Here is a 1,013,246-nt window from a genome sequence, read left to right as displayed (position 1 = left end):
CCTGTGAAACAGCAGGAAACAACAGGGACTTAACAGTTAGGCCAGGACAGCCGCTTGGGTTCTCACAAGACCCATCCAGTTATTCTGAACTTGTGCCAGACTATAAAATTCTTTATATGCCTTTTAAGATATTTCAGAAAGATTCGACTATTAGAGCTGTCTTGCTATGGATTCAAGCCGACTTTGTGCCCGTGGGAGTATTTCCCTAGATCTAAGGAGGGAAATGATTGAGAAGACAGGAATGACCCCAACCCATATCTGATGCCTCATCAAGATGGGGAAGGGGGCCCCTGGCTTCTTCAAGGCTGTGTTGGATAGAATGTAAGCTCTGTCAGAGCCTTTCAAGTTGGGAAGGTTCATAGGCTTAAAGATCTATAGTTAGAAGGGACTTTAGAAAGGCCACGTCTTCTACCAGCCCACCGCTCCTTATTTAGCAGATGAAAAAAACTGAGGCCCAGGGAAGGAAGGAATGAAGCATTATTAAGCACCTACTATGTGCCAGACACTGTGTTAAATGCTTTTTATTAATATTATCTCATTTGATCCTTACAACAACCTTGAGAGATAGGTGCTGTTATTGTCTCCATTTTCCAGGCCTTGGGGCTTGTCTATGATGGCAGCCCTCCCTGGAAGGCTTGGACTCCTGCTTGGCCCCTTGACCCTGCAGTAGTGACTGGTCTTTGTTGGTAACCCTAGGCTGCTTTGCCCCTCCCTCATTTCTAGCCTCAAAATGCTCTCAACCAGCTGAGGGTTCCAGTTAGTTGGATTCCAGGCAAATTGACATTTAACTACACACAATTTCAGCATGTCAGGGAAAGCTAATTCAGGGGAAAAGCTGCAGTGTAGCCCAGCTCTGGTTTCACATCCCAAACCAACATGCCTCTACTGCTGCACTCTCCAAAGCCTTCATATATACATATACATATATACATATACATATATACATATACATATATACATATACATATACATACACACACACACACACACACATATATATATATATATACATTTGCTGCCTTGATTTTCCATGCTCTGCTGCTAATTTCAGCCGGGGAGAAACAAACCACAACTCCATGACCTTTTTCTCTGATCAGCTGATGAATGTACTGATCAGCTACGACGGCCGGAAGGGATGGGCAAAACCAAACTGTTTTCTGTCCTTTCCTCAAACATGTGTTAGCACTTACTGATACAGTTGGGCTATGACGTGAAAAACAGAGAAATGCACTTGAAGTCGGTCTGTGAGAGTGGAAGGAGCCTCCCCTTGGCACGGAGGTGGTGGACCATAGGTGTGGAACGAGCCATACGTTGGCAGGCAGGGCCAAATCAACAGATTTGTTTAGCTCGACTCTACTTTTGTCTTACGGGAGAGGAATCTGGCTTTTTGTTTTGTTTCATTTGGGGGGTTCCCAGAAGGGAAGAGTGGAAATAATGTTTTGCTTTGTTTCTCCAAGAACATGAATAAAACTTTTTTAAGTAAGTGGAGGTGAGGCATTCTGCAAGGCATGAGTCTTACAAGGCCCCTGGGAGGCAGAAAGGGAAGGCATGCCTAAGCCAGCCACCCAACAAACAGTAAGATTCCCTTCTAGATGTCCTCTCCCTAGGTTAGATACCCTCTCAACTTCAGAGGCTGGACGCCAGCAGTGGTGGGAGGATTCCTGCCAAGGGAGGGGGAGGGAAAAGTAAGGGTATTTATGAGCATAAATGAACAAGGCTCCACAGACACCAGGATCCCTTGAAATCCCAGGCCCTACCTGTATAGCTTTTCTGGGGATGAAGCCCAATCTGGCATGCTATGTTCTCAGTTCAGGGCTCCACATTTTGGGAAAGAAGGACTCTGACAAACTGCAACATGTCCAGGATGGGGAAGAGACTGGAGCCATTTAACCCTTCATGCCTCAGGCAAGAAGGCTCTAAGATTATAAATTGCAGACAGGTCACAATCTGCTGATGATTGAAAGGGTTCCAGCCTCAAGCAAATCACAGACCCTTGACGGTTTAATAAATATGCAAGGTATAAGGGATACAAAGATGAAAAAGGACATGACTTCTGCTCACAAAGCGGTTTAAAATCTAACAGTGGGGATTGTGGAGGACAAATACACAAGAAGAGAGGGGAATATGAACACAGAAGTAACCAGGAGAAGACTAGGCAAGATACCATGAGAAATCTGAGGAGTGAGATGTCACTGCCATGTGGGGGCAGGGGATATCAGAGAGAGCTTGATGGAAGAAATAGAACTTGAAGGAAGAAGTAGAACTGGGCCTTTAAGGGAGAAATTTTAAGGGTGAGATTGTATGTCAGTGCATGTGCATATATGTCTGGTGGAGGGGGATGGGTAGGAGGAGTTCCTTCCAGGCACTGAGGATGGGGTGAACAAATGCACAGAGACAATATCAGGCAGGATGAGAACAGATGACAGCAAGTCACCAAATTTGACTAAAACACTGTAGGTGTGATAGAGAAAAGCAAGGGATAAGTCTGGATAGATAGCATAGAGTTAGATTGTAGAAGACCCGGAATGCTAATGCTTCCAGATGTATGCTTTAATGCAGTAAGCAATGGGAATCATTCTTTTTTAAAAAACCAAAATGTAAAAGTGAAATTGATTAAAGTTTATATATGTAGATACAGTAGAGGTACAAGAGAACTACAAACCTTGAATTTCTCCTAATAAACTCGAATCTCCTTGACTGCCAGACCTATGTCTTAATTGGTCTTCATTTCTTCCCCCAGCACAGTGCCCTGTACCTTGTAGGCACTAACTGGATATTTGAATGAATTTTTAAATGGTCTTAGGAAAGATGGGCAGTTTCATTTTTTAAATATATATCTAGGTCATACTTGAAGTATGTTAGTTACAAAGAATATCACCAGAATAAGCACTGATGAATTTAATCTAGATTGTTCTATCCTTGACACATCCTGTTAACAGAATGTTTGGAGCTCTAAGACATTCAGGACTTAAGGAAAAACTATCTAGCCTCCCTAAGAACTGAAACTAAGTTATAGATCAAAGGATGGAAGGCCTAGAAGGAATCCATTTTACAGATGAGCCAACTGAGACCTATAAAAGGGAAGGGACTAGTCCTAAGTCACAAAGGTAACAAATGGCAGAGCTGGATTTTGAGCCCCAAGTCTTCAGCCTCCGGGACCAATGCTCTTGAAAATAAATAACAGTGACCTCCATCTTGGTTAGTCGTCCATAGCAGTTTGAGGTATGAAGACAGAATGGTGATGTAGATTCTACAAGACAGGGCTTCTTTTGGAGGACCTAGTGCATCAGGCAAAGATTATCTTAATCACAAACTAGCAGTAGAGCCTTAGTATCATAGGCTAATAGACTTTGATATGAAAGTGACCCAAGGCCACGAAATACTCCTTTAACAGATAAAGAGACTGAGCTCCTAGAGAGGGGAAGTGACTTGCCCAAGGTCACAAATTAGAGTATAGATTTTTTTTTAATTTTGATTCCTGTATTTCATTATATTTGTAATCCTATATGTTTTATTTTGTTCATTTGTAAACATTATTCCTAGCAAGTTTTCATATGCCTCAACAGACTGCCAAAAGGGTCTATGATACCCCCCAAAAGTTTAAGAATCCCTGATGGAGTCAGGTATAGTTGCCCCATTTTACAGATGAGGAACATGATACCTAGAGAAATTAGACTTACCTAAGATCATACAGCCAATAAGCATCTGAGGTGAGAGCTGAACCCAGGTTTTCCAGACTCTCAGTCCGCTACTTTAAAGATTGGCTGGTCCAACTTTCTCATTTTAAAGAGGAAGACTTTTAAGGCCCAGAGGTGAAATGATTTGTTCAAGGTCTCACAGGTTATGAGAGGCAGAGCCTATGGCAGAACCTGGATTTGAACCTAGGTCCTCTGACTCTAAAGCCAGTACTTCTTCAACTACAATATGCTATCCCTAGTAGGTATATAGTATCACTTCATAATTATATACCCCAAGTGGGCCTTCGATTTAGGGTTAGGAGCTAGGAGAAAAAGCATACCTCGTCCTCCCCAATCTTAGCAGTCTTGTCTTAACTTAGCAATCTTAACTTTGGGGGAAGACAAAGACACACACACACACACACACACACACTCTCTCTCTCTCTCACTCACTCTGCTCTCAGCAAACTTCTAGTATATAACAGGGAACATATGACATGTCTAGTCAAAGGGAGACATAAAGCTGTACAAGTTCCGATTCCACACTTTGGACTTTTAAAACTCAAATCCCTAGGCAGGGAATATAACAACAAGGAAGTCAGGGACAAAATGTCATTCAAGATAGGTACTGGCCGTGTGATCTTGTTGATAAAAGAAACTCACTCTTCCAGCACCCTTTTTCCAACTAAAAGTCTGGGAGTTTCCTAGAACATTGAGAGATTAAGAGGCACTGACTTCAGGTGGGATCTGATCACAAGTCTTCTGACATGGTACCTTTCATCTTCATTTTACAGACAGGGAAACTGAGACCTAGGGAGGGAAAGTGACTCGTTCAAGGTCACACCATTAGTAAGGGGCTGGAGTGGGTAGTATTCCAGTGTCCTAAGACAAAATCCATGTCCTTAGACTCCAAACCTACTGCTCATTCTGACAAGTTACAGCTGCATTAAGCTTGGAGTTCCCATTTCTCAGTGAAATCCTAAATGATGGGACATTAAACTTCATAATAATATAGAATACAGTGGAACGATCAGCAAATATTTCTATTCCCTTACACAAACAATGGTCCAAGCCCAACCATTCTCAGCATTTCTGCCCTCTCCTTCCCTCAAGAAACTAGACATTCGACAAAGATCAGGTTCCGAAACTGACTCTCTGATACGCACCATCAAATTTTTTATATCGGGAAGCGAACATGTTCTGCAGAGCATTGCAGTGCTCCCCGACGGCACTTCGGAAATCCTCTTTACTCTGTTGGCGGTACTTCTCCTCCATTTCTTGAGAGCAGCATGTATAACCTTGAGCACAGATTTTCAGATGATCGCCTGCAAGATGGAACACAGCAGAGATGCGGGTTATTGACACAGTCACTGACTGGGAAAAACATGAAGTGTGCACTCACTCTGGGAAGTAGCTGAGTTCTGGGGACTTATCGCTGAGAGTGAATTTGGAAAAGGAGCCTTGGGGTTTATATGAGACGAGTGAGGGAGAGATGGAAAGGTACCAAGTTAAAATCAGAGCTGGTCATTTCAGGTTTCAGGATCATGGAGAGAATGCAGGTAAGAATGCATTACAGGAAACAGACCTTTCACCTTTGGTTCCCAGGGGACATGGCATGACATCGCATTTGGCTCTTCTCTAGCCTGAGCCTCGATTCCCCAGGAATCATCTGCCATGTGCATATATAAACATTAGAAGGATCTATGGCTTTCGTAGCATGAGGAACTCCTGATGTGGGGCTCTGACTTACCAGATAAGACCTGGGGACTTAGTGGAAAATCAGTCACTTTGGAGAGAGCAGTTTCAAACTGAGTAATGAGTTTAGAAGGCAGCTTGCAGAGGGTTGAGGAGTAAGAGGAGAGACAAGTGGAAGCAATGAGAGAAGACAACTTTTGTTCGAGGAGTCTGGCTGAGAAGAAAGATGGAGGATAAAAGCTTCTATACAGTAACAAGGTTGGAAGAAGTATGACTGCAAGACTAAAAAGAGCATTGAAATGGGGGAAGGAGGAAAAGAATAAGTAATCATATGTTGCAGGGTGACTTTTTGAAGAGGAGAGGAGAGGAGATTTGATATAAGTGAAGCCTCTGAGCTGAAAACAAAAATTCCAGGGCAATAGAAAGAGGGAGGATTGGCCTCACCAGAAGATAAGCATTGCTAATCTAGGCATTTCTGTAAACAGTCTTTGGTAGGGATAATGACCATAATATGATACAGATTAGACTTTATGTCAGCAGTTACCACACTGAGCAGTGCTAAGAGATTTCAATTTGGAGTCAGAGGAAAGGGTTCAAATCCCAGAAGGGTCATCTTAGCCTCATCATTTCACTTTCCTGGAACAGTTTTCTCATCTATAAAATGACACAGTTGGACTAACTGACCTTCTAATTTTAAATCTAGATGCCTCTAAGTTTTGTAAAGTTCTTTTCTTCATAGCCACCCTGTGAGAGAGGTAGTATAAGGATTATCATCCCATTTTTCAGATAAGGAAAATGAAGCCCAAAGAGCAAGTCTTTGCCCATAGTCAAATGCTGGTTTTCCCATTAACAACAACCACCCTACACACACACACACACACACACACACACACACTCACACCCCAAAATAAAAATCCACTGCTTCCCTGGGTCTGAAAATTCACAGCAGGAATTTTCACTTGAATTCAGGGACATATTTAGGAGGGAAATTAACCCATAGTCTCTCTGTCTGAGTTTCTAGCCTGTGGTTTTATTCTGTTTTATTCATCCTACCTCTAACAATAAGGTAGTCCCCCCCCCCAAAAAAACAGTCATTGTGTTCGGGGGTATTTGCGAGAGAATGCCCACAGCACCACAGGCTAAGAACAGTCAATGGAGATGTTCAAAGTGGAAGCAAATACGGACCGACTCAAATGAACAACTGTGTTAATAGAGGGCTGGATGGTTTACACAGTGGTGGCTGTGGGCCCCAGCTCCGACCCATCCGTTGCATGTGACCTGCTGACTTTCCAGATTCTTTTCAAAGGCTCAGCTGTGAAATGCAATGAATTCCCAAGGATTTTTGGAGAGTGGGGCAAGACGCTTAATGGGCTAGGAAAAGAATCGATGTCCACCTAATCCTGACTGGGGTCCTCAAAAACACTGAAGGGCCACTTGGAGACGACTAAATCCAAGAACAAAAAAAGCCCCTGAAGGCCAGAAAATCCCAAGAGGCAGCAGGCGGTAACAGCAGCAGCAAAGAGCCATTCTCTCTATTGAAGAAGGTACCACACACCCATTGGTAGAAACTTAGCCAGACAGACTCTTCAATAGTGAGCTGCAGTAATAAAATGTTGCTTGAAAACAGCTGTAAAAAAAACAGACGGCAAAGTTTTCACTGGCGTATACACGGAGCATTTTGGTCACACATTGAGAGGAAGGGCAAACCAATCTACTGCTTATGTGCTCCACTGGAATACCAGTTATGTCGTGAAAGCAAGAAGGCCCCCAGTGGTGAACTTTGAGGAGGGTATGAACAAGAGAAGCCTAAGGATAGACAGGTGCGGATGATTTATGTTACTGCAAGGAAGACCAAAATCATTGCAATCACAGATCTGGAGTATCTTAGCATAGGAATCATTCAACTAGTACTTGTGCTGCTCCAATTTTACATCCCATTTCTTTGTACAAAACATCACCCACGTATGCAATGCTCTCCCCTCCCCTGCTAGAATCCCTGCTTCCTTTGAGAAGTAGCTCAAGTGCTCTTCCCTATATCAGGACTTTGTTGTTGCCCCAGCCCAGGTGTTCATTCATTCTCGTTTTCATTCTCTCTCTCTCTCTCTCTCTCTCTCTCTCTCTCTCTCTCTCTCTCTCTCTCTCTCATTTCTTCATATTTACATATCTGTGTATTTATGTTCACCAAGTAGAATGTAAGCTCCATGACAGCAGCAGGAACTTTTACAGTTTTCTGCTCCCCACCCCCATCAATATTGCAGGCAACCCAAAGGACAATGAAGAAATGCACGGTGGGCATAAAAAGGCTATGGTATACTACCTTCTGTACATAGTGTACAAAAAATAGTAGAGGACATATCAGCCAGGAAATGTACGATCAGAAAAGGAGGTGGGCTAATCATGTAGGGAGAGGCAGCTCATGTGCCACCTTTATGCCCACAGAATGCTAAAGGAGAGAGGGGCCTGAAAGCCAGGACTGATGGGAAAACACAGTAAAGGATCTCACAGGATGAGAAGGCATGGATGGGTGACCATGTGCAATCATGGCAGTGGCATCAATACTGATAACATCAGCAGACTTTTGGAAAGGCAGCAGTAAATATAGTGCAAAAATTACAGAATTTGATGTCAAAAGACCCAAGTTCAAGTGCTGATTCTGCTACTCACCCCCTGGGTGACTGAGGAATATACTTCCTTCTGGACTACATGATCTTCCAGGTCCCTTCCAGCTTAGACATTCTATGGTTCTGAGAGATAGCAGGTATACATGGAAGTATATTAGGTGCTGTAAAAAAGCCAAGGGGATGGCCCGATATTTTTGTTCCACCCAATTCACAAGTGCAGAATTAGAGATGTCTATACCTAAACCAAGTACAAATCAAGGGATTTCTATTAGAATCTATCAAGTGAGAAGGTGTCAAAAAGGAGGGAGTTAGGGGAGTCCCAGTCTCTGGCCCCCACTAAGAGACTTAAAAGGAAAAAGAGGAGAGGGGAAAGGAGATGTTACTACCCGTAAAATGTGGGCACTGTTACTTATACGACCTGTACCTCACATCAAAATCTGGAGGAAAAAAAGGAGTGTTATTACTTTAGTTGGGGAAGATTTTCAAGAGTCTAAAGTCAAATTCCAGTAAGTTCTTGGATTCTTGAGGAGAGGGAGATCAGTAAGCTGGAACAAAGGTCACGGATGGAGAGGGTGCTTAGCTGGAGTTTTCACAAGCCCCTTCCATGAAAAAGTGACTGAAAAGCTCAACGTGGAGGAACCCTGAGCTCAGGAAAACTTTGAGCCTTTTAAAGTTCAAATTCAGTTAATTTTTCTAATTGCTTAGTCCCTAACTTTGTCCTAATTTCTATTCTTCTTCAGACTAAAAGTCTTCTTTGCTGTGAATCCAGAAAGCTACTAACAGACCTGACTTCAGGGGGTCACAGAGTATAAGAAGGCAAAAGAGACAAGTACCCTTCTCCTTTTCTAAGCTACCAAAGAAACTCGGGAGGCATTCACAATCCTCTAATTCCTGGGGACAAAGAAAGCCTCCAAAGATTTTAAATAATGGGGAGGGGGGAATGGGGGACAGTGGAGAATGGGTGTATTAATCCAGCCTCCCTCCTTACAAACACAGTTGAATGTGCAATAGCTTCAGGGAGAAAAATAATCAGGCTTCAACAAAGTATATAAATCATAGATCAATGCTTCACAGACTTTTCAAGACTAGAAACCCCCTTTTAAGGTCAAACCACTTCATTTCACATCTCTCTCTCTCTTTCTCCTTTCTCCTCCCTCCCTCCCTCCTCCCCCTCTCCCTTCCTCCTTCCCTCTCCCTTCTCTTTTTCTTTCCCTCTCTCTTTTTCTCCCCCCATCCTCTATCTTCTCTCTCTCTCTCTCTCTCTCTCTCTCTCTCTCTCTCTCTCACACACACACACACACACACACACACACAGAGAGAGAGAGAGAGAGAGAGAGAGAGAAAGAGAGAGAGAGAGAGAGATAATTGTGCTGCAGTGATTTAGTCAGGGAACCTGAATTTTAATCCTGTCTTTGCCACTAACTTGTTATGTGACCTTGGGCAAGTCATTTACTCTGGACTTCAAATTCTATAAATTGAGCAAGCTGGAACAGATGATCCCTAGGGGCTTCTGCAGTCTTAAAGCTCTGGTCCTATGGTAAAAGACACATGCTGTCCAGATAGAAGCATGCACTCCAGAAGCTGCGCAGGGCAGAGGGACCTCAGGGCTAGCTTGTAAACAAGAGCATAATGCAATCTCTGATGGAGAAAAATGATGGATTTGGCTTATTCTTGTGAAAACATGGCTCTAATTCCCAACAAATAAAGGAGGAAAGTAAGGATGCCCACTTTGCTCACTGCTAATTGACACAGTTCTGCAAGTGCTCATGCTGGCCATAAATCAGGAGCAAGAAATTAAAGATGTAAGCACAGGCAAAGAGGACAAAAAGTCTCCTTATTTGCTGGCAACAGGATGGTTTACTCCCAGAAAATCAGCAAAGAGAGTAACTTAGATAATGAAGAGCTTCACAAAATTAGCAGGTTACAAAATCAATAGCATTTCTGTAAAACAGTAACAAAACCCAGGAGGAAATAAGAGAAGTAAGTCTCCCTGACAATCACTTCAAAATGCATGAAATGTCTGGGAGGCTATTTACCAAGGCATGCTTAAGATCTGTATGAATAGAATTATAAAATACTCTTAAAAGACATAAAGAATGATTGAAATAATTGAAGTGCTCATAGATGGGCTGCACCAATATCATAAAAATGACAATACTGCCTAAATTATGGATCGGGTGCTAATCAAAGTACTAAGGGAATGCTTTGGAGAGTTAGGAATAAAAGGTCCAAGAAAAGAATGAATACAATAAGAAGGGATATATAATACCAAAATGCATTCCGCAATAAATACGTGGTCAAAAGATATGAACAATTTCCAAAAGCACTACAATTTCTTAGCAATCATATGAAAGACTGCACCAATCACTAATGAGAGAAATTCAAATCAAGACAACTTTGAGATTTTACCTGATACACTGAAAATTGGGGAGGGAATGACAAAAGATGAGACTACTCAGTGACCAAGAGGCTGTGGAGACATGGCTATCAACACAGTGTTGGTAGAGCTGTGAATTGAACCAACCATTCTGGAAAGTAATTTGGAATTATGCGAAGTGAATAAAATGTCTACATCCTTTGACACAGAGATCCCACTGCTAGACATGTACTTCAAGAAGGTCAAAGATCCAACGTACACCAAAATACTTATAGCGGTATATTATTACTGTTGTTCGGTCTTTTCTGTCATGCCCGACTCTGTGACCCTGTTTAGGGTTTTCTTGGCAAAGGTACTGGCGTGGTTTGTTATTTCCTTCTCCAGCTCATTTTCCAGATGAAGAAACTGAGGTAGACAAGGTTAAGTGACTGGTCCAGGGTCACACAGCTAGTAAGTGTCTGAGGCCTGGTTTGAACTTGGGGAGATGAGCCTTAATGATTCCAAGCTCAGTGCTCTATCCACTTGGAAAAAGCTGCCCTATATAGTGGTATATTTTGAAGCAAAGAACTAGAAATAAAATAGATGCCCAATGTGCTGCTTGAATAAAGTGCATAATTACTGCAACATAAGAAAAGCGGAACAGAAAGGATTCAGAGAAGAATGAAAGTACAGATATGAGTGGTATATTAGACTGTCAACTCCTTGAGGAAAAGGGCTGTCTTTTGCTTCATTTTGTACCTGCAGTGCTTAGCATAGTGCCTGGCACATAGTAGGTGCTTAATAAATGTATATTGATTGATGGATGGATGGAGAAAGGTGAAAACAGAGAAACGAAAATAATATAAACAACGCCTGTGGAAGCAACATTACCAAGGAAGTGAATTTGAATATTGTGTAATTACAATGACTCAGCTTAGAACTGAAGAAGAGCAAGGAAAATGTACCTCCCTCCCTTCTCAGTGGAGGGGTGGGGCAGGTATGGATGCACTCCCCTGAACAAGGTATGCCTTTTTATTAGTTGCCTTTTGAACCTCTTTCTTTTTTGTTATTTGTTGTAAGAACTCTGGCTGGTGTTACAAAAGATGGTTCTATGAGACTAGAGGTAAAGAATTCCTCCCTCCTTTTAGCAGTGAGGGCCAGAGGGGCAAAATGAGACTTCTGTTATCAAGATAGCACACCATAGTGCTGGTTTCTTTTGCTATACTTTACTTCTTTATTATAAGGGCAAATTCCATTAGAGGGGGTCATTGAAAGTGACAATCTCAAAAAAATTTATACTTAATGAATACTTCTGGAGTCCCATGCTCCAGTCATGAGCAACCGTTGCTGCTCACATGCAGGATTTCTACAAGCCTCTTTTCCCCTCTCTCGAGGCCTTGTGTGACCCAGAAGGCAGTCTCATGATAGAATGAAATAAGTTTTTTCTGTACCACACTGCTGCCTCTTAGGGGAAGTTCTACTCTACCCAATGATTTTCCCATTGCTCAGAATATTTCCAGCATCCTCTTCGGGGGGAACAGTCTTTAGAGCTAGTTTACAAGTTGGCCTCATGCTACAAGCACTGCATTGTGGGTGGATGGAAAAACAGAGAGAATGTTCATCTGAACTGGTCTTTTTCATTGGCCACTTTACTTATCAGACATCACTCCAAATGGCTCATGGCACTCGGCTGCCACACAAATCAAATCCACCCTTGGAGACTGACTTGCTGTGTGCAAGAGGGTGCCAATGGAGGCACCAGAGGCTCTGAAGGCCAGTCCCGAAGAATGCTAGATCTCAGAGATGGGCACTAATCTATCCATTCTCACAGCAGGCTTCCATTCTAATTACTGCATGACAGTAAGCTTTTAACTCATTATAGATAACAGATATTATTACTGCTCTTAGAAAATAATGGAAGAAAAGACTGCAACCACCACTTAACATAGAATACCTCTTCCATCATCCAAGAAACTTACCCAGCTCTAAGATCAATGGCCAAAATCAAGCCCATTATTCTACCCGATGTTCAGAGGTAAGCACCAGAATAGTAATTCCGAGTGTGAAGATAGCTAAGCTTGGGGTTTCTAAGCATGCACAGGTCTGCAGCATTCCATCACTCAAACATGATTTTTTCTTCTTGGCTGGGTTTTGGGGGAAAGGAAGAACATGGAGAGTGTCTCTTTTCACCTCTTCTCATTCTTTTCTTCTAAGTTCCATAACCTAGGAATTCTTACCAAAACAAAACCAAAAACTGTACCACATATTGGAGGTGGACTTCCAGGAAATCTGTCCAGTGAAAAGATAATAAAAATGAAAAGTATCCCTCATGCACTGAAGAGAGTGAGGTCTTCCAAAGGTTATCAGGAAGCATTACCACCAAGTAATTCTCAGAGCTTCCTTCTGATAAAGAAAAATGAGATTTGGAAACTAAACTTCCAACTGTATCAAACATCCTTCAGACATCCCAGACAGAAGGCAATAAAATAATGGGGGAGAATATTTCTGTTGCTGCTCTTCTCACCTCATTACATCCCTCTGACTGCACTTCGCACATAATCCTCATTGCCCTTGCGCTTGGGGATGTGCAGCCTTCTCCCCCTAATACAATTCAAGCCCCAAAGCCACTTTTCAATCAGTCTCTGCTCCTGACCACGAAGGGTACAGGGCTGGTTGTGTGCCGTGAGATCAAAGCTCTCATAAACTGCAGCACAAGGCAAAAGTCGGAGAATACAGATGGGGGAATGGACCATCTGCTGTGCAGTTCTGTTGATGTGGGTTTCCAGGCCATGTGCTGGTTGCTCCCCACCTACTGGACAGAGTACATCCTCCCTTAGAGTCAGCATGGTAGAGTGTAAGGAACATAAGACCTGGGATCAAGAGAGACCTTGGAAGCATCTCCCATTTCCAAGACTTATTTAGCTGTGTTACCATGAGCAACAAAGTCAACCCCATTGAGCCTCAGTTAATTTCCTTACCTCTCAAATAGATAGAACTACCTACTTCAGTGGATTCCTGATCCATTGATGTAGGCACTCCCCATATGGCTACAGACCTCAACCCATTCAGGCTTTCTCATGCCAGGCAATTCTGCTCTTTGGCTTTACATAAATTGTCCATGGAAGATCTAGCCAGTGCACTGGAGGCTTCCTTCTAGATCTCTTAAAGTAAACTGTCCTTCCTCTTTTACTCCTGTTGACTGACTGATTTCTCCATGGTTCCTTGGTTTTTTGGCTCTATGGCTCCATGGTTTTTTGATGCCTTCATTTCTTCTCATGCATACATCAGCCATTGGTGGTATTCTACAGCCCATTCAAGCCTACCATTTCTCTCTCCATTGCCCCTTGGGGTCAAGTGCCATTTTGATTCTTCAGGAATTGTACTGGTGATTTATAGCCATTTGGCATCATTGAAATAATGAAAAAGATGGGTTTTGGCAGGTAGCCACAATGGACCAACTGTAATAGTCCCTTCCACCACTCAAGGAGTCACCGACCCATCCAGTACAGATAGAAGACACAGACTCAGTTTTGGAGGGCATGGCTTAGAGTGAAGGTTGATATTGCTACCTTCTGCTTTCAAAGGAGTCTATACAATGTTACGGCTGGCAGGGCCCTTAGGAATCATTCGATTCAATAGACAGGAGGGTCCAGGGCCCAGGTAGGGGAAGGACCTGCCCAAGTTCATATAGTAATAGAACCAGGACTAGACCCAAGTCTTCTGATTCCACAGAACCTGTGAGTTGGAAGTGACCAAGAGACTCTCTAGTCCAGCCCCCTCTAAAACATACCAAGTGGTCATCCAGCCCCTGCTTGAAGACCCAAAGTCCAGTGCCCTCCATCTGCCCAGAGTAATGCCCCTAGGCTTAGCTTGCCCTTCCAAAAAACTCCATACTCAAAATAATCATCCAGCCTTTGAATAAGCAAGCTCAGTGATAAGGAAATCAGTCTTTGTGGCCAACTCTGATGGTTGCACAATTCTTCAACATGCTGAACCCAATTTTGCCACTGGGTAATTTACTGGAGTTTGTTGCTATGACTGCTCCATGGGTACTAATGAAGCATGGGTGAGAGTGACTAAGTCTGAAAGTCTATTAGGTCCCTTGGGTGTTATGCAGAAGGGCCTAGTGTTACCCACAAACCTGGAGACATCACGGTGAACTACCTCCTTTGGCTCTTTTAAAAATGTGAGAATTAAAGCAGACCCAGAACGAACCCCTGGGGTACTCCCACTGTTTCCTACTCCAGAGAGGTGCTCATTTATCCATACCTTTATTGCCCATCTCCAAGCTAGGCTCCACAAAATGATCAAACACTCACTGAAACCCCCACAGTGACTCAGTTTCTTGAGTTTACTCAAACCTTATCAAAAACAGCTGTCTGAAAGGCTCAGAAATTAACAGCGCTGCTTTCTCTTTAACGACATACATTTACCTCCTCAGCATGTTCTAATCAATTAGAAAGGAATTCTCTTACAAAAACAATGTTATTTTCCCCCTAGTAGACTATGTTTAAGTCTTCAGTGATCCTGCCCTTTACTTTGGGCCAATGGTTCGACAATCTCCCTCTTATTTTCCTTCTAATCTCTCACAGAGAGGCCACTGGGTCCTGGCAACTTATGATCACCTAATGTGTTATTTTAGGCCTAGAATATCTGGCACATTTTAGTACTACTTCCAACCGGTCCAATAAATTTCAAGGGAACTCCCCAGCATCTCTCTCAGTGCAAACCAAAGCCAAAAATCCAGTTGCTTCCCCCAAACCCATCTCTGATCTAACATGGTGACATGAAAATTGGGCCAAGGCCGTAATGCAGTATTTATCAAGCACCCTTCATGGGCCAGATGCTATATATGGATACAAGAACTTACAAAAGGCTTACTCCACACCCCATTGCAAGTTAAAAGTGGAGCTAAAGGAGAAGTGGGGGTGGGGAAGAATGGTGATTTTTATAGCTTTTAGGGATTTTCTCACTCTTCCTTTCCCTCTGTGATTGTCATCCCCCTCCACAGTTCAAACAAAGTAGAACAGGAACAGGAGATATTTCTTATATTTGGATCAATACAGATGAGAACTTTCACCTCCATTTTGTGCAACAGTTGTCAAGTTGTTTCTGGAGCTGACCAGGGAAATAGATCTTACACAACAAGGTTGTTCCGAGATATCTGAGGCCCTGCTGCCCTCACCTTGGATGGGATTCAAATCCAGAGAGCTAAGTGAAAGGTAAGCTATGATTCTCCTGGGTCTATCCTATCCTCCAATATAATCATATCCCATTAAGGAATTTTGACATAAGTACAATAAAGATCACCAGACAAAATATGTGATATATTCAAACATATTCAAATCCTACCAAAATGGCCATTAGGGTCATTAATGCTGACTTGATTTGAGTAGCATAGACAAGCCCAAGTGGAGACAAGCACTCTTGTAAGGCCATTCTCTACTGTTCCAAATCATTGGAGCAAAATTCACAAAGAAGTTCAAAAAGACCCTTCAAAAGTTGCTGAATTTACTAAACAGGCCTTTATGGAGCACTGAGTTCATGGCTTAGTCTGCTTAGTTCAAGTCAGGGGTAACTCTATCTGAAATCACATAAACCATACTGCAAGGTGTGATTATTTTTATTTGGTTTTTATTAAGTGGGGGCAAATTTAGTCCTTTTACAAAACATGTCTGCCTGCAAATGAACACATTTCTATGTGTTTCTTTAGAGTCACTGAATGTTGGTGCTAAAAAAGGGACCTTAGGGATCAGGATCATCTAGTCTAACCTTAAATCCATGGTCCCACAGGAAGAACAACAGATTGGTAATCAGAGCATGTGGGTTTGAATCCTACCTCTTCTATTTCATGTCTGTCACTTGGGCAAGTCCCTTCTCCTCTCTAGGCCTCACTTTTGTCCAACCTAAAATAAGAAATTTGGACTAGCTGACCTCTAAGGTTCCTTCCAGCTCTAGATCGAAGATTCTAAGATTGTTATTTTGTGGAGAGAGGAAAATAAAATTCAGATTGGGCAAGTGGCTTTCCTAAGGTCACACAGCAAGTTAGCAGCAGAGCCAGGCTTCTCTTCCCAGTCCAGCACTCTATAGGTTAAATCATTCTGCCTCTACCATCATGAGTACATTGAATCCCAACTCTATTTATTCCCCCCTCTCCTTATGAGCCCTAGGCAAGTCACTTCCCTGGCTGGGCCTGCTTCAAATGAAGCTGGGCCTCTGTTCAAATGAAAGGGTAAGACTAGAGAATGCTTACAGTCCCTTCTAGCTCTAAATCCCATGATGCTCTAGTCTACATCAGTGCTTCTTAACCTAGGGTCTGCGAATTTTTCACATATCACACATACACACACACACAAATCTATATTTTGATATAATTGGTTTCCCTTGCAATTCTGTGTATTTTATTTGATTCATTTAAAAACCTTTTTCTGATAAGGGATCCATAGGCTTTACCCAATAGACTGCCTAAAGGTTCCATGGTACAAGAGAGGTTAAGAAAGCCACATCTAAGGAGGACAATTCCTCGGTTTTTGGAGGCTCTGAAAACCTCTGCTAAAAAGGTGGCAGACACAAAACCCAGGTTTGTGTAATGAGCATCTTTGGCTGGGCTGTCATGTGCTTCTCCCCACTCGTTTTTGAGTTTCCTTTTATAATGATGACTTCAGTCTTAGGGACTGAACGAACATGTAATTAATATATTTATGATCTTTAAAGGCTCGCTTCAGGCTGTTTGCACAGCAGGATGGAAAGGAGTGGCTTCTTTGTCAGCTGGATGACAAGAAGAGAGAGCCATAAGGCAGGCAGCCACTTGTAGTGTGCTGCCTCACAAGCCCCTGCAGGCCTGTCCAATTCCTGCCTGGCCCCAGAGAGAGAGGGAGACGGACAGATATGAAAGGAGGGAGAGAAGAAGAGGAAGAAGGAGGGGAGAGGAGAAAATGAACAGAAGATCAATGAACAGAGAGAGAGGAAAGAGAACTGAGGAGAGAGAGGAGGGGAAGGAGGGGGAGCAAGAGCGTGGGGCGGGGGGGAGAAAGAGAGCAGGGGAGAGATAGAGAGCAGGATATGGAGACAGAGACAGAGAGATACAGACGAGACAGAGACAAGAGAGAGACAGAGAGTGCACAACCATAGGAGAAACAGTCCCTTGGACTGGAGGGAGCCCTTTGGGTGCCACAAGTCTCTTTTAATTGTAATTAATGAAAGGCCAGAGAAGGTTTTCTAATCTCCTTGCTGGAGGACCCAGACTTTGAAATGACAGTAATTCTAAATGGACAGATGTATTGGCTGTAGCGTATTGCCAATGATGAGGCATGCACCAAGAAGTGATGTGAATGGAACCAAAAAGGAAATGTATGATCAGAGAAAGAGGTGAGATGATCAGCCAGCCAGAGCAAAAGCTGGTAGATGGACAGTCTGAGTGCTGTGATGGTGGTACCCATGGAATATTATTTTTAATATAAAATAAGGCCTCTAGCCATGTTGTTTTAGACCCTCTGAGGCATTTACAGGAGAACATAAATGAGAATTGCACCAGATGACAAAATCTGGCTGGAGAGCAATCAGCTCCATTGGAGAGAGTGCCCACACATGGATGAGATCCTGGCTCCATTGAGATATTGAAGTGTAAGAAGACAATGTCTGGAAAAACTCACCAGCTGGGGGGGGGGGGGCGAAACCCATGCAGTTTTTCAGAGGTCTTCCCAATTGTGAAAAACCCAGGGTTAGAGGTAGACATTGCCTTGGCCAGCCTTAGTCCAGCCTCCTAGACTAGAAAAAAGAAGGGGGCCTCTTTTTCTTTGAACACACAGACATCAGGGGTCATCAACGGGCACTTACTCCATCCAAGTGATTGCTAGAAAGCTGAAGGTTTTGTGACAGCTGCTAGCTACATTGTCAGAGAAATGGGACTACAAGGAAGAAAACCTTGGGCGGGGGAGGGAGTGCATCTGCCATTGGCAGGGAAGCTTAAATAAAGAGCATTTTTTTCACTAAAAGCTTTGTTTCTTACAATATTTTCTCTTTTTAGCAGTGATATGATCTGGACCAAAATACAAAATTAATGACAATAAAGAAAAAGTAATGGGGCAAAACAAAAAGGGAAGAGAGAAAGAAAGGAGGAAAGGAAGAAGGGAAGAAGGGAGAGAGGAAAGAAAAATCCTAGAAAAAAAGAAAGCTGGACTTGAATCAGAAGACCATGGTTCAAATCCTAGCTCAGACATTTATTGGCAGGATGAACATAGGTAAGTCACTGCCCCTCTGGGCCTCAATTCCCCGCCAAATCAAGGATAATAGTTGGCATACCTATCCACCAGGGTTGTTGTAAGAAAGTTGCTTTTTCAACCCTAAAGCACTAGAGACTTGGGATAAATTATATAAAATATACAAGAGGCAAAAATCTTTCCCACACCCTTGAGCCTTTAACAAGGGTATAGGCAGAACCAAAAGAATTAACAAGAAAGCAAACAAGATGCTTTTGTTCCGTGTTCTTGGCCCAAGCAGTCCAAAATCCCACCACCTCTAGCCCTATTTTCCTTCTTCCTTTCTTTTGTTTCTCCTCTCCCTATAGTTATATAGCTGGAGTATACACTTGAACTTCTGTTGCCTTCCCGCTGAGGCCCCTCCAAACAATACTCTCTGTATCTGTGAAGATGCCAAATGAAGGGTCCCCCCCCCAGGTAAGCACATGCTTCCACATTTAGGTCTAGCCAAGTTCTTTTCTCAATGCAATACAGAGCAGGTGTTATCTCGATTTTACAGAAGAGGACATCAAGGTGACTTGTTGCCCACCATCACCAGCTAGTGAATCCTCGACCTGGAACCTGACCCAGACCTCCTGAGACCAAGTCTGGGGCTCTTCCTCCAGGACTGCACTGCCTCCCCACTAATAATGGCACTCATTGAATCGGCCATGCCCCACTGCCCACACCGCCTCTCCAAAGACGAGCCTCACACCAGATGGCTCACCATTCAATGAATCAGCCCTCTGTCTGGGCAATAGAGGGAAAAAAGCTGCTTCCCTTGTTACATTTTCTTCAATACCAGTCTTCTCCCTCCCAGCCTTTCCCTTCATCCATTCCAAATGAGGCCAACTGCTTATTCATTCCTCCCCCTCAGCGACAAGCACCTGAAATAATATAATTGGAATACAATCAGAGAGAGATCAATAGCTCAATCCACCTGGCCAAAACTTGGCTGGATTCGATTGAAAGAGCTTCCGGTCCTAGATTCTCTGGACCAAGTTTAGAATTCTAACCCTGGACTCACCAGCCACTGTCATGGCAAACTCAGCCACCCACTATGCACACCAGCTGGTCTTCACCATGCCCCAGAACTGGAAGGGACTTCAACAATCTATTTTTATTTGTATTTATCCTCTATACATCCCAATAAATGTGCTTGTTGCCTTCCTCATTCAAAAATAAGCTCCTTAAGGGTAGGAAGTCTTTAATTCTTTAGATTCATAGCACAGTGACTGGCACATATATGGTGCAGGTATAAGAAATACTTGCTGGCTTGGTCATGCAGTCCAACCCTCTATGCTTGTGGGGATTCGGAGGATGACAGAGGCTGAACCAGGGCAATGGTGATGAAATGGATGCCACAGCACCAATCCTGTCAGAAACCAGTCTCCAAGGAGATGGAAAGGTAGAGGGAGCAACCAGGAAAGAGATATTGGGAGCACTAGCAAAAGGATAGCCTAAGGAGTAGGTTCCCATAAAGTCAAAGAATCTTTGAGCCAAGGTCAAAATACTTCAGGGGCAGTCCAGATCAGAGGGCTCAGGAAGAGCATGGAGAATTTAGGCAGGCTGCTACACTGAAGAGCGTGGTTTCTTTCTGGGATAAAAGGCACATCCCCATAACTTCAAGGAGATGAAAGACAGAATGGAAGTTCTCACCTACACCAAAATATATTCATAGCTGTGTTTTTTTGTGGTAGCAAAGAACAAAAAACAAAGTACGTGCCCAATGATTTGGAAAAGGTTCAACAAATTGTACCGGGTCAGTTACCTATCATACATTTTGTTTTTGCACCATGAGAGATGAGGTATGAGGAATTCAGAGAAACCTGGTTAGACATATATGAACTGATACAAAATGAAGGAAACCTACATAATGAGTACAGTAAGGTCACTGAAAAGAACACTAAAACAAAGCCAAAGGCTGTGTAATCCTAATGTCTGTCTCGGCCTTTGAGGAAAAAAATAAGAAAATGTATGTCCCACTTTTCCTTGGGGAGATGAGGGGGCTGGGGTGAAGAATGGGGCAAATTTCATCAGGCTCTGCCTTGGCTGCTTCTGCTTAACTGTTTTTTTCTTTTCTTGCAAAGGAAGGCTAGAGCATGTATATCTGAAAATGGATACATAATATAAAAACAAGGGGCACTGATAAAATTTTCTTTTAAAAAGAATGGCATCTCCTTTTCTGCTGCTTTAATAATAACATTGCTAGCATTTACATAGCACTTTAAGTATAACTCATTTGAACCTATTATTACCCTCATTTTGCAAATGGAGGTAGATGGAGGTAAAGTGACTTGCCCAGGGTCACACATCTAGTAGATGTCTGAGGCAGAATTTGAACTTGGGTCTTCCTGACTCCAAATCCAGTGCTAGGCCCTAGTTATAAGATGGCAGATACCAAAGCTGAAAAATGAAGATGAATCGTATCATAGGGATTAGGAAAACCACAGGTAGATGTGCTAAATGAACCACCCTGACATCAAGGCTGCCCAACCTGGCTAAGCTCACAATTCCTACTGGGAGAATCAATAGGATTTATGAAGAGCCTAGCAAAGTGCCTGAAACATAGTAGGTGCCATATAAGTGTTACCTATTACTGTTATCCTATTTCCCATGATCCAATGGACAGATGATGGTACAATTACTTGCTGTAATTATGGAGAAGAGTCTTCAAACTGATATGCCTAAATTATTAAAAAAAAACTTTGCCATGTGTAAAAGTGTCCAACTTTGTTTAGAAAATGAAGAGGGAGGGGTCTTAAAATGGGGTGGGGCAGAGCAGTGCACTGGAAAGATGCTTGGTGTCAGAATATGTGATTGGGGTTCAAATCCCAGCTTGTCATTTACTACCCATGTGATCTTGGGCAAGTCACTTGGGCAAGACCTCTTTGGTTCCCAATTTCCTCATTTGTTGTTGTTGTTCGTCCTTCCTTATAGAAGAGGACCAATAGTATCACTGGGTGAGAAACAAAGGGGTCAGCCTAGAAGACATTTCCAGTCGCTTCCAGCTCTAAATCCATGACTATGAAAACACAAGGAAGCAATTTCAGACTAGGACCTACAATCAGACATGAAAAGGTATTTTAATGCTTATTTTCTGCTCTCCTTGGCTCTGTTCCTTGATACTGTTTTACCGTATGAAAAGTAATAGCATGGAGTCTTAGATATAAAAGAAGAATATTTCACACTTGGTTTTTTTCCCCTTAGTGCCTCATTTTCCCCTTGAAATGAGCAGGTATCTCTACAAGCTTCTGGTGTTTGACCTTAGAGTAACTAACGAGACTCAATTTTTAAACCTGCCTGGGAGGACAGGGACAAAAAGCCAGCCAATTAAATGCTCATCTTGTTTTCAAGGTAATACTTAGCTTATCTGCATGAATTAGTAAACACCAACCTTTACTTAAATGTCTATCAATAGCAGAGAACTAGAAGGAACAAAGAAGAGCACCCTTTGTTCTCTTATCTTTCTGTCTATAAACCAAGGTACTATTTAGCAAAGGTGAACTTGAAAAGAAAACCCATCTAGGCAAGGAGAGCAGCTTATATTTATATGCAAAGTTTTCATTCCCACACATAGCAAGAAAGTAGAAAGTATCAGAGGTTTGGAATCAGGGAACAGGGTTATGATCTGACTCTGTCACTTCCTACCTCGGTGGCAACAAGCCACTTCAGTCTCTCTGGGCCAGCACTTCACCATCTGTAAAATGAGGGGGTTGGACTACATGGCCTCTGAGATTTGCTCAAGTTTTGTGGATCTAGATTCACAGGATTCCTACCTTACAGAGGAAGAGTGATGCTCAAAAAGGGAAAATGACTTGGCCAAAGGCACACTGCCTTCTAGGGTCCAAGGCTCTTTGTATCTCAGTTTTCCCCAGTCCCTCCCCCTCTCCCACCTCATCCCAGCTTGGATAAAGTTCCAATTGGCATCAGTGTCAGGAGTTTGTTCACTGATAGAGCTTGAGAGTCTAAATTTGATGTTGAGTTCATTATCAATTGGGTATTTAGTGGAAACATTGAGGTAGAATGCAAAGGGGTTGGACCTTGAGGTCAGAAGAATATAGCTCTGAATGCCACTGCACACTAACTTATCGAGGGACCTCAGGACCTTAGTTTCCTAAATGGAGACAGAATACTTGCACTCCCTAAGACTTGTTCTGAGGGAAACCCACTGTAAACCTTAAAGCATCACAGAAATGGAAACTATTATTTATTATTCAAATTAGGACAAAATGAAAATCCATTGCCAAAATACAACATGACTCAATGAATGGAAAGTCTGATGGGGGTTGGGCAATTCAAATATAACAAAGACTTACAATAGTTCTCCATACCATGCGTAATACAATACTATTTGAGCAAAAGTATGGCCATAACTAGGGCTGGTGATAGCATCTTTGCTTGAGAAGACTAAATTCAGAAGATGCTAACAGCATGTGGGGCTCTTTGGTAAGCTGGGGCAAGCTACTCCACCCTACCACCCTCAGCAGTGGCTCTTGCACAGCCTTAAGCCAATGTCCCTGGGTCCCTATTGTTACTTCTGGGGCATTGTCTGACCCTCCCCTTCCACTGAAAGTGCTTTGGCATTACTTATCCTGTCCCCAGCAATGCCTAGTAGTGTCTCTCCATAAAAGAAAGTGTCTCTGGTTGAACAGGCTAATTTGTATAGCTGATTTCTTGTCCAACAGCTAAGTAACCTAAGCTAAGCTTCCTCTACTAGCTTTTCTTAAGTCAGATCACATTGAATAACTATGCTGCAAATACAGAAAACTGGAAAAGTCTACCATATCGGAAATTGGCAGATTAGGGACTAGAAGTGGTTGGGGGGTGTGGGAGGGGCCTCTTCTTTGAGCAATTATCATAAAAAGTTTCAAAAATTAACAAATACTGGAGGGGATATGGGAAAACAGGAACAGTAATGCACTGTTGGTGGAGCCATAAACTAGTCTAATCATTCTGGAGAACAATTTGGAACTGTGCCCAAAGGGCTATAAAACTGTGCACACCCTTTGACCCAGCAATATGGCTACAAGATCTTTACCCCAAGGAGATCAAAGAAAAGGAAAAAAGACCCTAATGCACAAAATATTTATAGCAGCTCTTTTTGTGGTGGTAAAGAACTGGAAACTGAGGCAATGCTCCTCAACTGAAGAATGGCTGAACAAGTTATGAATGTTATGGAGTACTGTTATGCTGTAAGAAAGGATGAAGGGGATGATTTCAGAAAAACCTGGGAAGACTTATATGAACTGATGCAAAGTGAAGTGAGCAGAACCAGGAGAACAATCAACAAAATTGTAAAGAACAACAAAATTGTAAAGATGATAATTGTGAATGACTTAGTAGCTCTGATCAATACAATGATCCACTACAACTCCAAAGGACTCATGATGTAAAATTCTATCCACCTTCAAAAAGAGAACTGAGGGACTCAGAGTACAGATTGAACTATGTTTTTTTCCCTTTCTTAATTTTTCTTGCTTTTTGGAACATGGTGAAAATGGAAATATATTTTGCTTGACCTCATATGTAAAATTAGGTATCATGTTTCTTGCCTTCTCAATGGATGGTGGAGGGGCTAGAGGGAGGGAGAGAGAATTTAGAATTTGTAACTGAAAGTGAAAATAATTTTTTTTTAAAAAAAAGGTTTCAAAATATCTCTTGCAACCAAATCATTCAAAAATAGGGCATGCCTGACAACTCGTCATCTAGTCTCTACCTAAAAAACTCTATAGCCTGTTCTAATAATGACAGATTTTATGGTTAAGGAAAAAAATAAGGCTGACTTCTTTCTCCCTCCCTCAATTTTCCATTCAGAACGTAGGTAGCTCTACCAGGACCCCAAAACAAGGTCAAGCTGAACATGTTAGATCTAGCAATTTTGCATGAGTGAGGGGTGAAGGGCGTTTCCTTAATCCTTTGTAATAGTCAAAGACTTTCAGTTTTGGATGGAATTTTTCAATTATGTCATCCAACTCATGCTTGAAGTGATTGGCATATAGTAAGTGATTAATGAATGATTGTTGGCTATCTACTAGAAATCCCTTCTATGGCATTCCTAACCAGTGGTCATCCATCCTCAGCTTGAAGACCTCTCCACTGATGGTGAAACTTTCCTAAATAGTGTGGTCACCTAGGTTGTATAGGTAATAATAGCAACTTACACCTAGGTAACAGTTTAAAGGATGTCACATATATTATCTCCTAGTTATTCATATTTAGAAAAAAAAGCAGCTGGGCATAGTGGTACACACCTATACTCCTTGCTGCTGGGGAAGCTGAGGCTAGTGGATTGCTTGAGTTCAGGAGTTCTGAGTTGTAGTATGTTAAGGCACTGGGTCTCTGTACTAAGTTTGGCACTAATATGGTGAGCCGCCAGGAATGGAGGGCCACCAGGCAGCTTACGGAGGGGAGAACTGAGGCAGTTTGGAAAAAAAGAACATGATAAAGCTGATTAGCAGAGGGATCAAGTATGTGAGTGGCCTCAGTAAGATGGGATGGGAACAGAAGGGAAGAGAAGGGAAAGGAAAAACTGACACGGCAATAGCAGGATATAAGTTAAAGGGGAGAATATTAAGTCAAGGGAAACAAGGGTACTTAGTATCAGAAAAGCAAGGAACTAGGGACAGATAGCTATAATAATGGTCCTACGGGACACATCTGCCCACTGATTTGGTCCCAGGTGACCCTCCAAGAGCAGTCAGTAGGACTGAAGAAGCAGCCTTATGAAGATGATGGTAGGACTGCTCTGAGGAGCTAACTATGTTCTTCCCTTGAAATCTACCTGATCGTACTGCCTTTATTATATCCATTGAAGAACACAATGACATGAAGATATACAACATGAATTCACAATTCCTGAACCAAGCTGCACCCAAGATCAAGACAAAATTAAGATAAACAATGTCCAGAATAACTGAGCAAGGTCAGCTTGTAATTCCCAAGTCCGAATCTGGCAGAACACCCACTGGGGGGCGGTCTCCTGGCTTTCTTTCTTAGCATGTTCTTGTGGTCCTTGAAGAAGATACTTCACCATCCCATAATGATCTTTTCCTTAGCCAGCTAACTCGTCCATGGAGAAAAGAAACATGTTTACAAAGTCAAACCGGAACAGAGATAGACTAGAACAAAGAGAACTTCGAAGATGTTTCTGCCATTAAAAAGTGGGACAATACCGCCTATATATAAAACTGCAGAGTAGTCGCAGCCTTCATCAGAGCTGCTCCTTGCTGAGTAGGGTGCTCCTTGGTTTTTCCTTCCAGCTTGGACATCAGAGGACCCTCGCCCTCTCCCCCACACCATAGGCTTGCAGGTAGGCTCCTACTCTCTGAATTTATCTTGACAAAATCCATCTTTCTGTCAGTGCTCCCCACCTCATTTGGTCTTTTTGCCTAACTAGGAGTTTTAATATAGGCAAGAGAGAATGTTTTCAGTAGGACCCTGGGGAAGTTATTTTTCTTGATCTCACTTGTCTTCTCTGGGGTTCCTTCATTCCCTGCAAGCTGCAACCTCCGTTGATATCCCCAACAATCTGTGAGGCCTATCTCATGAGCGCGTCCCCCTTCTGGGTATATTATCTTCTTTCTCTGACTATGGTGTGCTTGAAATCCTGTGAATTAGTTGGAAAGGCTGAGTTTTCATTGGCCAGCCACCCTATTGAGCTAAATCCCCATTCTGATTTTCATTAATTTACACCATTGTCTTTTAGCGAAGACATTTGTAGTATCACCCATGTGTATTTTCATTCTGGATACTTAACATATTTACACTTGAGTTTTCAAAAAAGGACCTATAAGAGTATGTGTAGGTTACCAGGTCCCAGTAGTTCAAGATGTGAACTATTACCAAAGCTAAAAGATCCCAAATTCATGTGCCTCTTGAAACACGAGTGAAAAAAGGCCTATTCCCATAGTAGAAATAGCTCTGACAATTCCAGTAGAATGTGCCAGGGTAGAATTTTATAAAGAGAGTTACTAAATACATCTTTTATTACATAAGAGAAAGATGCAAATGAGAAGAAAGGGAAATCCACACAGACAGGGGGCAAACTACAATTGCAAAGAGCATCTTGCAAAGGCTCCAAAGGCCAAGAAGATCCTTTTTGGATTTATTAAAGGAAAAAGCAATTTCAAAGCATTAGTGGGACTATCAAGTCACACTTACTGAGCTGAAAAGAAGTCAGAGAAAAAAGAGTAGTCTTTGCCTTTTAGGGTAATCCTTGGACCCCCAAATTCATAGTGACAGGGCAGAAGCATGAGATCAAATAGGGACAAACAGGATGTCCTAGATCTAGTCAGTAAACTAAATGTAGCTCAAGCCCCCAGTGGAGCTATGTGGGAAGGTTGTGAAGTAACTCAAGGAAACTCTTGACCAATATATATATTACCTATTTTTAGAAATAGCTACTCTGGAAGTTAAGGGTTGATAATACGATTCCTGGTGAGGTGGGACACGTTAAGAGAAATGACAACAAGCCTTCCCATACCTTGGGTCAGTCATAGAATCAGATCTAGAGCTAGCAGGAACATCCGAGGCTCCAGAGACCAGCTTTCTCAGTTTTCACAGGAGTGAGGGATAGGGAAACTAGTGATTTGCCTAAGATCACAGAGTCAGGCATTTGTCACAGTCAGGACTGGAGGCGAATCAATTCCTCTGCCTCCAGAATCAGTGTGTCGTTCTACTATACCACACCCTCACCTGGGCAACAGGTGGAGAATTCCAATGGTCACAGTAACTCATTAAGGCCATGCACCAAGGTGGGATCTGTAACTTCTATGCTTTGCTGCTCCCTGTGCCTGAATTCAAACCCTCATCCTGGTTCCATTCATCTGTTGACCCCCTTTCCCAGCCTTTAAATCCCAACTCAAATGCCACCTCCTCTGAGAATCCTCCCATAATCCCCTTATGAGTGATGATGACTTCACAGAGCATTTTCTAAGCCCCTAGGTCATACACTGGTCATGTGATACTGTATATCATAAATATCTGCACATGTTTGTGTCATACTCACCTCCCCACTAACCTGATGACTTCATGAGAGCAGGCACCATGTCACAGCTAAATTTTGGCCATTTCCCAGGCCCCAGTGTGATATTTCATATGAGGCATCACTTTAAAAATATTTGTTGAATGACATCAAGGAAAGGAGAGGACCTCAATGAAATCACATATCTTTAAAAGTATTAAAGTATATATACTCTGTTTACTAAGACAGAAATTTGCATTCTATATACATAAGAGAGATTTCATGGCACAGGGAAGAGTACTGGCCTCTGGAGTCAGAGGACCTGGGTTCAAATTCCACCTCCAACATTACCACGTGACTTGGGCCAAGTTACTTAATCTCCCTAGATCTCAGTTTCCTTATCTGTTAAAAATGAGGTCTGGACTGGGGACCTCTGAGGTCCCTTTCTTCGCTGGTTTTATGATCATCTAAAGTCCAAAATGATTAAGTTTCAGAAAGTTTTGCTTACAGAGAACAACAAACCTAGATCGATAATGTATTAAGTTGACTGTGCTCCATAGCCATTAGGCCAACTTGTGGACTATACTGCTTGCTAAATCAAACTTTTTAATAGAATTGCCTCCAAGAGGGTGGCTGAATAGTTCCCCCCAACTTTAGAGATGTTCATGGATGAAAAGTCCATGAGATTTCTTAAGGTAAACTTGATTGCCGGGTAGGGCCATCCCAAGCCTCTGAGATGACTCCTTCCCAAGCCCCACAGAAGAAGCCAAGCCTGTCCTGCTCCCACCATACTCTCCCTCTCTGCCCAAGGCAAGGAGAAGGGGGCCAGCTGGCCGGACTGTGCATCTTGCCAGGTGAAACAATTCAGAGGCTTCTTTCAAACAGATGCTTCGTGTCCCAAAGGTATTCATTCTTTATTCCTCTACCACTTGGAGAAAAAGAGTTAAGTAAACATGTCAAGAATGTTTGTTGAGTTCTGAGAATGGGTTTTAAAATATATCAAAATTCCTGTTTGGGAAGGGTTACTGTGATGTCTATTCAGGGCACTTCGTTATTTCTTTCAAGAAAACCTGGGCCTGGCAAAACAAATATTTCCAAAATATCCGAGAGGAGAACAAAAATAAGATGCTGAAATAGATCCAGCTCCCCGACCACATGCTGGAGAGAGGTGAGCTCCAGCCACCCCCAAAGTCAAAATCCTGGGGTCCTATCCTGGGACCTTGAATGGCGGCTGACCTGAAATCAGCACAGCTCAGGCCACATCAGGAAACTTTTTCTGGAAAACAACAGTGGGTCATTTGTTTTCCTGTAAATCAGAATTCCAGAAAGCAAAACCACCCTTGTCTAGGCCAGAGACGAACAAGAAAGCAGGTAGGATTCTAAGTAAGAGTGAGAACCAAAACAAACCAAAAATACATCAGTGGGAGCAAAGAGTAAATAGAGAAAAAGGGAAGAGGAGGGGACGGAGAAAACAATATGTCCCTGTTTTTCATTCTAAAAATATGATTGCCCTAAACGTGGTATGCTGCACATGTGCCTTAAGTGTGGCCAATGCACATTTTTGACATACAACAGGATACACTAAAGAGGGCCATTGGATCATTGATGTTGAGCTGCAAGGGACCTCTAGTTCAACACCCTCCCCCTTCATTTTACAAATGAGGAAACTGAGGCCCAAAGAGACATACCCAAGGTGCCACAGGTTGTAAATATCAGAGGCAGTTGAACCTGAATGCCAAGTTCACAGTCATAATGCAGTAAGAGAAGGCCTTGTGTGAGGACCGTTTTCCCATTCCACAGCAATATGGAAGACATGAGAGGAGTCAAGAAATATGGCTCCAATGTGCAAATCTGTCACTAGTACCTGTGTGACCTCGGGGAGGTCACCGCCCCTCTTTGGACCTTTTTCCCCACGTGTAAAATGAGGGGGCTAGACTACATACTAGCCAATGTTCCCTTCAGTTGTAATAGGCTACAAGTGTCAGTTCTGTAGCTCTCTACTTTCTAGGCCTCAGTTTCCCCACTGGTGCAAAGAGGAAGCTAGACTAGGAGACAGCATGGTATAGAGGAAAGAGGTCTAGCTTTGGAGGTCACAGGACCTAAGATCCAATCAGGACTCTCCTCCTTGATGCTTGGGTGGCCCTGGGCAAGTCACCACCTCTTTGGACCTCAAGCTCTCAATCTATGACCTAGGATATGTTAGATCCAGAAAGGGACTTCAGATGACCCAAAGGACCACAATAACACCTGGCCAAGGGAATGGAAAACTTTGAGCACTGAGCACATTAAGGAAAAATCCTTTCTTAAGCAACTATCACTGAAAGGGCCCCCACAATCGGACGTTCATGAAACTGTTCACAATGGGAACTTATGTGACCAGGCTTATAACAAGAGGTGGCCATTCATTCTCCCATCTGAGCCCAGCAAACTTGGGCAAACTGTGCCCTGGATGAGAGAGATCATCTATTGGAGACAGGGTGGGGCCCTCTGGCAGGCTTCTGGGCCAAGGCCCATCTCTCTAAGATGCTGCAGGGCAGCCTCTTCCAAGAGGAGGAAGTCTGCACCAACAGAGAGAGCATGGGAGGTCCACACCTCAGGCTAAAGGCTCAGCCCCAGCTAATGTCTTGCCTTTTTGTTAACAAAGCAAAGATAATACCCAAGGCAGCTTCCTCTTCTGAGTGGGAGCTGGGAATGTTACAACAGCAAGGGCATGTTGGGGGGGGGGGGGACACCACAAACATTTGGGCAAGTAACTTCAGATCCTTCTACCTGGCTCATTTTCCCCAGACATTTCCACCTCCTCCTTCCCTTCGCTGAGGAAGAAAAACTCTGGGGAACAGGACTTCCTTTGCCACCTGAGCATACTGCTTCCAAATGTATTCTTTCCCCCTCTTCTTCTCCCCCATCTGCCCCGATCTTTCCCTTCACCCACCAAAAGCACCTGGGTCTGGGACAATGTTTCACTGAGGCAACTGCCCTCATTTTGATATCAGTGCTGCCACAGCCTTTCAGAGGATGACAGAACAAGGGGACTTTGGAGTAAGAAATGTTGGTGGTCACCTACTCCAACACTCTCATTTTATAGTTGGGGATACTGAGGCACAGAGACTGGAAAGGCCATATTATGAGACTATTTAGAACTGTCAGGGACACAAAGAAGCTAAGGCCTGCTGGAGCCCTCAGAGGCCATGGAGTCCAACCAAGCCTTTGCTGAGCAGGAATTCCATTTATAACATAACTGACAAGTGGTCCAGCTTTTACTTGAATGAAGGTTACCAATGAAAGTGAAGCCATTAGCTTTCGAGGCAGCCCTTCCTCACCTTTTGGGACAACTCTAAATCATTCCTAACATCAAGACAGATTCTGTCTCTTTCCCATTCCCCCCCACCACCACCACACATACACACTCCTGGTTCTGCCTTTGGAGCCCAGCAGAACAAGCCTAATCCCTCTTCCATGTGACAGCCCTTCAAATCTGAGAAGACAGTGATGTTCTCTTCCTCCCCAGTCTTCTCTTCTCCAGCCTGCACATCCTGAGTGCTTTCTACTGATGCTCATGTGACTTGGTCTACAGGTTCTTTACCATACTGGTTGCCCTTCTTCTACATATGCTCCCGCTTATCTAGCAATGGCTTTTCTACAGTGTGGTGCCCTGAACTAAAAGAGATTATTATCTATAGTCCACCCCCCTCACTGGAACAGAGCATGGAAAGAACCAAGGGAAATTTCAGAAAGGGAACATGATCTGCCTGAGGCAGGAATTTGTAGCCTTTCTTGGTGTCCTAGACCCCTCTCTGGTGATCTGATGAAACCTATGGACCCTTTCTGAGAATCATGTTTTTACACATCTAAAAATAAAATGCATAGCGTTCCAAAGAAAAGCAATTATACTGAAACACAGCTCTCTCTCTGCCTGTCTCTGTCTCAGTCTCTCTCTGTGTATCTGTCTCTCTTTCTCTGTGTCTCTGACTGTCTCTCCCTATCTCTCTCTCCAAGTTCATTGTCCTCAGGTTAAGAACTCCCCACCCAAGGTCCCATAGGCTAATAAAAACTAGAGCCAGCAATGGAACTCAGGCCTCGATACTCCCCATCTAGTTCTGTGCCCACTTTCTGGTAAATCTTTCCCCCCCCACCAAACCCTGGAGCTAGCCACTCTCCAGGAGTTTGCAGACAGGCTAGTCACATGGTTAGCATACATGTGAATTCACTAGATTTCAAATCAAGAGGATGTGGGCTCCAATCCCAGCTCCACCATTTAGGGCTTATGTGACCCTGGCCATGTCACTTCCCCCTCTGGATCTCTGTTTCCTCTTCTGTAAAATCAGAAGCTTGGACTGAATGAGCTCTTGGTCCCTTCCAGCTCTAAATCCCATCATGATTTGCCTTGGTACTAACAGGGAGTCACTGATCTTGCCCTTCCCTTCCTACCCTCCCCCACCCCCATGCCGCACTCCACCCCCATGCATGTCCAAGTGAAAAGCTGGGCACAACCAGGCTCCAAGATAGGTTCAGCACAAGGGATCAGTTCCTCCGGAGCTGAGGTTTCATCCTGTTCAGCCCACCAGGAACAGCAATGGCATTTAAACTGGGAGTGATGAGCCAAACAAAAACAAACCAAAACAGGGGGTTTTAATCCCTCCAATAAGAAAACACACTTAAATTTAGTCATGACTTCCTGTTTTGCGGGTCTTGTTTCATTCAGCAGGACATCCCAAACTGCAACCCACATGCATCGTTGTAAAAGGGGAATGAAGGGGATCAGATAGGAGACCAATAGCAGGGAGCTTTGCTGATGTTATGGTTTAGATGTTAGGGAGATGGGGTATCTCCCCTGGAAGGGGGAGTGAAGAGAGGCCAAAGAGGTTAAGTGACTTACCCAAGGAGACACAGGAAGCTTCCACTGGAAGCCAGGTCTTAGAATCAAAGAGGCGAGAGCTAGGAGGGAGGCCTTATAGTTCACCTAGTCTAGCCTGGCCCCAGTTTTACCAAGGAAGTCAAAACTTGAAGCCTAAAAGAGAGTTTTTCCAAACCTTTCGTGGTTTCCCAGAATGCTTCATTTTATGTCAAGACTGGTCCTGGTAGCTGCTGAAAGTCAGTATCTAACAAGATCAACAAGCACAGTGCCTTGTACATAGCAGATATTTAATCGACATTGGCTGAATTAAAATGAACTTAATTTTCATCATTACCAATGTTGGAAGCTCAAGCATAAAGGGAAGGGCTTTATAGACATTATTCCATTTGTCTCTCAAAATAGTCCTGTGAAGGGAATACTCTTGCTCCCATCTTCCAGAAAAGAAAATTGAGTTTCAGGGAGGTATAAGTGACTTGTCTAAGGTCCCACTCATGACAAGTGAGGGAGCCTGGACTCAAAACCAAGTCTGATTCCCAAGTCTGGAGATCTTTTACCACATCTGTTTCATCAGTAGCCTTTTTTTATACTATGCTCAATCTAACTCACATCCTCATAGGAAGTGTGGACAGACTCAAGGAAGTATGGCACAGTAGAAAAAGGAGGGGATTTTGAGTCAGAGGATGTGAGTTCAAATCTTGCCTACATCACTGACAATCTCTATGATAGTAGGCAGGCCTCTCTAGGTCTCAGTTTCCCTCTTCTGTAAAATGATGGAGTTGGACCATAATCAGCCGTACCAACTAGCTCAAAATCTCTGATCCCGTGCAAACTTCATCACTAAAAACACAAACATTAAGTCCCTGCTGTGTGCAGAGGACCATGTTGGGGAGTGGTGAGAGACAAAATTTAAAGAAGACATAGTCCTGGGCCCTCAACGAAACTCACCATTTAAGAGGGGGAGAAGAACCCGAGACTATGCTTGAGGATATGCGACGTTTCCTAAGAAGGCAATTAGCCAGTTGTAGACCTAAGTCTCCATTATATTTTGCATTCTCTCCTAAAGGCTTGCTCATTAACATCCTACTTCTAACTAGGCATGTTTGTTCTCCGGACAAGCAGCCCACAGAACACCCTCAGTTGAAGAGTGGGGGTGGGACACTGGCATCTGGCCACAGGGAGGGAAAGTGCCCCAAAGGAGAGGAACTCATTCCTCTAGCTTCTGTGCTCAGCTCCCCCATTTCTAAGGCCTAACGGGGCCCTTTACGTTCCGCATGTAGGGATCAAGTCCCAGTCACTCCGCCCTAATTAGTGCTCCACAGTTATGATAATGATTGCACTGTTTTCCCAAGAAAGAACTAGCTTTTTTTTGGAGGGTGGTGGTGGTGTTTATGGGATACATCCTTAACCTGTTGACAGTCATGGGACAGGCATGCTCCACCTCCCACAAGCCTCCGATCTCTGTAGAATCATAAGAGTCCAGAAAACCTGGGTTCCAATCCCATTTCTGATATTCACGTACTCAGTGACCTTGAGGAAGCCACCTAACCTCTGTCTGCCCCATCTTCCACATCTGCAGATGGCTTCAGGGTCCCATCCAGCTCTAGTGCTATTATCTTGTGATCTCACTAATCCATTAGGATTCTTATTCTCTTTTTCAACTCCAAAGGAAACCAGCTAATTTTTAAAAAAAAAGTCTGCCCAAACATCCTGTCCCTGCCTTGTGTACCTACCTGTACTAAATGAAGCTGCTTCTTATACTCTTATCTATGGAAAGATTTCAGGGGTGGATTAGGAGTAGAGGGGAGTCAAAAAGAAGCAGGGACTCATTTTGGATTTTCCATCAGAGAACATACTTTTTAGTCACAACAGGATCTGACAACAACCAGGTCAATCCAGAGACCTAAAAAATATATGGAGCAGGAGGAAGTTGGCCATACATCAAAATGTTTATAAGCTAACAGAAAAGTGCTGGCCAAGTCCTTATCTGCTTCACAGATTTCAGAGGTCCAAAGTATGGAATGAAAGCATGGATCAGGTATGCACAGGGATGACTTAAGGGAGAAAGAATGCTCAACCTTATTATCAAGCTCTATATATGTCCTCCGCATTCCAAGCCACCGACATCAAGGCCAGAGTCCAACATGTTGTCATTAGGTTGAACACGCACATGCAACTTCTGGCTGCCTTCTCCAAAGGGGTAAGTAAGCTCAGAGAGAAGGGAAATCAGCATAACAGACATTGATTTCCATTTTCCCGGCTTGCAGATAACACTAAGCTCTGGCATTTCCTTGTCTGTTACCCTAGACATCCAATCAGTTGCCATTTTCTCTTATTTCTACCTCTTCCCCCAAATCTCTTAAACAACACTTTAACATACATTTAATATGGTACAAGTTCCTTCCCCTCCCTGGGCCTCAGTTTCCTCATTTGTAAAATACGAAGTGGGGGGGGGGAATTAGATGTGACTTTGGACAAGTTCCTTTACCTCTCTGCGCCTCAGTTTCCTCATCTGGGAAATACAGGGATTGGATTAGATGGCTTCTGAAATCCTTTTTAGCTCTAAATCTATGATGTTAAAACAATATCCAGTCTTTCTTTAGAGATCAGGAAACAGAGGGAAACATTGTCTCCTACCTAAAAGACTGCTCCTTTATATGCATTAAACCATACCCCCAAAACACACACACACACACACACACACACACACACTCAAAAAGGCTTCCACATGCTTTTGCTATTTCTTTCCCAGAGGTGTTGTGGCATCTCCCTGGGTTAGCTCACACTCTTAACATAAAGCACAAACCCATGATTCACACTGGAGCCAGAGCACAGAGACACAAAGAGCCCCAGCACAATCCGGCTCTGGCCTCCGCACACACAGAGATGTTGTTTCTTTCCCCTATCTTCTCAGCTCCTAGTCAAGAGGCCCTGGACAGTAAAAGCTGGCCACTGGGCTGGCAAGGGGGGCTGAGGCATTCGCTGGGGCTCTGGGATCCACCCTGTACTTGACTCTGGGCTGTGGGTTTGCAAAGTGGTGGGAATGATTCACCCTATAGAGACCCTTCGAAGGCCACATGGGGAGAAGGCTATCCTGCAGTGGAAGGAGCACTGGATTTGGAGTGAGAGGACCTGGGTCTGAATACTGCCTCTAACACTCACTATGTGAAGTCACTTCACCTCCCTGGGCCTCAGTTTCACCCCTTGTAAAATGAGGCAGGTCACTGGCCTCTTCCAGCTAGAGAGGAGGATGATTTAACGAAGATGTAAGATTCTCCTCTGTAAATTAAGAGGGAAGGATCAGATGGCCTCCAAGGGAAGCCCCTCTCAGCCCTAAGTCTGGGATCCTGTCTGGGACCTAGGGCAAGTAGCTTTCCCCTAGGCCTCAGTTTCCTTGCTAGAAGATGATGGAGTTGGTCTGGATGACCTCTGAGGGCCCTTCCAACTCTAAACCTATGATTCAATGAAGCCACCCATTTCTATAGCTCTAGAACATGTCTCCCTCTACATGCTACATGGCATGATAACCTAAGTTGGCGAACAAGACCCTGAAGTTATCAAGACCTAAACTGAGTCTGAAGGCAAAGTTTGAACATGTGAGGATGGGGAACACAGAAGTATCCCATTCTTGGAACAGCATGGATAACAGCTGTGCTCTTGCCAGTGACAACTTGAAATTAACTGCTCACTTGAAATTCATTATTGTTGTTGTTGGGTGGGGGGCGGAGCAAGACAGAAAAACGGTTCTGAGTAGAAGAAGATGGGAGTTTGCCCTTTCACACTGAGTCTGCCCAGTACAAAATCACGGTTTCCCAGACATTTCAAGGGCAAGGATGTCTTCCTGAGATCTATTCTCAAAAGAAAGTTTTATTCCTCCTTTCTCCAAATCAAATCCCTAGTAAAGTCCCCATCTTCTGTATTCAGCCTCTGAAGAATCCTGAAATAGTACTTAGATGCTGAATTTCATGATTTTCCCCTGGTGACATATGGAGCTTTGGTCGAACATTTCCCATCAGCCTGCCTTAGGAGAGAGGGGTCCCCCCTCCCCGCAGATTAGCCATAGCCTGCCCAGGCCCCAGAAGCCAGCCATTGCTCTCACCACCCCTCCCTCCTCATCCCCCCAGCACCTTGTTTGTTTAAAAAGTCTGAAAATTAGCAAACCTTTGGCCACAGTTCCCCCCCTACCTTGGTGGCTGGCCCTTGGCAATGTGCACAACCACGCTTAATCGAAGGCAAAAGTTTATCTTCTGGGGGATAGACTCCCCTTGAATGCCCTCTCTCTGCCCCCATCTCCTTTTCACAGGGGTCCCTACTTTCAATATGCATTCTCCCAAAAGATTTGTCCCCCCCAGGATTCATTCAAAACTCCCTTTCAGGAGCTTCATAAAGGCGCCTGCCTCAGCTGGGGCTCCCAGCTTCTCTTCCCAAGATGCTGATTTCACATCAGGGCTGCCTCTGCTTTTTCAGAGAAAGGTTTGCCTTGATTTGAATGGATTTAAAAAAACAACCTTGGAAGGGAAAGATGTCTGTCCAGTGTGATCCAGGATGACCAGCACATTCTTCACACACACACACACACACACACACAGCCATAAAATAGAATCTGACCATTTCTAATTTATTTTTTCAGTTGTCAGTAAGCACAGGAGATGAAAGCCTTATACCATGGAAAAGGGGAAACAAAAGCCTTATAAAAGTCTCCTGATAATCTAATCATTTTCTACCAAAGTTCAACCTTTCTTTTCTCCCCTGGAAATGGGGCAACCCATTATTAGCATAGTTACCTGGTTACTATTAGCTGTTTTCTCCAAGTACATTTAATCAATCAACAAGGATTTATTAAGCACTTAACCATGGGCCAGATGCTGGGGATAGCAGGACAAATCAAGCCATTCCTACCCCCAAAGGGCTTACAACTGACTGTGCTCCTGTACACCATCCACTGACCTTCCAAAACCAGAAGCAGGTTTCTTTGCTGCCTTTGCCAGAGAGACGATGGACTCCCTTTATGTTCAGGGTCTAGGAAACTTGGTTCTTAAGCTGCCCGCTATTCTATTAAGTTACAGCTCTCCCTTAATTCAGCCACTGCAAATGGAAGGAAGCTCTCAGACTTGTAATTTATTAAATCATTTGTTTATTTTATTATTAGTTGGGTTGCTTTGCCCTAGAGAGGCAGTTAGGTGGTAGGTGGATAAAGTGCTGGACAGGAGCCTAGAAGATCTCACTTTAAATCCTGCCTCAGACACTGACTAGCTGAATGACCTTGGGCAAGTTACTTATTTTTCCTGGGCCTGGGCCTCAATTTCCTCATCTGTAAAAAACCAAAAACCCGGGATAAGAATAGCCCCAAGTTTCCAGGACTGTTATGAGGATCAAATTAGATAAGGTATATAAAGCATTCTGCCAACCTTAAAGTGCACTATAGACACTGGCTAGCTTTTTAAAATTGCCCTAAGTTCAAAGCTCAAATGCAATGAGAAACAGAACACAGCACTGATATATATTTTAGTGATATCAGAAAGGGAAAAAGAATTTTGAAATATCCTACTTCATACTTCAGCAATATCCAACTCTGCATAACCATTCTTTTTCCAAATTGGGGTTGAACTATATTTCATGTCCATTTTCTCCCTCTTTGTAAAATAAAAGAGATTGGAAACTAAGTCTCCCAGTTATGATCTACGATCACATGGTTCTGATTTAGAGATGGAAAGGACCTTAGATTCCAACTCCCTTATTTTACAGAGGGGGAAACTGAGTCACAGAAGTCAAGTGACTTGCCTAAGGTCAAAGAAAGAATAGAAAGCAGAGCTCATAGAAGTAGAGCTGGAAGGAATCTCAGAGATTATCATTTTATAGGAAGAAACTTGGGCCCCAAGAGGGACAATGATTTGCCCAAGATCACACAACTGTGTGACCAATCAAGCCATTGAGCTGGTATTTGAACCCAGTCCTTCTACTCTAAATCCCCAACTCTTTCACTGCATCATGATGCCTCTCAGTTAGCAAAACACAGCAACACGTAGGTCACTGAGTAATGAATAATCCCAAAGGGCTGAAGGCAGAGAAAGGTTGAGGAAGGAGGGCTTGAAAGAAATATTTGCCATGCAGAAATTCTCTGGAGACCCATGAAACACTCAAAGAATTTGAATTGGGGAAACCAGTGCCCCAGCTATGGCGATTACCAATCAACCATCCCCAAAGTGGATCAAAATAATTAACACTCCACTTGTTTAAAAAAAATCCAAATCACTCCCATATGATCACTCAAACAAGCAGGGGCCCTCTCAACTCGTTGATTACTCAAGTCCAAAATGAAAGCTGACAAGGTGAACTAGCGGAGGTGGGTGGTTAAGGCGGCACAAAAGAAAATGCCCTTTTTTTCCTTAAACAAAATAAATGCTTTAAGGGGGGACCTCCTCAAAACCCACCCACATTGCTCCAAAAAGTCATTCTCTATGCACCCCTCAGTAGGTTCTGTGGTTCTGTACATGCCAGGGCCAACACCACTACCAACAGAACGTGTCCCCCAAATCTGCTAGTTAGCAAAAAGGCAACGCAGACTTCAGTTTAATGTCAAATCCCTAAACAAAACAACATGTTTTTAGGGTAGCAGTGGTGGCAAAGGAGGGAAACTATTTGGTAACAATCATAAAAGGCTACCAGAAACCCAAATTGCAAGTGAGAAACTCCTTCAAGTGAGAAACAAGGTGGGGGCCTGGCTGAGACTACTTAAATGATATTGATTTACCCAGGATGCCTGCCTCCTCTTTAGGGTTCCAGGTTCGAGCTTAATTTTCGATATCTTTATCCTTTAAAGGTGACAGCAGCCTTCATCTCACCTTTCTAACTTAGATCTAATGTCCGGGATTACATAAGCGATGTGCTCAATGCCTCTGTTTAAATGAGCCTTCCTTCTCCCTCTCTGTTATTCAGCCTGAAAGAGCTCTCCTTTCCTTGCCCAGGACTGAATGACTACTGTCTTGAGCGCGATTTCGGGACTAAGGCTCGACATTCAGAAAAATTCCATAGACTCCCTAAGCAAAAGGGATGTTCTTTTAAGACCACAGCTAGGGGGGTGTGGGGGGGGGGGGAGGGAAGGCTTGCGGCAAAAAGGAAGTTTCAATTACTTTGGGAAGCCAAGCAGAAACATTAAGTGAGATCCAAGCAATCTTGATTAGCTATGACAAGGAGACCTTAATGCTTTTGTTTCATGAAGGCCCCAGAACTTTTTGCTCAACTAGTTGAAAGAAACGCTCCTGCTCAGTACAAAACCCAGCACCCCCACTTGCCTTGCTAAAAAATACAACTGGGGGGATGGCAGCCTTTGCTTAAAACTGCTTCCCATTCAGGGCCTTCTTAAGAGTACATCAGAACATGCACTAAGCTTTTTCTTCCTTTTCAACTACAGACATACTTGGAAAGCCCAGCAAATTTCTGATTCTCATGGGTGGGAGAAGAAGGAGGGGAGGAAGAGAAAAGGAAAATCTAAGCAGGAACACTGGAATTTTCCCCCCCTTCTGTTCCCCAGGCTAGGTTTGGTTAGTTCTCTCCCCCTTTGCCTTATGTCTATGTTTCAATATATCTGTCTCTCTGTCTCAATGCCTCTCTCTCTCTCTTTGTGTTTCTAAATGTCTCTGTCTTTCAATCTGTGTGTGTCTCAAAGTGTCTCTCTTTGGGTGTCTCAATGTCTCTGTCTCTCTCTGTGTCTTCTCTCTTTCCCTCTCAGACTTTATTCTTTTTTCTCAGATTGCTGTCCCGCCTTAGGGAAATTGGCAGCACCCAAAGGGCTGAAAAAAGTATGCTTTTCAACCCAAAGAGGCTCCCAGAATAATAGAGCCCATTGCTATCATTTATATACCAAGGGACGCCTCTTTAGACTCAGAGTTTGCCACAGAGGGTTATGCATTTATTTTCTTTCTGAGAAAAAAAGTTCAAGTCGATTCCCAGCCCTAACCCACCCAGGGCCCTAGAACAGAAAAGAATAAAGAAAGAGTAAAAAATAAAAATACAGCTCATGTGATTTCAAAATTTCTCATGAGTAGAGGACCTTAACCGAGCCCCAGAGGAGACAATTGAACTTTGGGGAAATTTTAAATATACTAAAATCCAACTCCTCGAGAACTCACTTGGAGAGCAGTGTGGTACAGTGGGTTGGAAGTCAGAGGCCATGAGTTCGAATCACACCTCTGCTGCTTATTTGGAGTGTGAGCCTGGTAAGCAAGGTCCTTCCTCCCCTGGGGCCTGGACAAAATGATCTCAGAGGGTCCATTCGGGCTTTTGATGCAGAGTAGTATAGTGGATAAAACAGAGGACTTAGAAGACCATAGTTCAAATTCTGCCCCAGATGTTTACCAGATGTGTGTCCCTGGGCAAGTGACAAACCTTTTTGTTCCTCAGTTTCCTGACCTGTAAAATGTAGATAGTAACAGCACCTACCTCAGAGGGTTGCTGTGAAGATTAAATGAAATAATGAATATAAAGAACTTTGCAAAGCTATTACCAAATTCAGATGAAAGAGTTGAAGGGTGTTAGGGAAGGGAAGGCAAATTTTTGCTTTTTAAATTCCCAGATTTAACAACAAAAGAAGAAACAGTGTAACCCCAACAGATCGTCCTTCCTCTAGGAATAGGAAGCTTCTCTTCCACTGTCTGGAGGGAAGACACTTTGAGCTGCTTTTCGAGTCAGGGATAAGCCTACAGAACCATCATCCCCTCCCCTCCCCAGACACTGATAAGCCTGCTCCGGTAGGTGGCCAAAGGCACACATCTGCACAACCATTGCCTGGTGTTGGGGACACTGTGGACTGGAGCTGTGTGATGGCCCACGTTAGAAAGAGCCAATTAGAAGTTTACAGAGGAAACTTTAGTAACCAGGGTTTCTAATTTGCTACTGATTTCCTCTTTCTGAACTCTGCTACCTTTTTTTCAACCTCTCTTTCATAAAACAAGGTTTGACTGTTTGTTTGATAATGGGGGGGGCTAAGTTAGGGGGGACTTGTGGTTTCAATAGTGGGCAGAGCTGTTAATGTGGAAATTCCTACTAATGACTAAGGCAAATCAACATTCTGCTTGTAACTTAATAGTTTTTAAGATTCATCTGGGGGCACTAAGAGGTTAAGTGACTTGTCCAGGGTCACCTGGCCAGGACATATCAGAGGCAGCGGCCATTTGGGCCACTCAGACCCAATCTTGAACTTTTCTTTTTACACTATCCCAGTTTATGCTATTTGGAATTTTTATTTTGGCTTAAGAGGAGAGGGTAGAGTGAACAGCCATTCCTATAACCCTAGAAAATAGATACTTCTACTGGTATAGGTATTCAGAAAAAATATAGCTCAAGGACATAGGGTTAAAAAAGGGACCATTTTTTCACCCCAATCCCCGCAAAGATAAGTGATCACATTTACCATAAGTGCCAGAATAAAAAATAGAAAAAGGAATTTCATATATATACTTTTAAATTTGTTTGTAATTACTGATATCCTTAGCTTTATATCATCTTCTTTTCTGAACATAAACCTTTTCCCCTCCCCAGCAACCTAGCCCTTATAACAAATGTAAAAAAAGAGAGAAGCAGTTGAGTGAAACTAACTGACATATGAACCAAGTCTGGCAGTATATGCAATGTTCTGTACCCATAGCACCACCCCACTCCTCCCTGACCCCTCCAGGCCCCCGGGCAAGAAGAGAGGAGAGCACTTTTTCATCTCTTAGGATAAATTTGGTCACTTGTCATTATATAGCTTTCAGTTTCAATGTTTTGGTCTTTTTGTTGACATTGTTATAATCATTACATATGTTTCCCTGGTTCTGCTTACTTCACTGATATTCCCATGCCTTCCTGAATTGTCTATATTGGTGTTGGTTCTTAAAGTAAGGTAACATTCTGTCATACTCACTCACTCGAATTTGTTTAGCCATCCCTAGTCAAAGAGTATCTACTTTTGTTTCCAATTCTTTGCTGCCATAAAAACTGCTGTTATAAATATCTTGGTGTATACACAGCCTTTTTGTCTCTTTTACCTCTTTGGGGTAGATACCTATCAGTAGGACTGTCCTAAGAGTTAGGAAATTTTACTAATTTTCTTTGCATAATTAAAAAAAACTTTTTTTGTACAGCTCCACTGAGGTATTAGTAGTATATGTTGTTCCATAGGCTCTCCAACATTCACCATGGCCATTATTTTCCACCTCTATCAATCTGCTTGGTGAGAGGTGAAACATCGGTGGTTTTGATTTGCATTTCTCTTATAATTAGAGATTTGAAACACTTTCATGTGGTCGTTAATAGTTTAAAATTCTGCTGAGAAATGTTTGTTCATATCCTTTGACCAGTTATTCATTGGGAAATGGTTTTTGTCCTCACATATTTATTAGTTGAACTATATATCTTGGATATCAGACCCTTATCAGAGATAGCTGATTTCCCCCCCTTATTATTCCCTTCTTATCTTCTTTAATTTTAAGTAATCAAAATTAGCTATTTCTCTTGTAATTACCTCAATGTTTTGTTTGGTCAAGGGAATCTATTTAATCTTTTGTGATAGTCAGTATACATCCCTTGTTGGGTTTCAGAACCAAAGCTGTGACAGGTATCTGCTCTCATTCTTTCTTTTTTTTTCAATTTGCAGTTACCTTTAATGTTCAGATCACCTATCCACTTTTGAGCTTATTGTGGTATATGGTGTAAGCTGTTGGTCTAAAGGTAATTTCTGCCAAATTGCTTTCCAGTTTTCTTAATTGTTATTGTCAAATAGAGAGTTCTTCTCCAAATCATTTATGTATGCAAGTTTATTGAACACTGGGTCATTGAGTTTAATTGTTTCTGATTCTTCCTTATCTGGTCTGTTTCAGTGATCTCCCTTTCTATTCTTTAACCCCACTTTAAAAGAGTCACAAGCCAGTCATGATCTCCACATTAATAAAATGACTCTGACTCTCTCTCTCTCTCTCTCTCTCTCTCTCTATCTATCTATCTCGTTCCCACCAATCTCTTAGCTCTAAATGCTATGTTGTGTCTAGGTCAGATTTTTTCATCCCATCCCGGAATGCTGCATATTTTTACATTCCTAATGCTCACAGTTGCATTGACAAAGACAGCCACTTTTCATCTCCTGAAACATTCCTCTGTTCCCTTCTTTTACAATCAACTGAAAAGCGTCTCCTCCAGGAGATCCTATTTCTAGGAAAAGTGCCTGTTACTCAAAGGTCACACACAGAAACCCAGACGTGCAACAGCCAGCTTTTGTAACAAGAAGTATGTCAGTTCATAGCATTAAAACTTCTTTCCATTCGGATGCACTGGCAAATCCAGCCGGCGTCCAAAAGAAAAGGATAGCCAATTTAAAAGAAGGCTCCCTTCCTAATTGTCCTGTGGCTAAATTGGGGAGTCTTGATCCTAACAGCATGCCTGCTTTCCCAAGATAGCATATGTTCAGCTTTTATAGCCACACTTTATAAGCTATGAATCAAGTCTACAGGACAGGGAGTTTATAGGGACACTAACATAGAAGTGAGGCTTCCCTCAAGCGTGATTAGAACCCTACCAACACTTTTAACCTCTAAAATACAATCCTGACCTATTCCTTTTTCAGTACCTCCGTCTATGCCCTTAGGAAATTTTGCTCTGGATTGAAAGAAGAGCATTAAACAAAATGGCATTCCCGTACCCCAGCACCCCACTACTCAGAAGTACTGAACTGGAAACTTGGTTAAGTCTTTTGGGTAAGGCACCTGAGACAAGTACAGAGTATTTTTGGGAATCTTTGAAGGCTAATGCCATGGCTAAGCAGCCAAATGTTTTCTGCTCATAACTTTTTCTAAAGAATCAGAAGGTTTTGCTTAACAATGTCGGCGGTTTAGAGTTTCTTGGTATGTGGCTTTGAACGTTCTCATTTTTTGACAAGGTTGAAACAAATGTGCCTAAAGGTTGAACTTTCAAAATGTTTAGTTGTAATAAAGTGATAATTGCTAATATTTACACAGCATGGAAGCATGGCACAGTAGACAGAGCACTGAACTTGGATTATTGAAGACCTGGGTTCAAATCCTACTTCAATCACATAATAGCTGGGTGATCTTGGTGACAAATTAATAACCTATCCTGAGCCTGTTTCTTCATCTGTAACATGAGGATAACTACCTTGAAAGGTTTTTGTATGGATCAAATGAGATAATGTCTACAAAAGTGTTTGGCAATACTTAAAGTGAAATATAACTGTCAGATAGTAGCAGTAATAGTAATGAGTTCAAATCTGACCTCAGCCACTTAGTAGCTGTGTGACCCTGGGCAAGTCACTTGACCCTGTTTGCCTCAGTTTTCTCATCTGTAAAATGAGCTGAAGAAGGAAATGGCAAACCATTCTAGTATCTTTGCCAAGAAAACCCCAAATGGAACCACGAAGAGTTTGACACAACTGAAATGACCAAACAACTCTTTCCAATAGTAGAGATCACAACCCCACCGTACTTGCTCATCCTGAGCGACTCTTATCCATATGTTTGAGTAAATCCTCAAGAGGGGTGATTTACCCATGGTGATGGAGGCCTCCCTTTAGGTCTTTTAACAATAGCGGCCATCAGGCTGGCATCCTCCAAGCATGTCTGGCCCATCTCCTTTTTCAATCCTAACGACTGACCTTTTCTTTCTCTGAGTTGCACTCTCAGATTTCAGTACCTAGACACATTTTCTTCTATTGTTTTTGTTCTTTCTTACCCAAACAAGTCTTATGTGCATATACATATTTTATACAAACTTATTATATAAGCTGCATGGTACATCAGCACCCAGAATCTTAGACCTGGATCTAAGGTTCATAGAGTCACCTCAAAGACATGGTAGACTGGTTCTGCTGGGCTCCAGAGTGGAAGACTAAGAGGAATGGGTGGAAAATGTAGAGAGGCAAACTTAGAGCTGGTGAAAAGCCAAATCTCCCAGCAATGAGAGCTATCCAAAATGGAATGGGCAGTCCTAGAAGGTAGTGGGGGTTCTTTCTCACTGGAAGACTTCAAGAAAAGGCCATATGACCATTTAGTTGGTTGATGATGTAGAAACAAACCAAGTCCAGGCCACAATTAGATTAGATGGCCGCTCAGGTCCCTTACAACTGACATTCTATGACTGAGATCTCCTGGATGCTGTCTTTCGCTCCAATTCTCACATCCAAGTTATCAAGGGTCATAGGCTGCAGCCTACTTATGCCTACCACACATACCCATTATGCCCTCTGGGTGACCTACAGTGTTTGGTTTTCTTCCATTTTGATGTGGTGGTCTAATATTCAGAGTCATCACATTGCCACAAGGATCTTGGTTTCCCAAGATGGCAGGTGGATTAAGTTTTTTTTAACTACATTAAAAAGGATAACAAGCTTTTTCTGTTAGGGAGCAGTATGCAATCATTAAGAGCCTTGAACAATTTCCCTAAAGCAATCGATTACCATTCTTCCTCCCATTCGCCTCTGGTCTCAGATCACTAACCAGGTGTTTTCTCTGTCCAAGATATACAGAGCGGTAATAGACCAGCTCAATGGTACATCCAACTGTGCACAATCACAATCAGGGCAACAGGCATTTGTGATCTACTTAGTTGTGCCTGCAAAGCTTCCTGGGGCCAACTCTTTTGAGTGGCCATGGAGCTTGTGTATGTAGGAAGCTCCGTCAGCTTGATTCAATCCATACAATGTCATCTGTTAACAGAAGCTAGAGCAGGATAGCTTCCATTTACAAACTCCTGTGACATCTCAGAAAAAGCAGAACTCTTATACTTTCCCGAACAGTCCTTTCTTGACACCCTTTTCAACTTTGATACCCAGGGCCAGTTATTCTAGGCAAATCCTAGGAATTCTCCATAGGATTGCTTCATTTCTGTTCATTTTCTAACTGCCCGTGGTACTTGGCTGCAGATGTGAGCACTGCTTACCAGATGTTTAACCCTGGATAAAGCAGAAACAATGAAAAAAATTAAGGCAGCTACACTATGGAGGGATCTGTATAGCAGCAGGCCTGAGCTGGGGACCCAACTGAGCAATCCCTTTGATGGCAGTGAGTCACCCAGCAGTTCTCAAGCATTCACTATGTGCGAGGCGCTACGCTAAGTGCTGGAGATACAAAGATGGCCAAAAACACAGTCTCCACTCTCAAGGAGTTCACATTCTAATGCAAGGGGAATGATGTGTGACAGTGAGAAATTGACTTTCATTCTCTATGTTTCAGTGCCATCTGCTATAAAATGAGAGTTGGTTTTAAAGAACTCTTTTGGCTCAAACATTCTCTGAAAGTCCAATCATAAGGCACGATCTCCCTGAACCTGTTTCATTAACTGTGAAATGAGGGTGTTGAACCAGATGATCTTAGATTTCACCTAGTTCTACATCTATGGTCTTTTCTAGTTTTATTTTGGGGGGTGCCTTTTGGCCCTTGTAACATGGTGGTAGAGGATAGAGAGGCCCAGATGGGGAAGGGAGGGGTTGTCTAGTCCCATTGCCTTTGGACATTGGACAGATCCTTCCTGGGCCTCTACTTATCCGCTTTCCAAAGCAGCATAAAGCTTAACTTTGCCCGGATTCCTTTTTGGTTAGCCAAAGTCCATCAAGCATTAGAAAGGAGGTACCCCTCCAAGAAGGGCTCCATCCAAAATGGCCTATAAATTATAGTTGTTTTAACTACGTCAAAATCATTCATTTTAGTAAACCATCGCAGAACTTCACATGCACAGTAAAGGGAGAGATCCTAGATGATATTTCTGATGAGCCATCAGCTTCAGACTTGAAAATTTTCCCAGGCCCCCAAGTTTTGTTATGGCGTTTTCTCACTCTGGCCTACGATGGTATGTTTTAGGTTTCTCTCCACGTGGTTGGCTGATAATGCCTTAAATATGTCATATAAACATTTCTACCTTCTGCATAATGAAGGACAGTCAAAACTCCTGACCATTTCAGACTTCGGTTTATAAACACCATCTATCACTCAGGGCAGAGAACGAACACAGCTGCTGCAATGCTGTTGGCCACCTGTATGTTCAAGGATTGGAAAAGCTCGACCATGACTGGCTGGGCTTGGTCACCTATAGCCTGCCAATCCATTAATGGGTATTCTAATGGAAGGTAGGCAACAATGTGCACTTATTAAGCACTTACTAGGGACCAGGTACTACGCTAGGTGCTGGGAATACAAAGAGGACATAAAAATTGGGCAGGATCTCAAGGAATTTACATTGTACTGCAGAGGGAAGAGACATAATGTATGGGTACATACAAAGTATAAAAATGCAATTATAAGAGGAAGACGAGGCTAATCACTTGAGGCTGATTCACGTAGGAGGTGGCAGCAGAACTATGCTCTGAAGACAGCTAAGGTTTCTAAGAGGTCTTGGTGAGAAGGGAGTGCATTTGAGAGGACCACATATGCAAAGGCTCAGGGGTGGGGATGACATGTCAGCAAGTCAGTTTCTCTGGAGTGAACAGTAAAGAAAGGGGAATAGGAAAGAAGACTGGAAAGACAGGTGGGAACTGGACTAGAGAAGGCTTTAAATACTTGGCTGAGGAGTTTCTATTTTTATCCTAGAAGCCTACACTAAAACTCTACTCAGGTACAATCATAGAACTTGGCAGGAAAGGGGAAAGAAGTATTTCTTTAGCTTTCTCTCCTCCAAGGGTCCCACACTAAAATCCTATGACGGTTTATCACAGCATACAAGTGACTTGTTTAGTTACTGTTTAGTCATTTTTCAGTAGTGTCTGATTCTTCCTGCCCAATTTGGGGTTTTCTTGGCAAAGATACTGGAGTAGTTTGCCATTTCCTTCTCCAGCCCATTTTACAGATGAGGAAAGTGAGGCAAATAGAGTGAAGTGACTTGCCCATGGTCACGGTCACATAGCTGTTAGGTATCTGAGGCCTGATTTGAACTGAGGAAGATAAATCTTCCTGTCTCCAGGCCCAGTGGTCTATCCACTGCAGCACCATCTAGCTGCCCATATACAAATGACTATGGGGTCTCAAAGGCTAAGCCAGTAAATCACAAACTCTAGAAGACACTAAGAAAAAAAACTTAGGATATAGGTCCACTGACAGACTGCTGTTCTTTGACCCAGGTCTAGCTCAACTAAGTACAAAACTGCCCATCACCAGATTTTTGGCCACCAACAGATGAATTCCTTTTACGCCATGGTTGCTAAATGGATACGTCAGGGGAATTATGTTGATTTGGTAAACAATCTCAAACTATTCTGGTATAATATTCTTATAGAAAAGATAGAGAGATGTGGGCTAGATGATAATACAACTAGATGGATTTGAACTGGCTGAATGGCCAGATTCAAAGGAACCATTAACAGTTCAATGTCAACTTGGAAGGAGGTCTCCAGCAGAGTATCCTAGGGATCTGTGCTGTTTGACATTTTTATCAATGACTTGGATAAGAGCATAGATAGCAGGTTTCTTCAGTGAGAAGGAGACACAAAACTAAGAGGTATAACTAACACACTGGATGACAATCAGTATTTCACAAGATCTTGACAGGCCAGAACACTGGGCCGAGTCAAATGACCTATGACAAAGTCTCTGGTCTATGCACAAACCATTTCTCAGCATCTGTTTAAGACAAAACTTTTTCTCTTCCTTCCTTTTCCCCACTTTATATCAATTAACGTACCCATGTTCACTGAGAAAGTTCAACATCATTAACACTGGCAGAGAGAGAGGATAGCAAGCCACAAGAGAAAGACATATAAATTAGAACAGCCATTGACAACCCAATGTACATTATTTCATTTGATCCTCAAAATGACCCTGAGAGGTAGGTGCTATGATTATCCCCATTTTACAGATGAAAAATCTGAGGCAAAGAGGTTAAGTGGCTTGGTTACACAAAGAGTGGCAGAGGCTGGATCTGAATTCAGGTCTTCCTGACTACAGGCTGAGTGCTCTATCTGCTGCAGTGCCACCTAGGGACCACACTAGCTTGTGATCCTGGATAAGTCATTTACCTTCTCTGTGCCTCAGTTTTACAGCCTGTAAAATGAGAGGGTTAGGGTCAATGGCCTCAAACATCCCTTCCCATGCTAAAGTCTATGATCCTATAAGATTCTGTAAGAAAACTTAGGAGACAATAATTGCTTTCAAGTGGGGAGGTGGATGCTATTAGGGAAGACATCCTGAACTGAGCTGGGTGTCTGACACACAATGCCTGGCACATAGTAAGCGCTTCATAAATGTTTGCTGACTGACCAGTTGAACCAGTGAAAGGGAAGGAGATTTGGATGTCCACCAATCTTGTGAGCACCGGATTAGCCAGTCCTCCTGGGAAGCCGTGATGCTTTAATCATGGATGGCAGAACCAGGGGAGTGCTAACAGCATTGTGTGTGTACTTTGTGACCACACCAGCATGGCCTGGTTTTCCTTCAGACCCCCAAACATATCTCAATGCTCACAGTCTGAGAAAAGGGCATCTCTAAACAGCCAAGAGAATTGGACTATGAAGACAACAACCTAAGAGGTTTCAACAACATAGGGAATACCATGACACAACCATCCTGCACATAGCCCTATGGCCCAAGTTCATGGATTCATGGGCGTTGAGTCTGGTAGGGATCTTGGAGAGATCTCCACAAGATGAAATGATGGCAGAGGGCACACAGCTAGTGGGCGGCAGACCAAGATGGAAGCCCAGGTTTTCTGATTCCAAAGCCTAGCCTCTGTATAATATCAGATTACCATACCATCTTTTGACATCATAAGAATAGGCTCACAGGATCCCAAGTTGGAAGTAACCTTAGTGATCATCTCATCCAACCCTTTCATTTTACAAATGGGAAAACTGATGCTTCAGTTTTAATTCAGGCTCTTACAGGGATGTAGTCTAAACTAAACATTATAAGATAAGCCTAGTGCAGAGCCCACAGCTTTCCTAGTAGTGATACCTTGCACACGTGTTAACGTCCTAGTGCTTTGGGTTTCACTCATATTACCAGATGGGAGGAATAATTCCATACAATAATTCCACATCTAGAGAAAAGCAGGCTGCTCCTAGAGACAAGAAGAACTGGATTTAAGGCCTACCTCTGATGTCTCCTGGCTTTGGAACCAGGGGCAAGTTACTTGCCTCAAGTGCCCCCAGATGACTCAAGAAGAGTAGAAATTGCAGACAAGGTCTCCATCTGCACAGGTGCAAGAAGTTCCGAAGCAGAAAGCAGTAAGCAGAGATCCAGAACAAAAGGAAAAAAAATCCAAAGCTGTCCTCAGGCTATTAAGAGGAGCCATCAAGAGGAAGAGAAAATTGATAGGACCAAAAAATGGTAAAGAGCATTAATGAGTCCATATTCTGTGTACTTAATTTATAATATGTAAATTTGTACCTGTGACATCACCCTATAGGAGTGCTCTTGGCTCACAGACATGAAGAGAAGGGACCTAAGAGGTCTAGTCCAACCTCCTGATCTTACAGGTAAAGGACTGGCCCAAAGTCACGCAAGCAGACCAGCTATTTTGGGTGTGTGTGTGCTTGGGGCAGGGGGCAGGGGAGGTCCCTTATTGACTAGATATATGATCAAGCAGATACAAGTAAGAAATACAAAATGGGGGCATGTCTGTAGGTAACCCAGCCTAAAGCTGAGTGATAACAGCAAAGGGCTGGCACTGCATTTAGGACCCTTACTTTTAAAAAGCAGAGCAGTGGTTCCTCCACTGTGGATCAGATAACTCCAACATTCACGGGCCCATTGCCTTTTGTCTGCCTCTCCTTTTCTTCATCTCCCCTAAAAAGATCCAACTATTTTCTCTAGGGGACAAAAGAAAATATAAAAGAAAAGGGGGAACCGTGGGAAGCCAAGGATGGACTGGGAGCTGGGATCCTTGGGAACTCATCCAAGAGAAATTAAGCCACTCCTTCAGCCCCCAACGTAGAACTAGGAACAGCAGGTCGAGTACAAGTCTAAAAGGCCTACTTCTGGCTTGAAGCACAGAAAAATATCCTAACAACTGGCTGAGCTGTGGTCAAAGATGCTGTAGAGGGGGCTCTTGTTCAGGTATGGGTCATACAACATGGCTCTCAAGGGCCCTTCCAGCTTAGAAGACTTGGGGAAGTCAGATCAGCAGTTATCAAGTTGAGAGATCATGACCAAAGATTATGGGAACCTCAAAGGAATTCAGAGAGAAGAACTCAGGACCTGACAACAAAGGTTTATTAATGATGGTCTTGATACAACTTTCTCTTGAGCTTGATCAGTAAGCTTCTAGTTTCTGTAGATCATTGGGTCTCCAGATGGCTCCCTATCTTCTTACTCAGCTGACATCAAGACTGCATCCCATCCTCCAGGCTAGTCTTCCAGCACTGAGATTGGCCTACGTGGTCACAGCATCTCTTCTGTTCACTCCTTCTAGTTACCTCCTATCACAGGCTCCCTTCCCAATCAAATGCCCCAAAACAAACTCTAATAATGCCAGATGCTACCAGGGCTCTCCTACACTTCCCTGTTAGCACTCCTCACTTGGCCCCCAGATAGATGGGACCTCTTGCTCTCTCTTCAAGAGAATGGGAGAGTGGAGAGAGACTAGACTTGGAGTCAAAAAGGCTTAGGTTCAAATTCTGCCTAAGATATCTACTAGCTGTATCACCCTGGACAAATTGCTTAGCCTATTTCAGCCTCAGTTTCCTCATGTGTAAATGGGGATGATAATGGCACCTACCTCACATAATTGTCAGCCTCGAATGAGATGATATATGTTAAGTGCTTCAAAAAGTTCAAATGTACTATATGACATTCTCATTAACAAGACCCTGTGGCACTTCTTTTTCTCAAAGGAGAAAGAAATGCTAACAGATTTGGAAGGTTGACATGAATCAACTTGGAATGAAGGACTTTTCTTAAGATGAAAATTCCATTCTCAAAAGTTTTAGGACTTCCTAATAACAAAAAATGACGTATAGTGCTTTATGTACATTCTCTTATTTGAGCGGTACAAGAATCCTGGGAGTCTGGCATTACTTGGATTATGATGCCTGCTTTCCTAGAGCTGGGAACTACATACAGCTCACTGAGTGCCTTGTCCAAAGATAAGATGAGGTAAGATGAGTCAGAGGTGAGATTTGGCCCCATGTCCACGTCCTTTCTGTGATGCCATTTCAATCTAACAAATATCTACTCTGTGTAACGTATTGTGCCAACTGCACTGGGGGAGGCCTGGAAAAGGCCCTACCTTTTAGAAGCTTAGATTCTGGGGTGGGTGGTGGGGTAGAAGGGAGGGGAGGGGAGGAGAGCTAATTTAAGGGATACTTTCAGAACCTTAAATGAGGAACTGACAGCCAATAGGAAGTCAAGGACAAATTTGCAGGAAAGCACATGACTTAAAGATTGAGTGAGTTTTATAGGAAAGCTGTCATTCCCAGGACCTTTCAGGAAAAAAAAAGATGAAAAAAAGAGTCTAGAGTCTAGACTAACCAATTCTGACTCCTGCTTTGTCCACATTCGTGAATTTACAGGCTCCCTTGCTAGTCTTGCCATTTGGGTTTCCCAGGCATCCCTGCTAGCTGCGGAGCCATGGTTAATAGACAGATGGCAAGAGCAGGGTGGAGTCACCCTGGGAAAAAGCCATGGATTTTTAAGCTTTTGCCACCTAGCTATGACCCATCTCAGGATTTCCACAAGGTCCCAAGCCCTCGCTGACTTCCGTCACCCTCCACTCCCCAAGAAATAGAAGTTTTACAAGTTTACTATTTGGAGACAGAGAGTAGCACTGGGAAAGGAATGGGGAGCGGGGCAGGGCAGGCCTGTCTGCTTTCCCTGGCTCCAGAGGGCAGAACCAGGAGACATGGCTAAGAAGTCATTTGAAGCTGGATGTCAGGCAAGCTGCCTAAGAATGAGAGCCATCTCCAAGGGAAATGGGCTGCCTACAGAGATGGCATAAAGAGGTTCCTTCTGCATCTGGATTATACTAGATATTCTCTGAGGTCCCTTCCAACTCGGGGAGGCTGTGACATGCTAATGTCAAGAATCCCAGTCTTGAATCCTTGCTCCAAAACTTATTAGATGTATGACCTCAGCCAGGTTGTTTGCCCTGAGACTCAGTTTCATCATCTGCACAACGGGAACAATAACACTCAGTACCTCATAGGGGTATCTGAGTGAAATATGTAGTAAACCTTAAGGAGTTAGAAAAAGAAACCTTGGCCTTAAGAGCATATTCCTCTATGGCTATTCTTATTTCCCATGATAAAACATATACTCTGTGAAGTCAAGGACCACTTTGTTTAGGTCTTTATATCCTAAGTGCCTAACTTAGAGCCTGGCTAATGATGATGATGATAGCATTTATATAGTGCTTTATTGTTTAGAAAATGCTTTCTGCATTATCCCATTTAACTCTCACAACATCCTATAAAGTGGGTCCCATTTTACAGAGGAAACTGAGGCTCAAAATTGTTAAGTAACTTGGCCAGGATCACACAGCTAGTTAAGTGTCCAAGACTAAAGTCTAACTGACTCCAAGTCCAGGGCTCTCTTCACCACATCACATAGTGGGTGCTTAATAAATGTTGATTGATTGATTAGGGTACTATCTACCTCTAGGATATGTTCATTTCAACATTGGGGCATACTCTGGTTTGCTGTCTCCCCTCCTGCGCCCTCTTCCCAGCCCCAGGCCAAAAAAGAATGGCTTTAACCAGCAGAGAGAAGGGCCAACAAAATGCTCAAGAGTATGGTAGGGAAGAGAAGCTCCCAATGTGTTCTTAATTACTTGATGAAGACAGCACATTTGAGGGCTCAAATATGTAGCCAGCCCTCGTTAGATTGGCTCCACGCAAGGATTCCCAGGGCTTAGCCAGGGCCCAGGGCTCCAACCTCATCAGCAATTTGGAGTAAAGCAATAGCTCAGAAAGACCCATCATTCCCCGCAAAAAAATAAAACCCATGTCTAGTCTTCTCATGCTAACTGTTCCTCCTGGGGATCCCAGAAGGGATTATGTTGGTAACAGGAGTCAGAGCAAGTCTGATTTCAAGGCAAAAATCCCAGAACCTCTGAGCTGGAGGGGACCTCCAAGGTCAAGGGTGAGGAACCTGCAGCCTTGAGGCCACATGTGGCCCTCTAGGTCCTCAAGAGCAGCCCTGTGTGGTTCAAACTTTGGATTCAGTCAAACAGCTGCACTTGAGAACCTAGAGGGCCACACGTGGCATAGAGGCCACAGGTTCCCCACCCCTGTCCAAGGCCATCTGGTTTCCCCTCATACCTGACACTAAATGCTCCTCTCTAACACGTCTATCCCCTCCAAGGGAACATCCAGGCTTTGGTTGGAAGCCTCTAGCAAAGGGAAGCCCACTAGTTTCGGAGGCAGGCTCTCTTCCACATGCATAAAGCCCTCCATGGTGGGAAGGTATGTCTTGAATCAAGCTAAAACCCACCACTTGGCAACTTCCACTTCTGCCCTCTCAGGTGAAGTAGCATCATGCAGTGGAAAGGGGACTGAATTTGGGGTCGGAAGACCCGGGTTCAAATCCAGACTCTGCTTCTTGCTAGCTGCGGTGGCCTCAGGCAAGTCGCTTAACCTCTCTGGGCCTCAGTTTCTTCACCCGTAAAAAATGGGGGTGGGGGAGAGGTGGATGAGATGACCTCTAAGGTCTCTTCCAATTGGAAATCTACCATCCCATGATCCTATAATCCCTTGCCTATGCTGCCTGAACAAAGGGGCTAATCTGTAGGCTTCTGCCAAAGGGTCAAAAAGAATCAGCTTAAGTCAGCAACAGGATGAATTTGAGTGTTAAGGATTGGGTTGGGAGTAGTTAGATTGAAGGTTAACTCAGATCCAGCCTAATCAATCCCACTTCCTTAGCTTGATAAAAAATGACTAGCATCCAGTGAGCTGGCAGCGAGGCCAGGACTAGGACCCAGGTCTCTATCTCAGATGAAAAAGATTTAAGGGTTTTAGTGGACCACAAGCTTGGCAGGCCTCAACAGTGTGACATAGTGGCCAACAAAATGAACTTACTCCTGCCTTAATGGAGGCATTATGTCCAGAATGAGGTCAGACCACATCTGGAGAATCGTATTCAGTTCTGGGCAGCACATTTTAGGAAATCAGTGTGTTGACAAGTTGGAGCATGGCCTGAGGAGGGTGACCAGGAACTGGAGACACTGAGGCTGGACTTTGTGAGGATGCAATCAATCACTGTCTTCCAGTATCTGAAGGGCTGTCATGTGAAAGAGGGATTAGATTTGGCCCCTGAGGGCAGAGTTGGAAGCAAGAGGTGAGAGCTGTAAAAGGGGCAGATTTCAGCTTGAGGTCAAGCAAAGCTTCCTAATAATCCTAGCTGTTCCAAAGTGGAATGGGCTGGCTCTGGAAGCAATGGGCTCCCCATCACTAAAGGTCTTCAGGCAGAGGCTAGCTGACCACCCATTGGGGAGGGGTTAGCCTAGATGACCCCTAAGGCTCAAGCCAACTCAGAGAACCTTTCAGATCCTGGCAACACAGAGCATCAGGTTTGCACTCAAGCTAACACCCTCGATGCAATTTTGCCGAATGGTTGGCTTCTTTTCGATCTTTCCCAGAAGGATCAATTAGAGGCAGTGCAGGATAGCTGAGCGAGTGCTCAGCTTTGGAGACAGAGGATCTTAGAGAAAAAGTTGGAAGGAACCGCAGAAATTATCTAGTTCAACCCTCTTGGTCTACACATGAACAATAGTGACACCCAAAGAGTTTGAAAGGGGACCCAGAGCTGGGATTTGAAGCCAGGTCATCTGATTTCAAACACAGTGAGTGTGGTTCATTTGGTGAGGAGGCCCAAATCACACCCCACCTATGATACTAGCTGCCTAATCCTAGCCACTTCACCTAACTCTGGGCCTGAAGCAACTCTCTAGGACTGCATGACAAAGGAGATACTGATTTACACCCATGGGGGTGCTTTCTATGCTAAGAATTCCTCACACAGATGAAATCACAAGACTCCCCCCACCACCTGCAAGGAAGGAAGGAAGGAAGGAAGGAAGGAAGAAAGAAAGGAAGAAAGGAAGAAAGAAAGGAAGGAAGGAAGGAAGGAAGGAAGGAAGGAAGGAAGGAAGGAAGGAAGGAAGGAAGGAAGAAAGTTGAACTGATTCAGAATGAGAAGGGAGAGACAAGAGAAGGGAAGATTTTTTTTTTAAACCCCACAGGGAAAAGGTGCTTGCCAAAAGAATCCCACTTACTTCTGACCCCTTCTCTTGGGGCGAACATGGAATTCTGCCTGCAAACAGGCACTGAGAAATGCTTGAGGAATGAAAGCTTAATTACTTAAGGAAAAAATGATTTTCTGGGAAACCTTCTTTTGGAAAGGTAATTGGCTGAAACCCAGGCTCTCTCCATTTCAACTAATTGCACTGGAGAGGAGAATGACAAAGGCCGTATCCCATTCACTCCCCTTTCAAAGGGCAACAAGAACACGCCCGAGCAACAGGTTTCCATTCTGTGACCCCAACTCCTGCTGATATGAATGGAGAACCCTACTCAAGCAGGTGCTGGGGCAGCCCATTGGGACAAAAGAACGACATGAATGCCAGCTATTAGCTAAGGGACAGTTTATTCAGTTACCTCTTTGCCGAGCCTGTCTGAAGGACCAGATCTAACACAGCACTGCTGCTGAAGTCCTGACATTCTCTCTTAATACACTCAAAAGTGCTTTGAAGCAGAGTGTGGCTACTATAGACAATGTTAGCCATCAACAAGTTGGCCATTTCTTCCCTCCCCATCTTTACCTAATCCTTTCCTAGGGAGAATTTCTGATTGGAAAAAAAATCTATGTTGTTCCAGGTCCCATGAAACAACAACAAAAAGAAAACTTAAACACAATCCAGATTTTTTTCTGAACATAAATCATATAATGATGCCAATTCGCATAGCCAAAGTCGAGAAATGACCTGCCGAGTTTCTTTCAAAGCTCGGCTCAAGTGCCACCACCCACATGAAGACATTCCCAAGTCCCGCAGTTGCTAGTGACACTCATTTTGAATATACTTATGTGTGCGCATTGTCTCCATCCATAACTTTTTGGAGGACTGGGGGCAGTTTTGTCTTTGTATCCCTGGCACATTTAGGGTCAGGTCAAGGATCGATTACAGAGGCTACAACCTGAAGTTGGTCCCTCCTCCAGAAGGGATGAGTCAGGGAATTTCAGGTAGTGTAGACAGATTAGTTTCTCACTTCCCAATGTTTGAATTTCTTCTATGTAAGTATGCTTAAAATTAACAGTACATACCCAGAAATAGCACATATACCAAGATCACTGGAATGATCAGGCTTCAAGCTATGTGATCTTTCCTTTATTCTTTTGCCCTCTGGGAATTGTCTGTTTTCTCCTCTGTAAAATAGGGGCCTTTATAGAGTCAGCAGCCCTGGGATCAAATGCCAGTTCTGACACCAACAAGTTGTGTGACCATGGCTAAGTTACAGAATCTCAGAGTTGGAAACAACCTCAAAGACTATCTGTAGACCAACTCATACCTGGCCAAGAATTCCCTTTCTAACTTTCCAGACGAGTCATCATTCAGTCCCTGCACTGTGGGGGAACTTGGACAATTACCTAGAGTCAAGAGGGCCACCATTCCATGGCCTAGAGGCAGTTCATGACCGCTGGTTTTCAGATCGGACCCTACCAAACAACAACAGAGGCCTTTCCATTAGGATCTCTCAGTCAACAAATTTACAAAGACAAAGCGAAGGAGTCTGGGAGGTGGGGGGAAGGAAGAGAAATGATTTGCTTTCTCCTTGAGTAGATGCAGTTTCATGAAGAGCTTAAAAAATGTATTGAGCTTTGTTCCCTAGTTTAAAAATATAGACCTGAGGATACCACCACAAATGCGCATTTACTAAAAGGAACTCAAGCCATACCAGAAACTGAAAGAAACAAACCCCCACTGAGTTGGGGCCTTTCTGCTTATGGATCAAAACTGAGGAAGTGCCAACTACTTATTGCTAAGCCACTGAGACAAGAAGTTGGCCCATAAAGCAACAACTAGGGTAAAGACAATCACTTAGCAGTTGAGTCTTGGTTTCTCCATTTGTCAAATGGACATAAATACTGCACCACAGGCCTGTCGTAGGAAAAGCACTTTTGAAATACTTATTATCTACCTCCTGGCAATCTGGGGAGGAAAGAACTTCGGAAACTCTAAATCAGCCATAAGTAGTAAGTGCCTACTCTGTGCCAGGCACTGTGCTTGCTAAGTGCTGGAGATACAAAGAGAGGCAAAACCATCCTGCTCTCAAGGTACTCACAGTGAAATGGGGGAGAAGACTCATAAAAAGCTATGTAGATACAAGAAATATACAAAGTTGATGGGGGCAGTAGCAGCTGGCAGAGGTGGGGGAGAAGAGGAAGAGGGGAAAAGGCCTCCTGCAGAAGGTGAGAATTATTAGAAATAAAAATAATTTGCTTCACTCCAATGAGCAGTTTGGTTTGCTTTTCATTCCTGTCCATTAAATACTACTTTGCTTTATTAACAAGCTTGCCTCAAAAGAGCAAAGGGTCTTTAATCATTGAAGACACACGGTTAGCCTGGGGGCAGGAAGAAATGGGGCCTACGAGGATCTCCAGAAAGTTCCAATTACTGTAATGATAATAATAATAGCTTGCATTTCTATAGTGCTTTGGGGTTTGCAAAGCACTGCACGTTCATCACTATCATGTGATCTTTACCATATCCCTCAAAGGCAGGCAGGACACATATGAATATTATCCACATTTGACAAACGAGGGACTAAGGTCTGGAAAGCAAAGGCTGCTCAGATTTGTTCTGCTGGTTAGTGTGCAAGGCAGGATTGGAACCCAGGTCTTCAGGATTCTAAGCCTAGCCACTATTCCATGCTATTCTAATTATATGGTACACATCAATGGTCAGAAGAAGCTGATAAAGACATTGATTCTTCCTATTTCCAATCATTTCTCACGATGAAGCTTTGAAAGCAACAAGAAATGGGGTGAATAAAGGTTAAATCCTGAACCTCAAAGAGAGAGTAGAGAAGATGAGAGACAGAGAGCTAGAGACACAGAGACAGTGAGAGCCAGAGAGAGAGAGCAAGAGGCAGAGAGAGAGACAGAGACAGAGACAGAGAGAGATCTCTCCGCCTTGTCAGGAAATTCTAGCTTTGGGTAGGCATGAAGAGAGAGACAAAGAGATCATTCTTCCATCTTGTCAATTAATTCTAACTTCAATTTCAAAACTTATTCTCAGTCTTTCCTGAAACACTTAGGAGTAATCCCATGGCACTTCAGTGATAGACATTTCCAGACAAACCTAACAATCCCATAATCTGTGTTAAAGGCTGGGTTTCTTGTATGGGAGAACTTTAAGAAACCTCCATACAAATGGAGGAACTGAGGCTTAGCAAGTAAGTGTGTAAGAATGTGCATATGGGGCTGCATCACTGCCAAACCCCTTGTGATTCATTCTCTGATTTGATGAGCCCTGTGAAGTGAGGAGGTACAAGTATGACGACCCTGTCTTTATAGAGAGGGGGAAGGGAGGCTCAGAGAGGAAGGGAGGGACTCATTTGCCATCCCACAGCTAGAGTCAGGACTCAAACTCAGAACCTCTGCCTACAAAAGTAGTACCATTCATTGATGATGCCACAAGGGGCATATGAATTGCCAGTGTGCCACTGAGCAGAGCTTTAACAAAGAGTAGAAACTCAGCAACAACTGTACATTGAGTGAGCTGCCCACTAATATATTTCTTTCCTAACACTTGGCATCTGGAAACCCGTGTTGTTGTTGTTGTTGAGCTGTTTTTCAGTCCTGCCCAACTCTTTGTGACCCATTTGGGGTTTTCTTGGCAAAGATACTGGAGTGGTTTGCCACTTCCTTCTCCAGCTCTGCTATCTCCTTCTACCTGGAAACAGTGCCTTAGAATCAAGTTATGCCTACATCTTTATCAAGTGATGAAAAAGTACACAAGCAAGTTATCAGAAACCAATCCCTCCTCCCTCAGCCTCTCCCATTGGATAGTCTTCTTCTTATACTGGCTGGTGGGCTCTTGTATATTCGATTTTAAAGGGCACCCGAGGCTTCCAACTGGTATATTAGATTTCCAAGACCCAAAGCAAGAAACACAGAATTGTAGCCAAAGGCCCTTCAGCAACTCTGAGGATAACAAAATGGCTGACAGGCTGGAATGCACATTTGTCAGGGGCAAACACTGGCACAAAGCCTTATTCTACTTTCTTTGAAAATGGACCCTCCCCACACATGCTGGAGTGGACATCAATCTTCCAATCGACAAGCATTTATTGAATGTGCCAGGTACTGAGCTGGACATCGAGCACACAAAAGCAATGGTGGAACAGTCTCTACTCTTAGGGAGCTTACATTCTATCTGGGGAGAATCAGTAAGCATGTAGGTACAAAGTAAATATAAGGTCATTTGGGTGGGAGACACAGGAAGACCCAATATAGGAGGGGGAGACACTGGGATTATAAATGGGGAGGGAGGCCATTCCGGGCATGAAGGAACAGCCTGCAAAATCATGGGGGTGGGACACAGACTGTGCTGTGGGAAGATGATGCTAAACTGCTTAGCCAAAAGGTCAAGACTGCGAAGGGAGAAAGGGGAAGAGAAAGCCCTGTCAAGAGCCTAAGAGAGTACTGAGGGGATGGATGGGACTAGGAGATAGAGAGAAAATAAAGACTAGGGATAGAGCCTCTGACTATACTTCCTTGTGCACAGCTGAGGCATTATGGAAGAACAGGATGATCCAAGCCTCAGTTTCCTCACCTCTCAAATAAGGCTACCACCTAACTTGCTGGGTTAATGTGAAGAGGTTGGTAGACTTTAAAATACAGGAGCTGTCATGATCATTAATCCAATCAGACAAACCTTTCTTTTGTTGTTGCTAGTCTGGAGCCATGATTTCATTTGAGTGGGGAACTCTTCTTGTGGAAACTGCCCCAACTAAAGCAGAGAAGATCTGCAGCCCGTCTATAACTTTACAATGTTTCGGGAAATGACAGCATAAGTGACTGGCTCAGAGTCATACATCCAGTGTATTTCAGAGGCAAGACATGAACTCGCATATTCCCAATTCCAAGGCTGGCTCTCTACCTCCGCCACCCTGCTGCCAAGTGAACTGGATACCAAGGAAGCAGTTCCTGCCATCATGGAGCTTACATCCCACTGAGGAGATATGTGCACAGTTACATATCTGTTGTGCATGATGGGATTTTGAGAGGGAGAAAACACTAGTAACTGGGTCTGGAGACCATCAAAGACCTCGGGCAGGTGGCACCAGAGCTATGCTTTGGAGAAAGAGAAGGATTCCCAAAGCAGCTCTAGATTCTATGGTCTGTGTTCCAGGGCTGTCAGTTAAATGGCTGTGTCAAGGACAGAATGACTGAGAAGGCTATCCCAGCAGTTTAAGGACATGGCGACTTTTCAAAAATTCTCCTTTGTCTTTTAATGAGTAGATACTGTCATGGCATGGCAGTAAGGGAGGGGTCAGGAAGAGAGAGAAGGAATGATCTGAGGAGAGACACAAGAAGCCGAAGACAGTGGTATCACAAAAGCCAAGGCATGAGAGAGTACACAAAAGGTCAGCTGGGTCAAATGCTACACAGAGGAGAAAGACAATGAAGACTGGGGGAAGGGGGAAGAGGCATCGGATTCCTATGTTGATGACTTGGGAAGTTTTCAAGGAGCAGTGAGGACAGAAGCCAGAACACAGGGGTCGGGAAGCAATCTATGGATGAGGAGGTAAAGACAGTAGGTGACCTTTCAAAAACTTGACTGATGAATGAAAGGGAACTCAAGGGTCTGAATAGAACCAAGGCAAGGCTTTTATAGTTTTGGGGAGATGATCATGTTGGCCTGATGAGAAGTGAATAGAGATGAAAGACTGAAGATTTGTGACCGAGAAATGGGAGAATGACACAAAGTCCTAGAGGGGAGGGGGATCGAGGACATAGGTAGAGTAGGATTGACTCCAACAAAGACTAAGCAGAGGAACAGAGTGGGGAAGAATAGATAACCCAATCATCCTAGCCTTGTGAGTCCAGAGAGAATGAGAGAAGTGGTCCCCCCATCAGAAGGGGTTGAGAAATGTGGGAATAAGTAAAAGCCACCTCAGGACTGGGCTGCAAGAGGGACAGACTTAGCCACAGCAGGCCTGAGAAGGAGCAGTGCTGACCCAGTCAGGGTTAAGAGAAAAGGAAGATATGGTAGGGGCATAGAGTTTGTACCCAGGACAGGAAACTTGGATAAAAATGATCAGGGCTACAGTATTGGGTTGGAAGGCATGCAGAAAGTAGGGTTGGCAGAGTAGGTGGCTTTCAGTTAAAATTAGGAGTTTTAGGGCAGGTAGCTTTTTAAGAATTCTCATTTGTCTGTTTCTGAGAAGATGTTGCCATGGCAGTATGGCAGCCAATTGGTGATGGAGTTAATGGAATGAACAAGCCCCAGCATTCAGGTTGCTGTGGTAGTGATGACATGGGCGATTGTCCTTGCTAAGTGACTAGGATCTGGATAAAAGTAGTGAAGCCTCCAACAGGAGAGGGAATGAAGGAGCAAGTGCATTGTGCTCATCCCTTATCCCATGCAGCTAGGATAAAGTCCTCTGAAATGGCATCCACAGAGCGCTCAAGAAGAGAAGGGGGTGTCATAAGACCACCATCCCCTGTTGTCTGCCTCAGAAGGTTTCAGGCTCAACCTAATATGATTCCAGGTCTGGGGTGTAGAGGCTTTGCTGGAGGAGATGGAGGAGACTGAGCTATGCTCTGCCCAATCACCTATCACAGAAGGCCTCAAACCTTCCCCTACAGCTTCTGTTGAACTCAGGCAGGGGCCAGTGGTGATGATGGAGTTAATCTTATACCGCCTCCTGTGGCCCATCCCAGGTGGCCCCCTGCCTTACCTGGTAGCCTTTGGGGAAGTTATGGTGGAGGAGGAGATGGGCAACCCCAAGCAATACTCTTTATCACGGTCCATTCAAGAAGAACTCTGGGCTTTCCAAACCACTCCCTGGGAGCTTTTGATATAGGTGGGGAAGAAGGGACTTACCCAGCACCCTCTTTAAGGTCCCATCCCCAAAGGCATCCTGCCCTACCAAATGTCTTTCGTGGAGCTTCTGACACAGAAGGAGATGAAAGAGTTCAAGCACTACCCCTGAAAGACTGCCCGTTCCAGATGTTTACAGGGTCAATGTGACAGCTACGTGGAGTTTCTGAAAGGGGAGGGGATGAAGAGGCTAGAGGGATGCCCCACCCCACACACATGTATACACATACACAAACATATGCACACCTACACATGCCTCCCATACACATGAAGAGACACACACACACCCCCAAAAAGTTAAAAAGGAATAAAAGAGGGAAAAAAGGAAAAAAGAAAAACCAAGAAAAACAAGAAAAGGGGGGGGGAACCAAGAAAAATGCCTTCCCAGATGTCCAGGCCCTTGAGAGGGTATAATCTTTTAAATTAAATATACTTTAGATTCTCAATCTCTAAGAATAAAAATGCACTGGTCATTCTTTTTTCATCTCAGTCTGTGGAAAACCTTACAGAATCCCAAAGATTATCTATAGGGAGGCCCAGATAACCATCCATTTAGTAGCACATTTCAAAAAGCCAGTGAAAGAGCTATTTAACCTGTTGGCTTTATTTAAACAGAAGAGTGGGGCATAGGAGGACCATCACTCAAAGAGGATAGCAGCTAGAGGTAAAAATATGCAAGATGGGGAAAGCCACTGAATGACTGATGGTAGCTAGTTTTTTTTCTCTTTCTCCCTCCCTCTTCCTTCCTCTCTCTTTCTCTCCCTCCCTCCTTCTCTCTCTCCTCCTCCTCCTCTCCCTTTCTCCTTCTCTGTCCTCTCCTCTCTCTCTCCCTCTCTCTCTCCCTCCCCCATCTCTACACCCTTCCCGACCATTTTCATCCTCCTCCTTTCTTCCTTCTCTCCTGTCTATGCCTTAAATCTTGGGAAACAGGTATTAATCAGGCCCTGTAGTGCAGCTGAAGGGCTAATAGGTTGGCTAAGACTCCAGCTGTATTCTAAGCCCAGGATAGCTACAACTAGAAAGCACGTATGTTTCTCCTTATCTTTTAAGTTTTAAAAACCTGGAGAATGAGGGAAACAGGTAGGGGGTAGAGAGGGTCCTGAGACTAGAAGTGGATTTTAAGAGTATTCTGAGCTCTTTAGGGGATCTCAACTTGGCTCCAAAGTGGCCTGGCAATGGAGATGGGTACATGGGTACTCCTGAGGGTGGGACAGGTTAATCTCAAGGGTCTAAATAAGTTATATTCAAGTTGTTGGAACACCAGTTCCAGCAGGCATGCAATGGGGCAGGTGGGAGAAATGTGTCTCTCAGGACCTCATGTGAGAAACAGATCTAGATGTCCTTGCCCTTTAAGAATGCCATTTTCTAGAGAACAGTGGATCTCTTGGTCAGATGTTTTATCTCATGTTAAAAATGCTTATTTTAGAACACATCTATCTGTAACTGGAGGACTTGATTTCCTTCCTTACCCACAGTTAGAGTTCTCTCTCCCAATTCCCACAGTAGAAATCATGGAAATTCCCTCAGACTCACTCCCCAGTGGACTTTTCGATGCTCAAAGTCCAATCAGCCAAATTGCTGCCTTTCCAGGCCAAGATTTCTCTGTACTCTGAGTTTGCATGACTTCAGTTCATTTCATTGTGTCGAGTTCTGGCATCTTTTTAAGAGTTTGGGTAAGGAAATAATTGTGAATATTTACAAAGGTTTGCAAAGTGCTCTGTGTAGGTTACATACAGATATTATAGGTTTATCTGGGATCTCAACATTTCCTTGTCTCCTCCCCCCCCCATTATCAAAGTTTAGCACAAAAGGGCAAAGGGTGAGCAATTTTCTTAAATATGTGGTTCCCTCATTTATTTATTTATTCAGTGATACTAGAACTCAGAGCAGACCAAGCAGTTCAACTTGATATCCATGGAATCTTTGTGATGTCAGAACTGGGCAGAGTGAAGAAAACCTGGGTTCTAATCTTGCCGCTTAATAACTAGGAGTCTATGAGGCAAGCTATTAGTCCATCTGAGTGAGTCTCAATTTGCTCATCTGTAAAACGGAAAAAGGAACAGCTATGTGGTACCAACTTCACAGGGCTGCCATGAGTCTAAAATGAAATTATGTAAAGCACTTTGCAAACCTCACCCTAATTTGAGTCCAGTGATGAAGCCGAGGAATTTATTCAGCCAAAAAACAAAAGCCAAACTCTAGGACTACATGTAACACTTTTGTGGACCCTTCCCCACCTAACACAAAGGCTAATCAGGGCATAGCAGAGAGGGTAGTAAAAGGCCTGGCACTTCTGATTAGATATCCCCTAACATTGTAGCCCGTCAGAATCTTTCAGGATCCTGATTCTGCCATCCAATGTGCTAGCTACCCCTCCTAGCTTAGTGTCCTCTACATATTAGATGGCATATCACCTGGGCCCTGAAGTCACTTATAAAAACATTAAAATGCATAGCATGGATCCCTGGGATGTTCCAGTAGACGTCTTTGGTCAAACCTCCATGGAACCTTCAACAAACATTGCAATTCTCAACCCGCTGGACTGAACAGTCATCTAGGCCAGGGCTTCTTAAACCTTTTTTCACCCTTGACCCCTTCAGTACTTCTTAAACTGTGGGTCATGACCAAGAAACGCTGAATTCTAAGCCAGCACTATCTAACTCAAATAGAAAGCCAAACGCAAGGATCCCTGAAGGCTGCATAGTTACTTAGCTTTCAAAAGCCATGTTGTTTTCTCTTATTTTTATTTATTTTGCTCAATATTTCCCAATTAAATTTTTTTCTTGGGGGGGGTGGGAAGCAGGGCGATTGGAGTTAAGTGACTTGCCCAAGGTCACACAGCTAGTAAATGTGTCAAGTGTCTGAGGCCAGATCTGAACTCAGGTCCTCCTGACTCCGGGGCCAGTGCTCTACTCACTGTGCCACCTAGCTGCCCCCTCCCAATTACATTTTAATCTGGTTTGGGCTACAGAAGGGAGTGCTGTGGGTTGCATGTTTGACACCTCTGGTCTAGACCACAATGCTCCACAAGAGTAGGAGGTGAACCAAGAACCCAAGAACAGAGGAGATACTTTGTCAGATTCTTGTGGGCAGACTCTCTTGGCAGCTTTCTCCTGATCTAGCACCTTAATAAATCCATCTGTCCTAGGCTCCAAATGGCAATACTCTTATTTCCACCTCCATTTGTCTTTGCCACCATGCTTCCGTATTCTGGTCATAGGGATTGTTTGTGATATATTCCGGTCCCCTTGATAACTATCCTTTTGAAAGCCATTTTCTAGTCATGGGTCCCATGACACCAAGCCTCGGTAAAGGACCCAGAGTGCTGGAACTAGGTCTGAATCCCAGGCCTGTCATTTATTATCTGTGTAACCTTGGTGGGGCAGCTAGGTGGTACAGTGAGTAGAGTACCGGCCCTGGAGTCAGGAGGACCTGAGTTCAAATCTGGCCTCAGATACTTGACACATGTACTAGCTATGTGACCTTGGGCAAGTGACTTAACCCCAACTGCCCTGCCAAAAAGCAAAAAAAAAAAAACAACTATTAATCACAACATTAATGTATAACCGAGTGTTGTAAACTATAAATGAAAAAATCTAAAAAAAAAAAACCTTGACAAAGTCACTTCATTTTTCTGGGCCTCAGTTTCCTCACCTGTCAAATGAGGGTCTGGGATTCAATGGCCTACAGGGTCTCTTCCAGCTCTAAATTCTATTAGCTTCTGTTCCCCGTGTGTGCACATGCGCATCCCTCCCATTAGCATGATCTCCAACACAGTCCACCACACACACGCTGATGAACTTAGCTATGAGCTCAGATATACAAGGGTTGACCAAGGTAGTAGTTCTGATCTTTTGGCAGGGGGTAAGGCAGGGCAATTGGGGTTAAGTGACTTGCCCAAAGTCACACAGCTAGTGTGTCAAGTGTCTGAGGGTGGATTTGAACTCAGGTCCTCGACTCTAGGGCCGGTGCTCTACTCACTGAGCCACCTAGCTGCCCCAATAGTTCTGATATTCTTAATGACAAGTAAACATATACTTGAAATGCCTCACCACTGCCACTTAGTCAAGGAAATTCATTTTCCAATCTATTATTTCATTTTCCACCACCTAGTTTTGTGGAATGTGGGAGAGTGGGGTACTTAAGAGGGAAAGGTCCCGAAATGTCACTCAAAGGGACTAGCTCCATGATCCTATGCACCTTCCAATTCCCCTCCTCATTGGGGAGTGCCTCTTTGAAGACATCCCTTGCCATTTGTCAGACTTTCCAAAAACAAGAGACTCTCGGCTAGTCCCTTCTTCCCTCACCCCACCCTCTAAGAACTTCTTTCACCAACCACCTGTCAAAATAAAGAAACTCCCTCCTATCTTTTCAAAACCAACACTGAGGAACCCATTAGAAGGTTTCTTTCTACGACCTGTTGAAAGACAAAAGATGGAAATGTTTGAAAGGCAACACGATGGGCTTCAAATCCCACAGCTACGGCAGACTAAACATGGCTGCTGGAGGAAGAGCACGGGGTCATAGAGGCTCATAGCTCTCAAAGTGGATGGGACCTCAGGTACCAATGAGTCCAACCCCTTCATTTTAAAGAGAAAGAAAAGGAGGGGCAAAGAAGTAAAATTACTTGAGCAGGGTCACATCCCAGATCCCATATCTATGGCTGGAAAGGACCTGAGAAGTCATTGAGTCGAGCGCCCTCATTTAAAGCACAAAGAAACTGAGGTCTAGAGATGCCAAAGGATTTGCCTGTTACCTAGGAACAGGACTAAAATTTGAACCCAGGTCCTCTGACCCTAAATCCAGTGCTAAAAATATCCCTCTATGGAAAGGGTGTGTGTGCATACACACACATACATATACACACACACATACACACTTTACCCTCAAGCAACTTACTGCAAGCCAGTTCCTCCCATTGTGTGCCATGTTAGCTGTTTCTGGAAATACAGCTGAATTAGGTTTTAGTAACCTAGGTAAGCACCTGTTTCCTGCTCTCAATTTCCCTTCTAACACCCTTTCCAATTTCATCTTCTCACATCAGGCTCTGAGGTTAGGCCTTGGGATTTTGCGTCTCTCCCAAAGGCAAGCCTGGTCACCAACTGAAAGTGTTGTTCTACCACAAAGTCCTGGAGTGCCAAACAATTCTGCCCACCTGCTGTCATCAATCATGGTTGCAAGCGAAGTTTCAGACTGAAGCAGCATCAGGAAGAATGGGGTATGGAGTCCTACAATAAGAATTACAGAATGTTGCCTTAGAGGGCATCTGGTCTCATCCCTTCATTTTATAGATGAGGAATCTGGGACCCAGAAAGGGCAAGGAAGTAGCCCAAAGTCCTACAGGCAGTAAGTGGAAGAGCCTGGGTTCCAATGCCAGGTCTGGGCCTCTTAGCCTTTCTTCTTCCACTACCATATTAGTAGCCAGGCTTTGCTGGGTTTAGGATCCTGCTGGAAACCAAAGGAGGAGGAAGCTTTGAGCAAAGATTCACAGAGGCCCATCTCCATGAAACCAGCTCAGTGAGGGTTCCAAACAAATAGAGGCCACTGCAAATGCTGCTTCAACTAAGGCAAGGTTTCATTCTATATCCCTGCCTGCCACCCCACCCCACCCCACCCCAGCTACATTCTGTCAAAATAAATCTACCAGATGGAAAAGACCATCCATGAGCATTTTATTAAACAAAAGGAACTTTAGGGAGGGGCAAGAAAGAATGAAAAGATGAGAAAGGGCTGCCAAGGTCAAAACTAATCATTACGAAAAGAGGAGGAACGTAAGGGCAGCTGGTTCAGCAGAGCTGAGGAAAACTACTTGTGTAAGTTGTAGTTACAGAAGGCGAGCAGAGATACAAGACAAAAAAGCCACAACAATGCAGGAACGCTTACATGCAAATAGAGAGGGCCTAGGAAAATTCTTGACCATTCTCTCCCCTCCCCCCAAAAAGATGTCTACAATTCTTTCCCCACTAATAGCTTCCTAAATATCTCAAAATTTGACAGCTTGTCAAAAAAGTTAATTCAGTGTGTGCTTTCTGGGAATTTATTTCCCAGCAGAAGGCTGAGCTTTTCACTGTGCCATAATGGTAAGCACCTTCATGACACCCCCACCCCCCATACAGCCTGTGACCTGTCTTAAATGTACTGGCTGTTCAGAGCCTTGCCCCTTCCCTTGTCTGAGTGACAAGGAAGAATTATGGGTTGGACTACAAAACAGAGTGGAAAGGCAAAGAACCAGAGGAGAGAGGTTAAGAGAGTGACTGGATCCCACACTCAGAGCTGGAAGACAACTCAGGTCATTTAGTCTAACTCCATCAATTTCTAGAGGGGAAAAGTTAAGTGATTTACCCAAAGTCACCCAGATAGCAAACATCAGAGTAGGGATTCGAGCTCAAGTCTTGTGACCCCAAGTTCGGTGCATTTCCTTCATGACCACACTGCCTCCCAGACCTTCATGGAGGGCTAGGCAGGGGAGGGGTAACACCAAAAGGCTGGAAAACTGTTCAAACATAATGTATGTATTGTCACACCTCAAAAATCCTATGTAAATATTGGTTATTATTACTGTTGTTACAGCCTCAGCCTTGCCTGGCCTGACAAACTGTGTGGACCACAGAATCAGGAACTCTAACGGAAATGTCAAGACGCCAAATATGGTCAGATTTGTATGAACTGGTGCTGAATGAAGAAAGCAGAATTGGGAGAATACACCCATTTACTACAAGGTAAATTAATTTCATATTACACAACACAAATTCCAGTTCTACACACATCTAATTTTGGTTCCAGAGGGTTAATGGTGAAATGCATTTCCCCTCTCTCAGTAGAGAGGTGGTGGTCTATGGGTGCAGATTGGGGCATACACTGTTAATTACAGTCACTGTCAGTTTGTTTGACCTAACTTTTCCTTAGTTACAAAAGAGAGTTCTATGGTAGATTTTTGGGAGGTGACAGTGGTGTAAAAAAACAAAACAAGAGAAGTAATATAATTCTCCCCAAATGGGAGGGAGGAACTTGGAGGGGCAAGGTTGAAAGAGTGGCATTAAGGACATGGTATGATCAAGCCACCCAGAAATCAGAGCCAGGTTAGCAGCAGCACAGTCCCCCAGTCTACTTCTTGGGGGCCCTATGGCAGAAGGACGTGGTCTGGGGCTATGCCTGGCACTGAGTTATCTGCAACTACTCAATCCGAGACACACCCTGGCACAATTTCTTGGATCCCTCAGGAATGAAACCAGAAGCACTACCACCCCCTCCACAACAGCACCTCCAGAAAATGGAGCCCCATCACAGGGAGTGACCACAGCTATCATCTACATCTCCTCAGCCCTCTGCATTCTCTTCCTAGCAATGGCAATGACCCTGCTGGGACGGAAGCTTCGGAGGAAGCGCCAGTGCTCGGGTGCCTACCAGCCCAACAATGAAGAGGAAGTGAACTCCTGCAAACCCATCTCCTCCAGCATCAAGCTCCCCCCGAAGGAGCGGCTTATTTGAGCCCCTGATATCTGGACTGGTCTGACCTGAGGCCCTACCCACTGGGACAGCCCCTTTCAGTGGGCACGTAGACTGACGTGCAGGGCCCTGAGTGCCAGGGGCTAGAGAAAGCTGAGCCAGCAGCTACCTTCACCACCCTGCCACAGCTAGGACCTTCTGACACTAGCCTGTGGACCTTGGCCTAGGGCTGGCAGCTACTCCTTCCTGTGTCTGACATGCCTCATGGTTGCAGCTACTGTGCCCTCTATCTTCATGTCCTTCTCCTACCCTTCCATCCTGGTCTCCTTGCCTTTCAGCTGGCTCATGCAGCCAAGGCCCCCCAGGATTCTAAGGATTACTCATGGAGCTAGGTGCCCCACTGGGGTTAGGATGAGCACAAGAGGCCTAAGCCTTCTTCCCCTTGGAGCGTGGCAGAGACCAGTCATTCATCCTAGAGACCTTGACGCACCTCAGCCCAGTCCAGCCCCAGGTCCATCTTTTACATTCCTCCTTAGGCTCTGAAGCCACCTGCTCTCTCTGGACTTCTGAAGTTAGGGAAATAGTTCTTGGAACTCCTAAAATAAATGTTAAGACATCTACTCTACAGCCATTCTGGACAAGCTCCCTTCTCTGGTATCCCCCCTGCCCCACCTGGCTCCCCTCATCTCTCTTCCCCTGTGCCTTTACTTCCTCTTCCTTCCAACTCTGAGGGAGGGGCAAACTTGAGTTTGACTTTTGGGATTGTCTGGAGGTGAAAAGAAAAGAACATTGGCAAGAAGCTGGATAAAGGAGGCAAGTCTCTTGCATATTCCCCTTCAACTAGCTGGACTTGAGGAAAGGGGGGAGGCAGGTTGAGGGGGAAGGTTGGGTTGCCAGAAGGACATACATTCAAAACTATGACTATGGCCTTATATACATCTTTGGGACTAATGGTTGCTTATTCAAAAGTCTGCCTTGTTTTCCTCCTTTTAATAAAGCTTTTCTCTATAATACTGTGAACTGGCATGCTTGCAAGTGGGGTGGCAAGCCTCCTTATACTGGGGGTTACCATGCACACAGTTTCCCAGGTTTTCTGGGTGGGGGCTACAAGACCAAAGAAGAGAAACAAACCTGAGCATCCTGGGCCCCTTCGTTTCCTGAAAATCTCTGATACAAGGGTGCTGCCCTCCACCACAAGTATCCTGGCTAAGGCAAAACCAGCCTACTTACCACAATACTTGTCTTTTTTGAGGAAGATTCTCAGCTTCCCAATATATGCAGTGGCCAGAAAAGAGGCATAAAATTCTCTTATATTCAGGAGGAAGCAGTTTCCTGATGTAATGGGAATAACACAGTGAGGGGAAAGAAACTGGAAGCAAAGTAGGTGTCCTTCCATTGGGGAATGAGAACCAATTGTAGCACGTGAATATGATAGAATACTATTGAGCTGTAAGAAATTACAAAGAGGAGAAATTTAGAGAAACATAGAAAGATATGTGTCTACTGATGCAGAGCACAGAAAGCAGAACTAGGAAAACAACAAACACAATTTAAAAAAAAATGTTACAAGGCAACTAAACTCTGAGGAACCATAACAACCAATCTGGTCTCAGAAAACAGATGAGGAAACACACCTCCCTCCTTTTGGTGGGCTGGGGGTGGGGTGGGCGGCAGGGCTACAGTCCCATTACTATGTCAGTTGGTTTTGCTTACCTGTCTTTCTTTGCCACAGTTGGAGGAGTGGTCTACCCAGAAAGGCTGATAATGGACACTTTCATTATGGTAATGAGAACAAAAACCCGAATGGGTGTCTAACAACTGAGATGTGGCTACACAAACTGTGGCCTAGGTACGTAATGCAACATTATTGCTCTGTACGAATCAACAAATTCTCAGAAATACGGGAAGACTTTTCTGGACTGATGCAGAGGGAAGTAACCAGAAGTGGGAAAAGAGTAGGTACAGCTACAACCATGTAACCATGTAAACCAGAAAATGTTACAATCAAGCCAAAACATTGTGTAATTGAAGGGATCGATTTTTGGCCCCGAGAAGAGACCAGTATACACAGCTCCCTCCCCTGCTTCCAAGAAGTGGGAGATTACCAGCTTCACTCTTTTCTTTGTACATGGAGGATTCAATGGGAATGGTGGATTGAGAAATGATTTAAGATAGAGACTAAAAGTATTAATAAAAGCTTTTTTTCCCAAGACAAAGGAGAGAAAGAGACAGCATAGTTTAAGGTCCAGAGAGAAATATTGCTAAATCCAAATATTGAAACATAAGTCCTAACTGCCTTCTTTTTAGTCTGGCTTATTTGGTCTTGCTTTATTTTCATCTGACCTTTCCTCAGTAAATAGTGTTTCCAGACACTCCTAAATAAATAAAGAATAAATAAATAGCGCTGGACCCAGAAGACTTTGGCTTGAATCTCAGGCCTACCACTAAGTCTAGCAGGGGGTTGTATGATCCTTGGACAAGTCATCAACTCACTGAGCCCAAGCCTCAGTTTCTCAGTTTCCTTCTCTCAAAAAATGGGAGTAATCAATTACATACTACCCACCTCCCAGAGTTATTATGGGAAAGGGGCTTTGCAAAACCTTAAAGAAATGTGAGTTATTATTAGCAAGAAACACAATATGTGGGGCAATTTCTAGTTAATAAAAGGCAGATTTCCAAGCTGCATTTTCAAAACAGTCCCACCTCAGGAGGTCACTGGAGCAAAGCCAGAAGCCTCAAGCAGAACCAGCCCCAGGGAGAATGCAAAGAGAGCAGGCTTGGCTCCACTCCAGATTTCCCCCACTGTTCAGAAATTAATAACGCCTGCAAATTTCCTTTTATTCTAAGTGATCAAGTTAGATCAGCAACCAGGGGTTCCTCATATTAATATGGTCAATTACAGAGAGGCAAGAAACAAAGGGAGGGGCAAACGGGGGTGAAAGTGGCGTTTGAAAGAAATGCCGGTTTTAGAAGGGAGCACATGGAGAAAAATTCAATCAGATGCAGAGGACAAAGAATTCTGATGGGGACTTACAGAGGCTTGCGAAAGATCCTTGCTACTTTAGGAGGCGAAATTAATTTAAATGTAAATCGTCACTAAGCCAGTTCAGTTGTTAAGTTTGTAATAAAACATTTTTTAAAGGCCTCTCTTTTACTTTCGAAGTGCTGGCACCTAGAAATAGAAAGAGTTGGGAAAGGCCCTTAAAGATTATGGAAGAGCTTATTTGTAATTAGCCTATCAGTTGTTTACATAAGAGACTCTGTAATTAGCATGTTGATTGTTTATATGCAAATGATTCTTCTAAAGTGTGTATAGAAGGGGGGAAAGTGTTAAAAAAAAATCCTTCCCCACCCCCCCACCCCAATCTCATTACACAATTCCTTTGCTTAGCAAACCCTTTCATTATGGGCAGAACAAAGGTAAACCAGCCCAGGCCCAATTATCACAGGATTTTATGGTATTCTGGTCCCCCTCGGCACACAGCCTTATAAACAACCTTTATAGCTTTCCACATAGAAAGCAGGGCTGACAGATTCCCAGCTGCAATTGTCCCCATTGAGGGAAGCCGCACCTGGAGACTGCTAACGCAACCCTTTAGACCTGAACCTAGGAAGTCTGGCCACAGACATGCTTTAGGAATGTCTTGGGATGATAGCCATTCTACAGAGCCAGGGGGTTTTACTCCTCAAATACAGACCCAAGACAAATGGCTCACCACATCAACAAAAGAAAAGCAGTTGGAAACTTGGTCATGGTACCCTAGGGGAGGCAGATGGTACAAATGTTATCATGCCCATTTTACAGGTGAAGGAAGTGAGGGTCCAGGGTGAAGTGACTAGGCCAGGAGTCCCGTGGTCTTCGGACTCCAAATCTATTCCCTCACTGGGCTGCCTGTCAACCACTCTTAAAGAATATGGTCTATTTTAATGACTATGGGGAAGCCATGTTGCCACTCTCAACCTTTCCTCTGACAATAGGGGGAGAAAGACAGAGAGACAGAGGGGGAGGGACAGGGGGAGGGGGAGTGGGAGGGAGAAGGAAAGAGAGGGAGAGAGGGAGAGAGAGAGAGAGAGAGAGAGAGAGAGAGAGAGAGAGAGAGAGAGAGGATGATACTCCTTTTATGGATCCTCTATAGAAGGGAGAATCCATACAAAGACATGAATGAATGATGAGAAAGCATGGGAGGGCTGCTATCTGAATCAGTGGAGGGAATGCCCACAGCAATGAAACCATTCAACTATCCACATAGAAGCTCTTAAAATTGCATTTTACTCTTCCTTTCTAATGAGGCCTTGATCTTTAAAAGCTTTTGAACATCAATACTCAATTTAATGCCTCCACCCACCCAGAAAAATCATTATACTTCTCAGACAATGGTCTTTGCCTCTTCCCTTGGTGATTTATTAAATTCATATACCCTGCTCAGATTTCAAGTGAGTACCAAACCTGGTCGGTGTGTACACCCCATGCCTACCTGTAAGACAGAGACACCTCTGAAACTGAAACCAGAAAGAGAGGAGAGGAGAGAGAAAGCATACACATGACTTGGAAGATTTCTAGACCAGACCCATGATTTGATCAGAATAGGGAACTCCCCACAGAAATGCTCCCTCCACCAACAGTGATCAGTAAACAATGATCATCCAGAAGACAATACAATGAGTAATGTTGATAGAAATAAGAAGAAAGTGGAATACTCTATAATTATAATGGTCAAGTTTGGTCCTGAGAAGAAATGAATCCCTCCCTTATTTGAAGAGGTTGTGGGGAGGGAGAATATGGAATGTTGCATATAATGCCAGGTTTATTGGATGTCTTGGTTAATTTTTCTGAATGGTTTTCTCCCCTCTTTTGTCTTCACCACAAGTAATGGCTCACTGGGTAAAGAAGGGTAAGGAATTCATTCAAAAGTGAAGGTGATGTGAATTTTTTTTTAAAAAATCAAAAAAAAATTTGAAGTTTAAAAAGAATGAACTGGATAGAAGTCACTTCAAGCTACCTGTGCAAATCAAAAGACATGAAAAATAGAGTCATAACACTCACAGGTACTCTTCTCGCAGATGCTAAACTCATTTTAACTTAATGAAAACAGGGTATGTATTCTCACGTCCTCCCTCTCCCTCCAGCCCCCGCCGCCCCCCCCCCCCACCCCGACTAAGTATTCAAAAGATCTCAAAGATTTCATTGAGAGGCAGTGTGGTACACTGGAAGGAATGCTGCATTTGGCCTCAGTGGACCTGGCTCTGCTACTTCCTAGCTATGTGACCTTGGCCAAGTCCCTTCCCTTCCCTGGGCTTCAGTTTCCTCCTCTGTATAAAATGAGAGGTTGGGCTTCCTGGCCTCTGAAGTCCTGTACTCATTTGGATTTTTCTGAAATTCATGAAAAGTCTGATGGGGAACAAATGATAAATTACATCACAAGCCAGGTTGGGGGAGCCAGAGGAGGAGAAGGAGGCTGGCTGTTAAATCCAACACAAGGCCACCTGCCCTTCCTTTGGAAAGGAAGTGTGAAAATATTGTACTCAAACAGCAAAAAGTAAAATCAAGGAACCCAAATTAAGAGAGTAGGAAAAAATGGTGGATTTGGAATCAGGCGACCTTGGTTTGACTATTGGCTTGGGAACTATCTGTATGACCCTGAAGAAGTCATTCCTAGCTTCAGTTTCCTCACTAATGAACCTCAGTTTCCTCATTAGTAAAAACAGGACTAACACCAAGTACCTATTCCATTCAAGGCACTGGAGATAAAAAGAGAAAATTTCAAAATGGCCCCTGCCCTGAAGGGTCTTAGGTCAACAGTATTGTAAGCATCAAATGAGGTGCCACTAGGAAGGGCCTCAAACCTAGTGGTACTGGGCCAATTGTTCTTATTCATTGATCTTATCAGGTTCAAGGTTGTGGATTCAGTGCCCCTTGGACTGCTGTGTGTGGAGAAGTGAAGGCCAGGATCAAAGTGGGAAAAACCTTTCAGTTTTCTTCCCCCCCACATTCCGAAATAGAGCAAACCCAATGATTCTGTGAGCCAATGAAGTTATCTGGGGCCCTTTTCTCCCTCCACACTCTTCCCCTTGATGACTTCACCCATTCTCATGGGTTTAATTATCTCCTCTGTACAGCTGGCTTCTAAATACAAGGAAGGAAGGAAGGAAGGAAGGAAGGAAGGAAGGAAGGAAGGAAGGAAGGAAGGAAAGAAAGAAGGAAGGAAGGAAGGAGGGAAGGAAGAAAAGGAAGGAGGGAGGGAACAAAGGAAGGAAAGAAGGAAGGAGAGAGAAAGGGAAAAAGAGAGGGGGAGAAAGGGAAGAAGGAAGAGAAGGAGGGAGGGAAGAAGGAAAGGAGGGAGGGAAGAAAGAAGGGAAAAAGGAAGGAAGGAGACAGCTATACCTAGCCCTAATCTCTTCCCTGAACTCCATGTTCTCATCTCCAACTGCCTGCTGGACCTCTCCACCTGGATATCCAGGTGGCACCTTAAATTCAACACACCATTACACCCCCATCTCTACCCCCAAACCTACCCTTACTCCCACCCTCCCTTTTTCTGTTCAAGACACTACCATCTTCCCTCTCCCTCAGTCCCCACACTCAATCATTCACTAGATCCTGCCAATTCTACCACCACAAAATTTCTTCTCCCTCTTGCCCATCTCTCCATACAACTGATCACCATCCCTTTTTAAGGCCAGGTCCTGATCGCCTTTCCCCCAGACTATTTTGTAGCTTTGCCCCTACTAATAGCCTGCCTCTGGTCTTCCTACCTCCAGTCTTCTTATTTTTAATTCACTCTTCAGAGTTGTCCAAATAATATTCTATGACACACTGGCACTGCTCAAACCCTTCAGTGGCACCCTCTTGTCTCTAGGATAAAACCACAACTCTTTGGCCAAGTAGTCCAGGATGTCCACAATCTAGCTCTCAAGCTCTCCTTGCCCTCCCTCACCCTGCCCCAACTTTGCCCCTTACTCTGGGGTCCTTGCCATCCACACTTCCCTAAGGGCATGCTGCTCCCCCTCCGGCTCCTGGAGGCAGGCTCACACTTAATAAATGTTAGCAGAACTGATGTTGTTGAATACATAATGCACTTGTGTTTCTCAACTGAACCAGGGACTTAGTGGCACTAACAGAGGGCAGAATCTTCAACACGGTTGGAAGTCCCAGGGAGACAGAGTTGGCTCAGCACAAGGAAGACCTGATGACAAGAGCAGCACAACAATGGAAACCAGCTGCTTTCCAAGTCCTGCACTGCCCAGCCCAGGAAATGTTCCAGAGGAGGCTGGATGACCACCCATCTGGGAGGCTGCACAGGGGGTCTGTACACTGCTAAGAGGCTGGACCAGATAACTTGAACATGGAGTCAGTAAGACTGACTCAGACCCCATCTCAGATACTAGATACTGACTATGTGATCCTGGAAAAGTCATTTCAGCACTCTGCCTCAGTTTTTCCATCTGTAAAATGGGGGGGGTAGTATGGACTCAGTGGTCTCTAAGGCCCCTTCCACCCCTAAATCTATGGTCCTCTGAGGCTCTAGAGTCACTTCCAAGTTTCAGATTCTAAAACTCCAGATCTAGAGCCTGCTAAATATCTGTCTTACATGTCCAGACTTCCAAAAATCTTTGAAATTTTTTATCTCTAACCTAAGACAGCTACTTGTATATCAAATGCTTTCTATAGTTTTCCATTACAATTAACTTCTAACAGGAAAACAAAATCAACCCCAATTTAACCCCAACACTAATTAAAACAAAAACATCGAGGAATCCTAATGATCACTTCTAGGGGGATGTCTAAATACATAAAGTCTTTTTTCATTTAATCCTCCCATAAAATTCGTGCCTCATCAACTGACCCCCAACTCCCCAAACTGAAAAGAACTGTATACATTGACTTAATTAAAATCTCCCACACTCACATGGGAGCATACACGCATGCACACAGAAACACACTTAACTCCCATTTCTGCTGAGTCCTCACTGCCTCTCTGAGCCCTGAATCCACGACTCACAGTGAAATGTCAGAATGCTAGCTTCCTAACCTAGCAAAATGAAACTGGTTAACTAAATATGTGTCCTGATCTAAGAACTCAGAACAAATCCAACAGGAATCACCCATGGAAGGACCTGCTAAACTGCCAGGCACTTTGCTAAGGACCCAAAGACAAAGGCAACATAGTCCCTGCCCCAAAGAAGCTTATAATCTATCTGTTCAGAAACAAGTATACAGGTAAGTCAATAGGAAATAGAAATTAGATACACATAAATGGACTCTAAGTAAATAGTTCATCTGAAGTCATTCCAGGGACTGGGGCATGAAAGAGTGATGAATGAAGCAAGGCCTCTTCGAGGAAGTGGCAGATGAGCTAAGCCCAGAAGGGTGCGAGGGGTTCCAAGAGGTAGGGGAGAGAACAGAGAGCGTTCCAGGTACGGGGAACCCCCTGTGCAAAGACATGGTGGCAGGAGATGGAATGTGACACCCAGCGCACAGCAGATAGACCAGTTTAGCTGTAATGGAGAGTGTGTGAAGGAGAGAGATATACAACCAGCCTGGCTGGAGAGGCCAGAGTCCCCCTGGAATGTGCTTGGAATACTTGGCAGTTAAGGTTCTAATTTGTACTACAGGTAATGAAGGGTCACTGAAGCTTGCGTTACAGAGTGCCTTGGGCAGCACTGATCAGCTAGGGGGGCTGTGAGGGGAACGGATTGGACAAGGGGGAATCTGGAGGCAGGGAGATCCCAAACAACTTTTTAAAGACTGGCCACTTCCATTTCTAAGGCAAGGGCTATGGGAGATCCACAAAGCAGAAGATCCCTTGATCTTTAAGGATCTTATTGGGGTCATTCTAAGAAAAGGCACTCCCACCTTGATGAGCTGAGATCTCTTTAGTGAGCAGAGTGCTGGGGGGAGGGAGGGGAGAAGAGATACAGGGCTTCAACACCATCCCTGCCAATCCCTCCACCCTGGGTACACTGCCTTGATGAGTTGCTAGACCTGGAAATCAAACACTTCAGCACCTGGTGGATAAGCCTGTGGTGACAAGCCTCCAGGAACTTTGCTGGGCTGCTCCTTGGCCCCTGGGATGTATTCGAAGGTTTTCTGGCTTGGTAGGAGCTTGTCAGAGCTTGCACTGGCCTTCCGGGACCCAGGGTCACCTCCATGTCATGAACAGGATAGAGCTTTGGAGGAGGCAAAAATGCATTCGGGAACGAGAGGGCAACAGGAGGAGGGTAAGCTAGGCTTTGGGGGTCAAGTGTCCTCATCACCAGATGGAGGCTAGAACAAAGGGAGGGCAGTGGGGGAAATGGGAGGCTCTGAGAAGCCTGCAGGAGGCTTAGAACTGATAAAAAAAAACAAACCAAGTGTTCCAAATGGGGGAAAGCATAAGCCTGGCACAGAAGAGAACACCTAGGTGAGGAGCCTCAGTCCGGACTACAGAGCTTATGTGTTGTGCAAGTGGGAGATAAGATAGCATTTCCCATTTACCCTTGTTAGGGGAAGAAAAGAAGCAAGAACTTGCCTTACAACAATGCTGTGAGGCAGTCAGTGCCAAATGTTATTCCCATTTTGCAGATGACAAAACTAAGGCTTAAATAGAAGAGGTCACTTGCCAGAAGTCACATAGCCAATAAGAGGCAGAACCAGGACCCCAGGACTCATTCCTGGACACCAAGATGGCTTCTGAATGGGGAGGACAAAAGAGCAGAAGGGAGCCTTTGTAGATTCTAGAGTGAGGGGGGGCAGCAACTCTAGGGCTATTTTCAGAATATTAATCCTTTGGGTGGATACAAGATGGATTGGGAAGGGTAACTGCAAAGACCATTAGGTGATCAAGTGTTTCCACCTCAGAAGAGTGCTTTGGAGCATGGAGTCGATCTCTTTTTCTACACATCTCCAGTGTCCAACACAGGGCATTGGGCTAATAGGTGCTTAATAAATACCTGCTGATTGAATGAAACTTGATTCAACAAGTGTACTCTATTAAGTGCTCACTGTCTACAAGGCCCAGTGCTGATCAGACAAGATCATAGGATCCTGGATATAGAGCCAGAAGGGATCTCAGAAGCCAGTGGGCCAACACTCTCATTTCTCCCTAATTTCAGAAGAGGAAACTGAGGCACAGCAAGGTATAGGAACTTGTATGTTGTCACACAGGTCATGTCAGGAGGCAGGGCTCAAACTCTGGCTTCCTGGATCTAAGCGGAGCACTCTGCATGGGCCAGAGAAGGGACCTCAGAGGCCATAAAAATACCTGTTTTACAGGTAAGGAAACAGGCCCAGGGAGGTTAAATGACTTGCCCCAAATCATTCAAAGTAAGCATCAAGAAAATAGATTTGGACCCAGCACCTGTGACTCCAGAGCCAGTGTTCTGTCCCTTGTACCACACTCTCTCCCAAACTGGCACAAATCCCAACTTCTATGAGCTCCCGGTCTAATGGTGGCACTAGTTAGATATGAGATAGAACAAGACAGAGGCAAAGGAGAGACACCCAGCCAAAGTGCTCTGAGAAAATGTGAAAAGTGAGTCCTGCGGGCAAGTGAGAAGTAGACAGAAGAATGTCAGAGCTGGAGATCCCCATCTGGGGCATGCTTAGCATAGACCAAACATTGAAGCCTTGGGAGCTCTGGAGCAAGAGAACCCAAAGGCTAGGCCAGGACACTTTAGCCCTGAGGTATGGCCAGGGAAGGAGGGAAGGGTAGAGCACTGGCTAGAGGAATCTGCACACCCACAAGAAGGAGGAATGGGATTTGGGCCTAGTGAAGGTTACTTGTTGGATGTGGGAGAGTGTGACAGTGGACAGTGATCATTTCTTTTGTGTACGGGTTGGCCTGGATGGCAGCAGAGGTCCCTTCTAACTCTCAAAAATTCTGTAAACAGGCCATAGGCCACAAGAGAGCAGAGGGCTGGAAGTCGGCCAAGGAACCTGGACTTGACACGTAGCACTGGTCACTGTCCTCCAAGTACAATGGTGTGAGAGAAACATGGGAGGAGTTGGTGCTAACCTACTCAAGAGCTGTGTGTCAATCAACCTCAGTTTCCCTTCAGAATAAGAGGAGAAAATCCCACTGTGGCACCAAAAATGTTAAGGGCCCCCTCAGACCAATCATTGTGAAGTCACCTGGAAAAAAACACTTTAGGGGGCTGAGATGTGCCACTGGGGGAGTTCTCCAACTAAGCTGTCAAGTGCTTGGCCATGGTGGCTACACCCAAGGATGCTGGCATTTCTAGGCAAAAGAAAAACCATGGAAGCACAATACCAACTACCTCCCACATTGCTTTCTGAATCATCACAGCATCACCAGTCAGTCTGCAAGCGTTCAATACAAAGTCACTACATGCCAGGCACAGTACTAAGCACCGTGGATACAAATGAAGACAAAACCCCAGTCTCTGCCCTCAAGGAGATTACATTCTAATGGGGGAAGAGACCATGGAAATGACTATGTCCATCTAAGATGAATACAGTATAAATTTAAGGTAATATCTGATGGGGGTGGGGTTAAAACATAGAAGGGCAGAAGGCTGGAAAAGACCCCCTACAGAAAGGAGGATTTGAGCTGAGTTAGACAAAGCCATAAGGCAAGAGTGAGGAGGGAGGGCATTCCAGGCAGAGAAACTGAGTCAGGAGACAGAGGATCATGTTCCCAGAATGGTAAGCAGGCCATTCTCGAATATATGGAGGGGAGTAATATGTAAAAAAAGAGGTGGCAATGGTCTGCTAACAAAATCAGGAGACCAGCTCCAAATCGAGACCACCTTAAATTCCACCTTAATTGAAGAGCTCAAAGTGAGAAAGGAAATCCTTCACCAACCCAAGCAACATCCCATAGTTCGGGCAGGGTTGAGTACAACCAGACCAACATTTGGATCCCTGAATCTGAGTCCTCAATCAAAGAACAGAATCCTGCACTCAGCTAAGCCTCACAACAATCTGAAGCATTAATATTAAAATGGAGATTTGCCTGCATGATCTCATTTTAGGCTCCCAATAACCCTGTATTATCCCCATTTTACAAATGAGGAAATTGAGGTTGAGTGAGAACATAGCTAAGAAGTGTCAGAGGCAGGAGTAGACCTTAGGTCTCAGGGGTTTGAGGCCTCAGTCTGCCAGTAACTGTCAATGGGTGACCCTGGGTAAGTCATCTGATCTTTTTCAATCTGGCACTCTAACCTGGCCGATTTCACATCAGTCCCTTTGTTGCTTTCCAGCCAAACTGGCCGGCTTACTACTGCCCAAACTTCCCACTGGTAACTGGTGGAAGAGAGGAAGGAGGGCAGGCACTCTAGGCATGGGGAAGAGCCTCCTTCAAACATTCACTCAGGTGTTGCCTCCTAAAAGGAAGCCTTTCCTCATCATTCCAGCTCTAACATTTCATAGCAGACTGGTAATTTACACTTGGTCAATGGAAAGAGCTCAGATCCCAGGTCTATTTACTACCTGGGTGACTCTGGGTGGTGTGACTTGATCAAGTCTATGCCTGTAACTGGGCCTCAGTTTCCCCCTCTGTAAAATGAAGGGCTTGATCCAGATTGAAATTCATGATCTTAATGTGTTTCTCCTCACCCCATCACTGCCCTCCCCAAAAGGACAAGGCAGTGAAATTCACTAAAAGTTCAGTTGGAGCATTACAGAGAAAAACAACTTTGAAAAGATTCTGACGCATGCAGTGACCAACCAGAATTCCAGAAAACTGAAGAGGGAGCAGCTGTCTCCCTACCTCCTGTCACAGCTTCAAGTGGACAAAGGGGTCACAGAGACTCTGAGAGGGGTCTTAACCCAGGTACTTGGACTCCTGGTCCAGAATTCTTTCTGCTATCCCACTACTTCCTCACTAAAAAGCTTCCCTCATTATGGAGAAGAAGCCTGGTACAGAGGAAATGGGGCTAGCCCAGAAGTCAGCCAGTTCAGGGTCTGGTCCCAGTTCTGCTCCAAACGAGTTGAGTGACCTTAAACCTCAGGGAAGCCTGTTGTAAAACGGGCCCTTCAGTCACCTGCCTTGCCCATCCCACCAGGTTATGGTAAAGATAAAGTAAAGGCATGTTTTGGGGTGTGGATGGGCTCGATAAATGGCCCAACTAGAAAAGGATAATAAGGCCAGGGGAGCCACCACCATCCAGTGACAAACCATTCAGATAGAGGCTCTCACCGCACAAAGGGTTCTTTTGTTTGATTAAAAGCACCGCTGAAATCAAAAGCTGTTGAGGAACTCCAATTTCATACACACCCCAATTAGAGTAACCAGTATTTCTGCTGTCTCCATGACAATGAGGGTGGAGATCATTGAACATCACAAGAAGTTGGAAAAAGGTAAGAGAATTCTTTCCCACCTCCCACCAAAAAAAAAAATTCCTCGAAAAGAACTCAGAAGCTCAGGTATAGCTTCCTGAGGCCTTTCCTGACGCCCTCTGTTGTCAACACTCTCTCCCTCCTGAAATGCGTTAAACACTTTATATGTACTTATCTGTATATACCCTACGTTTCTGAAGCAGAATGTAAGCTCCTTTGAGGGCAGAGGCTGTTGGGGGTTTTTTCTTCAGTTTGTATAGGACTATTCCTAGCCCCCAGACCAGTATCTGACACATAGTAAGTGCCAAACATTAACAAATGTTAGTTGAATGAATAAATAAGGTTTACAGAGCACTCTTCTCAAAGAGCCCTATAAGGAAGAGAATGTAAGATTGCCATACATACCCGTTTTACAGATTGGAAAAACCCTGAAATTCAAAGAGGTCATGAGATTTAAAGGGACCACACCAGCTATCTAATCTGACCTCATTTTGTAAAGAGGGAAGCTAAATCCCAGAAGGGGTAAAGGAACTTACAGGAGGTCAAACAGGGATACATACAATGGCTGCACATCTATTTCTATGTTGGGATCAGGCCAGAATTTATTTCCAGAGCTCTTCCTAGTATACCCCCTCACCTAGGAGCCATTACTAAGATTGGACAGTTAGGTCCTGATTAACGTGAATGATGGATGAATCCTGTGAAGTGGTCACATCATTTGAATTTCCATTACATATTTCCACTGAGCTGGAACCAATTACCCTATTTTACATATAATTATAACTTTGAATAGTAAGAATTCAAATAATGTGACCACTTCAAGGGATCCATTATTTGTACTGATCAGGACCTGACTGGACCTAAAGGTGACAGCTGGGAAGCCACATGACAAACATTCTCTACCACCATGTACCAGAGCTTTCCCAGACTGCACACAGGCACTACAACAATGACACTGGTACTGACCTAACCCCAGAGCAAGGGATTGGACTGAATGAGAAGCAATGGGACACAGTAGAAAGAAAGCTAGATTTGGACTCAGGGTACCTGGTTTCAAACCTGGGGTCTGCCACATACTATCTGTGGGAATTTAGGCTAGTCCTGTAAACCTATTTGGCCCCATTTCCTCCTTCGTAAGCTGAGGGGCTGGTCATTCCAGCTTGGATTCTCTGATTGTATAAGTGCCAAGATCTCTTTAGAGGCCATGTGGTATACAGTCAGAGTGCTGGCCTTGGGGTAAGAAGAAGTGAGGTCAAATCCCACTTTGGAAATTTACCTATGTGACCACGGACAAGTTATTGAACCTCTCTGAGCCTCAGTTTTTTATGCATAAAATGAGGGGGTTAGACTCAATAACCTCAGAGGTCCCTTCCAGCTCTGACTCTATGATCCTATGATCATCCCAATTCTGACACCAAGTGACTTTGCCATCTATCTTCCCCATCTAGTCTCCTAGGCCTCTGTTTATATTCATGGCAGTCCACCCTACCATCATACCTGCTTTCTATGCTTCCCTTCCACCCAGTTCAAGAAGCATGGAATACAAGTATTATTACAACATTGAGGTACCTCCGCTAAGGTTCTAGTTGAGATGCCTCAACATGGCATGGAGGTGACCTCAGCATCTTGAAAGCTAAGCCAGACTATGAGTTCTAACAAATCCTGCCAAGCTGGAAAGGAAGGGCCTACTGGCTGGAAACCAGCTTGGCTTGCTTTAGCTCCTCACCAAAGTGGGCACAAACAGATGAAATTTTCAGCCAGGCCAACTCTCGGACATCATCTACTAAGCTATAAGGACAGGGATCCATCTGGGTTCTATCTCCAGGGCTTTGATTTTATGGAGGAGGAAACAGAGTCAGACAGGTTTAGTTACTTGCCCAAAGTCACACAGCTAGTAAGTAGCAGAGTTGGGGCCAGGACACTTGAATGCAGGGACAGGTCTTCTGACTCTAAGTCTCCAGGAGTTTTCCAAAGCATGGTGGCAGCAATAATCATAATTATAATCATAATAATGAATATAGTGCATTATAGTTTTAAAAGGCTTTACATATTTGAGCTTTACAACTTCCCTATGAAGTAGGTACTATTTGGGAAGGGAGTTAGGATCGATATGGGACAATGGGTACAAAACGTCGCGTGTCCTTTGAGTTGCCATATTGGTTAGTTTTGCTTAACTGTTTCTCTTTATTATGAGAGGAAACATCCATCTAGAGTGGAAGTAGTATTATCACAAAGTAACTAGGGTGTACTAGCAACATAAAGCATCACTTGTATTGCATTCATTTTTTTTGACAAGGCAATTGGAGTTAAGTGACTTGCCCAGGGTCACAGTCTCTGAGGTCAAATCTGAACCGAGGTCCTCCTGACTCTAGAGCCAGTGTTCTATCCACTGAACCACCTAGCTGCCCCAAAACATCACTTTTGAAACTTAAAAAAATGAAAATGTTATTGACTTTGAGATCTACTTAAATAAGTAAACATGGTAAACATGAAGAGAGTCATTGGCATCTCTATGGTATGAGCAAACATGGTGTTGGACTGGATTTACTAAGCATTTCATCACAGAAGCCAGTTGATAGGTGCTGTTATTATTCCCATTTTAAAGGTTAGGAAATTGAGGCCAAGGCACAATGACTTGCCCCAAATCACACAGCTAGTGTGTATCTAGGGCAGGATTCAAACTCAGGGCTTCCTGACTCCACATGTGGTGCTTAATGCATAGTTACCCTCCCTTGTTCCAATAGCAAGTCAAATTTAAGAGGCAGCATGCAACTGGGCATATAGGACCAGCCAAGGAGTCAGCAAGACTCTTCTTGTGGCTGTTCCAGTCCCGGCTCTGCCATGTGTTGGGCTGTGTACACAAAGGTAATTAAGTTCCTCTGTCTCTCGGTGCCCCTGTAACTCACAAACTGTAATTTACAGATCGGTAACCCTTCAGCACCACAGGAGGGAGTTTCTACACCGGGAATTCCCCACACTGCTGAACTCAGAAGTCTAGATCCTCCCTAGACCAGAAAAAGAAAAATGAATTTTTTGAAAACCATCATTTATTTCTTCCTACTTGAAATAGAAGAACATAGTATCAGAGACTGTTTAAAGTGGAATGGTCCTTCCAAACAATCCACTCCAACTTCCTCCATTTTAAGGATGAAGCAACTGGACCCAGAAAGGTCAAAGGACTATATCTTTAGAGCTGGAAGGGTCTTAGAGGTCATCAGATATAGCCCCTTTATTTTACAGGAGAGGAAACAAAGGCCTAGAAACGTCATAGGATCAAAAACACAGAGCTGGGTCTTAGAGGTCATCAATTCCTTCCATCCACCTCATTTTACAGGTGAGGAAACTGAGACCCAGAGGGGTAAATTAACTTACCCAAGTTCACATGGGTAGCAAGCAACCGAGCTGGCATTTAAACCCAGGTCCTCTATTCCAAATCCTTCACTCCTTCCATTGTACCATGATTAAATTACTTGTCCAAGGTCACATGGGTAGTTAGAAAAAAAGTCAGGATTTGAACCCAAGACCTCGACCTTCACATCCAGCTCCCTTTCTATCATATCATACTGCCTCTCTTTTCTCAGCTGCTGTTGCTAAGGAGACCTGCCCAGTCTGATGCAAGGAGTCCTCTCTGAACCTATGGAGAGACTTTCCTCTACTGCACCATCCCCCACCTCTTTGTTCCCATGATGAAACCTCTAGTTATGTTCCTCTGAGATTAAAATACCACTTACTAATCAGCCAACCACCACTGGTTCCCAGGCAATTCCACCTCCCCCTGCCTTTCAGGTTCCAGATCCATCTTACATACAGCCCCCACACCCCTTTCCTTTCCTCCCTCCAATGCTTGTGGCAGAAGGAAAAATCTTGCCAACCCAAGCAGCCAATACTTTTGGTCATCTCCCACATGCCCAAGTGGTTGGTTTTCAAAGACCATTGCGTACATTTTTAAAGGGGCAGGAGGCACAGGGGACCAAGTTGGTATTTGAGGAAATATCCAATAATTAAGGCAATTTTTACAATAATAGATAATAATTGGATGAGAAATTGTAAGGAATGTCCTGCCTGCTTATCCTAGCACCCCAGACGTAGCGCCTTCTGTGAAGTGGCTGCCAAGAACAAGGTTACTCCCACCCGACTGGACCATTGCAAGCAGCGAATGTTCACCACATGCTTAATGTTAGGCTGGGAAAATGGTTTGTTTGCATTTCTGACTGACAAACCAATAGGCGCAAAAGCCTGTGGGGGAGAGAGGGATAGAAGTACTCTGGGGCCCAAGGCTCGCACCCCTGAGTGGGGCTCACACTTTGAGCCCAAGGGCCCCAGGTTTTGTAGTGGGCAAGAGAGGACCTTTCCAGTTCAAAAGTGACAATGGCCAGTGCCAGGGGTGGGGAACCCGCAGCCTTGAGGCCACATGTGCTCCTCTAGGTCCTCAAGTGCGGCCCTTTGACCCAATCCAAACTCCATAGAAGAAATGCCCCTAATAAAAGGATTTGTTTTGTAAAACTTGGACTAGGTCAAAAGGCCACACCCAAGGATCTAGAAGGCCACATATGGCCTTGAGGCTGCAGGTTCCCCACCCCTGGGCCAGTCCAATCCATGCTGTGGGTATCAGGCCTTCCCTGGGGCAGGCACTCCAGAAATTGAGACTAAAGACCAGGAATCCCAAAGGGAAGAATCCAGCCATTCTAGATACTGTTAAAAGTGCCATCAGATGACTACTGGGCTAAGGCAAAGGGACTAACAGCAAGTAATTCAACCCAGGAGAAAGTGAATAGATGATCTCAACTGTCACTATTCAATCCAATCCCACCAGCATTTATTAACCACCTCTTATATGCCAGGTACTGTTAGGCACTGCTGTACAAAGACAAAAACAGAAGAGTCCCTGCCTTTAAGGAACTTACACTGAGAAAAGCCACATGTACACAGAAAAGCATATAGAAGATACATATATAAATAGAATGGGGAGAGGGAAGGAAGGCCTGTGCAACCACCAACTGGGAACAAAGGAAAAGCTTCCCCATAGGCAAAAACACTTCACCTAAATTTGTAAAGACACTAGGAATTATATGAGGTTGAAATAAAAAGGAGAGTAAAAAATAAAATAAATTTTAAAAGAGAGTGAGTTAGACTCTCTGCTTCTAACTATTCCCCTCACTATCCATGCTCCCAAGGACCTTCCAGTGCTAATTCCTACCCAGGATTCCAAGGTGAAGAAATGGACCTCAAACAATTCAATATTACTCCATTTAAGATCCCAGGGCATAGATCTTGAGCTAGGAGGGACCTCAGAGACCATCTAGTTCATTTTACAGAAGAGTAAACTGAGGAGTAGAAGCGACTTGCCCAAGGTCGCACATAGGATCCTAGAATTGGGAGAGACCTCAAAGGCCATCTACTCTAACCCCCTCATTTTGTAGAAGAGGAAACTGAGGCCCAGGGAGAAGAAGGGACTTGCCTAGGGTCACACAGGTGGTAAATGGCCAAGATAGACTTCAAATCTGGGTCCTCCAACCCCAAATCCAGCACATGCTCCCTCTGGCTTTCCCCATCCTACTCGATGTCAGGTTACAGAGGCCGATATGCTAGCTAGGTCTTGGCCTGCTTTTAAATATTTTGGCCTTCTTCCTTGCTGTCAGCTGTCACTCTCTCTGCTGTCTGGCTCTTTTCTAATTGGCTTCCCCTAATTGTCAGTGGCTGGGAAACCAGATGAGCAAGCTGGGAGAATTGTTATCTTTGTATCTGTCTCCTCCTTCACCCTCCGGGTAAGTCCCTTAGAGTATAACTCCAGATTCTCTTCCCACCCGAGCAATAAATGTCTGCTAATTACATTAAATAAGAGAGTAAATAAAGCTCCCCCCGGCTTCTGGTAAGGTGCATGGGCTTTATGGCCGCTGTTTTGGCAGCTGGCTTTTTTCTCTTACTTTCCAAGTTGCAGGTTCCATTTTAACCCACTGGGGGCCATCAGAAATATTCTACTGAATACCTCATGTTGATCTCACCCCCACCAACATCTTGTAGTGTTGGACTCTAGGAAGACTTCTCTGAACCCCCAAAGCAAAAGAGAGCTCTCTTCTCCAAATCCCTAGGGTACTAAGCTCATACTTTATACAGCACTTATTTCCTACGTTATATTGTTCTTATTTGTGCATCTGCCTCATCCTTACCTCCACTTTGGAAACTTACTAGATTATGTGCTCCTTGAGGGCAAGGCCTGTGCCTTATTCATCTTGGGGAGGATGAAAATGCCTTGTATATCAAAATTTATTACAAGGGCAGCTAGGTGGCACTGCAGCAGATAGAGTACCAGCCCTGGAGTCAGAAGGACCTGAGTTCAATCTGGCCTCAGATACTCACTAGCTGTGTGACCCTGGGCAAGTCACTTAACCCCAACTGCCTCTTTAAAAAAAACAGTGGTACTAGTGGTGCCAGATCTCATTTGAGAATTAACTGAGACCACTAGAGAAATTGAGGCCTCCCAATTCAGTTCCCTACATGCTACCCCAGCCCATCTCTGGCCTGTGTGTCCTTCGCTCACTTTAGTTACCTTGGCTCCAATGGAAGACCACCAACTGGAGAATGCATTCTCTCAGAAAGCAGGATAAGCACCTGTCCCAGGTGTTGTGGGGGATTCCTTCTCAGGTGGGGACTGGACTAGCCAAGCTGTAAAATTCCTTTTAGCTCTGGGATTCTAGAGATCTGTGAGACAAATAAGACTAGGCCAAGAGGCAGAGTAAATAGGAAGTGTCACTTGGAGGTTCAAAGTGTTATGGGAAATTGAGGGATATAGTCACTTTCAGCTGGAGGCCAGAGGCTATTTCATGGAGGGGCCATTACCAGACTCAGACTTTGAAGAAAGGGAGAAATTTCCACAGGTGAGGATAGCAGTAGGGTTGCCACCAGGGCATCCATTCTAGGCATGGGAGCAAAGCCACTGACAGGATAGGATGAAGACCAGAGACAGGGAGGGACAGAAGAAAGGGATGGCTGTCAGGGTTGGCTAGAATACGGCACAATGATACCATATGAGGCTAGGTTGAAAGAACTGGGGATGTTTAGTCTGGAGAAGAGAAGACTCCAGCAAGAGGGGACATGATAGTTTTCTCCAAGTTTTTAAAGGGCTGTGAAATGAAAGAAGAATTTGATTTATTCTGCTTGGCCCCAGAGGAGTGGAAGAGGTGACTGGAAAACAAGGCCGTAATCATACTGAAAAGGCCTTTAATGCCTTTGAGGAGTTTATACTTCATTGGAACCAAAGCCTCACAGATACCATTTCGATTATTTTCCCCCTTAAAATCAGAGGCCCTAGGTATGAACTCTGGCTCTGACATGTGGTAGCTATATGAAAGTAACCAGGTCATTTCATTGCTCTGGGCAAGTTTCCTCACCTGTAAAGCAGGGACAGTGCTAAAACACACCTCACAGATCAGAGGCTCACAAATTGAGAGCTAGAAGGGCCTTCAGAGGCCATTAAATCCAACCTCCTCATTTTACAAGGAAAATGAGGCCCAGCCAAGAGAGGTCTTGGCCAAGGTCACATAGGTAATCAGTGACCAAAAGAGAGACTCTGAACCTCAATCTTAACTCCAGATCCAGTGGTCTTTCCACTATACCCCAATGCCTTCATGGTACACAGAATGGCTATCCTATCTCATTAAATTGTCTAGAGCTGGGGTGGGGAATGTGTGGCCTTCTAGATGTTTAAGTGTGGCCTTTTGACTGAACCCGCACTTAAGGATCTAGAAGGCCACATGTAGCCTCAAGGCCACAGGTTCCGCACCCCTGCTTAGAGGTTAGGGCAGGGGGTAGGGAACAAAGCCTACTTTCTAGCCCTTTAAGACACTACTACATTGCTAAATAAATGAGAATTCCTATTCACTTAGAAGTGGCTCCAAGCATCCTTATGTATAAAGTTCATTATCTTTGGAGTAGATGTGTGCTTTGAGTAGAGGTTGGAGGAGATGGCCTACCAGGTCCCTTCCATATGTTAAGAATCTATTACTATGGGCACAGCTAGGTGGTGCTGCAGTGGATAGAGCAACCAGCCCTGGAGTCAGGAGGACCTTAGTTCAAATGCAGCCTCAGACACTTACTAGCCATGTGACCTTGGGCAAGTCACTTAACTCTGATTGCTCCCCACCACCACCAAAGAAAAGATTCTATTATTATGCCCACTCATATAGGAATTTTGTGTACAGGTATACAAGAATCCAGCTAGAAAGGGTCTTTGAAAGTGGCATGATGCAGTAGAAGATGTAGGTTTAAATCTTAGCTTTTCTACTTACAACTTGAGTGACCTTGGGTAAGTCCCTTGGCCTCTCTAAGCCTCTGTTTTTCTTGTGTATAAAATGAGAGTTGGATTAGCTCACTAAGGTCCCTTCTGGCTCTCGATTCCATGATGCTTTATTGCTCTCTTATTAGCTACACCGTAAAAATGAGCTTTCCATGATACCACAGCAACATCCTTGGAATGTGTTCAGTCTGCACTGTCAGGGAACGCAAGGAGGAAGTCACTTCCAAACAACTTTAATGAACAGTGATGGTGCTTCCCTTACACAGACCACCCAAACCTACCTTTTCGTTCCTTATCCAAGTCTTCAACTAATACTGCAACTGGATCCCAACATAACTTCCATCAAAAGGGAGAGGAAAACAACGATTACATGGAATCTGACATTTTGCATGTGTGATGCCCCAACTGCACTCTGCTGCAGAAGCCTGAACATTTTTTTGACCCACCAAGAGGCCAAGTCAGAGGATCTTGGATTTTGAGCTAGAAAACAATTCAGAGGTCACCTGGTCCCACTCCCTCATTTTACAGAGAAGGAAACTGAGGCCAAGAAGGAAGAGAACTTGCTCAAGGTCACATGGGTAGTAAGTTGCAGAGTTAAGATTTGCACCAGGGCCTCTGAATCCAAATCCAGTGTTCTGGCCACGGCACAAAACTACTTCCCAGGCTGGGAGTTGGTGACTGCACAACTCCATCTCACCCCTTCAAAGAAACTAGGGGATCACACCTGGAAAAATCAGGCAATAAGAACATCAAAGTGGATACCATACCCCAAGGTGAGCTTTTCCCCTGGGGAAAGCTCTTGAAGCACACCAGGTCTCTGCGTTCTGGACTAGAATCTATACAACATTCAAACACCCACTCCCAGGATCTCTCAGAATGTGATTAGCCTTCCACGGTCAATGGCTGATGAGCTGTAGGGGAGCCATGAGGGAGGAAACCTGAAAGTGGGTTTTGAGTTTCTGTTCTCTCCTCTACCAGATGCCTACCCTGCCTCTACCATAATCCTTCACTGCTACCAAGGGAAAAGGTGGAAAGTTTAAGAATCTCCAACCAACTGAATGGATCTTAAAAGCAATTTAAAGCAAAGATGAGACAGAGTAAGAGAATGTCAACGTAGTCTTTATCTCGATCTCTCAAATGCCAACATATTCCTTCTCCTCTCTGCTCAGAAGAGCAGAAAATGGATGGCAAGTTGTGCCAGTACAGACCTATCAGTCACTGTCAGCAATTACTTTCCTTCTGCGTTCTTACCATCCCACTCATCTTACTAGCTGTTCCTCAAACATTTCAACTCCAAAAATATTTATTGTGCACCTACTTTATACTAGGCTCAGGCACTCATCACATTCAGCCTTGTATATACAAGCAACACCAACATAGCTTCCCCTTTTCTACTCAATCAAAACCTTTTAGGGACTGTGTTCTAGATGAACTGGGCCACGTTGCCATTCCTTCTACCTAACATACCATCTCCCAGCTCTGTCCCTTATGCCTGGAAGACAGTTGTTCCTCTCCATCTTATCGAGGAATCCTAGACTGCCATCAAGGCCTAGTTCAAGTGCTACCTACTCCAGAAGGCCTCTGCTGATCCACTGTCCCTCTCTGTCCCAGCCTCTCAGACAGCTTCGGAAGTCCCATGTTTATTTCTGGGCTCCACAGTCTAAGAAGGGCACTGGTGAAGTGAGAAGCATGGAGAAGGCAATCAGTATGGTGAAGGGCCTAGGGACGATTAACTTGGAGGAGGAATGGCTAAGGGAACATAGCATAGCTCTCTTCCAATAGGTGAAGGGCTCTCCTTTGGAAGAGACATTAGACTTATTCTGCTTGGTCCCAACGGGCAGAATGTGGAGCAATGGGTAAGAGTGGCTTGATATAAAAAAAAATCTTCCTGACAATTAGAGCTGCCTGAAAATGGTAGGAGATGGCTCAGGAGGTGAGACTGGCCAACCACCTGTTGGGCATAATATAGCAGTAATTCATGTACGGTATGTGCTATATAACGGAGAACATCCCTTCCAAGTCTAAAGTTCTGTGATTCAGTATGTGTATTCTGCACTCATTAATATGCATCCTTGTTGTCTACCCTGGCCCCACCCCAATTTGAATGGAAGCTCCTAGAAAGCAGACTGTTTCACTTTTGTCTTTGTATATTCAGCAGCTAGCATAGTGCCAGGCATATACAGAGTAAGCACTAAATTGCTGCTCTTTGAATTAATGCCTTATGCTGTTTCATATTCCCCCATAGGACCTAAGAGCATGGTTAGCATAGTAGGCATGCAACACATATTATTGGAGTCAAGGAAAACAAAGTAAAAATTGGGCCCTCTCCCTCCTGGATGTCTCCCAAGGCACATCAAATCATCTTAATCCTGAATTATAAAAGTCCGAGCTATCTTCAGAACACTGTGTTCTGGAAGTATGTTCAAAGCTCTACCATGACAGCCCAACCATGCATGTCCAAGGCCACCATTAGTTCTCAAGGTTTGGGAGTGGGAGGAGGGAAGAGCTTGAGAGTGGGGGGGAGGGGAGAAATAGACTACTTTTCCAGAAACACAGAGATGTTTCATTTTAAAGACATGCTCAAAAGGGAAAAAGCCTAGTGACTGAGCTCATTCAGCCAGAGGTGGCTCCGGATCACAGGGCAGGCAGTGAAACACTTCTACCCGAAATCCAGTTGGCCAGTCTCTTTTCCCGAAGGAGGAGGCTAACATACAGAACTGAAGAGAGAGGCTAGTGCAAATGGTCAAGATTACCCCTGTTGCTCTATCAGTGGCCTGAATAGCAAGCAAAGGTATTTACTCCGTCTGTGTTGTGACAGTAGACTAGCCTCAAGTGAAGGCTTCCACCACGCCACATTTATGGGCCATTCAGTCATGCATTTTTGTTATTGTTGAGAGTGGTGCGAAATTTCACCACAGGAGCCCAAGTCCTTGGTGGTCTTCCAAGGATTGCAGCTAAAAAGGCACTCCCTTTGTTCCTTGGGAGAATGCAGTCCAGTAGGTCATTCAAAAGGGGAAATAAAAGCAGAGCCCTGGGAGGGAGATGAAGGACAAGACAAAAAGAATCAAATGTTTGGGGTGGGAGCACATTAGCTTCCATTTCCTACTGCTTCATACTATGAACACCCCCAATCTTTGGGGTAAGGCAGACCTCAAGAGTTCTTGGGCAGGTGTTTGCTGAGACCTTTGGAAAGCAAGGCCTACATAACATGAGTAAAGCCTGGGGAAGAAAGTTTCCCTCGTGCTAAGATGCTAGACTGGGAACACAGACACAGGCAGACAGACCCACACACATATACACACACTGGTCAAGGGCTCCCGATCCCTTTTTAAATGGTGCTATTATCTCCACAGACAGAAGATGAAAACTGCATCCCGTTTTCTATTAAACACCTCCTTACAATCTGGCCCTTTAAAATGGGGGGAACAAGAACTAGAAGAGTTCTGTTAATCGGGGCGGGGGGTGTATGTGTGTGTGTCTGTGTGCCTGTGTGAAGTAGAGGAGACTGAACCAAGGATCAAACTTCAGTCTTGGGGAGCCCTTCAGCAGCTCTGGGCTGTGGAGGACCCCGGGGAACGCTGGTCCACTTTACTCTTTTTCTGGCAGGCAGGCAGGAGGGAGGAAGAGAGAAGGGAAAGAAAGAGAGCTTTTCAAGGCTCTACAACCAATAAAACCTTGCATCAGTGAGTACATACTTCAGCCTAAAAAAAAAGACAGACAGCTCAAGGGCAAATAGTGTCTAATCGACTGTGTGTAAGTTACTTGATAACTGCAAAGGTGCAGTAGGGATTGACTTACTGTGGGAAAAAGGCTGGTCCTATCCAAACAATTTATGTAACATATGGTTGGTTCCAGTCCTAAATCATCCAGGAGCTTCCCACAATTACCTTTGTAATTAACATGTAATTCATGACTACCCCTAGACTCCAATGTTATTAATAGCCCTGCTGAAATGACCCAACTAGGCTGAAGTCACTGAAGTACCTCGTTGGAATTCTGTCTTTCTCTTAGTACCACCTCCGTGCTCCATCCCACTAACTGGCCAAGTCCAAGTGGTCACCTCATTTCTCAAAAAGGTCAGAAAACAAAGTAGCGCAAGATAACTTTGGTTAACATGAGGAATGGAAGCAAAACAACATTAGCTTGGGTTAAGGTTAGAAACTGAAACGTTGCTTGGTTAAGGTTAGAAATGGAAACATCCTAACATAAGTTTGGTTAAGGTTAGTAACTGAAACATAGAAACAAGCTTGGTTAAGGTTAGAAATGGAAATATCCTAACATAAGTTCAGTTAAGGTTAGTAACTGAAACATCAAAACATAAGCTTAGTTAAGGTTAGAAATTGAAACATCACAACATAATTTTGGTTAAAGATTAAAGTGGTGTAACATCACTTTGGTTTAGGACAGAAATGGAAGCAAAGCAACAGAACTTTGATTAAGGTTGGGAATTGAAGCAGTAACAACACCACTGATAAGCTAAAGGCTTTTGATTAGACTTAAAGAGTCTTTTGAGACTTCTAAAGCTCAATCGTGTAACTGACTACAGAGTTCTGCTACAGAAGCCACTCTGTGGCACTGGCACTAATGAGCTGGCACAGAACTGTTGCTTGAAGGGGCAGCCCGATGTAGAAAGAGCACATGACTAGAAGCCAGAAGACTGGCTCCACCACCTACTAGCTTCCTGACCTTGGACAAGTCACCTCGACTTTTTGAGCCTCAGTTTCTTCCTCTGTAAAATGAAGGGGTTGCCACAGAGCTCCCTTCCAACTCTGACATCCTAGGGGTCCTCAGTCAAGAGGCTACTATCCTTTGCAGAAATTGCTCAAGGATCAGAGAAAGAGACTTTCCCCCAAATAATTTAACAAAAGAATGAATTTTGCCAACAGTCCCCAGCAGAGGTGTCTGCCCCATTCTCCAACACCTACAGTTCAAAGAATGTGATAATTTTTCCACCAGTTCAGCCCTCTTTCATTTGCAAGACGCTCTCCAAACAGAGTTTAAGATTTCCGGTGGGTAATCAGTCCTTTCAAAGGCCTGTAAATTGAATGTGCAATTAACCCTAAGGTTAAGTGAGAAAAAAAAAATACCAAATACCTTCCAGAAAATCTCGTCAGACTCCCCCCAAGTGAGGGTCTGCAGGGGGCGGGTGTTTTTGTTTTGAAGACAACTTCTAAAGCTTCAGCAGCCACTAAAAGCCCTAAGGAATCCAGTAGTACTGGGAGACGGATAAGCGGGGAAAAGGATTTGGAAAAAGAAAATCAATTCAAATTACAAGTTTTGCACACGTGTGCTATACAAACCCACTCGGGTTTGTCTCTTTCCTGACCCCCTCCCCCACCTCCACCCTTTTCTCCCCTTCTTCACCTCCTACAGCGGGGCGGTCAGCCTGGCAAAGGGTGGGCAAGTCCGGGGCCGTGAGACACTTGGGGGGGGGGGGGGAAGCCCACTCGCGTGAGAGCTCTCCAGGAGATAAGGAGTGAGAGTGTGAGTGTGTTCAGGAATCCCCCCCGGGTCCCGGCTTCGGGCGGGTGGGCGAGCCGGGGCAGAGGGAATGCTAGCTCCCTGCCCTGCGGGTCGGGTTTCTAGCTGCTCCACCTGAGGCCGGTGTGTGGGTGTGCCTGCGGGATGGGGGCGCAGTCCCGGGGCGCTCCCGGCCCTCGCAGGCGCCCTGCTCGCTGGTATCCCTCCCTGCTTGCCTGCCTGCCTCCCTCCCGACTCACCGTTGATCTCGTTACTGGGCGCATCGTTTTTGTTGAAGCCCTTGGAGACGTAGACCTGAAGCACTTCCAGGCAACTTTTCGATTTGAGCTCGGCGGCCAGGAGGCTGAGGCTGAGAGCGGCCAGCGTGCAGAGGAGCGACGGGAGGGGCAGCCGAGCCATGGCTGGGGGCTGAGGGGCAGAGCAGAGCACGGGAAGGGGCAAGGCACTGCACGGGGCGCGCGGCACCGGCGGACCGGTCCGAACCTGGGGCGAGGAGGGCGGGGGCGCACGGGCCGGCCAGCGGGCGGGCGGGCAGACGGGCAGAGAGCGTCGCTCCGAGATGCCCAAGCGCCCCCTCGGCGGCGGCGGCGGGAGCTCGAGAGTTTCGGCTCCCGGGTGGCGGGCCCTGACCTTTGGGCTCCGAGAAGTTGTTTGCACAGCCGCTAGAGGAGGCGGCGGCAGCGGAGGAGGTAAAAAAGAGAAGAGGGGTGGGGGGGAGGCCGGTCGGAGGGAGGCTGGCTGCCGTGCGCGCGGCTCGTCCTCGCAGGCGTCGCGGCCGCCGGCTTGGCTCGGCTGGGCTGCTCAGCTTAGCTCAGCCGTACCCTGCTCTACGGTGCCCTGCCCTGCTCCGCTGTGCCTTGCTGTGCTGTGCTCAGCTCTGCTCTGCGCTCAGCTCCCGCAGCTCCCCCCTCTCGGCTCGGCCCGGCCCGGCCCGCCTCCGCTCGGCCCCGCTCCTGATTGACTGGCCAGTGTGCGGCGGCGGCGGCAGCGGCGGCGACGACGCTCAGCAAACTTGGCCGAGCCCACTGCCGGGCCGGGGCGGGGAGGGGAGGGGAGGGGGAGGGGGCGGCGGAGGGGGAGAGGGCGGGGGAGGGGGGGGGGAGGCGGGGAGACTGGAGGGAGGTAGCGCGCTGGGACCGGCCGGGCCCGGAGAAAACCTGGATCCCGGGCCGGATCCGGAGGAGCCAGCTGCACTTCCTCGGAGGCTTGTGTGGACTGGGGGTGCCGGGCGTAGGGGGGACGGCGGGGGGCGGGTGGGTACCCGTAGACACGCCCTATCCTCCCTGTCCTGCCCCCCCCCCCCACGACTACCCCAGTCCCTTCCCTGTGATGCTTTTCTAAAGCTCCCGAAGAAAATGCCAACTTGTTGAGGTGGGTTTTTTTTTTTTCGTTTTTTCAAAGTGAAGTCTTAAAAGTCCGGAGCCAGCCTGGAAACCCCACGGCCCTTCGGACAACCACCTGACTCGCCCACGAGTGAAAAGGGTACTGACCCTACGTCAGAGAGCCAAGATTCAAATAGCACAACTAGTGCCTAATCTGTTACCTTGGTTAAGTCACCTCAACTACCCCCAGCCTCAGTTTCCTCACCAGGAAATAAAAAGGCTGGACTAGAATGTTTAAGTTTAAGAAGTACTGACTTAGGGGTCTCCAGTGGAAAAAGTTTAAGAAGCCCTGGACTAGATGACCTCTGGGGTCCTTTCCAGCTCAAAAATCCATGATCCTATGATCCTATGATCCTTTGGACAAAAAGACCCTAAAACTCACTGGCCACCGATCTTCACAGCCTCTTAGTGGGTAGCAAGGGTACCCTAAAGCATCTTTACCGAGGACCCTAGGTCCTTGGAGTGGGTAGGGCACTCTGGTCATAACCCCTATTTCAGTGATGATGTCCGTAGTCATAGTCAACCAGTACCGGAACTGGACCCAGCTTCTCCCAATAACAATGTCAGACTCTTTTCCCCTAGGCTACCCCTGAAGCACCCCAGCTCTTTAGGAAGGTTTCTCTATTGCCATTACCGCCTTAAGAAGACCAACTCACATTTCTGTAACCCATTAAGGTCTACAAAAGTTTCTTCTCACAACCCTGTGAGTTTCTTACAATCATGACAACAGCATTCTCATTTTACTGAGAAGGAATAACGTTCTAAAGTGACTTGTTCAAGATATCACCAGCATCACCTGAGTCCAATCTGGGGGATTCTTTGGCTCATGCCCCTCAGCCCAAGATTCTCCAGGAAATATCAGAATTTGGCTCATGCCTGGGGAGGCCCTCAGCTGCCATGCAAGTAGTGAGACGAACTCCATAAGCAGACAAGTTTTATTGAGTCCAGCCAAAAACCCTAAACAGCACCGGAGTCCCCAAACAGTCAAGACAACTCTCCTCCCCACCCCCAGCTCCTCCACTAGGCCTCCACCTGCCTCAGGAAAGACATGTTACTACCCAGTGGTTGATCCCCACTCCCTCCCTCCCTCCTCCTACCCATGGTCACACAGCTAATAATCTCCAGTGACATGATTGGAAACCAGGCCTCCTCCCAATCTAACACTCCTTCCACTGTACTCTTCTGCTTCTCCCTGGAGGTACAAGGGTGAGTTGGAATAGGAACTCAGCCCCTGGACTGAAAGTGAGCACCCTGCTATCCCCCAAAGCCCCATTCTCATCAAAGCTAGTTATTCACCATAACTCACATTTCTAGCACTTCCCTCGAAACAACCCAGTGGGTGGGCCACTTTACCTCTCTCAGCCTCAATTTGCCATAAATAATGGGTCAGATTCTAAGGTCCCTTCCAGCGCTAAGGCTATGAACCATTTTACCTTGGAAGACTCAGGCAAAGAACGACTCTGCATTTCCAAACCTGGTAACAGCTGAAACCCTGGGCAGCTCTCCTGGACTTAAGGGCCAGCACTCTGTCTACCATATCATGCCCCATTCAAAGCTAGTTCTCCAAGCTCAAAATCCCCCTTGCTTTCCCCTCAAAGGCAGGGCCTGTCTTTCTCATCATCCTATGTCTAACACAAGGCCTTGCACTTGCTAAGTGTTGCAGTGAATTAAGCAGTGACATGTGTCTAGCACATGCTTGGGACACTGGCCGGTAAGCCTGTTGGCCTCTGGGAATCTGTGGTCTGAAGAAATGAATCCTGGAACAACCCAACAGACATATGTGCAACTGAAAAACTTCCATGGGATAGAGAGAATAAAACGATTATAACATTTACATTTTGACTCCCATCATCCTGGAGAAGCCAGAAGGGCAGAGACCCCTTGTCTTATACCTCTCTCTGATTCCAGCATCCTTTTAACCCCAGTGGTCAGGAATGGAGATATTCCCTCCCCATTCCCCACCCCCCTACTTCTTACAAAGGTCATTGACAGAAAGGTTCTGGAATTCTAGTGTATGGATCTGGCCCCTCACTGCGGCTGCTTTCATTGGTCCAATCTACCTGAAAAAATCTGAGGCCTCAGAGAGTAGCTATCAAGCAGCTGGAAACTCCTTGACCAGAGAGTGTAGATTGTTTGGCTAGACCAGAGGTAGGGAACCTTCAACCTCCTGGAGGCCACATGTGGCCTTTAGGTCCTTGGGTGTGGCTTTTTGATTGACTCCAAGTTTTACAGAACAAATCCTTTTATCAAGGCGATCGGTTCTGTGAAGTTTGGATTCAGTCAAAGGTCCACACTTGAGGACATAGAGGGCCACAAGGCTGCAGGTTCCCCACTCCTTTGAGTTCTTATCAAATTAAAGCATGAAGGACCTATCATTATGGCAGTCTCCCTTGTAGGATTTTGTCAAGACTTCCTCCTCTGGTTATGTGACATCTTTGGCTGTTTTCATAATGAGCTGTGGAAGTGCTTGTGCTGTTGTTCTTGAGGATACTTGCTGAAGACTTTTATGTTGTCTTATTAAACATTGGAGGCCGGAACCCCCAGTAGATAGACTGTGGGGCCAATCTCTAACTAGGACTTCAGATTTATGTGGACTGACAGAAACACTCCATTCAGAAACATTTCCTGAAACAATAAAGATGATTACATGCTGAATTTCAGCTATCATTTTGGAGGTGCTTTCAAATAATCCAGATTTTCTGCTACTGTCGAGACATGAAGTGGGCATAGGTAGATCGGAGGCCAGGGGGAACCAGGTATGAGATGTTACATGAGACAAATCCTCCAGGGACTAAGTAAGTGGGCTAGTCACTGAGCATGTAGAAGGACAGTTAATAGGCTAACAGCACCGGCTGGCCTGTTACCTGTAAAATGTTGAAAGACTTCCATCATGCTGGGTGACCCCATCTGTGGGAGATTTATGGGAGGTCATGGACAAGAGTCCCACTCCCCCAAAGAAGGAGAAAGGCCATTTCTAATTCTATGTCCTATAGGCATCTCAACCTGAATATACCTTCCTCAACCTTCCTAACTTGTCTACATCTTTCAAGGACATCACCATCCTTCCAATCACCCAGGTTCCCAACATGGGAACCATCCTCTACTCTTCCCTCCCCTGCCCCACCAGCAAAGCCAGTCTTGTTGATTCCATGGCCACAATATGTCTCCAATGGAGCCCCTTCTCACCACTTCCACACTCAATCCCCTAGGAGGGCTCCTGCTAGAGAATTGGTCTCCAATCTCTGCCTCCTCAGATTCAGCCTCCACACAGCTGCCAAACTGATATTCCAAAACCACATTTTGGAGCACGTCCTGTCCCTGCTCAAAAAACTCTAGTGGATCTAGAGGTGAAAGCCTCGGGGATAAAATGGAAACTCCTTTGTTTGGCTTTTATAGCTTCTCAATATCTGGCCTCAGCTTACGTTCCCAGGATTATTTCACATTCTTTTCCCTCATGCACTCTAAGTCCCAAACAAAATGGTCTTTTTGGTGTCCTCTGAAAATAATATTACATCTTCTCTCTCTGTCTTTCTGTCTCTGTCTGTCCCTCTCTCCCCTCTCCCCCTCCCCCTCACTCTCTCTCTCTCCATTTTGTACCCTGTTTTCTCTCTCTGCTCTCTTTTTTCTGTTCTCTCCCTCCCTCTCTCCCCACTTTCTCTCTTTTCTTTTTCCGTCCTCTCCTCTCTCCGCCCTTTCCCTTCTCTTTGTTCTCTCTCTCCCCTCTCCCTCTCTTCCCCTCTTCATTCTCTCTGCACTTTCCTTCTGTCTTCTTATGGCTTTCCCCCCTCCTTCTCCCTCTCCCTCTCCTCTCTCTCCCCCCTCCTTTCTCCTTTTTCTTCCAGTTCTCTGTCCCCCTCCCATCTCTACCTCTTTTTGTTTTATTAACCAAACCTCTCCCCTTTCCCACCACAAAGACCAAACTGTAAGTATGAATGATATGGAAAAAGTCAAAACTGCAGACTCCCCAAAGGTGCCAACCTTGCTGGGCTGTTTCTCCCAGGAGGCCAGCACTTCAAAGACTGGAGCCATTTAAATATAAATAGAGTTAACCTGTTGGCAATCTAAGAGCTAAATACTCTCCCTAGGTGAGAGCTTTCTATTTCTTTTCTGTTGTTGTTGATAGTGAAATTTCTGCAGATCCTGTCTTTAACCACCTCTCTCCCTGCAGTGGCCTCCCCCCCTCCATTTACCCCACCCCACCCCCGCCCCAGTACTTCCAAAGAAAAGCGGCCACTTCTTAGAGAATTCCACTTGCTTTGGCTTGTGAGTTGTGTGGAAGACTGTGTGGCCAAGGGGACTTCTTGTCATGGCCTAGAATGCAGAGTAGTCAGTAGTGCTGGTAAAGCTTTCAGTTTGATTATTGGCCAATGGCTGGGTCCCTGGCCAGGGCTCTCCAGAACCTGACAGTCGGCATCATTGTATGTATGTGTTCAGTCTCTTTCAGTTATGTCCAACTCTTCATGACCCCAACTGGGGTTTTCTTGGCAAAGATATTGGAGGGGTTTGCCATTTCCTTCTCCAGCTCATTTTACAGATAAGGAAACTGAGGCAAACAGGGTGAAGTGACTTGCCCAGGTTCACACAGCTAATAAGTGTCTGAGGCCAGATTTACACCCAGATGTTCCTGACTCCATCCCCTACATAGCAGTTATTATATGCTCCCCCCACCCTGGCTGTTGTTTAAGGAGCATAAAATCCTAGTGTTCCAGCCAGTCTGGCCTATTTTCCATTTCCCGTACTGGATATTCCATCACCTACCTCTGTGTCTTTGTATTAGCTAAGCCCACCCCTCCCTTGGAATCTCTACCTTCTTTCAAGGTTCCCTTCAAATACTATCTCCCATATGGGGTCTAACCTGAGCCTCTCAGTTGCTAATGCAAATTCCTGCCCCCCTCCAAATGTAAAAGATAATACATCTATACCTGGAAGGAACCTTAAAAGCATCTAGTACAATTCCTTTATCTTACAGATAAGACTGAAGCCAGGAGGGGGAAGGGACTTGCTTAAGGTCACACAGTTGATGGTTTTAATCCATATTCTCAGACCCTAGAGCTAATGTTTTTTCCTCTGTATGGCTCTTTATTGATTTATCTGTGTTCATGCATTTAGCCAAAATAAAACAGAAGTTCCTTGAGAACGGTGACTATTTCATTTCTGTCTTTGCATCCGCAATGCTTAGCACAGTGCCTGACACATAATAGGTGCTTTGTAAATGTTTATTGACTGCCTTACATATAGTAGCAGAGGAATAAATATTTATTGAATGAATGGGTGAGTGGTGAAAAGGACAGAACTTCGGAGCCCACTTAATTCAGGGCCTCTTAACTGTTTTTTGTTTTTTACCCTTGGAGTCTGGTACAGCCTAATGTTACTAGACTTTGTTGCCTATGTTCATAAGTGAATGGAATGCTCGATTTCAATTAGAGGTTAGTGAAAATGAACATGTATTTTTTTTGCTATCCAAGTTCATGGGCTGAACCCCTCTCCTATTCATCCACAGAACCTAGGTTAAGAACCCCCATCTGTAACTGAACAGAAACCCCTGAGCAGCCTCTCAAGTGAACTCCAGGCATCCTGTGAAAGCCTATCCAGGGGTGGGGAACCTTTGGCCTCAAGGCCACACGTGGCCCTCTAGGTCCTCAAGTGCAGTCCTTTGACTATCAATCCACCCCTGGATTCCGTTGGTATCAGAATTTGTGTCGTGAATCCTGATGTGTCTGTATGAAGTATGACCACACACTCTGTGATCCCTATGCTTTTTTTCAACTTTCCAACTCAATCCTTTTATCACCCTCAGTGGATTATAAGCCCTTTGAGAGCAGAGATTCTGTCTTATTTATCTTTGTATCACTGATGTGATGCCTAGCTTTTGAGAAATGGGGCAGTCCTTGAAATGATCCCAAGCTTCTCCCTCAACAAAGGCCCATCTTTGGGGTACACACATTCTTCTAAAGATGCTAGTTGTTTTTGGTATGGTGCACCACCATCTCTGAAAAATGAAAATTGCAAGTCACTTTATGGGGAGGCAATGGTGGGCATGCGTAGTCTGTAACAACTTATCAACCAAGAGGTATACACCAAATGTATCCTAAGAGATATCATCAAGGAGATATAGCCAGAATGCGAGATAACCAACGTATAGCCCATGTGCTCCATAGCTGGGAAATATCAAGAGCTCCAATGGTTGGGTTGACCACCTGTGGAGAATTTATGGGAGGATATGGATATATGGTCCCATAGGATGAAAAAATATAGATGGTTGGAAACTAGACTTTTCAATAGTGTACCTGCATGAGTGAGATCATAGATCCATGGACATTTGAAGTATTCTCCATGCCTCTCCCAGGAAGGCACATACTAGACCTCAGGGACTTGTATCAGCTCCAGTGGGTTCAGGGCAGGTAGAGCAGTGTATCCAGCCTGGAGTCAAGACCTGAGTTTGAATCTGGCCTCAGACACATACTGGCTGTATGACCCTGGGCAAGTCACTTCACCCTGCTTGCTTCAGTTTCCTCACCTGTAAAATAAGCTGGAGAAGGAAATGCCAAACCACTCCAGTATCTTTGCCAAGAAAACCCCAAATGGGGTCGTGGAGAGTTGAACACAACTGAAGTGACTGAACAACAACAACCAGGAGGTTCAATCATTGCCTCTATTCATATGACTTCTAGATCTATACATTACATCCATAATCTATCTCCTAAACTCCAGATTTACATTGTAAATTGTTTGCTGTTCATTTTTACACCCATAAGCCTTGTCTGGCTTCTCAGACTCAACATGAAAATTCTTGTCTTCTTTGCCTTAACTCACCCCTCCTCCAACCTTCACTATTTCTGTTGAAGGAAGTATCATCCTTTCTTGCTCCCAGGTTTAAAATCTCAGAGTAATCCTCTACTCTTCCCTCTTCCTCATATTCCAGAGCCAATCAGCTGCTGAGTCTTGTCCTCCACCTTTCCGTTTTCTTTCACATTCATCCTGTCCTTGCACAGAACAAAAACCCTCTTTCAGATCTTCATCACCTCTTGCCTAGACAATTGCAATATCCTTTAATGGGTCTCTTTTTTCCCAGTCTGTCCACTCTCCAATCTATTCTGCCCACAGCTGCCAAAACAATCTTCCCGAGGCACAGATCTGATCATCTCGTCTCCCGACTTACAAATCTTCAGTGTCTCTCTGTTGTTTCTAGGATAAACTACAGACTATCAAGAGTCTTCTTGGTGTGGCAGAAGCGTTGCTGGATTTGGAGTCAGAGGTTGTTGTTCAGTTGTTTTTCAGTCATGTCCAACTCTTCGTGACCCCTTTTGGCATTTTCTTGGCAGAGTGGTTTGCCATTTCCTTCTCCAGATCATTTTACAGATGAGGACACTGAGGCAAACAGGGTGAAGTGACTTGCCCAGGGTCACACAACTAGTAATTGAGGCCACATTTGAACTCAGGAAGATGAGTCTTTCTGACTTCAAGCTCAGCACTCTATGCACTGCAGCGCCACCTAGCTGCCCTGGGTTCAAATCCTAACTTGACTATGTGACCTTAGGCAATTCATTTAACCTTTCTGGGCCTCAGTTTCCTCAGCTATAAAAGGAGGATGCTGGACTAAAAGCCCTTCTAAGGCCTCTTGTAGCTCCAAATCTATGACCTCAATGTGTGAGTCTCTTCATTTAGCCTGCCATTTAAGGCCTTCCAAAACCTTGCTACTGTCTTATTTCCTATTATTCCCCTTTATACATTCTACCTTCCAGCCAAACTAGGATACTAATTGTTCTTAGACCTTGACCTTCCTTTACCTCTAAGATCCCTTCCAGCCCTGTGATCTGTGAACTGTGACCTAAATCTATGAACCTGTGATTTTCTACCTCTGAATTCATTCTCTCTCTCTCTCTCTCTCTCTCTCTCTCTCTCTCTCTCTCTCTCTCTTTCTCTCTCTCTCTCTCTCTGTCCCCCTCCCCACCTCTTCTCTGTGTGTGTATTTCTGTCTGTCTCCTCTGTTTCTCTGTCTCTTTGTCTCTATGTATGTATATATATATATGTATGTATAATGTGCCTATTGAAATACACATTATCTTCCCCATTAGAGCATAAGGCCCTTGAGGGCAGGACTGTTTTGACCTTTCTTTCTATCTCCAGTAGCACAGTAGCTGAAATAATAAATGTTTCTGGATAGCTTGATTGATTGGAATGCTCTCCTTCTGAGTTTCTTCAATTCAAAATCTTTCTCTTCCTTCAAGGCTCTGACCAGAAACATGGCTGCCTGAATTGGAAGGGCCTTCAGGAGTCATCTCCTCCAACCCATACCTGAAATGGATTCCCCTTACAGAATGTCTGCCTAGTGGATACCTGGCCCAAATGGTTATTCAGTGGTTATGCAGCCATTTCTTGAAGCCCTCACCTGAAAGTGAAGCCACCCCTTGCCAGAAGTAGCCTGCCCCATTTTGGGCTAGTTCTCATTCTCAGGAAATATTCTCAGGAAATATTTCCTCCCAATCAAGCCTGAATCTCCTTCTTTGTGACTTCCACTTCCTCTTCCCAGTTCTGTCCTCTGGGGCAGGTGGGTCACTGGTGGCCAAGCCAAGTCCTTCTCACTGGGGCTTTTTCATTTTGAGCTGGGCATCTGTTGCTTGTTCCTTCTGTATGTCTGAGAAGGAAAGGAGTGATGATGGTTTACATGAGTATAGATTTTTAACATTTGTGTCTGGGGTTGAGAATTCAGGTGAACCTGAAAGTTGCAAGCATAACTATGTCATCTGTCATGTGTTATAATTTAAGCCTTGTAAATGACTGGTATCCTAACAGTATGCCAGTTTTTGATTGCTTCAGTTCGAGAAACTTTTGTTGCAACCCTACTGTGTGCAAGGAAATGTTCTCCCAGGCTTTAGTTTCCCCTTAATCTAACCAGCACTGGGAATGTTTGGTTTTAAGAAGAGAAAGCTCAGTGGGGATTGTCTTCAAATATCTGATAGACCGTCTGGTGGAAGAGAGATTACTGCTGTTCTGCTTGGCATAATTAGAAGCAATGGAAGGAAGCTGTAAAAAAAACCCCAGTAAATTTAGACTTAATAGAATGAAGAACTTTTGGCCAACTAGAGCCACCCCATTATGGACTGGGCTGCCCCCCAGAAATGGTGGCTTCCTCCTCACTGGAGGGCTTCGTGCAAAGGCTGGTTGCCCACTAATCAGGGATGTTGTCTCTTGTTCAGATATGAATTTGACTAGATGGCCTCTGAGTCACATCCTGAGATTCTGTGATTCTATCAAGTACAACAAGTACGATCAACCCTATTTTACAGATATGGAAATGGATTCCAGGAAGAAGAAATTACTTATCCACAGTCATACCATTAGTAAGTGTTGGAGGAAAGGTCCTAGCATTCTCCACAATGTTGTTAGAAGCTCTTTGTGATTTGAAAAGCTGTTCATGTCACCTCATATAATTTGCTGAAAACTACAGAGAAAACATCCTACTCTGCTGACTGTTGATAAGCCAAATGTAGTCTTAAAGGCTCTCCTCCAACAAAGGGTCTCTCATGGAAATGCTAGGATCATACAAGATTCCTGTAGAAATGTAAGCCATAGTGGGAACTCTGTTCAATGACCCTCCGGTTATGTTTTTAGGGGATGTATATTATTTTTTAAAGTTATATTGGTGCCTCCTGTTTCTCATACCAATCATTTCCTGATATGTCTTCCACCATAGAACCTGCCTTTATTACAAAGAAAATACTTAAGCAAAACTGATGATGAAGGACGACATCACGATGAAAGATGACATTGGATGCAGCATTTCACATCTGTAGTCCCCCACCCCTCTACCAAGGTGAGAGAAGTGTTTCATCATTAGGTCTTTGGGGCTCTGATTTAACTCTCTGATTATTCATGTTAAACTTGCCAAAGGCTTTTGCTCCTATCCTTGAGGATGTCCTGGGCATGGTCCAAAAAGAAGAGGAGTTCCCTATCAAGGGTGAGATCTTCCACTTGCTCCTAATTGTGGATGATATTATACAGATTCTATGAAGTCCTAGAATATGAGAGGTCCTTTTTAATAAGATTCATGATCACTGATGACAGATCAGGCTAACCAATCATAAAGGAAAACCTAAGTGGATGAAAAATGTCTGTTGTCTGGACCAGGGCTTCTTAAACTTTTTCTACTTGGGACCCCTTCAGCACTTCTTAAACTGTTTGGCATTGAAGATGGACAATGAGTTGGCCCCACAAAAGAAAAGGAGGAAAAAGAGCAGCTTAGATTGCATCATACAGTGCTTTTAATGATCCCTAAGCTGTTCCCCAACACAAAGACCCATCTTTATAACCCAGAAGTTCTCTTAGTGATGCTACATTGGTTGTGAATCTTGGAACAGTATGATATCCCATGAATCAACATTTCAGGTGACCCAGTGGGCAATGGAGAGATTCATAGAGGACACTGGTGACCTGCCCCATATTTCTGGTAGTCACCTAAGTGCAAGAAGTGGTGTAATGTTTATCATTCAGGAAATGTATGATCAGAAAAAGAAAGTAGGCCAATTATGTAATGAGAGATGGGCACTTCAAGTGCTTCATTGGTACCCAGGAAGGGGACCAAAAAAAGACCCAGGGAGAGACCTCCAGAATGTTTGGTAGCTCCTCTGAGGAAACATAGACAATCACACAGGCTGGAGGTGCTGCAATCTGTACTTGCAGGGAAATGCCCAAGCCATCTTTGGCCACAAATCCATAGAAGAATATTTATGTATTCTCATTTTCTTTATTAACACTCACAAAGGCTCCATGGACCACAGGCTGCCTAGTCTATGTGCATACATTTACTATCCATTGCAACATAAGCAATGGGTGACTTGAATAGTCTTTTGTGCGACTAAACTTTTATTCAACACATTCCAAATTGACAGGTAAAAGAAACCTTTATGCCAGGTGTCCTTTTCACTAGGACAAATGCATTATAGGGGAAAGAGTGGGTTTGGAATCGAGGGGTCTGGATTCAAATCTGACCTCTGCTTCTTCCCACCCAGTCCCTTCCTGTCTCTGGATCTCATTGGTTGGGCTAGAGAAAGAGATGTATGTGACAGATGGCATGGAGGTAGAAATGCTAAGACTTTGCAACTGATTGAATGTGAAGCATGAGGAAGAGGGAAGAGTTGAGAATAGTAACAGCAACAGTAATAACTAGCATGCCTATGTAGCGCTTTAACGTTATCTCATTCAATCCTCACAACAACCCTATGAGGAAGGTGCTGTATTCCCATTTTACAGATGAAGAAGGAGTGATGGGCAGACTGAACTCCTAGCCAAGTGCCCTTTCCATTATACTAGCCTGCCCCACTGAAGCGTTAATTTTTACAAGCATATACGTTAGCTATATATCTGTCATCTATTTATTTTCTATATATAAATCTCATCCTTCTGGTGTGAGATTCCAGCAGATGAAAGGCAAGTACAACACCCCCTCCCCAAAATTGACTTTTCTTTTTGAGTTATATGAAAGGTGGCTAAGGCCATCTGTCTTACCTCCCAGGCCAAGGCTAGGTCAGTGATCATGTTTCTAGGCTATTCTACCAGGGCATTTGTTTCATAAATTTAGAGCTGGAAGGTCATCAACTCCCAACCCCCTCATTTTTCAGAGGAGTAAACTGAGTCAAAGAAAAGGGGAGAGAGTTACTAAAGATCATGCAGGTAGTCAGTAGCAAGGCTGAGATTTGAACCCAGGTCCTTTTCTTCCCAAACCAGGGCTCTTTGTCACCAAGCCATACTGCCTCTTCTCACATGAGAACAAACCAAGGCTCTGAGCTTCAGGCCCTTTGTGGCCAGAGATTGCATAGAACACTTAATTACCAATGGCATTCTCGGCACTGCAGGTTATAATCATCTTAAAACTCATTTGGAAGCAGAGAAAAGCCTTCGCCCGCTCTCTGAGAAGCTAAAGGCCACTCCTTTGATATCCCCCAAACCTGTTTTTCTTTGGAGTGAAACACAGAAAAACAGGCTGAGCTACAAAATAGTACCAAGGAATGCACCCTGAGTTGGGAGCTAAGCATTCTGCTTTCTAGTGGAAAAAGCCTTGGATTTGGAGGCAAAAGGCCTAGGTTGGAGTCCCAGCTCTGCCTCTGTGCCATTGGCCAAGCCACATTTTCTCTGGGCTTCTCTTTCCCAGGCATTACTCATTGCCTGTGATGGCGCCATAAGCATGTCCTTTCTTCCCTTCTAATTTGTTAGAGCAAGAGATTGGACCCCATGATTCCTAAAACTCCTTTGCAGTGCTAAATATGAATGACTTCAAAATGGACCACAGCTAGGAAACAATGGACAGGTCTGATAATGGTTTGGGGTGCCCTTACATATAAAAATATTTCTGTCGGGGATAACACATCTATAAACTTATACTCAAATTACATCCAACAAGCCTTTGGACTTAGAATGTGGCCTCTGAGAGTATTAGTTGCAGTTACTTAAAACCTGAAAAATTTGAATTCTCTCTCCATTTCCTTCCTTTCTTTCTTGATCTTCCTTTTTCTTTCTCTTTTCTCTTTCTTCTTTCCTTCCTATCTCACTATTCTTGTTCATTCTCTCTCTCTCTCTCTCTCTCTCTCTCTCTCTCTCTCTCTCTCTCTCTCTCTCTCTGTCTCTCTCCCTCTCTCTCTCCCCCCCTGTCCCTCTCCCTCCCTCCCCCCCTCCCTCTCCACCCCCCCCCCCCATAGCATTGCCCTTATTTGAGGAGACAATGTGAATTTTAAAAGAAACCCAGCAGGGAGTTAGCCCTTTTTATTCCAAAGAGATAGCAGAGATTTAAAAAAGGGTTGGAGAGACTCCAGGGTCAGACTACTTTGACATTTGTCATTTCCTAGCGACATGGGTGATGGGGGAATGGCTAGAAAGCTGCTACTACTGCCCCTAAGGACAATGGGAACAAATCCTTCAAATTTGTAAAGACAAGATTAAGCCACTGGTCTGGTCTGTGTGATGGTGGAAGAAAATAGGAGGGTTACAATTCCTCCTACTTTGCAAAGCATGTTTCCTCTGGCAGGATCAGAGGCAGTTTCCATGTGCACACCTGATATTTCATGTGTGCCCTGGAAGGAATGCTGCCATGTTGCATTTAGGAGTAAGGCTGGGTTGAGAGTTTGCATGGTGATGGTGGAAGGAGAAGGCCTGAAAGAAAGGGAATAATTATGCTATGCTATTACTAAAAGAGAGGAAAGAAAGTATATGAGCACAAAAAAAGTGTGCGGGTAGGGGAGGAGGGACGGGGGTGAAGTTACTCATCTATCCAAAATTAGGAGACTTGCAGGAAGATAATAGAGAGAAGCTACAAGAAACCTAGGCTAGCTGTATGATATCAGGCAAATTACTTCCCTTCTCTTGTGTTCAATGCCCTCTTCTGTAAAATGGGCATAATAAGACCTCAACTGCTGACCTCACAGGGTTGTTCTGAGGCTCAAATGGGATAATGTATGTAAAAAGTATTTGGAAAACCATAAAGTGCTTTATAAACACCAGCTAGTATTAGGGATTTCACTGCTGTGGATATTCTGTCCAATGATACAGATCTTCATCCTTCTACATAAAAGGAACTGACATTTATATCATATGTTAGTTCTATGATTTCCATCTGATCCTCACAGTACCCCTGTAGTAAGGTAAATACAACAAATATTATTATCCTTATTTTACAGATAAGGAAACTGAGTCTCTGAGAGATAAAGTGACTTGCTCCTGGTCATATAACTTGTCAGAGACAAAATCTTAGTAATAATACTAATAACTACTGACCTTTTATAGCACTATTAAGTTTGCAATGTGTTTTATATACATTATCTTATTTGGTCCTCACAACAACCCTGCTATTATTATGCCAGTTTTACAGACGAAGAAACTGACTCAAAGAGACTTGTCTGGGTTCACACACCTAGTAGGTGGCAGAGTCAGGATTTGAAGCCAGATCTTCCAGGCACCAAGCCTAGTACTCTATCTATTACAGCATCTGCCTCTCATCTTAGCAGAGGGCCTTTATGAATTGCCAGACCTGGCCAAAGAATTTCACCACCTCATGCCTACACTTTCAGCAATGAAACTTTCTGCATTTACTCAATAAACATTTCCTTAGCACTTGTTATTCAGGCACTGTGCTAAATGCTTGGGATACAAAAAGAGGTAAAAGACCTTCCCTGCCCTCAAGGAGCTCCCAAACCAAACTTAGCAACAAAGTTACTGAAAGAACTGGCTGATGTGATTGCTGAAGCAGAGTCAGTGATATCTGAAAGACTGGGGGAAAAGGAGAACATTGGAGAAGGACAAATGTTGTCCAGATTTTCAAAGAGGAGTTGAGAATGGAGTCTACACCCTGTAGGCCAAACTCTAGTGCAAGGTCCTAGATCTGGAGTGAGAGGATCTGGCCCAGTGTTCACATTCTACTTCTGATGCTTATTACCTATGTGACTTTGGTGAAGCCATTTGAACTCTCTGAGTCTCAGTTTCTTCCTCTGTAAAATGAGGGGTTAGATAAATGGACCCTGAGATTCCTCCCAGCTCTAGATCTATGATACTATTAAAGAGATGCTTAGTGAACATCAAGACAAGGAAGTAAATAGCATAAAATACAAACGCCTCAGCCAGGTATTTTCTACAAATCTGATTCCCACTTCCCTTTCTAGATTTGCTTCATGACTTCCCTAGTCATATTGGGATCATTAAAATCACCGCACCGTTTCCCAAATACCACCCAACCCAATTTCCTCTTCTTACTCAATTTTGGACCCAGTTCATTGTCCATCTTCAGCATTTGTCCAAGATCCATATACTGATGGAATAGCACAACTGGGTTTCCACCTAGCTGTATGTCATAGTCTGCACAACTGACATTTTTCATTCACTTTGCACTTCCATGGTGCATGGTTACACAGTGCTGTAGATTTCACTGATATTTTTCATCCACTTTGCATTTCCATGGTGCATGGTTACACAGTGCTGTAGATTTCACTGATGAGATTTTATTGAGTAAGTGTTCCTAAATGCAAATAGCATAGTTTCTTTTGTGAATATGAGCTTTTGGAAAACTTTACCATCATTTAGTAATCCTTCCTCTTTTTAGACTCTACCCAAGATATCTTTCAAGATACTGGCACACATAAAATTAAAGGATTAGAGCTGAAAGGGACCTAACAAGCCATTCAGTTCTAGTGCCCTCTTTAGTAAAAATTAGGAAAGTAGGTAGTCTCCAGTCTCATAAATAGTAAGTAATGGAGTCAGAATTTGAACCCAGCTTCTCTGACTTCCAATCCAGTCTTTTCCCACTTATGCATGCTGCTGCTAGGTAAGCATTATGTCTGAGGATGCTATGATTAAATGTATACACACATATACATACGCACATGTCTATAACTTCCATTTGATTTGCTTTCATTTATTTTCTGTGTAGAGGATGGGCCCTTCAGTAAGACTCCATATTCCCACAATGCTTGGGGCCTAGATTCCATTGGAGGAAATTGTCTGGACTACACATCAGAAGTTTGCACGTAAGCCATCCTCCACACCACATGCTCATTTTAGGAACCATCTTAAATGTTACTTTACCATTGGGTAAAATCATATTTCAAAGAATTCCCTGGACACTGTGCAAAAGGGGCTCATTAAACCACCACTTGGGTGTGTACAAAAATACATTCGTTTTTATAGATTTAAATACCCCTTAGCCCTCTCCGAAGGACTGCGTGACAGATGGTTTCAAAGCATGTCAAATTTACAAGAAGCAGACACAAATATTATTTGGCAGATCCCTGGGGAGTTCTCGGGAACCTTTTCCCTTCCAGAGCCAATTGTTTCTCTGCAAACACATTGTCCTGAGCACTTGTCCATCTTTTTTGTTCACCAGATATTTATTCAGCACCTACTATGTGCTAAGTACTGCTGGGGGTATGGAAACAAAAACAAAACAGTCTCTGCCCTCAAGGAACTTTCAGCACTTAATACCCCCAATGTGTATTTTATAGACTCGTGGAATTTCATAGTTGGTAGGGACCTTACTTAGTGCTTTTGAACCAGCTTCCTTGGGGGAAGGTCCTCATCTTGCTTTCAAATTGGATGGAAGAAACAGGATCATTGCACTTAGGAGCAGAAGAGACCTTGGAGAGCATTAAGTTTTATGCTTTCATCTGTTACCGAGAAATTTGAAGTGACTTGTCCAAGGTCACATAGCTGAACTCCAGTCTTCTGAATGGAAAGCCAGGCTTTCTGCTATAGTACATTGCCTCCAGAAGTATTATTGTTCCATTTTAGAGGAAACCAGAGCAGTAGAGGTTAAGTGACCTGCCCTCTGGCCAGACCTACAATCTGCCTCCAGAACTCTAGGATGTTAATACATATGTAAATACATGCACATATAAATGGTGCACAACAAAAAATGACAAATCCCCTACTCTGGTAAGCAGCAAAAGCTAAAGGAAATTAACTTACTATAATTACTATGGCTGGAGTCCTGGAGCAAATCAAAGGATCTTGATATGGAAAGCCATCTCTCAGTTATGCACTAGCAGATATATACCAGAAATACAAATGAACAGAACAGAACCTGTAAAGTACTTCTTATATTTTCAAGATTTTACAATTAATTATCTTCAGCCAACAAATATTTACTGAGCTATACCCCAATGTAGGAGGAGGGGAAGGGAGCAAATATAAAGGCATAGAAGACTCAGTCTTTGTCCTCGAGTGTACAGTTACAGCCTACACTAGAAATAACAGATGCACAAATACTCATCTGACAAAGGCATTTCCATGGTGCATGGTTAGGCTGATCTCTCATATTGCTGTAGATTTTACTGATGAGATCATCAGGCTCTGCTAATTGGTGGCCTGGAGAGTGAGGCCAGCAGAAGGTCTGAGGTGCATGTACTTGGGCTAGTCAGAGAAGGCTTCCCAGTGTAGATGGAATTGAAGTTGTACCATGACGAACAGGTAGGATAAGGAGAGGAAAAGAGGCCTTTCAGGTGTAGAACAGGGTAAACAAAGTTTGTGAAGCAAGGATGAGCCTGGTGGGTCACAGAGTGAGAGGGAGACAATCAGTGCTCCAGAGGAGAGCGCTCTAAACAAGAAAAATGCACCACAATATTTTCTTCTTATACCAATTAAGAGGACTTGCAGTCAAACATTACTAGAATAACACCCCTGTACTCCACAGTAGAATGTAAGCCCACTGATCACAAGGACTGTTAAGTTTTTATTCTTCATATCCTCAGTACCCATCAGAGTTCCTGGCATATAGTAGGCACTTAATAAATGCTTGTAGAATTGAATAGAATACCGTTTTTTAAAAGATTGACATTTGCCTCAACGAAGAGTTTTGCGTCACAAAGAATGATACAATTTCCTAAAGACAACTCAGTCTAGTCCTGTCCTGTCTTCTTGTTCATTTCTGGGCCCAGTTCATGGTCTATGTGAATAGTCTATTCAAGATATGCATGATGATGGATCAATTATTTGGGTCATCTATTTAACTGCATATCATAGTCTGGACCAGGGGTGGGAACCTGTGGCCTCAAGGCCACATGTGGCCTTCTAGGTCTGCTGGTGTGGCCTTTTGACTGAGTCCAAGTTTTATAGAACAAATCCTTTTATTAATGGCATTTGTTCTGTGAAGCCAAAGGGCCGAACTTGAGGACCTAGAGGGCCACATGTGGCCTCGAGGCCACAGGTTCCCCACCCCTGGTCTGGACAATTGGTATTATTCATCCACTTGGCTTTTCCTGTGTGGATTGATAGGTTAAGTGAGTACTGACCTCATTCAATTCTGTAATGTTATAGGGTTCTTGGCACTTTCAGGATAACTTCTACCACAAACATGAACTACCTGAAGGACCTCACTATTTATAGGGTATCTTTCTTCCATTTAGTCTCTCTATGATAGTAGTAAACAAATTTAGTTAAGATTCATGGGACACCACAGTTTCTGAAGAATTCAAGTTAAGGGCCATTCAGAAAGCAACCAAGAGGTACAGGTTAGGCATGAATAGGCTACAACTCATTGCCAGCAAGAGAAACTTCATCCTTGAAGGATGTCATCAGAAAGATGTATGTCTGGGGGGCAGGGGGCGAAGGTAGTAGGTTAGACATTTGGTGGAGGGCGGTATAACTTGTATGATCCATCAATATGCACATAATATCAGAAGTACTAGAGGGAAGACCCCAGAACATGGGATGTGCGGACCCCCTGTGGAGATTTCATGGGAAGACATGGATGAGAAGGCATGAGTGAGTCTGTATCACTGCAAGAAGTGACCACATCAAAGAGATAACAGATTTATGGAAATATCAAAGATGAAGAAAACATCAAAAGACTGGTGATCATAGTCCTTCCCCTTAGAGAAGAATCTACCAGGTAAATAGAAAGATTTAAATTCTGTTAGTCAAGTGTAGGTACACACACACACACACACACACACACACACACACACACACACTCATCCCTTAAAGAGAAGATAGAGGTAATATAAATAAAAACCTAGGACATGAATTGGAGGAAGAAACAATGAAACAGTGTCCCAGCTCCTAGCAACGTTGTTTCCCTTGGATTTGCTTCACTAAATGACTCTGCCTCTTCAGTGGGTCCAGACATAGTGGTCTCTACTAGGCTTTCCTTTGCTTCTATAGAAATGTTGTGATCAAGATGGTATAGGTGTCATCAAGACACAATGTGAGGACAAAAATGTAAAGAAACAAAATATGGAAATGACATCAAGGAAGACAAAAAGAGGAAAAACAGTTGGATCAGGCCAAGTAACCATGGGGGAAGTCTGGGCTGGAGGCCTCCTGATTTTGAGGGAGTTGAGAGACCACTGCTCAAGGTATATTAAAGAGGGGAGGAAACCAAATGATCATTTGGAAAGAAAACCATGGATAGCATTAGCATTGAAAGATGTGATTAGGAAGACATCAATAACTCCAAACCCATTTGCCTACTTTCTCATCTCCATAAAATCTTTATGAGAATGACTTACACACACACAAAGGGTAACCTTGGTAAAAAGATGAAAAGGGAATAGGCATGTTACTACAAAGAATATTCAGCAGCAGACCACAGCTTTACAGAGACGCAATTGACTGAAAGATGCAGAGAACACAATATCCCACTGTGATAATTGTTACTATAATAATTGGGCTCTGATTTTAAGATACTTTAAGAAAGGAAAAATCTTCCCAAGTGGGGCAATGTCATGTCAAAAAAGCAGCAGAAACCCTTGGCCAATATTCCTACATCCTCATCTCGAAAAACAAACAAACTTTATAAAAATGATTTATACATTTTGAGGGTATCCTTGACAAAACTATGAGAAAGGAACAGATAGGCTTTTCAAGATGGTTTTCTAGATTTTCTACAACATACAATTCTTTCATTATCGCAAAGTTGAACGAAAGGAGATCCCACCGTTTTTTTTTTCATTAAAACAAAAGCAAATTTGACTTGATAGAGCTCTCCTACAATACAAAAATGTGTCACTCATTTATGTTTTAGGATCATACAAGATTGCTTGATAGGTGCAACAACTGAGACTCCATTGAGCCCTGGAATACTACGGGTTCTCCTCAGGAAGTTCAGTGGTCAAAATGATCAAATTAGGCATCCACAATGGAAAAACAAAGTGGATGATTAAAAAGTATTGCTTGGATTATAAAATCCAGTGAGACAAGCACCCTATTGATTCAGTCCATCAATACAAGTATCTTAGACAAACATTGCAGATGGACCTAGAGTTGATTAGGAAGAAGAAAGAATATCAGATGGCCTTTAGAGAATTGAACTTTATTTTCTTTTTAAAAAAATTTATTGATACCTTTTGTTTTTTCATTACCTTCATTTGCAAATATATTTCCCCATCCCTCCCTGGAAAGTTACCCTTTGTAACACAGGATAAAAAAGAAAGAAAGAAAGAAACAACTCTGAAAAACTAACCAGCACATCAACCAGGTCTGACAGTATGTGCAAGATTTGATGCTAGAGTTTTTTAATCTTTTTGTTATTGTGTTATTGACCCCTTTGGCAGTCTACTGAAACCTATCAGTACCTTCTCAGAATAGTATTTTCATAATATTGGTTTCCTTTGAGACCAAGTAAAATACATAAGACTTCAAAGGAAACCAATCAGATTAAATAGTACTATTGCAATTTTTTTTAAAAAAAGTGTTCACAGACCCCAGGTTAATAATCTCTGCTCCATACATAAAGTTTTCCCACTTTTGCAAAGAAGGGAAGGAAGCATATTTTCTCCTCTCTTCTTCTCAGTCAAGTTTGACCATCATCAATTCATAGAACTGAAAGAGTTTTGTTTTTGTTTGTGTTTTTATTATTATAGTCATTTTCTTATGGCACAAATATATTCCATTACCACATTCACATATCCCAATTTGTTTAGCCATTCCTCAATCAATCTATCAACAAGCATTCACTGAGTACCTACAGTTAATGGGTGCTACTTTGTCTCTAGTTCATCCTTTGGTCCCATATAAGGTACTGCTAGGAATATTTTCATGTATAGGAGACCTTTCTTTCTGTCTTTGACCTTCTTAGGATAAATATCTGGCCTCAGAATGTCTGAGTCATAGGGTATGAATATTTTAGTCACATTTTCTTACCTCTTCTCTGGGGCCAAGATTGGCTATTATAATTGGGTTTAGTAGGGGGTTTGGGTTCATACTACTCCAGTCTCAAGGTGTATCATTTTCCTGGTTCTGTCTCTTTCACTCTGTATCAGTTCATACAAATCTTCCTGACTTTCTCTCCACCCATCCTTGTTCATTAAAACTCACCCGAACATGACCTTGGTTACTTTGAGCAAGTCTTTTCCCTTCTCTGCCCTCAATTTCCTCCTCTCTAAAATGAGATTTGGACTCAGTGAACTCTAAGGGCCTTTCTAAGATTGAATTCATGGGATCATAGATTTAGAGCTGGAAGGGACTTTCAAGGTCATCTTGCCCAACCATTTCATTTTACAGAGGAGGAAACTGAGGCCCACAGCAATGATGTGGTGGGTCCAAGGTCACACAGATGGCAGAGCCAAAATTCAAGCCCCCTTGAACCCTTAATCCAGAGATCTTTCCCCTGTACCATGTTTTACTCCTCCCCAGCCAATGAATCCTCAAATTAAATTTTTAAGGAATGCCCACTATATGCAAGGGCAGCTAGGCGGCACAATGCATAGAGTGCTGGGTCTATAGTCAGGAAGATCTGAGTTCAAATTCAGACTTAGAAACTTACTAGCTGTGTGACCCTGGGCAAGTCACTTAACCTTGTTTGCCTCAGTTTCTTTATCTGAAAAATGAGCTTGAGAAGGAAGTAGCAAACCACTGTAGTAGCAAAGGCTAAGGAAACTCCACTGAGTCACAAAGAGTCAGACCCAACTAATCCACAAAACAATAATAATAATGAAGAATAACAACAATATACAACAACAACAATATACAAAATACAACAAATAAAGAATAAACAACAATAATAAGGAGAAAAGGCTCTATGAGAGGTGCTGGGAGGGGGTGGGGGAGATGGGGACAAAGAAATAGAGAAAATCGTCTCAGCTCTTCCACTCTCTACTTCCCTGCGGTTTAATTATGTTTTCACAGGATTGTAGATTTTGAGCTGAAAGGGCCTTTAGAGATCACTTTGTCCAGTCCCCCTCATTTTACAAAGTAGGAGGCCCACAGAGGGGAAGTGATTTGTCCAAGGTCACACACATAGCAAGTGATCCAGTATAGATTCAAACTCGTATCCTCTGACTTGGCATCCAGCCAGGGGTGTCCAGCTCCCAAACAGATTGTTAAATTTTCAGTGTGAGGGTTTACATCTCAGAAATTGGCAGATGCTATAAATCAAGGCTTGATTTGTCTTGTTGATTGTCTAGGATTAAGAAAGTGATAGAGAAAGTATTTATAATGCGGATTCCTGCATATACTGCTTTCCCTGAGAGCTGGTTGTTAAACTCGGGATCCAGGGCTCTTTTTTTGCACTCTATTACTTGTACTGACTAGTATTTTGCACTGTAATTGTCCTTAGGCCTTTTCTTATCTGGGTACCTCGAACTGGGTCATAACCCTCTTGGTAGGCAGAATGCATTTCCTTTCTATCTTCTCCTGCTTTTGTATCCTTCCCTGTGAGGTGCTCATCTCCCCGGCCTCTATAATAGAGCTTGAGGACTGTGCAGCTGGTCAGATTGAGGCCCTGGAGTAGGATGGGTTTACCAATATTCATTGGTGAGTAGGGATTGAGGGGAGTACCATTCATCTCCAGAATCCTTAGGTCACTTCTGCATCTACGCAGTGGGAAAATAGGTCTAGGTGGGTAAATTCAATCCAATTCAATTCTACAAACATCTCAGAGAGTCACAGGATGTTAAAGCTAGAGGGGACCTTAAATATCAATTAATCCCGACCCTTTTTTACAGAGGAAGAAAGTGAGGCTCAGAGAGGTAAAGAAGGAAGAAATAAAAGCATTTACTAAGCATCCACCATGTGCCAGGCACCATGCTAAGGCTTTACAAATATGACCTCATTTGATCCACACAGCAACCTTGGAAGGTAGGTAGGTGCTGATATTAACCTCATTTACAGTTAGGGAAAATGAGTCAGACAGAGGTTAAGTGACTTGCCTGTGCTTGCCCAGCTAATAAGTATCTCAGGCTGGATTTGAACTCAGGTTTTCCTAACTCCTGACACTATAGTCTATCCACTCAATCACCTAGTGGGCCCTAAGACAAAGCCACTAGAAAATAGGAATCTTCCAACTCCAAGTTCAGTGCTCTTTATAAACATGCCAGAGGCTGCAGATGATACAAAGTTTGGACAAGACATGGCCCTTACCCTCATGAGGCTTATAGCCTAGAAGTAGGATTTAACATTGACAGAGATAACTATATGTAGGGGCCCTGTGAGATAGCCACTCCCCTCAATCTTGCACTCCAAAGACTGGGTCTACAGGGGATATGATTACTCCATGTTCAAGGTATTCTGGCTTTAATCTTCCATGAATCTATGAGTTATGTTTAGATGGGTAAGAATTCATAGAGAGGGAAGGAGGAGATACAGACAAGAGCGGGGTAGATCTCAGGATGCTTATATGAAATTCCTAACAGGTATCCACATTCCCTTTAGAGTCTGAGTGTTTTCCAGCTCACTTAGTACCAGTGACAGGCAAGAAGTGCCAAAAGAGAAGGTAGGAGGTGGGTGGGAGGTAAGGGGCTAAGTCCATTCTGAATAGACTGACCTTTGGTTAAAGATATTTTCAATATTGTAAATATCAGGCTTTTTTGTTTGCAAAAGAAGAAATCGTATAGGACTTTGAGTGATATTTGCCCCAGCTTTGGTTTCCAGAGAAGTCCTTTTGTCTCATAAAGTAAATAAAATATATCTATCCCCACTGATAATATGGATTCTTTTTCAAGAGCCACGGTTTCCTTATAGGACCATAAAATGTCAGGGTTGAGAGGGACCTTAGAGTTCACCTAGTCCAACCCCTTTCTTTCACAGGTGAGGAAACTGAGGCCTAGGGAAGGAAGGTGACTTGTTTAATGTCACAGAACCAGTAAGTAGCAGAATTGGGACTTTAAGAACTGAAAAGGACCTTTAACACCATCATTAAGAGTTGCCTATATGCAATCAACCCCTTCATTTTACAGAAGAAGAAACTGAGGAATAGAGAGGGGAAGTAACGGCCAAGATCACTGGGCTTAGGGAGTAGAAAAGGGAGTGTGCTCAAATCTGTAGTCACTAACATTTGCTGTGGCCTAGCAGTGTACAAGGCACTCTTGGAAGCATAGTTAAGGCTGGGAGTAGGGGAGGGAGGGACAAAAGAAACCAAAGGGGGCAGATTCTACCATTCAAGAGGTAAGTCAGTACGGTATAAGACTTGGAGATATCAATTCCACCTCTGACACTCACTAGTTAGTGATGGAGAATCTGTATCCTCCATTGATGTCCAAAAGGCTCCAGGAGGACTGAAGGCAAGGCCCCCAGCGCCATGGTGGCAGATCTGTTGGAGGTGGGCATTAGAGTCCCACAGACCAGGCAGGCATGGATCAGTTTCCATGCATTGCATCACAGGTGAGGCCACTGGTTTTCTTCAAAAATGAAGGATGAACAACAAGGCATCACTGGAGAGAATAACCACAAGGAACAGATTACAAGTCCATTGGAATAGTGGAGTCCTTGAGAGACATACATGGGGCAAGGCTGGACTTGGGAGATGGAAAGACCTAGGTTCCAATCCTAGCTGGGTGCCATGATGCAAGTCACCTAACTTCTTGGTGCCTCAATTTCCTTTTCTGTAAAATCAAGGTAATACCTGCAGTACCTATCTCTGGGGGGTTGTTGGGAAGCTCTAAGGGGAGAATGTAGGTGGGGGGGTTACCAGCTTTCAAGGGCTATAGAAATGTCAGCTATTATTATTATGGGGTTGTGAATGAGTGGGCGTGACCACAGCCATTCTCATGGAAAGGGCCCAGCTCCTGGTCCCTGTCAGGGGGGTGCCTGAAGCCAGAAAGGTTGAGCCCTTTGGCCTCTTGCCCAGCTGGTGTTTGCCTTTGGTTTTCAGCCTGGCCCAGCTGCCTTCTTTGCATCTGTCCGTCCCTTTGCCCCAAGCCAAGAGCTGCAAGCCAGGCCAGCCGGTTTGGCTGGGGCAGCACAGACGGTTTACCAACTCGAAACCGTTTCTCACCGATTGGCTCCTCCCTCAGAGGTGCTCAAGGAATAAAAGACAGGACCTTAACATTCCTGACCCCTAGCCCAGCATAAATCATCCTTCACCCTTGAATGAGTAGCTGTTTACCTAGCTGAATTCAACTGCCGTCAGAGCAGACAGATAGTTTTCTACCTGATTATTCATAATGCTCCGAGGTCCAGGTGTTTCCTATCTTGAGCTCCAGGTGGCTGCTATCTTGAATGTGGGGTGGTGCCCCATGGAGGAAATAGCCTGGAGCTGGAGTGAAAGGACCTGCGTTCCCACCCTCAATTTCCTCTTGCCAGCCCTTTGAGGTATTTGTGAGTCCCATTTTACTGATGTAGAAACTGAGGCTTAGAAGAAGGGGGCTTGCCCAAGTTCACAGGCAGTAAGTGTACATAACAGTGGTCCAAACCTGCAGTCACTATACCAACCTTTCGGTGGGACTCTGGGTGATTCCTTTACTCTCTGGGTCTCAGTTTTCTGAGAATTTCTCTGTGAACAACATCCTGTTATGCAGGTTCCAATCCCACTTCTGATACTACCTGGAAGACCTTGGAGAAGTCATTTACCCTTTCTAGCCTTCAATTTCCTCATCTTTAAATGGGGAGGGAGAGGTTGCAGCAGATGGCTCCTTCCAGCTCCAGATTCTTTGATTTGTTCTACATTCTCCAATCAGCTGGCACCCATTCCTTTTCTGGTGCTGTTTTGGTTTGAGACCTGACTTCCTTCAGCCAAGAAGTGGGACAGCTAGGTCCTGGGCTTGGAATGTGTAGAAGGCCAGTGACTTCTGCGTGATTCCCTCCCATCCACGACTCCTACATGAGTGGCTGCCTTCCAGAAGTAAGTACTCACCATTTTCAAATACTTCTTGAACAACAGTGCTCCTGAGCTGCACAGAAAAGGCAGGAGCCGTGAAATCCAACTAGCCTTTGCTGGCCTCAGCTCTGGAAGAGTGCCCCCTCCCAGACCAAAGCCCCGAGTTCTTTTCTTTTAAATCCATACCGTCTTTGTATTGCTTTGTTATGCAGCTGCCTGTCCTACAACACATCTTATTAGGATCACAGGATGTCAGCCTTAGAAAGGCCGTTAGAGATATTCTAGTCCAACCCCCTCATTTTACCGAGGAGGGAAGAGAGGCCCCCCAGCAGAGGGGGAAGGGACTCGCCCAAGGTCACCCAGTGAATTCGTTACAGAGCCGGGCAGCCCCTCTCGGTCCCTCTGTTCTAAGTAAGTCTAGGGCTTTTAGCACAGGACTTTGGCTTAACTCCCCCCAATTTAGAGTATCACCTCCTTGAGAGCACGCACAGGCTTCTTTTTCTATTTGCATCTGCAGCGCTCAGCACTGTGCTTGGCACATAGTCAAAGATGCTTTTTCATCCATTCATTCCCCACCAAACAACAGAGGCGTGTGTGCAAGAGTTCATCTCCAGCCTAGGCTCCCTTACAAGTCTAGGCTCTCTTCCAAGTCTTCTCTGGACCGCACTTCCAGATTCCCACCCGCTCCTTGCGGCAGGGCACAGAGAACTATGGCCCTGGGTAGGGGGTGAAAGTGTTCGTGGAGGGGGCTGAGGGAAATTAGGCAAGTTTTCCAGGGTAGAAGGAGGCCTGGGACACGGCCCGGCAAAGATAGCATTTGCAGGAAGCCGGGAAGGGGTGTGCGAGAGAGGAATTCCCCACCGGGGTGCCGAGATGGAAATGAAGAGGCTATCCCCGACTCTGTAGGGCAGCCAAGGAAAGGACAATGGTATTCTGAGCTCCAGGAAGTCTGCCTGGGGTAGTGTTAGGGCAGATGGCCAACCATCAGGACTGAGGAGGCTGCCCCCTTTTTTTCTATCACTGCCCTTCAACCCCTGCCCCAGCTCCACTTGGAGATCGGGGCGCTCCCCTTCCCCCCACCCCCCGAGGGCCCTCCCAGCTCCGCAGCAGACTCAGGCCCTCCAGGAAGCAGGGATCTGTGTGCTAATGTGTTAATCCCCCTATTCAGAGGGCCGCTCCCCCCCTACTGCGGGGAGCAGCGGCAGCCTCAAACTGGGCCCAGCCAGGCTTTCCAGCCCCGGGCCAGCCTTCTACCGTCTTAATTACTGCACAAAAGGGGGAGTTTAGGCCCACTCTCGGGCACTTGTTGAAATCTCCGCTGAGCCATGGGGACTGCGGAGGTCTCAATAGGGCGGGATTTCAAAGTCTCCAGCGGCTAGATCATTGTCTGAGCCCGCCGAGGGGCCTTTTTCATTCATTGGGCGCAGGGCCGCCCCGGGCACTGACTGGCGAGCTGGGGCCCCAGGAGCGTGAGACATGGCCCGCTGCCATTGGCTGAACGGGGCCGGCGGCCAGCCAATGGTTGCCGCCGCCGCCCGGGACTCCCTCGCCCCGTGCCCCTCGGGGAAGGAGTGCGTTGGGCAGCTCCCGGGCCCGGGGCTTCAAAGGCAGCCTGCCTGCCTACCTTAGGGGCTGCTCCTCCAGGGAAGGGAGAGCTTTGGGGCTCGTATTTCCCATTGGCTGGCCTCCAAGCCGACCTAGAGAGAAGACGGGGCTGCAACATCGCTCTAGTTTTGGGAAAAGTTAGGCCTTCCTCTCACCAGCCCTTCGAGGTAGGTATTGCCAAGGAGAGCATCCCCGTTTTACAGATGTAGAAGTCCAGTCTCAAGAAGGCCTAGATACTGGCCTGTGGCCTCAGGAAAAGTGGTAGACTAACGCCAACCCTAGGTATATTTCCCCTAACTCTGGTGCCTGTCTTCTTGGGTTCCTGGCATCCTTCAGAGCTGGAGGGAGCCTTAGAAAGCCTCTTAATCTAGCCCTCGTTTTTTCTAGAAGAAGAAACAGGAGAGGTGTAGTGACTTGCCCAAAATCACACAACTAATGAGGGGCACAACTGAACTTTGAACCCAGGTCCTCTGACTCCAGAGTCTTACACACTCTTACAATGCCACTGTGGTTGACTTTTAAGCCATTGTTTTGGTTTTTGTTTGTTTTTTTTTTTTGGGGGGGGGTGGGATATATAGGTAGGGAGAATGAAATGATTTCCAGAAAAACCTTAGATTAGATTAAATTACAGGTTGGTTGGAAGCCCACACACAGTTTGCCCTTTTCAGGTGCTGGTCTCCTTCTGAGCACTAAGAGAAGGAAAACAGGTTTTTGGTGTTTAAAGAATCAGAAATGTCTGTCAAGAGATCACACTTCCAGGCTGGTTATAGTGTCCAAGGGAGACCTAGGTCTTAATTCGTGGAGGTGTAGAAAGGAGACCTGGGTTGACCACACAGAGAGAAGGATGGCATCATAAAATCACAGACTGTTAGTGCTGGAAGGACCTGGCTCCCTAACCCCTGTCCTTAGGAGGTCTCCAAAGGTTACAAATACTTCAGCCCATCCCCCTCTACAACAGACCAGAGAGGTAAGTAGGACAAGCTTCAGCTCCATTTTGCAAAGGAGAAAACAAGCTTGGCAAAGTCAAGTCAAAAGTTGGAGCTGGGATGATACCACATCTTGGGCTTCTGAGATCAGAGCTGTTTCCATTATACTGGGATCTAGTCCACCCTGTCTCATTTTACTGGGCCCTAAAAGCAGGGAAAGTGACTTGCCCAAGCTACACAATTTGGTCTGCCAGCCTGACAGATTGGGAGTTTAACCTGTTGTCTGCATGTGGGTCTTTATATGTTGAGGGGGGATTCACACACACACACACACACACACACACACCCCTACCCCTTGCCTTGCCCACTTCACTCTGGGAAGCAAGTTGGCCCACCCCAGACAGCTAGCCAGGATGATTGCTCTGAATATAATCCAATGTACAGGACTTATATTCCCCTGAGAAGAAGACTGAAGTCCCCATAGGAATCTTCCTTAGAGATGTGGGAGCCTTACCTAGGTGTAACCTAGTGCCCATTAATGCCACGATGAGGAGGGAGCTTAGCTCTTGGAAAGACTGTCAATGGTAGTCGGGCCTGCCAGTGTTGGCCCTGTACTTAATAATGCTCAGTTTTTAACACTACAAGGAGGGTGTAACAGCATTTTTAAAATTGACCTTAACTTAGATTTTCCTTCTATTTGCAACCCCTTATATATAACAGATGTGATATCAGTAAAAGAGAGATTTTTTTCAAAGTGTGGAGCTAGAATTGATTACAATTATTTGGTAATAACCTCCTCTCACAAAGAAATTAGATGGGTTCCAGTCTCTATGGTAATGTTTGGGCATCCTCATGGACTAAGTGTGGGACTGGGTCTTAGTTGCCCTAATATGACACACCTGCTTCCTGCCTCTCCTCATGCCTAGAATGCTCTCCTTCAGCTGCTCACAGAGAGAAAGCTGGAAGGGACCTGAGAAGTCTTCAGATCCCGTCCTTTCATTTTGACACATGAAGTACAGAGAAATGTAGTGAATTTGCCCAAGGTCACAAGGGCAGTAAGTAACAGAGTCAGGATTTGAGCCCAGGTCTTCTAATCCCTTTCCAGTGTCTTTCTAAAGCAGAAGTTCTTAACCTGGGGTCCAGGACTAATAATGAAGGCAAAAATGACATCTTTATTTTCCCTAACTTCTAGCTGATATTTAATATTTTCTTCAGTTATTGACAAATATTACTGAGAGAAGTAAGGCACCAGGGTACCAAAGGGGGTCCATGACATACACAAGGTTAAGAACTCTGTAAGGCTAAAGGCTACCACTGAACGAACTCCCCTTGCTAATTTCAGATTCTTAAAATCAGATGCTACCTTTCCTCCTCTGCCCTGTCAAATAGCGATACATTTTAAATTTTTTTAAACATCACCGTCATTTCCCAAAGGATCACACTCACTCCCTCTCAATAGAACCCTCTATTGTAACAAATATGTATGTTCAAATGATCCCACTGGCTCTGTGTGAAAATGAATGAATGTTTCTGTGTTCTCGTCTTCCTCGGATTCTTCGGAGAGCACTTAGTCTGGAGGGATGTGTTTTGAGTCCCCACTGAGCCTCGCTTTGGATCGCACTTGTCGGTGCACATTTCAGATCATGGCCTCCCTTCTCTCCCCATAGAATATAAGCTCTTAGAGGGCAGGGACTGTCACTTTTATATCCTTATAACCCCCCCCACACACACACACATTTAGCAGGAGACCTTGTACATACATAGTAGGCACCTCCATCAATGTTACTAGCTTTCTTCCATGGCTTGTCAGTCTGTTAAATGGGAGCAAATCAAGTCAGGCTACTGGAAACCTTACAAAGTTATAGTCTTTTTTTAGACCCCTGTTGATTCTTTGCAGGCATCTGTGCTTCTCTTCCCCCATAACACTGTTTTCTGCAATGCATTCTCAACCATATTTTTCTTGCAAATTTTTCTTAAACTCTTTCTCAGGAGGCTTTGGTTTGCTTTCCCCCTTATGATTTCCCCTGAGCATTTCCAAACTCTTCAAGTGAAAATATGCAAGTCGAGACTTGTGGGTAACAAGTTAGGACTTGTGGGGACACTTGGGGCTGTGGGGGGAGGGCAGACTCTGAGATCTGCCAACAATTCTTCCCCCCCATTCTGCTGAAGGCAGAGCCTATGTTATTGGGACAACATAAGGCCCCAGATTTTCAGGAATGAAATCTGAGAACAGTATGTCAACATATTGCTTGGATCTGTCTTGGAATATACAGTAGATGGATTTCTTTGTGCTGGGAAACATTAGGGAGGTCAATTTGCTTTTCGGATTTTTCCCCCTTTTTCTTTCTTTCTTTCTTTCTTTTTTTTAAAGGCAGGGGTTCATTCTTACCCTCTAAAGTGGTGGTATTAGATATCTTCCAGATAATGCACTTGATGGTTGTGGAGACTTCAGGTTCAAACAGAATGCCTCAAGGCAAGCAGCTTTTATGTATCCAGTTACCAGTTCTTTAGTTCACAATTAATGTTTTTCAACAACTACTGCTGGCCTGGGAGGAAACCCAGAAGTGACCAATCAAATCAAGTAATGATGAACTTAAGAGGTATAAATACCCAGGTGCAAAGGACCCTGAAGAACAGCAGCTGGGTCCAGTGGAAAAGACACCCAGTTTGGGAGAGTCAGAAGCCCTGGGTGTGAACCAGAACTCTGCTTTTGATTATTTGGGTGACCTTGGGCACATCACTTAACCTCCTTGGGCCTCAGTTTCCTCATTTGAAAAATGAGAGGGTTAGACAGAATGGCCTCCGAGATCCCTTTGAGATCTAAAGGTATGATTCTGTATGTGACTTTGGACAAGTCACCTCATCTCCCTGGGCCTTGGTTTCCTTCTTTGTAAAATGAGGGGTTGGACTACATGGCCCTGGAGGAGGTCAATTCTAGATCTACAATCCCAAGAGACTTCCCCTTTAGGGCCTCAGTTTTCTCCTCTAAAGTGAGGGGGTTGGGTCCAGTGGTTCTTGAGGATCCCTACAGCTTTAGATCCCAGATCCTATGATTCTGATGGACCCCCAAGAATTCAACAGTAGGTGAAACTTGGCTCACAGACCTCATCCGAGGTGGAGGTGGGGAGTGGACCTGTGATTGGTCAGAAAGAGGTCCCACAATGGATGGAATGGCAGATCCTTGAAGTATTAAAATAAGCATGGAGGATTTGGGTCACATATCCAGTGATATAGCTAGTCCTTGAGTTTCCAGAAACACCTGGACAAGGGGAGGCTATGGATTGGAAAGTTGGGACGCATTCTGAAGCTATGACTGTTTCCTTAAATCTCCATTCTTCCCCATTCAAATGCTCCAGCCCCCTGCCCCCTCCCCCACCTAGGAGACACCTGGGATGTACCATTTGCCTCAGTAACAGCATTAATGGGAACTCTTCTGTTAAGCAAAGACCTCTGTGGGATTAGACATGTTTACATCCATCCAAGATCAATGGAAGAAGGCCTCTCTCCCTCCCTTGAAAGCTGTGGTGTAGTCTCCCTCTCTCCCTATTCCAAATGAAACATTGCAGAGCTTTATGGGGCTGGTGGCAGACAAACCCGGAGCTAAAGTTTCAAAGGCACTTGCCTCCTAACTCAGCTTTTCAGCAGCTCATTATGGTTTACGATGGCCTTGGGTCTGAAATAGATATTGTATTTGACTAATCACAGATTCACACTGTGTTCTGATGACACTCCTTTCTAAAATGCCACGGAGAGGACATCTGTTAGTTGGTGGTTTTTGGGATTCACCATAGATGCACGCAAAAAGAATAATACATCTTTCAATACTGTAGGGATTTGGGCTTGTATTTGTGTGAGTGGTCCTTCCTCCAATGCAGATTGCAGCCCCTCCACCTCTTAGGAAATGGTTTCCTAGATTTCTATGGCCAAAAAATTTCTCTCTTGGTGACCAGATTTTGGGGGATGAGCCTGTCCCTAGGTAGCCTCTTTCTTCTGTTATTTCTGCTCATCCACCCCTTTTCATGCCCCACAATTCTTATCTGTTTCCCCATATATCCCACATGGAAGAGTTACTCAAACCTCCCAGAGGCCTTCCTTCCCTTAGGTTGTTTTACATTTAGTTGGTACAAGTGTAGTAGTGGATTTGTTCATCTCTCATCCCGTGCTCTATGACTCTCTAATTTCTTTCTCTAATCTTGGATGATGGCCTTTATGGCCTTTCTTACTTTGGTTGGGGTTGTATGCAGACTGTAGCCTATTCATGCCTTCCATGCATCTCTCAAACCACCTCACCACTAATATATACCTCTTGACTTCTTCACCATGAGTCATATCTTTTGAGTCACCTGCAGCCATATAGCATCCTTGGGAGATTATTTGTATTCAAAAGGTAGGTTTAGGTTTTAGGTCATTGAAAAGGTAGCATAATTTTCCAAACACAATCAGGCCATTCTCATCCTCCTTTTTAAGCCCAAGATTAGCTCATTGTTCTCCTTCAGTGCTTGTCCTAAGTATATGTACCAATTTAACAGTGGCCATCTGTTCTGGACCAGGCCTGAGCCAGTGGTTCAAGTTTAGAATAGGAGTAAAATGGGACACCCATAGTCCATCAAACATTTAACAAAAGGAGTTTACTTAACAAGGACATGCAAAGGCTATTCAATAAGGATACAACATTGATTCACTTGATCAAATCAGAGGATATGTGTCTAGTGCCTTGCAAACCTTAAAGCAGGCTATCTGTTTGGTATTATTATTATTTCCTATTATTCCCAGAATCCCTTGCCTCTTTATGTGCCATGGCAGTGTACCTAGTCAGAATCATGTGTCAGATCTGCAGAGCTCCTAACTCTTCATGGTTTAGGCTTTTGCACTTAGGTGACCAGGGAGGTAAATCAAAAGTATGAGTCTTAGTCTCCTTGACCAATCAAGTTTTGAGCCTTGTTTCTTTGCCTTTTAGGGGGAAAAGCCTAGTCTACATGGAAAGGACTTAAACAGATATTCCTAGCACACCATGTAACTGCTTATGATGGCTGGATGGTATGTACTTTTTGTCTCCTCGGTTTTTTCACTACAGATTGTCAGGCTGATCTTTTTTGGAGAATCAGGGGTGCCAGAATATCCTGTAATGCTTTGAGACTTGATTGAATCAAGTTACAAGTTTGTCATCTGAAAACAGGAGCAATTTGGAGGATATCACTGTCTACGGGGGAATCTTTCTTCCCTTTAGATCCTTCTCAGGCCATCTTCTATAATATTGGCAACCAATTTTGGTGAGCATATAGCTCCCTGTTCTATTCCTTGCTTGATGTTAATAAGAGAGGGACGATGAATAGAGTTATATTTGGGGTAGTACTCATCAAGAAATCTTGTATTGTGGGGTGGAGCCAAGATGGTGGCTGGAAAACAGGAACTTGCTTAACCTCTCCGCCAAATCCCTCCAAACACCTGTAAAAATGGCTCTGAACAAATTCTAGAGCTACAGAACCTAAAAAATAACAGAGGGAAGCAGGTCTCCAGCCCAGGATGGCCTGAATGGTCACTGGGAATGGTCTATCGTACCTTGCTGGGAGCGGAGCACAGCCCAGTGTGGGCCGAGCCAGGACAGACCACGGTGGAGGAGATTGTGGAGCGGGCCATTAGGGCCAGGAATCAATAGAGCTGTAGCAGTTACCAGACTTCTCAACCCACAAACGCCAGAGACCACAGAGCAGGTCAGTGGGAAAACTGCTGGATCTGGAGGAGAGAAGTGTGGGTCTGGCCCAAGCCCCGGGGATGGTGGAGGTGGTGAGGCAGCAGGAAGTTTAGGCGGCTGCTTCCAGAGTCCCTGGCCCACTCGGTGACAGGAATCAAGTGGCAAATGAGAACAGGAGGGCAGGGAGTGTTTTGCTGGTGCAGAGGCAGGGTTCTCTTGCTTTACCCTACTTGGATCTGGGTCGCAGTCCTGGTTGGCGGTTCTTGGGGGAAGGGGAGCACTGGTATGGCAGTGTTGTATGGCAGAGCTTGTGTTGGCTTAGAAGTAGCTCTGAAAACAGCAGGGCAAGGCCCCTGAAGCCTGGGACAAGGCACTCTCTACTCTGAAGGCAGTCATAACCTGATCAAAAGCTCAAGGGTCGGGGGTGGAGCCAAGATGGCGGCTGGAAAGCAGGGAGTTGCGTGAGCTCCCACCCAGGTCCCTCCAAACACCTATAAAATGGCTCTGAACAAATTCCAGAACTGTAGAACCCACAAAATAGCAGAGGGAAGCAGGGCTCAAGCCCAGGACAGCCTGGATGGTTGCTGGGTAAGGTCTATCGCACGGGGCTGGGGAGTGGAGCAGAGCCAAGCTCAGCATGGGCCACACAGACCAACCAGACTGGGAGCTGGGCAGAATAGGCCCTAGCACCCTGAATCAGTGAGCTGTGGCAGTTACCAGACTTCTCAACCCACAAACACCAAAGACAGCAGAGAAGGTTAGTGGGAAAAACTGCAGGGGACAGAGTGAAAGGAGTTCACAGTTTGGCCACTGCCCCAGGGACAGCAGAGGTGATGCAGCTACAAAACTACAGCTGCAGTTCCTTCTGGCCCCAGGCCCACCTGGTGGGATGAATTAAGTGGCAGATCTGAGCAGGAGTGCAGAGCCAGCTTAGATCAGAGTCTGGTCTGGGTTGGCAGTTCTTGGGAGAGGAGGAGTGCTGGTGTGGCAGAGCTTGCTGTGTAGCTCTGAAAACAACAGCACAGCCCCTCAAGCTTGGGACAAAGTACTCTCTACAAGCAGTCATACCCAGATGAAAAACTCAAGGGTCAAGTAGATTGTCTGGGAACATGGCCAGGCAGTGAAAACAGACTCAGATTCAGACTCAGACTTTGGAATCTTTTTTTGGTGACAAAGAAGACCAAAACATATAGCCAGAAGAAGTCAACAAAGTCAAAGAGCCTACATCAAAAGCCTCCAAGAAAAGCATGAACTGGTCTCAGGCCATGGAAGAGCTCAAAAAAGATTTGGAAAAGCAAGTTAGAGAAGTAGAGGAAAAATTGGGAAGAGAAATGAGTGATGTAGGAAAACCATGAAAAACAAGTCAATGACTTGCTAAAGGAGACCCAAAAAATACTGAAGAAAACAACACCTTAAAAAATAGACTAACTCAAATGGCAAAAGAGCTCCCTGAAAAAGCCAATGAGGAGAAGAATGCCTTGAAAGGCAGAATTAGCCAAATGGAAAAGGAGGTCCAAAACACCACTGAAGAAAGTACTACCTTAAAAATTAGATTGGAGCAAGTGGAAGCTAGTGACTTTGTGAGAAATGAAGAAATTATAAAACAGAACCAAAGGAATGAAAAATTGGAAGACTGTGAAATATCTCATTGGAAAAACCACTGACCTGGAGAATAGATCCAGGAGAGATAATTTAAAAATTATTGGACTACCTGAAAGCCATGATCAAAAAAAGAGCCTAGATATCATCTTTCAAGAAACTATCAAGGAGAACTGCCCTGATATTCTAGAACCAGAGGGTAAAATAGAAATTGAAAGAATCCGCTGATTGCCTCCTGACAAAGATCGCAAAAAGAAAACTCCTACAAACATTGTCGCCAAATTCCAGAGCTCCCAGATCAAGGAGAAAATACTGCAAGCAGCCGGAAAGAAACAATTTGAGTTCTGTGGAAACACAATCAGGATAATACAAGATCTAGCAGATTCTACATTAAGGGATCAAAGGGCTTGGAATGTGATATTACGGAGGTCAATGGAGCAAAGATTAAAACAAAGAATCACCTACCCAGCAAAACTGAGTATCATGCTCCAAGGCAAAATATGGATTTTCAATAAAATAGAGGACTTTCAAGCTTTCTCAGTGAAAACACCAGAGCTGAATAGAAAATTTGACTTTCAAACACAAGAATCAAGAGAAGCATGAAAAGGTAAACAAGAAAGAGAAATCATGAGGGACTTACTAAAGTTGAACTGTTTTGTTTACATTTCTACATGGAAAAATGATATGTGTGATTCATGAGAGCTCATATTAGGGTAGCTGAAGGGAATACACATATATAGAGAGACAGAGGGTACAGGGTGAGTTGAATATGAAGGGATGATATCTAAAAAAAAATCAAATTAGTGGATGAGAGAGGAATGTATTGAGAGAGGGAGAAAGGGAGAGATAGAATGGGGTAAATTATCTCACATAAAAGTGGCAAGAAAAAGCAGTTTGTTGGAAGGGAAGAGGGGGCAGGTGAGGGGGAATGAGTGAATCTTGCTCTCATCAGATTTGACCTGAGGAGGGAATAAAATACACACTCAATTGGGTATCTTACCCCACTGGAAAGAAAGCAGAAGGAGATAAAAAAGGGGGGACAATAGAAGGGAGGGCAGATGGGGGAAGGAGGTAATCAAAAACAAACACTTTCAAAAAGGGACAGGGTCAAGGGAGAAAACTAAATAAAGGGGGATAGGAAGGAGTAAAACATAGTTAGTCTTTTACAACATGAGTATTGTGGAAGGGTTTTACATAATGATATGCATGTGGCCTATGTGGAATTGCTTGCCTTCTTAGGGAGGGTGGGTGGGGAGGGAAGAGGGCAGAGAATTTGGAACTCAAAGTTTTAAAAACAGATGTTCAAAAAAAGTTTTTGAATGCAACTAGGAAATAAGATATAAAGGCAATGGGGTGTAGAAATTTATCTTGCCCTACAAGAAAGTAAGGAAAAAGGGGATGGGGGGGAGTGGGGTGACAGAAGGAAGGGCTGACTGGGGAATGGGGCAACCAGAATATATGCCATCTTGGAGTGGGGGAGGGTAGAAATGCAGAGAAAATTTGTAATTCAAACTCTCATGAAAATCAATGCTGAAAACTAAAAATAAAAAAAAAAGCTCAAGGGTCAAGTAGTTGGCTGGGAACATGAGGAAGGGTAAATGGAATCAGACTCAGACTATAGAATCTTTTTTTGTGACAAAGAAGATCAAAACATACAGCCAGAAGAAGTCAACAAAGTCAAAGAGCCTACATCAAAAGGCTCCAAGAAAAATATGAATTGGTCTTAGGCCATGGAAGAGCTCAAAAAGGATTTGAAAAAGCAAGTAAGAGAAGTAGAGGAAAAATTGGGAAGAGAAATGAGAGTCATGCAAGAAAACCATCAAAAACAAGTCCATGACTTGCTAAAGGAGACCCCCAAAAATATTGAAGAAAATGACACCTTAAAAAATATACTAACCCAAATGGCAAATGAACTCCAAAAAGCCGATGAGGAGAAGAATGCCTTAAAAGGCCGAATTAGCCCAATGGAAAAGGAGGTCCAAAAGACCACTGAAGAAAATACTACCTTAAAAATTAGATTGGAGCAAGTGGAAGCTAGTGACTTTATGAGAAATGAAGAAATTATAAAACAGAACCAAAAGAATGAAAAAATGGAAGATGATGTGAAATATCTCATTGGAAAAACCACTGACCTGGGGAATAGATCCAGGAGAGATAATTTTAAAAATTATTGGACTACCTGAAAGCCATGATCAAAAAAAGAGCTTAGACATCATCTTTCAAGAAATTATCAAGGAGAACTGCCCTGATATTCTAGAACCAGAGAGTAAAATAGAAATTGAAAGAATCCACTGATTGCCTCCTGACAAAGATCCCAAAAAGAAAACTCCTAGGAATATTGTAGCCAAATTCCAGAGTTTCCAGGTCAAGGAGAAAACATTGAAAGCAGCCAGAAAGAAACAATTTGAGTTTTGTGGAAACACAATCAGGATAATACAAGATCTAGCAGATTCTACATTAAGGGATCAAAGGGCTTGGAATATGATATTCCGGAGGTCAAAGGAGCTAGGATTAAAACCAAGAATCACCTACCCAGCAAAACTGAATATGATACTACAGGGCAAAATATGGATTTTCAATAAAATAAAGGACTTTCAAGCTTTCTCAGTGAAAACACCATAGCTGAATAGAAAATTTGACTTTCAAATATAAGAATCAAGAGAAGCATGAAAAGGTAAATAGGAAAGAGAAATCATAAGGGACTTACTAAAGTCGAACTGTTTTATTTACATTCCTACATGCAAAGATGATATTTGTAACTCATGAAACCTTTCTCAGTATTAGGGTAGTTGAAGGGAATATACATGTATATGTATACAGACAGAGGGTACAGGGTGAGTAGAATATGAAGGGATATCTAAAAAAATAAAATTAAGGGGTGAGAAAGGAATATATTGGGAGAAGGAGAAAAAGGGAAAGATAGAATGGGATAAATTATCTCACATAAAAGTGACAAGAAAAAGCAGTTCTATTGGAAGGGAAGAGGGAATGAGTGAATCTTGCTCTCATCAGATTTGACTTAAGGAGGGAACAACATATATACTCAATTGAGTATCTTACCCCACAAGAAAGTAGGGGGGAAGGGGATAGAAGGGGTGGTGCTAGGGGGAGGAGGTAATCAAAAACAAACACTTTTGAAAAGGGACAGGGTCAAGGGTGAAAACTGAATAAAGGGGGGCAGGATAGGATGGAGGGAAATATAGTTAGTCTTTTGCAACATGTCTATTATGGAAATGTTTTGCATAATGATACATGTGTTGCCTATGTTTAATTGCTTGCCTTCTCCAAGAGGCTGGGTGGGGAGGGAAGAAGGGAGAGAATTTGGAACTCAAAATTCTTAAAACAAATGCTTAAAAAAAGTTGAGCTTTTTTACATGCAACTGGGAAATAAGATGTACAGGCAACAGGGTATAGACATCTATCTTGCCCTACAAGAAAGTAAGGGCAAAGGGGACAAGGGGGGAGTGGGGGTGACAAAAGGGAGGGCAGACTGGGGAAAGGGGCAATCAGAATATATGCCATTTTGGGGTAGGGGGAGGGTAGAAATGGGGAGAAAATTCGTAACTCAAAATCTTGCGGAAATCAATCTTGAAAACTAAAAATATTAAATAATAAAAGTATGATATAGTTGAAGGAACCCTGCACTCTGAATCCAGAGAGACTTGGGTTCAAATTCTATCTCTAACACTAAAAAAAAGAAAACCTTGTATTACCTTAACATATGCACGAGAAGCTTGTTGGAGGAGAGCCCTTCCCCTAAAGCTCCCTTTCTTTTCCTCTCCTTTCTTAGGTGTATATCATTACCATCCTGCCCAATGGGCCTTTTGTCGTACTTTCCTAGGTAGCCCTCCTGGGTTTTCATGTGGTTTTATTCCCCCAGTTTCTCTCCTGCCTTAGGCTTCAGGGCTTTCCTACTGTTGTTTGTTCTGTCCCTTCCAGTTTGAAGATCATTTTTCTTGATAGAAAAGATGGAAACAAAATTGGAGTTTGCTTGATCCTAGGTCTAGAAGGGCCCTCAGGCCATCTAGTCCAACACCCTCCTTTTACAGGAGAGGAAACTGAGGTCCAGGGAGGGGAAGTGACTAGGATGCTAGCTCTCCAACTGGAAGGGACCTGTGAGGCCATCTAGTCCAACCCCCTCATTTTACAGAAGAGGATGCTGAGACTCAGGTTATATGATCATAGCTCTAGTGCTGAAAAGGAGCTCAGTCTTCTAGTCCAACCTCTTCAACCCAAAATGAAGCAACTTGGACCCCAAGTCTTTGCCAAGCAATGACTTGAACCCTTCCTTCTTGAACCACATCTATGTTGAAAACCCCCTCAGTCATTTTGTTGGGTTTTGAATTTTTCCTGGGCTTATACTCATTCTTGGTGAAACACCAGGGCAGCAAAAGAATGGAGATGGTGTCCAAATAAGGGTTCTTTAAAAAGAGATTTGGTGTCTGTGGCTAAGCTGTGATAATTATTTTACATTTAACTACTATGTATTTCTTAGTTATTTTCTGTTTATTCTTTCTGTACATATATACACATATATATGTACATGCATACACACATATATATTTGTCTCCCTGTTAAGAGTTTTAGCTCTTCGCATGTAGGAGGTCATTTGATTCTTTGTACTTGTAACCCCAGTGCCTCTCACAATTCCTGGTACACAGCAGTTGCTTAATAAATGCGTGTTGATTGTTTAACCTGAAGAAGAGAAGATTGTGAGTGAAGGTTGCTAATGGCCTTCCAGCCATCAAATTGGAGTTAAAATGGTAAGGAACCCAGCGTGGCCTTGCTCTTAGAAAGCTGGCCTCGTTTCCCCAATTGATAAATGGTCAAAGGATATGAACAGGCAGTTGTGAGATGAAGAAATCAAAGCCAAAATGTTCTAAATCATTGTTGGTTAGAGAAATGCAAATGAAAACAACTCTGATCCACAATCATCACACCTATCAGATTGACTAATATGAACAGAAAAAGAAAATGAGAAATGTTGAAGGGAGCGTGGGAAAACTGGGACACTAATGCACTGTTAGCGGAGTTGTGAACTGATCCAACCATTTGGAGCAAATTTGGAACGATGCCCCAAGGGCTATCTAACTGTGAGTATACCCTTTGATCCAGCAATAGTGCTACTAAGTGTATATCCCAAAGAGATAGTTTTAAAAGGAAAAAGGACATATTTATACAAAAAAAATTTATAGCAGCTCTTTTTGTGGTAGGAAAGAATTGGAAAATGAGGGAATGCCCACCAATTGGGGAATGGTTGAACAAGTTATGGTATACAGTTGTAATGGAATACTATTGTGCTATAAGAAATGATGAGCAGGCAGATTTCAGAAAAACCTGGAAAGACTTACATGAACTGATGCAAAGTATAGTGAGCAGAGCCAGGAGAACATTGTACGCAGTAACAACAATATTGTACACTGAACAACTATGAGTGACTTAGCTATTCTCAGCAATATAATGATCTAAGACAGTTCCAAAGGACTTGTGAAAAATGCTATCCACCTCCAGAGAAAGAGCTGATGGAGTCTGAATGCAGATCCAGGCATACTATTTTTCACTTTCTTTATTTTTTCATAGTTTTTTTTCTCTTGGTCTGTGTTCTCTTTCACAATATGACTAATATGGAAATATGCTTAACATGATCACACATGTATAACCTTGTATTAATAACCCAGCTAGCAGCTTCTGTGGGGGCATAAGATTTCCCCCCCCCCACTGCCAGCACCCAGGAGGCTGCCGGGAAAGCACAGGTTCTTTTTATCTGCTTAAACAAGGAAAGCACGGTGAAGGGGTTGATCAGCTTACTTTAATCCAGCTTTCAGTTAGCATACAGACAACATTCATTTAGTTCAGGGGAAAAATGCCAGCATTCAGTTAGTTCAGGGGAGCATACAGGCAAGCATCAACAGACAGGCCAAATACAGATTACAGTCAGCTAGTTCAGGGGAACAAACAGCCAGCACCCTGAAGTTCAGAACATTCATTTAGTTCGGGGGAAAACAAACCAGCACCCTGAACCTCAAAACCAAAGTACAAACAAATTACAAATATCAACAGATAGACCCAATATAATTCATAGTTACCAACATCTGGGCTTGGCCCGAGAGCAAGGGCTGGCCCAGAGTCACACTCCCCGCTGCTCCCACACCAACCGGAAAAGGAAAGAGAGAGCTTCAAGCTGTCGTCTCCCCTCTTATAGAGTTCTTGACGTCATCAAGTGCTGCCTGAATGACCAGGGCCGATTGGTTCTTGAGTTGGCCTCTCCTCCTAGCGTAGACTAGGTTAACACCCAATAGGGCGTGGCTCTGGAGTCAACACCTCCCCTCAGCCAGCCCCATGACTCATCACACAGGAAGTTCTCTGCTCCCAGGTATGGCCCAGCGAGACTCAATGAGATAAACTGAGTCACTCAAAGAAAACAAAGGCCACTCTGGCTACAAACCTATATCAAATTGCGTACTGTCTCAGAGGGGAGGTGAGAGAGAAAATCTGGAACTCAAAATTTAAAAAAATGAATATTAAAAATTGCCTTCTTATGTTAAAAGAGAAACAATTGGCCTCGAAACCAGGAAGACCTGGGTTCAACTCCTGCCTTATACTGGCACATATTGGTTCTGTGACCCTGGGTAAAGCACTTAATTTTTCAGTACTCTGGACTATTCTTTAAGACAGGAAGCTATAGATAAGGTGCCAACCTGCATTAGTAGAAGGAACTTCCCTCACCTGGGAGTTCCCTATATCAATAAAATCACAGGTTCAGTTGCTATTCCTTTTCCTAAGAAAGCTACTTCTTAGGTTATAGATGACCAGTTTCCCTCAGAGTGGAATGACTCCATGAGTATTCTGCACCCATGGTTCCACAGAAATTTGGTCTTTCTTCTAAGTATGAATTGGACATCTTGTTTTGACTCCCCTTTTTTGGATAGTGCAGGTCAGAACTGTACCAGAAGACTATTATATATGGAAAGGATGTACAAAATCAAGTGGTTCCCACTGTGGTACTTTGGAAGTCTTACTAGACTGTAGAAGTGTGAATTACTAATGGGAATTATTTTTTACTAGTGGTAACACCTTGGGCCAGTCCTTTCCTTCTATGGGCCTCAGTTTCCTCATCTGTAAGATGGGGATTGGACTAGACAATGTCTACATCACTAAAAGTCCTTCCAGCTTGAACATTCTTTGAGACTCTGACCCCAAGTCAGTGACAGTTGCCTTCAGCATTACATAGGCTCTCATAGTTTTCATCATGTAGCATGTTGCAATGGACACAGGCCTGGACTTGAAGAGGGATAGCCTACGTTCAAATTCCAACCCTGCCACTTATCAGCTGTGTGAACGTGGGCAATTCACTTCTCATTTCTGGGTCTCAGTTTCTCTATCTGTTCAATGAAGGGGTTGGACCATATGGTCTCTTCCAGCTGTGACAGTCTACACATTCTTCCTTTGGGTTTCCTCTATCCCCCTTCCACCCTTGGGGACCTCTCATTACAACCCCCTGTTTTTATCAGGGTCTTGGCCTGTGATGGCCGGCTTTCAGCCCCTGTCGGTAATGTCAGTCATCAGTCACCAAGGCCCACATGTTAAGCTGTACTGCCCTGTAGGACAAAAGCATCACCCTTGACATCTCCATCCATTGATGCAGTGATTGATTGGGAGAGTGGTTAGGGGGACCAGCAGGAGGCAAGCAGCCAGGTGCTAGGGACATTGAGTGCACTAGATGAGGCTACCTGGTCAGCTAGGGCAGGGACAGGCATAAACAAGCAGTTCTGTATGCTCTGTGTGTGTGAGTCAGAGGTCATGGGACCCTGGCCAGCTCCTTAGAAATGTGATCCTTAGGTAAGCATGAGAAAATACCATACTGTCAGGCTGAGTATCAGAATAATAAATACAGAGCTGCTTTCAAATGCAGCTCAACATTCGGTGAGCTCCTATACAGTGCCAAGCCCTCTGCCTGCGGGACTGGCCTGGGTGGAGTTGGAGATACTACATATCTTCTACATTCATGGCTCTTGAGCTTCTCCCTTCCTCTGGGCCATCCCACCCACCTTTCAGATTTGTTGGGGGGAAACAAGGGAGATAAAGTGTGGAAAATCCTTTGGAAACTAAAAGGAAGCATGGAAAGTGACCCCCCAAGTCTTTGCTACTAGCAGGGTGAAAGCCTTATCAGTTTACTGAATCTCCAAGGAGCAATGAAGGGGTAGAGGGCGCTGGAAGGCATGTAGGATTGTGGGTATGGAGAATTGGCCACCTAGAGGTGGCCTAGTCTAACTGTCATTTTCTGGAGGCCCTGGGAGGTAAGGGGACTTGCTCAGGATCACAAGGGGAATCATGGAAGGGACTTGATAGGATCCTACCCGTGACCTCGGGCAAATCCCCTCCCCAACCACTCTGGCCACAGAGAAATGTTGAGTTGCGTTTGAAAGCATCTCTGTGTTTATTATTTCAGTACCCATTTTGACAATATGTTATTTTCTAATGTTTTAGAAGTCATTGTGTTCAATGCTCTCATTTTGCTGATGAGAAAGCCTGAAGACCTGGGTAGGTCCAGGAACTTATTCGTGGTCACAGATGGGATCCTAGCTCTAGAGCTAGAAAGTACCTCAGAGGCCATTTTAGTCTAAGCCCATCATTATACAGAGGAGGAAACTGAAGCCCTGGGACATCAAGGGACTTGCTTGGTGTCATGCAGGTAGAAAATATAAGAGGCAGAATTTGAGTCCAGATCCTCTGACTTCAGAGGAAAAACACTTCCCAATGACAAGAGCTGTCCCAAAGTGGACTGGGCTATTGTAAAAGGTATTGAATTGTCCCTCACTGGAGGTCTTAAGGCAGGTAGGTACTGGATGGCCACTTCTCAGGGCTGTTGTAGGGGGTCCTCTGGTGGATTTGGTGGTAGCTAAGGTTCCTTCCACCTCTGAGATTCCATGGAGTTGATGTGCACCCTCAGAACTCATGTGACCTCTATGGGCTTTAGTTTTCTCCCCCATAAAATGGGAACATGGGGCTACATGATCTCCAAGACTCCTTCCTTCTCTATATTCTATGATCTTCCCCTCTCTGTTCAGCAAAATATCTTATTTTTCTTGTTTGTCACTGTTTAAAAAAAAACAACTCCTTTGGGGCCAGCATTCTTTGATCCATTCCACACTCAATTCCATTGTTCTCTGTACTTTCCTAGAGGGGTAGAAGGTGAGAGTTGGGGGGTGAGGAAGGAAAGAAGAGCTAGAGAGGTCAAAGGATTAGTGGCAAGAATTACCAGTATAACAGATGCAATATTTATGAGCTGGAAGGGACCTTAGATGCCATGAAGTCTAACCCTCTCATTTAACAGATAAGCATACTGAGGCACAGATAGGTTAAGTGACTTGCCCAGTGTCATACAGCTAGTAAGTATCTGAGGCAGTATTTGAACTGACATCTTCCTCACTTCCCACTATAAAAGGACACATCTGTGTACGTATAATTGGACTGATTGGCGGCTGAGGTCCCTTCCACCTCTCAAGTTCTGTGATTCTGTGACTTCAAGTCCAGTTCCCTATACTAGGCTGTAGTGCGGCAGCAATTTGGTAACTTTGTCCAGAGTCCTTTTAAGCTCTATCTGGGAAGTTTTCAAATGTCATGTCAGAATCCTCGACCCCACCTCCCTCAGCTGTTTCCTTGTTATTAGACATTTGCTCACCCTGAACTGACATTCCAGACCACTTGGTGGACCTTTGGAGACCATAAGCTGCAGTAAGAGAGCTAATGTCCCAGAAGGCCAATGAAAAGCTGACATCCTGCCTCCATGCGATCACCCAAGATCTTATTACAGAGTTGGCATACATCTGTCAATTAGCCAAAAGTGTTTCAGCATTTTCTGACTCTAAAGAGTTAATCACTATTCAGAGGAATCGGATCTTCCAGTAGGATCTCAAATTTTTTTTCTCCCTTAGAGTCTGGATAAGAACTTGTTGAAGATAATGGAGAGGTGATTCCTAGCCTAGATCTATCTTGGACTAGATGGCCAATCTGATCTCTTTAGCTTTGAAATTATCATGCCTACTTTTCTGTGCTCTATTCTGGTTGTAGTGAGATATAGGGAAAGGGATAGAGACAGAGACTGGACCTGTGATTTTGTTGATATAGGGTACTCCCAGGTGAGGAAGTTCCTTCTACTAATCTAGATTGCCACCTTCTCTATAGCTTCCTGTCTTAGAGAATAGCCTAGAGTACTGAGAGATTAAGAGGGTTCATTTTCCCTTCAATTTATAGTCTTAGTTGCCTCGGGCACTGAGAGAGTAAGTGTCTTGATCAGGACTGCCAATGTATCTGGGGCAGGACTTGAACCTAGACCTCCCTGTCTTTGAGGATAGTTTTCTGCCCATGATGCCCCAGTGCCACTGTTTATGGGAAAGAAGGGTTTAAGAAATATTTGTTGTTGGATTAGAGGAGCCAGATTACCAGTAATGGATGACCTTATCTGTTCTTAGTGATTGAGGCAAGGGAGAGGGCCCAAAAGGGATGAGAACCCCCAAGAAATAAGTATTTAACATAAGCAGAAGTGATTTGACTGAAGAGACTAATGCAGAAGCACTGGAAATTTGTCAAATAACTCAGATTTTAGAGAGGCCCATAGAGAAGATAGAAACAGGAGCAAGCAACTGAGAACAAATAAAAATGATCCTGTAAGAATGTTGGGAAGATGGAAGTCTAGAATGATCTGAGGCTGACCATAAATGCCAAGGATACAAGCACCAAGAGGAGAACACATTCAAGCTATGTTGTAGACAAGAGCAAGGCAGGGGTGGGAGTGCATGGGGGTGGATGAGACCACAGATTGGGGTCAAATGAGGGTGATAAGGTAATAATGTTCAGCTCCTGTTTTTGTTCTCTCCCAAGGACAGGGGACTCTGGGCTGGGAATGGTAGAACAAAACTGGTTAGCAGGGAGTGGAAATCCAACCTGGGTGAGGAGGTATTTGGACAGCATCTACATGCCCTTAATAAATTCAAGTCACCAAGACTGGAGAAATCACATAGTAGACTATTGATCAGGTGATTGTCATTACTTACTGGGCCACTGTCTCTGAAGCATCTTAGAGAAGAGGATCTTCGTCACTTTAGTGAGAGCAAAGGCTATTTCCTTTTTGTCTTTGTATCCCTGGCAGCTAGCATAGAGCCTTGTACAGAGGCAGCACTTAAGAAATGGTTGTTGCATTGACTTGAAGAATCTTGGATTCAAGTCACTGAGAATACAAAGAAAGAAAGACAAGACAGTCCCTGCTCTCATAAGGAACTCAGTCCCATGGGGGACACAACAGGCAAACACTGGACTGGACACATGGACCAGCTTTCAGGAAAGAGATCTTAGGCTCCTGGAGGTAGAGCTAGAAGGGACCCAGTAGGACACTTAGCCCAACTGCCTCATTTTACAGAGGAGGATACTGAGTTCCAGAGAGGGAAAGGGGCTTAGGATCACAAGATCATTGATCCAGAGCTAGAAAGGACCCCAGAAGCCATGTAATCCAACTCTTTCATTTTACAGAAGAGGAAACTGAGGCCATGGAGGTCATAGAGCAAGAGGGTAGAATCTTCAAATCATAGAACCTATGAGCTTAATTTCTATTCCTAGCAGAATTCTAGAATATATAATTAAGAAGATAATTTCTTAGTACTTTCGAAGTAATGATTTTCAGAAGCCAGCATGACTTCATCAAGGATCAGCCATACCAGACTAACGTTATTTTTGGACACCCTTACTAGACTAGTAGATCAAAGGAGTTTTAGGCATAGTATGCTTAGACTTCAGTAAAGAATTGGATGGTTCCTTATCCTAGGCTTGTGGATAAGGTGGAGAGCAATGGCTTAGAATGTTAAGTGTACATGAAGTAGACCCACAACTGGTTGAATGGCCTGACCTGATGAGCCATTATTAATGAATCGATGGTAACTTGGAGAGGAGGTCTCTGCTGGAGTCCAGATCCAAAAAGTATGAACAATGAGCAGAATTGTGATGACATTGTATAGGGATGAATGGAAAGTCCTACGGACGGAATCCAGATATCAACTTCCCAAGGAAACAAGAGAGATGAGACTACATAGCAGTTCCTTTGAAACAGATCTCAGTACTTTAATAGACCAAGTTCTCAATGTGAGCCAGCAGTGGCCAAAAGAGGTAATCTGAGGTCCCACAGATAGCCTAAAATTTATTAAGTGCCTACTATGTGTTAGGCACTGAGAATACAAAAAAAGAAAGGCAAAAGACAGTCCCTGCTCTCATAAGGAACTCTCAGTCCCATGGGGAATACAACATGCCAACACCTATATATAATCTATCTGGTAAATTGGAGATAATAGAGGGGAGGCACTCTCCTGGGAACAAGACAGGTTTCCTGTAGGAGGTAGGATTTTAGCTGGGACTCAAAAGAAGTTTGGGAGACCTGGAAGCAGAGATGAGGAGGGAGAGAGTTCCACACATGGGAGACAGTCCATGGAAAATCATGGAGTTGGAAGATGGAATAACAAGGAGGCCAGTGCCATTGTATCATTGAGGCTGTAGTTCATGGAGTGGTGAGGGGAGGAGGAGGGTGACATGGTCAGACCTGTACTTCAGAAAGATCATTTTTTCTGGCTGAGTGGAAGATGGCCTGGGGAGGGGAGAGACCTGAGGCTGGCAGAGTCACCTGCAGGCTATTGAAGTAGTCCAGGCATATGAGACCAAGGGCATGCACTGGGGTGGTAGTGTCAGAGGACAGAAGGGGGCATGGGAGAGAGATGTTGCAAAGGTAATCTCCACAGGCCTTAGCAACAGGTTGGATATGGTAGAGTGACAGAGAGGGAGGAGGGGAGGATGACATCTAGATTTTGAGCCTGAAGGACGAGGAAAATGGTAGTGCCCTTGATAGTAATAGGAAAGTAAGGAAGAAGGGAAGATTTGAGGAGAAACATGATTAGTTCAGCTGTGGACATGTCGAGTTTAAAGATTTCTACAGGATGTCTAGTTTGAGATATCTAATAAGCAGTTGGAGATGTGAGACCGGAGGTCAGCAGTGGGGTTAGGGCTGGATAAGTCGATCTGGAAATCACCAGTGTAGAGATGAAAACTGAATCCATGGGAGCTGTTGAGATCAACTAGTGACATGATGGAGAAGAAGAGAAGAGGGCCCAGGGCAGAGTCCTGTGTTACATCTATGGTTAGCAGGCATTACCTGAATGAAGATCCAACAAAAGAGACTGGGAAGGAGCAATCAGGTAGGAGAGAGAGTCCCTGAAACCTGGGGAGATGTCAGTGTCGAGAAGAGGGTGATAGCGTCAAAGACTGCAGATAGGTTGAGAAAGATGAGGACTGAAAAAAGGCCATTCCATTCTGCAAGTCAGCTCATTAGTAACATCGGGGAAGAGCAGTTTTAGTTGAATTATGAGGTTGGAAGCCAGACTATAGAGAGTTAAGAAGAGAATGAAAGGAAAGGGAGTGGAGGCATTTATTGTAGTTGGCCTTCTCAAGGAATTTAGCTCCAAAAGGGAGGGGAAATGGAGGACAATAGTGGGGATGGATGGATGGATCGATCAAGTGTGGGTATTTTGAGGATGGGGGAGATAGAGGCATGTTTTTAGGCAGCCAGTAGACAAGAAGAGATTGTGGATAAGTGAGTGTGGATGATAGAAGGGGCAATTTGCTGGAAAAGATGGAGTAGAATGAGATTACTTGTGCTTCTGAAGAGGCTTGCCTCGGCTGGATAAAGATGAAGATTGGGGTACAAGGCATCTAGGAGATGTGAACTGAGGAGAAAAGAAGTGGATGGGTGGATGGACGAATGAACGAAACAGCATTTATTAAATGCTTAATGTATTTCAGTTTTGTACTGAGTGCTGGGAATTACAAATAAAAAAGCAAAGACAAGTACCTGGCTTTAAGGACCTTCCATTAAAGGGAGGAGCCTTAGGCAGAGAGGAGTGGTAGCCAGAGAGTAGTTTGGTTTCCAGAATCTCTATCAGGCCACATCTGGAGTATTGTGTCCATTTCTAGGTACCTCATTTTAGGAAGGTTGTTAAATGGCTGGATATGTTCTGGCAGTGCTTCTCAAACTACAGGTTGCAACCTTGTGGAGTCGCAAAAAAAATTTGGCAACAGTAAGAGGTTTCTGAATGCACAACAACCAAAAATTAATTAAAAATCAAACATGCAATGAATCTGAGGTGTTTCTGCATGGTACAACTTCACTGCAGCCCTGGTTCTGAACACAAAACATTCGCACTTTGCCCACCCCGCAGGCCACACAATGGCAACAAACACTGCTGAAATGTGAAACAGCATCATGAGTGCAAAATGTTTAAGAAGCCCTGTTCTAGAGGACAGCCAAGATGGTGAGAGGCTTAGAGACCATGTTATATGAGAACAGGTTGAAATATCCAGAGAGAGATTAAGCCAGGAAAAGAGGTGGGCTGGGTGAGGGTGGGAATAGGTGTCTTCTAGGATTTGAAGACTGCTGTGGACCATAGTGGGTAGAGTTACTTTCCTTGGCCCCAGACAGCAGGCCTGGGACCAGCAGGTGGTAGAATTAGGCCCCCAGGGCTGTCCCTGAGTGGAATGGGCTACCTGTTTGGTGAGCCTGTTAAAGGGATTCTTGGTCAGGTTTGTTGTTGGGGGCCTCTGGGGTCCCTTTCGATTCTGAGAATCGGTGATTCTGTGGATGTATTTGAGTTGTCTTGGCTTCGTTCATGGAAGCTGATGCAACTGTATGCCCTGGGCATAAAAACAACCCCTCAGAAGGCATGTGAAGAGCCTACTCAGTGGACAATCCAGAGACATTTGTTCATAGACAGTTATACCACTTTGGAGTTGGAAGGGACCTTTAAGAACATGTAGTCCAATTCCTTTATTTCCTTTTGTTTGGACTTATTATTTCATCAGTGTCATCCTCCCAGTGTGAAAACTTCCTCTGATGATACAAATAGGTCACTGGGAGGGTAAGGGACTTGTCCAGTGTCACGTAGCCAGCATGTATCAGAGGCAGGATTTGAACCCAGGGCTTCCTAACTCCAAGGTCCAGCCAAGCCGCCTCCCTTCTATAGGTGGCAAAACTGAACCCAAGGTCACGGGGCAGGTAGCAAATAGCAAAGCTGGGACCAAGTCTTTAGATTGCAGCTCCAGGGCTCCCTTGCACTCCCCCACACTGTTTCCTGACATCGGCACCCCTGCCCAAGCCAGCCTGTTGAAAGCTATCGACTGTTTACTTGGCTATTTCCTGACCTCCCTTCCAAACTGCAGCTCTTGGAGACTCACTGAAAGTAGTTTTCAAGAAGTTTATTATTTGTGTAGAGTGCAATATAGCTGACCTCCCCCTCTTCCCCTTACAAAACCCCATCCCCGATGTTCATTTTGAAAATGATGTATTTTACCAACAAACCGACGGTTCCAAAAGCAAGGCTGGGAGGAGGTGGCCAGGCAAGTGCTCTTTGGCCTCCATCTCTGCTTCTGCCCCAGTAGGCCTTGGGGGTGGGCTAAAGAGTTGTACAAACCCCGGATTTAGGAAAGATGCTTTCTTCTGGAGGAAATGAGCTGCTGCTTTGATCTCTGCTGAAGAAATGTGGCCATGAAATGATCCCATTGCTTCCCAGGGGATGACCAGGGATCTCATCCCCTGCTTGGAGTCATTGCGTGAAAAGAATCCCAATAGCGAGGACAGAAGTCAAACTCTCGGGTATTGGGTCAGCTGGTCTGAAAGGCAGGGGGAAATTCTAAATATATTATTTGTGAATTGTTTTGGAATCTAGCTAATGCTTTGTCTCTGAGGGCCTCAGTTTCCCATTCTGTAAAATGAGATTGAACTACATCATAAAATATGTTAATTACTAGAATTTCTATGGCAACTCTAGGTTTGCAAAGTGTTTTACATATCTTATCTCATTTGATCCTCACAACAACCCTCTGAAGTAAGTGCTCTCGTTATCCCTATTTTCTGGATGGGGAAACCTAAGCTAAGAGAGGTTAGGTGACTTGCCCAGGGTCACAAGATAGTTTATTCCAGTCCTTCTGCCTCTGAGTCCAGCTGTATCCTGTGCTTCCTACCTAGCTTCCTTACCATCTCCAGCGTATCCTGTCTAGCTCTGAAGTCTACCATCTCCTGATGTTGGAGGTGAAAGAAGGTTTTGTGGAGGAGGGGGGACTTGAGAGCTGGTCTCCAAAGGAGGGGTGGGATAGAGACATATAGGGGAAGTGGAGGAAAGGTGAGTGGAAGGAAAAGCTCAAGGATGGGTGAGAATGGACCTGGAGACAACAAAGAGCCAGGCCTGTTTGCTTGGGTTGCAGTTAGGGCCTAGTGGAAGACGAGGTTGGATGGAGCAGATGAAGAAGGGCCTTGAATAACAGGCAAGGAAAGGGGGATAAGACTTAGTCTCAAAGGGAATAGGAAAAAGAAGTTTCTTAAGGGAAATGTCATTGTCAGAGGCGCTGGTAGTTAGGGGACCTGGAGTCCGGAAGGCCTAACGCTTGTTAGCACCTCACTCACCCTCTCGGATGGAGCCTCGTTCGCTTCATCAATAAATGTGGCGAAGAATAGGATTTGCTGTCCAGTGTTGTTAGGTACAAAGGTACCAAATTCTATGAAAAGCCTTGGGCACATCTTAAAATGTGCACAGGACCTCCCTCCCTTCCTTTTCCACCTTCCTCCCCACTCCCTTTGTTTCCTTTCACTCTCCGTTTCCTTTCTCTCCTTTTTTCCTGCTCTCCTGCTCACTCTTTTTCATTCTCTTTCCCCCTCCCACTCCCTCCCCACTCTCTCCCTTTCTCCCTCCTCTCCCTCCCCCCTTTGCCCTCCCCCTCTCTCCCTCCCCCCTTTGCCCTCTCTCCCTCCTTCTCTTCCTCCCCCTTCTCTCCCCCCATCTCTCCCTCCCTCCCTCTCTTCTCTCTCTCTCTCTCCCCCCCTCCCCCCTTTTTCTCCTCATTCCTTACAACCTGTGTAATCTTGTGCTAGTCCCATCTCTGAGCCTCAGTTTCCTTCTCTGTTAAATGAAGGGGCCAGACTAGATGATCTGGAAATCCTGTGATCTTCCTAGGAAGCCACTGCACAGGGGAGTAGAGCTCTGAGGCTTGATCACAATAATCCATGCTCAAGGGGCTGAGGTCCTGACCTAGGGCAGTGGGAAACGTGGGGAAAGGGTGAATCTGAAAGAGATTTTGAAGGAAGAATGGACACGACTTGGTGACGGATTAGCCATAAGGGGTGAAAGAGATGGAGGAGTTAGTGATGACTCCAGGCTTTTGAGACCAAGAGAATGGCAGGGCCCCTGACAAAGATGAGGAGGTCGGGGAAATGAGCTGCTTTAGTTTAGGGGATGATGAACTCCAGTTTACCTCCCAGAGACTGCTCATGAATGCCGAGAGAGGTTCATTTTCTTTCCTTTGGGACAACACATTTTTTTAAATCCCCCCAACACACACAACTGTGTGCTACAGTGAAAAGAGAGTTGGTGATGGAGTCAGCAGAACCTGGGTTCTGGCTTCAGTTCCCTGGGTGACTTTGAGCGAGTCTCTTGGCTTCTCTGGGTCATAGTCTCTTCACCTGTCAAATCAGGGGATTGGACAAGATGACCCCGGAGGTCTGTTCCAGCTCTGCATCTGGGGCCATCCACCCTGCTGTTTGCTAATGCTTTTCCTCTCCCACTTTGCCCCAGCCCTATGGGGCTTGGCTGCTGTTGCTTCAGAGCAAGAGAAGGTATATTTTAAAGTGACAGGCCTAGAAATATCGCTCCCTTCTTGCCCTTTCACAGCTGCAGAGCCCCAGTCCTGGTCTTCACCATGAGAAATAATAAAATGCATATGTTTATAATAAAAATCCGATTTCCCTCTTCCTGTGATACCTCCCAGTTGTAGGTTCCCATCCGTTTGCTGTTTCAGCCGATCAGTTAACAAATGTACTTCAAGAAAAAAAGTGGCCTTTTCCACTGACATGTCCTATACACGTCACTTCCTCAATCTTTGGCTCATGGAACAATACAGTTGGATATTTGGGGGTAGTTTAGAAAATGCCTTTCTCTCTACTTCCCAGTCCCAGATTCCTTCCATCTTTGATTTGAATCAAAATGTCCTAAGGGTGCCATGTGAGAGGATACTTTGTTCCAGGTTCATACCCATCTGCCTAACTTTTTCCTTGCTTTTGAGGATGCCACAGTCACCCAGGTTCATAATTTCGAAGTTATCCCTTATTTTTTCATGGTACAGTAGAAAGAGCCCTAGCTGTGGAGGCTGAGGACCTGGATTCAGATCCTGCCTCTGACATTTATGTGACCTTGGACAAGTACCTCACCTCTCCAAGCCTCAGTTTCCTTATTTGTAAAATGAGAGATTTGGATGAAATGGCCTCCGATAGTCCCTTCTGTCATCTGTGATCCTCTGATCTTCTTTCTGACCCCTCACATGTGGACAGTTGTTAGCTCTAGCAAGTTTTAGATCTATCTCCTCTCTACTCACAGGGCTGCTTCCCTCGTTTACTCCCTCATCGCCTTTCTGGAGTAGTCTCCCAATTGGTCTTCTGGCCAGTGGTCTCCCTGTTACTACCAGAGCACCACCATCCTTCCAGTCACCCAAGTTCCCAGCCTAGGGGTCTCTCCCCACCATCTCTTGGATGAAGCCCCTTCTCTCCTCATCACCTCACACTTGGACTGTTAATGACAGATCCCAAGGTCTCTCTGGCGCTCTCTCAAGTCTCCCCCCATTCTGGTCCATCCATTCAGCTCCCAAAGTGATCTTCCTAAAATGCAGGTGTGACCATGTCATTTCCCCCTACTCAGCAAACTCCAGTGATTACCTATCATCTTGTTGTCTCCAGGAAAAAAAATAAAATCCTCTGGCTTTTCGTGATCTTCATAACCTGGCCCCTTCTCTCTAGTTTTGTCACATTTTACACCCTTGCACAGACATCCTTGGTGATCCAGTGATGCTGGCCATTATTCAAAATACTCCATCTCGGGGGCGGAGCCAAGATGGCGGCTGGTAAGCAGGGACTAGTGTGAGCTCCCTACCGAGTCCCTCCAAAAACCTATAAAAAATGGCTCTGAACCAATTCTAGAACGGCAGAACCCACAGAACAGCAGAGGGAAACAGGGCTCCAGACGAGGACAGCCTGGATGGTCTCTGGGTGAGGTCTATCCCACACGGAGCTGGGAGCTGGGAACGGAGTGGAGCAGAGCCCAGCCTGAGCGGCGTGGAACAACCAAACTTGGAGTCAAGTGGTTGGGGCCCCTAGCACCCTGAATATGTGAGCTTCGGCAGTTACCAGACTCCTCAACCCACAAACACCAAAGACTTCAGAGAAGCTTAGTGGGAAAAGCTGCGGGAGTGGAAGGAGTTTGAGGTTCAGCTTCCAGCCCCAGGGGCAGCGGAGGTGGGGCAGCTACAGTTGCTGCTGCTTCTGGCCCCAGGCCCACCTGGTTGGAGGAATTAAGTGGCGGATCAGAGCAGGAGTGCACGGCCTGCTGAAGATCTAAGCCCTGCCCGGGCTGGGGGTTCTTGGGGAAGGAACAGTGCTGGTGTGACAGAGCTGGCACCCCCCCCCCCAAACGTGGAACATAGAACTCGTTAATCTACAAGCAGTCATACCCCACTGAAAAACTCAAGGGTCAAGTTAGTTGGTTGGGAATATGGCCAGGCAGTGAAAGCACACCCAGATTCAGTCTCAGACTTTGGATTCTTTCTTTGCTGACAAAGAAGACCAAAACTTACAGCCTAAAGAAGACAACAAAGTCATAGAGCCTACAACAAAAGCCTCCAAGAAAAACATGAACTGGTCCCAGGCCATGGAAGAGCTCAAAAAGGATTTGGAAAAGCAAGTTAGAGAAGTAGAGGAAAAATTGGGAAGAGAAATGAGAAGGATGTGAGAAAACCATGAAAAACAAGTCAATGACTTGCTAAAGGAGACCCAAAAAAATACTGAAAAATACACTGAAGAAAACAATACCTTAAAAAATAGACTAACTCAAATGGCAAAAGAGCTCCAAAAAGCCAATGAGGAGAAGAATGCCTTGAAAGGCAGAATTAGCCAAATGGAAAAGGAGGTCCAAAAGACCACTGAAGAAAATACTACTTTAAAAATTAGATTGGAGCAAGTGGCAGCTAGTGACTTTATGAGAAATCAGGATATTATAAAACAGAACCAAAGGAATGAAAAAATGGAAGACAATGTGAAATATCTCCTTGGAAAAACCACTGACCTGGAAAATAGATCCAGGAGAGATAATTTAAAAATTATTGGACTACCCGAAAGCCATGATCAAAAAAAAGAGCCTAGATATCTTTCAAGAAATTATCAAGGAGAACTGCCCTGATATTCTAGAGCCACAGGGCAAAATAGAAATTGAAAGAATCCATCGATCGCCTCCTCAAATAGATCCCAAAAAGAAATCTCCTAGGAATATTGTCGCCAAATTCCAGAGCTCCCAGATCAAGGAGAAAATACTGCAAGCAGCCAGAAAGAAACAATTTGAGTATTGTGGAAACCCAATCAGAATAACCCAAGATCTGGCAGCTTCTACATTAAGAGATCGAAGGGCTTGGAATGCGATATTCCGGAGGTCAATGGAGCTAGTATTAAAACCTAGAATCACCTACCCAGCAAAACTGAGTATCATGTTCCAAGGAAAAATATGGATTTTCAATAAAATAGAGGACTTTCAAGCTTTCTCAGTGAAAAGACCAGAACTGAATAGAAAATTTGACTTTCAAACACAAGAATCAAGAGAAGCATGAAAAGGTAATCAAGAAACAGAAATTGCAAGGGACTTACTAAAGTTGAACTGTTTTGTTTACATTCCTACATGGAAAGACGACATGTATGATTCATGAGACCTCAGTATTAGGGTAGCTGAAGGGAATATGCATATATATATATATATATATATATATATGTTTATGTATATATATAAGTGAATGTGTATGTATGTATATATCTATGTGTATATGTATGTGTATGTATGTATATATATGTATATATGTGTGTATATATATGTATATGTATATATATATGTAAAAGAGAGGGAGCAGACACAGGGTGAGTTGAAGATGAAGGGAAGATATCTAAAAGAAATAAAATGAAATTAAGGGATGAGAGAGCAACATACTGAGAGAGGGAGATAGGGAGAGATAGAATGGGGTGGATTATCTCTCATAAAGGTGGCAAGAGGAAGCAGTTCTGTGGGAGGAGGGGAGAGGGCAGGTGAGGAGGGAATGAGTGAACCTTGCTCTCATCAGATTTGGCCTGAGGAGGGAAATACCATACATACTCAAAATCTTCTTTCCTGTGTGGTAAGATGTGCAATTGAGTATGTGTGGTATCTTACCACACAGGAAAGAAGAGGGAGGAAGATAAAAAAAAGGGGGGGGATGATGGAGGGGAGGGCAGATGGGGGTGGAGGTAATCAAAACAAACACTTTGGAAAGGGGACAGGGTCAAGGGAGAAAATTCAATAAAGGGGGATGGGTTGGGAAGGAGCAAAATGTAGTTAGCCTTTCACAACATGAGTATTGTGGAAGGGTTATACATAATGATACACATGTGGCCTAGGTTGAATTGCTCGACTTCTTAGGGAGGGTGGGTGGGAAGGGAAGAGGGGAGAGAATTTGGAACTCAAAGTTTTAAAAACAGATGTTCAAAAACAAAAAACAAAAAAAAATGTTTTTGCATGCAACTAAAAAATAAGATACACAGGCAATGGGGCGTAGAAATTTATCTTGCCCTACAAGAAAGGAAGGGAAAAGGGGATGAGAGGGGAGGGGGGTGATAGAGGGGAGGGCTGACTGGGGAACAGGGCAACCAGAATATATGCCATCTTGGAGTGGGGGGGAGGGTAGAAATGGGGAGAAAATTTGTAATTCAAACTGTTGCAAAAATCAATGCTGAAAACTAAATATGTTAAATAAATTTAAATTAAAAAAAAAAAGAAAAAAATACTCCATCTCCCAACTCCAAGCCTTTGCCTTGGCTTTTCACCATGCCTGGAATTCCCTTGCTCTTCATCTTTGCTTCCTGGCTTCCATTAAATCCCAGCGAATACCCTTTCTCTGCAAGAAGGCTTTATCTAGCCCCCTTAATACAAAAGCTTTCACTCTGTATTTAGCGTGTGAAGGGCTTGTTGGTATATAGTTGTTTCAATGTTTTCTCCCTCATGAGACTGTGAACAGGGACTGTTGTTTGCCTTTGTGTCCCCAACATTGAGCACAGTGCCTGGAACATAGTGGGTGCTTAGTAAATGCTTGTTGCTTTTTTACCTGATTTGGCTCACTTTTGCTTCTAGGATCAAATACAACCTCTTCTATTTGTTATTGAATGCCCTTCCCAGGGAGGCTGGAGCTCATCACTGTCCTTCATGAACTCTGTTTCAGCTAGATTGGCCCACCTGTTGTTCCTCATATATGAGGAACATGTATATATTCTTATCTCTGTGCTTTTGCCCAAGCTGTCCATCCTGCCTGGAATGCGCTCCCTCCCCCTGGGTACGGGCTTCTTCCCGCTCAGCTTACGTGTTGCCTCTTACACTAGGCCTTCCCTGATCCCCACAGTTGCTAGTACCCTGCCTTCCCCTGCTAATTACTTTGAATTTATTTCATATATATTTGGGATTTATTTTTCTTTGCTAATGTCCCTCACCCCCACCCCCCATCCTATAGTGCCTTGAGGGCTGGGATTGTTGTATTTTCTGTCTTTATATTCCAGCATATACCACAGTGCCTGGTACATAGTAGGTGCATAATAAATGTTTGTGGAATGACTGAACTTGGGCAAGATGTGATAGTTATCTTCGAGTGTCTAAAGAACCATTATATGGAGAATCCTAATTCTGTTCTGACATGAAAGGAGAGTCACTGGGTTCAAAGCCTGCCCTTTGTGTGACCTTGGGCATATAAGCTGCTCCCCCTCTCTGGGCCTCAGTTCCTCATTTGGCCTAGATGGCCTCTTAAAGTCCTTTCCAGCTTTAAATCTCTGATCTCCAATCTGATCTCAGGAGGTAGGAACAATGGGTAGAAATTGGGAAGAAGTAGATTTTATCTAGCAAGTAGCTTGCTTATGGAATCTGTTCCAAAGGGTAATGACAGCCTTGTCACTGGAGGTCTTCAAGCAAAGGCTGGCGGCTTCTTACGGGGCTGTTCAGTGGATACTTGTTCGGGCCCAGCTTGGACTGGGTGAGAGTGTCAAATGTTCTGCCAGTAACACTCCTCAGTGTAGCCCAACCAGATTAGCACGTAATTGGGAAATTGTAGAATAAAGCTACAAAAAATGTAGATAACATGACATTTTAAAACAAAATCAACCTGCGAAGATGCTTATGTATGCTTTAGTAGCATCCTTCTCTATTTGAGATTGGCAACAGTGGACTGGGTGACCTCCAGCTCTTGGGATTTTTTTGTCATTAATCCAGGTTTTCCCCACTATGACAGGTTGTATAGCCTTCCTTTTACATCTTTCATGGCCCTCCACTGTCTTCACATACCTTTGCTAAATGACACAACTAGATATTGGAATGGTAGGAGAAAACCATGGCTTGTTCTGTTCAAGCATGTGACTGAGTTACTGTGCTAATGTGGGTGCCCCATCCATTCTTAGGAGTCTGAGTCACTGGCTTTGGATTGGGATGTCTTGTATCCTGGGCTCTAGGTGGTGCCCACAGCAGTACTTGGCATATCACTATCTATGGTGAGGCTTTGCCAAGCCAACCAAGACCCTACCTTTACTTAGCTGTAGGCAGGAATAGAATAGGGAAGATGGCAGGATGGGACAGAAACCTCCAAATGGTTTGAAATCTGCCAATGAGAGGCCCTTCAATGACCTTCCTGCAGTCATATAGTCATTCAGAGAGAGAACTGCCAACTAGCCTCCTCTCCTTCATCTTGTACTGATGATTATATCAGACCTCAGAAATAATGGCCCAATGACTGTCCCTGTTCCCTTAGGAGGGGCTGGGCTCTCACAGCAGAGTTCTCAAGGCAGATGTCAGATGACCTTCACGACCTGGCCTTCCAGTATGGTATACTTTGATGGTATACTTTACTCCCCTCCACACACTCTGTGGTCCAGCCATTCTGGCCTTCTTAGGGTTCTTTCCACAGGATTGTCCCTCTCCCATCTCCATACCTTTCCATGTCTAGAATTCTTTCCCTTCTCACCTCCACTTATTAGGGAAAGAGAAGGGAATAAACATTTAATAAGTGTTGACCGTGTGCCAGGCCCAACCTGGCTATGTGCTAAGTGACCTTTATTGGCTTTTTCCTCTTGGGTCTTGTTTCAATCCACAACTTTGACCTTGATGCTGCTTCTGATGCCGAAGGACCTTTGCAACTCTCTACCTCAGGACTCTGCTTTACACCACACTTCTTACTGTCTCATATGGAGAGCAGGGTAGTTGTAACCCCCCACTGCCCCATCACCTGTTCTCTAAATCTGGATGGACTCAGCCAATTCTAGCCCTTTCCCCCTTGTTGGGCCTTGAAAAGGGGGAAATGGCACAGGTTTTAAGTGGGAAATCGGGCAGCCTGATCAAAGCATGCCTGTTCAGCACCTCTTTTCTATTTTGCATATTCCTATAATTTGTTGGGATCACTAACTTCCTGTTCCAGGCCTAAGGTAAGTTCTCGCAACTTGACATCGTGTGTCCCACTTCTTTGTATTTGCAAATATCATCCGCCATGCCTGGAATGCCTTCCCTCCTTAAGAATCTCGCTGACAGTTCTCCATGGAAAGGCTCAGCCTTCGGTGGCCTCCTGAAAGCCTTCTCTGATTTTCCTCCCCTCCCCCCAGTCCTGAAATCAGGCCCTGTGGCCCAGTTGGTAGAATTACAAGGCCTGAGTTCAAGCCTTATCTTGGCAGCTTAAAGCTCATGTGACTTTGGCAGGGCAGGTAACCTCCCTGGGCCTCAGTTTCCTCCTCTAGAAAATGGAGGACAGGTTGGACTAGATGACTTCTGAGGTCCTTTCCAGCTCCAGATCCTGTGGATGACCTTGGCAAAGTCATTTAACATCACTGGGCCTCAGTTTCCTCTCTGGAAAGTGAAAGATCCCTTCTGGCTCTAAATCTCTGATGTAGTTTTGCATCCTCCAAATATAAGCCCCTCGAGGGCAGGGCCTCTTCCCTTTTTTGTCTTTGCCTCTCTCTCCTTTCCTTAATCCCTTGCCTTTCCGTCTTGGTTAGGGCTTTTTCCCTCTGGAAATTACTTTGCATAAACTTTGTATTTCTCTAAGGTCAGGCTCCAAGCCTGAAAAAGCCTTAGCTGGCTACATTTACATAAGAAAAGCAGGAATGTGGCTAGTCAGAGGGAAGATAAAGACCTTTTCCCCCTGGGCTTAGTTTTGTTTCTGTGCCTTTCCCCTGTCACTCATTCAGTTGTATAGAGAGAAAAAGAGTTTTAGAATTGAGAAATCAGGGGATGGAAAGTCTGGAGTCCTGGGCACTTTGCTGGAGGAGTATCATGTGCATGGATGATGACTAGATGTAATTTGGCTACCAGAAATTAAACAGGGAGCCAGATAGACTTGCTGGCCCTAAGCTAGTGAGCTGGCTGCAGGGACCAGGGGACTAGGAAGTAGAGGTCAAAAGGTAAAATTAAGTCCGAAGGCACTGGCCCTGCTCTGGTAGGGATCTTGGCGTCTCACAAAGGCTTCGAAGGGGATAGTCAGACTTCTCACTCCTGGGGGGGGGCAGGGGCGGGAGAAGAAAAATGCAGAGAAGGGTTTTCTTTTCCCTAATCAGATGGCTGCTTGTGAGAACGGCTGAGCCATAGAAAGCTCTACACTCAAAGAGTGGAGCAGTGAAAATACTCTGTGTGAAGACTCCAGCTAAGGACAGAGGCTAGAAGGAAAGAGAAGCTTCCCAACCCAAGGGCCAGTGCAGGCACCCCTGATGGTGACGACCATCTGGGACCAGAAGGATCATGGCTGAGCAGCAGGGAGGGAGGGAGCAGGGCCCAGAGGAGACTGTATGCCTCACAAGCCTGGCTGAGGGAGATTCAAGGGTGGGAGTTCCCATTTCATGTGTGTACCCCAACCACATGTGTTCTTATATGTGCACACCTCCATGCATTTACTTAGGCAACATGTGTATACTGGATATAGGTTTCACCATATCTTGTCCCAATGTACACCCACTTTTTTCACTGAGATGTATTTTCAAGAGAGTAATTCCCATGTTTCTGGGGGAAATGTTTTATGGCTACGTTTGCTACTCAATCTTTCATTAAATGCCTTTAATTTGAAGTAATTGTGTTCTCTGGAAGACCAGTAAAAGCAAACACATGAGTGGGGGCTTGTGGCCCCACAGAGTATGTTGAACCTGGGGTAGATTTACTGGAGAATTTACCCTGCAAAGTTGGGGCTTTTATTCCCCAGGGCTATATTTGCTTATCTATGTACACGTTGTGTTGTTCCCATCCTTTCCCCCAAGTAGAATGTGGGATCCTGTAGTGGGCACTTGATAACTGCATTGGATCTAGTCTCTGCTCTGAAACACTGTGGCTAGGAGAGAAAGTAGTTCCAGGTAGGCCTGAAGAATGAAGTGCTATGTGGTACCTATGTTACTGTGAAGATCATGGATGACTCTGTGTACTCCCATGGGCCCTGCTTCATTACCATGGACACATGAAATCGCAGAGTTTATTTCACAACTTGAGATTGTGGTTCCTTGCCCAGTTCCAAGGGCTGGGAAACCCAGAGACAGTTCAGTTGTTTGTTTGTAGATTCTTCAGTGAAGTTGATGACTTTCTCTCTTTCCAGGAGTCCTTGAAAATGCCAAGAAACTGTGTGGATCATTGGAAGCCTCTCAGTTCCCCCGGGTCAGGGTTGGCCTGGGTCCCAGGCTGTTCTCCTGGGGTAGCCAGCTCACTCATTTCAGCAGTCATTTCTTTGCAGGACTTGGTGTATGTCCTTTCAGCGTGTGTCCCAAATATTTAGAGATGGACTCACTTGGGAAGAAAGAGTTTTTCTTCAACTAATTTGACTTGAGGAAAATTAACATTTCCAGCTAAATAAACATAGATCAGGTGACTCTTTGATTCTTGCTCTCCACGGAGCCCTTTCCCTTAGAATGAAAAGTTTTCTTTACTTTTTTTTAACCCCTAAAAGCCTGTTTTCTTGTTTTCAAAATGGGACCAATTATACCTGTAGGACCTACCTCCTAGGGAATAGAACAAACAGTACCATAGAAAGAGCATTGAACTTGGAATCAAGAGAGATCATGGTTCAAAACCCAATTCTGCCACCTCCTAGCTGTGTGACCTTGGGCAAACCAGAGGCTTCATCTGGGAAATAGGGACCCTGCCTAACCGGGGGGTTGTGAGCATCAACTGAAATAATATATGTAAGGTGTGATGTGGGCCTGAAAATGCTGTCTAAATGTCAGCAGCCATTGTTAGCATAATTGTTACTGGCTGTGCGACTTTGAGAAAGTCATGTACTGCCACTACCCCCATCACAGTTGCCTCCAATGCAAAATGAGAGAGTTGGCCTAGATGGCCTTCCAGTTGATTATCTTCTAACCTAATCGTCTCTGAGGTCCTGTCTAGTGCTAATGTCCAATGATCCCATGACTCTTCCCACCTGGTTTTGTGAGCTTTGGGCCAGTTCATTCTCTGGGCCTCAAATTGCCCTCCTGTAAGATGAGGTGGTTGGAATAGATGATTAATTGCCAAAGGTCATTCTAGCTCTAAACCCAGTCTCCCCCTTCCTTCTTGTTTCCTTCCACTTCATTAACTTGCCAAGGAACACCTGAACCTAAGCTCTGGCTTTGGCCTGAAGAAATCTCAAGATGGCAGCTTTTCCTGGAAATCGTGGCAAGACTCTGGCATCAGGAATAGCAACATCAGGTTAGATTGCCTTTATGCACTTGCTTGCTATTTTAAGGCTGCTTTTTTCCCTAGGAATATGTCGTTGCTTAAACACTAGTGAGAAAAGTGAATTCCATGTGAGAAATATTTTGAAAACATTAACCAATCTCATTTGTCTTGCAAGACTTGGAGGTTGTGTCTGTATTTATAAGGTCGAAGGATATGGAGCTGTGAGGCCATGAGTGTATTTGGTCAAGTTCAGGAAAAAATGGTGGTGGAGCTCAGTTTCAGATCCTGGGCTCCTGACTCTGTCTAGTTCTTCTTAGTTATCATATTTAATGTTTATGCCTTGATTTTTGAGAAATCTGTGAGAGGGGACTCCTTAATGCTGGTTCAAATAATATTACTAAGCTATGCCTTTTTGTTGACAAATGCCTTCTTGTTTGTAAAAATGGAACCTTCTTTGCAGATTTGAATCTATGATGGGGACCTGCATGCAATAATCAAATTACCCACAATCTCTGCTTCCCCTCCCCCATCTACCACCAAAAGATTAGCTGCTTTAAATGAGTGGGATAAATGTTAAGTCCTGCACCTGGCTTCTAACCCCACCCCTCTGCTGAAATTGCTTGTTTCCAAGTTACCAATAATCTCTCTAAAATTATTTATTATTATTAACTTAGCAAGCAGCCACAAACATGAATATTTCAGCATATAAAGAATAGAGCAGAATTGTATATGAAACTGGGAATGCCTATTACATTCTATTTTAAAGTTTATTATAAATTGACTAATAGTAGCAGTTTGTCAGGTCCCCATTCTGAATTTGCTTCTGCTCTCTTCTGTGTATTTGTAAATGTTTCACTGATGATCTTTGCTTTTAATTTTTTTTCACCCCACTGGCACTAACTGCTACTGGCTCCCCCTAAATAAAAGCTCTTCCTTGTAACAAAACACAGTCGGAAAAAAACAAATGGATGCGTTGGCTGGGTCTGTAAGTGCCCCGCTCTTTCGGCTTTCCCATCCGTCTTCAGGGGTTCTGCTTGGTCATTGGCTTGGAGCAGAGTTCCCAAGGCCTTCCTATTTGTTTTCTTTCACATTATTGTGCTCGTTGTGGAAATTGTTCTCCTGATTCTTCTAACTTCAACTGGTCCTCAATGGATGGGCACACTCTTTGTTTTCAGTTCTTCAGAACAACAAAAACTGCTGCTAGAAATATTTTGGTCCATATGAATCCTTCGCCTCTGCCTTTTTACCTCTTTGGGGATGTATGCAAAGTAGTGGCATTGACTGGGTCAAAGGGCATGCATAGTTCAGTGACTTCTTGGGGTATAATTCCAAATTGCTTTGCTAGCAGTGTGGTAATCTGCCTCTCGCCCCTCGATAATCTCCTGACTGCTTAATCGGAAAGCTTTTCCTGTCCTCTTCATCCTTCACCTCTCCGAAGTATTTGACGCTGGATAGCCTGGATTGTCCCCCTCTTTGGGTTATGTGATGGTGATTTCTCTTGCTTCGCCTGCTACTTTTGTGATCTCTCTCACAGGTTTCTCTCCTATCTCTAAAATATAGGCATTCTCTCAATGCTCTAGCCTTTCTCCCTTTCCCTTCTCTCTCTACTCTTATCCACTGTAGGGTTTCAATTCTAGCCTCCCTGCAGATGACTCCCAAATCTCCATGCCCAGGAGCTCCCCAGATTTCCATTTCTGCATCTCCATTTGTCTGCTGGACACCACCAACATACCAAATGTTTCAAATTCAACTTCTATGCAAAACCTGCCCTTGCTTTAACTCCCTTTTGGTAATCATGCTACCTACTTCATAGGGCTACTAGAAGGAAAAAACCAATGTCAGCCTTAAATTAGGGCCAAGTAAATATGAGCTCCTGTTGGGTCTGGGAGGTAGAAGCAATGGATGGATAAGCAATGCAAATGACTAAGCCAGAACTATCCCTCAAACAGGACATTTGACCTCCCAACTCTGGGCATTTTCACTGGCTGTTCCTCATGTCTGGAAGGCTCTTGCTCCTCATCTGTGCCCCCTGGCTTTCTTCAAGTCTCAGCTAAAATCCTGCTTTCTTCAAAAAGCCTTCCCATCCCCTTTACCTAATTCTAGTGCCTTCTCTCTGAGACTGCACCAAATTCATCTTGTTTGTAAATAGTTGTTTACATGTGGTCTTCCCCTTTAGACTGTGAGCTTCTTGAGAGCAGGGACTGTTTTCGCCTTTCTTTGTATCCTGGGTTAGCACACTGCCCGGCCCATAGTAGGTGTTTGATAAATGTTTGTCAAATTTGACTTCTCATATCTCTTCTTTGGGGTCAAGCTTGGTCTTTATAACTTTACAATATTCAGTTTCAATTGTTTTGTGGTGATTCTTTCCATGTGCATCATTTCAATCATTGTGTAGTTTGTTTTCCTGGCTCTGTTGACTTCACTTTCATGTTCAGTTTGCTGTTCAGGTTAAGTCTTCCTGTGCTTCTCTGCATTCCTCACACTCATCATTTCTCATGGCATAGTCATGTCCCATCATGTTCCTGCACCACAATTTGTTTAGCTGTTGCCCAGTCAATGGGCTCTACTTTGTTTCCAGTCCTTGGCTACCACAATAAGAATAAATATTCTGGTGTATAGAAAGCCTTTCTTTTGGTCACTGACCTCTTCAGGGTGTGTGCCTAGCAGTGAGATCTCTGGTGCAAAGGGCATGCGTGGATGTGATGGGATTGACTCTGATCCTAAATGCCAGTGCTTTGTCAATACCTTCTGAGGCTTCTCTATTAAACTCACAGAGAACTAGATCCAACAACATGATATGATGTGGAGAGTACACTGGAGAGATAGGAAAAGCATAGGGCTGTCCATGGGCTGAGGGGAAAGGCTATTGCCACCTTTGGGTGGATCTCAGAAGAAATCTTGTGGAGGATGTGGCATTTGAGTTGGGTGGAATTCAGCAGGTGAAGAAGGGGATCAGCCACAAAAGGAATTTAAGGAGATTGTTGTCTCTTTCTCCCTTTTATAGCAGGCATCCCTGTCAAATTCTGGTGTCTTCCTCCTAGGGGAGAGAGCTGTTTTCACATGGGTCTGGTCCCAGGTCCTCCAGTAAGCAGTTGCGTATGTTTCTGGCCCTTTGCTCTTCCCTTTCACTCTAGGGTTCCTAGCAGTCTCACGGTTGCCTTTGGGATAGGCGCCACTTGCTCATATACAAAGGGAATTGGTAATTTCATAATGTCCTTTCCAAGCTTTTCAGACTTTCTTGATAGAAATACAGTGTTTTGTTTCTAGAATAATTCTTACTTCGATGCTGAATTTGTGATCCCATCAATGTAACCACACCCTCTGTGAGGGTGTATCAGAAACTATTCCCATGGAAATTGAGTCGGAGAACTGGAAGGATCCTCAGAGTCTATACTTGAGCAAGAATCCCTTCTCGAGTATCTTGGAAAAGTGGGCATGCGGCCTCTATTTGCAGATGCCAAGTGAAGGAAAGGCAGCCCCTTCTCCTGGCAGCCATCAAACTTCAGTGTGCCCGTCTGCGAGTTTGGTGCTCAGGGGCAAGGGAGAAAAATAGTATATAGCATAGTATAGTATTATATGCTATCATATAGTATTGCATAGTTATGGTATGGCGTCGTACAGTATTATATAGTATCGTATAGTGTGGAATAGTATAATATAGTACCACATGGTATCATATAGGATTGTATAGTATTATATAGTGTCATGTAGTATGGTGTGTGTATATATAGTATAGTTTTTGTATATCATTATATAGTATATAGTAGTATGGTATAGTATAACATAGCATCACATAGTATATGGTATTATATAGCATGGCATAGTATTGTATAGTATGGTATAGGCCCAGTATATGGTAGGGCGTGACACCTAGTGAGGTCAGTGACATGCCCAAGGTCTCAAATCAAATCTTTCATCTTGACCCAGAAGGGACCTTCAAGGCCACCTAGCTCATTCTGATCATTTTCTAGATGAGGAAATTAAGGCTCAGAGAAGGGAAAGGCCTTGTCCAAGTTCCTAAGGGTAGTTAGTGGCAGGTCCTCCAGTACTCCATTTTACCACATGGCCTGTAGGTCCCAGCATGACAGATGTGTATATAGTTGTTTCTGCGTATCTGGGTAGCAGAGCTGGAGAATTGGGAAGTAAAAACCTTTGAAAGGATGCCTGGACCTTAAGAATTACCTTAAGGGGAAAAAAAATTCTCGAAGCAGACCAAGTTTCTTCATTCTCTGTGATAGAGGTGTCAGATGTGTCAGCCTGGAAAACTCCTGAGTGTTGCCTGAATCAGATTACAATGTATTTGGGAAATATTTAACAAAATAGATAAAAATGTACTAGAACAGAAATAATGTGAATATGTGGTTTTCTAGGTCAGTCTCTGCCCACAGAGATCCATATGTACAGTTTCGTGGCCCCTGTTTTTATATGCCTTTGACAATACTGCTCTATGATACATCCATCCAACAGTCAAATAAAATGCTTCCCCTGCTCCCTCTGGTTCCCTTGAATTGGGCCATCCTTCCAAAACCAATGGCTGATGCACCATGGGGAGAGAACAAGGGAAGAAACCTAGAAGTTTGGAATTTCTGTTCTCTCCTCCACCAGATTTCCACCCTGGTTTTCCTTTCTGTTACCAAGTAAAAAGTTGGTAAGCTGGCTAGATCTCAACAGCAATTTAAAGGAAAAATTAGCCAGCATAAGAGAATGTCAGTGTCTTTATCCATAGTCACTCAAGTTAAATATGGCATAGTCCCTCTCCTCAGGGAGCTTAGAACCCTGTGTGTATAAGGAGGTCAGATATCAAGCCAGAGCTATAATATAAAACTTTATAGGATAAGTGCTTTAGAGATGAAAGACAAAGTACTCTGGGAAGCTTGCTACCAGCATAGAGGAGAGTGGAGTAAATCTGGGAAGTTGCTTGGGGGAGGTGCCATTGGAATTGAGCTTTCATGTCTGGGTAGAAATTAAGGTCAGAGGCCATGAAGGAAACTCAGTTGAGCAGGTCTCAGCAGACCTGAATTAAAGCGATGGGGCAACATTTGAGCATTGGTTACTCCCCAATTTCCCTGTTCTTCCAGAGTCTCTGTGCCCTGTGGGCATTCTGTGTTCTCCCAAAAGCTCAGGTCTGGTACTGGATTCACTGCTGTTTGGCCACCACTAAGACTCACTGAACAAAAAGCTGGGAGCATGATCTTCTGTGCAAGCTGGAGATAGAGCCTATTTCTAAACAGAAGAATAGGTGACCCATCCATGGCCATAAAGTAGGCATCATCAGCCCTGTCCGTTGCCATCATGATTTCATTGTGGTTTCTCCTGCCAATTTCATTCTGGTTTTCCAAGTGTCTAGTTCAGAAAGATTAAGTCCTTAACCATGTGTCTTTGTCACAGAAGAGCAGTGGATTGCCTGCGAGGCAGTGCGACATGGTGGAATCATCTCTGGCTTTGTCTCAGGACCTGGATTCCAATCACGGCTCTCCCACATACTAGTTGTGTAACCTTGGGCAAGTCACTTCCTCTCTGGGCCTCATTTCCCCCCTTTGTAAAACAAAGGGATTGGTCTAGAGGGCCTCTGAGGTCCCTTCTAGTTTGGGGATCCATGATCTTGATCTCAAGTGAATGAGCCATTGGAACTTCTGGGGCAGATCCAGATACAAGGAGTTAAACTAGACCAAGTATTCTCCAAGGTCCCTTCTGATTATACTTTTTTTATTCATTTTTTATTTTTTGGAGGGGGGAAGGCAGGACAATTGGGATTAAGTGACTTGTCCAAGGTCACACAGCTACTAAGTATATCAAGTACCTGAGGCTGGATTTGAACTTAGGTCCTCCTGACTCCAGGGCCAGTGCTCTACTCACTGTGCCACCTAACAGCCCCCTGATTATACTTTTTTAAAAGATGCTGACTATTTTCTTCTTCTTTTGTTCTCCTTTTCTGTCCTCTCTCTTGATAATCCCGTTTCCCTGTTACTCTGTTATTGTCTTTCCCTTTGTCCCTCCTGTATATCCCTTCTTCCTTTTGCCCTCCATTTGTCTTCTTCCCTTAATTCCCACCTCTCTGTTCTTCCCCTCTTCTCTGGGCCTGAACTTCCCATGTCTCCTTCCTGTCTTCCTTAAGTGACCATAATAGTGAAGGGGAGTGTTTTCCCTTGTAGTTGGTTACAGCCCTTGAACGAAGTGGACAATCTCAACACTTAATGCAGCTTTCATTCATTCATCAGCATCTGTATCCTTAAGTTATTGGCTGCTGGATGGTAAAAGGGTTCCACCCTGAATGTTTACCTTCAAAAATGGTTCCTACAGGCACAAGTTTCTCTTCAAGGTTGTGTGGGCTGTAATTTTCTTTCCTTTGGACCAGTGGTTCCCCTCCACTCTCTCTTTGTACTTGGAAAGAAAGGCTATAGTGGAGATTGACTACAGATCTTTGTGTTGGGGCATCTTCAGGCCTGATCCAGGCTTGAGGAAGATGTGGAAAAAGGATGGTTTCCTTGGCTTGCTGTGTAAATTTATCACTTATGGCAAAGCTCTGGCATGGTGGGGGGGGGGAGGGGAGCATCCTTTTCCAGAGCAGCTGGCAGCACTGTCTGACACTCAGGGACGTGAAATGACTCCCCCCCAGGCTCATGCTGAGTGTCAGAGGCAGGGGGTCTTCCTGCTCCCCAGGCCAGGCCTGTATCTACCATGTCTCAATAATAACAGTAAAATGCAAATTTCTTGAGAGCTGTATGATTTTGAGAGGGCATTCCTCACTGTAACTATGGATTATCATTTTTTTGAAGATGAGGAAACTGAGGCTCAGAGAATGTGTTTAATCCTTGGAAACAGAACCCCACTATATTCTTCTGTAGGCAAAGCTTTCCCAAAGTGGGGATGGGGGGAGCCAGTCAGTGGGACTTGGGCAAAGTTTCCCACTTTAGATGCTTTCTCCTCAGTCAGCAGCTACCTAAAGAGATGAGACTCCTTTGTAATTAGGCTGGGCCTTGGGAAGCAGCAGGGTTTCTGAACAAAGTAGGTGTTACAGGGGCTTGCAAACAGTCTGTTGGCCTTCCTCCTCAGAGAAGCCTTAACAGTTCCCATATTTACACCCTCAATTTCCCTCCTAGCCCCCCCCCTTTTATACGTTCGTGGTGCTGAAGTAACTAACCGTTGGAACTGGTGCCAGTTCGGAGCAAGGCGAGTGGGGATTAATGAGCTCGGACTGGATCTAATTGAGCTCCAGTCTGATTCCTCCCAGGCTCCTTTCTCCACTCCTCTTCCCCAGCAGCTTTCTCTGCTGGCTTTTTTTCCAGCTGGGTGTTTAGTCCGGATATTTCCCACTCTGTGACCTTTCCCATTGCGTTGTACTTAACAGACCTTTCCAGTTGTTTCCACACTCATTTCTGCTGTTACAGACTTCATCCAGGTGCTGTAAGTAGAGAGTCAACAGATCCGTCCCCTCGGAGATGCCAGAGGAGCTCTAATTTCCTGTCATCTGGAACCCGGACACCAGACCCAAATCCAAACTGTTCATTGTCTTCCCTAGCCCCTGCATCAGAACTCCCAGTCAGGTGTGTGGGGCTGATTTTTCCCAAGCCCAATAACACTGAGGACTATTTTCAGAAGAGAAGCTCCCCACCCCCCCAGCCCCAGCTGAGTGAGGACCTCTTGGCTCTGCCAAAAGCCCTGTTTGCAGAAGCAGATGGCTGAGGAAGCAGTGAGGCTTTGGGGACTATAGAGGCTGAGATCTCAAGCTGGAAGTCCAAGCCTCCTCAGTTTACAGGGGAGAAAACCAAAGCCTAAGGAGGAAGTGCATTTTGCCCAGTGGCCTATGGAAAGTGAAGTGACAGGTCCAAATCCATTGCCCTTCCTGCTACATGTTGCTATCTCTTATGTTGTGCCCCTGAAGCCTCTGGATACATCCAGGACCACAGGAGCCAGCTGTCCATGTCCTTACTCTGTACTGCCTGCACCCTACAAATGGCTTTTATGCTTCTCATTTAGTTATTTTTTCCATTGAGTGAAACACGCATGCCACTTTCAAAATTGTGCCTTTTATCATAAATTCTTTTCAGGTCCAAGCGCTAACACAAAAGCCCTGTCACCATTCTGAAGTAGATCCAGAGTTGAGTGAATGACCATACTAAGAGAGTCACCATTAATGGGCAAAGGTCTCCCATGAAGTGTTTTGGGTGGGGCTGTGCAGGTTAGTATGATCAAAGACATAGATCAAGGTGCAGAGGTGTCCTCTTTGTCAGATTTGCAGATGCCACAGTGCTAAAGGTCTAGAGAACAGAGACAGGATTCCAAGATCTCCTTACAGGATGGAGTGATTGCTGTATTATGTTATGGTGTATCAGGAAGATCACTAGGTCTTGAGTCAAAAGACCTGGATTCTAATCTTGACTCAGCCACATATTACTCCTATGACTTTGGACAAGTCACTTGGTGTTTCTGGGCCTCAGTTTCCTCATATGTAAAATGACATGACTGGACTAGATGACCTTCTAAGGTCCTTTCTAGCTCTAAATCTGTATACGATTTGTTTAATAGGAAACTTGATGGGGATAATGTCAAGTGTTATACTTGGTTACAAACAATGTAACATTACAAGTACAAGATGTAGGAGGCAGGACTACATAGTATTTCATTTGAAAAGGATTGGGGGTAGCTTGTGGAAAGCTAGCTCCAGATGAATTGAGTGATATGGCCCAGGAAGCTGATGTGATCTTAAGCTGCACCGAGGAGGTCACAGTGCCTAGGAGTATGGAGGTGCTAAGTCCCACTGCCTTCTGTCCCACTCAGAGCCCATTTGGGTTCAGCTCTGGGGGTCACGTGTAGAAAGGAGGGTACCCAGGATGGTGGAAGGGCTCAAGGCCATGTTTATGAGGATCGGGTATTTTAACTCGAAGAGAAAGCTGGGGGCGGGAGCATTTGATCCCTCTCCCATCTTTTGAAGGGCTGCCATGTGGAAAAGAGAAGACACTTGTTCTACTTGGCCCTGAATGGCAAAACTGTAGCAATTGGGAGAAGTTGTAAAGAGATGATTTTAGGCCTCATCTGAGAAAAAGCATTGTAATAATTACGAAATGAAATGAACTGCCTCAGGAAGGTAGTAGATCATTCAACAAAGGTCAGGTTACAACTTGGGAGCTAAAGTAGACGTGTTTCTTGTTAGCTTGTGGGATGGACTTGATAACTCGTGAAGTCCCTTCCAACTCTGAGAAGCCAATATTCCATGATTATATAGAGATTTTCCCAATAAGTTGACATAGGGTAGGCTTTGGTTGCCTTCAAAAGTTTTTGCTCAACGCTTCTTTTGCTTTTGCCTTCCTCCTCAAATCCTGTCCTATACCACATTTGTTTGTCCTGTCCCAAATATATAACAACCAACAAGCCTTAGGTGTTATGTTTCCCAAAGATAATAACATTTTAATCCACCCACCCCCAATGCCACATTTTAAAGACAAGTACAGTAGACAAGAGAAATGTCTTTAAGCTCATACAGGTAGCAGTAATGGAGCTAGGATTTGAACCCAGATCCTCTAATTCAAAAACTTGTGTTTGGGGTTTAGGCTGTGTTGTGAGAGAGACAGAGACAGAGAGAGAGGTTCATGAACAACTATGATACAAGAGAGTGTGAGAGATGCCAATAGAGGTTCAGCCAAAGGACTGTTTGAGGGGAAAGAGCCCCTTTTTGGCTGAGGAAGTGTGGGAATAGTTAATGACGGCTTCATGGAGGTGGTTCCTGAAGTGAGCCTAGAAGGCAATGAAAGACATCAGTCAATAAACGTTTATTAAGTTCAGACGCATTTAAGTGGTGTGCTGGTTAGAGCACTGCTCCTACGGTCAAAGGACCTGAGTTTAAATTTATCCTCAGATACTTATTAGCTGTGTGACCCAGGGAATGTCACTTTACCTCTTTTTGCCTCAGTTTCCTCATCTGTAAAATGGGAATGATAATAGCATGTACTTCCTAGGGTTATTGTGAAGATCAAATGAGATAATATTTGTAAAAGTGCTTAGCACACTGCCTGACACGTAGTAGATACTACATAAACGCTTGTCCCCTCCTTTCCCTTATTAAGTGCCTACCACATGGCAGGCAGCGGCTAAGTGTTGAAGATACAAAGAAAGGCAGAAGACAGTACCCATTCCCGAAGAGCTCACAGTCTAATGGGAGAGACAGCATGCAAACGATTGTGTATAGACAAGCAACATGCAAGATAAATTGGGGATAACCGCCAGAGGGAAGGCACTCGAATTATGGGGGATCAGAAAGGGATTTCAGTTGGGATGTGAAGGAAGCCAGGGAAGTTGGGAGGGGAGATGAGGAGAAGAACGTTACAGACAGGGGGCACAGCCAGGGAAACGCCTGGAGTTAGGAGTGTCTTTGAGCAAGAAACAGCAAGAAGGTCAGTATCCCTGGGGTAAGGGGAGGCAGGAGAGGATGGGGTAAGGTGCAAAAGGTTGGAAATGTTGGAGAGGGAGTCATGTTTTGAAGGGCTTTGAATGCCAAAAGGAGGATTTTCTCTTTGATCCTGGAGGTGATAGGGAGCCACTGGAGTTTACTGAGTAGGGGAGTAGCATGCTCAGACCTGCACTTGAAGAAGATCACTTTGACAGCTGAGTGGAGGATGGACTGGAGTGGGGTGAGATCTGAAACAAGGAGACTAATGAGCAGGCTATTACCATAGTCCAGGAATGTGGTGCCAAGGGCCTGCGCCTTAGTGGTGGCCCTTTCAGAAGAGAGGAGTGGATGTGAGAGATGTTACAAAACAGAAATGGGGAGGGAGCAGCCAAGCTCTTTCTAGGCACAAAGAACAGTTTGAGCAAAGGCATAGTGATGGGAGAGGACAATACACAAAGGGGATATGGGTGGTGGTTTTCTTTGACTAGCAGTGTAGACCATACTTAGGTATAAGGGAGTAGTAGTATGAGAAACCTGGAAGATTAGTTTGGAGCCAGATTTTGCAAGCCTACTGATGCCAGAAGCAGGATCTTCTCTTTTTGGGGACTGGGCAGTAGAGAGCCAATAGAGTTTTTGGAGTGAAGGAGAAATAGTCTAAGGGCCATGCAGCAGGAAGGTCTGCCTTGCTCAGAAACCCCGGAAGGGATCTCAGAGGTCATTTAGTTCCACCCCCTCACTTTACAGGGAGGAAACTGAGGCCTAGGGAGGTTACCTGACTTGCCCAAAGTCATACAGTTAGTGTCAGAAGTGGATTTGAACCCAGGTCCTCTAACTCCAGAGTCGGAGCTCTTGGGCTCGTCACTGAGGGGGTCGGTCAGTCAGCCTCATGGTTTGCTGGGGGAAATCACAGCAGGTCACTATCACGTCTGTAATGGCCTCTGTTCCTTCAGTGTCATCCAATTGGAACATCCCTAACTCAGGGGCAAAAACAAACAGGCAATAGATTGAATAGTTAAACTGTTTCATTCTGGGGTAACTGGGAAGTTGGACGTTTGTGTACTTCAGCGAAAGACGTGGATTAAAGAGATGACCTTCTGCTTGGTGCAAAGCATCACCACTCTGGGAGTTTCAGGTCCGCCAGTCCTTTCGTTGTCTCTGTGTTTATGCGTAAACCAAAGGAAGCCAATGCTTTTGCGGGAATGATTTGGAAAGAGTATTTTCTTCAAACATAACCATCTGAAAAGAATTTCCAAAGAACTCTGTCTTCCTGGAGAGATTCCTGGCATTCTGGGGCTTTGTGCAAATATAAAAGCATTTGAAAAACATCAAAGGAATAATAAAAATGACATTTGCAAGTAGTCACAGTACAGATCTGAGACCTCAAGGATGGTTCTGACTCCCAGGATGTCAGTTCAGCAGTTCGACAAATGTCTACTGTGTGTTGTTGGGCACTGTGCTGGGCACTGGAGTCACAGGGACAAAAGGGTAAAGCAAGTCTTGCTCTCACAGAGCCTCGAATCTACGGGAAGAAATCAGGGCCATGTTTATTGGGTTATATTTGGTTTGTAATAAACAGATATCTCGAACAAAGAAGGAAAGTCATGGTGTTACTATCAGGGATCATTCTGTGATGGCTTTATTAAGATGCCATAAGTATCAATTCTCAAAGAAATTAATTGATATAGTTTCTTCCCCCTCTCCCTATTTGGGCTAAATAATCTTAAGGGTCATTTAAACTCAGAGAGATTGCACCCTTCTTCCAGATGTGACTGTTTTCATAGTTAGCAATTAGCAAAAGGGAAGAGATATAGAAGGGAGGACTAGCCGGTGAGAGGGTCCACCAGCACTGCTGGCAGGTGCCAAGTTAGGTGCAGGAGGAATAAGCAAAGGAAGAATTTGGGGGCATTTCCACAAGCACGCCCCGTCATGTACGGGTTCCATTGAGCCTGGTGGGAATAAGGACACCGCTAGAGGGCCAATTTCCACGTGCTCCAGTTCCCTTCTTCCCTGTTGTAGGACCACATGTGGGCCCTGAGCCTGGGGCTCTACGGTGATCTCTCCATGACTGCTTGGGCTCCATCACTCATGCAAAAAAATGCTCCAAAATCTTCGTTCCTGCAAGGACTTTTTTTCTTATAGGCTCATAGATTCAGGTCAGACCTCAAAGATTTCAAAGGCTATTAAATTCAAATCCCCTCATTTTACAAATGAAGAAACTAAGTCTGAGAGAGGTAAAGCCACTTGGCCAGAGTCACACAGTGAGTGTTCTGGTCTCTGAGGCCAGAGGGCTGGCTACCAGGCCTTTTAGCTGCTTTTCCTTTCTGCTCCAATTTGGGCTCTTGATTCTTCTGAACTTCCCAGAAGTGAGGCCAATTGCTTCCCAGCTCCACCCATGCCTTTGCTCTCTTTGGGCCACCTTGGCTGCTTCTCTGCCTCCTCTTCCTATTTGCCTTGATTTTTCACCTCCTTTGAATCTCATTACTTGCTGATAAAATTCCCCAAGGCAGCTTGTGTTAATCTCCACATCTTTGTTTGATTGACTTTCTTTCCCAGGCCACTTAAGATATGGTCAGTTATCTTAGGGTAATTCCCCCTACCCTCAGCCTGCTGTTTAATCCCTCCCTGTCTGGCTCCCCCAGCCCTGGGAAGCAAGATAGAACCTAGCTAGGTCAGAGCGAATGCTCTTTTCTTGGAGTGTGCACATGGCTGGAGTTGAGGCTACCTTCCTCCCCAGGTCCCATCAGGATGACACTTCCAAGTATCTGTGTTACTAGGGCAGCAGGGGGAAAAGAGCTGGTGCCAGAGGACCTGAGTTTAAGTCTTGCTTCTGACACTACCTGTATGACCATCAATGAGTCCCTTTACTTCCTGGGCCTATAAAATGAGGGTGTTGGACCAGCTGGCCTCTGAGGTCCCTGCCAACTTGAGATTAAGGATCCTATGTGTGACTTTGGGCAAATCGCTTTTCTCTGGCTCTTAGTTTCTTACTAGGTAAAATGAGACTAGTAGACCAGATGGCCACTGAGGTCCCAGTTAGCTCTAGAGCTACCATCTTAGTATATATAACTTAAGGCAAGCCACTTTTCCTCTATGGGCCTCTGGTTCCTCATCTGTAAGAGGTGAGGCCATTGGACTACATGGCTTCTGAGCTCCCTTCTAGCTCTACATCTATGATCTTAAGCTCATGAGGGCTTTCCCCACTAACCCTCAAAGTTGCTGGTGCGCATGTAGTCTGTGTGCCATTGGGCCAAGGCCAGATTAAGGAAAGACACTCATCCTTAGTTTCTTGGATAAGTTCCTTCCCTTCTCTGGGTCTCAGTTTTCCCATTTTAAAATGAGATTTGACTAGACTCTCAGGAGTTCTGAACCTGGAGTCTAGGAACTTAAATTTTTTTTAGGATAACTTTATTTCAATATATTTGGTTTCCTTTGTAGTTCTATGTATGTTATTTTCCGCATCTAAAAACATTATTGTAGAAAGGGGGGCATGAGTTTCCCCAATCTGCCAAAGTGATCCACAGCTTGTTAAAGCCCTGGAATAGCTGCTCTCCAGTGGTTCTGTCCCAGCTCTGATAGCATGCCATGCTAAATTCTCTGGTTGATTTTCTGTGATTGAACCTGCCTTTCCAGCCCTTCACACACAATAGGTTCTAGTCAAAGTGAATGAGTGGCTATTCTCAGTAGAGATTGGGGCTGGATGTATGCATTTGTATAGGATATATAGATTTGGGAATTGTCTGATAGTTGAATGTGTGGAACCTGTTGGGATCATGAGAGAGAGAGTTTAGCAGAGATGAGGAGGGCTTAGGTAAGAGCCTAGGGGTGTACCCACACATGGGGGTGGGGGACCCATGAATGATGATCTGGCAAAGGAAACTGAAAAGGGACAGGCAGACAGGTAGGAAGAGAAGCCAGAGTGAGCAAAGAAGGCCTTTTGTTTTTGTCTTTGTATTCCCAGTCCTTGGCACATAGTAGGCACTTAAGAAATGCTTGTCAAATTGAATTGTTGGCTTAAACCAGTCAAAAAAAATGCCTCCGGCACAGATTCAGTTCTGTACATTTCTTTGGAGACTGAGCTGACTTCTTTTTCCAGGAGATGGAAAAATCAGATAACCTAGGGAAAGCCCAGAAGAAAAGATTTTCTTTTCAAGGGCAAACCCTTGAGTTTCTCATGAGTGAAGTTAATATCATATATTACCAAATCTCAAGTTTCCTGAGCCCCTTCCAACTTTGAGGGACCTTTCGAAAAGCCCAGTGGTCTGTGGCAATTCCTCCAAAGCCTATTGTCCTCCATGGAAACTTCTGGGGGTCCATCACTTAGGGTTCTATCTTTGTTCCTTGGATGGAAAGTTTTCTTTTGGGTGAGGGCCTACCAAAAAGAGGAAGCAGGGATGTCAAGGGTTTTCTTCATTTCTTTGAAAGACATGGATTGCAATCCTGCCTCAGACCCTGACTACCTTTCTATCTTTGGGCAAGTCACTTAACCTCTCTTGGGTTTAGGTTCCTCATGTGTAAAATGGGGATAATAATAGCCCCTACTTCCCAAAGCTGTGGTGAGGATCAAGTGAGATAATGTAAACCTTGAAGAACTATATAGGATGGTATAGTTCCTATAAAGGACTCTATAGTTCCTATCATGGTTATTCTTTAAGAAACGCTAGGGAAACCCTCCAGTGGGAAGGATCCCAGATGTCTCAGTCCCTCCCTCATGGAGCTCACAGTCTAGCTGATGATTGGATCTTTCTCACGACCCACATCTTCAGGGGAGTATGCCGGAGAGGTGCAAAGTGGAGGGGGCAGATTGGCAGTGGCTTTGGCTGCAGAAAGGAGAAGGGGGAAGGATCAGGGAAACCTTCCTGTCACAAGCAGCATCTGAGCTGATCCTTAAAGGCTGGGCAGCATTTATGAACCCTCTGCCCCATGCTGGGCACTGTTGGACACTGGGGATTTAAAGTCCAAAGTGAAATTGCTTATGCCCTCTTGGAGCTTCTATTTGAATGAGGTGGGGAGAGACAGAAGGTGCAACCTTACAGAATAAGTATGAAGCAATCGTAGATGGGGAAGGCCTCAATCACCAGGTGAAGAGGGGAAAGAGCAGGTTGTCCCTGGTAGAGGAGGTAGTAGGGAGAAAGTCCAGGATTTCAGGCTCGGGCAGCTGGGTCTGGGGCCTGGCTTTGTCCTTTACATCCATGTGACCTGGGACAAGTCAGTTCCCCTCCTTGGGCCTCAGTTTCCTCATCAGTAAAATGAGGAGTGGGACTAGATGGCCTCTGAGGGCCCTTACATATCTAGCTCTGTAATGATGCTTAACGGGATAATAAATTTGGATCTGGAAGGGATCTTAGAGGTCATCTAGTCCCACCCACCCCCATCATTTTACAGATAACAAAATTGAGACCAAGAGAGAAATGACTTTACCTAGGTTCACAACAGGAAGTAAAAGTCAGAAGATGGGTTTGAACCCTAGTCTGAAGACTGAATAAAGGTATAGTGCAGGGTACATTGAGGGAGGGTAGCAGGAATTTTCTAGAATGTGTAGGGGAGAGACAGGATTGAAAAGGTAGTCATGTCATATTGGGGTGGGCCTTGAATGCTAGGTAGAGTAGTTTGAATTTTACTCAATAGACAGTAGGGAGCTATTGAGAATATTTGAGCAGAAGAGTAACATAACATAAAGAAAGAAAGGGTGGGAAGGAGTGGAGGCAGAAATATGCAGTAGGAAGGTATTAGACCAGGTGGGTGGTAATGAGGGCCCCTGCTAGAGTAGTGCCAGTACAGAGGAGGAATTGCTTGGCCTTGGTTACCAGCTGGATATGGCAAATGATGAAATAGCAAGAGTCAAAGATAGCCTCCCAATAATGAATTTGGGAGACAGGGTGAAGACAGAGAAAGCACCATTGATGATGAAATTGGACCAGATACTGATCTTCAGATGGATTTATTATTGACTAAGATATATGCTATTTATTTAATACAGACTTTTGTAGACAACCAAATGTTTAGCTATTGTGTAAATGTGCCAGCATCCCTCCTCCTGTTTAGAGCAGGCCCTCTGTTCCCTCAGCAGAGGGAATGCCATTGAGTTCAAAACTCTAAACCCCAAACCCCCACCATACCAGTATCACCCGTTTCATCAGCTTATTTGCCTTTGGCCTACTTGGGCTTGCCTCCACAAATTAGAATTCATAGGGAATGTCTCTCTAGGCCCCATGAATCTCTTTAGAGCCTCTATTGGGATATCCATTTTGCAGTCTATTGATTCTTTGGCCAGTGTTTATTGGGACGTGAATACTTTTTAAACTTTTCCTCTTTGGCCTTTTTCCCTCTGTCCCCCCCCCCCAAATTTGTGGCACTGAATACAGAGTCGTTTTGTTTCCCTAAACATTCCAGGCTAACCCCATTTTCTTCAGGAGGCCCTGCCTGAGCCCTGTTATTCTTGGCTGACCGCACACAACCAAAATATGATTTGAAATTCTGTTGGCACCTAATATTATCAGTACCTAGAAGTAGGTCATTGTGAAAACATGCAAGGTGGAGCTGGAGTCACATTGTACTGAAATAGGACTGTCTCAGTATATGGTTTTGCCCATTCTGGGGCCTGGTTGGCATTTCTCACCATTGCAAAGTCTTCAGATACAATAAGCGTATAAAGGTCATTTCTCTGACCACTTCAAGTCTTTGGACCAGAGCCAAGAACCAAGAAAAGCATCCCCTTGAATTTGTTTTTAAATTGCTAGTGTCTGACTGTGCTTCATGAGCATTAAATGACAAAGTGAAAATCTGTGGAACAAATTTTAGTGTTGTAATAAGCTAAAACTTACAACAGAGTTAATCTATTACATTTTATGATAAATTAATAACTGTTCTGCCTATATGTGTAATTATGCTCAATGGATTTGGCATCTGATAAATGCAGACAATTCTTCCACTGATGCAGATTGCAGTCCATCTGTGCCTGTCCATCCTGGGTGACTCTTGCCTATGTCCTCCCATAAGGTCCACTCAACTTACTAGTGTCCTTTCTCCTGACATTCCAAGGGTATCAGTGGAATACTCTGGCTGCCCATTCCTCAACTTGGCTGAGGGATCAGCTTATCTTCTTTTCCTATCATACCTTTCCCTGCTGATGCATTTTACTCTTCTTTGAAATTTGTCGCTGGCTATATGCTGCCACCTGCTCCCGCTTCTCCATTGCTCTTTGTGTCATAGTAGTTGGCAGCTTGTCTTTAATTTTTTAAAAAAAATTGTATTGTTCTCTTTTGTTTCTACACCACACATTTCCCAACATATCACTCCCTCTTTATAACAAAAAAACCCCAATTCAGTAAAATTAGCTGAACATAGCATGAAAGTCAGTCATCATGTGCAATGTTCTATACTCGTAGTCTTCCCCTCCCCCCTTTGGAATGGAGGTACCTTTTCACACAGGGCCAGTTTTGGTCATTATAAATTGAGCATTCAGTTTTGATTATTGTTCTTTTCATTTATATTGTTGTAGACATTGTTATTTTCCTGTTTCTGTTTATTTCATTTGGTATCAGTTCAGGTAAGTCTCCCCATGCTTCTCGTTATTCATTATGTTGATTGTTTCTTATAGCAGAGTAACATTTCATTGCATTCATTACATTAGGGCATTCCCTTATCTATGGACATCTACTTTGTTTCCATTTCTTTGCTGCTACAAAAAATACTGCCATATATATTTGGGGTGTATAATATTTTGGTTGAGTCTTTCTTTATGTCATAGACCCCCTTGGGGCATGTGCCTAGCAGTAGGATCTCCAGGTGAAAGGCCACGGGCATTTTAGTCACTTGTTTGCATAATTCCAAATTGCTTTCCAGAATGGCTGGGCCACCACACAGATTCATCAACAAAGCATGAGTATGTGTGTCTTCCCACAACCTCACCAACATTGGCCATGCCTCTATTTTGCCATCTTTGCTAATGTTCTAGGTGTGGGATGAAACTTTGAGTTTGTTTGGATTTGCATTTCTCTTTTTCTTAGGGGGTTGGAGCATTCTTTCATACATTTTAATGGTTGGCAATTCTTCTTTTGAGAACTGTGGATAGAGCGCTGGGCCTGGAGTCAGGAAGCCCTGACTTCAAATCTAGCCTTAGACATTTATTATTTGTGTGATCCTGGGCAAGGTACTCTGCTTCAGTTTCCTCAATTGTAAAATGAGTTAATAACAGCATCTGCCTCCCAGGATTGTAGTGAAGAGCAAATGAGATCCTATTTATTAAGTGCTTAGCACAGTACCTGGCACATAGGAAGCGCTATATAAGTGCTTATTCCCATCTTTTCCTTTCCCTTTGGCTACTCTATGTTGGCAATGACTTTTGGTCTTCTGTATTTCTGGTTTGTTGTTGTTGAGTTGTTTTCAGTTGTGACTGACTCTTCCTGATCCTTTATGGGGTTTTCTTGGCAGAGATACCGAAGTGGTTTTGCCATTTCCTTTTCCAGTGGAATAAGGCAAACAGAGGTGAAGTGACTTACCCAGGGTCACACAGCTAGTGAGTGTCTGAGGTCCCATTTGAACTCAGGTCTTCCTGCCTCCAGGCTCACCGAGCCATCTAGCTGCCTATATCTGTTAGTTTCCTGTATTTCTTGAATACCCGACACTTATCAGAGATATGTGATATAAAAATTTTTCTAGTCTAATGCTTCCCTTCTTATCCCACTTGCACTTATTTATTTGTGCAAAAGCTTTTCAATTTCTATGTTTTCAAAATTGTCTATTTTAATCCTTTTTTCTTCAGCCCCTTGATAAAGTTAAGACAGAAATTTTGATAGTATTATCATTTTTATTATATTGCCATGAGCCAACCATGAGTATCGAATTTTCCTCCAGTTACTTTTAGAAAATTCTTTAAAAACAGAACTTCTTAGCCTTTTTTGGGTCACAGCCTTCTTTGCAAGTCTTATGAAGCCTACACTCATCAGAATCATGTTTTTTAGTGCATAAAACAAAATACGCAGGATTCCAAAGGAATCCAATTATATTGAATTACAGTTATAGAAAAACACCACTATTGCCACCAAGTTCAAGAACTCCTTCTTGAAAAGGAATGTTTCGTAGTCATATCTAGACAGGTAGTGAGGGTGTTTTGGTAGGTTAACTCCCAGGCCCTTCACACATTTTGCAGCTATTTCAAATGGAGCTTCCTTTTCCTTCCCAGATTCTTGTCTTTATTGCACAGAAATGCCCTTGATTGTTGTGGGTTTATTTTCTAACCTGCTACTTTACTGATGCTGTTGTGTCAACTAGTTTCTTGGTCGATGGCCTAAGATTTTCTGAGTAAACTATCATGATAGCAAATAGGAATGTTTTGTCCCTTATTTGCCTTTGTTTATCCATTTAATTTCTTTCTCTTTTCTTCTTGCTTTTGCTAACATTTCTGGAGGAGATATGCCAGATAACAGGGGAGTGAGGGAGCCTCCTTGCTCTCTTCCTATTGGTTTCCCTACTGCCCCCGAGTTTGGTTTTAGAGAGATACTTTTTATCATTGAAACAAAGACACTTTGACACCTCTGCTTTAAAGAGTTTTTAGCATAGCAGAGTATTTATTATTCTTTGTCAAGGGCTTTTTCTGAATTTCTTGATAGAATCATGTTTTTGTCATTAATGTGATTAACTGTGCTAATCATTTTCCTGATGTTGACCATCCTTGCAAGCCTGGTATAAATCCAACTTGAGCATAGTGAATTATTTTTTGGATAGATTTCTATAGTTGTTTTGCCAGGATTTTATTTAACATTTGAGAATTGGTATTCATTAATTATATTCCACTATATAGTTCTTTCTTTGCTCTCTCCTTCCCTGGCTTGGGTATTAGAACTTCATTTGTCACCTAAAAAGAGTTTCGCAGAGTATTTTTCAAATTTGGAGAATAATTTGTATAGCATGAGTATTGTTCTGTAAAGGTTTGATAGAATTCTCCTGCAACCAGGTTCAAGGGGTAGTTTTAAATTGATGCGGTTAATCAAGTACATTTCTAGTATGAACTAAGGGAAGGGGAGAGCTGGAAGGGGGGAGGAGAAAGAAAGGATCTCTGCCTCTTCCTCTACCCAAGGGGGGAGATGTTGGCCATCATGGAGCCTGAGGCCCAGAATGCCCTTGTATGAGCTTAGTATTCAGCCAAGTTGTCTACAGGATCCCAGCGATTGCCTCTCTCTGCACTTAGGGGCAGAGGAGCCCTCAGACTCTTTGATTATCTCCTGCCAGAGAATCCTGGAGGCCTGCTCACCTTGGTCTTGGTTCTGGAGGGTCAAAGCAACCCCCTGCTCTCCCTGGTGTACATTCTCCCCATTTCCTGACCCCAGCTGATAAGAGTGTGGGTGGCCTTCAGCCCATGATCTCTTCTTTCCTTCTCTCAATCCAAAGGCCAGCTGACTATACCTGTGGGTAAAATAGACTGACTGTTGGCTTTGAAGTGAGGCAGGGTCATGGAGAAGGAAGGGCACTGGACACATCCCAAATTCAACATGTCGGAAGCAGAATTTGGCATTGTTAGCCCCAGACCTCCCTTCCCTCTGAACTTCCCCATTGCTGTTGAAGGTACCGCCAGCCTCCTGGTTTCCCAGGCTCTCATCCTAGGTGTCATCCTTAGCTCCTCACTCTTTCTCCACCTCCCCACCCCCATCCAGTTAGTTGCCAAGTGTTTTCATGTTTATCTTCACAACACCTCTTGTATCCATTTCCTTCTTTCTACACAGATGGCCACCACTCTGTTTTAGGCCCTCATCGTGACCTCTTGCCATAGCCTCCTAATTGGGCTCTTTCCCTAACTGGCATGAGAGGCTCCCATTACTCAGCTGGTAAATTGATTTTCCTAAAGCACAAGTGTGACATTGTCCCCATCCCTAATCAGTAAGCTCCAGTGGCTCCCTATTACCTCTAGGGTCAAACACAACCTTTTCTGTTTGGCATTCAAAGCCCTTTGTAACCCAACCTCCTTCTCCTCCCTTTCTAGCCTTATTGCACACTACTCCCCTGGCTAGATGGTGAAGTGGATAGAGCACTGGGCCTGGGCTCAGGCCTGAGATAGTTTCACTCTTGTATTGTCTCATTTTGTATTTGCATCCCTCCCCTCCCCTCCCTCAGCACAGTGCTATTTGAGCTGGTCTTTACAAGATGGCTCAGGATTCAATAAATCACTAAGCATTTAGTAAGTACTTACTGTATGCCAGCCACTGTGCCAGGGGCCCAGTGTACCTTGAGGAAGTCTTTCAAACTTCCTAGGTCTCGATCTCCTTCTAGGGGGTGGCATTATCTCTATTTGAACAACCTCACAGGGTAGGAAGGAAATTCCCATGAGATAATGGATGTGAAAGTGCCTCATTGACTGTGTTAAAGCTTACTCTTGTCTAAACATTTCATAGGCGAAGTATTGCAGCTGTGGTGGTTTCCCCTCCAAAGAAGGGCAAATGTAGAAGCGGTACTACAAGGAACCTTCCTTGTGGGCATGGCCACAGCTTGCATGGCCTCACAATGCCATGCCATTTTCTGTGTTCTCAGCATTTTCAGTGGTTGCAATGGGCACTAATTTCCCACAGATGACTGGGAAAGAGCCCCCAAAGAGAAGGCAGAGGTCCTCGTCTTAGCCATTTTAGCTGCCCAGAACTTGGAACTTTTATTAGGTGCAATAGTTGCTAGTTAGGGGAGCAGACAGCATGAGCTGCTCGTGTTGGTTCAGGTTCAAAGTTGAACTGACCCTGCAGACTGAGACGAAGAGCTGGGGGCTGGGTCTTGGGAAGAGCTCACCTGGGCCATGGTCCCAGGGAGTAGGAAGCCAGCCGGTAGCTCCTTGTTTTTAGTCACTGTGTGCTTACTCTGTGCTAGGCTCCGTGCTAAGTGCTGGGGAGAGAAAGAAAGATCACGACAGCCCCTGCCCTCCTGGAGATGGACATTTTGATGCAGGAGACAGCATGTAAATAATCCAGCATTGTTGAAGTCTGTGTGCACAGTAAATGGAAGACAGTCTAAGAATGCCTCCTCCAGAAGGGGGGATTTAAGCTAAGTCTGGAAGGGCAACTAAGTGACAGAGGTTAAGGGGCACATGAGACAGCCTGTCCAGAAGCCTGGATTGTGGGGGTTTGGAGAGAAGTAATCTGTATGAAGTTCTTTTTGCTACCTAGGTCAATGTGCTCTGGCTCCTGAAAGCCTGGAAGGGCTTTAGCATCAATTTGATGCCCTGGGGCGAAGCGTCTTTGCTTAGTTGGCAAGATGGCCCTGGCTCCAAGCACAGGTATCACTAGCTTTGGGGATCTCACTCCATCACATCTTTTTGTCCTGACCTGTGATTTTATTGCGGGGGGGGGCAGAGATGCAGTTGGGGGGGGGAGGGATCCCAGCCAGGAAATTCCCTCTGCCAAAGCAGATCAGAAACATAGAGTTGATCGGGCCCCTGAGAGGTTGAAGGACTTGTCCAGCGTCATACAACCAGTCTTTGGCAGAAGGTTTTGTAATTCATTTTTTAAAAATTTTTTCCCCCATTAACCCTTTCCTGCTCTGTGCAACATTCCCTCAGTGTCCAAGAGGGGTTTTGATGATAGCACCTTCCCCAAAGAAAGTGATAACAGAAGCAGAGAGGAATGCAGGCCAGTTAGCCAGGCCAAGAGGCTGGGGGTGGTGGTGGTGTGGGGGCCGAAGGAGAGACGAGAGCTGAATGCTACTCAGTCAGACCGTTCTTTAATAGCCACTGGAAGGAAAAAAGCACTAAATTGAGCCTGGTATGTTATTCTTGGAGAACACATTTCTGGAAGCAGACTGCTCTGTTTTCCCTTCCTGTAATGAAGGGTTGAAAAGAAGCGTGAGGGGCAGGCATCCAGGTATACGAGTTACGAAAGTCCCAGGGGAACAGGAGGGAGCCGGTGAGTCACCGCCAAAGAAAAAGACCCAGACATTCTAGGAAGTCTGTTTTTCTTCTCTGTGGTCCTTGAAATGAATCTCCATCTGTTTCTCTTAGGAAATTTCATATCTTTTAGTACCTGATTGAAATCCCTCCTCCCAGTTGGTGTAGGGACAGCACGGTTCACAGAGGAGCAGTGACAAACTTGGATTCCAAGTCCAGCTGTGCCACTGAGTGCTTGTGTGACTCCCCTTCCTGGCCCACATTTCCTCATCTGTGAAATTAGGGGGATGGACTAGCTGGTCTCTGAGGACCCTTCTGGCTCCATATCTGGGATCCTAGGTGGGACCTTGGACAAGTCCCCTTCCTGTGGCCTCAGTTTCCTCCTCTGTAAATGAGGGAGGTAGACTAGATGGCTTCTGAGGTCCCATTCAGCTCTAGATCTAGAATGCTATGAGCCTAAGACAATCTCAACCACCATTTATTAAGCTCCTACTGTGTGCTGGGCACTGGTGAGACAATGAGCTTGGACCTCTTCTCCAGCTTGTTGGTGGTGTTCAGTCGTGTCTGACTCTTCATGACCCTGTGGACCATAGCATGCCAATATTGTCCATGGGATTTTCTTGGCAGATACTGGAGTGGTTTGCCATTTCCTTCACCAGCTCGTTTTACAGATGAGAAAACTGAGGCAAATAGTGATTTGCCCAGGGTCATATAGCTAATTAAGTGTCTGAGGCCAGATTTGAACTCAGGTGTTCCTGACCCCAGGCTCAACGCTCCGTCCACTGAGCCATCTAGCTACTTCCAAGGCAAACAGAGGTTAAGTGACCTGCCCAGGGTCACAGAGCTAGTAAGTGTCTGAGGCCAGATTTGAGCTCAGGTCTTCCTGATTCCAGGCCCAGAGCTCTATCTACTGCCCTGCCTCACTGCCTCTTCTCCAGCACCTGTCAAGAATTCTCACTTCTGGAGCCTATAAGCCTGAGAGACAGCAGGCCTTGGGTTGAATGACTAGCTCTGCCATTTGCCAGATGTTTGGCCTTGGGCAAGTTGTATGCGTTCTGTGCCTCAATCTCTTCAACTATAAAATGGATTTAATATTGACACTCCCTCCTTCTTACTGTAGTCCTGAGGATCTTATGAGATCATGGACAGGCAGCCTGGGGTGACTGTGGGGAACTAGATCAACAACCCACCAACAGGCATTTATTTAGCTGCTCCCAGGCGTTGAGGATACAGACAGTGAATGAAACAATCCCAATGTGAAAGCATTTGTGTCATCTACTTTGATTGTGGAGGTTGCATTGATCCTGTCTACCCCCCAGTCACTGAAGGATTGGGTAGAGATGATAAAAGCAAGATCATGTGGTCTGTGAACTTCTAGTTTTGGGGGGGGGATGTGCTTCAGTGTCCTGAGCCTCCTCCGGGGCTTCAGTTTTTCTGTCCCTAAACTGAAGGGCTGCCCTACATGATCTCTAGGGCCTTTTTCAATCTTGAGGTACTTGAGTCCCTTCGCATACCTGAGACTTGGTTTCCTCTTCTCTAAAATTGATGGTGGTGAGGCTATTGCACTGGATCAGGGGTGGGGAACCTTCAGTATGGAGGCCACATATGGCCCTCTAGGTCCTCAAGTGCAGCCCTTTGACTGAATCCAAACTTCTCAGAACAAATCCCCTTAGTGAAAGGATTTGTTTTGTCAAACTTGGACTCAGTCGAAAGGCTGAACTTGAGGACCTAGAGGGCCACATGTGGCCTCAAGGCCCCAGGTTCCCAACCTTTGGACTAGATTATCTACAAGGTACCTCCCAGCATTAGTGTACTTAGTAAATCTCCTCTTCTCTCTCCTCTCTTCTTTGATTTAGTTTCATCTTCTGCAAAATGTGGGGTTTGGACTATGGCTCCTTCCGATCCTTATGCATGCTCATCCTAATTCCCTTCCCCTCTGTGGACCTCTACTTCCTCCTCTGGAAAATGGAGCCTTGGGTTAGGACAGTGTGTCAGGTCTCTCCTAGAGCTGACCATTCTCTGAGTCACACTACTTCTTACATGTTGTGTACAGAGAACACAGAAAGCCAGTCCTCAGAGCTTTGGTCTGGGCCCAGAGGTGAGCTCTGCCAAGGCTCATACTGGAGCTGGGAGAGCCTTTTTGAGTCCCCAACCCCGGCCTCTCACTGGCTCACAGAGCTGGAATGCATCTTTAGGAGTCATCCAAACTCCATCCTCTGCCAGCTGCAAGGTCCAGGCCTCCCCCAGCCAGGGTGGCCACTCTGATTAACAATATACAACCATGTTCAGATCCTGAAAGAGAGGGGGCCATTCCCAAGGGAATTGGTTAGACAGATTTCCCGGGGAAAATCAGGTCTTTGATATCCCCCCAAAACTGGCTGTGGCCTTCAGCAGTAGTGGGCAACTTGCTTTCCTCTCTTTGAGCCTCAGTTTCTTCATTTGTAAAATGAAGGGGTTGAGCAACAGAATTTCTAAGGTCCTTTGCAGCTCAGAATCTTATCCTGCTAGGATCTTTTCAGTGTTTCTCCCTTCCCCCAACTCTACATCCTTAAATTTTTATTTTCTTGCAAATCTCTGTTGTTAGAAGTATGTTCTGTGGGTTTGGAATTATTACAAAATAAAAAAGTGCCAGAAGATAGTTGGATTGGAAACATCAAGGCCTGGAGCTTCTGGAGAACTCTTAGAGAGGAAGAACGTGGGAAGCATAGCTCTTCAAACCTGTGCTGGCTCCTTGGCTGCTGGCACCAAAGCCAATCCTCTCATCTGGATGAAAATGAAAGTGATGGAACCCATGTCAAGCTCTGTGCCTTTAGGAAGTAGACTTTGGCCATGCACCATTCTATTTAACGTTGAAACTCTGGCCCCATGATGGGAGTCAGTGGCAGACTTTTGGCAGGCTGGCATGGACATTGGGTAATAATGTAGATCTAAAGCTTCCAGGCAGGGACCCCTTCATTTGAGATGGGAGAAAACACTGGCCCAGGTAAGGGAACAAATCTGATCATTCAGTTTAACTTCCTTCTTTGTCAAGAGGAGGAAACTGAGGAGCAGTTTGCTGCTAGCAAATGGGCAGAGGTGGGATGCAAACCTCATTTCCTAATTCCAAATCAAATGTTCTGCCTCTCTTTCCAAGAATGAAAAAATGAAGTCCCATCCTCCTCCTGATAGAAAAATCCTTCTTATTCCCCTCTTCTCAGAAATCTTCAGTGATTCACTAATTTCCTGGCAAGTGAAATTCAGATCTCTTTCTGGCATCTAAGGCCATCACAATGTGGCTTCAGCCTGCCTTTCTGTCTTCTCCCATTGCTCCCCTCCACTGATTCTCTGCTGGAGTGCAGTTGTACTGTTTCTCATCTATGCCCTGGTCTCTCCCACATGGGTGCCTCCCTGTCCCTAGCATGCTGTTCCCTGGGCCTAGAAGATCATTCTGCCTTCCTTTTCCTTGTGGAATTCCGAGCCAGCCTTTAAAGTTCGCTTCAAACACCACCTCTCCCAGGGAGCCTTCCCAGATCTTTGGACTGGGATCTTACCTAGAGATTTGTGTCATTAATGTAATGTCATAGTATGTATCTTATGGAGGTCACTTGGACTAGAATGGAGTGTACCAGTGGTTTGGAAAGATAGTCTAGAACCAGGCTGTGAAGTTTGAAATACCCTGCAGGCATAAAGATGCTGCTAGAGTTTTCAGAGTAGGGGCATGATATGATCAGACCTGTACTTGAAGGAAATCACCTTGGTAGCTGAGATGGAAGATTAAAGAGAGAGGTGATGAGGGTCTGAACCAGGATGAGTAGAGAGAAAAGGATGGATGGGAGAATGTTGTTGACAAGCCTTGGCAGTGGGGGTGGGGGTGGGGGTGGAGAGTGAGGAGTACAGGATGGCTCTGAGGTTGCAAATCTGGATTCCTAGGAGGTTGGTGGTGCTGTTGGTAGAAATCATGAAGATCAGAAGAGTCCAAATTTGGGAGAAAGGTCATTACTTTTTGTTTTGGACATATTGAATTTGAGAAGCCTATGGAACATTTAGTTAGACATTTCTAAGAACCAGTTGGTGGTACAGTATTAGAGTTCAGGAGAGACATTAGTCTTGAGAGTCATCACATAGAGATGATAAAAGAACCCATGACGAAAGAATGAACTGAGTGGGAAAAACCCATTTATTCAGCATGGAGGAAACACAACAGGGAAGACAGTGCCTGCCCTCCAGGAGCTTACATTCAAATAGGGAGTGGTGGCCAGGGAAGCACTTTTTTGGCTCAGGAAAGTTACAGGGTTAGTGAGTGAAAGTTTAGGAGAGTAGACTGACACACCCTTTCCAGTGGCTTATGACGGAGTTGATTTGATTATGGTTCCAGAACAGGGAAAGAGGAGAAGGGGTGAATAGACAGGGAGTATGTGTTCCATGGCATGAAAGCTAGTGAGTTGGGAAGGTGTCTGGAGCTCATCCTAGGTGTAGCCTAGATGAGGCCCCCACCAATCAGTAATCACTTTCAAGGTCGGGAGTTGCAGGCATGAAAGGGTTAAGTGCTTTGTGGGTTGTTTCTGGCCTGAGAGAGGTGTGGGGTCGGGTGAGATGGCCTGGGGAAGTAAAATACTATATTGAGAAGATGGCCCAGAACCACAGAGTTGGGGGAGGAGGGCTCGGCCGGGTGAGCAGGAGCAGGCAGACTGGGAGGGGGAGGGGACCAAGAGAGAATCAAGCTATGATAACTCAGAGATGAGAGATTATCTTGGAGAAGAGGGTGGCCAACAGCAGTAGCAAGCTGGAGGAGGATGAGGACTTAGAAAAGGCCATTGGATATGGCAGTTGAGATCATCGATAACTTAAGGTTTCTTAAATTTTTATTCAATGAACAAAAATCTATTTTCTCTCTCTCCCACCTTTTCCCCAAACTCCAATTGTAAAAAGAAAAAGAAGCTTTTAAAGAAGGTGTATAGTCAGGCAAGAAAAAGCAAAAAAAAAACCCCAAAACCAATTCTCACATTGATGATGTCCCAAAAAGAAATGCATTTTGCATCCCAGGTCCATGCCTTCTTTGACAGGAGAGGGGTGAGTAGCGTGTGTCATAATTGGTCTTCTGAAATCTGTGTTTGATCATTGCATTGAGCAGAGTTCTTAAGTCTTTTAAGTTGTTTGTCTTTACTCTGTTGTTATTACTGTATAAAATGTTCTTCTGGTTCTACTCACTTTATTCTGCATTAGTTTATATGTCTTCCTAGGTTTCTCTAAAACTGTCTCTTTCATCATTTCTTATAGCCCAGTAGTATTCCATTGCATTTGTATACTATAATTTGTTCAGCCATTCCTCAATTGATGGCTACCCCTTTAGTTTCCAGTTCTTAGCTACTTCAAAAATAGCTGGTATATACAATTTTGTAGTTATGGATTCTTTTCTTTCTTTGATCTCCTTGAAGTGTAGGCTTAGTAGTGGTATCAGTGGATCAAAGGGTATGTACTGTTTAGTAACTTGTTAGGCATAGTTCCAAATTGTGTTCCAGAATAGTAGGACCAGTTTATAGCTCTACCAATAGTGCATTAATATGTCTGTCTTCCTGCAGTTCCTCCACCATTTGTCATCTTTGTCAAGCTGATGGGTATGAAGTGGAACCACAGAGTTGCTTTAATTTATATTTCTCTAGTTACTAGTAATTTGGAGCATTTTTTGATATGACTATTGATAACTGGAATTTCTTCCTTTGAAAGCTGACCCTTCATATCCTCTGCCCATTTATCAAGCAGGAAATGGCTTTTATTCTTATAAATTTGAAATAGGTTCTTATATGTTTTGGAAATGAGACCTTTATCAGGGAAACTTACTGAAAAATTTTGTTTTTCTCTAGTTATCTTCTTCCTTTCTAATTTTAGCTGCATTATTTTTGCTTGTACAAAATTTTTAAAAAGATATATATATATATACACACACATATATATATGTATATATATAAAATCAAAATTGTCCATCAAATGAGATATCATATATAAAGTGCTTCGCAAACCTTAAAGTGCTATATAAATGTTACTTATTACTATTTTATCTTCTGTAATCCTTTCTACCCCTTGTTTGGTCATGAACTCTTCCCTTATCCATGGATCTGAAAGGTAATTTCTTCTTTGCTCCTCTAATTTTATATGATGTCTTTTTATATGATCATTTATTTAGACATAAAGTCTAAATAGTATATTCATTTGGAGGTTATCCTCAGATGTTAGTCAATACCTAATTTCTGCCAAACTGCCTTCAAGTTTTCCCAGAAGTTTTTGTCAAATATTGAGTTCTTACCATAATATCTGGGACATTAACTGTGAAAAGAGCAGCTTCATCACTTGCGGGATGAGTTTGGAAGTCAGATTGCGAGGGCAGGAGGAGTGAGAGGAAAAGTGGCAGCAGCAAGTGTAGTCAGTTTTTTTCCCCTAGGAGTTTGACTGTGAAAGGGAGAGGAGACATAGGATGCTATCTGTATGAAGTGGGAGGTCATGTATGCCTTGCTCGCTACTCCTCTATCACAGACTCTAGGAAGGGAGTATTACAATTTTATTGGTGGCTTTGCAATAAGAACACATAGCTCCAGTGCTAGCAGAGAACTTAGAGGTCATCTGGTCCAACCTCCTCACTTTGCAAATGGAGAAACTGAGGCCAAATGACTTGCCCCAGGTTGTATAGGTTGTCAGTGGGTGAGCCAGGCCTGGAACCCAGCTCCAACACTTCCCCTATCATATCATACATCTACACTGAAGACTAGCTGAAGAGTGAGAGACTTAGCTCCCTGGTACCTTCAGCCAGATATGATCAGGGCCAGAAGTGGAAAAGTCATAGGTCCTTCCTGTGTACTGCAGTCCTTCTCTTGGAGTTGGCATGGTACAGTGGAAAGAACAATTGATTTGGAGTTGGACGACCCAGTTTTGCATCTTCCTTCTTCCTCAGCTACTGCCAAGTCACCTGTGTGACTTTGGACAAGTTCTTTAACCTCTCTGACCTTCAATTTCCTTAATTTTAAAAGGAGGGGATTGAACCAGATGACTTCTAAAGTCCCATCCAGCTTTAGGTGCATGAGCCTAGCCGACTGAGCTGAAGCAGAACCCCAGGTTAACGATTGTAAAAGGCCCTCAGGGAAGCTGAATGAAATGGTCACTGACCGCAAGCCCCCAACCAAAAGAAGAAAGCTGAGCAGCCCACAGTTGACTTGGCTAGCTCTACTACTGTTTGATCGGCCGGTGGGCATTTCTAGACAAATATGGAGATGGAACAGCAAATCTTCTAAAGGATTCCTGGAGAAGTCACATGTGTACTTGGCCTTTAGCCCTAGCCATCCATGACTTTGCAGCAATGCCCACTTCAAAGGGTTCTTCTTACTTGGCATGCAAATGAAGTCAGCCAGTTTTCAATGTCTTGGATCCAGCTTTCTGTGTTTGTTAGGTTTGTTGGCCTCTTCTCCCAACCCAGCTAGGAGGATTCAGAATTCAAATCTGAGGGAGTGTATATCGAGCACTGACCAACTTAAGCAGCATTCTGGACACAAGGTCCAGAATGGGAGCATAGGATTTCATATGATTTTTTTTCTTGTGAAGATACTCATTTAAAATTCATGTTTAATTGATACCTTTTGGGGTTTTTTTGTATCACAGTCCTATCCAGCTATTCTACCCTCTCTGCAACATACCTACCCACCTAGTAAGCCTTCCCTTGGAACAGACAGAGTTCAGCAAAATCAGTTGATGTAGTGACCAACTGGTGTACCTGTGGCCCCTCAGCTCTTCTCTGGGTCTGTGATTAAACATTATAGTTAGAGTATCAGGCATCCTTTGGGGCATTAGGGCATTTGTTTATTGTCTTATAGTCATGTCCATAGTGGCCTCCTGGTTCTGCTTTCTTTCTTCTGCCTCAGTTCATAGAATTCTTTTTTTGTGTTTTTTTTCTGAATTCTTTGCATTCATTGTTAGGACACAATAACATTTTATTACATTCATGGAGCACAATTTGTTCAGCCGTTTTTCAGTTTATGGGCATCTACTTTGTTTCTAGTTCTTTGCTACCACAAAGGAGCCGCTATGAATATTTTGGTGTATGTGGGAGATTTCTTTCTGTTTTTAACCTTCTTTGGGTATATGGCCAGCAATGGAATCTTTGGATCAAAGGATAGGTACACAGGATTTTTAAAATACGAGGGACCTCTATCATCTAGTTCCCAGGTTTTCTTTTTGTCTTGGACCCCTTGAGCAGTCTGGTGAAACCTATGGACCCCTTCTCAGAATAAGGTTTTTAAATGCCCAAAACAGAATATATAGGATTACCAAGGAAGTGAATTTTATTCAAATAGTTATCAAAATATATGTTTAAAAAGTCCACAGATCCCAATTTAAGAACCCCTGATTTTTACCCCCTTGTTTTATGGATGATGAAAGTAGAAGTGACTTGTCTGCAGTCACTTCCAAAGGAGACAGTGGCAGAGCCAGGGTTCAAGGCCAGATCTTCTAACTCCAGGTCCCCAATACTCCACTTCATTGCCCTGGACTTGTTGTCAGGAGGCTGTCTTTGGCCCTGTTTTCCACCAACCTCCTTGTGTGACCTTGAGCAAATTGTCAGATCTAATTTGCCAAATGGAAATGATAATCCCTGTTTTGGAAATGATAATCCCTGCTCTGCCTCTGTACCAGGGTTGCTGTGGGGATCAACTGAGATAAGAGGGGAGAGGGTGCTTTGGAAAGTCAAAAGCCTTCCTCAAATTAGAGGGCTTACTGGGATTATGTGGCCTGGCCTCAGAACGGGGACTGCTGCAGGATGTTGATTAACAACTTGCCCATACTCCATGAGTTTCAAAAGATTAAGTCCCAGCCCTTTTGCTGGTAAACACTTACCTTGATGCTGTGAGGTCTCTTATTTCCAAATCGTTTTTGGAAAATGAGAGAAAAGACAATAATCAACATAAAAAATGATGGCTTTGAGTAGAAAGAAAACCAGCCAGGGCTTAGCTTCTTGATGACACAGGAGGTGGGAACTGAGAGACCTGTAACCCAATCCCGGCTTACTTAGGCCTGATGGGTTTTTGTTTTGAGTGGGAGCCTAATAATGTTTTTTCTGCGATGATGATGATGTCGCCCAAAGGCCAACGTTATTCGCCTCAATGGGCAAGGCTCTTTCCTTTATGTACATTTGACGTCAATTGGGACCTTTTAGAATGATTGCATAAAAAATAACTAGGAATTTCATGAATGAAAACATTTTTCTTTTGAAACACTGTAAGCTCTGTTATCCAGGAGAGTCAGGTAATAGCTGTTCGGGTTAATCAAATAAGATCCCAAGTAGAGGGCCAGCCTCTCTCAGAGTGCGTGCTGCTGCAGAAGCCCATCTTGTTAAGTGCCTACATGTCCTGATGTAAATGAGGTCTGAGGCTGTGAACCCTGGAGCACCTTGGTCCGGACTTCAGGTGACCCATAGGACAACAGAAAGTCACACAGGCAGGCTGTAGCTTGTCTCTTTCATTGACTCACCCAAAAGAGGTGGCATAAAAATCATTGCCAAGGAGGAAGACTGGAAAAGGAGGTGGCTTGGCCTTGTGGTCAGATGGAGGGTGACAGAGGGCTGGAGCCGGGTACTTCAAGGGTGTGGAACTCCAGGGAGCACATCCTCCTCTGGGACACTTCAGTTCACTTCAACAGATACATTTAACCAGGTCACTCTCTTGCTCAAAAAGCTTCAGTGGTTCCCTATTGTCTCTAGGATAAACTATAAACTCCTCAAGCTGGCATTTGAGACTGACTTTAACCCTTGGTTTCAGACCCATCTCTTCTACTTTCCATTCCAGCCAAACCAGCTTCCTTGCCGCTCCCTGTTCAGAATATTCCTTTTCTACCTTCCTGCCTTTAACCTTTCTTCTTCTTTTAACCTTTCGCATACCCTAGCTGGCTCAAAGGCTTCGTCCAAGTGTCACCTCCTAAAAGAGGCCCTTACTGATTCCCCCAGTTAGTTTTCTGCCTGTCCCCCTTAAATTATTTGTATTTACTTCTCTGTGTGCATGTGCAAACCATGGAGTGTAAGGTCTTTGAGGTAGGGATTGTTCTGCTTTTTGTCTTTATACTAGTACAGTGCCTAGCACATAGTAGGCACTTGCTTTTTGGATTGAGTTGAATTCAGCAGATAATTGTTAAGTATCTACTGTGTTTAGGGCACCATGGTAGGCATTCAAATACACCTCCCAAGTGGTCTTTGAGAGTTGCTGTGGCCATTTTGGAAGTGAGTCTTGACAGTCATGGCTCAGCTGGTCTTTGGACAGCCCCAACTCACTCACAAGATAGGAATGTTTGCTACAACAGTCCCATCATCTGATCACCCAGTCTTTGCTTGGACGCCTCCAGTGGTCTCCCTCGTCAACCCATTGGACAGCTCTTATACCAAGCAAATTCTATCTCCCTGTAACTTTTGTATCTTGGTTCTGGTCCTTCCTGTGGCCATTTTCATGCCATGTCATTTATTATGTGATATAGTTAGAGCTGGGAGGGACTTCCCAGTCATCTAATTCAACCCCTTCATTTTACTAGACATTGAGTGACTTACCCAAGGTTACATAGGATATAAGAAGTAGAGCCAGGATTTGTACCCAGGTTCTTAGAGTCCACATCCAATGTCTTTTCCCACTCATATTCATGTAGTGCCTTGTGGTTTTCAAAGGGCTTTCCTCATTTTGACTAGTATTGTTATCCTTGTTCTATGGAGTTGGGCGTCAGAGTGGGAAGTAAGCTGCCTTGTTCTTGTTCTTCGTGACCCCATTTGGGGTTTTCTTGGCAAAGATATTGGAGTGTTTTGCCATTTCCTTTTCCAGCTCATTTTGCAGATGAGGAAATTGAGGCAAACAAGGTGAAATGATTTGCCCAGCAGCACACAGCTACTAAGTGTCTGAGGCTGGATTTGAACTTAGAAGATGAGTCTTTCTGATTCCATGCCCAGTGCTCTATCCACTGCAGCACCACCTAGTTGCCCCTAAAGGTTCCTAAGGTCACTCAGTGAAACATCAAAACTAGCATTCCAACCAAGATCTTAAGATCAGAGGATTTAGAGCTGGAAGAGATCTTAGAGAACATCTTAGCCAACCCCTTCATTTTACTGATAAGGAAAGAGAGACCCAGTCATATATTAAGGGACATCTTGGAATAGTGGATAGAGGGCACTGGACTGGGGCCAGGAAGACCTGCTGGGTTCAGATCTGCCTCAGACACTTACTCGCTATATAACTCTGGGGAAGTCATTTAGCCTCTCTAGTCCTCAGTTTCCTCCTCTGTAAAATGAAGGGTTACATTGGGTGGCTTCTAGGGTCCCTTCCAACTCTCAATCTCGGATCCTAAGTGTGATCATCCACAAGCCCCTTCTCCTCTCCTGGCCTCTGTTTCTTCCTCTGTAAATTTGGTGTCTCTGGGGTCCCTTCCAGCTCTGATCTATGCTCCTAGGTGGGACCTTGGGTAAGTCATTTCACCTCCCTAGGCCTCAGTCCTCAGTAAATAAGTTTGGAAGCTCTCAGGTCCCTTCCAGCTTTGGATCTCTGGTCCTCTGACCACTCTGAGGCTGTACAGTGTTGGGAGAGCTAGATCAGAGGCCCAGTTCTAATATCAGTTGTGTGACCCTGGACAGAACACTTACTTGCCTTCTCTGGGAGGCGGGGACAACATTTGTGCCAGCTGCCTCCCTGGATTGTTGTGAGGAATGGAAACTGGGCTGAGCCCTACCTACAGTAGGTGGCAGAGCCAGGAACTGGAATTCTCTTCCTGGCACACATTTGACTCTTCAATCATGCTGAGGGTGAGGGGGTGAGTGGGCTCACTCCCGTCTTCTGGAGAGAATTCTTAGGTGGGGACCAAGTCTAGACTGATTACAAAAGCACCAAACACACATGCCTAAAGTGTGAGGAGATCAGCTATGAGCCAGTAGCGGGTGTGGGGAAACAATACCCCATTGTAAGGAGGAGGGAGGCTCCAGAAGGTGATGGAATTCCCGGAGCCTCTATTCCCATTTTTCCCAGCAGCATTCAGCCCTGTGCAGGCCCTGGCTTGATAGGCCTCCACTCCAACTAGGATAAAAGTAAACACTAGCATAAATGAGGATCTCATGCATGCCCATCGATTTTTGGAAAAGTTCCCTCTTTGCCTTTCATATCCAAACGTTCCCAAATGATGCTCAATTGTGCCATCTTGGTGTGGCAAGGCATGGTCGACTTGTGTGGAGGCCACAGAGTGCTGCTCTTCCTGGAGACTTGGCTCGATATGCCAGCTCTGCCACTTCCTAGCTCTGTGACTAGGAAGGTCCTTTCTTCTCTCCCCACCTCAGTTTCTTTCAGTGGAAATCCACACAGTGGCCATGCCAACATAGGTCTGTCTCCTTTTGCTACCTTGTGTGTGTACATCACCTTTCTGCCAGGAAGAGGGTAACATTCTTCATGCTCTCTCCCCGAGACATGGTTGGCCACGTTGAGCAGGGTTCTTAAATCTTTCAAAATTAATTTTCCTCATAATTTTGTTGTTTTATAAATTGTTCTCCTGGTTTCGCTTACTTAACACTGTACCAATTCATACTGTCCAGGATTCTCTAGCATAATGTTATTCCTGGTGGCACAAAAAATTCCATTACTTTCAAAAACTACACTTTGCTCAGCCATTCCCCAATTGATGGACACCCCCTTAGAGTCTAGCTCTTTGATTTTCTTTGTGTTCATCCCACCTTTAATCTTATCTTCAGGATCAGAAAGTTTGTTTTGCTTGTGGCTATTCTGTCCCCAGCATTATCCTCCCTCTTAACCACCTTTCCCATAGCTGCATGTTTCTCGATTGATCTTGACGTGTTTCCATGCCAAACTCTGTGTGTTCAACCCTCCTTTGTTAGTTTCCAATTAGAGTGAGGGTCAACTGATACCCACTCCCCTCCACTATCCTCCATGTCTGTATCATCTTCTTTTGTGCACCCCAATTATGAGAAATAGCATGCTCATCTCCCTTCTTCTTCCTTTCTACACTCATGCAGTTTTTCCTTTTATTTTCCTTTTTTCTTTCTTTACCCCTTAGAGTAGAACCAATTGACTCTCAGGTCCTCTGTTTTTTTTCTTATTTAAATCCCTCAATACCCTTTGAAGATATTAAGGTTGTGAAGAAACACATTTCTTTGTGCTCTAGTAGAGTATTAGTATTACCTCATCACAAAGCCCCTTTGAATTGCTCAAGTCAGTGTACTTTTCGAGGTTTCTTATGACCCTTGCGTTTGTATTGCAGAGTTCCTGCTTAGTTCTGGCCTTCTCATAAGATATGTTTGAAAGTCCTCTGTTTCATTAAAAGTTTATTTTTTCTCCCTGTAGGATTATCTCCAGCTTTTTAGGGTAAGTTAATCTTGGATATGAGCTCATATCTTTTGCCTCCTAGAATATTGTGTTCTAAGAGCTTTTGTTATTTATAGTAAAAGCTTCCAGGTCTTGCGTGATCCTGACTGTCATTTCTTGATACTTCACCTCTTTTATGGATGCTTTCAGCATTTTTTTCTTTGTTGTGGGAATCTCTGAATTTTGACATTTCTAGTACTTTTTCTTAGGGAGTTTCTTTCTGGAAGTGGTCAGTGAATTCTTTCTATCTTTTACTCTGCCCTATGATTCTAATAGATTTGGGCAGTTTTCATTTATGATTTCTTGAAACAGTATTCAGATCTGTTTTTTTTATCATCATTTTCAAGGAGTCTAATGATTCTTCCCTTACCTCACCTTGACTTGTTTTCCAGGTCAGTTGTTTTTCATATTAGATATTAAATATCATCTTCTGTTTCTTCCGGCCTTTTAATTTTGTCTAATTTTTCTTGTTCTCTCATAGGAGTCATTGATTTCTGTTTGATTTGTTCTAGTTTTTAAGGAGTCAGTTACTACTTAGGTAAGGTTTATTGCTTTCTTTTTAAGCTATTTATTCTTCTTCCAGTTGTTTCCTTAAGAGCTTTTATTTCATTTTTTTAAAAAAAATATTGCTTTATTTCTTCCAGGCATCCACATACTCCTTGTAAAAAAATAGATTTTTTTCCCCTTTGAGTCTTTGCTTATGATTATGGAGTCATTTGATTCTTCTTTTTGGAGATCTCTAGATATGCAATAATTTTTTTATACTGATTAGTGTTGTCTTTGATTTGTTCATCTCTGTCTTTAGTTTCTGAACTGGGGTTCCGTGCTGGGGCCAGATGCTTCCCCCTGCTGCATTTTGGGTGGGATGGTCAGCCTTATTTAGGGTTGCCTTGGGTCCCCTAGGTTCCTGCTCTAACCTCTACATCCTAGGGTTTGACCAACCTGGACCAATTGGTTGTTCAAGGTGGGATGTCAAACTGAAATAGAGATGATTTCTGCTGGCCACAAATTGACTTGGAAAACCACAAAACTAACATTGTCCATGTTTTATTGTGTCTTTTCTTTGTTTTGCTAAACATTTCCCAATGACATTTTAATCTGGTTGGGGCCCACTGAGGAAGAGGGCATAAGTCTGCCAGCTTTGGTCCAAAGTTGTCCAACTAGCACATCCTTGGTGGATCCAGCTTGGCCTTCCACAACTGACTTCTGGACCACTCCTACTTTTGTACTCCTTGTGGGGTAATCTTGGGCAACTCACTGTTCTCTTATGCAAAATAGGTATAATAATCCTGGCACTATTAAACTTACATAGTTGTTGTGGGGGAAAACGTTTTGCAAACCTTAAAGCATTATAGATAGGAAGGTTATGATGATGCTAGTGACTAACATTTACCTACATGACTAATAGTTTGCAATTCTACTGGCTGAATCCAAGTTTCAATTTAATGCATAAGTAGAAAAAACGAACATATTATAAATCATAGAATGTTAACTCTAAACGACACTGAAATTGTGGTACAGTGGGATGAAAACTAGATTCAGCATTAGAGGGCCTGGGATCCAATCCCAGCTTTGACACATTACCTGTGTGAGCTTGGCCAAGGCACTTAACTTCCTTGGGCCTTTGGTTCTTCATCTTCAAAATGGGGAGGACTAAAATAGGTAACCTATGGCTCTAACTCTATAATCCTAATCTCCCATTTGATATGCCTAGAAAGAGAGGAAGGGACTTGGTAACAGTCACTCAAAAACTCCTCCAATGGCTCTGTGATAGCAATGAATTAGAGGGGCTCTCCAGTGATGCAGATACTAACCCATCCCTCTCTGCTCATCTTGGTGGTGGCCTCCAGAGGCCTAGCCGATGTGCTGAGGACTTCCTCACTTCTTCCTCACATCTTGAGGATACCAGTGGAACACTTGAGTTGACCTGTTGGGTTTTGACTGTCTACCTTTTTGATAATACACTTCCCTGGTGACATCCTTTATTCCATTTCTTCAAAGTTCCTCATTTGTTACCTGTAGCTCCCTGCTGAAACCAACCATGCCCCCTCCATTGCCCTCTATGTAATGCTCTGTTCCTATTCTCTGGAGACTAGTGGTCTCCTTTGCTTCATCTCCCATGTAGAAACCGGCTTTCTTGCTGCCAAAGCTATCCCCTCGCAGTGCCCACGAGCCCATCCTAGCCCATCTTCTCCAGAAGACCGCCTCTCTTATCATCTCCATTCTCTCACCTTCAGTCTCTCCTTGTCTACTGGCTGTTTCCCTACTGTCTCCAAACATGCTCATGCCCCTCCATCCTCACAAACTCCTCATGTGATCCTTTCATCTGCTCTATTGTCCTATTTCTGTGGCTAAGCTCTCATCTACAGTAGATGCCTCCACTGCCTTGCCCCTCTCTTCTTAATTCTGGAGTCTTTCAACTTCATCTGAAAGTGCTCACTCCAAAGTTGCCAGCGATCTCTTCATTGCCACATCTAGTGGCCTTTTCACAAATCTTGATCTTTCTTGATCTCTTGGAAGCCTTTGATACTCTTGATGGCCCCCTTTCTCCCTGATCATTTCTTTTTTCTAGTTTTTCATGCTACTGGTCTCTCCCAGTTTTTCTTCTACCTGTCTGACCACTTCTCAGATTCCTTTGCAACATCTTCAACCAGATACTGCCTGCTAACCAACTATGGGTGTCCCCCAAGGCTCTATCCTGGGCCTTCTTTTTTCCCTCTATGTGATTTTGCTTGGTGATTTCATCGGCTCTCCTGGATCAATGATCATTTCTATTCAGGTGATTCTCAGATCTAGTTGTGCAGTTCTAACCTCTCTGCAAATCTGTGACCCTGGACAAGTCACTAAACCCCATTTGCTTCAGTTTCCTCTTCTGTAAAATGATCTGGAGAAGGAAATGGTAAATCACTCCAGTATCCCAGCCAAGAAGACCCTAAATGGAGTTATGAAGAGTCAGACTCAACTGAAAATGACTGAAAGGAAGCAAAACCTCTCTGCTGATCTCCAGTCCAACATTCCCCTACTGCCTGTTAGGTATCTGCAAATGGATGTCTTGTAGACAATTGAAACTCAATGTGTCCAAAACAGAAGTCATTATCTTTTCCCCAGTCATCCCCTCCTTCTAACTTCCCTGTTATTGTTGAGGGATTACCATCTTCCTGGTCACCTAGGCTCATAACTTTGGTGTCATTCTAGGTGACTTCTCGCTCTTTAACCACCTCTCTCCAATCAGTTGCCAAGTTCCATCATTTCTACCTTCACAACATCTCCTTCTCTCCTCCGACACTGTCACCACTCTGGTGCAGGCCCTCATCAGTTCATATCTGGACTATTGCAATGACTGCTGGTGGGGGGGGTCTCCCTGTGTCAAGTCTCTCCCCATTCCAGCCTGTCCTGTCCAGCTGTCAAGTTGAACTTCCTAAAGGCCAGGTCTTCATCCTCTCCTGAAACCCTGTCACTTCCAGGATCACATATATAACCCCCTGTCTGGATTGGAAAGCCCTTCAAAATCTTTCCAGTTACACATTACTCTCCTCTACATACTCTTTAGGCCAGTGACACTTGGGCCTTTTTTCTGGCTGTCCCCCATGCCTGGAATGCCCTCCCTCCTCATCTCTGCCTCCTGGCTTCCCATCCACAAGAAGTGTTTTGAGTTCCCCTTAATCTTAGTGCCTTCCCTTGGAGATTATTTCGAATTGATCCTGTCTAGATCTTGCTTTGATGTTGTTGTTTGCATGTTGTTTTCCGCATCAGACTGTGAGCTCCTTGAGAGAAGGACTTTTGTGGGTTTGTGTTCATATGTCTACTTACAGGTTAGATGTGATGACCTGGGCTCTGAAAGTGCCCTGATGTTGGCTCTAAGAGCCCCAGCCCCATGTAGGGAATGGTTCTTAGAGATAGGGCCATAGTCTTATTGATGCCTCTGTTGGGTTTTTGGAAATGGCCAAAGTCTTTAAGAGCCAAATGAAGTGAATAAAGTGGGGTGTCAAGCTAGAGAACATATCCAGTTAAGAGGTTTAGTGGCTTAGTGGATGGACGGCTGGCCTTGGAAGTCCTGGATTGGAGTTCTGCCTCTGGTGCATCCTGGCTATGTGTCCTGGGCCAGTCTCTTCACCTCTCACTGCCTTGAGATGCTCAAAAGCTCAGAGTTGCACAAGTGCTTATGTGTGTTGGCATCACCACCACTTATCCATCTACAGGAACTGGGCAGGCAAGTAGCAGAAAAAGGCAGGAGTGTGTGTGTGCGTGTGTGTAACCCATTTACTCAGGATGGAAACCCTTTGTCACAGACTGGAGTGAACCTTTAGCTGAATTTCACCTGGCCTGTCCCCCTGCCCAGTCATTGATCACAAGGGAAACCGTGGTTCTGGCAGATTGATTCACACTGCTTGAGACTGCTTTGAAAAGTGTTTCTTCATGTGCTTTGACCACTGATCCAGCAGAGAATGCCTTTTTTGCCTTTGAGGTACTTATCTATATATCTTGGACATCGGGTGCTTATTAGAGATATTTGATATAAAGACTTTTCCCCCAGTCCAACCACTTCCCTTCTTATACCAGCTGCATTTCATTTTGTTCTACCAATGCTTTTTAATTTGGTGTAATGAAAATGACCTATTTTCCTTTTTCTAATTTCCTCCTCCCTAGTTATTGCTATGGATGGTTCCTGGTCTGGTTCTCTTCTCATGTTTTTATGGTATGACCTTTTATATTTAGCTTCTGTATCCATTTTGAATTTATTATGATCTAAAGCTAATCCCTGCAAAACAAAACAAATTAGCTTCTCAGCCCCTTAGAATCTGGCTTCCAACCCCACCTTTCCTCCAAGATGGCCAGCTATTAAATCCTCTTTGACCTCAGTTCTCATCCTTCTCCGTCCTCGCTCTAGTTTTTGACACTGGCCACCTCGTCCTCTCCGATGCCATCTCTTCTCCCAGCCTCTGCCATGTTCTTTAATGTTCTCTCCCTCCTTAAATTTCTGGGCACATCCTTCCCTGTGAACATTTTCTACACTCCCTGTAGAATGTGAGCTCTTTGAGGGCGGGATTTATTGCCTTTTGTCTCTTTGTATACCCCCATTGCTTCACAGAGTGTTTGACTCATAGGTAGATACTTAACGGACCTTTGAATTAATGCTCCTTGGTATAGTGCCTTAACTGTCATTCTGAGGAGTGTGCGTGCGTGTGTGTTCATGTGTACAGTATGGATAAAAGAGAGTTCTAAGAATAAGGCTCAGCCCCTGAGGCCATGCCTCTGGTGTCTGCTCACAGTGCTAGGGCAGGAAGGTGAAACTGATGATGGCAGCCAGGCTCCTGTGCTTGGAGGGAGGTGCAGGAAGCTCTTGGGTGCTGGGCGTGGGCCACACAGTAGGTAGAAGGCTTTGGGGAAGGGCAGGAGGGATGGAGGTTTGGGTCTTGGTGGCAGACCCCTTCTCTGGGATAGGGGTCACTTGGGCCAGAGATTGAGTGGTAAAGGAAGTGAGGCATAGGGCAGATGGGGTCAGGAAGCTTCACAGTCGGGGCTCAGTCTTTAGGTGAGGAGTGGGGCTAGAGTTTAGCTGAGTGAGTGACTGATGTCAGGCCTCCTTGTTGCCTTGTTCTTGTTTGTTTGGATTTTTCCCTCCCCCTCTGAACACCTCTTCTTCCTGTTGCCATCCCTGCCCAGATCCCCTTCCTTTTGACCATCTTTCTTGGTCTTTCCTTCTTCCTCAGTCCACAGACACGCATAAAGAGAGGCAGGTTGGTGGAACAGATGGGTGCTGGCCATGTGGTCAAGATGACCTGGACTCAAGGCACTGAGGTGGATCAAACGAACGCTAGACCTGGAGACGCCTCAGGCCCTTACTAGCGGTGTGACCTAGGCAAGTCACTCAACCTCTGTTTGCCTCAGTTTCCTCACCTGTAAAATGAGGATGATAATAGCACCTGCCTTGTTGTGAAGGTCAAATGAGCTATCTTGTAAAGCACTTAGCCCAATGCCTTATCTCTGTTGATAATTTCCTAGCTATCCTGCATAAAGCTTGTTTGCATGTTGTCTCCCCATTAGATTGTGAGCCCCTTGAGGGGAGGGATTATCTTTTGACTTTCTTTGTTTCCCTCAGTGCTTGGCACAATGCCTGGCACTTAGCAGGTGCTTAATAAATGCTTATTGACTGACAGATGAAGAAAGTTTCCAAAAAGGGCACTTGCCCACTGTCATTGAGCTGAGCCAGGAGGTCCTGGGACTGCTCTTTCCATTGGCCTTTGCTGCTGTGCCCTGCTGCTGTGCTGGGGTCAGGGTAGCACAGTAATCTGGTGTGACTGGGGTCCTGAAGATTGAAAGAAAAGGTGGAGAACAGCATGTTATCGTGGCAGGGTTTGCCAGAGGGTCACCTGGCACCAAACTCCCACCTGGTGGAGAAGGACCATGGCCTGGCAGTAGAAGCAGGACAGATGAGCTTAGGCTGCAGCCAGTCCTTTGAAGCATAGCATCTGGAGGAAGGGAGGAAGGGAGGCTCTAGTCCCCCTGCTCCCAGTCCCATCTGGCCAGATTCAGAGTGTTGTGTTTAGTGCTGGCTGCCACATTTTATGAAGGATGATGATAAGCTGTTGTGGGTCTACAAGGTGGTGACCAGGAAGGTGACATCTTGAGATTATGCCATGTGAGGTTTTATTGAAATAAATGGAGGTGTTTAGCCTTGAGATGAGGAGACTTGGCATGGAGAGCATATGATCATAGGATGGTAGAAAGGACCTCACAGCCCATCTAGTCCAACTCCCTCATTTTATAGAGGAGGAAACTGAGGCCAAGGGACAGAGAGTAAGTGACCTGCCCTAGGGTTCGTGAGTAGCAAATTGCAGAGCAAGGCTTTGAAGCCATGTCCTTGGACTCAACATCTAAGTCTTTTCCCATTGCACTGTGCTACTTCCCCAATGCTCACTGTCTTTAGCTATTTGAGGGGCTGTAATGTGGAAGAGGGATTAAACCAGCCCCAAAGATTGTTTTTTGAATGTTCATTCAATTTGTCAATGAATTAATAGTTGATGTGAAAAAGAATACCATGACAAAACAGACCAGACTCAGAGATAATGCCTAATGTCCAAGTGCCCAGAAAGGTCAGGGGCTGGGGTCCCCCTCCCCCCACTTCTCCAGTCTTGAGTCCTGAGCTGGTAGAATGGTCGGAGTGGGGACAAGGCTCTAGCAGACAGCAGGAGGCTCCTTCAGGCACTTGGGGACAGAGAGGGACAATAACAATGTCAAATATGACACAGACAAGCTTTGTGTCTGGCAAAGCATTGAAAAGGAGTGAGGTTGGGAGTCAAGAAACTTTGATTCCAGTCCCAGTTCAGCCATTTACTCCCTGTGTAACTTGGAGCACATCATTTCCCTTCTTTAAGACTCAGTTTCCTGATCTGTAGAATGAGGGTAATATGTTTTTTCTTGCCCAAGACTTGTTGTGAGAATTACTGAAAGTGGATGTTGGTGCAAGGATCTACATTCAGAGACCGGTGGCGCACCTCCTGCTTTGGCTGCTGCTCCCTGTGACTGGGGGGTCACATCCCCTCTCGGAGCTGCGGTTTTTGACTCTGTAAAAGAAACTAGGGTGCTGGAGCTGGATGTTCTTGAAGGGCCTTTCTCAATCTAAACCCTCTGATTTTATGAGACTTAGTTGTTGTATCGCCCACCTTTACTGAACGTTTGCAGCGAATCATCACTGATTAAGTACTCTTGGCTAAATCATGTAGGGACTGGGTACATTTGCACTGGCTGACTTGGCTCTTAGACACTGAGCTCCCAGATAGCTTTGTTCAGCCATCCGTCCTCCCCTAGTCTCAGACTCGGTGACCTGCACACAGGGAGGTGTTTCCACAATGTTTGTTGAGTTGGATTAAGGCAGAGACAGTGATGTCTCAGTAAAGCCACACTACATAGTTACTCCTCCCTCCCCCCTGTACTAGTCCTGGCCCTTCCTTCCCACCCCATTCTGGGTTGTTGTGAAGGTCTTTATGTGAAGGTAACTAGGTAGTAACCTCCCTGGGTTACCCAGGCTTGCCACCGTGGAGGTTCTCAGTTGTGGGGGCCCAATGCCAGGTTTTAGAGCTTAGATCCGTTGTCCTGGGGACAGAACTGAGAATCTAGAAACAGAGGAACCCCTGTGGCTACCACCCTCCAGCAGGTTTTAAAATATGCAACACGTTTGGACTTGACAATTCTTAATGTTTGTAGACAATCCCCCACCTTGACACATGCATACCTTCAAGAGAAAAAAGGTATGTGGGCCATGGCAGTCTTTGTTCCCTCAGGCTATAGCTTGGAGTGATGTGCTTTGTCCAATGACAGCACTGAGCCGGCCACTAATGTTCACCATCCTTGCAAAGATACCATTTTATTTTACAAAACATAACATGTCGTCTTTCTTCCATTTACTATTTGGGAAAGAGACAGACGACAGACAGACAAGACAGGACGAAATCGAACAGCACAGAAGAGAGAGCTCCCAAGGAGATTGCCTTTGCAAAGGGGCTTCACAAAGCGAAGGGCACCAGGAAGGTGGGGGGGGTGGTGTTGCACTGTTAAGTTAGTGGACCAACACAAAGAAGCACAGCACGTAAAGCAGGACACCAGCCAGAAGCCCCAGTAAGGAATTCCCCGACCCAAGGCTTCTCACACTATTGCCTTCTTTGCTTTGCTGGTTCAGAAGCTGCTTGTTCAAAGGGGCTTCATCCACTTCCAGGTCATATGCCAGTTCTGCAAATAGAAAAGAAGGAAGCCAGTGTTAGCAGTGGCATCAGATCCTGTGCACAGTACTCCCTTCTTCTGGTTCTGATTTTGAAAAAATGTGCATTATTTTCATAAAGGTCTTTCCATATTTCCTTATATTCCTCATACTTGAGAAATTACATTAAGGTTCCATAATTTAACTATCCCCTGATGGTTGGGCATTTATAACATCCCCCCTAATTGCATATAATGCTGCTATGAAATGGGGAACAGACAACCAGCTCCTTTGTTTTGTTTTCATATAACACTTTCAGAGAATATTCCCAACAATGGAATTGTTGGCTCAGCAGGCAGGATGATTTTGGGTAACTTTTTCTGCAACTGACAGTCTTCTTCTGAAAGATTCTACAAGTTTCCAATTTCAGCAGCAGTGAATTTGTCTACCTATTGTTCCTAATTTCCCCCCATTGTGTTTACTTATTTTTGTCAATTTGGTGGTTATGAGGTGGTACCTTTAAGTTGTTTTAATTTGTCTCTTCAATTATTTGTGAAGTTGAGTACTCTTTTCGAATGATTGTGATCAGTGCTTCCTCACTTGAAAATTATTCATATCATTTGAACATCTAGGGCCCAGGAGTGAGGAACCTGTGGCCTTCTAGGTCCTGGGGTGTGGCCTTTAGACTGAGTCCAAGTTTTACAGAACAAATCATTTTATTAAGGGGGTTTGTTCTGTGAAGTTTGGATTCAGTCAAAGGGCTGCACGTGAGGACCTAGAGGGCCACACATGGCCTCGAGGCCACGGGTTCCCCACCCCTGATCTAGGCCCTGTGCACTGTGAGTTATCAATTATGACTTTTTCCCAGTTCCTTATGTATTCTGGATGTCATGTTACTCTCAACTCTTTTCTCTTTCTCCCCTTCACCTTCTCTCATCTCCAATCATTTGCCTAGCTTTGTCAGTTCTGCTGCCAAAACATCTATCTCATCTCTCTCCCTACACAGCCACTACCCTACTTTAGGCCCTTGTTCACTCCTTACCTGGGCTATTTCAACAGTATTCCAAATGGTTTCCCTGACTCTAGTTTCTCTCCTGTCCGCTATGGCCTCCACACAATTGCCCAAAAGATATCATTTTAAAAATTTGTTAATTTATTTATTTTCAGTTTTCAACATTCACTTCTATAAGTTTTAAATTTCCTCCCCTTCACTTCCCACTTTCTCCCCAAGATGGCATGTAGTCTGATATGGCCTCTACACATACATTCCTGTTAAACACATTTTCACATTAATCATGTAGTATAGAAGAATTATAACGAATGGGAGAAACCACGAGAAAGAAAACCAAAAAGATATTCTTAAAGCAGAAGTGTGACTGTCTCCCTACTCTGCTCCAGCAGTGCCAGTGGCTCCCTATTCCCTCCAGGATAAATGGAAAACTCTGTTTCAGCAGAACTGGCCTACTTGATGTTCTTTGGGTGCAACATTTTCTCTTCTGTCAGGGCCTTTGCACAGGCACGTCCTTATCTTTGCAAAGTACCTGGCACATAATCAGCACTTAATAAACACAGTGCTTGTTAAATTAAATGGAACTGAATTCATCTTTTGTATTTCCCATAAGTATTCTCTAATTATTCCAATAATTTCCTAATAATTCCTGAGTTGTTGAATTAGAAAAAAATCTCCCCTTCACAATTGAGATAAATACTTTTATTCCATATTCTTTTCTTCTTCTTAGGTTTCTCATCTGGCTGGAATTTCCTGGGCTTTAGTGCATAAGATGTGGTTTTTAATTCCTTTCCCACATAATTACAAATCAATTTTTCCATATAGTTTTGTTAAATAATGAAGCCTTTCCTAGGTTTTTATTTTTTGTAGGTTTATTTGAACACACATTTTTGCTATATATTTGGCATATCTATTCCGTTTCACTGATTTATTTCTGTTTGGCCCTGTATCAAGTAATTGTAACCATTTACTGATATATTTCAAAGTCTAGGAATATAAGACTATCATTATCAACTTTTCTCTTTGGCATACCTACCCCCTGACACCCTTGCCTGTTTGCTTTTTTTCTAATTCCGCAGTATCACACTGGGTTATCTATGTTATTTTGGGGAGTATTGTCATTTTTGCTATATTAATCTGACCCCTACATAAATGCTGAATAACCTTCCAGTTATTTAGGTCCTTCTTCATTTCAGTCATTACAGGTTTACAATTTTTTAAAGGTCATTTGTGTTCCTATGTAGACTATTTCACAAATATTTGATAGTTTTGGGGATTTCTTTTTTTAATTATATTTTCTTGTTCTTTATTTGGAGTTACTGTGCATGAGGATGGTTAATTCTGAATACTATTACTTTGCTACACTCATTTTTATTTCTCTTTTAATTTCATGCATTTAGATTTTCTATGTTATTGTGTTATCTGCAAATAATGATATCTTGACCTAACTTCCAATGTTAATGCCTTGATTCTCTTTTTCTTATCTCATTGAGGTGGTAAGAATTTTCAGTGTCCTGTCAAATAAAAGCAGCAAGAGTAGGAGTCCTTGCTTTGTGTGTATGTTTGGTGATAACTTTTCTAGCATTTCTCCATTTCATATTACAGGATGTTTCTAAAGTCTGGACACATAGGCAAAAATGCATATTTTCAAGAAATGAAATGAATGAAATTTTCAACATTTTATTTAATTGGAATATTAACAAATAACATCTTCAATATGATTTCTATCATTTGTGATACAAAAGTTGATGTGCTTTGCAAGATTCATGTGAATTCGATGCAATAACTCCACATTGCCGTCAATTTTAGCACATTCATTCTTTATGTGTTCAATCAAGTGTATCATATCTGTGATTTTCAATGAGTACACCTTCTCCTTTAGCATACCCCAGAAAAAGAAGTCAAGGCGGGGTAAGGTCTGTTAATATTCCAATTAAAAAATTTTGTTGAAAATGTCATTCATTTCATTTCTTGAAAATATGCATCTTTGCCTATGCATCCAGACTTTAGGGACACCCTGTATGTTGGCTCTTGTCCTATGGTAGATTTTGTTTTACTTTGTTGAGGGAAAAATTCCTGTGTAGCTGTTATTTTAAAATCACAGATCATACCTAATCAAAGTTTTTCTTTGTCTCTTGAGTTTTTTAGTTTTTTACTGCAAATGTTTTGTCATTTTAAAAATTTTAGTTTCTCTGAATTTGACCAAGCCTTGCATGCCTAATATAAACTCTGATTAGTCATGATGAACAATTTACTTAATGAATTGCTATACATTACTGCTTTAATGACACTCTCACTTGAACCGCCTCCTTAATAATAATAATGATAATAGCTAACATTTATATAGTGCTTACTATGTGCCAGGCGCTGTGCTAAGTACTTTACAGTTATCTCATTTGCTCCTCACAATGACCCTGGGAGGGAAGGTGCCATTATTATTCCCATTTTATAGATGAGGAAGCAGACAGAGGCTAAGTGACTTGCCCAGGGTCACACAGCAAGTATCTGACAGTAAGTGTCTGAGGCTGACTTAGATCTCAGGTCTTTCTCACTCCATGTCTGGCCCTCTATCTACTCCACCACCTAGCTGCCCAAGAGAGAAAGTCATTTAAACAAAACCAACCAACAGGGAAACCTTGTCTCATGGCATATACAATATTCTATATCCCTGATGCCTCTATAGAGAGGAAGGAGGTAAAACCCAGTCAAGATGACAGAATAGCAGGAGGAAGTACAACAAAACTCTTCCCCACAACTATTTCACAAAGAACTATAAAATGAATCAGACTAAGACATAATCAGGAAATCCAAGAAAAAAATCACATTGAGTCATATTTCTAACCCAGCTTGGCAAAGGGAGACAGACAGAGAGGTCTCTTGACACTGGGGACTGAGTATAGCCAGGTGCATGCCCTGGGGCCTTCAGCACAGGTACTAGAGGAGCCTGTCTGTGGCTGTGCACCAGGGAATGAAGAGGTTTCAGGTCTGGCACATAACCTTGTGCAGAGAGCAAGAACAGTTACCAATAGGCACTTCTGTCCCTACTCAGTGTTGTGTCACAGATCCACAGTATTCAGAGGAGGGCAGTCACACCTAGGAGTGGTGGTACAGAGTAGAATGAAGTCACAGGCGTTGTACTGAGTGTGGAGGCAGTATAGAAGGAAGCAGCAGCTGTGTGGCTCTGATCTCAACACTGGCCCAAACACAAAGTACAAAGTCAGGAAGTAAGGCTAGAAGAATAAGCAAGCAAACAAACAAAAAAGCCCCACAATAAGGAGCTATTATAGTGACAGAGACACCCAAGAAACAGACCAAGAAGAGAATGGGACCAGAATATCTATCTACCAGCAAATCCTCAAAAAAACACCTGAAAAACCTGATTTTTAATTCAGCCTCAGACACTTACTACCTGTATGACCTTGGCACAAGTTCAACTAGAATTTCTGGAAGTGATGAAGCAAGAAGTTTCTTTTAGAAGAGCTAAAAATGATTTTATAAATGAAATGAGAAGACTAGAAGAAACATTAGAAAAGAAATGAGATTTGTGGAGAAAAGAATTGAAAAGAGAATTAACAGTTTGGCATAAGAGGTGCAAAACCTTGGCCAAGCAAAATACTCCCTAAAAATTAGAATGGACTAAATAGGAATAAATTACTTAAAAAAGATTTAATAAAATAAAGTCAAAAGACTGAAAAAGAAGAAAAATAGAAAAAAATCTCATAGCAAATACAACTGACCTGGAAAATAGATTAAGGAGAAACAATTTAAAAGTCACTGGACTATCATAAAACTGTGACCAAAACCAAGAGACTTGTCATCATATTTCAAGAAATCTTAAAATAAAGTTGCCTGGATCTCTTAGAACCAGAGGACAAAGTGAAAATAGAAAGAGTCTGCTGGTCAATTCCTGAACAAAATGCCAAATAACCCCCCCCCCAAGAAAAATATAGCCAAAATCTGGAGCTTCCAGGTCAAAGAAAAAAATACTGCTAGCAGACCAAAAGAATTCAAGTACTGAGGAGTCACAATCAGTATCACATAGATTTAGCAGCTACTAGTAGAAAGGAAAAGAGAGGAGGGAGGGAGGTTTCATGATTGGATCTTTGAGAAGAATATTGTTCATTATAATTTCTCATAGCTTGCCCTTACAGAGTTCCTCTATATTCCTTATATTCTTCATTTCTTTCAGCAAAATAACATTCCTAACAAATTGTTTGTTCTCAGTCTTTTTTTCATTCCATAGTTAGTGCTTTGTATATTTTTGTCTGTACTAGACCTGTCTTTGTCTTTTCCCTCTTTGGGGATATATGCCCAGAAGGGGGACCACCAGGTCAAAGGCTGTGAACAGTATAGTGACTTTCTCACCTCATAATGCCAAATTGTTTTTGAAAATGGTTGGACTGGTTTCTTTCCACAACCTCTCCAACATTGACTGCTTGCATTTTTGATTATGCTGTTGATTCCCAAGCTGTTTAATATATTTTTATTCATATATTTGTTTTTATATCACTTGTTTACAAAAATGTCTTCCCTCACTTAGAGATCCATTCCTTAAAAAATACGAAAGAGGAAAACAAATCAGTTTAACAAAACTAACCAATAGAACAACTGAGGCTGACGATGTTCCACACCCATATTCTTCCATGTCTGCAAAGAAGCGGGGGGGGGGGGGGGGGGGGGGGGGGGGGGAAGGGGAGGGGAGGTATAGTCTCATATTTTTTTGGAGGGGGGGAATGGTTCCAATCTTGTTCATTACGATTACACAGCATTCAATTTGGCTTTTGTTGTTGTTGCCAGTGGTTACTATAGTGTTAGTATGCATATTGTTTTTCTGTTTTTGCTTACTTCTTTTTGTATAGGTTTATATAAGTCTTCCCGTGTTTCTCTGTAGTCTCCACATTCAGCATTTCATGTGGTACAATAATATTTTATTACGTTCGTACACAAAAACTTATTGAGCTCTTCTCCAGTTGAGGGGCACAGTTTTTGTTTCCAGTTATTTCCTGTTACAAAATAGTTAGAGTTCTATGACTAGTATGATGTGTGTGGACCTTTCTATCTTTGACTTCCTTGTTATATATACCTTGGGACACCCTTATTTTGGTGGGATCTCTGGGTCATAGTATCTCAGTGGCCTCAATGAATTGCTCCATCTCAAATTACCTTCCAGAATGTTCAGACCAATTCACAACTCCACCAAGAGCACATTAGTGTGCCTCTTTCCCCAATTCCCATCTTTTGTCATATTTGTCTGTTTGCTGGATATGAAGTGAAATCTGAGTGGTTTTGATTTAGAGACAGGTGGCCCAGTGGAGAGGGAGTTTGACCTAGAGTCAAAAAGATTTGAGTTCAAATCCTACCTCAACACTCAGTTTCAGTTTCCTTATTTGTATAACAGGGATTATAATACCATCTCCCTTCATGGAGTTGTGAGGATCAATTGAGACAATATTTGTAAATCACTTTGCAAACCTCAAAGCCATATGTAAATGCTACCTGTCATTATTGTTATTTTGGTTTGCATTTCTCTCATTAAGCAATCTTTCACATATAGTTGGTAATGGTTTGTAGTTCTTTCCATAACTCTTCAGATGTTTGTGTGAATACCCTATAGACAAGGAAGGTGTCAGCAAAAGGCTTTTGGGATGCTTGTATTTGGAATATTAGACCCTTATTAGAGCTATTTTCTGCTGTGTGTTTTTTCAATCAGTTGTGATCACTTCTGTCCCTTTTTTGGCTAATAATTCTCCTCCCACCTGCCACTCCAGCCAGAGTTGAGAAAGGTACCTCATTTTGTTCTCTTCTTTTTTTAATGAGCTTTCATATTTAGGTAGTATATACATGTTCAGCTAACTGGTGGAAGAGGTTTCAACCATAGAATTAGGATTATCTACTCTTTCTACATTTTGTATCTTCCCAGTTGTTTACATATTGTTTCTCCCATTAGAATGTGCCCTCAGGGGAGGGGCTATCTTTTTGTCTTTTGTTGACTTGAATTTTGTTATTTTTTCAAGCTCTATATAATATCACCTTGATAGTTTAATATACTACTGAATATGCTGAAGGTGTCCTTCAGGGCTCTGTCGTGGGCCTCTCTTCACTTCTCTCTCTATACTACTTCACTTGGTGAGCTCATCAGCTCCCATGTATTTACTTACTGCCTCTATGCTGATGATTCTCAAATCTCCCTTTCCTGCCCCGACTTCTTTGTTGACCTCCAGTCTCACATCTCCAACTGCCTTTCAGACATCTGAACTGGATGTCCAGTAGACATCTAAAACTTGACATGTCCAAACCAGATCTCATTAACTTTTCTTCTCAACTTTCCTGTGCTCTACCTTCTCTATTACTATAGAGGGACATCCTCTCAGTCCCTCAAGTTCGTTACTTGATTCCTCCCTATCGCATACACCCCATATCCAATCTGTTGCCAAGGCAGCACATCCTGTTGATTTCACTTTTGCATCATCTCTCAAACATGTCCCCTTCTTTCCTCTGATGCTGTCCCCACTCTGGTGCAGGCCCTTATCACCTTTCACCAGGACTATTGCAATAGCCTGAGCATGGGTTTGCTTTCCTCAGGTCTCTCCTCTCTCCAATCCATCCTCCATTCAGCCACTAAAGTGATTTTCCTACAGCTCAGGTCTGACCACATCACCTCCTATTCAATAAACTCCAGTGGCTCCCTATTACTTCTAGGACCAAATATAAAATGCTCTACTTGGCATTCACAGCCCTTCATGACCTACCCTCCTCCTACTTTTCCAGTCTTTTTGTGCCTTAGTCCCTGGCTGTTCCACAAATAAGACACTCTAGTCTCTTGGCTTTGGGCATTTTCTCAGGCTGTCCCCTTTGTCTGGAATGGAATGGAAAGGGAGAACCCTTCTCAACTTCACCTACTGGCCTCCCTGACTTCCTTTTCCATGGAAAATCCCATCTTTTTTAGCAAGCCTTCCCTAACCCCTCTTAATTCTAACACTTTTCTTCTGTTAATTCTTTCCTATTTATCATGTATATAGCTTGTTTATATTTATATTTGTTTATATGATGTCTCTACTATTAGATTGTGAACTCTTTGAGGACAGAGGCTATTTTTGTTTCTTTTTGTATCCTCACCACTTAGCACAGTGTCTGGAATAGAGCAGTAGCTTAATAAATAAATATTGATTGATTGATTGATTAGCAGACAGGCCTTGTTGATTGGTTGGAACCAGAAAGACATGAGTTTGAATGCTGCCTCAGACACTTACTAGCTATGCGACCCTAAGCAAGTCACTTAACTTCTTTTTGCTTCATTTCTCTCATCTACAAAACTAAAACAGGGATGATAATAGCACTCAATTCATGGAATTATTGTGAGATTCAAATGAGATAATGTATGTAAAGTATTTTAAAATTCCTTTGTGTTCAGTTTTTCAGTCGTGTCAGACTCTTCATGACCCCATTTGGGGTTTTCTTTGGCAAAGATACTGGAGTGGCTTGCCATTTCCTTCTCCAGCTCATTTTACAGATGAGGAAACTGAGGCAAATGGCATTAAGTGACTTGTCCAGGGTCACACAGCTAGTAAGTGTCTGGGGCCAGATTTGAACTCAAGAAGATGACTCCAGGCCCAGTACCACCTAGCTACCCCATGATTCTTAAAGCCCTACAAAAATGCTAGCTATTAGTAGTAGTATGTGCCTTGATAGACTGACTTCCAGATATTTTATGGATTTTTATAGTTATTTTTAATGTAATTTTCCTTTCTACCATTTCCTTTTGTTATTGCTTGATAGAAAAGGTGGTAACTTTTGTGGGTTTATTTCATGTCCTGTTACTTTACTGAAGCCATTAACTGACTCAGAAAATTTAAATAAACAGCAAACCAAGTAAACTATCATGTCATCAGAAAATAGGGATAGCTTTATCTCTTGCATGCTTTTAATTTCTTTTTTAACTTCTTTTTTCTCTAATAACTAGAATTATAGCAGATATCAGAAGGCAAAGGAGGGGGCAGCCCTGCTTTATTTGCATATTCATTGGAAAACCTATAATGTTTCCCCTCTTATATATAATGCTAACTTTTGGGTTTAGTTTTTTTTTAAATCATATTAAAAGCATCCTTACTGTGCCTATGCTTTGTAGGGTTTTTAGCATAAATGAAGGTTTTACTTCGTCAAAAACTTTTTTGGCACCTATTGGTATAATCATCTGGTTTTGGATGTTTGTATTTTTTAAGAAGATTAATGATGTTGGTTGTTTTCCTACTGTCCCAACATCCTTGGTTCTTTAGTATAAATCCCAAGTATAAATTTGATCATATTGAATAACTTTTTGGATATATTGCTGTAGTTTTTTGCCAAGATTTTATTTAAAAATTTTGAATCCATATTCATTAGAGTTGTTTCATTTCCTTTTACTATTAGTGATATGGAACATTTTCTTTCATATTTCTTCTTCTAAAAGCTGTTTGTTTATATCTTTAGACCTATTGGAGAATGGCTTTAAATCTTACATAGGGAAATCAACACATCTGTGTATATTAATTATGCTGATTGTTTTTTTCCAGTGTTCAAACTTCCTTGCATCCCTGGTATAAATCCAACTTGATCATGTGAATAATTTTTGGATATATATTTATTAATACATAGTGGTTTTGCCAGGATTTGATTTAATTTTTTTAATCAGTAGAGTTGTGTTATTTACGTTCCTCTTACTATTAGTGATTTAAAACTTTTTTATATTTCTTCTTCTAAAAGCTATTTTTTCTATATCTTGCTACCTGCTTGAGAATGCCTCTTGGTCTCATATAGAAAATCAATACAAAACTAGCTGTATATATCCCATGGGTTTCAGACTCCTCTTAAATATTTGATATAAAAAGTTCTCCCAATTGACAACTTCTCTTCTTAGTTTAACTGCATTGTATCTGCGTAAAGTCTTTTTAAATGGCATAGGCATAGTGTCAAGAGTGTTTTGTAGTTATGTTTATATACATCCTGAATATCTTGCTGTTTAGCAATAAGGTGTTATGTAAGTACTACATATAAATGTTGATTTTTGTGGATTTATTTTGTGTCTTATAGTTTTTCTGAAGGTATTAATTGTCTTGAATAATAATAATAGCTAGCATGTAAGTTTAAATTTGCAATATTATTTTATCCTCACAACAACCCTGGGAGGAGGTATGTGCTGTTATTCCATTTTACAGATGAGGAAACTGAGATAGAGGTTAAATAAATTTCCTAAAGCTCACAGAGCTAGTAAGTGTGTTAGGCTGAATTTGAACTCAGGTCCTATCAACTACAGAACCAGCATCCACACCCTTGCCTAGGTACTTTAGATTTCTTCAGATTTTCTGGAATTAACTAAGCAAACCAACATGTCATTTGAAAGTAGGGATAATTTATATTTGTTGCTAATGTCTGTGCTTTGACTTTACTGTAGTAGAAAGAGCCTAGGCAGTTATCAGAGGACTGGGGTTTGAATCTTTGCTCTCCTACTCATACCTGGGTTATTTTAGGAAAGTCATTTCTACCTATCTGGGCCTCTGTTTCTTTATCCGTACAGTGAAGAGGGTGGACTAAGCAATCTCCAAGATTCCTTCCAGCTTTCAAGCTATAATCATGTGTCCTTCTCCCATCTTATTCATAGAGCTAGATTTTCTAGAACAATATAAAATACTGTGGGGAGAGGAACATCCTTATTTTTCTCCAGTAGTAATTGGGACAGTCTCATAGTTTTTCACCTTTGCAAATAATACTAGCTCTCATCTTTAAACATATTTTTAAAAGTTCATATCAAAGAAGGGTCTTCTGTGCCTGTTTATGCTTTTTAGACTTTTTAACATGGGTGAATGTTTTGTTTTGTCAAAGGCTGTTCTTTCCCTGATTCTCTTGGGATGATTGTAAGTTTAAAAATATTACTATTTATAGGAATTGTTTTTCTTAATATTGAACCATCCTTGCATACCTGGTATAACTCCAACTTGGGGATAAGTGAGTAATTTCTTGGATATATTGCTGTAGTCTCTTTGATAAGATTTTGTTTAATTTTTTTCCTTCAGTATGCAATAGTGAGTTTGGTTTACTGTTATTTCTTTACTTGAATCCCTCCTTAGTTTGGGTATCAGAACAATATTTGCCTTGTAAAGGCATCTTATTCTGGTGCCTTCATTTTCAGTTGTTAAGAATAATTTTAATAGCATAGGTATTCCTCTTAATATTTGAAAGACTTTACTAGTACATTGACCTAGACTATTTCTCTACCCTCTCCCTTCGGTACTTGGTTTATGATTTGGTCTATTTTTCTTTTTGGGACTGAGTTATTTGGGGCTTCCATTCCTTATTTTATTAACTTGAAAATTTTATAGTTTTGTAGATAAACAGCCATTTATTTTTATTTCCTCTTTGTGGTGAATTCATTCTTTTTGATTTCTCTCCCTCTTGATCAGGTTAGCTAATGGCTTCTTAGTTTTGTTAGTATTAAGAAAAGCTCTTGGCTATGTCTGTAGTCCTTTTCTTTTGATTTTTTCCCTCTCCTCTGATCTCCACAAGTTCTTTCTTTTGTGTTTTTGGGGGTTAACTTGTTGGATTTTTAGTGTTATTTTTTCTTTAAAAAATCATGCTCTTGATTTTCTTTTTGTTTTGTTGATATATTTTCTGAGATGAATTTTTCCTATGATGACTTTAGTCATACCCCCAAAATGTTGATATGTGGCTTTACATAGTTGTTTTTATGATTTGTTATTTGAGTCACTCATTGTTCAGTATATCACTACATAGTCTCCATTTAGGTCTGTATTACCAGTTTTATTGTGTTATGGTAGAAAAAGGAGATATTTAATATTTACTTCTTCTGATTTATTTATAATTTCTTTGTGTGCCTAGGCTCTAGTAAAAATTTCTCCCCAGCTGAAGGCTGCTCTCTGCATTTTCTATTCTTGTTTTCCCCCTCCTTATTCTTTGTTGGAGGAGGAAGGCTTTGATTAGCATTTCATGACTAGTGAAAGGGTTGGGGGAGAGCTAAGGCTTCTGATCTTGTCATCTTCCCTGGAATTCTCCTTTTGTATGTGTATCATTCCTGTGTATGTTGTTGGTTCAGAACTATAGTTCCCTTTCCTCGGGCCCGTGCAGTCCCTTCCCTTGATTAAAGTGTCTTCCGCTTTACTCAACCAATAAGGGCCTTATCACTGACCCATTTTAACCATCAAGATAATCAATGTCTCCATGGAAACTGATGGGGATCACAATTTAGGTGGAAGGAGGAAAGTAAAGCTCCCACTGCCTATTGACAAAGAATTCCAGAAGTCCCTGGACCTGAATTTTTGTTCTCTGGCATGAGGAGAACAGGTCCTGGAAAAAGGTGCCTGACTAAGGTCAGGTTAGGTGCCTGGTATCAATAGTACTCTAAAATAAGAGCAAGGCTCAAGGCAGTAGGTCAGACGTGGATGCAGGGCTCTGGTCTACTGAGTCATGGATAACTTCAAGAAAAGGCAGTCTAGGACCCTGGAGAGCTCCGAGGAAAGACCTCACAGACCTCACTTTGATGAAGTCCAGACTCATTCAAGGCCTTATAGCCCCAGAGCCCCAGACTTACTACCCCCATACCTCCTTGTTTGTGTTAGAACTCTCTGATTTTTAAAAGGCATTCAGTTATGACAGACTCAGTTCCTTGGCATCACACCCATCATGAGAGAGAGTGGGATGTAGCAGAGTGCTGTACTTGGGCTCAGCAAGACCTTCATTCCAATACCACCTCTGCCACTTCCTAGCTGTGTAAGCATTTGGGCTCTGGGAGCCTCGGTGCCTTCATCTTTCAGTGGAGATGAGAAGAATGTATCTAGCACAAGATCGTTGTTAGGTATTGATTTGACAGCATGGATAAAGAAAGGGTATTGTCCACCTTCAAGTGCTAGAGAACTGGGAGATATTGTTATTATTCGCCACCTAGGTACAGTTTCAATTCAATATAAATTTTGAAAGTATCTTCCATAAGCAAAACACTCTGCTGGGTGAAAAGGTAGATGCAAAGTCTGACTAATATTAACACCACCTCTGCCCTCACGGAGCTCACAGAAGAATTCGACACAACATAGATCAATCACTATCATATACAACATGGCATGATAAATGAATTTGAGCAGAGCAACTCAAAATTCCTCGTGAAATTAGGGTAGGAGGCCATTACCCATGGGGCCAGGGCAGGGGAGGTAGGCAAGAGTGGATTCAAAGAAGTCTTCCTAAAGGAGGTGACATCTGAATTGGGCTTTAAAGGATGGGTAGGAATTCAAAAACTGATGAGGGGGAAGGAGGGCCTCCCAGACACAGGGAACAGTGTGGGCAAAAATCCCCTGTTGCTAAAATGAAAATAACCACCCTCAGTTTTTAATAGAGGATCTTAGAAGCACACTTGGGATGGGGGTGGGGAAGAATTCTTGGTTCTAATTTAAAAAAGATTGCTCCCATTTCTTAATGAGGATTCCCACCTGATGCGGAAACTAAAGAAACCTGAGTAAAGGTCCTCACTGAAGCACATCAAATGTACAGAGAACTAAAAGAGAGGCCCAGCCACACTCGGCTGATCAGACAAGAACCAATTGACCTCGGATTCTGCTAATTGGGCCTCTTCTTGGGCACCCAGGAGCCCAAGCTCCCATTCAGAAAAGCCCCAGGGCAGACTTCCTTAGAGTGGGATACAGAGGCAACACATAGTGATAGTACAGTCACCCCCTGTTGTACATAGTAGAGATATTATGATTCCCATTTTACAGATAAAGAAACTGAGACCCAGGGAGGGGAAGTGACTTTGCCCACAGCCAAACAACTAGTGGGTGTTGGAGATGAGACTCAAACCCAGGTATACCACCAGGATTTGGAGTCAAAGATCCTGCATTAAAATCCCGATGCTGCTGCATGTCACCTCTATGACCTTGGACAAGTCACTTAATGTCTCTGGGCCTCAGTTTACCCACATGTTAAAATGAGGGCTTCATGGGATGATCTCTCTCCCTCTCACAAACACACACACACACACACACACACACACCCCTCTCTCTCTCTCCAGGGAAGACAATCAAATCACCATTCCACTTGGGTATGGAACTGAGTTGCAGCTACTAGGAAGAGTATAATAATCCTATTCCTAATAAATTTATCCTTTTCTCTAAATCCTTCAGAGTCAAAAACTCTCTAGGTGAAAACTCCCATCTAGAACCTCATCCCTATCCTTCCACTGAATCCTCTGCACTTCTCTTCTTTGTTAGCCCTATTCCTCTCATGCCTTCCATTCTCACAGTCATGGATACCTGACTGGCAGAGTAGATAGACATCAGGAGCTACCCCAACTCCCAACAAAGGACTGGGTGCATGTTCTCTCATGCTACCTGACACACTGAGGCAGGAAGAAGACTGGGTACATTCTTTGATCCTCCCTGTCTCTTCCGGACCCCCTTTGAGACTCCGTCACTTAGCACCCTCTCCTCTTTCAAAGTTTATTCCATCCAGTTACTGTTATCAGTTATTACAAGCCCCCATGTTATTCTCCCTCCTTCCTCAAATGGTAGAGTTGGATGCCAGATTGCAAAGGGTTGCTATAATTATAGCTAGCAAATACAAATAATAGCATTTATATAGGACTTTTAGATTTGCAAAGTGCTTTACAAATATTATCTCATTTTAGCTTCACAACAACCCTAGGAGGTAGGTGCTATTATTATTCCCAATTTCCTCAGTTTCCTAAACTGAGGCAGATCTGAAATCAGATCTTCCTGACTCTAAGTCCTATGCTCTATAAACTCCATGAGGAAGGAAGAACCAGATGAGATAATAATTGTAAAGCACTTAGCACAGTGCCTGGCACACAGCAGGTGCTCTAGAAATGTTAGCTCTTATCATTAGCTATTGCTTATCCCTTCTCTCTATGTACAGGGCCACCATCCTGTTTCAGGCCCTCTTTTAGAGAAGGAGCGGCCTCTTTGTTGCTCTTCCTGACCAATTTCCCGTTGGTCTTCAGCCACTATACTCTCTAGTCTTCTCACAGACCAGACTACATCCTGCTCTTTAGAGTAAATCAAAAACATTGATTATATGCCTATGGGATACAAAGGAAATTCAGTCCCTGCCTTCAAGGAGTTCCTAGTCTGATGGGGGAGAAAACATGTCAATAACTAGGTCTGTAGAAAGTACATCTGGATTAGATGGGAAGTGCTGTCAGGAGAGAAGGTACCAGAAGCCTTTGGGGGCTGAGGGCTGAGCTGAGTCACTAAGGAGAGAAGGGAGCATATTCTAGACATGGTGGATGGCAGGGACAAAAGGAATGCAAGAGATGGAGAGTTCTGTCTGAGGAAGCACATGTAGGTGAGCGTAGACCCTTGATAAATGGAGTCAAGAGACCCAGCCTCTTTTACTAAGTTGCTGTATGACCTTAGGCAAATCACTGCCCCTTCTCTGGTTATTCAAGCCAGTACTGTGTGATGCAGAACGATGAATCCTGTTTTCCCAATGAAGCAGAGAAGGAGAAGGCCAGCACTTTGAGGTCTAACAAGTGGCTGCCATTCTAGCTCCAAATGACAGAGAAATTCAGTGGTCACCTTCTTATAATCTTTGGTTGGTAGTTGGAGGTTTCCTAAGAATCCAACTTCCTCCTCCTCAAACAGTTCTAGAGCTCCTTGCTACACATAGAAATGACTCCTGTGTCTCTTGATTTAAGGTACAATGATGATGATGGTGATGATGATAGCAGCTCACATTTCTGTGATTTAAGGTTTGCTAAGTGCTTTGTACATTATTTCACTTGATCCCCACAATAACCCTGTGAAAGAGGTGCTATTACTATCATCCCCATTTTACGGATGAAGAACCTGAATATAATATAATGGAATGCTATTACGCCCACAGAAATGAGAAAAGGGACCAATTCAGAGAAAATGGAGATGATTTGTGTGACTTGATGCAAAGAAAGTGAGCAGAATCAGAAGAGCTATTTTTACAGTAGCAACAACATTAGAAAGATAACTTTAAGTCTTAAAAACATTGAATAATTCTGTGACCAACCATGATTCCAGAGGACCAGTGCAGAACCGTGTCACTCAAATGCTGCTAGGTGCAGAATGAGACATCTATTTTGGGACAAAGGCAGTATTTTGCCTGATTATTTATATTTATTGGAAGGGTTTTATTTTTCCCTTTTTAAATTTGGGGGTAGGTCGGAAGGAGAGAAAATAGATCTTTGTCAATTGAAAAATAATACAATTAAATAGAAAACAGTAAAGTGGACTTGTAGTCATTGGACCAGGATCACCAGTCTCCTAAGCATATGAACCAAGATGTGATCCCAGGTCTTTCTGCCTTTAAGTTCAATGGGCTATCCAGCACCACCATGCTGTTTACAATGAATCAATCAACAAACATTTATTAAGCACCAGAGACACTGTACTTAGGTGCTGGGGATAGAAATACAAACAATGTTACAATCCCTACTTGTATGGAGCTTAGATTTGAATGGGGGTAGATGGCAAGTATATAAAAGCACATATGTGTATGTAATATACACATAACACAAAGAATATAAACCGAATAAATACAAAGTAATTTTAAAGGGATGGTATATATATCCAACAATAACCCCATGAAGTAGATGATAAAAGGAGTAGTATCAACTGCATTTTTCAGAGGAGGAAACTGAGGCTCACACAGGGGGAGGTACTTGCCCCATGTTGCAGAACCAGTAATGGTTGAAACCAGGATTTGAGGCCAGGTTTCCACATTCTAGTGCTGTTCCCATGAGGCCACAGTGCTTTTCATACACATGGTCCTTTGGTAGAGATGGAAGGGAAGTCGAAAGACAGCCATTGCCTTGGAGGCAGTGAGGCAGTATGGGAGAAAACCTGTAATGATGTAGTACAGTAGAGCCTTGCCAGGTAATTGATGGGTTGGGTGGTGTGAGAGCCGAGCACCAAGACTGTCCACCACCCCTGAACATGGTGTGAGGGAAACAAACAGCCAGAATCAGGATCTGGTGTAGCTGAAAGGGACCTTGGAGAGGTCCAACTGGCCAATTCCCTCATTTGACTGGGAAAGAAAAGAGACCCAGAGAGTGGCTCTGTCTTGCTCTAGGTCACACAGCAAGCAAGGAGGCTAAACCCTGGAATCACCCAATAGAAAAAACAATACCAAAAGCAAAAAACAAACCCCAAACCCTTACAACAAAATCAAACACCCTCCCAGCCTAGACCAAACTATTCTTAACTCATTTCGAGCTCTGGAGATTAGGAGAATCACCACAAAGCCTTTTCTTTTTAAGCTGCCTGCCCTATTTGGGCTTCTTGGTGATGGATTTTCCAAAACATAGCTTTGTTCTATTAAGTGCATATTGTAAAACACAGAGAAAATGTTTCTAACGTGAGACTGATTGTCAAAGAGAATCTTTTGGCCTGCAGGGAAATGTTCCTGCTGAACCCAAAAATCAGTTTCTGCTTATAATCTGTTTCGCTCCACCGGGAGGAGGGTCATCCTACCAACCCACACTAATTCCATAGCCAGCCTTCAGGCTGTGTCTGCCCTTCTTGGCCTCTGGGTTGAAAATTGGCTAATCTGCTGCTACCAAGAGCTCATTAAGGCTTGCTGGTGGTTTGGGGGTGAAAAGTTGCTGATACACATGAAGAGTGGGCGGTCATGTCCGCTTCTTTGAGTTTATCCAAGCCTTCCATGTCAGCAGGGAGGTAGGAGAAGGAGCTCAGGACTAGAAATCAGTAACCCTTGCTTCTGTTCTTGTAGTGCTTGTTGTGTTACTAATGACCTGGAGCACCTCAAAGCAATCTGGGTCTCAGTATACCCATCAATAAAGTGGATTAAACTAGATACTCTCCAAGGTTCCTTTCTGTCTAGACATTCTAGGATTCTAGCTTTCGGCTCCATTAGCAGAGAGCTGAATTTACTTATCTCTGGCAGTTGGGGGGGCACTAGGGATCAGCTAGAGATAAGAGGCAACAGAGATTAGCTAGTATGAATCCTGAATTTTTCAGATGAGGAAACTGAGGCCCAGAGAAGTTCAGGGACTTTCCCCAGCCTTCACAGGTATTGACAGGTATGATATGCACCCAGGTCCTCTGATTCCACTGTACCAGTGTACTTTTCCCAGTAGACCATAAAGCAGAGATAGTATAGACCTAGAGTCAACAGTCCCAAGTTTTAGCTCTGGCTCCTCCACAAGTGAAATAAATATGTGACACTGGCCAAGTCATTTCCCTTTTTGGAATTCTCTTTTGTCTGCACAATGAAGGAGGTTGGAATGGATATCCTAGAAGGGATAAGAGACTCAAAATCCAGAAAGAACTTGGCCCAACCCCCTCATTTTACAGATGAAGCAACCAAGGCTCAGAGAAGGCAAAGCATCTGCCCAAGGTCACACAGTTGGAAAGTAGCAGAGAGGGCATTGGAGCCCGGGACCATTGATTAATGAAGTCCTGTACAGTGCTAACAATACAGTGCTTATAGGGTTAGACAAAGATAGGCTCTAGAGCTGGAAGGTACCTAAGTGATAATCAAGCTGACCTCATCGTTTTATAGACAAAGTAACCGAGGGCCAGAGAAGCCAACTGACTTGCTCAATATCACACAGCTATTAAATGTCAGAGCCAGAATTTGAATCCAGGTCTTCTGGTTCTAAATCCAACTTCATTTCCTCTGCACCACACTGTCCTCAAGCCTGGCTCTCTTACTGTATGAAAGAAGGGCTTTGTAACCCATAAAGCGGTCTCCAAATGGGAACCATCATATTTTTGGTACCATGTTACCTCATTGCAAGCCATTGCCAGCATCCTCCACACAGGAACCAACATGGCTGCCAGAGTGGAGCTGACAGTACGGTCATATAAGGCAAGGTAGGACTCTTGGTCACATCCCCCATTAGAGTGAGAGTCTTTCCTCTTCACCATCACCTTATAACTGAAGCTAGTCCAATGGAGAATATATAAAACTAGGTAAGAAAGAGATCTTGGATTACTCTTTACATAACCACACCTGGTATCATAGGAAGGGACAGCTGGAAAGGACTTCAGAGGCCATCTAGTCTAATCCCCTCATTGCCTTAGCAGTAAGTGACTTACCCAAGGTCACATAAGTATTATGTGGCAGAGTCTAGAGAGGGCCCTGAATGAATCCTGGGCTTTTTCTACTACCCCCACATTCTCATTCTGCACATGAAAAAGTTGGTAGTGGAGGAGCCATGTCTCCTCCCCTCTTTCCCTCCCTAGTGCCCCCAGAGTCACCAGGAGGAAAGATCTTAGCCTGGAAGACCACAGGCTTTGGGGCCCTTAAAAGGGCACCTGGCTTGCAGGCACATAATAGGAAGCCAAGGTCTCCTGATCAAAGAAGGTGGTGTGGCTGCCCCACCCGCCTGCACTGACGGGCCCCCTTCACAGGGCAGCCCAGGAAGCTGAGCTGCAATTGAGATGCCAGTGGGGGGGAGCCAAGCATCGTGGTTTATTCCTTGCCAAGCCCACACCAGCAGATGGCTTCAATCCGGGCCTTAATATAGTAACAGGATAATACCACCATACGGGGGTTTTCCACGTCGAGCTTCCAGTTGGTTCCAGAGACGTTAACATGTGAAACCTACAGGGCAGTTTTATATTCTTTCCAAACTGAAGAGACAGGGTGGCATGCTGAGATGATAGGGTCATAGATTTCGATGGGGGACCACCTAGTCTGATGCCCACATTTGACACTGAGGCTTGGGGAGGGGAAGTGACTTGGCCACAGTCACCTGGGTAGTAAGTGGCAGGTTTAGGTTCCACCTCTCAGGTGCCATTGTAGCTCTCCCACTGTGTGGATCTGAAGGCCAGAAAGGTGATTGGTTATGGGTGGAGGCAGGGAGTGTGTGTGTGAGGTTAGGGGTAAAGCAGGTTACCATAAGAGATGCCTTTAAGGTTTAACCTAGGGTAGCTTTCTTTCCTCAATCCAACCAAGCTGCTGTTATCTCCTAGCTTCCTCCCATCTTCCTGGAGGAGATAGGCCATCTGTTCTCACCAGTTTATAGCAGTCAAAACAGAGGCTCAGAAAGAAGTGATTCGCTCAGGGCCAAGGTAGGACTCGAACCCAGTCCTCTTGACCCTGTCTCCCTTTGAGCTCCCTCTAACCTATGATCTGAAGAGCAGCCAGAGCTTAAGCAATGCAGCCAATTTCACTTCATGCCCAGGAGATGACAGAACAGCACCTCAGTGCTGGTTGGCACCCTATCCCACATTCCAAAGCTCTCGATTCCTATCTGTGGCTGCTCCAAAGTGCTTTCCTTCTTGGCAGAGTCCTCTGGCTGCTGGTCCTCACCACCTAGGGCAACCCTTACCTCCTTCCTTTCTCCCTCCTTTTAGCCTGCAGGTAGGAAATACTGGTGTGGACCTGGAGCAACTCAGAAAATGCCCCTTTGGTCTGTGAGAACTTCACAGACTCGTTTCAACATGCCCCCCCCCACTGGGGGGCACCCAGTGTTTCTGCATCTTAGCTTGCCTGACAGGATCCCTCTTTGGGCACATTTGGGAGCAGGCCCAATTGTCAATCATGCAACAACAGTGCCCGCTGACCCAAGCCATCCAGCCCTCTCCTTCAAGGGGGAAAGGGCAGGGAGAGGCTCTAGCCCTGCTTGGCTCTGGCCCTGGAAAAGGCCAGTTGACAAAAATAGGCACCTGGGCTTTCTTATTGGCAGCATGTTAGAGGAGAGGGCATGCTGGGCTTGGAGGCAGAAGCCCTGGGTTGGAGGCCTAGCCCCTCGCTGACCTTGGGCATGGATGGCACTATGCTATGCGGAGCCCAGTTTTGTCCTCTGTAAAATGAGGGGGCTGGACTAGATGGCCTCCAAGCTTCCTGCCAGCTGTCAAGGTCTCCAATTCTTCGATTCTGTGACAAACAAGAGAGGGCTTCGTCACCAGTCTGTGGGCGTGTTTACATCTCTTAACGTGGGCGACCAAGTTCAACTGTGCTTTTCTGCCTGCCAAAAGAAAACCATGACTAACCAAGGCTTGAACAAACAACTCTGAGAAGCCATTGGCATTGCTCTGCCCCGCATGCTGCCTCCTTTTCCAATTCCAAGTGCTTTCAGGAGTCTCCCTTCCTCTCTGCCCATCCTGGCTTTTGCCATTGAGGGTGACAGCTACTCTCTAACCCCACATTTCACACGTTGTGGGTGCCAGGGAGTGGGGAGAGATGTGACCTTACTGTAGAATATCACAGTGACAGTCCAAGTCAGTGTGATTTGAGATTGGATATGCCATCAGGTCAAATCTCAAGGGATTTAGATTTAGGGCTGCAAGGGACCTCAGAGGCTTTCTTTTTTCCAGAGGAGGACAAGTGACATGGCCTGGCCTATGCAGGTAGTCAGTTATAGAGCATGGATTTGAACTCAACTCCAGGTCTTTCTTCAGAGTTCAAACTCTTCCTTCTGCATATCTGTTGAAATGGAGGTGCTACAGTGTAGATGAATTAATGTAGGACTTCAAGTAAGACCTGGGTTTGAATCCTGACTATTACTTTGAATAGTTATTGGTTCCAGGCAAAGTCCTTAACCTCCCTGAGCCAAAACTAGTGCCCTTTCTACTCTAACAGCCTTCCTCTGTGAACTTGTATCTAAGGGTTTCAACTAACTCTAGAAATGTGCCTCACTCGAGCCCTTACTACCCCCAATGAGGTGACCTCACTCCCATGGAAAGTGGCCAGCCTGCAAAAACACAGGACCTCTCTCCCAGGTTCAATACCTGCTGCATGACATTGCATGACCCCTGCCTCTCAGGCTCTCATACTTGAGAATGACCTTAGAGATGATCTAGTTCCGTCAATATCGGAGCAGGAATCCCTCGCCGGTGATCACTCAGCTTCTCTGTGTAAAGACTGCCAGGGGTAGGGAGATTCTTTCAGGCCCTAGGGTTCTGGGGCCCCAATACTTCAGCCTTGGTCTGCCCTTACTTACACTGTGCAGCTGCCCAATTTCTATCCAAGGTGGCCCAAGTAGTCCTCAGTGCCCTGCTGGTTAAGAATCTCCTTTGTGGCAGATGTGATGTCACAGGGCCTGGTGGTAAATTCTCACTCTTCTCCTTCTTAGCTGGGTGACCTTGGGCAAGTCACTTATGTCCCTGGGCACTAGGTCCTCCTTCATTTTTCTAAGGTAGGAGTTGACTAGATAGGCTCACAGGTTTTTTCTAGTTCTAAATCTATGATCCTGTGATTTTGCTTGGCCAATGAGTGAAGAGCATTAAAGTGGGTGGGCTGCTTAATAGTAATCATGGAAAGCAAATGACAAATCAGAAGCCCTTTGGTTACAAATACACATGGCTCTACCCAGAGAAGGCAACTGCACCATATTCTAACTTGTATAAGAAGTGACATAAGAAACATCACCAAGGTCATGTGTGGCTGGATAAGGCTGGTCACAGGACAGTGAAGGACAATAGATGGGTAGGAGGGGAGCTGCATTGCTATCCAGGAAATATTCAAAGATGCAGATGAAAGTCTCCTGCATATTGTAGGCGGGGGGAACTCTGTGAAGGATTTAGAGAAAGCCACAGGAGGGAGATGTAGATAGGTTGCTATCTGCACCAGTGGAGAAGAGTCTACATTGAAGAGTTGAGAACAATATGGCGTTGAACTGGCATGGAAGTATCTAAGGCATTGACTGACTATAATTGCTGTTTGTGCTTCATGCTCCTCTCAAGCCAATCCATCATCCTCCCAAGTTACTCAACCACTCTCTACCTTCCCAAGCCATCACCCACACCCTGGCCATACTTTCCTCCTGTCCCAATCTTAAGCCTATAGTTAGCTAGTTTGATTATACATTGTCCTCAATTCCTCAACCACCATCTTATCTTTCCTCACTTCTACAGTCGAACTCCTGAGAATAAACTTTTCCCATTCATTGCCTCTATTTCCTCTTTCCCACTCATGCCTCAACCTTTTTCATCTGACCTCATCACTCAACTGAAACTGCTTTTTCCAAGGTTAGCAGAAATTTTGTAATGACCTAATCCACTGGCCTTTTCTCAACCTCTTCTGTAGGACTTGACAATGTTGGCCCCACCCCCTTTGTCCTCAATACTCCCTGGGTTTTTGTGACACTTCATTCCTGATTCTCATACCTGATTACTCCTTATCTTTTGCCTGTATCATCATCCATGCCCTTCCTACTGCGGATGGGTGACTGCGGGGTTCTGTCTTTGGTCCTCATCTCTCAGTGATCTCATTGGCTGCCACAGGTCCAACTATCACCCCTCAGAAATGACCTCCAACTCTATAGACTGAGCTCTCATTGTTTTTTGAGCTATAGTCCTGCATCTTCATGTTCCTACTGGATATTTCCACCTTGATGGCCCACAGGCATCTCAAGCTCAACATGTCCAAAATGTAATTTATCATCTTCTCCCCTAAACCTACCCCAGTCCTCTAAATTTCCCTGTTTCCACTGAGGGAACAAATATCCTTCCAGTCACCCAGGTTTGCAACTCAGAAGACTCCCTCTGTGCTTCTTTCTCCCTTATCCTCCCTGTTTGAATAATCGGGTGTTAAGTGTGGTCAATTCTATCTCCCAAATAAATATCGCAGCCACCATCTTGTCTCTACTTACATAGTTGCTGCTACAGTTCAGGTCCTCATCTCTTCTGGCCTAGACTACTGCAGTAGCCTCCTGATTGGATTCCCAGATTCTAGGCTAGCATGTATAGCACTTTAGGGTTTGCAAAGCTTTTTACCCATGATATCTCATTAATTCTCCCAACAACCCTATGAGGTAGGTGCTACTGTTATCCTCATTCTACAGATGTGGCAGAGGTTAAGTGACTCCTTCTTTGCAGTTTGGCATTTAACACCTTTCACAAAAATCTGATTGTAACCTAGCTTCCCAAGCTTCCTATGTGTTTTTCCTCCTCACACATTCTATATTCTAGGGTTCAAGTCTCAGATTGTCCACTGAGTCATGGGATCTTAAGCCAGTTTTTACCCCTCTCCGAGCCTATTTCCTCATCTGGACAGGGATAGAGTGAGGAAGGTTTGGATCATATGACCTTTAAGGTCCTATTTCCAGCTGTAAAGGTCTATGATTAGAAATCAGTTGGCCAAACCAAAGGAGCAAATCAAATTCTCCACCTCTGTATGAAAGAGAAATTATGAGAAAACTTAAGATACATAAATTATGGGAAAAGGAATACATGCCCAGCCGCCACTGGAGGATGGAAGGAGAGTACTCATTTTGGGAGCAGATGAGTGCAGGATTTTTTTTTCACCAGAGATTTCTCCTGGAGTGAGGAAGACTCACCTTCCTATCAAATCTAGCCTCAAACACTTACTAGCTGTGTGACCTTGGGCAAGTCACTTAACCCTATTTGCCTATTTACTCATAAGCTGGTGAAGGAAATGGCAAACTACTCCAGGATCTTTGTCAAGAAAACCCAAATGGGGTCACAAAGAGTGGAACACAACTGAAAAATGACTGAACAACAAGAAAATTGTCATCACCACCACACTGTTTCGTGGGTTACCCTGTGTCTACATCATCCTCCCAGGACTTTACTTGAAGCCTTTCCAGCATGGTAGCTCCTGATTTAACTTCTGAGAATACAGGGTCACACTGCTCCCCAATTGCAATGAGGCATAGAAAAAGGACTTAGTGGGGAGCTGTGCAGGAAAAGCTGCATAAAGGATACTATCAAAGAAGTGGATTCCCAGAGAATAAGGTGGATTGGTCATGTAGTAAGATTCCTCTGTGCCCCTGGTAGTGGTTTAAGGCCAAGAGCTCTAGAGAAGGCCTCCGGGGACTTTTTCAGGGGCAGGGCCCTCACCTGGAGCAGATGTGACAGTATACAGATAACGAGGTACAGAGGTGGAGAAGGCATGGATGGGCTGCACAATCAAAGGCATGCTTGTGTGACAAGCACAGAACTTTGGCCATAGTAGCCTCTTTACCAGTGCTTGGCTGAATGAGATCGCAGGTCCACTGAAATACCAAAGGACCATCATCACACTGCATGCATATAGACGACTTAACTATAGCCTTATAGTCTTTTCACCTTTGCAAAAGCAATCCAACTGCCATTTATTAAACACCTACTGTGGGCAAGGCACTGGGAACTGTGTTCATGCAAGTCAGTCTGGTCATTAGCCAGATTATAAGGGCAGGGATGATACCTGGAGGGACAGCTGTGATCCTTTGGAGGCAGAGGACCTAAGGTGAAGTCCTGGCTTCAGCGCTTACTAAATTTGTTAGCTTGGGCAAGTTACTTAACTCCTGTGGGTCTCAGTTGCCTCCTCCGTAAAATGGGGATAATTCAATTTGCGCTGCTTGCCTCACAAAGTAGCCAAGGGGAGAATGTTTAGCAGCCTTGAAAGCATTGTAGAAGTGGCAATTGGTGTAATTGGCATCCAGAAGCTGGGCTTCAGGTCCTGGCTGGGGAGCGGTACTTACTGACCTTTCAGAGGGGGTGAGAACCCTTTCATTACCCACCTCCCAGGGCTGTTATGAGGATCAAATGAGAGACCGGACAAAAGCACTTTGTAAACCTGGAAGCACCACAGAGTGTGGGGTCATTCTGTTCCCCTGTAGTGCTTGCTTAGCACAGGCCTGAGCACACACTACGAGGTCGAGAAACACTTTTTGATTAAATGAATATAGTGGATATGGAGGTGAACTGAGTCAGAAAAGAGGAATTGTTTTTACAAGTTAGAGTTATAGAAGGAACACAGAAGCCACCCCCCTCCCTTTATAAACAGTATTAATGGAGTTTTTTCCTTAACACTCCTAATTGGAATTTAACAACAGCAATTTTGATTTCCTTTTAAGGCCATTCAAATGGGATTAGAATAATCCCTCTTCTTGCCAGATTTACCCCTCTTTGAGAAGAGCACACTACCCTTGGGGCTGTGCCAAGACCATCCATCCCCTGGGTTCTGGGGGAAGCCAGCTCCAGGTGAGGAGGCAACATTTAAATGAGGGCTTGCTCCCGTTAAAGGCCGAAGTGATCCTACCTTATGCGGAATTCTGCTTTGTGGAGGTGAGGTACAGGAAGGCTACATGGGCTCTGATCCAGAAATTAGACCCAGTGAAGTACAGGCTGGGATAAGTCTGGTGAGGTTTGCAATGGCCACAGGGGCATCATCAAAATGGACTCCATTCTCCTGTCTCCCTCCTTGTGGTTGCTGCCCAACCTTGGTGTTTGAAGATAGAGGGGGAATAGTCCTTCCCCCTTCTTGTTGCTGATTCATTTAAAGTCCACAAAAGTTTGCCAAGTATCATCATAGGGCAAATGGGGCTTTGTGCCATAGTGCCAACATATGGGGCAGGAGTTGGGGGGACTTCTCTCTACATTGGCCTTCACTCCCTTCCCATTGCTGTGGCATCTCCCAGGACTCTCACAGGGATAGTTGCCCCCTTACCACAATAAAATTAGTTTGTCCTAGGCATGATTTCAGCTAATTATAGTTCTGTCTACTGGGCACTGAGAGAGATACAGTGTTTAGATAAAACACATTTCCTTGCCTTCATGGAGTATCCAGTCTCGTAGGGATAATAGGACACTAGAGAAAGTAATGTCAACACAATGTTACAAGATAAGCATATCAGCGAGGGGCAAAAGCAGGCACTCTGTAAGTAAGGTATGATGGGGAAAGCCATTAGTTCCAGGGAGGATCAGGGAAGGCTTCCTTGTAGAAGTAGCATTTGAGTCATTTGAGTCAACCAACCCATGATTTCATTGGTGTAGGGAGCTCCTAGATAAAGAACTACCTCCACTCAGGCAGGTTGGCCCCTTTTCTGCAACTTAAAATCTTCAAGAGTTCACCAGAACACAGAGAGATGAAGTAACTTGACCAGTGTCACACTGGGAGGACGCCATGCTGAGCCAGCTCTCTGCCCACCTCCACTGTAAATACCAAGTGAATACAAGGCCATTTTGTGGATGGGGCTTGGTACTAGACTGGAGATTCTCAGAGACAGTCAAGCTATGGGGACAAGCAAGTGGTCTAGTTTGACCGGAATGTAGAGGGTGTGAAGGGGAGCAATGTGAAATCAGTTTAGATAGATATGTTGGAACCAAAGTGTAAAGATTTTGAAATGTTCAAAGAGGAATTTACAGTTGATCCTAAGGGCCAGAGGGAGCTGCTAAAACTTCTGGAACTGGAGAAGAGACATGGTCAGACCTGTGCTTTGGGAACATCAGTTTGACAGCCATGTGAAGGATGGGATGGAAAGAGGAGAGGGTGGAAGCCTGCAGACCAGTCAGGAGGCTCCTGCAGTGGTCCAGGGGAGAGAAGACGGGCCATAAAGGCCTAAGGATGACGGCTTTGGGAGTGGAGAGGAGATAGATGCAAGAGATCGTAAGGGGGTAGAGTTGACAGAGGCTGAATGCATGGTTGTGCATGTGGGTGATTGAGGGATCACAGATTTAGAGGTGAAAGAGACCTTTGAGGTCATCTAATTCATCTTCCTCATTTTCTAGAGAAAGAACTGAGACCAGTAGAGGTCGAGTGACTTGCCAGGGGCCACACACACACACACACACACACACACACACTCCTTAGAAAGTAGTGCAGCCAGGCACAGCCAGGAATCCAACTCCTCTGACTGCAATTTCAGCACTTTCCACTTCACTATGGTGCTTGGTGGTACCTTTGCCAGGAAGAGGGAAAGATTAAGGGGCCATATTGGGATGCCTTTGGGACATCCTCTTAGAGCTATCCAGCAGGCACTGGTGATATAGACCTGTTGCTCGGCAGAGAGACTAGGGCTGGACAGAGAGATCTGGGAGTCATCAGCATAGAGTTGATATAATTGAATCCATGGGAGCTAATAAAGTCACTGGGAGAGTGGAGGGGCGAGAAAAGGGCCCAGGACTGAATCTCGGGGAACAGAGTCAGGGGCTGGTATCTGGAGAATGACCCTGCCAGGAATATTCTTGCTCTTCCTTCTTAGTACCTAAGCAACTCGTTTCCTTTTCTTACATGTAAATCTTTTTTGGTGATGGAAAAGTTCTTGCACCAAAGGACCATGTATCCACTGCAGTATAAGCACCTTGGTTGATCTGGGCCCATCTGTATTTCTGTCTGGCCAAGGCAGGACACCTGGAGGAGTTGGGCCATGAAAGAGTTTGGATGTGGCTGACTCGTCAGGGGAGGGATGTTGAGATGTTCCAAAGCAGGTCCACACACACCAAGAAAGATTAGCCTTAGGGGATGCCCACTGAGTGTATTTCTAGTCCACTAGCTACCAAGCGGTCAGAGAATTTGCAATAAATGCTTGTTGATTGATTGACTGATCGCCCAGGGAGCCGGCCATTCCTAAGAGAAGCCAATTGTGTTTCTGGCTCCAGCCCCAGGCTGCGGGGCAGAGCACACCATGCTGTGTTTGTTGCCCAAAAGAATGAAAATGAATTGGTATTCAAACCGGACACTGGAATTCCAGATGTGGCCCCTCAACAGGGGGGAGGGGGTGGGAGGAGGAGGAGGAGTGGGGAAGGGAGGGCTTGATGTTTCCCAAGGGCTGATTAGAAAGAAGAGGATTTCTGAATGCCAATATCTGTGGTGGAATCTTTGGATGATCCCAGGACATTTTTACATTTGCCTTTGTGACCCACCCAGAGAGTCCAAAGCTGAAACCATGTACAAAACAATCAATGAAAGAATGTTCTCTGTCCTCATAACTTTTTTATGTAATGGGTTTGGTTCATGGAGCTCTGTTTATAATATAAAATTCAGGACTGACGCAGCTGCAGAAGTATGCAGTGTCAGGCTCAGAGTGTGCAGGAGAAACACAAATTACCACTCTTCCCAGACAAACCAGAGGACTTGAGAGAGATCAGAGGGTCTGCAGACCTAGAGCTGAGAGGGACCTGAAGCTAGAGAGTCCATGGCCTTCCCCATTTTGCAGAGGAGGAAACTGAGGCCCAGAGAGGAGAAGTGACTTATCCAGGGTTGCAGAGGTGGCCCTACCCCCATGATTCTCGTACTGTCCCACACTGCCTCGTCAGGGCATGAGGCCGGGATCCACAGACACACAGGGCAAGCACTCCTTCTTGGGCATTTCTGGGCAAGGGGCAGCTTTGAAAGTCTCTGGTGCTTAGATAAGGAAAGCCCTAGTGCTGGTACCCTTCTATCAACCCACCTACCAATCAGTGTCTGCTCTGTACCAGGCACTGTGAGAGATTCTGGGGACGTGAAGGCAAAGAATGCTTGATGAACAACTCTTGCTGCCATGTTGGTCACAGCTTGTGGGGCTGCTAAGTGCTCACAGTTAGGCTGCGAGCTCAAACCAGACCAACGCCAGCAGAGGGGACTGAGGTTGTTGGGCCAGTATCCCCAGAAAGCAGTCGGGATGAATTGAGTGACAATCTTTCCCTGAAAAGAAACACCAAACTAGCCAGAAAAATGTGCTGATCAGGTATTAGAGGATTCAGAGCCAGAAGGGGCCTTAGAAGCCATGAGGTTCAGACCCCCTGCCTGCCCCCCCCAATCCTTCAGAGGCAGCAAGTTAAACCCAGAGAAATGGGACTTTCCTGAGATTACACAGCTCATAAGCAACAGGGCTGGGATTCAAACCCAGGTTCTCTGGCTCCAAATTCCACACGATTTCCACTACACCAGGCTGCTCTCATAAATGTGAGCTGAAAAGTCACTCTAACCAATTCCAGCTGAATCAGAAAAAAAGTTAGACATTTCCAATTCTTCTGACAGGATTGACTGAATTGATGAAAATCAAGCTTTTAAAAAAAATAAAACCTTTCCTCAGTTTCCTTAAAAGCACAGACCATCTTTAGGCTCTATCCTACTCATCCTCATCATCTTTGGTGGTGTCGATTCCCAGACATCCTGGGGTGGAGGGAGCTGGAAGTTTCTCCAGCATGTAGATGTCAGTCAGAATGTCTCTGCATACAAATTCTGGTTGGCCTCAGCCTTGCAGACATTAATTACTGTATGGGTCTTGACAGTCAGTAGTGGGGGGAGATGCCCCAGGGTCCAGCTCCTAGCAGCAGCAATGAGACTTAGGATGTATGCCCTTGTCCATGAGCAGAATAAACTAGCCATTCTACAGGCTTTAGGTGCCTATATATGAGGGGTTATTCAACCCCAATTGGAGGAAAATTTTCCTCACAGGGTTCTAGATCTAGGACTGGGAGGGACCTTCAAGGCCATTGGGTCCAACCTCTTTGTTTTTACAGATGAGGAACCAAGGTCACACAGATAACATCTGAGCCAGTTTTTCCCCCAGTACACTCCTGCTCTTAAAAAACCCTATTGGCATATGCTCTTAACTTATTTTTCCTTACAGAAGTGAAACCATATCTGCTAAAGTTTCCTTCTGAAGCTTGTTATGGCATGGAATTATCACAGGTTCTCAAAGACTTTGCCTGGAAAGACTTTAAGCACAGGGCTGCCTGGAGATAGGCTCTGTTTGTCATCTGGGGACCAGCCTAGCCAAGTGTGGAATAGTTCATCACCAAAGGGTTGGCCACTAGTGGGGTTGGGGAGAGATGAGGAATTTTTTTGGCTTCAGCAATGAACAATGTATTATGGTTAAGACATAGCAGGACTGTGAAGGAGGAGTCACAGATGCAGAATTGGAGAGTTGAAAAGGACCTCAGAGGCTCCTTGGTCCAATCCATACCCCAAAATGTATCCCTACTACAATATAGTCCAAAACTGATCATCCGCTCTCTGCTTGAAAACCTTTAGTGAGGTAGAACTCAGGATGGCCAGAGCCAGGCCATCCCACTGTGGGGGCGCTTTCTTTGCTAGGAAGTTTTCCTTTCCATTGAGCCTATTTGCAACCTCCACCTATTGCTTCTAGTCCTGCCCTGGCATACTGCTTCTGGACAGCACTTCCCAGACTTGAAGTCATAGACTCTGTCTCTCTTCATCTGAGTCTTTTCTTCTCCACTTTCTAAAACAGAGGCTCAGATGTCATGATCTGAGGCCCTCTACCATCCTGGCTGCCCTCTTCTGTATATCTTCCACCTTACCAATGTTGTAAAAATGTGGCAGCCAGAACTGAGCCAAATACTGCAGATCTGACTGGGGCAGCAATGATCAAGCTTACTGGCTCCCTCGTCTTAGGCCTTTAGGCCTTTGGGAATGTGACCTATGATTGTAGGCTGAGCTGCAGTTCACTGAAAGTCCCAAATCTTTTTCAAAGGAACCTTATCTAGTTACTTTCCTCTCATCTTGTGTTCATGAGGTTGACTGCCAGCTTATGAAATTATAGGAGGAAAGATTTACTCAGCAATCATCTTACTGCAGCAGACTCCAGACCACATAACCAAATCTTCAACCTGCTCATCACCTCATCAGCTATAGGGGAAGAGGTGGAAAGCAAAGGGGACGGGTCTGCTTTTATTCCTTTATATGGAGAAAATGGCCAGTGATTAGGAACTATACTATGCTCTTCATATCTCTAGGAAGACAAGATACAGTAACCACATGGAAGGCCAAGATAAAACCAATGGTAAAATACCTTCTTCTTTAAAAAAAAATGAAAAAGGATTTTAAAATGTTTTCTATGTGCCAGGTACAGTGCTAAGTGCTGGGGATACAAAAAAATGGAGTCCCTTCTTTTAAGGAGCTCTCATTCTTATTGGGGGAGATAACACATAGAACAGAGATCAGCTGCAGTGCAGATGGCAAGGCCCAAAATCCTAAGGGTGCACCAGCAGGTCAGATGACACTCAGGAGTTGGGAGAACCTAGTGGCAGGGCAGATGGTAAGACTTGGTAGTTCTTCATCTCACTGGGAATCTCATAGTTGCCAATTTCAAAATCATCCTAGTGGTTCGAATAACCCCGTTACTCTTCTAGACCCCTGGGGTCTGGATAGGAAAGAAGGGAAGGCAAGGGGAAAGGGGTGGCACTGGGCACCTCTTCCTGCCCTGCCTGCTGGATGAGATCTGGTCAGCTCAGCAGCTTAGGGTTATCGAGGGATACGTAGTGGGGAAGGGAAAGGTGTTGTGGCAAATAGCTTCTAACCCAAATCATTGTTTATTACTGGCATCTTTAGTTGACTGTGGGTAGAATAATGGACTTGAGTCTCAACTTTACTGTTTACTTGCTGTATGTTCTTGGGCAAGCCATAGCTCCTTCCTGGGCCTCAGTTTCCCCATCAGTCACTTGAGAGTGGATTAGATGCTCTCTAAGGGTCTAGCAAGCTATAGAATCCTATGTCTGTGTAGCTAAAAAGACTTGTGAAAATAAAAAGCGTTCTTCCCTCCTTCCCTTTTGTGACTTGGAAGCTGATACTGACCCCCAATGACATTGTGAAGTGACTGGCACAGAGCAGAATGTTATTGAGTTCTGGACCTGGCATTAAGGCCTGGCTCTGCTGCTTCCTTCCTACCTGTGGAACCTTGGGCCCCCTTTCCTGAGCTTCAGCTTTCTTCTTTGCACAGTGGTAAAGTGTGTGTGTATGATGGTGGTGGTGGAGGGGGTTGAACTAGGTGATTTCTAAGGTCCCTCTCAGCTCTAAATCTAGGGGTCCTGAGTAGGTCTTTTAGAGAGGAGGCCCTCTTCCACATCCTTTTGGGAATCCTCAGCATTACATTCTCACTATCCTGACCCTTGTCCCTCCTCTGCCCCCACCATCTGAACTAAGGGGTCTCTAGTGATTAAAAAAATAAAAAAGTGCCTGCCCGACATCAAAATATCATCTCATTAATGAAGTTATTTGCTCAGCTGTATGAGCACAAGGCAATAATACTTTCATTCCTTCAGCAGCACACACGTGTTGGCATCCCTTCCCCCTCCCAGAGCTCCATGGGATGACTGCCAGGAAAATACAATTATATGCTGGCACAGGAATAAATAAAATTCCTTAAACTAAAAGCTGTGTGTTTTCATTCCCCCTTTTTCCATTTCTTTATTCACTTCTTTCTGTCTTTCCATTCCTCTTTTAACTCATTTCCTGTGTCCAATTATTCTGTTTTCATCTGTCTGGCCTTTTCTCTGTTAAACATTCTCTCCTGTCTCTGCAACTCGCTTTTTTTCACATGCTTAGAAAAATGGAAACTTTTCAAGCCCCTCTCTGGTTGGGAGTCTCTTGTCCTATTCTGGCTTGGTGACTTTTCCTTGTCTAAGGTGAATGGCCAGGTTGGGGCCTGTTTTATTTAGGTTTCAGCCCCACAAGAGCTCCCTCCATCTTTCAGCTGTTGCCCTGCTCTTCCCCTTTACATGCTGCTCCTTCCTCTTATCTGGCATTTTGGAGGAACCTTCAAGGACCCAGAGCTGGGAGGGCCCTGAGCGATCATCCGTGCACAATCCCTTCATTTTCTGAAGGAGGATACTGATGTTGAGAGAGGGGAAGGGACTTGCCCAAGGTTATAGAGCTAATAAGTGCCCGATGGAGGATTTGAACACAGGTCCATTTGTGTTTGCCTCCTCTCTTCCCCTCCCCCCCACATCCGTTTTCTGGGATCAATTTATTGATTTCTCTTTCTCTAGTACTCCCTACCTCCCCCATTAACTTTTGAGCGATTGTTTTCTTTTTTTCAATCCAGGGGAGCCCTTGGCCTCTTTTCCTTCTGACTTTTATGGCCAATGCTTTTTTCCTATGTACATTTCTTAACTTAGAATTGTAGACTCAAAAATGATCAAGCTGAAAGAGCCCTTTGAAATAATCTAGGTCATTCTTCCCTCCCACACACATGCCCCTTGCAGAGGAAGAAACTGAGGCCCCAAGAGGAGAAATGAGTTGGCTAAGGTTGCACATCTATGTGTAGTAGAACCAGGACTTGAATCCAGGTTTCCTAACTCTAAATCCAGTGCTCTTCCCACTATATTGCACTGAGCATCAGTGTGGAAACATGTTCGAATAGCATCCCAAAGGAACAAAGCCTGAGAAGAAAGCTAAAGACCCCAACAAACAAAAGGGAAGCAGTTTCCCCAAAGATTAGCACTAGTGCCATGACGAAGTTCTGCAGCTCCACTCTCTATATAACAATTAGAACAAACTTGTATAATATGATGTGATGTGATTGAAAAGCTTTAGGGGTTGTCCATTCAACTGAACATCTTAGTTTGAATAAGACCTTTTCATCCACTTGTTTTCTCCTGTGTGGATTGTTAGGCCAAACTCTTTTGAATATTTGTGGATCCGTTGAGGGGGTTCTGCATCATTCCAGTGCTTGATATAATCAGCATAATAATACCCACCAAGAAGAACATCTGGAGGATGGAAGGAATCACTCTTAACATTTGGACTCTTTGCTAGACCTCCTTCATGATGATGGCAAATATACTTTCCTCTAAAGATTTTTAATAAAAGACATCTCATTGGAAAAGGAGCATTTTGTTCACAGAATCAAATGTTTTTTTTAAACAATCAACATACAATAAGCACAGTAGGATATTGGACTTTCTGCACCTTTCAGATGGAAGAGGAGGAAGGGAAGAGCAGGCCAGATTACATTTAGGAAATTGTGCAGTGCTTTCAAGGACCAAAAGCTTCTCCCTGAAACAAAGACCCATCTTTTAAATATCAGTATTCTTCTGGTGGTGTATGGCTACGAATCATGGAATGCCAGTGTCTCCAGTGAATTAAAATTGTGAGTCACCCAAAGGGCAATGGAGATGCACATGGTGGGCGTGAGTAGGCTGCAACACATTACAAATGAAGAATTGTGCAGTAAAAGCAGCATAAAGGATACCATTGAAAAGATGGATGACTGGAAGGGGCCATAAGGCCATCGTGTAACGAGAGTGAAGGATAAGATAGGGATAGCTCATGTGCTCACTTGGTATTTACACACTGTCAAGTGATTTAGAGGAAAGCCCCCAGCATGTTCCCTGAACCAACTGTGCAGTCTTGAGAAGAAGACATGGACAAGAGTTGAACCAGGTGAGATGGCTTGGGTTACAGTCTGTCTTGTTGGAGGATTACTCACATTGAAGAGGGCTTGGATGATAGAAGAATCACAATTTAAGTCAGCCTAGGTTTTCCAGTACACTTTACACTCACTATTTCATTTGATCCCCATCACAATCCTGTAGCGAAGTCAATGTTTTCATCTGCATAATAAGGGGGCTGGTGGGGGCCATCTCCAGTTGTCCTGATCTACATCTGGCCACTGGACCCAAATGGCTCCAGAGGAGAAAGTGAGGCTGGTGACCTTGCACAACTTTCCCCTCACTTAAATCCAATTCACGTGCAAGTCATGGCATCACCTTCCTGCTGTCATAGACCTCTTCGAGAGCAAAGGACAAACCGCAGCAGCAGCAAAGGGGTTGGAGTAGGTGTTCTCTAAGATCCTTCTCAGTTCTAAATTTGATTCCAAGGTTGTATACTATGTTAGCATCCCTATCTGAAAAATGGAACAGGAAACTGAGGTTCACAGAGGAAAGGTGACTTGGCCATAGTCAAACGTCCTTTCCTACACATTTCCTAAATGTTTCCTGGGTGGATGGATACTTTTCCATCTCCTTCACCCCACCATACTCGGTCTTACGCTCTTGGTGGTTTTACCTTCATGATGCTTATCTTTTCCTCCCTCTTCTATCCCCACATGGTCAGGCCCTCATCACCTCTCACCTAGATGATTCCATGCACTTTCCATACAAATAATATTAGGAAGGCACAAGTCTGATCACGCCACTCCCTAGCTCACAAAGTTTCATTGGTTCCCCATCACTCCCTCTAGGATAAAACAAGAACTGTCCACACTGACATTTAATTCCCTCACCTGATTTTTGCAATATTCCATGTTAACTCCCCTTTATGTACTCCAGCATCTAGATTTCCAGCAATGCTCCACATCCTCATTTCTGCCTCTCAGCATCCTCCTCTTCCTTCACAGCCCATATCCTGAGATGCCTTCCTTGCATTTTCCTGCCTCTGTTTGCCTTGTTATTTCTCTCCAGGTTGTACCCCTACTCTACCTCCCTGGAAACATCAGTTTCTCGAACTCAGGGACTCTTTTGTTTCTGTTTTTGTGGCCTGGAACCAGCAGAGTAGCTTGCTTTTATATATGCATAGTCAATACTTGTTCATTTGAACTGAATTAAATTTCTGAGTGTTGTCTTACATTCGTAACTGGCATCACAAAATATCCTGCTCTGCCCTCTTTGTCAGGCCACTGGGCTTACTTAGCCAGTGTCCTGGCTTCCCTCCTCTTCCTCCATTCCTGGAGCCATCAAAAATCTCCATGCATCCCCAGAGACCTCTTTGGGGAAACACAGGGGTTGAGTTGGAGATTTCTCACTCAGAATCCTTAACCATTTTTCCCATGGCCATTTCAGTTCTAACAGGTTGCCAAAAAGAGCCACCTGGAGAAAAGACTAAAATTCCTATTTCATGAGGACAAGATGTGGCATCAAGACACAGGCAAACCCAAGGACTCAATGGTCCAGAGTATTGGATTTCCTTTGTCTGGAAGCAGAGGGCATGACTAAAGTTACTTGCTATCAGGCAGTTATCTGGAGAAATATGATGGGTAGGTTTTTTAAGTTAGCCCAAATGGGTGATTCCCCATTTCCTGAACACAGTCCATACTTTGTACCATTCATTCCACCGGAAGTGCCCTGTCTCCTCCCAAAATCCTAAGTGGTCTCGAATGACCAGCTTTAATTGCCACCTCTTCCATGAAACTTCACCAATCTTGCTAGGAGTCTCCAATTTCTATAAGCTCTAGATAGCTCTAGCACTATAAGGTTTCCAAAGTACATTTCCCTGCCCTACCAACAGCCCTGGGAAGTAAATAACACAATTATTATCACCTCTATTTTACAGATGAGGAAACTGAGGCTCAGAATGGTGCATTCTTGCCCAGTGTGATGATTTGGAGCTGGGGTTCAAACTCGGCTCTCTCTTGACTTCACATCCAGAACTAGCATTTCTTCATTTATCAAACACTCATTTAACAAATATTTAGTAAAAGTGCCCCCTGGGTATGTGTGTGTAGAACACTGTGCTAGGCAGTGGGAAGAGCGGGGTACAAAGTTAAGCTAAGACATAGGCCTGAGCTTCTGGAACTCTCTATCTTCCATAGCCTGGTCTTGAAACTCTCCTCTGTTGGGACTATCTTCTGGCATGTGTGATGATCATTAGAAGGGCCTTCCCAATGAGTGAGCTTGCAGATCCTTTCATCTTTATATTCTTTTTAGCATCTAGCAGAGATTTATGAAATAAAGCTCCTGCCATGGCATGAGGTATGTGCTTGGTGCTCAAAGGAATACAGAGTTTAAATCTGCCAGTCCCCTGCCCTCAAAAAGCTTACAACCTAATGATCCCTCCCCTTTTCTATGGAGAAGGTAGCCCCCAAACTGGACCTCCAAAGAAGGGAGAGATTTCCACAGGTGGAAATGAAGGGTGGGATATGACAATTCCAGGCATAGAAGATGGTATGGGCAAAGGCCTGGTGGCAGGAGGGGGCAGGATGAGAGCAGAGGAGTGGTGAGTCGTTTAGTTTGCCTGGAATGTAGACATAGTAAGTATGTGATAAACATGTGTTGGAATGTTGAACCTAGGGAACCTTTCACTCTCCCATTCAGCCATGCATCACCTCCTCCTCCTTGCCCCAGCCTCCTTGCTCCATCTTGCTTATTTCCTTTATCCCCTGGGGTTATTTTCAATGCTACCTTTGGCTGCTGGTGCTCTCTGTGTTTGGGGCGGGGGCGGGGGGGGGTGCGGAGAAGGAGGTACAGCTGCCATCCCTGTGAAACCTTAAACCCTTTCTATCAATTGTCGACCTTTCTGAACTTGCGCAGCTTGGGAACCTCGTGCTGGCTGGCATTCTGAAAATGCCTCCTGGCCCTTGATCTTGCATGGTGTGAGTTGCTAGTCAGTCAAAGAGGGTTTTAGTATTAGAATAGCAGCAACAACAAGAAGTCATGTTATAGAGCTTCATGCAGCTAGGCATTCTTTCCCTTGGGGCAAAACCAAAAATAAGAACACAGAAACACCCTCTCCCCAGGGAAGGGGGAAAGGGAAATTATCAAGGAGAAGAATAAGGCAGCTATGGTGGGGAGGAAGGTAGGCCCTGGGTGAAGGCCATCATCATGATACTGGAACCTTCTTGGGGGCAGACTCAGGATGGGTAAGAAAATGGAGAGAGGACTGTGAGGTATAGAGATCGTAGTCTCTGAACTCCACGCCATCAAGAAGGAAGCGAACCCCATAAATAGTGGTATCCTGGGAAAAGCACCAGTTGGTCCCACCCTAGCTAGAGGTCTGGCTTAATGATTGCCAAAGCATCTTCCTCACTGCAACTCAGTGAGATATCTGGAGGTGGAGGAGACAAGTGAACTTCACAGAGAGGAAATGACTGGCCTAGGCTCACAAAGCTCATAAGGGAATGACCTTTAAAAGTGTTGTTGTTCCGTAGTTTTTTAGTCATGTCCAAATCTTCATGACCCCATTTGGGCTTTTCTTGGCAAAGATACTGGAGTGATTTGCCATTTTCTTCTCCAGCTCATTTTGCAGATGAGGAAACTGAGGCAAAAAGGGTAAAGTGACTTGCCCAGGGTCACAAGGCTAGGAAGTATCTGAGGCTGGATTTGACCTCAGGAAGATGAGTCTTCCTGACTGCGGGACAGGAACCCTGTCATTCAAACAGAAGCTTGATTCCCTCCCCAGGGTTTTCACTGTTATGTGAGAGGTAGTATGATGCCTATCACACACATATTTCTATAGTGCCTGAAGGGTTACAAAGTGCTTTTAAGAAGAATGCATTTGGGGTCAAAAGACTTTGATTGGAATACTGGATCTGCTATATACTACCTGTGTAATTTTGAGCAAGTCTCAACCTCTCTGTGCCTCAGTTTCCAACTCCAAAGTAAAACTTCCCAAACTTCTAAAATGAGGGGGTTGGACAAGATGTCTCTAAGGTCCCGTCTAGCTCTAAAATCCTTATTCTTGCTACTTGGTCAGTTTATTAGCAGAACGTCTTACCAACCAGAAAGTAAATTTATCCTCACAGCAAAGAAAACAAAATGTGGGCTTTGCTAGTTAAAGCGATCACTGAAATGAACACAGATAAAAACCAAATGAAAAGAATCAAAGAGAAAGAGCTGTGGATTTTGAACCAGGAGACCTGGTCACACAGGATGGTATAGTAAAATTGCATGGGTTTTGAGGACCTGAGTTCAAATTCCAATTCTAATGCTTACCACTGTGACCTTGGGGCCTCAGTTTCTTCATCTTTAAAATGAAGGGGGTTGGAATAGATGACCTCTGAGGTTCTTTCCAGCTGTGAATCTATGGCTCTCTTCCACTTATTAATATGTTATTTCTCTACTCTGGCTCTCAGTTTCTTCATCTTTAACATGAAATTATTGGACTAAACAACCTCTTATCCTTCTGAGTCCTAACATTGTTTGGTCTAAGGTCCTTTCCATCTCTGAAAGAGAAAGAGTCAGATCTTTGGATGTGGTGGGAGCTTTGGTTCACATAAGGTGCTTTTTTGGCTTCCTACTACACACTATCTTTCTTGATCAATTATCATGTGGTCAATTCAAACGATCCCATTTTGTGTTCTAAGGGCCCTTCTACCTCTGATATTCTGGGATTCAGATTCTACAGTTGTATATAAAAAAGAGAAAGTAGTGAAAACTTTTCAGGGGGTGGCTCTAGTTCTGGCTCCTACTTGAAGAGGAAGGGAAAATGAACTGTACTCACTGGTATAGGAAACATCTCACCGATGAAGCAAAACTCTCTCACTAATTCTTTCAGATTTTCATCTCTGAAAGGTCTCACAAAACCGATATCCTTCCCTACTCCTATCCCCAACCCTTTTCCCTTTAAAACACACACACCTCACCTTAACTGAGAAAGGTATTGGGATCATAGTTATGGGAAGGTTTCATTTGGGGTGATTGGTAAATGGAGGAGAGCAGCTTGAACAGCTGAAATTAGCAAGCCTAATTTAATGTCACTATTCAATATAGTGCCCATTTGGAATTTCTTAATGGCCTGAGGAAAGAGGGTCTTTATACAGCCCACAATCTCAGCCTCATTCTTACCTAAATTCCTTCTCATAGATGTTGTGAATGCCCTGTTTTGTAGCCAACACAAACTTTGTCCAGTAAAATAATGTGAGGAACTCCGAATGAAAGGAGATTAGCTGTTCCCGGCTCCTGTTATTTTAAAGCAGAAATAACTTTGGCTTCGAGTGATTCAGAAACAAAGCTTGAAATGCAAAGCATGCGCAACTCGAGATTCAGCATGAAAAGGACCTTAAAATATGCCCAAGTGCAAGTAATGGACTTATTAAAGGGATGAAAAGAGGCCCTTTTCAAAGAAGCCCCAGCTCTTTAGTCCTGTCATATCAGGAATCTGGCTTCAGAATTCCATCCTATTTACATTTCTTCTCCCTTTAACTATGCACTCAACTTGCAGGGGGAATCAAATATCCCAGCTTGTAAGACATTAATTTCTTTATGTTAATTATGTGGAAAGCATGTCGGGTGCTGGGGGAGTGTATCTGTGATAGAGCACGGAGCACTTGAAACCTGTTCAATGGCAATTAACAATCAGTGCGACCATTGAATTGACCACATGGTAATTGATCAACAGGGCTCCGGGCGGGCGTTGGAGTGGCTCACAAAGCAGCTCATGTGAAGCAGGCTCACGGCGAGTCCAAACAACTGTCTCTGCCACCAGCAACTTGAGTCTTTTTCACTTTGTGTCAAAAGCACAAAAGGCAGCATTTGAGGGATTCTGAAAACGGTGTTTTTCAATGGACATAATGGGAAGAGACTTCAAGCCACAATACATAAAGCAATATCTCACTATCCACACAAACACATATCAACACACATACATGTGCTCTTAAGTTTTGTACTTTAAGAGAGTCTAGAGAAAAGAAAAGAGTGTCTAAAATGCTTTAACTCCACCTTCAAATATTTATTTGTAAGTGGCAGGTCCCGGGAGCCTTGCACAATAACACCATCCTGAAGAGGCAATTCAGTCCCATTTCGGGCAACTGGACTGCGTTTTCATCCTGATTTCCCCATTGATTTCAATTCAATTCAACAAATATTTATGAGCCTATTGTGGTCTGGGCCCCGTGCTTGGCACTAGGGACACAAAGAGAAACCCAAGACAAGACCCTGCTCTGAAGGAGCTTACAATCTATTAAAGGGAAGGACAAGGACTCAGGTCTGAGAAAAAAGGAGAGTTGAGTGCAAAATGAGAAGCCCATAGAAAATGCTGTGAGAAGATTGGGGAAGGAGAGATCAATTTCAGCTGGGGGAGTCAAAGAAAAGAAAGAGGAAGTATGTATTATAATAATACTAATAGCTAACATTTATATAGCATTATCAAGTTTGTAAAGCACAGTCTGTGTTTTATCATTGAATCCTCACAACAACTTTATGAGGCCTTAATATCTTCACTTTACAGATGAGCAAACCAAAGCTAACAGTTACGCCACTAGCCAAATGTCTGAAGCAAGATTCAAACTCAAGTTTTCCTAATTCCAAGTCTAGTGATCTATCGACTATACCACCTCATTTTCATTAATGTACGTATGAGCCAGGAGTGATAGTGGAGTGGAGTTTGATTTCTTCCAAGATATAAAGTTATTTAATATCTACACTTCCATCTTCTTTATCTATGCTAGGGTTAATCTAGTTATAAAGTTTGAGGTCTTCAGATCCAAATTGCCTTAGAGCAACTTACTCTTCTAAGAGGAGAATCTTACTATATAGGATTATCGGTTTGAGAGTTGGATAGGACCTCACTAGTCCCTCTTTTTTGGGGGATGGCATTCCCATGTTTATTGGAAAGAAGGCAAAGTAAATATTAAACAGCTCCTCTTGTTGTTTTGAAGTTCATCTCAACTGTGGGCTGGGTAACCTGCAGGCTGGACAAACTGCCAAAGTCCAGGAGTTTCAACATTTCTTTGGTGTCATGGTCCACTTCAATGATTTCCTGATCCAAAGCAGAGTCCTCAGGCTCAGAGTTATCCCTTCTTTCTCTTTCTTCTTCCTGCAGTTTGATGAAGATACCTCTCACAGGGCCTCTCTGGATCCACTTTATCAGATGAGTAACATATCCAGCGATCTTCTTGCAGAGCTTCTTGCTGGGGATGATGGCAATCTCCTCATACACGTGCTTGTTGATGTGGAAGTCATTGCCCCCATGAGTGTAATACTTTTCGGTGATGACTTGTGCCGCCTTCTTCATGGTCTTGGTCTAAACTCGACCCATGTTGGCTCATTTTTAGAGAAGAGGAAACTGGGCCCAGAAAGGGTAAGGTACCTGGCCAAGGTCACAGCACTGGTAAGTCAAAGAGTCAGGACCTGACCCTAGGGTTCCATATTCACAATTCAGGGTTCTTTTTTGCAAATCTAGACATCCCCCCAAAAGAATAAGTGAGTAACTGAAAAATAGCTGCAAGTAGAGACTCAAAGGGAAAAAAAAATCTTTTCTATAGTGACTACTTGAATACCTAGAAGAAATGAAACAAGGAGTAAAAATGAAATGAAAGTTCTAGAGGAAAGAATTAGGAGAATAAATAAATGGCTTACATGAGAAGTGGTAAACTTCACCCAAGTAGTAGATTCCCTTAAAACTAGGCTAAACCAAACAGAATTCACTGACTCCATGGGATAGGAGGATATATAAAAGCAAAATCAAGAGACTGGAAAAAATAGAAGAAACTATCAATATCAGATACCAGAGGCAACTGACCTGTAAAAACAGGTCAGAGAAAAGCACTTTAAGATTCATTGCACTCCCTGAAAACCATGATTTTTATTTTTAAAAAGCTTCAAGAAATCATAAATAAAGACTGCTCACATCTATCAGAACTAGAGGCCAAAGTAAAGATAGAAAAACCTTCCAAGTACTTCCTGAAAAAGCAAAAGGAAAAATCTTAGGAATGTTATAGCCAAAATCCAGAGCTCCCATGTCAAAGGAAAAATATTGTAAGCACCCATATAGAGGCAGCTTTTCAAGTACCAAGGAACTATAATTAGGATCACACAAGACTTAGCAGTATCTACTGTAAACAAGAGGATATCATGTGGTGCAATATTCCAAAAGACAACAGGTATATAAAAATAAGCCTACAAAACAAAGCATAGTCCTATAGGGAAATAAATGGACCCTTAACAGAATAGAGGACTTCTGAGTATTTCTGATGAAAAGACAAGCATAGGAATCTAGAGAAACCTAGAAATGTATATTGATTTGAGAGGTTGGAAGGGGCTGTATGATGATGTAATATTAACATTCTAAAAAGAGGAGAAGAAATTAGTATCTTCAGCACCTTAATGTCATCAAAGGGTATTGAGGCAGTTAAAGAAGAAAAACAGTGAACCTGGAGGAGAGGGAGATTGGTTATGTTTCGAGAGCTTTAAGAGGGGAAAAAGAGGAGGAATATAGTGTAAAAAGGGAGTAAGAGCGGAGTGGAACTTGCCATTCCTTATTGAACTGTGCCAGAAGATTCTGTAAACATGCAGGGAGGAATAGGAGGCATGAGGATCAGATGATGAACTTCGGGTATCTGAAATAGACAAAGGAGAGTGGAAAACACCGTTTTGTTTAGAAATCCAACCAACTCAACAGAGAAAGAAGTAGGCATGGGGGTGGGGTAAGTAGAGAGAATAATATGGGGATGGAATAGTCAAAAGCAAAACAAATTTCCTGACCCAGAGGGGAGATTAAAAGGAAAAAAGGGAAAAAGCAAAGAACTAGAATTAGAATCTAAGACAGTTTTGAAAGTAACCTTCAGAATTTATTATATACTAAAAAAAAAACCCCAACAAAACCAAAAAACCCAAGCTGTGTGAAACAGAGATTCAAAGTTTCATATACTCTTTCTCAGAATTGCTTGTGTTCATGGAAATGCTCATTATTTTGGTGTTTAATGTAAAAAACAACTTTGTTAAAAGGAGTTTAGAGCACTGGGCCCAAGCTGGGGCTATCAGCATGTGGTGCAAGTCTTACTGAGGTCCCTGTTTGGTCTCCCACAACCTGATCATTTTGGAGTGACAAAATACCATCCCCACCATCATCTCCTCGCACCGCTGCGTGCACATTACCATTTACTGCCCCCCCACCAAGGGGACCTGGACTCAGTGTCAATCAGCTGTTAACAATGCCGTTAACAATGCTGCTGTGGGCTCTGATCAGAATTTGGGGGGCAGCACTGAGCCCTGGCTCTGTTCTGCTCTGGGGTTTGTGACTCTGTGTAGGGAGTCAGAGAGAAACTTAGATAGTCCTATAGAGGACCAAGGACTGGGCCACCTAAGGTTTTTGATAATAGGTCACAAGATCAAAAATCCATATGTGTGCAGGCTACATACATTTAATTCTATAATTAATTACATTTTGCTTCAATTATAATGACTAATTCAAACAAGCCTGCTAGCCAGACACCTGGCAGAAGTCAGTTATACAAGTAGGCGGGTAGGCAGGGGGTGGGCCCTACTGGTCTACTAGTTCTAGCTAATTAGGGGAAACTCTGAGCTCAAACTCAGGCTGGCCAAGCTGCATGTTAGAGTCAGACCCAAGGGCCACCGAGCGGATCTGGGGGCCAGGTGGTGGATGTCTGGGACCCATGGCATCTTAGTACCCTTACAAATGTCTCACTTGCCCAAGGCATTCTTAAAGACCAAAGAAACACCCTCCCTTGTGACTCTTTATGCTTCAGGAGACTAAAGTCCTGAAACTACTTAGGATAGAGGATACTGAGCCCAGTCACCAGCTTTGTTTTCCTGATACTTAATTTTTCCTAATAAAACAATCAGATTGAAAGGGCCTTGCTTTTAGTAAAGCCAAGCAACAGTCTGCTAGCTTGCCAGCATCTGGCTGAGGCCTCCGCCTTGGACCCCGCCTCCTGCCATGTGCTTCTCTGGCCTACTGACTGCCTCTGAAGATCACCAGCTGTTTGGGTGACAAGTTGGTTGGCCCATTTGTCTGGGCTGCAGGTGCCAATCTGTGATGGATTGAAAGGGGCTAAATACAATATGGCCCACCTCTCTCTGATGAGAATAGTATAATGATCAAGACTTCTCCTTCCATTTCTATACTACTTTAACAGGTAACTACTTACATAACAATTCTTTGAAGTATGTAAGTACAAATATACCCATTTTATAGATGAATTAACTGAGGCTCATCATAGTTAAGTGAGTTGGTCACATAGCTATTCAATTAAAATCAAGGAGAGTGGATAGGATAGTGGTTACTCTGCTGAATTGGGAGTCAGAAAGACTTGGGTTAAAATCATACCTCAGACATATAAGCTTTTTGGTCCTGGGCAAGTCCTTTCCTTGACTGTAAAAAGAGGGCATTGAACAAGATGGCCTCTGTGGTCCCTTCCAGCTCTGTGATCCTATCATTAAGAGCTTACTATGTGGCAGGCCCTGTATCAGGTGCTGGGGGATACAGAGACAAATATGAAGAACAGCCCCTGCCTTCAAAAAGCTTACATTCAATTAAGATACTCCTTTAACACAGGAGCTGGAAAAGACCTCTGAGGTTGGGGAATCCAAACCCCTTTCTTCTACTCATGAGGCAACCGAGGCCCGGAAAGCTCTTAAGAGACCTGCATAGTGTCACACTTGTAATAAGTGGCAGAGCTGTGATTTGACTCCAGGATCTTGAAATCCATTACACTAAATACAAACTATATACACAGTGATATAGGAGAAAGGGAGAGTATAGATAACTGGGAGGATCAGGAAAGAAGTCTACATTGTCATCACGTCCCATCTAGACTACTGCAGTAACCTGCTGGTGAGTCTCCCTGCCTCAAGTCTCTCCCCACTCCAGTCCTTCCTCCTCTTGACTGTTAGTCATCTTCCTAAAGCACAAGGCTGAGCATGTCATTCTCTACCTATTCAATAAACAGGGGCTCTTTATTACCTCCAGGATCAATTTTTTTTTTAAATTCTGTATTTGGCTTTTAAAGCCCTTTGGAATTTGGTCCTTTCCCACTTTTTCCAGTCTTCCTAGACTTTACTCCCTTCCATGTTCTCTGCAGTCCAGTGATACCAGCCTCCCTGTTCTCACATGAGACAACAGCTGGCATTTTCCCTGGGATGCCCCATACCTGGAATGCTTTCCTGCCTTGCCCTCACCTTCTGCAGGAGGCTTTTCAAAACCTTTCCTTTTCTTACTGCTAGCACCTCCCCTCTGAGACGACCTGCATTTACCCTGTATCCACAGAGTTGTTGGCATGTTGCCTCCCATTAGAATGTGACCTCTTGGAGGACAGGGCCCAGGTTTTGGCCTTTCTTTTTATTCCCAGCACTTAGCCCAGTGTCTCAAACATAGTAAGCACTTAATAAATGCTTGTTGATGGACTGCCATTCTACAAGCAGGGTACAAGTTTGAGGTATGGTGCTGGATCAAGCCTTTAGGCACCATCTGTGGGAAGTGAAGCAAATCACTTCTCTTCCCAGGGCTCCAGGTTCTTCATTAGCAAATCTATGGACTTAGAAATACACTAATCAGCCAAAGGTAAGGTAATTCGAAGAGCAAGCGAAGGAATCAAGGAAGTCTTCGTGTACAAAGTGGCCGCTGAGCTGATTGTAAGAGGCCAAGGACTCCAAGGAGGGAGTGTGTTCTAGATGGTAAGTGCCAGAGTTCAGTTTGAGCCCAGATGTTGTGACTGAGTCTTATATGCTGTCCAGTACACGAAACTCTCGGTGAGTCACAGAATCATAGAATCTCAGAGGTGAAAGTGATGTCCCCCTGATCCTGAACTTTTCTAAAGCTCTTACAGGATTTAGAAATGGAAGGGACCTTAGTGATCATCTAGTCCCCCTGTTTTTACAGATGAGGAAATTAAGGCCCAGGGATATTAAATGACTACCCTAATATAGGTACAGAGGACAGAGCTGCTTTCAAACTTAGCTCTTCCAACTCTAACACCATGGTCTTGCCAGTACAAGACCTCAGAGGTCACTTAGTCCAACCCCTGCCAAAAGAATGAATCACCCCCCTCTAAAATAGCCTTGACAAGCCTTTGCTTGAAGACCTCCAGTGTTGAGGAACTCACAACTTCTCAAGGCAGACTGATCCACTGTTGGACAGCTCTAATTGTTAGGAAATTATTTAGATTGAGCCAAAGTTTGGCTTCCCAGTCATTTCTATGCTTTGGTCCTAGTTGTTTCCCTCTGGGACCAAACTGAATGAGCCTGGAAAGGAGGCACAGGCACCATAGCGTCTGCACACAAGAGACTCTGTGAAGAAGCACAGGATCATGGGGTTTGGTTTTGTCTTGTTTTAAAAGGCAAAACCCTAAACACTATTCACTTACAGGAGAAATGGAAGACAGGCATTTTTTAGTATAGGTCTTTACTCCCCTAAAAGCTAGCTGGGTAGCAGCTGTCGCCTGGGAAACCGATTAGGACCACATGGGTGTCCAATTGTAAGTAACATGAGTGGATGGCCTGCAGGCATCCTATGCAGATGAAATCCCTTGCCACCAGGTTTCAACTGGGGAGGGGCACCCCCCCCCAAGTCCCAACAGAAATATGGTTCCTCATTCCAAGAAGGCTCCTCTTTCCCAGAGAAAGAACTTTTATTTTCAAAGCTTTATTGATGCATGTTGCTTTCATACCACTGTCATTTCTAGATATATCCCTCTATCTACTCACCCCCAACAAACCTCTGCTTGTAACAAAGAAAACCAGGTAAGCAAAACCAACCCAAACAGCAGCTGTGTTTGACAGCGTATGCAACATTTCCCACCTCTAGGAAAGGAGAGTGGGGCATTTAAGCCTTTACCACTGCTATTCCTCCCAAATAGTTCAAGCCTGAGTCCCAGACAAGGGAAAGAGGTTGGCTCTAATCCAAGAAGGATTTAAAACCGAAAGGCCCAAAAGGCTGCCACAATTCCCTGCTTCCTGAGACAAAGAGGAAGAATAAAACAAACCAAGAATCCTACCTCGAGTTCACTTAGCCTATGTAGGGCCTGTGTCAAGGGCTGTGTGACCTGATGGGGTAGGTGCAAAGTCTTGGAGAGCAGCTTGTTTAACCCCCTCATTTTATAGAGGAGTAAATTATGGCACAGCAAGAGAAAGCTGCTTGTCAGAGGTCACTCTGGTAGGTTCAAAGGAACATAGGATTTCGAACTAGGAGGATCTTTAGATATCATCGAAGAAGGTTGACAGAGCTGCTAGCTGTGTGACAGAGCACGTCACCTAGCCAAAGTAAGGAGGGTGTCCCTCAGTGCTTTCTCAGGCTGTCCCTTCTGCTCTGACTTCATTTGCCCCATAATCACCCTATAGTTGGCCACTTTAACTCTATAAACCTCGATTGTCAGATTCCTCCCTCTCCTGTCCCATCACTACTCAGCCCTTGCCAGTTCTCAGCCCTGGATTACCTCCACCATTCCCCTCCTCTGCTTCTATTCATATGTTGCTGGCTTGGTCCGTTATAAATTCATATTGTCCAACTTCAACTGGGCACTCACTGCAGCAAAGCACTGTTGTTTATTTCTCCCTAATTAACTCCCTTTCTCACTCATCACAGAAGCTATTCTGAACCTTTTCTTCTCTCCTCAAGTCTCCCACACCTCTCCCTCCCCATTCTTTTCCATCTGAAGACCTTGCCTCAAAAAATCGAGATCATTTGATGTGAGCTTCTTTCTTTCTTTCCTTTATCACAAAACCCCTTAACATCCCTCATTTTCTCATCTAGAACCATAAAGTAGACTTTCTCCTTTTCTGAGGCCAATCCCTCTTTATGGGCCCTTGATCCTCTCACCTCCTACATTCCCTAGGAGACTACAACCTCCTCTAGTCTTCAATTTCTTCCTCCTACTATTTCCTTTCCATCCTTAAAAACAAATCTTTTACCAAGGCCCCAGACGTTGCATCAAGCTAACTGAGGCAAATGGTATGGAGGGAAATGCACAGTTAGTGATCACAATTGTGAATGGGAATGGGATGAGCTAACCCATAGAATGGAAACAGATAACAGAATGGATTGGAAACCAGAATCCAACAATATGTTGTGTACAAGAGACATGTTAGGGGCAGGAAGACACATATGGAGTTGAAATGAAGGGCTGGAGCAGGGTCTATTATACTTTAGCCAAAGTGAAGAGAACAGAGGTGGCAATTATGATCTCAAAGCAAGAGCAAAATTAAACCTAATTTAAAGGTATAATCAGGGAAATTACATTTTGCTAAAAGGTACCATAGGCAATGAAGTAATAGAAAACTTTTTACAGCAAGTTTCTCTAATAAAGGCCTCATTTTCCAAACATATAAGGAAACAGAGTCAAATTTATAAACATAAGAGCAATTCCATGGTCAAAGGATATGAATAGGCAGTTTTCAGAAGAAGAAATCAAAGCTATCTATAGTAATATGAAAAAATGCTCCGAATCACTATTGATTAGAGAAATGCAAATTAAAACAACTTGGAGGTACCAGCTCACACATATCAGAAAATGACAAATACTGGAGGGGATGGGGGAAAATAAATGCATTAATGGGTTGGTGGTGGGTGGAGTAGTGAACTGGTCAACCATTCTGGAGAACAATCTGGAACTATGCCCAAAGGGCTATAAAACTGTGCATACCCTTTGATCCAGTAATACCATTACTAGGTCTGTAATTCAAAGAGATCAAGGGAAAAAGAAAAGGACCTACATGTACAAAAATAATTATGGTACCAATTAGAAATTGAGGGTATGCTCATCAGTTTGGGAACAGCTGAACAAATTGTAGCTTAGGATTGTGATGGAATACTATTGTGTTCCAGGGTAGCTAAGTGGTACAGTGGATAGAATGTTTGGGCCTGGAGTCATGAAGACCTGAGTTCAAATGTGGCCTCAGACACTACCTGGGTGACCCTGGGCAAGTCACTTAACCCATTTGCTTCAGCTTTGTCATCTGTAAAATGAGCTAGAGAAGGAAGTGGCAAACCACTCCAACATCTTTGCCAAGAAAACCCCAAATGGGGTCATGAAAACTCAGATATAACTGAAACGAGTGAACAAAAATAACAAAGTAGCCACATGGAGCAATAGTTGCTGATCTTAATAATTTTTTGTAATTATATTGTTCTTTAAACAGTCAACAAGCGTGAATTTTCCTGGATCCTGATTGTTTCCTTCCTCTTGAAATCTTTCCCTCTTTAAAGCTGTCTTGAAAATCAATCCAACATAACTTCATCTTCTCATTATTGCCAAGTATCAGAGTCCTAATGTGGTGGTTCCACTGTCATTAAGGATACCAATAATTCATTATAGAAATGCTAGAAAATGTTGGATTTCATGTCTATATGTTGTCCTTATTTCAGTTTCATCTAAAATACTTTTGCAATGAACTGGCTTATTTTGTTTTTCCCCCATTGGATTTTGCTGCTGCATTCCACAAATGAACTTATACTCTCAACCTGTAGAGTCCTTGGCTGTCATTTCTTTTTATCTTGAATCATATTTTCCAACATATTTTTTACATACTTCCCTGTTCCCATATTCTCACTGAAGTCATGGAGTCTCAAGATATATGTTGACTTACTTTGGAGGATTCTATGTAGAACTTGTCTTCATTCCCTGCAAGAGATGTTGGCTGATAGTGGCTGAGAAGTTGCAATCCTCTTCATGGTGGTCTTTTTTGGCTAGGCTCATGACAGCTACAGGTCATAATAATCAAATGTCCTGTGAAATGATATTTCTTGTTGCCTTTGAGCACCCCATGAAACTAACTCTTTTATTTGGTTCTCCAAGGAAAATCTGTGATCTGTCTTTCTATTTAGCTATATTTTCTTTATGCCTTCCAGTTTCATTTTAGCAAGAATGTCTCTATGGATTAGGCTGATTTCCTCTGGTTAATTTGTTGGTCATTAGACAAAGAGATGCCATATTAATATTACTGACACAATTTTTCTAGGTTGTCTAAAACCTGTTCAACTCTTATGACCTTCTGCCCCACCTCCCCTTTTCTGCCATTGTGCTTGTGGAAACAGTAGTGGACTGCATAGGACTGAAAGGTATTTTGCATTTTGTTCTGTTATGGGTCATCATGAGCAAAGATTTTATCACCTACTGGTGAGGAGCCTCTCCACATTTAGCTAGACTGATATTTGGAAACAGTTGTTAAGACCATACTGAAAGCCTTTATAGTTGGGTAGCACCCGTCAGAGCTAGATATAGCTGCTCTACTATCCTTACCAGGACCACCTTTATGCCATGAGGGGGCCTCTTAAAGCAACTTTTGTGCAGGTAAACTACAATGCCTGTGAAAAACTCTGGAAATATCATGAAGATGGCATAATGGTCACATTGACAATAGCTGGGTTTGTTCTCTCATGAACTCTAGTGAATTGGGGCATATGACAAAGAGGCTATTTTGACTTGCCTTTCTTGCAAATGAGAGGACAAGATGACAGAATGATTCATTCACTCATCGGAAGCATAAAACACTTTATTTCAGTCCCTCATTTTAACTCTGTATGTGTCAAATCCTACAGAGAGATCAAGAAAGATGATGACAGAGGAAAGATCATAGGAGTTAGCAGTTGAGAGTGGTGGTCACCACCAGTGACACTGTAGACAGCAGATTCAGTTGAGTGCTGACTATCCACCTGGGTATCCCATTGGTATCTCAAACTAATGACACATGATTCTCTATCACATGTTCTTTTCCCCTTCCAAAGTGGTCTGCTCCCTGTCAGCTTCCAAGATATTTCCTCTTCCACCTCTGAGATTTTGCAGAGGCTGCTGGGTCTTCCTTTCTCCTCCACCTCCCCTTAAGGCTCAGCCCAAGTGCCACCTCTCCAAAAGCCTTTACTGATTCTTTCCCCTTTGAAGCAACTTTGTATTTGTTTCATGTAGTTTGATTTCATTAGCTGGGTACATGTTGTTTTCCCCCAAACCCCCCCCCATGGAAACTCCTTGAGGGCAGGAATGGTTTCCTTTTTGCCTCTGCTTCTACAGCATTTGCCAGTGCCTAGCACACAGAATAGACACTTAATAAGTGCTGTTGACATAAAGTACAATCTTGTGTGCAATAAATTGTCGGATTTTGTTTTCTAATCAATTTACTACTTTTCTTCATTTTATGGGAGATGGTCAATATTTTCATTGTCAAGTTTGTTTTTCCCTTGATAAAAATCACTTCTAGGCACTTGTTTATTTTGCTTGAAAGAGTCTGCTATCAATCACCACTCACAGATGCCACCCCACATACCCTGCTGAACCTAAACCTAGATTTCCTAAGTCTCCTTTTAATGTTATTCTCTTGTTTACATTGACATTGACCATCCTAGCTAGGAGGTCAGAGTGGTTTAGGCTACTCCTCCCATTTGTTCATCCAGTCAGCTCACATTTATTTAACACCTACTTTGTGCCTAGCCTGTGTTTGCTGCTATAGAGAGAGAGGAAATGGACAGTGTCCCTGCACTTAAAGATTTTATACTCTAGTAAAGAAAATGAGAAAAGGATACAGATACCTACAATACCAAATATTACAGATCTCTGATATCGTTTCTGTGATACCAAACTTTAAAAGTCAACAAGCATTTATTAGGTGCGCTAAACACCAGGAATACAAACAAACAAAAGAACCAGGTGCTGTCCTCAAGGTGCTTACATTCTAACTTATGAGGGTAATGTAAATAACTAGGTGCCTAAATGATAGATTCAGAGAAGAGGGGCAGGCACTATCAGCCTGGGGGAGTGGGGATGGGAAAGGCCTTCTGGTAGAATGTGGGCTTGGCATGGAGTCTTGAATGAAGCCAGGAAAACTCAGAGGTGTCAGTGATGAGAGGGAAGCATTCCAAGCCTAAGGGTGAGCCAGTGTTGAATACAGTAGGAACTCTGTAGCCTCCAAGTCCAACCGTATCTCATTCTGCTCCCCTTCCTATACTTTGCATTGCAACCAGACTAGACTGTGCCTCACCCTCATTTTAGTCTTGCCCTCTCTATTCTCTATGCCTTTGTGTACAAACTTCCCCAACCCCCTCCCCAATTTCTATCTGTTGAAGCCCTTCTGTACCTTGCACTTCTAGTTCTGGGACCACCTCCCCTAGCAAGCCCTCCAAACCTCCCAACTGCATCCACTTCCCAGGTAAAAGTGATCCTTCCTTGCTCACATCCCTCTTGACACTCCTTGGCCCTCTTTTGTGTACCTATCACACACTTTCCCTTTTGTCACATTGTTTATGTACATGTCTTTCTCCTTTTCAGCTTTTCAGAAACAGGGACTTTGTCATTTTCTCTGTATTTCCATTGCTGAGCAGAGATTCACACTTATTGGGCATTTAATAAATACTCATCAAACAATTGAAAGTAGAGGGAGATAAGTAGCAGCAAGACACCCAAGTTCAAATCCTGCCTCAGGTCCTTATTAGCTGTGTGATCTTTGGTAAGTCATTTAACTTCTCTGGGTGTCAGTCAATAAGCATTTATTAAGAGCCTACTATGTGCCAGGCACTGTGCTAGGCCCCGAGGATACAAAGAAAGGCAAAAGGAAATCCCTGCTGCCAAGGAGCTCACAATCTAACGAATTTCTCATCTGCCACATGAGGAGAATGACAGCATCCATATCTCAGGGTTGTTGTAAGGCTCAAGTGAGTGAATGTGTAAAGTTCTTCTCAAAGCTTAAATTGTTATATGAATGTTATCATTATCATCATCATGCTCTAAGTTACAAATAAGAGCTGTAGGAGTTAGTGGGAAATAAGGAAGACTTCATGGAGGAGGTGGCACCTGAACTGGGCCTTGAAGCGTGGGACGGATTTTGAATTGGAGACAAACTATTCTGTTTCCTCCTTGTCTGTGCTGTGAGTTGGTTGAGTCTAAATTTGAGCGCCAAATCCCAACCACCTGGATGACCAAACTGATTCAGAGAACAAGGCCTCATCACCCTCCCCAAGGCGAAATGCTAACAAAAGGACAAAGCACCTTGCAAATTCAGATCTACTCCCTGCATACTGCTCCTCCAACAACAAGGACACTGCACAAGCCTGTCCCTCAAAATGGGAAAAAAACCAACCATGACCAATGCCCTGTCTAGTCATGTTAAGGTATTATAACTAGATCCTACTGTAAAGTCATGAAACCCTGACATAACATTGTTCTTCCAACCATCTGTGATAGAAATTGAATGGTGGGCTCCAAGAGCCTGGTGGCAACAGCTCCCCTGAGCATCAGTCTCCTACTTACCACAGGTCACCATATTGTTTACTTCATGTGCATAAACATTGTTCCCCTGGAATTAGGCTCTCAGTAATGTTGTTTGTGATACTGTTTCCCTCCTATTGGGTTTTTACTGACTTATTGACATTAAATGTGGTTTCATTGGAATTAGAGCTGTCAGGGACCCTAGAAACCATCGAATTGAACCGCTTTGTATTACAGAGGTAGACACTGAGGCCTTGTTTTCCATCACAAATGAAATAAGTAATAGCTGCAGGATTCAAACCCAGGACCTCCAAACCCAATGCCTTTTTTTTTTAACTTCACCACACTGCCCTCGTGCACTGCAGTCATTTTCCAGGAGGAGGGACATGTCTTAGCCATAGAATCGTTCTTCCCCTACCTCCAATGGTGCTTTTTTAGCCAGTGAGATGTAGATCCACTTTCAGAGTGGGTTGGTTTCTTTTTTCCTTTCACGTGACTTTCTCAGTTTGCTCTGCGATGGAGGCTAGCCAGTCACACTTTTGACTAGTACTAAACACTGGTGGTTTACATCTTGGGCACAGTGGCAGATGAGCATTTTCGTGAAAAGTGATGATGTGGTATAGTAGAAACCCCTTTGGATTTGGACTTAAGAGGTATAGGTTCAAATCCTAGTGTTGCCACCTGACAGGATGGGCAACATGACCCACTTAGGCCTCATTTTAATCTTCTTTGAAATGAGGGGGTTAAATTAAATATTCTCCTAGCTGCCTTCTAGCTATAACATTCTATGACCCTATTACACATCATTGACTAAGTATTCATCAACTGTAGGTGCCATTTCCTTCTCCAACTTATGTTACAGATGAATAAAATGAGGCAGAGTCGAGTGACTTGCCCGAGGTCACACAATTGATTACTAAGTGTCTGAGGCCAGATTTGAACTCAGGAAGAGGAATTTTCCTGACTCTAGGCACAGCATTCTACTGTGCCACATAGCTGCCCCCAGTCTAGCCCAGGGGTCTACAAACTATTGCTCACTGTGTTTTCATATGGCCTGTGTTTTTATAGTCTTAGCTTGTGGGTTGTACAAAAACAGGTGGCAGGCCAGATTTGGCCTGTGAGCTGTAGCTTGCTGACCCTTGACCTAGCCCACATCTCTTTTCACACATCTTTTCCACAAAAATAAAAATAGTATGTGAGATGATGTCAAATGCTTCACTGAAATTTAAGTAATCTGTAGCATTTTCTTGATCTACCAGTCTAGTAACTCTGTCAAATAAAGAAATGAGGTCAATCTGGCAAGATCTATAGCTCTGTCTATCTAGACATATCTATTTAAAGAAGTCATGCTGGCTTGTAATAATTACCACCTTTCTAAGGTGTTCACTAACCACTCCTTTAGATTCTAGAGTTTGGTTCTAAATTTTTACAGACTCTGTTTTCTTTCCTTTATTAAAAACTGGAATAACATTTTTCCTTTTCCAGTTCTGTGATACCTTCTCCTGTTCTCCATGATCTTTCCAAGATTGATGACAGTGACTCAACAACAGCCATGCTCTGAGATATAGCTCATCCCAACCTGTTGATGAGAACATTAAAGGGCACCCAAGTGTTGTCTTACTTTCTAATTATTTGGAGTTCTGTCCTTTCTAGCGTAAACGTTATTCTCTCTGGCAGTGAAAACAGAAGCAAGCTAAGAGTCAAATAGTTCTGCCTTCCCCTCGTTGCCAAGTTATGATGAATCCAGCCACCCATGTAGTCGTCTGTCTTCTCTGGTTCTCTTTTCCCTAATATTGATATTGTTTTCTGTCCTCAGTTTCCCTTGCCAACCTCAGCTTAGCCAGAGCTTTTAACATTCCTGTCGCTCTTCTTAAAGGATAATCCCACATTTTCACATAACATCTTCCATTACCTGACTTTGATTCCATTTTCTGTCTTTTTAAAAATTTAAGTTGGACAAATCTATGAAACCAAGTGCCATCCCCCAATGGATAATTGGTCAAAGGATATGAACAAACAGTTCTCAAAAGAGGAATTGTAAACTATTCACAATCCCAAATTACTAATAAGAGAAATGCAAATCAGAACAGTTTTGAGATTTCATCTCACACCTAGAAAATTGGCAAGGATGCCTAAAGAGGGGAATACTAAGTGATGGAACTATGAAATGGTCTGACCAGGGGTGGAGAACCTATGGCCTCAAGGCCACGCGTGGCCCTCTAGGTCCTCAAGTGTGGCTCTTTTACTGAATCCTAACTTCACAGAAGAAATCCCCTTAATAAAAGGGTCTGTTCTGTCAAACTTACGACTTGGTCAAAGGGCTGCACACAGGGACCTAGAAGGCCACATATGGCCTCCAGGCCGCAGGTTCCCCACTGCTGGCTCTAAACATTCTGGAAAGCTCTTTGGAATGACTCAAAGTGACTAAAATGTCTCTTTTTCTCAGAGCTCCCACTGCTTGACATATAAACCAAGGCCATAGGCAGAAGGAAAGGTCCCATATATACCATAAGATCATAGAATCTTTTAGCATATTTAGGTCTGGAAGGGAGCTTAGAGGGCATAGAGTCCAACACCCTCATTTGGCAGATGAGGAAATTGAGGCTGAGAGAAGTCAGGTGACTTGAGCAGTGTCAAACAGCTAATGTCTTAATTGTACTTTCTATTTTCCTTTTAGAAATATACTTTCACAGAATTTCAGAGAAAGACGAGGCCCCAGAAATCAACAAATCCAACATATATCTGAACCAGACTCTCTAGTCTGGACAAATGGCTGTTCAGATTTGGCTTGAAGATCTCCAGTGAGGAGGAACCTTCTATCTCCCAAGGTAGGCTTTCCCACTTTGGGCATGTTCGGCAGCAAGTTCTGCCTTTTCGAAATCCCAAACATGGCTCTTTTCTGCTTTCAGCCATCATTCCAAGTTCAAGGATCACAGGCTCAGATACTCATGGATCTGAAGCTGGAAAGGACCTTAGAGGTCATTTAATTAAGTCGCTTTGTTTTGCAGATCAGGCCCAAGGAAGGTTAGGAACTTGTTCAAGGTTATACAGGTCATAAGTAGCTGGCATTTGAACCCAGGCCTTGTGACTCCAAGTTCAGTATCCTTTCTACTTATGCCACAAATTCTACCCTCTTTTGCCCCTGTGAATCATCAGACATTATCTGATGGTTTGACAGATCTTGAGAGGTTCTCCCCACCATACTCTGGATTTATGCATGAGGGAGATGGCAGAACTCTCTATCCTTTATGTCAGATTGATAAACAGCTGCCTTGGTATCCCCCAGCAGAGAGTCCCTAACCAGCACTTCTCATTTCTTCTTCCTCTGAGCCTTTCTGGATGACTTCTCTCCTGATGACACCTGTGCATCCATATCATCACTTCCCTGAGTACAAGCAGCTGTTCAGTCTCCAGAGGAGCCAGCTCCCTCCTTTTCAGGAAGAGCCTCATATCTATTACTTAGCTCCAAGTATTCAGGGGTCCTGCTTCTTTCTTTCTTCCTGTGTCATATTCTTCTACTCTCCAACTTCCTGACACAGGTCATGATTCTGCTCTGACTTTTGAGATTGTTTTTCTTTTTTTCCCATTGAAGTCCTCCTTCCATTTTTGTAAAGAATCATTTCATTCTCAGTGATAACCTAATGAATCAAGATGTATTTCTTGAGGCTCTTCCCTTTCTTTTCTAGGAGGGTGACTTGTCTGTACTTCAAGCATAGATAGCAGGCTCTTGGCCATGGCAGAAAGACAAATGTAGCACATTCTCTGCAGGTCACTGCAAAATTCCCCCTGCTCCCCATATTTAAGGCACCATTACCATTCTATGCAAGGCATTTTCCCAGATGGAAGTTGTTTGTAGATTACACAAAGTTTGCTTACATAGGAAACATCTGCTTTGACACAACTGGATGGAAAGAGAATGTTCTGAAACCAAGGTATTCAACTTGTATGTGAAATGGACCCAGCTGCACAGGCCTAGTTCTAAGCCAAAAGGAAAGAATTCCCTTCAAGCCACCCCAGCTTATTGCTCTCTAAGGCCCTTCAAGGTGTTGACTTTGTCTTTTTCCCAGAATGAAGGTCAGTGGCTTTCCCAGACTTGATTTCCTAACAGAGAACCAGAGGCAGAGGTGAAGGCCAGAAGGGCCATGGCCTGAAGTGATTCAGCATGGACGAAGCAGGGTCTGCAGCTTAGCCAGTCCCCAGGTCTCCCTGCCACAGGCGTGGGTGCCTGCCTTCTATTATTCGCCGTTTTCCTTGGGGAAGGCTCTCCTTGGGCTGTGTGCTAAGAGCTCTCTGAACATAGTCCAGAACAAGAATCTCACAGGAGAAACTCGTTTTTGCTGAGTTTGAATTCGAAAACCAAGCTACCGTGAAAGTATGTGACTTTCTTTTTACTGCACAACATTATAAGCTTAAACATATGTGTGGGGCATAAGCATCCTAAGAATTTTAGAAGCATGAAAGATGAGATTTTTCTTCTTATAGTTTTTTTTTAAGTCTGGGTTCATCCTACAACTGTCTTTCTTTGGGGCTGGTTTGATTTCCTAAGTCAGGGCTGCTGCTCCTTTACTGAAGTCTAGCTTGGGGCAGTGGACAGAGAAGCAGCTTTGCAATCCTGATTCTCTGGCTTCTTCCTAGGGCAGACACAAGTTCAATGGCTTGGCCAGGATCACATATGGAATTTGGGTCTGAGGCAGAATTTCAGCCTAGCTCTTCCTGACTCCTAGTATGGTACTCTAGGCACTATATCAGTCAGTCAGTCAGTAAACACTGATTAGGTAACTACTATGTGCCAGGCACTGTGCTAAGCATTGGTGATAAAGATAGAGATAGATAAAGATAAAGATAGATAAAAGAGAAAGGCCCTGCCCTGGAGGAGTTCATGGTTTAATGGGAGAGACAACATGCAGACCACTATGTACAAAGGAGTTACAGATAAACTGGAAATAATCAACTGAATTATGGGGGGTTAGGAAAGGCTTCCCAATAGGATGGGAATTTAGCTGGAATTTGAGTGAAGCAGGAGGTGAAAGTGATGAGGGAGAGCTTTCCATGGAGGACAGCTAGGGGAAATGCCCCAGAGTCAGATGATGGAGGGTTTTGTTTGAAGAACAGGAAGAAGGCCAGTGCCACTGGATCCTAGAATATTGAGCAGGAAGTAAGGTAAAAGAAGACTGGAAAAATGGGGGGCAGGAAGGGTTTTGAATGCCAAATAGATGATTTTATATTTGATCATCCAGGATCAGTGATAGGGAGCCACAGTTTATGGAGTTTCTCTGTGTGTATATGTCTATATGACATGGTCAGACGTGTATACTCTCTCTCATCAATTTCCTCGTATCTAGATGGGGATAGTTAGATGATATTAAATCTAAAGTCTACATAACACATGCATAAATCTGTGGAAGTAACTTTGATCCTTCTCTGGTGCCCCATCATGGTTGTATGGAGCAGTGTAAATTGGACAGGCTGACAGTATGGGCTTGGCCACTGCCTAAGAGTGCTCTATCTCCTCCTTCCCCCCATATGGGACCCCAGAAAGCTGGCTCATCTTCAAGATCGTCTGTTGGTTCTTTCTCACCAACCACAAATCAGACCTCATGAACTTACCCACCAACATAGTTACTTTTTACTCATCCACCAAAAGATACACAGTTAGTTGAAAGCTAAGGCGTTTAATGAATTGGTATGTTAAATTGTCACCCAAGGACCAGCCTCTGTGAGGTATAAGAGGCTCATCTCCAGAATATTGGCTGGCACAAGATATATGTTTCAGCTACTGCAGCCCTGAAAAGCATCTACTAAGGCCTGAAGGGGTTGTGATCTAGGTTGGCGGAGTGAGCCCTGACACCAAAGAAATAAGAGATTGTTAGAAAAATGGAAATGCCACAACTCACTGCTTTTAAATTTCTTAGAGACTTTTCGTATAGCATCCCCCAGGAGGTGAGTAATATCGGCATCATAGCATTTGGAGCTGGAAGGAATCATACAAATTACCTGGCTACGTGAACGAGTCTCCCCCAAAGCGTACAGATACTAAGTGGCAGAGCCCAAGTTCACCCCCAGGTCCTTTGACTCTGAATCCTTGCTTTTTATAATCCATTATAGCATATATCAGTGTCCCAGTTTTATTCATAAAGAAGCCCTAGAGAGAGAAAGTGCCTTGCCCAACCACACAGAGAGAAAAGGGTGGGAGCTGGGACTCTAACCCAGGTTTAGTGCTCTTCTCACAGCCCTTGGCTAAGTGAGGGAAAGTACCCCTGATGTGTTCTTCCAGCTCTGATATCCTCTGTGTCTGTGAGTAGAAGGCAAAACTAGGCTTCCCTCAATAACCGAGAATAATGCTACAACTCTTTTCTTTCTTAAAGGACAGTCAGCTTTCAAAACTGGCATGAATAGTATTAGATAATGTCTAATCCCCAAATTTACAATGAATACATTTTACTTGATGCCTAAGAAATCATAAATACTGTGTAAGGGTGTGCCCCATTTAGACTTCAGCAAAGTTGAAGGTCAGGAAGGGCAAAGACAGAGACAAAGAAATGTAAGGATGAGGCCCTTTCAGGTGTAAATGAAGCATTCCACTCTTGGTAGGGGACTTGGGGCATTGAATAGCTCAATTGCATATGAAAAGGCCAGCAGAGACAATGAACTTGCCCCCAGGTCACAGACTGCCTCACTACCTTTTTCCCCAGACATTAATTTGCATAGACCAAAAGGGATCTGAGAAATGTATTGGGTGGTTACCATAATTTAAGGTGAGATTCTTTACTGAGAGACCCCAGCTCAGAGTCTGGAAGAATCTTTCAGTGGGAGAGGCTGCTCCTTTCCCATCCCTTGCCTGGGAAGTGACAGACCTCAGAGCCCAGGCCCGAGGGAGAGCAGAGTGGAAAGGCTTAGGGCAGGCCTACACAATATTTGACCCTAGAAACACACAGAGGATGTAAAACAGACCTGCACAACATTCTGCCCATGGGCCACTTTGGCTTGTAGGCAGTATGTTGGGCAGGCCTGGCTTAGGCTCTCTGCTGTTTTTGAAAAAGCACAGCAGCATCCTCACTCAAAGTACAGTAGTATGCCTACCTGGGGCTGGAAGCAGGCAGTGTAAGCTAGAAAGCCTAGGGAGTACAAGGGCTAGACCCACCCAGCCCTGTGAACAGCCTAGCAGTTGGACCTCCTTATCTGGCACTGGCCCATCACTGACACCATTGCTTCACCCTCCTGGGAACTTCCTGAGGACACTCAGAGAAAGCAGACTGAAGCACTGGAGGTGCAAAGGTGTGGCTTGCCTATGCCCTATGTATGTGCCTGGCTACCATTGTATTTTAAGCTCTGTGTGTCTTTGTGGGAGAATGCATTTTTTTATCTACTCCCACTTGAGTGAATGCCTTTTCTTGGAGGTAATTGAGTTTCCTGGCTGAATTTCACACTGGCAGCTTGTCAGTTACACTATAGGAGTAGCTAGCTATTGGGCAGCTAGGTGGCGCAGCGGGTAGAGTACCAAGCCTGGAGGCAGGACGACTCATCTCCCCAAGTTTAAATCTGACCTCAGATACTTAATTAGATCAGTGACCCTGGACAAGTCACTTAACTTGTTTGCCTTAATCCACTAGATTGCCTCAGTTTCCTCTTCTGTAAATGAACTGGAAAAGGAAATGGCAAACCACTGTAGTGTCTTTGCCAAGAAAACCTCAAATGGGGCCCAGTTTTGCCTTAATGTTTTGCCTTCTGTTTGCCTTAATTCACTGGAGAGAGAAACAGCAAAGTACTCCCATATCTTTGCCAAGAAAACCCCATGGACAGTGTTGGTGTGCTATGGTCCACAGGGTCATAAAGAGTTAGACACTGAACAACAACAAATAGGTCTTATCAGCCCCATTTTATAGATAAAGCAACAGAGCCCCAAGAGTTGAAGTCACTTGTTCAGGGTTACACAGTGTCAAAGGTGGGATCTGAACCCATAGCTTTCTGACCCCCTAGCCCAACACCTTCTCCACTATAGCACACTGCCTATCCAATTGAGAACCTCATGGCTCTTTTACAATGAATATTTATCTCTGTAACTCTGATTTCTCATAGGAACATAAAAGTAGAACTGAAAGATATCTCAGAGATCATTTTTATAGAGGAAAGAACTTGTTGCAATAAAAATCTGAGATAAAGAAAAAGTGAGGCACAAAGTTCTGAGCATGATGAATTTATTAGCAAGGCTAGCAGTCTCCAATAAGGTGAAGCCCCAGGCCCCTCAGTGTCCAGGGATGCATTAGAACAGATAGTAATCTTTTACACAGTTGGTAAAGGCCTAGGGTGGGCTTACATTTGCCATAATCATGCTGACTTGCTTGCAAAAGGGGGTTTCCAAAGTCCATGGTAAAGGCAAAACATAGAGTTGATCAACATCTTATGGAAAGTCCTTTCTTAGGCAACCCCCTACACCAGAGTCACCTGGTGCTAGGCTTATGATCACGGGCACTCATCTTCCCTCCTCCGTTCCAGACTAAGATAGATTGAGTCCAGGCTGTAGCCCAGAGAAAGGGAGAAGTTAAGCTCTTGTAAAGAAGTCAATCTCAAAACTCAAAGAACATCAGTATGTTATCCAACGTCATGTAGTTAGCCAAGATGTGGATCTAGGGAGGGAGAAGAGGAGGGGGGAAAGATTTATACAGCATCTATTGAAAGGAAAATTCTTCCTTTGGGCTTTCACCCTGATTAACAAGGCAAACCTGGGGACAAGGAGAATTAAAAGGAGATTATTACAAGTACGTCAAGGCAGCAACATAGGGGAGGGCTGATCACTGGAGATCAGTGATGGCTTCAAGCTGGGGCCAGCTTTTTGGTAACTTTAAAGACAGTTTGGATAGATCCACCTCAGCAAAAGGGGCTGAGCTCTGGCATCTCCCTTCCTCCCCAAGGTAGCAAGTGCCTGACAGTTTGCAGGTAGGGGTATGTGACAAAGAGCAGGCAATGTAAAAAGCTGTGGACTGGGTGTTGCCTTCCCCAAACAGATCCTGTCTCCCCCCACCCCACCCTAATTGATAAGCAGGGCTGGGAACCAATGGGTCACTGAATCGAAAATAACTTTCAATACACCTACTACGTGCCAGGCACTGAGCCAAGCACTTTACAATTATTATCTCATTTGATCCTCTGGATTTGATGACCTCTGGGGGCCTTTCCAGCTTGACATCTACGACTCTCTGATCCAGTGATTTTCTTTCCCTTGACACCACAACACCCCTGCTTATTTTGAAAGTCAATCTGCTGCCTCCCAAAGAGTTGCTGCCTCGGACGTCAGAAGACCTAGGTTCAAATCCTACCTGACACTATTTTTATGAGCTTGGCCTGCTGAGTCTCAGTTTCCTCATTTGTAAAATGAGGGTGTTGGACTAGTTGGCTTCTGAGATCCCCTCTGGCTCTAGCTCTGGGAGCCTGTGGATTTCTGATTTCTTTGGTTGATCCTATGAGGTCACTAAGACAGTAGAAAACAGTTTTTACCTTATTATGGAGTAAGGTATATTGTCAGAGGTATGCCTTCTCCCTCCCAGGCTCTGCCTTTCCTAGTCCTGCCTTAATATCTTTACAGCTTAATCCTCTGTCAGGGGCCTAGGAACTAGCTGGGTGGCAGAAAGGTCAAAGGTCCTGAGTTATTGTAGATAATCTACAAAATGGAAAAAATTCCCTTGTGGATAATTAAGAGCTGACTGTATTTTTCAAAAGGGCAAGAGAATTAAAATAGCCAGGAGATAACTTCCTGTCAGCCTGTTTTCAATTCTGAGATGGAGAGTACTTGTGTAGTCCATGTCCTCCTCTGAAGGTTTCCGAAGGATCGTGGTGGGAGTAGTGCCTTGGGAACAGGCTGTGGCTGGATATGACCTGAGGCCACTTCTGATGGGGCCTCAGTTTCTTCTCTGTAAACTGATCCATAAGGTCCTTTCTAGCTCTCAGTCCTATTATCCTATGATGTTGCCTAATGTTTAGAATCTACCTAGAAAAGAAAACCTATTTGCCAGCTGGAGCTATTCCCTCAGGAGTGCTCACAGAGAACCAAAAGAAAGATAGTGTTGTATTCGATGTAAACTCCTTGAGGGCAGGAACTGTGCCACTGTCCATCTCGGGATCAATCCATTCTCCTAGGAGATAGAACATATTCACAGATAACTAAGGATAGGCTGTGTATTCCATATAAGCTCTGAGATACCCTCATACTACCTTACATTCTCATTGACAATTCAGTTTCCAAGAGCTACACTGGCTATGTCTCCCACTAAGGTTCTAGGGATGATCCTGAGGGGCTTTTTCTGATGCTGTTGACATCCCCTTTTTATATTACCCATTTAGAATCATTTTAGTCTAGTTTTTAGAGAGAGGCATTTCTTTACTAAGGTGGTACAGAATACCCCTGCCTCAATATTCTCCCATATGAAGAGTCCAGGAGAAAGTGGATTTAGTCTCAGAGAGGGTGTGTGGCAGGGTTCCCGGAATTCCTGGAAGTCCATTCCTGGGTTTTTAAGCAGTTTTCTGATGATCCAGGGAAACCAATGGGAAGATGGGAAGTCCAACATCCTCAGAACCTTTAGAAGCCAGTGGGGAGAGACTTGAGGCATGGGTGCTCCATTAAGAGGCTGTTGCAGTAGTCCAAGTGAGGAATGGTGAGGCCTGAAGTAAGGACTAGAGCCTTCGCTAGAGTGGTGGCTGTTATTGGAGAGAAGGGGACGTATACAAGAGGCAATCTTGGGACTCTTTTCACTTTTCGTTGCATAGCTAGTATTTAACAGGGTCTGCTACATTGTAAGCACTTACTAAAGGCTTGTTACCTATCTGACAGATAGAATGGCAATATTTGGCAACAGATTTACTATGTGGAGTGAGTAGCCAAAGATAACTGCAAGGTTTCAAACCTTGGGACCTGGAAGGATGGTTGTGGCCTCCACAGGAAGACAGGTGGGTTTAAAGGGAAATGATAATGAGTTTTGTTTTGGACCTGTTGAGGTTGAGTTGCTTATAGGGCATCCATTTTAAAATCTTCAACAGGCAGTTGGTGATACTGGGACAGGAACTCAGGAGAGATAACAGTCAAAAACAGTTCTAAGAGTCATTTGCGTGGAGGTGCTAATTAAATACATGGCAGACGATGAAGTTACTAAGTAATGAAAAGAAAAGAGGGCTCAAGATGGCGCCCTGGGAGACTAGAAGTTAGGAGGCTTGCAATACATGCATGAGGATCTGTCAGCTAACAAAGAGTAGTTTAGCCATAGAAGCATATTCAGCAAGGGCAGGAATTGAGGGCACCTTCAGTTGCTTCACCTGAGTGAATCTCGCTTGCCTGAGTTGCCCATCATGGTCTTCTGCTATACATAGGAGAGAAGGCCTTTAGCCCTTCGGGACTGTTTTCTACTCAGGTCGGTCAGGCAGTTTAAAGGAGAACCAAGAGGAGAGAGCAGCAGCATGACAACAGTGAGGTGGGGATATCCAGGAGATCCTAAGATGGCAGTCAACCTTCTCAGACCTGTATTTTAGGATAAGCACTTTGGCAGGAGTGGAGGAGAGATTGGATTCTGGGTGAGCAAGTAGAAGGTTGTTGTAGTAGTCCAGATAAGAGGTGATGAGGACTCATGCTAGTGTGGTTGTGGTGTGACTGTTGAGAAGGACATGGATGGGAGGCACATTGAGGAGGTAAAATTGACAAGACTTGGCAACTGAACTAATATGGTGGGTTAAGAAGAGAGAATAGCTGAGGATAATTTTTAAGTTGCAACCCTGGGCGACTAGGGGAATAGTGATGTCCTCAATAGAAACAGGGAAGTTCGGAGGAGGGGTAGGGGTGAGTTTATAGGAGGAAAATGAGTTCTATTTTGGACATTTTGAATTTGAGAGCACATTTAAGTGGATGCCTCCCTCACAATGAGCACCCATCAAGTCAGGCAAATTATTGGCACTTAATATAGGTTCTAAAAATTGAATTGGACTATTTTCCATGAGCATGTCTATCAGTTGTCACTAGCCAAGGACTAGCTCCAAACATGGCAAATAACTCCTTCAGTCCTGAGATAATATCTGTAAAGTGCTTAGCACAGTGCCTGACACATAGTGGGGGCTTAATAAATGCTTCTTCCCTTCCCCTGTCCCTTTTTTCTCATCCAAGAAACATGAGCACCAGTTGAGATTCCATGAGGGAAAATGGCCCATCCCCTCATCAATTCATAATAATAATAATTCCCATTGTTTTCATGCTTTAATGTTAATTTTAAAAAACAAACACTTTGCTCACAACTGCATGAGTGAGAGTGTTATTATCCCAGGTCTCCCAGTGAGGACACCAAGGGCCTGGTAAAGTCAAGGAACTTTCCTAGTGTTACACAGTACCCTAGACCAGGGCTTCTTAAACTTTTTTCACTTGACACCCTTTTAGTGCTTCTTAAAATGTGTGGGTCATGACCCACAGTTTGAGAAGCACTGGCCTAGACTAGCCAAGCTGGTGGTGGAACTCAGGTCTGGGACCTCTTAAGTCATATAGCATGCTGCATCTTCTTGTTACAAACGAACCTGTGGTTTTAAAGCCGATCTCTTCTGTCTGGGCCTGAGGGGAATGGCGGTCACTTGGGATCTGAGTAGGGCTCATGATGATTCCATGTATTGGATCCCAGCCATTCCCCGCAGTGACTTGGTCTCTCCTTTCCAATATTGTTGTTCTTAGAGCTATAACTTGATCTTTTTTCACCTGGGGGAAAAAGTTGTTGGTAGTTGGAGGGGAGGGGGTAGTTGAGAATATTGGTAGTAGAAGGCTAGAGGACCCAGTGGGAGTTGGAATGTGGGGGGACTTAAGAATAGGGCATGGCTGTGGTGTAAGATGACGGCAGGATCCATGCCAAGTGGTGGCTTGCATTTTATCCTAAAATTAGTAAGTCAATCAGTAAGCATTTATTCAGCACCTACTATGTGCCAGGCACTGTTAAGTTTTGGGGATACAAAAAGATCCTTTCTACCCTCAAGGAGATAACAATCCCATAGGAAAGACAACAGGCAGACATATATGAAGGATTAGGAAATCTTTCCTGTTGAAGACGGGATTGTAGTTAGGATCTGAAGGAATCTAGGATAAAGAAAAGAAGAGGGAGATCATTCCAGGAATAGAAGACAGCCATAGAAAATGCTCGGCACCCAGAGATAGAATCTCTTGTTCATAAAATAGCCAGGAGGCCAGTTTCAGTGGATCAAAGAGTGTGTTGTGGGGAGTATGGTATAAGAAGACTGGAAAGGTAGGAGGGGGCTAGGTTAGGAAGGGTTTTTAATGCAAAAAAGAGGATTTTGTATGTGATCCTGGAAGCAATAGGGAGCCACTGGAGTTCATTAAGTAGCAGGGAGACATGGCAGCTGAATGGAGGATGGAATGGAGTGGGGAAAGACTTGAAGCAGGCAGGCCTACCCGAAGGCTATTGTAATAGTCTAGATATGAGGTGGTGAGGGCCTGCACCAGAGTGGTGGCAGTGTCAGAGGAGAGAAAAGGGGCATATTTGAGAGATGTTGCAAAGGTAAAATAAGTAGGCCTTGGCAATAGATCGATTGGGGGTGGGGCGGGAAGGACAGAAATGGTGAGAGATAGTGAGGAGTGTTGAGAATGATACTAGGTTGTGATCCTGGGCACTTGGAAAACAGTGGTACCCTTGACAATAATAGGGAAGTTTGGAAGGAGAATAGATTTGGGGCAAAGATAATGAGTTCAGTTTTGGACAGATTGAGTTTATAATGTCTTGTTGTTTAGTTGTTTCAGTAGTATCCGGCCCTTCGTGACCTCATTTGGGGTTTTCTTGGCAGGGATATTGGAGTGGTTTGTCATTTCTTTCTCTAGCTCATTTTACAGGTGAGGAAATTGAGGCAAACAGGGTGAAGTGACTTGTCTAGGGTCACACAGCCAGTAAGTGTTTGAGTTTGAATTTGAACTCAGGAAGAGTAGTCTTGATGATAGTTAAATCCATGGAAGCTGATGAGATCACCAAGTGAAGCAGTTCAGAGGGAGAAGAGAAGAGGGCCCAGGACAGAGCCCCCTATAATTAGGGGACATGATGTGGATGTGAAGGGGACTGAGAAGGAGGGGTCAGATAGGGAGGAGGAAAACCAAGAGAGAGCTGTGTTCCAAAAACTAAGAAGAAAATATCCAGGAGAAAAGGGTAACCCATACCACCACAGGCTGCAGAGGGGTCAGGGAGGATGAAGATTGAGAAAAGGCAATGTGCGATCATTGGTAACTTTGGAGAGAACAGTTTTAGTGAAATGATGAGGCCAGAAGCTGGATTGTAAATTCCTAGAGGCCAGAGGGATCCACCAAAATCATTGGGTTAGGGCCAATCATTAGAGTTGGAAAGACTCTGTGAAGTTATCTAATCTAACACCCTCATTGGAGAGAAGAGAAAGCAGGTCCAGAGAGGTAAAGTGAGCTGACTAAAGATGCACAGCAAATTAGGGGCAGACTTGGGCTCTGAACTCAGCCTACCTGAAAAGTACACCAGGGATGTAGGGACCCAACCCACCTCTCCTGGCCCCTCCACTCTTTCCCAGTGTAGCTTGTCTCACCCTATGATAATGGGAGTTCCTCAAGGGCCAGGACTGTCTCACTCTTGCCTTCACTTCCCCAACACCCAGCCTAGAGTCCGACACAGAGGAGGTGCTGGTGCTTAGTTAATGCTTTTTTATTCATTCATTGGTGGACAACAGAAAAATTATGTCAGTTCATTTACATCTCTAAAACACAGATTTGGCCATGCCATTCCTGGATTCACCAACCTTCTGAGGCTCCCTGTTACCCAGGACAAAAAACAAACTCCTAAGTCTCCAAACCAGTCCTCTGGGAGTTGAGTCTGCCTTCCACTTCTCTTTCTAGCCTCATTTCTTAGTAGTCTTCTTCACTTTCCTTACCTTCCAGTCCAGCTGACTGGCTTATTGCTCCCTGTACAGAGCACCTAACGCCTTCCTCTGTGCCTTTGCATAGGCTGTGCCCCCACCTGGAGTGGACTCCCTTCTTTTACGGCAAGGTCTTTCCTGATTTTCCCCCAGTTGGGAGTCTTCTCTCTCTTCTGAAATTACTTAGTATAGGCATTCAGGACCCTACCCTCTCCTGATTTTCATACTTCTTTGACCACCCCCTTCTCAGTCTCCATTTTGCCCCTAACTGTCCTTCACATAGTTTGAACACCACTGTCTTCATGAAGCCTTTCCTGGTGTCCTCCCACCCAAACGACCTCAGTCTAGGCTTTCTATTTACTTCTCTGTACTCTATACATATGGGATCTGCTCAGGAGAATGGATGCTCTTTGAGGGCAGGGGTTGTTTTGCCTTTTTTCTTCCTAGTGCAGATTTGTGCATGCAGGAGGTACTTCAAGGTTTGTTGGATTGAATCGAAAGGCTACCTCCATCACAGAGATAGTCAAGATGGTTGCCATTTAACCCACTGGTGTCATTGTCCAATGCTCCATAATGCTGTGGAGGTGACTACAGTGAGGCAGGGAACTAGGACATGTATTATTAGCCTTATTTTTTTTTAAACAGAAGAACTAAGGCCACCCACTTGGCTTAGGAAAGTTCTTTGTAATCCCCAAAGCACTAGACAAATGTTAGTTGTTATCGGCAAGAAGCCTCAGGGGAAGCCAACTCCGGGATCTGAAAGCCCTGTAGCCAGTTGGCTGATACAATCCTGACCTGGCTCTGAGGAGGAGAAAAGCCAGCTGGAGAGTGGAGGTGAGAAGAGTGAGTGACAAGTTTGTCTGCCATTGGGACAGGCTGCCTTTTCAAAAGAGAGGGCAAAAGGATTTGCCTGAGCAGCTGTTAGATACAGAATAGCCCCTCATCAATCTTCTCCAAGACCAGAAGGGAATATTGTCCTTCCAGGTCAAGCTATTTTCAGTGACTGATTCCAGCCCAACTGTATTTCATTTCAGTGAAGGACCCTATTGCTTATCATCTGCAGATTCTTCAAGAGAGCCACATACATCCATACATATTTCATCTTCCCCTGGATTCAGAGGCACCTAGATCTAGAGCTTGGAGGACCTTGGAGATCATCTGGTCCAAATCCAGATTTTCCTTTTACAGAGGAGTCCCAGACACTCAGTGAAGGGGAGGATGCACAGGCAGTGAGTGGCAGAGCCCCGATTCAGACCCAGGCCCTCGGACTCCAAAGCTTAAATGCTGCCTCTTTGAGGTTCTCATTTCTGGACATGGGATAGTGCAATCTGCTTTAGCCACCATTCATTGGGCCTTGGCACATTTGAGGCTCTAACATAGGGCCTTTTGAATTTTACAGTGTCAGAGAGGAGAGGTGCCATCTAATCCAACCTTTACCTGAGCAAAGGTCCTTCCTCCCAACAGTGGCCCAGATGAGTTGTCATCAAGCATCTGCTAGAAGACTTCAGTGGTGGGGAACTCATTACCTGTCTAGGCAGCCCCATTTCATTTTTGGACAGCTCCAATTTTTTGGAAGTTTCTCCTCACATTGATTCCAAGTCTGCCTCTTCATTGCTGGCCCCTACTGCTCCTAGCTTTACCCTTTTGTGCCAAGCATACTAATCTAAGCCTTCCCCCCCGGGGTAGCCATGACCTCTCATCACAGGGCCTACATGTTACCATAGGTAGGGCAAAGGTAGGGGCTGATTTAAGCTTGCCAGGTCAGAGAGTAGAAATTGGCTAAAATGATTTGATTTGGATCAGATGATCTCTGAGGCCTCTCAAAACGTGAAATCCCAACATCTTCCTTTCCCTGCAACCACTTCTTGTGCTGTCTCTCTGCCCCAGCCTTGCCACATAGAGCAGCTACCTGGATCCTTACCCACTGACAATCATAAGGCTTACATTCAAATGGGCACAGGTACCCTAGAATCCTCAGTCTTAACTTTACCTGCCAGGACTCTCACCCCTTCTACCCATGATATACTCTAGGAATGGGAAAGAAGGGCAGGGCGCAATGTAATATCATTCATTCATCCAACAAATATTAAGCACCAACTGCATGCAGAGTACTGGGCTAGACATTGGGAGAGATATAATGTTAAATAAGATCCAATCCCTGCCTTCAAGGAGTTTATAGTCTAGTACAGGCTAAGACATGCACGGACAATTATAACACATAACATTAGATGGTAAATGCATTAGAGAAGTACAACAAAGAGCTGTGTCATAGGGCAAAGGTTTGCCACTGCTGACAAGGGGAAGCAGTGAAAGTATCCTGGTCAAGGTGGAGCATCAGATAATGGATAGGAATTCAAAGGGGGAAGAAGGAATAAAGGCAGGCATCCTAGGCAGTGGAATAGTGGGGATAAAAACAAGGAGATAGGAGGGCACAGAGATTCGACTGGTTTGACTGGAGCATACAGTGTGCAGGTGGGGGCAGTGTGAGCTGAGGCTATGAAGATAAGATGGTGCCAGATGGAAGAGGGTCTTAAATTGGATAGGCAATAGGAAGCCACTGAAGAGTTCTGAGCAGAAGAAGGATCTCTGAAGAAGAATATTATTCTGGAAGAATTACAAAGAATGGGTTAAAGGAGGGAAAAATAAAGGCAGGTCTCATTCTAACATGGCAACCTGGCATGGTAGAGAGATTGCTGGTATTAGGAGGCAAGAGATCTGGGTTCAAATTCAGTGTTCCTTCCACTCCTTTTTTTTTCTTTTTCCACTGATTTTCTTTCTCAAAGACCAAGCTTTAAACCCATTTCACTCTGGAGCTCATAGATTGGACAATAGGTCCCTGCCCTCCTAGCACAAAGTGAATGTAAATAATAAATAATAACGGTTTCTCTTTTGGCCAGGAACCCTGAGGGTCTTCCCCTCCCAGTTTGATTTTTTTATTAAAGGGGAGGGAGAGGGGAGGGGAGAGAGGAGAGGAGGAGAGAGGAAGTGATAAGGGAGAGGGGAGAGGAAAGAAAGGGAGAGGAGAAGAAAGAAAAAAAGATAGGAAGGGATGGGGGAGGAAGGAGAGGAGGGTAGCCAGGAGAGGATCTCCTCTCTTAGGGGTTAGAGGGTCCCTCCCCTCTTCTTCTCCTCTTCCTAGTAGTTCACACCTACTAGCCATAAGTATGTCCCAAAACTCCGTCCTGGTACCTCTTCTCTTCTTCTCCCCCATCTCCCTCTCCCCTCTTACCTTTAACCTCTAAGAGAGGAGACCCTCTCCTCCTTCCTGTCTCCCTCACTTCTCCCTTCCTCTTCTCTCCTCTCCTCTTCCTAGAAGTTTACACCTACTAACCATAAGTATGTCCCAAAATTCTGTCCTGGGACCTCTTCTCTCTCCTATCTCTTTTTCCCTCTTCTCTTCTCCTCTCCCCTTCTATCTTCCCCTCTCCTATCTCCTTTCCTGTTCTCTTGGGTGGGAGAGGGAGGTGTAGGTCTCCTCTCTTTTTTTTAAATTAGATTTTTTATTTTTAATTTACAACACTTAGTTTTACGTGTTCTTGAATTTCAAATTTCCTTCCCTTCCCTCCCCTCTGCCCTCCCCCCCAAGATGGCATGCAATCTGATATAGATTCTACATAAACCTTCGAATTAAACTTATTTACACAATAGTCAAGTTGCAAAGAAGATTTATGACCAATGGAATGAATCATGAGAGAGAAGAAACAAAAACAAAAAAAAAGAGGAAAAAAAGAGAGTGAATAGTTTGCCTCAGTCTGCATTTAGACTCCACAGTTATTTCTCTGGATGTAGCCAGCTCTCTCCATCATGAGTCCTTTGGAGCTGTCTTTGAGCCTTGTACTGCTGAGGAGAGCCAAGTCTATCAAGGTTAGTCATCACAGAATCAATATGTCTGTGGTTGTGTACAATGTTCTCCTGGTTCAGCTCCTCTCACTTAGCATCAGATCATGTAGGTCTTTCCAGGTTACTGTGAAGTCCATATCTTCCCCATTTCTTATAGCACAATAGTATTCCATTACATTCATATACCACATACAACTTGTTCAGCCATTCCCCAATTGATGGGCATCCCCTTGATTTCCAATTCTTTGCCACCACAAAAAGACCAGTTATAAATATTTTGGTACATACAGGTCCCTTTCCCACTTGTGTGATTTCTTTGGGATATAGCTGTAGGAGTAGTATTGCTAGGTCAAAGGGTATTTTTATAACCCTTTGGGCATAGTTCCAAACTGCTCTCCAAAATGGCTGAATCTGTTCACAACTCCACCAACAATGTATTAATGTTCCAATTTTCCCACATCCTCTCCAGCATTTATCATTTTCCTGTTTTGCCATGTTAGCCAATCTGACAGGAGAGATGTGGCACCTAAGAGTTGTTTTAATTTGCATCTCTCTAATCAGTAGTGATTTAGAGCATTTTTTCATATGCCTATAGATATCTTTAATTTCTTCTTCTGAAAACTGCCTGTTCATATCCTTTGACCATTTCTCTATTGGGGAATGACTTTTATTCCTATAAATTTGGCTTAGTTCCCTGTATATTTTAGATATGAGGCCTTTATCAGAGAAGCTGGTTGTAAAGATTTTCTCCCAATTTTCTGCTTCCCTCCTAATCTTTGTTGTGTTAGCTTTGCTTATACAAAAACTTTTCAGTTTAGCATAATCAAAATTATCCATTTTGGATTTTATAATGCTATTTCTTGTTGGGTCATGAATTCTTCCCTTTCCCATAGATCTGACAGGTACACTATTCCTTGCTCTCCCAAATTGCTTATGGTATCAGCCTTTATTCCTAAATCATGTACCCATTTTGACTCTGTTTTGCTATATGGTGTAAGATATGGGTCTATGCCCAGTTTTTGCCATACTATTTTCCAATTTTCCCAGCAGTTTTTGTGAAATAGTGAATTCTTAACCCAGAAGCTGGATTCTTTGGGTTTATCAAAGAGTAGATTGCTATGGTCAGTGACTTCTGCATCTTGTGTACTTAACCTATTCCACTGATCTACCACTCTGTTTCTTAGCCAGTACCAGGTAGTTTTGAGGATTGCTGCTTTATAGTACAGTTTGATATCTGGTATGGCTAGGCCACCTTCCCTAGCATTTCTTCTCATCAATTCCTTTGATGTTCTGGACTTTTTGTTCTTCCAGATGAATTTTGTTATTATTTTATCCAGCTCTATAAAATAATTTTTGGTAGCTCGATTGGTATGGCATTGAATAAGTAAATTAATTTAGATAAAATTGTTGTTTTTATTATATTAGCTCAGCTTAACCGTGAGCAACTGATGTTATTCCATTTAATTAGATCTGACTTTATTTGTGTGAGAAGTGTTTTGTAATTGTGTTCATATAGGCCCTGGGTTTGTCTTGGCAGGTAGACTCCCAGATATTTTATAGTGTCTACAGTAACTCTAAATGGAATTTCTCTTTCTATCTCTTGTGTTGGGCTTTGTTAGTAATATATAGGAATGCCGAGGATTTACGTGGGTTTATTTTGTATCCTGAAACTTTGCTAAAGTTGTTTATTATTTCAAGTAGCTTTTTACTTGAATCTCTAGAATTCTCTAAGTAAATTATCATATCATCAGCAAAAAGTGATAATTTAGTTTCTTCTTTGCCTATTCTAATTCCTTAAATTTCTTTTTCTTAATGCTAAAGCTAACATTTCTAGTACCAAGTTGAATAATAGGGGTGATAATGGACATCCTTGTTTCACCCTGGATCTTCTTGGGAATGCATCTAGCTTATCCCCATTACATATAATGCCCTTGCTGATGGTTTTAGGTAGATGCTGTTTATAATTTTAGGGAAGACTCCATTTATTCCTATGCTTTCTAGTGTTCTTAATAGGAATGGGTATTGTATTTTGTCAAAAGCTTTTTCTCCATCTATTGAGATAATCATATGGTTTCTGCTAGTTTTGTTATTGATGTGATCAATTTTGCTGATAGTTTTCCTAATATTGAACCAGCCTTGCATTTCTGGAATAAATCCCACCTGGTCGTAGTGTATTATTCTCCTAATAGTTTGCTGCAATCTTTTTGCTAATATTTAAAATTTTTGCATGAATATTCATTAGAGAAATTGGTTTATAATTTTCTTTCTCTGTTTTGACTCTTTCTGGTTTAGGTATTAGTACCATATTTGTGTCATAAAAAGAATTTGGTAGGATTCCTTCTTCACCTATTTTCCCAAATAGTCTATAAAGTATGAGAATTAATTGCTCTTTAAATATTTGATAGAATTCACATGTAAAACCATCTGGCCCTGGAGATTTTTTCCTAGGGAGTTCATTGATGGCTTGCTCAATTTCTTTTTCTGAGATGGGGTTATTTAGGTAATTTACTTCCTCTTCTGTTAACTTGGGCAGTTTGTATTTTTGTAAATATTCATCCATTTCCCTGAGGTTATCAAATTTATGGGCATACAACTGGGCAAAATAATTCCTAATTATTGTTTTAATTTCCTATTCATTGGAGGTGAATTCACGCTTTTCATTTTTGATACTGGTAATTTGGTTTTCTTCTTTTTTTTTAATCAAATCGAACAAGAGTTTATCAATTTTATTGTTTTTTTCATAAAACCAGCTCTTAGTTTTATTTATTAGTTCAATAGTTTTCTTGATTTCAATTTTATTAATCTCTCCTTTGATTTTCAGTATTTCTAATTTGGTATCTAATTGGGGATTTTCAATTTGTTCTTTTTCTAGTTTTTTTCAGTTGCATGCCCATTTCATTGATCTCCTTTTTATCTATTTTATTCACATAAGCATTTAGAGATATAAAACTTCCCCTAAGAACTGCTTTTGCTGCATCCCATAAGTTTTGGTATGTTGTCTCATTATTGTCATTCTCTTGAATGTAGTTACTAATTGTTTCTCTGATTTGTTCTTTGGCCTACTCATTCTTTAGGATTAGATTATTTAGTTTCCAATTAATTTTTAGTTTATCTTTCCATGGTCCTTTGTTACAAATAATTTTTATTGCATCATGATTTGAGAAGGATGCATTGAGTATCTCTGCCTTTCTCCACTAGATTGTGAAGATTTCATGCCCTAGTACATGGTCAATTTTTGAGTATGTGCCATATACCACTGAGAAAAAAGTACATTCCTTTTTATCTCTATTCAGTTTTCTCCACAGATCTGTCATATCTGCCTTTTCTAAAATTCTGTTCACCTCCTTAATTTCTTTCTTGTTTATTTTGAGGTTAGATTTATCAAGTTCAGAGAGGGGGGAGGCTGAGGTCCCCCACTAGTATGGTTTTGCTGTCTATTTCCTTCTGTAACTCCCTTAACTTCTCCTCTAAGAATGTGCATGCTATACCATGTGGTGCATATATGTTAAATAATGATATTGCTTCATTGTCTATGGTGCCTTTTAGCAGGATATAGTGTCCTTCCTTATCTCTTTTAATTAGATCTATCTTTGCTTTTGCTTTGTCTGAGATTAGGATTGCTACTCTTGCTTTTTACTTTAGCCGAAGCACAATATATTCTACTCCATCCTTTTACTTTTACCCTGTGTGTATCCTCCTTTTTCAAATGTGTTTCTTGTAAACAAAATATTGTAGGATTATGGTTTTTTTAATTTAAATTTATTTATTTCACATATCTGGTTTTCAGCATTGATTTTCACAACAGTTTGAATTACAAATTTTCTCCCCATTTCTACCCTCCCCCCCACTCCAAGATGGCTTATATTCTGGTTGCCCTGTTCCCCAGTCAGCCCTCCCCTCTATCACCCCCTTTTCCCTTCCTTTCTTGTAGGGCAAGATAAATTTCTACGCCCCATTGCCTGTGTATCTTATTTTTTAGTTGCATGCAAAAACTTTTTTTGTTTTTGAACATCTGATTTTAAAACTTTGAGTTCCAAATTCTCTCCCCTCTTCCCTTCCCACCCACCCTCCCTAAGAAGTCGAGCAATTCAACCTAGGCCACACATGTATCATTATGTATAGCCCTTCCACAATACTCATGTTGTGAAAGGCTAACTACATTTTGCTCCTTCCCAACCCATCCCGCTTTATTGAATTTTCTCCCTTGACCCTGTCCCCTTTCCAAAGTGTTTGTTTTGATTACCTCCACCCCCATCTGCCCTCCCCTCCATCATCCCCCCCTTTTTATTTTTTTTTATCTTCCTCCCTCTTCTTTCCTGTGGGGTAAGATATCCAACTGAGTATGTATGGTATTCCCCCTCAGGCCAAATCTGATGAGAGCAAGGTTCACCCATTCCCCCCTCACCTGCCCTCTCCCCTCCTCCCACAGAACTGCTTCCTCTTGCCACCTTTATGCGAGATAATCCACCCCATTCTATCTCTCCCTATCTCCCTCTCTCAGTATGTTGCTCTCTCATCCCTTGATTTCATTTTATTTCTTTTAGATATCTTCCCTTCATCTTCAACTCACCCTGTGTCTGCTCTCTCTCTTTTACACACATATATATATATACACATATACACATACATACACATACACATAGATATATACATACATACACATTCACCTATATATATACATAAACAAATATATATATGCATATTCCCTTCATCTACCCTAATACTGAGGTCTCATGTATCATACACATCATCTTTCCATGTAGGAATGTAAACAAAACAGTTCAACTTTAGTAAGTCCCTTGCAATTTCCGTTTCTTGATTACCTTTTCATGCTTCTCTTGATTCTTGTGTTTGAAAGTCAAATTTTCTATTCAGTTCTGGTCTTTTCACTGAGAAAGCTTGAAAGTCCTCTATTTTATTGAAAATCCATATTTTGCTTTGGAACATGATACTCAGTTTTGCTGGGTAGGTGATTCTAGGTTTTAATCCTAGCTCCATTGACCTCCAGAATATCGCATTCCAAGCCCTTCGATCTCTTAATGTAGAAGCTGCCAGATCTTGGGTTATTCTGATTGGGTTTCCACAATACTCAAATTGTTTCTTTCTGGCTGCTTGCAGTATTTTCTCCTTGATCTGGGAGCTCTGGAATTTGGCAACAATATTCCTAGGAGATTTCTTTTTGGGATCTATTTGAGGAGGCGATCGATGGATTCTTTCAAGTTCTATTTTGCCCTGTGGCTCTAGAATATCAGGGCAGTTCTCCTTGATAATTTCTTGAAAGATGGTATCTAGGCTCTTTTTTTGATCATGACTTTCAGGTAGTCCAATAATTTTTAAATTATCTCTCCTGGATCTATTTTCCAGGTCAGTGGTTTTTCCAAGGAGATATTTCACATTGTCTTCCATTTTTTCATTCCTTTGGTTCTGTTTTATAATATCCTGATTTCTCATAAAGTCATTAGCTTCCACTTGCTCCAATCTAATTTTTAAAGTAGTATTTTCTTCAGTGGTCTTTTGGACCTCCTTTTCCATTTGGCTAATTCTGCCTTTCAAGGCATTCTTCTCCTCATTGGCTTTTTGGAGCTCTTTTGCCATTTGAGTTAGTCTGTTTTTTAAGGTGTTGTTTTCTTCAGTGTATTTTTCAGTGTTTTTTTGGGTCTCCTTTAGCAAGTCATTGATTTGTTTTTCATGGTTTTCTCGCATCCTTCTCATTTCTCTTCCCAATTTTTCCTCTACTTCTCTAACTTGCTTTTCCAACTCCTTTTTGAGTTCTTCTATGGCCTGGGGCCAGTTCATGTTTTTCTTGGAGGCTTTTGTTGTAGGCTCTATGACTTTGTTGTCTTCTTTAGGCTGTATGTTTTGGTCTTCTTTGTCACCAAAGAAAGAATCCAAAGTCTGAGACTGAATCTGGGTGCGTTTTCACTGCCTGGCCATATTCCCAACCAACTAACTTGACCCTTGAGTTTTTCAGTGGGGTATGACTGCTTGTAGACTAACGAGTTCTATGTTCCACGTTTGGGGGGGGAGGTGCCAGCTCTGTCAGACCCGCACTACTCCTTCCCCAAGAACCCCCAGTCCAGACTGGGCTTAGATCTTCAGCAGGCTGTTGCACTCCTGCTTTGATCCGCCACTTAATTCCTCCCACCAGGTGGGCCTGGAGCCGGAAGTAACAACAGCTGTAGCTGCCCCACCTCCGCTGCCCCCGGGGCTGGAAGCCGAACTGCGAACTCCTTCCACTCCCGCAGCTTTTCCCACTAACCTTCTCCGCAGTCTTTGGTGTTTGTGGGTCGAGGGGTCTGGTAACTGCCGAAGCTCACATATTCAGGGCGCTAGGGCCCCCTCCACCCGGCTTCTGATCTGGATGGCCCATGCCGCTCAGGCTGGGCTCTGCTCCACTCCGTTCCCAGCTCCGTGTGGGATAGACCTCACCCAGAGACCATCCAGGCTGTCCTGGGCTGGAGCCCTGCTTCCCTCTGCTGTTCTGTGGGTTCTGCCGTTCCAGAATTGGTTCAGAGCCATTTTTAATAGGTTTTTGGAGGGACTCGGTTACGGAGCTCACTCTAATCCCTGCTTACCAGCTGCCATCTTGGCTCTGCCCCCAGGATTATGGTTTTTAATCCATTCTGCTATCCGCCTCCATTTTATGGGAGAGGTTATCCCATTCACATTCACAGTTATGATTACAAGCTGTGTCTTTTTCTCCATCCTGTTTCTCCCCCCCCATTTATGCTTTTATTTCTCTCTCCCCCCTTCCACTCCTCAAAAGAGTTTTGCTTTTGACCACCGCCTTCCTCAATTTACCCTCCCTTTTAATCTCCCTCCCTTATCTTACCCTTTTCCCCTTGCTACTTCTTCCCTCCCTTCTGACTCCCCCCCCCCTTTCCTTTCCCCTCCTACTGCCTGTAGGATAAGTTTGATTTCTATACTTTTCAGAGTATGTTATTCTCTTCTTGAACCAAATCCAATGAGGGTAAAGCTCATATACTACTCTTCTCCCTCCCTTCTTTTCCTCTACTATAATATGTTTTTATGCCTCTTCATGTGATATAATTTACCCTTTTCTACTACCTCCTTACCTCTTCTCCCAGAACCCTCCCTTTACATCTCTTAATTATGTTTTTTTTTCATCAGCTAACTGATATTTTTTTTTTTTATTTTTAGTTTACAACACACGGTTCTACATAATTTGGAGTTCCAGATTTTCTCCCCTCCCTCCCCTCTCTCTCCCCCCTCCCTCCCCAAGACGGCATGGAATCTCATATAATTACCATGTAATTCACATTGAATTAATTTATACACTAGTCAAGTTGTGGAGAAGAATTATGACCAATGCAATGAATCATGAGAAACAGAACCAAAAAAAACCCCCAAAAACAAAAGAGAAGAAAAAAAAGGTGAGCATGTAGTGTGCCTCAATCTGCATTCAAACTTCACAGTTCCTTCTCCACTGGATGTAGATAGCATTCTCCCTCATGAGTCCTTTGGAGTTGTCCTTGCACCTTGTGTTACTGAGAAGAGCGAAGTCTGTCAGGGTTGGTCCTCACGGAATCCATATATCTGTGGTTGTGTACAATGTTCTCCTGGCTCTGCTCCGCTCACTCAGCATTATGTCTCTTAATTATGTTTTTTATCATTATATCAGTCATTTTATACTGATACCCACAGTCTATGTGTATCCCTTTCAATTGTCATAATAACTGTACTATTCTCAAGATTGACATATATATATATATATATATATATATATATATATATATATATATATATATATATATATATATATAAAATCCTATATAAGGATGCAAACAATTTGCCCTTATTGATTAACAAGATTTGTGGGTATGTCCCCCCATTTACCTTATAATGTCTCTCTTGAGTTTTGTATTTGAAGATCAAATTTTCCATTGAGTTCTGGCCTTTTCATCAGGAAGGTCTGGAATTCCCTTATTTCATTGAATGTCCATCTCCTTGCCTGAAAAATTATGCTCAGTTTTGCTGGATAGTTGATCCTTGGTTGTAGTCCAAGCTACTTTGCCCTTTGGAATATCATATTCCAATTTCTCCTGTCATTTAATGTAGAAACTGAAAGATCCTGCATGATCCTGACTGTAGTTCCGTGATAGTTGAATTGTTTCTTTTTGGCTGCTTGCAGTATTTTCTCCTTGACTTTGTAATTCTGAAATTTGGCTATACTATTTCTTGGAGTTTTCAATTTGGGATCTCTTTCAGGGGGTGATGGGTGGATTCTTTCAATGACTATTTTACCCTCTGGTTCTAGGACCTCTGGGTACTTATCTTTGATAATTTCTTCGAAGATACTGTCCAGGCTCTTTTTTCATCGTGGCTTTCTGGTAGACCAATAATTCTTAAACTGCCTCTCCTGGATCTGTTTTCCAGGTCAGTTGTTTTTCCAATCAGATATTTCACATTTTCTTCCATTTATTCATCCTTTACATTTTGTTTGACTACTTCTTGATGCCTCATAGAGTCATTAGCTTCCACTTGCTCAATTCTAACTCTTGATGAGTTGCTGTCTTCACTTTGCTGTTGAGTCTCCTTTTTCAGTTGGTTGATTTTACCTTTCAGGGTGTCATTTTCTCTATTTAGATTCTGAATCTCCTTAGCCATTTCGCAGATTTTAAAGGTTTGATCTCGTCCATGTTTTTTCCCATTTTTTGTTTTACCTCCATAATTTGGTTTTTAAAATCCTCCTTTAGCTCTTCCAGGAATGCTTTTTGGGCTTGAGATTAGTTCACATTCCCTTTTGAGGTATCAAATGTGGGTATAGTGTCAATGTCGTCCTCTTCTGAATTGGTATTTTGATCTTCCCTGTCTCCATAAAAAGAATCAGTGGTCCTCATTTTTTTCATGTTCTTCTTCATGTTGGTTAGCTTTTTCCTGGCTTTACAGTGGATTTCTCCTTTTGGGGCTCAGGGAGTTCTGTCCCAGGTTTCTTGTTCTGGGAACTGTAAGCCTAGTTACTGGCTTTGTGTATTATGTCCTTCGGTTTCCTGAGGTGTGGGGGAGGGGTCGTCTGGCTGCTGGAAGTCTCCTCTTTCCCTGGGGCTGCTCTCCAGCACTGTGGGTCTCAGCTGTTGTCTGTGCTGGTGTCTGCCACTTCCCCTGGCTGTGCAAAGGCAAGTCTGGGTTCCTAGTGTTGACCCTTGCTGACTCTTCCCTTCTCGGACTCAGGAATTCCCACTGTTTGGCTACTGAAGCCCCACTTCTGTCTCCTTTATTCCAGCATTTTTTCATTTTTTCCTGAGGAATTCTCTGGGTCAGTAAGGGAGGGAGGAATGAGAGCCGTTTACCTGGCCATTATGTCTCCCGGAAGTTCAAGAATACGAGTTTCAAATCTTTGGGCTACAGGCCTCAGGAGATGTCTCATGGCTGCAGGCCATGCGCTGCTGCTGCCTCCTTCAACAGACTCCCATTCTGTGCTGGTAGACCTGGGGATCTCTGCTGGTTTCAGGCACCCAGCTTTCTCCCAGCCTGGATTGCTGGCTGGTTTCTGCAGCTGCTTCCGCTTTGGTGCTGTCTGGTGCAGCTCCGAATGCCAGGCACTCTCCCAGCCTACGGATCTGTCCTGTTGACCTTTTGGACTCTCCTGGCTTGGAAATTTGCCCCATTCTGTCTCCTAGTGGCTTCTAAGTTTCTCACATCTGCTCAGATTCACTTTTTTAGAGGTATTTGACAGAACTTGTGAGAGAGCTCCGGTAAGTCACTGTTTTCATGTGGCCATCTTGGCTCCGCCCCCCAGGTCTCCTCTCTTAAGGGTTGAGAGGTTTTCTCTTAGATGTCTTCTCTTAAAAATTATACTGTTTCCTCTTCTCCCTCCCACTCCACCCTCACCTCCCTCTCCCTACCAAGAGAAGAGGGAAAAGGAGATAGGAGAGGGGAGAGAGGGACAGGAGAGAAGATAGAAGGGGAGAGGAGATAGAAGGGAAAGGAGATAGGAATGAGATAGGAGAGAGGGAGAGGAGAAGAGGTACCAGGACAGAGTTTTGGGACATACTTATGGTTAGTAGGTATGAACTACTGGGAAGAGGAGAGGAGAAGAGAAGATGGGAGGGGAGAGGAGGCAGAAAGAAAAGGAGATAGGAATGAGATAGGAGAGGAGAGAGAAGACAAGGCAAAGGGAGAAGAGAAGAGGTACCAGGATAGAGTTTTGGGACATATTTATGGTTAGTAGATGTGAACTACTAGGAAGAGGGAGGGAGAGGGGAGCAGAAGGGAGGCTAGAAGGTTTCCTAGAAGGGAGGGGAGAGGGGGAGGGGAGGGACCTCTAACCCCTAAAAGAGGACTCTCTAACCTCTAAGAGAGGAGACCTTCTCCTCCCTGCCCTCCTCTCCTTTTCCTAGTAGTTCACACCTACTAAGCATAAGTACATCCCAAAACTCTGTCCTGGTACCTCTTCTCTCTCCTCTCAGGGAGAAGAGGGGGAGGGAGAGATTGGAGGGAAGAAGAGGGGAGGGTCTCTTAGGGGTTAGAGGGCCTCCTCTCCCTCTACCTCCCTCTCTCTTCACCTGAGGGTGCTCTGCCCAAAGGAAGGTACATTTTGTTGGCTAAAAGCTGCCTTGTTAACTTTGAGTTTACTGGCTATATTTCCTTCTCAAAGACAAAGCCTTAAACCCAACTCACTCTGGAGCTCAGAGATTGGACAATAGGTCTCTGCCCTCCTAGCACAGAGTGAATGTAAACACTAAACATTGACTCTTTCTCTTTTGGACAGGAACCCAGAGGGTCTTCCCCTGCCAGTTTGATTTTTTTTTGAGTTTTGATTTAAGGGGCCATCCCTTGATTAATTTCTTACAGAGGCCTATTCACTGAATGGGCATTACCTCACTCAAAGTAATGACCTGAAAAGATGTCAGCGTAACAGGGCCAGGGTCTCCTACTGTACCTCTTTCTGCCCATGACCTCCTATAAATTCACCATAGCCTTAAGAGCCATCTAACATGCTTAGGCCTTCTCTGCATATTACTCTCGCACTCTTGCCATGTGTCTGGCACACTTTTCCCAGTCTTCTATGTTGCTTTGCTGGCATCCTTCACTCTGGTTCTTGTCACTTGCATGTTTCTTAAGTGTTGCATTCTGCTTCCACTCACCATCTTCTCCACTGCCCACTAAGTGGTAACTCATCTTTACCTTTTCAGAGATGGTAGTGTTCTGTGACTCATAAGAAAGACCCAGGATCTAGTGGCACAGACCCCAACGCCACAACATAACCCCCAGCCTCAATTGATTGTTTATCTGCACTTGCTCTACCTGAGCTCTACACTCCCCAGCACGTGTAGGCCAGTTTGATTCTAGAGACACTCGCCCCATTCCCATCCTTTGGCTCCCCTGAAGATTGCAGCTGAAGGGATGCTGCTCCTTGCACTCCTTGCTCCAGCTGTTCCCCACAGCAGTTGGAGCATCCCACAGATCCTCCTTCAGGCTTTGAGAGACATTGCCCTCTTTGGCCTTCATGCCCCACAGTGCCCTGCTCTCCCTATGAGATTAACAGGACAAACCCCCTTTGATGTAAACACATGCAGCTTGGCAGCGGGGAGTGTCTCCCTGGCTTGTTTTTGTAAGGCAGAATGAGGAAGGCCCCAAGCCTGGAAACAATCAAGGAGAAATGAAAATGGGATATTTAAGAGTAGCCAAACAAATCCCAAACCCATGAGTGACAAAGAAGGTTTCAAAGAATGCTCCCTGGAACACTCTTTGACGTTCTTAAGTATCCGTTGTTTGCTGAGGGAAAGTTACAAAAATTCATAATTGGGGACATGTGCACAAAAACACCAAGAGAGCTTCTCCACTTCTGCCTCCCACGCTAATCTCCCCTATCACTGCCCCACTCCACTGTCTTGGTTTTCTCTTGCTTACCTCCTATGTTCCTACTCTTGGATGAGGGACCCCATGTGCCCTAACCCTAACCCAAAGTCACCTGTGGGCCAGCAGGAGGATGGGGGCAACAAATGCACTTTATATTCCTGCAGTGCATTCAGCTTTGTAAAGCCCTTTGCATCTCTGATCACATTTGATACCCACAACAAGCTTGTGAGTTAGGTGGGATTGTTAGCCCCACTGTGCAGAGTATGAAACTGGTGCACAGGGAATTTTGGTAACATGGCCAGGATTACAGAGTTAAGAAACGTTTGATGGAGGATTCAAGCACAGGCCTGCATGAGTTTGAGCTCCAGCCACTCTGTGACAAAGAATGCCTTGGAGACAGAAGACCCAAATTTGAGACCAACCTCTGGCACCTAAGATGTCATCCTGGGCAACTCAGTTAACCTGGAGGGGCTTCATTTTCACATTCTATAAAATGGGATTTATAACTACCTATGGGCCCTCTCTCATAGGGCTAGTGCAAAGAAAGGTCTTTGTAAGCCTTAAAATATAACACAAATTTGAGTTCTTCTTATTACCGTTATCCTACTCAGTGTGGGACAGGATTCCAACTGATGCAAGAGGGAAGCACACACTAAAGCTGTGTTTACATGATGCCAAACATCTGGATGAACATGGAAAACTTCCAAATGCCATAGCTGGGTAATAGACAGAATTCCTCAGTTTTAATCCAGATGTTTGGCAACATGTGGCCAGAGTCTAAATGTGGCGATGGGGCTGTGTTGCTGCTCTCCATTGACTGTTTGGGCTAGTCAGAGCTCTTGGAATGGCTTCAGTTCCATTTTTTTTGGTTACTACTGAAGTCCACCAATCATCAGTTTATTAATTGACTGTGTGGATAATTCTCTTTTCAAGCTAATGGTGTATTAAACTGATGGCTGCTGTCCACATAAGGGTGGTGTTTCTTACAAACAGTCAGTTGAAAAGAAAAACATGTAACCTTGGGAACATGCATATTGTGTTTACAACTGACTACTCTGCCAGGGTCAGCAAACTCCTTTTCTCCCCATGTGCATGCAGACCAGCTCCGGGAGTAGATTTCCTTGGGAAAAAACAAACAAACAAACAAAAAGCCCAATCTGAAATCCAGGAGGTGACCTAGGAAAATAAAATGATTGTAAATGTTCCTGGATCATAATGGCCTAAAAAGGCACTGGACTTGGAGCCAGAAGATCTGGGTTCAAGTCCTGACTTTACCAATTATTAGCCAGATGAGTCTGGAAAAGTCACTTTGCTTCTGTGAAACTCAGTTTTCCCCTTTGGGTGGTTATAAGGATTGTAAGGATTAAATGAGATGATGGGTGTGGAAGTGCTTTGAAATTGAAGCGTATAGGAATATGAATTATTCTTTTTTGTCCTCTAAAAATGAAAGATAATGTAAAATGAGATTTTTTTGAGAAGCTGTGGTTTCTGAGAAGCTCGTGGATACAGAAGAGCTGGCCAGGTCCCCATGTGCCAGAAGGATGCTCCAAGAGCAAGAGGCACGTCCCATAGTGATAAGATCGCTCCTTCTCTGAATCCTCCCTGGGCAGGGAAGAAATCCTGCTTTCTTAAAGGCTGTGCCGGCAGATCAGAACTCTGGCCAAACCTAGGAAGACTTAAGTATGGGTGGGTCTGGTGACAGATTGTATGCCTATTACCTGAAGAACAGCCTGGCCAGCTCTCTTTTCTAGCATCCTTACATGATTCAAGTCATTTGAAGTGTGAGCATGAAAAAAAAAACCCACACCCAAATAGCCATGTTCTTGCTAGGCACCCATTTAGGTCATTCCTCTTTTTCTGATCACTAGGTTATCCACTGTCACTCACTGGTAAGAGCTACATCATCCCCATCCTGAGTCCATGGAATCAAGGGACAGGTTTAATTGTTATGCAGGTTGCAGAGAAGACATTTCTTTCTGTGGTCTGTGAATGGCTTCATGTTGAACCTCTCCTAGGCCAGGTTCTATCTCGACATGTGCCAGCATTTGATGTCTGGTTCAAATGTACTATGACTCTAGGTTTGCCTCCTACACCCTCCCTTGGAATATAACTGAGAGTGAAAGGAGATGGCTTGCATCTAAAGGAGAGAGTACAGGAAGAGTCAGTGGCCCTTGTGTTCCTTTGTCCTCCAAGAAAACCAAGCAAAGCTAGTGATGATATAGGTGCCCACAACTGTGCTGACTCAGTAGATGTTTATACATCAGGAGGAGCATATTTGCCATTGTTCAAATACCTTCCTGCTTACAAACCACCCTGGCCTAATAACAGGGTAAGGAAGAATTTCAAAATGCCATCACTCTCATCCCACTTCTGTCCAGCTGCACTGAAAAGGGTTTGTCAGAACACCTGGCCATAAATTTGCATTTTTCTCTCACTAGATTGTAGTGGTGTAGGGAAAGAACAAGGAAGTCTGGGATTTGGATTCAAGGTCTGGATGCACCATGTTTTACTATTTGACCTTGGCCAGGTCCCTTAATCTCTTTGGATCTTAGTTTGACTCTTCTGTAAAGTAAAGGGAAGGGGGACCAAGCTGGATTTATAATTGGAAGGAAGGGGATGGTTCAACAGTGGGAACACTGCAAACATAGCAATCATATTGATAACAAAAGAGGTAAGAAAAGTATGCAACAGAGCATTCATTTGTTATTTTAAAAGAATAGTAGAAAGTATAAAAATCCTCAATTTGACACACATGCACTAACAACCTACTGTGTGCTGTAATTATTGAGACAGAAGCTAAAGCTGGCCCTGCCTCCAAAGAGTCTCTATTTTCCTTAACAGACAGTATGTGTACAATGGATCTAAAAACACTCTCTATTTAAAATCAAGAGCTAGCATTATTTGTACTGGAGAAAAGCTAGGGGCCTACAGCCAGGATGTGCATTGCAAATAGCTACAGTCATGGAAATATTAGGTATAGCAATGAGATAAGGTGAAGAAACTGATGGAATAAGCACAGGCAAAGAGAAGCCCACATTATCCCTGTTTTCAGAGGACATGATGGTTGGTTTAGAGAGTCATTAAGATACAATGAAAAGATTAATTGATACAATAACATGAATCCACAAAGTCATTAGTCTTTTTGGATATCAAGTCAATTATTTAGTACTTACTATGTTGCAGGCACTGTGCTAAGGACTAAGGATACAAAGAAAGGCAAAAAACCAGTCCCAGCTCTCAAGCTCATAGTCCAATGAGGGAGATGACATACGAACCACTATGTACAAATGAGATATATGCAAGATAAATCAAACAAAGTCTTAGAAGGAAGGCTGAATACCTAACCAAAAATAGCAAGAAGAGAAATCCAAAATAAGTACAAAATGCATAAGTATCTGAGAGTTAACTGACCTCCCCCCAAAATACTCATGACTTATATGAATTCCACTACAAAACACTTTACAGAAATAAAGGAAGACATATAATTATAGAGAGATTAATTGTTCTTGGTAGGATTTTGCCAATTGTTTGTTTCTTGTCCTTTGTTCTTGAAGAGGACCAATGACACATCAGGAAGGTGATGTCTTCACTTGAAAGTGGATTGGTTTTAAGTGAGGTAGGGCTGCGCAAAGTCATCAGGTTCATTGTCTCCTCCAGGGTTATCTGAATCCAGTAGCAAGACACAGGTCAGGACAACTGGAGATGACCCCTGATGCAGTATTGAAACCTTGGCCTTTTTTGCTGATATAATACAAATGACTGGGCTACTTAATTTACAGGTTTAGTGTTATATCAAGTTACCAAGGGATCACTTTGTAGAATTGCATATAACAATAGCAGAATTCATCTGGAGGAACAAAAAGTCAAGAATCTCAAGGGAAATGATGAAAAAGTAGGAATGAAGTGGGTCTAGCATTACTAGGTATCAAATTTTGTTATAAGGAATCCTCAAAATTTTTTAGTACTGCTTCAAAAATAACAAAATAGATTAATAAAATAGATTAGGTAAACAAGATCCTTAAAAAATCATACGCAGTAGCCTAGTGTTTGATAAACTTAAGAACACAAACTATTAGGGTAAAGACCCCAACAAGAACAAGTTCTGCCAAACTCAAATCAGTCTGGCAGAAATTGGGTTTAACTCAATTCACAGCATATACCATAATAAGTTCCAAATGGATAGAATTAAATATAAAATGTCATGTGAAAAATAGAGGAAATGGAAGGAAGTACTTTGTGCAACTGGGCTAAGGGGAGCACTGTTAAACAAGGGATAGAGGCACTCTTAATCCAGCCTTTTTTCCATTTCTTGTGATTGAGGAATAGTATCATGTGATTGAAGCTGTTTTTCCTTGACACGTGAAGGGTGTCCTCCTGGATGTCTGTATGAATCTATGTTGACTACAGAATGAAGTTCTGCAATTTGGACACTACATATCTGGATGAATTGAACTTAGGGTCCTCTTTAATGGTGTACTATGAATTTTTACAATGTAATACTTTATTTTCTATTTCCAATGCTACTGGTATAGTTTATTACATGTTTTCCTGAAGTATGGTATTAATTTTTTTGTTTGTGCTTTTAAAATTGCATACCAGTATTCTCAGATTCTCTCACAACTTTCTTTGAGATCAGTTGCTCTTGTACTTAGAGATGTCAAATTTTGTATCTTTTGACTTTGCTCCAATATTTTATTTTGAATCATTGAATTTTTGCATTCTCATTTCCACTCTATTTCTCAGTGTTTAGTACTTTGTTAAAATGCTACACTTTTTGTTCTACAACATTGATTTTCTTTTTGACATCTTTAGGAGCTCTAATTCTACTCCCTTATCTCTTCCCTTTAGTTCTTTCATTAAGCATCATAGTCATTCTGGGATATTGCAGAATTTTCCCAATCTTGTTTCTGGAGATCTAGTTGTAGTTATTCCAGATTTATTCCCTTTTCCTGAAGGCTGATTCTCATGGGTTTTTTTTATCCTATAGTATTAGATTCATTGTAATGTGAGATTGTTTTTCTTTGTTTTTTAAAATAGTCATCTGCTCAGTTTGTGGGAGGATTTTTATTGTGAGGGTATCTTTCTTTTCATCTCTTTTTGTTATTATTAATTTACCTGACTCATGTTTTGAGGTGATGACATGGCCTCTTGGTTATCTTGCTCGAAGTCCCCCAATTTCCTCATTGGTAAAATGGAGAGAGTGATCCTTGCACTACCTACCTCCCAAAGTTTTTTTTTTTTTAAATAAGAAAATTGCTATGAATGAATGAAAGAAATCTAAAAGCATTTATTAAGCACTGACCATGTGCCAGCTTCTGTGCTACTATCTGGGGATACAAATACAAAAAAGAAAAACAATAAAACAATCTTTGCCCTCAAGAAGCTCATATTCTAATAGGGCTTTCCCAAAACATATAGTGTAGGGGTGGCCAAGGAGGGGTGTTTTGGTCAGGGAAAATGAGTGGAGTCATAGGGCAAGTGATTAACAGAAACTTTCTAGGAAAGGCAGTGTTGGTTTGATTGCCAATCTGAGAGCTGTTTGTATATGGGAGTGGGGTGGAAGGGCATAGCAGCATGGCACACTGATGGACAGAGAACAAACAGCATGGTGAGTTCGGGTAGTGGATGACATACGGAACGTTTACCAATCATAAGTCCAAAGTCCTGTGGTGGGTGTTGGAGTGCTACTTAAATAGGAGTGCCTTAAACAGGAACCAAAGAATTCATTTGTTACCCGGTGGTGTCTACCAGCTTACAATTAGAGTTAAGCTATTGACCTTTACCTCACTTTTCCTGTGTGCACACAGTTGCTACAGAAAGGAATTTAAAGTTACACTTAAATCATAGAAAGAACCTTACAGACCTCACATCTTATAGATAAGGAAACTGAGGCCCAGAGAGGGGAAGTAACATGCCCAATACCACACGATAGCATTTCTGAGATTTAAACCTACATCTTCTGACTTAATAATTAAAAGAGAAATGCAAAGTGAGGGATTTTTAAAAACGTTTTCTAATTGTTATTTTTTTAAATTTTGTTTTGTCTCCAGATTTTAAAACAACTGCAGAGAGTGACATCTGGTAGGGAAGATTGCTGAGCCAACAGCTGTTCTCTATTAATGGCTAAAGCCCCTGGTGCTCTGCACACAGCAACGTGGGTAAGCAGCAGAAGCTAATGTGGTGAAGGTTGAAGGAAGCACACACTGGCCCCTCAGCAACTTTTTTTTCCAAGGGTGGGGGGATGGAAAAGAGATAGGGGGATGGGTAAGCTCTCTTTTCTTTGCTCTCTTGCCCACTTCCCCAGGTCAAGACCTCATTACCTCTTGTCTGAACTATGTAATAGATTCCTAACTAGCTTTCCTGCTCCCAACCTTTCCTATCACCTTTTACACAGCTGTCAAAATAATCTTCCCTCTGAAGGGACCTCTGAGGTCTTTTTCAACTGAAATTTTTTGATTCTTTGGTTTGACCATATCATTTGTTTATCCAAGAACTGTCAATGGCTCCCTATTGCCTATAGGACAGAATGCAAAATCTTTAGCATTGCATTCATGAATCTCCACAATCTTGGGCCAATGTATTTTGTCCTACACCACTCGAGATAATCTATATCCCAGGCAAATCAGACCCTATTTCACAGTTTCATCTAGCCATGATAAATTTTCATAAGCTGCTACCCCCTCCATCCTGCCACACCTCCTCATCTCCATCATCTCAAATCCCTTTTCTCTCCTTTCAGGGTCCAAATTCATGTTCTACCTCCTTCATGAAGCCTTCTCTAATGTCCTCAGGTAAAAGTGATTTTTCTCTCCTCAGACATTTTAGACAGCTTTATCTGGACTGAACCATTTCATGTTCTACTCTGCATCATATTTACCTGCGATTGTTGAGTAGTTTTTCTTTGGGACCTGATTTAGGGTTTTCTTGACAAAGATACTGAAGTGGTTTGCCATTTCCTTCTCCAGCTCATTTTTACAGATGAGGAAACTGAGGCAAACAGGATTAAGTGACTTGCCCAGGGTCACACAAGCTAATAAGTGTCTGAGGCAGGATTTGAACTCACGAGGATGAGTCTTCCTGACTTCAGGCCTGGCACTCTATACAAGGTACCACCTAGCTATTTGTCTGTATATATCCCCCCCATTGTTAGATTCTGTTCCCAGTCTTGTGCCAGCTTGGTTGTAGTAGAAAGATCCCTGTCTTGTAAGTCAGAAGACCTGGGTTCTAATCCTGGGCTTCCTCTAACTATGTGACCTAGAATGAATGAGGCTTTTCCCTGCTCCAGACCTCAGCTTTTCTACCCACAAAAGCAGAAGATTAAACTAACAGATCTCTGAGGTTCTTTTGTGCTCAAAAATGTTCTCAATTGAATTGAAACCTCAATTTTCCTTTCTCACTTCTTCTCATGTCTCCCCTCCAAGTATAGAAAGGCCTGAAGAGGCTTAGAGAATGCCATTCAAGGAAGGACTTTTCTGGAAAGATCATTCTGAGAAGCCAGAAGAATAGCTAGCATGGATGGAGAACTTTATAAATATGATCTCATTTTATCCTGCCAACAACCCTGTGAAGCAGGTGTGATTATTATCCCCATTTTACAGATGAGGGAACTTAAAGCAGACTTGCCTTGTGGTCATACATCTAATATGTGTCTAAAGCCAGATTTGAATTCAGGTCTTCCTGACTCTAGGTCCAGCTTTCCAAGCACTGTACCATCTAGCAGTAAGCTCAGACATTATCTAGTCCAGCCCCTTCATTTTCAAGAGGGGGAGGACTTGCACGTCCATTGTGCCTCGGGTATACAAAGACAAACGTGGATGCGCTGCTGCTGCTTTGGAGAATGAATCCTCTTTTAACATCTGCTAAAGACCTAGTTTTATGCAGTTTTGACTATACCTCCACCTTTATACCTTGTACTTCTCCCTTTAGTCCAGCAAATCTTTGCAAGTGATCTTTTTTCTACTATCTTCATTATTTTAGTGTTTGTCATTTGAAGAAATAATGATTACTGGCATTTATTTATCACTTGAAGGTCTATAAAAGTGCTTTATCCTTGTTATCCCTTCTGAACCTCCTACCAGAGCAGAGAGAACAATTCTGATGGGCTGGCCACGTTGTTTGAATGCCAAATGCACACGTTTGCCTAAAAGACTATTTTACAGAGAGCTCGCACAAAGCAGGTGCTTATGTGGAGTTCAGAAGAAGCAACACAAGAAGATTCTTAAAGTCCCTCTGAAGAACTATGGAATAGATTCCATGACACGGGAAACACTAGCACAGGACTGCCCACATGGCGTGCCTGCACTGAAGAAGGCGCTGTGCTCTATGAGCAAAGCAGAATTGCAGCAGCTCAAAAGAAAGGTGAGAGGTGCAAATCTAGAGCCATGTCCATCCCAAATGTTCAAACGGACTATTTGTGCCCAACCTGAGGTAGAGCCTTCTGAGCTCATATTGGACCGATCGGCCACTACTGAAAACATTGTACCTTGATCCCAACATTGTGACATCACTGGTCCTCTTTAAGTCTAAAGGATGAACAACATGGTAGGGAGTAGAAATATTTTTCTCACTACAGAAAACTGAGGTTCAGGGAGGTTAAGTGACTTGGTTAAGTTACATTGGCTCAGAGGAGAGATTCCAACATAGGTCCTCCTGACTTCAATTTCAACATTCAATCTATGATACCACACAATTGCTTCAGCAGGATGGCCCCAGCAGCAGGCAGAATGACGTGATTATACCTATGGCCCATGTGAAAAATGGATTCTGGGCAATGAGAAAACATTGATTTCTATTGATAAGCCATTGGTTCTAGAGCCAAATCCAGAAAGCAGTGAAGATAAAGCAGAAGCAAGCTCAGAAATGTCTAGGGGGAATAGGTTAGTGAAGAAGTTTTACTACATGTCTATGAGGCCTGTTGGTAGGGAGAATGTACAAGGAATAGTTCCTTTCTGGGAGCCTGGGCTATGTTTAAATGATATCTGCAGCAACATGATGGAGTTGGGGTGAAGAGGAAGAACAATGGACTGTTGCCTAATCACTACCTCTTACCAGTGAGAAATAAGGGCCAGATCAGATCTAGCGGCCCAGGAAACAGTTCCAGTAGGGACAATGGGAACATAGAGCTTCCACAGTAGTGAAAGCTAATTCGATAAAACACAGGGCCCCTGAAATCTCTCAAGAACTCTAGCTCTGGAGCCTCTTGCTACTTTTCCTAATTTCAGGGTAGGTGTTTTGAGTAATCAGTTATGCAAACCACAGCTCAAGCCCCCATCTAGTATAATAATAATCTATATTGCCAGACCATGTGAGAGTAACCAATCTGATAGCAAAAACATTCATTCAAAGATATGAATGCAGTCTAAATAACAAGAGAAAATCAAGTAGTAGAATAATCCTCTGCTCTCATATGCACCTAGGAGAAATCTCATATACCTCACCAAGTGGTGCGTTGGGGAGAATTCCAATTGGGTGGGGAGCTTGTTGATCATTCCCACTCTCTTCTCATCATTCTTCCAGAAGTCAGCATGGAGCTCCACAAACCTCTGGGGGCAAGCTGGAATCTTCTGGAGACTCTCAAGCCTGGCACATCTTGTGGCTGTTTGGGGACACCACGACAGTACTATTCCATGGGGTCTCCCTTTTCTATTCCTCTGCTCCTACCATCTGGTATTATACTTGCGTCCCTGCCATATTTCCCCATTGGACTGTAAGCTCCTGAAGGGGGCAACTGTAGTATTTTTCCTTTTTCTGTTCCAATACTAAAACACAGGATATGGCACAGAGGAGGTTCTTAATAAATGCTGAAGTGAAATGGTGAAAGCCCAGAAGAATATTCAAGGGAGAAATAAAAGGGAAGGGATGGGATGGGATGATTCCATAGCAGAACAAATTATAAAGGTCCAGGGGGCAGAGGGGATATCTAAGATGTGAGAGCAAGGCAGAATACTGCCACAATCCAAGAAAATTAGTTAAAACACTCACACAAAGGTATAAAACCCACCCAACCACCTCTGAAAACTGTGAAAGCCAAAGAGTATTTATACAATCTGAAAATGCTGAAGAACTTCTGAACCTGGTAAATTTGAGGACCAGTGAAGGTAAAAAAAGAAACTCTGCAAGCCCTCTTGAGAGCTGTCCTCAGGCAGGTAAATGATACATGAAAAGAAATTAAGCAATGCTAAGAAAACCACAAGACCAAATAAAAGAAAAGCTGGAAGAAAATAACATAAGGCCCTTAAGGGACAGTTAAAAGATGTAAAAAAAAAGGAATAAGAGGAATTAATGTAGAAAATGGAGTCTACGATAGAAAGTTTCTAATATTCTGAGAAGCAACAAAGAGCAGACTTATTGCAGTGGAAAATGAAATTGGACACAATGAAGAGCAGCTGGAAATGCTGGCTCAAAAAATTACTGAATTATTGAAACTATTAGAAAGCCTACAGACCCTACTGGCAGACCTGGAGGAGAGATCAGGGTGGAATGACCCCCAAGAACTGAGAACAACAAAAGAACTGGGGCATTTGATTTTAGGAAATCACCCAAGAAAATGTCTCAGAATTGCTGAAAACACCTGGTAGAATACAAATAGAAATAGTCTAAACAATGCCCACAAGCAAGAACCCAAGATCTAACATGCCTAGATGTAGCATAGTCAAACTCGAGGACTACAAAGATAGGGGGGCAAAAGATACTATTAACTGCCAGTCAGGAAGTAAATCATTTACCAAGGAACGATAATTAGGGTGACAGCAAACCTTTCAAGGATGACAAATGAAGATAGCAGAAATTGTAATACAGCATTTACAAAATTACCAAGCATGAGCTGTGAACCCAGAATTATCTCCCCAGTAAAATCCAGCATATTTTATGAAGAGAGGAAATGAATATTTGAAAAGCAAACAGATTTTGAAAAGTTTATAGAGAGACATACTTACTTCAAGGAAGTCTTCTGACTGCAAACAGGCCTCCCAGCCCAAATGATAAGCATTTAAAACAGCCAAGATAACATAATGTGAGAACTCTCCTAGCTTTGTATTAGCTTAATCATTAAAGCTTTCAGAAGGGCTTTTCTGAGAAAGCAGCATGGGAGCTGAGGTTGTGGGGACAAGGAAGAAAACTAAACAAATAAGGTGATCCCAAAGTGAAACCACTGTCTTTGAAAGAGAAGCAGCCCAAGTTAAAGTAACTTATATAAACAGATTAGATAAGGAAGAATCAGAAATCATTAAACTTGATAATCCAGTATTCAGTACACCCACAAGCAAATTGTGGGGAGAGCATTCTGTTTGACAAGAATTGCAGGGAAAACTGGAAACTGGTTTGGCAGAAATTAAGTTTAGATCCATGTCATATACCATATGCCACAATAAGCTCAAAATGGATATGAAATCTGAATAATGAAGGACATAGCATTAAAAAAACACGAAGAGAACAAGGCTAGGCACCTTTTGCATCTATAATTGGGGGAGAATTCTTAACCAAATAATGGATAGAAGTGATCACAAAACATAAATAATTTCAGTTACTTGAAATTGAAAAGCTTTTGCACAAACAAAATTAACACAACCTGGACAGGGGAGGAAGTGGTTGCTTAGGGGGAAAATATTTGCACCAAATAACTCGGACCAGGATCTGATTTCCAAAATACATAGGGATAAGCACAAACATCTAAGACCAGAAGCCATTCCCTAGTATTTAAGTGGTCAAAGGATATGAACAAACAGCTCTGCAAAGAAGAATTGTAAACTATTAACAAGCATGTTAAAGACTACTTGGAATCATGAATAATAAGAGAAACATAATCAAAACAACTGTGAGGTTTCACCTCATACCTAGAAAATTGGCAAAGATGATAAAAGGTGGGTGTAGTCAATCTTAGAGGAAGTATGAGCACTGGAATAAGCGCACTGATGGGGCAGCTAGGTAGCACTGCAGTGGATAGAGGGCCAGGCCTGGAGTCAGGAAGACTACTCTTCCTGAGTTCAAATCTGGCCTCAGATACTTACTAGCTGTGTAACCCCAGACAAGTCACTTCACCCTGTTCGCCTCAGTTTCCTCATCTGTAAAATAAGCTGGAGAAGGAAATGGCTAACCACTTTAGTATCTCTGCCAACAAAACCCCAAATGGAGCCAGGCAGAGTCGGCCATGACTGAAAAACAATTGAAAACACACTGATACATTCTTGGCAGAGCTCTGAATTGGCCCAGACATTTTGGAAATATACTAAGAAAGTGACTACAATGCCTATACTTTTGACCTAGAAGTCCTACTGCTATGTATATACCACAATGAGGTCAATGTTAAAAAGAGTGCTCACATTAGAGGCAGCTGGTGGTATGGCAGATAAAATTCTGGGTCTGGAGTCAGGAAGACCAGAATTCAAATCTGCCCTCCGACTGTTAGTAGGGACCTTTACTAGGTGTGTGACTCTAGGCAAGTCATTTAACTTCTCTGTTTGCTTCAATTTTCTCAACTGTAAAACCAAGACAATAACAGTACCTACCTCCTAAGGTTTGTAAGGATCAATCGAATGAGATAATATTTGTAAAAAATGCTTAGCACAGTGCCTGGAACATGGTAGTCACTATATAAATGCTTATTCCGCTCCTCCCCCCCAATATTTATAGCAGTACTCTTTGTAACAGCAAAGTTTTTTTTGGTGGGGAAGGGGGAGGGAAACAGAGGCCTATTGATTGGGGAATGGCTAAATAGATGGTACAGTATATTAATGTAATGAAATATTACTGTGTCATAAAATATAATGAATATGATAAATACAGAGAAGAAAGGGAAGGCTTAAATGAGCAAATACAAAGTCAAATAGTCACAATTAGATAAACAATGGACACGGTGACTACATAACATAAAAGGAAAGACAATACCAAGATAATTGACATTGAATGATAAAGGAAGAAGAGAAATGAGAAAGCACCTCCTCCCCCCCCAACTTTTTTTTTGGCAGAAGTTGGCCATTATGGTTATGGAAGGCACATATAATTTTGGATTCAGTTCATGTGTTGGTTAGTTTTGCTGGATTCCCTCTCTTCCCATATTCTTTGTTATAAGGGATGGCTTTCTGCAAAGGCGGGGAGTATATTGGGAAATGTAGGTGATAGAAAAAGGAGCTATCAATAAAATTTAAAATAAAACTAAACTACATAGGAATACAATAGGTTTAGGTTTAAAATGATTCCATTAAATTTTACTTAGTACTAGAAATAATAAGAATTAAAAATGTGTATTCCCTTATGAGAGAATGATTATAGGAAAAGAAACTGAAAAGTTATAACACTAAATTTTGTTCATAAACATATTCATAAAATATATAAGAATTGTAGGATGGATTAAAAAGCAGAATCCAATATTATACTTAAAGGAAAAACATTTAATTCAGATTTATCCAAGTCAATTTAAAATAAAAGGCTGATATAAATTTGCCATGATACTGATAAATCAGGAAAAGAAGGTATAAGATATTGGACAGAAAGTTTTAAAATAAACACAGAAGGATACTATATTATGCCAGGAAGATTCTCTGCAAAATGAGAGTATGTAAATCTTAAATATATATACACATACATCTATTTATCTAATAATTTTGTGGTAAAATATAATGAATGGTTGCAAGAAATAGTCATAGTGGGAGATTTTAATACCACATTATCATTATATGATAAATTCAACCGAAATGTAAATAAGAAAGAAATCACAAAGCTAATCATGGTATTCAGCAAATTAGAATATAGAAAGAGCTCAATGGAACAAGCAAAGTTTATACCTTCTTTTGGAGCGTTCACTAAACTTATAAAAGTTGAACATGTGTGGACCACAAAGAAGACAGAGGCACATGTAGAAAAACAATTATATACAGTACATTTATAAAAAAATATTACGTTAAAAGTAGTAATATGTAATGATGTAGTGGCTTAGGGTCCTTTGGAAATTAATAAAAACAATAGCCAACAAATTGTATAATAATCCTTTAAGGTTTGCACAGCACTTTGCATATATTATCTCATTTGGTGCTCATGACAGCCCTCTAAGACTTCACAGATGAGAAATTGAGGCCAAAATGAGTTCAGTGACTTGCCCAGGGTTACACAGCTAGTACATGTCTGGGGAAGGACTTGAACTTGAGTCTTTCTGACTCCAAATCAGGTATTTTGTCCACTATGTCACCTTTTTACAAGGTGAACTAGATAAAATAGGAAATTGTTTCTAAAAATCAATAATAAATTATATAAAATTGAATGACAGTTCAGATGCTACCTACTGAAATCTATGAGATATAAACAAAACTGTACTGAGGTAAATTTATAGCCCCAAATACCTACACTAACATTTTAGTAAAAACACTAAATAAAATATTTGTAATTAACATGCAGTATTACATTAAAAAAAAGATATGCATCATCACCCAAGAGACAACAGTGAAGTAGAAGTAACACTAGGTTTGGAGCCAGAGGGCTTGGGTTTGAATCCCACCTCGGTCACTACTTAAGTGACCTTGGGTAAGTGCCTTTATTTCTCTGCTTATCTGAAAATTTAAATGATTGGACTAGACCTCTAAGGTCCTTTCCCACTCTATGACACTATGGGAATGCCAAGGTGGTTCAATATCAAGGAAATAATATAATAAATTTTATCAACAAGAAAAAAATTAAGAGTAGATGATATCGTTAGAGACAAAGCCTTTTAAAATTATATTAGGAAAAAATCCACCAATCACTGCCTGAAAGAGACCCCCAAATGAAAACTTACAGGAACATTATCATTAAGCTTCAGAGCTCCCAGGTCAAGGAGAATATATTACAAGTAACTAGAAGGCAGAGGGCTGGTAGTGCTAGAATCTTATTCTCATCGGAACTGGGTTAAAGAGGGAATAAAATATACATCTAGAAGGGAGTACAGATGAAGAAATTGGAGGGCAAGGGCAGAGGATAAGGCAGGGACTCTTAGAAGGAGTGTAAATTAGGGAGAACTTTCCCCTCTCAGAACTAGATAAATCTAATCCAGAAATAAATAAGAAAGAAGTCTAGATGAACAGAATCTTAGACAAGCTAGGTGTCCGAAGAGAACTAAATGAGAATAGAATGGAATATATTTTTTTCTCAGCAGTACACAGTACCTTTACAAAAATTGACCATATATTAGGGCATAAAAACTTTATAGTTAAATGCAGAAAAGCAGAAATATGAAATGTATCCTTTTCAGATCACAATGCAATAAAATTACATTTAATAAAGGACCATGGAAACACAGCTTAAAAATCAATTGGAGACTAAATAACTTAATCTTAAAAAATGAGTGGGTTAAAGAACAAGTCACAGAAACAAGAAGTAATTTTATTAAAGAGAATGATAACAATGAGACAACGTACCAAAACCTGTGGGATACAGCAAAAGCAGTGATCAGAGGAAAAGCTATCTCTCTAAATGCTCACACTGTTGTAAGAAATGATGAGCAGGTTGACTTTAGAAAAACATGGAAAGATGTGCATGTAATGATGAAGAGTGAAATAAGCAGAACCAGGAGGATATTGTATATAGTAACAGCAATGCTGTTCGAAGAATAACTGAACGACTAAATTATTCTAAGTATTATAAATATTCAAATCCACTACAAAGAACCTATGAGTGAAGATGCTATCCACCTCCAGAGAAAAAACTGATAAATAGAAGTATATTTAGTATAGTTTTACATTTATATGTATGTGTATGTATATACACAAGCATATATGTGTCAAATGGTGGCCTTCTCTAGTTTGGGGTGGGGAGAGAGGGAAGGAAATGGCTTGGAACTTAAAACGTAAGAAAAAAATTTAATTAAAAATAAAATTATATTAGGAAAATTTTTTAAACGTAAGACTAGAAGGATCTTTTCATAATATGATTTTTCAGAAGTATACATCTGAAACCATGAACTAATAGTGTTCACAGTAGGGAAACACAAAGCATTCCCATTAAAAACAGGTTTTAAACAGCGACATCTGTACTCTCTCTTCCTATTTAATATAGTTTTAAAAATCTCCGTTATAGCAATAAAGCCTGAAAAGTTAAATAGCTCTATGGACAAACAATATCACTGTGTACCTAGAAAACCCAAAACAGCCAACAAAAATAGAGTTAATAAGTTACTTCAGTAAAGTAACAAGGCATAACACAAAGTCACAAAAAGTCCTCTGAATTTCCATGTACCACTACCAAGAATCAAGAGAAACTGATCTGAGGCAACTGATGGTACAGCAGATGGAACACTGGGCCTGGAGTCAGAAAGACCTGAGTTTAAATATGGCCTTACACACTTACTAGTTATGTGACTCTAGGCAAGTCATTTAACCTGTTTGCCTGAGTTCCCTCATCCGTAAAATGACAATTCCTGCCTCACAGGGTTGTTATGAGAATCTAATGAGATAATATTTGGAAAAAGTGCTTAGCCTAGTGCCTGGCGCATAGTAGGCACGGTATGAACGCCTATTCCCTCACTGCGAAAAAAGAAACATCAAACATTTGGATGTTAACTTGTCAAGACATATGAGAGACAGACAAAGACAACTTGTGAATGATTTTGACAGAAAGAAAGAATTGAACAAATGGAGCAACGTCCCTTACTCATGGTAAGGTTGGGCAAATATAAAAAAGGCAATCTTTTCTAAACTAACTTTCCTTTAATGAAGCAGTAGTATCCATCAACATATGAATAGATTATCTCACAGAATTAGATAAAGTCACAAGAAAATTAATATGGGAAAATACCAGACAGGAATATTAAGAACCAAGACAAAGAAGAGGAGCAAAAGAAGCCTAGCGTCAGCAGGTAATTAGAAAACTGTCTGTGGCTGGAAAAAAGCCTGAGAAATCGATCAGCAGAACAGACTAGGGAATTCAGAGATAGAACCCGGGTAATAGAAAAGATTAGTGTTTGATAAGCCCACACTCAAAAAACAACGAAGAACAGAATCACTATTTAATTAGAGCTGCAGGAAAAAAACCGTGAACCTCCCCGCAGCCTCAAAAGAAAAAAAAAAAACTTCCCAATGGCTTTAGATCTATGTTGCCTACCATATATCACAATAAATCTCACTGAATCAGTGATCTCAGCAATACAGATTTACATTTATATACATATATAATCATGAAAAACCTGAAAGAAAAAAAAAACAGTGTGCCTGTTTCAACTGTGGTCGTGGGGGAGGACCTTTTTATTTTGTATTTTCTTAGGTCTTTTGTGTTTATTTCTATGTGTACATGTTGTTTCCCCTCAATAGGATATAAGTTCCTTATAGCCAGGGATCATTTGGTAAGTACCTGGCACGTAGTAGGAACTTACCAAATACCTGATGAATCACATGGAATTGATCAAACCAATAAGAGATCATTGGCTAGAGAATAACAGAACCAGTTTTGATCTCTGAATATAAAAGGATAATATTGTGTCATGTCAAAGAAATCTTAGCAGACTTGTATGAAATGAAGCAGAGAGAGCTGAGCAGAACAAGGAATGACATCAGAAAGTTGAGAAGGAAGCCTGCCCCTCTCCACTAGGTGCTGAATGGTTTTGATTGACTATACTGGTTTGTTACGGGAGGACTTCTATTTGGAAGGACACAGGGAGGGGGATGTGCTAATGGGGTAGTGAAGTATCCATTGCAAGTAAAGAGCATCAAGAAAACATTTTAAAGGACAAAGCAAAATAAAGTTCAGAAGGGGACACAAACACAGCAGTTGTGTTACTATTGTGTTAAATCTAATATATACTCTAAAAATGTAGCAGAAATTCACAGACTTATGTACAGCTGCCTGTTTGTTTCCCAGATACTGAAATGTTCATGTGTTATTCATGATTAGTATTAAATTCATAATAAAAAGGAAATATTTTTACAAAGAAATCACTTAAGACAAAATCATGGTTTTGATTATGTAAAAACTAAGAGGATTTCACACAATAAAAAGCAATCTCCTTAAAATTACAAGCAAAAACTGGGAAAACTATTTGAAATAAATCTGATGGATACAGATCTGACATCCAGAATCTATATGGAACTGATACATAATCTATAAGTTTAATGAACCATACGTAGTCTGTAATGGAGAAGTGCTTAAAGGATGTACACAGATAATTTACAAAAGAAATACAAAATGCTAACTATATTAAAATGGCTTTTAATATGAGAGAAATAACTATCAAGATGACCTAAGGATAATATTTACACTCACTATAATGGGGGAAACGGGGGGAAAAGCCCAGCGATGCCATGGATGGCAGGAAACAGTCCTTCTAATATGTTGTTGGTGGGACTATAAACAAGTGCGAACATTCTGGCCAGCAATAAGAATTACTGAATTTCTCATACCTTTTAAGCCAGTGATTGAATTGCTAGAGCCTTATCCCCAAAACATCATACAGAGGAAAAAGAGAATGGATCGTTTACAAAATTATTCACTGCTGCTATATCAGAGCAAAACATTAGGAATGTCCTCTATTTCCAATAATCAGAGAAGGGCTGAATAAATTATGATCTATTAATGTCATGAAATACTATAATAGAAAAACATAGCTATAACTACAGTGCCGCAGCTAGCAATTTGGACAGTTGAGACATGCAGCTTTGAAGAAGTATTCAAATCAGATAAATTAAATTGAGGATAAAAGGGGGGCAAGACCTTGAGTTGCAAAGCACTGGGAGGGGCCGGAAACTCCTAAAACATCAGAGTTTCATCGCTGGAAAATTGGTCACGAGGTAATGAACTATTTTTCCATCAAAGTAACTCATAAAACTCTTAACGATATGATCTGTGTCAGGGGAGGGAGGACTCATGCCAAGGAACCAGCTGTTCCTTGAAGTCTTGATGAAGTTCATCTATTTGGTTATTGGTATTTAAAGATACTTTGAAATAAAAAGATTTCTAATCATCAGGCATCATCAACTTCTTGGCTCACTGGCTGTAGCTCCTCAACGGATCTTAAAATTGGCCTGTCCTCATGCTATTGTGTCTTTCACTCCCTTTAACATAAAAACTACCCAAGTACATTGTTGAGGAGAGACTGTCAATTCGTCAAGGCCATTTTTGTTGGAGAAAGAGCAAAAAGGACAAGGAAAGCTACATTTGGAATCTGTTAATTCAAAATATAGCGGGGAGGGAAAGGTAGAAAGGTTTCCTTTTTCTATCCACCGGCTCCAGTATTCTTTCGTACCGATAGCCTTGTGTGTTTGGGGCTAAGGGTGGAGTGAGCTGGTGGCATAAACAGCTCAATTCAATGTTTCTTGGTACAGAATTTAAGCAAGAGAATTTTTGGTGCTTACCTGCTAAGAAGCGGAGCTGATTCTTTACTCTTAACCCTTCATCACCAGAGCCTCGGCCACAGTCATCTTCATCATCACAGTCGCCACTTTCAACTTCTTCCTCACGATTCTTATCTGAGGCCCGCCTCAATATTGCCATACTTTTTAGGATCTGAAAGAAAATTACATAGAAGCACTGAATTTCAGAGCTGGAAGGCACCTCAGAGGCTATATAATCTTACCCATGGCTGAGTAAGAAACCTCTTTACCCCCAGAGATCCCACTGCTAGGCAGATACCCCAAGGAAGTAAAGTAGAAAAAAGAAAGGCCCTCCCTTATACATAAAAACATCTACATTATCTCTTTTTATAGTACTAAAGAACTGAGAACAAAGTAGATGCCCAAGGACTGGTAAATAGCTAAAAAAAAATTTGTACACCAATGTAATGAAATATCACCACACTATAGAAACAACAAATCAAGAATCTAGAGAAGCATGGGAAGACTTAGATGAACCAATGCACCATGAAGTAAGCAGAACCAGGAAAACGATGGGAATGACTGCAACAATGTCAGTGCAAAGAATAACAACACAAAGCATTACAAAGATCCAAACTAAATGCTGTGAAATGATAATGACCAAGCTTGTAGAGGTTGGGAGTGTTTGGACACAGGAATACTGCGTATAATGTTGAATTTGGTTGGTGTCATAGTTAATTTTGCCAAACAATTTTTTCTCCTTTTTTATATTAAGGGGTGGCTGTCTAGGAGAGGCAAGGGATGATTTTATTGGGGAATGAAGCTATCAATAATGTATATTTTAAGAAGCTTTTATATAACATAACTAAAAGGAGGTCATCCAGCCTTCGTTTGGGACAGTTCTGATTTCTAGGAAGTTTTTACATCAAGCACAGATTTACTTCTCTGTAACTTTCATCCACCTTACACATGACACCTCTTTAGTTACATGAAGGCACTTATAGGATCATAGAGCCAGAGCTGGAAGAGATCTCATTTTGCAGTTGAGGAAACAGAGGTCTAGGGAGGTCAAGAGACTTGGCCCAGCTCACAAAGATAATCATGATCAGAGATCAGACTGACACCCCCAAGTCTTCTTTTCTCTAGACTAACCAGTTCCTTCAACAGATCCTTGTATGACCTAGTATCTTGTCCCCTCATCATCTGAGAATTTTCCAGCTTGGCGGTATCTTTCTTAAGCCATGGTCCCTGAACAGAATATAATATTCTCTGTGTGGTCTGACTAGGGCAGAGGACAGTTGGATTATCCCCTCCCTCATACATTCATTTTCATGTATATTCATATATACATGAAACAGTACAATTTCCAACCTCTCCTTTGTTTTCCTTGCCCAAGTATCTTGTCTATGGCACCACGTTCACACAGTGTTTGCTGAGTTAGGTGTAGTAGAAATAGTGAAAGACTCAGAGGCTGGAAGACATGAGCTTAAGGAGGTGCCAAGTCCAACCTCTTTCCTTCTCTGACTCAGTTTCCTTATCTGGAAAATAAAGATAAGGGATTCTCCAGTTTGTTAACTCAGCAAACACTGTGTGTGTGGTTCTGGGGAAGGTCCTAATCAACCACTCCTTATACCATTTCCCTGTACACAAGAAGCACTGGAAGAGCCTGCTAGCCTGTGCCCCTGAGTTCAATTTCTATTCCCTCTAATCTGTCCTGCATATTACCCTCAAATTCTTCTGCTGGACACAGCACTTTCCTATCATTCCTTTGCTCCTCCAAAGTCCTTGCCCTTCCAGACTTCCTTCTCCCTGTCCCCCACAGTATGCCAGCTGCTCTGCTCATTCAACTAGCCATATTCCTTCCATCATCTGGGACTTGGTTCCCACTGTCCTCCCCATCTGGAATGACCAGCCCCTCTGTCTCAAGCCTACCCAGACTTCAAGATTAAGCCTTTTCTGAGCCACCAGTGATGACCTAGTGGGGAGAGAACTGGATTGGGAGTCAGAGGACCTGGACTGACCATGTGTTCTGCTGATTTCTATTTGGCACTCAAGCAAGTACCTTCCCCTCTCTTCCTCACCAGTCACATTACCGAGGATGGAATTCACAATCTCTAAGGGCCCTTCTAATACTAAAACTAAGATCCATTAGAGGTAGGTTTTTTGGGGGGGGAACATTGTTTTGATTTTGCTGTTCAGCTACTTTCTTAAATTAAAATCTCTTAAGGAAATAATGAAGATAACACAAGATAAACGATCAAATAGGTTTGCAGATATGTTTTAAAGACTTAGTTTGAGCCCATCTAGCTCAGCTATGGCTTGGCTTTTTAAAAAATTATGTGGAATTTAGGTTCATTTCAAAGCCATTAAGCTGGGCTTACAACACTGTTTTGGAAATGTTTAGATGCTCAGGTTTATGCAACCTCCAAGGAGTGTTTGCAGGGCCTAGCTTTCCATGTCCATGGCAATGTAAACACATACTTCACTGTTTGTATCGAAGCTGTGCAGCCTAATGGAAAACAAATGTTTTGACTTGACTCCATTCAACCTAGCTTTTCACGCCACAATCGTTTACAGGGTGTATGAATCAGCAAGGGCTTCCACACAATGGACCTGCCTTTGGGGTCTGCTCCTCCTGATCCAAGGCACCTAGCTGGAAGCAGGGTGAACTGTTCTAGCTCACTGGAGCTTTGATGGCAAAGGGGTAAAAAGGCAGCACTGGCATCATCCATACTTCAGAGAGGAGCAGTCATGGGGAAATGATCCCAGCTGACTACGAGAAGCCCAGAACTTTCTGTCAGAGCTAGAATAGACCTCAGAGATGGACTGTCAAGATGGAGATCCTCATAATACAGAGGAGGGGAAAGGTCTTCCTCAAGGTTGTACTGTGAGTTTGAGAAAAGGCAAGTTGCCCTCAGGGCATCAAAGAATCTCAGAAAGGGAAGGGGTCTTCAGTGGCCTTCTAGTCCAACCCACACATCCCCTCTAGATCATCCCAACAAGTGGCCATCCTTCAGTGAAGGGGAGACAATTACCACCATTCTACTTTTGGACTCCTCTCGTTTCAATTTTTTGGGGTCAGTACCATCATCTCATTGGTATGGAAGAACTCCCAGTGTGGAAACTCCCTCCACCAATACAGATCAGCAGCTCCTGGGTATCCTGCAGTCTTAGAGAATTGCTTGGGGGCACAATGAGGTTACATCCACAGCCAGGGTGTGTCAGGGACAAGAGTTGAACTCAGGTCTTCCTTACTCCAAGGTTGCCCTTCTACTCACTGTGCTGACCATCAGGATGTTTTCCCTACATGCAACTGAATTTTGTTTGTTGCCAATGTCCATTCTTTGCTCTAGGTTCTTCCCTTTGGTGCTAAATTGAACAACTCTAATCCCTTTTCCACGTGTAAGCTCTTCAAATACTTGAAGACCACTATTGTACCACCACCACCCCCACTTCCCCCACACAATCATGTACTAAGATGCCATATATGGCTTTTCTTTCCCAGGCTAAACATGCTCAGTTCTTTTCATTGAGCCTTGTAGGACATGGTCTCCAGTCCCTTCCTCATCCTAGCCACTCTCTCCTGGATGCTTTCCAGTTTTCCATTGTTTTTCCTAGGATGGGGTTGGCTGGGACAAACTGAGCAGTAGGGCCAAGTACAGACTAGCAATAGTTGGCCTTGTTCTGGACACTAATTCAACCCCCAAGGCATTTAGTAAATATTTTGCATGTTTCAAAGCACTGTACTAGACACTGGGGATATTGAGACAAGGCCTGAAAACAGCCTCTGACCTCAAGCAACTTCCATTGTCCTGGGGATACAACAAGGAAGCAGGTTAGTTAAGAAAAGATCACATGAGAAGGAAAACAAGGGGATCCAGAGAGACTTCCTGTAAGAGATGGCCCATGAACCGACCACTGAAAGAAGCAGAGGTGAGAAAGAAGGATGTTCCAGGCATGAGGAATGGCCTGGGCAATGGGAATTAGCAAATAGGCCAATTTGACTAGATTGCCAGATTTCGAGGGATTTCAAATGCCAAGCTGAGGTAGTTGAGACACACTGAAGGTTCTTGGTTGGTTGGACCTAAGCTTTGTGAAGATTATCTTGGCAGCTGTGTGGAGGATGGATTGGAGACTCTAGAAGCAGGGAGACGAGTTAAGGAGGTTATTGCAATAATCCAGGGGAGAAATAGGTCTCTCAATGCAGCCTGAGGTAAGCTTAGCTGTAAGGCCACACGCTTGGGCTAGGAAACTGTAGGAAGCACATGTGTGCGTGTGTGTCTGAGGAAATCCTCCTTGCTGGTTAAAAAAGAAAGATGGCCTGCCCCCACAAAGGCATCTGCAGAGGTGTTCACTTATTGTGAGGAAGGGGCCTGGAGAGTGGCTACATCTCCATATGGTGACAGCAAGAAGGCTGCCTATACCCAACCATGTTCCCATCTGGCCCCACCTTCAGCTACTGCCTTTGATTCACAACATACCCAATTTCTGTTCCCCTTCCTACTTCCTTGACTTATACTTGATGCCTCTTAATATAGAGCTGAAACATACGAAAAGAAGTGTCTGCAAATAAATATCTCTCCCATAAGATACACAATGATGCGAGAGAAGGAAACTTAGGGTGAGAGATGAAAATGACTCTTCTTGATCCTTCCACTTGATCAGTCACCTTGGATGGCTTTTGCTCAATTCACCAAATCCAATCAGTATTAAGGGCCTGTTGTGTTCGGCACCCTGTGCAAGGTGCTAAAGATAGAAAACAGGGGAAAAGGCACGTAAATAACTTCGGTGGGAGGCAGAATGAGAAATCCAGGTAAAACATGATGAGAAATTGGTGGGGGGGGGAGGGATGGGACAGAAGTGGCATTTGTCAAAAAAGGCCCACCTGAGCTGGGCCTTGATAGAAGGTAGTGCTGTCAATAGATGAACGCTGGTGGGGAGGGGGGCAGCTCATTCTAAGTAAAAGAAATGGTGTCAACAAAAACAGGGAGGGAACAGAGTGAGAAAAGGGGGCAGAGAGTGGTTCCATTTGGCTCTTAATATATGAAGGGGATAAGTATGAGATAAGACTGGGACAGCTAGGTTGGCTCCAGATTGTAGAGGACCTTGAGGGCTACAGTCAGGAGTTTATACTTTAGGCAAGAGAATCACAGAATGCTTGGCACAGAGGAGCACGATGATCAGAGTGGTGCACTGGGGAGATGATTCAGGTAGAGTATAGAGGATGGATCATCAAGGGGAAAGGCTGGCAGCAGGAAGACCAGCTAGGAATGTTACTGCGATAGTCTAGATGAAAAGGGATGAAGTAGGATGGTATCTCCAGTGGTACAAATGATGACCATCACCCCCCATGTCTTTTCATCTTGTGTAACTCCTGTCCAAGTCCCACCTCTCAGCATCATCTTTGGCTCCTCACTCTCTGACATCTCACACAGCTAATCTTTTCTGCCTCCATACCATCTCTTGACTCTGTCTCTTGCCCTCCACCCATACACAGCCACCACCTTAGTTCAGGTCCTCACTACTTCTTTCCTTTCTAATTGGTTTCCCTGCCACAGTCTCTCCACTTTCCAATCCATCCTTCATACAGCTGCCAAAGTGATTTTCCTCAAGTACAGCTCTGATGATGTAATTCCTCTGAGCAATTAACCACAGTGGCTCCTTACTACTCTTAGGCTCAAATAGAGACTCCTCTTTGGGGCATTTAGGGCTCTTTATAAGCTTGTCCCCAACTATCTTTCCAGCCTCAATGGACATCACTCCCCTTCTTTCCTTCCGTGATCCAGCCGAACTGGTCTTCTCTCTGTTCCTTACAGAAGACTCCATTCCCCCTCTCTATGCCTTTGCACTAGCTGGTCCTCACAACTGGAATGTACTTCTTCCTCACTTCTACCTCATTGAATTCTGAGTTTCCTTTAAGTATCAGCTATAACTGATCCCCTCAGCTGCTAACACCTCCCCCTGCTCCAATTATTTTGTATTTCTAAACATATATATCTTGGCTCCCCTGGCTAGACTATCAGTTCTTTGAGGGTAGGAACTGTTTCATTTTTGTCTTTGTTGGCCAGCACCTTATACAGCATTTTGCCCATAGGAAGTGCTTGCTGAATGCTTGTTGAATGTCTTGACTTCCATGCAGGATGCAGACTGCTCTTCTGTTATCCCTTACTTTCCCTCTATGACACATCTATCTCCTTTCCCAGTCACCCTTCACTTTGATGATACATTTTATGCCACTTATTACAAGCAATTGGTTGTTGCTGATTTGCTGCAGCCTAGTTAGGTATGCTCAGCATGTGCTTTTCCATTACCATTTTGGGTGACCCACAATTTTGAATTTTCAGACAATGTGGCACCCTATGATTTACAGGTATCACAGGAAGAATACCAGTGTTACAGAGATGAGCATTTGTTTCAGGGAAAAGGCCAAGGTCATTGAAAGCATTACATTTCCCAAATGGAATCCCACCCACTCTCTCCTGCTCAATCCTGGAATCAGTAGTGTCTGTCATACAAGTACACGGACCAGTTTTTTTGAGGTTGTCCATCCAACTGTATATCATTATAGTGTGGACAATAGACATTCTTCCTGTGTGGATAGTTAGTCCAAAATCTTTTGAGCGATTATGGATCTCATTTGGGAGGCTCACAGCATTCCAGGAATTGATGCAATCAGCACAGTGTCATCCGCCAACAGGAGCATCTGGAGGCCTTCACCATCTATAAGGAATGTCTCTTCCATTTGGACCTTGGACTGGAAAATCCTCCAGGATAGTGTCAAAAGGCTTTGGTGACTATACATCTCCCTGTCTGATGTTTCCCTTAAAAATCAAAGGGTCTTCAAACAATCTTAAGTCTGTTATTCCTTTTTAAGAATTGTGTATGCTTTTAAAGTATGCATGGCAAACACCTCACACTAAAGAGCCTTACTCTACCAAATCAATGTTTTTAAAAATATAATCGATAAACAATAAACATGGTGGAATCTAGTTTTCCTTGCACCTTTTAGTAGATTGTGACTGTAAAATGCCATTTGTAAAAGCATGCCTGTCCCCATCTCATATTTTCATTAAGGATACTTTTAATAAGTATATACATTATTCTCAAAGATCTTATAGAGATAAAGCAAGCACAGGAATTGATAGTTATTAATAGCTTTTCAATCATCTTTTTTAATATAGCAGTAGAGCCCACATAATCTCTGAGGATCCCTTCCAAATTCCCACTCCCACAGAAGAGTCATATCCAGAAACAAAGGTATTTCTCTACCTTCAGAGGTGAAAGGGTACCCCTGAGGAATCACGGGTGAGTCTCCATTGCTATAATTTTGAGCCCCACCTTGTATTTATTCCCCCACCCCAAGATGATCAGTTGAGAATCATTTTTGTCAGCTTTATGTAGTTTTTGGAAAGGGGTGTCCACGGTACAAAACATCTCCCTTTCCAGAAGTCCTGGCATGCTCTCTCTCAAGTACATACAGAGTCCCAGAGAAAGGAGATTCCACCTTAAGGAGCACAAGTGGCAAAGGAGGCAAGTGAAAGCTTCTGGTCACTGGTAGCTCTTTTCTCCCATTCATAGGGTACTTAGTAACTCCTTTTTTGGCATGTTGGTCTCTTTACTGGGCTCCTTTTCAAGCCATGAATCTATAGATAGTCTGTTCTTAGCTGCTAATGTAGACACTGACATCAGAGGATCTAGGGTTCCCTCTAGGACATCAGTGGGCAGATGGCAAGTTCAACATCTTCTAGACCTTAAGGCCGCAGGTTCCCCATCCCTGACTGTTAGAAACTGGCAGGACCATTTCTGGGACAGAGGCAGGGAGGGAAAGAGAGTTGGCCAAAGCTAAAGCCAGGCCTAACTAGCTAGATTATTTATAGAGGACCCTTGGGGTATGGCCAAGTTTCCTCAACCTATCCAAACATGATTCTAGTACAATATTATTCCAGTTTGATGGACTTTTCAAAGTGAGTCTTTAGCCTGTAAGTGAGTGACTGAGACATGTTCTCACCTAGGTGAGGTAATAGGGCTAAGATGAGGAGGGATGGTTTTGACCTCACCCTTACCCAACAGCTTCAACTGTTGATAGTTGTTCAATATCATTTACTCTTTAAGATCTTGACAATCATTCCTTCAGTGCCCTCAAAACAGTGTTTTCTCCAGCATGGATATTCTCTCTGTATACTTCATATCCTATATGTGGTAGATAGAGTGCTGAACTTGGAGTCAGGAAGACTGGAGTTTCAGTCCTGTGTGTGTATGTGTGTGACCCTGGGCAAGTCATTTCTCCTCTTTCATCTTAGGTCCAAATGACATGACACATATCAAGTGTTTTGCAAATTTCAAAGTACCATATAAAAGGTTATTATTATTATTTTATTATTACTTGGTCCAGAGTCTGCCTGGTTTTGTTTCCTTTGTTTTTTTGAATGTCTTTTCTACTTCTTCATGCAGCCTATTGAGGATGGTAATCTTAGCTACTCTAAGATCTGTTTGGTAACAGTTTCGCAACTGTTTGGTAGCTCCACTGTCAATGATAAAGTCTTGAGAAATATTTTCAACTTTTTATCTATTTATTGATATCCTTCTAGTTTTATTGTTAAATGCATTTTAGATTATTGGGCTCAACTGAACTTCACATCAAGCTTTCTATAAAAATATTTTTGTCTCCACTCATTCATTCTATTTTGTAATATGATATTTGTTCAAAATTTTATACCATCCTCTCCTAAAAATGAATTTTTCTTCTAATACAGTATTGCCCTCAGCTGCCTTATCTTTCCACTTGGCAAAGCTTCCAGAGCTCTTGCTCCTCTGGCATGACATTGGTGAATTAGTTACCCCCATGCCATACTGGAGTATTAGAGTAAAAGGATTTGGGTAGAAATATTATGAAAGTTGAATTGGCAGAATATGGAAACTGATTTGCTCTGTGGGATGAGGCAGAAGGAAGAATCAAAAGATGACCGAGGATCTGAGCCTGAAATAGAGAATATTGCTGTCATCATCAGAAATAGAAAAGTTAAGGGAAGAAGCAGGTTTAAGGACAGCGATGGAGAGTTTGGTTTTAAAACAAAGTTGTTTAGTAAAGATCAGTGAACTTTAGAAAAGCCATTAGAAAGAATCTTTAGAAAGATCAGTAAACTTCAGAAACCCTGCCTGGGTTCATATCCTGGCAGTGCTACTTACTACCCGTGTGTCCTTACACCAGTCTTTCTAGGCCACTATTTCCTCCTATTATAAAATAAGGGTATTCAACTAGATGGTCTCTAAGATCAAATGCTAACATTCTATGGGATCCTGTGATCCTTTCGGCTACCATCATCCCCTATGCCTCTTCAGGTTTTTCTCTGTCTCCGGAACGGGAGGGTTAACTAAAGGATACAGACAAAAGACTAGCCTTTTTAAAACAAATAAACCTGACCCATACATTGGCGAATGGCTAAACAAATTGTAGTAGATGAATGGAATGGAATATTGTTGCGCTGTACACAAATGACTAGAGGGATGATTTCAGAAAAACCTGGGAAGACTTGTATGAACTGACACAGAGTGAAGTGAGCAGAACCAGGAGAACAATTAATACATCAGCAACAACATTGTAAAGACAAACAACTTGGCAAGACTTCAGAACACTGATCAACAAATGACCAACCACAATTCCAAAAGATCAATGATGAGTCTTGCCCCCCACCTCCTGATAAAGATATGATGAATTCAGGTTGAACAATGAGACACATTTTTGGCCATGGCCAATGTGGGAATTTGTTTTGCTTGACTAGGCATATTTGTTACAAGGGGTTTGTTTTTCTTTCTTTTTCTGAGGGGAGGAAGGTAGGAGGGAAGAAAAAATAGAATTTTACCAATTGAAAAAATGTTTAATTTTAAAAAGAAAGATAAAAGCCTGTTGGCAATGAAGATAAAGCAAATAAACCTAAGCAGGAGGCAGTAAAGCACAAGGTGACTGAGCGACTTGCTTAATAAGGTCAATGGTTCAATGAGAGCATGGAAAGGATGTGGCTCCAGCTTTGCTCAGGCTTCAGGCTTCAAGTCTGGTGTGCTCTTTGCCAACTGGACCCTCAGCAGCACAGCAATCCTGCCTCAGCCCCTGCCCCTTCAATGCCTCTCTCCTCCTCTTTCTGTGGCCTCCATCCTTGTAAACAGAAAACAAACTTCTCATTTTCAGGCTCCAGCCAGCTTGAGCCTATGTCAAGACAGGCCAAGGAACCAGACAGAGTTTCCAGGGAAAGCTGGGAGGGAAGGGCAAACAGTGCAGACCCTCCCCCTCTAGGTCTTCAGGCAAATGTCCTGTGGCTCTCTAAGCTAAGATGTCCCCAGAGGGACTGTAGTGGAAAGAACCTTGTCTTCTTCTTCTGTAAAAATGCAGATGATACCTGTAGCAACCAATTCATGGTCTTGTTGTAAGGAAAGCTCTCAGAATGAAAACTCTTGCTCTTAAAATGGTGCCAGCTATAGTGGATACTGAGGTTTTCAAACTAGTTGACAACATGCCTTTGAGGTGGGCAGTGCAAACATTACTATTCCCATTTCACAGAAGGGAAAAGTGGGGGCTCAAACAAGTTAAATGACTTGCCCAATAAAGTAACCTATCTGGGATTCTAAGAAGAGGTCTTCTATCTCCCCACCACATTATTCTTATAGGTTAGCCAAGTTGAAAAACAAGTTAAGGACAACAGAGTTTATCCTAGGAAGAAATAGCCTTGTATGATCAATCAGCTACGTGCCCTTGGCCAAAGCCCTTTCTCTTTCTGGGCCTCAAATTTCTTCCTTTCTAAAAGCAACCAATCAGCAAACATTTATTAAGTTCCTACTACATACTTGAAACCGTGCTCGGCCTTGGTGATTGAGTTTGACGATCTCTACAAACCATTCCCACTCTGACATTCTAGGATTTTGAGTTTCATGGTCTGTAAAATGGACATAATACTGCTACTTGCACTCTTGTGCAACCTCGGAGATGATTATGCTTCAAAAGGATTTTTTTCCAATTAGGTAAGGAGTCTGGACTCTGGAGATTGAATTCTGGGGTAGAGTGTGTCTGAATATTACTATTTTTCTTAAACTAAAGTTTGCACCAACTTGATGGGAGCATCTCCTGTTGTCTGGATGTACCAATCTAATTCATTCCAAACAGACAGCTTGTGGTTATGCTTTTGGGAAACAAAGATTCCTGTCTCTAAAAATAATCTCTAAATCTATGAATCACAGAAACCATGTCATCAAGGGAGGCAATTGTGGTCTAGTGGGAAGAGTGCAAGGCTTGGCATCAGAAGGCCTGCTCTTCAACTCAGATTGGCTCCTTACTAAACAGCTGGGAGCACTTCTTTGGGCCCCACGTTCTCCAGATGTCAAGTAGGGAGAACAAAATTGTTCTCCTACTCCCTCAAAGGGGGTGTTGTGAGTCTTGATGGACATCATAGATATAAAAAGTATTTTGAAAACCTTACAACTATATCAACTATCATTATCATTGCCACACTCCATCTCTTGGCTCTGGGCATTCTCTCTGGCTGTTCCCCATGTTCTTCCTCCTCTACTTCAACTACTGACCTCCCTGGCTTCCTTTAAGTCCTGACTAAAATCTCACCATCTACAGGAAGCCTTCCTCAACCCTTCTTCATTCCAGTGTTTTACTTCTTTTAATGATTTCCTACTTATCCTGTATGTAGCTTGCTTTGAATATATTAGTATATTTTCTCCTTCATTAGAGTGTAAGCTCCTTGAGGGCAGAGATTGTCTTCTGCCTCTTTTTCTATCCCCAGCACTTAGCACAGTGCCTGGCACATAGTACATGCTCAATAAATGTTGATTGAATTCAAGTGAATCACTATGACTAGATAGAGTCAATGTCAGGAGTTGCCATCTTCCAGAGAAACTTTGGAGAGAGTGAAAGGAATATGAGACCTGGAGTCAGGGAAGTGAAATTCACTGAGTTCACTGGCTGTGTGAACATGGTCAAGTGACTTTCCCTATTTGGGCTTCCTTTTACCCATCTATGTAGCATGACAAGATTGAACTAGAAAAGTTTCTAAGGTCAATTTCACCTTGGAATGTCAAGCCTCCTTTCTGTCGCCCCCACCCCCATCAAAGGAAGGGGCTATGCTGTATCTAAGGGTCCCTTCCAACTGGGAGCCATGTGATCACATGATTGGGGCTCAAGTCCCAGGTCAGGCACTAAGTGGCTATGTAACTCTGTAACTCCATGTAACTCTGTAACTATGTAAGTCTATGTAGCTCTGTAACTATGTAACTCTATGTAACTCTGTAACTATGTAGCTCTGTAATTCTATGTAACCATGTAACTGTAACTCTATGTAACTCTGTAACCATGTAACTCTATGTAACTCTAATTCTACGTAACTCTGTTACTCTATGTAGCTCTGTAACTCTATATAACTGTAACTAACTCTATGTAACTCTAACTCTATAACTATGTAACTGTAACTGTAATTCTATGTAGCTCTGTAATGCTATGTAACTATGTAACTCTATGTAACTCTAACTCTATGTAACTCCATGTAACTATAACTATGTAACTCTATGTAACTAACTCTATGTAACTCTAACTCTATGTAACTCCATGTAACTATAACTATGTAACTCTATGTAACTCTAACTAACTCTAACTCTGTAACTCCATGTAACTCTGTAACTATGTAATGCTATGTAACTTACTTCCTTTCTCTCAGTCTTGGGCTCATTTGCCACTAATAAAATGAGGGGGTTGGACCAGATTACCTGTAACTTTCTTTCCCACCTGTCAATCCCCTAAAGCTACTTCTGAGCTACTAAGGGTCAGCAAGATACTTATAGCCTTTCTGACAAAGCCCCACTTCTGGAATAGACCCGGATTCAGAGCTTTAAAAATGATTTAAGAGAGAAGAGTTGCCATTGGTTCTGTACCATTCAAAGATGATCACTTCTTAAACATAGGGATAGGGATCAAGACTGGCTCTGAGATCTTACAAATATAGATGATCCAGATATACAGATCAGAAAACTCCCTCTTCCAGTGTAGGGCAGCACCTCTTCTTACCTCCACTGCAACTTCTGGGTTTTGAGAGCTGCCTAAGGCACTGAGAGGTAAAGGGCCAGCCAGGATGTGTTGGATGGAGAGCTCCAACTCAGACTTTGTGACTTCAAGGCCAGCTCCCTCTCCATTGTGTTCTAGCTGCTTCTCTTCTTAAATATGATACAGATAATAAAGGATGAAGTGCCTCAGTGCAATAATAGTAAATGACCAGGTACCCCCAGAAACAATGTAAGAGCTGGCATGTGCTAAGAAACTAAGCTAGCGAATGACCAGGTTCTAGTCATGGACACTCCCGACCTCCCGGTTTATGGAGTCATAAGAAGTCACATTTCAATAGCAGTTTAAGGTATGCAAGACACTACCCTCACAAATAACCCTATAAGGAAGTAGGACTAACAGCTCACACTGATATGAAGGTTTGAAAAGTACTTTCCTCTCTACCTTATGAGACAACTAGCACAAGAATTATTAGCAGCATTTTACGGATGAGGAAACTGGGGCTCAAAGAAATCAAGTTGCTTGTTTGAGCCTATACATCAAGTGAGTGGCAAAACTAGGACAAGAACGCAGGCCTTTTGAACTATGTAGAATGTAAGGACCTTGAGGGCAGGGGCTGATTCATTTTTATCTTTGCATCTTTAAGACCTACCAGAGTCTCCAGCATATAGGATCATAGAATTAGAGCTGGGAGGGATCTCAAAGGCCATGTAGTCTAATCTCTTCATTTTGCAGGAGAGGGAAGTGAGGCCTGGGAAGTAAAGGGATTTCCCTAAGGTCACACAGAAAATATGTTGCCTAGCCAGAATTAGAACTCCAGATCCAGTGGACTTTTCACTGTCTCCACAGTACTTGGCTACTCATATAAACGTTATTATTTTTATTACAATTTATTATTAATAAATATTATTATTAGAAGATTAATAAATGCTTGTTGAATGGAATTGTGTTTCCAAAAATTGTGCTCTATCCACTTCAGAGCTGGAGATGGCTTTAGGGATCATATGGTCTCAAAGCTACAACTAGGATGAAGTGACCAGGGCTTTGCCTCAGGGCACCCAAATTTAGACAGCATTGGAAGCACATATATTCCTTTAGTGTCTGTGCTGCCAGAATAATTCCACAAAATAGGAATTTAGCAGATGCCTTACTCTTCCTATCCACTCCTTCCTCCAAGGGCTCTAACCCAGGTGAGGGCCTGGCCCATCTGATCCCCATCATATTCCCTGCACACTGCCAGCCTCCCCAGTAGTCACATCCTAGTGTCCAGAACCCTTTCCACAAAACTTTACAACAGAATTAATCAAAAAATGTTGATCTAAGGTTGCATTTTGTGAAGCTCTTGCCTCAGGTGCCAAATAATTATTACTCTATAAATTCTAATATGTTCATTTCACAGAAAAAAAAGCAAGATTCCAGAGGGGAAGTAACTTCCCTAAGGGTGCACAGTGAGTAAATGGAAAAGCTCAGACTGCATCCCAGGTCCTGGGACTCTTCAGTGAACTGAATCTATGTCGTGTCCACTAATGGTTGGTGTCTCCCAAGGTTCTGGCATGAGAGTTCTTTTCCTTTCCTTCTATACAATCTTTCTTGATGATCTCATTAGCTCCCATGGGTTCAACGATCATCTCTAAGTAGATGATTCCCAGATTTACATAGCCTACACTAATCCTTCTCTTGAGTTGCACATCAATGTGCCTGGTGGACATTTTGAACTGGATGTCCTATAGGCATCTCAAATTCAACATGTCTGAAATAAAATTCAGCATTACCCCCTCCAAAAAAAACCAATTCTCTACTCTTCTGAACTTTAAATGATAGGACTTGAAATCAGATTGGATCTTAAGAACATAGAACAGTAGGATTTAGAGGTGAAAAGGACCTTATGTGTCAGTTTAGGGAGAAGGAAAAATCAGAGATGACTTAAGTGACAAGCTAGTCTATATAACTTAGAAGAATGATGGTATTATTAATAGAGAAGTTAGAAGGAGTCCCAATTTCAGGAGAGAAGATGAGCTTGGTTTGAGGCAAGATGAGTTTGTGGTGTCAGGGGAACACTCAGGTGGTGGTACTGAATCGTAAATATAAAACTGGAATGCTTGAGACAGATGGGGGGGTGGAGATAATGATTTAGAAATTATTATAGGATCATAGCTTGACACCTGGAAGTGACCTTAAAAATCAGCAAGTCTAATCCTCTCATTTTATCCATGAGGAAACTGAGGCTGGAGTGGTAAAATGACTTGTTCAGGGTCTTTCTCAGGCAGGATTCAAAGCCACCTCTTCCTGACTCCAAGGTCCGACATTGTCTCCAAAACACTGTGCTGCTTCAGTTCTATCAGGGTGGTAACTGCAGTCATAGGAGATCACCAAGGGCAACAGTATAAAGAGGTGAGTTCCCTGGAAAAAATCTTGGGGTACACCCATATTCAAGGATTAGCAGGAAGATGAGCCACCAAAGAGAGAGAAAAGAATGACTGGGCCAAAGTCATATAGCAAGTAAGGGGTAGATCTAGGAGCCAGGGTTTCCACGGGCTCCAAGATTTCTGCTATTCCTTCCCCTACACCAAAGTACAGAGCTGGAAATCCCCTTAGGGAACATATGGTGAACCACACAATTTACTGAGAGGGAAAGTGATACCTTAGTGGAAAGAGAAAGCTACAAGAGGACAGTGGAAATAAGCTAAAGAAGAGACCACACCAGTGGAGGTTGAGAAGATGATAGCTTGAGGGGGTGGCAGAGTGAAAGAAAACTTCTTTTGGAAGGATAGGGGAGCCCAGAGCAGGCTTGTAGGCTTAGAGGAAGAGAGAGTAAAAATGCATTCATTGGGGGGGGGGGGTGATTGAAGGAATAATGTCAAGGAAAAGACAGATGAGTATCCATGGAGGGGCTAGCTTTGGCTGGGGTCAGCTCTTCCTCTATGACTCTAATGAAGGTGAGAATGGGTAAGGATGAGGAAATGATGAGAGTTGAGGGAGTTCACATAGAATGGCCTTAGTCATCTTAGTAAAGTTGTCAATAGGTAGGCAGCATGATGGCGCTGCGCCTGTAGTCAGGTAGACCTGAGTTCAAATCTAGCCTCAGCTAATTGATAACTGGGTGACCTTGGGCAAGTCAGTTAACTGCTGTCTGCCTCAGTTTCCTCAATTATAAAATGAGGATAATACTAGCACTTCCCTCAGAGGGTTGTTGTGAGGATCAAATGAGATCATATTGGTAAAGCCTAGAGCACAGTGCCTGGCATACAGTAGGCACTATACAAATGCTAGCTATTATGATTAGGTTAGGTCATTTGCTAGGAGTGAGGAGGGAAAGACTGGAGGATTGAGAAGAAAAACTTTGAAATGGTCCTTGGGGAGAGATAGATGAAAGGGTGATCAAGCAGTAGTGAGGGTTCCATTGAAGTTGGACACCGTAAATTTGTTGTGGACCCTGTGAGCAGTTTCAGGATTTCCTCTCGGCAGCGTTTGGCTGATTGAATGAAGGAGGCTGATGGTTAGAATCCCCCAGGACTGCAGAAGAGCAACGTAGGAAGGGCACAAAATCCAGAGGGCAAGAGATTCAAAGGTGGAGGAGAATGAAATTAGAAAATGGCCTGAGCAGAAGACCTTATCTATCAATAAGGAAGGGAAAGCTTCCAAACAGAGAGGAATGGAGGAATCGAAAGTCCTGCCAAGGTCAAAGAAAATGACAGGAGAGGGAGGATGGGAGATTTTAATCTTGGAGAGCTCAGGGTCTCTTCCATAGCAGGATGAGTAGGACTTGTGTGGCAGTTTGTATCCTGGGACACATGGACGGACGGACACACACACACACACACACACACACACACACACCCCTTCTCTGTTGTGTAGGGGTGACTGGATTTGGAAGGACTCTGCCAGGGAAGCCCAAGCTTGGCAGGTCCTACTAAGCTGGGCATAGCCAGAGACAGTCTTTGGTCCAAAGACTAGCTTTGTTAAGTGAGGAGGCTAATGATGTGATTACGGCCATGACTACTCATAACACCTGACGACTAGAGTGCAGGAGGGTTTCCATCTACACTGGAAAGAGAACCTCAATGTAGATGAAATCGGATCTTTCCCGGTATAAAGCAGGAAGAAATAAAGGTGTGAGCATTCGTGTCCAAGCACACCTAGCAATGTCCAAAAGGAAGAATCACCTAGAATAAAGGAGCAGGAAGGGGATATCTAGACCAGCTAGTGAGCCTATAGTTCAACCCTCTTGTTTTATAGATAGGGAAACTAAGACCCTTGTGAAGAGAAGGTAACTCACAGAAGGAGATCATAGAAAGCAGTCTCTAAGGAACTTCAGAAGTCATCTGGTCTAGTGGTGTTGAACTCAAATAGAAATGGGGCCACTGAACCATACATAAGGATCCCTGCAGCCACATGTTATAAGGATCCCTGAGGGCTCTATATTGACTTAGAAAACTACATATTAACATTATTATATATGTTCTCTTGTATCACATTTATTTTGTTAAATATTTCCCAATTACATTTTAATCTTGGTGGCAGTGAGAATATGGTGGGCTCCTGGGGGTCTGTTTGGCACCTCTCGTCTAGTCTACCCTTCCCATTTTTCAGTCAAGGGAACTAGAGCCCAGAGAGAGGAAGTAACTTGGCCCAGGTCACACAGCTAACAAGTCCCAAAGCTGGAACTTGAATCTTCCTAACCCATGTTAACACAATGGAGAGGTAGGGAGCACTGACCCTTTTGCTAAAATCTGTAAGATCATGGGGTTGAACCCCTTAATTTGCCACTCCTCCATACTGAACCTCTCCCAGCCGCACGCAGTTAACCCTCGCTGAACCCACTTTGGGTGTTCTCCACCCACTGCACCTGTGCTTAGTAAATGGTTGGGTCAATTCTATAACAGAAAGGGTGCATTCCTAAGTTCTGGTGGCTTTTACCCAAGTCACAATTCCAACTCCCTTGCTCCAGCTTTCATTTGGTGGCATGAGGATAATTGATACATCCTGAAATAGCAACTATATTTAAGTGCTACCCTGGCATTTCAGCCATTAACATCGTGTGTTTGCATGTTTTCTGCACGAGGCAGGAAAACGTACAGTGTAATGATGGGGAAAGAAGTGTGCAGGCATTCAGGCAGTCCTGACCCTGGCTCAGCACAGCCATCTGGAAGCTTCCAGCCTGCCCTTCACCCTCTGGGGCCAAACTGGGCCTATACAAACAAGCCACTGGAATGGCACCCACATAGCCCCACACCGAGTCACTCACATAGGCCCACACGCTTATGTCATAAAAAATGGAAAGCAAATGGGTTCATTTGCTTGAACTGGCTGCATGCCACATGGAGGCCAGCAGGCCAGGCCGAAGGGCAGAAGTGTGGATGTAGCAGCTGCAGTTGGCCATCTTTCCCCACCGGACCTGGTGCTGTAATTTGCTTGTGGCAGGGCTATGAGTCATGGACCACTGCAGTCTCTGAAGAATTAAAATGAATATAACCCAGAGGGAGAGGCAGCATGTTGTAGTGGATAGAGGGCTAGCTTTGGAGTCACAAAGACCTTGGCTCAGTCCTCTTGGGTGGGCACAGACAAATCCTATGGGATGGACAAGTTTGGATGAATTGTACTCTACATTGTTGGAAGGAGTACTCATACCTACGAGATTTCAGAAGCACTGGAGTATTTGAGTACAACCTTGGACAAACCACATCACCTTATCGAGTTTCAATGTCTCATCTCTAAAGCAGGTATAACACTCAAACCACCCGATGGGGCTCTTGTGAGGAAGACATTTTGTAAACAAGTTAAGTACGACACCTGAATATGTCCTGGTACCATTATTTGAGGAGTGGGTGGGCAGGTGGCAAAGTGGAGTGAGAATTTGTCTTTAGGTTTGTTGGGAAGATAGTTAATCTGTTACTTAGGAAAGCACATTCAATAACCTCCCTCTATCTCCTTTTAACCCTTGTATTCAAGTGAAAAGAGGCAGCCACGATGTGGCATATTAGATAGAGGTTTGGCCTTGGAGCCAAGAAGATCTGGGTTCAAGTCCTTCCTCTGACACATACTGGCTGTGTGACACTGAGCAAGTCAGTCACTTAAGTGATTTCTAAGCACCTAAAAATGCTCTAGACAACTCTTTAAGACCATAATTTGTTAATATGCATCAGTGTAGGGACTGTTGCATACTGAGAATTATATTCACAGGTCTGAACCCCTTCACTCAGTCAAAAAGATAAAATAAAATCCCAAACACTTTTTTAAAAAAAAATAGAGAACACAGATATGAATTTAGTTCTAATTGTCTTAAGTCTCAATTACCTAAGGTCACAGGGTGTCCAAGTTGAAAGGAACCGTAGAGGTCATCTAATCTTAGAAATTTAGATATGGAAAGATGTAGTCATAGATTTGGAGCCAGAGGAACCTTGATGACCATCTAGCCCAACCCTCTAGAGCATAGGCCCTGGAGTCAGGAGGACCTGAGTTCAAATGTGGCCTCAGACACTTGACACACGAACTAGCTGTGTGACCTTGAGCAAGGCACTTAACCCCAATTGCCCTGCCTTCCCCCCTCTGAAAGAAAGAAAGGAAGAAAGGAAGAAAGAAAGAAAGAAAGAAAGAAAGAAAGAAAGAAAGAAAGAAAGTGATCCCTCTGCCTCAAGTCTCTCCCCATTCCAGCCCAACCTCCTCCACTCAGCTGTCAAACTGATCTCCTTAAAGTACAGGTCTGACTATGTCTCCTCCCTACTCAGTAAACTCTGGATACCTGTTACCTCCAGGATCAAATGGAAAATCCTATTGGTCTTTGAAAGCCCTTCATAACCAGGCCCCTTCCTATCCAGTCCTTTCAGTCCTCTTCCACCTCACTCCCCTCTCTGTACTCTGCAATCCAGTGATCATTTCCTACCAGACTGCTCTTCTGATCACCAGATCATTCTGCAAGATGAAATCAACTCTGAAACTCACCTATCCTCAGATTATTTCCTACCCTGGTTGCAGGACTTTGAGTACCATCCCTGCCTTTTTAGCTTAGGTGGCACAGTGGACAGAGCATTGGGCTTGGAATCGGGAAAATTCCTCTTCATGAGTTCAAATCCTGCCTCAGATACGTAATAGCTGTGTGACCCTGGGCTAGTCACTTAAACTTATTTGCCTCAGTTCCTCATCTGTAAAATGAGCTGGAGAAGGAAATGGCAAATCTCTCCAGTATCTTTGCCAAGAGAACCCCAAAAGTTTCACAAAGATTCAGACAAGACTGAAATGAGTGAACAGCTTTGTAATGTTAAAATAGAATTTTGCCTTTATCGACCATTTTGCAAAGTTAACTCTTAAAGTCACCTGAGTTTGGAGAAGTCACAAGATTACTTCCCCCAAGAGTTACCCAACTTAAAGAATGTCACAAAACAACCCCCTTTTCCTTCTCTCCTCAGTGTCTTCTGATTGTCTTCCAAACTCCAGCTAACCCTCACCCTCACCTCACTGTCTCCCAATCCCCTCTTCCAGTAAGAAACCAGGTGCTTTAACCTTTTCATCCTGTTTTTCATTCCCTCCAAACTGTACATTAACTGGGTATAAAGACCAAAGTTCTGGGTTCTTGGCTACCAAGAGCCTTAAACCTGGTTTGTTTTTACAACTGCACATGTTACAAAATAAATCATCTGTCTGGACGATACTCTTTATTTCAGATGTAGCAGCTATTTGAGGGCAGCGACTGTCTTATGCCTTTCTTTGTATCTCCAGTACTTAGCTCAGTGCCTGGCACATAGTAGGTGCTTCATAAATGTTTACTAACTCTGATTCTGATTGGCTTTCTTGGCTGCCACATCATCCCACTGATTGACACCGACCTCAAGAGTCCACTGGAACTCCCAGACCATTTTCCCATAATCATCCTGACCTCGGGAAGGTGATTTTTTTTAACCTAAGTATATCACTTCACATTTATCCCTATTTAATTCAATCTTATTAGATGAGACCCAGTGTTCTAGCCCATCAAGATGGTTCTGAGAACACATGCCTTCCCTCCCCATCCCCAGATTGGTATGTTAGCAGGGGACCACTAGGAAATGGCACCCAAAACCAAAGGGGACCTTTACTGGTGAGCTCTCCAATTGGAGGAACTCTTTCATTTTGTACCCAAACCCAATAGTAGGTACTTAATGTTTGTTGACAGATTGATGGCAGAATCTTGGGTGTTATGGATGGTTGGTAGAGAGGAGAGAGAGAATTGTGGCACAGACCACCAGACTGGGAGCCAAGAAGCCTGTATTCCAGTCTGAAGTCTACCACTGACCAGCTCTTCAGCCTGGGCAAGTCTCTCTCCCTCTCCTGTGAAATGAGAACATTGGGTTAGCTGGTCTCTAAAGTTCAGACATTCTCTGATCTAAGGTTCCTTCCTGTTCTTACATTCTACATTCTCTCTCGGGGCAGGAGGCCTTTCCTCGTGCCCCTCATATCACACTGCATGGGGCAGACCTCGTCCTCAAGTTTCAAATTCCATACCTCAGATGAGCCAGGCCTTTCTTCCCTTTGAAGGTCAAACTTTCAAGTTGATGGAAATACAGAACAAAGTAAAAATAAACTTAACTGTGAAACAAATTGTAGGCCAAGGAGGGATATGACCAACCTCTCCTGGCCCAAATCTTCTCCTGGGAGCAGCAGGAAGTTGAAATGTTTCTGGCTTTTTGGTGAGGAGGATTTTCTTTTCATTTGGTTTGCGTGACCAAAAGCATTTAATAAAAATGTTCCCTGTTCTCTTCAAAAGCAAAACAAAACAAACTCAAAGGACAGCAACCTATGTGAGCAATGTTCTAGGATCAGGCCCAAATGGACCTACCCTGAAACCCAGCAGGGGGAAGGGAAGGAGCCAGATTCCATGACCCAGGCAACACCTAAAGAACCCATGCTGATAGAAGAGCCCAAAAAGTGCCAACCTGGCCCTGATTAACCACATGAATGCTCCATGGGCACATGGAATCATTCCGAATACATAAATGCAGAGGGGTTCCAACTGCCAAACACACCAACAGACCCTCCTGAGTTAAAGATGATCAGGGCATTGCGCAAAGTCCAATCTTTCACTAGACCTATCCTGTTAGAGCACTACCAAAGTATTCAAGACTTCTGATTATTTTGAAAGTAAGTAGCTTGTATTCATGTTAAATTCATGGGCAACAAAACCAGAATGGTTCCTGCCTCTCCACCTGAAACTCTGTGATTAAAGGCAGTAAAATATAATCTTTGATTCCCTTGATAAAAATCAAGGAAATGAGGCAAGATTCTTATGGTGGCAGCAGTGATGCTCAAGAAACCCCCATGTTTCCCTCTTGTCTCTACGATAAGCTACAAATCCCTTCACAGCTCAGCTCTAGCCAACCTTCCCCGGCCTTCGAGCCAAACTGGCCTGCTTGCTGTTCCCCACACACAATACTGTACCTTCTACATCTGTGCCTTAGCCCAAGCTCTCCCCTGTTCCTGGAATGCATTCCTCCCTCCATCTTGGGCTCAAAGAATACTGAGCCTCTTCCAGACCTTAGTTCAAGCTTCTTCTCCTATAGAAAGTTTACTTCAATCTGCCCAGCTTTCACTTCCCTCTCCCACAAATTACTTTGAACATATTTTGAATTTAATTTTCTTTGTACATATTGTCCCTCCCTCACACACTTGAATGAAAGCACCTTGAAGGCAGGGACTGTTTTCAATTTTTGTCTTTGTATCACCAATACCCAGCACAGTGCTTGGGCACATAGTAAATTACTTAAACACTCTTGAATTAACAAGTAATGACAGTTATGTGAATACCTGTCCATATGTTCAGATGAAAGTTTGGCAAGTCATGTGATTGGATTTTTAAAAGTCTGCTCTAATTACTAGATTCTGGTTTTTAAAAGACTAAAAGCCCACCCCATCTTTTTGGAAAATCTCTCTACTTAACTCAAAATTGAGTTTTGCAGGACTTTTGGCTTTTTGACAATTTCCAGAGCTGCTGATTGGATTTTCAGAGGCCTTGACTTGGAGGTGAAATGGACCTTTGAAGACATCCAGTCCAATCGTGGTGCATCAGATTTTTTATATGTTTAGAAGAGAATTGATGACAGAGCTGAAAGAGAATGGGTTCTGGCCCTGGGCTGCTGGCTCACAGTATGACCTGAGCCACGCAGCCTCATCACTTCTCTGAACCTCAGTTTTCCTCTCTGTAAAAAGGGAGCAAGAAGAGCAGCTGTACCTACTGTCTATGCTATCATGAGCTTCAAGGGAGATAATGGAAAGAAAATACTTCAAAGCTATAAAGCTTATAGACATATCTACTGGTGCTAGTCAACACGTTACTTACGAGTCAAGTACTTTGATGATTACTTTTACATGGTATTAAAAACCTTTTCTATCCTTCCTTCTCTCTTCCATCCAGATTTTTTAAAACATATTTTCACATTAGTCGTGTTGTAAAGAAGAATTAGAACCAATGGGAGAAACTACAAGAAAGAAAAAAAAGAGAAAGCAAATAGTATGCTTTGATCTGCATTCAGACTTCATAGCTCTTTTTCTGGATGTGGATAACATATTTCGTCACGAGTCTTTTGGAATTGTCTTAGAACACTGCATTGCTGAGAAGAGCTAAATCTATCAAAGTTAGTCCTCACACAACGTTGCAGTTACTGTGTACAATGTTCTCCTGGTTCTGCTCACTTCACTCAGCACCAGTTCGTATAAGTCTTTCCAGGTTTTTCTGAAGTCTGTCTGCTCATCATTTCTTATTTCATTACATTCATATTCCACAACTCGTTCAGCCATTCCCCAATTGACGGGCATCCCCTCAGATTCCAATTCTTGGCCACCACAAAAAGAACTGCTATAAATATTTTATACATGTGGATCCTCTTCCCATTTTTATGATCCATTTGGGATACAGTACTAGTATTGCTGGGTCCTTTTTCTTGTTTTAATCTCTTTGGGACACAGACCTAGAAGTGGTATTTTTGAGTCAAAGGGTATGCACAGTTTTATAGCCCTTTGGGCATGGTTCCAAATTGCTCTCCAGAATGGTTGAATCAGTTCACAACTCCACCAACAATGCATCAATGTCCCAATTTACCCACATCTTCTCCAACGTTTATCATTTCAATCTGATATGGTACCTCAGAGTTGTTTTGATTTGCATTTCTCTAATCAATAGTGATTCAGAGCATTTTTTATATGACTAGAGATAGCTTTAATTTCTTTACCTGAAAACTGCCTGTTCATATCCTTTGACCATTTATCAATTGGGGAATGACTTGTATTCTTATAAATTTGACTCAGTTCTCTATATATTTTAGAAATGAGACCTTTATCAGAGACATTGATTGTAAAAATTGTTTCCCAGCTTTCTTCTTCCCTTCTAATCTTGGTTGCATTGGCTTTGTTTGCGCAAAAACTTTTCAATTTAATGTAATCAAAATTATCTGTTTTGCATTTCATAATGGTCTCTATCTCTTATTTGGTCAGAAAATCTTCCTTTCTCTGTAAATCTGACAGGTAAACTATTCCTTGCTCTCCTAGTTTGCTGATACTATAAGCAATATCTAAATTGTGTACCCATTTTGACTTTATCTTGGTATATGGTACAAGATGTTGGTCTATTTCCTCCCAGATTTTTAAGGCACATGAACGTTACTACAGGTGAGCTATTCTGTGGACATGTGGAGGTGTATTTTTAACTTTTTTTCAGTTTCTCTAGAAATATTAAGAAATAATATTTCTCCAGGCTAAGTCCTTTCCAGGCCATCCCCCCACCTTGCCCCACAAAGTTGGGTGAGGTAAAGAACAAAAAGTTTTTCTTAAGGAAATGGAGTGATGGTAGAAACTCAGCTTTGAACAAAGAATCCCTGGTCTGATTGAGATCATTGCCTTCTATACCCCATGAAGTAAATGGGCTATTGACTTATCTAAGGGTAGTCTCCTCTTTCCCAGTCCTGGGAAGAGATCTACCCTTCTCCATTCAGAAAGGATGATACTGATATTGATCTCACGAAGGAGGTTCTTTTCAAATCCTTGAAGAAAAGTGGTCCAGGAAGGAACTAAATAGTGAGGTTTCTAGAATATTAACCCCAAACTGTGATATATGATCTTTTCCTTGTCCAAAGTTCCTATAAATGCTACCGCAAATCATCTCGAGATAGAAAGGGATGTCCAACACCAGTCTGAACATTTCTCTCTCAAGGCGCCTGGATTCAGAATAGTTAAATTAAATAAAGATTGTGTTGGCAGACTTGTGCCTAAAAAGCAGAGTATGGTATTAAAATTTTTCCTTAGATGTACTGAATGAAATCAGTATTGCTTCCCTGGGATGTGAAGGAGGCAGTATAAGGTAGTTGAAAGATCACTGTAGCTCCTCCTCCTTCTTCCTCTTTGGGCTGCTGCCTTTCTCTTCTCATGTTGCTGCTGCCTCTGCTACCACCCAGATGGCTACAACAGCCCCCTTTGTCATGGAGGATCACCATAAGCTGACCAACCAAAGCTGCAGGTGCTGAAGGACATCAACTCCATCCAGGCCACTACTGCAGCCTGCCTGGTCCACTCCCTGTCATGCTGCAGTGAAGCAGAGATCATGGTAGTCCTCTTCTTTCACACCATGAAGTACAAACTGCAGGACCCCAGGGACTCCAGCAATGACCATTTTGTGCTCTCCAAGGGGCTTCCATCCTCAATGCAGGCTGGGCTGAGACATGCTTTCTGCCAGAGAAGATTGGCTCCATTGGCTCCCTGAGTCAAGGGCTAAGAAACCCATCAATTCTTATCCATCAATGGATAAGAAACGCATCCTTGATAGTACTCATGCAACCAATGGCCGAATTCTGATTGTAGAAGACCATTACTAAGATAGCGGCATAGGAGAGGCCATGGCTGTTGTCATAGCAGGTGAACCTGGCATCACCATCACTCACTTGGTGGTCAGCAGCATCCTGAAAAGTGGGAAGCTAGCAGAGCTGCTAAAGATGTTTGGCCACTGGGCAGGCCATCCTGTCTCAAGCCTAAGACGCCTGCTGATGATGCCAGACCAAAATCATGGGTAGGGAAGAAAGAGAGAAACATTGCTATAACTAAGTATATAAAGTAACTTTTGGAACTATTGAGGATCAATTAAAATAATAAAAACAATTATTAAAAATGTTTTGAGAAAAAAGATTGCTGTATTTGAATTTAGGTTCAGATCCACACTCTATAGCTTATTTTTACATGTGTAACTTTGGGCAAGATAGTTTCTTCTTCTGGGGCTCATTTTGTCTGTCTGTAAAATAAGAAGGCTGGACAAGATGCCTTCCAAGGGTCCTCCCCCTCCAAAAAAATCTGTGATCCATGAATTCATGCAACCAACCGGACAATGGTTTCATGAGGATTTTCTTTACAATAAGCCACTTTCAATTGCTTACAATAAGTAATTTTCAGAAGAAGAAATCAAAGCTATCAACAGTCATATGACAAATGCTCTAAATTACTAATAATTAGAGAAATGCAAATTAAAACAACTCTGAGGTACCACCTCACACCCATTAGGTTGGTTAACATGACAGAAAAGAAAAATGACAGATGCTGGAGGGGATGGGAAAAAACAGGAACACTAAACACATTGTTGATGGAGCTGTGAACTGGTCTATCCATTCTGGAGAGGAATTTGGAACTGTGCCCAAAGAGCTATAAAACCGTGTGTATGCTTTGACTGAGGTCTGTATCTCAAAGAGATCAAAGAAAAAGGAAAAGGACCCGCATGTACAAAAATAGTTATAGCAGCTCTTTTTGTGGTAGCAAAGAATTGGAAACTGAAGGAATGCCCAGACAGGTTATGATAGAACACGACTGTGCTGTAAAAAAGGATGAAGGGGATGGTTTCAGAAAAACCTGGGAAGACTTACAGAAACTGATGAAAAGTGAAGTGAGCAGAACCAGGAGAACAATCTACACAGTAACAACAATATTGTAATGCTAATCAACTGTGGAAGATTTAGTAGCTCTAATCAATATGGTGATCCTCAACAATTCCAAAGGACTCATGATGAAAAATGGTCGCTACCTCCAGATAGAGAATTGCTGGATCTGGAGTGCAAATTGAAGCATTTTTTTCCTCTTTCTTTTTTTTCTTGCAACAATTGTTAATGTGGAAATATGTTTTGCATGACTTCCTATGTATAATGGCTATCATATTTCTTGCCTTCTCATCGGGTGGGGAAGGGAGAGGAAAAGAATTTGGAACTGAAAATAAAAATTAAAAATAAAAATTTTTAAAGCATCTGACAATGAACACAAATAATAACAATAACAAGAAAACAATAAGCTGGCTGCTTGGCAGGGGTCCCACTGGTACAGCTGTACCTGCTTGAGTAACAATCGGCAGTCAGCAAATGAGGGAGCCCAGAAAGAGAGGGGTGACCTCATGTGGCCACCTTACATGGGAGGAAGCTTTGGATTTTTGTGTAGATTTGCAGAGGTTTTAACTACCACCAGATTGGGCAACTGGCCTAAAAAAACAAAACGGGAGACAAAGGGCAAGAGAAGAAAAAAAGTAAGCTCTATGGGGGCATACAGTCTTGTTTTGTTTTTCCATCCCCTGGCACACAGTAAGTACTTAATAAATGCTTGCTGATTGGTCGAGCTAAGGTTTATCATGGGACAGTTTGAGGGAATACATTAAAAGATTATGAAATCAACTTGTACATGTCAAACAAATGCCTCTGAGCTATCATTTATAACCAAGACAAGGGACCCGGGAGCCATGAGGGGTTGGCCAATGTCTTGCTCTGATTTAAATAGCTGATACGGCATTGGACATCATCAAAAAGGATACTTGAAACTAATCAAAAATGTTATCCTATTATCCTACATGTTATATAATATCTCTATACCTTGAAGAGGAAGATGATGTGATACAGAAGAAAGCTGGAGCCAGAGGACCTGGATTCAGATTGCCAGCTCTGCCAATAACTTTATGACCTTGGGGAAGTCTCCTTCCTTCCTTTGGGACTCAGTTTTCTCATATGAAAATGAGGGGATTGGATTGTAGAGGGAGAGAGACAACTATGGCACAGTATATGAGGTGCTAAACTTGGAACCAGGAAGATCTGAGATCAAATTCTGCTACAGAAAGGACTTCGGACATCCTCTAGACTGACCTCATTTTACAAATGAAGAAACAGAGGCCCAGAAAGGTTGAATGGCTCAAAGTAACGTGGGTAGTAAATAGGAGAGCTAGCGTTCAAACCCAGTTCCTTTGACTCCAAAGCTAGAGCTCATTCCACTGAACCGTACCAATCTGATTCAACAAACATTTATTACTTTCTATGTACCAGGCACTCTGCTAGGTACTAGGAATAAAGACACAAAAGCAAAAAATGGTCTCTGTCTTCAAGCCAATTACAAACTAGCAGGGGATATAACATGTGGAGCACATGACAGCAAATACCAAATACAGAGCAATTGTACATGTAAATGTAATTGACATAGATGTAGTAATTAAGATGACTAATAAAAAATTCTATAATCCACCTTCAGCCTGCACATTGTATTAGAGGCACAGGGTGGGAAGAGGGTAAAGGAATAAGCATTTACATAGTACCTACTATGTGAATGTGAGCTTGGACAGACTTCAGCAGATAGTGGAAGACAGAAGGAACTGGTGTGCTTTTGTCTGCTGGATCGAGACAAGTCAGACATGACAGAAGGACTCAATAACAGTGTGCCAGGCACTGTATAAATATCATACCATTTGAACCTCACAACAACCCTGAGATGTAAGTGCTGTTATTATCCCTACTTTACAGTTGAGAAAACTGAGGCAAACAGAGGTTAAGTGATTTGGCCCAGGTCACGCAGATAATATCTGAGGCTGGATTTGAACTCAGGACTTCCTGGTTCCAGGCTTAGCACTCTTTGCACTCTGGCACCACCAAGCTGCCTATTATTTGAGAATACACAATATTGCATTGTTCCAATTAATGTTATCTCACTGTAATGTCCCCAACCTGTCTTTTAATGTCATTAGGCCAGCTGCCTGAGCCAAGCCCAATTGGTTTCTCCTTTGGCGAAGAATGTTTCGTCCCCTGCTGGCTCAGCAGGTTCTCCTCCTTCACCTCCTGGGGTGGTGCAGGCACTGTCCCTTCTCTGTTCCTATTGAACAACCTCCAATGACATCGTCTCACTTAATGATATATTTTTATGAAGCAAATTTGTGAAGGTGGGCAAGGTATGCTGGTAATTAGTGTAGAGGAACAAACTCTGGACTGACTAGCCTCGCTGCTACTAAGCCAAGTTAGCTCAGGCAAATCCCCTTCTCTCTCTGGGCCTCAGTTTCCTCTTCTTTCTAAACCCAGAAACTGCTGATTCACTAAGGCTATACTAGATGACCCCTGAGGTCCTTCCAGATCAAAATGAGAAAGTTGGGTCAGATCCTGAAAGGACCTTCCGACTCTAATGTTCTTTGATTCGACAAGATACATAAAAATCTCTTTTCAGCTAGAAATTTAAAAAGAAATCTATACCCAACTGATGGATAAACTTGACACTATAACCCCAGGCCACTCCCAACCAAAGAGACGGCTGAGGCAGAGAAGGAGAATGAAAAGCTTTCAGGAAAGGCTGTTATTGAAAGAGAGCAGGCTTGTTTGGGGCTGTTTTTTCCCATGGCAATGTAAAGAACAATAAGGAAACTTGTCCCAATTGTACTGCCCTTTCAGCTTCCGCCAGACATGGTGAGAAATCAATGGGGATCAAGTGTGAAGAAAATGCTCACAGGAAAAGTCCAAAGCTGGAAAAGTCATTTCCAACACATAGGAAACAATCGGGAACATCGGCTTTTTTTTTAACCTGCTCTAAGGGGAAATTCCTGGCTTTTAATCTTGATAGTGCTCTGAGCCTCAGTTTCCACATCAGTAAAATGGGGATAATGGGAGCTTTTATTATAATTATCATTACAGTCTATGTAGCCCTCCTTTTTTGAATTATCTTTGCAATTATTTACATGTAATTGTAGTTCATACATATGACGAAAATTATCTTCCCCATGAATGGAATTCCATTCATACATAACTTCCATGATGAATCAGAATCTCTGACCCAGAAGGAGCCTACCTAGACTAAGAAGAATCTGAGCAGGAATCCCTTCTCTAACATTTTGGACAGGTATTTACCCAGCCCTGCTTGAAGATATCTAGTGAGACCTTCTTCAGCTAAACCAAAGCCCAGGGCAACTCACCCAACTTTTTGATACCTTCCATTATTAGAGGTTTGTTTTCCTTATGTTTTCCTTATGTTTGCACTCTGCCTCTTTTCATATTCCTCCTAAGAGCTTCCTAACTCCCATTGGGCAATGCCAGGAGGTAATGTAGCGTAGCTGAAATAATACTGGATTTGGAATCAGGAGAAGTAGGCACAAAGCCAACTCCTGACAGCCACTTATCAGCAGTTTCAACCTGGGCAAATCAATTAACCTGAGTCTCAGTTTCCTCGTCTGTTAAAATGGGAGTTATTACTATTTGAACCACCTACTTCCACAGGGTTTTAATTTTCTATTCTTTTTTTATTATGCACTTAACACCAAAAGAAAAAAAATTATCATTTTCATTTACAGTAAAATGGCAAAAAGGATTATATGTGAATCTACAAATCTGTTACACGCAGCTTAAATTTTTAAAATTCTCTATAAAAATTTATATATATATATATATGTGTGTATATATATGTACACACACACACATATATATGTACATAAATTCACCGTGTTACTTTCAAAGCTGTCCTGTGTGTCTTTGTTTCCTTCTGAAGTTATTTCATTTCTCTTCTGTGTATTACCTTTTAAATGCTTCAATGGCCCTCCTTTCTTTTCTTGAGGAGCAGTATCATTGCTAGTACCATTCTGAGATCACCTTCCATCTATTCTCCAATTATTTAGGTCTGTCTTTAGTTCTGAATAAAATGCTTTGTAGTTGTTTTGTATAGCTCCTATACATGCCTTGATGGGTGGACTCCCAAATATTTAATGCACTCTGTGATTATTTTGAATGGAATTTCTCTTTTTTAAGGCTGGGTTTTGATGATAATATATAGAAAGACTGATGATTTGTGTGGGTTTATTTATATCCTTCTAGTTTGCTGAATTTATTGTTTCAATTAGTTTCTTTATTGGTATTCTAGGGCTCTCTAAGGAGAACATCATATCAGTTTGTTTCCTCTTTGCCTATGTTTTTCCCATCAATTTCCTGATTTTGTCTTATTTTTATGGCTAGCATTTCTAGAACTATGTTAAATAGTAGTGATGACAACTGACATCCTTGCTTTACTTTTGATCTTATTGGAAAGGTCTCCAGCAATTCTCAATTACATATAATGCTGGCTCTTAGTTTTAGATAGATACTATTATATTAAACACAGGTCTGTTTATTCCTAGCCTTAATTTTTTTTTTTGCTTTTTGGCAGGGCAATTGGGGTTAAGCAACTTGCCCAAGGTCACACAGCTAGTACATGTGTCAAGTGTCTGAGGCCGGATTTGAACTCAGGTCCTCCTGACTCCAGGGCTGGTGCTCTACTCACTGTGCCACCTATCTGCGCCCCCCCCCCCCATTTTTTAACAGTAATGACTTGAATTTTATCGAAACTTTTTGTTACATATATTGATATAATCTTATGTTTTTATTATTATTCATGTGGCTTATTATATTTATAATTTTCCTAATAGTGAACCAATCCTACATTCCTAGTAAAAATGAAACCTGGTCATAATGTATAATCTTTTTGATATAGGCTCTTTGCTAATATTTTGTTTTAAAATGTCATCTCAAAATCCATTAGGCATATTGGTCTACAGCAAGGACACAAGGTAGCCAGCATGTGATCTTTAGCATGAGCATTTATACTTTGGAAATCAATGAATGCAAAAATCAGGGCTTGATTTATTGTTCTTTTTTATATACTAGAATTGAGAACGTCACAGAGAAGATATTCTTAATGTAAATAAAACTTAAAAGTATGTTAGATTTTAAAGTATGCTACAAATTACATTTTTCTAGTGAGCCAGTTGTTAAACATTTACCAACATACCTTTCATCTCAGTTTTCTTTCTATGTCTTGTCTCTCCCAGGTTCAGTTGTCAAGACTATATGTCATTTAAGACATTTGGTAGGATCCCTTCTTTTCCTATTTTTGTAGTTTATGTAATGCTGCAATAAAATGTTCCTGGAATATTTGATAGAATTCATTTGTAAATCCATCTGATTTTGAATTTTTCCCTGTTTGGGAGTTGATTCATGGCATGTTAAGTTTCTCTCTCTCTCCCAGGTTATTTAAATTCCTTAAATTCCTTGTTCTGTTAATCTGAGTAATTCATATTTTTTATAAAAATCTTTTTAAGCTATCATTTCTCTTGGCATGTAATTGGGTAAAAATACTTTGCAATGATTTCCTTTATTTCTTCCTCCCTCATTTATTGTGAATTCTTGTTTGTAGTTTTGGCACAGGTAATTTGGTTTTCCCTTATCTTTTTAATAAATCAGACTAATGGTTTATTTTTCTGCCATTTTTTAGTTTTATTAATCAAATAAGTTTTTTTCCTTTAATTTTTAATCTCTTTTTTGATTTTCATTTTTATTTTGGTGTTTAGTTGGGAGGGTTGATTTATTGCTTTTCCAGGTTTTTTTAGTTGTATGCCCAATTAATTTATCTTTTCTTTCTTTCTCTTATTTCATGAAAGTGTTTAGAGATATGCATTTTCCACTAAGGACTGCTTGAGTGCATTCCAAAAGTTTTGGCATGTTGTCTCATTGTAATTTTCTTTGATGAAATTGTCTATTTCTTCTGTGATTTGTTCTTTGACTTAGAAATTCTTTAATTACTTATTAGATTTATTCCCCAATTAATTTTTAATCCTTTGTTCAAAGGCCCTTTATTGAATATTTTTTATTGAATTGTCATCAGTGAAGGATATGTTTAATATTTCTGCTTTTCTGCCACCTTTGTTTATGAAGTTTTATACCCTAATGCATGGGCAGGTTTTACAAAGGTGACATATACAGCTTAGAAATATGTTTATTTCTTTTCTTTTCCATTTAGTTATCACCGGCAATCTATTATTTCTTGCTTTTCTAAAATTCTATTCAGGTCTTTAACTGCTACCTTCTTTCATTTTTGTTAGATTTGTCGAGCTCTGAAAGGGGTAAATTGAAGTCCCCAACCATTATGAATTTTCTGCCTATTTCTTCCTGCAAATTATTTTTTTCCTTTAAGTATTTAAATGCTATATAATTTGGTATATGTATTATTAAGTATTGGTATTAGTTTATGGTCTATAGTGCCTTTAAGCATAAAGCAGTTTCCTTATTCACTTCTTTTAATAAAGTCACTTTTACTCTTTCTTTTTTCAGAGATCATGATTGATTTTCTTGCTTTTCGAATTCACCTGAAGCATAATAGATTATATTCCAGTCTCTTATTCTAATTGTGTGGATTTTTATGTTTCAAGTATGTAAACAATATACTGTTTCTTGTAAATAATATTTTGTTGGGTTATGTTTTCCAATCCATACTGCTACCTGCCTCCTTTTTATAGCAGAACTCAACTTATTTATGTCCATGATCATGACTGTTAATTGTTTATTTCATTTCTCCCTTCCTCCCCAACTGCCCTCCCTATCATTTACAAAGAAAAGGGTGATTATAAAAGTGTGCTCAGCTAACACTGGTGATCTATAATTAATACGCTCTGCTTCCAGCCCACTGCCCCTGTTCTCTTCCCTATCACCCAGTCCCTGATGACAGGCTCTTACCCTCTCTTTCCTTTTGATCCCTGTCTCATGCTCTACCTTCCAAAGTTAGAATTAGTTTTGCTTATGACTAATCCCTCCCTGGTGCTATTCTCCCTCTTAATCCTCCCTCTCCCTGTTTCTGTCTGTTTCTCTGTTGAGTTTAATATATTTCTCTACCAAACTCTTGATGCATTCATGTTAGTGTGTGCATGTGTGCACATGCATATGTATGTTCAATCCTCATTTGTTCAGTTAAGAGGAAAGTGAGGTTCGTGGGATGCCTGTGCCCTCCCACCACTTCCTCAATATTTTTTTAACCTTTTATTTATTTATTTTGACATTCTTTTCTTTTTAAATTTTGAGTTCCAAATTCTCTCCATCCCTCCCACCTCCTCCCCCCTCCCACTGAGAAGGCAAGCAATATGATATCAATTATACATGTGAAATCATGCAAAACATGTTTCTGTATTAGCCATTTTTTTAAAAAGCAAGAAAAATAAAGAAAGTGAGAAAATTATACTTCAATTTGCCCTCAGAGTTCATCAGTTCTCTCTCTGGAGGTGGGTAGCATTTTTTCATCATGAGTCCTTTGAAACTGTATTGGATAATTGTATTGATCTTCTTTTAGGTTTCCATAGCCTTCTTCTTTATATGCTCCAAATAAGTGAGAAAGTAAATTCCACCCCCTTTGTCCTCTAGTGTATTTCATTTTACCTCCCTTTTTTCTATCTATTAAATTCATCAAATCCCAGGGCATCTGTCTTAATTAACTCTCTCTATGACCCTTGAAGACATTAGGGTTTGGAGGGGACACTTGTTTCTTACCTCTCTATTAGAATGTAAACACTTCATCTTTGTATAGTCCCTTCCAATTATTCAAATGTATTTAGCTTTCTATGCTTCTCTTGAATCTTCTGTTTGCAGTTCAAAGTATCTACTTAGTTCTGGTATTTTCATCAGGAATAAGCTTCAAAGTCCTCCATTTAAGTAAAGATCTATTTCCCCCTCTCCACCCCACCCCCATTAAACTCAGTTTTGCCTGATAGGTTATTTTTAGATGTAAGCCTTTACCTTCTGCCTTTTGGAATATCATATTCCAAAGTCTCCTCTTCTTCATCTTTGGTAGCTCCCAAGTGTTATGTGATCCTTACTGGGGCTTCTTAATACTTGAACTCTTTCTGGCTGCTTGAAGCATTTTTTTTCTTTGATCTGGAAGCCCTGGATTTTGGCTGTTAAGTTCCTGAGACTTTTCATTTGGGAGGTGTCTTTCAGGAGGTGACTGATGGTTCCTTCCTAGTTTCAATTAATCCTCTGGTACTAATAGGTCTAGGGCTAGGCAATTTTTATTCCTCACTTCTTGAAATATGGTAGCTAGGCTTTAACAAAAATCTTTCTTGAGTAGAACAATGAGTCTCAGATTATTTTTCCTTCACCTCTTGTTGTTAATAGGAGTTACCTCATTGTTAAGTGGAGATATCTCATATTTTTCCTCATTTTTTAAAGTCTTTTGATTTTGTACTACTATTTCTTTTTGTCTCATGGAGTCACTTATTTCTATTTGGTCTCCTCTAATTTTCAGGGTGCTATCATTTGGATAAGATTTCATACAGCCTTACTAAGTTGTATATTCTCCTTCTGATTCTTTTCTCTAGAGCTCCTATTTTATTTATATCATTCTAAATATTTTTAAACTCTTGCTTCATTTTTTCCACGAATTTTAGTAGATGTTGGGGCTAAGTGTTTTTGTTTGAGGAATTTCTGGTAGATGCCGCGTCACATTTTTCTCTTCTGAATTTATGTCTTGGGGCATCAGTGGATTCAGAGTATTTCTTTATCATTTCTTTCTTCTTTTGTTTACTCATTTCCAGCCTTATTCTAGCCCAGTTCCTTCCTGAATTGGGACTTTTTGCTAGAACCAGGTCCTATACTTCCAGAAGGGATGGTGAGGCCCCATTTGGTCTTTCTTGATCTATATTATCTTGGGTCTTCATTGCTTCCTCTGAGAATTGAGTACTGTGTTCCTCATGGACCTCAGAGACAGCTCAGGCTAGTGAGATGCCAATGTTTACAACCCTTAGTGCACAGTCTAATATAGGGTATGGTCTGATTTCTGCTCTTCTGGTCTGAGCTTTGCTGTCTCCTAACTCTTGTCTGGGGTCTGAGCAACACATATGCAGATCTCAAATGCCTCTGGCTTATCACTGATCCACCCTCTGACCCAGGGCATCAAGCTATAGGTTCCAGATTTCCATAGCTTGCCCCTGGTCTACATGGTTGGAGGTTTCCATGGGCTGTGCTCTTAGCCTAGAATTTTGTGGCTGGATCCCTTCTCTTGATGCCATGGTATGCAATTGTAGTTTCTAGGTTTTCCTAGTTTGTACACTAGAAAGTTCCCCTATACTAGGTTTCCAGGCTGGCCTTTTCAGAGGGACCCCTTGCCTAGTGGTGCCCACAGGCTTTTGGGTGCCTCTTAAGGTGTATTTGGGCAAGAAAAACGTGCTTATTGTCATTTCTTCTTGGATTTCTTGAAAATTTCTCCTTCTGGTGGGATAGCTTGGCTGTTCTGTTTCCACTCACTCCACCAATAAGAAACCCTGCCTAGAAGGTTGTATAACTTCAGTCATTCATAGGCATGGACTAAGTAGGGCTCATACTTTGTCAGTGTTTGGTACCTACTGCAGCTCCCTGAACCTCCCAGCAGGTAGCATCACTAGCCTCACTTTCTAGAGATTAAACTCTTTGTTGTGAGCTCAACATAACAGTATAGCAGAGAAGGATACTTCAGTGTTTCTCATCATGGCAAGATACAGACGGTTCTCACTTTATGTAAATTCGCATTACACAAATTTGACTTTACTTAAAGAATTCTGGAAGAAATCCGTATTCCCCAAAAAGCTCTAAGTTAACTTTACTGTACAGTACTATGATCTCTCTCTATATTCCTGTCCCTTGACTCAGTGCTCCACACTGCCCCTCCCACCCCCCAAAACTAAAAAAAAAACCCTAAAAACAAAACCTCCAAATGAAAGCTGAAGAATGGACCCACAGAGAGACCTACATAGCCGCTGCTACAGATTGGAGCTTGGCTTGAGACTTTCTGGTGCTAAGACAGGAAACCTTTGCTCTGTTCCACCCTTGCCTCACTCTACCCTCACTGGCACGTCCACCCTGAGTGTCTGTCTTACATCTGCTCTCAGGTACTACATATCTGTCCCCAGACCTCAAATGTTGCTTGTCCTCTTCTGTCTATGTCTGTGTCCAGCCCCTACATGTCTGCCCCCCACATGTTCTTCCTCTTGGTTCTGGCCAGGCCCCCACATGGCTGACCCTGGCCTGTATGCTCCTCCTTCTGCTCTCACTTCTCTGTCCTCAGCCCCTACATGTCCTTGAACTGTGTGCCAGCCCCCTCCCTGCCTCCCTCCTTCCTTTCCCCATGTCTGCTGGTAAATTTGCATTACGTAAATTTGCTTTACATAGAGGTCTGAGGAATAGTCAACTTACAGAGAATGAAAACTGTCTGTATACAGATATCTCTGCGTAATAAGTCAAATGTAGGATCGGACCAGGGAGTCTCCGTTCTGAGGCTTTAACTTACTTTATGGTTCCCATCGCCCTCTAGTTTCACACACAAATTCACTCAGAAGTCCAGAGTAAAACTTTGCCCTCTGTAGCCATAATGGCTTTTGTTTTCTTTGAATGGCTCAGCTTGCCTCATTGAGCCTCTGGACACTGTGGCTTGCTCTTCCGGGGAGCATGCCGGGAAGCAGACAGCTTCCTGTGTGAGGAGTCATGGGGCTGGCTGAGGGGAGGTGTTAGCTCCAGAACCTGGTCTACCCTAGGGGGAGGAGCCAACTCAGGAACCAATCGGCCCTGGTCATTAGGGCGGAGCTTGATGATGTCAAAAACCCTATAAGAGGGGAGAGGACAGCTTGAAGATTCTCCTTTCTCTCTTTCCTTTTCCGGTTGGAGCCAGAGGCAGTTACGACAGTTACATCGTCAGTTTCAGTTGCAGCTTCAGTTTCAGAAACAGACACAGCTGAGGCAGGAGCTGCCAGCAGCAGAGCTGATCTACGGGAGGAAGCTGAACAAAGACTTCAGTCCAGTGGGTAATCTTATTACCATCAAGGGGGAAACATGATTTTGCTTTACGCAATCATGTTTCTCTGTAGCCTCCTGGTTACTCTTTCAAGGCGTACTTATTGGGCCTGGAAGATTATGACCAACATATTAAAATGGGGTTGCTGGTTCATGGGTTGGTTACTGTTGAGCCTAAATAAATGTTTTGATTCTTCTGCCTTCTACTTTGAGAGTTTCTTCTATCCGGCGATTCCGAACCTTTCAGACATGTTTATGATCCTCTTTGAGATTATAAACTCGGCCCTCCTGATACATTTGGCGTCACGAACAGGATCCAATCACTTTGCCCGAACCTTCTGAAGTAATTACTTTGAGGCAATATCGTGTGCCAGGTGGGCAAGATGAAATTGCCAACACTATAAGAGAATGTGTTGAGGCAGGAGTGTTAGTCCCTACAACTACTCAATGGAACAACCCTGTTTGGCCAGTCCGAAAGTCAGATGGAACATGGAGGATGACAGTAGATTATAGACAGCTGAACAAAGTGACTCCTCCCTTGTATGCTGCTGTCCCAGACACGGTTACTTTAATAGAGAGAATACAAAAACGTGAAGGGACTTGGTATGCAGTTATTGATTTGGCCAATGCCTTCTTTACAATCCCAATAGACCCCAAGCAATGGAATCAGTTTGCTTTTACTTGGCAAGGCCGACAGTATACATTTACACGCCTGCCGCAAGGATATATTCATAGCCCAACTATTTGCCACAGGATTGTAGCTGAACATTTGGATGAATTAAAGTTACCTGGTGTACAGCTTACACATTACATAGATGACATCATGATACAGGGAAAGAATATAAAGGAGGTGGAGGAGAGTTTAGCATTATTAATTGACCATATGAAAAGCAAAGGATGGGAAATCAACCCCGCAAAGGTTCAAGGGCCAGCTCAAAATGTAAAATTCTTGGGGATACAGTGGAATAGAGGACTGCGAGAAATTCTCCCACAAGCTCGACAAAAAATCCAGGATTTTCCCACCCCTACCAATAAGAAAGAGGCCCAAAAGTTCATAGGGCTGTTTGGTTATTGGAGACACCACATCCCACATTTGGGACAGATTTTAAAACCCTTGTATAAAGTCACCAGAAAGAAATATGAATTTGACTGGGGACTTGAACAAAGTAGAGCTTTTGAGGAAGCAAAGGCTGCTATTCAATTAGCTCTAGACTTATGGCCTATGCAAAATGGGCCAGTGGAGTTACAAGTGACTGTACAAGATGACTATGCAAATTGGAGTCTGTGGCAAAAACAACAAAGCCGAAGTGTACCTTTAGGCTTTTGGTCAAGGAAACTACCCTCATCTGGAGTGCAATATACACCTTTTGAGAAGCAGCTGTTAGCTGCATATTGGGCTTTAGTAGAAACTGAGCAACTAACTCTGGGTCATGAAGTGGTATTAAGGCCTGGAATTCCAATTATGACTTGGGTAATGAGTACCCCAGCTTCTCACAGAATTGGACATGCACAAGAGGCAAGCATAATCAAATGGAAGTGGTATATTCAGAATAGGTCCAGAGCAGGCAAAAATGGAGTTTCTGCTCTACATGAATCTGTGGCGAACATTGATACTGAGAGCAATGAAAAGCCCCTTGAATCTAAGCAACAGATGGTACCATCCTTAGTGAAATGGAATAATGGATATGACGGACTAAATGAAGAACAGAAGAAACATGCTTGGTTTACTGATGGGACAGCAAAATATTTAGGACAGAAGAGACATTGGAAAGCAGTAGCCTATAACCCCTGTACAAGGAGAACTCTGGAAAGTTCTGGGATAGGTGGAAGTAGCCAATATGCTGAACTGATGGCAGTGCATCAGGCCATCAGAGCAGAGAAAGGAGGACAGTGTCATATATTTACTGACTCGTGGGCGGTAGCTAATGGATTAGCTACGTGGATGCCTATATGGAAGAATCAGAATTGGGAGATTCATGGCAAACAAGTTTGGGGTAAAGAGTTATGGGAAAATATATGGGACATGTCTTTGGTTACAGATCTGTCAGTTTTTCATGTTGATGCTCATGCAACCCTGACCACACCAGAACGTGAGTACAATGCACATGCGGATCGACTAGCAAAGATTGCTACTGAATGTATTGTCCCTACTCCGACTCCAACTGATGACCCAGCCTTAGCAAGATGGGTCCACCAGACTGCTGGCCATTTAGGGGTCCAGGCCACCCATCGATGGGCACAGGATCGAGGTATCAGTATTTCTCATGCGTTGTTAAAACAAATAACAGAGGAGTGTTGTATATGCCAATTAGAAAAAGAACGAACTCTTCCTAGGATAGTTACTGGAGAAATAGCAAGGGGAAAAGTTCCAGCCCAAATTTGGCAGATAGATTATATTGGCCCACTACCCCAGGATAAAGGATGTAAATATGTATGTACGTGTGTTGACACCTATTCAGGTGTACTAGTGGCTTGTCCTTATAAAGACGCAACTCAGAAAAACACCTGTAAAACTTTAGATATTGTAAGTTTATATTATGGAACCCCAATGCAGATTCAAAGTGACAATGGGTCACATTTCAAGGGCAAAGAAGTGAAAAGATATTGTGTGTTGAATAATATAGAATGGATATATCATATTCCATATTACCCACAAGCATCTGGGCTAATTGAAAGAATGAATGGATTGTTGAAAGAACAGCTGAGAAAATTAAGCTCAAATAATTCATATCGACATTGGAAGGATAATTTGTCTATTGCCTTACGTAATTTGAATAATAGGCCCTTAGGGGGGAGTACACCTCTAGCCAGAATGATGACCCCAAATCTGCAGATCAGAGAACAGCAAACATGTGAGATCCAAAACATTGAATTTTGGACTGTGAGGGAAGATGTCCCACTACCAAGTCCAGGAACACCTGGTTCAGCAGGATATGATTTACATTGTATAGAGAATTTTAGGTTAAATAGGAAAGAGATAAGAAAAACCCCTACTGGAGTATGTATGAGAATCCCCAAGAATCATCTTGGATGGATATTACCTAAACCAGGATTAGCGGCTCAAGGAATACATATATTGGCTGGAGTGATAGATTCTAATTATCAAAAAGAAATTGTTGTGACACTCCAGAATATGGGTAAAAAACCTGTACAATTTTGTAGAAATGATAGGATGGTTCAAGTCATTATTATCCCCTGTGAAAAAATACCCTTTGTGAAAACTGACCCTCCTCCCAAACTAACTACTAGAGGGGCAAAAGGGTCTTGCTCCATTGATAGAATAAAGTCAGGAGCTAAGGTATGGGTAAAACGGAAGCCAGATGATATTCCAAAGGCTGCAGAAGTTATAGCCCATGGGAAGGACAACACTGTAACAGTTGTCTATTCAGGGGAAAATAATTACCAAATCGTACCCCTGAACCATATATTTTACCGTGAATAGGTTATAATAATAGATTCACAGACTATTCTTTTTGTCCTTTGTTTTGGCTAACCTTGTTGCTAGTTTTGTTTCCTTCAGGCTTAAGCACCCTGCACTTTCCGGTGACTGCCTAAGCATGTAGCATTCTTGGAATTCCTGCCAGCTTGTTAAAGAAATGACCTCTGGAATGGGACTTTTTGGGGGCAGGGCCATCTCTACATCCAATTTCAGCATGAAGAAGCTATGGAAAATGAGACCTTCACCCCTCACCCCAAGATTTTGAGCCCCAATCGTTCAAGGGGGGTGGAAATGATGATAGTGTTCTGTTTACTTATTTTGTGTTATCCTTGCTGTGTTGTTTTATTGTTATGATATTATTGATCCTATGTAATGGATACAAGAATTTAGGGGTGGACATTTGAATTATTAATAATTATTTTGGGGATGATTGATTGAAGAGATTATTTTGCTGGGATCTAGGGGTGGATCGCATTTGAATCGTTAACCAATGTTTGGGAATGTCACTGAATGATATGTTTTGCTTTATAATGAATGATATGTTTTAGTTTCCTTTGTAATTGGATCACAATGTATGTTCTAGGATACATGGCTGATTAGATTATGTATCCTATAACAAGGGGTGGAGTGTAGCCATAATGGCTTTTGTTTTCTTTGAATGGCTCAGCTTGCCTCATTGAGCCTCTGGACACTGTGGCTTGCTCTTCCGGGGAGCATGCCGGGAAGCAGACAGCTTCCTGTGTGAGGAGTCATGGGGCTGGCTGAGGGGAGGTGTTAGCTCCAGAACCTGGTCTACCCTAGGGGGAGGAGCCAACTCAGGAACCAATCGGCCCTGGTCATTAGGGCGGAGCTTGATGATGTCAAAAACCCTATAAGAGGGGAGAGGACAGCTTGAAGATTCTCCTTTCTCTCTTTCCTTTTCCGGTTGGAGCCAGAGGCAGTTACGACAGTTACATCGTCAGTTTCAGTTGCAGCTTCAGTTTCAGAAACAGACACAGCTGAGGCAGGAGCTGCCAGCAGCAGAGCTGATCTACGGGAGGAAGCTGAACAAAGACTTCAGTCCAGTGGGTAATCTTATTACCATCAAGGGGGAAACATGATTTTGCTTTACGCAATCATGTTTCTCTGTAGCCTCCTGGTTACTCTTTCAAGGCGTACTTATTGGGCCTGGAAGATTATGACCAACATATTAAAATGGGGTTGCTGGTTCATGGGTTGGTTACTGTTGAGCCTAAATAAATGTTTTGATTCTTCTGCCTTCTACTTTGAGAGTTTCTTCTATCCGGCGATTCCGAACCTTTCAGACATGTTTATGATCCTCTTTGAGATTATAAACTCGGCCCTCCTGATACACCCTCTTATCTCTGAACTGGTCTCTGCCATCAACAGTAGATTGGGACAGGATGACTTCACTGTCTGAAGTCCCTTTTCCCCCAGGTGTATGTCCTCCCCACATCAGTGTTTCCAAAGAGCAAAAATAATCTGCCAGTCAATTATCCATCAGATCTCTGTGCAGCCAACTGGGTGGGATTATTCAAATTATTTGGGGCTTCTTCCTGCAATATCCAAGGTAATGGACAGCAGAGAATGCTAAATGTTCTCTCCATGGTACTGCAAGCAGAGGTGAATGGAAGAGAACCGTGTAGTTCCTGCTATAGTGCCATTTATGATGCTCCACAATCTGGCTCCAAGCTACTTTTCTAGCTTGATTTCATCTTATTCCCCTGCATGCACTCTTCAACCTAGCCAAAGTAGAGGGCTCTCAGGTCCTGGATCTTATCCTGCCCTTATTCTCACCTTTCAGAATCCTCCTCTTCCCTGTGGGCTCAGCTCCAGTGGCACCCCTTTCATGAATATGCCTTTAACCCTCCAGCTGAAGTCATCTCTCCCTCCTATTTCCTTGATCATTTTGCCTCACTACCCCTTGCTTTTCTCATATTTTCCATACCCCATTGTATCGTGTCTATCTGTGCATATATCCCACCCCTCCCCGCTTCAATAGAATGTAAACTTAAGAGTAGAATGTCATTTCTCTTAGCTCAGTATTTTTATGTGTCTATACCTATCTTCCCACTCTTCTGTAAAGTTTTAGGAAGAGATCACTTCTTATTTCCAAGCACCAACAGATTTCTCCTATCTTAAAAGAAAAATTCACTTGGCCCTGGTACCCCTTCTAGCTATTATTCCATGTCTTGCATTCTTTCCTTTTCTTAGTAATCTAACTTAGCTTTTCATTCATTTCTAAATGTTTTGATATTTATTTTTTAAACACTGCTATGGTCAACAATAAGTTCTACCCATTCACCAATAGAATACTTCCATGTAACAGGGGTACAGTTAAACAAACCAAACTAACTCACTTGCCATATTTGACAGAATAAGACTTATTTGGTACCTGTCCACTAGGAAGAAGGGAGTATGTCTGAAGCCAAGGTCAGAGTTCTGTTATCTTTTAGTGTTGTCCTTCCTCACATTACTGTGCCTTTATGTATATTATTCTCTTGGTTCTGCTTACTTCACTCTGCAGCAGTTCATACAAGTCTTCCCATGTTTCTTTGAATTCTTCATATTTGACATTTCTTAAAGTACAGTATCACAGGACATTCATATATGCTACTGCTTGTTCAGCAATTCCCTAAAGAATGGGTACTCATTTTGTGTTCAAAACAAAGTTGCGTTTGCTAAAACAAGAAAATGGTGCTATAAATACTTTTCTCCTCTTTTTTTCCTCCTGGAAATCCTCTCAAACATATGGTCTACATTTGATGCCTTGATTTTCTATTTGTCCATTTCCTTCTTAATCCATGGAGTATGGATTCTACCTCCTGCTCCCACCATTGGAAAATCATCACCCTCCTTTACCTCTCCGCCTGATTGGGGACCCCACCACCCAACCCCTTTTTTATACTCTTTCCTGGTTGGCTTTTATCCATTGTCCTCAGATACATCCTGCTCCTTGTGTGTGTACCTTTGTCCAGAATGTTCTGATTACCTTCAAAGCCTTTGCCAAATGACATCTAACCAGCTTTTAAGTCAAGCTCAAATTCTTCCTCTTCCACAGAACCTTCAGCTACTATGCCAGCCTCCAATGTTAATTCCTGTGTGTTCTTAGTTTGCTTAGAGTCTTCCCCACATAAAATGTATCTGACTTGGAAGGGACCTCTGAGGCCATCTAGTTCAACATCTTCGTCATTGTTGTGTTTTTAGTGTTCAATTATTTCAGGTGTGTCTGACTTTCTGTGACCACATTTGCGGTTTTCTTGCCAAAGATATTGGAGTGGTTTGCCGTTTCCTTCCCCAGTTCATTTTACAGATGAGGAAATTGAGGCAAACAGGGTGAAGTGACTTGCCCAGGGTTATATAGCTAGTAAGCATCTGAGGCTGGATTTGAACTCAGGTCTTCCTGACTCCAGGCCCGGCACTCTAACCATTGTGCCACCTAGCTGCCCCATATAGCTTCATCATATAGATCAGGGCTGTCCAACCTTAGGTTTTTATTGAAACAACAGACAATATATTCTGATTTGCCTTTTTAGTGAGAGCTCTGAGGTAGCTTGGCTTCCTTTACCAAAGCATTTATGTAAATTTCTATGCTTGTAGGCCAGCCGCATAAATCACACTGCAGGCCACATTTTGGACAGCCCTGGTATAGATTACTAAACTGAGGTCCAGGGAGGAGAGGTGACTTGCTTGGGGTCCCACAGGTAGTGAGCTTCACCAGTAGAATTTGAACCCAAGCCCCCTGTTTCCAGAGCCAGTGCTTTCTTCTGTATCATGCTGCCTTCCCTCATCACATGGATCTTATTGTCCCAATTGTCTAGTCTTTTGAGATCTAAATTGTATACTTTTTTCTATTTTCATCCTGGTTTGCCATTTAGCTCCTGAAAGGCAGGGGCTATTTTTGTTATTAACAACAGCAATCATCTCAATACCTTAATTTGTCTAGAGCTTCAACTCCTCCAGAATGGGTTCGCATGCATGGTCTCCCCTGATTCTCATAGATTCCTCTGCATTTAAAGCTCTCAGATCTCTCTGTTAGGACTTCACTTAATCGTTCTAACTCATATGCTTATGATATCCCGCTTGTTCTAGCAGACTGTTCCCTGCTCCTTGTCTTTCTCAGAGTACCTAGCACAAAGCATTACATAGAATGGGAACTTAACAAATGTTTATGGAATTGAGTATTCCCATTTGACAGATGAGCAAATAGAGACTCCCAAGATATGAAGTGACTTATCCAAGGTCACACACTTTCAAGTAGTAAAACTGGAACTCAAGCCCAAGTCTTCTGCTTCTTAATCCAGTGCTTTTTAATGCTTTGTGTTGCCCATGACACCTTGCAAATGCTGGGCAGATAGTAGGTATGCAAATTACTGACAAAATGCCTTGGTAATTGATCTACCACTGAATCTTAAACTGTGGATGTTTGTGGTTTTCTGTTCTGTTTCTTATAAGCAAACTCTAGATTTAGGGAGCACTGGGTGTAATTAATTAATAGTCAAGACTATTGGGCATATTAGCACTCATTTGGCTATTTTCTCTTCCTAGCATTCCATTTGGAAATTTATCATTTTATCAACTACAGCCTGTTTGGGGACTTTTGTGTAAAGGCATTTGTTCCTAAAATAATCACCAATCAGGGGAGGGCAGCTTCTCTCATCTGGGACACTTCCTTCGCCCTGCAGATGTTTGAGTTTCTCATTGTTTCCAGATCATAATCAGGTTTTCCTGCATCTCAACTCCTGGCCAGCTGGGGGGTTGAGGAGAGCGGGTGGCTGTGAGAATGTGGGCCGCTAATCAATCAGGTTAGCTCAGAAACTCTGCTGGAAAATGTACAGAGCAGTTCTTCCAACCTGTAATACCTTGGAAGGGTTCCTGTGGGCTCGGCTGTTGGGCCAAGGCACACAAGTCAACAGTGTGAAGCCACAGTTATTCAGAGCTAACTTTCAGGAAAGCTTGCTGCCCCTTTGACAGCCTTGTCAAGATGGCTGAGAACAGGACTGTTCAGCTCTTGCCAAGAGCCCCAATGAGGGCACCAGCCTCTCTCTTACTCTGAGGTTGCCTGCAGGCAGCTTATAAAAGCAGAGAAAGCCCAGATTTGTGGAATAGTGTGAGACTGGCCCTTACAGTGTCTCTGTGTGGTCTAAATGGATGGCAAGCCCAGTCACCAGGTGAAAGAGCAGTGACACTCTAGACAACATGGTTACCTGGGTGACCTTTCCTGTGGGTCTTTGTTCTTTGAGTCTGTGTCTCTGGGAAAAGTCTTAAGCATCTGGGCTGTGCTGCAAACTGCTGGGGGTCTTGCCCTTGTCACACCAAAGGATCAGGTAGTGATGACTGTGTCACAAGGCTCCTACCAGCTGCATCCTTGATAATATCTTCCCATATCCCCTTGGGCGTGTACGTGTCCAAGGGTGGAGGACTTGTATTCACTGGACTGTAAACTATAAACCAATGAGCTTGACTTCGGATCCTGTGAAGATTCAAGGTTACATCCAAGAGATGTTAGCGAACATCTGAAGATGAAAGGTTGATCGTTAATAACAGGTCATGCCAGACTAACCTTGTTTGCTTTTTTGACAGGACTATCAAACTAGCACATAAGGGGAATGCTGTAGATATAGTTTATTTAGATCTTATACAAGTGTTTTTTTTAACTATGTCATGTTATTCTTGTAGAAAAGGAGGGATATTGGCTAGAGGATAGGACAATTAGATGGATTTGGAACAAGTGGAATGGCTGGATTCAGAAAGTAGTTATTAATAATTTGAGGTTGGTTTGGAAGGAAGTCTCCATTGGAGTGCTCCAGGGATCTGCACTTGGACCCATGCTGGTACAAATTTTTATCAGTGACTTAGAAAAAGGCATAGCTGATGTTCTTATTAAATTTGAAGATGACACAAAGTTGGGCAGGAAAGCCAATACATTGGATGATGGAGTCAGGATCCAAAAAGATCTTAGCAGCTTAGAGTATTTGGCTAGACTGCATAAGATGAAAGTTAAACTGGGCATGGTGGTACACCCCTGTAATTGCAATTCGCAGAGAGGCTGAAGCTGGTGGTTGTCTCAAGCTCGAAAGTTCTGAGGATGGTGGGCTAAGCTGATCATCGCTAACATGGTGAGCTTTCAGCTTTCTTAAGGAGAGGCAAACCAGTTCACAATGAAGACTAAGCAGGCCAAGGAGGTCAAAGACTGAGGCCAGGCTTATGGGCAGCTTTTGCACCTCCAACCTGGGCAAGCTAGGGACACCTAATTTTTCTTTTTAAGAAAAATTTAACTGGGATTAACTTTAACAAGTCTTACACTTGGATTTGAGGAATCAACTTCACAAGTATCAGATAGATATAGTTAGAAATTTGTCTGAAAAATATCTGGGTGTTTTTTTTAGTGAATTACAAGCTTAATATAAGAGGCAGCCCTTCCCCTGCTGCCACGTCCCGGAAAAACAACCACCACCACCAAATAATGGGATCTTGGGCTGTGTGAAGAGAGGAAGAGTTTCTAAGAATAGAGAGGTGATAGAATAGTCAAACTCTATCTGGGGTGCTGTGTTCAGGTAGACACCACCGTTTAGAATGGGCAATATTAATTCAAAGAATGTCTAAAGGCAGGCACAGCCTGAATGGTGAAGGGCCTCAGTGCTGTCTTTTGAGGTTCACTTGTTTAGCCTGGAAAAGGGAATACCCAGTGCGGAGAGACTCGGCTGCCTTCAAATACGGTACAGGAAGAACCATTATATGGAAGACGGATTCGCTTTGTTGTTTGGCCTCAGAGGGAAAAACCAGGAGCAATGATGGGAACTTACAAAGAAACACAGTCAGGCTGGATGTTAGGAAAAAAACTTGCTAACAATTAGGGCCATCCCAAAGTAGAATGAGCTGACTCAGGAGGTAATGGGTTCCTCCTCATCACTGGAGGTCTCCAGGCAAAAGGCTGAATGACATCACTTGTTGGGTGTGTTGGAGTCAGGAGTCTTTTTTTGGCATGGGTTGGACTAGATTGCCACTGAGGTTCCTTCCAAGTTTGAGATTCTGTGAATATTAATAATAGCTTCCATTTATATCACGCTTTAAAGTTTGGAAAGTAACTACACAAATTCCAGAGGTTCTCAAGTCAGGAAATAGTGGAGTAGAAAGGGCACTGGCCTGGGAGGTACAGACTCTCAGAGAGCTCATCCAGTCCAATCCATGGGCACTCCAACACACCCAGCAGGTGTTCATCTAGGCTTTGCTTGAAAGCTAAGGGTGAAAGGGACCTCAGGAATTAGGAGGCCTGGCTTTTAGTTAGTACTTTGCCACCTACTAGCTCTGTGACATGGGGTAATAAAGCTTCCTTCCCTGGGCCTCAGAGGTTTCTACTCTGTAGGATGAGGCAGTTAGACTAAATCATCTCAATGGTGCTTTGTAGTTCTAATGGTCAGTGGTTTTAAAGTACCATGCCCACTGGGAAATCTCATCACAAAGTCACCCTGTGATTAGAGCAGGGGAAGTTCCAAAAGAGAAAGCTGACAGGTAGAGAGAAGTGATATGGAGCCATTTCAGGACCTCTCAAATGCCATAAATGTCTCAGGAAGAAAAATAGAGTCATTGTACCTTACAGTCTAGCTATACTCTCTTATCCACTGTTACACATGACATTGTATCTCTCATCTCCACACCCTTGCACTTGGCTGTTCCCCCATTCCTGGAATGTTGTCCCTCCTCACCATCACCTCTTAGAATCCATAGTTCCCTTCAAGACAGCTCAAGTGCCTCTTTCTTCATGGGGCCTTTCCTGGTCCCGCAGCTGGTACTGCCCTCCCTTCCAAGGTTACTTTGTGTTTACCTTATATTTGTTTTATATAAACGTGTGTGGGTAGTTAGATGGCACTGCAGTGTGTAATAGAGTGCCAGGCCTGGAGTCAGGAATACTCATCTTTCTGAGTTCAAATCTGGTCTCAGACATGTACTAGCTGTGTGACCCTGGGTAAGTCACTTAACTCTGTTTGCCTCAGTTTCCTCATCTGTAAGATGAGCTGGAGAAGCAAATGGCAAACCACTCCGGTATCTCTGCCAGGAAAATCCCAGATGGGGTCAGACACAACTGAAATGACTGAACGACAACAACAAACCTATGTATGTGTCTTGTATATACTTATATATGTACGTTGTCTTCCCCGTTAGAATATAAGGTAAATAGTAGGCACTCAATAAATGCTTGTTTTGTTCAGTGAGTTTTATAAACACCCGGTAGTTCATGTAAGCCATTCATGTATTCTTTCACAGGACTCTCATGGTCTAGGACTTGGCCAGTCCTTTTTTACTCACGCCTAAGGAGAGCTGCTTCTGTCCTTGGGAATTAGGTATGAGTCACACATATCCACCTTCCCAAACAGAGTGAATGGGCTTATCCGGCCTGTTACTCTATTCAGTATTGTGAGGTGTTACTTCCAAAATTGGAACAAGTGGTTATTCATTGCATAACAGGAGAAAAACAGATTACCTGGGATTTATGATCAGTTAATTCTCTCTCTAAGGCATAAAAATGAATTGCTTGTTCCCCCACCCTCCACTTTCAACTGCCTCCAACCCAGGCTCCTCCCTTCCTACCCCCTGGTGTTTATGAATGGAGTCTATTTGTGCTTTCTTTTTAGGTAAGTATAGGCATGGCGAGGGAGAAAACGCCCGCGTGGCCCACTGAAACTTTGCTATGAGGCCAAGCTGTGCCCAGCACCTTGGATCTCCATCCTTTGCCTTACCCCCTGCCTCCTCACCCCCTGTCCATCAGATGCTTGCCCATCCTTCAAGGCTCAACTCTTCCAAAGAAGCTGCCTCTGATCACCCAGGTGGTCCCTCCTCTGAACCCCTGCAACACTCTGTTCCCCTCCAGGGGCACTCAGCACAAACTACTTCCTATCATATGGATGGATGGTCCTTCTTTCTGCATTCATACAACAGCTCTACTGGGATTTTATGAGGTCCTCTGCTATACAAGAAAGAAAAGAAGCACTCAGTGTTTTAGGGACAGCTCAAGGGAAGGAGTGACCATTGCTGGCTATCACACCAGATAGTGGAGCTTTTTGTAATGCGGCAAGGCAGCATAGCATTATGGCAAGAATGCTCTTTCACTTAATGCTTGTGTGACTTTGGATGAGTCATTTGACCTCTTTGTGCCCCAGTTTCCTCACATGTAAAATAAGATTAGATGACCTCTAAGGTCCCAACTGTAATCCTGTCTCACCTTGTAGACTAAGCTCTGTGAGAATAGGGACCAGAGGTGTGCTGGAGTCAGCCCACATCAGCTCATAAGAGCTGACTGTTAAATTTTCAGTGTGAGCATTTACACCTTGGAAATCAGCAAAGGCTCCAAATCAGGGTTTGACATTTTGTTGATTGTCTAAACATAAAAAGTGATGGAGAAATATGAATAATACAGATTAAATTTAAAAGCATTTCAAGCTAGTTGTTAAACATTTACCAGCACACCCCTGGTAAGAGTCACCTGCCCCCAGCACAGGGCCCTCAATCGATGTTTACTGAATGAATAAATCCGACCATTGGAACTTTCATATGTTTTAGAGACATGTTCTCTACTCGTTTAACAAACCATGACCATGTTCCCTAAGCCTCCCAATCATTTTTCATTCCCCACAGGGTCTGTGTTGCCACTTGAAGCAATTCAGTACAGAGAATGGCTCTTAAATGGAAAATACTAACACAATCAGGGAGGCAGGCAGTTTGGGCTGCTGATAGCCATTAGGAACTGCTCATAGCCACAATTGAAGGCAGAAGCAGCAGCAGCCTCTCTTCTTCCACTCCGCCATTTCCTCTAGAGAAGAGCCAGGGCCACTTGCCTGAAGTGCCTCAGTTGGCCTTTAGGTTGTGGCTTTAAAGCTGAGTGTGGTGATAGGAGATAGGGCAAGAAAGCCAGGTAAATGTTCTTTGTAGCAAAGTACTGCATCCCTGGGGGAATCCGGGGGAGTCTGGGGTCGCCCCCCCACCTTGAGGAATTTTTACATGGGAGGCTTTGAAGACTTTTTCTGAGGGGTTGGGCAAGCACATGTAAAGACTGGCCACCAGGCTATGACTTGGGGTAGGGGATAGGGTGATGGAGGACCACACCATCTCAGGAAATCTGGCTATTAAAGCAGAAACTGAATGGGAGAAAACTACTGGGCTAGATTAGATTTTAGAAAACTGTGTAGGAGTTTCCATGACCTCAAGTTGCTTACTGAAACAAAAGCCCACGTCTCTTTAATACCAATATTTCCTCAGTGATGCTATGTGGCTGCTAGTAATGGAGCACTATGTCAGAAGAATCAAAATTGCACATGACCCAAGGGCAGGGTCCTTCTCTAGTTCCCTTGGCTTTTGTGAGCATATTGATGGAGCAGGTATAGGCTACAATTATTAATCGACCAAACACAATCTGACCTTTGGGACAGGAAAGAAAAAAAATGACATTTGAAAAAAAATCTCTGCAATTGGAGACTTAAGCTAACTAATACAGAATTTAGAAACTTCGGGGGGGGGGGGCGGAAAGGAAATAAGCCCCAGTTGTACAGGTCCTTAACTGAGCTTTCTACCAAGTTATTTGGTTTCCTCTAGTTTGAGGGAATAGAAATACTTCAATCTCTTCTACCTTATCTTTACATTTTGTCCCAAAAGAAAACTGTCAGTAGACAAATTTCATCTTCTACCCACAGTAGCTCTACCATTATGTGTAAACCTTAAAGCACTATCTAACAGTGGTCACCATTATTACTCTTCTATTCTGGACTGGAATTAAACGCGAGAGCCTGTCAAGCTGGGATAATCTTTCTCTCTCATAAGCCACCGAATGGGGTAGGGTTTGCAGGGGACACAGAACCTACAAACAAAAAGCAATTTAATTAACTTTCTGAGAGCAATACAAAATGTTCAGCTTATTAGCTTTTTATAAAATGAGAACAGAGAACATAAAATTATGTTCAACAGATCCAACCAATAATTACATCGGTTCTATATATTATAACCTGCTTCTTGATGGGACAATTAGAATGATGGATAGAGGAAGGGATGGGGACAGGAAGGAGAAAGAAAGATGATAGAGAGAGAACTTAGTGCCAAGGCAAAGTATGAAGGAAGGAAGGGGGGACATCTGGGAGATGACAAGTGAGAGAAAAAGAGAGAGGAGGCTCAGTAAGTCTGGTGGTGGATTGGTTAGTTGAGTTCAGCTGCTACTGCCCTGGGCATCAGAGTAAATTATCATTATCCATGGAAATATGAACTAGTTTTTGTCCAATTTTGGAAACCTCCTTTTTGTAGTAAGAAACAGTTTCCTTGCTTTTTGATTTTTTTTTCAAACTTGTGAGTTAAACCTTTGAAATAAATGTCATTTTCTCATGGAACTTGGAAAGTGTCCCATGTTCATGAAGGGCTCTTTTGACATTCAAAAGTTGTCAGGTTGCTGAATCTCAATTATCTGAGTGAGATGAGGACTGCTTGATTTGAGAGTGTTTAGAGGAGCCCGATTTTATTTCATTGGGCTGAGACTATTTTCCAAGTCAAATTAAGTTTCTGATCTATTTGGGTGCTGGTTTGATTAATTATAGTGGGGAAAAAACACATTACCATCAACCTCAGTTAAAAAAGAAAAGCCTTCAGAAAGATGGGTTAACTGGTTATTCACAGGCCTTTAAATGTTCTTATTAAACCTCCAGAGGCTAAAATCTGAAAGGTAAAGGCCTAGCAGTCCACTAGGAATGAAAGACCCTCCCACTATGACAGGATCACTGGCTCCACTGGGTACTTGCCAAAGGCCTGAGGAAATCGGCCATCTTACCTGAGCCCCTTCAATTCCCTTTCTCCCCTACCATCAAAGCTTCCCTGTGTCTTCATCCATTCTTTCTTCCTTCCTTCCTGTTTCATATAATGAGACGCTTACTGCTTGTCAAAGATGATGGTGACGGTGACTTCATTTCTTTTTATCTAGTCACTCCTCTGTCCCCAATAATTCAGCTTTTCTCTAGACCACCCTAGAAAAACAGCCTTATCCCTGATTACTACATGGCTCTCTGCTTTTCCAAATCAAGTCTCAGTTATCACCCTCCTTGAACTTTTTATTAATAGTGACATAATTGATGACCTTCTCCCCCCCTTTTATAAATAATCTCTGCTTAGGTTGTGAAGGGCCAAACAGAAGTGTTTACATTTGATTCGTCTCCTCCATTCCATTCCTACTATTACTGCCCTCTTTCTTTCTTCCTCACCTGTGTGATTAGAGCAACCTCCTAACTGGTCTTCCTGCCTCCACTTTCTTCCCTTCTTTAATCCTTCTTTCACTTCATCTGCCATATTAATTTCTTTCTGATTCACGAGTCTGATTATGTAACTATCCTGAAAAAAACCCATCCCAAGACAAAAGAAAACAAAAACCCAAACCTTCAGTAATTCCCCTTTGCCCATAGCAAGGATTGGCAAACTACAGCCCATGGGAAAACTGGGCCATTTTGTGGCCCATGAGCTAAGAATAGTTTTGAAATTTTTAAGTTCAACTTTATTTTAAAATGTAAAAACCATCTTTAGCTCAAAGGCCATATAAAAACAGGCTGCTGGCCAAATCAGAATCTGTAGTTTATGGACCCCTGGCCCATAGGATAAAATATAAATTCCTTAGCCTGGCATTTAACGCCCTCCCCAGCCTGGCTCCTATCCACCTTTGCAGCTTTATTCACATTAAACTCCTACGTGCAAAACACAGTCCCACAAATCTGCATGGCTACATGTTCCATAAGCTTGTTCTGCTCTCTGACTTCTGTGCCTTTTCTTGTTTTGAAGTCCAACTCAGCTACAACCTCTACCATGAACCTTTCCCAGATTGCCCTGGTTGGACTGGATAGTCCTTCCTCATGTGTCTTATGCTGCCTTCCTTGGCTCTCTTTTGCTCTCACCCACTCCCCCTCACGGACTTATTTGGGTCCATGTACAACCTCTTCTTAAGCTCCTGGAAGGTAGGACCCTGTGTCATTTTTCATCTTTACTTCCCAAGCACTGATAGCAATAAGTTCTGAATAAAGCATGGGGTTTCCTGTTTGCTGCACTGATTGAAACCAAACAAATGCACAGCTACATCTATTTTTATTATTACTGTTAATAATAGCTCACGGTTCTATACCACTTTTTAACCTTTCCAAAGCATTTTTGTCACAAATTATCATCCCATTATCATCCCAATTTCATAGACAAGTCCATTTCTTTTTTTTTTGAGGGGAGAAGGCAGGGCAATTGTGGTTAAGTGACTTGCCCAAGGTCACACAGCTAGTAAGTGTGTCAAGTGTCTGAGGTCGGATTTGAACTCAAGTCCCCGGTGCTCTGCTCACTATGTCACCTAGCTGCCCCTGACAAGTCCATTTCATTCAGATTCCCATAGCTAGTCACTGAAACAGCAAAGCCTCAGACCAAGTTTGGTCTTTTGATACATAGTTTTTGATACATGGTTTTGATACATAGGCTTTTTCCATGGCACTTCACTACATTCTACTACGAGTCCCTGTGACTCTTGCCTCCCAAAACTAGCTCTGGGGAATGGAAAGGAGAAGAGAGCAAGAGATATGGTGGGAGCAATTTATCAAGAGGATTCATTCCTTCTCTTCCTTCCCTCTTGCCACTGTAATCCTCTGAGATCTAGACTGGGACAGTCCGCTAAATAGGTAGATACAGCAGGTTCAATTTCACTGATGCCAATTACACCTGCCACCTCCATCCCTGTAAGGGAATAAGTTATTCTATCACACCTACTGTGTACCAGGCATTGTGCTAATCACTTTTAGAAATCTTTTCCAATTTGATCACTTCCCTACACATCAAAATCAACAATTGGTGCTTCATTTCTTTCGCTTAGGGCTTTTGACACAACTCCACCTGGGAGAAGGAACCCTTAACTCTCAAATCATTCACAGCTAAGTGGGAACCTGTTAACTGAATCCTTTCCCAAAAAGAGGTTTGAAGGGTGAGGAAAAAAAGTGGGAGCGAGAAAGTGGGATAGCAATGGGTGTCAGAAGCATAGAAAGAGCAGGGATGGCAAGAGAAGAGAAAGATGGAAATAAGTGGAGAACTGGGGATTTGGAAGCTAGGTTTTAACAGAAAGAGTGCTGGGTTTGGAGTCCAAAGGCCTGGTTGTTCTGAATTCCAGGCTACCATATCACACTCATGGTACATACTGAGTTTGCAGTCCACTAAACCCCCATATCTTTCTCAGACAAATTTGTCTAATTATGTCTTCCCCATCTTATACTTATGAAGTTGATTTCTTCACCCAGTTTTGCTGTCTGTTTCCTCCTGTAATTCATTTAACTTTTCCTTTAAGAATTTGAATGGTATGCCATTGGGTGCATATATGTTTAGTATTACTATTACTTCATTGTCTGTGGTTCCATTTAGCAAGATGTAGTTTCCCTGTTTATCCTTTTCAGTTAGGTCTATTTTTGCCTTTGCTTTGTCTGAGATCATGATTGCTACCCCGGCCTTTTTTTCACTTCATCCAGTGTATTAACTATCTCTACTAGGTTATGTCATCTTTAATTTTGATAAGCGCATTATCTATACATTTATTTAATCATTAATAAAAAATGTTAAATAATACAGGCCTGAGCATAGATCCCTGGGGTACTTCACTGGAGACCTCCTTCCAAGTTGACATCACATCATTAATGATATGGTAGCCAAAAAAAGCTAATGAAATCTTGGGCATAAGCACAGCTTTCAAGAATGAGGAAGTGTTAAGTTTATTGTATGTACTCTGCCCTGGCCAGACTATAGCTGGTGTAGAATGTTCTCAGTTCTGGGCACCACATTTTAGGAAGGACACTGATAAGATGGAGGGAAAAGATGGTGAAAGGTTTAAAGAATGAGTGGGTCAAAGAACAAATCATAGAAACAATAAATAATTTAATTAAAGAGAATGACAACAATAAGACAACATTCCAAAATTTGCAGGATGCAGCCAGAGTAGTACTTAGGGGAAATTCTATATCTCTAAACGCATACATCAACAAAAGAGAGAAAGAACAGATCAATGAAAAGGGCATGCAACTAAAACAACTAGAAAGGGACATATTAAAAATCCCTAATTAAACACCAGAATGGAAATCCTGAAAATCAAAGGAGAGATTAATAAAATTAAAGGTAAAAAATAACCGTTGAACTATTAAATAAAACTAGCAACTGGTTTTATGAAAAAAAAAAAACCAACAAAATCAAGAAACTATTGATTAATTTGATTTTTTAAAAAGAAGAAAACCAAATTACTAGTATCGAAAAATGAAAAGAGTTAACACACAACCAATGAAGATGAAATTAAAGGAATTAGCAGGAGTTATTTTGCCCCATTATATAAAACTGACAATCTAAGTGAAATGCAAGACTATTTACAAAAACAACATAAACTGTTTAGGTTAAAAAAAGAGGAAATAGAATAAGCCTATCTTAGAAAAAAGATATTGAATAAGCCATCAACAAGTTCTCTAAGAAAAAATCTCCAGGACCAAATGGATTCACAAGTGAATTCTACCAAACATTCAAGAAACAATCCCAATACTATATAAATTTTTGAAAAAAAAATAAGTAAAAAAGGAGTCCTACCACATTCTTTATGACAGAGATGTATACAGAGAAAAGAAAACTATAGACCAATTTCATTAAAGGTAGGGATCATATAAAGACACTTACAAAACACTTCTCACACAAATAAGTCAGATGTAAACAACTGGAGAAATATTAATTGCTCATGGGCAGGCTGAGGTAACATAATGAAAAATGACGATTCTACCTAAGTTAATTTACTTCTTCGGTGCCATGCCAATCAAACTACCAAAGAATTATCTTATAGAACTAGAAAAAATAGTAACAAAATTCATCTGGAAGAACTAAAGGTCAAGAATATCAAGGGAATCAATGAAAAAGATGTTAAGAAAGGTGGCCTGGGGGCAGCTAGGTGGCACAGTGAGTAGAGCAAGGGCCCTGGAGTCAGGAGGACCTGAGTTCAAATCTGACCTCAGACACTTATCACATGTACTAGCTGTGTGACCTTGGGCAAGTCACTTAACCCCAACTACCCTGCCCAAAAAAAAGAAAGGTGGCTTAGCAGTTCCAGATTTTAAACTATATTACAAAGCAGTAATCATCACGACACTCTGGAATGGGCTAAGAAATAGAGTGGTAGATCAATGGAATAGATAAGATATACAATGCACAGTAGTAAATGACCATAGTAAACAAATGTTCAATAAATCCAAAGATCTAAGCTTTGGGAGTAAGGATTGCTGGGAAAACTGGAAAGCAGTTTGGCAGAAACTAGTCATAGACCAACATCTCACACTGTGTACCAAGACAATAGATAAATGGTCAAAAGGGATAAATGATTTAGCCATAAAAGGTGATATACAAGTAAATTAGAGGAGCATGGAAAAATGTCAGATCTATGGAGAAGGAAAGAGTTTATGAACAAACAAGAGACAGAGAATATCACGGGAAGTAAAATAAATAATCTTGATTACATGAAATTAAAAAGCTTCTGCTCAAACAAAACTAATGTAGCCAAAATTAGAAGTAAAACAGGAAACTGAGAAAAAAAATTTTGTAACAAGTTTCTCTGGTAAAGGTCTCATTTCTCGGCTATATATGGAAATGAGCCAAATTTATAAAAATAAGAGCCATTCCCCAAGTTGATAAATGATCAAAGAATTTGAATAGGCAGTTTTCAAAAGAAGAAATCAAAGCTATTGATAGTCCCATGACAAAATGCTCTAAATCACTGCTGATTAGAGATATCCACATTAAAATAACTCTGAGATACTACCTCACACCTATCAGATTAGCTAACATGACAAAAGAGAAAAATGGCAAATGCTGGGGGAATGTGGAAAAATTGGGACACTAACGCATTGTTGCTGGAGTTATGAACTGGTCCAACCATTCTGGACCTAAAAGGCTATAAAATTGTACATACCCTTTGGACCTAGAAATACCAATACTGCATCCCAAAGAGATCAAAAAAAAGGGAAAGGGACCAATTTGTACAAAAATATTCATAGAAGCTTTTTTTGTGGTGGCAAAGAATTGGAAATTGAAAGGATACCCATCAATTAGGGAATGGCTGAAAAAGTTGTGGTGGTATATGATTGTAATGGAATATTATTGTGTTATAAGAAATGATGAGCAACATGGTTTCAGAAAAACCTGGGAAGACATATGAATTCATGCAAAGTGAAGTGAGCAGAACCAGGAGAACACTGTATACAAATAACAGCAACACAGTATGATGATCAACTCTGAATGACTTAACTATTCTCAGCAATATAACGATCTAAGACAATCCCAAAGGACTCATGATGAAAAATGCTATCTACCTCCAGAGAGAGAATTGTTGAACTGAGTGCAGATTAAAGCATATTCTTTTAAACTTTCTTTATTTGTATTATTTTATTTTGTTTGCGTTTTCTTTTTTAAAATGGCTAATATGGAAATATGTTTTGCATGACCTCATATGTATAATCAAAATCAACGTACTTGCCTTTTCAAGGGGGGACAGGGAGGGGGAGAGGGAGAATTTGGAACTCAAAAGTTTAAAAAATGATTGTTAAAATTTTTTATATGTAATTGGGAAATATTTAGTGAAACAAATAAAAATAATTTTAAAAATAAAGGAGTATTGGTCAGGCATCCAGCAGAAAAAATGAGTGGCAGCTATAGTCTAGTGGCAAGAACAGTGTCTTTGGCCTTGGAGTTCAAACCTGACTTGGCTACTTACACCAGCATTGTGGCTTCAGGTAAGTTATAGCCTCTCTCTGGGGGCTTACGTTCTTCTCCCACAAAAGGAAGAGATTGGCTCAGATATTCTCTAAGGTAGTTCCACTTTCAAATCCTATGATCCCATGAAATAAGTCATGTGTACCTGAAAAGAAGCTAGGTTTATTTGGGGAAAGAAGATATGACTGGAGAGACTCTGAGGGACCATGACTCCAGCCAGACTTCTTACAGAGGCTCTGATATGTTCTCTCTAGGCCAGGATTGTCTTCACCACTGAATATAACCTACTATAGAGAGGAGAGGGAGGAGAGGGGAGAGCCTAGTAGGTGGGGAGAAGCATGACGATGTGTGGGACAGAGAGAGAAGAAAGACTGGTATAGAACACAGGGTCGGTTAGAGAGGGGAGGGGATGTCCCCTCTCCACTGGTCTCTCCTCTCTTTCCATTTTGCCCATCCATTCCCCTTTCCAGGAATCCCTCCCTCTCCATCTGTCCTAGCCCTACACAAAGGCCACTCTCTCCCACCCCCCAAGCTCACTGTAGAAGAGAGGCCTACATTCCCACTAGGTGGGGGTTATTGCATGATCACCGTGTGACCCTGAGCGAGTGTCTCTGGGCCTCATTTTCATCTGCTATAAAATGAGGGGGTTGGACTAGGTTAGGAGTTCCTAACCTGGGGTCTAGGAACTTACAAAAATATTATGATAACTATATTTCAACAGAATTGATTTCCTTGGAAATCCTATGCACTTTATGCATTTAAAAAATTGTCCTGAGAAGGGATAATTTTCACAGCAGCTTTATAGATTGTCCAAGGGGTCCAGGATAAAAAATGGTTAAGAATCCTGGATGAGATGGTCCCGAAGGCCACATAAAGGAACAGTCCAGATTCTAGTCTGGGGGCATTCTTTTGGCTTTTATTGGTTGCTTGGCTCATAAGCCTATGTTGTTATACCCTAGAAGGGCATCAACCTGCTGTTTTTAAGAAGTACCTTTCTAGTACCTTCACCTTAGCACAGGGGAGCAGAGGGTAAGGGACAGCAGCTTAGCAACAGCCAGACAGGCCAAGGCGCCTAGAAGAGATAATGGAGTGGCCTGTGGAGAATGAAGAATGACACCCCACAGAGAGAAGCATGATGACATCACCAGAGGACAGAGGCATAAATTACCCAGGCCACATGCGTCCCCCAGGTTTAGACCCTTCATGCATGGTCTCTGGCCAGCGATGTTCCTTGCATGTATGTTCCCTTGTTATGGGGGTTTTGGGTGAGTGTTCCCTTCCACTGGTACCCCCAATGGGAAAGAATGTCCCAAATATCCAAGTGAGGATTTTTTTGTCCCTTTACTTGCTATGCTGTTGGAGTAAATGCCTCTATTCTGAGCTGCCCTTTGGCTGGCTGGTAAAAGGAAACATACCAGTTGGGGCTCATAAACTATGGTTCTAAGTGGGGACCTTGAATCTGGGGTAGTTTTTCCCCCTGGATACCCACATGTGTTTGGGGGTGGGGAAGAAACTACATCTAGGTACTCTCAATTCGAATATTATGAAAAGACTTCCATTGAAGTAATAAGAAATATGCCTGGCACACTCAGGTGGAAGCTTCAATTTCCCCACTGCTCACTAGTCACCTATAAAGAACTTTTCTTCCTCTTCCTCTCTATCTATATGGCAGATGTCCCCAAAGTCCCAGTGCGGTTTTATCTTTAATAGATTAAAACTGAACTGAGACTTTGGGGACACCTTGTCTATACATACACATATGCCACAATCTATTGTCACTCTCATGTTTTCATAGGATCATAGCATTTAGGGATGGGAAATATCTTAGAAATCAATTCTAGTCCAACCCCACTTATTTTAGAGGTTTGGGGGGTGGCAAGCACAATGAGACAGAGATGGCAAATAGAAGAGGCTGGATTCAAATCCAGCTCCTCTAACCTCAAGCCAAGTGATGTTTCTACTACACAGCATTGCCTTTTCTTAGCTTTGCCACAAGTGGGGCAGAAAATCAGAAGTGAATGGGTCAGATTTTACACCAGGATGAACACAAACACCTAATATCCTTTTTAAAGCTCTGCTTTGGTCTACATCAACATTTGACAGCTGTGAGGTCAGTGAGATGTGAGGTCAGTGTCCTAACTGGGCAAGTGTAAAGTCCTTAATCTAGGCCTTTCTCAAGGAACAGCAGCCACCCAAAGAAGGTTCTCTACTTAGAGAAGTGAGTTACTCTAAGTAAAATCTCCAAGTGGGGTAAAATAGTGAGCAGCCCCCCTGCCACCTGTTGCCTCCACTCCTGTCAGCGACACTGTCCCCAAACACAACAGGCCCTCTAGGACAACATGACATTGCCTTGTGCTGTCTGGATGAATTTGAGAATGCCACAAACTGGTGGCATTCAACAGCCGAGGAGCCACTTGGAATTGGAATCATGATGACAGGAAAGTGAGTGGCAAGGCCAACTAAAGCCCCCATTTGGAAACGGAGGATATTAGCTTCATACTGAATGTCTATGGCTTATAGTCCAGTTGGGCTGGAACATAAAAAGTTTGTGAAAAGAAGTAAGAAATAAGGCTGCAAAGGTAGCTGGGAAGCCAGGCTATGGAATACTGCAAATGCCAGTGTGAGGAATTCATATTTTCAGGTTTTTGAGAAGGGGAATGATGTTGTAACATCTGTGCCTCAGGAATATTATTTTGACAGCTGGGGGGTCAGGGGAAGATTGGAGAAGGGAGAGACTAGAAGCTGGGAGACCAAATGGGAGATTCCAAGAGTCCAGGCTAGAGGTGGGGGTGGGGCAGTAATACAGAGTGGGAGCTAAGTAAGGCGAAAGTAAGAAATGGAAGGCAGAAATGTTGGGAGAGGTAGAATCCAGAAAATTGGACGACCCATTAGACACGGGAATAAAGGAAAAGGGAAGAGGCAAGAATGATTCCAGGGTTTCAAACCGGGCAACTGAAATGGTAGCAACCTCAAGGAACAAGGACTGTGCTCATTCCCCCGGACTACCCCCTGGGCAGCAGTGCATTTGGCTGTGCGTACCACATTCTGCAAAAGCCTCTGCCAAGCTAGAGAACAGCACGAGAAAGCTATGAAGGCTGGGAGGAGGGGAAAACCCGCCGCATGAAGAACTGTGGAAGGAACTGAGAATTCTTAAACTAGGGAAGACTTGGGGGGAGGGGGAATAGTAGCTGTCTTCAAATATTTAAAGGGCTCTCATGCGGAAGAGGGATTAGCTTTGTTCTGCTTGGCCCCAGAGGGCAGTAGTAGGAACAGTGGGAGGAAGTTACAAAGACACAAATTTAAATTTGATATGAGAAAGAATTTTCTAACAATAAGGGACATTTAGGTGTCTCAAAGCGAAATAGACTGCCTCTGAAGTAGTGGGCTCCCCCTCCCAAGAGGTGTTCAAGCAAACCCTACTCCTTGGACATTTTGTTCAGGATCCCTGAGGTCCTTTCAAGCTCCGAGTTTCTGGGATTCTCCAACTTTTGGAACCTATAGCATTAGGAATAATTTTTTCCCCAATAATCATGTTATAATTATTACTCAGCTGATTTGTCATACAATTGCTAAAAGAAGGACAGTCCCTTCACAAGAAATACACAGTTGGGTAATTGTCCCAAGACGGTGATAACAAAAGCTCCCATTAATAGAAACCTTTCTGGTTTACTTTCCAAACAACCACCATACAAAGAAGGCAATGCAAGTATCCCTAACCTTATTTTACATGTGGTGAGATCTAGGCTTACAGAATTGAAATGGCCTGTTTGGAGACACACAATGCCCAGCAACAAAGCCTGAATTGAAACCCTAGTCTGTCCAGTCTTTATGTTGTACCCCGCCATCTCTCTACACCATATTGCATCTACAAGCCAAGGGAAATCCTTATTGTATACTTCAGTGGGCCACTCCATTGCACTGTAGAGATCTTTGAACTCTCAGCTACCTTTGAGAACTGATATGAAGCAAAAACAAACGGCTTCTAGGCTTGGGCTAATCTTTTGTATTAGCTCATTAATGAGTCTGGATTCCTTCCCAATTTTTCATGGTGTCCTGGGCAAGGACAAAGGCTCAGGCAATGGGGGGCAGTGATCCCTCTGCCTGACAACAAGCAGTGGCTGGTCCTACTCACTGGTGAACAAATTCCTTCGGCCTTTGATGGTGCGACCAATGGAATGCCACAGCCCGTGGAATGGCGGTTGCCTGCTCCAGGTCCTTCAAATGGGGCTTTGGGAATTCTGGCCGACGCTGTGTCCGTGGTGTCTGTAACATCACCCCAACAGCTGAGAGTGATAATGTCAAATGCGAGCTTAGGACTTAGGACCCCCTCACTGGTGGAATTCTTCCTGCTTGGTCGGTATATTAAAGACACACACGCATATAACATGTGGCTCAAGCTCATTCTAAATGCCTCATGGAAGACACCTGCCAATAAGAACACCATGTCACGGCCTTTAAATATAGGAAATCCTCACCACCCTCAATTGGAAAGCCAAATAAAAGAGGAAGATAAATGAACTTGCCCACAACTGTATAGCTTTGAAGTCCTCCTCCTGGAGCCCATCTTTCCATGAGAAGTCCTGGGTGGGGGTTAAAGATGAAAACTGACCTCCTGGATTATGTGGTGAGGCCTCCTGAGCTGAATGGCCAGGGCAGCCAGCATATTTATAGAGCTTGCATCTAAGTGCAGGGTACGAGCCTGAGAGAGGCTGAGGAAGCCCATTTTAAATACATTCCTTTGTATTTTCTCCTTGACCACCTTCATTTTCTATCCAGCCACAAAAGGAGGCAAAAGCATTAACCAAAGCCACAGCTAGGAATTCCAACACCTGTGGCCAAGACCAGGATGGACATGCCAACTGTTGTGTGCAGTTGGAGAAAACTAGAAATAGAGATCATGGGGGCTAGGGAAACTGAGGGGCAGGCATTGGGGTAGAGTTGGGGAGGAGGGAGACTGGGCCAGAGATGAAGTGAACTTTAAAGGACAGGTGGGAGCCGAGAGGTGGGGGCAGAAGAAAGTGGCAGTGAGGAACAAGGAGATGCCAAGTCCCAGCCTTGCTCTGTGAATCAGGAAGTGTGAGGGAAGTCGGGATTGGGGAGGTGCCAAGAGATGTTAGCCTCTTAGAAGAAGGCTGGGTTTCAGTGAGCATCTGAAGATGAAAAGAATGTGAGAGGAAAACACCCAGGATAACAGATGATAGAAGGATGCTAATGACGATGGTAATATTAGCATCTCACAAAGGATCATAGAATCCTACAGCTAGAGTTGAGAGACCTCAGAGGCGATCTAATCCAACCCCCTCATTTTACAGATGAGGAAACTGAGGTCTAGGAGGTAAAGCAACTTGGTCACACATGTAGTAAACATCTAGGATGGGATTATTTTAAGGTTTTCAGAGCACTCGAGTCTCCAAACATTCCTACAAGGTAGGCACCACAAATATTATCATTCACATTTCATTTGAATTAGTCTGTGTGACCATGTTGCACCTTCTATCTGTGCTCTAATTTCCTCCTCTATAAAATGAGTGGGTTGCACTGAATGACCTCTGCAGCCCTTTCTAGCTCTAAATCTATGTGTGGTAGTGAGATGAAGGTGGGGGATGTGTGCCCCTAGATTATAAGGAGGAAATGGAAGATTCCAATTTGCCCATGACTTGCTCATGGTCACATGGCTAATACATGTCAGAAGCAGGATTTGAATCCAAGTCTGTCAGCACTCTTCCTACAGCACCAGGCTGCCTCTCAGGATGGAGAGCTTGTTAACAACAGAGGAGTGGCCCAAAGAAGAGATATGATAAGATACCTCCTCCTATTCCTTTGTAGAGGTGGGAGGTCCATGGGTATGGAACACTGCTTTTATTTCTAGATTCAGATCAATCAGTATTTGACATATTGATTTTGCTGATTTTTTTCTCATTTTCTTCTTTTTTTCCCTTTCAAAAAATTCTCTGTTACATGGGATAGCTATCTGAGAGGGGGATGGAGAGAGAAAAGGGGAAATTTAGGTAATATAAAAACAAAAGCTATCACTACAATTTCTTGAAAAAAACAACCCAGTAACAACAACAGAGCAGAGATCTAGAGGACAGTGGAAAGGGAGAACAGAGGATAGGAACCAAAGAGGGTTGAGAATCAATTTACTAGCAGGTTGGGGAACTAGTGGCTGTCTTCACTGCTGATTCCTACTCCATCCCCTTGCTGATCCTCTACTGATCCCAGATGACTGTGTGGCACATTAGCCTGATGGAAAGGTCATGGGACTGTGGGGGACTAGATGATAGAGCAGGCTGGTTGGGTGGCTGGTGCTCTCCTGGAGGAGATGAGAAGTACTTTTCTTGCACCCAGGACAAAACTGCAACTGCCCCCATGCTAGTTCCACTCCTTCTTCCAGCCATTCTGCAATCTGAATAAGGGCTAGCCAAGTCAAAATTCCTCCAGACTCCCTAAGGTCCAAATTCGAAGACGTAGAAAGAATCTTTTCCATTGCTTATTCAGTAATCCGAATTGGGACTTTTCTATCCAATTTAAACATTGCTAAACTGAGGCAAAGAGAACCAAGTCACTGAAAGGTCATTAGGAAGCTGGACAGCAGCTCAAGAGACACTGTTGAAAGACAAGCGCTTTCCCCATGGAGCCTCACATGGCATCTTGCTATGAGATATCTCTTTATGATTAGGTCCCATGGTAGAGTGAGAAATAACACTGGGTCTGGTTTGAATTCATCTTATTACTTGTGTGATCACGGGCAAGTTCCCTGTGTGTGACCCCTCCTGTCCTCCTTTATAAAATGAAGGCATTGGGCTAGATGCCCTCCTAGCTCCCTCCTAGCTCTAAATCCTATGAGTAGTGGGGTGGAGGTGGGGTTCTAAATCTAAAGTCCTTAGCTTGGCACAGAAAGCACTTCCCAATCTGGCTCCAGCCTCTACTTTCTGGGTTAGTACACATTACTCTCCCTCAGGCACTCTAAGCTCCAGTCAAATTGGCCTACTAGCTGTTCCCCAAGCTTGTCATTCATCTCCCCTCTCTGTGTATTTGTACAGGCCGTTCCCCAAGTCTGGAATGCACTCTCTCTTTACCTCCATAGCTTAGAATTCCCAGCTTCCTTCAAGGCTTAGCTTGAATGGGCCACTTCTAGAAGAAGTCTTTCCTGATCCCCCTACTTGTTAGTACTCTCTCTCTCCTCCCATGACTGAAGTTTAGGTAGTCCAGGTTTGCTAAGACCCAGGAAGATTCCAGATGACCTGACTTTGGGGGTTCTTTGGCTACAGGTGACAAAGCAGAGAAGTAGAAAGAGAAAGAAAAACCACAACGCCCCTCTGCTTGCTTGTCCCAAAGGCAGGAGGCAGGAGTAGGGGCACAATGTCCTATTGCTGGAGTGTAAGGAAGAGCAAAGGCCAGGAGCTGATAAAAGGGGCTTAAATGGACCAGAAGTAGATCGAAGAAAGACAGAGAAAGCAAGAGTGGCTGATGTCAGGAAAGAGGTGTGCGGACAGTTGGATTTAACTGGCAGCTTCAGCGTGTCCACTCTGCAACTTCCTTCTCCCCCAGCTTCCACCAGAGAACTGTGCTGGGGGAAGTTCCTTGTCACTAAACCTGCCCAATCACTTTCCTTTCTAGTGCTCCCTTCCCCCACCAATGGGCAAATGGAACTGGGGGAGGGAAGGGAAAGAAATCAACCCAAGTGAAATGTTATTGTTGCCTGTTATTATTCATTGTTTTAATATCTATTGAATTCTCTATATTATTTGCCACTGCTAATAAATCGCATGGCCTTTCAAAGGGAATTGTCAAGTCTTATGAGTTCAGGTGGCTGAGAATGAGGGAAGTCAATGGGAAAACTAGGCACTCTCTAATTAGAGAGAGTTATAATCTTTGGTAATTTCTAAGTGGATTCCAGAACATACTGGTTAGACTGCCTTTGAACCTGGGGGAAAATAGTGATCAAAGGGATGAACCTAGCGATGGTGTAGTTGTCCACATATGTAGCTTTTAGCATAACTTGTAGCCTAACACCTCATATCCCATCCTGTATTAATACCCATCCCTCCCCGCCATTACATATAATTATTTTGTTATAACACCAGTAGGATATAAACTTTTTGGTTTTGATTTTTCTTTGCACAACACTGGACACTTACTGTGCTTGCAATACTGAAGCCAATGGAAGACTCATCCATGGACCTTTATCTAACTCGTTTTGCAAGGGAAGAAAGTGAGGTTTTTGGCAAGAGAGAGGGAAGAGCCAACAAACTTTCCATCCAGAGAGGCCACATTTGGTTTTCTTATTTCATACAAATATTAACAAACAACAGAAAAGTACAAAATGATGTAGGCCTAAGATTTCATCGCTTCTTCCCTGTTGGCGTCCCCCACCCGCCCTTGTTGGACTTCAAATACCTTTCCCAAACTTTGGCATATTATAAAAGGATAATGAAAAGCCACTAAACTTTAGAGACACAAAGTTCAGTCTTAATTAGTTAGGTAATGTTGAACTTGGATCATTCTTGAACATGTGAGTTAAAACCATCCCTGGAATGAACCTCTGGCACGACACAAAACACTCCCCAGGTCTTGTTTACGTGTGTCCTCACAATAAAACCGGGAAGAGTCATAAACTCAGGATGCCTATCACCAGGGCAACAAATTACCTAGTTCAGGGGTTGCTAGTAAAGAAAACACTAAGTCTTACTGGAACTTTCTAAAGAAAAAAGTACTCCCCTCCTTTATCCATCATACTAAGAGTTTCTGTGTCTATAGGGCTTTAAAATTTATAAAGCACTTTCCTCACAAGGACCCTGAGATACCAGTAGTGCAGGGATTACCATCCCCATTTTACAGATGAGAAAACTGAGACCCAGAGAAGAGACTAGATTTGCCCAAGGTCCTATGGATAGAAAACGATGGAAATAAGACTAAAACTCTGGTTTTCTAATGTCAAATCTAGCGGGGGTCTACCCCTGTTATTCCATATAGGCTCTCTTTCTATTCTTCCTCCATACCTCACAGCATAGTACAGTGGGAAAAAAAATTCTGACTTTTAGAGGCAAAGGAGCTTTGTCTGAATCCTGCTTCTGCCACTGTGTGATCTTGGGCAAGGCACTCAATGTCTTGGGGCCTTGATTTCTTCATCGGTAAAAAGAGGGGGGAGGGGTCAGACTAGAGAGCCTTTAAAGTGGCTTCTAGCTCCAAATCCAGGCTTCTATACTCCTAAGTCAGAATTGATATCAGGCACATTCTATTTCCATTTGGAGCTAAAATACATGTATGTATATGCACATGTGTTCGACAGTGAGAGTACGGAGGACATCATGCTGACAACAGCCTACGGAAGGACAGCGTGAGTTCATTTTTCAATACCGGCCTTAGACTTTGGGGAGCTAAAGATCGTTTTCTTGTAGCCAAAAGAATTAGCCGACATATTCCAAAACATGTTTATCATTTTTTAAAAAGTCTTCTGTCATTTTCCCTAATAGCCTTAAAATATCATTACCACGTCTGGTGAATTTAGGGAACATGTGTTTTTAATATCATAATTACTACATGTCACTTAATAACACTGCACCAAAAAGAATTCCCAAGAACTATTTTATTCAATTTCTTGCTGTTTGAATGGTAGGCTGTGCTGAGAACACATAAGCCCACAGGTAGTTAATTTAGACTGTTGACTTTAGTTCTTCCACAATACTGTCGTTTTGTTGTTTAGTTGTTTTTCAGTCCTGTCTGACTCTCTGTGACCCCTTTTGGGGTTTTCTTGGCAGAGATACTAGAGCGATTTGCCATTTCCTTCCCCAGCCCATTTTACAGATGAGGAAAGTGAGGCAAACAGAGTCAAGTGATTTGCCCAAGGTCACACAGCTAGTAAGTGTCTGAGGCTGGAATTCAGGTCTTCTTGACCTCAGGCCCAGTGCTCTATCCTCTGCAGCACTATCTAGCTGCCCTTTTACACAATGCTTTGCAACAATTTATTTGTGACCTTAGACAAGTCTCTTCCCCTTTCTAGGCTTCAGTTTCCTCTTCTATAAAAAGAGGGAGTTTGACCAGATGCTCTCTGAGGTCTCTTCCAGTTCTATGTATGAACTGTGGCACATTTTTAAACATGGGGGGTGAATCCAAAGGGGACCAACTTAGTGACTGCAGTGGCACTTTCATGGCATGGTCATGACTCTGTGAGGTAGGCCATAGAAGGATTATGAACCCTGTTTGACAAAGGAGAAAATGCTGATTGCAAGGAGGGGATGGGCCTTGTCCAAGGTCAGCTACTGGGATTCCAAGCTCAGGATGACCTCTGGATGGAGATAACTTTGAATGGAGATCATTGGCATTAACAATATTTCCAGTGTCTCTTGAAGGGTTAACCCTGCTGAAGACAGAGATAAGCCATTCCAAGGGAATACCATCACACTTGAGGATTACCAAATTGACAAAGTCAATTTCCAAAGTGTCTATAAAATCCATTGGTTCTTGGCTGGTCTCAAACAGCTTCAATTCCACTCACCTCCTGGGAAAACTCAAGAGATTCTCAAAATTCAAACAGCTTCCCTTACTCTCATAAATCCTTATTCCATGCTGTGTATGTATACATATGTCTGTGTGTGTGTATATGTGTGTGTGTGTGTGTGTGCATGTGTGTATATGAATGCATGTATATATGTGAGTATATATGTCTGTATATGTGTAAATGTGCGTATGCTTGTGTATATATGCATGTGTGTATGTGTGTATATATATGTATATGTTTGTGTGCATGTTTGTGTATATGTGTGTGCATGCACATCCGTGTACTGTGCCACTGGCATGATGGGAAATCTGGTCACTGTTAATGGCATTTGAGAAATGTTGTAATAGCATATTAATTTAGTTCAACAAAACTTTTTATTAAGCACGCATTATGAGCCAAGTCCTATGCTTGACTGGAGGTACAAAGACAAAAATGTCACTGTCCTTGCCCTTAAGGAGCTTGGAATTTTTGAAAGGACTTCCTGGGTCCTCTAGTTCACAGGCCTCATTTTACAGATGAGGAATTGAAGCCAGAGAAATGAAAGACTTGGCCCAGGTCACAGTGCTAGCAAGTAACAGAGCTGGGATTCACATTTGGCTCCTGAGACTCCAGATCCAGTTCCCTCACCACTGTACTGTGCTGCTCTGTATCCAGAGAGGTCTACTACAGGGACAAAGTGGCTGAGGAAATCTGAAAGCCAGAGCACTGTTGGTGTGGGCGGGTATGTATGGTGGCCATCCTGGAGGAGGTAGCATCTGAGCTGGGCTTTGAAGGAAGAGAAAGCTTTTTTCCAAGTAGAGATGAGAAGGCAGCTTGGGGGTTGGAGGGAAGAGATTGGGAGAGCTGACCTGTGTGAATGCATACTCTTTTGGGATATTGAGTTGAAAGGGACCTTGGAGATCATCTAGGCCAAAAGCCTCCTTTCACAGAGAGGGAAACTGAGGATCAGAGAGTTGATGTGACTTGCTTGATGTTATGAGGTATTAAAGACCAGAGGCTGAGGTTCAAAAATATGTCCTGTAAAGGAGAGCTGAGCCCCACAGCTAATGCTTGGCTTCCCCTATGCAACAGAAGGATGGCTGTTCCAGACTACACAGGATTACAAATCAATTGCTCAGAATTCAGGCATCTTTTAACAACACTCACATAGCTCCCAAGCTAGTTTCTCTGCAGGAACCGGGGGGGGGGTGGTTTCTGAAAGTTTGCTAAGAATATTAGAGATGGAATGGCCCCTAGAGGTCATCTGATCCAGCCTCCTCCTTTTAGTGGACACTGAGCTCTGGAAAAATGCAGAAACTCGTGGAAAGTACCAGGTGCAAGTGGGAGATGGAGAGTTAGAAGCCAGGCCTCCTTAATCCAAGGCCATGGCTCTTTCCACAGTGTCACACATCTTACAGAGGAAGAAACTGAGGCCCAGGAAGGGGCAGGAACTTGCCAGGGTCAAACAGGAAGCAAACAGAAGCCGTACTTGGATTCAGGTCTTCTGACTTACACTGTTTTCTCACCTAATCTGATCACATGTTAAAGCTGTTCCCATCCTCCTTTTCCCCATCACAAAAAATGGCTTCCATTTTTCTCTCAACTAAAGTGTGGTAGGTGGAACAATCTTCAAAGCCCTGTCTTACACATGAGGGCAGCAGCTCAGAGAACAGGTGGTTTACCTGACGTCCCACACTGGCATTGGGGGACGAATTTGAATCCAGGGTCTCCTGACCCCAAGGCCAAAGCTCTTTCTACTCTGCTGTGGTCTACTAAAGAAGGCCCAGAAAGTCTCATTTAGTACAGCCCATTTCCAGTAATGAGAACAAAGGCCTCAGAGGCCTTGTAGTTCACTTCCCTCTTTTACAGATGAGGAAACTGAGGCCAAGTGGAGGGCAAATGACTGGCTTGTTGTCATAAAGCAAGTTAGTGGCATCTGGGACTAAAACCATGCTGCCCCCTCTTTTGGAGAGGGGTGGCCCAGAAGGACACATTGTCCAGTCTCTTTCTCACTGGAGAAAGTGATGGGCCACAGACCTTGATCTCTCGGGTATCATGTTGGTAATGATGGGGCTGCCTAAGCTATTGTTCAGGGTCTAGAGATGCTCTTCATAGTCTCCCTGTTATGTCTAAGTGCTACAAAGGAGGAGCCACTGTGGCCTAGAGAAAGGCAAGCCAAGGCCTTCCGTGGATAGAGCCAGAGGCCTTGGGTTCAAGGCCTAGATCTGTCACTCTGGGCCTCACTGTCCTCGCCTATAAAATGGGGATAACACGAATTGCACTGCTTTCTTTCCAGGGTTGTATGGGGAAAGAAAGCTTGTTGGAAGCTGGAAAACATCATCTAGATAGTGGTTATTATGACTTGGCAAAGCTATAAAAATGGGAGAAAAGAAGAAAAAAGCAACATGAAAGCAATACAATTAAAGGCATTGGACCATATGTCTCCCAGATAAGGAGTCGGGAATTTGACTCCCAGTGGGGTCCCCTGGCTTCTCATCAGCCAGGAAAGAAAAATCTGGCAGTGGATAGGTTGTTGTCTTTGTTGGTTTTCATTTTAAAGAGAGGCAATGTGGTGTGATGACTTTTTATTTTTTACCATGCCACAGAAACCCCTTCGTCCTGCAAATTCACTCTTTCCCTGGACTTCTCACCCTGGAAGTACTCTCCGCTCTTGGATCCCCTCCCTCCTGGAACCTCCATTTCCAAAAAGCCCAGGCCAGCCAAGTCTTCCTCCTGGCCAGGCTCCACTGCAGACTCTCTGGACTTTCTCTTGGGTATCAAACCTTCTCCTACTTTACCCACCCCTCACCCCCCTTCACTTTTATATGTTATCTTCCTTCATTAGAATATAAGCTTCTCAAGGGCAAGAACTGTCTTTCTTTCTGTCTGTATTTGTATTCCCAGGGCTTAACACAGCCCCTGGCACAATGTAAACGCTTCACGAAAGCTTGATGACTTGCCTTGTCCAAGATTAGACAGATGGCAAATGGCAGAATCAGGATCCAAATTCGGTTCTGACTTTTGTGGGACCCAGAAGTCCCAAAGAGCTGATGTTTCCTGACCCTCAGTCCCCATTCCTTTTTCTACTCTGCCTGTCTTTTATTCACCTTTGAATCAAAACCTCTCGGGATGGAATGAGCAGGTATTGGCTGCTTTAGTTTCAACTGCTTATACCTGGAATGAAAACAATTTCTGGAATTTCTTTCACTTGAACCTGACCTGAAACTGGAGAAAAGCAATAAATTGTTGGATTTCCTTGGAAGTAATACCGTCTGAGGCAGGTTCCAGTCTGACTACATTACCACGGCCCCGTTCCTCTGAACAGGAAATCAAATGTTACTGATAAAATCCACTAAGGATAAATGGCCCAGAATAGCACCACGCTGCTCATGTCTGCTGGTCATTACTATTAGGTTCTGGGCCTTGGAGCTCAGTACTGCAAGAAAAATATAAACTGGTCAGAAAGCAATTCGAGGATTGACGTGGATGACTTAGACAAGCTCAACGCCTCTCCCCAAACTCCGTGATAAATCCTGCCACAAATCCACCACTGAAAAAAGGAAATGAAAAGCTCCCCCTCCTTGTTCCTTTTCCAGGCATGGGAATGTGACATGGGAACTGGGCCTGCGAGAAGGGGGAGGCAGGCTGCACCTGCAGCCTTCCTAGGCAAAGGCCCAAGGCCTGACCCTGGGCTCAGACCCTCAAGGTTAGGCTGCCGAGGAGCCTGTTAGTACAGAAACAATGTTACTTATACTGCTCAGTGTCTATGTTATTTCCAGGGCTATCAACACCAGGCATCACCTAGAAGAAGGCAGCTGCAAATTTCTCAGGGACAGTGAAGTTATTTTGGGGTATTCGACAAGGCCAGAGGAGGGCCAATAGGATGGCAAAAAGTCTCAAGAAGGTGTCACATGAGGATCTGTTTAGAGGGCAGGACAGTGCGGCACAGTGGAAGGGGTACCGGTTTGGGAATCAGGACATGGGTCCGAATGAGGACTCTGCTCCTAGCTACCTGTGATCTTAAGCAAACCACCTAACCTTACCAAGTCTCACTTGCAATGGAGGAGGTCAAACCACATCGTAGCTAAGAGTCCTGCCATCTCTAAAACTATGAACTTATTGTAGCACACGTACATTGTGAGAGTCATTATGTCAAGTTCCACTCAAGTTAACAAGTGAGGTCCCCCAGAGCTAGGCTACATATACTTTCCCCTCAGGATCCTAGGGGTACCCCTGAGGGGATGGGGTTTATCTTTTTAATGCTATTGCCTCAGGAGCCCCCACTGGCATGTTTCTGGCCTTGATTATCCGCTGAGATCAATTAATCAGCCAGACTAAATGAGCTTTCTGAAAAGAGTTTACTAAGGTAGTATATTGGGCACATTTGATATAAAACATGAAAAGACTGTGACATACGTTCCCATAAGTCCTTACAGAGTCTAGGGAAAAGTGGCTTCGAGCTGAGAGAGCATGTGTGGCAAAAGGGTAACTCATAGCTTTTGGTTGCTGATTGAACTTTTCTCCCCTTTGTGGGGCACGTATGTATGAAGTCCCCCAGGCCTAGTGTTGCTTTTTCTGTTGCCTCCTTGTGGAGCTGAGAATTAGCCTTCCTATGCTTCTCTCATGATACAGACAATGTCCCCCCTTCCCGCCATTGCTGCTGAACTGAGAGAAAAGGCTAGGACAATCAAGGGAAATTCAAAATCCTCTGGACCCTTGGAAGTTCACAAAGTGCTCCTTCAGTCAAGGTATGGCGGATGTGGATTGGGACCTAGGCTGAGGCTGAGGCCCAAAGCATCTTAAGCCATGGTGATTTTGCTGGAACCCCTCTCCCATCTGGGGCCCAAACTGGGCTGATATTTTATAGATGACAAGTTTCCCAAGCTTTTTGCACTTAGTCAAAAGTCTCTGATTGATTTATAAAGATGTGTTTTCACCTCATTAAGGTAACACTTAATGGGGTGAGGTGATGTTATTTATTCAACTGAGCTTCACCCTTACACAATGAACTGGAGGTATCTGTCCTGGAGTAGAGAAGACTGGGGGGGTGGGTGCGCTGGGAGATAGGAAGAGCCTCCAGATGGAAGAGGCAAGCTTAGGAGGAGGCAAGTTCTCCACTGTTGTCCCTCAAGAGAAGCCTGGATGACCATTTTGCCAATGCTGGAGAGCATATTCTTATCCAGATGATGGCTGGGCAACAAGCTCCTGGCCTACTATGAGGCTGTGATATAAGCAGGCATGGGGCACCAAAAGCTGACTCACAATGGCTTTTGCTTTTGGGCCCTACCACCAATTTGTCGATTTGACCTGTGTCCATGACACCCAAGCACCCCATCAGTTTAGTTCAACTTCAATCAGACTCAAGCCCAGTGCTTTCCTCTAGGGACAGGAATTGGGAGGAAGCTCAGCTAATATCATTCACTTAAGTGGTTCTAGGTGGGATCAATCTGACTACGGTATTTCTCAGTACTTCTTCATCTAGCACTTACTTATGCTCTGTGTGCACTCCAGAGTAGCCTAACCCAATAACTTAGGTATACATGGACACCCTCCCCAACACATACACGTACATATGCACCACTATGCTGACCCTAGGAGAGAAATACCCAAACCAAACACTGAGGACATTGCAGCTACACATGATCACGTGGTCCAATCACCAAGATAATTAAGTGGTTTGGCCCGAGTGACACCAGCCCCTTCCTTGTTCCGCAGCTTGACGTAAACATTCTGGCAGAAGTTCTCATACAATCATCTGATGTTATCCCTGCAACCTTAGCGCAGCAGGAGTTTCCCAAGGAGGCTTCTCATGTGCAGTACAAGGAGCATCCTATACCCTCTTTGGCCTCAGTGGCTGCAGTGAGCCCATCCCCCTGTGCTACTGACACCATCCATATATTTGGATTTATTTTTTGGTGATGGAGAGAGAACCTAGTTAATTCATTAGTTCTGTGACTGGATGTTTCAGTATCACAGACACTTTTTGCCTCAGTTTCACCACTAGTCAAAATAGGGACAATGTTACTTCTCCCCTGGGGGCAGTAAGAATGAGTTTCTGTCTGGAGCAATGAGATCTTAACAAGGGTTGCCATCCAGGCATAAGACAATGAAAAGCTGGATTTCTTTTCTTTTAGTCCATAGGTCTCTGAGCTGCATAAAAACTTTGAAAACTATTAAGTGTTTCCCAAATGTAAGGCATATTCAGAAAATCACAGCACCATAAAGGGTTGGGGAGAAAAAGGACCAAAGAGGAAGAGAAACTTGTCCAAGCCCCTTGTTGCCCAGAGGAGGAAGCTGAGCCCCACAGAGGGGAAGGCATTTGCCCAAGGTTCCACGCAGAGTTCTCACATTTCTTATTCTCTTATTCACAGCTTCCCCAATGCTTCCTTTGAGGGCTGACACTCTCCCTATTTTGAGTCCTGGCCAAAATATGGCCTTTTTTAAGGTCTGAAAACACTTGGTCCAGCTGTTCCAAGTACCACAGATTAGGGAAAATCCTTTAGCACAGATGCTTTGAGCTCAGAGTATTCAGGCAACTGAACAGCAACCATTACAATTGGCCCCAAGCTCATCCTTCATGAGAAGCAGGTGCTTACTCATTTACTTATTTATGTTTGCTTGTTCTGAGAGGAAATGGAATTGTTCATGGCCTGCATGTAGGATGTGAAAGGAGGGAAGCAATGGGGTCCCTAACAAATTTGACCATGCTCCCTGTCAAGGTCCATTTGGGGTTCTGCAGGATGAGGGGAGGGCCAGAGGAAAAAGGGAGAGGGAAAGAACTGGCAGAGTTCATAGGATCACAGATATGGAGCTGGAAGGGATTTCAGAGGCCATCTAGTTCAATTCCTTTATTTTGCAGATTAGGAAACTGAGGCCCAAGGATATTAAATAATTTGATCAAGGCCACACAGCTGACAGAGCTTGTGGCAGAGCTTGAATTCATGCCCATATCTCATGACTCCAAATTCAATATATTTTTGACTGTAGCATTCTGAGTTAATATGTGGATATTAAGTGGGACACACAGGAGTGTTAGCACAGAAAGAAAGGCAGGGCAGCTTAGCTGCATAGCTGGGATGGCAGCAGCTGTGGGTAATGGCCCCTGAAGTGGACAACAAGGGGTCACCAACACTGGTGCATGCTCAAGCCCTCACACAAAAGGAAGGATAAGAACAGCTTTCACCGCTGGTGTTTGAAAATTTAGCTCTAGCATATTACTATCTGTGTAGGACTTTCTAACGCTGGAGGAGAAAGGGAGGAGACAGGTGAGGTCTCATTACAATAAAGCAACATGGTTCCCTTCCAGCCTCAAGTACTACACCTATAGTGAAACAACAACAACATTTTTTCTATAGTTTTACCACACACATAGTCCCATAGCACGGTGGTTTCAGAATTATATACAAGGGTCACATCTTATTGCTTCGTATCTGTACGCAAAAAATAAGCTATATGTCACATAAGATAACGAGACTGCTCTTGTAGCTTTGAGCAGAAACACATAGTGAGTTATTCATATCCTGATGAGGATGAACAGCACTAAGCCATCCACGAGTTCATTTTCATCTCACCCTCCTTGCACCTGTTTCTCAGCATCTGCTCATAATGCCCCTTCCTCTTCGTCTCCAACTATCTAAACCTCCCTCATACTTTAAGGCCCTTTTCAATTCCAACCTCCCCCAAACCTTCCTTGACCAGTCCAGCCCACAGTGACCTCCTCTCCTTTCAACTAATCCTGGTCCTTATTTTCTCCCATCCCTTAATCACATAAGATGAATATATTCATATGTGTATATAGTCATATTTATATCCATATAGCTATTCAACCCACGTTCTGTACATTTTTCTGTTATAACATCCTCATTAACATCATTATCAAATATTTATTCTACACTTACCAAGTACATAGCATTTTACTAGCCACTAGAGGAGTCACATTCAAACACTCCTCCACTGCAGTGAATTATGAACCACACCACTATTGCTAAGCCTTTCTAAACACAGGCTAAGCCTTATGAATGTTTCTCTGTTTAAAAAAAAATTAAATTGATATCATCACACAGAAGCCCCAACACTGGCCTAGCGAGTTCTCTGAATGGGTCCTAAACACAACTGACAGGTTTCTTTTCCAAAAGGCAGGAACTAGTACCCCTGAGTCACTGGGACAAGGATAGCTTTGCTTCCTTGGTACCTGATAAATCCATCACTCACTACCAAGCACTAATCTAAACCAATTAGGCCACCCCCAATCACTAACAACCACCACCTACTTTGGGTAGGGATAAATGAGACTTGTAGACAAGCATCAGTGGGGATCATAAAGCCCTTGGAAAGGAAGTGAAGACCTTAGCAGAACATAAGTGCGGGTGGGGGGTGGGGAAGGAGTGCCACCAAATATTTGTGGGGATTTCAGATACAGCAAATTCGCCAGGGACAGAACACATGGAATGCTCCTCCAACTCAGACAGCGTTTAAGTGGGTAGTGATTGTCTCCACATCAGTGCTCCTGGAAGAATGTGAGTTGACCTCAGTGTCTGTGAACAGCCTAGGTTAGAGTGTCAGGACAGTGGGCTTTAGGTAGGGCTCAGGCTGAAAAAGGAGTGCCAGTGCCCACCTAAAAGATGTTGGCAAAATGGCCAATATGTGGTGCAGCACTACTGTTTCTCATTTTTCACTTTGGCTCCGACCTCCCTTTCCAGGCTTATGGGACATGCTACCTCTGTTCCCTGCTTCCACAACTTTGCCCAGGCTAGCTGTTCCCCAGGCCTGCAATATACTTCTCCTCCTTACCTCTGCCTCTTGGAAGCCCTAGCTTTTGTCAAATTTGGCTCAAGTACCACCTGTAACATGAAACCTTTCTTGATTCCCTCAATGGTTAGCACGGCTCCACCAAATTATTTTGCAATCATTTTTCTGTGTATATTCTGGGCCCTCCCTCCCCCTCAAGTAGAATGTAAGCTCCCCAGGGGTCTATTTTTGCTTTTGTCTCTATATGCCCTGAGTCTAGGATGGTGCCTGGCGAACAGGAGGCACTTAATAAATGCTTGCTGAATAAATGATGTCAGGCAAAGACCTGGGATCCCCAGGGAACAGCCATCTTGGGTTGGCCTAGACCCATTTTCTTTGGAAGGTGTAGGGTATCAATAAGGTTATTTGGCAAAAGTAGCACCCACCATCTCAATGGAAGATGGAGGCAATGTCCTTTCCCCAGCCCCCAAAAGCAAATGCATACTCATGTTCTATGGGAAGGCCTGGCACCCAGCATGAGAGAAGCAATGGCGCCACTGTACCCCACCCTGGTCAGACCACCTCTGGAGTACTATGTTCACGCTTTGAGCTCTGTTTTAGGAAGGCCACTGAAAGGCTACAGTGTGCTCGGAGGCGAGGAGCCAGGCAGGACACTAGACGGAAGACTGTGTCATAAGAGGTTTGGCTGAAAGAATTGAATGCATCCACCACGGAAAAAAGAAGATTTGGTTGGTATGGCTTGGCCACGTGTAAGAGCAGCATTCTAGCTGCCTTTCAGCATTTTAAGGATTGTCAAGTGTTCAGTTTGTTCCCAAGGCTTGGAATTAGGAGCAAAGGCTGAAGCTTACACGGTGGCTGGCGGACCAAAGGGTTCCCTCCTGGGTCATCTTTCATTGAGCATGCGCCATTTTCCTTCCTGTTCGATGCACCACCTACCTGGTTAATGTGCTTCAGTTTGTCGATAATTTGACTTATTACTGGCTCAGGACCTTTCATTTTCGTGTCATGGGTGTTGGTCAGACCTTTAGATCCATTCTTGGCCACCTTCTGGCTGTACCTAGGGAAGGGAAGGGGGTGGAGGGGAAAAAGAAAGAAAGGTATGTCACAAGAGAGTCCTAAGCACGATGAGGCCCACCACAATCTTCAAAACAACACTTGTAAGGATACTATGAAACAAAAGGAGACTTACTTGGGTGAAATTGAAACCACCCTGGGCTGGGAATCAGGACCCGGAGAGAGGCAGGGAAGGAGATGGACCAGAATAAAGTGGTTCAAATCCTAGCTCTTCTACTAACTAGTTGTATAATGCTGGGCAGCCTATTTCTCTTCTTGGAGCCTCAGTTTCCTCATCTGCAATAACAACACTCACATGCCCTTTGTCATGGGGCTATTGTACTGAAAGTATTTTGGAAACAATCATGCATAACAAGCATGGGAATTTCTATCATTTTTATTACTGCTCTAAGTGGGATTGATTTAAAGGGGAGATGTGTGTGTGTGTGTGTGTGTGTGTGTGTGTGTGTGTGTCCTTTCCTCCACTTTAAGAGAGAGAGAGGCTTCTGGCATGCTCTTGGCCTCCTCCTTTTCCTCCCCCCCACTTCCTGCAGGCCTTGTGGCTGGATTTCTTTTCAGGAGGCCTTCCCAGGCCCTTTGCCACATAAATTAAGCCCATCAGCTTCCCCCCTGGGCTCGATATGGGAAGAAAGTATATGGGCTTGAGCGAATGTTTTTAATATATTCCCCCAGGACCTGCCACAGGTCGTGGCTCAAAAGTGAAGCGACAAGATTCCCATTGAAAGCCCCCCAATGATTAGAAGAGCAAGTGAGTGTTGGGGGTGGAGGAGAGCTGCTCGGCATAGCCACCGTGGGGCTTGTGAGGCTCTCCCATCCCCAGCCCGCCAGGACGCTAAGTGACTAGCACGGCTCCACCTCCGGCCAGATGCTGCTACCCCAGAGTTGGTTCCCATCTCTTGGGATCAAACACACATTTGTCTTTTTCCTTTCTCCTCCATACGGTAGGAACATCAAAAGATGGTGGACTGTGGAGAAAAAAAAATCTATTTTGGGGGGGAAGGGCTGGAGGGGGGTGTTAGGTTTCCCTCTGGATCCTAAGGACAAAATACCTTCACAAAGAAACGAAATGGCTGAGAATGCCCTCTAGTCCCTCATTCACTGTGGATTTCTTAATAATAATTATAAGTCATTTCTATAGTACCCCAAGGGCCACAGCAGACTTTCCTTAAAACAACCTTTTAGGTGGGTAAAAATAACTCACATATTGATAGCGCTTTAAGATTTACAAAGCCCTTTCCTCAAAAGAATCACATGGGAATATTGAGTAATTATGATTATTCCCATTTTAAAGACGAGAAAGTTGAGGGTCAGGGAAATGGATAATAACAACTAACTTTTATGTAGCACTTTAAAGTTCGCCAAGCATCTTCAATTCAACAATAAGCATTTATTAGGCACCTACTATGTGACGAGCACTAGAGATACAAAGACAAAAGTGAAAACAGTCCCTGCCCTCAAACAATTCACAGTCTAGCCAGAGAAGACTTCTATGTACATTCATAGGGATCTACAAAGCATATAGGATTTCCCAGAAGCCTTAGCACAGTTTTAAGCTATTAAACCTTAAGCCAATAAAGCTAAAGGAAGAGCTACTTAAGCTATTAAGGCTTAAAACCTCACTAAGACTTTTAGGACATCCTGTACATAAGGCAATTTTGAGTGGAAGGCATTTTATGTACACTATCCCATTTAAAGAGGGCAGCTAGGTGGTGTTGTAGTGGATGGAGGACTGGGACTAGAATCAGGAGGACCTCAGTTCAAATCTGCTCTCAGATATTTCCTAGTTGTATGACTCTGGACAAGTCACTTCACCTTGTTTGCCTCAGTTTCCTCATCTGTAAAATGAGCTGGAGAAGGAAGTGGCAAACCACTCCAGTATTTTTGTCAAGAAAACCCCAAAGTGGGTCATGGAGAATCAGATAGGACTGAAATGACTGAACAACAACAAACATCCCATTTGAACCTTACAACAACCTTGTGAAGGAAATGCTATTATTATCCCTATTTTAAAGCTCAGAGTGGTCAAGTGACTTCTCTATGGTCACATGGCTAATAAGGATTAGAGCTCTGATTTGAGCCTCCATCTCCCTGATTTCCAGGCCAGAGCAGGCTGGTCTCTGGCATTCTTTGTTCAGCTGCAGTAGTGTAATTGTGTTCTTGTCTATTAGCATTTCTAATCCCTAATTATGAAATTCAAGATCATCATGATTTGGGAATGCGTTCATATGATTTTCTTTGATTTCCTCCCACTGGGAGCAGAAGCATATGCCAATATTAGGAATATGCTTTGACAAACATGGTTTGCATGTCAGATGTGGGCGGGGTCCATAAATCTAACGTCTGACTTTTGGTAACACAAAGCCAAATGTGTGTGTGTGGGGGAGGGTAGTGGGAAGGGTGGTTTATTGAAAAACAGATGAAGAACACATATTATTACATTCCTTCTAAAACTGAAAAGTTGGAAATATTTGGCATATGTAACTTTGAAAATCTGTTTCTAAATGTGCTGTGTGACCTTGGGTAAATTATGCTAGTCTCTGTGCTTCATGTTCGTCATCAATAAAATCAGCAGATTGGACTGAATGAACTTTAAGGTCCCTTCCATTTCTGACAGATCATGATTCTTTAATTAACCAATCAACAAGCATTTGTTAAGTGCCTGTGTGCCAGGCACTGTGCTAAGCACTGGAGATACAAAGAAAGGAAGAAAAAAACCAGTCTGTTCTCAAGGAGCCCAGTCTAATGAACCAGGCAACATGCAAACGACTATATATAAACAACTGGTAGATGGAATACATTGGGGCAACTCGGCAGGGAGAAAGCTGTAGCATTAAAGGGGATCTGCAAAGACTTCTTGTAAAAGGTCGGATTTTAGCTGGGATTTGAAGGAAGCCAGGGAGATGAAGAGCCGGCGATGAGGACGGAGAATTCTGGGCACGTCAGTTACTGGACAATCCAATGAAATGCCCAGAGCCAACAGGTAAAAAAGTGAGAAGGTCAGAGCCATGGAATTTTAGAGTATACAGAGCGGGGTAGGAAGGTGTGAAGACTGGAAAGACAGGAGAGGGCTAGGTTATGAAGAGCCTTGAACGCTAAATTGAGGATTGCCTATTTGATCCTGGAGGTGATAGGAAGCCACGGGAGTCTATAGAAAATTGGAGGTGAGGAAGAAAAGCAATGTGATGTGACATGATCAGACTTATGCTTTAAGAATCAATTTACGTTGGGAGCTAAGTGACTAGCTGGCTAGTGGGGGGCGGGGATTAGATGGGGTGGGGAGCAAAGAAGGATGCTTTGAAGAAATGGAAGGATTCTTTGTTTCATGGACTCAGCTCACTACTAACCTGCCTGTTTATAATACTGCTGGAGCCCCAAACAGCAACACAGCTATTGCCTATGCCAGGGCTGTCCAACCTTAGGTTTTTATTGAAACAATAGACAATATATTTTGATTTGCCATTTTAGTGAGAGCTCTGCGGTAGCTCAGCTTCCTTTACTAAAGCATTTATGTAAACTTCTATGCTTATAAGGGGGCCTGTGGGCCACATTTTGGATAGCTCTCTCCTATGCCTTTGAGAAGCCTGCAGCTGTAATCCAATTCAACTGGCTTTCTTGCTGGCCCTCTCATCCAGTCCTCCATCTTGTTGCTCACATGACTCCAAACCGCATATATGAATTCTAAATCTATAACTCTAGCAGTAATCTCTCTGTTGCACTCCAGTCCCACATCATTTCACACTGTATAGTCCAAACGTTATCTCAAAATCAACATGTCCAAAACAAAACTCGTCGTTCTTGTCTCCCCAAACCCCCTCTCTTTTGAACTTGCCTATCTCTGTCAAGGGTAGCATCATGTTTCCAGGCAGCCAGGTTCACAATGTTAGAGTCATCTTTGACTCATCATTCTCCCTCACTCCACATATCTGCTCAGTGGCTCCATTTGGTAGACTCTACTCCCACAACATCTCTCATATTTGTCCCCTTCTTCCTATTTACATACTCTAGGTCAGACTCTCATCACCTCTCACCTGGACTATTGCCATGGCATCCTAATTAGCCTCCTAATTAGTCTCCCTGCTTCAAGTCTCCCCCCTGGATCACTGAAGAGTACTGTGAAATCCCAAGCTGGATGAATCAAAAGCCAGAATTCAGGTTGCTGGGAGAAATATCAACCACCTCAGACATGCACATAATACTACGCTGATAGCAGAAAGTGAAGACGGATTAAGATGCCTCTTGATGAGGGTGAAAGAGGAGAGTGTAAAAGCTTGCTTGAAGCTTAACACAAAAAAAAACTAAGATCTTGGCAACTGGTCCCATCAATTCCTGGCAAATAGAGGGAGAAGAAATGGAAGTGGCATCAGATTTTCTATTCTTGGGCTCAAAGATCACTGCAGATGGTGACTGTAGCCATGAAATTAAAAAACGCTTGCTCCTTGGAAGGAAAACTACGGCAAACCTGGCCAGCATACTAAAAAGTAGAGACATCACCTTATCTGCTGACAAAGGTCTGTATAGTGAAAGCTATGGTTTTTCCAGTAGTGATGTATGGCTGTGACAGTTGGACTACAAGGAAAGCCTAACGCTGCAGAATCAATGCTGTTGAATTGTGGTGCTGGAGAATACATGAGAGTCCCTTGGACAGCAAGGAGATCAAATCAGATAATACTTAAAGAAATTAAGTCAGACTACTTACTGGAAGGTCAAATGCTGAAGCTTAAATACTTTGGCCACAGAACGAGAAGATGGGACTCATTGGAAAAGACCCTGATGTTGGGAAAGATTGAAGGCAAAAGGAAAAGGGGATGGCAGAGGATGAGATGGATAGATAGTGTCATGGAAACAACAAACATGAACTTGGACAGACTTTGAGAGAGGATAGAAGGGCCTGATGTGCCCTTTGTGATCCATGAGGTCACAAAAAGTCAGATACGACTGAAGAAATAAACAATGATCTCAAGTTTCTCCTCTCTCAACTTTATCCTATACACATCTTCCAAAGTGATATTCCTAAAGCACTGGCCTATGTCACTTTCCTGCTCAGAACTCTCCAATGGTTCCCCATCGCCTCTATGATAAAGTACAAATTCCTTTGTTTTGGCATTTAAGATCCTTCATAACTTGGCACCCAGTTACCTTTCCTGCCTTATAGTCATTATATCCCTCCACACACTCTGTGCTCTAACTAAATTTGTTTTCTTGCAATTCCTGATATATGATACTCAATTTCTTGTATCCAAGTTTTTGAAGAGGCTATGCCCCATGTCTGCAATACGCTCCTTCACCACTTCTACTTCTTAGAATTCCAAAGTTCCTTCTAAGTTCAGGTCTAGTGCCACCTTCTAGACCAAGCCTTCCTTGAACCACCCTCACACCAGGTCTTTTTGCCCCCACCCCTCCAAATTACCTTTTATTTATTTTGCATACACTTGTAGAAAGCATAAGCACATGTTACCCCCATATAAGCTAATTGAGAGCAGGAACGGTTTCTTTTTTGACATATAGTAGGAGCTTCATAATGATCTCTACAGTCTTAAAGTTCCACCTCATACCCAGCAAATTGGCAAAGATGACAAAGCATAGGAATAGTCACTTTTGGATGTACTGTGCAAAAACAAGCATACGAGTATGTAGTTGGTAGAGCTGTGTTTGAGTGCAACCATACCAGGAAGTAATGCAGAATTATGCAAATGATGTGGTTAAAATGCTCACTCCCCCAACCCAGATATTCTACTGCTAGACATATGTCCCAAGGAGGTCTCTGATAAAAAGAAAGGCTACTGCATGCACCCCAAATGTTGACAGCATCACTTTTTTGGAGAGAAAAATACTGGAAATCAGATGCCCATTGATTGAGAAATAGCTAAACAAATTGTGGTACCTGAATGTAATGGAATAGTACTGTGCTATAAGAAGCATGGAGAGAATTAAATGGACTGTTGAAAAGTGAAATAAGCAGAGCCCCAAAACAATATACACAATGATGGTAAATATACAAATAAAAAGAATAGTGAAAAAACAGCTAAAACTAAATGGCTGCAAAATGATAAACTACAAGCTTGGTCTCAAAGAGGATATATGAGAAGATATTGCCCCACAATCTTTTGCAGATGTGGGGGTGGGGTGGAGTGGGGGTCTGTGGGTGTGGAATATTGCATAAATTAATTTTTATGTATTAAATTTATTAAATTTTTTCTCTTCTTTTTTCTTTTTGTTCTTTGTTATAAGGTATGGCTCTCTGGCAGGGGGGAGAGAGAAAGAGTCAGAAATTTAGGTGATATAAAAACAGATAGCAATCAAAATTTATTTTAAAAAATAAATGTGTTTTTTTTTGGCTTGAGTGATACAGGATGGAAGAGTGATGGCTAGGTATAGGAAATGTGAGGGGGAAAACATCTAGATTTTAGTAGACAGCAATTTCAGTATATGTCAACAGTATTAGATGGCACCCAAAGAAGCATTTTGCATTCAATTTTGAGTACTACACTTTAGGAAGGACATTAAGAAGCAGGAATACATGTGGTGGATGGTGGGAAAATCATGCCATATGGGGAATGGTTCAGAGAACTTGGAGTGTTTTGCCTAGGGCAGTAGTTTTCAAACTTTTTGGTCTCGGGACTCTTTATATTCTTAAAAATTCTTGAGGACCCCTGCCCCCAAAGACCTGGTTTGGTTGATTGTTGCATTGATTTCCAGACTTAAGAGCAACTGAAAAAATGTTAATAATGCAAATTAAACTTAAAAGTATGGCATGTTTTTTGGAGAGTCGGTTGTTAAACAATTCACTAGAATACCCCTAGTTATATCCACTGACATTTACCATGTTAGAAATTAAAACATCTTAGTAATATTAAAAAAATAGTTTTGACCTTAAGGATCCCCTGAAAGGATTTCAAAGATCCCTCTAGGGGTCATCAGACAATACCGTGAGAACCACTGGCTAAAGAGACACCAAGAGGGAGAAGAACCTTCAAATATTTGAAGAACAGTCCAGTAGAAGAGGGGTTATACTCCTTTTGCTTGTCCACAGAGGGCAAGACTGGGGTGGGGGTGAAGTTGGAGAGTGGCAGATTTCAGGGGGAAAAACAATTTCCTAACACTAAGAGCTTACCTGCATGAATGAATGGATGGATGAATGAATAGGTAGGTAGGTAGGTAGATAGATAGATAGATAGATAGATAGATAGATAGATAGATAGATAAGTAAATGGAAAGGGCTGTTTTCAAATGCAGTCTGAATGTCTTCTTGTCGGCAAGGTTGCCAAAGGAATTCCTGTTCTCTTATAAGTTGTCCTACATGCCTTCTGAGGTCTCTCCTTACTCTACTACGAAGGGGAGACATTCCTCACGAATTTTTAGAAATTGGCTACTCATCTCTCCACATTGAGGCTTCCCAGTATCAACTTGAGGAATCTCCCTCCTCAGGGCATGACTTGATGCTACTTTATATTTTTCTGCCAACTCATCCAATCCAAGAGAAGTTCCCATACTTCATCCTCCTCCAAAGAGCTGGAAGATGTCTGCTAACTTGGAGATTTCACCATGAACATGGCCCTTGATGTGAGATCACTGGAAAAGCTTTTTGGTAATTGAAATATATTGCAACTATTGTCATCCTATTCACACCATCAAAGAACCAGAGCAAATTAACTAAGAAGAGGTAGAAAAGATTTAACTGTCAGCCTAGGTCAGGTTCTGGACTGAAATTATCAGGAAGCAAGTATCAATAGACAATACCTCTGTTTTTGCCTATAGTTGTAAAAACATAATCTCCCTATTGAATGTTTAAGTGCCAATATCCTAAAAGGCCATATGATGGGGATGTGTTACCTATCCACAAAAACCTCAGTATTTTCTTTGGAGTGTGTTTCTACCTCTGTGTCTCTGTCACACACCCTTCTTCATTTCCTACCCAACCCTGTCCCTGCGCTACTGATCTTCCTGTTGAAACTAAATGTTGTCTCAAACTGGATTGGTCTGCCTTGAGAAACAATGAGTTCTCCATGACTAGAGAGATAACTAATTAATAATAACAGTGATCATAATAACAAAGAACACTTATATAGTAGTGCAAACTTTACAAAACCTATTAAATACTTTGTCTCATCTAACAATGCTAACCCATGAATCATGTATAAAAAGGTCAGGTTCAGGTGAAGTTCAGAGAAGCCCAGGGTTACGTGGCTAGTATGCATCAAAAGTGGCACCCTGATGCAAGATTTCCTAAGACCAGTGTTCTATCACGTGTGTGTGTATGTAAGTATATATGTGTGTGTATGTATATATATACATATATATATACACATACACGTACATGCATACACACACACACACACACACACACATACCATATATCATATCCCTCTCTGGGATGTTGTAGAAAGGATTTCTCCTCAAGTAAAGTTTGGCCTAGATAGCTCCCACATACCTACTCCAGTAGAACCTTGATATTTTCACAACACTGAATGATGAGAGAGAAATCTAATGAGAAAATACAGTAAGTGATTTCTTCCATCCAAGAACTGGACAGAAAATTATCCAGAAGCCCAAGATCAATAGGAAAGGGGCTTGTCCACCAAAGTAAGTGCCAGCTCACCAGAGAACAATACATCTATAGCCTGCAAAAGGAAGAGCAAATGACTTTGTAACAACTGCAAGCAATGACTCAGTGGGAAAAACACTATTTTCTTTAAGGATTATATGAACACCGAGAAGACATGAAGCAAGAGGTTTTTTAATGAAATAAAAGCTCTCAAAGAACAATTTGGAAAAAGAATAAATAGTTTAAAGAGAAAGTGGTAAACTTTACCAAAATAACCAAGTCCGTGAAAACTAGAATAAGTCAAAGAGAAATCAATAACTCTATAAGATGGCAAGAAATATTAGAACAAAATCAAAAGATTGAAAAATAGAAGAAAATATAAGATAGCTTATATAAAATACAACTGACCTGGAAAACAAGTTAAGGAGAGAGAATTTTAAAATCACTGGACTCTCTGCAACTGATTTTTTTAAAAGCCTGAAAACCACATTTCAAGAAATGAAAACTGTCCAGATCTATTAGAACCAGAGGGCAAAGTAATGATAAAAAGAATACACCAATCATCCCCTGAAAGGAACTCCAAAAGGAAAAGTTCCAGGAATGTCCTAGCCAAAATCTAGTTCCCACTTGAAAGAAAAAAAATGCTACAAGTATCCAGAAAGAATCAGTTCAAATGCCAAAGAAACTATAGTCAGGATTACACAAAACCTGGACACTTCTACTATAAATGACAGGAGATCTTTGAATATAATGTTACAAAAGACAAAAGACATGGCTTGACCATCAAAAACAACTTAACCCACAAGGCTAAGTATAATCATACAAGGGGGAAAAATAGATCTTTAATGGAATAGAGGACGTACAGCATTCATGATGAGAAGACCAGAGCTAAGTAAGATCTTTGAAATACAAACATGAGAGTCCAGAGAAACCTAGAAAGCTAAATTTATTTGAGCATTCTGAAGGGACTATATGATTTCTGATGATTGGGGTGCATAGAAAGAAGACTATAGAAACAGAGAAGAAGGGATGGGGGAAGTGGCCATCAGATAAACTTCACTCTTATCTGAATCAGACAATGGAGAGTTGAACACACAGACACAAACACATATATCAACAGTTTGGTGTACAAATACATCAAACTCAACATAGAAACAAATGGGGATGGGGGGGCAGTTGAAAGGGAAGATAATACTGTGGAGGGAATTGTCACAAACAAAACAAATTTTCTGAACCTTAAGAGGTGATTAAAAAGGGGGGAGGGTAAGAAAAGCAAAGACCTAGACTCTAAGGAGGTGCCTTAGACCATTGGGGAATGGCTGAAAAAGACTGTGGTATATGATTGTAATATTTTCGTGTAAAAAGTGATGAAGGAGATAATTTCAGAGAATTCTGAGTAAATGAATCAACAGAATGAAACAAACAGAAGCCAGACAACAATTCATACAATAACATTTTAAGACAAATAACTTTGACATTAAGAACTCTGATCAATGCAATGATCATCTAGGAGAAGACCCATGAAAAAACATGATACCTGCCTCCTTGCAGAGAGGTGACAGACAGGAAATAAACATTTTTTGGATGTGGCTACCATGTGGATTTGCTTTGCTCCACTCTGCTTATTTTTACAAAGGTTTCCCCCCTTTTTCTTTATCTTAGTTTATAATTGAAGAAAGGTTGTCAGGGGAAGAGGGACAGGTAGCAACAAGATGCAAAAAATGAGGGCCATGGTAAGATTTTTTAAAATGCACATAAGAGGACAGCAGTTCAGAAGGAAGCACAGACAAATAGGGCAGCTTTGAAAGTAATACGTAGAATATATGGTATTCTTTCTAAAAAGCAAACAGTGAGCAATGGAGATTCATGGTTTCATATAGAATCTTTTTGTGTTCAGCTGTATGTGTGTAGAAATGCTCTTTTTTAGTGTTTGAGATCAGAATAAAAAATAAAATTGAAAAATCCTATGCTTCTAATTATCTGACCACAGGCGAGTTATTTAATGTTTCTGGGCCTCCCTTCCCTCCACTGTATAATGAAGAGTTTGGACTCAATGAACTGCAGGGGCCCTTCCGGCTCTGACATTCTGTCCCTGACTTCAATATCCCTGCAATAATAATATAACATATGTGACATGGACTTTTTTGGGGGGAAGGGGGGATTTTACATGCCATATGTGTTCATTCACTTGGGCACAAAAGAAATCATTTAAAGCTGTCCCTGTAGCTTCACATTTCAATTCAGCTCAATTCAACTTAAAAATCATTCCAGTCTTCCTGAGTATCAAACACCGTGCTGGGCACTAGGATAGACTGCTGTTGTCGTTTGTCCGTGATCGGTCAACAATAGGTCCCAGCCCAAGCCCCACTTGGTGGTCATTGCTTGGCGCCGATTGGCTGGGATGGATACAAAGTAAGGTAAGACTCATCTCTGCCCTCAGATGGCTTCCAGTCTGGTGGGGGGCGGGGGGAATAAGACACAAAGACAGTTTTGGGAAAAACATTATGAGACATGCCTAAAAGAGGAAATAAGCAAGTACTATGCGACACTTAAGGGACAGATTGTTCTTGACAGGGAGGACAGTCCAGGAAAGGCTTCCTGGAAGAGGTAGCAATTAAATTGGTGTTTAGAGGACGGACAGGAGTCAAAGAGAGATCACAGAATAACAGTAAGAAACAGCTCACGTTTATATAGTACCTTAAAGTTTGGAAAAGGAGATTCGTGTGCGTATGTATATATATGCATATATATAATATGTATACACACACACACACATTCCTCACAACAGCCCTGTAAGATACTATTACGATTATATCCATTTTATAGTTGAGGAAACAAGCTCAGAGAAGGAAAGTATCGTTCTCTGGGTGATACAGCTGTTAAGTGTCAGAGGCAGGATTCGAACCCAGGTCCTCTAGACTCCAAGGCCTATGTTCTTTCCCCTGGAAATATAAATCCATAAATATCATAATTTAATACATTTAGGGCTGGAAGGGACCTTAAAGGCCACTTAGCATAATCCCCTCTGTTTACAAATGTGGAAACTGAGGCCTAGATTAGGGAAGTGACTTGTCCAAGTCTGAATCCAAATCATGACTCCAAATCTCACACTCTTTTCACTGCACCACAAAAGGAAGGGAGAACATTGCTGTAATTCAGAATTTTCTTTATCTCCTCCCCACCCCCATGCTGAGTCTGGTTTTCATGGTGCTTTACAGGCCAATGAATGCAGGTTCAGCCCCTTTTTCTAGGGACGCTGTGTACAAACAGGACACATTGAGCAGGGGACAGGGAAGCTTTTGGTAAAGGCACATTTCCCAGGATGGGTAATCTCTTTAGTTACACTTGTGATTAAACTAATTGCAATTTTCCTCTCCCATCCCAATCCTTGCTTCTCTGAAGGGCTCTGGCATTATTCCAGCATGGAGGGCTGGCTACTGGTGAGATGGCAGGAAGAGGAATAGGTGCCTCCACTGGCAGATCCCCTTAACTAGGCATTTTGTGTGCGAGGGAGACCCACTATTGTTGTCATTCTGTGTATTTCTGTGTAGTTTGATGTAGTGTGAAAGAGTACTATGCTGAGTGGCTGGGGACCTGGGATCAAGGCCCAGCCCTGCCACCAGATAACGGGAACTTTAGGCCAATGCCATCCCTTTAGTGGTCTGAGCTTCGGTCCTCCTGGCAAATGAAGGGAGTGGACTTGATCTATGCTTCTACATCCCAAGTTTTCCCATCGATTAGCTGTGGAAACTGAGGCAAATTCTGTCCCTCCTCTGAGCCTCAGTTTCCTCCTCCATCAGATGAGGGGGTTGGACTTGGTGATGCCTACCTTCCTTTCCAGCTCTGACCAAGAACAAGAAGGCCATTCAGTCCAATCCTGTCATTTTACAGATGAATGAATAATTAAATTCTGAAACATTACTAAGTACTGTGCTAAATGCTGGCTAATCGGTGACAGAGCTTGAGAAGGAGAATTCAGAAAGGGTCATCTGGGGATCAATTCCAACCCATTCACTTGACTGAGAAAGAAACTGAGTCTCAGAGGGAGAAAGGATTTACCCAGTCACCCAGTAAATTGGTGGCTGAACCAGGATTTGAACCCAGGGGATGATGATGACATAAAATCGCTGCTCCAGAGCTGGAAGGGACCTCAGGAGCCCCTCTAACCTGACCCCCTCATTTTGTAGTTGACTAAAAGGAAGCCCAGGACAAGTGATTTACTTTCTACTATGCCATGCTGCATCCCATTATTCTATAAGAACTGCCAAATGCTTTGAAAACCATTAACAACTCTGAATGTTGTTTTGTAATCAACAAGCACTTATTAAATGCCTACTGTGTGCCAGGCACTGTTATTTTATGTCTTCCAGAGCCCTGCCTCCACTAACCTGCAGGAAGGCAGGCAACCCTTAGCTTAAGCTCATACAGAGCGTTGGGGACTTTCTATCTCCATACCTGCCCTTAAAGGAGATCTCTGAGATCTCAAATATTCCCTGCAAATTTTAATTACTAATTTAAGAAGCAAGAGAAACTATTAGAAAACTCTTGATTCCCTGCAGGGCAGTGTTTTGTAGAGACAGTGTTCTCAACAAAGCTTGGAGAGGGAAGGCTTTAATTTCATGGAGGTTTAATAGAATGGGCCCCTCTACCACCCCATCCCCACTCCTATGATGATGATGATGACGATGATGATGATGATGATGACGACGACGACGACGAGGACGCTGTGGACCAGGTTGCATGTGTTCACAGCTCCATCTACTGGAGCTTTGTGGCACTGCACATATCTGCCTATACTACACCAGGGGCTTTGTTCCGGATTACTGATTTCCTTTGTAAATCCTCAGGCAGCAGTGGCCATGGGGGAAGAATGGAGCCAGTTAAGGCGCATAACTAGCTAGAAAAACAACGCAAACCAACCCAGGAGGGGAAAACCTCCGATTACGATCCCTAAGAAAACAATTCTTCTACAATCTAGCATGCATCCAGAAGTGGGGGAAATAGGCCGATGTTTGAGGAAGAACTGTGTGCGATGTTCTTTCTGCTTCACTGAGCTCTTACGCCAAGCAAAATAGGCTTGAAAACCTTAAAGCACTATGTAGATGTCAAATATTATTATACTTTTTTCATGTTCGTTACTGTAATCAGACTTGGGAGTAATGGAGACCTACGTTCCGATCCCACTTTGGAAGAGAAGGGAAGGGAACAATCATTTACATAGTGCTTGCCCACTATGTGCTCTACAAATATGATCTCCTTTGACCCTCTCAACTGTGAAGTGGGTACTGTTTTCATCCCCTTTTTATAGATGAAGAAACCGAGGCAATGGAAGGGAAGTGACTTGTCCAGGGTCACACAGCGAGGAAGCATCTAAGGCTAGATTTGAACTCATGTCTTTCTGATTCCAGGTCCAGTAGCACCTTTTCCATTGTGCCACCAACTGCTTTGGCCATTTACTTAGCTATGTGATGAAAGTAAAATCACTTAAGTTCTCTGAACCTGTTTTCTCATCTTTAATATGGGTGTAAAGTGCTTGTAATGCTTACCCCCCATAAGGCATGGTGTCATAAGGACCAAATGCAAATGAGATATGTATATGTATATACGTTTATATGTGTGTATATCTGGATATATGTACATATATACACACACATAGTGCTTTGCAAACCTTCAAGTGCTGTATACATATTCAAGTATCATTAATAATAATCATAATCGTTATCATTACTAACTACTCAAAGATCTGTGATTTCATCATAGTGATTAACTCCTTCCACCAACACGTCTCTAAGTCTCAGTATGGTACAGGGGGCTGACCGACAGTTGTCCTGTACCCCGAACATGTACCTAAGTTTGTTTCCCATTTCCCATTTCAGCACCCTCAAGGCTGCTAGAGGTGAATTTACTGGATAAGATCCCCCTCTAATTGCCTTCCCGGTGGGAGAGCCATTGTATGCAACTTAGCAGATAAGTCTTTGTGAGAGGTCTGATCATTCTCCCACAGCCACACGGTTAAAAAAGCCTCGGAGGTGGAATGTGAATCTGAGCCTTACTGGTCTGGCCGCTTCTCTCATCATCTTCATCACTGTAAATTCTAGCCAGGAAAATACCAGCTGCTTCTCCTCCTTAAAGAAAGGACCATGTTTTCAGGAGGGGAAGCATAAGAAAACTGGGTATTCCAGAAATTAGTTAGAATTGGATAGACAGGAGGCATCGTTAGTTAAGGAGATATGCATATTCCAGAGCTACGCAGGGGATGGAAATTACTAAGTCCCTTCCTGTCTCTGAAACTCAGTTTCTTCACCTATAAAATGAGGGAAATGGACCTGAGGTCCTTAATCTATTTCTGACATTCTATAATTGTAGGATTCAAAGATGAACTCTGAGCCAGCCTGTGGGACGGACACTAGGCATGCATCTAGCTTCATTGTCATCCAATTGTTAACCTGGATACAAACATTTCTGTGAGGAGGGGACAGGAGATTAGTCTTGGAATGCAGTCAAAAAGGCCTTTCAACACAGAAAGGCAATGGTAAGAGAAGAGGGAAAAAAAGATGTAGCCCCCTCCTCCCCTCCCCCCCATGGTGATTGGGCCTGGAGGGGGCAGGCTGTGGTAGGAAGATTCCTGAGATTCCAGGGACCAGAGCATGAGTATGAGAGATGAAAGGGGGCAAATTCTGAAGAGGAGCCAGCAGACCAGGAGAGAGAAAAGAGAAAGCACTTCTGAGGCTCGGGGGACAATGGCCAGCGGTGTGGGAAGCTGCTGAGCAGCTGCACCGGGGCTTTGAGCAGACAAAAAGGGGAGGTAGGACAAAAATGGGGGAGGAAGGGTTTGGGGAGTGAGTGCTGGGGAGAGATGGTTAATGAGAGCTTTAGGACACAACGCACACATTCGATTCAATTAAAATGATAGAAACGGAGAAATAAAACCCCACAGTTCAAAGAGAAATCCAGGGAGAGTCATTTTTCATTCTCATTCACCCTGGAGCCATGAACCAAGGGGCTCTTCCCCAGCCCACAAAACAGTGACCATTGAAGAGGAACCAAAAAGAAATCAACTCAACCGGAAACAAGACTTTTCAATTTAAGGAACATTCATTAAGGGCCTGTTAGGGGCAAGGCCTTTTTTGTTCCCCCCCAGTTGTTAGGGCCCTCCTCCCCCCATCCCATCATTACTTTGTATTTACTCCAAAGATATTTGTTTATTTCTCTGGCCCGCCACTGTTTCCCTTAGGAAGAATGTAAACTACAGGAGGGCAGGGTATGATTTTAGTTTGGGGTGTGTTTAGCAAAGAGTCTGGAGAGTAAGCAGCCCAATAAAGGATATAATAAATGAATGATAAAAGAAAAAGCTCAGTATTAGATACTGGAAAAGTCCTTTTGTCACAACAGCCCAGGGAGTCTAGGGGCATCTTGTCTCTCCTAAGGAAACGGAGGCTTAGTGAGGTCAATCAACTTGCCTAACTGACACAGCTAGTAGGTCAACAAGCACTTAGGACTTACTATGTGCCAGGCACTTGGCTAAGTGTCGGCTATAAAAGTAAAAATCAAAACAAGACAAAAAACTTTAATTAAAAAAAGTCTCTGACTTTAAGGAGTATATATTCTAATTGGAGAGGATATCCTAATGAGGAGAATTATGCACATGTGCGTGCATAGGCATACACACACAGAGCAAAAGATCAAAGAGGAAAAGGACTTACATGTGCAAAAATATTAATAGAAGTTCTCTTTGTTATATCAAAGAACCGGACACTTAGGGGGTGCTTATCAACTGGGAATGGTTGAACAAATTATGGTACATGTACATAATAGAATAATACTATTGTGCTACAAGAAACGAGGAAAGGGATAGTTTTAGAGAAACTTGGGAACACGTGGGTGAAAGGAAGCAAAGTGAAGGGAGCAGAGCAAGGAGAATAATTTATATAATAGCAACAAAATCATAAAGAAAAAACACTGAAAGCCTTAATAACTCTGATCAATGCAATGACCAGCCACAATTCCAGAGGACCTATAATGAAACATGTTACCCACCTTCTGACAGAACAATGGCAGATTCAAGGTGCAAAATGACACATATATTTTTGGACGAGGCCAATGGGGGAATCTGTTTTGCTTGACTATGCATATTTGCTACACTTTTGGGGAGGGGAGGATAGAGAAAATAAATGCTTGTTAACTGAAAAAAACAAGAGCTTTAAATGCCAGAGTACTTTCTATTTGATCCTAAAGATAATAAGGAACCACTGGAGCTCAGTGAGTGGAGGCGGGGGTGTTACACAGAGCAATTTACACTTTAGAAAAAAATCCCCTTGACAGCTGAATGGAGAATGGATTGGAGTGGGGGAGAGACTTAATTCATGGAGATCAGTTAGCAGGCTTACAGGAGCACAAGTGAGAGATGATTAGGATGTGTATCAGGGTTGTGGCTATGGGGATGGAGAGAAAGGGATGTAGAAGAGAGATGTTAAAAAAGTAGAAACAATGAGATTTGGCAATGGATTGAATAGGTGGGGTGAGCGAGAATATGGCGCCAAGAATGACACTGAGTTTGAGGATGTGAGGCTAGGTGACTGGGAGGAGGGTGATATACTAGAGAGTAATGGGGAAATTGGGAAGCAGAGGGGGTGGGGGGAAGGTAATGAGTTCTGAGATGCCTACAGGGCATCTAGTTGGCCAAGTTGACCAAGAGGCAGTTGGAGATGTGTGGTTGATGCTCAGAAGAGGGATTTGGGCTAGATAGATAGATCTAGGAATCATCTCCATAGAGATGATGATTGAACCCATAGCCGGTGACAAGATTACCATGTGAGATAGTATAGAGCAGGGGTGGGGAACCTGCAGCTTTGAGGCCACAAGATTTGTTCTGTAAAATTTGGACTCAGTCAAAAGCCAAACTTAAGGATCTAGAAGGCCATGTGTGGCCTCAAGGCCTCAGGTTCCCCACCCCTGCAGAGTGAAAAGAGAAGGGAGACCAGGACAGAGCCTTGGAAGACATCCATGGTTAGAGGGTGTGAAAAATGAAGAACCAGGAAAGGAGGCTGAAAAGTGGCTGGACAAATATGAGGAAAATCAGGAGAGAAGAATGTCATGAACACCTACACAGCAAAGACTCTCCAGAGGAAGGTAGTGGTTGACAATGCCGAATGCTGCAGAAAGGTCAAGAAGGATGAGAATGGAGAGAAAGTCATTGGATCTGGCCATCAAGGGATCATCGGTCACTTTGCAGGGGACAGTTGATGAGGTTGGGGATGAATGATGAGGTTGGAAGCCAGACTACAGAGGGTTTAGAAGACATTGAAAGGAGAGGAAGTAGAGGCATTGAATGTAGAAGCCTTTATCAAAGAGTGTAGCCACAAAAGTGATAAGAGATATCAGATGATAGATAGTGGGAAGAGTAGCATCCAGCTTTTGAAGGATGGGAAAAACATTGGCATGTTTGTAGACAGCAGGGAATGAGCCAGGAGATAGAGAAAGACAGAAGATAAAAGAGAGAGGGAATAATTGTGGGACAAATTTGCTGGAGAAATCAGGAAGAGAATGGATCAAAGGCACATAGAAAAGGGTTTGCATTGGCAAGGAAAAGGAGCACCTCTTCACCAAAGGCTGGAGTGAAGGAGGAGATAGTGGAAGTCGCTGAATGATGTAAGATGAGGAAGGGAGATAGGAGCTTTTAGCAAATGGTCTCAATTTTGTCAGTGAATGATGATTTGAAGCCCTCAGCTGTGAGAGTAGGGGAAGTGGGTACCATGTTCTTGAGAAGAGATTCCCTACAGTTCCAGCTGTGGAAAATGGAACAGAAAAATCAATTAGAGAGAAATCAAATTTTTGTCTAGCTGCACTGAAGGCCCAGTTGAGATTAGAGAACAAAACTTCCTAGTGGTCCCAGTCAGCAAAGTTTTGTCTTTTCCTCTGGCTCTGTTCAACAGTATGTGAATAGGAGCCAAGGAGTCAGATGGTTGGAATAATCTAGGGTTGGGGCTTGGCAAGGTGTGATGGGTAATAAGCCAAGTGAGCAAGGAAATCCAGACTGGAGGATACCAAGGAGTCAAGATAGAAAAACAAGGAGAGATCAGGCAGTGCAGGGTTGATGGCCTGGGAAAGAATTTAGGGCCTGAGGGAATGGAAGTCCTGATGAAGATGAAGAATAGGGTTTGGGGCTCTAGGAAAAGTTGGGCTGAGAAAAGATTTCTAGTATATCATTCTGCCATCTTTGGACTTTTTTTGGCTTCTCCACCATGCCCCTGAGCAGGTATCAACCCCCTCTTTCTAGCTTTCTTTGGTCTGTTGTCTTCCCCCATTAGACTGTAAACTCCTTGAGGGAAGTAACTATCCTTTTTCCTATTTGAATCCTCAGCTCTTAGCTCAAGGCTTGGCACTTGAAAAAATTTATTGACTATTAAATTCTTATTGAGAAAAAGGAATTTGGGAGTTCAGGGACATGAAAGTGGAGTACTTGTGAGTCAAGGCAAGGTCAAGAGTGTGACCATTTCCATGCATAGCTAAGTTGGAATGGAAAATATATCATGGGAATTGAACAGTTTGAGTAACTGGGAAGTTAGAATATTTAAGGGGGTATCAAGGTATGTTCAAGTTCCCTAGTATGAGGGTGAAGATGGGAAAAAAAAGATTGAGCCAAGTACTGAGAAGGAATGAAAATGCTCTGGTGGTAAATAGATCAGAGCCTCCAGATTCTGGATTGGGAGATAAATTTGGAGAGCATGAACCTCAAGAAAGGAGAATTTACTTAGTGAAGGTGGTCAAGGGAGGATCTAGAAGAGGCAGTGGGGATCAAGGAGCACTGAATTCACCCGACCACCGTCGGTGAGTATGAAAGAAAGTGTGGCCAGTGATGGAAAGGGTATTGAGGGAATTGATATCATTGGGAGAGAAGCAGATCTCCAGGAGGGCTAGAAGATGGAAAGACTGATAAAAGAAAAGATTTAAGACGAAAGGAAGTTTGCTCATTATGGAGCAGGATTTTCAGAGGGCCCAGTGGAAGGGCCAAGCAGATCTGAAGTGGGACGTTGAGGGGTTGGTGGGAAGACTTGAGGTGGATGGGCCCAAGGGAAAGCAGGTTTAGCCTCCTGGGAGACTGAAATGGTATGTCTTGTGAAGCTCAAGGAAACCCACCTCACATCAGGTACGGTACCTTTCTTGTCCCAGAGAAAACTGGGGTTGGGGTGGGGTGGGCTGGGGCAGAGTCTTCTTCTGTCAGGTACATCAGTGCTGTAGATGGTCCTGAGGCATGGCTGATCAGGGTCATAGGTAGGTGCGTATAGACCACTCTCTCTTCCCACTCAGTTGCCATGTGTGTACAGGGGAAGATCTGGAAAGCAGAAGCTCTGGGGGTCTCCTCTCCCTCCCCTCCACAATGCCACAAGGGTAACCAGGCTCTTCCAGAAGTGGCCCTGACTAGTACTAAAGCCGGCATTTAGTGTTGGAGTTTGAAACCAGGTCTCTAGTGCCCAAGGGCTTTGCCCACTCTGCCAGGTTGCCTCTCAGAGAGAATTTATGATAAGAATTGTTTAGTAATGTCTTGAGCTGCTCAGGGAAATGTGGGACTCCTTTCTGAGTCAATCAATCAAACATTTATTAAGCCCCTACTATGTGCCAGGTACTGTGCTAAGTGCTGGGGATACAAGGAAAGGCAAATGACAGTCCCTGCCCTTGAGGAGTTCCGTAAAGAGCAGAGATTATCCACTGGCTGGAGAGGCCAAGGGTTTATCCAATGAGAATATTCTGAGAGTATATAGTACTGTGAATGAGGAGGCTACTGCTGTTCAGTTGTAGTTGTGTCTGTGTCCAACTCTTCTTGATCCCTTTTGGGGTTTTCCCGACAGAGATACTGGACCGGTCTGCCATTTCCTCTTCTAGCTCATTTGACAGATGAGGAAACTGAGGCAAACAGGGTAAAATGACTTGCTCAGAGTCACATAGACAGTAAGCATCTGAGGCAGGATTTGAATTGAGGAAGACAAATCTTCCTAATTCCAGGCCCAGTGCAGCGCCACCTAGCGGCCCCTAGGAGGCTACTTGGAGTACGGAAAATGGAAAAATAGCTATGTGATCTTAACCACTCAGCCTAGATTCCTCCTTTCTAAAATGAGAGAGTAGGACTCAATGACTTCTAAGATCCCTTCCAACTCTAGGTCTCTGGTTCTAGAAGCTTCTAAGTGCTGTCTCCTGGAACCTTGCTGTTTCCATTTTCCACACTCCAAGTAGCCTCCTAGGGGCCGCTAGGTGGTGCTGCAGTGCACAGGGTGCTGGGATTAAAATTCGGGTCATCAGCCTTGAACTTCAGCCCTCTTCTACTATGCCACCTTGACTATCATTCTGGGCCAGAGTTTTAAATAGGCCAAACAATTTCAATCCATTTAGGATAGAGCGAGTCACTTACTTATAGCAACATTTCCTAGGTGAATAGCTGCTGCTTTCCATTCCTCCCCTATTTTCAGTCCTTCTTTCTGCACCCCTTCCCCTCTAAGGTAGAGCGTATTCAATATATACATCGTATAACTGTGGCAAATAATGAACCAAATTCCAGAGCTTGCCACCAACACACCAACACACACACACACAGACACAGACACACAGACACACACACACACTTTCTAAAGATCTCCTCTAGATCCTTGTCTTTTCTTACTACTTAGAGTGTTCAAGAACCCCCTGGAAGAGCCACCCCAGGTAACTCAAGGTCCAGAGATAGTCATCTTTCTAATCTGATCCAATTGGAGAGGGAAGGATAGACTAAGTTAGGGGAAACATCTGAATTAGAAATTACACACACACCCACACACACACACACAAAATGCAATCTAATTTCTTCAAAACAGCACAAGCTAACTGCCAAATGTTAGTAGAGATTCAATGGGCCTGTCTTAATTCCCAGATAAGGACCCTTTGTAATAATCACATTGTTTTGATGCAAATGGATGCAGCAAGTAGGCTGAATATTCCTCCCCCCAATCTGGTGTACATTATCAATCTGCCTAACAAACCCTCTTCTCTAGACAGTGCAAAGATGAGCCTTCACCCAACTCCAAATTCACAGGGTCTGAATTAATGAGGGTTACTGTAGTGAAACACTCTCATTACATTTACTAAGAACCCAAGCGGGGAAATGGCAACCCACTGAAACTTGGCTGATTCTGTTTTTAATCAGACTGTAATGTAACCCCACTGAACCATCTCTTCATGTCAGACGTGCCATCTATTGAACAGTCTACATGTTTTTTTTTTTCAGAGAACTAGTATCTGATGATAAAACATTTGCAAGTCTGGAATGTCCTTGACTTCAAACTTAATGCAGACATCTATGAGACAGTCACTCATACATTCTGGTAAATATCCTTGAGTTACTGAATAAACAGCAGCTATATCTATGTCATGAGCTGGATCAATGCAAATGGAAAGTACCAGTGTTGCTAACATTATCACTACCAGACGTTTTAATTAGCTTGAAGAGATAGCCAACCAACCATCCATTCAACAAGCAGGGAAGGGAGGAATCACAGGGACATATGTCATATGAGCAAATGTGCAATAAGTATTTTTGCTGTCTAGATACACAATTTTCATCAGCATAAGGAAATCTTGGTGTGGAAACGTTTGCCAATGACGCACATGGACAAATTATCTGGAACTGATGATCTCAGAGAGATGCTTGGAGCACCCAGAGGTAAAGTGACTTGTCTGTTGTGGTAGGAGTTCTCAGTCACAGAGGCTGGGTTGGGTTCAGGAGACTAGAACCTAAGCCTCTGACACAGCTTTGCCTTCCCTTGCCACAGCGTCATATGGTCACGGGCACACCAACTGGCGAAGTATGAGCAGGAGATCATGGCAGTCATAGTGACTAATGGGCCAAATACAGCAAGAAGTGCAAATAAGTTTTCTGGAGACAGTGTGAGAAGACATGGAACCTGACCCTGCACTAGATGGGTAAAGGGTGATGATTCTTCTCTATAAGGAGCAGTGGGTATGGTTCCTGAAACACGGAATGGAAAAAGAGACTTGCAAAAAGAGATTGCGAGCCTCTAGAGGGTGCTAATAAAACTGGCCTGGGACATCCAAGATAGGGTAGCAAGGGCCTTAAATCCTCATTATGGCCCACCCAAGATTAAGACATCCCCTAAATTCCCCACTCCACTTTCTGATCCCAAGCCACTCATCTCTGAATTCAGACTTGAGGGACGTGGGAGATGGGGCTGAAGTTCTCTCGAGACTCAAGTCATCTTAGCCAGAGGACAAGGAGGAGATCATGGGCCATATACTCAAGTAATGGGAATCTGGAGAGGTGGGGATGGAATGCTGCCAAACAGGGGCTACTTGATACAGGTATCGAGGTTACCTCTACATCGGAGGCCCCTCAATGGGTCCCTGGGGCACCTTGGTTTCCATCAAGGGTCGGGGTGGGCTAAACACTTCGACAAGGGGCATCCTTGCTCTGAGGGAAGTAAGTAGAAGACCCCCTGTTGGGTCATGGCTATGGCGGCCAATGCGGGTGACTGTATTGTGGGATTGGACGTTATGAGCTCTTGGGAGTTGGCATCTTTACAGGCCTTTGTAACAGCCTCTATTGCTGGGTATTGTGGATGGCCCAAATGGCCTTGGAGTTTTCCAAACCATCTTATGTGGTTAATACCAAACAATATATGTAAGCTATTTCCTCCTCAGTGATGGAAATGAAGGAGGCTGGGGCACCAATTCCCTTTATAACAGCCCTATATGGCCAGTGAGAAAGGATAGCACATGGTGGCTTATGGTGTAAAATCAAAGGCTCCCTTCTTTGGAGTCAGGTCCAATAGAGAAATTTTCCTGATGCTTCTCCCCCTGCAGTTGTTTGTGGGGTATGACAACACCCATCAGAGATATCGCATACCCTCTCTTGAATTTAACATTCAGGCTGACACCTTATGAAAATAGTGGAGTTTGAGGAGGATGAATATTGCTCTTCTAGGCATGGGGGTTATGATGCCATGCCACAGTGGATGAGGAGTCATTTGATCCCCCTAATTAGAGATGAAATAGCTACTTAGCATAACAGCTATTTCATAGGAAGTGGCTATAATGATAGAATTTATATAGCGCTTTAGAGTTTACAACATGCTTTCTATAAGTTAACTCATTTGATCCTCAAAACAACCCTGTGTTATTAATTATTCTCACTTTATAGATGAGAAAATGGAGACAAACAGAAGCTAAGTGACTTGTCCAGAGTCATACAAAGTGTTTGAGGCAAGTTTTGAACTCAGATCTTCCTAAAGCTAAGATCTGCACTCTATCCACTATACCACCTATTTCTGTGCTTTGGTGCTCCTGATGCTCATCAGAGCACCCAGCTCTGAAAGACCAGTATGTCATGATTCTAGATAGAGCTCAACCTACTTCTTCCTGGCAAAATCATGACATTGGCCTCCTTTTCCCCATCCCTAGGGTAAGAGGTTGCCCCTTATTCCAGTCGATGGCTATTCAGGACATGGCCCTACTGGACCAGTTGAGTCTACCACCACAGCATCCACCATCAAAGCTCTCACAGAACATATTCTTCTTTCCTCTGGATCTCCCTGTTCTTGGGCAGCCACTTAACCATAAGGGAGCACTGAGATATGTCCAGCCACTATCACATCTATGGGGTTTTCTACCTTCTATACCATCCTTAGGCAGCTAGCACTGAAACGGAGAGCTGGTACAGGTTCTTGAAAGGACAGCTTCATCATCATGTGCCTGACTATAAGGGCCGGAAGGCCCACCTCCTAGAAGCTGTGGCAGTTACAAATTGATGCCCCCTAAGAAGTAGGAGGACTCCCCATCCTAGCAGTCTCTCAAAATCAGCCTCCAGGAAGACTAACTCAAAAAGAACAGATTGTTTTTAGATGGAGTCCTAGTTGAATCTCTCTGATTCTTCCTTATTCCATACTTGGCATGGAGGCACCTGGGCTTCAAGGTCCCTGCCACTTCAGGAGGCTCCATAAGTCTTAGGGGTAAAGACTCAGGCTCTACTCAATTGGCAGATATTTTCCCCCTGGAATGGTTAGACAACTTCCTTCTAAAAGGGCTTAAGGGCCCATGGGTGGAATTTGGGGGAGATGTCTTATTTTTCAGTGACAGGTAGAGGCAAAACTATCTTTGTGGAACTTTGGTAACTGTGAATTTACCTGGATGAAAGGGGATTCCTTATTGGTCTTGATAATAATCTGGATAAATGTGTGGGAGAGTCTTTATCTAGCCTCCACGTGGAATAAGAGGGGAGTCCTTCAGCAGAGGCCTCTAAAGAGGAAAAGAGTTGATATTAGTCCCCTTGGGGGGCTCCCAGGGAGGAGAAGGTTATGGTTTAAGGGCCTGGGAATACTGAGCAGGTGATAAGGGATAAGTCTTAGCATTAACTGAGCTCCTACCCAGAACAGGATTCATTCAAGAGGGCAATGACCTCTTAGCTACCTTATTACAGCTGAGCCTGACCTGTGATGAAGCTCTGTGGCTGTGCTCAGAGGGCCATCATGTGCCATGTGTTCTGGCACTGGTCGTGTTCATCAACATTACATTCCCTTGGGTGATCTACTGTGAAGTGCCCTAAACATCACCAACCACATGGAAGAGCCAGAGAAAAGGCAAGCCCTGGAATCCTAGTCTCCATTCTCCTTTATATTCAACATTTGGTCACCCTGATTCTGAGCTCCTTCAGAAGACCATCATGTTGCTTGGTTTCCTTTTGTCTTCAGGCATCTGGTATTCTTTTATCTGTACTAAGCTCTTTCTTTGGGGCTGCCTACGCAAGGCTTCTCATACCCCTGAAGTCAAGGTTGTGTAGCAATGACTCTAAGGCCACCTATGTGATATATTATGTGGTGGAAATTCCTCTGGAACAGGGATTGGCAAACTATGGCCCACTGGCCAAATCCAGCTCACTGCCTGTTTCTGTAGAGCTCATGAGACAAGAAGGGCTTTTATATTTTTGAATAAATAAAACTTTATTTACAAATGTAAAAAAGATTCTTAGCCCCTGGGCTACACAAGAATTGATGGTGGGTCATATTTGGCCTGTAGGCCATAGTTTGCTGACCCTCCTCCGCCCCCCACTCTGACCTTTCTGTCACTAAAAGATGGGAAGGTGGAGGAGCAATAGCTATTTGCTTCTGATGATATAGTTTGGGCTAGTTTTTCCCTAAGAGTCAGAGAAACTGTCCCTGGCACTAGATTGGCTCAAAACACTATACCTGGAGCCATGGACACAGCTTTCCATTCATCTATAGCAAAAAAAGATCAGACTTGACTAATGTCCCATTTCCATGTGAGTCAACTCATTCTTATGACCAACACACTTATGTATGGAGATGAAGAGAGCTACAGCTAGCCAAACCAACCCCATAGCTTTGCCAAGTAACCTTTCCATGCTATTCTTAAATAAACATTTTTGTTAAGTGTTAAATGGTCTATGAATGTCACATTTTGTAGCAATCCTGATTGTGGACCATTATACTGACGTCAATCGGGCCTGGTCTAGAATATCTTTTGTTACCCAGCCAGTATGTGTTAGGGACCACACTTGAACCTGGTACACATGAACTATATTACAACTGATAATGCAAAATAAAGTGTGTTAGGAATATAGAGAGGTACATGATGCTATGGGAGGCCTGGGGAAGAAAAGGTTATTTATGACTATATTGTCTATAACCAACAAGATTTATCAAGTGCTAGCTATGTGCTAGGGACTTTACTAAGCACTGGAGATACAAAGGAAAATAAGAACAGCTCCTACCCTTAAGAAGCTTACAATCTACTGGAGGAGAAAACAGGTCAAAAAAAGAATACACAAGACAGAGACGTACAGGAGAAGGTAATCTCAGAGAGGAAGGTTCCAGCAACTGAGAAGACAGGGAAAAGCCGCCTGCAGAAGGTGGGGTTTGAGGTGAATCTGAAAGGAAACTGGGGATTCTCCGAGGCAGGGGCGAGGAGGGAGAGCATTCGGGCAAGTTCTCAAGAGGGGAAGGTTTCAGGGACAAGACAATGAGTTCAGTTTTGATACGTCCACAGGACATTTAGTTTGAAATATCCCACAGGCAGTTGGAGATATGTGAATGGCACTCAGGAGGAAGACTAGACTGGATATAAGGATCTTGGAATCATCAGCAAAAAATCATAACTGAACCCATGGGAGCTGATGACATCAAGTGAAAGAAAAAAAAAGAGCACCCTGGGACCTCCATAGCTCATGGGTGATCCAGCAACACTTTCTCCCAAAATAAATTATGTAACTAAACTTCCTGGGGCTATACACAAATTCCCAGTATGGAGATGCTGGACATTTTCTTCTTACAGACCCATCATCACCTCATTTGGGTCTTAATAATGCTGGCATCCTACAACATCAGCTGGCTGGCTGCTAGCTCTGGGGCCTTTGTCATGGCCAAATATCAGGGTTTTCATGCTCCAACAGGGTCTGCTGAGACTTTGACCCTGATTTCAGTACCACCTCCTTACCTGGAGCAGGTCCACATCAAGTCCTCATCCACAACTCCATGTCTTACCATGCCCAAAACGGGACTCTTGGCCTGCCTCCCAGAAGGGCTTCCTGCCTGGCTGATTCTGAGCACATGTGGCTTTGTAGACTCTGAGGTGCTAGTGGGACACCCAAGTGAACATGTTTAGAGTTCAGCTGCCAAAGCCTAAGCATGGAGCTGTGGATACAGGAAATTGAGTGAACAGAAGGCTTTTGCATCCTGAACCTTTGTGACCTATTTCCAGAGGGAAAGTCTTTACCAAGAACATTTAGAGTTTAGGGACAAAGTGTTAATACAGCAGAGGGGAAATGGAAGGAATGCATATGGAGAGAAAGGATAATTCATATGGTTGAATCAAAGGCCATCATGCTTTCCTAAGAACTTTGAAAGGTATTCTGAGCAGAAACTGGAGCCAATAGAACCTCCTCCCTCCTTCCTAGAAATCCTTCCTGGGGCCCCGAGTCCAGATAACAGACAACCAGCTGAGTAAATCTTTGTCCAGTCAATAGAATGGCAGTTACGGGCAACTCTGAATGTTGGACCAGAGATGTAGCACGAGGGTCAGGGTTGAAATCTCTAGGCCAAAGCCTGTACCAATGTCACAACGCCCCTGCCGTTTAGAGTTGTGGCCCTGCTGACAACATTTCCTATCCATTTTTAGGGTCTAGGGACCTCTTCTACACCTGCTGCCCTAGGGGTAGGAGAAAGTCTCAGGCAGGCTGTGTCATATAAGTAGCAAGAAACTGAGAATGAAGGCTCTCTTTCATCATTCACAGACCACCCTGTGATGTGAGCCCCCGGGCTCTGGCATGACTTCTTCGGCAGCACTGGAGAGGCACAATTGGTACCACCTCTAAGTGCCACTCCACTCACCCAGGAAGAATACCTCTCCCTGCCACCCACTCCAGAGTCCAGTCATACAGCTTGAATACTTTGGAAGATGAAAAAAAAACAACCCCTCATGGAAACCAAAGAGAAGGAAGCCCTGAGAAACCATGCCCACTTCCATATATCATAACAAAGCCTACTCAGCTATCTCACTTGATTCAGTGAGGGCCATGCTAGGCCACTGCCTAATGGCAGAGTAGGAGTTGGAATGGGAGATGGGGTACTAGGCTTAAATCAACAGGCCTCTTTTACTTGGCTATCTCTTCAGCTCCTATGGACTCAATGATCATCTCTATGCTGATGATGTCCAGATCAGGCCTCTTTTACTTGGCTATCTCTTCAGCTCCTATGGACTCAATGATCATCTCTATGCTGATGATGTCCAGATCTATTTATCCAATCCTATTCCCTCTCCTAACCTCCAATCTCACATCTCCAACTTCCTACTGGGCATCTTAAACTGGAATTCCCAAAGACATTGTAAACTAACCCTGTCTAAAGTGGAACTCATTATCTTTCCCCCTAAGGCTTCCCCCTCTTCTTAACTTCCCTATGACTGTCAAGGGCACAACCATTCTCTCTGCCTCAAAACCTAGGTGTCATACTCAACTCCCCTCACTCTCTCTCTCCTCCTCCCACCCCATACCCAATCTACTGCCAATTCCTGTCAATTTTGCCTTCTTAATATTTCTTATATAAACTCCTTGCTCTCTCTGGACACTATCATCTACTAGAGGCTCTTATTACCTCATGCTTGGACTATTGCAATTGTCTTCTTCCTAAAGCACAGGTCTAGACATGTCAATAAACTCCAATGGCTCCCTATCACCTCCGGGATCAAATATAAAATCTTTGATTTGGCCTCCTCCTACCTTTCTAGTTTTCTGACACCTTAACCACCCCCCTCCCTCGCCTCCATATACTCTATGATCCAATGACACCGGCCTTCTTGCTGTTCCTCAGATAAGACAATCCAGATCTGGACTCTGGGCATTTTCCCTGGCTGTCCCCATGCCTAGAATGCTCTCCCTCCTCATCTCTGCCTCCTGGCTTCCCTGGCCACCTTCAAGTCTCAGCTAAAATCTACTTTCTACAAGAAGCCTTTCCCAGGTTTCCTTAATTTAGTGACTTCCCTCCATTGCTCATCTCCAATGCATCTGATCATAGCTTGTTCATACACAGTAGTTTGCATATCATCTCCCCCACTAGATGGTGAACTCCTTGAGCTCAGGGATTGTGCTTTGCCTTTATCTGTATCCCCAGCATTTAACATAGTGCCCAGCATACAGAAAGTAGTTAATAAATGCATCTTGCCTGACTCTGTTGTCATATTACTTCATCATAGATCCTGCACAAAGTCTCTAACCCTTTGGGTGTAGAATTGCCTACAAGGGTATTAACAGGCCAGATGGCCTACACACTCTACTGTCTGGGCCTGCATGGGCATCCTGCCTCTAGGCTCTCTGCTTCCCCACCTGCCAGATTGCCCCCTTTGACGAATTTATGGTCCCATTGGTGTGGGTTCTCCAGCCAATGGTAGGGAAATTACATCCCATCCTTTTCTTCTCATACTATTTTATTCTGGTCCATGTAATTAAAAAACATCTTCCATAGAGAAGCCACTCAGCTCATGAGATTCCTTCCCCAGTCTTGTAATGAATCTCAGAATCCCAGAGTTGGAAGGAACCTCAGTGACTGTCTAGTCCAACCCACATTAGAAAAAAGAATCTCCCTTACATCACATCAGAAAAGTGGTCACCCACTCTTTGCCTAATAACCTTTGGGGAGAAGGGACCCAGTGCCTTTCAAAGGAGCTCGTTCCCCTTTTGGAAAAAAGGCTCCCTCCTCCAGAACAGCAAGCCTACATTTTCTTTTTTTGCAGAACTCCTTGCTCTGATGAACATAATGTGGCTCATCCCCCTTCTACCTGATAGTGCTTCAAATACTGGAAGACAGAAAATGTCACCCTTGAGTCCTCTCCAGGCTAAATCAACATTCCTTAGCCAGTCTCGATTCATTTCCTAGTATCTAGTTTGTGGTGTCTCTCCCCCTCCCTGTGATGTATACAAAGACGACTCTGTACAGCTCTGCCTCACTTAAATCCAATTCATCGGCAAGTCAATGTCATTGGTCCTCTTCGAGACTGAAGGACAAACGTCAACCACAAAGACATCTGTAAGGAGACACGGTCTGGTGTAGCGGAGAGGGCTGGTCTTAGAGTCAGAAAGACCTGGTTTCAAGTGCTGCCTCTGACAAATACTGTTGTGAGCCTAGTAGTGTTAATCGCACAGCTGTGTAGACAGTATCTCTATGCATTGGTAAAGGGAATTTACTCTGCTGAAGTTTAGTATACAAAGGAATCACAGGATTTACCCAAAAACTAGGTTGGGGAGGGCAGGTCTGGGTGTGTGTGTGTGAAAATTGCTTCTTGAAACATTGTAACTGCAAAGGTCATCCTTCCTCTGGGAAATGCAAATAGACTAAAATTACGTGCTAGAGAATACAGGCATAAACACACACAGAGATACAGCACAATTGAGGCATTTTGCTCTCAGGCTAGATCCTTGGGTATCCAAAGTTTATTTTGTTTGTATCTGAGTTAGTATTCATAAAGAATCATAAAGGAAAAAGCCATAAGCATCTCCAACAGAGGGCCTTTACCCTCAATAGAGAGAACCCCCAAAGGCTATCCACTGAACAATGACCAGGCAATTTAGAGATGGAGACCTATGCCACAGAAACTGGTTTTAATTACTTCTGGCTTTCCCCCTAAAACTAGCTGAGAATGTCTTCAAGTCTTCCTAATTATCACTTCAGAGGAAAGAGTCTGCCAGGACCCAAAGAGCCTCATAACACTAGGGATCATAGAGGAGATCCTCCATATCCCTATTGTTAACCAAACCTGATGATGAAGCAGCTGGTAGAGGATAGAACCTGAGCTCAGATCTGGCTTCAGATACTTACTTAGTTGTGTGACCTTGGGCAAGTCACTTAATAGCTGTCTGCCTCAGTTTCCTCAACTGTAAATGGAGATAATAATAGCACTCTCTCCCAGGGTTGTTAGGATCATGTGAGATGATAGTGGTAAAGTACTTTGCAAACTTAAAAGTCTACTATCTGTCTGCAATCATGTTAAGTACCATTTTACACTGAAAAAACTGAGGCTAGGAGAGGTTAAATGACTTGCCCAGGGTCACACAGCTAGTAAGTTGGGATCTATGGTAGGATCTGAATTCAGGTCTTCCTGATTTCAGTCCCAGGGCTCTATCCACTGTGCTACCTAGCTGTCTAAAGTTATATGTATATGTGTGTATATAATGTATATGTATTTATATCTGCTTTAAAGTGACATATATACATCAATACCTATATGTAATATTTGTTATTTATTATAGCTATATCCAATGGCACTAGAGACATGGCAAACCGCTTCAGTATCTTTGCTAAGAAAACCCCAAAGTGGGTCACAAAGAGTCAAACACAAACGAAACAGCTGAACAGCAACAATAAACAACAGCTAGAGATGAATCGAAAGCCAGAATAGAGGTAGCCAGAGGAAATATCGACAGTCTCAGATATGCAGATGATGCCACTTTGATGGCAGAAAATGAAGAGGAATTAAGAAGCCTGTTGATGAGGGTGAAAGAAGAGAGTGTGAAAGCTGGCTTGAAGCTTAACATCAGAAAAACTAAGATCCTGGGAACTGGTCCCATCACTCCTGGCAAATAGAGGGAAAAGATGGAAGCAGTGTCAGATTTTCTATGTGGGGGCTCAAAGATCACTGCAGATGGTGACTGCAGCCATCAAATTAAAGGATGCTTGCTCCTTGGAAGGAAAGCTAGGGCAAATCTGGACAGCATACTCAAAAGCAGAGACACCACCTTGCTGGCGGAGGTCTGTATAGTCAAAACCATGGTTTTTCCAGTAGCGATGTATGGCTGTGAGAGACGGATTATAAGGAAAGCTGAGTGGCGCAGAATCAATGCTGTCGAATTGTGGTGCTAGAGAAGACTTGAGAGTCCCTTGGACAGCAAGGAGATCAAATCAGACGATACTTCAAGAAAATAATTTGGGCTATTCACTGGAAGATCAAACACTGAAGCTGAAGCTTGAATACTTTGGCCACATAACGAGAAGACGGGACTCATTGGAAAAGGCCCTGACGTTGGGAAAGATTGAAGGCAAAAGGAAAAGGGGATGGCAGAGGATGAGATGGATAGATAGTGTCATGGAAACAACAAACATGAACTTGGACAGACTTTGAGAGATAGTGCAGGGTAGAAGGGTCTGGGAAGCTGCAGTCCAGCAGTGAAGGGCTAAAGAACAACAAATTACCATTAAGTACTGACTGTGTACATAGCCCGGAGCTAAGCATTGCAGATACAAACAGAAGGGTCGCAGCCCCTCCCCTCACAGAGCTCACACTGTAATGGGCCCACAACACCTAGAGAAGGTTGCAGTCCCACAGTCCTTAGCGTGCAAATGTAAGGCCTCTTCCTTAATGTCACTTCCACTGATAAAATCCCATCAGTTTCTGATGCTGAGCCATTTGATGAGGCCAAGGACCTTGGTGGCAAGAGCTTTCTTTTCTGGGCCTTCGGCAGCTGTGGCTGGCTGTAGCACCTGCAGGGGCAGTGGGCAGGCCGCATCTCCTTCCCAGGAGGGCACTGGCGTAGAAGCATCGTTTGTCCCAAGACTCTTGGGTTCAGGGCCTTGGAATCTCTCCATTGGGGCAAGAGGAGGAGATGGTAGTCAAGGTGTTGGTTCAGCAAGCTGCATCTCCTTCCCAGGAGGGTGGCTGAGGGCACTGGGCTAGAAGCATTGCTATTCCCAAGACACTTGGGTTCAGGGCCCTGAGATGTCTCCACTGGGGAGACAAAGCAGTGACGGCATTTCCTTTCTGGTACATGCTGCCTCGTGTCTCTCCCTCAGGGTTCCAGGCTGCTTCAGTGCTTTCACTTCCAGTTAGATGGTGCAGTGGACAGAGTGTTGGACTTGGAGTCAGGAAGACCCAAGTTCAAATCCTGCCTCAGGTACTTACTACCTGTGTGACCCTGGGCAAGTCACTTAGCCTGGCCTAGCCTCAGTTTCCTCATCTGTAAAACAGAGATAATAATTCATGCCTACCTCACAGGGTTGTGAGGTTCCAATCAGATAACCTATAGCCTGATAGGCTAAGACTGTTAGACTCCTTCTGAGTGTGCTTTTCTCATGATACAGGCCCTCTGAGTGGCCAAACTTCTAAGGTACAGAACAAATAAAAAGATGAGTGGTCCTCATGGACATAAAGTGGGTGTTGGGAAAACTCAACAAAGCTAAAGACAAGTAGCTATTAAAGAGATATGGACAATATAATTTGTACAATATAAACAGAATTGCCCCAGCCATGGCCAGGAAGACAACCAGGACAGAAAACAACAACAGCCAAGCAAGCAAATAACACTAAATATGTACAAATCATTGCATTCCTTCCCCTTGGCCCCTTCTCCATCTATAGCCTGGCCCTTGATGCCCCTCTATGGTCAGAAGGCATTGATTTTCCTTGGTGATTAAGACAGGGGTCAGAGGATTAAAGCCAGTGCTCTTGAGTGCAGGTAGCTTTATTCAGCAATCTCACTGGAGGTTATGTGGTACTAAGGGGCCTGAGACAAGGGAGGAGAGCAAGCCTTTCTTTTTAAGCCTGAGTTATGTGTATCTCACTGAAAGTTTAACAGCTGAAGGCACTTAGAACTAACCCTGAAAATCTTTAAGACAGCACCACAGCCCACATACCACAGCCCCGAAGAGATCCACATGAGGCTAATAAGAATCATGTCACACTTCTAATGAAAACAGACCCAGGGATTCCATTCTACTCACTTTCAGTTTGAGTTCCTGGGAAGAGTCACAGGGAGAAGTGTCATTTCTAGTTCCCCAAGGCAGACTTGACAAAGGGCTTCTCCTCCAGTCCATCCTCCAGAAATATGCCTATCCTAGTATAGCACACCCTTTGGGCCACCCTCTCATTTTGTACTCAATCTTGCAGGTTGGGTGTCCAGAGGATGGCTACTGCCTTGGGTTCTAGGGGTAATGGTGTGTAGTCCATGAGTCCCTACTGGTATGTTGCCCTTAACAATCAGCCAGAATATACAATGAACTCTTAGCAAAGATATTTACTCAAATGGTACAGCAAAAACACTAATTATAAAACCCTCCGTAAACCTGGGGTACATTCCCCCACAAATACACACAAGCAACCATGGGAAAGTTGAGCTCCAAGTTTGAGTACACTCAGGTAGGATACACATGTGGCGAAGGCCACTCAACTCTCTTCATTGAGTTATCCTGCAGCTTCCCTTGGGTACAATGTCTCTCAAGGGTCTCAGGGTCTGCTCCTTTACACAGTTCAACCTTTAAGGGCTAGATGCAATAGGAACAATATCTTAAGGCCTTTCCCCCATGCAGACTAGGATCATTTTTCCTTAAAAGGCAATAAAATCATCCTCAAGACCTAATTGGTTCAGGGGCCTGAAGTCTCAAGCTACTGACACTGCTTCTGGATGCTCTTAGTACCCACGTATAGTCACTAGGATCCTCCTCAGGCTTCTACCAAGTCAGCCACGTTAGGACACAAGGGCACAGAAAAGTGACATTTAGCCAAATCAGTGCTATAGCTTTAGTGAATATCCTTCCTTTGCTAGAGCTAGGGAAATCTCTTCTTAACTGGCAAATGTTTTCAAGTGTCTCATTTCATTCCAGTCTCAAACATGATGTACCAGACTAGCCTCAGCTTGACCTAGCATATTATAGCAGAGCCAGCGCCTTGAAGCTGCTTCCTCTGTCAGGTAACTGTCTCTCTGTACAGGCATCTATGAAGTATTTGTCTCTGCTCCCCACTGGATGAAGTATCTCCTATTGGTTCAGGAACTCTCAAGGAAACATATATCCAATGTCTGGGTGGTCTGAGGGGAGAGGCCGCCTCCACAAACAGCTCCCGGCCTTAACTTTAACGTTGAACCTTGCCTGTGATCTCCTCATGATTTTAACTGGAACCACTGAATGTGGCATCTCCTGCTCTGGTGCTAGATGCCATGCCCCATGGCACAGGGGGAGAGAATCCTCTTCCTGTTCCATGCAGTCTTGACTACCTCAGGTTCCTTAGGCCTTAGCTAGCTCAAGCTCCCAAAGGCACAGCTAATTCCTCTTCTGAGCCAATCTTATCATTCCCTTCTGGACTCAATGTGAGAGGTAACCATGCTTGATAGAGGAATCATGGCCAGAAGCATGTTTAGGTGGTTTAACATTCCAGTGATACCTGGTGAGTATGTCCTGGGTCTTCTGTGACCACATTAACTGAAGCGGTTAGAACTGGGCCATCTAGTTCAACCATTTCATTTTTCAAAGGAGCAAAGAACCAGAGAAGAGAAAGTACTTACCCAAGGTAATACAGGTAATAAATGCCAGGGCTGGGATAAGAATGACCTCATGCTGCCTGTTACAAACTCTACAGGATTGCAAATGATGTTGGGACTGCTCCTGGGCAGTGGCCACATCTATGAAATCCACATTTATAATGGAAATCTAAATTCAGATTTAGACTAAGTATTGATGAAATAAGTGGCTGCCTATGTAACAGGATTTGGGGAGCTTCCTATCTCAACACAATGGCAGCCTGTTGGTCTTGACGGTGGGCAGGCCAAGAGCTGGCAAGCAGGCACAGGCACAGGCACACTTGGTGAGTACAAGAGTACGGGCCAGGTGAGAAAGTGGAGGATTCTTGGAGGACCAATGTGATGAGAGCAATATTTCAACCCCCTCTCTGGTGGGAGTTTGGCTAGTTTTTTCTTGAAAGGTATTGAGAGTATCTTCAAGACTTGATTGGCTCAGAGGACTAAAGACTCAGGCTAGTGACATCACTTTCTGATCATCTGAGAATAAAATATCTACAAGAAGTTCCAGTCACTCTCTCTGATGCTTCATGGGCTAAGGCAAGGGAGCTTGGTCCAGCTGAGTCAACTCAGGGTATCCTCAAAGCATACTCTTATTGAACATCCTTTTCCAGCTATGGATGAATAAAAATTTTATTAAATGTTTTGTTAACTGTTTAATGATCACTATTTCATTCTGTTCCAGTATCCAACTTAAGCTACCAGGGGACTGGCTTCAGTCAGGTCTAGCTCAGAAGAAGTAGGCATGAAGGCTACTGTGACTTTTGATACGGACATCTCAGAAAAAGTCTTAAAAGGGGTGGTCAAGCAAAAAAAATCAAAGCTTTCTATAGTCATAAGAAAAAATTATCTAAATTACTATCGATTAGAGAAATGCAAATTACAACAACTCCGAGGTACTACCTCACATCGATCAGATTGGCTACTATGACAGAAAAGGAAAATGACAAATGTTGGAGGGGATGTGGGAAAACTGGGACACTAATGCACTGTTAGTGGAGTTGTGGACTGATCCAACGATTCTGGAGAACGGTTTGGAACTATGCCCAAAGGGCTATAAAACTGTGCATGCCCTTTGAGGTCTGTATCCCATATAAATCAAAGAAAAGGAAAAAGACCTATATGTACACAAATATTTATAGCAGCTCTTTTTGTGGTAGCAAAGAATTGGAAATTGAGGAAATGTCCATCAATTGGGGAATGGCTGAACAAGTGGTATATGATTGTAATGGAATACTATGGTGCTATAAGAAATTATGAGCAGGATAGTTTCAGAAAAACCTGGGAAGACTTACACAAACTGATGTAAACTGAAGTGAGAAGAACCAGGAGAACATTGTATACATTAACAGCAATATTGTATAATGGTCAATCTCAGATGACTTAGCTATTCTTATCAATACAATGATCCAAGAACTCATGATAAAAAATGCTATCCACCTTCAGAGAAAGAGCTGATAAAAGTCGGAATGCAGACAGAAATATACTATTTTTCACTTTATTTTTTGTGGGAGTATTTTTGGTCTGTGTTTTTTTCCACAACATGAATAATATGGAACTATGTTTTACATGATTGCGCGTATATCAACATTACTTACCTTCTATATCAAATAACTTGCCTTCTCAATGAGAGAGAAGAGGGATAGAGAGAATTTGGAACTCAGAATTTTAAAAAACAAGTGTTAAAATTGTTTTACAGACAATTGAGAAAAATAAAATGTTATAAATGTTAAAAAAAACACTTAAAAGATCAAAAAAGGTTTGGTCAAGGATGATGCTGGGGCTAACCTTAGGACCCAAGTCTATCGATGCCCAGGTCTTTGGGAGTTTCTCTGCCCAAGACTTTTGGCAGCTCATGGCATTGCTCAGCACATGCATACACAGGACAATGGAACATAACCATACCCAACCAGGAAGACCAGAAACCCAAGACCTTCTCTGCTCCAACATAAAAAAGTCTAACCTGGTTTTCTAGTTTGCCCCTCCTTCCAACAATACAACTGTAACATAATGGACCAACCTAAACACCAGTCAAGAGCTTCTAGTTCCCCCTGGTTTTATCTGCTAATTAAAGGAAGCCTCAGAGGAGGAAAGGTCGGTGCCTTCATTAGGGCTATCTGCTGTACCTACTGCCTCTGGTCCCGCCCCCCCCACCTCCATCAACTACCTTACCTCCCTGATTATGGTAAGAATGACATTTTCCAGGGCTGGCAAGTTGGCAGTGCCAAGCAGGGCTCTCTATGCAACGCTTCTTAAACAGTTTAAGAAACACTGAAGAGGATCAGGAGTGGAAAAAGTATAAGAAGCCCTGCATAGTGTCGGTTAATGGATGTGTGAAACTTAGTAAGGGAAATCGGAGCCCATCCCTATTTTTTCCTTCCTTTTGGCTCTTAGCCCTTTGATAATTTCATTCTGTGATATGGATTTCGGTTCCAAGGGTGGGGGGTAGGGGCTGTCACTAGGATGTTTCATTCATTCTGGAAAGGTTAAGAGACATGAAACAGTTACTTCTAAGTAACCAAAAATCTCACTTCTATGTAACAGCGGAAAAAGCGATCCGAATAGGTCAGAGGCAGTTCTGCCCTTCTCTCCCCTCTCCCTGCTTACTTGCTGCAACCAGATCAACAATGCACCATTACCATGGGCCATCTGCTGGGCCATGGAAATAATTTGGGATCATAGGACTTGGAGCTGAAAGGATCATTTATACGGGACCGCGGCTTTGGAGCTGGAAGGGACCTTAGAGGTCATCGAGTACAACGCCCTCATTTCAAAGAGGAGGAAACTGAGACCTAGAGAGGGGGAGCAGAGACGGGGCAAAACCCGGGGCTTTTGATGCTGATTTGATTGCGAGACCCTCTCTCTTCATTCTCTCTCTGCTGTCTGTCCCACACAGAGTCCTTACGAAGGGGGTTTTCAAGGGATTTTACCTGCGTATAAGAAGGGAGACTCTACAGCCCCTGGAAAGGAATGTGAATCTTCTTTTGATCAAAGACTTAACAAGCTCTGACAAGGAACTGTCCTGATTATCAACCATCCTGATGGATTCACAAAAATGCTTGCAAACCTCGTGGTGTGGGGGTGGGAGGGGTCATCTCTCTCCTTGCTCTCCTACCCACTGCTATGATGCTCATTTGCAATTAACAAAAGGGAAGCTCTTTAAAAATCTTCCACTTCCTACAAATTCTGAGGGACTTGGATGTTTGCATCCATATACCCCTTTCCTCCAGTTGGGTGTTAGTATAAAGGATTTCCTGCACCTAAGAAACTTGCCCCACCCAGCTTAGAATGAAGAAATGAAAAGACATTTCTTAAGCTCTTAGAATGGGCCAAGCATTGTGCTAGGTACTGGGGATGCAAACGTAACAGAAGATGGCCATGTGTGCAGAATGTGCCAACCCGCTCCTCTGGTGCAAATTCCCCTCATGGGAGAGGCTGGCAAGTCTGATTCTTCTGGGAGAGTCATGATGACTTGTAATAGAAGTTCCTCGGAGAGACTTGAGCGCGTATAGACATTCTCTAACTGGTTCAGGTCTGCTTACCACATGGTTGGGAGAAGCCTTTTTTGATCGACTGCATTGCCTAGTCTTTTGGGGGGCAGTCCTTCTGGCTACCCTGCTAATAAATCTACTAAAGGCGGCTGGTTGTACAGAGAATGGAACGCTGGGCCGGGATTCAGGAAGGCCCGAGTTCAAATCCAGTCTGAGACGTTTTCCAGTGGTGTGACTTCAGCAAGTCACTTCACCAGCGTGCCTCAGTTTCCTCAACTGCTGAGGATAGTAACAGCACCTATGTCCTAGGGTTGTTGTGAGGATCGAATGAGATAAACAGTTGGAAAAGAGCTTAGCACAGTGCCTGGCACAGAGCAGACACTATGTAAAGACATTCCCTTCCCGGCTCCTAATGGCCAGACTCCTTCAATCACAGTATCTGGCAAGAGAGAATATTGTGAGGGGTGAGGCCTTGGAGGCTTCTCCCTCCAGGGGAGGGGGGGAGGGGTGAGGAAGGGTGGGGAAAGTTAGAAACGCATTTGGGGTCTGCAGAGGGGATGGGAGGGAAGGGGAAGGGAGGGGGGATGAAACCTGAGAGGAGGGTTAGAAATGCCTCCAGGGTGAGGGGAGAGTTGGGGTGGGGAGGGGAGGGGGAAGGGAGGGTTAGAAATGCCTTCAGGGTGAGGGGATGGGAGGGCATGGTTAGGGTTAGAGTCAAGATGGTTAGGCTTAGGGTTAGAGTCAGGAAGGTTAGGCACACATTTAGGGTTAGCTGTGGGGAATGCTCATTTAGGGTTAGAGTTAGGAGATTACTCACTTTTTTTGGCCAGCATTAAGTAGCAAATTACTGCCCAACTATATTACAAATATATATTTTTTTCTCTGTCACAACAGGCATGTGAATGTTTGAACTCTTATAGGATTATTCCTGCAGCAATTCAAAATTGTCCTGATCATTTGCCTAATGATTTCGGTGCTTGTGCAGAGATGACATCAAACTGGCCACTTGGGACAAAGCACAAAGTGTTCTTAGAGTTCTTCATCCTTTCATGAAGTTGTTTCCAGGGCACCACTAGGGCTCAGCATTTGTATTTTTGTTTGTTTTTTTTTCTCTTTTAAATTATTTATTTTTAGTTTACAACATCCAGTTCTACAAGCTTTTGAGTTACAAATTTTCTTCCCTTCCCTCTCCTCCCCCCTTCCCCAAGACGGCATGCATTCTGCTATAGGCTCCACATATATGTTCATATTAAACATTTTCACATTAGTCATATTGTAAAGAAGAATTAGAACCAATGGAATGAACCATGAGAAAGAAGAAATAAAACAAAAAAGAGACCAAATAGTTTGCTTCAATCTGCATTAAGCCTCTGTAATTCTTTCTCTGCATGTGGATAGCATTTTCCATCATGAGTCTTTTGAAGTTGTCTTAGAGTCTTTCATGGCTGAGAAGAGCCAAGCCTATTAAAATTAGTCATTGCACAATGTGTCTCTAACTATGTATGATATTCTCCTGGTTCTGCTCCCCTCACTCAGCACCAGTTCACATAAGTCTTCCCAGGTTTTTCTGAAGTCTGTCTGCTCATCATTTTCTCCAGCACAACAGTATTCCATTACATTCATGTACCACAACTTGTTCAGCCATTCCCCAATTGATGGGCATCCCCTCAGTTTCCAATTCTGGGCCACCACAAAAAGAGCTGCTATAAATATTTTTGTACATGTGGGTCCTTTTACCATTTGTATGATCTCTTTGGGATACAGCCCTAGAAGCAGCACTGCTGGGTCAAAGAGTATGCTCATTTTTATGGCCCTTTGGGCACAATTCCAAATTGGAGGGGAGGGGAGGGTTAGAAATGCTTTTAGGGGTAGGGGAGGGGAGATGTGGGAAGCGTTAGAAATGCCTTCAGGGTCAGGGGAGGGGAGGGTAAGGGTGAAGAGTGAAGGATTGGTGAGGGGAGGGGGAGGGAGGGTTAGATTTAGGGTAGGAGAGGGGAGAGGAGTAGAGGTGAGGGTTAGCAATGTTTTTAGGGGGAGGGGAGTGGACAGGAGGGAAGGGTTAGAAAGGAATTTAGGGTTAGGGGTGGGGAAGGGAGGGGAGAGGTGGGCTAAGGAAGAGAGGCCATGGGGCCTTTATCTTGGCTTGGATCTTAGCCTCTGCTTTTATTCTTTTCCATTCTATGTGAAGGGACTAGAGCCTTCAATCTTGTGAGTTTCAAAGGCAAGTAATTGGGATGAGCTTCCAGGCTTTCCAGCGTCTGAGTTTGAAGCCAGTTTGGCATTGGTGCCCAGAAGAACAAGGCCTGACCATTAGGATCCAGGCCAGTGAACCAAGGGCTGGTTAGCAATGCCACATTTGTACGTGAACTTGGGACAACCAGTGCTCTGAAGGAACTAAGATAAGTTTTGAGCCCCTTTGCCCCAGAGACCATGGGGGAAGAGATAGCATATTCCCAACATCTTAGGGGTGAAGTGGGGGCAGTACTGGTTTGTTTTTTAAAGTAAATATCCCTTTGTAAAAAGCTAATGGCTATTAAACGGTTAAATGGAGCTGGGATGTTACTCACGGCAACCTGCCAGCAGGAGGAACAATTGGTGGGGAACTGAACTAAGCCTATTAGAGAAGAGACACCTCCCAAGCCTTCCAGGACCCTTGTAATCCTAAGAGAGATAGAGACAACTTTGATCTTGGATAGTAAAGCCTGCATGGGCTGGCTACAAAAATAGAAAAGCAAAGATAGCCCAGGATCACCTCCATGCCATGAGGAAGCACAAAAAGGGCTTTTATGGAGGTTTCATTTGTACATACTGTAGTAATGATACCAGGAGGCAGTGTGGCCCTATGGGTAGAACACAGGCCTTAGAAATAGGAAGACCTGGGTTCATGTCCCACCTCTGAGACTCTGTGAAGGATTCTGGGCAATTCTCTCTAAGCTGCAGAGTACGTAGTGATCTGCATTGACAGAGGGATGTTCTGTGATGGGAGTTCTCTCTGTCAATGAAATCAGAGATCTGGGCCAAAAATGAGAATAATACTGCCATCCCTTTAGGTGGTACTTTAGAATTTCCGAGGAGTTTGCACAAGCTTTGTCTTACTTGTTATATTCCCATTTTACAGGTAGGCAAAGAGAGATAATGATTCTCAAGAATTTACCCACGCTCACAGAATGAATTAGACTGACATATAATCCAGCATTCCTTCCGTAATACAAAAGGTATCCTGCCAAAGCCTCAGTCCTACCTTTCCTTGTCCCTGTCAAGAGGTATCAATATACATTTCCCCAAGTAGAACACAGGCTCCCCTGCCCCACCCTATACCATGCCTAGAATACACTCCTTACCCCCTTTTCATCCATTCCCTAGACTCCTTTGAGGCTCAACTCCAGAGTACTTTCCCTGAGGAGGCATCTTCTACCTCCCTAGCTGGTAGGGGCTTCTACCATTGAAATTACCTTGTATATATTTGTGTAGGTGTGTGTGTATGTGTGTGTATACACATACACACACATATATACATACACATACACACATATGTATACGCATGTGTGTATATATATATATATATATTATATATACTTTGCATATTCGCAAGAGAGAATGTGGTCTAGGTCAGGGCCATCCAAAACACGGCCCGCAGGCTACATGCGGCCTGCAGTGCAATTTTATGTGGTCCGCCTGTGGGTTTTAATTTTCATGAAAGAAAAAAAAATAATAATTTTCATGGAATGCATATTAGATTTTTAATTCCATCACTAATAAATAATCTCATTGATGTTAATTTTCTTTGGTGTTTTTAAGCAGTATTACGGATGGAACATATCGCATGGAATTTTCAATCGATCTGTGGAATGCGTTCATCTGTATGCTGCAGACTAGTCAGTATGCACTTACCTTTATACTGTTGTCGCTTTGCTGTTTTGTGTTTGCTTTCACGTTTCACGCCTTCACCTGTCGTATTGATGATGTGTGTTCCCCCACTTTCTATTAGTATACTGTATTTTTTATTCTGGGTGCAGCCCTCGAATAATTATTTTATTTTAATGTGGCCCTAAGATAACCTAAGGTTGGAAAGCCCTGGTCCACTGGATAGAGAGCTAACTTTGGACTTATTTAGGAGGACCCTGGTTCAGCTCCTTTGTCTGTCACATACCAGCTATGAGACCCTGGGTAAATCATTTAACTTCTCAGTGTTCCCTAGCAATGCTCCAAAATGCTAAGGGGCAGAGCAGGTACTGCTCTGAATTGGGAGAAGTTAATTTCTCAGTGGAAATTCCCCACACCTAGGAAATCACAAGTCCTGTCTCCAACCTACTCCTCTATACTTTGGACTTCCTGTGATGAATTCTCCAGAGAATATGGACACACAAGATGGGTATGCACAGAGAAGCATTGTTTGAATTGATGAGACCACAGATCCATTTGAATATATACATATAATAGATGTATTGCATATATACATAGAATATATAGCATACATATGACATAGACAAACATATATATATATATATATGTATATTGCCTTCCCTGATAAAATATAAGCAATGTAAGGACAGTGATGGTTTCATTGCTGTCTTTGTATCCTTGGCACCTAGCACAGTGCCTGGCACATAGTAAGCATTTCATAACATATGCATTCAGGGCTATTGTTAACCATAACCCTAACTCTGCTTATCTCCTCCTTGCTCTCTTCTCCTGCTGGTAAAGGTGAGATTGGTGACTGCCATTCCCAGGCCTCTATTTCAGGAAAGCCCCAGTTACTATGCTTCGCTTCATTGCCTACTCCTGCCATCTTCTCCTTGCCAACTGCTTTGCTCCTGTTGTACCATTTCCTTTCCAACACCCCCCCCCCCATCATCCCCAGTCCTGATGGAACTGTGAACCTTGATCAAATCCACACAGTCATTTTCCTGGATTACGGAGAGAAGCTGTCAATCTACTGCCCTAAGGTCCAATTCACCATGCCAATAACTTTCCAGAACAAAGTGCCTCTATCTGGGCTTCACCCCTTTGAAGTATTGGCTTATGTGAACTTTGCATCTTGCTCACTTTGGAGGGCTGTACCCAAAAGTGTGCTGAACTGAACAGAAAAGCTACTAAGACTGCAATAATATTATTTTGTATAACATTATGATAAAATCATTATTGATATTTTCTAAGCAAAAGATTAGAAATTTTGTGTATATTACATGATCTTTTTCCTTTACTTCGAAGACCAGAAAAATCTCACCAAGTTGTAAAAACAATCTCAGCCTAACGATAGAGGAAGTATATACTTTTTTCAGAATTTTAAAAATCCAACAATTACTTTGTCCTATGTGATATTCTGATCAAAAGTGTCCAGTGGCTCCTCAGTACAAGACTGCTGAGCGGTCTTCTACAATCCATTGTTGCCCAGATTTCCAGCTGGCCTTCATATCATCTCCAAACACTGTGGTCTGATCAAACAGGACTTATTCCTGAAAGCATGCACTGCACTCTCACATCTCTGTGCATCTGTTCCTATTGGCCCCTGTATCTGGAAGGCCTTCCTTCCCCCTCTTCGATTCCTACCCTTCCTTTGAAGTTCAATTCAAATGCCTCAACCTCCAGGCAGCCTGACCTAATGGCTAATGCTTTTTTCCTCTTCAATGCGCTTCTCATATCATATTATACATTATGGTCACCTGCGCTGGTGTCTTATGCCCTTACAAGACTATAAGTCCCATGAGGTCAGGGATTCTGTCTTATCTAAACTTTGTATGTATCTTCCCCAGTTCAGAGTTCTGCACGCAAAAGACACTCAAATGGTTGCTGTACTATAGTCTAGGGTATTGTATACAATGTAACTTGCAGTTACCCTAGGAACCTCTAGATGGAAGTATTTCTCCATGACTAAATCTACATGGCAGGTGGCCACTGAACCAATAGCTGAAATTAGAAAACAGGTGACCAAGGAAATCCGAATTGAAATACAGGGAGCCATAAAATGGATCCGACAAAATGGGAGGCAAGAGAAAGGAGAGACGGCTGACAATTGCCATCCAGGTTGGGTTTTCCCCGCCCTCGCCCCTCTTCCTCCCCCAATCACTAGGTCGCATGTTATATACGCTCTTCATGGTCGCCACTTTAATGGAGAGACAGGCTTCCAATGGCAAACAAAGACTCTACATGCACCGTAACAGACAGCCCTAGGATTGATCGGGTTCTCAAGGGTGAGCTGGTCAGAAACAAAGACTTGCTGGCAAAGGTCAATGTTTTTTTTTAAAGAGAGGGGAAACTGTCTTAGGGTGCGGTGGAAAGACTGTTAAATTTGGAATCTGAGGACCTAGATTCAAAACCTGCCTCAGCCGCCTGTCCTGTCAGATCACAACCCCTCCATGCCTTAGTAGGTGATATTCCAGTAGAGATACCGTGATTAAAATAAAAAATCATAAAAGCTTCACCTTGTAACCAAACAAGTTATGTACCTTTTAGACAGACAATAGACACCCACAACCTTTGGGTTGTGGGTGGAGTGCTTTTGGAAGGCTATGCAGTTACCCTCTTCAGCCACCAGATGGAGCCATATCTCAGGGTTCTCTGAGTTTACAAGGAAGTCAGTCATTAACAAGCATTCTCTAAGCACTTACTATGTGCCAGACACTGTGCTAAATGCTGGGGACCCAAATAGAGATGAAAACAAGGCTCCTTCCCTGGAGGAAGTTGCATTCCCATGGGGGAGACAACATGCAAACAACCATATACGTACAAGATTCAGTAGATGGGAGGTAATTTCAGAGAAGAGGAAGAGGACCAGGGAAGGCTTGGCTCAGAAGGCGGGTTTTGAACTGAGTTCTGAAGGAAAGCAGGAGGCAGAGGTGAGGAGAGAATGAATTCCAGGCGTGGGACAGCTGATGAAAAGGCACAGGATTGGGAGATGGACTGTCATGTTGAGAGACAGCAAGGAGGCCAGTGCCACTGACCCGGGGGATATAAGAAGTGGAGTAAAGGGTAAGGTGGAAAAGTAGGAAGGCGTCAAGTTGTGAAAGGCTTTGAAAGTCAGAGGAGATGATATTTGATACTAGAGGTAATAGTCATTGGGGTTTAGTGAGTAAGGAGGTGACACGGTCACGCCAGTACTTTAGGGTGCCCACTTTGGCAGCTGAATAGAGAGGGGAAAGACTTAAGGCAAGGAGAGCAACCAGAAGGCCACCACACTGGTCCAGGCATGAGGTGATGAGGGTCTGTGAGTAGAAAGAAGGAGATTTATACAAGAGATGTTGTGAAGCAACAGATTGGGTATATGGGGTGAGTAGGGGGAAGAGGTGGGGATGACATTGTGGTTGAGAGTGCCTAGGTGACTGGGAAAGTGGTGGTGGTACCTTTGATAGTAACCGGGAAGCTGTGGAGGAAGGACAGTTTGGTGAGAAAGATGAGGCCTGCTTTGGACATAATAAGTTTGAGATAACCACTGGCAGGTGGTGATACAAGACTTGTGCTCCAAAAAGAGGCAAGAGTTGGATATGAAGATCTTGTAATCATCTACATAGAAAAGCAAATTTGATCGGTGGGAAGAGATGAAATCACCAAGTGAGATAATTCAAAATGAAAAGAAGAGGGATTTCAAGGTAGAGCTTTGGGGGATAACCACAGATAGAGGGCTTGCCATAAAGGAAAAACTAGGAAAGGAGTTTGAGGGGTGGTTAGAGAGGAGACAAGAAAGAGGAAAACCAGGAGGGAATAGTGTCATGATGACCTAGAGGGCACAGAGGATACAGAAGGAGATGGTGAATGATGGTTGTCAATGGCCACGGAAGGGTCAAGAAGGATGAGGACTGAAAAAAGGCCATTAGATTGGGGAATTAATGGATCAATGATTAAGTACCTAGCCAGGATGCAGAGAGACAGGAAAAGAATGAAGAGAGGGGAAGTAGAGGCACCAAGTGTGGATGGATTTCTCACCAAATTTAGGCAAGAAGAGCAGAGGAGATACAGGGTGAGAGCTAGTACAGATGGTTGGATTGAGAGGTTTTTTAAAGGCTGGGGAGACATGGGCATGTTTGTAGACAGCCAGGATCATCCAATAGATAGTGTGAGACTGAAGACTGGCAAGAAAGTAGAAATGATGGGATGCCAGGGGATCAAGAATGCACATAGAGGGGTTTCCTTTCGCAAGGAGAAAGATCACCTCTTCGTGTGAAATAGGAGTGAATGAGAAGATAGTGAGGAGAGATGTCTGAGCAACATGACATGAGGAACAAGGAGAAAAAGGGAGCTCTTAGCCAAGGGCTTCAAGATTTTCAGTGAAATACGAGGCAAGGTCCTCAGTTCAGAGGAGGTGAGGAAGTGGTAAACTGGGAGGGCTAAGAGAAAGTGAAAAGGTCTCCAAAAACCACTCAGGCATATGGAGTAACAAATTAATTACTGGACTGAAAAAAAAATTGCCTTGGGGGCGGAGTCAAGATGGCAGCTAGAAAGCAGGGACTTGCTTAAGCTCTCCCCCAAATCCCTCCAAACACCTGTAAAAAATGTCTCAGAACAAATTGTAGAGCTGTGGAACTCACGAAATAGCAGAGGGAAACAGGTCTCCAGCCTAGGAGAGCCTAGATGGTTGCCGGGAAGGGTCTATCACATGGTGCTGGTAGCGGAGTGGGGCCCGAGCCAGGAAAGACCAGACCTAGAGTCAGCCACCTGGAACAGGCCTTGGGGCCATCAATCAGTGAGCTCTGGCAGTTACCAGACTTCTCAACCCACAAATGCCAAAGAGCAGGTTAGAGGGAAACTGCGGAATCGAGTTTAGAGCAGTCCGATCACCAGCCCTGGGGGTGGCAGAGGTGGTGTAGTGGTGGCGGCAGCAGTAGCAGGAAACTCCTGAGGCTGCTTCCAGAGCTCCAGCACCAGCTGCTTCCCGAGTCCCTGGCTCACAAGGTGGGAGAAATCTAGCAGTGGATCAGAGGTGGAGTGCAAGGAGCACATTGTGGGCACAAAGGCAGATTCTCTTGCTGTGCCCTGCTTGGATCTGTATTGCGGTCTTGGTTGGCGGTTCTTGGGGGAGGAGGAGCACTGTGGTGACAGAGCCTGGGATGATGGTGTAGTAGAAGTAGCTCTGAAAACAGCAGTGCTTGGACCCTAAAGCTTGGGACAAAGTACTCTCTACTCTACAAGCAGTCATATCCTGACAAAAAGCTCAAGGGTCAAGTAGTTGGCTGGGAACATGAACAGGCAGCAAAAACATATTCAGACTCAAACTCAAACTCTAGATTCCTTTTTTGGTGACAAAGAAGATCTAAACGTACAGCCAGAAGAAGTCAACAAAGTCAAAGAGCCTCCAAGAAAAATATGAATTGGTCTCAGGCCATGGAAGAGCTCAAAAAGGATTTGGAACAGCAAGTAAAAGAAGTAGAGGAAAAATTGGGATGAGAAATGAGAGTGATTGCAAGAAAACCATGAAAAACAAGTCAGTGATTTGCTAAAGGAGACACAAAAAAATACTGAAGAAAATAACACCTTAAAGAACAGACTAACCCAAATGTCAAAAGAGCTCCAAAAAGCCAATGAGGAGAAGAGTGCCTTGAAAGGCAGAATTAGCCAAATGGAAAAGGAGGTACAAAAGACCACTGAAGAAAATAGCACTTTAAAAAAATAGATTGAAGCAAGTGGAAGCCAGTGACTTTATGAGAAATCAAGATATTATAAAACAGAACCAAAGGAATGAAAAAATAGAAGGCAATATGAAATATCTCATTGGAAAAACCACTGACCTGGAAAATAGATCCAGGAGAGATAATTTAAAATTATTGGACTACCTGAAAGCCATGATCAAAAAAAGAGCCTAGACATCACCTTTCAAGAAATTATCAAGGAGAACTGCCCTGATATTCTAGAACCAGAGGGTAAAATAGAAATTGAAAGAATCCACCAATTGCCTCTTGAAAAAGATCCCAAAAAGAAAACTCCTAGGAATATTGTCACCAAATTCCAGAGTTTCCAGGTCAAGGAGAAAATAATGCAAGCAGCCAGAAAGAAACAATTTGAATATTGTGGAAACACAACCAGAATAATACAAGATCTAGTAGCTTCCACATTAAGGGACTGAAGAGCTTGGTATATGATATTCCGGAGGTCAAAGGAGCTAGGATTAAAAGCAAGAATCACCTACCCAGCACAACTGAATATAATGTTCCAAGGCAAGACTTTCAATAAAATAAAGGACTTTCAAGCTTTCTCAATGAAAAGACCAGAGCTCAATAGAAAATTTGACTTTCAAATACAGGAATCAAGAGAAGCATGAAAGGGTAAACAAGAAGGAGGATTCATAAGGGACTTACTAAAGTTGAACTGTTTTTTTCAATGAGGTTTATTGAGTAGGGAGGTGACATGGTCAGACCCGGGCTTTAAGAAGATCACTTTGACAGCTGAGTGGAGATTAGACTGGAGTTGGGAGAGACTTGGTGTAGGGAGAGCAATCTACAGGTTGTTACAGTAATCTAGGCATGAGGTGATACGGACCTTTACTAGGATGGTGGCAGTAATAGAGTAGAGAAGGGGGGATATTCAAGAGCTATTAGGAAGGAAAAAATCAACAGGGCTTGGTAGCAGATTGGATACAGAGTGAGTGAGAAATTATAATAATGTACCGTAGATTTGTAATGAATCTTGTCACTGGGCTTCGTGATTTTCTCCAACTTTGCTGGGCAGTAGGAGCTGAAGGTAGTAGGCGGTGAGAGGAACCCAGGATTGAGGTTTGGTAAGGCAAAGGTTAAGATCAGATAAAGGAATTTCAGAGCTCCTGTGCTGGGAAGTGGAACTCTTCTGTGCAGTGGCAAGATCAATGATGTTACTATCTCTGCGTGCAGCTGAGGTAGAGTCATAAAGCAGGTGATTGAAGAAGAGAGAGTACTCGAGGGAGCATCCATGTGTGTTTTGTTGCCCCAGAATGAGAGGGCAGGAGTTGGGTGGAAGAGTAAGACTGTGAGCCAGGCCCTCTACTCACTGAGTGAGGAAGGAGAATGCCCTGGGGCCTGCTTGATAAGAACTACCAGAATCTTCATTGGGTGAACCTCGAAGGAGGGATTACTGACTGATGGTAGAGGGAGACTGGAAATGACAGTGCACACCAGGGAATACCAGTCAGTGGGGGTGGGATATGTGGGAAAGTACAACCATAGCCCAAAAGGGTGTCCAGGGAAACTATATCAACAGGAGGGAGCTGAGTCTCAGTGAGTGCAAGAAGATAGGAAAAGATTTAAGATGAAAGCAAACTTGTCAATTTTAGAGCAGGCGTTCCTGAGAACACAGTGGAAGAGGTGGGTATGTCTGGGGTGGGACATAAGGGGGAGGAGAATGACAGGGTTAAAGAGCATGGAGGTCAGAGAGTGAACAGTGAGGATAAGAAGCAGGGTTTGCATAATAACAGATATCAGAATCCCTGAGATAGGGAGAATAGGAGGCCGTAGGGATATGCTAAAAATTGAGGAATGGGTCTAGGCAGAATCTCAGTGTCCAGAGAGAGATCTGTTAAGGGAGACAGGTGATCAGACTATTCAAGGCTCTCCCTGCAGGTCTAACCTCATGGCAGGTGGTGATGCTGTGTCCTGAGAATGGCCTGGGCAAGCCTAGTCACAAGGCAGGACCTGGCCATTTAGGTGGACTGTAAGCAAAGCAAAAGCCATGCCATCAAATAGCAGAGTTTCTGAGTCAGCAAAGGTCCTTCATCACCAAATACAGGCCAGCTTCCCAAGCCCCTCAGCCGCTTCTGGGTTTAAAGCAGGGGTGGGGAACCTGCGGCCTTGAGGCCACAAGTGGCCTAGGTGCAGCCTTTTGACCAAGTCCAAGTTTTACAGAACAAATCCTTTTATTAAGGGATTGTACTGTGAAGTTGGAATTCAGTCAAAGGGCTGTACTTGAGGACCTAGAAGGCCACATGTGGCCTTCAGGCCAAAGGTTCTCCACCCCTGGAAGACTGGCTCATACCCTCCATTAGACTCTGAAACTGTGGCAGTTTTCTATGCGTAATCTGTAAATGCCAGAGGGTTCTGGAGACACTTTCAGGGGGTCTACAAGGTCAAGGTTATTTTCATAATGATACTAAAATGTTTTCAAAAACAGTAAATATCGATGGATATAACCCACACCAACGAAAGCTCTCTGGGGTGTTCTCAATAATTTTGAAGAGTGTGAAGGGGTGCTGAGACTGCATCAGCCTGGGATCCAGACCACCCACCATCTCATGCTTGGTCTTTGCCCCAGATCTGACATATTTATCAGCTGACAGCCTATCTTGGTCTATCCACTAGTTGTGAACAAGGCCTGGACACCTCTCTAGGTAGGACAGGAAGTCTGTATTGTTTCAAGAACTTGGTCACACACTCTGGGGCCTTTAGAAAACCATTATCCAGCTGCCATTAGAGAAGGGAATAAGTCTCCAGCCAGGAGAAAGCGGTTCTGGACAAGTCCCTGAGAAGGAGTTGCTTGAGGGGGAAGAGAGCCCCTCAGCCTCTGTCTTAGTCTCCTCTCCTTTCCCTTGGCTGAAGGAGGACCTTGTGAGGTCAAAGGGTCCAGAGGCTTAAGAATTCCCCATCTTCTTATCAGCGTCCTAGCAGGGTCCCTGGAACAACTGATGGCAATACCCCCCCTAATCTTCTCTTTCCCCAGCTAAACATTCCCAGTTCCTTCAACTGATCCTCATATAGCATGATCTCAAGGCCTTTCATCATCTTAGTTACATGCTATAGACACACTGTAGAGTATTAACTGCCTTCCTAAAATGTGTCCAGAGTTAAAAACATGATTCCGAATGTTGTCTAAGTAGGGCAGTGGACAACAGGGCTGGCCCCTCCCTGATCCCAGACTTGAGATGGCACTAGCTTTCCTGGCTGCCACGTCACACTACTGACTCATATTTAGCTTCCAATCTACCAAGAGCCCCAGACCTTCTTCAGATCATCTGCAGTCCAGCTATACCTCACCCATCATTTACTTATAAAGTTAGTTTTTGGCCCCTTACATTTCACTCTATTAAATTTAATCTTGCTATATCACTCCAGTAAAATAGAAGCTCCTTGAGGGCAGGGACTATTTTGTTTTTTCTTGTTTACATCATGGTATAGTGGACAGAGCATCAGCCTTGGAGTCAGAAAGACCTGGGTTCAATTCTTGCCTCTAATACTTATTGACTATGTGATCCTGGGCAATTTACCTAATCTCTCAGTGTCCCAGATGATTCTAAGCTTCTAAATTACAGCTTAAGTGCTGATATTCAGGGGTAGAGGGTTTTTTCCTTATTATGAGTCCCCTATACTACAGATGTCAAAATTCCTTAGTGCTGCCCAAACTAGATTAAAATATAATTGGAAAATGTTTAACAAGATAAATAAAAATACAATACAACATAGATAATGTTGATTTGTGATTTTTAAAGTTAATATGCTGCCCATAGGCATTCATTTCTATTTGAGTTTGATACCATGGCCCTATAAAAAATATAACAGGTCTAGACCAAAAAAAGAACAGAACAAAAAAAATTTCCCAACACCTAGCACATAGAAGGTACTTGATTCATATTTGTTGAAATGAATTTTAAAAAACAGACATGTGGCATATTATTACTAGACATCCTACTTCCGGTTATAGGTGGGTCCCACCCAGGGGCTACTTGCCTATAGGGTCAAAGCTCATGTCAAAAAGCATGGAAAGGGCAATTTTGGACCAAGAAGTTTCAAGGAACTGATACTATCAAACAACTTCCTCCACCATGCAAGAATCTAGGTGTGGCCATGTGACCCCTGAGTCTTTTGACAGCTGTGATATTCTGTTAAGCTCTGATATACTCATTAATGATTGTGGAATTGAGCCCCGGATCTCAAGTCAGAAAAACGTGGGTTCAAATCCCATTGCTGACACTTAACAGCTGTGACATTAGGCAAGATGTTGACCTTCTTTGGGCTTTAGTTTCATCATCTGTGAAATGGGTATAAGGATACTTGTACTACCTGCCTATGAAGACGCAGCATGTCAGAGTGGATAGGATACTGGCTGTGGAGTCAGACACTGACTACTTGTGTGACCCTGGGCAAGTCACTTCATCTCCCTGGGCCTCAGTTTCCTCCTCTGTAAAATGAGAAAATTGTACAATTAAAAATTGTGTAAGCAAAATTTTCAATTTTATTCTTTGTGATCCTCTATCCCTTGATCATGAACTCTAATCCCTATCCATAAATTTGAAAGGTAATCTCTTCCCTTGTCTCTCTGATTTATTGATGATGTCATCTTTTATGGCTAGGCCAGCTATTCATTTGGGAATTATCTTAGTAAATGCTCTGAGGTATTAGTATGAACCTAATTTCTTACAGTTTTGTTCAGATAGTAAATCGTTAGCCCAGTAGCTGGGGTCTCTGTGTTTGCCAAACACTAGATTACTAGGCTTGTTTGCTTCTGTATGTTGTATACCTCATCTGTTCCACTGATGGACCTTTCTGTTTTTTAACCAACACCAAATGTTTTTGCACAGACGAAACCAATACAGCTAAGATTAGAAAGGAAATGATTAATTGCAGAAAAAAAATCTCTGTGAGAAGTTTTTATGATAAGGGTCTCATTTCTAAGATATATAAATAACTGATTGAAATTTATAAGAATGAGTCATTCTATAATTGATAAATGATCAAAGAATATGAATAGGCAGTTCTCAAGGGGAGGAATTCAAACCGTCAATAGCCATATTAAAAGACATGTTTCAAATCACTAAATAGTTGCAGGAATGCAAATTGAACCAACTCTGAGGTTTTACCTCACACCCATGAGGGCAAAGATGATAAAAAAGGAAAATGACCAATGTTGGGGGGTGGGGGGGAGGCTTTTGGAAAACAGGCACACTGATGTTCTCTTAGTAGAGCTGGGCATTGCTACGCTCTTTTCTGGATACCTATTGGGAATCAAGCACAGAATTATAGCGATGTCACTACTAGGCCTGGAGATCCCAAGAAGATCAAAGAGGAAAAGGACCCATATGTACACAGATATTTTATGTGTTGTCAAAAAAACTGGAAACTGGGAGGATGACCTAACAATTGTGGAATGATTGAATAAGTTATGGTATATGAAGGTAATGAAATATTATTGTGCTGTAGCAAATGATGATGCACAGTGAATTGAGCATAACCAGGAAAATGGTACAGACTTTAACAATACTGTAAAAACTTTGAAATCTTGAAGAACTCTGATGAATGCAATGACAGACCATGTTTCCAGAGGACTAATGATGGAGCATGCTACCCACATCCTGACCAAGAGATAACAGGCTCAAGATGCAGAAGAAGATATATGTTTTTGGAGTTGGCCAATAACAATGCATATTTGTTAAAACATTTTTCTCCTCCCATGGGGGTGAGAGGGAAAGAAAAATGCTTGTCAAAATGACAGAGTTAACTGACCAAAGGGCCTCTGAGATTCCTCCTAGCTCTTGACATGTGTCCCTATGTATAATCTTGGACCTCTTTGGTCCTCATTTTCCCTATAGTGAAGTGAAGGGTTGGATTAGACTGTATCTGGAGTTCCTTTTGGCTCTAAGTTAATGATCCAAAAATTTGGACAAAATTCACACAGGACAGACAGCTACATACTGGCTATAACCTGCATCAATGATATGAGAGGTTCATTGGAACACTAGAATAAGAAAGATAGGTACCAGACAATAAGATGGCTCGAATTTCTTCCCCATTACCCTGCCAGCAGCAGCCTCACAATGGTGTCCTAGCTCTCTGCTTCTCCTCTATGGGGAGTTGTCCATTGCCATCCCAATTGAGGGCATACTTTGCCCTGCTTGCCCTGGGTGCAGATTGTTCTGTTTATCCCCTAGGTTTGCCTCTGCCACAGGTTTCCTTGGTTTTTCCTCTGAGATACTCCACAGGAAATCATCTCTTGCACCACAAGAAATTCCAGCTTCTGGCATCTGGAGGGAATCTTGGGTTGTATGGAAAGAGACATGAAATATCATGGTCCACATTGACCAAACTTGCTAATGTGATGATTTCTCAGAGGAGCTCTGGAAGCCAATGTTTGTCTCAACAGAAGATGGATATTCAAAGAGAAAATGTATGTGATTTGAAGGGGTATATGAGTGGCAGCCTTTTGGGAGTCCCTAAGTACAGATCCGTAAAAGAATTATATTCATCCAGACTTCAATGTATTTGATTCACCACAGACAAAAACTGAAAAGAAATGAAGTAGAAACTTATTCCGAGAGACAATGAATTGTTTAACCTCAAAACCAAGAAATGAGAAATATGGACATGCTCAGTGGGAGGGAAAAAGCAAATGACAACCCAATAGACCTAAGCATTGTTTGATCTTTCTTTCAGTGCCTGTATTTTGCTTTTCACAGAATCTCAGAGTTGAAATGAACCCCAGCAGTCATTTAGCCCAACAAGAACCCCCATTAATGACAACAGCTGACCTCATATAGTGATTTAAGGTTTGCAATGATCTCTATTTCCATTGCATTCTCAAGCCTCAATGACCTGTGAGGTAGGTGCTATTATTACTCCCATTTTACAGATGACAAAACTGAGGCAGACAGTCTAACTGACTTGCCTAGGGTCACACAACTAGTAAATTTGAAGCAAGACTTGAGCCTGGCCCTTCCTGACTCTGAGGCCAGTTTTCTATGTATTACAGCATTCCCAACATGCATACAGTAGCTTCTTGGAGTCCTCCAATGATAGAACACACTATCCTTTAAGGCAGGGATGAGGAACCTGTGGGCCTGAGGCCACGTGGGGCCCTCTAGGTCCTCAAGTGTGGCCCTTTGACTGAATCCAAACTTCACAGAACAAATCCCCTTAATAAAAGGATTTGTTCTGTAAAACTTGGACTCAATCAAAAGGCTGAATCCAAGGACCTAGAAGGTCACATGTGGCCTTGAGTTCCCCACCCCTGCTCTAAGGCAACCCAGCCTCTTCCTACTGACTTGCCCTGCTTTCAGTCAGGGTTATTATTTTTAAGCATTTGCCTTGGTCGGGAGCTTCGTAGCAACTTGAACTCTGAATATCATAGACCATTCCCAAAAATGAAGGGTGCATATGTTCTTGTAAAATGTGAAACTGAGAGAGGGAGAGGGTGAGGGGAGAGGGAGAAAAGGGAGGAAAATGGGAGAGGGAGGACAGAGAGCTGGAGAAAGAAGTCAACTACAGAGAAGACAAGTGACAGGAAAACGAATACTTCCAAATGGTACAAATAGAGGGCATAGCTATCCTCAGGCGAAGTCACTTCATATGATTAAATTCATATTCTTGAGTAATTAAAAAATCACCCAAACTCACTTGATACAGTTCCCTGGTCCCTTCAGCATTTCAGGTCAAGAATACACATGCAGGTTAATGATTACCTGGGGTTGCTAAGATTCCTGTTCCTTTTACCACGTCTCAGAAAAGATCTTATATTTTTTGACCAAGATATCCTATATGTCAACATTTTCCAAAGCACGTCCTATGGAATTCTGGCATTTCACAGGATCAGAAGAGGGCTGCTGACATGAGCAATTTCTCATGCTAGCTCCAGTGGCCAATTAGAAAGCCAACCTCAGGACTGTGCAATGATCCCTTTGGCAGAGGAAGGGGAGAAGATAACACGGGCTGTCGAGTCCTGAATACTTTAAGGTCCTCAGAGTGTTTTTCTCACAACAATCCTGTTAGGTGGGCAGTGCAAAGATTATCATCCCCATTTGGGGCTCAGGAAGAGGAAGTTCCTGGCCGAGGGTCACACAGCTGGTAAACTGCAGAGCCAAGAGTCAAACTTAGGTTTCTTGGCCCCAAGTTCAGGTCTCTTTCCACTCTGTCAAGCCCACGTTGACAATACAAGCTGTCTTACTCAGGAACTCTAACCAATGCAATGAACAACTACAATTCCAGGGGACCAATGATGAAATGCGTTACCCATCACCTTCCAGAGAGAGGTGAGGGACTCAGGGTACAGAAGGAGACATATAAAGGGTGTCCCAAACTCGGACACAGTCAATGTAGGAATCTGTTTTGCTTAAATATACACATTTGCTTATTTAAATTAAATTTTACTTTTCCAATTAACAATAATTTATGTTCTCTCCCTCCCTCATCCCCTAACCCATTGAGGAAGGAAAAACAAAACCTTTGTGACAAATATAAACTATGTATATTAGTTATAAAGGTTTTGTTTTTCTTTTTCAGTGATGGGGAGGTTGGTGGAAGAGAAAATAAATACTTGTTCATTGAAAAATAAAATAAATTTAAAATAGTAAAGGTAGTTTGGAAAAGTAGGCTTTTGAAGACAATAGCAATTTCAATTAATGATAGTATTATATATATATACACATAAACATACATATATGTATGTATGTCTAGATTACTACACACAAACACACACACACACACATACCCACACATATTTTTAAGAGGATCTAAGAAACTCCCAGGCAGCTAGGTGGCATGGTAGATAGAGCACTGGGCTTGGAATCAGGATGACTCATCCACATGAATTCAAATTCAGTCTCAGATACTTACTAGTTGTGTGACACTGGTCAAGTCACTTCACCCTGTTTGCCTCAGTTTCCTCACCTGTAAAATGAGCTTGAGAAGGAAATGGCAAACCATTCCAATATCCTTGCCAAGAAAACCCCAAATGGGGTCACAGAGAATTGGACACAACTGAAATGTCTCAACAACAACAAAGAAACTCCCAGTGGCCAAACTTCCTCTCCCAATGCAGATCTGGACCTTCAAATCTTAAAGGGTTGCCCCAACTACTGGGAAGTTGGATGGATTGCCCAGGATCACCACGCTGGGATGTAGCCATCGGTGCTTCGAGGCCAGACTCGCACTTCCTGACTCTCAGGCCAGCTCTCTATCCACCATACCAAGATGCTTCTCAGCAATAACAATAATTAATATTTCTGTAGCATTTTAAGGTTTTGCATATATTTAGCTCATTTGACCTTCACAATGACCCTGGGAGGTAAAGGACGTTTTAATCCCCTTTTGAGGAAACTAAGACTGAGAGGTCCCCATGATCGCACAGCTATTAAGCTTCAGGGGTTAGAACTCTGATTTTCCCTTACGCCAGGACCAGTACCTTTTTTAACCACTGTCATGAGGTAGAGGACCAAAGAAAAATGTCTACGCAGCCTTCTAAAAATGCTGTCTCTTCCCCCCTCCCCCCACCCCAGCCCATCTCTGGAACCAGTAGATGTAAGGAGAGTGATCTTCATCTTAACGCATGCTGCTAGCTAGAGGAACTGCTCAAACCCTGCAGAGTTCAGTTTCAGACAATTTGATAAAACATGACTCTCAATCTGAGAAAAAAATCATTCTTCGCAAACAGCTGAAATACCAATTAGACAAGAAGCAATTCCTTTGAGCAGAACTCAGGGAAACCTCATTAATTCAAACCACAAGGGTCTGGGGGAACCAGAGTCTGCATTAAATCCCCTTCTTTGAAGGGTCCATTTTATGACAGCAGACACAGAGTGCTAGAGCTGGAAGGGGCCTTATCCATTATCCAGTCCACATGCTTCATTTTATTTGGGAGGGGAACTGAGGCTGGGAGACGGGAAGGCAGATATCCTTGGCCCACTCCCTTTTTTGGCTTCCTTTTGTGCATAGTCTTCCCCCATTCAATTGTAAACTCTTTGAGGGAAGGGACTATATTTTTCTGATTTGTATCCTCAGAAGCCTGGCACAACGTAGGCTAATAATAAAAGCCTATCGCATTGTATTTTTAGGTTAAATAGCCAAGTAGCAGAATCAGGATTTGAATGCAGGTCTTCTAAAGGTGACAAATCAGGTACTCTTTTCATTATTTTAGAATAGGAAGAATTAGGACTTGGCAGGAGAATAGCATCAGACTCTAATGGTCACTACAATGAATGGTGTTGTTGCTGTTCAGTGGTATCCAACTCTCCATGACCCCATTTGGGTTTTCTTGGCAGAGATACTAGAGTGGTTTGCCATTTCCTTCTCCAGCTCATTTTACAGATGAGGAAACTGAGGCAAACAGGGTGAAGTGACTTGCCCACGGTCACACAGCAAGTAAACATCTGCGGCCAGATTTGAACACACAGATGAGCTCTATCCATTGTACCACCTCAACTAGACAAAAATAGCATTAGCCTCTAACCCTCAGGACAATGAATAAAGTGATAATAAAAGTGGTGGGACTGCATGGAAACAACGTCTGGGCATCCAAATCTATACTTTCTGCGGTAGGTACAAGCCTGACAGGAACTTTTAAAAATTGATTTATTATTATGCTAATCAAAGTGACTCAATTTAGATGGAGAAATGTCATACCCTTTGATAGCTCTCCCCCATGTCATTGTTAAGTCTTGCTTTACAGGCTTCTTCAACAAGGGATATTTCACTGTTAAGACTAAGTGAGGACCCAGAGTTGAGGTAACAGCAAAGGTAACAGTTTGCTTCATTAAACAGAGCAATGATCACTTTCAGCCCATCTTTGTAGAATCATTTCCCTGAGACCATCCAACCCCTCTCTAACCACTCCCTTTAAGAATTCTACTTTCCAGTTGGTTAGTACCACCCCAACTTCCATTTACTCAAGGAACCTGACTTTTTCCTTCTCTTATGTGGATTGTTACCCTAATTTTGTTCTTTTAGAGACATGGGGAAGGAAGCAGTTACTCTTCAGTGTCTTGATCAAGGGGCCCTAGCTCTGGTCTAGCTACCTCTATATTCACTTAAAGCAGGGGTGGGGAATCTACGGACTCGAGGTCACATTTGTTCCTCTAGTCTTCAAGTGTGGCCCTTTGACTGAATCCAGACTTCACAGAACAAATCCTTCCTGTGGCCTCGAGACCACGTGTGGCCCTCTAGGTCTTCAAGTGTGGCCCTTTGACTGAATCCACACTTCACAGACCAATTAAGTTTTGATTCAGTCAAAAGGCCACACTTGAGGTCCTAGAGGGCCACATGTGGCCTTGAGGCTGCAGGTTCCGCACCCCTGACTTGGAGGGAAGCATCTTTCCTGGGCTGGCAGAGATGGGTGAGCAGGAAGTTGTTTCAGAAGTGATAGTTAAAGAAAGATTAATAAGCATTTCTCTTTCATATTAGCCCAAAGGCTTTAGACTAGCATCATTTAAAAAAGCATTCTTGATATTTGTAAAAGGTGAAGCGGGGATGTGTCTGCTTCCACATGATTCTTCCTTGACCTGTTGATAAACCTATTTATTCTTCTTAAGAAACTCTTTAAAAAGCATGTTTTTATTTTAAAAGGACTTATTGATAGTTTTTATTTTCACGTCAGCCAATTCTAAAAAGACCGCACTTCTGCCTGCCACCCTCCAGACTGAACCTACCCTTGTATCAAAGAAAAAAAAACCCAGACAGTGCCTGTGTCTCACAACATATGCAACATTCTGCCCTAGGAGTCTGTTTCTCTGCTGAGAGGAGGGAGGCAAGTTTCATTATCTATTCTCTGAGACCACTGTTGTTGTTGTTATGAATTTTTGTTATTCTGAACTTGCCAAGCACCAACAAAAATAAACATTTCCATATGCAAAAAAGAACAGAAAAAGCACTGTAAATGAAACCCTGATTCTCATTACATACAGCTTGTTTTTGTTTTTAAGTACGTACTAAATTCAACACATTACTTCCAAAAGCTGTCTCACTTGTCTGTATTCCCTCTAAACCTCCTTCTGCTCTTTTCTGTTCATTTTAAAAAAAGCTTCTTCCTTCCTTTCTTCCTTCTTTCCCCTCCCTCTCCCATGAAATTTTAAAAAATCCTTTTTTGTAACAAGTTATCAGAGTCACACAAACAGATCCATATATTGGACATTTCCAAAAACATATGCCTCAATCTGCACCTCTAGTTCATCATTTCTCTGACAAGAGGTGGGAAGGATGTATGATTCATCCCTCGGTCCTCTAGAGTTGTGGTCAGTCACTGTGATCAGTTACTTTTCATTACAATGTTGTAGTCATTGCATAGCTTTTTCCTAACTTTACTCTACATCACTTTATACAAGTCTTTGCAGGCTTCTCTAAATCTGTCCTTTTGGCATTTTTTGTTGTACAGTAACATTCCATTACCACATGCCATAATTTGCCCAGCCATTCCACAATTGGTAGGTACTCCCTTAGTTTCCAGTTCTTTATTGCAACAAAAAGTGTTACTATGGATATTTCAGCATTTAGTACAGTGTCTGGCACACAGTAGGTACTCAACAAATATTTACTGATCAATTCATATTTTTGTACTATGGGTTCTTTCCCTCTTTCTTCTATCCTGTTGGGGTATATGTCTAGTAAAGTTATTGCTGGGTCAAAGGGTATGCACAGTTTAATAACTGTTTGGGTATAATTCCAAATTGTTTTCCAGAATAGCTACACCAATTCACAACTCCACCAACTGTGTATTAGTGAGCCTATACTCCCACATCCTCTCTAACAATAATCACTTTCTGTTTTTTTGTCATCTTTTCAAATCTGGTGGGTGTTAGATGGAACCTCATGGTTGTTTCAATTTGCCTCTTATTACTAGTAATTTCAAGGACTTTTTCAAGTGGTTGTTGATAGCTTGGATTTCCTTCTTTAAAAACTTCCTGTTCGTGTATTTTGACCAATAGTATTCTCTAATGGAGAATAAATATCTTTTTTGATATATCTGAATCAGTTTCCTCTAACTCTTAGATATCAGGCCTTTATCAGAGAAACTTGACACAAATATTTTTTTCCTCGTTAACAGTTTCCCTTCTGATTTTGGCTGTATTGATTTTGTTTTTGCAAAAGCTTTTCAATTAATCAAAATTCTCCATTTCATCTCCTATAATTCTTTCAACTCCTTGTTTGGCCAAGAAGTCTTCCCCTATCTATTGTTGTGAAAGAGGTCTCCTTCCATTCTCCTCTATTTTGTTTGTGACTTTTTATATCTACGTTTTGAAACCATTTGGAGCTTATTATTGTACGCAGTGTAAACTATTGGTCTAAAATTAATTTCTGCCCGAATGCTTTCAAGTGTTACCAGAAATATCGCCCCCCCCAAATAGTGAGTCTTTACCCCAGGAGTTAGGGTGTTTGGGTTTACAGAAAACTACTTTACTAGCTTCATTTACTTCTGGAGCACACATTCTTCATCTATCCTTCCTCTTGATATTTTGTTCCACCAAATAAATTTTGTCCTTTTTCTCTAGCTCTATAAAGTAAACCATTGGCAATGTGATTGGTACAGAACTGAGTAAAAAAATTTGGCAGTGTAATAATTTTTTTATTATATTGGGACAGCCCAACTATGAGAAATCAATACCTCTCCAATTACTGAGCTCTTTTTGTTTTGTTTTTGTCTTTTCATTTTGTATTTGTGTTCACATAATTCTAGCAGGTGTCTTAGTAGGTGGGTCCCAAGATACTTTATATATTCTGTTGTTGTTCTAAATGGAATTTCTTTCTATTTCATCGTTCTGGGGTTTGTTAGCAATATATAGAAAGATTCGTGATTTCTCTGTTGATTTTATACTCTGCTACTTTGCCGAAGCTATTTTTTCAATTAATTTTAGTTGAATGTCTAGGGTTTTCTAAATAGATCATATCATATGCAAGAAGTGATCGTTTTGTTTCCTCTTTGCCTATGTTTATTCCCTTAATTTCTTTTTCTTTTCTTAATGCTCTATGTAGTATTCAGAGTATTGTATCAAATAATAGCAAGGACATGGAAAAAAAAGATCTAATCATTAAAGTCCTTGGCACTAATTTTGTTTATACAAACACTTTTCTATTTCACATAAGAAAAATATTCTACTACACCTTTTGTAATTGCCTCTATTCCTTTTTTCTTGGTTAAAAATTCATCCACTCAAGAAAGAAAAAAGAATTCATCCATTCTCCATAGTTGTGAAAGGTTTATGATTTCCTTCTTGTCTAATTTTTTATGGTATGATCTTTACTACTCAGGTGATGCATCCATTATTAAGTAGGATAGTAGAGAGAGCATTGGAATTGGAGTCGGGAAAACTTGAGTTCAAATCTTGCCTCCGACACTACTTGTGTCACACTGGACAAGTCGCATAAACTCTGTTTGCCTCAGTTTCCTCATCTGTAAAATGGGGGTTAAAACAAAACCTACCTTACAGGGTTGTTGAGAGGATCAAATGAGGTAATATTTGTAAAGCACTTTGTAAATCTTAAAGTGTCATGTAAATGTTTGCTATCGTTATTATTAATAGATTGATAGAATTCTAAACTTCCACAAGACTGAACTGAAACCAGCAAGAGACAAAACAGTTATTAGACTGGCACAGTCCAACAATGAGCACTGAATATTTCTCCAGCCATTTAAGTTGTTCTTTGTTTTTTTTTATAGGGATCATTTTTTTTTGTTTTTGGTCAGGGCAATTGGGGTTAAGTGACTTGCCCAAGGTCGCACTGCTAGTTCATGTGTCAAGTGTCTGAGGCTGAATTTGAACTCAGGTCCTCCTGACTCCAGGGTCGGTGCTCTACTCACTGCGCCACCTAGCTGCCCCTTAAGGATCATTTCGTAAATTGATCCATATAAGTAACTGAATGTGCTTAAATACACTGGTTCCCACATATTTTAACTCTTTTGCAGGTATTTTGACCCCCTCCTTTATGCTATTGGCTCCTGGTTGTTATATAGAAACGCTGCTAGTTTTTATGAGTTTATTTTGTAGTTTGCAACTTTGCTAAAGCTATTGCCTCAATTTGTTAACAGATTAAGTAGGGTTATGATTGAGCTCCTATTAGTGGTACGAGATGGAGGCCAGCAGCCCCACATTTGCCTCTGTCTCCTCCTAATGACACTCCTGGGCCCCAATGCACATCAGTGCCACTGCCTCCTGTACCTCCTGTTGCTAGAGAACATCAACCTACCAGTTTACAAGAAATAAATTTACTATTTTTAATGGAGCCTAGAAGACCCTGGCTTTGACCTTACCTTCAGGACTGTCGATGACTCCAGTCTAACCCTTATTTATCTTCTCTCCTTTTATGGAAAATTTGGGGGGGTAATATCAATGTGGAGATCATTAACATCTTTATTGATGGAGGTGGCAGCATCCTGGTAGACACGAGCTCAGACATTGGCTTGCTGCAGGAATTGAGCAACGGGTGTGGGATTGAGTTTGAGGAAGAGAAAACAGCTGCCATTTACCATCAAACTATTACATCTTGGATCTTGGAGAGAATATACTTTGTAGCAGATATTAAACATTTGCTTAAAGCCCCATCATCAAAGGAAGAGCCTCCCTAAATCTCATGCTGTTCTGAGGTGAGGGGATGGTTGGCAACCCTGATAGCCCACTGATGCTGGATATTCTGATGAGATCCTTCACTTCATGTTCCTTTTTCCAAGATAAACTCATTAAATAGCACCCCCATATAGTGAAAAAGCACCCCGCTCATCACAGCACTCCAGGCATGGAATAATAATCTTGGGTCATCTTCCTCCTTGGATTTCTGTAACTCAGTAGTGCAAAAAGCCACAGCTGGATCCCAGAGGTACTCTCAAAATGGCAACTACAAGTTAGCTGTCGTATTGTCTCACTGACTGTTCAAAGAAGAGGGTGTGCTTTGTGTTAGGGCTGTGTCTCAGCATCAGATGATGGAGAAGTCTCCACCCGATGCTGATGCTAGGTCCGCTTTGATGGAGACAACAATTTTGATGGAGTTGGTTTGGACTGAACACTTTGTCGGGACATTTCTGAAGAAAAGGGTGGCAAATATAGTGTTCAGTTCAAGCTGTCAGATGTTCCCAGTGCATTTCAGTTCAAAGTGAATTCCAATTGAGTAGGCTATAGTTCCTTGTAGTTCTCAACACCAGTGTCTGTGCACATGCCCTCCAGCATACGTCTTGGGAAAGTTCCTTCCTCAGCCTTCCCCTAGTCTGCAAGGATTTCCTCTGTAACACCAGGGTTCTTCAACTTGAATAGTCTTTTTTTTAAAATAAAGGAGAAAGAAGAATCTGACTGAAAAGGTAGAAGGTCCTAGGACTCTTTGTGGTTTGGAAATATTTAAGAAACTTTTTTGTTTTTATATTTTAAAGCCTCTGGACAAAAATTATTAGGGATTTTATTCATATTATTCCCCAGAACTCTCCAAGTCAACCATCATGTCATTCTCTTTGGTTATCTTATGTCTCATTTTTTTCTTTTTTCCTTCTTTTTTTTGAATGAATATTTATTTGAATTTCTCCTGGCCACAGGATTTAGCATCTTAGTAAGACAAATCAAGTTGCAAAGTCCTTAATAAAAATCTATAAAATTTACCAAAAAATAAACTATGTTTTGTATTTTATAGCAAAATATGAATCTATTTTTTTAAGTGCCATTTACAGAGGGCTACTAGTTGGCACTGCAGTGGACAGAGTGCAGAGCCTGAAGTTGGGAAGACTCTTCTTGAGTTCAAATCTGGTCTCAGATACTTACTAGCTGTGTGACCCTGGCCAAGTCACTTCACCCTGTTTGCCTCAGTTTCCTCATCTGTAAAATGAGCTGGAGAAGGAATTGGCAAACCATCCCAATATCTCTGCCAAAAAAAACCCAAAATGGGGTCATGAAGAGTTGGACACAACTGAAAGACTGAACAACAAAGCCATATATAAAATATGTATATTATATATATATGATGTATATACATAGATCTATACGTGCAGATACATATGTGTATGTATATATTTATAGATAAATATATATTATGTATGTATGTATGTACGTATGCTGCCTCTTACTAGTTTAGTGACCCTGTCAAAAAGAAAAATAAAATTAACTTGTTGTTAATAAAGCCATGTTGAGATCATTTCTTTTTTTAGATGTTTACTTACCATCTTGTTAATAACATGGTCTATAATTCTGCCAGGAATTCATGCCAAAGTCACTAGCCTACAGTTTGTAGACTTCATTCCCTTCCCTTTTATGAAAATCAGGACATCTGTCCTTCTTCAGTCCTTTGGTATCTCTCCCATTTTATACAATCTTTCAAAGATCACTAATGATGCTTCAGCAACCAAATCTGCTCAGTGTTTCTGCACCCTGGGATTAGCTCATTAGATACTGGTGGCCTGAACTTTTCAAGGCCAGCTAGCTGCTGTCTTATCCCCTTGATTGTTCCCAGCCCAAATGACTATGTTATTAGAGAGACTGGACCAAGATGAGACAACGCATCTTACCCACAGCAGAAAGAGGCACTGAGGACCAACACTGGCAGATGTAGTAAGATCCCCAACCAAAGGAGGATGCAGCTTCAAGGATCATGACTCCTTGGACCAAAGAGGAATTCTGGCTATGGATTCAAGAAAGAACTTCTACTAGCCAGGAGCTGTGAGTTTTGGACACAATGTGTTCTCTACAGTCAGAACTTACACTCCCATGGAACTGTGTAGACTACTAGACTTTTTGGGGGAGATGTTTTCTACCAATTGTTCTTACTACATGACCTTATTAAATACCCTTTTCTAAAAGCTAAGTGAAGTCTGGTTGACTGATATTAATGTGAATCATACTGGTGGCAGATAATGAGTGAATACCAGCGACTCAGCTCCTCAGGGTTACCCTCTAGAACTCTGAGGAGAACAGTATTTAAACCACTCCCTGGGAATCCCAACCTGCAATTTCAAGGACAGGTTAAGGAAGTGACTTTGGACAGGGAGCTACACAAACAGAACTTTAAAACAAATTTTAAAAAACCTAAACAAATCCCTCTGTGCTGCCTTTACTTTCCCTCACCAGTCTCATCTTATTCTGAGCTTTGGCCTACATGGAGCCCTAGTCATCACAAAATGTTAAAGGCTTCCAGCACATTGGACAGATCCTCTAACAAAGTGCTTACTGAAAGATGGAACTATAGAGAAATCATTTATTTAAGTACCTCCTGTGTGCCAATGGCGCTAAGCACTGAGGTTACAAATCAAAGAGAGCAAGATAGTCTCTACCCTCGAAGAACAGGGGAAGACAATACATGAAGGGGAGCTGGAATGGGGAGGCCAAGTAAGCATATGAAGGCACAGTATGAAAATGGCCAGAAAGTACCATAGAAGACACTTGTCATGAAGAATCTTGATTATTTCTGGGTAAGATAAAGCAGAAAGCTTCACATATCTCAACAGGGCAACCCAGAGGTACAGTCCATGTTTGGGAGTGGGATAAGGGGAGGATAAACAGTGATGATGGCCAGAATGTAGATCATATGGTAAGAAGATGATCATGGAATGGCATGGAGGTATGGTTACAGTCAAAATAACATGAAACCTCAAGTATATGAGCCAGGCTACCCAGGAAATGGAGTTTAAAGTTGTGTTTGGGGGATGGGCAAATGAAGATAACATGGACAAGAATTGAACAGGATGAAACGTGTTAAGGAACTGCAATTTGCCTCAGTGGAGGACCTTGCCTCATATTTCACTGAAAAAAATCAAGACCATAGTGGTAGAGCTCTCCCTTCTCATATCACTCATAAGTCTTCTGCACCCCAAGTTCACAGGAAGAGGTGGCCCTTTTCCTTGCTAAGGCACAAGTGATCCCCGTCCATCCCATATTCTCCAGTAGACTAGGCTTTTTATTACCCCTACTGTATCACTAATCTTTAGCGGCTCCCCGGGGAAGAGCTGCCTCCCCACTGCCTACAAACATGCTCATGTCTCCCGTATCTTCAGAAACTCTCACTTGGTCCATCCGTCCTCGTTGGCTATTGTCTTATCTCTCTCTTCCCTTCTGTGACCTTCTTGAGAAGGCCTCTGTTTCCTTTCCTTTCTTCTCATCCTCCTAACTCTTTGCAATCTGGTTTCTGTCATCGGTCAACCAAAATTACTAGCAGCAAAGTTATTAATGATGCCTTAATCGCCTAATGTAATGGCTTTTTAACAATCCTCATCCTTCTTTACTTGTGTTCAGCCTTTAGCACTGTCCATCACCCTCTTTTCCTTGATACTAACTTCTCTCTAGGTTTTTGTGACTCTACTCTCTCCTCTTTCTTTACTTGTCTGACCACTCCTCCATTTTCTTTGCTGGATCTTTGTCCAGGTCATATCTACCAACTGTGGGTGTCCTCAAAGCTCTGTCCTGGGCTATCTTCTCTCCTTTCTCTATACCAGGGGTAGGGAACCTGTGGCCTCAAGGCCACATGTGGCCTTCTAGGCCCTCAAGTGTGGCCCTTTGACTGAATCCAAACTTCACAGAACAAATCCCCTTAATAGCAGGATTTGTTCTGTAAAATTTGGACTCAAAAGGCCTCACCCAAGGACCTTGAAGGTCACATGTGGCCTCGAGGCTGCAGATTCCCCACCCCTGATCTATACTATTTCACTGGGAGAGCTTGTTAACTCCCATGGATTCAATGATTATTTCTATGCTGATAATTCCCAGATATACTTACTTATTCAACCATAACTTTTCTCTTCGCCTCTAGCCTCACATTTCTCACATCTTAGAAATCTCAAAGTGGATATCCTGTAAAACCTGAAATGCAACATATTGAAAACTGAACTCATTATCTTTCTCCCCAAACCCTCCCCTTTTTCCTTTCTTTCCTATCACCACTCATCTTCCCAGTCACCCAGATTTCCAACCTAGGCATCATTCACCTCCCCCATGTACCCAATATTTAATCAGTCACCAAGTTCTGTTGATTCTAACTTCGTTAACATCTCTTGGATCTCTTCTCTCATTGTGTGGAAGATTTCCCCACTATTGTATCTCCTACATGGCCCTCTTCTTTACTCTGATGCTACCATCAGCCTGGTGCAGGCCCTCATACCTTGACTACTACAATAGCCTGTTGGTTGGTCTCCCTGCCTTGTGTCTTTTCCAACTCCAATTTATCTTCCACATAGTTATCAAATTGATTTTCCTAAAGCACAGGTCTGACCACATCATCCTTGGCACACAATAAACTCCAGTGGCTCCCTATCACTGCCAGAATCAAACAGAAAATCTTCTCAGTGTCCTTTAAAGCCCTTCATAACTCATCCCCTTCCAACTTTTCTGGTCTTCTTCCACCTTCCGCTCCACCACACGCTCTGTAATTCCTTCATATTCCACCTACAAGAGATTCTGTCTGTTTGCCATTCCTGGAACTCTTTCACTCCTCACCTCTGCCTCTTGCCTTCCCTGGCTCCCTTCAGGTCCCAGCTAAAATCCCATCATCTGCAAGAAGCCTTTCTCAGTCTTCCTTAATAACAGTGCCTTCCCTCTGAGATTATCTCCAACTTACCCTGCATATGTCTTGCTTGTACATACTTGTTTGCATGCTGTCTCCCTCATTAGATTGTAAGCTCCTTGAGAAAAGGAACTGTCTTTAAACTTTCTTTGTATTCTTAGCACAGTGCCTGGCACATAGTAGTTAGGTGACTGGCTGACTGACTGTGGGGAGCATCTAGACTGATCAGTGATTTATTAAAGGACATAATTACTACCATCTAGACTGTTCTGCCTCTGTTTTGTCATTCTACATCATTTCACATCAAACTTTCCAGATTTCTTTGCTTATCCACTGACAGTTCCATTATTCTACTTTATCTCAGTTTGTTGACTATATTTTTCCCCACTCTGTCTATAATTTTTCAACACCCACTCTCTCATCAATCTCTTGCAATGTGGCTTCCTTCCCTGCTACTCAACTGAAACTGCTCTCACTTAAAGGTCAGTGGCCCCTAGTCACCAAATCCTAGTATGGCCTCCTTTCCCTTATTCTTCTGCCAAACATCATTTGAAATCCAACTTGTTATCTCCTACACAAAACTTTCCCTGATTTTACTTGCTGGTAACAACTTTTTTACACAGAACCTCATATCACACTTTCTTGCATACCCACCTAATGCATTTATCCATGTGGTATATTAAAGGGACCTCGGTTTACATCCCCTGGTTAGACTGTAAACTCCATGAGAGCAAGGACTCTAGCTATGAACACAATAGGTGCTTAATAAATGTTTGTCAACTATTCCTAAAGGGGTATAAGAGGGGTATAAAAGCTTTTGGTCTGGCTACAGCTTTTGATCCAGACAATACTAGGTCTGTATACCAAAGAGATCATAAAAATGGGAAAAGGACCCACATGTACAAAAATGTTTATAGCAGGTCTTTTTGTGGTGGCCAAGAACTGAAAATTGAGGGGATGCCCATCAATTGGGAAATGGCTGAACAAGTTGTGGTATATGAATGTAATGGAATACTACTGTGCTATAAGAAATGATGAGCAGGCAGATTTCAGAAAAACCTGGAAAGACTTACATGAAATGATGCTGAGAGAAGTGAACAGAATCAGAAGAACACTGTACACAGTAAGAGCCACACTGTGCAATGACTAACTTTGATAGACTCACCTCTTCTTAGCAATGTAAGGATCTAAGACAACTCCAAAAGATTCATAATAGAAAAATGCTATCCAAATCCAGAAAAAGAACTCTGGAGTCTAAATGCAGATCATAGCATACTATTTGCTCTCTCTTTTTTTGTTTCTTCTTTCTCATGGCTCCTCTCATTGGTTCTAATTCTTCTTTACATCATGACTAATGTGAAAATATATTTAATATCAATGTATATGTAGAGCCTATATCAGACTGTATGCCATCTTGGGGTTGGTGGAGTGGTGGAGGGGGAGAAATTTTGTAACTTGAAATCTTATGGAAGTGAATGTTGAAAACTAAAAATAAATAAATAAATGCTTGGCAAATTGAATTGCTGAATTATGCCTATTCCCTGTCCTCATTATTTAGGGGAATATATGCACATACATGTTTGTTCATCCATTCTCCAACTAGTGGGCATTAAGTTTGTTTCCAGTTTTGAGCAAATAATACAGCTCCACATTTCTTTGTCCAAATAGGTTTTCTTTTTCTCTTTTTGGAATTACTTTCTTAGAGTATATTCCCAATAGACAAATTACAGAGTAAAGTGGTTTGGATAGTTTTATGACTCTTGTTTTGTGCTGTCCAAACGCTGTCTGGAAAGACTGCACCAGTTTGCAATTACATCAGCATTCTATAAATATACCTGTTTCCCCAAAGCACCACTAAAACTAAGTTTTTTTTAAAATTTATTTTCTTTAGTTATTAATGAGGTTGATTTTTTTTAGTGTTTATTAATAATTCTGATTCCCTTTTTGTAAACTGCTTGTATCCTTTGACCATGTAGCCAATAAAATAATACATGTAAAGAACTTTGCAAAATTGAAAGTGTTATATAAATGCTAGCTACAGTTATGATTATCACTGGGCATTGATCCCTTAAAGATATATTTTCAGTTCCTGAACATTCTGAATGTCAGGCTTTTGTCTAGTATATTTGCCATGAAAAAAATGTTTTTATCTGTTACTTTTCTTTTTTAATGGAAATAATGCTTTTTATCTTACATAATTCCAATTATAATTAGATCCATTCATCAAAGGTACTTTTGGAAGATATTTGTTTTGTATGGAAGTCATAGATGTAGAAGGTAAATTAGAATCATCCAGTTTGACTTGCTCGTTTGACAGATGACGAAACTGAGGTTTAGAAAGGAAAGCTAAAGTGACTTGCTTGGGAGGGAGGGTGGCAGGGATAATTAGGAGTATGATATATTTATAAGCGGTTTGGATATAGGCTGTAGTGTGATTTTTAAACTCCTGTCACAAATCTGTCATGTAATCCACTGTGAAATGTATGTGTTCAGTCATTTTCAGTCATGTCTGATTCTTCGTGACCCCATTTGGGGTTTTCTTGGCAAAGTACTGGAGTGGTTTGCCAATTCCTTCTCCAGCTCATTTTACAGATGAGGAAATTGAGGCAAACAGGGCGAAGTGACTAGCCACACAGCTACTGAGTTTCTGAGGCTGGATTAGAACTCAGGCCTGGGGAATCTATGCACTGCAGTGCCACCTTACTACCTCACTGTGAAGTGTATATGTATCATGTAGCAATAATTATATCATATTTACACAGCAATTTATAGTTCGCACACTGCTTTAAGATTCATATAATCAAATATCTAGAAAGAGAAGGGAACCTAAAAGTTATCTAGTCAAACCCTATCATTTTACACATGAGAAAACTGAGGCTCAGATAAGGTTAAATGACTTGCCTAGAGTTATAAGGCAGTAATAGCAGTAGCATCTGAACACAGGTCCTCTGATGCCCAAGTTACCAGTATTTCCACTGTACCATACTACTTATCATCTTATTGGATTCTCATAATTCTGTGAAGTAAACAGGGCAGTTATTATTATTTCTGTCCTTTAAAAAGGATGCTAAATGCCAGAAAAGGCAATTCTTCCAATGTTCTGTGGTCAAAAGTGATAGAAAAAGGATTAAGAAATCAGGTCTTCTGACTACTGGTCCACTGCTTTTAATTTTGACTTAAATATTATTTTACTGCAGCCATCTAGCACATGCCTTCTGTTAAACTCGCTAGTACCATTAAACCAGTTTAAAACACGATTGAGAAATATGTAACAACACAATGCAGCATAGCTAAAGTTAATATATGGTTTTCTAAGTCAAGATCCCACAGGGATCAGTTTCTAGTTGAGTTTGAAACCATAGTAATTTCCCAATAAACCACCCTACCAAGCCCTCCCTTGTAACAAAGGAAAAAGGTTAAGAAAAGCCAATTAGAAAGAGAAGTTTGTCTGACTATGTACAGCAGTCCCCCCATGTAGTTTTCCACCTTCCTCCTGCTGAAGGAAAAGGTGTTTCATCATCTATTGAACCCAGATCTTCAAATTTCTTGCTAAGGGATTTTTCCATCACACCCCAGAGCCTGATCTTTGGTGTTCTCAGGTCTTAGGGAAGCAAGTTCTTGTTACATTATCAGGACATCTATTTCCTAAGGCTCCCTAAATCTGAATGGAATTCATCACCTAAGGCATCTTTGGATCAGTGATGTCAAAGTCAAAGAGAAACTGGGCCACTAAACCTTATATCAGGATCTCTGTGGGCAAAGACTGACTTAAACAAAAACTATAAATGACTATTATCTAGGTTCTGTTATACTTTTATTTCTTTTGTGAAATATTCTCCAATTACATTTTAATCAGATCTGCTTTAGATGATTTACTGATACTTAAAAACCTCAAATGGAGACAAACTTTCACTTTCACCCTTCCAGCCCCCCCAAAAAAACCCTTTACTTCCCATTTTGTTTCCCATACTTTGTTGGATCTGTTATTTCTTTGCTATGGGTGATTCCTCTATCAATAAAGATCACAAGCCTTTCCTTCCAATTCTGTGTGATAATTTGATTCTAATGAATGTAAAATAACCAGTGGCACCAACTTCACCCCAGAATAGATTCTTGGATTTCATGGTCTAGTTTACCTGGTTTAATGAAGGATTATATTTAATTAAAAATTTGGAAGTGGGGCTTTAAAATTTTGTGGTAAATCCGTGACCTCTATGAGTCTACCTCCTATTCAGACTATACAATTGTGGCTCTCTACTGCAAGGAGAGAAGAAAGGACAGAGAAGACTCAGAGCTCAGATCTCTAGGCAACGAGAGAGAATGCGTAGGTCAGGAGAACTAAAAGCCAATTGCTCAGCGTGCTTAATAGGGGAGGCATTAAGAATGAAATTAACAAGCTTCTATAAGTAAAATTCTAAAAAGGCTGAGGGCTGAGCACAAAAAAGATAAATAAGCAAATGCCAAGAACGGGAGGCACCTGGCACTTAGGTAGCTGACCCTAGAGGGAGAAGCAACTGCCTATGATTAATAACTATAACTAATATATATATATATACATATACATATATATATATATATATTCTAAGAATCGCTTTTTCCTTTCTGTGAACCTTATTTCTACAAAACCACTCCACTGGAGTGAGGGCTATACATGTGAGGGGAAGGTAATAAATGATGCTGCAGTCGCAAAAACAAACAAACAAGGTTAGAAATAAAATGAGTACCCACTGATTAGTGAAAGGGCTGAACAAATTGTGGCAAGTGGATGAAATGAACTGTCCATATAAAAAGAAATGACCCATGTGAGGCTTTCAGAGGAATATGGAAAGACTTCCATGAAATGATGCAGAGTAGAAAAAAAAAGCGGAGCCAAGAGATAAACATGTACAATGACTGCCATAATGTAAAGGACAATAACATGAAAAAGAATCATAATGAGCGATCTTAGTCCTGGGGAACTGATTAGGAAACAGATTTTCTCCCTCTGCTCAGTAGAGAGGTAGAAATGATGGATGGAGGATGAGGTAAACATTGTAAGATGAGGCTGCTGTCAGTTTGCTTTCCTTAAATGTCTTAGATATTATAAGGAAGGGTTCAGTTCAGGGGAGAACTGTAAAAACAAAAGGTAACGATCAAACCATATTTTTCAAAAAGAATTATGTAGTAGAAAAAAGCATGGGATTTAGTAGAGGGTGGGGAAGGTAGGGAAGGAAGAAGGAGGCCAGAGCTCACTCCAAAATGGTGTAGATTTTTACCCCATGCAGGAGGCTTGGGAGGGCATTTTTGGTTTTGTTTCGTCAATAATCTCCTTTAGTCATAAGCTCAATAGTAGCACCACTGATCTGGGTATATAATCTACTTTGGAATTTTTCTTATATAAATCCAGATTTTGAACCAAAACAGTTGGATCCATTCATAGTTCCTACCAGCAGTGACTTAGTATAGCTATTGCCCCTTACCACATCTGACACTGAATTTTTCCATCTTTTATCATCTTTGTCAATTTGATGGATGTGAGGTGCATTTATCGAATCATTATAAATTTTCAGCATTCTTTAAGACAGTTGCTGACAGTTTTTTTTAATCATAGAATTTTGGAGTTAGACCTTAGCGGCCATGGAATACTACCCATAATGGAAAGAGAGTCCTCACTGTAACAGTTGCCATCTGGCCTCTGATTGAGGAATTCCAAAGAGGGGAACCTAGTACCTGTAAGGCAGCCCATCCAACTTTGGGGCAATTCTGATCGTTAGGAAGCTTTTTCACTGATACCAAACCTACATCTGTCTCTTTGCAATTTCTACACATGGCTCCTGGTTCTGCCCACTGAAGCCAACCAAAACAAGCCTATTCCCCTTTCCACAGGACAAATGTTCAAATAGCTGAAGACAGCAATTTTTTTTCCAGGCTGAACATATATGTATATACTTATGTAAATATACACACATTTACATGCATATGTACATATACAGAAATATCTACATATTACTTTATATTCCCAGAACCTAGCATGGTGTCTCAAAATTTTAAGGTTTTTAAATATCTGATTAATGAATTGATAAAAAAGAAAGAAAACTGCTTTGTGTTGTATTGATATGTCCTGGGTTTTTCTTGATAGATTAACTCCCAGATATTTAATGCATTTTATTATCTTAAATAGCACTTCTCTTTCTAGCTCTTTTTCCAGGTTTTTGGTGTTTACATACAAAAATGCCAATGATTTCTGTGTATTTCTTTTGGATCTGCTACTATATGCCAAAGCTACTGACTATCTCAATTAATTTTTGTGGTCTCTGCAGGGTTCCACAAGTAAGCAACGAGAAATAATTATCTGCAAATAAAGATAAATTGATTCATTCTCTTTTCAACACTCTTCCCTTTAATTTATTTTCTAATATAAGTTCCTTGCTAGCAAAGACTATTTCATACTTGCCTTTGTATCCCCAGCATCTGGAATAGCATCTGGCACATAGTAGTCACTTAAGAAATGATTGTTGAATATTGAATTAGTTTATTTTCTTGTCTTATTATTATAACTATCAATTTTGGTGCTATGTCAAATAATAGTGGTGACAGTAGGTATCCTTGTTTCATTCCTTATTGAGAAATCTTCTAGTGTTTCTCTGTTATAAATAATTCTACCCCATTTCAATAACTTTAATCACATTAAGGAAAACTTTTATTTCTATATTTTTGTGTGCTTTTAACAAAAATGAGTGCCACATTTTATTAAAGGCCTTTCTATATCTATTGCTATAATCATGTGCTTTTGTGGGGTTCGTTACTATTTTCCTAATGCCAAATCATCCTTGCATGGTATAAATCCAACTTGGTCATAATGAATACGTTTTTGGATACATTAGCACAATCTGTTAGGTTTTTATTTAATATTTTTACGTAGATACTCGTTAGTGTTTGGTCTATGATTCTTGTTCTTTGCTTTATCCCTCACTGGTTGAGAATCAGAATGTTTGTCTCATTAAAAGAGCTTGGCAAAATACCTTCTTTCTCTATTTTTGAAAACAGGATGTAGCATAAGGATTATTTATTCTTTAAATGTTTGACAGCATGAGCTGTCTGTACAGTCAAACCACTCACTTACTAGAACAAATTTTAAAATCAATATCAAATTAGAAAAAAAGAATAAAGATGAGAAGATATTGCACACAGTTGAAACTACGCCAGTCTCACCCACTTAAACAAGCTGTTGATGGCCAAAACTTGAGAAATAGATAAAAGAACAGAATATTAGCATTTCCTAAGGAAATCTGACTGAGGTAAATTAATCTCCACAACAAAGAGACAAAAGAGCCTATAAAGTGCCTTAGTCAGAAAACACTTGATCTCCTTGCCAAGCAGAAAGCTGGGACAGTCAAAGGAAACACCAATTTCCAGTATAGACTCATTTGGAAGATCTCACAGAAGAGGATAGTGGATAGACTTGTATACTATACAAGTAGTAAATCATCATAAAACATCAAAAATTGGTGGAGGGGAAAACAAATTTGCAGAAACCTTGATGAGAGAACAAAGTCATTCCAGAGATCTTTAAGGAGGAAACTGGAAAAACACTCATAGATCATATGAAAAGTGTAAAAACTCTGTTAGAAACTTCTAACAAACATTTTTCACCATCATTTTCACTTGACCTATCACATTTAGGTGGTGCAGTAAATAGAGTGCTGGGCCTAGAGTCAGGGAGACATGAGTTCAAATCCAGCTGCAGATACTGTGTGACCCTGGGCAAGTCACTTTACCTCTATTTGGTGCAGTTTCTTCAAATGTAAAATGTGGACAATAACAGCACCTACCTCCCAGGGTCGTTATGAGGATCAAATGAGATGGTGATTATCAAGCACTTAGCAAAGTGCCTGGCACATGGTAAATGCTACATAAATTTTAATTTTTTAAATTTTTTTAGGGAGGAAGGCAGGGCAATTGGGGTTGCCCAATTGCCCAAGGTCACACAGCTAGTAAGCATGTCAAGTGTCTGAGGCCAGATTTGAACTCAGGTCCTCCTGACTCCAGGGCCAGTGCTCTACTCACTACGCCTCTAGCTACCCCTGCTCCCTAAATTTTAGCTTTTTAATATCATAGCCCTCTATGATGCTACAAGAGGAAATAAAAATGACACTTTTAAGGTCTGTATTGGAAACAGTTCAATTTTGAAGACCCTGAGGGATTCATTTTCAAGCAATCTGAAAGAGGAAAAGATACCAAGGTGATAACTGAAAAAATATGAATAACTACTGAGCCTTATGGCTACTCTACCATCTCTACAAATTATGAGAATAATCTTTATACATAGCCAGGACATCCTTGACAAAGATATGAGATGAGAACAGAAGATCTGCATAAATACTGTTCTACAACGGAACACAACTTTTCACTCATCCAAAAGAACATAAGGTGCAGAAAATATAGGAAGCCACTGAGCTTACTGGTGTATTTGGTATTTTTTAATGTAAAAACAAGGCATTGACTCAATAAAGCCAAACACTATCTTAGAGGCTCTATGCCAACAAGGTGTCTCCCATGTATGTGTCAAAATTTGCCAAGATTCCTTGATCTCACAACAGAGAGATTTGTTCAACCTTCTGATTATTAATATAAAGCAAAGATTAAATAGGGAGAGGTATGCTGGCCAAATGTATTTACCATTATTTTGAAAAAGTCCAGGGCTGAGTCCAAATGGAAAAAAAGAATTCCCTATTGATGCTTGGGGTCTTTCAGATGTTCCTTTTTGGAGACTGCATTTCAGAACACTGCAGAGCTTCCCAAATGAGGTCCATGATCACCGAGAAGAGTAGTAGATGGAGTTCCCACATACATCCTTGATTGAGTGCGCCATTTTGTTTTGGGGGTGCTCAATCATAATACAGCTTCCCTACTTACTTTCTGCAGTTGAATAGATATTTGCTATGGCCCTATACCCCATGAAACCATGTTTTCAACTCTGACTTTTTAAAAATTCAGCTGAAGCATAATAGATTTGAAAAGATTTTATTCTACTCTGTTTCTTTTATTCTGTATGTCTATGAATCCTGATGCTCTAAATGTATTTCTTGTAAGGCACAAACAATTTGAGTTTGTTTTCTAATCTATACTGCAACTGATAAATTCAACCCATATTCGGTCTACAGAATTCACCTGATCTACTGCTCTAGCAGCCTGTCACAAAAGAAGTACAACACATATTTAGAAACTGCTTAATGTTCCCAGCACTGCTCTAAGTGCTGAGGACATAAAGCCAAAACAGTCCTTGTTCTCAAAGACCTTCCACTTTCCTAGGGGGATACCATAAGTGCACATAATAAATATTAAAGTATATTCAAAGTAATAAAAAGTAAGTTCAAGTGTAAGAAATTAACCACTGGATAGAGGCAGGGTGGGACGGAGGGCACAGAAAATATCTCATGGAGAAGGTGTGTCTTGAAGGAAGTTTCAGAATCTCTGAGGCAGAGGCAAAGAAGGGACAGATTATAGGCCAAGGCATAGAAGCAGGAGAAATGAACATTGTGTATAGAGAACAGCTAATGGGGCAATTGAACCACACTGGAGAACATATGAAGACGGGTATTACAAACTAAGTCAGGATAGATCTACAGTAGATTATAAAAGGCCTTAAGTGCAAGGCTGAGGATTTGTTATTTTTTCCTAGAAGCAATAGAGCAGGGTCACTGAAGATTTTTGAGTATTGCAGGATGAAGGGAGGACTAGGAACCAATTTCCTCACTACTCATTCTCCCCCATTTTTTATGACTGAGGCTCCATAGCCATCACTCTACTGTAAAATTTCTCCTTAATGTCACCAATAACCAACTAAATACCATATTTTCTATGACCTACCATTCCCTCCCCCCTTCTTGAAGAGTGCGCACCAGCTTTTGAGTAGGGGAGGTGGTGATATTTTGTACCATCTGTTATTATTTCATATTAGTAAATAAATACTTTTGCTAAAATGCTCATTGAATCAACAACCATATGAAAAAAAATGCTCCAAATAAAATAAAAGAAATAAATGCAAACTAAAACAACTTTGAGGTTTCACCTCACAGGCTCAGACTGGCAAAGATGACAAAAAAGGGAGAATGAAAGTGGCTGGAGACACTGCAGGAAGAGAGACACCCTGATAGAGCTGTGAATTGATCTGACCATTCTGGGCATCAATTTGGAACTCTGCCTCAAAAGTAATTTAACTGTGTGCACACCCGTTGACCTACCAATATCACTCCTCAGTAGGCTCTCAGATCGAGCTGTGAAAGCAGAAAGACATAATAGACAGAAGCTCAGACCAGTCATTCCCCCCTCTCCTCAGAGGTGAGTAGAGTATAACTCTAACAAAGTCCAAAGTAAAGAAGGAGGCTGGGAAAATATGCAAACAATAACAACAAAAAGCTGACCATAAAAGGAGACTATGGTGACTCGGTAACTCAAGACACAAGCTCAGAAGAAGATAATCACTTGAAAACACATACAAGTAAAAACCTCAAAGAAAAATGAAGACAGGAATAAGCCCAACAAGAATTCCTAGAAAAGCAAAAAAAATAAGATATTAAAAATCAAATAAGTGTGGTAGAGGAAAAATTAGGGGAAAATGAGAGCAATACAAGGAATTTGTGAAAAAACAATTAAAAACTTGGTAAAAAAAGTCCCCCCAAATACAGAAAAAATAACTCTTTAAAAATCAGACTTGGCCAATGGTAAGAGAGGTATAAAATCTCATGAAAGAAAATAATTCCTTAAAAATTAAAACTGGTTTAATGGAAGCTAATAAAGTCAAGAGACTGAAAGAAATAGAAGAAAATGTGAAATATTTCATAGGAAAAGTAACTGACCTGAAAAACAGAGATTAAGAGAGATAATTTAAGAATTGTTAGACTATCCGAAATCCATGATTAAAAAAAGCCTAGATACTATATTTCAAGAAACTGTAAAGGAAAAATGCCTGTATAACTTAGAATCATAGAGTCAAGTTGAAACTGGAAGGAGCCACTGGTTGCCTCCTGAAATAAACTACAAAATGAAAATTCCTAGTACTATCATAGCCAAAATTCTGAACTTTTCAAGTAGAAAAATACTGCAAGCAGCCAGAAAAAAAAGAATTTGAATACCATGGAGCTGTAGTCAGAGTCACAAAAGATCTAGTAGCTACTTCTATAAAGGAGCAGAGGGCTTGGAATATGATGCCTCGGAAAGCAAAGAAGCTAGGATAAGAACCAATACTGACCTTGTATAATCTTATAGGGGAAAAATGGATATTTAATGAAATAGAGGACTTTCAAGCATTCTCTGATGAAAAGCCCAGAGCTGAATAGAAAATTTAACATCCAAATACAAGACTCAAGAGAAGCACAAAAAGGTAAACATGAGTGACGAATCATAATGATTTAACAAAGTTAAATTGTTTGCATTCTGACATGGGAAGATGATACCTGTAACCCCAAGAACATTATCATCATTAGGGCAGTTAGAAGGAGTCTACTTAGAGGGCATGAGTGTGAGTTCATTATGTCATGATGATCTCAAGAAAAGAATGGAAGGGTGAGAAAGAGAGATGCACTGGGAGAAGGGGGAAGGGAGAAGAAGAATGGGGGAAAATATCTCACATAAAAGAAGAGCCCAAGGAAGACATTTTACAATAGAGGGAAAAATTCAGAGGTTGGGGCAGGGACAGTTGGCAACATTTTAACCTCATTCTTATCTGAACTGGTTCAAGGAGGGAAGAGAACATGTATGTGTATATATGCAAAACACACACACAGATACATACACACATTTTTACTTTCAATTTTATTAATCTTTCCTTTGCTATTTAGAATTTCTATATAGTGTTTAATTGGGGATTTTTAATTTGTTATTTTTCTAGATTTTTAGTTACACACCCAATTTGTTGATCTGCTTTTTATCTTTTTTACTGATGTAAGCATTTATACTGTGTTTTATTGATGTAAGCATTTATAAATTATGTATGCACACACATACTCACAGTTGGATGTAGAAATTCATCTTACGTAATAGGTAAGTGGGGGAAAGGGCTAAGAGAAAGGGGGAAGAGTCTTGAGAGAGAGGGCAGATTAAAAGAGGCAGTTGTAAGAGGTGAAACAGACTTTTGAGGAGGAGATGGGGTAAAAAATAGGAAGATAACTGGAAGATAATAGGATAGAGGGAAATATGCAGTTAGCAATCATAACTGTGAATGTGAATGGGATGAACTCACCCATAAAATGAAAGTGGATAGCAAAATGGATAAGAAACCAGAATCCAACAATATGATGTTTACAAGAGACACATTTAAAACAGAAAGACACACATGAAATTAAAATAAGGAGTCAGAGAAGGATCTATTCTGTTTCAGCCGAAGTAAAAAAGGCAAGGACAGCAATCATGATTGCAGGCAAAGCAAAAACAAAACGAAGCTTAATTAAAAGAGATATTCAAGGAAATTACATTTTTGTAAAAAGTAGCATAGACAATAAGTTAATATCAATATTGAAACTATATGCCCCAAATGGCGAAGCATCCAAATTCTTGAAGGAGACATTAAATGAGTTACAGGAAGAAATGGACAGTAGAATTGTACCAGTGGAGGACCTCAATTTGCCCCTTCTTTGACCTAAATAAATATAAGCATAAAAAAGAAAAAAAAATTAAGGAAATGAACTGAATTTTAGAAAAGCTAGGTATGAGAGACCTCTGGAGAATACTGAATGGCAACAGAAAGGAGCATACTTGTGCATGACAACTTCACAAAAAAAAATTGACCACGTATCAGGGTATAAAAAAAATCAGAGATGCAGAAAAGCAGAAATATTAAATGTACCCTTTTCCAGAGCACAATGCAATAAGATACTACATTCAATAAAGGGTCTTTAAGCATAGATTAAAATTTATTGGAAGCTAAATAATCTAATCCTAAAGAATGAATCAAAGAATAAATCATAGAAACAATAATTTCATTCAAGCTAATGACAACAATGAGACAATATACCTTGTTGGATATAGCCAAAGCAGTACTTAGGGGAAAAATTATATTTCTAAATGCTTAAATCAATGAAAAAGATAAAGACCAGATAAACAAATTGGGCATGTTAACTAAAAAAGTCTAGAAAAACATCAAATTAAAAATCTTCGATTAAACACTAAAATAGAAATCCTAAACAGTGAAGGAGAGATTAATAAAATTGAAAGTAAGAAACCATTAAACTAATAAATAAAACAAGGAGCTGATTTTATGAGGAAAATACAACAAAATAGATAAACCATTAGCTAATTTGATTTTTAAAGAGAAGAAAACCAAATTACTAGTATACTAAATGAAAAGGGTTAACGTACAACCAATGAAAATTAATATAAGTTAGGTATTAGGAGATAGTTTCTCTAATTTCATGCCAATAAATCAATCTAAATAAAATGTACGAATATTTATAAAACTATCAGTTACCCAGATTAACAAAAGGGGAAATAGAATATTTGAATAATCCTATCTTAGAAAAAGAACTTGACCAAGGTATAAATAAGCTCCTTAAAGGAAAAAAAACCCAGGACCAAGTGGATTAACAAGCAAATTCGACTAAACATTTAAAGAACAATTAATTTTTTTATTTGTAATTTTTTAAATTTTAAACTTGAATACAAAATAAGAAAGGCAAAGAGGAACAAATACTAAAACTAAAATGATACAAAAGAAAAAAAGAAAAAAGCATTGCCACACAGCACAACATGAGAGAAGATTCAAAATATACAGCAATAAATTTCCATTTCAAGAAAGCCTGTATAATAAATACTACATGTTGTGTTAAGAGCTGTCCATTTTTCTTTATTTCCTTGTAAATTCTCTTTTGTTCTCTGCTGTGCACTTTTTACTTTGTTCTTTTTTCCCCCTTCTTCCCCCACCCAGAAGGCTACGATTAAACACGAGACATATTTATATAACAATTAATTTCAATACTATATAAATGTTTCAAAAAAAATAACTAAAGGAGTCCTTTAGCTACTCTGATCAATACAATGATCCACAACAATTGAAAAAATGGGGAGGGGGAGGCAATTGGGGTTAAGTGACTTGCCCAGGGTCATACAGCTAATAAGTGGCTGAGGCCAGATCCGAACTTAAGTCCTCCTGACTCCAGGGATGGTACTCTGTCTACTATGCCACCTAGATGCCCCCACAACAATTCTACAGGACTCATAATGAAAAATGTCATCCACCTCCAGAAAGAGAACTGATGAAATTTGAATACCAAATGAAGCATATTTTTTTAAACTTTATTTTCCTTGTGTTTTTTTTTGCAACATGGCAAACATGGAAATATGTTTTGCATGTATCCATATGTATAATATGCGTCATATTGCTTTCCTTCTCAATGGATTGGGGAAGGAGAGAATTTGGAATTTTAAATAAAACAATGAATGTAAAGAAAAATAAGAAATATGGTTTTGATACCGAAACCAAGGAAAGCAAAAACAGAGACAGAAAAGTAGAGTTCAATTTCCTTAATGAATATTGATGGAAAAATTTCAAATAAAATACTGGCAAGGAGATTATAGCAATATTTCAAAAAGATCACACACAATGACGAGGCTGGATTTATACCAGGAGTGAAGGGCTGATTCATTAGAAAAACTGTCAGCATAAATGACTATATCAAGAACAAAAACATAAAAAAAAACATATGAGTATTTCAACAGATGTAGAAAAAGCTTTTGTCAAAGTACAACACCCATATCTATTAGAAACATTAGAAAGCATGGGAATAAATGGAACTTTTCCTAAAAGGATTAAGTAGTACCTATCTAAAACAAAGAGAAAATATTATCTATACTGAGGATATACTAGAAGCCTGTCCAATAAGATTAGGGGTGAAGCAAGGATGTCTATTATCACCATTATTATTCAATATTGAAGAGTTGTAGCAATAAGAAAAAGAAACTGAAGAAATAAGAATAGGCAATGAGGAAACAAAACTATCACTTTTTGCAGAGGATGATTATATATTTAGAGAACCATAGAGAATAAACTAAAAAATTAGTTCAAATAATGAACAACTTTAACAAAGTTGCAGGATATATCGTCAGCATTTCTATATATTACCAACAAAACCAAGCAGGAAGAAATAGAAAGAGAAATTCTATTTAAAATAACTGCAGACAATATAAAATACTTGGTAGTCTACCTGCCAAGACACACATAAGAAATATTAACATAATTACAAAACACTCCACACAAATAAAGATGGATTTAAACAACTGGAGAAATATTAATTGCTTATGGGTAGGCTGAGCCAATTTAATAAAAATGACTATACTACCTAAATTAATTTACTTGTTCAGTATCCTACCTATCAAATTAGCAAAGAATTATTTTATAGAGCTAGAAAAATAATAACAATTCATCTAGAGGAACCAGAATACCAAAAGAATCAATGAAAAAAATGAAAAATTACTTTATAGAGCTGCAAAAAAACCATAAAATTCATCTGAAGGACCAAAAGATGAAGAATATCAAGAGAATCAAAGGGAAAAAATTGGAAGGAAGGAGGCCTAGCAGTACCAAATCTCAAATTATACTACAAAGTGACAATGATCAAAGCAGTCTGGAACTGGATAAAAAATAGAATGGTTGTTCAATGGATTACTTAGGTACACAATATATAGGAGTAAATGAACACAGTAACCTAGTGCTCCCAGTGTACTTCCTAGTGCTCCTAGTGTACCCAAAGATTCCAGCTATTGAGACAAGAACTTGCTATTTGACAAAACTGTTGGGAAAACTGGAAAGCAATTTGGCAGACACTAGGCATATACCTCACACTGTATACCAAGATAAGATCAAAATAGGTATATGATTTAGACATAGAAGGTGATATAAGCAAATTAGGGGAGTATGGAAAAATTAAAGATCAGATCCATGAAAAAGGAAAGAATTAATGACCAAACAGAGATAGAGAGGATCATGGGAGGTAAAATGGATAATTTCGATTACAACAAAGTAAAAAGATTTTGCATGAACAAAACCTATACAAACAAAATTAGAAGGAAAGCTAGCAACTGGGGGAAAAAATTTAGAGCAAGTTAATAGGAAACTCAGCCAAATGTATTAAAACAAGAGCCATGCCTTATTGATAAATGCTCAAAGGACATGAACAGGCAGCTTTCAGAAGAAGAAATCAAAGCTATCAGTATTCACATAAAAATACATGAAATAGCTAATAATTAGTGAAATTAAAATTAAAACAACTCTGGGATACCACCTCACACCCATTAGATTGACTAAGATGATGGAAAAGGAAAATGCCAAATGCTGGAGGGGATGTGGGAAAATAGGGACACGAAATATACAGTTGACAGAGCTGTGAACTAGTCTAACCATTTAGAGCATGTCTTTTTGTGGTGGCAAAGAACTGGAAATCGAGGGAATAGCCATCAATTGGGGAATGGCTGAATAAATTATGGTATATTGTTGTGATGGAATACTATTGTGCTGTAAGAAATGACAAAGGGGATGGTTTCAGAAAAACCTGGGAAGACTTATCTGAAATGATGCCAAGTGAAGGGAAAAGAAACAGGAATAACAGTAATATTGTGATGATAATCACCTGTGAAAGATTAGCAACTCTGATCAAATACGATCATCCACAACAAGTCCAAAAGACTCACAATGAAAAATGCTATCGACTTACAATTAGAAAACTGATGGACTCTGAATACAGATTGAAGCATATTTTTCTTCCTATTTTTCTTCCCTTTTTTGCAACATGGCTAATATGGAGATATGTTTTCATGACTTCATATGTATAATGAGTATCATATTTCTTGCCTTTTCAGTGGGTGGAGGAGGAGGGAAAGAAAGGGGAGAATTTGGAACTGAAAATAAAAAATGTATTTAGAAATAACATTTTTTTAAAAACCTCACTTACCCATAAGCTGTGAGTGACAGTTTAGGCAATATTCCACACCCAATGTCTTAAAGCTATACAGACAACCCAAGCAGGGATACTTTAGCAATTGATGGCCCTGCTTCATTCTACCAGGATGTCTTTTGACATCACCTTCATTTCCAAACGTGTCCTTACCCATTCTGCACCCAGAGCACCACTCCCTTACAACATCAAATAAAATGAGAAATGCATAAAAGGCATTTCAGCAAAACTCAAACATATATAAGTTGTGTCGGACCACTTATACAATATTCCACATCCATGTTCCTTCTCCTCTGTCTGGAATCAAAGGAAGTACATTTTTTCAACTTTTTTGGGACTAAGATCATTAGTAATCGTAATTGTAATGCATTCACTTTCTGGCACTTTCTGGTACTTTGCATTGACGTTTTTCATCATATTGTATACTATTTTTCCCTCTTGCTGAATTCTCACTGCATCAATTCATATCAATCTTCCCATGGCTCCTTCAATCCTTCCTATTACTCCTTTCTTACAATGCAGGAATCATGGGTTTCATTCTAGTATCGTTGTTTGCTGTGACACTCCCCGTTTTTTGTCCTTCCCCCCCATCCCTTGACACCTGACCACTGGACCTTGCAAAGTTCACAGCTTCCTCCCTTATGGTTGATGTTGGAAGCAACCTTCAACTCTCCTAATCCAACCAAGCTGAAGACTCTGAGCCATTTAATCTCTAGGTCCTACTTCTGATCACAGGCTAGAACCTGGAACGTTCCCTAATTTACCCTGAGGCCTCATCCCCTAATCCTTGGCACGAGGCTACCGGACCAAAAGTAGCCTCTCCAGAGCCCATGGGTAGAGAATTCACTTATTCCTGTTAGGAGCTAGCCCTGGGATACAACCTACGGGGGCAACATTTTACTTTAACAAGATCTCATGGATAACAAAAATTGACTCTAAATTTCCATCATTTCAATTCTGTGGTAAAAGGTTTGGGGGCTTAAAAGTTAGAGATGGATGGTGTCTGCTCTTTAAACATTTGAAGAAACTCTTTTAAGGCTTAATTTTATTCATCCCAGTCACAAAACATCTGTCTCCTTCAAATCAGGGTCTTAATATATAGCAGTTGATACATCCTTGGAGCCCAACCAAACTGTCCCAATAGCTTTGTTTGAAAGCTCAAGCTGGCAAAAAAACCACTACTTAGCTGATTAAAAATCTGCAGAAGTCCAGGTTGTAGCCTGAAACGAAGAATTTGAAATAAAAATCTCTTAAGAACCTGGCCACTAAGTTGCTCTGAGAGCCTAGACATTTTCCCTTTCAGGGATTCAACTTCTGGACCTGATAAATGAGGGGGATAGATTCGGGGTCAGAAGAACCTGGTGTCCAATCATGGTTTTGCCACTTTCTACCTTGGGCAAATCACACTTAACATCTTTGGTCCTGTTTCTTCATTTGTAAAATGAGGGGGTTGGATCAGGTGGCCTTTTAAGGTCCCTTCCAAATTCTAAATCTACAATCCTATTAACTTAGCATGAGCCTCATTATTAATGTTGATGTTTATATCCATGCAAACACTACAAACAAGAAATACCTAGATGAAAAGCAAGATGCAGTTACTTTGGACGCATCCAAATAGGTAGGGCACCCAATAGACCAAATATATGAACGAGTCGGTCTTTTTTCCACGTTGTATCCCGATGTTTCAGCAGAATTTACAACTCCTTAAAAATAAACATTAGCCAAGCACTTAACTCAAGGATGTAGAAAGTGTCTATGTGATAACAAATAGGCAGATATTGGACACCCATGGGTGACTGCCCTTTGGAGTTGTCTTTACTGCCTATCACAGAGAGCAAGATTTCAGAGGGGATTTAGCCCCACCTATTCCAGAACAAACCCTTCTACAAGAACCCCAGAAAAGTGGCTATCAACCTTTACATGCTGACCTCCAATGAGGTCACTCACTCCCTCCCAGGTAGTACACTCCATTCTGGGGCAGCTCTCATTGTTAGGAGGTTTCCCCCCCGTAAAATTGAATGTCAATTTGCCTCTTTAACACTTCTAACTATTGCTTCTAGTTCTTGTCTCTGGGACAAGACAGAACAAGGTGAATCCCTCTTCCACATGACAGTCTCTCAAATACTCAAAGATATCTCTCTTGTCCCTGTCCATGCTTTCCCTTCTCAGTGCTAAATATCCCCAGTTTCTTCAACCGATTCTCATATGACAAAGATGTGAGACCCTTCAGGTGCCTTCCTGAATACCCTTCCTCAGATAGTGGTACTCGGAACTGATATGATGAGATCAGTGCAGAGGATGATGTGATCACCACTGCATGGTTCTCTTAGAATCCTAGCTTTTTGGTTTCCTGCCACACTACTGAAACACAGGAAATTGGCAGCTGGCTGAAACCCCAGATCTTTTCACAAAAACTCATCTGCTCAATGGTTCCCCTATCCTGTTCTTAGTACTGTTAATTTTTAAAGTCCAAAGCATGAGACATTTATACCATTTCAATTTTTGTCTCATTGTTCTTTAGATCTTTCTGGATACTGACCTATGAGTATGCTTTTATCTTTGTTCCACCTACAAATCTCATGGATTGGGCATCTCTATCTTCATCTTCAGGTAGCTTGGGGGGAGGGGTTGGAGCTGTAAGCATCTCCTGAGTGTGCATCAGTGGTTCCCCACTGACACACAGAAGGCTGTTTTAAAGGAATTAGACAGAAGTAATCTAGGGCCATTCTGTAGGATGTAGAACGACAAACTTACTTAAGGGTCAGGGTTATAATAGCCCCACAGCCACTTACAGAGCCCTGTTCCAGGTTTAAAAGGATGCCGCTGGCAGAAGAACTGTGGTGTACAAGGAGACCTTCAGAAATAAGAGTACAACAAAAGGAAAGATCACCAGAAGGGAGCATACAATATAGAACTTTCAACTGACTTTCTACATAATGGATCACTGGTTACCCACTTTAGCTACCCCTTCCCCATCCATTCAATCACTTATCTTGCTTTGCTTTTCAGCTGGCCATGAGCTTTGTCTGTAGCAATTTAAAATGTATTTCACATAACAAGACCAAATCATCCCTACTTGAGGGCCATTTGGGAACACAAGCTAGCATGGTATAGATAATTACCTCTAATGCTTCTTCCTAATCATTTACTAGGACAGTTAATAGAGAGTCTTTTTTCTTAAACAAGGCCTTCCATAACAGTTCTTGGAACATCATTTCCTATAATTATCATGTTTTCATTTAAGCTAAGAGTAGGTCCCACCTTCTGCCTGAATTGCCTGGCCTTGTTTCTTGCTGGGGCTCAAGCCCAGCCTACATAGATGTTGCCCTGACCTTATCTCCCCCAGTGGTACCAGTGCTTTATACTCTGCCTTCCACCTACCCTGTCTTGTCTCTGCCCAGGGCTTCCACAGGATTTTGGCCGTCTTTTTGTGAAGTCCTGGATTGGTTGGAAGAATTTATACCTGATTTTCTTTGCTTTTCTTTTTCCTTATTCCTTCTGGTACATTTTTAGGGCTCTACTAGGGGCCTGGTAAGGGATCTGGACTTCTCCTACAGGTCCTAACACACTGACATCTTTTTAAAATTTCCCTATCACAATGCATGCCATTCACACTGAGATTACATGCAATAAGCATGAGTACACATAAAAATAGAATACATAGAAATAAAGCAGTAGTGTATGTAACAAATTACATGATACAAATCAAATAAGTCTCATGTATTATTTAGCATATATGATTGTAAAGCAGGGTTTTAGAGAGTAACCAAGTGCAGAGCTCATGTGCAATACATGATAGTACCACACATACAAGCTGCTGCAAGCCAGGGACTGTTTCATTTTTAATCTTTGTACTCTCAATTCTGAGAACAGGACCTGGAACACAGAAGGAGCTTAATTAATGTTTTTTGATTGATTGTTCTGGTTGCTTATAGTAGCCTGACATATGGATCACATTTATAAACATAGTAGATGCTCAGCTTTAAAATGATAATAATAAAGCGTATGGCACATATGTATAGCCCCACATATGGAGATGCTTTGAGGGCAGCTAAGTGTCACAGTGTATACAGTGCTGGGCCTGGAGTCAGAAAGACCCATTTCCTAAGTTCAAATCTGGCCTCAGACTTAGCTATGTGTGACCCTGGCCAAGTCCTTAACTCTGTTTACCTTGCTTTCCTCATCTGTCAAATGAACTGGAGAAGGAAATGGCAAACCACTCCATAACTTTTGACAAGAAAACCCCAAATGGGGTCACGAAGAGTCAGACACGACTGAAACAACTGAACAATGGCAACAGAAAATTATAGTTACATACAAAGTATATATGTCATCTACTCCATCGGTGGGCATCATCTGTTTATGTAGGCAAACTACCCTCCCATTACTCATAGTGTTGGATAAGCTTAGTCACTAGACAAATCTCTAAACTTTATACCCTTGTTATCTTCTGACACATTGCTGTATGGTTCTAATCTTGAGCTTATGGAGAGCCCTAACTAACTCAACACATCTTTAGGCCCATTGCCCCTAAGTACCAATCTTGGGCCTCTGAACAGCCTATTGCTGTCTTCAGCTCCTACTGAGCGAGGACCTACAGGTTGTGTTTATCCACTAGGGACCTCTGAATTGATGACATCAGGCAGGAAAGTGGCATCTGGAACAAGTCCATTCATACCCACCTTGTGTTGAGAGCTTGTTTCTACTTCCCGAACTTATACTACTTTCGTTACATGATCATCTATAAAGGATGGGTTTGATATTTTTGCCTTTTTACATTTACTTTTAATTTCTCTGTGCCTTAATACATAAGGAACTTTTACATTTTTACCATATGGTGCTGGGAAAGATGTATATTCTTTAGTGGTCCCATTCAGATGGTGCTATGAGTCTCTTAGCGCAAATTTTTCCAACAATTTATTTAATTTAATATTTTTGCTTTGGGTTATCTTTCTGCTAGATTTGGCCAAGCCAGAGAAAAGAACATGAAAGTCTCCTAATATTATTGTTTTACTATATGATTTTGCAATTCAGTCAATTTTTCTTTCATGAGTTTAGATGCTATGCCAATTGGAGTCTATAAGTTTAGTATTGATACTGATTCTTTGTCGAAGATTCCTTTAAGCATAATGTAAATACCTCATTTTTCTTTCTTTAAGTTGTGAATTTTTATTTTTGTTTTTCCTGAAAGCATGATTTCATCTCTTTTTTGGAATCTCCTGATGCGAAGTAAATTTTTTACTGCCTCTCATTTTTATTCCATACATGTCTTTATTTTTTTAGATATATTTCTTGTAAGCAACAGATTGTATGCTTTTGTTTTCTCCTCTAACCAATCACTTTTGTTTTGTTGTATTATTTAATCCATTCTTGTTTAAAGTTATGAGAGTTAGGTTTATTTTTTCCTCTGTTTGCGTGTCTAGATTTTTAAAAATTAGGAATTTACGAAAATGACCTTTCCCTTTTCAGTCAGTACCTTACAATGTTATCTAATTTTTTACCTCTCCCCCCCCACCATCTCCTCTGACCTCATCTTTCTGGGCTTATCCCATTGGCTTTCACCTCCCCTGCTATGTCTAGGCTCTGAGCATTGGCAGTCTTTAGGCTCCCTGGTTAGAGCTCTGCTTAGCTTTCCTAACATTTCCATGGTATTTTCAGCCTATTAACCTGAGCTCATGCTGGCTTTCCTAGTGGAACCTGTCTTCTGGTGCTGTGGTGTCTGACTGTCTCATTGTGCAGTCCTGAGCTGGAAGAAGGATCTTACTAATGTATTTCTGTGGATCTCTTCATTACTTTTGATTTTGGTCCCCTTTAAGATCATTTTTGGAGTTTATCTGGTGGAGCCAGGTTCCTCTGTGCCCTTTCACCTTCCCATCTTAATGAGAACACTCCCATTTTCTAATTTTTAAAAAAAATTTATTTAGTATTTTATTTTTCCCAGTTACATGCAAAAACACTTTTTAACATTCGTTTTTAAAACTTTGAATTCCAAATTCTCTCCCTTCCTCCTTCCCCCCTCCACTAAGAAGGTAAGCAATTTGATATAGACTATGAATGTGTAGTCATGCAAAACATTTCCATATTAATCATGTTGTGAAAGAAAACACAGACCAAAGGGAAAAAAAACTCAAGAAAAAAAGTAAAAAAAAAAGTATGCTTTGATCTGTATTCAGGCACCATCAGTCCTGTCTCTGGGGATGGATAGCATTTTTCATCATTAGTCCTTCAGAGTTGTCTTGGATCATTGTATTGATGCAAATAGCTAAGTCATTCACAGCTGATCATCCTACAATATTGCTGTTACTTTGTGCATGGTACATTTCATTTTGTATCAGCTCATGTAGGTCTTTCCAGGTTTTTCAGAGAGCATCCTGCTCATCATTTCTTATAGCAAAATAGTATTCCATCATAATCATATACCACAACTTGTTTAGCCATTCCTCAACTGACGGGAATCCCCTCAATTTCCAATTCTTTGCCACCAGAAAAGAGCTGCTATAAATATATATATATATATATATATATATATATATACATACATACATATATATATATATATATATATATATATATATATATATATATATATATATATATATAGGTCCTTTTCCTTTTTGTTTTTTTTCTCTTTTGGGATGTAGACCTAGTAGCGGTATTGCTAGGTCAAAGAGTATGCATGCTTTTTTAGCCCTTTGGGCAGTTCTAAAGTGCTCTACAGAATGGTTGAGTCAGTTCACAACTTCACTAACAATGTGTTAATGTCTCATTTTTCCCACACCCTCCAACTTGGTCATTTTACTTTTCTTTCTTATTAACCAATCTAATAGGTATGAGGTAGTACCTCAGAATTGTTTTAATTTGCATTTCTCCATGCAATAGTGATTTAAAGCATTTTTCTTTTTTTAAAAATTTATTTAATATATTTAGTTTTCAGCATTGATTTTCACAAGAGTTTGAATTACAAATTTTCTCCCCATTTCTACCCTCCCCCCCACTCCAAGATGGCGTATATTCTGGTTGCCCTTTTCCCCAGTCAGCCCTCCCTTCTGTCAACCCACTCCCCTCCCATCCCCTTTTCCCTTCCTTTCTTGTAGGGCAAGATAAATTTCTATGCCCCATTGCCTGTGTATCTTATTTTCTAGCTGCATGCAAAAACTTTTTTTTGTTGTTTTTGAACATCTGTTTTTAAAATTTTGAGTTCTAAATTCTCTCCCCTCTTCCCTTCCCACCCACCCTCCCTAAGAAGTCAAGCAATTCAACATAGGCCACATGTGTATCATTATGTATAACCCTTCCACAATACTCATGTTGTGAAAGACTATATTTTGCTCCTTCCCAACCCATCCCCCTTTATTCAATTTTCTCCCTTGACCCTGTCCCCTTTCCAAAGTGTTTGTTTTTTATTACCTCCACCACCATCTGTCCTCCCCTCCATCATCCCCCCTTTTTTATCTTCTTCCCTCTTCTTTCCTGTGGGGTAAGATACCCAATTGAGTTTGTATGGTATTCCCTCCTCAGGCCAAATTTGATGAGAGCAAGATTCACTCATTCCCCCCTCACCTGCCCTCTCTCCTCCTCCCACAGAACTGCTTCCTCTTGCCACCTTTATGCAAGATAATCCACCCCATTCTAGCTCTCCCTATCTCCCTCTCTCGATATATTCCTCTCTCATCCCTTAATTTGATTTTATTTCTTTTAGATATCTTCCTTTCATCTTCAACTCACCCTGTGTCCCCTCTCTCTCTCTCTGTGTGTGTGTGTGTGTGTGTGTGTATATACATACACATTCACTTAAATATATATACATATATATATATATATGCATATTCCCTTCAGCTACCCTAACACTGAGGTCTCATGAATCATACACATCATCTTTCCATGTAGGAATGTAAACAAAACAGTTCAACTTTAGTAAGTTCCTTGCAATTTCTTTTTCTTGATTACCTTTTCATGTTTCTCTTGATTCTTGTGTTTGAAAGTCAAATTGTCTATTCAGCTCTGGTCTTTTCACTGAGAAAGCTTGAAAGTCCATATTTTGCCTTGGAGCATGATACTCAGTTTTGCTGGGTAGGTGATTCTAGGTTTTAATCCTAGCTCCATTGACCTCCGGAATATCGCATTCCAAGCCCTTCGATCTCTTAATGTAGAAGCTGCCAGATCTTGGGTTATTCTGATTGGGTTTCCACAATACTCAAATTGTTTCTTTCTGGCTGCTTGCAATATTTTCTCCTTGATCTGGGAGCTCTGGAATTTGGCGACAATATTCCTAGGAGTTTTCTTTTTGGGATCTATTTGAGGAGGCGATCGGTGGATTCTTTCAATTTCTATTTTGCCCTGTGGCTCTAGAATATCAGGGCAGTTCTCCTTGATAATTTCTTGAAAGATGATATCTAGGCTCTTTTTTTGATCATGACTTTCAGGTAGTCCAATAATTTTTAAATTATCTCTCCTGGATCTATTTTCCAGGTCAGTGGTTTTTCCAATGAGATATTTCACATTGTCTTCCATTTTTTCATTCCTTTGGTTCTGTTTTATAATATCTTGATTTCTCATAAAGTCACTAGCTTCCACTTGCTCCAATCTAATTTTTAAGGTAGTATTTTCTTCAGTGGTCTTTTGGACCTCCTTTTCCATTGGGCTAATTCTGCCTTTCAAGGCATTCTTCTCCTCATTGGCTTTGTGGAGCTCTTTTGCCATTTGAGTTAGTCTATTTTTTAAGGTGTTGTTTTCTTCAGTATTTTTTTCAGTATTTTTTTGGGTCTCTTTTAGCAAGTCATTGACTTGTTTTTCTTGGTTTTCACACATCCTTCTCATTTCTCTTCCCAATTTTTCCTCTACTTCTCTAACCTGCTTCTCCAAATCCTTTTTGGGCTCTTCCATGGCCTGGGACCAGTTCATCTTTTTCTTGGAGGTTTTTGTTATAGGCTCTTTGACTTTGTTAACTTCTTCTGTCTGTATGTTTTGGTCTTCTTTGTCACCAAAGAAAGATTCCAAAGTCTGAGACTGAACCTGGGTGCGTTTTCGCTGCCTGGCCATATTCCCAGCCAACTAACTTGACTCTTGAGTTTTTCAGCAGGGTATGACTACTTGTGGAGTTAAGAGAACTATGTTCCATGCTTGGGGGGATGTGCCAGCTCTGCCACACTCACACTCCTCCTTCCCCAAGAACCCCCAACCTGGACTGGACTTAGATCTTCAGCAGGCTCTTCACTCCTGCTCTGATCCGCCACTTAATTCCTCCCACCAGGTGGGCCTGGGGCCGGAGGCAACTGCAGCTGTACTTCTGTAGCTGCCCCACCTCCACTGCCCCTGGGGCGGTAGCCAAACCGTGAACTCCTTCCACTCCCGCAGCTTTTCCCACTAACCTTCTCTGTTGTCTTTGGTGTTTGTGGGTTGAGAAGTCTGGTAACTGCTGCAGCTCACTGATTCAGGGCGCTAGGGCACACTCCACCTGGCTCCCGGTCTGGTTGGTCCGCACCGCTCACGCTGGGCTCTGCTGTGCTCCCAGCTCCGTGTGGGATAGACCTCACCCAGAGACCATCCAGGCTGTCCTGGGCTGGAGCCCTGCTTCCCTCTGCTGTTTTGTGGGTTCTGCAGTTCTAGAATTGGTTCAGAGCCATTTTTTATAAGTTTTTGGAGGGACTCAGCGGGGAGCTCACGCTAGTCCCTGCTTTCCAGCCGCCATTTTGGCTCCAAACATTTTTTCATATGGCTGTAGATAGCTTTGATTATTTCATCTGAAAACTGTTCACCTATTTTGATCATTTATCAATTGGAGAATGCTCTTATTTTTAGAAATTTGACTCAGTTCTCTATATGTTTGAGAAATAAGGCCTTTATTAGAGAAACTTGCTTCAAAAAATTTTTTCACAGTTACTATTTGCTAACTGTATTTCCCTCCATCCTATTCCCTCCCATCATTTATTCTATTCTCCCTCTTCTTTCACCTTGTCCTTCCTCAAAAGCGTTGCTTCTGACTACCCCCCTTCCCCCAATCTGCTCTCCCTTTCATCACCCCCCCTTCTCTTACCCCCATCCCCTCATATTTTCCTGTAGGGTAAGAAAGATTTGTATACCCAATTGAGTATGTATATTATTTCCTCTCTGAGCCAATTGTGATTAAAGTAAGGTTCACTCACTCCCCCTCACCTCCCCGCTCTTTCCGTCCACTGTAAAAGCTTTTTCTTGCCTCTTTTATATGAGATAATTTACTCCATTCTACCTCTCCCTTCTTCTCCCAGTACATTCCTCTCCCACCCTTTCATTTCATTTTTTAGATATCATCCCTTCATATCCAACTCAAGCCTGTGCCTCCTGTCTATATATATTCCTTTTAACTTTCCTAATAATGAGAAAGTTCTTATGATTTTCAAGTATCATCTTCCCATGTAGGACTGTGAACAGTTTAGCCTTATTAAGTCCCTTATGATTTCCTTTCCTGTTAACCTTTTTGTGCTTCTCTTGAGTCTTGTACTTAAAAAGTCAAATTTTCTATTCTGGTCTTTTCATCAAGAATTTTTGGAAGTCCTTTGTTTCATTGAACATCTATTTTTCCCCCTGAAGAATTATACTCAGTTTCACTCTGTAGGTGATTCTTGGTTGTAATCCTAACTCCTTTGCCCTATGGAATATAATATTCCAAGCCCTACAATCCTTTAAGGTAGAAGCTGCTAAATCTTGTGTTATCTTGACTATGGCAGCACAATACTTAAAATGTTTCTTTCTGGTTGCTTGCAATATTTTCTCCTTGACCTGGGAGCTCTGGAATTTGGCTATAATATTCCTGGGAGTTTTCATTTTGGGATCTCTTTCAGGAGGTGATCGATGGATTCTTTCAGTTTCTATTTTACCTTCTGGTTCTAGAATATGAGGGCAGTTGTCCTCGATAATTTCTTGAAAGATGATGTCTAGGTTTTTTTTATCATGACTTTCAGGTAGTCCAATAATTCTTAAATTATTTCTCCTGGATCTATTTTCCAGGTCAGTTGTTTTTCCAATGAGATACTTCACATTGTCTTCTTTTTTCATTCTTTTGGTTTTGTTTTATTGTTTCTTGATTACTCATAAAGTCATTAGCTTCCATTTGCTCCATTGTAATTTTTAAGGGATTATTTTCTTCTGTGAGCTTTTGAATATCCTTTTCCATTTGGCCAGTTCTACTTATTTAAGCAGTTTTTTTTTCTTCAGTCAATTTTTGTGCCTTTTTTCCCATTTGGCCAATTCTGCTTTTAAGGTATTCTTCTCCTCATTGGCTTTTTGTACCTTTTAGCCTAGTCTGTTTTTAAGATGTTGTTTACTTCAGCATTATTTTGTCTCCTTTAGCAAGTTCTTGACTTGTTTTTCATGATTTTTTTGCCTTCCCAATTTGTCTTCCCAATTTTTCCTCTTCCTTTCTTACTTGATTTTCAAAATCCTTTTTGAGCTCTTCCATGGCCCGAGACCAATTCATATTTTCCTTGGAGGCTTTGGAAGTAGGAGCTTTGACTTTGTTATCTTCTTCTGAGTGTGTTTTGATCTTCTTTGTCACCATAGTAACTTTCTATGGTTAGATTTTTCCCCTGTCATTTGCTCATTTTCCCAGCCTATTTCTTGACTTTTAACTCTTTGTTAAAAGAGTAGAGGGTCTGCTTCCAGGGTAGAGGACACACTGGCCCAAGCTTCAGGGATTTTGTGCAGCTATTTTCAAAGATACTTCTAGGGACCTGTGAGTTTTCAGTTCTTCCAAGATGGTATAATCTGAGGAGAGGTGTGTTTATTACTCTCCTGGCCTGTGCTCTGGTCTGTGAGTGACCACAAGCACTATTTTTGGTCTTGGAACTGTGACAAAGGTCCCAGCTACACAGTGGCTACAAACTCTGTGTGCTAGTGCTCCTCCTTGCCCTGTGATTGCCACCCAGGACTGCAACCTGGACCCAAATATGGGCAAAGCAACAGAGTCCTGCCTCAATGCTAGCAAAGAGATCCTTGTAATCTCCTTCTGACCAGTTGTTTGACCCCCTTACAATCTGTGGGCTAAAAGCTCTGGAAGCAGCTGCTGCTGCTAATCCAATGGCTCCCAAGGCATGCTTCTGGTTTGCTGGGGCTGGATCTGTGCTTGTGTGGCCTGTATTCTCATCCAGGTGCAATAGACCTTTCTTGCTGACCTTCTAAGTTGTCTTTGGCTGGAAAGTTATTTCACTCTGTCCTTGTGTGGGTTCTGCTGCTCAAGGAATTGTTTGATGGCATTATTTAAAGGTGATAGGAGGGGTTTTGGAGAGAGCTCAGGCGAGTTGCTGCCTTTTCTCTGCCCTCTTGGCTCTGCCCTCCACATTTTCCAATTATTCAGCTTCATTTCAGAGATATTTTTATTGATATTGTTTATATGGTTTGTATAATGTCCTTTTGGTTTTATTTAACTCACACTGCATCAATTTATACAGCTCTCCCCATGCTCTCTGGATTCCTCATGTTCATCATTTCTTACTGAACAATAACATTCCTAACATTTATATACAACAGTTCGTTCAAATATTCCTTAATTGATGGACATCCATTCTACTTCTCTGCTACCTTAAAAAAGTCCTGCTACAAATATTTTGACATATATTAGAGCTTATTTTCTGTCTTTGGCATCCTTGGGGTATGTAGTAGGATATAGTAGGATTGTTGGGTTGAAGAGGATGAACAATTTACATGTTTGTTCTTTAAATTGTGTGAACCCATGTGGGAGGGGGATCAGAAACTGAATTTCTCAATTATCAGGGTGAGGATGAACAATCCAGAGAAAGAGAAATCCCCAAACTACACCTAGGTACTTCATGTCAGGAGGTAGTTTTATATACAGGGATTTGTTGTTGTTGTTGAGTCATATCCAACTCTCCTTGACCCCACTTGGGGTTTTCTTGGCAAAGATCCTGGAGTGGTTTGCCATTTCCTTCTCCAGATCATTTTATAGATGAGGAAACTGAGGCAAATAGGGTGAAGTGACTTGCCTAGAGTCACACAGATAATAAGTGTCTGAGACCAGATTTGAACTCAGGAAGATGAGTCTTCCTGACTCCAGGCCTGGCACTCTCTCCTTTGTAGCACCACCTAGCTGCCCCAATACAGGGATTACATACATGTATTAAGATTTCCCTGTGTATCAGTAAATAAATATACTTAATAATCTAACTGTTCATTTAAAATATGAGATTCTTATCAGAATATACCCTGCCAGACAGGCATTATGTGGTTGCTTTATGGTAATGTAAATGCCAGTTAGTAATCACTGGCCTGAAAAAATACTGGAGCAGAGGGCAAGAAACTTGCAGAAGGTCACTCATACTGTAGCTATGTGACCATAGGCAAGTCATTCCTTGTCAAGTCAATGCTTCCTATTTTGTAAAATGAACATAATAATACTTAGGCACTAAATAGTATATATTTATATTTTATATAATACATATTAACATGTACCAGACATTGTGCTAAATGTTGGGGATACAAAAAGAAGCAAAAGATAATCCTTGGCCTCAAGGAGCTCACATTTTAATGGGAGAAACAAGTTGACAAGTACATACAAACAAGTTATATACAGGATAAACAGGAAATAATTTTAGAAGGGAAGAGACTAGAATTTAGAGGGGTTGGGAAAGGCTTCCTGGAAAAAGATGAGATTTTTAGCTGGGATTTAAAGGAAGCCAGGGAAGTATGTAAGTGAAGTTGAAGAGAGAGAACATTTCAGACATGAGGGGCAACCAGAAAAAATGCCTGGAGTAGAGAGATGGAGTGTCTTGCCTGTGGAAAACTAGTGGAGACTAGTTTCACTGGATCAAAGAGTTTGTACTGGGGGAGCAAGATGTAAGAAGATGGGAAAAGTAGGAGGAGATTAGGTCACGAAGGGATCTGAACGCCAAACAGAGCATTTTGTAATTGATCCTGGAAGTTATGGGGAGCCACTGGAGTTTAGTTAGTAGGGAGGTGACATGATTGGATCTGTGCATTAGAAAAGTCATTTTAGTGGCTGAATGGAGGATGGATTGGAGTGGGGAGAGACTTGGGGCAGGCAGACCTACCAGCAGCTATTGTAATAGTCCATCTTATATTGCCTACCCCTCAGGTTGTTAGGAGAATCAAATGAGATGATTCATATAAAACATTCTGTAATCATAATGTAAACAATCTAAATGTAAACTGTTATCATCATCAAATGATGGGTCTATCATATATTTTGACCTATTATCTTTATCAGTGGCACCCCTGGTATGGTGGAAAGTGACAAAATCATAAGACCTGGGTTGAAATTCTGGTTTTGATACATACATCCCAGGTGATCACAGACAAGCAATTTAGCCCTTCTTGTCTATTTCTTCATCTGAAAATAGGAATCATTGTATTTCAGCTACATAACTTTGAGGGCTGTTGTGATAAAAGTATTTTATAACCCTTAAAGTACTATAGAAATTGATATTATAAGAAGCATTTTCTTAAAAAAACAACCTTGTATGTTATACACAAGTTTAGAATATGCAGGATATTTATGAAGCCAGAGATCACCATCTTTCCTCATGCAAACTTAAAAAAAATCTTTCAGGAGAACCAGTAGCTAATTCCACAAAAGTAATACAGTAACTTTTCTATACAAAGATGGCGCTACTCACATTCTCTCATTGACTCTAGAAGTATGAGCTATATTGACTCCTCATTTTCTAACCTGATTACCCTCATGACCATCAGTGCACGTCTGGGAGCAATGTATTTATTCTAGGGGAAGGGGAAGGGGAAGGAATTTTCTGTCTGTACAAAGTTAAAGTTCTCATACCACAATGGCGCTCATTTACCTTGGCCTCATTTCCATTATGCTGTGACTCCCACACTGAGTTGACCCAGACTGCTCAATAAACACCGCAGCTATAGTGTCCTCTGTCTAGGCACCAGGAGAAGTAAAATCCCACAGTCACAGCACAAAGCTGGAAGGGACCACATAGTCTACCCTGAGGTAGCTGTGGCATTGTGGGGGGGGGGGGGAAGTACATGTCTTTGAGTCACAAGACCTGGGTTCCAGTCTTTATAGATGAGTGACCTTGGGCTGGTCACTGTGCCTTCTCAGACTTTAGCTTCCTTCTCTACCAAATGAAGATAATTCCTGTTCTGCCTTCCTCATTGGCTTGTTGTAAGGTCAAATGACTTAATATAAATCCAAAGTGCTTTGCCAATTATAAAGCACCATATAAATGTGTGCTCTCATCATCTTAGAGAGGAAATCAATGCTCAGAATAGGAAAATGACTTGCCCAAGGTCATATAGAAAAATAAAGGCAGAGCTGAAACTAGAATCCAGGTCTCCTGACTCCCAGTTCAGTACACTTTCCACTCCATTCCACTGCTGGTCTTTACAGGTTTTTTTTTAAAAAAGTTTACCAAATGTTTCCAGTTCCTTAACCATTCTCGATTTCTGAATGAATCTCTTAATTCAGCTGCTCATCATGCATGGAAAGCGATGGGTACAGCAATGCCTTGTAATTATTCCTCTTTACTGATTGTTTAGTCACTTTCCAGCTTCAAGCAAATTCTTCATGCAATAGTCACAGACTGTGAATATGAGCATAACACATATTGCGAAGCAATCAAAGCTTCAAAATTGTCAGTGAAATTACTTCTTAACTGAGTACACCTCCTCTTCCTCATTTCCTTCCCTCTTACCAGAAAGGATGGGGAGCAAGATAATGAGGCAGCAGAAGGAGCCAAAGATAAAAACAGAGAATTCTGGGTTTTCACAAATTCTCACAAGCTGAGATTGTGGCTTTCTACGTGTCAACAAATGTTAAAGGTGAACACAGAATTTTTACTACCTTCACCTTCGACTATAAAAATGGAGAGAAAATACACCTCATAGGGTGCTAGTGAGGTAGTCATAGACTAAGACAATGTCAGATCTAGGAAGGACTTGAATACATGAAAAAGAGAACGTCCAATTTGTGCGCTACTAATTTTTGTTATAGAATCTTAACTAGGCCCTCACTACAGCAAGGCAATCCCTTTTATGTCTCCATAATCCATTCATACTTCACCTTTGAATCCATCCACAAGGCTCCAATTGCACCCTTCTCATTCTTTCAGTTGAAGACCTTGTCCCATTATGTCACAGAAAAAAATGAGGATGTTTTCTGAGAGCTACCTCTTCTCCCCTTCTCCTCATCTTACATCACTCAGACCTCTTCTCCCACTATCTCCTCCACCCCTGTCTCACATGAATAAGGGGACCGCATCTTGGCAAGGTAAACCTGTCTACATGCACCCTTTATCCCATGATATCTCACCTTCTCCAGAAGATTATTCCCTCTGTCCCTACTCTCTCACTAATATTCAGTCTCTCCAGTCTACTGGCTGCTTCCTTGATGTCTATGAACATGTCCATATCTCCGCCATCCCTATAAAACAAAATAAAACCTTGCTTTATCTAACCTAGTTATTGCTCTATATCCATTCTCCCCTTCTTAGCTAACCTCCTAAAGAAACCCACCTACAGGTGAAGTCTCTACTTCTTTCCTCTCAATTACTTCTAAATTCTTTGCAATCTGGTTTCTGACAGCACTTGATAGAAACTGATCTCTCCAAAATTACCCATGGTCTCTTAATTGTCAAATCTAATGTTCTCAATCCTCATCCTTCCTTTCCTCTCAGTAAAATTGGACATGGTCCATCACTTTCTTTTCTTGGATATTCTCTTTAGGTTTCCATAACACTGCTTTCTCCTGATTCTCTCCCTACTTGCCTGACCAATCCTTCTCAGTCTCCTCTACTGGATCTTCATCCAGGGCATAACCACTAACAGTGTGGCCTCCAAGCTCTAGCCTGGCCCTCTTCTCTTCTCTTCTCCCTCCATACTATCTTGCTTGGTTATCTCATCAATTCCCATGGGTTCAATTTTCACCTCTATGCAGATGCTTCCTCTCTCCTGAGTTCTACTCATATCACCAAGAGCTGTTAGGACATCTTGAACTAGATGTCCTATAGACATATCAACCTCAATATGCCCAAAGTCAGTCCTTTTTCCTATCTGACCCCCAAACCCCCTCCTTCACTTCTCTACTGCTAGTAAAGCTATGATCATCCTTCCATTCATCCAGGCTCATAACCTTGGTGTCATCCTCAACTCACTCCACATATCCATACCACATAACCAGCAATGTTCATGTATTATTGTTTCTCCTTTTACAATGTCCCTTGTATAGATCTCCTTTCCATTCATGTGGCCACCGTCCTAGCACAAGCCATCATCACTTCACATTCTTCACTGCTCAGAGATTAGCTTTCATTTACACTACACTACACACACGGCATATTATGGACATATATTATGGATATATATATATATATAAAACAATATTTTAATGTTTTTGCATGTTGTCTCCTCCATTAGGAAGTGAGTCTCTTGAGGGTAAGAGCCACAGTTTTGTCTTTCTTTGCATCCCTAACATTTATTACAGTATTTGGTACAACATAAGCATAAGATAAATGCTTACTGCCTGAATGATTACTCCAAGCAGAGGGACTTCAAGAGATTATTTAGTTCTATTTGCTTAGTTTACAGACAAAGCTAATTCGGGCCTATTAAGGAAAAGGATGTGATCTTACTTACACATTTATAAATTATAAAGTGCTGGACAAGAAAGCCATTATCAGGTGTCCTTTGTCTAAGTCATGAATTTCATACTTCTTGCCCAATAAAATAGGACAAAGGAGAGACCTGGCATTAAAAGCCATCCACAATCTGACTCCAGCTGATCTTTCCAGTTTAATTTCACATTCCTCCCTGGCATGTACTCTGTTTCATCGAAACTGGCATACTGGATGTTTTCCATGCACATACAACATTCAGTCTTTATCTCTGGAATGCTCTGCCTCTTTTCCAATGCCTCTTGGAACCCCTAACTGCCTTTTTGGTCTCAGCTGATGTACCACCTAGTAGAATCAAATTCCTTAGGGGCCCATGCTGTCTAATTGTTGTTTTTCTTGTCTTTGTATCCCAAGTACCATGTATACAGTAGGTGCTTATTACATGCACATTAAATTGGTTTTAATGGCATCTAGAGAGCAAAACTCACGCATTATTCAACTGATGCTCCATCTAGCATTCAAAAACTCACCTTTCCACAATTTCTTGTCCATTCCAGCAAAAGGTATCATTTTCAACCACTGGACTGTGCCTGCAGACATAACCAGGTAAAGCACTGTAAAAGTCGCTTTGTGATCTCAACTTTGCAATTAGTTCCCTGAAAAGAAAAAAAAAACACACCCAACATTAGATAAATGTTGATTCCAGATGAAAATCTCATTTCTTGATTGGTATCCCAAAGGTTCAGACTGCTTAGAGGGTCCTAATAAGGATATTTCTGGCTTGGATCCACAGAATGTTAAAGTATAGTCAGTAATAATCCCTTTTTGTATCATTTTGCTTATTTAGGCTGTTTTATTTCTCATCAGTTTGATTTGGTATTTTGGTTTTTGTTTTAGTTCTTGATTTGCTGGTGCTATCTCTGGTTCTTGTTCACATCTTTGAATGCTTGGTAGGTGTCAAATGAAATAAAATAAAAGTAATTTGAAAAATTCACATATATTTTATAGGCCTTTGAATGCTGAAAAAGCGTTATTATTTGAAAATGGTCCATTTTTGTTCATTTACCCCTAGATATATATTACATAGACGTTCTCTAGTTATGAGTATCTCCTTTGTTGTCTCCAGATTTGGGGTGCTGCTCCCATATTGGTCCTTGTTTCTGTGTACTTTAGGAATGAGGCAGTCGAGAAGACCTTGGTCCAAAGCCTGTCTGATCCTATTGGTCCAACAAAGAATAAGTAACAACCCCTCTGAGTCTCAAGCAACTCTCCATGACTATAAATTACAGTCTTCTTATTCCCATATCTACAAAATCCTAAGTCCTTGATATATTGATTCATAGTTACTTTCACATATTTAGTTTGACAAACATTTAATAAAAACCTCTCTGCTCAGAATGCTGAGCTAGGGGTACAAAGGTGAACAAGCTGCAGACTCTTTCATTGAAGAATTTACAGTTTATTAGGGATTTAATGAGACAATTTACTATATTAAATATTACAGCTCATCATCAATAATTTATTGTTAGTTTATTATTATATTATTTAAGTAGGATAAAATAATTGTGGGGTAATACAGAGAGTATTGGGCTTATAGTCAAAAGACTTGGGTTCAGGTCCTAACTCTGCTACCTTATTAGCTATGTGACCATGGGAAAGTCCTTTCCCATCGATGGACCTCAGTTTCTCCATCTGTAAAATGAGGGGACTGGATCGTAACAGGTCCTGACTCCAGCTTGGGAATCCATCCTTCAATTCCCTCAAAGTTCTGTTGCTTCCAATGTCTATATATTTGACATGCTATAGCTTCTCTCTATATATTTATTTTAATGCCATTTTTTGCTTCCTTATGTTGCAATTAGAAACTGTAATGACAGAATGCAATGTGGTGATCCAACTCTCATGGATGGAGAAAACAGTTTTCCATAGAAATACCGACATAGCTTTTCCAATTTTTGTCTGTTGTCCTCTTTCCATTTTCATCCTTAAACGTTCTTGGGTTTATCTGGTTTAATTTGATTTCCCTTCAAGCTTTCTACAAACTCATTTTGCTTTCCACCAATTCTCCAAACTCTCCTCCACCTTCTCACTGTTTTAAGGGGTCATAGTTGACCATAATCTTCCTCTACCTTCCTCTCTAAGATATAGCAAATTAGGTTCATTTCTAAACAACTGTTCTTCTTGGCTGCCACATCTTCTTGCTTGGCAAGAACAGCAAGTATGCGCAAACTGGCTAGTTTTTAGGTTCTTTTGGTTGTCTCATTGTGACTACTGCTTTACCTCAGTTAAGCTTCATTAGGAAATGAAGATAGTACATGTGACCTTTTTTTGTTTCACGGACATGTTTAGCTGTCATATAACTGCCACACATTCCAATATTTAGCTTCCCCAGTTTGGGGGTGATTTGATCTTTGCTCTGACATGACAATCAAACTGTGCATGGATAGTTGATTTAGAAATGACTCTCAAGTCAGTAACTATTCCTTTCCTTTCTGTTAAGCTAACAGTCAATTTATTATATGTGTGTGAGTGATAGGTATTTAGGGCTCACCCTGTCTAGTGCTTCCTGACTCTTCTTGAGGAAAGTAGGCATGATTTGTTTGCAAGAAGTTTCTGTGTAGTTTATGAGCCTTTCGGCCTTATTTTTCATTCTGCACCATATCGTCATATATGGATGCAATGGAGTATTATTGTGATATAAGCAATGATAACTATGGACATGACTGAAGGACCAAACAGCAATAAAAGCATCAAATTGGGAGATATGCTCACCATAAACATTTTCCACTGTCATAGTGGATGCCAAATAGAAGAGGGATTCCCTATGGATGGCGAGGTCCTCCAGACGTGTCTGTTTCTGGATATTATGCTGTTTGATCAAGACCCAGAAGACAGCATAGTCTCTCAAATGAGATCCATAATCACCTTAAAGAGTTTGGCCTAACTCTTCCACATAGGAAAAAATCAAGGGGATGAAGGGAATTACCTCAACCATAATATGCAGTTGAATGGATAGCCCATTACATTAGCTTATCAATATATATGAGGTACCTTTCTAAGACTAAATTTTAGAGCACATCCCAATCCAATTCACAGAGATAGTTTCCTCACAGGAAGTTCCCTCTACTAATGAAATCATAGGTCTGGTCCCAAAAAATCATTATATCTGTCTTGGATGGACACTGCAGAGCAACTATATTGCATTTGATAAAATGCACGGTATTTTCAACATCACCAAGTTTATCCCTTCTACTGAGGATACCTTAGGGCTATAAAACATGTAAACATCATCTGTAGAGAAGCAAAATGGTGGCTCATCCAATGAGCAAAGGAAAGATACATGGTTAACATGAGCAAGCAGGATACAGTATATCACCAATGATGGAACTTCATAAAATTAATGTTGCAAAAGCTATCTTCGATGAGATAAATGACCAGAAGAAGATGTAGGAGATAGTCATGCAATGATCATAAGTAATCAGTTGGACATGAGGTGCATGTTCCCCTAGCACCCATGTTGAGACCCTAGAGGAATACCCTCTGAATTGATCACTTGACAAATATTTATGGGAATACATTGTGTATAATAGTTTCTGATAATTTTTCTTCTTTGTGATTTCCCTTTTTGTTGGTAATTTTATTTTCCTGACTTTTAAGAATTAAATTGGCTAGTACTTTAATAATTTTATTGGTCTCTAAAAATACATTTTCTTTCACTTATCAATTCAATTATTTTTGTTTTCAATTCTTGATTTCACTTTCAACTTCCAAAATGTCTTCTGTTGCGCATGTTTAGGGTTTATTAATTTGTTGACTTTGTAATTTCTTTTAACTATATGCTCAGCTCACAGGTCTTCTCTTTCGTTAATATACATTTTCAAATATTTAAATTTGTCTCTGAGGAATGCTTTAGCTGCATCCCATGTATTTTGTATTATAATCTTGATTTCAATATAATCTTTAAATTATTTGTATAATTTGCTCTTTGACCCACTCATTATTTAGCAAATCATTTTTAGTCTCCACTTGGGTCTGCATCTGTTGCACATGCCCTTATTGATTGCTGTTTTTATTGCCTTATGGTCTGTAAAGAAGAGTTTGAAATTTCTGCCTTTCTGCATTTATTCATGAGCTCTTTGTGCCATAGGAAAAAAAGATCAATTTTTCTGAAAATCTCATGTGTGTTTGAGAAAAAGTAAACTTTTTGCTATTTCCATTCAGTTTTTTCCATAAGTATATTAAAATCAATCTTTTCAGCATTCTGTTCAAGTCTGTAACCTCCTCCTATTGGATACTCTCTCCTTCTTTGGGTTCCAAGATTCCACTCTTCATCTTGTTTGATTTCTCCTTCTCAATCTCCTATGCTGGGTCATCTCTCTCCTGCCCATCAAGTTTGGGTGTCCACAAAGTTTCTGTCCTGGGCCCTCTTCATTTCTCTCTCCACACTCTCTCCCCTGTTGAGCTCCACTAGTGTAATGACCTCCTAATTGGCCCTCTGCCTCAAGTCTTTTCTCCTGCCCATGCATCCTCTATAGAAAAACCCAAGTGTTTTTCCTCAAGCACACAATTGACCATTTGACCTCCTATTCAACCAACTCCATTGACCCCTTTTCCCTCTAGGATGAAACATAAACATCTCTGTTTAGCTCTTAAAGCCTTTCACAATTGAAACTCAATTTATCTTTCAAGACCCACTTTACATTATTCCCCTTCACATAAGCCCCAATCTAGCCAAACTGGCCTACTTGTTACCTATACACATTTCCATCTCTTCTCATGCCTGGAAGGCCCTAGCTTCTCATCACAGCCTCATAGAATCCAGATCGTCTTTTAAAACACAGCAAAAGTACCACCACATTCTAAACAAAGCCTTTCTTCATCTCCTCCAACTGCTGGCACTCACCCTCCCAAACTACCTTGCATTTATTTTGCATTTGTATATAGATATTTACTTATATAGGTAAATATTGTCTGATAGATTATAAGTTCCCTGAGAGTGGGGATTTTTTTTTCTTTATATTTTTATCTCCAACACCTAAAATGGTGCCTAGCACTTTCAGGTGCTTAATTCATGCCTGACAATTGATTTCTCTTTCTAAACTCCAGTTACACATTGCAACTGTCTGCTGGACAGCTCCATCTGGAGGCAGCCCTGTTAGAAATTCAAGCTCAATCTATCCAAAATGGAAGTCTCTACCTTCCCAGCTAAAACAACTCCTCCAAACTGCCCTGCTTTCATCATACTTTCTGTCACCCAAGTTTACAACCTCAGAGCCATCTTTAATTCGTGCCTCTCCCTCACTCGCCATATCCAAATCAGTTGCCAATTCTTAACAATTTTTTCCATAACACCTCTTATATCTGTCCCCTCCTTTCTAGCCACAGAAGCTCACTGTGCTGTTTTCAAATATTCTCCAAGTTCTACTGATTTCTGCCACTGATATTTGTATTTTTTCTGCCACCTCTGCTATTCTATCCTTCAGGGAATCTACCATTTTGTTGAGAATCATCACCAAAAATTTAGTCTTGCTTAACTGCCTTTCCTAACTCTTTCTTTCCTGTTCTCTGTTACAAGGAATGCCTTGCTGAGTCAGGGATATAGGGCAGATATATTCAGAAATAAAGGTGACAAAAAGAAAATATATCAATTCAAACTTTTTTTTAAATTAATTCTCCACATTTTGCCCTTTTCTTCTTGATTTTAGTTCCATCTTTATGGATGTCAGATCTTCCTTAATTTCTCTTATTGAGCTCATTAACCATTCTTAAGAGTTTTGTGCTATATATACTTTCCCTTCTAAGGTGTTCCTTACGGAATCTGACATTCAGTTTCTTTTTTCTCATAATTATTCATTTTATTGGAGTCTTTTCATTTTTCTCACTCATGTCTTCAGTCAGTGATGTTTTTTTCTGTGAGATATTGTCTTATGAGGATTTTTCTATGTGACTGAGTGACTGTGTGTGTGTGTGTGTTTCTTCTTTTTACTTTGTGTGGAACATTTGATGCTAATTCTGAAGTGAATATAGAGATGCTGGTCTCATTCATTCTCTATTTGTTCTGCCATCTTCCAGCCAATCTATAAAACATATTTCTAACAACAATCCTGTAAAGTGTCTCATCATCTTTACTTACAGATGAGGAAACTGAGGCTCAGAGATGTGAAGTGGGGAAGGGAAAAAGCATTTATTAAGCACCAACCATGTGCCAGGCACTGTGCTAAGTTCTTTCCAGTCAGTCTTGCTATAACACATTTCAAAAAGGCAAATTTGTTCCAACCCAATTGATGTATTAGGGAAAATTTTGGTTTTGATTTGAATTTTCAGTTTGCTTCTACAGGAGAAAATGCAGCAAATTGCCACACTTCACAACAGCTCACAAGCTTAAACCTTCCAAGGCCCACTTCAGATCTTCGTCAAGGTAAAATGCCATATTTATTGTATATCTTCTGGTGCACTAGGAGCTATAGACAGAGAGGGGCCGGCGTATACCATCCCCAAAACCCTTCTCTGCCATGGCCTCTAGTCTCGAGGCCCAGAGTTGTGGCCTGCCAAACTTGCTGGAGACTTTATACAACACTAGTAACAGCTGGAAGACCAGAATGCAGCCAATATTTACTGTAGCATTTCTGTATTTCTTAACCATTTAACATGTATAACTCCAGGCTACCATTTTTATTAGGCTACTATATCTTTTTTGTGTCACCGACAAACTTGTTGAGCTTGTGCCTCTGACTCCATTTTCCCATAAGCTCTGCTGTTTTTATGCATGATTTTGCACAAGTGATTTTGGGGAGCACATATATTGTGTTATAGCAGAACTGACTGTATTGTCTCATCAGTTCCTCACAACAACCCTGCAAAGTAATTGCTGTTCCATTTTCATTTTCCAGTTGAGAAAAACTGAGGCAAGCAGCAGGTGACTTGCCCAGGGTCACGCAGATACTAAGTGTCTGAGGCTGGATTTGAACTCGTCTTTCTGCTTCCAGACCTAGGGCTCTACCCACTGCAGTGCCACCTAGCAGTCTCTAGTAACTTTCCCATGCCCACATATCTAGTATTTGGATTTCAGGCCAGTGTTCTTTCCACTTCACTGTCTCTCAATGCCTCCAAGCAGAGAAGAAAAGCTCAAACTTTCCCTCTATCTAGCTTTGCTCAGCTATGGGAGGTGGAAGCTAGGGAATTCTCAGGCATTGGAATAATTATTCACTACTCAGGCTAAGAAAGGACTGGACTAATGTACAGGCCTCTAGAGAGGCCCAGGGGTTGCATCTCATTTCAGAGCCTGCAGGAGTCCTAAGTCCCAAAATGCCTCCCAGGGCTTTCTGTTCAGAGCTAGGGCCAAAAGAGACAAGCAGGAATGATCTCCCTGCATTAATACAATTTTCCATTTCATTACCATAGAGCTATTCATTTCTACTAATAAGATTGAAAAAGAGCTCCCAACCCTGAGCTTCCTTTTAGCCAAAGGGAGTCTTCTTACAGCAAGGCTACAGTGGGAGAATGCAGAAGCCTGATCCAGAGGATTGTGTTAGCACAGAAGGTGTTGAGAAGCCCCGAGTCCCAAATTGTTGGTTTCTGTTATGCCAGGCCACTCTTGATGGCTGTCAGTTTCCAAAGGAAGAGGCTTAGTATAGGGCTCAGAAAATAAAAGTCAACATCACAGCTTCACACAGAAGAAAAAGATGGGTTCAATTACAAGCTAATAAGAGCAAGGAACTGTTTTACAAGGCAATGCTGCAGTCCCCAAGAGTTGGAACTCTGAGACTAAAAGCGGATGGCGGAGCAATTTCCCCCATAAAGGAAATAGAATATGGCCATTAGTCTCTAGGAAATGATGTTCCTTTCCTTAATGAAGACATTACCCCTTAGGCCTTTTCCCACCTCAGAACCCTGGGGCCACCACTTTCACTAATATAGTACATGGCCAAAGAAACTCGACCCCCCCAGCAGGGCCTTCTAATCAACACTTTTTCATTCAACAGGTATTTATTAAATATGCCTACCATGTGCAAGTTCCTAGGCACACAAAGAGAAAAAGTGATTAAAACCCTCCTCTCAGAGAGCTTACAATCTAATGGAAGGATATTTCACACATACACACACACACACACACACACACACACACACACCCCTATGATACAAGGTAGAATGATCCAAAAATCAAGGAGAATCACAGAGGAAATACTACAAGAAGGTCTGAGGAGGGAGAGAACATTAACTATTGAGGTATTCAGAAAGGATTTGTGATGAAAATGGAGCCTGAGCTGACCCCTGAGGGAAGAGAAGCACCTCAACAGGCACAGGTATGAAAGGCTCATCAATTCATTGGTTCTTAGAACTTGAAGTAACCTTACAGTCACCCAGTGGGTTTCAAGTACAGGTGACAGATAGCCTGTACAAACGAATGGAGGTGAGGAAAGGCAGGCCAAGAATGAGCGAATAGAGACTAGGCTGTTTTGATTGGAGTCCAGAGTTGGGAAAAGGTCTGGGGATATGTCAAATAATGCTTGAAAGATAGGTTGGAACTGAATTGTGTGTGTGGGGGGGTCTCAGTGACAGGTCAATGGATTTGCCTTTTATCCTAGAAGCAATGTGGAACCGTTAGACTGTTAAGTCATTTTCAGTCATGTCTGCTGACTTCATGACCCCATTGGGGTATTCTTGGCAAAGATACCGGCTTTTTAGCCATTTCCTTCTCTGGCTCATTTTACAGCTGAGGAAACTGAGGCAAACAGGTGAAGTGACTTGCCCAGGGTCACACACCTAGTAATTGCCTAAGACCAGATTTGAACGCAGGGAGATGAGTCTTTCTAACTCCAGCCCTGTGCTCTATCCACTGTGCCACTGAGCTGCCCCAATAGGGAACTACTGATGATTTCTGAGCATAAGAATAAAATGGGCAGAAATATTTTGGAAACTGAATAAAGGATGGATGGGAGTGAGCGGGGACCAGAGGCAAAGAGACCACTCAGGATGTTAATATGAGGGTCTGGCTTTTCCTGGAAGCATAAAAAAGGACACAAAATTAACCTCTGAGTTTCTTCTACTTATGTTGAATTCTGGCAAACAGAGCCAAAGAAAGTTCAGAGTTCAACCCTCTAAGTATTTGGCTACAGTGGAACAAAAAGAAATGATAAAGAAACAGAGAGGGTTTTCTGGCATGGTGGGCATCTCATCTGTGGAAACTCATAGACGTGGACAAGAGTCACCTAGGATGAGAGGTTCTCAGTGGGTGGACTGTGCACCATTAGAATGTCCACACCAAGGAGAACATGGAGCCTGGGTCAGTGTACCATGAGAAACAAAATCTTCTCCTCTACTTCTGCCAAAAGAAAGAAGAGGGGAGGTGGAGCCAAGATGACGGCTAGAAAGTAGAGACTTGTTTAAGCTCCCCACCAGGTCCCTCCAAACACCTATAAAAATGGCTCTGAACAAATTCTAGAGCTGCAGAACCCACGAAATATCAAAAGGAAGCAGGGCTCCAGCCCAGGACAGCCTGGATGGTTGCTGGGAAGGGTCTATCGCACGGGAGCTGGGAGTGGAGCGAAGCAGAACCCAGCATGGGCCGTGCCAGGACAAACCAGACCAGGAGCCAGGCAGAACAGGTATAGTGCCCTGAATCAGGGAGCTGTAGCAGTTACCAGATTTCTCAACCCACAAACACCAAAGACAACAGAGAAGGTTAGTGGGAAAAGCTGCTGGGAGACAGTGAAGAGTTCATGGTGGGCCACGGCCCCAGGGCAGTGGAGGTGGTGCAGCTCTGAGGCTGCTTCCAAAGCTACAGCCAGTTGCTTCCTGCCCCAGGCCCACCTGGTGGGAGGAATTAAGCAGCAGATTAGAGAGGGAGTACAAAGCCTGCTTTGCCCTGCCTGGGTCTGGGATGCAATCCTGGTTGGGGGTTCTTGGGGGAGAATCACTGGTGTGCCAGAGCTTCCTGTGTAGAAGTAGCTCTGAAAACAGCAGCACAGCCCCTCAAGCTTGGGACAAAGTACTCTCTATTCTACAAGCAGTCATACCCCGACAAAAAGCTCAAGGGTCAAGTAGTTTGCTGGGAACATGGCCAGGCAGCGAAAACACACTCAGATTCAGACTCAGACTTTGGAATCTTTTTTTTGGTGACAAAGAAGACCAAAACATACAGCCAGAAGAAGTCAACAAAGTCAAATAGCCTACATCAAAAGCCTCCAAGAAAAATATGAATTGGTCTCAGGACATGGAAGAGCTCAAAAATTATTTGGAAAAGAAAGTAAGAGAAGTAGAGGAAAATTTGGGAAGAGAAATAAAAGTGATGTGAGAAAATCATGAAAAACAAGTCAATGACTTGCTAAAGGAGACCCAAAAATATTGAAGAAAATAACACCTTAAAAAAATAGACTAACCCAAATGGCAAAAGAGCTCCAAAAAACCAATGAGGAGAAAAATGCCTTGAAAGGCAGAATTAGCCCAATGGAAAAGGAGGTCCAAAAGACCACTGAAGAAAATACTACCTTAAAAATTAGATTGGAGCAAGTGGAAGCTAGTGACTTGATGAGAAATCAAGATATTATAAAACAGAACCAAAGGATGAAAAAATGGAAGACAATGTGAAGTATCTCATTGGAAAAACCACTGACCTGGCCTAGATATTATCTTTCAAGAAATTATCAAGGAGAACTGCCCTGATATTCTAGAGCCAGAGGGTAAAATAGAAATTGAAAGAATCCAATGACCCCTCCTGAAAAAGATCCCAAAAAGAAAACTCCTAGGAATATTGTTGCCAAATTCCATTACACAATGGAAAAAAAAATCAGCAAAGCCCCACAGCAAAGACATCTTCCCAATAAGTCCTCAGGCATGGAGGTGCCCTAGGGCTCTTGAAGCTTGTGTCCATTGAACACTGACTCTGACAGGGCCTACTAGGCAGGAAAGAGAAGCTTGGAGTCTGGGCTCAGAGACAGGCTGCATTTCTAGTGTCCAAGTACCAAGCTGGCAGTGTCAAGAGAGCCTTATTTCTAAATTTGCAGTAGAGTTAGTACTTCTGTGGCCACAGCATCTTTCAAAGACCATCTAACAAAGGCAGTGTCGGGTTATGATATATGCTAGTGGAGCAGGGAAGAAGCCACACTGACCATAACACGGCTTCTCGAAGAAAAGCCTCACCTGTAGCAGGAAATATTCTTACTAGGGCATCATCTTATTATAACAGAGTTCTCAGGGATAGTGCTGTTGAGAGGCCTGATTTGCACAAAAAGAATATTGAAAATCATCAATTTACTAGAAACACAATGAAGCTACTCTCCAAATGTGATGCGGGTCTCAAAGCACCCAGATGGGGGCAGGCAACTCAAACAGATGACTTTTAAAGACAGCCAAAGGCCATACTCCTTCCTGTGCAAGTGGGCTTTTTAATAAGACAGATGAGCAGCTTTGCAGCTCATAATCAGATCCAGACAGGCTGCCTCCGCCACACGCAGCCCCTGCGCCACAGGGATGGTGACGACAATGGCCCCTTCCTTTCTTCTCTTTTCAATTGAAATGGCGATGGGAGATGGGGGTGGGGTAGGGCAATGTGGGACAAGCAGAACACTGTGTAGAGGCTACAGTGTAACTGACAGACACATCTACTGGCTGCCAAGAGAAATCCCCCAAATATCTAAGAGAAGGAAAACAGCACAGCTTCACTCCTCCCCACCGCCATTGAACTGAATTGTACAAAATGATGTAGTGAAAAGGATGTTCGATTTAGAGCCAAAGGATCGGAGGCTGAATCTTGTCTTTGTTATTGACTACCTGTGTAATTTGGGGCAAACACATTCCTCTCTCTGGGCCACTAGTTTATTCATCCTGAAAATGAGGAACTTGAAAATATCTAAGGCCCTTCCGGCTCTAAATCCTACAATCCCAGCTCTGTTGTTTACTACCTGGGTGAGCTCTCTTCATCAGCCTGGGCCTCAGTTTGCATATTTATAAAATGTGGGAGGGGGGCAGGTTGTGGACTACATGGTCTATGATCCCATCAGAATAAATTTCACGAAGATATAATCATAGATGATCTCTGAAGAACAGGATTTGAGCTAAGGAGTAGGTACCCCTCCCCCTCCCATTTTTTTGCCAAATCTTTCTTGCCTTCAACTACAAAATGGGGCCAACTTTCCTTAGAGGTGGGGGAGGAAAGGACTGCTCAGCCTGTTGAGTGAGATTTCAAAGTGCTGATGTCAATTTTCCTGCCACTACCAGGGAGTGAGGTGAGGCACCCTTTGTGCCCAGACTGAGGAAGGGCTGTTTCAGTCGCTTGTCTGAAAGGATTCTAGAAACTTTCTGGGGGGGGGGCGGGGAGGGGGCTCTGGTATCATGAATTTGCCTTTTGGTTTTTTTTTTGTTTTTGTCATTTTTCATTGATACTCTTTAAAAAATTGTCACTTCCCAATGGACCCCCCCACTCCAACTCCAGTAAGGACCCTCTTTCTTAATAAAGAAGTACAGTTAAGCCAAACAAATGGACCCGCTGGCTAAGTCTGCCAGTGCTGGCTTCATTTTATACCCATTTGTCTACTGCCTCTCTGCCAAAAGGTGTGACTGGGTTTCTGCTTTGCTAACCCCCCAGCATCTGGGTAAAGGAAGGGTCACTTCTTCTAGGTTCCCAATGCTGAGTATACAGTTGCTCTGACTGCCAATGGGCAACTTTTAAAAGCATTTATCAGACATTTTTAAATCCCCAGCAGTGCCTTGCACACAACAGGCATGACAAACGCATGAACAGTTGTTGGATTTTTTAAAAATCCCATCGTCCTATGATCCAAGGACACAAAGCCAGCTACTGGCAGAGCTGAGCCTCCAAGCTGGGTCTTCTGAGTCCTAATTTAGGGTTTTTCCACTATATTCTACTGCTTTCTTCTAGCTGCCACAACCTTTGTTACATTACTTGTTATTCAGTCCTTCAACTGCAGTCCTAAGAGTTAAGAACCAAGAGGCTCTCTTCAAACCAGTCGATCGATTGCAGCCTCAAGTCAGAGCAGTGTGTCGGTGCATGGATGCTCACCCGGCTTCTTTGTGTCCAAGCCAGTCTGGAGCTAATGCCTCCACGGGGCATTGTTGTTCCCAATGGGAGCAGCCAAAACTGTCATTTCAAAAAAAGCCCAGCCCAGCCAGACTCCTAGCATAAAGTGTTTTATGAGCACTGGGCTGGGAATCAGGAGACCTGGGCTCAAGGCCAGTCTAGCTTGGTGACCTTGTGCAGTTCACTGGTCCCTCTCTGGGGCTCAGCATCCTCCTGTATAAATCAAGGAGATTCATAGACTTGAAAGCTTAATGGCAGGCAAGGTCACCAAGTCCAAACCCCTCATTTGACAGATGAATAAACTGAGGCCCAGAGAGAGGAAGGACTTGGTCAGGGCCAGACACAGTGCTAGGATTCTAGCCGACTGGCCAAATCTAGTTTTCTTTCCAAACTACTTCCTAACAACCAGATGAGATGGTTGCTAAGGTCCCCTGTAGCTCTGACATTTTATGATTTAATCTACAAATATATCTGAAGGAGCCTACTCTAAATACAGTACCCTGTGTTCCTCTGAGAGTTATACATCATGGCACCTTAGTAGCTGCGTGACTTTGGACAAGCCCTCAGCTTCTCTCTGCCTCCATTTCTTCATATGCAAAATGAGATGGTTGGGCTATAGTAGTGGTGTAAAACTCAGCTAGAAACCATACCCAAGAATCCCTGAAGGCTGCATACTAACTTAGTTTTAAAATGTAATTTTATGTATATTTTATTGGATTTTTATTTATTTTGTTGACCATCTCCTGATTACATTTCAATCCAGTTCAAGGCGCTAGTGGGAGCGCGTTTGATATCTGGGAGCCGGAGGAGCGCTAAAGTCCTTTTCAGCTTTCACATTCCACGAGTTCATGAGAATAGGCTGACTATGATATAATGCTACCTGAGCCTTCTTTTAAAATGCCCAGATGACACAATTTAATTAATCACACACTTTACGCAGAAGGGTTGTACAATGTGCATTTACAAAGCTTCTCTCTGAGATTATTTTTTAACCTTAAGACACAATGGCCAATTGTGCGTTGTAACGGAATAAAACAAATTCTCACCTCCTCCTGCTGGATAAGGTTTCTTCATGTTCTACATGAGCAACTTTTAATACTCTCTTGTCAATAAACAGATCTTCAGGATAATAAGCTGATCTATATTGCCGCTGCTGAGAATGGGCACAGAGCTTGCCAATCTGAAAAAGAAATGCAATGTCACTGTAGGATGCTTCTACCAACATGATATTAGAAACCACACTTGCAATGTTCCCCAACTGCTCCACCAATTCCTTTTCTTTGGGCCTCACTCTCAGAAGAGAGGAAAGACAAAGCTCCTAATTCAATGCGAAAAGAGGCTCTGTAGCCTTCAATGCTTAGTAAGGTGCAAAGAGATATAGCAGAGAGAGCACTAGAGTTGGACTCAGAGGACATGAGTTCAAATTCCAGCGCAAAAAATTACTAGCTGGGTGATCCTAAGTGTGTCCCTTGCCCTCTCTGGGCATCAGTAACCACATCTGGAAAGTGAGGGGCCTGGGCCAGGGAGTCTCTGACGTCCCTTCTGGCTTGAAATCAATAATCCCATGATACTACCAATGATGGAACGACACATGATTGAAGGACGCCACTCCAGAATTACCCTATTGAAGGAGGCCTAAGAATTTTCTACATGTCAGAGTGCGTTTCAAGGGCCTTGTACAGGGGACAGATGAGATGGATACCTTCAATGGTATTTTCTGTTTGAAAGGGTAGAGAATTCACAAAACAATATTTCTGTATTTTGGAAGAAATGGAGGTATTGGGGGGACATTATCAATATAATCATATTTCATGGCTGACAAACAGCTTCCACACCTTACCTCATTCAAACATTATGCCAGCCCTGATGATGAAGCTAAACAAGACAGGTAATAATCCCAATTTTACAGATAAGAAAATCAACCCAGAGGGGTCGAGTACATTCCCCAAGGTTACAAAGCTAATCCAAATCCTCAAATTCACAGCTTCTGGCTCAGAGTCCAGTGCTCTTCCTCCTGCGTAGCATGATGGAAACAACCCACCCACCTGCCGAGCACTCTCAATTCTTACAGGTCTATTTTTGGTATGAGATTTATGCTACAGCATTAACAACAATGTTAATGCAATAGCTCACTGGGCTCTTCTAAAAATGCCTTAGGGAGAAGGGAAATCAGCCTATCAACTGCCCAAACCCTCAGCTCTGAATCATCCATTACTGGATAAATCCCAACGCTGACAGGTGAAAATGTTACCTGGGTGAAAATCTCTTGTGTATGAGAGATCCTAGCTCACTTGCTTCTGAAACTTAGTTCCACCCCCACAGAGGTATCAAAAGAAGGGAAAAATGATTTTGTGACATCAAAATACTTTGGGGGGGGATTTAGTTTAAGGAGGGGCAAGAAAGATGAAGAATGATCAATAAGGGGGAAACAGAGAAGGAAAAAGAACAAACACATGAAAAGCATTAATAAAACACTATATGCAAAGCACCAGGACACAAATAAAAAATGAGTCAGTCCCTACCCTCAAGAAACTTTTGTTCTAACGGGAGGAGACAACACATAGGACAATGGTGAGCTGGGAAGGGAGTTTTGGTCTGTGAAGTCATGGAAATGGTGAATAGGACCATAAGAGAATCAACTGCTAGAAGCAATGAGAGTGGAGGTACAGGGTACTCGGTATGCATGGCAGAAAAGTAGATAGCAAGAAGGCAGCCAGGGTAAATAATGATAGGATATGAAGTATGGTCTGGTCTAGAGTCATGTGAGTTTGCCTCCCTCACTTGCCAATCAGAACAGCTTAGGCTCAGGGTAGGATTTCCAAAGCTGAGAGCATTAACTCCTCCAGGGCATGGTCTCTGGAGATCAAGTGGTCTGGAACATGTAATGAAAAGGTGCAGGAAAGAAGACAAGAAAATGCCCATGGTGGGACATGAAGGGAGGAAGAAGAAGGAAAAAGGAAGAGAGAGGAGGAGAAAGGAGATAGAAGGTAAAGGGAAGGAGGTGGGGGATCTTATATCACAGCCTCCTGGCTTCCAGTCTAGCAAACTTTCATTTGGCGGTGATGCTATCTTAGTTTTCAGAAGACTAATACAACTTGTTGTCAGGCAGGTTCAGGTTCTTATGCTTTGCCTGGACTTTTCTATCAACCTCCTAATCAGCCTCCTTGCCTCCAATTTACACCATTTCCAATCCATCCTCTGTACGTTCTCCAAAATAAGCTTCCCAAGGCCAACTATATAGCTACCGAGACAGCTAGTTGGTGTAGGAAACAGAGCACTAGACCTGAAGTCAGGAAAACCTGAGTTCAAATCCAGCGTCAGACACTTAATAGCTATGTGACTGCAAGTCACCGAATCTCTGTTTACCTTAACTGTTAAATGGGGGCAGTAACAGCATGAGAGCATTAAATGAGATAATATTTGTAAAAAAAAAAAAAAGCACAATTGTCCTCCTCCCCATTGCTCCCTTGGTCCACACGCCATTTTACTTCCCCCCAAATATCTCAACTTAGTACCTAGTGCCTGGCACATAGTAGGTACTATATAAATACTCATTCCCTTCTCTCTCCACTCCCATCCCAGTCCCCAAACCATCTGTGGATCTCTATTACTTCTAGAAAAAAAATTCCTTGGCCTCATATTTAAGGCCCTCCCAATCTCTCCAATCTCCCTCTCCAGGCTAATTTCAGACTATTTCCCTTCAGACACTATACTTTAGCCCAACTGGACCATCCTTCCGATTCCCTGAATATGAAAGCTTATGGATTTGCACAGCATGTCCATCATGCCTGGAATGTACTGCCTCCTTCCTTCTGCTTTTGGAATCTTAAGGATTCCTCAAAACTCAGATCATATACCACCTTCTCTGGGCAGCCTTCCTTGACTTCCCCAGTTGTAAATTATTTCTTCCTCCAATTTTCCTAACACATTTGGATTGGTCTCTCCTTTACTCAACATTACAACCATAGCACCCACTATAGAACGTACGTTCACTGAAGACAGAGGCAATGTAATGTGTTTTGTCTCCCCAGTCCACAGGATAATAAAGTTCACATAGTGTATGATAAATAGATTTTGAATTGAACTGAACACAAGGTCCTCTGAATCTGAGCTCACTTGCTTACTCGTTCTATCTGATAAACTTCATATGTAGTGACCACTGGGCTAGTTATTGTAAGAGATACACAGTTCAGATAAGATCTGGCCTTTACTCATGAAGCTTACAGTCTAGTAAGGTCATTAGAATATCTAATAAATAATAAAAATATAATACAAATATAAAAATATTTATATAAAATTATATTTTAATCATATATTATATATTATATAAAATTACATTTTATAATGAGAACACAAAATATAAATAAATAATAAATAAGATATAATGGCAACATTATCTAAATAATATCTAAAGGCAGCTAAAGTACCTTAACATTTGCAAAGCATTTTATATGATCTCATTTGATTCGCACAATAATACTTCAAGGTTACTATGGCAGGATCACACAGGTAGTAAGGATCTGAGGCAAGATTTGAACACAGCTCTTCCTAACTCTAGGTCCAGTGCCCTACCAATCCACTATGACCCTCCAGCTGCTTCCATTGATCCTACAATAGTCCTCCTCCTTGTAGCTCCCTTGGACCACACATCATTTTACTTCCTCCCCCCCAACCCCAACAATCTCAATCTAGAAAACCTTGAGTTACTGGAAATCATAGAATGAACCCTACATGGGTGATGTAGATTTTAACTCAGTCCCACGCTCAGTTTGTTAAAGCCTCATTCTGGTTCTCCTAATGGGAAGAAGCAATACTGAAGAGTCACAAGAGGCCTGGGAAACATAGAATCTCCATTCTCGCCCCAATGCTGCTACTGTGTGAGACTGGGCAGAGCTTTGCTCTCTCTGGGCCTCAATTTTCTCTCTGGGCTAGGTAGCGCAATGGATAGAGTGCTGCGTCTGGAGTCAGGAAGACTCATCTTCCTGAGTTCAAATCTGACCTCATACACTTACTAGCTGGGTGACCCTGGGCAAGTCTACTTCACCCTATTTGCCTCAGTTTTCTCATCTGTAAAATGAGCTGGAGATCTTTGTATCTTTGTCAAGAAAACCCCAAATGGGGTGACTGAACAACAACAATGCAACGTGTGTGTAAGTGTATATACATATATGTATGTGTATGATATATATATTATATAATCAAATATAACATCATATATAATATATTATATATTATACACATACATACACATATATTAAATGATTCAATTAAGTTCAGGAAAACCTTTATTAAGCTCCCACTATGAGGAAAGCACTGTGCTAGACAGTAGACGAGGCATAAAATTTGTTTCAGAGACATCCCCTCCCTTCCTGGTGGGATTATGCATGCATGGATAATAAATAACACATAACACATAATATTACCATAGAGTCAAAAGAGAATTGCAAAACCATGTGAGGGGGAAAGGGTGCTATCAAGGAAAGCCTCCTGGAGGAGGTACAATTGAGTTATCCTTTAAAGGATGGGTTGAAACCAAGAGGAGATGGTCAATCCAGGAAGAGGTTACAGCTTAGGCAGAATCAGGGAGGCAGAAAAGTCCAGGGCACATATGCAAATTCAGTGGAATGCAGTTGTCATATTTAGTTGCAGCAGAGAATGCATGTAGAACGGTCTGGGATAAGCTTGAAATGTAAGGTGGTAACCATATTGTAGAGGCCTGGAATGCCAGGTCAACTTAGAACTTAACATTTGTTACATTTTATTTTTCTATTTTATTGTATATTCTATTTTAGACAATAGAGAACACCACTGGAGGCATTGGTTGGGGGAGTGACAGAAGCAGATCTCTACATAAAGATAAGTCTGGCAGCAGTAAGGAAGACGAATTGGAAAGGGGGACATGGCAGCCAGAAGACCTGCTGCAAACCAAGTGGGATAGGTCAGCATTAGAACAATAATAATAATAGTAATAGGCAGCATGTCTACAGCACTTTCAGGTTTGCCAAGCATTGTACATGTTATCTCATATGATGCTCCCCTGGGATGTATGCGCTATCATTATCCCCATTTTGCAGATGGGGGACCTGAGGCACACAGGCTTGCCCAGGGTCACAAAGCTAGTAAAAGTCTAAGGAAGGATTTAAAATCAGGTCTTCTGGACTCCAAGTCTAGCATTATTACCCACTGCATCACCTAGCAACCTCTTAATGTGAGTTACATAGAATATGTTATTATTATCATTGCCACTTTTTAGATGGGATAACTGAGTGGTAATGTACTGTACTCAAGTGGTAGCCATGGGAACAGAGAAGGGGAGAGAGAGGAAAGATAATGGGGAGGTAAAACTGGCAGAGCTTGGCAAAGGATCGGACATGAGGAGTCAAGCGAGAGGGAAGGGGCACAGGGAAGCTAGCCCAGGGTGGCTAAATAGCCAGAAGGACAGGAAGGCTTAGACAGAGAGAGCTCTGATGCGATTTCATGGCTCTAGGAAAAGACTGTGAAGTCAGACTCCTCCTCTATGCCCGACTCGTTCCTTTTGCGTTTCCATTCTGTACTGGTGGTATTTGGAGGTTCATGGGCAAGGGATGGGCAGTATGCAGAAGAAGCTCCCACCACCACTTGATTTGTGCTCCTAGGGTACAAGGGTACAGTACAAGTGCTTACTCCCCCTTTTTTCTGGGGTGAGTCAACAAGTGGAATTCTAAAACAAGAAGGCTACAGTCAGAAGTTACTTGGGCTCACTCTATACGTCTACTAAACAAAAACCCTAGCATTTTAGGGGCAAACGTGGTAACAGAAAGGCAATTCTGACTTGGGACAACTGCCCTCCCTGCCTAAAGTTTCTGAAAATAGAACCTGGGAAACCAAATGAGCTGTTAGCTAATCAGAAACCAAAGAAATTCAAAGCCTGGAATGGCCTGAGAAAAGCAGGGTCTAAATCCTGGCTTTACTTACTTCAGAGCTTCAAGTTCAGAGATTTGTTACTTCCCATTCCACAGTCAAAGCTTATTCCCCTATAAGATAAGGAGACTGAAGAATGTCTAGATCTCAGACTTAGAAGGCCTTTGAGAGAGTTCAAGCTCTACTTAATTGAGAAGAGAAGACCCTCTATAAGAAACCCAGAAAGTGGCCTCCAGCCTTTCTTCTATTTTCTATTAGGTCCAATTGTTAGGAAGTTTTCCTTCAAAATCAAGCTCAAATCTGCATATCAGAAATGTCTGCTCATAGCTCTTAGTCCTGCGTGTTGGGGCCAAGCTTTCTTCCATGTGACAGCCCTTCTAATATTGGAAGGCAGTTATCACACCCCACCGCCTTCACTTTTCTATTTTCTCCAAGGCAAACCTTCAGTTCCTTCAACAGATCCTTGGGTGGCATTATTTCTAGGCCTCTATCACTAGCCTAGTCATTTCTCCACCTTATCAATATCTTTCTTAAAATGTGTATCCAGAGCTGAATACAATATTCCAGGTGTGTCTGATCACCTCATTTCCCTGGTTCTGGATACTATGACCCTCAAACCAGCCTGAAAAAATTAACTCTTTGATCAGTTATATTGAGTTTGGAGTTCACTAAAAACCCCAGACGATTTTCAGATGACTTCATATTTAGCCACACCTAATATTGTACTTACTAATCTGACTTTTTGAATCCAAGTGTACATTTGCCCCTATCATCTAGCATTATATTCATCTCAGTCCAGTGCTCTAGACTTTTAAAGTCTTTTTGAATCTTGATTCTGTCATCCAACAGAGTCCCACTAGCTAACTTTGCACCACCAGACACAAAACTCATTGGGTACAGATGATGATGATGGTGATGGTGATGATAGCACATGTACAGCACTTTAGGTTTTGCAAATCACTGTACAAATATTATTCCATTTTATTCTCACAACAACCCTGGGAAGCAGGAGCATTATTATCCCCATTTTACAGAGGAAGAAACTGAGGCAGACACAGGTTGAGTGACTTGCCCACACTCACACAGCTAGCAAGTGTGTAGGGCTAGGTTTATACTGACTGACTTGAGAGGTTTTGAGCTTGGGTGATGAGAAGAATGGTGGTACCCTGGACAGTAAGAAGGAAGTAGGAAAGGCTTAGGGAAAAATAATCATAGCATTTATAGAGCAGTTGAAGTTTGGCAAAGCATTTTGCAAATATTATCTCATTCTGTCTTTACAACAACCATGGGAGGTAGGTACTGTTTCCATTTTACAGAAGAGAAAACAGGCAAACAGAAGTTGAGTGACATACCCAGAGTCATATAGCTGGCAAATGTCTGAGGCTGGATTTGAACTTACTTCCTGACTCTAGGTCCATCATTCTATTTGGACATGTTAAATTTGAGATGTCTATAGGATATCCAATTCAAAAAGTCCAATAGGTAGTTGGTGATACAGGACTGTGCCTCAAGAAAGAGACTAGGGTGTAAATGAAGATATGGGAATCGTCTGTAGAGAGATGATAATTAAGCCCACGAGAGCTGATGAGATCAGTAAGTGAGACAGTACAGAGAGAAGAAGGCCCAGGACAGAGTACTGGGTAATACCTATGGTTAATGGGCACGACCAAGTGGAAGATCCAGCAACAAAAGACTGAGAGGTGGTCAGATAGATAGGAGAAGCCAGTAGTGTCATGCAAACCTAGAGAGAAGAGCTATTCCAGGAGAAGAGGGTGATTGATCAATAGTGTCAAAGGCTGCAGAGAAGTCAAGAAGGGTGAAGACTGAAAAGGGGCCACTGGAGTTAGCAATTAAGAGATCATTGGTAGCTTTGGAGAGAACAGTTTCAGTTGAATGATGAGGTCAGAACCAAGATCATAGCAAGTTTATATGGGAGTGAGAGGTGAGAATTGGAGGCACCAAAAGTAGATGACTTTCTCAAGTAAGAGCCATAAAAGGGAAGAGAGCTAAGGAGTGATACCTTGTGGAGATGGTCAGATCAAATTTCGCTGTTGGTTTTTTAAGAAATGAGTCTGTTTGTACTTATAAGGGAAGCATCCAGTAGATAAAGAGAGATTGAAGATTAGTGAGAGAACAGGGATGGAAGAGGAAGTAATATTCTAGAAAAGATGGGAGAGGACGAGATCAAGGGTACATGTAGAGGGCTTTGCCTCAGCAAGGAGAAGGGCCACATAGCAGATTGGATATGTGGGATGAGAGAGAATGAGGAGTAAAGGAAAATATGGAAAGAGTTAAACTGGATGACAGAGAGGATGCTGAAGCCTTTGACAGAAAAAGGGGTGCATTTGGGCACAGAGATCATGACTTGTTTTGGACAGGCTGAGCTTAAGGTGACTATGAGATATCCATTTTGAAGTTATCTACTAGGCGGTCGGAGAAACATGACTGGAGCTCAGAGGAGAGACAGATTGGACATACAGATCTAGTAGTCATTTGCCTTGAGATGCTGATTAAGCCCTAGGTTAGGGGTAAGGAACCTATAGTCTTGAGGCCCCATGTGGCCTTCTAGATCCTTAAGTGTGGCCTTTTGACGGAATCCAAATTTTACTTTGTTCTTAAGGATCTAGAGGCCCACATGTGCCCTCAAGGCCGCATGTTCCACACTCCTGCCCTAGGTGCTGCTGAGGTCACTAAGTGAAAGAATGTAGAATAAGAAGAAAATAGGGCCCAGGACATAATCTTGGGGGATACTCATTATCAGGAATCATGATATGAACAATAAGCCATCAAAGGAGATTGAAAATGAGTGGCCAGGAGCAGAGCCAAGATGGTGGAGCAGAAAGAAACAATGCAGCTTCATTTCCAACCATGGCTCCTCCAAACAGATCTATAAAAAGCACCAGACCAAATCCTGATGGCGAAATCCTGAAAAGTCATAGTAAGTCCTTTGTCCCACCCAGGTGGCATAGGGAGACAGAGAGGTCTGCAGACATTGGAGACAGAGTCGGGGCAGAAGCACTCCAGCACCCAGGGGGAGGCCGCACATTAGCACATAAAGAGGCCCCAGACCCACATCAGGGCACTAGAACAGAGACAGGTGCCAAGTGGTAGCTTTGTCTCCCACTACCCAGCCCCAGGTTGCTGATCCAGGGCAGAGTGAGAAGGACACCTGTGCATAGTGATACCCTGGGCTGTGTACGGAGAAAGGAGAGAGCTCAGAAGCCAGCAGCAGCACTGGTGCGGGTTCAGGCCTCAGGCATAATGTAAGGTCTCAGTTTTACCATCTAGCCCAGCCTGCAGAGGACTAATCAAGGCAGGGAACACAGACCAAAGGGGAGCCTCCAGTTCCGCAATTATGAACCAACAAAGCTTCCCAGCTGGCTGATAGGGGCAGGGGCCAGCAGCACTGTATTCTGACACAGACCCAAAACCAGGTCAGAGCTCAGACCAGGGTGGCAGCAATCACACATTACCCTGGATCAGATCCCTTTTGGAGTACTGAAAGTTTTCAAGTCTCCATCCTGTCTCTGAGATCCTGGAAGACTGCAACACTCAATATCCCAAGACAGCAGCAACAGGACTAGTCCAGACCTTCCCTCCAGAAGTACACAGACTCTGACCTTAACATTAAGTGCAAGGGCTGGAAATAGGCTGAACAAATGAGCAAACAAAAAGAGAACCCTACTATAATGAGCTATTTTGGTGATAGGAATGTTCAAAAAACAAAGGCAGAAAAAATGAATATAAAATATTTATGAGAAAAGTCTTAGAGGAGAAAACAAACTCAGCTAGAATTTCTAAAGAAATAAATCAAGAGTTGAAAAAAAAGGACTTAAAATACTTTTATAAATGGAATGAAAGTGCTTGAGGAACAACTTGGAAAAGAAATGAGAGCTACAGAAGAATGAGTTGGAAAGGGAATTAACAGCTTGGCATAAGACGTATAAATCCTTGCCCAAGAAACGAACTCCCTGAAAATCTGAATGGACTAAATGGAGGTCAATGATGCTGTAAGAACAAGAAATATTTAAAAACAAAGTCAGAAGACTGAAAAAATAGAAGATATAAGGTATCTCATAGCAAAAACAACTGACCTGGAAAGCAGATCATGGAGAAAAATATGGACTCTCTGAACACTGTGACCAAAAAAGGAGCCTAGGTATCTTATTTCAAAAAATCTTCAAAGAAAACTTTTGCATATCTCTTAGAACCAGGGAGCAAAGTAGAAATAGAAAGAATCCACCAATCAAGAGAATCCTCCTGAAAGAAAACCCTAAATGAAAACTCCCAGGAACACTATGGCCAAAACCCAGAGCTTCCAGGTCAAGCCAGAAAGAAAGTTCAGGTACTGAGGAACCCCAGTCAGGATCCCACACAATTTCGCAGCCACCACTCTGAAGCAGCAAAGAACTTCCAAAACAATATTCCAGAAGGCAAAGGATATGGGCTTACATCCAAGAATAACTTGCCCAGCAAAACTGAGTATAATACTTCGAGGGGGAAAAAATGGATCTTTAATGAATAGGGAACTTCCAAGCATTCCTGATGAAAAGATCAGAGCTGTAGAAAAGCTTTAAAGTTCAAACACAGGAATGAAGAGATGCAGAAAAAGGTAAACACGAATGAAGAGTGACTATAAAAAACAAACAAGGCTAAATTGCTCATGTTCAAATAGGGAAAGATGATCCATGTGTACCCCCTGAACCCTATCATCTTCAGGGTTCAGGGAAGGAGTCCAATTAGACAAGGCCTGGGAATGGTTCTGTTAGGTTCCAATCTTGAGAAAAGAATGGCTAGAGAGGAGAAGAGAAATACGTTGGGGGCAGGAGGGAGAAAAGAAAGGAAGGGTGGGGAAGATTATTTCATATACTCAGTGTGTACAAGTAGATACGTACACAAACAAGGAGAAGGAGGTGGGGAAAGAGTGGCTGACACTTAAACCTCATTTTCATCTGAACTGTTCCAAAGAAGGAAGAATACACACACACACACACACACACACACACACACACGCAGAGTTGGGTACAAAAATCCATTTCACTCAACAGTTAAATGGTGGGGAAAGGAAAGGGAGAATTAGAAGGAGGGTAGATTAAGGGATGGATTAGTCCTAAGGAAAACAAACTCTTTTTGAGGTGGCAAAGACTGGAAATCTGAAGGAGTGCCCATGAACTGGGGAATGGCTGAACAAGTTATGGTATTATATAACTGTGATGGAATAGTATTGTGCCAAACTCTTATCAGCATAATGACAAACCAGCATTCCAGAACACTAATGATTTAACATTCTACTCATCTCCTGATAAAGAGGTGAAGGACTCAGAATGCAGAATAAGACCATTTGGGGGGAATGTGGCCAATGTTGAAATTTATTTTGACTTACCATATTTGTAATGGGTTTTGTTCTTCTCGTGTTCTCATTTGGGGGTTGGGAATGGGATAGGAGGGTGAGAAAGCAGATCCTGGCTGATTAAAACAAAATATTAAAAAAAGAAGAAAATGAGTGGTCAGACAGGAATAGAACCAAGAGAAAAGCAGTGTCACAAAAACCCAGAGAAAAAATAAAATCCAGGACAGAGTACTCAGCCATGTCAAATGGTGCAGAGAGGTCAGGAAGATTGAGAAAAGGCTATCAGCTTTGGCAACAGAGAGATGGAGGAGACTTGGCCATGTTTGTAGGCAGCAGGGAAGGAAGCAGTAGATAGGAAAAGATTGCATGTTAGAAAGGCAAGAGATTATTGTGGGGAGGTATTATGCCAGACCAGACAGGAGGGGATAGGACCAAGGTTACACACTGAGGAGTGGTCCTTGGCAAGGAGAAGAACTAAAGAGGGGCAAAACACAGTTATGCGTGAGGTTTGAGGGGGAAGGTTGTTACCAACTAGGAAAGCTAGGAAGGCTATCTGAGGTAGCCTAAGGAGGTGGAATCTGGCTTGGATTTTTAAGGATGAGAGGAAATTCAACATGTTGAGAAGGAGTGAGGGAGACCTTTTTTGCCTGAGAAAATGCAGAGGCAAGAACACAGGGTATATTCAGGGGGACCTTGAGTAATCCGGGCTGTACATTGAAGAAAATAATATGAGATAATGTCTGGAAGGCAAGGATGGCAAGAGATCGTAAAGGACCTTGAATGACAGAGCCAGGGAGTTTGAACTCGTCATTAAGCAATAGGGAACCTTTGAAGATCTCTGAGCAGAGGAATGATGAGAAGTCATCTGTGCATAAGAACCATTATTCTGGAAATGGGATGACACACTGGAAGAGAAAGAAACTAGATTACATTCCAGGAATCCAGGGAAATACTAAAGAGGGCATATGCTAACTTGAGCAGTGGCCAGAGGACCAGGGTGGGGGAGGGGGGCAGAATGGATATGACACATGCTTACAGAGGGAATAGATGGGGGCTAGAGAGGCAGTAGAGATAGGCTAGTGGTGACAAACTCAAATGGCAGCAGGTCCCTGCAAGTTGCAGAGTAACTTCGAAAACCACAAGTCAACATTATCTGTGTTGTATTGTATTGTATCTATTTTGTTAAACATTTCCCAATTTTGCTAAAAATCTGCTTTGGAGCTACTGGAGAGTAATCTCAGTGAGACACCTCTGTAATGGTTATAAGCTGGATTCAAATCCTATCTCGGACACTAGTTGTGTGACCCAAAGGCAAGTCATTTAATCTGTCTTGAGCCTCAGTTTCCTCATTTGTAAAATAAGGATAACAACAGCCTCCACCTCTTAGGGTTGTTGTGAGGATGAAATTAATCAGCAAACCAAGTACTAAAACTACAGGTAAAATAACACGTCAGATGCTTTAAAGCCCGAAAGGGTCATGTGAATGAATGCATGCCGCCTTCATCACCATTATCATTATTTTTAACAACAGCCTGGGTACGAAAGTTAAGGGGAAAAGGAGGATGCTCGTGAATATATGCCTCTATGATTCTGTTCGGCTTGACCAATGTGACTCAGAAATGGCGAGTCTGCCTTCCCCAGCAGATCTGGGAGGCTGCTGGGTGGAGAGCGGGGGCTAGCTGCAAGAAATAATTTGCTCTAGCCCACTCTCCAAGTGGATAATCCTCCCAGCCCCCACCCCCTGGTAGCTCAGGGCTGAGGCTCCCCTGGTTGAACTCCAGCCAATGGAACAGCATGGCTGAGCCCTTTCTACAGCTTGGGCCTCTGAAATCTTCCTTGGTGGGACTGGCTGTAATGAAGAGCTCACCTCCCCAGGACCAAGGGATTCCCAGGGAGTATATTTATGAGAGCAGAGACCACTCTTGACCTATACTTGCTGTTTCAAATCCAGTACATAAAGAGCAGGAATTTTTTCCCACAGCACTCATAGTACCTTGAGCACTTTCATTCACAGTTGGAAAATTCCCCTTCCCATTGAAAGCCTGACCTTGGGACCCCTGCATTCTAATGGGGCCACGGCAAGACTTGAATACTTTTAGAAGAGGGCCTTGTAGCATACAGAATAGAGGTGAAACGAAGGGAAAGACAGGAAGATTAAGAACAAAAATCTGCCGCTGACTTGCTGGGTGACCTTGGGCCAGGCCCTTAACCTTTCTGAGCCCGTTTTCTCCTCAGTAAAATGAGTAGGCTGGGCTAAATGATCTCTAAGCCCCCTCTCCAACTTTGACAGTCTCCGAGTCTATGAAACGATGGCACAATCAGCATTTTACAGTCGGTCTGTCCTTCTTTCAGTCTTCCCCATAATACAGCAACAGTCTGAAGACTCCCCAAAGCCCTGGGTGTGGAAAGAGACAAAGAACCAGCCCTTGCTTGCTTACCATATCGCAAACGGGCCCTGTTTGCGGCAGCTGGCAGGATTCCACCCCCTCCCAATCAAATTTACATTCCATTTCAGGAAAAAGTTTCCGACAATGGCAGAGCTGTCCCAAAGGGAAGGAGCTGCTTTGGGAGCTGGGGGGCTCCCCCCAACTGGAAGTCTCCAAGCAGAGCCTGGATGACTGCTCACTAGGGATTATCAGAATGGGGATTTTTCTGGAGGGTAGGGCTGCTGAGAGCCTTTCCTACTGGAAAATGCTGTGATTCCATGGAATCATGGAAAGGGTATTGGTGCTAGAGTCAGAAGTGCTGGGTTGAAGTCCTTCTGTACTAGTTTTGTGACCCTGGGCAAGTCATTGTCGTTTTCTAGGCCTCTGTTTTCCCCTCTGTAAAATGGGAGTACTAATACTTTCGCCACTTACTCTCAGGGGGGTTGTGGGGAGCATTTCTGAGGGAGACTGGTAAGCTGGAAAAGCTTACTAAAATGAGAGCAAGAGAGAAAGCAACAATTTCACATAGAGAGCATTACAAATATTCTTTCCTGCCTCGTGTCCCTCCTCCTGCCGTCATCCATCCTGCCCTGTGTGAGCTGGAGGTGAATATTAGGAACTCTCTTTGAAAGCTAGGGGCTGAAAAGAGGGAATGGGAAAAAGGGATGCAGGGTTCGCATCACAAAGGTCCTTTTCAGCATCTCTCCCAGTGATCGGCACCCGAAGCTGTGAGGCCTAGGACCTATTAACAAATGCTTTATCCAAGAGTGGATTAGCCTGAGCTAGTTCCAATAATAATAATAATGACTTGCATTGATATAGCACTCTAAGAAACAAAGGGCTTTCCTCCCATTAGCCTTGACAAGTAGGTAGCATTATAACTTCCATTTAACAGAAGATAATATTCAAGCTCATTTAAGTAACTTGCCCATGGTCATAAGGCTTGAAAGTGCTGGACCAGAGCTGGGATTTGAACCCAGGTCTTCAAAGTCTCCACATCTGAGCCATTTCCAGTATAAAAATATTGCCCTTTAGCCAGGTGCCAGGAGATGGGGGCCAGGATTCAGGAGTCTCCCGAGCTGTCCGAAGGCCCCAGGGTCTAAGGGGAAGCTGGAGTCCTCTACGTACTCAGAGGCACACAAGTGTTAAAGGGGTTAGGTCCCTCCAGTAACTCTGATCTTCTTCTTGCTCTTCAAGAGACAAGACGATAGGCAGGCAGGCACATACTTTGACAGATCTCTGATCTCATCAATGGAGGTATTACCTCCACGGATACAAAATAGAACCCATCATTTACCTTCTAAGCCCATGTGATTTTTGCCCAAGGTCTACCCAAAACCATTTCAGAGGAGCCATTCAACACTCTGGGTGCCTCCCTCATGGACACAAGCCGCAGCACTCTGATTCTCTGTCATCCTTTGTCTCTGCTCCACGACTAGCCTATCTCCTCCTCTGGTCATACACATTCTTGATGATGTCTTTCATGCCTTTCATTGTTGGGAGTCTGATGAAGCCTGTGTAGGTGTGCACAGAACATGAGCCGGGTGTTCCAGGCTCCAGCAGCACCAACAGGGGGCACACTCCTATAGAGAAGACAGTCTCATCTACTTGCCCAGCCCTAACCTCTCTACCTGTCTACTAGACATCTCAAACCAAACACAACATGTCAAAAAACAAATGCATTAGCCTTCCTTCCCCTCCCCAACTCTTCCCTTCTTCCTAACTTCCCTATTACTGTCAGATACAACCCAGCTGTCCCCCTTGCCTTTTCACTCTCTCACTACCCCCTATACAATTAGTTGCTAAATGCTCTTGACTCTACTTTTATAACATCTCTCAAATATGCTCCCTTATCTCTTCTGACACTACCACCACCCTAGCAGAGGCCCTCATACCAAGACTGCTACAACAGCCTGCCTACCGGTCCCCCTGCCTCAAGTTGCTTCCCACTCTGGTCTATCCTCCACTCAGCTGTCAAATTGATCTTTCTAAAGCTCAGGTATGACCATGACATCTCCCCGTTCACTAATTTCCTGTTGTTGTTCAGTCATTTCAGTCATGTCTGACTCTCTGTGACCCCACTTGGGGGTTTCTTGGCAAAGATCCTGGAGTGGTTTGCCATTTCCTTCTCTAGCTCAATGTACAGATGAGGAAACTGAGACAAACAGGGTGAAGTGACTTGCCCGGGGTCACACAGTTAGTATCTAAGGCCGGATTTGAACTTGGGTCTTCTTGACTCCAGGCTTGGCGCTTTACCTACCACACCCCCTAGCTGCTCCTCACTAATTTCCAGTGGCTCCTTATTACTTCCAGCATCAAATACAAAAATTTCTGTTTGGCATTTAAAGTTCTTCATAACCTGGCCCTTTCCTACCTTTCCAGTCTTCTTACACAAGACACTCACATGTCCCCAACTCCAACCACTTACTTTGCAATCTGGTGACACTGACATCCTTGCTGTTTCTGGAACAGGGCATTCCACTTGAGGACTTCATGTACTTTCACTGGCTGTCCCTCATGCCTGGAATTTTCTCCCTTATCTTTGTCTCCTACCTTCATATCTGCTAAAATCACACCTCATGCAGGTGGCCTTTCCCTATCCTCTTTGGTGCTAGTGCCTGCCCTTTGTTGATTTTCTTCAGTTTATGTAGCTTGTTTGTACATATTTGCTTGCTGTTTGTAGTGCTATGATGAACTTTGCCTTACTGATACAGTTGTCTCCCCCATTAGACTGTAAGCTCCTTGAGGGAGGGGATTCATTTTGTGGTGTTTGTCTCTCCAATGGATAGCATGATGCCTGGCACACAGTACATAGTAACTGACTTGACCCAGCCTACATTCTAAGAATGTTTATGGCAGCCTTGATTCTTCTGATTTTATTGTATGCCATGACTTGCAGCTATAGACTATAAAGAGAAGATTACAGAGGATCTGTGATTTGCCAGCATGGGGAAAGGTATGAGAATTCCCTCCACCAAGGCAAATGAGAACCTATCAATGACTTAGTAGGCAGGGCCTAGGGTGATGCCCAGGGTGCAAGAAGGTTTGTAAGATCACACAATTCGAGATTTAGAACTGGAAGGAATAAAAGAGACTGTTCAGTCTAACCCACTCATTTTACAGTTAAGGAAACTGAGATCTAGAAAGACTGGGTGACTTGTCCAAGGTCACTTGGATAATAAGTAGTAGAATCAGGATTTAACAACAAATCCAGCACTCATTTTAATGCACACCACTCTTGCCCAGGGTCATATAGCTACTAAATGTCAGAGGAAATTATAAGTGGGTTTTTTATTGTTGTCAGTTGGGGGTGACCTGGACTAGGAAGGTGAGAAATCTCTGTAACAGTAGTGTATTAAGAAGGACAGGGGTCTGGTTCCAGCTCCACTTAGGGCACTACCTGTGTGATCTTGGAGACATAACTTAACCCTTCTTGGCCTGAGTTTCTTCCCCTGAGAAATGAGTGCGTTGGACTAGATCAGAGGTTAACTTTTTTTTTGTCATGGACCCATTTGGAAGCCTGGTGAAGCCAACAGGCCCTCTTATCAGAATAATATTTTAAATGTATAAAATGTATAGGGTAACAAGAGGAACCAATTATATTGAAATACAGTTATTGAATTTTTTTTTAAATCACAGACCTCAGGTCAAGAACTTCTGGACTAGAAGATGGCCAAGGTCCTCCTGTTTATCCAATGGGAGATCTAGAACAGGAAGCAACATCAGAAGTCAAGTTCAAGCCTCTCATGTGGTAGATGAGGAAATTGAGGCCCCCGAAGAGTTAAGTGACATGCCCAGGCTCCCCCAACTAGCAAGTTTCTGAGATGGAATTTGAACTCCAAGTCAGAATTTGAAGCCAGGTCCAAAGCTATCACTCAGATCACTATGTCAGAGGAGAAAGTTGGTTTTTAAAAAGATGTGCTCCAGAGGCACAGAACAGCCTGGGATCACTGAATGTGCTACACAGTTTCAAAAATGGCATGCAGCCCACTGTTCTCCCCTTATTCAATTATGAGTCCAGTCCATTGTCCATTGGCATTACCTGCTTATGACACTGAATGGCTAACTCAATGGGCTACCTTTTCAACTGCGTGCATTATAGTCTGGGCAACTGATACTCTTTCTTCACAGAATCCCAGATTTGGATGGGACCTCAGAGGTCATCTAGTTCAACCTCGATCTGAGCAGGAGGCCTTTCTGCAACCTTGCCAATAAACCTTTCCAGCAGAAATTTAGGGCTGGACAAAATTCACTCTGCTTGGAGACCACCAGTGATAAGGAACTCACTACCTATCAAAGCAGCCCACTTCGCTTTGAGACAGCTTTAATTTGTTAGAATTTTCTTCTGTTTATTGAACTGAAATCTGCCTCTTTGCAACATCCCCCACTGATCCTTTCATATGTTTCATTCTCCAGATTCAAAAGGCTCTTTTTTTCCTGGTTTAGGAAACTGCCTACATACATCCTTCCTTGCTCTACCTGTTGTTAATTTCAACCTTTGGTTGCAAATCCACCTACACTAGTCCACTTTAGTTCATTATCACGAGAAATGGGGTCCAGACGCCATTATGCAATTCAGTGTAATTAAACCTTAAAAGTCTTAAAACAAAATACACATCGAAATTATGTGCCACACAACATAAACTTTTTAATAGTAGTAACCGTGTCCATAGCACAACTCTACAGGTATAATAAAAATGCTAATATATGTTAATATTTAGTCTGTGGTTAATGTTTTGTCTTGCTAATTTCCCCAGGGCTTTTATTACTGATTTAAATCTGCCACACTACTCAGCTGATTGCTGGGCTCTCTACAAACTGCATGGAAGGATGGCGAATGAATACTGATGAACAGAAGGGAACAAACATTTGGCAGGCCAAGCCAGTCTTGTTATATGCCTATGATCATTCTGGACATTTTCTTCCTAAGAGGAGCAAGGAAAGACGGTCTCAACTGTTTTTTCCCCAGCAGAAAATATGCCCATGGGCATAAACCTAATTTAGAACCTGGTGCTTTAAGAAGCCTGTCACTATTAATTAGCCAACGATTGATCTGGAGAGCAAGAAATGGTGATGAAATACACATCATACCCTTCCCTCCCCTCCCCCCCCCACCCCAGGCATTTCCAAAGGAGCCCATCGCTAATTAGCTGACCAATAAAACAAAAGCTCACTGATCAACTGGAATTTATTGACAAACAAGCTATTTCTAGTAATCAGGTGCATTCAGAGGCAGTATATGGGAAATCATGGTGGATTTGGAGTTAAAGAACTGGGTTTAAACCCAGACCTTTGTGTCCATGGGTAAGTCATTTAACCACGCTGGCCCTCAGTTTTTATCAGCTGTAAAAATGAGAGGGTTGAACAAACTAACACCTAAGGTTCCTTTTAGCTCCAAGTCTATAATCTTTCACACATTCCATGGGGAAGGTGTACTGGATTTGGGGTTGAGAGACATATTTTCAAATCCCAGTTCTGACACGTTCCTGTTGTGTGTGTATAACCTTAGGCAAATCACTTCCACGTTCACTTCTTGAATATTCCCTTCTGCAAAATGGAGACAACACCACATGCACTAACCACCTCACCAATTTGTCGGGAGGAAAGTGCTTAGTAAACCTTGAAGCACTATAGAAATGGAAGCTATGGTTCATGTGATTGCCACTGTTAGTTATCACATTAATTATATGAGGCAATTCATTCCAGAAATTGTGTCTGGAATCCAAGAAAATCTGCTCTTTGTAGCCAGGGTTTGGCACAAGAATACTGTATTCACTCAACAGTCAATTACCAAAAACTAAGTATTGCTCTAGGAACTAAGAAGACAAACATAACCATCATTGTCATTGCTACCAGAAATGACACAAAGCTCATTCTTAATGAGTCGGGGCTGGATGATGGTTTCTGACTTTGTAAAGAAATCGGAGAATTTTTATAACGTGTAACCAGAGGTTGCAAAACTTTAGTGCTGACTGAATATCTAGAAAGACACGATATATAATCAGAAGCTCACTATTCTTCACAAAACTAATAACGCCACACCTCCAAGACTCAAAATACAGGCTTTAAAAAATTCAACAAATCAACTGTACTGCAACGGGAGTATTTCCACAGCTATGACTATCACCCTGATACAACAATAACCCCTCCCCAAATTAAAACCAACATCTCTCATAGCCACTGTTGCATTGAACACTCCTAACCTCCAAACTATATGGAATGAAAAGTTCTCAAAATATAAAGACTTAGCAGAACAAATGCAAATGCCGCGGGAATCAGTAGAGGTTCATATCATCCCCATCGCCTGACTTGTCTGCTGCTAGAACTGACCTGAAGATGCTTTCGTCAACTCGACAGAGGAGAGGCTTGCATCCTCATACTTTTATTCAGTGACAAAAATCAATCATGTTGTGCACCTGTGCAATAGTTTGCAAAATGTCACACACCCAAGAACAGCGGAACCATTTCTAGCTTATGAGAAGTTGAAGTTGAGTGGTAGTGGAGAGACTTCACATGTGCAGGGTGTGCAGTGGTTAGAGAGCTGTCCTCTGAGGCAAGATGGCTTCAAGGCCTGCCTCTGAAACATACTGGAACCTAGGAGGCCCTGGGCAGGTCCCTTCACCTCTCAGATCCTTCAAACAACTCTCAAAGAGTGCCAGCTGGGGAGCAGTTACAGATTTCTACTGGGAGAATAGGTTTCCTCACCCAGCGTTCCAGACCCAGCCCTTCCCCCTACACACCCCTAATCCATTTCTCTAGTACCTTATGGTTTACAAAGGGCTTTCTTTAAAAACAACTGTAGGAGGAATAGTGAAAGTATTACCCTGATTTTACTGATAAGAAAACTGGCTCAGATAAATATATTGTTTCAGATCTCACAACTAGGAAGTGGCAATGTCAGGATTCAAACCCAGAGGAGGCAGTGTTATGTTGTGGGGACAAGCACTGAATTTCTATTCAGGAGACCTGGGTTCCAGCCCAGACTCCTTCACCTCTAGCCTAGAGGCTGTGTGACCGTGGACAAGTCACTTAAACTCCTTCAGTCCGTGTAAATGAGATATGCAATGTACATTGTCAATATTAACAAATATACTCCCTACTTCATGGGTCTGTGGAAAGGAAAGCATTTTTAAACCTTAAAATACTACAGAAATGAGAATACTGAGGCTACACGGATCATCACTAGGTACAAGTATTGTAGCACGAACACTGATTCATGTTTCAGGTAGGGGCTGAACTAGATAATCTCCATGTCTCTTCCAACTGCTTTTGGGTGGCTCAGAGATGCTGGCAGATCAAACACGGGTGGGGTCAGTCTAGACTCTAGAATCTAGAGGCTATATCATATCAGATCTGTCCGGAGGAAAGCTTGAGTGCAAATAAATCAGTCAATTGTAATTGCTGTTGGTCGGTCATTTCAGTTATATCTAACTCTTTGTGACCCTCTTGGCAAAGATAATGCATTTCCTTCTCCAGCTCATTTTACAGATAAGGAAACTGAGGCAAACAAGGCTAAGTGATGTGCCCAGGGTCACACAGCTAGGAAGTGTCTGAGGTGACATTTGAACTCGGGGGAGATGAGTCTTCCTGACTAGAGGCAGAGTTCAGGACCCAAACTCTGTGCACTATGGCGCCACCTAGCCACTCAATATTGGTAATAGAGGGAAGCAAGATTGGCATGTCTAGAGTGCTGTGGTCTCTCAGTAGCTCTGATACCTGCTCGCTCCCTTCCCACCTGCCAGTATCCCTGTTGATTCTCTGCACCTGTGCCAAGGTAGGGCTGAGAGACCTTCCAGCTCTAAGATCCTATTATTCTAACAATAGCTGACATTTATACATTCACAGTTTACAAAGCACAAGCACTTTACACTTAGGATCTCATTTGGTTTTCACAGCAACCCTAGGAGATAGGCAATAATAAAAATAAATCACAATTCTATTATTCTTTAGGGTTTACAAAATACTTTCTGCATCAACCCTCAGTAAGGTAGGTTATACATGTGTCAATATCCCCATTTCACATATGAGAACACTGTGGCCTAGAGATGGGAATGTACCTACAGCCTCGCTGTTAGTAAGGATTGGAAACCAGGACTGGAGCCCTGGTCTTCTGATTCAATGTCCAGTGCCCATTCCATTCCACTTCCTGCTCAAAAACAAGTCTGATGGGAATTACCCAAGGTCCGACTGGTTAGTAAGCATCAGAGATAAGTCTTGAGGCCAGGTTTGACTTAAAGTTCACTGTTCTTTCCACTTCCCTGCCCTCCTCCTACACACCACACTGTTAGGATCTTGCCCGCTCAGCCATCCTTGGCAATATAGTCATTTACAGTGAGCACTCAGTTACCTTCTCCCTGGTTAGACTATTAGGGGCAGGTGAAGAATGCACACCACTTCACTCTTTCCCCTGGCTTCAATATAAATAATAGGTCTCAGGAAATTTCAACCTCTAGCATTGCATGACCAGAAAGGGGAAAGGAAAGAGCAATGGCGGCTGTTTATGAGCAAGGCCTTATGTTTCAAAACTATGGTCTCCAGCAAACTATATTGGTCAAAATGAGGAAGAAAGTATCACAAATGGGGGCGGGGAACGATACTTGTTGAGTAGTTGAGGACCAGCATGTGACTCGATGACTAGATGCATAAGGGGGGACTTTAGGACACCAATCTTCTGGAGTCAACCTTTCTGATGGTAGAGCAATGGAAAAAAAACGTCTGGTTCTGGAGTCAGAGAATCTGGGTTCACATCCCATCTCAGAGACTTATTTCCTATGACCTTGGACAAACACTTAAACTTTTGGGGCCTCAGTTTCCCCCTCTGGACTAGCTAGCCTATAAAGTCCTTCCCAGCTCTAAATCTAGGGTCCTAGGATTGTCTAGGATTCTCAAGCTTCAGATTCGTCTTCTACTCTTCTTTGGTGCTGCATGGGAAGCCCTACTAGGTCTACAGCAGGCATTAGTTGGGAATTCTTTTTCCAGCCTCTTTTTGGAGAATACGTGTATGTTTCATATCTGTTACTGTTAAGGTATAAGAATGTGCCTCCTTCCATTCTTTACAGAAGTGATGAGACTATGAGTGTGGAATACTGCATAGAGTGTCAGGCCTCACTGACCTACTTCTTTTTTGTTGTTCAGTCATTTCCAATTCTCCGTGACCCCATTGTGGGGTTTTCTTGGCAAAGATACTGGAGTGGTTTGCCATTTCCTTCTCCAGCTCATTTTACAGATGAGGAAACTGAGACAAGCAGGGTGAAGTGACTTGCCCAGGGTCACACAGCTAGGAAGTGTCTGAGGCCAGATTTGAACTCAGGAAGATGAGTTTTCCTGACTTCAGGTTTGGCATTCTACCCAATGCAGCACCACCTTGCTGCCCCGATGTATTCATTAGTTTTTGATTAATTTTGCTTGGAAATGAAGGGAGACAATTTATATATATATATATATATATCAATAAAAATTACTTTAAAGAGCTATATTCTCAGATTTTATTGGGTTTATATATACATTATTCAATTTAGAATTTGTAAGAATATCACATCCATGTGATATTTCTCATTAAATTGTCTGTTTCCCCCTTCTCCCTCCATCCTCTCCCTCTCCCCCTCTATCTCTTATACACACACACACACACACACACACACACACACACACACACACGCACACGCACACGCACACGCACATGCACACGCACACGCACATGCACACACACAGAATTATTTCCTTATTTAAAGGAGTCTGACCCACCTGTTCTACTGGCTACCACTGGCAAAGATTTCTAGGTGAAAAGAGATTAACAGAATGGGGGGGGTTGCAGCCTCATTAACAGATAATTGGTGGAACGATGCAGGTAGTCAGATAATTGGTGTTAAAATCAGGCCATTTCATTTAACAAACACTGCCTCCTACTACAGACTCGCCTTCCCAATCACGGAGGCTGCATGTCACAGAGGATAATTTGTAAAGCAGGTTGAGCCCTGGAAGGAAACGTGGGCCGAGCATAAAGCATGGAGGAAACATTCCACTCCTCTGGAGCTTGAGTCAACATCTCTGAGTTCCACTGGACTTCTGGGCTCTCTGCGGGGTGGGGGGGGCACAATGGTGGCTCTGGGCTTCAGCCAGAGCTTGGCACTGAAGCACAGGCTATAATCAACTAGCATTTACTATGTCCCAAGCACTGGGCTGAGTGCTGGGAATGCAGAGGAAGGTAAAAAAGAAATCTGGGCTCTCAAGGAGCTCACAATGTAAAGGGAGAGTTGATGTGTAAACGACGAGGTGCAAATAAGACCTTACAAGGTAAACTGGAGATAATCTCAGAGACAAGGCCTGGGAAAGGCTTTTTGCAGAAGGTAGGACTTTAGCTGAGACTCAGAGGAAGTCAGGAGGCCTCTTGGCTGAGTGATAGTCCTGGAGTCAGGAAGACCCAAGTTAAGAGCCTAGCCTTCGACACTTACTAATTGTGTGACCTTAAGCAAGTCACTTAAACCTCTGCTTGCCTCAGTTTCCTCAACTGTAAAATGGGAATAACAGCACCCACCTCCAAGGGTTGTTGTGAAGTTCAAATGAGATGTCTGTCAACTGCTGAGCACAGGGCCTTGCACACAGTAGGTACAATAGAAATGTTTATTCCCTTCCCCCCACCCCAGGAAGTAGAGATGAGGAGGGAGAGAGTGACAGGCATGGGAGAGAGTCAGTAACAATGCACAGAGAAGGAGTGTCTTGTAGGAATGATGCCAAAGAGGACAGTGTCACCGGAAGTCAGAGTGTATAGAGGGCACTGCTACCCTCCCAGTCTCTCGGGCTCACAACCTAGGAATCATCCTGGATTCCTCACTCTCTCTCATGCCACACATCCAAGCTGTTGCCAAGGCCCGTCGATTTCACCTTGGCAACATCTCTCGAATATGCCCCCCTTCTCTCCTCTGACACTGCCACCACTCTGGTGCAGACCTTCATCACCTCACATCTTGATTACTGAAATAGCCTGCTAGTGGGTCTACCTGCCTCAAGTCTCTCCCCACTCCAATCTATCCTCCATTTAGCCACTAAAACGATTTCCCTAAAGCACAGGTCCAATCATGTCACTCTCCTACTCAGTAAATTCCAGTGGTTCCCTATTGCCTCCAGGAGCAAATACAAAATGTTCTGTCTAGCATTCAAAGCCCCCTCCCACCTTTCCAGTCTTCTTACACTTTACTCCCTGACATGTACTTTTCCATCCAATGATACTGGCTTCCTGCTTGTTTCACAAACAAGACTTTCCATCTCTTGACTCCAGGCATTTTCTCTGGCTGTCCTCCCTACCTACAATGCTCTCCCTCCTCTGCTTTGACCCCTGATCTCCCTGGCTTTCTTTAAATCACAACTAAAATCTTACCTTCTATAGAAAACCTTCCCTTTTGTTGCTGTTCAGTCATTTTGGTCATGTCCAACTCTTTGTGACCCCATTTGGGGCTTTCTTGGCAAAGATCCTGGAGTGGTTTGCCATTTCCTTCTCCAGCTCATTTTATAGATGAGGAAACTGAGGCAAACAGGGCTGAGTGACTTGCCCAGGGTCACACAGCTAGTAAGTGTCTGAGGCCAGATTTGAACTCAGGAAGATAAGTCTACCTGAGGTGCTCTATCCACTGTACCTAGATGCCCATACTTGCTTCACTGGCTTCCTTTAAGTTCCAACTAAAATCCCACCTTCTGCAGGAAGCCTTTCTCAACCCCTCTTAATTCCAGTGCCTTCCCTCTATTCATTGTTTTCTATTTATCCTGTATACAGGTTGCTCTGCATATATTTGTCTATATATTGTCTCCCCCATTGTGGGGGATTGTGAACTCCTGGAGAGCAGGGATGTCTTTTGTTTCTTTGTGCATTTCTAGTACTTAGCACAGTGCATGGCAGAGAGTGGGTGCTTAATAAATTCATACTGAATGAATGAATGAACACAGAAGAGTGGAAGGAATAAGAAGACTGGAAAGGCAAGGTGGGATTATTATTATGAAGGACCTAAAAGCTACACAGAGGGTTTTCTATTTGCTCCTGAAAGTAATAGGGAGCCACTGGAGTTGACTGACTAGGGAGGTGATGTGGTCAGACCTGTGCTTTGACAGCTGAATGGAGAACGGGCCAGAGTAGGGAGAGACTTGAGGCAGACCCAGCTTGCCGGCAATGAATGAGGCAGCTGCAAAGTCAAACCAAACGTCCTCATCCCAAGGCAGGAGATCAGTGACTCAGAGAGAGACAGTAGGTCCAGAGGAGGGAGGGTGAGGGACAGAAAGGAGCTCCCAGCAATGACAAGAGAGTAGCAGCCATGCCACATCCAACGTGGTGTCCACAAGTTTCTTTGCATTTCTTGGGATGTAACAGATCAACATCCAGCCTTTAACCAGAACCATCCCAAAGTCCAATGGGAGTTTCACACATTCAGACAAGAACAATGAAGTTCCAGTCAGCAATGCCTCTGTCAAGAAAGGGAAACAGAGATACTGGGATGCTGTGTGTCCAGTGGAAACACCCACATGGTAACGACAAATGAATTAACCTTACTCTGAATTTATTTTCCTTCAGAAATCTTTGATTAACTGACAACCCTTCTAAACCATCTAAACCATCACTTACTCAAAGGATGTAATAAGAACAAAATAGGGTGTGGATCAACCCACAAGCAATGTTTGTGTCTTCTTTTTACCAAACAACTTGCTGCTGAACTATTCAACATTGACTCGTTCCCCTGTCCTATCCCCTCCCCATACCTTTGCTCATGTGTGCCCCATGCCTGGCACTCCTCTTCTCCATCTCTATTCAAGCTGCCCCCTTCCTTTTTAAAGTACCAGCTTAGGGGCCACCAGCTCTCTGAAGCCTTCCCTAATATCCCCAGCTCAAAGTGACCTCCCCCTCCCAAACTTATAGCCTGGGTTGCTGCTTTGTAGCACTTTTACTCTTCCCTGTCTCACAACTCATCAAGCATTTAAGCACTTAGTCTATGGCAGCCATTGCCTTAGGTGCTAGGGATACAATCACACAATCATTTCCCTGGATTCCAATAAACTTTAAGGTCCCTGAGGCCAAGGTTTGTGTTGCATCTAAATCTATGTCCCCAGGGGTGGATGTGTGAGGGCTTCCAAACCCTTTTCAGGGCTGCTCATCCACCTTTGGGGTCTGCTTTCACCCAACTCTCACCTTATGGCTCCAAGAAACTATAGCGTTCACAGCAGCCACAGCCCAGTAAACTCAGACAGGCTAAACCAGGCTGAGGGTAACCAACAGGCCTCAAACCTGTTAGTGAGTTAGAGGGATGTCCACCCCAAGGAACCGAAGACTTTCCCTGGTGGAATGGGCGGATGAGAAAGAACAATTTGATCCCATGGCCATGAAGGCGGCTGAAGCAGGCTCTGTGGAGCGCTTAGAGCTTGGTCGGACACGGAACACGCCAAGGTCATCCACTGTATCCCGGGCCATCACCAGCCACCCTGACTTTTGTCTTGCCACTGGACTTCAGTGACTCAGGAAAAGAGAGTGAGGCTGATGACTTTGTTCAACTCTGCCTCACTTAAATCCAATTCACAGCAAGTCAAAATATGACTCGTGATGTCATTGGTCCTCTTCAAAAATGAAAGACAGATGACAATGACAGCGATGTCCCCAGCACAGTAAAACAAAAATACATGATCTCATTTCATCTCTTCAGTCCTTCTCCCAAGTATCATCTCATGAATTACAGTCAGATTTGGAGGCAGAAGACCTGGGTTCAAATTCTGACTTTGCTACTCACTCAATATGTGCCCATAAGCAGGTAAGTCACTTAAGTTCTCTGAGCCTCAGTTGAACCAGATGCCCTCTAAGGGTCTTCTAGCCCCAGCGATCTATCAGGTCATGACCCTCTGTGTTACAGTTGTCTTTGCTGGCATCACAGACCCTTACTCGACTCTCAGCTTCACAGAGCTTCCAGGGACCTGATCTTATCTATCTCAGCTTTGTGTCTAGCCCCACACTAGGCACAGGTCTCTATGCACACCAGGTGCTTCAAAAATGTGGAAGAAATGAACAACGGTACTTTGCATTCATGTTATTGATGCCCATGTCTTAGACCTATTCGCTAGGAGAGTGAGAGTGTTTTCTGTCTCCCTCAGTTCCAAGTAGAGTGGTCTCTATATGGTGGTACATCATGAATAGCTGTTGAATTTGCTAAGTGAAATCGGGTCATGTCACTGCAGTTACCCTCTACAGCTTGTCTACACACACACACACACACACACACACACACACACACACACACACACACGGCTTAGTGCCTCCAACTCCCAGCCAGAAGCTGTTAATATGTATATGGATGGGAAATCTCTTGTTTCTAGTCAAATGTCAACACCTCAGGGACTAAAGCACAGACCCGCAAAGAGCATTCTGACCACCTCTCCTTAGGCAAGCCTCTAACGAGGGATCCCCAGGGCACCAGGGCCACCATGGAAAGAAAACCCCAACACAGCTTTGGGATGGAGGGCTGCATTTGGAATCAGAGGACCTGGGTGCGAATCCCAGCACTGCTGAAGACATGGCCTTAGGCAAATATTTTCCTGTCTGGAAGTCTCAATTTCCTCACCTGGTAAATGAGGGGGTTAGGTTAGATCAGGAGTGAGGAACCAGCAGCAGGTAACCCCTGGGTTACATGATCATTAGTGACACTTTCAGCTCGAAATCAGATGATTCTCCTTCTAGCTAAAATGTCTGACATTCCCTCCCCCATCCCCAGCCCCCTGGTCTTAACTTTCTTTTTCCTTTCTACAATTTCTTCTTTCCCATCAAAAAATCTACTCTCTACAGGAGAATCCAATAGGTTGAGTGCAGTGGAAAGAGCACAGGCTTTGGACTTTTAGGACCTGGGTTTGAAGCCCACCTCTGGTGCTCATTGACTGTGTGGCCTTGGACAAGTCACTGTCCTTCTCTGATTTTCTGTGTTCTCCTCTGTAAAATGAAGCGATTGAATTAGATGACCTCTGAGGTCCCTTCTATCTCTAGTTGCTGACACTGTGAGGAAGTAAAGACTCTGCCTTTTTCTTAATCTAGAGGCAGGTAAGCTAGTCAAGTCCAAGACCAGAAGCACAAACATGGAGCTGTTTCAAGTTGATAGTAGCAACCTCAGAGTACACTCAATTTTTTTTAAACAGCACTAGCCATGAAAGTAGACATCATCAAGATTCCCCCAAGGTCATGTGTAACTGGAAAAAAGAATGTGTGCTCATCATATAGAGTGAAGAATCAAGCAACAAGGTACTTGTGGGGAGGGAAAAGTGTACATATATAGATGCAAACTATAGTTAAAAAATCAACACGAGGTAATTTCAGTGGGGAGAGGTCCTAGCAACTGAAGGGGGGAGGAAATTGGGAAAGGCTTCACGTAGAGAGCTGAGTTTGAGCTGATCTGTGAAGGAAACTAGAGATTGGAATAAGGCAAAGGTGGGAAGGAAGCACAGCGCAGGCATAAAGAGCAGTCTGTGAGGTGGTACAGAGGGGAGAGCTGGAACGGCTTGGGTGAAAAGCAGTAAATAGGCCAGTTTAGAAGGACTGGACAGTGCAGGAAGGACAAGAACATGGGATAAACCTGGAAAGGAAGGCTGGGGTCAGACTGGGAAGGGCTAGGATTTGCAAGCTGAAGATTGTGCATGGGATCCTAGGGACCACTGGAGGGACAACAGAGGAACGGCCTGAGTGTATTCCACTAGCACAAGATTTCCAGCACCGCTATGGAGGATTCGCAGAGCTATATAAACAAGGATCCCACAAGATCAGAGAGCACGGCACACACTGAAACTGGAGTTTGAAGACCTAGGTTCAAATCTCATCTCTGCCACTTACTGCTTATGGGGCATTATTAGTTTATTTACCAAATGTTATTTATTATGATGTGGCTTCTGCTTATCATTTCACCTCCATAGGCCTGGGGTGCAGTTTCCTAACCTGCTCAAGGTTGACTCAGATGGACTTTTGGAGCCTCTCTTCCAATCTCACCTCTAGGATTCCTTCATCCTAGAATGACTTTCTTTCTATCCCTCAGTTTGGTTCTTTGTAGAATGAAGGGATTAGGCTACCTGGCCTCCAAGGTCCCCTCCAGCCCCAGATATATGATCCTCTGTGTCTGCCCTGGGCCAGCTGGAGGACCCCCATGTTGATGAAATCATAGATCCATTTCAGGATAAAAGAATGAGAAAACCACCAACATGTAAACAGCTATGAAAACGGGCACATGCCATACAGGAAAATTGTTTTATTCTCTATTGGATTTCACTCTATTCTGGGAAAGTGCATGAGACAGGAGGGAAAAAAGGCATTTGTCACTCCGATGAAAATCTCCCTGCAAAGCAAATACGTGTTACTACAATCGAGATGAAGCCTTGGCCTTTTGATTAAAAACATGAAACTGACATATAATGCCTCCCTCGTCTCCAGGGAAACGAGCCTTCTGGGTTCTATTTATTTCCTTTGGAAACTTTTATTGAGTTTCCACTTTGAGTCATGCACCTGTCCTAGAGGCAGGAGCAGGGGGCAAGGTTGCCTACTCCCCCCCACCTTCTCCTCCCTTCCCTACCCCCCTCCCCTGCTCCTGGCCGCCCCAGGTGGTAGCACCAATCCTTTGAAATGGCCTAAACCAAGGCAGTCCCCTCTGGCTTCCCATCACAGTCCTATTAAGGATCTTAAAATTTGAGATGAAACCCCCCATAGCTGCTGATGTTTTTGTCATAAAAGGAAAAAGTAATCTACTTTCATTGGTACATTTTTCTCAAAAGGGGAAAACAAACCAACAACCTAATTTCTGATAGGAAAAGCAATGACCTTCCAGGATATATTATTCTTGAAGATGAGCCAGAAATCATTCTATGAAAAGGACAAAGCAGGGAAACCCACAGAATTGGAAGTCAAAAGACCTCAGCAGAAGTCCTAGCTCTGCCATGGAGCAAGGTCAGAGATTTCTAGCTGTAAAGGACCAGAGAAAGCATGAGGACCAACTCCTTCATTTACTAGATGAGAAAATTGAGGCCAAGTGAAATGACTTGGCCAAGGACACAAAAGCAGTAAGCGGCAGAGGTGGGATTTAGGCAGAGTTCTGTTTCTGCCCCTAGATAGTTCACACCCTCCCTCAGATTGGTGTTCTCTTTTAGAACATGAACAAGGGCTGGGGAGAGGCTAGTCCATTTCTAAGGTTCCACTTGACTCAGAACATGGAACATATGATGGCAAAGTTTCTCCCAGTTCTGACATGCTAGCATTCTGCTCTCTGTTATTACTCTGATCTTGGGCTAGCCCAATCCTGCTCTGGCCGACCTGGACCCCACCACTAGTGGGTCAGCCTGGGCAACCAAATCTATACCTAGGCCATTTTACTTAGCAACTCTCTTAGCAACACACCACCAAAAACAAAGACTGACTTAACTGCTGGAAGGTTTTTGAAAGCCAACACAAATCCAATTCGGAAAGATAAGTACACTTTACTGTGGTCGCTGGCAATTAGCTACTGTGCACAATTTATGATTGACTATAATCTATGGAGAGATGGGCAATTCATTGAGAAGCCCAGCATTAACTTTTCCACCAATGGCTTCAAGAAGGTTTGTGTGTTTTTTTAAAATTACTATTCATAAAACTCAAGTGGAAAAATTACTGATTATGCTCAGGCCTTGTAATTAGCTTTCTCTTCCTCTATTAGCAACCTAATATCAAGTGAACAGTTTGATATAAGGCAGCTCCTTTCATGCTTATTAATTCCCCTACACCTTCCCCAGGCCTACAACCCCAAACTTATTTGACCTGCAAATAAAAGTGGCCCTGCTAGATTGGTGAGTACTAAATTTACATGAGTCCTGTTTGTAGGAGTAATCACTCTATGCTGTGAGGGGACTCTGCTTAATTCAAGCATCACACAATTTCCATCTGGGTGAGACCTTACAGTTTAGTGAACCTCCTCATTCTAGAGAGAAGAAAGCTGGGGCCAGAGAGATTAAGTATCTTGTTCAAGTTTAGGGAGGTAATTAGTGACAGAGCTTGGATCAAAGCTGCCTTCAGATCTGGGTTAATCTTAAGATCATATATCTGAAGATAGAAGGGATCTTAAAAGGTCACATCTAGGCCCACCCTAACATTTTACAGGTGAGGACACTGAGTCCTAGAGAGGTTACATGACTTGTCTGAGGTCACCCAGGCAGTTTTGGATAAAGCCAGAATTTGAACTCAAGGCCTCTGACTCCAGCCCCAGTGTCCCTTTCATGGTATTTTGCTGTCTTGATGACGAACTGCCCCCCAAACCGTCATGCTGTCTTATGGTCCGTAGGCCAGGAGATCGTTGCTATTCTACCAGTGATACTGGGGGCAAGGGATACAAATATCACAGTGGCAAAAGTCACTGGACTAGAGTCAAAGGATTGGGCTTCAAATTCTGCCTCTGCCAGTTACTATTTGTTTGATTTAGAGCAAGGCACATCTTCCCTGAGCCTCAATGTCTTTCCCTATGAAATGAGGGGGTTGAACTAGATGGTTTCTGAGGCCCCTTCCAGCTCCATAACTATAATCTTAGGTTTTAGGGAGCCTAGGGTCCAGGTTTCAAAGTGTTGGGTTCAAGGAAAGGGTCAAGGGGATGAGCATCCCGGCATTCAAAGGGAATCAGCCTGGGGTCTTCGGACGGGAGAGAGTAAGCAAGAATCTGACTCTCCTCTGCTCTTTGGTATCACTCATGAACTTGACCACTGCCAACCTCTCCCAATTCCCTCAGTACCCTCCTTTATCTCCTTCAGCCTACTCAACAGTTGGAAGTGGGAGGAAGTGGGTGTGGGAATAATACATTCTTGGCATTCCTATGATCCTATCTCTACATTATATTATAAAATGTATTTTCCATAGAAACAATGTTCTAAATGGCCATAACATGCTATCAAACATAGAATGTGGCTGAAATACTACATATTTACAATAGTATGTTTAAAAAAAATAACTAGAGAGGCAGAATTTCATAGGGGATAGAGGGCTGGCCTTGGAGGCAGTGAGCCCTGAGGGTCCTCCCCAAGAGTTCCTGATAACAGTAAAATCACAGGTCCAGTCCCTATCCTTAACAGTAGCTGGCATTTCTATAGATTTAAAACCTACAAAGAATTTTACATAAATTATCTCAGTGGGTCTTTGCAACCTCATAAAGAAAGAAATATGAATATTCACAACCCTTTATAACTCCATAAAATGATACAAATATTTTAACTACATTTTCTCGCTTGAGTACCTCAAGGATCTATGATTCTATGTTTGGGTGGGTTCTCCTCTCCAATAAGGCAGATGACAATATTTGTATGGCTTTGCTAATAGTCCTTACAAGTTACTATAACAAAACAAATCAAACTGCAGCCAGCCTAGTCCTGAATTTCCCCATACTTAGTTGGAAAGATAAGTCAATCAAAGAAAACATCAACCAGTATCAAAACTTACTGCAAATGTAGAGATCACCCCCACCGAAAAAGGAATAAATATCTCTGTAACAACTTTAAGCAGAGACTCAATAAAAAAAAAGCATTTTCCAAAAGAGTTGTATGAACATCTAGGGGAAAAATGAAGCAAAAATTTAAAAATTAAATAGAAGTTTTGGAGAAAAAAATCAAAATTAAAATAGTTTAGAAGGGAAAGTGACAAACCTAAGCCAAGAAACAGACTCATTGAAAACTAGCATGGAACAAACAGAAATCAATGACTTCATGAGATGGGAAGAAATAGTAGAACAAAATCAAAAGACTGAAAAACATAAAAAAATTTAAGATATGATATCAAAAACAACTGACTTGTAACAAAGATCAAGGATGGAGAATCTAAGAATCACTGGATTCTCTGATAATCATGATTTCCAAAAAGACTAGACTCTATATTTCAAGAAATCATAAATAAAAACTGCCTAGATCAATTAGAGCCTAAGAAAAAAGAGAAAACAGAAAGAATCCATCAGTCACTCCAGAAAGAAACACCAAAAGGAAAAACCCCAGAGATGTTATAGCCAAAAATCGAGAGAAAATCAAGGCAAAAAAATACTACAAGCACCCAGAAGAAAACAGTTCAAGTGCCAAAGGCCCACACCCAAAACCCTGGCAGCTTCTACAATATACAAGAGGAGCTCTTAGAATAGAATTATTCCAAAAGAATATATTACAATCGATCAGAGAGATTGGAAATACACAAGTATATAAAATATACACTAAACCAATGTGTTATAAGGGGGAAAAAAGCCAGGATGACCCCCATGACACAATGAAAGCTCCCTCTACATCAAGCTAAAGCAACGGAGGTCCATGGTAATCTCATGACTTATCAGGGATGACACAATAAATGGCATGCTTGGCTGTGACTCCAGCTTAGGTCTCCAAGTCTAGAGCTCTATCCATCAGCCTGCGCTGTCCATTAACTTTGCCTCTGTGGTTATAGACCTCTATCATAAGGCTCCACTCTTCTGAATGGTGACTACCTCCTCAGGACCACCAGTTTAGGAAGGCCTCTGGCCTTCACCTCATTCCCACCTGGACTCCCTCTCCAGGCCCTTCCTCTCCATGGCCTTGCCTCTGAGAAGGCACCCTTCCCTCCTCCCCTCCCTCTCGCTCCCCCAACTTTCCAGCTCCCAGATATGCTACCTTGCCCCATTAGAAGGCACTAGAATGATTGGAATTGCTCCTTGAGGGTAGAGACTATTTTGTTTTCTTGTATGTGTAACCTCAGAGCTTAACTCAGTGTTTGGAACATGATAAGTACTTAATAAATAATCGATTTGATTAATGAGTAGGCAGTGTGGCATGGGGCTGGACTCAAATTCAGGAGAACTCTGAGTTCAAATCCCAGCTCCAGATGCTTTACTAACTTCATACCCCTGGCAAAATCATATCATCTTTCTGAACCTTGGTTTCTTCATATGTAAAATGTAAATTGCCTATCTCATAGCATCATTGTGAAGAAAGTACTTGGTAAGTATTAAGGCACTATAAAATGGAAGTTCACTAACTCATTCAAAAATGTATTAACTTCCTATTATGCAGGACCGGGGGGATAGAAAGATAAATATGGCATAGGCCCTGCTCTCAAGAAGTCTGCAATCAAACTGGGGAAAGGACAAGTGCACAAATAATGATATAAGGGAGAATAACACGATTTCCAAAAGGGGTTCAGGAAAAGTACTACAGGAAATTTGAATAGAAAGAGATCCCTTTCACTGGGAGACAAGAGTCTAGGACGGTAGAATGCCAGAGTCTCAGGGCTAGAAAGGTCTTCAGAGGCCATCTAGTCCAACTGATACCTGAGGAGTAATCCCCTCTACAACATGCTTGGCAAGTGGCCATCTAATGTCTGTCTGAAGAGCTCCAGGAATAGAAAGTCCATTAATTCTTGACAAAAACTAAGGCATGTGACTTGCCCAAGGTTGCTGAGACTTGACCCACATAATTACAAGATGGAAAAGAATTCAAAGTTCATCTAGCACAACCTATATCTGAACAGGAAAGCTACAATGTTCTTGACAAGTGGATACTCAGACTGCTTTCAATGCCAAAACACTAGAAGTACTGTAGAACTGCAGCAATGGTGAGTTTATCTCCCCAAGAGATACCAACTAGAACATTCTCTCCCCTTCCTTCCCTTTCTTTGTCTAAGAACTATCCTTTACCCCCCAAGGTCCAAGCTAAAGTTCCACGAAATGATGCCTCCTCTGAATAACTGTAGCAGTTCCTGCCTCTTCCCCTAGTAAGGGGGGGACTGCATGGAATGCTTTGCTCTAAACTTACTATATAATATTGGACATTATGTATAGTTATATTTCAGTCCTATCTCTTTGTTAGACTGTAGGCTCCCTAATGGAAAAGACTATGTCTTATCAAAATTTTTACATCTTTCCCAGGCCTTAGCATAAGACTCGCTACAATAGGTGTCTATTTCAATGTCTGTCTATATCATTTCATTATCCTACTCAGTTGGCATATTCTGTTAACTCTTGCCAACCTCACTAAGCCCTATAACTGTGGCCTCCAAGGTACACAGCGATTTGACCCAAGGGTGATGAAACTATCTGACACAGCTTTACTCACAATTCACTGTGAATACCACCAAAGGATAAGGTCAGTGCTTTGCACTGCAAATCCAGCTCAGTTCTTTGGATGTTCACACATGTAGGTACTCTTTCCTCTTTCCATGAAATACTGATGACCAAGTCCTCAGCTGCAATGTGACCTTTTATCTTTTATGCATGCCTACTTAACCATTAGCACATGTACCCACCTTTGAGTACCGAAATCCCTAGATCTGGGAGGTTCTAAAAATCCTCCCTACCCTTACTCCATTGATATCCACCTGTCCTGAGGCCTCATTTCCTCTCTCCATGGTCCCCTTTAACCATGGAATATCCTTAGCATCATCCTGAAGATCCCACACTCCCAGGATCCATTGAGGCTTAAGATCTTCATTTTATGCCAATGTAAAAAGTCTCTGAGTGCCACAGGAGGTATTTATCCTATTTTCACATTGCCAGTAATCTTAGGATTATGGGGTCTTAGGTTTAGATCTAGAAAGAATATTGGAGGAATCTAGTCCAATCCTCACATGTAATATGTCAGAGAATCAGGATTGGAAACCAGGTCCTCTGCCTCCAAATTGAACATCCCCCCCCCACATTTATTTACTGTTGCATTTTGGGTTCCAGGTTGCCTCTCTCTTTCCTTCCCTCCCTCCCAAACCCACGTTAGAGAAGGCTAACATTTGATATAGGGTGAGGGTGCAACATGTTTATGAATAAGTATCTACAGGATAAAACAGCTAGATGGCTCAGTGGGTAGAGCACTGGGCCTGCAATCAGAAAGACCCGAGTTCAAATCTGGCCTCAGACACTTACCAGCTGTGGTACTTTAGGCAAGTCATTTAACCTCTGTTTGCCTTAATCCACTAAAGCAAGAAATGAGAAATCACTCCAGTATGTTTGCCAAGAAAACTCCGTGGAAAGTATTGGTGTGCTATGGTCCAGGTCACGAAGAGTCAGACATAACAAAACAACAACAAATATTCCATCCCAATCATATACCACAATTTATTTGGCCATTCCCAAATTGATAGGCATCCCCTCAATTTCCAATTCTTTGCCATCACAAGAGAGCTGCTACAAATATTTTAGAACATATAGGTTCTTTTCCATTTTCTTTTTTTTAAATTTAATTTTGTTTATTTTTAGTTTACAACACTCGGTTCTACATAATTTTGAGTTCCAGATTTTCTTCCTTCCCTCCCCCCCTCCCCTCCCCAAGATGGCATGGAATACCACATAACTTCCATGTATAACTTCGCATTGAATTAATTTACACACTAGTCAAGTTATGGAGAAGAATTATGACCAATGAAATGAATCATGAGAAAGAAGAAACAGGACCAAAACAACAAAAAAAAAACCAACCCAAAAACAAAAGAGAGAAAAAGAAAAAAAATGGGGGGGGGGCTAGCATGAAGTGTGCCTCAATCTGCATTCATACTTCATAGTTCTTTTTCTGGATGTAGATAGCATTATCCATCGTGAGTCCTTTGGAGTTGTCTTTGTACCTTGTGTTCCTGAGGAGAGTGAAGTCTATCAGGGTTAGTCATCGCAGAATCCGTATATCTGTAGTTGTGTATAATGTTCTCCTGGTTCTGCTCCACTCACTCAGCATTATGTCGTGTAGGTTTTTCCATGTTATTATGAAGTCCGTATCATCCCCATTTCTTATAGCACAATAGTATTCCATTACATTCATATACCACAGCTTGTTCAGCCATTCCCCAACTGATGGGCATCCCTTTGATTTCCAATTCTTAGCTACCACAAAAAGAGCTGCTATAAATATTTTTGTACATATAGGTCCTTTTCCCACTTGTGTGATCTCTTTGGGATACAACCCTAGAAGTGGTATTGTTGGGTCAAAGGGTATGAACACTTTTATAGCCCTTTGGGCATAGTTCCAAATTGCTCTCCAAAATGGCTGGATCAGTTCACAACTCCACCAGCAATGTAACAATGTTACAATTTTCCCACATCCTCTCCAGCATTTATCATTTTCCTGTTTTATTATTTTAGCCAATCTGACAGGAGAGATGGGGTATCTAAGAGTTCTTTTGATTTGCATTTTTCTAATCAGTAGTGATTCTGAGCATTTGTTCATATGCCTATAGATATCTTTAATTTCTTCCTCTGAAAACTGCCTGTTCATATCCTTTGACCATTTCTCAATTGGGGAATGACTTGTATTCCTATATATTTGGCTCAGTTGCCTGTATATTTTAGAAATGAGGCCTTTATCAGAGACACTAGTTGTAAAGATTTTCTCCCAATTTTCTGCTTCCCTCCTAATTTTTGTTGCATTGGCTTTTTTTGTACAAAAACATTTCAATTTAACATAATCAAAATTATCCATTTTGCATTTCATAACGCTCTCTATCTCTTGTTGGGTCATGAATTCTTTTCTTTTCCATAAATCTGATAGGTAAATTATTCCTTGCTCTCCCAAATTATTTATAGTATCAGCCTTTATTCCTAAATCATGAACCCATTTTGACTTTATTTTGGTATATGGTGTAAGATATTGGTCTATGCCCAGTTTCTGCCTTACCATTTTCTTTTCCTTTTTCTCTGATCACCTCGGGAAACAGACCTAATAGTACTATTACTGGGTCAAAGTTGTGTTAAGTCTTTGGGCATAATTCCAGATTGCTCTCCAAAGTGGTTGGATCAGTTCATGATTCCACTTACAGTGTATTAGTGTCCCGATTTTTCCACAATTCCTTCTAGCATTTGTCATTTTCCTCTTCCATCATTTTAGCCAATCTGACAGGTATGAGATGGTATCCCTAAGTTGTTTTAATTTGCATTTCTCTAATCAATAATGATTCAGAGCATTTTTCATATGACTATATACAGTTTTGATTTCTTCTTCCAAAAACTGACTGTTCATATCCTTTACCCATTTATCAATCAGGGAATGACTCATCTATATAAATTTGATTCAGTTCTCTATATATCTGAGACAAACCCAACACTTTCTACTCTGCCACACTTCCCCACATTTATTGTGTACATGTTCTGCCTTGTCAACTGGAGTAAGCTCTTCCAAGGAAAAGAGCATGTGTACTGCTATATTCCAAATATTCGTCATAGCATCTCACATATAATAGGACCTCAATACATTGATATTGATAATGGTGATATCATATCACCATCTGATTTTTAGCCCCCGCCATCCTTTATACATAAACGTGCTATTGCTGACCTAGATCTGACCTCTCTTTCTAGGTCCTCTATGTGATCACTGGTTAGAGGTAAAATCCATAGCCACCAAATAGTAACTGCCTTAGAGTATTCCTATTTGTTTCATGTGAGAATCAAGCTCCTTAGCTTGGCCTTTGTGGCACCACGATCTACTACAATGATCTCTGTTAAATGTCTATAACTAGGAAGAAAATTTGCCATAGGGAAGTAGTTCTGTGATATCAGTGATATCACTTTGCAAGAGGCAGCAAGGTTTTGTAGATACGTGGCTGGCCTTGGAGTTGGAGAGATCTGGGTTCAGAACTTCCCTTTGACACCTAGAAGCTTGGTGACCATGGGAAAGTCACTTCACCTTTTAGCACCCTAGGCCATGCTCTAAGTTACAGATCTGCATTTGTGACAGGAGTTCCCATATTAGAAGTGCCCAATCAAATTAGAGGTCTAGACTCCCTCCCCCACAAAAGTCATATTATAATAGAAACTTCATATGCCACAACAGTTTTGAAAAGGCCATGTCCAAAGCTTATCTTTTGCTTATTACAACCTCACTGTGTGAATTTGGGCAATCCACTCCCATTCTCTGAGCTTCAATTTCCTCATGTGTAAAAGACACACACACACACACACACACATATACACATATATATGCATATATATATGTATATATGCATTAACCAGCTAACAGGAGGATCACAAAGTAGGGAAATAACTCTGTAGTCATTAAGCACTACAGATATATGAGCTATTACCATCATTACTGACAATAACAACATAATGATAATAATAACGTTGACAGGTTGGAATTTGCTAGCCACAATTAGAATAATTAATGTCAATATAACAGTGGTATCAAAAAGTTTTGATAATTGTTGCAACCAATCCTGCTTCCTAATCTTGTCTGCAAATAAACAGCTTGCTGTGAAATTTATGAGTTACTTTGTAGAGTAATCAATGGTACATGCGGTGCTACTATAACAATGTTAAAAGTATTCTCTGATTTCCATTAGAAAGATAATTTCAATCAAGCAGCCTGGTCTAACATGTAGGTCATTCTATAATTCAACCATGCTAATGATCCAGGCAAATAACCAAATGAAATAGACAGGGGAATCACTACAATATGGGTCTTATGAAGTGATGATTTGCATGCTGAATTTCCAATGACCTTTACAGTATTCATCTATGAACAAATGAAGAATCATTCCTCATGGCCCAACAGACACCCTTTTGCACCTAGCCCATTCATTCTGAATAAAATGGACTCTAACAGGAAGCCAATTTTCAAGGAATATTTTTTATATAGATACTATATTCCTGTGTCTAGGTGGTATAAAAGAAATAATCGACAGCATGTATGAATGGAAAAGGAGGTGGGTAGGTCATGTAAGTGAGACTGAAGGATAATAGATAGACAGCCTGAGTGTTACAATCATAGCCATAAAATATTACAAAGAACCAGAGGAAGGCCTATGGTACATAGGATAGAGTTACTGGAAATACACAGAGAAGAATTGCACAGGATAAAGCATGGACTAGGCTGTGATTTACACCAGTGGGAGTGTGTATACATCAATGAGATATTAGATTTATCCAAATATTGAAGGACAGTGTTTTTAGAGTTGCGAAGAAGTTTATTTAAAGAAATACAGGATCTCTAATTTCTACCAATGGGCTATTTCTTTGGCAAGCAACACTAAACCTGGGTCTCAGGGGCAAAACTTTTACTCAGCTCTTATTCATAAAGTCTCTCTCGTAATGAGAAAACATAGACCCACAACATCTAGTTGAGTTCTCTGTTTTCTCCTCTTCTTCATCCAACAGGCAGGTCTGATTAAAGACTACATTATTCAGAATTCTTGAGTCCAGAGCAGAGAGAACCAATCTGGGGAGGGAATAACATTCAATTAGGTGACTAGTGGGACCCAAGTCTAGCAAAGGTGTGACCTCTTCTGAGGCATGAATGCCAGGGACAGATGCCAACAGAAATAGCCACCATATCCTTCTGATCCAATCACCCAGAACCCATAGGTCCAATCCATGGCAAACTGAGTCCTAAAAACTACTTCAAATGAGTGTTCCCCCTCTGCACCCAGGGATTCTTGGCAACATGGTCCTTAATCAGACATGCCTGTTACATCCATATTCAAATGCTCATCAGAGTCTAGCCTCTGAGAGTTTTAATAATAATTTTTATTTATTCTATTTTGTAGTAATGTATTACACTTGACAGTTTATAATGTATGTTGTTGTTACTTGTTGTTCAGTTGTTTCAGACATGTCTGACTATGACCCCATATGGGATTTTCTTGGCAAAGGCCCTGGAGTGGTTTGCCATTTCCTTTTCCAGCTCATTTTACAGATGAGGAAACTGAGGCAAACATTGCCCAGGGTCACACAGGTGGTAAGTGTCTGAGGCCAGATTTGAACTCGGGAAAATGAGTCTTCCTGGCTCCAGGCCCAGCACTCTCCACTGCAGCACCACCTAGATGCCCTTTGTGTATTTTGTTACATACATTGTATATGTTATCTCATTTGACCACTGCAGCAATACTGGTGAAGTAAACAGGACATGTATTGTCATCCTCATTTTTCAGATCAGTAATAGACTCAGAGAGGTAAAGAAGCTCGTCTAAAGTCACACAGCTGGTAAGTGACGGAGCTAGAAGTCAAACCCAAGTTAGAGGATGCTTGATCAGTGGATCATAGCTTCGGAACTGGGAAGGTTCTTATGGATTATCTAGTCTGACTCCCTCATTTTACAGATGAGAAGTGTATCACAAAGAGATTAAAGCCTATGATTATACATTTGGGAAAGGGGCAGAGTAAAGATTTCAACAGAGGTCCTCTGACTTTTCTGATTCTAACCTCAGAGCTCTTTCCACTGCACCATGCTCGCTCTGCTACAGCAAAGCCAACCTGTGAATTAAAGAAATTTCTATGATAATAAAGTAAAGCAAAAAATACATTTTCAAGATTTTAGTTTGCACATGTTTTGATGGGACTCGGAGTTGATGTCAATCTCATAGAGGATCATAGGATCAGCTTTAAGAAGAACTTAAAGATGGCAAATTAGGCTTTTATATTTAATTAACAATTATTTTTTTTTCTCTTTCCCTCTCCCTCTCCCCCTCCCTCCATTGGAAAAAAGTAAATCACTTGTAACAAAGGAGCACAGTCAAGCAAAACAAATTTTCACATTGTCCACATCTAAAAATATGCAGCACATTCTGTGCCCTTAGTCCTTCACCTCTCCAACAGGAGGTGGGTAGCATGTTTCATTATCAGTCCTCTGGAATCATGGTTATTGCATTAGAGTTAAGTCTTTCAAAGTTGTTCATTTTTATACTGTTGTTACTATTGCATAAATTGTTCTCCTGCTCTGTTCACTTCATTCTACATCAGGTCATATGTACCTCCATTTTCTCTGAAATTGTCCTTTCATCATTTCTTATAGCATTTCTTAAAATGGCATTCCATTACATTAATATACCATGATTTGTTCAGCCATTCCTCAACTGACACCACCTCATAGTTTCCAGTTATTTGCTATCACAAAAAGAAGTGATATGAATATTTTTGTACATATGGATCCTTTTTTCTCTTTGATTTTTTGGGGATATAGACCAAATAGTGACATTATTTTAGGGGTATAATTCTAAATTACTTTGTGGAATTACCAAACAGACTCACAGCTCTACCAACAGTACGTGAATGTGCCTGATTCCTCATAGCTCTTCTAACATTTGTCATTTTCCTTTTTCATCAACTTTGCCAATCTTAGAGGTGATGAAGTAGAACCCTGAGGTTGCTTTAATTTGCATTTCTATAATTATTATGGATTTGAATCATGTTTTCATATGGTTGTTGATAGATTGGATTTATTCCTTTTAAAACTGCTTGCCCATATCATTTGATCATTTATCAATTGGGGATAACAGGTTTATTTTTAAGACTTATGTAATATAACAAAACACTAGACTAGTAATCAAGAGACCCAACTTCTAATCCCAGCTATGAAAGCTTTTAAAAATTATTTTATTTATTTGGTTAAATGTCCCAATTACATGTAAAAAAAAATTTAACAATCATTTTTAAATATTTCGAGTTCCAAATTCTCTCCCACCCTTCTTCCCCTCCTCCCTTCTTGAGAAGGGAAGAAATTTGATTTTGATTATACATGTGAGGTCATGCAAAACATTTCCATATTACCCATGTTGCACAAAAAATTAATAAATATTTAGAAGTATGTTTCAATCTGCATTCAGAGTTTATCAGTTCTCTCTCTGGAGGTGGATAGCATTTTTTCATCGTGGAAATTCCTTTGGAATTGTCTTGGATCATTGTCTTGATCAGAGTAGCTAAGTCTTTCACAGTTTATCATCTTTACAATACTACTGTTACTATATACAATGTTCTCCTGGTTCTGCTCCCTTCACTTTACATGAGTTCATATAAGACTTCCCAGGTTTTTCTGAAACCATCCTGCTCAACATTTTTTATAGCACAATAGTATTCCATCACAACCATATACTCCAACTTGTTCAGTCATTCCCCAATTGATGGGCATCTCCTTGATTTCCAATTGTTTGTCACCAAAAAAGAACTGCTATAAATGTTTTGTACATATATGTCCTTTCCCTTTTCCTTTGATCTCTTTGGGATATAAACCTGTAGTCATGGTACTGCTGGGTTCAAACGATATGCAGTTTTATAGCCCTTTGGGAATAGCTCCAAATCATTCTCCAGAATGGTTGGACTAGTTCACAACTCCACCAACAGTGTATTAGTGTCCCAACTTTTCCATACCCCCTCCAGCATTTATCATTTGCCTTTTCTGTCATGTTAGCCAGTCTGATAGGTGTGAGGTGGTATCACAGAGTTGTTTTAATTTATTTTTCTCTAATCAGTAGTGATTTAGAGCATTTTTATGTGACTATTGATAGCTTTGGTTTCTTTTGAAAACTGTTCACATCCTTTGACTTTATCAACTAGAGAATGGCTCTCACTTTTATATATTTGACTTGGTTCTCTACATATTTGAGAATTGAGATTGTTATCAGAGAAACTTGGAACAATTTTTTCCAAGTTTCCTATTTTCCTTCTAATTTTGGCTACATTAGCTTTGTTTGTGCAAAAGCTTTTTAATTTCATGTAATCAAAATTATCTATTTTACTTCCCATAATCTCTTCCATCTCTTGTTTGGTGGTAAACTCTTCCCTTACCCATAGATCTCACAGGTACATTTTTCCATGCTCCACTAATTCACTTATGATATTGCCCTTTGTATCTAAATCATTTATCCATTTTAACCTTTTTTGGTACAGTGTGAGATATTGGTTTATGACTAGTTTCTGCTAAACTGCTTCCCAGTTTTCCCAGCAATTTTTGTCAAATGTTGAGTTCTTACCCTTAAAGCTTGGCTCTTTGGGTTTATCAAACACTAGCTTGCTGTGGTCATTTGGTTAATTTGATTTAAAAAAGGAAGAAGAAAACCAAATTACTAGTATCAAAAATGAAAAGGGTGAAATGCACCACCAATGAAAGTGAAATTAAGGCATTTAGTAGGAGTTATTTTGCCTAGTTATATAAAACTGACAATCTAAGTAAAATGGATAAATATTTACAAAAATATAAATTGCCCAGATTAACAGAAGAGGAAATAGAATACTTAAATAACCCTGTTTTAGAAAAAGAAAAACAATCCATCAGTGAGCTCCCTAAGAAAAAATCCCTAGGACCAGATAGATTCACAAGTGCATACTACCAAACATTTAAGAAACAATTAATCCCAATGCTATATAAACTATTTGAAAGAATAGGCAAAGAAGGAATCCTACCAAATTCCTTTTATGCCATGAATATTATTTTGATACCTGAATCAGGAAGAGCAAAAATAGAGAAAGAAAATTATAGACCAATTTCCTTAATGAATAGCAATGCAAAAATTTTAAATAAAACATTAGCAAGAAGATTACAGCAATATATTTATTTTATTGTGTTTTTTAAAATAAAACCAGCTCCTAATTATTTATTAATTCAGTAGGTTTTTTTAACTTTCAATTTTATTAACCTCTCCTTTGATTTTCAGGATTTCCATTTTGGTGTTGAATTGGGGATTTTTAATTTGTTCTTTTTCTGGTTTTTGTTTTTAGTTGCGTGCCTTTTAAATTACCTTTCCTTGATCTATTTTCTAAGTCAGTTGTTTTTCCAATGAGATATTTCACATTTTCTTCAACTTTTTCACTCTTTTGACTTTGTTTGATTGCTTCTTAATGTCTTAGAGAGTCATTAGCTTCCTGTTGCCCAATTCAAATTTTAAAAGAACTATTTTCTTCAGTGAGCTTTCAACCTCCTTTTCCATTTGGCCAATTCTGCTTTTTAAGGTGAAATTTTCTTCAGTATTTTTTCTTGCCTCTTTTGTCAAACTGTTAATTGGTTTTTTTCGTAATTTTCTTCCTTTGCTTTTATTTCTTTACCTCCTCTACCACTCTTATTTGATTTTGAAAATCACTTTTTAAGTCTTCCAGGAATTCTTTTTGGGCTTTCTTTGTGTCCAATTCCCTTTGAGGCTTTTCTTGTAGCTGTTTTGACTTCATTGTCTTCTTAGTTTGTGTCTTGATCTTCCCTGTCACCACAATAACTTTTTATGGGTAAGTTCCTTTTAGTTGTTTGTTCATTTTCCCACCCTATTTCTGGATTGGGAACTTTACATTAATATTGGGCTCTGTTCCTGGCATTCAGGAGGAAGGGCTCAAGCCTCAGACTTTTCTGCTTGGTTGTTTTCAGAGCTAATTCTGGGGTTGGGGAATTTTGGGTGCTTTCAAGGTAATATGATCTGAGGAGAGGTGTGGTCACTGTCCCCTTGGTCTGCACTCTGGTCCCTTCCCAGGAAGGGCCCCTGATCTCTTTGGATTGTAATCAATACTGCTCCTCAGGGTTCCTCCTCCCTTGGGCTCAGAAGTGATACTACCCCCAAGGGCTTCCACTCCCTCTTGACTGAAAATGCTCCTCTCTGCCCTTGAACTGTGACCCAGAAGGGGGTACGGGCAATGGAGTTGCCAAACAGTGTCTGGTCCTGCATCCAGTGCTAGCATAGGGGTGTTATCTCTTTCCAGCCAGTTGCCAGGTCTCCTCACCATCTCTGGTTTGGGTTTCCTCAAGCTGCTGCTGCTTCTGTCTCCACCACCTAGTCCATCCTACCAGTGGTGTTTCATCCACTTGGACTCCAAGCCAGCTTCCTCCTCTGTGTCACTGATCTCTCTTTCTAACCTCTTGTGTCATCTTGGGCTGGAAAAATATCTCACTCTGACCTTTTCTTGGCTCTGCCACTCCAGAATTCGATTTGAGGTGTTACTTTAAAGTTGTTTGGAGGGGAATGTTGAGAGAGCTCAGCTGAGTGCTTCTCTACTCTGCCATCTTCCCAGATATATAAACTTGACAAACTCCCGTTTCTAGTCTTCAGTTTGTCCATCTATAAAGCAAAAAGGCTTGGACAAGGTCTTTACCTTTGTCACTTTGTGGTTCTACATGTAAATTGCATAACTGTGTGTATGTGTATGTTTTTAACCACAAAGTTAAACACATTCTTATGGAATCCCCATTAGGCAGTAAGAAAGCAGTAACTGTCTAAGATCACAGAAGCCAGGCTAGAGTGGATGGTATGCAGCAAATGCCCCAATTCTCTCCTCAGGTCTCCCTCTTCAAGTCCTGCTTAGAAATACATGTGGTACAGTTACTTATAATTCCACAAATAACACAATAACCAATGAAGAAAGGGGCTCTGGATTTTTGAAGCACTAGTCCAGCCTATGAGGCTGATGTCAGGAAGACCTAACAGACCTTTCCCTGAACCATTTCTTAGGGTCCCATTGAGGGCAGAATCCGGGATTAGATGGGCCAGAGAGCCAGTCCAAGGGGCCAGCCTTCCATTCTGATGACCTAACTGTGCTCACCCCTCCCTAGAACATCCATCAAAACTTGCACAGTTAATTCCTTGCTTTCTCTGCAATATGAATTTTCATTTGGCCAATTAACCAAGCAGCTGCCTACTTACAAGGCAAACACCTTCACTAGCACAGGGATTTTTCTCCTGATCCTGGAATACATGAATTTTATTAAAATCCCTCCTGACATGGGGGTTTTCTGTCCTTGCAGCAGGCCTACACATTATCCCAGCTCACTGTTGCCTTCTCACAACCTGTACTTTTCTACTGGGCTAGCTCTCCCTCAGCATTTCCCCAAAGAATTCTCTCTCTTCTGCTTTGAAAAGAGAAAATGAAGGTATAGTCTGTTCCATCAGCAAAGACTTAGTATCCACTAGGTTACTGCATTTGTTTCTTTGTTTATCCAGTGCTCCCTTTGGTCTGACAGGGGAAGCTGACCTTACAGGACATCTTCACTTGCTGCTCCTGAGCAGTGACATTGGAAAAATTGAGTTCTCTCTCTCCATCTCCCTCCCTCCCTCTCCCTCTTTCTCTCCCTCCCTCTCCCCCACCTTCCATCATGCATAGGTAGCATGATGCAGGGCAGTGTTGAATATGGAGCCAGGAGACCAGGGTTCTGTCTCTGCCACTGTCTAGTTATGTGACCTGGGGCAAATCACTTCTGCTCTCTTGGCCTCAGTTTCCTTACCTATAAAATGGGGATAAGTCTCATGTTGCCTAAAAGCCCCAAGGAAACAGGAGTAGTTGTAATTGTGAGGCTGGAACTTGGGTGGCAGCAGGACTAGGCAATTCAAAGCTTCGAACTGGGCTTTACAGAAGTTGGCTGGCAGATACCATTAAGTCAAGAGGACTAGAAGTCATATATACTGGAATTGGAAGCAAGGGAGTGAGGAACAGGTAGTTAATGCATGTGCTGACAGGTAAGAAATGTGGAGTCTAGGATGATCAGCCAAGACAAGGAGAGAGGATTCAGGCTAAGGGCCTAAGGAAAGGGGGTCTTAATGATGAACAAAAGGCAAGACTTCTACAGTTTGCTAATGAGCCAAGGGCTAGATGGACTTGGTTGGATTAAGGACGGGAGGAGGCATATTTCCATGTAATTCAAAACACATGCTTAAAAAACAGTTGAAAAGGAGAGGATTAAAAATGAAAAACAAACAGTAGGCCTTCACCCTCTTTCTCCCTGTGTGACACCACACTGTTCCTTCTCCTCTCTCTCACCCTCCCCACTCTTGAGCACACACATCATGGCAGGAACTTAAGGGTGCCACCAACCTTGGGCCCTAAGAAAGCGAGCCCAAGATCCTCACCCCCTCTGTGGCTCCCTCTGAACCCAGAAGAGAACAACTTTGGATCTCAAAGCTACTCCTTATCTCCTAACTGCCCCAGCAAATGCAAAGGAACAGTGGGTTCAGACACAGAAGCTTCATAACCTCAGCAGTTCTTTTCACCCTCCCCTCTCCCTCACTACCCAGAAGCCATCAATTTCCCCCAATCCTAGAATCTCAAAGTGCCCACCTAGCCTAATGTGTGCCTGAAGCATCCTCCACACCAAGGCATAGTGGAGAGATCACTAGATGTGAAGGCAGAGGACCACAGTTCAAATCTTGGCTGTGCTACTCACTGGTCACGTGACTTCTTCACCTGGCTTTCTTCCTCTAGAAAAGCATTGAAATTGATAAGCTCTACTGTATCCTCCCACTAGAGCTCTCATCTAGAAAGATGCCTTCTAAACACCCCACCCTGGCACCCCCTGGCAAGGAGTGATCCAGCCTCCCCTGAAGAGTTCCAGTTAAGAGGTATCCATGACCTCCTGAGTCCATTTGGGGGCAGCTCTAACTGCGACAAAGTTTGTTTGTTTTTTCCTTACATGAAGCCCAAGTCTGCCCCTTCGGTACTTTGCTCCATTGCTCTTAGTTCTATCCCCAACTGCTGCCGCTACCTCCCCTAGTAAAGGTCCTCACCACTACTGTCTTAGATCTTTATTACAGTCGACTACCAAGGGACCTTCTTCCACTTCCAAAGACAGCCTACATCCTTCTACCCAATTCTCTCTCAAAGATCTGTACAAGTATCACTCCTTGGCTGTGGAATTTTCAGAGGCTCCCTACTGTCCATCAGGTAAAGTTCAAACTCCTTTGCCTGGCATTCAGGGCCTCCCACAATTGAGTGTATATATCCCATTACCTTCCCACATCTGTACTAGACTGCTCTGTGTCTAGTCAGTCAGTCAATAAACATTTATTAAATGCCTACTACATACCAAGTACTCCCCCACTCTCTCTCCTGAATGTCCCCGTGCTGAATTCTTATACATCTTTAAACACCCAAATCAAATGTTATCTCCTCCATGAAGCCTTCCCCGGTTACTCTTCCCCACTTTCCCCTTTCAAACCCTTTCCACAAAACTGTTTAAACCTGTCCACTTGAGAAAAGCTCTCAGCTTGCACCAAATTAACATATTTACTATAGTATATTCTTGTGGAGTCTAGTTTCAGAGTGGCCTTGGGGTTATCTTCACTTATTCCATATCCATCACCTTCCACATTCAAACAATCACCAAATCTTTATCTATATTTTCTGTCCCTACTAAACTGCCACACTGTACCTCCCCAGCTACCAGTGCTTCCTACATGTGTGTTCAGTGAACTTGGGAATAATCTAAAACAGTAATGGCCAAATCACCTCTCTCTAACATTATACATTTAGGGGGAACAATTAATTACCTTCCTTGCTATTAAGACTAACAGATGTTCCCTGGGAACACTGGCCCCAAGGAGGAGAGGGGGCAGCCATGAGGCATGCTAAGAATGGATGGGGAAGCATCACAAAGGCCCAGCATCATGATGACAATGTGGGCTATGCCGGGAGGACAAGTCAGGCTAGGCTTAATTTGTGATGGGCTTCGGTCCTCTCGGTTAAATGAGGAGAGGGACTGGGAAAGAGGCCTCTGTGGTCCCTTCCAGCTCTAGGTCTATGAACTCTATTCAGAACTGACTCGACTTTTTTCAGTTTCCTAATGAACATCCATCAACTCTAGAAACATAAAAGCCAAGCAGCCACCACCATCTGAGGAGCACCACAAAGGCTCTGCTGGTCCCCATGTACCTCCTGCACTGATCAGAAGTCTTCATCATCTTACAGCTATTTCTTGGGGAGCAGGTAGGACATAATGGCAATATGGGTCACTATGAAACTGCTTCATGGCCTGACGAAACCGAACATCTGAGGATCCCAACATCCAGAACCGGAAGGGAACTTAAGAGAGCTTGGCAAGCCCATCTCATTTTAGAGCGAAAGAAAATGGGCTCAGAGAAGAGGCAGCCCCTCACCTATCCAAGGACATAGCAGTGCCAGGTAACAGCCATGTTTCAAACCGATATCTCCCTAGCTCCAAAGCTGCTTTTCTTTCTCCTACAAACATCCTTGTATGTGGTACCAAAGATCGAAGGCCTGCACATTTTAAGGACTTCAGGAATGGGGATGAAAGGAGCTGGAGTTATTTAGCTTGGGCAAGAGAAGCTTTGGAGGGAGGAGGATCTCCATCAATAGACCAAAGGTCTATCTGCAAGCTGCGGTCCAGTTAGTCTTCATCGCCTTGGGGAACAGAGCAAGAAAAAGCATGCTAAGCCAGCAAAGCAAGAGGAATTCAAGTTAGCTATACAGGAGAAATGTCTGTCACTTATGTTTTGGAACAGAATCAGAAGGTGACTATGGATAGACTTATCCTCTAGAAACAGAGTCAACAGCCTGAGGTACCCGGGCAGGAAAAAGGCCTGTTGGTTTTATAGAAGGCATCACTCCTTGGCTGTTGCTTAATCTCTATTAAGGTATTCAGCCCATTCCTTTAATTCAATTCAACTCAATCCAGCAAACAATTACTAAGGGCCCGCTAAATGTAAGGCACTATGTTGAGCAATCAGTCCTTACCTGGTCAGAGCTTACACTTTTGGCATCACTCCTCTTCCGAAAAAGCCAGTCCCATGGACAATGGAAACTGAGTCATCCTGACCATGTCGCTACAACCCTCCATTCAATAAAAACTCCAGTGGCTCCTTATCCCTTTCACTATTTGGCCCTTCCTACCTTTCTAGTCTTTTTTTTACTTTTTCAAGGCAATCGGGGTTAAGTGACTTGCTCAGGGTCACACAGCTAGTACATGTCAGGTATTTGAGGCTGGATTTGAACTCAGGACTCTCCTGACTCCAGGGCCAGTGCTTTATCCACTGTGCCATGTAGCTGCCCCTCCAGTCCTCTTTCTTCCCTCCAAGCCCTTAGTGATCTAGCAGCACTGACCTTCCTGCTTCACTATCTCCTCACCCTGGGCATCTTCCCTGGCTGTTCCCCATAGTGCCTCATCTAGCTTCCCTGAAGTCCCACCTTCAGAAAGAAGCCTTTCCCAGTCCTCCTTAAGCTTAGGGCCTCCCTTCTGCAGCTGCTTTCCAATATATCTGGTGTGTGTGTGTGTGTGTGTGTGTGTGTTGTTTGTACACAGTTGTTTACATGTTGTCTCCTCCATTAGACTGTGAACTCCATGGGAGCAGAGACTTTTTTGGCCTTTTTTTGTATTCCCAGTGCTTAGCACAGTAGCTGGCACATAGTAGGTTCTTAATAAATGCTGGTGGACTAACTTACTAAGTAAGAAATACTTCCCCTCAGAAAAAACGAGTCCCTCAGTAGTGAGTTCTTTCTTTTAAAATCACAATGGCTAAGAATGAAGTAGCCAGAGGCCAAAAACCTAGGGCAACATTAGAGGGCTGCTCACACCAACTACTCCATGGAGCTAAACATGAGCAGCAGATGGTAGATTTCACTCTGGAGTTATCTGCCAGTCTCTAAGGTGAGATAAGGCTCCAGGCATCCCCAAATTGCCTTTCAATAATAGCTTGTCTCAAGTCAAAGAGGATTCAACATTCTCCTGGGTTTTAATATCAATTAGGATTCAGTGTGAGCTACACACCACCGTCTTCAGTACCAAAACGAGACCCATCACTTGTTATGCTGGTGAACAAAGGTGCTGGGACAAAACCAATCACAGATGGCTTCCTTGCAATCCAGATGGGAGTCTGTGTCTGCCTACCAGAAGGTGCTGCTAGTCCTCTTCCTGGGCACTCTCCACCTCTGCCAACTGCTCACAACTTGCAGAGGATGGGCAAATGGGGAAATGGTGGAGAGAGCCTAGACCAGCTCCACTGAATCAGCCTCACAGGAAGCTCGGAGGCTCATAGACTTAGAGCTAGAGTTTGGGGGACATCCCTTCAAGATAATCTGGGACAACCCCTTGATTTTCTACAGGGGCAAACAAAAGCCAGAAGAAGGGAAGTGATTTGCCCAAGGTCTAAGGTGGAAGAGGGAGGATTCACACCCAGGCTCTCCTATTCTTCCCTGTGCCACACGAAATCCTCAGGGGTCACATTTCCTTCATATACTGACATGCCACCACTTGTTGATGCCTTTTCTTCCAGCAGTTGCCCTTCCTTCCACTGTGATTCAACTCAACTAAAAACCATTCATGAAACACCTTGGTCCCATGTCAGAGGCCCTGTGCTATGATCTTGGAATACAAAGGCAGAAAACAACAACACGACATTCCCTGACTTCGATGATACTAGATTCTATTATTTTCTTCATTTCTCCTGGATTTCCCTACCTTGAACTTCAGACCAGAAAAAAACATATGTCAATCAGAAGGGAACTCAGAGGACATGTTGTCCACCCCATTATTGTTGCTGTGCTTGTGGTTGTTGTTGCTGAGTTATTTCAGTTGCGTTTGTTTATGACCCCATTCAGGGTTTTCTCAGCAAAGTTATTGGAGTTTATCTGACCCATACTTTAATCAAAGTCCCCTCTACAATATTCCTGACAAGTGGTGATCCAGGCTCCGTTGGAAACCCTCTGTGGATGGAGAACTCACTACCTCAAAAGGTACACTATCCCAGGTCTGGATTTTTTCTTTATATTGAGCAGTAATCTGCCTCTATAACGTCTACGTACTTCTCCTAGTTGTGGCCTCTGAGGCCAAGCAGAGCAGGTCTAGTGCCTCTAAATCAATAGACAAATATTTATTTAGATGTTTACTATGTGCCATGTACCGTGTGAAGTGCTAGGCAGTCAAAGAAAAGCCAAAAGCAATCTCTGCCCTCCGGGAGCTCATGTTGCAATGCTGGAGACCACAAGTACATATCTAGGTATGTACAAGATACATACAGAGCAGACAAAAGGGAATCTTACAGGGGAAGGCACTAGCAACGTGTGTGTGTGTGTGTGTGTGTGTGTGTGTGTGTGTAGGTGTCAGTGTCACTGTGGAGGAAGGACTGGGAAAAACCTCCTGTAGAAAGTAGTGAGTAGTGCCAGATCTGAGACTTGAAAGTAGCCGGGGACTTGAGAAGGAGGAAGAAGAAAAGGAAAAGGAGACAAGCATTTCAGGTGTGAGAGACAGCCTGAGCAAAGGCATAAAGAGGGGAAATAAGAGTAATGTGTGTGGAGAGCAGCAAATGAGCTATGCTAGGCTGGATTAAAAGACACATAGCATAGCATCCCTGGCCGCTAGGTGGAGCTGCAGTGGATAGTGCGTGGCTGGGAGTCAGGAAGACTCATCTTCCTAGGTTCAAATCTGAACTCAGACATTTACTAGCTATGCGACTCTGAGCATGTCACTTAACCCTGTTTGCCTCAGTTTCTCATTTGTAAAATGAGGTGGGGAAGGAAATGGCAAACCACTCCAGTAGTTTTGCCAAGAAAACCTCAAAGGGGGTCATGAAAAGATGGACATGACTGAAATACAACGGAACAAAAAGAAAGCATAGCATCCAGAATGCAGTGTGGGGCAATTGAATCATGGAGAGACCCAGGTTCAAGCTCTGCCTGTAACAAGTAACGTGGTTTTGTGATCCTGAACAATTCATTCCACTGCTCACTGCCTCCTGGCAGTTCTCTAAAGCTACAGATTACAGAGAAGGGAAGATCTGTGTTGCTAGAGGGAATTTCCTTGCTGGGATAAAATAAAGAGTTCAGATCAAAAATAACAGCTAATTTACTAGAGATCACAATTTAGCAAAAACATTCCCAAGCTAGACCTTCTGCAGAAGAAGGCAGCCAGAATTACAAAAGGACTGGAGAGCATTTCTTACAGGAAATGGTTAAAAGAATTGGGGAGAGGGGTTAGCCAGAAGAAGAAAAGATTTAGGGGACTCAGAACTATTTGCAAGTGTTTGCAGGGCTATCTAGGGGAGGAAAGTGTTCCTCACCTAGACCCCAGAAGGTTGAACTAAGATCAATCAGCCCAAGTGAAATGTAAATTCCTTGAGGGCTGGACTCTTTTTTTTTGTTATGGTGTCCCCAGCCCCCAGAATCTAGGCAAGGACTTCACAGGTATTTAAATTAAATGGAATTGTTTGAGTTGAATTCAAGTGAAGTTGCAAAAAGGCAGATTTCTGTTTAACAAAAGGAGAAGTTTCCTAACTTTTACAGGTTGTGGAAAATGGCTGCCTAGGGGTATAGCTTGTTCCCTTCTTGCTGGCTAAAATGGAAATCTATAAAAGGAAATGGAAGGACCACTTGCTGGGGGTGTTGCAAAAGAGGTGTGGGTTGGACTACACAAGCTTTGAGGTCCCTTTGAGCTTGGAGAAGCTGTGACTCTAAGGTTTGGAGCCTGGTGGGAAAAGAGGAGAAACGTAGCAGAGACAGAAATTGGTCAGCCAATGAAAAAAACTGCTTTGGGATATGGAAAGTCTGAGGAAACAGTGGAACATCCAAATAAAAACTTAAGTAGACAGATGAAAATATTGACAAAACATTAGAATCATCTAGAATAGCTCATATTTCCCTTAGACATGGCAATCATAATGCATTTTGCTCAAAACAGCCCTCTTTGTCTCAGTATTCCCAGTACCTGTAACAACGCCTGGCATATAATAAGTGCTGAATAAATGCCTCTTGATTACTATCCAGTGATTTAAGTATTATCATTCTCACTTGACTGATGAAAAAATTGCGTTAGTGAGAAGTAAAATGTTTTGCCCATGGATACACACAAAGCAAGTGGCAGAGGCTGGACTTGAACCCAGGATTCCTACAATGCCTTTTCGCACGATTTCTCAAAATCAGAAAATTGGGCGGGGGTCATAGTCATGGAATGAATAACTGAGGCTGTGAGAACAGACTAGACCAGCACACTCCTCCCATGGAAGGCGTAAAGACAGAAGAACAGAGTGAGGGTACCATGTAAAACAGACGTGAAGCAACTGGCTCATCAAGGAGGCTGACAAAGCCCAAAAAAACTTGTGGGCCAACAAACTCAGAGTCTTCTTGCCATAGGATACATCAGAACAGTGAAGGAGAACACACATTTAGAAAATAAATGCATTTTTAAAATATTACAGGCGGGAGAAGAGGGAGGAATGGGGCACCGGGGTTAGATGTAAAAACAAAAGATATCAATAAAAATTTATTTTTGAAATGTTACAGAGGAATATGGTTGAAAGATTACAATACATTGGCTAACAAAGCCATCTCAAGAAGTGGAGAAAATGAAGCTTTAAAAAAACCAGGATGAAATTCAACTAAGTCAGACCTTCATAAGAGCCTTTAAAGATGAAAATGGAAGGTAGATGACTAACAAGCAAGAAGTAGAACGGACCTATCAGCATTTTCCATCACACCATTTTCATCATAGATTATTAGTGCACACTTAGACTTTTAGCAGCTCAGTACCCAATGTGCTATATTAGGAAGCAGAAAATGGCACTCAAAACAAGCAGCTGAATCCTTAGTGGAAAGACTCTGCTGGCCTTGGAGTCAGGAGACCTGGCCTGAAATCTTAGCTCTGACACTTCCTGGCTGTGTGGCCCTGCACGAACCACTTAGCCACACTGAGTCTGTTTCTTCATCTGTCTGTACAATGATGAAACACTGGACCACATGGGGTTTTTGTGAGGATCAATTTAGATCATCTATGCAAAGTGTTTTGCAAACCTTATAAGCATTATATGAATAGCAACTATTATTAAGAAAATCCATGCTAGAGGCGAGGATTTTGAAAACATTGAGGGCTGGGTTCTCAAGGTATCTAACAGAGAGGAAGACTAGAAAAAAAATCACAGACAGTATTATCATCCAAACTGGGTGATCCAGAGGACAATAACTATTGACCTGTTGGCCTACTTTCTCTCCTATACAAATTCTTTGTAAGAATGAACAACAAATTTATTGAGGATACGTTTGAGATAGAAGCAGTCAGGTTTATTATTTTTATAGCATAGCACATTCTTCATAGTCGTTAAATCATCATTGTGTTTGTCACTGGATAGTTCTAAAAAAAGCATTTGTCTCAGTAGAACGCAATAGAGCCTTAAAGGCTTTCTCCCACCAAGTTATCTGTCTCCCATGTGGATGTTCCATTCCATTAGTGAAGCATTTGTTAAATGCCCACTACTTCCACATATTGTGCTAAACCTTGGGGGATGCAAAGACAAAAAATGAAAATGAGTCTTTGCCTTCAATCAGCTTATTTTCCACTAAGGAGATACAATGTGCATACAGATAGATATCGCTTAAGGAAGGAGAGAGTTCTAACTGTGCTTCTAAGTAGGAAACGGTACCCAATTTTATATTGTAAGAAGGAGACCTAAGAGCTCTTGTTAGAAGTCCAGTTCAGACATGTGGCACAGCTTGTGTAAAAACACAGAAAGGTGTGATGGAATGCCGAGTAAGCCAGTTTGGCTAGAAGATGTACTCTGTGAAAAGCTCTAAGTGCCAGGCTAAGGAGTTTGTATATTAGCCTAATGGCAATAGGGAGCCTCTGATGATTCCTGAGCAGCTGAGTGACACGGTGAAACCTCTGCCTTAGGAAGATTATTTTGGCAGCTCTGTGGAAGATGGATTGCAAGGCAGAGAAAATGGAAGAGGGAGCTCAGTAAGGAAGCTACTGTTAGTGGTCAAGTGAGGAGAGATAATGTCTTGAACTAGGGTGGTGGACATTTGAGAGGACAGAAAAGGACAAAAGTGAAAGATACTATGAATGAACTGACAAGACTTGACAACTGAGTGAATAGATGAGGTGAAGGAGAGGGAAGACTTGCATTGTGAATTTAGGTAGCTTGAGAGGATGGTGATATCCTCAGATACGGTAGATTATTTTAAAAGTTTTCTAATATTTTATTTTTTCCAAATGCATGTGAAAATAATTTTAACAGTCATTTTTTAAAATTTTGAATTGCAAATTCTCTCCCTCCACCCCCCTCCCCCCATTGTGAAGGCAAGCAATTTGATAAAGGTTATACATGTGCATCCACGCAAAACATATTGCCTTATTAGTCATGTTGTGAAAGAAAACAGAACAAAAAAAAACCAAGTAAAAAGTATGCTTCGATCTGCATTCAGACTCCAACAGTCCCCTCTCTGCGGATGGATAGCATTTTTCATCATAAGTCCTTTGAAATTGTCTTGGATCTTTGTATTGCTGAGAATAGCTAAGTCATTAACAATTGATCATCATACAATATTGCTATTACTATGTATATTGTTCTCATGGTTCTGCTCACTTCACTTTGCATCAGTTCATTTAAGTCTTTCCAGGTTTTTCAGAGAGCATCCTGCTCATCATTTCTTATAGCACAATAGTATTCCATCACAATCATATACCACAATTTGTTCAGACATTCCTCAGTTGATAGGCATCCTTTCAATTAGCAATTCTTAGCCACCACAAAAAGAACTGCTACAAATATTTTTATACATATAGATCCTTTCTCCTTTTTTTTTAAAATCTCTTTGGGATATAGGCCTAGTAGTGGCATTGCTGGATCAAAGGGTATGCAGAGTTTTACAGCCCTTTGGGCATAGTTTCAAATTGCTCTCCGGAATGGATGGATCTGTTCACAACTCCACCAGCAATGCTCTAGTGTCCCAGTTTTTCCATGTCCCCTCCAACATTTGTCATTTTCCTTTTCTGTCATATTAGCCAATATAATAGATATGAGGTGTACGGTACCTCAGGGTTGTTTTAATCTGCAATTCTCTAATCAATAGTGATTTAGAGCATATTTTCATATGACTACAGATACCTTTGATTCTTCTGAAAACTGCCTGTTCATATCCTCTCACCATTTATCAATTGGGGAATGATTCGTATTCTTAAAAATTTGACTTAGTCCTCCATATATTTGGGAAATGAGGCTTTTATCAGAGAAACTTACTGTAAATTTTTTTTCACAGTTATGATTACTGTGTATTTTCCTCCATCCTATTTCCCCCCGTTTATCCTTCTCTCTCTCCTTTCACACTGTCCCCCTTCAAAATTGTTTTGTTTCTGACCACAGCCTCCCTCAATCTGCCCTCCCTTCTATCAGCCCCCCTTTCTCTTGTCTCCCTCCCCTCCTACTTCCCTACATGGTAATATAGATTTTTGTACCCTACCGAGTACATATGTTATTCCCTCTTTGAGCCAATTCTGATGAGAGTAAGATTCAACCATTGCCCACCACCTCCCATCTTCTCCTCCACTATAAAAACTTTTGTGCCTCTTTTATGTGAGATAATTTACCTCATTCTCCCCCTCCCCTCCCCCTTCTCCCAGCGTATCAATCTTCCTCACCCCTTAATTTTTCTTTTGGATATCATCCCATCATACTCAACTCAAACCTGTATCCTATCTATGTGTACTCCTTCGAACTGCCCTAATAATGATAAAGTTCTTAGGAATTATAAGTATCATTTTCCCATATAGGAATATAAACAGTTTAACCTTATTGAATCACTTATGATTCTTCTTTCCTGTTTATCTTTACATGCTTCTTTTGAGTCTCGTATTTGAAAATCAAATTTTCTATTCAGCTCTAGTCTTTTCATCAAGAATGCTTGAAAGTTCTTTCTTTCATTGAATATCCACTTGCCCCCCTGAAGGATTATACTCAGTTTCGATGGGTAGGTGATTCTTGGTTGTAATTCTAGCTCCTTTGCCCTATGGAATTACACATTCCAAGCCCTCCAATCCTTCCAGCAAGGAGCAGCTAAATCTTGTGTTATCTTGACTGTGACTCCGTGATATATGAATTGTTTCTTTCTGGCTGCTTGCAATATTTTCTCCTTGACCTGGGAGCTCTGGAATTTGGGTATAATATTCTTGGGAGTTTTCATATTGGGATCTCCTTCAGGAGGTAATCAGTAGATTCTTTCAATTTCTATTTTACCTTCTGCTTCTGAGACATCAGGGAAGTTTTCTTTGATAATTTCTTGAAATAGGATGTCTAGATTCTTTTTTTGATGATGGCTTTCAGGTAGTCCAATAATTCTTAAATTATCTCTTCTAGATATATCTCATTGGAAAAACAATTGACATGGAAAATATATCACTTTTTTCAATCATTTCCATCCTTTTGGTTTTCTTTTATTGTTTTTTGGCATCTCATAGAGTCATTAGCTTCGAGTTGCCTAATTCTAATTTTTAATGAATTATTTTCTTCAGTGAACTATTGTGCCTTCTTTTTCATTTGGCCAATTCTGCTTTTTAAGGAGTCCTTCTCTTCAGTGGATTTTTGTACCTCTTTTACCATTTAGTCTATTCTGTTCTTAAGGTATTATTTTCTTCAGCATTTTTTGTGCTTCCTTTACCAAGCTGATGACTCTTTTTCCATTATTTTCTTGCATTGCTCTCATTTCTTTTCCCAATTTTTGCTGTACCTCTCTTATTTGATTTTTAAAATCCTTCTTGAATCTTCCAGGAACGATTTTGGGGGCTGAGACCATTTCATATTTTTCTTTGAGGCTTTGGATGTAGCAGTTTTGACTTTGTTTTCTTCTGAGTTTGTGCTTTGATTTTAGTTGTCATAGAAACTTTCTTTGGTCGGGTTCTTTTTTTATTGTTTGCTCATTTTTCTAGCACATTTTCTGACTTTTAACCTTATGTTATTGTGGGACTCTACTCCTGGTGTGGAGGGGATATTGTCCAAGCTTCAGGTTTTTTTGTGCTACTGTTTTCAGAGTTAGTTCTGGGAGTCTGTAAATTTCCAGTTCTTCCAAGGTGGTATGATCTAAAGAGAGCTGTGGTCACTGCTCTCCTGGCCTGTGCTCTGGTCTGTCAATACAAGCACACTCTTCCACCGTGGAACTGTGTGTATCAACTCCCCTGTAGCCAAACACTCTAGTATGCTAATGTTCCTTCTTTCCCTGGGACTGTGACCAGGAACCACATATGGGCAATACCATAGAGTCCTATGCCCAGTGCCAGCAAAGAGTCCCCTATAATCTCCTTCTGATCAGTATTCTGACCCCCTTACCCTCTGTGGCCTAAGAGCTCTGGAAGCTGAAGTTGCTATTCAGTGGCCCCCAAGGCCTGCTGCTGGCTTGCCTAGGCATGACCTGCACTGGTCCACCCTCTCTCACTTCAGTGAGACAGACTTTTCCCGCCAGCTTTCTAAGTTGTCTTGGGCTGGAAAATTACTTTGCCCCATCCTTTTGTTGGTTCTGCCACTCCAGAATTTGGTTTCAGGTGTTATTTTAAAATTATTTGGAGGGGAATTTGGGGGAGCTCAGGAGAGTCCCTGCCTTTACTCTGCCATTTTGGCTCTACCCCCAAGATATGGGAGTGTAGAGGGAGAGTAAGTTTAGAGAAAATATGAATTCTATTTTAGACATGTTAACTTGGGGATGCCTATGGGGACTTCGGGGCTAGGATATCCATCAGGCAGCTGGAGATGCAGAACCAAAGCTCAGGATAGAGATTAGGACTGAATATGTGTTTGGGAATCATTTGCATAATTGAACCCTTGGGAAATTATGAGATCACCAAAAGAAAGAATATAGAGAGAATTTTTAAAAAAAGAGGTCCTAGGGCAAAGCCTTGGGGAACACCCAGTTAGGAACTCAAGTGGGGACCTAGCAAAGGCCACTAGAAATAGTCAGGGATCTAGTAGAACCCAGAAGAGAGTAATGTCATAAAAGCCAAGGAAATAGAAAGTATTTAGGAGGGAAATGGTCAACAGTATAAATTGCTTCACAGAAAGCAAAGGACTGAGAAAAGGCATTTGGACTGAGCAATGAAAAGATCAGCTGAACAGTAGAATCTGAAGCCAGATTGCAAGGGGTTGAGAAGTGAGTGGGAGATGAGGAAGTGGAGGCAACGATTGTAGATAGGTTTGGTTTTTTCTTTTTTTTCCTGAGAGTTTGGCTGACTTTCAAAGGAAGAGGAAGAAAGAAATGGGATAATAATTTGAGGAGGTGAAAGGGTCAAGGAAGGGTTTTGAAGGATGAGAGGCCTAAGCATACTTATAATTAATAGAGAAGGAACCAGATAAATGAGGAGGGATTGAACATGGAAGAGGAGTCTTGGTGATCAAAGGCGCAAGATCTCAGAACAGATAGGATGAGATCAAGAGCATAAAAGCAACCAGAGAGGGAACTTTATTCAGTGATTCTCAGGCTAGCAATACTAAGCAAACAAGCATCACAATAGAGGATCCATGATCACTAAGGATGATGCCTACAGTCATGGAGAATATTATGGGTGAATTCCAAGCCATGAGAGATTCTTTCCATATGTTCTTGTTTACACAAAGGTACTCATGGGGTTAGGAGTGCTTTTCAAAAGCTATAAATAAAGATTACCTGCCGTCCACCTTAATCATTATTCTTATTTAGGTTGAATCTACACAGAAAGTAAAGCAGAGAAGGCAGTGTGGCTCAATAGAAACAGCACTCAATTTGAAGGCAAAGGATCTGAGTTCAAGTTTTCATTGTGCTACTTACTGCCTGTGTAACTAGGGGTAAGTCACAACCTCTCTGGGTGTTTTCTCTTCAGTACAATAAGAGAGTTGGAATAGATGATCTGTAAAGTCCCTTTGGGTTCTACACACACACATGCACACACACACATATCTCTAAAATTTCACATCAGTCAACAAGCATTCATTAAGCACCTACTACCTACCAGGCACTGTGCTGAGTGCTGAAGACTCAAAGAACAAAGAAAGGCAAAAAAGGCGCTCATGGTTTTTTGTTCTCAAGGAGCTCATACTCCTTGGGGGAGACAACAGGCAAACAACTATGTTGTTGTTTGTCTTTTGTTTTCAAAGAGGACCAATGACATCACGGGTGATGTCTTAACTTGCTCGTGAATTGGATCTCAGTGAGGTAGAGCTGCACAGAGTCAGCAGCCTCACTCTCTCTTCCAGAGTCATCCAAGTCCAGTGGCAAGACAAGACTGTGAGTGCTTCAAGTCTGGTCAGACATGGAAGACACCAACATCAAGACCAGACTTGAAGCACTCACACTGCCTGCTTCAGCTGCCTTTATGGCCATGGAAACAAATTGTTCTCAGTCTCCCCCTAACTAACCAAAAGGTTTGAGGACTGTCAGTTACTTTCAACCTGGTTCAGCCCATCAGCTTAGGCAGTTTTACCAGAGTGTGGCTGCTGTACATGCTACAGCTTCTTGGAGCCACAGGTGAGAGTTGGGTGAATCAGGTGGACACCAGAGGTAGATAAGCAGCCCTGAAAAGGGCTTGGCAAACAGAGATACTATGATTCCCTGAACACCCCATACACCTCAAAAAATTATGTACAAAGAAGATAGGCAACTAGGTGGCTAGAGTGGCTAGAGCCCTGGGCCTGGAGTCAGGAAGACCTGAGTTCAAATCCAGGCTTAGACACTTAATAGCTGGGTGACCCTGGACAAGTCATTTCACCCTGTTTGCCTCAGTTTCATCATCTGTAAAATGAGCTGGAGAAGGAAATGGCAAACCACTCCAGCATCTTTGCCAAGAAAATCCCAAATGGGGGCAGCTAGGTGGCACAGTAGCTAGAGTACCTGGAGTCAGTAAGATTCATGTTCCTGAGTTCAAATCCAGCCTCAGACACTTTTTAGCTGTATGACCTTGGGCAAGTCACTTAAGTGTTTGCCTCAGTTTCCTCATCTGTAAAATGAGCTGGAGAAGAAAATGGCAAACCTATCTAGTATCTCTGCCAAGAAAACCCCAAATGGGGTCATGGAGAGTTGGACACAAATGAAAACAACTGAACAACAAAACAAACTAGATGTATACAGGATAAAGCGAAGATAATTTCAGATGGAAGCAGGACTGGAAAGAGCTTCTTGAAGGAGGTGGCACTTGGGCCAGGATGATGAAGGAGAGTTTCAGGTATGGAGAAGACCCACTAAAAATACCCAGAGTCAGGAGAGAGAGTGTCATGTTCGAGAACAGCAAAGCAAATATTACCAAATGGCAGAGCATATGGAAGGGAGAAAGGTGTACTAAGACTGAAAAAGTAGGAAAGGATGGGGTTGTGAAGGGCTTTAAAAGTCAGTGGATTTTATATTTGATCCTGGAGGTAATAGGGAGCCAACAGAGTTTATTGAATTGGGGGAGGGGGAGTGACATTGTTAGACTGGCACTTTAGGAAGATCAATGCGGCAGCAGACTCTCCAGATGGCCTGGAGTCGGGAGAGACTTGGTCCAGGGAGACCAAGTAAGAAAACTACTGCAATAACCCAGACAAGAGGTGATGAGGGCCTGCACTAGGTGGAGGCAGGAGCAGAGGAGAGGAGGGGGAGATGTCACAAAAGTTAAAAGAAGACAACACGACAGGGATGGGCAACTGATTGGCTGTGGGAGGAGCAAAAAGAGAGTGATAAGCTGAAGATGGCGCCTCAGTTTTGAGCTCAAGTGACTGGCAGGATGGTGGTGACCCCCAGTTTAAGCAGCGCTGAAGGGGTCTCAAGTGGAAAAAGTTTAAGAAGCCCTGAACTAGATAATAATGGTGAAATGAGGAAGAGGGCAGGGCTTTGAGGGGAAAGACAGTGAATTCAGATTTGGGCATATTGACTTTAAGGTATCTATGAGATATTCAGTTTGAGATGTTCACAAGGCAGTTGGAGATGAGAGACCAGAGGGTATGAAGAGAAGTTAGGCCTGGACAAATAGATCTGAAAATCATCTGCACAGAGATGAGAAATGAATTGATGGGAACTGCTAAGATCACTAAGGGAAAGAGTACAGAGGGAGAGGAGAGAGGAGGGAGCCTTTGGGGAAATCCACGGGTGCTGGGTGAGACCTGGATGAAGGTTTTGTTTACTATTTTCCTCACTACCAGGTAGGTAGTACAAGTATTATGAAACCCATTTTACAGAGGAGGAGACAATGGTTCAGAGAGGTTATTTGTCTTTGGCAGAGTCACACAGCTAACAATTGAAGGAGCCAGGACTCAAATCCTGATTGACTAATTTCCAGACCAGACCTTTTTTATCAGCCCAAGGTTAACAACATTAGGTTTGGGATGGAAGGTCCAAGGTACTCTTCATTCTCCCTTTGTTTTGGCAAGTCAATGCTTGCTATGGCCCTAGAGGTTTGGCAGCAGCTTAGTTGAACAAGCTTTGGGCTTTCGAGCCTAGATCTTTGTTTTAGCTGCAAAGCTGCCATTAATAGATTAAATATTTAAGAGCTCCCCCAAATGAATTTTCTGTCACCTAAAAAGACTTCTTGTTATATGGGCTGCTTCACAGCATCACCCAGGGCCACTTGGGCTGTCTTCTCCATAATGGCTAGGTTAGCTGAGTCTGAGGTAGGGGGAGGCTCTATAGGGCTATCGTCAGGAGAAGTAAACTCAGATACACTAATGAGGGGGGCGGTGGCATCCATCAAGTAACTTCCTGAGGAACCAAGTCCCCAAGTAATATAGAGACAAGGATGAGGCCAAATAGAAGGATGCCTTTAAAATTAGGAAGGAGGAAATAACACTGAGCTCTACCAGAGAGGCAGAAAATTAATTCAGAGTCCTATACAAGAGCAGAGTGGGATGCTCCTCCTCATATGATCACAGGATTTCAGGGTGGATGGAACATCAGAGACCTTGTTCAACTCCATCATTTAGCAGAAGAGGAAACAGAAGACCAGGAAGAAGAGACTTTTCCAACTTCCTGCATAGAAGATGACTTCAATTTTCTAAAGTGCTTTCAGTGTTTCAAAGCCCTTTACATGCATTATCTAATTTAATCCTTCTAATATTCCCATAAGAGAAATAGCAGGAATAAGGAAATATTAGGGTGGATGAGGTGTTCAGGAAGACTAGCGTCTCTGGGGTAAGGGCTGCCGAACCCTTTTCAGGGCTGCTCATCCACCTTTGGTGTCCACTCCACTCTCACCTGTGACTCCAAGAAGCTGTAACTTGTACAGTGGTCACAGTAAAACCCTCTTGGCAGACAGGCTAAACCAGACTGAGGGGTAACCAACAGGCCTCAAGCCCATCAGTGAATTAGGGGGATGTCTACCACAAGCATGTGAAGACGTTCCCCAGCAGAATGGGTGGATCAGAACAATTTATTCCAACAGCCATGAAGGTGGCTAAAGCACGTGCTGTGGAGCACTTAGAGCTTGGTCAGACATGGTAGACACCAAGGTCATCCACTGCACCCAGGGCCATCTCCACTCATCTTGACTTTTGTCCTGCCACTGGACTTGGATGACTCAGGAAGAGAGAATGAGGCAATGACTTTGTGCAGCTCTGCCTCACTGAAATCCAACTCATGAGCAAGACAAGACATCACCCATGATGTCATTGGTCCTCTTTGAAAACAAAAGACAAACCACAACAACAAGGGAAAAACTATTATTCTCTCCATTTTACAGATGAGGAAACTGAGGCTTCAAGAGGTTAAGTGACTTGCCCATTATAACATAATTAACAAGTGTAGGTGGAATTTGAACTCAGCTTCTAAGTCCAGTATTCTTTCTACTCTACACCAGGCTCTGAGTCACAGATTTGTTAAAATATAAAGAGTGACCCCTACTTTCATGGCACTTGAAAACTGACAACACTTTCTATCACACAACTGTGTAAATGGTTCAAGCATTACTATTCCCCTTTGATGAGTGAGGAAACTGGAGTTCAAAGATGTTGTCTCTTGCTTGACCTCCATAATCTAGAGGTTATTAGAGCTAAGTGTCAGAGCTGAGACTCAAACTCAGGTGCTAAGACCAATAACTTTTCCACATGTGTCCAAGTCATGGCTTCAAGGCCTTTAGATACGATATGAAGTTCCCTGGGTCTCTGGGGCCTTGGTGGTAAAGGACCTGTGCTTTAGTCAGTATCTCCAAGCAGGTCAGGTCAGCGAGGTTACCTGAAACGTCTTTTTGGACTTAGAATTGAACCCATTGGATTCCGCTCTGAGTCAAGTTGGGAGCTGAGGAGACAACAGATGCATTGAGCTAGACCTCAGGGGCCACCAAGCCAAAGCATCTCGTTCTATACATGAGGGAAATGAAGATCAGGGAAGTTAAGTGACTTATCCAACATCACACAGGTAGTTAAGTGTAAGAAGCAGGATTTGAACTCAGGTCCACTGGCTCCAGACAGTTCTCTTTCTACTACATACAGTGCAGACCATCACATCCCTTGGAACACCTAACTCAGGATCTTATACATATAAGGTATGCAATTGATACTTGCTGATTATAATAAGAAGGCTACAGAGGTTTCAAAGTGGAAACACCACTGGATTTGAAAGCAGAGGAACTGGGTTGCACACTTCCTAGCTGTGTGGTCCTAGGAAAGCCCTTTCAACCTTCCAAGATTCAGTTTTCTCATCAGGGGAATGGGGATAATTATTTCTGCCCTCTCAGCCTCACAGAGTTATTTTGAAGAGAGCTAATCATTAAAAGGTTACCAAAATGAAAGGCACAATACACTGGTATAATAGGAAGAGTACTGAACTTGGCATCGCAGAATGCCAATGTTGAGGACCAAAGGACTAATGAGGAATCTGAGAGGACAAGAAGCAGCAAGCCATCTTCTTCTAGGTTATGCTGTTCCCAAGTGGCAGGGCCAGGATGCCAGGTCCTCTCACTCCAAGTCCAGGGGTCTTTGTGTTATATACTGCAGGTTTTTTCAGCATAAAATCAATATACTTTGTCAGATGGATTTTATGGTATTTTTTGAGACCTCCCAACTCGGCACAAAGACATAAACTGGGTTGCTAGGGATGCTCCTATAAAACCATTGTTCTTATGATGCTACTTGCAATACTGAGTCAAGCCATCCCTGGGCAGGGTGCCCCCTCAGTCTCCAGTCTGAACAATTTTGCTAGGAAAGCATCTCTAAGGAGCTATCACCTGAGAGGAGATTTATGATTATTTGTTATTCCCAATCCCTCACCTAGCTAGTGGTCAATGATGACGGCAACTGAGACAATACAGAGCATCTTTTAATGGAGTTGGTCATGTCACAGCAAGGAGAGCGCCTTCAGAATTTTCTTTATGAACACACTGGGACTTCAGAGGAAATTGTGGGGGAGGAAGTCGAGTTAGAAGCCTGAAAACTTGATAAATAGAGATTTGTGGATGAAATGTTCCTGCTGTTGGGTACACTTTCTTCTTCAATGTTCCCAATGTTGTTCACCTCCTTTTAAAACTAGCCAGCCACTGAACAAGGATATCTCTGAATCTGCCACTGGCCATTTGCCACTGTACAGGGGATCAAGGCTTTTCTTTTGTTTGTTTTTAACCCCAAAGAGTCTTCTATGAAAAACAAAGTTACATATCATAGAACTGGAAAGGAGCATGAGAGATTATAGGATCCTAAATGTAGAGCTGCAAGAGACCTTAAAGGTCATCTAGTCTAACTCCCTCAAAAGAGGAAACTGAGGCCAAAATAGGTAAAATTACTTTTCCAAGGTCATAGAGGAATATCCCCTTCTTTCAAGTAGATGAAGATGTTTTGATAACATTATAAAAGAAAAGATGCTCTATTTCAAGTATATCTTTTGGGGGGAGTGGTTCAGAATCACAAATCATTTTCCCCATAATAATCCTCAGAGGAATGTAGTACAAGTCATATCCTTAGAGATGAGGAAACTGAGGCTGTGACTTACCCAAGGTTTCCAGATCTAAAATCTGAGCGCTCCATTTCCCTCAAACATCTCTTTTGTCTACATGCCAAAAGAATTGTCCAGTGGAAAAAACTCTGGACTTGGGGTCAAGAGAACTGGGTTCAAATCCCAGCTCAGGTATTCACTAACTGTTGACCATGCACCTAATTTCTCTGAGCCTCCATTTTTTCCATTTTATTTGTCTTGTGGCCCTGGACAAAGTGATACAGTGGTAAGAACACTGGATTTAGAGTTTAAGGGCTGGGTTCAAATCCTGTTTCTGATCATGCCTTCTTGTGAAACTTCATGTAAGTCATTTGCGCCTCTGTTTCCTCATCTGCATGTACCTGAGACTACAAAAATCTCCATCATTACACAGGGATGGGCCAGGCTGGGCAGGGCAGATGGTGCCCTCAGCCTTAGCTTTTTGGAAATCTTTTGAGAAAACAGATCTTCGATATTATGTTGTAATAATAGAGGAATAAGACCAAGGTGAGAGTGCTGCTGTCCTCTTCCAGGATGATTGTGCTCTACTATTGGGTTCAAAAAATCCACTTCCCAATACAGGTTGGGGAAGAGGTGGAACTAGCCAGGTACTCACATAGGCTATCCCCTAGGCCTGGAATGCACCCAGCACCACCTCTTCTATGAAGCATCCCTCGGTATGAAGTGAGCACCTCTTGTAGGCAAATGAACCCTACTAGGTTTTGAAACATGGTGTGAGGTTTGAATGCGCATGGCACAACATCAGGGCATCTGGTTGACCATGAGACTTGAAGAAAAGCTTCAATTCAAATAAGTTGTCTGTCTTGGTTGGGCATTTTATAGCTTCCTCCCAATGGCTGAACCAGAGAGGCAAGATCCACCTCAGCATTACCCCAGCATTTCTGTGTTTAGATATTATAGTAAAAGAGAATGCTTCCAACATTTATTGATAAATTAAATGAATACTTCAATATTTCAACCTGCCCCCAGCAATAGTAACAGTTCATTCCTCCCTTAAACTATTTTTAATTTACATATAAGCTCCTTGAAGGCAAGGATTGTTTCATTGTCATGTTTGTATTCCATAGACCTAGCAAAATGTCTTACATAAAGTAGCTGCTTAGTAAGCACAGGGTGGACTGAAGAGGCAAAGTAGCAAAGTGAAAATTGGTCTGGACTTCAAGTAGAGATTTACTTATTAACTCTATGACCTCAGGAAGTCACAAGCTCTTGGGGTCTCTGTTTCCTCATATGTAGAGCAGGAAAAATAAAGCTTGCACTACCTCCCTCACAGGATTTTGTGAGGAAAGCACTTTGTGGACTTGAAAGCATTAGAGAAATGTGATCTACTGTTAGCTGCTCCAGCTGTGAAAGGTGCCATTTCTCTGTTTCAAAATGGTTCTCACTAGGCAAAGAGGAAATGAAGCTATCACTCTCTGCAGATTATATGATGGTATACATAGAGAACTCTAGAGAACCAACTCAAAAACTAGTTGAAACAATTAACAACTTTAGCAAAGTCTCAAGATATAAAATAAATCCTTGTAAACCATCAGCATTTCTATATACTACCAACAAAGCTCAGCAGAAATAGAGAAATTCCATTTAGAATAACTGTAGACAATGTGAAATACTTGGCATTCTACCTGATAGACACACGTACGAAATATATGAGTACAATTACAAAACATTCTTCACATGAATAAAAACAAATCTAAACTAGAGAAATATTAATTGCTCAAGGGTAGGCCGAGCCAATATAATAAAAATGACAATTCTATGTAAATTGCTTTACTTATTCAGTGCCATATCAAACTACCAAAGAATTATTGTATCGATCTAGAAAAAATAACAATTAATCTGAAAGAACAAAAGATCAAGAAAATCAATGAAAAGAAAATGTGAAGGAAGACTGCCTAGGTGGTACAAGATTTCAAACTATACTACAAAGTAGTAAACATCAAAACAATCTGATACTGGCTAAGAAATATAATGGCAAGTCATCAGAATAGATTAGCTACACAATACACAGTGGTAAATGACCATAGTAATCTAGTATCTGATAAACCAAAGATCCAAGCTGTTAAGGAAGGAACTCACCATTTGACAAAAAATGCTGAGAAAAATGGAAAGCAATTAGGCAGACACTAGGCAGAGACTGACATCACATACTGTATACCAAGATAAGCTCAAAATAGGTACATGATTTAGACATAAAGAGTGATATCATAAGTAAATTAGGGGAGCATGGAAAATTTTACCTGTCAGATCTATGGATTAGTGGAGAGTTTATGACCAAACAAGAAACCGAGAGGATAAGGAAGTAGAATGGATAATTTTGATTACATGAAATTAAAAGGGTTTTGCACAAACAAAAGCAATGCAGCAAAAATTAGAAGGAAACTTTGAAATAATTTTTACAGCGAGATTCTCTCAAAAAGGCCTCATTTCTCAAATACATAGGAAACTGAATCAAATTTACAAAAAATATGATCAGGCAGTTTTCAGAAGAAGAAATCAAAGCTATCTATAGTCATATAAAATATGCTCTAAATCACTGTTGATTAGAGAAATGCAAATTAAAAAAACTCTTAGGTACCACATCACACCTATCAGGTTGGATAATATGACAGAAAAGGAAAATGATAAATGCTGGAGGGGACATAGAAAGGCAGAGACTAACGCACTGTTGGTGAAGCTGTGAAATGGTCCAACCATAGTGGAGAGCAATTTGGAACTATGCCCAAAGGAATATAAAACTGTACATATCCTCTGACCCAGAAATACCACTACTAGGGCTGTATCCCAAAAAGATCAAAGAAAAAGGAATAGGACCTATACATACAAAAATATTTATAGCAGCTTTTTTGTGGGTGCCAAGAATTGGAAATTGAGGGAATGCCCATCAATTGGGGAATGACTAAATAAATTGTAGTATATGATTGTGATGGAATATTATAATGATAAGCAGAAAGATTCAGAAAAATCTGAGAAAACCTGCATGAAGTGAGGCAGAGTTAGCAGAATCAGGAGATCATTGTACATATTAACAGCAATATTGTACTGATGGTCACCTATGAAAGACTTAGCTACTCTGATCAATACAATGATCCAAAACAATTCCTCACCCATGACAAAAAAATGCTATCCACCTCCAGAGAGAGAATTGATGAACTCTAAGTGCAAATTGAAGTATAATTTTTTAAACTTTATTTTTCTTGCTTTTCTTGCAACACGACTAACATGAAAAAAAAATTCACATGTAAAATTGATGTATTGCTTGCCTTCTCAATGGGTGAATAAGGACCTGGAGGGAGGGAGAAAATTTGGAACTCAAACTATTAAAATAATATTAAAAATAAATAAATGATACTTTTTTAAAAAGGAGTTCTCACTGCATCTCATACCTCCAGCTGAGATGGATCCTTAGACAGTCTTTTTATTTTACCGAGGAGAAAGCTGAGGCCCAGCAAAGTTAAGTGCCTGACCCCCAGTTATATAGCTAACAAGAGACACAAGTAAGATTAGAGCTCACAGCTCCTGGTGCAATATCATATTTCCACTAGTACATCACAGGGCTTTTTCTTCTAGCCTTAAAAAAACACAAACCCAAAACATCTGAAAAACTCCGGTGTTTATCACTTCATAAATAAGAAAGGTCAGAGACAAAGTCCCCAACACAGACCTAAATATTTTACCTAAGAATGTTTCTAAAGCTTGGCTTATGTAAAGTATCAATGGTTTCTTGGAACTCAATGACTGTCAGACAAGGTGCTGCAAGAGGTGGGACCAAGCATTTTCAAATGTCCAGAGGTAAAAAAGGCCTGGCCCCTTTCCAAAGCACCTGGCCTTTCACAGCATATCTCCATTGTGAGGGGTTCATCTCCACAAGACTGGTTACCAGGAGATGGATTGCTTTGGGTCCCGGTGACTGATGAAACTGTTACAGTAAAGGCATAGATGGAGTCACGATCTATTCAGTGGAGGGAGGACACACTGGGGGAGGAAATCCTTGAAATGTTGGACTCTGTTATTAAGTACATCTTGCTCACAATGGTATCATAATTTTGTAAACATAGTAATTCAAGATGAAATGTTTATGTTTTTAAAAATAAAAATCCCATTTTTCTAGGAAAATCATAAGATAACAGGGCTTTCACCCAACTTTCTTTCTTCTTTCCTAACTCAGAGAAAGCCTAGTCGAGTGGCCCACATATATGTCCCTATACAAAGCACCATGAGGGAAAGAAAATAGCATTTGGTCCCAGGGAGCTAAATTTATAATGATCATTGGTAACATTAATAGAGTGTCTAAACGTTTGCAAAGCACTTTATACACAGCTCCTCACAAGAATCCTGTGAGCTAAGTACCATTATTTTCCCTATTTTAGAGACAAGGAAACTAAAGTTCCTAAGTTCATAATTATTTAGTGACTTGAACAGGGTCATACATCTAGTGTGTGGAAGAGGCAGGATTAGAACCAAGCTCTCTTAATACCAAACCTGAATTGCAAGTGTCGTCCATAGAATAGCATTAGCCCTCTAGAGGCTGCTTACTCATATTTTACTAAAGAACGAGGCATTGGATTTGGAGGCTGGAGACTTAGGTTTGAGTCACCATTCTACCACTTGCCAGCTGGGTGTCTTTAAGCAAATCACGTCTCCTTCTCCCCCTTCCCCCCCACTTTGAGTGCTGTTCTGTGAAAAACGTGAGAGCTAATGTGAGCAAAACATTTTGTCCCCATAAAGCACTTGACCCTAAATCCCCATCAACTATGATTACCCAGCATCATTTGTATTTCTATAAAATTGAAGGGAAAAAAAATCCACACACACCCCACCCATACCCACAACTCAGAAATATATTTATGTTGACAAATTGATTCCTATGCCTAAAATCAAAATCTTCTTCAGCTAGACTTTTTGGGCATTTATAATAAAAATAATTTACAGTGTAGGCTTGAGGTAAACACACACACACACACACACACACACACACACACACACACAGAGATTTATCTAATAGCTGTACAAGAATACCCAAACCTGCTTTTAATTTTTTTCTTTGCTTTGAAAATCAGAGAGCACATTAACTTGGAGCAGTGTTGGGGCTGCATATTTTATGAGGTTTACTTGTGCCATGTATCTTTGATGGGCTCTATTTGTGGCAGAAAGTACAAACACACTGATTACAATCACCCTTTCCTACATTTAGGAGCAAAATTAATTATCTGCAAAAAGCAGCAGGGCTAGATAGACTCTCTGTCAGGAAATGATAATAGACAGCACCCAGATAGAATGGCTGCATTTTCAATGGGAATGGAGAAATAAAAATGTATTAATTTTTTTTCAGCATTGCTTGCATGTGGGAAGAAGGCAAATGCACTTCCTCCTTCCAGATGAATGTGCCCCACTTGGATCATTCACTTTCCAAAGGAACCTTTTCTTTTTCATTTTTGGTGTTTTTTTTAATACCTTTTGCTTTCAGATCACAGTACTTCCCAGACATATTCTATCCACCTACCCAGCCAGTGCATCTCCCCCCCCCACCCCCCGCAAAAAATAAACAAAACCAACCAACACAGAAATCACTTACAGTGATGTATGCAACATCTTGCACCCATAGCCCCTCATTCCTCCAAGGAAAGGCATAAGGTACATGTCTGGGTTAGATCACTGATACTGGAATTAGGGAGCCTTGAGTTTAAATCTAGTTTCAGATACTTACTAGCTGTGTGACCCTGGCCAAGTCATTTAACCTCTGCCTCAGTTTCCTCATCTGCAAAATGGGGACAATAACAGTACCTACATCCCAAAGGTAGCTATAAGCATCAAATGTAATACTAATTGTAAAGTGCTTATCACAGTACCTGGCACATAGTGAGTGCTATAATATATATATATATATATATTACATTTTATGATTATGAATTATTATTATTCCCCAGGTCCAAGTTTATTATAATTAGACAGTAATTGGCTTCCTTTTGGTGTTCTCTGCATTTGCACTTATTGCACATGTTGTTTTCCTGGTTTACTCTACCTTTTCCAAGGACATCACACAATTTGGGCTCGACTGAAACAAAGGACAACTTTCACACTTTACTCCCATTGCTAGTCTTCAAACAGGGAAAGGAATATACTGCAAAGTATAGTTCAGTGTTCTGAAGCTCAAGAGTGCTCAGAAAAGAAGAGCTGATGGTAATGATGAAAATTGTGCTTATTCTTCCAAGGCTGATGTAAGTCTGGAAGAAATATTCCTCTTGACCCATTTACAAATCAATGTGAAACTCCTTAAGAGAAAAAGTACAAACTCTGCTATGAAGAAATCACAGTGGATTTCTCGTTTTCAAATTTGTTTCAAAATTTGTTTTCAAATGTTCCTGCTGTAGAATGACGCAGTAAAAACCACATTGGATTTGGAGCAATGAATCCTGGGTCAGATCTTGACTGTGCCATGGACTGCCTCAATGGCCTTAGGCAATTCACTGCACCTGGATGGGCCACATTTGTAAAGGGCTGAGCTTGCTGACTTCCAAGATTCAAGATTCCTTCCAGCTCTAAACCTATATATAATACAATTATCCATACATACTCCAGTGCTCCAAAAGATCTGTAGCTTCATCCATGTATATGATCAAACAAAATGGAAATCACAAGCCTTCCACCTAAGAGACAGTCTGTGAGTTTCTGTAACCAAAGACAACCATCATTTGATGGCCAATCTTCTGGTTATGGGGCTCCCCACGCTTATTTAGGACTTACACTCAAAGGCATTCCATTGGAGTCCTAGAAATTAGAACTAGAAAGGCCCACAGAAATCTCCTAGTCCAACATTCTCTGCAAAGGAAGAAACTGAAGCCCAGAAAGGGCATTAGGTAAGTCACTTCTATAGAAGGTGGAAGATCAAGAACCTGAACCCATATCTTTTAACAGTTTCCACACTACAACATAACTTGGTAGGATCTGCCACAACTTTATGCTTCTTTGGCATAGCCTTGAAAGTCCAGGGGTCACATTCCTGTAATAATAAAGGACTCTATTTAGCTATTAAGGGGAAAAGAAGATTCTAAGAAATAGTCCACATCAAAACTATTTTTTTTTGGCCAGAAGCCACTATAGGTTGTCGGCTGCTCCAGCACACCTGTTTACATTGCATGAATGAATGATATTAGCAATATCCAAAATTTCAAAACTTCTTCTGGAAATCATGATTCATTTGATATAGGTCACAATGCCCTTTGACTATGACATGTCCAGCGCTCTCAAGCACCTTCCATGATTAGACTGATGGAACTTCATGGTCTAGGCAGTCCAAGTTTCCTTAATTCCTATCCATGGAATAAAAGTACAATCCTCCTCCAGTTGATGCATCCCCATTTTGCAAGATGCTTTTCTCAACTGCTGTCATCTTAACCAGAAGATCACTCCCAGACTGACATTTAACTTTTATTTTACCAGAATTCTTGAGGAACAAAGTTATCTTACGACTCACCCTGAATTTTTCAACCAGGTGGTGTCCTATTTTCTTATCAACCAAGACAAATCCTTTCTCTTTTTCTTCCTCCCTCAGGAGATTAAGCCCCAAATCTGAAAGGTATCACCTATTTTTTTACCCTAAGAATATGAAAGATATTTTGCAATACCAAAAGCTATTTCTGCCCTTGGGTTGTTGTGAAGCAAGTACTATATAAATATGAGCTCTAATTATAAATCTATGGAACTACTATGCACATACCCTAAGGAGGTCAGTGCCAGAAAGAATGGTCTCATACTGAAGGAAATATGCACAGCAGCTCTTTTTGTGTTGGCAAAAAGCTGGAAACAAAGCAGGTGCCCAGTGATGGGGGAATGATTGAACAAATTTTTATGGTGTATGAATACAATGGAATATTATTGCGGTGTAAGAAATTACAAAACATGAGAAATTCAAGAAAAAAGTGGGGAGACTTACATGAACTGATGCAGAACAAAGGAGGCAGAACCAGGAGAACAATATATACAGTGACTACAATAACATAAATGAAAATAACACTGAAAGACGACAGAATTCCAGTCAATTACAATATTGTTTCCAAATGACTGACGCTGGAATCGATCTCCTTTCTCTCTGATGAGAAATGGTAAAGTCTAAGTATAAAGTGTGACATGTTCTTTCAGTTCAAATTGGTATAGCAGACAGTTCTGTTTGACTGGTTTTCCCCCTTAAGGGAAGATGCTGTGAGGGGGAGGTATCGATAGGAAGCAATTGTGTGAAATCAAAACGAACCAATAAAATGGGATTTTTAAAAATCCGTATTTCTATAGCGCTTTATGTTAGACATCATCTAGTCCATACACCTTATTGTGCAGATGAGGAAGCTGAAGCCCAGACAGGCAAAGTACTAAGGTAGTTAGTGACAGTGCCAAGCTTCAAAACTCAACTCCTGGGACTTAAAGTTGAGGGTAAATGTTTGTTGAGTGAATGGATAAATTATAGCACTTTAGGGCTTACAAAGCATTTCCCTTATAAATGCCCAGTGACATAGGTAGCATATGCACTATCCTCACTTGAGGCAGGAAACTGAGGCCGAGATAAGTGATGTTCCTTGCCTGTGGTTTCACACCAGGTATTCCTATTGCAAGTTCAGGCTCTTTCCACTACATCATTCTGTCTCTAAATAAAAAACAAAGATGCCAAAAACTTCACACCAACAAGTGTGTTCTTTAAAACCTAGATGATAATAGGTAAGTGACGTGCAAAATCAGCCATCTCCTGGTTCTGGCAACAGATAGACCTCCTTATGATAACCTAATTATACAAAGAAAATGTTCCTAATCTACTCTAAGTAGGACATGGCCTCTGAGTTGGGGTTTTTTTCGAGAAGTTAGAGATGGGTTTGCATCACACCATCTATACATTCTCATATAACCCCCCCATTGTGACCAAGGGCACACATGTGAAACAGCTGGGCAGGGGTAAGAGTTCCATTTTGTTTTTTCCTCTATATGGAGCTTATTGGCCTGGAGAAGAAGACCAAATTAGCATTAGTGTGACAGAGCACTGGGGGAAAGGAGGGAAGGGAATAAAGAACCTACTTTATAGTGCCTACTATGTGCCAGGCACTGGGCTAAATGCTTTATAACTATTATCTCACATGATCCTCACAACAACCCTGGGAGGTAGGCATTACTGTTATCCCCATTTTACAGATGGGGAAACTGAGACCAACAGAAGTTAAGTGACTTGCTTGAGGTCACACAACTAGTCACTGTTAAACTCAGGTCTTCCTAACTCCAGACTCAGCACCCTATCCACTATACCACCTAGGTGCCCTAGATAGGCATAGGATTTAGAATCAGAGAAGTTGAGGCTGAATACTACTTATATGATACTGTGTAAGTCTCTCTACCTCTGGATCTCAATTTCCTCTTCCCCAAAAATATAGAGCTTCACTGTTGGTCATATATGCCAAATCAAGTATTTATTATGCATTAACCATTTGCCAAGCACTATGCTAAGCAATGGCAATAAAAATACAAGCAAAAAGAAAGACAGTCCCTACCCTCCTGGAGCTTACTCTCTAATGGGAGAAAGACAATTCAGAAAAAGGAGCTGAAAAGTATGTGGGGTCAAAGAGCGAACGAAGTTCCCATACACAACAAAATATTCAAAGCAGCACTTTTGTAGCACAAACAAAAACAAAACCTGGAAATCAAGTGCATGCCCATCAAGTGGGGAATGGATGAATAGATCGCGCTATGTCAATGTAATGGAACGCTAACAAGAGCAAATGAGATAGGATGTGTTTAAAAAAAATTCTAACAAAGGCACTTAGCACAGTGTTGGGCACATAGTAGGCATCACACAAATGTTTATTCCATTCCCCCTTCCCCTACTATGGTGCTATAAGAAGCAACAAATATGAATAATTCAGAGGGATCTTGGGGAAACATGAATTGATTCAGAGTGAAGTAAACCACAACAACAAAACCCAACACATACAATCACTACAATAATGTAAACAAAAACAACAAGGCTCCAAGTAGGTTGGTCCTGAAGAAGGGTCAGGAAACATACCTCCCTCCCACGATTTGTCAGAGAGGTAGGAAAGGAGGGCTATGAGTACAGATTGTTACATATATATACTTTCTGGTTTGGTCATTGTGTTGGTTGTTTTGGCTTAACCATTTCTCTATTACAGAGGAAGGAGTGGGGAGGCACATATCTAGAAAAAACTAATATAGAAACAAATTTGTGGTTGTTCAGTCACGTCCAATTCTTGGTGACCCCATTTGGGGTTTTCTTGGCAAAGATCATGGAGTGGTTTGTCATTTCCTTCTCCAGCTCATTTTACAGTTGAGGAAACTGAGGCAGACAAGGTGAAGTGACTTGCCCAGGGTCACACAGCTAGGAAGTATCTGAGGCCAGATTTGGGAAGTCTCCCTGACTCCAAGCCTGGCTCTATTCAATGCAGCACCAACTAGCTGTCCCCCAAAACAAAACCAAACAAAATAAGCAAACCTTGAAAATATTTATTAAAATCAAATAAAATTAATGGGGCTGAAAAGAACGCTGAGATCCTCAGGGATCTCCCTCTCCCTTCTAGATCTGAAATTCTATGCTCTTATGTGCTAACTGGCTCAGGCTACAATTTGAGAGGCAGTCTGTCACAGGGAATGATACTGCATTTGGAATCTCAAAGACCTAGCTTCATATCTTGCTTCTCACATTTACAGGAGGTTGTGTCACCGCAGGCAAATCCCCAAGCCTCAGTTTCCTCATTTGTAAAATGGAGATAATGATATCGCATGCCTCACAAGGTTATTATGGGGGTCAAATGAGATACTATATGTGGAGTACTTCACAAACTGTAACACTAGTTGCTATAATGTTGTTGGGGTGGCAATGGCTCTTATTTCTACAGGGTTTACAAAGAACTTTCCCTACCACGATTCTCCCCTAACCCTCATTATTCTCATCCCACAGATAAAGCTACAGAATGAGCCTGGGAGGCAGGCAGGACAATGGCTGTTAATGCCATTTCCTAAATTAGGAAACTGAGGATCAGAGTTTAAATCAGTGGTGTCAAAATCAAATAGAAACAGGGGTCACTACATAAGGATGCCTGCAGCTACATGCTGACTTAATTTTAAAATGGAGTATTATTTGTGTTTTATTGTATTTTCATTTATTTTGTTAACGGTTTCCCAATTACATTTTAATCCGGTTCTGGCTTCACTCGAGAGTGGCTCTTAGCTGCATGTTTGACACTTCTGGTTTAAGCCATCTCCCCAAGGTTACACAGCTGGTGATGGTCAGAGCAAAGGTTTGAACCCATATCCTCCTGCTGTCAATCCATTGCTTTTCCCATCACCCACAGAGCTTTACTCCCAGAATCCTGTCACCAAGGTGATGATTGCGCATCTCGAGTTAACACACATCAATTTTTACTACATATGTGGCTTCTCCTGCCTTTGGAACAGATAGAAATGGCTAAAATGGAAAGGCTCCTTTTTCCTTCTGTGTTCTGTGATGCTCCTCTGCCTGAATGCACCAAGAAAGGATATGAGGAGGAGGAAAGAAAGGGAGGGCTGGGAAGCAGTGGCAGAGGTTGCAATTCTAAGCAACATTCAATGACGCAAATAACAAGCCAAAGTAATGAGACTGTGGGGGAGGAAGCCCCGATGCAGAGATGAATCAGTAGAGTATACAAGTGAAAGTGGAAAAATACAAGTGCAAACAAGCAGATGAGGAGCTATGAGTAATTACCTTGAGGGGGGAAGAGGAAAACAGGGGCTAGATCAGAGAGGAAAAGCATAGAAAGCTTCAGGAAACTTCCTAGGGAGAAACACACACACACACACACACACACACACACACACACACACACAGAGTTTAATCCAGCAAATGAACTCTACATGAAACATTCAGTGTCTATACCGCAAGTGTGTGTTTGTGTGCGTGTGCGTGTGTGCGTGTGTGCGTGTGTGAATGATGCTCATCATCATCTTCAGAACTGAAAACTGCTTTCTTTTTAAAAATAAGCCTGTGGCACTCATCAATTTGGGTGAGACAGTAGTGGTAGAAATCTATTTCTTGGACAAGGTATATTTCTGTGTTGGCTTCCAGGTATACTATATGGAATTTAATACGTGAGGATCCAGTTAATAAGGAGGGTTTCATCAAAAGACCCTCCTTCAATCATCTCTTGGGGGCAAAGAAATTTCTTCTAGTTCTAGAATGCAGATGGAGAGTCAAAGCAGACCCATTTACAACAATATCATTGGGACAGTGTCAGGCTTCTCATTATAAATCTCCTCCAGAAACACACTATCCTACTTGAATTTGTTTGCTCTGGGCTCAAGTCTGACATTAAAGAGTCTCAGTAGCTTAAAAAAGAGATTTTAAGCAAAACCCATTGTCTAGCAGTGGGGGTGTGTGTGGGGGGTGTTGTTTTAGAACAATGAAAGACTTGGTTTAGCAGGGTCTAGGGAAAAAGATGCTTGTTGAATTGAAAGTCAGGAGACCTGGCTTTTAATCTTAAGTCCATCACCAATTTGCTGTGTGATCTCAAGCAAAGCACTTCACTTTTTTGAGCCTTAGCATCCTACTCTGTAAAATGTTGATAACACAACTTGTATTCACTGCCTACAGGCTGTTATGGGGAAGGTATCTTGTGACAAAATCGTGTAACAAATACTATGGACATCAGAGCTACTACTTCTGTTATTGGTATTATCTATGATTATAGCAGCTGGGTGGTATATTTATAGAGCACCAGGGCTGTATTTAGGAAGACTAATCTTCCTGAGTTCAAATCTGGCCTTGCTGTGTGACCCTGGGCAAGTTACTTTGCCCTGTTTGCCTCAGTTTCCTCATCTGTAATATGTCCTGGAAAAGGAAATGGCAAACCACTGCAGGATCTTTGCCAAGAAAACCCCAAATGGAGTTCACAGAGAGTCAGACATGACTGAAAACAACAAAAAAAGATTATAGCAATATTACTCATAAATATTATGGTTGGACTAAACGATCTCTGCAGCTTCTTATAGCCTGGACATTCTGTGGTTTTCTTACCAGCCTTTATGTCATGTCTGAGTAATACAAGAGAAGTAGCATAATGGAAAAAGCAAGGAAGACCCGGGTTAAAATTCTGGCTCTAACACATAAGGACTCTATGACCCTGGACAAGTCACTAAATTTTCAATGTACTGGGAAATTCTCTCAGTTTTAAAGAAATTGCCCACTTGCCCTGGTACAGGCAGTTTCTTTACCTGGGAGGTCCTCATAGATATGAAATCACCCCTCTGTCTACATGGGGAATGATACCTTTACCTTTGGGTGCTCTGCCCAAAGGAATATAAATTTTGCTTGCTTAAACCTCGCAAGATATCCTGGGGTTTGGGGGCTAGATTTTTTTTTCTCTTCCCTACTTATTTATTCTAAAAACCAAAACAACCTAGAATAATTAACTCTTTTGTCCCAAGAAGTTTTATTTATGATTTCTTGAAGTAGAGCTCTGGAAAACCAGGCTTTGATAAAGCCAATTGGGATTCAAATAGAGCTACTTAACTATTCCTTAAACCCAAATCACTTTGACTCTCACTGATTGGCCAATAATAGGTCCCAGCCCAAACCTCACTGGGTCATTAAGTTTTTATGGCTCAGAGTGAATGTAAATAGCAGCTGTTTGTTTTGGACAGAAACCCTGAGGGTCTTCCCCTCCTAGATTGATTATTTTTTTGAGTAGGCAAACTAGGTCATCTTTTGCCTGATTTCTTACCTAGCCTTAAATCTCTGAATCAGTGAAAGGGCATTGCCTCAGACAAACTGAGACCTGGGAGAGGCTTTAGCTTAAAAAGGCCAAGGTCTCCCCACTGCATCTGGGGCCATTTCCAGTAGTCCTGACTTATGTCTTGTCACAGGACCCAGACGACTCTAGAGGAGAGAGTGAGGCTGTGGACTTAGCACAACCCTGCCTCAGTTAAATCCAATTAACTTGCAAGTCAAGACATCCTCCTCCTAGCATCATTGGTCCTCTTCAAGAATGAAGGAGGAACAACAAGGGTAACACCTGATGTTGTGGTTTGTGGATTGAAAAACCATCCCATTCAAAACTATCTGGCAATCTTAGGCAAGCCACTTCCTCTTTCTAGGTCTTAGTAAAGTGAGGCAGCTTGATAAAATGAAATCTAAGGCCCTTTCTGGTTATAAAATCCTATAATCTTATATAGTGTAATTATAATTACTACTCCTCTTTCTAGAGAGCTTTATAATGCCTGAAGCACTTTCCTTACAACCACCCCGTGAGTTTAGTCAGATAACCATTATTTTTCCCATTTTGAAGAGGAAAACAAGGTTCAAAAGGGATACATGACCTGGCCAAGATCACACAGCTAGTAAATGGCATAGCTAGGACTTAAGCAAACATCAAGATTCCAAGGTCAGAGCTCTGTACAGTTGCTTTTACAAAAACATAACTGCTGGATTCACTTAGAAGAGCAAAAGTCCCTCATAACAATGATTAGATCATAGTGCTAGAGGTAGAAGGAGCCATGCTTCATTTCATGCTTGAGGAAACTGAGGCAGAGAGGTGACCTGACTTGCTCAGGGTCACTCAGCTAATAAGTGCTTAAGGGTGACGTGTGAACCCAGGTCTTACAGACTCCATCTCCAGTGCACTGTCAATTAGCCTAAAGATACCCCCACGTTGTTTCAGACAACCAGGTATTGTTTCTAGGAAGCTAAACATAGACAAGCTGACATAGTCAATCAGACACCTGAAAAGTCTCTGGAATGGCCATTTGCAAACTGCCCACTGGTTTCAGCTACAGGTGACCTTTGCCTAGGAATGACAGAGAGAATTGTATTTTTTCTCAGAAATGGAAAATGAGGGAGTTAAGGGTAGGGCTGCCAGTGTTTGTGCCTGGGGCATCCTATGGGTCTGATAACCTGCATGCAGTTAAGTGGTCTGTGCCCACCCTCACTCCTCCTATTTCTCCAGAAATGTCAGCCTGTCCTCTGCACCCAGGCCCCTCTGAGACACATGCTGAGAATCAAACAGGCCATGCATTGTAAATGATTGCTTTCTGCCATTTGATATAAAACACTATGTGTCACTGGTCATAAAAGCAAGAACAATGCATTTATTTTACATATAATACAAGATGAGACCTCAGAATAACCACTTTAACCAAGCTCTCTGTGGCATTCAAAAATCCTAGTCTTAGGGGAACTAAGGAAGAGCTGCCATGGGTTCTAGTTACCAGCAAGTGACACCCTGTGGCCTTGGAAAACAAAAATTCTCCTCCTGTCTGGGACTTGATTGTCTCCATTCTAAAAGGGGATAATTGGACATAAAGTCCCTTCCTGCTCAAATTCCATTTCTTTAAATTTTCTTTAAATTTTTAACAAGTGAAATATGAGTAATTCAGAGGCCTGGAAGATATATGAACTACAAAACAAAAAGAACCAGGAAAAAATATACACAATGACCTCAGCAACGTAAATGAAAAAAACGAATAGCAACAAAATTTAAAAACTAAACACTATGTGATTCATTGATCAAGCTTGGCTCTGAAAAAGAGAGGTGACAATGCACCTCCCTCCTTTTTTTGCAGAAGTGGGAGGATGTGGCGATAGAATATTGAATATATTAGCTGGCTCAGTTGATATATTAGTTATTTTTGCTGACTTGTTTTCTTTCTCTTTTTATTTCTTTTCTTTATCACAAGGGATGGCTCTCTTTGTGTTTGGGGTGGAGGAGGTTACATTTGGAAATTACAGTGATAAAAAAATAAAATATATCAATAATTGTTCATCTAATAATTAAGCCAAAATTTTCACTTAATCCTTTTACTATCTCTTCTCAAAGCATTGGTGGAACAGGAGGAGTGGAGGCAAGTGTTAGAACTATGGATCCACTGGCGGCCAGACACATCTCCCAAACATTCTTACATAGAAGATTTACTTTAGTCTTCTTATTCAATTGAACAAACAGTAACTGCCTACTTTGTATATGGCCCCTTGCTAAGTGTTGGGACACACAGAAGTAAAAACAAAAACCCACTATTCCTTGCCTTAGGGTGGCTTACAGGACAGCCACTGAGTGGCTTTGAGTTTTCGGGCTTTTTTGGTTCCGATTTTGGTTTTTCAGGGGGAAAGAGGTGGTATGGGAGAGTGAAAATAGCCCTCGATTTGGAGTCAGGATATCCAAGTTTGAATCCCAGCTGTGGGACCCTGGACAAATAATTTCCTATTTCTGAGCCTTAGTCCTCCTCTAAATATGAGGTCAATCATTACTTGCACTACCTACCTCCTGGGTTGCTCAGGAAGTCCTTTTCAAACCCCAAAGAACTTGAGAAATGGGAGCTCTTTCAGAGGTCCTTGACTTTCATTTTTCTCATGTCTGCTGAAAGGTGTCTGCACATTAGTTTAGACCCTGATCCAGGTCCCCAGTTATAGGACAATCAGGGAAATGATGTGCTACTGAAGAATGAGACTGGCACAGAGGATCTTTCCACTCATCGTACAATAAAAGATTTTCTTAGCATACGTGTTTTTAAAGGACTTCCACAGTGCCTGGCCAATTCAAGTTGCTCCTTAGTGGCCATTCTGGGTAACCCTTGTTTCCATGAAAGCCCTCCACATCCAGAGTGATTGTGGTCCAAGTAATTCTGGGGGTGATGAATCAGAGAACTCCCAAGCCTAAAGGTTGGAAGGGGCCTCCAAGTCACCTCAAGCAATTTGTGCCTCAATGAAAATGCCCTTGGGGTTGCAAACTCCCTTAATGGAAAGAGCCCTTCCATCAACGAAATCATGAATCTCTGGCACAGATTCATTTAGTGCCCTATTATATCCAGGCTTCCCAGTGGTAACCTTAGTTTGGGGCAGTACCTTTGAATATCAACAAACATTCACTAAGCACCCATAAGCAGAGAACTGTGCTCAGATTAGACCAGGTCCTTGCCCTCTGGGATCCAGTAGTCTCTACAGAAAACAAACTCAGATGACAATACTCCAGAGGAGAAAATGCTAAGTGTGCTAGAGAACTCTAAAACAAAGGATTCTGTTAGGTCTAATGGTGAATGAAGGTTGTTGCTGACAGAGGAATCATGGAAAAGATTTCATAGCATATGGCATGGAATCAGACTTTAGAAAATGGATAAGAATTAGGAGGGAGGGAGGGAAGGAGAGAGGGACAAGGGGGAAGGGAGGGAGGGAGAGAAAGAGAGAGCAAGAGAGAGAGGAGGAAGGAAGGAAGGAAGGAAGGAAGGAAGGAAGGAAGGAAGGAAGGAAGGAGGGAAAGAGGGAAGGAGAGTGAGGGGGGAAGGAGGGAGGAAGAAGAGGAGAGGGAGGGAGAGGGAGGAAGGGAGAAGGGGGCAATTTCAGACATAGGGAACATAACCCAGAAAAAGCAGGTGGTGGAGCACTGTTGGCACTCTGGGGTCAGAGGGACTCCATTTGGCTGTGGCCCAAAGAACATGGAGGGGATACAAGGTCAGATTTGAAAGAGTAGGGTGAATAGGTCTTTACAGTTACAGAGGCCCTTGAATGCCAGGCTAAAGAATCTGTATTTTACTCAGTAGGCAACAGGGAGCCACTGAATATTTCTGAGCCGAGGAGTGCAGATCTATGGTAGAAAGATCACTATGAAAGATGTATTGGAGGGGCAGACACTGAGATTGTCCTGTGAAATTATAAGTAACTATGGGTCATATACTGGAAAAATATCATAATGATAAGAATTAGTAATAGCTAAGCTAAAGGAATGCCACATTAACCTCATACAGCTGGCTTAAAAATGGTTTTCACCATCTGCTCTGTGCAAATGTTCTCTAAGGGAGTCTAACCCCTTCCTATATGCACACTTCTGGCTTCAAAATCAGGAAAAAAACTGGGCAGCACAGTGTCAAAGGGCATTTTATCTCTGTCACCAGCAAGGTCACCCTACAACTCACCAGATCACCTTATCATTAGTGGGTCAGCCAGATTTCATCACTAAAGGTTAAGTACTCACGGTGGTGGTGAGCTTTCCTCCATTCTTCTGGACATACAGCACAGAGTCTCTGATCAGGGTGAAGAGGCTGAGTAGGACGTGTTCCATGTCATAGATCCTATACATCCCTTTAACAAGCTCTTCCAGAGAGCTGATGTATTCTCTCCAATACTTGTCTATCTCGACAACACTAGCCAGACATCCTTGCATCACGGCACTGCAGTGGCCTGCACAAGGCTTGGCCACCGCCAGTCCCTGACAGTAAGAACAGTACCACATTTTTAGAAGCATCCGGCCACAGTCCTTGCTGAATTTTAAGTGGTCAGTTGTGTTGATCACTTCAATTCCGAGATTCAGGGCCTGGAGAAAGACTCGAGTCGTCTGCAGTGACTTGGACACCTGGGTCATGATGATCTTCGGATAGTGCCCAAAGACTTGGAGGTCCCTTCTTGCCCCACGGAGGCACTCAGCCATTTCCAAGGAGACCTCCGGGTAACCAAGGTTAATCAGGTGTGAGTATATCACAGGAAACAAGCCATCAAAGAACTCATTGACCATATCATTGACATGGATGTCAGAGCCAAGGATGTAGAGGGAGACATCTGTGAAAAATTCACCCACAAATTTGAAAGCTTGGGGGGCCATGCTGGAGTACTGGTTTCTGAACATGGTGTTGGTATAGTTCTTGGCATGCCTGACGACAATCTCAAAGGCTTCTGCAAAACAAATAAAACCCACAAATCCAGATGAGAAAATCTGAGGTGCAAATTAATTAGAAATGTCTCTATTTGTATGGTGATTAAGGCACAATTTGGTTTAAAATCATTGACTCATATCCAACTCTGGCTTAGTCTCTACTCTTGGATTTGTTTGTTCCTAGGAAGCAACATCACTCATGGGACAGGAAGGCCAAAAATCTGACTTACCCATAAATTCTTAAACATACAAATTACATTTCACATGACAACAACCCAGGGTTCCAGTTAATGTTTTAGCTTTTGTGACAATATTGATTAAAAATAGACTAAATGAGAAGTTATGTCTCTCCTATTGATTTATTTGGTTAAATAGGAATTCTATTTCCAGACTTTTCATTTTTAGACAGAGATAAATACTTGACCACAAACTAACACTATATAACCTCATGAAGCAGTTTAAGCTTGTGAAGCCCTAGAGGAAAAGCAAGCTCTGACCCAGGCATAAGAGCTATCAAGAATTTAATCATTTCTTGTAGATTTTCTCCAGATAGCTTTTGAGTGAACTGACAGATTAGACTGTCAGTACTAGAAATGGAATTAATCCACAGAAAGGGTAGCTGATGGAAAGCAAATTCATGCACCTATCTGTCCATCTTGCTACGTGGTATCAAGAATGTAGGGGAGATTTCAAAGGGCACCTCTAGTATTTTCATGCTGAACAGCTGGAAGGATAACTAAGCTTCTTTGGGGCACTCAGTTTTCACAATGCTGGGGAACGTGGCTTCTCTATGGAGACCACTGTTCATGATTACATCTGCTGCTGCTACCACTTGCCATAAGAGCCAATTAGTGCCATTGGCTGGAGATAGATAGAGAGTGGGTTTCACCATCTTATTCCCCCCCAAAACTGTCTGACAGACACTAGACACAAATTACTTTCCTTTAAAGACCCAACTTCATATTCCTTTAAAAAAGAAAATATTTAGAAAAGAAACAAGTGTGTGTGTATGTATTTCTATGTGAATTGGGAGAGGGTGAAACAGCAAACTAACCAATTGTCCAATTGCCTAAGTCATTTACATTCGACTCAGTCCTTTCTTTCATTAGCTTACTTCCACAGTGCAAAGGTCCATGACAGATGTGCTCCAGACAATCCCAATTCATGAGCCTTGAAAAATCAGATGACTTCCCCTTGTGTCTCGCCTAGAAAGCAGTGTTCCAACAGCTTCTTGGGCTCACTTAGCCCAATAGCCCTGTTACTGAAAACACAAGGGCCACTCCAGTTTACTTTCACCATCTGGCCCAGATTCTCTCCTCTCCCTCCCCCAAGGTTGTAAAACACTGTCCCTGTATTCCTGGGCTCATTACATTTGCGGCAAGTTATGAAGATGGCAAGGAAAGTCAGCTAGGCTTCCAACATTAATTTAGAATAGTCACCTTTTTCTGGAAAATGGGGGGGGGGTCAGCACTTAAAATCAGGAGATGTGGGATTGAATCCATCTGCAACACTTAATAATAGCTCACAGTTCACCTCCTCTGAGCTTCAGTTTCATCTTCTGTAAAATGGGGATATTCACACTGACTTGTCTTGAAGAATTGTAAAAAAAAAAGTGCTTTGTAAACCTTAAAGTATTAATGAAATGAAAGCTGTTAACTATTATTTACAAAGTGCTGTCAAGGTATTGTGAAGAGGATTAAACTTCTAGATCTGGATTTCTCCATTCCATACCAACTTTTGACTCCACAAAACCTGGAATCACATGCACTCTGACCTCACAGGTATGACCAAGAAATCAGGAAAGGGCTCAGGAGGGGGGCACCAAAGATGAAGCTTAATAACCTGGCACACAAGATAGTCTCAGAAAGACAGCACAGAGGGTCAAAGAGAAAAGCCACCTAGAACAGGAGACACATTCTAGAGAGCAAGACTCTGTCATGAAGAATTTCACCTGACTTTTTCTTTCCCTGCCTTCGGAACACCCAGCCCTGCAGGCTATAGCAAAGTGGGCCAACCTCTGACATCAATCCGGAGGGTCTGGCTCTTCCTGCTTTTATCTGCTGCCTTCAGAAGGTTCAGAGGGAGGGAGAAGCTGGGGCAGTCCTCAGGACTATAGCCTACAGCTTCTGCCTTATGGCCATGTGCAGAGTTCACCCAGGTGCCCTGAGTTGGCTTTCTTATAGTGCTAATAGGAGAGGCCTTAAAAGTCTTCCAGACCCACAAAACAGAACATCTCCAAATGAGGAAATTCCCAAGGGGGAAAAACAGCTTAGTATAATAGATATAAAACTGGAAGTGGTGTCTAGAAAACCTAAGTTAGAATACCACCTTAGCCTCTGTCTTTCCTTTTTTTTTTTAAATGAGGGTAATAATAGCTCCTACCTCACAGAGTCATTTGTAAAGATCAAATAAAATAAAATGGTTTAAGTGCTTTGCTAAGTGTAAAATACCTATATATGTGTGTATGCCATAGATGAAGTATATATGTGTATATTTGTATACATTACGTGTAAGGCACTATGGTCATATTTTTTAAAGTGGATACAAGATTATTTTTTCATTTAAAAAATTATTGATTCATTTATTTTTATTTAATATTTTTAGTTTTCAACATTGATTTCCACAAGATTTTGAGTTACAAATTTTCTCCCCATTTCTACCCTCCCCCACCCTAAGATAGCATAAATTCTGATTGCCCCTTTCTCCACTCTGCCTTCTCTTCAATCATCCCACTCCCCCCTTTCCCCTTATTTTCTTGTAGGGCAAGATAGATTTCTATACCCCATTGCCTGATACAAGATTATTTTAATAAAATAATATATTTTAAAATTTTAGTTATTCTTTAATTCAAAAAAATTAAATATATACATATATTATGTATATATATTATTATACATATATAGCATACAAAAATACAATCTACTTGAAAATTTTCTACCTGCATTTCCAATTATTCTTCAAATAAAAAAATCTCACTTCAAAGTTATAAAAATTTAGCATTCTGATAAAACAAAAAGAAGTTGCATTTTTAGTAATTAGATGTAAATGTTGAATTATGAGGATTGCGATTTGCAAGTTGGCATTTTATGCACATTCAACTACAGTATGAATTTTAATAATATGATATACATGATTTTGATTTTTTGCAATTAATTTTTTGAAATAAATTTTAACCTTGATGATTAAAACTGCACTAAAATTTCTGGCACACACTGTATAAATGTTAAATAGTATTACTATTATTTTTTTAAAGATGTGGTTTAAAAAGCAGTATAGCATTCAATGTATAAAATAGCAATGCTTCTGAAAAGCAGTCTTTGAAGGTAAAATTCCATCCTTCACTCCTTTATTTTTCCTGCTGAAACAAATTCACTAAATGTTTATGAAATAGGCACAATACGATTTTATTGAGAGGGAGCTAGAAAATGGTGTAACGTGGAGATTCATGGCTTCATATAGCATCCTCTTTTTATTGTCTGTTGTGTGCATGGAAATGCCCTTTTCTGGTGTTTAAGTTCAAGATTAACACATAAAATTAAATTAAATGAAATTAAAAGAGAGAGTCAGAGGCAGAATGGTATTATAGATGGAGAAATGTCCTCAGAAAGACCAGGATTCAAGTCCTTTCTCAGGCACATCCTGGCTGTGTGTCTATGGGCCAGTTACTAAACGTCTCGGTGCTCTTAAGCAACAGTCTAAGATTACAAATTCCTAATCTACATTGATAGAGTTTCCTATGCCACTGAAATCCTAGGTTTGAACTCCACTTCCATTCATTCCCCCTTCCCCCCTGTCGCCGCCGCCGCCGCCGCCCCCTCTTTCCCCAAAGGAGCCGCTCTGTGCAAGACAGTATATTGGGTGTTGGGGGGAAATATAAAAGGCAAAAACAAACCATTTTTATTGGGGCAATACAACAGGTATAAGGATAAGTAAATACGAAATCATTTGAGTAGGAAGAGTGCATTAACAAGCAAAGAGGGGGTGGGGTGGGGGTGGAGTCAGAGAAGCTCAGGATTTTGACAGGCAGAGCTCTGGATTTTCCAGTGCATTCCAGGAATAGGGGGAAGCTTGTGCACCCTAAGATAGGCTGGAGGTGGAATGCAAATTTGGGGGTGACAGCTAGCAAGCCGGTTTGCCTAGAATGTGCCATTCCTATCTACTTCAGGGGGCCAAACAGCTGCATTGCACGTAATTGCTCACGGAAGCCCCCCTCCCCTCCCCCGGCGCCTCATAGCAACCAGCAGCAGGTGCAGAGGGATGCTCAGCTTTTCTCCCCTCCTGCAACCTGGGTTTTCAGAAGCTCCAGTGACTGTCGGCAGATCAGACCAGTGATTTCATTTTACTAGGATCGACCGTGAAACGCATCTGAAGGTGTGTGTTATTTGGGGAAGGGGAGGAGGAGGGAAAAGGGGCTTTTTCTATCCAAGACTTTTGCCGAGGGGCGGGGGAGTGAACGTCTCCAAGTCCCCGCAGCCTAGCTCTGGGTAGGAGCACAGCGCACGAACGTTTTGTACAAGACGGAGAAAGGAAACGGGAGAGGGGATCGGGGAACGGTGAGAGGGGGTCGGGAGACGGGAGAGGCTGAGGGGCAAGGCTGAGGGGCGAAACGAGAGAGGGGAGAGGGGAGACGGGAAAGGCGAGACGGGAGAGGCGAGACGAGAGGGGGGAGACGGAAAGGTATCGCACCCCAGGGAGGAGGGGCATGCGAGATTCCCCTTCGCGGCTCGCGGGGGAGGGGGAGGTTGATGGCGGGGGTGGGGGGAGAGGGTGCGGGGGGGGAGGGGGAGGGAGTCCAGCCCCGCAAGGCCAAGGCCAACGGCCACGCCAACGGCGGCGGATGCGCAGGCGCATACATCCCGTGCCACTTCACTGCCTACAAGCCAGCCCCGCAGTCTGAGTGACTGGCTGGCTAAGCAGCGGGAGGAGCGGCTTGCTGACTCGCTCGCTCCGGTTCAGCCTCTAGCTCCGGCGCCTGCTCGATCTCATTCTCATTCTCGCTCTCGCTCTCTCTCTTCAGTCGCTGCCGCCGCTGTTCCGCAGCTGCCCGCGTCTGGCCGGCTCTCCGGCTTCTCGGCTCCGGCCTTCTCGCTGCCGCAGCCTTAGAGACAGCCGCCAGCGCCGCTGTCGCAGCAACCGCAGCCGCCGCGTCGCTGCCGCCGCCGCCGCTCCGGCCCCGGCCCCGGCCCGACCGCCGCCGCCACCGGCACCGCGCGGCCCTGCCGCATCAGCCGCATCACCGACTGGGCTCCCGCTCCTCGGCCACCGCTTCAGGCTTCAGCGGCTCAGCCCCAGCAGCCGTCACCATGACTTACAATTTCAAGCCTGGAGATCTGATCTTCGCCAAGATGAAGGGTTACCCCCATTGGCCTGCCAGAGTCGACGAGGTACCCGATGATGTGGTAAAACCCCCACATAATAAGCTGCTCATTTTCTTCTTCGGCACTCACGAGACGGCCTTCCTGGCCCCCAAAGACATCTTCCCCTACTCTGAGAACAAGGCCAAGTACGGCAAACCCAACAAGAGACGAGGCTTCAACGAAGGTCTGTGGGAGATCGACCACAACCCCCGAGTGAAACCCTTCAAGAAGCGACCTGTTGCCTACACCGAGATGGAAGGTGGGAAAAAGGAGGGGCCCTCTTCCAAGGGAGATGGCGAGGGGAAACCCAGGTATGGCTCCATGCCCCCCAAGTCTGCTGCTGCGGCCTCGGCATCCTCCTCAGCCACTGCGTCCACTGCGGGTGCTCCCAGAGGGAGAAAGAGAAAAGCGGAGAAGTCCGTGGAAGCTGAGGAGATAGAGGGAGCCAAGGCCACCACATCCACCACCACCTTGACTCCTCAGGTGAGTCCCAAAAAGGGGAAACTATGGCCTCCTCCCTCCCCTACCCCTGCTGCAGTTAGGATGAACAACCCCAAAGGGAAGGCCAAGATGTACAAGCTGACCAATCCTGGAGAAGGAGAGGGGGTTCCTGAGGAAGAGAAAGGCAAGAAAAAGGGACAAGAAGATAAACCACCCAAAAAGCAGCTGAGAAAGGACGAGGAGAGCGAGAAGGAAGAAGATAAGCCCAAAAAAGATCCTGGCAAAAAAGAAATGAAGAAAGAAGTTGACCCAAAAAGAAAACTTATGAAAGCAACCATCGTGTCTGGCGTCATCCCTTCCGACTCTGAGGAGGAGGGGGAAGAACAAGAAGGTGAAAGGAAAAGAAGATTATCTCGGAACTTTGAAGTTGTTCACAGAAAGGGCGCGTTAAAGGGCCAGTTTGAGAAGGAGGAGGAGGCGGAGGTGGAACCCCAAGCTGCGTGTAACCTTCAGTAAAAAAATTTTGAAAAAAGAAGAAAAAACCATCTGTGTGGCTCAAGACAAAGTATATACAAGAGAAACACCCAAGAGATGACGATCCTGTGACACCCAGAAGCCTGTTTTTCCCACCCCAGTGAAAAAGTCTTGTTCCTGTGTTGAAAAGTTTTTGAGAACTTTAGTGTTTATCTTTTTTTGTTTTGACTGTTAAATAAGTTCTTCTGAGGCACATTCTACCTTTCCCGCAGGTGTTTCTTTACTTAGCTTCAAAAAGGGACTGTTTGTGTGAAAGCAGCAAGCTTTGAGTTCAGAAGATAGCTCTACATCAAGAATTGGAGACTTAAAAGGTGACTTTTTAAGCTAGGTATTGAACTGGAATCGTCATCTACTGCACCCCTGAAAAGGGGCAAATTGTGCCCTATCTTTGGTGTTTCTTTGCGCTTTAATTGTTTACTGTTTTCGTGGCTGTACTTTTTGTTTACAGAAATCCTTGACTTTTCTAAATGATATTTGGTACTATTTTAAAAACAGGTTAAAATTGGAATTAACTTAGTACTGCTAGTACAGCTAAATTAAAGTGGTAGAGATTATTCAGCAAATCTATCTCTGTTTTATTATTTCTAGGACATTTTGGGGTTTTTGGAGGGGGGATTCCTTTGGGAAGGGGGAGGGGGACCACACAATAGTGGGGGGAGGTCACAAAATGGTTGGGGGAGTCCCTTAGTTACCAACAACTTTATGTTGTTTGGGAGGGTTACAGTTGCCCACCTTTACCCTTATGGTACTGTCCCTTCCAACACAAGTCCCTGGATGGCATCAGAACCGGGAACTTCCATGGTGGGAGGAAATCTTGGGGTGGATGGGGAAGCCTCCCTATTTCTGGGAGCAAGAAAGGGCCCTGGCTGGGAGGGTGCCACTCAGGGAGGTGACTGGAGCATCCTACAATAAGTCATAATTGGTTTGGGAGGGGTGGGGTTTCAAGATTTTGGGCCAGACAAAGAAAGCAGTATCCAGATCAGAAGCAAGAAGAGATGGAGGCATCCAGGATCAAGAATATGGTTCAAGGTGAGAAAACAAATTGGATGGTCTTGGGTAGGGTTAAATGGGTTTAAAAGCAAAACAAGGGGAAGGGACAAGAATTTTCAAGGTGGTACTTGATTCTTAGAAGCATAGCTTGATACAGGGTGAAGAACTAGGGGGAAGGGAAGGGAATAAGCATTATTTCACCACCTACTATGTAGCCAGGCACTTTGCAAACATTTCATTTGATCCTCACAACAACCCTGGGAGATAGGTGCTATTATTGTTCCTATTTTCCAGTTAAAGAGGCAGACAGAGGTAAAGTTACTAGCCCAGGGTCACACAGCTAGTAAAAAGGAGGCCAGATTTGGACTCAGGTCTTCCTGACTCCAGGTCCAGCACTGTCTCCACTATGCCACCTACCTGCCTCATTCATACCTTCTGTGCCATTTTTGTCCATAGCTTTCCTTACTTAAATCCTCATTAAAATTCTACCCCATAAAATGGAGGACTTCCTGAGGGTCTAAATATTTTACCAATACTAGGGCAAAATTCCAGATTTCATCCTTTGCTCTAACTCTGTGTTGGCAAGGGGTGACATCCTACCTCTTTTTCCAGGTATTCCACAAAATTTTGACAGGCAACAGATTGTTGGCAATCTGTTTCAGCCTGATCACAACCTCCACACGTTTTCCATTGTCCCTTGGGTCCCCTTTGTTTCTATGGAGATAGTAATACTTCTACTTTTTAAAAGCAACTCTACGTGAAATTTAGATTATGATTTAAGATTCATAAAATGCTTTTCACTTGATCACACCAAACACTGAGGTATTACATTTTACAGATGAGGAAACTGAGGCTTAGAGAGGCTGAATGATTTGCCTAAGGTTGCACAGATAGTAAATGGTAGAACTGGGGTTTGAAGCTCCATCTTTCTGGACTTCAAGTCCAGAATTTTCCATTATACCCTGATTCCTCTGATTTTTAATAAGTGCTTATTTAATTTACAGTCAAGTAGGATTGCTGTGGGGGAAATGATGATATTAAAAGGAATGTCAATAGTTAGAAAGAACTTATTCCCAGGTGCCCTTTCAATAAGTTTAGATATAAGGTCAGAGAATGAGGATCTAGAATAGACAGAAAAGATGGATAATTAAGACATCCAGAGAAAACCTTTCTGGAAAGGGGGCAAAAAATGAAATTTTTAAAACTAATAAATAGGAATAGCTGAAGAGGAGGGGGGAAACTACTTGACTGAGAAGAAAAAAGAAGAAGGGAAATGTATAAATAGATTTTTAAAAAGAGAGAATAGGGAACTGATAAAATCCTAAAGAAAAGAGGTAACAAATGAAAAGAGGGGATCAAGGGTGAGAGAAAAAGAGCCAGTGAGAACAGGGCCACCTTAAAAAATTAAAATAACTTAAGGAACATAATACTGTATTTACAGCAGAAGGGGGGGATAACTTGAACAAAACAGTTATAGAAACAGATGGAGGAAAATATAAACCTAACTTTTATAACTTTAAATGTGAATGGATTAAAGAAAACCTTATAATCTATTACTTACAAGAAACATGTTTAAAAAACAAAGAAATACACAAAATAAAACTAACAATGTGGGAAATTTTTTTTTACTACGCATCAAGTGAATTTAAAAAAGCAGCAGTTGCCATCATGCTATCAGCCAAAGCAAAAACAAACATTTTAAAAGTGAAAAGGGATAAACAAGGAAACTATTATGGAGAAGTAAACCATAGACAACAAACTAATACCAGTAATAAATTTATATGTTCCAAGTGATTTAACATCCAAATTCATAAAGGAAACATTATCCCAGCTTCAAGAAGACAGACAGTAGTACAATAGTTACTGGAGATTTCAATATCCCTTGCTCTGTTTTGGATAAGTCTAACTGATTTTTAAAAAGGGAAAATATGGGACTGAACAAATTGCTAAAGAAACTAGAGTTAAAAGACTTATGACATCCTCCAAATGAAACATCAAAAGAATATAAATATTTCTCTGTGCCATGTGGAAGTTTTACAAACAACTGACCATGTATTAGGGCACAGAGATATTGCAAATAAATGGGGAAAGGCAGATATAGTTACTATACCCTTTACCGACCATAATGCAATAAAAATAGAAATTGGCTCAGGGACCACAAACAAAACATATAAACCATCATGGAGACTTAACAAGGAAATCTTAAATAATGAATGGGTCAAAGAACAAATCATAGAAACAATTAAAAACCAGGTAAAAGAAAATGATAGTATGTTTCATCATTAAGATTTCTGAGATGCAGCTAAAGCAGTCCTCGGTGGGAGGAGGGGGGGAATCATAGCCTTACAATAATACACTAAGAAAATAGAAAAAGAGAGGGATGATGAACTGAATATACATTTTTAAACATTAAAAAATCAACAAATAAATAAACCTAAAATAAACACAAAGAAGAGATATAAAAATTAGAGTAGAAATAGATAAATTGAAACAAAACAAGCAGAAATTATTTTTTTAAAAACTTAAAAGCTGGTTCTTTGAAAAGTAATAAAACTGATATACCCTTAGCTAATCTGATTTAGAATAGAGCAGAAAATCAAATCAATAAAATAGCAAATATCATAAAATCACAGTAAAACCAGAAGAAATAATAATAAATAATAGAATAATAATCAGAACATATTCAGCACAGCTATGTGCCAACCAAACTGAAAACACAAAAGAACTGGTGGAATATCTCCAAAAACATGAAATACCCAAACTATCAGAAGACCATATAGAGATGTCAAATAACCCAATTTCAGAAAAGGAAATAGATCTAGCTATAAAGAAACTACCAAAGAAAAGTACTCCAGCAGAATTCTATCAAACTTTTAAAGAACATTTAGTACCTATATTTCATAAATTATTCTCAAAAACTGAGAAAGAAAGCATGATACAAGAATCCTTTTATGAGACAAATATACTCAATACCTAAACCAAGGACTGATAAACATAGTAAAGAAAACTATAGTTTAATATCATTAATGAACATTGACTCAAAAATTTTAAACAAAATCCTATCAAACAGGCTTCAGTAATTCACTATGATCAAGTGGGGGTCATACCAGGGATGCAAGGATGGTTCAATGTTAGGAAAACAATTAACATAATCATATTAAAAACCAAAATGTTAAAAACCACGTGATCATCTCAATGGATGCAGAAAAAGTCTTTGACAAAGTACAACACTCTTTTATGTTAGATACCATGCAAAGTATAGGCATAGAGGGACCTTTTATTAATGTCATAAAAAGCATCTATCTAAAATCAAAAGCAAGCATCATATGCAATGGGGATATACCAGAACCATTTCCAATAAATATAGGAGTGAAGCAAAGATACCCACTCTCCTCATTATTATTTGATATAGTTCTAGAAATGCTAACAATAGCAATCAGGGGCCAGAAGGAGGGCCCGTGCTCTGCCTGACCTGGCGGGGCAGCCGGACAATGGTCTGGAGCTGGCTCCTGGCCCTGGGGGCACTGCGGGCACGGGGGCTGGGAGCCTGGCCGGGCTGGCTGCGGGGCTCCGGGCCCACCGCGCTTCGCCAGCTACAGGGAGCGGCTGTGGTGCGGCCCGACTTCTTGAATTCAGTGGTGGAGGAGGCGCTGAGACGGGAGCTGGAGCCCAAACAGCGGCGCCGCTGCTACGAGTATGACCACTAGGACGCGGTTTCCGGGAGACAGAGAAGTCATACTGGTCAGAGGCCAGCCAGGCCATTCTGCAGCGGGTTCAGGTAGCTGCCTTCCCCCCAGCTCTGGCCTAGCTTCCAATGGTTCATGTCCTGGACCTCCACCAAAATGGCTACATCAAGCCCCATGTGGACAGCATCAAATTCTGTGGCGGCATCATTGCAGGGCTCTCCTTGCTCTCCCCCAGTGTTATGTGACCAGTTGACACCCAAGATCCTCAAGAATGTCTGGAGTTGCTACTGGAACCTAGGTCCCTCTATGTCCTCAGGGGCCCTGGCCGATATGACTTCTCCCACCAGATCCTTAGAGATGAAGAGTCCTTCTTTGGAGAGTACCAGGTCCCATGGGACGTTGAATTTCTGTTATTTACCGTTCCCTCCCTGAGGGGGAACCAAGCCCTCCATCTAGACGACCTCAAGTTCTACAGCCACAAGCCCTCTCAGGGGGCCCAAGGGCTTGTGCCCAGAGTTTTGTATAAAGTATTTATGAATAAAGTTAGAGAAATGATAAAAAAAACAATAGCAATCAGACAAGAAAAAAGGAATGAATGGAATAAAGATAGGTAAAGAGGACATAAAACCATCCATAATATGGTTTACTTGTAAAAGCCTAGGAAGCCAGCAAAAATACTAATTCAGACAATTATTTCAGCAAAGTTTCAGGTTACAAAATAAATCCTCAAAAATCAACAGCATGTCTATAAAATAATAACAAAACACAAGAAAAATAATGGGAACAGCAATCCCATTCCAAATAACTACAAAATGCATAAAATATTTGGAGATCAACCTTCCAAGACACATAAAAGATTTATATATATTCAATCACAAAGTGCTCCTTAAAGACATAAAGAACAATTTAAAGAGCTGGAGGAATATTCATGCCTGGGCCATGATAATATATTCAAAATGACAACAGTACCTAAATTCATTTACACTTTTAATGCTATACCAATCAAATTTCCAAGGGGTTACTTTACAGATTGATAAAATAATAACAAAATTCATTTGAAAAAAACAAAAGATCTAGAATATCAAGGGAAATGATAAAAAGGAGTATGGGTGAAGGGGGAATATAGCACTTTCAGACCTCAAACAATATTAGACTTCAAACTACATTAGAAAGCAGTAGTCATCAAAACCACCTGGTATTGGTTAAAGAACAGAAACATCAACAGAACGGACTAGACAAGGGAGATTCAGAAGTAACAGAACTTAATAATTTAGTGTTTGATAAAGCAGAAAACATGAATTACCTAGGGAAAAATTGCCTATTTGATAAAAATTGCTGAGAAAATTGGAAAGGAGTCTGGCTGAAATTATACTTAGACTAACACCTTAAACCATACTTCACAATATAATCTAAATAGATGTGGTCTCAATATTAAAGATTATATCTTGAAAAAAATTAGAAGAGAAACAGATCATGTGCTTCTCACAGCTATGGGTAGGAGATGTATTCTTAACTAAACAAGAGATAGAGGCAATTACAAAAGATTAAATAGGTAACTTCAATTACTTGAAACTGAAAAGCTTCTGCACAGACAACATTAATACATCTAGGATAAGAACAGTAGTGTTTGAATGGAAAAAAAAGTCTATCAAATTTTTCTGATAAGGATTTGGTATTAAGAGATATAAACATTTATTTTTATATCTATACACATATACACACACACATATATATACATATGTATATATACATATACATATAAATATATATGACTAATAGCCATTCCCCAATAGATAAATGGTCAAAGAATCTGAACAGTTCTCAAAGGAAGAACTGCAAACTATTCACAACCACATTAAAGAACGCTTCAAATCTATAATAATAAGAGAAATACATATCAGAACAATCATGAAGTTTTGCCTCATCCCCTGCAAATTAACAAAAATGACAACAAATGGCAACAGTTAATGTTGGAGGGGTTGTGGAAAGAAAAGCAGACTAATACATTGTGGGTAGAGCTATTAAATGGCACAACCATTTGGGAAAGAAATTTGGAATTATGCATATAAAGTGACTAAAACCACATCCTTTGAACCAGAGACTCCATTACTGGGCTTATACTCTAAGGAAGTCATCAATAAGAAATAAGTCCCCATATACTCAAAAATATTTAAAACAGAACTTTTTCTGTTAGCTAAGAATTAGAAACAAAGTAGAAGCTCATCATGTGGGCAATGGTTAAACAGATTGTGGTACATGAATATAATGGTATATTAATTAAGAAATGATGTGTGATGATTACAGAGAAGCATGGAATGATTCACAGTGAAATAAGCAGAACTAAGAAAACAATATATACAGTGACTCTAACAATTTAAATTGAAAGAACAATACACCAGAAAAAAGCAAATGTAACAAAATTACAAAGATCAAACAGGACTTGAATGAAAAGATATGAGGAAACAGCCTCAATCTACGCCTTTGTGTTGGTGGGAAGTCCACAAGTATAGTACATTGCACATGTTTTATGACTTTTTCAATGTATTGGTCAGTTGTACTGACTTTTTTTCTCTCTAAAAACAAGTATGCTATTTGTCATATGGAGTGGCTTTCTGGGAGGTGTAGGGAAGGGATACATGTGAGACAGAAAATATCAATAAAAACTGATTTTTAAAAATTGGGAACTATATTTTGATCTTGTTTGGGCCCCACTTGGGAATGTCATGGGTCACATGAAAGCTGCATGTTTGATGTCTCTAAGGTAGAGGGCCCTTATGTGTCCATGAGAACATGGAGTGGCAGCATAATGTTCCTGAATAGTTTAAAAGATAAATACGAATCATGAAAGCAAAATATATGGCTTGCATAGCAAAAATAATCAACAGACTAGAAAAACTTGAGTTCAGGGTGGCATAACTCACCAAAGAAACAAAAGAAAGAACAACTGATTATGAATGCAAATACACAGAAATAAAGGATGATCTGGAAGAAGAGAAGCAAAAAGCCACAATGTTAAAAGAAAACACAATTACCATATGAGCAAAACATATTGATCTTGAAGACAACTTAAGGATTATAGGTCTCCTAGAAGAACATGACAAGTTAAAAAAAACCTGTACAGCATAATGCAAGAAATATACCCAGAACTTCTGAAAAATAAAGTGCCAGTCAAAGGAATCCATAGATTGCTTCCAGAAAAAACTTGTGTTGCAAATACATACTGATTAAACTTAATAATTTCAATGACAGGCAATAAATTCTGTAAGCAACCAGGAGAAAGACCTTTAAATATAAAGGAAAGGAAATTCAAATAACACAAGACTGTACGACACTCCCCCCTCCTCTAGGAAGAACAAGAAGAAATGAAATAATGTGTTCTGAAGAGCAAAAGAGCTCAATGTGCAACACCAAATGACATACCTTGCAAATCTGAGCCTATTAACAAAAGATGGACATTCAATGAAAAAGAAACATTAAAAGAATTCCTACAAAGCAAATTATTTCCTTTACAAGCACCCCAAACAAGAGAAATACAAGAAATTTAAATGAATGCCACAACCAAGGAAGGCCAAGATAATTACACCAGAAAAAGAAGGAGAAAACTAAAAAGAAAGACATCTCTGGAGTAAACAACAACATCATAACAAAAAGGGACCATTAAGAGATTTCTATCAAACAGTACACAAGGAGAAATAGGTAAAAGTGGAATTCAAATAGAAGTGATAACGGAAAAACAGGCCTGACACATCATTGATTCACAAAACCCTGAGAATAGGTGAATTAATTTTTGTGTTGGGGCGGGGAGGAAGAATAGGAAAAATAGGAGAGCACATAAAAGGAAGAGGGGGAGGAAGAAGACAAGGAAGTATGTGGTATACCCTAATCAAGTCAAAGGTTAACAATGAAGGGGAAATAGCTTTTTAGCCTCTAAGGAATAAGAGAGCCTACAGTAGAATGAGTGGGGAGACAAAAGGAGGGATTAAAACAGGGAGAAAGAAAGGGAAAATCTTGGTTCAGTGGTAGGAGGGAATCCCACTGAAGAACACTCCCATGGGGGAAGAGAGAGACATTTGATGGTGAGAGACAGGGACATTTTAATGAATATAATCTGCAGGGATTTGGTGCTTAGAGAGCCTACTCATCCTGTTTTAGGGGAAGGGGAATCAGATCTGGGGGGGTGGGGGCAACTGACACCCAAAAGAGTGGGTGGGCATGGACCTATAAAGGAGATTTTGTTGCAAATGAGGAAAAAATGAACACAAAAAGAGTAAATAGGTAGTAATGAATGTAGGAAAATTCCTACAATGGGGCAATACTTCAGTCTTTTTTATAACCTACGGGAATTGGTATTTTATTTTGAAGAGTGAGACACAACAGAAAAAAGGAGCCTGGGGCAAAATCGACAAGTCAATAACATAGAAACTGTTTAGCCAGGGGAATCAAAATAGGTACCTTAGAATTTTTAATTCCATGAGGATTACACAGACTAAAGAAGGAATAAATAAGTGTTAGGGGCAGGAGTCAAAGAATAAATATCTAGACTGGGCAGAAAGGGAAGATAAATAATGAGGAAAATAAATCTTGTTTAGAAAAACATGCAGAAAATTACATTTTGAAAACTAATAAACAAAACAAGTTGAAGAGAATAAGGGGTTTTATTCAACTACTTAAGTGAGAGGAAAAAGGGAATAGAATGAAATCACTACATAAAAGAAAAAAAGGAGCTAATAAGTTATACAAAACTCCAAAACTAGGGAAGGGAGTGACAAACAGGAGGGGGGAACAACTTGAGAGTGAGAGGAAGAGAGCCAGTAGGGATAGGGTTGCCTTAAAGTAGAAGTAATCCTAATTAGGAAAAAAGGAATATTAGACGCAAATAGAGGAAATATAAGTCTAAATCCCATAAATTTAAATGTGAATGAATTAAACAATCCAATAAAGGGGGAAAGAATGACAGATTGGGTAAGAAAACAAAACCCCAGCATCTGTTGCTTACAACCTAAAAAACAAAGACATAGAATAAAAATGAGAGGCTAGTAAAAAAAAAAATTTACTATGCATCAATGAATGCAAAAAAAGCATCTTGCTATCAGACAAAGCAAAAACAAACATTCACAACATAAAAAGAAATGGACAAGGAAACTACATTATACCAAAAGAACAATAGACAACAAACCCATGTCAGCATTAAACTTACATACCTGAAATGATTTAACATCTAAATTCATTAAGGAAAAATGAACTGACGAGGAGATGTAGAAAGTAACGCAACAGTGGCAAGAGATATCAATGTCTCACTCTCAATTTTTTGTAACTTTAACAGGAAGATAAAAAAGAGAAAATATAGAACTGAACAAATTGCTAGGGAAACCAGAGCAAAAAAAAAAGTATGGCATCCTCTAAATAATATGCATATTTCTCAGAACCACATGGAACTTTTAAAAAAACCTATGTATTAGAGCACAAGAATATTACAAACAAATGTAAAAAGGCAGAAATAGTAAACACATCCTTTATAGACCATAACTTAATTTTTAAAAATAGTCATCAGTTTAGGGAGCACAAACGAAAAACAAAGACCCAAATGGAAACTTAACAATGAAATCTTAAATAACAAATGCTTCAAAGGACAAATCACACAGACAATAATTATGTAAGAGAAAATTATAATAATAAAACAACATACAAAATTTCTAGGATGCAGATGAAGCCGTTTATAGAAAAATCATATCCCTACAAATATACATCAACAAAATAGAAAAGGAAAGGATTAATGAACTGAATATGCATTTAAAAAATTAGAAAGTCAACAAAAAACAAACCTAAAATAGAAAAGAGGAGACATCAAAAATCAGAGGAGAAATTGACAAACTGGAAACAACTCCATAGAAGTGATAAATAAAACTAAAGGCTGGTTCTTTGAAAAGAGCAATAAAATTGATACACCTTTAACTAATCTTATGTAAGAAGACAGGAAATAAAGTTAACAAAATAGTAAATTCACAAGTTGAGATCACAACAAAGCCAGGTGAAATAAAAAGAATGATCACAACCTACTATGCAGTTATATGCTACCAAGCCTGTGTACGCAAAAGAAACAGAAATAGCTCTAAAAAATATAAATTACCCAAACTAATATAAAACCAAATAGAGAGATACTAAATAATCCAACCTCAGGAAAAACAATGCTGTTAAAGGAGCTACCAAAAATCCTCTTGGTATTGATTAATTCATAGGAGAATTTTATCATCTTCAATTTATTTAAATTTATCAAAGATACTTAGTACCAATCCTGCACAAATTAGTCTCAAAAACTGAGAAAGCACCCTACTGACTTCTTTTATAAGATGAATAAAGTCCTGATAACTAAGCCAGGGATGAGAGAAGACAGGAAAGCTACAGACCAATATTTTAAATGTATATTGATACAAAAATTTCAAACAAAATCCTGTCAAACAGACTATAATGATTCATCCAAGAAGTCATTCAACATGACCAAGCTGTAGGAAAATAATCAACATAACTAACCACATTAAAAACAAAACCATCCCAAATTACATGATTATCTCAGATGCAGAAATAAATTTTGATGAAGTACAACATTGATCTACAAAGAATAGATATAGAGGAATTTTTAATATTATAAAAAGTATCTATTTAAAACCAGAAACAAGCATGCAATGAAACAGGGATATAATAGATACCTTCACAATAAATGCGACAGTAAAACAAAGATCAAATTTGGCCTCAGATGCTTACTAGCTGTGTGATCCTGGGCAAGTCACTTCACCCTGTTTGTTTCAATTTCCTCATCTCTAAAATGAGCTAAAGAAGGAAATGGCAAACCCTCTAGTATCTTTGCTAAGAAAACTCCAAATGGGGTCATAAAGAGTTGGATACAACTGAAACAACTAAAAAAAACACAACAAAAAAGCAAAGACACTTACTCTCCCTCATTATTATTTGAAATGCTAACAAACGCAATAAGGCAAGAGAAAGAAATCAAAGGTGTAAAAATAGGTAAAGAGGAGATTAAACTATTTGTTGATGGCATGATGGTTTACTTGTAAAATCCTAGGGAATCAGCACTAATTGACACAATAGCCTCAGCTAAATTTCAAACTACAAAATAAACCCTCAAGAATTAATACTATTTCTATATAATAATAACAAAGTTAAAGAGGCAACAATAGAAAGACAAATCCTGTTCCAAACAACTACAAAATGCATACAATATTTGAGGATCAATGATCTACGGAAGGACACAAAATATTTGTATAAATTCATAAAGAATAGCTTGAATATCTAGAAGAATATTCAGTGCTCATGACTGGGAAGTGCCAATATAACAAACAAAAATGACAATATTACCAAAGCTAATTTACAGTTTTAATGTTATACCAATCAAAATATCACAGGAATACTTTATAGAACTGGATAAAATATTAACAAAATTCAGTTGTAAAAACAAAAGATCTAGAATAGCAAGCGAAATTATGAAAAGCAGGAACAAAAAGAAAATAGCATTTCCAGATCTCAAACTATATTATAAAGCAGCAGTCATCAAAACCATCTGGCATTGGTAAAAAAAAATAGAGAAGTAAATCAATGGAACCAACTGGACAAGGGAGAATCAGAAACAATGAAACTCAATAACCCAGCGACTGATAAGCCAGAAAACATAAATTACTTAGGAAAGAGTTCCCTATATGATAAAAACTGCTGGGAAAAATGGAAAGCAGTCTGGCAGAAATTATGGCTTAAACTAACACTTCATGTCATATTCCACATTAATATTAAACTTTATACCATAAAAAAATCAGAAGAGACTCAGAGCATATAGTTTTCATAGCTATGGATAGAAGATGCATTTTGAACCAAAAAAGAACTAGAAGGAATTACAGAAAACAAAACAGATAACTTTGTTTACATAAAACTGACAGGCTTCTGCACAAACTAAATTAATGCTCCTCGGATAAGAAAGGAATCAGTTGAAGGGGAGGGAAACCAACTTTTGTATCAAATTTATTTGATAAGAATTTGGTATTCATGATATGTAAATTACATATATATGTATGTTTGTATGTGTATATACACACACACGTGTATATATATATATAGATGTATACATGAAAAATTTATTCCTCAATAAGTAAATGGTCAAAGGATATGAATAATCAATCCTCAAAATAAGATTTTAAACTAGTAGCAACCAAGTGAAAGAATGCTCCAAATCACTAATAATATGCAAATTAAAAACAAATTAAAACAATCCTGAGGTTTTACCTCATATCCTACAGACTGGCAAAGATAACAAAATATGGAGATAATAACGGAAAGGTTGTGGAAAGACAGACACACTAGTGCATTGTTGGTGCAGTTGTGAGTCAGCACAATTTTGGAAAGCAATTTGCAATTATGCAAATAAGTTGACTAGAATGTCCATATCTTCTGACATGGAGATTCCATTTATAAACATATACACTAAGGTCCCCACATACACCAAACTATTTATATCAGCACTTTTGGTAATAGCAAAGAATTGGAAACAAAATAGATGCCCATCCGTTGGGGAATGGCTAAACAAACTGGCACATTAGTGTAATGGGGTATCACTGTGCTACAAGAAACTATAAATATGATGACTACAGAGAAGCACGGAAAGATCTACAAGAACCTATGAGTAAAGCCAAGAAAACCATATACATCAGAGGTGTCACACTCACTGCTGGCTGCCAGCCTGCAATACTCTTGAGTGAGGCTAGAACCAGATCAAAATATAATTAAGATATGTTTAAATAAAGATATGATAGAACATAGATAATGTTAATTTGTGGTTCTCTAAGTCAGTATATAGGGATCTCTTTGAGTTTGATACTCTTGATATACACAATGACTACAATAATGTGAATGGAAAGAACTGTAAAAAATGAAAAGTGAATGTTTCAAAATTACAAAGAACAAGCTTGGCTTAAAATAAGAGATATGAGAAGATCCACCCCTTTGCAGAGGTGGGAGTTTTTTGCACTAGTGTGATACACTGCACATATTTGCAGGCTTTTGTAATGTATTAATCAATGCTGCTCATTTTTCCCTCTTTCCTTTTATCTTTAAAAATATTATTTTATAGGATAGCAATCTGTGATGAGCAGAGGTAGGGATACTGGGAAAAACCGTGGAGATGTAAAAAAAAAGTCACATCAATAAAAATTTATTTTAAAAAAGTACTAATTAATAGCTCATGTTTATAGAGAGTGTCACAGTTTGCAACTTGTTTTACATACAGAATCTCACTTGATCTTCCCAACAATCCAGTGACTAGATGCTATTATCATTTCCCTTTTGCAAATGAGGAAACTGAGGCAGTAACTCGCCCCTGGTAACACAGTTGCTGTCAGAGATGAGATTTAAATCCAAGTTACTCTGCACTCCAAATCCAGTATCTTTCTACCACAACACACTTAAAAATGCTTGTGAAATTCAATTCCCAACTACATCCCATCACTGGGAAAATAGTGATGTTACTGTAAGAAGAGGGACATTTTGTCATAGCATATAGAGAGCTGGCCTCAAAGCTAGGAAAGTATAGTCTGAAGTCCTGCTTCTGATACATAATGGTATACTTCATTTTTCTTTTATTTAGGCAACTTGATAAGGCTATAGAAGTTGTACAGAGAGTACTGACCTGCATTGCTAGAGTAACTTTCCATGCCCAGGAGTTCTTTATACTAATGAAATAACAAGTCCAGTTTCTATGCCTAATCCTACTGTAAGAAGAATACCAGCATTTTTAAAATAACACATTCCCAGAGGTAAATTCCTTGCAATAAGCCTATAATAATTGATATCTCACATGTATATAGAACTTTAATGTTTGTAAAGAGATTTACATAATAATTCCATTTGATCCCTATAGTAACTCTACAAGGTAGATCCAATTATTATCCCCATTTTATAGGAGGGAGGGAGGGAGGGGAAGGAAGGAAGGAAGGGAGGGGGAAAGGAAGGAGGGAAGGGAAGAAGAAGGGAGGGAGGAAGGGAGGAAGGAAGGAAGGAAGGAAGAAGGGAAGGAAGGAGGAAGGAGGGAAGGAGGGAGACAAAATTCCCTACTTTCCAAGTAAGTAAGCTGAGGTTCAGAAAGGTTACGTGATTTACTGCTGCTCACAACACTAGTTGGTGTCTGGGAGGGATCCTAATCCATGGCCCCTTGACTTCCAGTCTAGTGCTCTATTCACTATGCCATGCTGCTTTCCAGAAGTCAGAATTCCATTCAGGACACATTCATTAAGTACCTTCTATGTGCAAAGCACTCTCTTAGGTGTCATGCAATTTGTGGCACTAATTTTCCATCAAATACGAACTATTATGTCTAATCTTGAAAAGTGGGCTGATGTGAGGAGCAAGTGTATCCACTGGGAAGCCTATGTCTCCAACATCTTGCCATTTCTTTTAGGAGTTAGGGAGTTTTCACATCCAATCACTGAAAAGGTCGCATGTGAATTTAATTTGGAAGACAAAGGGAAAAGATGTACAGACTAAAACACCTATATAGGTAACACATTTCAGTTTTCCTTTTGAATAAGTCTCAAGAAGACTGGGCAACATAAAAATAGCAGGTTCATGTTATAAGAAAAGCCAGAGATGAAGAAAAGTGTCACTCAAGCATCTCTTGGGATTGTTAGGAATTTTGTGTTTCAAATTAGACTAACTGAGATGGACAGTGTTTATGAGTTGCTATGAAATATTTACAATTCACTTCTTCAGGGCTAAGAACCTGACCTGGTCTATAATTTTTCTAAATATGAAGAAAATTTTACCAATGATAAAATATTGAAATTGGTCAGAAGGGGCAACCAAATTTTAAAACCTATGTGGTATAGTAAAATGTAGCAGATGTGGTTGAAAGTAAAAATTGACATTTATGTGTATTTTGACATTTGCAAAATGCTTTATATGCATTATTTCATTTTCTTGTCACAACAATGCTGTGAGACAGGTTTTGTTTGGGTTTTTTCTAGGGTGGAGGTTTGGCACAAACTGGTGACTTCACTGGCCCAGGGAGCTCCCAGTGAAGAAGTTCCACTACCAGTGCAGATTAGTACCTTTTCTGCAACTTTAGAGCCCTAAGAGTATTGATTGAGGCACTAAAAGGTTAAGTGACTTGCTCAGGGTCACACAGCCAGTATGGTTCGGAGGCAAGGTTTGAAAGCAAGTCTTCCTTCCTCCAAGGCTAGTCCTCTACTACAGCATGCTGTCTCTTTACTACTGGCCTTATCTCCATTTTTTAGATGGGGAAATTGAGGTTATGATAGGTTAAATCAGCGGTTAAAACTTAATTAGAAACAGAGACCACTAAACCATAAGGATCATTGTGGGTCACATATTGACTTAGAAAACTACACATTTACATGTAGTTTCTTTTTTATGAATCCATCAACACATACATCAGATAGAAACTATATTTATCTGTTTCAGGTCACACTTGGGAGCAATGGGGGCTGAATGCAGGTCTTGGGTCATGTGTCTGACACCTCTGGATTAAGTGACTTGCCCATGGTCCTATAGTGAGTATCAGAGATGATATTTATTGAATCCAAGATTAGAACTCTGACAACTGTGCCACACTGTGTCTCCGAGTAGAGAGGACTTAAGAGTCAGGCAACCTGTTTTTGAATCCAGATCTCTACTTCCTAGCTGTCGTACTGTAAACAAAACACTTCACATCTGTGAACCTCAGTTTCCATTTTTACCCTTCATTTTGCTACGTAAATGACCCCACTCCTTATATGATCATAAATTTCATGGAAATATTTTCTGCTACTTCCTGTGCAAAAGGAATCATTGGTAATATGCTGTAGCCAACTTAAAGTGCCCTTTGAGTCAGCCACAGTTTTGTTTCTTCAGAAATGTAGTACTCCACATCATATATTCATTAAACGCCTACTATGTGTAAAGTGCTCAGCTAGGTGCTCTGCAATTTGTGGCACCAATTTTCTATCAAAAAAGAATTATGATGTCTCATCCTCAAAACTGGGCTGGGAGTAGAAGCAATTGTTTTCACTGAGAAGCTTAAACCTCCCACATCTTGCCATTTATCTCAGGAGTTGTGGTATTTGAGCACCCAGCAACTGGTCTAAAATAATTTGAGGCCATTGAACATCACTAAAAGAATATTGGTGTGAAGAGGCAAAGAAGAAGGGATTGTGTGTGAGGGAGGGGCTTGGGTTAATTCAAAGTACAGTTTCCAAAGTGTAAGCAGGACTGGTTCATTAGGAAAATTGTGTGCGTGTGTGTGTGCATAGTATGTATGTATACATATATATACACAACACAGATAGATGGATCAATGGGAGGTGAGGCAGCTAGTTGGCTCAGTGGATAGAATGCCTGAGTTCAAATACAACCTCAGATACTCAGTAGCTATGGTACTCTGGGCAATTTACTTAACCTACTTGTCTTAATCTACTGGAGAAGGAAATGGCAAACCACTCTAATACCTTTGCCAAGAAAACCCCATGGACAACATTGGGGTACTATGGTCCACAGGTCATGAAGAGTCAAACACAACCGAACAACATATATGTGTATATGCATGTATATATGTATGTGTATGTATATACACACATGTATGCATAATTGACTATATCAATAATGAAAACAAAAATCATATTATTTCAATAGATGCAGAAAAAGCTTTTGACAAAATACAACACTCATTCCTATAAAAAATAACAACACTAGAAAGCATGGGAATAAACGGAACTTTTCTTAAAATGATAAGCTGTATCTCTCTAAAACCAAGAGCAAATAATATCTCTAATGGGGAAAAACTAGAATCCTTTCCAATAATATCAGAGGAGAAGCAAAGACGTCCCCTATCACCTTTATTATTCAATATTGTATTAGAAATGCTAGCTATAGCAATAAGACAATAAAAAGAAATCAAAAGAATAGGTATAGGCAACGAAAAGACAAAACTATAACTTTTTGCAAATGACATCATGGTTTACTTAGAGAACCCTGGCATGTCGACTAAAAAATAACTAATTAAAACAATGAACAACAAATTCACAGAATAGAAAATAAACCCACATAAATCATCAACATTGCTATATATTACCAACAAAATCCAGCAGGAAGAGATAGAGAAATTCCATTGTAAATAATTATAGGTGATAGAAAATACCTGAGAGTCTACCTGCAAGACCCACATAGGAATTATATGAACACACATAAAGACAGGTCTAAGTAATTTGAAAAATATTGATTGTTCATGAGTAAGCTAAGGCAATATAAATAAAAATGACAATAATACCTAAATTAATTTACTTATTAAGTGCCATACTAATCAAACTACCAAAGATTTATTTTATAAAACCAGAAAAAAATAATAAAATTCATTTGGAAGAACAAAAGGTCAAGAATATCAAAGGAAACAATGGGAAAAATGGAAAGGAAAGGGGCTCAGCAGTACCAGATCTCAAACTATATTACAAAGCTGTAATAGTCAAAACAATTTGTTACTGGATAAGAAATAGTTGATCAATGGAAAAGATTTGGTATACAACAGGGCTGTCCAACCTTAGGTTTTTATTGAAACAATAGACAATATATTTTGATTTTTCATTTTAGTGAGAACTCTGCAGTAGCTCGGTTTACTAAAGCATTTAGGTAAATTTCTATGCTTGTAGGTGGGCCACATAAATCCCACTGCCTGCCGCATGTGGCCGGTGGGCCACATTTTGGACAGCCCTGGTATACAACATACAGAAGCAAATAAGCACAATAACCTGGTGTTTGATAAACCTAAGGATCCCAGTTGTTGAGGGAAGAACTCACTATTCGACAAAAACTGATGGGAAAATGGTAAAGGAGTTTAGCAGAAACTGGGCATATACCAATATCTCACAATGTGTACCAAGATAAGCTCAAAATGGGTATATGATTTAGTCATAAATTGTGATATAAGCAAATTAGAGGAGTATGGAAAAAAATTACCTGTCAGATCTATGGATAGGGGAAAACTAAACAAGAGACAGAGAGGCTCATAGGAGAGAAAATGGATAATTTTGATTGCATAAAGTTGAAAAGGTTTTGTACAAACAAAACCAATGCAGCTAAAATTAAAAGAAAAGCAGGAAACCAGGGAAAATCTTTGTAGTAGGTTTCTCTGATAAAGTTCTTATTTCTCAAATATATAGGAAAGTGAGTGAAATTTATAAGAATAAGAGCCATTCTCCAATTGGTAAATGGTAAAGGGATATGAACAGGCAGTTTTTAGAGGAAGAAATCAAAACTATCAATAGTAATATGATAAATGTTCTAAATCATTAATAATTAGAGAAATACAAATAAAAATAACTGAGACATCACCTCAAACTCATCAACTTGGCTAAAATGATGGAAAAGGAAAATGACATATACTGGAAGACATGTAGTAAAATAGGTATACTATGTACTATTAGCAGAGCTGTGAACTAGTGTAACCATTTTGGAAAGTAATTTGGAACTGTGCCCCAAAACCTATTAAACTATACATGTCCTTTGGATTAACAATACTGCTACTAGGATTTTATCCCAAAGAGATCAAAGAAAAAGGAAGAGGACTCATATGTAAAATACACACACACAAACACACACACACACACACACACATCATCATCATCCCTTTTTGTGGTGGCAAATAATTGGAAACTGAGGGGATAACCATCAATTGGGGAACTGCTCAACAAGTAATTAACTGTGAAAGACTTAGTAACTCTGACCAACACAATGACCTACCACAATTCCAAAGGATTCATGATAAAAAAATCTACCTACCTCTAGATCGAGAACTGGTGGATTCAGAATGAAGGCTGAAGCATATTTTTTCTCTCTTTCTTTTTGTTGTCCCCTCCCACCCCCAGAATATAGATAATGCAGAAATTTGTTTTGCCTGACTTCATATATTTAATAAATTTGTATTTCTTGCCTTCCCAATGGGGTGGGGGAGGAGAGAGGGAAATGGGAAAGAATATGGAAGTAAAAATAAAATTACATTTAAAAAATCATTATGAGAATTATCTCCTTGAGTATCGGGGCATCCTTGATGAATATATAAGAAGGGAACAGGCATGCTTTCCTAAATAGTATTCCAAAATAGCTTACTTCCTTCAAAGCTCCACCCAAAAATTACCTCCTAGAAGAGGCCCATTTTGACTCAACCTCCTCCACCCACTTGCTGGAGCATCTAGGGCAAGGCCTTCCCTTGGGCCCCAGTTACCACATCTGAAAAATTATAGAGTTGAACTAGATGGCTTCTGATCACTAGGTCTTATGTATAATGGCTTCTGATCACTAGGTCTTATGTATACTTCTTGGAAGAGACAATATTTGAGTCAGGCTTTAAAAGACAGGAATTTAAGAAATTAGGGGAGGATACACACTTCAGCAGCTCTAGCAATTCAGCCTCTCAATAGTAAGTATTACCCCTCCAGCTTTTCAGCTCTCTTTTATGTGTCTTCTTCCCCTACTAGAATGTAAACTCCTTAAGGGCAAAGACTGTTTGTTTTTGTTTGTATTAATATCCCTAGCTCTAAGCACAGTGCTTAGAACATAGTAAGCATTTAATAGATGCTTGTTACCTGTTTGCCCATCAACGGTGAAACTCTCTCTTTAACCTGAGTGACAGCAATTACTATATTCAAGACTGTGCTCTTCTTGGAGGAACCCTCTATGGGTTAGTGTTGGAAATGAAGGTTCTCTCAATCAAGTAGCACTGACCATAATCTTGGCAAATTAAAACACTGTTTAAAGACCTACCCAAACCAAGGCTGCTATTCTGTCAAACAGGAAAGGGTTCACAACAATTAGAAAGCTCTAAAATGAAAATTTCCTGTTTGTGGATCTCTTGTGAAAAATAACTTCATATCACATCACAAATTTAGAGGGGACCTTAGAAGCCATCTAGTCCAACCCTACACTTTACAAATTATGGAACTGAGGCTCAGGATCATACAGGTTATGGGCAGGACCTTTACCCAAGGCCATATGGGTTATAAATATCAGAGTTGGGATTTAAACTCTGGCAAAAACAAAGCTAGCCATGGCATACAGTTATAATTTTTATCCTTTGGAGATTATGGTATCCATGGTTTACAATTATATATGGCCTCACTGGAAGAATATTAGTGTTACAAAGAAAGGTGTTTGTAAGGGAGCAGCTTAGCAGCACTCAAAGCATTATTGGTTTCCCAAAAGCCATCGAATCCATTCTCTTCCTCTTATCCAATTTTGGACCCAGTCCATTATCTATAGCATCTGTCCTACTTAAACATATTGATGGATAGTATAGCGGGTTGCCCCTCCAACTGCATGTCATAGACTCTAGATGAAGAGTGGGTATCATTCATCCACTTATGGATTTTCCCTCTATGGATAGGCAGAACTCTTAAGTGGTTGTGAATCTCAGGAGAATCTCAGAGTTCCAGGGCTTTATACAATCAGCAAAATGTCATTCATAAACAGGAACACCTGGAGAACCTCACTATTAATGGAAAACCCTCTTTAATTTGGACTCTGTGGCTATATGCTGTTGCTTTGATTGTTACTAACTCAAACTTGGCTTCTCACCAGTCCCTATCATGGAACTTAAGGTGAATTCCTAGTCTTTAGCCTCTTTTTACTCCTTAAGCTGCCTCTTGGCTCTGTCTTTTCCCAGCTTACCTAGCTCTCTGCTTAGTTCCTGACTTGGGGTGTTGAGCTCCACTAGATGGCCTTTGCCATTCTTCCAAGCCAGGGAAATTTCCATCAGCCCTATGGACCCTGCTCTGCCTAGGTCCTTACTAGGTATCAGCCTGCGTCTCGTAAAAACCTGAGGCCAGCTTTTCCTCACTCCAATCAGTCCTACATCACTGCCAGAATAATATTTCTTGTGACTAGATCTGTTCATGTTTCTCCTCTACTAAAGTTAATTTTTTTTAAATCTTTACTGATTTTCTACTGCCTCCCCACTGCATTTCAAACTTTTTTGCCCAGTATTTAAAGATCTCTACCATCTGCTACCACCTTACCTTTTCCAGCCTTGGCTCATATTGCTTCCCTCCACACACCATGCTCTAGCCACCCTTGACTACTCTATGCTCCTCCATCATGCCATACAACTTTCTGCCTCATTGCCTTTGCTCATATCAACCCCATGTACCTGGAAGTCTCACCCTCCTCCCTCTTTGCCTGTTGAATCCATCCCTGTCCTCTCTGTTGTGTTGTTTGTCCTTTGTTTTTGAACAGGACCAATGACATCACGAGGTGACATCTTGACTTGTGTATGAATTGGATTTAGGTGAGGCAGGGTTGCACAAAGTTGTCAGCCTCACTCTTCTAGCCATCCAAGTCCAGTGGCAAGACAAAAGTTAGGACAACTGGTCATGGCCCCGGATGCAGTGGATGACCTTGGCATCTTTGATATCTGGCCAAGCTTTAAGTGCTCCATAGCACTTCAGCCACCTTCATGGCCACTGGAACAAATTGTTCTCATCGGCTCTTTCTACCTGAGGAAGTCTTCACATGCTTCATGCACCTAACTAAATCTAAACCAATGGGTTTGAAGTCTGTGGGTTACCCTCAACCTGGTTTAGTCCATCTGCTGAGATGGTTTTACTGGGGTGTGGCTACTGAGCATGCTATAGCTTCTTAGAGCCACAGGTGAGAATTTGTAAAGTGCTTAGCACATACAGGCACATAGTAGGTGCTATATAAATGTTTATTCCCTCCCCTTCCCCCCTCATATAAGCATAAAAGCCATCAAATAGAAATAAATTTCAGAATAGCCTAGAAAGGGAAAGGAATAAGGAAGAGATGAAAGACAAAATAATTAAAGAATAACAAAGTAAATTCAAAGAACTTTAATTAGGGTAGTATAAAGAAAGGGGAATCTATAGAAGGAATGTGTAAGTAAAACTAATTGGCAAGGACCAAGTGCTGATCTCAGGAGGGAAGAAAAATCAATATGAACAAATGGAATGGAAGAAAAATACTGATCTTACCATTATGACAGTAAATATGAATGAAGGTAGATTTAGTGAGATCCAATCCTCTGAATTCCAACTCAAATGACACTTCCTTCAGGAAGCAGTCCCTGATCCCCCAGCCTCAATGTGGATGAAGACCTTCCCCTTGGATTCCACCCATCACATTGGTTGTACCTCTCTAATGCACTTACTTATCAAATATGGTCAAGTCTTATAGCCACTTGAGTTTCTATCTTCTTCTCTTGCTAAACTTTAAGCTTCCTGAAGGCAGGACTGGGTTTCATCTCAACTGTGTATCTCCTCCAGGCCAAGAATAGAACTATGCTTACAACATTCTCTCTTACACATATAACTATATCACTAATATATATCATATATATTTTGAACTTAAGCACTAAGATGAGCCTTCACATATACAAAATACTGAAAAAAATATTGTAGTTAAAGCTACACTCTGCATTAATGCATATCTTACTTTCCTTTTTAAGTATATAATACATTTCACATTTTATTTTGAAGGTTCTCCTACTTGTCTGTGTTTCCTACTGACCTTTCTTTTCTGAACATTTTAAAAAATGCTTCAATGACCTTCTTTTCTTGCTTTACTTTTTTTTCCTTCATGGTAACCCTACTGAGAACCCACCATTCTACTCCCCTAAAAATGCTTTTCAAAGTAGGAAAAACAACAAAATCTTTGTATTAAATATGCATAATCGGGGATAAGCTAGATGCATTCCCAATAAGATCAGGGGTGAAACAAGGATGTCCATTATCACCGCTATTATTCAATTTGGTACTAGAAATGTGAGCTGTAGCAATAAGAGAAGAAAAAGAAATTGAAGGAATTAGAATAGGAAAAGAAGAAACTAAATTATCACTTTTTGCAGATGATATGATGATTTACTTAGAGAATCCTAGAGAATCAAGTAAAAAACTACTTGAAATAATAAACAACTTCAGCAAAGTTGCAGGATATGAAATAAACCCACATAAATCCTTGGCATTCCTATATATTACTAACAAAGCCCAACAACAAGAAATAGAAAGAGAAATTCCATTCAAAGTTACTGTAGACACTATAAAATATTTGGGAGTTTTCCTGCCAAGACAAACCCAGGGCCTATATGAACACAATGATGAAACACTTTTCACACAAATAAAGTCAGATCTCAATAAACAGAAAAACATCAGTTGCTCATGCTTAGGCCGAGCTAATATAATAAAAATGACAATTTTACTTAAATTAATCTATCTATTCAGTGCCATACCAATCAAACTACCAAAAAATTATTTTACAGAGCTGGATAAAATAACAAAATTCATCTGGAAGAACAAAAAGTCCAGAATATCAAAGGAATTAATGAAAAGAAATGTTAGGGAAGGTGGCCTAGCCACAGCAGATATTAAATGATACTATAAAGCAGCAGTCATCAAAACTACTTGGTACTAAGGCACAGAGTTGTGGATCAGTAGAATAGGTTAGGTACACACGACACAGTAGTCAACGATTATAGCAATCTGCTCTTTGACAGACCCAAAGAATCCAGCTTCTGGGATAATAATTCACTATTTTACAAAAACTGCTGGGAAAATTGGAAAATGGTAAGGCAGAAGCTGGGCATAGACCAATATCTTACACCATATACCAAAATAAAGTCAAAGTGCGTTCATGATCTAGGAATAAAGGCTGATACTATAAGCAATTTGGGAGAGCAAGAAATAGTTTTCCTGTCAGGTTTATGGGAAAGAAAAGAATTCATGACCCAACAAGAGATAGACAGCATTACAAAATGCAAAATGGATAATTTTGATTATGTTAAATTGAAAAGTTTCTGTATAAACAAAGCCAATGCAACAAAGATTAGGAGGGAAGCAGAAAATTGGGAGAAAATCTTTACAACTAGTGTCTCTGATAAAGGCCTCATATCTAAAATATACAGGGAACTGAGCCAAATTTATAGGAATACAAGTCATTTCCCAATTGAGAAATGGTCAAAGGATATGAACAGGCAGTTTTCAGGGAAAGAAATTAAAGATATCTATAGGCATATGGAAAAATGCTCTAAATCACTACTGATTAGAGAAATGCTAATCAAAACAACTCTTAGGTACCACATCTCTCCTGTCAGATTGGCTAACATGACAAAACAGGAAAATGATAAATGCTGGAGAGGATGTGGGAAAATTGGGACATTGTTACATTGCTGGTGGAGTTGTGAACAGATCAGTCATTCTGGAGAACAATTTGGAACTATGCCCAAAGGGCTATAAAAATGCGCATACCCTTTGACCCAGCAATACCAATTCTAGGGAGATCACACAAGGGGGAAAGGGACCCATATGTACAAAAGTATTTATAGCAGCTCTTTTTGTGGTAGCAAAGAATTGGAAATCAAGGGGATGCCCATCAATTGGGGAATGGCTAAACAAGTTGTAGTATATGAATGTAATGGAATACTATTGTGCTATAAGAAATGGGGAAGACACGGACTTCATAACAACTTGGAAAGAACTACATGATATGATGCTGAGTGAGAGGAGCAGAACCAGGAGAACATTGTACACAACCACAGACATGTTAATTCTGTGATGACTGACTTTGATAGACTTGGCTCTTCTCAGCAATACAAAGTTCAAAGACAGCTCCAAAGGACTCAAGATGGAAAGAGCTATCTACATCCAGAGAAAGAACTGTGGAGTCTGAATGCAGATTGAGTCATACTATCTGCTCTTTTTTTTCTTTTTTTTCCATCTCATCTTTTTTGGTTTTGTTTCTTCTTTCTCATGATTCACTCCATTGATCATAGTTCTTCTTTACAACTTGACTATTGTGTCAATATATTTAATGCGAAGGTATATGTAGAACATATATAGGATTCCAGGTGGTCTTGGGGGGAGGGGAGGGAGAGGAGGAAAATCTAGAACTCAAAATCGTGCAGAACTGAGCATTGTAAACTAAAAATAAAAATATCTTTAAAAAATATGCATAGTCAAGCAAAACAAAACCCCTCATTGGCCATATCTGAAAACTTACATCTCCATGTCAGGAGGTGGGCAACATGCTGTTCCATCACTGGTCCTCTGGAACAGTAACATCAAACTCAGATAGAAATGGGGAGGGGGGAGGCACTAAGCTATTCATAAGGATCCCCGTGGGCCACATACTGACTTAGAAAGCCATATATTAACATCAACGTTCTAGTGTATTTTTACTTATTTTGATAAATATTTCGCAATTACATTTTTATTTGGTTTGGCCACACTGGGAGAGTTGTGGCCATAATGCTGACCAGGAGGCCACATATTTGATGCCTCTGCTCTGGAATCACGTATGGTTACTGCATTGAGCAGAGTTCTTAAATCGTTCAATGTTTTCTTTACGATGCTGTTAATATATTATATATAATATTATACATAGCATATACTATATATAAAATATAATAATATAAAGTCTTCTCCAGTTTCTCTGAAACTTTCCCTTTAATAATTTCTTATGGCACAATAATATTCTATTACATTCGGGTCCCATAATTTGTTCAACTGTTCCCCAATTGGTAGGCACTCCTTTTGTTTCCATGTCTTTGTTGCTACAAAGAGTTACTTTAAATGTTTTTGTACACATGGGACCTTTTCCTCTTTAAAAAAAATCTCTTTGGGGTATAGGCTCATTAGTGGTATCCCTGGGTCAAAAGGTATATGAAGTTCAGTAACTTTGGTGGTATTGGTCCAAACTGCTTTCCAGAATGGCTCTAGGAATTTACAACTTCACCAAAAGTGTACTAGGATGCCATTTTCTGGAGCATTCTTCATGTCTATTGATAGCTTAAGGTTCTTTCTTTGAGAAGCACTAATTCGTGTCCTTTGATGATTCATCCCCTATTGTCCTTTGATATTTGAATTAATATCTTATATAGCTTAAACATCAGAACTTTACCAGAGAAACTTTCTGTGAAGACTTTTTCCTAGTTAACTCTTTCCCATATCATTTCAATGGCATTTGGTTTGTCCAAAAGCTTTTCGAGTTTGTGCGATCAAAATTATCCTTTTTATCTTCTGTGATCCTTTCTCTCCTTTGTTTCATTGAGAACTGCCTCATCCACTACTGCAATCAGTATTTCATTCCTTGTTCCTCTAATTCGTTTATGATGTGACCTTTTATATATAAGTCATGAATTCATTTGGAATTTATTTTGGTAGAATGGTATAGAAAAGGTTGGTTCAAATCTAATTTCTAACAGTGTTCCCCCAGAAGGCTTTGCTGAAAAGGGAGTCCTCATAGCAGGAATTGGGAGTTTGGAATTTATCAGTCTGTTATTATGTTTGTTTCTCTATGTTGTATACTTTCTCTATTCTATTGATCTGCCTTTCTATTGTCTAAAGAGTACCAAGGCATTTTGATGATTAATGAGGAAATCGTAAGTTCAGTTCCTGTCCTTTCTGGAGTATAGTTTGACTTCTCATACTACTATGGCTCTTCAAATGGTCTCATGATAAATGTCTGTAAACTGAATAAATGGACCACTGCTTAAGGTAAGGTCTAGGGATTCTGGTTCAATCTGGGGCTTAATTACAAGATATCTAGCTGAACTGTTACAGAGTGAATTTTAAAAAGTCATAGGGTTCAGGACTAGGGAAATAATAGCTCTCACTGACTAGCCAACAATGAGCCCCAGCCCAAGCCTCGCTTGGTCATTGTTTAGGCTAGGAAGGCTCAGAGTATAAATAGGAATTGTTTCTGTTTTGGCCAGAAACCCTGAGGATCTTCCCCTCCCAGACGGATTTTTTTGGACTAGGTAAAAGAGGCCATTCTTTGCCTTATTTCTTACCTAGTCTTAATAATTGAATGGGTGTTGCCTCAGTCAAACTGATACCTGGAACAGAACTTAACTTTAAAAGACCAAGGCCTCCCACTGCATCAGGGCCATTTCGAGACATCCTGATCTATATCTTGCCACTGGACCTAGGTAGCTCCAGAGGAGAAAGTGAGGCTAGTGACTTTGCACAGTCCTCCCTCACTTAAATCCAATTCACTTGCATGTCATGGCATCACCTCCCTGATGTCAGGTCCTCTTCAAGAACAAACAATACAGAGTAAATAGAAGGATAGGCTTAGAATCAGGAAGACCTGGGTTTGAATCCTGCTGTGTGAACACAGACAAGTCGCTTAACTTCTCTGAGCCTCATCTATAAAATGGGAATGATAAAACCAACAGTAGCTACCTCAGAGGATTTTTATATGGCTCAAATTAGCTACTGAATATGAAGCATTTTTGCAAACTTTAAAGTGCTACATAAATGCCAGTTGTTACTGTTATTATTAAGTAAAATTGTTCAACCGCATCAGGTATGTTGGGAGGCCCAGGATTAGAGCCTGGATGGTTGCAATTTCTTAGACAAAACCATGATTCCCCAGAGGGCACAGGGCAAGTAGAGTGGGGTGGGAAACTCCCCATTGTGATGAAATGAAAATTATAAGAATATAAGGGAGGAGGCACTCCCATACAGTTACTAGGTATTACTAATATGAAAATGAAATCACAGAGTGTTCAGCTCTAATCATAAAACCCTGACCTTTAATTGAAAAGCTAGCCTTTGCAAAAAAGGCCAGGCTCTCCCTGGAGTCTGGGGGGCTTCAAAGGACTGCTGGCCGACTTGGGATTAAAGTGCCAAGATCTTGACAGTCTCTTTAGGCGCCAGCCTCCTACAGGGTCTTTTGGCACATGCAAGCCAGTGGTGGAAGGACCATGGCACCGAGAAGCTAATAGGAGCTCCATTTATTAACTCAGGAGGACAAAGAAGCTGTTCCCAGCAGCAGGTATGCCCTGGCAGGAAAGGAAAGCCACTGCAGTTCAAGATGAATTCCATGGCATTTGGGGAAGAAGGCAGACAGGGGGAAAGAAGGGGGGAAGAGCCTTTGGAATAGAGCAGGTTTCTCAAGCCAGACAAAGTATCCCCTTCTCAGCAAGGTGACCCTGATGCAATCTTCCTTTCAAGGCCAAGCTCGGGTATCACTTCCTTCATCAAGCCTTTCCAGATTCCGTTCTCCCTTCCCAGGGATCCAGCTCTCCCTCCTCAGAGTATTCTCAAAACATAAGATCACAGAATGTCAGAGCTGGAAAGAACCTTAGACAGAAGCATGAGAACAGCACACCCTGGGGAAGTATTCCCAATGACCATTCCCCTTCCCCTCACCTATGACCTTAGACATCAACTAACCCAACTCCCTCATTGGCAGAAGAACAAAATGAGCCCCAGACTAGGGAAGGGACTTAGGTACCAAACATAGTAAGTAGCAGAGCTTGGGATCCAAACCCAGGCCCCCGAGTCCCAATCCAGTTCTCTTTCCACTATAACCTATGACTTCTCACCCTATTAAAACAGCCTCCCCCATACACTTAGCCCATACTACTTTCTGTTACAATTCTATATCTATCTCTAACTTAACTCTGAGCCAAATGAAGGCAGGAATCATTTTTCTAAAAATCCTAATAGAGGCAGCACATTGTAGTAGATAGAATGCTAGACAAAAGGTCAAGGAGACCCTAGTTAGGTGAGTATTCTCAAGGCATTAAACCCTGTGCCTCAGTTTCCTCATCAATAAAAAAAGGGATAATAATAGCACCAAGATGACAGGTTTAGTGTTAGGAACAAGTGAGACAATGTTTGTAGAGTATTTTGCAAACCTCAAAAGGCTTTCTAAATTAAATGTCAGCTATTAATCTATATATATAGATATGTGTGTGTAAATATACATTATATACATATATTCATATTTCATTCAAACCAAATATACCTGCTGGCTTTTTTTCTCTACCTACAAACATTCTCAGGTTTGCCTGTTCTTTAAAAAAATCCCTTTATTTGGTCCTACCTTCCTCCCTTTAAGTAACTGTTCAATATTTCTCTTCCCCTTCACTGCCTAACTCTGAGAAAGAATCATCTATACTAGCAATTTGTCAGGTATGTTGGAGAAAGGATTCTTGTTCAGATGCGCATCGAGTAAGTAGATGGTCCCTAGGGTCCTTCCCCCTCCCTTTCCCTCCTGGCAGGCATTGTAATATAAAGGAAAGAGTGCTGAATTCCAAGGCAGAACACAGGGTTTGAATCTGAGCTCTGACACTTACCTTCTCTGGGCCTCACCTCAGAAATGAGTGTTTGGACCTAGATGACTCGAGGTCAAAATCGATGAGCCTATGGTCATTGTGGACTTTCAGAATCCTTCAAAGTTCCAATCTAATGCCACCTCCCACATGAACCCTGTCTCGCTCCTGCCTTTGTTCCTTCAGTGTCTACTACCTAGCTCTAGTTGCTTAAGAGCCAGGGTTTGAAATGAATCTAAAGGCAAGTCAACTGTTGGCCAAGACATTCAGATTGGTCCATGTCCAGCTCTTGGCTCATCACACCTTTTTTTGGACTGCAAAGGAACAGTGTCTTTGAATCTCTCCACCTAAAAGGGTGGTGAACACTATCCTGAAACCATGCTCAGAATATGTGACTTTTCGTCAAAAGGAAGTTAGACAAAGCATGTCGTGTCATGTCTTGTATTGTCTTGTCCCTAAAAAGCTCATTAGAAATTGAACATGTTTCAATTCACTTAAAGCCAGCAAACATTTCTTAAGTACTACCATGTGCCAGGTGCCAGACTCACAAAAAAACCCCAAACAAACAATCCCTTCCCTCAAGGAGCTTAAATTAAATGGATTATTAGGATACTTCGACCATATAACTAGAGGACACTTCAAACAATATTTTAATCACAGCCATGCAACCCTGGGTGAGAGACATGAAGCAGCATGTGCCAGACAAGTCAAATCACCACCACTACCTCCTCCTCCCCTCATAAATCTCTGGACATAAACGAGAATCCTAAACCCAAGAGCCCCAGGCCAGCCCAGCCTCCAAAGGCATCCAGAGAAGTAATCCCTGTGGAGAAGGGACCAACTACATCCATCAACTGCTTACCAACAACTACCTACAAGGCAGGCTAGCCTGCCTAGTTGAAACAGCAAGGCACCCTGAGGAAGAGAGAAGGGGTGGCTTAGGCCCCACAAGTCAAACTACTACCACAACTTCCCCTCAGACTGCCATGGAGATATCCTAGGACCCTGAACTCAAGAAGTGAAAACAGCCAGAGCTGCTTCCTACAGCCATCACTGAGGGGAGAGATGTGGCTTCACTAAACTGCAGAAAGGGTCTATGGCACACACACAAAGGTTAAGAACCCCTGGTGTAATGTGTGAAGCTGGGGGAAATCATCCCAGGGGACTGAATGCTAGCATTCACTTTGTTTCAGGAAAAGGGGTTCTTTTGTTTAAGTAATAAGGTTCTAAACATCCTCAGTAGCCCTGGCAATTTGGAGACTGGTCAAAAGGCAGATGTTGTTTATTCACTGGGTAGTGAATTACCTGGCACTGGAAATATTTAAGCAGAAATTGACTAACCATTAGTTGGGGCTGTTATATATGTTTTAGGAAAATAATCTGTGAACTAAGCAGTAGCCTGCACTACTAGAATGGATCTTTGAGGTCAGGTAGTCAAACCCCTCATTTGACAAACTAAGGTTCAAGAAGAAAAATTATTTTAAATCCAAACCCACAATTTGGTACTGCTTCTGATAATAGATACCAATCCTTCCTACCATTAAAAAGCACTTAATCTCTTTATTAGATCCAATTTTATAATTGAAACTACTTCAAACATTTTAGCTGACCCATCCTCTTCTGTACTCATCCTTCTCATAAGATTTTTTAAAAGGATTATTATTGTTATTATTTCAAAATTCTATTTTAACAAATGTGCAATTTTTCTACTGGACTCAGCAGGACTTCCACAAGGTACTCTAGTTCTTAATGTCCTAGGCAATTCTCTAAAGCTGTAGGTTGTGATCTGTGTTGCTAGAGTGAGTTTCCTCCTCCAAGATTTCCCTATACTATAAGGAAATGGAAGGTCTAGTCACTATCCTTATCTATGGTGTAATATTCCAAATATGTCAATTATACTCAAGATTATTCCACTATCAGGAATAGTAGAGCATTTTGTCCAAAGCTATACAGGTAGTAAGTAGTGGGACCAAGATTTGAATCCAGTTCTTCTGGTTCCAAATCCCAGCTCTGCCATTTGCAATCTGATTGAAAGTGGGCAAGTTAGTTAACCTCTTCGGTTCTCAGTTTTCTTCTGTCAAATGAAGGCGTTGAACTTCATGACCTCTGAGATCCATTTTAGCTCTAAATAGCTGTGTTTCTTTCTACTTTCCCTGTTCTTTCCATTAGGTCACAGTGCCTCTATCATCACCCTTTTTGACCGTTTGCTCTTCCAGAATGCAGCCCTGTCAGTTTTTCACCTGTGTAGCTCCACCTCTGAATACCGTAGTACCTGTTTGTAAGTGTTTGTTGGATTGAAGTGGACCAGTATTTTCTCAACACTAGTAAATAGCCTTTTGAAATCTGAGCCTAACGTTTTAATTTCCTAAGGCCTCAAGGCCTCAACAGATTTTATTACAGATGTGGTAAGCACGATTACATATGCCCAGAGAGCGCTCAGGGAGACAATATCACCCTTCAAACCAGAGTTCTATTTGATTTTTTTTTGCCTCAAAGGAAGAGGAAAACATGAATTACAACAACAAAAGTCTGTCATATGTACAAACTTCAGAGCAGAAGGCCCAAATAAGTTCTGTTCTAGTATCAAAGGGATTTGCAGGTCCTCAGGGACATTTCCTTCCTTTATTCATCAAATATTAAACACCTACTCTGTGCCAAACACAGGACTAGGCACTGGGGATACTAACAGAAAAGCAATAGAAACTCTGCCCCCAACAAATTTCCATTCTAATGGTTAGAATATAACCATTTCCTTTGTCATTCCTTCCTTCATTAATTAATGGCCTTTGTTCCTGGAGGTGGTTTCCATAAGACAACACATCCCTGTCCATGGGGGATCCCAGAGCATCCTGCTCACTATTTGGCTGGGGGATAAGACAAAAATGTAGCTAACTGACACACCTTAAATTGCTACGCCCATCTAAGGTGGGACAGAAATAAAAGGGCTGTGAGGTGGGAAGGGAGACTTAAGGGAGGAAGTAGCATTTGAGTTGAGTTTTCAAGGATGGGTAGGAATTCAGCAGGTGAATAAAGGAAGGGAGAACATTTCAAGCATAGGGAATTGCACAGGGGAAATCCCAAAGGCAGAGGGGGAAGGTGGAGAAGAAGAGAATTATTCAGTTTGACTGGAGTACAGAATGCATGGATGGATAGGACCGATATCAGAAAAAGTCAAAAAGGCAAGACTGTGCCTGACCGTGGAGGGTCTTAAATGTTAGGTAAAAGAAATTTGACTTTATTCAATTCAATATTGAAGACGTTTGAGCAAGTGGGGGAAGGTTCAATTCTGTCTGGTCTCCTTCTCCCTCCTAGTCAACAAAAGTCAACTTCAGATAGGCATTTCTGGTGTCACTTCCCTAAACTGATTCCTCTAGTGACTGCCCCTTCCCCAGCTACCCCCAAAAACCTTTTTACTCTCCTTGCTACTGAAAGCTAAAATTAAACAAGGGACTTGAGCTGTTTATCTATTTCCCTACCCCCTGAATAGAGCCCTGAAGCTGACAGAGTGGGTTACTGGTCAAGTTTTTGTTGCGCCAGGTACCGATGGCAAATATTCCTGCTCTGGCAAAGCAGCCAATGGGGCGAGAGTGATGTGGTCTTTAATAAGTATCATCCCTCTAACAGCTTATGGGAGGCACTTCTTGTGCGTGTAATGACATTGAACTCTCTCACTGAGTCACACAACAGCATATGTGGTAGATTTGCACCCCCATGGAAAAGATGGAAAGACTCCTCTGTACTGCAGTACTGAGAAGGTTAAAGTCCAAGCAACCTCCAGAGGAAGTTGTCGAGGGCCCAACACAGTAAATCATCTGGCAAATTTCTTGGAGGCTGCGAAAGAAATTTCCCCGTCTGCTATTGAAGACAGTGGGATGATTGCTGGACTTCACTGAAGCAGGAGGGTCTGGGGCTCCTATTCTGATACCCTGCACTTACTAGTCATTGTTTCTTGTTGAATTTTGTTTTTCCACCCAGGCCTGCTGCCTAGCAAGAGGTCTGTGTATACTAGGACACTTAATTACCTCCCCCAACCTAGGTAAGGCACCACTCCTGCAGCTTGTGTAGGCTGAGAAGGGATGCTTCCATTCCCAGCACGGATGGAAGAGAAAGAAGAAGACAAAGAACTTTCCTCCTTCAACTAATGAAGCTTCACTGTTTAGTCCTGAAGGACTAGGAATTGCCAACGACTCATACGTACGCAAAAAGATACACACACACAAGCCCCCCAAACCAGAAATATGTATTATATATACACATGTGTATGTATATATACATATGTGTACATACATATACATGCATACACACACATACACACATTGAAGCAGATTACCAATGCTACATTCTAATAGCATGGATAGCCAAGAGGGATGGATGAGCTCGGAGCCAGAAGATCTGGGTTCCAATCTCAAAATATGTGTCTGCATAAGTCACGTCACTGTACCTCAGTTTTCTCATCAGAAAAATGGAAATATTAAGACTTGCATTCCCAACTTCACGGGGTTGTTGGAGAGAAAGAACTCTGAAAATCTTAGTGCAAGATAAAAATGGCGGTTCTTACCATAACATGTTACCATAGGGAGATAGCATGGTACAGAAGGCAGGAGAATGAACCCAGAGTCAGGATGGCCTATCTGGCTTCTAATCTTACTAGCTATAGTACTCTGGTAAGTCACTTAGTCAACTAACAGGGAGTAGGTCATCTAACTGTGCCTCAGTTTACATATCTGTAAAATGAGGGAGTTGAATTCAATGTCCTCTGAGATCTCTTCCAGCTCTGTACTGATGATTCCATGATCCATAAAGTGCTTTTTAAATGTTGGCTAGTAGCAGCAGCAGCAGTAGTAGTGGTAGTGGTGGTGGTGGTGTTATTACCTATACAATGCAGAGGTAGCATGGTGGAGTATACAGAGTGCTATATTTGGAGTAAGAAAGCTCTCGGTTCAAATCCTACCTCCCAAACTCACCAGCTGTGTGACCATGGACAAGTCCTATAAGCTCTCTGAACCTCGTGCTAAGCCTGAGTTACAGACTATTTATAATCTGCATCAGTGGAAGGAATCCCCATGGGTCCTTGATATATAAAATGGGGGCTATGAGGCACCAGCTGTATCAGGCCCAGTGATTCAGAGCTAGCAGGAGCCTCAGAGAGCATCTCATCCAGCCACCTCATTTGATAGATAAGAAACTGGAGGCCCAGAGAGGTTAATCAATTTACCCCAAAGCACACAGGGAATAAGCAGATCTATGAGTCAAACCCAGGACTTCTGCCTACAAATGCAGCTACCCTCACAGTGCACCACACTGCCTCTCTTGTCAACCTTCTACCCTCATGGTGGAGGGGGGTACAACAGGAGGAAAATGCTTTGGAAACCATATGAAGCTCTATACAAATAGGAGCTATTGGCGAGAGCTGACTATGAGCAATTTCATTTGGATTCTTAGAGAACTAAACTGTCAACTTTTTCCTAAACAGTCTGACATCTCACTCCCCTGCCCCCCCATTTCAAGGTGAAAAAAAAGACTTAAGCAGTGCCATGCATGTATAGAAAACTGATTTCCCAGCCTGGGTTCCATCAGGGCTCTGCAAACATTAATTGGTGGTGCAGTGAAATGACGGGAGCTGTTACAAAGCAGATTGGATTCATTAATGAACGCAGACCCCATCTAAACATCAGGGCAACTTTCTGGTAGTGGGAAGCCATGGTTCCTCTGTGGAGTTAGGCTGGAAAATTAATGTCCTGTTTGTGCTGCTGAAGAAACACGGAATGGGCGGGATGAGTTTTCATCATGTCACTGGCAAGTGAGTCTTCTGCTCTCATTCTAGATTTACAGCAAGTACATTTAACACTCTCAAGCTGCTGCTGAGCCTTTTCAAGGCTTTGCTATCCATCTGGGGGGCACTTTCAACGGTTCAAAGATGGGATTGATTAAGACTTTCTGGAAAGCATATGCATGGGTAGATAAATCACATTATTTGGGAGAGTTAAGTAAATGCTTTAATGGATAGAGTGCTGGGTTGGAGCCAGGGGGATCTGGGTTCAAATCCCACCTGATATTGGGCCATAGGATTGCAGGACTAGATCTGAAAGGGATCTTATACAGCCCTCTAGTCCAATCCCTCATTTTTAGAGAAGATTAAACTGTGATCTGGAGCATGGAGGGGCCTCTGTCGGTCACACAGGGATTAAGTGGCAGAGCTGGGATTGGAACCCAGTCCTGGCCTCTTCCCACCAATACCTTCCCCTTTCCAAGCCTCAGTTTCCTAATCTGTCAAATGGGGATAATAACTATAAGACAGAAACAGTATGGCCTAACAGTAGATAAAGAGCTAGCCTTGGAGTCTCACTTCTGACATATCCTGGCTGTGTGATCCTAAGGGTCGCTCACCCTTTCAGTGCACCCAGGAAATTCTCTAAGACTATGTGTTGCAAAGAAGGTAGAGGGAGTTCCCTAGCCTAGAGAGCAAAGGCCAGGTCAAAAATAAAATAAAATAACTGCCCTGTATATGTCACAAGAGTGTTTAAATGCTCAAATAACAGAATGCATGTAAAAACAGGCCTGCAGATTTTAATGTGAATCCTCATTATTAGTCACATTTTTCCCTGGGGCAGGTGGACCTGGAGGCTGAGTCCCCTGCAGAGTGGCATGGACTCACCCTCATCCTGCTTCCTGCCAACACATTGGTAACTAAGGGAACTGAAGTCTATCAGTGGCTAGGAAGCCAGCAGGTAATTTTCAGTCTCCTGGACCAAGCTGTTCCCATAGCAACGGCTCACCTTTCCACTGCACTCAAAGCTTATGAAGGGCTTTCTTCCCAAGACCCCAGTGAGGGAAGGAGTGAAAGGGTGGTTATCCCCATTTTAGAGAAGAGAAAGAGGCCATTTTGTCAATCCCTTCATCATTTTAGAGATGGGGAAGCCGAGGCTCCACGAGGTTCAGTGACTTACCTCAGGTCACAAAGATGGTAAAGTATCAGCTTCAGTTTCAGCTTCAGCTCCCTACTGAAGATGCAAGGGCAGAAAAGACATTTGAGGGCCCTGGGGAAGCCCTGAAGAAATGCTTCCAGATGCTCTTACTGGGGTGTCTAACCCTTAAGGGGCTTTTTCCCTGGCTGTCAAAACACACAGTTCAATGTAGGCTGAATTCAAAGGAGCTGACATTGCTTGGATAGGGGAAAAGATACCTTTTGCATAACAATTTGAAATACCTTTGGGGAACAGTTAAGTTAGCGAGAAATTTTAAGACATCCCCATTTAAAATACAGGTCTTTGCATGATCAACATAGGAACTTCCTTTTTGCCAAAAGACCTCTCTTAGGGTGCTTGACCTATACATGAAAACAGCTGTTGACAGACAGCTCTGCTGGGTCTTTAGAAAGGTCCATACTTCATCTCCCTCTCTTTTTATCCTGTGGCTTTTAAGCCTCACTTTGCTACTTGCCTGGGGGCTAGGGCTGCCCCGTGCAATTTTAGAGGCATAGAAAGACTCCCCACCTGTCTTCAAACACTCCATTCCTTCCAGAGAATCCCACTATCGATCCCACTACTTTGCGGTAAAGCAGTGTCTCCAGAAGATCCCTATGAAACCATGCATGTAATCTGGGAGAGAGTAACAAATTAACATTAGTCATAGAACTTTGACCTTCTAGAAGGGACCTTGATCTGGAGAACTGATCTCTAAAGAGGTTCTAGAGATCGTTCCTCTTTATGAAAGGAGCCAAACGAGTTGCCCAAGATCATATAGGTAGTCAGTGACAGAGATAGGACTCCTAAATAGGTCTTGTGACTCAGAAGCCAGGGCTCTTTCCACTAGACTGTCCTAAGTACCCAATAGCAGTAGCATGGATGACTCTATTGGGAAAAGATGGCTTAGCTGTTTATCTGGCAGAGTGAAAGTTCCTGAAGGAATTCATTTCTTAGTTCATCTATCCATCTATACAATTACTCATTCAAAACCCTTATTTATTTTCAAGGCACTGGGCTAGGTGCTGTGAAGAGTGAGAAGATATAGTCACTTCCTAAAAGGCCTATGCCCTATAAGATTTGACATATGGTACCTGGGAGGTGGCAGGATGGACCTAGCTCCACCATTTCTGATTAGGTCTTCTGGACAGGCCTTTTCTCAGGAGATGTACATTCAGGAAAAGGATTGAAGGAAATGGCAATAAATCCAGCTATGGTTTTCTCTACCTTGATGGCCATTGGCAAAGGCATGAGTTTGGAAATTCAATCCAATAAATCTGTATGAAGATAGCTACTATGTATCAGGCACTGTGCTAAGCACTGGGGATACAAAGAAGAAAAAGAGACAAGCCCTGCTCTCCAGGAGCTTACAATCTAAAAGGACAAGACAAGGCACAAAAGTAAGCTGAAAAGGATTGGGGGAGGGGGAGAGGAGGGGGTAGTGGAAGCCTGGCAGAGCTGCTGATGGAAAATGGAGACTTAGAAGGTGGGGAGAGCTCTATAAGGGAAGGCGTTGAGATGAGTTGAATGCTCTGCCCTCCAGTTCTCCGATCAGAAAGGAAAAGCAACTGAGAGAATTGAGATTTCTGCTGAATTTTCCATGAAAAATATGTTCAGCAGTGAAAATGTCAGCACCTTCCCTCACCCCTCTCACCTCACATTTGCACAACACTTAAAAATATTTATAAGTTCCTGCACACCCATTATCATATTTTCTCCCTATAATTACCCTGTGAGAAAGGTGGGACAGTCCCATTTTGTAGATGAGGAAACTGAGGTCACAAAAGTCAAGCAGCTTCCTCACAGCAAGTAAGAGATCCAGGACCAGGACTTAGGTCCCCTCACTCCTCGACTGACTCATTTTTCACAATTACCCACTACCAGAAAAAGGAGCATGGGAAGTGTAATGAACAGACCTGATTTTCAATCTCAGCTCTGACATTTAATAGCTGTAACCTTGGTCAGGCCCTTTCTGAGCCTCTGTTTCTTCATCAGTAAAATCAGGATACTACCTCCTACCTTGAAAGGTTGTTTTGAGAAAACGCTGAAGTGCTACAGAGATGGGATTCCTGGTTGTTATTACGGCCACAAACAGCAATTTCATTAATAGGAGTTGACTACAGTAGGAAGAGTTTTTTAGAGAAATGTAGTAGTTAACTAATAACTAGAATGTGCCATCAGCTCCATGTGCCACATCAAGAGAATGTGAAAAGACCACTAGCATGATGGGTGGATCACCTGTAGCATAAGATCATAGGATCATAGATTTAGAGCTAGAAGGGAACTTTGTTAGTTGTGTCTGAACTTTGTGACTCTGGGGTTTTCTTGGCAAAGATACTGGAGAGGTTTGACATTTCCTTCTCCAACTCATTTTACAGGTGAGGAAACTGAGGCAAACAGGGTGAAGTGACTTGCCCAGGGTCACACAGCCAGCGAAGTGTCTGAGGCCAGATCTGAACTCAGAAAGAGGCCTCTTCCTAACTCCAGACCCAGTGCTCTATCCACTGCAGCACCACCTAGCTGCCCAGAAGGGACCTTAGGGGTCACCTAATCCAATCCCTTCATTTTATAGGGGAGGAAATAGTATTGGAGAAGTTGAGCGACTTACCCAAAGTCATACAACCAGTAAAGAGCAGAACCAGGATTTCAACTGATGTTCCCTCGGTTTTCTACCGCCTCACCTTGTCTCTAGAACCACACAGAATGAATAGACATGAATAAGCTCCAATATGCATCCTTAGAAGGAAATATCAATACTGGTGAGATCATAGATATTCAGAGTATGGGCATAACTTGGAATCAGAAAAGCAGAAAAAAACGAAACAAACCAGAAAAGCATGTACCTAGCCATAATCATTCTTAGAGAGGTCAGGAATCGATATTTAATAAACATTTATTAAGCCTCTACTATGTACCAGGCACAATGTTAAGCACTGAGGATACAAATAAAAACAAAGACAGGCCCTGCCCTCAAGGACCTTATAATCTAACAGAGGAAGGTGAATCAATCAATCAAGAGGAAGGTGAAAAGTTTGGAGAGGGACTGAGATGTACATGACAGTCAATACGTCTTTGTTGATCACTCCCATGTGAGCCTTATGGGACAGTATATACATAGCAGATCTCATCCCTAACTAAGCTGGCACAATCAGCCATCATTAAAGATTTGGAGGGATGAGTTGAGTCAGACAATTCAGCTCCTTTGCTTTCCTTGTGTGTCTCACCCAATTTGACCTCTTGACCTGAATCTTCACTCCCTCAATAAATTCTAGGTTCATCCCAAACCACTTTGGTTTCTCTTTTTTAATTGCATTGATATATTTTATTTTGAATTACCTACATTCCTCATTATGTCCCTTTTTTTAACCCTTCCCAAAAGAATCATCACTTATTTTTTTGTTGTCATTCAGTCATTTTAGCTGCGCCTAAGTCTTTTTGATCTCACTTGGGATTTTCTTGGCAGAGACACTGGAGTGGTTTGCCATTTCCTTCTCCAATTCATTTTACAGGTGAGGAAACTGAGGCAAAGTAATGGGACTTGCCCAGGATCACACAGCTAGTAAGTATCTCAGACTAGATTTGAACTCAGGAAAATTAGTCTTCCTGACTTCAGGCCTGGCCCTCTATCCATTGAACCACCTAGCTAGAAGAAAAAAAACAGGAAGAAAAAAAATGTTCAGCCTAACTAACCAACACAGTGACAAAGTCCGAGGTTATATAACATGTTCCCTACTTCTGCAACCAAGATGGAAGAGGGGTGGCAGGGCGAAGAGCTGTGGAGGAGGAGGGGGGCTACACAGGGAGAAGTGTCTTCTCATGCTTGGTCATTAGCATTTCACAGCATTCCATTAGCTACTTAGATTTCGTTGCTCTAAAGAAAACCTGATGCCTACCTAGCCTGGCTTTTTGATTTATTCTTGTTTCGCTTCTAATTTAGACCCTGACCACCCTTTCCTGCCCTGGTGCTGGCCTAACACTGCAAAGCTCCCCCTTCACCCGGAAGAATATGGCAGCTTACCTCACAAATGGAGATTTCCATTTGCTAGCCTACTTACATTGGGAGTTTGTAATGGAGCCTTACTTCCAAATAACATTTTCCTCAAGAGACAGACACGTTGCCTGACCACTATAATGCATATTTTGAATCTTATGGACATATCCATTCAATAAATGGATATTAAGGACCTGTTGTGTATAAGCATTAGGCTAAGCTCCATAGGGAAATAAAAGGTTGAGTCCTAGACCTCAAGGAGCTTATAATCTAGCAAAGGTATATACACAAACACAGAACTCTTATGCAAACGAGAAAATGATAAATATGCAAGACAGGCTGAAATTATTTTTTTAAGTTCCAAGGAGAAAAAATATAAGTTCAGAGAAATCTGGGTTTCATACTTAGTAGCTGAAATACTCCCATTCAATCTGATAAACACCTGTTGAGTTCTATCATACTGGGCTACCACTGAGGATACAGAGATGTAAATGACCCAGGCTATGCCTTCACTGAGTTTACAATCTAAAAGAAAGGGTGTTATCATAACTCAACAAACAATATGGGATCTGATGGAATTAGAATGAGGTAAGATCAAAGCAAAGTGCTCTATGAAAATTGAAGGAGAAAAAACTCACACTTTCAGCTAGAGGATCAAAGAAGGCAGAATGGAAGAAGGGGCACCCGAGCTAGCCTATGAAGCAAAAGAATTTCGACAGACAAGATGAGAAGAGATTGTGTTAAAGAATGCATGAGTGCACTGAGGAAAGGGGAGAGCTTTCACTTTCTCCCTTCTCCAATCCTTCTTTCTTAAAGCTGTCAAAATAATCTATCCAAGCTGCTCCCCTGCTCAAGAATAATTAGTTGCTCACTATTGTCTTAATGATAAAATACTAAAATGAGATATCATGCGCTGAAAATCGTGATTAACGTGTGTTTGTTTGCCAAGACAAGGATGAGACTGATGCTGGTTAAAAAAGTAACCCCACACTGATGAAACAAAAATTATTGGCATATTGTGATTGAGGAAACACAAATTTAACAATTGTAATCATTCACATATTTCACAAGCATTTATTAAATATCGACACTGCTAGGCAATGCCCTGGACCATGGAGATACGGAGACAAAATCTAAATCACTCCATAGATGTCAGTCTGCTTTGGAAGAAGCAATTCCAAAGCATCTAACTTATATTACCAACATAACAACTGGGTGGGTGGATGAACACATATCCTTCTCCCAAAGCCCAGAAGCATTTGAACTCTGCTAAAAAGCAACCTTTTTCCTCTCCCTTCCCCAGTACCATTTTGAGTTACTTGTACAGTGATAGAGACTCAGAGGTCGTGTAGTCCAACCTCCTCATCTTAGAGACAAGAAAAGGAGCTCTGAGAACGAGGGCACATCACCCATGGTCTTTGCCACAGCTCATATACAATATTTGTTCCTGAAATTAATTGTCAATTTTTGAATCGGCTTTACTGAAAGCCTAGCATATATATTATACACCTCGGATTGGGAGAACAAAAACCTAAAAGTGGTGTACCAGCCCCACTGGCCCTTCAATGATTCTTGAAATTTAGTATGCAGCAATGCCAAGTAGTTTGATCATTCTCTGTTTTCAAAAAGAATGTGTTTTCTCACATGAACTCAGGCTGAGTGAAGTGAGCAGAACCAGGAGAACACTGTACACAGTAACAGCAACATTGTGCGATGACCAACTTTGACAGCCTTAGCTCTTCTCAGCAATGCAATGATCCAAGTCAATTCCAAAAGACTCATGATGGAAAATGCTAGCCACATCCAGAGAAAGAACTATGGAGTCTGAATGCAGAGCGAAGCAGACTATTTTCACTTTTTTCCCCTTTCTCATGGTTTTTCCCTGTTGTTCTCATTCTTCTTTCACAACATGACTAATGTGGAAATACATTTAACATGATTGCACAAGTACAGCCTATATCAGATCGCTTGCCATCTTGGAGAGGGGGGCAGCAATGGAGGGAGGGAGGAAAATTGGGATCTTGAAATCTTATAAAAATGACAGTTGAGAATTATCTTTACATGTAATTGGAAAAAATAAAATACTGTTAAGTGGGGAAAAAAGAAGAATGCTTTTTGATCCACCAATCTAACTTGTAGAATTTGTTGTCTTATTACCCAGAAATGTGCTTGGTAATCCTATACCTCCATGAGTCCCAGATTTTGAAGGAAGGAATGGCCTCTCCTAAGAGAAGTGGATGAGGAGAGAGAGGGGGGCAGGAGAGGCTGATCACCAGATGACAGGTGGGAGACCAGTGGGTGAGGTATCTTGTGATAATTGACTCACAAACAGTGACCTCAAATTCATTCTCTGACATTCTGGATGCTGGGTCATTCCTATAAAATTAGACAATATGGGGCTATGGAAATGAATATATTTCCCCATGAAAGGCAGCCAGCCTTTCTCCAGGAATCTATCATTGTTCATGCACAATGTAATATGTAATTGATACCTCAATGAGCCCTTTGACTGATGAGAAATGATAGCTGATCACCCTTCACAATAGCCTTGGGCAAGTCACTTAACCTCTCTCTGCCTCAGTTTCCTTAAAAGTAAAATAGGAATAATAAGAGTATCTACCTCCCAGGGTTGTTATGAGTATGGAATGAGACCATATAATGCAAGTGATTATTATTATTATAATGTAGAAGTGATAAATATCTCATCAAAGCCTATGTGGAATGCAATCCTGTCCAAAAAAATGAATAGTTTATAAAATGTTTAGATAAACTTTAAGAAGGTTATTAAACACAGTCCAACATCTAGCATCACTATTAAGAAGTTCAAAGAAAAGATTTTTTAATTGCTTACAGTTCAGCCAGCATACAGACAAGGATGAAACAAACATGACTCTTGGGGTTTCCATCTGGAACATCTGCTTATATGTTTAGTTTCTTGCTTTTTTTTGGCAAGTACAAGGCCCGACGTTATCATCCACACATCTTACTTAGCTCTTTTGTGGCTTTCAGGAGAAAAGGAGACCTGAGAATTGGCCAGTGAATGAATGACAGAGTACCAGAGAGAGTGTCCTTCTCCTGGGGTCCCAGTTGCACACTAATATGATGGATGAAAGCAAAATGCTAGCCTTGTGTTTAATTTATTTATCTACGTACAGGTTGTTTCCCTCAAATAGAAGGTGAATAACTTCCTCGAAAGCTGGAAATGTTTTGATTTTGTCTTTGGATTCCCAGCGTCTGGCATAGTTCCTGGTTTTGTAGTTGTCTGATAAATGCATGTTGAGTTCTGTTTTGTGTTTTTATTGATATCTTCTGTTTCTTACATCACCATACTTATGCCGAGTATATCCCTCCTTCCCACTCCGTGAGAGTCATCACATATGACAAATAGTGGTTTTAGAGAGGAAAAAAAAGCTGTACAACTTTCTGATACATTGAAAAAGTCTATAGCTCTTCTCAGCAATGCAAGGTTCTAAGACAACTCCAAAAGGCTTATGATGGAAAATGCTATCCACATCCAGAAAAAGAATTACAGAGTCTGAATGCAGATCGAAGCATATTATTTGTTCTCTCTCTCTCTCTTTTTTTGTTTCTTCTTTCTTGTGGTTCATCCCATTGGTTATAATTTGCCTTTACAACATGACTAATGTGAAAATATGTTTAATATGAATGCATATGTAAAGCCTACATCAGATTGCATGCATCTTGGGGAGGGGGGAGGACAGGGAGGGAGAGAAAATTTAAAACTCAAAAGCTTCTGGAACTGGATGTTATAAACCAGGGCTGTCCAAAGTTAAGTTATCTTAGGGCTGCATTAAAATAAAATAATTATTCGAGGGCTGCACCCAGAATAAAAAATACAGTACACTAATAGAAAGTGGGGGAATGCACATCATCAATACGACAGGCGAAGGCGCGAAGCACGAAAGCAAACACAAAACAACAAAGCGACAACACAACAGTATAAAGGTAGGTGCATACTGACTAGTCTTTATCGTACAGATGAACGCATCCCACAGATCGATTGAAAATTCCGTGCGATATGTTCCATCTGTAACACTGCTTAAAAACACCAAAGAAAATTAACCTCAATGAGATTATTTATTAGTGATGGAATTAAAAATCTAATACGCATTCCATGCAAATTATTATTTTATTTTTTCACTCGTGAAAATTAAAACCCACAGGTGGGCCGCATAAAATTGCACTGCGGGCCGTATTTTGGACAGCCCTATTGTAAACTAAAAATAAATATATATTTTTTAAAAATCTAAACAGATGTGCAATGTCTAACCAGGGGTGAGGAATCTGCTGCCTCTAGGTCCTCAAGTGTGTCCCTTTGACTGAAACCAAACTTCACAGAACAAATCCCCTTAATACAAGGATTTGTAAAACTTTGACTTGGGTCAAAAGGCCACACTGGAGGACCTAGAGGGCCACATGTGGCCTCGAGGCTGCAGGTTCTCCACCCCTGGTCTAACCCCTGTGGCCTTCCTGCCTCTACCAAGTGGTAGGCTGGGGAGGTCTTTTCATTTCTTTTCACTTGAGTTCTGTTTGATCTTTATATTTTGTTACATTTACATTTGACTTTTTGGTGTGTAATTGTTCTTCTCACTTAACATTGTTGTAGTCAAAGTGTATACTGTTTTCTTCTCCCTGATTACTCCACTCTGCATCAGGTCATACGGAGCTTTCTCTATATTCATCGCACATGTCATTTCTCTTATCACAGTAAAATTCCATTACATTCATGTACCATAGTTTGTTTGGCCATTTCCCAATTGATGGACATTTACTTTGTTTACATTTCTTGGCTATAACAAAAAAAATCTGCTATAAATATTTTGGAGTCCATGGGGACTTTTTTCTCTTATGGAATGGCTTCCTTGGGGTACTGGCCCTATAATGGAGTCTTTTATTAAAAGGGTATGGATATTTTAGTCACTTATTTGCATAATTCCAAATTGCTTTCCAAAATAGTTGTATTATTTCACTGTAAGAGGTATGTAACCTGTTTCTTTTCTAATTTTTGCATCTTTACTATTAAGTTTGCATATATTGTGAAGAGTGGTGTAAGGTGCTGGTCTAAGCCTAATTTCAGCTACACTCCTTTCCAGTTTTCCCAGCAGTTTTGATCAAATAAGAAGCTTTCCCCTAGCTAATTTATTTTTTCTACTTTATCGAACACTGGGTTATTGCGTTCTATTGTTTCTGAATATCCTTTATCTAGTCTGTTCCACTGAGCCATCTATTTTTTTATAAAAAACACCAGCTAGTTTTGATGACTGCTATTTATAATATAGTTTGAGTCTAGAACTGCTACTCGCCCTTTACCCTGACTTCATTTCCTTTGATATTCTGCATCTTTTGTTTTTCCCAAATGAATTTTGTTATTATTTTACCAGGGACTATAAAATATCCCCTTGGTAATTTGATTGGCACAGCATTAAATGTGTAAATTAATTTTGGTAGTAGTCATTTGTAGTGTATCGTCACAGCCCAGGAATGGGCGCTGAACATTCCTCCAGCTATGGAAGCTGTTCTTTATGTCTTTAAGGAACATTTTATGATTGAATCTATACAAGAATTTGGTGAGCTGTGGGAGGTTAATCCCCAGGTATTTTATGCATTTTGTGGTTATTTGGAATAGGATTTCACTTTCCATTATTGCTTCTTGTGTCTTACTATTATTATACAGATATGCTGTTGATATTTGAGGATTTAGTCTGCTACTTTGCAAAAGTTATTGTCTCAATTAATATCTTTGCTGATTCCCTAGGATTTTCCAAGTAAACTATACTATTGTTAGCAAACAGGAATGGTTTTATGTCCTCTTTACCTAGCTTTATTCCTCTCATTCTTTTCTCTTATTGTTATTGCTAACATTTTCAGAACTATATTGAATAATAGTGGGGAAGAGTTGGCATCTTTGCTTCACTCCCATATTTGCTGGAAAAGATCCTAGTGTATATCTTAGATAAATGCTTTTTATGATATTAAAAAAGGTCCCTCTACGCCTGTACTTGGTACCAGGTAGGTAGCATAAAAGACCATCGTATTTTGTCAAGGGTTTTTCTGCAACTGTCGAGATGATCATGTAGTTTGGGATATTTTAGCTTTTAATATGACTAATTATGTTGACTATTTTCTTAATGTTGAACCATCCATGTATCCCTGGTAAAAATCTCACTTGGTCATAATGAACAATTTCTTGCATAAATTGCTATAGTCCCTTTGATAGGATTTTGTTTAATTTTTTGAGTCAATGTTCAGGGGTCTCCACAGCACTGAGAAGAGGGAGGAGGGGCGGGGTGTGCAAGAGGGCTGTATTGCAAGCCTGTCATGTCCTTGGGCCTGTTAGTGCAGCCTCACTTCTGGGAGCATGGAAGGTGGAGGAGGGGTGCTGAGTGAGCTCAGGGTCAGTAAGAATTAGTTCATGGGTTTTGTGGTATTTTTTTAACCTTCTTTTTGTCTTCTGGGTGTCCTAGACCATGGAGACAGCTTTATCTTTGGCACATAATTTCTGTTTTAGAGAGGCTTGCAAGGTCATGGAGATCAGAGAAAATGTCTAGTTCTCCATCTTGTTGCTCAGGTGACCCCAAGGCCTGTTGAATTAAACTGAATGCTGTTTCTGCCTAGCACCTCATAGTGCTGGCCAGCTCACCTCTGTGACAAGAATCCGCTCTTTCTGGCTGCTCCTGTGACTCTCACCTTAACCCAGTGGCAGTAGCCATTCGTGATTAACCTGCTAAGAAAAGGCCTGCTCCCTTTCAGCTGCCTAGATGATGAAAGTCCTCCTTAGATCTGCCATCTTGGTGTGGGAGTGAGTGACCCTAGGCTCTTAAAAGTGTTGCCCACAGATACAAGGTCTGGCAAGTCCCATCCATGTCTCTGATGACTGTTGAGGCCCAGCCTAGCTAAGCACTAAGAGCTTCATTAGCAGGGGGTTCTCCATCAGGTTGTTTGGTCATACTGATGCCAGAATCTCAATGTAATGATTGAAGAAAATAAAGACATCTAGAGGTTTCCCTCTCAGTGCACACCTCAGTGAACAACATTCATTTTTAAAGGGTAACAACTTTAGGACACGGATGGGGACACACACACACTCTCATGATGAGGAACAATCATACAGCCATTTTGATACTAGATGGTAATCCTAGCTCTACGACTATGTGACCTTGGGCCAGTCATTTTCATCTCTTGAGTCTCAGTTTCTCAAAAAATAAAAAAAAAACAACAGAATAAATATGTCTTCTTCCTCCCCAGCCCAAGTTATAGCAGAATAAAAATGATATTAAACAACTAAAAGTGTTGTACAAATATAAAGTATAATTGCTTTAAAAATCAGCACACATGAATAATTTAATTATTTTTAAAAAAAGTATTACCAGCAAAAGTGGAAATAGGAGAGCAAAGACTAGTTTAAAAAGACTTCCATTAAATGAGGAAATGTTCAAGAAGGTTAAGAAAAACTGGGAAACTCCATTTAAATTCCTAAGCTGTTAGCTTCCCAAATTCATCACTTATTTCCAAGGCAGTACTTATACAAGACAGCCAACGAATTGAGGTGAGTGACTTCGAGGTCCCCTTAGAGCCAGAGTTGTGAGGAGGCTGTCATCAGTGCACAATTAATTGTTAATTAATAAAGAGTACATTGTCAGGGTGCTGATAAAGAAGTTCACCTGGATCCAAAGAATATTACTGGCCAGCAGACAAAAGAGAGAAAAAGGAAGCCCCCAGTAAAAAGGGCAGGAAGCTGTGTGACCCTGGGCAAGTCACTTAACTCCAATTGCCTCACCAAAAAAAAAAAGAAAAAAGGGCAGGAAAAAATATTGATCAGTGACTAGAAGGCAGCCATCAATGTCTTCTGCCCCATGTCCTCTACCCACTCCCCTTTCCTAGGATTTGGAAATGGGAAGTAAGCTGGGCCAATACCATTCGCATAGGCTGGATGAAAACCCAACCCTACTCAACACTCATTCAATCCATTAAGCATTTACTAGGTAAGGCTTTGTGCTAGGTGCTAGGGATACAAAGACAAAATGAAATATAGTGCCTGCCCTCAAGGACCTCACAGTCTCCTACTCTCAATCGGGTGTCCTGTGTGTGCACTTTAGGACAGGAAGACCCACTGCCTTGGACCGGCAGCGGTCCAAGAATACCACTCTCCTATGCATACACACAAGCATAAACACACCACTACCACCACCATATACCACAATGATAGCCTATGGGCCACAATGATGGCTGCAAATACGCCAGCCTGAGCCCTCACCTTATTGCTCCCAACCTCAGTCTTTATTTCTCAGTATGTATTTATACAAGTAACATCAGCTTCCTTCCCATTCTCAGTCTCTTTAAAATAATAATAGATATGGCCCTCTAGGTCCTCAGGTGTGGCCCTTTGACTGAATCCAAACTTTACAGAACAAATCCTCCTAATAAAAGGATTTGTTTTATAAAACTTGGATGCGGTCAAAAGGCCACACCCGAGGCCCTAGAAGGTAACATGTGGCCTCAAGGCCAGAAGGTTCCCCACCCCTGCTCTATCCAGTACCACAGGCACCACTGAAGTGGGGATGACTTGGCTAGAGGATGGCACAGGTGGCACTGGGAGTCAGGAAGACAAATTCAAATTCTTTGTCAGGCACTTACTGGTGTGAACCTGAGCAAGTGACTTGAACTCTGGAGCCTCAGTTTCCCCACCTACAAAATGGAAATTCCTACCTTACAGGGCTGTTGTGAAGATGAAGTATGATAATGTGCATAAAATACTTTGGAAACCTTAGAGTGCTATATTAATGCCAATCATTACTGTTATTATTAATCTTAAGTGTTTTAAGGTTTGTAAAGCACCTTACACAACAACCCTGTGATGTAGGAGCTATTATTGGTCCCATTCTACAGATGAGGAAGCTTAAAGTAAGGGCAAGTAACTTGCCTATGGTCACTCAGCTAATAAGTATCTAGGGTAGAACTTGAACTCAGATCTTCCAGACTTCAAGTCCAACACAGTATCCACTGTGCCACCCTGCTGCCCCAAATAACGTGACACCAGGGGCAATCACCCACTTACTTCAGCTGTTCACAGTAGTCCCAACATAGTGGGAGCATCATAGGTGAATGTCAGAAGCCCCCTTAGGCAACCGGGTGGCCACTCACACCTCAGGGACTCACTATATTGATGCGAGACAAAGTTCACACACCCGATCAGCTTAGCCCACTTCAGAACTCCCAGGCTCAAAGAGATTAATTAATGTTAGGCCCTTCCCTCTGATAATCATTTCTTATTAATCCTGAATATATATGCTGCTTTGTATATATTTGTTTGCATGCTGTCTCCCCCATTGGATTGTAAACTCCTTGAGGTCAGGGACTGTCTTTTGCCTCTCTGTGCATCCCCGGTGCTTGGCACTATGCCTGGTACAGAGTAGGTGATTAATAAATGTTGACTGATTGAGTGAAGAGATCTGACAGCTTCAGCCTTCCAGGTAGCTACCCTGACTGGCCGACCTGAGTGTGAGCAAGTGAGCAAAGTGTCTACAAACTCTGCCATATAAGGATCAGTCCAACGAGCTGGAGATATTGAAGTCTGACAACAGGTGATGTGGGAGGACATGATTGCTGAACTCAAAGAACTGACATAGAGAAGCAGTATTAGACGTGGTCTGCTTGACTCCAGAGGGCAGAAGTAGGGCCAATGCAGGGAAAGGGAATGATGGGAGGTGGATTTTTACTTAATTTATGGAAGCCATTTACAATCATTTATATATATATATATATATATATATATATATATATATATATATATATATATATATATAATATTAATAATATAATCAGTCCCTGCTCTCAGGCCTGAAGACCACACCCTTCTTGGAGGCCTGAAAGCAGGGGCTGGATGATCCTTTATGGGGTATGGATTGTGGGGATTCCTTTTCAAGTATCAGTTGGACCAGATGGCTGTTGGGGTCCCTTCCAACTCTCCAAATCTTTGATTTGGGAAAAAGCTGTCTGGAAATGGAGGGGTTTGTCTTGCAGAGTAGTGAGTTCCCTGACATCAGAGATCTTTAGGTGGAGGATGGCTGACTGCTTGTCACTGATGTTCTAGCAAGGCGATGTGCCTAGAATTGTGTTAGATTCAATACCCTCCAAGGTCCTTTCCAGCTCTGTGAACGTATGAATTTCTAGAAGCTAAAAGACCAGCCAGAGGGAGAAGGGACTTTCATCTCCCACCCCCACCCTCACTACACTGAGTCCTTTCTTCTTCATAGAATGGGAAGGAATCATTTCCATGCTAAATGGTCCCTGAAGTTTACATGCATCACATTTAATTTCAAACTATTCTCTGAACCTTTCCTTTCTTGATTGTCGTGTGGAGTTCTCCTGGGAGGAGGGGAGAATAGGAGTGGGGAGATAAGGGGGTGGGGAGATGATGCTATTTGCAGCACATGAAATAGGCTTGCCTTTTAAAGGAACAAATGATCTCAAGAGGAATTTCCCTGATCCCCAAATGCTTTTTCTCTCTTTTCCTTAGTTATGGAAGAAATATCCTAGCACAGCAAAGGATAAACCAATGCCAACACCATCACCACTTCATCTTAGCTAGTGCCAGCCTATGGGGGTGGTTTTTTAAGTACTTTAATAATGAGGCTGCAAAAGATGCTGTAGCAACATATGATAAGAGCTGGAATCATGGGAAAAGAACAAGAAAGGGGATAGGAGGCTACTTGCTTGGCAGACCCTTTACTAACAACCACTGCTGTCTTCCATTTCTGTATTTCTATTCCAATGGAAGATTTGCAAAGCGCTTTATGTACATTAGCTCATTTGAGTCTCACAGCTATCTGGTAAGGTAGGTACTATTTTTATTCCCATTTGACAGATGAGAAACTGAGGCTCAGAAAGATTAAGTTACTTGGCCAAGGTGATACAGCTATTAAGTGCCTAAGGGGAGATTTGAATACAGGTCTTCATGGCTCCAGGTCCAGTGCTCTATCCACTACGTCACAGAACGCAAGGTCAAAAGAGTGAGAAGGAATGACCATAGGAGATCAAGATGGACAGAAAAGTATTCAGGGGAGAGGGATGGCTCACTAACAAAGATAATTCTTCTTCTTCAGCCTGTGCTCCTGGCAAGTACAAACTAGGTTTTCATTTATTAACCCCTTGTCTTCAATCATCCCCACAACCTCCATGTACATCATTCCAACCTTCCCTCCATCAGGCTCACCTTGGTTCCCTTCCCTGGTGCAGCCTGGAAGCAGACCTGTGTTTACCCCCTCCTTCCTACCACCTCCAAAGAGCCCAGGAGAAGCAGCAGGGAAAAGAAGGGGGTCACAGACTCTACCTCCCTGCTCAAAGCCTCAGGGTCCTCCTTGGGGTGAAGCATGTGGTCTTTAAGGACTTGGCCATTTATTACATTCTAGGGTTATCTGACTTCTGACACTGTGCCAAAGGCCACCTTCAGCTCTCACCCTCCATGGCAGTTCTCTAATTGCATTATGCCAGTGCCGGAATCAGTTCACTTCTCCATTCCTCTATATCAGGCTCTGCCCTCCCTTAAACAGGTGCTATGCACTATGGGTTTGTTATGTATGTGAATGGGATTGGCTTGGACCACTTGACCATCTCTGCATGGTGGTCACCAGAGGGCAATATTCTCTCTCTCTCTCTCTCTCTCTCTCTCTCTCTCTCTCTCTCTCTCACACACACACACACACACACACACACACACACACACACACACACCACACTCATATTCTATCTTAAACATTCTCTCTGTCTCACTGTGGCCTTTTATATCTGTCTCTCTTCTATCTTTCTCTTTTTCACACACACACACGTGCATAAACATATTCTGTCTCAAACACTATCTCATTCTGTGTGCTTCTATCTCTGTCTCTGTTTCCATCTTCTGTTTGTCTCAATCTCTGTTCTTGTCTCTGTCTCTGTGACACACACACGCACGTACCCAGAAGGAGGACCGTTCCCATCCAATAGAGAAATGAAGAGCTGGGGGCAGATTGAGATTCTACACTAGGGGACAGATGGGAAGTACCGGAGTGTCAAACAGGTTTGGCAGGAACACTCCCTAACTGCTCCCTGGGATGATGAGCTGCATGGCTCAAGGTTACATAAATTTGCAACCGGAAGTCAAATGCAGGAACAGCAAGGGGCCTCCAAAGCATCTGCTCCTGCCAGAGCCAGGCAGGCCTCTGTGGCCTGCAGCCAGAATTTTCCTGGGCCATTCAATTCCCAATAGGGGATGGAACCACATTTCCTTGTAGCAAAAGGCCATCATTCAAAGGATGCCAAATGTAATATTCCTTTCGGCATTGTATCTAACTCCAGGAACTAGGAAAGGGATTTTTAAATAATCATCTTTGGGTTTCTGAGTCTATGGAGTAAGCAGTTCAAAAAAAAAAGCTCCGTGACTGCCACCAAGGTGACTGACGTTACAAGCTGATGATCTGCATATTAATTAGAGCATTGTGCAAACCATAAGTTGAGAGGGGTGCTCTGCAAAATTAATACCATGCTACAGCCTTTCCCGAATGCAATTGGTCACAGAGCACTACAGACTTGAAATAGATTGCTGAAAGCTATTAATGCTAGGGGAAGTGGTGGGGGGCCTAGAGTCTGGAGTAGCCCCAGGATAAAAAGGAGTTGGGGAAATTTCCTAGTAAAATAAAGGAAATGAGGCATGTGTTCACACCAAAGAGCTGCCACACAGAAGAAGCATTCTGGGATACATACATATCTTAAGAGTGGAGCTCTGGAGCCGAAAGGGCCCTTTGCGGCCATCTGTTACTGCCCCTGGGAGTTCACTTAGCACTTTATTTTGTCCTTCTCTGTGCACTCTGGATGGAATATTGCATGTTATCACCATCTGGATTAGGAGCTGCCCACCCGACTTGGAGGACTCATTTCCCTTTCCTGGGTCTCTGTTTCATTGTTTCTGAAAGAAGGGGTTTGGAAAGTGGGTGTCCTCTGATTGGAGAAGTGCTGCACGTACGGTAACATAGTACTGTAATGGGATACTGCTCTGTAAGAAATTGGGAACATGAGGAATTCAGAGGAAACTGGGAAGACTGCGCATTCTATGTGGCTTATCTCCCAATAGCTGGACAGCAGAATTCCTGAGAGGGAGTAATATCTTAAAAGGCTAGGACTAAAGGAAGGAACCAGGTTGAGAAAAACATTCAGTGTCAAAGGGAGGAGCTTCAACTGGATCCTAAAGGTCACGGGGAAGCATTAGCACTTACTGATGGCATTGCCATCCTTCCAGGCACCCAGGTTCAGAAGCCTCCATCAGCAACTCCCTCTCCTTCACTCCATTAACCTAATCAGTTGCCAAATCTTGTCCTCCCTAGCTCCACAACACCTCTCACATGCACCTTCTTCTCTCCACAAACACGGCCACGGCCCTAATTCAGAACCTCAGTGCCTTTCACCTTGGACTATTTCAATAGCTTCTCTTCTACCACAAATCTCACCTCATTCCAACTCATCTTCTATACAACTGCTCAATAAACTTCACGATCTCCCTATTACTGCTGGGATCAAACGTAAACTGTTCTGTTTGGCATTTAAAACCCTTTACAACCTGGCCCCAACTTTGGTTTCTTGCATTACTACCCACAACTCCTCTTTATACACCCTGTGATTTTTTAGACAAACTAGCTCTCCTGTCATTCCCCTCGAGGGACATTTCATCTCCCCGCTCTGTTGCATAGGAATGTATGCCTGCCTGGAATTTACCTCTTAGAATCTCTACTATCCTTTGAAACTCAGCCTAACATAGATCTTGGGCAGGCTCTTCCTGATTTCCTCAGCTACTAGTGCTCCTATATCAAGTTTGGATCTATTTTATATATGGGGATATTTAATTTAATTTAAAATGTTTTATATATCCCTATATACTTAGACGTTGTCTCGTCCAATAGAAGGTAAGCTCCTTGAGTCAGTGGCCATTTCATTTTTGTGTTCGGATTCCCAGTTCTTGGCACAGTAGGTGTTTAAAAAATGCTTGTTCATTAGTCTAGGAGCTCCTCTCTTTGGTGTTTAAAACCATTAACAACCTGGCCCCAAATTACCTTTCCAGCCTTATCCCACATTATTCCCCCTTCATACACTCTACAATCCAGGCAAACTAGCCATCTTATAGTTTCTTATATATGGCATTCTATTTTACACTTCTGTACCTTTGCACTGGCCATCCCTCCTGCCTGGAATGCCCTTCCTTCTTACCTCTACCTCTAATAATCCCAAGTTTCCTTCAAGATTCAGCTCAAGGCCAGCCTTCTATCTGAAGCTTCTCCTGATCCCCTCCTTCTTAAGGCACCTTGTTGCCATTTTGTTGGTATGTACGTATACATATTGTCTGCTCTGACGTGATATATGTTCCTGACAGCAAAAACCATTTTGTTTTTGTGTTAGCATCTTCAGCACCTATCATAGTACTGGGCACACAGTAGATGCTTAATCAATGTTTACCTGATTAACAAATGCTTAGAGCTTTTTTTAATTTATAAATTCTTTTCCTGTGCCTCATTTTTACATGGAAGGGGTAAATGACCTATTTTTAATTAAATTTTATTTTTTCAAGGAACAAAAATCAACTTTTCTCTTCCTCCAACCATACCCCTCACCACTGGGAAAAAATGAGGCAAAACAAAACACTAATGACACATATACACACATGACCACACATACATACATGTAGTCAAGCAAAATGAATTGTCACATTGGTCACGTCCCAAAAAACATGTCTCATTGTGTACCCTAAGTCCATCACCTCTGTTAGGAGTCAGGTAGCCTGCTTTATTATCAGTCCTTTGGAATCCTAATGGGTCACTGTGTTGGTCAGGGTTATTATGTATTTCAAAGTTGTTTTTACTGTGTCATTGTTATTGTGTAAATTGTTTTCCTGGTTCTGCTCACTTCACCCTGCATTGGTTCATGCAAGTCTTCCAAGGTTTCTCTGAAATTATGCTTTTCATCATTTCATATAGCAGATTAGAATTACATTCTAGTAATATACCATAAGTTATTTAGCCATTCCCTAACTAAAGAACCCCCTTAGTTTCTTTCCTTCCGTTGCTTACATACTCTTCTTCACTACTATAAAAAGAGGCATTTCTAATTTTTATATTTTAATGTTTTGGGGCATACGTTTTGTGCATTTTCTTTTTTGATCTCTGAGGCACAGGCCCCACAGTGGCATTTCTCGGTCAAAAGGGATATAATATTTTAGTAACTTCAGGGGCATAGTTCTAAATTGCTTTCTAGAATGGCTCCACCATTCCAAAACTCCACCCAACAATGCATTAATATGCCTCTTTTCCCAAAGCTGCTCTACCATTTGTCATTTTCCTTTTTTTAAATTTTGGTCAATTTGGCCAATCACACAAAAGTTGTGAGGTGGAACCTCAGAGTTGCTATAATGCTTTAATTTGCATTTCTCTAATTATTAGTGATTTGAAGCATCTTTTTTTTCACAGGCTATTGATAGCTTGTATTTCTTCTTTAGAAAACTGCCTATTCTAATGTGGAAATATCTTTTGCATGACTTCATCTATATAATGGGTATCATATTTCTTGCCTTCTCAATGAGTGGGGGAGGGGTGCAGAGAATTTGGAACTCAAAAATAAATGAATGAATGAATGAAAGAAAAAAAAACTGTCTATTCATATCCTTTAGTCACCCTGACCTCTTGAAAGCTATGCCAGTAGAGGGCAGGCTTCGATAGATCCTACCAAGCTCGGAAAGCCATCAAATGTGCAGCCCAATGGAAAAAGCAATGAGCGCATTTGGAGTCAGAGAACCTAGGTTCAAATCCCAGCTCTGCTGCTTACTACGTATGTCCATATTTGGGCAAGTCACTTCCTTTGCCTGGGCCTCAGTTCCCTCTGCTGTGAAATGGGGGGATGAGATCTAGGGGCTCTAGGTCTAGGATCCTATAAAATGCTGAATCTTCTGGGATGAACTATGAAGCTCAGCTTCACTGAATGAGGAGGGGTTCATGGCCACAAGGCACTGACTTTTGGAGCCTACAACTTCTCACTAAGACATGGAGGAAGGGGGGGATCTGCATCCAAGAAAGAAGGAATCCCCATCCTCAGGAATCACAGCTCCTTCATTTCTTTAACAATACGTACATATCCTTTCAAATGTGGGGTTTTCTTTACCTCCATAGATCTGCCATTACCTTAGTGGACTCCCTCCACAGACCCTGAGCCCAAATAATCATCTACACCTCCTTATCCAGGGGGCCGGCCATTCGTCCCTATCTTTCTGTCAATCTTCCATTGGGAATCTACCCCAAGGGTTGGTGGACTTCCCGGGGTGTGTGGGGGGGTGGCCTTCTAACATTCCTTGCATACCAGAGCAGCTTTCAGGAGATCTCTGGGTAGCAAAGGAACTCTCTAAGTTCTCTATGCATAACCCGGATAAAGCGTTCCTTCCCATAACACTCAAAGAGCCAATCTAACTGCAGGCCACCCCCCCGCCCCCCAACTCCCAACTGCAACACTAAGATTCTTATTACAATTAACACACTGGAGGTACTTAGGGGTTTAATGAGCGCTGAAATGCACAAAATATGGTGGAGTTTCTATTTCAATGGCAATCTCTCCTTCCGAGTTTCTGCCTGCTGCTCTTTAAATGGGGGTGTTTTAACGGTATCTTCATGCAAAACTCAAATAAGGCTTTGCCGCCTCTTGGAGGGTAAAAACATTACAATCTCAAGACCTAAACAGCTACTGCTCATACTTCTTTATAAAATCTCTACCTCTTTCAACCTCCCCCCTCCCATCCTGGGGGGAAAAAAGGAAAGGAAATCATTATCTAGGAATCATTTTTCAGGAAGGCAAAACAGGCATTTATTGTTACAACCAGTGACAGGAGATGAAATTCCAGGACCACCCCTCACCCCAGTCCCCTTGGGAAAACTTGACAAGGCTGTCGCCCCACCCCCAACTCTAGCACATTGTCCCCAGAAACCTCCAGGCCCAGCATGCTGGGCCTCCTCCTTTCCTGACCCCTGCCCCAACAGGGCAGGGCTGCAAGGGCCCCATCTGTGCCTAAGTAGGGTTCCACCATTGGCTGTCAGCGTTTGGGGTTAATGGCCTCGACTCCAAAGGGGATGGCTGCTTCGGACCTTTGAGAGAGGAGGGCCAAGTGTGATATTTCTCCTCTCAAACTGTAGGCATGTTCAGGGGCCAAGCTTTTGATTAGGAAGCGAGATATTCATCTGGGGTTTTTAAAGACTCAAGGGGGAGAAGAAAGATCTTTAAATCATGAGATCACAGCACTCAGGGTGGAAATTCTATGCAATTCAATCCAACATGCAGTTATTAGGGAAGGGAAGGAGAGGGGAATAAACATTTATGATGTGCTTATTATGTGCTAAGCACTTTACAAATATGATCTCAGTTGATCCTTATTAGCACCTATAATAAGTACACATAGCATTTGCACGGAGCTTGTTTGAGCCTCACAATAATCCTGTGCAGTAGGTTCCATTATTATCCCCATTTTACAGATGAGGAAACTGAGGCTAAGAGCATTAAGTGACTTGCCCAGGATCACACAGCTAGTGAGTGCCTCAGGTGGGTACTGACCTCTGCTCTTTCTAACTCCAAGACCAGTGCTCTTGTGTGCAAGGGACCGTGGTAGGCTAAGGAAACAAGACAAAAATGAAAGTGAGCCCATCCCCTCATGGAGCTGGCATTTTCCTGGAGATGCCACCTGAGATGCAACAGGGTTGTAGCCAAGATGAGGAAAGCCTTGCTTCCAGGCTTGCTTTCTGACACAGACTTCCTGCATGGCCCTGTTCACTTCATAAACTTAATGTCTCTGGTCTCACCCCTGGCCATTACAATACAGATACGGGGAAGTTAGTAGTCACATCAACACAGTCACAGGTCCAGCTCAAAATACCGGGCACCTGGAAAGTGTTCAGTCCAATCCATCATTCTCTTGGTGAGCAAAATAAGGCCCAGGACAAGGATGTGAGTAGCCCAACATCACAGGATGAATTCATTCTAGGCCTGGGCCTAGGATTCTGCCCCCCAGGCCTATACTCTTGCTACAGTGCCACATGTGATAGACACTTGGTCCTCTTATAACAGCAAAGAGACCCAGCCAATTTGAGAAGCTCATTCTCAGCCAGCTCCAACAGTACGAAAAAGAAAGTTAGTCTAACTAAGGCCATCAAAACACCCCTTCAGAGGGCTTGGAAGTACGTTCTTTAAGTCAAACTAAATTTCTGTACCAATACAAGCCTTTTTGCTCTGCTTTTCTTTGAAATCCCATTTCTCCTACTGCCCCTTTTGGAACATGAGTGAAGTAGCCACCTTTGGCACTGGCTCCATTAGTCACTATTTAGCATTGCTAGGGCTCTGTGTTCTTTTTTTTTCTTTTTTTTTTAATAATTTTTTTATTTAATTTATTTAATATATTTAGTTTTCAGCATTGATTTTCACAAGAGTTTGAATTACAAATTTTCTCCCTGTTTCTACCCTCCCGCTCACTCCAAGATGGCGTATATTCTGGTTGCCCCGTTCTCCAGTCAGCCCTCCCTTCTATCACCCCACTTCCCCTCTCATCCCCCTTTCCATCCTTCTCTTGTAGGGCAAGATAAATTTCTACGCCCCATTGCCTGTGTATCTTATTTCCTAGTTGCATGCAAAAAACTTTTTTTTGTTTGTTTTTGAAAGTCTGTTTTTAAAACTTTGAATTCCAAATTCTCTCCCCTCTTCCCTCCCTACCCACCCTCCCTAAGAAGGCAAGCAATTCAACATAGGCCACATGCATATCATTATGTAAAACCCTTCCACAATACTCATGTTGTGAAAGATTAACTATGTTTTGCTCCTTCCTAACCTATCCCCCTTTATTGAATTTTCTCCCTTGACCCTGTCCCTTTTTGAAAGTGTTTGTTTTTGATTACCTCCTCCCCCTGTCTGCCCTCCCTTCTATCGTCCCCCCTTTTTTATCTTCTTCCTCCTTCTTTCCTGTGGGGTAAGATACCCAATTGAGTGTGTATGGTATTCCCTCCTCAGGTCAAATCCAGTGAGAGCAAGATTTACTCATTCTTCCTCACCTGCCCCCTCTTCCCTTCCTACAGAACCACTTTTTCTTGCCACTTTTATGCGAGATAATTTACCCCATTCTATCTCTCCCTATTTCCCTCTCTCAATATATTCCTCTCTCATCCCTTAATTCAATTTTATTTTTTTAGATATCACCCCTTCATATTCAACCCACCCTGTGCCCTCTGTGTGTGTGTAATATATATGTATATATATATACATATACACCTACATATATACATACATTGACACACACATATGTGTATATATATACATACACATGTATATGCATATTCCTTTCAGCTACTATGATACTGAGGTCTCATGAATCATATACATCATCTTTCCATGCAGGAATGTAAACATTACAGTTCAACTTTAGTAAGTCCCTTATGATTTCTCTTTCTTGTTTACCTTTTCATGCTTCTCTTGATTCTTGTGTTTGAAAGTCAAATTTTCTATTCAGCTTTGGTCTTTTCACTGAGAAAGCTTGGAAGTCCTCTATTTTGTTTAAAATCCATATTTTGCCTTGGAGCATGATACTCAGTTTTGCTGGGTAGGTGATTCTTGGTTTTAATCCTAGCTCCATTGACCTCCAGAATATCGTATTGGAATGTGGAAGCTGCTAGATCCTGTGTTATCCTGATTGTTTTTCCACAATACTCAAATTGTTTCTTTCTGGCTGCTTGCAGTATTTTCTCCTTGACCTGGGAGCTCTGGAATTTGGTGACAATATTCTTAGGAGTTTTCTTTTTGGGATCTTTTTGAGGAGGTGATCTGTGAATTCTTTCAATTTCTATTTTGCCCTCTGGCTCTAGAATATCAGGGCAGTTCTCCTTGATAATTTCTTGAAAGATGATGTCTAGGCCAGGTCAGTGGTTTTTCCAATGAGATATTTCACATTGTCTTCCATTTTTTCATTCCTTTGGTTCTGCTTTATAATATCTTGATTTCTCATCAAGTCACTAGCTTCCACTTGCTCCAATCTAATTTTTAAGGTAGTATTTTCTTCAGTGGTCTTTTGGACCTCCTTTTCCATTTGGCTAATTCTGCCTTTCAAGGCATTCTTCTCCTCATTGGCTTTTTGGAGCTCTTTTGCCATTTGAGTTAGTCTATTTTTAAGGTGTTGTTTTCTTCAATATTTTTTTCAGTATTTTTTGGGGTCTCCTTTAGCAATTCATTGACTTGTTTTTCATGGTTTTCTCACATCATTCTCATTTCTCATCCCAATTTTTCCTCTACTTCTCTAACTTGCTTTTCCAAATCCTTTTTGAGCTCTTCCATGGCCTGAGACCAGTTCGTGTTTTTCTTGGAGGCTTTTGATGTAGGCTCTTTGACTTTGTTGACTTGTTCTGGCTGTATGGTTTGGTCTTCTTTGTCACCAAAGAAAGATTCCAAAGTCTGAGACTGAATCTGAGTGTGTTTTCGCTGCCTGACCATGTTCCCAGCCAACTTACTTGACCCTTTAGTTTTTCAGCAGGGTATGACTGCTTGTAGAGTAAAGAGTACTTTGTTCCAAGCTTTAGGGGATGCGCTGTTGATTTCAGAGCTATTTCTATACAGCCAGCTCTGCCACCCCAGCACTCCTCCTTCCTCAAGAACCGCCAACCAGGACCTGACGCAAATCTTAAGCAGGCTCTGCACTCCTTCTCTGATCTGCCACTTAATTCCTCCAACCAGGTGGGCCTGGGGCCTGAAGCAACTGCAGCTCTAGGTCTGTAGCTGCACCTCCCCCTGCTGCCCCCGGGGCAGTGGCCAAACTGCGAACTCTTTTCACTCTGTCCCCCAAAGTTTTTCCCACTAACCTTCTCTGTTGTCTTCGGTGTTTGTGGGTTGAGAAGTCTGGTAACTGCCACAGCTCACTGATTCAGGGGGCTAGGGCTTGTTCCACCCGGCTCCTGGTCTGGTTGGTCCTGCCACTGCCCGTGCTGGGCTCCGCTCCCCTCTGCTCCATGCGCGATAGACCTCATCCAGCCACCATCCAGGCTGTTCCGGGCTGGATCCCTGCTTCCCTCTGCTATTTTGTGGGTTCTGCAGTTCTAGAATTTGTTCAGAGACATTTTTATAGGTTTTTGGAGGGACCTGGCAGGGAGCTCACGCAAACCGCTGCTTTCCAGCTGCCATCTTGGCTCCGCCCCCTCATTTGTCTTCCCCTCTGTGTTCTTAATCAAGAAAACAGTAAGCAGGTTGGAAGCAGTCACACACTTACATGCACAAATACAGGCTGGTTGGTTGTTGTCCTTTGTTCTCGAAGAGGACCAAAATGACATCACTATGCTAGAGTCAAGTTTCAGTGTGTCCAGCTGTGGCTGATCAGACCAATACAAGTTCGGAATGTTCTACCATGGGTCAGGCACAAATAGTCCACGTGAACATTTGGGGTGGATTCTCTAGATCTATGCATCTTGCGTTTCTCTTGAGCTATTTCAATTCTCGTGGCAAAGCCTAGGTCAGGGGTGGGGAACCTGTAGCCTCTAGGCCACTTGTGGTCTTCTAGTCCTTGGGTGAAGCCCTTTGACTAAGTCCAAGTTTTACAGAACAAATCCTTTTCTTAAGGAGCTTTGTTCTGTACAGTTTGGATTTAGTCAAAGGGCTGCACTTGAGAACCTAGAGGGGATTTGTTCTGTTGAAATTTGGATTCAGTCAAAGGGCCGCACTTGAGGACCCAGAGGGCTACATATGGCCTCAAGGCCATAGGTTCCCCACCGCTGGCATAGGTGTTGATGTGGAAATAACCTCGATACAACTGTGTGATTTTCCTGAAGCACAAAGGAAACCTCCTTTTGGCGAGTTGTGAGTATTGAAGCCCTCTCCCTTTGCTGAGAAGCACTGTCTCCACACCTACTTCTTGAAATCCTCCTTTTTGTCACTTGGCCAAGTGACTTCATCCATATAATCTTCAGTTGGGGGATGGAGGGAGTCTCTTCCAGCTCTAAATCTAGGATCTTATGATGTCCCATGAGGCATCCCCTGATCTCCAACCATCACATTTTCCTAGAGTACTTTATCCCGATCTCTAGGACCTTGAGATTTAGAGTCAGAAGGGGGACTCAGGAGACCACTTCGTCCAATCCCATACTCATAGGCTCATAGATCAAGAAGGGACCTTACAGACCATCTCCTATAACTCTTTCATTTTACAGAGAAAGGAACTGAGATCCATGGACCATAAGTGCCTCACTTAAAGGTCTCACAGATGGTAAGTAGCAGAGGTTGGATGTGACCTTGGGTCCTCTGGCTCCAAAGTTAGGGTGCTTTTCACCACACCAAAGATCCCACTTTCCTTTGAATACATAGTTCTCTTATTGAATCATAAGCACTTTGAAGGCTTGTTCTTTCATCTTTTTCTTCCCCAAGGCCAAGCTTAGCCTATTAGGCATTTGATGAAGGCTTATAGAATTGAAGTTTGTGTATAAAGAGCTAATATAAGGAACCCAGGAATGATGACATGTGTGATGTAGGAATTCATTTAGTGCTCACAACAAACCTGGGAGGTGGGTGCTATTATTATCCCCATTTTACAGATGATGAAACTGAGGCATGGAGAGGTTCAAGAATGTACCCAAGTCACATGGCTAATAAATAGTAAGGTCGGAGCCAAGATTCCAACTTTGCTGCTGTGACTCACACACTCATGTGCTATCCATTACAGGGCCCTCATTTGACAGAGAGTTGAAAGAACATGACCGGAACCCACAGTTTTTTGTATTAGTGCTACTAAGGGACAACTAATCAGGGCTGTGCCAGAGCCAGCTTGAAATAGCTAGTGAGAGACATGATTGGTACATTCCCAGAGTAAGCATTCATACCTCAGAAATCACTACAAATTAAGGCATGATTTGGTGTTTTGTTGATTATCTAGACTTAAGAAAGTGAAGGAGAAAATGTTAACGCAGATTCAACTGAAAAGCGTATTGGGCATATATTTTTGCATTCTCTTCCCTCCCCTGAGAGCTGGCTGTGACCTCTGTACATGTGGCTCTTTTCCCTCTTTCTATATGGGTGGTTAAGTAGCAGAACTCTTGTCTTCCTCTTTCATCTTTTAAAAACTTCATTGTTCCTGATGATCTAGAATGTAAAGGGTCATTCCTGAAGTACTTTCACTTGATCGTCTGTCTTCTTTTTGTTGTGTAGTTGTTTCAGTCATATCTGACTCTTCTTGACCCCATTTGGGGTTTTCTTGGCAGAGATACTGGAGTGGTTTGATATTCCCTTCTCCAGCTCATTTTTATAGATGAAGAAACTGAGGCAAACAGGGGGAAGTGACTTGCCCAGGGTCACAACTAATGTCTGAGGCTGTATCTGAACTCAGGAAGATGAGTCTTCCTGACTCCATGCCCACCACTTTATCCACTACAGTGCTGCATAGCTGCCCACTATACAAAGGTACCATGACTTCTTGTTGTTCAGTCATGTCCAATTCTCTATAACCCCTTTTGGGGTTGTCTTGGCACAGATACTGGAGTGGTTTGCCATTTCCTTCTCCAGCTCATTTTACAGATGAGGAAACTGAGACAAACAGGGTGAAGTGACTTGCCCAGGGTCACACAGCTAGTAAGTGCCTGAGGCTGGATTTGAACTCAGGAAGTCTTCCTGATTCCAGGCCCAGTACACTGCAGCGCCACATAGCTGCCTACATATTAGCCACTATATCACACTGCCTCTCATTCTTGGTATCAGACACTTTTATATATTCCTTGCACTTACACACTTTGATGGACCTATGATCTGAGTGTATGCAATACCTGCATTGGGGCAGGTCACCACACAGGCAGTAACAGGTAAGCTAGGTGTCAGCAGCAGACAGAGCACTGGGCCTGCAATTAGTTAGACCTGACAGCCTCAGACACTTACTAACTGTGAGACTCAGGGCAAGTCACTTAACCTTTATTTGCCTCAGTTTTCTCATCTGTAAAATGGGGATAATAATAAAACCTCCTGAGCTGTTGTAAGGATCAAATGTGATAATAATTATAAAGCACTTAGTGCCATGCCTGACCCATAGTAAGAATTACATAAATATTGCCTATTAATAATAATAATAATAATAACGTATGAAAGCAGCAGAACCTTTATGAGAAAAAGTACAAAAAGAAGAACTTATTCCAAGAGGAGAGGGAATTAAATAATCTGCAGTCTTCGTGAGCATTCCACAAAATGGTACCTTTAGCCAAAGCCAGGGCCAATTGCAAAGCATCTGACATGACGATAATGGAATGTTTTCAAAACCTTAGCTGACAAGAAGCACGCTGCTCTCTCCAATCAGAACCCATTTATGTACTCTTCAGAAATGGTGAATGTTTCCAAAGGATGCATAATCCTCAAAGATTGTGGCATTTGTAAAGCCCACACTACACACCTGCCTGGTAGCAGCTCTGAATGGTTTGCTTCTCACCGCAATCCATGTAAAGTGGCCATTTCCATGGAAAAGCGCCAAAGGCTCCGAGTCTGCTCAGGTTTGGCTCAAACTAAACATTAAATAAAGGCATAATGGGCACAGATGGTCTAAATTTGAAATTCCTGGGGCAGTGCTTGGTCAAGGGAGGAGTGAGTCAAGGGAAACTTTTTAGCTTCCATTTTGAAGAGCCCAACTTAGGTTAGGTAACACAGATCATGGCTCAAACCATTTTTCCATTCCAATTTTCTAAGAAAAGAACCCATAAAACAAATACTATGCACTGAAAAAACCTGTTTTCTAATGGTCCTATTATAGACAGTCATGCAAATTAGCTTGCTACGGAACAGCATATTCTGAACCCTAATACCACCTCTACACTATAGAAATGTGAAAAATGGTTATCCAGCCTTCTCCCACTAAAAACCAATGATCGACAACACATCATGATCACTGAAGGATCCAAATTGCAAATGACCCAAAGGGCAATGGGAAGATGCCTGATGCATGTAAGCAGGCTGGAGCATGTTAGAAACAGGGACTTGTGCCTGAAAAGTGGAATGAAAGGCATGGAAGATCAGAAAAGTAGGTGAACTAGTCATAGCAAGAAGCAGGGATAACAGACAGACAGCCCAAATACTGTAGTGGTTTCCACAACATATACTAAGAGACACAGAAAATGCCTTCAGTGCTCTGAGTGGTTCCCTTATGAAAGATTTATGGAAAGGACATGGACAAGAATCACTATGAATCCTTATGAAAAGGCATAAATGTGTGGTGACCTGTTCCAGGGAAGATATAGGTCCATTAAAGTCTGTAAGTACAAGGAAGACATAAAGGTCTTCCAAACAAGAAGCAGTGTGATATAGTGGCTAGGGAGGCCTTGGAGTTACAAGGACCCAGGTTCAAATCCCACCTCTGACAAGTCACCTTTGAGCACCCCAGATAACTCTCTTAAGACTAAATGGCAGAACAGGGACTGATCTGTGCTGGTACAAGAAGCTCCTTGCCAGAAATTCTCTATAATGATGAAACCATAGGTCTAGTAAAAAAAAAAATCTAAGAAGTAGGTGAGCTGGGAAAGCAATAATGGATAGGGCAGGGGTGAAGAACTTGCAGCCTCAAGGCCACATGTGGCCCTCTAGGTCCTCAAGTGCAGCCCTTTGACTGAATCCCAACTTCACAGAACAAATTCCCTTAATAAAAGGATTTGTTCTGTAAAACTTGGATTCAGTCAAAAAGCCACACCCAAGAACCTAGAAGGACCTATCCAATATGGCATTTGTACTCAGGAAGAGCTCAGTCCAAATCTGGCATCAGACACTTTCTAGCTGTGTGACTCTGGTCAAGTCGCTTAATCTATGTCTGTCTGTTTCTTGGTGTACAAAATAAGGAAGATGGACTCAATGGTCTCTAAGACTCCTTCTAGCTCTCAATCTATGACCTTATGAGAAGAAATGGTCCCCAATTGGTTGGTATACTCCAAAGGGAAATTAGAAATGCCCTTATATTATCTTGAGAACAGAAACAATACAGAATTTGAAGGGTGAACATGTTGCATATGGTACAAAATATACCATATTTTCTTACTGGCAACTCCTCAACTAGTTTTCTTCTAAATGCAACCCAGAAGACCTTCACATATCCATGGACTACAAATCCCTCTTTAAAAGATTTTAAACTATTTCAAAGAGTTTAAACTCCTTGCTAGCCATTTTTGTATGGGATGAGGTGGAAAAGAGGGGAAGAGCACTGGATTTGGAGTGAAAGGTATTGAGTTCACATTAGGTCTTTGCCATTTATTACCTAGGTGGTGCTACAGTGCATGGTGTTGGGACCTGAAGTCAGGAAGACTCATTTTTTTGAGTTCAAATCTGGCCTCAGACACTTACTAGCTGTGTGACGCTGGGCATGTCACTTGATGCCATCTGCCTCAGTTTCTTCATGTGTAAAATGAGCTGGAAAAGGAAATGGCAAACCACTCCAGCATCTCTGCCAAGAAAACCCCAAATGGGGTCATGAAGAGTTGAACAGGACTAAACGACAAGAAGTATCTCTGAGGGTTACTGGGAGAGGTTCAAATGAGATATTTTGCATGCTAAATGCTCTGCCAATTTTAAAGTCTATATAAAACTCGGGTATCATTATGCCAAGAGTTGGATACAACTGAACAACAAATCACTTAGGCTCTTCTCTGGGTCTCCATTTTCTCATATATAAAACTGTTCACATGGACTATTTGTGCCCGACCTGTGGTAGAGCATTCCAAGCTCATACTGGCCTGATCAGTCACAGTGAGACACACTGAGTCTTGACTCAAGTGTAGTGATGTCATTTTCATCCTCTACGAGAATGAAGGACAACAACCAACCATATAAAACTGGAAAATAATATTTGGGCTGCACACCTCTTAGGGTTGCTGTAAGGATCCAATGACAAGATATACAGAAACTATTAAGCTTATTATCATTTTTCTTTACTTATTCTTAAGTAATTCAAGGACCTTGATGCTACAAACAAAACAACGAAACAACAAAGTGGTCGTTGCTGTTGTTGTTTTAAGTATATGGGGGCAGGGGATGTTCAAAGAAGCAGTAGAGTAGCTGCTTGGGTGGATGGAACAAGAATAAAAGATAAAAAGAGGAGGCTAGACTACTCAACTCATACTTGCTCCCATTTTCTCTGCCAAGGAGAATGGTCTCTAGCCTGGAAATGAGTGAACAAAATTGGCTCAGAAGGAGTTTAAACCCAGCGTAAGCTGGGCAATGAGAACATCAAGCCAGTTCAAGGCCCAGATTCACAATATCCTCAGGTACACAAAGAATTGGCAGATACGACTGCTGAGCTTTTGTCAGGGATGTCTGAAACATTGTGAAAAACAGGAAAAGTGTCCCAGGAGAATTAGTCTTCAAGAATCCAGGGTCACCTCTCCACCACAGGGAGGCATCAAAGGGCAATGCAAGTAGAGGGTTATTGTTATTCTTTAGTGGAATTTTATTTACACTTCATGTAATTTAAACTTCCACTAAAACCTTACTTTGATGCATGTTGGCGTGGAGGTGACCCTGGGCTCTCAAAGGCACGCCAGCAGAACACAAGCCAAGCGGTGGAGGACTGGAGGTGTTTGTTGCCCAAAGAACAGCTTAGCTAAATTGAGGGAGGTTCATCACCAAACTGAGGGATTTTTCAGCCACAGCAACTAAGCTGTAGAAGGACAGCACACTGCGTTAGTAGTTGGAGAAATCACACTGATGAAATTATATATCCTTGAAGTGTAATTTAAAATCTGTCCAACCTAACTTTGAAGCAAAGATTCCTTTTCGATTGGCAGAAGCCACAATGTTGCCTGTACCCTCAAAGTGAGACTAGCTCTCTTCTATCTTCATTACTTCCCAAAGTAATTCTAGACTATATGTTGTCATGTGAAAACCAGTCCATTCTCTTTACTGGCCTAAATATACTAGGCCAGGGATGGGGAATATATGGCCTTGAGGCCACACATGGCCCTCTAGGTCCTCAAGTGCAGCCCTTTGACTGAATCCAAGCCTTGAGGCCACATGTGGTTCAAATCCTGAGTCTATGAAATTACTAGCTATGTGATCTTAGTCACATGACTTAACTTTTCTGGTCCTTGGTTTCCTAATCCCTAAGTTTAAGGGGTGGACCAAATGGCCTCCGAGGTCCCTTCCAACTCTTGAGCTGTGATCCTATGTACAACAGAAGGTTCTAGCAACACTCAGAATCACCAAAGGGAGCTGAGAAATAATTTTATTCCATCTTCTCACTTCATGAGGGAGAAACTGAACCCTAAAGAGGAGAAAGGACTACCCCAAAGTCAAAGAGTAAGCCAATGGCAGATCCACATTGTATGTGGAGTTCAGGCCTCTGGGTCAGAGATCCAGGGCTCTTTCTACTACACTTGGCTTTTGAAATCACCAAAGCTCAAAAAGATCAAGAGACTCCTCCAAGGTGACATGGAAGCCAAATGGATGGGCTGGCATGGGCACCCAGGTCATCTGCCTCCAAACCCAGCAGCATTGATGACTCCTCCAACACCTGCCCCAGTGAAAACACTGCATGAGGCTAGGGAGCTCTTAACTGTGCAAAGACCAAAGGAGAAAGAGTCCCTCACTAACGGTATGGCTTAAACGGATAGACCTTAAGCACTTTATATGAGGAGGGAGAAAAATTTTGGAACCCAAAAACCAATGGAACTGAATGTTGTAAACTAAAACTAAAAATAATTTTAAAAAATTTAAATAAAAAGCTTTTTGTGCTTCTAAAAATAAATAAATCCAATATTGAACATCAATACAAACAGTTAAACTTGTTTAGGGGTTATTTATATGTACATAAACTTAAATGTACAAAATATAATTTTTCTTCACTATGGATTTGTGACTTTTTGTTGCAAAGTTGTTTTAAATTTTACAAAATTTGTTTTAGATTTTTGTAACTTTTCCTGCTAGATTACTATCCATCAAGACTTTTTGGCCATTCGTTCATTCTAATCCATTCTTCCTCTCATATGGTCATCGTTTCTTGGTAGATCAAGTGCCATGTTTGCAAGTTGACTTCTGACTTGAGACTCTCTGGGTGACTCTATCCCACCTGTAACTCAGCACAAGCCTGAGCCAGCACATCCTAAAGACAGAAGCCAGCACCTCCAATGATTTCCCAGATTAATCAGATAAAAGAGTTTATGCATTCTTCCTTTTTTGTGCTCCCTTCTTGCTTCATCTTTATCTCTACCCCCACTGCTTGAAATCTGAAATACGGTTATTTCAGGTAAACTTTTATAACCAAAACTGTTCTAATTTGCCTACAATATCTCAAAGCAACAATGTGTTTTCTTCTCAGAATACTAAGTTGACCAGATCTATGAGAATTCTCATTGTATCTACTTTGGAACTCAAAAAGAAAGCACAATTGTAAATTAAGGGGAAGTTCAGGGAGGTGGTAAGCTATCATTGGGCATTTTCAGTACCATCAAACAGTAAAGGATAGTGAGTCAGGAAGATAGAAAATCAGGAAGGCCTGGGTTCAAACCCCAGTTCTAACAATAGCTGTGTGCCCCTGGGCAAGTCACTTCTCCCACACTGTCCTCACCTATAAAATGATAATACCTTGTTATATTTACTTTGTAAGGTTATTGTGAGGCTTAAAAGAGAGAATGTACATAAAATGATCAACGAATAAGCTTTAAGAACCACTATGTGTGCCAGGCACTGAGAAATACAAACACAAAAATCAAACAGCCACTGTACCATGGAGTTTATATATTCTCTCTGCGGAGACAATAGGTACCTAGGTAGGTATATATAAAAATGAGCTGAGATTAGGAAAGTCCTGGTGGACAAAGGCAAATCTTGAGCTGAGTGTGGACAAATAGAGATTCCAAGAGGGGGACGGAACATATTCCAGGCAAGTAGGGACAGCCTATGCAAAGATACAGAGGTAAGAGATGAAATATCCTATGAGAGGAATAAACAATAAGACCACCAGTTTGCCTGGAAAGAGGAATAAGGTATAGTAAGCCTTGAGAGGTAGGTCAGAGCCAGGTCATGACAGGCTTTATATGACAGTTTATTTGGGATCCTAGAGGTAATAGGGAGCTAGTGAAGTTTACTAAGCAGGGGAATAATATGGCCAGACTCATAGTTTAGTTAAATAATCTTCACAGCTATGTGGAAGATGGATCGGACTGGGGAGAAAGGAAGAAGTATCTGGGAGGAGATTATGGCCAACAACGTCATGTGCCAGAGAGACTGAGGAGGATAAGGACTGATAAAATATCATCGGGTTTGTCAATTAAGATACCATAGATAAATAAAGGAGCAAGATAATTGTACCCCCTTTTCTGGCCACTATATAATATAGTTGTATAAATGCTACCAATAGCAGTGAGAAAAGAAAAAGAAATTAAAGGTAAAAAGATAGGCAAAAAGGGGACAAAGCTATCCCTACTTTCAGATCACATGACGGCTTGCTTTGAAAATCCCAAGGAATAAAAAAATCAACTCAATGGAAAAATTAGGAATTTCAATAAAGTTTCAGGCTACAAAATAAATCCACAAAATCGACCACAACTCTCTATAATTCAGGAATCAATAACAGGAAGGGAAGCACCATTCACAATAAATACTAAACATTTAAAATATTTGGGAGTCTCATTATCAAAGCATACTTAATACCCATGTAGACTCAATTATATAATAACCCTTAAAGACATAAAGAACAACTCAAAGAGCTAGAAAAATATTCAATGCTCATGGCTGGACCATAGCAATATGATAAAAATTGCAATAAAAATGACAACTATGACAATAAAATGACAATATTACCAAAGTTAATTTACAGATTTAATGTTATACCAATCAACCTACCAAAGGGATACTTTAGAGATCTGGACAAAATAACATAATTCATTTGAAGGAACAAAAGAATATCAAGGGAAATGATGAAAAAAGGGAGGAACGAAGGGGGAATAGCACTTGCAGACCTCTCAATATATTACAAAGCATTGATCATCAAAATCACTCCGTAAAGGTTTAAAACAAGGTAAGTAGATCCATGTAAAAGACTAGAAGAATAAGAATTAGAAATAACTGAACTCAATAATTCAGTGTCTGATAAACATGAAAGTACAAATTACCTAGGGGAAAAAATCCCAGTTTTATAAGAACTTTTAGGACAGCTAGAAAGCAGTCTGGAAGAAATTAGGCTTATAACAACATCTTACACCATATTCTATGACAAATTCAAAATGGATATATGACCTGAATATCAAAGATCACAAGGACAGGTTTTTAAATTTTGAATAATATAGGGAACTTCCAGATGAGAAAACTCCCTTTACCAATGCAGGCTGGCACTTTTTCTGTAATTTACATTCTTAAGGAGTTGCCTAGAGCAAGGTGAAGTTAAGTATGCCAGTAGGTGTCAGGCAAGACTTGACCTCAGGTCTTCCTGGCTCCAAGGCCAGCTCTCTATGCACTATACCATGGTTTTCTCTATTAAAAAATCATACCACAAATGAATTAAAATAGAAGCACGTATTATGCTTTTCACAGGTTCACATAGGGGTTGAATTCTTAACCGAATAAATAATAGAGACAATTACAAAAGATGAAGTGAATGATTTTGATTACATGAAATCAAAAGGCTTTTGTATGAACATAAATCTAAAGGACAAGAAGGGAAGTGGTCAAAGGATATGAATAAATAGACTTCAAGATGCTAACAGCTATATGAAAAATACTCCAAAACACTAATAAGAGAAATGCACACCAAAACAACCTTGAGGTTTCACCTTATGCCCAGCGAATTTACAAAGATAATAAAAGTGGTGTATAGTCAGTGCTGGAGGAGTTGTGGAAAAGCAGGAGTATGGAGCTATGAATTGGTACCACCATTTTGGAAAGCAATTTGGAATTACGCAAATAAAGTGATTAAAATGTCAATGCCTTTTGACCAAGAAATTATATTGCTAGGCATATATCCCCCACATATCAAAAATAAAATGGAGCTCCATATACACAAATATTCACAGCAGTACTTCTGTGGTAGCAAAGAACTAGAAAAAAAGGGATATGACCACTGGTTGGACAATGGCTAAATAAACTGCAGCAATGCACATAATGCAATATTACTTTGCTGTAAGATAGGATAAACATGATAAAATCAGAGAATCATCAAAAGGCTTATATGAACTGATAGAAAGTGAAATAAACAGACCTAGGAAAACAAAATAGATGAGTGCAACAATGCAAATACAAAGAATAACAGCCACAAAGCAAGCAAAATTAAATGACACAAAATTATAAAGAGTGAGCTTAGCCCTAAAGAAGAGATATGAGAAGACATGTAGCCCATGCTGCTTTATTGAAATGGGTATTCACAAGTAGAGAATATTGCATATAACATCAGACTATTTCAACATGTCGGTTGGTTGTCCCAAACATTTTATTTTTTCCACTTTAAAAATTATTTTTGTTATAAGGAATAGCTTCCTGGAAGGGGGAAAGGTAGAAAGATACAGTGGTAAGAGTGCTATTTTGGGAAGTCAGACAACCTAGTTTTGAATCCCAACTCTACCTTGCCTGTGTGTCCTTGGGTAAATCACTTCTCCTCACTGGGCCTCAGTTTCCTCATCTATAAAATGAGGAGGTTGGGCTTGATGGCCTCTAAGGTCATTCTCAGCTCTAAATATATGATCCTATAGCATAAATGTGAAAGATATAAATGGAATCTTTTTTAAAATAATTTTTAAAAGATCACTGGTAACTGCGGAAAGCCATTTTAGTTGACTGAGAAAGGCCAGTCAGAAGTAAGATTGCTCAGGTTTAATTAAAGAGAGAAAACAAAGTGGAGGCAAAGAGTGCAGCCCCTCCCAATGCCCCATCCTTTTACACACACACACACACACACACACACACACACACACACACACACACATTATTTTAGAGAAAAAAGGGAAGGAAGAAACTACATGAGAGCCTGAGGGGATGATGGGGGTCCAGTGAGAGAGGGGAAGGGAAGGCTTGTTTGTTTGTTTTAAGCAAAGGGGAAACTTGGGGCTAGATAGCAGGGAAGGAATCAGTAGATTCTTTCAGATTCCAACAGAGATTGAAGATAAGAGAAAGAGAAAGAATGAGTTTGTTAAATATCTCATGGATACACAGCATGGTGCTATCCATCGGCCCAGCAATTTGTGAGTAGGAGCAGAGGAGGCAGAATATGGGAAAAAATCCAGATTGGGGGTCTGGCAAGCCACAAATAGTGACAGCATGAGAGGGAGCAAGGGATTCTAGAGCATAGCATGGAGTTGAAGGAGATTGGGAAAGGGGAAATATGAAGCCAGCACAGGGGTGATGTCATGGGAAGGTACCAATGGGTAGCCGTTGGACGTCACCGTGATGTCAAAGAATGGGTTTAGAAACGGAAAGGCCCAATAAGAGATGGCATTTTAGGGAGTTAAGATCAAATAAAAGAATTTCACTGTTCTTGATGGTAGAAGTGGAACATTTAGTGGTGATGGCAAGATTAAGGGTGTAACCATCCCTATATGGGGCTGAAGTGTTTTGGGGGCAAATAGATTGAGGACCTTGGAGGTGAAGGTGAACTTCCATGTATTTTGAAGGAATTGGAGTGGAAAGTAAAGACCAGTAAGTATACTTTGTACACGTTCAAGTTCCTTAATGGTTTATCTACTGATACTTTCCTTATTGGTTTAAGAAACTCCTGAGGGAGAAGTTGCCCTCTTCCAATACAGAACAGCAATTTGTCTGTATTTATTAATAATCATAATGATGGTAATAATAATACTGAATTTCTAAAGTGCTTTAAGTTTTACAAAGTGCTATATATACATCAACCTATTCGACCTTTACAACAATCCTGTGCTATTATTATTATTATTCCTGTTTTACATTTTAAGTGACCTGTACAGGGTTATAGAGTCAGGAAGTATCTGAGGCACAACTGCAAACAACAGCAACAACAAGAGAGCTAGGAAATACCTGAGGCAGAATTTGAACTCAGGTCTGAATCCAAATACAGAGTTCTACCCACATTGTCAAACTACTTATATTAGAAAGTTGCTTGAGTCCCTAAGAGGTTAAGGGACTTAATCAGGAATACACAAGCAGTACGTGTCAGAGGCAGGAATGTCAGCTGGCTTATTATGATGCAAAGGGAGAATAAATCAGCTTTAAGATGTTTATGTTTCGTTTTCTTGTGATTTTGAGTATCATATCGGGGCCCTTGGCATCCAAGTTCACTGATGGGTGGGTGCTGTTGAGAGGTGGTTGGAAAAGCAAAGTGACAAAATGGACACGTCTTTTGATCCAGGATTGCTACTACTGGGCAGGTAGCAGGAAGGGATCTGAGTTCAAATTCTGCCTCAGATAGTTCCTAGTTCTATAACAATCAGAATAATAAAGCACAGAGCTGTTGTGAGGATCCAATGGATATTTATCCCACAGACAGAAATAAAGGCCCTATAGATCTCAAGAAATTAATAGGAACCTTTTTTCCTGTGGGAACAAAAAACTGGAAAGAGTGAAATGGCCCTCTGATTAGGGTATAGCTGAAAAAAGTGTTATATATTAATGGAAAGGAACATCTCTGAGGTGCAGTGAGAAAAAGACAAACATAAGGAATTTCAGAGAAGCCTGGAGAGACTTGGATGGAGTGGCACAGGGCATAAGAAGGAGAACCCAAAGGATAATATACATGAGAACTGCAGTTGTTCCCTGTATCTGTGATGCCATCATTGGAGGGAGCTGGGAGCCTCCTTCTACCGATGTAGAACCAACATGGGCTCTTCAACTAGATTCTTAGTGTTCAGTCTAAGGTGTTAAGCCTTAAGTGAGGTGCCTAGGGCAAGTATGTGTCAGAGCTGGGACTTAAATCCTGATCCTCCAGACTCTGAGGTCTGCCATCTAGCCATTATGACCTTCTCCCTCTCTTTGAATACAAATACATAAATAAAAGAATATCAAAATAAAGCCAAATGATGAGTCATTGTAATGACAAATTTTGTGCCCCCCCCGAAGAGATGAGGAAGCAGATCCCTTTTTTCAGTAGAGAGGTAGGAGACCATGGGTGTGACATGTAACCTACTGTCACAAGCAGTCAATGAGTCACTTGATTTCACTTAACTGTTTTTCTTTGTTACAAAGGAAGGTTCATTTGGGGGATGGGGAATATATTCTGAAGTGGCTGTGATAGAAAAACAAAAGGTATCATAAAAGTCATTTTTAGAAGAAAATCAAAGAGCTGGAGGCCACATTGGCTGCCCAAGTATGGTCATTTAAGCAGTGCCAGGACCTGCCTACAAATAGCTCACCTCCCCAGGAGCTATTGTCTACCTTACAGGGGCGTTTGGAGAAAAGCACTTGATATATTTTAAAGTAGTAAAGAAATATGAGCTATTATGGGAACTGGTTGCTGAAATTCTACCATTAGAAATTCATTCCTCTGGGCTAAAAAGTATACTGGGCCTTTCAATCACTTCTCCAGAGACTCTAGAGAGGAGTAACCCTGCTGTGTCACTAACACTCTCTTGTGATTGGGTTAATCAGATACCTTTTTCCCCCTAGATATGAGGGATCTAGGATAGCCTAAGGGCCCTGATGCCTGAAGAGATAGAAGGTGGCTGAAAATGGGAAGGTGAAATAGATTCTTCCTCCCTTACAGTTTTATTTCAAGCCAGCTGAGGCAGTTGGCCATAAATGCCAACATGCAGAGAGTGTGGATGGTTCAATGCAAACAAATCCCTACTAGTGGAAAAGCAACGTGTCCTACTGATGGTAATTCAGTGACTACAATCATCATATGTGAAGGACAGAGCATTGTAGGGGAAAAACAAAACACTAAAATGGACAAATTTGGCCTCTGTAACAAAGAAAACTAATTATCATAGAATGTCATCATTAGAAGGGACCTTAGAATTTCAAACCTCAGACAAAGCAGGAATCCATTCTGTATAATTCTTGTGGTTGTTCAACCTCTGCTCATGGAAGGGAGGAGGTAGGAGAGGAATAAGAGATGGAAGAAAGAAGAGGAGGAAAGGAAGAAGGGTGAGAGAAAGGAAAGGAAGGAAGAAAGCATTGTGAGAGGAAGGAAAGGAAGGATGGAAAGAGGAAAAGGAGGAAATTGGAAGGGAAAGAAGAAAGGGTGAAAAGGAAGGAGGGAGGTCAGGAGGGAAGGCAGAGAGGGAAGAAGGGAGTGAAGAAAGAGAGGGAGAGAAGGAGGGAATGAAGAAAGTTAGAGAGGGAAGGGGAGAATGAAGGCAGGGAGGGAGGGATAAGAGAAAGGGAAGGAAAATAGGAGTGAAAGAAGAGAGAGAAGGCAAGTAGGGGGAATGAAGGGAGAGAGAAGAGGTAAGGCAGGAATAGAAGGAGGGGAAAAGGAATTTGGGGAGGAGGGCAAGGAGACAGAGGAAAAGATAGACACGAATGGTTTTGCAAATAATAGAGAAAAATGCTTTTCAAGGCTGCAGTTCACTCTAAGATGCATTACAGAAAAGTAGTTTAGAAAGAGCCAATGGTGCTACCCAGAGGAGGACAGTCCAATTCCATAACAAATCAGAAAGCTGGGACTTGAAATGCAGCTGAATTAAAAGGCACCAACTCGGGGACCTGGCACTGTCCAAGGTAGACATGGGAGATGCCCAAATCAAATGCAAATCCACCTCCATCCTCTGCTAAGCATTAAATGTCCTTAGCAAGGGAGGGGCGGCTTTTTTCAGCCCCAGCATGATTCCACTTCTAACCTGCCCTTCCCCCACGTTTAGTAGAAGGCTGTCACTTTCCTCACCAACTGATAACAGGACAAACAAGAATGTGCCACTCTTCGCCCCTCCCCAAGGAAATGCACCGGGAGATTGCAATGTAAAGACTGAAACACTTGAAGAATTGTGCAGTGCTGTCACTTGACTTTTTCAAAAGAATATATTGGAACCTTTTAGCCAAACAGGTGGGAAGAGGAAAACCAGAACCCAATTTGTCTTTATGAGGGGAAAGGGTACTGGGCTTAGGATCAAGAGAGGTTCAAATCTTGGCTCTGCCACTTGTGACACTGTAGGGAAGATACTTCATCTCTCTGATGTTGTAGGGAAGATACTTCATCTCTCTGACATTGTAGGGAAGATATTTCATCTCTCAGAGTTTCAGTTTTCTCACTTGGAAAATAGGGGTAATGATACTTAGACTACCTACCTATGGGCTAATAGGAAGCACTACAGAAATGAGATTATTACTGTTATTCTTCCCCTTCCTTTCTCCTCTTCCTCCTCCTCCACCCTCCGCAATACAACAATGGAATTTAATTTTATCTGGGGTCAAGAAGATCTGAGTTCAAGTCTGGCCTCAGAGACTTACTAGTTGTGTGACCCTGGACAAGTCACTTCATCAGCCTCAGCTTCCTCATCTGTAAAATGGGGCTAATAATAGCACCTGTCTCAGAGGGTTGCTGTAAGGATAAAATGAGATCATTCTGAAGCACGTAGGACACTGCTTGGCACATAGTAATCACCATAGAAATGTTAGTTTATTATTATTGATGTTAGGTGGAGGGAGAGGGTTAATGGGGTTCCATTCTAGTCACCAATGAAGTCAAAATGCTGACATGACATCAGGAAGAAATTTCCAGGAGGCAATCAGGAATTCAAACTGGATTTCAAGGGAGAGATGAGATATATAGATCTGGGAGTCAATTGTACCCAAACTTAAGGAAATTGGGGAATGATGAGGTTATCTAAAGCAAGAAGAGGGACTGGGACAGAACATGGCAGGGGATCTCTGGTTTGGGGGCAAGATAGAGATAATAATCCAGCAAAGGAGACTAGAAGGAGCAACCAGCCAGGTAGGAGGAGAGAGAAGAGAAAGAACAGTTAGGAAAACTGAGAGCACAGAGTGTATCCAGGAGGGAATGGTCAACAGTGTCAAAAGCTGCAGAAAAGGTGAGGACTGAGAAAAGGCCATTGGATTTTGCAGCTCAGAGATCACTGGTAACCTTGGAGACTGCAATTTCGGGAGAGTTGTAGCACTGGAAGACAGATTGTAAAGGCTAGGGAAGTGAGTGGGCGGTGAGCAAGCCGAGGCAACAAGTGCAAATGAATTTGCCTTGAAAATTCAGGCCCAGGTCTCCTGATCCTTCCAGCCCAGGCTCTTTCTACCACAGTCTTAGCATCCATTCTTTTGCCAGTTTCAAGTGACAGGGCATTTCCCCCTTCCCTTATTCTGCTTCAACATAATCCTAAATACCTTTGCTGGTATGTAAGAGCCAGAATGAATGATCCATCACCCAGGTTTGAGTTCACCAGGACATTCTAATTCACACACATTTGTACAAGCAATTGTCACCTCTGGCCTATAGGTATTAGGTTTATATATGGAGGCAGCTAGAGCCAAGTGAGAAAAATCCCTGGCCTGCAAGTTAGGAGGAATTTTCCCACCTACCTAATAACAAACTCTCAGAGCTTAAAGGGCTCTCAGAAGCCATCTAATTGAACCCCATACCAGACCCAGAATCCTTTCTATAATGTCCCTGACAAATGGTCATCCAGCCTCTGCTAGAAAACCCCTGGGGAGAGGGAACCCACTGTCCCTACCCTCTACCAACCCCCCACTCTACCCACCCCCTCTTCCTACAGCCCAGGCCAATTTGGAATGGATCTCATTATTAGGAAGCTTTGCTGCCATCAAGTCACCATATGCTTTCCTACTAACTTTTACCCATTTCTACTTCTACCCAATGGGACCAAGCAGAAAATGTCTAATTTCCTTATGACAGACCTTAAAGTAGTAATGTGCCCCCCGCCCCGGGTATTTCTCTTCTCTAGGCTGTGCATCCCCAGCTCCTTCACCATCTCCTCCTGTGGCATGGTTCCAAATCCTCACTTTCTTGGTCAGCTCCCTCTGGATGAGCTCCAGATTATTAATATCCCTTCCAAAATAATGTGCCCAGAACTGAACACAATATTCTGGATGTGGTCTGACTGGAATAGAATACAGCAGGACCATCAATCTCCTTCTTTCTGTTCTTTCAATCACTATTATTGCAGGCTCTGGTTGTATTCCTCAACAAAAGTCCCTCTCTAATGCTTGGCAAGACACAGAGAGGACCCTGGGATCTCCAAAGTTAGGCCAAATTTAGGTCTGGTCATGGCTCGGCCACTAATTCTTTGTGTGATGTAAGAGAATTCCCTTTTGGTTTATTTCCTCCTTTGTCAAATGGGGTGGGGCTGGATTAGGTGCTCTCCAAGGGCTTTTAGTGCTTGGACATTCGGAGATCCAAGACAATTTTAACAGACCATACAGAGTAGGTACTTTTTAGACCCCACCCCCACCCCCACCCCAGGAGAAAGTAGCAGCAAAAAAAGTATGTTTAAAAAAGCTAGCTCCAAAACTCTCATTAAACTTGGTAAACAGAAGCCTTCCATCATTCCTCGGAAGCTCTGACTCACCTCTGGAAGGACTCATTACTGGAGATTTTTAACGAAAAGGTCAAAAATGATCAAAGACAGTAGACGGTGTGTGGTAGCAGGATTTTTGTTAAACAAAGGACACTGGAAGTCCTACTTTGTCAGGGCCCCAAAGGTTCTTGGGTAGCCCTGGTACTGAGCTGTACTTCACTAATAGGTCTCTAAAGCTTTGCAGTTGCATGTGGCATCTCCAGGAAGTATAATTGCACAGTTCAGGCTAGAGTTTGTTAGTTTGCCTGTTTGTTCATTTTTCTTGTGGTGGTTGTTGTTTTCTAGCTTAAAGAGATAGGCTGCAATGGAGAAAGAATCTATTCTTGGAGGGCTCTTGCTAATGCCCAGTTTCTATAGCATGAAGGGTTGGGGTAGGACCTTCTCAACACTATATTATAAATTTTTTATCTCTTAGTCACAAATCCCAGTCCTTACAAGTGCCCCAAATGTGTGAGAAAGCCTACGCAGATGGGTAAATAAACCTGCTAGGGGATTTAATTTTGGTAGCACTTTTGCAGAATGGTTTCAAATCCTTATACCTATGGTGCCAAAGTTCTGTGTGACCTTGAGTAAATCACTTCTCTGAGACTCAGTTTCTTGCTCTGTAAAATGAGGAGGTTGCATTCAGAATCACAACTGAGAGGGAACGGTCTTAACAGGGAGATGCTGACATAGCAACGACTGAATTTAACAACCAGATAGCAGGGATAATTGGGCAGCTGGGTAATGCAGTGGATAGCATGCCAAGCCTGGAGTCAGAAAGACTCATCTTCCCAAGTTCAAATCTGACCTCAGATACTTACTAGCTGTGCAACCCTCAGCGAGTCACTTCACCCTATTTACCTCAGTTTCCTCATCTGTAAAATGAACTGGAGAAGGAAATGGACAAGCACTCCAGTATCTTTGCCAAGAAAACCCCAAATGGAGTCAGAAGAGTGGCACACAACTGAAACAGCTGAACAACAACAAAAGCAACAGCAAGGGTAATTAAGCAAAATGGGAAAGCCTAATACCTATAGAAGGTGAGAGTAGAGTTCACATGTCAGGCTAGCTGTTCTATCTCCTTACCCCCAACAGTTCCCAGAAACCAAGGCACTATTCTGGTTACACTGAATCATCTCTAAGGCCTCTTCTGGCTAAAACATCTAATGACTTCTATCAATATTATTTTTGCTTTAAAACATTCTCACAACAACGTCATAATTTCTAGCTCCCGCTGTAATCTGGAATTACAACAAAGCAAGGCAACCTTTGCGTCTCCAAGAATAAAATAAGGAGGATCTCTAAAAAAATGAAGATAAGTACCTTTGCATGACCTCCCTTCTGGGCTTATTGTGAGGAAAATACTTCTTAAGCCTTAAAACACTAGAGACATAAGTGCAATTATGATCATCATAATCATAGACCTTTAACATGATACTCAAAAAAATAAATGACCCCTATCAGTACAAAAGCAAGGGGGTTGGATCATGCAGTTATTTAAATACACATCCATAAAATCCTTAGGCAAAATAAATGATATAGACATTATTATCCCAGTCTTGTAAGTGGGAAAATCAGAGTTCTGAAGCTAGCAAGCAAGTATCAGATCTGAGACTTGAACCTAGGCCTTTTAGACTCCAAGTTTATCACTCTGTGATATCATCCTGCCTTCCAATATTAATTATTATTATCAAGTTAAAAAGTCACAATAATTTTTGTTTGTAACACCCCCATCACATCTTTCATCTTCTCTGTAGACATCCAAACACTGAGTGTCTGTAACCAGCACACTCTTATTAAGATTGCAAGTCAGAGAGAGTCCTTAGGACACTCAGCTTCTCAAACAACCACCTTTGATATCAGGTCTCTAAAAGGAAATTGGAATTTGCAGGCGATGGGAGTTTTATGAAGACTAGCGGAAGCCACTGGCAATAGATAAGTGGTCAAAGGATATGAACACACAGTTTCCCAAAGAAGAATTTCCAGCTATCAACAACCATATCAGGGACTGTTCCAAATCATTAATAAGAGAAAAACAAAACAAAACAACTCTAAGGTTTCACCTCAAGCACAGTAAAGCAGCCAGAAAGACAAAAGATGAGAATAGTCGAAGTTGGAGCAGTTACAGGAAAATGGGCAATCTGGCCCACTGCTGGAGCTGGGAGCTGGCCCAACCCTTTAGGAAAACAATCAGAAATTATGCAAGAAACATGATTCAACAGTCTATACCCCTTGATCCAGAGATCCTACCACTTGCTGGAGCCTCTATGGAGGCCAAAGACAGAAATAAAGGTTCCCGTATATACTAAAATATTTACAGCAGCAATTTGTGAACAAAAAAAAGTCCTGGAACATTCATTGATTGAGGAATAGTTGGACAAACTGAAACATGCGACAATGATGGTAAGCTATTATGCGCTAAGAAACAACGAATATGAGGAATTCAGAGAAATACGGCAAGATCAAAATGAACTGATATAGAGTAGATTAAAGAGAGTCAAGAAAATAAGAGCTCAATACTACAATTACCTAAAAGAAAAGAACACAAAAATGAAGCCAGATGCTTAGCAGAGGAAACTGGGAAGCAGAGTAGAGAGAATGCTAGACCTGGAGTTAGGATGACCTGAGTACAAATTCAGCCTCAGATATTTACTAGCCGTGTGACCCCGGGCAAATTACTTAACCTCTTCAACAGTTTCCTTGTCTGTAAAATGGGTCTAATGAGTGCCTATTTCCCAGGGTTGTTTTGAGAATAAAATGAGATGATGTTTATAAAACTCTTTGCAAATGTAAAAGCAGTATATAAATGTTTACTATTATTATTATTGTAATTATCATAACTACTATTAGATATAATGACCAATCTTTGCCCTGGAGAAAAGATAAGGAATTCTTTCCTTTCTTTCAGCACAGAGGTGAGGGAAGGGGGGACTGTGGGAATAGAATGTTTCATACATTGACATAAGTGGTTTTGGTCAACTGGTTTTCATTGTTCTAAGGAAGGGCACCTTTGGAAGGGAGTTGGGCTGAGGGGAATGTCTATCCAGAAGTGATCATAAAGGAAAAACAAAATGCATCAAGAAAAAAAATTTTTAATTGAAAGGAGATGATATTTTTCCTTAAGCTTTGATGTCTTTCAAGTGGGATGGATTCTGCCCCTTTTACCAAGCAAATCATCACATAAACAATGCGCATTTACATGGTATTTGAAAGTTTACAAAGCTATACATAGATAGATACATATAGATATACACACACAGAGGTTTACAAAGCAATTATATACATGTATTGCATATAAATATATAAATATATGTAAATAAGTATATATTATATATAAACATGCATATATATTGCTTTGTATGTGTATATACATATACATATATACATATATTCATATGTGTGTGTTATTTCATTTGATCCTAGCAAGAGCCCTGTGAGGGAGAGTGTAGGAATTTGTAACTTCATTTTACAAATGTGGAAACTGAGACTCAGAGAGGTAAAACTCATAAGATCACTCATCTTAGAGCTGAAAGAGATTTTATATATCATGGGGTTAATTGTCTTGTGGGAAGCAAGTGACATACCCAGGCTTTGACTCCTGTCCCTCTCACTTTAAACTCAAAGGGCTTTCCATTGCACCATCCTATGATCACACAGCTTTGAGCCAGTTCTCAGCCTCAAGGCCCCCTAACTCCAAGTCTAGTGCTCTCTCCACTAGACCAAGCTGCCGCTGCTCAAAGAAAATAGCTCTCTTGGAGGCAACATGGGATGACAACTTCAAGGTTCAAAGGTCTTCCCAATATATGAAGTAATACATCAACACTTGAAGGATCCATGCTTTTCTTAGCGTAGGCAATCTTTCCACCAGCACAGACCAAAAAGTCTTCTGCCCCTTAGGAGATGGTTCTTTATTAGATGTTATAAGCAAGAAAAGTCATCCTTTGGTGCCAAGCCCCCTTTTCTAAACTTAGGCCAGCCTTTGAGTTTGCTTTAGGGCAGCTAGGTGGTACAATGGTTAGAGTGCTGGGCTTGTAGTCAGGAAGACTGAGTTTAATTCTGGCCTCAGACACTTACTAGCTGTGTGACCCTGGGTAAGTCACTTAACCCTGTTTGCCTCAGTTTCCTCACCTGTAAAATGAGCCAGGGAAGGAAATGGCCAATCACTCCAGCATCTCTGTAACAAAAACCCCAAAATGGGGTCACAAAGATTCAGACATAACTGAAACAACTGAAGAACAGCCCTTGAGCACCTCATGGGTACGGTGACATCACAAGGCACATTCTCAAGGCCTTTCCATCTTGGCAGGTCCTATCAGAGCGTGCTATGTGCTAATATCTCCTTCAGGAATCCAGCATCACCTCTAAACCATGCTAAGGTGTCAGAGGAGAGCTACACCTTTGCCAGTTCGGTAGCTGTGTTAGCTACATCCTAAGTTAATGTCATTTTCAACCAGAACCAAAATTCTCTGCACAACATCACCCAAAGGCAAATTCTTTCCCTCAGTCCCAGGTTTCTTTCATCTCCTTAACAGATCTAGTTCTTGAAATAAAAGAAAACAATTTCCTAATAAGAAAATAGTCCATTGAAGGCTTCTTAACATAGAATATTTAATTATCATAACAAAAATAATCTTGCATTTGTTGGTATATAGTTTTAGACTAATAAATCACATTACAGCCATGTAATAGTTGAAAAGCCAACGTGGGCTAACAGAAAGGGTCCCAGAGGTGTATTCAAGTAGAAACTGATATCTGTTGGCTCATAATGACTCAGAAAACAACAAAATAACATTGCATATGTTGTATTGTACTGTTATTTATTTTGTTAAAAATTTTCCAATTACATTTTACTCTGATTACAGCTGCCCCAAGCTGGGGACCTCAAGCCATGAGTCTGTTTGACACCTCTGAGTCTAGACTATGCCAGAAGGCCTGGGTTTGAGGCCCTGCCCTAATACTTCCTAGCTGAGTGACTACAGACAAATCCTAATTTCCCTGAGCCTCAGTTTCCTCATCTGTAAAATGAAGATTGAAGACTGGCTGACCATATATCTGGTCATTGTAGTAGGGATTCCTCTGAGGGCATGGGATAGTCTCTGAGGTCCCTTGAAACTCTGATATTCTATCATTTGGTGAGAGGAAGAAGTGAGAGGTAAGGGCATTATAACTGGAGGCCAGAGCATAGAAATGGAACCATTACGGCATTATCTTAGGGGAAGGCATATTAGGTAACAGAGTTGGAAAGATAAGGGAGAGGAGATAATGGAGGACCTTGAAAAGTAGGTGGAGGAGCTTGGCCTTGAAGCAAAAGCCAATGAAGATCACATTGTCTCTGCATATAAATCTGATATTTTCAGTTCAAAATACCCAGACTGCCTATCAACTATCTTTAGCTCTCACCTTTTTACTCAAACATTTCTCAGCTGATGTTTTCCTATGCATTCTAATATCCATTTCAAACGGGCCCCATCATAATATAGTAGAAAAATCTTCCTCTGGGAAGTGCAGGCATTGGACAAGGTGGCTAGTAAAGTCCTGTCCAGTTGTAAAACTATGATTCTAAGTTTCGGTGGTTCTCATTTTGACTGTTCCTAACTAGCTCAGTGTCCATGTTCACATTGCTAGGCTCAAGTGGTACATACAGCCCAGAGGAGGCCACTGGGGCTTTTTCATCCAAGTGCAAGCAAATATGCCTCAGTTTCTCATGGCACCGATTTGTGTATTGGTTTACAAAGAAACAGGCACATCTGGGTCAAAATTAGCCCTCCAGTTGTGATGAGTATAGGAAAATAGAGAGTTTGTTCCTCAGCATTTCTTTGAATTATCTGTGCTATTATCTATTTCCAAAACTCAGAAGAAAAGGGGAGAAAATCCAAAAAAGGACTGAGAGTTGCCTGAGTATCATGAAGTGATAGAATCTACATTTCATATTGTCACTTTCCACACTTCCCCACTCACACGCACACACACCCTGTCCTTAGAGAAAAGATGAATGGTTACACATGGCGAGTGGGTGTCAAAAGGGGAGATATGAATCCAGCTTTTCTTGGCTCTAGGACCAATATTCTTTCTATAATGCCACCTTGCCTTTACTCCTATTCTTCAGCACATCTCCCTGGTTACACATTGCAGCCTGGTCACACTCAACATACACCAATCCTTTGCCCTCTCTGTCAATACTCATCTTTAGTTCTTTAGAGGCAGCATATTCATGTCTCAATGCTATACAGCAACATCTTTGAGATGTTTGTATGGAAAAGATGGATCTTTGCTTTCATGAGAAGGTTTAGGGCACTAAGAGATCCTTGCAATTTCCTAAAAGCAATTCAGTCTGCTCTCCTCCTCCTGTTCAACTCTAGGCCCAAATAATTGTCCATTTGTCCTTACTATTTGTTCCTGGTATATACTCTTAGATGAGCTCTATAGAATGTCCGTCCAAATGCATGGGAAGATTTGGGCAACAGACATTTTCATCCATTTTGTCTTTCCTGTGTAGATGGACTGACCAAACACCGTTGAGTGATTACAGATCTCTTCCAGGAGACTTTGGAATGTCCTGTGGCTTAATGCAATCAGCAAAAAGTCATTTACAAACAGGAGCATCTTGGAATATCTCACCATTCATAGGGAATCCCTCCTCAACCTAGACTCTGCTGGATTTTGTTCATCACACAGTGGGGAATAACTTTGGAAAACATCTCCCTTATCTATACCTCCATTAGTCCTTATTATAGAGAGTGATTGAACAGGATCATTTCTATTGTTACATGTTTAAAGCAATCCTAAATAATCTTAATGTGGGGATGAAAGACTCCTTGCTCTTAGATCAAGAAGAAAAAGAACTCTTGGGTTCAGGGTCTTGGGGATGTATCCGCGTCAGTGTTAGAGAACTGTGTGGTGGTAGGTTCATTTGTGTGATACCAATTGCTTTCTGCCTGTACCTTGGAGCTGCTTCAGCTAGGCTGGATTGCCTGCCCCATAGATGGCCCCCTCTCAATCGACCAAATTAAATGGCATCAAGCACAGTAGCACTTTATTATTCTCAAAATCTCAGTTATTTGTGAGTTGGTAAAGAAGTGGCCCATTACTGAATATTATTTACAAAAGCCTGCATATTCCCTACTAATCCCTTCAAAAGAATTCCTGTATAGCTGACTATTATAAAGATTATGTATAGGTGAGATACTAGGCACATAGATTATTAGTTGGTGCTGTTCTCTATCACTTTTTTGTATTAACAAGGTCTTGAATTTTTTCCATGTCTTTGGTATCTTCTCCTTCAGATACCTTGTATCTTGGTCCCTCAATGTTTCACAATTGTAGCTCCTCCATAGACGCTTGGTGTTGCTTTCTCTATCTTTGTGTTTCCATCAAGGCCGTGGGGACTATGATGTTAGGGTCTAGGAAGGTGGGGGGTTCCACTATCCTTGATGGAAAATAACATTGTTAAATGGCTTTTGTAAATCTTTTCCATTTTTCTTCTGTTTGGAATCCTCCTTATATTTCCATCCTTGAGTGCCCTTGGGATGACTTTCCTTATTTGTACATCTTGCTAAGCTTTCATTAAAGTGGTTTTACCAGCCCCTAAATGTGGAAAAGATAAAGGTTGCCGGTGAAGGGGTATCAGCACTAGTGTCCCTATGAGGTAATTCCTTTATTTAAAATTATTTGAGGTCGTGATATTGTGTCAGAAACCCAGGTTGGAGTCACAGCTGCAATGGTTATTAGCTGGATGAGTCACTCTCCCTCTCTGGGTCTCGGTTTTTCTCGTCTATAAAATGAAGAGGATAACATTTACCTTCCCTACCTCACAGGGTTGCTAGGAGGAATTCATTTTGTGAAGTGCTATAGAAACATGGTTGCTTACAATTCCCTTGCATTATGTGATTCTATGCTGACACACCCTCCCCTCCCCACTCCCCCGACTTGCTGCTCCAACTTCCATTTCATACCTCTTGCTGACCCTTTGGGATTGGTTAAAATGCTTTGGCTTGAGCCCAGGATAACATTCTGGTCCCTCACATAGAGGAGGGTTTGAGCAATGTCTTTTTTCTGCTGGACAGGTACTTCTCTCTCCAAGGCAGCATGGCCTAGTCGAGACAGCCAACAAGACCTGGGTTCAAGTTCAATTTCTGACATCCTGGCTGTGTGACCCTAGGCAAGTCACCTTACTTCTCAGTGCTCTAGTCAATTCTCTAAGGCTAGAAGTTGCAGAGGTGCCAACCCGCATTGGTAGAGGGAATGTCCTTCTCCAGGAGTTCCCTCTATCAGTGCCATCAAAGGTCCAGTTCCTACCCTTTGATTACCAGCATCCTTCCACTCCTATGACAAGAGAGAGGCCTATGTACTTGCTTTTGGAATACTCAGGTACACATATAACCACATACATATATACAAAGTATGTTGACTTTAACATTGTAGGTAGGACCAAATATTGATACCATCTTAGAATGCATGCTGTAAGGGCTGAAAGAAACAAATCTGAGCATTGGATGCAACTCGTGGGCCTAAGCTTCCCCTAGGGACAGCCATCTGATTTGGTCCTACTTGTAAATGCCTATCTAATAAATTGGAGTTTCACTTGCATTTCAAACCATTTCTTAAGGGGGACCAGAGCAGAAAGGGGCCCCTTATTTTACATATGGAGAACCTGTGGCTTGAGGAGTTTAACTAGTTTGTGCCTGCTTGATTGCCTCTGCTGTGGTATAAAATGGTGAGCTAATAAATGCCATAGCAACACTTCTTGGCTCAAATGAATGGCCAGACCTTACCCAGGAGGCTGATCGCCATTCAGATAACACAAACAGCAGTAGGGATCGATACATCTAATTATCCTGTCCTATGTCCTCTGAAGGCTAGCCTCCTAGGACAGCGTTATTGGGGAAGAAGCCGAGACACTGTGGGGAATATGGATGGCATTTCCAGGTTTTCTGAAAGGATGGCTTAGGTCCGGAAATGAATCAAAAGCTGATGTTCCAGCCAGACTTGTCCATGAATGTCAATGGTACGTCAATAATTCTGATGCAGAGGGGGAGAGCAGTGATGCACAGCTGCACATTAGCTGGAAGAACACCAGGTGACATTCCTGATGAGTTTGCATAATTAGCTGGGCTCTGCGCTAGCAATGCAGTACAGCCAGCAGCAGAGAGAGGCTTATTTATTTAGGAATCTGGAGGGTGTGCCAGTGTTTCCTCTTTGTTAACCTGCTCACTGAAGGAAAGATAATAATTTGGGGGAGCGAGGGGGCACTTCAATGGATCTGGGGTTTGAGCCACCACGCTGCCGCTTCCACTGACCTCTTCAGCCTTGGCTGAAGGGATCCACCCAGTACACTAGAGACCCTCCTCCGGTTTTTTTTAATATCCCGAGGGTATTGCTTTAACACTCAGGCTGCCCATCTGTTCCCTCTTCTTCTTGCTACATGAACAGCCAATGGCCTTGTCCAGTCATATGGTTCCTTGATGATGACTTTTATGTTACTTCTTGCCTGCAAGTGTTCTTGGGTAATATGATGCAGCCTGTTTGCACCCACCATGCCTCTCTCCACTGACCTTGGGGTCACCAACAATTCTGATTCTTCTGAGATAATTTGATTCCATGATTTAAATAATCCAGCTAAAAAATTAAGCTGAAATATGTATTAGAAATGCAGCTAGGGGGCACCTAGGTGGCACACTAAGTAGAGCACCGACCCTGGAGTCAGGAGGACCTGAGTTCAAATCCAGCCTCAGACACTTGACACACTTTACTAGCTGTGTGACCTTGGGCAAGTCACTTAATTCCAATTGCCCTGCCTTCTTCCCTCCAAAAAAAATCTGAATTAATAAAGAAATGCAGCTAAACAACATCACCAGGAAGACACTGGTGTTCAAGAGAAAGGCTCTAGAAGTAGAAAGTGATTTGGGATCACTGAAAGCATGGCATAATTTCACATATGGTGTCTACCCTGATCTTCTTGTCCTACTCCACTCTAAGTCCTTGATGTAAGATACTACTTCATTCTTACCTTTACATCCCCAGCAATTAGCCCAGGGCCTAGCATATAGTGATGACAATAAATCATTATTTGCACATATTTCATGCTTTCTGACATAAAAAAATATTTCATCTCAATTATTTCATAAAAATATCCGCCCTTTGAGTCTTACAATGGCCTGGTGAGCTAGGTAGTTCAACTGATTTTCTCCCTGTTCGGCAGACCAAGAAACTGAGGCCTAGAGGGGGGAGGTGATATGACCCAGGTTACACAGCAGAGTCAGGATTCTTTGGATTCCCTGTCCAAGGTCTTTCTCAGCTGCACTACATGTAGTATCTTAAGGAAAGATCAATAAACCCAATTCTAAGTGCTTAGTAGGAGAGTTTAAAAAATGCCTCAAAGTCTTCAGTAACAGGTTGCTCCTCACCCCCAGACCTGGGATATGGTCCCTCATCTCTGTCTCTTAAAATCCTTAACTTCCTTCCAGGCACAGCTGAGATGCCTCCTACAGGAAAACTTTTTTTAGTTCTCTCTGTCTGTCTGTCTGTCTCCCTGTCTCTCTCATTCATATTTTATGTAGGGACCAAAGGCCAAGGAACACAATGAAGGGCACTTTGGTTCAAGTGTCAACCAGGACCCGTTGAAGCCACACAGTTTATTTTTCTGCCCTTCCTTGAGGCTCTAATGGCACATACAGACTGGAGGAAGCCACCTCCAGGGCTCCTGCCCTGTACATACTTTCCTAAGACCTGGCATCAAAGGTCTTTTCCAGTTTCAATGCCCCCTCCCTTTCCTGCCTCACTCCCCACTCTTGTCTGTCCAGCACTCTATGTGCCAGCCTAGCAGCGCTCTCAGCTGTTCCCTGATCTCATTCTGCCCTCTCCTGCCTCAGTGCATTCATGCAAGCCAGCTCATCTGCCTGGTCACACTCCTTCCTTCACCATCTCTGCCTAGGGAAATAAGAACCTCTCCAAAACTCATTTCCCTCATCTGTAAAATGGGAATTCTAATTCATTTACTGGCTATCTTACAGGGTTGTTGTGAGGAAACTGTACTGTAAATGGTAAAGTACTAGAGAATTTTGAGCCATGTATTATTCAGAAAGATTATAAAGAGATATTGTGACATAGCAGAGAGAGGCCTGGCCTTGGAGGTAGGAAAACCTAGGTTAAAGGCTTGCTTCTGAAACATAAAGCGCTATGACCATGGGATAGTTATTTACTGGCACCTATAAGAAAAAGTTCATGTTTGTATCAGTAGAGGGACATCCCCCTACTTCCCCCTCACTGACATGGTCCCAACTCTAGATGCCCCCTCTCCTATTCTGCCTTCCCTGACAATCCATCTCAAAGACAGTAAGTGCTTCCTCCTCAGATATTCCCCAAGCACTCCAATCTCTCCTTTGTTCTGATAGCATCCTCCTCTGTATCATGGTTATTTGTGTCCATATTGGTTCCCCCCATAATGGAACGTAGCCCTTTGAGAGCAGGGATGTGTCATTTTTCATCTGAGCATCTTTGGAACCAAACAAAATGCCTATCAATCAATCGACAAGCATTTATTAAGCACCTACTAGGTACTAGACTCTGTGCTGGGCACTAGGGATATAAAGACACAGAAGGAGATAATCTCTATACTCTAGGATCAGAGTTGGGGAACCAGCAGGGCCTCAAGGCTATATGCAGCCCCAGGTTCCCCACCCCTGATCCTAGGTCCTTTCATTTTCTCTGAGGAGATAACAAGAACAGAATAGATGTAATAAGAATAAACCCAAGATCCTCTGGGAGGGAAGGCACTAGAAATTGCAGGGATTAGGAAAGCTTTCATGGAGAAGGTGATTCTTAAGCTTCTTCTTAAAGACAGAAAAGGATTTGGTGAGGCAGAAGGCAGGAAGGAGGGCTTCAGGGTATGGGAGCTAGCCACTGTGAAGGCATGGAGACAGAAGAGGGGGTGTCATGGCTGAAGAATATAGCGGAGGCATCTGGTGAACCAAATTCAAGATGTTTCATGGCAAGTTTCACCATGAAGTCACTGCTGAGCTAAAGGAGAAGGGGCCAACATAATGAGGAAATAATATCCATAATGACAACTCACATTTCTATTGTATTTCAGAATTCACAAACCCTTTTTTTCACAAGATCCCAGTGAATGAGATAGTACACTATTACTTCTATTTTAAAGATGCAAAAACTGAGGCTTGAGGAGAAGTGATGTCATGAGGTGATTTAGAGTTCAAAGCCTAGCTAAGTGACCTTGGGAAAGGGGCCCCTCTGCTCCCTCCCTAGGGGTCGCACTAGATGGTCTCCAAAAATTTTGGTTTCATTCATTGTCCATCCTTCGTTCTTGAAGAGGGCCAATGATGTTAGGAGAGTGATGTCTTGACTTCCATGTGAGTTGGATTTAAGTGAGGCAGAGGATACATACAGAAGTATAGGACAAAGTCTCTGTCCTCAGAAAGATTACAATCTACTTGGAGAAAAAAAACATACATGCATATTGATGATCACACTGTGACATAGCAGTCAATGAACAAACATGTATTAAGATCCTGCTATGTTGACAGTGCTGTGATGGGTGTTGGGGAAGACACAAAATTATGCTAAGACCATGCTCATGGTCTAGTGGGACATGTTATATATTATATATAAATAGGTAATACACCGTGAGGCAGCAAGGCACAGTGAGTGGAGCTCCAGTAGTGGAGACTAGAAGACCCGAATTCAAGTCCTGTCTCTGACACAAACTGGCAGTGTGACCATAGGCCAGTCACTTACTCTCTTGGCGCATCCAGCAAAAACACTCTAAGAACATCAGCCACAGAAGTGCTGTTTAAGTACATGTGTCTGTAAAAGGAGTCTTTATTCAATTCAGTTCGAAAAACAATTCCACACTGGGATTTCCTCAAACCAAAGAAATCATAAATCTGAGACTCCCCAAATGTAATCGATTATGAAATAAGTTTTAGAGCTTGAAGGGAACTTGGGGATCATATGTTACAGGAAAGGAAGTAAAGGAGGGGCTGAGTGAGTTGACTGAGATGACATGGCTGGCTGGTGACAGAGACCAGATTAACACTTCGGCTTGTAGTTACAAGTCCAGTGTTCTTTGTTGCCCTCAGAATGCCATGCTGTCTCAGTTTGAAAGCAGCTAAGATATATGAAAGTACTTTGAAAATTGTGAGGTGCTAGAGAAATGCAAAGTAGTATCATTATTGCATAACAGCACTGTACACAGATAATAAAGTACTAAATCATGGGGAACGGCCAATTAAAGGAGAGCAAGGTTGCTCAAGAGAGGAGAGCCAGGAGCATGGTCAAGACTCTAAGTGGAAAAAGATACCTAGAGAGCAGAGAGTTCTGGGAGCTGGAGTCAGGGAAGGATTTGTGGAGAGGGTGAGACTTGAACTAGGCCTTGGAGGGCATGGAGGCAAGAAACAGCCAAGAGAAGGGAGAAAGGATTCCAGACTGGAGAGATAGTGAGTTGTTCAAGTGAAGGCACAGAAAGACACCAACCTAAGCAGAGCATAGGTGATGTATTGGGGAATCATTAGGAATAAGCGTGAATAGGGTAGGACCAGATTAGAATGCAAATATACTTGAAAGTAAGGAGTATTTTGGGTTTGTTTTTGTATCTCTGGCACCAAACATAGTTCCTGACACACTTTTTATTGTCATTGTTTTGTTTTTCTACACTCTGATTCCATTGGGGTGTAGGGAACTCCCAGGGAGGAAACTCCCTCTCCAATGCAGATTGCCACTATTTTGCAACACATAGTCTTAGAGAGTTATCTAGGCCACTGAGGGGCCAAGTGGCTTTCCTAGCACCACCCAGCCAGTATACATCTGAGGTGGTACTTCAACCTGCACCTTCCTGATACCAAGGCTTGCTTCCTATTCATCATGACATACAGCCTCTAAGCAAAGCACATTGTAGGGGTTCCATAAAAGCTTGTTGAATTGAATTAAAAAAGAACTATGAAGCTTAGACTGGACATGTCAAGGAATATGGAGCCAATTTAGGTTCTTTAGGAGCGGCATGATATGATGAAAGAAGTATTTTGAGAATATTAAATTGGCATCCATGTACCTGATGAACTGAAGTAAGGAGATTCTAAAGGTAAGAAGAATACCTAGGAAACAACCACAACAATTGGAAGAGAACAGGCCCCAGACTAGGATGGTTGCAGTGGGAATGGGAAAGAAAGGCTGAATGCTAGAAATGTTATAAACGACGAATCAACAGGATTGACTAAATTTTGTTGTTGTTTTTCAGTTGCGTCTGACTCTTTGTGATCCCATTTGAGATTTTCTTGGCAGAGATACTGGAGTGGTCTGCCATATCCTTCTCCAGCTCATTTTACAGATGAGGAAACTGAAGTAAACAGGGTCAAGTGACTTGCCCAAGGTCACACAGCTAGGAAGTGTCTGAAGTCAGATTTGAATTCACAAAGATGAATCTTCCTGACTCCAGGCCTGGTGCTCTAACCACTGCACCACCTAGCTGCCCCGACTGACTAAACAGGACTGACTAAATGTAAGAAGCAAAAGAGAAGTCAGCATTAAGCAACATTTCAATCCTAGGAAATTTGTTAATAGAAATGGGGGAGTTGATAATGGAAGCCAGTTTGGGAGAAGGAGGGGAAATGATTAGATTGATTATATCTGACATATATTATACCTTATTATATATTAGATTGATGTTATATCTGAAGTGACAACAGGAAAATCAAATGGAAGTATCCTATAGGAAGTCAGAGGTATAAGACTGGAGCTTAGGTAAGAAGTTGGGACTGGAAATATAGACTCGGGCATCATCCACAAGAAGCTGAATCAAGAGAGGATGGTTTATCTCTAAAGGAAGCCAGAGAAAGAGAGGGAAGGGCTAAACAGCAAGCCTTGGGGGAAGCTTGAAAGTAGAGGGTTCAAAGAAGCACCCCAAAAAGGGGACATAGAATAAGAGATAAGAGAGACAAGAGAACCAGGAAAAATAGAGTGGGATGGAAGACAAAAAAAGGGAGCTTCCGGAAAGCAGTAAAGGTCAATGCTGTCCAAAAGTGCTGAGTGGTTAAGGAGAATGAGAGCTGAGAAAGGCCATTGGGTTTGCCTCTGAACAAAATCAGAAGAGGATGCTCTTAGAACATATCAGAATGAGGACTGTGGAAGATGCATGAGGTGTGATCACTCTCCTCCAAAGAGAAATGGAATTGTCCTAAGAAAATAGCTAGTGTTCACCTGCTTCTGTGCAGGTCAATTTTGATCCCATTACTATATGATGACTTAGAAAATAACACCCTACCCAATAAATATTCCACAAAGCACAGAATATAGCTTGCCCCTCTTTTCTCTGAAGTCAATATTCCTCTAATCAGTTCCCTTTTGCTTAGAATAGCTCCTGAGACAAGAACTCCATGCAAACTTCATTCTCAGGCTGATTTTCTGTGAAACTACATCATTTTAGAGTTTCCATCTCTGGCCTCTTCCCATGGGATTTCATAGGCTTCTTTGCATACAAATTGGAGGAGAGTTCTCGTATTTGCACATAGATGAACCTGGTCTCTGGAAAAAGTTGGCAGGACTGTCCCAAGCTACCCAATAGCTTTTTTTGTTTTTCTGAGCTATGCATGGCTTGAAATACTCCAAGACTTAGAACACAATTAATGTTTTACAGCTGGAAGATACCTTGGAAGAGAGAAACATAGACATGGAAGGGTCCTTAGAGATTAATCTAGTCCAACTTTATTTTGCAGATAAGGAAAGAAGATATATTATGGATGAGTCTGGTGAAATTCTAATTTTCCATTTTTGTTTTTTTCTTCTTTGAGGAAGTAACATAATAAAAAAAAGCCCTGGATTTCAAAAGAAACAATCAGAAGATCAAAGACCTAGAGTTTGGCAGGACCCTTTCATTTCACAAATGAACTGAGGACCAGAGAAGTCCAATAATTTTCTGAAGGTCATAGAGGTAATAAGAGACAGAAATAGTATGTGAACTTGGGTCCTCTGACTCTAATCAAGCATTCTTTTCACCATGTAGCCTCTTCAGTACAGTTTGATCTGTCTCTGAATCCTGGTTCGGCTATTATTTGTTTTGTGATGTTAGACAAGTGATTTCCACTGAGTTTTATCATCTGTAAAATGAAGGTATTAGAATAGGTAATCTCTAAGATCCAGTCCAGCTTTAATTCATGATCCTATTAACTCCCTATCATGCACATTTCTCAACCCTCTAATAAGGCAAGTCGACCAACTAGACCCATGTAACTTCTCCATCCTGCCACCATTTTGTTTTTTTTTTCCTTTAGAAATTATAAAATGATAGACTGGCTTACTATTCCATTTCGTCTCTAGCTTCATGGGGGGTTTTCAAGCATTTACACTGTCAGCTTTCCCTTCCCTTCCTAGAAAACATTTTCTATTGACAATTCAATCATGTCAAGTTTGGAACAGCAGAAGCCCTGATTTGATCAGCTATCATTGGATTCACAATATATAAATGACAGCACCATATCTGGCCAGTGTCGAAAGCAGGTGCCTTTTATCGATTTATATTCTACTAGCAAGGAAGAAAAATTGCAGCACAATGCAGTGACATCGTCCAAAATCAATACCAATTTTTTTCTTAATGACACAAAAGGCCAAGATAAGGACGGCCTAAGTCAGAGCTCAACAGATCAAATGTTCCCGATATCCCTTTCAATTACTGAAGAACATGCACAGAGATAAGTAACATTAAAACCAAAGAGAACATTATCCAAGTAGTTGAAATTGACAACATGCATCAGGCCTGCTTGGTGTCCAACTTGATGCCTGGATATCCAATGGAACACCAGGGAATGAAGAGCAGAATATGCTTGTTGACTCAGAATAGAAAACATGCTGTAGGAAACTCAAAAGTAATGTACCCAAGTAGCTTGCCAATCTCAATAGAGTTGATAGACTGGATAAACTCTTGGAAGAGGAGTGAACTGATACATTGCAACCCAAATAATAAGAGATTATCCAATCCCATGGGTCCTGGGAAGTATGGAGATAACTAGAATCCCAGCTTCTGGGGTGAAGTCGGTTGAAGAGGCTGAGGAAGAAGGCAGGCCCTGGGAGAGGAATGCAATTGCAATGGGACATTGTACGATTATCTTAGGGAGAAAATATGAACTACACTCCCAGCATTGCCACTGTGAAGCAAAGCATCAGTAGCATCATGTTAGTTAGAGCTATGCTGGGAAATTTCTTTCAGATAAGTAAAAGCATAAGGCAATCAATCATAGAGCTGTAGGGTAGAAGGAACCTCCCAGGGTACCTCATTTAATCTGCTCAAGACAAGGCTCCCTGCTCTCCTCTCTGCTGCCTACAGCATCCCTGAAAAATACTGTTTTAGGCTGCTTTCAAGTAAAGGGTGGGATACTACTTTCAAAGGCAACTCATTCCACTTTTGGACAGCCATGGTTTTTAGGAAGTAATTTCCTCATATAAATTGGAAAATCTCCATCTTTACAACTTCTACCCACTGCTCTCACTTCTGCCATGTGGCAGAACAACTATAATCTTTCTTCACAAATACTGAAGACAACTATCAATGAATTTCCCCTCTCAAGTCTTCTCCAGTTCCTTCATCTAATCCTCATAGGGTATGATCTCCAATCTCCTCACAAGTCTGGCCACCTACCTCTGGATGTACTCCAGAGGTCATTGTCCTCTTTAAAATATGGGACACCAAACTGTAGATGTGGTCTGACCAGGGCAGAGAATGGAGGCACTACCAATACTCTAATCCCAGACACCATGTGCCTCTTAGTAAGATCTTAAGTCGAATTCACTTTCTTGGCTTCCATATCACACTATGAACTGATATAAAGCTTAGAGTTCAAGAAAAACCCCAGGTCTTCTTCACATGAACTGCTTTCTAGCCATTCCTTCCCAATCTTGGACTTCCAGGGCTGATATTTTTTTTTAATTCAATTGTAAGATTTTACAATTTCTTCTATTAAATTCAATCTTCTTTTTGGCACATCATTCTTGCCTGTAAAGGTCTTTTGGGATTCTAATTCTGTTGTCTAATGTGTTATCTACCCCCCTTTTAGCTCCAAATCATCTACAAATCTGATAAACATGTCACCTGTGCCTTCATCTGAGTCACTGATAAAATGGTTAAACAGAAAAGGATCTCCCAAATGCAGTCATGCATTTAAAATGCAAAAAAACAAATGACAGGGTGATAAAACTAAAGATATAGTATCTCATTACTTAAAATAGTTTGGTGGCTGGTCATGATGGCACATGCCTGTAATCTCTGCTGCTAGGGATGCTCGGAATGGTGGATCTCTTGAGCTGAGGAATTCTGAGCCAGAGTAGGCTAAGCTGATCAGGTGTCCATACTAAGTGTAGCACTAATATCGTGAGCTCTTGGGAGCCAGGAGATCACAAGGCTCCTACAAGAGAGAACGGATCCAGGTCAGAAAAACAGAGTAGGTTAAAGTTCCTGTGCCAATCAGCAGTGGTCAGCCACTTTACTTCTAGCCTAGGAGAGATAGTGAGACTGAGTATCAAAAATTGAATATATGAATCTGCGTTAATCCTAGAACCTTAGAGTTGAATGGGATAACGGCAGTCAGCTATTGCAACTCTGTCTTGAGGATGAATCTTTTCCATGGCAACCCCAACAAGTGGCCATCTAGACTCTGCCAAGCTTCATGAGGACAGGGTCCATGTCCTATCTACTCTTTGTCTTTCTCCCAAGTATCTAATATACTAGGTGATAAAGAAATATTTTGTTAATTTGTCCATTTGTTAATTGAATTGAATTCCATTGTTAGATTGGTCTAATTATATGGAAATTCTTTCTCTTATTGAGCCAAACTCTGCTTCTCAGAAACTTCCACCCATGGATTCTATTTTGGCCCTCTGAGGCCCTGCAGAATAAGTCTAACCAGGCTGCTAATAGTTTTGCTCCTTGGCCAGGAAGCTCAATCCTTTAGCTTTAATCTCTTGCAATTTTCCTCATTTATAAAATGAGGAAGTTGGACCAGATGGCCTTTAAGCTCTAGTTCTATGGTCCCAATTATGTGGACTTAGAAGTGATTGAATGGCTGGACTCGGAGAATAGTCATTAATGAGTTGATGTAAACTTGAAGGAAGGTTTCTTGCAGAGTGTCCTAGGCATCTGTCTTTGGTCCTGTGCAAGCCGACATACTTATTAATCATTTGAATGGAGACATAGATGGCAGGCTTATTGAATTTTCACATGAAGCCAGGTGGTACAGCTAACATAATGAGGACAAGAACAATAACAGTCAAGATCCAAAAAGTTCCTATCAGGCAAGAATGATGAACTGAATCTAATAAAATAATCAATAGTTCTCAACATCAGGCTAGAATGAGCTGAATCTAATAAGATAAAATTTGATAGGGATAAATATAAAGTCCTAAACTTGAGTTTAAAATAATCGACCGTACAAGTACAGAATAGGAGAGCTATAGACAGTCCAAAGTTCACGTGAAAAAAAATTGGAAGCGTTAGTGAGCAGCACACTCAAAATGGGTCAAAAGGTGTGACAGCCCAAGGAGGTAACAATAGTTTAAGCTGCATTAGGAGGGCTACTGTGTACAGAACAAGGGCCATGAGAGTCTTGCCTAGATGAGGACATCAGGAATATGGCAGTCAACAGACAAATAAAAGCTGGAACACGTCCAGAGGAGACTGGCCAGGATGTTGAGTGGGTGGGAGCTATGCCACATGAGGATGGAGTGTCTGTAGATGTTTAGCCTAAAAGAGAAAAGGCTTAAGGAAGACATGATAGCTATTTTCAAGTATGTGAAAGCTTTTCATGAAAACCAAGGATAAGATGTGGTCTGCTTGACCACAGAGGCAAGAATATGGAACAGTGGGTAGAAGTTATAGAGAAGGAGATTCCTGAGTGATATAAGGAAAATCTTTCTAACAATGAAAGCTGTGCAAAAGTGAAATGAGCTGCCTCCATTTTTCTTCACGAGATTTCAGGCAAAGGTTGGATGACCACTTCCTTCCTTCCCTCCCTCCTCTCCCTCTGTTCATATAAGGAATCATACCCTTACTTGTGGGTGCTAAGTCCAAAGGAATATAGATTTTGATTGCTGAAACCTCACAAGGTATCTTGGGGTTTATGGGCTACATTTCTCTTTTAAGGACCATGCCTTAAACCCAAATCACTCTGCCTCTCATCAACTGGCCAACAATAGGTCCCAGTCGAAGACTCACTTGGTCATTGTTTAGCCTCTGATGGCTCAGAGTGAGCATAAATATTGTTTCTGTTTTGGCCAGAAACCCTGAGGGTCTTACCCTTCCAAATTGATTTTTTGACTAGGTAAAAGAGGCCATTCTTTGCCTCATTTCTTACTTAACCTTAATCACTAAATGGGCATTGACTTAGACAAACTGAGACCTATGAAAGACCTTAGTTTAAAAAGACCAAGGTCTCTCACTGCATCTGGGGCCATCTCTAGTCATCCTGATCTATATCTTGCCATTGGACCCAGATGGCTCTGGAGAGAAAGTGAAGATAGTGACTTTGCACAGCCCTGCCTCACTTAAATCCAGTTCATCTGCAAGTCATAACATCATCTTCCTGATGCCATGGTCCTCCTCGAGAATTAAGGACAAACAGCAATCTGGATGACCACCAGTAGGGTATATTGTAGACTGGATTCAATTTCAGGAATAGTTCATATTAGATTAGAATTTAAGCTTTACAGGGGCAGCTAGATGGTGCAGTGAGTAGAGCACTGGCCCTGGAGTCAGGAGGGTCTGAGTTCAAATCCACTCTCAGACACTTGACACACTTACTAGCTGTGTGACCTTGGGCAAGTCACTTAACCCTAATTGCCCTCCCTTTCCCCTCCAAAAAAATTCAAGCTTTACAAGAGTAGGGCTCGTTCATTCTTTGTTTCCCCAGCACCCAGCACAGTACCTGATGCAGAGCAGACAGATAAGAAATGCTTTTTGATTGGGGGCTCCCTTCCAACTCTAATTCTGTGATCTTAGGTACATTTAGGCTTTAATATATTATAATCAAAATCCATTCCTAACTTTGAGAAACTCTGATATCATTCCACTCAAATAGTCGCTGAATTGTCCTTGTGTATTTACCTAATCATGTTTTTCAATTGAACAATATAGCCAGGTCTTGTTTAGTGATAATAAAGAAACCCCTGAAGTGGTCACATTATTCAAATTCCCATTGCATATTAAAACAGGGCTGGAACTAATTGCTATTTTTATACAATTATAACTTCAAATAGTGCTCATTCAAATATACACAAACACTTTAGCAGATTCATTAATCCCACTAATCAGGATATAGCTATATAAGGTGAGAGTCATTAGAAAGGCAACCTGTGTGTGTGTGTACAAACATCGTGAAGGTAGAGACCACATCTTTTTAAACATTGTTGTCCTTTGGTGTTTATCAGTTTTGTTCTATACTTAATAGGTATTCAGTAAATAATTGTTTAGTTGAAATGAAATATATACGTACATTATATATATTTAGAAGTGATTCAGTGTATGTGTATGTATTTATATATATACAGGGTGTTCCTAAAGTCTGGACACATAGGAAATGTGGAGCTATTGAATCGAGTTCACGTGAACCTTGCAGAGCTCATCACAAATGATGGAAATCATATTGAAGATGTTATTTGTTAATATTCCAATGAAACAAAATGTTGTTGAAAATTTCATTCATTTCCTTTCTTGAAAATATGCATTTTTGCCTGTGTGTCCAGACTTTAGGAATACCCTGTAAAATAAGTATGTGTGTGCGTGTGTGTGTGTATATATACATAATTAAGGTTTGATTATATATTATATATACATACACATATATATTCAATCACTTCCATATATATATCATTCAATTTCAATTAAACAAACATTTGCTGAAAATCTACTAAGTATAGAACAAAACTGCTAAATACTGGAAGACAATAAACTTTAAAAAGATGTGGTCCCTATCTTCATGATGCTCATAGTCTAAGAGGAGAATGTGGTGCCATTTATAGCATAAAATAATGCATTCTAAGTTTAAAAGAAAGATATAAACCAAATGGTATAGGAGGTCTGAGTGGGAGTAAAGGTCAATCAATACAAATGGGAGCAAAGAGGGTCAAGGAAAGTTTGGTTTTTTTGTAGCAGATGGCATTTGATCTGGGCCTTAAAGGATAGGGAAAAATTCAACAGGGGAAAGACAGGGGATTTTAAGCATAGGGAACAGTGTGAGCAAAGGCACAGAGGTAATAAATGATAAGGTTTGTATAGGAAAAAAGTAAACAAGTTTGGCTGGCCCACATAGAGAAGTAGTATGACATGGGACTAGAAAGGTTGGGTGAAATCAATTTGTACAGGGATTTGAATGCCAGGCCGAAGACTTTCAATAACTCATGGGACAAGACAAAGTCACAAAATAGTTTTAGTAGCTTCATTGCATTACTAGATGTGTACGTAAGAAAGATCAGCCTGGCAGGAGTGTGACAGATGGGCTGAAAGAGGGAAGAGAGCAGAGACAAAAGAGCTGTTAGGAACATACAGCACAATTATCAATGAGAGCCAATACCAGAGTGGTGGCCATGGGAATAAAGAAAAGGGGATGGGTATAAAGGAAACTGGGATAGAATCAACAGGCCTTGGTAGGCAAGAGCCAAAAAGTAAGCCCAGAATTTTTAATGTGGGAAACTAGATAAATGGTGGTTTCATTGAACACCTACTATGTACTAAGCATGGGCAGAAAGGGGGAAAAATAAGGTACATTATAAGCTATAATAATGATTCCATTGATTCAACAAGTACTTATTAAGCACCTACTATGTACAAAGTTCTGTACTCACAGATTGGAGAAGGGGAAGGTGTACAAAGTTTATATAAATCACAGTGTCATGGTACTTATCATGAGTTCTTGTAGAGGGACAAGACACAGAGGTAAATATAAGACATGTGACCCATTAGGAAATCACTGCAATAATTTACAACAGTGGCATCAAACTCAAATAGAAATAGATCCCTGTAGCTCACACTGACATAGAAAATCACAAACTAACATTATCTATGTTGTACTACATTTATATTTATTTTGTTAACCATTTCCCAATTACATTTTAATTTGGTTCCACCTACACTGCCATGTTTACAGCCTGTGTACCAGAAGTTTGACACTTCTGATCTTCAATATTTGTAAAGTAGAATTTTACTAGGTTGATGGTTATTGGGAATAAAGTAGAGGGGATGGTGTGAGAAATATTTTGTGACAAAATTAAACATGGTACAATGGAAAGAAAGTAGAGTGAAGGGATCTGGGTTTAAAAACCCAGCTCTGGAGAGGCAGAGCCAAGATGATAGACTAGGAGGAAGTAGCATACAAGCTCCCTCCCAAAACTCCCCCAAACAGATCTAGAAGACACACAAGACCAGATCCTGATGGGGAAATCCAAGATAAAGTCACAGTGAGTCATTATCCAGCCCAGGTCAGCATAGGAAGACAGATAGAGAGGTCTATGAATTTTGGAGACAGAGTCTGGTTAGGAGTGCAACGGCATGCCAGTGAAGGGTGAGGCTGTTCACTCAAAAAGACAGAGGTCCATACTCTTACCAGGACATCCTCAGACCCAGAGCAGAACACTTCAATGGGGACAGGTGACAACTGGTAACTTTGGGGTACACTTCCTAGTTCCAGATCAGCGATTCAGGGAGGTCTAAAGAGAGGATCTGCCTTTGGGAGTCATGCTCCTTGGTAAGGAGGCCCTGAACAGTGGCCTGAGAAAGGAACAGGTTTAGAAGAAGTGTGACTCTGAAGACTGCAGAGGAATAACCAGGGCAGGAATCCCAGACCAAGGGGGAGCCTGCAGTTCTGTGCCTCAGAACCAGGAAGAGCTTCCCAGCTGGCTGATAGTGACTGAGTTCAGCAGCAGTCTACTCTTGAACAGATCCAAATCTGGGCAAAGAACTTGCAGAGCTCATACCAGGAGGACAAAAATTGTACTTTGCTCTGGATCAGACTACTTTGGGATAACTGAAAGCTTGAAGTGCCCCAGCCTGACTTGTCCCTGGGATCCTGGAATAATACAATATTCAATTTCCCAAGAAAACATCAACAGGATCATCCCAGATGTTCCTTCCAGAAGTACACAGAACCTGGCACTAAAATTAAGTCCAAAGTCAAAAAGAAGGCTTGAAAAGTGAGCAAACAAAAAAGAATCCCACCATAAAAGTTATTATAATGATAGGGATGCTCAGGACACAAATCCAGAAGAAGAGAATGATTCCAAAATACCTACAAAGTTTCAAACAAAAACACACTGTGGGCATAAATTCAATGAGAATTCTGGGAAGAGATGAAGCAAGGATTTAAAAAGAGTTAATGTTTTCTGTCAATGTAATGAGAGTGCTAGAGAGAAAAAATGGAAAAGAAATTAGATCTATGAAAGAAAGAACTAGACAAGGAAATAACAGTTTGCTATAAGAGGTACAAAATTTCACCTATGTGACAAACTCCATGAAGATTAGAATGGAGCAAACAGAAACCAATGACTCCAAGATACAACAAGAAATATTAAAACAAAGTCAAAAGACTGAAAAATGGAAGAAAATTTAAAGTAGCTCATAGCAAAACAACTGACCTGGAAAATGGATCAAGGAGAAAAATTTAAGAATCACTAGACTACCTACCATGGTCAAAACAAAGCATAGACATCATACTTCAAGAAATCTTAAAAGAAAACTGGCTAGATCTCTTAGAACCAGAAAGTAAAGCAAAAATAGAAAAAAAAACATCAGTCACCTTCAAAAAGAAGCCCCCAAATGAAAACTTACAGGAACATTATATCCAGTATCCAGTGCTTCAAGGTCAAAGAAAAAATTCTATGAGCATCCAGAAAGAAAGAATTCAAGTACTGAGGAGCCATAGCCAGATCACATACAACTTAACAGCCACTACTATCAAGGAGTGTAGAGCTTGCAATATCATATTCCACAGGCAAAAGATATAGACTTGTATCAAGAATAACTTGCCCAGCAAAAATGAAAAGTTCAGAGCTGTGTAAAAACTCTGAAGTTCACATGAAGGAGTTAAGAGAAACATAAAAAGGTAAACATGAATGAACAATGAAAAAGGACTAAACAAGAATGAACTTCTTACATTCTAATATGAGAAGACATACGTGTCCTCACTCAACTCTATCACCATCCGTCATCATGGAGAGAGTCTAATTAGACAGAAGGTCTGGGAGTAATTCTGTGAAGTCTTATGCTCTTAAAAAAAGAATGGAAAAAGAGAGAAAGAAGAATGGGGGAGGGAAAGGAAGGTTAGGGGAAATTATTTCACATAATCAGGGTATGCAAGAAGATAGCTATGCAAACAAAGGAGATGGTGAGGTGAGTGGCTGACAGTTAAATATCATTCCCACCTGAACTTGTGAAGCAAGGGAAGAATACATATATACACGGTTGGGTACAAAAATACACCTCACTCAACAGAGAAATGGAAGAAGGGGAAATTAGTGGGAGGGTAGTTTAAGGGAAGTATTAGTCTTAAAACAAACTCTTAGGATATGCAAAAATATTTATAAGGTTTTTTTAAGGTGGCAAAGAACAAGAATTAGAAGGGGGTGTTCATCAATTGAGAAATATATGAATGTGATGGAATATTATTGTGCAGTAGGAAATGATCAAGGGAATGGTTTCAGAGAAACTTGGGAAGATTTGTATGAAACAATGTAGAGTGAAGCATCAGAACCAGGACAACAATTTATACAATGACAGCAATGTGGAAAAGACAATAACTTTGAAAGAATGAGGAATTCTGCTCAATGTAATCACCAAGAATGATTCCAGAGGACTGGTGATGAAACATGCTACTTACTTTCAGAGAGAGAAGCAAAGGACTCAGAAGGCAGAGTGAGACATCTATTGGGGTAGGGGGAGGGATGGTCAATTGAAAATTTGTTTTGCTTAACTATAAGCATTTGTAAAAGCAGCTTTGTTATTCTTTCATTCTCAATTTGGAGATGGGGGCAAGGCAGATTTTTGCTGATTTTTAAAAAATAAAATACAAATGAAATCTGAAAAAAAGAATGATATGGGGTGACATCAGACTGCGGAAGGCTTTGAATGTTAGGCAAAGTCCTTAGAACCTGATTCGGTCAGCAATAAGGAACCACTGAAGCTTTATCTACACACAAGAAAATGAACTTTGACAGTGATACAGATGATTTGGAAGTAGGAAAGAAACTGAAGTCACAAAGATCTATCGGCAGGCCATTGCAGTTTCCAGGGAGGTTATAATAAGGGCCTGTACTAGTCTGGAGACAATAGCAAAGGAGAGAATAAGATGGATGCAAAACTTACTGTGGAAGTAGAATTCATACCATTTGATATAAAAGGTGAGAGAGAAAGAAGAGTCAAAGATAACTCCAAAATTTTCTAATGAGGAAGACAGCAAATTTTGATAGTGGTACATGCAGAGAGTTACATAAGAAAGAGGAGCAGGTTCAAGAAGAAAAGTAATAAGCTCTGATCGAGACAGGTTAAGTTTGATATCCTAATGGTATATCCTGGTACAGATGCCCTAAAGGCAGCTGGAGATGCAGTACCAGAGCTGGAAAGAGAGGCAAAGGCTGGAAAACTAGAGGACATTTAATAACAAAATACTTAATGACAATGAAAAATGAAAATTCACCCCATGAAATTCACCACCTTTGAGCAACATTATATCACAGCTAATGTCCCTCAACAGTCAGCAAATTAGTGGGCTGCACCTGTGTTGACATTTCTGTTCTCAACCTAATAGTTTCTTTAACGGACCATTGCTATCCTCATTAGGAGCTTTTAGCACATCTATTGTGGCTTGTCTTGCCTGTCTTTTATGTTCAAGGCCAACCTCAGCAACTAGACTGTTGCTTGAGGGCCTTTGGATCTTGGTGCCTAGCACAGAGGCCAATGCATAGGTATCTTCAATAGAGATTGGCTGCTGATGAGTATGAAATGGCGGTGGAAGAAGCCCTAGGGCAAATTTTGCTCACAGGAGAAAGAACCCACCTGGAGAAAAGGGAGATAGGATTGCTATCAGTGCACATTTTCTCCTTAAGAAAAATCTTCTTATGACTCCATTTAAACTTCATCTCTCAGCTGGCATTTGCTTGACCATTTTCCCAGCAGCCCAAGGGATGTAAATTTGCCTGGACCTAAAAATTCTCTGCCCTTTCCTCTTTCTAAAGTATATACTTAAACACCAAGTATAGAAAATCCATGTACTTATCTCTGCTTTGAAGATTTTTTAAAAATCAGCATAACTATGGCAGCAATACTTATGTTTCCTCCAACTCTGGGGCTTAATAACAAGACTCTACAGAAGAATCTCTCATTAATGATATGCTTGAAATATTCATTAACTGATTTTTTGAAGACAGCCTTTTCATTTTAGTAAGGTAAGTTCATGACACGCTCAATTATAGAGCAGCAGAGAGGGGCAAGAGGAAGAGAGAAGGGAAACATAAGCATGGGTACTGTCATCACTTACACATTGGTTTTATATAGGCTATGCTGATTACAGGTAGTGGACTCCTCCCCAACAATTATTTTGTTCTTGAACAAATGTGGATTACATTTGTTGCTTTAAATAAAAGCAGCAAAAACTTCAAGCAGGGACACAGAAGTGTCAGAGTGATTTTTGGTTTTTCGTGGTGCTTGGAGATTAACAAATCGAAGAACTCAGTGGCAGATATTAAGAATCTTCTCCAAGCATCGAAGAGGAGGATGGTAAGGAGGGAAAAAAGATGATTCATTTCTGTGCTCTTCATTTGCCTGTGTCCTTTTTCCACAACAGAAGCCTTAGCTTGCATTCAGAATAGTTCACGAAATCCCATACGTGCCAAAGTGCTGAGGCAAAAAAAAAGGAAATGATATCAAATATCTTAAGTACTTACTATGTATAGACCAGGTACTGTGCTGAGCAATGGAGAAACAAAGAAAGGTCCAAGCAGCCCCTGTCTTCAAGGAGCTTACAATCTAGTGAGAGAGATGATATGTAAATAACTAGATAGATACAAGATATGCAAGAGATATGTGTGTGAGAGATTTTTCCTTTAAGTCCCAACTAAAATCTCATCTTTTACTAAAAGCCTGCTAATTATTTCCTATTTATGCTGTATATAGTTTGCTTTGTATATATTTGTTCGCATGTTGTCTTCCCCGTTAGACCATAAGCTCCTGGAGGGCAGGGACTGTCTTTTTTTGCCTCTTTTTATATCTCCAGAGTTTAGCACAGTGTCTGGCATAAAGTAGGTGCTTAATAAATATTGAGGGAGACAGACAGAGACTAAGACAGTAGATGGAAGGCAATCTCTTAGGTGAGCTCTACTAACATGGAGACAAGGAAAGAACTGCTGGAGTGCGTAGGGTTTGAACTGAGTCTTGAAGGAATCCAGGGAAGTTAGAGCTGGAGGTAAGGAGGGAGAGCATTCCAGGCATGAGGGACAGCCAGTGCAAAGGCATGAAGGTACAGAAAGGTTGACATCGTTGCTAGATATTAGAGTGCATGAACAGGAGTAAAGTAGAAGAAGACTGAAAAGGTAGGAAAGGGTCAAGTTGGGTAGGGTTTTAAAGGCCAAATAGAGATACCAAATATTTGATCTTGGAGGTGAGATTCCAGAAGCCCCTGGAATGTAGTGAGTAGCAGAAGGTGGGGGGAGGACAACATGGTCAGGCCTACACTTTAGAAAAGTCACTTTGGCAGCTGAGTGGAGGATGGATTGGCATAGGGAGGGACTTGAGACAGGGAGATCAATTAGACAGCCATTATAGGCATCTAGGTGAGAGGTAATCACAGCCCAAACTAGGGTAGCAGTTGTGTGAGTGAGAAGGGGACATATACAAGGGATGTTATGAAAATAGAGATAAGATTTGGCAACAGATTGGATATGTGGGTTGAGTGAGAGCAAAGAGTTGAAGATGACACCAAGATTGTAAGCCTGAGTGACTAAGAATGGTGAGGCCTTAGAAAAGAAGGGAATAAGAGTTTATTAAGAGCCTACTACATCCCAGGCACTGTGCTAAACACTTTTTACAAATATTATCTAATATGATCCTCACAACACCCTTGTGGTTATGATTATTTTCATTTTACATTTGAGGAAACCGGAGCAAACAAAGGTTAAGCGACTTGCCCAGGGTCACACGGGTAATATCTATGGCTAGATTTGAACTCAGGCTTTCCTGACTTGATGCATCAGCAGCTACCTCTAATGTAACCATTCTTTTTTACACTGACCTTGGGGGTATATAAATAGCAGTAGAATATCTAGATCAAAACTACAGACATTGTAGCTTAGCATAATTCCAGAGGGCTTTCCAGAATGCTTAGGCTAAGTAAGGGCTCAGCCAAGAGAGCATTAGCATACCTATCCTTCCACAACCCTTCCAGTATTGACTATATCCATCCTTTATCATCTTGGACAATTTTCTAGGTGTCAGGTAAAACTTCAGAGTTCTTTTGATAACAGTTCTCTTATTATTCATGATATGGAGTAATCTTTAGTATGCTTGTTAATAGCTTACAATTCTTATTTACATAACTGTGCATGTCCTTTGATCACTTAGACTTTAAGTCTTAGATATTTGTGCTGGTTCCCTATAAATTTTGTATATTAGATCTTTGTCAGAGTTATCTAGTACAAACATTTTCCCCCAATCAACCACTTCCTCTCTTATCCAAGTTGCATTAATTTTGTTTGTGCAAATTCTTTTCAATTTCATGTAATTGAAATTATTTATCTATCCCTTGTTTGGTTAAGAATCCTCCCCATAGAAGTTTGGAAAAGTCACCAGGAAAAATCACATCTTTTTCTAATTCAACTTTGTAAGGAGATAATCCTTTGTTCAGTAGGAGACAGCTATGGAGTATAGGGGTTTGGCACTATAGTATACAAGAAGCACATTCCAGAGAATTTCAGCAAGCAAATAGGAGCTTCAAATAATTCCAGCATTCATAAGATTTGGAACTGGAAAAGACCTGAGAGGTCAAGTCTAACTCTCTCATTTTACAGATGAGAAAGCTGAGGTCCAGAGAGGTAAAGAGACTTTATCAAGGTAACAAAAGTATTAAGTTTCTAAGGTAAGAGCTAAATGAGTCTTCTTGACTCTAAGTCTAGTGACCGATTTATTGTGCTATATTCCTTCTCACAAAGCAATAGGGGTTCTTTTTTGTAAATTAATAAAGACCTTTAAAAATCCCCCCCAAAAAAAGAATTCTCCCCATAGTCATAGATATGAAATGTGGCTATTCTTGCTCTACAATTCTTTTTATGGCATGTTCTCTGCCTCCCTATCCCCCCTTCAGCAATAATAAGGAAGTTTGGAAGTGGGAAATGTTGGGGGGGGGGAAATAATGAAATACTGCCTTCTCAGCACCTCCTTCCATTATCTGCAGAGAGGAGTGATATAGGTATGTAATACTGCATATACTGTTAGAATTTTTCAATATGTTGCTTAGTTTTGCTGAATTATTTTCCCTCTCTTTTATTCTTTGTTATGAGATGGCCTTCTTGGAGTGAAGAGTAAGGATATGTTAGTAAATGTAAGTGATGTAAAAGCAAAAAATATCAATAAAAATTTATTTTAAAAAAAGATGACTGCTTTTTCTTGGGCAGTCAGAATACATTCTCAAGTGAAGAGTTGATTCTGTGAGAAAGAGAGTTAATTAGTATGATTGGGGCCTTAGCTGATTATGGTAGAGGGCTCTTAGGACAAGGACAGTGGGAGGCTCATGATAGTGTTATCTCTGCATATTTTTTGAGAGAGTACCCTAAATAACAACTTTCAACACACTACAGAAGTACCTGAGTGACTGCCACTAGAAAACATGACAGAGAGACAGTGTGCATAGTACGGAGAGTACTGAAAGTACTGAGAGAGAACATAGAGCCAGGGGAGTTCTGAGTTTAAGTCTTGTTTCTAATGCTTGCTTTCCTTCTGAGCCTCAGTTTCTTCATCTGTAAACAAAGATAATAATACTGGTAGTACCTCCCTTGTAAGGAGAAAGAAAATGTGATCTCACTGGTATAGGAAACTCCTGGATAAGAAACTCCCTTTACCAAGGCAGGCGTACATCTTCTTTGCAACTTCTAGCTTTGGAGGGCTGCCTGGAAGTCAGGTGACTTACAGGTGGGTTACAAAGGATTATTCAGCAATATGTTTCAGAGGTAGGATAGAGGGATATTGTGATAATCAAATAAGATCACTATAGTTTGCAGAATAAGCAGCAGAAATCAGAAAAAGGATAAAAATGATAGACTGAGGTATGTGACTAGGGGGTGCAGGAGAGAGAGAGGATGGAAGGGAGGGCTGGAACAGGCCTAAAAAATGGGCTGCTACAGTTTTAGAAGCTGAATTGTGTTCATTATAGTTTATTTTAAGAGTATCTAGCCTTGCTAATTCAAGCATTTTAATAGATTGTATTTAGAGCTTTTATTTTTACGTCTGCTACATTTTTCACTGTATCCTTCCCCCTCTCTGAAAGAAATATCTTAAAACATGAAACTTGCTTCTTTTTAAACAAAACTTTAAAATAAAATACTTTACTTTAAAAAAAGAAAGCAAAAGAGGAAAAAGAAAAAAATTATGAAATTGATCAACACATTAAAGAAATCTGTCATTGGATGGAACATTCCCCACTTCAGTACCCTAACCTCTTTTGTAAGCATTTTTATCTCGGGGAATTAAGAGTTGTGGCACATAACATGCTTTCTGATTGATTAATTGCCAACCAGTGTGCAAGGCTCTGGAGATACAGAGCCAGAAACAAGAAACCTGTTCTTAAAGAGTTTACATTCTATAGGAGAAGACAATATGTACTTATACAGAACAAACACCACATAAATATGAGGGAGGAGGGCCCTAGCGGTCAGGGTGGAGATGTCCGGAAAGGTGGCTTTATGTAAAAGGTCGTGCTTGAGTTGAGTCTCAGCACATAGTAGTATATGTTGAATTAAGCTGAATTGAGAGGAATGAGTATTTTCTAGTAGCTGTGCACTGCAGGCAGGCTCCCCATGTGGGCCCATAAAGCATTTAGATAAATCCAGGTTTCCTCTATATTATTCCTGACCCTGGTCACAACAAAGGGAGGGCCTAAAGCAACAATTACCATTATTATTATCCTGTATATGTTATAAACACACCATCTCCTGTGCTTTGTGAGGGGGAAGGGGGAGCAGAAAAGAAACAAGTCAGTGGCAAAGAGGTTTTGGGCAGAGGTGGCAGGGAGCTGAATGGAGGCCATTTCTCGGTTCTGTCAGGAGTGGTCAAATTCTCTCATTTTCTCTCTCTCTCTCTCTCTCTCTCTCTCTCTCTCTCTCTCTCTCTCTCTGTCTGTTGGCGGCAGAGTGCTCAAGCCCTTGAAATCCCAGCTGAGACAGAGACATTCTCGTCAAAGCACTTTGCTTCTACCCATAGACGCAATCTCGGTCCTTGAGACCTGCTTCTGATTCGCAGTTATTTGGGCCTGATTTGTATTCTGAACCTGGCCCTTGTTCTTCTGATTCCTTCATCATGAGTCATATAGGAAATAGGTCCTCCCACTGAAGAGCTCATCACGGACGAAAGAAAGATACTGATAGTAGTGGTTCAATTGTCATTAAGGATTTCTACCCCCATGTACTTCCAAATGGATTTGAGATGGCTTCCAAGTGGTGTAAAAAACATCATCTATGACATGGATGATGGGAAAGGGGAGGCAGGAGGGAGCAGTCATACAGTGAGAGCAAGGGATAATGAAAGACAGATTGAGTGTTGTGCTGGTATTCGCAAAATATTAAAAGATGCCGAGAAAGGCTTTCAGTGTGTTGGGTAGGCCCTCTATTGAAGATTTATGGAAAGACATGTTGTCCAACTGTCAGTCAGTGAAGAATTAAAATTGAGGATCAGCCAAAGGGCAATGGAAAGGTTCACAGTGGACTTGAGCAGTCTATAACATATTACAAACAGTTTATAACATATTACAAAGGAGTTACAAAGGAGAAATGGTACAAAAGATGTCACCCAAGAAATATATTCTTGAAAAAGATGGGCTAGTTACACGGTAAAGGCAAAGGATAACCGACAGCCTGCAAGTTTCACTGGTAACCTAAAGGTAAAATGAGGAAGGCCTGACAGCATTTTGGGTAAAGTGCCTAAGGAAAACTAACGGGAAGACAAGCACAAGAGGTACTCAGGATGGCAGACATTAATGGTTAGTAATTTGCTTTGGTGGAGGGAATGCTCACGCCTGGGAGATTAGAGATCCACTAGGGTCTCTGAGTGTGGACAAGAATCACACAGGATAACACAGCAGGGATGAACTGGGATATATACCAATGGAGGGAGCCATGGTACTGATGATATCACAGAGCCACCCAGTGAATCACTGAAATTAAATGGGTAAAATTAGAAATAAAACAGAATGAGAGACCAACTAAAGGGAACAGAGGGGATAATGGGTATTACCAGGCACCTGAGATAAGCAGATTATCATAGTTCTGAGATTCCTGACAGCTAAGAAACAAAGAGAAAGGGGCCAAGTTCCATATTTTGGGGATCTCTGCAAGTGAATTTGTCAGATCAATCTTTTTCTGTAATTAAATTTAAGGAGGAATTTGCCACAATGGATCATTTTATGAGGACCATTGACTAATGTAACGAAGATGAATTAGACTGAAGTCCAACAACAGAAACAAAACCCAGTAACTTTTAGAATGGAGTATTCTTATAATGAACCTTATATTAAAGGGAAAGACAGCATAACATTAGACTGATGCATTGAATGCCCTTCTGTGAGGGGTTGAGAGGATATGGCCTAGGCCAGAAATAAAACTTGAAGACCTAAAGGAATGGACAGTTCATATGTCTATTAAATGATCTCTTTCAAAAATCAGTTTTCTTAAGCAAGTCTTTGACAGAAGCTAGATAGTTAATTCATGCTTTCATTTTCTACTGAGTACTTTCTGGGCAGGTATCCTATGATGGTGGGTAAAGTAAGAGCTATACACTTTATTTTTCAAATATTTTTGGTTTTCAGTTGACCTCATATTTTTAAAATCAATTTTCACTGATCTCTTTAGTGATCCAACTTACAAATGTATTGCTCCCCCTAGTGTCTCTCAGAGAGCCATCTCTTACAAGAAAGAACAAAAAAGGGGGAAAAATTCAGAAAACTAACCAACCTATTTTAAAAATCTGACATTATAAGCAGTTTTCTGTACCCATAGTCCTCCGCCTCTGAAAAAAAGTTGGGGCAGGTATCTTCTCAAATTTCTTCTTTGGTGTCAAGCTTGATCATTATAATTGCACAAGATTCAGTTGCAATTGTCCTGCTGCTATTGTAATCTCATTTATATCATTGTAGTCATTGTGTATATTGTTTTCCTGTTTCTGCTCACTTTACTTCACAAATTTATCTACGTTTTCCCAGCTTCTCTGTATTCATCATATGCATCACAGCTTCCAGCACAATCATGTTCCATTATATCCACATGCTACAACTTGCTTCGCCATTCTCCAACAGATGGGAAACTTCTTAGTTTCAGTTCCTCGCTACTACAAAAAAGTCCTACAATAAATATTTTGGTTTGTATAGGGCCTTCCTTTCATCACTGATTTCCTTGGAGTATATGCCTAATCATAATGGGATACCTGGGCCAAAGAGTATTAATATTTTAATCACTTTCTTTGCATAATTCCAGGTTGACCTCCAGAATTTTGGACCAATTCACAGTTCTACCAAGAATGCCAAGCTATATACAACCCCTCTGGCAATATTCCCATCTCTTATCATTTTTTGCCAATTTGGGGAATGTGAGGTGAAACCATAGAGTTGTTTTGATCTGTATTTCTCTTATTATGAACCACACATACTTTAGAAACCAAAATGAAGGAGCCAGTTTCTCATTCTAGTTCATTAAATGAACGACTGGTTTAGAAGGCCAGGTCTTACTACAAAAATGGAATGACTGAGCAGCTAAATAGTAAGGTGGATTGAGCGTGGAACATAGAGAGTCAGGAAAATGTGAGTTTGAATCATGCCTTTAAATTAAATGTGTGTCCCTAGTCAGGTCACTTAATTTCTCTGTGCCTCAGTTTCCCCCCCCTAAAAGGAGGATAATAATAGTACCTACCTCACAAAAGTTGTTGTGAGGATCAAATGAATTAACATGCAAAGTGCTCTGCAAACCTTAAAGTACCATGTTTTACATATCTTACTATGCTAGCTTTTAATTACTGCTCCTTAACTCACTTCTCTCATCCTATTCCTGGTCAACGTCAGTCTCTTAGACAATCACTCCAATGGGTTGTCATCTCTTTGAATATGAACTATCATGTATGCCCTCTATCAGTATCCCTCATTCTTGCCACATACCTGGCCCTTTGTTTTTCTTGGCCATATGTTTCTCTGATGACAACCTTTGTAACATTTTGGAGGGTTGTTTGCAACCACTGAAATAGCCCTTTGACAAATTCAATCAAACTAGCATTTATTGAGCAGCTAAGTCCAAAACGAGAGTCAATTTCATTGCTTTTATCTATCCCCTACTCTCTTTTTGAGCCAATAGTTTGATTAAACAGAATGGGCTGGAACTGATCTAAATACTGGCCAAAGAATCTTATCATTATCCATCTCCTTTGGTGCTGATTTAAACCTTTTCTCTAACTAGTCAATGATGTGACTAAACACGGATTCTGAAATAACTTCCCCTATAGATGGACATGAGGCTTCAGAGTAATGCGAAAGTCTTTAGCCTTTTTCATTTCTTGATCCTGAACCTTATTTTCCAATTTTTTTTAACCATCCTCCCCTCTACCACCACCCAAATGAAGTCACCAGGTATGAAGGTATATACTGACTTGGTTTAGCAGATCCTGCCACATTGCTCATACAATTTCTCTGCTTCTTCATCCTCTGAGAGAGATGTTGACATATAAGCTGCAATTCACTTTATAGTGAACTGTTTGCCTATTCTTATTGAAAGCACCACAGGGTGAAATGACCAAGTGTTCTGTGAAACGCTGGTTTTTATTGCTTTGGGGTACATCCTGAAACTAATTCCTCCAACTGCCTTATCTGCCTCTCCAAAAGGAATCTGTGAGTGATCCTTCCATACAGTTGCAATTGTCTTATGTCTTTAGGATTCATTTGTAGTGAGAATGTCAAGCTGAATGTGATTCAGTTCCTCTAGTAGGGTATTCAATAAATGGTGAATGGACAGGATTGCATATTTAAAGTAGAAAGAATGAAATTAATATCTGAGGCAGCCTAAAAATTGTGTGATTCTGAGCACCCTAAGGACTGTATTTGGGAAAATGTGCAAGCTGCTCACTTCTAGGAAAACCCATCCTTTTAGCACCAACATCCCCATGCTGATGCTATGTGACTACAAATCACGGAATGCCACAATCTCAGAATAGAAAATGCAGGTGGATCCAAAAGATGCATGATCAATGCAAAAAAGCTATGACATACTGCAGACAAAGACTAGTACAAAAAAGTAATGTCCAAGACAGCATTAAAACTATAAAAGATCGGAAAATGAGGTGGACTGGTTATAAAGCCAAACAAAGGAATAAGTTCTCATCATTTTCACTGGAGTTCAGAGAGACTCACCAAAAGCCTCTTCAGGACAATGCAAGTAGCTTTATAAACATTCTGTCATGGAAGGCACAAATTGTAAAAAACAAAAAGCAAAACCCAGCTCCACACAGATAAAGGCCTTCAACACCTTGGATAGGTAGATGAATAATTTATAAGAAGACACGGACAAAAAAAATCATACAAGATTAGAAGGTGGCCAAGGTCATCTAATGCATCCCAGGACATCACCAGTCCTCTTGACTTTTGTCTTGACACTGAACTTTGATGACTCTGGAAGAGAGAGCGAGGCTGAGGACTTTGCCCAACTCTTGCCTCACTTAAATCCAATTCAAGACATCATCCATGATGTCATTGATCCTCTTCTAGAATGAAGGCCAAACAACAACAACCCACACTGATGGGATCACAGATCCACTGAAGGCGCCATGGCAGATTCAAGGTATTTACAAGATAAAGATCATCACAATCATACTTTTTCAATCTAATAATCAATAATATAGTAGCTGACATGTACACAAGTGTTCATACTACGTTACTTCATTTGATCCCCCCAATCCCTACATGAGGTAGGAAGTACAATGATTCTTGGTCTAGGCATTTTACAGCAGAGGAAATAGATTCTGAAAAGGGAAGGGACTTGCACAAAGTTCCATGGGACCCTGTCATCATTGGGAGAATCCTTCCACTACATGGCTGCTGATTCAATTCCAGTGCTCCTCTCTCTATGACCGCAGCTATTTTACAAGATCCAAACACCATTCAGGAATAAAAAGAGGTGCACTATGGCACAGTGGCTAGTGCTGGACCTGGAATCAGGAAGACCTGGAATTCAAATTCTGCTTCTGACAATTACCAGGTACATGAGTGGGGACAAGTACCTTCATGTGTCTAAGCTTCAGTTTCCTCCTCTGTAAAATGAAGAGGTTAGAACGAAAGGCCTCAACTCAACTCTAAATGTACCATGCTTTGAGTTTTCTACCCCCAAAGATGAGTCCCACTACACAATCCTTTACATTTCCTTCTCCTGAAGCAATATCCCTATCTCCATCTTTGTCATAACCCAGTGTATATGCAGATTGAACTTTAAACCAAGATGAGAAGATTCAGGGTCTATCCAGACATTAACAATGGAGAATACCATCATTCAAGTTCAGTATGTTATCAGAATTAACAGTATAGTATTTGTGCTCTTCTCAACACAACCTTGTGCTGGCTCACATTCAATCCTGGAGACTCCTTTTGATCCATGGGTGACCAAAAACCAGCACTCAGGTGCCATAAGGCTTCACGCACATCGTTCCCCTTCTCACAGTTACCACTTTCATTCCTTATCTCCTCTTCCACAATCCAATATTCTGTTTGCTCTCCCAACTTTCAATTTGAACTCAACATTATCAAGCACCTCCTATCTCTACAAGTTATTGAGCAGGACAGACGTTGCCTTGGGCATGCTACTTCCCTCTGTTCAATCTGGTCTGCCTCTTCTGGGCACACTCTCTTTTCTTAATATCCTTCCTAAAATGTGGTACCCAGAAATGAACATAATACTTCAAATTGGGTCTGACCAGGGCAGAGCACAGCAGCAGGCTGCCATGTAACACTACCGTCCCATATTGAGCTAGCACTCTAGTGAAACCCTCAGATCTTTTTCAGACAAACTATTATTTGCCAAAATCTAGAGTTTGTCAGAGGCTTCCTGGTTTCCTTTTTTCTCTACCAAGAGTTTTAAGTTGGAGTGGTCACTTTTCCTCAGGTTTCCTATCATTTCTACTTCAATAACCAATTGCTTCCTAGATGTCAGGATTGGGATCAGAGTAGTTCTTTTTCTTGCTTCCTCCACATTCTGAAGAACATTATAATCAAAAATTTATTAGCTGCTCTATTTCTGGAAGCCTGGCATAGTGGATAGTTAGCCTTAGAGTCAGAAAGGCCTGGGATCAAGTCTTGCCTATATTAGATGCAGGCTGTATGACCCTGGGAAAGACACTAAGGTTCTCAGTAACCCAGGCAACTAAGACTAAAAGTTGCAGAGTGGGTGTGACATTAGTAGAGGGAATTTCCTTATCCAGTCATTTCCTGTGCCCATGAAAGCACAGGGTCCAGTTCCTAGCCCTATTTACTTTTGGCAGAAAGAAACTAGCAGATTACTACAGAGTTAAAGTTCCCCATCATAGCCCTTTGACAATCTGTGATCAGTTTCCAGAAGTCCTCATTTATTTCCTCCTTCTGTCTAGGTGGTCTATAGTATACTCCAATGATGATATCATTTTTGTTTCTCTCTCCATTGATCCTCACTCTCCACCATGCTCCCCTACCTAGTAATTTTTCACAAGTAAATCTTCTTAACACATGATCCATCCATTTTATCTCTTTTCTGCCTTGTAAATAAAACATATACTCCATGAGTCTTACCCAATCAACTCTCACTTATACCTGTGACACTGAATTTTCTACCTTGTAATTGATTTCTTTCTTAAGTATCCTTCTGCATTTTTGCATAGATACATAAGGCCAAAGGTGTTGGTACTGTCCCTCTTCTTAGAAATTGTTCCCTGCTAATTACTGGTTGATACTGGTTAATTACTGTTGATACTTTTCATGGCATAGTGTACCCACTATACTCCATGGTGTATGGTTTGGTGGATATGTGTAAGTAGGTTTTTTTTCATTCCCCTCACACTTGCAGTTTAAAGCCCTCTTGAGCAGATTCACATATTGTCAAAGCAAGACTTTACTTAAATATATTTTTGCTATTCCTTCTTAAGTCCACTGCCTTTCTGGACAAGAGTCCATAATTTCCATATTTTAAAACAAGATTAGAACTCTAGATCTCATTCTCAGTGATCATTTTCTTTAGAAAAGAAAAGCTGTTCACACAACTTGCCCTTCTCTCCTTTAGTCCCTACTTTCAACTGGTAAGAGTAAAAGAAAAACCCACCACCAGTTCTCTTTAGTTCTTCAGTGTCTTGCGTAGGACTTTGTAATTTCTAGTAATTCTCTGTTAATTCCTTTTGGCAATATCATTTGTCCCCATGTGAGTCACCCAAAATGAGAATAAATATTCAGGTCTGACCTGACACATCTCAGGCAGTCCTCGGTCACATCCTGGATACATGCCCTAGAAAAACAGATGATCTTTAATTGTTCATATTGGCTTGACAAATGAATGCGTCCGTACCTCTCAGTAGGGAGTCATCAACCAGCACTATTCCTTACATAGCTGTTACATCTCTCAAATATTCAGTAGTTCTTTTTCTTCCCTTTACTCTTTGCTGAATTTTTCACCTTCTAATCTCCTAACACAGGTGCGAATCCCCTCTTCAGATTCCTCAATCTCTTTCATTGTTTCTTTAAAGCACATTTTCCATTCATTCAAGGAATGCTTTAATCTCTCTGATAACTGTAGAAGTGTTTTTGCAGGTCTTTCACCTTCCCCTCTAGTACCCAGACTGACCCTTAGCACTATGTTCCTTCCACTACACAATACTGTTGAATATCTATATGAACATATAAATAAATGAAAACCAACCAAACCAACTCAATCATCCTCTAGAAACATTTTAGATTAGGCAGAATTCCTTCCACCTACTGTGCACTAAGAGACTGATGGCAGATCATGTACTGAAGACAATAAAACCTCTTTATAACCTAATTCATCATTGCCGAGATTTAGCTAAATCATGTAGTGGGTGTATCTACGCGTTATCCTGGGTCCTTGTTGCCCAATTAATGAAGAGTTTGTTTTGGCATTGATCATGTCTCTCTAACCTTCTCAAGGGAATTTCATACATTGTTAAGGCCTTGTTATGGTGATAATTCCCAGCTTTGTATTGGACTTTGGTTGCCCCACCAATATGACAGTGATAATTTATTATCGACAGCTAGCTCATACAAGGGGGCTATAACAGACCTGGAGACAGAGACATATAAAATAAGGTCTACATAGAAACTCAGACTCAGTTCCCTGGAGGGAGGCCTACAGAGTGCATCTGTATAGCCTTTTTCGTGTGATATCAGAGGATGAAATCAGGGGCAGAGCGATGAGAATGCCCTAGAGCATGCCACGGGGAGGAGTTAGTAGACCAGACAGGAGCCAAAAGCAAGGGTCAGCAATGACTGAGCCCCATAAGGTAGAAAAGCAAGCCTGGACATTACCTTTAAATGGTATTGTGAGTTATGTGGTTGTGCAGTTTTGGGAGAAGAGAGGGTTGATTCTCTATAACCCAAGAGCTTTTGCCTTTGTGAGTGTGTGTGTGGTAGAAGGGGGGGAGCAGGGAGGAGGGGAGAAAAGTGGGGTACATCAAGATTAGTATTATAAGCAGAAGGACTATACAGCTGCCTGTGGGGATTGGGATGATCAGAGCAGAGGGCTACTTGACTTTTTACCAACCTCAAGCATTTCCTTTTTTCAAGAGAGCTCACCCTGGGTAGTATAATAAGTCTGTAGGACTGTACCAGGCTCTGGGAAGCCAATACTTTCTGGAAATGGAAGTTGTCTTGACTGTTTACAGGCCCAAGTGTGCATCTTATGTGGTTTGTACTATTAAATAAAGCCTATTCTAAATTCAATCTTTTATTAATCTGAATTCTTATAGAAGAGCTGAGGACATTTTTTTTCCTTTTCTGTAGAGACTTAGATACAAACCAAACTCTCCATGTTCCTAGGGGAAACTTTGGGTAGAGGCCAATATTGAACCTGGTCCAGGCAAACTGAAAGCTTTGGGTCTGAACCATATGTTATACATGAATCAAATCAGATGCCCCTAAACTGCCCTCTCTCTTATTACTTGGTAGCAGCCCTGCACACTGAATATCAGTCTTATAAAATTGTGGCATGGTCTCAGTTTAAACAAAATACACTGATGGTGCTAAACCTACTGCAGTGATATATGCCTCAATTCAATAAACACTTCTTAAGCACCTCCACAATGAGTAAGGTATTATGCTAGGTGCTAAAAATACAAAAAGAAAGACCGATGCAGCCCCTGATATCAACAGCCTTACATCCCCTCAGCCTTCCTCCCTCTAATCTATCGTCCACACCAGTATCTACAGATTCTGCCTAATGCACTGGTCTTGTCATCTCCAGCCTCTACAAAAATGGCTCCCATCTTATTAGGAAATTAAGTATAAAGTCCTGATCCTGGTTCTCCAAGCCCCCATTAGCAGGCTCCAGCTTTATTTCATACAACTTCCTCTTCAGAGTACTCCAAACATAATGCCATGTGTGACATAGATTCTGAGTAATTCATTGTTGAGGATTTTTTCTTTCTGGATCATCCTAATCCATGTAATAGATCACTGTATTTATTCTTCCGATGCCATTATGCCAAAGGAATCCAGTGTATCACTGGAATCCTTCATTCAGCAGTGATTATGTTCCAAAAACTGAGAGATATATAATTTCAACTCTCCAAAAACAAACAATAATTCTTAAATGCCTATAGAAAGCTGAATGGATTTTGAGATTTACAAGATTATTGTTTTGCTGTTTTAAAAAAGTAATGACATCTTAGCCAGTGGTTTGCCTTATTCAAAATATATGGAATTGTGAAATCCCAATTCTCTATATTCAATATTATCATACTGACCACTGACAAGCGCTCATCATTCAACCATCCCAGAAAGATTCACCTCAGTTTTTCAAATTCAAGGGGACAAAAAGACCCATACCTCCTTTCCCCTGTGCCAGTCAAGGTTCCCCCACTGTGTTTGCCTTGAAGGATTCCAAAACTAGTTTGCAAAGCAGATGTATCATGAAGCTCACACTGAGTCTTTGAGACTCATTGTTCCCTGAACATATTAAGTTGACGCTTGGAAGGAAAGATTGTTTTTTGAAAGCTATTATAACGCCTAAAAAGTGCCTGACTCTTTCTGATAAAAAAATAAAGTCTGCAGGATGTCAGTGGAAACAATAAGGTTTAATTAATTTTTGCCCCCACCCACCCAAATCTCCTCCCCTGCCATACACATTTCTGGTTGTTGGCAAAACACATTCTTCAAATGAGGATACAGAGATCTATTGTATCTGCCAGTGATATACCATGTCTTCATCCATCACTCTGATCTAGCTTGATTATTGGCTTTGCTGAGTGAGAAAGAAAGTTCTTTTCACAGACTCCTTTCTGGTGCTAATGAATTCCAATTGGTAACGCAGACGATAAAGTGTCCAAACCCTTTCCAGTTCAACAAAAGCTTCACAATTTTAGAAGAGGAAGCTTCCCATTCTTAGAGGTACATCACTATACAAATTCATTCATTCATTCAACAACCAAGCAATTATCAAGTACTCTGTAGGTACCATACTAGGTGCTAGTGATATAAAAATGAAGATGAAATAGTCCCTACCCTCAAAGAGCTTAGAGTCCATTAGAGGGAAGTAATATGCATACATACAGGTAAAATCAAGATATACACAAAATAAATACAAAATCATTTCAGGGAGGCACAGACTAACAACCTGGGCAATAAGGAAAGAGCTCTAGTAGGAGGTGTGACATGGGCTTACCTATTTGACTTCTCTACTGAGATCTAAACCCACATTTAGCTTTGCCTGCTGGCCAGCTCCACCTGGCTAGCCTGGAAACTTCTCAACATGCCCAAACAAAACAATGTTTTCCCTCAAACTGACTCCTCTTTCAAATGTACCAGTTTCTCTCCATGGTATCACTCTTTGCCTAATTACCTAGGCTTGAAATCCCAAAATGCCCTTGAACTCCTTCTCCCTCACTCCCCAGTCCAGTTACTATGTCCCATTGATACTACCTGTCCAACCTCTCAAAAAACTCTCCCCTCCTTTGTTGTGTTACTGTTGCTACCCTAGAACAGGCCCTCCTTAAAGAACTATTGCTGCTTCCTCTTAATTAATTTATCTGCTCTCAGTTTCTCCCCACTCCCTTCCAATGTCTCCTAATGTTCCTTAGGCACATGACTCTTCTGCTCAAAACCCTTCAGTGGTTCCTCACTGCTACCAAATAAAGTCCAGACTCTTTAACCTGGTATTCAAGGCCCTGCATGATCCAGGTTTCCTTCACATGCATCCTCTGCACTTGTACACAAAAGCAAAGCTGGCCTACCCCACCATGCCATACACACATTCGATATCATGCTCAGTCGCTCAACAAACATTTATTATATTCTCTTTGTGCCCTTTCCCACAACATCCCCTATACCTAGAATGTCTTTCTGCCTCCTGAAATCCTATCCACCCTGTGGAGCCCAACTGAATTTCTCTAAGAGGTCTTCCATGATCTCAGAATCACAAAATTCCCAAACTGGAAGAGATCTCAGAAATTATTTGGTATGGCCCGTGCTTGAAAAAGAATTCCCCCTACAACATATCTGAAAAAGGATCATCCAGCCTCTTCTTGAAGATTTCTTCTGGGTGGAAGAAATCTTTACCTCCTAAGATATCCCATTCTAGTATTGAATAGCACTAATTTTTGGCAAGTTTTTTCCTTACATCAAATCTAAATTTGACTCTTTGCAACGTACACCCACTGCTTCTAATTATGCGCACTGGATACAAGCGGAACACATCTATTTCCTCTTCTCCACAACAGCCCTTCAGACACTTGAAGACAGCCAGCCTATCCCCTGAGTCTTCTCTTCTCCAGGATCAATGTCCCAGGGGATTCAACAGTTGCCAATAAGGCATGAAGCTAGAGCCCTTTGTTATCCTGGTACCATTCTCCTGGGCATTCTAAGGAAGGGCTTCTTAACTGCTTTCTATGTCCTGGAGCCCTCTGGCAGGCAGTCTACTGAAAACTGTGGACTCTTTCACAGAATATTGTTTTTCAATGCATAAAATCAAATACATAGGTTTACAAAGGAGACCAGTAATAGTGAAATACAGTGACGGAATTTTTTTTAAACAATCAGCTTCACAGATCCCAAATTAAGCATGCCTATGCTAAAGGTAATCAATGACCTTCCTGAAATATGGCACTTACAACTGTGTGAGACAAAAACTGAACCCAAAATTAAACTCAGAGGCTACTCAAGTAGAAAGTAGAAAGTAATTTTATTACGATCCCGGATAGACAATGGGTAAGGAGAGGTGGGGCCCAGAGGGCCGAATCTAGCCTTATACTCTAATGTAAACAAACCCCTGCCCCACCACCACTGGCCTTTTACTCTCATTGGTGGAGTTCAGGCTTACAATCTAAACGCAGAAATCTACTACCCCAGGTACAATCTAGCCAATGCCAAACTCTTAAAGACACTTTTTTCCTTATTTGGCGAGGACATGGTTGGGGTGATTTTTTTGTAACTCGAAACTTAGGCCTAGCTGTCAATCAGAAGCCCTGAGCCATGTGGAAAGGTCCCCACCCCCATTCATTCCACTCAATTCACAGAATGGCTGAGATCCAGATTCCATAAGAGGGCTTCACCATCCCACTCACAACTGAACCCCAGGGGGTGACCAGGACAGAGTACAGAGGGGTCACTGCCTTCTTACTGCTCTTAATGAAGCCTAAGATTGGATTAGCTGACATATCACACTGGTGACTACCATTGAACTTAGAAATACAAAGGAAACCCCAGATCTTTTACAGACATCTTGTAATTCTGAAGGTGATTTTTTTAAGCCCAGTGTGAGACATATACATTTATCCCTATTAAATCCCACCTGAATATGTTTGGCCTGATGTTCTGGCCTGTTAATATCTTATTGAATCCCCACTCATGTAAAAAGTATGGCAGCTCTCTGAGTATCAGCTTGATATCACCTGCAAATTTGATAAGCATGCTACCTAGGCCTTTATCCAAGCCCCTGACGAAAATGTTAAACTGCATGGGACAAGCACATGTCCTCAGGCATTTCTAGTAAGGGCAGCTAAATGGAGCAATGGATAGAGTGCTGGGCTTGGAGTCAGAAATAACCTGAGTTCAAATCTGACCTCAGATGCAGACTAGCTATGTGACTCTGGGCAAGTCACTAAGCCTGTCTGCCTCAGTTTATTCATCTATAAAATAGAGATGATAATAGCTCCTACTTCCCAGGGCTGTTGTGAAGAACAAATGAGATAATAACTATAAAGCATTTAGCACTTTGTCTGGTACACAGTAAATACTACATAAATGTTAGCTATTAGTAGTAGTAGAGGCCTCTTTCCAAAAATGACATCAAACATTTAAAAACTACAATTGAGGTCTATTCAACCAATGCCACATCCACCCAATTGTACTACTGTGTCTTGCTGGAATCTCTTTTTCTCGTCAATAAGAATAACAGTTGTTAAAAAAATAACAGTTGTTTGCATGTTGTCGTCCCTCCCAATCGGCCTACGAGCTTCTTGAGAGCAGGGACCGTCTTTTGCCTTTCTATGTGCCCTCGGTACTGAGCACAGTGTCTGGCACACAGCAGGCACTTAATAAATGTTTGTTGACTGATTACTGTAATGGAACCTTTCTCGTTCCCATTGATCTTTCAAAGATCACTGAGAGTGAATTAGCAATTCTAGTTGGCAGTTCTTTCAGCATCTGCCATATCAACTAAACTAAATATCCATCTTTGATCTATCCTTTCAAGTCCCAAAAATCATTCTTCACAGAGAAAACATAAGCAAAGTAAAAAGTGAGCAGCAATGTTTTTCTTTGTTGTCAATTATCATTGTCCCTACAATCCCAGGAAGCAATCATCTCCTTCCCTACTTCACCTAGCTAGGTGGGACTGTTAGACTTGGAGTCAAGAAGATCCAAGTTCAAATCCAGCTTCAGACACTAACTAGAAGTATGACCCTGGGCAAGTCACTTAGACCCTGTAGTCTCAGTTTCTTCAACTGTAAAAAGGGGAAAATAATAACACCTACCTAATGGGGGTACTGTGAGTATCAAAATCCCTTTGTAAACTTTGTGTTTGTCCTTCAGGGCCATAAAAACACCATATAAATGCTAGCTCCTGTTATTACGAAAAAAACCAACAAAGATAATGAAAAAAACTTGTACTAGCTACCTCACAGGAGTGTTTGGAGAAAAACACTTAGACTCTGGTATGCAAATTTTAACTAAGACTGCTGCTTTTTTGTATGTATTATCCTACTTGGTACTCAGGACTTGGTAAATAGTGATTACAGAACCAGTTGTGAGAACCCCTGGGGATATCAGGGAGAACACTGAATTTAAATAAAAGAGACCTAGATTCCAATCCCAGCTCTGTCAGTAACTCACTGTGTGAGACACTCTGGGTCTCAATTTTTCCACCTGAAAAGTAATGAAAATACAACCCACCTAATTAATTTCCAAGTATTATCTGAACATATTCTGTATGGGAATGAGACTATTACAAAAGTCTTACTCAGATGCCTCATCATGGTACGGAGGTGACCCGGGGGTCCTGAAGGCTCTGCTGGTAGAATGTGATCTTTGGGAGGGTCTATAATTCTGAAAAGGCTTTGAATGTAGCCCTGGAAACAGACTATGTCTGCTGACTGAGGATCAGCCTAGCTAAATAAGAAGCAGCTCATCTTCTATAGGCTGGCCCTTAGGTAAGGAATTCTGTAGCCATGGAAACCCGTGAAACAAAGAAAAATCCAAAATGGCTATCAGTTCTCCGTAGAGCCCTTTCCCTTCTGCAATGACAGAGGCAGAATGGTGGGAAAAGGGCATAGGATGCTAGGAATCATCCAGTTTTTGGTCTAGAAACATTAAATTAACTGTTGCGCTTCAAGTACATTATCTCTGTCCGGTAGCCAAAGAGGAGGATACAAGCGGCTGCCTTGAGACGTGGCACTTTTTCCTTAATTGGAGGCCTTCGAACAGAGCCCGGATGACCAACTATTGCATTTTGGGTAGAGGTTAGCAGTTCCTTCCACTCAAATTCTGTAATTTTGAATAAAGATACAAGTAGAAGAACTAAATCATATTAATTTTGACGTTCTTGCTTTTAGTGAAATCAGATGACAAAAGGACACTGTCATTTAAAATAAGGGTGACTCACAGGTCCTCTTAAAGAAGCAAATAATGGAGCTGGTGGGTGTTTTTTAATTATGTATCAAAAGGAAACAAGAATCCTTATTTCATAGGATACCTGTTCATGCTTTCTTGTAAAGCTCATGATAAGCATTTGTAAGAAGGCTACTTTACAGATAATTGCAACAACATCAATTTCAGAGGATGAGAATGAAAAACTTTACAAAGATCTTAATAATACCACCCTACCTCCCATTAAAGCAACATATATCATAAAAAATAAAATATAAATGTGAACATAAAGAGGATTGTAAAAAAAAGTGCTGGAAAAATGTGGTTCAGGATTAAGAAACACAATAGGTCTTGAATATGTAGACTACTCAGAAACTTCCCATCTGTATATTATTAATATTTTCTTCCATAAGACAGTGTCAAAGCATTAGATATTATGAGCCCCATATATCATTTTTTAAATGAAATTGACTAGATTTTAAAAGGCAAGAAATTATGGGTTATTGATATGGCAGTCATTTCTGCATTAGCTGTCTGTTCGGTCAGACCATTGGCTTTTTTAAAACAAAGATTAATTATAAGTATATTATAAGAAGATAAAAATGAGAAGATGTAGCATGCAATTAAAAAATCTCCAACCTGACCTATGTAAACAAGCTACTGATGCAGAAAAAAGAGGAGGAAGAGGAATAGACAAAAGAACAGCTATAGATCAAGACTGTCATTTCCAACAGTAAACACTGTGAAACATACACCACAACAGGGAAGCCAAAAGAATCTCAACACTACTTCAACAAGCAAACATTTGCTCTCCTTGCCAGATAGAGAGAAATGGAAGCCAAAGGAAAAATGGTTGAGAGTATATACTCATTTACCATGTGTTCTGGAGGATAGTGGATGATTGTGAGCAGTTACACCTTATAAACAGTGAAAAGTGATGGAGGAAAAATCAAGCTTAAAGAAAGCTTGATGTGAGACTCAATTAATTCAGATTTTCCCCAAAGCATTAAAATTTGAAACCAGAAGACCAACAACAGATCCAAAAAGAATAAAGGGGGGGAAGTATGTCAACATTTCTATAAAATTGTTTTCTTCATTAATAGACTCACTAGGGCCACATTTGTGTCCATACAGTACAGTTACTGATAAGCTACATGATGTTCATTAAAAGGATGGGTTGGATCTTATTAACTAAAATTCTACAGGACAGAGAGATTTATTCTGCCCAGGGAGGTGAGGAGGCTGTCAAGAATAAAATCCTGAAGACAATAAAAGAAACAATTCCAATGAAGAAGAAAATGAGGAAGCTGTTTAAAGAAACCAACGTGAATGCACAAGAGAATTCACCAGACAAATTTTAACAAGATATATACAAAAGATGGAAGCAAGGACAGGTAAACGAGGATAAAAACCAAAGCAGGGCAAGGTGGCAAGGACACTAAAGCTCCGATATGTCATAATTGTTCTATATCTTTATTTTTCCATTTGTAATTTCACTGACATTTCTTTTTCTCTCTCCTTTGATTAAATTTGCCAAGCATCTGTCAGTTTTATTTCAAAAAATAACTCTTAGCTTTAATCAATTCAATTCTATAATTTTCTGTCCTTTCTATTTCTGCCCTTATATAATTTCCTCCTTTATTTTGAATGACTATTTTGTTCCTTTTCCTTTAGATGTACGTATATTCACTTTTTTCTCTTTCTTTTATTTATTATCTTAAGTACTAAATGATAGATTTACCTCTTAAAAATTCCTTTGGCTATATCCCACAAGTTATCTATATGTGGTATTGTCGTTACTATGATCTTTTAAATATTCTGTTGCTTTTCCAATTTCTTCCATTCCCTAATTAAGATTTTTTTTCACTTTCCATGTAATTTGATAACTGTTGCTCATATTATTTAATTTTGTTACATTATGGTATGAAAATGGTATATATAATTTCTGACCTTTTGAATTTATGTGGGTATTCCTAACTACCTAGTACGTTATCAATTTTTTGAACATTTCATGGCTACGTGAAAAGAAGAGGTATTCCTGTTTCTTCCATTTACCTCTCTCCACACAGCTATTAAGTCTAACTTACTAAGTATATATCTCTGATTTATTGCTAATCTTTTCTATTTGATTTTCCCATTCTGAAAACAATGTTAAGGCCTCATATTATTATTATATGTTCATTTATTTCATGTGCTGATATTTTATCTTATGAATTTAACTCTCAAGTCATTTGTCGCACGCAAATGAAGAATTAGTACCTATTTTGAATCATTTTTTCCTTTCACCATCACGTAACTCCCTTACCCAAATCTTTCAGTATCTTCTATTTCTAATACTACTTTGTTAGATGCCATTACTGCCACTCCTGTGTTTTTGCACTTGAAGATGACATATTTCAGTCCAGATATTTCCAAAAACAAATAAAACCTATATTATACAGATTATTTTCAACAAAGAATTTTTATGAGACAAATATACTTTTATGATTTTTATGAAACAAATGAATTTGCATGTTGTTTTTATAAAAAGGTAAAGGTAACACTAAAAATGTACAGCTAATTTTACTAACATGGATGCATAAATACTAAATAGAAAACCAGCCAATACAGCAATACATTAAGACAATTATTCATTATGACCAGGCTGAGTTTATACCAGGTAGGCAAGGTTTTTTCACTAACAAATATCAACATAATGAAACATATAAACCAAAACATCTCCAAAAGGATATTATTATATCAATAAATGCAAGAAAGGCATTCAACTGGATCCAATATTCAGTCATGATAAAAAATGCTAATAACAATTGTAAGGGAGGGATCTTTCTTCAGTATAATAAATAGTATTTACTTAAGCAAAGAGCCAACATAATATTCAAAGGAGAAATATTTGAAATGTTCCCATGAAAAAACAGCTACAAAGGAAGGATGTCTACTCTTGCTGATTTTTTTTTTGGCATAGTATTAACAATTCTAGCAAGTTTAGTAAAATAGGAGAAAGATATTACAAGGATTAGCATTGGAAATGAAGAGTTAGAAATTTCCCTTGCAGATGACATCAAAGTATATCTAGCAAATCTAAACAAATCAGCCAAAAATTAATAGAGATAATAAATGAGTTCGGCAAATTGCAGGAGATACAAACTTCACCCACAAAACAGCTGCATTCTTAATTATTTGCCATAAAGATTAAGAAAAGATGAAAAGAACCCCCATTTACAACTACAATAAAAGCGACCAGATATTTGGGAAATTAACCAACATAGGAATACGTAGGACCTCTATAAGGGCAAACAGAGAACTATGATGACCAAAATAAGGAAAGACCTAAATAAATGAAGGAGTATTGAATGTGCACAGGTGTGCTAAATTAATATTATAAAAATAACACTTCCCCAAATTAATATATATATTTAATACAATGCTACTGAAATATCATGAGGATTTTTTATAGAACTAACAAAATCATAATGAAATTTACATTTAGAAAATGAACAAGAATAGTTAGAGTCACACTGGGCATAAAAGTTTATGAAGGAGGTCTTTCCAAGTTAGAATTTAAAAATATATTACAGAGTGGTTATCCTTAAAAGTATCTAGCACTGGGCAAAAAAAAAACAAATCAGAGAAACAGATCAATAGATTAGAAGGTATACACCAGACATCCAATCGCATGGAGACCAAAGATTAGAGCTTGATAAGCCTTTAGGGAAAAAACTGGGAAAAAGATACATTATTTAAGGAATATACTTGAGAAAATTGCTATTCAATTTAGATCAAAGATTTTAGAGTTGGAAGAAACCCTAGAAACCACCTAGTCCAAAACCCCCTCAACTAACAGATGAAGAACTGATGGCCTTAGAAGTCAGTGATTTGCTGAAAGTCATATAGTAGAGCAGAGAGTCAAAGCTAGGTCCTCCAACTCTCAATCCAACACATCTTCCTGTTTAAGTCATATGGTTGGATTAAAAAATTCAACTTCACAAGTACAAGATGGAGGAAGCTTGGTCTGACAATAAATCCTTCTAAGAAGTCCTTTGAATAGTGTGGGATGGCAGTCAAAAGTCAGGCTTCATTAAGAGAGGAATCATACAGGGGAAGGGAGATGAAGATTCCACAGCCTTGGCCAGAACCCATTTGGAGTAGATTTAGTTGCAGGTACTGTATTTTTAAGAGGATACTGATAAGCTACAAAGGACTTCAAGACTATGTCATATGACAACTGGCTGAAGGAAATGGGGACATTTAACATAGAAAAGAGAAGACTTAGGGAAAAGCTAGTAACTGTTTTTCATGTCTTTGAAGAGCTGTAAGATGATGATGGTGATGATGACAATGACAATGATGACGATGACAGCTAACATTTATAAAGTACCTACTGTGTGCTAGGCACTGTGTTAAGTGCTTTACAAATATAATTTCTTTTGATTCTCACAACAACCCTGGGAGTAAGGTGCTATTGTTATCCCCATTTTACAGATAAGGAAACTGAAGCAGACAGAGGTTGACTGTTCCAGGGTCACATAGCTAGTATGTGTCTGAGGCCAAATTTGAACTCAGATCTTCCTGACTCCAGGCCTAGCATGCTTGGCCCCTGTATCTGGGCTAACAGAACCTGACTTGCTGCAATGCTTTCCAAAACATCCAGTCTTTTTCATTCTCTATCCTTATTAATGAGGCAGCTAAGTGGCACAGTAGATACAGCCCTGAAGCTGGAATCAGGAGGATCTGGGCTCAAATCTGGCCTCAGACAATTACCAGCTGGGTGACTCTGGACAAGTCAATTAACTTTGCTTGCTTCAGTTCCTCACCTGTAAAATGAGCTGAAGAAGAAAATGGCAAACCACTACAGTTTCTCTACCAAGAAAATCCCAAATGGGGTAACAAAGAGTCGGACACGACTGAAAAACAACTGAATAACAATAAAAGAATATGAGAAACACCAGACTTTTAGAAAGCATTGTAACAGCTCAGGTCTTATGAATAAAAATGAAAGATATTGATTGCTTAAAAAAAATTACAAATATCCCTGATGAGCAGTTTGGAACTATGGCCAAAGGGCAACCAACCTTTGATCCAACAATAACACTACTGTGTCTGTATCCCAAAGAGATCATAAAAAAGGGAAAAGGACCTACATATGCAAAAATATTTACAGCAGCCCTTTTTGTGGTGGCAAAATATTGGAAACTGAGGGATGCCCATCAATTGGGGAATGGCTGAAAAAGCTGTGGTATATGAATGTAATGGAATATTACTGTGCAATAAGAAATGATGAACAGGTAGATTTCAAAAAATCCTGGAAAGACTTGTATGAACTGATACAAAGTGAAATGAGCAAAACCAGGAAAACGTTGTACACAGCATCAGCAACACTGTGTGATGATCAACTATAAATGATTCAGCTCTTCTCAGCAACACAATGGCCCAAGATAAACACAAAGGACTCACGAAGAAAAATGCTATCCACATACAGATAAAAAACTGATGGATTCTGAATGAGAGTGAAGCATACTTATTTCACTTACTTTATCCTTTTTTGTGGTTTTTTTCTTTTGATCTGTTTTTTCTTTCACAACTATGACTGATATGGAAATGTGTTTTACATGATAGCACACACATAACCTATATAAAATTGCCTACCATTTTAGGAAAAGGGGAGGGGAGGGAAGGAGGGAGAAAAATTTGGAACTCAAAGTCTCGTAAAAATGAATGCTAGGGGCAGCTAGGTGGCACGGTATGTAGAGCACTGGACCTGGAGTCAGAAGGACCTGAGTTCAAATTCGGCCTCGGATACTTGACACACTTACCTGCTGTGTGACCTTGGGCAAGTCACTTAACCCCAATTGCCCTGCCTTCTGTCCTCCAAAAAACAAAACAAAGCAAAAAAAATGAATGCTAAGTAATTGGGGAAAAAAATAAAATACTATTAAACCAAAAAATTTAAACAAACATAGGTAGCTCAAGGGGTAAACTGAGGCCTTTTTTCCTTAACGTTAGACTCCTTTAAACTTTCTCTGATCTAGAACCACATTGACAGAATCAGAATTTGAGAGCTGGAGGGAACCTCACCAGCTATCTAGTCCACTAAATGTTAGTAATAATATGAATAAGAAGATTTAATGAATCTTCAATTATTTTCTAGGAACCACAAAAGTAAACCTGATTCACTTGGGAAAAAGGAACTCTTCTTAAAATTCAAACAGTCCCAAAGAGAAAGAGGTAGTCACTACCTGGTAGTGGGTGCTCCTCAAATGAAAGCTGGATGTTCATTTGATGCGCACACTGGGCAACAAGAATCTCTTATTCAGTAAGCTGTACTATATGGCCAGTGACATCCCTTCCAACTCTAAGGTCCTGCAATTCTGTGAAATGGAAATGGCATTAAATAAAAGAAATGTGAGAAGAGCGGGCAGACCGGACTCCAAGTAAGTAGAGAAACTACATATTGAAGGCAACATGGTTTTGCTTTTTTTGTTGGAGGTGGGGAGGCAGGGCAATTGGGGTTAAGTGACTTGCCCAAGGTCACACAGCTAGTAAGTGTGTCAAGTATCTGAAGCCAGATTTAAACTCAGGTCCTCCTGACTCCAGGGCTAGTGCTGTACTCACTGTGCCACCTAGCTGCCCCAGCAACACGGTTTTGAAGGTGCTGAGAGACTGATTCTTGAGATGTCTGAAAGAAGGGAAATGACAGAATTATTGGGAAAAGAAAAATGCCATAGACGATATTATAAAAGACAGTGACCAAGAGAACATCCGAACCTACGTACCAACTTTCTCACCTTTGCAAAAAAACGAGAATGAGCCAGATACCCACAGAAGTGAAAAGACAGGTTTTCACAAATCATATTCTATAGTAGCCCACATCTTTACATTGGAATAACTGCCTGAAAAAAAAACTATTTTTAAAAAGCCCAACATTTCACTTGGTAGAGCAAAATGTAGCCTTAAAGACTCTCCTTCAACGAGATATTGCCCACAAGTTATACAAGAGTTCTTGATAGATGTGGCACTGCAGGTAACTTTGTCTGAGGACTCTCTAAGAATTAATAACAAGTGATAGTGAGAGGTACACTTACCCAAGGTGTTTGTTCTTCTCTAAGAGGAGGATGTCCAGGGCAGAGTCCAAATGGAAGAACATCCTACAGATGGTATGGTCCTTTGAATGCTTCTGCTCGCAGATGACATTGTTTTAATTGCATCAATTAATGCAATTAATCAATTAATGTGGAATACTGCATTATATAACAAGGTTTCTAACTGTTCAAGAGAGTTTGCCCTTTTAATACACACAGGAAATGATGATCGGATTGCTAATTTGGTATATAGGTACATTTACCTGAGATAAACACTACAGGTGCACAATGATATGGGCCCAGAATTAAACAGAACTATGAGAACAGCTGGGATTGTATCTGAGAAACTGAATACTTTCTTTTAAAAAAAAGTAAATGGGCTTCTTTGCATCAACAACCAATTATTTTCTCCCCTTCTCATCTCCCCCAACCAAATAAAAAAACCAAAAAACTTTTTTAATTAAGATTTTTTATTTTTTAGTTTACAACACTCAGTTCCGCATGATTCTGAGTTCCAGATTTTTCCCCCCTCCCCAAGAAAACTTTTTTTAACAAATATTCACAGTCATGCACAACAGACCCCCCACTGTTCAATGTACATATGGAGGCCACGTCCTCTCTTTCAGCATATACTATCATCAATCCTCTTGAATGTGCACAACATTTACAACAACCCCCAAACTACTTCCTGAAACATGAGTCTATTTTTCTAATCCCAATACTCTTTTGATTGTGTATTTCATGGAGTCCATAATCTCCAAAGAATCAAATCTATCACCTAAAGGGCAATAGACAGATTTAAGATTAGCATAAGTAAGCTGTAGGGCATAACCAATGTAATTTTGCATGCAAGATATTATCACTGAGACATATGACCAGAAAAAGAGGTGTACCAATAATTTAGAAAGAATGAGAGATAACCAATACGTACAGTGGCATCCACTCAATATTAAGAGACCTAGAGGAAGACTCTCTCCAGCATGTTGGGTAGGCCACCTGTAGAGGATTTATAGGAAAATATGAACAAGATTTTCAGAGGTTGAAAAGCCAGAGAAGGGTGTTGCGATTGGGATCATTGGAGAACACATCCACACTGATGAGCTCATAAATGCACTGAAGAATCAAAGGATAGTGCGTGAAGATTTTTGTTGCTATATGTAGATTCCTTAATACAAATTTTAGAAAGCCTAGGGGCTTCCAGGCAGAACATGCAAACTTGGAAAGAAATAAAATATCCAGTCTTCTAGTAAAACACCTAGAGGTATCAGTAGTAATGACATCATTGGCCCAGGGAGCTGGAAATGAACTCTTTTGCTGCCTCATCTTCTGTCTTACCTGTGACTACATGGAGTCAGTCCTGATTAGCCAGGGGACAGGTGAAGTGGTGGGAATTCACATTCCCCTTGGAGCCCTTCTGTTAGAGCTCATGCCTCTTTCTACTTGTTGGGACATATGTCTCTGCACCACGTGGGAACCCAGGACTGGGAAATATGATTAAGTTCTGGCTTCGCTTCATTTTCTTTACTGCTTTCAAATATACACACACCAACTAAAAGGAGGCCAACAAATCTTTGCCTGCTGAAGCCTCTTATAAATGAATAGATCAGAGCAACTTGGAATTAGAATGAGATTTGCCAGAATATTAATTGGTACTGGAAAAGCTATCTGAATCAGTTTAAAAATTTCTTCAGACAAAACTTGTTTACAGTATTCATTGGCTCAACAACCATTTACTCTATAATCAGTACAGCTGTGTCTCTGGACCAATCATCACAACCTTCAAATGAATGGAGTTGGAATTAATGGAAGTTTGGCTGTTTCTTTTCAAGTCACTTCCAGGGCAATCAAGACATTGGGCACAAAATAAAATACCTCCCAGAAGATATATCTGACTGGAGGTAGAAGATGCTAGAGAGAGACTTTTCTTTGAGTGGTAGCCAGACTTCTGGAGGCTCGAATATTTACCAGCTTTATATCCAACATGGCTAACGAAAGTACATATTTGTTTTCTCTATTGCTCTTTCTGTGTTGCTCTCCAAAGGCCCAGAGAAACGGTTTTGCTTTGCTGAGCCATCATAAATTTATCATGCTGAACTTGTGACCCAGGCTGGATAAGAACCAGGATGATGTCCAACACAGAGCCGGAAAATTCACTGGTTTCTTCTAAATCACCTCGTTCCCACAAATATGGAAAATGCGCTTGCTTTATTTACTTTATATTATTCTCCCCTCTCTCATGGGCTGCCAGTGTGTTTTATTTGAGCAGTTTACCCAGACCTCATAAATACTGGCTGCATTGTATTTGTGCCCAGGACTTACAAATGGAAGGGCCTTTTCCTACAAGGTTTCCACACTTATGCCTCAATATCATTCCATCAAACAAAACTTCACTGCCTCCCCCTCCCCCAAACCAGCCTGTTATCATCCTTCATCAGGCATACATTCCTTATAGAGAGTGGGGAAAGGGAGGTAGATTTAGTTAAAGACTAATAACACTTTAAATGCTCCTTGTTTTTAAATCCTTGGTACTTGGTCCATCAGTCAGTATGGAGGACAAAGTGACAAAGGAGTAGAGACAAAAGCAGTCAGGTCTGGATTTGAGTCCTGACTCTGCCACCTATTAGCTTTGGGACCTTGGGGAAAAAACTTCAAACTCTTGGAACCTTCATTTTCTTCTCTAGAAAGTGGGAAGAATAATAGTCATATTCCTAGGAGTGGCTATGAAGAAGCAATGGTTGAAAATAAGACAAATAGGGGCAGCTAAATGGCGCAGTGAGTAGAGCACCGGCCCTGGAGTCAGGAGGACCTGAGTTCAAATTCAACATCAGACACTTGACACACTTACTAGCCGTGTGACCTTGGGCAAGTCACTTAACCCCAATTGCCCTGCCTTCCTCCCTCAAAAAATGTAAAAAAAAAAAAAAGAAAAGAAATGAAGACAAATATATATATGAACAAAACTCTGGATTCAAATGAATAGGTTCTGAGTGGGCCAGACAGATTACATGATAAATTTTTAAATATAATCATAATCAATAGATTTACTGGGTCCTCAGAGCTGGAGATGATGAATTCCACTGTTCAAATGGATTTAGGGAGCGGAGATTTTTATACACCTGGTTGGAGGTAGAGAAGTGGAAGATAGGGAGATCAAACATATATTTGATGCATTTTGCATAGCTGAATAAAGACAGTCATGAAGATGGGTGCCTGAGTGGAAGGCAGACCACCCAGTTTCTATGTTCCTATCTTAGCAAAAATAACCCCATACTAAATAATAATCAAGAAATTCAGTGAGAAACTCTACTAAGTGATTTCTTCCCCCCACCAGAACTGCACAAAATCCATGAGCAGTAGAAAATAGGGGAGCAAAGCCAGCTCCAGCACAGGAAAACAAAGTCATGGCCTCTCAGGAAAATCAGAGAATGGTCAGACACACCTGTAACTACAGAGCTCTCTGTCTGGAGACAGAAGGGGCTGAGGGCCCATTGAGAATGCCCCAGCATAGGGCTCTTGAACAATACAAGCATGGCAGTGATCGGTATGAGGACTACAGTGACCAACATGGGCAGAGACATCCCCAGCCTCTGTGTTCCCCAGTAGAGAGGGCCTCAAAAATCCAGGGCTCAACAATTCAATGATCTGGGGTGAGAGACAAGTCTTCAAAGAGGACACCAACACAGAAACCCAGGGTGATACAAACCAGGGTCATCAATCCCACCCAAAAACAGAGCAGGGAGCAGATTTTGCCAAGACAAGGATAGGATAACCATGTAACAATCACAAGCAGAGTCTCAAAGGAAAAAAATTATTTTCCACAAGGACTATATGAATATTAAGAAGAAATGAAGCCAAAGGTAAAAAATGAAGTGAAAGCTCTGGAGGAAAGAATCGGAAGGAAAATAGTTTAGAAGAGAAAGTAGCAAACCTTGCCCAAGTTAATAGATACTATGAAAATTAGACTAGTCAAACAGAAACCGCTAATTTCATTAGACAGAAAGAAATATTACAACAAAGTCAAAAGACTGAAAAAATAAAAGCAAATAGATATCTGACAGCAAAAATAAATGACTTCGGAAACCTGCCTTAGAAAAGGCAGGGAAAGATCATTTAAGAATTATTCGAGTCCCTGGAAATCGTAATCAAAAACATACTGGACACTGAATTTTAAGAAATTATAAATGACCAGCTATATTAGAACCAGAAGACAATGAAAATATAAATAATCCACTGAGGATGTCCTTAAAGGAAAAAGGCTCAGGAATGTCATAGAATCCAGAACTCTCATATCAGAGAAAAAATACCACAAGCATCCATTCAAAAGGAGTTCGAGTACCAAGAAACCAGAGTCAGGATCACACAACACCTAGAAGTTTCTAGGTGGATATACCAGTTGGTGGTACAATCAGGAAGATCTGAGTTCAAATCCTGCCTCATATACTTACTAGCTGTATGACTTCAGGGAACTCACTTCACCACTGTCTGCCTCAGTTTCCTCAAATGGTAAACCGCAGATAATAATAGCGCCTACTTCACAAGGTTCTTGTGAGGATCGAATGAGACAACCTTTGTAAAACGCTCAGCAAACCTTAAAGTGCCATATAAATACAAGCTATTATTATTAATAAAATCCAAAGGAGATCTTGAAATGCAGTGTTCCACCAAGCAAAAGACAGAGGCTCATAAGCAAGAATAACTTACTCTGGTAAGCTGAGTATAATGCTACTGAGGTAAAAATGAATCTTTAATCAAACATAGGACTTTCAAACGTTTCTGATGAAAACATCAGAGCTGACTAGGAACTCTGGAATATATACACAAGAGTCCAGAGAAACCTAGAAAAGTAAATTTCTTTGAGCCATCAGTAGGAGCTGTAGAATGATGCAGTGCTAACAGAAGTTCCAGGGTGGACAAGTAGGGGGGGTGGGAAGATTGTGAATTGGTTCTGTTGTGAGGATTTGAAGAGGGGAAAGACAAGGGAGGATAAAAAGAGGAAGACACATATAGAAATGAGGAAGAAGGATAAGAATGTGCTCTTTCACATAGTGGTGGTAAAGAGTTACAGAGGATGGGGTCAGGGCAGTAGGCATCAGATGAACCTCATTCTTATATGAAATGAGCAAAGGAGTTGAACATACTGAGACTTTGGTGTAAAAAGGACATTAAACTCAACAGGGATACAAGCGAGGATAGCAAGGGGTGGGAATAAGATGTAGGGAGGGAATAGCTACAAGGAAAACAAATTTCTTAACCCTCCAGAGGAGATTAAAAGCAGTGGGGATGGGAAGAAGAGAGTAAAGAATTAGAAATCTAAGGGATGCACTAGATTAACTCCTGGACAACTGGGAAAGGGATGAATAAATGGTGATGCATGGATGGAATGGAATGTGATTGGGCCATAAGAAATGATGAAAAACAGTTTCAGAGAATCCTGGGTAGTATGAACTGATGTACAGTGAAGTGAGCAGAATCAGAATCCAGAGGACAATTTAGATCAGCATAGCAACATTATAAAAGAAAAGCAGGTTTGAAAGACTTAAGAACCCTGGTCAATACAATGACCAACCATATCTCCAGAGAACCCATGATGAAATATGCCAGACTGACAGAGATGACAGACACAGGGTGCCAAAAGAGACAAATTTGGGGACATGGCCATCATGTAGATTCATTTTGTTTTACTAGGTTTATTTTTTACAAGCTTTCTCTTCTTTTTCTCTACCTGTTTTTAACTGGAAATGGGGCAGAGGGGAAGGGGGATTAGTAATAGTGATGCCAAAAAAAAGGCGGCCTTTGAAACCTATTCTAATGTAAATAACAACAAAACAGAAGGAGGTTTCGAAGAAAGCGCAGACAAATGGGACAGTTTTGAAAGTAACATGTAGAATTTATTGTGTACTTTTTAAAAAACTTATGATGTGAAATGACTATTCATGTTTTCATCTAGAATCCCCTTTTTGTGTTCGATGTATGCATTCTTTTTGCTGCTTAAGTTCAAAAAAGAAAAAGAAAAAAAATCATATAATCACATGATATCACCCATAAAGTATTTCCCCGCACTTTACCATCTACAGTAATATACATCCACTTTGACCACTTCAGAAAAGAAGCTGATTTGTGCTTCTTAGATTCTTCTCTTCTATAATGTTCATTAATTAGGAAGAAAGAGCATCAGAAGTATGGATCTCATTGCATGTGTCCACAGCCAGAGAGAAAGAATTATCTCTCTTATTACTTTGCCAATAGAACAAATCTGCAGAAGTCTAAATGTTTTTGGAGTTACTACTCCCATTCATTCATTCATTTAACAAATATTTATTTAATAAACATTTTGTACAGAATAGTGTGCTAAGTGTTTGGAGAGGTAGAAAATTTAGATAGTGCTTGGTCCTATCCTCATGGAACTCATAGTCTGGTAGAGGGATAAGGTACCAATACAGGTGCCTACGATACATAACATATGCTAAGTGTAGCAGAGATGTACCAAACAAAATGCTCTCAGAAGTCTCGGGGGAAAAGGAGCTACTGGCAAGGATGATCAGGACATTTGAGTCCTGGGAAGATAGGGCATTTGAGTCAGGCTTTAGAGGGTAAATGGAAATTGAACAGTTGAAAGAGGAAGGGGCAGCATTCCAAGAAAAGGGAACACGTGGGCAAAGGAGTAAAAATGAGAAAAGTATAGGAGATGTAGAGGGGATGGAGAATAGGTCAGCTTGACTAGAGTACAGTGTGAAGAGAAGGGAATTAAACAAGATCAATTATCAGAAAGTTTAAGTTGCAAAGCAGCAGTCATTCCACCTGAGTAAAGGGGGGGCCTCCCCAGGAATTTCCTACACCAAAGAAATCACAGGTCCAACTCCCCTCCAAATAGATAAAAAGGCCAGGAAGGTAGGGTGGTATCAGATGGCAGAGGTCCTTGAATGCCAGGCAAAGGAATCTGGATTTTCCTTGTAAGGTGAAAGGAGCTACCAACGAATTCTGGGCAGCAAAACGATGTGACCAAGATATCCATACATCATCATCACTTCCATTTATACGGTTCTTCAAAGTTCACAAATTGTTTTACATCATTTGGTAGCATTGTGAAGGACATATTAAAGAGGGGACAGAGTAGAGGTGGGAATGATAACTCTCCAGTAATGTCCTTTCAAGTTACTAAGAAGGACGATCTCTTCCAAATGGATCCTCTGCCATTTTACAAGACATAAGGAGTTAATCCTCAAAGGTTTTACCCATTTTCAAAAGAAAGGAGCAACATGGAGTGGGACTTATAGGAACAGAATCCAAATTGGTATAATTTTTAATATGTCCTTCTCTGATGTTGCTTTTATTAAAGCAAGACTACCCTGACAACAAGAAAAGACACTGATGCTGAAATTAACCATCAAAAGAGACAAAGAAAACAGCTTCTTGTGGGGACAACCTAGAGCTGATTGTCCTTGCCAATTAACAGAAAATCAATGCTACTGCTTCAGTGAGGGAGAGAAATGATATAGCGAAGTATGAGAAATGATGGAGATAAGAAGTGAATTATTTTCTGCATTTCATCAGTTCAATTTAATTAAATCAACATGTATTAAGGCCCCATTACATGCACAACCCTGTGCTGGAGAAAATTCCAAGATAACTAAGGCAGGGTCCCTGCCCTCAAGAATCTCAAGATCTAGAGTAGTGGAGGAAGCATGGGCATACATGTCTATGTTACAATTAGAAAAGCCAAGTATAACAGAAAAGCATAAACTAAGGGGTGAAGCAATATAAGGAGACAGAGCTTGCTTCTAGCGGGGATAGGACTAGCTAGGAGGTGACATAAAAAAAGCTTCATTTCTTTAGGTAAGGTCAGACAGTACAAAATTTTTCTTCTTGTTGCTGTTTAGTCATTTTTCAGTTGCGTCCAACTCTTCATGACGCCATTTGGAGGTTTTCTTGGCAAAGATACTAGAACAATTTGCCATTTCCTCCTCCAGCTCACTTTACAGATGAAGAAACTGAGGCAAACAGGATTAAGTGACTTGCCTAGGGTCACATATAAGTGTCTGAAGCTAGGTTTGAACTCAGGGCTTCCTGACTCCAGGCCTGGTGCTCTATCCACTGCAGTGCCACCTAGCACCCACAGTGGGAAAAAAGCAGTAAACATGCCTTCTAATGTATTAACCTAAGTCATACAAACACACACACACACACACACACACACACACACATATTCGACAGTATAAGGCCAAGCACAGATTCCTGTGGCACCCCACTAGACACTTCCAAGTTAACGTGGACATGCCACTGGACTTCAATCACTCTGGAAGAGAGAGTGAGACTGATGATTTTGTACAGCTCTGCTTCACTTAAATCCAATTCACACACAAGTCAAGACATCACCCTCCTAATGTTATTGGTCCTCTTTGAGAATAAAAGACAAACAACAACCATTTTGGATAAGTCACTTAACCACTCTGTGCCTCTTTAAAATGAGGGGGCTGGGGCAGCTAGGTGGCGCAGTGAGTAGAGCACTGGCCCTGGAGTCATGAGGACCTGAGTTCAAATCCGGCCTCAGACACTTGACATATGTACTAGCTGTGTGACCTTGGGCAAGTCACTTAACCCCAATTGCCCTGCCCCCCCAAAAAAGAATAGCCAAATAAGTCATGGTAAAATGGGGTACTACTATGCTAAAAGCAATTAAGAAATAAATAATTTTTTAAAATGAGGGGGGCAGAACTTGATAACCTCCAAGGACCTTTCCTGCTTCTAAATCTAGGATCTTTGATCCTATGATGTCACTCTATTATTTAATAATCATTAATCATTCAAATAGGTATGAATCCATCTTTTTAGCCTGTCTTTCATTCATTCATTAAACGTATATTGAGTGCCTAACAATCGAGCTGAAAACATTTATTAAGCACCTGTGTGAGAAGCCAGAAATACAAAGACAAAAAATAAAACATTCTCTGTCTTCAAAAAGCTTACATTCTATGCAGAAGCAGCATTTAAATATATACTGTATGCAAAAAAAATACAAAGCAGTCATTTTGGGGGAAGCACTAGTAGCTGAGGTAGGGGGCATGAAATTAGGAAAAGCTTCACACAGATGGTGCCACCTGAGCCAAGCTTCTGAGACAACTAGAAGTTGTAAGGCCTGAAGATTAGCAGAGAGCACATTCCAGGCTGGGGGCTAAAAGCACGGAGACAGGAGATGGGAATGTCATGGAGGAGCAACAGCAGATTGGCTAGTTTGTTCAAAAGGTGGAGTACATGAAGGGAAGTAATGTGTAATGAACTGGGATCCAGATTATGAAGGGCTTTAAATGACAAAAAGAAGAGTTTGTATTTTGTCAGAGACAATAGGGAGTCAGTAGAGCTTCCTGAGCAGGGGAGTAACAGTGAAACCTGTGTTTTACGAATACCAGTTTGGACTATAGAGAGACTTGAGGCCAGTGTGGTTTTTTCCACAAGGACAGCATGAAAGAATTTACCAAATACTTATAAAGATCTAGGCAAACTATATTTGCAACATTCCTATGATCTATAGGGTTTCTCCACTGGTATATCGTGGGAAGTTTGTAGACAGTTTTATTTCGATTTTAACCAAGTTTCGCTAAGATCTGAATTTGATGAAGCTAAGCTGCCTCTCTGTGATCAACTCTTACCTTTCCTAACTTTCTTTTCAGGAAATATTCTAGAATTATCATACCAAGAATTGAAATCTATCCAGCTCACTGGTACGGAGTTGGCCAATTAGATTCACTTCCCTTTTTTGGAATTTGTTCCTTTCCAGGCCTGTGATACCTTTGCCATTGCCCACGATCTTGTAAAGACAGTAATGATTGTTGAGCGATCACCTCTGCCAATTCCTTCATTACCCTGGGATGTAGTTGGGGTCCTTTGACTTGAACTCATCAAGGGCCACCAATACTCTATCTTCCTATTTGTCTTGAGTTTCAACTCCCAATTAGGGGAAAGGGAAGGGAAGAAGTGTTTATTAAGTGCTTTCTATGTGCCTGACACTATGCTAAATACTTAATAAATATTATCTCATTTGATCAACTAGATCTTTTTATTTCATCCTTTCTACTCAGGTAACCAAAATGAGAGCGGAAGCATTCTAAAGTTGAAGTTGTGCTCCTGGGTGACCGAATAAAAATGAGGATCCTTGGGGTGGATGAAGAGGCTGAGGAACCTTGAGTTCAGGCTGTTAAGAAGTTCCACCAAGATGGAGGTTGAAATCCTCAAGAATGGGACAGGGATTGGAATCGAAGGGAAGACCAGGAGCTGGATGCTCAAGCCAGTGAAGAATGTGTGAGAGGAAGACAGAGAATGCCAAATGGCATCAAGAAGGCCAGGAAAGGGGGCAACAAAGGTAACACATGTGAACTTCAAAAGAGAAGGTGGACAAAGATGGTAGTGGGACAGGAGTTCTGGGGGAGGGAGCGGCCTCCTTTGGAGAAGGTGGAAAGGGAAGGAGCTCATCAAGGAAAAGCAAGAATGGGGAAGAATTACTAGTGGAAATGGTCACAGACATAGAGAAAATTTTGCATAAAAGAAGAACCAAAGCTAAATTGGGGGAAGGGGGAGATGTGGGGGGGAAGCAATAACATGCCAGGAATGCTAAAGCTCAGAATGAGTTGAGACTGGCAAAGAAAGCTAAGGACAAGAAAAAGGAATTTTGTTTTTGTTTTGAAGTTTCATTGTTGCTATGCTGGCAAAAAAAAGAAATATTAAAGAGGGGAAGAACCGTTGATCTCCATGGTAGGAATCATGAGAAGGGAGAGTTATTAGGGATTGGGGGGGTGCCTTCTGTTTTCTAAGGATAATGATCTTTTGACTTCAAAGAACAGAATAAAAATGGCTAATTGGTACTTTGATTTTACATGATCTTGTAGGTAATGCTATTCAATTCAGTGATGCACATTGAAACCCACCCATGTCAACCTATCTATAAGACTTGTGTCTATGTGCTCCCCTTAGTTCACCAGACAATGGGTCCACACAATGTGCTGATGGCCTTTTTCGCTCTCTCCTGCTATCATACAGATACTAATGGGGTACACAGGCTGACCATTGGTTATCCCTCTCTATCTTTTTGAATCACACATTTCTTTATTGAAATACTATTTCTCCTTTGTTTTCCTGTTTGAAATATGTCACAGCCTCCTCATGCCAACAATATACCATCTCCACTGCCTTTCAGGTGTTCTTCAACTTGATTCATCTGAGACAAAGTTTCTTTACTCACAGCCATATGGTATCACCAGAAATATGGTAGTTGATACTCAAGATAAATAGGGAGCTAGTAAGAAAACATCTGATTGCCAACAATGAGTTCAATCACCAGGCCCAAATGTACTACATACTAAAGTCCTAAAAGAAATGGCCTATGTGAATTCTGGGCCACTGCCAGAGATCTTGGCAAGATTAGAGAGAATAGAACATCCCAATTTTCAAAGAAGAGACTATAAACTGTCCTGGGAAAATTCTAGCACCTAATATTAAAGGGATGGTTAGTAAACAGGTAGAAAACAAATTTAATCACAAAGAGCCTACGTGGCTTCATGAAAACCAGGTCATCCCACACTAACCTCATGCATGTTTTGTCAAAGCCACTTCTTGCACATATGATGGACCTAGATTTTAGTAAACCATTTGACCAAGTTTCTCGTAGTATTTTTAGAACAAAGGCAGAAGGAGGATGGTCTAGACAAGAGGTGTCAAACTCATGGCCTGCAGCTCAAAAAACTCAAATGTTGCCCAAATCAGTTTTAAATGTAATGGGGAAATATTTAACAAAATAAAAATACACAGTACAGTACAACATAGCTAAATCAACATGTAACCTGCAGGGATCTGATTCTGTTTGTTGGATGCTATTGGTTTAGACAATAGCAGTTAGGCAAATATGAAATTATTTGAATGCCCAGACCCAAAGAGTAGTCATTTATAGATTACTATAACTTTGGAAGACTTCTGATGAAGTGCCTCAGGGATCTGGGCAAGGCACTTTACCATTTTATCAATGACTTGGTTAAAGGCACATTTATCAACTTTGCACACAGAGCTAAGGGGGATAGCTAACAATGTGGATGAAAGAGCCACAATGCCAAAAGATTTCTACAACCTAGAAGAGAGAGCCAAATCTAAGGAGATTTATTTCATTCCTATTTGATTTCCAGTATTATACTTGGGCTCAAAAATCGATTTAAAAAATACAAGATATAGCTAGTTAGCAGTCTGTCTGAAAAAAAAACTGGAAGTCTTTGTGGATAGTATGAGGTGATGGTGTGATATGGCAGCTAAAAAAGGCTGACACAGTCCTAGGGTGAACTGAGAAAGACCTATGGTTAAGGACAAGGGAGGGGATTGGCCCATCACACTTTGCTCTGGTCATATCACATCAGTAGTATTATGCTCACTCTGGGGTGCCACACTTTTAGAAGGATGCTGGTAACATAGAGAGCCTACTGGTGAAAAAGTCTTGAGGTTACACCATATGAGGATCTTTTCAAGAAACTGGGAATTCGGGGCTTAAAAAAGAAATGATTTAGAAAGACCTGATAGCTGTATTCATGTATATGAGGGGCTACCACACCCAAGGGAGATTAGATTTGTAGTTTAGCCCCACAGGGCAGGATTAAGAATGAGGCAGAAGTTACAGTGAGGCAAACTTACGCTCAATGGGGGAGGAAAAAACCTTCCTAAGTGGTTACAGTTATCCAAAAGTGGAAAAAGCTGCCTCAGAAAGCAGTGAGTTAACATCTTCTGAAAAAAACTGGATGATCTCAGTGGTCAGGTATATCGTTTGTGTAGGTGAGGTGAGGCTAAAGGGCCTCTGAGCTCCCCTTCAATCCAGACATTCTCTACACTGTAGTATCCATGCACTACTAGCAGCCTTTCTGCTCCTTTATACTTAGATAATTTCTAATTTTAAAAATGGTTAGCATCCACTGAGCAAAAATTCCATGGTTCTTCATTTATTTCATTCTCAGGCAGAATTACCACATGAAGTGTGTTAATTGATGAAGTCACTTTAAGTCACTTTAAAATTTATGTGACAACCTCCCTCATCTCTTCCAGAACAGGGCACTGGGATTCTGGTATTTGGATCTACTTACTAGTATGGTCTGGCTAAAGTAGTTCTGAATAAAGCAAAGTAAGAGCTAATAGCACACAAAGAAAAATTGGTTTTCACACTGAACAACTCTCACCAAACACAAGGACAGGTTTCTCATTAGCCTTCCTTCTATAATGCTACATACAATGTTCAGAAAGGCAAGTGTAGATGATGCCACATAAATACCAGAGCCAGAAAGTTTGCTAAATGAAGAAACGGCACAAGACCACTGACGTCAAACTCCTGTAGAGAAATACACACACACACACACACACACACACACACACACACACACACATCACTTTAACACAAAGAGGAACAGAGCCAACTTTGTGATCCTTACTGTATGATGCCTCTGTCACCAACTTCTCAGGTCTGAGGACAAAGAAATGCTGATTGAAGCTATAAAATCTGGGACGGAAGCTCCATTTAACAACATTAGTAATTATGACACACTCTCAAGTATATCTAAGAGGTCTTTCCGTTGGTTAGGTTCATCCTTTCCCATTCATTTCAAATCAATGCCAAGTCATCATCTCAGATACAAGAGTAATGTCCTGTTAGCAAATCAGAAAAGGTAGAGCAGCTGGGCCATGAAGGGTGGGAAGAGAGCAGTTATAGCCCACGTCCCTGGGGAGGGCACTAGCCTCCTGCCCACAGTGAAACTGCCTTCTGCCAGCACAACATAACACAGGGAGAGGCAAGGGCTCCACAGCTTGTATTTGGAAACTATCCATCATACTCTACTCACAGTGCCAGAGGCCTGAGGGTGAAACAGAGAGCAACAGGCAAAACAGGGGGACAGTGTGGACTAGTGAAAAGGGCATCGGATTTGGGGCCTGAAGCCCTGGGTTCAAAGTCCAACTTTGCCACTTAAGTACCTTGTGACCTGGGCAAGTAATGGCCCCCATCTTGGCCTTAGTTGTCTCATCTATAAAATGAAGATGTCAGACAAGATGATGTCAACCGTCCCCACTTCCTCTAAGTCCTATGATCCTGATATTTCACTGCTCACTGGGGAGCATCCTGGCTTTCAGGTCTATAGACCTGTTTCACTTGTGAACTTTCCAGGAGGTGGAATAAGGGCAGAGGTTTTTAGTATCTGTCCATGCTGCCCAAGGCCTGGGTAGGCTCTTACCACCCCCCCCAAAGGGTCATCTGTGATGAGTTCATGTCATAGACTCAACATATAGTGGGATCCCTTTCATGTATGGGGTGAAATAAACTAAATGAATGCTGAAGTCCTTTCCAAGCCTCAAATTCTAGGATCCTGTTAAGAGTTGTGTCCCAAATTCATACTCTCTTAGCTTACAACCAATCCCTTCTCCCTCCTCCTCTCCACCTTCCCCCCGCCCCACATGCACACTCTCCACATATGTAGACACCAAAGCCTTGTCAGTCTTCCCTCTCCTTAACCAAGATCTCAAAATGAACAGTAAGACTCAGGCTGTGGGGGAAGATGATAACTTGGCCAAATGAGCTACCCGAAGTATGTTCCCCAATATTTGTACCTGGCTTATATTCCACCATTCTCTTAGAGAAGGACCTTCAGCCAGAATGCCTGTTTGAAATAGAACCTGTTCAGATAGAGCTTATTTTGCCAAGGTCATACAAAGGTCCTTGCTAAAACTCTATAATGCACATGGTTCTAAGTATAGCATTAACTTACATGTACTCTTCTCTCACTCATATCTCCAAAGTGGTGGCTCATCCAGGACCTCCTTGGCCCCCAAAAAGTCAAACGAGCTGTCTTGCTGGGCCTCTATGTGCACTATTCAGAGTGGGGGCTTGCAAAGGTTTTGTAAAAAAAAAATGAATCCCTCTCTCTTAATGTAAAAACCAATCCCCTCGAACTTGCTACCCTCTTTGCAGTAATCTGCAGTGGATTGCAGCACGTCTCCCAATTATTTCACACTATTACCTTGGAATCTTTCTCCTCTACTGATTCCTTCCCAATGACATGTTTTAAGGGCTATTTTCCCTTCCTGTTTGCTCTCCTTACCCTTATTAGCATTCAATTCCGTGGTGGAATCAGCTCTCCTTTTTCCCATTCTGCTTACATCTTTGCAGGCTAGCAATATTCATTCAATTGACTGGCATCTTAGTGTACAACCATTAGTACCTTTCAGCATATTGTCCTGTATCTTCCAGGGATTTTTAAACAGGTCTTTGGGAAAATTCAGTCATAGCAGGAAAAACATCTTGACCTTGGAGCAAGTTCGACACTAAAAGTGGTCATCTCAGTTCCTCATCTGGGAAAGGAGGGATTTGAACTAGGTAATTTCAAAGGTTTCTTCCAATTCTAAATCTCAGGAGCCAAAGAAAGGAGAGAGAAGCTCCACCCTTGGAGATCTTTCAAAACCGAGGACACAACCAACTCTCTTTTTTGGCTTAGGTATTAGACAACCTAGGTGGAGGAATGTCCAGTCAGTTAATGATCAACAATGATTTATGAAGGTCTGACCATGTGCCAGGCACTGTGCAAAGTTCTGAGGATACAGAGAAAGGTAAAAACATAGTCCCTGACCTCAAAGAGTTCACATTCCAATGGGAGAGATAAATATGTGAATAACTACATACAAAATACATTCAGCCCAAATGGAAGGTAATCTCCGAGGGAAGGCAGTGGGGGTGTGGTGTCTGGAAAGGCTTCCTGAAGAAGGTGAAATCTGAGCCATCCCTTGAAGGAAGCCAGGGAAGCCAGGAGGCAGAGGTGAGGAGGGCGAGCATTCCAGGTATGAGAAGCAGCCAGTGAAAAGATACCCAGTAGAGAGATGGAGCATTGTGTGTGAGGGATGACACTGAGGCCAGTGTCACTGGACTGCAGAGTCCTCAGATGGGAGTAAGGTACAAGAAGACGGAAAAGACAAGAAGGGGCTAGGTGGTGAAGGGCTTTAAAACCCAAACAGAGGATTTGATATTTGATCCTGGAGGTAATAGGGAGCCATGGAATTTACCAAGGTGACATGGTCAGACCCAGGCTTTAGGAAGATTACTCTGGCAAATGATTAGAGGACAGAAAGGAGTGAGGAGAGGACTTGAGGCACGGTGCTCAATTAAGAGGCAAGTGCATTAGTTTGTGTGAGAGGTTATGAAAACCTGAACTAGCATGGTGGCTGTGGGGGAGGAGAGAATGGGACAAATACTAGAGGCTATGGAGGCAGCAGTCACTGAGTCATTCAACAAGCATTTATTAAGCACTTATGATGCGCCAGTCCAGGTATAAAGGAATGAAGGCTTATAGCAAGGTGTGGCTGGGTAAATGAAAACATGGATGCAGTGGAAAGAGTGTTGCATCTGGAGCTAGAGAACCTGGGGATTTTACTGAGCTGAAAGTTCAATGGGAGTCAGCTTCAGAGGAGGCCAACCAGAGTGCCGAATGGCCTTGAGCCCATGCCATGTGATAACCAGCCGCAGGACGTGATCATGTTTAGCCTAAAGAACAGAAGACAGTATACTGGTGGTTTGAGTATATAAAGGGTTGTCCCTTGGAAGAGGGATTGGACTTGTTAAGTTTAGCCCCAGGGAACAAAATCAGGAGCCAACAAGAGACCTTACAAAGAGGCAGATTTAGGCTTAATGTCAGAAAGAACTCCCTAAAAATGAGAGCTGTGCAAAAGTGAAATGAGTCGTCCAGAGAGTTCTCCCCACTTTGAAGATCTTCAAGAAGAGGTCAGATAAGCCCTGGTCAGATATGTTATGGAGGTGATCTCTTTGGGGTATGGCTCAGAGTAGATGGCTGCTGACTTCCCTTCCAACTCTCAAAATTCTGAGTCCAGGATTTCAACTGCAAAGTACTCAGAGCACTGGGCCTGGGATCAGAAGACCTAAGTTCAAATGTAGCATGAGAATGAAGGACAACAACCAGACACGTGCTAGCTGTGAGACCCTGGGCAAGTCATTTAGCCTCTGATTGCCTCAGTTTCCTCAACTGTAAAATGGGGATAATAAGAGCACCTACCTCCCAGGGTTGTTGTGGGGATCAAATGAGATAATTGTGAAGCCCTTAGTACAGGGCCTGGCACTAGCAAGAGCTATATAAATGTTAGCTACTACTAAATCTTGGTCCTGTGTGACCTTGGACAAATCACTTAATCTCTCTTCAGTTTTCTTATCCAAAAAATAAAAGAGTTGGACTAGACCATCTCTAAGGTCCCTTCCAGCTTTCTATTTATAATCTGATGAACTTCCTGACAGCACAGATTCTTGGAGACAAAGGGATAGCTTCAACCTAAACACATTTAGGAAGACCTCAAATTCTGCTAGCTGGTTACATTTTAAAATGACAAATCCAGGATGAACCAGTCTCCAAACTAAATCAACAGGGTTTTAGTCCCTACCAAGAGCTGATAGCAGACAGAATTTAATGAGGCCTCTGAGGGCATGAAAGGCTGGCTCTCCTTCCTTCCTTTCTTTGAAGGATTTTTCCAGGTTGCCTCCAAGAAGGCCCAAGGAATACTTACCAAGTCCTCGCTGGTTTCCTTGTATTGCTCCATTGGCTTGCTGGCTGGAACTAGTTGCTAAGAGCATTTTGTTTTACCTTTATGAGTCAATAGCTAAAATGGTTTGGTGTGAAGATCTGGGCAAGATTTCTCCATTGTCGGGGAACTAAATGCCTCTTAGAATTTTAAAAGCCTGGCAAGCAACTAATTACTTCTAATCAGCTGCCAAATGGCTGTGAGTATCTGGCAGATCCTCCCAAATGGGCGCTTAGCCAGGGAAAAGCAAAAGGGCAGGACAGAACCAGGGAAGGAAGGGAGGTAGAAAGCAGCAAGAACAGTACACTGGCATGCCACCTTAAGGTAAAGCTTACCAAGGAGCCTTCCTCCCCACAACCCTGTGGGGTAGGTAGAGCAAGTATTAGGGTCCTTGCTTTTACAAATGGGCAAAGGCACACTCAAAGAGATGCCATGACTTTCTCAAGTCACACAGCTGTTGTCAGAAGCAGCCCTCACACTCCAGAGTCAATACTTTTTTCATGGAACTTAGAGCTAGAAGCAGTGAAGGATTGCAGTTTGGGGGACTGAAATTCCAGAGATAGAACCAGGCCCCTGAAGGGGAATCCCTGTGGGAGAAGGAGAAGAGGTGAAGGTTTTCCCCCATCTCTCCTTCCCCCAGTGACCATGTCATTAGAGGGACCATGTATCCAACTGGGATCAGAGATACTAGATCAGCAGGACACAATGCCTCCAGAAGGAATGGAGAGAGACATCAATAACATATGCAGAGAAACAGACATCAGGAGAGTCATGTAAAGATTCTACAAAGCAAGAACGGGACTTCAGTAAGAGGAGTTGGGAGGAAAGGCAGTTTTAGGGAATGCAACCCCTCATGACTGAAAGAAGTACTAGCTGTGGACTCTATCAAGGTCCAGACTATGAAAAGCAGCAGAAAGAGAACTTCACAGGGATACTATGAAGGGAGAAAGGACTTGCAGTACGAGGAGCTGTAAGGTACCTCTTTGTTACATATGTGCCTCATGACATTGTTCTCTAACGTTGAGCCCATTCTCCCCATAGATGCTGGCTGTATTGGTGGGATATTGCATCCCGGGTTTGGGAGAGAGTGTTTTGTGCCAACTGTTCTTGCTCCATCTTCTTAGCAAATAAATACCTTTCCTAAAAGCTAATTGAATCTAATGGCTCACTGCTACCGGAAAGCACAGTAGGAGGTTTTGAGTGATAGCGTTAGAAATATAGCCCATAGTGTTAGGCCTAGAACTTGAGAGTAAATAGCACCCCACCCCTTCACTGCAAGACCTAGCAGGCAAGTGCAAGTTGGGAGACTAACCCATAGGGAGGGTTACGTGTCAAAAGAAGACTCACAAAAACCTCCAACCAGACATTACGAAATGAAAAGCAGCAGTTTAACGGGACTTGTAGTAGACACAGAGACACACAATATTGTATGATGAATTCATTTACGAGTTGTGAACAAAATTATACATGAGGCCTCAGAATCAGGGAGGGTGGCATTCGAGATGGGTTTTAAAAGGTAGGCAGGATTTCAACAAGATGAAGACACAGAAAAGGAAGCACGATAGGCACAAAGAAAGGAATGGGGACAGGAAACCATGCAGTGTATACAGGGGATGATAATCAATCCAGTTGGCCTAGTTTTTTTAATCAAACTTATGATCTAATCGATATAGAAAGTTCTTGTGAGGAACTTCCTCTCCCAGTGCCAGATGAGCTGCCTGAGGGCACTATGAGGTTAACTGACAGTGCCCTTGGTCACATAACAAGGTGGGTCTTGAACACTTGACAACATTCTACCCACAATGCAACACTGCCTCTCTTAGCTAGAGAGGCTTATACTGCCCACATCAGTTAGAAATATAGCATGGGGATTAGGGAGTAGAATGAGATATGCTAGCAAGGTAAAGTTAGAGGAAGATCATGGAGGGTCTTGGAAACCAGCCTGAGGAATTTCTAATTGATTTTTTGAATGCTTGAGCCATTGCAGGGCTTTGAGAAGAGGAGTGACATTGTCAGATATGTGCATAAATAATCCTGGCTTAGTAACTGTATGAATAATGGCAATTGGAGGTCTCACTGGCAACCACAGCTGCTAACAGCAACAAATCCGGTGAGAAGCTAAGATAGTGGTCAAGTAGTTAGGCCAGCAGTAGACTGGCCTGTAAACTGAGCTGCCACTCCCCACAAGGAGCCACATCAGCTGAGGAATGGAATAACTCATCTGCTGCTGACACAATGCTGGAAACAAACTTGGGAGGGACTCTAAAGGAGAAAAGGACTCCCAGGACCAAGAGTTACAAGGTAGTCCTTGGCCTGATGCATTCCCTATATGTGCCCCACTGTGCTCTAAGTCTGAATTGACACTCCTCGGAGACCATGTATGTGCAGAGGCAAGAGCATGCCCCTAGTTTAGGGGATGTTTTGTAACTTCTGTCCTTGCTATACCATATCAGCAAATATTTTCTTATAAAAACTAACTGATGTCAGGTCAATCAATATTGGAGGGCACACTAGATAGGGAATCGTAAGTAATCACCCTAGTCCAGGGGTGGGGAATCTGTACCCTAGAGGCCACATGTGGCCTTCTAGGTCCTTGGGTGTGGCCTTGTGACTGAGTCCAAGTTTGACAGAACAAATCCTTTTATTTAGGGGGATTGTTCTGTGAAGTTTGGAGTCAGTCAAAAGGCCACACTTGAGGACCTAGAGGGACACATGTGGCCTCAAGGCAGCAGGTTCCCCACCCCTGTCCTACCCCCTCAGGATTACCCCTAGAATACTAAGGAGAATAAAAGTCATCTACCTTCGGGGACATCAAAACTCCTAATCAAGAGAAGATGATATACAACGTTAAAGGAGTTACGGAAAGATGGCATAAAAGAGCACAACAATATACTATTGGTGAAACTGTAAATCAGTACAACCATCTCATAAAGCAATTTGGAATAATACAAATAGTGACTAAAGAGGCTGCATTGTTAGGCATATACTCCAAGTATGTCAACTGCAAAAAGAAAGGTATCCTATACATTAAAATATTTACAGTAGTACTTTTTATCATAGCAAAAGACTAGAAAAAAATTGATACACATCTATGAGGGAATGGCTAAAGAAGCTGCAGAACATAAACGTAATGGATTATTACTGGGCTACCAGAAATTATGAATGTGATAAATACGGAAAACCGCAGGAAGACATTAAATGATGCAAAGTGAAGTAATCAGAACCAGGAAAACAATATGCACAATGACTACGATAGAAATGAAAAGAGTAAGAACAAAAATGTTGAAAGTGAATGCTGAATTCATAATGACCAAACTTGACTCCAAAGAATTGATATCAGAAGGCAACCCATTCCCCCACACCCTACCCTGCCCTCCACACACAGGGTTTTTTAGAGCAAGAGAATCTAGAATCAGTGTAGAATATTGCATAAGGTATCAGACTTTTTTCTGATATATTGGTTTTGATGAACTCTGTTTTTTTTTAAATAAGGTTTTGCTCTCCTCTGTGGGGACGAGGGATATATTGGGAAATGTAGGTGATGTAAAAACAAAATATATAAAATTTTATATTATTTTTTAAAGAACAAGCTACTTTAATTCAAAAAAAGCAAAGCAACTGGCTACAAAGAAGAAAAAAAAGAGATAAAGAATCTAAAGTTCAGAACTCTGTTTTCCTTACCAGCTCATCTACTAAAAAAAAATTAGTTTCAGATCACTTTTAATTATGATCATTTCACAATACTAAGCTTATTAATTTCATTGCATTTTAACTTGTCTATTGACTCAAAAAGGCAGTTTTTTAAATGCTTTTTTCATCATTGTATTTTTAAAACACAAACCAAGCTTTAATTTCATATTTGTCTTTTGTCTCAAGTTTTAAGGTCATAACAGGGATGTGTGTGGTGTATGTGTTTGTATGTGGGTATGGAAGAGACAGACAGACCTCATAGAAACATAGAGACAGAGAAAAACAGAGACAATAATGAATCAGAGAGAGACAGAAAAGACAAGAAAAAAAACAAGAGAGAGAGACAGAGAGACACAGAGAGAGAGAGAGAGAGATGATTCAGGTTGGAAGTGATTTCACAGGTCATCTAGTACAACTTGAACAAACTTGGCTTGGGTGGGGACATGATAGCTGTCTTTCCAGTAAGCTACAAGGAGTCATCCTGCCTCAGCTTGAAGTGCTACGGTGAGGAAGAATCTACTACCTCACAAGAAAACTCATTTCATTTTTTGGTTGTTGTTTAGTCATTTTTCAGTCATGTCTGACTCTTTGTGACCCTATTTGGGATTTTTTGGGCAAAGATACTGAAGTGGTTTGCCATTTTCTTCTCCAGTTCATTTTACAGATGAGAAAACTGAGGTAAACTAGGTTAATTGACTTGCCCAGGATCACACAGATAGTGTCTGAGGCTGGATTTGAACTCATGAAGATGAGTCCTCTTGAATCCAGAGCCAGAGAGCTATCTACTGCAGCACCACTTAGCTGCCCCATTCCAATTTTAGACAGAGCTAATTGTTAAGGAAGTCTTTTTTGCCTTCCAGGACCTAGTAAAATAAATCTAGTCCTTCTTCCACATGATGACACTTCAAATATTTACAAAAGGTTGGGGCTCCCTTGATCATCTCGCCCACTTGAAAGTAATTACTTTTGTTACTGTTTGTAAGAATACTTCTTGATGGAATCAGTCAAAATGGAGCATACACCTTAAATCCTTCAAAGCCATTCATTAGGGACTTGGTCATACCCTAAGAAACAGATAGCAAGTCTGCAGGTTTAAAGGGTAGAGGAAGGAATAGATTTAGACAGAGCTGAGCCAAGATCTAGCTGCCTGAAGGCAACCATCAAAAGGAAAAAGAGAAGGGAGAAGGAAGAAGAACAAGCATTTATTACACACCTATTATATATGCTACTGCTTAGCACAGTGCTTCACAATTATCTCATTTGAGCTTCACAAGGACCATGGAAAGTAGGTGTTATCATCATCTCCATTTTATAGTTGAAGACACTTAGCAGACAGGGGTGAAGTGACTTGCCCAGGATCACACTGCTAGTAACTGTCTAAGGGTACATTTGAACTCAGGTCTTCAGGATTATAGGCTGGATGTTCTATGCACCATGGTGCCACCTAGCGGCCATTAATGGAAATGTGAAGGAGGGCCATGAACCCTATAGGCATCTCAGCAGAAGACCCCAGGCTGATGCCACCAGTGTATCTCATCGATTCAAGCACTAAGGGAACTGCAGCAAAACAGTGTGTTCTTTCCCCAGTTTACCCTCAACTGGTGCCTGTCTATTTACAGGCACTATAACATAATATGATAGTTCGTTACTCAAACATTTTCAGTTACCTGACTTTGCTACAACTACAGGGGTTAACTAGAAATGTAAATGTAAGTTTAGTCAGAGAGCCCAACCTCTACCCATACGTCAGGAATTTTCCTAACTCAGGGCTCAGACAGACTGACATTAAGACCATAATTTTTGCCTAAAATAAACTTCCAAACGCCAAAGATGAAAGAACCACGAGCACCTTAGGGTTAAAATGAACGAATCACCCAGACAGGTTGTTCTACTTTATAACAGCTGTCATGTCCCTACTTTGTCTTCTATTCCACAAGTGAAATAGCCTCAGTTCTCTCAAATGATCTTTAGTGAGCTTGGTCCCCTTTTAGACTGTTAGCCTCCTGAGGATAGGGACTACCCTTATCTTTTCCCCAATATTTAGATTCTAAAATCTAAAAGAAAAAATCTTTAAAAGATCTAAAAGTCCTTTTATTAAGGGGATTTGTTCTGTAAAGTTTGGATTCAGTCAAAGGGCCACACTTGAGGACTTAGAGGGCCACATGTGGCCTCAGGGCCACAGGTTCCACACCTCTGATAGAATGTTGCCACCAGAGCACACAATTTTAGCTCAGTAGAAACTGATGTTTCAATTGGAATGACACATAATAGGAGAGTGACCACTATTCCAAGCCCACAAATATGCTTTTCCTCCTACGTACGGTACAATGGGCCTTTTAGTAATTATTCCTGTATAGTAAAGCTATCATCCCTTGTTTCAACAAGTACTTTCAGACAGAAGGATTCAAAAAAGGTCAGTGTTTATTATGAGGCAGGATTGGCCGAGCTAAGGAAACTTTGACTCTGTAGTACAATTTACCAAGATGGCATTCTGCTCATTGGGAGATCAGATTAGCCCCTGAAGCAGGGATAGAGAAGCTAAAGCAGACCTAGGTGCCAGAAATAAGCCTATTAGCAAAGCTACAGGAAATGGCCATCAGGTCACAGAATGAGGCCTAAAGCACACTCAGGAGCCATTTTGTACCTGCCATTACCTTCCTGCTGCACATCCTGTCTAGGAAATCCTGAGGCCAACAGGTGTAGCGAGTAATGAGAACTCTATAGAGTTGGAGGTAGATCCGAGTTCACCTCCTCACTCTGATACGTTTGCTGGTCAACCTCAGAAAAGTCACTACTTCTCTGAATATCATTTTCCTCATCTAAAAAATGAGAGTGTATGTACTACTTACCTTGCCAAATTACGGTAAAGAAAGTGCTTCGTACCTTTAAAACACTATGGAAGCGTGAGCTGATATTTGTTTGGCCTCTCCTGACCATATGTGGCTTGAAAGATCTGTTGAGATGAATAAGATGGCTTTTAATAGTGCTAAGTGGTTTAAAAAAATCAACTTCACTAGTACAGAATGGGGGTGGGGTGGAGGTGAAGGATTTAAAGTCCTATTCAAATGAGAGTTACTGTTTGTCTTTCAGTTCTCAAGTGTATACACCTTACACAGATGTGGCCCAAGCCCTGGTCGTGTTTCTTTATTTTTTTAAATTGTTTTTAATGAACAAAAATTGATTTTTCTTTCCTTTCCACCCCAGCTCCAGAAAGAAAAGAAAAAGAGAGAGGGAGTGGGAGAGGGAGGAAGGAAGGGGGGGGGGGGGGGGGGAGGGAGGGAGGGAGGGAGGGGGAAAGGGAGAGGGGAAGGAAGGAAGGAAGGAAGAGAAATCCTTGTAACAAATATGCTTAGTCAAGCAAACAAAATCCTGCACTGGCAATGTCCAAAAATCTATGTCTCATTCTGTGCCTCGAGTCCATCACCTTTGTGTATAGCGTGCTTCATCGTAGGTCCTTTGGAATCAGAGTTGGACATTCTATTGATCAGAGTCCCTAAGGATGAAGCGTTTGTTTTTAACAGTACTGTTGTTATTGTCTGATTTGTTTTCCTTGCCCTGTTCCCTCATCTCTGCTCACTCCAGCTCACACAAATCTTCCCAGGTTTCATCATTTCTTATGGCACCATACTGTGGTATTCCATTACACATACCCCAATTTGTCCAGCCATTCCCCAACTATTGGACATGGTCTTAGTTTACTGATCACTTCTCATCCAGACTACCTTCCAATTCCTCTCTCAAACTTCTCCAAGACATATTATGCTGACTAGCATACTATCTTTTTTATTGTCCTTTTGTACTTTAGTTACCTATGCATAACAAACCATGTTCTGTGGGATCCTAGTGCTATGTGTGTCATGGATGAGAGTTACATGAGAATCTCAACACTAGTAATATTTAACCTTTTAAAAATTAAATTCGGAATTGTATTTTTTTTCTTTTTTGGCTTCTAAACCCTGCCCATATGCATCAAGACTTTATCCTGGATGTATTCAATAAGCCCAGCACCCACCCCTACTCCCAACCCCCAGCCCTTATGGGTTCTGACCTCATATATTAAGGTCCAAAGCATTCTGTGGCCAAATAAGTATAGGGAATACTAAACAAATAGGCACAAAAGTGATTTCAGCCTAACAAAGTAACTTCAGGAATCTGGACACAAATATTTCCTTGGACTTGACACTCAGATACAGAGTAGGCACTCAAATCTTTGTTAGTTGATTGAGATGTTCAAATTCTTTGTATAAGGAATTCCATTTATATTACTGATCTGGTCTCAGAAAGACTACAGTAGACTTTGCCTACAAGGGCACACAATTCTGTCCCATCTTCAATTATCCTATTATGGTGATATAGCTGAAGGTACCTTACTGGTCCTATTCCAGGAGTGGGGAACCAGCATTCTCGAGGTCACATGTGGCCCTCTAGGTCCTCAAGTATGACCCTTTCACTGAATCCCAACTTCACTGAACAAATCCCCTTAATAAAAGAATTTGTTCTATCAAACTTGGACTCAGTCAAAAGGCCGTACCCAAGGACCTAGAAGGTCACATGTGGCCTCAAGGCCACAGGTTCCCCACCCCATGACCTATTCCACATTGATACAGGTAGGCATGATTCACAAGTCTGTGGAACGTACATAGGACTAACAGGCATAAAGTTTCAGTCTTCAAGGTTTTTGATTCATATCCAAAGAATTAAGATACATTTAAAAAGTCCTTCATAGATACACTTATTTTCCTCATTTTAGGGAGTGAGTACATAGATCTAGCCTTTGTGCACAGAACTGACAATATCTCTAAAAGTGTGATTCTTCTTGAGACCTCTAAGTGCTTATTTTAGCTAGCAGCTCATACTCAAAATACCGAGCTCTCAAGTGTTACATAGACATTTCCAGGTGCAAGCTAGTCAGAGCACGTTTGTAAATCCTAGAATCACTCATTGTCAGAGCTCAAATGGCCCTCTGAGGTCATCTACTCTAATCTTCATCTGAGCACAAATCATATCTACAACACACCCAACAAACGGCCGTCAAACCTCTGCTTGAAGATGCCCCATGATGAGAGAACCGGCTACCTCCCAAAGCAATCATTCTGCTCTGGGACATTTCTAATTATTAGGGAGTCTCCTTATAATGAGCAGTAGTTTGCCTCCCCATAACTTCCACCTCTTGGTACTTCTCCTGTCTGGCTACTTTTTCTGTGGGGTCATCATCCTTATTCATCCCTTTAAGTGTGCATGTACTCGGAGATTCTGTCCTGATTTTTCTTTTCTTATTGCTCAGTACTCTCTCCCTTAGTGATCTCAGCAATTCCCATGGGTTTGATGATCTCTATGTAGACAGCTCCTAGCTCTTTATATCTAGCCTCAATCTCTCTCCTGTATTTGATCTTCTCATTGCCAATTACCTGTTGGACATCTCAGACTATAGGTCCCACAGATATCACAAATTCAGCATGTAAAACTCATCTCACTACCACCACCACCACCACCACTCAAAACCCTTTCATCTTCCTGACTTTCCTTTTCTGTTAAGGATAGCACTAACCTTCCAGTCAGGAACATGGTTTAAAGCATAAGAATACCAAGTTCTTGCCCAGGGATGAAGTATACCTAACAAGGGTTGGTAAAAAAAAATGTTTATTTGCTTAGATTCTTAGAAATCTAGACAAGCAGACTTCAAAATGGAAATGGAAGAAGAAAGCTGCTAGTGCATATCACTTGAGTTAGAGGACCATAAAGAACAGCTATAACATAGGAAGAAAAATAAGAGTAGAAATGCCTAGTCATTCACAGGAGACAAAATTCTCAGAATGGACTGAAACTGGAAAGGTGTCGCAGAAACAATATCCCAATTCTTTCCATGTGAGTTAGACTAAGTTTTCCTGGAAAGGTAGTAATGCCACCTTCAAGTGCTGGTTGGCTCCAGAGAACTAAAGGCTCATACTGTAGACATATTTTCAGAGTTGCCTGAGCATAAAGCATCTATAAGAAGTCCAGGCATTCTCTCTTATGCTTAGCTGGTGGACCACAATGGAAAACTCTAGCAAAGGAACTTGACTCATCTAAATCAACTCAAGGTGTCCTCAATGCCCTTCCTTGTTGAATATCCATCTCTTGCCATGGCTAAGTACGTTTCCTTTTAATAATTGTTGAATGATCTCCAAGTGTCTTTTGTTCCAGTAATGAACCTAAACTACCAGGGAACTGGCTTGAGTCACACCCAAACCAGAACATAAGGCAATCAGGAGACAAACGGGTTTTCTTTTGCTATGTGGTAATTAAAATAGGGATCAAATGAAGCATACAATCACGTTTAAGGGAAGATAGGATGAAGACAAAAGATGGAGAAAAAAGATGGATTTGATTCTGTTTTCCCTTAATCTTTGGACTGGAAAAGCCAGAAAAAATAGGGATAATAGAGAACTGAAACCCAAATTAAGTAGGGAGATAATAAGGGAGCGGTAGCTGCTCTTGATGACTTTAAATCACCAGACCCAGATGAACTACGGCCCAGGGAAATGAAATAACTGGTGAATGTGATTGCTAAGGTCTGGTCAATAACCTCTGAAAGATTATGGAGAACAGGAGAGGGGCCTGAGGGCTTGAGAGAAGCAAATGTAGTTCCAATTTGCAAAAACAATGGAAGAGAGTATAAAATTAGAGCTGTCCCAAAGTGGAAGGGACTACCTTGAGCAGAGGCTGAGAAGTCAGTTGTCAGGGATGCTATTGGGGGGGATGGGGGAGATTGTTACGCAGGCATGGGTTGGTATAGATGTCCCTGAGCTCCCCTGCAAATTTTAGATTCTCTACTTGGACCAATCCCACATGTAAGCTCTGCTAAATTTCAGCCTCATTAATTATTCTGTAGTATTTCTATCAGGAATAGGCTGGCTTACACGTGACACCAATTATATTTGTAAATAGCCTTAAAGAAACAAAAGAATAGAAATTCAAGTTCACAGGGAAGACTCTTTTGAAGCAGAATTGGCAGCCACCTTTTGATATGAGGAATAAAGGAGCTTTTTTGACATTCAATCATTTAGGATGTATTCGTTCCATTTCACCCCTAGAGAATGACACGCTCATCATCCTCTTCTTCCTGTTCTCCTGTCTGATCAGCTATTGAACAAAAGCCACTTATCAGACTCCTTCCATCATCCACAATTCCTGTGGCAGAAATCCAACTGTTCTCAGCACCTTAGACAACAAGAAGTGAACATGTGCTCAAGGACCAACCAACAATGGATTTAACAACGGTAACATAGGAAAAGCCAAGTAGATGAAGAATGCCTTTTGTCCAGACCATGAAATGCAGTTGGATGGGCAACCTATGGAGCTCATCTCATACAGACACCGAAAAGAGACTCTAAGATGGGCACAGAATTGAACAAAGAAGAAAGCAAAGTATATTACCTTGGAGAAATAACAAAATTATTCTAATGACTCAAAACATCCCTGTGAAACCAAAGCTCATTTTTGATAGACCTATTTTTCTAATGCTGTTATGTGATCACAAAAATGACCATCACTCAGAGGGAAATGGAAAAAGGTCCATAGTGGATGTGAATAGGCTACAACATTTTACAAATTGAAAGTCATGCAGGAGAATTAGAGTAAAAGATTATCAACAAAGAAATGTATATGACAAATAGCTGCTCACACTCAGTAAGTAAGTAATAACTCATTAACAGTCTGCTCCATCCACTGGTATCCCCTAAGGTCAAGAGGAAGTGTCCCAGTAAGTTCAGTGAAACTCGGAAGTCAAACTAATGGAAAAACATGGATGAGAGTCCTCCAGAACTACAAGAAAAAAAATGGTCCAGCTTGTCCCCTGACTCTGGGATAATTTGGCCATCTTGCATTTAGAGCCGATGAAGAAGTTTTTGTGCACCTGATCTCTTGGCACTTCAGTGCTAGCTTTGCTTAGTTGCACCAAAAGAGTATAAGAGGCATCCTATTAGGCTGCCCAGTGCCCCGCTCCCCTAAAATACTCTCCTTGAGAACAAGAGGTAATCTCACTTGTGACTTGATTCAGATCATTCCTGTCAGACAGAATCTGATCTTGTTCGCTCAGCTTATATATACTGCATATACCCACAAATACCAACCAAGACAAATACCTTCAAACACACACATTCTCTCTCTCTCTCTCTCTCTCTCTCTCTCTCTCTCTCTCTCTCTCTCTCTCTCTCTCTCCCCTGCCTCTCCCTCTCCCTCCCTCCCCTGCTGCACCAGTATTGTTGGGGTGCTTAGCCTCTTCTTTCCACCTGGGCACTCAGTTAATACTTTCATGTAATTCTTAACACAGCCACTGATTCTAATCCTCTCTTCCAAGGCTGGTCTCTACAACCATCATTTTCACCACAGTGTGCCTACTTCCTGGTTCTTTTACCTGAATAAATCAATTCCCTCCTGGCCACTCTTGTAGCAATGACAGCAGTGGAAGGAATCAACTTAAGATAATGTCTTAATGATCAAATAATATAAAGTATTTCAATCACTCTGTAAAACATAAAGCATTACATAAATGCCAGCAAGTCTTAGCACCTTCCTATACTGATTGTAGCTTCTCCCTCTCTCCCGTCTCATAGCCCAGTAGCATCCCAATTTCTGGACATACCCTTACACTTAGCGCAGCTCTTCTATCAATTTTAACAACATTTGACAACATTTGAAATTAGTTATTGGACATGAATGAAAACAAAAGGTAAAGATATGCCGATGATAGAGTACTGGGGGTGAGAAATTGACGAATCATCCATTGTAATTGTGTAGGCCCTGAGAAATAACCAAGAAAATAACTGTATAAAAATATCTTGTCAATGACCCTTAAAAAATATCTTTGTCAATGGAACATCCACAACTGAGTTTCAACATACTTGACACCAAGGGAAAATATTTAATCAGAGTAAAAAAGAATAATTGGAAATTGGTTGAATTGTGACATATGAATGTAATGGAATATTATTGGGCCACAAGAAAAGATCAAGATGAGGAATTCAGAAACATGGGAAGAGAGGACAATAAATTTAGAGAGAGAAGAGACCTTAGAGAGGTCAGTCCCCTCATTTTATTTATTTAAAAATTTTTTTATTATGAACTTAAATATAAGCATATGTAAAGAATTAACAGGAAAGAATTTTGTATGTGAAATTGCAAAGTGTTACATATAGTTGAACTTTTAAAAAAACTTTCTAAGCATTTACAAATAAGAAAACAGAAGCCTAGAGAATGGCCCAAAGTCAAAGCCAGAGCTGAGATCTGAACCCAGGTCCTCTGGCTCCCATATTTCATGCTTGTATGAACTGATCCAGAGTAAATTAAGACAATCCATGAAAACAAGATACACAATGACTAGAATAACAGAAATGGAAAGAGCAATAACATGAAGCAAAGAACCAGGTAATTATAATGACCAATATTAGCCCTGGAGAAGTCCGACCATTTTTGCTTTTTTAGTTTTTCTTTTGAGGCAGGGTGAAATCTTTTTTTTTCAGAACCATATTCATAAAGTACTAATATAAGAGCAGAAAGGCATCAATAAAATAATTTTTAAAATAATTTTTAAAAAGGAAAAGAAAACTGTTTGAATACCAGTAACAACACTGTCAACAAAACAAAGAAATCTTCTGTAGCTTAAAGGTTTACTCTTGGGCCCACTGGACCATGGCCAGAATTTCAAAACTCTAAGTGATAACAATGATAACCTTCATTTATATAGTGCTTCCAGGTTGGTAAAACATTTTCTTCATAACAATCTTGAGTGGGACGTAGTAGAATTATTAAGATTTCCACTTTACACATGAGGAAACAGACTCAGAGAAGTTAAGCAACTTGGCTGAGGTCACACAGTACTTGTCACATGTGGAGGCCAAATGCAAATATCTTGATGTCAAAGCCACAGCTTGTTTTCGATACCAGGCTTCTTTTCAAGCTATGATGGGAAAAGTAAATAGAATGCCAATTCTGTGCAAGGCCGCCCTGACCTTAGGTAAATAGGCAGCCACCCATGTGACAGACTTGGAAGAACTTGGAGAAGCTGCTTCTGTCTCCTTATACTCTACACCCATTGGACTACTCCAAACAGCAGCTGCGGTATAATGGGAAAAGCTAAGCCTTCAAAGTGGCCAGGGATTCTAAGAAAGGGAGGCGAGAAGAAAGAGAGAGTATTACAGACATGAAAGCCAGCACGTGCAAAAGCATGGAGGTAGAAGATTAAATGGCATGTACTAGGAACAGCAAGTAGCCGGAGTTGGCCCTAATGGAATCAAAGACAGGTAAGTTTCAATAGAGGGAATGGAGAGAGGTCCAGGACATAGGACATTTCCTGACTATAATACCAAAGTCGGCAAAGGGTGTGAATCAAGGAATGAGCTGCATTAGAGCACTGAAAACCTAGGAAAGAGAGAAAAGGACACCATGAGGAAACGGGATCAAAGGCAAGGAATAGAAGAACCTCTGGAGGTTCTGTGAAAAACTAACTTAGACGCTGGGTTGGCTTGCTTCTCACCACCCTAGAACACTTGCCTTATGGTGCCACAGCCAGGACAAGACAACTAAGAGTGAGGCATCCAGTAGCATCTCAGAGGGTCTTCTCCCTTCAGCAACACCTCAGATGAATCTACACTAGAGGTGTCAAACTCAAGTAGAAACTACAGAAGGATCCCTGAAAGTGTATTATTGACTTCATTTTAAAATGTAATATCTGTGTCTTACTGCATTTGGATTTGTTTTCTTAAATATTTCTCAACTCCATTTTAATCTGGTTCGGGTGGGACTCAGGAGGGTTGTGGGCCATGTGCGCCCCTGGTGGTATATTTGACACCTGTGTTCCACACTGTTCTCCTTTCCAGGGTGCAGATATAAGTAGTTATGGCTCTACTGTCTTACTTGACCTTTACTTTATTTGTCAGGACCCCAAAGCCATTGGAAAGAAGCCTTTTTGGTCTTTCTCTGCTGCTGTCACCATCAGACTTTGTCCGTCCAGCCTAGATTCCTCCCTTCTCTGCAGTATGGGGAGGTACAGGATCCTCATAAGTGGCTACCAATAATCAGGAAAAGGTTTTTTGTCTGCCAAGGTAAGAGATTAAATTCATGGCGGGAAGTTTAGAAGTAAATGAAGAGAAACTTTATCATTCCATTTAGAACAAATACTATTATACAGTTATTCAGTCAGAAGAAGTACCTAGAAGAAAATCAGAAAAGTTTGCATCCAAAATTTGAGGTCCATATTCTCGGGAGATTGACAGAAGTCTCTTGATGCTGAAAGACATGTGTTTCCTGGGAATTTATACTAAATTTGTTCTCCAGCTGTTTGCATCTCACCACCACTGTATCATGCAAACAGCTGCTGCTCACACCTCCTGTTTTTTCAACCTGGCACTGATTACTGACATGTGAGTGTCTCTAGTCTCCATGAACAGCTAATGTTCATACTACTAGAGGCTTGTCTGTCAACACCTCTGCAGGCAAGGAAGCCAGGAACCAAAGCCTGGGTGAGACTGGGGTCAAAATATTTTCACGGAAAGGAGGGAGGGGAAATCTATTTCTAAAATTATAGTAGAAGTTAGTTGGAAAGTATGCTTCAATTTACAAAAAAGTTTTATGCTCAGATAACTTTGGAAGAATAGTCTATGTATCTGTTTTGCCTAACTACTGTATGTATGCTACTTCGTTACAAGGAAGGATAGGTGCTGATCATTGGGAAATAAATGACAGTGAGGTTATATTTTTTAAAAAACATAATTAATAAATTTTTAAAACTACACAAAAAACAACAATATTAAACAAAATGGAAGGCAGAGAAGAACTACAAAATGATTGAAAATGAGTATTGTGAAATTATAAGGAATAAGCTTGGCCCCAAAGAAGAGATACAGAAAGCCATCTGCCCTAGCCCCTTTGCTGAGGTGGGGCTGTGGGTCCACCATTGTGGAACACCCCATATAATGTCAGGGGGAGTTGGTTGCTTGGTTTGTTGGATTTTTTTTTTCTGTGCTGATTGGTTTTGCTGTACTCTTTTTTCTCTACTTCCTCTTTTTCTTTTTTAAATAAAAAAAATCTTTGTTATAAGAAATGACTCCTGGAAGGGGCAGAGATACAAAGGGAATGTAAAAACAAAAGATATCAACACAAATTCATTTAAAAAATAAAGAACCTGAAGCAAAAAAAGAAAAAAAAGGAAGACCTAAGAGTGAAATCTATCTTGAAGATTGCTGGGGAGAATGAAGGTAAATGAGCTAATGTCCATTCCTAGCCTTCTAGAATTCCAAACATTCCTTGCATTTAAAGAGAGAGGCCAACCTGGTGTTTCCCACAGATTAAAGCTCGCCAATGAGAAACAGGGGTCTGATAAATGGGCAATGTCCCCTTTCTGCCTAAATACAAAAAGGGCCGCCTACTCTTTGAACAAACGGCTTCTTAATGATAAGGAGACTTTAAATGTGCTTGTTTGAAATGAATCACATCCCAGGGTTTCCATCTTTGCAAGTTCTTATCCTTCCATGAAACATTTACTGGCTTTCTTAGTCATTTATAATTGTTTTTATATTCCACACAAAATCAAAGGGGGAATTGGAAAGGGGGGGGGGGTGGTTAAAGTTCCCAAAGGAACTAGATTCCTTCTCCCCAACCCTTTAGCTCCCATCTTTAAAAAAAAAACTGAAACCTATTATGAATAGTGATTGAAAGGAAACAACACCTTGATAGACTATGTGACTTTACTATAAGGGGACAGTAAGACTTGTTTTACACTATTTTGGTTTATGATCAAGCCAAACAATTTAAATTTACTCCTCCCCCCCACCAGACTCTACCCATTTCAATCATACTTGCCACTATTTTCCCTTCTCCCAATCCATTCTTCATGTCACTGACAGACTAATTGGTCAGATGTACAGATTTGGCCATATTCATCCCCTCCTCAGAAACCTTGTGTAGCTCCCAATTGCCTCAAACTACTCTGCCTGTCTCTCCACAATTTGCTATCACCCTACCTTCCTCACTGTCTCATGTTACCCCCTCCCCAGGTACTCTTTCCTGCCTCTCTTTTCTTTTTGTGGGGGGGGGGGGAGGAATGCAGAGCAATTGGGGTTAAGTGACTTGCCCAAGGTCACATAGCTACTAAGTGTGTCAAGTGTCTGAGGCCAGATTTGAACTCAGGTCCTCCTGACTCCAGGGCCGGTGTTCTACTCACTGCGCCACCTAGTTGCCCCCCTCTCTTTTCTTTTTGCTCACACTTTTTCCTATTCCTAGAATGACCTCTCTGCTTCTGCCTACTGAACTCCTACTAATTCTTGAAAGCCCAATCCCAACCCCATGACCCCCTCACTCCAAGGAGCCTTTCTTGATCCCTACTATTAGTAATGACTTTCTCCCAACCCCAGCCCAGGACCTAACATAGCACTACATTTGCACCTCTCTGATGCAGTGTGAAAGACAGTGTTTGTGCAGGCGAAAGGATGCTAGACAGCTAGAAGGCTGAGGACCTAGGTTTGAATCTCAGCTCTGCCCCTTCCTATCTCTGTGACCTTGGACAGGTCAGTCAGCTCACAAGCTTTTATTAAGTGCCTACTATGGGCCAGGCACTGTACTAAGTGCTGGGGAACAAAAGAAAGGCCAAAGACAGTCCCTGCTCTCAAGGAGCTCCCACTCTAAGGGTGGGGTGGGATGAAGACAAAAGGCAAACAAGTATGTGCAAACAAGATATAGACCAGATAAACTGGAGATAATCAATAGGCTTTAGAATTAAGGGGGACCAGGAAAGACTTCCTGTAGACTATAGAATTTTAGCTAGGACTTAAAGGAAGCCAGAAGTGGGGGATGAGGAGGGAGAGCATTCCAAGCATGGGGAGATAGCAGTGAAAATGCCCAGAGTCAGGAGATGGAGTTTCTTGTTCTAGGAACAGCAAGGAGGCTGCTTCACTGGATTCCAGGGTATGTGGGTGGGGGAGGGTATAAAGTATGAGAAGACTAGAAGGGGAGGGGAGCAGAGTTGAAAGGGTTGAATGCCAAACAGAAGATTTTATATTTGATCCTGGTGGTGATAAGGAGACAGTGGAGTTTATTGAGTAGGTGGAGGGCGGTAGGGGGTAAGGCATGACATGGTAAATCCTGTGATTTAGGAAAATCACTTGGACAGCTGAAAGAAGGATTGACTGGAGTGAAGAGAGACTTGTGGCAGGCAGATGCCCCCATCAGGCCATTTCAATAGTCCAGGAGAGAGGTGATGAGGGGCTGCCCCAGAGTGGTGGCTGTGTCAGAGGAGAGAAGGGGACATAAACTAGAGATGTTACAAAGGAAGAAGAGACAGGCCTTGGCAAGAGATTGGATATGGGGGAGGGGGGCAGGGTGGGAGGAAAGAAAGTTAGGATTCAAGGATTCATTCACACTTAGGGTATGAGCTTGAGTGACTGAGAAAATGGTGGTACTCTCAACAGTGATAAGTTAGGAAGAAGGGAGAGTTTGGAGGGAAAGATAATGAGTTCAGTTTTGGATACACTGAACTTAAGATAGATGTCTACGGGACATCCAGTTCAAGATTTTCAATAGGCAGTTGGAAATGTGAGACTGTAGGACAGCACAGAGCTTAGAGATGGCTAAGTATATTTGAGAATCATCAGCATAGAGATGATAATTTAATCCATGGGACTGAATGAAATCACCAAGTACAGAGGGAGAAGAGAAGAGAAGAGAAGAGAAGAGAAGAGAAGAGAAGAGAAGAGAAGAGAAGAGAAGAGAAGAGAAGAGAAGAGAAGAGAAGAGAAGAGAAGAGAAGAGAAAAGAGAAGAGAAGAGAAGAGAAGAGAAGAGAAGAGGGCCCAGGACAGGGCCCTGGACAACATTCACATTAAGTGGGCATGACCTGGAAGACCATCGAGCAAAGGACACTGAGAAGGAGCAGATAGATAGGTAGGTAGCAAGAGAACTAAGAGAGAGCAATGTCCTGAAAATCTAAAGAGAAGAAAGGATCCAGTCTCTTCCCCTCTCTGGGCCTCAGTTTCCTCTTCCGTAAAAAGGGGGTTAGACTAGATGCTCTCCGAGGTCCTTTCCAGCTCTAGATCCAGGATCTTGTGAGGCTCTTATCACGTAATGTATATTATAGTTATCTTTCCATTTGTCTCATCCCTCTACTAAACTATACACTTTGCAATAAAAGGGACCATGTCTCACCCAAACTCTATGCCTTACTCAGTATCTAGCATAGTCCTCTAAACAAGTGGAGACCTGGTATATCCTCTGAAGCCCAGCTTAAATGCTTCCACCTCCTGCTGGAAGTCTTTGCTGATTTCCCTACACGCTGGAAATAACATCCTTCTTTTCTATGCCTCCCTAGAAGCCTATGCATTTTGCTGGTACCTCTCCTATGGCTTTAGCTCATTTACTCTTGTGTTATATTTAGGGTCATATCTTACCCAGTCTCTTCCTTACTAAGTTACGAAGTCCATGAAGATAAGGACCGTGCCTCATTCATCTTTGTCTACTCACCACAGTGAATGGCATATAGGCATTTAATCAAGGTTCATTGAATAGAAAGTTGTAATACCACGTACAGTATTTCGCAAAATAAATTCATTTGCCAGAAAAATAGTTACCTAAATACTTATTTCATGTTGGAGTCCTCTCCATGGAGCACACTATTTTAAACAAGACCACATGAAGCTCTTTATAATCGAACAGCAAAAGGACAAGAAGAAAAAATACACTGGGAGAGGAAAGGGGGAGACCCAGTTTCTTTTCTTTGGTTCCTACAACAAAATGAATTCTTAGGGGAAGTGAACTTTTAGTTCACTCATTTAAAAATGTATTGAGGGATGTAAATTATTCAATTCTCTGGGCTCAGCAAAATGGATCACCTTTTTCATCTTTTCTTACATTGCAGAAATTGGTAAGTAACCTAGCCAGCAGAGTTAAACACACACACAGAGCCAACATCTAATTAAAACCTGGTACAATTTAGAGCTAAGTCCCAAGTACAATTAGGAGGGCTAAGCATTTCACTGCTTTCTACTCATAGTCCCAGCTGCCCAACCCATTCTTCACTGCTGGGGATGGGTAAGCCTGCTGTGCCTCCAAGAGGGGAGGTTGTTACATGTACATCTGGGGGTATTTCAAAGCTATTTTGTCACGTAAGCTTCAAGTCAAGCTACTGAGATTGCTAAAGCATGGAGACCATTGAAATCTGGAAAGCGACGATAAAAACGGGGCTACATGTGGAGCATTTTGCAGAGAGAATGATCCAAGACTTTCCGTTTATCCTTCTCTGTGACTGAAAATGGGGCTTCAGATTGGAAACCTTCAGAGTTGAATGGAACTTTAGAAGCCCTCTCATCTACCCCCCACCTGAGGCCCATAGAAACATGAGTAGCCCATAGTCACACAGCTAGTGAGTGGGGGAAGCTAGACTCAAAAACAGGGGCTTCTCATTCCAAGTCCAGTGGCCTCACCATCAGATTTTAGAAAACAAAAACAAAAAGCCTCAAGAGATACAAGCTTAAATTACTTTATTTTGTAATTTGCATGTGGATATCAATATCCCTTTCAGTTTATTATCTAGTAGGAGCTATTGGGATGGGGGCAGGGAGGGTGGGAAGGTATTCAGGAACTTGTAGGTTTCATTGTTAATATTTTGGCAACTGTAAGCGTTCTCCAGCCCCTCCCCAGCCCCCTGTACCCTGCCCAACCAGTGCTTAGTTCTAAAGCAAGTTTTTAATTCTGAAGATGAAAAAATGAGGGCTCATTCTCTCCTAACATGTAAGTTTGTGGCTTTTCTCACTTTTCAATTTATTATGAGGGGCTGCTAGGAGGTGCTGCAGTGGATAGAGCGCTGGGCCTACAGTCAGGAAGACCTGACTTAAATCTGGCCTCAGATACAAGCTATGAGACCTTAGGTAGGTCACTTAGTTGCTGTTTGCCTCAGTTTCCTCATCTGTAAAATGAGAATAATAATAATAATAATAGCACCTACCTCCCAGGGTTGTTGTGAGGACCAAATGAGATAATAATTGTAAAGCACTTAGCATGATGCCTGGCACATAGTAGGTGCTTATTAAATATTAGCTACTATTATTCTCTAAAAGCACCCAGATGATCATAGAAATAGCTCTAAGAGTTACACATTTTATGGGGTATTTTTGAGGAATGGATTGTGATTTCACTAGTATAGGAAAATTTGGGGTGAGGAAATTCCCACTGTCAATAGAGATTGATACCTTCTCTGCAACTTCTAGTCTTAGTTGCCTAGATCACTAAGAGCTAATGAGACTTGTCTATGGTAACATAGCCAGGATGATGGAGGAAATACTTGAACCCAAGACTTCCTGGCACAGACTCTGGCATTCTATCCCTTGTGCTACATTAGTTATTCATAATCGTACTAAGCATATACAGAAAGTTAAACTTTTCTGATTAAAAAAAATTAGCTGTAATCTATCATTATTCTTTTTTTAATCTATCATTATTCTTTAGAAGAACGGAAATTCTTTTCAAAGAAAGATAAAGTTGTTTCAGTGATCCAGCTGTGACACAAATAGGTCTTCAGGCAATTGCTGGGGCTATAAAAAGGAAGTCAGTAGATAAGGGATAGACTAGTTTCCTCCCATCTCCCCCCCATCCTGTGGGGGATAAACAGAGGAAAAAGACCATCTCTTCTATCAGGCCTCCGGGGAATCAGTCCATACTCTTTGTGTCACTGAATCTCTAGTGTATCTCACAGAAATGAGATTTCCCTTCACCCCTCCATATTATGTTAACGAATCTCTTCTTGGGAACAGGCACAGTACTACTTATGCCATTTAGCTTCCAGGAGAGGCAGCTAGGTGGCACTGCAGTGGGTAGAGTGCCAGGCCTGGAGTCAGGAAGACTTCAGTTCAAATATGGTCTCAGACACTTCCTAGCTGTGTGACCCTGGGCAAGTCACTTTGCCCTATTTGCCTCAGTTTCCTCATCCTGTGAAATGAGCTGGAGAAAGAAATGGTAAACCACATTCAAGAAAACTCCAAATGGGGTCACAAAGAGATGGACATGACTAAACAACAACAACAGAAAAGGGCAGGGGAAGCCAAAGGCAGTTTTCAATAAAGATGGAAAATGAGGAAACTGCAGTGAACTGCAGTAATGGAATAGAGCAGAGTGAAAACAACTACCAGAGTTAGGCCAGGGAAACACCTGGAAATTTTTTAAAAATACTAAGAATAATTAGGACACTGGGACTCTTTGCTATCTAATATCCACGATTCAGACTCTATACTCGTAGAGGTCAGGGGCCTTGACTTCGGGAATTTATTTATAGCCAATTCAATTCAAAGTATTTAAGTACTTAACAGTAGCCAGGCACTGTGTTAGGAAAAACAAAACTTGGACCACAAGGAGCTAACCTTATAATGGAAGAAGATATTATGACAGATGGTTGTTTAGTCATTTTCCGTCAGATCCAACTCTGTGAGCCTGTTTGGGGTTTTCTTGGCAAAGATGCCAGAGTGGTTTGCCATTTCCTTCTCCAGCTGACTTCACAGATGAGGAAACTAAGGCACACAGGGTGAAGGGACTTGCCCAGGGTCACCCAGCTAGTAAGTGTCTGAGGCCAGATTTGAACTCAGAAAGATGAGTCTTCCTGATTTCAAGCCTGGTGCTCTATCCACTGTGCCACCTAGCTGCCCATGACACAGATTAGTAAATACAGAAGAAATATGGTATAATTTGGTAGAGGAAGTCAAAAGAAATAATGACTGGAGTGGGAGTGGGGGTGAAAGTCTCAAATAGGAGTCAGAGTTTCAAAGAGGAATTCCAGTTTACATAAGAAAACTACATGGTAAAAGTGTGTTAGCTTCCTGACATGACCCCCAGCCACCTCAGTCATGACCCTTGGCTCTAAGGGGCTTCTGGCCTTTAAAAAAACCAAACCACTCTCCAAAGATGAAGATTTTTTTTACCCCTGCAACACGTCAGAAGGTACTGTTTTGAGAACAAAGGAAAAAAACCTTTTTTTTAATTGTGTCACCTTCCTGTCCCCTTCCCCAGGCAATCCTAATAGCATAATTTGCTTGGGATACATCAGCTTTGAGCTCTTGTCCTTTGCTTCAGCCTGCTGAGAGGTACTGACGGTTTTATGTTAGAGCCCCACGTATTAAACGGCTCTCCTTGAAACTCTGTCATTAGCAGCAGTGGGGTGAAACAGGAAGTTAGGAGATGAGGGCCTCAGAGTAGTTAAAAGAGAGCTGAATTTGGAGCTCTGCTACTTACTACTCATGTGACTTTGGATAAGTCACCTCCCCTCCCCCTGCCTCAGTTTCTTTCTCTGTAAAATGAGACAGTTGGACTAAATGCCCCCTGGAGTCTAATTGTAAAAATCAGGTGGGGTGCCTTAGGGCACCTGGGGAGAAGAGAGTACAGGTGTTTCATTGTACAGGATATAGGAAACTCTCCTGGAACACATCTGTAATGCTTGGGGGGGGGGGGTTGAATCAACTGGACTGAGTGGAGGCTGACCCTAAGGGCATTTCCACCAGAGAATTCAGAGGAGCCAGATGCGAGTCTGGGGCTTTGGAACAGTTCTGCAGATACACACAATGGTGAGCATGGTAGAGGGTGACAATGAGGGGGCCTGAACATATGTAGAGAGGTATGTACTTCAAAGAACAGACACAGAAGAGTCAGACACAACGGAAAACCGACCAAGGGAAAGGGATCCAGGAAGCTGAGGGCAGCTGTGGCTTTCCTACTGTTGAGGGCCAGAGTCTCTCTTTTTTGTCTTTATTGTAGGGAGTGAGTGGCATTCACAAATCTCTTTGGAGGTTTGAGGCAAAGGAACCTACTATTTCCATAGCCCACACAGAGTAAGCGGCCAGTCAGTGATAACAGAGATGACAGACAAACCTGAATTCCTGAGCCAGCCTAGAGATGCCTCTCTCATCTGTACCAGCTGAGTTTCTTCCCGAGATAGAGGGCACATGGCGAAGTCCAAAAATGCTTGGAGCACTGATAATTAGGACTGCAGCCTTTGAGGTGATGGCTTTGAAGAGGCCAATGAATTGATGGATAAAGTCTTGTCTATTAAAGTCCAATGGTTAGAGCACTTGAATTAGAGTCAGGAACTTGTTCAGTCATTCATTCGACTCTTCATGACCCTGTGGCCCATACTGTCTATAGTTTTCTTGGCAAAGAAATCCAGGGGATTAAGGCAAACAGAGGTTAAGTGATTTGCCCAAGGTCACACAGCTAGCCAGTGTCTGAGGCAGGATTTTAATTCAGGTCTCCTTGATTCCAGGCCCAGTGCTCTACCCACTGAACCATCTAGCTGCCTAAAGTCAGAAAGATATGGGTTCAAATTCTGCCTTAGACATTTACTAGCTCTATCACCCTGGGAAAGTTGATTAACACCTCTGAGTCTCAGTTTCCTCATCTGTAAAATGGAGACAATAATATCTCCTACTTCTCAGGACTGTGATTGAGGATCAAATGTGATAATGTATGGAAGTCACTTTGCAAACCTTAGATTTCTAGGTAAATGTCAGCTATTTTTTAACCCTTTCCTTACTCATCCCCACCTTCCTCTTTGTGATGATGCCACAGCCAGGCAGGGAGAGAAAGCAGGAAGGCCCAAATGCCTTGCCTGATTGTATTCTGGGAAGGCAGATCAGCATCAATCCTCCAGTAGAGTAATTAAAAAAGAACCTAGCAGAGAATAATTACAATCTATTAAATGCATTTATTAAAACCATCCCCAGGATCTAGGCTTCAGGCTGTATCCACGGAGCAGGCAACATCCAACAAACTCATTAGTTAAATTATTTCATGCCAGTTAATTCATTTGATAAGATTATAGGCCCAGGCCTATTGTCCAAGAGCTTGGCTTATTTCTTTGTTCTGTGTCATTCCTTTCCTACAAATAATGCCAAACAAAATGCTAGCTGCTTCTCTCATCAGAACAAAATGGATTTCATTTTTTTATAATTTAAAAATCACAAACAAAATGCAAATTAGTGCATACATACTGGAATACTAAAACTAGGGATCTAGAAAGAGACCACCAATGAGTGCAAATCCCCAGACCCAAATGAACTTCATCCCAGGGCACTGAAGAATTTGAGGATGGGACTGCTGACCCAGTGACTCTGATTCCTGGCAACTAATCAGTTGAAACCTGTTTGCACCTAATTAAGACATGGAGGCTAAAATGTGGTGGGGTGACTTCACCCCTATCTTTATATGGACAAGAATCAGTAGAAGGAACTATCCCCTGGAAAATTTCATTTTTACTTCATTACCCATCAGCAGCTCTGCTTGGTTTTGACCCCAAGGAACATCATACCTTCTCATCACCTGAAATCTCATCAGCATGGCCACCAATCCAGCTTTGATACTCAGCACCTCAGCACCTTCAGTTGGCTCTACCCTCTGACTGGAGGGCTGGAGCAATAAATTCCTCCTAAAGCCTTTCCTTTCTCTCCTCCCCTTTTCAATTCCCTTTTGTGTATCACCTTCCTTCATTAGATTGTAAGCTCCTTGAGGGCTTTCTTTTTCTTCTTTATATCCCTACTTAGCACAGTGTTTGGCACTTAGTAAGTGCTTAATAAATTTTTATTGATTATTTATCGACTAAGAAAAGATGTATTACTTATTGACTAAAAGAAGAGGGGGGATATCATAGTTGTCTTCAAGTATATATATAGGACAGTCACAAGGTAGAAATATTAGATCATACAATCATAGTTATAAAGCTGGAAGGGAACTTGGAGGCTATTAAGTTCACCTCTTCCATTTTACAGATGAAGAAACTAAGGCCCAGAGAGGTTAAGAAAATTGCCTAGTGTCACATAGATAGTAAGTATCTGAGGCAGGATTTGAACCCAGGTCTTCCTAACTCCAAGTCTGGTAATCCATGCTCCTTGCTGTCTAACTAAGGAAAAACTGCCTAATTATTAGAGCTACCCGCAAATAAAATGGGTGGCATCAGGAGATATGCGGAGGTGGTCAGGAGGGGTTCCTTTAATCAAAGGCTGGATTGCCACGTACCCATTGGGTGGGTATGTTGTAGAGGAGATTCTTGTCAAGGTATAGGTTGCACTAGATGGATTCTGAGGTCCTTTTCAACTTTGAAATTCTGTGATTCTTTGAAAGGCATCATGGTATAACAGAAAGAGAAGTCAAAAGTCATGAGTTCTAGGACTTGCTCTTCTATTTTCAGCTATGTGACTTTCAGCAAGTCTAAGCCTCAATTTCCTCATCTGTAAAATGGGAAAAAATAATATTTGTACTAACTCCCTCTGAGAGACAAGGATCTAATATGAATGAACATACATGAAAATGCTTTAGAAGGTTTCTGGCAAAATGACAGCCAAGTCACAAAAGAGCCCTGTTCCCTCACTGCACCCTGCAAGGACAGAGATAGAAGTGTCTCCAAATAAAAAAATAAACAAATCAAAAGCAGAAGGAGGGAGAAGGTGGGAGGCAAAAAGTCTCAATAGAGAATAGCTTCTCAGATAAGGAAAAGGAAAAGATGAGGAAATGAGCTAACAAGAAAAAAAACTCTAACATGAAGAACAAATATTATGGCTTCAAGATTTCTAAAGAGTCACCATAAGAAAAAATATATATAATTTCAACAATAGCCCCAGAAACGAAGCTGGAACCAGCACAAGATAGATCTAATTCAAAAACAAACATCTTAAATGAAAATAAACAAGACACTGACATTGATTTAGAAACATCTGAAGTCTGCAAAGAGAGATTTCTCATCAGTTAAAAAAAAAGGAACAAGGCAAAATAACAAGGATCGACAACAGGGAAAAAGTGGTGGAAGTTTCAATGAAAACAAGTTTCCATGAGAAATAAAATTGTCGTTAGGAAACAAACGGGCCAAAGTGTGACAACAATAACAACAGTGAGAAGAAAATCCAACAATTATCTAGCACTCTGAGGTTTGCAAAGCCTTGTACGTGTTATCTTGTTTCAGTATTAGCAGCGAAACGAGAGGGGGAAGGACTTAAAAATCTTACAAAGAGAAATGACAGAGTTAGAGGACAGAGGCCCAGAGAGATGGCTTAAAAATCAATGGATTTGACCTTCCCCCCAAAAAAATGCAAAGAAAGAATCTGTCATTTTTCAGAAAATAGCAAAAGAAAAATTTCTAGTAATATTGACATCGAGGAAGCCAACTATAGATCAGCAGAATCCACTGGAAGTCAACAGAGAGGAACGTCAGTTTCAACTCATCCAGACGCATTCAGTCAATCAATCAGTAACCATTTATTATTTATTCTAGGCCAGGCGCTGCGCTAAACATTGGAGATATAAAGAAAAAGCAAAAACAGTCATGGCCTGCCCTGAAGGAGCTTATACCCTAATGGAGGAGAGAACACATACATCTAGCATTTAGCACAGTGCCTGGCACATAACAGGCACTTGATAAATGTTTATTGATTGGTTGACTGAAATCTGTATATAAAAAAATAAATGCAGTAGTTGAAGGCAGCCTTAAAGGGGAAGGTACAAGCTAGCAGCTGGGAACACCATGAAAAGCTTCCTGGAGGATATGCCACTCTGAGTCTGAAAGGAAACCAGGGATTCAACTCCAGGATTATTATTGAATCCTAGAGCTTTGTGGATCAAAAAAGTATTTTTGGAAATGGCTGAGAATAGTCACAGCATCTCTGAATCACATCAAACACTGGACATTGCAACATCTCCTAAATAAGACCCAAAATGATTCATAAGAGTTTCTCCTAACTATTCACACAGGGAAAACTAAATGGACAAAGGATGCTTTTTTTTCCAAGACTTATGACATGCCATTGAATAGACAGCTCATAGACCTGGTCCATCAGGACATATATCTAAGGTAGCTAATGTAGATGTGCAATGAACTGAGTATACTAAGTGTAAGAAAAGGGTCTAGACTGGATTTGTGAAACTGCACAGTGTTTTTAGTGGCCACAACTCTGATATCCAAGATATACAGGAAACGGTTACATATATACATATATATATATGTATATATATATATATATATATATATGTATGTGTATATATATATATATATATGTATATATATGGCCAAGAACCATTCAGTAAAATACAAGTCAAAGGATATTAACAAACAGGCTTCAGAAGATGAAATACAAATGACCAATAATCATATAAAAATGTCATACAAAATAACTTATGGTAAGAAATACAGCAAACTAAAACAACTCTGAGGTCTTACGTCATGGCCACTGGCACTAATGTTTCACAAAAATCAGTTAAAACTACATAAGAAAAATCAGTGAACTGCTGATCCATTTTGATCCAATAATAATGCTGCTGAGTATTAGCCCAAAAAGAATAAAGAAAAGGGGGAAAATTCAATATATGCCATAATGTTTACAGTAGGACTTTTTGTGGTAGCAAGAAACTAGAGATAAGGTAGGTGCCCATCAATTAGGGAATGGCTTAACAAATTGTGCTATATGACTGTAGTGGAATATCATTGGGCTATAAAAGAAGAAGAAATATGAAGAATTGAAAGAAACATGGCAAGACCTGTATAAGCCAATCCAGAGTCAAGTAAAAAGAACCAAGAAAACAATCTCTATGCAATGGCCACAATGACACAATGGGAAGTAACACTAAACACCATTAGAACTTAGATCAATCCAATGAATAGTCTTACCTCTAGAGGGCTGATGATGAGGCACCACCTCCCTCCTCTGGGGAGAGAGTTTCTAGTCGAGAGGTACAAAATGAGGCCCATGGTCTCAGCCATAATCAATATGTGAATTTATTTTCCTTTATGTTAGGGGATGGAGTGGTATTGGAAAATGAGAGTGATGCTAAAAAAAAGCATTCATACTTTTATAGAGAGAAATATATTTAAAATAACAAAAAATGTCAAATATCTGGAAACTGACCTTCCAAGACTCAGTCTGGACCTATAGAAGGTTAGTTAGAAAGTATTTTTATAGACATAAAAGAACTACGTACCTGTAGCGATGTTTGTGGTTAGGCCACATTAATGGAGTCATAATGGCAATACTACCCCGACTAATCAATAAAGGTAATGCCATAACAAATCAGAATTCCAATAGCATACTTTATAGAATTAGATAATAACGTTTATGCAGAACAAAAGCTTCAAAACTCAAAGGAAATTGTGAAAAAGAAAAAGGAATAAGGGGATTTTTACTTTCAGATCTCAAATTATAGCCTTCAGGAATAATTACCAAAATTGTCTGGTAGTGTATAAAACAACAAAAAAATAGATTAAATAATAAGACCTTTCCGTACCAAACATATTTCATAGGAGAAAAAAATGGAAGTAAAGGATACTTCTAAACATTGGAGATCGACTTCACAAATTATAGTACATGACTGTCACGAAATATTATTACATCACAAAAGGTGAAAAATAGGAAAAATCAAAGAAAAACGAGCAGACTGACACACACTGTGTAACCACAGAAACGTCTCTTACCCTCGCAATTTTCCAGGTGACTCCCTAAAACTATAAGTTGCAAATCTCAATTGGTAGAGGGACTTTTCATACTAATAACTCCCCACACTTATGAACTGACATGTGCAGAACTCTCAAATTTAGACCCCAAAGAAAACAAGATACATGAAGTAATACATAGTGAAGGAAGCAGAGTCAAAAGTACAATATACACATTGACCAACCATGCGGTTAAAGGAAATAACAGCAAAAACCCAAGTTATATACACGGAAGAAGATCAAAAAGACCCATGAAAACAAGGATGAAATGGACACCACTGGATTCAAGTCAAAATATACATTGTTGGGGTTGGGTATATAAATCAGCAAATAATAGTTATGGACACATGTACAATCATTTGCAGGCTTTTTTTTTTTGCTTTACATACTTTCTTTTCTTTTATTCCCGTTTATAGATTTTAATTACTTTTACATGTCAAGGAAAAGTTCCATAAAATTTTTATTAAAAAGGAAAACACTGTAAACAACTAAGTTCAACAGAAATATAAGCCATCATTATTATGCATATAAAGCAGTAGAAATAGAGTGATTGGCCAGCATCTGGTTTTCATTTGCTTTTAAGAATGACGACTTCATTTTCTTTAAATGTTGGGATTTAAAGGTATTCAATATGTGTAATTTGAGAACTCCAGCACCAATAGGAGTAGCATTAGGGTTGCCAACGCCTTCTAAACCAGTCAACAGAGATGCTAAGTGAAAGTTTGATCCTTAAAACCATTAGACCAGGGAACTATAGAATCTCAAACTAGAAGAAACGTTAGTGATCAGCTAATCAAACCCCTCAATTGTACAGATGGGGAAATTGAGGCTCCAAGAGGGGCAGGGACTTGGCCAAAATGTTTACTACCTGGTAAACTAGAATATAAGAGGTTCTTTTTGTAAAAAAATAAAATACAATACAATAAAGTGTCTCTATGCATATCAAAGAACATTTGCTTCAAAGATCTATAGAGATCCCACTTCAAGACAGTTTCCTAGGGCATGAAGATGTCAGCTGTCAACAACCACCAATGCAATAGTTATATAACAGCTCCAGAAACAGGGAAACACCCTTTCATTTGTCAGACACTTTTCAAATGCAACTGCTTATTGTCGTTCTCATTATTTGATGGCAAAGCGTCGACTTTTTGTTTGTTTTGACTTCCTTTACTTCTGTTTCAGTTACTATTATAAATAGTGTCATGTACTCTCGTTCATACTTTATAGCCTGGACATCTTGATCTCTGCTCATATTGTACTTCTGGAGTAATATGAACCTCATCATTCACCTACTCTATATTTCCTGGTTTATCCTTTGGTCAGGGGGGAAGGAGAGTCAGTTCACGATTGAGACAGAAATGTGGAAAGGTCTCCCCAAATTTGCCATGATATCAGCAGGCTCCCTGATTAACTGGAAATGAGCTGGACATTGTTGAAGGCATCAAATTAATGGAGAAGGGGCTTCTGGGGGAAGATAAAGCCACTCATTTCTGGGGCAACAAGGCAAACAAATACTATGACATGGATTTCCTGGCCTAGCGGGGAGGGATGGGCTAAGCTAGACCTAGGGAACTCTAGACAGAATTGTTTAAAAGCTAAATATTACCAAGTTTGGGGAATAATATGTACTTCAAAGACCATCAGAGAAGATAACCTTAGAGATCTCTGTCTCTGTCTCTCTGTTTCTCTGTCTCTCACACACACAATCACACATCTAGAGTTAGAAGGGATAGCCCAACCCCTAATTTTACAGATGAGGGAACCAAGGCCCACAGAGGAAAAGGGACTTGTACAAGATTCCACCAGAATGGGTGGCAGATCTGGGATTACAACTCAGGTCCTGTGACTCTGAATACAGTGTTTCTTCCACTGGACTATACTGCTTCCTGATCCAACCACTCGCTATTTTTACCGAGGAGGGAATTAAGTACCTGAGGGGCTGAGTCATCTAATGTGGCAGTCAATCAGTGGCAAAGAGAGCCCTAGTGATTCATGGCTAAATGTGCCTATTCTCTTTTCCCTTGTAAAAACTTCCATTTTAACATTCATTTCAACACTTTAATAGAACAATTTTATCATCTGTGGGGGTATTCCCTCCAATATTATAAATCGCAACCTGAGGCTTCCCATGCTCTTGTGTTTCTTGTTCATTTTATACCACAAATCTTCTCAACAGGATCTATTCAATGTTCCAGAGGCACCTGTGAAGCACTCAAGTACTCCATCTCTGTCAATAACACATGACAGTTCCACTTCTTTTTCAATGATACATTTTCTAAAGTATATCTTTAACACCACTTCTTACATGCACGTCATTGTAGGCAGTGATGCAAACTCTTTCCACCCACTACATGTTTCTCTATTGCCCTTTGAGTCACAATCAATTTTGATTCTTTAGAGAATATAGTGGTCCATGACTCATCGCTAAGTAGCATTCATTACCAAAAGAATATTGGTATTTTAAAAATGGGTTTTGTGCTAGTGGGCAGCTTTGGATCATTGAAAATCATCCAAATGGAATTCGGCCCCCTCTCCTGTTTCAATTCAATTCTGGACCTAACTTGTCTGCAGAATCAAATTGATGGACTCCATGGGCTGCCCATCCAAAGTCCTATAATGGTCCAGGCAATAAATATTCATTCATTTGGATTTTATGTTGTGAATTTCACTGAGGAGATATTTAAGTATTTGGGGGCTTGATGAAATTAGCATAATGTCATGCGCAATCAGAACAAGTAGAAGACCTCCCCATCTATAAGGAATCTCTCTTCTATTTGGACTTTAGACAGGGTATAGTCCATGAGAGAGGCAAACACTTTTAGTGAGCCAAGAGTCCTGTCTCAAACGCCTGCAATGGACTCTAGCCCTTTGCTCTGCCCATGAAAGTCTTTCCCTTTCTTCTAGTCCAACATAAGTTGCCACCTTGCCCATAAATTCTTCTATGACTCTCCCTGCTACCCTATCTGGAAATGATCTCACCCTCTGCAAACTCCTCAGAGCAGAAACACAGAATTTCAGAGTTGGAAAGGACCTCCAATGACCAGCTAGTCTAATTCATACTAAAAAGAATCCCCCACTATAAGATACCTGACAAGTAGTCACCGAGCCTTTGTTCAAACTGAGGGGGGAATCCAGCACTCCCAGAAGCATCTTATTCCTAACCTCAGGCCTACTTCTGCCTCTTTGCAACCTTTTCTCCTGGGGAAAACAAGTATATCCCTCTTCCAGATGAAAGTCATTTGAAGATAGAGCCTATATTCCCCTCATGGCCAGTTATCTCTTCTGTTGGCTAGACCTTTCCTTTTTACTTCTCATACTCCCCTTTGTATCACAGTTAATTAAACACAACCTTGCCTAACCCTTCTATTACAATGTAAGCTCCTTAAGGGTAAGCCTAGTATCTTATTCATCTTTCTATCCCCAGTGCATAGCACAGAGTCTTCCAACTTAGTAGGCACTCAAGAAATTTGCAATGAATCAACGTGAATGGTTGGGGTATATCAGAAAGAGGATGACTCAGTTCTGGGAGGACAGAATTAGTTAAATAGGCAGTGTAAGATAGTGGAAAGGGCACTGGACAGTAATGCAAGGAGGCCTAAGCTCAAGTACCAGTTCTCTTACTAATTTACTACTTGACCTTGGGCCAGTCCCTTCTCCTCTCTGGGATTTAGCATCCTCTTTTGTACAAATGCAGGATAGGATGAAAAGATCTCTCCCAGTTCTGAAAATCAATCAATTGATTGGTCAATATTTTTATGCACCTACTGTGTTCCAGGCTCTGTTCTAACTTCTGGGGATACAAAAAAGAGGCAAAAGCCAGTCCTTGCCCTCAAAGAGCTTACAATCTAATCAGGGAGATAGGATGCAAACAAATATATACAAAGCAAGCTATATGCAGGATACATAGGAAATAATCGAAAGAGGGAAGATCTATGAGTCTATAGGAATGTGCCCATTTTAAGGGAGTCCAGCTACTTTAACTTTAACCTGCCTTCATTTCTTTAAAGTTGTAATCTGTTGGGTTTCATCCCCATTTTATTCTACAAACTTGTCCTTTGGGTTTTCTGGCTGAGGCAAAAACCCACCAAATGCTGAGAGAAGCACATCAGACCCATCCCCCACTTCCTGCCAGGCTATTGCTTAGCCTTCCTTTCCTTTTTTAAAAATAATTGCACTTTATTTATTTTTAACATTCATTTTTTAAAATTTTGAGTTCCTAATTTTCTCCCTCCCTCCAGCCCCCCCCACCCACCAAGAAGGCAAGCAATATGATATCAAGTATATGCGTGAAATCATGCAAAACCTATTTCCATATTAGCCATGTTGCCCAAAAAATCAAGATAAATAAAGTAAGTGAAAAGTGTCTGCTTCCATCTGCACTCAGAGGGCATCGGTTCTCTCTCTAGATGTAGATAGCATTTTTCTTCATGAGTCCTTTGGAATTGTCTTAGCTCACTGTATTGATTAGAGTATTCGCTTTACTTTCTAAATTCTCCAAATCACAGGTCTTCAAACTGGCCCTTATGAATGAAGCCTGATGCCCCTCCCTTAGTGCCAAACACCAAAGCAGCCAGTGTGTTTCAAAGACACTCGCCAAGAGATTGGCCTGAGATTACTTAAAAGCCTTCCCCTCGCCTTGGATTTCTAGGCACAGTCCAGTCTTTGTGAGGCAGGGGCTTTCCAGTGTCTGCTTCAGAGCTGCACACATTCAGTTGTTTGGATACCCTTCTCATCAAACAACACTAACACAAACCTTCTAACTGGCAAGAGCCATGCAGCTACCAGACAGATGGAACTGAGGCCACGGTTTCTTCCCAACTTGGCTTAATGGGCCCTGGCAAGCTGCCCTTCCAGAATCTGAATGCAAGACGAATCAATTAAGACCAGATGCCAGGCATAAACACTACCCTGTTGGCATCATCTCCCTAATCAACAAGTGACTCATCAGATCATTCCACAGGTGTAGAGGTGTGGGAGGTTAGGGTCTGGCTATGCCAATTTTTACTCTATTTAAAAAAAAACCCACTGCTGCAATGCTGCTGGGACCAGGACCTTCTAGCAGGAAAATCGGGGCAAGAGGTGGGGGAAGGGAAGTTGTCATCAAAGGCTATGTTGTCTGAGCTCAAAGGCTCCTCAGAGGTCATCTATTCCAACCCAGGCCATGTCCATCAATTCCCTCTACAGCACCTTCATCAAGTACTTATCTATCATCTGCTTCAACATGGGAGTGTTGAATGAATGTACGGATTAACACTGGAATCCAAAGACCTGAGTCTATATATAGTTCCTGGCTCTGTCACTTATTAGTTATATGACCATAAGGAAACTACTTTTCCCTCTCTGGGCTTCAGTCTCTAACCCTGTAGACTGAATCAATTGAACTAGATTATCTTCTAAAGCTCCTTCTAGTTCTACCAGACTATGGATCCAGCTCCAGTGATGGGGAGCTCACTATCTCCTGAGGTAAACCATGTCATTGATAGATAACTCTAATTATTAAGAAGGATTTTGAAAATATATAGAGAGGAAGAAAAAAAGAGAGAGAGAGAAAGAAAGAGAAAAAAACTATGGAGAGAAAGCACCCCCAAATTGGTCTCCCTATGCTTTTCGCTCACTGGTCCTAGTTTTTTCCTCTGGAGCCAAGCAGAACAAGTCGACTCTCTCTTCCACAACCCCTTCATTTTACAGGTAAGGAAAGTGAGGCAAAGAAAGACTAACTTTCCCAGGGTCACCCAGTTTTATTAAGTGTCTGAGGTAGGATTTTAATCTAATGGTCTTTCTGACTCCAAGTTCAACGGTCTCTCTATTGTATGGATGTAATTAAATATCATTGTGCTGTTAGAACAGATATGAAGAATTCAGAGAAACACAGAAAGACTTGTGTTAACTAATCTAGAATGAAGAAATCAGAACCCAATGACTGCAATAATATAAATGAAGACAACACTAAAATGCATGACAACTTAGGTCATATACAATGGACAACATTGCTCAAAATTACTCAAGTTAAAATAGATCTCCTTTCTTTCTATTAAAAAGTGATAAACTAAAAAACAGAAAGTGGTACATACTGTCAGCTACCAGCACTTTTGCTTCACTGTTGTTGTTTAACAGAGAAGGAATAAGGGGAGGTGTGTATTAAAACGTGATTGCTATAACAAAACAAAACATCAATAAAATAATAATAAAGAGGAAGGAGAAGTCATTTTCACCTGAGGGGGCTGACAGATCAGGTAATGGGCTTCATGGAGGAGAGGGCAGCTGAACTGGCCTTGGAGGGAGGGAGGCACGTAGAGATTTAGGGGGAGGAGGCAGAGAGGAAGGAAGCCTTCTAGTTCAGGAACAGGAGACAGTATGAGTAGAGACAAAGAGATGGGAAAGGGAAGGGGAAAGGTGAGAAGGGGGAACATGGCTAGGGGAAGTTATGTTTCCTTCATCTGACCTCCTAGCACTTAGGACTTCCTCTTATGCATTTATTCTAATGTGTATTTTCTTTACCTGGGTACATGTCTCATCTCCCCCTCCCCACCGCCACCACTGCCCCTACCATCTGATTCTCAATTTCATGAGATCTCATCTTATTCATCTTTGCATCTCCCTCAGTACCGTGTACTAAGTGACTAAGGAAAGAAAACAGAGGTTCACAACATTCCTGTTGTATGAAAATTGTTAAGCAACCAAGGCTCAGCTGATTGCCTGTATCCAGGAGCCATCATCATTCAGGGTGATCACCTGGATGAAAAATTGCCAATTCCTGAAACGGTCCAGAACTACTCCATTCAGAAAACATTATCAGGTGATTTAGATCTTTATTACTGAAGCCACTGAGATTTGCCATCAACCTCAAAGGTTGTTCAATCAACAGAAAACAAGTGAAGTGAAAAACATTAACATCGAATTTTAAGCAATTACTATAACATGATCACAAGTTCTAGGCATCTTTCTTTGTTTTTTTTTTTGCCAAACACATCAAAATTCCTATTAGATGGATTCCTTCTTCGTTAAGATAATATGATTTGTAATAACAACAGCCAGGGACTAGAATGGAAATCAGTTCCTGTTAACACTTCAGGGTTTCTTTCCCCAAAAGGCAGATCAGGATGTGAATACACACATACACACATACATACACACACACACACACACATACACACACACGCTTCCCAGGATGCCCTCCTAACCTCAAAAGCAATGATGCCTATTAAACTCAATCCTTCTGAGAGCTCCTAGGGTAAGGTGACACTAGAGAAAACACAGTCCTCAGGAAGATAAGGCCTTATCCGGGCTTTCAGGATTTGAATGTTTTGGTTCCAATTCCTGTCTTATCTCCTTGGAAATCCAGACACAAACTCGATGTTATCTCATTGATCTTTGGCAGGAAGAAGCAAGAAGTCTCCAGCCCAGCGTGCAAACACCAGTCAAGTGGTCTGGAATCTGTGAAAGCCCCAACACTTAAGGCAGCAGTTACACGCCTGGATTCAAATAATGGGGCTAAGAAGCAAGTTTGTCCCTGAATAATGAAAGTTACAGCTGTGGTGGTGGTGCTTTCTTCTTTCCTTTTTTTTTCTTTTTTAAAAATATAATTAATTTATTTTTAGTTTTCAACATTCACTTCCTTAAGACTTTGAGTTTTAAATTTTCTCCCCCTCTCTCCTCTCCCCTCCCCAAGACAGCATGCAATCTGATATAAGCTCTGCTTATACATTCATATTAAACACATTTTCACATTAGTCATGATGTAAAGAAGAATCACAAGAAAGAAAAAACAAAACAACAAAAGAAAAGGAGAGTAAATAGCACGCTTCCATCCACATTCAGACTCCAAAGTTCTTTTTCTGGATGTGGATAGCATTTTCCATTGTGAGTCTTTGGGAGTTGTCTTAGATCCTTGCATTGCCAAGAAAAGCTAAGTCTATCAAAGTCAGTCACTGCACAATGTGACTTACTGTGGATGTTGTTCTCCTGGTTCTGCTCATTTCACTCAGCATCAGTTCACATAAGCCTTTCCAGGTTTTTCTGAAGTCGGCTTGCTCATCATTTCTTATAACCCAGTAGTATTACATTCATATACCACTTGTTCAGCCATTCCCCAATTGATGGGCATTCCCTCAATTTCCAATTCTTCACCACCACAAAAAGAGCTGCTATAAATATTTTTGTACATGTGGGTCCTTTTCCCTTTTTTATGATCTCTTTGGGATACACAGCTAGAAGTGGTATTGCTGGGTCAAAGGGTACACAGTTTTATAGCCCTTTGTGCATAGTTCCAAATTGCTCTCCAGAATGGTTACATCAGTTCACAACTCCACCAACACTGCATTAATGTTCCAACTTTCCCACATCTTCTCCAAAACTTCTCATTTTCCTGTTTTGTCATGTTAGCCAATATAGATGTGATGTGGTACCTTCAGAGTCGTTTTGATTTGCATTTCTCTAATCAATAGTAATTTAGAGCATTTTTTCATGTGACTATAGATAGCTTTAATTTCTTCCTCTGAAAACTGCCAATTCTTTTTTTTCTTTAATTCTGATTTAAATGTTTTCCCACTCAACAGCTTACATTTGCTCAGCACTGCTAACACGTATGGCAGCTCATCTGAACCTCACTTGCCAGCAGCCCTGTAGGGCAGGCAAAAAAAAAGCTGAAGTCACCAAATCTGGTCTTTAGACTTGGCTCTGCTGCTGCTGAGCTATGTGAACACAGCCAAGTCAATTCCCAGATCATGGGCCTCAGTTTCTTCACTTGTAAAATGGCTAGAGTTGGACTAGATGATCTCTTAACATTGGGTGATTTTTTGTATAATTTTTCCCATTTGGCAAAAGAGAAACCTAAGTATCACAGAAAGAAAAAGTGGGCCTCAGTTTCCCCCTTTGTCAAATTAAAGGTTGAATTAAATTATCTCTAAGATTCCTTTCCTGCCCTAAATCTTTGATCTTTGACTCACCTGGGGTCACACAGACATCAAATGTGGCAGAATTGGGATTCAAATCCTGTGCCCTTTCCACAATGGTAAGCCAGTGTATGACTTTGCACAAAATAATGAGACTTGTCCCTCTCCCAACCAAAGTAAAAGCTAGAAATGAAAGCCAAAACCCATTTGGTAGATCTTGAGGGGGTGTTTATTGTGACTTGGTGGCAGATTTGTTATCTGACAGTGGCAATCTCTGAAATGTCCTGGCACTGAATTAGAAAGGAGACTACTTAATAAAGAATAGATTTTCAGTTAAGTATCTTTTGGTGGCCAAGCATACATAGATGCATAGATGCGCGCGCGCACACACACACACACACACACACAGCCTGGAACCCAAATCTCTTAAGGCTATTGTTTCCCTGTTCAATATAAACTTAGGTTGTGTGTTTTCTGTATGAATTGGAAAACACAGTCAACAGCTAAAGGAATGAATACCCTCAGGGTATGGAACTCAACATTCATTTTTAACTCTTAATACATACTCAAATACATATCAAATTGGAAACATTTAAGGTTTCTACTAATGTATATACCCACACATATTAGCAGAGAAGTGGCAGCTTCAGCTGCTTTTTAAAAAATAGTCTCCTTCACATAGAGATCCAAAATTCTGATTTGAACTAAAACAACATTAAGGAGAGACAGGCTACCTACCAAAGCCAAGAAATGGCAGACTGGATGAAATCAGGACTGCTTTATCAAATGTCAGAGAAGCAATCATGGCCCTTAAAGGTCAACTAATACTGTTCCTTTATTTTACATACATGAGAAGAAAAGGGAATGTGAGGGGAGAGGCATTTATATCACCTACTATGTGCCAGGCACTGTGCTAAGAGCTTTACAAATATTATCCCATTTGATCCTCACAACAACCCTGACAGGTAAGTTTTATTATCCTCATTTTACAGAGGCAGATAAAGGTTAAGTGACTTGCCCAGGGTCATACATTAGTAAATGTCTGAGGCCACATTTGAACTCGGATCTTCCCGATTCCAGGCCCAGCACTCTGTCTACTGAGCCACCAGATGAGAAGAACTTGGAGTCAGCAAAGACCTGAGTTCAAACCTCTGCTTTGGTACCTGCTAGTTATACAATCCTGGGCAAGTCAGTCAACCTCTCTTAGCCAGTTTCTTTATCTGTAACATGGGGCCACTAATAGCTGCAGTACCTACATTACAGCTATGTTCTGCGGTTCAAATGAGACAACAAATTGAAAGGACCTTATAAAACTTAAAGACTTATATGTTAGGACTTTACTTTTCTATCTAGACCTGTGATTTCATTGGTATAGGGAACTCTCAGGGAGGAAACTTCCTGTACTAATGCAGATAAGCAACTGTTTTGTAAATTAGCTTCTTAGAGTCTTGTCTGGGGTTACAGAGAGGGTGACTTGCCCAGGGCCACACAGCCAGGATCCATCAGAAGCAGGATTTAAATCTAAGCCTTCTAGACTTTGAGGCTTGCTCTATTGTTATTTTTATTATTGTTTCATATGGAGAAACTGAGGCTCAGAGAAAGGGAGGGACTTGACAAAGGTTATACAGCTAGTATACAAAGCAGGTCCCTCTGACCCCACATCAAGTGTTCTTGCCATCACTCTCCAAATCAACAGGACTCAATGAGCCATGGCATGGCGGAGGGGGAAAGAGAACTGGACTAGGAGTCAGAAGTTCTGAGTTCTAGTCTCAGTTTGGATACTTCTGTGTCCCTGTGTAAATCACTTCCCCTCTTCCAGATTTAGTGCTGCTTCAATCAAACTGCCAAGGAGTTACTTTCTAGAACTAAAGTTAAAAAAATATCATTTAGAACAGAAAAGGTCTATAATCCTAAAGGAAATAATGAAAAAAAATACAGGAATGAAGAGACATAGCCTTCATTACCAGATCTCAAGCTCAATTATCAAGTAGTAATAATCAAAACTATTTGGTAGCAAATCAAAATAGTGGAATAGATGAGACAAGCAAGACCCAGCAATAATTGTCTATAGCAGTTCAGTGTTTGATAAACCCCAAACCTAAACTACTAGGGGAAGGACTTTCTATTCAACAAGAACTACTAATAAAATCAGAAAAGGGTGTAGAAGAAATTAGGTTTAGAGCAGCATTTTACACCACATATCACAATAAAGGGATACTAACCTAAATATAAAGGGCCACTGGAGAAGAAGGGAAGGATGTACCTGTCAAAACTGACCAAGGACCAAATATCCACTGAAGATCTGCTATTCATCACACTGGATTAGATCCGTGGGAGATGCATATGATGGGAGGGGTGGGGGAGGTCTTGAAGACTGGAAGCAAGTTATAAAAATGTGCTTCTCTCTTTTTGTTCTTCTTGCACATATAGTTCAATATCTTCCTTGAAATAAGAGGTATAAGTAGGCAAGTTCCTTAGAGTCTTCTCCAAGCATAACTTCTTGGTTTTGTGGGGGAAGAGAGATATACCCTGAGGTCTGCCATACACAGCAACATGGCTAAGATGTTGAGGACTACAAGGTCCAGAGGACAGATAAGAGCAAAGCCACTGCTTCAGGGGGAAAGGATTCATTGGGAACCAGTATCTTTCTCTTTCTGCCCACTGCTCTGGCTCAGAGACCATAAATCAGAGCTGGAATTTCTAAGTGGCTGGAGAAGAGGGTTATGTTTGAAAATTAGCAAAGGCAAACAGCTCTTCAGGCAAACCACTTCCAAACACAAAAAAGAAACAAGGGAACAAAAGGGCTAGTGATACAAAAAAAATTCTCATTAACTCCACTGAGAAAGAACATAGGGATATCTGGGGATGGAGAAGCCCAGCTGCATTGTTATTAAATTCTTTGGGGCTACTCTCAAGTGCTTTGCATGCCTTTGCAGCTATACAGCTCTGAAGTCCTCTCAGTGGCTCACAGATCCATTAGTAACCATTTTCAACTTTGACTGGGGGCACTGAAATTCAAGGAGAAAAAAAAAACCAAGCAACTATAAATTATACAGTCTCGGTTTCCTCCTCTTTGAAATAGGAATATACCTTGCATTCCCTACCTCACAGAGCGAATGGGAGTCAAAATCTTCATAAACTATTTGAGGATAGGGATAAGAATTGGACTCCTGATTTCATTGGTGTAGGGAATTCCCTAGTGAGGTACTTCTCTTCCTAATGCAAGATGGAACCATCTCCGCAACTGAGAGCACTGAGAGGGTAAGTCACTGACCCAGGGTCACACAGCAATGAGGGTCAGAGGTAGGACTTGAACCCAAGGCTTCCTGGCTCCAACAGAAGCTCTCCAGTCATTCCACCTGGCTGCTTCTGTGAACCGTAGAGCACGACAGAAGTGGGAGCTCTAAATATTATGACTAATCTCCTAAGGCTACAGTGGGGATGAAACGAAGTAAAAGATGAGAAGGCTTTGCAACCGTGAAGTATTATATAAAAATGTGAATTAGAGCTGCGTAAATATTTAACCAAACACAAAAAGAAACCTAGAACTAGAGAAATACCACAGAAAGGAGGATCAGAAAACCTTTACTTGTACAGCATCCCAGCATTCTGTAATAAGAAAGGAAGCAGCCCAGGGTGAGGGACAGAGGCAGCAGCCGGGAGTCAAATCTAGGCTCTGAGGGCCAGCCTGTCACTGTCTCACCGTATGACCTTGGATAAATCACTTCTCCCACTCAGGCCCCATGAAATGTCTGATTTGCTTAGTGTAGCAATGTCATGGCAGTCCCTTTACCATCTAAATATGATAGAAAGGAGACTGACTCTCAAAATCAGGTACTCCTGAAGAATCTAGCATTTGGGGTGGGGGGTTAAAGGGGAAAAAAGCATGTAGAGCAGGCACAACTCCTTTAAGGCACTAGTGAGGTACTGGCAAGAACGCGTCTTGGCCTGGGATTTGGCCCAGTTTTGTGACCTTGGATGAGTCCATTCTCCTTTATGGGCCTCAGTATTCTCATCTTGAAAAAGAGGGAGGTTGGATTAGATGGGCTCCAAGGGCCTTTCCAGCTCTGAATCCTTAGATAAAAGGGCACACAGTAGGTCTAGAGCAATGCTTCTCAGACTTTTTGGTCCCATGACTCCTTCAACACTCTTCAAAATTACTGAGGACTCCCAAAGAGTTTTTGTTTATGTGGATTATCTTTACTGCTATTTACCATATTAGAAATGAAAACCTTATCTTCATTCCTCACCAGGCTCTGCTCCTAGATCTCTGGGCTTTCTCTCTACCACACTACAGATGCCTCCTCACCCTCAGAGTTTCCTCCATCCCTGAACTTCTGACTGGCAGTCCACTGTCCCCTGCAGCCCCTTCCTCCCAGAACCTCTACTTTAAGGAAAGCACCCAGGTCAAACATGCCATCAGTCTTCTCCAAGGCCAGCTCCTGGCTCTCTGACTTTCTCTCCCACATACCCAAGTGAGTACCTTCTCCTCCTGCCCCACCCCCTTTTCTGTTCCCATTTATGTTTCTGCTCTCTTCATTGGTATGTAAGCTCCTAGAGGGCAGGGAAGTCTTTCTGATTGTATTTGTATTCCCAGTAGCTTAACAAGGTGCCTGGCACATGGTACAAAATATTCTAGTTGACTTGACTATTATGAAAAGAGTTTTGACTTCATGGACTCCCCTGAAAGGATCTTGGGAACCTTTAGGGGTCCTTGGACCACACTTTGAGAACCACTGGTTTAGAGTAAAAATAAACAAATAGCATGATCCCTTTAACATCTTAATGTGATAGAAATAGGAGTAGGTTCTAGAGTAAGTCATTGCAAAGTCTTAAACATTCTTTGGGGAAGGGTGGCGGTTATGAGGAAGTTATAAGGAAGCTTTTATTCTACCGCACAGAAAATATAGAAAGCATGAGCTATTTCTCATCTCTTGGGATTAGTTTCCTCCTCTGTAAAACGAGAGGACTCAGCTAGATGATCTCAGGGGTCTCTTCAAGTTAAATATCCTAGGATTCAAAAGTAAAGATGAGAAGGCTTTGCAATCGAGAAGATTTGAGAAGATCCAGCTATCTAATAATCATCTGGTCAGGACCACCTTCTCATTGCCAGGTCAGTGTCTCTAACAGCCTACACTCACTCCATCTGGATGCCTGACTTGCACCTCCAGCTGAGCTGTCCCAACTCTTCCATTTGCCTTCACCACTTTTGTCCGTGGCATGTACCATCACTGACTTCGCCTTCCCTGTTCAAGTCCATCTTTCTCCTCACCTCTCAATCTACTTCGGCAGTAAGTCTTGCCACCTCTACTTCGGTATTTCTCCCATTTCTGTTCCCTGTAATCTATTCCCACAGCTACCATCCATATACAGACCTTAGACAGACTGTGCTTATAGTCTCCTAACAGATCTTCTACCCTCCCTACTATTCTCTTCCATAGAAATCATAGGGTAATAAATCAAGAGCTGGAGGAAATTAAGGCCCAGAGACGTGACATGAAGTGACTGCCCAAGGTCACAAAGGGAATAAATGCCAAAAGCAGGATTTGAACCCAGGTCCTCAGACCTCAATGCTCTTTCCACAGCACAACACTGCCTCCAGAATATGAAAAATTCCAATAACAGGCCTATGCTAAATTCAATTCATCGGATTCAATTCCAACATGTATTAAGTATCTAATGAGTGCAGGGCAATGTGCTAGGGAGATAAGCATCATGGACCTCCCTCTGGACTACATCTCTCATACACATGCTTACTAACTGGGAAGAGGGGAAGCAATCATGAAAAGCCATGCAGAGAACATAGCACTTGTGTTCAGCTTTGAGAGGATGGGGAAAAATTTGATAAGGGAAGGCATTTCAGAAATACAGAACTGTGTGAGCCAAGGCATTCATGGATGCACAAGGGCATAGGATACATATAAGCAACAAGGAATAGGCAAATTCTGGTAACACAGAGTACAATGTAAAACATGTGGCTGGAATGTAAGGGTTGCATTAGATTGGGGAGGGCCTTGCATGCCAAGAAAAGAAATTTGAATCGTACTTGGTAAGCAAGCATTAGGGAATAGGGATGGAGATTGGACCTGTGATTTCCTTAATGTAGGGTACTCTAAGTAGGAAACTTGCTCTTCCAATACAGGTTGGCACCTGTCCTACAACTCGGTGATTTAGAGAGTTGCCAAAAAACACCGAGAAGTTAAATGACTTGTCCAGGGTTGTCCAACCAGTCCAAGTCAGAGATGGGACTTGGACCTAGATCTTCATGGTTCTAAGGCTTCCTCTCTATCCACTACACAACACTGCCTTCCCTGGCAATGACTGAAGATTTCTGAGCAAAGGCAAGACACAACTACATCTATAAATAAGGAAAAGAAGCTGGTAGTGGTCTAAAGGATGGATTCAATCCATTAAGAAAATGGATTGGGAGGCTACTATAACAGTCCAGGCAGGAGGTGATAATGAGGGCCAGGGTGATATCTGTAGGAAGAGAAAATGGGGGTAAACAGGGGACAGAGAAAGATGTTACACGGGTAGAACTAATAGACATTTTCTCTGGCTGTCCCCCATGCAAGGAAAACTCTCCCTCCTCAACTCCACCTACCGATTTCTCTGGCTTTCTTTAAGTCCCAAGTAATACAGCATCTTTTACAGAAAACCTTTCCCAAACCCTCTGAATTCTAATGCCTTCCCTCTGCTAATTATAATTAATCCTGAATATAGCTTCCTTTGTATGTATTTGTTTGTAAGTTGTCTCTCCCATTAGATGGCAAGCTCCTTGAAGGCAGAGACTGTCTTTTCCCTCTTTCTTCCCCACCCTCCCACACTTAGCACAGTACCTAGCATATAGTAGGCACTTAATAAATGTTTACTGATTAAATCAGAGAAGTCAATGAGAAGGGAGCATCAAAGGGTATGTCCAAGGTTTCAAAAATGGGATCCAGGATCAATGATAGTGGCACAGACACAGTGAAATCAGAATGAGAAACAGGGTTATTTTGTTTTGTTGTTGGGGTAAGAGTTCAGTTTGAGGCATGTTCCAGTTAAAGCACAAGTGGGCCATCCAGGTATTGTATGTAGGTGGAACCATGGGTCAGGAGCTCAAAAGAGAAACTAGAACTGTAGCTAACAAGGTGGGAGCCATCTGTCTAGAGGCAAGCGACAGACGCTGCAGAAGTAGATGAGACTGCCAAGACTACAAAGAAAATAAGAGGGCCATGGATGAGCACTTTTGAGGAAGAAGGAGCTATGGAAAGAAAACAAGAAGGAAGACAGAGGTAGGAGAGCTGAGTCTGAAGCCAAGAAGAATAGAGCAATGAGTCCAAGACAACAGCCAAGTGTCCCAACAAGGAGGAGGAGGACAAATGGTCATTGGATCGGGTGGTGACAAGGTCAATGGAGCCTGGGCACATGTGCCACTCACCCTAAAACCAGAACCCAATTGCTTTTTCCATAAAGTTATTTTGAAAAAAAATTACCACTATACTATTTTATCTACAGACACTGCCTTTTGTCTTTCCTCTGTAGTTTTTAAGTTTCATAGTCATTATCATTTAAGAACATTTGACCCACTCAAACAAAATGTCGAAGCACAAAGAAATGATACACGTACAAGAAAAGAAAGAAAAGGAAGATGATAGTTAGTCTCTTCAATCTCAATGTTTGTGGGCAGATACCTAAGGGAAAAGTAAATGCACTGGTGAGACCCTCTCTGTGGCTGAGGGGAGCAGGAATGGAAAATGCAGTCAAGGCGGAGAAGAGAAATTTCCTATCAACATGGACGCAAGGTGGCTAATGGGTTTCTCTTTTGCTCTCTGAAGCTATGGAATACCTTATCACTCATACAGCTCTGACAGTGTTCGATTAAACTTTCCACAATGGATTACTGCTGTTTAAAAGCTAAATGCTGACATAAGAAGACAGCCCCAGCTGGTTTCTCAACAATTTTGGACTACCCTGGATCGTAACCACAGTTGAACACTGGAACTTTGAGCCAGGACCACCATCAGAAAGAAAGACCTACAAGCTACATGTTATTCTCACCAAAACACAGTTAGGAGGGTGCAACAATGCTCCCCTTCCTTTCAGAGTATCTTTTTTTAGGCAATTAGGGTTAAGTGACTTGCCCAGGGTCACACAGCTAGTAACTGTCATGTGTCTGCGGTCAAATTTGAACTCAGATCCTCTTGACTCCAGGGCCGGTATTCTATCCACTGTGCCATCTAGTTGTCCCTAGAGTGTACTTTTAAAAATTAAAGGGTGGTCTACAGCATCGAGAGTTGTTCTAGCACAGAGGATACTAAGGCTGGACCAGATGATCTCTGAGATCCCTTCCAGCTCTGAGATCTTGTGACTTAATGACCTTAGCCCAGTTGTCTAACCTTGTCAAGGAAAAATGCTATCATATGATGGTAGGAATTTTGATGTCATAACTTGTCTGACTTGAAGCCACTAGGTGGCATAGTAGATAGTGTTGGACAGAGTCAAAAAAAAAACCTGAATTCAAATCTTGCTTCAAACGTTAGCTGTGTGACCCTGGGCAAGTCACTTAACCTCTCTCACCCTCAGTTTCCTCATCTGGGAGATAATAATAGCTCCTACCTCAAGGAATCATAGAGGGGACCAAATGAGATGATTGATATATGTATATATATAATATATATTATATATACACACACACATAGATATACATGTATATTATATATAATGGTTTGCAAACCTTAAAGCTGTCTATGAACATTAGCTGCTATTATTATTATTATTATTATTATATCTGGGTCTATTTCTTTTTCTCTAAATGAAAAGATAGAGCTGATTTGGATTTAGTCCAACTCAAACTTCAATACAACATACCTGAGAAATCCTCCTTCATTCTTTCCTGGAAAATCTCTCCTGAGAGTCACAGGAACATGGCTTTAGAGGGGGAAGGGACCTCAGAAGCCATCTGGTTCAACCCCTTCATTAACATGAGGAAACAAAGAGGAGTTAAGTGACCTGCCTAAGGTCACACGGACTTGGCAAAGCCAGGATCAGCCCAGGTCTCCTGATATCACATCCATTGGGCTTTCATTTATGCCATGCTGCCTCTCTGAGATTAGCCTAGCTCCTGCTTGGACCCAGAGGGTGGACAACAGACATAGGAGCGATGGGTCACCATTGCAAGGAGGTGGCTTTAGGCTTGATGGCTCTGGGGTGGGGAAGGGATGGAACAATGATAGCTGTCCCCCATGAAAGTCGCTAAAGGTCATCCAGCATATACTGTGGAGGGGATGCTTGTTCAGATGTGGGTTGGACTAGAGGGCCTCAGAGAGTCCTGACAGTTGGGAGATTACAATTCTGTCCTGCCTTGCAAATCCAGTGCCCTTTCTACTGTATCACACTGCTGGAGAGAATGATAAGCTCTGGAAGCCTGAAGCCTGTACCTTGCATTTTTAAGTCATTAAAGAAGATACATTCATTTGCAAACCTCACCCCTATTTCAGAGGAAGCCAAGTTTGATGACCACTTGGCCCCCCTCCATGTTGATGGAGCAGTGGGTGAAGCATCCCCGCCCCAGTCTGGCCTGGAATCTCTGGCTGATTCAGTTACATTATGGTAAAAGGTTTCTTCTCTCAACGTGCACCAACAATTGCCATCAGCGTTATGTGCGCACGCGCCATTTGTTGCTGCTGTTCCTCTCCAGATACAGATAGACAAGCTCCAGTGCAGGATGGTTTTCAGACAGGAGAAAGATACTTGAAATGACTGGGCTTGTGGGGGGGAGTGGAGGGCGCTGAAACCACTTCCTATAATTATCTGTGCTCTGTTTGCATTTTTACAAAGATAGAGGAAAGGGAGGGAATGGATTTGCATCTATAAATTTTAAATTACTATCTTCTAGTGTTTCATTTTCAAATTTAAATCCTTTCATTTAAATTAAATTTACCTAATTGTTAATGAATTAACAAATGCATTTAGCAACCAAATCACCTACTAATTGTATACTAATGAAAACTACTTAGTTGCTTAATTTTTGTGTTTATCTTCAAGAATCCTCAGCAGGGGTAGGGGGTGAGGGGCACTGCCTAGAGTCCTCTGGGTAGTAAAACAAAGATTTAACATCTTGATTTTGATTCCTGGGCCCCAGGGGAAGTTAAGGTGGAAGATTAAGTACTATTCATTATTTCTGATCCAGTCTAGCTTTTCCTCTAGTATCAGGGAACTAACCAATTGGCTGCTCCTCTGATTGCTCATCTCCAAGGTGGATGGAGGAGATTCTGGGCTCTCTAAGATTATTTATGCCAGTGAGCCAGGAGTTCTAGCAGGTCCTACCAAAATGGCCTGAGGATAGGCCTAGTGCTCTGTTAGAGCGAATGTCTTTCTTTGGAGGACCAGCCCAGTGAACTTTAGAAAGGGTCATTCATCAGCAGAACGTTAGCCTCCAGGACATGACTTTTTTTATCCCCTCAACAAATACCTTGGGTCTTTGTCCCTCTCTCCAGGAGACACCTTCTGCCCTGAGGGGTTTGATGATTAGGGGTCCCTAATTCAGCAAGGCACTAACCTCCAACCAACACTGTCCTCTAAGAGTGAGCTCATCTTGAGTATACGTTTATTTACAAAGCATTTGTTCCTTCTTCCCTAAGTTTAGAGATGAAGTTTCCAAAGACCTAGTAGCTTACAATGGAAAAGGTGAAATTTAGAAAACTTGGTCTGAAAATGCCTTAAGAACGCTTTCTATAGGAAATTCATGGTACCCTTCCAGTTTCTTCATTTTCCAGGTGAAGATGGTAGCTGAGGTTATACCCCAGCAGTGTATGTGGGGGAGCGGGGGGGGGGGGGGGAAGAGGTCTTGGGAGGGGAGAGTGATTATAATGTTACCCTGGCCCTTTCGCTATGTACACGCATCTCAATGGTGTCTTTCCTTTGATAACTGCTACCAAGCAGAGCAAAAACAAGCCACTGAGAAGCAGTAGGCAAGGTCTGAGAGTTATGTCCCCTGAATACTACTGCATACCACACAAGGCTCTAAGCCTTCTCCGTTAGCAAAGAACTTCCAAGTCAATCCCTAAGAACCATGGAGAAGGGAACATGGTGTGCATTTGGAAAATGTCGTATCGGTGTCTGTCTTTGAAGTCGCCAGCGGGCTGCACCTCGGAAAGCCACCTATCTTGCGTACCACAGCCTGCTTGGTAGTGTCAGGGTTCCACTGACTACTGATGGGAATCAACTGGGGCTCAACTAAAGGAGCTGCATGGAGGTGGGCAAAAGTGAACATCTGCACGTTCTCATTCTTCTGCTTCTTTGGTGCAAGGTGAGCCCGCCCTACTTTCTTAGAATAATAGTCAAATTCATTTATTTTAATTTGGATCTCACCTTACCCACAAGTCCTGGTCCATTCAGCCATTCCAACTGTCATGTATTAATCACACACTATATGCAAGGCACTGTGCTAAAGGATGAAGAGAAAAAGAGAAAACAAAAACAACCCCTGCCTTCAAGGAACTTACATTCTCCTGGGAGGTATGCAACAAGAGAGATGTCAAGTGAAATGTTCAAGGTCACCCAGGTTCTGTCATTCCAAATCCAGTGTTCCTTCCACTAACTTATATGGGTTCCATTCACCTGGTTAGTGCTCTCTGTCTCTCTCTTCCCTCCCTCCCTCCCTCTTCCTCTATCTTTTTTCCCTCTCTCTTCCCCCTCCCTTACTCTCCCAACTCTGTCTCTGTCTCCTTCTCCTCTCTCCCTAGTAAAAAGAAATGCCAGGGAATTGTTTGTGATCCCCAAATGAGTGACTGACTAGTACAAGGGGGAAAGTTCATTCATCTAGCCATATTTGGCACCTACTATGTTAGGCTGGGTACAATAAACCTATTTAACAAAGATGTCAAAGGTCATTGAATTGGAGATCTGGAAAGGACCTTAAAGACCACCTAGTCCAAGCCCCTGATGCTGGATCTGCACTAAGGCCAAACCCTGCAGTCTCATCACAGCATGGCTGAGGCACTGGGGTCCCAAAGGCTAGGCCGGCAGAGGCCAAATTCCTACTCATGAGATGGAAGGCTTCAAGGACAAGTCTTGCGGTGAGTGGACTGGGTCCATCACCCAAGACTCAGAAAGGCTCATGACCAGAGGAATGGTGATGGGGCAGTGCAGGGTATTTTAGTGGATGGGGGTGGGGTGGGGGTGGACAGAGAATAGTCCAGTTTCCAGAGAGACAGAAGCTCCTTGAAAGCAGGAACTATTTTTATATTTGTCTCTGTATCTCTAGTGCCCAGCACAAATGCGCAGCTCAAAACAAAACATGAATAAATGTTTGTTGAATTTGAATTGAATATCTAGGACTGTGGTATGCATAGAGGGGAGTAATATAAATGAGGCTAGAAAAAACAGAGGTACACCACATGGTGGAGGGCCTTGAATGCCAAACAAAGGAGTTGGAACTTTGTCCCACAGGCAATAGGGAAATATTGAGATTTTTGAGCAGATGAGTTAAGTCTAGAAGTAGAAACAAAGATGTTATTGAAAGGGAAGGAGACACTTAAGGTAGAAAGACCTGTTAGGAGGTAAGCTGAAAATACATTCGACACTTATCATATATGCTTTGCTATTTCTGTGTTCCTAACGTTCAAATCTTTAATTTGCCCAGAGGAAACCAAAGCCATCAAGGTACTTCATCCTGCCTCCCTTTGATTGGCTGAGGTTCCACAGGTGGGAGTTCACTCAGTTGGTTGGCCAGCCCTTACCCTAACTAATCTGGACATGCTCTAAGCATAATCCAAACTGCTTCAACAAAGCAGGAGTTAACATGGCCTTGATAATGTCAATAAAGAACTCAATTCTATCCATACAAACCCAGCTAGGTCATTCAGCCAGCAGGCAATGGACTGTGTGGCACCTGTCCTTAAGACCCAACAGAGTCAAAACTTAGGGCACCTCCAGAGAGAGGCAAACTGAAGTCCAGGATGGCTACACAGGAAGTTAACATGAGTCAGGACACAAGATTTTATGTGTGTGAATGTGTGCGTGTATATATATATATATATATATATATATATATATATATATATGCATGTATGTATATAATATATATAAAATATACATATACATGTGTATATATATCTATATGTGTGTGTATATATCTATATATATAGTATGTGTGTGTGTGTGTATATATATATATATATATATATATATATATATATATATATACATCTTCATGAGCCTTATAAATGCATTGGGTAGTTGAAGGTCAATGTGCTCATTACTTTTAAACAAAAACAAAAAAGAATGAACCAAGATGAGGAGTTACTGCAATGGTCTTGGCAGCTGTTGGCTGATGAGGTGAAGTCTGTGGGGAAGAGAGAGGAGGGGATGAATTCGAGAGATGTTGTAGAAGTTGATATGGTAGCATGGTGGGGAGGGCTGGGGGGAGGGCAGAGTGAACATGGAAAATGCTTCACAGAATGACAGAATCACAAATTGGAGCTGAAAGGTAGTCAACCCATACCAGCACAGGACTCTGCTACAACATCCCCAATAGGTTCTCATCTAGCCTCTGCTTAAAGACCTTCCTTGAATGAAGAGGAACCACTAACCTACCTCCTGAGGTACCCCATGATACTTTGAGGCAGCTCTCTTTATCAGGAAGATTTTCCTGAAGTCAAAGATTTCCTCTTTATGATTTCTACCCACTGCTCCTAGGTGTGCCCTCCGGGAACAAGCAGAACGAAACAGTCCTCAATTGTTCCTTCTCCCTTCCGGGTGTCTCAAGTTCCTTCAATTGATCCCCAGGAGTCATGAGCGGAAGATCCTTCCTTCACCCTCCTGGAAGCCCTCTGTTCCCTCTCCAGCTTCTCAAAGTCCTTCCCTAAACTTTGTGCGGAGAATTGAACCCAGCACTCCAGATGTGCTATCACCAGAGCAGAGCACAGTAGGACTACTGACTGTTATTGGAGATAAGCCTTGCAAAGTAGCCCAGGGCTGTATTAGCATTGGGGTGGGGCTTGATGTCTCTAGAGGTAAAGGACCTGCTTTCAAATCCCAGCTCTGCCTCTAATTACCTGTGTGGCCTTGGCCAAATTAACTCTACCTCTCTGTTTCCAGTTTCATCTGGAAAGTGAAAGGCTTTAGATTCAATAGACTCTGAGACCCCTTCCAGCTCTGGTTCTATGATCATAATATTTTAGGGCCCAATCTGGTAGTTCAAATGACATCTAGTCCTCTGAAGGACATTTCTGCAAAAAAAAAAAAAAAACCTGACAGTAAAGGCTCTATCTTCCTACCTGGCCCTCCAGTCCATTGTTAGGCCTTAATGGAATATTACTTCTACAGCAATCAGGTCATTAGGGGAATGCAGGGTGCCCACTAGGGAAAGGTTTGAATTTAGATAAGACAAAAAACATCCCAATTTGTGACAAGCTGTAAGGGACTCATCTTCTTTTCCCAAGGATAGTTTGACAGTCTAAAAGCCAGAGAAGGTGGGAAAGGAGCTGGAAGGTAAATGAGATCTGGTTGCTCCATCCAGTCTCTGTCCAACAGCTGCCTGTATCCTACTGACCCCTCTCCTCCACCTGATATCTTCTCCTTCCTGCCCTGCCCCTTTTCTAGACTCCCCCTTATCCAGATCTTCTATGCCTAGAATCTTCCTTGCTGAAAACTTCTATCCCTCATGCAGCCTTGCTAATTACCTGTGGCATAAAAGGTGAAAAACCAATTAAAAACACCTAAGTAGGTCACCAACCTCTCCCCCATGGCCCTATTTTGCATATCAGGATGACTCTGCTATGCGAGATAGTGCAAGGGTGCCACCCTGAAGAACTAGAGAATTAACAGAGAGTCTGGCTTGACCTGGGTTCGGCCAGGAGGGCTCCTCTCCCCTGGATCACCAGTCCTTTTACTCCTCTTGGAAGTGCCAGGTGGCACACCTCTATCTGATGAGCCTGAAGATCACAGGTTTCCAAGGGGTCACTTATACCCTCCAGAGATCTGGCTGCATTTTTGTCTTTCCCAGGACAATGATGCCCACATATCCTTGCCCCCTTTCCCTATTCCTTACCCCACCACCTTGCCTTAAGGGCCCCCCTTTGCATGAGGCAAGGGCAGAGACAGGGACCAGACCCTTGATTTCAATGATACAGGGAATTTCCACATGAGGAGACTACCTCTACAAATGCAGGTCTGTACCTTCTCTGCAGTTTACTGCCTGATGAGTTTCCTAGAACACTGAGAAGTTAAGTGACTTGCCCATGATCACAGAGTCAATATGTGCCAGATGCAGGACTTGACCGCAGGTCTTCCTCAATCAGAGGCTAGATCTCTGTCCACTGCAGCATACTGCCTCTCCGCAAAGTAAAATGTATGGATGTGAAGAGGAATATTGCTTTAGCATTATTAACTGCTTTTCTGCTCCTTTGGAAATCTCTAAGTACCCCTCCACCCCCAATATACACACTCACACCATCCAGTCCCACCCCTACACACACACGCAAACATACACATATACACACCACTCATGCACCAGCTGCAAAGAACTGGGGCAAATGGAGAGGGCTACACAAAATCAGAGTAAAGGTGTACCCGGTGGTATGCAGGGCCCAGCTTGCACTGGCTCCCAAGAACCAAGTGTTAAATTTTCATTCTCAGCATTTCCAACTTGGAAATAAGCAAATGCTACAGATTAGGGCTTAATTTATTGTTTTGCTGACTGTCTAGACTCAGAGTAGAGAAAATGTTAGTAATGCAGATTCAACCTAAAAGTGTGTTGTGGGTAACTTGTTAAACATTTATCAGCACATCCCTGGGGGTGATCCACTAGGAAGCCTCCCCAGAGGAAGGAACATTTCAAAGTCATTTCACCGTCCTGGATACTCTCACTCTCCATGACACTGCTCTCTTCTGGATCTCCTACCACCTTTCTGATCTCTCCTTCTCTGGCTCCTTGGGGAGATCTTTACCCAGACTATGCACACCAACCATGGATATCCCCCAGTCTCTGACCTGGGGCCACTTCTCTTCTCACTCTCTACCATCTTCCCTAGTGACCTCATCAGCTCCCAGGGGTTCAACTATCATCTCGAAGCAAATTATTCCCAGATCTCTGTTTCTAGCCCTAATCTCTCTGAGCTTCAGTCTCACGTCACCAACTTCTTTATGGATATCTTGAATTGGAAGTCCCATTGGCATCTCAAAGTCACCATGTCCAAAATAGAGCTCATTTTCTTTTCCCCAAATGTTCCCCTTTCTAGTCTCTCTTTCACTGTTGAGGTACCACCAGCCTTCCAGCCACCCAGGCTCACCAGCTTAGTGTCATCCTCAACATATCGCTGGCATTCAGCACACATAGCCAATTCACAACCAAGTTCTGTTTCTCACTGCCCGTCTCTTGCATATGGCAATATTGCACTTCTCTCCACTCAGGCAGCACCAGCCTAGTTTAGGCCCTCATTACTTAGGCCATCACATACTGCTGCAGTAGCCTTCTAATTGTTTCCCTACTTCAAGTCTCTCCCGGCTCCAGCTGCCAAAGTGATTTTCCCATATCACCCCATATTCAGTAAATTCTAGTGGCTCCCTATTACCTCCAGGATATAAAATCTTCTGGCATTTGAAGTCCTTCACAACCAGGCCCTTTCCTACCTTTCCAGTCTTTCTATGCCTTATTTCCTTTTGCGCGCTCTCCAAACCAGCCACAATGGTCTTTTTTCGTTCTTCAAACACAACATTCTGTCTCCTTACTCCCAGTGCCTGGAATGCTCTACCTCCTCACCTCCGCTTTCTGGCTACCCTGGTCTCTTCTCTTTCATGACTCAGTGGTATTCCCCCTTCTACAGGAGGTCTTTCACTGTGCCCCCCTCAAAGCCCTTCCTTCCAAGAAACCCTTCCATTTACACTGGACATTATCTTGCATGCACGTAATTATTTGCATATTAACTCTCCCGTAGAATGTGTTTCGGCCTTTCCTTGTATCTCCAGTGCTTAGTACAGCACCTGGTACAAAGTAAATCCTCAATAAATGCTTGTTGACTGATTGACTGATAGAAATCAACTAAAGGAAGAAATACAGGAGGGAAGACCCTTCAGTTGGAAGATGACGGTAGAAATAATTAAAAGTATATTGAAAACCATTCTAGATACTTCAGATTTGGCTGAGCCCCACTGTGCTGCAATCAGAAGGGACCTCCATGATGCTTTAGTCCAATCCTTACCAGATATGAGTGTCCTGTATAACATCCAGCCAGTTTCTCTTTGAATGGCTCCAGTGATAGGGAACTCACTCTTTCAAGGCAGCTCATTCCTTTGAAAATTCTTTTATTGCTTGTCACCTTTTTCACTTCCCATCTGTAACTGTTACTCTAGCCTGCATTTGAGTCTCATTTGTCTATGCAAATTAGTTATTCTTCAACAATCAAACTATAATTTTCTAAGTTTCCTAGATCTACATTATCATTTGATTTTTTTTTAAATCAATATGAAATGATTAAAGGAAGACGGCCTCCTTCTTTCTGGCACTGTGTCAAAGATATGCTAAGTAGTCTTTTACATTTTTTTAATTATTTAGTTCCTGAAATCACACTGCCCAACCCTTATTTAATCATTAACTTGCGGTTTTAATAGTGATTAGTGAGCTTTTCTGATGGTAATGCTGTTCCATTCATAGCTGAAGCTTATTAAACTCAGGGTCCATAGCTCATTGAGGTGCCCCCATGAAAGGCTGCCCTTCCTGCTCTCATATAACAGGTTAAATCCCTTGTGAGACACTGGGGATATTGAATTTCAAAGTTTTTCCACCAACTAAAATAGAAAGCCTCCAACTCCACTCCCGTGGTACTCATTCAGAAGTAAGCCCCTCTGATTAGGTGTCTGTTTTCAATAAACAGGTTATACAAGGTAGGAAGTGTGAATTGCACACTGGACCTGGAGTCGTAAGATCTGCACTCAAGTCTTGGGCTGTGGCCCTTCCTGGCTATATGACCACAGACAAGTCATTTCACCCTCAGGGCTTCAGAAAATGAGGGAATTAGACTCTGTGATCTTTAAACTCAAAGTAGACAGATGGAGAAGGAGGGAGAACACTTCAAATCTGCCAGGCCAGATACCACGGAGAATAGCAGATATGATATAGGGAGACGAACAGCAAAAGAAAGGACCAGCAAGTCATAGGAAGAAGTCAGCAATAAAAATTTCCAGCCAGAACTGACTATACACAAATGCAAAAGTATGAGTAATTAACAGACTGAAATAGGGAAAATGCAAAGAGGCTAATTCATCCTCATGTTAGGTAGCATTGAGACTCGGTAGAATGAAATATGACTGGAATATGGATAGCTCTGTATCAGTACATTTATTTAAAAGGAACTTAATGGGAAAATGAAGAGTGTGGAGTGTATAGATGAGAATCAACAGAGCAAAACAAAAGCCACACTATTGTGGGAATATACAACAGACCACTTGGACATTAGAAGGAAAGGGATAAATTTTTGAACAAGTCACGAGATTTGAATGGAGGCATGATATAGTATGCTGGCAGACTTCAACTATCAAAACATCCATAATCCCTCTCTCTCCTCTCCCTTCCCTTCTCGCTCTCTCCCCAAAATAAAACAGGTGATTAAATTCTTGCTTTGCCTTAATGATAACTTAATTCTTCAAAAAGTGGAGAAAGTGACAAGTAGAACTGATGTTCTGAATCAGATTCTGAGAAACAAGGAGGAACTGATTGCTGAACTAGAAATGTCAGGCAACTGGAGGAAAAACGAACATTTTCACAAAGGAGAATTTGCACCTTACATCCAAAGGTACTGAAAAAATTGACAGACATAGCTGATCCAGGATCAGTTCTCTTTGAAAGATCTAGAAGAACAGAAGAGACTCTGCATGACTGGAGGAGATAGCAAATTCTATTCTCATTTTTAAAAAAACACAAAAAAACAAGGAAATCGAGTCTGTAAATCATAGGCCAGCAAGCTTGATTTTTATTCCTGGCAAAAATTCTAGAATACCTTAAGGGAAGCAGTGATAGCTAAGAGCCAACATGGTTTCATCAAGAAGAAGTTATGATAGAATAATCTCATATCCTTTTTTGACAGGGATATGAGACTGGTAGAATAGGAAAATGCCATTAATCAATCAACATGCATATATTAAGCACTTCTGTGCACCAGGCAGATGGTATGCTTTCTTCTATTTATAACAGCCTATGCAGATATTTGTGCTACCATCTACTGACCTTCTGCTAACTCTTCCTCCTTCCTCAATGAGGTTCAGTACCTGACATACCAAGTCTTTCCATCAGACCCCTTCCATCATCCTTCATGAGTTTAATATGCATGTTAATGATAATTTCAATTCCCTGTACTCCCAGTTCATCGACCTCCTCAGCTGCCATGATCTCCATCTCTAATCTAACTCCCGTCCCCTGAGAGCTGTCAGACCTTACTTAGGTCTCACAATCAACCAAAATCATTCTGCATACAATATCTTAAACTCTAGGTAGTGAGCATGCCCCAAAAGGTTAACTTCCAGACTGTTACTTTCATATAATAAGGTTCACTCATCCTAAAGAAGGAGGACACAGATGAAGAGAAGACAGACAGTGAACAATACCACATGGATCTGGAGACAGTAGCAGACACAGGTGGAAGTTGGCATAAAGAAAAGAGACACCAAGCTGCAGAAGGATCCACTGGAGCCACATGGTTCCCTGGAGGGAAACAGCCTTGCCAAATGGGGTAGTAAAGTGATAGAATACTGAAAGGGGGAGAAAGATTGCCAAGGTAGAGAGCTGGGCACCAAGGACCAGAGGAGGAGATAGAATGCAAAAGCAACAATATGTCAGAATGAACCTAGACCTTGCTCTTCACTAGTACTGGTACTGCGAATTACATGGACTATGGCGGTCAAGATTCGGGAAGGGAAAGTTGAATCTCTTATGGTTCTTAACCACAAAGGGTAGCGTTGTAAGTAAGAATGACAACATAGATTATCTGTGAAAAATGAGAGCATTTTCTTGAACATCGATGGAACTGGGAAAGAACTGTTGTTCTTTCTATCATCATTGTGGTGAGAGAGCTTTCTTTGACTTCTTTTGGACTCAGATACAAGTCCTTTCTGTTTTATTGATAAATTCTTACTATGTTTAATGCTACTGTTATCCTGAGTACTTGCGGGGGAGTTGAGGATTCTGTTAAAGAAACAAAATGAGTCACATACTCAAGTTCCCAGTGATTTTCTGAGGGAAGGGAGGGGAATGAGCATTTATATTATATCTACTATGTAACAGACACTGTGCTAAGCACTTTCATAGATATTATCTCATTTGATCCTCACAACAACCCAAGAATGTGGGCACTATTCTTATCTCCATTTTACACTAAGGAAACTGAGGCAACAGAGGCTAAGACACTTGCCCACAGTCACACAGCTAGTAAGTGTCTGAGGTCATATTTGAACTTGAATCTTCTTGACTCTAGGCCGAATGCCCTATCCATATCCCCTTCAGAAAAATATAAGTTCCCTGAAGGCAGGGCCTAGGTCACTTTGAAAATCTGTGCATCCTAAGTACCTACAATATAGACATTTAATAAATGGAAATCGAATTTAATATGTAAATTTCAGCAAAACACTTGACAAAGTCTCTCATGCTAGCCTCATGGACAACATGGTGAGTTACTGACTAGGTAAGAATATAGTTAGGTATATTCAGAGCTGCTTGAGTGACCAGATCCAAAATGTAATCATGAATAGGTCAACCTGATAAAAGTCTGGAGCAGACTACTCCCCAGGAATCTATCTACCTTTGGGCTGGTGCTGTTTAACATTTCTATCAATAACTTGAATAAGGGAATAGATGACATGCTAATCCAATTTGCAGGTGACAAGCAGCTGCAAAGGCTAGTTAACAAACCACATAGCCGAGTCAGGATCCAAAAGGATCTCAAGCAAAACGCAATACAACAGCAAAGCAACAAGATCACAAGGAAAATTCACACAAAGGAAGGCACAGGAAAAATCTGGAAGGCTGTTTAGGGAAAAGAAGAATGGATAATGTCTACTATGTGGGAGAAATAAGACAAGACATAAGTGCAACAAAATGGGAGTAAGAAGAAAGAAAACAAGAGATCGCCAAACGTGATGAAGGCGCTAAACCCATCACAAGAAGCAGCAAAAACAGAAAAGATGCCACAGAACAGAAAATCAGCAACAAAGAAAAGCTGGAGCAACATGACCAAAATTTAGCAGGATGAAGCAGATAAATGGCAATGCAAATCAAACTGAGTGACCTGGAAAGTCAATCAAGGCTCTCTAAGCTAAATAGATATTTGGGAAGAAAAAGAAGGAAAGCAACCTCAGGGTGATGTTCAGAGAAACAATTGAGGAAATTTTTCCATAGTAAAGAAGAAATAAGTCTTGAAACATAAAGGATCTTCAGAATGCCCTTTATGAAAATCATGCAACACAAAATTCAAGGCATACAACTGTCAAATTCCCAACATAGATAAAGAAAGGATTCTTCAAACAGCCAAAGAGAAAGGAGAACTGACATATCAAAAGGCTTCAAATAGATCATAACCTAATCAAGGGCCAGAAATCATCTTTAAATGGACAGAGTGGACTAAACTGTGCCTAACATGGAAGAAATCAGCTTGAAGCCAATAATCTGCTTCTTCTTCAAACTAGCACTGAAACTGACTTTTGAAAACCAAAGGTCAAAACATGTGAAATGGGCCTGCATTCAAGGGATGGAGAAGGCCATGGCAGGCAGTTTCAGACAAGTAACAGAGAGACAACCTTACTGTACAGGCATTCACCTTGTTCTCTTTGATGTCTATTCTGCCCAAATCCCCTGGCTTTTGGCCTAACAGTGCCAAAAAGATGAGGAGTCATATTTAAAAACATAAACATTTAATGAAATTTAATGCTTGCAAGCCTGTGGGCAAACAGGTATATCTTAGACCATGCTGGTAAGAGTACAAATTAGATCAGATGTTTCTAGGAAGTAATCTGGCAATAGAAAAGAGTCAAAGTAGATCATACCCTTTGACCCAGTAATAATGATATTATGAAAACATAGCCTAAGGATATAATTTGAGTAAACAGAAGAATTAGTTATACAAAGATATTTTAACAGCATTGTCCATATTAGAAAAAACCCTATAAAGAGTCTGTTGAGCAATTGGGAAATGGCTAAAACAGACTGGTCCAATGATGCAATGGAGACTCTCTTGACATAAAAAAATGGCAAATACAAAAAAAAACACAAAGAAATATGAAAGGACCTACAGAAAGTAATTCAAAGTGAAAACAGTAGAACTAGGAGGACTGTCAGCACACTAACTTTAGCTCTGTAAAAGAGAACTACGTGAAAATCTCAGAGTTCAGCATCGAGTCACTGATAAATGTCTAATCCTGCCTTCTTTGTTTCCTTTCTAATGTGAAATTTATTAATCACAAAATAAAAAGGAGAGATGAGAAAAGATTGCAAAGAGATCCAGACACTTAATTTTCTCGTCCAGCATCAAGTTCTTTATCCATTGGGCAAGGTAACCTATTAGACGTCCATTTCTTGCTTTCTACCATGCAGAATGAAGCTACCTTTTGTTTTTCAGCTTGTTACCACATCATTTATTGCTACCGCGACCTTTATTCTCCCCAAATAGTTCAAAATTAGATTTGATAACTCCCAAGTCATGGTGAAGAGAAATGGGTCTACTTGGGAGAATGTTGTAAATATTGTCAGACATAGTTACTGTATTAAAGGTTTTTGCTTGATGATTTTCCTTTGTTACAAGAGTGGGCTCAATTTGGAAAAGGTCATGGGGGAGAAGGAGGTATTTCTAGAAAGAGCAGTAGCATAATAATAGAAGGTATCATTAAACCCCTTTTAATGTATTTGATAGGAAGAAGGGCAGTATAAAGATGTCCAAAAATTCACGGCGGACAAAATCTCAGAAAAGAACCAGCAAGAAAGTCCACACAGTCCGGCTAACAAAGCAAGGTGACCTATAGTACCCATTACATGGAGGGAAATTTGTCTTCGTGGGTACCTATAGGACCAGTGACTGGAATACAACTCTGTAAGGAGATTTCTTATACAAAATGAATAGAATAAATAAAAGGCGGAGGCCGAGTAAAATTGTTTATGAGAAAAATACACCGAGTAAATATGAAGAAATACAGAAACAAAGGCGAGAAGTGTGGTAGACAGCATTTGGGTGAAAATAAACAGAAGCCTAAAAATGAGCAGTATCGCCACGGAAGGACACTACTAATCATCTGGATAAAAGGATGCAAAAGATGAGAAGTTCAGGAAACAGATAACAAGAATGATTCAGAGGTGTGATACAAGGGCGATGGGGGACATCAATTATCTGGACATCTGCTGGTGTACTCTGTCAGCCAAAAATAAAGCGGCTCAAAATTTCTTTATTTGCCCTAAGGATAATTTCATCCTTCAAAAAGTGAAGGTACAAAAGATGACAATGGTTGCCTGAGATTTGACTCACACCAACAAGGACAAATTGCTTGCTGATGGAACCTGTGGTCCAGAACCAAGTCCCAACAGGGGATATTAGGCTGGGGAAGAAAAGACTCATGGAGGCTATATGATGGCTCAAGTATATAAAGGACTATCATGTGAATTAAGAATTAGCTATGTTCTAATAGTGGCTAGATGGTAGGCTCAGAGTTCTGCACTTGAATTCTCTCCTGAATGACGGCCCCTTCTCTCCTCTGACACAGCTGCCATTCTGGTGCTTCGCATCTGGACTGTCACAACGGCCAGCTGGTCAGTCTCTCTGATTCAAGGCTCTTCCCCAGTCCAGTCCATCCTCCATTCAGGTGTCAAAGTGATCTTCCTAAAGCATAGGTCTGACCATGTCATACATTACTAGCTCCCATTCAATCAACCACAATGGCTCTCTAGCCCCTCCAGGATCCAATATAAAATCTTCCATTTGGCTTTTAAAGACCTCCCTTCCTTTCCAGTCCTCTTAGCACTTAAGACTTTATTCTATCTCCTGGCTTCCCTCAAATCTCTACTAAAATCTCACCTTCCCCAAGAAGTCCCTGGCAATTCTAGTGCCTTCCCTCTGAGATGACCTCCAATTTACCCTGTATATAACTATAGGTACTTAGTTGTTTGCATGTCTCCCCTCATTAGAATGTGAGCTTCTTGAGGGCATGGGCAGTTTTTGCCTTTTTTGTATCCCCAGTGTTCAGCATGGTGCCTGGCATGTAAGTAGGTGCTTAAAAATGATCATTGACTCAACTCACTGAAGTTCAAACCCTACCTTAGAAACTTACTAGCTGAGTGGCCCTGGGAAAGTAACTTAATCTCTCTCATTCTCTGTTTCCTTACATATAAAATGGGGGTTAATAAAAGAATCTACCTCACAGGGTTGTTGCGAAGATCAAATTAGATGATATATAAAATGCTTTGCGAAACTTAATCTGCTATATGAATGGTGGTAGCTGTAACTATTATGCTTGGTTCCAGACAGAAAAAGTAGGAACAACGGAATAGAAGTTGGAGCAGGGAAAATTTAGGCTTAAGTAAAAACTTCCTTACATTTAGAGCTACCTACAGGAAACAATGAGTTTCCCTTGCTAGAAGTCCTTCCAAAAATGCGGAGTGACAATCTGCAGGGGATAGCATAGAAAGGATTCCAGTTTAAATATAGGTTGGACTAGACTCTGAGGTCCTTCCAACTCTGAAATTCCATCATGCTGCCCAGCTCCTCTTCAAGGCCTTTTTTATTTCAAGAGAAAGATCATAGGATTAAAGTTAGTGCTGAAGGGATGTCAGGAATCACCTAGTCCAACCTCCTTATTTTTTTTTGGAGGGGGGAAGGCAGGGCAATTTGGGTTAAGTGACTTGCCAAAGTCACATAGCTAGTAAGTATGTCAAGTGTCTGAGGCCAGATTTAAACTCAGGTCCTCCTGACTCCCAGGCCAGTGCTCTACTCACTGCGCCACCTAGCTGCCCCCCAATCCCCTTATTTTACCAATGAGGAAAGTGAGGCCCAAAGTGGGAAAACAGCAGAATAGGGATCTGATGCAAGTTCTTCAAACTCTAAAACCTGAGCTTTCATGTATCTGTTGGAGCACACCACTGCCTCCCCCACCCACGCCCCTGTATAATATACTCTTTGAGATCAAGAATTATCCTTTTCTGACTTTGTATTCCCAGTGCAATGCCCATAGTAAGCATTTAATAAATGTTTGCTGAATTGAACCTTCCTATGTCTTAAGTTTCCTCACCTGTATAATGAAGGTCTCTCCCTGCCCTAGAGTTCTCCATGTCTAGGATTCTAGCTTATTAGAAAAGAGAATGAACTACAAACCTTATTTTTGAGGTAAACAGAATATAAAACGATACATTCTCTCAACAGAACAATGGTAGGGAACAGGGCACTTTCTGAAAGAGTTTACACCATGCTGATAATCAACTCTTAATGAGGTCCTTTTACCTAGATTCAAGATGCGTTACTGTCATCCCATTAACCATCTTCCCCCCACCCCCTTGAATGGCTCTGTCCTCTCACAGAGCCCATCACCATGTGAAAGTAGCTGTATAATTAATTTTTCAGTAAAAGGCAAGCTGTTTTTTCTCAAACATCCTGTAGTTCAGGAAATGTCAAAATGTCACAACATGTAAGTGGAAACAAACTCAGCACTCTGCTTCCAATCCCTCATGTAGAGAGAGAATAATAGCTGGATATCCCATTGAGAAAAAGAGATACACCCGACACACACCCACTGTTCAAAGTGACTACACTGTCTTTCTCACTTGAAATGTTTGTCTGTTATTAGTAGTTTCCAACCTGTTCTACGTTTTTAAAAAATATAAAGAAAAGAGAGGTATCATTCTATGACTTGAGACTCCAAAAGGACAGAACAAGAATGATTAATTGGAATCAAAACCCAAGCAGAACAGGGAAATAGTAAGAGGACCTAGCTGTCTTTGATGAGTTCAAGTCTCCAGGTCCAAATGAACTACATCCCAAGGTAGCAGAAGAAGTGGGAGCTGTGATTGTTGAGTCGCTACCAGAGATTTTTAAAAGATCACACAGGAGTCATGAGACCAGCAAGACAGAATGCCATCCTTTGTGCAAACCTCTTCAACCCCAACTCCAAAGCAGGGAGGGGGAAGAGATTTAGTGTCAGAAACTGAGTAATAATAGCTGATTCCACAAGATAACAAAACAAAATTTCTGATGACGAGAGGAGAAGACATCCTTCCCTCCCTTCCTTGCAGAGATAGGAGCCTAAGGCTAAGGAACCGTACATACACAGACTTAGTTGATGTGCTTGCTAGTTTTGCTGAGCTACTTTTTCCCTCTCTTTCTTCCTTCCTTCTTTCATTCATTCTGTCCTTCTTTACATATTACCCGCTACAAGGGATGGATTTCTGGACCATCTGGAGAAAGAATATATTTGGACATGAAGGTGATGTAAAAACAAACAATATCAATAAATGTTTAACAAGGAAAAAAAGGAAATCTGTGAGAAAAATTGAGTTCAGTATTACAGAAAATCACTTAGGCAATTTTTCTAGAACATATCCACCCCATAAAGTAAGACACAGCAGAACCATATGTGAACCAAAGGGCCATGTCTCCATCAGACGTGGTCCATGTATCTGATGTGTTTGTGCTTAATTGTTTTTCTTTGTTATAAGGGAGGGTTCAGTTCCCAAAAGGGAGTTGCTAAAGATAAATAGATATATCCAGAAATGGCTGCAATAGAAACAAATAATTATTTTTAATGATGATGGAAAACAAACAGAAGAGCTGCTGTCCTTCTAAACCTGCCTATGACATCTAACAGCACTGACCACCCTCTCTTCCTAGATTGTCTCTCCTCTCTGGATTTTTCTGACATTCCCTGGGTTCTCCTTCCTATCTATAACCACATCTTCTCAGTCTCTTTTGTTACTTTATTATCTACATCATGCTTCCTCACTATCAGAGTTCTCCAAAGTGCTGTCCTGGGCTCCTCTCTCTCCTCTCTTCTCCTTCCATATTCTCTCTCTTGGTAAACTCATCACTTCCAATGGGTACAGATGACTTCCAGATACACTTCTCTAGTCCCAGTCTCTCAATGGAGCTTCAGTTCCCTATTGCCAATTGCCTATTCAATATTTCAAACTGGATGTGCCAGAGACATCTGAAACTCAACATGCCTAAAAACAAATTGATTGTTGTTGTTATTCAACAGTTTTTCAGTCATGCCCGACTCTTCATGACCCCATTTGGGGTTATCTTGGCAAAGATACTGGAGTGGTTTGCCATCTCCTTCTCCAGCTCATTTTACAGAAGAGGAAACAGGCAAACAGGATGAAGTGACTTGCCCAGGGTCACACAGCTAGGAAGTGTCTGAGATCATATTTGAACTGAGGTCTTCCTAACTCCAGGCCTAGAGTTCTATCTACTGAACCACCCAGCTGCCTCATAACTTTATATTTATGTTGAGTATATAGTTTTATACATACTTATCTCCTCCATTAGAATGTAAGCTCATTGTGGACAGCAATCATTTTGTTCTTTGTACCTGTAGCCTCAGTGCCTAGCACAGTACTTGATAAATACCTGACTGATTGATTAAGGTCTGAAAAAAGAGCAAATGTTATCTTAAATTACAATAAATAGAAGAGTGGGGTGTGTAAACTATCAGGCAATCAGCTTAGCTTAGATTTCTGGAAAAATTTACAGGACATAAAATTAAAGATATGGTCATTAGACATCTAGAAAATATTTCTGTAATCACAAAGAACCAGTGTGGTTTACCAAGAGTGGGTCATGCCAGACTAAGTTCGTATCCTTCATAGCCACAGAGTTATTAGTAGGTAGGCCAGGGAAACAGTACAGATTTGTTTACCTATATTTTAGCAAACCATTTGACACAATCTCTCATACTTTTCTTTTGTAAAAGATGGCAAGATATGAGCAAGACAATAGTTGTCTAGTTATGCGGATTTGGAACTTATGGCTCAATGTCAACCCATAAAGAAGTCTCCAGTGGAGTGATTCAGTGATCTTAGCTCAGTCCCATGCTCTTTAACATTTTAACCAATGTCTTAGATGAAAGCATAGTTGGCATGTTTATCAAATTTGCAGATGGCACAAAACTAGAATGGATAGCCAACCTATTGGATGACGGTCAGGAGCCAAACAGATCTTGATAGGCTAAAATGCTGGGCCAAATCTAACAAGAAATCCCAGACAAAATTACACACTCTAAGGTGTTGAAAGACCTTGCAGATATGATCAATGAATCATTATCTATGATTTGTCAGAAACACTAGAGAATGAGCAGCACGCCAGGAGTCTGACAAAACTTGATCTGGTTTTCAAAAAGGTGGACACCAGAAACTACTGAACGATGATGACATTGATCCTTAGTAAAATTCTAAAATAAATGACTAAATATGTAGTTTGTGGATGCATAGAAGGGAATCAGCAATCATTAGAAAATAGCATAGGTTCATTAAGAACAGGCATGCTTGGTTACTAGACCAGGAGATTAAGGGAAAACCCTGGGCATAGTATTTCAGCCAGGTATTTGCCCAAGTCTGTCACCATAGCCTCATGGACAAGATAGAAAAATATGAAGTGGATGGTTGCAAAGTTAAGATGGAGTCAGAACTTCCATGGTGTACCACAAAGCACTCTTGGTTTAATGAATTTAAGCCTCAAAGAGCATGCCATACAGAGCGGAAGTCTTCCACCCCATTCTGCTCCACACTTTTATCAACAATTTTACTAAAGTCAGAAAAGACATGCTTCTCAAATTTCCAGATGGCACAAACTCAGTGGGATAACTTACTGAATTTAAGAAAGCTCTGAAAGTTTGGCATCATCCCTTGAGATTGCTTGGGACAACCAATGGCATGGTTGGAAACCACCAAGAGAGGATGAAATTTTTCCCTTAGGCTTAAAACAATTCCAATTCCAAAGAGCAACCTTGGCTTGCTGTCTCTACACTTTACCTTTCCTAAATGAAAAGGTGGGTAACTTTCCAGTTTTGATCACCTAAAATCATTAGTAGTTATGAATCAGAACCCAAGTCTTTGGTCTACCCTCCACAGTTTGGGGAACAGTTAGAAAGTTCTCCAGCAAGACAGAGGAAAGGTTTCAATGGTACTGGGAAAAAGATGATGACATGCTGTTTCCAACTCCATTTTTCATTCTCCAGAATTCCATATAGATATAGATATATATAGATATAATCTCTTTGATCCTCATATTATCTCCATTTTATAGATAAGGAAACTGAGGTGGACAGAGGCAAAGTAACTTACCTAGGGCCACACAGGTAGGAAGTGTTGGGACCCGGGTCTGCCTGACTCCAAGTCCAGCACTCTCTCCATTCTGCTACACTGACTCCCATCATAATTGAGTGCTCTTATCTGCAGGTTCTTTCAGCACTTGAGTATATACATAATGTCTACACCATCTTGATTTGACCCAACATTTGAATCCATGAAGGTCTTTTTGGATCTTGATTCCTTCCAATACTAGCTGTGTGACCTGGAGCAAGTCACTTTGCCTTTCTGAGCCTCAGCAAAATGGGGAGAGGGGGGCAGAGATAAACTTTGCCTTGGCTGCTTTTTACAGGCTAGGAGATGTAAGTGCCAGCCATTATTATGATTAAGTATCTCAGGACCCAAAGAGAATTAGAAAGGCCCTTAGAAATCATGCCATCTAACGCACTTATTAGACAGATGATGCCCATTAGAGTGGGCTTTTCTACTATGTTGCATTGCTGGAAGGCACGCCAACCTTTAGCTTCCCAAAAAGTCCATGAAAATTATGAAAAACGGAGCAAGAGAGGAAATAAACTACTGATTACGACAGCTCAGCAGACGGTCCCAAAGGGCCTGAGTTGCAAAAGTGGTGACCATCAAGTGTTAGAGGGGCATTTCTCTTCCTTTCCCTCAACCCTAGCTCTTTTTTTCTGAAAAATATTTGTAGGAAACCACAAAGGATGCAGTCCAGAAAATAAAACCGCTTGATTTGTTTGACTAGAATGTTGAAAATTAGCACCATTCTCAAGCTTTTTCCTCCTTCCCATCAACTGGCAAAAAATCCCAAATTGATCCATCCATTATTAAGCACCTACTATGTGCCAGTCACCATGCTAGGCTTGAGACAAAAATGAGAGTCCTTGCCTTCAAGTAATTTAAATTCAAACATAAAGTATTTTTAGTAAAGGGGTAAAAAGGAAATCTCTGGCCTTTCATCTATATTTCAGGTTGCTATAGCAGCATGGTTATGATGGTGTTTGACAGGTGCACTAGATTTAGCACTCAACTTCAAGTCAGCAAGACCTGGGTTCAAATCCTACTTCAGATACCTCCTAGCTTTGTGACCCCAGACAAACCATTTCATTTCTCTCTGCCTCAGTTTCCTCCTTGGTAAAATGATGGGGTTGGACTTGATATTTTCTGAGGTCCCTTCCAGCTCTAGATCTATGTCACTATGACCTCTTTAGTTTTCTCCACTTATCAGGTAAAGGTGTGAGTGTGTGTGTGTGTGTATGTGTGCATACACACACACATGCATGCACAGTACACAGCTTGGACTACCAGTCTGCTTCAGGAATTGTCCCTATCTAGCCTGAATCCCCCAAGCTCCATTTAATCCTATTTCCCCCCCTCAGGTCGAAGATAGCTTATTCATTTACTCATTCAAACTCACATTTATTTATTTAAGTACCTGTTATGGAGAAGGCATTTAAAGAAACGAAGAAGCCAATCTTTCCCTGCAAGTCTTGTAATTTAAGAAGGTAGATAATACATAATACAAACAACCACAGTACAAATTCCGTGGTAAGTACGGAGGAGAGGCCGAATGTGCTATGAGAAATGTGAGGGGTGGGGTTTCCCTCCAGGCTGGTGAATCAGGGAAGTCTTAATGAAGGAGGTGAGGGGGTCCCTCAGCTAGACCTTGAAGAAAAAGAAGAATGCACCAAGAGGCAGACAGGTGAGGTAATGGAGGTTGGACAGGGGTCTCAGGAAGTGAAGGTGAGGAAAAGGCTGAGTTCATTCAGTGCAGAGGGGATGGCCTAGGCAAAGGCTTAGGTTGAGAGATGAGAGAGAAGATAAGATCAGGGAATAGGGAGTCACCTCCAGTGCTTCTTAAACTGTAAGTCAGTTGAGAGTGGAAAAAGTTTAAGAAGACCTGATTCTAGACTGACAGGAAAATAGAGTATATAAGAGGGTACAGCCCTCTCCATAAGTTGGTGTTAGATTGTGGCAGACTTCAGATGCCAGAAAGAGGTGTTTGTATCAAATCAGGAGACAAAAGAGTCGCTGCAGGCTTTTGAGTGAAGTGATGTGATCAGACTGTGGTAGGAAAATCACTTTGGCAGCATGTGATAGATTTAAGGCTTGTGAAAGAACTTTCTGCTGCAGAAAAAAAAATGTCCTCATATATTAATTTCTGTGCAAGTATTTGGGTGGTTTTAGCAGAACACCTATTGTGCAATAAAACTACCACAGCATTAAATTGACATAATGGAGGCAGAAACTCTAATTCAGTAGAGTCTTGGTCATGCAGTCATTCTAATATGGGAGATGAATTTAGCTCATGGCTGGAAAATCCAAGGGTAATGACTGAAACACAATGTGATTGAACTAATTATCAACCAGGTACACTTTAAGGAGATGACAGTTCAATCTATTACTGCTAAGTGCATAATCTTGGTTGGAGGGGGAAAGTTTCTGAGAGGAGAGCAGATGCTAAAACTTCTGAGAGGTACGACAAGAGAACATGACTTTCTAGACTGTCCCCTAAAATTCAAGGCCCTCCACAATTTGGCTGCTACTTACTGATCTAACCTTGTCTCCCAGGAGCTGCCTGTATGAACCCTCCATTTCATCAAGGCTGATCTATTCACCGCTTCTCATCCCACCCCCACCAAAAAAATAAACCTACCTTGTGCATTCCTGTCTCTTTGTTCAAGGCTTCTCACTTTTCACTCTCCCATTGCTTCTCCCTATCCAAATCCTCCTCAACTGATAGCAGCACACCCATTCCTGTGATTGCCTTAGGATTTACACAGTACTATCTAGTTACCTTTTTTGTATTTCTAGAATTCTCTCTCCAACTAGATTGTCGTGTCCTAAAAAGCACAAAGGTGGCATACTTGGGGAGCCCAGGGTGGGGTGGGGGGGATGAATCTCCTAGAATGCCTGTATTCGATGACTGAAGGTTAATGCTTCAAATGTCTGATTATTCATTTCGATTTTTTTCCAATGGAAATTGTGCAAAAATGCTAAACACTTCCCCTGACTAGGTAAAGAGGATATACTGAGTCCAATTTATTTTCTGCATGATCGGTTTGGCATCAGCATAAACCATTATTGTTCTGTAGAATAGATAATACAGGGGTTTTAGACTGAATATATACTGTGCTCCTCCAAGAATTAGACTAGCTTGTAAATAGCTCAAGCTCTTTCCAGGTCTGGTGTGCAAGTTAACAAAGAAGGTCTTGGCTTAGCATTAACAGGTCCCTACATCTCCTTCCCCTCTCTAGGCACTTTAGTTCTCACTTACTTCATTTCTGCCCCCTTCCTCACCATCATTGCTCCTTAGTACTTCCATCCTGCTCCCTATTCCTTTCCATCAACCTTGAAGACAGGCCTGCTAGAGTGCATCATCTTTAAATTTCCTATCTTCACTGCATCACCCTGTCAACTCTCCAAGGGTCACTGGGTGACAAGGATCCCCAATGGTTTCAGTTGCGTGGAGATGTTGGTGCCATGGGTGTCCAGATGATCAAATAGTTCAAATAATATTTTAGTGTTTATTAAGTTCCCATTCAAACCAAGAAATAGAAGTAGAAAACACACAAAGGGTTTGCTAGACTGTGGCATCTGACCCCAAGATCTGAGTTCTGTCATCCTATAAAAATATCATAGGAACCTAGCTCTAGAGGCCATGTCATCCAATCTCCTCATTTTACAGATGAAGACACCGAGGTCCATGGAGGTCAAGTGACTTGCCCAAGGTCTCACTAGTAGTGAGTATCAAATTCCCACTGAGTCCAGAGCCAGGGATTCTTCTACCATACCACCCTGTTTATGCCAGGAAAAGTTCAGTTTCTGGGTTTCATTTGAAGCAATGAGAATCTGCTTTAAGGAGACACCAAACAAGTACTTACTGAGAACCTCCTATATAGATGGCAATACATTCAGAGACTGAGAACAATGAGGAAATTTCTAATAAAAAGGTAAAGGCAGTCTCAGATGAGCAGAGGACATAAGAATAATAGTATTTTAGGACCAGAAGAGAACATTAAGATTCATCTCTCAGGAGAACTGTGAAATGACCTGCCTGATGTCACACAGGTAGTTAGTGACAGAGGCAGGGATAGGATTCAGGCCTCTTCACTGAAACTCCTATGCTCTTGTGACTATACCAAAGCATCAGGAGGCAGCACAGCAAAGTAGAAGGAGCACTAGGGCCAAAGAACATGGGCTCAAATCTCACCTCTGACTTTTGGCAACTTGATCCTCTCCAACTCTACACCTATAATCTTATGAAGGCAGAAGAGACATAAAACTTCAGAAATTCCCAATTTGGGATTCTTTTCAAAGTACTAAATCCTCCATCTTCTGACAAACATAGAGTCTCTTGCCTTCTTCCCACCCTCACTCTCAAAATGAGAATAAGCACCTTATATAAGACCTTATATGGCAGGTAGGTGGGCACCATACTTGGAGTCAGGAAGACCTGAGTTCAAATCCAGCCTCAGATACTTACCGACTGTGTGACCCTGGGCAAGTCACTTCACCCTGTTTGCCTCAGTTTCCTCATCCGGAAAATAAATTGGAGAAGGAAATGGCAAACCACTCCAGTATCTTTGCCAAGAAAACCCCGAATAGGGTCACGAAGAGTCAGAGATGACTGAAACGACTCAACAACAGCAAAAGGAAATCTTGAACGATCCTATTTGACATCAACCCTGGGAGTCCCTATGTTTCCTTTTTCTTTCTGGGCCTAGATTTCAGTTCTATCATCTGTTCTCTATCTGAAGGTGGCACTCCATGAAGCACAAGTATCCTCAAGCAAATAAATTTTAATCTGCCACCTACTTCCAATAGCAGGAGGCAAGCTCCTTGAGGTCAAGGGCTGTTTCCTTTTTATCTTCATATCCCCAGTTTCTAGCACAGTGCCTAGCATACAATGAGTGCTTCACAATACTTGATTGAGTCCTCTGCCCAAAGTCCAGCACAACATAGGGGAAAGGCAGCAAATAACTGGCAGCTTAGGGAGGACATAGACTGGAATGGCACCAGTTTGGGAACTCCTAAACAAAATCACTTTTAGGACTGAAGTCTCTGTACTGTCTCATCGCTAGCTGCTTGGAGCGAAAATCTGGTACATAAAACACGTTAAGATCACCTTGGCTTTCAAGAATTGCTGTTGGAAGCAAACCAACTCCAAGAACTCTGAAGCAGATCTAATAAAAAGAACACTGCATCCTGGTGAGGACAAGTAGTAGTCCAGCACTATAAAATTCAACAAAGAAATCCATTTGTATTACAGAATGATTTGATGGTGTCTGATCTATGATTTGACAATATCTGATCTATAGTTAAATTGTCAATAATCCTATAGTGCCTCCTATACAAAATTTTTACTTTTTATACAAGGAAAAAGATAAAGCCTTGGAAGAAACTAATCTAAGACACCTTTTCATATTGTCACTTTTAATTTAAGAAAAAAATCCAATTTTCCCTTTATTTTGTCACATCAATTTTTCTTCTTAGAGTTGAGTTCATTTTCACTTGAATACGGGCATTAGGTTTAACTTATATACAAAGAGAAATATACTTTAAAAAATCCTGGACTAGAAGCTTTCCCAATGAGATCAGTAGTAAAACAGGTATCTTGACTGTATCCCCACCATTGTGGTACTAAAAAAAATACTAGCTATGGAAATAAGATAAGAAAAATAAACTGTTAGAATAGCATAGGCAAAGAGGAGGCAAAATTGTCTCTCTATTTGTTGTTCTCTGCCTGAGGAAAGAAGCAGGCTTAAAAGGAGTTTGATGGTTCCCTTAGAGAACCCCAGAGAGTCCATGGAAAAATTAAAACAATAACTTCAATAAAACAGCAGAATGCAAAATAAATCTACGAAATTCATCTGCCTTGCAGTCAATCAGTAACAAAACATCGCAGGAAGAAAGAGAAGGAGAAATTTCATTCAAAGTCACAATTTAATACTTCAAATATATAACATGTTTAGGTATCATATAGATAAGAAAGAGATCCACATAGAGATAGAAAAGAATATAAATATAGCTATAAAGGGAAAGAAAAAGGAAAATTCCATTCATGATAAATACAAGAGCTATTAAATACTAAGGCATGCTCACAATGACAAAGCACTCTTCACAGAAATAAGGGAAGACAGTTGGAGAAATAACCATTAGCTAGGTCATGCCAATATAATAAAAATGATGACACTTCTTAGCCTAATTTAGAACTTTGGTGCTATACCAGTCAAACTACTACAGGGCTAATTTTCTAGAACTAGACAAAATAAAATGCACTTGGAAAAATAAAGAGTAGAGAATTTCAAAGGAAACTGCGGGGAAAAATGAAGGGGGATTAGAATTACCAGAAATTATATTGTGAAGCAGTAATCATCAAAGTAATTTGGTACTGGTTTTAAAAAAAACAGAAAAAATAGCTCACTGTAACAGACTACATTAGCAAAACCTAGCAGCAAATGAACAGAGCATCCCCAATGTTTAATAAACCCTAAAACAAACTACTTGGGGAAGGATCTTCTATTTGACAAGAACTATAGGAAAACAGTTTGGTAAGTAATGAGCTTCATCCAGAAACCTATACTATCGACTTACAATAAGTTCCAAATGAATGCACAACCTAAACATAAAAGATCACAACGCTAAAAAAGCAAGAGACAGAGAGAGAAAAGAGTGGAAGGAGGTACCTACCTGTCAGCTTTTCACTTCAATGGGTAAGTGAATAATTCTTAATTTAAAAAAAAGCAGTTTGCTTTTTCTCGCTTCCCGGCCATCTTGGCGGCAGGTCTCTGGCTGAGGGTCCTCCCACACCGCAGGCAGGAAGATGGTGGCCGCAAAGAAGACGAAAAAGTCGCTGGAGTCCATCAACTCGAGGCTCCAGCTGGTCATGAAAAGCGGCAAATACGTGCTGGGCTACAAACAGACCCTGAAAATGATCCGACAAGGCAAAGCCAAGTTGGTCATCTTAGCCAACAACTGCCCAGCCTTGAGGAAATCAGAGATTGAATATTACGCTATGTTGGCCAAAACCGGCGTACATCACTACAGTGGCAATAACATTGAATTGGGTACAGCATGTGGGAAGTACTACAGAGTATGTACACTGGCTATCATTGATCCAGGTGATTCTGATATCATTAGAAGCATGCCAGAACAGACCAGTGAGAAGTAAACTGTACAAAAATATACTTTAATAAACGGGCCAAAACTTGTTTTAAAAAAAAAAAAAGCAGTTACAAAATGTCATAAAAGAGAAAATATAGACAGTTTTGTTCATTTAAATGTAATAAAAATATTGTTGAATAAACAAAATCAAGACAGAGAATAAGAAAAGCTATGGGGGGGAAATTTTGCATTAAACATATCTGATAAAAGTTGCATTTTTCAATATATAGAATAGTCACAAATATATAGCATGAAGTGCTATTCCTCAAAATATAAGCAGTTAAAGGATGCGAAGAGGTTTTAAAAGAAGACATAAAAACTATTTGCAACCATGTGGAAAAATGATCCAAATCATCATTGATTTGAATAATAAGAGAACTGCAAACTAAAGGAACTGGAAAGTTTCACCTCATATTGAGAACATTAGCAAAGTAGATACAAGATTAAAATAATCAGTGTTGGGAGGGGTTGCGGGAAGTCCAACACACTAATACTCTGCTAGTGTAGCTATGGATTGATCCAGCATTTCTGGAAAATCATTTAAAACTTTACAATAACATAACCTTTGCCCCAGCAACCCCACTACTGAGCATGTGCCCCAAGGAAGACAAAAATAAAGGTCCCGTACGTACCCAAATATTCATAGCAGCACTTTGTGGTAGAAAAATACTGGGGAAATAGTGAATGCCCATAAACTAGGGGATGGTTGAACAAATTGTGGCGTATGGACATAATGGAATATCATTGCACTGCCAAAAACAATAAATATGAGGAAATCAGAGAAACACGGGAAAACTTGTATGAACTGATGAAGAGTGAAGTGAAACACAAGAACAACTGCATATACACAATGACTACAATACTACAACATAAGACATTAATTTGTCTTAATTAACACTGGCTTGAAATTTAGGGCAATGTCTAATGTTGCTTTCAGAGAAAATATAAAGAAATAATCTTTCTTCTTGGATAAGTATGGAGAAATATTACAGATGTCGAACATGGCAGATGTGGACATTTACTGCTGCTATATTGGTCAGTTTTGCTTGATGGTTTTTCTTTTATGGGCAATAAAGGGTAGGGAGGGAATCTATCAGGGAATGAGTCTTGTTTGTTTCTTTCTTTTTAAATTTCAAGAGACTGCTCCAGGGTTTAGGCCGGGTATGCCAGGAGATGAGAAATAGGCTGCCAGACTTGGTAAGCCTAGGAGTTTGTTTTGCTTAACTATAATTCTGGGGTTATAATGGAGAGTTCTTTGGGGAGGGGGAGGGCAATTACTGCAAAGTATGAGAGTTTTTAAGCATCAAGGAAACATTTTTAAACCCCCTTAGTTTGCCAGAAGCCCTTTTCACAGATGACAAGGCACTGATTACATTGAGCTCTGGAACAGTACAGGGTTTCCTTAATGAGATGCATTCAGCCACTAAAGATATTGTTTTTCCAGTGTGGATAGTTGGAAAAAAAAAGTGAATGAGGAATGCATATTGTTGAGATTATGACATATGGTTAGATGGGTAGCCCAATGAGTTAGTTGATCAGTGTGCATATATATCCTGGACGGATCCCATAAAGGGATAGTGAGCTGGAATCAGAACTGAATGGAAAAGAGAAGGGAAGATTGGCCTGGATGTCATTTGGGAAGTGGATTGCTGCTTTCAGTGATCCCAAGCTGCTCTGTCACAAAAGCCGATCTTCACCAGTACTGTTCTTTTTCCTGTGGTGCTATGTGGCTAAGAATCATGGAATACCATGATTCTTGGAAGAGTCAAAAACTGTAGATGACCCAAAGATCAATATGGTAGGCATGAAAAAGATGCAGCAAATTACCAAAGCTGACTAAAACAAAAGAAGACACATCAAAGGCATCATCAAATAGACATATAGCTAGAAAAGGGATGGGACAATCACATAACTTACATGGAGGATGGCCATCTACAAATAACAAGGATAAAAACAAAGCTGAGAGAAGCTTCCATCATACTGAGGGTGTCTTCGAAGGAGGATTTATTGAGAGATATGGGTAAGGTCCTCACAGAATAAGAAGGAATAGATGTGGATGGGTCTGGTCTGTAACCAGCGGGAAAAATGCCCTCACTGATAAGATTACAAATGCATTTCAAAAATATGTTAGTTAATTCCTTATTTCAGAAAATAATCCTTAGTTATGGCCTTGCAGGGTTGAGGGGAGGCCGATCTCCAAGATATCAATTATATTTGAATACTGCGTGCAAAAGAACTTGGAGTAAAACTATTTCAATATATTTTCCAAATATCATAGGTCATATTTTATCCAGCTAGCATTCCACTTTCTGTCCCAAATGTACTCATCCCTAAGCTTTGGGGCTACAATGTTGGCAATCAAAACATCTCTGGTTTGAATCTATTTATATCAAGGGTAAAAGAGAAATATTGAAGGTATCCAAGAAATCCTACCAAGGGGGCAACTAGGTGGCGCAGTGGGTAGAGCACTGGCCCTGGAGTCAGGAGGACCTGAGTTCAAATCCGGCCTCAGACACTTGACACGTGTACTAGCTGTGTGACCTTGGGCAAGTCACTTAACCCCAATTGCCCTGCCAAAAAGCAAAAAAAAAATCCTACCATAATGATTCTGGGACAAAAGATGGCCTGAATCTCAGACTTGCATATATTCATAAGAAATATGGAACAGGATCACCACTAAAATCATACATGGGCATACTGAAAAAAAGTTGAGATGACATCATTGGAAAATGTCAGCTTTACTTTAAAGATATAATTTTGTTTCGAACTGGATTTTCCCTTCTATTCATCACTTAGATCTGCCTAGTGACACAATGGGAAGGGTTTGGGGATCAGAGTCCTAACTGATGGTACCTTGTACCTGTATGACCAGAGCCTCATCTCTGTAAGCTTCAAATTCTCCATCTGTAAACACTAGGGATAAAACACTATGTGCCTCATGGAGTTGTGAAGCAAGAAAAGCTTTATAAATCTTAAAACATATCAAAATGGGGACTGCTGTTGTTATTGATATATTCTCCACTAAAATCCTACTCTGCCTCAGTGGTATAAAGAGGCAATATTACCTAATAGATAAAGGGCTGGGACTTGCAGTCCAAATAATTTGTCTTTAAATCCCACCAGAGGTCCTTACTTATTTACGTGACCCTGGGCAAATCATTTAATCTCGCAGAGTCTATTTTTTCACCAGTACAATGGGAATAAATAACAGCACCTGCCTCCAAGGGTTATTAAAAGAATTGTAGAATGCATTAACGATCTTTAAGTATTATGTAACTGTCAGCCACATGTATTATTATAGAGGGGAGCCACAATCCTCAAAGGACCTGCCAGCGGAGTCCCAGTTCCAATGGGCCCTACCCTTGCCTAGTCCCACTTCCATGATGTACTGACTAGATGTCAGTTGCTAAAGGACCAGCCAATCTAAGTTTGGAGAGGTTCCCAACTACAGGTTTACTGCTAGGTGATAAATTGTTCTCAGCCACAGCAACTTCTGCAGACTACCTGATACAGCCTGGAGCAGGGGCAGGGAACCGGCAGCCTGGAGGCCACATGTGGCCCTCCAAGTCTTCAAGTGCGGCCCTTTGATTGAATTCAAACTTCACAGAACAGATACCCTTAATAAAAGGATTGGTAAGGTAAAACTTGGACTCAGTCAAAAGGCCACACCAGAGGACCTAGAGGGCCACACGTGTCCTCTAAGCCAGAGGTTCCCCGCCCTGGAGGTTCTGCATCTGGGGAGGGACTACACCCAGGAAGAAAAGCCCAGTCCCTATAAGTACTAAAGTGGAGTTACACACAGAAGTGACAAAAATGAAACCTCAAAACTCTTTGTTCAAAACAACAAATATTTGTTATGTGCTTATTACATGTAAGGCATCGTGCTGGTCCGGAAGGATACAAACATAATTCCTTCCCTTGAGGAGCAGAAAGCCATTGGGGAATGTAGTGAGAACAGCATCCCATAAAGTAGAAAGTGACAGGGGTAAAAGAGTGATCTAGATAGAATGCTCTAGGGAAATTCCATGAAGGAAAGATCATTTTAGCTGGTGACTTGAGGCCAAGGGTAACTGAAAAGGTGGTAGGTACCTAAGCTGAGCCTGGGGAAGACGATGATTTCCAATGCATAGAACTGCAAGAAGGCAGGATTAAAACTAGGGAAGAGCTGGCCTAGGCTATGACTCCTACAGCATTTAACTCCTGAGAAGAAAGCACAGGGCAAACCCACACTGAAAGCCTGGTAGTTCATGGGCAGGACTGCAATTTTGTGAAACTGCAAGTACTTGAAATAAGTAGATCATTATCTCTGGCTTAAAACTCTTTGCTAAAGAGAGATCGCGATTCAGTAGGGACTTGAGCATTTTCTTCCCTTGGTTTGGGAATAGAGATGGAAGGCAGAAGGGAGAGGGAAGATGGGAAGAAGGAAGAGGGAAGAAAAGGAAAGATAGAAGAAGAAAGACCAGGGAGAAAAAAAAACAGTGTTTGAAACAGTGGTAAGGAAGAGAAGGATAGTAAGGAGAAAGTGTTCTGGACTGAAGAAGTCATCAGATCTGAGTTCTAGGCACGGTCCTGCCATTCTTTGTGGCCTCACTTTGGACCTCCATCTGCCCATCTAGAAAATGAAGGTAGAACCACAGGATCTGTAAGGCCCTTCTCAGTCCTAATCCTTTGATTCCTTTCTCAGTCTAAGGAACAGTAGAAAGGGATGGAATTGGTTCTCATTAAATCCAAGGACCTATTAAGAGTATTAGTCCCATTTGCTTTCACTGTATATACAGACCACACAGGAACTAAGAGAAGAAAGAAGTTTTTACATAGATACTCTATAAACAGAACTAGACCTAACAGCAGGACTATCAGACATATGCAAGCGATTTAATCTTTCAACATTCTAACTTTTTACAGTGAAACTAGAACTAATAAGGCCTTTGTTGTTCAGTTGTGTCCAACTCTTCATGACCCCTCTTTGGGGTTTTCTTGGCAAAGATCAGGGAGTGGTTTGCCATTTCCTTCTCCAGCTCATTTGACAGATGAGGAAAGTGAGGCAAACAGAGTTAAGAGTCTTGCCCAGGGTCACACAGCTAGTAAGTGCCTGAGGCTGGATCTGAACTCAGGAAGATGAGTCTTCCCGAGTCCAAATCCAGTGTTCTATCCACTGCAGTGCCATCTAGCTGTCCTAATAAGAGCTCTACCTTCAACTGCTGGCATCCCCAAAGTGTGTACCCTACAGCCACACTCTGCTTTCAGGTCAACAGTACTATCCCACAAATAGGAATAAGGAGAAAATACCAGTGTAAGTAGCAAGATTTCCAAGATTTCTTTGGCATGACCAGGGCGAGTCATATTAATGTACATTGAAGTCAATGAAGGTGCTGTGCTAATGAGCATTAGGGATGTAGGAACATAAAGTAAGAGTTCTTGCTTCGAGAACCTGGGGTGATACATGTCCATAGATTAGTATAATACAAGGTAATTTGAGGAAAGAGGTTACTAACAACTGGGAAAGGAGAGAGGTGGCATGGAGAGAAATTAGAGAGGGGGTAGTAAACTTTGAAGGAAGACAAGAGAAAGAAAAAATTCATGGGGTGAGGAGGGGGAGTGGCTTATACAAATGGAGAGACCAAAGGTACATTGTTAAGCTCACTGAGTACCTAAAAGGAAGGGATAAGAAATAACACTAGAAAGGTAGGTAGGAGTCAGATCATGGAGGGCCTTGAATGCCAGGTTAAGGAAACTGTTATCTCATCCTAGATGCAACAGGGAACCAAGGAAGGCTTTTGGGCGGGGGAGTAACATGGTCAGACCTGTGCCTTAGAAAAGATAATTTTTTAGATTAGTAGGGCAGAAATCAGACCGCAAAGAGTTAAAGAGTGCTGCATTCTTGACTCTCCTGAACTTTCTCTTTGATGGCCTCTACCCCTGTGGCCTCTCCTCCTGATTGGCTAGTTCCTCCAAGAACCTCCATGTCAAAGAGGAGGCCCATGTCAGCAATGACTTCATTCCTTACCAGAACGTACTCCTGATTCTCCTAGACTATCTCTTCTCTTTCTCCTTACCCTACTACTTTTCAGCTCCCTTTGATGTGCTGTCCTCCCCCATTCAAGAGTAAGTTTCTTGAGGGCAGGGACCATCTCTCTGCTTGTCTTTGTATTCCCAGTGCTTACCACATGGCCTGGCACATAGTAAATACTTACTAAACTGTTGACTTAAGAAAATGGAGGCAACAGGTAAAGGAAACATTAATTTGTCTGCGGGTAAGCTACTCAGGAAGCCCAGCTAGGAAGCATATTCATGTGGATAAAGATCCAGATCCTTGATGTAAACAATATAGTATTTTACTATCTTCATAACGCATTACCTACCTTTTCTCATTTTACCATACAACATATCCCTGATAGAAATAATACAAATGTTACTATTATCACCATTCCCCTTTTTTTCAGGGGAGGAATGAGGCAGCTAGGTGGCACTGCAGTGGATAGAATGCCAGGCCTGGAGTCAAGAAGACTCATCTTTGTGAGTTCAAATCTGGACTCAGACATTTACTAGCTGGTGACCCTGGGCAAGTCACTTCACCCTGTTTGCCTCAGTTTCCTCATCTGTAAAATGAGCTAGAGAAGGAAATGGCAAAGCACTCCAGTATCTCTGTCAAGAAAACCCCAAAAAGGGGTCATGAGGAGTTAGACACAACTGAAAAATGACTGAACAAATGCAAGGGGAGGGTGGAGTAGAGGAGAGCTGGATGAAAAGCCTGCATTTAAACTCAAGTCTCCTGACTCCAATGCTTAGTGTTCTGTCCACCACACTGTACATATTGCTTAGTGAACCATTTTGTGAAGGAAAAAAATTCCATACTAACTCAGATGATAAATGTTGTGGTAAGCAACTAATAATTATGGTAGAAGAGTGAAATTGAATTGCATTGAACTTCCAGGGTCAGAGGTGAGACCTGATTAATTGTATGGATGAATTTTTTTATAGCCCACAGAAGCCTGTCAGCCAGAGTTCAATACATCTAAGCAATATCAAAACTGTCATTGAAAACAATTCAGTTCTAATGTTGCACCTAGATTCTCCCTCCTTCCTTCTCAGACACACACTCTGAATATTTACATCATTGGTCTGTTGAGCTAGGCAAACCTAGAGAAGAAAGGAGCCATTGCATACAATATAGCAATAGTAAGAGTAACTGACTAGTTAATTACCTGATGGACAAGTTCCACCCAACAGCTAAGTCTAGTGTTTTAGGAAGGCTTTTCCCTAAGGACAGGGCAAGCTGAAGACCAATGGAGAGTGTTAAAGGAGATCCCTAACAATTTGCAAGTGTCATTTAAGTAGAGGGGTAGAAATGGAAGCCTCATTGGAAGCTGCTAAGGAAGTGATAAGAGATAAAAGGAAGAGTTGGCAGATATAGATAAACCATTTGCTCAAACCAGAGAACGCAGGAGAGTATCGCGGGAAAAGCCTTAGACTTGGAATCAGATCTAGGTTGGAAAGCTGGCTCTGATGACACTTGATAATAATGCGACTTTGGGCAAGTTCCTATTCCTCACTGGGCCTCATTTTCTTTCTCTGAAAACGAGGGTGTTGGATTATATCAGGGGTTAATTTAGGGTCCACGAATTAATATGTATGTATGCATAGGTATATGTATATAGAAAATTGTATTTCAATGTAATTGGGTTCCTCTGTGATCCTGTGTGTTTTATTTTATGCATTTAAAAACAGTGACAAGCTCCTGGCCTAGAGTGTCTACAGCCCTTCCAACTCAAGTGATCTTTGAGTCCACGTGTTGATCCCATTAGGACCTGGTCCACACCAGCAAGAATACATTTTAGCAAACAAGAACATCAAGCTGGCCCTTTTTATGTGTGATTTCTGCTTGTAGCAGGAAGTGAGGGAAAGGAGGAGGAGGGGTGCCTCCTTTTCGGATTGAAAATGGGTTTGAATAGGCTTGGCCCACAGAGCCAACCTGGAGTCTTTGAAAATCTCCATGGTTTCAGGATAATGCCCCTCAGTCCTAGGGATTTAAAGGGGGAGGGGAGAACTGCCCACAAGAAAAAAAGACAAAGATAGTTAGGTTGAGATTCTGAGCTCTTTAACGGCTTCCCTGTAGTGCTTCTGTTCTAGAAATTCCCAGACTCTAAAGGAATCTCAGTCCCATCAAGCCTCTTCAGGTAAAAAGAAAAAGGAAAAAAAATGCACATCTGCCAACTCCAAATAGATCACCTCTTGCTTGCCTAGGATCACACAGAGTTCTCTCCCCCTGCCCTCCCCCCTGTCTTCAGTGAGTGCCCCATAGGGGCCTTCAAGAACTGAAGACAGGAGCAGGCCTGTCTAGCCACATTGAATGAGTTTAGGGGTTTTTTGGGGTGGAGGGGTGGTTTTTTCTAAGTCCTAAAGGCCCAGTGCACAAGCTATTTCCCTGAGTCTTTTAGGGCATGGCATTTACTGGTCAAGGATACTTGAGTACCACTAAGCCATGATGGGCCTGGACTGAGGTAATCAAGCCACATGTTTCAGGAGGGCATATTACTGGCTACTTCAAATCAAGACTCGTCAAACTTGGAGATCTGAGGGCCACTTCCATAATGAATACCTCCTCTGATTCTGCCACTTCAAAAAGAAAAAAAAACTGAAACTCTAAAAACCTCATGGAACTTTTGCCTGGAAATAGATCCATTTTCATAGCAATGATTTTAAACTACTCATGGGGGGAAGGGAAATCCATTTTAAAATGCATAGTTTTATTAAATTTCTATTCCATATTTATTGCACAGACCAGCAGAAGGAGCATCACTTGAAGTATCAATACTTTCAATAGTTTGGGGTAGGCAAAGTGTAATGAAATATTATTCCATATAAGAAACAAAAAATATGAACATTTCAGAAAAACTGGGAAAGATTTGTATGAACTGATGCAAAGCGAAATTGAGCAAGCAGAACTAGGAGAATGAACTTAAATACTAACCACAGTGATATAAAGGTAAACAATGCTGAAAGACTTCAGAACTTTAATTAATGCAATAACCAATTATGGCTTCAGATATACATGGAATAAAGCATACAGTGTCAGAGGCAGCCAGCATTTATTGTTTCACTTAATTGTATTTTTTTTCTTGCAAGAGAGGGTTTCCATTGGAGGGAGGGGGAGATCATTAGATGTTAAAAAAAGAGCCTCAATTAAATATTTGATTAAATAAATAGGATCAGAATTGTACAGATGTGTCTAGGTGACCTCGAACAGTGGTGTCCAACTCAAATAAAAATGGATTCCTGCAGCCACATAACTTAGAAAATCACGAATTAACATCATTTATGTTTTTATTGTATTTTTCTGCATTTTGTTGAGCATTTCCCAATTATGTTTTAATCTGGTTCCTGTCTGTCATACTGGGGAGCCTGTAGGCTAAGTGCTCAGAGGTTAGATATACGATTATGTCAGGGCTAAATTGTGAGATGAATGAAATTTGTATCCAGCAGCCTTTTGTCCTCTTCTAAGCAGTCCCCTTCTGCAGGAGAGCTTATCAGGGCTTCTCCATCCCCATAGCCCTGCAGCAGGCCCTCCAGTTCTGTTCCCTACTGTCCAGTCACCTGTCCTGTGCCACCGCCAGCCTGATCCCTACAACACACACACACACACACACACACACACACAGTCTGCTAACCACCAGCTGATAACGTGTGCAACACCTCACTCCACCTCTGCACCACTGCAGATGAAGGTCTCTCAGTATCTTCTCAACTGTAAAATTCCAATCCATTTCCCACCCCCCCCCCCCCCCCCGTACATTCTCATAAGAGGATTTACCCAATGATTCTTTTCCTATTTTGTGGCTAGTACTCAGGCTGCCCATATGGAATCAGCCTCTCCTTTTCTGATTACCTGTGTCCTTGAAGATGTTTTATGCCATTTCTCCCATTAGTAATATGATACAACCTATTTATGCTCACTGTGTGGGTCCTTCTATTACCCTTTGGTGTTGCATGATTTGAAGCCATATAGTCATCATCCAGAGGATGGTAGATTTGTGACAGTATGTAGTTTGCAATCATTTAAAGTACTAAGCATTTTCTAAAAAGTGATCCAGCCCACCCAACTTCTTCCTACTACTCAATCTGCCGTTCCTATCCAAAGTATATATACCGATAGATTAACTTACTGGACTGTTATAATCTAGACAATTATGTGTTTTTCCTTACTTTGGCTTTCTACTTGTGGCTAGTTAATCCAAGCCAAATGCTTTTGAGTAACTGTGAATTTCACTAAAGAGGCTTTTTAGTGTTCTAAAGGACTTGATGCAATTAGCGCAACATCATCAAGGAATAGGAGCTCATTTGGAGAAGCACAGCTATCAATAAGGAATATGCCTTCCCTTTGGATTGCATTCAGGACCTCCTCGATAACAGTAGCAGGTACAATCAGTGAACCTACATATCTCCCTCTTTTAAGTCTCATTTGATATTGTTAACCATCAAATCTGCTTAACAAAATAATCTCCATAGTGCCATTTGTCACTGAGTCCTATATGATTTTTAATGTAAGTATGAAAGATACTTCATTTGAGCCGAGTCATTAAGGATACATTTTTTTCCTACCACATCAAATGCTTAAAAAATTTAAACATTAGAGACAGCTGGATCTTCTATTCTCTTTATCTCAGTCAGTTATGTTACTGTGAATATGTGGTCTGCTTTGGAAAATTGTTTGCAAAAGCCTGTCAGTTCCTTCCTCATGTTACCATCGAGGTCTTTGTTATACACTCAGACCATTCTCAGACCATTAGCAACTCCTGACCAACTACTGAGAATGGTCTATGATATATGCAAAGACATCAGCAACTACTGATCAGCATCAGCAATTACAGATTCTTCTCAGTCATTTTGTATGAACTGTACATGCTCCACGACCTGTGTTGACCTTGGGTAAGTCATTTTACTTCTTTAACCTTCAGTTTTCTCATCTATAAAATGAGGAGGTTGAACTCAATGGTCTCTAAGGTCTGATCCAGGTCAAGATCTATGATCAAGCGATCTGTAAAATGGGGATGATTATAGCACCTACCTAACAGGATTGTTGTAATATTCAATCAAGATAATGCATACAAAGGGCTTTGCAAACTATAAATGCCAGCTGTTATTAATTCTGTGAGAAGAGTTTCCTCTTTCTGCTATCTGAATAATCAACATAAGGGCTTTTTAAAATTCTGTTGCTTTCTCAATACAGATGTCTTCTCTATGTATTTAGTCAGATCCAGCCACTCTTCTTGGCTTAAGAAAATGGAGTTTCTTTGCCACATGGTATACTGAATATGGTGGTGGTAGAATTAAAATATTTTACTATCATTTCTGATGAGAATAAATCATGACAGAAACACCAAGAGATTTGTTCCATTTTGTGTCTATTTATTGTTCTAGCTTCATCTCCAAATGCTCTTGTGGTGATCAGCTTGGCTGGGCCAAGTTTTCCGTAGGCTTATTTTTCCCTCAACTGGTTCATGATCTTTTATAAGATCATATCACTCATAATGGTTCATCATCTTACTCTGTAACTTTTTCATCAATGAGACTGTACTATAAACTGATACTAAGGAGCTACGTCCTTTCGTCTAACAAGGAGATTGAGCACTGGCTGACATGGTTTCTAGGTCTTTTCAGCCTGCTACTTGTGGTGACTATTTTGCATGGCTTAAATTTCTGTAAGAAATAGTAATAGGGTTCACACTTTTTTTGTCTCTATTTCCCATTTTTCAAAGCTGACAATTTGTTTCAATGAGTCAAACTGGAGCTAATCACATGCATCAATGTCTCATTGTCATCCCTTCTTATAATTTGGTATTGATTCAGAGGTTTGTTCTAGTCAGTCATCAATCTGGTCATAGATAACTGACTCCAAAATGACTATGTTGATAAAAAATCATTTCTAAACTATTAAGATATAGTCAATTTCCTATTTTGTGCTATTCTGTGTTTATTATAGTCAGCATCTGCTGACTCTCTTCTTAAAGAAAATATCCATCATGTTTGTATATGAGCTTTCTGAGTAGAGTACTATCCCTTGGACTTTTTCATTTCCTGATACCATATCCTATTTCATTTTCCAACGTAGCTTTCCCATCTTTCCTTGTGACCACTTGCACAGTGAAGTCTTTGAGTATCGAGTTATATGGTGTTTTAGCTTAGAGGACCTTGCCAAGTGCCTCATAGACTTTTTCTTTGCTTTGATCCTCTTGACTGGCACACAAACTGGAATTATGTTCCCAGGTGTCAATTTGCTGGCTATATGGGTATGACAAGGTAAGATGATCAAGTGCCCCATAAAATGATGTTTCTTGTTGCCCTTAAGTACACGTTGAAACCAATTTTATCACATCTTTTACTTTCTTTTCCATGGCAAGAAGAAATGTATCAATATGGGCGTGCTTCAGCTCCTCCAGTTGTATATCCAACAAATGGTCATTGCACAATAAAGTACCAAAAATTAAGTTAATGTATATAGAAATTCTAAAAACTCTATGATTCTTAGCACCCCTCTGAATCACACTTGGGAAATTCTGATTTATTTTCAATGATCCTAAGCTGCTCAACTCAGTCAGTGGACAAAGAATATTAAAGTACTAACAATTATAGTAATGTCTGAATATTGTTAACTCTGTGACTCGACACCTTCCTCCCCCTTTTTTCTGCTGCTCTCCTAACATTACTGTGGAAGAAAGAGGAGGAACCCACAGAACTGAGGACTATTTTGCATCTCTGCAAGTTTCCTTGGTCTCCTCAGGTTCACGAAAGCTGTGCCACCAGAGTACACAGGTTCCACCAGTAGAGTTTAGTTCCAGCAAAAGACTGTCTTCATTGTCTAAGAACCAGCTCACATAGAGAGAGGCCCATCACCAATGGAATGGTGACTTAGTGACACATTTTTAGCCATGGTAGCCTACAAAATAAAGATCAAAACGATCCTCGCTGCTGTGCAGTCCCCTCCTGCAGTACTGGTGGCAGAAAGGCAGAAAATGGGGTTGATAGCATTAAGGATCACACTTTTTTAGACTAGCTACAAACATGATTAGCTGTTGGCAATCTGAATGGAAGATGCTCACTGACACTACAACCAGTGAGTCAGCATATTACTAGAGGAATTGAACCATAGCAACTCTGATGTTCTTGCATCCAGAGCACATAGGGGAAATGGAAGGCTAGCTCACAGATTCTCCTTAGAGAGACAAATAAAGTAGTTGGAAGAGTTAGCTTTGTGGTGTGCCCAAAAGCCTCAAAAAACCCATCATTTAGTGAGATACTTGGTCATCTCCTGTCTTGTAGAGTCATGATGAGCATAAGCAAAAAGAATCCCAGGAATATAATAGCGCTTTGAGCATCAACACCTGTTGCTAAGAATAATGTGGTAAAGAAAATCCATGAAGCAAATGACAAGAACTTCTACACTAAGTCAGAAATAATCTGAAACTTGGAGACTTCAATCCAAAGGCAAGCAGAGGAAAAGATGGCAAAAAAAATTGTTGTAAGATATGGTTCAAGATTAACAAATTAAAAAGGATAACGGATTACAGACTACTCAGATGCCTACTATCTGTAGATCATGAATAATTGTTTCCAGAGGAGTCAGAAGCTTTTTATGGTGTTAGAAATGACAAGAGCCAAATACTAGCACAAAACAAGAAATTTAGTATATCTTAATAGTCAGAAAATGACTTGTCACTGGTATGGGAGTAATTCCCACATCTGCTGTCTGTGTACAGTCATACCATCTACAAGTTAGAGCAAAAGTCAAAATCAATATCAAACTAGAAGGACGAAGTTGATGACAACACAGGCAATTACAGCAACCCCAGTCTGATTTAGTCATACCAGATATTAACAATAACAAACAGGAAAGGGATAAAGGAAGAGACATTAATGCTGATTATCATCAGTTCTATTTAACTGGCATAAAACAATTGCTACAGTGAGAAGTCCAAAGGAGTGTTAAAAAAAACACCTCTGCCAGCCAACGGTTGTTCACCTTGCAAAATGGAGAGGCAAGGCAGCCAAGGGCAACAACGGTTTACAATATAAGCTCATTTGCAAAATATTGCAGAAAAGGATGGTGGAGGAATACTAGCAGTACTGCCTCATAAAACAGCAAAGAGCAGTGGAGGGGAAAACGAGTCTGCAGAAAGCTTGGCATGCGACCCAACTAAACCAGATGATCCCAACAGCTTTCACAGAGTAAAGAGATGAAAAAATGGAACAAATCTGACAGCATTTTTTATAGCAACCAATTTTCATCATTGATGACAGTAGAACATTTATAATCTAACACCTCAGTCCTCAATGTGCTATATGAGGGAGTAGACATGTAAATGGAGACAACAAAATCAGGAAGAGCAGCTGGAACAGACAAAGTACATACAGAAGAGATCCATGCTGGAGGTAAAACAATTCTGAAAGCACTGAAGGATCCACTTTCAAGATATTTGAAGGGCAAATACTGAACGATTAAAAAAATTAAACAGTATGACTACTCAGAAAAAGGTGATTTAGAATATATCAATAACTATTGACTCATATGTGCACTTTCTCATTTCTATAAAATTTTATGAGAGGTATCTACGGATGCTTCAAGGATATCCCCAATGCAAATACGACAAGGCAACAGGCAGGCTTTCAGAAACAATTTCCTAAAGCAAACTTCACAGTCACCAGTTAACTGAAAGTGTTTTGGACACAATATATCAGTGTGCTTATTGCTTGTTGATTGTAAAAAAAACTGACTGCAGGACAAAATTCAGTCACCCTGTGAGGAAGACAATACAGGTCTTCCCCCAATTTCTGCAGATGAGGAAACTAAGACTCAGATAAGATGCCTCAAACCACCTGCCCATGGTCACACAGCTAGTAAGGATCAGAAGTGGGGTTTAAATGTAGGTCTTGTTATTGCCGATATTCACTTTGCACTCTGCTTGTTCTACGTTAAAATGGGCGCTGCAGGCAGACAATAAACTGGGCCCAAGAAAGGAATAGGAGGAAGAGAGTAAATTCACAAAAAGACTCAAACTAAGTCAGTCCTTTTTTTAACCTGTATCTGTACTCTAGGAAATGACCAGAAGGCATAAAGTGAATGTATTTAACCAATATCTACCCAACTGAGTCTTATCACAACTGGGTATCACTGCTACCGTATAATTCTTTTATTTATTACTAATGGCTCCCTCCTCCCAAATTCCCCCAAAATACTATTCCAAGCATTTTCTATTCTCCTAAACTACCCCCTAGCCCCACCCTTTCCTTCCTCATGATTAATGAATGACTGTCCACTACTTTACTGAAAGAGGCCTGAGCAAATTCAGATTTCCTCCTCCAAAATCTGTGCCATCCCCATCCTTTCCTGCTCCGAGGAAGAGGGAGCCTTGTTAAACAAGGCTAAACACCTCTAACCTGAGGCATACAGCCCATCACTCCACTTATCCTTTTTTTCCCTCTGGAGAAAAATCACCTCCCAAATATACTCAACTCTTTTATATTCTAAAAAAATCCTTCCTTGTCCTCTGCTACCCACTTCAAGCTAGAGACCTATCACTCTCCTCTCTGGGGCCAGAGCTGTCGATGTCGTTTGCTTGTCTGACTTTAGGAAAGGGCTTATTTTGGCACCACAAAATTAGCTGCAGCTGAGGAGGGGCATTAGTGGCATCCCACCATTTAGAAATACAGCTGTGTTTGTCTCTGCCGTATGGTAATGAAAAAATGATGATAAGGATACTGTATACCCTTCAGCTCCCTTGAATTGTTACAACATCTGCACAAATAACAACTTCTTGATTGACTTACCCATTTAGAGAAGTTGATCTTCTGTTCCAACGAGGAAGATGAAGGAGGGGTTCAACTTTAAGATTAAGAATTAAAGACAAATTTGAAGCTGAGCAAGAGGGGCCGGACAGTCTTCATGTCTGCTATATATTTCTACCCTCCCAGCCACTCTTCAGGGAGGAAAGGGCTGATGGAAATTTAGGTGGCACAAGGTGAACAGTTAAAATGACTGGTCATTAATGGATGTACCTTGATGATTTCTTTAGATGAAGTCTCACAAACACCTAGAAGGACACTGTGGTCTGGTGAAAAGAGCATTAGAAAAGAAAAAGAAAGCCCCTTAGATTAGAAGTCAGACCTAAGACTGAATTCTCCATTCCGGACCTTGGTCTTTCCACCAATAAAAGGGAGGGATTACACTGGAGTCTAGATCGAGGAAGACCTTTAGCTCAGCCAGTCTAAGCCTCCCCCAACTTTATTTAACAGACAGGAAAAGTATATCATGCAACAAAAATAAGTGATTTGTTTAAGGTCATACAGGAGATAGACAGCAGAGTCAGGATTCAAATCCATTACCCTCTGACTCCAAACTCAGAGCCCTTTCCCCTGAGCTATGCTGCCCCTTCTATGGATCAAACACTCACCCCACTGCAGCCAAGTTTGTAGATAAACCCCATCCAAACTGAGCTAGGCTGGTCCTTGGACAGAAAACATATAGTCCATTGACCAGGGCAAGCTCTGAAGACTCTCCCTTGTTTGGAACTACCAGAGCTCCAATGAGAGAGCCTTTGGGAATTCCAGAGTCACCTCCTTCCCGAGATAGAGCAATACTTTATGAAGAAATACTAGTAGCTCAGAGTAAGACACTTCTTAAGAACCCAACCCAAAAGAAGAAACCGAGGCTCAGTGAAGTTAAATAACTTAACCAGCGTCACACTTCTAGTTAAATGTCAGAACAAGGACTGAACCTAAGGTCTCTAGAGATTCCTATGTCCTCACACTTCATTTTCAGTTCTTGCAAACACTAGTGCTAGAGAAGGCAGCTTTAAAAGGAAGAAGAGAACTGTCTCCATCCAAAAGAAACAAAATCAATATGTGGAATCATTCAAACTGTACTACAACAAACCAAAAACAAAAAGGGAAAAATAAACCCTAACCCGTCCTGCCCAGGGCCAGAGTCTTGATCACAACGTCTTGCTTGGACACCCATGTCAGAATTAGAAATGACCTTAGAGATTTAGTCCAACCCCTTCATTTTACAGAAGAGGAAACTGAGATCCAGAGAGAAGAAGCTTGCCCAGAGGCACATAGTTAGTGTCAAAGGTAGGACTCAAACTGTTTACAAGCGTTTTCCCACTTCCTGGCGGAATGTAGAATGGTGAATTATTGAGAAAACCAGCTTTGTTCGTGAGATGCTGCCAGGAAGACTCCCTCCCATCAGGAAATGGGCTACCACTGATACATAGTTTAGGTCATTCCAGAGGTCCTTTACAATTGCATCTTCTCTATTTATAAGTCTGCTTAAGGGTCTTATCTTCTGATTATATCTGGAGCACTGGGGATAGGAGACGGCATCTTTCAATAGTTCAGCTTGTAACCCATTTAAACTGCCTCCCCCTCCCCAATGCCATAAAGGTCAAATTATGTATTCCAGCTTGCACAAAATAGCAATAAATGGCAAGTTTCCATCTAGAGTAATATTGAGCTCCCTGGGGTATTTCAGTATTCCCCAGGTAGATCAGACACAGCTCCTTCCATTGCCTGGCACTAAAGAATCAAGTTGGAAGATAAATTCTATGATTCAAAAAGTATTAAGATGAAGAGGTAGTTGGTAAACATTGCTCTGAACAGCAAGGTATGGCTATAAAGTCAAGGATGGGAAGCTGATCCAGTCAAAGGAAACATTTCATGAGATTGTCATCCACTTTAGTTTTAAAGCTACCATAAGATGTAACGATAAAAGGGCCAATGATGCATTGCAAGCAGGTGATACGAACCCTTGCTAAACCAATTAAACTGTCAGTGCACTACAGTTTCACATTCTCTACCCCAAACTAGGTCACCTTAGGTCTGTTAGTCACTTAGGATTTTTATCGTTGATGCAAAATCAATTGGCAATTTATAATCTTACATTTCATTATGAAGGTATATTCTACTGCAGCAAGGCTAATGGAATAATAGGGGGGATTGGAAGTCCATTCACCCGCCTGTGCTCAAGTGGAGTCATAAAGGAACAGAATCAATCATATTATCTCATGTTTGGAGATGGCTACAGTATTTGATAGGATCATGTACCTGATAGAGCATTTATGGGCATGGGTATGATTCTGAATAATAATAATAATAATAAAAAGAACATAAGAACAAATGTGAAAACTGATACTGAAGGACTAACCTCACCACCTTTTGTTTTAGAGGAAGGGCTCTTTCAGGGCCCTTAAGTTTAAGTATTAAATTCCTATTAACAACAGGATAGGGGTTGTTGTTCAGTCATTTTTTCAGTAGTGTCCTACTCTTTAGCACCCCATTTGGGGTTTTCTTGGCCAAGATACTGGAGTGGTTTGCCATTTCCTTCTCCAGCTCATTTTACAGATGAGGAAACTGAGGCAGAGTTAAGTGACCTGCCCAGGGTCACACAGCCAGTAAGAGTCTGATCAGGGAGATGAGTCTTTCTGACCCGTGGCCTGGCACTCTATCCACTGCAGTGCCACCTGGCTGCTGGATGGGAATTCATCTTTAGGTCTATCCTTAAAACGTTTGGCTATTGTACAGAGCAGTTACTAGGGCAGGGTGACTGAGACTTTGACTCAAAGCCCTGAAATTTAGAAGGTGCTGATAGCACTTTCCAGTTTTTCAACAGTGTAGAAACAACTGAGCTTAAGATCTAGGTAGCAAGGATAATTAGTTAAAATAGGAAACTACCAGACAGTGCTTTCTTCTCCAGCTACTCTCTAACACAACAATATCCCAGGTAAATTCCTTCCAGGCCTTGCTTCCCCTGAAAAGGATCCTTTCTCCCTCTTCCCCTAGTACAGCCTTCCTCCTCGGCATTGGTTTTGTAGTGCCCCACGGCCATCATTGCCACTACCTTGCCCCAGTGTTGAGTTCCATTTCTCCCAGGCACACAAATTGCTAGTTACAACTCTGCTTTTGTAGGCTATAAGTTACGTGGGATTATTTATAGCCTTCCAAAATTTCAGAGCTGGGATGGACCTTGGACATCCTCTAGTTCAACCTCCTCATCTGGGAGGAGGAAACTAAGGCCCAGAGAAGGGCAGTGACCTTGCTCAAGATCACACAGTTAGTGGTACACTCAGTACCAAAACCTAGCCCTCTACATTCTTGGTCCAGTGATCTTTCCTCTGTACTACACTGCCTTTCTGAGCAGGCTGGGAAACAGCATGGCATAATGGAAATAGACTCCGTGTCAATGAGCCTGGGTTGAACTTGGATACTTATTAGATAGATGACCTTGAGCAAATCCCTTCAGTTCTCTGAACCTCAGTTTCTCAGTCTGTAAATTGGGGAAAACACTTGTACTGCCCAGCTAAAGGGCTCTGGTGAAAGAAGCCCATTGTGAACTGAAAAGGACTGTAACCTAGGATTATGTTGGGGGGAGGGGTGTGTAAGGCTTAATTTCTTTAATATTAACTTTCATTTGGAAATACCTTCCCTTTTATCTCCAGGACAAATATGACACCACCTCTGGAAAAACCAATAGCAGTAATAAAATACACATGACAGATCCTTGCTTTTAGTGCTCATTAGCACAGTGGAGAACAGATCTGTTCTCCTAAGATCATATAGCTCAACAAGAACACAATGAACATTTCAAATACATAGCTCCTGTTTTCTGCTGTATACTCAGCAGGGCTTCAAGTATAACCCTCCCTGCTGACTATTAACCAGACTTGTAAATACTTAAATATTAAGTCAAAGCAGATGTGTACATCTGCTAAGAAGGGTATGTACCCGTGGGTTTTTTGAAGTCTAGAAGCTCAATCTTGATTTAGTTCAGATACTCGTTAGAAGGTAGGTGGGTCATCACACTTTATTTGTCTTCATGGTTTCTGTTCCAGCATTCCTAAGGTGCATGGACTGCAAAAGCTCTGGGTCACAGGATTTCCTGATTGGCCATCTAGCCCATTTCCTAACTGCCTAAGAATACTATCTACAAACACCCAAGTGGTCAGTCAATCTTTGCCTGAGGACCTCCAGGGAGGGGGACCCACTGCTTCCCACTCCACCTTTGGTTAGCTCTAATTACAAGGCAGCCCATTCTTGGCACCAAACCTCAATTTCCAGCCATTTCTCCAAGTTCTGTCCTGTGGGGCCAAGAAGAACCAGTCTAATCCCTCTCCCACAAGAGCCCTTCAAATACTTTAAAAACAGCTATCATGCCCCCTGAGTCTTCTTCGGGACTAACTTCTCTGGTTCTTTCAAGGAAATCCCCATAAAGCATCATCTTGGGGTCTTTTAATATCCTGTTTGCCCTCCTCTGAATGCCTTCTAGCTTATCAAATTCCTTCCTGAGGGGCAGCTAGGTGGCACACTGAGTAGAGCATTGGCCCTGGAGTTAGGAGGACCTGAGTTCAAATTCGGCCTCAGACACTTGACACACTTACTAGCTGTGTGACCTTGGGCAAGTCACTTAACCCCAATTGCCCTGCCTTCCCCCCCACCCCCCGAAAAAAATTCCTTCCTGAAACACGGTGTTTCAAAGTGAGCACAATATTCTAGATACAGTCTGACCAGGACAAAGTAGATCAGGACAATCCCCTCCCTCATCCTGGACATTATTCCTCTCTTAATACAGCCTAACGTTAGCCTTGCTGATTGTCATATTGCACTGTTACCTCGTACGCAGCTTGTGGTCCTCCATCGCCCCCTGAAGACAGCTAGGTGGCGCAGTGGATAGCATGCCAGGCTTGGGGTCAGGAAGGCTTATCTCCATGAGTTCAAATCTGTCCTCAGACACTTACTGGCTGTGTGATCCTGGGCAGGTCACTTCACCCTGTTTACCTCAGTTTCCTCATCTGTAAAATGAGCTGGAGAAAGAAATGGCAAACCTCTCCAGTATCTTGGCCAAGAAAACTCCAAATGGAGTGGTGAAGAATCAGACATGACTGAACAACATCGCCCCTGGACTTTTTCAGATGTACTTCATTTTAGTCATGCCTCCTCCACCCTATAGTTAATAAGGTGGGGGGTTTGGGGAACCAAAGTATAAGAATTCATGCTTATTATACCTACTGAATTTAACCTTATTAGTGCCACTCATCATTCTAGCCTATCAAAACATTTCTAGAACCAGATTCTGTAATCCAGTATGTTAGCAATCCCTCCTAGCTTTGTGTTGGATATACATTTGATAAGCATTTTACCTATGCCTTACTCAAAATCATTCATAGGAATATCAGGCAATATCAGGATAAGGAAAGACCCCTAGGGGTGCTCTTACCTTTCAGGCTGACATAACGCCTTTAGGGTCTACCGTTTAGGTAGGGCCACTAAACTCTTCCTCAAGAATAGCATGAGAAACTCTTACCAGATGCAGTGCTAAAACCTAAGTAAATTTATATAAAGATATACAGATACATAAAAGTAATCCTCCTGGTCTACCCACCTAGAAACCCTGCCCTCATTCTTCATGAAATTGTACTGGTGCTGGGTTGTCACCATTTCTTTTTCTAAATGGGCTATTCACCATTTTTTTTAATAATACATGCTGCAGTTGTTCCATGAATTAAAATCAAGGTCACTGACCTATAGTTGGCTTACTCAATTCGATGTTCACTTTATAAATCAGAGATTCATCTCAGGATGCTGAAATTTTGAGGGCACTAACAGCCCTTGTACTTTTTTTAGCATGTAGCTACAACTGAGTCCGGCATCATTAGCAAAAATAATGAGTCAAAATAGGCTACCAGATGATTCTCTTGCTTCTCCTCCCCCTGAGTCCCAATGGCGGCTCCTCCCTAGAATATTGCTCACTCCCCCAATGTTGGCTTTCCTAGAAGATAACTGGTGGTGTCTTGAGCTCTCTACCTATGAGGTTAGCATACAGGTATCTCTGTTTCTCTGCCACAGGGTAGTATATCAGGGTCTTGTCACATATTAGATTTGTTTGTCACAAATTGTTTCCAATTTCCACCAGACCCCAAATCAAATCTGCCTTAAAGAACATCTGATTTAAGGGCACATTTGGTGCTTCTTAGCCCAAGCACCAGAAGTGCTAGTCAGATTTGGGGACTATAATCTTGAAGGACTTTACCTACTCATTGTTGTAAAGCTACATTCTTACTGTCCAGGGCTCTAGATACAATAAGCAAAAGGAGGTCATGGATAGATACTACTGACCCTAGGATATCACTTGGAAGTTGTTTTCTGTCTTTTGTATGCAGAAAGTTCTTCCAATTAACCTGATGAGCTTACAAGGCAGTGAGCATCTCCCATGGATGGTATGTACATGACCACTGTCACCTTAAGAGGATTAAAGAAACCTCCTGATTAAATCTAAATCACTGAGGATGACCCATGATAAATAGGTTGATCTAGAGTGGTGAACCCTGGGCATCTCCTATAGGAAGTGTTTTAGCTGGGGCTCCTCCCTAAGCTACTTGGGAGTTGAATTCTTTTCAGAAAAGCCACGCACCTTGTTCTGGCCTCTAAAGGCAGTCTTCACCAAAGACTCTCAGCTTCTTTTTTACATTTTCTCTTCTTCCTTTATTCTAAATCAAGGTTTCTTAGCCTTTTTGGCTCATGCGTCCCTTTGTCTGATGAAAGCCTCTTTTCAGAATAATGTTTTGAGAGACATAAAATAAAATATATGGGAATTCAAAAAAAAACCAATTATATTGAAATAAATTTTCCATCCAATTTTCCATCCAAGTTTACAGCCCCATCCCAAACCAATCCATACACTCCAGGTTAAAAATCCTTGTTCTAAAGGGAGAAGAGGTGCATCCCTCTTCCCCCTCAGAAGCTATTAAGAGTACCAAATGAGTAGAAGAATATCAGAGGTCTCCAAAAAGGGAGATATCTTGGGCAGCACTAATCTCAGGAGTTGTTTCAGGAGTAAACCCAAGTTTTAAAGTTAGGGCATCTGCCCTGTCCAGAGAAAGGAAGTATCCTGAACAGTATGCCTTTTGGAGACAGAACATTGTACATGTGACTTTCAGGGAGTGCAGAAATAGTAACAGGAAGGTATTTAAGCCATGGCATGAGGGAACAGGGGATTGGAATCTCACCACCACCACTACCTTACCAGTATTCGGGCAGTGCAGGACCGATGGGAAAGGGTATTGCATGTCTAGTAGCAACAAAGTATGTTTCTCAAGAAGAGTCTAAGGACTCAGAGAGTCTCTTTGTGGTATAATAGGGACATGACAGATTACTGAGGCATTGCCCTTCTGAGGAGAGTTCAAACCACAAGGTGGTGCTACAAGGCTAAGGCGGGGTAAGGAGCTGTGAAGGGCCCTGTGGGGAACTGGGACCCACTGGAGAGAAAAAAATGTGATTATTTCTGGGCTGCACCCTTTCTATGTTTTCTACATTTGTTTGTGAACTCAGAGTGGGTTTGTCCTGAACTGTCCCATTGGCACCAATTATTGATTCATGGCTATTTTGTTCACCTGAGAGGAATCACTAGACTTGGCCTTTCAAAGGGGGAGCAAAGACCCAGAAGCAAACAGAAAGCCAGGGCTAAATGGTTGGTCATAGAAATCCAATAAAGTCAACCAGACACCCACAGATTCTGGGGCCTGGAAGGAAGGCCTTCTAGGGAACCATGCCACTGCAGGGAAGGCAATGGATGGAGGCAGTAGCTAAAGAGCATGTAGTTCCTAGACCAAGTTGAGAAATGCAGGTACTTGAGCCAGTAGCAGCAAAAAGACATTGGAAGAGTGAACAGAGATGTTCTTGGGCCAAGCAGGAACCTGAGCTGAGGAATAAAGGTCCAGGACAGAGCCATTACATGAGTGGCAAAACCTGGTATCATGAATTATGTGGACTGCATAGGCGTTGGCAGGAGGGGGAGGTTGAGGGGGAGGGAGACAATGCTCTATTGGCTTTGAGTGCTTTACTCTTGCAGGGGACCTTAATCTCAGTAAGGGCAATCCAATAAAACAAGGGGACTCTCTAAGTCCCTGGGGAAGGAGAATTGACTTGACTGGTCATAGGCTTACCCCAGTCCTTTTCTGCTTCTGCTAAGTGAAATAAAATCTGCCCTGTGTTCAACGTCTTGCTAGCCTGAAGGCCTGTGTCGGAGCAGGGAGCCCTTTTCTTTCTGTTGTGGATACCTAGACATGAGCCAAATTCTTCATTCCCAGGAGAAACCTTGGGTGGGGGCAAACAAGTCAAAGAATGATTTGAATGAGAAGTCTTCAAAATTGAACCATGAACTTTAACTCTGGACCACAGGTTTCATTTATGAAGCACTTAAACATCCATTCCCCCTATTTTACCCTCACACCAAAATCCCATAAGGCAGGTAGTACACATAGTAGTATCCCCATTTTACAAATGACATTGAGAATGACTTGACCAAGGTCACACAGCTGCTAAGAAAAGCTGGGGCTAAAACCCAGGTTCCTCTGCCTCTTCGCCCAGCACTCTTGCCACTTTCTCCAACTACCCTAGCTTCTAGGCATACCTGTTCTGGTTGACTTAATTGACTTAAAAGGACTGAAATATTGAGGCAAAATTGATTTTTAAGAATATATATTAACTGCAATTGGGACTCCTAAAACCATGTGATGATTCAACAGAATTTTTTTGTAATTGTGCACTTTGGGATGATGTTAATCATTTTATAACCCAATGAAGCTATATCCACCCAGTTTTCTGATAAAGATCAATCTCATTTAGCACATGTTCAATACACACAAATTCATTTTAACACAGGAAAAATTAATTGTCTCTGTCTTGAATTACACGAGATGATTCAATATGCACACATGGCCAAGTCCCTGATGGATACCATGTGCTTTGAGAAAATGTCTTCCCTGGATCTTCAATCCTTTGGGTTTTGCTTTGGTCCTAATCTTCCTTTCTAGTGGGTGGCTTGGATTTTATCTTCTTGCACCTCTTCTCTCAAGCACCCTAAGCCAGCAGACAAGACTTGTTCAAATCCCAGCTCTGCTCCTGGTTGGCAGTGGGACTTTAGACAAATCACTCAGCCTCTCTATGTCTCTGTAGAATAAATGACCTCTAAGTTCTCTTTTCAGCTCTAAATATTATGGGCCTATAGAAATCATCTTGGCCAAAATGAAGAAACAAAAAGGAACTTAGAACAGCTGATATGTGGCCCTCTACAATCACTAATACAAACTTGTAAAATTTATATTATAGTAAAATTTATAAAAATTGCAGAATAGCAAAGTTGAAAGAACTCAACAAAGAAAGGAACTCAGGCTCAGAGAGGGGTAGTAACTTACTCCCCTGCTATAAGATGGGCTGACCAGGCATCCCAATTATTCAAATGGTAAAGTAAGACAAAAATATATGAAGGAATTTTTCTCAGGTTACAGCTGGTAAGTGCCAGAGTGAGGACTTCAGTCATGTCTTCTGACTTCAAGTCCATTCCTATTTCTACTAGATCACATTAGAGAAGATGTTCCACCCTGTCTGTGTAAAGGAATAGGATTGGCACTTGTATTAAAAATCTATGGAAAAAAGTGAAACTTTCTCAGCAGCCACTCCCCCCCCCATTTGTCTTCACCCTCTCAAAAAAGGGTAGCCCTGAGGATTCCTGCTACAGGATAACGTCATCCCAGTTTCTGGTACTATGATTTGCAATGTAGCATTGGACTTAATGGCAGGATTTTATATAAAAACTATAATTTTCTATGACATTTTTAAAAAGTCTGCTACATTATTAAGATTAATTTATCATGATGTCTGGAAAGTAGAAATTGTCTTAAAAGGATGCATTTCTAAAATCATAATTATAAAGTAAGAAAATGGGAAAGTATTATCTGACTCACTAAAAATGTGACTTTCAGTCAACATTTTCACGAGTATTTGTTACATATGTCAGGATCCAGCTGCACATGGCAGTTAGTAAAAGAATCATCATAGGCTCTAGAGCTAGAAGCAACTTTGTAAGTGATTGGATCCAAATTCCACAATTTTACAAAAGTGGAAACTGAGGCCAAGAGAGAAGAAACCTTCGTTCTAAACAAGGTCACACAGAACACTGGTAGAGCCCAGATTTGAAATCAAGTCCCCTGATGTGGAGTCATAACTAAAGTAATAGAAGGGAAGGGAATAAGTGCTTATTGAGTGCCTACTTTGTGCCAGGCCCTGTGTTAAGCGCTTTACAAATATGATCTCATTTGATCCTCACAAGGACCCTAGGAGGTAGATGCTATTGTTATCCCTGTTTTACAGTTGAGGAAACTAAAGCAGAGCTTGAGTAACATGCCACGGGCCATACAGCCAGTGTCAGAGGCCAGATTTGAAAGCACGTCTTCCTGACTCCAGGACCAGTGTTCTATCCACTGCAGCGCCACCTAGCTGCCTCTAGTGTGAATAGCTGACATATAGCACTTCAAGGTTTTCCGTTTCCTCATCTGTAACATGAGCTAGATAAGGAAATGGCAAATCACTCCAGCATCTTTGCCAAAAAAAAAAAAAAAAAACCCACACAGGGTCACAAAGAGTCAGACACAACTGAAAACGACTGAACAAAAGGTGTTCAAAGTGTTTTACATATATTATTTTATTTGAATCTAACACCACCACTGTGGTAGGTTCTGTTATCTCCATTTCGCAGATGAGGAAACTGAGGCTGAGAAGTGATATTTCCATGGCCACATAGCAACCAAATATCTAAGACTGCTAGTATGGGAAAGGGTGTACAGATTCTAACCCAGGTCTTCACTTCCAGTCCAGCTCTCTATCCACTACAGTCCCTCACTTCCAGTCCAGCTCTCTATCCACTACAGTCCCTCTGGGCACCAAAATTGAAAGAACACAGATTCCTACAGTAGGTAGAAACAATTGAGCTTAGCACCTAGTTAGTAAAAATAATTAGCTCAAATAGGAAGCTGCCAGATGGCCTGCTTTCTCTGCCCAGCAGAGTTGGCTGCATCACAGGTGAGTTCTTCCCAGATGCCCAGGCCTGCACTGCTCCTCAATTAATAGAGAGATAGAAATTGTCTGTACATGCCGATAGCTTTGTCATAAAATATGTTATAGCGCTCTCACCTTGACTTTCAAATACTAATAGCAGCTTGTGAAAAATGAAAAGCCTTGAAGAACCACAATCTGAGAGACAATCACTGATCCTTTATCTCTCAGACTTCAGGCCGAATCAAGTTCCTCAAAGGAAACCCAATAAAGGCAAGACATTTTCATCATAACAAAATAAATAATTCAGTCAGGCTCTGCATTATGATTGGCTACCTGATATAGCAGAGACTTAGTAGCTGCTAAACTGATTCAAGATAACTTGATTGACACAGCATCCTTTGACACTGACAGTTCCCAATGGACAGTAGAAATGACTATAAATAGCCTCAAGCCACCATATTTATTCCTAATGGTGAATTTAGCACTTCCACAAGTCTGATAGGGCTCAAAATTATGGCCTTTGGTTTATCTGGCACTAATGAAACAGTAAAGATTCATCACCTTCCCCCCGTTAGGCTGATAGCTAGAGGGCCTGGTGTTCTCAAGACAAACAGAAAATCATGGGATTCACAGAAAATATAGAATTTTTAGAGCTAGAAGAGGCATCCGAGATCACATTGTTTGATAGTCCTCATCTCACAGAAGAATAAACTGAGACATAGAGAATGGCTTCAAATATTGGATCTATTTGTTACGTGGGTGACCCTGGGCAAGTCACTCAACCATTCTAGCTCTTACTTGAGCTCTAGCTTCTCCCTGCCCCTTGTAAAATAACAGAATTGGACTAAACCATCTCTACAATCCCTTCTATCAGCTCTAAAGCTTCTGACCTTTTCAGCGTCCAGAGCCATAACCCGAAATTCAGGCATTTGAGGCCAACTTCAGTTGATCTGGGGAAAATTATGGTGGGTGGGGGGAGGTACTATAAAGAATGACCACTCTTTCTGTGCATGGCTGAGGTAGACTGCAGACAGAGATCATGAGAACTGGGGAAGTTGGGTAAGAGGCCAGAGTGTTTAAAAAAAGACAGGCCTGGAGTAGAAATCACTATCAGTCAGGTATTAGGCACTCTGTGGAAATGGAAGTGATCCAGCTACCAAGACCCAGAGGATGGAGTGAACTCTAAACGAAGCAAGGGATGGTGACAGAAGGGAAGTTTGAAAGTTATGGGGGGGAAGGGGAGGGGGAGAGTATGGGACACAGAAGAGTATGCCAACTCCTCCTTCCATTCCTGTATGTCAAGGGGCATGACAAAACAGTTAGCCTTGGAAAGAGTGTCAAGAGATGTAAGATCTTAGGAATAGGGCTAAGTTTCAGGAAGCACCAGATAATGAAAAGAACATGGGAGGAAAAGATCTAGGAGGCTAGACTGAGAGGTGGAAAGGACTTTGGTTATCATCTAATCTACCCTCATTTTACAAATGACTAAACTGAGGCTCAGAGATATGAAGCAACTCGTCCAGAGTCCACCAGGTAATAAGTGACAGAGCCACCATATGAACCCAGATCCTCTGATTATAAAGTCACTTACCTTTCTATTAAACCACAATGGAAGAAAGTTCTAGAGGTCACATTGGAAAGAGAGATGAGAGGAAGACAGTAACAAAAGGAGGGCTAGGGTCAGGTTTACTATGAGAACGAAGGGAAGAGCAACTGCCCTCAACTGTCTTTGCTGTTGATCCTCCTAAATGATCCTACACTTATGGGAGGGAGGAGGTAAACAGAGGGCTAGGCTGGTCACTAAAAACCCACTCCACTGGGAAGGTAAATAGGGAAAGAGGTATCGTAGTCATGAAATAAGGGATGAGAGAGTGGGCTAATGGGGGCGAGGCCAAGAAGTGAGCTATTGGAATGTCATTTCTGAGGCAATGGCCCAGTCACCTCATTCTGGTTCCATCTCTGTCAGTCACCCACTGGGGACTAGAAACCAGATCCCCTACTTCTTAGTTCAATTCACTCACCATAAGACTTGAACACGTACGTCCTCTGCACCAATACCCACACACATGCTTTCTGAATTACTAACATCCTTAAGACTACATAATTAAGACCACATTCAAGGCATAACATTTTTGTTGGTCTCAATAGGAGACAAGGTCCAGAGAGGGGCTTTAGGGTCATCTCCTCTGACAGTGAAAGTTATAACAGCATTCAAATTGAGTGCAGTCTTGTACCTTATAAATTAACCGGCTATTCTGATGTCCATCTGAAAATAATTGGAGGGGGGAGGGGGAGAGAACAAAACAACCCTACCTCTTTGGAAAGTCAAAAACCAGTTTCAAAAGGGACCCCACAAATGGATAAGATTACAAGTACAAACAGTTCTGCTATAACAAGACATATGTGTTCCCAAAAAAAGGACAGTGCTACATAAACTCATGCAACAAAAAACACAGAACTCATAAGGAAAAATGGAATTAGGGGCATAAGGCTCAAAAACTTCATCAGTCCTGTGACTATCAAACAGTATGAATAAATGCGGACATGAATGAATTCATGCAAATATTCCAGGTTATTATTCTTGTATCAAATACTTCAAAATAAAGCACAATTTTTGAGATAAAAAAACCAAATAACTTTATCAGTGACACATTAAAAAAAGATAGGAACCTAATAAAAATGGTAGCACAGTTTTATACATGTCAAATGGTTGAGAAACACATAAATACTACAATTAATAGTGTCAGAAGCCGCAGGCTGCAAGAACAAGTTGGGCAGCCCACAATTCCAGGCCTGGGGCCTCAGGGCCAGAGGCCATGGCAGAAAAGGGTTGGGATGGGGATGGGGTGGTAAGGACCAGAACTACTCAGCTTACAGCTCCTATTCCACCAGAAGACACTCACACACACACACACACATGTATGTGTATATATGTATATGTATATATATGTATATACATATATATACACACACATATATGCATATACACATATATACATATATGCACATATACACACACACACACACATATATATATATATAACATATGCATATAAAATATGGCATTTTACCTTGACAAAGACCTGAAGTTTGCTTGTGAAGCGGTGTCAGAAGGGTTGCAGCTTTTAAATTATTGTGAAGTGGTACAGTTTTCTGCGTTCTTTCTTTTCCCAGGAAGAAAAGTGAGCAGAAGCAAATTCAAAATTCACTTTCTGCTCCCTGACATGTCAATAAGCGGAGTAAGTCTGAGTTTCTGAAACACGTGTTATAGCAGAACCGACCATACACTAAAACGATGTTCAGTGATATCCGTTGCTCTGATATTTTTTGCAGTCAATGAGGAGAATCCTATTTCAATTCAATGTCACAAATAAGTTTACAAAAATAGTGCTTTGTGTTCAATGAGTATTTCCCACTAGGAAAATGTCTAACTGAAAAGACTTGAGAGAGACTGACTCAGAAGTCAACAGATGATGCATGTAGGTAAGCATTCAGTAAGCACCACCAAGAACTCTCCTGAACTTACCTTGCCCCCAGCAGCCACCTTTCTCACTTTTCAGGAGTCAATCCATACAATCAACTCATGCCTCACTAATTTGAGCTAATTTTAGCAAACGGTAATCTCAATTAACGAAGTATGAATTACAGAATATTTTAAAGAAATGTAGCTTTGCTGCTATAAACACCTATAAGAATTTAAACCAATAGCCCAAGTGTTTCCCCGTGGAGGTCTTGCTAGGTTTCCCTTAATGGGCAAATAATCCATTGGAAATTAGCAGCAGTATTTACACACGGCTAATTAATGAGTTTGCTAAAGTCCTTGAAGACAACTTGTTTTCTCGAGTAAGTTAAGTATGTCTCCTGTAATTTTAGGTCTGCTATTAATTTGCTCAGTAGACCGCCCCCTTCAGAATAATGCAACAGGAAACTTCGGCCTAAGTCAAAATATCACAAAGAGTCAGTATCAAATCACTTAAAATTCCTTAAGGAACTTGCTATATGCAAAAATTATAAAAATCATTCACTATTGCAAAAATACTATGTCTACTATTTCTTGTGTTATGTGTATACTCAGATATGCATAATAAAGGCTATTTAAGAATTTGAGAATACTTCATCAGGTCTAAAGAACTTCCACGAGCATGAAATTAACTGTGAGAGGAAGACATGGCAGTCTTTCCTCATACTTTGTCCCAGGCTCCAGTCCTGGTTCTAACTACTCTTGGCCTACAACAACCGGGAGAGGAGCAATGAGAGGAGGTGTGGTGTGGTATAGATAATTACTTAAGTGAGTCATTTCTTAATTAACCATAGCAAACTGATTTCAGCAACAATTTTTTTTAAAGTCTCTCTACCCCAAGTAGACAGAAACTACCAAAATTCCATTCCATTCATAACTGCTGTGGATTGTGTCACTGTCAAACTCGGCAAGTTTCTCAGGAGCCAAATGCTATTTAAATCATTTTCATAATTCTAAAATGCCTGTAAGACAAGTCCAATGTCTAATTATACCACTTAAATTTGTTGAAGACTTTTGGGGTGTGTGTTTTTTTAACTTCAATAATGAAGAAGCCCAAGGGTTTTAAAACCCTAATAATCTAATAAACTTTGCTAAGTGAGCATTGTAACAGATACGCCTGGATGGGATTTGTAAATGCCAGACAATTTCCCCTGATCTTTATCAGTGAAAAGAAGTCTAAAGCTTTGGCAGGAAGAAATTAAACTTGGTGCAAAATAATACCATCTGGCCAAACGGCATTGGTCAGACTAGCAATCCCTATAGACGTCAAACTGAAGAGTCTTAAAATGAACTCTAAAGGGGTGTGTGTGTGTATGTATTATCTTTTATGAGGTGTTAGGAAATGTTGCCGTACTAGTATATCATGGTAAGACTACAATTTTCTCCCTCTACTACGCCTCCTACTAGGAAATCATTAGTATGGTAGAACAGATGCTAGATTTGAAGCCAGAAGACCTGGGTTCAAATCTCAGCTCTGCCACTTACTACTGTATGATCAAAAAATCGTTTGACTTCTCTGGGCCTCAAATTTTTCCATCCATAAAAGGAGAAGATGAGATGAGATAATCTCTTAGGTCCTTCCTAACTCTCAAGTTATATGATCCTACTGTGTGTTCAGTGCCACGTTAGGAACTGCAAGTAAGTATATATCCAACTTGGCATTGAATTCAGGCAGGATTCAACCCAGTGCTGCTTGAGCCTCCCTCTACAGAGGCTGGATGAGCAGAATATATATTCTTGGGAGAAGAAAATGGTGGAAAGTAATAATTCTCAATCCATCTTGCAGGCTGCCAGTGTTGAGGCTCCAACACACTGGTAGGTTCACTTGGGAAGAGTCATCACACAGCTGGAAAGGTCTTAGAAGCATGGAACTCTTTTCCCCAGTTGGAGGGAGACAACGAAACCACACTGTAGAGGATAAAACCTCATCAAGTGGGAGGCAAGACCTACTAAAATGGATAAAAAGTCAGACTTGCAATTTTGTTCAACATATCTTTTATTACTTCCAGCTTCTTGTGGTACCTTGTCAACCTTGACGAGGAAAAACCTACTTTAAGGGAAAGAAGAGTGACTTGAAATTAGCATAATGTAGATCCAAATACGTTGTTTTCAAGTTTAGAGAAGTTTTTTCCTTAAGGAGGTTCATCACCCCACCCCAGCCCACCCCATGACTTCATTCTTAAGCCATCTAATTGGTCTTCATCCTACTCAACCACCGTGTAGCAGGACACTATTGTTCACGGTTTACTGGAACATCCTCCTCTCTTCAGCCTTGTGACTTTGGATAAGTTGTGCTCTATGGATGACCTTGAGAGCCTTCCTTTGTAAAATGAAGAGCTTTGACTGGAGGAGGCTTCAAGATCCCTTTCCCAGCTCATGTCCTTATTTAGAATTGTCTTCCTGTCTTTTCTACCACTCCTTTGCCTCCTTTTCTGGCTGTTCTTCCTTTTCTCAAATCCTATCCACGGGCATTCACTCATGACCTTGTCATTGGTACACTGTTCTTTTCCTTTTATACTCTCCCCTTCACAGTTCATCCATTCTTTTGATTTCAACTACCTCTGCTAGGCTTGTGATTTTTAAACCTACATCTCTAGACCTACACACTATTTCCATATTTCCAACTAAATATCAGCCATCTCCACCTGAATGATAGGTCACATTTGTTTATTCTTTACCGTTTTACAAAGGTTCTGACCCTCCAGATTCTGTAGTACACATACTATTGTCCCTGTTGCATAGATACAGAAATCAAGGTTTAAAGACTCTATAAAGTGACCTTGGTTAGGTAAAGGGGAAAGGTTGTAGCAAATTATATTATCTACATAAAAGCCACATTGCAACCATAAAGCTTTATTCAAATAACTGTGAGCAGTTACTCTTTCAGACCGGGGACATGGTGTGGGCAGAGGGGTAAAAAACACAGCTATGCTGGGAAGACAGTAAGTCGATCAGTTTGGCTAGAGTTCAGGTAAGGGAATAAAGTGAAGCAAAGCTAGAAGAGGCGATCACACTGCGGAGGGCCTCAAAATCTAGGCTTAAGGGTTTTGTTCTTCATCCTATGGGCAACAGGAAACTACTTAAAGTTTGTGAGAAGGTGAATATTATGAAAACAATGCTAGGGGAAGATTAAGCTGACAGAAGATGCAAAATCGATCGGAAGAAGGAATGGGGAGACACTAGTGGTAGGGAGAGCAATTAGGCGGCTACTTCAATAATCCAAATGCTGGACTGACATTGGACATAACACTGGATCTGAGCTAAGGGAGCTTTAATGAATCAGTGAACTCATCGGTATGGGCATGTGTAACCCCATCCCCCCTCCCCACTCTACTGAAGAAGAATATGGAACATAGGCTCCTGTTTGGTTCTTTTGCATATTTTCCTGTGAATCTTTCTTTAAAAAAATCAACCAAAGTTCCAAAGGCCATCCTCTGGATCTTTTTGTACAAACCTACCACCTGGGTAGCTCATCCAGTATCGCTCATTCTTGTCACATGACTAGGCTATCTCCTTTCCAGTGCAAGGCACGATAAAAGAAAAATCAATAGGACATCATAGCTAACCAGATGTGGGGAATGAGGGAGAAATAATTTAGGCACAGAGAAAATCAAGAAGAATTAACCTTGTTATGTTTGCTTATCTGGGTTTTTCCCAAGTAAGGGGGTGGCATTGGGATAGGATTGCTTGATGAAAAATTTAAAATAACATTCAATTTTTTTTAATACTTAGCAATAGGGACTGGAGCTATGATTTCATTGGTATCGGGAAGTTACAGATAAGTAAACTCCCTCTAATAATTCAGTTCGGCACACTCTGCAACTTCTAGTCTTAGCACTACAGAGGTTAAGAGATTTGCCCAGGGTCAGACAGACGGTATAGTCAGAGGCAGGACCTGAATTCCTGGCTTCAAGGATGGCTCTCCATCTACTATGCTATGCTTACCTCTCCTTAGCCCCAGAAAAATCAATGAGAAGAAAAGGTCTTATTTCTGTATTACCATTCCTACTTTGGAGAAAGAAAAGATTCCTTTGACTATACTGTTGGGAGAATTCAGGTCTCTAAGACATATGGTTCATTACCCTAATATCAAGTAGAACAACTCCACCAAACAGAGGAGGAGAAACATATGGTTTTTTTAAGTACACAAATTCCAGGCAGGGAGGAGTGATGAAAAATCACTTCAGACAAAATTGGTTATTTTCCTTTCCTGGAGGATGGGGACAATAATTATTCCCTTTACTTAGAACCAGTGGATGTTTTGCTGATGATGATGCCAGGATTTAAAAGTTCCAAGTGCTCCTGAAATGAAAGCTATGATAGGTCACTGGACCATGTGATCTGACATTGGAAGGGATCTTCAAGATTTTGTCCAATTCTCTTAAGAATGGGGAAACTGAGGCCCTGGAAGTTTCTGTGAACCATTTTTCCCCACTTCCAGCTGACTCTAAGTAATTTTCTCCAGGCTGTTTTTAATCAACCCAAAGGCTACCTTCTTGCCCAATTGGCACAGAGAAAAAAGATTTGCCATGCTCTTTTTTCTGGAATTCTACATTCAGCTAAAACTATATGGCTTTGACATAACCCAACGTTATGAGTTTACAAGTTTAATGACTTTAACCACCCCACATGCTTTTAAAAAAAAAAAAAGAAACTCTAATAAAGAATCTCATTTTTAAAATTGGTAACCAAAGATATTTTCCTGAGTCAGGGAGCCATCAAAGTGAACTAATTAAACTTACCATCTTCTGGACTCTGATGAGAAATTCACTCTTTTATAATGGGATTACCAGAGCTTTACTGTACAGCTGAGTGATTTGATTAATAATTTACATTTTTGAGGATATGTAACTTTACCTCGTGTTCATAGTATGTGTTCCCAAATTTCTTCTATTTGGCTTAATGTTGTTACATTTAGCTGTAATAAATGAGTTAAGTTCTGATTAAAAGTCAATGTAATTATTCCCTCCTGTGGATTATTTTCCAAGAAGAAAGGGCTTGGTCAGAGTAACATCAGTTTATGTTCTGGACCTTAACAAGGCTCAGGTCTAACGAGACCTATGCAGAGAAACATGAAAAACAAGAGGGCTACCAGGCGGGTACGGGGAAGGGGGTGGACCAGGAGGGGCGAAGAAGATGATGGAGAATACAACTTGGAGCCTCACTCCAAAGACCTGCTGTATTATAAAAATCTAAATTAATAAATGATTTAATCTCAAAAACTCGTTCCTCAACACTGAAGCCATTATTTAGCCACATATTAACTGTAAAGGGGGTGGGGGGGGGACAAAAGGCTTTGCTTGATTAAAGTGCCTGAAGTTATTTCAACCATAATTGCCTTGAGGAGTTATTCTTTGCTTATGTACTAACCTTGGCCAGATTTATTAAGAGGCTGGTAGTGGTAGGAGGGCAAACCCAGAGGGATAAAATTATTGAAAAACCGTGAAGGGCAGATGGAAAGACAAAAGGGAGAAGAGAAAGAGGCAAATTTCTTCACTTGGTTCTTGCCCTCCACGGATAGAGAGGAGTTGATTGCAACCTTTCAACGCAAACAGTATCAGCTAGCTAGAGGCTCCTTCAAGGGTTGTCTTTCTGCCAAGACTCCGTGAGGTTAGTCAGTCACCCGGTATTACAAGCATTACTTACGCACAAAGAGCCCATACCGGGGCCAGATGGGGACCTGGGAGGCTTTAAGAAGTGACTTTGGCAGTACTGAACTTCTCTGGAAGTGAAGCCCTTTTTTTTGTAAGGGCCATTGCCTAGATACTCTCCTCCCTAGCACAGGTGTTCTGTGTGACCTGTCTAGATGAGGCAACAGTAGAATAATTCCCTTGTCTGGGGTCTTGTTGGGGTCACTGGACCCAGCATTTTTAAAGCTGTCCTCTAACTATGACAGAATCAATGAGAAGACTGATCCCACATCCCAGCCCAAATGTCATACAAAATTATGGAAACAAGGAAGAAAATTCTGATAGGTCAGAAAGCATCTTTATTCTTTAATATTGTATAGAACATAAACATTTAACCTAAAAACTATGCCCTCCTTGAGAAGGGTCTGAAAAATAACACCGAAGGAGATTTGAGAGGCTGATGCTCTACTGGAAGCTCAACATAAACTGTGACAGGCGAGCTTTGAGGCCACTTGGAAGAATAAGGGTTTAAGGAATGTGATCTAACTATTCCATGGCCCCAGGAGGAATGAACCTGAAAGCACCTGGGAAGAGTAACTCTCTAAACCTTCCATCTTTACCCCACCTTCCAAAGCCATTGGGAAAGTCTTAAGATCTAAAATAGAGCAACATTCAAGCTCTTCTTCTCCTCCTTCAACCAAAACTTCAAAGAGATTTTCAGAGAGGGCCCTAAATCCTCCCAGATGGGCCATTTATGATCTTCTATCTCTTGGCTCAACCATAACTTCATGCAAATAATTAAAGAAAGCCCAAGTTTTCTTGGAGGGGCCATTAAGCAAAATATGTTATCTCCTAGCCCAAATATAATTCTCTGGAGATCATCATTGAAGGAACAATAGCCTCTTACTCTATGTGTTCCATGGCCAGGTCCAACTAAAGCTCCATGGAGACCAATCAAGGAAGGCTGGAGAGTCCCTAGGATAACCAGTTACTATAGCCGTTTCATCTCTTGCCTCAACCATGGCTCCAGGAAAACCTTCAGGGAAGGCCGGAGGGATCCTAGAGGGTCCAGTTACTCTAACTCTTACATCTTCTGACCCAACTGTAGCTCCACGGAGAGTATTAGGGAAGTCCCAAGATCTCCTGGAGCAGCCAGTTACTATAGGTCTTCCATCTTCTCTCCTAAACATGCTTCCAGGAGTACTGTCAGGGAAGACCTGAGGCCCTCTGGGATATGCAGCTCCCCTAATTCTTCTATTTTCTCTCTCAACCACGCTTCCATTAATAGCATCAGGGAAGACCTGAGGCCCTCCAGGATAGATAGTTCTTCTAATTCTTCCATCTGCTTGCTCAACCACAGCTCCATCATGGAAAACCCAAGACCTCCCGGAATGGTCACTAACTATAATTCTTTCATCTGCTGGCCCAACCATAGCTCCATGGAAAGCTTCAGCGTAATTCCAAGAGCTCCTAGGATGGCCAATTATTATAGCTCTTCCGTCTCCTGCCCCAACCACAGCTCCATGGAGATCATCATGGAAGGCCCAAGAATTCCTGGGAATGGCAATTAATCTATCTCTTCCTTCTCCTGCCCTAACTATGGGTCCATGAAGACCATCAGGGAAGGCCTCCATAGGGTATGCACTCTGTCTAATTCTTTCATTTCCTGGCCCAGTTATAGCTCCATGAGGACTATCAGGGATGACCCAAGCCCTCCTGGGATCAGCAGTTACTCTAAGTCTTGTATCTCCCACTCTAGGCATAGCATCAAGAAAACCATAAGGGAAGGCCTCAGACCTTCTGAAATGGGCAGTTCCGCTAGCTCTTCCATCTCCCGGCTCAACAAGAGCTTGATGGAATCCACCAGAGAAGGCCCAAGACCTGTTTAGGTGGGCAGCTATTCTAGCTCTTCCATCTCCTGCTCCAACCATAGCTCCATGAGGACCAACAGGGAAGGTCTGAGGCCTGTTTTGTTGGGCGGTCATTCTAGCCCTTCCATCTCCTATCCCAACCGCAGGTCCATAGAAACCTTCAGGGAAGGAAGGAAGCCACCAAGGATAGGTCATTGGAATGGCTCTGGCCTCATCTTCCCTTACAAAAGCCCCAGAGAAATTAGCGATATTTGGGAAAGACTGAGGTACTGTAACAAAGGTCATCAGGTATGATATCGCTCTATCATCTCTGTCCCTTCCCCCGCCCAAACAGACAGTATCAGGTTGGAGCTGAGGCATCCTAGGATAGACAACACGTTGTGGTTCAGCTCCTCTTTCCCCTCTTCTTACTAGAGGCTCTACAGGCGCCCCCTCAGAGTGCCTCATGGCAGCTGTGAAGTGTGATGGACGAGGATAGTATTCCTGTTCTTTCAAAGCCTCCCCTGCTGGAGGCCTTACTTCTATCGTCCGGACAATGGAAAGATGATCAGCTGAGGGCACACTGTGCCACGGCAACCTGAAGTCATACAAATATTCCAGTTAGAACTTTGAGACTGGTTACTTCTTTCTAGCTCCTTTGTTGACTGGGCACATTCTGCTACAGCAATATCCACTCACGCAAACATTTAAATTAGAATTTAAACAAAATAACTACTCCCAAATTCTTCCATTAACTGAATACCAACTACTTTTCAACACCCCTTGCCCTCTGTCACCATGCCACCCCTGGCTGCCTCCCAATCCACTCTTTCACCAATCTCTATTATCCAATTTTGTGTTGGATCCACCATTATCCTCTGGTTCTCTTCTCTCTACCCAGATGAGCTCTGTTCCTCCTCTAGACCAGTATACTATGACCTCTGCATTCCCAACCCCCTCACCCTCTAAACAAACTCCCTTAGGCTCTCCAAAGCACTCCTTTTACACTCTCACTTTTTAACTGAAACCCTATTCTCCTTTAAGGAACATTACAAATTCAGGAATGTTCTGCAATGGGTACCATATTATATCATAGATTACACTTAGAGCTAAAAACGAACTCAAAGATCATTCTAGCCCAACCATCCCCATTTCACAGATGAGAAAATTGAAACCCAGAGAGGGGCAGTGACTTTTCCAAGATCACCCAGGTGGTAAGAGACAGGGTCTAGGAATGAAACCCAGATCCAGAGATCTTACCATCAAACCACCTTGCCTCTAAGACATACAGTAAGCCTGGGAATCCTCTCTGATCACAACATGTGTTCTTCCATTCCACTTCCAAATGTCTTTTGTACAAAAATAGCACTAGATATGTAGAAAGAAGGCCTGAGTTCTAATTCTGACTCTACCATTTACTATCTTGCCTAGCACAAGTCTCTTCTCTGCTCTGGGACCCAGTTTCCTCTTCTGTCATATGAGAGGGCCAGACTAGATAATCTCCAAATGTTAAACTCCAAATCTAACACTCTATTTATTGATTCTATAAACCTACATTTTGCCCTAATCGATACCTCTCTCTATTCTCCCAGCCTATCTCATGTACTCAGCTTCTCTGTCCATGCAGCCTTGATCCATTAGTCGCCACAGCACAATTTCTTATCACCCCAAATCCCTCAACCTTCTCCTGGTCCTGATCTACTAATCTTCAACTTTAGGAAACCTCCACTTTCACTCCTGGCTCCTGGGCATAGCTGGGGAAAGCCACTGATTTAATCCATTATATGTTTAAACTATAAAACTATCAGCTGGGCCCTGAGGCAATCGTATTTAACACCTATTGATCCCCTATCTAATTACCCACAATCATAGAAGATGACCTTGCCTCAGTTCTAACTGATATCAAGGCCAGCCAAAGGGAGCTCCTTTGATTCTCATCTTCTGCACCTCAAAACTTCAGGGGCTTCACAGATTTTCTCTTTCTTCCTTTATCTCTGAGGAAAACATTCCTACTTTTTGCCAAGACTAAGGATTCCCTTAAATCTATCTCCCCCTTTCTACAATCATTTCTCTCTGAAGCATCTTCAATTTTTTCTGCTTATGAACATGTTTAAGTATCCTCCCTGATTTTTTTTAATTTGCCTTGATACACACCAAACTCCTGCCCTTCCACCCCCACCTTTGCAGGTATCAGATCTGTACCTGATGTTTCTACTTCCTTTCCACCTACTCAGTCCCTTACGATCTGACTTTTGTCCCTACAATGCTACTGAAAGTGCTCTCCAAGAGTCAGCAATCACTCTTACAGTCAAATCTTTTCCTCAGTCTTTAGATCCTACTCACCTTCTCCATAGAATTCATCACTTTCAACCTCCTCCTCCCTTGATACTCTCTCCTCCTTCAGCTTCAGAGGCACCATACTCTCCTGATATTCTACCTACCTCTCCTAATCACTCCCTTCCCACCTCCTTCATTGAGTGGTAGAAAGAATTCAGAGGACCTGAGAGCTGGACTAGGTAGCCCCGGAGATCTCTTTCAAGCCTAAATCTCTGAGCCTATCATCCTTTTAGTCCTGCTTGCTTTCCGTGAGGATTCCTGGGAACTCTTTCTCTGTGTATTTTTGCCCTTGTCAACTCATACCCTTCAATATTAGCTCTACGAAGATGAATCCCCAAGCTAATCTGGGGATTCCTGATCTCCAGGCTTGTATTTCTTATCTTTACCTTGATGACCCACTCAGACTTGAAGTACACTATATCCTCTTTACTTCTCTATTTCTAGAAGTCATACTGGGAAATCCGCAATCATCTGTGGATGTGAGAGCTAAAGAAGAGGGAAAAGGTAATCCTGTCCATTTCTACCCCTGGGATCTCTCAAAACTATCCCCTCTCCTCCACTCCCACTCTAATACAAGATCTCCTTACCTGGATCCTCACAATAGACTCATATTGAATCTCATGCCTCTAAACCATCCTTTCCACCTCTCTCCTCACATTAATGTTCCTCATGCATGTCCATGCTAACTGCAAAATAAGGTATAAACTCTTCATGCTGACATTCAATGATTTCAACAATCTGACGCCAACCTAATTTTTCTCATCCTATTCCCTTCTCCATAGCTAATTCATTTCCAGCTCAGAGGAGGTGTGTAAAATTTAGGAGGCAGCTAGGTGGCTCAGTAGATAGAGCACTGGGGCCTGGAGTCAGGAAAACCTGAGTTCATATCCAGCCTCAGACATGTACTGTGTGTGACCTTGGGCAAGTCACTTAACCTCTGTTTGCCACCAGAGAAGGAAATAGCAAACCACTCCAGTATCTTTGCCAAGAAAACCCACGGACAGTAAAGATGCACAGAGTCACAAAGAACCGGACATGACTGAACGACACTCCCTTCCTCCATACTCTATGCTCCAACCAAACTTAACTCCCCACTGCCAGTTGCCACAAAGCCCCTTCCTCCACCGTTCTGCTTCTGAATGGTAGCTACCATCATTCCCTAGGCCTGGAATTGCCCTTCCCCCATTTCTACACTTTAAGATGGATAAGATTTCAAAGACTCGGTTTCAATTCCTCCACAAAACAGGTTCTCACTCCTTCCAAGTCAAAAACGATTTTTTTCTCTCATACCTTGTATGGCATGCCGATTATATTTTCCTACATACTTACCATGTTCTGTTTCATGGTATAGTCATTTCGAGATGTGTTGTAGCTCACCACACACATACACACACACACACACACACACACACACACACACGAATGTAAGCAGCCGAGAAGCATTGAAAATGTCTTCTTTGAGTCTTGCACCACCCCCAGTGTGTAGCTCATTGCTGAGCAAGTAGTAGACACTTAATGTTTGTTGAATTGGATTGTCTTCCCAGGGTGGTTCTCTGAAGTCAGGTGAAATTGGAGACCACAAAGCCTTCCTTTGTCCAGCCTTCCTCAGGGAACACACAATTACACCCAAGAAAGACTTAGAGACCAGGAACTCTCTCCTATTTTGTAAATCACTTGGCAACGTGTTTTCACTCCTCCATTTTATTCAACTATTACAACACAGAGGGAGGCAGGGCAGGCATCATCCCCATTTTACCAAAGAAAAGCTGAAGCTCAGAGACCAGAAGTCAAACGCCCCAGATCCCACAGCTAGGAGTTTGAACCCTAAGTCTAGGTGCTCTGCCAGCAAATCCAATACTCATTACACCATCCCATGCCAAGAAGTATTTCAAGCACACAAAGAAGAAATTGCAAGTGTGGAAGAAAAAACTAGCAATATGGAAAGCCACAGCCAACCCAAGGAAATACATATGCCATGCTGGAGCACCTGCACAAAATGATATACCAAAAGTTGCTATTCTTTACAAGCACTAGAATTGGATATTACCAGCTATTAACAGTGGCCCCTGGAGTCTAAGAGATCATTCGGGTGCTACACAATGCAACACTACTAGAGTGAAACCTGGGACCAGGGCTTAGCGATGGAATCCAGCTCCCACAACAGCTCAGGTGGCAATGGGGTTTCCAGGCCCTGTATCCTCACATGTGAGTTTTGGTACTGTCTTTGGTGGCAAAGATCCAGCAAGGCTGGACCTCCAGGAGTTCTGGCCTGTGCTCCTGTGACCCCTGGGAGAATGAGGCCCTGGGAAACTCCACTATCCTTGTCTGGCCTGAGGCAGAAGGGTCATGAGCTGGAGAACCAGAGCTCAAGAAACGCCAGCAATTCTAAGATTAGCCCCAGGCTATGTGAACTGGATCTCTGAGAATTCTTATTGAGGTGCTCCCCACCACTTTAACAAGAAACAGAGCTCAACAACAAGGACTCTGGCAACTAGAAAAATCACATCGCACAGTAGCCTTGAAAAGAGACTCTGGTCTCAATGAGACCTCAAGTTTCAGATCAAATGTCAGGCTAAAGAAACCCAACTCCAAGGTCCTATTCTGGATGGCAATCTGTTCCAGGACAAATTACACCAGCAACACAAGTTTCCAATAACAAAGGTTACAACTTATTCCACAGTCATAAGAACCCACCTCATCCAAGGTCAGCTGCCCTGAGCCAAAAGACCTAAAGAGAAAGGATGACCCTAGGCAGTCACACAGAATGGAGGGCGGTCAATCAAGCAGAACAAACATTGCCAGGACCCATTTAATCAAAACATGAAATGACAGCATCGATGCCTGCCAAGCCCCAGATGCAGGCACAGGCCAAGCTCGGGCCTAAGCATCATGGTGCCTTGGAAGCCATGATAGGGCAGCTATTCATAAGAAGCCTGCCTTCTCAGTAGGGAAGGGAGAAAAGACTGGCTTACCCTCAAAGAAACAGGAAAATGGTTTCTTTTATAAGTTAAAGAATCATCACAGGCTTTGGGAGGGGAAAGAAGGAATAAAATGAAAAAGTAGTTGTACTGGAGAGCAGAGAAAAAAGGAAAAAGGAAAGGAATTCTTCCTACTTTCATAGAAGTTTTCCCAAGAAGAATTAATTAAGCAGAAACAGAGAAGCATTGGGCTGCCCCTATATTACCGAGCACATCTAAGTAAATGAAATTGAGCAAATGAGGCAAACAATGAAAATAAACAACTTTATTTTACTGCACCAATCATTAACAAAACACTATTAGGAAAAGAATACTCCAGTGACTGGAGCCAAGCACCCTAGGTTCAATTTATAAGGGCAAAAGGCCTCTTGAAAACTGAAATACAAAAGCTGAAAAGCTCCCTCTATCAGCAACTCCCAGCAGGCGTGGACCTAGGTTCTAGTGACCCCTTTGATGCTTACTACCTATGTCACTTTGAGCAAGTAACTAAATCTTCCAGGGTCTCAGTTTCCTCATTTGTAAAATAAGGAGATTGGATTGTTGTTGTTGGCCTCGAAAACCCCTTCCAGCTGAAGATTCAGGAGCCCCTATTGGCCAGCAGTCCAGAAACCAGGAAATAAATATTCACTTGCATACCCCAATTGGGCTAGCCATTATTTTAAAAAGATATCATGACTCGAGGACAAGTTAAGCATGCTCCATCTTGATGTGGTTGCAGAGAGAAATATTATATCACTCAGATGGGCAAATGAAGTAGCAAGTTGGGGAAATTATTCCAATGATCAGGGCAGCCAGGTGGTTCTATAGATAGAGCCCCAGGCCGAGAGTCAGTGGGACCTAAATTCAGTTCAGACCTCAGACACTTACTGGCTGTGTGACTCTGGGCAAGTCACTTCACCTTGTTTGCCTCAGTTCCTTGTCCGTGAAATGACTCCAGTATCTTTGCCAAGAAAACCCCAGATGGGATCACAGAGTCACACACGACTGAACTACAACAACAGTCCAATGATCAAGGTCTAGAGCTGTGCCGAAGAAGAAATTAGGGATTTGGGGCAAGGATTATCCTTAGTATGATGGTTAGAAGCCAGCAACTTCTTTGCACCCTTCAGGAGTGCCCAGAATGAGTGTTCACTAGAAGGTATAAGTAGAGGAAAAAGAAAGCAAGTGATTGCTCTCCTCTAATATGCGCTTTGACAATAAATAATAATGCCAACTAACATTAATATAGCACTTACTATGTGCCAGGCATTGTGCAAAGTGCTTTTACAAATACCTCATTTGATCCTCACAACAACCCTGGCAGCCAATTATCACCATTTTATATTTAAGGAAACAGGCAGCCAGGAGTAAAGTGCCTTGCCCAGCATCACATAGGTAGGAAGTGTCTGAGGCTGAATTTGAACTCGTGTATTCCTGACTCCAGGACTGTCCTGTGCGTTCTGGCGCCACCTAGCTGCCATAGTTACATACTACCCTTGAACATTCATTAGTAGTTTCACATTTAGTTTAAGTCAGGCAAATAGAGAAGGAATGGACTGAGCTCCACATTTTTAAAGATGAAGAAACCGATGCCCTGAGTGAGTAAACTGACATTGCCAAGATCACATAAGCTGGGAGTCTAATCCTAGTGGTCCCATCAGTTCTTTCTACTACATCCCACTACCAATAGCGGATGAAAAGCAATCTTTGATTTTGTCTATTCGAAAACTACATGAAACACTCTGACTCCTCTCCCTGACCAAGCAGCAGTCTAAGAGAACATCTAAAGGACCATGTACTTTGTAAATGAACCAACTACAAATAAAATAACTCAGTCAAAAGGTATCTCTGAAGCAGAAGATAATTTAGCTCAGCTCCTCCTTCCCCCTTCAAACCTATCCCATTTTCCCATCATTTCCACATTCTGCTTCTCAGCCAGGCTAGTCTCCTATCTAATCTAGGGCCTGCCTGAATCCTTATACTTAAATGGGTACACAATCTCATCAACCTAGGTGGGCTCCAATGGGACAGATTACAGCCCATCTCTGATCTTACATCTTGTGTGATTCCCACCTGGGTCCTCCTCTAAATCTTCCATAGGAGATTCACCCAATCCAATTCAACAAACACCAACTTTGCCAAGGGTCTTCCTCTAAGTCTTTTATTAACTGGTTACCAGTGCAGCATGGGGATTATCTGGATTTCTGCACTCATGGTAATCCTGGACCTTTTCACATGTATGTTAACTGAGGCAAATGTGTAGATAAACTCGTGTGTGGCAGTAGGTTCTGAGGCAAGACAGACTCCATACTCAGTCCCTCTTTAGGGGTGGGGCACCCACCTTCATCAGTCATACCGAGACAAGGATTCATTCGTTCAAAAGTCACTTATTAAGGACTTACTATGTGCCAGGCATCATGCTAGGCACTGGGGACCCAGACAAAAACAAAACAGCCCCTGCCACCTTCAAGAAGCTTACATTCTACAGGAGGAAGACAACATATACAGATATATGCATATACACAGCACACAAACAAAATAAATACCAAATAGTTTAGTGAGGGAGGGCACAGTGTGTCAGAAGGCTTAGGAAAGAAAGGCTTCAAGGAGAAGGTAGTGCTTGAGCTGAGTTTTGAAGGAAACTAGGCAGTGTAAGAGGCAGAGATGAGGACAGAGGATGTTCCAGGCATGGGGGACAGCCAGGGCAAGGGTATGAAGATGGGAGATGGAGTGAGGCCAATTTGGCTGGACTATAGTATGCAAGAAGGGGAGTGATGGATAATGAGGCTGGTAAAAAAGGCTGGGGTCAGGCTTTAATGAGAGGCTAGAAATGCTAGAGGAGTTTATATTCTATCCTAGAAGCAATAAGCAAAGATTGGAATTTCTCAAATAAGGGAGTAATGGCTCACACCTGGGCAACTAAGGGGGCAGTGGACTGGAATGGGGAGGGCAGCAGGAGGCTGACCCTGAGGGGTGGCCCTATGAGCAGTGACAAAGGGCAATAGAAAGAAGAACATTTGACAACTCAAGTAAGAACAGACATTTGCAGGATGCCAAGTCTCAAAGAAGAAAGAATGGGGGCAAACAAGCCAATTTTTCTCACTTTCTAAATGAAAATACTCTAGCTGTATGTAAAAAAAGACAATTCAAAAATCATCTGCAGGAAAAATACAATCTCACTGCAGACTGAAATTAGAGGTTTGAGTTACTTTTTCATCTTCATTCCCCATGGGAGTGGGGAATTTCTAGTTTGGAAATTCCCTCTCCCAATGTAGATAAGCAATTTGCCTGTTTTGGAATCTTGGGAGACTTGTCTGGAGCACAGAGAGGTTAAGTGTTTTGCCCAGAGTCACACAGCTAGTATCTCAGGAAGGACTGGAATTCAAGTCTATTGTGACTCCAAGGCTAACCCACTAGCCACTATAGCATGCTGCCCCTCTTCTTAAGAGACTGTATACAGCAAGATGGGAGAAAGCATAATTTACACAACAAATTAAAAACCCTCCTTACCCTCCTTGGCATTCAGTTAATTCTCCTGATATTAGCGAATAGTTCCCAGACAAGTAGAGAACATCAGGACGGTGAGCTTTGACAACACTCAACTTTCCTGAAATTCAGGCAAATCTTGAAAGAAAGTGTGTTTAAGCCATCATGGGGACACTTCTGCAAAAGATCTGAACATCAGGGGTAATGCAGATAAAGGTGCTAACTACTACATCCTCACACTTTGCCAATGTGTGCACATGCACGCACACACAGACACATGTACATGTGCGCGCACGCACGCACACACACACGCAGCTGGCATTTAACTAGCCAAAAGATGAAGCCACCCAGCTGCCCAGCCCAAGTACTCACCCTGAAACACAGCAGCATTCTGAATAATCACAAACTTGAGCTCCACGCTTGCAGACTGAAGAAGTTCTTCCAAGTTCAAACGAGCCAACATTTGATACTTCTCTTCCATCTTTCGTGAACAACATGTTGGACCCTTGGAAACACAAACTTGCAAATCTGAACCTGAAAGAAACAAGTATTCAGTGGGTTTCAGTAACCAGCGGGCCACACGAGAGAAGCCAAATAGCACAAACCACTGATGCCATCTCTTCCAGGAAGCTCTCCTGTATCACACAAGTAGTGATAACTTTCCCCATTGCACTTTGTTATGTACCTCTTATACACTCACCGTGAAATATCGTGTACTGTTTTCTATTTGTGTATTATTCCTCCCATGAGTAGAAGGACCTTTATTATTAGAGGAAATCAGGTGGCGCAGTAGACAGAGCACTGGGCCTGAAGTAAGGAAGAAGTGAGTTCAAATCCAGACTCAGATACTTACTGGTTATGTAACTGTGTAACCTTCTGTCTCCTTCTGTTTCCTTAACTTTCAAATGGGGTTAATAATACCACCTATTTTCCAGGATTGTCTACAGGGTAAAATGAGATAATATTTGTAAAGTTCTTAGCATAGTACCCGGAACATAAAAAGGCCTTGCTGACTTGCTGAAACAGTAAGACAATAATCACAATATAGATGATAATTGTCAAAATGCCTATGTGGTTCTGTATCACAAGGTATGAGAGACTCTCCACACGGAAGGCAGAAGAGGTAAACTGTGTGTTCAGACACCAGAGAACCATATCCCACAAGCCATTTATCCAGTCTACCACAGGAGTATCACAGACTGGAGCCTCCCCATCCCCAAACCCCCTCGGCCCCCCTGCTGGGGGCTTCCCCAAACACAAACTCACAGCACAGCTGAGTCAGCCTGTTGAGTTCCAACAATCAGAAGGGCAGCTGTCAGCAGCCACCAGCAGCCATATTGTCCCTCTCTCTCTCTCCCTCAGCATTTCCTGTGACATAACTTCCTTTTCCTGTCAGGAAGCTCCTCCCACCACACGTGACTTAGACTTCCTGTGACATAAGCAGGTCACATGGGCCTATTAACGGGTGGGAAAGATCTTCACATCTAATTACTACACTTGTTTCCTTCTTCCCAACCTCATCTAAACTGTGCATCTCCCCAATGCCCACTATATTGCTTTGCAGACAGAAGGCGTTTAATAAATATTTCTTCAATTGTCAAATTCATTAGTATCTTTTCCCTAGTCCTTGATGTTTCTCATTTATCTTTATTACTCATTCATTTTAAGTAACTAACATTAAACTACTGTGGTACTTAAACTCATTTCTAGTACTAAAGTATATCAAGAAATAGCAATATCTAAATCTGTATGAGTAAAAAGATGAAGTTTCATCCTTAGACCTCGTAGTTTTTCTGGTGCAAATGTTTAACACAGAAAATCTCAAGCTCTTGTCTTTGCTGACCCTTTCTTATGGCCCATAGTGCCTGGCATAGGGCTAGGAGCAAGGGATATGCTCTATAAATACTTGTTGATTAATGCACCTTGAAGAACTGGGTCGCCTCACAACTGTAAAACATGATGATTTCTCTCTTTATCCCACAGGCGTAAGTGTACCTTCAGCTCTACTGTTAAGTTTATCGATTCAAAAGAAGGCAGATTCTGTCAACAGTGAATTACAGTAAAACCTCAATTACTAGAATGCTTAGATAACCAGAGATCTTCATTTGATATAAAGCGCCCTCAAACTACAAGGAAACAAACCAACATCAGTGATTTTGTCCCTCTTGCCTAGACCCTCCAAAAGATCATGAGATCAAAGGACTTAAGAGGTCAAAGGGACCTTAGAGACTATCTAAGCCAACTGCTGAAGCAAGAAGCATAACAAGGTGACTGCCTCTAGGCCTCCTGGAGTCAGGAGGACCCAAGCTCAAATTTTCCTCACTTACTATGTTACCTTGGGCAAGCCACTTAATCTTTAAGCCTCAACTTCTCCATCCGTAAAATGAAGAGGTTGGACTAAATGGCCTCTAAGGTCCTTTGCAGGTCTAAATCTATGATTTTCTGACTCTACTGCTGAGTTCTCTAGTTCATTTTACAGATGGAAACACTTAAAGCCCAGGAAGGTTTAGCGATCCTCTCTCTGAGCTTCAATTTCCTCATTTGTAAAATGAGGTTACTAACATCTCAAGTACCCATCACACTATAAAACTAAGAGCCACGATTACTATTACTACTATTACTTGAGCTGTTTGTAAGGCTCAGGTGAGATAGTGTATAAAGAACAATTTATCAGCTTTAAACTACTACTTGGCCATCATTATTATGATTCCCCAAGGACAGCGAGGTAGTAAATAGTAGAGCTCAGCCTTTCTGATTCTACCTCTAGCACCCTTTGCATTTCACTTCCCTCTTGACTTGAGGAGATGCACTGAGATCACTAAACACTCCACATCATTTTCTATACCTCTTTGTAACTTCAGGCCTGCACAATGAAAATGTGTGACTTCAAGGCTCTCCAAGGCTCTCCAAAATCTTAAGTCAGCAAGTTCAAATTCAATTATAATCATTGCATTATATTTAAGGCAAGAAAGAACATACAAACACTTTAGAAAGATACCTTGAACCCTCACTTCCCAAAAGCATCCTTTTACCAAAGTATCTCATCTCTAGGCACGGAGGCAATGTTAGGATTGAAAAGAGCCCTTGACTTGGTGCCAGAAAACCTGGACCACACAAATAAGTGAAGTATGGGTAACAAGTAAGATGAACTAGACATAGTAATGTAAAGAAACAAACCTGACCTCAAATATCTATCAGTGATGGGGCAGCTAGGTGGTACTGCAGTGGATAGAGGGCTGAGCCTGGAGTCAGGTAGACCTGAGTACAAATCTGACCTCAGACACTAACTAGCTGTATGACCCTGGGCAAGTCACGTAACCCTGTTTGCCTCAGTTTCCTCACCTGTAAAATGATCTAGAGAAGGAAATGGCAAACCATTCCAGTATCTTTTCCAAGAAACCTTAAATGGGGCCCATGAAGAGTTGGACACAACTGAACAACATCCATCACTGAAGCTCAATGGGATAGGACTCATGCTAAACTACGATTATGGAAGGGTACCTCTTATTTAAAAGGAATAGGTGGTAGGATGCATTAGCATGCCATATTAAAAAGATGTTCTCGTGAGAAAATTCAGGAACTACTGGCAGGAAACTTGACAAAGGAAAAAGAGCTGAGTAAGCATCAATAGAGACCAAAATAAAGGCAATATTGTCATAGAAATATACTACAGACCACCTAAGCAGACAGAAGCTATACATGAGAAGTTCAAGAAACAGATCACAAGCCTGGAATAGAAGCGTTACATTATGGTGATGAAAACCGCCAATTATCAAAATAATTGATGCAACTCTTTGCCAACAGTGGAGCAGCTAACAATTTCTTGGCTTGCCTTAGCTATTTCACCTTCTAAAACATTGAAGGAATAACGATGGTAACTACTATTCTGGACAGGATTCTTGCCAACAAGGGAGAGCCAATGACAGAAGCAGATACTATGGGAATCGTGAGGGGTAGGACAAGGGAAGAGGACTGACCACTCTATCTTAGAATTAATAAGAGAGAATGTAAGCTCCTGAAGGGTAAGGACTATTTCATTTGTGTCTTTACATCCCCAGCACTATCTTTTATATAACAGGTGCTTTAAAATAACATGGGAGATTGGAAAGATGACAGTGCCCTAAATAAATATATGGGAGGCATATTCTAGACATGAATACTATCCTCCTCCTGGATACATGTCTGCGTGTATACGTGTGTGCATGTATGTATGTATGGCAAGGGGCATGAAAGGAAAACCAAGTATCGGATAGGGTGGCCACGGCTTCAACTGAGTTTCTGTTACCACAAGAAGACAGAAAGTGTTAAAATAAAGAGATTTAGCATAAAGGAGAATTGGTTAATAGAGTGGAGACCCCAGAGAGCATGATGAAATAGGACAGCAGACAAGGATGCAGACCAAGGACGGGGTAGGGATAAAGGTAGATAGGGATGGGAGTAAAGGGAGAGAGAGAAAAAAAGACTTCCTAACAATTAGAGCTACCTTAAAATGTAACAAGCAATTTCTGGAGGCAGTAGGTTCCTTCCCCTCACTGGAGGTCTTTAAACAAAGGCTGCATGGTCACTTTTTTAAAGCTATTCCAGAGGGACTCCTTGTTCAGGTACAGATTGGCCGACATGGCCTCTGAGGACTTTCCCAAAACCAAGATAACATAGTCCAGCTCCAGTCTCCTGCTCCTTCTTACTCTGTGACCACAACCAAATCAATCTCCCTGAGCCTTCAATTTCTGCTTCCACAGAATGGGGACAACTCATCTAATGTTATGAAAAATACATTAAAGGGAGGCCATGACTTCTTCAAGATTAATGGAATAAAGGGGAACTCCTTCCTGATAACTGGTGTTTGGGGATATTTTCTAATGACTTGTGAAATAACGTTTGCTAGGCAATACTGGGCAGCTTATGTGTATACTTGCTCTACCAAAGGCATTAAACCAGCCCCTATGTAAGTATGAGCCGTTGTTTCAGTTATCTTGGCTCGAAATGGATTTTGACAGGCTTTACCTTTTAAAGTCAGAAATCAAATTCCTCCTGCTTTGGCTCAGATGACAACAGTCCTCAATCAGGGCCACTGACTCAAAGGGCTATCCTATTTATTCAGCTACCCTGGAGGAAGCTGCCAAGAAGAGGAGAGGGGCTAGTTGTCACTAAATCTAACCGAGTACCATGTAAGAGGGTGAAGCCAAAATACCATTTGGGGTTTAGAGACAGTGACATTTATAGGAAATCAAATTTAAACTCTCTTCTACACAAGCTTCAAGCTTATTCTAAATGTGCTCTAAACACAAAAGCTTTATGATTCTCTACAGGGAAGGAAAGAAAACCATAACCAGTTCGAGTTCACTAGGCTCTTAAGACATAAACTTGCAAAGTTTAATGATATTCCAAGAAGAGGTTCTAATGAAAGGGAATGGAGTTTACTGGGCCAAAAAGGAAAAAGGCTGAAGCTGGTGTCAGAGGACCCAGATTCAAGTGCTGACTCAGCTGCTTAATAGCTACCGGTGTGACCTTGAAGAAGTCACTTCACCTCTATGAGCCTCAGTTTCCTCATCTGGAAGATGAGGAGGTTGGACTAGCTCCATGACCTCAGAAATCCCTTCTCATTCTAAGCCTATTATCTAATTAGATTTAAAATAAGGTTGGTTGAGCACACACAGATATAGACACAGACATACACAAAATTTTCTACTAGGTCCTAACAGTTACTTTCACATCTTGCTATCCAGTTGGCAAATACACTAAGCTTTGGGAAAGGTGTGTAAGTCCTTGTACAATGCAGGTGAGACTCCCACACATGATACACACATGCTCTCCTCTACCTCTGGGTCCTATGATGTCTTGTTCTACTTACTATAATGACAGTCCAATAGTCTCATTTTACAAGGGTGAAACTGAGGCACAAAGAAAGTAAAGAACTTTTCCAAGATCATATAGAGAGTAAACAGCATAGCCAAGATATAGATGGAGGCTTCTTGCCACTGTGACATGCAGCTGGGTTACTTCCTGAGCAACCAAATAAGTAATTTCATTTAATTTTGATGTAATTCAGAAAGACATAGTAAAGCATTTCACAACTTTTCTTCACCCTAAGCTTACAGAAATGTCATAATTTTATTGTCCCTGCCAGTTCAAGAAAAAATTGAAACAATTTTTAAAGGAATAAAACCCCAAAACATCATAAACACAATGTCTTGTGGAAAATACAACTTCATACCCTTTGACCCAGCAATACCACTTCTAGGGCTGTATCCCAAAGAGATCATACAAATGGGAAAAGGACCCATATGTACAAAAATATTTATAGCAGCTTTTTTGTGGTGGCAAAGAATTGGAAGTTGAGGGGATGCCCATCAGTCAGGGAATGGCTGAACAAGGTGTGGCACATGAATGTAATGGAATACTATTGTGCTGTAAGAAATGATGAGCAGGCAGACTTCAGAAAAACCTGGAAAGACTTACATGAACTGATGCTGAGCGAAAACAGCAGAATCAGGAGAACATTGTATACAGTAAGAGCCAAATTATATGATGACTAACTTTGATAGACTTATCTCTTCTTAGCAATGCAAGGATCTAAGACAACTCCAAAAGACTCATGATGGAAAGTGCTGTCCACATCCAGAAAAAGAACTATGGAATCTGAATGCGGATCGAAGCATATTATTTGCTCTCTCTCTCTCTTTTCCTTTTCCTGTATTTCTTCTTTCTCATAGTACAACTTTAATTAAGACTAACTTCTATTATATTTAAATAGAAAAAACTATCTGCTCTCATCCTCAGTGTCTTTGTTTTAAGAACTGGTCAAAAAAATACCCTCCCCGGTGCCTTTGTTTTAAAATTGGTCAAAAAAAAACCCCAGGTACAATTTATCAGGATCGCTAAAAGTGGTTTATAATCTAAGAAAATGCCCAGAAACTGAAAAGAGTTCAAGATTCCTCAAACAAAAAGGAAAGAAATCTTCCAAAGAAAGGAAAATAAGTTTAAGGAGGCAGAGTTGAATAGGATCAGCAAACAAGCTGAAAACACTCCAGGAAAAGGACAAAGAGGAAATACACATGCCCTGATGAATCCATCATAAGAGTACAACCTTGTTAGCATGCACTTGCTTCTTTTTCCTAGAAGTGAAGAAGATAGGAAGAAAAGCCTATGAATTAAGCAAAGCATTGTGAAAGGAACTACATCACAAATAGGAATACCATAAGAAGTAGGGCAATATTACAAGCAGATAAACAGCAAGTACTTCAAATAAAAAGTAGATAAGCTAAAGCAAGAAGGAAAATCCAATCTACGGTTCAGCTAAGTAAACATTTAGTAAATTTCAACGACATGCAAGGTGCTGTGCTCGATACTGATGACCCAAAGAGAAAAAGGATCTATTGTGCCTGCCCTTAAGGAACTTACATTCTACTAGAGGCGATAGGACAGATGTACAAATATAGGATGATACGAGGTACAGTGATAAGGGTAAAGAGGGCTTCATGAAAAAGGTAGCCCCTGAAATGACCCTTGAAGTATATGAGGTCAGCCAGTAGAGATGAAGAAGTATGCTTCAGGCATGGGAGATGGAGTTTAGAAGAAAGTCTTTCCATGGCCAGAATTTAGTGTGTGACCGAGGACGGTGAAATTTGGTTTAAAAGAAAGAAAGCTGGATAGGTAGGTTGGAACCAGATTGTAGTGGGCATTAAATGCTAGCCTAAGGAATTCGCTTTTTGTCCTATATGCTTTTGAGTAGGAGAGCAGCATAGTCAGCCCCATGTACTCAGGAATATTATTTTTTATGCCTAACTAAAAGATGGATTAGAGATGGAAGAGACCAGAGGCAGAATTGCCAGTTAGGAAGCCATCACAACAGTCCAGGAAAAGGGAATGAAGGCCTAAAATGTATAAATGGAAAACAGGGAACAGATGCCAAGACATATCACTATGCTAGAATTGACAGGGCTTGGTAACTGATTGACTATACGGAACTGATGGAGAAGAAAGAATGTCAAAGATGTCAGTCAACCCACAAACCAGGGAGACAGGGAGCACAGTGGTAGCTTCAACAGAAACAAATGTATGGAGGAGAGAAGAGTGTGAGGTGGTTGAGGGAAGATGCTTTGAACATATTGAATTTGAGTTGCTCACAAGACATACAGGAAGAAATGTCTATCAGCAGTTGATGAGACATTAGGCTTGAATATAAAGATAACTGAACCTATGGGAATGTATAAAATCACCAAGGGAGAGAACATAGAAAGAGGAGAGAAGGCCCAGCACAGAGTTTTAGGGGACAAGCACACTTAGTAGTACCTTCTGAAGCCAAGCAGAATAAGTCTTCCATGGAACCTCTTTTCAAATCATTCTATGATCATTTCCTCCCCTTCCACAACCCCCAGTCTCCAGGCCAAAGATCCTGAAGTTCATTCAGCTAAACCTCATATAGCATAGTCACCACCAATGGCTTAGCTTTTCACCATCCCGGCTGCCCAGCTCTGGATGTTCTCCCAAACTCCCAAAACTGTGACTTCAACAACTAAAAAAAGATCTCCAGATGCAGTCTTACTGAGCAGTACAGTATATATTTAGGAGAGGACTATCACCTTCCATGTTCTAAACACCATTACTTTTTCAAAGCAGCATAAGATTTTAATGATTAATATTTGGGTTTGGTCACTCAACCAACTCTGAATCCCCTAAACTATAAGCGTCTACCCTCATCTCTCCATCTTGTCCACAAAGTTGGCATGACAGACTTTAAGAAATGCTTTGCAGAAACCTAGGTAAACTGTGTCTACAACAATCCACTAATCTAGTAATTCTGTGGTCTATTAACTCTGTCAAAAAGGAAATAAAGTGAGTCTGGAATGACCTGTTCTTGATTTCAGAACAAGTCATGCCAGACTAATCTCTCTAGACCATTTAATAAGTGTTTTATCAAATCAATGAATGGTCTCTGTAAAGGGCATAAGTAGGGGCATAATGGAAACTAAAGTTAGATAGCTAACTTTAGTGGAGCCAAATTATGAAGAACTTGGGAGAAATCTGGACTTGGGCAGCTAGGTGGTGCTACAGTGGCTAGAGCGCTGGGCCAGGAATCAGAAAAAGCTGAGTTCAAATTTGACCTCAGACATTTACTAGCTGTGTGAACCTGGGCAAGTCACGTAACCCTGTTTGCCTCACTTTCCCCATCTGTAAAATGGGGACACACTGGAGGAAAAAAATGGCCAACCACTCCAGTATCTTTGCCAAGAAAACCCCATAGACAGCGTCTATGGAGCCACAAAGAGTCGGACACAACTGAATAACAACTGTAGTTGAGCTGACTGATGAGAAATAGGGAGTTACTGAAACTTCTTGAACGAAAGAGTCACATGCTAAAAAACCCATGTATTAGGAAAATTAGTCTGGTAGCCTGAAATTAGAGCCATATTAGGTAGCCTCTCAAGGTCACTTCCAACCGTTTCTATAATTACATTTATTATAATCTATATGTTAGCTATTTTATTAAACTGCAATTTTATCTAATGACTACAAATTGTCAAAAATGACACTAGAAAGCACATTTAAGAATAGAAGAAATGTTCATGCAGACCTTGATTCTTATAGTTTCCTAGGAGGAGATCAAATATATTCAAATAGCAACAGGAGAGAATGAATCGTCAGGGCTCAGTAACAGTGAAAATGAAAACCTTTTCCTCTAATATTTTTTAAAAAAGAGGATTTGACACATTTCATTGCCAAGGTCTGCTTTCTGAATAGTGGATAACATTTTTTGCTAACAAAAGTACATTATGCTAAAAAAAAATAATAATGTAGCATTATCATTAAAGTAATATTAAGCAAAGGAATTAATGATATCCAGAACAGGTTACTTCATGACATGCACAGAAAATAATCAATGCCTATTAAGACTACCCAAAGGATTAAGTGCAGGTTGCTGCACTAATGAAGTAAATGATAAATCAGGTGTTTTAAAAGGTATTTTGAAACTGAGGACAAGTCAATTTGCCATCCAAAAATATTAACTAATTTCTTTAACATCTAGCAGTGACTTCCTATTAGAATACAGCACTTTTCTCCTAATTAATCATTATCTAAATCAAATCCTACATGCTCATTAATTTCTCACTAAGCAAGACAGGAGGCAGATGAAAGAAACTGCTGTCTTTGAAATCGGTAGGGGAAGTGATGCTTGCTGGTAGCAGAAATTGTCTAAGAGAATAGAGATGAAGGTGACATTTCCATCACTTATCCTGAAAGAGTATGACCTTGCAGTGGGAATGTTCTCTGGGTTAGGGACTTGGACACTGAATCCACAGACGGCGCTTGGTACTCCAATGTGTCATTATTCCTCACTTTAAGGAAAAAGAGGGGAATTGCAAAAATGGAACTACTTTGCTGAGGTACTAAGGACTTAAGTAAACTTTGGAGATAAGTAAATTATTTCAACCTAAAAAGAGCCATAGATACATGAATAAAAAAAAAACCAGATTCACAGTCAGCTGTCAACTGTCTACGTGGCATTTTCTCCTCAGCCAATTTATAATACCAGGTTTGTTCCTCCTGTCCCAAACCTGCCCTACCCGCATCATCTAACTTACTTCAGAGACCCTTCCCTCAATCAGAAACATAAATTGATTTTAAACCAAAATTTACAGAAGTGAACCTTTGGCTTAAATACACATAGCATGCATCCTAGAGGCAAATGGAAATTATTTAGGGCCCTAGTTTGGGAGTAGTCTCACCACTCTGTGGACCATATTGCCTTTTGATTATTTATGGCAGGGTGTAAGGTTTCAGGGTATTGGGAGGGAGGGGTCAAGCGGATAAACTCTGAAGGCACCTAAACACTATCTTTAGCCTAGTGATGTCAACAGCCATAGAAGTGGGTATACTAGAAAATACAGGCTGAACTGAGAAAACATTGGCAGAAAGGTAAATATTTTAATGAATGATACTCTGGAGAGCCCTAATTTTCTTAAGGGGAGCAAATGGACCCTGTGCTACTTAAAGATACACTTTATTCCCCTTAATGGCAAAATGACGCTCTTCAGGTCCCCCAATATACATACCCTTGGAGGCAAACCATAGGCAAGTTCTTGCCAAACTGTAAGCTCCCTGGGGGCAGGGACCATGTTCCTTATTTATCTTCCTATCTCCCACAGCACCAAACATTTGGCCTTCCACATGTTAAGTATTCAATATTTGTTGTGAAAGTGAATCCAACAGGTTACCTACCTGAAGCATGTCAGAGACCAGCTAATGCTCAAATTCGAGAATGGATTCAACTCAAACATTTAAGTCCCAACTAGATGCCTGACACTGTGCCCAGTTCTGGGGATACAAAGAGAAAACACAACAGGCCCTGCCCCTGAAGGAGCTAACAATCTAACAGGGAAGCTAGAGACACAGCCACAAATAAGCCTGAGACAAGATAAGGTAGAAGAGCACAGGAGGAATTCAAAGTATCATCGGAAATGAGGGAGAGATCACTGCAGGTACATATAATGACAAGTCAGGCTCCTGCGCACAGCTCACTGCCCAGATGCCAAAGGCATTTCCGAACCCTAATGGAGCTGCTTCCAGCCCTTCAGTTTCACACAATCTGAACAAAGGAATAAATATGGAATTAAATTGCCTGGTCTTGGTGAAGAGATGCAAAGGTATACGACAGATGAATACCATAAACTTTAGATGAGCAATACACTCTAAAAAAGCATATGATTTCAGTTTGATATCATAAATCTAATTCAGTCCACTCATTTAAAGATAAGGAAACTGAGGTCAAGAGTGGGTAAGGGACTTGCCCAAGGTCACACAGGTGGGAAATGGAAGAGTCAGGACCCCAGCCTGGGGACCCTGACTTCACATGCAAGGTTCTTTCCACCATGCCCTGCTGCCTCAGCTGGCAGTGCTGCCTTTTAATCAGGGTTTCTGTGCCCATCACAGCTCTTCATAGGGAGTACTAGAAGTAACTTTATATGTCACTTAGTCCAGCCCCTTTATTTAACAAAAAGACTGAACAGAGGTCCAGGGAAGAGAAGTGAATGCTTAGAATGATTTTCTGATTTTTCCCCCAGGAGTCTGTTAGTCTGTTGTGGCTATGGCTTAGTGCCCTCTGCCTTGGGTCTTTTTTTTTCTTTTTTTTAGAATTAACCGGTGATTTCATCCATCTAGGAAACTCCTTCCACCAACACAGATTGGCACCTCCTCTGTAACTTCTGGTCCAAGAGATTTTCTGGAAGCCCATTATGAGATTAAGTGTCTCTCCCAGATGTTCAAACAGCCAGAAGGTGCCAAGGGCAGTACTTGAACTCAGGTCCTCTTGACTCGAGGGCCAGCTCTCTATCCACTATGACTGGCTGCTTGTCTCTTCTGCCTTGGTTCTAAGATCATACCAAGGAACCTTCCCCTCTATTTTTTTGCAAGGGAGAAGGCAGAGCAATTGGGGTTAAGTGACTTGCCCAAGGTCACACAGCTAGTAAGTGTGTCAACTGTCTGAGGCCAAACTTGAACTCAGGTCCTCCTGACTCCAGGGCTGGTGCTCTACTCACTGCACTACCTAGCTGCCCCCTTACCCTCTATTTTAATTCACATAGAATAATTTTCCTACATAGAAGAGAAGACATCTTATAAGAAGGCATAAAAAAGAACTCACAGTACTCCCCGGGAGGAAGGGAGGGAGGGAGGAAGGGGAGAGAAAGAACGGAGGGAAGGGGGGAGAAAGGAAGAAATGAATTTGGGAGAAAAAAATAAGATCTAAATGAGCCTATTCAAAGGGTTTTAGCCTGACCCTTGGCAGGATCTGAGCCTTACTTTGTATCCAGCCATTCTATTTTAGCTCCAAGTCATTTGGGATATCAAATTTATTTTATTTCAGAATTTTACCAGAAGGATTGGATTAAGCCCAAGTTTTCTCTTTCCCATTCAGTAATTCACTAATTGTTATTCTAGACAGCTAGGCAGCACTGTAGTGGAAGGAGTGCCGGGACTAAAGACAGGAAGACTGCTTCATGAATTCAAATCTGCCCTCAGACACTTATTAGCTGGTTGACCCTGGACAAGTCATTTAACCCCCATTTGCCTCAGTTTTTTCATCTGTAAAATGGCAAACCACTCTAGTATCTTTGCAAAGAAAACCCCAAATGGGGTTATGAAGAGTCAGACATGGTTGAACCCCCCCCCCCAAAAAAAGTTCATTTTATACTTCTAGTCCTCAGATAAATAGTCTTGAGACATGACCAGGAATTTACGCACCTTGGGCCAAATTACCAAAGCTATTCCCCCTCCAAACAAGTTCATAAAACCAAACCAAGTTAAAATGATTCCTTCCACTACAAGTTCCATACCCCAAGATTAATGAAATTCTAATCCTGGCTCTGCTATTAACTATGTGACCTTGAGCGAGTCATTTTCTCTTTTCTGGTTCTCTGTTTTCCCCTCTATAGAATTAAGGGTTTGGGCTAGATGACTTCTGAGACCCCTCCCAGCTCTAGGAGTCTGAGTTAGAAAACCACTTGTCAATCACCCACTTGACAAGCATTTAGTAAGCATTCACTATAGTACATACTGGAGATACACACACCAAAGGAGCTATTAAGAAGACACAATATGTTCACAGATAAGTAATACAGAACTGCAGAGGTATGCATACACACACACACACACACACTCAAATGGATAGTGATGGGGAGTGGAATTAAAAACTATAGGAATCAGTAAAGACCTCTTAAAGGAGGTGGTACTTCAGGGGAGCTTTGAAGAGGCAGATATGAGGAAGGAGAACATTCCAAGCATGGGAGACAGCCTGGACAAAGGACCAGAAGGAGAAGATGAACTGTTATGGATGGGGAACAGCAAGTAAGACAGCCTGGTTAGAGGGTAGTATACATGAGGGGGAGAAATATATGTATAACAAAAGCCTGGGAGGGAAGAACTTTAAATTCCAAAATAGAGGCAATTCATTGCATTTTCTCCTAAAGGCAATTTGCGGTGGGGGAGCCACTGAAACTTCTTGAGCAGAGAGACAGAGCCAAACTGAGTTTTAGGGATGTTAATCTGGCAAGTGTATGGAGATTGAACTAGATGATTGGATTCAGGAAGAATCATTGGTTCAAGCCAGAGGTGATAAAGACCTGGACTAGAGCACCTGTGTGAGTAGAATGAAGGGACTTGAGAAATGCTGAGGGGATGAAATTGGTAACATTCCCATGCTTGGAATGTTCTCCTTCCTCATATCTGCCTCTTCAAAGCTCCCCTGAAGTACCACCTCCTTTAAGAGGTCTTTACTGGGACCGATTGTATATAGCGGGGGAGGAGAGATCAAAGAACTAAGGATGGCTCCAGCCTTACAATCCTTAGCAAGGGGGGAAATGATAGAGGAAAGGAAGTGAGGGAAAGGGAAATAGTTCTAATTGGAATATATTTTTGTTGTTGTTCAGTTGTTTCTCAGTCCTGTCTGACTCTGTGACCCTATTTGGGGTTTTCTCGGCAAAGATACTGGAGTGGTTTGCCATTTCCTTCTCCAAATCAGTTGACAGATGAGGAACTGAGGCAAATAGGGTTAAGTGACTTGCCCAGGGTCACACAGTTAGTAAATGTCTGAGGCCAGATTTGAACTCAGGAAAAGCAGTCTTCCTGACTCCAGGCTGGGCACTCTAACCACTGAGCAAACTAGCTCCGTCCCCAACATATTAAGCCAATCAAAATGTATTGGGTCTGTTTAGGAGAAACTACTGAAAAATATAATTCTTCCCTTCTACTGGGGCCTTGTTCACACCACCAGAGCACAATCACAGGGAGGATACAAGACTAAGTCAAGGAAGCAATACTTTAGGCCCCTTCTACTGTTGTACTCTAGGCAAATCTAGCCTTACCACTTACTTCCACTCCAATGCAGAGCCAGAGCAAAGCTCTCTCCCATTCATTTCTATCCCATGTAGGCCCTGTACAGCCAACTCTCTCACATATCAAGAAATTCCCCTCAAATTGAATGGAAGAACAAAGACCAATGCTTATGTACTATGCTCAGTCATGACTTCTGAGGAATGCCAGTGAAGCATTCTCCTTGGGAAAGAAGAGACAGATTATAGGTACAGAATGAGGTGGCAGACATGGTCAATGTGGTTTTTTTCTTTGCTTACCTGCACTTACTTGTTTCAAAGCAGAGTTCTACTGCGGGGGGTGGGGCAGGGTATGAAAGTGACAGAAATGTAAAAAAAAAAAATAGGAGGAGCATCAATTAAACATTTTTAAAGACTAGTGCTCAGGGAACAGAAGCTATAGATGAATCTTGTTCCATTATCAGGCACCACATGGACTTATCTTTTCCTTCTTATTCATCAATTCAACTATACCTAACCCTTCTCATAGAGCTCCCTGGTACTCCTATAAATTGAGCCACTGACTACACATAAGCAAACAACAACTAATTTTGCCTTTCTCACAACTCGTTAATTGACCTCCTGTTCTTTGATTTCCACTCCCTGCCCTCTTCTTCAAGACATCCTACATACTACCATTGTCTTTTTTTCTTCAATAATATTTTTTCACATTTAATAGTATTTTATTGTTTTTCCAATTACATGTATACATTCATTTTTGTAAGATTTTGAGTTCCAAATTTTCCTCCCTCCCTCCCTCGCCTCCCCCCTCTCCAAGATAGCAAGCAATCTGATATGGCTTATATAAGTACAATCATGCTAAACATATTTCCACATCAGTCACGTTGTGAAAAAAGAATCAGAACAAAAAGGGGAAAATCACAAGAAACACAAAAACAAAAAAGTGAAAATAGTCGCTTTGATCTACATTCTGATTCCATAGTTCTTTCTCTGGATGTAGTTAGCATTTTCCATCACGAGTCTTTTGGAATTTTCTTAGATCACTGCATTGCTGAGAAGAGCTACGCATATCAAAGTTGGTCATCGCACAATGTTGCTATTACTGTGTACGACATTCTCCTAGTTCTGCTCCCTTCACTCAGCATCAGTTCATTTAAGTCTTTCCAGGTTTTTCTGAAATCCACTTGTTCATCATTTCTTATAGAACAACAGTATTATGTTACATTCATACAGCACAACTTGTTCAGCCATTCCCCAATTGATGGGCATCTCCTCAATTTCCATTTCTTTGCACCACAAAAAGAGCTGCTATAAAAATCTTTGTACATGTGGGTCTTTTTCCCTTTTTATGATCTCTTTGGGATACAGACCTAGTAGAAGTGTTGCTGGATCAAAGGGTACGTACAGCTTTATAGCCCTTTGGGCACAGTTCCAAATTGCTCTCCAGAATGGTTGGATCAGTTCACAACTCCACCAACAATGCATTAGTGTTCCAATTTTCCCACATCTTCTCCAACATTTATCATTTCCCTTTTCTGTCATATTAGACAATCTGATAGGTGGTACCTCAGAGTTGTTTTAATTTGCATTTCTCTAATCAATAGTGATTTAGAGCATTTTTTTCATATGACTAGAGATAGTTTTAATTTCTTCATCTGAAAACTGCCTGTTCATATCCTTTGACCACTTATCAACTGGGGAATGACTTGTATTCTTATAAATTTGATTCAGTTCTCTATAAATCTGAGCAATGAGGCCTTTACCAAAAACACTGACTGTAAAAATTGTTTCCCAGCTTTCTGCTTTCCTTCTAATCTTGGTTGCACTGGTTCTGTTTCTGCGAAAGCTTTTTAATTTAATGTAATCAAAAGTATCCATTTTGCATTTAAATATTTTTTACTGTGTCATTTTCCCATGTTCGAAACTCTACTTTGGGAAAAACTGAGTTCTCCATCCCTAGAAGTGTTCAAGCAGAAGACGGACTGTCTAGGTTCCTGTACATGTGGTTCCTGTGCTAAGTGGAAGTGAGAAGGTAACCACTAAGGTCCTTTCCAATCCAGATTCTATGATACACACAACTTACAAGACACACATGACTATCTCTAAGGAGGGTTCTCCAAAGAGGCTGTTTCCTTTATATACTCATCTTCCCCTCCACTCCCACTTCAACCATCCTGATTCAAGCCCTCATCACTTTTCACCTAGACCAGGAGTTCTCAATTTTGTTTGTGTCATGGACTCCCCTTTGGCAGTTGTGTGAAACCTATGAAACCCTTCTCAGAATAATGTTCTAATAAAATATGTAGAATTACAAAGAAAGCCTAGAGTTATTGAAATATTTTTTAAAACAAGTTCATGTGACTCCAAGTTAAGAGCCCACAACTTAAATTGTTAAAATAGCCTCCTGTCTATACACTCAATTCTCCACCCCAAACCCTCAAATAATCTTCCTAATGCAACACACCACTGTGATCACATAACTCTTCTACTAAAAAAGAAAATTTTCAATAGTTCTCCATTGCCTAAAGAGTCAAGTTTCATTTCCTAATCCTGGCATTCAAAGATCTCCACAATCTAATTCTGACCTACCCATCCAGCCTTCTCTCATGCCATTGCCCTTCACACATTTCATGTTCCAGCCAAGCTGGACTATTCTCTCTACCACCTCACTGCCCCACATTCCTATCTTAACCTCTTCTATTTCTATGCCTTTGCTTGTACCATTCACCATGTCTGGTATAGCCTCACCCTCACCCACCATCTTCATTTGAAATAAGAAAGAAACTCCAGTTAAGTCTAACTCAGCTGCCATCTCCTCCATCCTTGAACCACAGCTAGCCTTCCTCTACAGCTAAAAACAATCTCCCCCTCCAATTTCCCATAGATCTTTCTCTTACATCGTTATTTATGTACATGTCATCTTCAACATTAGATCAAAAGCTCCTCAGAGCAGGCCCTGTGACATAGTTATCTTTGTAGCTCCAGTGTGGATCAAGGGGTTTTGGTACACAGTAGGTACCTAATAATTAAAGAATTAACTAGCAGCTGCCGAATCCTGAAGCAAGAAGAAAGTTTGGCATGTAAGAACCAATTAAGTTTCTGCAAGTACCACAGTATTCCTTCTTTATCAGAACCTTCTCATCTGTGACAGTACTGTCATTTACCACTTTGCATATAATCCCATAAATTGTACCTAAGACTACATATGCCTCAACTAGAAAAAGGCAGCCTTTCACTTACTAGATATTTCTGGCTTTCAAAATTCCCTGTAGCAGATGTCTCTGCAATCCATAAAGACAAGAGCTAGGCTGGATCAAAAAGTAGCATTGCCATCATCTTGTAAAGCCTGGGGAAAATGTTAGTTGAGAGTTTAAAGAAACCAGTACTTACTTCCCTCTAGCAACAGGACCTAGAAAAAATATTTTCTTAATTAAGAATGAAAAAAGAAATCTGTGTCACAGCATTATCTACAGCATAAAGTCCAGGCCAAGGCAAAAGGGATGTTAGGTTCTGTCTAAGGCCTGCCCTTCTGGTCCCCAAACAAATTGAGCAAGTTCCTTCACCTGCCTGGCCTCAATTTAACAACATGGAAAAAAGTACTGCCAACAGGCATCACCTTGTCACTCACAGAAATAATCCAAGAGCTACAAGTTCTGTGAGGACAAGGTCAAAGCCTCAATCTAAACTTGGTATCTTCCCCAGCACCAGGGCCAGTGCTCTGCAAAAGTGGGTGCTTAGCAAGTGTTTTTGGAATTGAATTTAATAAATGGCATTTAATCAATTAAAAATAAGAATGCCATAAAAAGAACTAGGGCAAGATTGCAAGGATATATGGATATACAGCAAGTCCTTCAAACAAAAAGTAGAAAAGCTAAAGCAAGAAGGGAAATGCGACCTGTGATTCAGCCAAACAAACATGTAGCAAAGTCAACAACATGCTAAGTATGGTGCTTGACAATGGGGATCTAAAGATGAAAAAGGACTGCTGGCTCTGCTCTTAAAGGGTTTACATTCTACTAGAGGGAATAGGACAAATTTACAAATAAGGAAGAGTCAAGGTAAAGCAGGAGAAGGGTAAAGGGGGTTTTCAATGAAAAAGGCAGCCTTTGAGATGACCCTTGAAATAATATGAGGTCAGCCAAGAGAGATAAAGGGCTATGCTCCAGGCACGCCTGCATGAATACAGAGGGGCAAAGGAAAATATGTCAAGTTTGGGAGAAAGAGAATAGTTCAGTCTGGACTGCTCCTAGTAGACACTAAGATACTATTGGTAGATTTTAGATGCTGAGCTCCCCAGGAGGAAGGCACAAGGCCATCTACCTATGTAATCTAACTGTAAAGGTCTTGGGAAACACCCCTCAAAAAGAAAAAAAAAATCTCCCACCCCAGTCCCTGAAACTGTAACAAGAGTGGTTGATTCCTTGGGGTTTATAGATCTTAAGCGAGTTTCTTTCCGTGTATGGGCCTCAATTTCCTCCTCTGTAAAATGACTGGGGTTGACTAAATGAACTCTAAGGTTTCTTCCAGCTTTAATTCCTAAGATCCATAATCAATCACTCTCCCAGTCTTCCTCTTTTAAAATGCAAATATTCCCAGGAAGCACAATAGTGCCCTAACAACTCAGTGTGAAGGAATTGCATTCTCCATCAGGAGAGGGAAAACACAGAGGGTGTTTGGAACACAAAGAAAGGAATCAGGGGCCAAAGATGAATGCTGTCTAGAGCCAGCACTAGTTGGATTTTCTAGCATCTAACCACATGATATTCCAGGGAAGAAGATCTTAGAGAAGCAAAAAATATGACCACATTGCCTGAGATTATAGGATTTCCAGCTGGAAAGAACTTTAGAGATTATCTAGGATAACTTCTTAGATACTTTCTTTCCTAGGAAGCCAGAGCCCACAGAGAAGCAATGACTATACAGTGAGTGAATTCTCAGATTTCCATCTGGGTTCTGATATGCTTTTTAGTAGACAGGCTGTTGACATCAAACTAAGTGGATCCCTCTGACCCTCTACACCTGCCCCTCCCCACCAAAAAAAAATGTTGCTAGCTGTGGAATAAAACAGGAATAATTGATAATATTTTGAAAAGCACGTTTCCCATTATTAGCAAGTAAACAAACATAATGAAACTCTGGCAAGAGTCAAAGAAGTGTGGTCAGCTATATCAGAAAACAAAATATCAAGAGGTAATATGGTACAGTGTAGACTTAAAAGTCAGAGGACGTCAGTTCAAATCCCGATTATGCCACCTTTGTGACTTTGGACAGGTCACTTCACTACTCTAGTCCTCAGTTTCCTCATTTGTAAAAGGAGATTAGACTAGATGACCTCTAAGGTCTCTTCAGGTTCTAAGTCCATGATCTAAAGATCCTAAGGCTAAGGTACAGTCAAAAGACCAGTGGTCAGAGTGCAGATTGGAATCCTAGCTCTGATAACTTACTGGCTGTATGTCCACGTATGTCCACACACGTCAGTCAGAAAAAAAGAAATGCTCCAAATCACTAATAAGAGAAATGACTCTTCCTTGTAATACAACTTTGATGTTTTACCTCAAATGACTGGCCAAAATGATAAAAGATGGAAACAGTCAATGTTGGAGATGCTGGGGCAAGACAGGCATACGAGAGCATCCTTGGAACTTCGAATTAGTCCAGTCATTCTGAAAAGCAATTGGGGATTATGCAAGAGAGTAACTAAATTATTTCTACCCTTTGACCCAGAGATTCCACTACTGAGCACAGACCTCAAAGAGGTCAAAGACAGAAAGAAAGATCCTACATGCACCAAAATATTCACAGCAGCAAATATTGGGTTTGGGGTGGAGAAATGAGCACCTGTCGATTAGGAAGTGGCTGAACAATGACGGTTTATGAACGCAATGTAATATTATCGTGCCATAAAAAACAGTGGATATGAGAAATTCAGAAAAACATGAACTGAGGCAGTGTCATGGAAGAACCAGAAGAATAATACAGAGTGACCATAATGCAAACAAATAAAATTCACTTGACCTCTTTAAGTTTCTATTTTCTATATAAAAGAGATGGACTTGTACTGCCCACCTCCCAGGGTTGTGAGCAACGTGCTTGGTAAACCTGAAGTGCTCTAGAAATGGGATTGATTGACACGACTGAAGAAAATCTGCCCTTTCACTTCAAATGGTTTTCCATAGCACTAGTTCTTTACATCATACTTCAGTCCTCATAGACCACAGAATGTCAGAGTTAGAGAAGGCTTTAGCGATCATCTAGTTCCGTCCCCTCATTTTGTAGATGGGGAGATCGAGGCCCAGGGAAGAAGCTCTAATTTGCAGAAGGCCACATAGCTAATTAGTAGCAGAGACAAAATTAGAACCCAGGTCTCCTGGCCTAGGCCAAGATTCCAGCTCACAGCATACCACCCCTTTGGCATTTCTGGAGATGTTGATTTAACTAGCTTCCCAGGCAAACGTGGCCAATGCCCAATTGCCCTTACCGTTCAGATGCTTTTTCTAATGACTAACCTCAATTTATGTTTCAAGCCATTGCACCTTGTAATTACATTCTCAACCACTATAAATAATCTGTGCCCTCTATTATATCTTTCCCCTTTCCCTATGACAGGAGCCCCAGGGGAAAGGTGCTGCCTTGTTAGTATAACATACAAATGGTACATAAGCAAAACTGGTCCCTGGCTGAGCAGCACAATTATTGATCTTTTCCTCCTTGCCTACTCATGGGCTAATCGAAGTATCCACACTCACAAGCCACAGTGCTGTGGCATTCATGCCATCTTGGGGAATCACTATGGAAATGCTTCAGCGATCAGGCACCACTTCCAGACAGGGCTAAGTTGGAATTTCAGCCACTGAACAAGGTGGACCAAGGTAGGGCAGATTTACCCCCCCCAGGGCCTTTTTCCACACCCAGCTAACATCAATCATTCCCTTATATGGCAATACAGTGTATTTGGTTTGTAGCATTCCTATAACACATTTCAATTTTCCTTGTAATACAATTACCTTCTCTCTAGGACCATAATCTCTATGAAAGCAGGTTTTACATTTTCTTCATTTTTGTGTCCCCCACAGGGCGTTGTACGTGGTAGGTGTTCACTAAGTGTTTGTTGAATTGAAAAGAAAGAAAACTGGTTACAAAGGCACCATAGGACTCTTGTAGAACATGCTGAATGCCCTTGTCTGAGGGGGAGTGGCCAATCTCCAGGCAGTAACTACCATCCCATGGGCACACTGGAAAGAACACTGGTTTTACAAGTTGAAAGGCGTGGGTTCAGAAGATTTAAAGCTGGAGAGGTCCTTAGAAATCATCTAGTCTGACTTTCTCACTTTTTATCTGAAGAAACTAAGGCCCATAGAGGGGAAGTGACTTGCTCAAGATCACATTACACAAAATCAAAACTGCCCTGCAGTTTCACCTCACAACCGGGGAATGGGCAAAGATGACAAAGGGTGGGAACGCTCAACATGCGAGCGCTTGGGAGAAGACAGACACTAGTACATTGTTGTCTGAATCAGGGCAACCATTTTGGAAAGCAATTTGGACTTATGCAAATCAAATGACTAAAACGGCCCTACCCTTGGAGTCAGAAATTCCACTACTACAGAGGCCACCAATAAAAGTCCCCATGCGCACCAGAATACTCAGAACAGAACACTCAGTGATAAGAAAGAATTGGAAAAAATTATATGCCCATCGACTGGGGAATGGCTAAGCAAAATGTGGTACAGCAACGTAATGGGATATTACTGTGCTGTAAAAAATGATGAAATGTAATGAAAACAGAGAAACATGGAAAAATCTACACGAACTGACACAGAGTGAAGTCAGCAGAGCCAAGAAAACAATGTACACGATGACTATGGAGAGAATAACCACCCACAAAAAAAAATCAAAAGGGATTTGCAAAATTACAAAGAACAAGCATGGTTCACAAAAAGAGATGTGAGAAGACACTTCCAACGCAAGTCTTTGCAGAGGTAGGAGGTCCACAAGTGTTATATATCGTACATATTTTTAGACCTTTTTCAATGTACTAACCAGTTATGCAGATTTTTTTCTTCTTCCGTTTCTTTTTTTCTTTTCTGTCTTAAAAATACTATTTGTTTTATGGAATTGCTCTCTGGGAAGGGTAGTGTCAGGGAGATATGGGGGAAACTATAAGAAAAAAAGACAAAAAACTTATTATTTTAAGAAAAATCACACAATACACTGACTAATGGAGAAACCAGGATTCGAACCCAAGCTGTGTGACTCCAAGGCCAGCAAGACAATGCCAAAGCTCATTTTTTCTTCAACAAGCTACTATTTGGCCAAATCAGTACCACTCAACCAGATGATATTTATTTAACATGACTACACTCGTATGGAAGGTGTTGTCCAAACCAATTCCTGCTGCTAGAAAAATGGCCAACCTAAATATTCTAGATACCTAACAGTAGTAGAAGATGATGATTGGGAAATTGTTTTCCTCAATACCAGCTCCAAATAGATTCCTGGAGGAGAAAGGCTAAGGCATAAAAAGCACAAGTCTAAAGTCTAAAATCAGAATGCCTTTAAAAGAATTCAGCTCTAAAGGCAATGTACATGATGCCAATAATGATGAGACACATTCTTTTGAGTCTTTGCTCTTACACTTACTAGCTGTATGACCTTGGACAAGTCATTTCCCCTCTGCATTTCATTTTCTTCTTTTATGAAACAGGGATAACACTTTGTCTACCTAGCTAGTGAATTGCAGCCTTAAGGCACTACAGAAATCTGAACGAGTTTTGTCATTATGGTGACCTGTGGTGACTAAGATGGCTAAGGCAGTTCTGCTCCAGATAGGGGTGAGGAAAGGAGAGAGGGCCAGAAACCCCCAAGCAGTCAAGAAAATGCTCAAGATTCCATGGCAGAGCTCTCATTTACCTCAAATACCACTGGACCCTATCTGTGAGGTACAGGTGAAGTCCCAGACCAAAGTAATATCCATCCTATCCTATCACCTTTCTACCCAAATGGCTAGAGCCAATCTCCTCACAGAATGCTGAACCGACCACGTTCTTCCTCCTTACCTCTTCTCACACATTATAGAAATGCTGACAATGATGAAATTCTCTCTTCTGTCTGGAATGCCCTCCCCCAGCTTTTCAGACTATCCCAATGCTACTCCCCCCCATCCCTACTTTGAAGACCCGCTCAATAAATACCTATTGACTTACGTTTGCACACTAGTAGAAACTGGCTGCTAATGTGAATTCAAATGTATTTTTTTCAGTTTGCACCACCTGACTCTCTACCTGAAGATACCACCCCTAAGAGATTTCTTTTTCTTTGAGTCGAAAGGACAGAATAAAGGATAGTTCTGTCAGAGTTCTGCTGGTGTTCAGTTTTTCATTCAGGGTAGGAAGCCAAAGCCGGCAAAGTCAGGCGGATGATTTTCAGAGAAATATGACAAGAGTATTAAAAGCTCCAAATGAAAAGTTGTGTAATGAGCATGAATCTGAATACATTTAAATTTTCTCGGCACCCAGTAATTCCAGGAGCATCCCTCATACATTTTCAAGCTGTGCTTTCAGAGAGGTGAAGACACCAATGCCCTGAAGACTTCAGAATCCCCTCACAGGGGAAAACCTGTGTGCAATGTCATGAAAATTGACCCCTGGCCATGCACAGCATCTCGATAACTAATGAATGCCTGAGGAGATTCCTATAGTTTGGGGTCTTGCCAGTGAAAGAACAGCCTTCTTGCCTGAAATAATGAAGAATAGGAGACAATTACCCTGTAAACTGAAATTTCAAATGATCCTGCTTACCTACATTGGAAAGGCTGATTAGACAGTCTCATCATTAGTTGTATTTGGATAGGCCAAAACCCAAACCCCTGTAAGAATGAAAACAGCCTCTCCCTTAGTGACAAACTAAATGCCTGCCTGTGTTCACAGGTTTTTAAATAGAAACAAGAAAAAAATCAAAGACAATCCCCTTATCATTTTCACTGAAAAAAAAATACAAACAAACCCAAATGAAAGTCAGGGTGATTTGAATATGGTGGACACCAAACACCCCCATCTAACACATTTATACAATGTGGACCCTGGCCCAGATGAAAACTGGGAATTCATCCAGTACTAACAAAGTTGGGGAGGCAAAATTTCATTGACTGCATGGAGAGCAAAGCACATGTGTACCTCAAAGACTAATAAAGGAAGACAGAATAGTAGATATCTGGATTCTAGGCAAAAATGTATGTATCCATGCCAATATCCTCTTCCCAACAGCAATCAATTCCACACAATCATAATACCTTCCAAGCCAATACTAAAAACTCAACACTGAGTCAGGGCCATTTATATGGCAGAGGGACCAAACACTGAGAACTGTTTTCAAATCAGTTAGTCTAACATTTATACCACTATTGACAAGTATTATCCTTTATTTATGTGAACTAAAGTCTCCCTAGTTCGCTGTAGTCATTAGAGACTGTCAGCAAAAGACACTACTATCCTGGATGGCAAGTTAACTATTTATAGGTCAACTTTAATTTTTTGTTTTAAAAAAACTTCAGGTTTTGACCCATACAAATTATAGAGATTTTCCTGCTGCTGTTTAAGTGACTGATAATAATCAGAGATTCCTTCTTCCCCTTCCTATTCCTGCTGCTAATTAGCAGCTGTTTAAGTATCAAGCTAGAGGAAGCTCAGCTGCCCAAAGCAGTGGGCTCAATATATAAATCAGCCCTATCTTGGGTGAGGAATTTGGGTTGTTTGTTTGATCTTACAAAGCTGAGCTTAAATTTCCCACTTAAATGTGATCATATCTGCTTTGGTTTCCTTTTTGAGACCTAGTCACTCAAACAAACCTCTATAAGAAAACACAAATCTGACCATTAACCTGAAATCCTCTGGATTAGGATATCTAGATATCTAGCTGATAAAGATGTTAAGAACTGGCCAAACCAGAGCTTTCACCCACATCCTCTTGCTCGATGCTTCTATTCTAAAAGTAAAGATTCATTCTACAAAGGGTGCTACTTCCTTTTGTCCAAAATAACCAAATCCATCTTGGATAGATCTGTGGTTCCATATGAAAACAAATGGGGAATGAGGACTTTTTTCATACGTAGTCTTCAAGCCCAGGTGATTTCAGATCGCCTTGCACATTTTTGTACGCAAGTACATTCTAACCCTGGCCAAATTAGAAAGCAATAATGGCCACATAGAAGTTTTTAAAAAAAAAACCCAGAAATATGAAAGTGTAGAAGAACAAAGTAGAGAAAGCAGTCTAAACCAGGTGTTCTGGAGGTTCCACACAACTTTATGATTATATTAAAATACAAAATTTTCACGTAAGACGACAACTTGCAGTGAAATGGAGCACAAGATATTGAGTCTGAAGACCCAGCTTCAAAGCCCATTCCACCAGAAGTGATTCATGCGACTTTTGGCAAACCACTTCTACTCGCTAAACTAAGATTCCCTTCTCTGCAATATGGGGTGGGGGGAAGATATCTGAGGTCCCTTCCAGCTCTAAATCTTGAATATATGAGTCTAATACCTAATTCTATCTTATAAAAAGAGGAAACTACAAAAGTTGTATCTAACATACCAAACAGAGCTTACTAACAAAGACACCCAAAGCAAACTCCAACCTAGTACAGCAGTCTGCTATTCTAACACAGTGGTCATGCTGATGAATGTAACAAGTCCATCCAGGAAAAGCAAGCTGGAATTCCATTAGCTTGAAAGGTATTAGTTCTAGCTTCCATGAAAGACCACCCACTGTTAAAGGTTGCTAATTGCTGATTTTTAACATTTTTAATAACATGCACAGTTGTAAATTGTTGCTTATAGAATACCATTACTAGGTCTATAACCTAAGGAGATCAAAGAGAAAGAAAAAATGACCCATATGTACAAAAAAAAATTAGCTGCTGTTTTTCTGGTGGGAAAAAAACGGGAAACTAAGGGGATGCCCATCAATTAGGGAATGGCTGAACAAATTATGGAACATGAATGTAATGGAATACTACTGTGCTATAAGAAATTATGAACGAGACCATTTCAGAGAAACCTGGGGAGACTTATATGCACCGATTCAGAATGAAGTGAGCAAAGCCACAAGAACAATTTATACAATAACATTGTAAAAAACCAACAACTTTGAAAAACATAAGAACTCCAACGCAATGACTAACAAAAATTCTAGAGGCCCCATGATTTTATATGCTACCAATTTCCTATCAGAGAAGTAATGTATTTTTTGGACATGGCCAATATATAAAGCAATTTTACTGGACTATGCATAAAGGGCGTATCAAAAACTACAGAAACACATTAAGACTTTTCAGATTTTATTTTTTCCAATGGAAGTGTCTGGGAAAGAAAGTAGATTCTTAATCACTGAAAAGAATAAATTAAATTGAAATTAATTGTTTGTATCACTAATACAGTTGTATAGATTCCAATGTACTTACCTACACCCAAAGGAAGTGATTACAGTACCTGATACTTATGATCATCTCCTCTTACAAGGCTCTAAATTACAATACCTACAAACATGTTCAGTTAATCAAAGGGTCTTTGTTTTAAACAGCAAAATGTTGGCAAAACGTATTTTAAGAAATCTGACAGTCAAAACCCTCTGAAAGTTTCTGCAAAAATGTAGCAGCTGTAACATTAGTTGGTAAGGTACCCTCCCCTTTATTTGACGTCAGAGTAGCTCAGACAATTTTAATTACTTCAGTGAAAGATGTAGGAAGTCCCCCAACACACTGCCATGTCCCCAAAAAGTCAACTACAAAAAACACCTCCTGAGTAGTCGTCTCATTATTCTGGGGCTTCACGTGCAAGGCAGAAAGTGCCAGGAGTAGATGATGCTGGGAAGTATAATTATCCAAGATGGACCAAATTCACAGTAAAAGCTGACAGTCACTACTTTAATTAGGATCATATTTCTGTACTTAGGAAAATGATGGAATTTGATAAATGAGCAGGAACTTTACGGTATATGTGACAATTAACTCTACAACTAATTTGGGGGCCAATCCATCTGAAAGTGTGTTCACTCAAGCTCTTGAAAAGCTCTGTGCACTAGCTTGTGCCCATGAAAATTAAGCTAGTTCTCTAGGGTATTAAAAGTATGCAGGTAAGGAGATATATTATACACATACACACACACACGTACGTACACACACACACACACACACACACACACACACACACGCACGCACACGCACACCCAAAAACTGTATTATGATAGAACTGCATCTCATTTCCCTCTGCCCCTTAAAAAGGGAGGGGGGATTGGGGGAGGTGGAGGAGAATAAAGCAGGATGCGGGAGACAAGGAAGTAACAAGGCCAGAGGCCTTAAGCAAAGTGAATCCCTTCCATGAAAGCTCCCCCTTCCCTTTCAAATTCTCTACTGCAATCCAATTCAGGCCAGCAATTACCCAGGGAATCAATTGTCTTTCACATAATAATAATAAACAGCTGACATTTGCATAGTGCTTTTATGGTTTACAAAGCACTTTGCTTTCATGATCTCATCAGCTCCTCAGACAGTCCTGTGAGGCAAATAGCATAAGTATTTTTTTTTCATTATCCCCATTTTGTTGATGGGGGAAACTGAGGTGCAGCAAAGGGATTTTCCCAAGATAGCTTTCAAGTAGCAAAAGGATGATTCAAACCCAGGTCTTCTTACTCCAAATCTAGCATGATTCCACACCACTACATAGGCCATGTGCAGGTCCAGCCAGGAGCTGATGGCTAACACCTAAAGATGTCAAGAAAACTAGACAGCTCATCCTAACCCCAGCCATTCAGGTCATTACCCCCAGAGGTCAGCTAAGTGGCAGCCTTTATGCACCCGAGAATAGGCAAAAAGGAGAGCTAAGACTTATCCCACAGTGAGATCTATAACTAAAACATGAATTTGGTCTATCAACTGTGGAATTCTGACACCAGTTTCAGGGACCCAAGAACAAACATTTGGGTTCTGAGGGGTCCTGTGAGCAGGAAAGAACTGTACTGCGTACCCCAGAAGAGGATCTGTGGTAGAAATGCACTTTATAAAGAGGTACACTTTTATAAGACTGACCCAAAAAATTGAGGGAGAAATTAAAGGATATTGTCCTGCTGTAGGTACATGCCTAAATCATTTAGGTCATTGTGTTCCTGACTGGGCCAGGTCAGGCATACGGTAGAGGATTCCACAGGGAGAAGAAGTATGGGCTTCTTCACTACAGCTCCAACTTACAGAGGAAAGGCCAACAAATAGGAAGGTGGCAATAGCTGAGGGGAGCAGGGACTCGCTAATGCTAAGGGAGGAGGGAAAAAGGTTGGGGAATCTGAGGGATTCGCTAGAGCAGACAGCTAGGATTCCATCCAGTAACTAGCAGGCTTCAGTCAGATGTGCCTTAGGAATAATGTGGCTACCACCTCATACCATGGGATGAAGAAGCTGGGGGAACATCATAACTATCTGAAGGGCACTCAAAAAGAAGAGGGATTAGATTTTTCTGCTTGGCCCCAGAGTGAAAGATTAGGAGTGATGGGGCTGAAAGTTGCAAAGACATATATGTAGGCCCAATGTAAGGAAAAACCTCCTAACCACTAGAGCCATAGAAAGTGGAATGGACTGCCTTAGGAGACAGTGGGCTCCCTCTGGCTTGAGGGCTTCTTTGACAGGCTGTATGGCCACTTGTCCAGTAATTACGTCGTCAAGGGGATGTTTGTTCATATAGAGGTCAGACCAGGTAGCCTCTGAGGTCCCTTCTGGCTTGGAGATTCTGTGATCTTTTCCTATCAAATAATTTATTGATATAAGCTTATTAAGTACACTTCAAAGAGCTCAGTGGATTTACAAATCTATGCACATGAACAGGAGGACTTCCACTCCTGAAAACAAGTCATTAATTTTCTGGAACACACTAGCACTGCATTTTGGCTTTATCATGCACAAATTCCCAAATGAGGCAGAGGCTGAAGTGAAAGTGTCCCCCTGGTCATGGATCTATAGATTTTTTTTCCTTTTAAAAGTCACAAATACAACTATTCCTATTCATTAACAAACAGGATATTGGTCTTTAATTGACCTAATTTTAAGCTGAGCTCTCAACTTATTCACCTTGCATATTCAACAAGATAGTCAATGAAGCTAGTACTTTCCTACATTTAACAGTTTTCTCAGGGGCACGTTTTAAAATACACAATAATAGGTTTGCTGTAATGATTTTTCCTACGTTGTGCTTTCCACATCAGACACACCCGGTGCATTTCAGGTGGCGACTTTGGCTGTATCTCTGGAGTCAAACCAGAGCAAATCTGAAGGAGTTTCTTCTTTGGCTAAATGAACTAAGGAGCCCATGGCTAATGCTCATTATTCATTGGGATTCAGGGGCTCTGGAGGACAGTGATGCTGGATGTTTGATATAGTCAGCTCTCGCATCCAGAAAGACCTTGAATCCCAGGTTATATAAGGTCTCAAATCCCTGGAGAAATTTACTAAAATGTCAGCATCACAACCCCGACACACATACCTGAAGCCCCCTCCCTCTCCAAGTGGGATCTTTTTAATAACCCTATGCCATTGCCTGTATAGGACTTGATATCAATTTAGTATACAGTATCCTCAAAAAGTCAGTCAAGCTGGAGAACATCCAAAGGAGGGTGACCAGGATGGGGAAGGTCCCCGAGACAAAACCATATGATGATTGGAGGAACTGGGGATCTTCACCCAACAGAAGAGATGACTCTGAGGGAAGGGGGTAGACATGATTGTTGTCTCCAAATATTTGAAGGGTTGCCACATGGATGAGAGAACAGCCCTGTTCTACTTAGCTCTATACGGCAGAACCAAGAGCAGCGGGTGGAAGGTGCAGAGAGGCAATTACCTCAGGTATAAGTGGCAAGTGAGCCAGATTCACCTGGATTCTGCCCATGTTACAAATAAATTTCCAAATCTGGACAGGTCGGCATCATCTATGTAATGTTCACCTTTAGTCAGAAAGCTTCAGTTGCAAAGAACAGAGGTCTTCACTCGTTAACTAAGTTTCAAGAGGTTTTACACAAGTGAAGTACTAATAACTATTGGCCTATAAACGGTGACAATTCAGTCACAATGATGTTGCTACTCTCTACAAGAAAGATGCGCCAGTCACTGCTGACAGGGGCCAAAATCTTGATACTTTAATCATGAATCTCCTCCATGCCTTAAAATTGCATTATACTATAGGAATTCAAACTTATTTTTTAAAAATATATCACATGAATACCCAGAGTGGAGACAATTAAGATCACAATGACCTACAATGTGATGCTAAACATCACACAAGATCAATGTCTGCCCTCCTAAAGTTTACATTCTAAATCATACAAACCACAGATAACACAGGACAGAAGGACACTGGAAATCCAAGTTAAAAGGAGTCATTTAAAACTGTTCAGATTCCATAAGTCAGTACTTTCTGTTGAGCAGTATAATCATAATCCTCAGCGAAATTCTTGCAAAATGCTGCATCATGCACAAGCTGTAATCTCCTATCTCCAATTTTCTTAGAAATGAGTAATAACGTAGCTCTTTACAACCTGCGCCTTCACATGTGTCAAAACCAAAAAGGCGGCATGGTCATATATAGCTGCCATTTAAGCAGAAGGAAAACAATTGTATATGTATCTATGTATATGTATACACCCCCAGGTACTCCATGTGCAGTAATGTATATTTTGCATAAACAGAGTACATTTTGTAAATACAGACTTTCTCGTGGCATTCAAGACAAACTCTCTTCTCCCTGGCTGCTAATAAATCAGCTTCTTCCTAGGCTACAGCCCAGACAGCAAACATTGCAACTCTCAAGATGGAAGTAGCAGAATGCTCTAAAATATTGCATCAAAACATTGGATACAACCTACCAGCCCATGAGGAAAAACATTGCAAAATTGACACCATCTGTGTAATCTCACACACACCAAAACTAATCTCCCTTATGCCTGGGTTTCCTAATTCTGGGAAATGAAATTTGCTCAAAGAATTAGGAGAGTTTTTTTTTTTTCCCCAGGCATAAGTCCCATCAAAGTCACTTCTTCACATCTCCCACTTCAACTCCTTTGCTCTCTAACCTTTGGCCTGGCTCAACAATATTTCGACAATTCCATCTGTTTCCCTGCAAGTGTTTTTTTTTTTCCTAGCCAGTTTTCCCCTAAACTTCTGCCAGCTCAGTTTCCCTAGAAAAGGTCCCATTAGAATCCTTAATGGCAGGTGTCCCATGAAGTCAGCAGCTACTTCTCCAAACAGACTGTTTCCCTCGAAGCATTTCACAAATCTTAACACATTATGCACCTCACCCACAAGAATCCTTTAAGGAACCACGTTAAGCTTATCATGGATTAAAATGCAACTACTTTTCCAAGTTAAAAACACCCCGATTTTGTTTCTTCTTCTATCACCACGTCTATCAACACACATACACGCATACACACTTTACTCTCTTTAAATTCCCTGCTCCAACCAGGAGGACAGCTGTTCCAAACCACAGCTGTCAGTCCATACATAATTCCAAGTGCTGGTTCCACCACTTTCCAAGGACCTTGAGGGACATTGTAACTGCTTTCAAGTGTTTTAAGGGCTCTTCCAGTGAAAGCGGGGTTAGTCTTGTTCTAATTTGCCCCAGAGGGCAACACTAGGGGAGAAAAGGATGGAAAGTGCAGAGAGGCAGATTTCACCTCCTAGTAAAAGTAAGTACTAGTTAATGATTAGAGCTGTCCCAAAACAGAATGGGCTGCTTTGGGAAGTAATGATTTCACTATTACCAGCCGCAATCAAAGGCAGAATGATCACTATATGGGGCTACACGGAGATTCCAGTGTGCTGGTAAGTACTTGGATTAGTTGGCATCTAAGGTACTTTCAACTCCAAGACCATTAATTTTCTAAGGCAAAGAGACTACCCCCATGCCAATCTTGTCAGAGTTCAAACATTGGCGCTTTGCTTGAGTTTGATGAACCCCGTCTGTCTCCACTACACAGCCCCTTCCCAAAGTAAATGAGACACAATCTTATTTATAGCATGTTTAGAGTTCTGGAACAACCCTTAGGAATGACATTTAGCAACCCACTTTCCCTTGCCTAAAATTGTATCCATTCACAAGTGTATCTGGGTGTGGGCCAAGGCAAACCCAATTAAGCTTAGACTTCTGAGCTCAATGGCTTTTTTTTCTGAATTTTTCTAAAATAAAAAAAAGAACAACATAGTTGTAGTGAAGAGTTATTGTGTGGATTTTCTGCCAGATAGTATTCGTATGCCTGGTTTCCATTTGCAATGCTTTTTCTGAGCTACAAATTCCTAAAAACTAGGATATGAAAAGATCTACAGGTCTTAAGGACTTGCTATTTAGAGTCATAACCCTGTGCCTCAGAGCACTCTAAAAGAAATAGGAATATAAGATCTCGGGGATTTAGATCAGCTTTGTGGGAGTTTAGTGTAGTCCTTCAGCCCCTGTGATTTATTTTTGATGCTGGCTGATTTCAAATACCATTTCCTCTCATCAGTATTAGCATAAGAGATGCACCTCATCCATAGACTCTAACCCAATTCTGCCAATGGCCAAAGTTAAAAGCCAATGTGGAGCATTCCCCATAACTGAGAAAAGAAACTCCCTCTCTTTCCAGTGTTCCTCTTTACCCCAGCTGAATCTCATTTTTTTTCCTGGGACAGAGAAAGCTTTAGCACAGTTAATACAGTGGAGCAAGCAAACTGAACATGGCTTAAAATATGGAATAAAATAAGTCAAGCGATCATCATGATGGTTCACAACTATCAAATAATTTGCAGCTCTCTTTCAATTTCCAACAGCTGAATGACAGTAGCAAATTACACATTTATTCACGTTGAAATTACACACTTGCCACGTATTTAGTCTGCCATTACCATTTCTACTTTGAAATACTGATTAACTCTCTCAATACATGGCCATACATTATGCTTTTCTCTGTATTTTCTACATGGATCCTAAGGCCTGACAGGTCTTACCATGTCACTCTCGTGCTTGAAGATATTCAGTGGTTCCCTATTCTAAGATAAAATACAAATGATTGAGTTTGAAATTAAGCCTTCCCAATCTAGTGCCTACCTACCTTGTCAGCCTTCTCTTACTAGACTCTGAAGTGGGGAGAAGGGGCAAAGTACAACAGGTATCCATATACGATACACAATTTGAGTCCCTGGAACCCACTCCATCTCCCACCTTGGTCATCTGAAATGCTCTCCTCCTTCCTCATCTCTGCTTCTCACAGCCTCATGATCTTCCTTCAAGGTTCAACTCACAGGCCACCTCCTTCATGGAGCCTTCTTTTACACACACACACACACACACACACACACACACACACGTACACAGTTGGTATAGCCTCCCTCCTCAAATTATAAGTACCACAGTGAATCCCAATCCCCAGGAGAATGTAAGCTCCTTGAGGCCCTGTTTCTGTATACCCTAAAACCTAAACACGTTGTTTTGCACATTTTGTTTGCTTGTTTGGTTTGGTTTGACTTAAGCTCCCCAGTTATGCCATGCAGATAGGCAACTATTCTGGAATTTCTAGGGTTTTAATAAGTAGCATACCCAAGGCAAGGTCACACAGCCAGTGTGTGGCGAGCCTTGAACCCAAGTCTATCTGGCCAGCCCTTTATGCATGCCACTCTGACTCCACTTTGTAGTCACTTTGTAGTTGTTGTTTAGTCATTTTTTAGTTGTGTCTAACTCTTCATGACCCCTTTTTGGGGTTTTCTTGGCAAAGATCATGGAGAGGTTTGCCATTTCTTTCTCCAGTTCATTTTACAGATGAGGAAACTGAGGCAAACAGGGTGCAGTGACTCGACCAGAGTCACGCAGCTTAGGAAGTGTCTAAGGACAAATGTGAACTCCGCAGTCTTCCTAACTCCGGGCCAGGCACTCTGCACTTTGGCACCTAGCTGCCCCTTAAGGGAACTGCGTTGAATACTATCTGCTTCCAACAATTCAGATGGGCTATACAGGTTATTCCTGGCAACTCTCTCACACTATTGTTTTATCTAAAAGTATTTTTTTATTCTGAACTTAAACAACAAATTGGATGCCAATTTCTATATACATAGTTCTCTCAAAGTACCAACAGTCAAGCCTCAGAAAAGGTGAATTTTACAAGTGAATGAAGCCCTCCAAGGAAATCTCCATCACAATTCATTACTTCCTAAAAAGCCAGACCATCCTTAAGAACACAGAATTCAGGGACAGATAACAGACCCGAAACTCCTCTAGTCCAACTCCCTCATTTTACAGAGAAGAAAACTGGGGTCTCCAGGGCTAAGTGACTTGCCCAAGGCCACACTTAGTAAGGGGAGCCAGGGTTTGAGCCTATGCCTCCAGAGTTCAGTACCTTTTCCACTAAATTATGACTTCTGAGGTCCCTTATGGTACTGACAAATTATCTAGAGGATTATAGAACTGGAAGGGACCTAAGAACTTATCTAGTCCCTTATCATTTGGCAGGAAAGTCACTAAAGCTCAGAGAGATGTGGCTTCATTGAGGAAGTCACCTAATCATTAAGAGCTGGGATTTGAACTCAGATCACAGGGCAAAACACATCCCAACATTTTAGAATTTGTTTAAAATGAAGCTGTCAAAAGGGGCAAGGAAGCTTTAATTGAGGGAGGGGAAGAGTGTTGCCAAAGAAATAGACTATACCCTTACCAGTATTTCACATTTTTTCCCTTAACACCACCTTTTGCCCCTACTCCCCAGGCAAAGTAAAACATCGATCCTGTAACTGGTCTCCCCACTTTGTCAGAAGACCTCACAAGAAACACATTCATAGGATTAACAATGTCAAGAGGAAAAAGATTTTTCACTACTGTTCAAGTTATATTCATACAATAAAACATGAATGTCTGCACTGAAAAGAACAGAAAATATATATTCTGCTGTTGTCAGCTCGGCATAACCTATACATATACATATAGCTTTTTCATCTTTAACATGTGAACACTCCAAAATAAGGGGAGAATTTTCCTCTTAAAACTCAATATTGCTTTGTGATATGCAATACATCCATGCAGCTTTCATTTCAGCCCCCCAAAAGGGGAGCCAGTCGGCCTTTGAAACCGCACTATGCTTGTCCTTTGCCTGAGGAAAAAGGTGTTGAGTGCAGTACCTTGCCACTGAAAGTGAAAACCTGCCTAAAAGCAACAGTGAAAGGTTCGGGCAGCACCTACAGGGCATTTATCTGTATTCCCCAGAATTGAGGATGACAGAAGGGAGGGACTGGGGTGCAGAAAGGTTAAGTGACTTGCCCAGGGTGTCACTGTTGGTAATGGTCACCTAGCTAGTACAAAGGCAAGATTTGAATTCAAGTCTTCCTGACTCCAAGCCTTCTTTCCACTGCCACATTCGCAACTTGACTAAAAACAACCACCTTCAGTCTCATTCCAGACTGATCAGAAGGGTTTATGATGGTCCCAGTAGAGTTTAGTTAAGCTCCTAACTGCCACGGAACCTTCATTAGAATTAAGTGCCATAGAGTGTACCATGCATAGAGGATCTGGAGTTCTAGATCAGGGTTTGAATCCCAGATCTGCCATTTACCAACTGTGTGACCTTGGGCATTTAACCCTTCAGGGCCTGTTTCCTTATGCATAAAATGAGGGTACTGCAGTCCAAGATCCCTCCAGCTCTGATAGTCTAGGATCCCATACCGATGAAACACAAAGCTGAAAAGGGCATTTATGATGGATTAACCTGTTCCAAACTCTTATTTACACTGTCAGCCTAGCAATTTGCCATAATTGGATTCCAAAGCATGGTTTTTTAATACAGATAGTTAAGCACCCAGTACCGTTCGCATTCATCTGTTGAGAGCAGACTCCCACAACCCAAGCAAAGGTATACAGCACTAAAGGTATGTGAGATTTTGGCAGTGTGGAAAGCTGAGGTGTAGGATCTCTGTCCATCAAGCACAGATGAAACAGGTATAACTAATAGGTTAAACCCTAGAGGGATGCTTAATGCACGCAGAGCTTAAATGGTCTGAATTAGCCCAGAGTGATGTGTCAGAGGAGGGATTTGAACACACTTCCTCCTTCTGGCTCCTAGCCCCTCTCCATCAGCTACATGACCATGACTGTCAACATCTACAAAGATCCTGCACATTACCTCCAAAAAGGATTTAAGGGACTAAAATGGTATGTATTCAGAACACTTGTCTCCACCCTTACTCCCTACGAGTCAAAGGGCTGGGGGGGGGGGGGGGATAGGTGTTGGAAGGAGTAGATTTTAAAGAGCATCCTGTGACAGTGAGGGTAACAAGGCAAGTGGAGAGAGGGCCAGTCTTAACACTGGGGTTTAAGTTCTGTCTTTGACAAGTGCTAGCTCGTGATAATAGGCTAGTCATTTAAACCTCTCGGTGAGGCACACCCCCACTCCTCCCACCCGCAGGCAACTCTAAGACTAGTCGGAAAGAAAGACATATACCAGGAAGGAGAAATCGGAGGTCTCCACCACACCCCACTCCACCCCAAAAAGCCTCAGTTCTTGCCAAGGGCAAACGTGGTATAGCTAAACTTGTCAATGTAGCCAGCAAAAGGGCCTTTTTAAAAGGAAACGGGCAAAACTGTCCTAGTGCTAGGGAATATGAGCACAGCGATTGTTCATTTCAATTCCTAACGTCTCTACTTTTGACTCTGAAAAATCTGAGTCGGGGCAACGTGTCATCCTGAACAGGGAAACTGGATTTTGAGGTCCTTCAGCATCCCTGCCTGCCGGGGACACCCACTCCCCGGAAAATGAAGGAGAGGGTAACGGGGTCGCCGTACTAGCTAGCCATCACTCGCTCCCCCTTTCATTAGCCCTTCATCTTACCTAGAATTAGAGCACCTGGAAACAGTGTCTGTGTGTCTGTCTCTCAAATTCCTGTGTCACCAACTTTGGCGTGGTCGGCCAGGGAAATATTGCCGACCTTGCCTCCCCAGAGTCCAAGTCCCACGCCTTCCCCTCCCAACCTTAGCTGAAAAGCAGCGTGAGCCCAAGGGATAGACAATGTAGATGCCCGTGGCGACCCCAAGACAGGGTTGGGGGTGGGATGTCAAAAGTATTTAATCCCCCTCCTTATTCCCCCTCTAACCACCCCCGTTGGCCGGCAGCCCTCCTCCCTTCCAAGCCCCCCCCCCACCCCTGGAGAAATTTCAGGGTGGGGTCGTAAAGGGATGCTGAGTGAGGTCACAGGGATCCACGAGCCAACTTGTAACACTCGACTCCGAGGGGAAAGGGGGAGATGGAGGCAGGCTCCCAGTCCTCACCTGCCAAGGGGGCGTCGGGCACCCACTTGAGCCCCGGCTGCAGCCTCTGGAAGAAGGGACGGACTTGGTGACAGGTGGCCTCGGGGGCTGCCGGCTGGGGCTGGATGCCCACGCTCAGCAGCGTGAGCACAGCCAGCAGGCACGCGGAGCGCCGGATCCTGGCCATCGCGCTGCCCGGGGGGGTGGGGCGTGGGAAGGTAGCTAGCAGGCTGGACGGGGCGAACCGAGCGGAGTCCCAGGACAGCCGGCTGATCCCGGGCGGACGGGAGCGGGGCTGGAGGATCGGGAGAACCCGACGATGACGACGGCCACCGCCTCCAAAAGTTTTTCCTCCTCGAGCCGCGGGGGTGCGGGCAGCGAGGCAGGGAGGCGGGGAGGCAGCGGAGCTCGGCGAGGACGCGAGGACGTCCCTGCGGGCTGTCGGGGCTCGGCGCTCGGGGAGCGGCCGGGCGGAGCAGCGGCGGCGGCTGGAGCCGGCGGCAGCCCGAACGAGCGAGCTCCCCCGTCCTCCCCGGCTCTTCACGGGCGCTCTGACAGAACTACTGCAGAGGGGCTGCGGGCTCGGGAGCGCTGATTGGCTTCCCGGCAGCCGTCCCCTCTGACTGGCTCTCCGAGAAGTTCCCTAGCCTCCCTCCGCCTTCGCGCCGCTCATTGGCCCGCGGCCGCGAGGACTTTTCCCTCAAGGATTGTTTCTTTGGAAGCGGCCCTTGCTGGCTGCCTCTCTCCGGGCGGGGGGCTTCGGCGGCGGCGGCGGCGGCGCCGGAGCCCCTCCCCTCCTCGAGCTCGGCTCTGCCTGATGAGCCCCGCTCCTCTGCAGGCGGGTCAGCGTCTCTTCCAAGGGGCCCCGAATCTCGCCTCTCGTCTCCTTAGCGCGCCCCAGTAGCTGCAGCGGCGACCGCGCCTTGGAAGTGAGGGGGGTTGGAGAAAGCGTTCGCCCCTTTTCCAGGCGGGGAGAGAACCTTGGTCCCTGGCGTGGCGGGAGCCGCCTTAACTGCTCCCACCTTGCCCCGCGCCGCCGTCTGGGTGGACTCGTGAGCTTTGTGCCCTGCAGGGTTCACGGGCTTCTTCAGTAGCGCCCCTCAGAGTGGCGAGAACCCCGGGGGGCCTGGGGCCTCCTTATCTTGGCAATTACCCTCAAGGTGGAGGTGCAGGTGCCAGGCCCGACGGCCGCCTGGCACCTTGTTTCTGTGATCGCTGAGGGTCCGAGACGCGAGAGGAGGGGAAGGAAAGCAGACCCTACTCCCTCCCGAGAATGGAGCCCTCAGCAACACTGGAAACTAGGGGCCTGGTGGGCAACCCTGAACATCAGACGTGGAGGGGGGCGGGGGAGAGGCTTTGCCAAGTGCCACTGAACCATTACATCTGGCTTGGCTCGGCAGAGCGGTGGGGGAGGGAAGGGCCTGGGACGGACCCCCGCCAAGGAAAAATAAAAATCTGAAGTTGCTTCCAAACCTTCTGTCTCCCTTCGTGCCTTATGTGCCAAAGTCAGAGACCCTTAGCGTTTCAGACAGGGAGAAGAATCTCTGAGAATGCAAGGTGCCCCTGGGGAGCGGCCACACACTTAGCCACTTATCTACCCCAACCTCTAAGTGTCAAATAGCTGTCTGGAAGAAAACCATTTGGTCAAACTAACTCCGAGCAGTTTTAAAGAGATAGTAGGGAACACCTGGAACTACCAGGTGGGAGAGGAGAATGGGCTGAGGGGGAACCGCTGGGGTTGGGTACCAAAGTGAAAAGGGGAGGGGAGAGGGCCGAACACCAGTGGGAGAAGGGAAGGAGGAGTAAGGGGATGGGGCTAGGGCTAGGCAGCAGAAGTGGGAAGAAAGCAAGGGAGATGCCAAAGAACGGAGGGGAGGTTCCTGGGTAGAACTGCTGGGAAGGAGAGGGAAGTGGGGTACTGATGGTACACGAAGGGTCTGAAGATTGCCCACTTCATAGTGGGACTTGGCGCCTGCCCCTGCATTACACACTGCGAAATTGAGAAGGCCAGTACAGAAAAGGCAGTCACAGGGCCTGGATTGCAACTGACCTGTGCTACCTCTGTGACTGGGCAACTCCTTTCTAGGCCTCATATACCTCCTTTGGGAAATGAAGTCCAGAATGACTAAATGAGCTGAGTCCCTTCCAGCTCGAAAATCTATGTTTTGTTTTCTATTTTTTCACCTGTGGAATTCAGATTCCATTGCCAGTGAGCAGGTGGAACCTTAATTGGCTTCCCTGGACACCAAAGAAAGGAGAGTGCCCTATGCCTGGGCACCATAGGGGGCAAGCAATGGGGTTTTTAAAGCCCCTTTACAATCTGATCCCAAGCTATCTTTCCAGCTTCTTTATACATTATTCCTCTTCCTGACCTCTACATTCCAACAAAATTGGGCTTTTCTCACTAGTTGTGACCTGTGCCTGGAATGCATTCCCACTTCACCTCCGACTCACAGAATCCATCACTTTCTTCAAGATGTAAGTCAAGCAACAATCAATCAGTGAACATTTACTAAGCACCTGCTATGTGCCAGGCACTAAGAGCTGGAGATACAAAAAGAGGCAAAAGACAGTCCCTGCCCTCCACAAGCTTACAGTCCAATGAAGGAGACAACATGCAAACAAACATATACAGGATAAATAAGAAATAATTAACAGAGGGAAGACACTGGAATTAAGAGGGCTTGGGGAAGAAGGCAGGATTTTATTTGGGACTTAAGGAAGCTAGAAAGGTCAGTAGTCAGAGCAGAGGAAGGAGAGTGTTTCAGGCATGGGAGACAGAGAGAATGCCCTGAGCCAAGAGATGAAGTGTCTTGTTTGTGAAATAGCCAGAAGGCCAGAGTCACTGTATGGAAGACTACATGTCAGGGAGTAAGATGTAAGAAGACCAGAAAGGTAGGAGGGGGGCTAGGTTATAAAGGGCTTTGCATGCCAAATAACATTTTGTATTTGCTCCTGGAGGTAATAGGGAGCCCCTGGAGTTTATTGAGTAGGGGGTTGACACGGTCAGAACTACTCTTTAGGAAAATCACCTTAGTGGCTGAATAGATGGACTGGCATGGGGAGAGACTTGGGGCTGGCAGACCTGCCATCAGGCTATTGCAATAGTTTAGGCATGAGGTGATGAGGGCCTACACTAAAGTGGTGGCAGTGTCAAAGGAGAGAAGGGGGTCCATTCAAGAGATGCTGCCAAGGTGAAATTGACAGGCCTTGGTAATAGCTTGGACATGGGGTAGGGATCGAGAGAGTGAGACATCCAGGATGACATCTAGGTTGAAGGCCTGTGGGACTGAGAGTTTGCTGTTGTCCTCTATGGTAATAGGGAAGGTAGAAGTAGAGGTAGGGTTTAGGGGGAAGGATAATGAGGTCTGTTTTGGACATTTTGAGTTTAAGATGTCTACTGGACATCCAGTTTGAGATGTCTGAAAGAGTTGGAGATTCAAGACTGAAGGTCAGCACAGAGATTGGGGCAGGAAAGGTAGATTTGGGAATCATCAGCATAGAGATGGTAATTAAATCCCTGGGATTTGATGAGATCACCAAGTGAAACAGTATTTAGGGAGAAGAGAAGAAGGCCCAAGGGAGAACCCTGAGGAATACCTATGGTTAGAGGATGTGATCTGGAGAAAGATCCAAGAAAGGAGACAGAGAAGAAGCAGTCAGATGGGTAGGAGAAAAACCAGGAGAGAGTGGTGTTCCAAAAACCTAGAGAGGAGAGAGTGATCAGCAGTGTCAAGGGCTGAGGAGAGGTCAAGGGGAATGACTGAGAAAAGGCCACTGGATTTGGCAACTAATAAATCATTAGTAACTTTGGAGAGAGGAGTTTCAGTGGAATAAGATCTGAAGCCAGACTGTAAGGGGTTAAGAAGAGAGTAAGAGAAGAAAGTTAACACAACATCATCCCCCCTTCCCCCCAACTTCTTGTTGTTGAGTCATGTCTGACTCAGTGACTCCATTTAGGGTTTTCTTGGCAAAGATACTGGAGTGGTTTGCTGTTTCCTTCTCCAAATCAGTTGACAGATGAGGAACTAGGGGCAAATAGGGTTAAGTGACTTGCCCAGGGTCACACATCTAGAAAGTATCTTCGGTCACATCTGAACTCACAAAAATGAGTCTTTGTGACTCCAGGCCAAGCACTCTATCCACTGCACCACCTAGTTGCCTACCCTCCCTAACTCCCTAATCCCCCCTAACCACTTTGTATTGAACTTGCCCTGATACCCCCTAGTGGGTAATCCCCAACCTTTACTACTTGTCTATTCTTCAGTTCATAGGATGATGGATTAAAGCTACAGGTGACCTTAGAGTCCCTCATTTTACACTTGAGGAAACAGGCCCAGAGAGGTTAATTATCTAAGGTCCCGCAGACGTAAGTGATAAAGCCAGGGTTCAAACCCATGTCCTCTGACTCCAAATCCAGAGCTCTTTCCCTTGAACTGAAGTGAAACATCTTCACAATCAGAGCAGAAATGGGCCACCTCTGGAGTTCTTCCAGCAGAGACTGTACAACTATATGGCTGGAACCTGGGAGAGGGAATTACTGTAAAGGTGTGTGTGAGACTAGATTGGCTCTGAGATTCCATGAGTGAGCGGCCTTGATACACTCATTAAAATGTAAAATTGAGGGGAAAAGGAAGAGTGAAAGGCACAGGGAAGGGTAGCAGATGGGCAAGGTGTTAGGCAGGGGTAAATAGAGTTAAAGCACAGGCTTGGGCAGGAAATCTAGAAGCAGGGAAGAGATAGAAAATGACATTCTCTTCCTCCATGAACCTCAGGACACTCATTATTTTCACGATACACTCCAGCTGAGCTGGAGGCCAGTGTCTAGATACCACCAGACCTTGAAGCTCTCCTACAGATCAAATATCAGCTATTCAGATCAACTGGTACTAACCTCTGAGCCAAACCCAGAGTAGTAAAAGCAGCAACAACAATGCCATACCAAATATCCATAAACTCCAAACTACACTGGACAAAAAGCTTTCAAAATATAAAGACCTAGAGGAAGAAATCCAAGCCATGTGGGAACAGAAGGAGCTACATATCATCCTTGTCATCCTCTCCATTTGTGGGGAAGAGCCTAGCACACCCATCTTACTTTTTCAGCTGGGTATTCAGATTCCTCCTTTCTAAAATAAAGAGGTTAAACTAGATTGGCCTCTGAGATCCTTTCAACTCTAGAGCTCTAATTCTATGATTACAAACCATGACTACAAAATAAATTCTGCCTTTGGGGCAAGAACATTCATTCATGATAATAACTAATATTGATAAAATAATGGTTGGAGGTTCATAAAGCATTTTACCTACATTATCACATTTGAGCCCCTCAACAATGCTAAGAGCTAAGTACTATATGCTATCTTGTCCCCATTTTACAGATGAAGAAACCAGCATACATAGAAGGTAAGGGACTTGCCCATAGCCACACAGCTAGTAAGTGAGTGTTAGTGATAAGATTTGAATCCAGATCATCATGACACCAAGACCAGTGCTCTCTCCACTATGCCATGCTGCCTCTGTATTCATCCATTCGAACCAGTAAGCCAGCGGGATCTTCAGTGAATAAACACAGTCCTTGAGGACATCAACCCAACTGCCTCCCTGGGCCCAAGGCAGAAGCTGTCTCAGTGATTAGCAGGATTGCACCACATCCTTAAGCACACTAGGATGCCCATCATCAAGTGCACCCAACTATAATACATCCACATTTACAATGTACTCATCAATTATATATACCCATTTTAGAGATGACATAACTAAGGCAGGAAGAAGTTAAATTCCACTCTGGTAGCACAAGGCAGAGGAACTTAACTCAGGTCTTCTGATGTCAAATCCACTCTACCACAGCAAGTTCCCTGAGTTTGTCCTTCCACTCCTGTCCTCAAGACAGAGACCATCCTTTGTCTTCACTAAATTCAGTCATCACATCCAAGGTTCCTTTTAGTCATAGTCCAGGACTTGAGCAAATTATTGACATTTTGTCTTTGGCGTCGTGTTAATTACCACAAGTAAAAATGATTCTATTCTGTCTTGGTTTGTATAGGCTATATCGATCTGGCTTCCTAACGGATTTCTTCATACCTCCGCTCCATTGATTTTTCAAGTGGGCAAATACACAGTATTTTGTGTCTCATGCATAGGATATTTGGTTTCCTATAAAAATGTGAGGGGGTTGTAGTCTGGAAAGTGAGAATGTGAGAGCCTTAAATCTCAAACCTGGTGATGCTGGACACATTCCTCTTGCCTATCACATGGCAATTCACAAAGGCCTTATTTTTGCTGCGAATTATTGTAGATCAAAAAAATTAATGTTTCAGGTTTATATCTAGATAGTTACCAGAGGAGCATGTGGTATAATGAAAAGACCATTAAAATGGAAGGATAAGACCAAGATTTGAATCTTGGCTCTGCCATTAAGAAGCTAGATGACTATGGCCAAGTCATTTCTTTTCTATACACATCAGTTTGCCCTTTGCTAAATGGACTAGATCAGGGCTGTCCAAAATGCAGGCCACAGTGGGATGTATGCGGCCCACCTACAAGCATAGAAATTTACATAAATACTTTAGTAAAGGAAGCCAAGCTACTGCAGAGCTCTCACTAAAATGGCAAATCAAAATATATTGTCTATCATTTCAATAAAAACCTGGACTAGATAACCTCCAAGATCCCTTCCAGCTCTGAATCCTGTGATCCTGCACATAAAAACTATGAGTAATAATTTATCATTTTTATGCATCTTTTGGCCTAGGTTATCAACAGGTCAGTAGAGAGTTTTACATGAATCTGGAAGCCTGACCTGGCCAATTTCCAGAATGGCCACCACTATTATCCTTATCTTCCTTCCCTCTACCTCAAGGGGGTTCTCAGAGGAGAGAGGAAGGGCAGCATGGAAAGAAGTCATAAGCCTAGCCCACCACTGGTTTTCTCTGAAGTTTTCTTCTCAAACCCTCCCATCCTCAAATGATACCCCAAACACAAAGAAAACCATACATATATCATTGTTCAGAGGAAGCTTCTTTGTCATCAACTTCCACAGATCCAATTATCATCTCTATGTTCGTGACTACCAGCTCTATATATCCAGGCCTAAGATCTCCTCTGAGCGCCAGTCCTACATCATCAATTGCCTTTGGACATCTCAAACTTGATACCCTATAGACATCTCAAACACAACATATCCAAAAAAGAACTAATTATCTTTCCCCTAAATTCTTGCTTCTTACAAACTTTCCTATTACTGTCTAGAGCACCACCATCCCCCCAGTCACTCAGTCTCGAAACCTCAGTGTCATCCTCAATGCCTCATGTATCCCATTCACTGCCAAATATGACTGTTTCCACCTTCACAATGTCTCTCCTACACTTCCCCTTCCCTCCATTCATACACAGTCACCTTGATATAGGCTTTCATCACCTCCCACCTGGACTATTGCAATAGCCTTCTGCTTGGTCTCTCTGTCTCATGTCTCCTCACTCCAATCCATCCCCCACTCAGCTGCCAAAGTTATTTCTCTAAAACTTAGGGCTGATCCTGTCAGCCCTCCCAACTCAATAAATTACACTGACTCCTCACTTCCTTCACAATCACATATAAAATCTTGTTTGCCTATTAAGTCCTTCACAACCTGGCCCTTACCCACCTTTCCAATATTTGTACACTATATCACCTTCCATGGATATGATGATTCAGCAACATTAGTCTCCTTAAATTCAAGGATCCTTGTCTTGACCCTGTGCCTGATCCCCTCCATTTCCTCTCTCCCTCTCTCTCTCTCTCTCTCTCTCTCTCTCTCTCACACACACACACACGCACGCACGCACACTGCTAGTGCCCTCCCACTGTTATTACCTTCCATATACACTGAATATATCTTGTATGGACAATTTTGTACACACTGTCTCCCTTGTTAGAATATTAGCTCCTTGAAGGCAGAGACTGTATTTTTGCTTTTCTTTGTATCTCCAGAACTTAGCATGGTACCTGACACATGGTAAATATTTAATAAATGCTTGTTGACTGACAGATAGCATAAAGCACATAAGAATGGTATCTCAGAGAGGGACTTCAGTGTCAGTAAGAGCAGCCAAATTAGAGAGAACACCAACCAAACCAAAGTGGTACAGATTTACAAAGAAAAAATAGGTTTGATACACTGACTTATCATAATACTTTGAGGCAATATCATGTGCCAGATGGGCAAGATGTGTTGGCAACCAAAAATGGGCTCCTTAGCACTTAGTCAACAAGTGCCCTTGACTAGTTTGGCTTTTTCCCCTGAACTGAATGCTGTTTGTATGTTGGACTGGAGTAAGCTTGTCAGCCCCTTCACCTTGCTTCCCTTGCTTAAGCTGATGGAAAGAACCTGTGCTTTCCCGGTCAACCCCTTCATCTTGCTTAAGCAGATTGAAAGAACCTGTGCTTTCCCCGGTGTACCTTACACCTCTGCAGAAGCCAGATGGTTAAAAGCAGCTTCTGTTGGAGCCATAGGCTGCTACAGCTACAGCCACAGCCGAAGCTGAAGCAGGAGCTACCAGTAGCAGAGCTGACCTACGGGAGGAAGCTGAACAAGGACTTGAGGCCAGTGGGTAATCTTTTTACCATAGAGGGGGAAGCATGATTTTGTTTTACACCATCATGCTTCTCTGTAGCCTCCTGGTTACTCTTGTAAGGCGTACTTATTGGGCCTGGAAGCTTTTGATCAATATGTCAAAATGGGGATGCTGGTTCATGGGTTGGTTACTGTGGAGCCTAAATATATGCTTTGATTCTTCTGCCTCCTACTTTGAGAGTTTCTTATATCCGGCGGTTCCGAACCTTTCAGACATATATATGATCCTCTTTGAGATTATAAACTCTGCCCTCCTAATACATTTGGTGACGAGGATGGGATCGCTAGGTATAAGATCTCTATTTAGAAGCAGAAGAACTTTAGAGGAGGAGATGAATATCCCAGGGTGGGAGGATCCATTTTATTCCTCCCTAGCAAAAGAATTGGCTAAAAAAGCTGGACCCTGTGAAAACTGGGAACCAAGGCTACAGAGAGGAGATCCTAGGGATTTGGAAAGGTGTTTACAAGAAGTTGGGATTCAGTCAGGGGCATCACTATCTAGGCAAAGCTGGATCGTGTTATCAGCCTACCGGCTAGTATACGAAAGATTGAGATTAAGTGAAAGAGATGGGGGCACTCCTACCCCACGGCAAGAAGGGGAATCTCAGATAGCAGGAGAACAAACTGACTCAAGTGAGAACTTTTCTATTAATGTGGCTAGGAGCAACAGGAGACCAAATAAGCCCAGAGTACATTCCAACCCAGCCCAGACTGAGCCTAACTGCCTGCTTCGTCCTTGCCATGGTGGCAGCGGAAGCAAGTGGGGGGAAAATGAGACAACATTAGGGGCTGAGGCACAAAATACTACTAGGGTTCAGGACGTCCCTCACACAGAGAATGGGAGATGGTTAAATGATCAGACAAAGGCTCGACCCATACAAAGGAGGAAGACAGAAACCCGAGGTGAAGATTCAGTTACAAGGGAAATTCAGGAAGACTTCTCACCGCAAGAGGTCACAAATATTTTGAGTAGATTCAGCCAAAGAATAGGAGAACCATTAATATCTTGGATGGTAAGACTCAATGATCAAGGGGCCAGTGGAATATCAGTAGGTAGGACAGACTGTATGAGATTCATAGGTATCAGCCATGATCCTCTAGTTCAACAAGCTTTTAGGGAACATCATCAGCAAGGAGATGGTGATAGCAGGACTACTCTGTTGGCGTTAGCCGCTGTGGGATGCAATAAGAGATATGCTACTGATTCTATGTGGCCCACTGAGCACAGACCCTGGTATTCACTCAGAGATTGTATCATGAGACTAAAAGGAGGAGGTAATGAAGACTGCTATCATGATAGGAACTGCAGACAAATATTACAATGATCCAATGGGACTGCCTCATAGGAATTTAATAATTAGGACAGCTCCCCCTGCTTATAAACAACTAATTTTGAATTTATTACTTGGGGAAGTAGGGAGCCGTCTTACAACAGTGATAAATAAGATTTTACAGTTACATGACTTAGGTGACTGGGGAAGGGATAGATCTCCTCAAAAGAGAAGGGTGAATAACCATCAAACTTGGCACCAAAATAGAGTAACAAGAAAAGAAATGTTTACTGCTCTATTAAGAGCAGGGGTAGGTTTTGAAATGATAGATGGCATTCCAACCAATGAATTATACAGAATGTACCAGGATAAAGGACTTGATAACAGGAGAGATAGGGAAATAAGAACTGCTCCTGCAAATGCTACAGATGTTGAACCTTCAAACCCAAGTGAATCACATGAAAGGGAATACTAGGGAACAGGCCGAGCCCCAGTCCAAATTAAGGAAATACACAGGCTGGATTGCAGACCTCACATTAACTTGACCATATATTGGAAAAATGGGTCAAGTACGGTAACTGAGGCATTAATAGATACTGGGGCCGAGGCCACCCTTATTTATGGAAATCCAGACAAGTTCAGCCATGGAACTCCTATTACCATTACAGGACTAGGAGGGACTGAAATATCAGCCAGGCAAGTTAAATTAATGATGAAAATTGGACAGTTGCCCAAGAAAGAATATAGTGTGGTTATTGTGCCTATTCCCGAATACATCATTGGAATAGACATATTGAAGGGTATGACCTTAAATTTACCCGAAGGGAAATACCAATTTGCTGTGAGGAAAATGGGCATTAATGCAGTCTTAGTGGGGAAAATCAAGATGGATCCAATCACTTTGCCCGAACCTTCTAAAATAATTACTTTGAGGCAATATCGTGTGCCAGGTGGGCAAGATGAAATTGCCAACACACCTATTAATAATCATGACACACACAAAAAAATTGTTTTTCCAAGCCAAGATGGCAGAGCAAGAGGTTCAGAGGGAGCCAGGTTCCTCATAAGCAACAAAGCAACAAACAGTAACAGCAAAAAAAAGGAAAACATCTTAAGAACCGCACAAGAGGGAGAAAAAAATCCAACCAAAATAGGAAATGAATAAACAGGAAGAGCACTGCTATACTAAAAAAATCTTATAGAATAACTGAAAGAGCTCAAATACAAGAAACAACGCAAATGTAGACAAAATGGAAAAATGATATATTTGAAGAAATATGTCAAGAATTAATGCTGGTCAGAAAACACAGGACCAAATAAAAGAAGAAATTGAAGAAAATTTCAAAAATATGGAAATACCATTAGCTAGAATAAAAGATACTTTTAAATGGTCAGTAGGAAGTAATAAAGAAAATGTTCAATATAGAGAACACAAGAGAAACACCCCCAAAAAGACAAAGAAGCATACGACAATAGACTTACTACAGTACACACTGCAGAACAGCTGGAAAGAGATGTTCAGAAAATCCTTTTTAAAAAAAGGAAGAGGAAACATGCACATTTAAATGACAGAACTGAAGGATAGATTACTAATAAGCAATTTCAGGATTGCCAACAGCCCAGAAAATTTTTTTAAAGAAGAGTCTGGGGGCAGCGAGGTGGCACAGCAGATAGAGCACCAGCCCCGGAGTCAGGAGGACCTGAGTCCAAGTACGGCCTCAGACACTTGACATTTACTACCTGTGTGACCCTGGGCAAGTCACTTAACCCTGATCGACTCAAAAAAATAAATAAAAACAAAAAGAGTCTGAATACTATATTTCAGGAAATTGTCAAAGAAAATTTCTCAGAACTACACAAAGCAAGTGGTGACAAAAAATGAGAGTCTATAGAACCCCCAAAAAGGAAAGAACCAAAGATTCAATATGTTAGACTCCAACACCATGATGAAAAGAGAAAAATAATCCAAACTGCCAAATGAAATACAGAATTCCACTCAACAAGGAATACTCATCCAGATCACAACAGACTTTTCAAGGAGGACAAGGGACAAAACTGGAATAAAATATAAACTAAATTAAGCAGCATAGACCAGAAGCCCAGAATGACCTACCCAGTCAAACTCAGTATGCTTTTTAAAGACAAGAGACTGACATTTGGAAAATACTCACTCACTTTGCAGAGAAATGGATGCTTTTCACTGAAATCTCCGAACAAAAATCAAACCTGCAGAGAAAAAAGATAAGTATTTAAGACAATGTGATTTAAGACAAAGTAATTTAAGACTTCTCAAATCGGGATAAATTAGTTGCTGGGAATAAGTTAAACTTCCAACAAGACAGAACAAGTTAAATAAAATTTGGCAATTTAACATAATAGACTATCAAAATTCCATTAAAAACCAGGCAAGTATGAGGAATACGAAGAAATCTGGAAAGCCCTCTATGAAATAATACAAAGTGAAAAAAACACAGCTGAAAGAATGGAATACTCACTAACTCCATCCATATTAAGAGAAAAATGAATGAAAATGTGAGAAGAAACTTCAGACTTGTTTTAATTTGCATTTGGAGCATGTTTCATATGATTGTTTGCAATGTGCAGTAAACAAACAAAAAAAATCCTGATGAGGAATTAGAAGCTGTGACAGGGAACTTTATGTCAAAGAAGTTTAGTTATTTGTTTTGATGTTCAGTGTGAAGCTTTTACTGAAATATCTACTACAAAAAAAAGATAAACCAATTGTTAGGAGAAAGGGAGAACACCCAAGAGTATTGCATTAGCTAAACCACTCAATGTTTCAGAAGGCTATTTTGGAGATAGGATGCGCAAACTCAAAAGGAGAAGGGGTTGGGGCAGATTAACCCCAAAGCAAAGCGCTTCTGATTGACAATGGTTCACTATAAATTAAAGAAACCTACAGGATCACTCATCTACAAGAATTTGGATCGGTTCTGTTAATTGAGTTAACTGAAATGAGTGGCAGCTAGGGGCAAGGAGACTAAGAGCTTGACTCAATGTTAGGAGGACCAGGATTCAGGTCTTGTCTGGCTTGTACTGGCTACATGACCCTGGACAGCTCATTTATTTTTTTCAGTGTCCCAAGCAACTCTCTCAGACTATAAGTAACAGAACAGTTTCTCATCTGTATTGGAAGTTGGACTTTCCTCACCAGAGTTTCATACAGTGGATGAGATCACAGAGCGTGAGCAAAACAAAACAAAATACCAAACCTGGAATTTCATCCATACAGGGAACTCCTAGTGTTGAAACTCTCCACTGAGGCAATCTGTACCTTGTCATTGAAGAGAATTGCCCAGGCAACTGAAAAGGGAAGTGACTGGTCCAGAACACTATAACTAGGAGTCAAAGGCAAAACCTGAAGTCAGGTCTTCCTGGTTCCAAGGCAGCCAATCTTCCAGGAAATGACCTCAAGTTACCTTTCCAACCCAACTAATCAGAGTATGAAAATATAACCTTCCCTTCTGCTAGAATGACTGAAGAAAAGACAAGCCCAGCAATCAGAACACTAAATGTACATGATTCAGACTCTCCAATTTTTTTTAATTTACAAAACAAATTAAAGAACATAACCAAACAATATTCTTCTTGTGGAATGCATTTAACCTAGAAGATGCAGATAGAGAGATTTTAAATTAAAAGTGACCTAAAACTTCCTGTCTCTTAATTTTATTCAGTGGCTCTATTGATATTACTTCCATTACTTTCTCATCCTATGGTTCATTCCCCATGGAAACAACAAAAAAAGAGTAAATTATGAAAACAAAAGCAGGTTACATCAAAGATAACAGCAATTCAGAAATTATATCAAAATTATGGGATGGTGCCAAAGAAGCACTTAGAGCCAAATTTAGCAAGAGAAAATTAACAAATTCCAACTGTAATCCAAAAATATATCAAATGAACAAACCAACAGAAAAATTTAAAAGTGGAATTTCAAGATGAGAACAGAGAGTACGGTACAACTGAAAATTAGAAAACAATTGACATGATAAATGTCAGCCAAGAGCTAATTTTTGAAAGGACACACAAAACTGATAAATAACTAACAAATCTATTTTTAGAGAGGATGAAACCAAGTCACCAAAATTAAAAATGAGAAAAGAGAGATCATAATGAAGCCAAAACAAATCAAGAAAATTATTGCATGTAGCTCTGTCTTACAAATTCTGAAAAAGAAACATATAATTACCTACAGAAATATGAAATACCTACATTAACAAAACAGGAAATGGATAACCTAAATAGAGTAGTCTTGGAAGGAGAAATCCAACAGATCATAAATGATTCATTCTACAAAAAGACACTGGGCCTCAATTGGGGAATGTGGAATATGAATATAATTCAATATTATTCTGATTACCAAAAGATTACCAAAGAGCTTATCTCAAAGACTCCTAGGTAGTATGAACTGATGCCAAGTGAAGTGAAAAGGACTAGGAGAGGAATTTATAAAAAAGACAACAGTATTGTAAAGAAAAATAGCTTTGAAAGACTTAAGAACTCTGATCAAAGTAATGACTAGCTGGAGGCTCTATGATGAAGCTCATTGACCAACTCCTGACAGAGAAATGACAGAATTAAGGAGCAGAAAGAAACATACATTTTTGAACATGGCCACTGTGTGGATTTGTTTTGTTCAACTCTGCTTATATGTTACAAGTATATATATTTTTTTCTCTCTCTCTGTTTTTTAATTGGGGTTGAGAGTTGTAAGGGAGAGGGTAGGTTAGTAATACTGATGCCCAAAAAAGGGCTATCAAAACATTTTTAAATGCACAGAAGGAAGTTCAGAAGTAAACACAAACAGAAGTTTTGAAAGTAACATGAAGAAGTATAATTTATTATTTTTAAAAAGCAAACTGTATGAAATAGAGATTTATAGTTTCATGTTCAGTCTTCTTTTTATGTTCTGTATGTGAAAATGATCTTGGGGGTGGTGTTTAAGTTCAGAATGAAAAAATAAAATTTAACAAAATAAAGAATGTAAGTTACTTGAGAAAAAGGAATGTGGTCTTTTTTTTAACATTTCATCTTTGTCTCCCTATCATATAGTTCAGTGTCATGAATACAGGAGGTATTTGATAAATACTTGTTGGATTGTAAAAAAAAAAAAAAGACACTGGTCCCAAATGGATTCCCCAATTTAAATTTTAAATAACATGTATACTATATGGCAGGGAAGCTAGGTGACACAGTGGATGGACTGCTGGTCCTGGAATCAGGAAGACCACTTTTCCTGAATTCAAATCTGACTTCATACACTTAGTAGTTGTGTAACCCCAGGCAAGTAACTTAACCCTGTTTGCCTCAGGTTCCTCATCTGTAAAATGAGCTGGAGAAGGAAATGGCAAGCTACTCTTTGCCAAGAATACCCCAAAAGCGGTCACAAAGAGTCAGACAGGACTGAAACAACTGAACAGAATACTATACGGCCTGTTTTAAAACATAAGAAAGGACTGCAATAGGCTGCCACGCCCAGTGAAGCTTGTATTCCCTGACTCAAAAACAAAGTTGAGAGAGAAAACTACAGACCAATATCATTAATTAATATTGATGCCAAATATACTAAGTAAAATACTCACAAAGAGAAGACAGCAGTACATCAAACAAAATTATTCATCACAACCAAGGAGGATTTATAACTGGAATGCAAGAATGGTTCAATACCAGGAAAACGATCGATATAATAAATCATATCAACAAGGGGAAAGATAAAGACTACATGATCATAACATCAGATGAAGAGGAAGCTTTTGCTTAAATGCAGCTCTCATTTATGTTATAAAACCACAGGAACCGAAGGATCTTTCTTTAATTTGAGAAAAGGCACAATATTTGAAACCACAAGCTAATGTAACACACAACAGAGAAAAACTAGAAATATTCCCATTAAAAAACATGTTAAACAGGGATGTACACTCTAAACACTCCTTTGAAGCAGTTTCTTTTAGTAATCTTAGCAATAGAAATAAGGCAGAAAAAAGAAATCAGAAAAATAGAAATCATGAAGAAGTTAAAAGACATCTATTTTAAAACACCATAACTGTATACCTAGAAAACCCAAGACAGTCAACAAGAAAATGAACAGAAAGCAATACATGACTTTCATAAACAAGAAACATACAAGATTTTTTTTAAATTCTGGACCTTTGACTTCATCACTGTGGGAAATTCTCAGTATAGAAACTCCATTCACCAATACAAAGCTTCAACTCATCTCAAACTTAATGGTCTTCATGAGAGAAACCCACATCATCTATATTACTATACAACAAAGGATCAAGGAAGACAAAAAGAACTATCCCTCACAATAATGAAAAGGACATCAAATATTTGGGCATTAACGTTTCAAGATAATACAAGAGACTCATACAAAGACAACTTCAAAATAATTTTGACAGAAATCAAGGAAGAATTGATCCTATGGAAGCGTACCCCCTGCTCATGGGTTAGTTAGCCTGGGAAAAATATAGAAAGAATGTCAATACTTCTCAAAAGAATTTACAATTACTAACCCTAAATTTAGTGCAATGGCATTCAAAATATGAAGGTGCTAGAGCCGGCTGGCACAGCCTTACACGAGCCATTGTTAAATTTTCAGTGTACGCATCTCCATCTCAGAAATCAGCATCTCTACAAATCAAGGGTTCGTTGTTTATTTATCATTTTGTTGATTTCTAGATTTAAGAAAATGTTAATAATGCCAATTAAATTTAAAAGTGTGTATGCATACATTGTCCCCTCCCTCCCCCAGCCAAACCCAGTTTTGCTCTATAAAAATCTCTTGAGTTCAGCAGGGGTGCAGTAGAAGGTTCAGGGAATGAAGGCATCACCAGACTGGAGGCCTGTTGACTGGAGGCTAACAAGAATAATAACTGACAATAATAGTTATAATTATAACAAAGGGCAGCTAGGTGGCATGGTAAATAGAGTCTTGGGCCTGCAGTCAGGAAGACTCATCTTCTTGAGTTCAAATCTGGCCTCAAACACTTCCTAGCTGTGTGACCCTGGGCAAGTCACTTCACCTTCTTTGCCTCAGTTTCCTCATCTGTCAAATGAGCTGGATAAGGAAATGCCAAATCACTCCAATACCTTTGCCAAGAAAACCCCAAATGGGGTCACAAAGAGTCAGACAGGACGGAACAACAACAAATAACAATAAAAATAACTGGTATTTATATAGCACCTTAAGGCTGGCTAAGTGCTTTACATCCATTATCTCCTCTGAGCCTCACCACATCCCTGGATACCTGGCCAAGTCTTGTGTTGGGGAAACAGGCACTCTAATACATTGTTAATGGTGCTACAATCTAGTGCAGGGGTGGAGAACCTATAGCCTCAAGGCCACGTGCGGCCTTCTAGGTCCTTGCGTATGGCCTTTTGACTGAGTCCAAGTTTTACAGAACAAGGGGATTTGTTCTGTGAAGTTTGGATTCAATTAAAGGGCCACACTTGAGGACCTAGAGGGCTACATGTGACCTTGAGGCCACACGTTCCTTACCCCTGGTCTAGTGCAACCATTTTGGAAAGCAAAATGGCAATATACAGTAAGAGTCACAAAAGCTGTACCTCTTGAGCCAGTGATTCAATTCCTAGGGCCTTATCCTAAAAATACCATAATAGGACTTATCTGTGCAAAAAAAATCATAGTTGTTTTATTTGTAATAGGAAAAAAGGAAACAATCTATATGTACAATGACTGACAAATGGCTAAATAAATTATGGTAGATTAATGTAATAGAATATTATGATGCAGTAAAAATGATAAATATGAAGCATATAAGGAAATATAGGAAGGCCTATGAAGATAAATTTATAACTAAAAAGAAAGAAAAATCCCTCCTACCAGAATTATCCTATGAGGGGGGATTCATTTGATTGGAAGGTCTGGAAATTTCTAAGTAATACATAGGGACTGTCACTTTTTACTCAAGCAATACACGGAGGACATTAAATATGATTTACATGAAAATTAGTATTTCTTACAATCACAGAATAAATCAAAATAGACTTTAACTCTGTAGCCTTCACATTTTATCAATTATTTCCCACAAATCTGTCGCATTCATGTTCTAAGTGAAAGGCAGGCTAAACGATGCACCATACATATGTACCTTCGAGCAAGATGCTGAGATTGGGAGGGGAGTTCAGCGGGCTTAGAACATCTTCATGTCAGCTACCCTCTCTGTGTCCAAGGCAGAACAATCCCCCCTCCCATAAATACCTTTGATGTAATTGAGTGAAAATCTCTATAAGCTTTCCTGCCCCTTTCCAAACACTATTGGGACTTGTTGCCAGCACTACACAGCCTGGCACTTGGTGGCACACTGATTGGTATTTTCTAATTGTGTCATGAGTGTGCTTCAGATCTCCCCAACTAGACTGCAAGCCCCAGGAGGACAGGGAATCACATCTCAGAGTTTTCCTATATCCTGGCCCCTCCCTCTAACAGTATTGATCCCAGAACCAGGCAGCAGGCAGGCACTCAATAAATAATTGTTGGTTAATTAACAAGAGAAATAAAATAGTCACCACTCGATGACCTCATTTCCATCCAATTGACATTGCTCGCTGTGCTTGCTATAACCAACGCTCTGCATACAGATTTAAAGAGAATTCATCGAATAAAAGGGCCATCTAAGTTTAGCGCTAGAATTGGGGTTCTTAGAGATTAGCTAACCAAACACCTTCATTTTACAGAGAAAACTGAGGCAGGGGCAGGGGAAGAAAAAACTTACCAAGGTCTCACGTCTGGTTGGTGGCAGAACTTAGCCTTGGGCCTTAGTCTCTTTCCAGTACAGAGCATAGAGTTGGGGGCCAAAAAAAAAAGGAATTAATAGAACTTCTATTAATCTCTAGAAATTCAAATCAGACATTTTCTAAACCATAGCATCTGAATGAATGAATGAATGAGTGAGTGAATGAATGAATGAATATTGACCTTTATTCATAGCTCAGGTTTGCATTTTGACCCTATTAGATCTTAATTTCCCACAGAGCAGGGACTATGCTCACATGAACCCTCCTCCTCCAAAACCTCCTACCCCAACCCCCTGTCTTCACATAGCACCACCCACAATACAACTAGGATTCTTGTTCAGACTAGATGGCCTCTGAGGTCTCTGAGCTTCTGTGAGTCTGAGATTTTGTGAAATAGATCCCTCTGACTCCAGAGGCACTGAGTACCATTTTTACTACACTGTGGCACCTCTCCTCCCCCAGTTTCACCTCTGCACATTGAGGACCATGCAGAAGACATGGTGAGTATAGAACTGACCATTTTATCGAAGGTTGTCCCAGCAACTAGGGAGCCAGAGATCCAAGGAATGTCTTCCACTCTCACCTTTGCATTTCCCTGGTCTTAACTTCTGTCACACCTGGCTTCCCTAGCTACATTTTCAGATCCCCTCTCCAGCCTTCATTTCAATTCCCTCCCTTTCAATTTCCATTCCTTTGCTTAGTACCTAAAGAAACTCAAATTCATCCTGGGACAAAGCTAGAGGGGAAAACAGGGTACCCATCAGTTGGGGAATAGCTGAACAAACTGTAGTATAAGGAACATGATAGATTATCATTGTTCCATAAGAAACAACAGATAAAAGAAATTCAGAGAAACATACATGACATTTGTATAAATTTTTGCAGTGTGAAATAAAATCAGAACATATATGTATGTATTATGTATGTATACATATATACAAATATATTATAAATGTATATAATAAGATAAACCAAAGAAACATGAAAAGAAGCTACATGTTATATAATTATAATGATCAATCCTGGCTCCTGCGGAAATTTACCTCCTTACCTTCCTTGGCTAGGTGTGGGAATAGAGGTGTGAAATGTTCTATGTGCTGCCAGATATGGTAACTATATCAGTTGATTTTGCTTACCTGTTTGTCTTTGTTTTGAGGTTTATGGGTGGGGTGGAGATGAGAGCTGTGTCCAGAGATGAATTGAACATAAAAAGTTGAGGGCGGGAAGCAGAGAGGGAGAAAAAAATCAATGAGTTTCAGAAAAAAAAGAAAAATAATCTAGAGCTGACCTAAGGCCAGATGTGATCCCCTTTAAACTCTACAAATATCCTTCCAGTCTCCTTTAACATCTAATTCAACTGGCTTACCAATCCAGAAGCTCACCCTATTTCTTGCTTTCTGGATCACTCCTAGGGCAGTGCAAGTGGCTTCTCTGAAACTAAGAAAAGGTCAATAGTTTTCTTCCTGACTAGATACAATACTCATCCCATCTCTTAGCTGATAATCCATAGAGGGAGGAGCAGAGGGAAAGCATCTGTCCCTCATAGAAGAGAGTGCCTCTCCCATCATGCCCAGGATAAACATTCCTACTAAAATAAAAAAGAAGGAAAAAAAGCTATTTAATCTCAAGCAGCCAGCTAAACTGATGATAATGGAAAGCAAGGTGTTACGCATTTCTGTGAACTCTGGGGAATATTCTCAAATGCCCCTGCACAGCTCAGTGATGGGAAAACCCAAAGCCTGTTAAAGGGAAAAATAAAAGAATGAAGAATAGAGTTTACCTCTAAAAGCAGCAGCCCAACATAGAAAGAGCATCAGACTGAACTAAAAGAACTGAGCTCCAGTCCTAGCTTCACCTCAAAATTCTCTGCGTGACCTTGGGCTACTCATTTGCCCTATCTGGGTCTCTGCCCCACCCCCCACCCCCCCACACACACCTATATACCAGGTTGGACTAGATAAGTGATTCCCAGTTGGGGGACCATATGGTCCCCTCCCCTTTTTCAAGTAAAACATATTCAAGGATGTCCTGCCTCCACCCTGCCCGCCATGATAGTTTCATTTATGCTTAGTAGGTTTTGTTGGGGCTAAAGATAAAAATGACAGTGTTTGTGAAACAACTGATACTGAATGTTGCTAAATAATAAAGAATAAGCTTGGCCCCAGATATAAAATGTGAGAAGACATCTCTCCTTTCTGCAGAGGTGGGGGTCCACAGGTATGGAATATAGTATTTAACGTCAGATTTTTTTATATACTGATCATTTTTACTGAATTGTTTTCTTGCTCTTCATTTAAAAATATTATTTTAAGGGATGGTTCTCTGAGAGAGGAGAGGGGGAAATATAGGAGTTATATAGGCAATGTAAAAAAAGTTCAATTTTTAAAAATCTATAATTTTTTAAAAATTATAATGTTTCATGTATAATCTATATCAGATTGCTTCCCACCTTGGGGAAAGGGAAGGAGAGAGGGAGAAAAATTTGGAACTCATAATCTTTCCAAAAATGAATGTTGAAAATTATATGTAATTGGAAAAAAATAAAATACTATCAAATAAAAAGATAGCATTTGCTATCTACATGGATTTGCATTTTTTTACAATAATTTCTCATATTCCCTGGGATTTACAACTGCTCAGCTGGGAACCAGTGGTCTAGAGGACTCAGTATTACAGGAAATTGAAAGAACTAGTTCACATACCTGCAAAGGGCAGCAGGCGTGGGTTGGAAAAAGCCACTGGACTTGGAGTTAGGAGTCTTGCAATCACAAAATCCTAGATTTAAAGCTGGAAGGAACTGGAATGGCATATGTTCATTAGTCATATTAGCTCTCAGAACCTTGGTTTCTTCCATAAAATGGGGATATCAATGGTCAGCGTACCTACTTACATGGGCATTATGCCATCTTTCTTCAAGTCAATGTTTGTCCCTTGAAGAAGCCAGATATCTGAAAGGAATAAAGCAGACCCTTGTTTCTTACTTGTCTATTTATTGGCTTTGGAGTTAGAAGAGCTGGATTCAAATGAGAATTCTACTACCTGTGTAACCTTGAACCAGTCACTTGAACTCTCCATTTATAAAATGAGGAGACTGAAGTAGATGGTCATTAATGTTTCTTTTATCTCTGACATTTGACAATTCCATGCTTCTTTTCTGATTATTATACCTTTTATTTTCAATCATGGTGTCATTGATGTGTAAATTTTTCCAAAGTGTAGAAACTTTCTTATTTCTACAGTAGTATAAGTATTGGTTTTAGGCTCTTTAAAACAGTCCATACTAATTTCTTTTTTCTGAAAATGATTCTTGTTTTGAGAGCCAGAGTTGAGGGCAGGGGGAAGTGAATATGTGATTAATAAATAATAAATAAAATTTAAAATAAAATAATGAAGAAATAATAGAAAGAAAAATAGATATACACTGGAATATGGAAACTGAAGATAACTGATCATTCCAAGAAATAAAGAATTCCAATCTAGAACTACTTAATGTATACTTCTCTAATCATTTGTTATGGTTTTTATGGGACTTTAATGTTGGAATTTCATAGAAGGTCAGAGCTGGAAAGAACCTTACAAATCACCAGATCAAACCAAAGTTTAGCTCCAGGGTGTCAAAATCAGTTCATCCCACTTTCAATTCTATGGAAAGTTTAGAACCTAATTAGCAATTGTTCTTAGCACCAATTTAGCTGGAATAATTAACTAAGATTAAAATATTCCAGAGATAGTTCCAAACAACTTTCCTCCTTCTGACAAGGTACTATGTGGGCAAAGATACGTGCAGTAGAAAGCTTTAGAACTTCCGGGAAATCCAGGCCTCTCTAGGCCTTCTTGCTATTTCTCTTACACCAAATTGCTGGGTTCTTTCCCAGCCAGGTCTGGCCCTTCCCCCTTCCGAATACTGAGGCCTTCCTCAGATACAGCCTTGAATTATGTGGTAGAGTGTGAACAGCTTGAAGCCAAGAACCCTCACTTTTGTCTTTCATTTTCACTGTGTAGGGGCAGCTAGGTGGCCCAGTGAGTAGAGTACCAGCCCTGGAGTCAGGAGAACCCGAGTTCAAATTTGGCCTCAGACACTTGACACTTAGTGACCCTGGGCAAGTCACTTAACCCCAATTGCCTGACCTTCCTCCCTCCAAAAACAAACAAACATTTTCATTGCCTAGCACTGTGCTGGCCAGTAGGTACTTAATAAATATGTGTTAACAAAACAAGAGGTATAGAAAGGAACGAAACCAAGAGAATGATTTTGTTACTGCCTCATTCAATTTAATATATACTTTTAAAAAACAAAGTGCATGTGATATAAGCTTATAATTTCTTATACATGAGTTTTTCTTGTTCTTTGTATACTGAAATGTTTGTTTTGTAGCTACTGCAAAGTGCATGATGAACAATAAAATTTAAATTTAAAAATCATTTTTAGGTCTTTGTGCCCAACCTCCTGAACTGAAAGTGGGCTCTGGTACCAATCTCCTCATATTTTTTTTCTTTTTTCCTCTTGGCTTGCCTCAAACATAAAAATTGTGATTTGGGACACTGGGTTGTCCAACAACTGCATTAAGTGGGCTGGGCAAGCATTTGTATTCTCATTTCACAGATGAGGGAATTGAAGCCCTACAGCATATACTAAGTCCACACTAGGCCTGAGACTACAGCTCTGCTGACAGGCCTTTTGTCTGAGTTCTGTGGGAGAGGTTGAAAACTAAATTGTCTGACAGAAGCTCCTGAGAATTACTACCCCAAAAGGCTCGTGGGGAGGAAAGTTTTCCTTCATGAGGGGCCAGGGCCTGCAAAAATGGCCTATTGTGCCAAGATTCCAGCCATTTTGGTGTGAGAGAAATAGGGAGGAGGCCTATGGAGACCTAGCTTTCCATAGAGTCCTAAAGCTTTCCACTTCATTCATCTATGCCCAGATAGTACCTTGTCAGAAGAAGAAAAGTTAGTTGTTTGGAATTTGTGAGGAAAATTGAAGACATTTAGAAGCCACTTCATGGTTCAATTTAATTTTTTTTAAACCCATGAGTTGGTTGGGTTTTTTTTCCTGTGAGAAATGAAGGTGTTTCTATAAAAGTCTATGTTACTTTCCATCTTATTATCAGTAAAGCAAATGTTTAAAAAATTTAACTGATAAGTACCAATGAAGCTGCCTTTGAAAGTACAGAAAAAGCACTTCCTAAGGCCACAGACTTGGCAGCTAATTACAGAGACAGTAAATGATACAGAATTTCTTGAAATATCAAAAAAGTACCTGGGTTCCAAGACCAGATCACTTTGATGAAGTCCACAGCCTTGTGTCTGGTCAGGGGCTGTTGTTTCTAGTGGAACCCACCTCACAGTCCTGCTTCCTTCTGCCTCACCTCCAGCCAACTGAGGCAGCCTGGGGAGAAAGCCACACTAAGAAATAGAGCTGAGGTATCTTCAAGATGGCTGCCTCTCCTCCCCGCCTCCCTCTACTCCCCAAGCAGGGAGGGGCTGAGGCAGGGAAGAAAAAGCCTCTCACAGTCCTGTGATTTTTCGGTTTTCTTAATTCAGTATATGGGGTGGGGGTGGGGGGTGGGGGAGGGGGAGATTTTTTTTATTCAAGATTTCTAGATTCTGGAAAAGACACCCATTGAGGTAACCTATCCTATCTAGTGTCCAAGTGCCCCTCTACAAAGTCACAGAGCTAGAAAAGAACTTAGAAGCCATCTAGTCCAGGGGTAGGGGACCTGTGGCCTTGAGGCCACAAGTTCGGTTTCAGTCAAACGGGTGCACTTGAGGACCCAGAGGGCCACATGCGGACTCAAGGCCTCAGGTTCCCCACCCCTACATCTAGTCCAACACTGTCATTTTACACATAAGGAAGAGGGGGCCTATAAAGGTGACTTTATGAACAAATATCTAGTTACTTCAGCCAAAAAAAACCAGCTAGCCCTTTAAAGGGACTCAAACTGATGTGGGCCTCTCTCAAAAAAATTGTTTTTTCAGTAAAACAACTAGTTATTTTGAATTTAATCAGCCAATTACTTTAGGGTGGCTAGGTGACACTGCAGTGGATAGCGTGCCAGGTCTGGAGTCAGAAAGACTCATCTTCCTGAGCTCAAATCTGGCCTCAGACACTTACTAGCTGTGTGACACTGGGCAAGTCGCTTAACCCCATTGCCTTAGTTTCCTCATCTGTAAAATGAGTCACAGAAGGAAATGACAAACCACTCCAGTATCTTTGCCAGGAAAACCCCAAGCAGGGTCACAAAGAGTCAAACACAACTAAAAAATGGCTGAACAACAACAACAAAAAGCCAATTATTTAGTCTTATATAAAATGGCTATTTTATTTGTAAAACCACAGAGCTGAAAAGGACCTCAAAGGCCATCTTGTCTAACTTCCTCATTTAACAGATAAGTAAACTGAGGCCCAGGAAGAAGTAACTTGCCCAAGGTCACACATTAGGATCATATATCTAGAGCTGAAAGGGCCTCTAGTCCAACCCTCTCGTTTTACAGAGAAGGAAATTGAAGCCCGGGGGAGACTAGGTTGACAAACATCCACTTAGTTGAGTCAGAAATTTAGTCAGACCTTTAAGCTGACTGAAACTAAATTAACATCCCTGGAAAAAGAATTTTTAAAATTAAATCAAGTTTAATTTAATATACATTTATTGACTGACTGACTATGAATCATCGTACCTAGCAGCAGCCTAATCATGGCATGTGACTAAACATAATTTCCTTTAGGTAGGTGAGGAAGGATGTTTTACTGATAACCTTCTTCCCCCTGACATCACTGTCACTACCCAATAACTCTCCCAATCCCTACACCACCAATAGAACCCTCCCCCTCGTAACAAAAACGTTATTAGGAAAAATAAAATAACATATTGACCATATACGCACTGTATGTCTCACTTCACCCCTGTAGTCCACCGCCTCTCCACTGAAAGGCAGGAAGAAGGTAGCAACAGTTGTTTATCACATTGATCAAAATCCCTGAAATCTTTCACTATTGTTTTCCTTCTTATTATTGTGATTATCATATAAACTATTCTCCAGAACCAGAAGGACTCTTCAATAACAAGGTCAAAAAGGTGCTTGGTACAAGAGACAAGTCTTAAACCCAAACCTCGATTTTTAGTTCAGTGCTTTCTCTACTGTACCATAAAGACCACACTGCCTTTCTGCTTCTAATAGATTATGACCCAAGATTGAAAGTTTGGAAGAAACCCTGGATGTCATCTAATCCAGCCCCCTCATTTTACAAATTAGGAAACTGAGGCCCAGTGAAGTAAGTGACTTGCCCAAGGTCACACAGGTAGTAAGCACCAGAGATTTAAACCTAGGTCATCTAACATCACAGTCAATGTCCCTTCCACTGTAGCATTAAAAAGCTCCCTCAAATTATGCTTATTATTTTATCTGCATCTTAGTAATGCCTCTTTCCTCACTTTCCTCTTAAATATAAATATCGTTTTGGATCCTGTTGTCCCAAAACTGTCTACATTTCTTTTTTTAAATCCTTTCGACCTAGAGGTCCCAGCAATATGCAAATCATATATAAAATATATACACACACAAATGTGTATATGTATATACATATATATGTGTGTATGTATGTGTGTATATATAGATGTATGTATATGTGTGTATATTCACTGAAGCAGTTTTTGTAATACCAGAAAACTGGAAATGGAGTAGCTCCCCAATAATTGGGGAATCACCACACAAGCTGTAGTATGTGAAAATAATGGAATCTCATTGCATTGTGAGAAATGATAAATAGGAAGACTTGAGAGATTCAAGGACAGACTTAGGTGACCTGATGGAGAGTGAGTAAGCAGAACCAGGAAACCCATATGAACAATGGCTACAACAAAGTGGAATAGCCAACTTTGACCCCAGAGAAAAGATGAGCAAATGGACCTCCCTCCTTTCTTTGCAAAGGTGGAGAGACTATGGGTGGGGAATATTACGTTTTCGGTTAGACATCTTTTTCTCTCTTTTTAAAAGAAAATTCTTTATTACAAGAGATGGCTAGTTATAGGCAAGTAGATAAGGACATATGTGGAAATTAATGTAACACAAAGACAAAAGGCAACCACTTTTTAAAAATTGCACTTCGAAAGAGAACGTTATTTTGGCTCCCCCTGTTTTGTGGTAACGGGTGACATTGGGTTTAAAATATCATCCCGGAGGTGGAGACTGATGGATCTCTCAAAAAAAAATTTCATTGCCATCGGTGACAACTTGGATATCAACAAGTTTCTGAGCTCAGTGAGTGCTGCTTGGTCCCTGACAAGTAGGTCCTAAATGAAACAGCTGTGTTTGCACAACCTCAAAAGCCGAGAATCCCATAATCCCAGATCTGGAAGGGACCTTGGGTGACCATCTGGTCCAGCCTCTGCCTGCAAGCAGGTCAATGAGTAAATCAACCAAGACAATTTTTTAGTCTTTTCTCTCAGTTTCCCAGAGACAACCCCCTCCCCCACCATCCGCAATGGCTTTGGGTTGGGGGAGAAGGGAGGAGGCATAGCAAAAGGTGTGAACTTTAAAATAGTTTTACGGAGGGTACATAGTAGGAGTGATTGAAATGAATGATCCTATGGTACATATTTTCATTTTTCCCCCTTTTCAAATCTAGTTGCTTTCCCAGACGCATGTAAAAAAAATTAAAGACAATAAAAATTTTAAAAAATTTAAAGACACCAAAGTTCTCAGAGAAAAATCCTTGTCTGTTCAAGCGTTTCCTAACAATGTTTTATTCTTTTCTGCCCCTTTTTATCCATTTGATGCTGTGTGCTCAGAGTTCAAACACCAGCTAACATCTTCATACTTTTATGCAGCTCCTTGCTTCCCACTGTCAGACAGAGGGTTTGTATCCCTCCTGGAGTTCCAGCCAGCAGCACCTCCTGGCTTTTGTTTTCTTTGGGGTAAGCCCCATATACTATTCCCTTGTAACTATGTTTTCCTAATATCTTTATCCCTGTGCTTTGGGCCACGTGTGTACAAAATTACTTGGCAAAACAGGATGAGATCTGGTGCTCCTGTGACTGTTTCTCCATACTGTTCTCTCAGGCAAGCTGGTTTCCCGTCCCCTCTCAATTTTGTATTAGCTTGGAGCATGAACTCACTGTTCTCTCCTGACTTATTAGACTTGTTCGGCTTGGCCCCAGAGGGCAGAACAATGAGCAGTGGGTGGAAGCTACAGGCAGGAAGATTTCTGCTCAATAGAAAGTTTCCTAACAATCAGAGCTGCCCCAAAGTAGAATGAACTAAAATTAAGGTGGGGGGTGGGCAGGAAGGGTCAGGGGGCTGCAGGAAACCTCCGGGAGAGACAATAGGTGAGCTCTCCATTACTACTCCATTTTCAAGATTATCTATTTCTATTTTTTTCCCTTGATCTTTTTATCACAAATAATTCCATCCAACAACCATTTCTTGGTATCCTACTATGTGCAAGACCTTCTACCCTCTAAGACACCTTGTCACTTCTGAGTTCATATTTAGCCCCATTTACCTCTTTGTAACTCACTTTTCAGTTTTTCCTGAAATTCACCTGGCAAATTCCTCATTCTTCCTTTGGCTTAAGGCTTGGTTCTCCATTTTCTGTTGCCCCTTCTTTGTCAGAGCTCCCCAGCTTCTTTTCCCCTCCTCCCCTGCTCCTTCAGCTGAGGAAGCTAAGCACTTAAAATCTCAGCCCATGTTTGTCTCTGACTTGAAACATATAACCATAACACCCCACCCCACCCCCCCACCCCCACCCCCACACAGAGGCAACAGAAACAGTTTCATCCACATTGCAGGAGGGCCAGACAAAGCTCCTCCAGGCTTTAGCTTTTTTTCTCCCTTTTTTTATTCTGCCTTCCAGGTCTCCTGCCCCCTCCCTGCAAAACACTCCCAGAATCCTCATCAATGCCCCCCCCTCCGACAATCTACCTCAATAGCCCAATTCCATTGTTTTCCCGCACCTCGACAGTCAAGTTGTTCTAACTGAAATTTTTCATCCTCAATTCTAAAGGCCACTTCCTAATGTTCAACTCCATAAGGCTTCTTAGAAGAGCGAGGACATTTTAAAGATGGATTCTGTGTCAACCGGCCATAATTACCATCACTTCAACTGAATTCAATTCTGAAAACATTTATTGAGTGCCTGCTATGTGCCTGGCACTCTTCGAGGCACTGGTAATAAATACAAAGACAAAAAAAAAGTCCCTGCCCTCAGGGAACTCGAGTTCTACTGATACCCCAGGGCCCCATTGGTGTTTCTGTTGTTGTTAATCTTATTTTAACTTGGGCAACTGTCCAGAGAGTTTGATTTGCAGTCATCTCTACCACAGGGGAATGAGCAAACCTCAGAAAGAGGACAACAGCAGCCAACGATTCCTGAGCACCTACTACGTGCTGGGTTCTGTGAGTTCCTTAAGAGCAGACTTTAACCTTCGATTAAGTTCTTAATAAATTGCTTGGTGACCAATTGATTACTGTATTGGGTATTTTGGATACAGAGGGACATAAGAAACAGTCTCTACCCTGGAGGAAATCACAGACAGTTTGGGGAGGTGGGACAGAGGGTTGTAGTTTTAGAGCTAGAAGAGACCTCGGGGGTCATCTAGTTCAACCCTTTGGTTTCACAGAAGAGGAAACTGAGGCTCAGGGAGGTTAAGTGCCTTCCTCCTCTAAGGTTATCTTCCACCTACTCTATATGTATCTTGTACTTGCCGATTTCTATGCATATCGTTATCTGCATTAGAATTCAAACTCTATGATGACAGGAACAATTCTTACCTTTATATGCCCAGTAACCCAGAAACAAACTGTTTAATAAATGCTCATTGATTGCATGATTTCCCAAGGTCACATAGATAATATGAAAGAATATCAATGCAAAGCAACCCTACTAAGTGCCAAATGAATCATACATACAACAAAGCCTCCAAGGGTTCAAAGGAGGAATGGATGAAGGAGATCCAGGGCAGTCTGGGAAAGTTGCTTGGAGGAGGTGGTATCTGAACTGAGCCTTAAAAGAAAAGTCAGATTTAGACCAGCTAAAGGGTAGCCAATGGTTCAAATAAAGAAACAGAGGCTTAGCTCTGAAAAAAAATGGAATATACTGTATTTCCCCATGTATAAGATGCACCTTAATTTGGGGGCCCGAAATTTGAAAAAAAAACCATATTACATAAAGCTATTGAACTCAAGTTTCAAAACTCCCATCCATTATCTGCTTTTGATGACGCATCACTGTCTTCATATATTGCCTCATCCTCAGTTCCATCTACGGCATTTGAAATGCCATACTTCTTAAATGACTTGACGACAATCTCAATCTTGATATTTTCCCAGGATCTTTTCACCCAGGTACAAACTTCTATAGTTGGCTTCTTCACTCTTGCCTCTCATGGCCTTCTTCTGCCGTGGCATTTTCAGTAGGGTTTCTTCTTTCCATAGCCAGTCTCGGATTGTTTTCTCGGTTGAAGGAGGACCAAACTTACGTTCAGCGGCACGATTTCCATCCACTTTTGCAAACTGGATCACTTTTAACTTGAATTCAGCACTGCACGAAAATCTTTTCTGAGCCATTTCTGGGCAGAACGTGGCAAATCGTAACCTAATATGCCGGTAACAAATGTGAAACAATGAGCACAAAGACAACAAGCGCAAAAAAGCCGGAAATGCAAGTAAAAAAATCTATAACAATGAGCGCAAAAAAAAGCGAGAAATGCAAGTGAAAACATCTACAACCACTGTATAAGACACACCCAGTTTTTAGACCCCAAATTTTTCGGAAAATGGTACATCTTATACATGGGGAAATACAGTAAGACGGGAGGGATAGATTGATAAAGAAACAGAAGTTTTTGAAGCATGGAGAAGGGATGATCTGATCCTATTTAAAGCTGGAAGGAACCCTCAAAGTCAGCTATTCAAAATCCTTCATCTTACAGAGAAGGAAACTGAGGCCCTTAAGGACAAGTAGGAGAGCCAGGTTTCAACACCAGGTCCTTTGGCTCCAAATCCAGTGTGCTTCCTACTAGGCCACACTCAGGGTATTCATCTGGGCTAATATCCATCTTCTCAGAAAACAGGGGCCAACATCATCTACTGAAGCTAAGGGAAGGAAAAGTATGATGGGGGGCTTGAGAAAGGAGAAAGTTTGGAATAGCCACTAGGGAGAGCACAGCTAGAGCTTAAACAAGGCAGAGGAAATTTGTTCCCATCAGCAAGGGCAGGGCTGACACCAAAATACAGTCCAAACAGATACATTCAAATTCTATTAACCTCCAATTAAGCTGCTAATGTCAGAGCTGAAGGGACCTTAGAGAGCTTGACCTTCTGCTATTCTCTGTGGGACTGAGCATTACCTGTGAAGTAAAGGTGTGTTGAGTAAACATGAGAGGGGTAAACCAAACTGCAGGGGCTGGGCTACTTTCTTCTGCTTAATGGAATAAATTGTTTTTAAGGACACTTGCTTGGCTAAGCCCTGAATGCTGCTGTCATTAAGGAATGAGTCCTATTTATTCATGAAAGCAGAACCTTGGGGACCTCTGCTGGGAAACATTGTTAGCAATGAATTTGAGTTGCAATTTATATGGATTTGAACCATGAGAATCACTTACCTTTGTTTCAATAAACACTATGCATTCTAGGTTCTGAACAATGCCAGAGACCTGGCAGCATGCATATCATGGTCCCCATTTTGCAGATAAGGGAACTGAGGGCCAGATGGATAGATTTAGATCTGAAAAGGACCCTAGAGGTTTAGTGATACAATCATACCATCCCTAGTCCAACTCCTTCATTTTACGGAGGAGGAAACTGAGGCACAGGGAGAAGCAGAGACTTGCCTAGGGACACACAGAGAGTAAGGAACAGATCTGGAATTTGAACTCAGGTCTTCCAACTTCAAATCCAGCACCTTCTCCATCAAAGTAACTTGCTCAAGGTCATATAACTTATGAGACTTGAATCCAGGTCTCCCGGCTCTAAGTAACCCCACATTATGCTGCCTTCTTTAATAAATGGCATGACTGAACAGTCAGTATAACTAGTTGAACATTATACAGTTTAATACAATTGAACATACTCTAATTCTGGGGGGTTTTGTGAATTCCAGTTGCCATATGGGGATGCTTTATGTACTTTTCCATAGGGTCTCTGATCGCTTCTTATTGGAGTCTCCAATTGGCATTTCCATGAACTCCCATTCTCCCTTCAAGAGAAGCTCAGCTAACATCTCTCCATTGAAAGCAACTCAGCCTTCATAAAAAACCTGCCATGAATTAGCACTTAATTTTATTTTTTTCCTTTGGTTCTCAGTTGGAAGTTGCAAATGAAGGCATATCAGAGGTCATCCAGTCCAACCTGTAGCAGAGTCTAGGGATTCCCTTTACCACCTACCCAAGTGACCATTCAACTTCCACTTGAAGACCTCCACAGACTGGGAAATCGCTCTCTGAGAGGCAGAAAGCCAGAAAGGATAATGTGTTGGATTTAGAGTAAAAACGACCCGGGTTCAAATCCTATCTCAGACCCTTAATGAGTAACTCTGGGTAAGCCACTTAACATATCTGGGCCACAGCTTCCTCATCTCTAAAATGAGGACAACAGCAACCACCTCAAAGTCACAACCTCTTTAGACTTTGTTTCCTTATTTGTAAGATGCAAATGATAGTAGCACCAACCTTCCAGTCATCTAACCTCTTTAGGCTTCAATTCCCTTTTCTTTGAAATAGGCATAATTATGACACCGGTCTCACAGAGTTGTTCTGAGGATCAAACAAGAGAATGGACTATGGATGGGCAGACACTGGTGTAATGTGTTCATTTGTTCTGCTTAACTAGGCTTCTTTGTTACAAGAAAAGGCTTTATAGTGGAGAAAAGTCATTGGAAAATGAGAGAGAGGAGAGATAATTTAAGAATTATTGGATTACCTGAAAGCCAAGATCAAAGAAAGAGCCTTAGACATCATTTTTCAAGAAATTATCAAGGAAAACTGCTCAGATTGAAAGATTCTACCAATCACCACATGAAAGAAATCCCAAAATGAAAACTCTCAGGAATATTATACCCAAACTCAAGAGCTTCCAGGTCAAAGAAAAAATACTTCAACAGCCCAAAAGCAACCATTCAAATACCAATTCGAATAGAGCCACAGTCAGGATCACATTAGATCTAGCATCTACAATATTAAAGGAGTGGAGGGTTTGGAATATGGTATTCTGGAAGGCAAATGAGCTAGTTTTATAACCAGGAATAACCTACCCAGAAAAGTAGAGTATAATCCTTCAAAGAAAAAATGGATATTTAATGAAATTGAAGACTTTCCAAAAAAGCAGAAATATTAAATGCAGCCTTCTCAGACCATAATATAATAGAAATTACATTTAATAAAGGACTGTGGAAGCAAAAATTACAAGCTAATTGGAAATATAATCTAATCCTAAAGAATGAATGGGTCAAAGAACAAATCACAGAAATAATCAATAATTTCATTACAGAGAATGACAACAATAAGACAACATTCCAAAATTTGTGGGATGCAGCCAAAGTAGTACTTAGGGGAAAATTTATATCTCTAAATGTTTACATCAATAAAAAAGAAATAGAGCAGATCAATGAATCAGGCCCTCAACTAAAAAACCTAGAGGAAAAAAACAAATTAAAAATCCCCAATTAAACACTAAAATGGAAATCTTGAAAATCAAAGGAGAGGTTAATAAAATGGACAGTTAAAAAAAAACACTGAAACTAATAAAAAAACTAGAGGCTGGATTTATTAAAAAAAATAGATAAACCATTGGCTAATTTCATTAAAAAAAAAAGAAGAAAGCCAAATTACTAGTATCAAAAATGAAAAGGGTGAACGCACCACCAATGAAGAAACTAAAGCAATTAGTAGGAGTCATTTTGCCTAACTGTATGCCAGTAAAACTGATAATCTAAGTGAAATGGGTGACTATTTACAAAAATATAAACTTCCCAGATTAACAGATGAGGAAATAGTAAAGTTAAATAACCGCATCTTTAAGAAAGAAATTGAACATGACATGAATGAGTTCCCTAAGAAAAAATTCCCAGGACCAGATAGATTCACAAGTGAATTCTACCAAATATTTAAAGAACAGTTAATCCCAATACTATATAAACCAATTGGAAAAAATAGGTAAAGAAGGAGCCCTAGCACATTCCTTTTATGACAGAGATGGAGTTTTGATAACTAAACCAGGGAGAGCAAAAGCAGAGAAAGAAAACTATAGACCAATTTCCTTAATTAATATCGATGCAAAAAATTTAAATAAAATACTAGCAAGGAAATCACAACAATATATCACAAGGATCATGCACTATAACCAGGTGGGATTTATACTAGGAATGCAGGACTGGTTCAATATTATGAAAACCATCAGCATAATTGACCAGATGAACAACAATGACAAGAATAAGAACAGCTAGCACATTGATAGCCCTTTAAGGATTTGCAAAGTGCCTTATGTATATTTGATCCTCACAGCAACCATGGTAGGTCAGTGCCATTGTTATCCCCAATTTACAGATGTGGAAACTGAGGGTGAGAGAGCTGAAGTGGTCTGCCCAAGGACAAACAGCTAGTAAGTGTCTGAGGACATAGGTCTTCCTGAGAACACAGGTGTTTGTGACTCAATGTCTACCATTCTATCCACTGTGCCACCAATATGGAGATAAAAAACAGATGATAGCACCAACCTCAAAGCCACCTTAACCTGTGTGGTCATCTGTAAGATAAGCATAATTGTAGCAGCAACTTCACAGAAAATAATATCTCATATTTCTCTGTCTCCTTAAGGTATACACCACCCCAGCCCCACTTAGGTTAGTACTACAAGTGTTTTTCATCACCCATTTTACAGGTGAGGAAACTGAAGCCTAGAGAAGTGAGGGGACTTCCCTAGGGTCACAGGAAACAAGCATAAGGTGGGTGGCCACCCAGACTTCTAATGGACTTAGTGTAATAAAAGATGGTGGAAGCTCATTCTCCATCTGATCGGTGGTACTGTCTTTCCTCAGCCCAGAGAGCAGCAAGGGAACCATGCCAAGCTCATCGATGCCATAATTGAATGACAAATGAAGCTCAGGCCTTCTGTCTCCTGCTTCCAAACCCTGCCACGATGAGGAGCTGAGAAGGTGGCCTTGACAGCTTTACAGTGGACCTGATGACACTTGTTAGCTCCCCTGAGGAGCATGGGGTCCAACCATTGCTTCTAAGTGACTTTCTGAGCACAAAAGGTCCTCTCGAGATGTAAAAGAATCCTAGTAGCAGCCAACAGCAATGAACCCTAGGATAAAATCAAGTAGAACCAAAGTCACGTGACCCCTGAATGAGTAAAGGAGTGAGTGGGTGAGTGAATGAATGAGTGAGTAAATGAGTGAACGAATGAATGAATGGAAAAACACTTAGCACTTGCTATGTGCAAGACACTATGTCAGTCAGTGAAGATGCAAACAGAAAAGGAAGTTAGTCCCTGCTCCCAAGGAACTCACATTCTAACAGGCTAATATGCAAGGAGTGCCACTGTATAATAACAAGAACTTATATCCATGTACAGTTGCATTTGTAAAGGCCTTTGGGATATTTATTCTCACTCCAAATGTAGGGAGGATATGTCCAATTAGCCCCATTTTACAGATGAGCAATCTCTCTAAAGTTCTCCCCCCACTGCCTGGACAGTGAGACAGAAGTGACTCAGGCCTCCTGAAGGTTCTATTGGTGAAGCACAAGCTATGGCAGCCACCCTCATGCTGCCCAGGATTTGGGTACAAGCTGAATGTCTCTTCTTCAAGAACTTATCGATCAAGAGCTGGAACAGGGAGACCTTATTTTACAGAGAAAGGAAACTGAGGCCCAGAGAGGTTATAGGAATTTCCTAAGATCACATATAGGATCCTAGTTCTAGAGCTAGAAGAGATCTCTGAGGCTATATAGTCCAATCCCCCCTTTTTAATCAGATGAGGAAACTGAGGCCCAGGGAGGGGAAGTGACTTGTCCAAGGTCACATTAGTAATAAGGGGCAGAGACAGGATTTGAATACATGTCCAATAACTCCAGAGACACTGACCTTTTTTGGAGGGGGGAAGACAGGGCAATTGGGGTTAAGTGACTTGACCAAGGTCACACAGCTAGTAAGTGTCAAATGTCTGAGGCCGGATTTGAACTCAGGTCTTCCTGACTCCAGGGCCGGTGCTCTATTCACTGTGCCACCTAGCTGCCCCAGAAACACTGCGTTTTTAACTATACCACACTGCCTTTCCAAGGACAAGCCTAGCTAAGTGTGGAGAAAGAGAGACTCACCACCAGGCTGGCCACAGAGTGATTAATTTTTCAGTCACAGTCAATGTTGAAGACCAACTCTTAAGTCACAGAGTGGCTTCCCAGAAACCCTGGGTGGTAGGTGCCATTGTTATCCCCATCTTACAGATGTGGAAACTGAGGGTGAGAGAGGTGAAATGATTTGCCCAGGATCAAACAGCTACTGAGTGTCTGAGGACATGAGTCTTCCTGAGGACACAGGATCCCCCACTCTATCCACTGCACTATCACAATAGCACCAACCTCAGAGTCAACTTAGCCTGTCTGGGCCTCAGTTTTCTCATTTGTCAAAATTAGTGTTTATGGAGAGTGTCCTCCCTGATGGAAGCCCCAATCCTTGAAGTGAATCAAGTATCATGAAGAAGCTGAAGCACCAAGAGGTAAATGGTAGGTGCAGCCTGGTATCACACAGCGAATGAGTAACAGGGCCAGGACTGGAAGACTGCACCATTCTGCCTCTTGGATACGTGTTCAGCTCCCCTGTCTAAGGCTCAGCCGGCACCAATGCCAGACTGGTGCTGTTTCTGGGCTGGATCATGAATCACTCTCATTACCTGGCACCCTCAGGGAAGCTTGCTTTGCAGAGTCCCCTTCGGAGGGCCTTGGGGCTGTAAAGGGAACCATCTTGGCTCCCAGGATCCACAATTAAGCATCTTCCTGTTGGCGAGCCTGGTGCCCCTTGGGCATTTGGGGAAAATTCAGCTGGTCTAGCAGCCGCGGAAACAAAAGCCAAATCGGCAGCAGGGGTGCACTCCATAAAAGCCACTCGCTTCCTAGAGCCTGTAATGAGTATGTGTTAACGACCTCTTCCTTGCATCTGGTCTGCAGCCATTCAAGGGGGAAGGAGGCAGAATGGAAAGGGACCCATAAAGATGGGTTGTTATCTGCAAAGTCCCAATCTGGTCGCTTTTCCTTGAGCTTGTCCACCTCAAGCTGGGTTCTCCCGGGGCCTCCAGGAGTCCCTGCTGGCAAGTTAGGCACCGGTGGAAGCTTTTGTATCCATTATCTGACTCTTTCAGGCTACTCATCACTGTGCTGCAGCCTCAATGAATCATGTTGTACTCACAGAAAAATAACAGTGCAGAGAATTGAGTATGGGACTGAGGGCTGGGGACTGGGGAACCTAGACATGAGTCCTCTCACTGTTCCCAAACTCTGTGACTTTGGATGAGATGATTCTCCTTCTCTGAACCTCAAAGATATAGAATATAGGAGCTGGGAGGGATCCTAATTAAACTCTTGTTTTACAGATAAGGAAACTGAGGCCCAGGAAGATGGAATGACTTGTCCAAGGTCACATGGGCACTTTGTGGCAGAACTGGGATACTAATCCAGATCTTCTGGCCCCTCATGGCCATTATCACTCACTGGAACTGGAGGCAGAAGACCTAGATTGGATTCCAGGCTCTGTGCTTTCTTCTATCTGATTGTGTTGTATGATGGGAAAAAGAGTAGATTTGAAGTCAGAGGATGTGGGTTCAAATGCCAGCTCTGCCACTTGCTACCTGTGTTACCCTGGCAAAGCTATTTAACCTTGCTGGGCCTCAGTTTCTTTATCTGTAAAATAAAGAGCCTGGACTAGATGACCTCTGAGGTACAGGGTGTTCCTAAAGTCTGGACACATAGGCAAAAACGTATATTTTCAAGAAATGAAAATTTCATTCAATTTTCAACATTTTATTCAATTGTAATATTAACAAATAACAACTTCAATATGATTTCCATCATTTGTGATGCAAGGGTTGATGCGCTCTGCAAGATTTCACGTTGCCGTCAATTTTAGCACACTCACTCTTTATGCGTTTATGCATTCGATCAAGTGTGTTGCACCTGTGATTGTCATTGAGTACACCTTCTCCTTCAGCACACCCCAGAAAAAGAAGTCACTGAACAACACAGAGTCTTCAGTGAAACAGTTAATGAGGTATTAATGAGATTTCCTATGTGTACTTTCTAGCCCTACGTCTATGATCCCATGATCTTCCTACAAATGTGATCTTGGTCAATTCACCTCTCCTCTCTCAGCCTCAATTTCCCCATCTATAAAATGTGTAGGTTGGACTACCTGGTCTCAAAGGGCCCTTCAAGCTTTAAACCTATGATCCTCATTTTTGCCATTCTTTGTGACAGATTGCACTGTTCCTTAAGCCTACCAGAAAAGAGAATGCTATCACAGATCCTGAAGGCATCCCATCCTCATCCAAACAGACCTGGACACTGGCCTAAAAGTTCATAGGATCATAGCTCTAGGGACAGAAGAGGCATTAAGTCCAATGGCATCTAGTCCAATTCCTTCATTTTTACACATGAGGAAACTGAAGCTCAGAAAAGTTGAGTAGTCTGCCCAAGATAACACAGGTTATAAGTGCCTGAGGCAGTATCCTCAGTCAACTATCCCATCCCAATTGAATAATGTACCAGTAAGACAATAATCACAATATAGATGATAATTGTCAAAATGCCTATGTGGTTCTGTATCACAAGGTATGAGAGACTCTCCACACAGAAGGCAGAAGAGGTAAACCGTGTGTTCAGACACCAGAGAACCATATCCCACAAGCCATTTATCCAGTCTACCACAGGAGTAAAACATTCCACACGCAGTATCACAGACTGGAGCCTCCCCATCCCCAAACTCCCTCGGCCCCCCTGCTGGGGGCTTCCCCAAACACAAACTCACAGCACAGCTGAGTCAGCCTGTTGAGTTCCAACAATCAGCAGGGCAGCCGTCAGCAGCCACCAGCAGCCATATTGTCCCTCTCTCTCTCTCCTTCAGCATTTCCTGTGACATAACTTCCTTTTCCTGTCAGGAAGCCCCTCCCACCACACGTGACTTAGACTTCCTGTGACATAAGCAGGTCACATGGGCCTATTAACGGGTGGGAAAGATCTTCACATCTAATTGCTACACTTGTTTCCTTCCTCCCAACCTCATCTAAACTGTGCATCTCCCCAATGCCCACTATATTGCTTTGCAGACAGAAGGTGCTTAATAAATATTTCTTCAATTGTCAAATTCATTAGGATCTTTTTCCTAGTCCTTGATGTTTCCTGTCAGGAAGCTCCTCCCACCACATGTGACTTAGACTTTCTGTGACATAAGCAGGTCACATGGGCCTATTAATGGGTGGGAAAGATCTTCACATCTAATTACTACTACAGATGGCTACTTCCTTGCTCTGCAAATGACCCACACTAGTGCTTGTAGTTCCCAGAGAGGTGAATATACTGCTTCAGTCACTGCTCTCAGCCTTTCTGACCCCATGTCAAGTTCATTCCTGCCTCCAACTTTTTGGGCATGCTGGCCTGCTAACCTGGAATGCCCTCTCTCCACCCTTTCCACTTAGCAAACTCCTAAACCTACTTTCAAGGCCAAGCCCCATCTTCACCTCACATCCATCAGATTGGCAAGGATGACAAATGAGGAAAATAATAAATGTTGACAGGGCTGTGGAAAACTAACACACTAATGCACTATTGGTGGAACTCTGAAATAGTCCAGCCATTCTAGAAAGCAATTTAGAACTATGCCCCAAAAGTCACTAACCTGTCCATACCCCCAGCAATTCTACTACTAGGCCTCTTACCCCCACAGAGAACAAAGAAAGAAAAAAAGGACCCATATACACAAAAACTATTTAGAGCATCTCTCTTCATGGTAGGCCCAAACTGGAAATTAAGGCAGTGTCTGCCTGCCAGGGAATGGCTAAGCAAATTATGGTGAACTTATGTAATGGAATATTAATACACCATAAGAATTGATGAAATGTACAGTTGTAGGGGAAACATGGGAACTTCTATGAAATGATCCAATCTGAAGCCAGCAGAATTAGGATAAAGAAAAACAACTTTATAAAGAAAAGGCAACTCTGAAAGGCTTAAGAACTCTGATCAATGCAATGGCCCAGTACAATTCCAGAAGACTAATGGTAAAACACATTATCCACTTGGAGTGCAGAATAAGATAGCCATTTTTGGACATGGCAAAGGTAGCAATCTGTTTTGCCGGACCATGCATACTTGTTATGAGAGTTTTTTCTCTTTTATTGATCATTTGGGGAAGGAGGGAAATGGGAAAGAGAGAGAATAAACGTTCATAAAAATTAAAATCAAATTTTTAAAAATCAAGTCCTACCTTTTTCAAGCATCTTTCCCAGGTTAAATATTGTTCCTCCCCCTCCACCATTTGCTGCTTTCCTCTCAATCCTCTATTGAGGATCAGAAGACCTCACTTAAAGTCTTGGCTGTAATATTTGCTAGCCAAGACAAGCCAAATTATAATTTCTGAGCTTCTACATCTTCATCTGTAAAACAGGAATAATAAACACATGTACTGGCTACCTCCTGAGAGGCAATGTGGTCTCACACAATGGGGGGAAGGGCAGTCTTGAAGTCAAGAAGACATGAGTCCAAGTCATTCTTCTGAAATACAGGATTAATTTTGCATAAGTTAATGCACTAAAACTTTGAACACATGCTTTATAGTATCTGTATGAGCAGAGATACATTTACTTAACCCCTCAGTACTTCGGGTAACTTGCTAAGACTATCCACTACAAGTGTGGTACTGTTCCATACATAGACACTCCCTCAAATTGTCTAATTTCCCAGTTGTCCGATCTATTCATTTTCCATGTCCTACTTTTCCATCACACCTCAGCTATATACGAGATGGTTATACCCTTGACCTTGCTATCACCTGCAAACGATACTTCCATGTTCGTGAACTCTGAAATTCCCTTGTCTGATCATAATCTTTTAGCATTATGGTGTTCTGTTCCCTCTGCCCTAAATCACCCAACCCTGTTCTTTATCTTAACTATGACCTCCAATCCCCCCAACCCTGAGTTCTTTCCCAGGTCATCGCTCCTTCACTGGCTACAATCAGGATCCTCCCTTTCCCATTTTGACACCCCCACCCCCATGTAGTTCAACCCTACACTGTCTACTACCATTGAGTCTCTTTCCCACTTTCCCTCCCACCACCCTCCCTTGCCCCACTCCCTCAGCTGAGAACCTTGACTCATGTTTCACCGAAAAAAATTTGAGACCATTTACCAAGAGCTCCCTCTCTTCCCTCCTCCTCATCTCCCATCACTTATAAGCCTTCCCCAACTATTGCCTCCCTCACCTGTCCCATTTCTCCTCATCAAAAAGCAACGCCCCCTACATGTACATGTGATCCCATCCATCCTGTCCTCTCCAATTGCTTGCCCTTCCTAGCATCCCCACTCTGTCATCAATATTCAGTCTCTCCCTGTCTACTGGCAGCTTTCCTTCTGCTACAAACACATCCATCTTTCCCTCATCCTTAAAAAGAAAACTATATTTGATCTATCAGTCCCCTTTAGCTTCATCCTACATCTCTCCTCCTTTTGAAGCTAAACTCCTTGAGAAAACTGGCTGCAACCAGAGAAGTGCTTCCACTTTTTCTTCTCAATCAACAAAAAATCATTAAGTGCATGAGCATTTATTAAGCACCTACTTTGGGCTAGGCACTATGTAAACTCCCTCTCTTCGTAATTCTTTGCAATATGGCTTCTGACCTTATCACTCAACTGAAACTGCTCCATCTGAAGTTACCAGTGATTTGCTAATTCCAATGGCCTTATCTCAATTCTCATTCCTCTTAATCTCCCTGCAGCCTTTCACATTGTCATCTGCCCTCTTCGGAAGTCCTTTATCCTCTCTTCTCTAAGCTCTTTCCTGGCTCTCCTTGTTTTCTGTTCAATCATTCTTTTTCAGTCTCCTTTACTGGATCTTTATATAGGTCTGACCATCTAATTATAGATGTCTCCCAAGGCTCTGTCCTGGGCGCTCTTCTCTTCTCCCTCCATACTATTTTACTTGGGGATTTCATCAGCTCCAATCAATTCAACTATTATTTCTATGCAGATGATTCTCATATCTATCCAGCCCTAAACTCTCTCTTGGCTTCCAGATTCACATCTGCAACTGCCTATTAGATATCTTGAGCTGGATGTCCCATAGACATCTTAAGCTCGACACATCCAAAACTAAAGTCATTATCTACCCCCTCCCCCCCCCCCCCCGCCCAATCCTCCCCTCTTCCTAACTTCCCTATTACTGTCTAGGGCACTACCACCTTCCCAGACACTCAGGTTTACAACCTGCTTGCCATCCTAGATTCGTCATTCTCTGTCTCTCACCCCTCCTCAACATCCAATATGTTGCCAAGTCCTATCAAATTCTACCTTCACAACATCTCTCATAAGTGCCCCTTCTCTCCTCTGACACTGCCACCACCTTGGTTCAGACTCTCATCACCTCACACCTGGCTTACTGAAATTGCTTGCTAGCTATTCTCCCTGCCTCTCCCCACTCCAGCCCGCCCTCCACTCAGCTCTCAAAGTGATCTTCTTAAAATTCAGGTCTGACCATGTCACCCTACTACTCAACAAACTCCAGTAGCTCCCTATTACCTTCAGGATCAAATGAAAATCTTCAGTTTGGCTTTTAAAGCCCTTCCTAACCTAGCCAAGTCCCACCTTCTTAGTCTTCTTATACTTTGCTCCCTGCCCCCATGTACTATACCGTACAATGACATTGGCCAACGTGTTATTCTTTGTATAAGATACTCCATCTCAAAGCTCCATGATTTTCACTGGCTTTGTCTAGTGTCTAGAATGCTCTTCCTCTCACTTCCACCTCCTGGCTTCCCTGGATGATAGGCAAACTGTTTACATAGTTGGAGTTTTTAATTGGTTGTCATTCTAGAAAGCAATTTAGGACTATGCCCCCCCACCCAAATCACTAAATAGTCCATTAGCATTGACCCAATGATATCAGTATACTTATTATACCTATATCTCAAAGAAGTCAAATAAAGAGAAAAAGGACTCTTAGGTACAAAATCATTTAAAGTGACACTTTTCACAGTAGCAAAGAACTAGAAATTAAAGATGATACCCACTTACTGGGGAATGGCTAAGCAAATTAAAGTACATGAATGTAATGTAATACTATTGTATCATAAAAATGATGAAATGGACAGTTCCAGAGAAATCCAGGAAGACCTGCAGCCTGAGGTAAGCAGAAATATGAAGGACAAATTATACAATCACAATATTTTTTTTAAAAGAAGCACTTCCAAAGAGAACTCTGATCTGATGACCACCCAGGATTCCAGTGGATCGATGATAAAGCATACTACTCACCTCTTGACAGAGAGGTAGGTAATTGATTCAAGATGCAGAATAAGACACACATTTTTGGACATAGCCAATGTGAGAATTTGTTTTGTTTGAGGATGCATATTTGATACAAAGGCTTTGTTTTTCTTTTTTTTCTAATGAGGATGGGGTGGGAAAGAGACAGAGATAAGTATAGAGTAGCCCAGAAAATGGGTCACTGGCGTTTTTTTTAAATGAAGAAGACAGAAGGAAAGCCAGAAAGAAGCACAGATGAAAAGGAAAACCTTGAACATTACAGGTTGATCTTATTACATACTTTAAAAGAAAATCAATCTGTACATGAAGGAAATCTGCTGTTTCATGTACAATCCTCTTTTTTTGCTCTATGTATATGGAAATGCACATTTTTATTTGGTGCTGATTGAGTTCAGAGTAAAAATAAAGTTTAAAAAATAATTTAAAGGAAAATAACACCATAAGACACCAGAACTCAAATCAATGCATTGACTAAACTTGACTCCAGAGGACTGATGATGAAACATACCTTTCTCCTCTCCACAGAGGGGAGGTGGACTCCAAGTGTGGAATGAGGCATAAGATGTCAGCACAGTCAATATGTCAGTTTGTTTTGCTCAACTGTATTTCTTTTCTTTTCTTTTTATAAGGAAAGGTTCTATTGTGAGGAGAAAGGTATTGGAAAGTGACAGCAATGTAAAAAAAATTAAAAGCACCAATTAAGAGGAAACAGATGTGCTTCTGGAAAACTATGTGCAAATTGGATTTTTGTGAACAAAATCTTATCTCAACTAGATAGTTTTTCATTTTAAGTAATCTTTTGATGAAGCAAATAAGCTCTCCTGCATTTCTTAGTTCTGGGAATCTATAAAGCACATATGTTCTATCTTGCCACATACTGATTCTCATGGAATCTATAGAGCATATATGTCATATTTTCTCATGTACTGATTCACATGGGGTCTATAAAGCACATAAGTCCTCTTTTGTCATGTACTGATCCACATGGAATCTATAAAGCATGTATGTCCTCTTTTGTCATCCACGTGGAATCTATAAAGCACGTATGTCCTCTTTTGACATGTACTGATTCACATAATTCGCATGGTGCTTTGTGACATTTCTCTCCTTGTTTCATGGGGCCTCTTGTCCTGCAAACAGGCCCATATGGTCCATGCTCTATAGCAGGGCTGTCCAACCTTAGGTTTTTATTAAACAATAGACAATATATTTTGATTTCCCATTTTAGTGAGAGCTCTGTGGCATCTCAGCTTCGTTTTCTAAAGCATTTATGTAAATTTCTATGCTTGCAGGCGGGCCGCATAAATCCCACTTTAGGCCGCATGCAGCACATTGGCCGCATTTTGGACAGCCCTGCTCTATGGCTATTCATTGTCATTCAGGATATAGCTGATGTCATCACATGGCTATGGTCTATATTCTGCGTGTATGCTTCTTTCTTGGATGTCATAGGGATCATGGAGTATATCTAGTCCAGTCCCCTAATTTTACAGAGGATAAAACCAACATTGAAATAGAAGAAAGAAGTGACTTGTCCAAAGTCATGCAGCTAAGCAGCAGCAGCACTGGAATTTGAACACAAGTCATAGGATCATAGGCTTGAAATTAAAAGGAAAACTTAAGGGCAGGGATGTGTTGGAGGTAGCTTGAATGGACTCACAACCAGAAGGTTAGATTTTCAGTGTGAGTATTTACACCTCGAAAATCAGCAACTGCTACAAAGCAGGGCTTGATTTATTGTGTTGTTGAGTGTCTAGACTTAAGGAAGCAATGGAGAAAATGTTAATAATGCAAACTGAACCCAAAAGTGTGTCATGAGTACATTTTTTCCCCAGAGAGCCAAGTGTTAAACATTTACCAGCACACTGCAGCTTGGGCTTTAGCTAGACCAGGGGTGGGGAACCTGCAGCCTTGAGGCCACATGTGGCCTTTCAGGTCCTTGGGTGCGGCCTTTTGACTGAATCCAAACTTCACAAAACAAATCTAGTGTTCTTTCCACAACACTCTGGTGTTAATCTATAGATCCATATTTGAATGGGCATTTGAGGGTTCATACCTATGATTTCATCTATGTGGGGAAATGATGGTATGGAAATTCCCTCCACTGATACAGATCACCAACTTGTGTATAACATATTCTTGGAGAGCTTTCTGAGAGGCTGTGATGTGTCCAAAGTCACACATCCAGGAGTGTCACGAGCTCCCGAAGCCTCGTAACTACGCTCAGGGTTCCCCCCAAGCCCCAGGCCTCTGCCTAAGCAAAGGGCCTGATCTCGCGGACAATGTACGGGGCGGGAGCCGAACAAGATGGTGAATGACTCCGTTTATTATTTCAGCAAGCAGCACATTTATACCTTTAGTGACGTAGGTACACTCTTTGGTTACGTGGGTGAAAGACAGGTAAAGCTAATACACCTGGGTCCTAGGACCGCCCTGACTCCACCTACTCTCCTCCCCCTCTCCTCCCACACTACCCAAAGCTCCCTGCGGGCAGGCAGTCCAGGCAAAGACCGGAAACTCCACGTGGTCAGGCAGCCGGAAGTTCCACATGCTCTGCCAGAGAGCCGGAAGTTCCACGTGGTCAGGCAGGTCCGACCTGGAATCGCTAGGGAGGCAACAAAGGCGAGACCCTTGCTCCTGGCTCCACCCACATCCCAAAGCCCTGAGTCTATCTCAGCAGGCCCCTGGGCCTGGAGGTCTGAGGAGAGCAGGGCTCAGCTCTAACTCAGCCCGTAACACAGGAGGTGTCAGGAGGGGGACTTGAACCCACATCTTCCTGACTCTGTGGTCAAATCGCTATGTAGTATACCACTCTGCCTTTCTTACCTTCCTATCTTTGAATTCCTGCCCCATCTCCCCAGCATACCTTGGCCATAAATGCTTGTTGAATGAATGAATGAATATAACCCAAGGGAGCAAATAATTATTCAGTATGCTTCTAAAATGATGTTTCCACAAGCTTGACAGTTTAGCAATCTGACCAGTCCCTCTGGGCAAACTACTGGGTGAGCCCTGGGCAGGGTGAAGAGTCCTGAAGAGCTCAGCCTACTCATCACCTTCCTGAGATTCTAAGTATGGTCTCACCTGGAAATATATAGGAGATGGAAGATTTCATAGCATTGGGCCATGACATAAGTAACAACAAAAGACCCATCATCCCCACAGATCTAAGTGTTGCATTTGGGGTCTGCCACTCACTCCCTGGGTATCCTTGGATGAGTTGCTTCGTCTTCCAGGCCTCAATTTTCTCATATGAAAGATAAGGGACAAGATGATCTCTAGGGTTCCTTCCATCTCCAGTTCAGTGATCCAGTTTGATTGGTTGATTGTTTATACGAGGTCAGACATCCAGATTCTTAGGAGCCTGAGGAGTAATGTACCATTTTACTTTTTAGCTAGTTGTTAAGTATGTAAGCTCAATGTTGAAATACTCAGGAATCCCATCCTGGTTGCAATACAAGGGTGGTGATTCGGGGGTTTGGGTGGGATTTTTTGTTTCATACAATAACAGGGCTTCTTTTGATGTATGGCTTGGTCTAAATGGCACTAAATCCCTCTGACTCTCAAATTCTGTGATTTCATGAGGTGAACAGGTGAAGAGTGGCCAATACTCTCATCTCACATGTACCTTCTCTTGCTCTCAGTTTCCTTAGATCACCCTAAAAAAGAACTTGACACCCAGAGGGAAATATGTCCCTTTTTACTGAAGGTAGATAAAAGTATTGGATTTTTTTTGGGGGGGGGTGGTTGTAAAAAAAAAAAACCTGAGTTCAAGTACTAACTCTACCATGTTCAGCCTTGGGTGAGTCACTTCACCTCTCTAAGCCTCAGTTTTCTCATCTGTAAAATGTTCTTGCTCTGCTTCCTTCACTGAATTGTTGTGAGGATCACATTAGATCATGTATGTGAAAACACTTTGGAAATTCCTCAGGGCTTATATGAACTGGTGCAGAGTTAAGTAAATAGAACCCCAAAAAAGCAAACAAACAAACTGAAACACTTTGCACAATGACCACAATGTAAAGAAAAACAGCATTTAAAGGCATCAGAATTTGAGTAAATGTAGTGACCTATCATTACCTTAGAGGATTGACAGCGGAGCATTCATCTCCTATCTTTGGCAGAGAGACAATGAACTACAGGTGCTCAATGACACATACATTGCCAGATATGGCCAGTGGCTTTGCTATCCTTGCTTGTTAAAGGGAGGGTTCTATATCAGTGGGAGGAGCAAAGGGGAATTATCTGGGAGTGAATTCAATGTAAAGAAATCGATAAAATCTGTATTTAATTTTTAATAAAGAAAATGGTTAAGGGGTATAGAAAGACACAGAAAAAGTATGGTTATTGTTGTCATTACCGTCATTAGTTCCTTAGTTCAGATGCCAATGTCGTAAGTTGCTAGGGAATAGTCCTGCCAGCTAGCTAACCTCCCATCTGCCACCACACTCTACCTGTGGCTGAGGCCCAGACAGGAGGTGAGGACGTGCGTGATTTTCAACCAGCCATCATCATGATAAACAGCAGTGGGGAAAATGATCTTTCTGAATTGAGATTCAGCCCTTACCTCCTCACACACACAGCAAATAGCGTTGGCTTCCAAATGATCCGTAAAACTCACCATCTTCTCGGGGGTGATGGAGAGAAGGGAAGGGCCAAGAGGGACTAAAGATGGGTGTGAGGGGGATTTGGGGGAGGGGGAGGGCATCAAGCTGTACAGTCCATCAAAACCGTCTTACTAAAGTGTCCCTGAAACATGCCTGGAATAAACGTCACTCTATTTGTGCCATTAAGTCATGTGGAGAAAATGAACACCAGTTCGGAGCTTACTGGGTGATTATTAATGGGTCAGATGCTTATCCTTGAGAGACCCCGCAATAAAACTACCAAATAAAAAGAAATACCAATATAGTAAGAGCCGGGAAATCATTTTATCATCCAAATGGATATTCCAAAGGCATAATATTGCCTTAGGAAGGCAAGGAGGGAATTATTTGGACTTTTGAAAATCTAAAGACCTGCTTCTGCCTTCGGAAACAGCTTTCAAAATTTATTAGCTAGTCCCCAAAGAAACGTATGCAAAATATAGGTATCGCAAGAGGACTCAAATGAATGGGCCTAACAGGCATGCTTTAAGAAGGGGTGGGGGGGGGGAGTCTGTCAGAGAATCATAATTTCTGCACAAATGAAAGAGCAGTCCTATAAAATGGAAAATGTAATTTAGTAATTTAACAAGGACAGGACAATCTTTTGAGAAAACGAATAGCTCTTCCTGACCATAGTCTAACTTACCTACCTTGCAGAGGAAAGGACTGTGCTAAATAGTCTGCCTTGCCTCCAAGCTTAATAAAAAATTAAATTATAAATTAGTCTTTCTCTCTCACCTTATTATTCCCATTACAAATTCTCTATTTTGCAAAAGTACGTGAAATGAGCGTGTCTGCCTCTAACACCACTGTATTATTCATAATAATGAAAAGTAATATTTAGAATGTTATCACGCTAGAAAGAAATGGATTGTACATTTTCACAAAAGGCTTTGTGAAGTAACAGATCAAAAGGAAGGGCAGCCGTTTTATTAAAATGGAAAAGCTTTGTCATTCCTTACAGATTACACCGGAAATCCATCGTGAATGTATACCAAATTTTAAATGGAACACAAAATTAAATGTGCTAACCTTCCCTAGCTTCCCTCAAAAAATCCCTCAGCTGATTATAGAGCAAAATAAAGAGTACCATGAAATCATTTTGCTGAATTTTAGTTAGAGAAACTCTTAAAGCTCAAAATTCTGCAAAATTTCCATCCATTCTACAGCTCCCACTTCTCATATTCCTGTCTCTATAGTTTCAAGCTGTTTCCATTCTCAGTCTTCACTTGGTGAGGTACAGACATGGAAGCCAAACAGGGTTGAACACTTTGGTTGGCTTCTATGAAAGAGGGTAATTAGAAGAAATCTGCTAGGTGGTGCAGTGGATAGAACACTGGGCCTGGAGTCAGGAAGACTCATCTTCCTGAGTTCAAATCCAGCCTCAGATACTTACTAGCTGTGTGACCCTGGGCAAGTCACTTAACCATGATTGCCTCGGTTTCTCATCTTTCAAATGAGCTGGAGGAGAAAATGGCAAACCACTCCATTATCTTTGCCAAGAGAACCCCAGATGGGGTCACAAAGAGTAGAACAAGACTGAAAATGACTGAACAACAATAAATCAGGAGAATTCTTGAGTTTCTATATAGAGGCCATAGCAAGAGGTTATGGCACATGTCCAGCCCCATGGGAGGTGCTCCAGTCCAGCAATTCAGATGTTTCCCAATCATCCCTGCTACACTGGTCAACCTCTGAAGCTGCCACTGCCTTTGTATTCTAAGAAACTCCCATTCTGGTCCTAGTGCTAGATCAGGTTCCCCCCTGCAAAATCTTTAAGATCCCCTTCCAGAGGAACCAAGGAGAAAAGGGTGCTAGGGTCCCTGTTTGGTCATAGTCAAGGTATGGGCCTGGTGATAGACTATATTTCTCCTCTCCAAAAACCATAGGCTCATAGATTTAGAGCTCACTTTACAACTGAGGAAACTGAGGCCCAAACCAAACAGTAAAGAGCAGAACCAGAATTTGAACCTAGGCTCTCTGATTCCAAATCCAGTACCCTTTCCATGTCAGGAAAATGGTTATTTCTAGTACACCAATAGGGTAGAGGACATTGGGATATGGATGACCAGGATGTTGAAAGGCCTTAAAATCAGTTCATAATGATTGTTTGAAGGAACTGGAAATATTTAACTGGCAGAGGAGAAGACTTGGGGGCGGAGATGGAGAGAGGAATGATAAGGAACAGAATTAGGGGCAATTTGACAAAAACTCAGCTCAAGCATCCCTTTCTACAAAAATTCTTGCCTCATTCCCCCCAGCTGCTGGTGCCCTATCCCCATCTCAATTCAGTTTGAATTTAGTTTGTTTATATCTTGTATATACTCATTTATGCGTACATGTTGTCTCCCCCACCTAGACTATAAGCTCCTTTAGGGAAAGGACTATTTTTTTCTTTCATACTCATGGATCACATTACCAACAAAATTGAGAACTAGACATTTTTTCCCATTCCAATAACTCTCAAAAAAACCCAACCCCCAACTAGCTCAAAAAAGGAATTATGTGCCAGAGGTATCAAAGTCACAGCAGGTTCCCCAGGACAGGAAAATAAGAAGCCAACCAAGGTAATTTGTGGAATAATAGTGGAGAGCCCGAAAGCTTAAGGTGCTCACTGAGCACTCCTTCCCCACCAGTGTCCATGCTCTAGAAGGGTGTACAGAGCATTCCATGGGCTGGTGCTTTGGGACCCTCTCAGGAATTTCCTTTCTGTGGCAGTCTCTGCAGGCACATTCTACCCCTGCCCTTCCCTCAGCCTGCTACTGCAAAAAATAGCCGACCTCAAGGGAATTACAAGTGGAGCTTCTGCGGGCTTAGGGAGCCCCAAGGCTGCAGGGCTCTGCTGGAAACATTCCCCAATCCACCAAAAAGTGGGAGACTCTACCTCCAGGCAGCTAGGGAATGAGAGATTGGAGGGGACTGGAGCTGGGGGAGGACAAGTGAGGCTGCACTGAAACTGAAGAAAAGTGGATTCGGCTCTAGGAGCTGGAGTCAATCCTTTACCCCCCAGAAACTACTCGGTGCAGGGCCCTAGCCTGGAGCAAAGTCAATTCCCCAATGTGTGAGGAAGCTAATAGAGCTTTGAGGTCCAGTCAGTCCTTGGGGTAAATCTACCATCCAAGGGAGAGAAGTCAGAAACTGAGCAAAAGAATATAAAGCGAAAAAGGCTAAAATGAACCAAAATCTCAAGTGGAAGAAAATTCAGTTAAAAACCTAGAGCACGAGCAGATAAATCAACAGAGAAGATACTAAAATTGGAAGGGAAGATGACTACCAAGAGATTGCAAACCTCTCTAAATAAATATTGCAAAACAAAGGAAATTGAAGTAACACCTGAAGAAACACAGAATACTGTAGATTCCCAAGAGAGCACGGAACCAGGGCAGGATGTGCCAAAATATTTCACGAGAAAAATCAGCTTCTGTGGGAGAAGAATCAGTGGCATAAGCGGGGTCTCCTTTCCTCCTGCCCCACTTAGTCACATCATCCTTCCTCGACCAAATCATGGCAGACTTTGATCAGCTGCTATACTTAAATTCAGGACAACTGAAGGGATGGGCTCACTTATAATGATTTCTTCATCTTCTCAGATGACAGTCAGCCAGTCTGTCAATAAGCATTTATTAAGCATCAATTACTATTTTCCAGGAGCAGTTAGGTGTAGCTGCAGCAGCTAGATTTCTGGGCCTCGGGTCAGGAAGATTTCATCTTCCTGAGTTCAAATCAGGCCTCAGATACTTCCTAGCTTTGTGACCCTGAGCAAGTCACTTAACCCTGTTGGCCTCAGTTTCTTTATCTGTAAAATGAGCTGAAGAAGGAAAGGGCAAACCATTCCCGTATCTTTGCTAGGGAAATTCCAAATGGGTCACAAAGAGTCAGATGTGACTGAACAATTGCACAACAACACTATTTCCTAGGTGCTGTGCTAAGTTGTGGGGATGCAAAAAAAGGTAAAAGAGTTCCACAAGGAGCTTACAGTCTAATTGGAAAGACAACATTCAGACAACTATGTACAAACAAGATGTATACAGGATAAATTGTAGATCATTAACAGAAAAGCCGCTAGAATTAAGGTGGATCTGGAAAGTCTTCCTACAGAAGGTAGGAGAGATTTAAAAGGACCCAGGGAAGCCAGGAGGTAGAGCCAAGGAAAGTACTTCAGGCATGGGGGATGGTCAGTGAAAATGCAGAGTCAGGAGATGGAGTGTCTCATTCAAGGAACAGCAAAGAGGCCAGTGTCACTGTATCAAAGAGTCAGGTTACAAAGGGCTTTGAATCTCAAGCAGAAGAGTTTCTATTTGATCCTAGAGATTAGAAGAAGCCACTAAAATTGATTGAATAAGGAGGAGACACAAGACCTATCCTTGAGGAAAATCTATTTGAGAGCTGAGTAGAGGATGGACTGGAGTGGGGAGAGACTTGTGGCAAAGAGGCCAACCAGCAAGCTATTAGAATAGTCCAGGTATGAGGTGCTGGGAACCTATAGCAGGGTGGTGCCAGTATCAGAGGAAAGAAGGGGGCATATGCTAGAGATATTATGAAGGTAAAATTGATAAGCCTTAACAACATATTGGATATGAGGGATGATAGAGAAAGAGTGAAGAGTAGAGGATGACACCTAGGTTGTGATACTGGGTGACTATGAGGATAGTGTTACCCTCAACATTTAATAAGGACATTAGGAAGAAGAGAGAGTTTGAGGGGGAAGATAATGAGTTCACTTTTGGACACGTTGAGCATAAGATGTCTAGGGGACTTCTTGTTAGAGATGTCCAACAGGCAGCTGGAGAAGCAAGACTGGAGGTGGGCAGAGGTTAGGGATAAGTCGATCTGGAAATCATCAGTACAGGCATGATAATTGAATCCATGGGAGCTGATGAGATGGCCCAGTGAAATAGCATAGAGAGAGAACCTGAGGACCTGACTTCAGCACTGACCATGAAGATAACCTTAAAGACTGCCCTTGATTCATCTCTAGTGGATACGGTTACTGAGACTGGAATAGACATGGCATCCACAGGAGGCGTTGGCTTTATTCATCACAATTGCATCACAGAATTCCAGGCTGAAGAAGTGAACAAAGTGAAGAAATATGAGCAGGGATTCATTACTGACCCTGTGGTCCTGAGCTCTAAAGGAATCAAGGACATGTCTGAAGCAAAAGCAAAGTACGGCGTCTGTGAGATTCCCTTCATAGACAATGGAAAGATGGGCAGGTGCCTAGTGGGCATCATCTCCTTTCAAGATGTCAGTTTTCTCAAGGAGCATGAGTATGACCACTTTCTGGGCAATATCAGAACAAATTGGGATGATTTGGTGGTGGTCTCTATTGGGATCACATTAAAGGAATCGATTAAGATCCTACAGCAGATACTATTGGTGGAGTTGTGAACTGATCCAACCATTCTGGAGAGCAATTTGGAACTATGCCCAAAGGGCAATCAAACTGTGCATACCCTTTGGTCCAGCAATACCACTACTAGATCTATACTCCAAAGAGATCATAAAAAGGGAAAAGGACCCACATGTACAAAAATATTTATAGCAGCTCTTTCTGTGGTGGCAAAGAACTGGAAAATGAGGGGATGCCCATCAATTGGGGAATGGCTGAACAAGTTGTGTTATATGAACGTAATGGAATATTATTGTGCTATAAGAAATATGAGTAGGTGGACTTCAGAAAAACCTGGAAAGACCTAGACAAATGGATGCAGAATGAAGTGGGCAAAGCCAGGAGAACACTGTACACAGAAACAGCAACATTGTGCAATGGCCAACTATGACTGACTTAGCTCTTCTCAGCAATACAATGATCCAAGACAATTCCAAAAGACTCATGATGGAAAATGCTATCCGTGTCAAGAGAAAGAACTATGGAGTCTGAATGCAGATCGAAGCAGACTATTTTCACTTTATTTTTTTCATGGTTTTTTTCCTTTTATGAACTTAAATTTGTTTTGCAAATCGTTTCTTCTTTTACAACATGACTAATATGGAAATATGTTTTACATGATTACACATATATAACCTATTGATATAGGTTACTACTTACTGTCTTAGGGAGGGGGGAGAGAAGAGAAGGAGGGAGAAAATTCAGAACTCAAAATTTAATTAAAAAAAGAATGTTAAAATTGTCTTTACGTATAATTTGAAAAAATAAAATACTGCTTTTAAAAATCCTACAGCAGAGCAAGAATGAAAAAATGGCCGTTGAGAATGAGGATGATGAGTTAGTGACCATCAGTGTCCACGTGGTCCGGATGAAGGACTAGGATCAACCATTGGCATGCAAGGACGCAAAGAAGCAGCTGCTATATGGCGCGTACGTTGACACCCCTGAGGATGGTAAGTACTGGCTTGACCTGCTGGCTCAAGTTAGTGCCAATGTGGTTGTACAGGATTTGTCCAAAGGAAATGCCATCTTCCAAATTAACATGATCAAGACTCAGACAAGATGGCAAAATAGGAAGAAGCAGTATAGCCCAGCTCTACCCGTAACTACTCCAACAATGATCTAAAAAATGCTGGCCTGAGTAGTAAACAAGGAATCTAAGGAGAAACTATAGTGTGTCATCTTTCCAGTCCAAGATCATAAATTCGACTATAGTCAAGGGACCAGAGAGTGAGCCAGGATATGGACTCCAGGCTAACTGATAGCTAGCCCAGAGCTCCAGGCTAGATCTGTAGCACAGGGATGCTCACAGCTGACTGCAGACTCAGGCCTCTTCCCTGGCCAACAGCCCAAGGCTGAGGGCCCTGACTCGGGGCCCAGAGCTCCGAGCTAGCAGCATAGGAATGCCCAGAGCTAATCACTCAGCCCCAAGCCCAAGCCATCAATGAAATGTCTCCAAGTGGGGCCAGGAGCCCCAATTCAGCACCCAGAGCTCTGAGCTAGGCCTGCAACACAAGGATGCTCAGAGCTGATGTCTGACTCGGCCCTAGCCCAGGACAGTAGCTCAGGTCCTGGAGCATAAACTCAATATGGACTTAATACCCAGAGTAGATTGTGGCATCAGTGCCCCACCCAAGAAAGTGGCACGGCGGGGCATCTCACAGAGGAGCCAAGATCACCCTGAAAAGCTCCCAGCTAGGCCAGCAATGACAGGCCACCTAGAGCAAGATCTCTGGGAGAATAACTAAGCACAAAAATAATAATAATAATAAAAAGCTATTTTGAGGCCAGTCACACTCAAGACACAAATACAAACGAAGAAAATAACCCCAAAACATGTACAAGTAAAGCCTCAAAGAAAAACACAGCTTGTCCCTATCAATTAAAATTACCAGAAGAAATGAGTTTAAATGGTATAATAGATTAAATGAGAGCAGTATGGGAAAGCATTGGAAAAAGAAGTGAGAGTTATGGAAGAGAGACTTGGAAAGAGAATTAATAGCTTGGAAAAATAGGCACAAAAACCTACCCAAGTAAGAGGCTCCTAAAAATTAGAATGGACCAAACAGAAGTTAATGACTCTGTAAGACAAGAAGAAATATTAAAACAAAATAAAAGATTCAAAAATAGAAGACAATTTAAGATTTCTCAAAGCACAAATGACTGATCAGGAAAACAGATCAAGGACAGATAATTTAAGAATTAAGCTCCCTAAAAATCATGACAAATAAAAAAGCCTGGATATAATATTTCAAGTTATCATGAAAGAAAACTACCCAGATTTCTTAGAACCAAAAGGCAAAGTAAAAATAAATGAATCCACTGGTCACTTCCTGAAAGAAACACCAAAATGAAAACTCCTACAAACATAATCAAAATCTAGAATTTATAGGTCAAAGGAAAAATAACTTCCAGCTGCCAGAAAAAAATGTTTAAGTACTGAGGAAACAGAGTCAGGATTATAGCTACTATTATGAAGGAGCGAGGAGCGTAACATATATAGGTCTACAACCAAAAATAACCCGAAAGAGCAGTATAATCCTACCGGGGAAACAATGGACCTTTAATTAAATCAAGGACATCTAAACATTTACCATGAAAAGACCAGAACTTAGTAGAAACTTCAAAATACAAACACAGGAATAAAGAAAAACAGAGAGAGGTAAATACAATCAAGCAATTGGAAAGACTTTATAAAGATGATTTGGGCAGGTAGGTGACCCTGCAGCGAATAGAGCACCAGCCCTGGAGTCAGGAGGACCTGAGTTCAAATTTGGACTCAGACACTTACTACAAGTGACCCTGGGCAAGTCACTTAACCCCAATTGCCTCAAAAAAAAAAAGGTAAATGGATAGTGTCCTGGGCCTACACTCACCAAGACCTGAAATCAAATCCAACCTTAGAGACACTCACTAGCTGTGTGACCCTGGGCAAGTCATTTAGTTTTTGTCTGCCTCAGTTTCCTCAAAATGGGGATAATAATAGTACCACCTCCCTGAGGTGTTGTGAGGCTCAAATGAGATAATAACTGTAAAGCACTTAACATGGTGCCTGGCACAGAGTAGATGCTATATAAATGTTCTCAATTATCATTGTTATTATTCTAATGGGGAAGCGGGGGTGATCTTAGCATCCCCCCAAAATTGTGATGTCAGCAGGGATCAAAAAGGGAGTGAAATAAGGTGAAGGGCCTGGGAGGGATTTTGGGTATGTTGTGACTGTTTTAAAAGGAGAAAGGAAAGGGAGGAGGGGGAAAAGGATATCCTTAGGAAGAAAAGGGGGGTAGAGTAGGCTTATTATCTCAAATATTCAGGGGGAAAAGGCAGAAGTCTATACAAATGGTAAAAGCTTGGGGAAGCAGGCATTTTGAACCTTGCTTTGAACTAATGAAGAACGAAGTGAAAAGAACCAGCAGAAAAATTTATACTATAACAACGACATTGTAAAAAAAAAAGTTTTGAAAGACTTAAGGACCCTAATCAATGAATGATCACCCATGATTCCAGAGGTCCGATGCTTTTAGAATACTGCCCACCTCCTGACAGAAGTAATAGACTAGATATACAGAGTGAGACACATTTTTGGGGACACTTGCTTGAATATTTGCATTTGTAGCAGGACTTTTGGTTTTTTTCTTCTGAGGTAAAAAGGGTAGGAAGAAAAAAAAGGGGATATGCTTGCTAATTTTAAAAAAGATTAATTTAAAATGAACGTAATTAAGTACATCAAAGAGAAGGTACCATAACCTCCAGGTTATCAATAGCGACGTACTAACAGTTACATAAGCAAAAAAACCTGATTGATTGTGGGGTGGATACCCTGTGGGTTGGCATAGGCATTGGGTCTATGTGTGTCGTCAAGACAGTTCACATTGGTACATGGGTGGCCTCAGGTATTTGAGGTCTTAGACTATCCAAGGCTATTTCATGTCTCAGTCATTGCTGATGGTGACATCCAAAATGAGAGCCACATTGCCAAAGCTTTAAGCAAGTATTTCTTTTTCTACAGAATCCAGTTTAAAGAAATACCAAGGAATAGGCTCACTGGACGCCGTAGGCAAGAGGCTAGGCATCCAGAATTGTTACTTCTTCAGTGAAGAAAACAAACTCTAGATAGCTGAAAGTATGTCTGGGACTGTACAAAACAATGGATCCATCCAAAAATTTATTCCCTACTCGATTGCTAGCAACTACCGCTCCTGCCAAGATATTAGGGCCAAAAGTTTAATGGAAGTCAAAGCCATGATGTTTTAGCTCAGAAGAGCTGAAACTTTAGGAAAGGACCTCATCTACACAGGTGAAAGGCAATTTCAATGGACTCCAGTCATGTGAGAAAAGGCCCTTTTAGAGAAATTTGCCTGTTTAGTTTTACTGCCCCTCACCTCTCCCCCTTTTTTTAAATAAAAAGATGGATATATATATACAGATATATGTTAGGAGAGAGAGAGATCAGCATCATCATAGGAGAAGTTAAAAGGGAACAAAATAATATAATTTATGGCCTGCACAGAAGAAATACTTATTGGAAAGAAAAACTTTAACTTAAGGTGGTGATTCTCTCCAAAGAAGTAAAATAACAATGGATTGAGAACATAAATGTATATTTGAAGTGAAGAAAAATCTGGAAGAAGAGGAGCAAAAAAACAATAACATAAAAAGCCCACACACAATATTCAAGCAAAACAAATTGATCCTGAAAATAGGATACATAGAAACAACCTGAGGATCATAGGCCTCCCAGAAGCACACGATAAGACAGAAAACCCGAACACCATAATGCAAAAAATAAACATAAGAAAACTGCCTAGAACTTCTGAGCATGGACAAGGCATAGACTGAAATAATTCTCACATAGCCCTCAGGGAGGGGGGAGAAACCCTACGCTTCAAACACCAGAACAAAGAATGGTTAAATTCAATCATACCAACAACAACAAATTCTGCAAGTAATCCAAAGACGGACCTTCAAATATAAAGAAAGAAAATTTGAATAACACTAAACTATTCTACATTTATCGGAAATCAGAGAATGGAATAATATATTCCAAAAAGAAAAACAGCTCTATGTGCAACCCAAAATGACATATCCTGCAAACCTGAGCCCAATCATCAATGAAAAAAAGATAGATAAGCATTCACTGAAAAAGAAACATTAGAAGCATCCCTATTAAAGAAAGATGTGAACAGATTATGTGACTTTCAGACACCCCCAGACAACAGAAACACAAGAAAGGTAAATAAATGCAATTCTAAAGGAAAGAATAAATAATGAAATAAATTATCTCATTTCTAGAGACTAAGAGAAAATAATTAGAAATAGAAAGACATCTATGGAGTTAAAAAAAAAAACAAGAAAGAAACAAACAAGAAAGGAACCATCAGGGAATTCTTTTCTAAAAGGCTACAGGGGAGAGAACTGATGAACTCTGAGTGCAGATTGAAGCATATTTTTGTTCATTTTCTTTATTTTTCTTGCTTTTTTCCCCCTGCAACATAGCTAATGTGGAAATATGTTTTGCATGACTTCATATATATAATGGGTATCATATTTCTTGCCTTCTCAATGGGTGGGGGAAGGGGCAAAGGGAGAAAGAGAATTTGGAACTAAAAATAATTTTTTTAAAAAAGATACAGGGGATAACTTAAAGAAATGAAAATAATGACAGTGCAGGCCTGAAATACCATGGATTAAACCCTACAATCTCCCAGGCCCTACAAATGAATCAATGTTTTTGGTGGGGGGACTAAATTGCAGCATATAAAGGGTCATAAAAGGGAAGGGAAAAGGAAGCTGGAGCACAGTGTGTGATGTACCCTAATCAAGTCTACGGTAAACAAGGAAATAACTCCTGTAGTGTCTCCGCCAAAAGAAGGGCTACAGGAAAATGGGTGAGGTGGCCAAGGGAGGGATTAAAACAGGAAGAAAGAAAAGAGAACTCACTCAGTGGTGAGAGAGGGTTCCACTGGATGACACTTCTATGGGATGGGGATATTTTCTGTAATTAAAATGGCGGTCTTAAAATGGATCTAATCCGCAAGGAGTTGGTGTACAGAACACTGACATTAAGGTAACATTGTGCCTCAGAATATGTGATAACATCCTGTCTCAAAATAAGGGAAATCAGAGCTACGGGGGGCAACTGACATCCAGAAAAGTGGGAGGTCATGAACTCAGAGAGGAGACTACATGGAAAATCAGAAAGAAAATTATCATGGGAAGGGAAGAGTTTAGAACTGGACCACACAAACTGGGACACAGAGAAATGTCTAACATGGGGCAATGCTTTTATCTATACTCCCTCCCACAGGAAGCGATACTTCTAAGAGTAAGGCACAATGGAAAAAAATGGAAGAGAGGTCAAGCTCTACAAAGCAATAACATAGAAATTTGTAAGAAGAGGAAATTCAAACTTAGTACTTTAGAAACTTGAATTCCATGAAGAATACATGGAGGTTAAACAAGGAATAAATAAGTATATACATCATGAATCAAAGAATAAAAGTTTAGAATAGAAAGGTAACAGAAGTTTTAAAGAATAAGGTAAAGCAATCCTTTTTTACAAAATGGTGAAGAAAACAAACAAAAAACCTAACAAACCAAAAAGAAGTTGGAAGGGAGGAGAAAGGGTGGAATTTCGAATTAACCACCTGAGAAGGGGGAGAAAAGTGGGGGGGGAAAGAGGAGAAGAATTAGCTAAAAAGAAAGAAGGAAAAGAAATCAATAAGTTAAGCAAAACTCTAAAACTAGGGGAAATTTGACAAATATCGGGGTAGGGGTAGGGAAGTGTGGAAAGAAGAGAACCTGTGGGAATTCAGTTACCTTAAAGCAGACTAAGCAAAAGTAATTGTTGGACAAAATTCCTTTTCCTTTCATAAAGAAAAAAAATAAACTCAACTGCAAAAAGACATAGATTTTAACACAATAATCGAAAACTTTAATGCCCCTCTCTCAGAATTGGACAAATTTACCAGAAAGATAAACAAAAGAGAAAACATAGAATTGAACAAACTGGTTCAAAATTTAGAGGTAAAAGATTTATGGTATTCCCCCTCCCCCTACACCCCAGCCAGCATCCCATATCTCTCTTACATTTCATGGCTAAATTCCTTAAGAAAGTTATCTACAATCAGTGCTTCCACTTAATCTTTTCTAAATCCTCTTCAGCCTGGCTTCCTACTTTATCATTTAACTGAAAGTACTTTTGCCAACATTACAAATGATCCCTAATTGCCTTTTCTTTTTTAAAATTTAATTTAATTTTTTCAATTAACAAAGATATTTTTTCTCCTCCCCCATCTTCTTCCCCACCATTGAAAAGAAAAATAAAACCCTTCTAACAAATATGCATAGTTAAGCAAAGTTAATTCCTGAATTGGCCAAGTCTATTGGCTCAAATAATCAATAAACATTTATTATGTACTTAATAAGCACTGCGCTAAGACCTGAGTTTACAAAAAGAAGCAAAAGACAGTCCCTTCCCTCAAGGAGCTTGCAGTCTAACGGGTTTATCTGATTCCTACTTCCCCCATCCTTCCTCTATGTTTATATATTCCTATCTTACCTACCCCAATTATGAGAAACAGCAAATTACATCCCTTTCTTCCTCCTTCCTACATTTGTGTATCCATCTTTTTATTCTCCATTCCATTTCCCCTCTTAAAACCCTCAAAACAGAACCAATCTACCCTGAGGACCTCTGTTTTTTTTTCTTAATTCCCTCAATACCCTTTGAAGACATTAAGGTTTGGAAGGGACACATTGCTTCACACCCTTTTAGAATGCTACAAAGCCTTGCAGTTGCTCAAATAAATTTACCTTTCTAGGTTTCTCTGGATTTTTGCGTCTACATTTCAAAGTTGTTACTCAGCTTCAGTCTTTTCTTCAGAAGTGTTTGAAAGTCCACGATTCCATTAAAAATCCATTTTCCCCCTGTAGGATTATACTTTGTTTTTTAGGTTAAGTTACTCTTGAAAGGGGCCTCAGAAACCATCTGGTCCAACTCCCTCATTTTACACACAAGACAACCAAGGTCTATAGAGGCTAAGCGATTTCCCTAAGGTCACACACCTAATAAATGGCAGAGGTGGGAACTGAACCCAGTTCCTCTGACTCTGTTGTACCACACTGCCTCTCACTCATTACCAGACATGTCACTTCACCCAGGAGCTGGCCTGAACCAGCCTAGGACCTGGTTACCCATTAAGTATCAAAGTATCTATAAATGGTACAGGAACCAAAAGGCAATCCTGCTGACTCATTGTGCTTCCTTTCCACTGGACGGCGTGTGTCTGCTTTGGTACATGTTGAATGAGAAGAGGTTACCCATATGTCTAACCTAAAAGTAATGTATAGTCAAATATACAAGCATCTCGAAGACATAAGGCAAGAAAACATGAATGGAAGATTAGAAAAAAATACAAGCCCAATGGTTCTACACATGTAAGAGTCCCCACATGACCTCATTCTCATCCTATTTCCCTGTGTTTACCAAGTCTTTTTCTTCTCCCCAGTTATTATCACAGGACATCTACGTGTCTGAGTTTCCAGGATGGGAAAATATCTCACAGTACTGATCAGGCTAGGCTGGGCTATAGGTATCTGACTGGGACCAGTGAAGGATAAAACCTGGCCTTGGCAAACATATCATTATCACGTCCAAAGATGACAGTCACCTACATAAGGCTTGTTTGCAGATGCAATGATACCGGAAAAAGGAATTAATTAACCTCTGAGGTCCTTTGCCACATGTATGGATTTCCTCCAGCCTATGTAGGAAGCTTCTCAGAAATGCTGGGGCTTCTTGGTGCATGGAGAGGTCGTGAGAGACGCAGCTGCAGACGGAATCTTTGAACATGCAAAAGGAAGAGTTTGAAAAAGGAATAACTTGACATTTGATTTGAGAAGAGTAGTAAAATGTCAACATCTGCCATGAAAATACAGAATGATTAAGGTCCTTTAGTTTTTAAAATATACAGCCCTGTTTGGTGTTGTTTTTTTTTTTAAAACTCTGGACCAAAAGTATTTTCCTTCAATAAGTCTGCCTTAAGTGATCTCATTAAAGTTGCTGAATATTTTATCAGCTCTCTCGGAAACTTTATTCAGAATAGCCACATTCAGGCCAAACCATGGTCCATTCAGTGTATGATTCTGACAGGGTCAGGAAGGAAAATTCTGGGCCAGGGTCACCATGGTAGTTGGGCCAGGCCATCCTTCCTCACTGTGACCCCTGAAAGGTTAAGGGCCTATCCTAGGGACACATTCACTTCCCTTCATAAACTCTGAACTGGTGCAGCCCTCTCCCCACCCGCTTTTTACCACTGCCACTATTACTGCAGAAGCCGGAAAGGGGCCCCTAAAGACCCGAGGGCCATTTTAAAAATGTGTTCTGAACTTAACAAATGCCAAATAAAATGAGCATTTCTATGTACATATTAGGATGGAAAAAGAGAGCTGCCCATGAAAAAGTAAGTCTCTATTATGGAGAGCTTGCTTTTCTTTTTAAGTATATAATAACCAACAAGTAACTTTCAAAGCTGTACTGCTGGTCTGTAATTCTTTCTGGGCATCTTTCTGTTCTCCTCTGAGTCTTTTTAGAAAAATGCATTCAATGATCCACTCATTTCTTTTCTTTTTCTTCATTTGAGGGGCTGCAATCTTGTCCTTGGCCCTACCCCTTCTTTCCCACCTCCACCGCAAAATTTTTAAAGGAAAAGAAAAATAAAGTGTTCATAATAAATATGCATAGTCCAGCAAAACCAGTTCCTGCATTGTTGTTCAGTCATGTCTGACTCTCCGTGACCCCATCTGGGGTTTTCTTGGCAGAGATACTGGAGTGGTTAGCTATTTCCTTTTCCAGCTCATTTTACAGATGAGGAAACTGAGGCAAACAGGGTGAAGTGACTTGCCCAGGGTCACACTGCTAGGAAGTGTCTGAGGTGGGACTTGAACTTAGGAAGATAAGTCTTCCTGACTCCAGGCCTAGGATGTCATTTGCACCATATCAGCCATGTCCAAAAATCTATGTCTCATTCTTCACCTCGAGTCTATCAGCTCTCTGCCAGGAGGTGGATAACATGCTTCATCAAAGGTCCTATGAAATCACCTGAGGGCTATTTTGTCTTTTTCTTACTCTCATAGGTTGCCATGGCCAAGGAACCATTCACCTACACCTTCTTGTTTTAGGAATCATTTGATTAGGAATCATCAGAGACTAGGGCATGTTGGGGAAATAAATGATATCACTAAAAAAAAGGAATCATCAAAGGCTCATCAACCAAGATTCTCTGCTGCTGTGACTGTCAAAGAAACATGTACCTCCTCTTTAGGAAATCTGGAGCCTGGTCCACCTGGATTTCTAGCTGTTTTCTGAAGCCAACATTCCATCAGTTTTCCTGAGCTTCCATTTTCTCATCTATAAAAAACTGAGGGAGTAGCTTTAGGTGGAGTTCGGGATCCCTTTCAGCTCCAGAGCCATGATCCTAAGTACATTAACCTATCTGGGGGCTCATTTTTCTTCTCCACTAGATGAAGAGATTGGATAACAGGGCCTTCTAGCTCTATGGCTATGTCCTGTAATAGGGGAATGGTATGTGCCAATGAGAACCTAGACCTTCTGAGCATGTGCAATATGCACTAACTGATGCAGTCCCCGTATGGACTTTGGAGCATCCCCAGGTACTGTTTCTGCTTTGCCCATAAATGGGAACCTTTCAAATGGCCATTAAGTCAGAAATGAGACTGCTTATTCAAGTCACTAATGTGATGATTCAGGCTTTCTTTTTCCTGGCTATATTTGAGTTTAGAGACTAAGAATACTATAGAAGTTTCAGGACTTTACTTCCCTTCACCATGAGACTCAGGAGTATATGGTCCTGCTGTTGCTTCTGTCTTTTTGATACATTCTCTCCTGCTCTTAGATAAAGGAATATTGAAGATGGAATGAACTAGATAGTGACCTCACAAGATTCAAAAAGTTGGAGGACCAGAGATCTAGTGAAAGTTCCAGCAAGGTCCTGAAGAGTGACCTGTGGAACCTAACCCAGTAGCAAGGCCTTGGAGTGCCACATGCAAGACTCAACCCAGCAGCTAATTGGACCCAATAGCCAAGATGCCATTTTCTGAAGGAGCTTTATTATTAAGTTTGGGCCCAGGTAGCTGGGTGGTGCAATGAGTAGAGCACCGGCCCCAGAGTCAGAAGGACCTGAGTTCCAATCCAGCCTCAGACACTTGACACACAACACATTTACTAGCCATGTGATCTTGGGCAAGTCACTTAACCCCAATTGCCCTGCCTTCCCCCCTCCAAAAAAAAAGTTTGGGCCCAAGGTGGTATAGGGAAAAGTGTGTTGCCTGGATGTTAGAGGGAATAGTTTGTGCTTCTGATCTTGCTATCTCTTCTTGGTAAATATTCCTTTCTAAAATCTAATGGATGTTAATTGGTTAAATGAAACTGGGGTGCTAATCACTGTTGATTAACACTGAATAAAACACACTAGAATGGGGGCTTGAGATGATAGCATTAGAGAAGAATCACCCTGACCTCTGAGGGACACTCCTAGAACCCAAAGAAGGAGAAATAGCCCTAACTTTGGGAGACCTGACTTATCAGTGGGATTGGCAGTTGGGATAAGTACCCCCAGTTTCTATGGAGCCTAGATTCCTATGGTCCTATGATCTCTTACCTCCAAGCATTTCCTGCAGCTGAACCCCAAGCCTGGAATATACTCCCTTCTTATGTCCATGTCTCAATATGTTAACCGGGGTGGGGAACCTGCAGTTAATCTTTTGAGGCTTAGTTCAGGTACCTTCTCTAATCACCCCATTCCTAGTTGTTGGTGCTCCCTCTTCAGTTTTCACTGGTTCAGGAGTGAGAGAACCTGAGTTCAATCCTTCCCCTACCCCAGGCTACTAGCTGTGTGACCTTGGGCACACCCCTCCCTAAAACTCCATGTCCTCACCTGGAAAATGAGTGCTGTCCAATAGCTTGTCCACACTAAATCCACCACCAATGGGATGAACACCCAGAAGCAGAGGCCAACCAGGCTTCTTAAGGAGGGGCTGAACCACCCTAGGTGGGGAAAATGGAGCACATTAACTCTTCCATGCAGATCAGTGTTGAGATTGGTCCTATGCATGCCTGCTACAATTCCACCCTGGCCAAGATAGGGAAACGTAGTCTCAATAAAATTGAACTTAAATTTTAACAAGCAAATGAACAAACTGGACCTGTGATTTCATTGGGTAGCTCCATGAGGAAACTTTCTCCACCAAATGAGATCTTCCCCTGTTCTGCAATTTAGATATTAGAGTTTCCTAGGAAGCTAACGCCTCATACAGCATAGATATTTGTCAGATGAAGAATTTGAACACGGGTCTTCCTAACTGCCAGCTCTCTATCCTTTAGAGCAAACTGCCTCTCATTGTTTCTGCTTGATTGCTTGTAGTATTCAATTGAATTGAGTCTGCAACTTTAAGATCCTCTTATGAAACTACTTTCAATCTGCACTTGTCCATTTAGAGCTAAGGAGCTCTTTCGGCTCATCGGCCCATGCCTGTGGCTTCTCCTTTTATCAGTAGGAAGTTTGCCTTTCTCAAGCTTCCTGGTACCCCATCTCCCCCCCACACCATCCCAGCCCCATCCCCCCAGTTCCAATATTCCAAAGCTTGGTGAACATACTCAATCTGAACATAGTCTCCTTAGTTTTCCATACTAACATAATATCCTCCTCTTAGCCTTCATCTTTCCAGACCAAATATTCCTATTATCGTGGGCTCCCATAGAGGCCACCTAATAAAACTCCCCTATTTTACAGAGGAAAATACTGAGACTTAGAGAGATGAAAGGACCTAGACAAGGTAACCGAGAGAGCAAAGGGATTCGAACCTACGACCTCTGAATCCAAATCTGACACTCTCTCCATTATATTCTGCCTGCACCTGTTGCCCTGATCCATCCATTTGGATCATTTTTTTGCCCTTCTCTGGACCATCTCTGGCTCTATTTCTCTTTCTTATGGTGTGACAAAGAACTAGCCCCTGTCTCATCCAGCTGCAGACACTCGGGGTCTTGTGTAAGGGTGCAGTATATGGGGCTTTGTTTCCAGGATGATGCTTGGCCATCTGTTCATCCCAGCTGCTGGGGGAGGGACTTGGACTCTTCCTGCTGAGCCATCTCTTCCAGGTTAATCATTTGGTCAAGGTACAAACCAGGGTCAAGAACACCCACTCCAAAACCACCATTAAGTTTAGAGAACTAAAGAGTCAAGAGACAGGGTACATTGGAAAAAAAATCACAGGACAAGGATTCCAAACAAGCGGGTCCTAGTTAGGGCTCTGCTGCTCTCTGGACTAGCCACATGACCTAAAGTCCAGTTAGGCCTTTATTTCTCCATCTTTCTTAGCCGGAATACCACCTGCCCCTCCTCAGAACTATAATATGACTTTCATGGCATAATAGAAGCAAAAGCATTTTGGAAAGTATCAGGTACTCCACGCATGTAGGACATTATTATTCTAAATTTGTTCTCAGTAATTGGACTATACCAGGGTCTAGCCAGCACCTGCCTTTGGCCTCGCTCTGCAGGAGTCCACTGGGACAAGCCTACAGTTGTATTACCACCTGCTACTTCTAACTCTATCCTACTGCTCTGAAAAAAAATACAGGCAAAACAATTTTTAAAAAAAGAAATGCCAGTCGAAGCCGGACTAACTACAGCATTTCACCCTCACACCCCGCTCCCAATGGAATCTCAAAGGGAGACAGTTGTTTGTCAGGAGGCAGGGGATGGGCCACTATATTTGATGTCACATAGAAACTCTACCTGTCAAGCTATTGTTTCTTCCTAATCTGAAACGTATAGCCTCATCAGGCTGACCCAGTAAAGGGTTTAGAAGTAGCTACATTGTACAGTTAAGAGGCAGCTAGGTGGCTCAGTGGATAGAGCACTGGTTCTGGATACAGTCAGAAAGACCCGAGGTCAAAACCAGCCTCAGACACTTATTAGGTGTGTGACCCTAGGCAAGTCACTTAACCTCTGTTTGCCTTAATCCACTGGAGAAGGAAATGGCAAATGGTTCCAGTATCTTTGCCAAGAAAACTCCACAGCCAACGTTGACATGCTATGGTCCATGGGGTGAGTATGACATGACTGAACAACAAGATGGTACAGTAGGTCAAGCACTGGAATTGGAGTCAGGAAGACCTAGGTTCAAATCTTGCCTCAGAAACTTCCTACCTTCAGTCTGTAAAATGAATATAACAATAACACTTCCCTCACAGGGTTGTTGTCAGAATTAAATGAGAGAACGTATATTGTGTTCTTCGTAAACTTTAAAGTGCTATGCCAATGTTAGTTGTTATTATTAAAGAAAGGAAAAGTATGAGTGTATAGAGTTTTCCTGTTTGCAATTTGTAAGAAAGAAACAAACAAACAAAGAAAAAGAAAGAAAAAAAGAAAAGAAAAGACAGGCAAAAGGTACGTACCCCATCGATGATGATTCTCTTTTGGGATATCTGCTTGGCGGAGAATCACCCAAAATGAAAGCAGTTCCTCGGCCTGCTTTGAGAGCTGACCTCTCAGAAATATTCCAACTATTCATATCCATACAAGTTGCTGCTCCAAGGGCCTCCCTCTGCTGGATGTTTTTGAGTCAGTTTGGCTGGAATTTATTAGAGATCAATAAAGATCAGCCCACTCCCCAATTTGCCTTGTTAGGTGGTTTTCTCACATATGCAGCTTGATGGCCCATCCTTTGGTGATGTCTCTTCTCACATCAGGCCAGTCTTTGCACTCTTTCCAGCTTGGGGAGACCTGTCAATCAGTCAATATACATTTATTAAGCACCTGCTATATGCCAGGCACAGTGTTCAGCTCTAGGGATACAAAAAGATTTAAAACAGTCTCTGCCCTCAAGGATCTTACAATCTGATGAAGGCCTGTGATCTGCCTTCAGAAATTCTGGGTCTTCCCCTTGCCAAGACATTGCAACAGAAAATATTTTTGTAGAGGATTTCTTTGTTACATTTTTGCTAAATTCAGTTTGGTCTCCTCTATCCATCTAAAAGTCAATGGAGAGGGAGCGGGGCAGGTTGTGGAGTTATTATAAAACAAAAAAAAATGACATCATCTAATGCCAAAACATAAGACAAAACATTTTTAATACCATTTTAATAATATATGATATTTTATAATATTTTACACCATATAATATACCATATTTTATACCAATTTCCTTCTACATTAATATGTTCATCTTACCTCCAACAGTACAGATTGTGATCCAGTGGTATCTTCCCACTCTTGTCCATATTCACCCATAACTTCTCTACAGAGGGTCGTTCTAGTATGTCTGCTCTCTCTATGTCATTGGTTCACCTTCATTTTTAGCCATACACTTTGTATGTGGGACTCATTCAAAATCCAGATCTGACACGTGATTGGAAGAAAAGCAGTATGATACTGCATTTTAGTGTAACGACCACAAGGAAAAAAACCAGAATCCATGTACCAACCCCATCGGACCCTAAATTCTTCTGCCCAACCCAATGTGTGTATACAAAAAATTTGTTGTCCAGTCAAATCCAACTCCTTATGACCCCATTTGGGTATATACTGGGGTGGTTTGCCCTTTCCTTCTCCAGCTCATTTTATAGATGAAGAAACTGAGGCAAGCTGAGGGTTAAGTGACTTGCCCAAGGTCACACAGCTAGTGTGTTGGATTTTGAACTCAAGTCTTCCTGACTCCTGGCCTGGCACTCTATCTGCTGTTCCACCTAGCTGCCCTCAAACACAAAAAATAGCAGAACCCTATTATAAACGCAAAAAAGACATTTTGCCTATGAAGCTAGGTGGTATAGTACATAGAATGCCAAAGTTGGAAACAAGAAGACCTGAGTTTGAATCCTGCCTCAGATGCTATCTACAGTACCGGAATCAAGTCACTTACCTTCATCTGTAAAAAGGGGATAATAGTAATATAAGGTTATTGTGAGGATCAGTTCTATTAAAACAATATTTGTACAAGTGCTTTGCAAACCTTTCTGAGCTATCTAAATGTTAGCTATTAGTATTGTTACAAATCAAAGTCATGCTTCCCTCCCCACCAAAAAAAAGAATTTTTGACTCATGTAAAACCTGAACAGCCTAAAAGGTATCTTACTTTTCAACATACAGCTAAATACCTTCCCCCATGCTCAATACACAAAGTGCTCCTAAGGGTGACATTCATGGACAGCCCAAATATACTTGAAATAGAGTGTATTCTTATCCTTCCTGGGCCAGCTCAAGTGCCACTCCCTGCATTGAGCACTCCTGATGTGGGCGCCCCCACCCAGAAGGCCTTTTGTCCTCCTCTGAATTCCCATAGCACATTGTACTTCTTCATTCTTTCTTGGGATGGTTATTTTATAGGATCATAAATTTCAAACTGAAAGGAACTTAGTGGCCATTGAATATAATTCCCTCATTTTTCACTGAGGAACTGATGCTCTGAGAGATTAAGTAGCACATCAGCAGTAAGTTGCAAAGCTAAGATTCAAACCCAGGTCCTCTGACCCCAAATCCAGGGCCAATTCTACTGTACCTTTTACCTCTTGGGCAACACCCTAAGCTCTAGGTAGGCAACAAGCAGGTCATACACCTCTTTATGGTCTCCCTAGAATCTGGGCAGTACTGAATGTTGCTTTAAGTGATTAAACATAGGGGCCTCCATCCACGAAGCTCTGCCCAGGGTTATCCCACCAGGAAGAGGCCAGAGACTCTGCTTCTGGAAAGGCGTAATAACTCATAATATAAGAGCCATATTCCCAATGTGGAGTATGCACTGGCCTTCTATGACTAGTTTTGGTCTGCTAACCGTGTGGGGAAGAAAAAGACTGCTGATTGGCTACTGAGTTGGAACTGGGGTACCTTCAAAAGGTACTAACTGGTCGAAGAGGGTCTCGGTCTCTTTCTTTTATCCTGGCATGTTATGTTCAAATTAGGAGGTAAGGGCCGCTGGAAGGCCTCGGTGGGGAAAACGGCCTCAGGCTTTTATCTCTTCACTAGGACCCCCACCAGGTAAACTGTGAGCATGCAGGAGGCCCTGCTGTTGCTCCTCTACTCTAGCTGTTCTTTGGGCTTTTAGGTAAAGCAGTACTGGAGATGGCTACGACCTTGTGAGTTTCAGAAAATTGTGAATCGTAAAGCACTCAAGGTCTAGGAGTCCATGCCAAATTTTGTGGCCAGCTACGAGAAAGCAATTAGCGAGTAACCTTCTAGACTCAGCAAAAATAAGAGGGGGCCAAGAGGGAGGAACAAGGATTCACCCATTGGCTATGCTGCATTTGGAAGTGAACTTGGTGGGATGAATTCTCACAGCAGCCATGTTAAGTTTGAGATCATTCTCTCCAGGGACCAAAGTGGCATGAAGGAGAGAGTGTACCCAAGGTTTGGTGAAAGAAATGTTTGCACTTCAGTCCTTGTGGCATCTTTTCAGGAAATATCCCTTTGTAAAAGTTAATTGATATTAATTGGCTAAATGAAACTGGGGCACTAATTTCTGGCAGTGAACACTAAGGCAAACACACCAAAGTGGGAACTTGAACTGATGGCATTACAGAAGAATGACCCCAAACTTTGAGGGTACCCCTAGATGCCTGAGGAAGAAATCATATAGTCTTGCTCTAAAGACTCAACTAATCAGAGTTGGAGTTGGGCTAGAGATCCCCCAGAGCCTTATAAAGCCTAAATAAGGAAATTAAACTAGCTTTTGAGACCCACAACTATCAGTTAAGCATGCATACAGCATGATGTGGTCAATTCAAATCAATTCAATTCACTTTAAAAAGCATTTATTACACCTTCTGGGTCCCAGACACTGAGCTAAGTACTGGAAATACAAAAAGAAACAGTCTCTGATCTCAAAGATTTTATGTTCTATTGGATGAAACAACATACGTCAATAAGTAAATATAAATATATATACAGAGTAATTTCAGACCTTGTGCATTGATCAACCATGAATGACTTAGCTCTTCTCAGCAATACTATGATCTGAGACAATTCCAAAGGACTCGTGATGGAAAATGCTATCCATCTCTAGAGAAAGAACTATGGAGTCTGAATGAAGATCAAAGCATACTGTTTTCACTTTATTTTTTTTCATGTTTTTTTTCCTTTTGGTCTGTTTCTTCTTTTACAACATGACTAATAGGGAAATGTGTTTTACATGATTGCATATGTATTCCTTATTGTTTTAGAGAGGGAGGAGTGAGGGGACAGAGAAAAATTTGGATCTCAAAATTTTTTTAAATGAATGTTAAAACTTGTCTTTATATGTAATTGGAAAAAATAAAGTACTGTTAAAAATGTAGTTGGGAAATATTTAACAAAATAGATAAAATATAATGTAATTTCAGTGTGAAGAACTGAGGGGATCAGTAAAGGGCTCATGTAAGAGATGGCATTTAAGCTAAGCCTTATTGGGAACCAATATTTGTTGAAAAAAAGGGTACTCTAAAGACCAAACACCCAAGGGGAAGGGGAGGAGTCTAAGAAAAGTCACTTGTAGAACTTCGCCCACCCCCAAGAGAACCAATTACTCTTGGAGAATTATCAGTATGACTAATTTGTACAAAGGCTTTCTCTCCAGCAAATCAGTGTTTAAGATGGCCTAGAAATGAACGACCATCTCCCATTTCTGAGCTACTAAAAAGCTCATTTCACCCTTTATCTCAGAAGAAAACTTAAAAATCAAATGAGATGTTCATGTTTATAGAGCTAATAGATTCCCAAGCTTCTGGTCCAATTTGGATTTGCTGCTGATGGCATCCATGCAAATTCACCATCTGAGAGTTTAGACACCAAACAGGTGATGACCTTATCTTGGTTCATCTTTGATTATTAAATGCCTTAAAATAGACTTCCCAGGTAATCTTGTTATAATCAATATTTATTAAGCACCTACAATGTGTCAGGTACTGTGCAAAGTGCCGGAGATACAAATATGAAAAAAGACAGTCCCTGCCCTCGAGGAGCTCAAAATCTAATCCCATTGCTTTAAAAAATATCACTTGCCAAAAATGTTTTTTAAATTTTAAATCACTTGGTGAACTTCAGCACCTTCCCTTCAGATATAATTATATATGGACCACCCACTTGAATCTATGGGAAGACTAGCAAGGTTAAATTGAAATCCTGGGCAGATCACTTCCTTCACTTCTCTGGGACAATTCCCTCAATTCATTAACAAACGTGTTAAGCACCTACTATGTGTCAGGCAATAAAATACAAAGACAAAAATAAAACAATACTTTCCCTCCAAAAGCTTATGTTAAAAAAGAGGGAAAACAGAGATGATCAAGAAACGTTTCTGTGATATTAATTTGGAAGTTCCTTCCAAAGCTGCAGACCATAATCCATCCATGCCTTCCCATCCACCACAACTCTTGTCCATAGCTTCCTATTAGTTCGCCATAGAGGTCCAACCAGCATGCTGGGTGTCTCTTTCCTGGCATCACAAGGTTACAAGCACTCACACCGTCCACCTGTCATCCCTCACTCTTGCCTTCTGACCACCCCATCTTCTCTTCCTATTTTATAACTCCGTGATGACTGTTACTCCCGTCCTTCTTGAGTTCTTCCTTGGTGAGACGTTCCAGCCTGCTCACACCTACCCTGCACCTCCTCTTTGCCATCGGTGTGATATTCATTTTTAATTCTTTAGAGGCAGGTCTATTTCTTGTATTGCTGCCATATGGCAAAGCTAAGTACGCAGCTAAATAAATAAATCAAATATAAAAAGCAGCAGCTGGGGGTCTACTCCACGGCCCTACTCTAAAACTAGTTCCAGTGGAATCTTGGACTCCCCACTCCTGGATCTCCTGCCTCTAATTGGGGATTTTCTGCTTTATCTTCCCAGGGATAATGTCACTTCCCTATTGTCTCCTCGACGTGCTTGGTCCCACTTCCCCACCCCCTTCCCTAACATCCCCTTTATGTGTTGTCTTCCCCCATCAGAATGCAAACAACTCAAAGGAAGGGCCCGGCTTGCTTATATTTGTATTCCCAGTGCTTAGCACAGTCCCAGGCATATATTAAGTGCTCTAGTTAGCTAGCTAGTAATCTAAGGGGATCAGGAATTAGTGCTTGAAACTTGAAGGGAGCTAGGAATTCTATGAGATGAAAGAAAGGAGAGAGCTTTGAAAGCACAGAGTCAGGAGGGGTGATGCTGTATACTGGGGATGGCGAATAAGCCAGGCTGGCTTCTGAGGGCACGTTTGGACAGAGCCCAGCGGTGCACGACATAGGAGGGAGGAAACTCGGGCCCAGAGAGAGGAGATGGTTTGTCCAACATCACACAGCTCCTAAGTAGCAGAGACAAGCTTTGAGCCCAGAGCCTCTGACTCCAGATGAAGCGTTCTTTCTACTTTCCCATGCTGCATTTTCTTCCATAGAGAGAAGAGCAGTAGATTAAAGAAGACAGGTTTATAGAAAAATATAGGAATGTAGTATTATGTACCAGGACAGGTTTCTAAGTAGCCATGATGAAAAAGGAATGCACTTTTCAGAAACCCTCAGCTTATCCCAAGAGAAAGGCAGCTTCTACCACATTAAAAGACGTGGAGCTTTTTTGTGGTTAAATGTGAACAAAACTACATCATGAAGGCTAAGCTGACAAGATTCCTGGCATAGTATAATAAGGTTATATTCATACTCAAGCTCTTTTTAAAGAATTTATCATAAATAAGTTTTAAAACAATCCTGATGTTAATCTTTCCCCCGGAAAAAAAAAAATCGTCAAGCGTTCACAAATTCTGATTTTTCCTACAGAGTAAAAGCCGTGGCAAAAGTATTGTTACCATTTTGAGGCTGGTAATTCAGTGCCACTCACTGGCTGAGATGGGAGATTGTGAGATCACCCTGAGCAATCAGAAATGGGGCTCTGGTTTCTAGACCATTGGAGCTGGGGACACAATAGAACCCAAAAGTATGAAACAAGGGTCATATACTATGTTCACTCAGGCTGAAGTAATCCCTACCATACCCTAGCTCCCAGGGTTGTTGTGAGGGTCAAGTGAGCCGTGAAAGTGCTTTGAAAAGAAAGTAAATCACTATACACACGGCTAAGGACTATTGGGAGAGTCCACCCTAACACGACCTCTCTATAAAGTATGTATGGAAGGGGTGTCTGAAAGGGGGGAAAATTCTGAAAATGGAGTCGTACTGGAGGACCCAATCCAAAGTATTTCCTTTTAAAGTTGTATGGATCTATGCCTATGTATCGATCTATATTTGTACCCTGCTGTCATCTACCGATATAGACCTTCACGCCATTGAATCCTCCCTCATGAGAAAAAAAACCCAGTTAAGTGAGATCGATATAGCATCTAAAAGTGTATCGATCAATCAACAGATATTTATTAAGCATCTGCTCCATGTCAGGCATGACATGGGGTGGGGTAAGGGGAGATGAGATATATACATATAAAATATATGCAGCATAAATATAAAGTTAAAAATACATAAAATGCATATGTGTGTATATACCCAGACACATACACATAAATACTAGTTAAATGTAAGGTAGTTTAGTTTAAAAAAGGCACTACTACCTGGGGCAGGGCAGGGAAATCAGGAAAGACTTCATGTAGAAGATGATGCCTGAGCTGCATTTTAAAGGAAAAGAGCCATGATATGAGATGGGGGTGAGGAGAGAATGCATTTCAGGCTTCGGGGACAAAAGTGCAAAAGCATAGAAGCATGGAGATGGGAGGCCAAGTGTAGTGAGACCAGTTTGGCTGGATCACGGAATCCAGGCAGGAAAATGATGTCCAATGAGGGCGGTTGTGGCTAGGTTGCATATAACTTCAAAAGCTAAACAATGGAGTTTATAATTTACTATAAGAGGGAAGGGGTGAGCTGTGAGAGGTGTTGGAAAGGTAGGAATAGCAAGATTTGTCAACTGACTGGAAATGAGGAGTGAGGGTGAGTGAGGAGTTGAGGAGATACTGGAACAAATGGTGATGCCCTTGACAGAAATAGTGCATTTCGGAGAAGATAGGGTTTAGGGAAAAAGAGAATAAGATTCCCCTCCCCTCCCCCAGCTAGTAGTGCCTTTCTTCCTAAACTACCTTGTATTTAACTTCTACTTATGTGCACACACATACATGTATTTTATTCTTTTTTAACTTTATATTTATGCTGCATATATTTTTATCTGTATATATCTCATGTTCCCCGCCCCCCGCCATGTCATGCCTGACATGGAGCAGATGCTTAATAAATACCTGTTGATTGATCGATACTTTAAGATGCTATATTGATCTCACTTAACTGGTTTTCTTTTTCACAAGGGAGGATTCAATGGTGTGAAGGTTTATATTAAGAAATGACCATGGGGTACAATAAGACAATTTAAGATAGATTCAGTTTAAGGACATGGAATATATTGTTTAAAATTTCCAATAGGCAATTCTCATTATGAGACCAAAGCTCAGAGAACCTAACTGCTGGATATGTATGTTTGTGGACATGTTTGTATGTGTAGATGTGTTTATATGTAGACAGGTTTGTGTATGTAGACATGTTTGTATGTGCATGTGGATCACCTCTTTGTCAAAGACCGAGGAAAATGGGGAGAGGATGAGTGATAATGTCAATGAGTTTTGAGTTGGAGGATGGAAGAAGAAGGAACTCATGGCTGAATAGCCTCAGTTTTTCCAATAAAGTAAGAGTCAGGGTCCTTATCTGAGAGAGCAGGGTGGAGTGTGGACAGAAAGAGGGATGAGGAGATTCAGAAAGGAAGAGAATGTTTGGAATAGGTTATGGAGGTAGTGAGAGAGGGAATCAAGTAGTGAGGAACAAAAGGTCTGCCTTGCAGCAGAGAGGACCAAGCTGAGGATGGATAATGTGAATCTTTAATGAACCCCATCAGCACAGTTGTGAGACTTCCTCCACTTCTGCTTGGTAGGTTTTTTTTTGTGAGAAGGAACAGAGGAGAAAGATGGTGGGAAGAATCCAGAGCTGAGGTTTGGCAAGAGGACAAGGGAGCAAGGGATGGTAGAGCAGGGGACGGTGTCAAGGAAAAATAGCTAAAAAGGATTGGAGAAATTGGAGAGGAAGGAAAATTGGAAGCTTACTTTCCAACTAACTCTTCATTTTCTATCAGCTGCTATGCTTGGTTTAGACCATCAAGGTTCAAACATCTCAGCCCTGCACCAGACAGCCTCTGGCCCGCCCACTCCTTCCCTTTTCTACTTCCTTTTGTGTATTGTCAAGCTACTTGAGGGCAGGGTCTGTTTTTCTTTGTCTTATTTGTATCCCCAGAGCTTAGCACAGTGCCTGGCACATATATTTTATTGCATTTTGCTTTGTCGCGCTTCACAGACATTATGTTTTTTACAAATTGAAGGTTTGTGGCAACCCTCAGGCAAGTTCATAGCCCCATTTTTCCAATGGCATATGATCACCTCATGATTCTGTGGCACATTTTGGTCATCCTTGCACTATTTCAAGCTTTTTCATTAATATTAAATCTGTTATGGTGATCTCAGTGATCTTTGACGCTACTGCTGTAACTGTTTTGGGGAGCCATGAATTGCACCTATATAAGATGGAGAGCTTAATCGATAAATGTTGCGTACATTCTGACTGCTCCACAAATGGGCAGTTCCCATCTCTCTGGGCTCTCTGGCCTCCCTAGTCCCTGAGACACAAGAAAATTGAAATTAGGCTAATTAATAACCCTCCAATGGCCTCTAAGTGTTCAAGTGAAAGGAAGAGACAATAGATGCAGCAAATTTCATTGTTGACTTATTTTAAGAAATTACCGCAGCCACCCCAACCTTCAGCAACCATCACCCTGCTCAGTCGGCAGCCATCATCAACATCAAAGCAAGACTCTCCACCAGCAAAAAGAATACAATTTGCTGAAGGCTCAGATGATAGCTAACATTTTTAAACAATAAAGCATTTTTAGTTAAGGCATGTACTTTTTTACACATAATACTATTGCACACTTAACAGACTACAATATAGTATAAACATAGTTTTTATATGTACTGGGAAACCAAAAAATTTGTGTGACTTACTTTATTGCAATATTCGCTTTATTGTGGTGGTCTGGAACCAAACCGGCAATATCTCAGAGGTATGCCTGTAGTAGGTGCTTAATAAGTGTTTATGGACTTATTATGACTTGAAGTCAGAACAGAGGCAATGAACAGCCTGAGAAAGTATTGGAAGGAATAGATGTCTCAATGAGGGTAAAGAATAGGTGTGGGAGGAGGGAAGGAAGCACAGGGAAAGGTTGTAATAGGAAGCTATGGTCCTATAGGGGAATGCCAGAGTTTCTTAATTTAACAGTGATTACTCTGACTCTCCCATTGCCTAGTCAGGAGTGTTACATTTACCTCCCTCACACCTCAGAGTATAATCTCTTCTATACCATCTCAGACTCTAAAGAGAGGAAGGGGATTAAGTTCACAGCTTAACTCAGTTCCAACATAGCATTAGTACCACCAAGTTCCAAGTCTGAAGCCCTCCTTGGACTTGTAAACGCTGGTTTCTCAGGGCTTCCATACCAGGTTGGCTATGATATCAGACCTGAAATCCTGGCCTTCTAGGTCCTCATGGCTTGAGGTCCAAGACTACATTAAAACCCCGCACATAAAACTGAAAAAGACAAATAAAATAGACCAAAACCACAAGCCCATTTCTCAGGGCCATGTGGTCCCGAGGAGGAGGAGGACGGGGCCCTCAGGATCTGCCTTCCTCACTTCATGTATCACCTCAGCGAATGGAGTCCTTCACCAGTGGACCCATCAAAAAAGCAAGAGTGACTGTGCCTTAGATAGAATTAGACGCAGCTAGTCTCATACAAAGCCAATGGGAAAAGGCTGTTACCAACTATTTGGCAGGCCAAAAGAGAATGTCCACATAAGCACCAGTTCTCTTGTCTCCCAAAAGCAGGTCCCTGGTATCTCTTATGTGCGGACCTCCATTTTAGTTGGTCTGGGCATGCACCAAATCCTGTTACACAAGTGATGAAGAGGAAATTCGTAGGTAAGGCAAGATCCACTGTATCACCATCTCTCTGTATGGCTGAGGTAGAGTGAAGGAGTGGCTCATGGAGCTTGAGGAAGTCAAGGAAATTAGTTCTGGAATTTAACGGACCATCTACCTGAATATTAAAATCCCCTAGTACAATCACAGAAACTGGAGAGGAGAAGGAGATGTGGTGAGTCAGGTGTTGAGCTCCTTGAGAAAAGAGGGTCAGTATACTACAGCTACTATAATTTTGATTGAGTGGAAAATTATAATTGTGTGGATTTCAAAAGAAGAAAGCTTACTGAGTGAAGGGAAGAGAGAGAGAGAGAGGAGAGAGAGAGAGAGAGAGAGGAGAGAGAGAGAGAGAGGAGAGAGAGAGAGAGAGGAGAGAGAGAGAGAGAGAGAGAGAGAGAGAGAGAGAGACAAAGAGTCCAGCTTCTGGGCTAAGAATTCACTATTTGACAAAAATGCTGGGAAAACTGGAAAATAGTATGGCAGAAACTGGGCATAGACCAATATCTCACACCATATACCAAAATAAAGTCAAAATGCGTTCACGATTTAGATATAAAGGCTGATACTATAAGCAATTGGGAGAACAAGGAATAGTTTACCTGTCAGGTTTATGGAGAAGGGAAGAATTCATGACTAAACAAGAGATAGAGAGCATTACAAAATGCAAAATGGATAATTTTGATTATGTTAAATTGAAAAGCTTTATACAAACAAAGCCAATGCAACCAAGATTAGGAGGGAAGCAGAAAATTGGGAAAGAATTTTTACAACCAATGTCTCTGATAAAGGCCTCATCTCTAAAATATACAGGGAACTGAGTCAAATTTATAGGAATACAAGTCATTCCACAACTGAGAAATGGTCAAAGGATATGAATAGGCAGTTTTCAGTGGAAGAAATTAAAAATATCTATAGTCATATGAAAACATGCTCTAAATCACTATTGATTAGAGAAATGCAAATCAAAACAACCCTTAGGTACCACATCTCTCCTGTCAGATTGGCTAACATGACAAAACAGAAAAATGATAAATGCTAGGGAAGATGTGGGAAAATAGGAACACTGTTACGTTGTTGGTGGAGTTGTGAACGGATCCAGCCATTCTGGAGAGCAATTTGGAACTATTCCCAAAGGGCTATAAAAATGTACATACCCTTTGACCCACAATACCACTTCTAGGGCTGTATCCCAAAGTGATCACGCGAGTGGGAAAGGGACCCATATGTAAAAAAATATTTATAGCAACTCTTTTTGTGGTGGCAAAGAATTGGAAATCAAGGGGCTGCCCATCAATTGGGGAATGGCTAAACAAGTTGTGGCATATGAATGTAATGGAATACCATTGTGCTATAAGAAATGAGGAAGGGCAGCTAGGTGGTGCAGTGAATAGAGCACTGGCCCTGGAATCAGGAGGACCTGAGTTCAAATCCAGCCTCAGACACTTGACATACTTAGTAGCTGGGGACCTCGCACAAGTCACTTAACCCCAAATGCCCTGCCTTCCCCCCTCCAAAAAAAAAGAAATGAAGAGCAGACAGACTTCATAATAACCTGGAAAGACTTATGTGATCTGATGCTGAGTGAGGGGAGCAGAACCAGGAGAACATTATACACGATTACAGGCACACGATGACTGACTTTGATAGACTTGGCTCTTCTCAGCAATGCAAGGTTCTAAGACAGCTCCAAAAGATTCATGATGGAGAAAGCTATCTACATCCAGAGAAAGAACTATGGAGTCTGAATGCAGATTGAGGCAAACTATTTGCTCTCTCTTTTTTTCCTTCTTTTTTTGGTTTTGTTTCTTCTTTCTCATGATTCATTACATTGGTTATAATTCTTCTTTACAACTTGACTATTGCGTAAATAAGTTTAATGTGAAGATACATATATATGTACGTGTGTGTGTGTGTGTGTGTGTGTGTGTGTGTGTGTGTGTATATATACTGGATTACATGCCGCGTCTTGGGTGGAGGGAAGAGAGAGAGGGGGAAAAATTTGGAACTCAAAAACTTGTGAAACTGAGTGTTGTAAACTAAAAATGAAAAATAAGTTTAAAAAAAAGAATGGGAGAGAAAGAGGTCCCAAGATAAAGGGGAGTTTGCTTATGGACTGGGAATTCTAGAGGGCACAGCGGAAGGAAGGACTGGATCAAAACATGGACCAGGTCAAATTGAGGGGAATAAGAATGAGAGCATGAAAACAGGGCAGGGGATGGTTTTCTCTTAAATGGCCACTGATTATTTATTAAAGGACTAGGAAGGGAAACAGGAGACACCAGAGTGGTAATAGTGGGTAGCAGATGAAGCTTGTGATCTCCACAGGGTGTTGTAGAGAGATCTGGGCCAGGTGTGGATGGGTCCCTTCACCTGGGAAATTGATAGAGAGAGGCAAGAATTGGCAGGGGAGGGGAGTAGGGCACTTGGGGGTGGGGGTAAGGTGGGGAGATGGGGGGAACCCATGGAAAATGGTCTCCTAGCTGGCAGAGGGCCCTGTATTCCTCCTCCAGTGTGCCTGACATAATTCATGAGTAAAAGCCAAAAGATCACCAAGAAGAGAAGGCTAGTTTAGGTGTCTACAATATGTTAAAGAGAACGAAGAGTTGGAAATGAATGGAGAATTTGACAAGGCTTTTGACAACTCTGGGATCTCATAGATGTGAGGCCTCCTTCCAGTGGTGCAGACCATACCTTGCCTCTGGCAGGTGATGAATCCAGGCAAAAATTCCTTACACCTCTACTGAGAGAAGGACAACACATTTCATTTTCTGTTCTATAGGACTGTGATTGGTTATTACAAATAATGAGAATTTCAGGCCAATATATTTATCAGAAATTGGTTCTAGCTCTATCTTAGAAACATCAGCCTCTGTAGCATAGGGTAGATGGTTTTTTTGAACATACCTCATAGGATGATAGATTTAAAGCTGAAATGGACCTCAGAGGCCCTCCCTCATTTTACGAAGGAGAGACTGAGGCACAGGGAAAGGACCACAGCCAGTAAGTGCCTAAGTCAGGATTTGAACCCAAACCCCTCTGGCTCTGAATCCACCACTCTTTATCATGCTGCCACCCATGACTGCAGTCATTTTACAAATGGACCCCAAAATTAATGTTAAGAATAACATTAACATGACCATGCTGCTCGATTATTGTGGTATGTAAAAAAGAGAATATAAATCCCCTTGTACTTCTTGGGGTACCTGTGTGCAAAGAGCAGGACAAAACATAGTTTAAAATTTAGCAATGGCAAAAGGCAGATAATTATCATGAAAAGTTTCATTTCTACCTTTGTGTCTCCAGTGCCTTGCACGGTGCCTAAAACTAAGTACAGGCTCAAGGAATATGCTTGTTGAATTGAGTTCATTGAGGATCGAACGTGCTGCCATAAAAACTGGGAATTGGGGTGGGAAAGATCCCTGTCAGCCAGGGAAAAAGCAGCATTTGATCTGGCTCTTAGAGAGACGCTGTACGGCAGCTTCTTGGGGACAGGGACAGTTTCACTTTTTGTTTTTGTATTCCCCACACCTACCACATAGTAGGCTTTTATGAAATGCTTGTTACCAAATTGAATTGGTGAAAAAGACAAGAACTGTTGGACAGCCAAAGGCATGGGACGGGGAAAGGAGATATTCAATGTCAAAGTCAAGAAAGTAAGAATTTGGAAGAAGTTACAAGATTAGTCATGGGATGACTAGATCCTAAGGATACATGACATTAGGATCATCTATCTAGGGCAAGAAGGGACCTAGAGGCCATCCAACCTTGTTCTCACTTTACATTGGAAGAAACTGAGGCATAGGGAGGTTAAAGGATTTGTCCAAGGTCACCTGGTTAGTAAACATCAGTGGTGAGATTTGAACCAAGATCCTCTAACTTCAGAGACTCTTTCCAGAAAGTGATAGGCAAGGGGTCACCTTACAGGGACTTCAAGGGAGCTGGATAATGAAACAGTGGAGGTAATTCAAGACTAGAGAAGCACAGACTCCAAGAGTGGCTGGAAGTGGAGAATGGGGGCAGGCATGGAGACTCAAGGAAAAATCAGATAGAAGAGATCTGAGTATGTTTGTAGGCATGAGTAAAGAGATCATTGAAGACTGAAATGACTAGGAGTGGAAAGAAGCAAGATTCTAGGAGGAGAGAATGGACAAAGGGAACCAGTGGAAGAAAGGTTCACTTTGGAAAGGAGAAGTCCTTACTAATTCATATTTACGTAGCCCTAGAAGGTTTAAAATGAGCAGCAGCATGGTGGAGTACATTGGGAGCCAACCTTAGAGTCAGGAAGACACATGTTGACTGTGGGCCCCAGACAACTCTCAAAAACTGGAAAATTACAGATGAACTGCCCCAGTAAAGGTAGCTACCACTCTGGGACTTCCCCATACCAATTAAAACATATAGCTAGACCCCAAAAATATTAAAAGGCTTTCCTCACAACCCAGTGAGGTAGGCAGTACCTTATTATGCCCATCTTATATATGGAGAAGTTAAGAGACTTTCTTATCACACAGCAGGTTTTGAACCCAGATCTCCTGGCTCCAAGATCAAATACATTCAACAACACCACACTGCCTCTCAAGAAAAGAGAGCTAGATGGTACAGTGGGTAGAGCACTGGACTTTGAGTCAAGAAGACCTGAGTTTTAATTCTACCTTAGATACTTCCTAGGTGACAGACCCTGAACAAGTCACTTAACCTGTCTGCCTCAGTTTCCTCAATTGTAAAATGAGACTAATAACACCTACTTCCCCAGGTGGCTGTGGAAATCAAATGAGAAAATAATTGTAAAATACTTAGCACAGTGCATAAAATAGGTGTTTAGTAAATGCATGTTCCTTTCCTTTAGAAACAGGGTTAGAGTTTGCTACATTTGCTGAAGAGAATTTCCACTCAAGTAATAAACTAGCATTTGAAAAATCAGTGGTAATTTTCAGCTCTCCATGACAAATAAATAACAGGATGGCTGACATAAGCAGTTTAGGCTTAAAATTCACCTCCGAACTTTTTGAGGATCTCTTTGTACTCCCCCCACCTCTGGACCCCTCACTCCATTCATGATTTTGTTTCCTGCTGGTTGCCCCTCATGTCTACCTTCCCACCTCTGCCTTTCCCAGCGATACCATGAAACTGAAGTCATTTGCTTCATTTTTTTTGAATGAAGTTAATTTCTGCAACTAGAAGTACTAAGTTAAGCTTCCTCTCCCTTGGACTGAACCTTGGGTTATCTATTGCTTCCTATGGGTGAGTTACCCACAACAGAGCAGGGGGAAAGCCAGTTGAAGCTATTGTTTTCAGGTAAGGCACCAAAGGTGGCCATTTGCTGCCGTATTTTTGATGCGCCCTCCCCGTAAAAGAACAATTTTAAGTTGGTAATAAATTCTTGTGTGGTGTCAAAGAGCTGAGCTCAAAACCAGGAAGTCCTGGGTTCAAGTGTTGCCTGTGACATATACTGACTGTGTGACCCTGGCCAAGTCACTTAGACCTCTCAGGGCTCTAAGACTATAATTTTCAGGGAAGTGTTGACCTGCTTTGATGGAGGAAGTTTCCTCACCCAGAAGCTCCCTATCGAAATGAAATCAGTAACAGGTTCAGTCCTTATTCCTTTAGGCTGAGCTCTAGTTTACTTTATGTTTATATCATTCATTGCTGTTCAGTTGTTTTCAGTCATATCTGACTCTTCATGACCCCATTCGGGGTTTTCTTGGCAAAGATACTGGAGTGGTTTGCCACTTCCATCTCCAGCTCATTTTACAGATGAGAAAACTGAGGCCAACAGGGTTAAGTGATTTGCCCAGGGTCACATAGCTAAGTGTCTGAGGCCAGATGCGAACTCAGGAAGATGAATCATAGGGCCTGCTTATAAGAATGGGATCAACATTTGTTGAATTGATTTGTAAATAGAAAAGTGTTATATATAGGTGTATAAAGATATATACATATATGCATATATGTATATATGTATGTGTGTATATGTGTATGTGTGTGTGTGTGTTCTGGTTAGGACTTTTAAAAGCCAAGAGGGCTTCAGGAAAGGGGTTGAATCCAGAACCTAGTCTAGGTCTCTGTCCATCAAAGAGGATAAACTTAGGGTCATTCAACACATGCGCATTTATTAAGTGCCTACTATGTGCTAAACCCTAGGGATATAAAAACAAAACTGTTTACCTCTAGGAGTTCACATTTTATGGAAATCACTATATATATATATATAAGATGTACATATAGCGCAAATGGAAGGTAATCTCAGAAGGAGGGGGCTAGCAATGTGTGTGTTGTGGAGGGGTTTTCAGGGGGGACCTGGAAAGGCATCTTACAGGCTAATGGAGCCCTCTCCCTCTAAATGCTGTGGTTTTAATGCCGGTCAGCATGACAGCAAAAACTGACATCTCAAGACTGTTTTAAATTTATAATTCTATGCCTACTGTTGTCACCGCATCCAGTTCTCCCCCACATTCAGCACCATTGTCAATAATTCCTTATGCAAAACCATTCACCTCCCCCACCTTCTTTTTTTTTAAAGACAGTCTGCCCTCATGTGGTAGAAAAAGAAATTTGAGCCCAGAGGCCGGAAGTTTATCCCAGGGAATGTTTTCTGAATCTAAGAATCTGTTCTTAGGGAAGATGCCCCACAAGAGACATCCTAGGGAAGGGGAGCTAGGAAGGCAAGAAAGACCATCTAATAGAGCGTTAACCTACCAGTGAATCTAGAACTGAGTTCCTGACTGCCATCCCCAGGCTGCCCCCCGTAAATGTGAGCTTTTAGGTCCACTGATTCCTTAAGGAGAGCTAAGGCTTCCATGGCCCACCCAACCCAAGTGAATGAATGGGAAAGGCGGCCGCTTTTCACAAAGCCAAATTAAGTAGCCTGGAGAAAGGAAGAAGATAAACACAGACTGTAAGCACCAGTACTGCAAATGGGCTAGTCCATGAATTGGGGGAAGGAAGTTCCTGGAGTACCGGGAGTTCCCTCAACTGGAGCAAGTTGTGGGCTTTATTTTCATTTATTGATGTTAAAATCGACACTTGAAATTCAACTCAACAAGCATTTATTAAACTTCTGCCCTATGCCCGAGACTGGGGGAAAGTCAAAAACAAAAGTCTCTGGCCTTAAGCTTTTACTCTATGGGGGGGGGGGGGGGGGGGGGGGGGAGGGAGGGGAGGGGACACAGACAATGCATACAAAATAATTTCTGAGAGAAGAAAGAACTAATCACTGGGAGAGGGAGGAAGGGGGGGGGCGGGAGACAGCAGGGAGGAGAGTTCATTCCAGCCCAGGAAATGGGGGACAGCCTGCTCGATGGCAAAGACAGGAGCTGGAATGTCGTGCATGGCAAGCAGGCCAGTTGGGCTGGAACGTAGAGTGCGTGAGGGGGGAGTAATGTGAGATCAGTCTGGAAAGAATGTGTGATGAGCCTGCAAGCCAGGAGGCTCACGCCCCAGCAGCCATCTTTAAGTGGTATACCATTAAATATACATATGAGAATTTCACTTCCAAAGCAGAGAAGAATGCAAAAGGCTGCTCAACAATGCAAGAAAAATCATATGCATGGCTCCTGGGCTAGGGTCCTTTCTGAAGGCAGAAAGGTATGATTAATGGAAAGCAGCCCCTAATTACTCTGATCACAGATCGCTTCTCGACCTTAATCATGTACAAATCTGTAGATTGTGAACATAGTCATGCACAACAAAAGGCTGGCATTTGCATGTTCGTCCTAGTACTGTCGCTGAGGTTATGACCAGCTCATCAGAAAATGGGCCTAAGGAAAAATTCCCCCTGGAGTAAATTAGAACCAGCACAAATACAAGAACCATAAGAACTTATCAAAATTCAAATAACTCATTTAGAAGCTCAGCGGAGCCATATCTCCAAAGTAGCTAATACTGAAAATCATGAGTTCAGTCCAACAAATTTAAGCCAGTGTCCATAACAACTGTTGCAGGAATCAAACGGAGGACGCCTTGATGTAGATCTTATGTCCCCGGTTCGGTCAAAGCAATTTAAGGAAATTGTAAATGAAGCTTAGACCTCTTTGTCAAGTGATATTGAAATCAAATTTGATCTGCTTCAAAAAAAAATCCAGATAGCAATCATAATTGGTTCCAACAAGGTAGGAGACACATAGCAAGAATTCCAATCGCGCTATGCACTAATGCTGAAACACTAAGTCTTTAAATAGGCTTTATCCTTTTTGTTTAAATTTGAACCCCTATGGTGTAACTGATTTTCTCAGTTACTAGAATTTTGACCTAGTTCTTATGGCTTCTGGATTGTGCTGGTTGTAATTTAAGTTGGAATTTTTCCTTAGACCCATTTACTGGGGAGCTGGGCATTGCCTTAGCTACCACACAAATATGCCCATTTTAAAGCCAGAAAGAAAAGGAGCACTTTAGTAGTCTAGTTCAGAAATAGCGTTTTTTAAGCTTGCAGACTAGTCCCAAGAGCTAGTAAGCAGATTCTATGCCTCAGTTTGATGGTTCCATTTCTACATGAGTTTATATGTTCCTTCTTTTACCCAAACTTCACCACCTCGAGAATCTTCATGTGAAGACTACACCTAATAAATCAGAAAGTAAAGTTCCTATCAGCCTACCCCCTTCCTCTCCCTTCCTCTCCCTTCCCCCTCCCGCCCCCCCCCCCCCCATCTTATCCTCGGGATGGAATTAACGCTGCAAAATTCTTAACTGAAGTAAAGAATCACCCTTAGCCAGAGGCGTAACTACAACCAGGCAACAGGTTTGAGCTCAAGCTAATTTTGTGCTCGGTCTGTCTTCCAACTGAAGGAATTAAAGGGGATTGAAATAAGGCTCCGAAACACGCATTCAATCCAACAAGTATTTATTAAACAAGCCTACTATGTGACAGGCACTGAGAATACCAAGACACAAGGCCAATTCCTGCCCCTCAAGGAGCTTCCATTTTACAAGGGGGAAGGGAGAAAAGAGATAATATACACAAAGAGAAATATATACAAGATACCAGTGTGGGGGAAGGGCACAAAGAATTCCTGGGAGACTACAGGGCAACAGGAAGTTGAGCATAGTAATTTACATTTCTTTAGCAGTTTACATTTCCAAAGCCTTCCCGCCCAGAAAAAGAGAATTAGGTTTTGTAATTAGCATGCCATTTTGGCCCTCTTTTGGGGCCAAAAACTTGCCCATGGTCAAAGAACTAGCTTGTGGCTGCGCTGGTGGGACTCAAATCCAGGTCTCCCCCAAACTCCAAATCGTGGGGAGAGGGCTCCCTTCTTTCCCTTTCCCAGGTTCATTATAGATACTATTTGCCAGAGAATATTACACAACGCTCAATACTAGAAAAACCAAGTTACACTTTCACAGCTTAGGAAGCTGAATTTAAAGGGATCCTGAAAACCTACAATCTAACTCTCAAAGAGAACACAAGGCCAAGTGGTCACCAGTGATCTCCGCTCCTCTCCAGGTGGCCCAGATGAAGCAGTTAAACCACCTTCTCTGGACTGCTGCTTTTCAGCTCCGGCTGCCTTAAAGAACAAGGACCTCAAGTCATTTTATCAGGAATCAAAAGGTCTGGATTGGAGGGCTAGCTTCGAGTCAGGTTCTTCACCTGCAAAATGGGGAAGCACAATACTTGCAGTATGAACTGTTATTCATTTCCTTGAGTGTTTAAATGAACAAATCCATACATCTGCCAGGCTCACACTGTTAAAAGCGCAACTCAACTTCAGAGGTAACATTTTTGACAAATCAAAAGACCGATTACTTGTTTCCCTTGGGCCTTTGCTCCAAGAGATAAGATAGCCTTACAATTGTGTACCTACCCATAGTCAAAGAGTTGAAATTGAGCCCTTTTGTATCTCATTCAATCTACTTCATTCAAGCGGTCAGACTGAATGAAAACATTAGTGGATAGAGTTAATTCAGCACATTGTACTTCAAATCAAGGTGAGCTAATCCATCTATTGACAAGATTAACCCCTTTCTCAAAATGCACAGAAGTATCTTGGGCTAAAAACCTTTCTCTGGCGCCCAGAATAGAGTCCTCCAACCAGATCCCGCCCAAGCCACCCCCTGCCCCCCAAGCTGCCACTGCATAAGGTCTTGCGGTTTACAGATGGATACCGTGCAATTTTTCTCCTACTAAACTTATCAAAATTGCATCGTGATCCACCCGACAACAGCAAACCAGCCAGATTGGCCCCTTTCAGTCCTTACAGGAACAGATGACGATAAGTCCTCTTTTCCTCCACAGGCCGGGACAAGTGCAATACTCTTATAGACACAAGATCAAGTAATGCAACAAATCCCCACCCGCAGAGAAATCAGCCACAGACAATCTTCGGTAGCAGCTCCCTCGAGGCGGGGAAGGCAGGTCCGAAAATGCAGTTGCAAACGCCCTCATAATCAGTTTTGCATGGATTTGCACAGCAATTGACATAGGCCGATGCAAGACCTGCAAAACTGACTGTGAGTAGCCCGGGGATTAATGCTAGTTGGGTGACTGTGCCATCTGCCCCACCCCCCTCCGCCCCCCAGTGATACATTACCCAGGAGCGCTGAAGTGCCCATAGTACAGTAGTCATTTGCAAAAAACTACCTGCACTGTGAGCACTTTGGCACTACCAGGACCAGGGACCAGCCTCCACGCTCCGGCACCTGTAATAAGAGAGAGAAGGAGAGAGCACGAGCCCGCCATCGGGGGGGGGGGGGGGGCCCTCATCCGAGCACCCCTTCCGAGAGCGCCCGCCGGCCACAACCCCCAAGTTTCTTGAATGTCTCTCTCAGCCATCAGGACTCTGCTTGCCAGGTTGTCTAGGAGGCGGCTTGTGCCAGAAGGAGCATTTAGGGCAGTAGATACTAAGCTACACCACTAACTGCACTAGATGCACCTTAGCACAAGGGACAGAAGATGGATCAAGGCAGATGCCCCAGGGGACTTGGGCTCCAAGGAAGCCCCAAATCATCCATTGCCGTGGTCATGTTGGAAGTGCTCACAGGGCAGTAGTTACACCGACCTACCTGCACTATAAGCACTTTTACACAACCGAGGCACGGTCTCCAGCAAAGCCGCAGGTCGCCCTCCGGTCCTGGCTCTTTCCCCTTTCAAGTCTTCTTCAAGTGAACTAGGGAGAAAGCAGAAAAACATTCACTAAGAAAAAAAAATACCTAAAAATCAAAATGCACCAGCTTACTCAAGCAACAAGAATTTTTACTTTTACAGATTCCAAGTTATGTCTGCAAATTTATTTAAGTCACGAGAATTAGAAGGGAGCGAGTTAATGCATACCTGATTTAAGTCACTTGGTAGTTTCAACCTTACAGGATTTTGACCTGTCCTTCATAAACTTAGTTCAACTTTTACTACTTACAAGTACTAAGAAAATTCCAGCCTCTCTTCAATCGACATCCAAAATAGATACAGCCAAATTCACTTCAGAATTGTTCAATATAGAAATTTTTTTGCCTAGAAATCACTGCCATCCCCACCCCAAACCTCCTTAAAGATGGGGGGTGGAGGGGGGGAGTCCCAGTTTAGTTACTTTTTGAGGCTCTAGATGTACGACGCTCTTCACCGCTACACAATGCCACATTGATGTATTTCACAGAACTGCATTAAGCCCTGGATCTAGCTCTGTTTAAACAATTTATGGATTCATCTTTTTCCATTATATCCAAAGAAAGGAGACCAGCCCTTCTTGGATATCATAGTATTCCACAAGCCAGCCTTATCCCATTTCCAGATTTAAGTCGCACTTCTTTGGTCATAATCCACCCTATGTTCTCTTAAGGACCATCCACTTTAAAAAAAAAAAAGAGGCACCCTATTTAGCTCTCCATACTTGTCAGGAGAATATTTGTTAATGAGAATCTAAGAGTTAAAAAAGACTTTATCCAAGATTACTATTCTAAAAACATTCAAGGTACACCATATATCATACCTACCTTTATGGTTTTCTGTAATGGTGGGGAGCAAACCTGTCTGCCAGCATTGGAGATATAAATTGTCAAGAGTTCTTGCTTCTGTTTTTTTTTCTCCAATGCCCCCACGACTCCCTTACCTGATGCCGGATGAAAATGTGCCACCATGCTCGTCTTTGGATCTTGAAAAAGTTTGCTGAAAAGGAATGACCAATTTTAAAAGAATGGCCCCCTACAAACACACAAACACACACGCGCACGCGCGCGCGCGCACACGCACACACACACACACGGCTATTTTGTGAAAGAGGGGGAAAAAAGAGGTCAAACCTGAAAATCCGTTTCCTGAGGACAGTACTGAGTGGTCCCTAGGGGAAAAAGAAAAGTTCAAAGATTAAATAAGAAACTCATTAACTCAAATCTTAAATTTGCCTAGCAGCTTCCACACTTTTGACCAAGGTGTGAATAAAGCTCAGCTTCTCGAATTCCTTCAAGGGTGGCTCCAAACGCAGAGGGTGCTGAGAAGAGAGACTCCCATTTGTACCCTGGACCCCGGTGGGTGTGCTCCTTTTAAAGGGGTTGGGAGGGACTTCGAGCCACGCCCAAGCACCGCCCCCTCGAGTTTTCCTGTTTCTATTGGCTGTTGCACTAAACTCCACCTCCACCCCTGCCGGCAGTTCGAAGTTTAAAAAAAGTCCCACCCCTCGCCCCCCCTCACCCGCACCCCACCCCCCCACCAAAGTAAGGAATGGAATAAAGATATTTCCTAGGGGCTTCTCTTTTCAACTTCGCCAGTCTTCCTTTTACCCGCTTAGCCCTCAAATCCCTATACACCCAGCACCCTGGATCCCGCCCCAGACTCCTCAGGCTGGCCATCCAGGTCTAACCAGTGTTTGCACCAACCGTGGGCACCACGCGTCCGGACCCTCGTGGTGAGGCTGCCTCAGAAATTAAAGAGAAAAGAACAGGGCATCATGGGAAATGGAGTTCTCCATTCAAAGTGCTAAAAAACGCGCCAACTGGCAAACCCCCCTCTACCCCCCCCGTGGGTGGGAGGATGGGGGGTGATGTCCACAGAGGACTTCTTTCCCCTCCTTGTGTTCCCCAAAACCCCACCCGTCAAACTTGCTTGTTTCATGGGGGAAGGGAAGGGGGCTCAGAAGGGAAGGGAAGCCCAAGTCGTCCATTCGCCCCCGCCACCACCACCCCCACGCTGTTTCCCACTGGGACAAACCGCAAGAGTTGGGCTTGGGGTGGGGATGGGGGGAAAGTATCGTCTCCTCTAGTCCCAACTCTTCACTTAAAGGGAGACGGGAGATAGAGTCCCCTTTCCTAACCCCGTGCCCACAATCAAGGCATACTTTGGGCGAGTTCCTTTGGTGCAATACAGGTGGAAAGTCCCTTCGTCCCCTGACCATTTCCCATTTTTCTGCTCTGCCGGTGGTAGAGTGGAAACCTCCCTCATCCTGGCCGCATGCAGGGCGAGACGAGGTGGGGCGAGGCGAGGCAAGGCTCCAATCGGACCTCAAGGGGAGAGAGGGAGTGGGAAAAAGGCTTGGAAACTTCCACGTGGGGCATCTATCCGATACCTGAGGATGACAACAAGGCTAAAGAAGACTGCAAGACTGGGGGGGGGTGGCAAGGCTCCCCCAGCCAGGCACTCCTTCCCATCAGTCCCCTAGAGGGCTGGGTGGGGCGGGATGGAGAGCGGCCCGTCCCGCTCCCAAGGGTCTTCCCCCTGCGACTGCTCCCTCTAAGGTCCTGCCTTCCTTTAGCCACATCTCCCAGGAAAAGCTGCCCCCTCCTTTCCTTTACAAGCCAGAAAAGAACCAAGTTTGCTCTCGACCACCCATTCCTCACTGGGAGTTAGGAAGAACCCTCCTTACCCCACCAAAAAGGAGAAAAAAGGAGAAAACCCCCTTTCGTCCCCTTTACCCTGAAGCGAAGTGAGCGCAGTCCGCAGGCATGCTTTCTCGCTCCTCTTGCCCTAAGGGTTAAGGGGGGTAGGGGAGTGGGGGGAGCTACTACTGTGTCTGGTCCCTGCCGGGTGGCCAGGGTGCCTGAGCCGCCGCTGCCGCCGCCGTCGCCGCTGCTACTGCTGCTCCGGGAGCTGCTGGCCCTCTGCCAGGCTCTGCATGCACGCTTCGACCTTCTCTTCCCTCCTCCTCCTCATCCTCCTCCTCCTCGAGCTGCTGCAAAGCACATGAGACTACGACTCCCAAAGTGCCCCCGGGACGGACGGGCTTGGGCGCATGCGCGCCACCGCCCCTCCTCAACACTGAGCCGCTGTCCCAAGGCCCCGGGGGAAGGAGAAAAGATGTTTCATGTAATACATATCTAGATATGCAGACACACATATGCATGCACGTGTAGGTTTTGACCTCGGGTGCCACTGCTACTGTACTAAGGGAGCTGGCCCTTCCCGTCTTTCCCACTAATTTACACATCCACACCCAGGACAGGGTGTCTCGGCTACAGCTTTGAATAGTAGTAGCACACGCGCGGGCACACACGCGCGCACACGCACACACATACAATTAAATAAAAGGAAGCCTCCCTGCAGATGATCTGGTGTCCTCAGCTTGCACTACCATCTCTCCAAGGCCAAAGAGAAAAAGGAAGGGCAGGAGGGCTGCGGAAGGGTGGTGGCCCTCCAAGGAGATCGATAGGTTACTTACTTTTCCAAAAATAAAACCTCCCGCCGCGCCCCCCCCCCCCAACAACTCCACTCCACACAAGCCCTTTAACTACTGCGGCTTGCCTTTGCCAGGGAGGATGCTGATGCCCACTTTCTCTATAGTATGTATTTTTACCTAACAGCAGGCTCTGGAGGGCAACGAAACTGAGGTTTGGCCAACCGTCCGAAAAGGGTGGGTTTGTGGGCATTGGGGAAAGTTTAGCTGAGGCTGTTTATTTAGGGGCGAGGGGAAAGGAGTAGGGGAAAGAAAGAGGTGGGTGTACATGAAGGGCAGGAGCAGGGAAGGAGAAAGGATGCAGCAGGACCAACCCTCCCCCCCCCATTGTTACTGCGGTTGCTGGTTGCAGCACCGAAATCCAACCAGCGGGCAAGGGCGCCATGTGAGCCTCCACCGGCCCAACGGCAGAAGCGGCCGCGGAAGCAAGCACCCCCGAAGGCTGCCCCCCTTTTTCCTCCCTGCTCTCCCTCCTACCCAGGGGTCCAACCTGGAAGCCTATAGCCACTCAGAAGTTAGTACCCAAAAAGCAAGACTGAAATCCCAGAGAGGGAGCACTCCTACAGGTGGGCTTACATCTACTGCATTATTTAAAAAAAAAAAAAAAAAGGCGTTACTTGAGCAGCACACACATCCACTAAGGCATCTGGCTGATGCTTTAAGCAAACTAAGTATTCTGAAATCACCCCCCCTCCCACCCGCCCCCCCACCAGATCCTGCCGGTGAGGCTGCACCGACTGCAATGCAACTTTCAGCCTTTCATGGTAAAGACCAGCATTGGGAAGAAGGCGGGAGCGAGGGAAAAAAAGAAATGATACAAACCCTATTTAAAAAAAAAAAAAGGTAAGATAAACGCATTACCTTTTAGTTTGAGTAAAACCCGGAGTAAAAGAAAATAAAAATAAAAAATAGATTTTTAAAAGGAGGGTTTTGTTTTGTTTTGTTTTTTTACGAAAGTGGCGCGAAGACAATATCATGTGATCCAACCCCAGGGCGTCTCCTTCCCCTTTTAACAACCCGAAGAGACAGAGACAGAGACAGAGACACAGAGAAACAGAGAGGACAGAAAAGAGAAACCATAAAGAGATGACAGGAAAAAGAACAGAGAGGAAAGATGGGGGGGGGGGCGGAATAGAGAAAGAGAGTGAAAGCTGAGAGGAAAACACGAGGAGAAAAAGAGGGAGAGAGAAGAGAAAGCGGGGGGGGGGGGGTACATCCGCTCCTCACACAATTAGCATAATTAATTGTGTCCTGCAGCTGCATTCGGAGCTCTCTGGTCAATGGAGGTAAACATCCCCTATTATCACAAAGAAGACCCATTACTCTGATTTTGGAAAAAGGTTCACACGCAAAAATTACTTATCAAAAGTCCTAATTTCACACTCTCAAAATGTATATGGGTTTGGTTTGGGAGGAAGGAAGAGCAAGGGCAAGATTAAATAAGTCTGAAAGTGGAATAAGCAAATAGCTTTCAAAGACATGAAACTGATCAGAAAGTGACATTTCGCTGGCTTTAAATGGTCTGAAAGTTTTAAAAGCATTGCCTTGATGCTTCTTAACCAACAGCATTCCTCAAGGACACCCCCTCCTTGTCCTCTGAGCCTAAAACTGTACCCAGAATCAAGTATTTTGACATTGCTTTATCGGGATGATTTTAATGTTATTTATTGTTTCAAAGCAGATGTCAACGCAATGATTAGGTCAAGTTTGCAATTTGACAGAAACTATTTGCTCTTCTATGTAAGTTGAGCAATTGTCTATCAGAACAGCTCTTAGTATAATTTTCAAAAGTAAAATATTTAGTCTTTTTTTTAATCTAGGAAATCCCAAAGTAATTCCCTTTTGTCTTTTTAAGAGGTTTTTGAAAAAGTAATGATCAGCCAAAATATTTGGAGAATGAAAAACCTGGAGAACAAAGCATTTCTCTAGCCTTCTTGCCCCCCCCCACCCCCTCCCAAAGGGTTCAGAATAACTAACAGCCCAAAGAAAAGCACGTGACTCCTTCATGCTTTAAAACTTGTGGTCATGCTGAGGCTAAAAGCTAAGAGCTTGTGACCCCTCAACCCCTTTCCCCTCCCCCAGACCAGAGCCCAAGGCTTAAGGCAATGGGCTCCCACCAGGCTTCTGCCAGCTCCCTGGTATTGTGAAGGAAACAATACCTTAGGCACTCAGCAGAGTAAAGGAAAAGCCCTCATGTCATGTTACATACGTTGAAGCAGATTGTACAGAATCGAAATATATTTATGTTTACTAACATGTGTTCACTCAGAACCCCAGATGTTCCATTAGGAAGTGAATTTAACATTTGATCTCTGAAAATAATTACCAAAACTCCTTTACAGCCTGGCTTAAATGGGAGGGGGGTGGTGGTGGAGAATCTGCTTTTTCTTCCGTGGGCTTTGATTCTCACCCCAATTGAATTTCATTTCATTTTCTGACATAAGAGGGGGAAAAAAGATAAAGTACTTTGAAAATAAAGATTCTTCCAAAGTGCTGCCTGGAACTTTGTGGTCTTTGAATTTGACCCACACATTTTAATTGTATTGACAAAAAATACCCCAACCAAGCAATTTTAAAGAGATTTTATTTTTAGCACTTTGAAAGATATCAATAGTTAAATATTTCCACCCAATTGAGGAATCATTTCACTTAATTTAGAAATATTAGGTACCTCTATTAACCCTAATGATTGGTATCTTAGAACAAAAAGGTCCCCATGGAGACAAGAAAGCAATCTAAGAGTATTATGTTTCTTGCAGGGCTAGAATGGAGCTTTTGTTCAGAGTATATTTACTACTTTTAAATTTCTTTTCTAAATTCTAGAGTCGAGTTCTCTCTCATTTTAGGCTTGCATAGCTTTAGAATTTCTGTGTGCTGGGAGGGGCAGGAGGGGGTAATGTATGCATGCTGTGTGTGTGTGAGAGAGAGAGAGAGAGAGAGAGAGAGTTTTTGTGTGTACATTCTTGTGTGTGTGTGGGGGGGAGAGAGATAGAGGGGGGGAGAGAGAGAATGAGAGAGGGAGAGAGAAAGAGAGAGGGAGGGAGAGAAAGAGAAAGAGAGAGAGAGAGAGAGAGAGAGAGAGAGAGAGAGAGAGAGAGAGAGCGAGAGGCCTGAAACAAAGCAATGATATCAGAACACTGAGCAAGATGGGAAGGCTTTTCAGTAAAACATATTTCAAATGCTCTTTTGTATTTGATCCAATAGGAGGAATTGAAATTTCTATGATATTAGAATCCTAAGGTAAGCTTAGAGTTTAGGGTTTTAGGAATAGGAAATGCTTCTCTAAGACATTTCATATATGGATTTTTAATTCGTTTACATTTTAAATGGCAAGTCTTCTGAGAACTCAAATTGGAGGAAATAAAAGTGAAATCAGATTTTCTAAGCAAGCCTTCACTTGTTTATGAAAACTTAGCCCCCCAAAAGTAAAGGAAATTGATAATAGAGGTAAGTAATTTCTTTACATAAACTATGAGGAACTAAAACCAATCCCAAACGAAAGAGTGCCAGTGCTAGTGAAAAAAAAAAGCATGACCAATAAACTGGCCCTCTGGGAAAAGTGGGAAAAGAGGAAATTTCAATAATTGCTTATGCTTAGCTACTCTAATTTAGTATAAATAATCTAGAAATCGAGATGTGTAAGTTAATATGAAGTTTAGCCTGAGAAGGTCAAGCAGTGGGAGAAAAAAAGGAACTTTCTTTCTGAAATTTAATAGGATTAAGGAACACATTTTAATCACTTTCATTGGTATTTTTCCCCTCTCCTACCTAGGGCATACTGAAATTCTTTTGCAGTCTAAGTGAATTTAAATGAAGTCTGTTGATAGGGTATCATTAACAAATAATTTCTAACAATTATTAACCAACATTAGAAAGATGCTTCGTGACCTATGTTCTCCATATATAGGAAAAGAATTCTTTCTGATACTGACTCTCCTACCTTTGAAACAGTAGAACAAGTGGGCACTGAAGTGATTCACTGTTGAGATTAAGTGGTGTTAAGGGGAGTTTTACACTCTGAAACACTTTGATTTTCCTATTTATGTGACTTAAAAGTGGAACTTCTGGTATTGCGAACCATAAAACTGCAAGGCAAGTGCAGTCCCCTAATCAAAGACAAGGCCAGTTGACAGCTATAAAATACAAGCATTGGACACACATTGTTTTTTTGTTCCATTTAGTTGGACTAAGTTCACTGGGGGAAAAGCACTTTTTGCACCATTAGATCTTCTTTCTCAACGAAATTTCCCATTAAGGAGTGGCCAGCCTGTAAGATGGGAGGGTCTTCTTTCAATCTGCATTTCAAAAAACTTATCTCCATGACAAATTTGTTTTTCTTTATAAAGCAAGCAAACCAGGCTAGCTTCAAATAGTCCTAGACACTGTTTTTACCCTCAGCCTCCTCAAATGGGTAGATATTTCCAATGTTATCACTAAGAAGTTTGATGTGGATTTCCTAATCAAAACCTGTGAAGCTTCATTTAAATGGTCTCTTGGCTCTAAAAGTATGCTAATTTTATGCCACATATCGAGAAAGCATGTGAGGTTTGGTTTGGTTTGGTTTGGTTTGGTTTTTTTTTCCCATGCTTCTCTATTTTCTCCTCAAAACTCAAGTCACTTTTCTCTTGCTTTGTACTGCCCTGGTAGGCTCTGAAGATTGTCTTTTAGCTGTCCTCAGCCTTCAGATTCTAGCAGGAAGTAGAGCCATTATTGTCTGGCTTTTTTAAACTTGCTGAGGAGGAACTCAGTGAAATGACTTGAATTATCCAGATGTATGAAAGGACAGCAAAGAGAGCTAACTGACTGCTACACACACATATGCATCTACCATCAAAATGAGAGCTGTTGTTTTGTCAAAACAAATTCAACTTGCCTTACTTGGGAAACTCTTCAGAGCCCTTGCAAGAAAAGAACAGGACTAATTAATGGATCAGGAAGCAAACACAGAAAATAGCAGTTCAATTTTTTTTTCAATTTATGATTCTGTTTGAAGTTATTTTGTCTCCATATATTTTTGTTCTCTCAAAAAATAACCAGTTCATCTCATCTTCCTTTGTTTAATTTTCAATCCTTGAAATTTATCTATTAAAAAAATAAATTTGACATCCTAAGAAAAATGATCCTTTTATACCCATGCTCATTCTTCCTAATTCAATATAGTTGTTAGCTACTAAAAGTCTTAAAATTCAAGCACTTTTTCCCCCTGAGATTTAGCGGATCACCAACAACATATTTGAATTTAGGTATCTGGTAGATCTCTGAAAAGTAATCTACTTAAATATAATACTTCTGGTTTTAAATATAAAAGCTTCTGAACTAAGTTTCAGAATATAGCAGGGTTTTATGAGCTGCTTTAAGAATTCAGGCTATGCTCTAGCTGAAACAAAAGCAAATTCAAAAATGATATTAATTATATTGAAGATTTATTTTATTTTCTAATTATTCTGCCTGTCTAAAATGTATTTGGCTTTTCCCTGGGAAGTTATTAAAGATAATAAACAAAGCATTCAAAATACAGAGCATGCTTTTTTTTGGAGAGGGAGGGATGTTTACTTTTCTTTTTTCAGAAACAGAAAGACAAGTGTTCTAGCATTAAAGTGACATTTTTAGAATATAACCTTTGATTAACCTAGAAATCTCTTTCACATGTTTTATCCATCATTGTCTTTTCACCTTTTCTTTTCTGTCCTCAGATTTGGCTTGCCACTTACTTTTAAAAAGAAAGGTTGAAAATCATCAGAAATGGAATGTATGTTCATTTGAATAGCATGTGCCAGTAGGATTCTTTCAGAAGATCTAAAACCCTTAAATCTCAATACTTTTTGTAACCAATTCATCACTTCAGCTCTCCTTACTTCCTTTAGTCTGATTCTGTACATTTTGAGCATTGGAGTGGGTTGTTCTATTCTTGGAAAAACAAACCCGCTATTCTGTCATTACCCTATCAAATATCACTTTTTGGACATCTATTCTTGACTCTGCCTCATGTTCAAGAATATGACTGACCTTAAATTCATTCTTTCCAAAGAAAGAATTCAGGACTGCTGCCTGGATCTGCTGAAACTGACTGTCTCTAAGAATAATCAGCCACCAAGAGGTTGTATAAGACCTTTCCCTATCAATGGGATCTCTCAGCTAACAAAAGCAAGAACTAATTATTCTTCTCGCAATATTGTTCCTACCAACTAGTTATCCCTTTCCTCATTAAACTTAAAAGAGCTCTCATTCCCAGTAGCTCTATGTAGTAAGCACCTTATAATTCCACTGGAAAGGAAATTACAGATATTTGAGATCATGTATTTATTGGGCTTTTGCTTCTGTCCTAAGTTTAAAAATGAGGCATTTTATTTGGTATTTGAAAATTCTGAGCATTCATTTTCTTTCCCACTCACATTTACCTTGGGCTCTGCCCTTAGTTTTCCACAGTTCTACAGTTTTACACTATTGATAGTTGATACCCATCATTCTTTATATACTAATTTCTCTAATTTTGTTGGATGCCTCTGTCCAAATCTGAAGACAGTTTCATAAAAATACAGACTACTAAGCCAAAATACCCTGAATTAAATTTTACTAAGTCATTGATACTGTTATATATTTTCAATGTATTGATATTACTATATATTTATAATTGGGTATTATGTATGCACAGAGAAGGAGAGATGAGAGAGGGAAGGGGAGGGGGGAGGGAAGGGGAAGGTGAGAGGAAAAAGGGGGAGGGAGAGGAAAGGAGAGAGAAGGGGGAGAGAGATGGAGAGAGGGAGAAGAAAAAGGGAGTGAGAGACAAGCAGAGAGGAGAGAGAGAGAGAGGGAGAGAGGGGTGAGAGGAAAAATGGGGAAGGAGAGGAAAGGAGAAAGAAGGGGGAAGAAAGCAAGAGACGGGGAGAGGGAGAAGAAAAAGGGGGAGCGAGAGACAAGCAGAGAGGAAGGAGAGAAAGACAGAGAGGGAGAGGGAGAGAGAGAGAGAGAGAGAGAGACAAAGAGAGAGCGAGAGAGAGAGTGATTCATAGAGTGAGAGAGAGAGAGAGAGAGAGAGGGAGGGAGGGAGAGAGAGGGGGGGGGGGGGAGAGAGAGAGAGAGAGAGAGAGAGAGAGAGAGAGAGAGAGAGAGAGAGAGAGAGAGAGAGAAACTAGTATTTGGTGAGTTGTCACAGTTTCTTTTAAAAAGTCCATCCAAATTTCAATTTATCTTCAAGTTTGCCTGAAAACAGAATTAACTTGTGAAATAAATCAACGCTTTATCAGCACTAATTGCATGAAGAAACACTTTTCCACATAAAGCATAATGTGCAGCACCTATTAGGGGCATACTAAATGCTTGTTAATTGATGGTTCAATTTCGAAGAAAAATTTGATCCCATTTTTAGGCTAGCCATTTAAAATTGTGGCAGTTCTCCCTATTAATGTAACAATTTATGATGAGTAGAAATCATTTTCTGATATTTCGACACAACCTTATTTTAGCTTTATAATGTACCACTTCACATCCTTTCCCTTAAAAACATTCAAGCATTTAAAAAAAGAATATAAAGCCATAGGATGTCAGGGTTTATTTTTTTCAGGTAAGACCACAAAATGCCATAGAATGATGG

The 1,013,246-nt window shown here is 42.0% G+C and overlaps 3 protein-coding genes and 4 pseudogenes across 5 annotated transcripts; 5 read left to right on the top strand and 2 right to left on the bottom strand.

Annotated features, from left to right (window-relative positions):
• Window positions 1-207,561: 207,561 nt before the first annotated feature.
• GPC3 (glypican 3) lies at window positions 207,562-912,992 on the bottom strand. Of its 3 annotated transcripts, none has more exons than XM_036740234.1 (8): window positions 912,827-912,992; window positions 875,065-875,226; window positions 594,160-594,854; window positions 508,481-508,614; window positions 494,929-495,054; window positions 390,796-390,916; window positions 311,591-311,741; window positions 207,562-207,731 (listed from the first exon to the last, which is right to left on the bottom strand). In XM_036740234.1, the coding sequence occupies exons 1-8, from the start codon at window positions 912,990-912,992 to the stop codon at window positions 207,562-207,564; spliced, it is 1,725 nt and encodes a 574-aa protein (XP_036596129.1). The 3 variants fall into 3 exon arrangements, with proteins under 3 accessions (XP_036596129.1, XP_036596131.1, XP_036596132.1); XM_036740236.1 differs by having other exon boundaries at window positions 875,113-875,226; XM_036740237.1 differs by lacking the exon at window positions 875,065-875,226.
• LOC118832861 lies at window positions 249,437-249,844 on the bottom strand (annotated as a pseudogene).
• LOC118832670 lies at window positions 454,473-455,628 on the top strand (annotated as a pseudogene).
• Window positions 600,042-601,733, top strand: LOC118832860 (PC4 and SFRS1-interacting protein-like). The gene has a single exon (XM_036740238.1). It carries the CDS (start codon window positions 600,138-600,140, stop codon window positions 601,146-601,148), a length of 1,011 nt encoding a protein of 336 aa, XP_036596133.1. The 5' UTR covers window positions 600,042-600,137; the 3' UTR covers window positions 601,149-601,733.
• Window positions 605,648-606,368, top strand: LOC118832669 (annotated as a pseudogene).
• Window positions 827,664-828,067, top strand: LOC118832862 (60S ribosomal protein L30). Its single transcript, XM_036740239.1, has one exon. It carries the CDS (start codon window positions 827,695-827,697, stop codon window positions 828,040-828,042), a length of 348 nt encoding a protein of 115 aa, XP_036596134.1. The 5' UTR covers window positions 827,664-827,694; the 3' UTR covers window positions 828,043-828,067.
• A 52,411-nt stretch (window positions 912,993-965,403) lies between the features above and the next one.
• Window positions 965,404-1,013,246, top strand: part of LOC118832522 — an 80,075-nt pseudogene continuing 32,232 nt past the window's right edge.

The sequence above is a fragment of the Trichosurus vulpecula genome, chromosome X, assembly GCF_011100635.1.
Source record: "Trichosurus vulpecula isolate mTriVul1 chromosome X, mTriVul1.pri, whole genome shotgun sequence".
NCBI lineage: Eukaryota > Metazoa > Chordata > Mammalia > Diprotodontia > Phalangeridae > Trichosurus > Trichosurus vulpecula.
Note: the sequence above shows the minus strand (reverse complement) of the source record. Positions and strands in the feature narration are given on the sequence as shown.

Coding starts and splice junctions, on each gene's coding strand:
- LOC118832860 (XM_036740238.1), top strand. CDS start 600,138: ATGACTTACAATTTCAAGCCTGGAGATCTGATCTTCGCCAAGATGAAG.
- LOC118832862 (XM_036740239.1), top strand. CDS start 827,695: ATGGTGGCCGCAAAGAAGACGAAAAAGTCGCTGGAGTCCATCAACTCG.
- GPC3 (XM_036740234.1), bottom strand. CDS start 912,992: ATGGCCAGGATCCGGCGCTCCGCGTGCCTGCTGGCTGTGCTCACGCTG. Junction 390,917..494,928: donor GGACAAGAAATTGTGGAAAG/GTGAGTTTTTGA, acceptor TCCCTTCCCTAG/GTACAGCCAGAAGGTGGCCA. Junction 311,742..390,795: donor AACTGAAGCACATTAACCAG/GTAGGTGGTGCA, acceptor ATTTTCTTTCAG/ATCCTAAAAAGTATGGCAAT.